The 1153433-nt window shown below is 39.7% G+C and overlaps 3 protein-coding genes, 2 long non-coding RNA genes and 7 other non-coding genes across 12 annotated transcripts; 4 read left to right on the plus strand and 8 right to left on the minus strand.

Annotated features, from left to right (window-relative positions):
- Positions 1 to 353848: 353848 nt before the first annotated feature.
- LOC131235843 (small nucleolar RNA R71) lies at positions 353849 to 353955 on the minus strand. The gene has a single exon (XR_009166362.1). It is a non-coding gene; the product is annotated as a small nucleolar RNA R71 (small nucleolar RNA).
- Positions 353956 to 360564: 6609 nt separating this feature from the next.
- LOC131234752 (nuclear-pore anchor-like) lies at positions 360565 to 367031 on the minus strand. Its single transcript, XM_058231693.1, has 3 exons — positions 367014 to 367031; positions 366784 to 366913; positions 360565 to 360938 (listed from the first exon to the last, which is right to left on the minus strand). Coding segments are annotated over exons 1-3 (321 nt in total). The 5' UTR covers positions 367016 to 367031; the 3' UTR covers positions 360565 to 360749.
- A 1085-nt stretch (positions 367032 to 368116) lies between these two features.
- On the minus strand, positions 368117 to 369170 carry LOC131234753 (uncharacterized). Its single transcript, XR_009165768.1, has 5 exons — positions 369042 to 369170; positions 368836 to 368940; positions 368670 to 368741; positions 368335 to 368588; positions 368117 to 368244 (listed from the first exon to the last, which is right to left on the minus strand). It is a non-coding gene; the product is annotated as an uncharacterized LOC131234753 (long non-coding RNA).
- Positions 369171 to 622791: 253621 nt separating this feature from the next.
- Positions 622792 to 622898, plus strand: LOC131235812 (small nucleolar RNA R71). Its single transcript, XR_009166332.1, has one exon. It is a non-coding gene; the product is annotated as a small nucleolar RNA R71 (small nucleolar RNA).
- A 23911-nt stretch (positions 622899 to 646809) lies between these two features.
- On the minus strand, positions 646810 to 646916 carry LOC131235900 (small nucleolar RNA R71). The gene has a single exon (XR_009166415.1). It is a non-coding gene; the product is annotated as a small nucleolar RNA R71 (small nucleolar RNA).
- An 80796-nt stretch (positions 646917 to 727712) lies between these two features.
- Positions 727713 to 729398, minus strand: LOC131234695 (arogenate dehydratase 3-like). The gene has a single exon (XM_058231628.1). The coding sequence runs from the start codon at positions 729248 to 729250 to the stop codon at positions 728006 to 728008; it is 1245 nt and encodes a 414-aa protein (XP_058087611.1). The 5' UTR covers positions 729251 to 729398; the 3' UTR covers positions 727713 to 728005.
- Positions 729399 to 748066: 18668 nt separating this feature from the next.
- On the minus strand, positions 748067 to 748621 carry LOC131234589 (uncharacterized). Its single transcript, XM_058231522.1, has one exon. The coding sequence runs from the start codon at positions 748619 to 748621 to the stop codon at positions 748067 to 748069; it is 555 nt and encodes a 184-aa protein (XP_058087505.1).
- Positions 748622 to 945595: 196974 nt separating this feature from the next.
- On the plus strand, positions 945596 to 945702 carry LOC131235824 (small nucleolar RNA R71). Its single transcript, XR_009166344.1, has one exon. It is a non-coding gene; the product is annotated as a small nucleolar RNA R71 (small nucleolar RNA).
- Positions 945703 to 955095: 9393 nt separating this feature from the next.
- LOC131235883 (small nucleolar RNA R71) lies at positions 955096 to 955201 on the plus strand. The gene has a single exon (XR_009166400.1). It is a non-coding gene; the product is annotated as a small nucleolar RNA R71 (small nucleolar RNA).
- Positions 955202 to 961345: 6144 nt separating this feature from the next.
- LOC131235777 (small nucleolar RNA R71) lies at positions 961346 to 961452 on the minus strand. Its single transcript, XR_009166298.1, has one exon. It is a non-coding gene; the product is annotated as a small nucleolar RNA R71 (small nucleolar RNA).
- A 94184-nt stretch (positions 961453 to 1055636) lies between these two features.
- LOC131235751 (small nucleolar RNA R71) lies at positions 1055637 to 1055743 on the minus strand. Its single transcript, XR_009166273.1, has one exon. It is a non-coding gene; the product is annotated as a small nucleolar RNA R71 (small nucleolar RNA).
- A 36038-nt stretch (positions 1055744 to 1091781) lies between these two features.
- LOC131235472 (uncharacterized) lies at positions 1091782 to 1093047 on the plus strand. Its single transcript, XR_009166159.1, has 4 exons — positions 1091782 to 1091887; positions 1092134 to 1092190; positions 1092281 to 1092433; positions 1092919 to 1093047. It is a non-coding gene; the product is annotated as an uncharacterized LOC131235472 (long non-coding RNA).
- Positions 1093048 to 1153433: the final 60386 nt, after the last annotated feature.

A 1153433-nucleotide genomic window follows, 5' to 3' on the forward strand; every position in this document is an offset into this window, starting at 1 on the left:
ATATCCTCTGATACTGCAAAGAAAGCCTGGGATATTTTGGAAATGACACACGAGGGTATAACAATTGTTAAGAAATCTAAAGTTCAAATCCTCACAACCAAATTTAAGGTGATACATATGAAAGAAAGTGATACTTTAATGGACTTCTATACAAGATTAAATGACATTATCAACTCTATGTAGGGTCTAGGTCATAGGATCTTAGAAAGTAAAGTCTGTGTAAAATACTGTGCTCGTTGCCTGATCGGTTCAATTTAAAAGTGACCGCGATCCAAGAACTTCGTGATACGGACAAAATGAAGGTAGAAGAGTTAGTTGGGTCTCTTCAAACCTATGAGTTAAATTTTAATGCCTCCGAAGATAAGTCAATCACCCTCAAGTCTTCTAAAATTATTTCTCATGAAAATAGTAATAATTCTGATTTGGAAACTTTTGAAGATGATATGGCTCTTTTAGCCAAAAAGTTTTACAAGATTTTTAAGAGTAAAAAGAGGGTTGATTTGAAAAAAAACTATTGAAAAGAAAAGTTCTAGGTCTAAAAATTAGAAATCTCTAAAAGAAAGCCAATGCTACAACTGCCATGAATATGGGCATCTAGCAAACAAATGTCCTAAGAAGGACATGTGTAAAAAGAAAGGTATGTTAGCTACATGGGATGAATCTTCCTGCTTTGAAGTCTCTTCTGAGTTAGAAGATTCTGAAACCGAGTCGACTAATGATGTTAAAGCCCTAATGACTCTAACCAAGTCCACTTTCTCAGATATGATGATTCATCTGGTGAAGAAAATCTGGGTAGTGACCATGTAAATGAAGAAGACCTTCAAGATGCTTATAATGGCCTATACAGGGAAAGTTGTAAAATAGCTGTAAAGTTAAAACTTCAGGAAGAAAAGTTTTCAAAACTAAAAGAGAATTTTGATAATCTAGTCTTAGAAAAATTATAGTTTTCAAATTACTTTGAAAAAACTAAGTGCGACTTAGATTTCAAAACGTCCCAAGTTAAAAACTTACAATCTGAAAATGAAAAGCAAAAACTAGAAGTCTCTTCGCTTTTGAGTTTGAAGGACACATGGAGGTATGCCCAAGGTGATCCTAAATTAGAAAAACTTTTATCTGGATCCAGAAAATGTGGCGATTGATCTAGATTGGGCTATGATAAAAGTATTCCTCCCAAATATAAGAATACTCCACCTAAATTTGTTAAAGGGGAGTCTTCTAACTTAAAAGGGGAAAGTCTAAATCAAAATAATTCTAAAAATACTAAAACTTTTCAGACTTTAAAACCTAAAAGTAACCATATCAACTATAAAAATCAGAATCGTTATCCTTTAGCTGAGAAAATTGTAGACATGCTTAAGGAGCTCTTAAAATCTAACTCAGTGGGTAGGACTTATAACAACTATAAACATAAGAAGACCAATTATGCTCCTAAACCCAAAACTGTAATGAAATGGGTCCCTAAGATTGCTTGTTTGGTTGCCCACACTGCTTTCAAGGCTTCGAGACATTCAAAGTGGTACCTAGATAGTGGTTGCTCCAGACATATGATAGGTGACAAATCTCTGTTCACCAATCTTAAAGACATGACTGATGGTTCAGTCACATTTGGTGATGGTAGCAGTTATAGAATTGTTGGCCAAGGTATGGTTCAACTCTTTAACCTCCCTCTATTTGAGAATGTTTTATATATAGAAGGTTTAAAACATAATTTATTTAGCATCTCTCAAATATGCGATAATAATCATAGTGTAAAATTTACCAACAGATGGTGTGAAATTTTAAATAAGAATGGTTCTGTAATATTAATTGGTCGTAGAACTTCTGAGAACTGCTACATAGTCAGTGACTCAAGCTCATCTAAGCTATTGTGTTACATTGTCCAAACCGATGAAACCGAATTATGGCATAAATGCCTAGGACATGTACACTAGTCAACTTGTATAGATTACATAAAAGTTAATTGGTAAGAGGTGTACCCAAAATAAAGAAAGTGGGTAAAGTATGTGACGAATGCTAGATTAGTAAACAAACCAGGAGTGCTCACAAAAAGATGAACTCCTATGCCACATCTAAACCACTCGAACTTCTACACATACATCTCATTGGACCAACTAGAACAGAGAGTCGAGGTGGGAATAAGTATATTCTGATCATTGTAGATGATTTTACTAGGTATACTTGGGTAGTCTTCTTAAGAGAGAAATTAGAAACTCTCGATGAAGTAAAAAGGGTACTTGAACGTATCCAATCTGAAAAAGAATCATAAGTCACTAAGATCCGTCGTGATTATGGTTCTGAATTTGAAAATAGCAGTTTCGAGAAATTTCGCAGTGACTAGGGAAATATCACATGAATTTTCTCCGCCCAAAACACCACAACAAAATGGGGTAGTGGAAAGGAAAAATTGAGTGCTTTAAGAAATGGCAAATGTAATGCTAAATAGTATGAAGCTTCCTAAAAATCTTTGGGCTGAAGCCATAAATACTGCTTGTTATATAATTAACTGTGTTTATACTAGAAAATCAAATAGTAAAACGGCTTATGAAATGTGGTTTGATAAGAAGCCTATTGTCAAATACTTTCAAGTTTTTGGTAGCAAGTGCTACATCTTGCGTGACCAAGAAAATTTGGGTAAATTTGACACCAAAAGTGTTGAAGGAATATTTTTAGGGTATGCTCTAAATAGTTAAGTGTATCGGATTCTTAACAAGAAGATTGGTGTAATTCAAGAGTCCATTAATATGGTTATAGATGATCACTTGAATACACCCATCTCAAGGTCAGAAGATAATGAAGTCCTTTTGTTTGATAAACCAGACTCTTCATCTAGTCAAAATAACATTGAACTGCGGACAGTTAAAGACCATCTATTTGATCAAATCCTTGGAAACCCTCTCACTGGTGTGCGCACTCGTAAACAACTAGAAGATATGTGCAACTACGTGTGCTTTACATCTCAGATAGAACCGATTAACGTAAAAGAAGCCCTTACTGACGAAAACTGGATTGTAGCAATGCAAGAAGAGCTTGATCAGTTTGTTAGAAATGATATTTGGTACTTAGTTCCTAGACCAAAAGATAAACACATTATCGGAACAAAATGGATTTTCAAAAATAAGTCTGATAAACTTGGTAATATTATTAGAAACAAGGCTAAGCTGGTTGTACAAGGGTACACTTAAATTGAAGGAATTGATTATGATGAGAACTTTACCCCAGTAGCTCGTCTTGAAACAATCAGACTATTTATATCCATTGCATGTTTTAAAAAATTCAAAATATATCAAATGGATGTAAAGAGTGTGTTCTTAAACGATGATTTGTATGAAGAAGTGTACTTTGAACAACCAAAGGGTTTTGAAGACCCTAAGCATGCTAATCATGTCTATCGCCTGAAAAAGGCACTCTATGGTTTGAAAAAGGCTCCCCGGGCATGGTACAAGAAATTGATTAAATTCTTGTTAAGTCATTACTTTGTTATGGGGAGTGTGGATAAAGCATTATTTGTTAAGAAACATAATGATCATATACTAATAGTACAAATCTATGTTGATGACATTATCTATGGATTTACCTGTGCTAGCATTACTGTTGAGTTTGTAGATCTTATGAAATCTAAATTTGAAATGAGCATGGTTGGAGAACTAAACTATTTCTTAGGGTTGCAAGTCAAAGAGCTCCCTAATGGATTCTTTATCTCTCAAATCAAATTTGCTCTGAACTTAGTTAAAAAGTTCGGATTTAAGAGTGGGAAAATTTTTGATACTCCAATAAGTACTACTCTAAAAATCTCTAAGGATTCAACAGGTAAGAGTGTGAATCCAAAGTTGTATCGCAAAATGATAAGTAGTTTACTTTATTTAACTTCGAGCCAACCTTATATTGCTTTTAGTGTAGGAATTTGTGTAATATATAAATCGGACCCTAAAGAGTCCCACCTGATTGTTGTTAAGCGCATTTTGTGATATGTCGTTAGTTTAGTTAATCTTAGTCTTTGGTATCCACATGATACTAGTGTATAATTAGCTGGTTACACGGATGCTGATTGGGCTGGTAACATTGATGATCGTAAATTGACTAGTGGTGCTTATTTCTATGTTGGGAACTATTTGATTTCTTGGCTAAGTAAGAAATAAAGTTCTGTATCGCTCTCCACAGCTACGACTAATTATATTACTGCTGGTAATGCATGCACTCAGCTTGTGAGGATGAAGAGAATGCTAATCGATTACAGATTTGCGCAAGATTCTATGGTTTTATATTGTGACAATTCAAGTGCAATTAATATTTCTAAAAATTCAATTTAGCATTCAGGAACCAAACATATTAACATTAGATATTATTATATTCGTAAATTAGTGGAAGAAAAGATAATTTCATTGGAATGTATTCAGACCGAGAATCAACTTATAGACATATTCACAAAAGCACTCGACAAAAACAGGTTTGCAAAATTGAAATTTGATCTTGGTATATGCAACATGAATTGATGATTTGTGCCTATTTGTATCATAATATATATATTTATTATTTAAAAATTTTTAAAATTCAAATAGATGCAAAATTATAAATTTTCAGTGGTGCACGACCAGTCGAGTACACACTTGACCAGTTGTGGCTCAACCGGTCGAGTATGTATACGACCAGTCGTGGAACTCGTGTTTTGCCTTTTATTTGGGAAAAATACCTTTTTTCTTCACTTTGTTCTTCTTCTCCAACAAGCCCTACCACGACCGGTCAAACCCATCTTCGATTCCTCTTCGATTAGTGCTTCATTTTCAATTTCCTTGTAGATTTGAGTTCATTGATTTTTCTTTAACTTGATTTTACATCTTGTTTCAAGTTTTATGGTGGTTTGAAAGGGTTTCTACCCAAAAATCTGATTTTCTTGAAATCCTTTTTCTCCTTTTTACAATCCTTATTTTCCTTGAGTTCTTATTGCTATGGAAGGGCGAAATAGGAAGAGAACCATTCGTGGTCCCTCTTCACTCGTTCTACACCCATTTCAATGTGTCATCTTTGGTCACCTGAAGAGGACCCTGAGTATGTGCGGGATATCCGACATAGGAATGTCATTGTTGAGCGTGTTGTTAATGTTGATCATATTGAACGCTTCAACATTGCCCCCCCTCATTCAAGTTGTAGGATGGGAGAATCTATTATCTTGGGGCGGTTCGGCATACCGGTCCATTGTGCAGGATATGTATGCTTGTATTACTGATTTTTCTCAAGAGAATTTGACATTTAATGTGTCAACTAGAGAAGGTCTGATCGAAGTAGACCGTCATTTAATTTCTTCTATCATGAATATACCTGTTGTTGATGATGGAGTTCCCATATCTACTTTGACCTCTAAACCTTTTAAGAATGCAAAACGTTTGATTACAAGAGTTCTTTGCAACATGGATGTGGAGTAGAATGGCGGTATTACGCTCAATTCCAAATTTATGTTACCTAGATACAAGGTACTTCATCGCATTTTCATTTCAAATATGTATCGTCGCTCAGGTAACAAGATTGAGTTGACTTCTTTCATGGCTCATATTATGCATTCTCTTATCTTTGGTATCCATATATGTCTTCCTTCTCTTATCTATCATCTTGTCATTCGGTTTCGTTTCCATCTCGATCATAGCGATATTCCTTTTGCTTATCTAATGACTACCCATGCTTTGGTAGCTATGCTTGTTGGAGAAGGCTCCATTAATCTCCGTCCCTTCAACAATTCAAATATCAACAAGATGAACCTGGACTTGGAACCGGTTCAAGTTGTTGGGATGTTGGAGGAGGTGAAGAAGATGATACTTTGCCACAAGAAGATGTAAACATGGATGATTGGTTTAATGAGCTAGATTCATATTTTGAGGCTGATTCTAATTATCAGCCTTCTAATTTTGATACGAGACTGCGTTGTCTTGAGGAACAGGTGGCTCAGATTCATGTAACCCAATCGCATTTCAAATATATGCATAAATATATGAGGCGCATCAGTAGGGATTTACATAAGATTGATCCATCTATTCCTGCTCCTTCAAGATCTGACTAGCTGTTCTATTTGCTTTGGTTCTGTATTAATTTCTTTTCACTCTCTTTACAGTCTGTGAGTTTGGATGATTACTACTTGCAATACTTACCTCTTGTGACATGATACTTGATGGTTATCTGATACTAAGATGTTGATTATGTTCTTTTCTATCTTATTTCTCTCTTATTATCTACACTTATCATTTATCATCTATTTCTTTTCTTTGTCATGTTGTGACAAAAGGGGGGGAGAATATTGTGGGGAATAAGCTTGATTTGATATGATGATGAAAAATCTCCTGGTTTAAAGTAATGGATTAAGGGGGAGAGTTGCATGGTGTGCACAGATGGTGCATGATTCTTTATTGATCATTTGTTGTTGATCAATTGTTGACTAAATGGTACATGATTCCTTATTGAGCATGTGTTCTTATTAAATATCTATTGCATGACTCATTTTTTGTTTTGTCACAAATTTGACAAAGGGGGAGATTGAAATTGCTCTGTTAGAAACCCTAATTTTAGTCAAATTTTGGTGTGCCAAACCAATTCGAGTTTGTGTCATGCTTATGTGTTCTATGTATCAACCTTGTGCTTTGATTAGCTTTGAATCTTTAATGATCATGCTAAATCAATCTTGCTGATATCTACGATGAACTTGCCAAGATCTTCAAGCTGAAGAAAGTGTATGAGTTTCAAGTGTTGGTTGAAGACTCAACTTTCAAGAACCCAATTGCAATATTACGGTTCAAGTTCTGTAACCGGAAACATCCAATAACTCAAGTCCTAATTAAAGACTAAGTTCGATACGTTGAGTTCAAGCTTCGAATATCGCAAGAATTAAAGCTGCTGATGTGATCGATAGTTTGATGGTTCACACGTTCTACTCGCAAGTAAGGTATGAATAACCTAGATTGACCTTAGGGCTTATTACGTTCATTTCATACCTGGTATCAGTCATTTTATAGGTTAATAGGTTGTTTATTCGACTAACCCTAGAACTGGCTCGACCAATCCTAGAATTTTCTCGACCAGTCTAGGATTTGTTATAATTTTTAAAAATTTTTTTGTTGGTCCTTGACCAGTCTTGGAAACTGCTCGACCAATCGAGTGAACAGTGCTCGATTGGTCGTGCAGGGCTCGACTCAAATTACAGTAAGCATTCTAGCCCCACTCGATCAGTCGTGTGGAGTCCACGACCAGTCGAGCAGGCCACTCGACTAATCGTGGGACTCATAAGGCCAATCGAGCACTTGTCAAATCTTATCGCGCTAGAATTTTTAAAAATCTGTTGGACCTAAGGCCAGTTGAAGTGAACCTAAGGCCAGTTGAGTGAACAAAATTTTCACCTATAAATAACACTCAAATTTCAGAGTTTTCTATTTAATTCTAATTATTTTTAAGCAATCACTCTGAGATAATTTTGTGCATATTTTAGATTCTTTATAAGTACCTCCTGTTATTTGATTTTAGATCTATATTCTAATATGATTTTTAAAAGGGACATTTGATTTACCCTTTCTTGAGATCGAAATCAAATCGAGCTAACCTAGGTTGTTTTAAATTAAAAATCATTTAGACTTACAACCCTACACACTTGTGGGACTGAACGTTGAACATCTACGTCGTCATCAAGTTGGTTCTGCCGGGCTACTTCAGAATCTTCATATAGATAAGTATTTCCTTTTCTATAATTTCATTTTATTTGGTTTATGAGCTAAGCGAGAAAATCTCATTTGGTTTTTTCTGAGATCAGCCAGAAAATCTCAGAGTGTGGGGTTGTGGTTGTGTGAGCCCACTTAAAACACAATTGTGAAGGTTTTAGGTGAACCTTGAAAAACCTATTTGATTAGTGAATGGTAATATCCTGAGGGAGTAGATAATGGGAGTGGAGTAGTTGTGTGAATGTTTTCAGACAGTTGGTGTACATACACGAACCACTATAATTCTCTAGTGTTTGGTGGGTGTTTGATTTATTTCTTTATCATTTTGTAGTTTAAGATTGTGGGATGTATTTGTGGATGTGAATGTTGTAATATTTGTTTTTCAAGCATTGTGTGGTGAATGTTGTAATAGATTAGTTCTTATTTCTTTCACTTCCATTTGAGTTTGAGTTTTTAATACTCACCCAAGTTCTAGTAAGGTTGTCCTGCCATAAACCGTAGGTTTTTGGTGTCAGGATGTCCTTAGAACTAAGTTTGTTTCAACCTCTCAATATTTGATTTTAGAGGTTGCTTTCTATTGTGCTATCAACTGCATATTTTCGCGCTTTATTTTTAAATTTGGCATTGTCCTATTCACTCCCCCCTCTAGGACATTTAGCTTACCCTTTTCAAGTGGTATCAGAGCCTAATAGCTCATTTTATTTTTATTATTTGGATTAAATTCCTGAGCTAATCGATCTAAGCTTTTTAAGATGTCAAATTTTGATAGCGTCTCAATCACTAAGCCTCCACCATTTGATGGCTCCAATTATGCCTATTGGAAAGTCAGAATGAAGATCTTTTTAAAGTCCATGGATGAGAGCATGTGACAAGCCACAACGACTAATTGGACCCCTCCTACCACTGAAGTGACTGGTACTAATGGATCTATAACTGTAAAAGTTTCACCTTATTTTTCTTGGACCACTCTTCAAAAAAGTGAGAGTAATGCCATTGCAAAGGCTTTAAATGCTATTGTTTGCCCACTATCACTGGATGAATTCAAGAGAATTATATCCTGTGATACTACAAAGCAAGATTGAGATATTTTGGAAATGAGACACGAGGGTACAACAATTGTCAAGAAATCTAAAGTTCAAATCCTCACAACCAAATTTAAGAAAATACTTATGGAAGAAAGTGAAACTTTTATGGACTTCTATACAAGATTGAATGACATTATCATACAAGATTGAATGACATTATCAACTCTATGTGGGGTATTGGTGATAGGATCTCAGAAAGTAAAGTCTATGCAAAGATACTGTGCTCATTGCCTGATCGGTTCAATTCAAAAGTGACCGCGATCCAGGAATTTCATGATACGAATAATATGAGGGTAGAAGAGTTAGTTGGGTCTCTTCAAACATATGAGTTAAATTTTAATGCCCCCAATGGTAAGTTAATCACCCTCAAGTCTTCTAAAAATTTTCTCATGAAAATAGTAATAATTCTGATTTAGAAACTTCTGAAAATGATTTGGCTCTTTTAGCCAAAAAGCTTTACAATATTTTTAAGAGTTAGAAGAGGGTTGATTTGTAAAAACCTATTGATAAGAAAAGATCTAGGTTTAAAAATTGGAAATCTCTAAAAGACAGCCATTGCTACAACTGTCACGAATATGGGCATTTAGCAAACAATTGTCCTTAGAAGGACAAGTGTAAAAAGAAAGGTATATTGGCTACATGGGTTGAATAATCCTACTCTGAAGTCTCTTCTTAGTTAGAAGATTCTGAAACCAAGTCGGATAATGATATTAAAGTCCTAATGAATCTAACCAAGTCCTCTTTCCCAGATAATGATGATTCGACCATTGAAGAAAATCTGGGTAGTGACCATGTAAATGAAGAAGACCTTCATGATGCTTATAATGGCCTATAAAGGGAAATAGTTGTAAAGTTAAAACTTAAGAAAGAAAAGTTTTCAAAACTAAAAGAGAATTTTGATAATCTACTCTTAGAAAAATCACACTTTTCAGATTGCTTTGAAAAAACTAAGTGCGACTTAGATTTCAAAACATCCCAAGTTAAAAACTTACAATCTGAAAATGAAAAGCTAAAACTAGAAGTCTCTTCACTTTTGAGTTTCAAGGACACATGGAGGTATGCCCAAGGTCATCCTAAATTAGAAAAACTTTTATCCGGATGTAGAAAATGTTACGATTGATCTGGATTGAGTTATGATAAAAGTATTCCTCCCAAATATAAGAACACTCCACCTAAATTTGTTAAAGGGGAGTCTTCTAAATCAAAAGGGAAAAGTCTGAATGAAAATAATTTTAAAAATACTAAAACTTTTCAGACTTTAAAACCTAAAAGCAGCCATATCAACTATAAAAATCAGAATCATTATCCTTTAGCTGAGAAAATTGTAGACTTGCTTATGGAGCTCTTAAAATCTAAATCAGTGAGTAGGACTTATAACAACTGTAAGCATAAGAAGACCAACTATGCTCCTAAACCCAAAACTATAATGAAATGGGTCCCTAAGGTTGCTTGTTTGGTTGCCCACACCGCTTTTAAGGCTTCGAGCCATTCAAAGTGGTACTTAGATAGTGGTTGCACCAGACATATGACAGGTGACAAAGGTCCATTCACTAGTCTTAAATACATGACTGATGGTTCAGTCACATTTTGGTGATGGTAGCAACTGCAGAATTGTTAGCCAAGGTACGGTTCAACTCTTTAACCTCCCTCTATTTGAGAATGTTTTATATGTAGAAGGTTTAAAATATAATCTATTAAGCATCTCTCAAATATATGATAATAATCATAATGTAAAATTTACCAACCAAGGGTGTGAAATTTTAAATAAGAATGGTTCTATAATATTAACTGGTCGCAGAACTTGTGAGAACTGCTACATAGTCAGTCACTCACGCTCATCTAAGCTATCGTGTTACATGGTCCAAACCGATGAGACCGAATTATGGCATAAACGCCTAGGACATGTACACTACCTCAACTTATATAAATTAAGCAAAAGTGAATTGGCAAGAGGTCTACCCAAAATAAAGAAAGTGGATAAAATATGTGGCGAGTGCCAGATTGATAAATAAACCAGGAGTGCTCACAAAAAGGTGAACTCCAATGCCATATCTAAACCACTCAAACTTCTCCACATGGATCTCATTGGACGAGCTAGAACGGAGAGTCGAGGTGGCAAGAAGTATATTCTGGTCAATGTAGATGACTTTACCAGGTATACTTGGGTAGTCTTCTTAAGAGAGAAATCAGAAACTCTCGACGAAGTAAAAAGGTTACATAAATGTATCCAAGCAGAAAAAGAATCACAAGTTACTAAGATTAGTAGTGATCATAGTTATGAGTTTGAAAATAGCAGTTTTGAGAAATTTTGTAGTGACCAGGGAATATCACGTGAATATTCTACGCCCAAAACACCATAACAAAATGAGGTAGTGGAAAGGAAAAATAGAGTGCTTCAAGGAATGACAAATGTAATGCTAAATAGTATGAAGCTTCCTAAAAATCTTTGGGCTGAAGCCGTAAATACTATTTGTTATATAATTAACTACGTTTATACTAGAAAATCAAATACTAAAATGGCTTGTGAAATGTGGTTTGATAAGAAGCCTACTGTCAAATACTTTTGAGTTTTCAACAGCAAGTGCTACATGTTGCGTGACTGAGAAAATTTGAGTAAATTTGACACCAAAAGTGATGAAGGGATACTGCGTATCAGGTTCTTAACAAGAAGACTGGTGTAATTCAAGAGTCCATTAATGTGGTTGTAGATGATCACTTGAATACACCCGTCTCAAGTTTAGAAGATGATGAAGTCCTTTTGTTTGATAAACTAGACTCTTCATCTAGTCAAAATAACACTGAACTGCAAACAGTTAAAGACCATCCATCTGATCAAATCCTTGGAAACCCTCTCACTAGTGTGTGAACTCGTAAACAACTAGAAGATATGGGTAACTACGTGTGCTTTACATCTTAGATAGAACCAGCTAATGTAGAAGAAGCTCTTATTGACGAAAACTGGATTGTAGCAATGCAAGAAGAGCTCAATTAGTTTGTTAGAAATGATATTTGGTACTTAGTTCCAAGACCAAAAGATAAACACATTATCGGAACAAAATAGATTTTCAAAAATAACTTGGTAATATTATTAGAAACAAAGCTAGGCTGGTTGTACAAGGTTACACTCAAATTGAAGGCATTGATTATGATGAGACCTTTTCCCCAGTAGCTCGTCTTAAATCAATCAGATTATTTATATCCATTGCGTGCTTTAAAAAATTTTAAATATATCAAATGGATGTTAAGAGTGTATTCTTAAATGGCAATTTGTATGAAGAAGTGTACGTTGAACAACCAATGGGTTTTAAAGACCCTAAGCATGTTAATCATGTCTATCGCCTGAAAAAGGCACTCTATGGTTTGAAACAGGCTCCCAGGGCATGGTACGAGAAATTGACTAAATTCTTGTTAAGTTATTACTTTGTTATGGGGAGTGTGGATAAAACATTATTTGTTAAGAAACATAATGATCATATACTAATAGTACAAATCTATGTTGATGACATTATCTATGGATCTACCTGTGCTAACATGACTGTTGAGTTTGTAGATCTTATGAAATCTAAATTTAAAATGAGCATGGTTGGAAAACTAAACTATTTCATAGGGTTGCAAGTCAAATAGATCCCTGATGAATTCTTTATCTCTCAAACCAAATATGCTCTGAACTTAGTTAAAAAGTTCGAATTTGAGAGTGAGAAAAATTTTGATACTCAAATGAGTACAACTCTAAAACTCTCTAAGGATTCAACAAGTAAGAGTGTCGATCCAAAGTTGTATCATAGTATGATAGGTAATTTACTTTATTTAACTGCGAGCTGACCTGATATTGCTTTTAGCGTAGGAATTTGTGCAAGATATCAATCGAACCCTAAAGAGTCCCACCTGGTTGCTGTTAAGCGCATTTTGCGATATGTCACTAGTTCAGATCTCACTAAGAGAATAGATACTTCAAGCTCTTATGTTCAAAGAAGATCTTGAACCTAACCCCATAGAGATAATGCCTTCACACCTTCAGTGCGAAGACAACTGCTGGTAGCTCCAAATCATGTGTGAGATAGTTTAGCTCATAGACCTTGAGTTGGCGAGATGCATAAGCCACCAGCTTCCCGTGCTGCATCAGGACAACACCGAAGCCAACTCATAAGGCATCAGTAAATATAAAAAATTCATCACTCTCAGAGGGAAGAGTGAGGACAGGAGCGGACGCGAGGTGGTCCTTCAGCTCCACAAATGCCTGCTCACAAGCGTCGCTCCAAACGAACTCGGCACCCTTCCGGGTCAACCTAGTCAACAGGGCTGCAATATGGAAAATCCCTTAATGAAATGTCGGTAGTAGCCCGCCAAACCAAGGAAACTGCGAATCTCAGATGCATTCATGGGTTGTCCCCGCTGACGCACGACATCAATCTTCGAGGGGTCTACAGCGATACCTTACCTCGTCACCACATGACTGAGGAACTTCACCTCCTCCTACCAGAACTCATACTTTTCTAGGTTCGTGTAAAGCTGGTGTGCACGGAAGGTGTGCAAAGTAATTTCTAGATGCCGCTCATGCTCCTCACGGGCCCTCGAATATATAAGAATGTCATCGATGAACACCACAATAAACTGATCAAGATATGGACGAAAGACCTCGTTCATCAACTGCATGAATACTACGGGCGCATTGGTTAGTTTGAAGGACATGACCTCGAACTCAAAATGACTGTAACACGTCCTGAATGTTGTCTTTGAGATATCCTCCTCACGGACCCAAATCTTACGATAACCGTAACGTAGATCAATCTTTGAAAAGAACTATGCACCCTGTAACTGATCAAATAAATCATCGATCCTCAGGAGTAGATACTTGTTCTTAATCGTGACCTTGTTGAGCTTGTTGTAGTCTACTTAAAACCTTAATGACCTAGCCTTCTTTATTCATGAAGAGTACTGACGCTCCCCACAGCGAACTGCTTGGACGGATAAAGCATAACTCGCACAATTTATCCAACTGCTTCTGCAATTCCCTCAACTCCAACGGTGTCATACGATACGGGGCCTTCGAAATAGGCACGGTACCAGGCACAAGATCAATCTGAAACTCTATGTACCTGTGAGGTGGTAAACCCAAAATCTCCAAGAACACATTGGGAAAACCACAAACAACCAGCAGCTGGTCGATAATCAAAACAACTAACTCCTCAATAGCACACGACAACAGGTAGGAAAGCTGCTCTCCTCTGGGCTCTGCTACAAACTGGAACTGTAGCACACCGAGTATACAGAATGTGATTGTTCTCACAAAGCAGTCCAATATAACTTGGTACTCAGCAAGACAATCCATGCCCAGGATGACATCAAACTCAGACATCGGCAACACGAACATATCAACAGGCAAAAATATATCCTCAACCAGAACGAGGCAAGATGAACAAAATTGGCCCAACACTGCAGTCTTCCCTAAGGGCATCGATACCGACAAGTGCTCATGAGCAAACACCAACGGCAAACTGGTTGATCGGCAGAAATCCTCAGCCACAAAGGAATGTGATGCACCAGAATCAAATAATACACGTGCTATGCATGTGAAAATAGATAGGGTACCTTCGACGACCACTCTTAATGACTGAGGGTCCTACTGGGAAACATAAATCTGCCCTGAGCCTGCTGGGGAGGTGCATGTCCCCTCTGAGGTCTCTTCTACTACTGCTACAGCTGTGGTGGCCTGATCTGCTGCCTTTGCTGTTGTGGGGGAGGTCTCGGAGGCTGGTACTATGGTCAATGCTACTGCTATGGGGGCTGCTGTGGAGGCTGGTGCGGTGCCCTCGGTTGCTACTACTGTAGATGGGGACACTCGTGCCTACGATGTCTTGTCCTACCGCATCCAAGGCAAGTACCTGGGAACGGTCCCGGAGGTAGTGCTTGGGGTGCCACTGGTGCTCAGAATGTTGAGCAGGTCTTGTGTCACTACTGTGGACGATGCTTCTATTGTTGGGAGCTACTAGAGGATGCCTTCCTCTTCTGGTCTCCTCTGCAGTCATGAACCCTCTGTAAATCGGCCCAATCTACCTCGTAAACCTATGCCCTTTACACAATCTGCTCAAACGTCAGAAGCATGTGCCTGATCACACGGCTCTTGAGGGAAGGACGTAAGCTATTCTTAAAAAGGCGGGCCTTCTGCCCCTTATCATCAACAAGATATGTTGCAAATCTCGATAACGCGACGAAACATGCCTCATACTAAGACACTATCATGTCTCGCTGAACTAAGGTCTCGAACTCTAACGCGTGTTGATGCCGAACATACTCAGGAAAGAACTTTCGGTCGAACTGGTCAACAAAGTCCTCCTAGGTCTACTCAAAATCGGTAGTTGTCGCTCGAGCAATTGATGCCCATCAATGCTAAGCCTCACCCTGGAGAAGAAATGCAGCTAACGGGACTTGCTGATGGGTCATACATCCTATAGTGTCGAATATCTTCTACACCTCAGAGCGCTATATCTCTGCTGCAGTAGGGTCTGGCTCGCCCCGGAAGCGTAGGGGATCGTGATGTCGGAAGTCTCGGAGAAGGGCGCTTCCGTGCTCCTGCTCTACCTAGGCTAGTGTAATAGTGGGACACCTGACCTGTCCCTGAAGGATAGTAGTCATCGCCCGTAACATCTGTTGAAGCTGATCTGCAGTCACGGGTGCTGTCGAGACTGCACTAGTCTCAGACAGGGGAGCGGGAGTCGCTCAGGTCGCTCTCCTAGGTGGCATGTCCTATAGGAAGGAATAAGGGGCCAATCATCCTTGAGAACTCTCGAAGGCAAAGACGTTAAGGGTCTATATCTAAAAATTACTAGGTTATTCAGACTCGGAACCTATCATTCTAAGTTCATAGAAAATATTGAAAGTGCCCTGGTTTGTTAATTAGAGTGAGAGTTAAGTCAGTATGACAAGTGGGCCCCATATGAAGATCATCAAGCATCCACCTCAACTGGATGTGTGCTCCGAACTCATCAAAGGTAAACTAAGCCTCACATCCCATGTCCCAAAACACCCAGGTATATAAACCCTAAATGAGTATAATAACATAGGTGTTTTAGTATGAAAACTTATTTTGCAAAACAGAAAATTTTTTAAGTTTTCAACCTTTCTCGATATATCGATATCACATTGATGTGATCGAACACTTGTTATCGATGTCCTCAGAAAGTACTCTATATCATCGAATTGAGGACATCTTGTGTTTAGCAACCAATTTGATCTTTGAACAAAATTCTCAATGAATCAATGGACGATTCGATATCATCAGAATTCAAATTTTTATAACATCGAGACAGCTCGATATAATCGAATTCTGGCTAGTTTGTGTCTAGCGTGATGTTAAGGCAAATCTCATATTTATCGATGACTCGAAGCGAGCCTCGATGTCATCGGAACTCAAATTCCTATGATATCGAGGGTGCTTCTATGTTATCGAATTCAGACCAAACTAGTCCAGTGAGCTCAATAAGAAAATCCTCTTTAAATGTCTGAGGCATCGATGATGTCCTGATATGATAGAAATTCAAATATCGATAACATCGATATCTGATCGATATCATCGAAATAGATCAAAGATTGTCCAGCAAACTCTTTTGAAAATCATGTGGAAATGATCGATGTATCGAACAAATTGTCGATGAAATCAGAATTCAAACTCCGATGACATCGATGCATGCTCAATGGCATTGATCCTCAGGTAAAAAGTTTCAGGTATATTCTTCAGTGGAGTTTGTATCGTCGAAACTTGCTTCGGTAGCATCAAAAGTATACATTCGATGACATCGAAGCAGGCCCGATGATATCGAACTCAGTCAGAATCTAACATCTTTATTACCGTTAGAACTTTTTGTCTATTTATGGAGAGCTTGTTCTTGGTTGCTGTATTGAGAAAAAGAGAGAAAGCTTTGAGAGAGTAATTACAAATCATCTACCCTAAGCCCTTTTTCTCATGGGAGTTCATCCTTCAATCCACCCTCATCATTGATATTCAATAGAGTGGATTAGGGAATGAACTTCCGCATTCAAGGATCATCGAGCTACCACCTTAATGGCAAATCATTGAGTTGGGATCCCTTGAATGCTTAAGTCCTTGGAATCTCTCCATTGCTTTAATATGTAATATTTATTAGAGTAGATTTCGAGATAACCTTGACCCAACCCATCACCTTTATTGGTACATCTTTGGGTGTTGCGGATCAAGGGAGCTGAAGAATCTTCATCAATAAGGAAAAGATCTTCATCAACATGTTGAATGGGGCTCACCTACTTATCTATAAGTCATTAGAGTCCAAAGACCCTTTTGATCATTCCTTTTGTAGGTTTGGGTCAAAGGTGCTTCTCACCCCTTTCAAGTCCTTATAGGAGGCCTCCGAAGGGAGAGTACATGTGGTTACTGTGTGTTGACCCTTGCTCTTGTGTAGGGCATAAACTTAGGTCCTTAGTATAGGTCTTTGGCCTGTGTGGCCTAAAAGTTAGGTTCCTTGTGTGGATTCTTTGCTTTTGTGTAGGTCATAAAACTTAAGTGCTGTGTGTTTACCTTTGCTCTTGTGTAGGGCATAAACTTTAGGGTCCTTGTGTGGATCCTTGGCCTGAGTTCCTAAAACCCTAAGTTCCTTGTGTGGATCCTTTACTCTTGTGTAGGGCATAAAACTTGGGTGCTATGTGTTGACCCTTGCTCCTGTGTGGGGCATAAACTTGTGTCTCGTGGAGACAGGTTAGGTGCCTTGTGTAGGTCCTAGAGTCATCCTTATATAGGTTGTACTGGTTTGAGGTAAACCTAATTTGAAACTTGTGTTAGTGAAATCTGGTATACTCAAAGGTTGAGTCCGTCCGTTGAGACTGGAGTAGGCATATATCTGAACCACTATAAAATGACTATGTTTGAAATTGTTATTTGCATATTCTCTTATTATGTTTGAATGATCACATGATGCATGATTGTTTAGAATAAATAAGTCTCACATCTCACACACAGTCACTTAGTGCATCCATCATAAAATAAATTTATATATTGTTTAGATATTGAATAGTCTTGTGATTGGATCCTCTATTTGGCTTGGAAGCCATTAGAGTTAAATTGAAGATATCTTGATAAATTATTATATCAGATCAAGATAATGGTAATAGGATTTTAAATAGTCATAAAATTTTATAAAGTCCTATTCACCCTCCTCTAGGACACTTTGACCTATTCCTACTTCTACTAGAGTGATCATGACCGCAATTTCAACAAACAAAATAAAAGTTAGAACAATTGCCTAGTAATCCATACAACTCTAAAAGTTGGCAATAGTTTAAAATGGTACCTTGACTATGGGTGCTCCAGACACATGACGGGTGACCTAACCCATTTTTGTGAGTATTCAGATTTTGATGGTGGGTCAGTCACCTTTGGAGATGGGAGCTCTGCTAAAATAATTGGGTAAGGAACAATAGTTGGACCAAGACTTCCCAAAATTTAAAATGTTCTTTGTGTAGAAGGTCTAAAACATAATCTCCTTAGTATGTCACAAATATGAGACAAAGAACACTTGGTCACCTTCTCAAAAGATGTGTGTAGAATCTTAGATCATACAGGAAAATTCATTATGAAAGGTTCACCTACAAGTGACAACTGTTATGTTATTGATAGTAGCAATGAGAATGTACTATCCACAAAATGCCATATGGCCGTGAAAAGCGAGTCCAAACTATGGCACCAAAGATTGGGACATGTTCACTATCGAAACTTAGCCAAGTTAAGTTCGAGAAATTTGGTAAGAGGCCTTCCCAACATTAGAAAGGAAGAAAAGATTATATGTGGTGACTGTTTTAAAGGTAAACAGATAAAATTCAGACACAGAAAGATAACCACCATAGCAACATCAAAGCCGTTGGACTTGCTACACATGGACCTAGTGGGCCCCACTAAAGTTGAAAGTCATGGCAGAAAAATATACTTCTTAGTGGTAGTGGATGATTACTCCAGATTTACCTTGCTCTCTTTTCTTCGAGAAAAATCTAATGCTTTTGATGAATTTGTAGTTATGGCAAAGCGACTGCAAAATGAGAAAGGATACTGCATAAATCATATCAGGAGTGATCATGGTGGTGAATTTGAAAATGAGTGATTTCAAAGATATCGTGATGAGAAAGGAATTCGCCATGAATTCTCAACCCCCAAAACTCCTCAATAAAATGGAGTTGTTGAAATAAAGAATCAAGTACTGCAGGAAATGGGCTCTGTTATGCTGATTGGAAAGGATATGGCCAAAAGCTTCTAGGCTGAAGCAGTTAATACTGCCTGCTACATAATAAATAGAGTATATCTCAGAGCAGGCTTGAACAAAACACCATATGAGATTTGGTACAGAAAACAACCTAGTGTAAAATACTTCCAAGTCTTTGGCAGTAAATGTTTATATTCTGAAAGACAGAGAACACCTAGGTAAGTTTGAATCTAAAAGTGATGAAGGCATCTTTCTAGGGTATGCCTTGAATAGTCGTTCTTATAGAGTATACAATCTAAGGACCCTCACTATTCAAGAATCAGTTAATGTGGTAGTTGCTGATCAACCTCATAAAGACGAAAGTCCCTTGAATGAATTAGAAGATGATGTGGATTCATGCATTCTAGGTAAATTAAATAACAAAACTTTCACATCTAATTAACCTCAACCGTCATCTAACATACCCATCATTAAGGATCACCCTTTAAATCAAATCATTGGATATCCTAATGATGGTGTAAGAACTCGATGTAAAATAGAAAGCATTTATAGTCAGCTTTTCTTTCCCTCAAAGATTGAGCCCAAGAATATTGTGGAAGCTCTTCAAGATGAATATTGGATAAATGCTATGCAAGAAAAACTACAACAATTTTAGAGAAATGAAGTATGATAACTGGTTCCTAGACCACCTAATACAAATATCATTGGAACCAAATGGATCTTCAAGAATAAATCCAATGAATCTAGCAATGTGATTAGAAATAAAGCAAGATTGGTAGCTCAAGGATATTCATAGATAGAAAGCATTGACTTTGTTGAAACATTGGCTCCTGTAGCCCGCATTGAGTCAATCAGGATTCTCATGTCAATTGCATGTGCATTAAAATTTAAACTATTTCAAATGGATGTCAAAAGTGCATTTCTCAATGGAGTACTTGATGAAGAAGTCTATGTGGAACAACCTAAGGGATTTTTAGACCCCAAGTATCCTCAACATGTTTATCGATTGATCAAAGCACTTTATGGTTCAAAACAAGCACCACGTACTTGGTATGAACATTTGACGTAATTTCTTTTGGACCATAAATTCTCCACAGGTAGTGTAGATAAAACACTATTCACTCAAAAGATAGAGAATTCATTGTTCATTGCCCTGATCTATGTGGATGGCATAGTCTTTGGTTCTACATGTGAAGATACTGCTCATAACTTCACCGATCTCATGAAATCTGAATTTGAAATGAGTATGGTTGGTGAGTTGAACTTCTTTTTAGGACTACAAGTGAAGCAATTGCACAATGGAAACTTTGTATATCAGACCAAGTACGTAAAAGATTTAGTAAAAAGGTTTGGACTTGAATCTGGTCACCTATCATACTCCCATGAGCATCACACTCAAACTCTCCAAAGATATAAATGGAAAAAGTGTGGATCAACACCTGTATCAAAGCATGATAAGAAGCCTATTATATCTAATGGTAAGTCATCCAAATATATCATTTAGCATGGGAGCATGTACACGATATAAGGCAGATCCTAAGGAATCTCACCTAATAGCAGTTGAAAGAATCATTAAGTATGTGGCTGGAGCAACCTCTTTCGGTCTATGGTATCCATTCGAAACATCTACAATCATTGTTGGATATTTAGATGCCGATTGGGTTGAAAATTTAAATGATCGTAAATCAACTAGTGGTGGCTATTTCTATATCAGAAATTGCTTGGTGTCTTGGTAGTGCAAGAAACAAAATTCAATATCCTTGTCCACTGCCGAAGTTGAATACATCGATGTAGGTAGTTGTTGTGCACAACTCCTCTGGATGAAATAAATGCTACTAGATTATGGGATTGAGCAATCCACTATGACTCTCTTCTGTGAGAACACTAGTGCCATCAATATTCCAAAATATCTTGTTCATCATTCTCGGACCAAGCAAATTGACATTTGTCATCATTTTATCCGAGAACTTATTAAAGAAAAGATCATTGTATTGGACTATGTGTCTACAGAAAAATAACTCACAGATATCTTAACAAAGCCTCTTGATGCAAATAGGTTTTGTGATCTTTAGAAATCAATTGGAGTATATGTAAATTGATGGAATGCTCAGTCAAAATGAACTGAATAAGCATATCTTAGGACTATGGTCCTCATGTTTGTTGAATGGTTAATTGTACATGAACAATATATGTATATCTTCATGAATTAACCTTGCTATTTATGTCAAGAGAAATGATTTTTTTAAACATACTTGATGATATCGAGTATCTCTCGATATCATCGAGATTTAAATACCGATGACATCGAACTACACCATCGATGTCATCGTTGGCTCTCGGGAAGACAAAAACGTATCCGTTGGACTTCCCCAACGGTCATCTCATATCTATTGGTTCTTCCCAACTGTCATCGACACAGTTTTTGAAATGGTCTAGCTATATGTCATAGATGGGGGGTGAATAGGACTATGCCAAATAAAAATATTAACAGCGGAATTTAAATAAAGGAATGATAGCACTTTAAACAAATCACAATATGGAAATGTAAAGCAAACTCAAATAAAGAGAATGATACCAATGTTGTTCTAAGGACAACCTTGCACTATAAAAACCGAGGGTTTATGGCAGGACAACCTTATTAGAACAAATTGAATATCAAAAACTCAAACTGAAAGGAAATAAAGGAAATAGCAAGAAATAAATTCTAAACTATTACAACATTCCCACAATGCTTGAAATGTAAATATTACAACATTCACATCCACACATACATCCCACAAATCAGAATGATAAAAGATATAGAAATTAAATGAACATTCAAACCACAAGACAGAAAGAATTATAGTGGTTGGCCTGTGTGTACACCAACTATTCAACAACAGCCACACAGCTACTCCACTCCTAATATCCTCACATGGGGGATATCAGCGTTCACTATCAAAATAGGTTTCACAGGTTCACTTAAAACTTTCACAATTATGTCTTTTTAACTTGGGCTTACACAATCCAAAAACCCATTTCTGAGTTTTCTGGCTCTCCTCAGATAACCAACACAATGAGATTTTTCTGGCAAATCTCAAAAGAAAATAAAAAAGAATAGAAGATTTACACAAATGTAAATACCTAGATTTCTCCTTCTGTAGCAACCTAGTAGAACCAATCGGAGTAGAAGTTCGAATATATAAGTTCAATGCCCAATACTCACTTTAAAATGGTTCTAGGTTCTAATTGATTTTAAATTAAACTAAATTGGGCGTAGCTATATTTAATTTTGATTCTAAGAAGATGGAATACAGCAATTCCTCTTTTCAAATAAGATTGAAATATAGGAACAAAATCAAATAAGAAAAGCTAACAAAAGAGAAAATTAAATATGCACAATGTAGCTTAAAATGAACACAAACTTATCTCAGAGTGGAGCCTTGAATTTTCTTGAATTGAGTTATCAATCTCTGAACTTCATGTTCAATTTATAGATGCAAAAATCTCGTCTACGACTGGTCTTGGGAACCCTTCGACTGGTCGTAGAACCAACGACATTTTGAAATTTTAAGCGCTATCTGAAAAAGCTGTTCTACGACTAGTCTTAGGATTTTTACGACTGGTCTTAGACCACCTACGACCAGTCGTATCTGACCTAGGACTGGTCGTAGGAAACCAAGATTGGTTGCTGTAGTTCGAGTCATAGATCTAGGACTGGTTAAAGGACAAGTCGTGACCATTCCTACGACCGGTCGAACAGTCTCCAAGACTGGTCATAGAATAACCAAAAAATTCTAAAAAATTGCAACAACTTAGGACTGGTCATGAAATTTCTTGGACTGGTTGAACCAGTGCTAGGACTAGTCGAACAAGGTCTAGGACTAGTCTTAGAACAGACCAAATTCATATAAAAGATTCAGTTTGAATTATGTATACAAAATGACCTACCCTAAGGTTAATGTAAGGTCATTCATACCTGGGACATGAAGTATGAACATTGAAACTTCATTCTTTCAAATGAAGGTTGACCTTTGAACCTTATGAAGCTTGAGATCTCTACTTGATGTAGCTTGATCTTGAGATCTTCTACAACTTGTAATTAAACTTCATCTTGAGTTGCACTTGAGTCTTGAACAAACACACTTCTTATCGATGTAGCTCTGAACATTGATGCTTATAGAAAAGGACAAAATACATGACCTTGCATTTCTTGAAGTCGATCACCATACTAGACTTGAAGCATTGTGATGTCGTGTCTTGAACACACACACACACACACACACACACACACACATATATATATATATATATATCAACATACAAACACAAGACACAGATAGAGATTTTGGCACAACAAAATTTGACAACCAAAGGAGCATAAGACCATAGTACTTATAGTTTTCAATGACATTATGAGCCCAAGTTAGATGACATCGATTTGGTTTTGATGTCATCGACACTCTTCGCTATAAAAAGGGAACAAGAGCACAAAAAATCTATCTTCTCTGGTTCTCCCTTTTCTGTCTTCTTTGGTTTCCTCCTTCCTCCTATTGCCTTCCAGAAACCCAAAAAGAAAAAAATGGTTAAAGAGAAAGGTAAGGATCTTTCTTCCTCTTAGAAAACCAAGAAGGGTAACAATGTAAAACTTACGGTAAGTAGCTCTCCTCTAAACCGATCGGATTGGGAGAAAGTCACGATCGTAGATCGTATTATTCTGAATAGTGTTATTGATCCATATGGAGTGGATCTTCTATTGGAAACAATAGGATGACAGAATATACTCAGCCTTGGTGGTTTGTTCCAGTATGAGATGATTCATCAATTTTTCAATAGTTGCCACATTGTTCGTAATGACCCCCCCATTTTTGTCTGGAGTTCATGCATCAATCCAAACTCATTACTCTAGTCATCCTTGGTCATCTTCTAGACGTAAGTGTGACTCGAATTCCATTCACTAAATGAAATCTGAATGGGTTAGGTATGTGGGGGGAAATTACACGTGCATTGTGTCAAGGTGTCACAATTCTTAGAAATGATGAAAATATGCTTCATGTCAAATATCTTGGAACCATATTCAAAATCCTCCACAATATCCTCAGTACAAATGTGTATCCATGTGACATAAAAGGAAAGAGTCTCAACTCTTTTATGCTCAATGTTCTATACGATGTGTATCAGGAGGTCCCTATGTGCCTACCAACTCTCATTCTTGAGCAATTGATTCAGATAATCAAAGGGGATCACCTTAATACACTCCCATTTCCATCCCTCATATGCAAGCTAACACATTTTGTGGGCCTATCGCCGACTTCGGACAAAGTGCAACCACAGGTATGGTTTGATGATGATGCAATTCAATAGTTGTACCTCTCCACTTATTCTCATCCGGATAGTCATCCTCCTACAGGAGAAAATCCGCCAACACCATGGGGGTCTAATCGGACGCCACTCCATAGTCCTAAGTCAATCACAAATCGCCGGCATCACGTACTTGAACGTCATTTGCTGAATGGACAAGCTGGGTTTGATGAGAGTTTTCACAACTGTGAGAGGCGTTTGACTGGAATCGAGGACAAGATCGATGCACTCCAGCATGCTACACAACAAGTCATTGACCTGCTAACGGATGGAGAAACTCTAGCACCCTAGTTAGTGGAGTAGTCTGTGTGAATGTGTCCATACATGGACAACGCGATTACTTTTGAAGGGACAAAATGATTTTTGTCTATGGTTGGATATTTCGAATTGTTCGTCCTCTGAATGAGGAAAATACTTTTTATTTTAATATGCCCATGGATGGGCTGAATACTTTGTTGGATGTTTATTTTTAATGCTTTAAATACTGCCAAGCATGGGCAGTTCTTTTGGCTATTTTGGTACATGAATGATGTTATACATATTTTGTACGTACTTCCTGCTAAGCCTATTTGCTCATATTATTTACTGATGACCTATTTGAGCTTTATAGGAACTGTCTATGGGATGCATGTTAATGTGACAAATGATAATTGATTCTCTGGTGATTATTGAATGCCCATAGAAGTGGTTTACTGTGTGTGATGTGGTGATTCCCAGCTTTACAATGCATATCTATCTTGAAATGTTTCACTAATTATATACTCACATGGGAAGTTACAGCTCTCCTTTTACCCTAATTCTCCGAGTTTCTTTAATGTCAACTTCAGTCATTTGATCTGTTATTAGTATATTAACCTTTGTAAATGACTAATAAAAAAGGGGAGAACAAATCCCACCATGAGAACACATTGGTATATGGTTTTAAGCATGGTGATGCAGGTGATAGGGGGAGCAGCTGCAAGGAGATAAGGGGATCAGCTACTTGAATTAAGATTGTGTGTGAACTCCATAGTATCTTTGTAAAATTGTGTAATGTTCATGTACACACAATTTAAGATGTTGTTCTAGGTGTATTTTAGGTGTTTTGTCACGTAATTGACAAAGGGGGAGATTGAAAGTGCCCTAGCTTGTCAATTAGCGAGAGAGTTGAGTCGGTAAGATAAGTGGGCCCCATATCAAGATCATCAAGTGTCTGGCTCAACTGGATATGTGCTTCGAACTCATCAAAGGTAAACTAAGCCTCACATCCCATGTCCCAAAACACCCAAGTATATAAACCCTTAAAATGAGTAGAACATATGAAAACTTATTTTATAAAACAGGAAATTTTCTAAGTTTTCAACCCTTATTGATATATCAGTATCACATCGATGTGATCGAACACTAGTTATCAATGTCCTCAGAAAGTACTCAATATCATCGAACTGAGGACATCTTGTGTCCAGCAACCAACTTGATCTTTAGATAAAATTCTCGATGAATCGATAGACGATTAGATATCATCAGAATTCAAAATTTGATAACATTAAGACAGCTCGATATAATCAAATTCTGGCTAGTTTGTGTCTAGCATGCTGTTAAGGCAAATCTCATATTTATCGATGACTCGAAGCGAGTCGCGATGTCATCGGAACTCAAATTTCAATGATATCAAGGGAGCTTTGATGTTATCGAATTCAGACCAAACTAGTCTAGTGAGCTTAATAGGAAAATCCTCTGGAAATGTCCGAGGAATCGATGATGTCTCAATATGATCAAAATTCAAATATCGATGTATATGATCGATATCATCGAAATGGATTAAAGATTGTCTAGCAAGCTCTTTTGAAAATTATATGGAAATGATCGATGTATCAAACATATTGTCGATGAAATTGAATTCAAACTCCGATGACATCAACACGCACTCGATGACATTGATCCTTGGGCAAAAAGTTTCAGGTATATTCTTCAATGGAGTTTGTATCATCGAACCATGCTTCGGTAGCATCGAACGTATATGTTCGATGACATCAAAGCAGGCCCGATGATATAAAACTCAGTTAGAATCTGACATCTTAATTACCATTGAAACTTTTTGTCTATTTAAGGAGAGCTTGTTCTTAGTTGCTGTATTGAGAAAAAGAGAGAAAGCTTTGAGAGAGTAAGTACATATCATCTACCCTAAGCCCTTTTTCTCATGGGAGTTCATCCTTCAATCCACCCTCATCATTGATATTCAATAGAGTGGATTGGGGAATGAACTTCCACATTCAAGGATCATCCAACTACCACCTTAATGGCAAATCATTGAGCTAGGATCTCTTGAATGCCTAAGTCGTTGGAATCTCTCCATTACTTTAATAGGTAATATTTATTATAGTAGATTCTGAGATAACCTTCGCCCAACCCATCACCTTTATTGGTACATCTTCGAGTGTTGCGGATTAAGGGAGTTGAAGAATCTTCATTAACAAGGAGAAGATCTTCATCAACGTGCTGAACGGGGCTCACCTACTTATCTGTAAGTCATTATAGTACAGAGACCCTTTTGATCATTTCTTTTGTAGGTTTGGGTCAAAGGTGCTTCTCACCCCTTTCAAGTCCTTACAGGAGGCCTCCGACGAGAGAGTACGTGTGGGTGCTGTGTGTGACCCTTGCTCTTGTGTGGGGCATGAACTTAGGCCTTTAGTGTAGGTCCTTGGCATGTGTGGACTAAAAGTTAGGTTCCTTGTGTGGATCCTTTACTCTTGTGTAGGCTATAAAACTTAGGTGCTGTGTGTTGACCTTTGCTCTTGTGTAGGGCATAAATTCTAGGGTCCTTGTGTGGATCCTTGGCCAGAGTGGCCTATAACCCTAGGTTCCTTGTGTGGATCCTTTGCTCTTGTGCAGGGGATAAAACTTGGGTGTTGTGTGTTGAGCCTTGATCCTGTGTGGGGCATAAACTTGTGTCTCATGGAGACATATTAGGTACCTTGTGTAGGTCCTAGAGTCAGCCTTGTGTAGGTTATACTGGTTTAAGGTAAACCTGATTTGAAACCTCTGTTAGTGAAATCCAGTATACTTAAAGGTTGAGCGCGTCCGCCAGGAGTGGAGTTGGCATATAGCAAACGACTATGTTTGAGATTTTTATTTACAAATTCTCTTATTATGTTTGAATGATCACATGATGCATGATTGTTTAGAACTGATAAGTATCACATCTCATACACAGTCACTTAGTGCATCCATCATAGACTAAATTTATATACTGTTTAGATATTGAATAGTCTTGTGATTGGATCGTTATTTGGCTTGGAAGCCATTAGAGTTAAGTTAAAGATATCTTGTTAATTGGTACATTAGATCAAGATAATGGTAATAGGATTTTTAATTGTCAAAGTCCTATTCACCCCCCTCTAGGAAACTTTGACCTATTCCTACTTCTACTAGAGTGGTCATTACTGCAATTTCAGATATGTGATGTGATCCTCAGGTATTTCCAAGTTTTGCTCTGATACCAACTTTTATCATGCCCTAAACTAGGAAACTGGGCTCACAAAGTTTCCGATCGCTGAATCCGGTGCCAACAGCCTTCGTAGTGCCCTATTCTCGGCTCCTGGCACCCATATGCCAGATTCTGAATCTGGGATCCTACAGGGAGGATTTTTAATATGAATTTTTCTTTCAATGGAGCATAACCACAAGCATAACCAAGTCACAAAACAACATCACCACATGTCCACTATATCAGAAATTTTGAGCATAATGTGGAAAGGAAAATACAAATATAAATATCAGAACTCCAAAAGGTCAGCTACACACTCTTGCCTCAGTGCTGCTGCGATCCAATGTCACCTGCATGCAATGATCATGCATAAGCTTACGAAAAGCTTAGAAGCTGGTGTAAGTGTGTGTGCAAGGTAAGTGTCAAGTATGCAATATCAGAGTAATGTGGAAATATGCTGGTAAGTCTATGAATACTATCAGCCGTACCAAGGCTATGTAATCCAAGGCATGAATGCTATCGGTCATACTAAGGCCATGCGATGCGAGGTTTACATAGCCAAATGTCATATGTAAGATGCAACGTAAGCATGCCAATCCTCATTAAGTACATATATCAGTGCAGTTTCCCTCTGAGATATCACCGGGGTCTAGTACACTCTACACTGACTGTCGCCTCCCTAGCCACACAGCCCAACAAGTGGAAGAGAGCACACTATCCACCTGATCAGTAGTCTACTAATACCTACTCGGCTCATCAATAGCGGATCCATTTGTGAGTTGGTTAAACTCATCCTAGCTTATAACCCCCTCACTCGGGCGGGTAAGGCCACACCCCTTCCAACCAACTGCGACACAATGAGAGACGTGGCCTACTAGTATTTGGCACTCATGTGCTCATGTATAAACTCGGTCTAGACATTGGAGCATCTCCTGGTACCAAAAAGGTTTTGGGACTTTCACCCAAGGACATCCTATGTAAACACAGTGCTAAAGCCAATATTTTCGGTATTTAATTCAACCATCCACGTTGTGCCTATGGAGGCCATGGCCTTGACATCGCTAGGGCATACAGTGAATCATGTCACACAAAATATGAAATGCATGAGTCACACCATCCGGTCATGCATCAAACCTGTGCATACTGCATGATCATGTGCGACACTCTGTCTCATAAGGAGTCCCATAAATATCTCAGCCCAACGGCATATGCTATGATCAAACACTCATAATAGGCATACAAATGATGCATATGGGCATGTATCATGATGTTATACTAAGCATATTCTCAGTGTGTCCTACTGACTAAGTATACTAGCATGATTATCAGATATAGTAGGTGATGATCAGTCTTACCCGATATGCCACTTACAAGAATAAGGGATGAACAGTATAAAAGTCTATATGGAATGGTCTATGTTAAACTATCATAATCTATTTGAGGTACCAGTATATCATATATCCTAAGGTGAGGTCCACTATAAGGATGGTGAAAAGTATCATCATCAATGGGGGCCCTATGGTTTGGGTTAGCCCAATGGGTTAAGGGTGGACATGGGCTTGACAATAGACCTTAGGGAGATTTACAACGGTGGACATTTAACCACCATTGCTCCTAAGGTGCGATCCGTTTGGAAATCGGAATCAGAATCGGAATCATAACAAGGCTCTCGACCCTCCAATTATCTAGGAAAGGGATGGACAACGCGTGTATATAATACATACATCAAGGGTGGGCCTCATCCCTCACAGGGCCTCATGTACATCATATTGCGCCTCACACAAAGGTCTCACAAACATCTCCATGGGCCTCACTCAAAGGGCCTCATACATCACATTAGGCCTCACTCAAAGGGCCTCATACATCACATTGGGCCTCACTCGTGGCCCTCATATACATCGCATTGGGCCTCACTCGTGGGCCTCCAATTCATCAAGTGGGCCGCATCACATGGGCCTCATATACATCAAGATGGACCGCATCACATGGGCCTCATATACATCAAGTGGCCCTCATATACATGGGCCTCATATACATCAAGTGGGCCTCAATACCGCAAGTCGGTCCCATGTCCAAGGGCTGGATGGCATGGATAAAACACTTACATCATGGTGCATCTAGCACCATCCCAAACAACTGGATGGTGTGGATGCATACGTGTGCAGCGAGGTGGGTCCATGTCTCAAACAACTGGATTGGACAGTATGGATGAAGCACATACATCAAGTAGGTCTCACAGAATTTGCTAACATCAAATACAGCAACAAGCTACTGCTGGTACTAGGTCGTCCAACAGATGAACGGGTGGGATATAACACATCCTCATGATCAACCATAAAACTTGCTGACGTACGTATTGCAGCTGCTGGCCCAGCAGCTGAACGATTTGGATATCCTCATACCACCTGATAAGGGCCCATATGGCTTCTGACGTGGGTTCAACGGGCTGTTGGCCCAGATGAGCGGACGACGTGGATTCCACCGACGCATCAGGTGGGTCCCGTCCTGATGGACGGACGATGTGGATGAAATCCACACACATTAGGTGGGTCTCACGAAATTTGGTGACGTCACTAGTAGCTATATAGCTAGTGTGAAATGCACCAGCCAATCTGCTACCAATCTAGGTGGGACCCACCATATATACTTGTATTGTATTATATTAATAATATTATTATATTATTACTTTTTTACGCTCCAGCGTCCAGCGTCGAAGAACGTTGGACGGACAACCTAGATGAAACATTACAAGGTGGGTCCCACATGAGTGGCCCACCATAGTTTAGGATCAAACTGATATTTGTGTTTTTACCTCATCTAGGGCCCAAAAATGGGTAGCAAATGGGCTCCATTACTAAACGTCCAGAAAAATCCAAACTGTCCAGATTTGATCACATCGGGTGGGCCACACACATATATATCATCATCATCATCATCATCATCAAAAGAAAGGGAGAGAGAGAAAGAGAGAAAGAGCGGTGAGATGGAGGGACCCCGCCACTATGGGCCCTCCCTTCCATGCGTTAGAAACATACATCAAGTGGGTCCCATTACATGTGGGCCCAAGAATCAAAATCAATGGTGGAGATCCCTTTCCACCAAGAAAATGCAAGGTCTAGATGACCATTTACAATGGGAAAATAAACATTATAATGGGGTCCATGGAGAATGGCCCCATCATGGGATGATCGTATGAATCATGGTAGGCCATCGGCCACACCTAGGGTCCAAAGTGAGATCCATACCATCAATCGATAGGCCCCACTTGGCCCATCATCAAAAATACAAATCTAATCTTATAAACACCCACCTAAGGTCCTCTTTTTTAGCTCCTTGGAATGCTAAGCTCCTAAGCTCACTCTTTAAGGGTGGATGATAAAGTTTGAAGGGTTGGATTGGGAGGTTTTGGGATAGGAAGTGGGCCTTAATCTTTTCTCTCCTTAGGATTCTTCTCTCATGGTTGCTTGGGAAATTTTAGAAAATGGAGTGAAATGAGAGAGGAGTGGGGTTGTGTAAGAAGGATGGTATGAGAGGAATGGGTAGTGTAAGAGAGGGATGGGTGTGTGTAAGAGAAAGTTGATATATGGGGGGTGAGGTGGCATAGGGTATGGGTTGCTTGTCCTTGTTGGTAAGAAAGGGATGGGAGAGGCATGGGTTGTGTACTTGACTAGTACTTGATTGATTGATGTGATTGGTTGTAGAGATTCTCTCGAAATTCGTAACATGCGGCATTTCTTCGAAATATACGCATGCCCATAACTCCTAGCTTGGGTATCGCATCGGTGCGTAAGACGCAGCGTTGGAACCACGGCGACAGTGTGGTTGCGATAGTACAAGTTTCAAGTTAAGCCGACTTAGAATCACAAGATACGACTTAGGGTCACATGCAAACGCCGATTATAGGTCTTGGGTTGCTCAAATTTGACAGGGAGGATCAGAACAATCTATGGAACAGTACAGACTAGGATGTGGGCCTTATATATGGGATGAGGCCCATGTGATGAGACCCATTGTGATATATGTGAGGCCCATGTGATGAGGCCCATTGTGATATATGAGACTCTTGTGCAAGGCCCAATTACGATGTTGATCCCACCAAGATGTATATGATAATGTTTATGATGCCCATCCATTTGTCTAGGTAGTTTAAGGGCCATGGGCCCCATTGTGAGATAGTCTCTATAGCAGGCCACATTTTAGTAGATAATGGTGGTTAAATGTCCACATTGTAAACTCCCTATGGCCCATTGCTAAGCCCATTCCCCATTGTAAGTTAGAATCTAAGGCGGGCCACACTTTAGGAGCAATGATGGTTAAATGTCCACGTTGCAAACTCTTTAGAGCCCATTGTTAAGCCCATTTTTATTTTCCCCTTATTGGGCTGTCATTGAGAATAATACTTTCCACCATACCCTGTAGTACTACTCAAACCTTGGAACCCATCTTGTGGCCATGATATGTAGGCCCATTGTGATATGTAGGCCCATTGTGATATGTAAGACCATTGTGATAAGTAGGCCCATAGTGATATGTGGGACCGTTGTGATATGTAGGCCCATTATGATATGTAGGACCATTGTGATAAGTAGGCCCATAGTGATATGTGAGACCGTTGTGATATGTAGGCCCATTGTGATTGTATGAGGCCCATTATGATTGTAGGAGGCCCATTTGATGGTATGAGGCCCATTGTGATTGCAGGAGGCCCATTGTGATTGTAGGAGGCCCATTGTGATGGTATGAGGCCCATTATGATTGTATGAGGCCCATTGTGCGAGGCCCATTGTGATTGTATGAGGCTCATTGTGACTGGATGAGGCCCATTGTGATGTGTGGGGCCCATTGTGATTGTGTGAGGCCGATCATTGTTATGATTGATAATCATGCATGATATAAACCATGATTCATGCCCATACACATCATTTGCATGCTTATTATGAGTGATTGACCATAACATATGCCATTAGGCTGGTTATTTTCGGGACTCCCTGAGAGACGGAGTTACCCCACATGAGCGCACGGTACGTGCAGGACTGATGCATGACTAGATTATATAACTCATGCATCTTGCATTTGTGTGATATGATTTCTATTCACCCTAGTGACATTAGGGCTAAGGCCTCCATAGGCATATTGTGGATGGCAGGATTGGACACCAGAAATATTTTGATTTTACATAGGGCGTCATAGATGTCCTTAAGTGAAAGTCCATAAACCCTTATAGTACCAAGAGGATGCTCTAACATTGAGACCGAGTGGACATATGAGCGCACGAATGCCGAATACCATTAGGCCGCGTCTCGCATTGCGTCTTGGTTGGTTAGAAGGGTGTGGGGCCTTACCCGCCCAAGGGTAGGGGGTAATGCTAAGCTAAGTCAGACCAACTCGTAAATGGGTCTGCTATCGACGTGCCAGATAAGTATTGACAGACTATTGGCCATGCAGATAGTGAGGTCTCTTACTCTCACTTGGATTACGTGCATGGGGGAGGAGTAGTGCCATTTGGAGCGTACTAGACCTTGGTGATTGTCTAAAGAGGAACTGTACTGATACGTGGATTCAGATGAGGATTGGCATGACTTGTGATTACACCTTGAATATGACATTAGCCACATAGGCCTTGCATCGCATAGCCTTGGTATGGCTGACAACATTGTAGTAAACCAAGGTGATGATCCCAGAGATGTATGGTACTGATATGTGGAATTACTGAGCAGGAGTTGAGTACTCAACATTTGACTCATTCATTCATTTATTCATTATCCAATCGGGTTGGTGGTGCGTAACCAAATCATTATGTGTACCTTCGCAATGGCCAGGATTTCGGTTGGGGTGCACAACCAACCTGAGATCAAGAGTTTACCACATTGGTCTTGCTATCCAAATTTAGGTATAGGACTAATTTGGATAAAAGCCTCTTATGATGAACCCCATAGCTTCCGATACCATGTACTATCATCTCGACTACATACTTCAGCCTTATCATTTCTTTTGTATTGCATACTGTATTACATCCTCTGCATATGACATATTGTGATGCCCCATCACTGTGGTCACATGTGGGTGGGCACACATAGGTAGATGCTGATGTAGGCGAGGCCTATCAAGCCTGGGCGAGCTACCTGTGGTTGGCAGGTTACTATGTTGGTAGACTCCTGTGCACACAGTGTAGACAGGACTTTGTCCCACATATTCGTGGATTCGTCAGAATTTGCATATTGCATTGTATCCTCAGCATGTGACATTTGATTTATTATGTCCTTGTACTTAAACGATTACACATCAGCCTTGCCATTGCCTTTCCATCGTATGCCATATAGTAGAGAATGAAATTTGATTATCTTATTCATGATGATTGGCTATTTTAATGATTCATGGTCGCTTGTTGAGTGACATACCTATTATTGATATCATGTTCATGATAACCTGTATAGTTATCCGACATACTTAATTGATAAGCTACTCACCTATGATAACATGGTTGGTTGATAACATGCCTATAGTTGTTTTAGATGTCTTTATAAGAGTGTCCTGATAAGACGTGTTTTACTCTCGGCATGCGGTAGACTCATGAGCTGTGGTTTGCTCATACATATGACTTACACTTTTTAAGATGCATACAAGAGTTGTTAGAGTTTACTATTATTTCCTTCATTATTGTTGAGCTGGTGCACCATATCATGTGTGACTTGTCGAACAGGTTCGTCTCTTCGATATGCATTGATATCATGTACAAAATGTGTAACTGCCTAAAAAGATTAATCGTTCAAAAAAATTTCACACTGAAAAATCCTCCTTCTAGGATCTCAGGATCGGAATCTGGCATATGGGTGTCGAGAGTCGAGACTGGAATACTACGGAGGCTGTCAGTGACGGATTCAACTATCGATAATTTTGTGATCTCAGTTTCCAAGTTTGGGGCGTGACAGACCTTCCTTGATACCATATGACTACGAGATCATACAGAATTTAGACATTGATATATGATCATATATCATTGAATGATTGAAAAAGGCCAAGCTATATGTCCTAGAGGGGGGGGGGGTGAATAGGACTATGCCAAATTAAAATGATAACAGCGGAATTTAATCAATTAAAGGAAAGATAGCACTTTAAACAATCCACAATACGGAAATGTAAAGCAACCTCAAAATTCTAGTATTGAGAGATTGATACCAATGTTGTTCTAAGGACAACCTTACACCATAAAAACCAAGGGTTTATGGCAGGATAGCCTTATTAGAACGATTTGAGTATCAAAAACTCAAACTGAAGAGGAATAAAAAGGAAATAGCTTGAAAGGAAATATAAGCTATTACAACATTCACCACAATGCTTGAACTGTAAATGATTACAACATTCACATCCACAAATACATCCCACAAACTTGAATGATATAAGATATAGAAAATAAACCACACATCCAAACCCAAAGAATTATAGTGGTTCGCCTGTGTGTACACCAACTGCTAAACAACAACCACATAGCTACACCACTCCTAATATCCTCACACAGTGGATATTAGAGTTCACTATCAAAATAGGTTTTTCCAAGTTCACCTAAAACCCACACAATTGTGTCTTTCAAATGGGCTTACACAATTCACAAACCCTACACTCTGAGTTTTCTTGATCACCTCAGACAAACCACAATTAAGAGATTTTTCTGGCTCAATCTCAAAGAAACCAAAAACAGAAGATTTACACAAACGTAAAATACCTGGATTTCTCCTTTTGTTGCAGCCCGGAAGAACCAAGTCAGAGTAAAATTTCAACCTAGAAGTTCAATGTCCAAACTCACTTATGAAATGCTTCTAGGTTCTAAATTGATTTTAGAGTTAAAGCACTTTGGGCTAGCTTGATTTGATTTTGATTCCAAGAAATGGGAATACCTCAATTCCTCTTTCAAATATAATTGGAATGCGGAAACTCAAAATCAAATGCAAAGAAAGCTACAAAAAGAGAATATTAAATGAGCACAATATAGCTTAAATAAATGACTAACTTATCTCTCAGAGTGATGTCTTGATTTTACTTGAATTGATAGTTACTTGAATTGAATATCAAATTCTAAAAATCATGCTCTATTTATAAGTGCAGAAATCACGTTCACGACTAGTCCTGTGGATACCACGACTGGTCGTAGGACCAACAGATTTTTGAAATTTTAAGCATGATCGGATAAAACCGTTCCACGACTGGTCGTAGGCAATCCACGACCGGTCGAGGGACCTCCACGACTGGTCGTGACCTGTCTACGACCGGTCATGCAGAGCTAAATAGTCACTGGAGTTCGAGTCGTAGCTGCAGGACTGGTTGAGGACGAGTCGTGCACTGTTCACATGATCGGTCGAGCAGTCTCCAGGACTGGTCGTGGCTCAACAAAAAATTCTAAAAATTTGCAACAAACTTAGGACTAGTCTTGGAATTTCTTATACTGGTAGAGCCAGTGCTAGGACTAGTCGAACAGTGTCCAGGACTAGTCTAAGAATAGACCAAACACTTATAAAATGATTCAATTTGAGTTATGTATCCGAAATGACCTACTTTAGGTCAATCTAAGGTCTTTCATACCTTGAACATGACGTATGAACATTGAACCTTCTTTTCTTCAGATGATAGACGATCTTTGAAGTTCATGAAGCTTGATATCGTAACACATAATGAAGCTTGAACTTGTGATCTTTTGAAGCTTGATTTTATAGTACTTGAGTTGTACTTCATCTTGAGTCTTAAGTATGAACAGTTCACTTTCTTTCGATGTCGCTTTAAGACATTAAGCTTTGAAGCTTAAAAATGTGAACAAAGTACTTGATCTTGCATTTCTTTGAAGTAGATCTTGTTCTTGTCTTGAAGCATTGTCCTTGTACATGATGAAAAGGCCAAGCTATATGCCCTAGAGGGGGGGGTGAATAGGAAAATGCCAAATAAACTTATAACAGCGGAAATAAAAAGAAAATGATAGCCAAACTAAATCACAAAGCAGTAAATTAAAATAACCTCAAAATTCAGATCTTGAGAGGTTGATATAAACGTTGTTCTAAGGACAACCTTAGACCAAAAACCAGAGTTTATGGTAGGACAACCTTATTTCTAGAAAGATCTTTGTATCAAATCTCAAATCGAAGAGGAATACAGAATTAAATACAAACTGAATAAATTGTAATTAAAAATGTATTGTTCTAGGGACAGCCATACACCATAAAAATGGCAAGGCAACCTTGCTGGAACAACTTTTAAAAGAAATTGAAAACCAAGCTGATAAAGGAATAGCAGAAAATAAATTCTAAGCTATTACAACATTCTCACAAAGCTTGAATTAAATAATTACAACATTCACCACCAAATATACATCCCACAAAAATTAATTAAAGATTAGAAGAATAAATCAATCAACCACAACACAAGGGTTTATAGTGGTTCGCCTGTGTGTTCACCAACTATTATACAACAGCCACACAAAATGCTACTCCACTCCTAATATCCTCACACAGGGGATATTAGCGTTCACTAAAAATAGGTTTTCCCAGGTTCACCCAAAACCTTTACAATTGTGTTTTTGTCTGTGGGCTTACACAATTAAAAAAACCCCACTTCTGAGTTTTCCTGGCTCTCCTCAGAAAACCAATACAATAAGATTTTTCTGGCAAATCTTGAAAGAAACCAAAATAGAAAGGGATTTACAATTAAATGTAAAATACCTGAATATCTCCTTCGTTGTAGCAGCCCAGTAGAACCAAATCAAAGTAGATGATTGAATGTCCAAGTTCAATGTCCAGTACTCGATTACAATGGTTCTAATTCTAATAGATTTTAAATTAAACCAAATAGGGCTTGCCTTAATTGATTTTGATTCCAAAGAAAGGGAATAATAATTCCTCTTATCAAATCAGATTGGAATAGCAGAAACAAAATCAATTAAATAAAGCTAAGGAAAGAGAATATTAAATAAGCACACTTAGCTTAGATGGAGCACAAAATTATCTCTCTGAAGTTCGATGAACATTGGCTTGAATGAATTAATTAAATCGATGATTTCTTCTGAGATTCGTGCACTATTTATAGGTGAGAAGATCGTGTCTTCGACTGCTCTAGAGAGCTCTTCGACTAGTCGAAGCAATAACAGATATTTGAAAAATTCGGAGGGATATGCTTTGACCATTCTATGACTGGTCGAAGGTCTCCTACGACTGGTCGTAGGTCACCTACGACTGGTCGTAGCTCTCCTTCGACTGGTCGTAGGTCCTAAAAAGCTTCGCTGGAATTCGAGTCGAAGATGTTCGACTGGTCGTAGATGCAGTCGACACTGTTCCTACGACTGGTCGAACAGATTCCTGGACTAGTCGAAGCCTAACAGATTTCATCCGGAATTTGTAATAAACTCACGACTGATCGAGGAATTTCTTAGACTGGTCGAAGCAAGTCTAGGACTAGTCGAAGAAGGCCTAGGACTAGTCGAAGAACAGACCAATCACATGTAAAATAACATTCGACTTATGTATCTGAAATGACCTACTTCTAAGGTCAACCTATGGTCAGTCAAACCTCAATCATGAAGTATGGACATTGAAACATTAGGAACAAGTGACCTTGAAGTCTTGATGTAGATCAATCTTGAAATCTTCATGTAGCTCAATCTTGAAAGGGTCTTGAGTTCTGCCTTGTACTCTTCTTGAAGTCTTGCAGCTTGAGTCTTGTTTTGTGAGCTTTGCTTGTTGTGAGCTTAGCATGTTCATGAATGTTGATCCTTGAGAGAGCTTCACTTATGCAAGTTATATAAAACATAACAGTGATTTTGGCACCACAAATTTGACAACAGACAGGGATATAAACTATAGCACTTACAATCTCCCCCTTTGTCAAATTAGTGACAAAACACATAACCAAGATAAACAAAAGTAAAACAACTGGTTAATACCTGCAAATCAATATTCAATATTCAATATTCAACATTCAACCAGTTTTAACATTCAACAAGATCAAACATATACTCCCCCTGACTCCCCCTGAGTAACATAACTAATGCTGCTCCTCTCACAATCACATTAAGAACAAACCATTCTCCCCCTTTTTGTCACAATATGACAAAGGAGAACTAAATAAAGGAATTCATGAGAGTAAACATGAGGAGATAAGCATAAAACATGAGTATAGCAAAAGAGTGATAGCATCACATAGAATAAATATCCAGCATAAAATATAAATAGAATCCAACTCTAAATCAGCCAAGTGCAAAGTTATAAAGTTATTAGAGACCAGAAGTCTCATAAAAACTACTCAGAACTAGAACTTGATGATGGAGCAAGAATAGAGGGATCAAGTTGGTGCATGCCTTTGTTCAAGCGCCTAAGATATTTGCGCATGTACTTGAATTGCAAATCATGAGCAACAGACATTTTTTCCAACTTTACATTTACATTCTCAACTTTACCCTCTAATGCACTCAGACATGCATCAATATTAGATGGTACAAAATCTGGATCATTAGCTGAGTCAGAATCCAGTTCCTCAAAAATGTCATCCATATTAATGTCATCACTAGCTTCTTCATGACCACCACCACCACCACCACCTTGTTCAGGAAGCAGATCCAACTTCATCTTATTGATATTAGTATTGTTGAAGATCAGATGATGGATTGGTGCCTCATCAACAGGCATATCGACTAACATATGTGTAGCCAATACAGTCATAAAATAGGCAAATGGAATGTCGCTATGACCAGGATGGAATCAAAACTGAAGAATGAAAAGACAGATTAAGGATGGCAAACAAATCTGAGTACCATTGGAAATAACATGGATAACACGAACCATAAACGAAGTCAAGTCAGATTTATTACCCGAACGAGGATACAGATTAGACACAAAGATTCTGTGGAGAATTCTGTATTTGGGTAACAAATACCTTGCGGGGAGCGCATTCCCTTTTTGAGTCCATTGAACATCCATGTTGCACAAGTCTCTAGTGAGCATGCGTTTTTCAGACATTGAGGGTTTATCAGTTAAGTTATGGATAGGAATACCCTCATCATTCACAGGAATTTCCATAAGGGCGGAAATTAAATGACAATCAACATCAAAAGGCCCTTCTCTAGTAGAAATTTGAAAAGTTAAATTATCCTGTGAGAAAGCACTAATACATGTAAACATGGATTGGGCAATGGATCGGTATGCAGGCCCACCCCAATGCAATAAGTTAACCCAACCTATAGCTTCAAGCATAGGAAGGATGTCAAAAGGTGCAATATGATTAACATCAATAGGATGTTCAACAATAACATTACGTGATCTAATGTCCCTAGCATATGATGGATCATCATTGGGAACAAGAAGATGACGTTTAGAGATAGCGGTCGATCTGGAGGAAGAAGAAGGACCACTTGAAGTAGTTTTTCTACCTCTAGAAGCCATTTGCAACAAGGATTTCAAGAAAATAGGAAGTTGCAAAAGATTGAGAAGTGGGTTCAATCAAAGCAGATTTTTCACAATCCAAACCCCAAAAAATCAAATATCTTACAAATTCTACAAAAATTGGAATTCAATCTAGCAAATATATACATTACAATACAAGTAGGCATAAATAATCAATTTAAAATGCACATGCCAAAATCAAATTTCATCTTTTTAAACCTGCTTTTATCGAGAGGTTTTGTGAAAATGTCAACTTGTTGATCTTCAGTAGGAATATATTCTAGAGATATAACTTTTTCTTCTACTAATTCCCTTATATAATGAAATCTAATGTCAATGTGCTTAGTACGAGAATGCTGAATAGGATTTTTTAAAATATTTATCGCACTGGAATTATCACAATGTAATAACATAGAATCTCGTTTAATTCCATAATCACTTAGCATTCGTTGCATCCAAACAAGCTGTGTACATGCATTACATGCGATCCTCTTCAGATGTTGAAAGTGATATAGAATTTTGTTTCTTACTAAACCAGAAACTAGACAATTTCTAATGAAAAACAACCACCACCGGTTGATTTTCTATCATCTAGATTACCACCCCAGTCAGCGAGTACCCAGCTAATTGGACATTGGTTTCATGAGGATACCAGAGACCAAGATTTACAGTACTTGCGACATATCTAATAATTTGCTTGACAGCAATCAAGTGAGATTCTTTTGGATCAGATTGATATCTTGCACAAATACCAACACTTAGAGAAATATCAGGTCTACTAGCAGTTAAATATAACAAACTACCAATCATACTCCGATAAAGTTTTGAGTCAACATTTTTACCATTAGAGTCTTTTGATAGTTTCAGGGCAGTACTCATAGGAGTATCGAAATTCTTGTCATTCTCAAATCCAAATCTCTTGATTAGATTCAAGGCATACTTAGATTGAGAAATGAATATTCCTTCAGGTTATTGCTTTACTTGCAATCCAAGGAAATAAGTCAATTCCCCAACCATGCTCATTTCGAATTGTGATTTCATCAAATCTGCAAACTCAATAGTCAAGTCAGTATAAGTTGATCAATAAATGATATCATCAACATAAATCTGCACCATTAAGATATGATCATTATGTTTCTTAACAAACAGAGTTTTATCAATAGATCCCATTTGAAAATTATGACTTAAAAGAAATTTTGTTAGTTTCTCATACCATGCCCTAGGTGCTTGTTTTAATCCATAAAGTGCCTTTTTAAGCCAATATACATGATCAGTATTTTTGGAATCTTCAAAACCCATTGGCTGTTCAACATAGACTTCTTCATATAAATCGCCATTTAGAAAAGTACTTTTCACATCCATCTGATAGATCTTTATCTTTTTAAAACATGCAATGGATATAAATAGTCTGATAGATTCAAGACGTGCTACTGGTGCAAAGGTTTCATCAAAATCAATCCCTTCAATTTGAGTATAACCTTGTACCACCAGTCTAGCCTTGTTTTTAATTATTTTTCCACATTCGTCAAACTTATTTTTAAAAATCCATTTTATTCCAATGATGTGTTTATCTTTAGGTCTTGGTACGAGATACCAAACATCATTTCTTTTGAATTGGTTGAGTTCATCTTGCATCGCAACAATCCAGTTCTCATCAGCCAGAGCTTCTTTTACGTTAGATGGTTCAATTTGGGATGTAAAACATATATAATTACATATATCCTCAAGTTGTTTACGGGTGCGAACACCGGCGAGAGGGTTTCCAAGAATTTATGTGGTTGGATGATCTTTAATAGTCCTCAACTCAGAATCAGTCTGATTCGATGAAGTATCAGGTTTATCAATGATTAGTACTTCATCATTATCTAAATTAGAAATTGGTGTGTTTAAGTGATCATCAATGACAACATTAATGGATTCTTGAATCACACCAGTCCTTTTGTTTAGAACTCTATAAGCTTGACTGTTTAAAGAATATCCTTAAAAAATACCTTCATCACTCTTCGTATCGAATTTTTTCAAATTTTCACGATCACGTAAAATATAGCACTTGCTGCCAAAAACTCGAAAGTATTTAACAGTAGGCTTTTTATTGAACCACAATTCGTAAGCCGTTTTATTTTTATCTTTGCTAATGTAGACTCGGTTAATAATATAGCAAGCTGTGTTGACTGCTTCAGCCCAAAGATTTTTAGAGAGCTTCATGCTATTCAACATGACATTAGTCATTTCTTGAAGCACCCTATTCTTTCTTTCTACAATTCCATTTTGTTGTGGAGTTTTGGGAGCAGAGAATTCATGTAATATTCCTTGGTCGGTACAGAACTTCTCAAAATTGCTATTCTCAAATTCAGATCCATGATCACTATGAATTTTACTGATTTGAGAAGATTTTTCAGTTTGAATCCTTTTGAGAACTTTTCTTACTTCTTCAAGGGTTTCAGATTTATCCCTTAAGAAGACTACCTAAGTAAATCTGGTAAATTCATCAACTATTACCAAGATATACTTTTTACCACCACGACTTTCCGTTCTGGTAAGTCCTATCAGATCCATGTGGAGAAGTTCGAGTGGTCTTGATGTGGTATTTGAATTCACCTTTTTGTGTGAATTCCTTATTTGTTTGCCTATCTGGCACTCACCACATATTTTATCTAATTTTTGAAGTTTGGGTAAACCTCTTACAAGTTCTCGTTTGCTCAATCTACATAAATTTCGATAATGTACATGTCCAGGACGTTTATGCCATAAATCCGTCTCGTCTGTATGGACCATGTAACATGTTTGATTAGATGAGCTGGATTCGCTAATAATATAGCAATTTTCAGACGTTCTACGTCCAGTTAATATTACAGAACCCTTATTGTTTATTATCTCACAGCTTTGATTAGAAAACCGAACATTATGGTTATTATCACATATTTGTGATATACTAAGCAAGTTATGTTTCAAGACTTCAACGTATAAAACATTTTTAAACACCGGAAGATTAAAAAGTTGAACCGTACCTTGGCCTATAATCTTGCAGTTGCTACCATCACCAAATGTGACTGAACCATCAGTCATATCTATCAGATCGGTGAATAAAGCTTTGTCACCTGTCATATGCCTGGAGCATCCACTGTCTAGGTACCACTTTGAATGACTTATTGCTTTGAAAGCAGTGTGAGCAACCAAGCAGGTAACTTTAGGAACCCATTTCATAACTGTTTTGGGTTTAGGAACATAGTTGGTCTTCTTTTGTGTATACTTGTAGGAATGACCTATAGAGTTAGATTTTAAGAGCTCCTTGAGTAAATCAACTATCTTTTCGGCTAGTGGATTTTGTTTCTGATTAAAGTTGACATGGCTGCTTCTAGATTTTTGAAAAGTTTTTGAATTTCTAGAAAAATTTTGATAAGTACTTTTCCCTTTTGAGTTTGAGGACTCTCCTTTAACAAACATAGGAGGAGTATACTTTTGTTTAGGATGTAAATTTTTATCATAGCCCAACCCGAATCGATCGCCACATTTTTAATCCGGATAAAAGTTTCTCTAACTTTGGATCACCTTGGGCATATTTCCATGTGTCCTTTAAACTCAGAAGAGAAGATACTTTAGTTTTAAGTTTCTCAATTTCAGATTTTAAATCAATAATTAGGGAGTTTTTGAATTCCAAATCGCATTTTGATTTTTCAAAACAATCTGAAATTTGTGATTTTTCTAAGACAAGTGAATCAAAACAATTTTTGAGTTTAGAAAACTTTTCTTTTTGAAGTTTAAGTTTGACAGCAATTTTACAACTTTCCTTATATAGGGCATTGTAAGCGTCTTGAAGATCATCTTCATTTTCACATTCACTATTCAGATTTTCTTCACTTGTAGAGTCATTATCTGAAAATGTGAATTTGGCTAGAGTCATAAGAGCTTTGACCTCATTGCCCGACTCAGTTTCAGAATCTTCTGATTCAGAAGTACCTTCAGAATCAGATGATTCATCCCATGTAGCCAACATACCCTTCTTCTTGGGTTTGTCCCTTTTAGGACATCTATTTGCTAAGTGCCCATAATCTTGACAGTTGTAACATTGACTATCTTTCAAAGATTTTCAAAATTTGGGTCTAAACTTCTTTTTATCATTTGATTTTTGAAAATCAACCCTTTTCTTGCTTTTGAAAATCTTGTAAAATTTTTTAGCTAAAAGAGCCATATCATCTTCTGAATCAGAATTTTCTTCTGAATTACATTTAGAAGATTTTAGTGCGATAGATTTACCTTTAGGAGCTTTAAAGTTTAACTCGTAGGTTTGTAGAGAACCAACTAGTTCTTCTACCCTCATATTATCCATATCACGAAGTTCCTGGATCGCGGTTACTTTAGAATTGAACCGTTCAGGAAGTGAGCGTAGTATTTTTGCACACACTTTACTTTCTGGGATTTTATCACCAAGACCCCACATTGAGTTTACAATGTCATTCAATCTAGTGTAAAAGTCCATAAACATTTCATTTTCCTCCATATGAATTTCTTCAAATCGTTGTGAGGAGTTGGACTTTAGATTTTTGACAATTGTAGTACCCTCGTGTGTCATTTCTAATATATCCCAAGCTTGCTTTGCGGTATCACAAGAAATGATTCTTTTGAACTCATCCGGTGATAGTGCGCAAGTAATTGCATTTAGTGCTTTAGCATTTGCACTACTCTCACTTTTCTCAAGAGTGGTCCATTGGTAATATGGTGTGACTTTCATAGATTTTGAACCATCAACCCCAAGAACTTCCATGATAGGAGGATTTCATTCAATCACTCTGTGGCTGGCCACACATTTTCATCCATTGATTTGAGGAAGATCCTCATTCGGCTTTCCAATAGGCATAGTTGGAGCCATCAAAGGGTGGAGGCCTAGTGATGAAAGGCTATCAAAATTTGACATCTTAAATAGCTTAAATCGTTAGCTCAGAAATTCAAATAAAAAAAGAGCTATTAGGCTCGATACCACTTGAAAAGGCCAAGCTATATGTCCTAGAGGGGGTGAATAGGACAATGCCAAATAAAAACTAAAAACAGCCGAATAAAAAAGAAAATGATAGCCAAAGTAAATCACAAAGCAGTAAATTAAAATAACCACAAAATTCAGATCTTGAGAGGTTGATACAAACGTTGTTCTAAGGACAACCTTACACCAAAAACCAGAGTTTATGGTAGGACAACCTTATTTCTAGAAAGATCTTTGTATTAAATCTCAAATCGAAGAGGAATACGAAAATAAATACAAACTGAATTGAAATAAATTGTAATCACAAATGTATTGTTCTAGGGACAGCCATACACCATAAAAATGGCAGGGCAACCTTGCTGGAACAACTTTCAAATGAAATTGAAAATCAATCGATAAAGGAATAGCAGAAAATAAATTCTAAGCTATTACAACATTCTCACAAAGCTTGAATTAAATAATTACAACATTCACCACCAAACATACATCCCACAAAACTTAATTAACGATTAGAAGAATAAATCAATCAACCACAACACACGGGTTTATAGTGGTTCGCCTTTGTGTTCACCAACTGTTATACAACAGCCACACAAAAAGCTACTCCACTCCTAATATCCTCACACAGGGATATTAGCGTTCACTAAAAATAGGTTTTCCCAAGTTCACCCAAAACCTTTACAATTGTGTTTTTGTCGTGGGCTTACACAATTAAAAACCCCTTCCGAGTTTTCCTGGCTCTCCTCGGAAAACCAATACAACAAGATTTTTCCGCAAATCTTGAAAGAAACCAAAATAGAAAGGGATTTACAATTAAATGTAAAATACCCGAATATCTCCTTCATTGTAGCGGCCGGTAGAACCAAATCAAAGTAGATGATTGAATGTCCAAGTTCAATGTCCAAGACTTGATTACAATGGTTCTAATTTTAATAGATTTTAAATTAAACCAAATAGGGCTTGCCTTAATTGATTTTGATTCCAAAGAAAGGGAATAATAATTCCTCTTATCAAATCGATTGGAATAGAAACAAAATCAATTAAATAAAGCTAAGGAAAGAGAATATTAAATAAGCACACTTAGCTTAGATGGAGCACAGAATTATCTCTCTGAAGTTCGATGAACATTGGCTTGAATGAATTAATTAAATCGATGATTTCTTCTGAGATTCGTGCACTATTTATAGGTGAGAAGATCGTGTCTTCGACTGCTCTAGAGAGCTCTTCGACTAGTCGAAGCAATAACTGATATTTGAAAAATCTGGCGGGATATGCTTTGACCGTTCTATGACTGGTCGAAGGTCTCCTACGACTGGCCGTAGGTCACCTACGACTGGTCGTAGCTCTCCTTCGACTGGTCGTAGGTCCTAAAAAGCTTCGCTGGAATTCGAGTCGAAGATGTTCGACTGGTCGTAGATGCAGTCGACACTGTTCCTACGACTGGTCGAACAGATTCCTGGACTAGTCGAAGCCTAACAGATTTCATCCGGAATTTGTAATAAACTCACGACTGATCGAGGAATTTCTTAGACTGGTCGAAGCAAGTCTAGGACTAGTCGAAGAAGGCCTAGGACTAGTCGAAGAACAGACCAATCACATGTAAAATAACATTCGACTTATGTATCTGAAATGACCTACTTCTAAGGTCAACCTATGGTCAGTCAAACCTCAATCATGAAGTATGGACATTGAAACATTAGGAACAAGTGACCTTGAAGTCTTGATGTAGATCAATCTTGAAATCTTCATGTAGCTCAATCTTGAAAGGGTCTTGAGTTCTGCCTTGTACTCTTCTTGAAGTCTTGCAGCTTGAGTCTTGTCATGTGAGCTTTGCTTGTTGTGAGCTTAGCTTATTCATGAATGTTGATCCTTGAGAAAGCTTCACTTATGCAAGTTATATAAAACATAACAGTGATTTTGGCACCACAAATTTAACAACAGACAGGGATATAAACTATAGCACTTACATATGAGATGCGTTCTCTTGAACATATATATCAATGAGCTACACAAGACACAGATTGTGGTTTTGGCACTACAAACTTGACAATCAAAGGAGCATGAGACCATAGCACTTACAATCTCCCCCTTTGTCAAATTTATAACAAAACACACTACAATAACATAACTAATATACACACAATGAATCATGCACCAGTTATCAAAAGAAACCAGTTACAGCCTGGTTAAAGAATCATGCACCAGTTATCATCAACTTGCATCAATACTACTCCCCCTTTCTTAACTCCTCCCCCTTTCACAAGAAAAAAAACTACATATCCACAATCCATGCCAATATACCAATATATATATGTCATAAATCACCACATACTCCATATATTAGGCATGCAAACTTCTCACCCTTTTTGTCACAATATGACAAAGGAAAAAAATAAAAATATCAAAGAAGAAAATATAAAGAGGAATAAGGGAGCAAAAAAGTCAAGATATAAGCAAATATTGTGCATATATAAGTAACTAACAAGAATCTAGTTCATCTAAAGTCAGTACCACAAACTGAAAGAAAGTAAAGTAGTATAAGAGTTATTACAAACCAAACTTAAAATAAAAACTTAATCAGATCCAGAAGAGGGAGCAGAATTAGATGGATCAATTTGGTGTAAACCCTTATTAATGCGCCTCATATATTTACGCATATAAGCAAATTGAGAATCTTAGGTTACACGAATCCAAGTCACCTTTTCCTCAAGAGAATGCAACCTCTCAATAAAATCAGAAGGCTGATAGTCAAGGTCAGCATCAGAATCTGATTCGATCTCATTGAAAATATCATCCATATTTATATCATCAGGAGGTAAACTACCTTCTTCTTCATTCACTGCTTTAGCTCCACCACCACCCACATTCACTTGACCATCAGCCAATGTCAAATTCATCTTGTTTATATTTTGTTGTTGAAGATGAGGTGTTAAATGGGTGCCTCTCCAACAGGCATAGCTACCAACATATGAGTGGCTAACATAGTCATAAGGTATGCAAAAGGAATATTGTTGTGGCCAGGATGGAGATGAAATTGGATAATGGAATGAAAATTAATGAAGGAAGACAGACATTAACACCAGATATGATGGAATGCAACATCTGAACCATGAAAGATGTGAGTTCGGTTTTGTAACCAGACCGAGGATATACATTTGAAATAAAAATCCTGTGAAGGACTCAGTATCTAGGTAACAAGTACCTTGAAGCAAGCGCATTCCCATTCTGACTCCAATGAGCATCTATATTGCATAATGCCCTTGTAAGCATACGTTTTTCTTATTCAGATGGTTTCTCAACTAGAGAACTAATAGGAACACCCTCATCATTGACAGGTAAGTCCATTAGGCCAGATATCAGATGACGATCAACTTCAAATGAGCCTTCTCTAGTAGCAATTTTAAAAGTTAAATTTTCTGTAGAGAAATAAAAAATGCATGTGAACATAGCCTACGAAATAGACCGGTATGTCGGCCCACCCCAATGTAGAATGTTATCCCATCCTATAGATTGGATAAGTGAAAAGAGATCAAAAGGAGTAAGATGTACAACATCTACAGGTCGCTCAATTATCACATTACGCAACCGCAAATCTCGCATATAGGAGGGATCATCTTTGGGTGACCGAAGGTGGCACCATGTGATAGGTGTCGATCTAGAAGATGACGCACCACAAGAAGTTTTCTTCCTACCTTTATCATCCATTTGCAACTAAGAATACAAGAAATCAAGAAAATGCAAAAGATGTAGAGTTAGGTTTTGTTAGATCAGATTTTACAAAAGAAAACCCCAAAACTCAAGGAAAATAAGAAATAAATCACTCATAGTATGAAAATGAAGTGAAATGGACTTGAATCTACAAGGAAAATGAAATTAATGCACTAACCTTGAAGATCTAGAAAGGTGGGAACGACTGGTCGGGCGTAAGCTTGCTGGAGAAGAAGAACAAATGAGGAAAAAAGGAGTTTTGCCCCAAATTAAAAGCACCAGAGTGCTATAGTCGTGGGAAGTCCTTGACCGGTCGTGCCATGACTGGTTGAGTACGTCCTCGACTGGTTGTGTATCGATAAAAATATGAATTTTTCTCATAAATTCAAAATTTAAACAAATAAATTAACAAATATATAAACTATAATACAAAAATGCATGAATAATCAATTTAAATTAAACATTCCAAGATCAAATTTCAATTTATTAAACCTGCTTTTGTCGAGCGGTTTAGTGAAAATGTCAGCAAGTTGAGTCTCGGTCGGAATGTATTCCAATGAAATTGTCTTTTCTTCCACTAATTCACGAATGTAGTGATATCTAATGTCAATGTGCTTGATTCGTGAATGCTGGATTGAATTTTTAGATATATTAATTGCACTGAAATTATCACAATATAAAACCATTGAATCCTGTACAATTTCGTAATCGCTTAACATTCTATTCATCCATACAAGCTGAGCACATGTATTTCCAGCTGCAATGTATTCAGCCTCAGCAGTTGAGAGCAATACGGAACTTTATTTCTTGCTAAACTAAGATACCAAATAGTTTCCAATATAGAAGCAACCACCACTGGTTGATTTTCTATCATCGATATTACCAGCCCAATCAGCATCTGTATAACCAGCCAATTGAACACTAGTATCATGTGGATACCAAATACCCAAATTAGCTAAACTTGTGACATATCACATAATCCGCTTAACAACAGTTAAATGAGACTCTTTAAGGTCAGATTGATATCTAGCACAAATTTCAACGCTAAAAGCAATATCAGGTCTACTTGTAGTTAAATAAAGTAAACTGCCAATCATATTGCGATATAATTTAGGATCCACACTTTTACCTATAGAGTCTTTTGAGAGTCTTAATATTGTACTCATAGGAGTATCAAAATTCTTCCCATTCGCAAATCAGAACTTTTCAATTAAATTTAGAGCATATTTGGTTTGAGAAATAAAGATACCATCAGGTTGTTGTTTTACTTGCAACCCTAGGAAATAATTCAATTCCCCAACCATGGTCATTTCGAATTTAGATTTCATAAGATCTGCAAACTCAACAGTCATGTTAGTACAGGTAGATCCATAAATAATATCATCAACATAGATTTGCATCATTAAGATATGATCATTATGTTTCTTAACAAAAAGAATCTTATCAACACTTCCCATTAAAAAATTATGACTTAGTAGAAACTTAGTCAATTTTTCGTACCATGCCGTGGGAGCTTGTTTTAAACCATAAAGAGCCTTTTTTAGATAATAGACATGATTAGTATTCTCAGGGTCTTCAAAACCCATTGGTTGTTCAACATACACTTCTTCATGCAGATCACCATTTAAGAAAGCACTCTTTACATCCATTTAATATATTTTGATCTTTCTAAAGCACGCAATGGATATAAATAGTCTGATTGATTCAAGACGAGCTATTGGGGCAAAGGTTTCATCATAATCAATGCCTTCAATTTGAGTGTACCCTTGTACAACCAGTCTAAGCCTTGTTTCGAATTATATTACCAAGTTCATCAGACCTATTTTTGAAAATGCACTTAGTTCTGATAATGTGTTTATCTTTAGGTCTAGGAACAAGATATCATACATCATTTCTAATAAATTGATTAAGCTCATCTTGCATTGCAACTATCCAATTTTCATCAGTAAGAGCTTCTTTTACATTTGCCGGTTCGATCTGAGATGTAAAGCACACGTAATTACATATATCTTCTAGTTGTCTACGAGTGCGCACACCAGTGAGAGGGTTTTCAAGAATCTGAGTGGTTGGATGATCTTTGACAATCCTCAGTTCAGAGTTATTTTGACTTGATGAAGTATCTGGTTTGTCAATTAGAAGAACTTCATCATTATCTGAACTTGAGGCAGGTGTATTCAAGTGATCGTCAATGACCACATTGATGGACTCTTAAATTACATCGGTCCTCTTATTCAGTACTCAATATGCTCGACTGTTCAAAGCATATCCTAAAAAGATCCCTTCATCACTTTTGGTGTCAAACTTACTCAAATTTTCACGGTCACGTAAAATATAGTACTTAGTGCTAAAAACTCAAAGGTATTTGATAGTAGGCTTCTATCAAACCATATTTCATAAGCCATTTTATTGTTTGACTTACTTGTATAAACTCGGTTGATTGTATAGCAGACAGTATTTACAGCTTCAGCCCAAAGATTTTTAGGGAGCTTCATAATATTCAACATTACATTAGCCTTTTCTTGAAGCACTCTATTTTTCTTTCAACAATTCCATTTTGTTGAGGTGTTTTGGGTGCAGAGAATTCATGTGATATTCCCTGATCACAACAGAATTTCTCGAAACTACTGTTCTCGAATTCTAATCCATGATCACTACGGATCTTACTGATTGAAAACCTTTTTCTGTTTGGATCCGTTTGATAATCAAATTTACTTCATCAAGGGTTTCTGAGATATCCCTTAAGAAGGCTACCCAAGTGAATCTGGTAAAATCATCCACGATTACCAGTATGTATTTTTTGCCACCTCGACTCTCCATCCTGGTTGGTCCTATAAGATCCATGTGGATGAGTTCGAGCGGTTTGGATGTAGCATTGGAGTCCACCTTTTTGTGAGCACTCCTAGTTTGCTTGCCAATCTAGCATTTGCCACAAATTTTGTCTACATTCTGTAGTTTAGGTAAATCTCTTATCAGTTCTCTTTTGCTCAATCTATACAAATTGCGATAGTGTACATGTCCAAGGCGTTTATTCCATAACTCAGTATCATTGGTATGGACCATGTAACACGATTAATTAGATGAGCTAGAATCACTTACGACATAGCAATTTTCAGAAGTTCTACGACTAATTAATATTACCGAACCATTTTTATTTAAAATTTCACACCCCAGGTTAGAAAATTTTACACTATGTTTTTTATCGCATATTTGAGAAATGCTTAATAAGTTATGTTTTAAACCTTCTATATATAAGACATTCTTAAATAAAAGGGAGGTTAGAAAGTTGAACCGTACCTTGGCCAATAATCCTACAGTTGCTACCATCACCAAATGTGATTAATCTATCAGTCATGTCATTAAGAGTGGTGAACAGACCTTTGTCACTAGTCATGTGCCTGGAGCATCCGTTGTCTAGGTACCACTTTGAATGGCTTGATGCTTTGAAAGCCATGTGGGCAACCGAGCAAGTAACCTTAGGAACCCATTTCATAATTATTTTGGGTTTAAGAGTGTAGTTGGTCTTCTTGTATTTGTAGTTGTTGTAAGAATGACCTACTGAGTTAGATTTTAAGAGCTCCTTAAGTAAATCAACTATTTTCTCAGCTAAAGGGTTTCAGTTCTGATTTTTATAGTTGATATGGTTACATTTGGGTTTTAAAGATTGAAAAGTTTTATCATTTTTAGAAAAAATTTGATTTGAACTATTCCCTTTTGAGTTTGAAGACTCTCCTTTCACAAACTTAGGAGTATTCTTCTGTTTTGGAGGAATATTTTTATCGTAGACCAAACCGTATCGGTCAACACATTTTCTTGATCCAGACAAAGGCTTTTCTAACTTTGGATCACCTTGGGCATACCTCCATGTATCCTTTAAGCTCAAAAGTGAAGAGACTTCAAGTTTAAGTTTTTCATTTTCAGATTTAAGATTTTCAATAAAGGAGGTTTTAAAATCTAAATCGCATTTATTTTATTCAAAACAATCTGAAATGTGGGATTTTTCTAAAATAAGAGAATCAAAATTTTCTTTAAGTTTTGAAAACTTTTCTTTTTGAAGTTTTAGTTTTATGACAATTTTACAATTTTCCTTGTATAGGGCATTGTAAGCATCATGAAGATCTTCTTCATTATCATGATCACTATTTAGATTTTCTTCATTAGTTGAATCATCATGATCTGAAAAAGTGAACTTGGCTAGAGTCATAAGGGCTTTAACCTGACTTAGTTTCAGAATCTTCTAATTCAGAAGAGGCTTCAGTGCCAAAAGATTCATCCCAAGTAGCCAACATACCTTTCCTTATAGGTTTGTCCTTTTCAGGACACTTGTTTGCTAAATGCCCATATTCTTGGCAGTTGTAACATTGACTATCTTTTAAAGATTTTCAAGTTTTAGATTTAGATCTTTTCTTATCATTTGATTTTTGAAAATCAACCCTCTTTTTACTTTTGAAAATTTTGTAAAACTTTTTGGCTAAAAGGGCTATATCATCTTCAGAATTTTCTAAATCAAAATTACTATAATTTTCTTGAGAAAAACATTTAGAAGATTTAAGAGCGGCAGATTTACCTTTAGGAACTTTAAAAGTTAACTTATAAGTCTGTAAAGAGCCAACTAATTCTTCTACCTTCATATTGTCCGTATCACGAAGTTCTTGGATCGTGGTTACTTTAGAGTTGAACCGTTAAGGAAGTGAGCGTTGTATCTTTGCACACACTTTACTTTCTGGGATTTTATCGCCAAGACCCCATATAGAGTTCACAATGTCATTTAATCTTATATAGAAGTCCATGAACATCTCATTTTCTTCCATATGTATTTCCTCAAATTTGGTTGTGAGGATTTGGACTTTAGATTTCTTGATAATTGATGTACCCTCGTGTGTCATTTCTAAAATATCCCAAGCTTGCTTTGCAGTATCACAGGATATAATTCTTTTGAATTCATCCGGTGATAGTGTGCAAGTGATTGCATTTAATGCTTTTGCATTGGCACTACTCTCATTTTTCTGAAGGGTGGTCCATGAGAAACAAGGTGTTACTCTCATTGATTTTGATCCATCGATACCAGTCACTTCAGTGGTAGGAGGGGTCCATTCAGTCACCGTGGCTTGCCACACGCTCTCATCCATGGATTTTAAGAAAATTCTCATCCTGGCTTTCCAATAAGCACAATTGGAGCCATCAATTGGTGGAGGCCTAGTGACTGAAAGACTATCAAAATTTGACATCTTATAAAAAGCTTAGATCGATTAGGTCAGGAAATAAATCTAAAAATATAGCAATTAAAATGAGCTATTAGGCTTTGATACCACTTGAAAAGGACAAGCTATATGTCCTAGAGAGGAGGGGGGGGGGGGGTGAATGGGACTGCCAAATTAAAATGATAACAGCGGAATTTAATCATTTAAAGGAAAGATGGCACTTTAAACAATCCACAATACGGAAATGTAAAGCAACCTCAAAATTCTAGCATTGAGAGATTGATACCAATGTTGTTCTAAGGACAACCTTACGCCATAAAAACTAAGGGTTTATGGCAGGAAAACCTTACACCATAAAAACCAAGGGTTTATGGCAAGACAACCTTACTAGAATGATTTGAGTATCAAAAACTCAAATTGAAGAGGAATAAAAAGGAAATAGCTTAAAAGGAAATATAAGTTACTACAACATTCACCACAATGCTTGAAATGTAAACGATTATAACATTCATATCCACAAATACATCCCACAAACTTGAATGACAAAAGATATAAAAAATAAACCACACATCCAAACACAGAATTATAGTGGTTCGCCTGTGTGTACACCAACTGCTAAACAACAGCACACAGCTACTTCACTCCTAATATCCTCACACAGTTAAGAGATTTTTCTGGCTCAATCTCAAAGAAACCAAAAACAGAAGATTTACACAAATGTAAAATACCTGGATTTCTCCTTTTGTTGCAGCCCGGAAGAACCAAGTCAGAGTAGAATTTCAACGTAGAAGTTCAATGTCCAAACTCACTTATGAAATGCTTCTAGGTTCTAAATTGATTTTAGAGTTAAAGCACCTTGGGGTAGCTTGATTTGATTTTGATTCCAAGAAATGGGAATACCCCAATTCCTCTTTCAAATATAATTGGAATGCAGAAACTCAAAATCAAATGCAAAGAAAGCTACAAAAAGAGAATATTAAATGAGCACAATATAGCTTAAATAAATGACTAACTTATCTCTCAGAGTGATGTCTTGATTTTACTTGAATTGAATATCAAACTCTGAAAATTGTGTTCTATTTATAAGTGCAGAAGTCATATTCACGATTGGTCCTGTGGACACCACGACTAGTCGTAGGACTAACAGATTTTTGAAATTTTGAGCGCGATTGGATAAAACCGTTCCACGACTGGTCGTAAGCCATCCACGACCGATCGAGGGACCTCCACGACTGGTAGTGACTTGTCCACGACTGGTCGTGCGGTGCTGAAATAGTCGCTAGAGTTCGAGTCATAGATGCAGGACTGGTCGAGGACGAGTTGTGCACTGTTCATACGACCGGTCGAGCAGTCTCCAGGACTGGTCGTGGCTCAACAAAAAATTCTGAAAATTTGCAACAAACTTAGGACTGGTCTTGAAATTTTTTAGACTGGTCGAGCCAGTGCTAGGACTAGTCAAACAGTGTCCAGGACTAGTCTAAGAATAGACCAAACACTTATAAAATGATTCAATTTGAGTTATGTATCCGAAATGACCTACCCTAAGGTCAATCTAAGGTCTTTCATACCTTGAACATGACATATGAACATTGAACCTTCTTTTCTTCAGATGATAGACGATCTTTGAAGTTCATGAAGCTTGATATCGTAACACATAATGAAGCTTGAACTTGTGATCTTTTGAAGCTTAATTTTGTAGTACTTGAGTTGTACTTCATCTTGAGTCTTGAGTATGAACAGTTCACTTGTCTTTCGATGTCGCTTTAAGACATTGAGCTTTGAAGCTTAAAGATGTGATCAAAGTACTTGATCTTGCATTTCTTTGAAGTAGATCTTGTTCTTGTCTTAAAGCATTGTCCTTGTACATGAGATGCATTGTCTTGAACATATATATCAATAAGCTACACAAGACACAGATTGTGGTTTTGACACTACAAAATTTGACAATCAAAGGAGCACGAGACCATAACACTTACAATGATGACTACATTAAAGTTAGTTTCTTCATTTTGGTGCAACAGGTGACATTTCTGATTTAGACCATTCCCACCATTAATCAACCACCAATTTTTTTTTCAATTATTTACTTATTATGAATACACATTTCTTCTAATTTTAGGCCATGATCATCAAGAATATATGATTAATCAAGATCAAATATATTTTGGCACCCACTAAGGCATTTTTCAAGATTGGCCAGTTTATGTTATGGATTGCTAAGAAATAAACGTTTCCCGACTCTATTCCTTAAGCTTAAAATGATGAGAGGATTAGAATTTGAGAAAAATTGCCCAAAATAGATTATATAGTGTGTCCCAATTGGACCACAAAGAGGTGAATGCCCACCCCTCTTTAAAAGAGATTGAGCATGCCCACTCTTTCCTAAATGCCCTCTACTTCACACGCCCACTCTCTCCCAAATAGCCCTCACCCCAAAAAGTACTAGCCCCTTACACATTTGGAGAGAGAGAGAGAGAGAGAGAGAGAGAGAAATGCCCTTCTCTCATCCTTCTTCCATCTTCTTCCCCGCACGTGTCATGTGCTTCCTTTACTCGTGTGAGACCTATAGATCGTATAGAAGCCCTCATACATCAAATATAACATAGGGTTTGCATCTAAGGCCAATGTGAGGAATCCCGTTAGGCTTATGCACAATTTTAACTAGTTTTATTATGAACTTAGATATTATTTTTCTTGTTTGTTTGCTTGCTCATTTGGGAGATAAAACCTATGTTAATTCTTTAATTTATTATATGTAATTGTTGTAAATTCTATAATGGTTGAATGGATTCGTGGTTGGGTGAAGTTTAATGGAGAGTTGATGATGAATGGGCTTAAACACAAAGTATATGATATATGGTACTCAAACTATGTTGAATCGATGTGGGGAATCTTCCCTAGGTTGGGCGTGTGGTCCAGAAGATGCCACGTGGTAGTTATATCACACATGATGTAGATGAATTTCAAAAGGATGAATTAGAGACATTGCACATGTGGGAATATTAAATGCTAGAGTTCTATAAAAAAAATGGTTCCTTACTCTTTGTCACGTCCCAACTCAGAAAGCAGGCTCACAAAATTTTCGATCACCGAATCCGGTGCTGACAGCTTCTATAGTACCCCATTCTCGGCTCCCAGCACCCATACACCAGGTTCCGATCCTGGGATCCTACTAGGAGGATTTCAAACATGATTTGATTCATAATGAGCATAACCTACAAACAATAACCACAAGAACACCATCACAAAATCTACTATGATAAAAAACTTTGAGTACAATGCGTATGAAAGGAAAATATAAGATAATGAAAATAACAGAAACTTCAGAAGCTCGACTGCTCACTCCAACTGTGGTAAGGTTATGGCTGCATCCTAGCATCACCTGCACGCATCAATCATGCATAATCTTATAGAAAGCTTAGAGGGAGGTGTAAGTGTGTGTGTAGTATGAACATGCTCAGAATGCAATGTCAGAGTAATGCGGAATCATGCTGGTGGGTACATGAATGCAATCAGCCGTACTAAGGCAATGCGATGCAAGATATGAATGCTATCGGCCATATCCAGACCATGTGATACGAGATGCAACTCAAGTATGCCAATCCACATCCAAATCCACATATCAATACAACTCATCAAATATTAGTACAGTTCTCATTTTGGATAATCACTGGGGTCTAGTACACTCTACGTCAGCTTGCCGCCCCTATCCGAACGCACAACTGGGAGAGTGGAAGAGACCTCACTATCCGCCTGCCCATATTGGGCCTGGCTCGTCGATAGCGGACCAATTCCTCAAGCTAGTCAAACTCAACCTAGAAATTGTCACCTCACTCAGGCAGGTAAGGTCACACCCCTTTCCAACCGACTACGACATAATGGGAGACACAGCCTACTGATATACGACCCTCACACACTCATGTATCCACTCGGTCTCGACATTGGAGTCATCCTCTAGTACCATCGGGTTTAGAGATTTTCACCCAGGGACATATATGGCGCCCCGATGCTAGAAATAGTATTTCCGGTATCCAATCCAGCCACCCATGATGTGTTTGTGGAGGCTTGGCCCTGATGTCACTAGGGCATACAATAATCATAATCACACAAATGCAAGTGCATGAATCACCCTACCAGACATGCAACAATCCTACGCGTACCACACGCTTCTGAAGGACAACTTTGCCTATCATGGAGCCCATAAACAATCTGCCCAAAGGCATATGCTATGATCAGTCACTCCTCATATCAAGCATACATATGATGCGTATGAGTATAAATCATGGATCTATACTAAACATGTTATATGGTGATGGACTCTGTTCATAACAAAGATGGCCCTAGACAGCCTAAACACTACAAGTATGGGCCTATCAATGAGCCCTAGGGAGAGTGATACTGCGGACATTTAACCAACATCATCCTTACAATGTAGGCATCAAACCATCATTACTCCCAAGGCACGTCCTGCCATGAACATCATTACATAAACCATGGTGGAATCACACATTACAATGGGCCTTATGTACATCCCGTTGGGCCTCGACCCAAGGGCTCCAAATACATCAAATGTGCCGCATCACATGGACCTCTTATATATCCAAGTGGGCCTCAACAACGGGCCTCATATATATATCAAGGTGGGCCTCAACAATGGGCCATATACACATCAAGGTGGGCCTCAACAACGGGCCTCATATATATCAAGGTGGGCCTCAACGACGGGCCTCATATCACGATACATCTTCGTCGAGCCAGGGTGGATAGAAAATCGTGATCGATGCAACTCAGGAATATTCGAGACACATAATCGGCCTCTTAAGCTAAGTCCACCATCAGAACTAATCCGCAATCTGTCAGACTCTCAAATGCTTCCTCTACTCGGTAATCCTGTAACAACTTGTCTGTTTGCTGAGTCTCGATCACCCTTGTAACAAGAGACGGTTGAATCGATAGGCTCGATAGCTGAACGATAGAAGACTGCCAACCAAACTTGAAGTCGTACTCTACTATATCCTCGAGCATCCTCCACTCCTGAATCATCATGTGTGCCACTAGGCCTCGTGGCTGACGCTGAGGGTATCTGCCACCACATTTGCCTTACCTAGATGGTACTGGAGGTCAAAATCATAGTCCTTCAGAAGCTTCATCCAGTGTCTCTGCCTCATGTTCAGCTCAGACTGAGAAAATAGATACTTCAAGCTCTTGTGGTCAGAGAAGAGCTCGAACCTAACCCCATAGAGATAATGTCTCCACACCTTTAGTGCGAAAATGACTACTGCCAGCTCTAAATCATGTGTAGGGTAGTTCAGCTCATGGACCTTGAGCTGACGAGACGCATAAGCCACTGGTCTCCCGTGCTGCATCAGGATAGCACCCAAGCCAATACGCGAAGCATCAGTAAATACAACAAATCCATCACTCCCAGAGGGAAGAGTGAGGATATGAGTGGACGTCAGACGGTCCTTAAGCTCCACGAACGCCTGCTCACATGTATTATTTCAAACAAAATCTGCGCCCTTCCTAGTCAACCTACTCAACGGAGCTACAATATGGGAGAAGCCCTCAATGAAACGCCGATATTATCTCGCTAAATCAAGAAAACTATGGATCTCGGACGCAGTCGTGGGTTGGCCCCACTGACGTACTACCTCAACCTTCGAGGGGTCTACTGCCACACCCTCCCTCATCACCACGTGACTAAGGAACTTTACCTCCTCCTGCTAAAACTCGCACTTCTCCAGCTTCGCATACAGCTAGTGGGCACGGAGGGTCTATAATGCGATCTCCAGATGTTGCTCATGCTCCTCATGGTCCTCGAATATATCAAAATGTCATCGATGAATACCACAACAAACTGATCGAGTATGGACGAAAGACCTTGTTCATCAATTGCATGAAGACCGCGGGTGCATTGGTCAGTCCGAAGGACATGACCTGAAACTCGAAATGACCATAACGTGTCTTGAAAGCCGTCTTCGGGATGCCCTCTTCTAGGACCGAAATCTGATGATTACTGGAACGTAGGTCAATCTTAAAAAAGAACTGTGCACCCTTCTGCTGATCAAACAAATCATCTATCCTCAGGATCGGGTACTTGTTCTTGATCGTGACCGGGTTGAGCCCGTGGTAATCCACGTAGAGCCTCAGCGAACCATCCTTCTTCTTGACGAAGAGTACCGGCGCTCCCCATGGAGAACTGCTCGGACAAATGAATCACAACTCACATAACTCATCCAACTGTTGCTGCAGCTCATGCAACTCCATCGGTGTCATACGGTACAGGGCCTTCGAGATAGGCGCGGTACCGAGCACAAGATCGATCTAGAACTCAATATGCTGACGAGGCGGCAACCCCGGAATCTCTTAGAAACGTCAGGGAAATCGTAAATAATCGGCAATTGGTCAATACATACTACAACAGGCTCCTCAACATCGTAGGACATTAAATAAGACAACGGCTCTCCTCTGAGCTCGACAACGAACTGAAACTGCAGCAAGCCTGGTATGCAGAATGTTACTGTCCTTGCAGAACAGTCCAAAATGCCATGGTACTCAGTAAGCCAATCCATGCCCAGGATAACATCAAAATCTGACATCGGCAACACATATAAGTCGACGGGTAAGAAAATCTCTCCAAGTAACACGGGGTAAGACGAATAGATGCAACCTAATACTGTAGTCTTCCCCAAGGGCGTCGATATAGTCAATCCCTCACTAGCAGACTCTATCGGCAATCCAGTCGATCAACAAAAATCCTCAGACATGAATGAGTGTGAAGCACCGGAATCAAATAGTACTCAGGCGATGCATGTAGAGACTAGAAGTATACCCTCAATGACTCCTCCAGAACATTGTGGGTCATACTGAGCCACATAGAACCTAGCCTGAGCTGACTGGGGAGGTGCTTGTCCCCTCGGAGGATACTGCTGCAGTTGATGTCGTTGAGGTGCTCAAAAATGCTATCTCTGCTACTGTGGCCTCGGAGGTTGGTGCTAATGTTGTTGCTGAGGGGGGCTCGGTGGTGGGATCTGCTGTCGCTGATACTGCGTAGGTTGCTGCAGTGCTCTCGGTTACTGCTATAGAGGTTATTGCGGTGCTCTCAATTGCTACTGCTGAGGTCGGGGACACTCCCACCTACAGTGTCCTATCCCACCGCATCCATAGCAGTTATCAAAAAACTGCCTCTGAAGTGGTGCTACTGGAGGTGCCGATTGTGCTACTAGTACTCTGGCGGATGGGTGACTCCTGTATCTCTACAGTCATCGATGCTGCTAGGTACTACTAGAGGGGGCCTGCCTCTTCCGCCCTCTCCTCTAATCTCAATCGCTGTGTGCTGGCCCACTCAGTCTCGTAAATCTGAGCCCTCCGTACTACTGCATGAAAAGTCAGGAGCTCATGCCCAATAACGCAGCCTCGAAGACCGTAACGTAAGCTGTTCTCGAAATGGCAGGCCTTTCGCCCCTCCTCATCGACCAAATACGGCGCAAACCTCGATAGCGCCACAAAACGAGCCGTGTACTGTGCCATCGACATGTCTTCCTGCACCAAGGTCTCGAACTCTAGTGCTCTCTGATGACGAATGTGGTTAGGGAAGTACTACTGCTCGAATCTTTCAATAAAGTCCTCCCATGTCAAGACATAATCAAGCCCTACAACACGGGTAACGAAGGTCCACCAATGCTTGGCCTCTCCCTGGAGAAGAAATACAACCAATCGGACTCGCTACTGGGTCGTACATGTCATAGTATCAAAAATCTTCTCCACATTAGAGCGTCATTTCTTGGCTGTAGTCAGATCAGGCTCACCCTTGAAACGCGGAGGATCGAGCTGTCTGAACTCTCGAAGAAGGGAACTCACATGCTCCTGCTCTAGCTGGGCTGGTGAAATAACTGGGCGCCTACCCTGTCCCTAAAGCGTAGTCATCACAGCCTGCAGCATCAGCTGTAACTGAGAGGCACTCACAAGTACGGTCGGATCCGCACCAGTCTCAGGTGGAGGAATGACATCTTCAGGCTGGAGAGATGGGATCTCAGGGGGTGGAACGGGAGTCACAGGTGGTAAAGCGGGAGCCTTAGGTGGTGGAGTGGGATTCGCTCGGGTCACTCTCCTAGGCGGCATGTCCTATAGGAAGAATAAGGATGCCAATCAACCTTGAGAATCGCACGTTAGGAAACTCAATAAGAATATTACGCACTCAGAGCCTATCGTCCTAAAGTCATAGCAAACATGTGATGTCGTTATTGGTTATTCCCAAGTTATGCTCTGATACCAACTTCTGTCGCACCCCAAACTCAAAAATAGGGCTCACAAAATTTTTGATCACCGAATTCGGCGCTGACAGCCTCCATAGTACCCCATTCTCAGCTCCCAGAACCCATACACCAGGTTTCGATCCTGGGATCCTACAAGGAGGATTTCAAACATAATTTGATTCGTAATGAGCATAACCATAAGCATAACCCATGAACAATAACTAGAAGAACACCATCACAAAATCCACTATGATCAAAAACTTTAAGTACAATGCGTATGAAAGGGAAATACAAGATAATGGAAATAACAAAAACTTCAGAAGCTCAACTTCTCACTCCAACTGCGGCGAGGTTATGGATGCGTCCTGGCGTCACCTGCACGCATCAATCGTGCATAAGCTTATAGAAAGTTTAGAGGGTGATGTAAGTGTGTGCGTACTATGAACGTGCTCAAAATGCAATGTCAGAGTAATACGGAATCATACTGGTGGGTACATAAATGCAATCAGCCGTACCAAGGCTATGCGATGCAAGATATGAATGTTATCAGCCATATCAAGACCATGCGATGTGAGATGCAACTCAAGCATGCCAATCCTCATCCAAATCCACATATCAATACAACTCATCAAATATTAATACAGTTCTCATTCTAGATAATCACCGGGGTCTATTACACTCTACGCCAGCTTGTCGCCCCTATCCGAATGCACAACTGGGAGAGTGAAAGAGACCTCACTATCTGCCTGCCAATATCAGGCCCGACTCATCGATAGCGGACTTATTCCTCAAGCTGGTCAAAATTAACCTAGAAATTAACCCCCCCACTCAGGCGGGTAAGGTCACACCCCCTTTTCAATAGACCATGACACAATGGGAGACATGGCCTACTGGTATACGGCCCTCGCGCGCTCATGTATCCACTCGGTCTTGACGTTGGAGTCATCCTCTAGTACCATCAGGTTTAGAGATTTTCATCTAGGGACATCTATGGCACCACGATGCTAGAAATAGTATTTTCGATATCCAATCCAGCCACCCATGATGTGTCTGTGGAGGCTATAGCCCTGATGTCGCTAGGGCATACAATAATCACAATCACACAAATGCAAGTACATGAATCACCCTACCAGACATGCAACAATCCTGCGTGTACCACGTGCTTATGAAGGGTAACTCCACCTATCAGGGAGCCCATAAACAATCTGCCTAAATGCATATGCTATGATCAGTCACTCCTCATATCAAGCATACATATGATGCGTATGAGTATGAATCATGGATCTATACTAAACATGTTATATAGTGATGGACTCTGATCATAACGAAGATGGGCCTGGACGGCCTACACACTACAAGTATGGGCTTATCAATGGGCCCTAGGGAGAGTGACAATGCGGACATTTAACCAACATCATCCTTACAATGTGGGCATCAAACCATCATTGCTCCTAAGGCACGGCCTGCCATGAACATCATTACATAAACCATGGTGGAATCACACATTACAATGGGCCTTATGTACATCCCGTTGGGCCTCTACCCAAGGGCTCCAAATACATCAAATGGGCCACATCACATGGGCCTCTTATATATCCAAGTGGGCCTCAACAACGGGCCTCATATAAATCAATGTGGGCCTCAACAACGGGCCTTATACACATCAAGGTGGGCCTCAACAACAGGCCTCATATATATCAAGGTGGGTCTCAACAATGGGCCTTATACACATCAAGGTGGGCCTCAATAACGGGCCTCATATATATCAAGGTGGGCCTCAACAATGGGCCTTATACACATCAAGGTGGGCCTCAACAACAGGCCTCATATAAATCAAGGTGGGCCTCAACAACGGGACTTATACACATAAAGGAGGGCCTCAACAATGGGCCACAAATACATCAAGATGGGTCTCCTCAAATGGGCCTTATATATATATATATATATATATATATCAAGGTAGGCCTCATACATACCGAAAAAGAGTCACATTGAAGGATTATTTGGACCATATCACAAATAGTAGATAACAATTCTCACTGTTAAACAAATCACAGGGCCCACTGTCAAGTTTATTTTTCACCCAATCTAATCATAAGGTCTTAAAAACCTAGATTAAGAGGGAAAATAAATTCCCTATTGATCCAGAACTTCTGTTGCCCAATTGGGTTTCAATGATAGAAGTTCAAATCTCACTATTTTCGGTAATATGGTCCACCTGCTCCTAGATCTGTCTCAGTTTTAGCCTCAACCCTTAAAACAAGCTTGCTAAATGGTTAGACAGTTTGGATGCAACACATGCATCATGTTAGGTCCCATACAGATGGATGTCATAGATAAATTACATATATCATGGTGGGGGTCCACATTGATGAAAGGTGTGGATACACTACATACATCAGTGGGTCCCACGTGGGGCCCACCATAATGTTTATTCTCCACCCAATCTGTTGAGAAGGTCACATAAACACGTATGAAGAGGAAAAATAAATTTCATAATGATTCAAAACTTCTGTTAACCCAAAGAAGGTTTCATTGGCAGATGTTCAATCACACTGTTTCCTACTATGTGGGCCACCTGACTCCTACATACGGCTGATTTTGGGATGGCCCACGGTCCCAGGAGGGGGCCTACCAAGTGCACGATGTTGATGTACGGCACACATCATGGTGGGGCCTACGCATGGGACCCACGTCCCTGCCCTTTCATGCCATAGCAGCACAAAAGCACCCTACTGTACGTCCTCTAGACGTCAGCGGCAGCAGGGCTACTGCATATATATTATTTTATTTTTTTAAATGGTTTTTCTACAATTTTTCATAGGTGGGGTCTGCATTAGTAAAATCCAACCCAACCATTAGTTTTTATAGCTCAAGACAGACCTATCAAGCCCAATATTCGACATGTTTTGGTGTACAGAAACATCAGGGTGGATTTCAACGGTAAAAATACTGTTTTATGGCCCGCCAGATAGTCGGATTGGCTTCATTTTTCGGCCCAACACCTTAAATGGGCTGAGAAATAGGATGGACGGCGTGGATTACATTCATACAATAAGGTGGGGCCTGCATGAGTGGTCAACCCAAGGCTTGTTGAATCAAGTTGGTTAGTGCACTTCACCGTCAGTTCACCCTACACTATTCGCCACACCTCACTGCTGGCCACGTCCAGCGTCCCTGGACGCTGGATAGTTGGATACAACACAGGAATCATGGTGGGTCCCACATGGACGTGGCCCACCATGCATGTATATATATATATATATATATAATATAATATTAACATAATATAAATGTAATATATTATATATCATTCAATCCAGCATGTGGGACTTCCTCCCGTCCCTAAAGTGGGAGATATGGATCTCCCTGACATGTGGTGGGCCACACCATCTGATGGATAGAGTAGATTTAACATATCGGTGGGGCTCACTTAATTCTAAGGGGGGGGGGGAGAGAGAGAGAGAGAGAGAGAGAGAGAGAGATACACGTGAAAGGGAGGGACCCAGCCACTAGTGGGCCCTCCCAAATATAATGCATTCATCAAGTGGGTCCCATAATAAGTGAGCCCTTAGGAATCGTAATCAATGATGGATCACCCACCTATTGCACTCCTCCTTGATCCTTTAGCCTCCTTAGCTCCTTGCCTTGAATGTTGATAGAGGTAGATGATGAATGAATGGTTGCGATGTGATATGAGAGGGTGAGAAAGTGGGCCACACTTGATGATTTAGGAGAGCTTGGGAGGGCTTGGACGTGGGGTATTACTTGGGAGTGAGTTTTGAGAAATGAGAGAAAGAGAGAAATGATGGATTAAAGGGATGTATGGAGTGGTGGTTATAAGGAAAGGAGATGGATAGGTAAGGTTTGGTTTGAAATGTTGTAAAAGAGGGATGGGTAGGGGAGAGAGAGAGTTAGCTTGGGAGAAAGAGGGATGGATTGCTTGTACTTAGGGTATGGGGTGTACTTGACTTAACTGATTGATTGATTGATGGGACATGTTGTAGAGATTCCCTCGAAATTCACAACATGCGGTATTTTCTTCAAAATGAACGCGGGCCCACATCTCCTGGCCCAGGTATTAGATCGGTGCATGAGTCATGGCGTTGGAACCGCGGTGACGGCGCAGTCGCTAAGATACAAGTTTCGAGTGGAGTCGACTTCGACATGCAGGACTCGGCTTAGGTTCGCGCGTAAACGTCAGATATAGGTCGAGGGTTGCCGGCATTCGACCGGGAGGACCGCGGAAGACTATAGAATGGTACGGTCAAGGATACGGGTCTTACACTCTTGTTCTAGTGGTAGACTATCAGCAGTTTCAACACCTGGTCAAGGGTTCGAGTACCCATATATGGTGAAATCCCACTACGGAGTGAGTGTGTTAGGGTGTGTGTGCATGTTAAATTTTTTTTTTTTTTTAAAGAATTCTATCAAAAGTAATTCTATGTAGGGTTTGACTCCATGACTTAGTTGTAGATAAACTTTGTTTCAATATTGAAATAATGGGATTAAGTGTCCATGTGGTATGGGTATATATGTATGAGTGTGTGAGGTGTGGGTGTATAGGGTATAGGTGTGTTTAAAAAAATATAATTATTTACAAAGTAAATTATAATAAAATAAATGCTAGAATACTATAAAAAGAAACTCTCTTTATATATTAGAGCCTAGTGAAATAAGGAGTTCAATGATTTTTCTCTATAAGATTCCTAATGTGGGACTCCAGTAAACTTTCTTATGCATGACTAGAATAACAAGATGCATATAACGAGCCATGCTTCTATGGAAAATTAATGCTATTTTCATGGCCAACTATTCAAATCTATAACGTTGTGAAAACTTACGCACGACCTTTGCCTCTTAGAAGTTTATAAAAGCAATACATGAAGAACAGCTCTAGGCCCTCACTACACCAATTAATCTCTTTACAGTGCAATGCTGCTTATCCTTAGTTACAATTTTTAGCTTATATATTCTTGTTATGTCTACCCATGTTGCATCAAGTACATAATTCTTAGTTTAGTTTTAGATCTGCTACAATGCCATCAATGTAGTATGCTCTAAGAGTGGGACAAATATCTATGACTACCGTCATCAAATCCCCAATCACCGAGTTCTTAGAAGATCACCAGTCACATCATATTGACTTCATACCAAGACTGTCTCACAATAATCTAGTATTTCCACAGACATTTTGCTAGCACAAGCAATCGTAGATATTTATTTTCTTCTTTACTTAGTTTATTTTTCTTCTCCGCTAATTGTACTATTCTTACTTTCGAAATAATAAAATTGGCAATCAGCCTTATTTTTAATCTTGTCTGCCCAATATTAATTTACTGACATTGTTAAAAGAAAAGTCTTTCAATAATAATCCATTTTGAGGGACTAACTCTCCCTTCCAAAATTGTTGGAACACTGGAATAATTAGGCTGAACAGTTAGATCAACCTTTATGATCCTAATAAGACTAATTTAATGCCTAAGCTCACAAACGTTCAATCAATTCGAGTCGAATATGACTTTAACACCTAAGACACTATTCCTAATCACACCCATTTGACCAAATTTAGGTCGCTCGTAACACGTGGCTATGCAACATGATTCAACAATAACAACACACAGACACACATATAGTTGTCTGCAGCATATCTAAGTAATGGTCCACTTTTTTAATTGTTCATATAAAATTAAATGTTTGATAATTGTACTTTGAGGAGTAGCTGCATATAATTGTAAGAGAGCTACCTTACTGTTCCTCTAGGTGGGTAATGCATGATAATGTCCCTGGATTGTAACACCTTTATATGATAGATGTCTACTATTTCTACCAATTCAACTAAACAGGGCTACATGTGTGATCAAGGTCTTGTATTCAATTTTTGTGTGTGGGTATGATGAGTAGGTATGCCAGAGTCTACTAGACTCACTGTTTGATTGAACTGCCGGTGTTCCTTGCATTAAGATGAACAAATAAGAGACTGGACATAAGATCTAGTTATCCTCTCAACCATTCGTTGTGCTCAACATTCAAGCAATTTGTAAAAGGGAAGGGGTTAGCCTTTTCGAATGGACTCTTTTTTTCCTTATGATAATATACATGAATCTATGAACTTAAGGACTTTTTCTTTTACCAATATTTTTGCTCAATATTTGTCAAATGAATAAGAATGTACAGATAAATAAAAGAAGGATAAACAATGTTTTCAATTTTATTAATATTTGAATGCATGGCCCTTACAATTGATGAAATATTAAACTACCAAATAAACAAAAAAAGAAAAGATACATAGCTGATTCATCAATCAGAATAGACGATCGAAGGAGGCGATAAGAAAGATGTGACCGGATAGGTATGATTAGTTAAATCGAAACTTAGTTAATCATGGATCTACAACTTAAGGTTGCGGATATTTAATCTACTCCTAAGGTGTTGTAGCAGAAGCCTCTAGGTAGTAGCGATTTATGCTAGAATTAGGATAAGCTATGCTAGATAAATGAGAAATATAAGTGTAAAGTAGATAAATGTGTTTGGTGTACGGTCCCAAGCTCTTTTTGGATTGCTCAATTTATAGCTCTTTAAGGCGGTAAAAACCCACATTGGGTTTCATTTCTAGTCCTGGATCCTCTGTATATTTAGGTTGCATTGGACATGAAGAACTCTAGTTACATCTGAAGTGTTGGCTAATTGGATCTTCCTCTCGTAGCAATTCCTTCGATGGTAGATGTCCATGGCCCACTAATTGGATTCATTCATCAGGCTTTGGAGCGCCAAGATTCTTCTGATGAACACAACCATGCCAAGATCATGGACTCTAGAAGGAAATCGGGAGCTGATCTCGGACCTTAAATTAATCAGGGCCACTCATCTGGAGGCCCACCTCTCACTCTTCCACTTTGAGGATTTGGATGGTCCCGATGGGTTGAGGTGCCAGATAAATTTAACACCTTATACTAATCTATCATGTGATCATATCATATCTAATTATCCCACTCTCTTAATTCTGATTATGTAAGTGTTATGTTGTAATTCTAGCACCCGGTATTGTCAAATTCTATTGTGCCAAACCACTTGGAGTCAGTATCTTGTAATGATAAGATGGAAAGTTCACTTTCAAGTCATCGTCAATTCTTCTACATTTTCAAGTTGAAGAACTTTGCCAAAGATCGAACACAAGCTCAACTACAAGAACACAAACGTTATCTCAAGCTCAAAGCTCAAGTTCAAGTTCATTACCTCTAGCTCAAGTTTCAAGTACTCAAGCTCATATTACAAGATCACTACCTCAAGTTTTAAGTATTCAAGCTCATATTACAAGATCACTACCTCAAGCGTAAAGTCTCATGAACACAAGCTCTAGCTCAAACTCAAGTTCAAGACTTCAAGGTCAAGCTTCATGTGCTTTCTACCAAAGCAAACAATGTTTTAAACTCACATTTAAAATATGAATGACCCTAGATTGACCATAGGTTAGGTCATGTTAATTGCATATTAAATTTGGGTCATTATATATGTTTATGGGCTATTCTTCGACCAGTCCTAATCATTGTTTGACTAGTCCAGGCAATGGCTCGACCAGTCCAAGTAGTTTCTCGACCAGTCCAAGATTTGTTGAGAATTTTTAGAAATTTTTTGTTGTGGCTTGACCAGTTGTGCACACTGCTCAACCACTCGTGTGAACAATCTCAACCAGTTGAACAGGGCTCAACTCAAAGTCCAGGAAGCTCATCTGGTCTCACTTGACTAGTCGAGTAATAGGTTTATCTTATTGCGGCAGAAATTTTGAACATTGGTTGGTGCTTCGACCAGTCGAACCGACCCTTAGACCAGTTGAGGGAACATAATTTTTACCTATAAATAGAGGACGAATCTTAGAGTTTTTCATTCATTCCAAGCCTAATCAAGCCATCACTCTGAGAGATAAGTTCCTACAATTGTGAAGCTATTACTTATTTATTTTAGATTCTTTTTATAGCTTTTTGTATTTAATTTTGTAATCTATTTATTCAACTCTATTGTATTAAAAAGGAGAATTGTGATTTATCCTTTTGAGATCAAAATCAAATCAAGCTAGCCCCAAGTTAAATTAATTTAAAAATCATTTAGACATAAAACCCTTTCATTTGTGAGATTGGACATTAAACATTTAAGTCTATATTGAATTGGTTCTATCGGGTTACATCAGAAGAAGAATCTTTAGATAAGTACAATTTCAATTTCTGTATTTTTGATTTGTGAGATTCAGCCAGGAAAAACTCATTGTGGGGTTTTTGTGATTGTGTAAGCCCATTTGAAAAACACAATTGTGAAGGTTTTAAGGTGTACCTTGGAAAATCTTATTTCTTAGTGAAAGGTAATATCCGGTGGGTGTGGATATTAGGAGTGGAGTAGTTGTGTGGCTATTTGCGAACAGTTGGTGTACACACGCGAACCACTATAATTCTTAGAGTTTAAATGATGATTGTGATGTATGTGTGGTAATTAATGTTGTAATTTTCTTTATGCACTTGTGGTGAATGTTGTAATAATTTAGTTTATTTTCTTCGCCTCATTCTTAGTTTAAGTTTTTAATACTTACAAAAATTCTTGATATTAGGTTGTCCTACCATAAACCTTGGTTTTTGGTGAAAGGTTGTCCTTAGAACTCAGTTTGTATCAACCTCTTAAGACTAGTGCATTTGAGGTTGCTATTTAATTATGCTATCTGTCTTTGTATTCCACATTTATTTTTTATTTGGCATAATCTTATTCACTCCCCCCCCCCTAGGACTTAGAGCTCGACCTTTTCACATGGTCTCAGAGCTTAATAACTCATTCTATTAGAGCTCTTAATATGTCAAATTTTGATAGCCTATTTGTTTCTAGGCCACCACCTTTTGATGGCTCCAACTATGGCTATTGGAAAGCTAGAATGAGGATTTTTCTAAAATCCATGGATGAAAGTGTGTGGCAAGCAACAATGACTAAGTGGCACTTACCTACGGTTAAGGTTCTAGGCACTGATGGAACTAAGTCCTTAAAAGAATCACCTTATTTTTCATGGACTACTCTTCAGAAAAATAAAAGTAGTGCAAATGCCAAAGCTTTAAATGCAATCACTTGTGCATTATCACCAGATGAGCTCAAAAGAATTATATCTTGTGATACTGCAAAAAGCCTAGGATATCTTAGAAATGACACACAAGGGAACAACTATTGTCAAAAACTTAGAAGTGCAAATCTTCACAACTAAGTTTGAGGAAATTCGTATGGAAGAAAATGAAGCATTCATGGACTTCTATACAAAATTGAATAACATAGTCAATTCAATGTGGGGTCGTGGAGATAGCATCCCAGAAAGTAAAGTTTGTGTAAAAATACTGCGATCACTTCCTGAGAGATTCAATTCTAAGTTCACTATCATTCAGGAACTTCAAGATACCGATAATATGAGGGTGGAAGAACTTGTTGGTTCACTTCAAACCAACGAGTTGAATTTCAAGGCTCCAAAAGGTAAATCTATAGCCTTTAAATCTTTGAAACATATTTCTCAAGAGAATAATATTTCTAATTGTGAAAATTCAGAGGATGATATGGCTTTATTAGTGAAAAAAGTTTTATAAAATTTTTAAGAGTAAAAAGAAAGTTAATTTTCAAAAACCCTCTGAAAAATTTCAAAAAAAAGAGTAAATCTAAAACTTGAATATATCTAAAAGATAGCTAATGTTTCAACTGCCATAAATACAGGCATTTGGCAAATAGGTGTTCAAAAAGGGACAAGCCAAAGAGAAAAGACATGTTGGCCACATGGGATGAATCGTCTAGCTCTGAAGCTTCTTCTGAGTTAGATGATTCAGAACCTGAATCTACAAATGATGTCAAGGCCTTAATGACTCTAGCCAGAGTTACTTCCTCAGATAGTTATGATTCAACTTATGATGAAAATATGAGGAGTGACCCTAAAAACAATGAAGATTTACAAGATGCCTATAATACCCTATACGGGAAAAGTTGTAAGATAGCTATAAAACTTAAACTTCAAAAAGAAAAGTTTTTAAAGTTAAAAGAAGATTTTAAAAACTTAGTTTTAGAAAAATTGCATCTTTCTGATTTTTTTGAAAAAACTAAATGTGATTTAGATTTCAAAACGTCTCAAGTTGAAAATTTAAATTCAGAAAATAAAAAACTAAAATTAGTTGTCTCTTCTCTCTTGAGTTCAAAGGATACTTGGAGGTATGCCCATGGTAATATTAAACTAGAAAAATTGCTAACTGGATCAAGGAAATGTGGAGATAGATCTGGTCTGGGCTATGATAAAAATACGCTTATAAAAAATAAGATTACTTCTCATAAGTTTGTTAAAGGAAAGTCCTCCAACTCAAAAGGGAAAAATCTGAATCAAAATGGTTTTAAAAATCTTAAAACTTTTCAAGCTACAAAACCTAAAAACAACCATATCAACTTTAGAAATCAGAATCATAACCCCTTAGCTAAGAAAATTGCGGATTTACTCAAGGAGTTTTGAAATCTAACTCGAATGGTAGAACTTATAACAACTACAAGTGTAGAAAAACCAACAGTGCTTCAAAACCCCAAAATGGTAATGAAATGGGTCCCTAAAGTTATGTGTCTGGCTACCCACACTGTTTTCAAGGCTTCGAATCATCAAAGTGGTACCTAGACAGTGGTTACACTAGACACATGACAGGTGACAAAGATTTGTTCACCAACTTCAAAGATAAGACCAATGGTTCAGTCACATTTGGTGATGGTAGCAACTGCAGAATAATTGGCCAAGGTACGGTTCAACTCTTTGAATGTTTTGTTTGTAGAAGGTCTTAAACATAATCTATTAAGCATTTCTCAAATATGCGATAATAAACATAGCGTTAAATTCACTAACCAGGGATGTGAGATTTCTAATGAAAAAGGTTCCGTGATATTGACTGGTCGTAAAACATCTGAGAATTGTTATACAGTCAATGACTCTGTCTCGTCTAAATTATCATGCTACATGGTCCAAACTAATGAGACCGAATTATGGCATAAACGCCTTGGAAATGTGCACTACCAAAATTTATATAGACTGAGCAAAGGCGCGTTAATAAGAGGTCTACCCAAATTAAAGAAAATGAACAAAATTTGTGGCGAATGTTAAATTGGTAAAGAAACTAGGAGTAATCACAAGAAAGTGAACTCCAGTGCCACATCTAAATCCCTCGAACTCCTCCACATGGATCTCGTTGGACCTACTAAAATGGAGAGTCAAGGTGGAAAGAAATATTTTCAGGTAATTGTGGATGACTTTACCCGATATACATGGGTAGCTTTCATAAGAGAGAAGTCTGAAACTCTCAATGAAGTGAAAAGGATATTCAAGCGTATCCAAACTAAGAAGGAATCAAACGTTTCGAAAATCCGAAGTGTCCATGGATCGAAATTTGATAATAGCAATTTTGAGAAGTTCTGTCACGATCACGGGATATCGCATGAATTTTCTTCACCTAAGACACCTCAACAAAATGGGGTTGTTGAAGGGAAAAACCATGTGCTTCAAGAAATGGCCAATGTTATGTTAAGTAGCATGTAATTACCTAAAAATCTATGGGGCTGAAGCTGTGAACACTGCATGCTATATAATAAACCGTGTTTATACTAGAAAATTAAATGAAAAGACTGCATATGAACTGTGGTTCAATAACAAGCCCACAGCCAAATACTTTAAAGTTTTTGGTAGCAAGTGCTATATTTTGCGTGACCAAGAAAATTTAGGGAAGTTCGACACTAAAAGTGACGAAAATATTTTTCTAGGGTATTCTCTAAATAGTCGAGCGTATCAAGTTCTCAACAAAAGAACCGGTGTTATTCAAGAGTCCATTAATGTGGTTATAGATAATCACTTGAATATACCTGTCTCTAGTTCAGAAGATGATGAAGTCTATATATTTGATAAACTAGACTCTTCATCCAGTCAAAATGACACTGAACTGTGGTCAGTTAAAGACCATCTAATTGATCAAATTCTTGAGAACCCTCTCACTGGTGTGCGCACTCGAAGATAATTAGAAAACATTTGTAATTATGTGTGCTTCACTTCCCAGATTGAGCCGACCAATGTAAAAGAAGCACTTACTGATGAAAACTAGATAGTAGCCATGCAAGATGAACTAAATCTTAATCTTTACTTTTGCTTGGGTGATACTTGGACATGTTTTTATTTGCTACTCTATGGACATGTTTATGCTTGTTGATAATACTTTTATCTATATTTGTTGATGCTTGAACATGATGGTATCATTTCTTGTTAGCTCTTTTTCTCATACTCTTCTCTTACATTTTAATGTTACCTTAATCATCTGTTTATATCATTTTTCCTTTGTCATTTTGTGATTAAAAGGGGGAGAAATGTGGTATAATTTACCTTATTATTGGTATATGTCTTTGCATGTGATTATTGGATGTGGTTGTAGAGATATATGGAAGTGCATATTGTTGTGGATATGTATTTAATTTTATACAAGTACTCTACAAATCACCCTACTTGAATTGAGGGGGAGTAATGGATTGAGGGGGAGTAATAGTAACATTGTCTTGCGATGTGTATAAACTGCTGCATGATTCTTTAGTCGGTTATGTCACGAATTTAACAAAGGGGGAGATTGTAAGTGCTATGTTGTAATTCTAACACTTGGAATTGTCAAATTTTGTTGTGCCAAACCACTTGGAGTCAGTATCTTGTTATGATAAGATGGAAAGTTCACTTTCAAGTCATCGTCAATTCTTCTACATTTTCAAGTTGAAGAACTTTGCCAATGATCGAATACAAGCTCAAGTACAAGAACACGAAGTCTATCTCAAGCTCAAAGCTCAAGTTTAAGTTCATTACCTCTAGCTCAAGTTTTAAGTACTCAAGTTCATATTACAAGATCACTACCTCAAGTTTTAAGTACTCAAGCTCATATTACAAGATCACTACCTCAAACTTAAAGTTTCGTGAACACAAGCTCTAGCTCAAACTCAAGTTCAAGACTTCGAGGTCAAGTTTCATGTGCTCTCTATCGAAGTGATCGATGTTTCAAACTCACATTTAAAGTACGAATGACCCTAGATTGACTATAGGTTAGGTCATATTAATTGCATACTAAATTTCAGTCATTATATATGTTTATAGGCTTTTCTTCGACTAGTCCTAGTCATTATTCGATTAGTTTAGGCACTGGCTCAACCAGTCCAAGATTTATTGAGAATTTTTAGAAATTTTTGGTTGTGGCTCGACCAGTCATGCACACTGCTCGACTAGTCGAGTGAACAGTCTCGACCAGTCGAACAGGGCTCGACTCGAAGTCCAATAAGCTTATTTGGTCCCACTCGACTAGTCAAGTAACGAGTTTGTCTTATTGCGTCAGAAAATTTAAAAATTGGTTGGTGTTTCGACCAATTGAACCGACCCTTAGACCAGTTGAGGGAATAAAATTTTTACCTATAAATAGATGACGAATCTCAGAGTTTTTCATTCATTCCAACCCTAATCAAGTTAATACTCTGAGAGATAAGTTCCTTCAATTGTGAAACTATTACTTATTCATTTTAGATTTTTTTTATAGCTTTTTGTATTTGATTTTGTGATCCTTTATTCAACTCTATTGTATTAAAAAGGGGAATTGTGATTTACCTTTTTGAGATCAAAATCAAATCAAGCTGGCCCCAAGTTAATTTAATTTTAAAATCATTTAGACCTAGAACCATTTCATTTGTGAGATTGGGTATTGAACATCTACGTGTACATCGAATTGGTTCTACTGGGCTACATCAGAAGAAGAATCTTCAGATAAATACAATTTCAATTTCTGCATTTTTTGTTTGTGAGATTTAGTCAGGAAAAACTCATTGTGGGGTTTTCGTGATTGTGTGAGCCTATTTGAAAAACACAATTGTGAAGGTTTTAAGGTGAACCTTGAAAAACCTTATTTCTTAGTGAAAGGCAATATCCGGTGGGTGTGGATATTAGGAGTGGAGTAGTTATGTGGCTGTTTGCGAACAGTTGGTGTACACATGCGAACCACTATAATTCTTAGAGTTTGGATGATGATTGTGATGTATGTGTGGTGATTAATGTTGTAATTTTTATGCATTTGTGGTGAATGTTGTAATAATTTAGTTTATTTTCTTCGCCTCATTCTCAGTTTGAGTTTTTGATACCTACAAACATTTTAGACCCTAGTTTTTGGTAAAAGATTGTCATTAGAACTTAGTTTGTATCAACCTTTCATAACTAATGCATTTGAAGTTGCTATTTAATTGTGATATCTATCTTTTTATCCCGCATTTATTTTTTATTTGGCATAGTCCTATTCACCCCGCCTCTAGGACTTAGAGTTGGGCGTTTTTAAATTAAATCTGTGATTGGTCCTGACTCTTACCCGGTGGTAGACTCATAGGTGGGGAAATCCCACTATGGCCTAAGTATGTGGTGGTGTGTGTGCTGTGTTAAAAATAAAAAATAAAAATAAAAATAATAATAATAATGATAAATTCACTGCCTGTGACCGGTTTATCCGACTGACTGACGTGTTTGCCTCCCGGGATGATTCCGGACAATCCATAGCTGAACTCGCTTGGATACTTTTCATAGACTCGCTCGTGTACCTTTTGTAAGTGAACGTACTTTACACGTGGGAACAAAGCTCGTGTTTTATATCCGAGCCGTTCATCGGTTAATGATGGCTCTCTAGATGCTACATGTCCAATATCATGGCCAATTGATGATCAGATGGGGTACACCTGTACAAAACAACTGAACGGATGATAATTCACCAACGATCTAGATTCTTCGTATGCCTCAAGCAGATTTTCCACGTGTGGGAGTCGGGTACGATTACAAAGTGCTCCAGATTGATGGAGCATTGCAGTATGTACGGAGGGATGTGCTTCCATGTGCATTTGTCAGATAAAGTATTACATGCACGTGGCAACATGCAAGCCAAACCGTACCGTCAAAATTGTGGACCCCTTCCTTTACGGGGCTTAAACTGAAAATTACATTGAGCGGATGATCTTAGACATCTGATTTTGTCCATTGGATTGGCGTCCCTGTATCAGTGAGTAATGTCCATAACGCAACGACTAATACATGTGAAGGGCAGCTGTGGATCCAGACAGTCCATATAATGGACCTATCGATGAATGGACTACCCTGCTAACTATGCCCCCAAAATAGATAACAAAAAAGAAACTGATTGATTACGGGGTTGATGGCCCATCTACGAAAGGACCTAATATATGGATGGTCTGGATCAATTATCACACCTGCCACCGGCCATGTATTGGGGGATGAACGTCCCTTCCTGGTTCAATCTGTTACATCAATGTCCACCTCTTTAGCCAGTTGTGGCAAACCCACCAACGCACCTTTTGATGAGTAGAACCCGAACCTGATTCGGGAAAAGAAGTTTAGCATTCCTGATCGCCGCTCACCTGCTGGTATCTTGCATGTTGATTGTTAGATTTTAATTTTTAGCTTGTTAAGGGCTCCTCTGCTTCGATTTATTTCATGATCTCTACGTAAGCTTTTTTCCTTTTTCAAATTTTCCTAGTTGAGGTATGGGCTTTCCAATTTCTCGTCTTTCATTTAAAAATAAAAATTAAAAATAATAAATAATAATAATAATAATAATAATAATTTCTGACCTAAGAATGTGGGCTTGCCCTGTTTTTTTAAATAAATTTTATTTAGCATTTTGTAACTTTCGGGCTTTTGACGTTTCAGAATGCTTTCTTTGGTGGGCCTTGAATTGCTTTTGTGACACATGCCACTGTTATTCAAGGACTTAGCTTCTTGATGTCCATGTAAGCCCCAAGTTCTTTTCATGGGTTTACTTTGGGAGGATCGTTCACGAGGCCATTTTTTACGGGCCCTGATTTAGAGATATCAAGTTCATTTGCACATGTAAGTGCGATGTTTTGCTGCTCTTGTTCATAGATGGACCCTAAATAGTCCATAGAAAACAACTGACGAGTGTGTGAAATGGGACATCCTTTCATGATCGCTTTAATATTTGGGCCTACATTGGACCATTCTCATGTGCCACATTACTAGACCTTTAGTCATTTTATCATTGCCATGTATATATTTTTTAGGAGGTTAGTCTTGTAGTGTGGCACTTGACAAGGTTCACCATTGGTGGTGGGATGAGTCCATTATGACTTGGGATGCCTAGTTTTTCACGTTAAGAATACTTGTGGGATTATGCTTAAGGCTTGTGCCTTAAATGTGCTTTCCTTTTCTCATTGGGTAGCACTTTGTCCACATTAGATATCTGGAAGTGGATCATTGATCGAACCCAAGAGTTGACAACCCCAAGTGCAAAGCTGAGATGTAGTAAGTGCGATCGAGTCGAATCCATAAGGAATGGAGAACACAGCTTAGAATTAGTCTAACAGTAAATGTTGGTATGAGTTTTTTAATCCAACACTTTTAAAAAAAAGAATTTTAAAACAATAAAAATAAAAGACTAATAATCTAGGAATCCACTCATAGCAATCATAATATTCAATTTACTGATTCATTGTATAACTCGATTGGAATCAAAGTCATATCCTATCCAATCAGAAGATAATTCTGTTAAACCATTCATTAATACTAATAAGAATATGATTTCGGTTGACTAATTCTATAATACCCCGTACTTTTCAATACTCATGTGTTACCATTTAAATCAAATTTACCATGAATACGTGTGAGAACACATATAACTTATAACTTGCACAACGTTTGATTGCTCACAAGTTGCCATTTAATTGCCTAATGTTAGGCTACACAACATTGTGTCCATTGAAACATCGCTTGATCATATAAACAGGACAATCCAAGATTAAAAATAAATAAATAAATAAATAAAATTAAGTGTTAGAGTTCATTTAGACTAGCCTAGGGACCTTTTCAACCATTGATGAACAACTTTGAGGCGATCCAACCATAGAATTCTTCATGATCAAGAGATAAAATCCTAAATCCACATTTTGTGGCCCATTCAGGGACTAAAATTATTTGACTATCAAATCAATTATTAAAGTGGAATTGGACCAACTTAGGGAAACCTAGAACCATTAATGATAACTTGGAATACAATCAGACTGTTGGATCGATGAAAATAAATACTAACATCTATAAGTTCAATGGTGTGGCCCACTTGATGAAGTGAATCTACCTTATTTTGAATTCATATCCCATCACGAGCTGTTAGGACAAATGGATGGAGTGGATTTCATTAAAACATCACTATGGACCCCATCTTTGTATCAAGTGTACACCAACCATCCACCGAACCTGGTCAAACAAGTTTTGACCGAAAACCTGATCACAAGAGGAATTTTCCTCTTATTCTTTTCCCGCCAAGTGAAATTTAAACGAACAGTGTTTGCTACCATGATCCGTGTCCCACCTTCATTGACTGCGTGTTTGATCCGAGTCGTCCATCATGCTTAGGGCGTGGCTCCGATCAAAACCAAGGTTGTTTTGAAGGAAGGTGTGCACGTGAGTGGACACAAATCTAAACTCATTTAACCTGTGAATGGGACAACTTTCAAAAATGGAAACCGTTCGTTGTGCCCAATCTTGGTCCACTATGATCATCCAAGTGGATGATCCAAACCGTCCATCTTGTAAACGAGACAAATCTAACCAAACCATGGTATTTCCACACATAACTGCAGAGGTGTGCACGCACAAATATGGGCACAAGTAGAGTTGTGCATTTGGTATTTTGCTGAAAATAAAAAATTATATTATGGGTGTCGTGCTGGAAATCCATGTGAGAAATGCTTGGAAAATGTTGACCCTTCAAGTAAACAACCCTCAACTGTTAGATGCCACATTCACGGATTAGGGTTCCTTGTAAGAAACTGACATCAATCTCTTCTGTTGTTTCTAGAAACTGATTACCATGTTGTAATCTAGACCCTTAATTCTTCATATAATGGTTATGGAAGTGCCTATAATATGCTATAAGAAGGGGGAGAAATTGAACAACATGCTTTTCTTCATCTCTTACATAAACCCTAGGAATCTGTCATTTTTTTTTTTTCATTTGAACCCACCATTCGCACAAACTATATTCATTAACGCTGAAATAATTTACAACGTTATTGTGAATGTCCCTTCAATAAATTTTACTGAGAATGATAAATTCTCAAGTGAGACGTCACAAATGGATGCATATATGCCTTGCACAATGGAGCGATAAGCCATTCCACCCCATCCCAAAATGTGTTCCCAACCAACTTCAGACAGAATAGGAACAAGACCGAAACAAGCAATGTGGTCTAAATTAACCAATTTTTCAATGATGATATCTCTAGTGCAAAAATCCTGAACGTGCTTTGGATCATCTTCCGGTGACCATAAGTTTCTTACACCAATATGATTTGATCTAGAAGAAGAAATAACACGATTTTTGTGAGCCGTTTTCTTAGATCTATACTTCATATTAGTTTAGACAAGAAAAAAATCAAAGAAAATTATAGGAAAATGAGTAGATTAGTTTTTTATCGAAACCCACAACAAATAGGGTTTCAAATGAGGAAAAAACTACTCAAATATGATTTACTAGCAAAAGACCACTAAATACTAGAAGAAATTTAAAAGGAAATCACTTACAAGCAAGATTGGAAGATGGGTTGGTCGAATGGGGCACTGACTAGCCGAGGAAGAAGAGGTGGAGTGAAAGAAAACTGGGGATTTTTCTTTTTTAGAGTTAAATCCGCACGATCCTTGGCTAGTCGAAAAATCTCAAAATTTTAGATTTTTTGACATTTAATTTTTATTAAAATTTTATTTTCAATTCATACATTTTATTATTAAAAATAAACATAAACATAAATGCAGAAAATAAATAAAATAATTATTTAATAATACATAATCCAATATCATGCTTCAAGTTTGAAAATTTTAGATTTGTCAAGTGGCTTAGTATATTTGCAAGATGCTTCTCAGTTTGAATGTATTCCAACATGATAGACTTGGGTTTAACTAATTCACGAATATAATGGTATCATATGTCGATATGTTTCGTACGAGAATGTTGAATTGAATTTTTAGATATATTAATTGCACTTAAATTATCGCAATATAGAGTCATAGTATCTTGCGTAGTTTCATAATCAACTAGCATTCTTTTTATCTAAATTAGTTGATTACAAGCATTTCCTTCTATAATATATTCAGCTTCAGCAGTAGAGAGAAACACAAAATTTTGTTTCTTGCTGAGCTAAGATACTAAGCAGTTTCCAGCGTAGAAACATCTACCACTGAAAAATTTGTTATCATCAACATTTCTTGCCGAGTTTGCATTTTATATCCAGTAATATCAGGTCTACTAGCAGTTAAGTATAAAAGACTACCAATCATATTTTGGTATACACGAGAGTTTACACTTTTACTTGATTCATCTTTTAAGAGTTTAAGAGTCGTATTCATTGGAATATCGAAATTTTTACCATTCTCAAAACCAAACATTTTTACAAGGTTCAATGTATATTTGGTCTATGAGATGAACATTTTATCTTCAAGTTATTTAACTTGTAATCCAAATAAATAGTTTAGTTTACCGGCCATACTTATTTCAAACTTGGATTTCATTAGATCTGCAAACTTAATAGATAAGTTAGTGCACGTAGATCCATAAATGATATTATCAACATAGATCTGAACTATCAAGATATTATCATTATATTTCTTGACGAATAGAGTTTTATCAACACTACTCATAACAAAATTATGACTACGTAAGAATTTAGTCAATTTTTCATATCTTGCTCTGAGAGCTTGTTTCAACCCATAAAGCGCCTTTTTAAGACGGTAAATATGATTTAGAAGTTTGAGATCTTTAAAACCCTTTGGTTATTCAACATATACTTCTTCAGTCAAGTCACTATTTAAAAATGCACTTTTGACATTCATTTGATAAATTTTAAATTTTTTATGGCATATAATGGAAATAAATAACCTGAATGATTCAAGGCGCGCAACTGGTGTAGAGGTTTCATCATAATCGATACCTACTATTTGAGTATACCCTTGTATAACCAGTCGTGATTTATTTCTAATAATGTTTCTCATTTCATCATTTTTATTCTTAAAGATTCACTTGGTTTCAATTACATGTTTATCAGTAGATCTGGAAACCAAATACCATACATCATTACTAATGAATTAGTTTAATTCTTCTTGCATGAAATTAATCCAACTTTCATCGGTGAGTGCTTCATTTACATTACCCAATTCAATTTGGGAAGTAAAGCAAACATGATTACATATATTTTCTAGTTGTCTTCTTATCTTAACGCTAGTGTGAGGGTTACCAAGTATTTGATTAGTCAGATAACCTTTAACTAACCTTAACTCAGTATTGTCTGATTTAGATAAAGAGTCAGGTATATTAATCAAATTGACATCATCATCATCATCATCTTGATTATGACTAGGTGTGATCTATTGATCATCTATCACAATATTTATAGATTCTTGTATCACCCTAGTTCTTTTGTTTAGAACACAGTATGCTCGACTATTTAGAGTATAACCAAGAAATAATCCCTTGTCGCTCTTGGCTTCAAAATTTTTTAAATTTTCTCAGTCACGTAATATAAAACATTTGCTACAAAAAGTTTGAAAATATTTTACTGTGAGCTTTTTATTAAACTATAATTCTTAAGTTATTTTTTTTAAGCTTTTCTAATATAAACACGATTTATTATATAGCATGCAGTACTAATAGCTTCAGCCCATAATTTTTTTGGTAGATTCATGTTATTTAGCATTATACTATCCATCTCTTGAAAAATTTTATTTTTTCTTTCAACAATTCCATTTTGTTGAGGTGTTTTTGGAGTAGAGAATTCATGCGATATATCATGATCATTGCAGTACTTCTCAAAATTGTTATTTTCAAATTCGGTACAATAATCACTTCTAATTTTGACCATAGATAACTCTTTTTTTTTTTTTAGTTTGGATACGTTTTAAAAAAAAATTGACCTCATTAAGAGTATCTAATTTTTCTCTCATAAAGGCTACCCAAGTATATCGAGTGTAGTCATCAACTACAACCAGAAAATATTTATTTTCGCCTCTACTCTCCATTCTATTTGGGCCAACTACATCCATATAGAGAAGTTTAAGGGGTTTAGCCGTGGCTAAGGAGTTTACTTTCTTATGACTACTAATTTGCTTGCCAATTTGACAGGCGCCACGCACTTTTTCTATCTTTTTTAGTTTGGGTAGATCACGTAAGTGATCTCTTTTGCTCAATTTATAAAGATCTGTATAGTTTACATGTCCAAGACGTTTATATCATAGTTCACTTTCGTTAGTTTGGAATATGTAACATGAATGGTTTGTTAAGCAAAAGTTATCAATTATATAACAATTTTCAGATGTTTTGCGATCATTTAATAGTACATTTCCTTTCTCATTTATAATCTCACATCTGTGATCTGAAAATTTTACACTAGGCTTATTATCACAGATCTTAGATATACTTAAAATATTGTGGTTTAATCCTTTAACATATAACACATTTTCAAAGAGAGGTAAGTTTGGAAGTTATATATTACCTTAGCCAATTATCTTGCAGTTCCTTCAATCTCCGAATGTAACTGAGTCGCCATTTACTTCGTTGATGTTTGAGAATATCGCCTTATCAATTGTCATGTGTCTCGAACATCCACTATCCAAGCGTAACATCCCGAACTTTTCAATACTCGAGTATTGAAAGTTCTCGAGTGTTACCATAAAGTTTAAATTAATATGTACATGTGTATGATACCAATCTAGATATCCTGACCTTACATCTATTCTTCAACATGAATCTGACTATTGAGAATAATCTTCATTCATAAATCAAACCATTCGACCATTGATTTTTAGACAAGATCATTATATGTCCAAATTAGCCCACTTACGATCATCTACTTACAAAACTGACCTTACACCTACCTACGTATATCGCTAGATTACTAAACATCAAGTTTTCCTATTTTGAACATGTCATCTAACCATCCATCATGTGGTTTGATACATGTACATTCTCTTGATTAATTTGGTAAATAACTTCTTATTCATAATGATTTAGATATACATTCTTTTATAAAAATTACTTAGAAATGTGCCTATAACCATATAAAACCATTAGATTTCTCAAAACTCTTAGATTATTAATAATTATGAAAATGTCATTAACCTAGATCCTTGAATTCCAGAACACATAGTTTCCATGATCCATTTCATGTAAAATTTTGTATCGTGCTTATCTATCATAAATTAATCATACACGTCGAATTTCAGCCCTTAGATCATTATAAAAGTGGCCCAATTGACAAATCTTCCTGTAATTGTTGATTTTGGTGTCCATTGAGTGGAGAAACTTCGTGGGCAGTCGTAGTAGGATATTTTCCTTCATATGAACAACTTAGATTGGCCATCATATGGGCCAAGTGTGAAATATGAAGACCCCACTTTGGTAAAGTTAACCTTTTAGGGCTTATAACTCTATATAAACCTAAATCTTCATATCTAACCACTTCTTGCCATCCATCGCAATTCAAACTTGGACCACACATTGGCCTCACATGAAAATAATATCATACAAAATTTAGACCCCAATCTGTGATCCTACACGGTTGAACACTGAAGCCAGTTCCTTTCTTTTAATGCAAAAGGTGATATTTCAAATCTAGGTCTTTCCCACCATCGATCAACCACTAAAATTTGTCCAATTGTTTGCTTATTCTAACTACACATCTTCCCTAAAATTGGGTCGTAATTATTAAGCATTGACCATTAATGAAAATCAAGTCTCTTTTAGTGCTTAATGGAAGAACTTTAAGATAAGCCTCCAATCAACTCCATCTTTTGGGCCGTAGTCTGACATGACCCTACTAAGCCAATGAAGAGAGTGGATTACTCAAGAAATCACCACAATGGACCCCACATTATACCTACACACAACCCGTGTCCGCATCCAACTAACCTCACTTACTTATTTGGATAAAACCTCTTCCCCAAATTTCTAATCTCGGAAGGAATTCAAAAGTGAACACGACCGTGTGGTCCACCTGATTTATGCAACTTCCTCATTTTTAACCCCATGTCCCAACCTGATATGGAGAAACAAATGGATGAAGTGGATCTCCACAAGGACCATCACAAGAGGACCCCACCTATTTCGAACAACTATGTGGAAAAGCATTCGTGCGCATGCTATAATGGCGGTGTGATGATAGCCTTCCCCCCATCTTTCTACTTAGTTTGTGGGCCACCTGATCAGAGGATCTACCCCGAATTTGAGGTCATGCCCTAGCTAGACAAAGAGAGATGTGTGGTCAGGATGGATCTCCTTAACAATCACTACAAGTGGGCCCCACCGGATCCATAAACCAAATGACAACACCATTCACACGAAATTTCAGACTTGCATAACCACAAGTTTTACGCCACCAACACTCCCAGGGATGATGATCCAAACGAGATTTGAGCCATCCAATCTATGCCCAAAAGAGATCCGATCCTCCTCAAGATGTCTAAAGGAAAGGAAACAAAACAGAAGGTGCGGCACCCGCTAATTTCTCACCACACAATGTGAGAAACACGCCGTAAGAAGCTCTCCACCAAAGACTCCGGGTGAGATGATCGTAACGAGATCTAAACCTTTGTTTTCTAATATCCTAAATCAGCCCTTGACTAATCTGGACCATCTAGAGGAGATAAATCAGAGGAAGACGAAATAGAGGATGATCTGTCATTGAAGCAGGGATCATCTTCCTCATTAAAATGGTAATCTGATGTTGCATGACATTGCACCATTACGAGATCCAAATGTACCCAATGATGGGCTATCTAAAACCGATCCAACTTACGAAAGCAGGAGGGAATCCTACGAGGACTAAACAAATTGATTATTCATTCTCACACGCTGCATCAAGCTTACGCTTAACGCAAGAATAGTCTAGAAGTGGTTGAAACATTATAAATGTTCACGCCTGCCATTGGGTGATACACACACCAAATAGAGAGAGAAAAAGAAAGAAACGTCCAGCAAAGAGAGGAGAAAGAGGAAGAAAGAAAGAGAAAGAAAGAGAAGAAAGAGAAAGAAAAGAAAAAAAAAGAAAAAAAGAAAGAGAAAGAAAACAAAAGAAAGAAAGAGAGGAGAGAAGTAAGGAGGCTGGGTGTGAGCAGCTACTCGCTGAATTGCCAAGTTGAACTAGCTCCAAGGTAGGCCCAAACCTAGTTTTCTTTATTATTTTCTTCCTTTCCTCCTTTCCAACAACATGATATAAGTTGTTTAAGATCAAGTCAAACCGAGTTGACTCGATCTAGAGATCCTACTAAACATTAAGGTTGGCTTGGCTAAGGTTGAGCACTTATTGGAGAAATCCTCCCCTTTACTAAACTTACTTAAGAGACATATGAGTAAGATGTATCCTAACCCTATAGCTTAAGTTGAATCTTAGTATTCGATCTTAACTACGTAAGAAAGATAATGTAGTGTTCTAACCACTAAATTGTTAAAAACTAGGTTAACATTCAAATCCTACAGCATATACTCACACTCAAGGAAGAAACGACGTTAGTGGTGAAGGTTTTTATCTTTTAAGCTTGCCTTAATTTAAGTTAGTACGATTTGATTACCTTGTTACATATTTTTATATTATTATGATTCTCTCCCTGCAATCATATAATTTTACCTCCATCAATTGTCTATCCTTTGGAAAATTATAATATGACTTTAATTACATGTGATCTTTATGAATTTATGTGAGGCGATGGATATACAAGTCTTGCCTTACCTTTATCAATTTGTTGAATTAGCCCTTACTACTTTTCTCTTTATTGTGTTGGTCATTACCACTTTCCTTATTATTGAGTTGGCCATTGTCACTTTTCTATTTGTTGAGTTAGCCATTGCTACTCTTCTTTTATTAAGTTGGTCATTGCCACTCTCCTCTTTGTTGAGTTAGCCATTATTACTCATCTTCTTTATTATGTTAGCCTTGTGATATTTACCTTTATGGCTTGGGCATGTGTCTTAATATTCTAGAACTCCCATAATTTTTTGGATTTCTCTCTTTGATGCAAGTACTATGTTGAAAATCCCACTTCTAGCGATCCAATAAATATCGTGGATGAAATGTGTTTTCGATAATGGCCCTTGGGGTGACACGTAATTCCATGTTTCATGGGTAGTGGTGTATAAATTGATGCAATTAATTCACAATGCGTGTTACATCACTTCTAAGATTGGATGTCATAAATAGTCGCTCCATGAACAAATCGTGTCAAGTAATTCATCCAGTCATGTGTTATGTTCGTCTTGGGATAACCCCATAAAACCATGTTAAACGTGGGACACGCCGGCGAATCTCTGTAGAATGGGATGTAGGGCGAGCCAGATAACTCTAATCATTTTCCACATTATGGCGATCGTTAAGTGTGATGAATCACATATATTCGTTAGGCATACATCTCATGTAGATTGCTTGTGCATATTAATACCTTTCGAAGTTGTAGAGTCTAGGATGTATCCGAACCTTTATATTGATTTTATAAATCTCTTAAATTATTATTAATCTTAAAGGATAACCATTATCACGCCCCAAACTCGGAAACCGGGCTCACAAAATTCTCGATCGCCGAATCCAGCGCCGACAACCTCCGTAGAACCCCATTCTCGGCTCCCAGCGCCCATTCGCCAGGTTCTGATCCTGGGATGCTACGAGGAGGATTTTTTTTTAACATCCGTTTGATTCGTAATAAGTATAACCGAAGGCATAACCCACAACAACAACCAAAAACTCCATCACATTTCCACTATGATTAAAAACTTTACAAGTACAATGAGCATAAAGGGAAATACAATGATGATGAACAAAAACTCCAAAATGATCTGCCACGCGCCCAAGCATCGGCGTTGCTGCGATCCAACGTCACCTGCATGCAACAATCGTGCATAAGCTTTTAAAAGGTTAGAGGGTGGTGAAAGTGTATGCTCAAGGTGGTAATGCAGTTATGCAGTATCAGAGTAATGCGGAACATGCTAATAAATGCCAAGAATACCATTAGTCGTACGAAGGCTATGTAGTGTAAAGAATGATGCCGGCCATATCAAGGCCATGCAATGCGAAATGTAACTCAAGCATACAAATCCTCATCTAAGTCCACATATCGATACAGCTCAAAATCTGGAATATCACCGGGGTCTAGTACACTCCAAGCCAGATTGTCACCCCATCGGGTGCAATAAGGTGAGTGGAAAAGACCTCACTATCTGCCTGCCAATATCGGGCTCGGCTCATCAATAGCAGACCCATTCCTCGAGCTGGTCAGACTCAGCCTAGCATTGCCCCCTACTCTCGGGCGGGTAAGGCTGCACCCCCTTCCAACCGACCACGACACAGTGGAAAGTGCAACCGTCTGGTAATATGCACTCAGCGCTCATACACCCACTCGGTCTAGACGTTGGAGCAACCTCTTGGTACCATAAGGGTTTAGGGACTTTCATCCAGGGATATCTATAGCACCCCATGTAGAATAGTATTTTCAGTATCCAATCCTGCCAACCACAATACGTCTGTGGAGGCTACGACCCTGATGTTGCTAGGGCGTACAATAATCATATCACACAATGCGAATGCATGAATCACACTATCCAGTTATACAGCAATCATGCGCGTATCATGTGCTCATGTAGGGCGACACCCCCTGTACAAGGTATAGCCCCTAAACAATCTGCCCGAAGGCATATGCTATGATCAGTCATTTCTCATATCAAGCATACGTATGATGCATATGATCATGAATCATGGAACTAAACATGTTATATGGGATGGATGATGTTCATAACGAAGATGGGCCTAGATGGCCTACACATTACACGTATGGGCCCTAGGGAAAGTCATAATGCGGACATTTAACTAACACTATACTTGCAATGGGGACGTTAAACCGCCATTACTCTCAAGGTATAGCCCGTCGTAAACATCATTACATAAATCATGTTGGGATTGCACATTGCAATGGACCTTAAGTATATCCCATTGGGCCTTCAATACATCAAATGGGCCGTATCATATGGGCCTCATATTCATCAAGTGAACCACATCAATGGGCTGCACCAATGGGCCTTATGTGCATTGCAATGGGCCATAACCCGTGGGCCTTAGAATGCATCAAATGGGTTTAATCTTAGGGGCCTTATGTGTATCAAATGGGCCTCGCCAATTGGGCCCCATATGTACATCAAATGGGCCTCAACCCATAGGTCTCAATATATCTTAATGGGCCTTAACCCATGGGCCCCTAATACATCAAATGGGCCTCGACCCATGGGCCTTACATAAAAATCAAAGTGGGCCTCCACCATGGGCCACAATTAAACTGAGATGGGCCTCCCGCCACCGGTATATTATATATAATATAGTATAATATATATATATATATATATAGTATATACAATATTATATATAATATAATATTATATATATATATATATGCACACACACACACACACGCCCACACACACAGCACACGCACACAACACGCCCACCGTCCCTGGACGGTGGGGATATAACACAAACATCACAGCAGCCTCCACCGTCCGCCTGGATGGTGGCAATAAAATACATATATCACTGTGGGCTCCATGTGGGGCCCACCATAATATTTACACTCCATCCAACCCGTTGATAAGGTCACGTAGGCCTAGATGAAGGGTGAAAACAAATTTCACCCTGATCCAAAACTTCTGTGGACCCAAAAAGGGTTTCAAGGGTAGAGTTCAATTCACACTATTTCCTATGATGTGGGCCACCTGAGTCTTGGATGAACCTGAAATTTGGAGGGTGGTCCACTAACCTTAGGGCCCACCATATGAACGAATTGGATGACAAATAAACATCAAGGTGGGGCCCACAACTACAACCGTGGGTGCTGTCCCCCTGCCCCTCCGTTGGGGCGCTGGTGCGCAGGCAGCGCCTGCTGCTCTCGGACACAGGTATTTTATTTTATTATTTTTTGAATTTTTGAGGTTTTTCCTCAGTGAGGCCCGTATTAAATGAATCTTATATCCACACCGTCCGTATTTTGACGGTGGTGGGTGCAGCACACAGTGATGTATGTGTAATCCACTCTGTCCATCCATTCACCTAGACTGGTGGGCCACACATGTGGACCCACCTTAGGATGGAAGCTGACTGGTTGGTGTACTTTACATCAGCTATATAGCTGATGTATTGACATCAGCAAGTTTTGTGGGTCCCATCTGAACCGTGGACACCACCTTGATGTATTCATTTCATCCACACCGTCTAGATAGTGCTGGATGGTGCTGAACAATGTTTAGACGGTGCTGATTTACATAGATAATGTTTGGATGGTGTTGATTTACATAGACAATGTTTGGATAGTGCTGATCATCATCAGTAGGCCATGTGCCCCATAGAATGATAGTGTGCAGTGATACATATGTTACACCTACAACTATTGAAATGATTTTTGGCCCACCTTGATGTATTTATGGCCATCCATGAGGCCCGCTTGATGTATTTATGACCCATCCATGAAGCCCATCTCGATGAATTTGTAGCTCGTCCATGAGACCTGATGTGTTGTATATGTGCGGCACATTAGTGCAGCCCACTTGATTTTTATATGGCCCATGTGGTGTATTTGAGGGCCCATATGCAGGGCCCACCTGTTATGTATTGTGGCCTTTGTTAAGGCCTAATATGATGTTTTTATGGCCCACCTTGATATATTTGTGGCCCATCCCCATGGCCCACCTTGATATATTAGTGCAGCCCATTGATTGAGCTCACTTGATGTGTATGAGGCCCATTAGTAAGGCTCATTGATGCAGCCCACTCGTAGATGTGCGGCCCATTGGTGCGGTCCGTAAATGCAGTCCACCTTGATGTATTTGTAGCTCATCCATGAGGCCCACCTTGATGTATTGGTGGCCCATCCGTTAGGGCCCACCTTGATGGCGTCCCATGTCTTGCGACCCATTTGATATATTTTCGGCCTATATGATGAGGCCCATTGTGATGTATTTTTGGCCCATTTGTTAAGGCCCATTGTGATGTATGTGTGTCCCATGTCATGCGGCTCATTGTGATGTGTATTAGGCCCATGTCATGCGGCCCGTTATGATGTGTATTAGGCCCAGGTATGCGGCCCATTGCAATGTGTATGGTGATGTACATGAGGCCCATGTTCGAGGCCAATGTGATGTATACCGACCCATGTATTGGGGCCCAATATGATGTATTTACGGCACATATATAAGGCCCATTATGATGTATTCGAGGCCCATGGTGATGTATATTGGGCCATTATGTAAGGTCATGGGCCCACTGTATGTTCAACACTATGTGGGCCCCTCCTTGGGAGCAATGTTGATTAAATGTCCACATTGATGGGCAGTGATGGTTAAATGTCCACATGGTGACCTTCCCTTAAGCTTGGTTAGGCCATTCTCATCATTCTCTAGTGGGTTAACCTAAATGAATGAGGGAGATTGTAAGTGCTATGTTGTAATTCTAGCACCCGGTATTGTCAAATTTTATTGTGTCAAACCACTTAGAGACAGTATCATGTTATGATAAGATGGAAAGTTCACTTTCAAGTCATCGTCAATTCTTCTACATTTTCAAGTTGACGAACTTTGCCAATGATCGAATACAAGTTCAAGTACAATAACACAAAGTCTATCTCAAGCTCAAAGCTCAAGTTTAAGTTCATTACCTCTAGCTCAAGTTTTAAGTACTCAAGTTCATATTACAAGATCACCACCTCGAGTTTTAAATACTTAAGCTCATATTACAAGATCACTACCTCAAGCTTAAAGTCTCGTGAACACAAGCTCTAGCTCAAACTCAAGTTCAAAACTTCGAGGTCAAGTTTCATGTGTTTTCTATCGAAGCGAACAATGTTTCAAACTCACATTTAAAGTATGAATGACCCTAGATTGACCATAAGTTAGGTCGTTTTAATTGCATATTAAATTTCGGTCATTATATATGTTTATAGGCTTTTCTTCGACTAGTCCTAGTCATTGTTCGATTAGTTCAGACACTGGCTCAACCAGTCCAAGATTTATTGAGAATTTTTGGTTGTGGCTCGACTAGTCATGCACACTGCTTGACTAGTCGAGTGAACAGTCTCAACCAGTCGAACAGAGCTCGACTCGAAGTCCAGCAAGCTTATCTGGTCTCACTCGATTAGTCGAGTAACAGATTTATCTTATCGCGCTAGAAATTTTGAAAATTGGTTGGTATTTCGACCAATCGAACCGACCCTTAGACCAGCTGAGGGAACAAAATTTTTACCTATAAATAGATGATGAATCTCAGAGTTTTTCATTCATTCCAACTCTAATCAAGCTATCACTCTGAGAGATAAGTTCCTGCAATTGTGGAGCTATTACTTTTTCATTTTAGATTTTTTTTATAGTTTTTTGTATTTGATTTTGTGATCCTTTATTCAACTCTATTGTATTAAAAAAGGAAATTGTGATTTACTTTTTTGAGATCAAAATCAAATTAAGTTAGCCCCAAGTCAATTTAATTTAAAAAATCATTTAGACCTAGAACCATTTCATTTGTCAGATTGGGCATTGAACATTTGCGCGTACATTGAATTGGTTTTACCGGGCTACATCAGAAGAAGAATCTTTGGATAAGTACAATTTCAATTTTTGCATTTTTGGTTTGTGAGATTCAACCAGGAAAAACTGTAATATCCGGTGGGTGTGAATATTAGGAGTGGAGTAGTTGTGTGGCTATTTACGAACAGTTGGTGTACACACGCGGACCACTATAATTTTTAGAGTTTGGATGATGATTGTGATGTATGTGTGGTGATTAATGTTGTAATTTTCTTTATGCACTTGTGGTGAATGTTGTAATAATTTAGTTTATTTTCTTTGTCTCATTCTCATTTTAAGTTTTTGATACTTACAAATATTCTAGACATCAGGTTGTCCTACTATAAACCCTGGTTTTTTTTGTAAAAGATTGTCATTAGAACTTAGTTTGTATCAACCTTTCAAGACTAATGCATTTGAAGTTGCTATTTAATTATGATATCTATCTTTCTATCCCGCATTTATTTTTTATTTGGCATAGTCCTACCCCCGGGATTTAGAGTTGGGCGTTTTCAGATTAAATCTGTGATCGGTCCTAACTCTTACTCCAGTGGTAGACTCATTGGTGGGGAAATCCCACTATGGCCTAAGTATGTGGTGGTGTGTGTGCCTGTGTTAAAAAAATAATAATAATAATAATAAATTCACTACCTGTGACCGGTTTATCCGACTGACTTACGTGTTTGTCTCCCGTGATGATTCGGGACAATTCATAGCTGAACTCGATTGGACATCTTTTCATAAGGCTGGGTATGTACATGGACTCGCTCGTGTACCTTTTGTAAGTGAACGTACTTTACATGGGGAAACAAAGCTCGTGTTTTATATCTGAGCTGTTCATCAGTTAATGATGGCTCTCTAGATGCTACATGTCCAATGTCATGGCCAATCGATGATCAGATGGGGTACACCTGTACAAAACAACTGAACGGATGATAATTAACCAACGATCTAGATTCTACGTATGCCTCGAGCAGATTTTCCACGTGTGAGAGTCGGGTACGATTACAAAGTACTCCGGATTGATGGAGCAATGCGGTATGTATAGAGGGATGTGCTTCCATGTGCATTTGTCAGAAAAAGTATTACATGCACGTGGCAACGTGCAAGTCAAACCGTACCGTCAAAATGTGGACGCCTTCATTTACGAGGCTTAAACTGAAAATTACATTAATCGGATGATCTTAACCATCTGATTTTTTCCATTGGATTGGCATCCCCGTATCAGTGAGAAACGTCCATAACGCAACGACTAATACATGTGAAGGGCAGCTGTGGGTCCAGACAGTCCATATAACGGACCTATCGATGGATGGACTACCCTGCTACCTATGCCCCCAAAATAGATAACAAAAAAGGAAATGATTGATTATGGGGTTGATGGCCCATCTACGAAAGGACCTAATATATGGATGGTCTGGATCAACTACCACACCTGCTGCCAGCCATGTATTGGGGGATGAACGTCCCTTCCTGGTCCAATCTGTTACATCAATGTCCACCTCTTTAGCCAGTTGTGGCAAACCCACCAACTCACCTTTTTATGAGTAGAACCCGAACCTGATTCGGGAAAAAGTTCAGCATTCCTGATCTCCGCTCACCTGATGTTGATTGTTAGATATTAATTTTTAGCTTGTTAAGGGCTACTCTACTTTGATTTTTTTTCATGACCTCTATGTGGGCTTTTTTCCTTTTTCAAATTTTCCTAGTTGAGGTATGGCCTTTCCAATTTCTCAGCTTTCATTTTTATAAAAAAAAAAAAACTTTTCTGACCTAAGAATTTGGGCTTGCCCTTCTTTTAAAATAAATTTTTATTTAGCATTTTGTAAAGTTCGGGCTTTTGACTTTTCAGAATGGTTTCTTTGGTGGGCCCTGAATTGCTTTTGTGACACATGCCAATGTTATTCAAGGACTTAGCTTCTTGATGTCCATGTAAGCCCCAAGTTCTTTTCATGGGTCTACTTTGGGAGGATCGTTCACTTGGCCATTTTTTACGGGCCATGATATAGATATATCAAATTCATTTGCACATGTAAGTGTGATATTTTGCTGCTCTTGTTCATAGATGGACCCTAAATAGTCCATAGAAAACCACCTACAAGTGTGTGAAATGGGACACCTTTCATGATCGCTTTAATATTTGGGCCTACATTGGACCATTCTCATGTGCCACATTACTAGACCTTTAGTCATTTTATCATTGCCATGTATATATTTTTTAGGAGGTTGGTCTTGTAGTGTGGCACTTGACAAGGTTCACCATTGGTGGTGGGATGAGTCCATTATGACTTGGGATGCCTTGTTTTTCACGTTAAGAATACTTGTGGGATTATACTTAAGGCTTGTGCCTTAAATATTCTTTCCTTTTCTCGTCGGGTAGCACTTTGTCTATATTACCTATCTTGAAGTGGGTCGTTGATCGAACCCAAGAGTTGACAACCCCAAGTGCAGGGCTGAGATGTAGTAAGTGAGATCGAGTCGAATTCGTAAGGAATGGGGAACACAACTTAGAATTAGTCTAACAGTAAATGTTGGTATGAGTTTTTTAATCCAACGCTTTAAAAAAAAAAGTTTTAAAAAATAAAAATAAAATACTAATAGTCTAGGAATCCACTCATAGCAATCATAATATTCAATTTATTAATTCAATGTATAACTCAATTGGAATCAAAGTCATATCCTATCCAATCAGAAGATAATTCTATTAAACTATTCATTAACACTAATAAGAATATGATTTCGATTGACCAATTCCATAATTACCCGTACTTTTCAATACTCCAGTGTTACCATTTAAATCAAATTTATCATTAACATGTGTGAGAACACATATAACCTATAACTTGCACAACGTTTGATTGCTCACGATTTGCCATTTAATTGCCTAATGTTAGGCTACACAACATTGTGTCCATTGATACATCGCTTGATCGTATAAACAGGACAATCCAAGATTAAAAAATAAAAAATAAATAAATAAAGTGTTAGAGTTCATTTTGACTAGCCTAGGGACCTTTTCAACCATTGATGAACAAGTTTGAGGCAATACAACCATAGAATTCTTCATGATCAACGAATAAAATCCTAAATCCACATTTCGTGGCCCATTCAGGCACTAAAATTATCTGACTATCAAATCAGTTATTAAAGTGGAATTGGACCAACTTAGGGAAACCTATAACCATTAATGATAAGTTGGAATACAATCAGGCTGTTGGATCGATGAAAATAAATATTAACATCTATAAGTTCAATGGTGTGGCCCACTTGATGAAGTGAATCGACCTTATTTTGAATTCATATCCCATCATGAGCTGTTAGGACAAATGGATGGATGGATTTCATTAAAACATCACTATGGACCCCATCTTTGTATCAAGTGTACAGTAGCCATTCACCGAACCTAGTCAAATAGGTTTTGACCGAAAACCTGATCGCAAGAGGAATTTTCCTCTTATTCTTTTTTCGCCGAGTGAAATTTAAACGAACAGTGTTCGCTACCATGATCCGTGTCCCACTTTCATTGACTGCGTGTTTAATCCGAGCCGTCCATCATGTTTAGGGCGTGGCTCCGACCAAAAGCAAGGTTGTTTTGAAGGAAGGTGTGCACGTGAGTGGACACAAATCTAGACTCATTTAACCTGTGAATGGGACAACTTCCAAAAATGAAAACCGTTCGTTGTGCCCAATCTTGGTCCACTATGACCATCCAAGTGGATGATCCAAACTGTTCATCTTGTAAACGGGACAAATCCAACCAAACCATGGTATTTCCACATGTAACTGCAGAGGTGTGCGTGCACAAATATGGGCACAAGTAGAGTTGTGCATTTGGAATTTTGCCGAAAATAGAAAATTCCATTATGGGTGTCGTGCTGGAAATCCATGTGAGAATTGCTTGGAAAATGTTGACCCTTCAAGTAAACAACCCTCAACTGTTAGATGTCACATTCATGGATTAGGGTTCCTTGTAAGAAACCAACGCCAATCTCTTCTGTTGTTTCTAGAAACTGATTACCATGTTGTAATCTAGACCCTTTATTCTTCATAAAATGGTTATGGGAGTGCCTATAATATGCTATGAGAAGGGGGAAGAAATTGAACAACATGCTTTTCTTCATCTCTTATATAAACCCTAGAAATCTGTCGTTTTTTTTTTTCCATTTGAACCGACCATTCGCACAAACTATATTCATTAACGCTAAAATAATTTACAACGTTATTGTGAATGTCCCTTCAATAAATTTTACTGAGAATGATAAATTCTCAAGTGAGATGTCACATATGGATGCGTATATGCCTTGCACAATGGAGCGATAAGTCGTTCCACCCCATCCCAAAATGCATTCCCAACCAACTTCAGACAGAACAGGAACAAGACCAAAACAACCAATGTGGTCTAAATTAACTGATTTTTTAATGATGATATCTCTAGTACAAAAATCCTGAACGTGCTTCGGATCATCTCCCAGTGACCATAAGGTTCTTACACCAATTGGAGTTGATCTAGAAGAAGAACTAACACGATTTTTGTGAGCCGTTTTCTTTTATCTATACTTCATATTAGTTTAGACAAGAGAAAAACAAAGAAAATTATAGGAAAATGAGTAGATTAGTTTTTTATCGAAACCCACAACAAATAGGGTTTCAAATGAGGAAAAAACTACTCAAATATGATTTATTAGCAAAAGACCATTAAATACTAGAAGAAATTTAAAAGGAAATCACTTACAAGCAAGATTGGAAGATGGGTTGGTCGAATGGGGCACCGACTAGCCGAGGAAGAAGAGGTGGAGTGAAAGAAATCTGGGAATTTTTCCTTTTTAGAGTTAAATTTGCACGATCCTTGGCTAGTCGAAAAATCTTAAAATTTTAGATTTTTTGACATTTAATTTTTATTAAAATTTTATTTTCAATTCATACATTTTATTATTAAAAATAAACATAAACATAAATGCATAAAAATAAATAAAATAATTATTTAACAATACATAATCCAATATCATGCTTTGAGTTTGAAAATTTTAGATTTATCAAGTGGCTTAGTATATTTGTAAGATGCTTCTCAGTTTGAATGTATTCCAGAATGATAGACTTGTCTTTAACTTATTCTCGAATATAATGGTATTGTATGTCAATATGTTTCGTACGAGAATGTTGAATTGGATTTTTAGAGATATTAATTGCACTTGAATTATCGCAATATAGAGTCATAGTATCTTGCGTAATCACATAATCAGCTAGCATTCTTTTCATCTAAATTAGTTGATTGCAAGCATTTCCTTCTACAATATATTCAGCTTCAGCAGTAGAGAGAAACACAGAATTTTGTTTCTTGCTGAGCCAAGATACTAAGCAGTTTCCAACGTTGAAACATCTACCACTGGTAGATTTGCTGTCATCAACATTTCTTGCCGAGTTTGCATTTGTATATCCAGTAATTTGTATAGACATATCATATGCATACCATAGACCTAAATTCGCAGAACTTGCAACATATCTGACTATTCGTTTAACAGCAGTTAAGTGTGATTCTTTATGATCGGAATCTATCACATATTCCAATACTAAATGCAATATCAGGTCTACTAGCAGTTAAGTACAAAAGACTATTAATCATATTTTAGTATATACGAGAGTTTACACTTTTACTTGATTCATCTTTTAAGAGTTTAAGAGTCGTACTCATTAGAGTATCGAAATTTTTACCATTCTTAAAACCAAACATTTTTAAAAGGTTCAATGCATATTTGGTCTGTGAGATGAATATTTCATCTTCAAGTTGTTTAACTTGTAATCTAAGAAAATAGTTTAGTTTGTTGACCATACTCATTTCAAACTTGGATTTCATTAGATCTGTAAACTCAATAGATAAGTTAGCGCACGCAGATCCATAAATGATATCGTCAACATAGATCTGAACTATCAAGATATGATCATTATATTTCTTGACGAATAGAGTTTTATCAACACTACTCATAATAAAATTATAACTAAGTAAGAATTTAGTCAATTTTTCATACCATGCTTTGGGAGCTTGTTTCAACCCATAAAGCGCCTTTTTAAGACGGTAAATATGATTTGAAAGTTTGGGATCTTCAAAACCTTTTGGTTATTCAACATATACTTCCTCATTCAAGTCACTATTTAAAAATGCACTTTTGACATTCATTTGATAAATTTTAATTTTTTTATAACATACAATGGAAATAAATAACCTGAATGATTCAAGGCACGCAACTAGTACAGAGGTTTCATCATAATCGATACCTACTATTTGAGTATACCCATGTACAACTAGTCATGATTTATTTCTGATAATGTTTCTCATTTCATCAGTTTTATTCTTAAAGATTCACTTGGTTTCAATTACATGTTTATTAGTAGATCTAGAAACCAAATACCATACATCATTTCTAATGAATTAGTTTAATTCTTCTTGCATGAAATTAATCCAACTTTCATCGGCGAGTGCTTCATTTACATTATCCAATTCAATTTGGGAAGTAAAACAAACATGATTACATATATTTTCTAATTGTCATCTTATCTTAATGCTAGTGAGAGGGTTACCAAGTATTTGATTAGTCAGATAGCCTTTAACTAACTTTAACTCAGTATTGTCTGATTTAGATAAAGAGTCATATATATTAATCAAATTGACATCATCATCATCATCTTGATTATGACTGGGTGTGATCTATTGATCATCTATCACAACATTTATAGATTCTTATATCGCCCTAGTTCTTTTATTTAGAACACAGTATGCTCGACTATTTAGAGTATAACCAAGAAATAATCCCTCATCGCTCTTGGCTTCAAAATTTCCTAAATTTTCTCAGTCACGTAATATAAAACATTTGCTACAAAAAGTTTGAAAATATTTGACTGTGGGCTTTTTATTAAAATATAATTCATAAGTTATTTTGTTTTTAGCTTTTCTAATATAAACACGATTTATTATATAGCATGCAGTACTAACAGCTTTAGCCCATAAATTTTTTGATAGATTCATATTGTTTAACATTATACTATCCATCTCTTAAAGAATTTTATTTTTTCTTTCAACAATTCCACTTTATTGATGTGTTTTTAGAGTAGAGAATATATACGATATATCATGATCATTGCAGTACTTCTCAAAATTGCTAATTTCAAATTCGGTACTATAATCACTTCTAATTTTGACCATAGATAACTCTTTTTTTTTTTTTTATATAGTTTGGATACGTTTTAAAAATTTTCTGACCTCATCAAGGGTATCTAAGTTTTCTCTCAGAAAGGCTACCCAAGTATATCGAGTGTAGTCATCAACTAAAATAAGAAAATATTTATTTTCGCCTCTACTCTCCATTCTAGTTGGGCCAACTAAATCCATATAGAGAAGTTTAAGGGGTTTAGCTGTGGCTAAGGATTTTACTTTCTTGTGACTACTCCTAATGTGCTTGTTAATTTGACATGCGCCATGCACTTTTTCTATCTTTTTCAGTTTAGGTAGGTCACGTAAGTGATCTCTTTTGCTCAATTTATATAGATCTGTATAGTTTACATGTCCAAGACGTTTATATCATAGTTCAATTTCGTTAGCTTGGACCATGTAACATTAATGGTTTGTTGAGCAAGAGTTATCAATTATATAACAATTTTCAGTTGTTTTGCGACCATTTAATATTATATTTCCTTTCTCATTTATAATCTTACATCCGTGATCTAAAAATTTTACACTAGGCTTATTATCACAGATCTTAGATATACTTAAAAGATTGTGTTTTAATCCTTTAACATATAGCACATTTCCAAAGAGAGGTAAGTTTGGAAGTTATATATTACCTTAGCCAATTATCTTGCAGTTCCTTCAATCTCCGAATGTAACTGAGCCGCCATTTACTTCGTTGATGTTTGAGAATATCGCCTTATCACTTGTCATGTGTCTCAAACATCCACTATCCAAGTGTAACACTCCAAACTTTTCAATACCCGAGTATTGAAAGTTCTCGAGTGTTACCATTAAGTTTAAATTAATATGTACATGTGTATGATACCAATCTAGATATCCTGACCTTACATCTATTCTTCAACATGAATCTGACTATTGAGAATAATCTTCATTCATAAATCAAGCCATTCGACCATTGATTTTAGGACAAGATCATTATATGTCCAAATTAGCCCACTAATGATCATCCACTTACAAAACTGACCTTACACCTACCTACGTACATGACTAGATTACTAACCATCAAGTTTTCCTATTTTAAACATGTCATCTAACTATCCATCATGTGGTTTGATACATGTACATTTCCTTGATTAATTTGGTAAATAACTCCTTATTCATAATAATTTAGATATACATTCTTTTATAAGAATTGCTTAGAAATGTGCCTATAACCATATAAAACCATTAGATTTCTCAAAACTCTTAGATTATTAATAATTATGAAAATGTCATTAACCTAGATCCTTGAATTTCAGAACACATAATTCCCATGATCCGTTTCAAATAAAATTTTATATCGTGCTTATCTATCATAAATTAACCATACACGTCGAATTTCAACACTTAGATCATTGTAAAAGTGGCCCAATTGACAAATCAGCCTGTAACCGTTGATTTTGGTGTCCATCGAGTGGAGAAACTTCGTGGGTAGTCATAGTAGGATATTTTTCTTCATATGAACAACTTAGATTGGTCATCATATGGGCCAAGTGTAAAATATGAAGACCCCACTTTGGTAAAGTTAACCTTTTAGGACTTATAACTCTATATAAACCTAAATCTTCAAATCTAACCACTTCCTGCCATTCATCGCAACTCAAACTTGGACTACACATTGGCCTCACATGAAAATGATATCATACAAAATTTGGACCCTAATCTGTGATCCTACACTATCGAGCACTGAAGCCAGTTCCTTTCTTTAACGCAAAAGGTGATATTTCAAATCTAGGCCTTTCCCACCATCGATCAACCACTAAAATGTGTCTAATTGTTTGCCTATTCTAACTACACATCTTCCCTAAAAATGGGCCCTGATCATTAAGCATTGACCATTAATGAAAATCAAGTCTATTTTAGTGCTTGATGGAAGAACTTTAAGATAAGCCTCCAATCAACTCCATCTTTTGGGTCGTAATCTAACATGACTCGACCAAGCCAATGAAGTGAGTGGATTCCTCAAGAAATCACCACAATGGACCACACATTATACCTACACACAACCCGTGTCTGCACCCAACTAACCTCACTTACTTATTTGGATAAAACCGCTTACCAAATTTCTAATCTTGGAAGGAATTCAAAAGTGAACACGACTGTGTGGTCCACCTGATTTATGGATCTTCCTCATTTTTAACCCCATGTCCCAACTTGATATGGAGAAATAGATGGATGAAGTGGATCTCCACAAGGACCATCACAAGAGGACCTCACCTATTTCGAACAACTGTGTGGAAAAGCATTCATGCGCATGCTATAACGGCGGTGTGATGATAGCCTTCACCTCATCTTTCTACTTAGTTTGTGGGCCACCTGATCAGAGGATCTACCCCGAATTTGAGGTCATGCCCTAGCTAGAAAAAGAGAGATGTGTGGTCGGGATGGATCTCCCTAACAATCACTATAAGTGGGCCCCACCTGATCCATAAACCTGATGACAACACCATTCACACGGAATTTCAGGCTTGCATAACTGCAAGTTTTTGATGCCACCAACACTCCCACGGCTGATGATCCAAATGAGATCTGAGCCATCCAATCTACACCTAAAAGAGATCCAATCCTCCTCAAGATGTCTAAAGGAAAGGAAACAAAATAGAAGGTGTAACACCCGCCAATTTCTCACCACACAATGTGAGAAACACGTCTGCAAGAAGCTCTCCACCAAAGACTCTGGGTTGGATGATCATAACGAGATTTGAACCTTTGTTTTCTAATATCCTAAATCAGCCCTTGACTGATCTGGAACGTCCAGAGGAGATAAATCAGAGGAAGACGAAATAGAGGATGATCTATCATTGAAGCAGGGATCATCTTCCTCATTGAAATGGTAATCTGATGTTGCATGACATTGTACCATTACGAGATCCAAACATACCCAATGATGGGCTATCCAAAACTGATCCAATTTACGAAAGCAGGAGGAGGGAATCCTACGAGGACTAAACAAACCGATTGTTCATTCTCACACATTGCATTGAGCGTACACTTAACGCAAGAATAGTCTAGAAGCGGTTGAAACATTATAAATGTCCATGCCTGCTATTGGGTGATACACACACCAAATAGAGAGAAAAAGAAAGAAACTGTAATGACTCGAAAAATTTCGTGCAAAGACCCGAGTACTACCTCAAATTTCTTAGAAGTTATTTGTGGGTTAATTAGTGTTAAACTCGATTGCTTGTGAAATTAGCATCAATCACTTTAAATTTGATCTGTAGGACTCAAAACCTATAAAATCGTTAGCGCTATGTTACCGTGAAATCTGGGATTCAACGCTAAATCCAGTTGCTCTCGGGAGTATTTGGAAACTTTGGATCGGACCTGGACCGCGTGTCGAAAGTCCGATAGCGATGATCTTAGACATTTATGGTCACCTTGTTGGGCTTGACTATCACCTCAAAAATCAAGTACAGATGATGTCTTGGGTCGATTTATTTGAGTCCGGAGTAAAGAGTGTGAGAAAGCTGAGAAATTAAATATGATTTTATGAAATCTGAGTCATGTCGCTTACGCGATGATTTTAAGCTTTCTGATCGTTGGATTCTGACCCAATTTCACCCTCGGATCAGGGAAGATGGCCCAAGCATGTCATAGTGCTTGTGGACCTGATCGAGTTTCGGTGACCGTTGAATTGAGATTGGTCCACCACGGCTAATCTGTAAATTCGATCGGTATAAAAACTCAGTCTAACCTAGATCCATGGTCAGTGAGCTTAAGTCCGACCGCACGTGAAAAGAGGACCACCGGAAGCGCTCTGTTGGATCGAGAGAGACCTGTTTTGGTTATAACCTAAGTATACCTTGGCCCTGGGGCTATTTTCATCAATGTTAGGCCTATATAAAGACCTTAAAACCCTCACTCTCTATTCCATACGAATTTCCTAAACCCTAGCTAAGAGAGAGAGAAGAAAAGAGAGAGAAAGTGAGAGAGAAGTTGGTGAATCATCGTGAGATTTTCCTTGTTACTCTTCATCCCTAAACCGTCACTTCTGAATCGTTATTCCAGCAATTCTCAGTTCATTCTTAGATAAGTCAATCAAACCCTAGTCTGTTTTAGAGCTTAGAATAGTCTATGTGTTGATGTAGCTCATTTCGATTCATGCCTTAGGTTATCTAGTCGCCGTTGACGAAGACTTATCGTCTGAATCAGATCGGTGCGCTTTTTCTGGTTTAAGGTGCGGACTATATTCGTATAGGTTATGGTTTTCAAGGCTTTCAATGTCAGATAATGGTTTAGTATTGTTGTGGGTGCAATTTCACATGCCAAATGCGATGTTTATATTGCGTTCCTGATATATTTGAGTTATATTGAGATTTGTGTATTCCTTGTGTATGTAGAAAGTATCGTATACGTATGAAATACGAACATGTGTTTGCCATGATTAATTATCATGTACGTGTACTAGTTGTATGTGTGTCAACTCCTTGGTAAAAGGAATTGTCCAAATGTGTGTTATCACCAACATATGTCATGATGTTGGAATATGTAGTCTAAGTGTTTGTAGAAATGTCTGAATGGTCTAATGTGTAATATATTATCCTATTTACGGGCGTTGAGAAGAGATCCTCAACTCTCCTATTGGTGTGTATGATTTCCTACATTCAATTTACATTCCTTGTTATTTAAGTTCAAGCACTACTTATGTTGAAATCCATGTTAAGTTGATATTCTTCAAATGCTCACATACTGTATGATTTGAATTGTCGTTCCATTACTGTTCTAAATTGTTGATATGAATATCTGTTATAGTTGAATATGTTTGGGACTATGGAATAGTCTAGAAAATCGATAACAGACCTTGAGTTCGTGGCCGAGGTTATTTTCGCCACGTAGGACGTGTTTGACGAACCCGAGTCGTATTAGGGTTGTCGGCAGTGGTTTGGCCACATGGATTGTTTACGCACTCTATGTTATTCAACTCAACGTGCGCTCATGCTAGTCGAGTTCGTCAAGTAACCCGATTATCCCGATATATGTTCACCATGTATGGACGCTATTGTTTGAATCTAGGGTACCAAACTTACCGATGTAATCCTGTTAACCGTTGTACCTTGATCCGCTAAGACTCATGAGACGGACATGGTGGTATGGGACACCGTGGTCGAGCTGTCGGCCTACGCTGAGGTGACGAGCCTCCCCGTAGTGACCAGTGAGCACACCAGACTCGTGAGCCGATTATGGTGGTATGGGACACTATATTTGCGCTGTTGGCCTACATTGATTGGTGACGAGCCCTTTGTAGTGACCTCGAGCATAACTTGATACTGCATTAAGGCGACGAGCCTTAGAGTAGTAACTAAGGTATGTTGGGCGTGCATTGATTGGTGACGAGCCCTTTACAGCGACCTAGAACCATATGATCGTATGAGATGGTCTAGGACTGACGACCCTAGAATGGATCATCGTGTGAAAATTGATATGAGGAAGGTACCTTAGCTTCCCAATCCTGCTGTATGAAAATGACTAATAATAACTTGGTAATCATGTTCATGCACCGCATTGCATGTGCGTAGGAGTCGTTGGCACTGCGAGAGGTTGTCATGCGTACCGTAAGATGAAGACGCTGAGGGAGTGCAGGCGAGGGCATGCATCATTTCTTTATATATCCTTGCATTAACAAGAGTACTTAGGACGTGTTTGATTGTATTGCCTTATCATTACTGCTTGATTGATTTGATATCATGTTAACTTTTACTGTATAGTTTCACTGAGTTGATCAGTCACTCCCACATTCTGGGATGGTGTTTCAACACCAACCAGACTCTGTCTTAGATGCAGATGATGATGCGACCCCTGAGGCAGAGCAGGAGTATGAGGATGATGAGGACGCATTTTCTTTTATGCAGTTCTCAGGCGGGTTCATGTGAGTCGTGTCCTGATCGACGGGGATTCTGGGTTTTCTTTTGGAATAGATAATTTCATTTTGATACTTGTATTTTGAAGATAAACACTTGTGATTATGACCTGACAGAGCATACATATCCCAGGGACTTGCACATGTACACATATATTTCCTTAAGTCTTCCGCTTGCGACTTCCACTTATCCCTGGATTATGTTTGCAGTTTAGCTTAATCTATTCCATGTTTTATGCACTCACACAGACAACATACATCCATCATTACATATGTTGCATAAGTGATGTTTTGGAACTTGGGAGCTGAGTTATGCTCGACCCCCGAATTTCAGGGCGTTACAGAAACATCCAGCAAAGAGAGGAGAAAGAGAAAGAAAAAAAGAGAAAGAAACAGAAGAAAGAGAAAGAAAAGAAAAAAAAGAAAAAAAAGAAAGAGAAAGAAAAGAAAAGAAAAGAAAGAAAGGAGAGAAGGAAGGAGGCTGGGTGTGAGCAGCTACTTGCTGAATCGCCAAGTTGAACCAGATCCAAGGTAGGCCCAAACCCAGTTTTCTTTATTATTTTCTTCCTTTCCTACTTTCCAACAACATGATATAAGTTGTTTAAGATCAAGTCGAACCGAGTTGACTCAATCTAGATATCCTACTAAACATTAAGGTTGGGTTGGCTAAGGTTGAGCACTTATTGGAGAAATCCTCCCCTTTACTAAACTTACTTAAGAGACATATGAGTAAGATGTATCCTAACCTTATAGCTTAAGTTGAATCTTAGTATTCGATCTTAACTACGTAAGAAAGATAGTGTAGTGTTCTAACCACTAAATTGTTAAAAACTAGGTTAAAATTCAAATCCTACGGCATATACTCACACTCAAGGAAGAAATGACATTAGAGGTGAAGGTTTTTATCCTTTAAGCTTACCTTAATTTAAGTTGGCATGATTTAATTACCTTTTTACATGTTTTTATGTTATTATGATTCTCTCTCTGCAATCGTATAATTTCACCTCCATCAATTGTCTATCCTTTGGAAAATTATAGTATGACTTTAATTACATGTGATCTTTATGAATTTATGTGGGGCGATGGATATACAAGCCTTGCCTTGCCTTTACCAATTTGTTGAATTAGCCCTGCTACTTTTCTCTTTATTGAGTTGGTCATTGCCACTCTCCTTATTATTGAGTTGGCCATTGTCACTCTTTTATTTGTTGAGTTAGCCATTGCTACTCTTCTTTTATTAAGTTGGCCATTGCCACTCTCCTCTTTGTTAAGTTAGTCATTATTACTCATCTTCTTTATTATGTTAGCCTTGTGATATTTACCTTTATGGCTTGGGCATGTGTCTTGATATTTCAAAACTCCCATAATTCATTGGATTTCTCTCTTTGATGCAAGTACTATGTTGGAAATCCCACTTTTAGCGATCGAATAAATATCGTGGACGTAATACGTTTTTGATAATGGCCCCTAGGGTGACGTGTAATTTCATATTTCATGGGTAGGGGTGCACAATTGATGTAAGTAATTCGCAATACGTGTTACATCACTTCTTAGATTGGATGTCGCATATAGTCGCTCCATGAACAAATCGTGTCAAGTAATTCATCCAGTCATGTGTTATTTTTGTCTCTGGATAACCGCATAAAACCATGTTAAACGTGGGACACGCCGGCGAATCTTTGTAGAATGGGATGCAGGGCGAGCCGGATAACTCTAATCATTTTCCACATTGTGGCGATCGTTAAGTGCGATGAATCGCATATATTTTGCTAGGCATACATCTCATGTAGATTGCTTGTGCATATTAATACCTTTCGAAGTTGTGGAGTCTGGGATGTATCCGAACCTTTATATTGCTTTTATGAATCTCTTGAATTATTATTAATCTTAAAGGATAACCATCATTATGAGTAGGGCGTTGACCCTCTTTAACCATATAGATAATATAGGTGATGCATAGATCGAAGACCAAGAGGACCGTCTCCCTATGGAATATTATACCAAAAGAATAAGAAGATAGTTTTATGAATTAGTTTTACACTTTTGCTCTGAACTCGATGAATGTAATAAGCTCCCATTGAGAGGGCATTTGATTATTTACTGCATTCTTGTACTCTGAAGAAATAATCAATATAGTTGATCTTATTCTCGTGAATGTTACCATTATGAATGTATCTGGATGTGATAAAAAAAAAAAGGTATGATTTTTAGAGCATCCAATCTATACATTTTTTATCATGCCCTAAACTTAGAAACCGGCTCACAAAATTCCCGATTGCCGAATCTGGCGCCGATAACCTCTGTAGTACCCCGTTCTCGGCTCCCGGCACCCATACACTAGGTTCCAATCCTGGGATTCTAAAAGGAGGATTTGTAACATCAATTTGATTCGTAATGAACATAACCATAAGCATAACCCACGAGCAATAACCACAAGAATATCATCATAAAATCCACTATAATCAAAAACTTTAAAGTACAATGCGCATGAAGGGAAATGCAATTTAATGATAATAAAAATTCCTGAAGCTGGACTGCACACTCCCTCTGTGGCGAAGCTATGGCCGCATCCTAGCGTCACCTGCACGCATGAATTGTGCATAAGCTTATAGAAAGCTTAGAGGGTGGTGTAAGTGTGTGTGCAATATGAGCATGCTCAGAATACAATATCAGAGTAACATGGAATCATGCTGATGAGAACATGAATGCAATCAGCTGTACCAAGGCTATGCGGCGCAAAACATGAATGTTATCGGCCATATCAAGGCCATGCGATGCGAAATGCAACTCATGTATGCCAATCATCATCCACATATCAATGCAGCTCCTCACTAGAGCATTAAATATCAGTATGCTTCTCATTCTAGGTAATCACTGAGGTTTAATACACTCCAAATGGCACTGCCCCTTTCCCAGGCGTGCAGTCCAAGTGAGCGTAAGAAACCTCACTATCCGCCTGGCCAATAGTCTATCAATACCTATCCGGCACGTCGATAGTGGACTCATACACTAGCTGGTCAAACTCAGCCTAGTAATGCCCCCTACTCTCGGGTGAGTAAGGCTACACCCCCTTTTCAACTGACCATGACACAGTGAGAGATGTGACCTCCTGCTATTCGGCCCTCGTGCGATCATATATCCACTCGGTCTCGACATTGGAGTCATCCTCTGGAACCATCGAGCTTAGGAATTTTTACCCAGGGCAAATCAAATGTCAAGTACACATCACATCACTTCCATCACTCACACCCATCCCTAAGTATAACTATCCATTCCCAAAAGTCAACTTTCCATCACTTCACCCATCCCTCTCCCCATCACTCCATCACTCACATCAACTTTCTCTCTCATCTCTCTCTCAATTTTCTCCCAAGCTCCATGAAAGCAACCCATGTCCAAGCAAGCTCCATGAGAGAGCTTGGTGTGACCCACCTTTCTACCTCACATCTCCACCCTCCAAGCCTCATCTCAATCGTTAGATCACATTCTTTGGAGCTATAAAATGTGTTGATGGAAGAAGGAAGAAGGGATCTTAAGGTGGGTGCTTTTATTTGTTAATATTGTGATTTGAGGGCCCACATATGTGGGACCTATCTTGATGTACGCATGTATAGGGAGGGCCTATAGTGGCGGGGCCCCTCCCCTCTCATGATCGTCTCTCTCTCTCTCTCTCTCTCTCTTTCCCTCTCCCTCTTGATGTGCGGCCCACCCGATGCGTGTGACATATCCATGCCATCCATCATCATGGAGCCCACCACGATGCATGTGTTGCATCCAAACCATCCAATGGTGGGACCCCAACCGGCTGATTGATGTCAGTAAGTTCAGTGGGTCCCATGTGATCATATGTGTTGGATCCCAACCACCGACCTGCTGTTGGGCCACATAATGATGTATTTATTTCATCCACACCGTCCAGATCATCTGGATGGTGCTGGACAGGTTGGACGGTCCTGTGGACCCCACTCATGATATATGTGATTCATCCATGCTACAGAGCAGCTATGGGACCCACGCACGTGTGGACTCCACATGCATGTGATTATCAAAGCCGTCCATTTGTCCAGCATCTAGGTCTGAATGCTAGAACCTTTTTTTAAAAAAAAAAGAGAAGAGAAAGAAAGAAAGAAGAAAGTATGATAAAGTAATAATATAATATTATATTATATATATATATATAAATATATACTATATATATATATATGTCTGGTGGGCGCCACGTGAGACCCACCTTGATGTAAGTATCTTATATCCACACCATCCATATTTGAATGGTGGTGGGTGCAGCACACCGTGATGTATGTGTAATCCACTCTGTCCATCCATTCACTTGGACTGGTGGGCCACACGTGTGGACCCACCTTGGGATGGAAGCTGACTGGCTGGTGTACTTTACATCAGCTATATAGCTGATGTATTGACGTCAGCAAGTTCTATGGGTCCCATCTGAACCGTGGACACCACCTTGATGTATTCATTTCATCCACACCATCTAGATAGTGTTGGATGGTGCTGGACAATGTTTGGATGGTGCTGATTTACATAGATAATGTTTGGACGGTGCTGATTTACATAGAAAATGTTTTGACAGTACTGATCATCATTAGTGGGCCATGTGCCCCATAGAATGATAGTGTGCGGTGATACACATGTTACACCTACAACTATTGAAATGATTTTTGGTACAACCCATGTGTGAGGCCCACCTTGATGTATTTGTGGCCATCCATGAGGCCCGCTTAATGTATTTATGGCCCATCCATGAGGCCCATCTGATAAATTTGTAGCTCGTCCATGAGACCCGACATGTTGTATGTGCGGCCCATTAGTGCGGCCCACTTGATGTTTATATGGCCCATGTGGTATATTTGAGGGCTCATATGCAGGGCCCACCTGTTATGTATTGTGGCCTTTGTTGAGGCCCAATATGATATTTTTATGGCCCACCTCAATATATTTATGGCCCATCCCTATGGCCCACCTTGAAATATTAGTGCGGCCCATTGATGCAGCTCACTTGATGTGTATGAGGCCCATTAGTAAGGCCCATTGATGCAGCCCACTTGTAGATGGTGTGGCCCATTGGTGCGATCTGTAAATGCGGCCCACCTTGATGTATTTGTAGCCCATCTATAAGGCCCACCTTGATGTATTGGTGGCCCATCCGTTAGGGCCCACCTTGATGGCGGCCCATGTCTTGCGACCCATTTGATATATTTCTGACCCATATGATGAGGCCCATTGTGATGTATTTTCGACCCATTTGTTAAGGCCCATTGTGATGTATGTGTGTCCCATGTCATGCGGCCCATTGTGATGTGTATTAGGCCCATGTCATGCAGCCCATTACGATGTATATTAGGCCCAGATATGAGGCCCATTGCAGTGTGTATGGTGATGTACATGAGGCCCATGTTTGAGGCCAATGTGATGTATATTGACCCATGTGTTGGGGCCCATTATGATGTATTTGCGGCATACATATGAGGCCCAGTGTGATGTATTCAAGGCCCATGGTGATGTATATTGGGCCATTGTGTGAGTCCGTGGGCCCACTGTATCAGTACTATGTGGGCCACTCCTTGGGAGCAATGTTAGTTAAATGTCCACATTGATGGGCACTAATGGTTAAATGTCCACATGATGACCTTCCCTTAAGCCTGGTTAGGTTATTCTCATCATTCTCTAGTGGGTTAACCCAAACGAATGGGCCCCATTGATATTGCTTGGACCATCATCGATCGTCCCTCTATGGACCCCGCCTTGCATCGAGATTGATTTTGATTCCAATTATTGAGGCCGATTCCGATTGTTGAGGTCGATTCCGATTCCGATTGTCGAGGCCGATTCCAATTGTCGAGACCGATTGTTGAGGCTGATCCAGATTGTTGAGGCCGATTTCAATTCCGATTATCGAGGACAATTCTGATTGTCAAGGCCAATTATCGAGGCTGATTCTGATTGTCGAGGCCAATTCCGATTCCGATTATCGAGGTCAATTCCGATTGTCGAGGCCGATTCCGATTGTTGAGGCCGATTCCGATTCCGATTATCGAGGCTAATTCCGATTGTCATGGTCGATTTCAATTTTCGAGGCCGATTCTAATTCCAATTGTCAAGGCTGATTGTTGAGGCCGATTCCAATTGTCGAGGCTGATTATCAAGGCCAATTCCGATTGTCGAGGCTAATTGTTAAGGCCGATTCCGATTCCGATTATCGAGGCCGATTGTTGAGGCCGATTCCGATTGTCGAGGCCGATTGTCAAGGCCCAATGTGATGTATATGCAGCCCGTATTTGAGGCCCATTGTGATGTGCATTCGGTCCATGTTTGAAGCTCAATGTGATGTATATGCGGCCCGTATTTGAGGCCCATTGTGATGTGCATTCGATCCATGTTTGAAGCCCAATGTGATGTATATGAGGCCTATGTGATGAGGCTCATTGTGGTGCATTTGAGGGCCAGACGATGGAGCCCATTGTGATATATATTAGGCCTATATGAGAGGCCCATCGTGATGTGTATTAAGCTCTCGAGTGAGGCCCATGGTGTTGTATATTAGGCCCTTGTGTGAGGCCATGGATCCACTATATATTAGGCTCTATGTGGGCCATTCCTTTGGGGCAATGTTGGTTAAATGTCCACGTTGTTAAGGCCGATTGTTGATGTCGATTATGATACCGATTATGAGTATATGATAGCATAGTATCATGTGATATATATTAGGCCTATATGAGAGGCCCATCGTGATGTGTATTAAGCTCTCGAGTGAGGCCCATGGTGTTGTATATTAGGCCCTTGTGTGAGGCCATGGATCCACTATATATTAGGCTCTATGTGGGCCATTCCTTTGGGGCAATGTTGGTTAAATGTCCACGTTGTTAAGGCCGATTGTTGATGTCGATTATGATACCGATTATGAGTATATGATAGCATAGTATCATGATACATGCCTATACGCATCATCTGCATGTTTATTATGAGTTGTGATTGACCATTGCATATGTCATAGTATAGATGGTTTATGGGACTCCCTGATAGGTGGAGTTATCCCACATAAGCACATGGTATGCGTAGGATTGATGCATGATTAGATTACATGACTCATTCATCTTGCATTGTGTGATTGTGATTACTATACTCCCTAGTGACATCAGGGTTGTGACCTCCACAGGCATGTCGTAGATGACCAAATGGGACAGCATCATGATATATGCTCATACGCATCATCTGCATGTTTATTATGAGATGTGATTGACCATTGCATATGTCATAGTACAGATGGTTTATGGGACTCCCTGATAGGTGGAGTTATCTCATATGAGCGCACGGTATGCGCAGGATTGATGCATGATTAGACTACATGAGTCATGCATCTTGCATTGTGTGATTGTGATTACTATACGCCCTAGCGATATCAGGGCTGTAGCCTCCAAAGGCATGTCGTGGATAACCAGATAGGATATCGAAAATGTTTGAGTTCGAGCATCTAGGCACTTTGGATGTCCGTGGGTGAAAGTCCCTAAACCTCCGATGCTAAGAGACGCTCCAATGTTGAGACCGAGTGGATACATGAGCGCCCGAGTGCTAAATATCAGAAAGCCGCGTCTCCCACTATGTCGTAGTCGGTTGGGAAGGGGTGTGGCCTTATCCGCCCGAGTGAGGGGGCTGTAAGTTATGCTGAGTTTGACCAGCTCCCAAATAGGTCTGCTATCAACGAGCCGGGTAGCCATTGGTATACTACTGGCTACCGGTAGTGAGGTCTTTTCCACTCGCTGGGCTATGCGGCCGGCTGGGGTAGTAGCCAGCTTGGAGTGTACTAGACCTCGTTAATGATCCCAGAGATGTACAGTACTAATTTGTGGACTGATTGAGAAGGAGTTGTATACGCAGCATTATACTCATTCATTTATTAATTCACTATCCACTCGGGCTGGTGGTGTGCAATAAATTATTATCCGTACTTTCGCAATGGCCTAGATTTTGGTTAGGACACGCAACTGACTTGAGATCAGGAACTTATCACACAGACTCTATCTATCCAAATTTAGGTATGGGACTGGTTTGGATAGAAGTCCTTTGTGATAAGCCGCATAAGCTTATGATACCACGTACTATCATCCTGACATCACACTGCAGCTTGGTCATTTCATTCGCACAACATATTGCATCTTACATTGCATCCTCGGCATATGACATTTTGGGTTGTTATGTTTCTGCATTTATATGACCTAGATGAGGCTGATGATATTCGTAGCTCTTCTGAATTGCATATTGTCTTGCATCCTCGAAATCTGATATCTGGTTCATTATGCTTCCACATTACATAGACGTTGTACATTATTTTCTCAGTATATAACATTGTGAAAAGGTCGAGCTAAGAGTCCTGGAGGGGGTAGGGGTGAATAGGACTATACCAAATTAAAAATTAAATGCAGAATTTAAACAAATATAAATAAAGATAGCACTTAAACAATCCACAATGTAGAAATGTAAACAACCTCAAGTATACAAGTATTAAGAGGTTGATACAAATGTTGTTCTAAGGACAACCTTACACCAAAAACCAATGGCTTATGGTAGGACAACCTGATTCCTAGAATGGTCTATATATCAAAATCTCAAACTGATACAGAGGAATAAAGAAATAAATAGCAAATGAAATAACTTAGCTATTACAACATTCGCACACTTGCATAAAAGAAATTACAACATTCTCCACAAATGCATAAAAGGAAATTACAACATCCACAAAATGAAATATTCAATCAATCACCCCAAGACCAGAAATTATAGTGGTTCGCTTGTGTGTACCCCGACTATTTAGAAAAAATAGCCACACAACTACTCCACTCCTAATATCCTCATACAGTGGATATTAGCGTTCACTATGAAAATAGGTTTTTCAAGGTTCACCTAAAACCCTCACAATTGTGTCTTTCAAGTGGGCTTACACAATTCAAAAACCCCACACTCTGGGTTTTCTGGTTCACCTCAGACAAACCAAAAGAAAGAGAATTTTCTGGCACAATCTCAAAGAAACCAAAAGAATAAATTTACAAAAACTATAAAATACTTATCTGGATATTCTCCTTTTGTTGCAGCTCGGAAGAACTAATTCGAAGTAGAAGTTCAACGTAGATGTTCAATGTTCACACTCACTTATGAAATAGTTCTAAGTTCTAAATAGATTTTAAATTAAATCACCTTGGGCTAGCTTGATTTGATTTTGATTCCAAGAAATGGGAAAACTTCAATCCCTCTTTCAAATAAGATTGGAATGTAGAAACTCAAAATCAAATGCAAAGAAAGATAATTAAAGAGAATATTAAATGAGCACTAAATAGCTTAACAATATCATTAACTTATCTCTCAAAGTGGTGTCTTTATTTTGCTTGAATTGGATATCAAACTCTGAATTTCGTACTTTATTTATAAGTGCAGAAATCGCATCTACGACTAGTCGTGAGGTCGGTTCGACTGGTCGAAGGACCAACAAACTTTTAAAAATTTGGGTGCGATAAGTTCAAACCGTTCCACGACTGGTCGAAGGACCTGCTTGACCGGTCGAGTCCTATACACGAATGGTCATGTGGAACTCAAATTAGTTGTTAGACTTTGAGTCGAGCCTATAGGACTGATCGAGCACTGTTCATACGACCGGTCGAGCAGCCTCCAGGATTGGTCGAGGCAATAACAGAAAATCCTGAAAATAAGTAACAACCTTAGGACTGGTCGAGCCAGTGTTAGGACTAGTTGAACTTAGTCTAAGACTAGTCGAAAAATAGACTATGCACTTATAAAATGACCCAATTAAATTATGTATTCAAATGACCTATCCTATGGTCAATCTAGGGTCATTCATACCTTATAAGCAATGTATGAACATTAAATCTTCTTTTTCTTCAGTTGATAGTCATTTTTTGAAGTTCACGTAGCTTGAGATCTTGACATATGATGAAGCTTGAACTTGAGACCTTTTAAAGCTTGAAATTGAAGTACTTGTCTTGTATTCCAACTTGAGTTTTGAGTACCAAAGTGAAGACTATTGTATTGCCTTTAGATAAAGCTTTGAAACCTTGAACTTTGAAGTTTGAAGGAGTGAACTATGTACTTGAACTTGTATATCTCTTGATCTTGCATTTGAAGTTCTTGAGGTAAAGACCTTTGATCTTGTACATGAGATGCAATGTCTTGAACTTGCAGATGAGCTACACAAGACACAGATTCTAAGAGGTTTTGGAACTACAAAATTTGACAATAATAGGAGCTAGAAAACATAGCACTTACAATCTCCCCCTTTGTCAAATTTGTGACAAAACACACTTCATTTAGAATAAGCATAATATGCACAATAAAGAATCATGCATCAATTATCAATATAAACTAGTTACAACCTGGTTAAAGAATCATGCACTAGTTATTAACAGGTTAAAACAATTCACATCTACTCCCCCAATAATACTCCCCCTTACTTAGTCCCTCATAAAAAAAATGGATGGCTACCTATCCACAATCGACAATCCACATGCCACATGCCACATATCATAAGGCATGATAAAATTCTCCCCCTTTTTGTCACAACATGACAAAGGAACCAATAAATGATAATGGAAGTAGATAAATAAGGAAGAATAAGAAGAGTAATGAGGAATAAATGAACAAGATATTCAAGATAGTAAATTCATTAACAAGCATTGTTCAAGCAAGATCAACCATGTTCAACCCAGAAAATAAAAGAAATCTAAGTATCATAAAAGTTATTACAAGCCACATAAACAAATACTAATCAGAACCCGAAGGAGCAGGTACGGTACGATCAAGTTGATGAAGTCCCTTATTAAGGCATCTAAGATACTTGTACATATATTTGAATTGCAAATCATGGGACACATTCATGTTTTCTACCTTTTCCGCAAGCGAGCGCAAACGTGCGTCAAAGTCAGATGACTGATAATCAGGATCATCTGCTGAATCAGATTCGGTCTCATCAAAAATATCGTCCATATTGATGTCATCTGGAGGCAAATCACCTTTTTCTTCATTTGCGGCATCATCTCCACTAACACGCACATTGACTTGGTATGGGGCCAACTTCAAATTTATCTTATTAATATTGGAGTTGTTGAATGGTAGGTGATGAATGCGAGCTTCTCCTACATGTATAGCCACTAAACTATGTGTGGCTAATACAGTCATAAGATGCGTGAAGGGAATGTCACTGTATCCTGGGTGGAGACAGAACTGAATGATGCAATGACAAATCAAGGAAGGAAGGCATACAGATGTACCGGAGATGATGGAATGAAGAATACGGACCATGAGCGTAGTGAGTTCGGTTTTATTACCAGAACGAGGATAAACATTTGGAATGAATATCCTGTGAAGGACTCTATATATGGTAACAAATACTTTGAGACAAGCACATTTCCATTAGTATTACATTCCGCATCTATATTGCATAAATCTCTATTAAGCATACGTTTCTCAGTTTCAGATGGTTTTGCTACTAGAGTGCTAATGGGAATACCGTCATCATTGACAAGTAAATCCATTAATCTAGAGATAAGGTGACGGTTCACATCAATTGGACCTTCTCTGATCGAGATAGTGAATGTCAGATTTTCAATAGAAAAATCAGTAATAGAAGCATACATAGCTTGTGTAATGGATCGGTATGCCGGCCCCACCCCAATGTAGTATGTTATCCCATCCTACAGATTGAAGGAGAGGAAGGATATCAAATGGAGCTAAATGATCAACATTAACAGGTCGTTCAACTATAACATTGTGCAACCTAATATCCCATACATAAGAGGGATCATCTTCAGGTGACCGAAAGTGGCGCACTGTTATAGGAGTTAATCAAGAAGTAGAAGGACTAGGAGATCCTTTCTTCTTAGTTCTACTATCCATTTGTATCAAAGATAACAAAGAACAAAGAGATTACAAAAGAAGTAGAGAAGGTTTTCACTAGATCTGATTTTTTAGAAAAAACCCTAACAACAACTATGAATCAAGAAATAAACCACACTAATGATGAAAAGGGAGTGCAGAATTTGATTCTACAAGGAAAACAAAAACAATGCACTAACCTTGAAGAAATAGGAGATGGGTTCGACCGGTTGACCTAGGAGTCATTGGAGAAGATAACCCAAATGAGAAAAAAAAAGTGATTTTTCCCCAAAAAAAGCACCAAAGCCGCAGTTCACGGCTAGTCAAGTACATGCTCGACCGGTCGTACCACGACTGGTCGAGTATGTACTCGACTGGTCGTGCACAGCCCAAAATATGCAATTTTCATAAAATTTAAAATTTTAAACATTTAAAATAACAAATATATACATTATGATACATAAATGCATAAATAATCAATTTAAATTGCACATACTAAGATCAAATTTCAATTTAGCAAACCTGCTTTTGTTAAGTAATTTTGTGAATATGTCAGCAAGTTGAGTCTCGATCGGAATATATTCCAAAGAAATTATCTTTTCTTCCACTAATTCATGAATGTAGTGATATCTAATGTCATTGTGCTTGGTTCGTGAATGTTGGATTGGATTTTTGGATATATTAATTGCACTGGAATTATCACAATATAAAACCATAAAATCTTATGCAATTTCGTAATCGCTTAACATTCTTTTCATCTATAAAAGCTAAGTACATGCATTACCTGCCACAATGTATTCAGTCTCAGCAGTTGAGAGCAATACAAAACTTTGTTTCTTACTTTGCCAAGAAACTAAACAGTTCCCTACATAAAAATAGCCACCACTGGTTGATTTTCGGTCATCAATGTTACCAGCCCAATCAGCATCCGTGTAACCAGTTAATTGCACACTAGTATCATGTGGATATCAGAGACCAAGACTTGTTGAACTAGTGACATAACGCAAAATGCACTTAACAGCAATTAAATGTGACTCTTTAAGGTCAGATTGATATCTAGCACAAATTCCTACGCTAAATGCAATATCAGGTCGGCTTGCAGTTAAATAAAGCAAACTACCTATCATACTACGATACAATCTAGGATTCACATTCTTACCTGTAGAGTCCTTTAAAAGTTTTAAAGTAGTATTCATAAGAGTATAAAAATTTTTTCCACTCTCAAATCCGAACTTTTTAATTAAGTTCAGAGCATATTTGGTTTGAGAGATAAAGAAACCATCAAGTTGCTGTTTAACTTGCAACCCTAAAAAATAATTCAATTTCCCAACCATGTTCATTTCAAATTTAGACTTAATAAGATCTGCAAACTCAACAGTCATGTTAGCACAGGTAGATCCATATATAATATCATCAACATAGATTTACACTATTAAAATGTGATCATTATGTTTCTTTACAAACAATGTCTTATCAACACTTCCCATTATAAAGTTATGACTTAGTAAAAACTTAGTCAACTTTTCATACCATGCCCTGAGAGCTTGTTTTAAACCGTAAAAGGCCTTTTTTAGGCGGTATACATGATCATCATTCTTAGGATCATCAAAACCCGTTGGTTGTTCAATATACACTTCCTCATGCAAATCGCCATTTAAGAAAGCACTCTTTACATCCATTTGGTATATTTTGAACTTTATAAAGCATGCAATGGAAATAAATAGTCTGATTGATTCAAGACGAGCTACTGGGGCAAAGGTTTCATCATAATCGATGCCTTCAATTTGAGTGTACCCTTGTACAACCAGCCTAGCCTTGTTTCTAATAATATTACCAAGTTCATTAGACTTATTTTTAAAAATCCATTTTGTTCCGATAATGTGTTTATCTTTAGGTCTAGGAACTAAGTACCAAACATCATTTCTAATAAATTGATTGAGCTCTTCTTGCATCGCAACTATCCAGTTTTCGTCAGTAATGAGCTTCTTTTACATTAGTTGGTTCTATCTGAGATGTAAAGCACACGTAATTACACATATCTTCCAATTGTTTATGAGTGTGCACACCAGTGAGAGGGTTTTCAAGAATTTGATTAGTTAGATGGTCTTTAATAGTCCTCAGTCCAAAGTTATTTTGACTTAATGAAGTATCTGGTTTATTAATTAAAAGAACTTCATCATTTTCTGAACTTGAGACAGGTGTATTTAAGTGATCGTCAACAACCACATTAATAGACTCTTGAATCACACCAATCCTCTTGTTAAGAACTCGATATGCTTGACTATTCAAAGCATACCCTAAAAATATCCCTTCATCACTTTTGGTGTCAAACTTACCCAGATTTTCTCGGTCACATAAAATGTAGCACTTGCTACCAAAAGCTCAAAAGTATTTGATAGTAGGCTTTTTATCAAACCATATTTCATAAGCCATTTTACCATTTGATTTTCTAGTATAAATGCAATTAATTATATAACAAGCAGTATTTATGGCTTCGGCCCAAAGATTTTTAGGGAGCATCATACTATTTAACATTACATTGGTTATTTCTTGAAGCACTCTATTTTTTCTTTCTACTATACCATTTTGTTGGGGTGTTTTAGACGCAAGAATTCATGTGATATTCCCTGATCACTGCAAAACTTCTCAAAACTGTTATTCTCAAATTTTGATCCATGATCACTACGGATCTTACAGACTTGAGATCCTTTCTCCGTTTGGATACGTTTAAGTACGCTTTTTTACTTCATCGAGAGTTTTCGATTTGTCCCTTAAGAAGACTACCCAAGTATATCTGGCAAAGTCATCAACAATTACCAGTATGTACTTCTTGCCACCTTGACTCTCCATTCTGGTTAGTTCAATAAGATCCATGTGAAGAAGTTTGAGCGGTTTAGATATGGCATTGGAGTTCACCTTTTTGTGAGTACTCCTGGTTTGTTTGCTAATCTGGCATTTGCCACATATTTTATCTATTTTCTATATTTTAGATAAGCCTCTTACCAACTCTCTTTTGCTCAATTTATACAAGTTGTGATAGTGTACATGTCCAAGGTGTTTATGCCATAACTCGGTCTCATCGGTATGGACCATGTAACACGATAGATTAGATGAGCTTGAATCAATCACAATGTAGCAGTTTTCAGACGTTCTGCGACCAATTAATATTACAAAACCATTTTTATTTAGAATTTCACACCCTTGGTTAGTAAATTTTACACTATGATTATTATCGCATATTTGAGAGATGCTTAATAAGTTGTGTTGTAATCCTTCTACATACAAAACATTCTCAAATAAATGAAGGTTAAAGAGTTGAACCGTACCTTGGCCAACAATTCTGCAATTGCTACCATCACCGAATGTGACTGAACCATTAGTCCTATCTTTAAGATTGGTGAACAGACCTTTGTCACCAGTCATGTGTCTGGAGCATCCACTGTCTAGGTACCACTTTGAATGGCTTGTAGCTTTGAAAGCAGTGTGGGCAACTAAGGAAGTAACCGTAGGAACCCATTTCATTACAGTCTTGAGTTTAGGAGTATAGTTAGTCTTCTTATGTTTGTAGTTGTTATAAGACCGACCCATCGAGTTAGATTTTAAGAGCTCCTTAAGTAAATCAACAATTTTCTTAGCTAAAGGATTATGATTCTGATTTTTATAGTTGATATGGTTACTTTTAGGTTTTAAGGTTTGAAAAGTCTTAGTATTTTTAGAATAGTTTTGATTCAGACTTTTCCGTTTTGAGTTTGAAGACTCCCCTTTCACAAATTTAGGTGGAGTATTCTTATATTTGGGAGGAATATTTTTATCGTAGCCCAATCCAAATCGATCGCCACATTTTTTGGATTCGGATAAGAGTTTTTCTAACTTAGGATCACCTTGGTCATACCTCCAAGTGTCTTTTAAACTCAAAAGTGAAGAGAATTCAAGTTTTAGCTTTTCATTTTTAGATTTTAAGCTTTCAACTTGAGAGGTTTTGAAATCTAAGTCGCACTTGGTTTTTTCAAAACAATCTGAAATGTGAGATTTTTCTAAAATAAGATTATCAAAATTTTCTTTAAGTTTTGAAAACTTTTCTTTCTAAAGTTTTAGTTTTTATGGCAATTTTACAACTTTCCTTGTATAGGGCATTATAAGCATTTTGAAGATCTTCTTCATTTTCTTGATCACTATTCAGATTTTCTTCACTAGTTGAATCATCATTATCTAAAAAAGTAAACTTGGCTAAAGTCATAAGGGCTTTAACTTTATCACCCGACTCGGTTTTAGAATCTTCTGACTCAGAAGAGGCTTCAGAGCAAGAAGATTCATCCCAAGTAGCCAACATACTTTTCTTTTTCGGTTTGTCCTTTTTAGGACACTTGTTTTCTAAATGCACATATTCATGGCAATTGTAACATTGACTATCTTTTAAAGATTTCCAAGTTTTAGATTTAGATATTTTCTTTTCATTAGGTTTTTGTAAATCAACCCTCTTTTTACTTTTGAAAATCTTATAAAACTTTTTAGCTAAAAGGGTCATATCATCTTCAGAATTTTCTAAATCAGAATTACTATTTTCTTAAGAAATACTTTTAGACGATTTAAGGATGATGGATTTACTTTTAAGAGCTTTAAAGTTTAACTTATAGGTCTGTAATGAGCCAACTAATTCTTCTACCCTCATATTATCCGTATCACGAAGTTCCTGGATTGAACCGTTCAGGTAGTGAGCGTAGTATCTTTGCACAGACTTTACTTTTTTGGATTCTATCACCGAGACCTCACATAGAGTTGACAATGTCATTTAATCTTGTATAGAAGTTCATGAAAGTTTCACTTTCTTCCATACATATTTCCTCAAATTTGCTTGTGAGGATTTGAACTTTAGATTTCTTGAAAATTGTTGTTCCCTCGTGTGTCATTTCTAAAATATCTCAGGCTTGCTTTGTAGTATCATAGGATATAATTCTTTTGAATTCATCCGGTAATAGTGCGCAAGTAATTGCATTAGAGCCTTTGCATTAGCACTACTCTCACTTTTCTAAAGAGTGGTTCAAGAAAAATAAGGTGTGACTTTTATAGTTTTGGATCAGTCAGTACCAGTTACTTCAGTGATAGGAGGGGTCTAATTAGTCATTGTGGCTTACCACACGCTCTTATCCATGAATTTTCAGAAAATTCTCATCCTGGCTTTCCAATAGGTATAATTGGAGCCATCAAATGGTGGAGGCTTAGTGACTGAAAGGCTATCAAAATTTGACATCTTACAAAGCTCAGATTGATTAGCTCAAGAAATTAATCCAAAAGAAATAATAATTAAAGCGAGCTATTAGGCTCTGATACCACTTGAAAAGGCCGAGCTAAGAGTCCTAGGAGGGGGGAGGGGTGAATAGGACTATACCAAATTAAAAATTAAATGCAGAATTTAAACAAATATAAATAAAGATAGCACTTAAACAATCTACAATGCAGAAATGTAAAATAACCTCAAGTGTACAAGTATTGAGAGGTTGATACAGATGTTGCTCTAAGGACAACCTTACACCAAAAACTAATGGCTTATGGTAAGACAACCTGATTCCTAGAACAGTCTGTGTATCAAAATCTCAAACCGATACAGAGGAATAAAGAAATAAATAGCAAAGAAAATAACTAAGCTATTACAACATTCCCACACTTGTATAAAAGAAATTACAACATTCTCCACAAATGCATAAAGGGAAATTTCACCATCCACAAAATGAAATATTCAATTAATCACCACAAGACTAGAAATTATAGTTGTTCGCTTGTGTTAGACCAACTATTTAGAAAAAACAGCCACACTACTACTCCACTCCTAATATCCTTACACAGTGGATATTAGTGTTCACTATAAAAATAGGTTTTTCAAGGTTCACCTAAAACCCTCACAATTGTGTCTTTCAAGTGGGCTTACACAATTCAAAAACCTCTTTCTGGATCACCTTAGACAAACCAAAAGAAAGAGATTTTTCTTACACAATCTCAAAGAAACCAAAAGAATAAATTTACAAAAACTGTAAAATACTTATCTGGATATTCTCCTTTTGTTGCAGCCCGGAAGAACCAATTCAGAGTAGAAGTTCAATGTAGATGCTCAATGTTCATACTCACTTATGAAATGGTTCTAAGTTCTAAATAGATTTTAAATTAAATCACCTTAGGCTAGCTTGATTTGATTTTGATTCCAAGAAATGGGAAAACTTCAATCCCTCTTTCAAATAAGATTGGAATATAGAAACTCAAAATCAAATACAAAGAAAGCTAATTAAAGAGAATATTAAATGAGCACTAAATAGCTTAAGAATATCACTAACTTATCTCTCGAAGTGGTATCTTGATTTTGCTTGAATTGAATATCAAACTCTAAATTTCGTGCTCTATTTATAAGTGCAGAAATCGTATCTACAACTGGTCCTGAGGTCGGTTCGATTAGTCGAAGGACCAAAAAACTTTTAAAAATTTGGGCGCGATAAGATCAGACCATTCCACGACTGGTTGAAGGACCTGCTCGACCGGTCGAGTGGCCTCCACGACCGGTCGAGTCCTGTCCACGACTGGTCGTGTAGAATTCAAATTAGTTGTTGGACTTTGAGTCAAGCCTGCAGGACTGGTCGAGCACTGTTCATATGACCGTTCGAGTAATCTCCGGGACTGGTCGAGGCAATAACAAAAAATCTTAAAAATAAGTAACAACCTTAGGACTGGTCGAGCCAGTGTTAGGACTAGTCGAACTTAGTCTAAGACTAGTCGAAAACTAGACTATGCATTTATAAAATGACCCAATTAAATTATGTATTCAAAATGACCTATCCTATGGTCAATCTAGGGTCATTCATACCTTATAAGCAATGTATGAACATTGAATCTTCTTTTGCTTTAGTTGATAGTCGTTCTTTGAAGTTCACGAGCTTGAGATCTTAACATATGATGAAGCTTGAACTTGAGACCTTTTGAAGCTTGAAATTGAAGTACCTGTCTTGTATTCCAACTTGAGTTTTGAGTACCAAAGTGAAGACTATTGTCTTGCCTTTAGTTAAAGCTTTGAAACCTTGAACTTTGAAGTTTGAAGGAGTGAACTATGTACTTGAACTTGTATATCTCTTGATCTTGCATTTGAAGTTCTTGAGGTGAAGACCTTTGATCTTGTACATGAGATGCAATGTCTTGAACTTGTAGATGAGCTACATAAGACACAGATTCCAAGAGGTTTTGGTACTACAAAATTTGACAATAATAGGAGTTAGAAAACATAGCACTTACACATTTGCTTGCTATGTCTTTTCATCACATATCATGGATGAGGTTGATGATATTTTTATGGACTTGTCAGTATTTCCGCTTACTCTAATATGGTATGATTCATGATCTTGCCAGTACTTCCGATATTATATGATTATGTCATTATATTGGATACTTGACACTTACCTTGTGCACACACTTACACCATCCTCTAAGCTTTATGCACGATAGATGCATGCAGGTGATGTTAGGTTGCAGTAGCGTTGAGCTTGGAGCACGCAGCGGACTTCTGGAGCTTGATTATTGACATATTTATTTCCCTTTCAGTATTGTATTCAAATGTTTATATTAGTGGATATGTGATGATGATGTTGCCTTTGTGATTTGGGTAAACTTGTGGTTATGCTTATAAAAAAATCATGTTGAAAATCCTCCTTGTAGGACCCTAGGAGAAAAATCTGGCGTATGGGCGCTGGGAGCCAAGAATGGGGTATTACGGAGGCTGTCGGCACCAGATTCGGCGATCAAGAATTTTGTGAGCCCAGTTTTCGAGTTTGGGGCGGGACACACGGGCCACATATACATCACAATGGGCCTCATACATGAACGACATAGATATACAACACATACATCACGGCGGGCCACATAAATGGACGGATGACTCAGATCAAACACGTGCACATCATAGTGGTCAGCTGGACATCCATCCCATGGACGGATGGCTTGGATAGAACAGATATATTATATAAGGTTCATGGAAGGACAAGATGGATAAAACACACATGTCGCAGTGGCCTCACATGCAGATGGATGATGTGATATACGACACATCATTAAGATAGGGGTCCACATAGCCCAAAATGGATGGACAACATGGACGTAAGCCACATACATCACGGTTGGCTCCAAATGAACGGTGTGAATATACAACACGTCATCTGGTGCACCCCACCCATCCAGTAAATGAACGGATAGCTGGATGTAAGACACGTATGATAAGGTGGGCCCACATAGATGAATGAAGTAAATATATAACACATACATGAGTGGGTCCCACTGTCCAGAGGGCTGGACGGTGTGGATAAGACCCATACGTCACTGAAGCCCCACACGGCCCGTCTAGATGGATAGCGCTAATATAGAATACATATAAGAATGTGGGCCCCACCCCACACATGCAGCATGTGTGGGTAGGTCCCGGGTCCCACCGTCCAGCCAATCAAATGGAGGGATGGCATGGTTGAAACAAATACATCAGGGTGCGCCCCACAACACTAGCACCATCCATGCATGGACGATGTGGATTACATCAAGGTGGGTCTCATCCCACACGTGCAACATGTGTGGGTGGGCCCCACATGCGCCAAAAGGATGGACAGTTTGGGATATAACATATACCTCGTGGTGGGATCCACCGTCCACGTGGCTGGACGTTATGGATCTCACATGCCTCATGGTGGGCCATAAAACTTACTGCCGTTGTACAACAGCTATATAGCTAGTGTGGGATACTCCAGCCACTCAGTAGCCATACAAGGTGGGTCTCACATGAGCCCACCATATGATATTACACACACACACACACACACATATATATATATTTGTTGTTTGGTCCAACATCCAAGCCTTGGATAGCCTGTATGCGAATACATACATCAAGATAGGCTGCACCATCCAGAGTCCGGATGGTGTGGTAAACACATACATCAGGGTTGCTCCCATGTGGGACCCATGGACGGCTTGGATTATCAGATACATCACGGTGGAGCGCCAGATTCTACTGATGGCCAGAGGTTGCTGGGACCCACCATCCATGGGCTGGACGGTGTGGATCCAACATAGCATCAAGGTGGGTCCACACGTGTGGCCCACCAGCTTCGGATCTAGCTAATATTTGCATTTTCCCTCTTGTCCAGACCTAGTAACAGGTTGGACGGTGCAGATCCGACACATCCATCAGTGGGTCCCACGAAGGTGGATGGCATGGATAAAACACATGCATCCTCAGGTGGGCCACACATCAAGAGAGAGAGAGAGAGAGAAATCGTGATGAAGGGGAGGGACCCTGCTACTATGGGCCCTCCCTTTCTTACAATGCATACATCAAGATGGGTCCAAAATCATGTGGGTCCTAAATAAAAAAATAATAATTAGATATCTAATGCTATGAACACCCACCATTGGATCTTCTTCTAGGCTCCTTGATCTCCTGAGCTCCTAAGCTTCCTCTTTAATGGAGGATGATGAGAATAGAAGGGTTAGATGGTGAGGATTGAGGGGTAGGAAGTGGGCCACACCTAGCTTCTCCTCTCCCTTAGATGTTTCATCTCCTTGAGTTGCTTGAGAGAATGGGTGGAGAATGAGAGAGAGAGGGGGGGGGGGGGGGGGGGGGGGGTAAGGGAAAGGGATGGGTGTGATGGGTGTACTTGACTTGAGGGGTATGGGTTATTTGACTTTGGGGAAAAGAGAGGTATGGGTGAGTGATGGGTGTACTTGAATTGATTGATGTGATTGATTTAATATATTCTAGAGATTCTCTTCTCGGGATTTGCAATGCACGGTGTTTTCTCGATATAAATGTGGGCCCACAACTCCTGGCCTGGGTATCGCATAGGTGCATGAGACGCAGCATTGGAACCCCAGCGGCGACGCGATCGCTATGGTACAAGTCTCGGGTCGAGTTGACTCTGATATATGGGATGCAAGTCATGGTCATGCGTAAATGTCAATTATAGATCGCGGATTGCCAGAATTTGACAAGGAGGATCGTGAGAGTCTAAGGAATGGTACGGACTAAGATACAGGCCTTACAATTTAATATCATACAATCTTTCTCATTTGAAATCTCGCATCCTTGATTAGTAAATTTAAATTATGTTTGTTATTGCAGATTTGAGATATACTTAGAAGATTGTGCTTAAGACCTTCAACATATAAGACGTTTCAGAAGGAGGAAGGTTAGAAATTTGTACAGTATCTTGGCCAATAATCTTGCAGTTGCTTCCATCACCAAAAGTAACTAAGCCATCAGTCATTTCTTTGTAGTTGGTGAACATAACTTTGTCACATGTCATGTGTCTTGAACAACCACTAAGTACCACTTTGAATGGCTAGAAGCCTTGAAGGTGGTGTGGACAACAAGACAAGTAACTTTAAGAACCTATTTCATTGTTGTTCTAGGGTTTGGAGTACCATTAGTTTTCTTTGGCTTGGTAGAATTGAAATTTCTCTATTTATCAACTCTGATATTAGAGTTAGATTTGAGAAGTTCTTTGAGTAAGTCCATTATTTTTTTAGTTAAGGGGTTATAACTTTGTTTTCTAAAGCTGATGTTATTTGGATTGACTTTAGAAGCTTGAAAAGGTTTTGAATTTTTAAAGTTATTTCGGTTATTATTTTCTAAGCTCTTTCCTTTTGAGTTTGACGATTCTCCTTTAATAAATATAGGAGATCATTCTTATTTTTCAATAGAGTGTCTTTGATATAGCCCAGACCCGATTTATCGCCACATTTCCTGGATGCAGTTAATAATTTTTCAAGCTTAGGGTCTCCATGGGCATATCTCTAAGTATCCTTAAAACTCAATAGAGAAGAAACTTCAAGCTTTAATTTCTCATTTTCTGTTCTGAGTTTATCAAATTCGGAAGTTTTGAAACTTAAATCACATTTAACTTTTTCATAACAATTAGAAAGATGAGATTTTTCCAAAATAGTATTTTTCAGGTTCTTCTTTTAATTTAAGAATATTTTCTTTTTGAAGCTTTAATTTGATAGCAATCTTGCAACTTTTCTTATATAGGGCATTATAGGCATCCTGAAGATCATCTTCATCTTCATTTTCATTTTCAAGGTCACTCATAAGATTCTCATAATCAGATGAATTGCAACTATCTGAGGAGGTGACTCTGGCTATAGTCATTAGAGCCTTTACTTCATTTGAAGTTTCTTGTTCTGATTCATCCAACTCAGAAGAAACTTCAGAACTGGATGATTCATCCCAAGTGGCTAACATGCCTTTTCTTTTTGGTTTGTCCCTTTTTGGACACTTATTTGCCAAATTCTCATATTTATGGCGGTTAAAACACTGACTGTCTTTTAGAGATTTTCATTTTTTTTTTAGATTTTCCCTTTCTCTTCTCAGAAGATTTTTGAAAATTTACTCTTTTCTTACTTTTGAAATCCCGTAAAACTTTTTAGCAAGTAAAGCCATATCATCCTCTGAGTTTTCAAAATCAGAATTAACATCTCTATCTTTTGAAATAGATTTGGATAATTTAAGAGCTATGGACTTACCTTTGGGAGCTTTAAAATTTAACTCATAGGTTTGAAGTGAACCAACTAACCCCTCAACCTTCATTTGATTTGTCTCTTAGTTCCTGAATGACAGTAACTTTGAAATTAAACCTTTCAGGAAGAGATCGCAGTATTTTAGCCTAGACTTTGCTTTCTGGGAAGCCATCTCCTAGACCCCACATAGAATTAACTATGTCATTTAATTTCATATAGAAGTCCATGAAAGACTCATTTTCTTCCATACGAATTTCCTCAAACCTTGTAGTGAGGATCTGAACTTTAGACTTCTTAACAATAGTCGTTCCTTTGTGTGTCATTTCAAGAATGTCTCAGGCTTGTTTAGCTATATCTCAAAAAATGATTCTTTTGAATTCATCAGGTGATAGAGCACATGTGCCTTAGCATTTGCATTGCTTTCATTTTTCTGAGGTATAGTCCATAAATAAAAAGGAGTTTTTTTAATGGACTTGGTTCAATCACTACCTAGAACCTCAGATACTAATGGTTTCCATTTGGTTACCGTGGCTTACCACACGCTTTCATCAATGGATTTCAAGAAAATCCTCATTGTGGCTTTCCAATAAGCATAGTTTGAGCTATTAAAGGGTGGAGGCTTAGCAATAGACAAGCTATCGAAACTTTACATAGTGAAAGCTTGAGGAAATTAATTCAAGTAAATGAGCAACTTAGCTCTGATACCACTTGAAAAGGGTGAGCTCTCAGTCCTAGGGGGGTTAATAGGACTATGCGAAATTTTTAATAAAAATTGTTGAACAGAAATATTAAATATAACTGAATCAATCAGAGATCTCAATTATAATAGTATTAAGAAATTGATTCAAACCTTGTTCAAAGGAAAACCTTACACCAAAAACAAATGTTTATGGTAGGACAACCTGATTTCTTGAACGCAATAAGGATCAAGATCGCAAACGAAAATAAGAGGCAAAGGAAGAAAACTATCTATTACAAGCATTCATTGAAAGTGCCTCTAGTTTGTTAATTAACGTGAGTGTTGAGTTAGCAGGGCAAGTGAGCCCCATAGGAAGATCATTTAAGTGTATGCCTCAACAGGATGTGTGCCCAAACTCGTAAAAGGTAAACTTATCCTCACATCTCATGTCCCAAAACACCAGGTATATAAAACCCTTAAAAATGGATAGAGCAACTTAGGGTTTAAGGTGAGAAAACTATTTTGCAAAATCAGAAAAATCTCTAAGTTTTCTGCTTTTGTCAATTTATCAATAAGTGGTTTGATGAAACCGAAATCTATTATCGATGTCCTCGAAACTCACTCGATATTATGAAAATGAGGACTTCAAATGTCCAGCAACCACAATAAATCCTGGACTGAATTATCGATGAATCGATAACATGTTTGATATCATTGACTTTCGAATCTCAAGTTCATCGAGAAGGCTCGATAAACTCGACATCTGATCAGTTTGTGTCCAATATGTAGTTAAGGAAAATCATGTGATTTTCGATATCTCGAAGAGAGCCTCGATATCCTCAAAATTTAAACCTTAAAGATATCGATGGACATTCGATGATATCGAATTGGGACATAAATCTGACCAGCAAGCTTTCAAGTAAATTCATTTAAATATCGAGGATCACTCTATGATATCGATATTCAAATATTGATCATATCAAGACGAGGTCGATATCATCGAAATAGGACACAAACTGTCCAGTAAGCTTATAGGAAAATTTCCTGTAATGATCAATAAATCGACACTGTTATCGTTATCATTGACATTCAAAATCAGATGATATCGAGGGATGCTAGAACATATCAATACCTGTTAAGCTTTAAAGGCAAGATTGCTCTCACATTTTTCAAATGTCGAGGAATCGAACCATGAGTCGATGAAATTGGAGTTCGAAATCCGATAACATTGAAGCATGTTCGCTATCCTCGACCAGTTGGCAAAAAGGTTCAAAAGCATTTGACAGATTGAGTTTGTGTCATTGAGCGGCCATTCCACGTTATCGAGAGTATACACTCGATGATATCGAACTCTGTCAAAAATATGATTGTTTTATTTTTGTTAGAATTTTTTACCTATTTAATGAGAGCTTGCCTTTGGTTATTGTTAGAGAAAATAGATAGAGCTTTTGAGTGTTTAATCCAGATTACATACCTTAAGCTTTTTTCTCTCATCGGAGTTCATCCTCCATTCCACCCTCATCATTCATATTCAATAGAGTGGATCGAGGAATGAACTTCCATATTCAAGGATCCTTCTGCTACCACCTTAGTGGAAAATCATTGAGTTGGGTTACCTTGAAAGCTTAGATGCTTGGAATCACTTCGTCTCTAAAATAGGAAAATATTTATTAGAGTAGGATTTTAGCATAACCTTGACCCAACCCGTCGCTATACATTGGTGCATCATCTGTGTTGCAGTTCAATGGAGCTGAAGATTCTTCATCATCAAAGGAGGAGATCTTCATCAACATGCTTAACGAGGCTCATCTACTTATCTATAAGTCATTAGAGTCCAGAGACCCTTTTGATCATTCCTTTTATAGGATTGGGTCAAAGCTACTTCTCACCCCTTTTAAGTCCTCATAGGAGGCCTCCAACGGGAGAGTATGTGGGGTTGCTGTGTATTGATCCTTGCTCAGTGGAGAGCACAAACTTACGTCCTTAGTGTAGGTCCTTCACCTGTGTGGTCTAAAACCTAGGTGATGTGTATTAAACTTTGCTCTTGTGTAGGGCATAAACTGTTAGGTTCCTTGTGTGGATCCTTGGCCTATGTGGCCTAAAATCTAGGTGTTGTGTGTTGACCCTTGCTCCTGTGTGGGGCATAAACTTGTGTCTCATGGAGACATGTTAGGTACCTTCTGTAAGTCCCTAGAGTCAGCTTACTATAGGTTATACTAGTTTGAGGTGAATCTAATTTAAAACCTCCGTTAGTGAGATCCGATACACTAAAGTGCTGAGTGCGTCCGTCGAAAGTGGAGTAGACACGTAGTCGATCCACTATAAAAATGACCGTGTTTGGGATTGCTATTTACTTTTACTACTTGAGTGATTTCTCTGAATGTTCTCATAATGCATGTTTACATGATTACCTAGAACTAATTAGAATCACATCTCACATCCATCATGTAATATGTTATACATCTTGTTTATGTTTTGAATAGTCTTATGGTTGGATCCTCTATTTGGCTTGGAAGCCATTAGAGTTACACTGAAGAAATCCTGCCATTTGCATATTAGTTCAGGATAGGGTTGATAGGCTTTAAATCAACATAAAATTTTTTAAAAAAAATTCTATTCACCCCCCTCTAGGACATCTTGGCATATTCCCACTTCGACTAAAGCGGTCATTACCGCAATTTCAATTGGTATCAGAGAGGGTCTCTCTTAAGGACTTCACCGTGTAGAGAGTGATCTTGACTAAAGTTGGAATCATGACCGGTGATAGTGTAGGATTAAAGGGTGCGAAAGATCAAAACAATTGCCCAGTAATCCATACTGCTCTGAAAGTCGGTAATAGTTCATAATAGTATCTTAATAATGGGTGCTCCAGACACATGACCGGTGACCAAACCCATTTTTATGAGTACTTAGATTTTGATGGTGGGTCAGTCACATTTGGAGATGAGAGCTCCGCCAGAGTAATTGGGCAAGGAACGATAGTTGGACCAGGACTTTCCAAGATTAAAAATGTTCTTTGTGTAGAAGGCCTAAAACATAACCTCCTTAGTATCTCTTAAATCTACGATAAAGACCATTTGGTCACCTTCTTAAAAGATTTATGTAGAATCTTAGATCATACAGGAAAATCTATCATGAAAGGTTTAGCACAAGTGATAACTGCTACGTTATTGAAAGTGGCAATGAGAATGAACTGTCCACAAAATGTAATATGCTTGTGAAGTGTGAATCCAAATTATGGCACCAAAAGTTGGGACATGTTCATTATCGAAACTTAGCTAAGTTAAGTTCAAGAAATTTGGTTAGAGGACTTCCCAAGATTAGAAAAGAAGAAAAATTTGTGTGTGGTGATTGTTTAAAGGGTAAACAGATAAAAGTCAGTCACAAAAAGACAACCACCATATTAACAACAAAGCCATTGGATTTACTACATATGGACTTGGTTGGTCCCACCAAAGTTGAAAGTAATGGCAGAAAAAGATACTTCTTGGTGGTAGTAGATGATTAAACCAGATTTACTTGGGTTGCATTTCTTCGAGAAAAATTTGATGCTTTCAATGAATTTGTAATTATGGCAAAGCGACTTCAAAATGAGAAAGGATACTGCATAAATCGTATTAGGAGTGATCATGGTGGTGAATTTGAAAATGAGCGATTTGAAAGGTATTGTGATGAGAAAGGAATTCGCCATGAATTCTCAACCCCAAAAACTCCACAGCAAAATGGAGTTGTTGAAAGGAAAAATTGAGTACTGCAAGAAATGGGGTCAATTATGTTAAATGGAAAGGATATGGCAAAAAGCTTCTGAGTTGAAGTAGTCAATACCGCCTACTACATAATAAATAAAGTATATCTCAGAGTAGGTTTGAGCAAAACACCATACGAACTATGGTATGGAAAATAACCTACTGTGAAATACTTTCGTGTCTTTGGTAGTAAATGTTATATCTTGAAAGACAGAGATCACCTAGGAAAATTTGAGTCTAAAAGTAATGAAGGTATCTTTCTAGGGTATGCCTTGAATAATCTTGCTTATTGGGTATACAATCTAAGGACCCTCACCATTCAAGAATCAGTCAATGTGGTGGTTGATGACCAGCCCCATGAAGAAGATAGCCCCTTGAATGAATTAGAAGATGATGTGGATTCATGCATTATAGATAAATCAGATAACAAAACTCTCTCATCTAATGAACCTCAACAGTCATCCAATATACCCATCATTAAGGATCACCCTCGGGAACAAATCATTGGAATTCCTAATGATGGTCTAAGAACTCGACGGCAGATAGAAAACATCTATAGTCATTTCTCCTTTACCTCAAAGATTGAGCCTAACAATATTGTGAAAGCTCTCCAAGATGAACATTGGATAAATGCTATGCAAGAAGAACTTCAACAATTCCAGAGAAATGAGGTATGGTAATTAGTTCCCAGACCACTCGATACAAATATCATTGGTACCAAATGGGTCTTCAAGAACAAATCCGATGAATCTACCAATGTGATTAGGAATAAAGCAAGGTTGGTAGCTCAAGGATATTCACAAATAAAAGGCATTGATTTTGATGAAACATTTGCCCCTGTAGCTCGTCTTGAGTCTATCTATATTCTTATGTCTATTGCATGTTCTTTAAAGTTTAAACTACTTCAGATGGATGTGAAAAGTACATTTCTTAATGGGGAACTTGATAAAGAAGTTTATGTGGAACAACCTAAGAGGTTTTCAGATCCTAAGTACCTCATCATGTCTATCGTTTGAGCAAAGCACTTTATGGTCTCAAACAAGCACCACGTGCTTGGTATGAACGTTTGACGAAATTTCTTTTGGACCATAAATTCTGTAGGGAGAGTGTAGATAAAACACTGTTCACTCAAAAGATAAAGGATTCATTGCTCATTGCCCAGATCTATGTGGATGATATAATCTTCGGTTCTACAAGTGAAGATACTGCTTATAACTTTGTCGATCTCAAGAAGTCTGAATTTGAAATGAGTATGGTCGATGAATTGAATTTCTTCTTAGGCTAACAAGTGAAGCAATTAAACGATGGAATCTTTATATGTTAGACCAAGTATACAAAAGACTTAGTGAAAGGATTTGGACTTAAGTCTGGTCGTACCTATCATACTCCCATGAGCACCACACTTAAACTCTTTAAAGACATTAATGGCAAGAGTGTGGATCAACACCTCTATCGAAGTATGATAGGAACCTTGTTGTATCTCACAGCCAGTTGTCTAAATATATCTTTTAGCATGGGACTGTGTGCTCGATATCAGGCAGATCCTAAGGAATCCCACCTAACAGTTGTTAAGAGAATCATCAAATATGTACTTGGAACAACCTCTTTTGGCCTATAGTATCCATTTGAAACATCCACCATCATTGCTAGATATTCTGACGCCGATTGGGCTGAAAATTTGGATGATCGCAAATCAACAAGTGGATGATGTTTTTATATTGGAAATTGTTTGGTATCTTGGTAGAGCAAGAAACAAAATTCAATATCTCTGTCTATTGTCGAGGCCGAATATATCGATGCAGGTAGTTTCTATGCACAACTCCTCTGGATGAAACAAATGCTGCAGATTATGGGACTGAGCAATCCACAATCACCCTCTTCTGTAACAACACAAGTGCTATCAATATCTCAAAAAATCCTGTCCAACATTCTCGGACCAAGCATATTGACATCCGTCATCATTTTATTCGAGAACTTATGAAGAAAAGATTATTGTGTTGGATTATGTATCTACAGAAAAACAATTTGCCGATATTCTACTATTTTCTGTTAAAATCACAACTCTCCTTTAACCTAGTATGCATAAATGGTTTCCATGCAAATAGAGATGTCGTTATCTGTTATACATCTGTCTCTTACTGATTATGCATTTTAGCGATGTATCTAGTATGTATGGTAATATCTGGATCTCTATTGATTCTCCCATCCCTTTATGCTTCAACTTCAGTCAACTAGTATTGCTATATTGCCCTTTTTCAATAACTAACAAAAAGGGGGAGAACAAATCCCACCACGGAGAAAATTGTGTGTATGAATGGTGGTACAGGTGTTAGGGGGAGCAACTGCATGAAGACAGGGAGAGCAGCTACATGTGTACTTAAACTTGCAGTAGCATTATAAAATTGTGTAAAGCGTTATGTACACGCAATTTAAGGTGTTGGTCTAGATGTTGTTCTAGGACTTTACGTGTTTTGTCACATAATTGACAAAGGGGGAGATTGAAAGTGCCCTGGTTTGTCAATTAGCATGAGTGTTGAGTCAGCAAGGCAAGTGAGCCCCATAGGAAGATCATTCAAGCGTTTGCCTCAATAGGATGTGTGCCCGAATTCATAAAAGGTAAACTTAGCCTCACATCCTATGTCTCAAAACACCAAGTATATAAAAACCTTAAAAATGGATAGAACAACTTAGGGTTTAAGGTGAGAAAACTATTTTGCAAAATCAGGAAAATCTCTAAGTTTTCTGCCTTTGTTGATTTATCGATAATTGGTTCGATGAAATCAAAATCTATTATTGATGTCCTCGAAACTCACTCGATATTCTCAAAATGAGGACTTCAGATGTCCAGCAACCACAATGAATTCTAGACTGAATTATCGATGAATCGATGGCATGTTCGATATCATCGACTTTCGAATCTCGAGTTGATCGAGAAGGCTCGATAAACTCGACATCTGATCAGTTTGTGTCCAATATGCAGTTAAGGAAAATCATGTGATTTTCGATATCTCGAAGAGAGCCTCGATATACTCAAAATTCAAACCTCGATGATATCAATGGACCTATGATAATATCGGATTGGGACACAAATTTGACTAAAAAGCATTTAGGTAAATTCATATAAACATCAAGGATCACTCAATGATATCGATATTCAAATATCGATCATATTGAGACCAGGTCGATGTCATCGAAATACAACAAAACTGTCCAGCAAGCTTATAGGAAAATTCCCTGAAATGATCGATTAATCGACACTATTATCGAAATCATCAACATTCAAATATCGATGATTCACGGGCATTTCCTTGCATTTCGCAGTCATTCCCGGCAATTTCGTGTTGATTCACAGTCATTTTCATGCATTTCATGGTCATTTCCCTTCACTTCACGGTCATTTCCACACATTTCACGATCATTCCCGGCGTGGAAATGACCATGAATCAACACGGAATAGCCGGGAATGACTGTGAAATGCGTGGAAATGAACGTGAATCAACACGGAATCGTCGGGAATGACTGTGAAATGCACAAAAATGAACGTGAAGTGAAGCGAATTGACCGTGAAATGCGAGGAAATGACCGTGAAGTGAAGGGAATTGATCGTGAAATGCGTGGAAATGACCGTGAATCAACAAGGAATCACCGGGAATGACTGTGAAATGCATGGAAATGACCGTGAAGTGAAGCGAATTGACCGTGAAATGCATGGAAATGACCGTGAAGTGAAGCGAATTGACCGTGAAATGCATGGAAATGACCGTGAAGTGAAGGGAATTGACCATGAAATGCATGGAAATGACCGTGAATCAACACAGAATCGTCGGGAATGACCGTGAAATGCATGGAAATGACCATGAAGTGAAGCGAATTGACCGTGAAATGCATGGAAATGATAGTGAATCTAAACGGAATCGCTAGAATTGACAGTGAAATGCATGGAAATGACCATGAAGTGAAGCGAATTGATCATGAAATGCATGGAAATGATAGTGAAGTGAAGGGAATTGACCGTGAAGTGCATCAAAATGACTGTGAATTGAAACAGAATCGCCGAAAAAGACCGTGAAATGCATGGAAATGACCGTGAAGTGAAGTGAATTGAACGTGAAATGCGTGGAAATGACCGTGAAGTGCATGGAAATGACAGTGAAGTGCAGCAAAATGACCGTGAAATGCGTGGAAATGACCATGAAGTGCAGAGAATTCACCGTGAAGTGCATCGAAATGACCGTGAATCTAAACAGAATTGTTAGAAATGACCGTAAAATGCATGGAAATGACCGTGAAGTTAAGCGAATTGACCATAAAATGCGTGGAAATGACCGTAAAGTGAAGGGAATTGACCGTGAAGTGCATCGAAATGATCGTGAATCTAAACGGAATCGCTAGAAATGACCATGAAATGCATGGAAACGATCATGATATGAAGCGAAGTGACCATTAAATGCATGGAAATGGCCGTGAAGTGAAGGGAATTGACCATGAAGAGCATGGAAATGACAGTGAATCTAAACAGAATCACCAGAAATGACCGTGAAATGCATGAAAATGACCGTGAAGTGAAGCGAATTCACCGTGAAATGCGTGGAAATGATTGACTTCATGGTCAAATCCCTTCACTTCATAGTCATTTCCATGCATTTCACGGTCAATTCGCTTGACTTCACGATCTTTTCCATGCATTTCACGGTCATTTCCACGCATTTCGTTTAGATTCACGGTCATTTCCATGCACTTCACGGTCAATTCCCTTCACTTCACGGTCATTTCCATGTATTTCACGGTCATTTCCAGTGATTCTGTTTAGATACACGGTCATTTTGATGCACTTCACGGTCAATTCCCTTCACTTCACGGTCATTTCCATGCATTCCGCGGTCAATTTTCCTCACTTCACGGTCATTTCCGGTGATTCCGTTTAGATTCACGGTCATTTCCATGCACTTCACAGTCAATTCCCTTCACTTCACGGTCATTTCCATGCATTTCACGGTCATTTCGCTTCACTTCATGGTCATTTCCATGCATTTCACGATCATTTCCAGTGATTCGGTTTAGATTCACTGTCATTTCCATGCACTTCACGGTCAATTCCTTTCACTTCACGGCCATTTCCATGCATTTCACGGTCATTTCACTTCACATCACGGTCGTTTCCATGCATTTCACGGTCATTTCCAGCAATTCCGTTTTAATTCACGGTCAATTCCCTTCAGTTCACGGTCATTTCCACACATTTTACGGTCAATTCGCTTCACTTCACAGTCATTTACATGCATTTCACGGTCATTTTTAGTGATTCTGTTTAGATTCACGGTCATTTCGATGCACTTCACGGTCAATTCCCTGCACTTCATGGTCATTTCCATGCATTTCATGGTCAATTCGCTTCACTTCACGGTCATTTCCATGCATTTGTGGTCAATTCCCTTCACTTCACGGTCAATTCCATGCATTTCACGCTCAATTCACTTCACTTCATGGTCATTTCCATGCATTGCACGATGAATTTCAGCGATTCTGTTTACATTCACGGGCATTTCAATGCATTTCACGTTCAATTTGCTTCACTTCACCATCATTTCCATGCACTTCACGGTCATTCCCGGCGATTCCGTGTTGATTCACGGTCATTTCCATGCATTTCACGGTCAATTCCCTTCACTTTACGGTCATTTCCATGCATTTTACGGTCAATTCGCTTCACTTCATGGTCATTTACATGCATTTCACGGTCATTCCCAGCAATTCCGTGTTGATTCACGGTCATTTTCATGCATTTCACGGTCAATTCCCTTCACTTCACGGTTATTTCCATGCATTTCACACTCAATTCGCTTCACTTCACGATCATTTCCATGCATTTCACTGTCATTCCCGGCGATTCCGTATTGATTCACTGTCATTTTCATCCATTTCACGGTCAATTCGCTTCACTTCATGGTCATTTCCATGCATTTGACGGTCATTCCTGGCGATTCCGTGTTGATTCACGATCATTTCCATGCATTTCATGGTCAATTCCCTTCACTTCACAGTCATTTCCACGCATTTCAAGGTCATTTCGCTTCACTTCACTGTCATTTCCATGCATTTCACGGTCATTCCTGGAGATTCCGTTTTGATTCATGGTCATTTCCACGCATTTCATAGTCAATTCCCCTTCACTTCATGGTTATTTCGTCGCATTTCATGGTCAATTCGCTTCACTTCACGGTCATTTCCATGCATTTCATGGCCATTTCCACGCATTTCACAGTCAATTCCCTTCACTTCATGGTCATTTCCAAGCATTTCACGGTCAATTCGCTTCACTTCACGGTCGTTTCCATTCATTTCATGGTCATTCCCGGCGATTTCGTGTTGATTCACGGTCTTTTCCACGCCGGGAATGACCATGAAATGTGTGGAAATGACCGTGAAGTGAAGGGAATTGATTGTGAAATGCGTGGAAATGACCGTGAATCAACACGGAATCGCCGAGAATGACTGTGAAATGCATGGAAATGACCGTGAAGTGAAGCGAATTGACCGTGAAATGCGTGGAAATGACCTTAAAGTGAAGGGAATTGACCGTGAAATGCATTGAAATGACCGTGAATCAACACAAAATCGCCAGGAATGACCGTGAAATGCTTGGAAATGACTGTGAAGTGAAGCGACTTGACCGTGAAATTCGTGGAATTGATCGTGAAATGAAGGGAATTGATCGTGAAATGCATGGAAATGACCGTGAATCAAAATGGAATCACCGGGATTGACCGAGAAATGCATAGAAATGACCGTGAAGTGAAGTAAATTGTCCGTGAAATGCATGGAAATGACCGTGAAGTGAAGGGAAATGACCGTGAAATGCATGGAAATGACCGTGATTCAAAACGGAATCGCCAAGATTGACCGTAAAATGCATGGAAATGACCGTGAAGTGAAGAGAATTGACCATGAAATGCATGGAAATGACCGTGAATCAAAATGGAATCGCCGGGATTGACCGTGAATGCATGGAAATGACCGTGATTCAAAACGGAATAGCCGGAATTGACTGTGAAATGCATGGAATTGATCACGAAGTAAATGAAATGAATGAAATTGACCGCTAAGTGAATGAAATGGATTTTTGACCATCGACCTGATGGAATCTTGGAAAATAACTAGGTTAGTTGGTTAAAGTAGCTTCTCCTACTCCAAAATCATATAGGGTACATCAAGGAACTAATTTTAGTTTAGAAAATATTCTTATTAAATGAATAAAGAAAAAAAAAAAGAGATTTTTTTTTTTATGCTTATATATACATATTTATATAAATATGTATTTTAGAGAAAATTGAAGGTAGAGTAAAGTTCTCCATGTAAAAAGAATAAAAAAATAAAAAAATGCATATACTGTTGTGATGGTAGTCCGTTTATAGTTGCGGTTATAATCTGTAGTCATAGGGGCCGCCAGTTGGGCGTGGCCCCGCTGGACAGGCCAGCAACTGGCGCAGGGGCCGCTAGTTTGAAGCGCCCACCCCGTATAGACTTCTACAGATACAAATTAAGATATCTATGGCTACGGTTATCCGTAGCTATAGGTCTGACCGTAGTAAATGAATTTACAATTATGCTTTGAATGTCTACCGTTGAAACCCTTTCAGGGGTCACGAAAGTTTTGGATTATTATGAAATTTGTTTTTCCTCTTCATCCATGTCTCTGTGACCCTATGAATAGATCCGATGGAAAATAAATGTTATGGTGGGCCCTGTGAAAATTAATTTTCTGCTGCTCTCTGTGGTGTGGTCCAGTTGATCTTAGATATGATTTTTTGATAATGCTCCGAAATGATCTCGAAATATGGATGAACGTTGTGGATATAACGAATACATAACTGTGGGGCCATGTAACTTTGATTTCTTTTGAACCGTTCGTACAAGTCGGAGTTCGAGGAGCGTCAGCGCTCGTCTTCGACACCGGCCGATCCGCTTGAAGGAAAAAAGCAGGGGGCATTTTCGACCTTTGGCAAATCGTCCGTACAGCTGGGTCTTATTCTGATAAAGTAAAATGAGGTGGGCTTCATCGGGTAAATGGGCCATAAATGGGTCGTACAATCATAAATTTCTCAATTGAAATTTGACAAAAAGGATGCTTTATACATCATAGCACTAACTGTGTCCAATCGCCGCGGTTTCCTTCGCAGTGGTCCACCTACACCGGGCCCCAGCCATCAAGTAGACCATACTATGTATGGAAAGCGTGTTTTACACACTTAAATCATGGTGGAACGCTCACAGCGGGCCCCACAGCGTGGACAAACATGCTGGACTGCAAGCTATCCAGCATGTGGTTCTACCGAAGATTTGGATATGCTGCATTTGGGTTAGGCCCAGAAGGGCCCGTGGCCTATTCTGCTGTCCGGATCGAGTGGGTCGCTTGAGGAATTTACAAGCATCATGGTGGGATCCTACAGTGAGCCCCATAGACCCTAGAGTGGATGGCAACAAGCATGACGGTGGGCCCATTACATGGCCGCCCAAATGGGTCAGCTCACTTGAGCATGGATCTATTTTATTTTTTCTTTCCCATCAAGGCCCACTGGCTTTCCCGCAGCCAAAACGGCAGGCCACTTGGGCCCCATGAACCCTGGCCGGATGCCAAGATCAACCTTACAATGAGCCCTTGAAGGTTTCAATGATAGGCACTTAATACTCACCATTTCCTCTGGTGCGGCCTACCTAGGAGTTAGATCTGACTTATATTGAGCTCATGACCTAAAATGATCCGCCAAAGCAGATGGATGGCGTGGATAGAATAGATACATCTCGGTGGGTCCCACAAAGTGGGCAACCTGCTGAGCGGCCTGTAGCGTACCCAAGCACGCTGACTGTGGCGTGCCCAAGAACGCTGCGGACCCCGTAGGCTCCAAAAGTTTTGGATGCAAGCAGATATTTGTGTTTTCCCTGCACTTAGGTCCACGTGACCTTATTAACAGGTTAGATGGAAAGTAAATCTCACGGTTGGCCCTGAAAAGATTTCAATCGTGGACGTCACTGTCTCTACTAATTTCTACGGTGTGGTCCATCTACCATCTGAGATATAGATCTGTCTCGTTGTTTTTTTTAGCCCTAAAATGATATATCCAAATAGATGGACCGCGTATATTTAACATATATATCATGGTAATTCCCACGATGATGTTTCTTTTTCCCCTTCATCCAGGTCTGTACGACCTAATCAAGATGTTGGATGTCAAATAAACATTACATTGGGTCCTAAGAGGTTTTCAATGGTGAACATTCATTCACTGCTGTTTTCTAGCAGTGTGGTCCACCTGAGTTTTATATCTCCCTTATTTTTGGGTTCAAACCCTAAAATGATCCGTAAAAATAGATGGACGGCATGGATAAAACACATACATCATGGTCGGCCCATACAGCACCGACCACTAGCCGGCGGCTAGTGGCAGCGTCACTAGCCAAACCGTCTATCTTGTTGGCCAGCTCGTGTTGCGCTCAAAGAGCTTTGGAAGAAGCTGATTTTTGTGGTTAAAGCCTACATTCCGATCTGTGTGATCTCATGAACATGTTGAATGGAAAATAAACATCACGGTTGGCCAGCACAGTGTGTCCACTGTCTGAAAAGCATGCTTGCACACGCTGTCTGAATAGGATGGAGGACCATGGGTCAGCCGATTCAAAGAAGAAGGAAAGGAGAGTAAAGAACAAGGTGGCCCCCGCCACTATGGGGCCACGCTCGAATGAACCACATACATCAAGGTGGACCGCCTACCCTCAACAAGAAGAGACGACATGGATATACATCATATACATCGACATGCGACCTATTCGATGGGCCTGCAATCAAGAAAATAGGGTAAATCGGCCCATGCACTCACTTGGATGGTCGGATGAGTCGGACGGTGCAATTAGAGATGGGCCTGACATCAAGAAAATAGGGTAAGCCGGCCCGTGCACTCACTTTGACGGTCGGATCGGTCAGACGGTGCAATTAGAGATGGACACCAAGCTGATCCGAGCCAAGTTATGCCAAGCTCCGGCTCAGTTCAGCCACCAGCTAATCACGGCTTGAATTTGGCTCAGCTCAGTCCTCGAGCCATACTGGTTAGCCCAGTGCAGTTCAGCTTTTGAGCTCAAGTCAACTGGCTAGAGCAAAAATTAAAAGGAAGCAATGTTATATACCCGCTCCGTATTTGATTGATGAGCCAGCCCTTTACTAGCCCCGCCCATTAAAATGAGTAAGGAGAACTGCTCATGAGGTTCTTTCTACCAGGAGGAAGAATCTATCTAATGTTAGTGAAGTCCCCCACTCAATTGTTCTATTCTCTTATGTTAGGAAAGGTTGCCATAATTCATCTCGAACCAAATTCAGCAGATGTAATTTAGGATCAAGCGGATAACCCCCGGCTTCACCCCCGGCCATTGGTGAAGCCGGGTGATGAAGGCAACGAATCTATCGATCCTATACTTATCTCACCTATTGATCAGAAATATTGCCATCCTACCCATTGATTCTCGAGAGGCAACCTAGAATTTCTGGAGGGGCCCACTCCTATTTCGGCACTTATACATGCTACCACGCTTTATTAGCATAGCAGAAATGAACATATTCTGTACTGTTTCCATATCGTTTATCCCTATGAGATACCAGATGAATTGAGAATGAAGTTTTTATTATGTACATGTTAGATCATGAATTAGTAACTGCATCCAATCTCCGAAAAAGTCCCAACCTTGTGGGTCAAACCGATTCATCACTGAGGACGGCAAGTGTCGCTGGGGAAAGACCAAATGGTTGGAACAGTTTCAGCTAAGATCCACCACTTTTATGTAATCGTGGGGTTTTCGAAAGCAAGTCAATATTTTCTTTTCCAAAACCGTTTAGCTCCTGGTTTTGGGTGACTAGTACTAGTACATTACATGCACCACAGTCATTTGAATACCTATTTGCCATTGGTGAAGCCAGGTGATGAAGGCAATGCCACAGTTTTATGAGTATCTCACATTTACGATGAAATTTATGAAGATTGACCCGTTGTTTGTTATTCTGCACAAAACACCCTGCCCTTGAGATACTTTACCTGCACTTATTCAACACACCTTCGACCACCCTTGCTTCCTATCCACTCTCTCTACAATTCCCGAGAGTCTTTCCCTATAGGAGGTCTACATCCATTATGTGGCATAGGGGTTACGTCACGTACGTCGAATTGTTCGACAACGTATGATTCCATCCCATTAGAAGTATCTTCTGTAGATGGTTTACCAGTCATCCAACTCTAAGGCAAGCTATTAACTCCATTCTTGGTAACCCCCAGCTTCAACCGGATGATGAAGGTTGATATCCATGTCTCCTGTCTGAATATACGTCAGCGACAGGATTTGTACTACTGTTGCCTCAGCCCAATTAGTAAATCTACTCAAATCCATTCCATCAATCTGCAATTGATAACATCTTCGATGGAATCGAAACAATGATCGATGACATTGAAATCAGGCTCATTTAGTTCAGCAACCAAGTGTCATTTTCAAAGGAAAATTCCAATGGCATCGAGCCATGTAACTAAGTGTCATTTTCAAAGGAAAATTCCAGTGGCATCGAACCATCTCTCAATGATATCAAAGGGCCTTAAGATGGCATCAAAGGATGATCGATGGCATCAGATATAATCTATCCTACACTTATTTGAAAATCATAGTGAAAAGAGTCGATGCAATCGAAGAAAGGTTCGATGACATCGAAAGAAACTTCGATGGCCTCGAAGATCTCTCAATAGAATTGACAGCGACAAATTTTTGCCCTTTTTTTTTTTTACCGTTGAGATTTGACTCTATATAAACACTTGGGTTGCTTCTTGGATTTTTAAGTTTAAATTGAAGAGAGTTTTGAAAGACTAATCGATATAGTTAATACCCTCATCCTCAAGCTCTCTTTCCTATTTGGGTTCATCATTCAATCCATTGCTCAAGTATTTATTTATTTATTCAATAGCTTGGATTAAACTATGAACTTCAAGATTCATTGATCTTCTAGCAATACTACTTATAGTCAAATCATTGTGCTATGATCCTTGAATGCTAAGCTCATGGGAGTCTTCTCTAAAGCTTTAATGTATATCATTCATTAGAGAATATCAAACTAAACCCTAAACCCAATAACCTCGCACAGACGATTGGAGCATCTACAAATGGTTGCAGTTCAAGGGAGTGAAATACTCTTCATCAACAAGGATGATCAACTTTAGTATGTGCTAAAAAGGGGCTTACTCACTTATTTATAAGTATAAAGAGTCCATTGAGTCTGAACCTCTTTCCTTGTGTAGGATAGGGTTTTAAAGTTTGAGTTGACAAAACTCGCAAAGTCCTTTCATAGGCCTCTGATGGGAGCATAAGTTATGTATCCTTATCTAAGATACTTTGCCTTGTGTATGAAAGTGTGTTTGCCTTGTGTAGGCACCTAAGGATGTCTTGTACAGGCTCCTTAGTTAACCTTGTGTAGGTTGTGAAAGTTCATGGTTAACTTGATTTAAAACTATTGGATAGTGAAATCCGGTACACTCTAGGAGAGAGTGCGTCCGCTAGGAGTGGACTAGGAAAGTAGCTTAACCACTATACATGCCTGTGTTTGGGATTGTAATTTGTGTATCTGTGTAATTATACTTGTTTTCTGAGTGTTCAATCATATGCTTGCATAATTAGATGAATGCTAGAATTGATAGCTAACATATCCCACACACATGAGCACTATCTATAGGCTTATTACTCATTAAGTATATTTATCATAGCGTATGTAGTGATTGGACCTTCTATTGGCTTGGAAGCCATTAAAGTTATTTTTCCTTACTTAATTGGTAAATTAGTATAAGATAAACATTGTCTGTTTTAACAGGTAAATAACTTTTAAAAGTCCTATTCCTCCCTTATAAGACACTTGGACATAATTTCAGACTTTCAATTAGTGGTTCTACCACAATTTCACAAACATCTATGTTTTTATTTTCTTTTGTCTTTTTTTATTTTTTTTCGCTCAAAATTTTGTCCGCTCACTATTTTTTCCTTTAGCCATCCATTCTATGGACATTAATTGAATGGTTATGATTGCTTTAGCATTATGATTCACAGTTATAATCCATCACCAAAGAACCACAGTTAAGATGGTCTGAACAGCGATGCACAGTGCCACATGTGAGGATGATTTACCACCGTTTTAAAAAATGATGTACAACAAGCATTGCAGGACTGATTAACACCAAAGCTTAATTACTCTGCCTACCATGTCCCTGAGTGACACGAATTGCCTTTGTCCCCGACCACAAGAAGTTCACGTGGTCAGAACCTACGCGGGGTCCACATAGATGCCCGTGACAAATCTACCCTGTTCATTACAATAGGACAAGAGTCTAAAAAACAGGCAGATCTAATACTCAAGTTGGCCACACAACATGAAACAGTGGGGATTGAACGCCGACCATTGGAAACTTTGTGGGGGCCACAGAAGTTGTGTACCGTGATGATATTTGTGCCTGCAGTTCATCTGAGTGGTAATAACCCTATGAACAGTGATGGCATATGAGCATCATTATCGGCTCCAATAAAGTTCCAACGAGAGACATTACCATTCTGGCATTTAGGTGCGATGTGGTCCACCTGGGTTTTGGATTCCTGTTCCATTGTGATCTTGAGAATGTGATGGACAGAGCGGAGTTGTCATGGGAATATCTGTGGGCCCCATGTAGCTTCCAACCATAGGAACATCCTGGGGTTGGGGCCATAGGCAATTCGCGCCCGTCCCTGAGATTCAGATCATGATTCAGGTGCTAATTCCGAATTTTATATCGTGGCAAAAAATTACATCAATCTGGTCATCATCTGGACTACACATGTTAGAAGAAAGTGAATGATTAAAAATAGTTCACCACCTTATGAATAAACTAGCCTGATTTCTTTTTTACGCCACATACATGGCAGGGCCCACCTGATGACCGGCTTGGATCTCACACACATTTATGGGAAAGCAGGATATGAAATAGCTACTCGGGAGCGAGTAGCGATAACGAACCCACCCTGTCCGCAAATTCATCAGTATTTCTATGTGCATATGGAAGCAAGATGCAAATGATAACATAGGACGGGGCTTTGCTCTTGCTCTGGTGTAGACTCTTGGCGGTGGGATTAGAAGGGATTAGGTGGGATGGGATTCAAAAAACATAATTATTAGCCAGGGCAGGGATTGCCCTGTTGGCATGGGATAAGATTAATGTCATGCTTTGTAGGTAATATGGTGGTACATTGAATGGATATACCCATATCATTTAAAATTATTGGGAATAACACACATGTTATATCTAAATTGTTCATTTGTTTTGTAACATCATTTTATGGCATGTGCCTAAAAATGAGGTAGATCCAAAACTTATGTGGCCCCAAAGAAGTTTTCAACAGTAAGTATTCAATCCCTGCTGCTTTCTATAGTGGGGTCCACTTGAGCTTTAGATTTACCTGATTTTTTGGCCCATGCTCTGAAATAATCCCGAAAAATGGGTGGACGGTGTGGATATAGTCCACACATCATGGTGGGACCTACACAACTTGCTAACATTGAGTAAAATTTGCACGGACCCAATGCAATTCCATCGAATCTAATTCCAAGCTTTTCCATTCTTCCCAAACATGGAGTGGAATTGGCACTGGACCAGATAAATCCCATCCCACCTGATCCCTTCTAATCCTACTGCCCAAACACGCCCTCAGGAGTTCCAACGCCTGGTCAAGGGTTGAGTACCCATAGGTGGTGAAGTGAAGTCCCACTACGGCGTGAGTGTGCTGGGGTGTGTGTGCGTGTGTTAAATTTTATTTTTTTTAAAAATAAAAATGATAACATAAGAAGAAAATATAGAAGTCGACAATCATGCATGCCTGAGCACTTTAGAGGGAGATCATACGGGGGAGCCAGATGAACATGAGATCCAATACCGTTCATCTAGTTGTTCCTACAGCAGATTACAAATGGTTCAAAATCCACATGTATCAGATGATCCTAGCCATCTGATCCGAGATCTTTAAGGACAACAGTAGAAAACCAAAATGGTTAACTGTCCACATTAAAGGGGGAAAGATAAGTCACTCCTATAATTGTTTCATAAGTTTCATAAGTCTTAGCTTTAAAACACAACTAACACTCCCCAAAGTTTGTTAAGTTTCATCATCCCCTCTATTTCTTGTGGTGTGGTCCACTTGAACTTTACATCTGCCTCATTTTTTGGATCATGCAGTGAAATTATCTGAAAAAATGAACAGACGGCGTGGATAAAACATATAGATCATGATGGGCCCATAGAGCTTTTCCACGTACACACATTACACGTCAGGGTTGTATTCTACTCAAGGCAAATCAAGTCACACAAATTCTAGCTCCTGCAACGGTCTCAATGTTCTGATCAAGCCCATGTGAGACCATTTTAATCTGAGCCATCGGCTGTAATTTCGCGCAGAAGGTCACCATCAACATGCCTATAATGGTCTCACAAGGAAGATATTTTTGTTTGTCCCAACCCCGGTAGGTAGAACGGATGAATAGCTTACATTGAGGAAAATTGGGCCCCACATTTGTGATTCAAATAGAACAATGCCGTCACTTCATTTGGTATAATTCTAAAAAATCATTTCTCTGAGTCAAATCATAAAAGATGTAGTTTAAAATCATTACAAGGTCTCAAAGGTTCTAATCCCACCCACATATATGCGGACACGGTTTGGCCGGTGTGGAAGCCATGTGGGCCCCACCATTATGTATGTGTTTTATCCACGCTGTCCATCAATTTTTTCCAGCTCATTTTAGGGCATGAGCCCAAAAATAATGCAGATCCAAAGATTAAGTGAATCACACCACAAGAAGCTTGTAGTTAATCTCGGTTCTTAGTTTGTTGAATTCAATGTTATTATTCGAATGATGATTGATTATTGGTTTAGTTTGAATATACTACTGAAAGTCTTGGAGTTTTTTTTTATTTATGGATTCATTGTGCACTTCAGATACAATGGATATTTCGAGTTAGCAATTATTAAGCCGTGTTTGAGAAAATGAATCAATCTATATAATTGATTGATCCAACAATGCCTATGGGTGCATTGGATGCTTTCGATTATCAATGATTGATCTCCGAATGTTTTATGGAAGAAATGATCAATTGAAATCATATTCATCTTAATATTTATGATTGATTTAACCGCTCTATCATCCAATTGGATAGATTAGGACTTCCATTCCAGTTGAAGTATCATTAAAATAGCCAATTGATGATTGAGATTAATTACTGTAAGTGGATTCATGAATCCTTAGTCTTTTTATCTTTGTTTTTCACTTTTTCTTAAATTCGATGGATTAACCATCCAACCAACCAATTTAGACTTAGATTAACACTAGATCGTATTCCCCATTTCCTATTAATTCGACCTCAATCTCACTGAGTTATTACTACATCGCGACTTTGCACTTGGGGTTGTGAACAATTTTTTGGCGCTATTGCTGGGGAGTGGCACGAACATGTTTGGGTTTAGTTTTATGAGTTTTATTTTTTGGTTAGACTTTTTATTGTGTTTCTGAATTTTATAATTTAGGATCTTAGGATTTTTAGAATTTCATCTTGTGTTTACTAACGTTGTGTGTTTTCTGCTATAGGAGCTTCAAGTTAGTCCTTCTCATCAGTAATATCCTTCCTCTCTTAATTTTTCTTTCATACTTGCTGTAAGAACTAGGAAATAGAATTAGAATTTTGTGTGGTTCATGCCCAAATGGGTAAGGGACCATACATTGAGACTTTTGAGTGAATGAGGTTTGGTTAAAGGACTTGTAATCCATCGACAAGTTAGAAAACTCCCAAATATTCCTAAAACATCATTTGAGATCATGGTTGAAGAAACATTATGTTGATGAGGATCTTGTGTGTCACACACCACTTTATTAGAACAGTGCATGGTGAGAATGAGGTGCATCAAGTTCCACTAGTTCGAACTTTATGATATTATTTACAATCGGCAAGAACAAGTACACCTTCCTGTATAATTTTCCTAATCAATACGGGAAACGTGGGCTTCAAACCTGGGATGATCCAACTACTTCATAAAATCCATGGACTTGATTCAGAAAGTCCATATATGTATATTAAAGATTTTGAAGAGATCGTTACAACCATACATTTTAATGACATTCCTCTTAATACAATTTACCTTAAATTATTTCCGTTCTCTCTAAAAGAAAAGGCCAAATCATGGTTTCATTCATTAAGGCTTAGATCCATTGGCACATGGGCAGAGATGAGTCAGGAGTTCTTTAAAAAGTTTTTCCCAGCTCATAAAACCAACGCTATGAGACGAGAAATAACGAACTTCTCCTGAAAAAACAATGAGACCTTCTTTGAGTGTTAAGAAGGTTTAAGGAGTTACTTCTCGCTTGCCCACACCATGGCTATGAAATTTGGCAAACTATTGACTTTTATGACGGACTAAATCCGAACATGCGCAAATTGGTGGAAATGATGTGCAATGAGAGTTTATTAACAAGGAACCGAAAGATGTCTGGGATTACTTTGACACGCTAGCTGAAAATGCCCATGGGATACATCTTACCAAGCTAGCAATTCCAAGGTATTGCCACGAGAGAGTGGAGTACATGTACTCAAGGAGGAGGATGAAATTAACGTACGGTTGGTGAACCTCACATGAAAAATTGAGGACTTGGAATGTAGGAAGGAATCAACTTGATCCAAAACAGTTGTTGAAACTGTATGTGGAATTTGTGAGAGCAATGTACACCTAACCAAAGATTGTCCTACAATCCCAGCTTTTCAAGAGGTGTTGAACATTCAAGCAAATGCTACAAACATGTATCAACGACCATTTAGTACACCAAGTTCTAACACGAACATTCCAGATTGGCTGAACTTTTATTAGAGAAACGGACCAACTATAAATGTAAATAATTATCCTCGAGGGCCATTTAGTGGACCTCCACCCAAGAAAAACCTTAAAGATACATTGGATGCATTCATGCAGGGTCAACTGCAGGCTATGAATGAATTCAAAGCTTCATTTGCAAGACTTGAGACACGACTAAATATTAGGGAGACAGGGACCCTTCCGACCAAGCCCTAACCTAACCCTAAGGGACAAAGTCAAACACGTTGTCTCAACTCTTCAATCAACATGTGAAACATGTTCAAGCCATCACCATCCTAAGAAGTGAAAAATAAATTGACAAAGAGATTCCCAGGGAGATTGAGAAACCGAAGGAATCTGAAAATTCTAGGGATAATGGTGATTATAGCAATGCTCAACATGACCAAGAGCCGTGGTAGGAATACAAACCCGTGGCACCGTTTCCACAATGATTGAATATAACCAAAAAGCCAAAAGAAAATCAGGATATTTTAGAGATTTTTCAATAAGTCAAGATCAACATCCCCTTGTTGGATGCAATAAAACAATTCACATCTTACGCCAAATTTCTAAAAGATCTGTGTGCAGTAAAACGAAAGTTAAACGTACATAAGAAAGCATTTTTGACTGAATGAGTGTCATAATCAATCAAAATACTCCCCCAAAATATAAGGATCCTGAAAGTCATACAATCTCATGTGTGATAAGAAACTTCAGGGTTAATAGAGCACTTTTAGACCTTGAGGCAAGTGTTATTCTGATACCATGCTCGGTATATGAACAATTAGACCTTGGTGAATTGAAACCCACCAAAACAACATTAAACTAGTCGACCACTTGACTAGAATACCAAGAGGTATGGTAGAAGATGTGTTCATCCAAGTTGATAAATTCTACTACTTGGTAGATTTCATCGTCTTGGACACACACCTAGTTCTAAATATGGGCGCTCAAATTCCTGTCATATTAGGGTGGCCATTCCTAGCCACTGCCAATGCCATAAAAAAATTTTGAAATAGAATAATGAAAATATATTTTAGGAATATGACTGTAAAATTGAACGTATTTCATTTGCGCAAACCATAAGAGGATGAGGACATGATTTATGGGGGGAACTTAATTGAAATAGTTGAAGAAGAAGAAGCCTCTTTCAATCAAAACTCTTGAATCTCTGAAAGTTTGCATGTCACACTTTGCGGATTCAAACGATCCCATGATACAAGATAAAGTGGATGCCTTGCGAGATCGTGTCCCGGTACCTGATATTGGCTAGGAAGTTGATAACACTTCCTCCACTAACACTGATTTTCACCATTACAAGTGGAGGAGATGCATTCTGAACTAAAGCCTACGACTTCAGATTTTTAAAAAACCACAACGAACAAAATTTTTGTTATTCAATTGTTTATGGTCTCTCATTCACCTCAGCCTACTAATATTGATAAATTGTCTGCTGCAGGTGAATCATGCATTCGTTGGACACCTCAGGACATGAAGAAGAAATTTGTTAATGAGGTGATCAAGTTTCTTTGTACGGTAATGGTCCAGGACATCCAAACTTGCTCTAAACCAGGTTATTGGATGATCTTGTTGAAAACTTTATTGAGATATTTGTTGAGATATTTGCCAAAGGAATAACCGTTGCCTTTGGATAATTGTTAGATTAGGATTAGACTTATTTCTTTCCTAGGATTAGGATAGTTTTTTTAATTTATGTTTAGTCTTCGTGCTAACCCATTACATGTTGAACTTTGAAAAAACTTCAACTTCTTCTTTAGGTACTATCTTTCCATCACTTCCCTTTTTTTCATTGTCTTATATGTATTACATGTTCACATCTGTTACATTGAGGACAATGTAGATTTTAGGTTGGGGTGTGGATTAGGTAGACTAATAAGTGTTTTCTTATTTTTCAAGCAAAAGTTTTTAATTTTTTTTTCAATTTTTCAATGTTAAAAACTTGTTTGCAAAGTGATAGTTGGCGTAATCAAGAATGTTTTGAGTATGATGATATGATAGAGAGTTGAACCTTGAATTGTTGGAGTTCGATCAACTGAGTAGACCATTGATAAGACCTTACAATTAATTGACTAAAATAAAAGTTTGAATATCACTTTGATCTAATTCACACATTCACACTTGATTTCTTTTCTATGGAGAATATTAGAATTTCTTATTATTAGTATGTATATCACTGATACGCATTGAAAACTAAGTCTGGAGATCTTCATCCACCTCAAAAAAAGAGAAAAACCAGTTAAAAATAGTAAGATCGACAAAAAAGGCCATGTGTTCAAATGAGAAATTCTCTGAAAAAGAATAAAAAGACTAAAATTAATATTAAAAAGGGGTCGTCTATATAAAATAAAAAACTGGAAAAAGAAGGAAAATGGGATAAGATCGGAATCAGAACTTGTGTTAATATAATTTCCTTGAAATGATGTGCGTTGCTAACATTATGAAACAATAGTTGTTTTCTATGAAAAGTAAGTTGAGAATCATTGAGCACATTAGGAAACTGATATATGAACTTATAGTATTAGTTACTTGATGAAGGAAGACTTGATCCAATTATGTACTCATGAGATTCAGCTCTAAGTTTTTAATTTTCAATTTCCTGTCTTTGAAATCCTACTCATTTATACTTGATTACACAAAAGGTTGTTTTCCAAGAGAGGTTTTGAAACTCGAGGATTGGGGAATACTTCACGTATGTTTTACTCGGGATTAGAAAAATTTTAACGCTCCTAACTTGGAAACCGGGCACACAAAATTCTCAATCGCTGAATCCTGTGCCGATAGCCTCCATAGTACCCCATTCTTGGCTCCCAGCACCCATACGCCAGATTTCAATCCTGGGATCCTACAAGGAGGATTTTTCAATGTACATTTATGTTGTAATAAGCATAACCAAGAGTTTACTCAAATCACAAAGGCAACATCATCATCACATATCCACTAATATAAATAGTTAAATACAGTGCTGAAAGGGAAATACATACATCAAAATTCAAAGCTCCAGAAGATAGTTACATGCTCCAAGCTTGACGCTGCCGTGACCTAACGCCACCTACACGCATTTACCATGCATAAGCTTATAGAAAGCTTAGAGGGTGGTGTAAGTGTGTGCGCAAGGTAAGTGTCAAGTATGCAATATCAGATCAATATAGAAACATACCGGTAAGTCCATAAATACCATCAACCTTATCCAGGCTATGCTATGCAAAAACATGATAAGCTAATAACATATGCTGAGGAAGTAATGTCGATCAGCTATGCAATGTGGAGACATAATAAGCTAAATATCATAAACTAAGACGCAATACAATATGCAAATCTTAACGAGTCTACGAATACCGTCAACTTCATCTAGGCCATATAAATGCAAAAACATAGCAACCCAAAATGTCATATGTCGCGGATGTAATGCAATATGTGGTGCGAATGAAATGAGTAAGCTGGAGTGTGAAGTCGGGATGATAGTACATAGTATCGTAGGCTATGGGGTCCATTACAAGGGACTTTTATCCAAACCAGTCCCATACCTAAATTTAGATAGTCGGACTCAATGTGGTAGACTCCTGATCTCAGGTTGGTTCCGCACCCCAACCGAAATCTTGGCCATTGTAAAGGTATACATAACAATTAGTTGCACACCACTAGCCCGAGTAGATAGTGAATGAATGAATGAATGAGTAAAATGCTGAGTATGCAACTCTTGCTCAATAAGTTTGCATATCAGTACTGTACATCTCTGGGATCATCACCGGGGTTTAGTACACTATACGCCAGCTTGTCGCCCCTATCCGAGCACACAACTGGGTAAGTGGAAGAGTACTCACCATCCGCCTGCCAATATCGGGCTCGACTCATCGATAGCGGACCCATTCCTCAAGCTGGTCAAAATCAATTTAGATATTGCCCCCTCACTCAGGCGGGTAAGGTCACACCCCCTTCCAACCGACCATAACACAGTGAGAGACAGGGCTTATTGGTATATGACCCTCATACGCTCATGTATATCCACTCAGTTTAGACGTCGGAGCGTCTCCTGGCCATGGAGGTTTAGGGACTTTTACCCATAGATATCTAACATGCGTATATGCTAGAACCAAACATTTTCGGTGTCCCATCTGGCCATCCACGACATGCCTGTAGAGGCCATAACTCTGATGTTGCTAGGGCGTACAGTAGTCATATCCCATAATATAAGATGCATGAGTCACATAGTCCAATCATGCATCAATCCTGTGCATACCGTGCACTCATGTGGGACGACTCTGCCTATCAGGGAGTCTCATAAACAACCTGCCCTATGGCACATGTAATGGTTAACCACATCTCATAACAAATATGCAGATGATGCGTATGGGCATGTATCATGATACTATGCTGTCACATACAAATAATCGGTATCGATAACCTGTATGGATAATCGGTATCAATAATTGGCTTCGATAATCGGCATCGATAATCGACCTATATGCAAGGTGGGGTCCATAGATGAACAGCCGATCCAAACCATAATATAAATATCAGCTCTCATTCGTTGATATGCTAAATCTGGTAGCACAAAGCCATCCGTCTGTGGCAGTAATGGACCATGCAACATCAATGAGGCCCAAAGATTTGGGTTAACCCACTTAGAGAATGATGAGAATGGGCCTAACAAGGCCTAAGGGAAGGTCGCAATGTAGACATTTAACTATCATTGCCCATCAATGTGGACATTTAATCAACATTGATCTTAAGGAGTGGCCCACATAGAGCCTAACATATTATGGGCCCATGACCTCACGTAAGGGCCCAATACACATCCCATTGGGCCGTATCACATGGGCCTCAAATACATCACAATGGGTCACATCACATGGGCCTAATACATATCAAAATGGGCCTTATACACATCAAGTGGGCCGCATCACATGGGCCTCATATACATCACAATGGGCTGCACTACCTGACATGGGCCTCAAATACATCACAATGGGCCACACCACCTGACTTGGGCCTCAAATACATCACAATGGACTACATCTCATGGGCTGTATACACATCACAATGGGTCTCATACACAACAAGTGGGCTGCATCATATGGGCCTAATGGCAGCCCATAATCCTGGAAAAATGGATGGGCAGCTTGGATATACAATGCATTCATCAAGGTGGGCCGCTGCCCTGGGTGGTGTGAATACACAACACATATATCGCGGTGGCCCCACATCCCATGGACGGTGTGGATATACATCATGGTGGGGACCACATCCAGGGATGGACAGCCTAGATAAAATACGTACAGCATGATGGGCCCACATCCAGAAAGGGATGATTTGGATATAAAACAAATACATCAACAATGGGCCACACAAGTGGATGACATAGATGAAACATGTACAACATGGTGGCCCTACAATTACACAATAGGTAGGCCCACTGATCATGGCCAGACGGTGTGGATTATACAACACATACATCATTATGGGGTCCACGTCCCATGTGGACGGTATGGATGACTACACATGTGGCTGGCCTCACGTCCAGCCCTAGACGGATGGGAAATTCATCAAGGTAGGCCCCACATAGCACCGTCCAAGAATGAATGGTGTAGATATAAAACACATAAATCAGTGTGGGCCCACCCCCACATGTGCAGCACGTGTGGGGTGTAAGTGTTATGTTTTCTAGCTCCTATTATTGTCAAATTTTGTAGTGCTAAAACCTCTTGAAATCTATGTCTTGTGTAACTCATCTACAAATTCAAGACATTGCATCTCATGCACAAGATCAAAGGTCTTTATCTCAAAAACTTCAAATGCAAGATCAAGAGATATAAATGCTCAAGTATAATATCATGTGATAGTTCACTCCTTCAAGCTTCAAAGTTCAAGGTTCTAAAGCTTCATCTAAAGGCAAGATAATAGTTTTCACTTTGGTACTTGTCACGGCCCAAATCCGGAAATCGGATTCATAGGAATCCTGATCGCCAAATCTGCTGCCGACAGCATCTGTAGTACCCCATTCTCGGCTCTCAGTGCCCATGTTCCAAGTTCTGATCATAGGATCCCACAAGGAGGATTTTTCAACGTACATTTATCTTGTAAGAAGCATAACCACAAGTTTACCCAAATCACAAAAGAAATATTATCATCACATATCCACTAATATAAACATTTGAATACAATGCTGAAAGGAAAATACATAAATCAAAAATCAAACTCCAGAAGACCGCTGCATGCTCCAAGCTCAACACTGCTGTAACCTAACATCACTTGCACGCATCTATCGTACATAAGCTTATAGAAAGCTTAGAGGGTGGTCTAAGTGTGTGCACAAGGTAAGTGTTAAGTATTCAATACAATGCCATAATCATACAATACCAGAAATACTGGTCATCCATAAATTGTACAATATCGGAATAAGCAGAAATACTGACAAGATCATGAATTATCAGAGTAAGCAGAAATACTGACAAGATCATAAATTATACGATAATAGAGTATGCAATACAAATCAGCTATGTAAATGAGGAGTCATAAAAAGCTAAATATCAAATGTCGAGAATGCAATGTTATGTACAATTCCTTATGTGTTCACAAATATGTTAGTTGTATCTAGACCATATAAATGCAGAAACACAGTAACCCAAAATGTCATATGCCGCAGATGTAATGTAATATGCGGTGCGAATGGAATAACCACGCTGGAGTGTGAAGTCGGGATGATAGTACGTAGTATCGCAGGCTATGGGGTCCATCACAAGGGACTTCTATCCAAACTAATCCCATACCTAAATTTGGATAGTCAGACTCGATGTGGTAAACTCCTGATCTCAGGTTAGTCGCGTGCCCCAACCAAAATTCTAGCCATGCGAAGGTATACGTAATAAATAGTTGCACACCACCAGCCCGAGTGGATAGTGAATGAATGAATGAGTATGCAACTCCTACTCAATAAGTCCACATATTAGTACGGTTCTTCTCTAGGATCATCACCGGGGTTTAGTACACTCCAAATGTCACTGCCGCTCCCCCAGCCGTACAGTCCAAGTGAGCGTAAGAAACCTCACTATCCGCCTGGCCAATAGTTTGCCAATACCTATCTGACACGTCGATAGTGGACCCATTCACGAGCTGGTCAAACTCAATCTAGCAATGCCCCCTACACTCGGGCGGGTAAGGCTACACCCCCTCCCAACTGACCACGACACAGTGGGAGACGCAGCCTCCTAGTATTCGTCACTCGGGTGCTCATGTATCCACTCAGTCTCGATGTTGGGACATCCTCTGGTACCAAGAGCGTTTAGAAATTTTCATCCAGGGCTATCTATGGCAGCTCGATGCTAAAATAAAATTTCAGTGTCTCGTCTGGTCATCCACGACATGCCTGTGGAGGCTACGACCCTGATGTTGCTAGGGCATACAATAATCACAACACAATGTAAGATGCATGAGTCATACAATCTAGTCATGCATCAATCCTACGCATGTCGTGCGCTCATGTGAGAAAACCTCTGCCTATCAGGGAGTCTCATATCATTATGCCCAATGACATATGCAATGGTCAATCACATCTCATAACAAACATGCAGATGATGTATATGGGCATGTATCATGATGTTATACTGTCACATACTCATAATCGGTATCAACGTTTGGCCTCGATAATGTAGACATTTAACCAACATTGCCCCCAAGGAATGGCCCACATAGAATCAAACATATATGAGCCCACGGCCTCACACAAGGGCCTAATATACAACACAATGAGCCTCACTTAAGAGTTTAATATACACCACGATGGGCCTCTCACATGGGCCTAACATACATTACAATGGACTCCATCGCTTGACCCTCAATGCATCACAATGGGCCTCATCACATAGGCCTCATATGCATCACATTGGGCCCTAAACACGGGCTAAATGTACATCACAATGGGCCTCAAATATGGGCCGCTATACATCATATTGGGCCTCAACAATTGGCCACGTTATCTGACCTTGATAATCGGAATCGGCAATCAGTCACGATAATCAACCTTGATCGCTAATCGGCGATCGGCCACGACAAGCGGAATCGATCGATAATTGGCCTCGATAATTGGAATCGGCAATCGGCCACAACAATTGGAATTGATCAATAATCAGTCTCAATGATCAAAATCGACAAACGACATCGATGAGAATGACCTAACAAGGCCTAAGAGAAGGTCACAATGAGGATATCTAACCATCATTGCCCATCAATGTGGACATCTAACCAACATTACCCCCAACGAGTGTCCCACATAGGGTCAAACATATAGTGGGCACATGGCCTCACACAATAGTTTCATAAATCAAGTGGGTCGCATCACATGGGCCTGATGCATATCGTTATAGGCCACATCATATGGGCCAAAAATACATCTCAATAAGCCTCATCATACGAGCAGGAATATATCACAATGGGCCTCACTAAATGGGTCAGAAATACATCACAATGGGCCACGACGTATGGGCCAAGTATACATCTCAATGGGCCATGACCCATGGGCCCCAGTACATCATAATGGGCCACAACCAGTGGGCCTCAAATACAACAAGTGGGCCGCATCAATGGGCCTTATACACCTCAGGTGGGCCCTGCTCATGGGCCCCAAATTCATAACATGTGGGCCCTACACATGGGCCTCAGATACATCATACAGTCCATAACCCATGGGCCTAATGCAAATCATAATGGGCCTTATTAAACGGGCCGAAAAATAAATCAGAAGGGCCACGCGTCATGAGCCTAATACATATCACAATGGGCCTTGCTCATAGGCCTCAGATTCAAGCAGGTGGGCCCCATCATATGGGCCGCACCAATGGGTCAATATGCATCAAGTGGGCTACAACAATGGGCCGCGCAAGTGGGCCATATACACATCAAGTGGGCTACACCAATGGGCCGCACTACTTGGGCTGCACCATCTACACCGTTCGTCTATTCTTTTGAGATCATTATAGAGTATTAACCAAAAATGAATCATATCTAAAGATCATCTGAACCATACTACAGATAACAGTGGAGATAAAGATTGGCACCGCTTAAAATTTCCAGGGCCCACCATAACATTTATTTTCCACCCAATCTATTTCATAAGGTCACAAGGACCTGGATTAAGAGGAAAACACATTTCATAATGATCCAGAACTCCTGTGACCCAAATGGGTTTTGATGGTGGACGTTCAATCCTTCACTGATCTGCAGCGTGGTCCTCCTAATAGATGGCACAGGTAAAATACTCATACCATGGTGGGGTCCACTGCACGGATGTATGGCTTAGAATAAAACACATATATTATGGTAGGCCCCACATAGCACCATAGATACACTGAGTGGATACAACACTACATCCAGGTGGGCTTCACGCGCCTTCTGCAGATGGACAACATGGATACAAGACACATACATTAGAGGGGGTCCCACATGGACGGTGTGTATAAGACACATACACTGTAGTGGAGTCCACATAATGTTATATGGACGCTGTGGATATAAAATAAATGCATCAAGGTGGATCCCTGAAAAGGCCAAGCTATATGTCCTAAAGGGGGGGTGAATAGGACAATGCCAAATAAAAACTTATAACAGCGGAATAATAAAGAAAATGATAGCCAAATTAAATAATAATGCAGGAAAGAAAAACAACCTCAAAATTCAGATCTTGAGAGGTTGATACAAACGTTATTCTAAGGACAACCTTACACCAAAAACAGAGTTTATGGTAGGACAACCTTATTTCTAGAAAGGTCTTTGTATCAAGTCTCAAATCGAAGAGGAATACAAAAACAAATATGAACTGAATTGAAATAACTTGTAATTAAAGATGTATTGTTCTAGGGACAGCCATACACCATAAAAATGGCAGGGCAACCTAGCTGGAACAACTTTCAAAATGAAATTGAAAAACAAGCTTATAAAGGAATAGCAGAAAGTAAATTCTAAGCTATTACAACATTCTCACAAAGCTTGAAATAATTACAACATTCACCACCATACATACATCCCACAAAAAGAATAAAAATAATTAAAAGAATAAATCAATCAACCACAACTCAAAGGATTTATAGTGGTTCGCATGTGTGTTCACCAACTGTTATCCAACAGCCACACAAAAAGCTACTCCACTCCTAATATCCTCACACAGGGGATATTAGCGTTCAATAAAAATAGGTTTTCCCGGTTCACCCAAAACCCTTACTATTGTTTCTTTGTATGTGGGCTTACACAATTAAAAACCCCCACTTCTGAGTTTTCCTGGCTTTCCTCAGATAACCAAAATAACAAGATTTTTTCGGCAAATCTTGAAAGAAACCAAAATAATAGAAAGGAATTTACAATATGTAAAATACGTGAATATCTCCTTCGTTATGTAGCAGCCCGGTAGAACCAAATCAAAGTAGATGATTGAATGTCCAAGTTCAATGTCCAATACTCGATTACAATGGTTCTAGTTCTAATTGATTTTAAATTAAACCAAAAGGGCTTGCCTTAATTGATTTTGATTCCAAAGAAAGGAAATAACAATTCCTCTTTTCAAATCAGATTGGAATAGCCGAAACAAAATCAATTAAAATAAAGCTAAGGAAAGAAGATATTAAATAAGCACACTTAGCTTAGATGGAACACAAAATTATCTCTCGAAGTTCGACGAAGATTGGCTTGAATACTATAATTAAATCGATGATTTCTTGAGATTCGTGCACTATTTATAGGTGAGAAGATCAGGTCTTCGGCCTTGTCTAGAGTGCTCTTCGACTAGTCGAAGCCATAGATATTTGAAAGATTAGGTGGGATAAGCGCAGACCGTTCTACGATGGTCGTAGCCCTCCTACGACGGTCGTAGGTCACCTACGACGGTCGTAGGTTTCCTTCGAGTGGTCGTAGGTTAAAGGTTCGTTGGACTTCGAGTCGTAGATTCTACGATCGGTCGAAGATGCGAAACACTGCTTCCTACGATCGGTCGAAGATTCGAGATTAGTCGAAGGCTACAGATTTTATCCTAATTTGTAACAAACTTACGATCGATCCAGGATTTCTTAGAGTGGTCGAAGCAAGTCTAGGACTAGTCGGCAGACCTAAGACTGGTCGAAGAAACAGACCAATCACATGAAAAATAACATTCGACTTATGTATCCGAAATGACCTACTTCTAAGGTCATCCTATGGTCAAACAAACCTCAATCATGAAGTATGGACATTGAAACAAGAGACCATGAAGAATGAGCCTTGAAGTCTTGATGAAGATTAAACCTTGAAGTAGCTCAATCATGAAAGTGGCTTGAGTTTCAGCTTGAGTCTTGAGTTCAGCTTGACTTTCAACTTGAGTCTTGAGTTCAGCTTGAGTCTTGCCTTGTACTTTCTTTTTCTTTTCAGCTTGAGTCTTGTGAGCAGTTCTTGCATTCAAGAGTCTTGTCTTGTGATCAGTTCTTTCATTCAAGATCCTGAGTCTTGTACTTGAGAGCTTTGCTTGATGTGAGCTTAGTTTGTTCATGAAGTCATGAATGTTGATCCTTGAGAGAGCTTCACTTAAGCAGGTTATATAAAACATAACAGAGATTTTGGCACCACAAATTTGACAACAAACAGGGATATAAACTATAGCACTTACAATCTCCCCCTTTGTCAAATTAGTGACAAAACACATAACCAAGATAAACATAAAACAACTGGTTAATACATGCAAATCAATAATCAATATTTAACATTCAACCAGTTTCAACATTCAACAAGATCAAACATATATTCTTCTTGATACCCCACTCCCCCTGAGTAACATAACCAATGCTACTCCTCTCACAATCACATTAACAACAAACCATTCTCCCCCTTTTTGTCACAAGATGACAAAGGAGAACTAAATAAAGGAATGAGAGTAAACATGAGGAGGAAATAGAGTATAGCACAAGAGTCATAGAGATACTCAAGATAGCATCACAGATATCCAGCATAAATATTACATTAAGAACAAACATCCAGCATAGAATCCAACTCAAACTCAAGCAAACAAGAGCAAAGAAATAAAGTTATTACATACCAAAAGTCTCATAGAAACTAGTCAGAATTAGAACTTGAAGATGGAGCAGGAATAGAAGGATCAAGTTGGTGCATGCCTTTGTTCAAGCGCCTTAGGTATTTGCGCATGTATTTGAATTGCAAATCATGAGCAACAGACATGTTCTCCAACTTAACATTAATATTCTCAACTTTATCTTCTAATGCACTCAGCGTGCATCAAATGAAGAAGGCTCATAATCGGGATCATTTTCAGTCAGAATCCAGTTCCTCAAAAATATCATCCATATTAATATCAACACCGGCTTGATCAGACCACCACCACCACCACCTTGTTCAGGAAGCAGATCCAACTTCATCTTATTAATATTTGTATTGTTGAAGATCAGATGATGGATAGGTGCTTCATCAACAGGCATATCGACTAACATATGAGTAGCCAATACAGTCATAAAGTATGCAAATGGAATGTCACTATGACCAGGATGGAGGCGAAACTGAAGAATGAAATGACAGATTAAGGAAGGTAAACAGATCTGAGTACCATTTGAGATAGCATAGATACCATTTGAAGTGAAACCCGTGCTCCACGACTGGTCGTGGGTATCTACGACCGGTCGTAGTACGACTGGTCGTGTATACTCACGACTGGTCGTACAAACCCAAAAATTCAATATCTTGCAATTTACACAAAAATCGAAATTTAATCTAGCAAATATATACAATAATATACAAGAAGGCATAAATTATCAGTTTAAAATGCACATGCCAAGATCAAATTTCATCTTTTTGAACCTGCTTTTATCAAGAGGTTTTGTGAAAATATCAGCACGTTGATCTTCAGTAGGAATATATTCTAGAGATATAACTTTTTCTTCTACTAATTCCCTTATATAATGAAATCTAATGTCAATGTGCTTAGTACGAGAATCTTGAATAGGATTTTTGAAATATTTATCGACCGGAATTATCACAATGTAATAACATAGAATCTGTTTAATTCCATAATCATTTAGCATTCGTTGCATCCGAACAAGTGTGTACATGCATTACCAGCAATAATATACTATTGAAAGTGAAATAGAATTTTGTTTCTTACTAAACCAGAAACTAGACAATTTCCAATAAAAACAACCACCACCGGTTGATTTTCTATCATCTAGATTACCCGCCCGAGTACCCAACTAATTGAACATTGGTTTCATGAGGATACCAGAGACCGAGATTTACGATTACTTGCGACATATCTAATAATTCGCTTGACAAAGAATCAAGTGAGATTCTTTTGGATCGATTGATATCTTGCGCAAATACCAACACTTAGAGAAATATCGGGTCTACAGTTAGATATAACAAACTACCAATCATACTCCGATAAAGTTTTGAGTCAACATTTTTACCATTAGAGTCTTTTGATAGTTTCGGGTAGTACTCATAGGAGTATCGAAATTCTTGCCATTCTCAAATCCAAATCTCTTAATTAGATTCAAGGCATACTTAGATTGAGAAATGAATATTCCTTGATTGTTGCTTTACTTGCAATCCAAGGAAATAAGTCAATTCCCCAACCATGCTCATTTCAAACTGTGATTTCATCAAATCTGCAAACTCAGTAGTCAAGTCAGTACAAGTTGATCCATAAATGATATCATCAACATAAATCTGTACCATTAAGATATGATCATTTTGTTTCTTAACAAACAGAGTTTTATCAACAGATCCCATTTGAAAATTATGAGTTAAAAGAAATTTCGTTAGTTTCTCATACCATGCCCTAGGTGCTTGTTTTAATCCATAAAGTGCCTTTTAAGCCGATACACATAATCAGTATTTTTGGAATCTTCAAAACCCATTAGCTGTTCAACATAGACTTCTTCATGTAAATCGCCATTTAGAAAAGCACTTTTACATCCATCTGATAGATCTTTATCTTTTTAAAACATGCAATGGATATAAATAGTTTGATAGATTCAAGACGTGCTACTGGTGCAAAGGTTTCATCGAAATCAATCCCTTCAATTTGAGTATAACCTTGTACCACCAGTCTAGCCTTGTTTCTAATTATATTTCCACATTCGTGACTTATTTTTGAAAATCCATTTTGTTCCAATGATGTATTTATCTTTAGGTCTTGGTACGAGATACCAAACATCATTTCTTATGAATTGGTTGAGTTCATCTTGCATCGCAACAATCCGGTTTCTCATCAGTTAGCGCTTCTTTTACGTTAGATGGTTCAATTTGGGATGTAAAACATACATAATTACATATATCCTCAAGTTGTCTACGAGTGCGAACACCAGTGAGAGGGTTTCCAAGAATTTGTGTGGTTGGATGATCTTTAACAGTCCTCAACTCAGAATCAGTTTAATTTGATGAAGTATCAGGTTTATCAATGATTAGTACTTCATCATTATCTGAATTAGAAGTTGGTGTGTTTAAATGATCATCAATGACAACATTAATGGATTATTGAATCACACCAGTCCTTTTGTTCAGGACCCTATAAGCTCGACTGTTTAAAGAGTATCCTAGAAAAATACCTTCATCACTCTTCGTATCGAACTTTCCCAAATTTTCACGATCACGTAAAATATAGCACTTGCTGCCAAAAATTCGAAAGTATTTAACAGTAGGCTTTTTATTGAACCACAATTCGTAAGCCGTCTTATTATTATCTTTTTTTGTGTAGACTCGGTTAATAATATAGCAAGCTGTGTTGACTGCTTCAGCCCAAAGATTTTTAGAGAGCTTCATGCTATTCAACATGATATTAGCCATTTCTTGAAGCACCCTATTCTTCCTTTCTACAATTCCATTTTGTTGTGGAGTTTTGGGAGCAGAGAATTCATGTAATATTCCTTGGTCGGTACAGAACTTCTCAAAATTGCTATTCTCAAATTCAGATCCATGATCACTACGAATTTTACTGATTTGAGAAGATTTTTCAGTTTGAATCCTTTTGAGAACTTTTCTTACTTCTTCAAGGGTTTCAGATTTATCCCTTAAGAAGACTACCCAAGTGAATCTGGTAAAGTCATTAACTATTACCAAGATATACTTTTTACCACCACGACTTTCCGTTCTGGTAGGTCCTATCAAATCCATGTGGAGAAGTTCGAGTGGTCTTGATGTGGTATTTGAATTCACCTTTTTGTGTGAGTTCTTTGTTTGTTTGCCTATCTGGCATTCACCACATATTTTATCTAATTTCTGAAGTTTGGGTAAACCTCTTACAAGTTCTCGTTTGCTCAATCGATATAAATTTCGATAATGTACATGTCCAAGACGTTTGTGCCATACATCGGGCTCGTCGGTAGGGACCCTGTAACATGTTTGATTAGATGAGCTGGATTCGCTAATAATATAGCAATTTTCAGACGTTCTACGTCCAGTTAATATTACAGAACCCTTATTATTTAATATCTCACAGCTTTGATTAGAAAACCGAACATTATGGTTATTATCACATATTTGTGATATACTAAGCAAGTTGTGCTTTAGGCCTTCAACGTATAAAACATTTTTAAACACAGGAAGATTAAAAAGTTGAACCGTACCTTGGCCTAAAATCTTGCATTGCTTCCATCACCAAATGTGACTGAACCATCAGTCATATCTTTCAGATCAGTGAATAAAGCTTTGTCACCTGTCATATGCCGGACCATCCCCTGTCTAGGTACCACTTTGAATGACTTGTTGCTTTGAAAGCAGTGTGAGCAACCAAGCAGGTGACTTTAGGAACCCATTTCATAACTCTTTTGGGTTTAGGAACATAGTTGGTCTTCTTTTGTGTATACTTGTAGGAATGACCTATAGAGTTAGATTTTAATAGCTCCTTGAGTAAATCAACTATCTTTTCAGCTAGTGGATTTCGATTCGGATTAAAGTTGACATGGCTGTTTCTAGGTTTTGAAAAGTTTTAGAATTTTTAGAAAAAACTTGATAAGTACTTTTCCCTTTTGAGTTTGAGGACTCTCCTTTAACAAATATAGGAGGAGTATACTTTTGTTTAGGAGGTTGATTTTTATCATAGCCCAACCCGGATCGATCGCCACATTTTTTTGATCCGGATAACAATTTTTCTAACTTTGGATCACCTTGGGCATATTTCCATGTGTCCTTTAAACTCAAAAGAGAGGAAACTTCAGCTTTAAGTTTCTCAATTTAAGATTTTAAATCAACTATTTGAGAGTTTTTAAATTCCAAATCGCATTTTGTTTTTTCATAATTATCTGAATTTTGTGATTTTTCTAAGAAAAGCGATTCAAATCAATTTTTTAGTTTAGAATACTTTTCTTTTTGAAGTTTAAGTTTGTAACAATTTTACAACTTTCCTTATATAGGGCATTGTAAGCGTCTTGAAGATCATCTTCATTTTCATATTCACTATTCAGATTTTCTTCACTTGTAGAGTCATTATCTGAAAATGTGAATTTAGCTAGAGTCATAAGAGCTTTGACCTCATTGCCCAACTCAGTTTCAGTCTTTTGATTCAGAAGAACCTTCAGAATCGGATGATTCATCCCATGTAGCCAACATACCCTTCTTCTTGGGTTTGTCCCTTTTAGGACATCTATTTGCTAAGTGCCCATATTCTAGACGGTTGTAACATTGACTATCTTTCAAAGATTTTCGAGATTTGGGTCTAAACTTCTTTTTGTCATTTGATTTTTGAAAATCAACTCTTTTCTTGCTTTTGAAAATTTTGTAAAATTTTTTAGCTAAAAGAGCCATGTCATCTTCTGAATCAGTTTTCTTCTGAACTATATTTAGAAGATTTTAGAGCGATAGATTTACCTTTAGGAGCTTTAAAGTTTAACTCGTAGGTTTGTAGAGAACGAACTAGTTCTTCAACCCTCATATTATCCGTATCACGAAGTTCCTGGATTGCGGTTACTTTAGAATTGAACCGTTCAGGAAGTGAGCGTAATATTTTTGCACATACTTTACTTTCCGGGATTTTATCGCCAAGACCCCACATTGAGTTTACAATGTCATTCAATCTAGTGTAAAAGTCCATAAACATCTCATTTTCCTCCATATGAATTTCTTCAAATCTGGTTGTGAGGAGTTGGACTTTAGATTTTTGACAATTGTAGTACCCTCGTGTGTCATTTCTAATGTATCCCAAGCTTGCTTTGCGTATCACAAGAGATGATTCTTTTGAACTCATCCGGTGATAGTGCGCAAGTAATTGCATTTAGTGCTTTAGCATTTGCACTACTCTCACTTTTCGAAGGGTGGTCCATTGGTAATATGGTGTGGTTTTCTTAGACTTTGAACCATCAACCCCAGAACTTCCATGATAGGAGGATTCCATTCGGTCACCGTGGCTTGCCACACATTTTCATCCATTGATTTGAGGAAGATCCTCATTACGGCTTTCCAATAAGCATAGTTGGAGCCATCAAAGGGTGGAGGCCTAGTGATCGAAAGGCTATCAAAATTTGACATCGAATAGCTTAAATCGTTAGCTCAGAATTAAATCCAAGAATTAAAAGGAGCTATTAGTCTCGATACCACTTGAAAAGGCCAAGCTATATGTCCTGAGGGGGTGAATAGGACAATGCCAAATAAAAACTTATAACAGCGGAATAATAAAGAAAATGATAGCCAAATTAAATAATAATGCAGGAAAGAAAAACAACCTCAAAATTCAGATCTTGAGAGGTTGATACAAACGTTATTTTAAGGACAACCTTACACCCAAAAACAGAGTTTATGGTAGGACAACCTTATTTCTAGAAAGGTCTTTGTATCAAGTCTCAAATCGAAGAGGAATACAAAAACAAATATGAACTGAATTGAAATAACTTGTAATTAAAGATGTATTGTTCTAGGGACAGCCATACACCATAAAAATGGTAAGGCAACCTTGCTGGAACAACTTTCAAAATGAAATTGAAAAACAAGCTTATAAAGGAATAGCAGAAAGTAAATTCTAAGCTATTACAACATTCTCACAAAGCTTGAAATAATTACAACATTCACCACCATACATACATCCCACAAAAAGAATAAAAATAATTAAAAGAATAAATCAATCAACCACAACTCAAAGGATTTATAGTGGTTCGCATGTGTGTTCACCAACTGTTATCCAACAGCCACACAAAAAGCTACTCCACTCCTAATATCCTCACACAGGGGATATTAGCGTTCACTAAAGATAGGTTTTCCCAGGTTCACCCAAAACCCTTACAATTGTGTCTTTGTATGTGGGCTTACACAATTAAAAAACCCCCACTTCTGAGTTTTCCTGGCTTTCCTCAGATAACCAATATAACAAGATTTTTCTGGCAAATCTTGAAAGAAACCAAAATAATAGAAAGGAATTTACAATATGTAAAATACCTGAATATCTTCTTCGTTGTAGCAGCCCGGTAGAACCAAATCAAAGTAGATGATTGAATGTCCAAGTTCAATGTCCAATACTCGATTACAATGGTTCTAGTTCTAATTGATTTTAAATTAAACCAAACAGGGCTTGCCTTAATTGATTTTGATTCCAAAGAAAGGAAATAACAATTCCTCTTTTCAAATCAGATTGGAATAGCAGAAACAAAATCAATTAAAATAAAGCTAAGGAAAGAAGATATTAAATAAGCACACTTAGCTTAGATGGAGCACAAAATTATCTCTCAGAAGTTCGACGAAGATTGGCTTGAATACTATAATTAAATCGATGATTTCTTCTGAGATTCGTGCACTATTTATAGGTGAGAAGATCAGGTCTTCGACTGGTCTAGAGTGCTCTTCGACTAGTCGAAGCCATAACAGATATTTGAAAGATTAGGCGGGATAAGCGCAGACCGTTCTACGACTGGTCGTAGCCCTCCTACGAGTCGTCGTAGGTCACCTACGCAGTCGTAGGTTTCCTTCGGCCCAGTCGTAGGTCTGCAGGTTCTGGACTTCGAGTCGTAGATTCTACGATCGGTCGAAGATGCGAAACACTTGTTCCTACGATGGTCGAGCAGTTCCGGACTAGTCGAAGGCTAATGATTTTATCCGGAATTTGTAACAAACTTACGATCGGTCGAGGATTTTCTTAGATGGTCGAAGCAAGTCTAGGACTAGTCGAAGCAGACCAAGGCTGGTCGAAGAACAGACCAATCACATGAAAAATAACATTCGACTTATGTATCCGAAATGACCTACTTCTAAGGTCATCCTATGGTCAAACAAACCTCAATCATGAAGTATGGACATTGAAACAAGAGACCATGAAGAATGAGCCTTGAAGTCTTGATGAAGATTAAACCTTGAAGTAGCTCAATCATGAAAGTGGCTTGAGTTTCAGCTTGAGTCTTGAGTTCAGCTTGACTTTCAACTTGAGTCTTGAGTTCAGCTTGAGTCTTGCCTTGTACTTTCTTTTTCTTTTCAGCTTGAGTCTTGTGAGCAGTTCTTGCATTCAAGAGTCTTGTCTTGTGATCAGTTCTTTCATTCAAGATCCTGAGTCTTGTACTTGAGAGCTTTGCTTGATGTGAGCTTAGTTTGTTCATGAAGTCATGAATGTTGATCCTTGAGAGAGCTTCACTTAAGCAGGTTATATAAAACATAACAGAGATTTTGGCACCACAAATTTGACAACAAACAGGGATATAAACTATAGCACTTACAATCCCACCTGCCTACACTTGTCACACGTGTGGGGCAGGTCCCATGTCCACAGCATGTGTACGGGGTGGCTATAAAACACATTCATTAGGGTGGATCCCACCCGTTCAAAATGTTAGACGGTCTGGATCAGACCCATACATCAAGTGCATCCCACCATTGGATGAACAGTTGGGATATATACACATGCCTCATGCTGGTGCCCACAGAACTTGCTGACGTCAGTGGCAGCAGTGGGTCCCACCGTCTCCAAATGAACAGACGGTGTGGATGCAAATGGATGAACGGTTGGATATCACGCATACCACATGTGGGTCCCACAGACCCTATTGACTTCAATACAGGTGGGACACACATACCTTGCTGACGTCATGACAACAGCTATATTGCTGCTGTCCATGCACACCGACCAACCTGTTTCTAAACAGCGTGGGGTCCCACGTAGGCACCACCTTATATATATAATATATATATTATTATAATAAATTATTATTATTATTATTATTATACTACATCCAGTCCAGTGTCCAGACGCTGGACGTTGGATGGACGGCGCTGATATACACACATACATCATGGTAGGTTCCACATGGGTGGACGGTGCCGTAGAGAAAAAAACATTTACATCAAGGGGTCCCATGCAGGGCCCACCACAACATTTACCTACCATCCAAACCGTTGATAAGGTCACACAGACCCTGGACGAAGGGGAAAACAAATTTCATAATAATCCAAAACTCCTGGGACCCAAAAAGAGTTTCAATGGTAGACATTCAACCCTTGTTGCTTTGAAGTGTGGACCACCTGAGTCCCGTAAATGGTTAATTTTTGGTAGATCTAAGTTCCCAAAGGGGACCTATCAAATGCACGGTATTGATGTGTAGTACATATCATGGTGGGGCCCACGGCTGGGACCGTGGGTCCTTGCCCGTCCGTCCATAGTAGCGCAGGAGCGCAGCAGGATGCTGCGTGATGTCCTCTGGTCGCTGCAGTAGCGCCTACTGCTGCTATTTATTTTTTTGAAAAAAAAAGTATTTCAAGGTTTTTCGCATGTGGGGCCCGCATCAGGTGAATTCACTCCATCAATTACATTCCATGGCTCGAGACAGTCCGAATGAGTCTAATATTTAGGGTATTTTGAGTGTATAGAAACATTAGGGTGGATTTCAACGGTAAAAAATACTATTTTCTATGGTATGGCCTGTCAAAAAATCAGATTCACTTCATTTTTCGGCTCAACGCCTAAAATAATCTGGGGAATGGAATGGAATGGACGGCTTGGATTAAATTAATGCATCAAGGTGGGGCCTGTATGAATGACCCACCCAAAAGTCTAAAATCCCACTGACGTTATGTGTGTGTGTGTGTGTGTGTGTGTGTGTGTATATATATATATATATATATATATTTGGTTAGCTTGTTAGTACACACTCATGTCAGTACATGCACTCCATGTTAGCCAGCTTCACGTCCAGCGTCCAGGGACGCTGGACGGCATGGATAAACATAGTATCATGGTGGGTCCCACATGTACGTGGCCCACGCTTTATCAAGGTGGGTCCCACATGAACGTGGCCCACCTAATGGGTCTGATAGTGTTTTCTCATCATTCATAAGGTAGGGTCCACATGACTTGGATGGTTTAGATAAGACATACATCAAGGTGGGGTTCATCCAAGTGGGCCACACATCACAAAAAAATGAAAAAGAGAGAGAGAAGCACCCATCTTAGATCTTGGACTTCTTCTTCCACCAATGTGATCTAGAGCTCCAAGAGAACAAGATTCATTGGTTGGGATTGAATTTGGAGGGTTGGATTTGGGGGAGGAGAGCTTGTAAAAGGGTTGGAAATTGAGAGCTTTAATGGACGTTGGGAGCTATCTCTTGTTAGGAAATAAGAAAGAAAGAGGGAGGGAGAGAGATAAGAGAGAGAGAGAGAGAGAGAGAGAGAGAGAGAAAGTAGAAATGATTGCTTTTCTAGCTAGGCAATCATGAGTTGTAAGGGAGGCATGGGCTAAGGTCATTACGAGTTGTAAGAGCATGCCTAGGGCTATGGACTAGGGGCTATAGCTAGGGTGATGTCACCCCTAAGGTGACATCATCCTCATGATGATGGTTGCTAGGGAAATATGCAATCTGGAGAGGTGGGTCCCGCAACGCATAGTCCATGACCATTATCATGCGCGGTCCACAACTTATGATTTAGGCATCGGATTGGCGCACGAGACATGGCGTTGGAACCGCGGCGATAATGTGGTCATGACAGTATAAGTTTCGAGTTGTGCCAACTCAGATTTACTGGACGCGACTCAAGATCACCCGTAATTGCCGATAACAGATCGTGGGTCATCGAATTTCGACCGAGAGGACCGCGGAAGCCTACGGAACATTACAGTATAGGATACGGGTCTTACAGTACTCAAAGCTCAAGTTGGAATATAAGACAAGTACTTCAATTTCAAGCTTCGAAAGGTCTCAAGATCAAGCTTCATCGTATGTCAAGATCTCAAGCTTTGTGAACTTCAAAGAACGACTATTAACTAAAGCAAAAGAAGATTCAATGTTCATATATCTTGTATAAGGTATGAATGACCCTAGATTGACCATATGATAGGTCATTTTGAATACATAAATTAACTGGGTCACTTTATAAGTGCATAGACTGTTTTTCGACTAGTCTTAGACTATATTTGACTAGTCCTAAAACTGTCTTGACTAGTCTAAGAAATCCTCGACGAGTCCTAAGGTTGTTACTTATTTTTGAGATTTTTTGTTAAAGCCTCGACCAGTCCTAGAAACTGCTCGATCGGTTGTGTGAACAGTGATCGACCAGTCCTGCAGGCTCGACTCAAAGTCCAACAACTAATTTGAGTTCCACACGGCTAGTTATGGACAGGACTCGACTGGTCGTGGAGGCCACTCGACCAGTCGAGCAGGTCCTTCGACCAGTCGTGAAATGGTCTGATTTTATCGCGCTCAAATTTTTAAAAGTTTGTTGGTCCTTCGACCTATTGAACCGACCTCAGGACCAGTCGAAGATGTAATTTTTGCACTTATAAATAGAGCATAAATTTCAGAGTTTGATATCCAATTCAAGAAAAATCAATACATCGCTTTGAGAGATAAGTTAGTGATATTCTTAAGCTATCTAGTTCTTAATTTATTTTCTCTTTAATTAGCTTTTTGCATTTGATTTTGTATTCTATATTCTAATTTTATTTGAAAGAGGGATTGAAGTATTCTCAGTTTTTGGAATCAAAATCAGATCAAGCTAACCCAAGGTGATTTAATTTAAAATCAATTTAGAAATTAGAACCTTTTCACAAGTGAGTGTGAACATTGAACTTCTACATTGAACTTCTACTTCGAATTGGTTCTTCCGGACTGCATCAAAAGGAAAATATTCAGATAAGTATTTTACTATTTTGTAAATTCATTGTTTTAGTTTCATTGAGATTGTGCTAGAAAAATCTCTTTCTTTTGGTTTGTCTGAGGTGATCCAGAAAACTCAGAGTGTGGGGTTTTTGAATTGTGTAAGCCCACTTGAAAGACACAATTGTGAGGGTTTTAGGTGAACCTTGAAAAACCTATTTTCACAGTGAGCGCTAATATCCACTGTGTGAGGATATTAGGAGTGGAGTAGTTGTGTGGCTATTTTTCTAAACAGTTGGTGTACACACAAGCGAACCACTATAATTTCTGGTCTTGTGGTGATTGATTAATTATTTCATTTTATGGATGTTGAAATTTTCCTTTATGCATTTGTGGAGAATGTTGTAATTTCTTTTATACAAGTGTGGCAATGTTGTAATAGCTTAGTTATTTCCTTTGCTATTTATTTCTTTATTTCTCTGTATCGGTTTGAGATTTTGATACACAGACCGTTCTAGGAATCAGGTTGTCCTACCATAAGCCATTGGTTTTTGGTGTAAGGTTGTCCTTAGAACAACATCTATATCAACCTCTCAATACTTGTACACTTGAGGTTGTTTTACATTTCTGCATTGTGAGATTGTTTAATTGCTATCTTTATTTATATTTATTTAAATTTCCCATTTAATTTTTAATTTGGCATAGTCCTATTCACCCCCCCCCCCCCCTCTAGGACTCTTAACTCGGCCTTTTCATGGGGTGGCCCCATGTCCTCCTAAAATGAATGGACAACGTGAAGATACATACATCATGGTGTGTGCCACACATTACCGTCCAGATGGACAGGTGTGGATATAGAACAGATACATCCAGGTCAGTCCCACCTACCCACACATGTCACACGTGTAGGGTGGGCCCACACCCCAAATAGACAGACGGTGTGAATAAGTCACATACATTAAAGTGGGGTCCACTGCACAGACAGTGCATATAAAACACTTATATCATGGTGGGGTCACACCATCCACGCTGGACGGCTAGATGAACCCATGTATCATGGTGGATCCCACGTGTGTAGTGCCTATGCCGCTGGGCAACATGGATAAAATACATATATCATGTGTGGGCCCCATAGAATTTACTGATGTCAATACCAGCAGCTATATAGCTGATGGGTAGGGTACTTTAGCCAATCCGCTTTTAATCAGGTGGGTCCCATGTGTGGCCCACCAATATATATAATATAATATAATATATTATTAGTATTATTATTATTATTTAATTTTTTACACTTGACCTGCTCCAGCGTCCAGGCCTGCTAGACGGTCTGGGTAGTAGCCGTCCAGTAGCTCCTGGCCCATCTGGCCATCGAGTCTGGATGGTGTGGATGCATCATACGCATACAACAAGGTGGGGTCCACATCAGTGCGGCCCACCAGTTGTTAGATCAAGCTGATATTTGTATTTTCCTTTCGTCTAGATCGGCCTAAAAATGAGCAGCGAGGTGGCCCTTAGTTTGGATAGCGTAGATAAAATGCATGCATCATGATGGTGGGCTATCAATAGGGAAGAGAGAGAAAGAGAGAGAGAGAGAGAGAGAGAGAGAGAGAGAATCGTGTGATGGAGGGGCCTTGCCACTATGGGTCCCTTAATACATGATATAAAGCATACATCAAGATGGGTCCTAAATAGGATCCATACTATCAATTGGTAGGCCTCACTTGGTCCATCACAAAAATTGAAATCTAACCCTACAAAACACCCACTGATTTCACTTCTTCTAGGCTCCATGGACTCCTTAGCTCCTAGGCTTTCCCTTTGATGGTGAAAGATGAAGATTGAAGGGTGGAGATGGGAGATAGGGTGGTAGGGAGTGGGCCACACTATAGCTTCTCCATTGGAAGCTTGGATGTTGGCTCTCTCTCTTGGTGCTTGGGAGAATGGGTGGAGAATGAGAAAGAGAGCGAGGGGTGTGATGGGTGTGAGTGATGGGTGTACTTGAGAGGTATGGTTGTGTTGACTTTTGGGTGAGAGAGATATGGGTGTTGTACTTGATTGATTGATGGGATTGATTTGATAAATTGTAAAGATTCTCTTCTCAGGATTGTAATACATGATGTTTTCTCGAAATAAACGCGGGCCTACAACTCCTGGCCTGAGTATCGCATCGGCGCACGAGATGCGGCGTTGAAACCGTGACGATAGCGCAGTTACTAGGGTACAAGTCTCGGGTCGAGTCGACTCAGATATACAGGATGCGACTCAGGGTCACACACAAACATTGATTATAGGTCGTAGTTTGCCAGAATTCGACAGGGAGGATCGTGGAAGTCTATGGAACAGTATGGTCTAGGATACAGGCCTTATAAAAATGCTGGTTGGGGTGTGTTGAGTGTCAAATATTACATATTTCTCCCTTATTATTCATTGGTTTTAGGAACATAAATACACTTAATTGATCTATTTTCACATGTTTTCTCTTGCAAGGTGATTTTGAGAGCTAAGGATAAAAGAACACTTAAAGAGAAGATTTATGCTCAAAAGATTACTAAAAGAAGATTTAGAGATTTTGAAGTCATTAATGAAGAATTCACATGACAAAGATCTAAGGAAACCAAGTGAGCAATGAAGAGAATTGAACATTTGAAGTGAAGAAAATGAATTTCAAAAATTGGCCAAAAAATCATATTATGAAATTTTGAGTAAAAAAAAAAGTTCCGAAATAATTCTAAAAATAGACTTCAGTCTCATCAAAGTTCAACTTCGGTCCAACCGAAATTGCACAGAACAATCCAATGAGAAAGTGAAAATTTCAGCCTTAATTCGGTCCGACCAAAGCGTAACTTTTTGCGTAAGATTCAGGCAGTTTCAAAGTCGGTCTAAGCAAAGCTTATAAATATGGGACTTTTAAGAGTTTCTAAGCACGAATTAGGGTTCAAGGAGCAGAGCAAAGGGTGGAGAAGCCTCCCAAGAGCTCTTTCTTCTTCCTTAGTTTTTATGTTTTCTTCTAAGATGTTAGTCTTGTTAGGCTAATCTCTTAGTTGAGGCTAAGGGATGAAGCTTGTGGTTAATCTCAGTTCTTAGTTTTTTGAATTTAATGTTATTATTTTGAATGATGATTGATTATTGGTTTAGTTTGAATCTACTACTGAAAGTCTTGGAGTAGTTTATTTTTAGATTCGTTGTGCACTTCGGGTACAATGGATATTTTGATTTAGCAATTGTTGAGTCTTGTTTAAGAGAAGGAATTAATCTATATAATTGATTGATCCAATGATGCCTACAGGTGCATTGAATGCTTTCAATTCCCTATGATTGATCTCCAAATGTTTTATGGAAGAAATGATCAATTGAAATCATATTTATCTTAATATTTGTGATTGATTTAACTGCTCTATCATCCAACTAGATAGATTATGACTTTAATTCCAGTTGAAGTATCATTGAAGCAAAAAATTGATGATTGAAATTACTACAAGTAGATTCCCGGATCCTTAATCCTTCTATCTTTGCTCTCCACTTTTTCCTAAATTCGCTGGATTAACCATCCAACCAACAAATTAGACTTAAATTAACACTAGATTGTGTTCCCCATTCCCTGTGAATTCGACCTTGGTCTCATCGAGTTATTATTACATCGCTACCCTGTACTTGGGGTTGTGAACATGTAGACCCAAGATTATATCTAAAGGTTACTAGCTAATTGATTAACCCTATAGATTACACTATGGAATATAAACACTAGGCAAAAAGTAAAGGATTATACTAAGGCATGTAATTTACTTAGCATGGAAAGTAAAGATTACACTATGGAATGTATAGAAATTGGTAATTAAAAGATAATGGAAAAGATAATTGATTTGGTTTGATTGGTTTAGTATGAGATGAATTATTTTGTTGTGATCTTCTTCTATTTATAGCTCTAATCTAGTCATTTTGGATTCTTCCGTCGTTCCAACAGTTATGGTAATTGTTCTTTGTGATTTGGCTTCTGGATGCTTCCTATGTTCCGCTTCTTTTGTTTCTCCTTCAGTCACCTGTCAAGCGACTGTGTGAATTTGATCACTTAGCACCTATTGTTTAATTGTTAAAGCTCGGTTGCCTATCCTCTTGACCGCTTTAATAATGTTCGACTATAACTAATACGTTGTGGCTCCTCTTTTTAAGACATAACCATACATATATGTAGAAAATCCTCTAATTGCCCCCTATGTATCCGTACAGATAACACATAAATGACCATGATTGGTCGAAACAAGGCTTGACCAGAACAGGTATGAACAATGCCCCACTCATCGCTATACAAACCATATAGGACCTCCAGCTGAAAATAATCCTTCTAAATTAACTTCATAGAGACACCCCTATACAAATGACTGAGAATGAATGACACCAATGTTACTCACTGATCTTAAATAAGAAATTCAGCCAAAGCAACGTACTTGGTCATAACTTGTTGAGCATTAACACATAAGAGATGGCGAAAGATCCAAAAAAGAAGAAAAGCAAGATGTTCGAGTTCCTTGACCAGTCCTGTGAGTTTGCAGTAAGAGTTCATAAAATTTGTGCATCCTTTAGCATTCTTATTAGGAAAATTCTTACGTTACTCGAATTTAACTTTCGCATGATAAGGCATACCAAAAGGGGTAAGTTTGGTCAGATGGAAGATATCCTTAATAGAAACACTCATCGGTCCATAGCCGAACATAAAGGTGTTGGTAGAGATGCTCCAAAATGATGTTAAGGTTAGAAGAAGAGAGACGTTGGAAAAATATTTGGAAAGAGAAAGTTTGATACATTCGAAGATGTCGAGTTCTTTCCATAGATCTTCATTTTGGGCCAATACTCTATCAAACCAATCTTCCTATCTAGGAAGAGGTTTCGACCATATCCTTGGTATTTTGAATGCATTTGCTATATCAGGTGTAATTCCAAATTAGATCAAGATATTGCTTCCTAGATAGATTGGGAAGAATGGATCTAAAAGTTGTAGTGATTCAGACGAAATGTCTAGAGGGAATGAAGGACCTAAACCATAAGCGTCTTCATGAATTAGAGACTTGAAAATTATATCCTTTGAACAATGGTCTACAAAGAGGTTCATCATGGACATGATATCTTTTTGGTCGCAGGTAGGTTCAGATGAAGACGAAGCCATGATCGAAGAGATGGAATACAGTAAAAGAACAAAGAAGAAGGAAGATGAAGTGTATGAAATGCAAATATGAAGCCGCATATATATATATATATATATATATATAAGGAGTTTAAAGGCAGCCTTAATTAGGGTGCACACCTGTTCGCAGCAGAACAACTCTTTTTTAAGACATATGTGTACGATTAATATTAGCAATAGGCAATACGTTTGAATATTTAATTTAAAAATTACTCAAATGTCACAGCCCTTTTCTTTGAAAGGACATAAATGAGAGGGGCAATGTTTATACCCTATTCGACCGGATCTTATTTTCGATCAGACTCATATGAAGCCGCATATATATATATATATATATATATATATATATAAGGAGTTTAAAGGCAGCCTTAATTAGGGTGCACACCTGTTCGCAGCAGAACAACTCTTTTTTAAGACATATGTGTACGATTAATATTAGCAATAGGCAATACGTTTGAATATTTAATTTAAAAATTACTCAAATGTCACAGCCCTTTTCTTTGAAAGGACATAAATGAGAGGGGCAATGTTTATACCCTATTCGACCGGATCTTATTTTCGATCAGACTCGTGTGAATCACATGTGCATGTGGTTAACAGTTGTAGGATTATTTCAAGAATGTATGACCAAATTTTGAAAGAATGTCATCAGATGTTGAGTACATTATAAGTAATCATTGTGGCGTGACCGAGTTCAAGCGACTAAACAGTCAGTTAGCCAGTGGTCAAGTTCATATGGATGCTGAAAAGATGTCAAGAATTCAAAGAACGCAAGATCATGGGAAGAATCTAGAAGCAAAGTGAGGGCAAAAGCAGTTATGATAACCGTCAGATCATGGGAAGAATCCAGAACAGCTAGATTGAAACTACAAATAGAAGAGGATTTTAGCAGGAAAATTTGTCTCACACTAACCCCAAACAAATGAACAAATCAATTATCTTTCAGTTATCTTGTCACATTTACATTCAATAGTGTAATTGTTGCTTTTACCAAGTAAATCCTTTCCTTTAGAGTAATCATTTACTTACCCCATTTACTACTTGATTTATTTAACGTAATTCATACTATAATCACTATAGTCAATAACTATAGTTGTAATCAAAGTATCCTTTAGCAGTCAATTTTAATTTTCCTTCTCTGTTTCACTCTTCGTGTATTAAGAAAGTCCTTTTATACGGAAGGTACAAATAAACCCATCATCGAAGGATGAACCCCACCCTCTGACTATCGCCTAATCCATTTACACTTTGAGCGAGTGGCTAAATATGCGACCAATTTCCTCATATCTTGGTCATAAGGATCATGAAAATAGTGACGAACACTATCATGTTCATAAAACCAAGGTATAAAGAGGAGGGAATATGCAATATTTGGCACTTAACAATTGGCTCATGGGCGAGTCAATCCATTATAGAAAATGCTTATGACCCACCAAATTTCATAGCCATGATGTGAGAAAACACTTAAAAGATCCTGGAACCTCTCCCAGTATTAGAAGAAAGTTTCTTCCTCTTTCTGTGAGAAGTTCATGATGGTTCTTCTAATAGTATTAGTATTATGAAGCAGGAAGAACTTTTTAAGGAACTCCTAGGTTATCTGAGCCCATGTCCCAATCGATCTCGATTTTAAGGAGTGAAGCCATAACTTGGCCTTCTCCTTCAATGAAAAAGGAACAATTTTAGTCTTAGAGTATCATCTTATACATTGTTAAAGTGTAAGGTCACTACAATCTCGTCAAACTCCTTGAGATGTAGGTATGGACTCTCATAATCTAGTCCATGGAATTTCAGAAGTATTTGAATAAATCTCAGTTTAAAATTCACGTTTCTTGCATTATATGAAAAAATCATGCAGGAAAGTGTGCTTTTCCTAACTAGTTGTAAATAATCACGGAGGGTTCTAGTTGGAGGACATTGTGCACATCATTCTCATCTTGTTGTTCATCAGCACGACGATGATGTTAATTTTCAAACAAATTGTTGGTAAATTTAGAAGATCTTAGGTGTTGTCTAATCCGGTGATGGATAGACAATCCTTTAACTAGTCCTCCACTTAAGAGAGAGCATTGTCATGAACCCACTTGGGTATGAACCACTCTCAAACCTAATTCAGCGTAAACTTACTTATATTGAAAAAACTTCTACATCAAAATAAGAAATCTAAAAGAAACTAAAGCAAAAGAGTTGGAAGGATAGTACCTGATTGATGATCATAGGTTAGATTGTATAAAACAAACGAACAATGTTAGTATCTAAATTCTTAGAAAAACCTAATATAGAAACATATAGAAAACTAATCATAATCCTACATCAGTTTTAACTCTAAGCTATTTTAAAAAATGTAACCGAAGACCCCAACAATGGTACCCAAAACTTGTTGGGCAAATACTAAGTGTAGGGCTACGATGTACTTTCACTCGATGAGACTGAGATCGAATCTACAGGGACTTATATTTGTGCATTTTCTAAAATACTTTAGCACTGGAACTAGAACTAAAATTAATTATGAGATTGGATTTGTCACGCCCCAAACTCAGAAACCAGGCTTACAAAATTTTCTATCACCGAATCCAGTACCGACAGCCTCTGTAGTACCCCATTCTCGGCTCTTAGCGCCCATACGCCAGATTCTGATCTTGGGATCCTATAAGGAGGATTTTTCAATGTACATTTATCTTGTAAGAAGCATAACCACAAGTTTACCCAAATCACAAAGGCAACATCATCATCACATATCCACTAATACCAACATTTGAATACAGTGCTGAAAGGGAAATACATATATCAAAAATTAAAGCTCCAAAAGACAGCTACACGCTCCAAGCTCAACACTGCTGCAACCTAATGCCACCTGCATGCATCTATCATGCGTAAGCTTATAGAAAGCTTAGAGGGTGGTGTAAGTTTGTGCACAAAGTAAATGTCAAGTATGCAATATCAGAGTGATGCGGAAACATGCTGGTAAGTTCATAAATACCATTAGCCTTATCCGGGCTATGCGATACAAAAAATATAATAAGCAAATATCATATACTAAGGAAGCAATGTAGATCAACCATGCAATGTGAGACATAGTAAACTAAATATCATATAATGAGGATGCAATGCAATATGCAAATCCTGACGAGTCCATGAATACCGTCAACCTCATCTAAGCCATATAAATGCCGAAACATAGCAATCCAAAATGTCATATGCCACGGATGTAATGCAATATGTAGATCTTAGCAAGTCCATAATATCATCAACCTTATTCAGGCTATACAATACAGAAGCATAGTAAATGAAATGCTATGTGCTGAGGATGTAATGCAATATGTGGTATGAATGAAATGACTAAGCAGAAGTGTGAAGTTGGGATGATAGTACATAACATCGCAGGCTATGGGGTCCATTACAAGGGACTTTTATATAAACCAGTCCTATACGTAAATTTGGATAGCCAAACTCAATATGGTAAACTCTTAACCTTAGGTTAGTCGCTCGCCCCAACTAAAATTATGGCCATTGCGAAGGTACACAATAATTAGTTGCACACCACCAGCCCGAGTGGATAGTGAATGAATGAATGAATGAGTAAAATATTGAGTATGCAACTCCTACTTAATAAGTCTACATATCAGTACTATACATCTCTGAGATCATCACCGGAGTCTAGTACACTTCACACTGACTACCACCTCCCTAGCCGTACAGGCCAGGGAGTGGAAGAGACCACACTATCTACCTGCCAGTAGTATACCAATGCCTACCCTGCTCATCGATAAAGGACCTATTTGCAAGCTGGTCAAATTTAGCCTAGCTTACAACCCCCCTCACTTAGGCCGATAAGGCCACACCCCTTTTCAACTGACCATGACACAGTGAGAGACACGACCTACTGGTATTCGGCACTCGTGCACTCATGTATCCACTCAGTCTAGACGTTGGAGCATCTTGTGGCCATGAAGGTTTAAGGACTTTCACCTAGAAACATTTATAGCACCCCATGTAGAAAAAGATTTCTGGTGTCTCATCTGTCCATCCACTATATGCCTGTGGAGGCTAGGCCCTGATATTACTAGGGCATACAGTAGTCATATCCTAAAATGTGAGATGCATGAGTCATACCATCCAGTCATGCAGCAAACCTCCGCGTACCATGCGCTCATGTGGGACAACTCCGTCTCTAAGGGAGTCTCATAATAATTTGCCCAATGGCATGTCCTATGATCAATCACTCCTTATATCAAGCATATATATGATGGGCATGGGCATAGCTCGTGGAGCTATACTAAACATGTTATATGATGATGATGTGCTCTCCTCATATCAAGGATGGGCCTAGACGACCTACTCATATCAAGAATGGGCCTAACGAGGCCTGAGGAAAGGTCACAATGTGTACATTTAACTATCATAGCCCATCAATGTGGACATTCAACCAACATTGCTCCCAAGGAGTGGCCCTCACAGGGCCAAACATATAGTGGGGCCCATGGCCTCACATAAGGGCCTCACATACAACATAATGGGCCTCACATATCACAATGGGCCACATCACATACACCTCATATACATCAAGTGTGCCGTATTGCATGGGCCACATATACATCACATCGGGCCTCACTCCTAGGCCACATATACATCACATCGGGCCTCACTCTTGGACCACATATACATCACATCGAGGCTCACTCAAATGGGCCTCATACACCACATCGGGTTGGGCCTCACATATGGGCGATTTGGATTAAACATGAAAATTACGGTTGGCCCCGCAACAAATAGATAGAAGGCGAGGTTGAAACGCATACATCATGCAGTGGGACCCACCGTCCCAACATTGGACGGTGTGGATATAGAATTCATACATCAAGGTGGGCCACATAAGTGGACGGCATAGATGAAATACTCCCTGCGATTACACAGTAGGTGGGCCTTGCTCATGGCAGATGGGCCCCATCGAGTGGACCACGTGGATATGAAACACATACATCATGTGAGTCCCACCATCGGTGCAGATTTATAACACATACATCACGTTGGGACCCCACCGTCACTAATTGATGGTGGGAATAAAATACATATACCACAATGGGTCACCACAGATGGTCGGTGTTAAGACTCAAATAATGCATAATTTTCTCCATTTATATCTTGGTTTTATGAACATGAATCAGCTTAATGTTCTATTTTGCTCATGTATGTGTTGCAAGGTGAATTTAAGAGCTTGGATTGAAAAAGGGTGCAAAAGCATGGATTTGATGCTCAAGAATCACTAAGGCAAGGGATGGATCTTAGGAGATCAAGATTGAAGAATTTACATGCCAAACATCCAAGAAAACCAAGTGAGGAATGAAGAGAATTGAAGATTTGAAGTGAAGAATCCTGAAATCGTCCTAAAAAAGTGTATTATAAACTCTGAAGTCTATTTTGGAAAACTACGTAAATTTGAGGCAGTTTTTGGAGTTTTTCAACTTTGTACGAAAATTAGAGTTCCCCACTTATAAATAGGGCTTCCCAAGGCATTCCTAAGTATCATTAAAAGCATTCAAGAGCAAGATTTAAGGTTTTTAAAGGGTTTTCAATTTTATAAGTTATTTTTTTTCCTTTTAGATCTTTTCTATTTGCATTTATTTCTTTCTTGTTGCTTTCTTTTTCTATTCTAATTATGTTTTTCTAAGTTCCTTCTAGCCCAAGCTAGAAGGGAAGCACATGGGTTTAATAATTCTTTAAGTTATGATAATTGCTTGTTTTAATGATGAGAAGAATGGTGTATGCATGTTATCTATTATTTAGGTTTTGTTTTTTATCCTCTTGTGAGATCCATATGTTTCCATCATATGAGATCCACATTGATGGATAGGCTTACCCTAGATCAATCAGATTTCCTAGATAAGAGAGGTTCCCTACCTGTTATATTTTTTTGATTTTTATTATCTCATTGATATTGAATTCTTAAAATCACTGACGCTTGAGAATATATATCAACGGTGCAAATCCATGATTTTTTAATCTTTTATAGCATTTATTAAAATATTTAAACTATTTTATTTTCTGATTAGGCTGACCATAGTGCTCAGATCCTAGTTGTGTTATCCAAGTCATCATGATTTTGGAACATTAATTTATGTGTGAAACTTTGAAGATTGGGTGTTATTTTAATTCAGTTGAATTACATCCATTCAAAAATCCCAAAATCGAATCATCAGTTTAGTTTTATTACTTAGATGGTTTTGCATTTGATTTTCTCCTTCTCGCAATTCATCTCCCTGTGGGATCGACCCTGTATTCACGGGATATTACTTACGAACCACTGCACTTGGAGGCAAATAATCAAGTTTTTGGCGCCGTTGCCGGGGAGAGACTGAGATAGATCAGATTTATGCAAGATAGCTAAGGTAAGTTCTTTTCTAAGGTAAGTTTTCTTATAAACCCTTCAAATTTTCTATAGATTTTTTTTCTTCGAAAGTAAATTCAATTGGGTCTTTCAAGCACTAACTATGACATGAGGTTGCCCTGCTTGGAATTTTATCACCCAAGTGCTATGGTTGTCCTACAGTTGCTGTTTGATCACAAAGATCATCCGCTGAATCTATTTTCCAGATTATCATAGTTTAATTTTTGCATTAGTTTTACTTTTATTAATTTATTTTGTATTTTTTCTTTATGGTTTGAACCCTCATGGTCAGCCCTGCCACCTGGGTTATTGATATATTTTTGCCTTGTGGACTAAACCATCATGGTCGGCCTTGCTGCCTGGGTTGTTGATTTATTTTGCTTTGTGGACTAAACCTCATGGTTGGCCTCGCCACCTAGGTTGTTGATTTATTTTACTTTGTGGACTGAACCTTCATGGTCGGCCCTGCTGCCTGGGTTGTTGGTTAAGTTTTTATTTTTATTTTAAGTATCATACTTGCTATTTGAATTAGTGGTATTTGTTGTGTGGTGTGGATGGTTTATGTCCCATTAGAGCAGGGATCAAAATAATCGACTCTCTTCCTCTGAAGGTGGACTAGTTCCAGGCCTTAATCATTCACTTAGAAGAGGCACTCAATATCACTAGGATTCCATGGCATACCTAGTTGATAATCCAAATCCAAATCTAACAGATCCAACTATAAATCAAAACAGAGAAAATCAGCCTAATCCTCCTCTTGAGGAAGAAAATGAAGTTCATAGGAATGTGTTAAACCAACCATGGACTTTATGTGAACATTTACACCCTGAGAGATCAACTTTACCATCTTGCATAGTGTTCCCTACTCACACAGGGAACATTAATTTTAAACCAGGTGTGATTCAATTAATTCCTAAATTTCATGGCTTGGATTCTGAAAGCCCCTACTTGCACCTCAAGGACTTTGAGGAATTAATTGCAACATTATAAGTAAACAATGACAATAAGGATGTACTTAAGCTTAGGTTATTCTCATTTTCTCTAAAGGATCGGGCCAAAGTATGGCTTAACTCTCTAAGACCTAATACCATCACTACATGGCAAGCCTTAAGGAGAGAGTTTTTAAAAAATTTCTATTCCGAGCACAAAACGAATGTACTAAAACAAGAAATCATATCATTCTCCCAAAAGGGGAATGAAATATTTTTTCAAGCTTAAGAGCGCTTCAAAGACCTTCTAATTACTTGTCCACATCATGATTATGAACTATGGTACGTGATTGATGCGTTCCGAAAGGGGCTCACCATGAATACCCGTTAGTTCATAGAGATGATGTGTGGTGGAACCTTTCTTGACAAAGATCATAATGAGGCTTGGGATTTTCTAGATATGTTAGCATAAAATACGCAAATATGGGATGTCTCTGCCAAACCAGACCAAACTAGACCCATTCCTAGAGAGAAAGCGGGGATGTATGTCCTAAGAGAGGAAGACGACCTTAATGTAAAATTCGTTGCATTGGCTAGAAAGGTCGAACCTTGAAAATTAGGAAGGTTGACATGGTTAAAGCAAACACTTAGGTAATTTTTGTAGCATTTGTGGTAGTATAGACCATGACACAAAGGATTGTTAAAGAATCTCAGTTGTACAAAATATCATGCATGAGCATGAGCAAGCAAATGCTATAAATAACTACCAAAGGTCAGTTATATAACCAATGGGAAACATGTATAATTCAAATTGGCGTAACCATCCTAATCTTAGTTGGAGGAATGGACCACAAATTAATGCACCCAATGTACCTTAAATACCTCCACAAAACAACTTCTTTAGGGCACCTAACAATGCACCATATGTGCCCCCACCAAAGCGATCATCTATGGAGGATGCATTGACCGCATTCATGAACTCTCAAGCTCAAATGAATCAGTCTCTAATCTAATCAAATCAGGAATTAAATACGGTCGTGGCTAGGATTGAGACTCAACTAAATACTAGGAAAAAAGACACCCGTCCTTCTCAACCTGTGCCAAACCCTAGAAACACACATTTCATTGGAGACTCCAATCTAAGTGAGCTACATGATGAACAAGCTAAGACCATTATTACCTTGAGAAGTAGAAAAGATGTCGATAACAAGATAATGTAACTGGTAGAAATATCGAAGGATGAGCCACCATCTCAAGAGAATGATGAACTGACTATGGTTCAAGAGCTGCAAAAACAAAAGGATAAAGAGACTAAGTCATATGAGCCTCCAGTTCCGTTCCCATCTAGACTTCAGAATCTGACTATCCCCATGAAATATCACAAGGTGTTACATATGCTCCAAGAGGTTACTGTCAATATTCATCTGCTTGATGTCATTAGACAAATTTCATCATATGCTAAATATCTCAAGGACTTGTGCACTGTAAAGAGGAAATTAAATGTGCACAAAAAGGCCTTCCTTATTGAGAAAGTGAGCGTTATCATTCAACAAAGGGTCGTACCCAAATACAAAGACTCGGGAAGTCCCACTATTCCTTATATTATTAGGAATTTCCAAATTGAGCATGTTTTGCTAGATTTGGGTGCAAGTGTCAACTTAGTACTTTTTTTGGTTTATAAACAAATGGGGTTAGGTGAGCTTAAACCAACCATAATTACACTCTAACTCGCTAACTGCTCCATTAAGGTACCAAGGGAAATTTTAGAGGACGTGCTAGTCCAAGCGGAGAAATTCTACTTCCCCATGGATTTTATTGTACTAGACACTAAACCTTGTGTAAACGCTAGTGCTCACGTTCCCATCATTTATGCTGCCCATTCCTAGCAACTTCAAATGCAATCATAAATTGCAGGAATGGAATGATGAACTTGTCTTTTGGTAACATGACTCTAGAGCTAAATATTTTCAATCTATATAAGCAACCCATTGATAATAATGAGATCCATGAGCTAAATTCATGGGTTGCTTGATAGAAGAAGAGGAATTGGAACCTAGTCTGACTAAGGAATTGATTCAAGTCTTGGGGACTTAAAAAATTCTAATTTAGAAAAAGTGATTGCTAAAATTTATGATGATAATGAGAGCACTACCACCCAGGACATTGGTATGTACCAATGGAGACCGCACACTCAAATCCTATCTATCGAGAACTCGCGACCTCTGCCATCACCAACCAATGTTCCAAAACTTAATTTAAAACCACTACCAAATGAGCTTAAGTATGTATACTTAGGTGAAAATAAAACTTTTCCTATGGTGATATTTTCATTTTTAGACAAGGATCAAGAGATTAAATTGTTGAATGTTCTAAGGGACCATAAAGGAGCCTTGGGCTGGACCATTTCTGACATCAAGGTATAAGCCCTTCCATATGCATCCATCGGATCCACCTCGATGAGGACGCCAAACCAATTAGACAACCTCAAAGGCATCTTAATCCAAATATGATGAAAGTTGTAAAAAATGAGGTGATCAAATTATTGGATGTGAGAATCATTACCCAATATCTGATAGTGTCTGGGTGAGTCCAACTCAAGTAGTCCCAAAGAAATCTGGAATAACTATTATGTAGAATTCTAATAATGAACTCATACCAACACATGTCACCACTGGTTAGCATGTTTGCATTGACTATAGAAAATTGAATCATCTACCCAATTCAAGTTTTAGAGAGGGTAGCAGGTCACTCCTATAGTTTTTTTGATGGATATTCCGGATATAACCAAATAGAGATAGCCCTGGAAGACCAGGAGAAAACCACGTTCACTTGTCCATTTGGCACGTTTGCTTTCAGACGGATGCCATTTGAATTGTGTAACATCCCAATAACTTTCCAATGGTGTATGTTAAGTATTTTTTCAAATATGGTAGAGATGTTTCTTGAGGTTTTCATGGACGACTTCTTTGTATTTGGGAGTAGTTTTGAGGAATGCCTCAATAATTTATCTCTTGTCTTATCTAGGTATAAAGAGAAGCGCCTTATCTTAAATTGGGAGAAATGTCATTTCATGGTTTAAAAAGGAATTATTTTGGGACATGTTATCTCCAAAAATGGAATCGAGGTAGATCGCTCAAAACTCGACATTATTGTTAATCTACTTATGCCCCGAACTGTTAGAGATATTAGATCACTTCTAGGGCATGCTGGTTTTTATAGAAGATTCATCAAGGATTTTAGTGCCATTACGAGACCCTTGACTAATCTTCTTTAAAAGGATGTTCCACTTAAGTGGACAGATGAGTGTGCAAGTTCTTTTAATAAAATTAAATCATCCCTTACCACTGCACCTATCATGCGTCCACCAAATTGGACACTTCCTTTTGAACTAATGTGCGATGCAAGTGATTATACCATAGGGGTTGTTTTGGGCCAAAGGAAAGATAGACGGCCCTACGTTATTCAATATGCGAGTAGAACTCTAAACTCGGCCCAAGTGAACTACTCAACAACTGAAAAAGAGTTACCTACAGTAATTTTTATTTTGGATAAGTATAAGTCTTACTTGTTGGGATCCAAAGTGGTCATTTTCATGGACCACTCGGCTTTGAAATATTTGATATTTACGAAGGATGCAAAGTCAAGACTTTTGAGATAAATCCTCCTACTCCAAGAATTTGACTTAAAAATAAAAGATAAGAAAAGAGTAGAAAACGTATTGGCCTATCACCTTTCCAGATTGGTGTTAGATGATTCCACTGAGGAGATATATATCCAGGACACTTTTCCTGATAAACAATTATTCGCAATCTCCAAATTGATTTGGTCTACGAATATAGTAAACTATCTTGTAACGGGAAAAATGTTATATCATTGGAAGTCACAAGATAGGGAGCATTTTGAAACCGAGGTTAGGAACTTCTTGTAGGATGACCCGTATTTATATAAATATGGTACTGATTAGATTTTTAGACATTGTGTTTCAGAGGATGAAGTTCAGAGTGTTATTTCCTTTTACCATATGGAAGTATGTGGTGGCCATTTTTCTGCGAAGAAAACCACTGCAAAAATCATTCAATGTGATTTTTACTGGCCCACCATTTTTAAAGACACTCATGCTTTCTGGGTTGCTTGTGATAGATGTCAAAGGTTGGGAAGAGTGTCATGGTGCAACATGAAACCTTTATCCATAATTTTACCATTGGAGATATTTTATTGTTAGGGTATTGATTTTATGGGCCCATTTTCATCTTTTTTTGGATTTCTTTATATATTGGTTGGTGTGGAATATGTTTCAAAGTGGATTGAGGCAGTTTCAAGTAGGACCAATGACAACAAAGTGATCATACGATTCCTCAAGGAAAATATTTTTTTTAGATTTGTAACTCCAAAGGCCATCATTAGTGATGGTGGGTCTCACTTTTGTAATAGGAAATTTGAGGCTTTGATGAAGAAATATGGCATCAAGCATAAAGTGAGCACCCCATACCACCCACAAACGAGTGGGTAAGCTGAGATTTCTAATCAATAAATTAAACACATTTTAGAGAAAACTATAAAACCAGATAGGAAGGATTGATTCATTATACTATCCGACACTTTATGGGCTTATAGAACTGCTTATAAGACCCTGATTAGAATGTCCCTATATAAATTAGTGTATGGGAAGGCTTGCCACTTGTCTGTGGAATTGGAACATAGAGCCTACTGGGAAATAAAGAAATTAAATTTTGACCTGTACCAAGCTAGTGAACAAAGGAAATTAGAGTTGAATGAATTAGAGGAGCTAAGGAGAGACTCCTATGAAAATTTTAAAATCTACAAAGAGAGAACCAAAGCTTTTCATGACAAAAATATTGTGAAGAAAAATTTTAAATCTCAGCAAAAGGTCCTATTGTACAATTTTCGTCTCTAGTTCTTAAAGGGAAAGTTAAGATCAAGATGGATAGGCCCCTTCATTGTAAAGAATGTTTATACTCATGGGGCTATTGAAATTGAGAATCCACGTAATGGCAATGTGTACAAGGTTAATAGTCAGATATTGAAGCCTTATGTGGAAAACTTTCATTTGGGAGAGGAGTCCGTCCCTCTTCATAAGTCAGAATATTCAGATTGATGCTCTTAGTCTGACGAAGCATTTATGTAGGATTTGTATCATATTCAATTTTTTTAAGTGTCACCTAATAGGTGAGTTCTTCATGGTAGGTATTATTCACCCTTTCTTTCTTTTTTACTTTTTTTTGTTCTCTACATTATATTATCATTACATTGGAGACATGTAGATTTTAGGTTGGGGGTGTGGATAGTCATCTATGTGAGTTTTTTTTGTTTTTTTTAGGTTTCAATTTATTTTTTATTTTTATTTTTTTAGGTTTCAATTTATTTTTTTAGTTTATGGGGAATCTTTTTCAACATTTTCAAAATAATATGTTTATATACAAGAATGTGGACATGATATTATGCAAATTCCAAAGGCAAAGTTAATACTTAGTCTAGGTTGATAGTAATCAGAATTCTAATAACTAAAAATTATATACTTGAGTTCAATTATCTAATCACTAATTTAAAGTGAGTTGTAATTCGATGTACTGAATTCACAATACACCCTAACTAACTAAGTGAGGAATATGATATGTGAACTAGAATAACAAATTTTGATTCAAACAAGGTTGAATAAACTAGTGCCATTGATATATGCTTAAAAGAGGGAATATTGAAGGAAAAAAAAGTGATGGAAAAGAAATTTTTATTATAAAGCATGAATGTAATGACCATAACAATCGTGTCAGTAATCTGGAGTAAGGATACCTAAGTATCCATTACTGTTACCATTACAAGTATGATACCTTATCTTATGAAGCAAACCTGGTGGGAATCTTCATCTAAGGGTGGTCTATAATAATGAGGATATGATGATAAAAGAATAAATGTCATGAAGGAAATGAAATAATTAGAGATTTCACATTCTTGGAATGATTGAAAGGAGTTAAAATAGAGAACATGCATATTTCTCAAAGTTAGACTAGTGTCACAGAGCACCTAAGGATATTGGATAATAACTATTCTAAATTTTGATTAGGTCTCTGAACTCAAGGATGTAATGGATTAGGAAATTGAGATTCTAACTAACTTCAGACTTTCAGTAAGTATTGTTTTGTTTTGAAATTCATATGATAAATGGAGGCATAATTGTATAAATTTCTGGGTGTTGAATTATTTTTCATATTTTCAATGTTAGTGGGTAACATTTCTGAAAATTCTAACGAGACTATAACTCGTCCACTAGGGAAATCTAAGGGTTTAAGGGCTTGTTGCATACGCTAAATGCAATCGAGATTACCTGTGAAATTGGTGTAGTTAGAATTTTTTTTGTTTTAATTTTATTTCTAAAATTAGTTTTTATTCTTATTTTCATTTGTCTTCACTTATTTTACTTGGGACTAGCAAAATACTGGTTGGGGGGTGTGTTGAGACTCAAATAATACATAATTTTCCCCATTTATATCTTGGTTTTATAAACATGAATTAGCTTAATGTTCTATTTTACTCATATATGTGTTGCAAGGTGAATTTAAGAGCTTAGATTGAAAAATGGTGTAAAAAGCATGGATTTGATGCTCAAGAATCACCAGGCAAGGGATGGATCTTAAGAGACAAAGATTGAAGAATTCACATGCCAAAGATCCAAGAAAATCAAGTGAGGAATGAAGAAAATCGAAGATTTGAAGTGAAGAATCCTGAAATCGTACTAAAAAAGTGCATTATGAAACTCTGAAGTCTATTTTGGAAAATTGCGCAGCATGAAGAATATTTTAATGAAACTGTGCAGCGAGAAGTCTATTTTGGGAAACTGCGTAAATTTGAGGCAGTTTCTAAAGTTTTTCAACTTTGTACAAAAATTGGAGTTCCCCACTTATAAATAGGGCTTCCTAGGGCATTCCTAAGCATCATTAAAAGCATTCAAGAGCAAGATTTAAGATTTTTAAAGGGTTTTCAATATTATAAGTTATTTTTTTTCCTTTTAAATCTTTTCTATTTGCATTTATTTCTTTCTTGTTGCTTTTTTTCTCTATTCTAATTATGTTTTTCTAAGTTTCTTCTAACCAAAGCTAGAAGGGAAGTACATGGGTTTAATAATTCTTTAAGTTATGATAATTGATTGTTTTAATGATGAGAAGAATGGTGTATGCATGTTATTTATTGTTTAGGTTTTATTTTTGATCCTCATGTGAAATTCATATGTTTCCATCATTTGAGATCCACATTGATGGATAAGCTTCCACTAGATCAATCAGATTTCCTAGATAGGAGAGGTTCTCAACTTGTTATATTTATTTGATTTTCATTATCTCATTGATATTGAATTCTTAAAATCACTGACGCTTGAGAATATATATCAATTGTGCAAATCCATGATTTTCTAATATTTTATATCATTTATTGAAATATTTAAACTGTTTTATTTTCCGATTAGGCTGACCATAGTGCTCAGATCCTAGTTGTGTTATCCAAGGCATCATGGTTTTGGAACATTAACTTATGTGTGGAACGTTGAAGCTTGGGTGTTATTTTAATTCAGTTGAATTACATCCATTCAAAAATTTCAAAATCAAATCATCAATTTAGTTTTTATTACTTAGTTGGTTTTGCATTTGATTTTCTTCTTCTCGCAATTTATCTCCCTATGGGATTGACCCTGTATTCATGAGATATTACTTACAAACTTCTGCACTTTGAGGCAAGCAATCAGTCGGCGTGTGTGCATCATACATCAAGGTGGGGTCCATGTCAGTGTGGCCCACCTGCTTTAGATCAAGGCGATATTTTTGTTTCCTTTCCATCCAGCAGGTTAGCGGATGGATAGCGAGGAGGATACAATACATATATCATGGTGGGTCCCACACACGTGGCCCACTAGAGGTCTGAATCTACCTCACGTCCAAGTGGACAGTGAGGATATAACAATTACATCACGGTTGGGTTTCCACCGTCTAGCGAACTGGATGGTGCAGATGAATCACATGCATTACGGTGGTCCCACGTAGTGGGACACACGTGTCATCAAGGTGGACCCCAAGCTAGGGATGGACGGCTAGAAGAACATATACATCATGGGGTCCATGGAGCTTGTTGACGTCAACCAGTAGCTGATAGCTGCATGGGACCCATTGTCCCTGCAATGGTTCGACGGTATGGATACAACACATGAATCATGAAGGCCACACTGTCCACGTGTGGACAGCATGGACAAAACATACATCGGTGAGCTCCATCGTCCATTGCTGCATGGTGGACAGCGTGGATATACATACATCAAGTGGTGTCCCACCTTGGATGGACGGTGTGTGTACAAAATACATACATCTGGTCAGGGCCACGTCCCAGCTGGATGATGAGGACCTCACACATGCAGCTAGGTCCCACCATCTAGCAAATGGACAGATCGTTGGGATATACACATACTTCGTGTTAGGACCACAGAATTTGCTGACGTCAGCAGCAACCACAGCTGCTAGGTGGGCTGTTGGCCCACCGTCCCAAAGATGGACGGCCTGGATTTCACATACAGCAGGGTGGGTCCACGTGGTGTGGCCCACCAGAGATTTGAATCAACTAATGTTTGTGTTTTTCCTACATCCAGCAGTGTCAGTTGCTGAACGGTGCACATACAACGCATATATATATATATATATATATATATATATATATATATATATATATATATATATATATATATATATATATATATATATATATATATATATGATGGGGTCCACATCAGTGGGCACCCCACTGATCAAGTTGATAATTCTATTTTTCTTTCATTCGGGCCTATCTAAACGGATAGCCGGGGTGGGCCGGCTGGATGTGGCAGCAAGGTGGGTCCCCGATTTGGACAGCAGATGTGGTCCGTTAAATGGACAATATGGATAAAAGTCATGCATTGAGGCGGGCCATTAATCAGGGAAAGAGAAAGAAATAGAGAGAGAGAGAGAGCGAGAGAGAGAGAGACAATGTGCAAGGGAGGGACCCCGCTACTATGATCCCTCCTATGATTATGTAACGCCCTGAAATTCAGGGGTCGAGCATAACTCAGCTCTCGAGTTTCAAAACATCACTTATGCAACATATTTAATGATGGATGTATGTTGTCTGTAAGAGTACATAAAACATGGAATAAATTAAGCCAAACTGCAAACATAATTCAGGGATAAGTGAAGGACGCAAGTGGAAGACTTAAAGAAATATATGTGTACATGTGCAAGTCCCTAAAATACATATACATGCCAGGTCATACTTACAAGTGTTGCTCTTAAAAATACAAGAATCAAAATGAAATTATCTATTCCAAAAGAAAACCTAGAATCCCCACATATCAGGACATGGCTCACATGAACCCGCCTAAGAACTGCATAAAAGAAAACGCGGCCTCATCATCCTCGAACTCCTACTCTGCCTCAGGGGTCGCGTCAATATCTGCATCTAAGACAGAGTCTGGTTGGTGTTGAAACACCGCCCCAGAACGTGGGAGTGAGTGATCAACTCAGTGGAACAATACTGTAAAAGTTAACATGATATCAAATCAATCAAGCAGTAATGATAAGGCAACACAATTAAACAAGTCTAAAGTACTCTTGTTAATGCAAGGATGTATGTATAAATGATGCATACCCTCGCCTGCACTCCCTCGGCGTCTTCATCTTACATTACACATGACAACCTCCCGCAGTACCAACGACTTCCACGCACATGCAATGCGGTGCATGAACATGATTACCAAGTTGTTATTAGTCCTTTTCATACAGCAGGATTGGGAAGCTAAGGTACCTTCCTCATATCAATTTCCACACAGTGATCCATTCTAGGGTCATCAGTCCTAGGCCATCTCATATGATCATATGGTTCTAGGTCACTGCAAAGGGCTCGTCACCAATCAATGCATGCCTATCATACCTTCATTACTACTCTAAGGCTCGTCGCCTTAATGCAGTATCAAGGTATGCTCGAGGTCACTAAAAAGGGCTCGTCACCAATCAATATAGGGTGACAACACGAATATAGTGTCTCATACCACCATAATCGGCTCACGAGTCTGGTGTGCTCACTGGTCACTACGGGGAGGCTCATCACCCTAACATAGGCCGACAGCTCGACCACAGTGTCCCATGCCACTATGTCCGGCTCATGAGTCTTAGCGGATTAAGGTACAACAGTTAACGGGATTTCATCGGTAAGTTTGGTACCCTAAATTCAAATAATAGTTTCCGTATATGGTGAACATACATCAGACAATCGGGTTACTTGACGAACTCGACTAGCACGAGCGCACGTTGGGTTGAACGACATAGAGTGCGCAAACACTCCGTGTGGCCAAACCACTGCCGACAACTCTAATACGACTCGGGTTCGTCAAATCATGTCCTTCGTGGCGAAAGCAACCTCAGCCACGAACTCAAGGCCGATTACTGATTTCCTGGACTATTTTATAGTCCCAAACACATTCCATTATAACAGGTATGCATATACAATTTAGAACAGTAATGGAACAACAATTCAAATCATGTAGTATGTGAGCATTTGAAGAATATCAACTTAACATGGATTTACACATAAGTAACACTTGAAGTTAAACAACAAAGAATGTGACTTGCATGTACGAAATCATACACACCAATAGGAGAGTTGAGAATTGCTTCTCAACGCCCGCAAATAGGATAATATGTTACACTTTAGATCATTCAGAAATTTCTACAAACACTTAGACTACATAGTTCAACATACATGACGTATGTTGGAATACACGCATTTAGACAATTCCTTTTGCCAAGGAGTTGACACACATACAACTAGCACAAATACACAACAGTTAATCATGGCAAGTACATGTTCATATTTTATACATATACGATACTTCCTACATATACATAGAATACACAAATCTCAATATAACACATACATATCAGGAACGCAAAATAAACATAGCATTTGGCATGTGAAACTGCACCCACAACAAGAATAAACCATTAACTGACATTGAAAGCCTTGAAAACCATAACCTATATGAATATAATCCGCACCTTAAACCAGAAAAAGCACACCGAACTGATTCAGATGATATGTCTTCGTCAACGGCGACTAGATAACCTAAGGCAAGAATAGATATGAGCTACATCAACACATAGACTATTCTAAGCTCTAAACAGATTAGGGTTAGATTAACTTACCCAAGAAGGAACTTAGAATCGCCGGAATAACGATTCAAAAGTGATGGTTTAAGGATGTAGAGTAACAGGAAAGAATCTTAAGATGATTCACTAACTTCTCTCTCACTTTCTCTCTCTTTTCCCCTCTCTTTCTTAGCTAGGGTTAGGAAATTCGTATGGGAAAGAGAGTGAGGGTTTTAAGGTCTTTATATAGGCCTAACATTGATGAAAATAGCCCCGGGGCTAAGGTATACTTAGGTTATAACCAAATCAGGCCTCTCTCGATCCAACGGAGCACTTCCGGTGGTTCTTTCTCCACGTGCGGTCGGACTTAACCTCACTGACCATGGATCTAGGTCAGGCTGAGTTTTCGTACCGATTGAATTTACAGATCAGCCGTGGTGGACCACACTCAATTCAACGGTCACCGAAACTCGATCAGGTCCACAAGCACTATGACATGCCTGGGCCATCTTCCCTGATCCAAGGGTGGAATTGGGTCAGAATCTAACGGTCAGATTGCTTAAAATCATCGCGCATGCGACACGACTCAGATTTCAAAAAATCATATTTGATTTCTAATCGTTCTCACACTCTTTACTCCGGACTCAATCAAATCGACCCAGGACATCATCTGGACTTGATTTTTGAGGTGATGGTCAAGTCCAACATGGTGACCAAAACTGTCTAAGATCATCGCTATCGGACTTTCGACGCGCGGTCCAGGTCTGATCCAAAGTTTCTAAAAATTCCCGAGAGCAACTGGATTTAGCGTTGAATCCCAGATTTCAGAGTAACATAGCGCTAATGATTCTACAGGTTTTGAGTCCTGCAGATCAAATTTAAAGTGATTGATGCTAATATTTTATATCACTTATTAAAATATTTAAACTATTTTATTTTTCGATTAGGTTGACCATAGTGTTCAAATCGTAGTTATGTTATCCAAGTCATCATGATTTTAGAACATTAACTTATGTGTGGAACTTTGAAGCTTGGGTGTTATTTTAATTCAGTTGAATTACATCCATTCAAAAATCCCAAAATCAAATCATTAGTTTAGTTTTTATTACTTGGTTTGTGCATTTGATTTTCTCCTTCTCGCAATTCATCTCCCTGTGGGATTGACCTTGTATTCATGGGATATTACTTACGAACCTCTGCACTTGGCAAGCAATCACCAATCTCACTATCTCAAAACAGGAAAAGAAGATATCCAATGCTAATACAACATCTACTATAATTTGAGTCACAATAAATCATAGAAAAATGAAAATATTCCCTTTATGAAATTAAAAATCAATGAAGTTCAATAAGCGTCCAAGTGGACAGTGAGGATATAACAATTACATCACGGTTGGGTTTCCACCGTCTAGCGAACTGGATGGTGCAGATGAATCACATGCATTACGGTGGTCCCACGTAGTGGGACACACGTGTCATCAAGGTGGACCCCAAGCTAGGGATGGACGGCTAGAAGAACATATACATCATGGGGTCCATGGAGCTTGTTGACGTCAACCAGTAGCTGATAGCTGCATGGGACCCATTGTCCCTGCAATGGTTCGACGGTATGGATACAACACATGAATCATGAAGGCCACACTGTCCACGTGTGGACAGCATGGACAAAACATACATCGGTGAGCTCCATCGTCCATTGCTGCATGGTGGACAGCGTGGATATACATACATCAAGTGGTGTCCCACCTTGGATGGACGGTGTGTGTACAAAATACATACATCTGGTCAGGGCCACGTCCCAGCTGGATGATGAGGACCTCACACATGCAGCTAGGTCCCACCATCTAGCAAATGGACAGATCGTTGGGATATACACATACTTCGTGTTAGGACCACAGAATTTGCTGACGTCAGCAGCAACCACAGCTGCTAGGTGGGCTGTTGGCCCACCGTCCCAAAGATGGACGGCCTGGATTTCACATACAGCAGGGTGGGTCCACGTGGTGTGGCCCACCAGAGATTTGAATCAACTAATGTTTGTGTTTTTCCTACATCCAGCAGTGTCAGTTGCTGAACACTGAAGACGCATATATATATATATATATATATATATATGATGGGAACCATTTTGTGGACGGCTCTGATCAAGTTATAATTGTGTTTTCCTTTGTCCGAGCCTGTCCAAATGGACAGCCGAGGTGGGCCAGCTGGATGAGGAAGCAAGGTGGGTCCCTGATTTGGACAGCGGATGCGGTCCGCTAAATGGACAGCGTGAATAAAAATCATGCATCGAGGTGGGCCATCAATCAGGGAAAGAGAGAGAGAGAGAGGGAGGGAGGGAGACACGACGTGAGATGGAGGGACCCCGCTACTATGGGCCCTCCTAGGATTATAATATATATATCAAGATGGGTCCCAAATAGGATCCATACCATCAATCGGTAGGCCCCACTTGATTCATCACAAAATTGCAATCTAACCCTACAAAACACCCACTGATTTTGTTCCTTCTTGGCTGCTTTGAATGTTAAGCTCCTAAGCTCTCTTTGATTGTGGAAGATAAGGATTGAAGGATAGAGATGGGAGATTGGGGGGGTAGGAAGTGGGCCACACCTAGCTTCTCATCTTGGAAAGCTTGGACATCCACCCTTGTTGCTTGGAAAGAATGGTGGAGAGAATGAGAGAAAGAGGAGATGTAAGGAGAGAGGGATGGGTGATGGGTGGTATGGGTTGTGGAAGAGAGTGACATAAGAGGCATAGGTTGTGTTGAATTTTGGGTGAGAGAGGGATGGGTGTTGTACTTGATTAATTGATGAGATTGATTTGATAGATTATAAAGATTCTCTTCTCGGGATTGTAATGCGTGACATTTTCTCTAAATAAACGTGGGCCCATACTCCTGGCCTGGGTATCGCATCGGCGCATGAGATGAGGCGTTAGAAACACGGTGACAGCAAGGTCGCAAGGGTACAAGTCTCGGGTTGAGCCGATTCAGATCTACGGGATACGACTTAGGGTCGTGCGTAAATACCGATTACAGGTCACGGGTTGCCGAAATTCAACTGGGAGGATCATGGAAGTCTGTGGAACGTATGGACTAGGATATGGGTCTCATAGCTCTCCCCTCCTAATAAAAATATCGTCCTCGAAATTTAAACCACAACACAACCAATATAGAGCTCATAAGGGATGAAAATTTTATCAATATAGATATAATAAGAACATAACATACCAACATAATCAAACACTTAAGAGATGGGGATAACACCCACAAATCTCAGCCTCTTGCTCCTAAGACACCTCATCAGCACTATGATAACCCCACTGATCATCAGATCCTAGCCAGAAATGATCGAAACTGGAATACTATACAGCCTCACAATCTCAACAGCAGGGAGCTATGTTAGAAAGTTTCTACGTTATTTGAATTTAGGGATCTAATCATTCTAAGTTCTCAACAATCATACAGTGAAGGGTAGTTATCAACAGATATGTGATGTTATCTTCAAGTATTCCCAAGTTATGCTCGGATACCAACTTCTGTCACGGCCCAAATTCAGAAACTAGGCTCATAAAATTCCCGATCACCTAATCCGGTGCCGACAGCCTCTGTAGTACCCCATTCTCTGCTCCTAGCGCCCATACGCCAGATTCTGATGCTGGGATCCTACAAGGAGGATTTTTCAACGTACATTTATCTCGTAAGAAGTATAACCACAAGTTTACCCAAATCACAAAGGCAACTTCATCATCACATATCCACTAATATCAACATTTGAATACAGTGCTGAAAGGAAAATACATATATCAAAAATTAAAGCTCCAGAAGACAGCTGCACGCTCCAAGCTTAACGCTGTTACAACCTAACGCCACCTGCATGCATCTATCATGCATAAGCTTATTGAAAGCTTAGAGGGTGTGTAAGTGTATGCACAAGGTAAGTGTCAAGTATGTAATATTAGAGCGATGTGGAAACATGCTAGTAAGTCCATAAATACCATCAACCTTATTTGGGATATGTAATGCAAAAACATAATAAGCCAATATCATATACTGAGGAAGCAATGTAGATCAGCCGTGCAATGCGGAGACATAGTAAGCCAAATATCATATACTGAGGATGCAATGCAATATGCAAATCCTGATGAATCCACGAATACCGTCAACCTCATTTAGACCATATAAATGCCGAAACATAGCAACCCAAAATGTCGTATGCCGCAGATATGATGCAATATGCAGATCCTGCCAAGTCCATAATACCATCAATCTTATTTAGGCTATACAATACAGAAGTATAGTAAACCAAATGCTATGTGCTGAGGATGTAATGTAATATGTGGTGCAAATGAAATGACCAAGCTGGAGTGTGAAGTCGAGATGATAGTATGTAGTATCGCAGGCTATGGGATCCATCACAAGGGACTTCTATCCAAACCGGTCTCATACCTAAATGTGGATAGTCGAACTCAATATGGTAAACTCCTGACCACAGGTTAATCACGTGCTCCAACTAAAATCTTGACCATTGTGAAGGTACACAACAATTAGTTACACATCACAAGCCAGTGTGGATAGTGAATGAATGAATGAATGAGTAAAATGCTGAGTATGCAACTCCTGCTTAATAAGTCCACATATCAGTATTGTTCATCTCTGGGATCATCACCGAGGTCTAGTACACTCCACACTGACTGCCGCCTACCTAGCCACACAGCCCAGGGAGTGGAAGAGACCACACTATCTGCCTGCCAGTAATATACCAATGCCTACCCGGTTCATTGATAGCAGACCCATTTGCAAGTTTGTCAAACTTAGCCTAGCTTACAGCCCCCCTCACTCAGGCAGATAAGGCCACACCCCCTTCTAATTGACCACGACACAGTGGGAGACGCGGCCTACTGATATTCGGCACTCAGGCGCTCATGTATTTACTCGGTCTAGACGTTGGAGCGTCTCTTGGCCATGGAGGTTTAGGGACTTTCACCTAAGTACATTTATAGCACCCCATGTAGAAAAAGATTTTTGGTGTCCTATCTGGCTATCCACGATATGCCTGTGGAGGCTACGACCCTGATTTCGCTAGGGCGTACAGTAGTTATATTCCAAAATACGAGATGCATGAGTCATACTATCCAGTCATGAATCAAACTTGCGTGTACTGGTGCTCATATGGGGCAACTCTGTCTCTCAAGTAGTCCTATAATAATCCGCCCAATGGCATGTGCCATGATCAATCACTCCTCATATTAAGCATATGATGTGCATGGGCATGAATCGTGGAGTTATACTAAGCATTTTATATGATGATGATGTGCTCTCCTTATATCATGGATGGGCCTAGACGGCCTACTCATGTCAAGAATGGGCCTAATGAGACTTAAGGAAAGGTCACAATGTGGACATTTAACCATCATTGCCAATCAATGCAGACATTCAACCAACATTGCTCCCAAAGAGTGGCCCTCATAGGTCCAAACATATAGTGAGGCCCATGGCCTCACATAAGGGCCTCTCATACAACATAATGTACCTTACATATCACAATGGGCCACATCACATGGGCCTCATATACATCAAGTGGGCCGCATCGCATAGGCCACATATACATCACATTGGGCCTCACTCCTGGGCCACATATACATCACATTAGACCTTACTCATGGGCCACATATACATCACATCAGGCCTCATACACCACATTGGGTTGGGCCTCACATATGGGCGATTTGGATCAAACATGCACATTACAGTTGGCCCCACAGCAAATGGATGGATGACGAGGTTGAAACGCATACATCATGCGGTGGGACCCATCATCCCAACAATGGACGGTGTGGTATAGAATTCACACATCAAGGTGGGCCACATAAGTGGACGATGTAGATGAAATACTCCCTGCGATTACATAATAGGTGGGCCTTGCTTGTGGCAGATGGGCCCCATTGAGTGGACCGCGTGGATATAAAACACATACATCATATGAGTCCCACCTTCTCGCAATTTATCTCCCTATGGGATTGACCCTGTATTCATGAGATATTACTTACAAACTTCTGCACTTTGAGGCAAGCAATCAGTCGGCATGTGTGCATCATGCATCAAGGTGGGGTCCACGTCAGTGTGGCTCACCTGCTTTAGATCAAGGCAATATTTGTGTTTCCTTTCCATCCAACAGGTCAGTGGATGGACGACAAGGAGGATATAATACATATATCACGGTGGGTCCCACACACGTGGCCCACTAGAGGTTTGAATTTGCCTCACGTCTAGATGGACGGTGAGGATATAACAATTACATTAGGTTGGGTTTCCACCTTCCAGCGAACTGGACGGTGCAGATGAATCACATGCATTACGATGGTCCCATGCGGTGGGACACACGTGTCATCAAGGTGGACCCCAAGCCAGGGATGGACGGCTGGAAGAACATATACATCATGGGGTCCACAGAGCTTGCTGACGTCAACTAGCAGCTAATAGCAGCGTGGGACCCACCATCCTTGCAATGGTTGGATGGTATGGACACAACATGTGCATCATGAGGGCCACACTATCCACATGTGGACAACATGGACAAAACATACATCGGTGGGCTCCACTATCCATTGCTGCATAGTGGACAGCGTGGATATACATACATCAATTGGGTCTCACCTTAGATGGATGGTGTGTGTACAAAATACATACATCTGGTGGGGGCCACGTCCCTGCTGGATGGTGAGGACCTCACATGTGCAGCTGGGTCCCACCGTCCAACAAATGGACGGACGGTTGGGATATACACATACCCCGTGTCAGGACCACAGAACTTGTTGACTTCATCAACAACCACAGCTACTGGGTGGGCTGTTGACCCACCGTTTTGAAGATGGACAGCCTGGATTTCACATACAGCAGGGTGGGTCCACGTGGTGTGGCCCACCAGAGATTTGGATCAACTGATGTTTATGTTTTTCCTATGTTCAGCAGCACCTACTACTGGACGGTGCACAAATAATGCATAAATATGATGGGGTCCACATCAGTGGGCCACCCCATTGATCAAGCTGATAATTGTATTTTTCCTTCTTTCGGGCCTATCCAAACAGACAGCCGGGGTGAGCCGGCTGGATGCGGGAGCAAGGTGGGTCCCCAATTTGGACAGCGGATGCGGTCCGCTAAATGGGCAGCATGGATAAAAATCATGCATCAAGGTGGGCCATCAATCAGGGAAAGAGAAAGAAATAATGAGAGAGAGAGAGAGATGGCATGCGAGGGACGGACCCCGCTACTATGGACCCTCCTAAGATTACAATACATATATCAAGATGGGTCCCAAATAGGATCCATACCATCAATTGGTAGGCCCCACTTGATTCATCACAAAATTGCAATATAACCCTATAAAACACCCACTGATTTCACTCCTTCTTGGCTAAGCTCCTAAGCTGTCTCTTTGATGATGGAAGATGAGGATTGAAGGTTGGAGATGGGAAATTGGGGAGGTAGGAAGTGGGCCACACCTAGCTTCTCCTCTTAGAAAGCTTGGACGTCCACCCATGTTGCTTGGAAAGAATGGTGGAGAGAATGGGAGAGAGAGGAGATGTAAGGAGAGAGGGATGGGTGATGGGTGGTATGGGTTACGTAAGAGAGCGACATGAGAGGCATGGGTTTTGTTAACATTTGTGTGAGAGAGGGATGGGTGTTGTACTTGATTGATTGATGAGATTGATTTGATAGATTGTAGAGATTCTCTTCTCGGGATTGCAACGCGCAGAGTTTTCTTGAAATAAACACGAGCCTACAATTCCTAGCCTGGGTATCGCATTGGCGCGCGAGATGCGGCATTGGAACCGCGGTAACGGCGCTGTCGCAAGGGTACAAGTCTCCGGTCGAGTCGACTCAGATCTATGGGATATAACTTAGGGTCACAAGCAAACGCCGATTACTGGTCGCCGGTTGTCGAAATTTGATCGGGAGGATTGTGGAAGTCTACGAAACGGTACGGAATAGGATACGGGTCTCACAAGATTTTTAAAAGTAATATGATTAAAACTAAGATAATTTTAAAGGAAAATTAGTATAGCAAAGCACTAGAGCGTCAATGATCCACTAATAGACATTCTTAATGTCTAATTCACTTGATTCAATTAAATAACTCAACTAGAATCGAAGTCTTATCTTATCCAACTGGATAATAGAGTAGTTAAACTATCATTCATAAACTAAAATATATTTGAACTTCAATTGATTTGCCTCCCACATAAGGTATCAAAGTATTAATCACAAGAAATTCAAAACATCTATCGTACCCTTAGTTTATGATAGATTAATAAATATTATAGATCAATCCCTTGCAAAATAGATAAGAAATTTTTCTTAGCTTTCCTAAGCATTAAAAGTGCTCGGAGTTGACAATGGATCAAAGTAAACAAAAAGTAAATCTTCATTTAAATCAAATTTTGATAAATTGTTCAACATTCAAACGAAATACTTAAATCAAAGTATACTAGAACATTAAAAATAGTTACAAGCTTCACCTCTTAGGCCTATGTAAGAGATTTAGCTAACCATAGACATGATTGAACTAACATCTTAGAAAAACATGAAGAAAAACTTAAAACTGAAAGATTGGTGAGGAAGAACAAATCCATAGATTCTCCACAAATCCTTGCCTTCTCTCCTAAACCTTAAATTGTACTTGGAAGAGCCTAAACCACCTCCTTAAATATACTTAATTCAAACTGACTTTGAACCAACTTTAAATTTACACAGTTGCATGTTGTTGACAAGTCTTAGATGGCATTGAACTTTACTCAAAATAATATCGACGACATTGAAAATCTCCTCGAGGGATTGAGTAGGAACATAAAAATTGTCCAACAATGATTTTTCAAATTTCAAAAGTTTGTCGATGGCATCAAAGCTCACTCGATGGCATCGAGTAGGAACACAAGTTTTTGTCTAACTACTATCTAGAATTTCTTGATTTATGCATGATGGAATTGATTATCGATTGAAGTTTGCTTGATGTCATCGAAGATCACTCGATGGGATCAAATGCGTCAAAACTTCTTCTATTTGCAACTTTACTTCGAATCTTCATTTTTTTTCCTTTTTTTACTTGGTTCCCTTAATTCATTGGCGCTTCAAATCCTTCTTCATGACCTTAGAATATTCAATTTTTCATTGTGTCTTCTTTGGATCTTTAATTCCATCACTGTAAGCATATTTTTATCCCTGACACCCGAATCATCTTCCATGCATGAAACACACATAAGTATATCTGATTAACAATCAAATTCATGGAAAAGCGAATGCAATTGAGAGGACAAATGTGCAATATTCAATTCTCAACAAAGGCATGTCCACTAATGGACCTGCAAGGACAATGGAGATGTGGACGATGAGGGGTATTGGTGGTCAGTTGTGGACCTTTTGATGCCCAAATTAGGCTAGTTGATTCTGATTAAAGGTTAGAGTTTTGGTTTTTAGCTTACCTCCCTTCATTTAGGGCAGTTGTATTTATAAGGTCCTTGGGTGGTTCTGAAATTGTCATATCTTAATGAGATACGCTGGAGAGTCCTTGTTTAGATGGAAAATTGCTCTTGAAAATGTTGTTGAGCCCTCTTCGGTCGGCATAATCATACGTCAAGATCAGGTTAGGTCCTCCTTTTTCAAATTTGGAGTGTAATCCCCTCTGGGTTACTCATACTGTCTTGGTGACTGGGTCAGTGTTCACAACCCCAAGTGCAGGGTCGCGTTGTAGTAATAACTCGGTGAGACCTAGGTCAAATCCATAAGGACTAAACTTGTACGTAATCTGAAAATAACTACAACTAGAACTAAAAAAAAGACCTAAATTAATTCTAGAATTGTTGAGAGGAATTGTGAATAAAGTATCAATAATCAAAAGGAAACTAAAGAGTCAAGGATCCACTTGTAGCTTTTAAGATGTTACCTTACTTGATTCAATAAATACAACTGAAATCAGAATCCTATCCTATCCAATTGGAAGATGAAGCAATTAAATCAAATCTCTAAACTTTTCATTGATCTAGTCCTCAATGAAGGAGTATTGTGATGATTAGGAGGGAATTCATGCAACCACCATGCCCAGGAGATGATGGTGAATCACGAGTTTTACCAATCTCACAATCTCAAAATAGGAAAAGAAGATATTCAAAGCTATCACAATATCTATTGTAATTTGAGTCACAACAAATCAAAGAAAATTGAAAATATTCATTAAATTCAAACAAGAATCGAATTAAGATAAACATCCCAACACGCTACAAGCTTCACCTCTTAACCCTAGCTAAGAGGTTTAGTTCACTATAGACATGATTGAAACAAAATCTCTTAAACAAAACATGAAAAATAAACTAGGGAAGAAAAAAAACACTTTGGCAGATGCTCCACCCTTTTTCTATGCTCCTTATAACATTTACAAACCTTAAAAGATGATTTGGAACATCTTAAGGACTCCTATTTATGGTTGTGAAACTCTAAAAAGGCCGAGCTATATGTCCAGTGTAATGACTTGGAAAATTTTGTGCCAAGACCCAGTACTACCTCTAATTTCCTTAGAAGCTAGTTGTGGGGTAATTAGTGCTAAACTCGATTGCTTGTAAAATTTGCATCAATCATTTTAACGCCCCGAAATTCGGGGTCGAGCATAACTCGGCTCCGAGTTCCAAAACATCACTTATGCAACATATTTAATGATGGATGTATGTTATCGTATTAATGCATAAAACATGGAATAGATTAAGCCAAAGCACGATATAATTTAGGGATAAGTGAAGAAAGCAAGCGGAAGACTTATAGAAATATACGTGTACAAGTGCAAATCCCTGAAGTATATATACATACCAGGTCGTATTGAAAATGTTACTTAACAAAATTACAAGTATCACGTTACATCATTTAATTCCCAAAAATAATCTCAGAAATCCACGCATCAGAACAAGGCTCGCTAGAACCTGTCTGAAAACTGCATATAAGAGAAAGCAGCCTCATCATCATCCATCTCCTGCTCTGCCTCAGAGGTCGCCTCAATATCTCACATCAGAACCTAAGACAGAGTCGGTGGGTGTTTAACACCGCCGAACGTGAGAGTGAGTGATCAACTCGGTGGAACAATAAAGCACAGGTTAACATGTTATCAGTTCAATCAAGCAGTAATGATAAAGCAGAACAATTAAACATGTCCTAAGTACTCTTATTAATGCAAGGATGTATGCAGAATAATGCGTGCCCTCGCGCGTACACTCTCAGCGTCTTCATCTTACGTTACGCATGACACCACCTCAAAGTGCGCCACATCTACAAAGCACATGCAAATGTGGTGCATGAACATGATTACCAAGTTGTTATTAGTCCTTTTTATACAGCAGGTTGGGAAGCTAAGATACCTTCCTCATATCACCATCCAAACAGTGATCCATTCTAGGGTCGTTAGTCCTAGATATCTCATATGATCATATGGTTGTAGGTCGTTGCAAAGGGCTCGTCACCAATCAATGCACGCCTATCATACCTTCATTACTACACTAAGGCTCGTCACCTTAATGCGGTATCCAGGTATGCTCGAGGTCACTACAAAGGGCTCGTCACCAATCAATGTAGGCCGACAGCACGAATATAGTGTCCCATACCACCATAATCGGCTCACGAGTTTAGTTGCTCACTGGTTACTACGGGGAGGCTCGTCACCCCAGCGTAGGCCGACAGCTCGACCACGGTGTCCCATACCACCATGTCCGGCTCATGAGTCTTAGCGGATCAAGGTACCATGGTTAATAAGATTTCATTGGTAAGTTGGGTACCTTAGATTTAAACAGTAGCGTCCATACATGGTGAACATACATCGGACAATCGGGTTACTTGACAAAATTGACTAGCACGAGCGCACGTTGGGTCGAACGACATAGAGTGCGCAAACACTCTGTGTGGCCAAACCACTGCCGACAACTCTAATACGACTCGGGTTCGTCTAATACATCTTACGTGGCGAAAGCAACCTCAGCCACGATCTTAAGGCCGATTACCGATTTCCTGGACTAATGCATAGATAATCATATTGAATGTAGAACAGTAAAGGAACTACAACTCAAATCATGTGGTACTTAAGCATTTAAAGAATATCAACTTAACATAAATGTAAGCATAAGTAATGCTTGAAATTTAAACAACAAGGAATGTAACTTGCATGAAGGAAACCATACACACTAGTGGGAGAGTTGAGAATCACTTCTCAACGCCTATACTAGGTTGAAATATCACACTTTAGATCATTCAAGCATTTCTACAAACACTTAGAATACATAATACAACATACATGACGTATGTTGAAATACACGCATTTGGACAATTCCTTTTACCAAGGAGTTGTCACACATACATCTACCATACATACATGACAAATAATCATGACAAACACAAGTGCATATTTTATACGTATACGGTACTTTATACATACACATAGAATACACAAATCTTAAAATAACACATGTGTATCGGGAACGCAAAGCAAACATAACATTTGGCATGTGAAATCTCATCCATAGTAAGAATAAATCATTCACTGGCATTGAAAGCCTTGAAAACCATAACCTATATACTTAAAGTCCGCACCTTAAGCCAGAAAAGAGCACCGAACTGATTTCAGACGATAAGTCTTCGTCAACGGCGACAGATAACCTAAGACAAGAATAGAAATGAGATACAATAACACCAAGACTATTCTAAGCTCAAACAAAAATTAGGGTTAGGTTAACTTACCCAAAGATGAACTCAGAATCGTCGGAATAACGATTCAAAGTGAAGGTTAAAAGATGAAGAAGAACAGGAAAGAATCTAAGATGATTCACCAACTTCTCTCTCACTTTCTCTCTCTTCTCCTTTCTCTTTCTAAGGTAGGGTTAGAAAATTCATATGGAAAAGAGAGCTAGGGTTTTAAGGACTATAAATAGGCCAAATATTGATGAAAATAACCCCAGGGCCAAGGTATACTTAGGGTATAACCAAAACCAGCCTTTCACGATCCAACGAAGCACTTCCGGTGGGCTTATTACCACGAAAGGTCGGACTTAAGCTCACAGACCTTGGATCTAGGTCAAGCTAAATTTTCGTACCGACCGGCTTTACAGATCAGCCGTGGCGGACCACACTCAATTCAACGGTCACCGAATCTCGATCAGGTCCACAAGCAGAAGGACATGCCTGGGCCACGTTCCCTGATCAGAGGGTGAAATTGGGTCAGAGTCCAACGGTCAGATTGCTTAAAATCGTCGTGCAGCGACACGACTCAGATTTTATAAAATCTTATTAAATTTCAACCGTTCTCACACTCTTCACTCCGAACTCAAACAAATCGACCCGGAACATCACACGGACTTGATTTTTGAGGTGATGGTGAAGCCCAACATGGTGACCATACTGACTAAGATCATCGCTATCGGACTTTCGACGCGGTCCAGTCCCAGAACTTCTAAAAATTTCCCAGAACAGCTGGATTTAGCGATGGATCCCATTAGAGTAACATAGCGCTAGCCAATCTACAAGTTTTGAGTCATGCGAGATACAATTTAAAGTGATTGATGCGATTTCACAAGCAATCGAGTATAGCGCTAATTACCCCAAAACAACTACTAAGGAAAGAAAAGCAATAAATTTTTCGGGTCATTACAATCACTTTAAATTTGATCTCGCATGACTCAAAACCCGTAGAATCATTAGCGCTATGTTACTCGAAATCGGGATTCATCGCTAAATCCAGTTGCTCTTGGGAATTTTTGGAAGTTCTAGATCGGACTGACGGCGCGTCGAAAGTCCGATAGCGATGATCTTAGGCGATTATGGTCACCATGTTGGACTTGGCCATCACCTCAAAAATCAAGTCAGGATGATGTTCAGGGTCGATTTGATTGAGTCGGAGTGAAGAGTGTGAGAACGGTGAGAAATTAAACATGATTTTATGAAATGAGTCGTGTCGCTTGCGACAATTTTAAGCAATCGACCGTTGATTTCGACCCAATTTCACCCTCGGATCGGGGAAGATGGCCCAAGCATGTCATAGTACTTGTGGACCTGATCAAGTTTTGGTGACCGTTGAATTGAGTGTGGTCTGCCACGGTTGATCGTAAAGCCGATCGTATGAAAACTTAGTCGACTATATCCATGGTCGGTGAGCTTAAGTCCGACCGCACGTGGAAAAAGGACCATCGAAGTGTTCCGTTGGATTGAGAGAGGCCTGTTTTGGTTATAACCTAAGTATACCTTGGCCCCGGGGCTATTTTCATCAATGTTAGGCCTATATATAGACCTTAAAACCCTAACTCTCTTTTCCATACGAATTTCCTAACCCTAGCTAAGATAGAGAGAGGGAAAGAGAGAGAAAGTGAGAGAGGAGTTGGTGAATCATTTGAGATTCTTTCTTATTACTCTACATCCTTAGACCATCACTTTTGAATCATTATTCGGCGATTCTAAGTTCATCCTTGGGTAAGTTAACCTAACCCTAATCGTTTTAGAGCTTAGAATGGTTTATGTGTGTTTTATCTCATTTCTATTCTTGCCTTAGGTTGTCTAGTCGCCGTTGGCGAAGACTTATCGTCTGAATAGTTCGGTGTTCTATTTTCGGTTTAAGGTGCGGACTTTAATCGTATAAGTTATGGTTTTCAAGGCTTTCAATGCCATGAATGGTTTATTCTTGTTATGAATGAGATTTCACATGCCAAATGCTATGTTTATTTTACGTTCCCGATATGCATGTGTTATATTGAGATTTGTGTATTCCATGTGTATGTAGGAAGTACCGTATACGTATAAAATATGAACATGTGTTCGCCATGATTATCGTCGTGTACTTATGCTAATTGTATGTGTGACAACTCCTTGGCAAAAGGAATTGTCCAAATGCATGTATTTTCAACATACGTCATGTATGTTGAACTATGTATTCTAAGTGTTTGTAGAAATGTCTGAATGATCTAAAGTGTAATATATTTACCTAATTGTGGGCGTTGAGAAGCGATTCTCAACACTCCTATTGATGTGTATGATTTACCACATGCAAGTCATATTCCTTATTGTTTAATTTCAAGTATTACTTATGTGAAAATTCATGTTGAGTTGATATTCTTCAAATGCTTACATACCATAGGATTTGAGTTGTTGTTCCATTACTATTCTAAATTGTTGATATGAATATCTGTTGTAGTGGAATATGTTTGGGATAGTCCAGGAAATCGGTAATTGGCCTTGAGTTCGTGGTTGAGGTTGCTTTCGCCACGAAGGACGCTATTTGACGAACCCAAGTCGTATTAGAGTTGTCGGTAGTGGTTTGGCCATACGGAGTGTTTGCGCACTCTATGTCGTTCAACCCAACATGCGCTCGTGCTAGTCGAGTTCGTCAAGTAACCCGATTATCCGATGTATGTTCACCATGTATGGACAATATTGTTTGAATCTAGGGTACGAAACTTACCGATGAAATCCCGTTAACCGTTTTTCCTTGATCCGCTAAGACTCATGACTGGACATGGTGGTATGGGACACTGTGGTCGAACTGTCGGCCTACGTTGGGGTGACGAGCCTCCCCGTAGTGACCAGTGAGCAACCAAACTCGTGAGCCGATTATGGTGGTATGGGACACTATATTCGTGTTGTCGGCCTGCATTGATTAGTGACAAGCCCTTTGTAGTGACCTCGAGTATACCTAGATACTACATTAGGGCGACGAGCCTTAAAGTAGTAACGAAGGTATGATAGGTGTGCATTGATTGGTGACGAGCTCTTTGCTGCGACTTAAAACTATATGATCGTATGAGATTGTCTAGGACTAACGACCCTAGAATGGATCACTATTTGGGAATTGATATGAGGAAGGTACCTTAGCTTCCCAATCCTACTATATGAAAAGGACTAATAACAACTTGGTAATCATGTTCATGCACCACATTGCATGTGCCTAGAAGAGGTGGAGCACTTGAGGTGATGTCATGCATAACGTAAGATGAAGACGCTGAGAGTGTACAGGCGAGGGCACGCATCATTCTACATACATCCTTGCACTAACAAGAGTAATTAGGACATGTTTGATTGTTCTGCTTTATCATTACTGCTTGATTGAATTGATAACATGTTAACCTTTGCTTTATTGTTCCTCTGAGTTGATCACTCACTCCCACGTTCTGGGACGGTGTTTAAACACCCACCAAACTCTGTCTTAGATGCAGATATTGATGCAACCCCTGAGGCAGAGCAAGAGTTCGAGGATGATGAGGCTGCATTTTCTTTCATGCAGTTTTCAGGCGGGTTCTTGTGAGTAATGTCCTGATGTGCGTGGGATTCTGAATTTTCTTTTGGAATAGATAATGTCTTTTAATGCTTGTATTTTAATAGCAACACTTGTAATAGGACCTGGTATGTATACGGACTTCAGGGATTTACACATGCACACTTATGTTTCTTTAAGTCTTCCGCTTGCGTCTTTCACTTATCCCTGAATTATGTTTGCAGTTTGGCTTAATCTATTCCATGGTTTATGTACTCATACAGACAACATACATCCATCATTAAATATGTTGCATAAGTGATGTTTTGAAACTCGGGAGCTGAGTTATGCTCGACCCCCGAATTTCAGGGCGTTACAAGTTGGTATCAGAGCATGCCAAATAAAAATAATAACAGCAAAATTTAAATAATTAAGGGAAAGATAGCACTATAAACAATCCACATTACGGAAATGTAAAGTAACCTCAAATTTCTAGTATTGAGAGGTTGATACAAATGTTATTCTGAAGACAACCTTACACCATAAAAACCAAGGGTTTATAGTAGGACAACCTTACTAAAACGATTTGTGTATCAAAAACTCAAAATGAAGAGGAATAAAAAGAAAATAGCTAGAAAGGAAATATAAGTTATTACAACATTCCCCACAATGCTTGAAATGTAAAAGACTACAACATTCACATCTACAAATACATCCCACAAACTTGAATGATAAAAGATATAGAAAATAAACCATACATCCACAAACACAAAGAATTATAGTGGTTCACCTATGTGTATACCAACTATTAAACAACAGCCACACAGCTACTCCATCCTAATATCCTCACATAATGGATGTTAGTGTTCACTATGAAAATAGGTTTTTCCAGGTTCACCTAAAACCCACACAATTGTGTCTTTCAAGTGGGCTTACACAATTCAAAAATCTCCACACTTTGAGTTTTTTGGATCACCTCAGATAACCAAAAGAATGAAATTTTTCTGGCTCAATCTCAAAAGAAACCAAAAACAGAAGATTTACACAAATGTAAAATACCTGTATATTCTCCTCTTGTTGCAGCCCAGAAGAACCAAGTCGGAGTAGAAGTTCGAACATATAAGTTCAATGTCCACACTCACTTATGAATTGGTGTTAGGTTCTAAATTGATTTTAAATTAAATCAAGTTGGGCTAGCTTTATTTGATTTTGATTCCAAGAAGTGGGAATACCTCAATCCCTCTTTTAAATCAGATTGAAATGCATAATATAAAATCAAATATAAAAAGCTAATAAAAGAGAATATTAAATATGCACAATATAGCTTAAGAAGTATACAAACTTATCTCTCAGAATGATGTCTCATTTATACTTGAATTGAATCTCAAACTTTGAAAATCATACTCTATTTATAGTTACAGAAGTCACGTTCACGACTGGTCCTGTGGACACCACGAATGGTTGTAGGACCAACGGATTTTTAAAAATTAGAGAGCGATAAGATAAAGCCGTTCCACGACTGGTCGTAGGCCATCCATGACTGGTCATGGGACCTCCATGACTGGTTGTGATCTATCCACGACTGGTTGTCTAGAACCAGAAATAGTTGTTAGAATTTGAGTCGTAGCTACAGGACTGGTCGTGAACGAGTCATGCACTGTTTACACGATTGGTCGAGCAGTCTCCAGGATTGGTCATGGAATTTCTTGGACTGGTCGAGCCAGTGCTGGACTAGTCGTAGAACAGAACAAACACTTATAAAATGATTCAATTTGAATTACGTATTCAAAATTACCTATCCTAAGGTTAATCTAAGGTCATTCATACCTTAACCATGATGTATGAACATTGAAACTTCTTTTCCTTCAGATGATAGATGATCTTTGAAGTTCATGAAGCTTGAGATCTCGACACATGATGAAGCTTGTACTTGAGATCTTTTGAAGCTTGAGTATGTAGTACATAAGTTGTACTTCACCTTGAGTCTTAATTATGAACAATTAACTTGTCTTTCGATGTCGCTTTAAAACATTGAAGTTTGAAGCTTAAAGGAGTGAACAATGTACATGATCTTTCATTTCTTGAAGTAGATCATTGTTCTTGACTTGAAGCATTGTCCTTGTACATGTGATGCATTGCCTTGAACAGATATATCAATGTGTTACACAAGACACATATTATGGTTTTGGCACTATAAAATTTGACAATCAGAGGAGTAAGAAACCATAGCACTAACAATCTCCCCCTTTGTCAAATTAGTGACAAAACACACTCCATTAAAAATAAGAGAAACATTACATGCTCAATAAAGAATCATGCACCATATATACACACGAAAGTATAATGCACCATCTCAATAACCAGAACACACTTATCACTTTCTTACTTACTCCCCCTGAGTAGCACACATCAAGAATAAAAGCTACTACCCACAATCCATATTCATATGCATAAGCAACAAAATATTCTCCCCCTTTTTGTCACAATATGACAAAGGAAGCAAGGAAGATATGGAAGAGGAAAATAAATGAAAGAGGAATAAGGGAGCAAACTAGTTAAGATATGAAAGATATAAGCAAATGATGTTCACATATAAGTAAGCAACATGAACCAAGTTCATCTAAAGTCAGTCTCACAAACTGAAAGAAATCAAAGTATCATAAGAGTTATTACAGGCCATATGAGAAAGCATTTAATCAGATCCAAAAGAGGAAGTAAGAATAGATGGATCAATTTGGTATAAACTCTTGTTAAGGTGCCTCATATATTTACGCATATAAGCAAATTAAGAATTCTCGGTAACACGTATCTGAGCCACCTGTTCCTCAAGAGAATACAACCTCTTAGCAAAATAAGAAGGCTGATAGTCAGGGTCAGCTTCAGAATATGATTCAATCTCATTAAAGATATCATCCATGTTTATATCATCTGGAGGTAAATCGCCTTCTTCTTCATTCACTACTTCAACTCCACCACCACCATCCACTTGGCCAGCAGTTAACCTTAAATTCATCTTGTTAATATTGGAGTTGTTGAAAATAAGGTGATGAATAGGAGCCTCTCCAATAGGCATAACTACTAACATATGAGTGGCTAACACAATCATAAGATATGTAAAGGGGATATCACTGTCCAAGATGAATACGGAATTGTATGATGGAATGACAGATTAAAGAAGGAAGATAGACATTTGTACCAGAGATGATGGAATGCAAAATCTAAACCATAAAAGAGGTCAATTCGGTTTTGTTACCTAAACAAGGATACAGATTTGAAATAAATATCCTGTGAAGAACCCTGTATCTGGGTAACAAGTACTTTGAAGCGAGCGCATTCCCATTTTGACTCCATTGTGCATCTATGTTGCATAATGCTCTAGTAAGCATACGTTTTTCTGATTCAGAAGGTTTATCAACTAGAGAGCTAATTGGAATACCTTCATCATTGACAGGTATGTCCATTAAGCTAGAAATCAAATGTCAATCAACTTCAAATAGACCTTCTTTAGTTGCTATGATAAACATTAAATTTTCAGTTGAAAAATCAGAAATGCAAGCAAACAGAGCCTGCGCAATAGACCGGTATGTCGGCCCACCCTGATGTAAAATGTTAGCCCATCCTATAGATTGAAGAAGAGGAAGGAGATCAAAAGGAGAAATATGTACAACATGCACAGGTCGCTCAACTATTACATTATGCAACCTCAAATCCCGCACATAGGGAGGATCATCTTCGGGTGACCGAAGGTGGCGCCTTTTTATAGTTGATGATCTGGATGATGAAGGAGCACGAGTGTTTTTATTTTTGCCTCTAGCATCCATTTGTAACTTGGAATATAAGAAATCAAGAGGTTGCAAAGGATGTAGAATGGGTTTTCTCAAAATCAGATTTTGGAGAAGAAAACCCCAAAAACCTCAAGGAAATAAGAAATAAATCACTCTAAGTACAAAAATGAAATGATAAGCACTTGAATCTACAGGAAAAATTGAAATAATGGACTAACCTTGAAGAATCAAGAAGTTGGGTATGACCGGTCGAGCTTAGACTCGTTGGAGAGGAAGAGCAAATAAGGAAGAAAAGGGTTTTTTCCTAAATTAAAAGCACCAGCGCGCTGCACGACTGGTCAAGTATGTCCTCGACTGGTCGTGCATAGTAAAAAATATGCATTTTGTACATAATTTTAAAATTTAAACAAATAAATTAACAAATATGTATACTATGATACATACATGCATGAATAATTAATTCAAATTGCACATACCAAGATCAAATTTCAATTTATTAAACCTGCTTTTGTCAAACGGTTTAGTGAAAATGTCAGTAAGTTGAGTATCGGTCGGAATGTATTCCAATGAAATTGTCTCTTCTTCCTCTAATTCACGAATGTAATGATATCTAATGTCAATGTGCTTGGTTCGTGAATTCTGGATTGGATTTTTAGATATATTAATTACACTGGAATTGTCACAATATAAAACCATAGAGTCCTATGCAATTTCGTAATCGCTTAACATTCTTTTTATTCATACAAGCTGAGTGCATACATTACTTGCAGCAATGTATTTAGCCTCAGCGGTAGAGAGTGATACAGAACTTTGTTTCTTACTCTGCCAAGAAACTAAACAATTCCCAACATAGAAACAACCACCACTGGTTGATTTCCTATCATTAACATTACCAGCCCAATCAGCACCAGTGTACCTAGCTAATTGAACACTAGTATCATGTGGACACTAGAAACCCAAATTAGTTGTACTTACGACATATCTCATAATCTGCTTAACAGCAGTTAAATGTGACTCTTTAGGGTCAGATTAATATCTTGCGCAAATTCCAACGTTAAAAGCAATATCAGGTCTACTTGCAGTTAAATAAAGTAAACTGCCAATCATACTACGATATAGTTTAGGGTCCACACTTTTACCTGTAGAGTCCTTTGAGAGTCTTAATGTTGTACTTATAAGAGTATAAATTTTTTTCTCATTCTCAAATTTGAACTTTTAACTAAGTTCAAAGCATATTTGGTTTGAGAAATGAAGATACCATCAGGTTGCTGTTTAACTTGCAACCCTAAGAAATAATTCAATTCCCCGACCATGCTCAATTCAAACTTAGAATTCATAAGTTCTGCAAACTCAATAGTCAAGTTAGTATAGGTAGATCCATAAATAATATCATCAACATAAACCTGCACTATTAAGATGTGATCGTTATGTTTATTAACAAAAATAGTCTTATCAACACTTCCCATTAGAAAATTATGACTTAGTAGAAACTTAGTCAATTTTTTGTACCATGCCCTGGGAGCTTGTTTCAACTCGCAGAGAGCCTTTTTTAGGTGATAGACATGATCGGCATTCTTAGGGTCTTCAAAACCCTTTGGTTGTTCAACATACACTTCTTCATGCAGATCGCCATTTAAAAAAGCATTCTTTACATCCATTTGATATATTTTGATCTTTCTATAACATGCAATAGATATAAATAGTCTAATTAATTCAAGACGAGCTACTGGGGGCAAAGGTTTCATCATAATCAATTCCTTCAATTTGAGTGTCCCCTTGTATAACTAGTCTAGCCTTGTTTCGAATTATATTACCAAGTTCATCGGACTTATTTTTGAAAATCTACTTAGTTCCGATAATATGTTTATATTTAGGTTTAGGAACAAGATACTAAACATCATTTCTAACAAATTGGTTAAGCTCATCTTGCATCTCAACAATCCAGTTTTCGTCAGTCAGAGCTTCTTTTACGTTAGCCGGTTCTGTCTGAGATGTAAAACACACGTAATTACATATATCTTCTAGTTGTCTACGAGTGCGCACACCAGTGAGAGGATTTCCAAGAATCTGAGTGGTTGGATGATCTTTAATAGTCCTCAGTTCAAAATTAGTTTGATTTGATGAAGTATCTGGTTTGTTAATTAAAAGAACTTCATCATTATGTGAACTTGAGACAAGTGTATTCAAGTGATCGTCAATAACCACATTAATGGATTCTTGAATTACACCGGTCCTCTTATTAAGAACTCGATATGCTCGACTGTTCAAAGCATACCCTAAAAATATCCCTTCATCACTTTTGCTATCAAATTTTCCTATATTTTCTCAGTCACATAAAATATAGCACTTGCTGCCAAAAACTCAAAAGTATTTGATAGTAGGCTTCTTATCAAACCACATTTCATAAGCAAATTTATTATTTAACTTATTAGTATAAACCCAGTTGATTATATAACAGACAATATTTACAGCTTCGGCCTAAAGATTTTTAGGAAGCTTCATAGTACTATTCAATATTACATTTGCCATTTCTTGAAGCACTCTATTTTTCTTTCAACAATTCCATTTTGTTGTGGTGTTTTGGGTGCAAAGAATTCATATGATATTCCCTGATCACAACAGAATTTATCAAAACTGCTATTCTCAAATTCTGATCCATGATCACTACGGATCTTACAGACTCGAGAACCTTTTTCTGTTTGGATCCGTTGAGAATCCTTTTTACTTTATCAAGGGTTTCTGATTTATCCCTTAAGAAGGCTACCCAAGTGAATCTAGTAAAATCATCCACGATTACTAGTATGTATTTTTTTCCTCCTCAACTCTCCATTCTGGTTGGTCCTATAAGATCCATATGGAGAAGTTCGAGCAGTTTGGATGTGGCATTGGAGTCCACATTTTTGTGAGCACTCCTAGTTTGCTTGTCAATCTGGTATTCGCCACATATTTTTTTTACTTTCTATAATTTAGGTAGACCTCTTATCAGTTCTCTTTTGCTCAATTTATACAAATTGCAGTAGTGTACATGTCCAAGGCGTTTATGCCATAATTCGATCTCATCGGTATGGACCATGTAACACGATAAATTAGATAAGCTAGAGTCACTTACAATATAACAGTTTTCAGAAGTTCTACGACCAGTTAATATTACAAAACCATTTTTATTTAATATTTCACACCCTAGGTTAGAAAATTTTACGCTATGATTTTTATCGTATATTTGAGAAATACTTAATAAGTTATGTTTTAAACCTTCTACATATAAGACATTCTTAAATAAAGGGAGGTTAGAAAGCTGAACCGTACCTTGGCCAATAATCCTACAGTTCCTAGCATCTCCAAATGTGACTGATCCATCAGTCATGTCTTTAAGAGTGGTGAATAGACCTTTATCACCAATCATGTGCCTAGAGCATCCACTATCTAGGTACCACTTTGAATGGTTTGATGCTTTGAAAGCCGTGTGGACAACTAAGCAAGTAACCTTAAGAACTCAATTCCTTACAGTTTTGGGTTTAGGAGTATAGTTGATCTTTCTATGATTGTAGTTGTTATAAGAATGACCTACTGAGTTAGATTTTAGGAGCTCCTTAAATAAATTAACTATTTTCTCAACTAAATAATTTCGGTTCTAATTTTTATAGTTGATATGGTTGCTTTTAGGTTTAAAAGATTGAAAAGTTTTAGTATTTTTAGAAAAGTTTTGATTTGAACTATTTCTTTTTGAGTTTAAAGACTCTCCTTTCACAAACTTAGGAGGAGTATTCTTCTGTTTAGGAGGAATATTCTATTGTAGCCCAAACCAGATCGGTCATCACATTTTCTTGATCTAGATAAAAGTTTTTCTAACTTTGGATCACCTTGGGCATACCTCTAAGTATCTTTCAAACTCAAAAGTGAAGAGACTTCAACTTTTAGTTTTTCATTTTCAGATTTAAGATTTTTAATTAGTGAAGTTTTGAAATCTAAATCGCATTTCGATTTTTCAAAACAATTTAAAATGTGGGATTTTTCTAAAACAAGAGCATCAAAATTTTCTTTAAGTTTCAAAAACTTTTCTTTCTAAAGTTTTAATTTAACAGCAATTTTACAACTTTCCGTGTAGAGGGCATTATAAGCATCTTGAAGATCATCTTCATTTTCATGATCACTATTCAGATTTTCTTCGCTAGTTGAATCACCATTATCTGAAAAAGTGAACTTGGCTAGAGTCATAAGGGCTTTAACTTCATTATCCAGCTCGGTTTCAGAATCTTCTGATTCAGAAGAGGCTTCAGAGCCAAAAGATTCATCCCAAGTAGCTAACATTCCTTTCTTTTTAAGTTTATCCTTTTTAGGACACTTGTTTGCTAAATGCCCATATTCATGGCAGGTGTAACATTGACTGTCTTTTAAAGATTTTCGAGTTTTAGATTTAGATTTATTTTTATCATTAGATTTTTGAAAATCAACTCTCTTTTTACTTTTGAAAATTTTGTAAAACTTTTTAGCTAAAAGGGCCATATCATCTTTAGAATTTTCTAAATCAGAATTTTCTTGAGAAATACATTTAGAAGATTCAAGGGTGATAGATTTTCCTTTAGGAGCTTTAAAAGTTAACTCATAAGTCTGTAAAGAGCCAACTAATTCTTCTACCCTCATATTGTCCATATCACGAAGTTCCTGGATCGCAGTTACCTTAGAATTGAACCGTTCAGGAAGTGAGCATAGTATCTTTACACAGACTTTACTTTCTAGAATTTTATCACCAAGACCCCACATAGAGTTCACAATATCATTTAATCTTGTATGGAAGTCCATGAACATTTCATTTTCTTCCATACATATCTCCTCAAATTTGGTTGTAAGGATTTGGACTTTAGATTTCTTGACAATTGATGTTCCCTTGTGTGTCATTTCTAAAATATCCCAAGCTTGCTTTGCAGTATCACATGATATAATTCTTTTGAATTCATCCGGTGATAGTGCGCAAGTTATGGCGTTTAAAGCCTTTGCATTGGCACTGCTCTCATTTTTCTAAAAAGTGGTCCAAGAGAAATAAGGTATAATTCTCATAGATTTGGATCCATCGATACCAATTAATTTAGTGGTAGGACAGGTCCATTCAGTCACTGTGGCTTGCCACACGCTCTCATCCATGGATTTTAGAAAAATTCTTATTCTGGCTTTCCAATAGGCACAATTGGAGCCATCAAATGGTGGAGGCCTAGTGACTGAAAGACTATTAAAATTTAACATCTTATAAATACCTCAGATCAATTATCTCAGGAAATAAATCCAAATAGAATAATTAAAAATGAGTTATTAGGCTTTGATACTACTTGAAAAGGCCAAGCTATATGTCCTAGAGGGGGGGGGGGGGGGGGGGGGAGTGAATAGGACTAGGACTATGCTAAATTAAAAAAAAAATAACAGCAGAATTTAAATAATTAAAGGAAAGATAGCACTATAAACAATCCACAATACGGAAATGTAAAGCAACCTCAAAATTCTAGTATTGAGAGGTTAATACAAATGTTATTCTGAAGACAACCTTACACCATAAAAACCAAGGGTTTATAGTAGGACAACCTTACTAAAACGATTTGTGTATCAAAAACTCAAAATGAAGAGGAATAAAAAGAAAATAGCTAGAAAGGAAATATAAGTTATTACAACATTCCCCACAATGCTTGAAATGTAAAAGATTACAACATTCACATTCACAAATATATCCCACAAACTTGAATGATAAAAGATAAAGAAAATAAACCACACATCCACAAAACACAAAGAATTATAGTGGTTGGCCTATGTGTACACCAACTGTTAAATAATAGCCACACAGCTACTCCACTCCTAATATCTTCACACAATGGATGTTAGCGTTCACTATGAAAATAGGTTTTTCCAGGTTCACCTAAAACCCTCACAATTGTGTCTTTCAAGTGGGCTTACACAATTCAAAAATTCCCACACTCTGAGTTTTCTGGATCACCTCAGATAACCAAAAGAATGAGATTTTTCTGGCTCAATCTCAAAAGAAACCAAAAACAGAAGATTTACACAAATATAAAATACCCAGATATTCTCCTTGTATTGCAGCCCAGAAGAACCAAGTCGGAGTAGAAGTTCAAACATAGAAGTTCAATGTCCACACTCACTTATGAAATGGTGTTAGGTTCTAAATTGATTTTAAATTAAATCAAGTTGGGCTAGCTCTATTTGATTTTGATTCCAAGAAGTGGGAATACCTCAATCCCTCTTTCAAATCAAATTGGAATGCAAAATATAAAATCAAATATAAAAAGCTAATAAAAGAGAATATTAAATATGCACAATATAACTTAAGAAGTATACAAACTTATCTCTCAGAGTGATGTCTCGTTTATACTTGAATTGAATCTAAAACTCTGAAAATCGTGCTATTTATAGTTGCAGAAGTCATGTTCATTACTGGTCATGTGGACACCATGACTGGTCGTAGGACCAACGGATTTTTAAAAATTAGAGTGTGATAAGATAAAGCTATTCCATGACTGGTCGTAGGCCATCCACGACTGGTCGTGACCTGTTCATAACTAGTCATGTGGAACCAGAAACAGTTGCTAGAATTTGAGTCATAGCTGCAGGACTGGTCGTGAACGAGTCATGCACTGTTCACACGACCGGTTGAGTAGTCTCCAGGAATGGTCATGGAATTTCTTGGACTGGTCGAGCCAGTGCTAGGACTAGTCGAACATAGTCTAGGACTAGTCGTAGAACAGACCAAACACTTATAAAATGATTCAATTTGAATTATGTATTCAAAATGACCTACCCATAGGTCAATATATGGTCATTCATACCTTAACCATGATGTATGAACATTGAAACTTCTTTTCCTTTAGATGATAGATGATCTTTGAAGTTCATGAAGCTTGAGATCTCGACACATGATGAAGCTTGTACTTGAGATCTTTTGAAGCTTGAGTATGTAGTACATAAGTTGTACTTCACCTTGAGTCTTGATTATGAACAGTTGACTTGTCTTTCGATGTCGCTTTAAAACATTGAACTTTGAAGCTTAAAGGAGTGAACAATGTACATGATCTTTCATTTTTTAAAGTAGATCTTTGTTCTTGACTTGAAGCACTGTCCTTGTACATGTGATGCATTACCTTGAACAGATATATCAATGTGCTCCACAAGACACATATTATGGTTTTGGCACTATAAAATTTGACAATCAAAGGAGCAAGAAACCATAGCCCTAACAAACTCCAACTTTCACACCGAGTTGGTAAAAACTGCAAATGCCTCAAATTTACATAGTCCGCATAGACTCTGTGTAACGCCTTCAATGCTATCGAACAATCTTCAATTGATCGAAAAATTGTCTAGAACTGTCAAGCGAGTTTGGCTTTAGAAATCCTGAAATTCTAGATTGCATCAAACTAGCTTCGATTGCACTTACGATGCATTGAACAGTCTTTGATTATTCGAAAATTTGTTCAGAATTGTTCGGCGAGTTTGGCTTAAGAAATCTTGAAATTCTCGATTGCATTGAACTATCTTCGATTGTACCTTCGGTGCATTGAAGTCTATTCTGGTACCTTTTCAGAACTATGTTTTTTTGGCCCTGGAATTTCAGAATATCTTTTTTTAGGACAATTTTCAAGATTCCTTTTTTTCACTTTAAATCTTCAATTCTCTCAATTCTTCACTTGGTTTCTTTGGATCTTTGGCATGTGAATTCTTCATTAATGACTTCTAAATCTTCAATTATCCATTTTTTTCTTTTGGGCTCTAAATTCATCATTTTAAGCTCATATTCATCATAAGCTTCTGAATCACCTCACATGATAAAAACGTATATAATTAAATCAACTTATCAATTAAATGCCAGGAAAACTAATGTAATTGAAAGTTTAAATATGCAATATTTGAGTCTCAATAGTCAACTTAGAATACGGAGGAGCTCAAATCTTGAGCTCATTGCCTTACATGTTCATGTCTGTGTTGTTGATGGTTCTGGTGAGACAATCCTTTCCCCACCGAGCTCTGTCCCTGCACAGCTCAGCTCATGGGGTTCATTTCTGTGTTAGGGGAACTAATTGTTTTGTCTTCGAGCCCTATGTAACTTCTCGTATTTTTGCCAACTTAGAGTTGGACATCCTTATGCAATGGGTCTATTATAACGTCTCATCAACTTAGGATGAGGTGATTGAACTTAGTGACGTTAAAGGACACTAGGACCAAACCATCCGGCTAATCTAAACGCTGAAGTCTTAGCCTAGGGTTCAGCTATAGAAGAGACCCCTCTTTGCTCTCATGAATCACATAGAAGCCCCAGGGGCTTCACCTAGGGCCATTTCTACTTGATTTACACCCCATTTCTAGTCTATTATACCCTTTTCACTCTCAACTCATCACCTCATTCTCTTCCCAAGCTCTCAAAACTCAATCTGTAAATCTTAAATCCCCCTTTCAACCCATCTCCTTCAAAAATTTCACCTTCCACCACATTATTCTTCAAATATTTCTAAGTACTTTCGTATTAGACACAAAATCCTAGAACTTAAACAATGAAGAACAATAATTAAACTAAAATTTACTATAAATAGTAAATATATAAATAAAATGGGTTGTTGACCATTAAAATTATGGAATCTCAAAAAATAATAAAGTTATTTGGATAACTTAGCTTTTCTTACCCCAAAATCATATATTGCATGTCGAATAACTCATTTTGGATTGAGAGATATTCAAAATTTCAAATATTAAGTGGCAGAGCTACCACCAAACACCATAGAGTATGGTGACACCACCGCCACATCGGCGGCGTGCTACCGCCGGTGCACCGAATTTCGATGAACCCTCGCTGAAATTTTCTGTGATTTTTTGCATTTTTAAGGCGACTTCAAAAACTCATATCTCCCTTAATATAACTCCGATTCAGGTGATTCAAAAGCCAAATTGAAGCTTGATAAGTTTAGTTTCATATAAAAATAAAAAAATAAAAATTTTAATATAGTTAAATCTAGAATGATGTGACAACTATCTAAAAATGATTAGTTCGGGCAACTGGTACTTCCAGAATTTTTAGAATTTTTCTAGGACACGAAATTTAATGAAATTTGGTAGAGATAAAGTTGACTTGATGATGAAATATTAAAAAAATAGTTAAAATAATATACTAACTAAAAGTACCGAAAACATTATATGAAATAGAGTTATTGAAAATGAAAATTTCCTACAACTACATGTTGTCAATGGGCCGCGCGTATCTTTTTTATCTTAGAATTTTTATACTTAGCGTCTTCATAGAAATTGATTCTAATCATACTAGGAATCATCCTATATGATTAAATTTAAATTTTCTATTTTAGTATATTTTACTAAATCAGATAATTTCAAGTATAGTTGAATTAGGGTTCTTGATTAGGGTGATTATGACCGAATCATCATTCTCACTAGTTGCGAATAGTCTACGCTATGAAATTAGATAATCTAATTCCTAATAATTTCTCACAAGAAATTTCTCTACCCAATTTATTCCAGAAATGCCCCGATTACCCGAACAAGCTTTAGACCGCTCGTTCGTGGGCAGTAGTTCTGAAATTGTAGAGTCATGTGCATCTCACTGGGCTTGATGTCTCACGCAGACGCTAGACCTTAGAAGTGCTCAGAAATAGTCAAATTGCATTGCCCAGTCGACACTTGCAAACTATGAGTCGCCTGGCCTAATTTGGGGAATGTCTGAAATTTACCTATTTAACCCCGTAACTGATGTTGCAATTACGGGCTTTCTGTCCATCGGATCTTTGCCAAATTTATACCAAAGGCTGAAAATAAATTCAGGACCACGCCTACAAATATATGGCCATTGATCGTGGAACAGTGACTATTGATCGCAAACCGGGCTATTCTGGCAAAACCCTGCATCCATTTTCGATCAAACTTTACCCAACCCTTCATCGGGCCATGGACCACCTATTTTATAAATTTTATGGCCAGGGGGCATCAAATCAACCCCTATAATCCAAATTAGACCCTATTTGGCCATTTTTTGGATTTTTCAAACGTTGGGGCCAACTGAAATAATCCCACCCATATAAGCTCCAACCCTTCTCTCTCTTAGCCATTTCCAGTAGCTAAGAGAGAGAGAGAGAGAGTGAGAGAGAAGAGAGAAAGTGGGAGTCACCACCTTGCATGCACCCCTGGTGGCCAGATCACGCCATCCAATCCTCGTGCTTGCTTGATTCGTGCAAGACCTCGTCTCTATTCCCGATCTCATGTCTTCCACTAATGAAATCTGAAGATTTTGGGTCGGATTCTTCACTCCCTTGATAGGTAAGAGGTTTCCCTATGTCTTTCCATCTTTTTCTTTTATTTTGAGCCATTAGGGTTAGAAACACCCCCCCCCCCCTCCTTTTTGTTTCCATCGATTCTCGCAAACCCTAATGGCCTGTTTGGGAGCATGGATTCGGAACCCTCAGGATTGGAAATCCCTGGATTGGCAATCCTTCCGGTGTGTTTGGCACCCTAGAGTGTGAATCAACTTTAATTCAAAAATACCAATGCATGGTATATTTACAGGGGTTTGAATTTAATTACTAAATCAACTTTAATATCTCTAATTAGTGAGATATAAAAATTTTGACACTATGGTTGTGATAAGCCCGCTGAAATATATGCTTTGCCTGAAAATGATGAAATTCCAAGTCTCGGATGGACCACAAGCACAAGATCATGTCTGAGTGACTAGCCAATGATTTTAATCATTGATTAATATGGACAATGTTTAGACGGTGCTGATTTACATAGACAATGTTTGGACGGTACTGATCATCATTAGTGGGCCATGTGCCCAATAGAATGATAGTGTACAGTGACATACATGTTACACATGCAACTATTGAAATTATTTTATGTGTAATCTAAGCTCTCACCGTGGATTGGAAACCCCCTCCAATCCCCTCCAATCCACGGTGCCAAATGACCCCTAATATTAGGATTGAGTATGTTAAGGCTTTAAGTCACAATTATCAATTGGAGTGTTCCATACTCTTGCGAGAGCCGTAATTGGGCCCCATTCCATTATTCGAGTCCCTATTCATCAAACTGAGTTGATGAATTAATCAAATTGAGTTAGTTAAGCCATAATTCATTGTTTAATATTTCATTATGAATAAATCCACGCCATTAATGATAGTCTTATACTTTAATTTAGGTTTGGAGCATTTTTCTAAATTCATGACGTTAGGGCCGCATTCGAGTACTGGATTTTAACTCAAAGGTGAAGATCTATCCCTAAACTTCTACTTAACATTTTAGAATAATCAAATGCATTTATTTACTAATTGGTTGCTAACATGCTCAATAAAATGCTTGAATAGCATGAAACTCTTAATATTATAAAATTCTTGGATGTTGAATGCTTGGAAATACTAAGATTATTGAATTGTATTGTGGTGGTGGACCGAGCTTTGCAAATTATCCAAATATGCGGATAGCCTGCTTTAGGGAGGCTATCCCAGGCTTATACGGCCAACTGAAGTTGAACACGGACGATCGACAGTAATTGGAACTACACGAGATGCTTTGCACCCAATGTCGGTTTACCCGAAGTTATCCATAGTCGTTCGCATCAGTCTAATGTAAACTCGATCATTCTTGTGCTTGGTGATTATATAATATTCAATAAAATCTGGGATACTACCATTACCATTGATTTAGTCTAATCACAACCGTTATTGATACGATCCCAAGATTCATGAGCCGAGCATAAATGAGTGATACCTAAATTTGGATCAAGGGACACTGGTAAAGAGTCGTTACATGCGGCAACGAGTCACGTGATCCGGATAAGGACTTGTGATATAACATCGGTATCCTAGCTTCGCCAATATGCTGGATGAATTAAACTTAATAATTACTCGGCTAACATAATCATTCACCGTATTGCATTAGCTTAGAATGTGGTGAAATAAGCGTGATTGTCGCGTAATGAGGGAGCGTTGTTATTTGCGACCAGGTGGTCGGAATCGCGTGTGAGGGAGTGTTGTTTGCAAAGGGCATGCATCATGTCATATCTTCATAGACACATTTAACAAGAGTATTTAGGAATTGTTTGATTTCTTGTTTATCATTAACTGTGCTGATTATGTTGGTAACATGTGTAACCTATTTAATAATTGTGCATTAAAGATAACATGCTTAAGTGTATAATATGTATTAATATATATTTGTTGTGAACCTGCTAATTACTAAAATGTCCCAAGTAACATTCTTGGAGATATTTCTTCACTATGTTGGCGTTTGACGCCTTCTATTTGATATATGCAGATAACTCAACAATAGGACCATTCGGTGGTGTGCTCGGGGCGCCCAGTAGATCTCTAGCTTCTTCCCGCTTGGTAGCTGTTCTTCTATTCCTATTGCAATTATTGTGATTTATATAATTTTCATTTGACCGAACACCATATTTTAATTGTATCTTTATTGTCGGCCCTATATTTATTTATTTTTGTTATCTCTACCTTGCTTTGAATCCGTAAATTTAAATTGTACTACTCTGATTGCTCGTGTGTGGAACTAATGTGAATCTGAATGACGCCACATGCACATTTTCATTTGGTTAACACCTCAAAACTCGAGATCGGAGTCTATGTACTCGGGTGCCGATTTTTAGGGTATTACACTCTATTCTCTAACAGCTCAGCTTAGAGGCCCTTTGATAGTCTTTTTGCTTGGACCTTTGGTTATCCCAGCTCAAATCCAATTCTCTCGTAGTTAGATAGTCGTTCTTCTAATGTAAAGGATCAATTTGATTTTCCCTACATTAGTTTGAAATAGAATTTTTCAAAGAGATTTATAAATCACCCGATTATTATTCAGCCGGCTGCAACCGGTCACCACTTAAAACTCTATCACTAACATTTGGGCCTATGAGCCAGTGAACGTCCCTCAACAGGAAAGTGGATTGCGTCCTGACCCGCTAAGACAATAATCCCTCAAGGCAAGGGCCATGTGAGCCCAACCGTGATTTATGGGTTTTATCCATGCCGTTCATCCATCTTTGCAGATCATTTGAACGTTTGAGCTCAAAAATGAGGCAGATCCAAAGTAGTGGACCACAAAAAAGAAGCAGCGTTGATACTCACACCGGTTTAAGCCTTCTTAAAGGCCACCGTGTGGTTTATTTCCATTCAACCTTAATAAGGTTATATAGACATGGACAAACGGACAACACAAATTTCAGCTTGATCTAAAAGTTCTGCTTCTCCCGAGAAAATTTTAATGCTGGGCGTTCAATCCCTACCGTGTAGTCCACTCGAGCGTTGGATCTACCTTGGTTCTTAGACTAAAATGATCCGAAAAAATGAATGAACGGCCTGGATAGAACCCATTCATCACGGTGGCCCCACAGAGCACTTGTCTAAACTGATTATCGTCCAGGCAGAGGCATGACGCAATCCGCTTGCCGAACATTGCCATGATTTCTAATGCGTATGAACCAAGCTCTGTTATCAAAATAAAGGTCGTAATTCTCATTTCAGTACGAAAGGAAAGACAGGTGATGACGTCATCATTGCTCCTCAAACGTCATTACTGACCACACCAAGATTACCAAACCTTTCCTATATTTTCAGAAAATGACCAATATCTCCTTGACGACGAGAGGATTCCTTTCAGCGGTTAAGATGTTATGGTCACAAGGTTGAGGTCTTTCTTTGACTTTCCAAAGCGGTGGTGAGATCAAGGTGGGCCCTTCTCCCATCACTATCGGATCTATGTTCAGACGTTGATCAGATCAGCTATAGTAATTCTTTGCCGTTGGTGTCCCGTACTGGATTATTCATATTCAATACGCACTTGAAGAATAGAATCTGTAAATCCATGCCGTCCATCTGTGGCCCTACATTGGACGGGACATAACCCTCAAGCTGATCGAACGATCAGAACCGAATGTTCAGAAACACGCTACAGTTAAACATCGTCTATGAATTTATATATATATATAGATAACACGCACCCACCTTTCGCACACCTTTCAAGTCAACATGTTACTTGTGCAGAACAACCAAGCCTTGTGCAGTGGGCCACACCATGAAATCACCCGAGATGAAAACGGCGGTAGCGGATTGCGTGGTGTGCCACACACCACCGACTTCCATGTGTGTTGACGTGGCAAAGTGCTGTGGCCCCACATAATGTATGTATTATATCCACACCGTCCATGCATTTTTCAAGATCATCTTAATGCATGAAAAAAAAGAAAGAGTCCGATCCAGATCAGAAGCGGACCACCACAGAAAGCACCGGGAACAATGAGGTCTACCGTTGAAAACTTCTTGGGGCCAGAGGAGCTTTGGATCAAGCTGATATTTGTATTTTCCCTTCATTCTTGTCCGTGAAACCTCCTAAACGGTTTGGAAGGCAAAAAACATTGGTGGACCTCAGGAAGGTTTCACCCATAAGGTAGGGCTGTGGCTGTACACGAACCGAGTTAGATCGGTTAGCTCGACACGAAAAGGCTTGATTTGAGTCGGTTCGAAACTGAGTTCGAGCCTGGTTGACCTGATTTTTTTAGCTCGAAAAAATTTTGAACCGAGCTTGAGCTTGGCCGAGCTTGACTCGACTTGGATCGAACCCCAACTCGAATCAAACCAGTTTGGTAACTCGCTTACTTTGATACTTACTGATGTTGCTCACTAAGGGTGTACATGAACCGAGCAAGCTCGGTTAGCTCGCTCGATTCTACTTGGTTCGAAGTTGAGTTCGAGCCAAGTTGAGCTGATTTTTTTAGCTTGAAAATGAGTTCGAGCTGCCCCAGCTCAACTTAACTCGAATCGAACCAGTTCGATGACTCGGTTACTTTGATATTGATGTTGCTCACCAAGTGTTTGATGAAATGACTCAAAGAAGTATGGCTGGTGGCAAGGAAGGTATGTATATGAAACCAACACCTTTTTTTCTTTATTTTTATGTTGCTTAGAAAGTGTTTGATAAAATACCTGTAAAACCATTGCTACTATCTCAAATACAGTGAGATTTTGAAGGTGCAGTCCAGGTGTTTGTGAAAATGCCTCAATGGCAAACTCAGCTCGATCTTGGCTCAAACTCGGCTTAAACTGGCCCAAGCTGTTGACCAAACTGAGCCGATCTGGCCAGTCAGGCTCGAGGACCGAGCCGAGTTCGAGCTGAGGTCAGTTAGTGGCCGTGCTGAGTCAAGCTGAAGCCATCTCAACTTGGTTCGACTTGATGTACACCCCTATTGCTCATCAAGTGTTTGATGAAATGGCCCAACGAAGTGTTGGCTGGTAGTAAGGAAGGTATGTATGTGAAAAAAATACCAATTTTTTCTTGATTTCGATGTTGCCTACAAGGTGTTTGATGAAATACCTATAAAACTGCTGCTACTATTTTACAAACAGTGAGAATTTGAAGGTGCGGTTCATATGTTTATGAAAATGTCACAGAGGCGAAGTCGGCTCGATCTTTGCACGAACTCGGCTGGAACTGGCCCGATCTGCTGACCGAACCAAGCATAGCTGGCCAGTCAGGCTTAAGGATCGAGCCGAGCCGAGTTCGAGTTGGGGTCAACTAGTGGCCGAGCCGAGTCGAGCCGCAGCTTGACTCGATTCGACTCGTGTACACCTCTACCAGTAGGTGTCATTGCTTCCTTTACTCTGTGTAGTGTACTCCACTTGAGCTTTCAATCTGCCTATTTTATTTTTTTAGTTAAGGCCTTAAAATAGTTTTGTAAAATGAATGGATGGTGATACAACATGTTGGGGCGCCGCAGTTTGCCACGTCAACACACCCTGAGGTGGGTGGTGCAAGACACACCACGCAATCCGCGTATAAAAAATGAGGGTGGTCTGCTCACTCAGGGAAGCTGATTAGCTGGTGTACCACACACTGGCTATATAGCTGATGTAGGTACGTGTCGTGCGAAGACGATCGCTAGCGTTCCTTGAGCTCCGGATTGTACAAACGGTTCAAAGGAGAGCAAAGTTACATGGCCCACAATGATGTATTTATTATAACCACATGATTCATCCATTTTTCTAGATAATTTTAGAGTACTATACAAAAAATGAATCATATCCAAAGATCAAATGGACCACACCACAAATAGCAATAGAGATAATGATTTTCACCATTAAAAATTTCGTAAGGCCCACCATAACGTTTATTTTCCATCTAATCTATTCATAAGGTCACAAAGACCTGGATGAAGAGGAAAAACAAATTTCATATTGATCCAAAACTTCTGTGAACCCCAAAATGGTTTCAATGGTAGATGTTCAATCCCCATTGCTTTTTTGCATTGTGGCCAACTTGATCGTTAGATCTGTATTATTTTTCATCTCAAGCCTTACAACGAGCTCAAAAAATGGATGGATAGTTTGGATATAACACATAACTCATGATGGGACCCACAGAACTTGCTGACGTCAATACACCAACTATATAGCTGATGTGCGGTACACTAGCTAATCCGAATCTGATCACTGTACCCACCGTTCCGGCAACAGGACAAATGACGCGGAGATGGAAGTGGATTGTGCTGTGTGTCACACTCACCTCCCTGATGTGTTGACATCACCGAGTTTTGTGGCCCCACCATGATGTATGCGTTATGTCAACACCGTTCATTCGTTTTTGGAGATAAGTTTTGGAATGGTACATTCATTTTAGGAATGAGCCCAAACATGAGGCAAATTCAGAACTCAGATGGACCATGTTATATTCTATTTTTGTCGGTTCTTATATGAGCTAATTATAGAGAGACATGTAATTTTATAAGAGTTGTGTGATGTACATGAGATCGATACAGATACCCGAAGAAAATTTTGCTATGATACAATTGACGTCTATCTAGTTATGCCACATCATTCACAAAAGTAAGGGTGAAATGATCAGAACGTGGTCGACCTGGTAAGAAAACTTGGAGTGGTTATAGGAAAGATGGCATGCTTAAGAGGGCTTCAAAAGACCAGTAATTAGCAACCGTCAGATCCTGAGAAGCATCCAAATTGTCAATGTAAGGTTATAAATAGCATGAATTTACCAAAAGAACACGTCTCATATCTACTAAACCAAATGAAATCTATCTTTCAATTATCTTATTCTCCTTAGCATTGTCGGTCATTGAAATTCCTTAGAGTAATCTATATTATTTGTCATTTATATTCCTCAGTGTAATTTGTAACAATAACCAAGTAGCTGTTAACTTTAGCTGTAATTCGACTCTACACTCGATTTAGTTCGAGTATCAACTAAAGTTCTCTATTCAGAAAGGTGCCCTGAATTTGTTCTCCGCAACTGACTGTAAGAATTTCCTTTTTATTTTATCTATACTAAAAGAAAAAGTCATTTCGTATGGAAGTTAGAGGTGTAACCCATTTTCATAGGACGAACCCCACCCTCTGATAATTGCTTGATCATCTTAAATAACTTTATGTAAGTGGCTGAATAAGAGAACAATCTTATTCGAGCTAAATCATATACGGTCAGTTTTCAACGTATTGCCTATCTTGGCGCTTGGGGTCATAGTTGTTCGGTTTGAATTGAGCCGCATATTCAATTCTGGCATGCCCGCACAAATCACGTGACCGAAATTGAAACCAAAAAAAGGACAACATATTTTGACATGCCCCATGGGACTGTTTCTCTAATTTACTTATCGGTGAAACATTGACAATCAACCAATCAGAAATATGAAGGGAATAGGCAATTGAATTGTTGAGGCGAAACCTAAGCCACCAGCCGCACCACCCTGACCGATGACATGCAAGTTCTAGCGGCCCTCGAATGATTGAATTTAAACAATAGTCCAACACTTAGTCCTGTCAACTAGCAATGGGCATCGACCTCTCAAGCCGCTTCTCTTAAATAGATAATGGTCGGGCAATGTACAACTAAGTATTCAGCATGTTTATGAATATGGGAGAGCTCAGGCAAAGTTGATACACGCCCAAGCATAATAATTCTGTATTCAGACTGAGAATGTTAACAGATGGATTACCCGAAGCAATAAACTTGAAATCAAGTCGTCTTCTCAAGCTGATAACTCAACTAGAACTGGATTCTAATCTGTTCTAATTAGAAGATAACACAATAATATCAATAAAAAAAATATCTAACATAAATTATAATCATGATAGGCTTGATCTCTCATGAAGATCTAAGTAATCAAATTGCAAGGAATTGAAAGCATCTAATGTACCCGGAGGTAACAATAGGTTAAACAACTTTACAGATTGATTCCTTCTTCGATCAAGGAATTCAATAACATCCAACATAAGTCAACATTAAAACCTTAACTTTCATTAAAGAAATGAACTAAATATCAAATTTTCATTAAAAGGTTCATCCCTTACCCTTAGCTAAGAGATTATCCAAGCATGACTAACATCTTAAGCTAAACATAAAGGAAACTAGAAAAATAAGCTAGCATCGAAGGATTGAGAATGAAATATGAGTTCGATAAAATTCTGCAACTCCTACATCTCTCTCATAAGCCCTAATTTCTCATTAGAATAGCTTATAACATCCCTTAAATAGGAAAAGTTCGCACCGACTTGAAACAAACTTCAATTTTCATACTTTTGTTACACTTTGGTCGCACCGATATTTACTTTCGCTTACACTGAACATTACTTTGGTTACATCAAATTATTTTCTCGATTGCAGTAAAATTTTCTTAAATTTCTTCTGAAGTCTCTGTCTGTAACACCCCGAACATTTCAATACCCGAGCATTGAAAGTTCTCGAGCGTTACCAAGAAGTTAACTTAATATGTACATGTGTAGGATACGAATCTAACTATCCTAACCTTACATCTATTTCCTGACATGAACCTAACCATTATGAATGATCTTCATTCATAAATCCAGTAATCGGACTGTCGATTTTAGGACATGATCAGCCATCATGTGATTTGACACATAAACCATCCCTTAAATGAATTGACAAATAAACCCTTCATCCATAATGATTTAGACACAAGTTCTTTTATAAGAATCACTGAGAAACGTGCCTACAACCTTGTAGAACTATTAGATTTCACAAAACACTTAGATCAACAATAATTACAAAAATGCCACTAACTTAGACCCCTGAATTCTAGATCATGTAGTTCCTACTATCCGTAACATGAAATTTTATACTTAAAGTATGTATCATAAATTAACCATGCATGTAGAGCCCTTAGATCATTGTAAAAATGACCCAATCAACATATCAACCATTAACCGTTGATTTTGGGGCTCACCTGATCTTTGATGTGCACCCATTTTGGGCTCGACCCATAATACGAGTTGAAAAAATGAATGGACAGAGTGGATTCCTCGAAAACATTACTTTGGACCCCACGATGGATCATAGTAGTACATAGAACATGTGCGCCGGTGGTGCACTGTATTGGAGAGTGGGTCAAACTAGGTTTGACCCGACAAAACTCCCCGTTTTCCCGCTCGCAGTTGGACAGGCGAACACCGTTCGCTGTGAAGAATTGCGGCCCACCACCTATGATCGAATGATCAATCCGAGCTGTCCACCTTTAAGATGGGTCAAAACCGGACGAAACCTAGCTTGATTTACATGGAGATGAGATCACACGAGGGCACAAGTCCAGTCACAAATGGACTGTGCGCAGGAGGAAGTTTCGCAAGAAAATAGAAAACGCCGAGAAGATCGGCGATCTGGTAACAACCACCATCAAACAGGGAGCATCTTAGCCATCCAATCTCGGCTAGAGGAAGAACCAAACATGACCAAGAAGTCAAAAACGGCTGGGAAACCTCCACCTTCCAAAGACTCCCTCTGCAAACTGCGGCAGTCGTGTTCGCATAAAATCACTACACAGGGCCACCTGTTGATCCATCACCGTGCGTTCTTGCGCCTAAGAACACGATCATGGCTGTTCATTTATGGGCTCTTTCAAAATCGATCCAATCTCTTGAAAAGGAAGAAGAAGAATCCTAAACGAACCAAAATTGGTGGAGTCGCAAAGCAGCACTGGCGCTGTTCAATCTCCCACACCCCACCAGCGTGTCTATTATGCAGGAAGTAGGGGTGCAAACGGGTCGGTTCGGTCCAGTTCTGGGGTGAAATCAGAACCGAACCGTTCCTAACGGTTCTAGGATTTTCGGAACCGGAATCGGACCGTTAGCACCCTAGAACTGGACCGGAACCGGGCCGTGAAAACTGGTTCGGTTCTAGATCGGTTCCACGGTTCCTGGCTTTGTAAAATCTAGCCCAAAAGCTTTGCAAAATGGACATATATTCATGTATGCCCATTTAGCCTAAAGATAAGGCCTAAAAACCCGGCCCATTATCCATTTCTACTTGATCTCACTCTCCTTTACTAGGCCTACTTATTATCTTTGTTTGTGCTTGTATAGTGGCTAAAACCTCACTCTATCAGGCCTTTAAACAAGACAGACCATAGGCCCTTCATCTAGGCCCATTTCCAAAAACATAACCCCTTAACTCACATATAGGTTTTTTTTTTTAATCACAAGTTCGGGTCCACGGTTCGGATCAACGGTTTGGTTAACGGTTCGGATCGGTTCTATAAGCCCCTAAACCGGAACTAAACCGTATCCAACGGTTCTTGAATTTTTGGAACCGAAATTGGAACCGGTGCAGTCTAGAACCAGACCAAACTAGACCGTTGGATCGGTTCCAGTCCGGTTCCATGGTTCTACCGATTCGTTGTGCACCCCTAGCAGGAAGACCCAATCCTGGAACTTGGCTTCCATCCAAGCCGTCTAATCCACAGCGAAGGTAATTCCGACCCTACCCCAAGCGGTCCAAAAGGAACGAAAGGAAGAGAAAGTTATGGTATTACACCATTTTTCCTCACACAAACTGAATATTCAGAGATTGCATCAGCAAGATCCCTGAGAAAATCACGTTGCAAGAAAGAAACATAATTAGCTTAGAAATCCTGTGGGCCAGGGGTCATCAGGTAGCAATATTAGACCGTCGAAAGAGGGCAGTCCAAACCAACAAGGATTGAGAGTCAAGCTGCTGGTAAAACGATGGCCATCTGCTGACCAAAACAACAGAGCCAAAGAGAAGATTCAAGGACAATCAGAGACGTCCATTGGATGAACCGCTTCAAGAAAATCTCCCCTACCAAGCAGATGGGAACGATCACCACAACCATTCCGCAAACCCGAGCTCATGCGTAGGCCGAGTGCGCAACTTCTGTGCATAAACAGAATGTGAAAGGGAGACACTGTCCAACCATAACTCCTCCTTCGCTAAGACCAAGCACCATAAATTCGGATAAGAGAAAGGCAGGGAGAAACGTTCGATCCCATGTCAAGAAGACAAAGAGAGAAAGAAAGAAATGTGAGAGAACGAAAAGGAGGAAGAAAATGAGGGAGGAAGAGAGCTGCCTTTTCAGCTCAACTTGCCAAATACAAGTAGAGCTGTCATGACCTGTTGATCATTGCAGCATAAGAAGAAAAGAAAGAGAAGGAAAGAGAAAGAGAAAGAGAAAGAGAAAGAGACTGAAAAGAAAAGAAAGGAAGAGAAAGGAAAAAAGAAAGAAAGGAAAGGGAAGAAAAAGAAAGAAATAAAGGAAAAAGAAAGAAAGGAAAGAAAGAAAGAGGGAGAGAGTTGGTGTGCCGAGTCGACTCGCCGAGTCAGCTTCTGAATTGTTACTCGATGGGAGAGCGGGTTCTGATCTTAGGATTACTCAAGGCCTGTGACCTTATTAGTAGATATCAAACAACTGAAGGTGAGGGTTTTATCCTTTAGGCTTACATTAATTTAAGTTATTATATTTACCTTGCCTTACATGTCATCCTGTTGTTTCGTCTTGCCTTTACATGCCTCCATGATTTTTCTATCTTGCCTTTAATATGGCTTTGAATTAATTTGAATTCTTCCTACAATTATATGTTTTACCATCAATTATTTGCCTGAGAGATTGTAGTATAATGTTGTTTACAGGAGATCTTTATGAATTTATGTGGGGCGATGGATACAACCCTTGCCTTTGCCTTATTAAATATATTGAGTTGGCCTTGCCACTCTTCTTACTATTGAATTGGCTATTGCTGCTCTTCTATTTGTTGAGTTAGCCATTGTTACTCTTCTTTTATTTAGTTGATCATCGTCACTCTCCTCTTTATTACGTTGGCCATTGCCACTTTTACCTTTGCTGAGTAGGCCATTGCGACTCTTCTCTTTATGTTATTAGCCTTATACTATCTATTTTAAAAAGGCTTGGGCATTTGTCTTGATATTCCTGAACTCCCATGATTCAATGAATTTCCTTTTTGATGAAAGTATTATGTTGGGTACTCTTTTCCTAGTGATCGAATAAATATCGTGGATATAATGCGTTTTCGATTGTGGCCATGGGGCGACATGTAATTCCATGTTTCATGGGTGATGGTGCACAAATTAGTGTATGTAAATCGTTATATATACGTGTTACATCAATTCTTTTCTTTGGGGATTAGATGTCGCATTTAGTCGCTCTAATTCGGTCTTTTCTTTGGGGGTTTGATGCCGCAATTATTAGCTCCAATCCAGATTACGTGATTCACTCGGTCATGTGTTGTGTTCGTCTTAGGATAACTGCATAAATTCATGTCAAATGTGAGACACGTTAGCGAATCTCCATAGTATGGGATGCGGAGCAAGTCGGATAGCTATTATCGTATTCCACACTGTGGCGATCGCTAAGTGTGATAAACTACATATACTTTGTTAGGCATGCATCTCATGTAGATTGCTTGTGCATATTGATACCTCTTGTAGTTGTGTAGTACGGGATGTATCAAAACCTTTACATTGCTTTTATGAATCTCTTGAATTACTGTTAATCTTAAAGGATAACCATTACTATGAGTAGGGCATTGACCCCCTCCCAACCGTATAGATGACCCAACCATACAGATGATGCAGGTGATGTATAGATCGAAGACTTAGAGGACCATCTCTCCATGGAATATCATACTTAAAGAATAGGAAGATAGTTTGCCATTTAGTTTTGTACTTCTGTTGCGAACTCGATAAATGTAACAAACTTCCATTAAGAAGGCATTTGATTATTTATTGAATTCTGTTACTCTTATGAAATAATTAATACGGTTGATTTTATTCTTGTGAATGTTACCTTTATAAATGTATCTAGATGAGAGAAAAAAAAGGGTGTGATTCTAAAGCATCCAGCTTATACATTATTAACACTCGGTTTTCTCGGGCATGGGTATAAACTCTGGCCGTGAAAATTCAGGATGTTACACTATCTCCCTTACGTCACACCGAACTCTTTTTCGATGGCACCGTACCTGGCTTTGATTGGACGTAAGTGTCGAGTCAAATTATCTCTAAAAATTAGAGTTTATTGCTAGACTGTTTTGCGGACATTCGGTCGGACTGATCTAATCTCAAGTGGGAACTAATAGTCTATTAATTTTATTATTGAATTATGTGATTTTTCATTCCTTCATGTTTTATACTTAGTTTTCTTAGATCATTGGCATGTGAATTTTTTGTTAATGACTTTTAAATGTCCAATTCTTCTCTTGATTAATCCTTTAAGCTTTAATCATTATTCTTAAGCATGATTTCATCTTTGTCTCCCAGATTACCTCGTATATGCAAAAATAAAATAATATATATATATATATATATATATATATGTTAGTTAATCAATTAAGAACTTTAAATGCATAGAAACTAATGTAATTGAGAGAATATATATGTAATATATAAATGTTATTAAACATACATTCGACCGAGATCTATATAAGTCCAACACATGTATGAGTATACTCACATCTTATACGAACGTTGGCTTGAGATATCTAACGTACCGTATGTAATTGAATAGCTGATAAGTAGTAACACACTCTAGAGCTGGCCAAACTCCTTCCTCAGCCTTGACTGTAGTCCAAGAAGGAGGCTTTGTTGGTACCAACTTGAGTTTCATTAGAAACTCTGCCCGATAATTTAAGGGATAACTCAATGCCCGAGTTGTCTGGTGTTCTTAAAATAATCACAATATAAGGCAGTTGCATACTTTACCAGTTACCAACATACTATAACAGTTAAGTAAAATTAAGCAAGTAATGTTGTTAAATGTATGCGAGAAAATCCATAATACTGACTACTCACCCATACTATCAATACTTTATTTGCCCATTTAGGCTTTTTTAATCATCTCCTTGATGGTCTGATGGATGAATTCAGGTTTGTGATTTTTAAAAAGTTTCCTTCTTTGGGTCATGACTATAATTTAAATATTAAGTCAATTTCTTCCTTAATGATCGAATGGATGACTAATCACAGATCTTGGTTTAAATGGTTTAAATGACCTATCTAATGATCGGATATGATTAAATAATTGAAAAAAAAAATTACCCTTTAAATTTACTAGTATATTACACATGGGTATAATCACGTGCCATTAGAATGGATCTAATCGTTAAAGTGTGTTTATTGTTCAATCCTTCAATGTGATGCCTAGTACATTTGATCAATACATGATATATACTGTTGATTTAAATCCTTACCATGTGATCTACCATGATCAAGTGATGATCCAAATGATATAATGTTTGGTTATGTGAAATCCACCACTTGATCATGGTGGATCTTAACAAATCATGAGATTACTACATAACAAATCTATCTTCTTATATGATGTAAGCTAAGTTACAATTCATCTAAGATAACGTGGTGGGGCTCACTTTCATGATCATCGATCTAATTAGGGGTCCCACTACATGTCTAGATGATGGATCTACATATAAATAATGAAAACCAGATCATTAGGAATAAAATAAACTAATTCTTAAATTTGATCCAGATATACCTCAACTGGGGTCCGCTTAGCACAAGGGCTACCCAACTAGACAGAACCCTCAACCCATGTGGGGCCCACCACGCTGACGTGGCGTCGTGGGGTGCCCACAATGCTGCCCGCATAGACTGCATTTGGAGCCCACATGTTTGCCACATGGCAGCATGGGTCCCCCACTGCTTGGTGTGGTCCACTCTTTATCTCTCTATTTGTTTTCCAACGGGTCCGTCTTGGTGTATCTCTTGATAAACATGATTTTGTTGCATTTTAATTAACCATTAGATCTACATGAAATTTGGAAAAATACCTCTAGCGAGTGCTTGGACAAGATTGAGTAGATCAGACCACGCAAGGTCGAAGCGGAGCACACCTATTAAGACCTCTACCTCTGTCCGTGAGTCCTCCCCCCACCCCACAAAAGATTTAGGGATCTACTTCATAATGCATGGGGATAAATGTTAGTTGATGGAGAGATATTAGGATACACTTTGCACAGTGGTGTAGATAAGGTTTTGTATACATGCCACCTCACAATGGGTCCCACAAAAACTGATTACAAGATTCAAACCGTTGTTCGGAGACCTCTAAGTTAAAATTTATCTCTATGTCAAGGGTTCGAGTACCCATAGGTGGTGAAATGCCACTACGGCGTGAGTGTGTGGGGGTATGTGTGCGTGTGTAAAAAAATTAAAAAAAGAAAAGTTAAAATTTATCTCATGTCTAGGTAATGTGTGGATTAAAAAATGTCGGTTTTGACCATCCATAGTATCGAAGGTATACCTAGCAAGGGTGTTCCTCATTTTTCATATGAGAGGGTATTCCTTCTAGTATGTGCATGCCACCGATGTATACACCACTCATGTGTGATCTTCATCAATCAAAAGGGATCATTGTGATGTTCGCATGGAAAGTAATCTAACTACACGAATCATGATGTAGGTTACATTAAGCATATTAGAATCATTTAGTTGCATAATGGTCCACTGCATCATGTTCTATCATCAAATAATCATGACCATCAACATTCTACACCCTCGTCTAGATCATTTCTCTTAATCAAACTGTGAAAGTTATATCATTTCAAAGCTAATGCATAAAGGAACAAAGTGGTGATTGTTGGGCACATCATGTGATCCAACAGTTAAAACATGAGATCTTGATAATCTGCCCATTAAATGGACATTTTAACGGTATATTTAGTATCCATCGGTGAATCATACATCTAGATGATCTAAAGATGATCCATGGTACGGATTAGTTATCCATCAGGTAGATTATCACAAATCTTGGTTTAAATGTTTCAAATGTCCCACCTAATGATCTATTATGATTAAAATAGTCCGAAAAAATTTTACCCTTCAAAATTGCTATGTCTATTACATAACCTATGTGAAGGACACATGCACGCCCGAGAACCTTGCATGGTTATGGCCATAGCACTAAGATCTACAGGTCACAACTCTCCCTTGGCTACTAGGCATGGTATCTAATTTTAAAGTAACTAAGGAAAACAAAAGTTAATTTCACAAACTCATAAAAGTAAACATGTTCCACACACATCAATGAGCAACTAAACCTTAATTTTTTTAAGGCAAAACACTAAACATCATATGTTCCCCATGCCCATGTGTGGCCTGTGCAATATGTGTTGGTGACCATCTTCAATTGCTTGACGTGTTGTTGTCTATCTTTGAGCACCGCACAAGTGTCATGCATGCTAACATGCCATGTTTGCAATACGCACAGCCATTCATCCTCAAGCAGCCAACATGTGCCAATAATGTCTCACATGTACTAATCTATCACCCATGCCATAATTTATCTTCAATATTGTACATATTTCATATTATGTCTTTAGCCAGGCTTTATATATATATATATATAATAAAAAATAACTTTCTTCTCTAAATAACAAATTTAGTGAAGGTGTAAAAATTTTCAATAAAATCTTATTAAATAACAACTAAGAAAACAACCTTTCCTTTCCTATTGTCACATAAAAAGTGTTTCCTACGGAACACGATATTAGCTATTTGATATTTTCTGCAAATGCAAATAAGCCCTTGGAAAGTATTTGGGTGGAAAATACTTTCCGACAAAATGACATTTCCCTTGGTTGGGAGTTTTACTTTTTGGTAGAAAACAATTTCAAAGAATGTGTATTCAATGAAGTCGTCTTAAAAAGCCTTCCCTCCCCTTCCCTTTTTATTTTTTCTTTCTAAAGGTCCTTTATCTCTTTTGAGAAATAATTTTTTTAAAGAAAATGCGACTCTCTCTCCTTTTATTTCCCAGCTCCCGTGTAGGTACTGGTAAAATTACTAAAAGCCCACTTGAGTTCTTATAAAGGTTTATTAAACCACCCCCGTTTGTTGGTGTGACAACGTGTTTGAGATCCAAACCATCTTCTATAGGTCCCACTATGTAGTTGCCTCTTACTAAAACTCAAGCCATTCGAATATATAGAAAATCATGGCTAATTCCATTTTGGCTATCCAATTGTTTTGTAAATTGTAGCTCATCTGATCTGTCCATTTCTTGGTAAAGGCATATGCATTGTGGCATTCATCTGGTGGCCGGCTTAGATCACACACATGTGTGCCTCTTGGCACATGAATGACCATGTGGATGGTCTCTCTTGCAGCCGCTATGCAAGCTCAAATGGGAATTTTTCCTCAAAATATTTAATTGCTGGACTTTGGTGAAAAGGTCAAAATAAAACATCAAGCCATCAATTTTGTAAATATTTGTCAAAAGTAAGTGGGTATTGATAAACGACCTACAGGCTAGGTGTATCCAACTTTTTAAGTCCTTCCAAATACACCTGGTTGCATTTGGACATGAAGGCAATCCACGACATAGATCTGGACCGTCCATTAGCTCAAGTGCACTCCTCCGCTTCTGTTTAAAAATCACAGCAATCATATGGTCTTATTCAACCGTTACTGGACCGATCTCTTACGAATGATCTTGTCAATCCATGTTCGTGTCACTGATGGGCATTTTGGATCATTAAATCAGTGTGATTTTTAGAAGGCGGCCTAATAGGAGTTGGTCGATCCAAATGGACGGTCCTAATTGATCGTAAGAATTATTCACATGCACAAATGAAACTTGGCAAGATTTTGCTCAATCAACAAATCATTTCTCATTAATAAATTTCTCTCTTGTAAGATCAAGGTATTGATTTAATTTAAATAAAAAGGTACCAAAAGAATAAAAATTAAAATTAAAACCTTTGGTTCTGCTAAGGTACTTGGGTTTTTGTCGAAAAGGATCACGCTGGTACTTCAGGGTAGCTCTGTCAGAAAATATCTATATAAGAACCTATCAGAGACCTAAAGCCACCAAATACTCTGGAGGGGTGGATTGCTTTTGGATCCCCCCTCGATCTCATAAAGTGAAAAGAAAGACAGGCCATTCCTACAAATGAATTTGAAACTCCAAGCACTATCCTATCTTCTCCCTCTCGTGAAAGAAAAGATCAACCAACCATTGTGGTCTCTCCTGTTATAGATCATACAATAACTGTAGTCTCTCCTGCTGCATATCGTACAACAGTTGCGGTCTCTCCTGCCGCAGATCGTTCAACAACTGCAGTCTCTCCTGTCGTAGGTCGAATTGTTGCTACCACCTCCGCTATGACTCGCTCATGAGCCAAATCATTATCTACAGGAGTTCTAGCACAAAAACTTCCTTCTCCTGCTTGAGGCGTTCATATTCTCCCTGTGAAGACTGTTTATAAAGGAAACCAAGCCATCTCAGAAGAGGATAGCTCATCGGACTAGTCAGTAGACACTTTAATCAACGATACATCTTCCTCTACAAGTTTAACTGATGAAGGGGATGCTTTGTTGGATGAAAATTAGGAAGCAAATGTTGAGGTGAACATTGAGGAAGAAGGTGAAATCAGGGCTGAATTTCTGGCCCTCAAAGTCCGATCAAATCAACCAGATGTTTCTTCCCCTATCATGGAAACTTCTTTCGAGGAAGAACAACTCAATTATGAAGGATCCGGTTGTTCTCCTGGGGCGAATATTTTCATCTCTCTTGACGCTTTGTATTCTCCATGCATCATAGAGACCACTGATGCAATTGCGCATAGTACTCTTCCGATGATAGTAGAAGCGTCTACATCAAGAGATGTAGAAGTCCCGCTATTGAACCTTCAAGTAGAAATGGAAAATATATTCTCTCCTCGAAGTGTGGAGGTGAGCCAAGACATTTCACAGGTTCCTTTGGTGGTTACTATAATCTTTGACATTCCTACTCATGCCGATAAATCTCCAACTGTCCATCCTTCTTCGATCCAACCAGTAGCTCGGAGTTTAGAATTATTTTCTGATCCAGTTGATGTCCTTGCTCCAACAACTTTAGATTCAAGTACTGAGGCCTGTGAGCTTTCTCTTAATGTCGCTGTCGTGGCTACAGATGTGCCCACATCTTCTGAACCAGGAACGCTTTCTGTTCAGGCCACTTTTGCAGTTGCCCTTAGAGAAGATATACTCTTTTCTTCCTTCTTTTATATTATTGGATTTATATATCCATCTCCCATCTTTCTAATTGCGTCTCTTATTTTCAGCTACAATTATATCCACTCTGAGTGGTTCTGAAGGTTTCAATTCTGTGGCTACAGTTTCTAACAAGATTTCATTGGAGAAAGTGTCACCTCTTATGTTGGTGTTCTTCAAAAATGCAATTTCTGTTATTATAAGCGCCTTTAAGGACTCAGTACAGTGGCCTTTCTTGGACAGTGCTTTAGCTGTTCTTGATCATTTAGCTCACTTGGCTTGCATCAACGTTCTTTCTCTTCATGACTCCCTATCGCAATTCTATGATTCCATCAATAATCTAGAAGCAACACGAAGTGTAGTTGTTGCTCTGGAAATTTTGGATCGTCAAAGAGAACTAATGTTGCTCAAGGAAAGAGTCTCTCAAACAGATGACCTCCTCTCCAACTATGGTGCTGCGAATCAGTCGCTTCATGAAAGGTTGAAGGCTTCCAATAAAAACAAAATGATCATCAACAACCAAATTTCCTTTATTTAGAAAGAGATCGCACTGCTCGAGATTCAAAGAGAGGAAGTGGAGTCAAACATTTACCAAGTCAAAGAAGAGATCGAAGCGAATGCTCAAATTGCTGATATCGAAAGGGCTGAACTAGCAAAGAACAGGGAAGTTGTTGCCTCTTTGGAACTAGAATTGGCCGATTTTCCTGATCAGGCCAGGGTTATTCTTGAGGCTGAGTAAATGATTACACTAGCACAGATTTAATTGAAGGAAGATTTACAGCGCTATCTAATAGCATTAGGCATGTCTGAAGATTTATAGAAATTGTGCTTTTCATGTAAATTTCTTTGTTTCTTTTTTGCCATGTAATGTTCAAATGAATTTCAATACTTTGTTTTAAGTAAACATATTATTGGTAATGCAGTCACCGATTTTGGATACTTACTGATGCAATATTCACATGATCAATCATCGATTTTGGATGCTTATTGATGCAATATTCACATGATCAATCATGCTTTATTATATCTACAATCTATTGTGATTACGAATCATAAAGCATCCCTATGTGATGTTTATTTTAATGGGTGTGGGCTATTTCTGTTTTGGAGTTAGTAGAGTTAGTTTTACACACACTTTAAGCTCTTGAGTAGTGGAGCAACCACAGTTTTTTAGACTCATAAGTAGTTGGAGTCGGGTCTTATGTGAATGACCTCTGTAACTCTCTAGAGTTCACGGGGCTTATCATTGCCGAGGAGTTTACAAACTGTGATCCATTAGAGGGGCCCAGTGAGGTTACTGGGGCCGTGAACTCGGTGGGATTTACGCATAAGGTTAGCTGAAGTAACTCTTTAGAGTTCACGGGGCGTGCAAGGCTACCTTTAGTACCAAATCCAAGCCGCCAATCCATAAATGAGGGGGTATTTTTTTTAGAGAGACCCTGTCCTCATGAGTTACTACTGAAATCAAGTTAGGGATCTGGGGGGTCTTATTCTACTCCCCATTTTTCTTTGTTTGCAAGGTCGGACCCATTCACGGGAGGATATTTTCATTTTTGTCCGTGACGTTGTCGAAAGCTATATAAACGACATTGGTCTCACGCGTGATTGACCGTTGAGGACCTTTTGGCCTTTTGAGGCTTTTAGTCGCTGGCTCCATCTGCTGCCCGCATGGGTATGTATGTGATGGCTTATACGGGCTTTTTACGGCCACTGGCTTCTCACTACTACCCGATAATATATAGGTCTTATGCGTAGTTGGCCGTATAGGGATTGACTAGGCTGCCTTAAATGATGAGCTGCCATTGCTGTCACAAAATCTGTATGTGGATGGCCGCATAGGCTATCTCACTGCCATGAATGGTGAATCAATAAATGATACTTCGCCATTGCTTGATATTGCTGATAATGTTCTGATGATATCCATCTTCATATTGAATTAGCTTGGCGATAATAACAATTTTGATAGGCGATCAGTGACGACAGCGATGGCTGATGATTTCAGCGATAGTCGTTGATGCTTAATCTTAATATGCTTGATAATTCGCCCTTTATTCATATATGAAAGAAAGAATATAAGGCTTTTCCTTTTAAGGTTGTTTCATCATTTCACTCATAATTGCCCCCTTTTGATTCAGAAGCAATATTCTGATAATCTTTTGGATCAAAACTACTTTCGCTGTCAGGGATGATATTTTTTGATGAAACGGGCATTGACCAGTATGTTAATGCCTTGTCCATCCTAATCCGTAACTCTATATGCCCCATTGGAATATACTTCGGTTATGATGTATGGCCCATCCCATTTAGGGTCGAACTTGTCCCATTTTCTACGGGTTACCACTATCGGCCTCTTCAACATCAATACCAAGTCGCCTTTCTGGAAAGACCGATGCTTAACTTTCTTGTCAAAGGTCGTGGAAATCCTTGCCTGATATAATTGCAATCGCTACTGAGCTACCAGTCGTTTTTCATCGAGCAAGTCTAATTCTGTTAACCTTATTCTTGCATTCTCATCATTTGTAATCGACTGGTGCACTGAGTGAGGCAACTTGTGTTTCAATTGGAATGATAGCCTCTATACCATAGACTAGCGAATATGGTGTATCTTTTGTTGCCGTCCGGTGAGTAGTCTTATAAGCCCACAGAGCTTCTTTCAACTTTTCATCCCAATCACACTTATTCCTGGTCACTGTCTTCTTCAATATTTTCACAATTGTCTTATTGAATGCCTCTGCTAATCCATTTGCCGATAGATAGTAGGGTGTTGAGAACGAATAATGAATACTTTATTTAAGACATAGCTTTTCTATACCCCTATTCTTGAAAGGAGTATGATTATTGGTGATGATTTTCTTCGGGATACCGTGACGATAGTTTATTGCGTGTCGGATGAAATTGACAACGCCTTTCTCTTTAACATTTCGCAATGCAATTGCTTCTTTTCATTTAGAGAAATAATCCGTTGCTACCAGTATATACTCCTTTCCTTTGGATGACAATGGATTTATAGGACCAATAACATCGAGTCCCCATGCAGTAAAAGGCCAGGAAGTAGCTGTCTGATGAAGGTCTTTGGGAGGTATATGTATGATATCCCCATGAATTTGACATTTGTGGCATCGCTTCACATAATTTATAGCATCTTTAAACATTGTGGGCCAATAATATCCCATCCGATACACTTGATGGAATAAATTTCGTCCAGCCTGAGGTGCTCCACATTCTCCGGAATGAGCCTCTTGCCATACTCGACTTGCTTCTTGCTCATCCAAACATCGCAGTAAAATTTCATTATAAGATCTTTTGTATAATATCTCATTACACATAATGAATCTTTTCAATCTCTTCTTAATTTGCTTTTTCAGCATTTGCTCTTCTAGTAGGATATCATATTTGAGATAATCAACAAAAGGCTGACGCCAATCATCTGTTGTCACCTCCAGACATGATATGGGGAGTGCTTCAACAACTTCATTAATAATTTCTGATGAGGGCAAAAATCTTCTTTCTTTTATTGTCATTTGTAGGGGGCTTCAATCTGGACAAGATAAAGCTGCTACTAAGCTAGCTAAAGCATCTGCCTTTGCATTCTCGGACCACGGCACATGGTGGATTTCAACATGATGGAATTGTTCTGGCAATTGCTATGCTTTTCGATTGTATGGTAGAAGCTCTTGCTTTCTTGTTTCAAACTCGGTTGTTAGTTGATTTATAATCAACTTGGAATCCCAAAAAATCCACAATGTCTTCATCTTCATTTCGCCAACTATCTCCATTCCAATGATGAGAGCATTATACTCGGCTTCATTATTTGTACATGCAGTACCCAATGTGAAGGAATAAGATAATAAATCGCCTTGAGGGGTATAAATATCACTCCAACACCTACTTCTATCGCTCGGGATGCGCCATCGAAAAACATCTATCATGAACTTGGAGATTTAATCATCATAACTTGTTCATCAGGAAATTCATCAGAGACAATTTCATTGTTTGTCACTGGATGAGCTGCCAAAAAGTCTACCACTGCTTGCCCCTTAACTGCTTTCGCTGGCTAGTAAGTGATCGTATATTCTGATAGTAACAACATCCATTTGACTAATCTTCCTAATAACATCGACCTTGTCATTAAGAACTTGATAGGGTCTACTCGAGATATTAAGATTATTTCATGGGACATGCAATAATGCCTTAGTTTATGGACCACGATTATTAATGCCAAACATACTTCTTCGAATGACGAGTAATTACATTCTACGCCTATTAGAGTTTGACTTCGATAATAAAGTGTTGTTCCTTTCCCATTTTCATTCATTTGTGCCGACAAGGCTCCCAATGAATTTTTAACTGCAGATATGTATAGAATAAGAGGTTTACCCTTCACAGGAGCCGCTAACACTGGATGCTGTTTCAACAATTCTTTGATCAAATCGAATGCATTTTGATAAGACTTGTCCCATATAAACTCCATTTCTTTCTTCATTAGATGAGAAAATGGCTAGCACCTTCCTGCCAAATTTGAAATAAAACGGTGAATATACGTCAATTTCCCTTACAGACTTTTTAATTCCTTTAACGTTTTCAGGGGCAGCATATCTTGAATGGCCTTGATTTTCCCTAGATTGATCTAGATTCCCCCGTGTCTTATGAAAAAACTGAGGAATTTTCCTGATGATACCCGAAAGGCACATTTGGCTGGATTCATCTTTATTTGTTTCTTTCTGAGTTGACGGAAGACTGAGGCCAGATGTTCGCAGTGCTCTTCGTGGTCGTTTGATCTAACTACCAAATCATGCACGTAACAATCAATATGTTTATGTATCATGCCTTGAAATATATTCTGCATTGCCCTTTGATATGTTTCACCTACATTCTTGAGACCGAATGACATGACTTTATAGCAATAGATTCTCAATGAAGTTTTGAATGTTATTGCTTCTTCGTCTTCAGGAGCCATTCTTATTTGGTTATAACCTGTGTAACTGTCCATGAAGGACATGACAATGTATTCCATTGTAGTATCGATTAACAACTTGGTTATCGGCAGTGGAAAATCATCCTTTGGACATGCCTCATTTAGGTCTCCGAAGTCAACACATACCCTGATCTGCCCATTCTTCTTCTTTATTGGGATGATATTCAATATCCATTTAGGATAGTTAACTTCCCTGATGAACTCGACTTTTATTAACTTGCTTATTTCTTCTTCGATTAGGGGACTTAGATCTGGATGGAATCGCCTTTGTGCTTGCTTAATTGACCTCCTGTCTTTAGTGATGTTCAATTGGTGCATTGCCACTGACGGTTCTAGGCCAGACATTTTTGCATATGTCCAAGCGAAGACATCTTTATTCTCTTTCAAGAGCTTGACATACTGATCAACTTCTTGTTCAAGAAGACTAACACTTATGAATGTATTCTGCGGTTCTTCTTCTATTTTTAAATTTATTTCTCGTAAACTGTCAATTATTGGTTGCCCCCCATCTTTCATCTGCTTCAGAGCTGTCTCAAGATTCTTGACCATCTTAGAATCTGCTTCCTCTGCCTGATCAACTATAACCGTATTTAGTGAAGATTCTGCCCCCAATCCTCGAAATTTCTCTCACTTTTTCCGATTGACTCCTATCGAAATTTGAATTCCCTTCTCGTAGTTTAAGCCAGTCGGTTCCTCATAGTCAAAACCCATATTCTTTATGATTTTTCTACTAGCAGGACTATATTTCTTGAGATCTTCGGATGTCAATTTCCCATGACCCGTGCTATTGTCGGCCGTTTCTTCTATCTTTGCTTCTGAAGGGGCGTAAAATTTGATCGACTCTGGGTATCTCGTGATGGACTCGACATAAAATCTCTTTGAGATGACTGGAAATGGTTTTCTTCTTTCAGCATATGGTAGCGGCACCATGTAATTTGACTACAAAATTTCTAACTGTTTCAATGACAATAATGTTAACGGCGGCTATCCCAAAACTAGCGTCATAAACACCCCGTCTACGAATCCATCATCATAACTAGCGTCTACGAAGAAGGCTTCAGCTTCTGTACATGGCCTTGTGTCAGCTAGCACTTTGTGTTACACCCCGTCTTTATAGTATTTGAAACATTGGTGTAAGGTGGAAGGTATGATGCCATACTGATGCATCCACGGTCTTCCCAGAAGGAGGTTATATGTCATTACTACATTTATAATGTGGCAAACAACATTTGTGATTAACTCTCCTATTTCTAGTGTTATTGTGATCTTGCCGAGCGCACGCTGCCCATCCTGGTTAAAGCCCTGTATCATCATTCCACTAGGGTGTAGATTACAGCGGCGGTATCCCAATTCATTTAGCATTGTTAGTGGTAATAGATTCACCTTAGACCCATTATCGAGCATTATTCGCTTGACCTGCTTACCGCAAATATGACCCATGATCATCAATGGCCTATTGTGTTCCCTATCACAAGTTAGGTCATCGTCAGAAAAGGAGACAACTGGCATACAATCTTTTTATTCTCTGTCCTCTTCGTCCTCCATTTCTATCAGTAATGCCTCTCTAACATCATTATGGGATAAGGCTTTAATCAGACTTTGTCGAGAATCTTTTGACAATCTTAGGGCGTCAAAACACCTAACCGAGCTGGTATACCTTTCAGGTGACTTACGATGTCATAAGTCACCTTCCATGCTTCCTTCTTTTCTTCTTTCTTGCCATTGCTACTGCTGGAGTGATCCTTGATTGTTTCCGCCTTTAGTTTTTCCACCTTCGGATTTGGTGGACTAGTTACTTTCTTTCCTGGTCGTAGTGTAGTTACTTCAACTTTCCCCGTTGTTTTCTGATGCTTTGCTCTTGCTCTTCCATGAGAATTCTCTTGCACAGTAAGTACATTTACTATTACTCTTCTGTCTTTCTCTTTATCCTTTCCAACTATTATCTCGCTCCTATTTATCATTCTCTGTATAATGCATTTCAACATGTAACAATTTTCTGTCGGATGCCCTACTAGATGGTGATAATGACAGAAGTCTCTTTCTTTTATTTTTGATGACTCTTCAGGGCGCTTAGACAGAGGCAGTTCGATCGTACCAGCCTTTAGCAACTGATTGATCATGGGGAGTACGTCCTCTTTCTCAAACGTAAAACCCTCATGAGAATTTAGTGATCTGGATCTTTTATCATAAAATCTCCCTCTAAGACGATTCAATTCTTCTTTCTTTTCCATCCTTTTGTCTCTTATTTCTCTTGTATCATCATCTTTCTTCTCATGATTGACTACATTTGTAATCAATTTTTGAGGCTCTCTTTTGGCTGTCTCGTAGCTAAATACCGACATTTTCCTTGTCATCAGTTCCAGAGCATGTGCCTTTGTGGATAGGTCAGGGAAGTCCTGATATCAGCACTAGTGAGACCGAACGCGATTCCTGTTTCCATGGAGTTCAGGGACATCCTCACCTACTCTTTCTCTTCCGGCAATTGCCTACAAGAAGCTCCCAACATCTTCTATCTGTCTATAAATTTTTCCACGAGCTCTCCTTCCCTTTGTCGTACTGATACTAGTTCTGTGATGCTGACGTCATGTTCCGATGAAAAGAAATTTGTAACAGCCCACACTCACACTGTATGATATTGTCCGCTCTGGGCATAGCCCGCACGGTTTTATTCATAGGGAACTCCCCCAAAAGGCCTCATGTAGTATAGGGTGACAACTCCATATATAACTACCATTACTTCAGACGACACTTCCGATGTGGGACAAAGTTTCACTTTTACTATGTGCACAGTAGCCTAACAGCCACATAGTAGCCTACTAGCCATCTTGAGGCCCGCCCACATGTGCGCCCGCCCACATGTAGCCACAGTGATGGTGCGTCACAATATCCCCCACCGAGGGCAGAGCCATCCTCGACTCTGATAATGGAGCTTTGATTTCTTGAAGTGAGTTGTAAAACTCTGAGATTCGTGTTCAATTTATAATTACGGAAATCACGTCTACGACTGGTCTTGAGAAAGCTTTGACTGGTCATAGCAGCAACGACATTTTGAAATTTTAAATACGATCTTAAAAAACTGTTCTACGACTAGTTGTAGGGATTCTATGACTAGTCGTGGAGCACCTACGACTGATCGTAGCTGACCCAGGACTGGTCGTAGGAAACATGAATTGCATGCTATAGTTCAAGTCGTAGATACATGACCGGTCGAAGGTCGAGTCGTGACCCTCCTACGACCGGTCGACCAGTTCTCAGGATTGGTCGAAGCTTAACCAAAAAATTCTAAAAATCTTCAACAACTTAGGACTGGACGAGGAATTTCTTGGACTGGTCGAACCAGTGCTAGGACTAGTCGAACAAGGTCCAGGACTAGTCTTAGAACAGACCAAAATCATCTATAAAGATTCATCTTGAATTATGTAACAAAAATGATCTACCTTAAGGTCAATCTAAGGTCTATCATACCTGGATCATTAAGTATGAACATTGAACTTCATTCTTTTCAGATAATGGTTGACCTTTGAACCTTATGAAGATTGAGATCTCTACTTGATGTAGCTTGATCTTGAGATCTTCTAAAGCTTGAAATTAAACCTCATCTTGAGTTACACTTGAGTCTTGAAATGTACTTGAGTCTTGAAGTGTTTATCGATGTAGCTTTGAACATTGATGTTTACATGAGTTGACAAAGTACATGGCTTGACTTGGCTTGAAGTAGTTCATCATTCTTGACAGAAGCAATGTCTTTATAGAGTCGATGTGATGTCTTGAACAATGTCTTGAACATATGTATATCATCATACAAACACAAGACATAGATAGAGTTTTGGCACAACAAAATTTGACAACCAAAGGAGCATGAGACCATAACACTTACAATCTCCTCCTTTATCAAATTTGTGACAAAACACACTCCAAAAAAAAGAGATAAGTACAACAAGTTTAATAAAGAATCATGCACCAGTTTTCAACAAAGAATCATGCACAAGTTTTAACAGACAAACTAGCACACACATACATCTATACTTACTCCCCCTGAGTAGTAGCACTCACAAATATCACAAAGAAAATGCTACTCAAAAGGCTACTCATAGCAATAGCAATCCATAAGCAATAACACAAGCCTTCTCCCCCTTTTTATCACAAAATGACAAAGGAAGAACAAATGAATAAGAATAATAAACAGGAGAGTAAAGTATCCAAGATATGAAAAAAGGTGCATAAATCCATAGATCATGGGCTAGTCAAGTCCAAAGACAAATAAAAAGTCTTACAAACTTAACAAGTGTAGAATAATATTAAAGTTATTACAGACCAGCAGATAAAAACTTTTAGTCAGATCTAGAAGATGGAGCAGGATTAGATGGATCTATTTTGTGTAAACCCTTAGCAAGGCGCCGCATATACTTGCGCATATAAGCAAATTGAGTTGCTCGGGTTACATGAATTTGAGCCATCTCTTCCTGTAGAAAACGCAACCTCTCATCAAAGCCAGAAGGCTGATAATTTAGTTCATTACCAGAGTTAGATTCTAGTTCATCAAAAATATCATTCATATTAACATCATCAGGAAGATTGCCAGCATCTTTCGCTTCATTCCCAGCTTCAGTACCACTACCACCAACATCCACTTGGCCAGGACCCAATCCCAATTTCACCTTATTAATATTTGTATTGTTAAAAATAAGATGATGAATATGGGCCTCTCCAACAGGCATAGCCACAAGCATGTGAGTAGCTAAAACAGTCATAAGATAGGCAAATGGAAGATCACTATGACTAGAATGGATTCGAAACTGAATGATGGAATGATAAATTAAAGAAGGTAGACAGATCTTTACACTAGTAATGACACAATGCAAAACACGAACCATAAAGGTAGTTAGTTCTGTTTTGTTGCCAGACCGCGGATACAGATTTGAGATAAAGATTTCATGAAGAACCCTGTATCTGAGTTACAAATACCTTAAGGGAAGCGCATTTCTTTTATGGGTCCATTGCACTTCCATATTACATAAATCTCTAGTGAGCATCTGTTTTTCTATTTCAGAGGATTTTTCAGATAATGTATGAATGGGAATACCCTCATCATTAACAGGGATTTTCATGAGACTAGCTATTAAATGTCGATCTACTTCAAATAGACCTTCTCTAGTATCAATTTTAAACGTTAAATTCTCATATAAAAAATCAGAGATGCATGCTAACATGAATTAAGCAGTAGACTGGTATGCAGGCCCACCCCAATGTAGGATGTTATCCCAACCTACAGATTGGAGTAGAGGTAGGATACTAAATTGAGCAATATGGTTAAGATCAACTGGAAGTTCAACGATGACATTTCGCATACGGAAATCCCATACATCGGATGAATCATTTTCGGGAGACCGAAGATGGCGTTGTGTGATAGGAGTTGATCTAGAAGAAGATGGACCACGGAAAGATTTCTTTTTCTCTTTGGGATCCATTTGCAACACCAGATACAAGAAAACAACTAGATTCAAAAAATATAGAATGGGTTTTGATAGATTAGATTTTTGAAAAGAAAAACCCCAATCTTGCACTGAAAGATCAAATAAAGTGCACAATAGTGAAAAATGAGATACAATAAGCAAGTTTCTATAAGAAAAATGCAAAAGAACCACTAACCTTGAAAGAAAGGGATGGTGGGTTCGACCGGTCGGGCTTAGGCTCGTTGGAGAGTGAAATTGAAATGAAGAAGAAGAAGAAGCTTTTCTCCAATTTAAAGTGATTTCACGAGTTCCACGACTGGTCGTGGATATACACGACCGGTCGTACCAAGACTAATCATGTATATTCACAACTGGTCGAGTACCGGCCAAAAATTACATTTTACAACTAATTTTAAAATTCAACCAAAAAGATAAATAAACATATATATATATATATATATATATAATATGATACAATAATGCAAGATATTCAATTTAAATTACACATACCAAGATCAAACTTTAATTTATTAAACCTACTTTTGTCAAGCGGTTTAGTGAAAATATCCGCAAGTTGAGTCTCGGTAGGAATATATTCCAAAGATATTATTTTTTCTTCCACTAATTCACGAATGTAATGATACCTAATGTCAATGTGCTTGGTACGTGAATGCTAGATTGGGTTTTTAGAAATATTTATTGCACTGGAATTATCGCAATATAAAACCATTGAGTCCTGTGTGATTCCATAATCGCTTAACATATGTTTCATCCAAACAAGCTGAGTATATGCATTTCCAGCTGCAATATATTCAGCCTCAGTAGTTGAGAGCGATATAGAACTTTGCTTCTTGCTAAACCATGAAACCAAGCAATTTTCAATATAAAAACAACGACCACTGGTTGATTTTCTATCATCAATATTACAAGCCCAATCAGCATCTGAGTACCTGGCCAACTGGACACTAGTATCATATGGATACCAAAGACCTAAATGCACAGAACTTGCAACATATCTAATAATCCTCTTAACAGCAGTTAAATGAGATTCTTTAGGATTAGACTGATATCTAGCATAAATACCAACACTGAAAGCTATATCAAGTCTACTAGCAGTTAAATAAAGTAAACTGTCAATCATGCTACGATACAATTTAGGATCTACATCTTTACCTGTAGAGTCTTTTGAGAGTCTTAAAGATGTACTCATGGTAGTATCAAAATTCTTACCATTCTCAAATCCGAACCTTTTAATTAAGTTCAAAGCATACTTGGTTTAAGAAATAAAAATCCCATCAGGTTGTTGTTTTACTTACAACCCTAGAAAATAATGTAATTCCCCAACCATGCTCATCTCGAACTTAGATTTCATTAAATCTGCAAACTCAATAGTCATGTTAGTACAAGTTGATCCATAAATAATATCATCAACATAGATCTGAACCATTAAAACATCATTATTATGTTTCTTAACAAAAAGCGTCTTATCGACACTGCTCATTTGAAAATTATGACTGAGTAAAAACTTAGTCAATTTCTCATACCATGCTCTGGGATCTTGTTTTAGACCGTAGAAAGCTTTTTGAAGACAGTATACATGATCAGTAAACTTAGGGTCTTCAAACCCTGTAGGTTGTTTAACATATACCTCTTCATGTAAATCGCAATTCAAAAAAATAGTCTTTGCATCCATTTGATAAATCTTAAATTTTCTATAGCATGCAATGGATATAAAAAGTCTGATTGATTCAAGGCGAGCAACTGGGGCAAAGGTTTCATCGTACTCGATGCCTTCAATTTGAGTGTACCCTTGTACAACCAGTCTTTCCTTGTTTCGAATTATATTTCCAAGTTCATTAGACTTATTTTTGAAAATCCACTTTGTTCCTATAATGTGTTTATCTTTAGGATTAGGAACGAGATACCAGACTTTTTTTTTATTAAGTTCTTCCTACATGGAAACTATCCAGTTTTCGTCAGAAAGATCTTCTTTTACATTAGTTGGTTCAATTTGGGATGTAAAACACACGTAGCTACATATGTCTTCTAATTTTCTACAAATGCGCACACCAATGAGAGGGTTTCTAAGAATCTAAGTAGTTGGATGATCTTTAACAGTCCTTAATTTAGAATTAACTTGATTTGATGAAGTATAAGGTTCGTTAATTAAAAGAACTTCATCATAATCTGGACTAGGGGCAGGTGTATTCAATTAATCATCAATGACCACATTAATGGACTCTTGAATCACACCGGTCCTATTATTCAATACACGATATGCACAACTGTTTAAAAAGTATCCTAAAAAGATTCCTTCATCACTCTTAGTGTCAAACTTTCCCAAATTTTTATGGTTATATAAAATATAGCATTTGCTGCTAAAAACTCGAAAGTATTTAACAGTAGGCTTCTTATCAAACCAAAGTTCGTAAGCCGTTTTATTATTAGATTTACAAGTATAAACCTAGTTAATAATATAGCAAGCAGTATTCACTGCTTCAGCCCAAAGATTTCTAGGGAGCTTCATACTATTTAACATTACGTTTCCCATTTCTTGAAGCACTCTATTTTTCCTCTCAATAATTCTATTTTGTTATGGTGTTTTGGGCGCAGAGAATTCATACGATATTCCCTGATCGCTACAGAACTTTTCAAAACTGCTATTTTCGAACTCAAATCCATGATCACTATGGATCTTACTGACATGAGAACCTTTTTCAATTTGGATTCATTTGATGATCTTTTTCACTTCATCAAGGGTTTCTGATTTGTTCCTTAAAAACGTAACCCAAGTGAATCTGGTATAATCGTCTACGATAACCAAGATGTATTTTTTGCCACCTCGACTCTCTGTTCTGGTTGGTCTTACAAGATCCATGTGGAGCAGCTCGAGTGGTCTTGATGTGGCAATGGAGTTCACCTTTTTGTGAGAGCTCCTAGTTTATTTACCATATTGGCATTCACTACATATTTTGTCTAATCTTTGCAACTTTGGTAGACCTCTAATTAGTTCTCCTTTGTTCAATCTATACAAATTACGGTAGTGTACATTTTCGAGGCGTTTATGCCATAATTCTGTCTCATCGGTATGGACCATGTAGCACTGTTGATTAGATGAGATACCATCGCTTACAATACAGCAGTTTTCAAAAGTTCTGTGACCAGTTAATATTATAGAACCCTTTTTGTTTATGATTTCACAACCTTAATTGGAAAATTTCACATTATGGTTGTTATCGCATATTTGGGATAGGCTTAATAGGTTGTGTTTTAGCCCCTCAACATATAAAATGTTCTTAAATAAGGGAAGATTATAAAGTTGAACCGTACATTGGCCAATTATCTTGTAATTGCTTCCATCACCGAAAGTAAAGCCTTGTCGCCTATCATATGCATGGAGCATCCACTATCTAGGTACCACTTTGAATGGCTTGTAGCTTTGAAAGTGGTGTGGGCAACCAAGCAGGCAACCTTAGGAACCCATTTCAGAACTATTTTGGGTTTGGGAATATAGTTGGTCTTCTTCTGTCTGTTGTTGTAAGAATGACCTACTGAGTTAGATTTTAAGAGCTCCTTGAGTAAATCAATTATCTTTTCAGTTAGTGGGTTTCTGTTCTGATTTTTGAAGTTGACATTAGCTGCTTTTAGGTTTTTGAAAAGTTTTGTATTTTTAGAAAAATCTTGACTAATATTTTTCCCTTTTGAGTTAGAGGTCTGTCCTTTCACAAACTTAGGAGGAGTATACTTTTGTTTAGGAGGAACATTTTTAACGTAGCCCAACTCGGATCTGTCGCCACATTTTCTAGATTTGGATACAAGTTTCTCTAACTTTGGATCTCCTTGGGCATGCCTTCATGTATCCTTTAAACTCATAAGAGAAGATACTTCATTTTTAAGTTTCTCATTTTTAGATTTCAGATTTTCAATCAGGGAGGTTTTGAATTCTAAATCGCATTTTGATTTTTCAAAATAAACTGAAATTTGAAAATTTTCTAAAATAAGAGATTCAAAACATTCTTTGAGTTTAAAAACTTTTCTTTTTTAAGTTTAAGTTTGACAGCAATTTTACAACTTTCCTTATATAGGGCATTGTAAGTGTTTTGAAGATCATCTTCATTTTCATAATCACTATTCAGATTTTCTTCGCTAGTTGAATCATCATGATCTGAAAAAGTGAATTTGGCTAGAGTCATAAGGGCTTTAACTTCATGGCCGACTCGGTTTCAGAATCTTCTTATTTAAAAGAAGCTTCAGAATCAGACGATTCATCCTAAGTAGCCAACATACCCTTCTTTTTGGGTTTGTCATTTTTAGGACATTTGTTTGCTAAATGTCCATATTCTTGGCAGTTGTAACATTGGCTATCTTTTAAAGACTTCCAAGTTTTAGATTTAGGTTTTGATCTTTTCTTATCATTTGATTTTTGAAAATCAACCCTCATTTTACTCTTTAAAATCTTGTAAAACTTTTTCACTAAAAGAGCCATATCATCTTCAGAATAAGAGTTTTCTTGAGAAATACATTTAAAAGATTTAAAAGTGATATATTTACTTTTAGGAGCTTTAAAGTTTAACTCATAGGTTTGTAAAGAACCAACTAGTTCTTCTACCCCCATATTGTCCATATCACGAAGTTCCTGGATCGCGGTTACCTTAGAGTTGAACCGTTCAGGAAGTGAGTGTAGTATCTTTGCACATACTTTACTTTCTGGGATTTTATTGCCAAGACCCCACATTGAGTTTACAATGTCATTTAGTCTTGTGTAAAAGTCCATAAACATTTCATTTTCCTCCATATGAATTTTCTCAAATTTGGTTGTAAGGAGTTGGACCTTAGATTTCTTAACAATTGATGTACCCTCGTGTGTCATTTCTAAAATATCCCAAGCTTGCTTTGCAGTATCACAAGATATAATTCTTTTGAACTCATCCGGTGATAATGCGCAAGTGATTGCATTTAGTGCTTTTGCATTGGCACTACTCTCATTTTCCTGAAGAGTGGTCCATGAGAAATACAGTGTTACTCTCATTGATTTTGAACCATCGATACCAGTCACTTCAGTGGTAGGTGGGTTCCATTCAGTCATTGTGGATTGTCGCACACTCTCATCCATTGATTTGAGGAAGATCCTCATCCTGGCTTTCCAATAAGCATAGTTGGAGTCATCAAAGGGTGGAGGCCTAGTGACTGATAGGCTATCAAAATTTGACATCTTTTATATAGCTTAGATCGTTAGCTCGGGAAATATATCCAAATAAAAAGAAATATGAGCGAGCTATTAGGCTTTGATACCACTTGAAATGGCCTAGCTATACATCCTAGGGGGGGGGGGGGAGTGAATAGGACGATGCCAAAATAAAACTTTAACAGCGGAATAAAAGAATATGATAGCCAAATAAAATAAATCAATTCACAATACTGAAATAAAAGCAACCTTAATAAACAAGAATTGAGAGGTTGATACGAATTCAGTTCTACGGACAACATTACACCATAAAAATCAAGGGTTTATGGCAGGACAACCTTATTTCTAGAACATCCTTTGTATCAAAAATTCAAACCGGAGAGGAATAAATAAATAGTAAGGAATTGAAATAAATTGCAAGAATTTAAATCTAAATTATTACAACATTCCCACTGTGCTTTGAAATGTAAATTTTACAACATTCACATCCACACATACATTCCACAAATCTAAATGATAAAAGGTATAAAAATTAAGTAAGCATTCAAACTATAAGATAAAGAATTATAGTGGTTCACTTGTGTGTACACCAACTGTTCAACAACAGCCACACAGAATGCTACTCCACTCCTAATATCCTCACACAGGGGATATTAGCGTTCACTAACAAAATAGGTTTCACAGGTTCACCTAAAACCTTCACAATTGTGTCTTTTTAACTTGGGCTTACACAATCTAAAAACCTACACTTTCTGAGTTTTTTGTCTCTCCTCAGATAACCACGCAATGAGATTTTCTGGCGAATCTTAAACAAAAACCAAAAGAATAGAAATTTTACATAAACGTAAAATACCTGAATTTCTCCTTTCGTAGCAACCCGGAAGAACTAATCGGAGTAGAAGTTTGAATCAACATTCAATGTCCAATACTCACTTAAAATGGTTCTAAGTTCTAACTGATTTTAAATTAAATCAAATGGGCGTAGCTATATTTGATTTTGATTTCAAGAAGAAGGAATACAACAATTCCTCTTTTCAAATAAGATTGGAATATAGGAATAAAATCAAATAAACAGGCTAACAAATAGAGAATATTAATTATGCACAACGTAGCTTAAAATGAACGCTAACTTATCTCAGAATGGTGCTTTGATTTTCTTGAAGTGAGTTGTAAAACTCTGAGATTCGTGTTTAATTTATAGTTGCAGAAACCACGTCTACGACTAGTCTTGAGAAACCTTCGATTGGTCGTAGCAACAATGGCATTTTGAAATTTTAAGCGCGATCTTAAAATACCGTTCTACAAGTAGTCGTAGGGATTCTACGACTGGTTGTGGACCACCTACGACCGGTCGTAGTTGACCTAGGACTGGTCATAGGAAACATGATTTGCACGCTATAGTTCAAGTCGTAGATATATGACCGGTTAAATGTCTAGTTGTGACCCTCCTATGACCGGTCGACTAGTTCTCAGGACTGGTCGAAGCTTAACCATAAAATTCTGAAAATCTTCAACAACTTAGGACTGGACGAGAAATTTCTTGGACTGGTCGAACCAGTGCTAGGACTAGTTAAATAAGGTCTAGGACTAGTCTTAGAACAGACCAAAATCATCTATAAAGATTCATCTTGAATTGTGTAACCAAAATGACCTACCCTAAGGTCAATATAAGGTTTATCATACCTGGATCATTAAGTATGAACATTGAACTTCATTCTTTTCCGATAATGGTTGACCTTTGAACCTTATGAAGCTTGAGATCTCTACTTGATGTAGCTTGATCTTGAGATCTTCTAAAGCTTGAAATTAAACTTCATCTTGAGTTGCACTTGAGTCTTGAAATGTACTTGAGTCTTAAAGTGTTTATCGATGTAGCTCTGAACATTGATGTTTATAAAAGTTGACAAAGTACATGGCTTGACTTGGCTTGAAGTAGTTCACCGTTCTTGACAGAAGCAATGCCTTTATAGAGTCGATGTGATGTCTTGAACAATGTCTTGAACATATGTATATCATCATACAAACACAAGACAGAGATAGAGTTTTAGCACAACGAAATTTGACAACCAAAGGAGCATGAGACCATAGCACTTATAGGTTTCACTTGATTTGGAATTTGATTAAAGAAACCTTGAGGGGTAGCATTTTGTCCATTCCTCCAACTGAAGTTTAGATGATTTCTCCACCTAGGATTATATGTATTAGAGGTAGGTCCATTGAAAGGTCTTTGGTAATTGTTTACGGCATTGGATTGCTCATTTAACACTGCTTGGAAGGCAGGTATTGTTGGACAATTTTTAGTTAAGTGAACATTGTAAGGACAAATACCGCAAACAGTTTCCTTAACCTTATCCTTCTTTAATTTCATGGCCTTAAATTTCCTTATGAGATTAGACACTTTAATATTAATATCATCATCCTCTTTCAGAAGGTATACTCCGCCCCTCTCCTTTAATTGAGTGGGCTTAGAAGTGGTGCTTGATTTTGGGTAAGTGTCCCATGATTGTGCATTTTCAGTAAGTCTATCCAAGTAGCCCCACACATCATCGACATTTTTATTCATGAATTCCCTATTACACATTGTTTTGACCAATTGGCGCATGGAAGATGTCGACCATCATGGCGCATGGAAGATGTCAGACCATCATGGAAAAAGTGTGTAATGCGCCATGTTTTAAAACCGTGTTGTGGGCATGAACTGACAAGATCCTTGAACAGCTCCGAACATTGGAAGAATGTTTTATCCTCCTTTTGGGCAAAGTTCATGATTGACTTTTTAAGGGTGTTCGTTTTATAATGTGGAAATTTTTTCTTTATGAACTCCCTTATTATGTCATTCCATATGCCAATAGATCTGGGATGTAGTGAATGCAACCACGTCTTAGCTTTCTCTTTCAAAGAAAAGGGAAAGAGTTTTAGTCTGACCGTATCCTCAGATATGTTTGAAAAATATAAAGTGGCTATGATCCCATCAAACTCTTTCAAATGCAAATATGGACTTTCATATTTAAGTCCATGGAATTTTAGAAGAAGTTGGATCACCCCTGGCTTAATATCCATGTGTCCCTTATTTTATGGAAAAACCATGCATGAGGGCGTACTCACCCCCACTGGTTGTAAATAATCTCACAAAGTATGAGCGGGTGCTCGATGCACCTCATTCTCATCCTGGACTTCCTCAACCCTAGGTTGAGGTTGTCTTTCTAGTTGATTGGCTAGTTGATTTGTAGCCATATCCTCAATTAACTATGGGGATCTCGAGTGGTGTCTAGTCCTGCGATGGATAGTTAACCCCTCAACCAATCCTCCTTCATTCAAGAGACATCGAGTGTTGTCACGGACCCACTTGGGCATGAAACACTCGCAGCCCTCAATCTCAAATTATAACCTAAACCTAAAAGAAAGAAAGGAAATAGAAATCTAGAAAGAAAGAGAGAATAGTTTATAACACCCTGAAAATCGGGGGTCGAGCAAAGCTCAACTCCCGAGTTCCAATGCATCACTTATACAACATAAATAATCATGGTTAAATGTTGTCCGTATTAGTGCATTAACATAAATATGATTACACTAAAACAACATATCATACTCCAGAGATAATTAAATTTAGCAAGTGGAAGACTGTGATAGATATATAAGGTATATGAGTGGTTTAAAATCCCCAGAGTATGATCATGTCACCAGGCTGAATATATACATGTTTGTTCCAAAATAAATAAAATGATAAAGTGTAATGTCCCACTAATTCGTATCCCTACAATCCCGTCGATCAACACATGGTCTACATAGACCCGCCTGATAGCTGCATATAGGAGAACTCCTCATCGTCGTAAAAGTTAGGTTCCGCTTCGTAAGCATGGCCATCATTTGCAGCTAAAATAGAGTTTGGTTGGTGTTTTAAAATACCGTCTCAGAGTGGGAGTGAGTGATCAACTCAGTGGTATTATAAGGCAAAGGTTAACATGTTATCAATTCAATCAAGCAGTGATGATAAAGCAGTACAACACTCATGTCCTAAGTACTCTTGTTAATGCATGAATAATATGCTATAATGATGCATGCCCACTCTTGCACTCCCTTAGCGACACCATCTCATGGTTGCACATGCTACTCCCATGTGCTCTTCCATGCCAAGCGGTGCATGGTCATGTTAGTCGAGTTCTTGATTAGGCTTATTCATACAGTAGATTCAAGAAGCTAAGGTACCTCCCTTTATATTATTTGACCAAACAATGATCCATCTCGAGTCGTCAATCCTAGTTAATCACATACGATAGGCAAGTTATAAGGAAACATCACCCCTGATTTAAAAGCAGTGGATAGGCAAGTTCAGGTTGCTACGGGAGGCTCGTCACCTCAGCGTAGGCCTAGTTTATACTCGAGGTCACTATAAGAAGGCTCATCACCTTAGCATAGGCCGACAACTCGAATATAGTGTCTCATACGCTACTATATTCGACTCATGTGTTTGAATTACTCACTGGTCACTACAGGGAGGCTCGTTACCCTAGTGTAGGTTGAAAGTTCGACCACGGTGTATCATAAACCACCATACCCAGTTCATGAGTCTTAACAGATCATGGTACCAAGGTTGAAATGGGCTTTCATTGGTAAGTGATACCTTAGATTCAAGCAATAACGTCCATACATGGTAAACACACATTAGACCAATCGGGTTACTTGACAAGTTCGATTGGTATGAGCACATGCTAAATTAATCGACATGAAGCACATACACACTCTTCATGGCCTAACCACTATCAATAATCATCGCACGACTTGGATTCACTGAACGTATCCCTTGTGGCGAGACTAGTTCGGTCACTCGATCGGAAACTGTTACCGATTACTTGGACTATGTAGTAGTCTCAATCATACTCAAATATAATAGACAGTCACATGTGATAATCATAATAGTATTTAGCAAACAATTCAAATACAATAATCATTTAAGCATGTATCAAACACATAAAGCATGTTACTATACATAGGATATTTTTATACATAAATCACGTATGTGAAATTAACGTTACATGAAAGAATTTTATACACATTGTAACGCCCTAAAATTCGGGGGTCGAGCATAACTCAACTCCCGAGTTCCAAAACATCACTTATACAACATATTTAATGATGGATGTATGTTGTCTGTATTAGTGCCTAAAACATGGAATAGATTAAGCCAAATTGCAGATATAATTCAGGGATAAGTGAAGAATGCAAGCGGAAGACTTAAAGAAATATATGTGTACATGTGTGAATCCCTGAAATACATACACATACCAGGTCGTAATACACGTGTTTCTATCAAAATTATAAGTATCGAATTACATCATTTAATCCCAAAAGTAATCCCAGAATCCTGCGCATCAGAACAAGGCTCACTTGAACCCACCTGAAAACTGCATGAAAGAAAATGCAGCCTCATCATCCTCGATCTCCTGCTCTGCCTCAAAGGTCTCATCAACATCTGCAACTAAGACAGAGTCTGCTGGGTGTTTAACACCGCCCCAGAACGTGGGAGTGAGTGATCAACTCAGTGGAACAATAAAGCAAAGGTTAACATGTTATCAGTTCAATCAAGCAGTAATGATAAAGCAGAACAATCAAACATGTCCTAAGTACTCTTGTTAATGCAAGGATGTATGAAGAATGATGCGTGCCCTCACGCGTACACCCTCAGCGTCTTCATCTTACGTTTTGCATGACATCGCCTCAAAGTGCACCATATCTTCCAGGCACATGCAAATGCGGTGCATGAACATGATTACCAAGTTGTTATTAGTCCTTTTCATACAGCAGGATTAGGAAGCTAAGGGACCTTCCTCATATCACCATCCAAACAATGATCCATTCTAGGGTCGTCAGTCCTAGACATCTCATATGATCATATGGTTCTAGGTCACTGCAAAGGGCTCATCACCAATCAATGCATGCCTATCATACCTTCGTTACCACAATAAGGCTCGTCACCTCAATGCGGTATCCAGGCATTCTCGAGGTCACTACAAAGGGCTCGTCACCAATCAATGTAAGCCGACAGTGCGAATATAGTGTCCCACACCACCATAATCGGCTCACGAGTTTGGCTGCTCACTGGTCACTATGGGGAGGCTCGTCATCCCAGCGTAGGCCGACAGCTCGACCACGGTGTCCCATACTACCATGTCCGGCTCATGAGTCTTAGCGGATCAAGGTACAATGGTTAATAGGATTTCATCGATAAGTTTGGTACCCTAGATTCAAACAATAGCATCCATACATGGTAAACATACATCGGACAATCGGGTTACTTGACGAACTCGACTAGCACGAGCGCACGTTGGGTTGAACGACATAGAGTGCGTAAACACTCCGCGTGGCCAAACTACTGCGGACAACTCTAATACGACTCGGGTTCGTCTAATCACGTCCTTCGTGGCGAAAGCAACCTCAGCCATGATCTCAAGGCCGATTACCGATTTCCTGGACTAATCATAGTCCCAAACACATTCTACTACAACAGATATCGATAACAACAATTTAGAATAGTAATGGAACAACAACTCAAATCATGTAGTATGTAAGCATTTGAATAATATCAACTTAACATGGATCTTCACATAAGTAAGACTTGAAATTAAACAACAAGGAATATGACTAACATGTGGTAAAACATACACATCAATTAGGAGTGTTGAGAATCGTTTCTCAACGCCCGCAATTAGGTTACTATATCACCCTATAGACCATTCAGACATTTCTACAAACACTTAGAATACATAATACAACATACATGACGTATGTTGAAATACACGCATTTAGACAATTCCTTTTGCCAAGGAGTTACAACACATACATCTAGCATAAATACACGACAAATAATCATGGCAATCACATGTTCATATTTTATACGTATATGGTACTTTATACATACACATAGAATACACAAATCTCAATGTAACACATGCATATCAGGAACGCAAAATAACCATAACATTTGGCATGTGAAATCTCATCCATAGCAAGAATAAACCATTCATTGGCATTGAAAGCCTTGAAAACCATAACTGATACGATTAAAGTCCGCACCTTAGACCAGAAATAGAGCACCGAACTGATTCAGACGATATGTCTTCGTCAACGGCGACAGGATAACCTAAGACAAGAATAGAAATGAGCTACAACAACACAAAAACTATTCTAAGCTATAAAACAGATTAGGGTTAGGTTAACTTACCCAAGAACGATTCAAAAGTGAAGGTTTGAGGATGAAGAAGAACAAGAAAGAATCTAAGATGATTCACCAACTTCTCTCTCACTTTCTCTCTTTTCCTCTCTCTTTCTTAGCTAGGGTTAGGAAATTCGAATGGAAAAGAGAGCTAGGGTTTTAAGGTCTATATATAGGCCTAACATTGATGAAAATAACCCCAGGGCCAAGGTATACTTAGGTTATAACCAAAATAGGCCTCTTTCGATCCAACAGAGCACTTCTGGTGGGCCTATTTCCATAAGAGGTTGAACTTAAGCTCACTGACCATGGATCTAGGTCAAGCTGAGTTTTCATACCGATCGGATCTTCAGATCAGCCGTGGCAGACCACACTCAATTCAACGGTCACCGAAACTCGATCAGGACCACAAGCACAAGGACATGCTTGGGCCATCATTCCTGATCAGAGGATGAAATTGGGTCAGATTCCAACGGTCAGATAGCTTAAAATCGTCGCACAAGCGACACGACTCAGATTTCATAAAAGCTTATTTAATTTCTCACCGTTCTCACACTCTTCACTCCGGACTCAACCAAATCGACTTAGAACATCATCTGGACTTGATTTTCGAGGTGATGGCCAAGTCCAACATGGTGACCAATACTTCCTAAGATCATTGCTATCGGACTTTCGATGCGTGGTCCAGGTCTGATCCAGAACTTCCAAAAATTCTCAAGAGTAACTGGCTTTAGCGATGAATCCTAGATTTCAGAGTAACATAGCGCTAACTATACTACAGATTTTGAGTCATGCAGATCCAATTTGAAGTCATTAATGCAAATTTCACAAGCAATCGAGTTTAGCGCTAATTACCCCAATAAGCTACTAAGGAAAGATAGAGGTAGTACTCGGGTCTTGGCATAAAATTTTTAAGGTCATTACAATCTACCCCCCTTAAAGAAAATTTCATCCTCGAAATTCATACTTTCTCATATTCCTCAAGGATCTGAGGGTAGCTCTTTCTGACCTCAGCTTCAGATTCCCAAGTAGCCTCTTCCTCACTATGATGCCTCCATAGAACTTTCACAAGAGGGATGGCCTTACTACGCAATACCTGCTCCTTCCTATCGAGAATACGCGTCGGTCGCAGTACATATGTGGTCGCCTGCACCAACTCCAGGCCAATCAAACTACGCTCGTCAACTTCTGCCAGCAATGCGGTGCTCTGCACGGGCGACCATACAACGCCTCATAGGGAACCATGCCGATACTCGCCTGGAAACTGTTATTATACGCAAACTCTACGTACTGGAGACAATCATCTCAACTGTCCTTGAAATCCAAAACACAAGCTCGTAACATGTCTTCCAGGATCTGATTCACGCATTCCGTCTGCCCATCTGTCTACGGATGAAATGCGGTGCTGAACTTTAATTTCATACCCATCGCTTCCTGGATACGAGTTAAGAAGATAGATGTGAAACGCGTGTCTCTGTCAGACACAATCTCCAAGGGAACTCCATGCAGACATACAATCTCCTTGATGTACAACCTAGCTAACTCGTCTGCAGAGTTTGTGACTCTGATAGGTAAGAAGTGAGCCGACTTCGTTAATCGGTCGACGATCACCCAAATAGAGTCATATCCCTTCCTCATTCTCAGCAACTCAGAAATAAAGTCCATAGAGATGAAGTCCCACTTCCATTTTGCTATGGGCATGGGCTGAAGTAACCCAGGAGGTCGGCGATGCTCTGCCTTGACCTGCTAGCACGTGAGATAACGAGAGACAAACTCAGGAATATGGACCTTCATGTTGTCCCACCCATAAGATCTTCTCATATCCTGATACATCTTCATGCTACCTGGATGCATCGCAAGCTTAGAACTATGGGCTAACTCGAGAACCTCTCGTCTCAAGTCAGGAATGTCAGGAACATATAACCGGCCACGAAATCGTAGGCCCCCATCAGAACTAACACTCCAGTCGTAGTTCTCATCTGTACCAACCCGCTTTCTCATCTTCGCCAAAAGCTCATCATCTGCCTGAGCTGCAACGATCTTCTCGTCGATAAGGGGCTGTACACAAATGTGTGCGATAACCTCATACGGCTCTTCCACTGTAAGCTTCTGCTCAAAGTCTCGTACAAACTCCAACATATCTCATTCTGTTATCATCAGCGGAGCCGCAAACTCAATAGCCTTCTTGCGACTCAACGCATCTGCCACAAGGTTCGCCTTGCCCGGATGGTAAGAAACATCGAACTTAAAGTCTTTCAATGTTTCCATCCATCGGCGCTGCCTCATATTCAAGTCACGTTGCGTGAAAATATACTTAAGGCTCTTGTGGTCACAAAAGAGCTCGAACTCCCCTCTACAGAGGTAATGTCTCCAGAGCTTTAATGCGAAAATGACAGCTGCTAACTCCAGGCCATGCATAGGGTAATTCTCTTCGTGCTTTCTCAACTGCCTCAAAGCATAAGCAATCACCCTGTCCTTCTGCATAAGGACACAACCCAAACCAACACGAGAGGCATCAGTATATATAATATACTTAACCCCTTGCTCTGACAATACTAGCACAGGGGCGGACGTCAACTTGTCCTTCGGCTCTTGAAAAGCTTCCTCCGCCCTCTCATCCAAGCAAACTTCAAATCCTTCCGTGTCAACTACGACAACGGTCTGGCTATCTTCGAGAAATCTTGTATGAAGCGTCGATAATAGCCTGCAAGACCTAGAAAGCTCCTTACCTCAGTAACTGAACCAGGCTGCTTCCAGTCCTGCACTGCAGCTACCTTAGCAAGATCGACGGTTATCCCTTCTTTGGACACCACATGTCCCAAGAACTTGACTTCCTCTTTCCAGAATTTACACTTCTTGAACTGCGCAAAAAGCTGATTCTTCCTAAAAACCGCTCTTAAGTGCTCCTCATGCTCTTCCCGACATGCAGAATATATCAAGATGTCATCGATAAAAACAATGACGAATCGGAACAAGAATGGCTGAAACACCCTGTTCATTAGATCCATGAACACGGCCGGTGCATTCATAAGATCGAACGACATCACAAGGAACTCATAATGACCGAAGCTAGTCTTGAAAGCGGTCTTCTGCACGTCCTCATTCTTAACGCGCAACTGGTGATACCCTGACTGCAGATCAACCTTTGAAAAGTACCGTGCCCCCTTCAATTGATCAAACAGATCATCAATCCTAGGCAAAGGGTACTTATTCTTCACAGTTACCAAATTCAACCTGCGATAATCAATACATAATCGCAAGGAACCATCTTTCTTCTTCACAAACAAGACAGGTGCTCCCCAAGGAGACACACTAGGCCGAATAAAACCCAAATTCAACAAACCATCTATCTGCTTCCTCAACTCCTCCATTTCATTTAGAGGCATACGATAGGTGGGCAAAGAAATGGGCGCCGCACTAGGCATGAGATCGATAGAAAAATTAATCTCGTGCTGAGAAGGTAATCCAGGAATCGCCTCAAACACATCTTCAAACTCCCGAACTACAGGCGTGCTTTCTAACGCCGATTCAGCCATCACAACACAACTTCAAAAATAAACAACATGCATTCCATTTAACAAAATTTATCGCAATAAGTAGTGCAGCATTACATGAATCACGACAGGGAAAGCATGTGAACTACATCATCTAAAACTTCAAACAACAATAAACAATTTCCAACTACAAAGCCAACAACGGCTACACAGAAAGAAACAACAAAATAAAGCAAAGGATGACTACAATGACAACTACTCGTCGAAATTAGGAGATGGAGGCGGGGCACCCTTATCCTGGAAACAACACAGGATAGACTTCCGAGTTCAAGTCACCTTCTTAAACTTATGCTTCACAAGGCCTTGAAGATCCATGATATCTTGGCGTAGAACAGCCTGCCCTTCCTCAAACCGAGTAATACGGGCATCCCTGGCAGCCTGATCTGCGCTCTACTCTGGTGCCACAGGAGGAGAGCTCTCACTCGTATCCTGTGCCTCAACCTCTTCCTCGTCCTGCTCTGTTTCTTCTTCAATCTCAGCACCACCTTCAGCATAACTCTCATCCTCATCACTCTCTGACTCATCCTCATTCTCTGAGGCCTGTCGACGAGGACCAATCTCCATCTGCTTAAGGGTCGTCAGATTAATATAACGAATAGGAACCGGCTTCTCTACTCTAAGCCTATAGCCAAACTCATGTGCAAACTTACAGATAAGTCGGCCAAATGGGAGCGATTCGGTCCTCCTTGTCGAACGAGCGATAAGGATAATCTGACGCAAGATGTACATCGGCACACACAACTTCACTCCTTGCCCCACCTGATACAGAAAATCTACCATCAGGTGCGTACACTCGCTATGGTTGCTCCACCTTGGATATACATTGAACGTACACATGTGGTGAAGCAAGCGGAAGTCGTCCGTCATATAGGTAGCTAGAAGACTTCGATTAGGCTGCCACTCAACCACACGATCACACAAGAACCGAGTGCTACGGTCCCTCTCGTGCATACTGTTCAAATTCTTCTCACTGGCATGCACCTCACCAAGTGGCACATTCAGGAGTCGGGATATCAAAGTGACGTTGATCGTGACCTCCCGACCGCTACCACAAGCAATCATGAACTGCAGAGGCTCCAGCGAAGGATCACGAATGTTGGCATAAAAAGCTCGAACAGTACTTGCATTTGCGCGATACTCGCCCTCAAACAAGGGATACCAACCAGCCCCTTCTAGACGCTCCAACAACAACGCCAAACAGCCGCAGATCAACATGAGCCTCAAAAAGGACCCTACAGCCTTCATAGACTCCATGCGATAGCTCCGCCAACAAGGTTCTTCCAATGGGAGCTTGAGGATCAAGGTCCCGCTTGGTCTAAAACTCACGGGCGGCGGTCGTGCTCGCGGCGGCACCTCTCGGCCTCCGTGCACGGGTTGGGCGGCTAGGCCCGGCTTCATCCATGGGTGCTCTCTTCTTTCCCATCAAAGAAAGAAGGGTAGAGATGGAAAAGATGGCCGTGATAAACTCAAAGAGGGCCATGAGAAATGAGAGAAAGAGAGAAATAGGAAGGATGGTGAAGCTTCCACACACTTGAGATTCCAAAAGAGGATTTGAGAGCCCAAATGAGAAGAAAAGAAACAGTAAACAGCAATGGGGGGTGAGGTTTTGACATGGGTTGGTTGGGTATGCACGAAAATGGAAGAAGAAGAAGATTTGGGGGAGTTTTGAGAGGAACTTGAAGGAAAGGAGAGCTTGGGAGGGTGGATCGTGAAGGAAGTAGGGTTTAGGGGAGGTTTTAATTAGCAAACCATGGAAGGGTGGGCCACACTAGGCCATAAACTTGTCGGCCCGAGCTGGCCCGCTGATCGGTGAGGCCTCGCCAAACCGGCGAGGACATCGCCGGTCTCTAGACCGTCCGGCAATGGCTCTCCATTTGGGTGAGGTCCTCCTGGTCCCTTAACCCTAAAATGATGTGGGTCCCCCGTGGGTCTCCCTGGAAATGCCCCGATCGGCCCCTTTACTTGATTCGACGCCTATCGGGCCATTCGAGCAGAAATCTGATACAAACACAGATTTTCTGACAATTGAAGGGTTGATATGGGATGATAAACCATCTAGACTCATTAATAGATGGTCTAAAAGGGATTTTGGGTCACTGTGTGTGATCAGGAGAGAGCACAGACTCGATCTCGGCGATCGTTTTCAGTAAACTTTCGCCGATAGAAGCAACGGAACACAAACACACAATCTACGATAAACTCACACCCAAATACACTAAAGTGGCGACAGCGTGCAGTGTGTGACCATAACCCAGGTCCGGTTTAATCCAATTCATGCTCTGATACCAACTTGTAACGTCCTGAAATTCGGAGGTCGAGTATAACTCAGCTCCCGAGTTCCAAAACATCACTTATGCAATATATTTAATGATGGATGTATGTTGTCTGTATTAGTGCCTAAAACATGAATAGATTAAGCCAAATTGTAGATATAATTCAGGGATAAGTGAAGAATGCAAGCGGAAGACTTAAAGAAATATATGTGTACATGTGCGAATCCCTGAAATACATACACATACTAGGTCGTAATACACGTGTTGCTATCAAAATTATAAGTATCAAATTACATCATTTAATCCCAAAAGTAATCCCAGAATCCCGCGCATCAGAACAAGGCTCACTAGAACCCACCTGAAAACTACATGAAAGAAAATGCAGCCTCATCATCCTCGATCTCCTGCTCTGCCTCAGAGGTCTCATCAACATCTGTAACTAAGACAGAGTCTGGTAGGTGTTTAACACCGCCCCAGAACGTGGGAGTGAGTGATCAACTTAGTGGAACAATAAAGCAAAGGTTAACATGTTATCAGTTCAATCAAGCAGTAATGATAAAGCAGAACAATCAAACATGTCCTAAGTACTCTTGTTAATGCAAGGATGTATGAAGAATGATGCGTGCCCTCGCGCGTACACCCTCAGCGTCTTCATCTTACGTTACGCATGACATCGCCTCAAAGTGCGCCACATCTTCCAGGCATATGCAAATACAGTGCATGAACATGATTACCAAGTATTATTAGTCCTTTTCATACAGCAGGATTGGGAAGCTAAGGTACCTTCCTCATATCACCATCCAAACAGTAATCCATTCTAGGGTCGTCAGTCCTAGACATCTCATATGATCATATGGTTCTAGGTCACTGCAAAGGGCTCGTCACCAATCAATGCATGCCTATCATACCTTCGTTACCATAATAAGGCTCGTCACCTCAATGCGGTATCCAGGCATGCTCGAGGTCACTACAAAGGGCTCGTCACCAATCAATGTAGGCCAACAGTGCGAATATAGTGTCCCATACCACCATAATCGGCTCACGAGTTTGGTTGCTCACTGGTCACTACGGGGAGGCTCGTCACCCCAGCGTAGGCCGACAGCTCAACCACGGTGTCCCATACCACCATGTCCGGCTCATGAGTCTTAGCGAATCAAGGTACAAGGGTTAATAGGATTTCATCGATAAGTTTGATACCCTATATTCAAACAATAGCGTCCATACATGGTAAACATACATCGGACAATCGGGTTACTTGACGAACTTGACTAGCATGAGCGCACGTTGGGTTGAACGACATAGAGTGCGCAAACACTCCGCGTGGCCAAACCACTGCCGACAACTCTAATACGACTCGGGTTCGTCTAATCACGTCCTTCGTTGCGAAAGCAACCTCAGCCACGATCTCAAGGCCAATTTCCGATTTCCTGGACTAATCATAGTCCCAAACACATTCTACTACAACAGATATCGATAACAACAATTTAGAATAGTAATGGAACAACAACTCAAATCATGTAGTATATAAGCATTTGAATAATATCAACTTAACATGGATCTTCACACAAGTAAGACTTGAAATTAAACAACAAGGAATATGACTAGCATGTGGTAAAACATACACATCAATTAGGAGTGTTGAGAATCGTTTCTCAACGCCTGCAATTAGGTTACTATATCACCCTATAGACCATTCAGACATTTCTACAAACACTTAGAATACATAATACAACATACATGACGTATGTTGAAATACACGCATTCGGACAATTCCTTTTGCCAAGGAGTTGCCACACATACATCTAGTATTAATACACGACAAATAATCATGGCAATCACATGTTCATATTTTATACGTATACGGTACTTTATACATACACATAGAATACACAAATCTCAATGTAACACATGCATATCAGGAACGCAAAATAAACATAACATTTGGCATGTGAAATCTCATCCATAGCAAGAATAAACCATTCACTGGCATTGAAAGCCTTGAAAACTATAACCGATATGATTAAAGTCCGCACCTTAGACCAAAAATAGAGCACCGAACTGATTTAGACGATATGTCTTCGTCAACGGCGACAGGATAACCTAAGACAAGAATAGAAATGAGCTACAACAACACAAAAACTATTCTAAGTCTAAAATAGATTAGGGTTAGGTTAACTTACCCAAGGATGAACTCAGAATCGTTGGAAGAATGATTCAAAAGTGAAGGTTTAAGGATAAAGAAGAACAGGAAAGAATCTAAGATAATTCACCAACTTATCTCTCACTTTCTCTCTTTTTTCCTCTCTCTTTCTTAGCTAGGGTTAGGAAATTCGTATGGAAGAGAGAGCTAGGGTTTTAAGGTCTATATATAGGCCTAACATTGATGAAAATAACCCCAGGGCCAAGGTATACTTAGGTTATAACCAAGACAGGCCTCTCTCGATCCAACGGAGCACTTCCGGTGGGCCTATTTTCACGAGAGGTCGGACTTAAGCTCACTGACCATGGATCTAGGTCAAGCTGAGTTTTCATACCGATCGGATCTTTAGATCAGCCGTGGCGGACCACACTCAATTCAACGATCACCGAAACTCGATCAGGACCACAAGCATAAGGACATGCCTAGGCCATCATTCCTGATCAGAGGTTGAAATTGGGTCAGATTCCAACGGTTAGATAGCTTAAAATCATCGCGCAAGCGACACGACTCAGATTTCATAAAAGCTTATTTAATTTCTCACCGTTCTCACTCTTCACTCCGGACTCAACCAAATCGACCCAGAACATCATCTGGACTTAATTTTCAAGGTGATGGCTAAGTCCAACATGGTGACCAATACTGCCTAAGATCATCGCTATCAGACTTTCGACAGGCGGTCCAGGTCCGATCCAGGACTTCCAAAAATTCTCAAGAGCAACTGGCTTTAGCGATGAATCCAGAGTAACATAGCGCTAACTATACTACAGATTTTGAGTCATGCAGATCTAATTTAAAGTGATTGATGCAAATTTCACACGCAATCGAGTTTAGCGCTAATTACCCCAATAAGCTACTAAGGAAAGATAGAGGTAGTACTCGGGTCTTAGCACAAAATTTTCAGGGTCATTACACACATAGATAAGGTAGTCGAGAATCCTATCTCAACACCCTTAGTAATTACAATTTAACAAAATAATTACTCATTAAGACATTTTATCAAACACTTAGCCTGCACATTTATACATACATGCCCTAACTTAGTTATAGCATATATTAAAGCAAATTCTTTCGCAAAGGAGTTGTCATACATACAACGAACATGTATTCTAGATTAATTGTCATGGTAAGTACAAATCATGATAGTAATTTGATTCAAACATTTCAATAAATACATGGAATGTATTATATATTCACTTAGTTCATACACATGTATAATCTATGAATACATCGTAACTAAGATCATATGGTAGCAATCAAGTTAGACATAAATCATTAGCTGACATTGAAAGCCTTGAAAATCATAACCTAAACATTTACTGCACCTTTCATCAGTACGGTCATTATGAACTCAGTTCGTACACTGCGTCTTTGTCTATGACGCAATGACTACCTAAACATTGAAATAGGTTAGCTATCTCATCGATCTTTTTATTTGAATTCCTAAAATAGATTAGGTTTAGGATTTTTTACCCAAAAATGGGGTTGAAATCGACGGTGTAGTGATATGAGAGAGATGATTCAGCACGTGGAGTGGTGAGAGTGAATACCAGCAATAATCCATAGATCTCTCATTCTTCTCCTCACTCTTTTCTTCTCTTTTCTCTCTTCTCTCTCCTAGGGTTAGGAAAATTCATATGGAATGAGAGAGGGGTGGGTTAAGGTCCTTATATAGGCCCAGAATTGGCGTCAATGGCCCCAGGGCCATGGTATACTTAGGGTATAGGCAAAGGATGGCTGTTTCGGGCCAACGGAGCTCATTTGGAGTCCATTGCTCACCCATGGTCTGGAAAAAGTTCCCTGACAATGGATCTACGCTAGGTTACGATGTCAGTCTGATCAAATTTATAGATCGACCATGGAGGACCTATTTCAGTTCAACGGTCATCGTCATTCAATTAAGGCCACAAGTATACCAATGGGTGCAGAGAAATTTCTCTGATCCAAGGGTGCAGTTGGGTCAAAATCTGATGGTCTAAAACTTTAAATTTGGCTTGCAAGCCAACAGCCCAATTCACTTAAGTTTGAGTTCATTTTTTGAAGATATTCGCATTTCTCACACACTTCGCTCTAGGCTCAAGTTGTGCATTTTTGGATACTATTTGGACTCGATTCCCACGACAGTTGTCAAGCCCAGTAAGGTGGTCATAACCTTATAGTTTCGCAGACATCGGACTTTTGATGCGTGGTCTAGGCTCGATACAGAGTTTCAATGTGCTCCCAAGAGCAACTGGGTTTTGAGATTGATCCTAAGTTTCTAGGTAATGTTGGGTTAGTGATTCTAATGGTTTTGGGTCTTACAGTTCGTATAAAAAGTGATTCATGAAAGTGCCTTAGTTTGTCAATTAGCGTGAGTGTTGAGTCAGCTAGACTACAAAGCCTCATAGGAAGATCAATTCAAAGTGTCTACTTCAATCAGATGTGTGCAAGCTCACCACAGGTAAATCTAAGCCTCACATCCCATGTCCCAAAACACCAGGTATATAAAACCCTTAAAATAAACTAGAACATCATAGGGTTTTTAAGTTAAGAAAACTTTTTCAAAAATCAGAAAATTCTCTAAGTTTTCTTGCTTTGTCGATTTTATCGATACACATCTCGATATGATCAACCTGTGCTGTCGATGTCCTCGATGCTTAAACGATATCATCAATATGAAGACAAAATACATCCAACAACCACATATACCTCTGGAAGGATTTATCAATGTATCGATATACCTATCGATATCATCAATATTTGAATCTCTAGTCTATCGAAGGTGACTCGATAATATCGACAGACAGATCTCTGGTGGCCCTGTTTTTACTTAAGAAAATCACATGTGCATCGATATATTGAAGCCCTTCTCGATACCATCGAAATTCAAATCTCAATGATATCGGAAGGCCCGCGATGTTATCAATCATGGGCGCCTAGTCTTCTAGCAATTATTTCAGGATAGTTTATCTATGATCAAGGGTCACTCGATAGAATCGATATTCAAATATCGTTGATATCGATACAGTTTCAATGACATCAAACAGGGACAGAAACTGTCCAGCAAGCTTAAACGAAAATCCCTTAGATTTATCGATGCCTCAACACATCTATCGATATCATTGACATTCAAATTCCGATGATCTCGAGGTGAAAGTGCCCTGGTTTATCAATTAGCGTGAGCGTTGAGTCGGACAGATTGCAGAGCCTCATAAGAAGATCAATTCAAGTGTTTGCCTCAACCAGGATGTGTGCAAGCTTGCCTCAGGCAAATCTAAGCCTCACATCCCATGTCCCAAAACACCAAGTATATAAAACTCTTAAAACAAATTAGAACATTATAGGGTTTATAAGTGAGAAAACTTTTTCAAAAACAGAAAATCTCTAAGTTTTTCTTGCTTTGTCGATTTTATCGATACACGTCTTGATAGAATCGACCTGCTCTGTCGATGACCTTGATGCTTAAACGATATCATTAAAATGATGACAAAAGTGTCCAACAACCACATATATCTCTGGACTGATTTATCGATATATCAATCTACACATCGATATCATCGATATTTAAATTTCAAGTCTATTGAAAGTGACTCGATAATATCGATAGACAGATCTCCGGCTCCTCTGCTTTTACTTAAGAAAATCTCATGTGCATTGATATATCGAAGTCGTTCTCAACACCATCGAAGTTCAAATCTTGATGATATTGGAAGACTCGATATTGTCAGTCATGGGCGCCTAAGTTCTCCAGCAATTATTTCAGGATTATTTATCTGCGATCGAGGGACACTCGATAGAATCGATATTTAAATATCGATGATATCGGTAAGGTTTCGATGGCATCGAACAGGGACAAAAACTGTCCAGCAAGCTTAAACGAAAATTCTTTGGATTTATCGATGCCTCGACACTCTATCGATATCATCGACATTCAAATTTCGATGATCTCGAAGGTCCCTCGATCATTCTTGTAAACCTGAAATATTTTAAAGCAAGTCTCTCTCATTTTTCAAATGTCAAGGAACCGATCCTAGTATTGATAATATCGGAGTTCGAAATCTGATGATATCGACGCTTGTATCGATTCCCTCGACTAGCTGACAAAAGGTTTCAAAAGTGTATGACATTTAAGTTTGGTTCATCGAGTGGCCAATCGACGCTATCGTGAGCATACAATCAATGATATCGACCACTAGATTGAACTCTGTCATAAATGTGACCGTTTTATATACTTTGAAACCTTTTGCCTATATAAAGAGAGCTTGTCTATTGTTTCTGAGAGAGAAAGAAGAGAGTGCTTTTGAGTGCTTTACCTTATATCATATACCCAAATCCCTTTCTCTCAAGGAAGTTTATCCTCCAATCCACCCTCATCATTAATATGCAATAGAGTAGATTGGGGAATGAACTTCCACATTCAAGGATCCTCCAGCTACTACCTTAATGGAAAATCATTAAGTTGGGATACCTTGAATGCATAACCAGAATCACTCTATCTTCCTTATAGGAAAACATTTTATAGAGTAGTATTTTGTCTTAACCTTGACCCAACCCGAAGCCTTGTATTGGTACATCATTTGTGTTGTGGATCAAGGAAGTAGAAGATTCTTCATCAACAAGGAGGAGATCTTCGTCAATGCACTGAATGGGACTCATCCACTTATCTGTAAGTAACTAGAGTCCAGAGGACCCTTTGATCATTCCTTTATAGGATTGGGTCTAAGGTGTTTCTCACCCTTGCAAGTCCTCTAGGAGGTCTCTGGTGGGAGTGTACGTAATGGGTGCATTGTGTGGACCCTTACTCCGTAGAAAGCATAAATATCTAGTTAAAGGTTAACCTGTCTAAAACCTTAGGTTAGAGGTGAACCGAGGGAAACCTCAGGGTCTTGTGGAAGATCCTTGGCCAGTGTTTCTAAAAGTTGGTGCATCGTGTTAACCCTTGCTCGTGAGAGCATAAACAGTCAGCCTCAGTGTAGATTGTAAAGGTTGAAGGTGAACCTGATTTAAAGCCTTAGGTTTGAGGTGAACCACTGTGAAACCTCCTTAGTGAAATTCAGTACACTCAAGGGTTGAGTGCGGTTACCGGGAGTGGAGTAGACAAGTAGTTGAACCACTATAAAAATGACTGTGTTTGAGATTGTTATTCTGTTGATTGTGTGATTTACTTTAATATTTTCATATCTGAATATCTAAGATCACACCTCACACACATACATAGTCATATCCATCATAAACTAGTTTACATATTGTTTACTTCTTGAATAGTTTGTGATTAGATCCTCTACTGGGCTTGGAAGCCAGTAGAGTTACTCTTAAGTAATCCTGATAAGCATCTATCGTTAGGATTAGTGTAATAGGATTTTTAATAAATCATAGAAAATTTAAAAAGTCCTATTCACCCCCCTCTAAGACATATTGGCATATCCTTACTTCAACTAAAGCGATCTTCACCACAATTTCAATTGGTATCAGAGCATGTCCCTCTTTAAGGGCTTTACCGCCTAGAGAGTGATCTTGACTAAAGTTGGGAATATGGCCAAAGGAGAGGGCTCATCGGTCACTACGTCTCCAGTATTTGATGACTCAAATTATACATACTGGAAGGCTAGAATGCACTACTTTATGAGATCTTTGGATCATGATGTCTGGGATATAGTTGAAAGTGGATATGTGCCACCATCTAAACAAATTGTGCTTGATAGTGGCACAACCATCACAAAATCCAAATCCAAAGAAAAGTGGATGACGTTCGATAAAAAAAACAGACTGCTGAAGCTAAATCTATGAACACCATCTACTGTGTCGTGTCCCAAGATATATTCAATCAAATAAGTATGTGTGGGACATCCAAGGAAGCATGAGATCTATTGGAAACAACCCATGAAGGCACAAGCACTATGAAGAGGTCCAAACTACAACTTCTAACTTCACAGTTTGAAAATCTCAGAATGGAAGAGCATGAGACGTTTATGGAGTTTTTCACAAAGTTGAATATCATTTGCAACTCCATGGGTGGATTGGGAGAAAATGTTCCAGTACCGAAAATTTGTAGGAAAATTTTAAGATCCTTACTAGAATGATTTAATCCCAAAGTAACAACAATTGAGGAGTGTAGGAACATAGACGAGATAAAAGTAAAAGAACTAGTAGGTTCCTTACAAACTTTCGAACTACACTTCAAACAAACCCAAAAATCCAAAACAACTATCCTAAAAACTTCAAAGAAAGTAACAAATGAGGACAGTGGAAGTGAAAAGGAAGATGAAGATGAGGAAGTGACTTTGCTGGCACAAAGATTCAAAAAATTCTTTCAGAAGAATCATGGTCGTCCTTCCAGAGGTAGAAAAGTGGACAATAAACCTTCTGCAGGCAAATTTGGTAAAAGGACCAAAGAACCACAATGCTATGCCTGTCAGAAATATGGACACATATCTACCAAATGCCCAAACAAAAAAATGAAGGGTAAGGCAATGGCCGCCACATGGGATGATACAGAATAGTCAAATTCAGAATCTAATGACTCAGAGAGCGATAGAGATCAGAAATCATTGAAAATTCTTATGGTCTCCACCGCTCCAATCATTCCCACGGAATCTGAAAGCAAGGAAAAATAGCAAGCTACTGGATCATTTCCATCTAATAATGAGGAAACAGAGGAGGAAGAACAGAAATAGATAAACTACAAGATGCTTAGAATCAACTATACATTCATAGCATCAAAGTTGTTAGAAGACTTGGAATATCTGAGAATAAAAAGGAATTGCTACAAAAAGATTTGGATAAAACTCTTAAAATTAATACACACCTAATCAATGATTTACAACAACATCACTTAGATAATGATAGACTTGAAAGAATTAACACCTTCCTTAAATCAGAATCTAAAAAACTAAACAAACAGGTTGAGTAATTAAAAGACAAAAATATGCTCCTACAAAATGAAAATCATACATTTCTACTTGATTTAGAGGAATCCAGAAAAACTGCTAAGCTACACTATAAGTTTTCCCAGAGTGGTGAGAAGTTAGAAAAACTATTAGGTATGGGAAAATCTGGGAAGGGTAAGAACGACTTAGGATATGAAACAAAGACTGGAACTACAGCTCTAACAACTGGAAGAACTACTGCTTTAGGCAGTAATAAAAGAATTACTCCAGTGTGTCATTTATGTGGTGATTCAGGTCATTATAAGATTGAATGCTTGTCTCTTGGGAAGACTCAACATAGCTCTGGTCAGAATTATATTGGAAAATTCAAACCTACCAAAGAGCTGCGAAATGTTTTAAGACAACCTAGAAACATTATTAAAAGAGATTCACACCCACCACCACCTAAAATGACTAACAAAGAGTAACTAAATCAAGTGGTAAACAAGAAAACAATATCTACCACTGTTAAAAATCCTGTCACAAAATGGGTTCCAAAAGAAAAAAATTGTTTGGTTACTCATTCAAACCATATGTCAGGCAATGAAACCAAGTGGTATCTGGATAGCGGGTGTTCAAGTCACGTCACGAGTGACAAATCCTTCCTTACAAACTATTCAAATCTTAATCATGGGATAGTCACCTATGGAGATAAAAGCACCGCTAAGGTAATTGGACAAGGAATCATTAAGGGAATCCAATTGCTAAAAAATGAGAATACCTTTTGCATAAAAGGATTAGCGCACAATCTTTCAAGCATTTCTCAAATTTATGACGATAAGCATGTGGTTACATTCTACAAGGAGAAATGCGAAATCCTGGACCTCTCAGGAAAATCAGTAATGAAGGGTGATCGATAAATAACCACTGCTATGTCATCAAAGGAACGGGAAATGATGATTCCTACACCTAGAAATACTGAGCATAGAGAGAACAAGTCCAGATCATGCATAAAGATTTAGATATTTGATGAAATGATGTATCTTTTAATAAGCTTCTAATGATACATTTGAGGACTCTCTTCTCATTTTTTTTTGTATAAACATCTTAATGTTTATAATTCTAATTTTTACAATGATTGTACATAATTTTGCTGTACACTATTGAGTCATAAAAATATTTTAAAAAAATTGTCTGAATGCTGAAAATTGAAAACATCCACCTGTGAGATACCTTGATACATCGAGTGAACTTTTCGATTGAATCAACCGTTAATCGATACCATCGATGATCTCTTGGAAGCTGAATTGTCGAGATGATTAGGCTTCCCTCTGATCTTCATTGAAAAGAACAATAGGGTACCTCGATGTCATCGAAATGATGTTCAATGATATCAACGGTTACTAGTGAATTAAAGACGAACGATTGCAAAAAGAGACTCACCAGTTGATCTTAAAATGGGATTACACCTCTCAGAACAGTTTTTCTTTCAAATAAACATGTCTAAAAATCTGGTTCTTCCACAACAACCTTCAATGAAGAGCAAGAAAGGAAAGAATGAAGCAACTGGCACATCTCCTCTTTTCAACTTGAACCTTATGGTAGAATGGTCAGTTCAAAGGAAGAGCATTACACCTCTTGGGATCATCAATCTCTTAGAACTGATTGGTTAGAGGAATATCATGAATCTTGGAGGAGGATTTTAGCATAATCTGGTGCATCAGTTCTTGAGTTTAATCTACAAGGTTGAAAATAATCCTCCAATTGTTTCAGTTGCTATCATAGATCGGTCCGAGCACATCACCCTTAGACTGATAAGTCAATTGATTGGGGTAGAGGTCACCAGGATACCTGTATCAGAACGAAATATGAATGGTCTTGGTGTATGGGGTGAAGTTACTTGGGCGTTGTGTGATGGTGCTATTATACCAAGAAATGCAAAGAATACACTTCATGTTAAATATCTCAATCTTGCATACAAAATTCTTCACAACATTTTTAGCACAAATGTCTATCCCTGTGAAGTCTTTGGCAACATGCTTTCTCTATACATGCTAAATATTTTGTATGATGTTCATCTCGGTATTCACATCTGCCTACCCACTCTTATTCTACAACAATTGATTTAGGTTTCTTCAGATGAATCCATCACTATTCTTCCATTCCCGTGTCTTGTGACCAAGCTATCACGACAATTTGGGTTGCGTCCTACAAACGATCTCCCACATCCGCATATTTGGTTTAATCAAGAAGACATCTACAATATAGTTGCTAATGCGCCTTGTGGTGGAATCAATTCAAGCTTAGACAAAGACTATTCTGTTCACGGCCCCGTCTCTGAGGAAAATATTCAGGCTGTCATCAATCAAGACACTATACAAGATCTGCTTGATAGACAATCCTACATGATGAAACAGCTAGATGAGTGTGAAGTCCATCTACTGGAGATCAAAACCATGCTGGCAACCCTACAACATGATACACAGCAAATTCTGAATGTCCTGCCAGCACTATAGAGATTGTTGATTGTCTATAGAATGTCCAAAGCATCACAGACTTGGATTCTCACTAAAACACTGAGGGCATTAATATCTTTTTGAATGCTCTTCACTCATGCATAGGTATGATGCATTACTATAGCTCAAATCCTTTTGGTATAAAAAACCTCTGAGTAAGGAAGACATAGTCTTTTGATGGTTTTCTGTTCTACTACTGCCAACCTTGGGTAGTGTATGTTTTTTTTTGGATGCTGATAAATATGGCTGAATATAATTCTATTTTTACTGTCATTCTGATATATGTGATCCCCTGGTTTTATCTAGTTTTTGATATGGAGTGCATGTGTTTTTTTTTCATGATTATTTTATATGTTTGTATCAATGCTCTAATTGCTCTGATGTGCATCCATACCTTTTGAGAATAATGTGTGCTTAAACTAATTTTATCTTTATACATCTATATCTGGGTGTTCTCCTACATGTCTTTAAAACTTCAGTCAATATCTACTATAATGTTATCTTTGTCAATGACTGACAAAAAGGGGGAGAACAGTTCAAATACCCCATCAAAATATGTATATCTTCTTGAGTATGGTGTTGCAGGTGTTAGGGGGAGCAGCTGCACCAAGCAAGGGGGAGTTTCTAGATAGGGGGAGCGGCTTCTGAATATGTTGTGTGTATGACAGTGTTAGCATTGTACAATTGTGTAAACAACATGTACACATAATTTAGGATGTCAGTATAGAAGCTAGTCTAGGGTGTTTTGGTATTTTGTCACGTAATTGACAAAGGGGGAGATTGAAAGTGCCCTGGTTTGTCAATGAGCGTGAGTGTTGAGTCAGACAGACTGCAGAGCCTCATAAGAAGATCAATTCAAGCGTCTATCTCAATCGGGATATGTGCAAGCTCGCCCCAGGTAAATCTAAGCCTCACATCCCATGTCCCAAAACACCAGGTATATAAAATCCTTAAAACAAATTAGAACATTATAGGGTTTATAAGTGAGAAAACTTTTTCAAAAACAGAAAATCTTTAAATTTTTTTTGCTTTGTCGATTTTATCGATACACGTCTCGATAGAATCAACCTGCTCTGTCGATGTCCTCAATGCTTAAACGATATCATCAAAATGAGGACAAAAGTGTCCAGCAACCACATATATCTCTGGACTGATTTATCGATATATTGATCTACACATTGATATCATCGATATTTAAATCTCAAGTCTATTGAAAGTGACTCGATAATTTCGACAGACAGATCTCCGGTGCCCCTATTTTTACTTAAGAAAATCTCATATGCATCAATATATCGAAGTCGTTCTCGATACCATCGAAGTTCAAATCTTAATGATATTGGAAGACTCTTGATGTTATCGGTCATGGGCGCCTAAGTTCTCAAGCAATTAATTCAGGATTATTTATCTGCGATAGAGGGACACTCGATAGAATCGATATTCAAATATCGATGATATCGGTAAGGTTTGGATGTCATTGAATAGGGACAGAAACTGTCCAACAAGCTTAAACGAAAATCCTTTGGATTTATCGATGCCTCGACACTCTATTGATATCAACGACATTTAAATTTCGATGATCACGAAGGTTCCTCGATCATTCTTGTAAACCTGAAATATTTTAAAGCAAGTCTCTCTCATTTTTCAAATGTCAAGGAATCGATCCTAGTATCGATAATATCGGAGTTTAAAATCTGATGACATCGGTGCTTGTATTGATTCCCTCGACCAGCTGGCAAAATGTTTCAAAAGCGTATGACATTTGAGTTTGGTTTATCGAGCGGCCAGTCGATGCTATCGAGAGTATACGCTCGATGATATCGACCCTGCTCGATGATATCGAACTCTGTCATAAATGTGACCGTTTTATATCCATTGGAACCTTTTGCCTATATAAAGAGAACTTATCTATTGTTGCTGAGAGAGAAAGAAGAGAGTGCTTTTGAGTGTTTTACCTTATATCATATACCCAAAGCCCTTTCTCTGAAGGAAGTTCATCCTCCAATCCACCCTCATCATTGATATTCAATAGAGTGGATTGGGTAATGGACTTCCACATTCAAGGATCCTCCAGCTACTACCTTAATGGTAAATCATTAAGCTAGGATGCCTTGAATGCATAACCAGAATCACTCTATCTTCCTTATAGGAAAACATTTTATAGAGTAGTATTCTGTCTTAACCTTGACCCAATTCGAAGCCTCGTATTGGTACATCATTTGTGTTGTGGATCAAGGAAGTCGAAGATTCTTCATTAACAAGGAGGAGATCTTCGTCAATGCGCTGAATGAGACTCATCCACTTATTTATAAGCAACTAAAGTCTAGAGGACCCTTTGATCATTCCTTAGTAAGATTGGGTCTAAGGTGTTTCTCACCCTTGCAAGTCCTCTAGGAGGCCTCCGGTGGGAGTGTACGTAATGGGTACGTTGTGTGGACCCTTACTCTGTGGAGAGCATAAACATCTGGTTGAAGGTTAACCTATTTAAAACTTTAAACCCTCAGGGTTAGAGGTGAACTGAGGGAAACGTCAGGGTCTCATGGAAGATCCTTGGCCAGTGTGCCTAAAATTGGGTGCGTCGTGTTGACCCTTACTCGTAAGAGCATAAATAGTCAGCCTTAGTGTAGGTTGTAAAGGTTGAAGGTGAACCTGATTTAAAACCTTAGTTTTGAGGTGAACCACTATGAAACCTCTTTACTGAAATCCGTTACACTCAAGGGTTAAGTGCGGTTACCGTGAGTGGAGTAGACAAGTAGTCGAACCACTATAAAAATGACTGTGTTTGAGATTGCTATTCTGTTGATTGTGTGATTTACTTTGATATTTTCATATCTGAATATCTGAGAACACACCTCACACACATACACAGTCATATCCATCATAAACTAGTTTACATATTATTCACTTCTTGAATAGTCTGTAATTGGATCATCTACCAGGCTTAGAAGACAGTAGAGTTACTCTTGAGTAATCCTGATAAGCGTCTATTCTTAGGATTAGTGTAATAGGATTTTTAATAGATCATAAAACTTTAAAAAGTCCTATTCACCCCCCTCTAGGACATATTGACATATCCCTACTTCAACTAAAGAGGTCTTCACCGTAATTCAGAAGGTCCCTCGATCATCCTTGTAAACCTAAAATATTTCATAATAAGTCTCTCTCATTTTTCAAAGTATCGATGAATCGAACCTCTCATCGATGATATCGGAGTTCGAAATCCGATGACATCGACATGTGTTTCGATTCCATCAACCAGGTGGTAAAAGGGTTGAAAAGCGTATGACATTTGAGTTTGCGTCATCGAGCGGCAAGTCGATGCAATCGAGAGTATATGGTCGATGATATCGACCCTGCTCGATGATATCGAACTCTGTCATAAATGTGACCATTTTATATCCGTTGGAACCTTTTGCCTATATAAAGAGAACTTGTCTATTGTTGCTGGTAGAGAAAGAAGAGAGTGCTTTTAAGTGTTTTACCTTAAATGATATACCCAAAGCCCTTTCTCTCATGAGAGTTCATACTCCAATCCACCCTCATCATTGATGTTCAATAGAGTGGATTGGGGAATGAACTTCCGCATTCAAGGATCCTCCAGCTACTACCTTAATGGCAAATCATTAAGTTGGGATGCCTTGAATGCATAGATGACTGGAATCACTCTATCTTCCTTATAGGAAAATATTTAATAGAGTAGGATTCCGTCTTGACCTTGACCCAACCCGAAGCCGTGTATTAGTACATCATTTATGTTGCGGATTAAGGAGGTAGAAGATTCTTTATCAATAAGGAGGAGATCTTTGTCAACGTGCTGAATGGGACTCATCCACCTATTTGTAAGTTATTAGAGTCCAGAGGACACTTATGATCATTCCTTTTTAGGATTGGGTCCAAGGTATTTCTCACCCTTGCAAGCCCTCGTAGGAGGCCTCCGGTGGGAGTGTACGTGGTGGGTGCATTGTGTTGCACCTTGCTCTGTGGAAAGCATAAACAGTTAGGTTCCTTGTGTGGATCCTTGGCCAGTGTGCCTAAAACCAGGTGCGTTGTGTTGACCCTTGCTCGTGGGAGCATAAACAGAGGTTCCTTGTGTGGATCCTTGGCCAGTGTGCCTAAAATCGGGTGCTATATGTTGACCCTTGCTCAGGGAGAATAAATATTCAGCCTCAGTGTAGGTTGTAAAGGTTGAAGGTGAACCTGACTTAAAACCTTAGGTATGAGGTGAATCGCTGTGAAACCTCCTTAGTGAAATCCGGTATACTCAAGGGTTGAGTGCGGTTACCAAGAGTGGAGTAGATAAGTAGTTGAACCACTATAAAAATGACTGTGTTTGAAATTGCTATTCTTTTGTTTATGTGATTTGCTTTAATATTTTCATATCTGAATATCTGTGATCACACCTCACACACTTATACAGTTATATCCATCATAAATTAGTTTACATATTATTTACTTCTTAAATAATTTGTGATTGGATCCTCTACCAGGCTTAGAAGCCAGTAGAGTTACCCTTGAGTAATCCTAATATGTGTATGTTGTTAGGATTAGTGTAATAGGATTTTAAATAAACCATAAAACTTTAAAAAGTCATATTCACCCCCCTCTAGGACATATTGGCATATTCCTACTTCAACTAAAGCGGTCTTTACCACAATTTCAGTTCAAGCTAATTCACTGATTAATTCAGTTTAATACTTAATTATTTTTCATCTAATTTCTAAATGATTTGGTCCTTAGTGATTTCTACCTAAGGTGGTACTCGGGTTTATGTACGGATTTTTTCGAGACGTTGCATAGTTGGAAAGAGGTTACCAAATTAGAAGTTCCTAATTGAAATCCTGTAAAACAAAATAAAATAAAAATAGAAAGTTTCTAAAAGACTGATTAGGAAAGTTCTAAACCTAGAAATAGAAAGTAAGTTAGTTTCCAAAAATAAAAGAAAACCTAGAATTAGAAAGTTTCTAAAGATAAAAAATAAGACCCTAATCTTAAAAATAGAAAATAAAAAATTAGAAAGAGATTACCAATTTAGAAAGTCTATCTTAGAATCTTACAAAACAGGAAAGTCAGGTTAGTTTCTAAAAATCAAAAAAGAAAAACCTAATCCTAAGATAATAAAACCCTAATCTTAACCTAATTCTAAAACTAGTTAATCTCAAAAAAATGCAACCGTCAGTCCCCTGCAACGGCACCAAAAACTTGTTCACCACCCCAAGTATAGGGTCGCGTTGTAGTAATAATCTTGGTAAGACCGAGGTCGAATCCACAAGGACTGAACCTTGTATGTATTCTGAAAGTAACCAGAACTAGAACTAGAAGAAGATGTAATCTAATCAGGGGAATTTAAGAGAGTAATGGTAAACTACTTAACTAAAACTTGTAGAATTCAAAGGTGGGAAACTAGGATTTCCAAGGATCTATTTGTAAAGATCAGGGAGATCTATGCTTGATTCAAGAACACAACTGGAATCAGAGTCCTATCCCCATCCAGTTGGAAGATATTTTAGTAAAATTTACATATAAACTTCCTTTGATCTAGGGTTCAATGAATGATAGGTATGAGTACTAGAATTGATTCCATCACAAAACCATGCCCATGAGACAAAGTAAACAACCAAATTTAACTAATCCATAACCAATCTAAGAGAGTTATGAACGTTAGGAAGGGTTCCATCATCGAACCATGCCCAAGTGACAATGGTGAACAACAAAGTTCCTAAGTTCATAATCCCTATAATGAAAAGAACATACTCAAAACTATCGCAGATCCATCGTAATTTAAGTCACACCAAACTATTAAAAACTAAGAGTATTCCTCATAATCAAACTAGAATAAAAGAGAGTTAAATAAACATGAATCAAAGCCATAGAAAGGATCCCATCACGCTACAAGCCTCACCTCTTAGCCCTAGCTAAGAGGTTTAGCTCATCATAGACGTGATGATCTAAAAATCTCCTAAAAAGACATAAATAAACAACTAAAGAAAGAGAAGAAAAAAAACCTCTTTAAAATCAGCCGTTTCCAAGCTCTCTCTCTTATTCACGTCCTTTGCTCCACACATTCCTCTCGATTCTTGGATATCCCTCACGTCTCATCTTTCTTTCTTTTATAAGCATTAGTAAGGTCGGTTGCTAGGATGTAGTTGGTGGTACGTTTTACGCAGTAATAGTGACATGCGTAGGGAAAGCATGGAAGTCCTTGCGCTTGGATTGAGTTTTGGGACGCTGATCGTCCCACAACTTAGTTTTGGCACCATGGTTAAGGTCGTGGCTGGCCTAAGCTCCACCTAAATGGTCCGGATCGTCCATCTGATCAACGATCGTGGGCCACTACTTCTAAAAAATTTTGGTTTTCCCAGATGTGCGTTACGCATGCGAATTCATTGAGATGCTTGGTGCACTCCACAGTAATTTTTTCAGAGAAATCCACCCCATCCATTGGATTCCAAACGAGATTTCGGTCAGAAGGGGTGGTTTTGGTCTAGTTGTGGCGCGGCCCACTGTATCTTTGTTCCCGTTGTCTATCTTGCATTTTAGATGAGATTTCCGTGTGTACACATGCATGGATGCAAATGGAGAGCATGGTTGTGGTCGGCGCCTCCTGGATCGAATGGACTGTTTAGATCGTTCGAATGGATGATCATGGTGGCCCATAGATCACCACAGCGGACGCACGTCCGGTCATTATGCATAAACAAGAGATGGGTCAGGTCAAACTACATTTGACCCGATCCCTGGTTCTAGTGCACAGTGCACTCACATGCGTGTGTGCGTACTCAACCCAAGGTGGGGCCCATCATGATGTTTTGTGGTCAGTCCACTGCCCATTCCTTTTCTTATCTAATTTAAGGGGTTGAAGCCAAAATTGAAGCCTATCCAGATATCAGTTGGGCCCTAAATCAGTGATTTATTGGCTAATCTATCCGTTCAACCACTTCTACAATGATCTAAGGGATGAATTTTGATGTGTACAGTTAATTTAGGGTCCTCAGGCTAGATATAAAGTTTCGTACCAAATGGATGGTGGAAACCCTATGATCTTGCATTCAGGATGATTTTCAGGCCTCTTTATCATTAATCACTTAGTTTTCTCAGATCTTTAGCGTGTGAATTCTTCGATCTCGGTCCCCTATGATCCGTCCCTTGCCTTGGTGATTTGTAAGCATCAAATCCATGCCTTTAGTACCCTTTTTCAATCCAAGCTCTTAAATTCACCTTGTAATAAAAAACATGATTAAAATAAGATGCTAAACATTATCATATACGTAAGACCAAGTAATAACTAGGGTCTAATATGTAATATTTGACCCTCAACAACTTTCCATATTGCTGCAGGATTTTTTTAATTCTATTTTAAGAGTAGATTTAGAGTTAGGGTTTCACCATGCAAGAGTGGGAACGTCAGTATGCAAAGATAGCCAAGAGATCTTGGGAAGGGATGTATGATGATTATGATAGGAAACAACATATGTCTCAAAATTTTTCTGAAACCATCATCGAGAACTGATCGGAATATACTGTTCCACCGGTTAAAAAGTCTTTACACGATCATGTGCTGGAGAACAATTACACCCCATGGATTAAGAGAACAGTACATGAGTGTTGGGGTTATCATAACTATGGGAGTGAGAATTATTATCACCTATCAGACAAGAAGAAAATAATGTGATTATATTATGGTTGATAATATGTATCAACAACCATCATGCAAGACCCGAATCCTAGTCCGTACTGTTCTGTCGACTCCCGCGATCCTTCCCGGTGAATTCTGACAACCTGCTACGTATAATCAATGTATGCGCGTGACCCTAAGTTGTATCCTGTAGAATTGAGTCGGCTTAATTCGAGACTTATATCATTGCGACCGCACCGTCGCCGCGGTTCCAACACCGTGACTCACGCGCCGATCCGATACCCTGGCAGGAAGATGTGCGTCGACATTTATTTCGAAGAAACGCCGCGTGTTTGCAATCCCAAGAGAATCTCTACAAACATGTCCCATCAATTAATCAATCAATCATCTCATGTCAAGTACAAAGCACCCATGCTTTCTTTCTCCACAAGTCAAGCAACCACCAAGTCAACTCTCTCTCACCCTCTCTCTTACACACCCATACATGTCAAGTACACCATCACCTCACCCATCACTCACATCCATCATTCTCTCTCCTTACAACTCTCTCTCTCCCTCATTTCCCAAGCAAAAGAGGTGCACACGTCCAAGCTCTTCCATGTGAGAGAAAAGTGATTTTTGGTGGCCCACTTTCCTATCCCTTTAACCTTCATCCTAGCCATTCAAACCCCATCTCCCTCCATCAAAGTGAAGCACAAGGAGATTGGCTTTTCAATGGACCAAGAAGATCGACAGTGGGTGCTCCTATAGGCAAGTTTTATGTTTTTATGATGGACCAAGTGAGGCCTACCGATTGATGGTATGGATCTCACTTTGGACCCTTGATGTGGCCGATGGTCCAACCTTAATTCTCATTATCATTCCATGATGGGGCCATTCTCCATGGACCCCATCATGATGTTTATTTTCTAGTTTGAAAGGGGTCATTTAGACCTTCCATTTTGGTGGAGAAGGGATCTCCACCATTGATTTTTATTTTGGTGGGCCCACATGTAATGGGATCCACTTGATGTATGATTGAATGCATGGAAAGGGAGGGCTCATAGTGGCGGAGCCCTCCATCATCACGTGTCTCTCTCACTCTCTCTCTTTCTCTTCCTCTCATTCCTTTATTTTGTGGCCCACTTAATGAACAGATGTGATGTCCAAACTGTCCATCAAATGGACCCCACGGCCATCCAAATCATGTGGGCCCTACCCAAAAGGTGGTGGGAAAACACAAATCTCAGATTGATCCAAACTGAGTGGACCACATCCATGCAGGACCCACCTTGAAAACACATTCACAATGGACGTGGGTCCAAGTCAAGCGTGAATAGACAGTGGGATGCACTCTAGCGTCAGCGTCTGAACGTGCCTTGTAAAAAAATAATAATAATATATTATTAGCTTGGTTTGTGTTTGTGAGAGCCACTTGTGTAAGCCCCACATTGATTTATGAACCCAATCCACACCGTTCATCCCTTTCCCCAGACCATTTTAGGCGTTGAGCTGAAAAATGGGGCCAATCCAACTTTCTGGTGGGCCATACCTTAGTAAATAGTGATTTTCACCATTTAAATTCACTTAAATTTTTCTACACACCGAAGTATGCCCAATATTGGGCTTGATGGATTTGTTATGTACTGTAGAAACTAATGGGCGGGGTGGATTCTTTCGATGCGGACCCCATGCATGAAAAACCTCAGAAAAACCTAAAATTTTCAAATATATATATAAGAGGCAACACCTACTACAGCTGACGTCAGCAGCAGGCGCTGCTGAGTTGTGGACGGGTGGGCAGGGACGACGGGTCCTAGCTGTGGGCCCCACCGTGATGTGTGGCATCATCCACATCGTGCATTTGTTGGGTCCCCTTTGGGACAGTGGCCCCCCAGAAACTCAGCTTGATCTGGAACTCAGGTGGCCCACATCACAGAAAACAGTGGGGTTGAACCGTTTACCATTGAAACCCTTTTAGGTCAATGAAATTTTGGATTAATATGAAATTTATTTTTCCCTTTCATCCCGGTCCGTGTGACCCTATCAACGGTTGGATGTCAAACAAACGTTATGGTGGGGCCCACGTGGGATCCACTATGGTGTATGTGTTTTAACCACACTATCCACACCAGTGGACTGTGAGACCTATTATGAGGCATGTGTTTTATGTATGCCATCTAGCCATCTTGGCTAGGCTGCTGGACTGCAGGGGACCCCAATGATGTATGTTTTGTATCCACAGTCCATCCAACTGACGTGGGACCCACCTTGAGTTATGTGTTGTCCACACCTGTGACACATGTGACTGTGAGATGGCCCACCACATAGAAATCCACCCTGATATCTGTGTTTTACCTAAGCCATCCACCTATTTTTCTAGATGGGACCTATGTGATATATGTTTTGATCCACACCATTCAGTCCAACGTGAACAGTGAGCCCCATCATGATACATGCATTGTATAATCACGTCGTCTGTCTAACTAGGGCCCTGGTGTATGTGTTCTAGCCCCGCTGTCCATCTGTATGTGGGACCGGCCATGATGTAAGTGTTTCATCCACGCCGTCCCATCCATGTGTTGAACGTGGACCCTATGCACGTGGTCCACCCTGACGTATGATTTAATCTACACCGTCCTTCAGGTTGGGACTGTGAGGACTCCACCATGATGCATGTTTTTCATCCAAATTGTCCAACCATGTGGGAAGGCTCATTTAAGGCTTAAGTTCAAAAATAAGACAGATCTATGATCACGTGGACCACACTATAGAAGCAGTGTTAGATTGAATGTCCACCATTAAAAACCTTTGGATTACAAGGTTGGACAAATATGATATTTGCTTTTTCTATAAATCCAGGTCCTTGTGACCTTATGAATAGATTGGACAGGAAATAAATGCTATGGTGGCCCTTGGTAATTTTAATGGTGGAAGACATCATCACCATTTATATTTGGGTGTGGCCCATTTGATATGCATGGGCCCAATTGGTGTGGCCCATTTGATATGCATGGGGCCCAATTGGTGTGGCCCATTTGATATACATATGAGGCCCATTGTGATGTATTAGGGCCCATGGGTTGAGGCCCATAGTGATATATTTGGGGCCCATGGGTTGAGAGCCATTGTGATGTATTAGGGCCCATGGGTTGAGGCCCATCATGATGTATTAGGGCCCATAGGTTGAGGCCCATTTGATGTATTTGGGGCCCATGGGTTGAGGCCCATTGTGATGTATTCAAGGCTCGTTATTGAGGCCCATTGTGATGTATTCAAGGCCCATGGGATATGGCCCATTGTAATGTACATAAGGCCCATTGAATATGATTCCACCATGGTCTATGTAATGACATTTAGGGCGGGCCATGCCTTAGGAGCAATGTTGGTTTGATGTCCACATTGCAAGAATAATGTTGGTTAAATGTTCGCATTATGACTCTCTATAGGGCCCATTGATAGGCCCATACTTGTTATGTATTGGCTGTCTAGGCCCATTTGCATTGTAAGGATAGTTCATTATTTTACAACATGCTTAGTATAATTCCATGACTCATGACATACGAACCATATGTATGCTTGATATGAGTAGTGACTGATCATTGCATACGCCATTGGGCAGACTATTTACGGGACTCCTTATGAGATGGAGTACCCACATTATCGCGACATACGCACAGGATTGCTGCATGACTGGATAGTGTGACTCATGCATCTCGCATATATGTGACTTGATCATTGTACGCCCTAGTGACATCAGGGTCGAGGCCTCCACAAACACATCGTGGATGGCCAAATGGGACACCGAAAATATTTGGTTCTAGCACTATGGGCACTTAGGATGTCCTTGGGTGAAAATCCCAGAACCTCCGAGGCCAGGAGTAGCCCCAACGTCTAGACCGAGTGGAACATAAGCGCCCGAGTGCCGAATACCAGTAGGCCGCGTCTCCCACTATACCGTGGTCGGTTAGGAGGGGGTGTGGCCTTATCCACTCGAGTGAGGGGCATATAACCAGCTCATAAATGGGTCCGCTATCGACGAGTCGGGTAGGTATTGGCAGACTACTAGTCAGGCGGATAGTAAGGTCTATTCCGCTCGCTGGGGTATGCAGCTAGGGAGGAGGCAGTCGGTGTCGAGTGTAATAGACCCCGATGATTTTCCTAGAGAGCAACCGCACTGATATGTGGACTTATTGAGCAGGAATTGCATATCCATTCATTCACTTGCCACTCGGGCTGGTGGTGCGTAACAATTTGTCACATGTACCTTCGCATGGCTAGGATTTTGGTTAGGCGCATGACTAACCTGAGATCAGGAGTTCACCACATTGAGTCGGACTATCTAAATTTAGGTATGAGACTGGTTTGGATAGAAGTCCCTTGTGGTTGACCCTGTAGCTGACGATACTACGTACTATCATCTCGACTTCACATTCCAGCATGGTCATTTCATTTGCACCGCATATTACATTGCATCTGTAGTACTTAGCATTTTTGGTTACTATGTTTTTGCACTTATATAGCCTAGATAAGGTTGATAGTATTCATGGCTCATTAGGATTTGCATATTGCATTGCATCCTCAGCATTTGTTATTGTCTTTTATATGTTTCGCATCGCATGGCCTTGGTATGGCCAATAACATTCATGCCTTACATCACATAGCTTTGATACAGTTGATAGCATTCATGGACTTACCATATATTTCCGCATTACTCTGATATTGTATGATTCATGATCTTGTTAGTATTTCCTCTTATTCCAATAGTGTATAACTTATGGGCTTTATTATATACTTGGCACTTTCCTTACACACACTTTCACCACCCTCTAAGCTTTCTATAAGCCTATGCACGATAGATGCGTGCAGGTGGCGTTAGGTTGTAACAGCGTTGAGCTTGGAGCGTGCAACGGTCTTTTGGAGTTTTGATTTTTAACATATGTATTTTCCTTTCAGCATTGTATTCAAATATTTATATTAGTGAATATGTGATGATGATGTTGCCTTTGTGATTTGGGTAAACTTGTGGTTATGCTCCATATAAAAAAAATCATACTGAAAATCCTCGTTGTAGGACCCAGGATCGGAATCTCGCGCATGCGCGTTGGGAGTAGAGAATGGGGTACTACGGAGGCTGTCAGTACCGGATTCGACGATCGAAAATTTCGTGAGCCTGGTTTCCGAGTTTGGGGTGTGACACATCAGATTCTCCCACTTATGACCGTATATGACTATGATTGGTAGAAACATTAAAATTGGAAAGATGAACCAACAACTTGTTATAATAATTATTCTCTTGGATCTCTTACCTTTGAGATCCAACCAAAAATGATCTAAGAGGTTTCACATTAGAGTTACATGGACTGTCTTACAGAAATTAGAAAAACATTAGAAGCACTTGATTTGCGCATTGATAAGATAGTGGAGGCTAGTTCACCCTAGGCTCAACCCAATCCAATTCTTCATTCACAACTCCCTACCTATGATCAATGGAACCATCAACGTTGGGAAGATGAACCAGCAATGCATCATAATGATAATTCTCTTCGGTCCTCTACCTTTGAGATCTAACAAGAAACAATGTAAGAGAATTCAATTCAAAATTTCTTACAAACTCTAGAGCTCAGTCAACAAAATACACTTCAAAGACTGCAAGAACTTAGAAAAGATATTCAACAGTGGAGTTCACGTGATGTGATTGTGGAGAACTCTGGAATTTGGAATGAGGAGTTGGATTCTGTTAATGAGCATACGGTTCAATTTCCTGAAGAGTCGATCTCGATGATAATCCAAAGGAATGATCAAGAGGCGTGGGTATCTTTCAAATATAATGACAATGATACACTTCACTCACATGACACACTCGACTTCAATGAAGAGGAAAAGGCTAGTTTATTTGAGCCTCAACTCAACCTAGAAAAATAGTGTGATGTAAGTGCTCTCATCCCACTTGTGAATTGCATTGAATTGGATGATGATAAGTATTAGGGTGAGAATCATGAGAGCAATGCCTAAGATTCACTAGAATCAACTTCAAGTTAGTCTTTATCAATGATCATGAAGTTTATGAAGTGATTGGTCATAATGATCTACTCCACTCATCTGACATGTCTGATTTAAATGTGAAGGATGAGCCCCTTTCAACTGACCCTTCTAACTCTTGTGAGACATGTTCGGTCCACTCCCCTGATTTAGATTATAATATGATTAGGGAGATGGACGAGTCGCTTGATATGACTCTAAAATTTGAAACCATCCAGTTGAGGCCACCACGATTCAATGCCTTTACTGAGGAGCTTCAATGAACAAAGTCTTCATGCTTCATCTATTGATTTTCAATCTATCTGTGCAGGGCAAGAGCAAGAGAACATGCATCCATCCACTTCCAGAGATGATAGAATCATTAGGCAGATCATCACAAACTTCAATGTGAAAAATGAGTCACTCTTAGATGAAATTTCCAACTCTTTGGATGATTACCTAGTACACTTTGCAGATTCAAATGATCCTATGATATAAGACATAGTCAATGCCTTGCAAGACAACAACTCAGTAGTTGTCACTAACCGAGAGAACCCTTATTCTAAAACCCTTCCCTCCATAGATCCAAAATGTGTACTATCACAGGAGAGAGAGCTGACAATTGAACTGAAGTCTGACACTTCGAAATGTGTTGAGACTACATCATCCACTAAGAATTTTTTTGAATTCTATCTACCTCTAGTCTTTGATTCACCATAGAGTACTAACATTGAAACTTTTTATCAGAGGAGAATCAGATATACTTTGGATACCTCAGGTGATTCAACAATTTTTTTTTTTGCTGAGGTCTATAAATTTCTCTAAAAATTCATGCTCCAGGGCGTCGAAGCATATTGTAAAAAGGGCTTTTGGATGATCTTATTGAGAAACCTACTGAGAAATTTATCAAGATATTGGCCGGAGGAGGAACCTTGCGGCATGACTGAGTAGTCTTTCCCTTGCTTTCCTAGTTTAGGATTAGTTTATTGCTTTCATGTTATGTATAAGATAGTCGGCTTTATGCTATTTACGATAGTTTATTTTTCATTGTTTTAAGATAGTTTACTTATCGTCTGTTGAGTCCTCCTGCTAACCCATCTTCACTCTGAGATCATTGGAAAATCTTCAAAATTTCCTTCTTTAGGTACCACCTTTCCATAACTTTTCCTTTACTTTCGTTGTCTCATATGCATTGCATGCTTATATCTTTTACATTGAGGACAATGTAGATTTTAGGTTAGGGGTGTGTATTAGGCAAGCTAATTAGTGTTTTCTTAGTCTTTGAGCAAAAATTATGAATTTTTTCTGAAAATTTTGTATATTTGAGTGATTTTGAAGTTCATCCATGATTTAGAAGTATAAAATACTTCATGTTGATGATTTATGACTCTTGGGTTCAGTTACTTTTTAAATTTCACAGTTAAGTTTGAATTATTAATTCATGATTAGAGGTTTTAAACATTGATTGAGTCATGATTTCACATGTCACAGCTTACACATTAAGGTTTTAGTTTGATATTGAATTGATAACTTGATGATTATTAAGCATGGAAGGAACTAACCAAGGGAATTTGTCCATCATGTTCAATAAGAAGAATTGGAAACAAAAAAAAAGAAAAACACCCAGTTAAAAAAAACAGTAATCGTCGAAAAGGGCTACCTATGGAATTGAAAAGATTGAACATATCGTGAAAGCCATCGATGGAAAAATCCAAAGCTAGAAGTATAAAAAGTTGAACTGTAAGACAAGTTTTGGTTTAGGTGATAGTTATCCTAAATGCTCTTTTGATTATCAATGTTATTATGAAAATAAAGAATTGAACCTTTGATTGTGATAAGTTTTCACTATGCACCCATGGAACTCGATGTTTAGAATTGCTCTAATTTGAGGATTAATACCTTGAACTTAATTATGAAAATTACTAAGTGCTGAAGTTTAGGAGAAAGTAATGCTTAACATTATTATATTTTAGAATTCTATTATTTAGATTATTTTTAAAAATCACTTGAGTTTATAAAAATTATCCTGTGTTCTTGAAATATTTTTCACATACTTTACTTAGGACTAGCAAAATGCTGGCTGAGGATTGTGTTGAGGGTCAAATATTGCATATTAGACCCTAATTATTACTTAGTTTTATGAACGTGATAATGCTTAATGTTCTATTTTAATCATGTTTGTGTTCTAAGGTGAATTTAAGAGCTTGGATTGAAAAGGATGCTAAAAGCATGTAATTAACGCTCAAGAATCACCAAAGTTAAGAATGGATCTGATAAAACCAACAATGAAAAATGCACATGCTGAAGATCTAAGAAAACTAAGTCCAGAATGAAGAAAATCGGAGTTTTGAAGTGGAATTGTGTAATCCTGGACCAGTCCTGGCCTCTATTCGACCAATCTAGGCTACGCACGACCAGTCCCGGACACCGCTCGATCAATCGAAGCTCAACCAGTCGAGATGCCTTGACTTGAACTCCAGTGAGTAAAACAACTAAATTTCTGTCTTGCTTGACCAGTCCTGGGTGTCCCACGACCGGTCGAGGATGGCCCACGACCAGTCGAGTATTACGCAAAACTTGTGCAGACTATGTAAATTTGAGACAATTTTTGAAAGTTTCCAATCGGTGTGAAAGTCTAAGACCAAAAACTATAAATAAGGGTCCCTAGGGCATCCCTAAGCATCATCTAAGGTTGGAGGAGTGGAGCAAAAGCATGGAGAAGCCGTCACCAAGAGTTTTTCTTCCCTTTCCTTAGGATAGCTTGATTTGATTTCTTAGATCTCAAAAGGGTAAAGCAAAATTCCCTTCTAATAAGTAGAATTGAATAACATGAGATCAATAAAATCACAATTAAAAAAAGCTATAAAAGAATATAAAATTACCGAGCAATAACTTCACAATACTGAGGACTTAATTCTCAGAGAGGAGGCTTGATATAGCTCGGAATGAATGAATAAAGCTGAGAAATGTCCTCTATTTATAGGGTGAAATTCAGTTCTCTCGACTGGTCTAAGGTCTGCCTCGACTGGTCCAAGCAGCAACCAATTTTCAAAATTTCTAGCGCGATCGAATAAACCCATCACTCGACTGGTCGAGTGGGCTTAAAATAGGTTGCTAGACTTCAAGTCGAGCCCTGCTCGATTAATCAAGCCAGTCTCCACAACCAGTCGAGCAGGGTGCTCATCTGGTCGAGTCCTCAACAGAAAATCTGAAAATTTTCAAATAATCCTGGGCTAGTCAAGAAAAACCCTGAACTGGTCAAGCCAGTGCCTGGACTCGTCGAACCAAGACTAAAACTAGTCAAAGCAAGGTCGAAATTAAGTACCATGACCCAAATTGTATATGCAATAAATATGACCTATTCCTAAGGTCTTTCTATGGTTATGTGTACCTGAAATGTGAACATTGAACTTGTCAACTCGGTCGCTTCGGTAGATAAAATACTTGAAGTACTTTGAAGCTTAAAACTTGTACACTTTAAAGCTTGAGCTTGAATGCTTGAACTTAAGCTTGAGCACTTGAGCTTGAGCTTAGGCTTGAGCTTGTATACTTGTACTTGAGCTTAGACTTGAGCTTGTGTATGAAGTTATACTTGCACTCTAACTTGTGTATGATCTTTGGCAATTGAACATGCTCTTCAACTTGAAGATGTAGAAGCTTTAGATTGTTAATGTAGATGACACAAAAACTCATCTTCGAATGAAGGTGAGCTTTCTATCTATTGAACTTGAAGGTGAACTTTCCATCTATCAAACAAGTCAATCACTCTCAAGTGATTTGTCACTACAAAATTTGACAACATAGAGTGCTAGATCTAAAATATAGCACTTACAAATTTGACCGTTGAGAATGATCTTCATCCATAAACCAAGCCATTTAATCATTGATTTTAAGACATGATCATGTTATGTTCAAGTATTTCTACTTGTCCATCATAACCAACCATTCAGCCAACTTTCCACTTATAAGTAAAGATATCCAACTGTCTACTTTGAGTTTGGACCACCCGATCATAGTAAACTATATACTTGATATTTGCATCTACTCATACATATATCAAATTGAGATTTTGATCCGTTCACCTTGTTCACCACATATGAATATGCTTAACCCACAATCAAAACTATAATCTGAGAAACTTACATAAATGAACAAGTCACTTGAATCTAACGGTATACATGTTCTGCCTCTTAATCACTCCAAAAACTTACTTATAATCATTCATTTACAACACTGACCATATATCCACTTACATACATGAACGGAGTACTAACCATCAAGTTTTTCTATTTTTAACATGTCATCTGACTATCCATTATATTGGTTGATATATGTATATTCTCTTAATTAATTTGGTGAATAATTTTTTATTTATAATGATTTAGATATAAGTTGTTTTGTAAGAATTACTTAGAAATGGGTCCATAACCATATAGAACTATTAAATTTCCTAAAACTCTCATATCAATAATAATTACGCAAATGCCATTAACCTAGACCCATAAATTTTAGATCACATGGTTCTCACAATCGGTTTAATGTGAAATTTTATACCATGCCTATTTATCATAAATTAACAATACACATTAATTTTAGCCCTTAGATCATTGTAAAAGTGACTCAATTGATAAATCAACCCTTTAACTGTTGATTTTGGTGTCCATTGAGTGAAGAAACCTCGTAGGTAGTCATAATGAGATATTTTCCTTCATATGAATAACTTGGATTGCTTATAATATAAATTAAGTATGAAATATGAAGACCACATTTTAGTAGACTTTTCCTTAGGTGCAAAGTTATCCTTTCGAGACTTACCAACTCCTTATAAATTTGGATCTTCTGATTTAACTACTTTCTGTTGTCTATCACAACTCAAATTTGGACCACACTTTGGTCTCATATGACTACGAGGTTATATAAAATTTAGACCCCGATCTATGATCATACACCTTTGAATGTTGAAGCTAATTCCTTCATTTTAGTATAAAAGGTGAAATTTTAGATTTAGGCTTTTTTCACAATCAATCAATCACTAAATTTTCTTCAACTGTTTGCCTATCCTCACTACACTTTTTTCCTAAAATTGGACCCTGATTATTAAGAGTGGACTGTTAATTGAGATAAAGTTCGTTTTAGAACCCATCAGGAGAATTTTCAAGATAAGCCAATTTAAATTTTGGATCACCAAGAAAATCATGTACTATGTTCCTATTCAACGATCCCGACATACTGGATGAATTGGATTTAAAGAAAGATTGTTAAAAAGGTCAAATTAGAGAAACTCAATCTAAGTAGGATATGAAACACACCCCCTCTCACATGCTCACTCCTTTATAAAAGGAGGAGTGCGTGCCCTTACTCATTCACACGCCAACACTCCCAACATCCAAGGAGGAGAGAGAGAGAGAGAGAGAGAGAGAGAGAGAGAGAGAGAGAGAGAGAAGGAGAAGCCTAGAGCCCATCATCATCTTCCTTCTCCACATGTGTGGTGTTTCTCTCTTGCTCAAGCAATGTCGTGATTTATATAGAAGCTTTCCTATATGGATATGTACATGGGGTTTAGATCTACGGCTGAGGTGAGGGATTCTTGGGGTTCAAAGCTTACACTAATTTGAGTTGATATGGTTTATCTTGTTTTTTCATACTTTCATATTTCTGTGATTTTCCATGCAATTGATTAATTTACCACTATTAATTATTTATCATTTTGAGAATTATGGTTAAAGTATGATTTTAATTATGCATGAATTTTATGAATTTATGTGAATGATGGATACAAGCCTCGCCCTTTACCAATTTTGAGAGCGACGCGTGCTTCCACTTTATATTGAGTTGGTCGTTCGCTCCACTCCCCTTATTTTTGTTGAGTTAGCTTATTTGTTTCTTTTCTCTTTTATTGAGATAGTTTAATGCTACTTTTTTCATTTCTTAGGTTAGCCTTGTGCTACCTCCTTTTATGGCTTAGGTATGTGTCTTGAAATTTCAATACTTACATGGTTCAATTTATTTTTCCTTTGGTTCAAGTGATGTGTTAGAGGTCTCACATCAGTGATTCAAATATTTTATTATGGACGTAATGCGCTCTGGGTAGTAACCCTTTTGATCGATGCATAATTCCATGAATTTTGGGTAGTGGTGCACAAATCGATGTAAGTAATCCACAATGTGTGTTACATCATTTTTGAGATTAGATATCCCAAATAATCACTCCATGAACAAATCGTGTCACGTAATTCATTCGATCTGTGTGTTGTACCGTCTTAAGGTGTTCACGTAAATCCACAGTAGCGTTAAACACGCTGACAAATCTCCATAGTGTGAGAATGTAGGGCGAGCTGGGTTTTCTATTAATTATATTCCATATTGTAATGATCATTACGTATGATGGACCGCACACACTTTGCTAGGAATGCATCATATATATATTGGTTGCGCATACTGATACCACTTATAGTGATGGAGTACGAGACATATCAGAACCCTTACATTATTCTTATGAATCTCTTGAATTATTATTAATCTTAAAAGATAACCATCACTATGAGTACGGCATTGACCCTTTCCAACCATATAGATGATGCAAGTGATGTGCATATTGAAGACGTGAATGACAATCCCTCTACAAAAGATTATTCTGAATAAATAAAGAGATAGTTTTATGTTTAGTTTTATTTATTGATAATATAATAAGCTCCCATTGAGAGAGCATTTGATAATTTGTTGAATTCTTTTAATCTAATAGAATAATAAATACAGTTAATTTTACTCTCGTAAATGGTTACCTTCATGAATGTAACTTGATGTGATCTTAAATGGAAAGAAAATCAAGATAAGATTTTGAAGTATCCAAATCTTTACATTATTAAAACTTAAAAATTTTGGACATGAGTATGTACTCGAGCTGTGAAAATTCAGAATGTTACAGTAAGTGTCCAACCCGAGGAAAGTCGCTTAGGCAGAAAAGTCCAATGAAAGGACATAATAAAAGATCCATCTCAAAAACCTCAAATGGCCGTAAATATAACAAAAATGAATTTCATTAAACAAGTTAGGCCACTAATCCAGATGTATTTTTATTAATGTATGAAAATGGCAACCCAGAGCCACAGTCAATCATTCATTTAAGTGGTAGTTAAAACCACACAACTAATTCATGAAAGTGGTAAGAAAAGATATAAAGATAATTCATTATTCTATGCAAATTAACCTAGGGCATGTTATATGAAAGGAAACTATCTAGAATTCATTATTCAAGAAAAATATACAAAATTAGCCATGTAAGCATGATATTATGGCCATACGCAGTTCTACATAATAATAAGAAGCATATACAAAAGAAAACTCCTAACTAAAAGGTTGGGAAAAGCTTGAAGGGGTAAATCTTCACGTTTCAAATTAGGATTTCTTGATCCATGTGCGCCCTAAGTATAGATTTGGGAGAAATCCCCAATTAACTAAAATAATTCCAATTTAGTCCAATTAGCCCTAACTTAAATCCTAATTTAACCTCAGTTAATAAGAAATTGGAGGAAAATGCTCACCTTGAGCAGTACGCAGCTCAGTGCAAGCCGAGGCTTAAACGACGCTACGCCCTTCACCCGAGTCCCTGGTGAAGCAAGTTTGCTCCTAAATACCCGCTAAGGTCCTCAAACCTGACATGCATGTGCAGATCGGTCAGGATTCAGGAATTTAAGGGAAGCGTGGAAAGTTCATTGAAGGAATAACACTAAATTGGCAGGACTTGGTAGATAGATCCGCATGCACGGTTGGAAGACTTCTTCCTTATCTAGACGTGCACTTCTTTGTCCTACACTCCAGGATTCTGAGCGAAGAAGCTCGAGACAACCCACCGACTCAGCTACGATAAAGATCAACCTCCTCTCCCTAGCTGGAAGGGCTTGCTGGAAAATGGGTATTTATATCCCTAGGGCCCACAGTCCAACAATTAGCAGTTGAAAGATTTTATAACTTAATGTGGAATATCGGTCAAACCAACGACGTCGGTTGGACCAACAGCGATCGACTGTTCTGTCGTTTAAACTAAAAGAACATCAAATTAACTAAAAAATGGTGCTTCTCGCTGACTTAAGTTCCCAAGGTTTGAGTATGGGATCTTTACAAGTTATCCTACGGTTTGACTTGTCTGTATACGGAGTTCGATCGAGTTGTAGGTTCCAACTTTAAGATTTCATTTACAGCTCCAAAGGGCTTGGTTTTTGAACATGTGTGCGCACGTGCGATTGCATAAATGAAATGATTCGAAATAAAAATTTTAAGGTAACTCCCGAGGTCATCTAATAGCTGAGTATTAGAGGACAAGGGTGTTATAGTTAATATCGGAGAAGATTTTTGAGAAGATGACGCCGAACAACGGTGTCGGACGAGGCGGTGGTGGGTCTCAGAGAAGAAGCTTTAAAAGGAAAAAGCTGGGTCGGATGAAAATGGGGCCCTCAGTCGGCTTTCACCCTACGTAATTGGGAAACGGGATGGTTACTTCCCCTGCCACCAGCCCGGTGGTCGGTGGCCTGTGGGCCCCTCTATGATGTCTGTGTTTCATCCATTCCGTTCATCCATTGTTACAGATCATTTTAGTGCTTCATCCAAAAAATTAGAGGGATATAACTTTCATGTCGACCACACCATAGGAAAACAATAATGATTGGATATCCACCATTAAAATGCTCCTAAGGATCACTGTACTTTTTATTTGACATCCATTCTGTTTATTAGGTCATAAAGGCCCAGATGAAGGGATAAAACAAAGATCATCTTGATCCAAAACTTTTATGGCCCCCAAAATGTTTTTTTTTTTAATGGTTGACGCTCATTCAACACTGTTTCCTGTAATGTGGTCGGCTTGAGATTTTTATATACCTAATGTTTTCTCCCATAATATAAAATTATCTAAAAAAATAGATTGACAGCATGGATGAAACAAATACATCATGGTGGGGCTCACACAGCACCGACCACCAGCCGTTGGCTGGTGGCAGGGGGCGTAGCCAATCCGTTCCCACATAAATGGCCTTCGTACACCGTCTGTGGGTCTCATCTTCCCCTTTCAGTCAAATACACTCCGTCCATTCTTGCCAACATTTTGAGGAAGGAAATTGTTCAGAGAATGACTGGCATCTTCCTATCAAGTGGATCACACCATAACAAAATAGTAAGTGGTGTTTTGGCCACCACTGAGAGTATTTTTCTCATTGTGAGCCACGGATAGTTCGTAACAGCTTGCACATAACATCTTCTCAAGGAAATTTTGGGCTAAGAACATTATCAATGGATTGGATCTACCTTCCAGTGGGCCTCGTGATTAAACGGATGCAACGTGGTGCATCGAGGAAATGTTGGTTCAAAGCTTCTCATGCACATGCCGTGTTGCGATTAATTATTAATCGGTCACACTAAGCTCTGTGGGGCCATTCATGTATGTATGTGTCTAATCCATGTTGTACATCTTTTTCTTTTTCTTTTTTTTCAAATAATTTACTGCATGGTCCTAAATTTCAATCATTTCAAAAACGTCTATGGCCCAACAAGAAGTTTTCAACCGTAGCATGCAATTCACACTTTTTCCTATGGGGTGGTCCACCTGATTTTTAAATACGCTTCAATTTTGGGGTCCTACATTAAAATGAGCTGGTAAAATAGATGGACAGTGTGGATAAAAGGATTAAATCACAGTAGGGCCCGTAATGTCACTCAGTACATTGTGAATACCGAGTTATACAGTACGCAACCAGACTCCCTCCTGCCATGCGCAAGGCTCCAAGCAAGGGTAATTTTCTCCTTAAAAATTTGAAAATTTGATTAGAGAATCGTAAAAAACCATTTTGGAAAGGGATGCTTTTTGGTGCTTTCGGCCATACCAGAAGGTTATTTTGGTCAAAATTCCTTTTAAGTGTTGTAAATGAAATATTCTTACTTTATAACTATAGGCACTGTGGACGTTGAGAGTCCGGAGACACGAGAGAGATAGAGAGACGACGAGTGCCGCTACACGCGTAACATACTCTCAGGTCGAAGAAAAAATCATCCTCGAACAGTGGGTGATTGTACCCACTTTTTCAATCTTATGGCACACTTGAGCTTTAGATCGCTTTTTTTCAAGATTGAAGTTCTAACACGAGCCTGCCACAAACACGTTCCTAGCATGGTTGAGCCAAAAGAAGATGGACCGTGAATTGACTATAACTTTTGATCCGGGTATCGTTACGGGCGCACAACCTATCAATCTTTATTGAAATGGGCCATCCGAGGTGAACCGACCCACTTTGTGGGTTGCATCTGTCCGTTTCGTCAGAAAAGGCGCGCTTTCAGCTCAAAAACGAATTTTTAGAAAAAAATTTACTATTTTTAATAATTCCGATTTTTTAATATTTTTTAGAGTTTTAGATTTTCTTTCCTTTTAGAAATAAATTTTAGTTATACTAGGACTCTTCTAGAGAAAGTTTATTTGCAATTTTTATTTTTAGAAATTAGGCCTTAGAAGAGTTTTATTAGAATTATGATTTTTATTATAGTTAGAATTTTGCTATTTTTGGTAATTACGAATTATATTTTTTATTTTTATATATTAATGGTGTAAGGACACACATTATGGAAAGATCAATTAATAATCAATCAATTTCTAATTTATTAGAATTTATTTCTATTTTTCTTTCCCTCGTGGATTCGAGAAGTCTCGTGAGGAGTCGGAGAAGTTCCGTGGATTCAATAGTTATCCTCTTGAGGAAGACGGTGCTCGACCTCACGTCCTCCCTAGCTTGGTATCAAAGCGAGGTTTCTCCTCGGATTGATGGCTTCTAACGACGGTCGGGCAACAATCCCATGGCGGTGCTCTATGGAATTTACCTTTATCGGCGGCAGCTTTCAGCAACACGGCGAGAGAATCGGCAAGCTATGCAAGGGCTGCAGGCTTCCATCGATCGCATGGCGGATCGTTTGGCGGAGGCCCTAGGGCAACCCCGTGTTCATGGTGGTGATCCACCATCAACAATTGCTAGAATTCGTAATCATATTGATCGTAGGGCGACGCTATCAGTGAACCACAGGATCACTCTTGATAAAGTGAGATCTAGCGACATGATTTTACAGCATCCTAAACGAGCCATTGATCAGATGGATCGGATGGACCAAGAATTCAAGATGAAAGTCGATCTTCCTAGTTTTAATGGTCAACTCTACTTCAAGGACTTCCTCGATTGGTTGCTTAAAGTCGAACGTTTCTTCGACTACATGAACATAATGGAAGAAAAGAAAGTTAAACTCGTGGCTTACAAGTTGACGGGCAGAGCTTCAGATTGGTGGGAGCAACTTCAACTCGAGCGAATGAGACGGATGAAGGCACCAATCCGCATGTGGTCGCGGATGAAGAAGTTATTGTGCACGCGATTCTTCCCTACCAATTATGATCAGGTATTATTCCAACAAAATCAAAATTATTGGCAAGATAACCAATCATTAAAGGGTTAGGCAGAGAAATCCTATTATTTGTCGGCAAGAGGTGACCAAGTCAAAACGGAGTTGCAACAAACCACAGGATTCATCAGTGGAAAACATGTGACCCCTATGGGAACGGTGAGCCAACTCAAGACTTCTAAAGTGGAGGGACAATCTCTCATGACTGAGCAGGCCTTTGTTAAACAATCTGAGGAAACGGGAGACATATATGCAGTAGTTGAAGAGAAAAAATATGTGGAGCCTGTGAATATCCTAAAGGATTTGGAACCAGTATCGCAGGAGTTTAAGGGGGTTGTGCTCGATGAACTCCCTAATAAATTACCTCCTATACGAGATATGCAAAATTACGTTGATCCCATCGCAGGGGCAAGTCCGCCTAATTGCCCACATTATCAGAAAAAATATGAAATCTTGAAGACAGATGTGAAGGAATTAATCGATATTAGTCAAGTCAAGGAAAGCATGAGTATATGTATCGTATCGGCTCAAAAGCTTAATGCCAAGTACAAAAAAAAGTCTAATGAACATCGGCGTCAGAAGTTATCTCAGACTCATGTGCCAAGTCTCTTGCGTAACTCGAGGACGAGTTTTTTTCAAGTGGAGGGGTCTGATGTAGAACCTGTCACAGACACGTTCCTAGCATGGTTGAGCCAAAAGAAGATGGACCGTGAATTGACTATAACTTTTGATCCGGGTATCGTTACGGGGCGCACAACCTATCAATCTTTACTGAAATGGGCCATTCGAGGTGAACCGACCCACAAAGTGGGTCGCATCTGTCCGTTTCGTCAGAAAACGTGCGCTTTCAGCTCAAAAACGAATTTTTAGAAAAAAATTTACTATTTTTAATAATTCCGATTTTTTAATATTTTTTAGAGTTTTAGATTTTCTTTCCTTTTAGAAATAAATTTTAGTTATACTAGGACTCTTCTAGAGAAAGTTTATTTGCAATTTTTATTTTTAGAAATTAGGCCTTAGAAGAGTTTTATTAGAATTAGGATTTTTATTAAAGTTAGAATTTTGCTATTTTTGGTAATTACGAATTTTAGTTTATTTTTTTCTATATTAATGGTGTAAGGACACACATTATGGAATCATCAATTATTCATCAATCAATTTCGAATTTATTAGAATTTATTTCTATTTTCTGCTTTCTTTCCTCGTGGATTCGAGAAGTCTCTGTGAGGAGTCCAGAGAAGTTCCGTGGATTCGGAATAGTTATCCTCTTGAGGAAGACGGTGCTCGACCTCACGTCCTCCCCTGCGTCAGTTTGGTATCAAAGCGAGGTTTCTCCTCGGATTGATGGCTTCTAACGACGGGTCGGGCAACAATCCCATGGGCGGTGCTCCAGGGAATTTACCTTTAACGGCGACAGCTTTCGAAGCAGCACGGCGAGAGAATCGGCAAGCTATGCAAGGGCTGCAGGCTTCCATCGATCGCATGGCGGATCGTTTGGTGGAGGTGCTAGGGCAACTCCGTGTTCATGGTGGTGATCCACCATCAACAATTGCTAGAATTCGTAATCATATTGATCGTAGGGCGACGCTATCAGTGAACCACAGGATCACTCCTGATAAAGTGGGATCTAGCGACATGATTTTACAGCATCCTAGACGAGCCATTGATCAGATGGATCGGATGGACCAAGAATTCAAGATGAAAGTCGATCTTCCTAGTTTTAATGGTTAACTCCACTTCAAGGACTTCCTCGATTGGTTGCTTAAAGTCGAACGTTTCTTCGACTACATGAACATAATGGAAGAAAAGAAAGTTAAACTCGTGGCCTACAAGTTGACGGGCAGAGCTTCAGATTGGTGGGAACAACTTCAACTCGAGCGAACGAGACAGATGAAGGCGCCAATCCACATGTGGTCGCGGGTGAAGAAGTTATTATGCATACAATTCTTTCCTACCAATTACGATCAGGTATTATTCCAACAAAATCAAAATTATTGGCAAGATAACCAATCATTAAAGGGTTATGCAGAGAAATCCTATTATTTGTCGGCGAGAGGTGACCAAGTCAAAACGGAGTTGCAACAAACCACAGGATTCATCAGTGGAAAACATGTGACCTCTATGGGAACGGTGAGCCAACTCAAGACTTCTAAAGTGGAGGGACAATTTCTCATGACTGAGCAGGTCTTTGTTAAACAATCTGAGGAAACGGGAAACATATATGCAGTAGTTGAAGAGAAAAAATATGTGAAGCCTGTGAATATCCTAAAGGATTTGGAACCAATATCGCAGGAGTTCAAGGGGGTTGTGCTCGATGAACTCCCTAATAAATTACCTCCCATACGAGATATGCAAAATTACGTTGATCCCATCGCAGGGGCAAGTCCGCCTAATTGCCCACATTATCAGAAAAAATATGAAATCTTGAAGACAGATGTGAAGGAATTAATCGATATTAGTCAAGTCAAGGAAAGCATGAGTATATGTATCGTATCGGCTCAAAAGCTTAATGCCAAGTACAAAAAAAAGTCTAATGAACATCGGCGTCAGAAGTTATCTCAGACTCATGTGCCAAGTCTCTTGCGTAACTCGAGGACGAGTTTTTTTCAAGTGGAGGGGTCTGATGTAGAACCTGTCACAGACACGTTCCTAGCATGGTTGAGCCAAAAGAAGATGGACCGTGAATTGACTATAACTTTTGATCCAGGTATCGTTACGGGGCACACAACCTATCAATCTTTACTGAAACGGACTATTCGAGGTGAACCGACCCACAAAGTGGGGCATGTTTGTCCATTTTGCCAGAAAACGCGCGCTTTCAGCTCAAAAACGTATTTTTAGAAAATTTTTACTATTTTTAGTAATTTTGATTTTTTTTAATATTTTTAGAGTTTAAATTTTCTTTCCTTTTAGAAATAAATTTTAGTTCTACTAGGACTCTTCTAGAGAAAGTTTATTTGCAATTTTTATTTTTAGAAATTAGGCCTTAGAAGAGTTTTATTAGAATTAGGATTTTTATTAGAGTTAGAATTTTGCTATTTTTGGTAATTACGAATTTTAGTTTATTTTTTTTTTCTATATTAATGGTGTAAGGACACACATTATGGAATGATCAATTATTCATCAATCAATTTCAAATTTATTAGAATTTATTTCTATTTTCTGCTTTCTTTCCTCGTGGATTCGAGAAGTCTCTGTGAGGAGTCCAGAGAAGTTCCGTGGATTCGGAATAGTTATCCTCTTGAGGAAGACGGTGCTCGACCTCACGTCCTCCCCTGCGTCAAAGTTCTAACACGAGGGGCCAATAGGGATAACGTATGGATGTCACATATCATGGTGGGCCCATAAATTCTTCGCTTCAGGTTACCCAAATACTTTAATTATATACGAGTTACACAAAAGTCAAAAGTTTTTCACTAAAGTAAAATATAATAAGGCAGTCCTTTGAGGCCAGCCCCATCTCAAAACCCATAGCTCGCGCCTCACGCCACAACTAACTGTAGGGAAAAGTTCTGCCAAATGCTACTTCGAATGCGTTTCTTTAGTTATTATAAAGCCATATCATGAGGCATTTTTACAGAATACATGAACCATGTAGCCTTTTAATCAATAATTTCTCATAACTGCCCGTGGCATCATGATCTATGTCACTGACCTGTTGAGCCCCACCGGGATGGTTATTTCTCACTTGAATGTGGACTATTATTGTATTTTACTACCCCACTATCTTGATGTAGGCAATAAATTGAGAGGTTAAGATTGTTTATCCAGTGGGGCACATCAGACCACCGGTGTGGATTACCAAAACATCGACCCCATTTATCAGAGATGAAAACCTAACAAGCTGGGCCCCACATCATATAAATAAGATTTCTATTAAATTTCTTAACCCCATGAGGAAGATATAGAAATCATGATTTGTGTAAATTAATATTTTAATGTGAGTGTTGGTGAGAATGCACCTTAAGACATGTATTGGAGGGTTGGTGAGGGAAGGCAGCACATGACGAAATGGGTGTGGTAGGTGGGCTTAGCGTGAGAGCTACCGGATTGACGGCGTCCACGTCACTTGATGACGTGGCAGTTTTCTGGCCGTTGATCAAGTGTTCAATGGTTTGATGGTGGGTTTTTCTTGGTGGTTGATGCAGCAGAACCGGAATACAGTACAGCCGTGTCCCCACAGCAATGTTGGAAGGGTAGTTTTTCAACGGAGGCTGTCCACATCAGGGGCCCAATCATGGATGACCCATGTTTCAAAAATACACGCTTCTTGGACAATCGCAGACATCCATTTTTCCGCACTAAATCTTGGCTGTTTACCTTTTGTGTTCTCTACCGTACGTCCATTCAAAGGCCAACAAACAGATGGCTAGGATAATAAAATTTTGTTATATTTTGAAGCATTTTCAATGCCCAGTGAGGGAAACTAGATAGACGTCCCAGATTGAATCATGGCCCTGCGATGTGTCATATGGATAGGTGGTCTAAGTTCATCCGCGCCTCATTCCTCTTTTTTACTATGGATCCACCGTTGATGGCCCAGCCCATGCCCCGAAAACGTCTTTCATTTCTCAGAAGGGACATACAACCAAATTCCATTTAGCAATGAGAAAGCTGAATATTGATGATTCTGATTTTCCCAGAAGAAATGTTATTTGGTCATGACAGCTTTTCTGTCTGAATATCTTTAATCAATCTTAACATGACCTAACCGTCCATGCTGGAGGGATACGGATTGCGTGTAACCAAGGGTTAACAATCCTTGAATAACAATAACTTGTGTGGGCCCACATCTGACACGGTCCTTTCTATTGGACCACATTATTGTTGCACAGGATTCATGTAACCACTGGTAGGTTGCATGCAATCTATCTGTATTTGGTGTAAACAACAATTTTTTAATTTTTATTTTTTAATTTTACTTTTGGGTTGAAATCATAAATCCCTGAATCAATGGGCTACTTTTGTTTTCTTTCTTTTCAGTTTTCAAGGATAGCCGTTCCGCGGCACATAACGAAATAATCCACATTGGCAAGTTTTCCAAGTTAGATCTTTTATTATTTTTATTATTTTTTATTTACACGCACACACTCACGCCGTAGTGACATTTCACCACCTATGCATGCTCAAATCCTTGACCGGGTGTTGAAACTCCCGAGAGTCTACCACCCAAGCAAGAATAAGGATCCAAGTTACATCTTCCCTGGCCAAGGAACCATATATTCAATGACAGTTCCAGGCCATTATAAATTGCGGGCCTGATATGACCATCAAAGCGTGTCACATGCGCATCAATGTAGAGCCAGTGAAAAGGTTGAAGTTATCATTTCATGCATGGAAATCTCTAGCACTATTATTGCCGTGCACATGTAGAGCGTTTTCACTGGGCCCATCAGGAACGACGGGATTCTTGCGACCGCGGGTGATAGGCAAATCACATCCCCTAATTACCAATATATTTCCAGTGCATCAGACTGTGAAGGGCGTCCTCCTCACAGCCCTGAATTCGGCTCAATTGAACTAGACTCGCCCAATCCAAATTTTAGGTAAGAACAGGTTGGTTTGGGTTGAGGTTGAGCCTGTAAACTCAACCAAAGGTTGGGTAAGACTGGGTTAAGGCTTAACCTGACTTAACCAAACCAAACCCCATATCTCTTCCACGTGCGATGTATGTAGGTAGAGCATAATTTCCGTACAATGATCCCTTTCAATTGTTCCTCTTCATCCATGCAACCTCATTTCTAGCAATGGTATGATAGATCATTTCGAAAAATGGCATAACATTGCCCTATATTTTGTTATAAACATGCGGGCAACCCATGCCACTTAGTTATGAATAAATAAATCTCTTCTATAGATTTGAAAAAAAAAAACTCGGATGTTTTAATAATATAAAGGTGATGCTTACAAAGAGTGGTCGAGATTCCACTGCCTACCTGATTCGACCCAAGCAGAGTTGTGCTAGGATCAAGTACTCAATACCTTGAGTTGAGCTTGGGCTGGGCAGCTCAGGTTGGGTTTCAAGTCATGTTGGGCCTCTACCTAACTCCTCTTAAGATTGATTAGGTCGGATGTGGGCTGACTGCCCTTGAGACTAGGTTTTGGTGTGGGTTGACGATCAACCCCATCTATACGAGTTACAATCCGCATTATGGGGAGAATGGGTTCATCCATCGAAACTATTAGTTATGTGGGGCCGACAAAAGATGTGTGATGACCCAGATGCTTCCAAATTTAAAGATCAAGTCAATCTTGTAGGTTATTGACCGCTTCCTCTCTAGGATTGCTAGTTCAACATGAGAAACCCCACACACTTGTCATTGGCGTCGGAGCACAATTAAAAATAATAATTCAAAAAAGTCTTTATTTATTTACTGAAAGGCAAGAAAAATTCTTTACCAAACAAAGGGTCAAAGGCCATGCCCTAGGCTAAGCAAACAGACAAAGAAAGAAGCCCATACTCCAAACTAAGGAAATGGAGAAAGAAATAACCCTACACCATAGGCTAGGTATGTGATAATAATAATAATAATAATAATAATAATAAAAAGAAGTCCACAACCTGGATTGGAGGGAACAAATTGAGGGCTGCCACAGCCCATGACAGAGAAGAACATAAACGCAAAAGCCGGAGATTAAAATATGCAGGCCAGTTCAAGTGCAAATGGGATCTTAATTTCCGAACCGAAATATGGGATTGCCAAAGGTTGAATATGACATTTCTTCTCCATCTCCAAACGATACTAATATTTGTATTCGTCCAAGGAATCCAGGAGCGAAGCGAATAGGCGCAAAGGTGTGTGACCCATGAGTCAGGAAGTCCTCATTTTTTAGCTCAAGGGAAAAAGTTGGAATGATAGAAGAGAAAAGCTCATATAGGTCATACAAAAGGATCCTTAAGCTTTGATCACCAGGTTCATGAGTGTCCACCCGATAAATCGCACCCCAGATGGCTCAAGCATTGGGGAAGCAGAAGAGGACAATCTTTTAATTTTTTAATGGCAACCCGTGACAAAAACCAAACGTCTGACCTAACTCAGCAAGTGTAATCATCCTAAGCATGGGAGCAAGGGGAGATTAGAGAGAGCAAGGGGAGATTAGAGAGGAACTGTGGAAGTAGGGAAGTTTTGAGGGAGGTGGAGATGGCAACCAGAACTAGTCTATACAAGGACAACCTAAAGACAAAATTGGTTATGGACCTAATATGTTCAAAATATCAATATCATGCTATGTATCATACCCTTATGATACAGAGACATATCAGTTATCAAAATATGTATCAGCTATTGCGAGAGATATATAGTTTGTATTGGGTAATTTATCGCAGTTTTTGGAAAACATGGGAAAACATTAGGAAAATGGTTGAATTTTTCAATGAAACTTCAAGGATTATTAAAAAAACCTTAATATATACTTTTAAATCATAACATCTCAAAACAGGTGCACATAATAAGTTTCCTTTGAATAGGGTACTAAGCTATACGCGGTTTGATTGAACTAATGCAATTATATTTAAATTGAATGCATGACATTTATAAATATATCAAATACATATATGAAAACAAAACTAATTCATTGAAAATAAAAACAGGAAGTAAAAATTGAGAAATATACATTTCAATGATGCGGACTAGTTGTGGCCTAAACCCACATAGAATTACTCGATGGCTCGTAACCATCATCTCTATCTTGACGGGTCTGTGAATAGTATTGCTCCTCCACAAATTGATAATATTATGCCCAGGTCATGGTAGAGTGGTACCGTTTAAGATACACACGGCCATAAACTCGATGTGCCATAATTACTTGAGTCATTGCATATCCACTAGGCCTATATCCATACCCATAATGTGGTATAGAACTTGAGCTACTCTTCTATGTCTGTGATCCATATCCACGTTGTGGAGTGTAACTCGAGCTTCCCTCCCTCATTCGTGATCCAAATCTATAGTTACCTCACTTGTTATGAACGATTATATCCCTCATGTATTTTTCTAGTAGGTCGTCCTCAAAATTTGAAAGCTTCTAAGTTTGTTTTTTTTCTTATATAGTCTTTGATGCTTATGTCTTATTGTAGATAAGACAGACTTTGGTTTTCCCATATAAGAACCATGATTGGGGTCCTCAGTGGCATGATCGAAATTTTTTTCCTAGTAAAAGGGCTAAGAGGCCATTGAGATTAACTCCCACCCTCACTGGCACCATCCCTGTCGCTATGATCACCATCATCACTAATGTCATCAGAGTCATCATCACCCTCTATCACGCCCCAAACTTGGAAACTGGGCTCACAAAATTCTTGATCACTGAATCTTATGCCGACAGCCTCCGTAGTACCCCATTCTCGGCTCCCAGCACCTATATGTTAGATCCGATCCTGGGATCCTATAGGAGGATTTTCCATTGTATATTTATCTTGTAAGAAGCATAACCACAAGTTTACCTAAATCACAAAGGCAACATCAATCATCACATATCCACTAATATAAACAGTTGAATACATATATAAAAAATCAAAGCTCCAGAAGATAGCTGCACGCTCCAAGCTCAACGCTGTTGCGACCTAACGCCACTTGCACGCATCTATCGTGTATAAGCTTATAGAAAGCTTAGAGGATGGTGTAAGTATGTGTGCAAGATAAATTTCAAGCACACAATATAAGAGTAATGCGAAAATATACTGGTAAGTCCATAAATATCATCAGTCTTATCTAGGTTATATAATGCAAAACATAATAAGGCAATATCATATACTGGGGTACAATAGAATATGCAAATCTTGACGAGTCCACAAATATCGTCAACCATCATCTAGGGCATATAAATGCAGAAACATAGCAACTCAAAAGCCATATGCCGCGGATGTAATGCATTATGCGGTGCGAATGAAATGACCAAGCTAGAGAGTGAAGTCGGAATGATAGTACATAGTATCGCAGGCTATGAGGTCCATCACAAGAGACTTCTATCCAAACCAGTCTCATACCTAAATTTGGATAGCTAGACTCAATGTGGTAAACTCTTGATCTCAGGTTCGTCGCGAGCCTCAACCGAAATCCTGGCCATTACAAAGGTACACATAACAATTAGTTGCACACCACCAACCCCAGTGGATAGTAAATGAATGAATGAATAAAATGCTGAGTATACAACTCCTACTCAATAAGTTCATATATCAGTACTGTACATCTATGGGATCATTACCAGGGTCTAGTACACTCTATGCCAGTTTGTTGCCCCTATTCGAGCGCACAACTGGGTAAGTGGAAGAAACCTCACTATTTGTCTGCCAATATTGGGCCCGACTCGTCGATAGGGGATCCATTCCTTAAGTTGGTCAAACTCAACCTAGATATTGTCCCCTCACTCAGGCGAGTAAGGTCACACCCCCTTCTAACCAACCATGACATAATGAGAAACACGGCCTACTAGTATACGACCCTCATGTGCTCATGTATATCCACTCGGTTTAAATGTTGGAGCATCTCTTAGCCACGGAGGTTTATGAATTTTCACCAAGGAACATCTCTGGCGCCCATATGCTAGAACCAAACATTTTCGGTGTCCCATCTGACCATCCACGACATGCTTATAGAGGCCACGACCTTGATGTCACTAGGGCATATGATGGTCATATCACAAAATGTGAGATGCATGAGTCACACAATGCAATTATGCATCAATCCTACGCATACCGTGCGCTCATGTGGGATGACTCCGCCTATCAGACAGTCCTATAACAACCTGCCCTATTGCATATGCAATGGTCAACCATATCTCATAATAAACATACAGATGATACGTATGAGCATGTATCATGATGCTATTCTGTCACATACTCATAATCAATATCGATAACCGACACCGAAAATTGGCTTCAATAATCGGCATCGGCCTCGAAAATCGGCATCGATACTTGGCCTCAATAATCGGCCTATATGCAAGGGGGAGTCAATAGATGAACAGCCGATCTAAACCATAATATAAAGATCGGCCCTCGGCCGAGGATATGTCAAATCTAGTAGCACGGAGCCATCCGTCTATGGCAATGATGGACCATGCACATTAATGGGGCCCAAAGATTTGGGTTAACCCATTTAGAGAAGGATGAGAATGGGGCTAACAAAGGCCTAAGGGAAGGTCACAATGTGGACATTTAACCATCATTGCCCATCAATGTGGACATTTAACCAACATTGCTCCAAGGAGTGTCCCACATAGAGCTTAACATATAGTGGGCCCATGGTCTCACACAAGGGCCCCATACATAACATAGTGGGCCTCACACAAAGGGCTTAATATACATCACGAGGCCTCACTCTTGGGCCACATATACATCACATTGGGCCTCATCAGATAGGCCACAAATACATCACATTGGGCCTCATCGAATGAGCCACAAATACATCACATTGGGCCTCAACGGATGGGCCACAAATATATCACATTGGGCCTTTCACATCGGCCTAATATACATCACGATGGGTCATATCTCATGGGTCTCATATACATCGCAATGGGCTACAACAATGGGCCTTATACATGTCACAATGGGCCACATCTCATTGGCCTCAAATACATCGCAATGGGCCTTTTACACGTCACAATGGGCCATATCTCATGGGCCTCATATACATCGCAATGGGCCGCAACAATGGGCCTTATACATGTCATAATGGATCGCATCTCATGGGCCTCATATACATTAGTTGGGCCTTATACATCGCAACGGGCCTTGTATACATCAAGTGGGCCTTATATATCACAATAGGCCTTGTATACATCAAGTGGGCCACGTCACATGGGCCATGTATACATCATATTAGGCCTCACGAGTCATCCCCTATGGTCCAGAAAATCAGGTGGGCAGTGAGCTTGCAACAGACAACGAGGTGGACCTTATTCATCACAAAATGGGCCTCTTGTGGCAGCCCATGGTCCAACCAAAATAGATGGCACTAATTAAATACATCAAGGTGGCCTTGCACATTCCAGATGGGTCCCACCAAATAGAGAACCTGGATATACAACACATACATTTTTAGTGGGCCGCCTACCCCGAACGGCAAGCATGAAACATGTATAGCATGGTGGATCAAATACATCGCGGTGGGGTCCACAGCCGCTAGACGGCTTGGATCAGATACATCATGGTGGGCCCCCCACATGCACAGCAAGTGAGTCCCATGTGCATTGCACTGATGGCATGGATAGAAAACATATACATCAAAGGTAGGCTCCACCGTCCAGACCCTTGGACGATGGATGGCATGGATTTGAAACATATACATCACCATCAGATGGATGGTGTGAATGAATTACACATCGGCAAGGTGGGCCCCACCCCCACACATGCAACATATGTGGGGTGGGTCCCACATCCCAGAGAAAGGGACAGACAGAGTGAAGAAGTACATACATCATGGTGCACGCCACACAGCCCGTCCAAATGGACGGTGCTGATATACAATAAATACATTAAGGTGGGCCCTACCCCCACACGTGTGGGGTGGGCCCACGTCCAGCCAAAAATGGATGGATGGTTTGGATCAAGGTGGGGTCCACGTAGATGGACAGTCTAGATGATCAGACCTCATTTGTTGACGTCAATACACCAGCTAATAAAACTGGTGTGCGGTAGAGCAGCCAATCCGCTTCCAGGTAGGTGGGTCCCACATGGGGACCACCATAATATTATATTAATATATTATTATATTATATTTTATTATATATATAGATATATATATACACACACATAGAGGTGGGTCACACCATCCAGGAGGCTGGACGGTGTGGTCAACCACATGCATCACCGTGAGATCCATAGAACTTACTGACATGGGAACAATAGCTGAGAGCTGCGTGGGACCCACAAAACTGTTAATGTCAGTGCATTTGCCATGTAGCTGGGCAGATGGACGGCTTGGATTAACGGATACATCACCGTGGCTTCCAATGTCAGATGGATGGATGGATGAAACACGTACATCAAGGGTGGGGTCCATGACCACATCCAGATGGCTGGATGGTCTGGATTAAATGGTGGACGGTTGGGATATAACACATATCTCATGGTCAGACCCACATGTTGACGTCATGTGGGTCCCACCATCCCTTGTGGACGGTGAATGTATAACACATCCATCAAGGGGACCTCACTGTTTAGGAATGGACGGTGTGGATACAATATCACAACAAGGTGGGCCTCACTGTCTAGACAGATGGTATGAATATACAATACATACATCCGGTGGGTCCCACATGTGGGACCCACTAGCCATAGGATAAAGCTAATATTTGCATTTTCTCTACATCTGGGCTTGTCCAGATGGTCGGGCAGCAAGCCCGTTCACTAGACAGTTCAGCCAGATGGGCCCCATAGATGGCATGGATATAACACATCATGGTGGGCCATACACACTCACACTAGGTGGGCCGCATACCTCATCATCATCATCACCATACAAAGGAAGAGAGATAGAGAGAGACAATGTAGTTAAGGGACCCCGCCATTATGGACCCCTCTTAGATCACATCACATACATCAAAGCGGATCCCATCATAAGTGGGCCCTAAATCAAAATCATGATCTAGAGCTACGAACACCACCGATTTCGCTTCTCCTTGGCTCCATGGACTCTTTAGCTCATAGGCTTTCCCTTTGATGGTGGAAGATGAAGATTGAAGGGTGGAGATGGGACATAGAGTAGGGAGTGGGCCACACATGGCTCTTTTCATGGAGAGCTTAGATGTTTCCTCTCTTTGGTAGCTTGGAATGGAGTGAGAAATGAGAGAGAGGAGAGTTGTTGTAAGGAGAGATGACATGGGGCTATGGTACTTGTTGACTTTTGGGATGAGAGGAGTGGGCTAAGCATGGGTTGTTTTGACTTGGTGAAGAGAGAGGTAAGGGTGAGTGATGGGTTGTGATGAGATGTACTTGACTTAATTGATGTGATTGATTTGATAGATTCTCTTGGGTTTTGCAAATGCACAATATTTTTTCAAAATATGTGCGGTCCCACAACTCCTAGCCTAGGTATCGCATCGGTGCGCGAGACGCGGCTTTGGAACTACGGTGACATTGGGGTCGCAAGAGTACAAGTCTCGAGTCGAGTCAACTCGGGTTGATAGGGTGTGACTCAGGGTCGTGGGCAAACGCCGATTACAAATCGTGGGTTGTCGAAATTCGACATGGAGGACTGCTGGAGTCTTAGGAATGGTACGGTCTAGGATACGGGTCTTACACCCTTATCATTATCATCATCATCACCAAACCCACTCCCCTCAGCACTCTCTGACTCAGTCTTGGTGTCAAACAATGTCTTCCTGCACGTGTCCTGTGTGATAGTGACTCCCACGGGCTATTCTCCAGACTCCTCGTCAATGCATTAAATGCCTCATTAAGAGACCTTTGCTGCTCCACATGTGCATCAATATTAATCCCTTATTTTGTTGCCTCTACTGCAACATGTGGCTTTGGTTGTCCATCCGAAGTATTTATTTCATTTGACCTAATCCACTAGTAAACTGAGTCATAATCCTTGTCCTCAACATACGCATGTTGTCCAACCACCATACGGTGAAGTAGTTCTTCATTTACTTTTTTCTTCCTTTGGTGCGAAGTAGTCTCTCTCATAGCTTTATATTGTCGTGACAATACACTAGCTTCTGAAGTCTCTCATACCTTAGTCTATTACACCAATTTTTATCGATGAGAGAGAATATACTCTAATTCCTTTCACGGGATGATGAAGACATCGTCTGAGTAAGAACATGAACAACTAGTCACTATAAAACCTCATAGTCAATCCTATATATGGACCAGCATTCGCTTTTGTATCATGAAATTCTTTCATTAGTTTTAGATTTGCCAAAATAATATGAAATTTTATTTTACCATAGTAACTAAAATGTCATCATGGTGTTCCTTAACTTCACCGTAGGAGGTACCCAAACATTCCAACCACATCCTAGGATCTAATAATCTGTTATGGCATGTAGCAACATGGGTAAATATGGAATGATTAAGATGAAGATAAGAAGAATGTAAGTGCACAACATATTTACCTCACTACTGAATGTACCTTTTCCCCTACGGTTAGGGAATAAGTGATTGTACACCTACTGTACAACCTTCTTTAATAAATTGTCTTCATAGAATTTCTAACTATAGTGATATTTGGGATTCAAGATATATGTTGAAAAGCAACATTTACACATTAGTACATCGGACATTTATTATTACATATAGAAAAAAAATCATATAAGTACTCACTGAAAGTACCCTGGTTTGTTAATTAGCGTGAGGGTTGAGTTGGTGAGTCAAGTGAGCCTCATATGAAGATCATATAAGCTACTACTTCAATCGGATATGTGTTTTAAGATCGTCAAAGGTAAATTAAGCCTTACATCCCATGTTCCAAAACACCTAGGTAAATAACTCCTTAAAAACATTAAAACAATATAGGAGTTAAAAGTCTAAAAACTTATTTTTAATCAGGAAAATTTTTTAAGTTTTTTGCTTAGTTCGATAACATTGAGCTTATGTCGATAACATCGAACAGGCTTCCCTGACCACATTTGTTAGCAGCGAGCGTTAGAGTTCAAGACCTTGGTGTAGGGAGATGTGTCTGTGGTGCAGTATGCAGCTCATTTCGTGGCACTATCATGGTTCCGCCGTATTCGGTTGTTGATGAGGAGCGGAAGGCCCGCCGTTTCGAGAACTACTTGTGTTATGATCTTTAAGGCCGTGTTGTTGGGCATGAGCTCCTGACTTTTCAGGTAGTAGTACAAGTGGCTTAGATTTATGAGACTAAGTGGACTAGCATGCAGAGCGACCATGATCAGAGGAGAGACCGAAAGAGGTAGGCCCCCTCTAATAACTCCTAGCAGCAGCAACATCATCAGCAGTAAAGGCGGACAGGCCGCCCAGCCACTAGAGCACCAGGGGCACCCCTGGCACCACCTTAGAGGTAGCTTCCCAGTACCTATTATGGATGTGGTGGGATAGGACAATGTAGGTGGGACTGTCCCCAACCGAAGCAGTAGCAGCCGAGAGCACCACAATAACCTCCATAGTAGCAGCCTTCGTAGTAGCAGCGACAGCAGCTCCCACCACTGAGCCCCCCTCAGCAGTAATATCAGCATTAGCCTCTGAGACTACAGTGGCAGAGGTAACAGATTCGACCACCTTAGTGACAATAGTAGCAAAAGCACCCTTAGAGGGGATAGGTACCTCCCCAGCCAGCTCAGGCTAGATTCTATGCGGCTTAGCAGGAACTGTAGTCATCTGGAGGAGTTGTTGAGGGTATTCTTCCCGTCTCCGCATGCATCGCACGTGTATTGTTTAATTCCGGTACATCGCATTCCTTCATGGCCTAGGATTTCTGCTGATCGACCAGGTTACTATTGGAGTTTGTTAGTGAGGGGTTGACTGTTTCGACGCCTTTGGAAAAGACTACAGTGTTAGGTTGCTTCTATTCATCTTACCTCATGTTGGTGGGAGAGGTTTTCTGACCTGCTGACTTATTTGTATTGCCGATGTCAGATTTTAACATCATCTTGGGTATGGATTGGCTTGTCGAGTACCACGCCTTCTTGGACTGCTCCGCGAGGACAGTCACGTTCTGTATACCAAGCTTGTTGCAGTTCCAGTTCGTTGTCGAGCCTTAAGGAGAGCAGTTGTCTTATCTCATGTCATGCGTAGTAGAGGAGCCCATAATAGTGAGTATTTGATTAGTTGCCAGTGGTTAGTGATTTTCTCGATGTATTCCAGAAGATTCCAGGATTGCCACCGTGCTGGCATATTGAGTTTCAGATTGATCTTGTGCCCAGTACCGCGCCTATCTCAAAGGCCCCATATCGTATGACATTGATGGAGTTGTGAGAGTTGCAGCGGCATTTGGACGAGTTACATGAGTTGGGATTCATTTGTTTGAGCAGTTTACCCTGAGGAGCGCCGGTACTCTTCGTCAGGAAGAAGGATGACTCATTAAGGCTCTGCGTGGATTACCGTGAGCTCAACCGAGTAACGATTAAGAACAAGTATCCGTTCTTGAGGATTGATGATTTATTTGATCAGCTGTGGGGTGCACAGTTCGTTTTGAAGATTGACCTACATTCTAATTATCATCAGATTCGGGTCCGAGAAGAAGATATCCTGAAGACAGCTTTCAAGACGCGCTATGGTCATTTTGAGTTTCAGGTCATGTCCTTCAGACTGACCAATGCGCCCGCAGTCTTCATGCAGTTGATGAACAAGGTCTTCCGTCCTTATCTCAATCAGTTTGTTGTAGTCTTTATCGATGATATTCTGATATATTTAAGGACTTGTGAGGAGCATGTGTAGCATTTGGAGATTACATTGTAAACCCTCCATGCCCACCAGCTATATGCGAAGCTGGAGAAGTGTGAGTTTTGACAAGAGGAGGTGAAGTTCCTTAGTCAAGTCGTGACGAGGGATGGTGTCACAATGGACCATCGAAGGTTGATGCAGTGTGTCAGTGGGGCCAGCCCACGAACGCGACCGAGATCCGCAGTTGTCTTGGCTTGGCGGGTATTATCGAGGGATTCTCCCATATTGCAGCACCATTGACCAAGTTAACCCGGAAGGGTGTAGAGTTTGTGTGTAGTGATGCCTGTGAGTGAGCATTTATGGAGCTGAAGGACCAGATCACGTCCTCTCCTGTCCTCACTTTTCCTTTGGGAGTGATGGATTTGTTGTATTTCCCGATGCCTCACATATTGGTTTGGGTGCTTTCCTGATACAGCATGGGAAATCAGTAGCTTATGCGTCTCGCCAGCTCAAGGTCCATGAGATGAACTATCTCACGCATGATTTGGAGCTGGTAGCAGTCATCTTCGCACTAAAGGTGTGAGGGCACTGTCTCTATGGGGTTAGGTTCGAGCTCTTCTTCAACCACAAGAGCTTGAAGTACCTATTCTCTTAGTTTGAGCTGAACATGAGGCAGGGGCGTTGGATTGAGCTTCTGAAGGATTATGATTTTGATCTCCAGTACCACCTAGGTAAGGCAAACGTGGTGGTGGATGCCCTCAGCTATCAGCCATGAGGCTTGGTGGCACACATGATGATTCAGGAGTGAAGGATGCTCGAAGATATAACAGAGTACGACTTCGAGTTTGGTCTGTAGTCTTTTATCGTTTAACTATCGAGCCTGTCGATTCAACCCTCTCTTGTTGCAAGGGTGATCGAGGCTCAGTAGACAGATGAGTCGTTACAGGGTTACTGAGTAGAGGCAACATCTGAGAGTTAGTTAGATTAACATATTGCTTCTTATGGTGGACTTCGCTTCAGAGGCTGATTATGTGTCTCAGATATTCTTGAGTTGCGCAGGGATCTTGTGACCAAGGCACATCGACCGCGGTTTACTATCCACCCTGGCTCGACAAAGATGTACCGTGATATGAGGTGAAAGTATTTTTAGGCGGGGATGAAGCACCGGATTGCCAGTTTTGTGGGTCTGACACATGCTAGCGTGTCAAGGCCGAGCATCAGAGACCCCTTGGTCCATTGCAACTATTGATCTTCCCAACGTGGAAGTGGGAGCATGTGTCAACAGATTTCATTATGGGCTTGTTGAGGACTCAGTGCAGTCATGACACCATCTGGGTTGTTGTGGATCGCCTGACAAAGTTGGCACACTTTCTTACGATTCGTGCTACCTGGTCTTTCGATCGGCTTATCAGATTATTCATCGAAGAGATTATGAGACCGCACGACATTCTAGTTTTGATCATTTCTGACCGAGACACGAGGTTCACGTCTTAGTTTTGGAAGAGCTTTTAGAGAGTGATGGGGTCTGTTTTACAGCTCAGCACCCCATATCATCCACAAACCAATGGGCAGACCGAGAGGGTCAGCCAGATCCTTGAGGATATGCTTCGGGCTTACGTGATTGACTTCGGAGGTAGATGGGATGAGCATCTGTGATTGACTAAGTTTGCATATGACAATAGCTATCACGCGACCATCGACATGACTCCTTTTGAGGTACTATATGGCAGACCATGTAGATCACAGAGTTGTTAGACCGATGTTGGAGAGCGACGTTTCCTAGGTCCCAAGCTTGTGTAATAGACGTCAAAGGTTATCGATATCATCAGGCAGAGGATACGCACAACTTAGAGCCGGCATAAGAGTTTTACTAATTGTCGGCATCGTCCTCTGGAGTTGTAGTAGGGGACAGAGTGTATCTTAAGGTCTCATCCATGAAGGTCGTAGTTCAATTTGGAATGAAGGGCAAGCTTGCCCCAAGATTTATAAGACCTTTCGAGATCACTAGGCGCGTTGGCGTAGTGGCCTATCGGCTTTCCTTGCCATCTCAGTTATTTGAGATCCACAACATTTTCCATGTATCTATGTTTCGGAAGTGTGGGCCAGACGTAGTTCATGTTATTGATTGACAGCTGCTGGAGGTTCATGAGGACGCTTCTTACATTGAGCAGCCAGTTCGTATCCTTGATCGGAAGGAGCAGGTCCTCCGGACCAAGGTCATCCCATTGGTGAAGGTGCAGTGGGGTCATCATAGTGTAGATGAGGTGTCGTGGGAGTGCGAGGCTAAAATTTACGAGCGTTATCCCCATCTTTTCGATGATTAATTGTATTTTGTATTGGCTCTAATTATATATGATGTTATGTTTCCTCTTCCCTTATGAGTTATGCTTAGTTGCGATGATAGTGTAAATTTGGAGGATAAAATTTTTATTAGGAGGGGAGAGCTGTAAGGCTTTTACCCTAGTCTGTACCATTCCTTAGACTTTCACGATCCTCCCCGTCAAATTTCAGCAACCCTTAACCTGTAATCAGCGTTTGCATGCAACCCTAAGTCACATCCTGCGATTCTGAATCGGCTCGACTCGAAACTTGTACCCTAGTGACCGTGCTGTTGTCGCAGTTCCAACATCACGTCTTACGCACTAATGTGATACCTAAGCTAAGAGTTGTGGACCTGCGTATTTTTTGAAGAAACGCTTTTACAACCCATCACATCAATCAATCAATCATAAGTCAAGTACACAACCCATCCCTCTCTTACATAAGCCATACCTAAAGTAAACTCTCTCTCTCTCCACCCATCCCTCTCCCATCCAAAATTTAACCAATCCCATACCCTTCATGTCATTTTCTTAAAACATCCATCCCTTCCATCCCATCTTTCTTACAACACTCTCTCCTCTCTTATTCTCTCTACCATTTCCCAAGCTTCCATGAGAGAAAAATCCTAAGGAGAGAAAATAGCCAAGAGATGACCCATCTTCCTACCCCCTCATCTCACCATCTAACCCTTCAATTCTCATCTTCTACCATTAAAGAAGAAGCCAAGGAGCTAAGGAAGCCATAGAGCCAAGAATATTAGTAGCCGGTGGGTGTTTATAGGATTAGTTTTGTATTTTTTATGATGGGCCAAGTGGGGCCTACCGATCGATGGTATGGATCTCGCCTTGGACTATAGGTGTAGCCGATGGCCCACCATGACTCATATGTTCATTCCATGATGGGGCCATTCTCCATAGACCCCATCATGATGTTTATTTTCCTAGTATGTAAAGGGTTATCTAGACCTTGCATTTTGGTGGAGAAGGGATCTCCACCGTTGATTTCCATTTGAGGGCCAACTTGTGATGGGACCCATTTTGATGTATGTGTTTTAAATAAAGAGGGACTGATAGTGGCGGGGTGCCTCCACTACGCTGATGTAAGCCCCGTGTCTTAGTCTGTACCCTTTTATAGACTTCTGCAGTCTTCTCGGTCGAATTCCAGCAACCTTCGACCCTTGACCGGTATTTGTGCGTGACCCTGAGCTACATGCCGTCAACCCGAGCCGACTTAACCCAAGACTTGTACCTTAATGACCGTGCCGTCGCCGCGGCTTTGATGTCGCATCTCGTGCACCGAGGCGATATCCTGGTTAGGAGATGTGGGTCCGCGTTTGGTGTAAGGAAAACGCCGCGCATGCGAATTTCGAGAGAACCTCTACGACTTGTCACATCAATCAATCAATCAATCAATCCCATCATGTCAAGTACATTTCAAGTACACATCACCTTTCACCCATTCCTAAGCAACCCCAAAGTCAAAAAGTTCTTATACAAGCCCATACTTTTCTTACTCCAAGCAACCCCAAAGTCAAAAGTTTCTTACACACCCATCACTCACCACATCCATCACTCCATCACCCATCTTTCTCTCTCTCTCTCTCTCTCTCTCTCTCTTTACAACCATCTCTCTCATTTCTCAACTCACTTTCCCAAGCAAGCAAGAAAATCCCACGTCCAAGCTCTTTCTCTTCTCCACGAGAACTTTGTGTGTGGCCCACTTCCTACCCTCTCATCTCTCATCTCAACCATCCAAACTCCATCTCCTTTGTTGGAATCGAAGCTAAGGGGCAAAGGAAGCAAAGGGAACAAGAAGAAGGTGGTGGGTGATTTTGAATTTTTGTCTTTCATTCATTTGTTTGATTTAAGGGTCCATATAGGTGAGACCCATCTTAATGTACGCCTTGTAACAAGAGGGGCCCATAGTGGCGGGGCCCCTCCGTTATCTCCGATCCTTCTTTCTCTCTTTCCACCTTCCTCTCTCCTCTCTCTTTCTCATGTATTGTGGACCCCACAATGAATTATGATACACACCGACCCATCCTTAGGGCCCATCTTGCTGACTGCCTTTGGGTGGGCCTGGATGTAGGAGAACACAAATATCAGATTGATCCAAATATGGTGGGCCACGTCCAAGTGGGACCCACCATGATGCCTGTGTTGTATCCAGTTCAGCGTCAAGGGACGCTGGACGTGCATCACAATGACAATGGACTGACGTGAGGTGCACTAATAGTGAAGTGTTAACTGACATTGAAGTGGGTTGATGGTAGGTGCACCACAGTGAAGTGTGTGCTAACAGTGGGGTCCATGGGACCCATCCACGCTATCCATCCTTTTAGATGGGCCACACCAGGGTGTATGTGCTTTATCCAGACCGTCCACCACCCTTGGACGATGGGACCCATGTCCGTGTGGGGCCCTCCTCGGTGCGTGTGCACACCCAAATCCATAGATCCAATGGTAGGCAGAGTGAAAGATACCGCGTTTCAACATGGGGCCCAGACCCTAGCTCAATTGGCAGACTGAGTGAGAGATAACTCCTTTCAACGCTGAGGTCTTAGTACCGTTCTCTAGTACGGTGGCTAACAGTGGTGTGAACGGACGGTGAGGTCCATAGGACCCACCCACATCGTCCATCCACTCGGTTGGGCCACACTATAGTGTATGTGTTGTATCCTAGCCATCCACTGTCTTTGGACGGTAGGACCCACCTCACGTGTGCGGCCTCCCTTAAATGGTTGTGACTGTCCAGGGCCTGGATGTTTTCTATTTTTTTTTATAATATTAATATATTATACTATATTAATAGTATATATAATACAATATATTATATAGAATATTATAATATAATATAATATTATATTACCTATTGCGGTGGGCCCTATGTGGGACCCACCTTTGCCTCCTTACAACAGCAGAAGCTGCACGTGCATATTAAATATAATATTATTTATTATATTACAAAATATCTAAGGGTGGGTCCTATGAGGAACCCACCTCTATTTTATAAAAAAAAAGAAAAAAGAAAAGAAAAGGGAGGCAACAATGCTGCTCTCTCTCTCTCTCTCTCTGAACGTCATTAGCTAGTTCCGTGGATCCCATCTGTTTCACCTGCACTGTCTAGCTATGGGACCCACCATGGTGCATGTGTTGTATCTGAACCGTCCAACCATCTGTGACATCATTTTAGGGCATGGGGTAAATGAGTGATATCCAAAGTTCAAGTAGACCCCACCAATTGCAATAATAGTGAGGTACAGTGACATCCACCATTCAAACTCCTAAGGGCCACGGTAGTTTTCAATTAAGTTGGTAATTGTTTTCATTTCATCTATCACTTTGATAACTTATGAATATGTTAGATCTCAAATACATAAGGGTGGGCCCAATTTGATATACATTTTGGCCCATTTGACTTGGCCCATTTAAATTGGCACATTGATTTGGCCCATTTGACTAGGCCCGATGTGATATACTTGGGGCCTAGTTGGTTAGGCCGATGTGATATACGAGGCCCATTGTTGAGGCCCACTTTGATATATATGAGGCTCATATGATTAGGCCCATCTTGATGTAGTTATGACCCATCCATTTAGGCCCACCTGATATACATAAGGCCCATGTTATGCGGCCCATTTATTGTATCTAAGGCCCATGGGTCTAGGCCTAATTGGATGTACACAAATCCATTACAATGTGTGACTCTACCATGGTTTGTGTAATTATGTTTATGACGGTCGTGCCTTGGGAGCATTGTTGGTTTCACGTCCACATTGTAAGAATAATGTTGGTTAAATGTCCGCATTAAAATTCTCCCTAAGGCCCATTGTTAGGCACATACTTGTAGGCCGTCTAGGCCCATCTTCGTTATGAACAACATCCCTCCCATATAACATGTTTAGTATAGTTCCATGATTCATGATCATACACATTATATGTATGCTTGATATGAGAAGTGACTAATCATAGCATATGCCTCCGGGCAGATTGTTTAGGGGCACCTGGATAGGCAGTGTTGCCCTACATGAGCGCACGATATGCGCAGAATTGTTGCATGACTGGATAGTGTGATTCATGCATTTGCATTGTGTGATATGGTACTGTACGCCCTAGCGACATCGGGGCCGTAGCCTCTACAAGCGTATTGTGGTTGATAGGATTGGATACCGGAAATCTTGTTCTACATAGGGTGTTATAGATATCCCTGGGTGAAAGTCCCTAAACCCGTATGGTACCAGGAGGTTGCTCCAACGTCTAGATCGAGTAGGTGCATGAGCGCCAAGTGCCGATTACCAGGAAGCCGTGCTTTCCACTATGTCGTAGTCAATTGGAAGGGGGTGCAACCTTACCCGCCCGAGAGGAGGGAAAAAGTTAGGTTGAGTTTGACCAACTCGAGGAATGAGTCCGCTATTGATAAGCCGGGCCCGATATTGGCAGGCGGATAGTGAGGTCTTTTTCACTCACCTTATTGCACGCGATGGGGAGGCGATCTGGATTGGAGTGTACTAGACCTTGGTGATATTCTAGAGTTGAGTTGTACTGATATGTGGACTTAGATGAGGATTTGTATGCTCGAGTTGCATTTCACATCGCATGGCCCTATTATGACTAACATCATTCATGCTTTGCATCACATGGCCTTGGTATGATCGACATCATTCATGCCTTGCATCGCATAACCTTGGTACGACTAATGGTATTCATGAATTAATCAGCATATTCCACATTACTCTGATGTTGCATAATTGTATTACTACCTTGCGTACACACTTTTACCACTCTCTAAGCTTTCTATAAGCTTATCACGACCGTTGCGTGCAGGTGATGTTGGACCGCAACAGCACTGAGGCAGGAGTGCATAGCAGATCATCTTGGAGCTTTTTGTGCATTATTATTGTATTTCCCTTTATGCTCATTGTACCTATAAAGTTTTTGATCATAGTAGAAATGTGATGAAGTTTTTGGCTGTTGTTTGTGGGTTATGCCTTTGGTTATGCTTATTATAAATTAAACTGACGTTGAAAATCCTCCTCGTAGCATCCCAGGATCGGAACCTGGCGAATGGGCGCTGGGAGCCGAGATTGGGGTACTATGGAGGCTGTCGGTGCCGGATTTGGTGATCGAGAATTTTGTGAGCCCGGTTTCTGAGTTTAGGGCATGACAGAAGTTGGTATCAGAGTATAACTTGGAAATAACTAAGAACAACAATACATATCCGCTATCAATGGATAAGTCCCGAAGTTCAGATAGCTTAACAATATTTTATTACAGACCCTTAACGTGCGTGCCTTCGAGAGTTTTCAAAGTTGATAGGCGCCTTCGCTCTTTCCTGTAGGACAAGATGCCCAAGAGAGTGACTCGATCGACTCTCACACCACCACCTGAGACTCCCGCTCCACCACCTGAGACTCTCGTACTACCACCTATGATCCCCGCTCCACCACTAGTGATTCCTACTGCCCAGCTTATGGATGTAGCTCCTCCACCAGAGACCGGTGCGGATCCGACCGAATCTATGAGTGCCTCCCAGTTACAGCAGATGTTGCAGGCTGTGATGACCACACTTCAGCGGCAGGGCAGGCACCTCATTGTTTCACCAGCCCAGGCAGAGGAGGAGAACGCGAGTGCCCTCGCTCGAGAGTTTCAACGGCTTGATCCCCCGTGTTTCCAGGGCGAGCCAGATCCTACAGTAGCTAAGAGATGGCACTCCAATGTGGAGAAGATATTTGATATGATGGGATGTACGACCGAGTGGTGAGTCCGATTAACAGTATTTCTCCTTCATGGTGAGGCTAAGCATTGGTGGACATCAATATCCCGAGCAGTGGGCACCAATTTTGAGTGTACCTGGGAGGATTTTGTGGATCGGTTTGACCGACAGTATTTTCCTGATCACATCCGATGATAACGATCGTTGGAGTTGGAGGCCCTAGTGCAGGGTGATATGACAGTGGCTCAGTATGCGGCTCGTTTTGTAGCACTGTTCAGATTTGTACCATATCTGGTAGATGATGAGGAGCGGAGAGCCTGCCGTTTCGAGTATAGTTTGTGTTACGGTCTTCGAGGCCGTGTTATTGGGTATGAGCTCCCGACTTTTGAGGAGGTGGTACGGAAGGCCCAAATTTATGAGGCTGAGTGGGCCGGTTCTCAGTCTGATTGTGGTCAGAGGAGAGACCGGAAGAGGTAGGCTCCTTCCATTGACTCCCAACAAGGTCGACCACAGCAGCAGAGGCGCACAGGCCGCCTAGCCTTCCCAGCGCAAGCAGCACCTCCAGCACCACCTCTGAGGCAATTCATCGGCACATGTTTTCGATGCGGTGTGACAGGGCACCGTATGTGGGAGTGTCCCCGCCCATAGTAGCAACAGCAGCAGAGAGGTCCACAACAGCCTCCACCACAGCTGTAGCAGAGACCCCCACAACAACAGCGACAACAGCAGCATCAGCACCAGCTTCTGAGGCCACAGCAGCAGAGGTAGCAGTTTTGACCACCTCAGCGACATTAGCAGTAGCAGCAACACACTCAGAGGGGACAGGCACCTCCCCAGCCAGCTCAAGCTAGGTTCTATGCGGCTTAGCAGGATCAATAGTCAACTGGAGGAGTTGTTCGGTATACTTCCCGTCTCTGCATGCCTCGCTTGGGTTTTATTTGATTCCGGTGCTTCACACTCATTTATGTCCGAGGGATTCTGTCGTTCGACTGGATTGCCGACAGAGTCTGCTTGAGAGGGGTTGACCATATCGATGCCCTTGGAGAAGACTACAATGTTAGGCCACTTCTGTTTGTCTTGCCCTATGTTAGTGGGAGAGGTTTTCTTGCCCGCCGACTTATACATGCTGCCGATGTTAGATTTTGACGTTATCTTGGGCATGGATTGGCTTGCTGAGTACCATGCCATCTTAGATTGCTCTGCGAGGACAGTTACATTTTGTATACCAGGCTTGCCTTAATTTTAGTTTGTTGCAGAGCCCCAGGGAGAGCCATTGTCATGCTTGATGTCCTGCGCCGTTGAGGAGCCTGTTGCAGCTTGTATTGATCAGTTGCCTGTGGTTTACAATTTTTTCGATGTGTTTCAGGAGATTCCAGGATTACCGCCTCGCCGACACACTGAGTTTTAGATTGACCGCGTGCCTGGTACCGCGCCTATTTCGAAAACCCCGTATCAAATAACACCATTAGAGTTGTGGGAACTGCAGAAGCAGTTGGACGAGTTGCTCGAGTTAGGCTTTATCTATCCGAGTAGTTCACCGTGGAGAGCACCGATACTCTTCGTGAAGAAGAAGGATGGCTTGTTGAAGCTCTGCGTGGACTACCGCGAGCTCAATAAGGTCACGATCAAGAACAAGTACCCGTTCTCGAGGATTGATGATTTGTTTGATCAGCTACAGGGTGCACAGTTCTTTTCGAAGATTGACCTGTGTTTCGATTATCATCAGATTCAGGTTCGAGAGGAGGACATTCCGAAGACGGCTTTCAGGACGCGTTATAGTCATTTTGAGTTCTAAGTCATGTCCTTCGGACTAACCAATGCACCCGCGGTCATCATGCAGTTGATGAACGAGGTCTTCCGCCCTTATCTCGATCAGTTTGTTGTAGTCTTTGTTAATGATATTTTGATCTATTCGAGGACTCATGAGGAGCACGAGCAGCATCTGGAGGTTACATTGCATACACTCCGGGCACACTAGCTGTATGCGAAGTTGGAGAAGTGCGAGTTCTGGCAGGAGGAGGTGAAGTTCCTCTGTCACGTGGTGATAAGGGAGGGCGTCGTAGTGAACCCCTCGAAGGTTAAGGCAGTGTGTCAGTGGAGCCAGCCCACGACTGCATCCGAGATCTGTAATTTTCTTGGTTTAGCGGGCTATTACCGATGTTTCATTGAGGGCTTCTCTCATATTGCAGCCCCTCTGACCAGGTTGACTCGGAAGGGCGCAGAGTTTATTTAGAGCGATGCCTATGAGCGAGCATTTATGGAGTTGAAGGACCGCCTCACGTCCATTCCTGTCTTCACTCTTCCCTCTAGGAGTGATGGATTTATTATATTTACCGATGCCTCATATATTAGTTTGGGTGTTGTCCTGATGCAGCATGGGAGACCAGTAGCCTTCGCGTCTCGCCAACTCAAGGTCCATGAGCTGAACTACTCCACGCATAATTTGGAGCTGGCTGTAGTTGTCTTGGCACTGAAGGTGTGGAGGCACTATCTATATAGGGTTAGGTTCGAGCTCTTCTCCAACCGCAAGATCTTGAAGTACATATTATCTCAATCCGAGCTGAACATGAGGCAGAGGTGTTGGATGGAACTCCTGAAGGACTATAATTTCGACCTCCAGTACCACCTAGGCAAGGCAAATGTGGTGACGGATGCCATTAGCCGTCAGCCAAAAGTCCTGGTGGTGCATATGATGATTCAGGAGTGAAGGATGCTTGAGGATATAGCATATTATGATTTTGAATTCAGCCTACAGTCTTCTATCATGTAGTCATCGAGCCTGTTGATTCAACCCTCTCTTGTTGCAAGGGTGATCGAGGCTCAGCAGGCTGATAAGTCATTGCAGAGTTATATGGCTGAGGCGACATCTGAGGGTCAGGCAGATTGGTACAGATGGTGGACTTCGCTTCAGAGGCCGATTATGTGTCCCGGATATTTTTGAGTTACGCAGAGATCATATGACCGAGGCACATCGATTCTGATTTTTTATCCACCCTTGCTCGACGAAGATGTACCGTGATATGAGGTAACAATATTTTTAGGTGGGGATGAAGCGCCAGATCGCTAGTTTTGTGGCCGAGTGTGACATATGCCAACGTGTCAAGGCTGATCATCAGAGACCCCCTGCTCTATTGCAGCCATTGAGTGTCCCAATGTGGAAGTGGGAGCATGTGTCGACAGATTTCATTATGGGCTTGCCAAGGACTCAGCACAGTCATGATGCCATCTGGGTTGTTGTGGATCGTCTGATGAAGTCGGCGCATTTTCTTTCGATTCGTGTGACTTGGCCTTTAGACCGGCTCACGAGGTTATTCATCGAGGAGATTGTGAGGCTGCATGGTGTCCTAGTCTCGATCATTTCTGACCAAGACCCGAGATTCACATCTCAGTTTTGGGGGAGCTTCTAGAGAGCGATGGGGACTAATTTATAGCTCAGCACCGCGTACCATCTGCAGACTGATGGCCAGACCGAGAGAGTCAACCAGATCCTTGAGGATATGCTTCGGGCATACGCGATTGATTTCGAGGGTAGTTGGGATGAGCATCTGCGATTGGCTGAGTTCGCATACAACAATAGCTATCAGGCAACCATTGGCATGACTCCTTTTGAGGCACTATATGGCAGACCATACAGATCACCGAGTTATTGGACCGAGGTTGGAGAACGCCGTCTCCTAGGTCCCGAGCTTGTGTAGGAGACATCAAAGGCTATCGATATCATCAGGTAGAGGATGCACACAACTCAGAGCCAGCAGAAGAGTTTTGCTGATCGTCAGTATTGTCCCTTGGAGTTTGATGTAGGGGACTATGTGTATCTCAAGGTCTCGCCCATGAAGGGCATAGTTCGATTTGGAGCGAAGGGCAAGCTTACCCTAAGATTCATTGAACCTTTTGAGATCACTGGGCGCGTTGGCGTCGTGGCCTATCGGCTTGCCTTGCCATCTTAGTTGTCTGGCGTCCACAACATTTTTCATGTCTATATGTCGAGGAAGTGTAGGTCAGACATTGTTCCTGTTATTGATTGGCAGCCGTTAGAGGTTTGTGAGGATGCTTCCTACATTAAGCAGTCAGTTCGTATCCTTGATCGGAAGGAGCAAGTCCCCCGGACCACGGTCATTCCATTGGTGAAGGTTCAGTGGGGTCACCATTCTGTTAAGGAAGCTTCTTGGGAGCACGAGGCCGAAATTAGAGAGCATTATCCCCATCTTTTTTTATGATTGATTATGTGTGTATTTTGTATGTTGTCTCTGATTTTATATGATGATGTCATGTTTCTTCTTCCTCATGGGTTATGTTTAGTTGAGATGATTGTGTAAATTTTGATGATGAAATTTTTATTAGGAGGGGAGAGCTGTAAGCTTCGTGTCTTATTCAGTACCCTTCCATAGACATCCGCGGTCTTTCCGATCAAATTCCGGTAACCTTCGACCCTTAACCGGTATTTACGTGCGACCTTGAGTCACACACCGTCAACCCAAGCCGACTTAACCCAAGACTTGTACCCTGGCGACCTCACCATCGTCGCGGTTCCGATGTCGTGTCTCGTACGCCGAGACGATACCCTGGTCAAGAGATGTGGGTCCGTGTTCGGTGCGAGGAAAACGCCGCGCGTGCGAATTCCGAGGGAACCTCTACGACTTGTCACATCAATCAATCAATCAACCAATCCCATCATTTTAAGTACATGTCAAGTACACATCACCTTTCACCCATTCTCAAGCAACTCCAAGGTCAAAAATTTCTTACACAAGCCCATACTTTTCTTACACCAAGCAACCCCAAAGTCAAAAGTTTCTTACACACCCATCACTCACCACATCCATCACTCCATCACCCATCTTTCTCTCTCTTTCTTTACTACCCTCTCTCTCATTTCTCAACTCACTTTCCCAAGCAAGCAAGAAAATCCCACGTCCAAGCTCTTTCTCTTCTCCATGAGAACTTTGTGTGTGGCCCACTTCCTACCCTCTCATCTCTCATCTCAACCATCCAAACTCTATCTCCTCTGTTGGAATCGAAGCTAAGGGGCAAAGGAAGCGAAGGGAACAAGAAGAAGGTGGTGGGTGATTTTGAATTTTTGTCTTTCATTCATTTGTTTGATTTAAGGGTCCATATAGGTGAGACCCATCTTAATGTACGCCTTGTAACAAGAGGGGCCCATAGTGGCGGGGCCCCTCCGTTATCTCCGATCCTTCTTTCTCTCTTTCCACCTTCCTCTCTCCTCTCTCTTTCTCATGTATTGTGGACCCCACAATGAATTATGATACACGCCGTCCCATCCTTAGGGCCCACCTTGCTGACCACCTTTGGGTGGGCCTGGACGTAGGAGAACACAAATATCAGATTGATCCAAATATGGTGGGCCACGTCCAAGTGGGACCCACCATGATGCCTGTGTTGTATCCAGTCCAGCATCCAAGGACGCTGGACGTGCATCACAGTGAGAGTGGACTGACGTGGGGTGAACCAATAGTGAAGTGTTAACTGACAGTGGAGTGGGCTGACGGTAGGTGCACCACAGTGAAGTGTGTGCTGACGGTGGGGTCCATGGGACCCATCCACGCTGTCCATCCTTTTAAATGGGCCACACCAGGGTGTATGTGCTTTATCCAGACCGTCCACCACCCCTGGACGATGGTACCCACGTCCATGTGGGGCCCTCCTTGGTGCGTGTGCACACCCAAATCCATAGCTCCAGTGGTAGGCGGAGTGAAAGATACCGCATTTCAACGTGGGGCTCAGACCCTAGCTTAACTTGCAAACTGAGTGAGAGATACCTCCTTTCAGCGCTGAGGTCTTAGTACCGTTCCCTAGTGCGGTGGCTAATAGTGGTGTGAATGGATGGTGGAGTCCATAGGACCCACCCACATCATCCATCCACTCGGTTAGGCCACACCATAGTGTATGTGCTGTATCCTAGCCGTCCACTGTCTTTGGACGGTGGGACCCACCCCACGTGTGGGGCCTCCCTTAAATTGTTGTGACCGTCCTGGCCGTCCAGGGCCTGGACGTTTTCTATTTTCTTTATATATATATATAATATTAATATATTATACGATATTAATATAATATATTAGATAGTATATTATAATATAATATAATATTATATAACCAGTTGCGGTGGGCCCTGCGTGGGACCCACCTTTGCCTCCTTACAGCAGTAGAAGCTGCACATGCATATTAAATATAATATTATATATTATATTACAAAATATCTAAGGGTAGACCCTATGAGGAACCCACCTTTGCTTTTAATAAAAAAAGAAAAAAGAAAAGAAAAGGAGGCAGCAATGCTGCTCTCTCTCTCTCTCTCTCTTTCTCTCTCTCTCTCTCAACGTCAGCAGCTAGTTCTGTGGGTCCCATCTGTTTCACCCGCACCGTCTAGCTATGGGACCCACCATGGTGCATGTGTTGTATCCAAACCGTCCAACCATCTGTGAGATCATTTTAGGACATGGGGTAAATGAGTGAGATCCAAAGTTCAAGTAGACCTCACCAATTGCAATAATAGTGGGGTACAGTGACATCCACCATTCAAACTCCTAAGGGCCACGATAGTTTCCAATTAAGTTGGTAATTGTTTTCATTTCATCTATCTCTTTGATAACTTATGAATATGTCGGATCTCAAATACATAAGGGTGGGCCCGATTTGATATACATTTTGGCCCATTTGACTCGGCTCATTTAAATCGGCACATTGATTTGGCCCTTTTGACTAGGCCCGATGTGATGTACTTGGGGCCTAGTAGGTAGGCCGATGTGATATACGAGACTCGTTGTTGAGGCCCACCTTGATATATATGAGGCCCATGTGATTAGGCCCATCTTGATGTAGTTATGGCCCATCCATTTGGCCCCACTTGATATACATAAGGCCCATGTTATGCGGCCCATTTGTTATATCTAAGGCCCATGGGTCGAGGCCCAATTGGATGTACATAAGTCCATTACAATGTGTAACTCTACCATGGTTTGTGTAATGATGTTTATGACGGTCGTGCCTTGGGAGCAATGTTGGTTTGACGTCCACATTATAAGAATAATGTTAGTTAAATGTCCGCATTAAAATTCTCCCTAGGGCCCATTGTTAGGCCTATACTTGTAAGCTGTCTAGGCCCATCTTCGTTATGAACAGCATCCCTCCCATATAACATGTTTAGTATAGTTCCATGATTCATGATCATATGCATCATATGTATGCTTGATATGAGAAGTGATTGATTATAGCATATGCCTTCCGGCAGATTGTTTAGGGGCTCCCAGATAGGCGGTGTTGCCCTACATGAGCACATGATACGCGTAGGATTGCTGCATGACTGGATAGTGTGATTCATGCATTTGCATTGTGCGATACGGTACTGTACGCCCTAGCAACATCAGGGCCGTAGCCTCCACAAGCGTATCGTGGTTGGTAGGATTGGATACCGAAAATCTTGTTCTACATGGGATGTTATAGATATCCCTAGGTGAAAGTCCCTAAACCCTTATGGTACCAGGAGGTTGGTCCAATGTCTAGACCGAGTGGGTGCATGAGCACCAAGTGTCGATTACTAGGAAGTCACACTTTCCACTATGTCGTAGTCGGTTGGAAGGTGGTGCGGCCTTACTCGCCCGAGAGGAGGGTGCAAAGCTAGGCTGAGTTTGACCAGCTCGAGGAATGAGTCTGCTATCGGCAAGTTGAGCCCGATATTGGCAGGCGGATAGTGAGGTCTTTTCCACTTACCTTATTGCGCGCGATGAGGAGACAATCTGGCTTGGAGAGTACTAGACCCCGGTGATATTCCAAAGTTGAGCTGTACTGATATATGGACTTAGATGAGGATTTGTATGGTCGAGTTGCATTTCGCATCGCATGACCTTAGTATGGCCAACATCATTTATGCTTTACATCGCATGGCCTTAGTATGACCGACATCATTCATGCCTTGCATTGCATAGCCTTGGTATGGCTAATGGTATTCATGGATTCATTAGCATATTCCGCATTACTCGGATATTGTGTAATTGTATTACTACCTTGCGCACGCACTTTCACCACCCTCTAAGCTTTCTATAAGCTTATGCATGACGGTTGCGTGCAGGTGACGTTGGACCACAGCAACGCTGAGGCAGGAGCGCATAGTAGATCATCTTGGAGCTTTTTGTCCATTATCATTGTATTTTCCTTTATGCTCATTATACTTATAAAGTTTTTGATCGTAGTGGAAATGTGATAGAGTTTTTAGTTCTGTTTGTGGGTTATGCCTTTAGTTATGTTTATTATAAATCAAACTGATGTTAAAAATCCTCCTCGTAGCATCCCAAGATCGGAACCTGGCGAATGGGCACTGGGAGCCGAGAATGGGGTACTATGGAGGCTATCAGCGCCGGATTCGGCGATCGGGAATTTTGTGAGCCCGGTTTCTGAGTTTGGGGCGTGACAGTTGATCTCTCTCTCTTTCTCTCCATCTCTCTATTTCTCTCTCTCTCTTTGTGATGGAATGTGGCCCACCTAACCTTGACCGTCCTATTGGTGGGGCCCTTATATGTGTTATATCCATACCACCATCCATTTGGCAGGTGTGTGGGGCCCACCCCGTACATGCAGTGCATGTGAGATGGGACCTACCTTGATGTACATGTCCTATCTCCACACTTCTATTTTTCGATGGTGCCATGTGGGCCATACCTTGATGTATGTTATTCATCCAGGCCGTCTAAGGCCTGGACGCTGGATAGTAGTTATATATATATAAAGTAAAATAATATATATGTGGTGGGCCCCACGTGGGACCCAACCAACATGAAGTGGATTGGCTGGTCTACCACCACACTAACTATATAGCTGATGTACTGGCATCAGCATGGACGTCTGATCAGGGGTGGGGTCTAGTCATCCAGATCATCCATCTATGTGGACCCCACCTCCTATCACCGGGTGCAATGACACTAGTAAGTTTTGTGGACCCCACCATGATGTAAGGGTCTTATCCACACCGTCCAGCATCCTGGATGGGTGGGATCCACCCCATATGTATTGTATCCTCACCGTCCAATCTCTGGACGGTGATTGGCTGGATCACCTCACACCAGCTATATAGCTAGTATATTGACGGCATAAGTGGGCTGATCATGAGGCCTGTGTTATATCCTCACTATCCATCTGGACATGAGGCAGATCCAAATATCTGGTGGGCCACGTGTGTCAGACCCACCATGATATATGTATTTTGTATTCCCCCACGCCATCTACTTGTTTTGTATCCACACCATCCATCCAGTTGGTGAGCTTGTCTTAATGCCTGGGACTAAAAATGAGGCAGATCCATGTATCAGGTGGACTAAACTGTAGAAAACAGTAGAGGATTGAACACCTACCATAAAAACCCTTTTGGGAATACGAAAGTGTTGGATCAGTATGGAATTTCCTTTTTCCACTTAATCAGGTCTTTATGATTGTGTGAACAGATTGTATGGAAAATAAACGTTATGGTGGGCCATGGAAATTCTAATGGTGGAAAACATTATCTCCACTATTATTTGTGGTATGGTTTAGATGATCTTCCATTATGATTCATTTGGGTAATGCTCTAAAATAACCCATTAAAATAGATGAATGGTGTAGATGGCGCGGCCCATTGATGCGACTACTTGATATATATGAGGCCCATTGGTGCGGCCCATTGATGCAGTCACTTGATGTATATGAGGCCCATTGGTGCGGCCTATGTGATGTGGCCCACTTGATGTATATGAGGCCCATTGGTGCGGACCATGTGATGTGGCCCACTTGATGTATATAAGACCCATTGTGATGTATTTGAGGCCCATGGGTTGAGGCCCAATGTGATGTATATAAGGACCATAAGTGAGGCCCATGGGTTGAGGCCAATGTGATGTATATAAGGACCATGAGTGAGGCCTAGTGAGACGTATGTGAGGCCTTTGTATGGGGCTGAATGCGTTGTATATGAGGTCCATTGCAATGTGTGATTCCACCATGATGTATGTAATGATGTTTATGGTGGGCCATGCCTTGGGAGAAATAATAGTTTGACGTCCACATTGTAAGAGCAATGATGGTTACATCTTTGCATTGTAACTCTCCCTAAGGCCCATTGTTAGGCCCATACTTGTTGTGTGTATGCTGTCTAGGCCCATCTTCGTTATGAAGATAGTTCATCACCATATAACATGCTTAGTATAACTCCATGATTCATACCCATACGTATCATATGTATGCTTGATATGAGGAGTGACTGATCATAGCATATGCCATTGGGCAGATTATTTATGGGACTCATTGATAGGAGTTGCCCACATGAGCACGTGGTACGCGCAGGATTGCTGCATGACTGGATAGTGTGATTCATGCATCTCGTATCTGTGTGACATGATTACTGTATGCCTAAGTGACATAAGGGTTATGGCCTCCACAGGCATATCATGGATGGCATGTTCAAACACTGAAAATATTGTTACTATCATTAGGGATACATAAATGTCCCTATGTGAAAATCCTTAAACCCGATGGTACTAGAGAATGACTCCAATGTCGAGACTGAGTGGATACATAAGTACACATGGGCCATATACCAGTAGGCCATGTAAGACCTGTATCTTAGACCGTATCATTCTGTAGGCTTCCACAGTCCTCCCAGTCAAATTTCAGCAACCCATGATGCGTAGATAGCATTTGCGCGCGATCCTGAGTCGTATCTTATATTCTAGAGTCGGCTCGACCCGAGACTTGTACCCTAGTGATCGCGCCATCGCTGTGGTTCTGATGCCCGTCTCACACACCGAAGCAATACCCGGGCCAGGAGATGTGGGCCCGCATTAAGTTTGAGGAAACACCACGCATTTGTAATCCCAAGAGTATGTCCCATCAATCACATCAATCAATCAAGTACCATATCACATCATGTCAAGTACAACATCCCCAAAGTCAACTCTCTCTCTTACAACCCATCCCTTCCATGTCAAGTACACATCACCCATCACTCACTCACCCATCCTCTCTCTCTTTACATCCCATCCCCTCTCTCTCTCTCTCTCTCTCATTTTCTCTATTTTTAAAGCAAACCCCAAGTAACCCAATGTCCAAGCAAGAGAGCTCCATGAGAGGAGCTTTAGTGTGGCCCACTTCCTATTCTCTCATCTCCCATCTCAACCCTCCATTTTTCATCATCTTTCATCGAGATTGAAGCCAAGGAGTTCGATTTTCCATCGGACCAAGAAGGAGGCCAATAGGTGGGTGATCCACCATTGATTTTCTATTAGAAAGCCCACTTGTGATGGGACCCATTTTTTTAATATTGTTTTGTAATCATGGAGGGCCCATAGCGGCGAGGTCCCTCCATCACCATCTGATCTTCTCTCTCTTTCTCTCTTTCCCTTTTGTGATGGAGTGTGGCCCACCTGATCTAGACCTTCCATGTGTTGGGCCCCACCTCATTGCCTGTCCATTTAGACAGGCCTGGATGAAAGAAAAACACAAATATCAGTTGATCCAATGTTGTCGTGGGCCACCACGTGGACCCACCTTGATGTATTATCAACACCGTCCATCAGATGAGACCCCCCCCCCCTCCGTGCATATGTTGTGTCTGGGTCGTCCATATGCTGGACGGCCAGCAGCACCTTGCTGATGTATTAACGTCAGCAGGTCCTGTGGGTCCCACATGAGGTATGTATTTCATCCATGTGCTCTCCATCAGGGCTTGGACGTGGGACCCACCTTGATGGTGTGAAGTATATCCACGTCGTTCAGGTTATAAGCAAATTCAAATTTCAAGTGGACAGTCGTCCATACGTGGACCCACCATGATTTATATTTAAATCCACACCGTCTAGATATCTGGACGGTGGGAATCCCACCTTTATAGCTATTGGGATGGACGTCAGTAGGGTTTGTGGGCATCCATCACATGGTATGTATCATATCTACACCGTCCATCTATCTCTCCAGATCATTTTATGGCCTGGGTGAGAAGATCCAGACCTCATGTGGACCACACAGCAAGAACTAGTGGAGATAATGAAGTCCATGGTTGAAGCCTTTGCAGGCACCACCCTGATGCACGTGTTTTATCATCATTGTCCATTTGGACGTGCGTGGACCCACCCATGTTATATATGTTGTATCCATATCGTCCATAATCTGGATGGTCAGACGGTCCAGAATGTGGGACCCAAAAGGGGTATGTGTTTTATACACACTGTCCAATGTCCAGACTTCGACGCTGGACCTCTTTCAATAAAAAAATAATAATAAATAATATATATATGTATGTATGTATGTATGTGGTGGGCCCCATGTGGGACCCACCTGCTGGATGGATTGTCTGAGGTACCGCACACCAGCTATATAGTTGTGTACTGACGTCAGCAGGTTTGTGGACTCATCACGATGTATGTGTTAGATCTAAACCATCCATCCATCGTGGAACGACCTTTGATGTGTTTTAGACCTAACCGTCCACCTGTTTTGCCATGTGGGCCACACCATGATGTATTTATTTCATCCAAACCATCCAGATGTGTTGAACGGTGCTGGACAATGTTTGGATAGTGTTGATGTACATGGACAATGTTTGGACATTGTTGATCACATTAGTGACCATATAACCCTATGATAGTGTACAATGATACACATGTTGCACTTGCCACTATTGAAATAATTTTAGATGTAATCTAAGCTCCCACTGTCCATCAGGACGTAAGACCCACCATGATATATATGTTATATATATTCACACTGTCCATTCATGTGGCCCCCATGTGATTTACGTGTTTGATCTGAGTTGTCCATGTCATGCGACCCACTTTGATGTACATGAAGCCCATGAGTAAGGCCCATTGTGATATATCTGAGGCCCATGAGTTGTGGCCCATCGTGATGTAATTGAGGCCCATGTGATGCGGCCCATAGTGATGTATATGGGCACATATATGAGGCCCATTATGATGTATTTGTGGCCCATTTGGTGAGGCCCACATTAATGTATATATATGGCCCACGTGAGGAAGCCCACTATGATGTGCTCGTGACCTTTGGCGAGGCTCGACGTGATGTATATGAGAGGCCCATGTGATGTATTTGAGGCCCAAGTGCAGGGCCCACCTGTTGTATATCCAAGGCCTGATGTGATGTGTGATTTTTCCATGATATATGTAATGATGTTTATGTGGGTCACTCCTTGGGAGCAATGTTGGTTAAATATCCACATTGATAGGCAATGATGGTTGAATGTCCACATTGTGACCTTCCATTAGGCCTTGTTAGGCCCATTCTCACCGATTCCGATTGTCGAGGCCGATTCTGATTATCGAGGCTGATTTCGACTGTCAAGGCTGAATCTGATTGTCAAGGTCAATTCCAATTATCGAGGTCGATTGTCAAGGCTGATTCTGATTATTGAGAATGATTATTGAGGCCAATTCCAATTGTCGAGGTTGATTCTGATTATCGAGGCCGATTTTGATTGTCGAGGCCGATTTTGATTATTGAGGCCGATTTTGATTGTCGAGGCTAATTTCGATTATCGAGGCCGATTCCGATTGTCAAGGCCGATTTCGATTGTCGAGGCTGATTTTTATTATCGAGGTCGATTCCGATTGTCGAGGCCGATTCCGATTGTCAAGACCGATTGTCGAGGCTGATTATATAGAGGTTGATTATCAATGTCGATTATGAGTGCCAATTGTCGATACTGATTATGAGTATGTGACAGCATATCATCATGATACATGCCCATATGTATCATCTACATGTTTTTTTATGAGATGTGGTTGACCGTTGTATTTATCATTTAGGCAGGTTGTTATAAGACTCCCTGATAGGTGGAGATTGTTTCACATGAGCTCATAGTATGCATAGGATTGATGCATGACTAAATTATATGACTCATGCATCTGGCATTTTGGGATATGACTACTATACACCCTAGCGACATCAGGGTCATAGCCTCCATAGGCATATCGTGGATGTCCAGATGGGACACCAAAAATCTGTTCTACATGAGATGCTATAGATATCCCTGGGTAAAATTTCCTAAACCCTCTTGGCTCTAGAGGTGGCTCCAACATCTAGATCGAGTGAATGCATGAGTGCATAAGGGCCATATACCGTTAGGCCGCATCTCCCACTGTGTCGTGGTCGGTTGGAATGAGGTGCGGCCTTACCTTCCCGAGAGGAGGGGGCAAAGCTAGATTAAGTTTGACCAACTCGAGGAATGGGTTCGTTATCGACGAGCTGGGCTTGATATTGGCAAGCGAATAATGAGGTCTCTTTCACTCACCTTATTGTGCGCGATGGGCAGTAATCTAATTTGTAGTGTAATAGACCTTAGTGATTTCCCAAAGAGGAACCGTACTAATAGTGGACTTATTCAGTAGGAGTTGCATACTCATTCATTCATTCATTAACTATCCACTAGGGCTGGTGGTGCGCAACTAATTGTTGTGTACCTTCGTAATGACAAGGATTTCAGTTGGGCGCGCGACTAACCTGAGATTAAGAGTCTATTACATTGAGTCTAGCTATCGAAATTTAGGTATGAGACTGGTTTGGATAGAAGTCCCTTGTGATGGACCCCATAGCCTACGATACTACGTACTATCATCCCGACTTCACTCTAACTTAGTCATTTCATTCGCATCGCATATTACATTGCATCCGCAACATTTAGCATTTTGGGTTGTCATGTTTTTGTATTGATATGGCCATTAACATTTATGCCTTGCATCACATAGCCTTAGGACGGTTGATGGCACTCATGGACTTACAAGTATTTTTCGCTTACTCTGATATCGTATGATTCATGATCTTGCCAGTATTTTCGATGATGTATGATTTATGGGCTTTATTGTATACTTGACACTTACCTTGAGCACACATTTTCACCACCCTCTAAGCTTTCTATAAGCTTATGTAAGATAGATGCGTGCAGGTGGCGTTAGGTTGTAGCAGCGTTGAGTTTGGAGAGTGCAACGGACTTCTGGAGCTTTGATTTTCGATATATGTATTTTCCTTTTAGCACTGTATTCAATTGTTTATATTAGTGTATATGTGATGATGAGGTTGCCTTTGTGATTTGGGTAAACTTGTGGTTATGCTTCTTACGAGATAAATGTACATCGAAAAATCCTCCTTGTAGGATCCTAGGATCGAAATCTGGCGTATAGGCACTAGGAGCCGGGAATGGGATAATACGGAGGCTATCGGCATCGAATTCAGTGATCAGAAATTTTGTGAGCTCAGTTTTGGAGTTTGGGGTGTGACAGACCATGTCTCCTACTGTGTCATGGTCAGTTGGAAAGGGGTGTGATTTTACCTGTCTGAGTGAGGGGGTAATATCTAGGTTGAGTTTGACTAGCTTGAGGAATGGGTCCACTATCGTCGAGCCGGGCCCGATATTGGCAGGCGGATAGTAAGGTCTCTTCTACTTACCCAGTTATGCGCTCAGATAGGGGCGACAAGCTGATGTAGGGTGTACTAGACCTCGGTGATTATCCAGAATGAGAACTATACTGTTATTTAATGCTCTAGTGATGAGTTGCATTGATATGTGGATTCGGATGAGGACTGGTATACTTAAATGCATGGCCTTGATATGGCCGATAACATTCATTCCTTGCATCGCATAGCCTTGGTACGGCTGATAGCATTCATGGATTCGCCAACATATTCTGCATCACTCTGATATTGCATTCTGATCACGCTTATATTGCGCACACATTCTCACCACCCTCTAAGGTTTCTATAAGCTTATGCCCGATTGATGCATGCAGGTGATGCCAGGACGCAACCCTGGCTTAGTAGGAGGAGTGTGGAGCCAAGCTTCAGGAGTTTCCATTATTTTTATCATTGTATTTCCCTTTATAAACATTGTACCTTAAAGTTTTTTATCATAGTGGATTTTGTAATGGTGTCTTGGTTATTGTTCGTGGGTTATGCTTATAGTTATTCTTCTTACGGAATAAATTCATGTTGAAAAATCCTCCTTGTAGGATCCTAGGATCAGAACCTAGTATATGGGTGCCGGGAGCTGAGAATGGGGTACTGCGGAGGCTGTCGGTACCAGATTCGGTGATCGGGAATTTTGTGAGTCTGGTTTCTAAGTTTGGGGCGTGACAGATAAAATTATAGTCACTCTATATTTTCTTATCATGTCTGACGACACGGTCAAGCTGAAACTCTTTCTTTTTTCTTTGAAAAAGAAAGCTAAGACGTGGTTATATTCATTACGTCCTCGATCTATTACTAGATGGAATGACATGATAAGGGATTTCATAAAGAAAATTTTCCCATACCATAAGACGAACACCCTTAGAAAATCAATCATGAACTTTGCCCAAAAGGAAGATGAAACATTCTTCCAATGTTGGGAATGGTTCAAGGATCTTGTTAGTTCATGCCCACAACACGGTTTTGAAACATGGCACATCATGAACTTTTTCTATGATGGACTGACATCTCCCATGCGCCAATTAGTCGAGACGATGTGTAATGGAAAATTTATGAATAAAAGTGTCGATGAGGTGTGGGACTATGTTGATAAGCTTGTTAAAAACACACAATCATGAGACATCTCCCCAAAACCAAGCACCATGTCTAGGCTGACTTAATCCATGGAAAGGGGTGGAATGTATCTCTTGAAAGAGGACGATGATATCAGTGCTAAAGTGTCTAATCTTACCAGGAAACTCGAGGCCATGAAATTAAAGAAGCATAAGTATAAGGAAACTATTTACAGTATTTGTGCTTGTAACATTCACACAATTGAAAATTGTCCAATAATACATGCCTTTCAAGAGGTGTTGAATGAGCAATCCAATGTCGTGAACAATTAATAAAGACCTTTCAATGGACCTACCTCCAATACATACAATCCTAGTTGGAGAAATCATCCAAACCTCAGTTGGAGGAATGGACAAACTGCTACCCCTCAAAGGTTTCTTCAACCAAATTCCAAATCAAGAGAAACCTCTAGAGGACCCGGCTCTAAAACATCTTCAAAAGCAAGAGCTTTTCAATCAGGGTATGCTACAAGCCTTGTAAGACCTCACAAATGCAATACAAGGACTTGAGACTAAAAGTATGATTGGGAATAAGGGGAGCCTTCTAGCTCAACCTCTTCCCAATCCAAAACCACAATATGAAGTTAAGGACCCGACCTCTTCCAATTAGCTTGATCAAGTAAATCTATCATCACTCTTAAAAGTGGGAAGACCATTGACAAAACCATTCCGGTTAGGACTGAAAAGCCTAAGGACCCAGAAGAGGACAACAATGATAGACCTAACATTACTCCATAAGAATTAGAACCGGAACTTCAAAGCAAGCCAGTTGCTCCATTTCTCCAACGGTTGGTTGTACCAAAACCTCTCTCTAACTCTTAGGAAATTTTAGAGGTGTTGAAACAAGTGAAGGTCAATATTCCTCTACTGGATGTGGTTAAACAAAAACCTTCATATGCTAAATTTCTAAAAGACTTGTGTACAACCAAAAGACAATAAAATATTCAAAAGAAAATCTTCTTAACTGAAAAAGTGAGTGTCATCCTAAAGCAAGACGTGCCACAAAAATTCAAAGATCATGGTAGCCCAACCATACCATGTGTAATTGGGAATTATCGAATTGAGCATGCACTTCTTGACTTAGGAGCGAGCGTAAATCTAATTCCTTGCTTGGTCTATAAACAATTAGGTTTAGGTGAATTAAAATCCACCATAACCACATTACAACTTGTTGATTGCTCAATTCGTGTACCAAGAGGGATAATTGAGGATGTGTTGGTCCAGGTTGACAGATTCTACTACCCTTTATATTTTATAATCCTAGATACGGAACTCATCAGCAACATGAGCACTCAGATTCCCATCATTATTGATCGCCCATTAATTGAAGGAATAGAGTCATAAGTATGTCTTTTGGGAATATGACATTACAGTTGAATATCTTTTTCAATATAGGCAGACGGTTAGAGGATGATGAAGATTTCCACGAAATTAACGTGATTGACTCTTTCGTGGAAGATAAAACACCTTTGACTTTATCATCTGATCCTTTAGAGACGTGCCTGGCCCACTCTCATGATTTTCAGGACCCGTGTATATGACTCGTTTCCTAAAAACCCTAGTGTTAACCTTAAAGGATAGTCAAATTCGAGTATATATATTTTTTCAACTATCAGAGTACGCAGATGAGCGTAGAATGGACAAGTAAGCATAAAGGAAAAGTTGCACTTAAATTTAGAATGTACAAAGGCTGCCCAAAATGACTTATACAAACTAATGTTTCAATGTTAACAGTTATAAGATGTACATACATGAGAAATATAAAACAAAATATATAATCGAAATTCGTAAGATCGCGTAGCTTCCTGGACAAGTGCAACCACGCATCCTTGACCATCATAACGGCTCCACATCAGTCTGAACCTGCATATCACTTAAGCCACCTATACTACCTGTACGGTTGCATATTTGATGGATGAGTGGTCAACTCAGTGTGAATTCTCCTCAAGATTACACACCACCGCATTAGGTAAGCATATTCATAAATCAAAATATACAAAACAATACATGATGCAGGTCTTATTAGATGCATGGATGCATGAAGTATGCAATTATCGCCCTGAGGATACTCATCCGTGCGGACAGTGGGCTCGTCACCCATGTAGTCATTGAACTTGGAAAAAATCATCCAATCGGAACAATACGTACATCATGTACGATAACAATAGATGCTGGTCTGTACCATGTATGCATGATTAGCCAAGCTATTATTAAACCATTTACAACCAGCAGGTTTAATAAGCTCAAAGGTCACTACAGGGAGCTTAGAGCCCAGCGTAGGCTGACAACTCGGGCATAGTGTCCCATGACCACCATCCTCGGCTCATGAGACTACCACCTTAGGATGTTTAATAGAAACCCGTCGACTAGTGGCCAATCATATTACAGTATATGGGGCTTACCATCGCATGGTTGTACAGTATAAAACATCGAACCCATATAGGGAAAATACTAGAACAAAACCACATAAGACGAGTATCAGAACCATGCGATAAAAGACCATCCTTGAAAACCATTGGACACAACAACCCTGGATTGTAGGCCCACATCAGTGATCCATCTAGACCAATACTCAATAACCACTAGATCGAAGGTCCATTGCAATCACCGTCGAACGAGTTACATCCCAAGTATGTGTGTACATTTATAAGTGGAGGTTTCTCACTAATGTACCAGTTTAAATTCCATAAGCAATCCACAAATAAGACACAAGCATGAACAAATATACAAGATGAACATTAAGCATGTAATATAACAATTCAATTTCCACCAGCTAACACATGTGATTATAAAAGGGAGGTATGAATATAAATTAAAATACAAACTATAGCTTAAGCTAATGGGAAAATGGAAAGCTCAAGGGGAAGAATCATCACCTTATACTTTGAATCACCTACCAATGTTGCTAGAGACTACGTGTTTCCTTAGAATTAAACTCTATCATAAATTATAAAGTTATAAAGTTAGGTCCAAGCTTACACACTATTTAGGGTTATGGTTTTAACCTAGGGTTTGGATCACTTAGGTTTAAGGTTTCACCCTAGGGTTTAGGCTTAGGCTAGATTTTGTGAAATCAATTTTAGTGCTAGTTTAATAATTTATTAACATTAATGTTATAGTTAATATTAGTTAATAATCATTATGATGCTAGTTAATAGTATGATCTGCTTTTAGTGATAATATTTAAGAGTGGCAAGATAAAACACTAATATTTAATACAGATGATTTTTGTAACTAATATTAGTATGGACAATTTACTAATGGTTAGAATAATTCTAATAATGGTAGTGATGGTAACAATGGTGATTGCAACGGCTCATTTATCTACAAACTTGGTTTGACTTATTTTATTCTAACTCTCAGATCCAACTCAGTGGACTTGAGCTCATAGCTATCTAGGCCTGATTCAACTTGGGTTTTCCTTTCATCCAAATGACGATGAGGCCCGTTTTCATATGCCCCGGTGTCATCTGGCTCTCTAGTAGTTCCAACTACCGAATGGTTCAATGAGTCAACTTAAATGATTGGTGTTGCTGAGAGGTGTAGTTCAGCCACAACTCGTTGGCCGGCCGAGTTAACTCAAGCTGAAGACTGCACTAGCTGTTGTAATGGTGTAGAAGCACTCTAGTCCGCTCATCCTTTCTTTATCATTTCTTCTCCTCTGTTCTCTTCTTTCCTTTCTATATTTCTCATTTCTCTTACTACTGCAAGAACCCGGGCCCATTGTTGGCCTGGACTGGACCCATCTTAGTCCGAAATCGGCCTGAGTTGCAGGTGGTGCGGCAGCCATAACAACAACTGCAACCCCTGTTTTCTCTCCCTCAGACTCTCCTGTTTTCTTTCCCTCATTCCTTTCTTTTCTCTCTCTTTCTTTCCAATTAGAAACGTCCCACATAGGGACGACAATCTGGCCAGACTCGACTCGATTAGAGTAACCAGGTGCAGTGGGTCGGTGAGGAAGAAAATGATGTCGTTAATGGCGTCCTCGCCATCAGCACATCTCCCTTCAATCTGCTTCCTTCAAATAGTCTGTAAGGACCCCAGAAAGCTTGTAAACAAGCCTCATTGGAGTTTGGAGAAGGTTTGTTGATGGGTTTGGACATGGAAGGCTGCGGCTAATTTCCTTTCCCTCTCTCGTTCTCTCCCCTTTTTAAGAGAAAAAACTTGCTTAGACGGTCCAAATCACTCTATTTGGAATGGTCTAGATGAGCTTTTGCTTGCTCATGTGGACCGCCGATGAGTTGCATGGAAGACAGTTTCTGTTTCAGGAAACGTGTGTTAGTAGGGCCTATTCACTCCAGCGATTGTGCAAACACACATGTGCTCTTTCATGTGAAACGACTATGGTTTTGGTCAGGGTTGAGGGATGCACACGATGGATGGTTTGGATCGTTGAGATGGTCCCTCATGGTGGGCCACAACGCGTCCCAAATGGACGGCATCTGTCTGCTAGGAAGAGAGAGAAAATCTTTCTTTCTGGAGGGATTTCGGGTCAAACTTGGTTTGACTGGAGGTGCCGTCCAGTTCACCTCAAGTGTACCCCCTCTGGTGTACACGAGAAACAAGTGTGTGGCCCATAGAGATGTTCAGAGAAATCTAATCAGTCCATCGGTTTCAGTGGCTTAGGATAGGCCACCAACCTGACTATAAACCAGATCCATACTCTAATAGACCGTACAACAAGGGTTTTGTGTTTAGTTGATGGCCGAGGGTGAACCAACGGTTAGTTTTAAATTTTGATGGTTTGATCATTACAAATTCACTCCTTTAGGGTCCTAGGTACTGTAATGACTTTCTGAGTAACTTTAAGGGTATATTTTTGCATGGTTAGTGAAGCTGCTAACTCAGGCTTCTAAATTTAAGGTGAACTACATGGGTAAGTGGCCCTAGCATGTGATAGAATTTCCTAGCAATGGATTTTGAAATCCTACTGTTACTCTATTAAGTTAGTTTTAGTTCATTGGTCTCCATTTATTCAAGGGTTGGATAACTTATATACTTAGTTCTAGGATGGTTTTAGGGATTTATAACCTAGCCCAGACAGAGATCATCAATTAAATGACTGATTGGATAGGCTAATCATAGTAATTGAGGGTTTAATCTCCTAATTCTAGTTGTAGATCTGCTGAACGGTAGATGTTATGGTCCAGATGAAAGGTAGATTGATTTCAGGCCCTATAGATATGACTTGCGTTGTCTTATCCCGAATTTAGATGGTTGAGATGAGTGATTCATGCACAGGCGTAGAGTAGGTCTATGCGTGTTACCACATATACACACATTAATTACATTTCTAAGGTAACACTCGAGTACTAAAAGTACGGGTGTTACAATCTACCCCCCTTAAAGAAAATTTTGCCCCAAAAATTCACCACTCCGACTATGAATGTGGACAACATTCTACCTTATGGTATCCACATACATCCGCAAGTTCTCCACAGTAAAGTCATTTGTGTGCGCAAGCACTCAAGGACAGGGTCATCCCAATCTATCCCCCTTAAAGAAAATTAAATAAGTTCTATTTCTATATTCGATGATGCATGTACCAATTATTACTATTACGAGTGGTTCAACTACCCTAATGGTGTCCCATATGTCGCATGTGCCTAAGCGTGCTATCACAGCTTAGGTTTAAACAAGTTGTAGGTAATTTTTCCTAAACCCTCATATCCCTATCTTAATAATCGACCAGTATATATGCTTAAGTGTTAAATTCCAATGTTACATCCCAATTTACCACAACCCTTATGTCTCTAGTCTAGTAATTCAGTCCCTATTAAAGACCCAAAACCATTCTAGCATTAGGCAATGTTAGAGATTTATTTTAATATTTTTCTATATCAAAGTGTCCTATCGTAGTTACTTAGACTATGAGTTCATTTAGGCAACTAATATTATATTACTCAATACAGTTTCCTATTTTCTATGTTCGGGCACTATAAGAAAAACAAGCAAAGGCTATGGCCAAAAATTGTAGCTAAAGCCCTTTTGATAGGGATATAGTTCGTAGCATGGCCGTCACTATTGGGGGAGTAGCTAAATGTCTAGCTACGGATTAGATCCGTAGCAATTAGATACCAATCGCTACAGATTATATCCATAACAATAGATACTAATCGCTACGGATTATATCTGTAGCAATAGATACCAATTGCTACGGATTATATCCGTAGCAATATCTTTAACTACCCCACCAATAGCGACGGACGTGCTACAGATCATATCCATAACAAAATTGATTTCATCCGTAGCAATAGATACCAATGCTCCCAATAATATCTGTAGCAATAGATAACAATAGCTACAAACAAAAGCTGTAGCTATAGCTACGGATTATATTCGTAGCTATTTTTTTAAAAAAATTGTAATAATACGACCTATTTCCATTGGAAGAACCTACTATGATTAGTAACTCATCTAAGCTTAATGCTGATAGAAATAGTGCATAAAATGCAATCAGAAAAAAAAATAATGCATTTATTACAAATAGCAATCAAATCATACAATGCATCCTACATTCACATTTCTAAATAAACAACACTTCACTTTGCTCAACCTATCATAAGAATTACAAGGCGTGCCCTCATGTGCAAGAAACAAATACACTCCAACACAGTAAACACCATCCATATGCATTCAATAATGCTCATGTTTTTACAGAATTTTCTTCCTTCAGACGGTCAATTTCAGCAAATGCAGAAGATAGAGCTTCTTCTTTCCTTGAAACTGCAAATTTAACTTCTGTGGACTTCGACACAAGATCACTTTCAAGTTCTGAAACCCTTCCCTTGAGAAAATGAATTTCATCCTCCACTGACTTCTTTAGCTTGTCAACCTGTATAAAACTGCATTTGCAGACATAATCAAACAAGCATGCCTTTATACATCTCAAAAGGAAGAAAGACAAAAAAAAACACTTATATATGAAGAAATAAAAAATGTACCTACAAATCTTCTGAACTATGGTAAAATCCAACATGAGTAATGTGTTCAAACCTAGGATGGACTCTTAAACTCAAAACCTAGGTTTAGGTTAAGGTTATAAGTTTAGGTTATAGGTTTAGGTTATAAGTTTAGGGAATTGAGAATAGGTTAAGGTTTAGGTTTAGGATATCGGGTTCGGGTTCAGGATCAGGTTTAGGTTTGGGTTTTCAAGTTTAGGTTTAGGTTAGGTTAGGGAGTTGAGATTTGGATTAGGTGTAGATTTTGGTTTAGGGATTTGAGAATACATTTAGGTTTTAGGTTTAGGTTTAGGTTATAGGATATAGGTTTAGGTTTAGGTTTTAGGTTTAGGTTTTAGGTTATAGGTTATAGGTTAAGGTTTAGGTTATAGGTTTTGGTTTAGGTTTAGGTTAAGGTTTAGGTTTAGGTTATAGGTTATAGGTTATAGGTTAAAGCATTAGGGAATTGAGAATAGGTTAAGGTTTGGGTTATAGGTTTTGGTTTAGGTTTAGGTTAAGGTTTAGGTTTAGGTTATAGGTTATAGGTTATAGGTTAAAGCATTAGGGAATTGAGAATAGGTTAAGGTTTAGGTTTAGGAAATTGGGTTCGGGTTTAGTTTGGGTTTTCAAGTTTAGGTTTAGGTTAAGGAGTTGAGATTAGGATTAGGTGTAGGTTTAGGTTTAGGGATTTGAGAATACATTTAGGTTTTAGGTTTAGGTTTAGGTTTTAGGTGTAGGTTATAGGTTATAGGTTATAGCTTTAGGGAATTGAGAATAGGTTAAGGTTAAGGTTTAGGTTTAGGAAATCAGGTTCGGGTTCGGGATCGAGTTTAGGTTTGGGTTTTCAAGTTTAGGGTTAGGTTTAGGTTAGGGAGTTGAGATTAGGATTAGGTGTAGGTTTAGGTTTAGGGATTTCAGAATACATTTAGGTTTTAGGTTTAGGTTTAGGTTTTAGGTTATAGGTTTAGGTTATAAGTTTAGGTTTAGGTTTTAGGTTTTAGGTTGTAGGTTATAGGTTATAGGTTATAGGTTAAGGTTTAGGTTATAGGTTTTGGTTTAGGTTTAGGTTTAGGTTATAGGTTATAGGTTATAGGTTATAGGTTAAAGCATTAGGGAATTGAGAATAGGTTAAGGTTTAGGTTTAGGAAATTGGGTTCGGGTTTAGTTTGGGTTTTCAAGTTTAGGTTTAGGTTAAGGAGTTGAGATTAGGATTAGGTGTAGGTTTAGGTTTAAGGATTTGAGAATACATTTAGGTTTTAGGTTTTGGTTAGGTTTAGGTGTAGGTGTAGGTTATAGGTTATTGGTTATAAGTTATAGCTTTAGGGAATTGAGAATCGGTTAAGGTTAAGGTTTAGGTTTAGGAAATCAGGTTCGGGTTCGGGATCGAGTTTAGGTTTGGGTTTTCAAGTTTAGGTTTAGGTTTAGGTTAGAGAGTTGAGATTAGGATTAGGTGTAGGTTTAGGTTTAGGGATTTCAGAATACATTTAGGTTTTAGGTTTAGGTTTATGTTTTTGGTTATAGGTTAAGGTTTAGGTTTTAGGTTTAGGTTAAGGTTAGGTTATAGGTTATAAGTTTAGGTTATATGTTATAGGTTAAGGTTTTACATCATAGGTTTTGGTTTAGGTTAAGGTTATAGGTTTAGGTTAAGGTTTAGGTTTAGATTTAGGTTTAGGTTTAGGTTATAAGGTATAAATTTAGGGAATTGAGAATAGGTTAAGGTTTAGGTTTAGGAAATTGGGTTCAGGTTCGGGATCGAGTTTAGGTTTGGGTTTTCAAGTTTAGGTTTAGGTTTGGGTTAGGGAGTTGTGATTAGGATTAGGTGTAGGTTTAGGTTTAGGGATTTGAGAATACATTTAGGTTTTAGGTTTAGGTTTAGGTTATAGGTTATAGGTTAAGGTTTAGGTTTTAGGTTTAGGTTAAGGTTAGGTTATAGGTTATAAGTTTAGGTTATAGGTTGTAGGTTAAGGTTTTAGGTCATAGGTTTAGGTTTAGGTTTAGGTTTAGGTTAAGGTTTAGGTTTAGGTTATAAGCTATAGGTTTAGGGAATTGAGAATAGATTAAGGTTTAGGTTTGGAAAATCGGGTTCGGGTTCGGGATTGGGTTTAGGTTTGGGATTTCAAGTTTAGGTTTAGGTTTAGGTTAGGGAGTTGAGATTAGGATTAGGTGTAGGTTTAGTATTAGGGATTTCAGAATACATTTAGGTTATAGGTTATAGGTTTAGGTTTAGGTTAAAAGCTATAGGTTTAGGGAATAGAGAGTAGGTTAAGGTTTAGGTTTAGGAAATCGGGTTCGGGTTCGGGATCGGGTTTAGGTTTGGGTTTTCAAGTGTAGGTTTAGGTTTAGGTTTAGGTTTATGTTTAGGTTAAAGTTTAGGTTTAGGGAATTGAGAATAGGTTAAGGTTTAGGTTTAGGAAATCAGGATTGGGCTCGGGATCGAGTTTAGGCTTGGGTTTTCAAGTTTAGGTTTAGGTTTAGGTTAGGGAGTTGGGATTAGGATTAGGTGTAGGTTTAGGTTTAGGGATTTGAGAATACATTTAGGTTTTAGGTTTAGGTTTAGGTTTTAGGTTATTGGTTTAGGTTTAGGTTTTAGGTTTAGGTTAAGGTTAGATTATAGGTTATAGGTTATAGGTTATGGTTTTAGGTTATAGGTTTAGGTTTAGGTTAAGGTTCAGGTTTAGGTCTAGGTTAAGGTTTAGGTTTAGGTTATAAGCTATAGGTTTAGGGAATTGAGAATAGGTTAAGGTTTAGGTTTGGGAAATCGCGTTTGGGTTCGGGATCGGGTTTGGGTTTGGGTTTTCAAGTTTAGGTTTAGGTTTAGGTTAGGGGGTTGAGATTAGGATTAGGTGTAGGTTTAGTTTTAGAGATTTGAGAATACATTTAGGTTTTAGGTGTAGGTTTAGGTTATAGCTTATAGGTTTAGGTTTAGGTTTAGGTTATAAGCTATAGGTTTAGGGAATTGAGAATAGGTTAAGGTTTAGGTTTAGGAAATTGGGTTCAGTTCAGGATCGAGTTTAGGTTTGGGTTTTCAAGTTTAGGTTTAGGTTTAGGTTAGGGAGTTGAGATTATGATTAGGTGTAGGTTTAGGTTTAGGGATTTGACAATACATTTAGGTTTTAGGTTTAGGTTTAGGTTTTAGGTTATAGGTTAAGGTTTAGATTTTAGGTTTAGGTTAAGGTTAGGTTATAGGTTATAAGTTTAGGTTATAGGTTATAGGTTTTGGTTTAGGTTAAGGTTATAGGTTTAGGTTTAGGTTTAGGTTATAGGTTATAGTATATAGGTTATAGCTTTAGGGAATTGAGAATAGGTTAAGGTTTTGGTTTAGGAAATCGGGTTCGGGTTCAAGATCAAGTTTAGGTTTGAGTTTTCAAGTTTAGGTTTAGGTTTAGGTTAGGGAGTTGAAATTAGGATTAGGTGTAGGTTTAGGTTTAGGGATTTGAGAATACATTTAGGTTTTAGGTTTAGGTTTAAGTTTTAGGTCATAGGTTTTGGTTTAGGTTAAGGTTATAGGTTTAGGTTTAGGTTTAGGTTTAGGCTAAGGTTTAGGTTTAGGTTACAAGCTATAGGTTTAGGAAATTGAGGATAGGTTAAAGTTTAGGTTTAGGAAATCGGGTTCGGGTTCGGGATTGGGTTTATGTTTGGGTTTTCAAGTTTTGGTTTAGGTTAAGGAGTTGAGATTAGGATTAGGTGTAGGTTTAGGTGTAGGGATTTGAGAATACATTTAGGTTATAGGTGTAGGTTTAGGTTTTAGGTCATAGGTTTTGGTTTTGGTTTAGGTTTAGGTTTAGTTTTAGGTTATAGTATATAGGTTATAGCTTTAGGGAATTGAGAATAGGTTAAGGTTTAGGTTTAGGAAATTGGGTTTGGGTTCGGGATCGGGTTTAGGTTTGGGTTTTCAAGTTTGGGTTTAGGTTTAGGTTTAGGTTTAGGTTTAGGTTATAAGCTATAGGTTTAGGGAATTAAGAATAAGTTAAGGTTTAGGTTTAGGTTTTGGTTAAGGTTATAAGTTTAGGTTAAGGTTATAAGTATAGGTTTAGGTTATAGGTTAAGGTTTAGGTTTAGGTTATAAGTATAGGTTTAGGTTAGGTTATAGGTTAAGGTTTAGGGAATTGAGTTTAGGTTATAGGTTCAGGTTATAGGCTATAGGTTTAGGTTAAGGTTTACGTTGTAGTTATAGGTTTTGGGATTTGAGAATAGGTTTAGGTTATAGGTTAAGAGTGTGGTCCCTGTAAATACAGATATAAACACGGCCTGCTCCAATTGGCCAGGACCCTCCAATGCTGTCCATAGGAAATGGACAGCTTCATCATGGTCATAACATCAGTTCCCACCTTTCAAGGACCCCTACTCAACATCTGGATTTCTCTGACGTACATCCGGATCTGCTTCATCAGTTTTGAGATAATACATAAACATGGGCTGTCCACCCATATTGTTGTCCAATGGAAATGGACAGCTTCATCATGTCATAATAGTGGTTCCCACCTTCCATGGACCCCCGCTCAACATTCGGATAGCTCCGACGCACATCTGGATCTACTTCATCAATTTCGAGATAATATATAAACATGGGCTTGTCTAAATGGCCAGGCCACTTCATCAATGAATCATATAGTATGAAGGAAAGAAGACTCACCAATTTAGCTAGCAAGGAGAGAAAGTGTGAGTGCATGGAATGTCGCCCTTTCTTTGACTAATGGATGCATATTCCACAATGCAATCTGAGAATGAGTAAGTTTTTTAGTTTCTCCGACAATGCATATGGGCACAGATTTACAAATAAAGATTTTAAAGATTGTAAAACAAAGTAAATGATATTAACTTCCAAGTATCGATTGAGAAGAAAAATGTAAATGATGATGGGATAGAAATCTCAATATATTAAATTATTAAAGGACAATGAGACATACTAAGACTAAGGGTGCCCAGAGCAAGATAACTGCACCAATGTTGTACCTAGCTGCATTAACAGAATAAAAAAAATTATACGAATGAAATGACAGAAACCCAGGATACCATGGACCTAGCGGAAGATGAGTACCCTCAAGAAAAAACTCATGCCAAACATATTTAAAGCGACGAACTTTCATTATGTCTTTGGTTGGCTTCACCAAAGGTTTTATCTGCACTAGCAGGACATATTCAAAGAAGGTACAGTACAGACGTGATCATGTGACTTCAAAGCTTTTGGGATGTTGCTGACATTCTCATGAAGGTTGGGATGCCCACATTCTGATCCATCCATTTATACATGCATAAATACGTACATCCATACATAGATACTTGCATGCATACATGTGCACATGCATGCATCCAATTCCATTCAGAATCATGTATGCATGCACACATGTATCTATGTACTACTTATTAATATTATTCATAAGATAAATGTATCGTATTAGAAACAATGATTCCAAATAGAATGGAACTATTGAAAGCCAAAACCAAGTCCACCTGCCCAACAATGATTGACCCAGAAAAATCAAATTGGTTTTTCATTGATTTGGCATGTTTTTAGTAACTCCCACTAGGTTATTTACTCCATGTACTCAGCTAGGTGCCTAGGTCAAAATCAGTCAATTTGGATGGGTTGCTGATTGAATGAAAAACATTAGTAATAACTCACCTTACCACGAACATCAATCCACAGCAACAATCCTAGAGCATTTGCATAAACCTGAATGCAAGAGACAATGACCATAAGTGTACTAAACTGGGTCACATTGTTGACAGTATCTATACCTGTCCACAATCGGCATCACTTCTTTGTAACTCTTTCCAGATATAATGGTCATAGACTTCTAGCACTTTGTTAATTGGAGAATGACCTTCCAAATAACAAACAACAACATGCCACCAATTGTGAGTGTACCTGCAAAGTCTTTCCTCAGTGAGATTGAAATAAAATAGGGAAATTCTATTTAATCATCAAATGCATAAAAGCTATGATCTCTAGAACAAAAACCCCATACATGAATGATGAACAAGAATTCCATTATTTTAAACATCATTCAGTACAAAGTCAAATTGATACCAGTGGAATTGACAGTTTGGCAGGTCCACCAAATGGTCTATTCCATTGACAAACACAGAAAGGAGATGGGAGTCTGGTTTGTCATTTGTCATTGGCATTGAAATAATGGCCCTAACTTTCAATAGAAAGGAGAAGATGGAGGATACCGTACCCATACTACCTGAACTACCATTTGTCAGGACCACCATGTTTTGATTTTCGTTTTCACTTTGGGGTTTTTCCTCAGTAAAGACAGCTCCTTTGGCAGCCCAATTGCATCTTATTTGTCTATTTTTGAGCCATTTACCTGATAGGAGCATAGTAAAATCAAAGAAAAATACCACGTACAAGCATTCTGACAAACCCAAAATTTGCAAACCCTAGATGCCTAACCAGTCAAGTCATTGATATCATTCTCAGCATCCTGCAAAACAATAACAAATAAATAGATAATTAGGTTTTAATGAATAATGAACCATGAAGATTGACATAGAATAAATAAATAATCAGAAAATGAAGGAAAAGTACACAACTCACCTTGATGCCCATTCTCTCTCCTCCTTTACCCGGGCTTGGGACCGACAATGCAAGGAGTTATATTGGCAGAGTTAAAAAGGGGCTTAGGCTCCATTTGGTTTGTGACAACCAAATGGAGTCTAATATGTTTAAATATAGAGTATAAAATTCATTCAAAATTATAAAAACCAAACCAAACAACATATAGAGTAATAAAAAAAAACAAGCGAAACATCAATATAAAATAACTAAAAATCAAACCAAGTTCTGAGTTCATTATATAAAGTAACTAAAGTGCCAAATTAGTTCAAAATTAACCAAAAAAAAAAACAAGCGAAACATCATATAAATTAACTAACAAAAACATCCACACTAAGTTTAATTATAGACTACCAAATTTGTTCAAATTATCGAAATCTCAAAGATTCCTTCCCCCATTGCACAAGTGATCCCGAACCGGCCTCTCCAAGTGCAGATGCGAGCCCATCTTCTTTCCACAAATGAGTGTCAGGATGTATAATCTCAGTCAGGGTAACAACAAAAGCTCCCTCCTCTAATGGTTCGTAATGGACAACGGTATTTGGATTAACTTCGTGTACTTGACCACGAGCAACTACATCATGATTTCCCCAACCAAGCAAGTCGCATCTCCTACCGATATATATAACATCCGGCTACATGTACACATATAAAATGGCATTAGTATTGTTATCGTTTATAAAATAATTGTAAGTTCAATACTGTAACAATTTACACTTGCATACTGACGATGCCTGAGCAGATTTAACAATTGTTGGTGATGAGAGGTTTTAAGTAGATTATGCGTGTTGCTGCAACTCCATCCAGGCCTCCATCTTGGCCAATGATTTCTTTATATCAAATATCTCCTGCACTAGGCCATCTCTTCTTTTATCAAATTCTCTACCTTTGAACGGGCAGGGGCTAACATCTTCAGTCCTGTCTTAGTTATTGAGCAACCTAGACCTCGCATTCGCCCTCTACTGTCAGAACCAACCAACTGTAAAACATTACAAATCAAGTTATTAGAAAATTCATAATTACCATGAATCTCACTGTAATTTTTAAATTTTATTATTACCTATGTAAGGGCATTGTCAACGCCGGTAATCTTAGAAGAAGGATTACTAGAATAAAGCTCATCTAATTTTTCCTGCGACAAAATACAAATAAATGTAAAATAATTCAAAGTTATACATTGGCATCTCATAAAGGTACTGGTTAGTGGTAGAAGGGGATGTACTTACAACAAGGTCAGGATACTGGACAACTTTGTCCTCGCTTGTATGGGCTCTTAAGTAAACATCACATCTACCTATCTTGGCATCAGAGGTAAGATTCCTCTCCTTTGCCTTTGGCACATTACATATTAATGGAGTTAGATGAGTGATAATTCAAAAGTAAATTCAATATTAAACTGTAATACCTATATTTATAAATAAATAATACATACCATCTAATGGCGAATAACAGCCATGCTGTTCCTCCCAAGACACACAGGTCCTTTTAGCTTGGACCGATTGATTTTATTCCTTTCGCTTGCTCTCTTGAATTCCTCAGTGCCATGTTGATTCAGGAAGACTAACCAATCCTCCATAAGGATGCCTGGGGGGCAAGACTATCTCTCACAACTGCACGATCCTTGTCTTTAATATATTTTGCGGTCAACCTTTTCTTGTAATTTTGCTATGTTTCCTTGATGCGTTTTATTACGTATGTAAGACTCGCATCCCAACTTTAACCATCAAACTCATAAGCCCGTGACAATGACTTTATGTCATTTGAATGTGTGCATGAGGCACCTGGCGAAAGTCCTAGTATATGATCGGGATATGAGTATGGGTGAGGATACCGATATGCGATGCAAATTTCTTTTGTTCAAGACAATCCTCATTCGGTTGCCCGAATTCATTCGTCTTTAGGACTTTTTTCCTATCAGGTTGCTCATGTAAAAAGTAACCCTAGTAGGACCTCTCTTTCTAGACAAAGAAGAAGAAGCTGACACAGCAACATAAAAAGAATAACAGTTATATATACTCATCGTTGATTACCGCCAATATATAAGAAAATTGAAATTTACATATCTAATTAAGGAGAACTATCATATTACCTTTGGTCTTGCTCGCATCTGTAGTCTCGGTCAAGTGCACACCCAATGCCTCTGGTTGTGAATCCATGTGCCTGTTTAAAATAAAATAAAATAAACTAATGATTAATACAATAATTTGGATAACAGATAAAGTACAAACAATTCACTACATTATCCATACCTTGATTGGATTTCCTCCAATAAATATCATATTGTTACATGCTTAGTAAATATAAACAATTCAAGAGATTCTCCTTGGTCGCTTTCTTTTCTTTATTTTATCGACTACAACACTGATGTCTTCAAGTTCATTGAATATCAACTCATCAACAATTGCTAACGAGGTGAGATTAGGTCCTGCATCGGCATCAGTTATATCCTTAAATCGTTCCGATAGATGGCATGTCTCTTCTTCGATAAAAATCTTTTTTGGAACCTCCAATACCACATGCCATTCAGGATTTTTTGATCTCTGGAGTAGAAAACTTGCGTGGCATGCTCCGCAAGAATGAACGGCTCGTCACCCAATTTGTCTGAATTGTAAAGACTGGATAAATTTACTAATCTTAGATTCGCTTCGACATCAAAAGAAGCACCATGATGTGTCACCTTCACTTAATCACACTTAAATAAGATGGGCTTGTACCTTATTCTATACTCCAATTGGATAATTCTACAAAGGACTCCGTAGTAAGGTTGATTTTCATCCACTGTATTCATATCCTTAGCACTAGATCGGAAGGTGGTCATACCCTCTGTCATAACCCCACTGTTTTGGTTCGTTTTATTATCCTCATAGTCCTTAGTGACAAAGAGAAAACTATTAATACAATACTTATTGTATTGAGTACAAAAAGCTAGAGGTCCTCTTACTATATCTTTAAATTCTTTATCGTCAGATTCGCTAAACTCTGGTTGCCTCTTTAACCAAGGTATGAATTCATCCTTGCTAGGCACCCTGTTGGTCCTCCTGTAACATCGCTACAAGAAATCTTTGTGCTTCCTGCGCGTTATTTGATACCATTGTTATATTGAAATGGCATAAAGTAAAGAAGATATATACAAATGAGCTAATTGTGCATACCCTTCACACACATCATAGCTGGGATGACTCTTTAGTACCCATGTACGAGCCTATTCGTATTCAATACACGCTAGGGTAACACTTTGACCTGAACCTATTGGACCAACATCGTCATCATTGTTATCATCATCAACGACACCTTGCAACTTTTGTAATCCTAAAATGACTCCATCAAACTGTTTTTCTAATTTTTCCAAGACGCTTGTTTTTTGTTTTCCTCTGTATTGGTTGCAATATATAATTGTCTCCTCTTGGATATATTGTTTTGCAATGCAACCCTCAGGTCACGTCTTGTTACGGACATAGGCCTTGAATGTCTTTATGAACCTGACAAAGATAATGATACATTACAAATGCATACAACCGTAGATGTTAAGCCAGATTATTCTTACCAAGCTTATAGCGTACCTTTCGAATGGATACATCCATCAATAGTATACAGGACCACATATGCGAGCCTCGTAAGCCAAGTGGATCGAAAGATGCATCATCATGACAAATATAGATGGAGGACATATAATCTCAAGCTGACATAACATCCTAGCCATACCTCTCTCATGAGTGAGTGTTTGAACATCTACTGTTGTCGAGCACAAGGCATTAAAGAAGGTGCAAAAGCTTGTAATTATAGGATGAATGACCTTCCTATCCCTGAATGCATGCTAAATGAGAACTGGGAGCAAATGTTGCATCAACACATGGTAAGAATGAGACTTTATTCCCTTTAAATCCACGCAATCTCCCTTTATGATGGTCTTCCAATTCTCACTAAAACCGATTGGAACACACAAGTCATGCAAAGTCTGGATGAAAGCTTTTTCTCTTCTTTTCTTAAACAAAAAAGACCTTGTTTCTGAATCATCTTACCATTAATCTTTTTAGACATAGACGGTTCTTAATTCCCAACCGTTTCAAGTCCCTATGCGCATTAGCATCATCCTTGGTCTTGCCAGGTGTGTTCAACAACAAGGCGATAAGGATTTCACATATATTTTTCTCGACATGCTTAACATCAAGGTTGTGATGCATTGGAATATCTTTCTATTACTCTAGATCAAATAATATATACCGTTTGAAGAACCATGGTGATTCAACATTACCCGTTAGCTCTTGTCGGCCTTCATCAATACCCCTCATATTCCTCTTCTCAGTCTTCCCCTATTGCATATGCAGGTTCACAGTCTATCTTTCGACCTCAATCCCGTCCAGACGAATGGGTTGATGTCGTATCTCCACCTTCTTATTGAATGTGCCAGCACTTGTGTCCTTCCTTGCCTAGTCTGACATTTACAACCATCGTCTGTGACCCATATAAACATGTTTCTTTCCATATTGGAGTTGCAAGGAATCTGTGTTGGGACTACATATAGGACAACCATACTTACCCTTGGTCCTACAACCAGAAACATTACCGTATGCTCGAAAGTCATGGATTGTCCAGAGCAAAACGGCACGCATCTTGAATTTATTTTTATGATATGCGTCAAGCATCGTGACCCCTTTATGCCATAAGTCTTGTAATTCATCAATCAATGGTCGTAAATAAACATCAATATCCTTTCCTGGTTGTTGTGGCCCCTCAACGAGCAAAGTTAACATAGTAAATTGAGGTTTTATGCAAAGCTTTGGTGGAAGATTGTATGTCACACACATAACGGGCCATGAACTATGAGCTGTAGTGAAAGCACCAAATGGGTTAAACCCATCTGTAGCCAGGCCCAATCGAACATTGGGAGGCTCAGCTGAAAAATCCATATACTTCTCATCGAGATTCTTCTATGTAATAGAATCAGCCGGATGCTCCATCTTTTCAGGTTGCAATTTTCTGGTTGAGTGCCAGGACATTTCTTTCGCTAACCATGGTACGCTAAACATTCTTTGTAGCCTTGGTGTTAATGGAAAATACCTTAACACCTTGACAGGTACTTTAGATTGTTTTTTCTCAACATTCATTTCTATCTTGAACCTAGGAGCTTTACAAGTTGGACAACTGGTTTTCATCTCGTTCTCTTTCTAGTATAAGATACAGTCATTTGGACAAGCATAGATCTTCACATAATCAAGACCCAACTTTGTAATGATCTTCTTCGCTTGGTAGGTATTAGTAAGGGCCTTGTTACCGGAAGGTAACACCTTCTTTAGTAGTTGAAGGAGCTCTGTAAAGCTTTTTTCACTCCATCCATGGTTCACCTTTAATTTGAAAAGTTGTACAATAAAATTCAGCACGGTGAAATCTTGGGCCCCTGAGTATAGCTCAGTCGTTGCGTCTCATATATTTTCTTCAAACTCATCAGTTTCATTTTCCCCAAAGATGCTTTCGACTACAGGGGTCACATTCGGCTCATCCTGTACAACTTCATCTAGGTTATTACCACCGAATTCTTGAACAATCGTATTGTGAACCTCATTTAAGTTTAGGACATTGTGGTACTGTTGGGAACTTGATGCATATTCAGTACGCTTAGGTGATACATGCTCACCATGCATGTCCCAAACCCTATAGCTTGAGTCGAATCCATTTTTTATTAGATGTATTTCCAAATCATCATAAGAAACTAGTAATTGTAAACATCTGCAAGTGGCGCATGGACAAAGAATGTTTTCTCTACCAGGAAAGTGTTCTCGTGCAAACTTCACAAAGCTTTTGATTCCATAAATAAAATGAGGGTTCGGAAAACTTAGTGGCATCCACTCCCTATCTGTTATAGCCGGATCCTGATTAACCACGGGGTTCATTTTGAACATGCACCTTACAAAAAAAATAATAATAATTATTATTTTTCACCCATTCATGGATCTAATTCTAAACACGTGCATCTATGACTATCTTTGGAGTTTAGTCTTTGAATAACTTTAACTTTTCATGGGCATATCACGAGGGACCTGGATCGGGTAAACTAACATGGAAATGTTATGATGTAGCTGCTGCAATAACTGAGCGTGCAGTTTGCTGATCAGAAATGTGGGGCCCATTGATTGATAATCCAAAATGGTGATCTTACATTCCACCCCACCAAATACTCCATATTAGATGATGACCAACAAATAGACAATGGTCAAAAACCATATTCAATGGGGGGAAAAAAAGGCACCAAGACTTTTGCATAAATTTAACATAAGCTGACGGTTCCAAGCTAACCATCCCCATGATCAGATTTTTATAAGGTCTTTCCTGTGTTAGTTGTCTTCACATTTGACCCGTTTTCCTAAAGCGAAGCAAAATCTTCATCTCAAAAATGGGATATAGCTCAAGAAAAGTGTACATACCCATATTCATCATTCATCCCATTTCAAATGTGTATTCTTTATCGCCTTTGGAGAAAAAATTGCCCTCTCTCTCTCTCTCTATATATATATATAAGCTATTGATTCACATCTATGGTGATCAAGACGAATGTCCTAGTACATATGGTACACAGGTAACCATGTTTGTGGAGCAATGACCAAGAGAACAACAACAGTTGGATGATTTTAATCATTTTCTCATTGTAAACTTTCCTTGTTGAATGAGGAAGTCTGCTCCACCTTTTTTAAACCATCCATTCGTAGACTACTTATCAAATGGCTATCAAAATCCAAACTTTGAGCTACAGCCCACCCACATGATAGCCCAACAGTTGTTATGGTCACACACTCGTGCGGCACATGTACGGTAGACAGATTCCTCAATGTAATATGTGGAACATCATGACATGCGTGCATTATAGAGAAAAGCACCATCATGATATAATAGCTCAAATACATAACAGCCCCCTTGATGAGGGTCTGGCGCATAAGCATGTGATTACAAGCACAACAAAGAAAACAAACTATTTCACTAATATGACCATTTGTCAATCATAGACTTGTTTTGCATTAATTAGAAAAGAAGAAGAAGAAGAAGAAGAAGAAGAAGAACAAAAATGGATGGTGATGGTGCACTTTATTGCAACATTAGTGGAAGTTTGTCCTTGACAAAGGAGTGCTTTAAAACTTGAATCCTACAAATTCATTTGTCTTTTCCATTTTTCACCTAATTTCTTTTGTTTATATGCAGTTTGATAAACCTGACCAAGCCAAGTGATTGCTTTCTCTCAATGTTTGTAGATGATTTTGCAGAATGAGCTTCCTGATGTCATGGGGTAAAGAAGATTCAGTATGGGAGTGATGGGGGACTACCTAAAATCAGATCTCCAGAAAATATATACAGGTAATGAATGATTGGAGAATTTAAAGATATATACTTGAAATGGATGGTTGCATTGTCTTTTATATAATTGTGTGCATACCTTATTTATTATTATGGTATGTTACAACTATTACTACTAATATTATTATTATTGTTTCCTTTGTTGTGGTTATTATATTGTTATCTGATAAGTGTCTTTTGTACACCTTTTAGCCTTGAAACCACAAGGCACGTGTTAATGATCAAGATAACTTTGTCCAAGGAGCTGGATGCATCCTTTGTCGGGTGAGTGGGAAATAGTTTGTTTTCTACCATAAAGAACATTAGCAATTCTACATTCTAGAAGAAAAAACAATACAATGGAACCAAAGTTACAAGTTGGGTTGGTAGAAAGAGTAAAATGATTTACATATTTTGATAACCCATAATTTACATAAACTCTTTTCTCTAATACATCATTACTGTTAAATGAGATGAAATCATTTTTAAGTGGCAATCAAACAGGGCCTGAGCTGTGTTTGAGACATGAGTTCTTCATGGCTATCAACAAGTTTTGGCTATTTTGGGTGTGCATTTCAATGTGGGATTTGTCATTTAGGTCTTGATGGTTAATAAAGCATCACATATTTTTTAATTAAATGGGTTTACTTCGCAATATAAAAACAAATAAGTTGTGATTTTTGTGATTGTTTACTTCTGAGTGTGATCTTAGTCAGCGTGGATGTTTAAAGTGGTTTTTAGGCACTCTTTTATGGAACTACCAACATGAAGAAATGCTAAAAAATAAATAAATGTGGTGCTAAATGTTTCAGACTTTCTATTTGGGATTGTGAAAAACTAGCATCATAGCAGCCAAACAACTGTTTTGGGACATCTTCTTTTCCTGTCCAAATGGTTTGGAGGCCATTCAGGGTGCTGAATGCAGTTCTTGAAAAAAATACCAAGCAAGAGGAAATTTCTCTTGGTTTGTTAAATTTTAAAAAAGGGAAAACCAGCAATGTTAGGTTGGAGTGCGGATTCTTGTTCGGAACATGAAAAGTAGCACATCCATGATGATTGTCCATATGAAGTTCCCACCTTTCAGTTTTCTTCCATAACCAAATGGAATAACTTTAAATGGTCATCTTGTTGCCGTCTTGAGAGTTTCAGTGGGTTTGATCTTTCTTATCAAACTCCCCTATAGTAGGTTGAGTTAGGACTACCTCCAAGAAATGATTTGAGGGTCCATGTGGCCATTACAGATTTTATGGACCATTGGGCAGGGTAGGCACGAGATGGGATGCAGATAATAAGTCTACATGTTTATAAAGCTGCCCATCTCTCCATGGATTCATCTCTGAAGATACATACACAAGAATTAACTGAGGGTATTTGGATTGGTGGTAAACAATGGAAAATCATGAAAATGAAATCTATTTCCACAAATGTGTTGTTTTCCCCAGATTGCGAATACCTAATTTAGGTGAAAATTGATTTCCATTTCCACAGTTTCCTCAAAAAATGAGTAAAATGATTCCCCAAAAAACATGTTAAATCTAGATTTCCATGGTTCTGAGTGGCAAGGCAAGTTGCTACTTGACCATACATCAAATCCAAAATTTCACAGTTTTCGTTTCCTGAGGATTTCATAGGGGTTTTTCATGTCTGCATTTTAAAGCAACTGGAATTTATTAAGAACGAAAAATAGGGAAACAGGGGGGACTGCTTCGATAGCATTAAAAAAGAGAGAGAGAGAGAGAGAGAGAGAGAGAGAGAGAGAGAAGAAGACAGTTATCCAAATTGTTAAATTGGTGGACCAGGGTGCGAGTGGGCTATCCTGTACTGATGAACTTCCAGGGACAGCCTGCTTGGTGACAATTTGGTAACAACTCTATGGGGGTTGGACTCTAAGCTGAAAGTTAAGGCTCACAAATTAAATGGAATGGGGACGTTGCATTGAAATAAAAATAATTTTTAAAAAAAAAAAAACCTAGTTAATATCTCCTAGCATGAATGTCATTTCAACAAGCAGATAGCATGCCATTTCATCAAATAGATACAATGCCATTTCAACAAACAGATGACGTATATCAAATCTGAAAGACAGGAAAAGAGATACAAATAGAAGCTGTGAAGAGGAGCTTCACGGCGTGTGTATCTTCGGGTAGGAGATTCACGGCTGTTGCATTGGAGAGAGAGAGAGAGAGAGAGAGAAGAAGGCGTTCACGGCTGATGCATTGGAGAGAGAAGGAGGAGAATGAGAGAGATGGAGCAGAGATAGGGAGGGAGAGAGAGGATCAGGGAAAGAAGAGAGTAGGGAATGCTCTGATAAGGGAACGGAGAGAGAGAGAGAGAGAGAGAGAGAGAGAGAGAGAGAGAGAGAGAAATACTGTGTTTGGGCGCGTGCAAATTTAGGATTTTCTGACGGACGGACATAGACGGTCAGATTAGGGGCTCCGTGGGGCCCATCATGATGTATTTCCTCAATCCATTCCGATCTATAATTTAAATAAATTATTTTATCTTTGTAAGTGCTATAGTTTATATCCCTGTTTGTTGTCAAATTTGTGGTGCCAAAATCACTGTTATATATAACTTGCATAAGTGAAGCTCTCTCATGGATCAACATTCATGAACAAGCTAAGCTCACAACAAGCAAAGCTCACAAGTACAAGGATCAATCTTGAATGCAAGAACTGCTCACAAGACAAGACTCAAGCTGCAAGACTTCAAGAAGAGTACAAGGCAGTTTGTAAAGAACTCAAGACACTTTCAAGATTGAGCTACATCAAGATTTTAAGATTGAACTACATCAAGACTTCAAGGCTCATACTTCAAGGTCACTAGTTCCTAATGTTTCAATGTCCTTACTTCATGATTGAGGTTTGACTGACCTTAGGTTGACCTTAGAAGTAGGTCATTTTGGATACATAAATCGAATGTTTATTTTACATAAGTTTGGTCTGTTCTTCGACTAGTCCTAGGCCTTCTTCGACTAGTCCTAGAGTTGCTTCCACCAGTCTAAGAAATTCCTCGATCAGTCGTGAGTTTGTTACAAATTTCGGATAAAATCTGTTAGGCTTCGACTAGTCCAGGAATCTGTTCGACCAGTCGAAGGAACAGTGTCGACTGCATCTTCGACCAGTCGAAAAACTTTGACTCAAAATCCAGCGATATTTTTCAGGTTCTTCACCTGTCGAAGGAAACCTTCGACCAGTCGAAGGTGACCTATGACCAGTCGTAGAACGATCAAAGCTTATCGCGCCTGATTTTTCAAATATCTGTTATTGCTTCGACTAGTCGAAGAGCTCCCTAGACCAGTCGAAGATGCGATCTGCTCACCTATAAATAGGGCACGAATCTCAGAAGAAATCATCGAATTAATTAATCCATTCAAGCCAATCTTCGTCGAACTTCTAAGAGATAATTCTGTGCTCCATCTAAGTTAAGTGTGCTTATTTAATATTCTCTTTCCTTAGCTTTATTTAATTGATTTTGTTTCTGCTATTCCAATCTAATTTGATAAGAGGAATCGTTATTCCCTTTCTTTGGAATCAAAATCAATTAAGGCAAGCCCTATTTGGTTTAATTTAAAATCTATTAGAATTAGAACCATTGTATTTGAGTACTGGACATTGAACTTGGACATTCAATCATCTACTCTGATTTGGTTCTACCGGGCTGCTACAACGAAGGAGATAATCAGGTATTTTACATTTAATTGTAAATTCCTTTCTGTTTTATTTTCTTTCAAGATTTGCCAGAAAAATCTTGTTGTATTGGTTATCTGAGGAGAGCCAGGAAAACTCAGAAGTGGGGTTTTTAATTGTGTAAGCCCAGACAAAGACACAATTGTAAAGGTTTTAGGTGAACTGGGAAAACCTATTTTGTTAGTGAACGCTAATATCCCCTGTGTGAGGATATTAGGAGTGGAGTAGCATTCTGTGTGGCTGTTGTTTAACAGTTGGTGAACACACAGGCGAACCACTATAATCCCTTGTGTTGTGGTTGAATGATTTATACTTCTGATCTTTAATTATTCTTTTATGGGATGTATGTATGGTGGTGAATGTTGTAATCATTTAATTCAAGCATTGTGAGAATTTTGTAATAGTTTAGAATTTATTTTCTGCTATTCCTTTATCAACTTGATATTCAATTTCCTTTAAAAGTTGTTCCAGCAAGGTTGCCTTGCCATTTTTATGGTGTATGGCTGTCCCTAGAACAATACATTTGTGATTACAATTTATTTTAATTCAGTTTGTATTTATTTCTGTATTCCTCTTCGGTTTGAGATTTGATACAAAGATCTTTCTAGAAATAAGGTTGTCCTACCATAAACTCTGGTTTTTGGTGTAAGGTTGTCCTTAGAACAACATTTGTATCAACCTCTCAAGATCTATATTTTGAGGCTGTTTTACTTTCCTGCATTGTGATTTACTTTGGCTATCATATTCTTTTTAATTTCGTTGTTATAAGTTTTATTTGGCATTGTCCTATTCACCCCCCCCCCCCCCCTCTAAGACATATAGCTAGGCCTTTTCAAGCTTACCACAACAAATTCCAGATATATTGAAGATCCAAGTGGACCACACCATAAGAAGCAACTGTAATTAAATATCAATGTTTCCTACTGTGTGGTCCACCTAAGCCTTCGATCTAGCTGATTTTTTTTCTAATCCTCTAAATTAATATTTACAAATATATTGACGGCTTAGATAGAACATATAGTTTCTTTTAAGCCTCATAAAGCCCCTTACATCACTATTAAATATTAATGGTGTATTGACTTTTAGCTACGGATTAAAACCATAGCAATCTTAGCTAAGGCTTATATCCGTCGCAAAAAAGTAACGTAGTCTGAATCCTTTGCCCCTTTTTTTGGTAGTGGGGGTAACATGAATAGGTGGTTGTAGTAAGTTTGAGCCCGATACTTCAATCATCTGTCCGCGCAGGACAGAGGATTTTGTTATCCATTCATAGTCCTGTTAGATCTCAATCCTTTGCTTAATCAGTACATCGAGATCGTTGAGATTTGCTAGGACTTAGAATTTAAGTCAAATAGCGCAACATCGCTTAAGTATGGTTCCATCAACTCATGATCCTGATTATTCTAGACTAATAGGAAATATCATGTAATCTTCAAATCTTTCAATGAGAGCGTCCGAAATTTACGTGAATAGACGCGAACGACCATCATGCTTCCGGTGCGCACTCTAGTCACCTACTGTACTACCAAAGAGTTTCATGACCAAAATTTCTACGTGAAAATTTTGAGTTTGAAATTTGTCAAATTCGCCTAGGGTTTCAAATCTAGTCTCGACGTGCTCAGACCATGGTTGAAAATTTACCTAAGATTTTATAAGTTCACCTCTAATTAATCGTTACGCGCTGAAACTTATGGGAATCTCATATCTAAGTAAGGATGTGTATTAGGGGATTTCAACTATAATTTCTAGTGCGATTCTTAAGTTTAGAGAGCTCTTGTGTCTAATCAAATGCACAATCTAGTGATCAAGGAAGTTCTTACGAAGCGTAGGTTCATTTCATTCACGAAGTGTTGCGACAATGTTACCCCTACCTAAGGGAAATTATAGCAAGGGTTTGAATCCTAAATTCCTAAAATGCTCTTTGAGAGTCAAGTCTAAGGAATGTTTTTTTAAAAAAAAAATTATTTTGGTAGTTTTATAAGAGGACTAAAGTCTTGTTTCTAAGCTCAAATGTCTAAACTTACAATGTTTAAGGGATTTAAGTTTGGTCCATAATTTCTAAGGTTATCCAAAAGCCTCTCTGAGGGACCTAATGTTTGAGTTTTTATATCCTCATTTCCTCCCCACTCTAAGGGATTTCTACATAAGTTGAAGCCCAAGGTCTAACCAAAGCTTTCAAGGGAGCCTACAGTTGAAGCCTCTATGTTCTCAAATTGTCCTTGATTCAGATGGAACGTCAAGTAAGTTTGGATTGCCATCTAAATAACTTCTAAGGGAACCTAAGTTTGGGTTTCTACATTCTCATTCATTCTCCTAAGTCTATGGGAGATTCACTTAAGTTCAAATTTCTAATTTCAAATATCCTAACTGAGACATTTAAGGCTTATATAAGATCATTTCCCAAGGCCAAGTTGTCCAAACTATGCTCTGATACCAACTGTAATGCCTCGACTTTTCAGGACCCGAGTATATGACTCGTTTTCCAAAAACCTGAGTGTTAACCTTAAAGGATGGTCAAATTCAAGGATATTTTTTTTCAACTATCAGAGTAAGAAGATGAGTGTAGAATGGACAAGTAAGCATAAAGGAAAATTTGCATTTAAATTTAGAATGTACAAAGGTTGCCCATACTGACTTATACAAACCAATGTCTCAACGTCAATAGTTACAAGATTTACATACATGAGAAATATAAAAGAAAATATATAATCGAAAGCCGCAAGATCATGCAGCTTCCTGGACAAGTGCAACCACGCATCCTTGACCATCATAACAGCTCATCATCAGTCTGAACCTGCATATCACTTAAGCCACCTGTACTACCTATACAGTTGCATATTTGATGGATGAGTGACCAACTCAGTGTGAATTCCCCTCAAGATTAAACACCGCTGCATTAGGTAAGCATAGTTATAAATCAAAGCATACAAAATAATACATGATGCAGCTCTTATTATATGCATGGATGTATGAAGTATGCAATCATCGCCCCGGTGATGCTCATCCGTGCAGACAGTGGGCTCATCATCCATGCAGACAGTGGGCTCGTCACCCATGCAATCATTGAACCTGGAAAAAATCATCCGGTCGGAACAATACGTACATCACGTACGATAGCAATAGATGTTGTCTGTGCCATGTATGCATGATTAGTTAAGCCATTATTAATCCATTTACAACCAGCAGGTTTAATAAGCTCAAAGGTCACTACGGGGAGCTCAGAGCCTAGCATAGGATGACAGCTCAGGCATAATGTTCTACGACCAACATCCCTAGCTCATGAGACTACCACCTTAGGATGTTTAATGGAAACCCGTCGACTAGTAGCCAATCATATTACAGTATATGGGGCTTACCATCGCATGGTTACATAGTATAAAACATTGAACCCATATAGGGAAAATACTAAAGCAAAGCCACATAGGGTGATATTAAAGTAGGCCACATAGGGCGAGTATCAGAACCATGCGATAAAACACCATCCTTGAAAACCATTGGACACAACAACCCTGGATGGTAGGCCCACATCAATGATCCATCTAGACCACCACTCAATAACCACTAGATCAAAGGTCCATTGCAATCACCGTCGATTAAGTTACATCCTAAGTATGGGTGTACATTTATAAGTGGGGGTTTCCCACTAATGTATCGGTTTAAATTCTATAAGAAATCCACAAATAATACACAAGCATGAACAAATATACAGGATGAACATTGAGCATGTAATATAGCAATTCAATTTCCACCAGCTAACACATGTGATTATAAAAGGGTGGTATGAAATATAAATTAAAATACAAATTATAACTTAAGCTAATGGGAAAATGGAAAGCTCAAGGGGAAGAATCATCACCTTATACTTTGAATCGCCTACCAGCTGTGTTGCTAAAGAATACATGTTTCCTTAGAATCAAACCCTATCATGAATTGTAAAGTTATACATTTAGGTCCAAGCTTACACACTATTTAGGGTTATGGTTTTAACCTAGGGTTTAAATCACTTACGTTTAAGGTTTCACCCTAGGGTTTAAGCTTAGGCTAGATTTTATGAAATCAATTTTAGTGCTAGTTTAATAATTTATTAACATTAATGTTATAGTTAATATTAGTTAATAATCATTATGATGCTAGTTAATAGTGTGATTTGCTTTTAGTGATAATATTTAAGAGTGGCAAGACAAAACACCAATATTTAATACAGATGATTTTTGTAACTAATATGAGTATGGACAATTTACTAATGGTTAGAATAATTCTGATAATGGTAGTGATGGAAACAATGGTGATTGCAACAGCTCATTTATCTACAAGCTTGGTTTGGCTTATTTTATTCTAACTCTCAGATCCAACTCAGTGGACTTGAGCTCATAGCTATCTAGGCCTGATTCAACTCGGATTTTCCTTTCATCCAAATGACGATGAGGCCCGTTTTCATATGCCCCGTGTCACATGCATTACTATCATTAGGTGACCCACAAGTAGGTGAGGGTTATATGGACCCAACCAAGTGAAAACTAGGCCTGCACCCATCTTGATTAGGCCTAGCAGTTGTGGCCCAACACTGGGACCTAAATCTGGGCCTATTCTTAATGCATCTTGGCCCCATAAATTTATATATAAAAAAAAAACACGACTCAAGCCTTTCGTTAATTAAAATTTTGGTGACTCACTTAGCCAATTTGCATTACCCTAGTCATCTAGGCTCATTTTAAATGGGATCCTACCACCACGATTATGATAATAATCCTATAGTTTGATTTCCTTATTTAATAGACCGATGAAAGCTCACCCAGTTAGTTGGACGTTCCTTACTCTACGAGGCTTGACCCAACTCGACACTTGGCTGAGTTCCACTGTATTTAACAATCTTTGGGTGTTGTTGAGTTGAGACTTGTGAATCTCTGGCATCTCCAACTACTGATTGGTTCGATGAGTCAACTCAAATGAGAGCAACTGGCTAGATGGGGCTCCATTCATTAGGTACAGATTTTAGATCTAGGGAGCTGATGGGCCACTCATTTCCTTCAGTTGTAGAACTTCCAGAGAGCCATATGACACCGGCCAGATTTATTGCTGATTGGTGTTGCTGAGAAGTGTAGTTCAACCACAACTCACTGGCCGGCCCAGTTAACTCAAGCTGAAGACTGCACTAGCTATTGCATCGGCTGTGGAAGCACCCAAGTCCGCTCATCATTTCTTTCTCATTTCTTCTCCTCTGTTCTCTTCTTTCCTTTCTCTGTTTCTCCTTTCTCTTACTGCTACAAGAACCCAGGCCCATTGTTGGCCTGGATTGGACCCATCTTAGTCCAAAATCGGCCCGAGTTGCAGGTGGTGTACTCTCCTATTTTCTTTCCCTCATTCCTTTCTTTTCTCTCTCTTTCTTTCCAGTTAGAAACATCCCACAGAGGGACGCCAATCTAGCCAGACTCAACTCGATTAGAGTAGCCAGGTGTAGTGGGTCAGCAAGGAAGAAGACGATGACGTTAATAGTGTCCTCGCCATCACCACATCTCCCTTTAATCTGCTTCCTTCAAACAGTTCATAAGGACCCCAGAAAGCTTGTAAACAAGCCTCATTGGAGTTTAGAGAAGGTTTGGAGATGGGTTTGGAGATGGAAGGCTGCGACTGATTTCCTTTCCCTCTCTCGTTCTCTCCCCTTTTTAAGAGAAAAAACTGGCTTGGACAGTCTAGATGACTCTATTTAGAATGGTCTAGATGAGCTTCTGCTTGTTTAAGTGGATCACCGACAGGTTGCACAGAAGACAGTTTCTGTTTCAGGAAATGTGTGTTAGTAGGGCCTATTCGCTCCGGCGATTGTGCGAACACACGTGTTCTCTTTCGTGTGAAACAACTATGGTTTTGGTCAAGACTGAGGGACACACACAATGGATGATTTGGATCATTGAGATGGTCCCTCATGGTAGGCCACAACACATCCCAAACAGACGGCGTCCGTCTGCTAGGAAGAGAGAGAAAATCCTTCTTTTTGGAGGGATTTCAGGTCAAACCCGGTTTGACTGGAGGTGTCGTCCAGTGCACCTCAAGTTTACCCCCTCTAGTGTACACGGGAAACGAATGTGGGGCCCACAGAGATGTTCAGTGAAATCTCATCCATCCATTGGTTTCAATGGCTTAGGATAGGCCACCAACCTAACTGTGAACCGGATCCATAGTCCAATAGACCTTAAAACTAGGGTTTTATGTTTAATTGATGGTCGAGGATGATCCAATGGTCAGTTTAAAAGTTCGATGGTTTGATCATTACAAATTCACTCCTTTAAGGTCGTAGGTACTGTAATGACTTTCTGGGTAACTGTAAGGGTATATTTTTGCATGGTTAGTGAAGCTACTAACTCAGGCTTCTAAATTTAAGGTGGACTACATGGGTAAGTGGCCTTAGCATGTGATAGAATTTCCTAGCAATGAATTTTGAAATCCTAGTGTTACTCTGTTAAGCTAGTTTTAGTTCATTAGTCTCTATTTATTAAAGGGTAGGACAACTTATATACTTGATTCTAGGATGGTTTTAGGGATTTATAGCCTAGCCCAGACAGAGATCATCAATCAAATGATTGACAGATAGGCTAATCATAGAAGTTGAGGGTTTAATCTCCTAATTCTAGTTGTAGATCTGCTGAAGGGTAGATGTTATGGTCCAGATGAAAGGTAGATTGATTTCAGGCCATACGGATATGACTTCCGTTGTCCTATCCCAAATTCAGATGGTTGAGATGAGTGATTCATACACGGATGTAGAGTAGGAAAATGCATGTTCCCACACATACACACATTAATTACATTTATAAGGTAACACTCGAGTACTAAATGTACGGGTGTTACAGGTTGTCATGCTTGATACTGTGGCAGTACTTGAAGTTAACCGGTGGAGGCCACAATTTGAAGAGCTACCCTAAACTAATGAAGTACCTTTGTCGTCTAACCTCAACGCACCGAAGCTTGACCTAGAACCTTTACCCTCTGATTTGAAATATGTCTATTTAGGTCAAGATGAGACATACCTGGTGGTGATTTCTTCCCACCTTGAGCAAGAACTAGAGAGTATGCTCATATCTACTCTCATTGAGCATAAAGGAACCCTTGGATGAGCAATTGCGAACCTCAAGGGAATTAACCCGTCAATTTGTACTCACCACATTTATCTTGAGGATAATGCGAAGACCTCTCAACAACCACAACGTAGACTAAATCCAAACATGAAGGAAGTGGTTAAGGCCAATGTTCTTAAGCTGTTGGATGTGGGTATCATATACCCTATATCCAATAGCTAATGGGTGAGTCCAACTCAGGTGGTTCCTAAGAAGTCTGGAATCACCATCGTAGCCAATGCCAACAATGAACTCATACCAATTAGAGTTCCTACCGGTTAGAGAATGTGCATTAACTACAGGAAGTTGAATACCATCATGAGGAAGGACCACTTCCCTTTGCCCTTCATTGATCAAATCTTGGAAAGGTTAATTGGTCACTCATACTATTGTTTTCTTAATAGGTATTTGGGCTACAACCAGATAGAGATAGCCCCTGAAGATCAGGAAAAGACCACGTTCACATGTCCTTTTGGCACCTTTGCTTACCGAAGGATGACGTTCGGACTGTGTAATGCCCCCATCACTTTTTAGTGTTGCATGATGAGTATTTTTTCTAACATGGTAGGAAAATATCTAGAGGTCTTTATGGATGACTTCCCTATCTTTGGTCCATCTTTCTGCGACTGCTTAGAGAATTTTAAATGTGTGTTGAAAAGATGTGAAGAAAAGAATTTGGTACTTAATTGGGAGAAGTGTTATTTCATGATTCATAAGGGAATTATCCTTAGACATATTATCTTGTCCAAGGGAATTGAGGTAGATAAGGCTAAAATTGATCTTATCTCTAACCTACCTCTACCCAAGAACATACGAGACATGTGATCCTCCTTAGGAGCCAGCTTTTATAGGAGATTCATAAAGGACTTTACTCTCCTCTCTCTTCCTTTATGCAATCTACTTGAAAACGATGCACCATACGAGTGGACTAAGCAATGTCAGGAAGCTTTCACTAAGCTTAAGGGCATGTTAACCACTTCACCTATCATGCAGCCACCCAATTGGAGCCTTCCTTTTAAACTTATGTGCAACACGTATGACTATGCTCTTGGGGTGGTGTTAGGCTAGAGAAAAGAAAAGAATCCTTACATTATTCATTATGCATGTAGAACTCTAAATCCTACCCAAGTGAACTACTCGACTACGAAAAATGAACTCTTAGCCGTAGTGTTCACTTTGGACAAATTTAGGTCCTACTTAATTAGATTCAAGATCATTATTTACACAGATCGTGCGACACTCAAGTATCTTCTTTCTAAGAATGATGCTAAGCCCCGCCTGACTAGATGGATCCTCCTACTCCAAGAATTTGATTTGGAAATAAGAGATAAAAAGGGAGTAGAGAAAGTAGTGGCTGACCATCTCTCTCTGCCTTGATCTCCTTAATTATTTTAAGATGACACATATCAATGATATGTTCCCTGATGAACAACTGTTCAAAGTCTCTCATTCACCTTGGTTTGTTGATATTGTTAATTATTACCACAAGTTTCACACCGACACATTGGACTGCACAAGATAAGAAGAAATTTTTCACCGAGGTGCACAAATCTTCTAGCATGATCTGTATTTGTTTAAATATTGCCCAGACCAAATCTTAAGGAGATGTGTGTCAGATGTGAACATCAAAGTGTCATCTCCTTCTGTCACTCTCAGGCCTATGGTGGTCACTTTTCTGCTAAAAAGACCACGACCAAGATTCTGCAGTGTGGCTTTTACTGGCCCACTATGTTTAAGGACACTCATGAGTTTTATAAGGCTTGTGAGCATTGTCAAAAGTTGGGAGCTTTGTCCTGTTGAAATATGATGCCCTTGAACCCCATCCTTATCATAGAAGCATTTAATTACTGGGGCAACGATTTCATAAGACCATTCCCCCAATCTTTTGGAAATTTATATATTTTGCTCGTCATATACTATGTCACTAAATGGGTTGAAGTGATCCATGCTAGAATGTAATGACCCTGAAAATTTTGTGCTAATCTTTCCTTAGTAGTTTTTTTGGGTAATTAGCGATATACTCGATTGCTTGTGAAATTTGTATCAATCACTTTAAATTGTATCTGCATGACTCAAAGCCTGTAGATTAGTTAGCGCTATGTTACTCTGAAATCTGGGATCCATCGCTAAATCCAGTTGTTCTTGAAAATTTTTAAAAGTTCTGGATCAGACCTGGACCGCGCGTCGAAAGTCCGATAGCGATGATCTTAGGTTGTTGCGGTCACCATGTTGGGCTTGACCATCACCTCAAAAATCAAGTCCAGATGATGTTCTGGGTCGATTTGATTGAGTCTGGAGTGAAGAGTGTGAGAACGGTTGGAAATTTAATAAGATTTTATGAAATCTGAGTCATGTCGCTTGCGCGACGATTTTAAACTATCTGACCATTGGATTCTGACCCAATTTCACCCTCTGATCAGGGAAGGTGGCCCAGGCATGTCCTTGTGCTTGTGGACCTGATCGAGATTCAGTGACCATTGAATTGAGTGTGGTCCGCCATAGCTGATCTGAAGATCCGGTCGGTATGAAAACTCAGCTTGACCTAGATCCATGGTCAGTGGGCTTAAGTTCGACCTTTCGTGGTAATAAGCCCACCAGAAGTGCTTCGTTGGATCGTGAGAGGCCGGTTTTGGTTATACCCTAAGTATACCTTGGCCGTGGGGTTATTTTCATCAATATTAGGCCTATTTATAGACCTTAAAACCCTAGCTCTCTTTTCCATACGAATTTCCTAACCCTAGCTAAGAAAGAGAAAGGAAAAGAGAGAGAAAGTGAGAGAGAAGTGGGTGAATCATCTTAGATTCTTTCCTGTTCTTCTACATCCTTGAACCTTCACTTTTGAATCGTTATTCCGGTGATTCTGAGTTCATCTTTGGGTAAGTTAACATAACCCTAATCTGTGTTAGAGCTTATAATAGTCTTGGTGTTGTTGTATCTCATTTCTATTCTTGCCTTAGGTTATTCTGTCGCCGTTGATGAAGACATATCGTTTGAAATCAGTTCGGTGTTCTTTTCTAGCTTAAGGTGAGGACTTTAAGTGTATAGGTTATGGTTTTCAAGGCTTTCAATGCCAGTTAATGGTTTATTCTTGCTATGGATGAGATTTCACATGCCAAATGTTATGTTTATTCTGAGTTCCTGATATGCATGTGTTATATTGAGATTTGTGCATTCTATGTGTATGTATAAAGTACCGTATGCATATAAAATATGAACCTGTGTTTGCCATGATTATTTGTCATGTATGTATGCTAATTGTATGTGTGACAACTCCTTGGCAAAAGGAATTGTCCAAATGTGTGTATTTCAACATACGTCATGTATGTTGTATTATGTATTCTAAGTGTTTGTAGAAAAGTCTGAATGATCTAAAGTGTGATGTATCAACCTAGTATAGGCGTTGAGAAGCGATTCTCAACTCTCCCACTAGTGTGTATGATTTCCTTCATATAAGTTACATTCCTTGTTGTTTAAATTCAAGTATTACTTATGCTTACATTCATGTTAAGTTGATATTCTTCAAATGCTTATGTACCACATGATTTGAGTTGTTGTTCCTTTACTGTTCTACATTCAATACGAATATCTATGGTAGTGTAATGTGTTTGGGACTATGCATTAGTCCAAGAAATCGGTAATCGACCTTAACATTGTGGCTGAGGTTGCTTTCGCCACGAAGGACGTGATTAGACGAACCCGAGTCATATTAGAGTTGTCGGCAATGGTTTGGCCACGCGGAGTGTTTGCGCACTCTATGTCGTTCAACCCAACGTGCGCTCGTGCTAGTCGAGTTCGTCAAGTAACCCGATTGTCCGATGTATGTTAACCATGTATAGACGCTACTGTTTGAATTTAGGGTATCAAACTTACCAATGAAATCCTATTAACCATGGTACCTTGATCCGCTAAGACTCATGAGCCGGACATGGTGGTATGGGACACCGTGGTCGAGCTGTCGGCCTATGCTGGGGTGACGAGCCTCCCCGTAGTGACCACTGAGAAACCAAACTCGTGAGCTGATTATGGTGGTATGGGACACTATATTCATGTTGTCGGCCTACATTGATTGGTGACGAGCCCTTTGTAGTGACCTCGAGCATACCTGAATACCGCAGTGAGGTGACGAGCCTTATTGTAGTAACGAAGGTATGATAGGCGTGTATTGATTGGTGACGAGCCCTTTGCAATGACCTAAAACCATATGATCGTATGAGCTTGTCTAGGACTGACGACCCTAGAATGGATCAATGTTTGGATGGTGATATGAGGAAGGTACCTTAGCTTCCCAATCCTACTGTATGAAAAGGACTAAATAACAACTTGGTAATCATGTTCATGCACCGCATTTGCACATGCTTTGTAGATGTGGCGCACTTTGAGGCGATGTCATGCGTAACGTAAGATGAAGACGCCGAGGCTATACGCGTGAGGGCACGCATCATTCTGCATACATCCTTGCATTAACAAGAGTACTTAGGACTTGTTTAATTGTTCTACTTTATCATTACTGCTTGATTGAACTGATAACATGTTAACCTATGCTTTATTGTTCCACTGAGTTGATCACTCACTCCCACGTTCTGGGGCGGTGTTAAACACCCACTAGACACTGTCTTAGTTGCTAATGTTGCAGATTTTGATGAGACTTCTGAGGCAGAGCAGGAGATTGATGATGACGAGGCAGCTTTCTCTTTTATGCAGTTTCCAGACAGGTTCTAGTGAGCCTCGTTCTGATGCGCGGGATGCTGGGATTTCTTTTGGGAAATAAATGATGTAATATGATATTTGTAATTTTGATAGTAACACTGGAAATGCGACCTGGTATGTATATGTACTTCAGGGATTTGCACATGTACACATATATTTCTATAAGTCTTCCGGTTGCTTTCTTCACTTATCCCTGAATTATATTTACTATTTGGCTTAATCTATTCCATGTTTTATGCACTAATATAGACAACATACATCCATCATTAAATATGTTGCATAAGTGATGTTTTGGAACTCGGGAGCTGAGTTATGCTCGACCCCTGAATTTCAGGGCGTTACATAGAACAATGACCATGAAATGGTCATTAAAATCTTAAAAGAGAACATCCTTTCCCGGTTTGGAACATCTTGAGCCATCATTAGTGATAGGGGCTCACATTTTTGTAATAGGCCATTCGTGAATTTAATGAAGAAATATGACATCTCCCATAAGGTGAGCACCCCATACCACCCACAAACAAGTGGGCAAGTTGAGACTTCCAATAGGGAGATCAAACACATTTTGTAAAAGACGGTTAACCCTGACCGTAAGGATTGGTCAATCTGATTGACCGATGCCTTATGGGCTTATTGTACTGTATTTAAAACCCCTATTAGAATGTCTCCCTTTACACTTGTCTATGTGAAAGCTTGCCACTTGCTTGTGGAGTTGGAACATAGAGCCTACTGGGCGATACAAAATTTGAACTTCAATCTGGACAATGTTGGCTCGTTACGTAAACTACAATTAAATGAACTCGAAGAAATTCAGAACGATGTGTACGAGAACTCGAGAATTTACAAGGACAGGATGAAGGTATTTCATGACCAACACATTATTCAAAAATCATTCACACCAGGTCAGAAAGTCATTTTGTATAATTATTGATTACATTTCTTTTCGGGCAAACTCCAATCTCGTTGGACCGATCCTTTTACTATTATCAATGTTTATCCTCACGGGGCTATCGAGATTCAGAATCCAAACAATGACAATGAATTCAAAGTGAATGGACATCGATTAAAGCCATTTTTTGAGAAATTTGATTTAGAGGATATGTCCATACCTCTAGGTGATCCTATTTATCGGGATTGATCTCCTAGTCTGATGGAGGTGTAGTTTGGTTTTCTGCTTTCTGTTTTAGGATAGTCGTCTTTATGCCGTTAGGATAGGTTGCTTTCCATTTGTTTTAGGATAGTTTCTTTTTGTTGGTTTAACTCTTGTGCTGACCCACCTTCACGCTAAGATCCTTTGGAAAAGCCATATAACTTCCTCTTCAGGTACTGCCTTTCCATCACTTCTCCTTTTACTTTCGTTGTCTCATGTGCATTGCATGCTTATATATTTTACATTGAGAACAATGTAGATTTCAGGTTGGGATGGGAGATTAGGTTACCTAATCAATGTTTTCTTAGTCTTGAGTAAAAATTATGAAAAATTTTAAATTTTTTATAAAAAATTTCTAAATTCGAGTGATTTTAAAGGCCATCCTTGATTTAGAAGTATAAGATACTTAATGATGGTGATTTAGGACTCTTGGATTCAGTTACCTCTTATATTTCACAGTTAAGTTTGAATTATTAATCCATGATTAAAAGTTTTAAATATTGATTGAGTCATGATTTCACATATTACATTTAGCTTACACATTAAAGTGTTGATTCGATATTAAATTGTTAACTTGGTGATCATTAAGCATGGAAGGAACCAGCCTGGGGAATTTGTCCATCATGTTTTTTTAAAAAATAGTTTTCATCAAAAATGACTACATATTAAAGATCTTTGAAAAAGTTGACATAACGTGAAGCCATCAATGGAAAAATCAAAAGTTGGAAGAATAAATGGCTGAACTATAAGGCAAGTTTCAGTTTAGGTCGGGTTATCCAGAATGCTCCTTTTGGTGTTATCATGGAAATTGACGATTGGATCTTTAATTGTGATAAGTTAAGGTTGCACTATGCACCCATGGAACTCAATGTTTAGAATTGTTCTAATTGATGGATTAATACTTTGAAATTGACCGTGAAATTTACCGAGCACTTGAGTTTAGGAGGATGTAAGACTCAACATTAATATATTTTAGAACTCTATTATCTGTATTGTTTTTCAAAAATCACATGAGCTTATAAAAATTATCACGTGATTCTCAAAATATTTTTCACATACTTTGCTCGGGACTAGCAAAATGCTGGTTGGGAATTGTGTTGAGGGTCAAATATTGCATATTAGACCCCAGTTATTACCTGGTTTTATGAACATGATAATGTTTAACACTCTATTTTAATCATGTTTATGTTGCAAGGTGAATTTAGGAGCTTGGACTGAAAAGGGTACTAAAAGCATAGATTGAACCTAAAAAAAATCACCAAGGCAATGGACGGATCTTAGAAGACTGACATTAAAGAATTCACATGCCAAAGATCAGAGGAAACTAAGTAATTGAAGATAAGGAAGCCCGAAAATCGTCATAAATGCAAGATCATAGGGCTCCCACCATCCGTTTGACACAAAACTTTATATTCAGCCTAAGGATCATAAAGTAACCATACATGTAAAATTTCAGCCCTCGGATCTTTGTGGAAGTGGTCCAACAAAAATATTAGCCATAAATCACTGATTTGGGGCCCACCTGATCTCTGGATATGCCTTAATTTTGGACTTAACCCCTTAAGTTGGATGGGAAGGCAGATGGACGGTGTGGATTGATCAAAAATAGCACTGGGGGGGCCACACGAGTGCTGCATGTGCACGACATTGGTGCACTCACAGTCCACCAGACATCAAGTCAGGTCAAACCAACTTTAACTTGACCGAATTCAAAAAAAAGAGAGAATCTCTCTTCTCTTATGCACGGAGCGGACGGACGTCCGCTGGGAGGCATTTTGGCCCACCACCTTTGATCGGATGGATGATCCGAGCCATCCATTCCAACCGGATGGTGGGGCCGACCACAACCATGATGATTATATACAGCCATGCACGCACACACCAGGAGATCGAGTTCAAACGCAGGATGGACGACAAAAATAAAGATATAGTGGGCTGCATCAATGGACAACCAAAACTGTCCATCTCACATTGAAATCTTGCCACGAGTCTAATGAATGGAGTGGATTTTGCTATTGATGTTGATCATGGGCCCTACTGACGGTAACACTCCAAAATTCACAGCAACAACATGCGGATGCCACCCGGCCCATTGTGGGGCGTTGTGTGACTAGGATCGCGGTTGGACCGATGATCTAGACCGTTCAAAAGCTGAAAAAGTGGGTTTCAAACCCCATTATGGCACCAAATTCAAAGTTTGGGATGATCATCCGTCCCAAAACATGAACTAACGCAAAACCTGTTTCGCGGTTTCGCTGCACATGCAAGACAGATGGCTGCGTAAGCTTCACTGACTCCAACCAACTGACCTACCTCACAACTATAAAGAGAGAGGCATAGACGTGAGGAGGCATCAACCGTGGAAGGAAGCAGAGGACGAGAGAGAGAGAGAGAGAGAGAGAGAGAGAGAGAGAGAGAGAGAGTGGACGGGCATCTCCATCTGCTAAGAGTTTTTCCCCTTTCCTTCATTATTTTCTTCATGCTTTTTAAGATATTTTTAGTTTAGTCATGTCTATGATTGGCTAAACCTCTCAGCTAGGGCTAAGAGGTGAAACTTATAGCGTGATGGGGTGTTTTTTATGGTTTGATTTGTGTTTACGTTGAACTAACTTTGATTCTACTTTAATTATAAGGAATACTCATAGTTTTTAATGGTTTGTTGTGACTTGAATTACAATGAATCTGTGATGGCTTTGGGTATGATCTTTTCATTATTGAAATTATGAATTTAGAAAATCCTGTTGTTCACCATCATCCTATGGGCATGGTTGGATGATGGAATCCTTCTAATCTTCATAATTATCTTCAGAGTGTTTATGAATTGGTAAATTTTGTTGTTTACTTTGTCTCATGGTCATAGTTTTGTGATGGAATTAGTTCTAGTTCTCATACCTCTCATCCATTGAGAACTAGAACAAAGGAAGTTCAGAGTTGACTTTCCATGAATTATCTTCCAATTGGATGAAGATGGGACTCTAAATCCAGTTGTGTTTGTGAATCAAGCGTAGATCTCCCTGATCTCTACAAGTGGATCCTTGGAAACCCTAGTTTCCCACCTTTGAATTTTACAAAGTTTTAGTTAAATAGTTTACAATTATTCTCTTAAATTCTCCAGATTAGATTACATCTTCTTCTAGTTCTAGTTCTAGTCACTTTTAGAATATGTACAGGGTCTAGTCCCTGTGGATTCGACCTCGGTCTTACCGAGATTATTACTACATCGTGACCCTACACTTGGGGTTGTGAACACTTGTGTAGCGCATAAACTTAGGTCATATGTGTAGGTCCTTGACCTGTGTGGCCTAAACCAGGTTCTTTATGTCGGTCCTTGGCCTGTGTGGCTTAAAACTTAGATGCTTTGTGTAGGACCTTTACTCTTGTGTAGGGAATAAACTATAGTGTCCTTGTGTAGGCATGTTTAGGTACCTTGTGTAGGTCCTAGAGTCAACCTTGTGTAGGTTGTAAAGCTTAGAGGTGAACCTGATTTGAAACCTCCGTTAGTGAAATCTGGTACACTCAAGGGTTGAGTGCATCCGCCAAGAGTGGAGTAGACACATAGCCGAACCACTATAAACGACTATGTTTGGGATTGATATTTGCATATTCTTTTTATCATATTTACTTGAATGTTTTACATGAAGCATGATAACATGAGTAGCTAGAACTGATAAGAATCACATCCCACACACTTTCACATACTTCAATCAATCATAGACTAATTGCTTATCTTGCTTTATATTGAGTAGTCTTGTGCTTGGATCCTCTACTTGGCTTGGAAGCCATTAGAGTTGAAATGAGTATATCTTGATTGTTGCACATTAGATCAAGATTAGGATAATAGGATTTTAATTGTCATAAAATTTTATAAAGTCCTATTCACCCCCCTCTAGGACACTTTGACCTATTCCTACTTCTACTATAGCGGTCTATACCAAAATTTCACTTACTAGTCTGATGTAGTGGGTGAGAAAGCATCATTTTCCAATAGTCGTCTATTATTGCATGCATCCACTTATATGCATTGGGGGCTTTATCCTTGATGGCCTCTTTCATCAGCTGTATGGACGGATATAATGACCCCATCAATGAATTTATTTCATTGTCTCCATCCTCAACACCATATAAATGGGCTTTAGAATATCCATTACACTGCACATGTGATTGCAAAATGTATTTTTCAATACAAGCTCCTCAATTCTCCAAGTTACTCTCTTCACCATCTTTTTCCATTCTTTGTAGTCATGAGAGGTGATAACCTCTCGTAACCCTTGTTGTATTTAAGGAAGTTATTTAAGTGATATAATTTGTGGTGAACTGTGTTGCCCCGGGGCGCACTATATCTCTACCAAACCTCTTGCACATTATGGGTAATAACCATGTGTGGTTGTATCTGAATTTTTGGATGATCCATGCATTAATAATACTGGTCTTCACTGATGGTCTATCCACTACCAGAAAAAGGGGCAAAGGCTACTGATAAAATCTGTAGCTAAAGATCTATGGCCACGGTTATCGTCCATAGCAATAGGTACTGTAGCCATAGGTCTCAAAGCTATGGCTACAGATTTAATCCGTAGCCATAGAACTAATGGCTATGGATCTATACTATCCGTACCTAAAAAGTACATATGGCTATGGATTATATTTGTAGCTAAAAGTAAAACGAGAGCCGTAGCAATAGGCTGAAGTTAGCAACAACTACGGTTTCTAGATAATGGGCTACGGTTAATAGTCGTAGCTACTAAGTTTTTTTTTAAAATTATAATAATGGTGTTTCTTGCCAGTACATTCCCTGATAAAAATTATAATAATGGTCTTGTAACTGAATTTTAAATCTGTATTGAATTTTAAAAATAGATATAAAAAAATGAGAGAAACATGAGTTTAAACCAATCTAAAAAGACTCTAACTTACATTTCTTAAAAGAAAAACGATATAGTTTCTTTCTTTATCTTCTCCTCATATTCATTGTCATCGGGCGCCGCATAATGAGCCTGCCATAAAATTAAATCCTTTCATCAAATTCATGAGTGTAGACTTGGATTACCACTAAGGATATAGTTTCTTTCATCAAATTAATGAGTGTCATAGAAGGAACTATATCGTTTCTAAAAAGAAAAACGATATAGACTTGGATTAACACTAAGGATATAGTTTCTTTCATCAATCCACTTATCATGTGGGTCACCCCATATAAAATAGTGGACAAATGCCAATTGATCTAAAGTACATGTGTGGCTGGCCTGATGAGTGGATCCTCTTCATTTTTGCATCAGGTATTCTTCATGGTGAGTTAGACTTGTTGAACTGATTTAGATGTCATATATAAAAGAAAAATTTGTGCTTATGCTAGTTAGACCACAACTTAGCAGTCTAACTACTTGCATCTGAGACCTTTGTGCAGGTATAGATAAATATGTCAATATATAAATGCATGCAGATATAATACATGTGTGTGATTGTAAAGATTAGAGAAGGCAACACTAGCCCTCCATTTAATAAAAATTTTCACTTTTTTTTTTTGTAAGAAAGTTGTCTTCTTGCGTTTGTCTTTACAACTTAATGCAACATGAAACATATGGGTATTTGATATCTCAGTTCAGATCTCATTTGCTTTTACACCTATCCTCTTTCTATTACTCTCCTCCAACATCCATCTATGTCAATTGGCATCTAACCAGTTCCCTTTGATCCAAAGGAGTCCTTACGAAGATCCAGTGTTTGTTTGATCAAAATTGATACAGAGTTATCTATTAGCTAACATTTTTAGAGCTGAAGCATGACACATAATAGACCAGTTGTGCCTTTTAGAGTTAGCAGTTTAATTAAGCTATCACAAATGACTAATGTTGAAGACAATTCATGCATTCTAATTATCACTAGATGTCAGCTTTGTGAAATAAGGTTCTTTCGGTTGCTTTTTTTTTATTGCATTGAAAGATATTGAAAGCCAACACTGAAAAGAAAAAAATCAATTCTGATATTTAATTTCTAGTTGCTATTTGACCTGGAAGAATGTTTTAAGAGTGGGATTAACGGATGCATTATTAATGGATCAAATAAAGATAAACAATCAAGAAAAATTATCAATCACTTGAGTTGGAGACATGATTACATGTGGAAAGCATTTTCAGCACACACGATCAATTTCTACAAAAGATTCTTATTGTGTCTAGAGTACCCTTTGGTGGGACAACTTTGTTTTGAACTTTCCAAGATTTGGGCTAGTGTGAAAATTAAAGCCCCATTATGCAGATTATCAGTTTGTCTTTTCTCCTCCAAAATAACAATTTCACTCATTTCATGTTGTAGTTGAAATGAGTGAAGCCTCGAATCCTAAGTCAATTTTAAATGTAACCTTGATCTTGGTTTTGGTTCTCTCTTTCTTAGAAATACTTCCGTTAATATGATATGGTCCTAGAAGATATCAAGTCGGGATGTGGTTTGATTAAATCCTATTGTACTAGGTTCACCGATTGCTTTAAAGTTGGACTTGAAAGAAAGGTAACAACATTTTGAGGGCTCCTGCCTCATTATGAATGCTAGTAAATGTTCACATGCGGAAATGATTCTGGCTAAGCATGGAACTGTGAAGATGCAAAGCATTAAACAAACTGAATGGCATGAATATCAAGCAATACACCTTGTAAACATATATTTCGTCGACTAAAACAACACAAAATGTATAGCTAAAGAAAAGCAATTTCCATTTCCGCGTGGATTATGTATCCAAACAGACCTCAAAGGTTAGATAAAATATTTAGATGCTCAGCCTCCAATAAAATCTGCAAATGACATGAAGAGACACCTTCAAGAATCAGATGCTAGGTACTAATAAATATTTGCATGCAAGAGATGATATAGAGTGCAACAGATAGGGAATATTGGTGTTTCTAGGTTCAAATCATTTTCTTTCATTTTTTCCTTTTTATATAAATTTTTTTTGTTCAACTTGATGATTTCCAAGTCAACTAATTTTTGAACTTCTAAGGATAGATAAGGGGAAATGTTTATAGAAAATTTGAGGTCCTTTGGATATTTACACAAACTAGCATGGATAGGTTAGGAAGATCACTTGTAGAATTGCTTTTTTTTTTTTTTTTTTTAAATTGTTCTCCAAGTTGTTGCTAGTTTAGTGTGTAGCCATACATGCCACTGTAACCTACCACATTTTAACCAGTCTCTAGCACGTGAGGGATATGTACAAGTGCTATCCATCAGCGAACTCCTTCATAATGCAATTGAATCTTCAATTTGAAATTCAAATTCAGATGAAGGGAAATGAAATAGTGTCACGTTGGTGACATGGCATGTGCTTGGCACATGACATGGTGTGTGGGTTGAAGTGTATAAAAGAAGAAATGTGGGTTTGTATTAGGAATTCCAGTCGCATCATATTTTGAAGAGCTAGAAGGAAGAACTAAAAAAATAATTCAGTCCTCTCCAAGAGCAAAGCCAAATCATATGAAGGTTTAAGAAGAAGAAAATAAACCTGATGTATTTTCCTTCTTCTTCTTCTTTTCTATTCTCTTCAATGTGTAAGCTTTTTAATGTCTTGTGAAACTTTCATCTTCATGGATGTTGATGATTGTTAGTTTTATTGTTTGAGATTGTGATAGCTTTTATTGATTTGATAAATTATAGAAGAGACTGATAAATGAAACGAAACAAATGACATCAAACTTGTAAGAGATGCTGCCATGATAAGATCTCCTTCTTCATCACCATTTTCATCATCTACAATAATCACAAACTAGAGAATAAAAGACAGGTTAACTATGGTTTAAGAGCTATCGGTGTCGAAATTCAATGAACCAGAAGAAATAACTTAGGCTAGCTTTGGATGTATCATTTCTTTTGTCAGACATTAAGTGGGTAGTAGTCGAAATCTCCATTTAGTTACAATTAGGTGGGAAGCAGGACCTTAATTTCATTCAAATTCAAAAAATCATTCACTTTGACAAAAAATGAGTAGCAAGCACACTGCTAGAGGGGAAAAAGCTATAATTTCCAGACGAAACCTTTCCTAAGGGCCTTCTAATGGGTAAATGGAAATTTAAGGTTGCATCGAAACTGGATCTTAAACATCTAAATTTTAAAAACGGAACATAGTATCAATAGATAGGCTTTATGAGAATGAAACTCAAATGCTACAAAATAACTTGAAATTTTTTTTTTCAAAGTTAACCTACAAATAATCACGAATTCATTGGACTATCGATAGTAAATGCATGAGAAACAATGACAATCTCCATTGATCTACAACCCTTCTGTCATTCCAACACATTCACGAAAATTATGTTTAATCAAGAAGAAAACACTAGGTTTAATGACATTTCCTAGTATTACGCATTCATAACAAATAGCCCTTAAATCGTAGTTGTGTTTGTATTTATACCATCCTAGAAACATTCATGATTGATTCTCTAAAAAGGGAAAAAATATATTATAATAATTGATAAGAAAAGATAAGTCTTACATTATGAACTCTTGTTTCAAACATTTAAATTCTTTTGGAAGTCCAAATTGGAAGTAACTTAATTGCAATCCGAAGCCTATGCTTAATATGGATGCCCAGGAAATTGTGATTTAGTCATTTCTATTTTACTAGACTAAAAATTGCAATTCAATTCGATGATGCATCCAAACACACTCATAAGTGCTTTAAGTTCTTAGAAATGCTAGCAATGAAAAATAAGATCTTGTGCAGCCTAGACAGTTCAGCTGCCTAGACATCATAATCATATTAATATTAGAATTAGAGCCTGCTTTAGCTTGGTTGCATAGTCAGATTCGTGGAGGATTGGTCATAGATGGGCCAAATATGTTGAATGTAATTGGGACTGAGTAGAATTCAAGATACCAAGCTGCCCATCAAAAGGAAGAGGACCCAGTGAGGAGTGTGCCCAAGGAGCATGTAATTCCTCAAAAAATAGATATTACCTGAAAATTGAACCCACCAATTATGCCATCAATATTTAATACCTTTAAAGAAATCAACTTTTGTACATCATGAGTGGGCCTTGATGGACAGACTTAAAAGCTTTCGAAACTAAAGCAGGACAGAAAATACCAGAAGAATGTGAATTTTGAACTATGTTAAACATTTCAATGCATTGGAGATTCTTCAACATGGCCTCAACAGAAGGCTGAACCCTATCCATCTTCCTCTACTGATTTTATCAAAAAAATAGAAATTTGAAACTCTGCAACAAAAATAGGTTTCCAAGGCTCCTCTCACCAGCCTGTCCAGTTATGCAACATCACAAATAAGAAATTTCACAGGAAATTGAAAACCAGAAAAATCTAATTATATTCAATCTAGATGGAGATCCTGTAAGGATAGGAAAACTTATTCTACCCCATAAGGAAATTATGGATGAGAAGCTCTCTTAAGATTAAAGATTTTTATGCACCTACGGTAGATGGCAACTCTTTTCCTCATGTGGCCCAAATTCATGAGTATGCTTTACATGTCTTGGCTTCAGTTATTTGTTCTTTAGGCTCCAATCCTTGAAAATGCCAAATATCATGCCCATCAATTGGTTGAAACTCATTCTGTAGACCAATAGCAAATTCATCTGGCCGTAGTCCGCCACTCTCTAGATAATCTACAATCTGCTTTCAAATATAGTCAATAGTTTGAAGAGTGCAATCATGGGGAACATACAAGACCATCACATCAATCTCTCTTCTTTGAAATATTGAAGTAAAGAAGAGATTCGAAGGTCAACATTGATTATGTTAATACAAAGAGATCAAAACATTGAAGATATATTACTACGAGAAACTTTAGATATTCATCAAAATCATAACAACAGATCGTAAATGAGCAAAGATTGCCACTTTAATGAGAACTGAAGATAGATTATAAAGGGTACTACAAACTACAACTGACTAATATGGCTCTCAATTCTGAAAGATGTTTTTATGCTCAAGAAAAAAAAAACTTCCACATTATCTTCTATATTCATTTATTTCACATAATTTCTTTGCAAAAATCTAACATTATCTGAATAGCAGTGCATGCATTTTAAATGTACATGATTTTGTTGTCAATCTGTGCATCTTTAAACTTATAAAACAACAGACCTGATTCCAAGTTAGGTCTGCATTTTCTAACCCGAATGTGAGCCAAGGGCCTTGTCACCTCTCCTAAACTCGATTTGGGTCAATCAGCTTTCGTTTAGACCAAACCCAAGTACCAACCACAATAGGGATGATTAATATACAATTATAATAACCACACCACAATGTAGTTTCTTACCTTTATAAACTTGCTGTTGACACTCGAATTGCCCCCATTGATGGAATCATCGTCAACACCGATGCTTTCCAACTTGCATAAAAGAGAGGGAGAAAAGATCGAAAATGGGAAATAAAAATCCTAACCCTAGAATAAGAAAAGGGGATGATTGGAAATTTAGAAGGAGAGAAAAGGGGGAAAGAAATGGGAATGAGAGAGGGCACTTGAAAGGAGAAAATTTGGAAATATCAAAGAGAGAAAGAGAGAGAGAGAGAGAGAGAGAGAGAGAGAGAGAGAGAGAGAGGTGGAGGTGTGGCTAGGGCGTGGGGGCAAGGTGGAGGGGTGAGAGGGATGTTTGAGAGAGAGGGAATGAAAAAAAGGACCCACATCAATGAAATAGAAAGCACCCGTGTGGCTTTTTTTTGGTGGATTTAGCTACAGTTATATGGATTTTGGCTACAGATTAAACCCGTACCCATATAGCTACAACTTTTAACCGTAACTAAAATCCTCCATAGGTTGTATCTTGTCGAGTGTCAAACATTACATATCTTCCCCTATTTATATCTTAGTTTTATAAACATGATACTGCTAATGTTATATTTTATACATGTTTGTGTTACAAGGTGAATCTGAGAGCTTGGATTGAAAAGAATGTTAAAAGCATGGATTTGATACTCAAGAATCACTAAAGCAAAGGATGGATTTTAGGAGACCAAGATTAAAGAATTCACAGGCTAAAGATCCAAGGAAACTAAGTGAGGAATGAAGAAAATCGAAGATTTGAAGTGAATTTTCATGATTCTCGACTAGCCTAAGTTGTGGCTTGACCAGCTCTGGCTCTGGCTCAACTAGTCGAAGAAACTTCAGATCGAACTTCAGCAACAGTATCTTTTAAATTCACACGATCCTCAACCAGTTGAAAAAATCCTCGACTAGTCGAAGATGACCTTCGACTCATCGAAAATTGCCTTCGACTCATCAAGGTTACTTAGATTTTGCACGGACTACATAAATTTGAGGTGATTTCTAGACTTTTCCAACTTAGTGTGAAAGTTGGAGTTGAAATTGCTATTTAGACCGATATAATAGAAGTATGAAATAATTCAAGAGTCTTAGAGGGGGGTGAATAGGAGTTTTCAATGATTATGCCAATTTAAAAACTTCATTGCCTAACTTAAACTATGCAAAGTAATATAACTCTAAAAGCTTCCAAGCTAATAAAGGGTCCAATCACATAGGCTACTCAAGATATGCAAATAAAGTAACTAGCCTATAGCATTGTGAACATGTGTGTATGGAATATGCTACCTATTAATCCAAAGCATTCATCTGATCATGCATAAGGAATTAAGGATTAAAACACATAAGCATAATTAAATAGATGCACAAATGACATTTCAAAACACAAGCATGTATAGTGGTTCGACTACGTGCACTCCCGGCTGATGCACTCTCTCCTAGAGTGTGCTAGATTTTACTATTAATGGTTTTCAATCAGGTTCACTATAAAACCTTTACAGCCTTATACAAAGGACTCTACAATTTATACCCCACACAAGAGCAAAGGTCCTACATTAAGAACCTACGTTTAGGCCACATTAGCCAAGGTCCCACTTAAGGCACCTACATTTAGGCCACACTAGCCAAGGTCCCATAATAGGCACCTACATTTAGGCCACACCGGCTAAGGTCCCACGCTAGGCACCTACGTTTAGGCCTCACAAGCTAAGGTCCCACACAAGGCACCCAGTCGAGTTTGTAGATATAAAACTCTTAACACCGACACTTACTTGTCGAATTGAGTCCATTTTTGTAGATCTTCTTGGATTGCTTGATATTTGCTCTTTCGTGCTTCAATCAGCTCCTCAATGCTCCCCCGATCATAATGCTGTGATTTTCCTGTTGTTTCATCTTCACGATCAAATACCTTGCATATGATGTTCTTATTAGGGTAACCAAGGTAATAGAAGTGGGTTGAATCTCCTATAAAAGATGGTGAATGGATTTCCTAAGGGATTCAACTGATGGATGCTCTAGAGTATCATGGAGATTAGGGATTTTCCAATAGGTTTGGTCTCAATACTCTAGAGAAGGCTTGAGATCATGTTCTTCATTAATAGGAGCTTTGAATGCTCATTGAAGTGAGGAATCACAATGAAAAGAATATGAATCTCGTGTGGATAGAGTTCAGGATGAGTGGGTTGAGGTTGGGATGCACTAGGGACTCTAGAATGCCTTAATCCCACTTTTCACAAAGTTCTAGGTGTTTCATTTATAGAGAAAAAGTTTCAATGGATCTATAACAGCTACTTTTTAGTCCTACCAAGGGAACCTTTGACCGCATCAAACTTCTTCGGTGGGACCGAATTATCTCTCGGTGGAACCAAATTAAGTCTTGAAGTTGCTTGATGAATTTGGTCACTTTCGGTGGCATTGAATGTTTCTTCAGTGGGAGTCGATGGGACCGAAATTCAAGTCAGTGGGACCGAATTATCTCTAAATGTTATTGGACTATTTTGGCCCCTTTCTGTTGGACCGAAGGTTACTTCGGTGGGACCGAAGGTTCCATTCGGTAGCACCTACTCCAACCAAAGGTGAGACAGATTTTCCTGTTTTAAGTTTATGCCCTGCAATTCTTTCAATAACTTTGAACTTTCTAAAGCCAAATCTAGAGGGATGAACAATATGACCTTAAAATGGCTTTAGATAGATGATCTAAGTAGGTTTTCCTGTTTGGGTCAGGATCATCTATAGATATGATCAAGATCGTAGGAGCTTATCTTTACTTTATGAATGTTGCTTGATGCTTTTGCTCCAGTTGCGTTGTTGGTCTTCATTTTCCAAGGACTCATCCGACTTCATGACACAACATGTTACATGATTGACAAACAAGTGTGCAAGATGAGTGCACTAACAAGAGTTCCCCAACTATAAATAGGAGTTCCTAGGATGTTCCTAGGCATCTTCAGGGGTTTAAGGAGTGAAGTAAAAGCGTGGAGATCCTCTGCCAAGAGTCTTTCTTCTTCTTCCTTAGTTGTTTTTATGTCTTTCTTAAGCGATTTTGGTTTAATAATGTCTATGGTTAACTAAACCTCTTAGCTAGGGCTAAGAGGTGAAGCTTGTAACGTGATTGGGATATTTATTTTCCTTTGATTCATATTTTTATTGAATCTCATTAATTCTAGTTTGATTATAATGAATATTTTCAGTTTTTAATGGTTAGTTGTGACTCAAATTACAATAGATCTGCAATAGATTTGAATATCTTCTTTTTCTTATTTGAGATTGTGAGATTGATAAATCCTGTTGTTTGTCATCATCTCCTGGGCATGGTTGGGTAACAGAATCCCTTCCAACGCTCACAATCCTCATCCATTGAGAATTAGGTCAATGAAAGTTTAGAGTTGATTTAATTGTTATATTTTCCAATTGGATAGGATAGGACTCTGAAATGGCCTAGCTATATGTCCTAGAGGGGGGGGGTGAATAGGACGATGCCAACATAAAACTTTAACAGCGAAATAAAGAAAGATAGATAGCCAAATAAACTAAATCAAATCACAATGTTGAATTAAAAGCAACCTCACTAAACAAGTATTAAGAGGTTGATACGAATTCAGTTCTAAGGACAACCTTACACCATAAAAACCAAAGGTTTATGGCAGGACAACCTTATTTCTAGAACGTTTTTTGTATCAAAAACTCAAACCGGAGAGGAATAAATAAATAGCAAGGAATTAAAATAAATTGCAGGAATTTAAAACTAAATTATTACAACATTCCCACTGTGCTTGAAATGTAAATTTTACAACATTCACATCCACACATACATTTCACAAATCTGAATGAAAAGAGATATAAAACTTAAGCAAGCATTCAAACCATAAGACAAAGAGTTATAGTAGTTCGCCTGTGTGTACACCAACTGTTCAACAACAGCCACACAGCGCTACTCTACTCCTAATATCCTCACACAGGGGATATCAGTGTTCACTATCAAAGATAGGTTTTCCAGGTTCACCCAAAACCTTCACAATTGTGTTTTTCTCTGTGGGCTTACATAATTAAAAAAAACCCCTCTTTTGAGTTTTCCTGGCTCTCCTCAGATAACCAATACAATGAGATTTTTCTGGCAAATCCCAAAAGAAAAACCAAATGAAAGTAAATTACATAAATGTAAAATACCTGACTTTCTCCTTCGTTGTAGCAGCCCAGAAGAACCGAGTCGGAGTAGAGATTTGAATGTCAAAGTTCAATGTCTAATACTCTCTTTGTAATGGTTCTAAGTTCTAACAGATTTTAAATTAAACCAATTGGGCGTAGCTCTATTTGATTTTGATTCCAAGAAGATGGAATACATCAATTTCACTTTTCAAATAAGATTGGAATACAGGAACAAAATCAAATAAGGAAAGCTAAAGAAAGAGAATATTAAATATGCACACTTAACATAAAATGGAGCACATACTTATCTCTCAGAATGCTGAATTAAATTAGCTTCAATTTCATATTTTATTCTGAGATCCGTGCTCTATTTATAGGTGAACAAATCACGTCTTCGCCTGGTCTAAAGAACTCTACGACTGGTCGTAGAACCAACAGATATTTGAAAATTTAGGCGAGATAAGATCTGGCGGTTTCACGACTGGTCGTAGGTTTCACACAACTAGTCGAAGATAGCTAATCTTCAATGCTGTACATTGAGTCATAGCTCTACGACAGGTCAAAGAAATAGTCAACACTGTTCATACGACTAGTCAAACAAACCTTAAAACTAGTCTAAGCCAAACAGAAAATATCTGAATTTTGCAACAACCTTACGACTGATCTAGAAAATTCTTAGACAGGTCGAAGCAGTGATAGGACTAGTCGAATAAAGTACAGGACCAGTCTTAGAACAGCCTAAACTCACATATATAAAACATATGAATTATGTATCCAGAATGACCTACTCTAAAGGTCAACCTAAGGTCAGTCATACCTCAATAGTGAAGTAAGGACATTGAAACTTAGAGGCAAGAGACCTTTGAAAGTAGCAAGGCTTGAAGTCTTGATGGAGCTCAAACTTGAAAGCTTCTTGAGATTCTTGACTTGTGAACAGTGCTTGTCAAACAAAGATGATCTTGAGTAGAGCATTGTTTTTCATAGATGCAAGATGCATAACAACATCTTTGACACCACAAATTTGATAACAAAAAGGGCTATAAACTATAGCACTTACAATCTCCCCCTTTGTCAAATTAGTGACAAAACACACTTCCAAGATATGTTACATAACACAAAATATCTGATTAAAGAATCATGCACCAGTTGTTATATCATGTACCAGTTGTTATCAACCGGCATACGTGATCCTGCAAACCTGTAAATCAATATTCAACATAACATACAGTCTACTTCTGCACATACTCCTCCTGAGTAACATACAATGTTACTCCCTCCTCATATTAGACACACATCACATCCATATCCATTCTCCCCCTTTTTGTCACAATAGGACAAAGGAAGCATAAAACAAATGGCTGAGGATAAATAAGGAAAGAGATATATGAGTGGAAACAAGACATGATATGATTAACCAGCATAAATAGCCCACATAATTCATATACAGAGCTAAGTCAAAAATAGCTACAGTCTCAAAACCAGTTAAGCTAACACAAGAGTAATAAAGTTATAACAAACCAGCTAACTTAAAAGATCTAATCAGAACCAGATGAAGGAGCAGGGATGGAAGGATCAAGTTGATGCATGCCCTTGTTCAAGCGCCTAAGATATTTGCGCATATACTTGAATTGTAAATCATGGGCAACAGACATGTTTTCTATCTTAACATTCATATTCTTAACTTTATCTTCCAATGCACGTAGACGTGCATCAAACTCAGAAGGCTTAATTTGGATTATTTCTAAAATCAGATTTAAGTTCTTCAAATATATCATCCATGTTAATATCAGCAGGTGGATGATCACCAGCTTCTTCCTCATGTTCAGCTTCAACATTGCCACCACCAACACCTTGAGCAAGAAGGAAATCAAGCTTCATCTTATTGATATTAGAATTGTTAAATATCAGATGATGGATAGGGGCCTCTCCAACCGGCATATCGACTAACATATGCGTAGCCAACACAGTCATTAAATATCCAAAAGGAATGTCACTGTGACCAGGATGGAGTCGAAACTGAATAATAGAGTGACAAATCAAGGATGGTAGACAAACTTGAGCACCGCTAGCAACAGCATAAAGAACACGGACCATGAAGGAAGTCAATTTAGATTTATTACCCAAATGAGGATACTTAGACACAAAGATTTTATAAAGAACTCTGTATAAATTGCATAAATCTTTAGTGAGCATTCCCTTTATGTGTCCATTGAACATCTAAATTGCATAAATCTTTAGTGAGCATACATTTTTCAGATACTGAGGGTTTATCAGATAAGGTATGGATAGGAATGCCCTCATCATTCACAGGAATTTCCATAAGAGCTGAAATCAAATGACAATCAACGTCAAATAGTCCTTCTCTTGTGGCTATCTTAAAAGATAAATTTTCCAGTGAAAAATCACATATGCATGTAAACATAGATTAGGCAATGGACCGGTATGCTAGCCCACCCCAATGTAATAAGTTATCCCAACCTACAGCTTGGAGTATAGGAAGGATATCAAAAGGAGTAACATGATTAGTATCAATAGGATGTTCAACAATAACGTTACGCAATTTGATGTCCTGAACATAAGATGGATCGTCCTTGGGAGCTCGAAGATGACGCTTAATGATAGGGGCCGATCTGGAAGAAGAAGATGGACCAAGGGATGCTGTCTTTCTCCCTCTAGATGTCAATTGCAACAAGGAGTTCAAGGAAATAGAGAGTTGCAAAGGATTGAGAAATGAGTTTTCTCAAATCAGATTTTACCCAAGAAAAACCCCAAATCTCAACAAAATTTGAAAATAGATAACTTCAAGAGTCAAATAGGAGAAATCTAGACACAAATCTATAAGAAAAATGCAAATGGAGTACTAACCTTGAAGATTTTGAAGAATGGGTTCGACTGGTTGTGCGTCGGCTTGAAGGAGAAAGAAGAAGAAATGAAGAAGATGAACCATTTTCCTAAAATATAAGAGATTCACGCAATTCACGACTGGTCGAGTACTGACAAAAAAAAAATGATTTCCAGCATTATATTCAAAAATTTGAAAATAAATCAAGCAATTATATACACTATGATACAAATAGGCATAAATAATCACTTTAAAATGCACATGCCAAGATCAAATTTCATTTTGTTAAACCTACTTTTGTTGAGTGGTTTAGTGAAAATGTCAGCACGTTGATTCTCGATAGGGATATATTCCAAAGATATAACCTTTTCTTCTACTAATTCTCGAATATAATGAAATCTAATGTCAATGTGCTTAGTACAAGAATGTTGAATTGAATTTTTTAAAATATTTATGGCACTGGAATTATCACAATATAATAACATAGAATCCTGTTTAATTTCATAATCACTTAGCATACGTTTCATCCAAACTAGCTGTGTAAATGCATTACCATCTGCGATATATTCAGCTTCAGCTGTTGAAAGTGATATAGAACTTTGTTTCTTGCTAAACCAAGAAACTAAATAGTTTCCAATATAAAAACAACCACCACTGGTTAATTTTCTATCATCAAGATTACCAGCCCAGTCAGCATCCGAGTACCTAGCTAATTGAACACTAGTCTCATGTGAATACCAGAGACCGAGATTAACAGTACTTGCGACATATCGCATAATCCGCTTAACAGCAATTAAGTGTGACTCTTTAGAATCAGACTGATATCTAGCGCAAATACCAACACTTTGAGCGATATCAGGTCTACTAGCAGTTAAATACAGTAAACTACCAATTATACTATGATATAATTTCGGATCCACATTTTTACCTTTAGAATCTTTTGAGAGTTTCAAAGTTGTACTCATAAGAGTATCAAATTTCTTACCATTCTCAAATCCAAATCTCTTAATCAAATTCATAGCATATTTAGATTGAGAAATAAACATTTCGTCAGGTTTTTTCTTTACTTGCAACCCAAGAAAATAATTCAATTCCCCAACCATGCTCATTTCAAACTGAGATTTCATCAAATCTGCAGACTCAATAGTCATGTCAATACAGGTAGATCCATAAATGATATCATCAACATAAATTGGTACTATTAGAATGTGATCATTATGCTTTTTAATAAACAGAGTCTTATCAACACATCTCATTTGAAAATTCTGGCTTAATAGAAACTTTGTTAGTTTCTCATACCATGCCCTAGGAGCTTGTTTTAAACCGTACAGTGCCTTTTTAAGGCGATACACATGATTAGCATTTTTGGAGTCTTCAAAACCCATCAGTTGTTCAACATAAACTTCCTCATGCAGATCGCCATTTAAAAAAGTATTTTTCACATCCATTTGGTAAATCTTAAACTTTCTAAAACATGCAATGGATATAAAAAGTCTAATTGATTCAAGACGTGCTACTGGTGCAAAGGTTTCATCAAAATCAATGCCTTCAATTTGAGTGTAACCTTGTACCGCTAGTCTAGCCTTGTTTCTAATTATATTGCCAAGCTCATTAGACTTATTCTTGAAATCCATTTGGTTCCAATGATGTGTTTATCTTTAAGTCTAGGTACGAGATACCAAACATCATTTCTCACAGATTGGTTAAGTTCTTCTTGCATCGCAACAATCCAGTTTTCATCAGCAAGAGCTTCTTTTACGTTAGATGGTTCTATCTGGGATATAAAACATACGTAATTAGATATATCCTCAAGTTGTCTATGGGTACGAACACTATTGAGAGGGTTTCCAAGAAGCTGTGTGATTGGATGATCTTTAACAATCCTGAGTTTAGAATTAGTCTGATTAGATGAAGTATCGGATTTATCAATTACTAGTACTTCATCATTATCTGGACTTGAGACTAGTGTGTTTAAGTGATCATCAATGACTACATTGATAAACTCTTGAATCATATCGGTCCTTTTGTTCAGAACCTTATAAGCTCGACTGTTTAAAGAGTATCCTAAAAAGATCCTTTCATCACTCTTCGTATCAAACTTTCCCAGATATTCACGATCTTGTAAAATATAGCACTTGCTCCCAAAAACTTGAAAGTATTTGACAGTAGGCTTTTTATCAAACCACAATTTGTAAGCTGTTTTATTATTACCTTTATTAGTGTAAACCCGGTTAATGATATAGTAAGCTATATTGACTGCTTCAGCCCAAAGATTCTTAGAGAGCTTCATACTGTTCAACATGACATTAGCCATTTCTTAAAGCACTCTATTTTTTCTTTCAACTATTCCATTTTTTTGTTGAGTTTTGGGTGCTGAGAATTCATGTAATATTCCCTGGTCGGTACAGAACTATTCAAAACTTAAGAATTCAAAGGTGGAAACTAGGGTTTCCAAGGATCCACTTGTAGCAATTAGGGTGATGTTATGCTTGATTCAAGGACACAACTGGAATCGAAGTCCTATCTTGTCTAGTTGGAAGATATAGTAATTAAGATCAAATCTAAACTTCTATTGACCTAATTCTCAACGGATGAGAGTTGTGAGAACTGAAATTAATTCCATCACCTAGCCATGCCCAGGAGATAATGACAAACAACAGGATATGCCAATTCCATAATCAATCATAAGAGAATTGTGAGGGTTAGAATGGATTCCATCATCCAACCATGCCCAAGGGATAATGGTGAACAACAGGATTTCCTAATTTCACAATCTCAAAGCATGAAAAGAAAATACTCAAAGCTATTGTAGATCTATTGTAATTTGGGTCACAACAAACCATTAAAAACAGAAAGTATTCCTTAATAATCAAATTAGAATCAAAGAGAATTCAACATAAACATGAATTAAAGCAATAGAAAACATCCCATCATGCTACAAGCTTCACCTCTTAGCCCTAGCTAAGAGGTTTAGCAAACTATTGACATGATTAGATCTAAAACCCTAGAAGAAAACATGAGAAAGTAAGGAAGAAGAAAGAAAAATTTGGCGATGGCTCTCCACCCTTGTGCTTCACTCCTCCAAACCTTAGCTTAATGCCCAAGGATGCCCTAGGGACTCCTATTTATAATTGTGCAACACTTCCTTTCGTACCGTCTTGAAAAATTTTAAAAATCGCCTAAAATTTACGCACTCCGCGTAACTCTAAGTAGTTCGATGACATCGAACTGCCTTCGAGTCATCGAACAAGTTCTCGAGTCATCGAAAAATGTCTTCAATTTGTCCAGCAACTAACTCAATTTTCTTTAATAAATTTGATGTCATCGACCGTTGTTCGATGTCATTGAACGGTGATCAATGATACAGTAATGTGATTTTCGCACTTGTTCTTTCGACTTCATTCCTTCTCCACTTGGTTTTCTTGAATCTTGGGACTTTGAAATCTTCAATCGTTGTCTCCTAAGATCTATTCTTTTCCTCGGTGATCTTTGAGTATCAAATCCATGCTTTTAGCACCTTTTCCAATCCACGCTCTTAAATTCACCTTACAACACAAACATGAATAAAATAGGACATTAATCAGCATCATATTCATAAAACCAAAATATAAATGGGGGATAATATGCAATATTTGACCCTCAACACAATCCCCAACCAGCATTTTGCTAGTCCTGAGCAAAGTATGCATGAAATCAACCTCAAAGCTCAATGTCCAAAACCTTTTATAGAAAACAATTCTTTGCGTAATCAACTATGAATGAGTAGAATTAAGATATGAAAGTGAGTTTTAAAAACCTAGAGTCAAATCACATAAGCAATCAATCAAATAAGTTCTTTATCCATTAAATCGGAACATAGTTTGCATATTAGGTTTTTCAATGTGCTTAGTGAAGATCAACTCACTTCCCATACGAATACTATTAATTCATCATGCTAGCCATGCTCACCACTTCAAGATTGGTTTGAAACTCAAGTACTGATTCCAAACTTACCCCCTTCTCTTTCTTTTTCTAGTTTTTTATTTTATATCGATGATCAATTTTTATTCACTCTTTTTATTTTTGTATTCTTTTCCAGATTTTTCATTCTTTTCATTCTTTTTCATAATACATGACCTTTTTGTCGATCCCCTATTTTTTTAACTAGTTCTTTTCTTCTTTTAAGGTGGAAAAAAATTCTCCAGACTCGATACTCACCATCTATCAATGATTCACATATTAACAATTAAAACTTCTAGTATACCTTATAGAAGACAAACTGAATGTGTCTTCTGATTTAGATTAACGTGATATTCAAACTTCCTCTTAATCATTTAAGTGCAGTAACTTAGGTAATAAATTACTTAGTTGATCAAACTCTAATGATCCAAAATTCAATCTGTATCTTATCATACCCAGAGCATTCTTAAGTACACAATTCATCACTTCCCAAACAGATTTCAACTTGAAACATTGAAAATTTTCAAAATTTTTGCTCAAAATAGAGAAAACACTAATTAGTTTACCTAATCCCTCATCCCCAACCTAAAAATCTACATTGTCCTCAATGTAAAAGAAATAAGCATGTAATGCAAAAGAGATAATAAAAAGAAAAGGGAAGTGATGGAAAGGTAATACCTGAAGAAGGAAATTTGAGGTTTTTTCAATGATCTCAATGTGAAGATGGGTTAGCACAAGAATTAAACAGCGGAAAGCAAACTATACTAAACAGTGGAAAGCAAACTATCCCAATCTTAACATATATGAAAGCGATAAACCTAACTATACCTCCGTCAAACTAGGAAGTCAATCCCGGTAAACAGGATCAATCAGAGGTATGGACATGTCCTTTGAATCAAATTTCTCAACAAATGGCTTTAATCGATGTCCATTCACTTTGAAAATATTCTCATTATTTGGATTTTGAATCTCGACGGCCCCATGAGGATAAACATTAGTAGTTGTGAAAGGGCTGGTCTAATGAGATCGGAGTTTACCTGAAAAAATATATAACCAACAATTATACAAAATGACCTTCTGATCTAGTGTGAATGATTTCTGAAGAATGTGTTGGTCATGAAATACCTTCATCTTATCCTTATAAAATCTCGAGTTCTCGTATGCATCATTCCGGATCTCTTCAAGTTCATTCAATTAATGTTTGTACATCGAGCTAGTGTTGTCCAACTTGAAGTTCAAATTTTTAATACCCTAGTTAGCCCTATGTTCCAACTCCACTGGTAAGTGGTAAGCCTTCCCATAGACATGTCTAAAGGGAAACATTCCAATAGGGGTCTTAAATGCAGTACGGTAAGCCCATAAAGCATCCGTCAAGCAGATTGATTAATCCTTACGGTCAGGATTAACCATTTTTATCTAAAATATGTTTAATTTCCCTATTGAAAATCTCAGCTTGCCCACTTTTTTGTGGGTGGTATGGAGTGCTCACTTTGTGGGAGATGCCATATTTCTTTATTAAGTTCGCAAATGGCCTATTACAAAAATGTGAGCCTCCATCACTAATGATGGCTCGAAGTGTTCCAAACTGGGAAAGGATGTTTTCTTTTAAGAATTTAATGACCGTTTAATTATCATTGTTCTGGCATAAGATTGCTTCGACCCATTTAGTGACATAGTCAACTGCGAGCAATATATATAAATTTCTAAAAGATTGGGGGAATGGTCCCATGAAATCAATGCCCCAACAATCAAATGCTTTAATGATCATAATGGGGTTCAAAGGTATCATATTTCAATGGGACAATGCTCCTAATTTCTGATAAGGCTTACAAGCATTGTAAAACTCATGAGTGTTCATGAACATAATGGGCTAATAAAAGCCGCACTGTGGAATTTTGGCCGTGGTCTTTTTGGCAGAAAAGTGACCACCATAGGCCTGAGAATGATAGAAGGAGATGACACTTTGGTGTTCAATGTCTGACATACATCTCCTTAAGATTTGGTATCATGCCCTGAACTCGGAAACCGGGCTCACAAAGTTCCTGATCATTGAATTTGGTGCCGACAACCTCCGTAGTACCCCATTCTTGGCTCCCAGTGCTTATACACCAAATTTCGATCCTGGGATCCTATAAGGAGGATTTTCTAACATACATTTATCTCATAAGAAGCATAACCACAAGTATACCTAAATCACAAAGGTAACATCATCATCAGCACAAATCCACTAATATAGACATTTGAATACAATGCTGAAAGGGAAATACATATGTCAAAAATCAAAGCTCCAGAAGACTGCTGCACGCTCTAAGCTCAACGCTGCTGCAACCTATTGTCACCTGCACACATCTATCATGCATAAGCTTATAGAAAGCTCAGAGGGTGGTGTAAGTGTGTGCGCAAGATAAGTGTCAAGCACACAAATACAACGCCATAATCATACAATGTCAGAAATACTGGAAAGATCATGAATCATAAGATATCAGAGTAAGCTGAAATATACTGGCAAGTCCATGAGTCATACAATATCAGAGTACGGAATGCAGATCATAATGAGCCAAATATTAGATGTTGAGGATGTAATACATTATGCAAATCCTGACGAGCCACGAATACCATCAACCTCATCTAAGCCATATAAATGCAGAAACATAGTAACCCAAAATGCTAAATGTTGCGAATGCAATGCAATATGCGGTGCTAATGAAATGATTAAGCCGGAGTGAAGTCGGGATGATAGTATGTAGTATCGCAGGCTATGGGGTCTATCATAAGGGACTTCTATCCAAACCAGTCCCATACTTAAATTTTGATAGTCAGACTCAATCTGGTAGACTCTTAATCTCAGGTTGGTTGCGTGCTCCAACCAAAATCTTGGCCATTGCAAAGGTACACGTAACAAATAGTTACATACTACCAGCCCGAGTGGATAGTGAATGAATAAATGAATGAGTATGCAAATAAGTCCACATATCAATACCGTACATCACTGGGATCATCACTGGGGTCTAATACACTCCACATGCAATCGCCACCCACCGGACACGCAACCATGCAAGTGGAAGAGACCTCACTATCCGCCTGGCCAGTAGTCAGTCAATATTTACCTAGCACGTCGATGGCGGACCCAATCGCGAGATGGTCAAACTTAGGCTAGCTATGCTCACTACCCTCGGGCTGGTAAGGCCACCACCCCTTCCCAACTGACCATGACACAGTGGAAGACGCGGCCTGCTGATATTCAGCACTCGGGCACTCATGTATCCACTCAGTCTTGACGTTGGGGCGTCTCTTGGCCTCGGAGGTTTAGGGATTTTCACCCAGGGCCATCTATAACGGCCCAATGCTAGAACAGATTTTCAGTGTCCCATCTGGCCATCTACGTTATGACTATGGAGGCTACGGCCTTGATGTCGCTAGGGCGTATAGTAATCACAACACACAATGCAAGATGCCTGAGTCATACAATCCAGTCATGCATCAATCCTACGTATACCGTGCACTCATGTGAGATAATCTCCGCCTATCATGGGGTCTCATAACAACTTGCCCAATGACATATGCAATGGTCAACCACATCTCATAACAAATACACAGATGATGCGTATGGGCATGTATCATGATGTTATGCTGTCACATAGTCATAATCGGTATCGATAACTGACATCGATAATTGGCCTATTAAAGGACCCAAGGGAAGGTCACAATGAGGACATTTAACCATCATTGCCCATCAATGTGGGCATTCAACCAACATTGCTCCCACGGAGTGGCCCACATAGACCCTAACATATAATGGGCCCATGGCCTCACGTAAGAGCTTAACATACATTACAATGGGTCTCACTCAAGGGCTTAATACAATCACGATGGGCCTCATTCATGGGCCACATATACATCTCATTGGGTAGCACATATGGGCTTTATACACATCAAGTGGGATGCATCAATGAGCCGTACTAATGGGCCTCATACACATCAAGTGGGATGCATCAATGAGCCGTACTAATGGGCCTCATACACATCAAGTGGGTTGCATCATGGGCCGCACTAATGGGCCTCATACACACCAAGTGGGCTACATCGATGGGCCGCACTAATGGGCCTCATGCACACCAAGTGGGCTACATCAATGGGCTACACTAATGGGCCTCATAGATGGGCTACAATTATATCAAGGTGGGCCTCACAGATGGCCACAAGTATATCAAAGTGGGCCTCAAGTGGGAGCTTGGATTACATCTAAAATCATTTCAATAGTTGCAGGTGCAACATGTGTATCACTGTACATTATCATTCTATGGGGCACATGGCACTCTAATGATGATCAGCACTGCCCAAACATTATCTAAGGAAATCAGCATTGTCCAAATATTAGACAGCCCCGTCCAAACACCATCTATGGAAATTAGCACTATCCAAACATTGGACAGCACTGTCCAAACATTGTCCAAGTGAATCAGCACCATCCAAACATTGTCCACATAAATCAGCACTATCCAAGCATAGTTCGGGTAAATCAGCACCATCTGGACACTATCCAGCTCATCAGCATTGTCCAAATATTGTCCAGCACTGTCCAGCACAGTCTGGATGGTGTGGATGAAATAAATACATCACGGTGGAATCCCATACTGGCAAAATAGGTGGACGGCTTGGGATGTAACACATACGTCAGGTGGGTCCAACCACCACACGTGCCACATGTGTGGGGTGGGCCACATCCTAATCAAATGGACGGCGTGTATAAACACATACATCATGCTAGCATCCCACAACACTGTCCCAATCTATGGACGGTGCATATGTAGAATAAAAACATCAAGGTGGGTTACCCACTGTCTAATCCACTGGGCGGTGGATGGGAGGGATGAAACACTACATCTGGTGGGTCTCACATGGGGCCCACCAACTATACAGATATGTATATATATATATATATTATATTATTATAATAATTATATATATTATTTAAAAAAATGTCCAGGTGCTGGTGTTGGCATCCTCCACCTGAGATTTAAATCCGCCTCATTCTCACATGCAGCCCAACATGAAATTGGATGGATTGTGTGTAACCAACACATGTGTACTGAGGTGGGGTCCATGCCAAGGTGGGCCACCTGCTTGGGATAAGATAACAACTTATGCTTTTCCAGTCATCCAAACAGTCAATTTGGATGGTGCTGCCACTGATGTTGCAGTCCACGAATCGCTGGCCCTATGCTGATGCAGATGGATGAATAGGATATAATACAAGCCTCATGATCAGGCCATCCCCAGATGGGCAGTCTGGATATAATACATAAAAAAAAGGTGAGCCCCACCCACAGGCATCCCACGAAATGGATGAATAACATGGTTAAAACATATACATCATCTCAGGGTGGGCTGGCAGTTGGACATCCGGCCCACCTGCGGCTGGTAGTCTACTAGGTGTCCAGCAGATGGACGGCCCAGATGAAATACATGAGAGGTGGGCCCCACTGCAGGCGGTCCACCAGGGGGTGGGATACATTTAGGTGCACCACAAGCCATCACAAAAGAGAGAGAGAGAGAGAGAGAGAGAGAGAGAGAGAGACGTGAGTAGTGGAGGGACCCCGCCACAATGGCTCCCTCTTTGAATAATGCATACATCAAGATTGGTCCCACCATATGTGGGCCCTCTAATCAACAAAATCACACAAAAATCACCCACCATTTTCATTTCTTCTTGGTCCGATGAAATCCCTAGCTCCTTGGCTTCGACTTTAATGGAAGATGATGGACATTGCACGGTTGGATGGTGGAGATGGGAGGTAGAAAGATCGGCCTCACCTAGCTTCTCTCCCATGGACGTCCATCTCTCTCATGGCTGCTTAAGAGATAGAGTTTGAAATGAGAGAGTTAAGAGAGAGAGGTGATGTAAGAGGGTGATGGGTGAAAAGGTGAGTGAGTGATGAGAGTGTACTTAACATGTAAGGGATGTGTAAGAGAGAGAGTTGACTTTAGGGATGGGTGTTGTACTTGACATGATGGGATGGAGTACTTGAAATTTGATGTGATTGATGGGACATTCTCTCTTGGGTTTTACAACGCGTGGCATTTTCTTCGAAATAAATGTAGGCCCACATCTCCTGGCCCAGGTATCACCTCAGCGCACGAGACACGGCATCAGAACCGTGGCGATGGCGCAGTCGCAAGGATACAAGTCTCGGGTCGAGATGACTTTGGAATATGGGACATGACTCAGGATCACGAGTAAATGTAGGTTACAGATCGTGGGTCACTGAAATTCGACCGGGAGGACCGCAAAGGCCTACGGAACAGTACGGGCTAGGATACGGGTCTCGCATTTGGTCTGAGAAATATTTAAATAAGTACGAATCATCTCAGATGAATTTACATACCTCGGTAAAGAATTTTTTTCTTATCTTGCGCAGTCCAATGTGTTCACGTGAAACCTATAGCAAGATAGTTAGTAATATCCGCAAACCAAGGTAGACTTTAAATAATTGTTCATCAGGGAACATGTCCTTTATATGTGTTGTCTCAAGGAAATCAGAGACATCTAGGTGGGAAAGATGGTCAGCCACTATGTTCTCTACTCCCTTTTTATCTTTTATTTCCAAATCAAATTCTTGGAGTAGGAGGATCCATCTTATTAAGCGGGGCTTAACATCATTCCTAAAAAGAAGATACTTAAGCACTACATGATCTGTGCAGATGATGATATTAGATCTGATCAAGTAGGACCTAAATTTGTCTAAACCGAACACTACGGCAAAGAGTTCCTTCTCCGTAGTTGAGTAATTCACTTGGGCCAGATTTAGAGTTCTACTTGCATATTGTATAACATAGGACTTCTTCTCTTTTCTTTGGCTTAAAACCACCCCAAGAACATAATCAGAAGCATCACACATAATTTCAAAAGGAAGATTCCAGTCAGGTGGCTGCATGATAGGTGCCGTGGTTAACAAGCCCTTAAGCTTAAAAAAAGCTTCTTCACATTGTTTAGTCCATTCGTATGGTGTATCCTTTTGAAGTAGATTGTATAAAGGACAAGAGATGTGACTGAAGTCCTTTATGAATTATCTATAAAATACAGCATGTCCTAAGAAGGATCACACATCTCGTGTGTTCTTGAGTAGAGGTAAGTTAGAGATAAGATCAATCTTAGCCTTATCTACCTTAATTCCTTTGGATGAGATGATATGTCCAAGGACAATTCCCTTACAAACCATGAAATGACACTGCTCCTAATTTAGTACCAAATTCTTTTCCTCATATCGCTTCAGCACACATTTAAGATTCTCCAAATAATCTCTAAAGGATGGACCAAAGACTGAGAAATTATCTATGAAGACCTCTAAATATTACCCCACCATGTCAGAAAAAATACTCATCATGCATTGTTGAAAAGTTGTGAGGGCATTACATAGTCCGAATGGCATCCTTCGGTAAGCAAAAGTACCAAAGGGACATGTGAATGTCGTCTTATCCTGATCTTCAGGGGCTAACTCTATCTGGTTGTAGCCCGAATACCCATCAAAGAAGCAATACTATGAGTGAACAGCTAGCCTTTCCAAAATTTGATCAATAAAGGGCAATGGAAAGTGGTCCTTCCTCATGACGGTATTTAACTTTCCGTAGCCAATGCACATTCTCCAACCAATAGTGACTCTAGTTGGTACGAGTTCAATGTTGGCATTGGCTATGATGGTGATTCTGGACTTCTTAGGAATCACCTGAGTTAGACTCACCCATTGGTTATTGGATATAGGGTATATGATGCCCACATCCAATAGCTTAAGAACTTCGGCCTTAACCACTTCCTTTATATTTGGATTTAATCTATGTTGTGGTTTTCGAGAGGTCTTTGCATTATCCTCTAGATAAATGCAGTGAGTATAAATCAAAGGGTCAATTCTCTTGAGGTCCACAATCGACCATCTAAGGGCTCCTTTATGCTCAATGAAAGTAGAGATAAGCACACACTCCTATTCTGGCTCAAGGTGGGAAGAAATCACCACTGAGCATGTCTCATATTGACCTAAATATATATATTCAATTCAGAGGGCAAAGGTTTTAGGTCAAGCTTCAGTGCCTTGAGGTTAGATGATAGAGACACTACATCAGTTTGGGGTAGTTCTTCAAATTGTGACCTCCACAGGTTAACTTCAAGCATCAGCATAGTATCTAGCATGGCACCCATCTCCTTAATCATATCATCATCTAAATCATGGGAGTGGGCCAAGTACGTCTCTAGAGAGTTAGAGGATAAGGCCATCAGAGTTCTATCCTCCACAAAAGCATCAATCAAGTTAATATCGTAGGCATTATCATCATCCTCTGCCTATTTTCTCATATTGAAAAAGATATTGAGCTCCAATGTCATATTCCCAAAAGACAAATTTATAACTCCATTCCTACAATTGATTATTACATTTGATGTGGCAAGGAATGGGCGACCAAGAATGATGGAAATTTGAGTGCTCATGTCCACGATGGGTTGAGTATCCAGAACGATAAAATCTATTGGGTAGTAGAATTTTTCAACCTGGACCAACACATCCTCCATTATCCCTCTTGGTACACGAACTGAGCGATTGGCAAGTTGTAATGTAATCTAGGTGGGTTTTAATTCACCTAGACCTAGTTGTTCGTAAACCAAGTTTGGGATTAGATTTACGCTCGCTCCTAAGTCAAGAAGTGCATGCTTAATCTGGTAATTTCCAATTATACAAGCGATGGTTGGGCTATCGAGGTCTTTGTATTTTTGTGGCACATCTTATTTTAAGATGAAACTCACTTTTTCTATCAAAAAGATTTTCATTTGAATATTTTGTCATCTTTTAGTCGTACATAGATCTATCAGAAATTTGGCATATGAAGGTATTTGTTTTATGACATCTAGTAGAGGAATATTGACCTTCACTTGCTTAAGCTCCTCTAGAATGTCCTGAGAGTTAGAGAGAGGTTTTGGTGCTATCAATCGTTTGGGGAATGGAGCAATCAATTTGCTTTGAAGTTCTGGTTCCACCTCATGTGGAGCATTGCTAGGCCTATCAGTCTCATCTACATCCAGGTCCTTAGGCTTTTCAGCCCTTACAGAAATACATCAAAATAGATTTTGAACAGTCATCGAATTGGTTCCCTCATAAAGTATCAGTGAATTGATAGTAGTATATTCAAAGCATCTATCATGCCTGAAGTCAATGATAGATCAATGAATTCTGCAAATCAAAACCTCATAGGTAAGAAAGTATTCATAGTCTTTATAAGCATCCAATGTGTCCAGAGTCAACAATGGATCAAGATAAACTAGAATTACTTCTTCATTCAAGCTAAAATTAATGAATTGTTCAACATATATATCAAGCAACTTGAATCAAAGTAAAATAAACATCAAAACGAACTACAAGTTTTACATTTTAACTTTAGCTAAGAGATTACCCAACCATAGACTTGATTGGACTATAACTATTAAATAAAAACATAAAAACTAACTACATTCAAATGATTGAAGAGGAGGAAGGACTCCTTGAATTTTCACATCTCCTTACTCTACTCCTTCAACCCTAATTCCTGCTTAGGAACTCCTAAAGCATCCCTTTAAATAAATATGACTTTTTTTAAAAAAATCACACAAAATCCCATTAAAAATTCTGAATTTCTGGATACTGCATAGTATTTCAAGTGTATCACATCCTAAGGGAGTTTTCAAATAATCAGGTATGCGAAACTTGTGGTTTTTGTACCCGATGGTCCCTAACCTAATTAAAATCATAAAGTTGATGTTTTCATTTCTATTTTTCATGTATTAAAAAAAGCCTCAGTTTACTTATTTCTATAAAATTTGACAACAAAATCCCGATTTTCAGGTACATCAGACATCAACCGTAAATCTAAATTTTTTACATCAACCTAACATAATCTAGGCTGGGAACATTCCATAATTTTAGAACACATATAGAAAATGCAATTATTAATGTTAATATAAAAGAATGATACTATATATGATTAACATACATATTATATAAGTGGATTTTAATTAGAATTAAACAACACTTATAAGATGAACGTTAATATGAGAAATTGTGTGTGACAATTAATTGATTAGCAATGTTGAATGAACCCAAACTGAAAAACCCCATACTTTCTGTACTTGGGTGTTGCTAGGGAGATCTAAATAACTTTTTACATGTGTGAGAACACATGTAATTTACACCACGCACCTCCATCCAAAAATTCTCAATCTACCCATCTTGACCATTAGATTCAAACTATGACAACCACAATGTATTTACAAGGTAATTTGAGCTAACCCTTGATCTTTCAACCTAAGATTACATCAACAATGATGATCCAACCATCAATTGTCATCCATAGATTAAGCCATCCAACCGTTGATTTATAAAAAGGACTATTACATCATCCAGGAACTCACATCAAAGCGTAAAGGATCAAATTCTGAGAATCTAATAGGGATAAAACATCGACTAGAGCTTTGATGGATTGACCGAGTTGTATAAACTCAATTTTGGGATCCAGATCGTTAAATCCTCCATCTATTAGTCATTAATGTCTAATCAGATAAAACTCCCACCCTAATGTAACAGATTGACTATTCAATCCCATATTTTCCCTTAAATCCCTTGTGATTAGTCCTAAAACCCTGAATCATCGAGAAACTTGTCTCATGGAATGATCCGACCATTAGAGGTTCACGAGTTGTGGGTTAACCATTAATTTAGGGATTGTGGTCATCTAGCTTTGAACTCAACTGTTAAAGACTCATACAAATAGACTTTAGAATCCCTAAGACCATTATAGCCGTGAATGGTCAATTTGAATGCAATCCGACCAGAGGATGAATAAAATTATGCAATTAGGGGCTAAAACCTAAATTTATGGCCCATCTGACGAACAGATCTACTAGAAAATCGGTCTGATGACCTATTAGGAGTGGCAGAATGGAATGGACGGTGTAGATTCAATAAAATATCACCATGGACCCCACCTCATACCAGGTGTACCCAATAGGGTGTACACCCGCTGTGCACGAGACCGTCACTAGGGTCAAATGCGCTTTGACCTGAGTTAGGAAGGAAATTCCTTCCTTCTTTTGAATTTTCCCACCTACAAGCAAATGAGCGGACATCATCCATTTGGGTTCGATCATGGCCCACCATCATGAATCAAAACAATGATCTAAACCGTCCATTAGTTTAGGGCATGTCCACAACCAAACCCGAATTGATTCCACACGTCAGAACATATGGGCATGCACACGAATCTTGGCGCAAGTCGACGGTGTGTGTGCGGGTCAGTTTCAAAAATAGGTATCACCTCCATGTGTCACCCTGCCAGGCTAGCTAACCGCATTCTAGACTCTCTCTCTTCCCTTTCCATCTCAGCCATCCACCGCAACACATCTCCACCTTACAATTCAAAGTGATTCTAGGGCTTTCACCACAATGAGAAAATCGCCCCATCACCAAATAATGTTAACCATCAGGGTTTGTCCTGAATGATTAAATGATGGGTCCCACAGTGTTTTAGGATAAAATCCACACCATTTATATGTGTCAGATTAGCAAATCAACCAACCGTAGAGAATTTGCCATGGTCAAAGTGATCATCTTCCCCGTTCAACAGAAAAACCCATCCTCTAGGATGGGCCATATTTGACTAATCAGGGACATCCCTGAGGTGGGCTAGTGTCCTAGAAGTTGACCCATACAGTCTAATTGAAGATTTGCTATTAGAATACAGTAAGATCATCTCTGATCTTGTTGGCTTATACAATTAAAACTGTAACAAATCCGCTGATTAGTTGGGATAAAAGCAATTAGTAATAGGTTAATAGAGCCCCATTTAAGACCTCTTTTTAGGGCAATCAGGGGTGAGAAATAAAAAGAGAGAGAGAAAAAAGAGAGCATCGTTCCTTCTGCCGCACTTAATCAAGTCGACTCGGTCCGGGTCTGGGCCAATTTCAGACCTGTTCTAGTTAAAAGAGAGAGAGAGAGAGAGAGAGAGAGAGAGAGAGAGAAATAGAGAAGTAGGAGAGAAAGAAGATGGAAGGAAGAAGAGGAAAAACTAGAGAGAGAGAGCTGGGGGGTACCGCAATCTCGTTTGAGCTCGAGTTGAAGTCGGGGTTGCCAAAACCGCTCGACTCGGTTGAAGTTGTCTGTCCTGAATCATTGCAGTCCATGAAGAAAAAGAAAGGAGAAAAGGAGAAAAATAAAGAGAGAAGGAAGAAGAAGATCAGCAAGAGAAAGAGAGCTCGTGAGAGAGAACAGGGCACCGCATTTTGTAGGACTGAGTCGGGTCTCGACCCAGTTTCTAGTCAATCGGGTTAGGTCCGTTGCCTGTTCATCTAATTGGAGAAGTAGAGAAAAGATCAAGATAGGAGAGAAAGAAGCGTTTAAGAGGAGAAGAAGATCGATAGGCCGAAGAAAGAAAGGGCAGTGCGAGCTACTGCTCGTCGAGTCACACCCAATCGACTCACTGTCGAGTTGTTAGGTCAGTCTGGGTCTACTAGACGTGCTCCAGATAGGAGAAAAGAGAGAAAGGATGAAGAAAGGAATGAAGGAAAAGGAAGAAATGGGAAATAAATGAGAAGAAAAAGAAAGAAAGAGAGGAGAGAGGTTGGGGGTTGCGAGTCACTACTGAGTTGACTCAGCTTATTGCACCGAGCTCAGCATCGATGGAGATCTAATTTTGACCTACCTAGTCCAGCAACAACTAGTTCAAATGATCTAGGTGAGTGCATGGATCAACCACTCAGTTGTGGATACTAGTATCAAGATGTCTTTAACCGGGTCAATCGGGAAGAGTCGCGACCGAGTTTGAGATCGTGTTGAGTCGACACCAATGACTAAGGTATGTTAGCTAGAGGTTTTACATTTCAAATTAGTCTCTACATTGTTCAATTGCAAGGTAGGAGTTAAGACTTCTTAAATTCACGACTAGATTGAGTCCTTTCTAGTTTAAGATAGTCGAGCTCGAGTTGAATCCAAGTTGAAGTGAATTAAGGTCGAGTTGAAGAGTTTGACTCGGTTTAACTCAAAGTCGAGTTGTACTATGACTCACCTAAGCGAGGTGATTTTGGAGTCTTAGCTTAAATTCCAACATAGTAATTGTTTAACTATGATGAACTTATATTCCAGTTCAAATCACCTTCTCTATGTCATAAATTTATGCTCGAATCCTACATTATCTAATCTCTAGGGTCAATCTTAGGGAATGGTGTTGCTATCTAATTGAACTAATGGTTTAAAGTGTAGTAGGAGGATCACCCTTCAAGCTTTACTACATCTTGATAGTTGGCCTATTTATTCATCTTCTTTGATCTGTCTTATTGATTAGTTAATATGGTTAATTGCTTTTTGTGAGTTTGATTTTTATAAATGATTGATGAATTGAATTGAAAGTCAAATATTTGAACATGTTATGGATTTGTATATCCCTATTCAGATTTGAAATGAACACTTTTGTTATGTGTGTTCTATGTTATACATGATTTAAATTTGCCATTCATGATCACTTAATGGTGTTTTAAGAGACCCTTGAACTAGTGGCCATCAATAAAATGGGTTAAATAAATTTACGTTGTGGACTTACCACCTTGTGGACCATTTGTGCCTATGTGGCCTTTGGGGAATTGTCCCTTCTAATCACACCATTGGGTGGAATATTTGGCCTTGTGGCTTTTATGGAAAAACTTTCCCTTTTACGGCTTTAAGGGATTATTTTATACAACCTTGTAATGGTAAGTTCCACTTGTTGGACTACGATCGGCCACTAGTTGAGTAGGTTACCTTAAAAACATCTTATTTGTTAGTCTCATGAGCCAGAGATGGTGGAATGAGACACTATGCCTGAGCTGTCGGCCTATAATGGGTGACAACCCCCCCCTTCCCATAGTGACCTTTGAACTTTCCTAATTTAATTGTTTGAAATTAGAATAATAATGGTTGGGCTAATCATGCATTTTCATGACATGTGGTCTTTTTCGGGTGACTGGTTCTCCTTAGGCGTCCCGTAAGTACTTTTTCGGGTGGATAGATCTCCTTGGGCTATCTATATATTATTATGGTCTTTTTCAGGTGATAAGTTCTCCTTGGGCGTACCTTTCTGTACTTTTCAGGTGACTAGTCCTTCTTGGGTGATCTATATATTATGGTCTTTTCCGGGTGGTTAGTTCTCCATAGGCGTACCTTTGTATACTTTTTTGGGTGACTAATCCTCCTTGGGTGATCTATATATCATAGTCTTTTCCAGGTGACTAGTTCTCCTTGAGTGACTTTTTACCAGCTGGATGTGCTTCCCCAGGTTTGTGAGCATGTGCATGCATCCATGCATTTAAACATGACTATCTTGTGTGATTTATTTGATGAATGCGTATCTGATGAACCTTATCTAATTTCCATGATAATCATTGTACAATATTTTTTATACACTGACTTTGTTAACTATGCTTAATTATCTCGGTAATACGATAAATCTTGAGGGATATACCTCACTGAGATAGCCATTGACATTATCAAACTGTACTCAGTATGTAGGAGACACAGATGACATGCATGCTGGTATTCATATGGAATAGGAGGAGCCAGATGGTCTTGTAACTCTCTATTCCTGACTTTATTTGTATTAGATTTGTATTGTCATGTTTTGTATAACATTAAGACATTAGTTTGTATAATTTTTTAGGTAACCACTTGAAATCTTGATTAAGTATATTTGAACTCCCTCTTATATTTGAATTGCTCATATTCTGCTAGTTTATTAACTCCGATAAAAAGGAAAAAAAATGCACGTGGAATTTGGGTGCTTTCAAAGGTTAACGCTCGGGTTCTTGGAACACGAGTAGTGTACTCAGTTTCTAGAATTGGGGTGTTACACAAACATAGACTCAAATGTGGACTTGAACAACAAACCCGACAGCGAATCCCTGGCTAATGTCTCTCTCATTCGAAGACAATGCTAGAGTTCTCTCTTGATCTATCTCTCTAGAATGCCCTCACAAACACACACTGGAGGTTTAAAGAGTTTCATTCATTGACTCTTAACATATGGTTTCTAAAAGTCCTAGTTATAAGAGGAGTTTTTTGTAATTAATTCTCTCTTCTCACATTGTCGATAGGTTCTGTAATGCCCAGAAATTTCACAGCAAGAGTTTATATTCGGGCCCAAGAAAATTGGGTGTTAATAATGTATAAACTGGATACTTTAAAATCGCACCCTATTTTTTTTGGATCACATTCAGATACATTCATGAGAATAAAATCATTCGTATTGATTATTTCATCAGAGTAAAGAAATTCAATAAATAATTAATGCCTTCTCGATGGAAGCTTGTTATATTAATCGAGTTCGTAGCGGAAGTATAAAACTAAATAAATAAACTTTCTTCGCATTCTTTCGGTATAGTCTTATATAGGGAGATGGTCCTCTAAGTCTTCAATCTGTACATCACCTGCATCATCTATATGGTTGGGAGAGGGTCAATGCCCTACTCATAGTGATGGTTATCCTTTAAGATTAACAGTAATTCAAGAGATTCATAAAAGTAATGTAAAGGTTCTGATACGTCCCGTACTCCACAACTACAAGAGGTATCAATATGCACAAACAATCTACACGAGATGCATGCCTAGAAAAGTATATGAGGTTTATCACACTTAGCGATTGCCACAATGTGGATATGATTATAGTTATCCGACTCGCCCCACATCCCATACTACGGAGATTCGCCGGCGTGTCCCATGCTTAACATGGATTTATGTGGTTATCTTAAGATGGACACCACACATGACCAGGTGAATCACACAACCCCAATTGGAGTGACTAATTGTGACAGCCAACTCCTAAAAGAAAAGAATTGATGTAACACATATATATAACGATTCACATACACTAACTGGTGCACCATCACCCGTGAAATATGGAATTACTTGTCACTCCAAGGCCACTACCGAAAATGCATTATGTCCATGATATTTATTCGATCGTTATAAGAGGGATTCCTAACATAATACTTGCACTTATAGAGAACACAAACTAAATCATGGAGGTTCTGGAATATCAAGACACATGCGTAGATAGCATGAGGCCAATATAAAGAAGAGTGACAATGGTCAACTCAAACAGTGGCAATGGCCAACATAACAAATAGGAGAGTGACAATGGTCAACTCAATAAAAGAAGAGTAGTAATGACTAACTCAACAAATAGAAGAGTGGCAACGGTCGATTCTGTAATCAGGAGAGTGACAATGGCCAACTCAATAAATAGAAGATCGGCAACAGCCGATTCTGTAATAAGGAGAGTAACTATGGCCAACTCAATAAATAGAAGAACGACAATGGTTGATTCAATAATAAGGAGAGTAGTAGAGCCAACTCTATAAATTTGATAAGGCAAAGGCAAGGCTTGTATCCATGGCCCCACAAATTCAGAAAGATCACTTCTAATCAACATTGTACTGTAAGCCAAAGGCAAATAATTAATGGTAAAACATATAATTGCAAAGAAGATTCATAATAATATGAAGGCATGTAAAAGGCAATATAAAATAACATGAAGGCATGTAAAAGGCAAGATGAAATAACAGGAAGGCATGTAAAAGGCAAGATAAATATAACAACTTAAATTAGTGTAAGCTTAAAGGATAAAACCCTCACTCTCTGGATTAAATGGATTTGGGCTTGACCTGCTCTTTCTCATTCCTGTTCTTTTCCTTTCTTCCTTTCTCTTTCTTTCGTTTTTTTTTCTTTTTTTCTTTTTTCCTTTCTTTCTTCCTCCTTCTCCCTTTTCTTTTCTTTTCCTTTTCCTTTATTTCCTTCTCTCCTTGTTGGATGGCGGCAATTCCAGTGAGTAGAGTTTCTCTCCCTGCCGCCACTCGGCTGGTTTCTCTCTCTCTCTCTCTCTCTCTCTCTCTCTCTCCCGTTTCTCTTGGAATATGTATTTGGTGATGCTAGAGGTGAGATTATATAGATGTTCCTATGTCTTTAGAGGATTCCAGTGTAAGGTTTAGAGTAGTGCGTAAGGTGGGTAGTGTCGAATTTGTCTTGCGTGAGGAATAGGTAGACACTGAAATTTTGGTTCTCTTTCCTTTCTTTCAGGCATCGTGGAGGGAATTAGTTTTCTCATAGACATGGGTTAAACTGCCCGGATTATATTGGAAGCAGATCTGCAAGTCCCACCATCTAGACGGTTTGAATTTGTTAGAGAAAGCTCTTAGGACTTCTTGCAACAAAGGTCCGTATTGTTCTGGTTGGTGGGTCCCTCGATCAATGGTTTGGCAGTGGTGAGACTTCTGCATGTAGAAGTTGGTTTTTCAAAAGGAGTAGTGAGTGTCATGCTTTCGAACTCCTTCCTGACTATACTAAAAGTGTCGGGAACCCTTCCTTTGTGGTTTAGACGGTTGGGATGTGGTAGGGAGGTTTATGTAAGGGAGTTCAAGAAGAGGAAGGATTTGAAAATTGCAATTTCATCAAGGTTGTTACAGCGGAAGGAGAGATGCTGACCTCAGTTTGATGGTAGGAGTAGGTGGGGTCCACTTTTGGTGGTTTTTTGGGATATCAACTCAGTTCATCTATTTTGTAGGGTGATGTTAGGCCATGGGCCAAAATATGGAGTGGATCTGAGTTTTGGTTGGGCCACACCATTAGTCAACCTATGGGTGATAAATTTCGTAAGAAACTAAAATTACATAATTGATACCCTTTTCTTTCATCCAGAAGTAACATGTATACGAGGCTAGGTGGGGTCTATTATGATATTTGTTTGAGCAATCCACTTTGTTCATTAGGGTTGCAAGGCTATTTTATTATAGGGGCTCAAATATGAACCAGGTCAGTGCCTTGGGTGGTCCACACGTTACAGAAATAATAGATTGAAACTCACATGTAAGTTTTTACGGGAGTTTCTCATGCAGTAAACAAAGGTTTATAAATTACAAATTTGCCATTCTCCCTTGTTACAACTTTCACCATCTATAACTCTCAACTTCACCATCCAAATAGGATAAAATTTAATAGGTGATCATTATTTTATACACCCTCTCCACTGTTTAAATTTGGGCCTTGATCTATTAAGGATGACCAAGATGCTCCTTTAGTGGCTAACACACTTTGTAATCCAAAATAATATTTGTACACCTCTGATTGACAAGTTACCAGGCTTCTTCCCAATCTAAGTAATAACAGCGGGAAGTTAAGAGACCCCTTGTCTGAAATTCTTCTAGCCCCCAAAACAGTTCACGGTCTTGGAAATGCTGTTAGACCGTTTCATAAAAGTATGTAGGGAATAGACTGTGGGGGTTATGAGAAGGGACGAGGAAATTCATTGGGTAAACATCGCCGATTCATAGCCACGGCTTGTGCGCTAACAAGATCCCCTTAAGGATTCATGGTTCTTTCAGCGTCCAGGAAGAAGTATACATTAGTCTCTCCACATCCATATGATATGATGGCTCATAGTCAAGCATAGATTGATGATAATGAAGGCTGATAGGAATCATGGTCATACCCTCTGAATGCGGATTGTTAAAATTCATGATGCCTTCGATTACTTTGATCATTTTTCATGAGTTATGGAGCTTCTTTTTATTAAGCTCCCTTATCTTCTCTTGAAGTTCTTCAGCCTAATTACAGCGAGTTTTCTTCGATCGAGAGGTGGTAAGCATATCTTCTCGGGCAGGAGGTCTATGGCTGTCAGAATGAATATGGGCAGTTGAATTCAGCCATTCATCCCAGTTGCAATCGCGACCGTGTTTCGAAGGTCATTCTATGTCACCCATTGAAATCGCCCGATGAATGAGAGACGGCAATGAGGAGATACGATCAGAAAAATCAAAGGTCGAGAGCATAGGTGTAAGTGTTATGGTCTCACGCTCCTTTGATTATCAAATTTTGTTGTGCCAAAACCTCTATCTGTGTCTTGTGTTTATATGTTAATATATATATGATCAAGAGACTGTATCACAATGGTTCAAGACATGTAGGTGCTCTGCTTCAAGAAATGTAAAGTCATGTACTTTAAGCATCAATGTTCAGAGCTACATCGATAAGAAGAGTACATTTCAAGACTTAAGTACATTTCAAGACTCAAGTACAACTCAAGATGAAGTTTAAGTTCAAGCTTTCGAAGATCTCAAGATCAAGTTACATCAAGATAGAGATCTCAAGCTTTATAAGGTTCAAAGGTCAACCTACATCTGAAAGGATGAAGTTCAATGTTCATACTTCATGTCCCAAGTATGATAGACCTTAGATTGACCTTAGGGTAGGTCATTTTGTATACATAATTCAAAATGAATTTTTTTAATATGAATTTAATCTGTTCTGAGACTAGTCCTGGACTTTGTTTGACTAGTCCTAGCATTGGTTTGACCGGTCCAAGAAATTCCATGACTAGTTCTAAGTTGTTGAAGATTTTCAAAATATTTTGGATACTCTACGACCAGTCTTGGAAACTATTTAACTGGTTGTAGGGAGGTCACGACTCGACCTTCGACCAGTCCTAAAACTACGACTTAAACTCCAGTAACCAAACTTGGTTGTCTACGACCAGTCCTGGGTCAACTACGACCAGTCGTAGGTGGTCCACGACCAGTCGTAGACTCCCTAAGACTAGTCATAAAATGGTTTTTAAGATCGCGCTCAAAAATTTCAAAATGCCGTTGGTTCTACGGCCAGTCGAAGGGTGCATAAGACCAGTCGTAGACGTGATCTTTTCATCTATAAATTGAACACAAATTTTAGAGTTTTTCATCGATTAATTTCAAGAAAATTTAAGCCTCCACTCTGAGATAAGTTTGTTCATTTTAAGCTACGCTATGCATATTTAATATTCTTTTTGTTAGCTTTTCTTATTTGATTTTATTCCTATATTCTAATCTTATATGAAAAGAGGAATTGTTGTATTCCTTCTTCTTGGAATTAAAATCAAATTAAGCTAAGCCCATTTGATTTAATTTAAAATCAATTAGAACTTAGAACCATTGTAAAGTGATTATTGGACACTGAACGTTGATTCGAGCATCTACTCCGATTGGTTCTACCGGGCTACTACAAAACGGAGAAATCTAGGTATTTTACTTTTATGTAATTTACATTCTTTTGGTTTCTTTTGAGATTAAGCCAGAAAAATCTCATTATGTTGGTTATCTGAGGAGAGCCAGGAAACTCAAAAAGTGTAGGTTTTTGGATTGTGTAAGCCCAAGTTAAAAAGACACAATTGTGAAGGTTTTAGGTGAACTTATGAAACGTATTTTGATAGTGAATGATAATATCCCCTATGTGAGGATATTAGGAGTGGAGTAGCTGTGTGGCTGTTGTTTAACACTTGGTGAACACACAGGCGAACCATTATAATTCCTTGTGTTTTGTGGTTTGAATATTTGCTTAAATTCCTATCTTTTATCATTCAAGTTTGTGGAATGTATGTGTGGATGCGAATGTTGTAACATTTGCATTTCATGCAAAGTGGGGAATGTTGTAATAATTTAGATTTAAATTCTTACAATTTATCTCAATTCCTTGCTATTTATTTATTCCTTTTCAGTTTGAGTTTTTGATTTAAAGAACCGTCTAGAAATAAGGTTGTCCTGCCATAAATCCTTGGTTTGTATGGTGTAAGGTTGTCCTTAGAACTGCATTTGTTTCAATCTCTCAATACTTGATTATTGAGGTTGCCTTCCATTTAAGCATTGTGAATTGATTTCTTTTATTTGGCTATCACATTATTTAATTCCGTTGTCATTATTTTAAATTTGGCATAGTCCTATTCACCCCCTCCCTCCCTCTAGGACATATAGCTTGGCCTTTTCATGTGGTATTAAAGCCTAATAGCTCGTTTTTAAATTCTTTATTTTTGGATTCATTTCCTGAGCTAACGATCTAAGTTATTTTTAAGATGTCTACTTTTGATAGCCTTTCAGTCACTAGGCTTCCACCATTTGATGGCTCCAACTATGCCTATTGGAAAGCTAGGATGAGGATTTTTCTCAAATCAATGGATGAGAGCATGTGGCAAGCCACAGTGACTGACTGGACCCCTCCTACCATGGAAGTAACTGGTGTTGATGGTTCAAAATCAATAAAAATTTTACCTTATTTCTCTTGGACCACACTTCAGAAAAGTGAGAGTAGTACCAATGCAAAAGCACTAAACACAATCACTTGCACACTATCACCAAATGAATTCAAAAGAATTATATCCTGTGATACTGCAAAGCAAGCTTAGGATATATTAGAAATGACACACGAGGGTACATCAATTGTAAAAAAAAATCTAACGTCCAACTCCTCATAACCAAATTTGAAGAAATTCATATGGAGGAAAATGAAATGTTTATGGACTTTTATACAAGATTAAATGACATGGTAACCTTTATGTGGGGTCTTAGCAACAAAATCCTAGAAAGTAAAGTATGCGCAAAGATACTACACTCACTTCCTGAACGGTTCAACTCTAAGGTAACCGTGATCTAGGAACTTTGTGATACAGACAATATGAGGGTAGAAGAACTAGTTGGATCTTTACAAACCTATGAGTTAAACTTTAAAGTTCCTAAAGGTAAATCTATCGCTCTTAAATCTTCTAAATGTATTTATCAAGAAAACTCTGATTTAGAAAATTCTGAAGATGATATGTCTCTTTTAGCAAAAAAGTTTTATAAGATTTTCAAAAGTAAAAAGAGGGTAGACTTTTAAAAATAAAATGATAAGAGAAGACCTAAATCTAAAACTAAAACTTGGAAATCTTTGAAAGATAGTCAATGTTACAACTGGCAAGAATATGGGCATTTAGCAAACAAATGTCCTAAAAAAGACAAATCTAAAAAGAAAGGAATGTTGGCTACTTGGGATGAATCTTCTAGCACTGAAGCCTCTTCTGAATCAGAAGATTCTGAAATTGAGTCGGACAATAAAGTTAAAGCCCTTGTGACTCTAGCCAAGTTCACTTTTTCAGATCATGATGATTCAACTAGTGAAGAAAATCTGAATAGTGATCATGAAAATGAAGATCTTTTAAGATGCTTACAATGCCCTATATAAGGAAAGTTGTAAAATTGTCGTAAAACTGAAACTTCAAAAAGAAAAGTTTTTAAAACTCAAAGAAAATTTTGATTCACTTGTTTTAGAAAAATCCCTTATTTCAGATTGTTTTGAAAAGACAGAAAGTGATTTAGAATTCAAAACCTCCCAGATTGAAAATCTTAAATCTGAAAATGATAAACTTAAGCTTGAAAACTCTTCACTTTTGAGTCTAAAGGATACATGGAGATATGCCCAAAGAGATCCAAAGTTTGAAAAACTTTTATCTGGATCTAAAAAATGTGGCGATAGATCTGGGTTGGGCTATGATAAGAATAGACCTTCTAAACAAAAGAATACATCTCCTAAGTTTGTAAGAGGAGAAACCTCAAACTCAAAAGGGAAAAATATTAATCAAAGTTTTTCTAAAAATGTTATGTCTTTTCAAAAACCTAAAAGCAACTATATCAACTATAAAAATTAGAACCACAACCCTTTAGCAGAAAAATTAGTTGATTTGCTTAAGGATCTCTTAAAATCTAACTCAGTGGGTCATTCTTACAATTACAAAAATAAAAAGACCAACTATACTCCTAAACCCAAAACATTTATGAAATGGGTTCCTAAGGTTACCTGCTTGGTTGCCCACACCACTTTCCAAGCAACAAGTCATTCGAAGTGGTACCTTGATAACGGGTGCTCCAGGCATATGATAGGCGATAAGGCTTTATTCACCGACCGTAAAGATATGACTGATGGATCAGTCACATTTGGTGATGGTAGCAACTGCAAAATTATTGGTCAAGGTACAGTTCAACTCTATAACCTCCCCTTATTTAAGAATGTTTTACATATTGAGGGACTAAAACACAACCTGTTAAGCATATCTCAAATATGCGATAATAATCATAATGTGAAATTTTCTAATCAAGGTTGTGAAATCATATACAAAAATGGTTCTGTAATATTAACTGGTTGCAGAACTTTCGAAAACTGCTACATTGTATGCGAGGTAGCTCATCTAATCAATCGTGCTACATAGTCCATACCGATGAGACAGAATTATGACATAAATGCTTTGGACATGTACACTACCATAATTTATACAGATTGAGCAAAGGAGAACTAATAAGAGGTCTACCTAAATTACAAAACGTAGACAAAATATGTGGTGAATGCCAGTATGGCAAGCAAACAAGGAGCTCTCACAAAAAGGTGAACTCCAATATCACATTAAGACCACTCGAGCTACTCCACATAGATCTTATAGGACCTATAAGGACGGAGAGTCGAGGTGGCAAGAAATACATCCTGGTAATTGTGGATGATTTTACCAGATTCACTTGGGTAGCTTTCTTAAGAGATAAATCAGAAACCCTTGATGAAGTGAAAAGGATTATTAAATGGATCTAAACTGAAAAAGGTTCTCATGTCAGTAAGATCCGTGGTGATCATGGATCTGAATTCGAGAATAGTAGTTTTGAGAAATTCTATAGCGATCAGGGAATATCGCATGAATTCTCTGCACCCAAAATACCACAACAAAATGGAATTGTGGAATAGAAAAATAGAGTGCTTCAAGAAATGGGAAACATAATGTTAAATAGTATGAAGCTCCCTAGAAATCTTTGGGCTGAAGCAGTGAATACCGTCTGCTATATTATTAACCGGGTTTATACATGTAAATCTAATAATAAAATGGCTTGTGAACTTTGGTTTGATAAGAAGCCTACTGTCAAATACTTTCAAGTTTTTGGTAGCAAGTGCTATATTTTGCGTGACCGTGAAAATCTGGAAAAGTTTGACACTAAAAGTGACGAAGGGATCTTTTTAGGATACTTTTTAAACAGTCGGGCATATCGTGTACTGAACAATAGGACTGGTGTGATTCAAGAGTCCATTAATGTGATCATTGATGATCACTTGAATACACCTGCCCCAAGTTTAGATAATGATGAAGTTCTTTTAATTGACAAACTAGATATTTCATCAAATCAAGAAAACTCTAAACTGAAGACTGTCAAAGATCATTCAACCACTCAAATTTTTGCAAACCCTCTCACTGATGTGCACACTCGTAGACAATTAGAAGACATATGTAAATACGTGTGCTTTACTTCCTAGATAGAACCGATGAATGTAAAAGAAGCACTTTCTGACGAAAACTGGATAGCAGCTATGTAGGAAGAACTTAATCAATTTGCTCGAAATGATATCTGATATCTTGTTCCTAGACCTAAAGATAAACATATTATTAGAACAAAATAGATTTTTAAAAATAAGTCTGATGAACTTGGTAACATTATTCGAAACAAGGTAAGACTGGTTGTACAAGGGTACACTCAAATAGAAGGCATTGATTACGATGAAACTGTTGCCCCAGTTACTCGCCTTGAATCAATCAGACTTTTTATATCCATTGCATGCTTTAAAAAGTTTAAAATTTATCAAATAGATGTAAAGAGTACTTTTTTGAATGGCGATTTACATAAAGAAGTATATGTTGAACAACCTATAGGGTTTGAAGACCCTAAGTTTACTGATCATATATACCATCTTAAAAAAGCTCTATATGGTTTAAAATAAGCTCCTAGAGCATGTTATAAAAAATTGACTAAGTTTTTACTAAGTCATAATTTTCAAATGGGTAGTGTCGATAAGACGCTCTTTGTTAAGAAACATAACGAGGATATCTTATTGGTTCAGATCTATATGGATGATATTATTTATGGATCAACATATGCTGACATGACTGTTGAGTTTGCAGATTTAATGAAATCTAAGTTCGAAATGAGCATGGTTGGGGAGTTAAACTATTTCCTAGGGTTGCAAGTAAAACAACAACCTGATGGAATTTTTATTTCTCAAACTAAGTATGCCTTGAACTTGATTAAATGATTCGGATTTGAGAATGGTAAGAGTTTTGAGATTCCTATGAGTACAACTCTAAGACTCTCAAAGGACTCTACAGGTAAAGATGTGAATCTTAAATTGTATCGTAGCATGATTAGTAGTTTTCTTTATTTAACTACTAGTTGACCTGATATTGCTTTCAGTGTTGGTATTTGCGCTAGATATCAGGCTAATCCTAAAGAATCACATCTAACCGTTGTTAAGTGAATTATTCAATATGTCACAAGTTCTGCTAATTTAGGTCTTTGGTATCCATATGATACTAGTGTTCAGTTGGCTGGGTACACTGATGCTGATTGGACTGGAAATATCCATGATAGGAAATCAATCAGTGGTGGTTGTTTTTATATTGGAAATTGTTTAGTTTCTTGATTTAGCAAGAAGCAAAGATCTGTATCACTCTCAACTGCTGAGGGTGAATACATTACGGCTTGAAATGCATGTACTCAGCTTGTTTGGATGAAACATATATTAAGTGATTATGGAATAGCACAAGATTCTATGGTCTTATATTGTGATAATTCCAGTGATATAAACATTTCTAAAAATCCAATCCAGCATTCACGTACCAAGCACATTGACATTAGGTATCATCACATTTGTGAATTAGTGGAAGAAAAGATAATATCTTTGGAATATATACCGAATGAGACTCAACTTGCTGACATTTTCAGTAAACCACTTGACAAAAATAGGTTTAGTAAATTGAAATTTGATCTTGGTATGTGCAATTTAAATTGAATATTCTTGCATAATTGTATCATAGTGTATTTATATTTGATAATTTATGTGTTTAAATTTTAAATTTTTATGAAAATTGCATATTTTAGTCGGTACACGACCAGTCGAGGATGTACTCGACCAGTCGTGGTACGACCGGTTAAGGACATCTCAAGACTGGTCATGGAGCGCGTTGGGTCTTTTAAAATTAGAAAAAATCTCATCTTCCTCATTTCCTTTTTCCTCTCCAATGAGCAGAGGCCCGACCAGTCGAACCCACCTTCATTGTTCTTCGTGGTTAGTGGTTCTTTTACATTTTTCTTGTAGATTCTTGTTAATAGTACTCCATTTTCACTCTTAGAGTAATCTATTTGATCTTTCATTATAATTTTAGAGTTTCATTTTGAAAAATCTGATCTGTCAAAACCCCATTTCAAATCTATTGAATCTTCCTGTTTCTGTGTGTTTATTCTTGAAAATGGATGCTAAAGGGAAAAAGAAAATTTCTCATGGTCCATCATCCTCTAGATCAACTCCAATCACTCGGCGCCATCTTTGGTCTCCCGAAGATGATCCCTCTGATGTGTGGGATTTGCGTATACGTAGTATCATTATTGAGAGACCAGTATCCATTGAACACACTGCTCCTTTTGGTATCTTTCCACTCCTCCAAGCTGTAGGATGGGATAACATTTTACATTGGGGTGGGCCTGCATACCAATCTATTGCACAGGCCATGTTTGCATGTATCTCAGAATTCTCTTTTGAGAATTTAACTTTTAAAATTGATACTAGAGAAGGTTCATTTGAGGTTGATCGTCATCTGATTTCAAGGTTAATGGATATACCTGTTAATGAGGAGGGTATTTCTATTCATACTTTAGTTGAAAAACCCTCAGAATCTGAAAAGCGTATGCTAACTAGAGATTTATGTAACATGAATGTGCAATGGACTCATAAAGGGAATGCGCTCTCCTCAAGGTACTTGTTACCTAAATACAGGGTACTTCACAAGATTTTTATTTTTAATTTGTATCCTCGTTCTGGTAATAAGACAGAATTAATTACCTTTATGGTCCGTGTTTTGCACTCTATCATTTCTGGTACTAAAATTTACCTTCCTTCATTGATATGTCATTCCATTATTCAGTCTCGCCTCCATCCAGGTCATAGTGATATTCCTTTTGCCTATCTCATGACTATTTTAGCTAATCACATGCTAGTCGCTATGTCTGTTGGAGAGGCACCCATCCATCATCTTATTTTTAACAATTGGAATATTAACAAGATAAAATTGGAATTGGCTCATGGCCAAGTGGATGTTGGTGGTGGAGGAGCTGAAGCTAGGAATGAAGAAGCTGGTGATCTTCCTTCTGATGATGTGAATATGGATGATATTTTCGATGAACTTGATTCAAATTCTGGAAATGATCCTAACTATGAGCCATCTGAGTTTGATACTCGTCTTCGTGCTCTAGAGGAGAAGGTAGAGAATATGAATGTTGCCCATGATCTTCAGTTTAAATATATGCGCAAGTATCTTAGGCGCTTGAACAAGGGGATGTATAAACTTGATCCTACCATTCCTGCTCCATCTTCAGGATCTGATTGAGTGATTTTAATTCTTGGTCTGTATTAACTTTCATATTTATGTTGGATTGTGCACTTTAGTTGGTTTGTTGAATTTTTAGTTAAACTGGTAAATGGATTGTGAACTTTTACTTGCTTATATATTGTCAATTAAATCCATCTATTACTCCATCTTTTAATCCTTTACATTGTTTCTTCCTTTGTCATTTTGTGACAAAAAGAGGGAGAAGGCTTTCAGAAGCTTTTGGTTTGATTGCTTATGGATATGAGTACTACTATAATATGTGTAGCAATTATTATATTTTTCATATGTGTGTTGCTACTCAAGGGGAGTAAGTATAGATGAATGTTGTGTGAGTAGTACTATAATATGTGTAACAATCATTATATTTTTCATGTGTGCTGCTACTCAGGGGGAATGAGTATAGATGAATGTTGTGTGCTGGCTAGTTTATGACAAGTGGTGCATGATTCTTTAATATGCATGTGGTGCTTCTCTTATTTTTATATGAGTGTGTTTTGTCATAAATTTGACAAAGGGGGAGATTATAAGTGCTATGGTCTCATGCTCCTTTAATTGTCAAATTTTGTTGTGCCAAAACCTTTATCTGTGTCTTATGTTTGTATGTTGATATATATATGATCAAGACACTGCATCACAATGGTTCAAGACATGTACAGTGCTCTGCTTCAAGAAATGTAAAGTCATGTACTTTAAGCATTAATGTTCAGAGCTACATCGATAAGAAGAGTACATTTTAAGACTTAAGTACGTTTCAAGACTCAAGTACAACTCAAGATGAAGTTTGAGTTCAAGCTTTTGAAGATTTGAAGATCAAGCTACATCAAGATAGAGATCTCAAGCTTCATAAGGTTCAAAGGTCAACCTACAGTTGAAAGGATAAAGTTCAATGTTCATACTTCATGTCCCAGGTATGATAGACCTTAGATTGACCTTAGGGTAGGTCATTTTGTATACATAATTCAAAATGAATCTTTTTATATGAATTTAGTCTGTTTTAAGACTAGTCCTGGACCTTGTTCGACTAGTCCTAGCACTGGTTAGACTAGTCCAAGAAATTCCAGGACCAGTCCAAGTTGTTGAAGATTTTCAGAATTTTTTGGTTACTCTACGACCAGTCCTGGAGACTGTTCAACCGGTCGTAGGGAGGTCATGACTCAACCTTCGACCAGTCCTGGAACTACGATTCAAACTCCAATAACTAAACCTGGTTGTCTACGACTAGTCCTGGGTCAGCTACGACCAGTCGTAGATGGTCCACGACCGGTCGTAGATGGTCCACGACCAGTCGTAGATTCCCCAAGACCAGTCGTAAAACAGTTTTTAAGATCGCGCTCAAAATTTTCAAAATGTCGCTGGTTCTACAACCAGTCGAAGGGTGCCTAAGACCAGTCGTAGACGTGATCTTTTCATCTATAAATTGAACACAAATTTCAGAGTTTTTCATCGATTAATTTAAAGAAAATTCAAGCCTCCACTCTAAGATAAGTTTGTTCACTTTAAGTTACGCTGTGCATATTTAATATTCTTTTTGTTAGCTTTTCTTATTTGATTTTATTCCTATATTCCAATCTTATTTGAAAAGAGGAATTGCTATATTCCTTCTTCTTGGAATCAAAATCAAATAGAGCTAAGCCCATTTGATTTAATTTAAAATCAATTAGAACTTAGAACCATTGTAAAGTGAGTATTGGACACTGAATGTTGATTCGAACATCTACTTCGATTGGTTCTACCGGGCTACTGCAAAAAGGAGAAATCCAGGTATTTTACTTTTATGTAATTTACATTTTTTTGGTTTCTTTTGAGATTGAGCCAGAAAAATCTCATTGTGTTGGTTATCTAAGGAGAGGCAAAAAACTCAGAAAGTATGGGTTTTTGGATTGTGTAAGTCTAAGTTAAAAAGACACAATTGTGAAGGTTTTAGGTGAACCTGTGAAATGTATTTTGATAGTGAACTCTAATATCTCCTGTGTGAGGATATTAGGAGTGGAGTAGCTGTGTGGCTGTTGTTTAACACTTGGTGAACACATAGGCGAACCACTATAATTCCTTTTATTTTTGTGGTTTGAATGTTTGCTTAAATTCCTATCTTTTATCATTCAAGTTTGTGGAATGTATGTGTGGATGTGAATGTTGTAATATTTGCATTTCAAGCAAAGTGGGGAATGTTGTAATAATTTAGATTTAAATTCTAGCAATTTATCTCAATTCCTTACTATTTATTTATTCCTTTTCAGTTTGAGTTTTTGATTCAAAGAATGTTTTAGAAATAAGGTTGTCCTGCCATAAACCCTTGGTTTTTATGGTGTAAGGTTGTCCTTAGAACTACATTTGTTTCAATCTCTCAATACTTGATTATTGAGGCTGCTTTCCATTTAAGCATTGTGAATTGATTTCTTTTATTTGGCTATCACATTATTTAATTCCGTTGTCATTATTTTAAATTTGGCATAGTCCTATTCACCGCCCCTCTAGGACATAGAGCCTGGCCTTTTTAATAAGCTCCTTGAAATAAGTAGGATGTCGGGCGGTAGTCATTGTGCGCTTTGGTTGTGGCTGGTTAGGGGATGGAGAAGGATTGGAAGTATGAAAAGAAGATGGGTTTGGTAGATCTTAGTGAGAGGGTTGTGCAGTAGGAGGGTCATCGACACGAAATGTTCACTTAATGTGGGCCATGGTGAAAAAGGTTTAAGTCTTGAGGATATTTGAAAAAGAAAAAAGTTAAAGTTTGAAAAATTCTTTAAGTGTTGGTTGCACGGACTCACACAATCAAAGTTCTTAGTGCGAAGCAATGCAATGGTCAGAAGCCTTGTGCAAACAGGAAACCTGCTGTGTGGGTTTGCACAAACAAAGTTGGTTGTGCGGGGATGAAATGAAAAGACAGAGTTTCGTTACAAGTGTGACGAGTGAAGAATGAGTAGAGGTTCGAAGTATTTAGAGTAGACAAGGATGAGTAAGGTACATGGGTGTTGGTTGCGTGGGTCCACGCAAACCATTTTAGGGTGAGATTGATCCTGATTCTTTGATTTTTGGAGAAACAAAAAAGGATCAAGGGGGCATCTGTTGAGGCATAAAAAAGAGAAGAAAGAATTGAAGATTAAGAGGATAAATATTAAAATGAAAGAAGGAAACAGAAGATGAAGAAGATAAAGTGTCTTTAAGGGGGTTTGTGCAGGTTCGCGCAAACCATATTGATTGCACGAGTCCGCGCAAATGGTTGCACCAGTTGTGCAGGTTCACGTAACTAATTTCAGGACTTGTCCATAATTGGTCAGAATGGATGAAAGGTGAGTCACATGGCACGAAGATCAAGAGTTTGCATGTGTGGATGTCTATAAATATCCCACTCCCCTCTCATTTGGGAGGATTGAAGATTTTGGAAGGAGTGCAGAGCTATAGAGAAGACTAAAGGTAGGACTGAAGAGAAGTCCAGTGTTTGCGTGGACCCGCGTAAACCATATCAGTTGCACAGGTCCGCGCAACCAGACTGTCATGCAGTCAGTATTAATAAGGGGTCGAAATGCTGCCGAAATGATCAGGCTCCAGTTCTTCTTTTGTCCAAGCTTTAAAAAGAGAAATTAGTTGATCAGATTCACATAATATTCCTCTTAAAGAGATTATTAAATCATGAGTCGAAGTGTTGCCGAATTTGACATCCACATCTGACATTTGAACTTTGTCAATTTCTGTATTCTAAATAATTTATCTCAGAATCAAGGGACACCTAAGGATGTAAATGAACTCAATATTAATAATACAATGATTGTTCTTGATGTACTCTCTTTGTTATATTTGAATAAGATAATCTCCCAAATCAAACGTATTCGTTCTTTGTTCGAAACATTCTAGTTACTTGCAGAAACATACAAGTTTCAGTCCCTGTGGATTCGACCTTGGTCATATCGAGATTATTACAACATCGTGACCCTACACTTGGGTTTGTGAACAATCCTTCTCAGAGCATGTTGTTGAAATTTCCATCTTTATCTTTGATTCCTTCATTCTTACTTGAATTGTGGAAAAGCACCATGCATCAGGAAACTGTAGTTGTCGATCAAGATCAGTTGTAAATCCAAACCATTGAAACCATTCTTTGTTAGTTAGTTATCTTGTTCTAAAAGACCAGATCCAATCATCCCCAGCCATCCATCAACAATCGATGTTCAAAACCCATCCATTTAGACCATTCTACAACATGTGACCTGTCTATATCTCCTCTCAAGCCATGTTACAACACCCATTTTTAAAATAGCATTAAAAGGCTTAAATTATCTATTTAGACCATCCAAATTCTCGTATCTAGCCATTAACAGAAGGTGTCCAATACCCTGAGATAATTAGGCTATCGAGACCCATCTTTGTCTTTCTCTTTGCCTTCCTTAACGACATGCAGTGATAGAAAACTCCACTATCGGTTACCATTAATTAAACTTATCTAGACCATTGAAACCAAGGGTTCCCAAGCATAATCTCAATCATCCAAACCATTCCATCAAACCTGTTTCCCAAGATCTATATAGTATAACAATCCACCTCTGATGCCGATAATATGCTAAACTAATAAATACCAACCACTGATCACTAACAACCACCTACCTCAAGATCTAAATTGTTCATTGTGTGAGCCTTTAGAGCATACGTGTAGTGATTGGTTTCTTACAAACCAGCGAGTGAACCTGTAATACCCTGAACTTTTCAATACCCCAGTATTGAAAGTTCTCAGGTGTTACCATGAAGTTTAACTTGATACGCACATGTGTACGACACTAACCTAACTATCTTAATCTTACATCCATTCCTTGACATGAATCTAACCGATGGGAATGATCTCCATTCATATATCCAGCAATTTGACCATGGATTTTGAGACAAGACCATCCATCATGTCATTTGACGTGCATACCTTCCCTTAAATGAATTGGCAAATCACTCCTTATCCATAATGATTTAGATATAAGTCTTTTTGTAAGAATTATTTGGAAACGTGTCTACAACCATGTAGAACCATTAGATTCCCCAAAACTCTCACATCATCACTAATTATGAAAATGCCATTAACCTAGACCCTTAAATTCCAAATCATATGGTTCTCATGATCTATTTCATGTGAAATTTTATACCATGCCTAATTACCATAAATTAACCGTACATGTCAAATTTCGGTCCTTAGATCATAGGAAACTAGCTACTTGATCTCTACATCCATTTGTACACTTATCAGATCAAGATTTCGATCTGTTCATCTTGTTCATCACCTATGAATATGCTTAACCCACCATTAGAGCTATGATCTGAGAAACTTACACATGTGAAAAAGATACTCTAATCTGACGATACACATGTTTTACCCCGAAGCACTCTAGAAACCTATGTTATGTCCATCCGTTTGCTAAACTGACCATACATTCACCTACATACATGGCCAGAGTTCTAACCATCAAGTTCCTTTATTTTTAGCAAGTCATCTGACCATCCGTCAAGTTTGGATCCGCCAAATGAGTCACATGAACGTCATGGTAAACCAATCATCATGAAGATCTTTAGGGTTTAGCTATCTTGACCAAACACTCGAAGATGCTGATAAAGATAGGCTTGTATAACGCCATAAAAGTTAAGTCCCAATACTTCTACAGAGAGTCAACCGTGATAAAAGGTTTCCTCGACTAATGGTCTCCCACCACCAATTCTTTTCATTTGCCAGTGGATGAGATGAGCATCACACTCTGGGATCTCCACCAAATCACGGGCCTTCCATTAACAGGGAAATTCTATAATGAGTTTGTCCCAACTAATAAGGAGTTGGTGTTCATTTCTTCACCTGACTGGAAGCCTTCCATCTCAGAAACTACTATTAAACTTTTCAAGAAAATGTCAAAATTTCCAAACATTTACAAGATCGCTCCTTTTCAATGGCTTGCGCACTTTTCCAAGGCCCTCAGGTAATTTTAAGTCCATAAATCAACTATTTTTTTCAATTGCACCTTTTCTCACTCACTTTTTACTTCTCTTGTAGATTTCATGGTTGTCATTCTCTAGAGTTACGGAGCTTCGTGCCAACATCAAAGAGAGGGCAGAGTACAGTCTATACGGGGAGCTTATGGCCTTCTTGGCTTATTGGCTAAGCATTATGGTACTTCCTAGTTTGAAATGGACAGATGTCATTCACCCCATAGTCTTTGTCGTTGCTAGTGCCTTGTCAGAAGGCCACAAACATTCACTTGTACCTCTAGTTTTATGCTCTACTTATAGAGCCCTTGGGGAAATAGTCACACATGTCAAGAACCTACCATTGGAGCTTCTTTGACGTATACTCCATGGCATTATATTACTGGCTAGATGGGGGTCTACTTTCCTTGGACTTTTGAAGCCCTAGAAAAAGCATACGTTCATCCTTCACATCTTCCACTCTGGTTCTTTCAGCAAAGGGCTATGGAAAAAAGATCATACAACTGGGTAGCCAACAAGATTTGGGACACTGATCAGAATGATTTCTTTTAATTTCCCCTTTATCGCTATATTGAGGATACCGATATGGTAGATACCGCAACACTCACTCCAAGGGAAAGGGCATTCTTCCTCTCCATACGCTCTTGTAGTTTACCACTGCGAGAAGGAACAGAGTTTTGGAGAGAGCCGTGCTATCCTAGTCATTTTGGTCGTTAATACCATTTTGACCAAGCTGTTTCAAAGGACTGTGGATTAATTACTAGGAGAATGTGTTGTTATGGCACTGGTCCTTATAATTGGGCCATGGTATGGAACTAACTACTAGGCTATCATGTCGATTCCACTTTTGTAATCCTAGGTTGTGATCATATAGTCTGTGCTTCTTATAGTTGGATGCGATGGTGAGATCACGAATCATATTTGGTCAACAATTGTTTGCCAGTAGATGAATCCATCTGGCTTCCCCCGCCCAGGCTAAGAGGTAGGAAGCTCGAAGACAGAATTGGCTATATACCGGAGAAGAGTCGAGCACCTTTTCATGGCTAGATTTGCAGATGAATATCTTTAGAAGATCCAATTTGTAAAAAGAAGGCTATCAATACCTTGGAAGGCTGGATTACACATGGGGTTATTGTGGAATTTGAAAAGGTCCCTCACGACTTCATTAGCTGGGCTGCAGATGATGTTGAAGGAACATCTTCCCCTATTCCGGCAGACACTGTTGTAGCTTGAGATGAACCGACTCCTTCTTCACAACCTACTCATCCTAACTCTTCTTCTCCTATGACTAGGTCTTGAACGCGATTGCAAGCTTCACCGTCTGTTCCTCAAGAAGGAGGCAATCGGGCTTCTCCATCTCCTTCGATTCTAGTTAATAAAGACTCTCAACCAGGAGGTAGCCAAGCTTCTCCCTCTAAAGGGAAACAGGTTATGATTGAAGAAGTCGACCAAGAAGACTTAGGGGATGAAACTTCAGCCTCTTCATCGGAACGATGAAAATGATGGAAATGATGATGATTTTGAAGAAGGAGAAGTTGACATCGATGGCGAGGAGGATGTCGTTGCAGAGGGTACTGACAAAGAACATCTCCCACCAACATTTGAGACTCTTCCTAGTACCAATATTCCTGCAAAGACCCCTGCAGTAATAGAGGAGGAAGAAGATGATCCCGTGGATTACGGAGAATATAGATATTCACCAAGTAAAGAATTTTCTCTTCTTCTTCTTCTTCTTCTTATTTTATTAATTTTATTTTTTTTTACAATTTCACACACACACACACATACAAATATATGCATCTTGCAATAGTTATCTCATTATTATTGTAATATTTTTATTTCAGGTGCTCATATCATCAATGCTAGGACGAGTGATACTCCTTTTGCGGATCTTCCTGTGACTGCACCGGTGATTTCACCGAGGGTTCCTCTGGTTCCTTTGGTGGCACTAAAAGCGGTAGCTCGTGAAATTATTTTTTTAATTGGAGACCATTAATCTACCAACTCTAACTACAAAAGATTCGAGCACGAAGGCCAGAGCACCTTCTTTTGCTGATATGTTAGGAACTGGTCCTTCTTTTGTTCAGGAAGTTCAACCTCCCATCAGTCGTACTTCTACAGCAGGTATATATATCGGTTACTTTATCAAAATTTCCATATCCTCTAGCCTTGTTATCATTATCCTAATTTCTTTTGTCTTATATTACAAGAACTCCTCGTAGCAGTGCGGCAAGCTCTGAATTTGTAGCCGCTGCATCTGAACTATTGTCTTTTGAGAAGATTCCTACACATAAAATGCTTTTGATGAGGAGTTTTATGTCAGCGATAATTCATATTTTCAGGGATCCTGAGCAATGGTCGGATTTGGACATCGCTATCGAAATCCTAGAAAGCACTGCAAGGATGGTGAAGATTAATATTTTCACCCTACGTGACCCTCTTTTCAGATTTTGTGATTCAATAATTTCTCTAGAATCTGTGAAAAATGTCACCATCGCTCCTGAGATATTGGAATATGGGAAACAACTAGCTCTTTCCAAGGAGAAGGCTTCCCTCATCACTTCTGCTATTTCTGAGTTCAATCAAGAACAATAAACTCTTCAGGGACAGTTGAAGGCTTGTGCTGATGACAGGACAATTATTCAGAACCGCATAGCTGTCCTAAAAGAGGAAATCTTGTAGCTGAAGTTGAAAGATCATTCAAAGGAATCAACCATGAAGGTGATCGAAGAGAAGATGCGAATTAGTATTTAATCTACTGATGCTGAGAAATCTGAATTATTCAGAAACGAAGAGATAATTGCATCCCTGGAGAACAAGCTAGCTAGAATTCCAGATCAGGCAAAGATCATTCTTGAAGAAAAGTCAAAGCATGTCATAGCTCAAGTTTAGCTAAAGGAAGATTTGCAAAAGTATATGGGAATATTAAGAATTATGGATGAGCTATAAAAGATTTATTTCATTTGTGTATGCTCTCTCTCTCTCTCTATGAAAATGTAATTTCTTTTGATTTTCAGCATGTATCAATGAAGACATAATGATATTTTTTAGATATTTTTCTCCTTCATAGATTTCTAAATCATGGATCATTTCAAGCATATTCATTTATGTAATAGTCTCGACATGATATTTAATGAAGAATTGAAATAAAGATATCAACATATTATGATTGTCAGTATGGGAATTCCTATATGATTTTTAGTTTGATAGGCGACACTAGATTTCAATTTAGTCAGCTGATCACACACAGTTTAAGCTCTTGAGTAGTGGAGCAACGTAATTTTTTAAACTCTTTAGTAGTGGAGTTGGGTCTTACGTGATAATCTCTATAACTCTTATGAGTTCACTGAACTTCTCATAGCCTGGTGAGTTCACAAACTGCGATCCATCAGAGGGGCCTAGTGAAGCTATTGGGGCCATAAACTTGGTTGAATTTACGTACAGGGTTGGCTGGAGTAACTCTCTAAATTTCACAGGGCACACAAGGCGACCTTTAGGGTACAAAATCCAGGGCTGCCAGTCCATCAATGAGTAGGTTTAGGCCATTCTTCATGAATTACTACTAATATTAAGCCAAGAATCTAGGGGGTCTTATGCATGGTTGGCCTATCTATGGACAATGGCCAAAGAGTGCACACTGTAGCCCACATCTTCTTCGTCTGCAAGGTCAGACCCATTCACGGGAGGATAATTTTATCCGTTCTCAGTGACGCTGTCGGAAAGCTATACAGATAGCATGGGTGTTACGCGTGACTAGCCTTTGAGGACTTTTTGGCCTTTTAGGGCTTTCAGTCACTGACTCCATCCACTGCTCGCATGGGTATGCATATGATGGCCTTCATATGCTTTTTAGGGCCACTGGCTTCTCACTGCTACCTGAATGGTGATGGTGATAGGCCTTATGCGTAGTTAGTCGTATAGGCTTGGCTAGGCTACCTTAAATGATAATAAGTTGTCATCGTTATCGTGGTAGTAATAGGCATCTTGATTGATATATCACCATTACTGATAATGTCCTTAACAATATTCGCACTATGCTCATAATAATATATTAACTTGGTGATGATACCGATTTCAACGAGTTTCAGGAAAACTTATTTGATGACGACAACGATGGTTACTCTCTTTTAAGAAATCACTGATATGTAATCTTTGATGATATACTTAGAATTCCTCCTTTATTCAATCATTTGAAAAAAGAATATATAAACATGACTTCACTTGTCCCTGCCCCCTTTTGATTTAGAAGTATTATGCCGATAATCTTCTAGATAAAAAATGTAACTATCTTTAGGGATGATACTTCTTGATGAAGTGTGCATTGACTGGTATACTAATACCTTGTCCATCTTGATCGACCACTCTGTATGGTCCATTTGAATATACTTCTTTTATGATGTATGGTGTAAGTGCTATGGTTTCTAGCTCCTATAATTGTCAAATTTTGTAGTGCCAAAACCTCTCTTGAAATTTGTGTCTTATGTAGCTCATCTACATAATGAAGTCTGTGCATCTCTCAAGGACAAGGGTCTTTAGTTCAAAAACTTTAAAGGCAAGATTACTTGTTCATGTTCATGTACAACATGAATTGTGACTTCAAGCTTTCAAGCTTCAAGAGTTCAAGATTTCAAAGCTTAAGTCAAGACAACGTTCCAAGATTTTGATACTCAAGTTTAAGCTTCAACGCTAGTCAATTTTAAGCTTCAAGAGACTCAAGTTCACGCTTCATCCTTTCACAGGATCTCAAGCTTCGCGAACTTCAAAGAATGACTATCAACTGAAGAAAAAGAAGTTTCAATATTCATACATCATGTATAAGGTATGAATGTCCCTAGATTGACCATAGGGTAGGTCATTTTGAATACATAATTCAATTAGATCATTTTATAAGTGAATAGACTGTTTCTCGACTAGTCTTGGACTCTATTCAACTAGTCCTAGCATTGGCTCGATAAATCTAAGAAATTCCTCGACCAGTCCTAAATTTGTTACAGATTTTTAAAATTTTTTGTTAAGCCTTGACCAGTCCTGGAGATTGCTCGACCAGTCGTGTGAACAGTGCTCAACTCATTCTCGACTAGTCCTACAGCCTCGACTCAAAGTCCAACAACTAAATCTGGTTCCATACGACCATCGTGGAGGTCCCTCGACCGGTCGTGCATGGCTTACGACCAGTCGTGGAACGACTTTCTCTTATCGCGCTCAAAATTTAAAAAATTTGTTGGTCCTATGACCAGTCGTGGTGTCCTCAGGAACAGTTGTGAACGCGATTTCTTCACTTATAAATAGAGCACGAATTTCAGAGTTTTTCATTCAATTCAAGTTAAATCAATACACCACTCTCAGAGATAAGTTAGTGATCTTTTAAAGCTATATTGTACTAATTTAATATTCTCTTCTATTAGCTTTCTTTGTATTTGATTTTGAATTTCTGCATTCCAATTTTATTTGAAAGAGGGATTGAAGTATTCCCATTTCTTAGAATCAAAATGAAATCAAGCTAGCCCAAGGTGCTTTAAATCTAAAATCAATTTAGAACATAAAACCATTTCATAAGTGAGTTTGGACATTGAACTTTTACTCCGATTTGGTTCTTCCGGGCTTTATCAAAAAGAGAATATCCAGGTATTTTACATTATTGTAAATTTCTATATTTTGGTTTTATTGAGATTGTGCCAGAAAAATCTCTCTATTTTGGTTTGTCTGAGGTGATCCAGAAAACTCAGAGTGTGGGGTTTTTGAATTGTGTAAGCCCACTTGAAAGATACAATTGTGAGGGTTTTAGGTGAACCTGGAAAAACTTATTTTCATAGTGAACGCTAATATCCACTGTGTGAGAATATTAGGAGTGGAGTAGTTGTGTGACTGTTTTTCTAAACAGTTGGTGCGCACTCAAGTGAACCACTATAATTTCTGGTCTTGTAGATTAATTGTTTATTTCTTTTTATGGATGATTGTAATTTCCCTTTTTGCATTGTGGAGAATGTTGTAATTTCATTTATACAAGTGTGAAGAATGTTGTAATAGCATAGATTTCCTTCCTTGTTATTGATTTCTTTATCCCTCTATATCAGTTTGAGTTTTTGATACACAAACCGTTCTAGTAAGGTTGTCCTGCCATAAACCCTTAGTTTTTATAGTGTAAGGTTGTCTTTAGAACAACATCTGTATCAACCTCTCAATACTCGTTCATTTGAGGTTGTCTTTAAATTCAGCATTGTGGGATTGTCTATTACTATCTGTATTTAATTTATTTAAATTCTGCTATTATTTTTTTTAAAATTTGGCATAGTCCTATTCAGCCCCCCTAGGACATATAGCTCGGCCTTTTCAAGTGGTATCAGAGCCTAATAGCTCGTTTTATTTGTTATTACTTGTTGGATTAATTTCCTAAGCTATTCGATCTGAGCTTTGTAAGATGTCAAATTTTGATAGCCTATTAGTCACTAGGCCTCCACCATTTCTTAAAATCCATGGATGAGAGCATATAACAAGCCACAGTGACCGATTGGACCCCTCCTACCATTGAAGTAACTGGTATCGACGGATCCAAAACCATGAGAGTCACACCTTACTTCTCCTGGACCACTCTTCAGAAAAGTGAGAGTAGTGTCAATGCAAAAACACTAAATGCAATCACTTGCGCACTACCATCGGATGAGTTCAAAAGAGTTATATCCTGTGATACTGCAAAGCAAGCCTAGGATATTTTAGAAATGAATCACGAGGGAACAACAATTGTTAAGAAATCTAAAGTCCAAATCCTCACAACCAAATTTAAGGAAATACGTATGGAGGAAAGTGAAACTTTCATGGTCTTTATACTAGATTGAATGACATTGTCAACTTTATATGGGATCTTGGTGATAAAATCCCAGAAAGTAAAGTTTGTGTAAAGATACTATGCTCACTACCTGAACGGTTCAATTCAAAGGTGACTGCGATCCAGGAACTTCGTGATACAGACAATATGAGGGTAGAAGAATTAGTTGGGTCATTATAGACCTATGAGTTAAACTTTAAATCTCCTAAAGGAAATCCATTTCCCTTGAATCTTCTAAATGTATTTCTCAAGAAAATAGTAGTTCTGATTTAGAAAATTCTGAAGATGATATGGCCTTTTAACTAAAAAGTTTTACAAGATTTTCAAAAGTAAAAGAGGGTTGATTTTCAAAAATCTAATGATAAGAAAAGATCTAAATCTAAAACTTGGAAATCTTTAAAAGATAGTCAATGTTACAACTACCATGAATATGGGCATTTAGCGTACAAGTGTCCTAAAAAGGGCAAACCTAAAAAGAAAGGTATGTTGGCTACTTGGGATGAATCTTCTGGCTCTGAAGCCTCTTCTGAATCAGAAGATTCTGAAACCGAGTCGGGTAATGAAGTTAAAGCCCTTATGACTCTAGCCAAGTTCACGTTTTCAGATAATGATGATTTAACTAGTGAAGAAAATCTGAATAGTGATCATGAAAATGAAGACGATCTTCAAGATACTTACAATGCCTTATACAAGGAAAGTTGTAAAATTGTAGTAAAACTAAAACTTCAGAAAGAAAAGTTTTTGAAACTTAAAGAAAATTTTGATACTCTTGTTTTAAAAAAATCCCACAGTTCAGATTATTTTGAAAAAACTAAATGCAATTTAGATTTCAAAACGTCCCTTATTAAAAATCTAAAATTCGAAAATGAAAAACTAAAAATTGAAGTCTCTTTACTTTTGAGTTTAAAGGATACATAGAGGTATGCCCAAGGTGATCTTAAGTTAGAAAAACTATTATCCGGATCCAGAAAATGTGGCGACCATTCCGATTTGGGATACGACAAAAATATTCCTCCCAAACATAAGAATACTCCTCCTAAGTTTGTGAAAGAAGAGTATTCAAACTCAAAAGGGAAAAGTTCAAATCAAAATTATTCTAAAAATGCTAAAACTTTTCAATCCTTAAAACTTAAAAGCAAGCATATCAACTATAAAAATCAGAATCGTAATCCTTGAGCTGAGAAAATTGTTGATTTACTTAAGGAGCTCTTAAAATCTAACTCAAAGGTTTGGTCTTATATCAACTACAAACGCAAGAAGACCAACTATACTCCTAAACCCAAAATTGTAATGAAATGGGTTCCTAAGGTTACTTGCTTGGTTGCCCACATGACTTTCAAAGTTTCAAGCCATTCAAAGTGGTACCTAGACAGTAGATGCTCTGGGCACATGACTAGTGACAAAGGTCTGTTCACTAATCTTAAAGACATGACTAATGGTTCAGTCACATTTAGTGATGGTAGAAACTGTAGGATTATTGGCCAAGGTACGGTTCAACTTTCTAACCTCCCTTTATTTAAGAATGTTTTATATATAGAAGGTTTAAAACACAACTTATTAAGCATTTCTCAAATATGCGATAAAAATCATAGTGTAAATTTTTTTAACCTAAGATGTAAAATTTTAAATAAAAATGGTTCTGTAATATAAACTGGTCATAGAACTTCTGAAAATTGCTATATTGTAAGTGACTCTAGCTCATCTAATTTATCATGTTACATGGTCCATACCGATGAGATCGAGTTATGGCTTAAACTATAATTCCCAATCCATCCTATAAGTATGACTGACTGGTTAGTAGGTGAGACTCACCTTCCGAAATAAAACTCGATAACACCTACGTGGACAATTTAAATACTCAAAAGAACCCCTTGTAGTGCACCTCTCATAATGCGACCATAAATAACTGAAACCGATACCATGATGACCACCCTGACCATTCCATACCATTTTCTATACCTATGTGCATGATGATCAATGCTTTTGGCCAGACCTAGATCAGCTGTGCATAGTACACACCTGACTGACCGGAACTCCAAGACTTCGAAACCCATTCCATATTGACCGCCACATCGCCGCGATCGTGGAGGTACCACCTGTGCATCTGTGCGACGCTCCATTAGTGAGATACGCTGCGAAGAATCGTCTGTGTCGCATGTGCGCATGGCGCCATATAACATGTGCACAACACATGCTCCCACACATGTACCATACCACACATGGGTGAGAGAATCTCTACCCATGTGTGTGATGTCACACACCCATACCCCTCCCTCTCCCATGTACACCCCAAAGTTAACTCTTCTCCATACCATCTCTCATGCATGATATCATCACACCATGCCATCTCATGCCCCTTTAATCCACATTAATTCTTAATCATGTACAAATTCCCATAATCTTGGCCCAAGCTAAGATTAATCACATGAGCTTAACCTAACCATAATCTTATCCATTTCTCTACATAAACCCCTCCACCCCTTAGCATTTTCACCATTTTTTCTACAACAAGAGAGAGAGAGAGGAGTGATCTTAATGGGCCATCAATCCCATCCCTTCCATCCATCCCAACCATCAATTTCATCCCTTCCATCCATCTCAACCATTCATCTAGTTCATCAAGGTGAGTACAACCCCTTCAACTTCCCTTCTCCTTAATTCCTTTCTTTCCTTCTATATGATGTAGGTGTAGGGCTCATTGATGTGGGCCCTATTTTGGAGACCAAACATCATGGAGACCGTTTGTAGCAGTTAATGGGTTAGATGATGGAGGAACACAAATATCAACCTAATTTGGAGTTTGTGTAGGACCCACTAACCGTGGCCCCGCCTTAATGTCTAACAGCCATCCAACCTGTCTATACGGTCACCCAATGGCCCACATGATGTATCTATTTTTGTTTAAAACCATCTAGCATGATCGTCACTGGCCTGCTCATGCCACACCTAATGTGTGTGTATATGTGTATACAATGACCATGCAGCATCCAACATCACTGCTACTGTACCGTGGAGACAAATGAAAAGTGTGGGTCCACAGTAGGCCACACCAAAGCAGATGTGTTAGATCCACACCTGCCATCTATTTTCCCAATTCATTTTAGAACATGAGTCCAAAGATGATCAGATCCAAGTATGGGTGGGATGCACTATTGAAATAATAGTAATTGGATGTCTACTAGTGGAGACCGTTGGACCAATGGACACCGTTAGAAACACATACATATACATAGAGAGAGAAAGGAAGGGGACATCCTTTCTAGACGTTGTTCAGAGAGAAAGAGAGATGTGACCTTTCTTGCAAATGGATGTGAGGCCCACTATAACACCCCCCATGATGTATGTATTTAATCCACACCGCCCATTCAATTTTCTAGCTCAGTTTAACCCTTCAACCAAAAAATGAAGCTAATCCAAATCTCTAGTAGGCCACACCATTGGAAACAGTTGTAATAATGGAATTTCACTATCGAAACTGTTACGGCCCGCTATGATATTTCTATTTGTCCAAACATATCGAATATTGGACTCTTTAGGCTCCCCACCACTTGAGGAATTCAATAGATAGAGTGGATCATCTTGATATGGGCTCCACCTATCAAAAATCATCAAAATTTTTTAAAAAAATTAAATATATATATATATATATACACTGGACGCTAATTGCTGTCAGCGTCCCGCTGCTTTGTAGAGGGTAGGGTACTTGGGACCCACCACAGGCCCCACTATGATGCGTGTTGAATATCAACACTGTTCATTTGATGGGATCCCTTTAATTATTGGAATATCCCGAAAATCACCCATACATGGAACTCAGGAGGCCCACACCATCTAAAATCATGTGAAGACATGCTAGAACATATACAAGCACTTGTTGGGGCCCACTTGAAATTTGGATGCATCGAAAACTTGTCTGACCCCTCAACTAAGTGGGACACACATATTGGATGGAATCGATTCGTGAACCACATCTTGGTGGGCCCAACAAACGTTTAAGAATGTTTTAATGAAGGGTGACCCCCTCATCTTTGTGTGTGGTGTGGCTGACATATGTCACTAATGGACTTGGTTTTTAAAACATAGGCCCAACATGGAACAATGCATCTAACTGATAGGGCAGATGTTTGACACGCATCATGTTGGGCCTACCCGGCTCGATCTCATGGGAAGTCCCCATGTGTTGGACCATATAGAACCTTTCATACACACACACACACACAAACACACACACACACAAACACACACACACACACACACACATACACACACACACAAAATTGTTAGCTGATTAGTACGCCCCACTATTAATTCACACTTCACTGTTAGCCACCCCCACTAAGGATCCAAACTAAGACCTAAGTCTTGAAATGAGGTATCTTTCACCCAGTCTATGACCTGAGTTATGGATCAGGGTGTATATACATAATACATATATGGTGGAATTAAATTTTGGGCCTCCCAATAACTATGTGTTCTTCTCATGAAAGCCCAATCCAAAGCCCATATAAGCCCACCATGAATACTTCATTGGGTATTGGACTTAAGGTCACCCTATATGACAGGAATTTATGGCCCAATTTCATAATTATCTTAAATAGTCATACTAGGCATGTAAATCACCTAATACAATGCAATGATCAAATCGTGGAGTATGCAATTAGATTGTTAGTAGGATATTCATACATAAGAAGGGATGTTAATTTATAAAAATGAGTCATAACTAAAATTATGATTAAGTACCATAGTTTAGAAATTACAAGGACTACAATTCGATTAGTCATGATTAAAACAAGAAGAGAAAAGTATCTTGTAGTCGAAAGTACCAAGCTACGAGGCCACAAGTTGACAGCATCATGTAGGAATTGGTTACCCAAGTACATGGCTCTTTAATAATCTTGCACCCTGCATATCAGTATACATTGAGTTCTAGTTATCCTTAAGTCGCTTGTCATTAGCATCACTATGCATTCTATAGCATGAAATATGATGACAAATAATAGTTAAATTCTTTACAACATCACGGATTGACCGTATTACAATAAGGATGATGATATTGAATCATGGACACCAAAAATATGAAAATAGTAGGGGATGATGTGCCCCTTGGGTTGAGAGACCCTAAACCCCAATGGTACCTTGGGATGCCTCACCATTAGGCCGAGTGGATACATGGGCCATGGATTTAACTCCCACTGAGGAGGTCAGGTTGAGAATGGGTATGTCCGACCCACCTTAGGGCTGAGTTGGCAAATGGGGACCGGTTTGACCTGCCGGCGAGGAAAAGAGTGACCGAGGTCCACTACTAGTGTACTCGATGTTGGTCATAACCCCATTGGTGGGTAGTGAGGTCGTTTGCTAGTGTCTGGTGCATGGGCATCGACCCCGGTGGATCCTAAGTTCCAACAACATATTGATCGTAGTCGGTATAATGATGTTCAGGAGTAGTGCGGTCAAGTCCATGGTGAGAGGACAATTGGCAGGTGTTTCTACAGTTAGCATACAGTTATGTTATGCATTTCACAGATGATCATGCTTCATCATTCATTAAGACATTGCTTTTCACAGTTTATTACTTTTGGCAGTTCTTTCATTATATCTTTTATGTTAACCTATCTTACGTACTTACCATGAAGATTTTGCACTTGTTAAGTTATAAGACTTACTTGTCTTTTAACCACTTAGGTAAAGGATCTAAAGAAGAAAAAAAGTGGTGACTATGAGTTAGGTGCCACGTCAAGGGAAGTGATTTGACTTTTGAAAATTTTGAATTGTACATGATGAATATATGTATCGCGTAGACAGATGTTGTACTTTTAGAATTTTATTGTACCTAGTTTACTTGTATACAAATGTTACTATCTTATCTCTGATGTTTCTTTTATGAAGAATGAATGGTGAGATTTATCCTTTACATTACCTTGCCAAATGCTGAGATTGGGGCTTAGTGTGTGAGCATCGAGTACCAATCTCGGAATTCGGTTTGTCGCGCGCTAGATCTGATAGATATAGCAGTATTCTAAGACTATTGGGTCTGGGTTGTGACAAAGTTGGTATCAGAGCATGAGATAAGGGGTTACCTGTGAACAAGTAACTATTTAGGAGAAATTTAGAGTTCTAAAACTTGAAAACCGACTTAACAACTTGGAAACACTAGGTTTCCCTTTAAGGAACTTAGAAAAAGTTACTTATATAAGAGGTTAGGTAGATACACTCTTTGTTATTTGACCTTAAGAGACTATTTTAGGCTATAACTAACTGAGGTGTCTATTTTCTATTATAGATCATGGCGCCTAAGAAGGCCACTAAAATGAAAACAACAATAGAGCATGAGCCATCCGAGGATCACTAGGCCAAGGCACCAGATTCTCCTCAGGATGCCACTTCAATTCAGGAAATCTTTCGTTCCATGGCATCTCTGATGGAACGTCAGGAGAGGAGGTCAGCAAAGGCACCTTTCGTATCAGAGCAGTCAGCTTTGATTCAGGAATTCCAAGCTTTACGACCCCCTCGATTTAAAGGGCATCCAGATCCGCTTGAGGTCAATCGATGGAGGACCCAGGTTATCAAGATTTTAGATGTGATGGGGTGTCCTGATATCCAGAGAGTGTAACTTGCTACCTTCACACTAGAGGGAGAAGTAGAGTTATGGTGGTAGTTAGTTAAGAAGGAAGCTGGGTCGAGTATAGTATGGAGTTGGAGCATGTTCAGCGACAAGTTCGACAAAAAATATTTTCTTGATAGTATTCGAGAAAAGATGGTGTCAGAATTTATCTCTTGAGCAAGGAACTTTATCTGTGGCCCAAACGAGGCTAGATTTATTGAGCTTTCCCATTTCGCATCAAATCTGATTTTAACCCCCAGTATGAAAGCTCGTAAATTTAAGAAGGGACTTTATCCTAGCTTGAGGAGTAGGGTAGTACCTTTGTGACTCCCTACGTTTGAAGAGGTGACGGACCAAGCTAAGATCATAGAAGTAGATTTCGAAGAGATGAATAAGACTTGTGAGCAGCCGCTTTGGAGATAGGATAATAGGAACAAGAGGAAGGGAGACCCAACTCAGCAGTTTCGTCCATCGAAAAGGCTTGCTAGGCAAGGACCAGCCATTCGAGAACCCCAATGAGATTCGCAGTGATTAGCATTTCAAGGGACATGTATTAGGTGCGGTGGAGTAGGCCATCAAGTCAAGTCTTGCCCCAATCCGCCAGATGTCTCTGTAGAGCAAAAGGATAGGTCTTCTTACAGACAGCAGCCTCATGGTCACCCCCAGCAAAGACCTTTTCAGCAGCACTAGACTCAACAATACCATCCTCAACAGCAGAGTCAGTAGTATCGGCCTCAACAACAGCCTCAACAACGCCAGCAGCAGTAGCCTTCCCAAGGTCGAGACCACTCTCAGCAGTACCAGAGACCGCCCCAGAAACAACAGGCAAGATTTACAGCGACTGCCCAACCTCGTGTATATGCTATTCAGCAGACTGATCCTCAATCATCAGCAATGATAATTGAGGGTACGACTACTCTCTTCTCATCATTTGCACACACCTTATTCGACTCAGGTGCATCCCATTCATTCATATCATTATCACTCATAAATACGTTGGGGTTAGAGCCAGAAAGGGTAGTAGAAGAGTTATCAGTAACCACACCATTAGGTGAGCATTCTAACCTAAGCCTTATCTACAAGGATTGCCCAGTGATGATTGGAGATCACATCTTACCCACCGATTTATTTGTTATGAAGATGTCAAAGCTGGATGTTATTTTGGGTATGGATTGGATGGCTGCATATCATACATCATTAGATTATTTCGAAAGGACAATCACCTTCTCTATAATCGGCCAGCCACAGTTCTGGTTCAAGATTCTGTAACTAGAGTAGACAGGGACATCCTTGTCCTACCTAGTAGAAGAAGAAAGGACCCTAAGGATCGAGGAGATTCCAATCATATGCGAATATCCTGATGTCTTGCAAGACATCCCGGGCTTACCTCCTCAAAGGGCAGTGGAGTTCTGTATTGACCTGATGCCAGGTACAACACCCATTTTAAAGGTGCCATATCACATGGCACCCATAGAGTTGGAAGAATTGAAGAAGCAGTTGGAGGAACTTCAGGCTTTGGGCTTTATTCAACCAAGTAGTTCCCCTTGGGGAGCGCCAGTCCTATTCATCAAGAAGAAGGACGAGTCGTAGAGGCTTTGTGTGGATTACAGGGAGCTAAATAAAGTGACCATCAAGAATAAGTATCCATTACCAAGGATTGACGATTTGTTCGATCAGCTTAGGGAGGTGCAGTTCTTCTCAAAGATCGACCTACATTCTAGATACCATCAAGTCCGAGTTCGAGAAGAGGATATCCCTAAGATGGTTTTTCACACTAGATATGGCCACTTTGAGTTCCTAGTCATGTCCTTCAGACTGACGAACGCTCCGACCATATTTATGCAATTGATGAATGAGGTATTTTGCCCTTATCTCGACCAGTTTGTGGTAGTATTCATAGATGATATTCTGATTTATTTGCGTACCTAGGAGGAGCATGAGTATCATCTATGCACTTCTCTGCAGACGCTTCAAAATCATCAGTTATATGCCAAATTGGAGAAGTGTGAATTTTGGTAGGATGAAGTGAAGTTTCTTGGCCACGTCATTATTAAAGAAGGAGTGGCTATAAATCTAGCTAAATTTGAGGCCGTGCTTAAGTGGCAGCAACCCACTAATGTCACAGAATTTTGAAGCTTTCTAGTCTAGCGGGATACTACAGATGGTTTATTCGAGGGTTTTCTCGTATAGCAGCACCTCTGACGCGACTGACTCAAAAAGGAGCACCTTTTGACTGGAGTGAAGCTTGTGAGAAGGCATTTACGGAGTTGAAAGATAAGTTGACAATGACACCAGTTCTCACCTTGCCATCTGGAAATGAAGGGTTCGTAGTATACACAGATGCATCACGGGTTGGATTGGGTTATGTGCTGATACAACATGACAAAGTTATAGCATACGCTTCTCGACAGTTGAAGGCCTATGAGAAGAATTAACCCACGCTTGACTTAGAGTTGGCCGCGGTAGTGTTTGCAGTAAAGATATAGCGGCATTATCTATACGGGGTGAGATTTTAGCTGTTCACAGACCACAAGAGCCTTAAATATTTATTCTCTCAAAAGGAGCTTAATCTGTGGTAGAGAACGTGGTTAGAGTTGTTAAAGGATTATGATTTTTCTCTTCAATAGCACCTAGGTAAGGCCAATGTTGTAGCTGATGCCCTCAGTCGCCAGCCACGAGGAATTATTTCTCACCTTATGGTTCGACAGTGGAAAATGTTGGAAGAAATAAGGGACTTTGATTTTGAGTGGGACTTACAGTCAACTACTATGCATTTTGCAAGCTTATCCATTCAACTATCACTTATATCTCGAGTCATTGAGGTACAACAGGCTGACCCAGCGATCATCAATCACCATAAGGAAATGACTGATGAAGGTTCATCCGAATGGTAGGTCGGTGTAGATGGTGGGCTTCGTTATAATGGGCGACTGCATGTGCCGGAAGATGTAGAGCTAAGGCAAGAAATATTGATCGACGCACACTGGTCCAAATTCATGATCCACCCAAGCAGTACAAAGATGTACCACGATGTTAAGAGACAATATTGGTGGCCAGGGATGAAGCATCACATTGTTGAATTTGTCGCACAATGCGACACATGTAAAAGAGTCAAAGCAGAGCATCAACGACCCTCTGGTACCTTGCAACAATTGGAGATTCCTCAGTGGAAGTGGGAGCACATTACTATGGCTTTTATTATGGGGTTACCACGGACTCCTCAAGGTCATGATGTCATCTATGTCATCGTTGATCGACTGACGAAGTCAGCGCATTTCCTACATATACGTGCTACCTACTCCATGGACCGACTTTGTTAGTTATTTGTTAGTGAGATCATCAGGCTGCATGGAGTGCCGGTATCAATAGTATCTGACCGTGACCTGAGGTTCATGTCGCAATTCTGGAAGAGCTTTCAGCAAACCTTGGGTGTGACTCTGAAATACAACACCGCCTACCACCCCCAAATAGATGGGTAGACTGAGAGAGTCAATCAGATTCTGGAGGATATGCTTAGAGCGTGTGTGCTGGATTTTCAGGGTAGCTAGGATACTGATTTGTCGTTGGCCAAATTTGCATATAATAATGGTTATTAAGCAACCATTAACATGGCTCCGTATGAGGCCTTGTATGGCCGACCTTGTAGGTCACCCAGTTGTTGGACAGAAGTTGGAGAGTGGAGTTCGCTTGGGCCTGAAATCGTTCAGTAAACCGCGTAAAAGATAGAGCTTATCAGAAGGAGTATGCGCACCGCTCAAAGCCAATGGAAGAGTTATGTTGATCGTCGATGTAGGGAATTGAAATTTACTATCGGATTTTTTTTTCTACCTCAAGGTCTCGCCCATGAAGGGCATATTTCAATTTGGCAAGCAAGGGAACCTTGCCCCGCATTTTATAGGTCCCTTCGAGATAGTAGAGCGGATTGGCCAAGTGGTATATCAACTAGCCTTGCCTCCCCAGTTGTCAAGTGTTTACAATGTATTTCATGTAAACATGTTGAGGAGGTGTGACCTGGGGATAGAACATTATCGACTGGCATCCAATCGAAATCCGTGAGGACGTGTCATACATAGAACATCCGATTCGTATTTTGGATCGAAAGGAGCAGGTCCTTCAGTCAAAGACGATCCCGTTGGTGAAAGTTCAATAGGGACACCATAACGAAGCAAAGGCCTCATGGGAACATGAGGAGGACATTCAAAAGAAATATCCCCACTTGTTTTAATGAACTTTATAGACACTGTAAAAACATCACCAATGTATGATATCCTTTTTGCAATAAAAAGGGTTTTCTATCTTTTCACTTTTCGATCATGAAGCCTGCATTTTATCTAATATAGTAGAAATTTCGAGGGCAAAATTTTTATAAGAAGAGGAGAATTATAACACCCTATCCATCCTATAAGTACGACTGACTGGTTAGTAGGTGAGACTCACCTTCGGAAATAAAACTCGATAATACCTACATGGACAATTTAAATACTCAAAAGAACCCCTTATAGTGCACCCCTCATAATGCGACCATAAATAACTAAAACCGATACCATGATGACCACTCTAACCATTCCATACCATTTTCTATGCCTATGTGCACGATGATCGATGCTTTTGGCCAGACCTAGATCGGTTGTGCATAGTACACACTCGACTGACCGAAACTCCAAGACTTTGAAACCCATTCCATATCGACCGCCACATCGTCACAATCGCAGAGGTACCACCTGTGCATCTGTGCGATGCTCTGTTAGTGAGATACACCGTGAAGAATCGTTAGTGTCTCATGTGTGCATGGTGCCATATAACATGTGCACAACACATGCTCCCACACATGTACCATACCACACATGGGTGAGAGAATCTCTACCCATGTGTGTGATGTCACACACCCATACCCCTCCCTCTCTCACGTACACCCCAAAGTTAACTCTTCTACATACCATCTCTCATGCATGATATCATCACAGCATGCCATCCCATGCCCCTTTAATCCACATTAATTCTTAATCATGTACAAATTCCTATAATCTTAGCCTAAGCTAAGATTAATCACATGAGCTTAACCTAACCATAATCTTATCCATTTCTCTACATAAACCCCTCCACCCCTTAGCATTTTCACCATTTTTTTCTACAACAATAGAGAGAGAGAGAGAGGAGTGATCTTGGTGGGCCATCAATCCCATCCCTTCCATCCATCCCAACCATCAATTTCATCCCTTCTATCCATCTCAATCATCCATCTAGTTCATCAAGGTGAGTACAACCCCTTCAACTTCCCATCTCATTGATTCCTTTCTTTCCTTCTATATGATGTAGGTGTAGGGCTCATTGATGTGGGCCCTATTTTGGAGACCACACATCATGGAGACCATTTGTAGCAGTTAATGGGTTAGATGATGGAGGAACACGAATATCAACCTAATTTGGAGTTTGTGTAGGACCCACTAACCGTGGCACCGCCTTAATGTCTAACAGCCATCCAACCTGTCTATACGGTCACCCAATGGCCCACATGATGTATCTATTTTTTTTAAACCATCTGGCATGATCCTCACTGGCCTGCTCATGCCACACCTATTGTGTGTGTATATATGTGTATACAATGACCATGCAGCATCTAACATCACTACTACTATACTGTGGAGACAAATGAAAAGTGTGGGTCCACAGTAGGCCACACCAAAGCAGATGTGTTAGATCCACACCTGCCATCCATTTTCCCAATTCATTTTAGAACATGAGTCCAAAGATGATCAGATCCAAGTATGGGTGGGATGCACTGTTGAAACAATAGTAATTGGATGTCTACCAGTGGACACCGTTGGAAACACATACATATACATAGAGAGAGAAAGGAAGGGGATGTCCTTTCTGGATGTTGTTCAGAGAGAAAGAGAGATGCCACCTTTCTTATAAATGGATGTGAGGCCCACTATAACACCCTCCATGATGTATGTATTTAATCCGCACCGCCCATTCAATTTTCTAGCTCAGTTTAACCCTTGAGCCAAAAAATGAAGCTAATCCAAATCTCTAGTAGGCCACACCATTGGAAACAGTTGTAGTAATGGAATTTCACTATCGAAACTATTACGGCCCGCTATGATATTTCTATTTGTCCAAACATATCGAATATTGGACTCTTTAGGCTCCTCACAATGTGAGGAATTCAATAGATAGAGTGGATCATCCTGATATGGGCTCCACCTATCAAAAACCATCAAAAAATTTAAAAAAATTTAAAAAATATATACGTTGGGCGCTGATTGCTGTCAGCGTCCAGAGGACGCCGCAGCAAGCAGCGTCTTGCTGCTTTGTAGAGGGCAGGGTACTTGGGATCCACCACAGGCCCCACTATGATGCGTGTTGACTATCAACACTGTTCATTTGATGGGATCCCTTTGATTATTTGGATATCCCAAAAATCAGCTGTACATGGAACTCAAGAGGCCCACACCATCTAAAATTATGTGAAGACGTGCTAGAGCATATACAGGCACTTGCTAGGGCCCACTTGAAATTTGGATGCATCTGAAACTTGGTCTGACCCCTCAACTAAGTGGGACACACAAATTGGATGAATGGATTTGTGAACCACATCTTGGTGGGCCCAACAAACGTTTAAGAATGTTTTAATGAAGGGTGACACCCTCATCTTTGCGTGTGGTGTGGCTGACATACGTCACTGATGGACTTGGTTTTTAAAACATAGGCCCACCATGGAACAATGCATCTAACTGATGGGGCAGATGTTTGACACGCATCATGCTGGGCCCACCCAGCTCGATCTCATGGGAAGTCCCCATGTGTTGGACCACATAGAACCTTTTCATACACACACACACACACAAAATTGTTAGCTGATTAGTACGCCTCACTATTAATTCACACTTCACTGTTGGCCACCCCCACTAAGGATCCAAACCAAGACCTAAGTGTTGAAATGAGGTATCTTTTACCCAGTCTACCACTTGAGGTATGGATCAGGGTGTATATACATAATACATATATGGTGGAATTAAATTTTGGGCCTCCTAATAACTATGTGTGCTTCTCATCAAAGCCCAATCCAAAGCCCATATAAGCCCACCATGAATACTTCATTGTGTATTGGACTTAAGGTCACCCTATATGACAGGAATTTGTGGCCCAATTTCATAATTATCTTAAATAGTCATACTAGGCATGTAAATCACCTAATACAATGCAATGATCAAATCGTGGAGTATGCAATTAGATTGTTAGTAGGATATTCATACATAAGAAGGGATGTTAATTTATAAAAATGAGTCATAACTAAAATTATGATCAAGTACCATAGTTTAGAAATTACAAGGACTACAATTCGATTAGTCATGATTAAAACAAGAAGAGAAAAGTATCTTGTAGTCGAAAGTACCAAGCTACGAGGCCACAGTTGACAGCATCATGTAAGAATTGGTTACCCAGGTACATGGCTCTTTAATAATCTTACACCATGCATATAAGTCGCGTGTCATTAGCATCACTATGCATTCTATGGCATGATATAGGATGAGAAATAATAGCTAAATTCTTTACAACATCACGGATTGATCGTATTACGATAAGGATGATGATATTGAATCATGGACATCAGAAATATGAAAATAGTAAGGGATGATGTGCCCCTTGGGTTGAGAGACCCTAAACCCCAATGGTACCTTGGGATGCCTCACCGTTGGTCCGGGTGGATACATGGGCCATGGATTTGACTCCCACTAATGAGGCCAGGTTGAGAAGGGGTATGTTCGACCCACCTTAGGGCTGAGGTGGTAAACAGGGACCGGTTTGACTTGCCGACGAGGAGAAGCGCGAACGAGATCCACTACTAGTGTATCTAATGTTGGTCATAACCCCATTGGTGGGTAGTGAGGTCGTTTGCTAGTGTCTGGTGCATGGGCATCGACCCCGGTTGATCCTAAGTTCCAACAACATATTGATCATAGTCAATATGATGATGTTCAGGAGTAGTGCGGTCAAGTCCGTGGTGAGAGGACAATTGGCAGGTGTTTCTACAGTTAGCATACAGTTATGTTATGCATTTCATAGATGATCATGTTCCATCATTCATTAAGACATCGCTTTTCACAGTTTATTACTTTTGGCAGTTCTTTCATTATATCTTTTATGTTAACCTATCTTACGTACTTACCATGAAGATTTTGCACTTGTTAAGTTATAAGACTTACTTGTCTTTTAACCACTTAGGTAAAGGATCTAAAGAAGAAAAACAGGTAGCGACTACGAGTTAAGTGTCATGTCAAGGGAACTGATTTGACTTTTGAAAATTTTGAAATGTACATGATGAATATATGTATCACATAGACAAATGTTGTACTTTTGGAATTTTGTAGTACCCAGTTTACTTGTTTGTAGATGTTACTTATCTTATCTCTATTGTTTCTTTTATGAAGAATGAATGTTGAGATTTATCCTTTACATTACCTTGCCGGATGCTGAGATTGGGGCTTATTGTGTGAGCATTGGGTACCAATCTTGGAATTTGGTTTGTCACGCACCAGATCCGATAGATATAGCAGTATTCTAAGACTATTGGGTCTGGGCTGTGACATAAACGCCTTGGACATGTACACTACCGGAACTTGTATAGATTGAGCAAAAGAGAGTTAGTAAGAGGCCTACCCGAAATACAAAAAATAGATAAAATATGTGGCGAATGCCAGATTGGCAAGCAAACTAGAAGTTCTCACAAAAAAGTGAACTCCAATGCCACATCTAAACCGCTTGAACTCCTCCATATGGTTCTTATTAGACCAACTAGAACGGAGAGTCGAGGTGGAAAAAAGTATATTCTGGTAATCGTTGATGACTTTACCAGATATACTTGGGTAGTCTTCTTAAGAGACAAATCAGAAACTTTTGATGAAGTTAAAAGGGTCCTTAGACGTATCCAAACTAATAAAGAGACTCAAGTCTGCAAGATCCATAGCGATCATGGATCAGAATTTGAGAATAGTGGTTTTGAGAAGTTTTACAGTGATCAGAGAATATCACATGAATTCTCTACGCCCAAAACACTACAAAAAATAAAGTGCTTTAAGAAATGGTAAATGTAATGTTTAACAGTATGAAGCTTCCTAAAAATCTTTGGGCCGAAGCCGTAAATACTGCATGTTATATAATTAACCGTGTTTATACTAGAAAATCAAATAGTAAAACGACTTATGAAATGTGGTTTGATAAGAAGCCTACTATCAAATTCTTTCAAGTTTTTGGGTAGCAAGTGATACGTTTTACGTGACCAAGAAAATCTAGGTAAGTTTGACACCAAAAGTGATGAAGGGGTATTTTTATGGTATGCTCTAAATAGTCGAGCATATCGGGTTCTTAATAAGAGAACTGGTGTAATTCAAGAATCCATTAATGTAGTTATTGATGATCACTTGAATACACCTATCTCAAGTTCAAATAATGATGAAGTACTTCTAATTGATAAACCAGATTCTTCATCAAGTCAAAATAACTCTGAACAGAGAACTGTTAAAGACCATCCAACTAATCAAATTCTTGAAAACCCTCTCACTGGTATACGCACTCGTAGACAACTAAAAAATGTGTGTAATTACGTGTACTTTACATCCCAGATAGAACCGGCTAATGTAAAAGAAGCTCTTACTAACAAAAATTGGATAGTTACGATGCAAGAAGAGCTTAATCAATTTGTTAGAAATGATGTTTGGTACTTAGTTTCTAGGCCAAAAGATAAACATATTATCGGAACTAAGTGGATTTTCAAAATTAAGTCTGATGAACTTGGTAATATAATTAGGAACAAGGCTAGACTAGTTATACAAGGGTACACTCAAATTGAAGGTATCGATTATGATGAAACCTTTGCCCTAGTAGCTCGTCTTGAATCAATCAGACTATTTATATCTATTGCTTGCTTTAGAAAGTTCAAAATATATCAAATAGATGTAAAGAGTGCTTTTTTAAATGGCTATTTGCATGAAGAAGTGTATGTTGAACAACGAACGGGTTTTGAAGACCCTAAGAATACTGATCATGTCTATCACATAAAACAAGCTTCTATGGCTTAAAATAAGCTCCCAGGGCATGGTATGAAAAATTGACTAAGTTTTTACTAAGTCATAACTTTATAATGGGAAGTGTTAATAAGACTTTGTTTGTAAAGAAACATAATGATCACATTTTAATAGTACAAATTTATGTTGATAATATTATTTATGGATTTACCTATGCTAACATGACTATTGAGTTTGTAGATCTTATGAAATTTAAATTCGAAATGAGCATGGTTTGGGAATTGCATTATTTCCTAGGGTTGCAAGTTAGACAGAAACCTGATGGTTTGTTTATTTCTCAAACCAAATATGCTTTGAACTTAGTTAAAAAGTTTGAATTTAAGAATGGAAAAAATTTTGATACTCCTATGAGTACAACTCTAAAACTCTCAAAGGATTCTACAAGTAAGAAAGTGGATCCTAAATTGTATCATAGCATGATAGGTAGTTTGTTGTATTTAACTGCGAGTCGACCTGATATTGCATTTAGCTTAGGGATTTACGCTAGATATCAATCTGACCCTAAAGAGTCACATTTAACTATTGTTAAGCGGATTATACGATATGTCGCAAGTTCAGCTAATCTAGGGCTTTGGTATCCACATGATACTAGTGTTCAATTAGCCGGTTACACTCATGCTGATTGGGCTGGTAATGTTGATGATAGGAAATCAACCAGTGGTGGTTATTTCTATGTTGGGAACTGTTTAGTTTCTTGGCAGAGTAAGAAACAAAGTTCCGTATCGCTCTCTACCGCTGAGGCTGAATACATTACGGCAGGTAATGCATGCACTCAGCTTGTATGCATGAAAAGAATGTTAAACAATTACGGAATTACAGAGGACTCTATGGTTTTATATTGTGATAATTCCAGTGTAATTAATATATCTAAAAATCCAATTCAACATTCATGAACTAAGCATATTGACATTAGCTATCACTATATTCGTGAGTTAATGGAAGAAAAGACAATTAATTTGGAATACTTTCTGACCGAGACTCAACTTGCTAACATTTTCACGAAACCGCTCAACAAAAGTAGGTTTTCTAAATTGAAATTGATCTTGGTATGTGCAATTTGAATTGATTATTCATGTATTTCTGTATTATAATGTATATAGTTGTTAGTTTGAATGTTTAAATTTTAAAATTTAATGAAAAATACACATTTTTGGCTGTGCACGACCAGTCGAGTACATGCTCGACCAGTCGTGGAGTGCGGACTGGTGCTTTATTTGGGGGAAAAACCCCTTTTTCTTCATTATGGGTTTCTTCTCCAATGAGTCCTAGCACTACCAGTCGAACCCATCTCCATTGTTCTTTAAGGTTAGTGTTTTATTTCCATTTTCCATATAGTTTGAAGTTCACGTCACTTCTTTTTCATCTTTGGAGTGATTTATTTCTTATTTCATTGAGGTTTTTAGGGTTTTCTTCTCCAAAATCTGATTTTGAGAAAACCCACTCTACTTCTTTTGCAACCTTCTAATTCCTTGATTTCCTAGTTGCAAATGGAAGGTAGAGGCAAAAATAAAAGTTCTCATGGTCCTTCAACATCTGGATCAACACCTATCACAAGGCGCCACCTTTAATCACTCGAAGATGATCCCTCCTATGTATGGGATTTAAGATTGTGCAATGTTATAATTGAACGACCTATTCATGTTGAACATCTTGCTCCAATTGAAATCCTTCCTCTTCTCTAATCTGTAGGATGAGATAACATTCTACATTGGGGTAGGGCCGACATTCCGGTCTATTGTGCAAGCTATGTATGCATGTATTTCTGATTTTTCAACTGAAAATTTAACTTTTATTATAGCAACTAGAGAAGCTCCATTTGAAGTAGACCGACATCTGATTTCTGGCCTAATGGACATACCTATTAATGATGAAGGTATTCCAATTAGCACTCTAGTAGTTAAACCATCTGAATCAGAAAAATGTATGCTTACTAGAGTATTGTGTAATATAGATGCACAATGGAGTCAAAATGAGAATGCGCTTGCTTCAAAGTATTTGTTACCCAGATAAAAGGTCCTTCACAGGATATTTATTTCAAATCTTTATCCACGTTCTAGTAACAAAACCGAACTCACCTCTTTCATGGTTCGGATTCTTCATTCCATCATCTCTGGTACATCCCTATGTCTTCCTTCTTTAATCTGTCATTCCATCATACAATTTCGTCTCCATCCTGGACACAGTGATATCCCTTTTGCATATCTTATGACTGTGTTGGCTACCCATATGTTAGTAGTTATGCCTATTAGAGAGGCTCCTATTCAACACCTACTCTTTAACAACTCAAATATAAACAAGATGAATTTGAGGTTGGCTGTAGGCGAAGTCAATGTAGGTGCTGGTGGAAATGATGACGCAAATGAAGAAGAAGGTAATTTACCTCCAGATGACATTAACATGAACGATATCTTTAATAAGATCAAATCAGATTTTGAGGCCGACCCTGATTATCAGCCTTCTAATTTCGCTAAGAGGTTAAATACTCTTGAGGAATAAGTGGCTCAGATTCATGTAACCCAGGATTCGCATTTTGCTTATATGCGTAAATATGTGAGGCACATTATTAAGTGTTTACATCAGATTGATCCATCTATTCCTGCTCCCTCTTCAGGATCTGATTAGTATTTTCTAATCTTAGTTTGTAATAACTTTAATGATACTTGGATTTCTTTTGTCTTGTGAGGTTTTATTTGACTTAACTTGGTAGTACTTGGTTGAACTTGGTTTGAATATGACTTGCTTATGAATTTAATATGTTGACTATCTTGATCATTTATTCCTCAATACTCTTCTTAGTTTTCCTTCTTTATGTAATTCTACTTCTATTTCTTGATTCCTTCCTTTGTCATATTGTGACAAAAAGGGGGAGAATTTTGGCATGCTTAATATATGGTGATTATGGTATATCGGTATATGGTATGTGGATTATATATGGATGTGGATTGTGGATGAATTAATTATGAATGATTGTGAATGATTCTATTTTAGGGAAAGGGAGTTAAGTAAGGGGAGTATTATTGGAAGAATTGATGCGAATTAATGCTGTCCTGTTTATAACTGGTGGATGATTCTTTAACTAGGTTATAACTGGTTTATATTAATAATGCATGATTCTTTGTGCATATAATGTTTATGTTTGTATGGAGTGTGTTTTGTCACAAATTTGACAAAGGGGGAGATTGTAAGTGCTATGGTTTCTAGCTCCTATAATTGTTAAATTTTGTAGTGCCAAAACGTCTCTTGGAATCAGTATCTTGTATAGTTCATTTACATAATGAAGTCTGTGCATCACTCAGGGACTAGGGTCTTTAGTTCAAAAACTTTAAAGGTAAGATTACTTGTTCATGTTCATGTACAGCATCAATTATGAATTCAAGCTTTTAAGCTTCAAGAGTTCAAGATTTTCAAAGCTTTGTACAAGTTAAGACAATGTTCTTAGATTTTGATACTCAAGTTCAAGCTTCAACGTTAGTCAATTTCAAGCTTCAAGAGACTCAAGTTCAAGCTTCATCCTTTGACAAGATCTCAAGCTTCACAAACTTCAAAGAACGACTATCAACCAAAGAAAAAGAGTTTCAATGTTCATACATCATGTTTAAGGTATGAATGACCCTAGATTGACCATAGGGTAGGTCATTTTGAATATATAATTCAATTAGATCATTTTGTAAGTGAATAGACTATTTCTCGACTAGTCTTGGACTCTGTTTAGCTAGTCCTAGCACTGGCTTGACCAGTCTAAGAAATTCCTCGGCCAGTCCTAAATTTGTTACAGATTTTTAGAATTTTGTTAAGCCTCGACTAGTCCTAGAGACTGCTCGACTGGTCATGTGAACAGTGCTCGACTCGTTCTCAACCAGTCCTACACCCTTGACTCAAAGTCTAGTAACTAAATCTGGTTCCACATGACCAGTCGTGAAGGTCCTTCGACCTGTCATGCAGGGCCTACGACTAGTCGTGGAATGACTTTCTCTTATCATGCTCAAAATTTTAAAAATCTGTTGGTCTTATGACCAGTTGTGGTGTCCTCAGGACCAGTCGTGAACGCGATTTCTTCACTTATAAATAAAGCACGAATTTCAGAATTTTTCATTCAATTCAATCTAAATCAATACACCACTCTGAGAGATAAGTTAGTGACCTTTTTAAGCTATATTGTGCTTCTTTAATATTCTCTTTTATTAGCTTTCTTTGTATTTGATTTTGAATTTTTACATTCCAATTTTATTTGAAAGAGGGATTAAAGTATTCCCATTTCTTGGAATCAAAATCAAATCAAGTTAGCCTAAGGTGCTTTAAATCTAAAATCAATTTAGAACCTAGAACTATTTCATAAGTGAGTTTGGACATTGAACTTCTACTTTGATTTGGTTCTTCCGAGCTTCATCAAAAAGAGAATATCCAGGTATTTTACATTATTGTAAATTTCTGTATTTTGGTTTCATTAAGATTGTGCTAGAAAAATCTCTCTGTTTTGGTTTATCTGAGGTGATCTAGAAAACTCAGAGTGTGGGGATTTTGAATTGTGTAGGCCCACTTGAAAGACACAATTATGAGGGTTTTAGGTGAACTTGGAAAAACCTATTTTCATAGTGAACACTAATATCCACTGTGTGAGGATATTAGGAGTGGAGTAGTTGGGTGGCTTTTTTTTAAATAGTTGGGGTACACACAAGTGAACCACTATAATTTCTGGTCTTGTGGATTGATTGTTTATTTCTTTTTATGGATGATTGTAATTTTCCTTTTTGCATTGTGGAAAATGTTGTATTTTCTTTTATGCAAGTGTGGAGAATGTTGTAATAGCGTAGATTTCCTTCCTTATTATTTATTTCTTTATTCCTCTGTATCAGTTTGAGTTTTTGATACACAAACTATTCTAGTAAGGTTGTCCTACCATAAACCCTTGGTTTTTATGGTGTAAGGTTGTCCTTAGAACAACATATGTATCAACCTCTCAATACTCGTTCATTTAAGGTTGTCATTAAATCTAGCATTGTGGGATTGTCTATTGCTATATATATTTAATTTATTTAAATTTCACTGTTATTTTTTTAATTTGGCATAGTCTTATTCCCTCCCCCCCCCCGCTCTAGGACATATAGCTTGACCTTTTCATATGGCCCATCCCATTTAGGCTCGAACTTGCCCCATGTTTTGTGGGTCACAACTATCGGTCTTTTCAATGTTAGTACCATGTCCCCTTTCTTGAAAGAGTGATATTTGACTCGTTTATCAAAGGCAACCAATATTCTTGCCTAATACAATTGTAATCGCTGCTGGGCTGCCAGGTGCTTCTCATTAAGTAGGTCCAATTCTTTCAACCTTATCTTTGCATTTTCATCATCTGTAATTGATTGATCCATTGATATTCTAAGTGACGTGACCTGTGTTTCAATCGGAATAACCACCTCTATGTCGTAAACTAATGAATACGGTGTTGCGCTTGTTGCTGTTTGGTGGGTAGTCTTGTATGCCCATAATGCTTCTTGCAACCTTTCATCCCAGTCACATTTGTTCCCAGTCACCATCTTCTTCATTATTTTCACAATCATTTTGTTAAATGCCTCTACTAATCTATTTGCTAGTGGATAGTAAGGTGTTGAAAATGAATGGTGGATACCAAACTTTTGACACAGTTTTTCCATGCCTCTATTCTTAGAAGGGGTACCATTATTAATAACAATTTTCTTCAGGATGTCATGACGATATATTATCGCATGTCGAATGAAAATGACCACATCTTTCTCTTTGACATTGAACAACACGATCACTTCTGTCCACATGGATAAGTAGTCCGTTGCTGCCATAATATATTATTTTCCTTTGGATAAAGGTGGATTTATGGGCCCAACAACATCGAGTCCCCAAGCGGTGAAAGGCCAAGAAGCGACCATTTGGTGGAGATCTTCAGGGGGAATATGCATGACATCTCTATGGATCTAATACTCGTGGCACCTTTTCACGTAATCTATTGCATCTTTGAACATTGTAGGCTAGTAATACCCCATTTGATGTATTCAATGAAATAAATTTTGGCCAGCCTGATGTGCTCCACATTCCCCAGAGTGAGCTTCTCGTAACATCTGACCTGCTTCTTGTTCATCAAGACAACACAACAGTATCCCATTATAAGACTTTTTATAAAGCACTTCACTACAAATGATGAACTGCTTGATCTTTGCCTGATTTGCTGCCTTCGTGCTGGATCTTCTGGTAAGATATCATATTCGAGGTAATCTATGAACGACTGTCTCCAATCATCTGTTGTCACTTCTAAACATGATATAGGGAACGCTTCGATGACTTCATCGATAACTTCGGAAGAGGGCAGGAATCTTCTTTCTTTTATAGTTACTTGGAGTGGACTTTGGTTTGGGCAGGACAGGGCTGCTGCTAGACTAGCCAGAGCATCTGCCTTTGCATTTTCAGATCGAGGTACGTGCCTGATTTCAACATGGCAGAATTACTTCAATAACTACTGTGCTTTTCGACAATATGGTAAGAGTTCTTGCTTTCTTATTTCAAACTTAGTCATTAGTTAATTTATAATCAGCTTGGAATATTAAAAAATTTGCAGTGTCTTTATCTTCAACTCTTGGGCGATTTCCATTCCGATGATGAGAGATCGATATTCGGCTTCATTGTTCATGCACGCGGTGCCTAATGTGAAAGAGTAGGTAATAGATCACCTTAAGGAGTGATGAATATTACCCCTGCCCCCACTCCTGAAGCTCGAGAAGCACCATCGAAATACATCTGCTATGGGTTTTGCAATTTAGCCATCATAACTTGCTCATTGGAAAAATCATTGCTAATGATCTCACTTTCTATTACGGGATGTGCTGCCAAGAAATATGCCACTGCTTGTCCCTGTACTGCTTTTGTCGGCTTATAAGTAATCCTATATTCCGAAAGCAATAACATCCATTTAACTAATCTTCCTGATAACATCGGCATCGTCATCAAAAATTTTATCGGATCTGCCCTTGAAATTAAAATTATATCATGAGAGAGGCAATAATGTCTCAACTTCTGTACTACAAATATCAGTGCTAAACATTCTTTCTCGATCGGGGAGTAATTGCATTCTGTGCCTATCAGAGTTCGACTTAGATAATAAAGAACTGTTTCTTTTCCATCTTCATTTACCTGTGCTAACAAGGCTCTTAATGAATTCTCGGCCACAGATATGTATAAGATAAGTGGCTTACTCTTTATAAGAGCTATCAACATCAGAGGTTGTTTCAACAGTTCTTTTATTGAATCAAATGCGTTCTAACAGGCTTTATCCCATACAAACTCTATTCCTTTCTTCATCAGATGAGAAAATGGCTGACATCTCCCTATTAGATTTGAAATAAAATGATGTATATAAGCTAGTTTTCCTTCCAAGCTCTTTAATTCCTTCAATGTTTTTGGAGGCGGCATATCTTAGATGGCCTTGATTTTCCCTAGGCCAATTTTGATACCCCTGTGCCTGATGATAAAGCCGAGAAATTTCCCTGACAGCACTCCAAAAGCACATTTAGTTGGGTTCATCTTTAGCTGCTTCTTTATGAGCTGATGGAAGACCAATGCTAAATGCTCGTGATGTTCCTGATGATTACCCGACCTAACCACTAGGTCATCTATATAACATTCAGTATGTTTGTGCATCATATCTTGAAAGATACTTTGCATCGTCCTTTGGTATGTTACCCCATCATTCTTCAGACCGAACGACATAATGTTACCCCATCATTCTTGAGACCGAACGACATAACCTTGTAGCAGTAAATTCCTAACGAGGTCCTGAATACTGTTGCTTCTTCGTCTTTAGGAGCCATCCTAATTTGATTATAACTGGCATAGCCATCCATGTAAGACACGACAGCATATTGCATCATATTGTCAATTAGCAATTTCATTATTGGGAGAGGAAAGTCATCCTTCGGGTAAGCCTCATTCAGATCCCTGAAATTTACACACACCCTGGTTTGTCCATTTTTCTTCTTTACTAGGACAATGTTCGATATCCACTTAGGATATTTGACCTCTCTGATAAACCCGACTTTTATCAGCTTGTTCACTTCTTCTTCTATTAGAGGAACCAAGTCCGGGTGAAATCGCATTTGCTCTTGTTTAATCGGCCTCCTGTCCTTAGAAATATTTAATCGATGCATTGCTACTGAGGGTTTCAAACCCGACATTTCCGCATATGTCCAGGTAAAGACATCTTTATTTTCTTTCAATAGTTGGACATATTCCACAGCTTCTTGCTCAAGAACACCAACACTTATGAATGTATTTCTCAGCTCTTCTTCTGTGCCCAAATTTACATTTTGCAAATTATTGATTGATAGCTGCCCCCCGTCTTCTACTGCTTTGGAGCTATCTCAGGATGTTTGACTATTTCGAGATCTGTCTCTGACAGCTGATCGACTATGACCATATTTACTGAAGACTCTACCCCCAATCTTTGAAAATTTTCTCTCCTCTTCTGACTAACTCTGATAGGGACTTGAATTCCTTTCCCATGATTTAAACCATTTAGTTCGTCATCATCAAAACCCATTCTTTTCATCATTCTTCCACTTGCTGGACTGTATTTCTTGAGATCGTGAGATGTCAGCTTTCCATGATACACATTATTGTCAGCCCTTGCTTCTTTCTTTACTTCCGAAGAGGCGTAAAATTCAATTGGCTTCGGATATTTTGTATTGGCTTCAACATGAAACTTTCCCAAAACAGCTAGGAATGGCTTGTTTCTTTTAGCATATGGCAATGGTAATGTATAATTTGACTGGAGGATTTTCAACCGTTCAAGCAATAGTAATGTCAATGGCGGTTGTCTTGGCTGTCTTGGATGTTTCGTCACAAAATAAAATTTCTTCTTTGCTTCTGAAATTCCACATCCTTGCCTTTTCAAATTGCCTTTTTATCGCTTTCGCACTAGCATTTTTCAGGGCTTTGTTTTTATCATTCTTTTTCCCTTCTCCTCTGGAAAATCCATGGTAATAACTGACATCTACAAAGAAGGCTTCGGCTTCTAGGTATGGTCTTGCATTCGTCATTACTTTATACTATATTCTGCTCTTACAGTATTTAAAACATTGATGAAGGGTAGAAGGTATAATACCGTACTGATGTATCCATGGTCTCCCCAAGAGAAGATTATATGTCGCGACTACATTGATTACATGGCAAATAACATCAGTAGTTAATTCTCTTATTTCCAATGTCAACATAATTTTGTCGACCGTATGTTAGCCATCTTGATTAAAGCCCTATATCATCATTCCACTAGGGCACAGATCGGAATGACGGTAACCCAATTTATTCAACATTGTTAGCGGTAACAGGTTCACCGCAGATCCATTATCAAGCATAATCCTTTTTACTTCCTTGCCGTGAATGTGGCCTACTATCATCAGTGGCCTATTATGCCCTATATCACAAGCTAGAACGTCATCAGAGAAGGAAACTACTGGCATGCAGTCCTCTCGTTCTTTGCATTCTTCCTTTTCTATTTCCATAAGCAACGTTTCTCTGACATTGTGGTCGGATAGCACTTGAATCAGACTCTGCCTAAAACCCTCTGATAACTTTAACGCATCATAAATGCTTTACCGAGCCGGTATACCTTTCAATTGACTTACGATGTCATAAGTCATCTTTTCATTCTTCTCTTCTTTCTTATCACTGTCACGCTGATCCCTGATGATCTCTGTTCTTGTAGTTCTGACTTTCCATGTGTAGTAATTTTTTGTCGGATGCCCTACCAGGCAATGATAGCGGCAGAAATCTCTTTTTCTTGCTCTTCCTGCATCTTCATGGCGCTTAGACGTAGGTAATTCTATCGTACCGACTTTCAACAGTTGGTTCATCATAGGAAAAAGTCTTCTCTATCGAATGCAAACCCTTTATTAGAATTAAACGATCTGGGTCTTTTTCCACTAAACATGCTTTTAGGACGGTTTGATTCTTCTGTCTGCTCTGTCCTTTTTTCTCCTAAATCTCTTATTTCTTGACTTCTTTTCTCATGGTCCACAGTATTTGTGATTAACCTACTGGGTCCTCTTTTGGCCGTTTCATAGTGAAATGCTGGCATTTTTTGGGTCATTAGCTCTAGGGCTTGGGCTTTGGTGGCCAGATCACGGAAAGTCTTGATATCATCACTGGTAAGCCCAAATGCGATTCCCATCTCCATAGAGTTTAATCACATCTTGACCTACTCTTTTTCTTTCAGTAATTGTCTGCAAGAGGCTCCCAATGTCTTCCATCTGTCTATGAATTTCTCCACAGGTTCCCCTTCTCTCTGTCATACAAAAGCTAACTCCGTAATACTAATGTCACATTCCAATGAAAAGAAGTTCGACATAAAAGTATCCTGCATTTGTTCCCAAGTGCATATTGATGCCGGAGCAAGACAAGAATACCATCAGAATGCCTTACTTGTCAGAGAAGATCCAAACAATCATAGGCAATATTGTGGTATCGTGGAGAAATTTCCCATGCTGGTGATGAAGTGCATCAAATGTTCTTCTGGAAATCTGTCCTCGTTAAACTTCTAAACGTCTGGATGCTTGAAGTTAAATGGAAAAGGAACATCTTCTACTTCCCTTCGATACGACGTTCTATATCTTAATCGATTGACATTCTCACGCTCTCTTTCTATTCTAACGGCTTCCTCAACAACTTGTCGTACTTCCTCTTAAGTGATGGTCCTCACTGCCGGAGCAGATCCGAGTGATCCTGCGCCCTGTGGCTGGAAACCTTCAAGTTGATGTTCTTGTCAGTTCATCGTGCCCATCATTGGAGCAGTCGTTATCTGAGCCACGTTGTGCGCGAGAGTTGTTAAAGCCTCCCAGAGATTTCTATATTCTTCCATCAATGTTCTCTGTGCTTGTGCCATTTCATTCATATGGTCCTTCATGGTCAGCATAGTTCCCTGATCTGTTCTGACCATGTGTATTATAGCTTCCCCACTTCTTGATGAAGTTGTAGTCAGTGTAGGATAAGAATATGTTGATGTGATGGGGCTTACGAAGAGGGAAGTCTCGTTCGATTTTCATGTACCTCCACTGCAACTAATTGACTGAGGTGAGACAAAAATAGGTGATCCTACGAGTAACGCTTTCCTTTTTGTTCTTTTGTCCATCGGACTCTTAGAGTAATCAAAGTCGGGAAGTCACGTGATGCTAATGGTGGAACTGTTTGTCCAGGATATATTGTAGAAGGGGCTAATTCGGGATTCTTTTTGGCAACATTCCGTGTTATTGGTCCCCTGGCTCTTAGTGAAGGTAGACTTGTTTTGAAGGTCCTTGCATTTCGAGCTCTCGTCCTTCGAGATGTCACAACAGTCTAGTTCTCATCACCTTATAATGCTCGAGGTGAAGTAGACACGACTCTAACCATTGTTTGGGTTAAGCCATATTTTCTTACGGAAGACTAGGTTTTGCACCTTGGAGGTTGATCTGGTGCATATTCCACTGTGAATCCAGTTGTAGTGAAATAAAAGTTCACCTTTTTCATTGAGTTTGGCATTTGATTGTAGTTCACAATTTTATCTTTTTACCTTCAGAATAAAAACAAGAAATTATAATTATTATTTAAATATCAATGTAATCAATCTGAAAGATGAAGGGGAGGATGTTCCCACTGAGAGTAGCTATTTTGGCGTCAGAAAGATGCTAAGCTACAACAAAAGTCCTATAACTATCTCAATGTTAACATTAAATAAGATAAATATCCCCAGCAAAGTCACCATTTTATTTCAAATAAGATACAAATGTGTTTGATTTAGGAGATTATCTTATTCAATTATAACAAAGAGAGAGTACATCATGAACAACATTATATTATTAATATTGAGTTCATTTACATCCTCGAGTGTCCTTTAATTCTGAGATAAATTATTTAGAATACAGAAATTGACAAAGTTCAAATGCCGGATCTGGATGTCAAATTCAACAACACTTCGACTCGTGATTTGATCATCTCTTTAAGAGAAATATTATGAGGATCCGATCTGCTAATTTCTCTTTCTGAAGCTTGGATAGAAGAAGAACTGGAGGCTGATCATTTCAGCAGCGTTTCGACCCCTTATCATTATTGACTGCATGGCAATCTGGTTGCGTGGATCCACGTAATTGATATGGTTTGCACGGGTCCGTGCAAACCCTGGACTTCTCTTCAGTCCTACCTTCAGTCTTCTCTGTAGCTTTGCACTCCTTCTAAAATTTGTAATCCTCCTAAATGAGAGGGGGAGTGGGGTATTTATAGACTTCCACATGTGTGAACTCTCGATCTTCATGCCATGGGACCCCCCTTTCATCCATTCTGAGCAATTATGGACAACAAGTCCTAAAATTAGTTGCATGAACCCGCGTAACTGGTGCCACCATTTGCGCTGACCCACACAACGAATATGGTTTGCGCGAACCCATGCAAACCCCCCTTAAAGACACTCTTTCTTCTTCATCTTATGTTTCCTTCTTTCATTTTAATATTTATCTTTTTAATCTTCAATTCTTTCTTCTCTTTTTTTATGCCTCAACATAGAAGTAGAACTAGAAGAAGATGTGAAACTAATTCTGAAGTAATTGAGAGTGTAATTGTGAATAGAGTAATTAAAACTAATAATTTAAAGGTGGGAACTAGGGTGCCAAGGATCCACTTGTAGTGATTAGGGAACCCTCTTGCTTGGTTCAAGTAACACAGTTAAAATTGGAGTCCTATCCTATCTAATTGGAAAATATATCAATAAAATCAAAGCTAAACTTCCATCGACCTAATTCTCAATGAAGGATGACTATGATAATTGGCAAGGATTCCATCACTAAACCATGCCCAGGAGACAATGAATAACAACAGGATTTACCAATACCATAATCTCAAAGAAAGAGAATTGTGAAGATTAGGAAGGATTTCATCACCCAACCATGCCCAAGGGACGATGGTGAGCAACAGGATTTACTAATTTCACAATCTCAAATCAAGAAAAGAAGATACTCAAAGCTATTGCAAATCTATTGTAATTTGAGTCACACTAAACCATTAAAAACTGAAAGTATTCTTTAAATATCAAATTAGAATCCATGGAGTTCAATATAAACATGAATAAAAATAATAGAAACATCCCATCATGCTACAAGCTTCACCTTTTAGCCCTAACTAAGAGGTTCAGCCAACCATAGACATGATTGGACCAAAGTCTCTTAAAAAAACATGAAAACAACTAAGGAAGAAGAAGAAAAACTCTTGGCAACGGCTTCTCCACCCTTTTGCTCCACTCCTTAAACCCTAGAAGATCCCTAGGAATATCCCAAGGAGTCCTATTTATAGTTGTCAAACTCCAACTTTCACACCTAGTTGGAAAACTCTAGAAACTGCCTCAAAGTTACATAGTTTTCTAAAATAGACTTCACTATGCGTAGTTTCCCAAAATAGACTTCATTCTGCGCAATTTCACAAAATGACCCAGAGTTTTAGAATATGCTCTTTCAGGACAATTTCAGAATTCCTTTTCTTCACTTCAAATCTTTGATTCTCTTTATTCCCCACTTAATTTTCTTGGATCTTTGGCATTTGAATTCTTTAATCTTAGTCTCCTAAGATCCATCCCTTGCCTTGGTGATTCTTGAGCATCAAATTTATGCTTTTAGCACCCTTTTCAATCCAAGCTCTTAAATTCACCTTGCAACATAAACATGAGTAAAATAGAACATTAAGCATTATCATGTTCATAAAACCAAGATATAAATGTGGGATAATATGCAATATTTGACCCGCAACACAATCTCCAACCAGCATATTGCTAGTCTCGAACAAAGTATGCGAAAAATATTTTGAGAACCACATAATAATTTCTATAAGCTCAAGTGGTTTTAAAAAATAATTCAGATAATAAAATTCTAAAATACATGAATGTTGTGCATTACCTTCTCCTAAACTCTAGCACTCGATAAGTTTCATAATCATGTTCGAAGCATTAATCCTCCAATTATAACAATTCCAAACATTGAGTTCCATGGGTGTATAGTGAAGTCTAGACTTATCAAAATCCAAGGATCAGTTCTTTACTTTCATGATAATATTGATAGTTAAAAGAGCATTCAAGACAATCGAAACCTAAACCAAAACTTGTCTTACAGTTCATCTTTTAATTCCATGTTTTATTCCTCCAACTTTTGATTTTTCCATCGTTGGTTTTCACGCTATGGCAACCTTTTTAAAGATCTTTAATAGGTAGCCCTTTTCGATGACAACTGTTTTTTAATTGGGTATTTTCTTTTTCTTTCTTTTCAATTCTTCTTATTAAATATGATGAACAAATTCCTCAGGTTGATTCCTTTCGTGCATAATAATCATCAAGTTAACAATTCAATGTCAAACTGACACTTTACTGTGTAAGCTAGATGTGACAAGTGAGATCATGACTCAATCAATATTTAAAACTTCTAATCAAGGATTAATGACTTAATTTTAAGATCTCCTAAGTGACTAAACTCCAAGAGACATAAGGCATCAACATTAAGCATCTTGTAATTCTAATTTTTTTTATAAAAAAATTAAATTTTCACAATTTTTGCTCAAAGACTAAGAAATCACTGATTAACTTGTCTAATCCATACCCCAACTTAAAATCTACATTGTCCTCAATGTAAAAGATATAAGCATTCAATGCAAATGAGGCAATGAAAAGAGAAGGTAAGTGGTGGACAGGTAGTGCTTGAAGAAGGAATTATGAGGTTTTTTTTTCAAAATATCTCAATGTAAAGATGGGTTAGCACAAGAATTAAACCATCAGAAAATAAACTTTCCTAAATAGCAAAAAGTAAACTATCCTAAACGGTGAAAAGCAAACTATCCTCAACAGCAAAAAGCAAACTATCTTAATCCTAAATTCTTTGAAAGTAATAAACTTAACTAGGAAAATTAGTAAAAGCTACTTAGTCATACTGTAAGATTCCTCCTTTGGCTAGTTTCTTGATAAATTTCTCAGTAGGTTTTATAACAAGATCATCCAAAAGTCCTTTTTGCAATAGGCTTGGATGCCCTGTGTCACGCCCCAAACTTAGAAACTAGGCTCACAAAATTCTTGATCGCCAAATCTAGCACCGACAGCCTCCTTAATACCCCATTCTCGACTCCTAGCATCCATATACTAGGTTTCGATCCTGGGATCCTACAAAGAGGATTTTTAACACTAATTTATTTCATAAGAAGCATAACCATAAGCATAACCCACAAACAACAACCAACAACATCATCACATTTCTACTACGATCAAAACTTTAAGTACAATGCATAAGGGAAATACAATGTCGATATCAAAGGCTCTAAAAACTCAGCGGCACGCTCCTGACTCAGTGACGTCTTAGCATCACCTACAAGAAATGATCATGCATAAGCTTATAGAAAGCTTAGAGGGTGGTGAAAGTGTGTGCGTAAGGTAAGTGTCAAGTATGAAATATCAGAGTATTGCGGAAATATGTTGGTAAGTCCATGAATGCTATCAGCCGTACCAAGGCTATGCAATACAAGGAATGAATGTTGTCAGCCATACCAAGGCTATGCGATGTAGGGCCTACATGGCCAATGTCATATGCGAGATACAAGTCAAGCATACCAATCCTCATTTGAATCCACATAACAATACAACTCATCTCTGAAATCACCAAGGTTTAGTGCACTCCACACTGTCTACCGCCTCCCTAGCTGCGTAGCCAAGTGATTAAAAGAGACCTCACTACCTGCGTGGCCAGTAGTCAGCCAATATATATCCGACTCGTTAGTAGTGGACCCATTTATGAGCTAGTCAAACTCAGCCTAGCTTACAGCCCCCTCACTCGGGCGGATAAGGCCACACTCCCTTCCAACTGACCACGACACAGTGAGAGATGTAGCCTACTGGTATATGACCCTCATACGCTCATGTATCCACTCAGTCTTGACATTGGAGCATCCTCCTAGTACCATAAGGATTCTGGGACTTTCACCCAAGGACACCCTTATGCCTAGAGTGTTAGAACCAAGTATTTCTGATATTTGATCTTGTTATCCATGTTATGCCTGTGGAGGCCACATGGCATACGGTAATCATGTCACACAGTGCAAGATGCATGAGTCACACTATCTAGTCATGTATCAATCTCCCGCATACAATGCTTATATGGGGCAACTCCATCTATCAGGGAGTCCCATAAACAATCTGCCCAATGGCATATTATATAATCAATCACTTCTCATATTAAACATACATATGATGCACATGGCATGATTCATGAAGTTATACTAAGCATGTTATACGGTGATGATGTACTCTCCTCATAACAAGGATGGGCCATGATGGCCTACTCATATCAAGTATGGGCCTAAGAATAAGGGATGGGCTTCCTCATTCATTCTATCATGTCATGAATTAGGCTTCCCCATGAAGGCCCGGTAAGCACTCAAGGTGGGCTTCAAGGTTGGATAGTACTACTAGCATCAATGGGGGCCCAACGATTTGGGTTAGCCAACTAAGAGGAGATGAGAATGGGCCTAACAGTGGGCCTTAAGGAGGATTACAATGTGGATATTTAACCATCATTGCTCCCAAGGTGTTGCCCATTAGAACTTATCCTATAATGGGGGTCCATGGTCCTTATACTAACTAGGAAAATGGACAAATATCATGAACATCATCACATACATCATGGTGAATTCACACATTACAATTGGGCTGCACACAAGGGCCTGACATACATCACATTGGGCCTCATCACATGGGCCTCACATACATCATATTGGGCCTCACATAAGGGCCTCATGTATAACATAATGGGCCTCACACAAGGGCCTCACATACATCATATTGGGCCTCACCTACATCATATTGGGCCTCATCACATGGGCCTCATAAACATCATATTGGGCCTCAATACATGGCCTCACAAACATCCCATTGTGCCTCAAGAAACAGCCCATGATCTAGGCACAATGGGAGGATGGTGTGTGTAATACATATATCATAGTGGGCCTTATGGGGTAGCCCATGATTTAGTAAAAATGGATGGGCAGGATGTGTAGCATATACATCAAGGTGGGCCTCACAAACCAGCCCTACAGTCCAAAAAAATAGATGAACAGTGTGTTTCCAACACACATCAATGTGGGCCTGAACAATGCAAATGGGCCCCTATAAATGGATAGTGTGAATGAAATACATGCAGCAGAGTGGGCCCTGCACATCCAGCAGGTGGACCCTGCTCACATAGCAGGTGGGCCTTGCATATACAGCAAGATGGCCGTGGATATGAAATGCATACATTTGGTGTCCCATTGTCCTTTGCTGGATAGTGTGGACACCACACAATTCCAGGTGGGTCCCACATCCTGAGGTGGACGGATGGTGTGAATGAAACACCTACATCATGTGGGTCCCATCATTTGGATGGTGCTGATACACACCTGCATCAAGTCAGGGCCCATGGTGGGCCACATGGATGGGGTCCGCGTCCAACTACACTGGATGGCTAGGATAGAACACGTACATCATGTGGGGTTTCCCACCATCCATGGCTAGACGGTGTGGATGAAACACTTTCATCAAGGTGGTCCCACAACCACGTGGACGGTGTGAATGGCCACACACATTACAACAAGCCCCACCATCCAGGGTCTGGATGGTGGATGGCATGAATGAAATACATATATCAGGTGGGTTCAGATGTTTGGCCCACCAGCTGTTGTATATCAAGCAGATATTTGTGTTTTTTACTTCGTCTAAGATTGTTGAACTTCCAGCGGACGGACGGCCTAGATGAGGAAGTTCATCACGTGGCCTCACGTCCAGGTGTGGACGGATGACCTAAATAAGGTACTTACATCTGGTGGGTCCCATCATGGTTTGGATCAAGTTGGTATTTGTATTTTTCCTTCTTTTAGGCTAGCCTGAAAACGGGCAGCAAGGTAGGCCCCATAAACTGGACTTCCAAAAAAAATTTGGATAGTCTGGATTTGTTGATCACATCAAGTGGGTCATACACATCATCATCACCATAGAAAGAGAAAGAGAGAGAGAGAAAGGGAGAGAAAAGCGTGTGATGGAGGGGCCCCGCCACTATGTGTCCCTCAATACATGCATTTACATACATCATACATTCATAGATCAAGATGGGTCCCATCCATGTGTGGGCCCTCAAATCAGTAAATCAAGGTGAGGTTGCCATCTCCACCACAAATCAAGGGTTTAGATAACCCATCAATAGCATGGATTTAAATAAAACATCATGATGGGGTCCATGGAGAATGACCCCATCATAACTTATGCATGCAATAAGGATGGGCCATTGGCCACATCCAAGAGGTCAAGTAGGATCTCCACCATTGATTAGTGGGTCCTACATGACCCTAAGCAAGGAAATCAAAAGAAGATCTACCCTAAACATGGCACCCACCTCAAGTCTCCTCCTTCTTCCACCTCTAGGTTCTAGTGCTCCAAAAGGAAGGTTTTAATGGTTGAGATGGGGTTGGGGTGGTTGGATTAGGAGGAATGAGCATGTGATGTGGCTGGATTTTTAGGAGTCCATTGCTTCTCTCTTGCTAGAGGAGATGAGAAATGAGGGGAAGAGAGAGAGAGAGAGAGAGATGAAGGCTTGGAATGATTGTTATGTAAGGTTATGATTAGTTTGTGTAAGAGGCATGCATGGGCTAGCAATTATTATTTTGTAAGAAGCATAGGGCTATGGCTAAGGTAGGGTGATGTCATCTTAGCCTAGGCAGGCTAGGGTGATGTCACCACCATGATTGCTTTCTAGGGAAATGAACTTAAACACCTCAGGTCCCACAATCATGCGATCAATGGCTGAGATAATGCGCGGGCCAGATCTCTCAATTTAAGTGTCGCATTGACACACGAGAAATGATGTTGGAACCATGGTGAGACACAGTTGTAATGGCATAGGTCTCAGGTCAAGCTGACTCGAGTTAATAGGATGCAACTCAAGGTCGGTCACAAATGCTATCTAGAGGTCACGGGTCACCGAAATTCGACCGGGAGGACTGCGGGATCCTACGGAACGGAATGATACTAGGACACAGGCCTGACACCCTGGAGCATGATTTTCTAGAGAAATTTGTGGACCTCAACATAAAGTTTCCTTTTAATCTCTTGAGGTGTCCAAAGTACATATGATTCACCTGAGACAGAGAAAGTTTCAGAGTTAGCGTAACATGGTGACTTAGAGACTACAAGTAGATAAAATTCAGAGAAATTTTTGGTAGGTGATGTAGTATCAACATATTCTGAAGTTTCAAGCTTTTGTTTAACTTTCAACTCCTCCCTTAATGGTAAACATTAAAGATCTATGGAAGGAGGGGCTTTAGAATAAGGGTTCTCTCGGTCAGTAACAACCACCGAGGTATTGTTTTACATGGCATCCATTAATTTTTTTTATCATGGGATCATTTGAATCTTTAAAATATGCCAAGTGATCTTTCAGAGAGTTGAGATAGTTAATTGAGAGAGACTCATTTTCCACATTGAGGTCTGTGATGATATGCTCAATGATTCCTTCGTCTTCTCGTAGAATAAAGGGAAACATGATGCCTTGCTCTTCACCTTGGTGAGAGTCAATTGTCACCGGACACATCTCGCCCTGCCCTGCATAGACAGATTATGGATCAGGAGGCGCATTGATGTGAAGACTCTGTTCATTATTATTACTTAGTAGAGGCATTATATCGTCAAGTGTTGACGGCTCAGAAGGTGGCCTTAACTAAATGGTTTCAAATTCTTGAGTCATCTCGGGCAACTTGTTCATCTCCCTAATCATATTATAATCTAAAACAAGGGAGTGCTCTATGTTAATGACTAAATCTGGATGGCTCTCCACTCTGAATCGCCTCAGCCTCCTAAACCTGCACACTTGCAATGAGCAAAGGAGACCCTATTCTAAGCAGGGGACCCTCTGATGCCTAATTCAGGTCAAGGGAATCTGGGTCTAAGTTGAAGAGTTGAGAGAGAGTGTAACATGTTGTGTACCTGTAGCAATGGAGTCTCATTATATTTATACCTGACTATCGGATGGTCCGGGTCCGTTAATCTCGGCACGATTCACTCAATCAGTGGGATACTATGATCGTGGAGATATGGTCCGTAATCTGGGGATCATGCAGCTTATTGTGCGTATCCATTGGCGAAACGATCGGTCATGTCTTCTTAAGGTAATTTCTTAATTTAGATCATGGAGTGCTTACGTCCCAACTAGGCCTCGGCTTGGAACTTCTAGCGAATGAGGCCTGACTTCGAGACTTGGCCTTAAACAATCGTGCACGTGGGCTTTCATTGTCAGGTTATTAAGCAAGGACCATGCCCTAGTTCTGAGCTAAGCCCCAGCCTCACATGTCTGTCGAGTATTCTGGAGATCTTTCCTCTGTGTTCCGAGGTGGGCAGCGTACTAGTCCCGTCGAGCTGAATCGCAAGTAAATCTCGGCATGGTCTTCATACTGACTACCTTGTCTTGAATTACTCTGAGCCGATGACCTCCCTCAGAGTGGGAGCGCGACTATGACTAAGCCAGGAATCTTCCTTATTAGCAACATTTACCTTTCTAGATTAACTCTTATGTGTCCGACCGGATTAGTGGTGTAGCTCCTCGGATTTGAAGGGACTCAGATCTTCTCATAACAGAAGCCCCCTACTCTTCAAGTTCGGATATGAACTCAAAGAGTAATCATATACAGAAGATCAACCGTCTCCGCTGTCATATCTTCCAAAAGGGTAGTTGCCATTATGACTTCTACATTGAAGAGATGCGTCCTTGGGGTTTCTCATCCACGGATTAACCTCCAGTAGACGCATGACGACGGTTAAGATTTTGAATAATCGCTGGACCTATGGCTGATTGCCATGTATGCCCTGGAAGGCATTCGAACGACGCTTCGCCTGCTTGGACGCCGCTTCCGCCACCCAGAGCTTGTCACTCAATGTTAGAAGCGTACGGTCTGGCAGAGCTCGAGCCAGTAGCTTACAGCCACGTGTGTTCTGCAGTCGACTCGCGACAATTCAGCTGCGGCCATCATGCTTTGCCATCAATGCAGAGATCCTTCTCAGGTTATATAATCCCTAGCATTTCGGAAGTGCCCCTCACTTCTGCATTTCAAATTTGTGTGGTTGTTGGTCTCCTGAGGAAGCGATTTCCGGCAAGGATGATTTTGGCCAACTTGAATTTCCCGGTGAGGTGATTCCAGCGGATTAAAAGTTTTCGTCGGAGGTGATTTCCTGTGGACATCTGATGAGCTTTTCTTTCCTTTAGCATTACTTCTTTTTCCTTTGCTCCTACGAGATGTCGTCTAATATGGACATGGTCCAAGAAGACTATGATGATTCCGAGCCGGCAAACTCGGACGACAGGAGAAGGGCATCCGAATGTCCCATGGAAGCAGTGCCCTTGTTCCCTCCACCCCGAAGAAATAAGGATGTGAGGGCTCGGACTCACTAAGTGAGTAAGAAGAAAGCCACCCAAGCCCTTAAAGACCTGCCTATAGGTGTCGCTGAGATGCCCACAAGTGGACGGGCCTCCGAGGTTGTCCCGGGAGGTTCCATATTATCGAAGTCCCAAATGGGGTGGATTCGCACGGAGTTTGAGATCCCAGACTCCGTGTTGATAAGGGTACCAGAGCTTCTCGACACTACTAGTGCGTCGTAGAAGGGGAAGTTGCCATTTTTCTCTACGTGTTGTAATGCAAGCTTCAACTCCCCATACACCCTTTCATCCGAGCCTTAACTGCCGATTTGGGACTAGCTCCGGGCTAGTTCACCCCCAATGCTTGGAGGGTTTTAATATCTTCTTTCAACATCTGGCATCAAGTCAGAAACCAGAGCTGACACCAGAAGAATTATCATGCCTGTACTTGGTAAAACATGACAGCCAAGAGCCGTGGTACTACTTCGTGACTCGAGGTAGCAAGGGTCCGGGACTGGTTATGAATCTTCCTTCCTCTAACAAAGACTGGAAGAGTAAATGGTTTTGGGCATTGGGCGAATGGGAGGTGTCGGTGGTGGAGCTTGGAAACCGGATGACTCGGGTCCCCACTCGATTTGCCACCCCAGGTCGGACCTTGCACCTTTTTTTACATTTTCCATCCCTTTTCTTTCTGTTGCGATTTATCTGAAGCCCTTCTTTTATTTTCGTAGACTTTTCAAGAGGTTCACCCCTTCTCTCCTTGGACTAGAAGAACAAGGTTACTAAGGCCAGGGTGCATTCGGGAGACCTCCGCTCTTAGTCAGACCTGATTACGACCAACAACCTTCACTGGTCCGGGCTCTACAAGTCCAGACCGCTCCCCACCTCGTTCAATATATTTTCCTTTTACTCCTTATTTTGAAAGGTCTGAGCTTCTTGACTTGGTTGTTGATTCATTACTTTGCACGCAGGCATGACCGAGGCAGTTGGGTCCCTGAGGAGGAAAACAGCTCCCACCGTTAATGAGATGCTAAGGGCTGAGCCCCAAACGAAGATGACCGTTTGGAGAAGGCAGGCATCTCCTCATGATGAGGGCCCCTCAGCCCCAGTTTCTTTTACTGCAGCTCTAGCTGCAACTTCAATTTCTGTTACTACAGCTCCAGCTATAGCACCTGTTGTGACTGAGGCCGCTGCTGTTGATGTTCCGGCTTTAACTCTTCCCCCCGCCATTGCCCCTCAAGTTGTAGCAACACCTCCTACAACCCTTGATCCCTGTATAGTCGTCCCCTCTTCATCCGAGCATGAGGAGGCAGTTCGGATGGTTGACGCCATGCTCTCCCCTCCAAATGTCGAGAATGACATCGAGGCCGAGGCTCAGGCTTCAAAAGGTAGTAGGATTGAGGTCAGGGAAGCAGTGGGTTCGGCTTAAGTAGATTTATTTGGGGAATGTGAATTTAATTGAGAGTCTTAAAGGCTAGTCGCTTAGAGGCATACACTTATTGGGGGCCTTAAAGGCCATTTCATCAAGGATAGTAAACTTTTAGGTGTTCGGCTTTCCAAGGGTGGGGGAGCTAACGACCCTCGAGATCTTCTAAGTGGTAAGAGCCAAGTTTAGTCGATCAGACTACACGGTATGACGCTTACCAATTAGGTCTGAGTGTTCCGGCCTCCGGTTTCGTAGTGTTTTGGAAGACTCGGTGAAGGACTAAGTCCCCTTGGCGGAACCGCCTAGTCTCGACTTTGGAGTTGTAGAATCACACTACCTGTTGATGTCGAGCAGCAACCCAAAGTCTAGAGATTTCTCTGGCTTCTTCAAGTATATCAAAGTTGGCTACCATCTGCTTGGTGTTTTGGTTTTCTTGATAATTTCTAATCCGAGTTGTAGGGAGGCCAATCTTGACCGACACCATTGCTTCCGAAACGTAGGAAAGTGAGAATAGCGTTTCCCCAATAGATGACTAAGCCGTAGTCCTGTAAGCCCAGAGGACGAATAGGAGCTCCTTAGCTCAATTACCTTTTACTTTCTCTAATTTTGTTTTAAGATAGTGCTTGATGACCTTGTTAACTACTACCACCTATCCGTTGGATTATGGGTGCCGAGGCGAAGAATATGTGTTTGTGATGCCAAGCCCATGACACATTCCTTGAAATTTCTAGTTATCAAATTGCCTGCCATTGTTAGACACAATGGTGTGCGGGATTCCAAATTGACAGACGATATTTTTCTAGATAAAATCGATCACTTTCTGCTCTGTGATCTTCGCGACGGGTTCGACCTCGGTCCATTTGGTGAAGTAGTCAACTGCAATGATAACGAATTTGACCTGCCCCTTTCATGTGGGCAGGGGGCCGATGATATCGATCCCCCACTGAGCGAACGACCATGGACCTCTCATAGGAGTCATTTCCTCTATAGGTTACCTCGGCACAACCGTATATCGTTGGCATTTTTCGCACCTTTGAACATAGTACTTTAAGTCCTCCTTAATGGTCGGCCAAAAATATCCTTGTCGGAGTATCTTCAGGGCTAGTGCTCGGCTATCAGAGTGGTTTCTGCAGATTCCTTCGTGAATTTATCAAATCACAGTCTACCTCGTCGGGTCAAAGACACCTGCGGTAGGGCTACGAATGCCCTTTCTTATATAATATCTCATCTAGGACTACGTACCATGCTGCTCTGACTCTTAGGTGCCTTGCTTCCAACCTATCCGAAGGAACCTTACCAGATGTGAGGTAGCTATAAATTGGGTCCATCCAGCTCAGAGTATCATTTTACTGGATTGATCATTTTCTTTTACGTCTAGTCTATGAACTCCACAGGAATAATTTGTGGGACCTTTCCTTCCATGGCTGAGGCTAGCTTCGCCAGGGCATCGGCCTAGGAATTTTCTGCTTTAGGAATCTGACAGATAGTGTAGCTCTAGAATCTTTCTATCAATTTTCTTGCCTTGTCCAGGTATGTAATCATCCTAGCTTCATTGGCCTCATATTCAGTGGAGATATGATTCACTGCCAGCTGAGAGTCGCATCGTACCTGAAGGGACTGGACCCCTAGACTTGCTGCCAGTCTCAGTCTAGATAGCAGAGCTTCGTATTCCACCTCATTGTTAGAGGCCTTGAAACTAAGTCAGATCGCATACTGCATGGGTGTGGAACCAGGCATGATCAGAACAATCCCTGCTCCTGCACGTTTGGCATTAGATGACCCGTCTACATAGAGAACCCATCCTGGTTCAGATTTTACTTTTTGATCACTTAGGGGAACAAGCGAGGGAGTCATTTCGACTTCGGCACTAATCCGTCCTTCGATTGGAGTGGTGAATTCTGCAATAAAGTCAGCCATGGCTTGGCATTTGATTGCTGTCCTCGGTCGGAACTGAATGTTGAACTCCCCAAGTTCGATGGCCAACTTGGTTAACCGACCTGACACTTAGGGCCTCTAGAGGATTTGTTTGAGGGGAGAGTTGGTTAAGACGACAATTGAATGAGCTTGGAAGTACAGATGTAATCTTCAAGCCGAAACGATGAGATCGAGTGCAAGCTTCTCCAGAGGCGGATATCTCGTCTCAGCCGGCACCATGGCTTTACTCACATAGTATACGGGATGTTGTTTGCTCCCTACTTCTCTGATCAGGGCCGGGCTGACAGCTAAGGCTGAGACTACGAGATATAAGAACAGGGGCTCACCTTCTTCAGGTTTAGATAGTAGGGGTGGTGAACCTAAATACTGTTTCAGTTGCTGGAAGGCCAGTTCGCATTCTAACGTCCATTTTGCTTTCTTAACAAGGACCACGTTTGTGATCCAATCGGGATAGTGTACTTCCTCAATGAAGCCCGTGTCTAGAAGAATGGAGACTTCGTCGGTTATGACTTCGTATCGCTTAGCATCGAACGGTCTCCTCTCTGCTTCACAGGTTTGTGATCTGGGTTAACATTCAGTCTGTGGACCATAATGTAACACCTGGTCCCTTCAGTACTATTTTCCATGTGTATGTGCATGATGATTGATGCCCTTAGCTAGACCTAGATTGGCCATTCATAGTACACACCCAACTGACAGGAACCCTAAGACCTCGAAACCTATCTCATATTGACTGCCCCGTCGTCGCGATCGTGGAGGTACCACCCATGCGTCGGTATGATACTCCATTAGTGAGATACGCCGTGAAGAATAATAAGTGTATCATATGCGCATGGCACCATTTATTTCATTCCACACATGTGCACAACACATGTCAAGCACACATGTACATGCCACACATGGGTGAGAGAATCTCTACCCATGTGTGTGATGTCACATACCCATACCTCTTCTCTCTCATGTGCATGAAAAGTCAACCTTTCTCCATGCCATACACTATGCATGACATCACCACACCATGTCATCCCATGCTCCTTTAATCCACCATTAATTGCAAAGCATGAATTAAGTATCATAATCCTAGCCTAAGCTAATATTAATCACATTAGCTTAACTTAACCAAAATTTTATCCATTTCTTTATAAATACCCCTCCATCCCTTAGCATTTCACCATTTTTCCATAAGAAAGAGAGAGAGAGAGAGAGAGAGAGAGAGGAGTGATCTTGGTTGGCCATCAACTCCATCAATCCCATACCTTCCATCCATCTCAACCATCAATTCCATCCCTTCCATCCATCTCAACCATCCATCTAATTCATCAGGGTGAGTGCACCCACTCCACTCTTGGTTTGTTTCTTTTTTTTTTATTTGTGGTGATGATTTGATATGATCAATTGTGTGGATACATAAGGAGAATGATGTGTTTAATAGTGTGTTTAATGGTGTGGATCCATGGGAGAATGGTGATGATACATATAATGGTGATGATAATGTGATAATGATGTGTTTAATGGTGTGGATTCATGGGAGAATACATATAAAAAAAATATAATAATAATAAATAATAAAAATAATTTCACAAAGAAATGATTTTTATAGACTTTATGTGGGACCCACTGATTGTGGGCCCCACTAGAATTTTTGTAGGCTATCCAAACCATCCCAAAGTATGGCCCATTGGGCTGGCCACACACACACGCCCATGCACACACATTCACACAACACAAAAATAAAAAAAAATAGAATACACTGGACGCTGCTGCCAGCATCCAGAAGCAGGCAGCGCCTGGCTGCTTAAATAAAAGGGTTTGGACTGTGGGTCCACAGCAGGCCCCACCCATGATGTCCGTATTAAATCCACGCCGTCCATTTAATTTTTCAGATCATTTTAGGCATTGAGCCAAAAAATGAAGCCAATCCATTTCTCTGGTAGGACACACCATCAAAAATCATGTGAAGACATGCTAAAACATATAAAAGAACTTGCTGGGGCCCACTTGAAATTTTTATGCATTTGAAACTTGGATTGAACGCTCCACCACGTGGGACACACACAACAGATGGACTGGATCGTCCTGTTGTGGGCCCCATATATGAGAAACAAAAAAAAAAAACAAAACAGCACTCTAACGCTGCAGCAAGCAGCGACTCTATTGACGCTGGAAAGAGGTGAGCTCCATCACAGGCCCTACCTTGATGTATGTCGAACATCAGCACTGTGCATTTGATGGGTCCCCTCTTAAAAATGGGTCACACCAAAAATCAACCGTACAAAGAACTTAGGTGGCCCACACCATCTAAAATAATGTGCAGACGTGGCTAAAACATATAAAAGCACTTGCTGGGCCCCACCTGAAATTTGGATGGATCTGAAACTTGGACTGACCCCTCCATCAAGTGGGACACACGCAATGAATGGACTAGATCCCTCAAGTGACACACCTTGATTAGAAATATACAAATACTAATAATAATAATATTAATATTAAAATAAAATAATGGGTGTGAAGGCGGTGGCGTCATCCTTAGAAGTCCACATTTGGGGTAAAATTTTGTGGGCCGATCATGGCCACACCATGATGTATGTGCTAGATCAACACCATTCATTCATCTTACTAGCCCCATTTATTGCATGGTCCCAAAAATCAGGCAGATTAGAAGTTCATGTGGGTTATCCCACTTGGACAGTGGAAATTGTACTTAAAATACTTAGATTTTTCTGAGGCCACCATGGTGATGAAAAGTATATTTGGGCCATTCATCCACTTCTTCGGACCATTTTAAGTCATGAGTAAAAGAATGAGGCAGATCCACACTTTAGGTGGACCACATTATAAGAAATAGTGTGAATAAAAATCCCTACTGTTAAATCCTTTGAGTTCTACGGTGATATGTGACTGCCACCAAAGTTGGGTCAGCCATTAGACCGTGGAGCCAACTCGTTACATGTATTTTACATCCAAGTCATCCATCATTGAGACCATCCATGTGTTATGAGCCTCACTCGATGTATGTACCTTATATCCATGTCATTCATCTAGTGGGTGGTATCAGCTATGATGTTGTTTGTTATATGAATTGTTCATGGGGGAACCCCACCATGTCAATGAGACCCACAATTATACAAAATATAATAATAATAATAATAAGGAAAGGGAATTGCATGCTTACCAATGAAAGCTTCCCTGGACATAATGTGATGCATGTAAAGCCCACCTAGGTGCATGTGTTGTATACCCACACTGCCTATATATTTTCCAGTCACTTAGGAAGTGAGCCCACCTCTTGCCCGTGGACACAAGATGAAGTAGAACTCAATTTTAGGTGGGCCAGGCCATGCCACAAGTAGAAACAGTGTAATAACCATTGAAAATTCTTAGGCTCTAGTATGCACTTATATGTTGGGATGCTTCCTTGGCCATGGACTCCACTTCGTAGTATGATGTAGATCTATGCCTTTCATCGGTTTATCCTCATCATTTTAGGGTATGGTTCTATAGACTAGTCAGATCCAAATCTCATGCCACGGGAGCAATATTGACCACTTGTCCACCGTTAAATATTTCCTAGAGTTACAGTAATGTTTGTGAGAAATCTATCCATCTATTCCTTTTAATCGATCATGGACCACCTAATATACATGTTTTACCAACCATTCATCTATTTTGATTAGATCATTTTAGAGTGTGGGGCTGCCTATATATTTATGACAATCTAAGTCATTTTCATGGTGCCTATTGTAATAGTTATTCCTCATTTAGTCCGCCAGTTGGTAGGAATCATGTGGATCACTACACTATAGGAATTTGGGATCTTGGGTGGCCCAACTAGTAGTGTGGATTGGTGGAAGTTGTGTGGACCACCACATGTGAGTGCTTGATTTTTATAGCCCACCTAACTATATGAAAATTGGGGCAATCGTGTGACTACTTATTTAAGTATATTTATGATTGTTGTGGCCATTAACCATATGATCACTGACGGGATGAGTGATAACTAGATTTGACAAAATTGTGCTAAATATGTAGCTCATAATTCTTGTGATCATGTGTGATGTGGATAGCCGTAAATCATGTGGGTATGTGGGGAATCTATAGCCCAACCATATGATCAAGTAGTGCTTTGGTGACTACTAAACTATGTAAAATTGTGGTACTGGCCGCCCGGCTACGTGAAAATTTAGTAAAGCGGTTGCCCCATTATACGAAATATGGTATAATAATAATAATAATAATAATAATAAGTAACCATCTCACCTTAAGTCCCTTATTATAACAAGTAGTAGAGTGACATTTGTGTGGCCACTCAACCATACGAACTTCTGATGATGGAGTGGCCATAAGACCATGTGGGCATATGAGAAATTGTCTGATTACTCAGACTCATGGACTATGCCGATGGTGTAACTTCCTGGGTATATGAACTTAGGACTTGTGACAGATTGATCATAGGCCCATTGAGATATATTTTAGGCCCATATGATGAAGCTCATTGTGATGTATTTCCTGCCCATGTGATATGAATAAGGCCTAGTGTAATGACCCTGAAAATTTAGTGTTAATCTTTCCTTAGTAGCTTTTTGGGGTAATTAGCGCTATACTCGATTGCTTGTGAAATTTACATCAATCACTTTAAATCTGATCTGCATGACTCAAAACCTGTAGATTAGTTAGCGCTATGTTACTTTGAAATCTGGGATTCATCGCTAAAGCCAGTTGTTCTTGGGAATTTTTAGAAGTTCTAGATCGGACCTGGACCGCGCGTCGAAAGTCCAATAGCGATGATCTTAGGCTGTTGCGGTCACCATGTTGGACTTGACCATCACCTCAAAAATCAAGTCCAAATGATGTTCTGGGTCGATTTGATTGAGTCTGGAGTGAAGAGTGTGAGAACGATTGGAAAGTAAATGTGATTTTATGAAATCTGAGTCGTGTCGCTTGTACGATGATTTTAAGCAATCTGACCGTTGGATTCTGACCCAATTTCACCCTCTGATCAGGGAAGGTGGCCCAAGCATGTCCTTGTGCTTGTGGACCTGATTGAGATTCGGTGACTGTTGAATTGAGTGTGGTCCGCCACGGCTGATCTGAAGATCCGGTCGGTATGAAAACTCAGCTTGACCTAGATCCGTGGTTAGAGAGCTTAAGTTCGACCTTTCGTAGTAATAGGCCCACCGGAAGTGCTTCGTTGGATCGTGAGAGGCCGGTTTTGGTTATACCCTAAGTATACCTTGGCCCTCGGGTTATTTTCATCAATGTTAGGCCTATATATAGACCTTAAAACCCTAGCTCTCTTTTCCATACGAATTTCCTAACCCTAGCTAAGAAAGAGAAAGGAAAAGAGAGAGAAAGTGAGAGAGAAGTTGGTGAATCATCTTAGATTCTTTCCTGTTCTTCTACATCCTTGAACCTTCACTTTGAATCATTATTCTGATGATTTTGAGTTCATCTTTGGGTAAGTTAACCTAACCCTAATCTGTGTTAGAGCTTAAAATAGTCTTGGTGTTGTTGTAGCTCATTTCTATTCTTGTCGTAGGTTATTCTGTCGCCGTTGACGAAGACATATCGTCTGAAATCAGTTCGGTGTTCTTTTCTGGCTTAAGGTGCGGACTTTAAGTGTATAGGTTATGGTTTTCAAGGCTTTCAATGCCAGTTAATGGTTTATTCTTGCTATGGATGAGATTTCACATGCCAAATGTTATGTTTATGTTGCGTTCTTGATATGCATGTGTTATACTGAGATTTGTGTATTCTATGTGTATGTATAAAGTACCGTATATGTATTAAATATGCACATGTGTTTGCCATGATTATTTGTCATGTATGTATGCTAGATGTATGTGTGACAACTCCTTGGTAAAAGGAATTGTCCAAATGCGTGTATTTCAACATACGTCATGTATGTTGTTTTATGTATTCTAAGTGTTTCTAGAAAAGTCTGAATGATCTAGAGTGTGATGTATCAACCTAGTATGGGCGCTGAGAAGCGATTCTCAACTCTCCCACTAGTGTGTATGATTTCCTTCTTGCAAGTTACATTCCTTGTTGTTTAATTTCAAGTATTACTTATGTGAAATTCCATGTTAAGTTGATATTCTTTAAATGCTCATGTACCATATGATTTGAGTTGTTGTTCCATTACTATTCTAAATTGTTGATATCAATATCTGTTATAATGGAATGTGTCTAAGACTATGAATAGTCCAGGAAATCGGTAATCGGCCTTAAGTTCGTGGCTGAGGTTGCTTTCACCACGTAAGACGTGATTAGACGAACTTGAGTCGTATTAGAGTTGTTGGCAGTGGTTTGGCCACGCGGAGTGTTTGCACACTCTATATCGTTCAACCCAACGTGCGCTCGTGCTAGTCGAGTTCGTCAAGTAACCCGATTGTCTGATGTATGTTCACCATGTATGGACGCTATTGTTTGAATTTAGGGTACCAAACTTACCGATGAAATCTTATTAACCATGGTACCTTGATCCGCTAAGACTCATGAGCCGGACATGGTGGTATGGGACACCGTGGTCGAGCTGTCGGCCTACGCTGGGGTGACGAGCCTCCCTGTAGTGACCAGTGAGCAATTAAACTCGTGAGCCGATTATGGGGGTATGGGACACTATATTCACGCTGTCGGCCGACATTGATTGGTGACGAGCCCTTTGTAGTGACCTCGAGCATACCTGGATACCGCATTGAGGTGACGAGCCTTATTGTAGTAACGATGGTATGATAGGCGTGCATTGATTGGTGACGAGCCCTTTGCAATTACCTAAAACCATATGATCGTATGAGATTGCCTAGGACTGACGACCCTAGAATGGATCACTGTTTAGATGGTGATATGAGGAAGGTATCTTAGCTTCCCAATCCTGCTATATGAAAAGGACTAATAACAACTTGGTAATCATGTTCATGCACCGCATTTGCATGTACTTTGTAGACGTGGTGCACTTTGAGGCGATGTCATGCGTAACGTAAGATGAAGACGCTGAGGGTGTACGCATGAGGGCACGCATCATTCTGCATACATCCTTGCATTAATAAGAGTACTTAGGACATGTTTAATTATTCTGCTTTATCATTACTGCTTGATTGGACTGATAATATGTTAACCTGTGCTTTATTGTTCCACTGAGTTGATCACTCACTCCCATGTTCTAGGGCAGTGTTAAACACCCACTAGACTCTGTCTTAGTTGCTGATGTTGCTGATGTTGATGCGACTTCTGAGGCAGAGCGGGAGATGGATGATGATGAGGCTGCTTTCTCTTTTATGCAGTTTTCATACGGGTTCTAGTGAGCCTTGTTCTGATGCGCGGGATGCTGGGATTTCTTTTGGGAATTAAATGATGTAATATGATATTTGTAATTTTGATAGTAACACTTGAAATGCAACCTGGTATGTATATGTACTTTAGGGATTTGCACATGTACACATATGATTCTATAAGTCTTCTGCTTGCTTTCTTCACTTATCCCTGAATTATATTTTCTTTTTGGCTTAATCTATTCCATGTTTTATGCACTAATACAGTCAACATACATCCATCATTAAATATGTTGCATAAGTAATGTTTTGGAACTTGGGAGCTGAGTTATGCTCGACCCCCGAATTTCAGGGCGTTACAAGTTGGTATCAGAGCATGTTTTGGATTAAACCGGACCTGGATTATGGTCACACACCGCACGCTGTCACTACTTTAGTGTATTTGGGTGTGAGTTTATCGTAGATTGTGTGTTTGTGTTTCGTAGCTTCTATCGGCGAAAGTTTACTGAAAACGATCACCGAGATCGAGTCTGTGCTCTCTCTTGATCACACACAGCGACCCAAAACCTTTCCTAGACCATCTATTAATGAGTCTAGATGGTCTATCATCCTATTTCAACACTTAAATCTTCAAGAAATCTCTGTTTGTATCAGATTTCTGCTCGAATGGCCCGATAGGCGTCGAATCATGCAAGGGGCCGATCGGGGCATTTTTAGTGGGGCCCGAGGGGTACCCACATCATTTTGAGCATGGGGGACCAGGAGGACCTCGCTCAAACGGTGAGGCATCACCGAATGGTCCAGAGACCTGCGATGCCATCGCCGGCTCGGCGAGGCCTCGCCGATCAGGGGGCCAGGCTGGGCGGTCCGGCTCGGGCCGACTTTTTTTGGCCTAGTGTGGCCCACCCCTCCACGGTTTGTTGGTAAAACTCTTTCTAAGCCCTACTTCCTTCACAATCCTCCCTCCCAAGCTCTCCTTTTCTTGAAATCCTTCTCAAAACTTCTCCAAATCTCTTCCAAATCTTCTTCTTCTTTCATTTTCGTACAAACCCTATCCACCCATCTCAAAACCTCACCTCCCTTTGCTATATACCTCTCCTTTTATTCTCATTTGGGCTCCTAAATCCATCTTTGGGATCTCAAGTGTGTGAAAGTTTCACCATCTTCCTATTTCTCTCTTTCTCTCATTTCTCATGGCCCTCTTTGAGTTTATCACAGCTATCTTTTCCGTTTCTACCCTTCTTTCTTTGATGGGGAAGGAGAGAGCACCCGTGGATGAAGCCGGGCCTAGCCGCCCATCCCGTGCACAGAGGCCGAGAGGTGCCGCCGCGAGCACGTCCGCCACTCATGAATTCCAGACCAAGCAGGACCTCGATCCTCGAGCTCCTATTGGTAGGACCTTGTTGGCGGAGTTGTCACATGGAGTTTATGAAGGCCGTAAAGTCCTTTTTGAGGCTCATGTTGATCCGAGGCTGTATGGCGAGTTCCTGTTGTTGGAGCGTCTGGAAGGGGCTGGTTGGTGTCCCTTGTTTGAGGGTGAGTATCGCGCGAATGCAAGTACTGTTTGAGCTTTTTATGCCAATATTCATAATCCTTCGCTGGAGCCTTTGCAGTTCAAGATTCCTTGTGGTAGTAGTCGGGAAGCTACGGTCAACATCGCTTTAATATCCCGACTCCTGAATGTGCCACTTGGTGAGGTAGATGCCAGTGAGAAGAATTTGAATAGTATGCGTGAGAGGGATCGTCGCACCCGATCCTTGTGTGGTCGTTTGGTCGAATGGCAGCTGAATAGGAGTCTTCTGGCTACCAACATGACGGACGACTTCCGTTTGCTTCACCACATGTGTACGTTCAATGTATACCCAAGGTGGAGCAACCATAGTGAGTGTACGTGCCTGATGGTAGATTTCCTGTATCATGTGGGGCAAGAAGTGAAGTTGTGTGTGCCGACGTACATCCTGCGCTAGATTATTCTCATCGCTTGTTCGACTAGGAGGACCGAATCGCTTCCTTTTGGTCGTCTCATTTGCAAGCTTGCACATGAGTTTGGCTATAGGCTTAGAGCAGAGAAGCTGGTTCCTGTTCGTCATATTAATCTGACAACCCTTAAGCAGATGGAGATTGGTTCTGGTTGACAAGTCTCAGAGAGTGAGGATGAGTCAGAGAGCGATGATGAAGAGAGTTATGCTGAAGGTGGTACTGAGATTGAGGAAGAAACAGAGCAGGACGAGGAAGAGGTAGAGGCACAGGATACGAGTGATAGCTCTCCTCCTGTGGCACCAGAGCAGAGCACAGATCAGACTGCCAGAGATGCCCATATTATTCGGCTTGAAGAAGGGCAGACTGTTCTATGCCAGGATATTATGGATCTTCGAGGCCTTGTGAAGCATAAGTTTAAGAAGGTGACTCGAACTCTGAAGTCTATCCTATGTTGCTTGCAGGATAAGGGTGCCCCGCCTCCATCTCCTGATTTTGACGAGTAGTTGTCGTTGTAGTCGTCCTTTACTTTATTTATTATTTCTTTCTGTGTGTAGCCGTTGTTGGCTTTGTAGTTGGAGTTGTTTGTAGTTGTTTGTGGTTGTTTGAAGTGTTAGATGTTATGGTTCACATGCTTTTCTTGTCGTGATTCATGTAATGCTGCACTACTTGTATTGCGACAATTTTGTTTAATAAAATGCATGTTGTTTATCTTTGAAGTTGTGCTGTGAATGCTGTGTGGATGGATTATGTGGACGTAGAATCTTACAGGTTGCATCCTCTGTTGAATGTAGGGAATGCCTCCTGAGGGTTCGAAGTCTTCGGCCCGTCTCTCCTTGGTTGAGTCGCTTGCTGGGGTTCCTCCCTTGAGCGATAGCCAGATGGATCCACAGGCAAGCCCATCTCATGCCGGTGTTGGGCCAACACCTATGGCTCCTCCAGTCACGCCTTCGGTTCCTGAGCCAAGCCGTGCATCTTCGTCTGCTCTACCGTCTGATAGGTTTGAGCGGATGATGCTGTTGATGCAGCAGCAGCACCAGCAATAGCAGCACCAGCAGCAGGAGTTCCTATCTTCCATGGCTTGCATCTTTGCTCAGTCAGTGGGGGCGACTCCACCTGCTTCACCTATGCCTCCATCTGGGAGCGCCAGTGCGAGCGGCACTTTTGAGCGATTCTAGTGCTTACGACCTCCTACATTTGCGGGTTCTCATAGACCCGAGGAGGCCGAGTATTGGATCGATCGCATCTCTAAGATGCTGAGACCACTGCATTGTTCAGAGGTTGAGCAGGTTGAGCTTGCCTCCTTCATGTTTGAGGAGGCCAGTTTATGGTGGGACAGTGTTCTTCGCACTGTCGAGGAAGGATTTGTGTGGTCGTGGCAGGCGTTTGAGGCACGCTTCCACGAGAAGTATTTTTCGGTTACGTACCGACATGAGAAGGAGAGTGAGTTCCTTCGCCTCCGCCAGGGAGGGCTGTCGGTGACGGAGTATGAGAACTAGTTCATTGAGCTAGGTAGGTATGTGCCTTTGATTTTGGGCGATCAGTCGATGAGGATGCGGCACTTTTCTGAGGGATTGAGGCCTAAGATCTGATCGAAGATTTGCTGTGCTAGCATTTCTTCGTATGTGGAGTTGGTGATCATGTCCTTGCGAGCAGAGCAGGACGGGGACAGGTCGTCCCGTATGCGAGCACCGATGGTTTCTAGGCAAGAGGCCGCGAGCAGATTCTCCTCCTAGGCGTTCAGCGCCGCCCGCTCAGCAGATGCTAGCTAATCTTCATTGTTCGTATTGTGGGAAGATGGGGCATTTGGATGGTTTTTGCTTTTCGTGTATGCGGGCCAGTGGTTTTACTCCACCGCAGAGGATTAGCCGTCTGATGCCTCAGGTTATCTCTCCTCCACCTCTTCGTTCAGCGCTAGCTCATCCATCCTTTAGACCTACAGTACTTAGCTTCAAGCCACCTCAGCGGCCCATGGTTCCTCCGCCGAATCGTCAACAGCAGGCTCGAGTTCATGCACTCTCAGCTGAAGCGCGTATGTTTGACTTGGTGCCGAGATCCTTCGAGGTGACAGCACACATTGAAGGTATTCCCGTTTCTATGTTAGTGGATACAGGGTCCACTACTTCTCTTATATCATATGCAGCAGTTAGGCGTTTGGGTTTGAGAACTGTTCCTATGCAAAGAGTGACGCTTACTACCGCTATGGGGATTTCCTCTGCTATGAGCAAGCGTTGTATGGATTGTTTGGTCGATCTTGGAAGTGGATCGATCCGGGTTGATTTCTTTGTCGCACCCCTTTATCATTACGATGTTATTATGGGTATGGATTAGCTCACGAGGATGCGAGCTGAGATAGATTGTGAAGCAAGTCGGTGACCATCCATGGATCTAAGGGCGAGACAGTTACTTTTCCAGTTCAGGTCAGCTACCCTTTTCATCTTGATTATTATTCTCCTTTGTTGGAGAGTATGGCTAAATCGGCGTTAGTTAGCACACCGGTAGTTCGGGAGTTTGAAGATGTATTTGAGTCAATTCCTGGATTACCTCCTCAGCGTGAGATTAATTTTTCTATTGATCTCATGCCTGGTGCGGCGACCATTTCTTTACCCACCTATCGTATGCCTCCGAGTGAAATAGAGGAGTTGAGGAAGCAGATAGATGGTTTGCTAAATTTGGGTTTTATTCGACCTAGTGTGTCTCCTTGGGGAGCACTTGTTTTGTTTGTGAAGAAGAAGGATGGTTCCTTGCCATTATGTATTGATTATCGTAGGCTGAATTTGGTAACTGTGAAGAATAAGTACTCTTTGCCCAGGATTGATGATCTGTTTAATCAATTGAAGGGGGCACGGTACTTTTCGAAAGTTGATCTACAGTTAGGGTATCATCAGTTGCGCGTCAAGGATGGGGACGTGTAGAAGACCACTTTCAGGACTAGCTTCGGTCACTATGAGTTCCTTGTGATGTCGTTCGGTCTTACGAACGCACCGGCCATGTTCATGGATCTGATGAACAGGGTGTTTCGGCCATTCCTATTCCGATTCGTCATTGTCTTTATCGATGACATCTTGATATATTCGGCGAGTCGGGAAGAGCACGAGGAGCACTTAAGAGCGGTTTTGGATACTCTTAGGAAGAGTCAGCTTTTTGCGCAGTTCAAGAAGTGTGATTTCTGGAAAGATAAAGTCAAGTTCCTGGGACATGTGGTGTCCAAGGAAGGGATAGCTGTCGATCTTGCCAAGGTAGCTGCAGTGCATGATTGGAAGCAGCCTGGTTCAGTTACTGAGGTAAGAATTTTTTTGGGTCTTGCAGGTTATTATCGACGCTTCATTCAAGACTTCTCAAAGATTACCAGACCGTTGTCGCAGCTGACACGGAAGGATTTGAAGTTTGCTTGGAATGAGAAGGCGGAGTTAGCTTTTCAGGAGCTAAAGGACAAGTTGACGTCCGCCCCTGTACTAGTATTGCCAGAGCAAGGGGTTAAGTATATTATATATACCGACGCTTCTCGCATTGGCCTGGGTTGTGTCCTTATGCAGAAGGACAGGGTGATTGCTTATACTTCGCGTCAGTTGAGGAAACACGAAGAGAATTACCCTACGCACGACCTGGAGTTAGCAGCTGTCATTTTCACATTAAAGCTCTGGAGACATTACCTCTATGGTGAGGAGTTCGAGCTCTTTTGCGACCACAAGAGCCTTAAGTATATTTTCACGCAGCATGACTTGAATATGAGGCAGCGCCAATGAATGGAAACATTGAAGGACTTTAAGTTCGATGTTTCTTACCATTCGGGCAAGGCGAACCTTGTGGCAAATGCGTTGAGTCGCAAGAAGGCTATTGAGTTTGCGACTCCACTGATGATAGCAGAGTGGGATATGTTGGAGTTTGTGCGAGATTTTAAGCAGAAGCTTACGGTGGTTGAGCCGTATAAGGTTATCGTACACATTCGTGTACAGCTCCTTATCGACGAGAAGATCGTTGCAGCTCAGGCAGATGATGAGCTTTTGGTGAAGATGAGGAAGCGGGTTGGTACAGATGAGAACTCCTACTAGAGTATTAGTTCTGATGGGGGCTTACGATTTCATGGCCGGTTATGTGTTCCTGACATCCCTGACTTGAGACGGGAGGTTCTCGAGTTAGCCCATAGTTCTAAGCTCACGATGTATCCAGGTAGCACGAAGATATATCAGGATATGAGGAGATCTTATTGGTGGGACAAAATGAAGGTCCATATTGCTGAGTTTGTTTCTCGTTGTCTCATGTGCCAGCAGGTCAAGGCAGAGCATCGCCGACCTCTTGGGTTGCTGCAGCCCATGCCCATAGCAGAATGGAAGTGGGACTTCATCTCTATGGATTTTATTTCTGGGTTGCCAAGAACGAGGAAGGGATATGACTCTATTTGGGTGATCGTCGACCGATTGACGAAGTCGGCGCATTTCTTACCGATCAAAGTCACATACTCTGTAGAAGAGTTAGCTACGCTGTATATCAAGGAGATAGTACGCCTGCATGGAGTTCCCCTGGAGATTGTGCCTGATAGAGACACGCGTTTCACATTTATCTTCCGGACTCGTATTCAAGAAGTGATGGGTGTGAAACTGAAGTTCAGCACCGCGTTTCATCCACAAACAGAAGGGCAGACGGAACGCGTGAATCAGGTCCTGGAAGACATGTTGCGAGCTTGTGTTTTAGATTTCAAGGACAGTTGGGATGATTGTCTTCAGTATGCAGAGTTCGCGTATAATAACAGTTTCTAGGCGAGTATCGGCATGGCTCCCTATGAGGCGTTGTATGGTCGCCTGTGTAGAGCACCGCATTGCTGGGCAGAAGTTGGCGAGCGTAGTTTGCTTGGCCCGGAGTTGGTGCAGGTGACTTCAGAGAAAGTTGACATCATTCGACGTCGACTTCTGATAGCCCAGAGTAGGCAGAAGAGTTATGCTGATACGAGGCGTCGACCGCTTGAGTTTGAGGTTGGAGACCATGTATTTCTGAAGGTCTCTCCTATGAAGGGAGTTCTGCGGTTCGGTAAGAAGGGGAAGCTGACACCGAGATTTATTGGTCCATTTCAAGTTCTGGATCGGGTGGGAGCGGTAGCATACTGCCTTGCTTTGCCCACACCTCTTGCGGGCGTGTATAACGTATTTCATGTTTCTATGCTGAAGAAGTACGTTCCTGATCCTTCGCATATTATCAATTGGGAGCAGGTGCAGTTGAGTGAGGATGCCACTTATGTACTGCGACCGACGCGTATTCTCGACTGGAAGGAGCAGGTATTGCGTAGCAAGGTTATCCCTCTTGTGAAGGTGCTATAGACGCATCATAGTGAAGAAGAGGCTACTTGGGAATCTGAAGCTGAGGTCAGGAAGAGCTACCCTCAAATCCTTGAAGAATATGAGAAGGTATGAATTTCGAGGATGAAATTTTCTTTAAGGGGGGTAGATTGTAATGACTCTGAAAATTTTGTGCTAATCTTTCCTTAGTAGGTTTTTTGGGATAATTAGCGCTATACTCGATTGCTTGTGAAATTTGCATCAATCACTTTAAATCTGATCTACATGACTCAAAACCTGTAGATTAGTTAGCGCTATGTTACTCTGAAATCTGGGATTCATCGCTAAAGCCAGTTGTTCTTGGGAATTTTTGGAAGTTCTGGATCGGACCTGGACCACGCGTCGAAAGTCCAATAGCGATGATCATAGGCTGTTTCGGTCACCATGTTGGACTTGACCATCACCTCAAAAATCAAGTCCAGATGATGTTCTGTGTCGATTTGATTGAGTCTGGAGTGAAGAGTGTGAGAACGGTTGGAAAGTAAATGTGATTTTATGAAATCTAAGTCGTGTCACTTGCGCGATGATTTTAAGCAATCTGACCGTTGGATTCTGACCCAATTTCACCCTCTGATCAGGGAAGGTGGCCCAAGCATGTCCTTGTGCTTGTGGACCTGATCGAGATTCGGTGACCGTTGAATTCAGTGTAGTCCGCCACGGCTGATCTGAAGATTCAGTCGGTACGAAAACTCAGCTTGACCTAGATTCATGGTCAGAGAGCTTAAGTCCGACCTTTCGTGGAAATAGGCCCACCGGAAGTGCTTCGTTGGATCGTGAGAGGCTGGTTTTGGTTATACCCTAAGTATACCTTGGCCCTCGGGTTATTTTCATCAATGTTAGGCCTATATATAGACCTTAAAACCCTAGCTCTCTTTTCCATATGAATTTCCTAACCATAGCTAAGAAAGAGAAAGGAAAAGAGAGAGAATGTGAGAGAGAGGTTGGTGAATCATCTTAGATTCTTTCCTGTTCTTCTACATCCTTGAACCTTCACTTTGAATCATTATTCTGATGATTTTGAGTTCATCTTTGGGTAAGTTAACCTAACCCTAATCTGTGTTAGAGCTTAGAATAGTCTTGGTGTTGTTGTAGCTCATTTCTATTCTTGTCGTAGGTTATTCTGTCGCCGTTGACGAAGACATATCGTCTGAAATCAGTTCGGTGTTCTTTTCTGGCTTAAGGTGCGGACTTTAAGTGTATAGGTTATGGTTTTCAAGGCTTTCAATGCCAGTTAATGGTTTATTCTTGCTATGAATGAGATTTCACATGGCAAATGTTATGTTTATGTTGCGTTCCTGATATGCATGTGTTATACTGAGATTTGTGTATTCTATGTGTATGTATAAAGTACCGTATATGTATTAAATATGCACATGTGTTTGCCATGATTATTTGTCATGTATGTATGGTAGATGTATGTGTGACAACTCCTTGGTAAAAGGAATTGTCCAAATGCGTGTATTTCAACATACGTCATGTATGTTGTTTTATGTATTCTAAGTGTTTCTAGAAAAGTCTGAATGATCTAAAGTGTGATGTATCAACCTAGTATGGGCGCCGAGAAGCGATTCTCAACTCTCCCACTAGTGTGTATGATTTCCTTCTTGCAAGTTACATTCCTTGTTGTTTAATTTCAAGTATTACTTATGTAAAATTCCATGTTAAGTTGATATTCTTTAAATGCTCATGTGCCATATGATTTGAGTTGTTGTTCCATTACTATTCTAAATTGTTGATATCAATATCTGTTATAATGGAATGTGTTTGGGACTATGAATAGTCCAGGAAATTGGTAATCGGCCTTAAGTTCGTGGCTGAGGTTGCTTTCACAACGTAGGACGTGATTAGACGAACTCGATTCGTATTAGAGTTGTCGGCAGTGGTTTGGCCACGCGGAGTGTTTGCGCACTCTATGTCGTTCAACCCAACGTGCGCTCGTGCTAGTGGAGTTCGTCAAGTAACCCGATTGTCTGATGTATGTTCACCATGTATGGACGCTACTATTTGAATCTAGGGTACCAAACTTACCGATAAAATCCTATTAACCATGGTACCTTGATTCGCTAAGACTCATGAGCCGGACATGGTGGTATGGGATACCGTGGTCAAGCTATCGGCCTATGCTGGGGTGACGAGTCTCCCCGTAGTGACTAGTGAGCAATCAAACTCGTGAGCCGATTATGGTGGTATGGGACACTATATTCGCGCTGTCGGCCTACATTGATTGGTGACGAGCCCTTTGTAGTGACCACGAGCATACATGGATACCGCATTGAGGTGACGAGCCTTAGTGTTGTAACGATGGTATGATAGGCGTGCATTGATTGGTGACGAGCCCTTTGCAACGACCTAAAACCATATGATTGTATGAGATTGCCTAGGACTGACGACCCTAGAATGGATCACTATCTAGATGGTGATATGAGGAAGGTATCTTAGCTTCCCAATCCTGCTGTATGAAAAAGGACTAATAACAACTTAGTAATCATGTTCGTGCACCGCATTTGCATGTGCTTTGTAGACGTGGCGCACTTTGAGGCGATGTCATGAGTAACGTAAGATAAAGACGCTGAGGGTGTACGCGTGAGGGCACGCATCATTCTGCATACATCCTTGCATTAACAAGAGTACTTAGGACATGTTTAATTGTTCTGATTTATCATTACTACTTGATTGAACTGATAACATGTTAACCTGTGCTTTATTATTCCACTGAGTTGATCACTCACTCCCACGTTCTGGGGCGGTGTTAAACACCCACCAGACTCTGTCTTAGTTGCTGATGTTGCAGATGTTGATGTGACTTCTGAAGCAGAGCGGGAGATGGATGATGATGAGGCTGCTTTCTCTTTTATGCAGTTTTCAGACAGGTTCTAGTGAGCCTTGTTCTGATGAGCGGGATGCTGGGATTTCTTTTTGGAATTAAATGATGTAATATGATATTTGTAATTTTGATAGTAACACTTGAAATGCAACCTGGTATGTATATGTACTTCAGGGATTTGCACATGTACACATATGATTCTATAAGTTTTCCGCTTGCTTTCTTCACTTATCCCTGAATTATATTTGCTTTTTGGCTTAATCTATTCCATGTTTTATGCACTAATACTATCAACATACATCCATCATTAAATATGTTGCATAAGTAATGTTTTGGAACTCGGGAGCTTAGTTATGCTCGACCCCCGAATTTCAGGGCGTTACACCTAGGTATGTGGCATACTTCTGAAATAGATTTAAGGCCACTTGCAATGTATTCGAGGCCCATGGGTGAGGCCCAATGTGATGTATTTGAGACCCATGGACGTGGCTCATTGAGATGTATTTTAGGCCCATGGGTTATGGCTCATTGTGATGTATTTGAGGCCCATGTGTAGGGCCCACCTCTTATGTATTTGAAGCCCATGGGTCATGAAGCCTGATGTGATGTATTCATGGCCCATGAGCCGAGGCCCACTGTGATGTGTAGTGCACATATGATATAACCCAATGTGATGTATATGCGGCCCATGAGTGAGGCCCAATGTGATGAATGTGCGGCCTTTGTGTAAGACCCAAAGCGATGTATCTGAGGACCGATGTGAGGTGTGATTTCACCATGATGTATGTATTGATGTTTATGTGGGCCATTCCTTGGGGGCAATGTTAGTTAAATGTCCACATTGTCGAAGTCGATTGTTGAGGCTGGTTATTAATACTGATTATGAGTATATGACAGCATGACATCATTATACATGCCCATATGCATCATCTACATGTTTGTTATGAGATGTGGTTGACCATTGCATATGTCATTAGGCAGATTGTTATGAGACTCCCTGATAGGCGGAGGTTATCTCACATGAGTGCACGGTATGTGTAGGATTGATGCATGACTGGATTGTATGACTCATGTATCTCACATTATGATCACTGTATGCCCTAGCGACATCAGGGTCGTAGCCTCCATAAGCATATCGTGGATGGCCAAATGGGACACCGAAAATGTTTGGTTCTAGCATACGAGCGCCATAGATGTCCCTAAGTGAAAATTCCTAAACCTCCGTGGCTAGGAGACGCCCCAACATCAAGACCGAGGGGATATATGAGCGCATGAGGGCCGTATACCAGTAGGCCGCGTCTCCCACTGTGTCGTGGTCAGTTGAGAAGAGGAGTGACCTTACCCGCCTGAGTGAGGGGGCAATATCTAGGTTGAGTTTGACCAGCTTGAGGAAGGGATCCGCTATTGACGAGCTGGGCCCGATATTGGCAGGCGGATAGTGAGGTCTCTTCCACTTACCCAGTTGTGCGCTCGGATAGGGGCGGCAAGCTGGCGTAGAGTGTAATAGACCCCGGTGATGATCCCAGAGATGAACTGTACTGATATGTGGACTTATTGAGTAGGAGTTGCATACTCATTCATTCATTCATTCACTCGGGCTGGTGATGCGCAACTATTTGTTACGTGTACCTTCACAATGGCCAGGATTTCGGTTGGGGCGCGTGACTAACCTGAGATAAGGAGTTTACCACATTGAGTCTGACTATCCAAATTAGGTATGGGACTAGTTTGGATAGAAGTCCTTTGTGATAGACCCTATAGTCTGCGATACTTTGTACTATCATCCTGACTTCACTCCAGCATAGTCATTTCATTCGCACCACATATTGCATTGCATTAGTAACATTTAGCATTTCAGGTTACTATGTTTCAATATTTAGATATGACTGACGATATTCATGAACTCATCCGGAACTGTATATTGCGTTGCATCCTCGACATTTGATATTTGGCTCTTTATAACTCTTCATTGGCATAGGTGATTTATATTGCGTACTCTGATATTGTATGACTCATGGACTTGTCAGTATTTTTGATATTGTATAATTATGACATGACAATATGATGATGATGATGTGATTACGGATGCATGTAATATGGTTATGGCTGTGGTATGATTTCCTTGTAGCATATTTATCTTGCTTGCATGTAAGACACACTGCACACACGTGTGTACTCACTAGGTTTTTTGCCTAAGCCTCCTATTTCCCTTTTTTTCAGGGCTGGAGTAGCTTGGAAGACTTTGCTTTCTCGATGCATTGCATCTATTTTTCGATTTGGCAATGTTGACGTTGTGTACCTTTGGAAGGCATTATACCTGTAACAATCAGGATTTCTATTGGAGAGTGTTTCTTGGTAATTTGATCATGGATCATTATGCTCAGGCATTACTATGTATATAAAAAAAACAAAAAAAAATCAGTCAAAAATCTTCCTTGTGGTGCACCGAACTCGGGACTTGGTGCATGGAAGTCGAGTGCCGAATTCGGGGCATCGCGAAAGCTATCCGTCCCTGGATTCAGGGCGTGACACATAACATCTGGGAAGATCCCGGGCATGTCTCCATGCAACCATGCGAAGACGTCTCTATGTTACTTTAAGAAGGTGAGTATTTAAGACCGCTGTTCAGGGTTCAACGTTATTCCGAGTTGGACCATCTTACTTGGGTCTGCCTCGTCGAGCGGTACCTTCTCCAAGTCTTCCACGGATGAGTCTTCCACTAGTCCTCTGGGATCTAGAATATAGACGATGAGTGCCTACTTCACAGACCCTTTCTTCACTGCTATAACATAACATCTCTGAGCTTCGCGCCGATTGCCTCGGAGGTATCCTATTTCCCCCTTGGTGGAGAACTTCATCATCAATTGATAGGTGGAAACAACTGCTCTCATTGCATTGAGGGAAGGCCTGCTCAGAATGACGTTGTGCGCTGATGGTACATTGACAACAAGGAAGTCCACCATGAGGGTGGCTTGATGTTGTCCTTCTCCTGCAGTCACGGGGAGGGAGATGGCTCCTTCAGAGATTACCCTATCTCCAGCAAAGCCGTGCAAGGGGGTCTTCACAGGTATGAGATGTGACCTTGGAATTCCCATTCTTTCAAAGGCTTTAGAGTAGATTACGTTGGGCAAGCTTCTGGTGTCGACCAAGATGCGGTACACCTTGTGGTTTTCTATGGTCATAGTAACCACGAGGGCGGTGTCGTGTGGGTGCTAGATTCCGCGCGCATCGTCTTCCATGAAGGTAAAATTACATGGGTTGATCCGAAGTTCCTTGCTAGGCCACTCAGTCAAGTGGACGTAATGCTCTAGATCAGACTTTCGAGAGTGGGATTTTTGAGCCCGGCTTGAGTCTCCTCCACCAGATGAGCCACAGAAGATGGTGTGGATTTCGGTTAGCTCTTTGAGGGGGTTGTTCGGTTGTTCTTGTTCTCACTCTTCTTTTCGAGTAGTTCTTTCTCCCTTAGCATATTGTTGCAGATGTCCCTTACGAATAAGGGTCTCGATCTCATCCTTATGATCTACACAATTAGCTATGTTGTAGACGTGATCCCAATGGAAGCGACAGTACTTGCGCTTGTCTCGATGATCGGGGTCGGCCTTCATACACATTGGCCAATTTAGAAGCTTGTGTCATTTGATGTCCAACAAAATCTACTCGGTAGATGTGTTGAGGGGAGTGTAGGAACGGAATTTTTCCTCTGGTTTTTTGCTCGGGTGACTATCATGAGGGGTGCAGTCATCTGGTCCCTTGCTAGATGGCTGGTATTCTTCGTTCCTTGGCCTCTTCCCCTTGCCAGTCGGCTCTATCACTTGAACATTCTTATGGGCATTAGAGAATTCCTCAGCATTAGTATACTTCTGAGCTTTGGCGATTAGGTCAGCTAACGTCTTTGGCGGATTCTTCCTAATAGAGAAGGTGAACCTTCCTTCTTTCAGACCCTCGAACACGACGGAGAGTGCCATCTTGTCATCGTAGTCCCCCACTTGTAACGCTTCCTCATTGAAGCGAGCGATGTAGTCTTTCAGTGACTCCTTAGGCTCTTGTTTGATAGTGAACTTGTGAGTATTCGGCTTCCAAATCTTCTTACCACTTATAAATTGGGTAAGGAATAATCGGCTAAGCTCCGTGAAGGAACCAATGGAATTGGGCTTGAGTTGACGGTACCAACTCTAAGCGGATCTTGTGAGTGTGATTGAGAACCCTCTACACATCATCGCGTCTATTGTTTTCTGGATTTACATCCACGAATGATAAGCTTCCACGTGCTCAGATGGGTCACCAGACCCGGAATATTAGATGACGGGAGGTATCCGAAACCTCTGTGGCCTCACCTTGCTCATGATTACTGAGGTGAAGGGAGGCTCGGTCTCTTCCATCATTGCCTGAATGATGGCGGGAACTGACGATGGTTGCTGCTTCTTTTCTAGTGTCAAAATTTTTTTGTTGAGCTCCACGAACCGTGTTTCCCAAGGATCTTTATTCTCGGCTACTATCTCCTGGGTGTTTTTTATTTCAGGAGTCCTCCTTCCCCTCCATCCCAGCTCATGGCGGAGATCCGTAGGTGTCAGGGCAGAGGTGACCGAGGCATTTGTTAGAGCTTGAGTAGCTGTGTTCCGAGCCGAAACTCAAATTTGGGTTAGGGGAGGATTCTGACCCGAAACTGGCGCCCGAGGGCATTGAGGCCCCTCGGGTCTCATACTCCTTGGCGCAGAGTAAGCTTTCACGACCAGACCAATTGGCTCAAGAAGAGGGTTTTCTTGAGTAGGATGTGGTTGCGGCTCATGTCGCTGCTTCATCTGGTTAATCTCGTCGTGCAAGGCCTATATCTCGTTTTACATAGCTCGATACTTACTTGCCCGATTGGGAAAATACTGGGAAAGCCCTGAGGCCGATTCAGCATGAAGTAGTAAAGAGGAACGGGTCTGCTCATTTTGCTTTGGTTCCACAGCTACTACTTTTTTTCTTTCCTCTCGCCATTTATGCTTAAGAATAAGACCTTGACCTTTCGTATCAGATTCCCACAGATAGTGCTAAAAATGTTGATGACTAAATCTGGATGACTCTCCGCTCTGACTCGCGAACTCTAAATCACCTTAGCCTCTTGAACCTCCACATTTGCAATGAGTAAAGGAGACCCTGGTCTAAGCAGGGGACCTTCCGATGCCTAAGTCAGGTCAAGGGAATTTGTGTCTAAGTTGAAGTATTGAGGGAGAGTGTAAGATGTTGCATACCTGTAGCAATGGAGTCTCATTGTATTTATACCTGACTATTAGACGGTCCGGGTCCTTTAATCTCGGCACGATTCACTCAATCAGTGGGATATTGTGATCGTAGAGATATGGTCCGTAATTTGGAGATCATGTATATCCGCTGGCGAAACGATCGATCATGTCTGCTTAAGGTAATTTCTTAGTTTAGATCATGGAGTGCCACATCCCACTTAGGCCTCGGCTCGGAACTTCCGACCGAAGAGGCCTGACTCCGAGACTTGGCCTTAAACTATCGTGCACATGGGCTTTCATCCTCAGGTTATTAAGCAAGGACCACGCCCTGGTTCCGAGACAAGCCCCAGCCTCACATGTCTGTCAAGTATTCTGGAGATCTTTCCTCCGTGCTCTGAGGTGGGTGACGTACTAGTCCCGTCGAGTTGAATCGTAAGTAAATCTCGGCATGGTCTTCATACTGATTGCCTTGTCTTGAATCTTTTATGTAAGTATGGGTATGTTGTAATAGCTTAGTTATTTTATTTGCTATTTTATTCTTTATTCCTCTATATCAGTTTGGAATTTTGATACACAAATTGTTCTAGGAATCAGGTTGTCCTACCATAAGCCATTGGTTTTTGGTGTAAGGTTGTCATTAAGACAACATCTGTATCAACCTCTCAATACTTGTACATTTGAGGTTGTTATTCATTTATGCTTTGTGGGATTGTTAAGTGCTATCTTTATTTACAATTGTTTATTTCCACTTTTAATTTTTTATTTGGCATAGTCCTATTCACCCCCCCCCCCCCTCTAGGACTCTTAGCTCGGCCTTTTCAAGTGGCATTAAAGCCTAATAGCTCGCCTTTTTATTTTGGATTTATTTCCTGAGCTAATCGATCTGAGCTTTTTAAGATGTCAAATTTTGATAGCCTTTCAATCACTAGGCCTCCACCATTGCTCCAATTATGCCCATTGGAAAGCCAGAATGAGGATTTTCTTAAAATTCATAGATGAGAGCGTGTGGCACAGTGACCAATTGGACCCCTCCTACCACTGAAGTTACTGTTACCGATGGATTTGTAATTGTAAAAGTAAGACCTTATTTTACTTGGACCAATCTTCAGAAAAGTGAGAGTAGTGTCAATGTAACGGCACTAAATGTTATTACTTACGCACTATCATCGGATGAATTCAAGAGAATTATATCCTATGATACTATAAAGCAAGCTTGAGATGTTTTGGAAATGACATACGAGGGAACAACAATTGTCAAGAAATCTAAAGTCCAAATCCTCACAACCAAATTTGAGGAAATACGTATGGAAGAAAGTGAAACTTTCATGGACTTCTATACAAGATTGAATGACATCAACTCTATGTGGGGTCTTGGTGATAGAATCCCAGAAATTAAAGTTTGTACAAAGATACTATGCTCACTGCCTGAACGGTTCAATTCAAAGGTGATTGTGATCTAGGAACTTCATGATACGGATAATATGAGGGTAGAAGAATTAGTTGGTTCCTTACAGACTTGTGAGTTAAACTTTAAAGCTCCTAAAGGTAAATCCATCATCTTTAAATCTTCTAGAAATATTTCTCAAGAAAATAGTAATAATTTTGATTTAAAAAATTCTGAAGATGATATAGCCCTTTTAGCTAAAAAGTTTTATAAGATTTTCAAAAGTAAAAAGAGGGTTAATTTGTAAAAACCTAATGAAAAGAAAAGATCTAAATATAAAACTTGGCAATCTTTAAAAGACAGTCAATGTTACAACTGCCATGAATATGGGCATCTAGCGAACAAATGTCCTAAAAAAGAAAAACCTAAAAGGAAAGGTATGTTGGCTACTTGGGATGAATCTTCCTACTCTGAAGCCTCTTTTGAGTCAGAAGATTTTGAAACTAAGTCGGGTAATAAAGTTAAAGCCCTTATGACTCTAACCAAGTTCACTTTTTTAGATAATGCTGATTCAACCAGTGAAGAAAATTTGAATAGTGACCATGAAAATGAAGAAGATATTCAAGATGCTTACAATGCCCTATATAAGGAAAGTTACAAAATTGCTATAAAACTAAAACTTCAGAAAGAAAGAATTTCAAAACTAAAAGAAAATTTTGATAATCTAGTCTTAGAAAAATCACATATTTCAGATTGTTTTGAAAAAACTAAGTGTGACTTAGATTTCAAAACCTCCCTTGTTGAAAACCTAAAATCTGAAAATGAAAAGCTAAAACTTGAAGTCTCTTCACTTTTGAGTTTAAAAGACACGTGGAGGTATGCCCAAGGATATCCTAAGTTAGAAAAAATCTTATCTGGATTCAGAAAATGTGAGGATCGATCTGGATTGGGCTATAACAAAAGTATTCCTCTCAATCATAAGAATACTCCACCCAAAATTGTGAAAGGGAGAGTCTTCTAACTCAAAAGGGAAAAGTCTAAATCAAAATTATTCTTAAAATGTTAAAAAATTTTAAAACTTAAAACCTAAAAGCAATCATATCACCTATAAAAATCAAAATCATAATCCATTAGTTGAGAAAATTGTTGATTTACTTAAGGAGCTCTTAAAATCTAACTCAGTGGGTCGGTCTTATAACAACTACAAATATAAGAAGACCAACTTTACTCCTAAACCCAAAACTGTAATGAAATGGGTCCCTAAGGTTACGTGTTTGGTTGCTCACACCGTTTTCAAAGCTTCGAGCCATTTAAAGTGGTACCTAAACAGTAGATGCTCTAGACACATGACAGGTGACAAAGGTCTGTTCACCAATCTTAAAGACATGACTAATGGTTCAGTCACATTCGGTGATGGTAGCAACTGCAGAATTATTGGCCAAGGTATGGTTCAGCTCTTTAACCTCCCTCTATTTAAGAATATTTTATATTTGGAAGGGTTAAAACATAATTTATTAAGCATCTCTCAAATATGTGATAATAATCATAGTGTAAAATTAACCAAGGGTGCGAAATTTTAAATAAAAATGGTTCTGTAATATTAACTGGTTGCAGAACTTCTGAAAACTGCTACATTGTGAGTGATTCAAACTCATCTAATCTATCCTGTTACATGGTCCATACTGATGAAACCGAATTATGACATGTACGCCTCGAACATGTACACTACCGTAACTTGTATAGATTGAGCAAAATAGAGTTAGTAAGAGGTTTACCCAAAATACAGAAACTAGACAAAATATGTGGTGAATGCCAGATTGGTAAACAAACCAGGAGTACGCACAAAAAGGTGAACTCTAACACCACATGCAAACCACTCAAACTTCTCCACATGGATCTCATTGGACTAACTAGAACGGAGAGTCGAGGTGCAAGAAGTACATTCTAGTAATTGTTGATGACTTTACCAGGTACACTTGGGTAATCTTGTTGAGAGAGAAATTGAAAACTCTCAATGAAGTAAATAGGGTACTTTAATGTATCCAAATGAAAAAAGAATCACAAGTATCTAAGATCCGTAGTGATCATGGTTTGGAATTTGAAAATAGCGGTTTTGAGAAATTTTGCAGTGATCAGGGAATATCACATGAATTTTCTGCACCCAAAATACCATAACAAAATGGTGTAGTGGAAAGAAAAAATAGAGTGCTTCAAGAAATGGAAAATGTAATGCTAAATAGTATGAAGCTTCCTAAGAATCTTTGGGTCGAAGCCGTAAATACAACTTGTTATATAATTAACCACGTTTATACTAGAAAATCAAATGGTAAAATGGCTTAAGAAATGTGGTTTGATAAAAAACCTACTGTCAAATACTTTGGAGTTTTCAGCAGCAAGTGCTACATTTTATGTGACCATAAAAATCTGGGAAAATTTGACACCAAAAGTGAGGAAGGAATATTTTTAGGGTATGCTTTGAATAGTCGAGCGTATCGGGTTCTTAACAAAAGTACTGGTGTAATTCAAGAGTCCATTAATGTGATTATAGATGATCACTTGAATACACCAGCCTCAAGTTTAGAAAATGATGAAGTTCTTTTAATTGATAAACCAGACTCTTCATCAAGTCAAAATAACACTGAACTGATGACAGTTAAAGATGATGACAGTTAAAGACCATTCATCTAATTAAATCCTTGGAAACCCTCTCACTGGTGTGCACACTGGTAAACAACATGAAGATATGTGTAATTGCGTGTGCTTTACATCTCAAATAGAACTGGATAATGTAAAAGAAGCTCTCACTGACGAAAATTAGATTGTTGCAATGCAAAAGGAGCTCAATCAATTTGTTAGAAATGACGTTTGGTATTTAGCTCTAAGACCGAAAGATAAACACATTATCGAAACAAAATGGATTTTCAAAAATAAGTCTGATGAACTTGGTAATATTATTAGAAACGAGGCTAGGCTGGTTGTACAAGGGTATACTTAAATTAAAGGCATCGATTATGATGAAACCTTTGCCCCAGTAGCTCGTCTTGAATCAATCAGACTATTTATATCCATTGCATGTTTTAAAAAGTTCAAAATGTATCAAATGGATGTAATGAGTGCATTCTTAAATGGTGATTTGCATGAAGAAGTGTATGTTGAACAGCCATCAGGTTTTAAAGACCTTAAGCATGCTAATCATGTCTACCGCCTAAAAAAGGCGCTCTACAATTTGAAACAAGCTCCCAGGGCATGGTATGAAAAGTTGACTAAGTTTCTACTAAGTCATAACTTTATAATGGGAAGTGTTGATAAAACACTATTTGTAAAGAAACATAATGATCACATTCTAATAGTTCAAATATATGTTGATGACATTATCTATGGATCTACCTGCGCTAACATGACTATTAAGTGTGCAGATCTTATGAAGTCTAAATTTGAAATTAGCATGGTTGGAGGACTAAACTATTTTCTAGGGTTGCAAGTAACTCCCTTATGGTTTCTTTATCTCTCAAATCAAATATGCTAGTGGCAATAATTTTAATACTCCTATGAGTATTATTTTAAAACTCTCTAAAGATTCAACAGGTAAGAGTGTGGATCCTAAGATGTATCGTAATATGATAGGTAGTTTGCTTTATTTAAATGCGAACTAACCTGATATTGCATTTAGCGTAGGAATTTGTGCAAGATATCAGTCGGATCCTAAAGAGTCACATCTGATAGCTGTTAAGTGTATTTTGCGATATGTCGCTAGTTTAGCTAATCTTGGTCTCTAGTATCTATATGATACTAGTGTGCAATTAGCTAGTTACACGGATGCTGATTTGGCTGGTAACATTGATGATCGAAAATCAACTAGTGGTGGTTGTTTCTATGTAGGGAACTGTTTAGTTTCTTGGCTAAGTAAGAAACAAAGTCCATATCGCCCTCAACAGCTGAGGCTGAATACATTGCTATAGGTAATGCATGTACTCAGTTTGTATGGATGAAAAAAATGCTAAGCGATTACGGAATTATGTAAGATACTATTGTTTTATATTGTGATAATTCAAGCGCAATTAATATCTCAAAAAATCCAATCCAATATTCACAAACCAAGCATATTAACATTACATATCACTATATTCATGAATTAGTGGAAGACAAGACAATTTCTTTGGATTATATTCCAACCGAGACTTAAATTGCTGACATATTCACAAAACCGCTCGACAAAAGCAGGTTTGCTAAATTGAAATTTGATCTTGGTATGTGCAATATGAATTGATGATTCATATCTTTCTGTATCATAATGTATATATTACTTATTTTGAATTTTTAAAATTCAATTTTTATGAAAAATTATACATTTTTTGTTGTGCTTTTATTTAGGAAAAAATCACTTTTTCTTCATTTGGGTCTTCTTCTCCAACGAGCCCTACATCGATCGGTCGAACCCATCTTCGATTCCTCCATGGTTAGTGCGTTATTTTTTATTTTCTTATAGATTCAAGTCCTTTGCACTTCCTTTTCTTCATTTGTGTGGTTTATTTCATGTTTTATGTTCGTTTTTGGGGTTATCTATGAAAAAATCTGATCTACTAGAAACCCATTTTGACTCTTTTGCAATCACTTTATTTCTTGATTTCTTTGTTGCAAATGGAGCTATGATTGATTATTGGATTGGTAAATCATGCTATTTACCTTATCTCCTAGGCATGGTTAGGTGATGGAATCACTTTCAAATCCTCACAACTCTCATCCATTGATGATTAGATCCATGAGAAGTTCAGAGATTTGATAAATCTCTTCTTATCAATTGGATAAGATAGGACTCTGATTCAAATTGTGTCCTTGAATCAAGCAAGGTAGTTTCCCAATTGCTACAAGTGAATCCTTGACACCCTAGTTCTTAGCTTTAAATTCACTAGTTTTAATTACTTTAATCACAATTACTCTCTCAAATATTCCAAATTTGGGTTTTCATCTTTTTCTAGTTCTACTTCTAGTTACTTTCAGAAGACACACAAGTTTAGTCCTTGTGGATTTGACCTCGGTCTCACAGAGATTATTACTACATCGTGACCCTAACTTGGGGTTGTGAACAACCATCTACCTATTATGACCTCCTATATCATTTTCTGGAAAACCAACAATCATTTTTGACCAGGTAATCTTAGAGGCAACTTGCTAGTAGCACAAGGTTACTTGAATTCTTTGTGGCCCCAAGCTCTGAGGCCTCTCATGAGGTCTTTGTTATACCCATTCTATCCATCCATTTGAAGCTCATTTTAGTGCATGAGCCCAAAAATGATGCAATAAAAAATTCAAGGGGGCCACACCATAGGAAACCGGGGAGAGTGGAACACCCACAGGTGGAATCATTCTTGGGCCTGCCGTGATTTTTCTTTTATTTTTTATGTCATATAAGCCATTCATAAGGTGATTCCCATTAGGAAGGGTAAACACCAATATCAACCTAATTCAAAACTTATGTAGCCCATGCATGTTTCAATGATAGGCATTTACTCCCAACTGTTTCCTATTGTTTAGCCCACTTGACATTTGTATCACCTCATTTTTGACTCGTGAACTAAAATAGTTGTAGAAATAGATGAATGGATTAGATACAACACAGACATCCTGGGGTCATAAGCAAGTGGCCTTCACTGATCTTGATGATGGTCCAATCCCTTTTCTCACACCTAAATATTACGCAGATAATACTTATTGGTGAAAATACTTTTCACGCGTGTTTTGTTGTTAGGATGGACTAACATATGCTCGCTTAAGATGCAATTCATTCATCTTAGGGCCCATTTAATGAATGGTTCAAATTGACTAGGGGCAAAATCCGTTATACGATTTGTTAGATTAAATGCCGGAATATGATACATACATGCTAACGTCAATCCTCAAGTCAAGCAATTTGCATTTCTTTTTTCTAAAACCCTAGCCCAACCCAAGGTTCCTATACCTCAACCTTAATCCAACCCAACCCAACCTTGGGTTGGGAATTCACAACCCAATCCCAACCCAAGCAGGCTCGGTTGGGTTGGTCGGGTGGATACATGCTAATATTTTCTTTATTACATTAGTCTATTATATTTCAATACATGTCTTATTTTTTGTACCTATGATTTTATTAATTCTATATGTAGTTATTTATAGTAAAGAACTTCATTTTTTTTCTAAACAAACAAGCTAAAATATAAGACTACTCCTTTACAAGTTATGTTGTCTAGCACACAATCTATTTGGGAGAGAAATCTGGCATATATTGTTAGCTTGAGTCATCAGACATGGTGTGGACCAACGAGACCCAACAACACTAGAATTTCATGTGCCTTCAACATAGACGATCTGCACTCAATTATAATTTATAACTTATATATCAATGGTTGGGTTGGGCAAGCTAAGACCTCAAACTAAGCCCAGCCCAACTTTTATCAGGTTGGTGTTTATATAGCCTAAGCTTGAGACCAAACCCGATACATCTTGGCCAAGCTCAACTCAATGTCAGGTCGGTCACTGGTTGGTTAGGTTGAACCCACCTGACTTTTAGCCCTTCTACAAATTACGCAATCTAAATTAATGCTTGAAAACATGGAAAGGACGCCCACCTATTTTCTTGGGCTGTTAGGTCCAGGAGTGGATTTTGACACAGGGATGAACGTGATGAGGTCGATCACCGTCCTCCTCAAGGATAACTACTCCGAATCCACGAAGCTTCTCTGGACTCCTCGCAAAGACTTCTCGAATCCACGAGGAAAATAAATAGAAATAATTTTAAAATATATGAAAGAAACTTATTGATTGATTGATAGATGAAATAATTGAGTCTACAACCCTTTAAATAGTGATACCAAGACTAGGAAGAAGTTTAAGAATTAAACTATAACTAAAACTCCCTAAAATTCGTAACTTACTATAAATAGTAAATTTTTTATTTATAGTAAGTGTCCAATGTGGCTTAACCATGTTATTCTCCTAATTTTTATAAACATTTTTCATGTTGGGCGCAACTCCTAAAGCCCAATGGATGAAGAGTTATAATGTAACGCCCTAAAAATCGAGGGTCGAGCAAAGGCTCAACTCTCGAGATCCGATGCATCACTTATGCAACATAGATAATGATGTTTAAATGTTGTCCATGATAGTGCATTAAACATGAGTGGGATTATCCTAAAATAACATATCATACTCCAGGTGTAGTTAATTTAAGCAAGCGAAAGACATCTTCTTGATCTCCCTCTTCATTACTGCCCTTGTCTCCACTGCCTTCCTCTCCACTTCCTTCTTCTCCATCACCACTTTCCTCCTCACCTTCACTTCCCCCAACATCTTCACTCTCTTTTATATCATCGCTCTACTCCTCAAGTTGGGCTTGAAATCGCCTAAGGCCAATGCCCATGTTGTCGAGAGTGTTTTCGCTAATAATGTGGATTAGGGCGACGTTATACATATGGAGTCTGAAACTATAGTGGCGAGCAATTTTGCAAACAAGTCGACTAAAAGGTAGTAAGGACCTTTCCCTAACAGACCATGCGGTGCGGATTACCTGAGATAGGATAAGAGTAGGCAAGCATACTTTCTCTCCTTGCCCAACTCTATACAAGAAATCCACCATGAACCTTGTGCATTCGGTGCGGTTACTCCACCTAGGATACACATTATACGTGCATATGTGGTGGAGCAGGCGGAAGTCGTTCGTCATCTTGGATGAAGTGAGGCTATTTTTCTGCCTCCAACGCTTGAGCTAGCCACATAGGAAATGTGTGCGGCATCTTTTCGCTCGCTCACTAGCAAGGTTCTTCTCACTGGCGTGTACCACACCTCTTTCAACTCCCATAATGCGGGCAATCTTGTCCATGCCAACTATAGTCTCCTGCCTTCCCAAAGGGATAGTAAACTGGAGAGGCTTCAATAATAGGTTCTGAATGCGGGCATAGAAGGTGCGCACAGTGCCTTCGCTTACATGAGTGTTTCCCTTAAATATGGGACCCCACCCATTTTTCAGGAGAAAGTCAATGACTGGATACGTCCCAAACAACTTCTCATTAGTGTGTGCCTCAAATACAACCTTTTAGTTGTGGAAGTTACTGAGATTGATGTCTAGTGGTAGCAATCTCTCCAACAGGATTTGAGGATCGAGGTCCCGCTTGGACCTTCGTTTATGCTCGACACTCGTATTGGCTTCGGCGCCCACCCTCTTCATAGTAAAGCGTGGTCGGCTCGGCCCGGCCTCATCCAAGGCCACTCTCTTATTTTTCACTAGAGAAAGGTGTGTAGATTGAGAAGATGGCGGGGACAAACTCAAACAGGCCATTAAAAGTGGAAATACTTGAAGGATGAGGTGGGTTGGTGGGTTTTTGGAGGTTTTGAGACACGAAAGGAGGGCCTTTGTGCTTAATAGATGGAAATAGGGGAGCTAGAAAGATAGAAATGATAGTTTCAAGGCAATGGAGGTGGGTAGATGTAATGGGTAGAAGATTTGGAAAGTTTTGAGACACAAAGGAGGGCTTTTGTGCTCAAAGGGGTAGAAATAGTGAAGATGAGGAGATAAAATTGAGGAATAGTGAAGTAATGATGAATAAGGAAGAAGATTTTAAGGTTTGAAATGTATGGATGAAAGGATTTGAGAGGAAAAGAAAGGTTTGGGGGATTAGGGAGTGAAAATGGAGTGGAAGAGGCATGTAATGGGTCAAAACAACCACAAAAAAGGTTTAAAGGGATGGTGGGGTGGTCCCACATGTGTGCTAGGGCCCACCTGGCCGGGCGATGGGCGGTGCCGCCGCCCGGGAGCTTTAAAGGCGGGCGGTACGCCGCCCTCTCTCTAGACCTTCGGCAGTGGCCACCCCCTCCTGGGATGCTGGAAACATGCGGGACCCCCCTGGGTCCCACTGTATTTTACGGTGTGGCCTGCCACATCCGTTTAAGGTGCTTTAAGTTCCAACTCGCACATATTCATGCTTTTTGGCATGTTTTGAGCATAGGATTCACCAAATTATCATCCCAAATCATTGATTGACAGTGTAAAAAGAGGTTAGGATCATTTCACATGATCTTATATGCATATGGGTTGCATTTCAGTTGTCAGTTTCGCCCGCCGGTTTAACTGGGAATCCTATATTCGTTTCTACATTTTTTCACCCCTACCTAAGTCAAAGTACGCCAGTGTGCATTGTGTTACCATAATCCAGGTCGAGTTTAATCCAAATCATGCTTTGATACCAACTTGTAATGCCCCAAAAATTAAGGGTCGAGCAAAGGCTCAATTCCCGTGATCCGATGCATCACTTATGCAACATAGATAATGATGTTTAAATGTTGTTCATGTTAGTGCATTAAACATGAGTAGGATTATCCTAAAATAACATATCATTCTCCAGGTGCAATTAAGTTAAGCAAGCGGAAGACTTAAGTACTTAAATGATAACATAAAAGTGTTTCACCATTCGGAGTATGAATCTGTTTCAGGCTAAATATATATACATGTGTTTGTTCCATAATTTACAAAATATCAAAATGCAACTGTCCTTCTAATCCATATAACCCTGTAATCCCATCGAATCAGAACAAGGTCCATAGAGACCTGCCTGATAGCTGAATATAGGAGAATTCCTCCTCCTCATCCATGAAGTCCAACTCTGTCATGCAAGCCACATCACTACCTGCATCTAAATCAGAGTCTGGTTGGTGTTTTAAAACACTATCCCAGAGTGGGAGTGAGTGATCAACTCAGTGGTATTATAAGGCAAAGGTTAACATGCTATCAATTCAGTCAAGTAGTAATAATAAAAAAATACAACAATCATGCCCTAAGTCCTCTTGTTAATGCAGGAATGATATGCATAATGATGCATGACCTCACCTGCACTTCCTCATTGACTTTATCTCACAGTCGCGCATGACAAACTCCCTAAACGTATGCTTCCTCACCAAAGCACATGCAATGCGATGCATGGTCATGTTATCTGAGTAATTTATTAAGCTTATTCATACAACAGATTCAGGAAGCTAAGGTACCTCCCTTTATATCACGTACCCAAACAATCATCCATCTAGGGTCGTCAATCCTAGTTATCACATATGATAGGCAAGTTGTAGTGCATCACCCCTGAAAAAAGTAGTGGATAGGTAAGTTCACGAGTTTACACTCGGGGTCACTATGGAGAGGCTCGTCACCGTCAACATAGGCCCATTTTATACTCGAGGTCACTATGGGAGGCTCATCATGTGAATGTAGGCCGACAACTCGAATACAGTGTCCCATACCACCGTATTCAGTTCACAAGTTTGGGTTGTTCACTGGTCACTATGGGGAGGCTTGTCACCTTAGCGTAGGCCGACAGCTCGACCATGGCGTCCCATACCACCATGCCCAGCTCATGAGTCCCAGTGGATCTTGGTACCATGGTTAAAACGGGTTTGCTTTGGTAAGTGATACCTTAGAGTTAAGAAGTAGCATCCATACATGGTAAACACACAATAGACCAATCAGGTTATTTGACAAGTTCGATTGGTACGAGCGCACGCTGAATTAATCGACATGGAACGCATAAGCACTCCACATGGCCTAACCAATGTCTACAATCTTCGTACAACTCAGATTCATCGAACATATCCAATGTGGGGAATTTAGTTCGGCCACTCAACTGGGATCCATTACCGATTTCCTGGACTACATAGCAGTCCCAATTGCACTCAATTGCAATAGGTAATCACATGTGATAGTCATAACAATACTGAACAAACAATTCAACCATAATAATTGTTTGAGCATTTTATAAACACATAATGAATATATTACCACACATATATATTTCATACATGAATCACATAGTTGAATTTAAGTTACCTGAAGGAATTTATAAATATAACTAAGGTAGTTGAGAATCCCATCTTAATACCCTTAACAGGAGCAACTTATCAAACACTTACTCATTCAAACATTTTATCTAACACTTAGACTACACATTTCAACATACATGAAATAAATTAATTATGACATATATTAGGGAAAATCCTTTCACAAAGGAGTTGTCATACATATAACAATCGTGCATTTTAGGTTAATGGTCATGGAAAGCACAAGCCATGATTTCACTTTTCATTCACACATTTCAACAAACACATGGAATGCATTATATTTTCAACATAGTTTATATATGTGTGGCATATGGAAAACAACGTATCTAAGTGCATGTAGCAGCAATCAAGTCAGTCATAAATCATTAACTGACATTGAAAGCCTTGAAAACCATAACCTAAATGTTTATAGTCCGCACCTTTCATCAGTACGCCGGTTACAAACTTGGTTCGTACTCCACGTCCCCGTCTACAGCACAACGGCTACCTAATTCATGAAATAGGTTAGCTATTTCGTTGACTCCTCAATTTGGATTTCTAAAATAGATTAAGGTTAGGACTTCTTACCCAAAACGAAGTTAAAACGGGTTGAGTAGCTAGACGTAAAAGCGATTCGATGCGTGGAGTAGTAGAACAGAATTGCTGTAGCAAACTCTAAGGATCTCTCTTCGATCTCTACTCTTTTCTCTCCTTTTCTCTCTTCTCTCTCCTAGGGTTAGAGAATATTTGTATGGGATAGGAATGGGGTGGTTTAAGGGCCTCATATAGGCTCAAAAGTGATGTTAATGGCCCTAGGGCCATGATATACTTAGTTATAGCCAAAAGGCGTCTATTTCGAGCAAACAGATCTTATTTGGAGGTCCATTACTCACATATGGCCTGGAGAAAGTCCCCTGACCATGGATCTAAGCCAGGTTAAGGTTTCGGTCTGATCAGATTTATGGATCGACCGTGGAGGACCCGTATCAATTCAACGGTCATCGTCACTCGATTAGGGCCACAAGTATACCGACATGTGTAGGAAAATTTTCCTAATCCATCGATATAGTTTGGTCAGAATATGACGGTCTGAAACATTAAATTTTACCTGCAAGAGAATGGCCCAATTCACTTAAGTTTCGATTCATTTCCTAAAGATATTCACGTTTCTCACACATTTTACTCAGGGTTCTAGTTGTGCATTTATGGATATTATCAGGGCTCGATTCCCATGATGGTTGTCAAGCCTAGTAAGGTGGTCATAACCTTATAGTTTCATAGTCATCAGACTTTCAACGCGTGGTCCAAGTCCAATACGGAGTTTCAATGCTCTCCCGAGAGCAAAATTAGGTTTAGAGATTGCTCTTAGGCTTTTAGGTAATGTTGAGTTGGTGATTCTATTAGTTTTGGGTCTTACGGTTCGTATAGATAGTGGTCCAAGCTAATTCCTCTGATTATTTAGTTTAGTACCTAATTAGTTTTCACCTAATTTTTACAGAATTCGATCCTTAGTGATTTCTGCCCGAGGTGATGCTCGGGTCTTTGTAAGGATTTTTCTGAGACGTTACAATCTACCCTCCTGAAAGAAAATTTTCAGCCTCGAAATTAGTACATTTTCATACTCCTCAGGAATCTAAGGGTAGTTCTTATGGACTTTCACTTCTATTTCCCAAGTAGTCTCTTCCTCAATGTGGTGAGTCCATGTAACGACCTTGGAATTTTTGTGCTAATCTTTCCTTAAGTAGTTGTTTTGGGGTAATTAGCGCTTTACTCGATTGCTTGTGAAATTCGCATCAATTACTTTAAATTGTATCTGCATGGCTCTAAACGTGTAGATTAGTGAGCGCTACGTTACTCTGAAATCTGGGATCCATCGCTAAATCCAGTTGTTCTGAGGAATTTTTGGAAGATCTGGATCGGACCTAGACCGCGCGTCGAAAGTCCGATGGCGATGATCTTAGGCTGTTGCGGTCACTGAGTTGGGCTTGGTCTTCACCTCAAAAATCAAGTCGATCTGATGTTCTGGGTCGATTTGGTTGAGCTCGGAGTGAAGAGTGTGAGAACGGTTGGAATTTATTAAGCTTTTTATGAAATCTGAGTCGTGTCGCTTGCGCGACGATTTTAAGCTATCTGACCGTTGGATTCTGACCCAATTTCACCCTCTGATCAGGATTTGGCCCCGGCATATCCTAGTGCTTGTGGACTCGATCGAGATTCCGTGACCATTGAATTGAGTGTGGTCCGCCACGGCGATCTCAAGAGCCGGTCGGTACGAAAACTCAACCCGACCTAGATCCATGGTCGGTGAGCTTAAGTCCGACCTTTCGTGGTTATAGGCCCACCAAGTGCTTCGTTGGATCGAGAAAGGCGTACTTTGGTTATAACCTAAGTATACCTTGACCCGGGGTTATTTCCATCATTTTAAGGCCTATATATAGTCCTTAAACCCTAGCTCTCATTTCCATACGAATTTTCTCTAACCCTAGCTTGGAAAGAGAGTGGAAAAGAGAGAGTTAGTGAGAGAGATTGGTTGGTGAATCACCTTGATTCTTCCTTGTTCTTCTTCACCTTTGAACCTTCACTTTGAATCGTTCCTTTGGCGATTTTGAGTTCTTTTGGGGTAAGTTAACCTAACCCTAACCTGTGTTAGAGCTTAGACTAGACTTGGTGTTTTAAAACACTATCCCAGTGGGAGTGAGTGATCAACTCGGTATTATAAGGCAAAGGTTAACATGCTATCAATTCAGTCAAGTAGTAATAATAAAAAAATACAACAATCATGCCCTAAGTCCTCTTGTTAATGCAGGAATGATATGCGTAATGATGCATGACCTCACCTGCACTTCCTCATTGACTTTATCTCACAGTCGCGCATGACAAACTCCCTAAACGTATGCTTCCTCACCAAAGCACATGCAATGCGATGCATGGTCATGTTATCTGAGTAATTTATTAAGCTTATTCATACAACAGATTCAGGAAGCTAAGGTACCTCCCTTTATATCACGTACCCAAACAATCATCCATCTAGGGTCGTCAATCCTAGTTATCACATATGATAGGCAAGTTGTAGTGCATCACCCCTGAAAAAAGTAGTGGATAGGTAAGTTCACGAGTTTACACTCGGGGTCACTATGGAGAGGCTCGTCACCGTCAACATAGGCCCATTTTATACTCGAGGTCACTATGGGAGGCTCATCATGTGAATGTAGGCCGACAACTCGAATACAGTGTCCCATACCACCGTATTCAGTTCACAAGTTTGGGTTGTTCACTGGTCACTACGGGGAGGCTTGTCACCTTAGCGTAGGCCGACAGCTCGACCATGGTGTCCCATACCACCATGCCCAACTCATGAGTCCCAGTGGATCTTGGTACCATGGTTAAAACGGGTTTGCTTTGGTAAGTGATACCTTAGAGTTAAGAAGTAGCATCCATACATGGTAAACACACAATAGACCAATCAAGTTATTTGACAAGTTCGATTGGTACGAGCGCACGCTGAATTAATCGACATGGAACGCATAAGCACTCCACATGGCCTAACCAATGTCTACAATCTTCGTACAACTCAGATTCATCGAACATATCCAATGTGGGGAATTTAGTTCGGCCACTCAACTGGGATCCATTACCGATTTCCTGGACTACATAGCAGTCCCAATTGCACTCAATTGCAATAGGTAATCACATGTGATAGTCATAACAATACTGAACAAACAATTCAACCATAATAATTGTTTGAGCATTTTATAAACACATAATGAATATATTACCACACATATATATTTCATACATGAATCACATAGTTGAATTTAAGTTACCTGAAGGAATTTATAAATATAACTAAGGTAGTTGAGAATCCCATCTTAATACCCTTAACAGGAGCAACTTATCAAACACTTACTCATTCAAACATTTTATCTAACACTTAGACTACACATTTCAACATACATGAAATAAATTAATTATGACATATATTAGGGAAAATCCTTTCACAAAGGAGTTGTCATACATATAACAATCGTGCATTTTAGGTTAATGGTCATGGAAAGCACAAGCCATGATTTCACTTTTCATTCACACATTTCAACAAACACATGGAATGCATTATATTTTCAACATAGTTTATATATGTGTGGCATATGGAAAACAACGTATCTAAGTGCATGTAGCAGCAATCAAGTCAGTCATAAATCATTAACTGGCATTGAAAGCCTTGAAAACCATAACCTAAATGTTTATAGTCCTCACCTTTCATCAGTACGCCGGTTACAAACTTGGTTCGTACTCCACGTCCCCGTCTACAGCACAACGGCTACCTAATTCATGAAATAGGTTAGCTATTTCGTTGACTCCTCAATTTGGATTTCTAAAATAGATTAAGGTTAGGACTTCTTACCCAAAACGAAGTTAAAACGGGTTGAGTAGCTAGACGTAAAAGTGATTCGATGCGTGGAGTAGTAGAACAGAATTACTGTAGCAAACTCCAAGGATCTCTCTTCGATCTCTACTCTTTTCTCTCCTTTTCTCTCTTCTCTCTCCTAGGGTTAGAGAATATTTGTATGGGATAGGAATGGGGTGGTTTAAGGGCCTCATATAGGCTCAAAAGTGATGTTAATGGCCCTAGGGCCATGATATACTTAGTTATAGCCAAAAGGCGTCTATTTCGAGCAAACAGATCTTATTTGGAGGTCCATTACTCACATATGGCCTGGAGAAAGTCCCCTGACCATGGATCTAAGCCAGGTTAAGGTTTCGGTCTGATCAGATTTATGGATCGACCGTGGAGGACCCGTATCAATTCAACGGTCATCGTCACTCGATTAGGGCCACAAGTATACCGACATGTGTAGGAAAATTTTCCTAATCCATCGATATAGTTTGGTCAGAATATGACGGTCTGAAACATTAAATTTTACCCGCAAGAGAATGGCCCAATTCACTTAAGTTTCGATTCATTTCCTAAAGATATTCACGTTTCTCACACATTTTACTCAGGGTTCTAGTTGTGCATTTATGGATATTATCAGGGCTCGATTCCCATGATGGTTGTCAAGCCTAGTAAGGTGGTCATAACCTTATAGTTTCATAGTCATCGGACTTTCAACGCGTGGTCCAAGTCCAATACGGAGTTTCAATGCTCTCCCGAGAGCAAAATTAGGTTTAGAGATTGCTCTTAGGCTTTTAAGTAATGTTGAGTTGGTGATTCTATTAGTTTTGGGTCTTACGGTTCATATAGATAGTGGTCCAAGCTAATTCCTCTGATTATTTAGTTTAGTACCTAATTAGTTTTCACCTAATTTTTACAGAATTCGATCTTTAGTGATTTCTGCCCGAGGTGATGCTCGGGTCTTTGTACGGATTTTTCTGAGACGTTACAATCTACCCTCCTGAAAGAAAATTTTCAGCCTCGAAATTAGTACATTTTCATACTCCTCGGGAATCTAAGGGTAGTTCTTATGGACTTTCACTTCTATTTCCCAAGTAGTCTCTTCCTCAATGTGGTGAGTCCATGATACCTTCATAAGCGGAATCACTTTACTGTGTAGCACCTACTCCTTCCTGTCTAGAATACGCGTCAGTCGCAGTACATAGGTAGAATCGTCACTCAACTGTACCTGCTCCTATTTGATAATGTGGGATAGATCAGGAAAGTATTTCTTTAGCATCGATACATGAAATAAGTTGTGCACGCCTGCGAGTGGTGTGGGCAAAGCAAGGCGGTACGCTACCACACCCACTCGATCTAAAATCTGGAACAGACCAATAAATTGTGGCGTAAGCTTTTCTTTCTTACCAAAGTGAAGGACTCCTTTCATTGGAGAAACCTTCAGAAACACATGGTCCCCAACCTCAAACTCTAGCTATCGCTGTCTCGTATCGGCATAACTCTTCTGTCTGCTCTTTGCTGCAAGAAGCCAATGCCTAATAATGTTGATCTTCTCTAAGGTCGCCTGTACTAAATCTGGACCAATCAAACTCTTCTTACTAACCTCTGCCCAACAATACGGTGCTCAACATGGACGCCCATACAGTGCTTCGTAGGGAGCCATGCCAATGCTCACCTGAAAGCTGATGTTATAAGCGAACTCAGAATAGGGAAGACAATCATCTCAACTGTCTTTGAAATCGAGCACACATGCCTGCAACATATTTTCTAACACTTGATTTACCCATTCTTTCTACCCATCAGTCTGTGGGTGGAATGCAGTACTAAACTTCAGCTTCACTCCCATTGCTTCTCAGATCCAAGTCCAGAAGATAGATGTGAATCGCGTGTCTCAATCCGACACAATCTCCATAGGAACTCCATGAAGACATACTATCTCCTTGATGTATAGCCTGACCAAATCATCTGCCGAGTTCGAAAATTTAATCGGGAGGAAATGAGCCAATTTCGTCAATCGGTCCACAATCACCTAAATGGAATCATGTCCCTTCCTCATCTTTGGTAACCCCGAAATAAAATCCGTAGAGATGAAATCATATTTCCATTCAGCTATAGGCATGGGCTGAAGTAAACCAGGAAGTTGGCGATGTTCGACCTTGACCTGCTAGCATGTGAAACAAAGGACATAAAGTTTGCTATGTAGGCCTTCATGTTGTCCCACTAGTACGAACGTTTTATATCTCGATACATCTTTGTACTACAAGGATGCATTAACATCTTCGAATTGTGAGCAGCTTCGAGAACCTCCCTTCTCAAGTCATGAAGATTTGGGACACATAGGAGGCCACAATAATGTAAACCCCCATCTGACCTAACTCTCCATTCAGTCTTCATCGTCACTAGCTCGCTTTCGCATTTCCACCAATCGTTCATCTTCCCTCTGAGCCACAATGATTCGGTCATCGATAAGTGGTTGTACACGAATTTACGCGACACTCACGAATGGCTCCTCCACTGTAAGCTTCTGTTCGAAGTCTCGGACAAATTCTACCATGTTTTATTATTCTATCATTAGCGGAGCCCCAAATTCAATTGTCTTCTGGCGGTTCAATGCATCTGCCACAAGGTTAGCCTTACCAGGATGGTAGGAGACCTCAAACTTGAAGTCTTTCAAGGTTTCCATCCATCACCGCTATCTCATATTCAGGTCCCTTTATGTGAATATGTACTTGAGACTCTTGTGGTCACAAAAGAGCTCGAACTCCTCTCCATAGAGGTAATGTCTCTAGAGCTTTAATGCGAAAATAAATGTTGCCAATTCTAGGTCATGCGCAGGATAGTTTTCCTCGTGTTTCCTCAACTGTCGCGAGGCATAGATGATCACTCTGTCCTTCTACATAAGAACACAACCCAAACCAACACGAGACGCGTAGTTGTATATCGTATATCTGATCCCTTGCTCTGGTAATACCGGTACGGGTGCAGATGTCAACTTGTCTTTCAGTTCCTGAAAGATTGCTTCTGCCTACTTATTTCAGGCAAACTTAAGATCCTTTCGAGTAAGCTGAGACAACGATCTGCCTATCTTGGAAAAAACTTTAATGAATCGGTGATAGTAGCCAGCAAGTCCTAGAAAACTCCTCACTTCTGTAACGGAACGGGACTGCTCCCAGTCCTGAACTGCGGCCACCTTGGTAAGGTCCACAACGATACCTTCCTTTAACACAACATGTCCTAAGAACTTAACTTCTTCCTTCCAGAAGTCACACTTCTTGTACTGAGCAAATAACTGGTTCTTCCTGAGAGTATCAAAGACTGCTCGCAAGTGCTCTTCGTGATCCTTTCAGCTCTTGGAGTATATCAAAATGTCATCTATAAATACGATGACGAACCGATACAGGTACGATCGAAACACCTTGTTCATGAGGTCCATGAACATTACTGGTGCGTTTGTAAGTTCGAACAACATCACGAGGAACTCGTAGTGCCCAAAATTGGTCTTGAATCTCATCTTCTGCACGTCTTCATCCCTGACGTGCAACTGATGGTACCCAGACTGTAAGTCGATCTTTGAGAAATATCATGCCCCTTTCAACTGGTCAAATAGATCATCTATCCTAGGTAAACGATACTTATTCTTGACTGTTACTTGGTTCAACCTGCGATAATCAATACACAATCGCAGTGATCCATCCTTCTTCTTCACAAACAACATAGGAGCTCCCCAAGGAGATACACTTGGTCATATGAAACTTGAATCCAACAAATCATCAATCTGTCTCCTCAATTTCTCCATTTCACATGAAGGCATGCGATATGTGGGTGAGGAGACAAGTGTCGCACCAAGCACAAGGTTGATATTAAAGTCAATCTCGCGCCGAGGAGGTAATTCAGGGATCGTCTTAAACACTTTCCAGAAGTCCTGGACCACAAGTGTGTTTCCAAGTGTCAGACCATTATGATCTTTCAATAGGGAAGCATAACAAAGAACCCGGAAGGGGCAACTAACTTGAACAGGAAAAGTGAAGGTTGTATTGTCGGGCCCATGTGCCGTCACCAGTCGGGTCTCGCAATCGATCTCGACCTTCATTTCAGTAAGCCAATCCATGCCGAGGATGACGTCGTAATGGTATATCATGGTGATGATCAGGTCAACAGACACAACCCTGCTTCCTAAGTCTATCAAGCAACCCTTACAAAGCTCAGTGGTATCTGTGAAGGTTTATGCTGCCACAATAACTCTCACCCCAACCATAGGGGTGGTATTCAACCCTAAATGCTTGACTGTAGAATATGATATCATCGAAATAGTGGACCTAGTGTCCACCAACAGAAAAATTGGTATACCTTGGATGTGGGTAGTGACTTCGAAGGCTAAAGGAACTATAACTGCTAACTCAGATGCTTCAGCTACAAGCGCATGCACACGCGCTTGTTGAGGACAATTTGGTTGCACTGCTATAGGTTGTTGAGGCGGCCCACTTCGAGGTACATTCGGTCTGTAAGAAGGTTGTGTTAGCGGTGCTAATCGTGGAGGTGGAGTTGAAATGGCTTGTGACAATTGATGGTTGATCTTCTAAGGCGGCGTAAAGCCGTTGTCCCTCATCTTGGTAAAGTAATAAGTGTCTGTATGGCACAAACTCCTGCAGTAGGTGCACCACAGATCTGATCACCTCAAATAGGCTGGTGGAGCCGTAAGTCTGGAAGGCGAATCTGCACGTGGCCTCTTGTTGAGGAATTGTCTGTTCAGCAAATCAAGTCGAGGCCTCGGACCCATGGGTACACATGTACGAGATAGTTTATCCCCATCCTGCTCAGCTCACAGGGACATGTTCACTAGCTCAGCATAGTTGGGAATGCTAACACAACACATCTTCATACTTATTTCAGGCCGCAGACCCTCAGAAAATCGGCGCATTCGTATCGGCTCGTCTACTAGTATCAAAGGAGCATATCTGGCCAGCTTTATGGACATGTTCTCATACTCGACTACGGTCATCCTTCCCTGTCGGAGGTGAAGGAACTCACCCTCCTTTTCATTATGGTAAGTGAGGGGGAAGTACTTCCCATGGAAGTGCATTTCAAATGCATCCCAGGTCCACACGTGTCCTATGGGATCTGTCCGCAGGATGCTATCCCACCATAGACTAGCCTCCTTCTTGAACATATATGTAACTAACTCAACCTGCTCTGCCTCAGTGCAGTGCAGCAGCTTCAACATCTTAGATATGCGATCGAGCTAGTATTCGGCCTCCTCGGGTCTGTGAGTGCCTGCAAAAGTGGGAGGTTGGAAATGCTGGAAACACTCAAAAAGACCGCTACACTCATATTTCCAGCCGGATACACAGGTGGTGCAGGTGAGACCACGTTCATGTTCTGGGCAAGGGCCCTCATAATAGTGGTCCAAATCTGTTGCTGTTGCTACATTAGGAGTATCATCTGCTCCAACCTACCAGGGGGAGGAGCCGCCTAAGGCATGTGTGGCGCCGAGGTAGACGCACGATTCTATTTTGGAACCGGCGGTGCAAAAGGTGTTAGCCCATTGGTTGGGCCAGTGGCCAACTGTGAATCCAGCATAGTTTCACAATCAGGGCCTAAACTGGGGTCCGTGTGGCTATTGCTTAGGGGAGGTGCCCCGTCAAATGATCCGCCGAGTGTAAGTCATGTCATATTCCGAGTGGCTTTCAGAGGCATTCCCTATACACAACATAGGGTGCAGCATGTGTAAGATTTAGGATAATACCATGCACACTTTCAAACATCATACACATTTCATTTCAATAGAAGATCTATGCATTTTATACTACCAAAATTTGCCACAATACATATGATGTAGCAGTACAAAAATATATCATGACATAAGATGCATGTGAGCTTAGTAAAAGTTTCATGACAGCTACTCTAGCCTACCACTAAGCCTATCAAGGCTATTACAAAATAAACAAGAAACAAGGAAAACCCAAAGATGACTAAAACACAGGACTAGTCGTCCGACTCTGGTGATGGTGGAGGAGCACCCTTATCCTACATACAGCACAGGAGGGCCTTTAGGGTACGACACATCTTCTTGCATTTCTTCTTCAAATAGGCCTGACTCTCCCTGACCTCCTGTCTTAAGGCGGCCTAATTCTCCTTAATTTTGGCCATGCGGGCTTCTAAGGCAGCCTGATCATGGTAGTCTTCATGTGTGACAGGAGGGCCTCCATTAGAGTCTTATGCCTCTTCTTCTTCCAGATCTCCCTCTTCATTACTGCCCTCGTCTCCACTACCTTCCTCTCCACTTCCTTCTTCTCCGTGACCACTTTCCTCCTCACCTTCACTTCCCTTGACATCTTCACTCTCTTCTGTATCATCGCTCCGCTCCTCAAGTCAGGCTTGGCATCGCCTAAGGCCAATGCCTATGTTGTCGAGCGTGTTTTCGCTGATAATGTGGATTGTGGCGATGTTATCCATATGGAGTCTGAAACTATAGTGGCGAGCAATTTTGCAAACAAGTCGACCAAAAGGTAGCGAGGATCTTTCCCTAGTAGATCATGCAGCGTGAATTATCTGAGATAGGATAAGAGTAGGCAAGCATACTTTCTCTCCTTGCCCGACTCTATACAAGAAATCCACCATGAACCTTGTGCATTTGGTGCGGTTACTCCACCTAGGATACACGTTATACCTGCATATGTGGTGGAGCAGGCAGAAGTCGTTCGTCATCTTGGATGAAGCGAGGCTATTTCCCCACCTCCAACGCTCGAGCTGGCCACATAGGAAACGTGTACAGTGTCTTTTCTCTCGCTTACTAGTGAGGTACTTCTCACTGGTGTGTACCACACCTCTTTCAACTCCCATAATATGGGCAATCTCGTCCACGCCAACTATAGTCTCCTACGTTCCCAAAGGGAGAGTGAATTGGAGAGGCTATAACAATGGGTTCCGAATGTGGGCATAGAAGGTAGTGTCTTCGCTCGTATGAGTGTTTCCCTTAAATATGGGACCCCACTCATTTTCCAAGAGAAAGTCGATGACTGGATACGTCCCAAACAACTTCTCATCGATGTGTGCCTCAAATACGACCTTCTGGTTGTGGAACTTACCGAGATTGACATCTGGCGGTAGTAATCTCTGCAACGGGATTTAAGGATCAAGGTCCCACTTTAACCTTCATTCACGCTCGACACTCGTACTGGCTTCGGCGCCCACCCTCTTCATAGTACGGCATGGTCGGCTCGGCCCGGCCTCATCTGGGGTCGCTGTCATGCCCCAAACTCAGAAACCGGGATCACAAAATTTCCTATCACTGAATCCGGTGCCGACAGCCTCCGTAGTACCCCATTCTCAGCTCGCAACATCCATACACCGGATGCCGATCCTGGGATCCTACAAGGAGGATTTTCTAATGTACATTTAACTTATAATAAACATAACCACAAGTTTACCCAAATCACAAAGGCAACATCATCATCACATATCCACTAATATAAACAATTGAATACAATGCTGAAAGGGAAATACATATGTCTAAAATCAAAGCTCCATAAGTCCGCTGCACACTCCAAGCTTAATGTTGTTGCAACCTAACGCCACCTGCACGCATCTATCGTGCATAAGCTTATAGAAAGCTTAGTGGGTGGTGAAAGTGTGTGCACAAGGTAAGTGCCAAGTAAGCAATATCAGAGTAAGCTGAAGTACTAACAAGTCCATGAGTCATACAATATCAGGGTATACAATGCAAATCAACTAGGCAAATGAGGAGTCAACGAGAGCTAAATATTAGATGTCGAGGATACAATCCCATGAATCATACAATATAGAAAGAAGTGAAAATATACTGATAAGTCTATGAGTGTCATCAGCCGTACCAAGGCTATACGATACAGAGCATGAATGCTAATGGCCATAACAATGCAGAAACATGGCAACTCAAAATGCTAAGTACTACGGATGCAATGTAATATGTGGTGTGAATGAAATGACCAAGCCAGAGTGAAGTCGGGATGATAGTACGTAGTATCGTAGGCTATGGGGTCCATCACAAGGGACTTCTATACAAACCAGTCTCATACCTAAATTTAGATAGCTAGACACAATGTAGTAAACTCCTGATCTCAGGTTAGTCGCACGCCCAATCGAAATCCTAGACATGCGAAGGTACACAACAGTTAATTATGCACCACCAGTCTGAGTGGATAGTGAATGAATGAATGAATGAATGAGTATGTAATCCCTGCCTAATAAGTCCACATATGTACGGTTCATCTCTGAGAAATCACCGGGGTCTATTAAACTCCAAACCAGATTGCCACCCCATCGCGTGTAACAAGGTGAGTGGAAGAGACCTCACTATCCGTCTGCCAATATTGGGCCTGGCTCGTCGATAGTGGACTTCCTCCAGCTGGTTAGACTCAGCCTAGCTTTGCCCCCTCCTCTCGGGTAGGTAAGGTCGTACCCTCTTCCAACTGACCACGACACCGTGGGAGATGTGGCCTAACGGTATACGGCCCTCATGCGCTCATGTATCCACTCGGTCTAGACATTAGAGAAACCTCTAGAACCATGTAACGACCTTGGAATTTTTGTGCTAATCTTTCCTTAAGTAGTTGTTTTTGGGGTAATTAGCGCTATACTCGATTGCTTGTGAAATTCGCATCAATCACTTTAAATTATATCTGCATGGCTCTAAACTTGTAGATTAGTTAGCGCTACGTTACTCTGAAATCTGAGATCCATCGCTAAATACAGTTGTTCTGGAAAATTTTTAGAAGATCTGGATCGGACCTGAACCGCGCGTCGAAAGTCCGATGGCGATGATCTTAGGCTGTTGCGGTCACCGAGTTGGGCTTGACCATCACCTCGAAAATCAAGTCCATGAGATGTTCTGGGTCGATTTGTTTGAGCTCGGAGTGAAGAGTGTGAGAACGGTTGGAATTTATTAAGTTTTTATGAAATCTGAGTCGTGTCGCTTGCACGACGATTTTAAGCTATCTGACCGTTGGATTCTGACCCAATTTCACCCTCTGATCAGGGAAGGTGGCCCAGGCATATCTAGTGCTTGTGGACCTGATCGAGATTCCGTGACCGTTGAATTGAGTGTGGTCTGCCACGGCTGATCTGAAGAGCCGGTCGGTACGAAAACTCAGCCTGACCTAGATCCATGGTCAATGAGCTTAAGTCTGACCTTTCATGGTTATAGGCCCACCAGAAGTGCTTCGTTGGATCGTAAGAGGCATGTTTTGGTTATACCTTAAGTATACCTTGACCCTGGGTTATTTTCATCAATAATAGGCCTATTTAAAGTCCTTAAACCCTAGCCCTCTTTTCCATACGAATTTTCTCTAACCCTAGCTTGGAAAGAGAGTGGAAAGGAGAGAGGAAGTGAGAGAGATAAGTTGGTGAATCATCTTGGATTCTTTCCTGTTCTTCTTCATCTTTGAACCTTCACTTTGAATCGTTATTCTGACGGTTCCGAGTTCATTTTGGGATAAGTTAACCTAACCCTAATCTGTTTTAGAGCTTAGTTTAGTCTTGGTGTTGTTGTATCTCATTTATATCCTTATTTTAGGGTATTCTATCGCCGTTGACGAAGACAACTCGTCTAAATCAGTTTGGTGTTTCTTTCCTTGCTTAAGGTGCGGACTTTAAGTGTATAGGTTATGGTTTTCAAGGCTTTCAATGCCGGTTAATGATTTATTCCTGTCATGGATGAGATTTCACATGCCAAATGTTGTGTTTACGTTGCTTTCCTGATATGCATGCATTATATTGAGACTTGTGTATTCTATGTGTATGTATAAAGTACCGTATACGTATAAAATATGCACTTGTGTTTGCCATGATTATTTGTCATGTATGTGTGCTAGATGTATGTATGACAACTCCTTAGTAAAAGGAATTGTCTAAATGCATGTATTTCAACATACGTCATGTATGTTGTTCCATGTATGCTAAGTGTTTGTAGAAATGCATGAATGATCTAAAGTGTAACATATTACACTAAAGGCCGGGCGTTGAGAAGTGATTCTCAACACTCCTATTGATGTGCATGATTTCCTTTATGCAAGTTACATTACATGTTATTTAAATTCAAACATTTCATATGCTTACATTTATGTTAAGTTGATATTCCTCAGATGCGTATGTACCATGATTTAAGTTGTTGTTCTATTACTGTTTTACATTCAACATGAATATCTGTTGTAGTGTAATGTGTTTGGGACTATGCATTAGTCCAGGAAATCGGTAATCCATTTCATAGTCGTGGCTGAGATTGCTTTCGCCACGTAGGACGTATTAGGCGAACCCGAGCCGTATTAGAGTTGTCGGCAGTGGTTTGGCCACGCGGAGTGTTTGCGCACTCTATGTCGCTCAATTCAACGTGCGCTCGTGCTAGTCGAGTTCGTCAAGTAACCCGATTGTTCGATGTATGTTCACCATGTATGGACGTTACTGCTTGAATATAGGGTACCGAACTTACCAGTGAAATCCTAATAACCATGGTACCTCGATCCGCTAAGACTCATGAGCTGGACATGGTGGTATGGGACACCGTGGTCGAGTTGTCGGCCTACGCTAGGGTGACGAGCCTCCCCGTAGTGATCAGTGAGAAATTAAACTCGTGAGCTGATTATAGTGGTATGGGACACTATATTCGTGCTGTCGGCCTACATTGATTAGTGACAAGCCCTTTGTAGTGACCTCGAGCATACCTGGTTACCGCAATGAGGTGACGAGCCGAACTGTGGTAGTAAAGGTGTGAAAGGCGTGCATTGATTGGTGATGAGCCCTTTGCTACGACCTCAAATATATGATCGTATGAGATGTCTAGGACTGGCGACCCTAGGATGGATCACTGTTTGGATGGTGATATGAGGAAAGTATCTTAGCTTCCCAAACCTACTATGTGAAATGGACTAATAACAACTTGGTAATCATATCCATGCACCGCATTTACATGTGCTTTGTAGATGTGGCGCACTTTGAGGCGATGTCATGCGTAATGTAAGATGAAGACGCTGAAGGTGTACGTGTGAGAGCACGCATCATTTTGCATACATCCTTGCATTAATAAGAGTACTTAGGATTTATTTAATTGTTCTGCCTTATCATTACCGTTTGATTGAACTGATAACATGTTAACCAGTGCCTTATTGTTCCATTGAGTTGATCACTCACTCCCACGTTCTGGGGCAGTGTTAAACACCCACCAAACTCTATCTTAGGTTCTGATGTTGTAGATGTTGATGCGACTTCTGAGGCAGAGCGGGAGATGGATGATGATGAGGCTGCCTTCTCTTATATGCAGTTTTCAGACGGGTTCTAGTGAGCCTTGTTCTGATGCACGGGACTCTGGGATTATTTTTGAGATTTAAATGATGTAACTTGGTACTTATAATCTTGTTAAATAACACTTGCATACGACCTGGTTTGTATATGTACTTCAGGGATTTACACTTATACACATATTTTTCTATAAGTCTTCCGCTTGCTTTATTCACTTATCCCTGAATCATATCTGTGTTTTGGCTTAATCTATTCCATGTTTTATGCACTAATACAGTCAACATACATCCATCATTAAATATGTTGCATAAGTGATGTTTTGGAACTCGGGACCTGAGTTATGCTCGACCCCCGAATTTCAAGGCGTTACAAGTTGGTATCAGAGCATGATCTGGATTAAACCGGACCTGGGTTATGGTCACACACTGCACGTTGTCGCCACTTTAGTGTATTTGGGTGCGGGTCTATCGTAGATTTTGTGTTTGTGCTCCGTAGCTTCTATCAGTGAAAGTTTCCTGAAAACCTTCACCGAGATCGAGTCTGTGCTCTCTCCTAATCACACACAGCGACCCGAAACCTTTCCTAGACCATCTATTAATGAGTTTAGATGGTTTATCTTCCCTTTTTAACCCTTAAACCTTCAAGAAATCTCTATTTTAATCAGATTTCTGCCAGAATGGCCCGATAGGCGTCAAACATGCAAGGGGCCAATCGGGACATTTCCTATGGGGCCCAGGGGGGGATCACATCATTTGGACCAAGGGGGACCAGGAGGACCTCGCCAAAATGGTGAGGCATCGCCGGAATGTCCACAGACCGGCGATGTCATCACCGGTTCGGCGAGGGATCGCCGGCCAACGGGCCAGGCCGAGCGGGCCGGTGCAGGCCGACGCATTCTAGGCCTAATGTGGCCAACCCCTCCATGGTTTTCACTTTAAACCCTTTTCTTTCACTTACTTCCTTCACAAATACCCCTCCCAAGCTTTCCCTTTTCTTGAAAATCCTCTCTAAATCCTTCCAAATCTCTCCCAAATCTTCTTCTTCTTCCCTTTTTCGTGCAATCCCATCACCCCATCTCCAAATCCCCCCTCTCATTGCTGATTTCTCTTTCTTTCCTTCTCATTTGAGCTCTTACATCTCCTTTTTGGCTAATAGTTGTGTGGAAGCTTCACCATCTTCCTATTTCTCTCTTTCTCTCATTTCTCATGGCCCTCTTTGAGATTGTGATGACCATCTTTTCCCTTTCTTCCCTTCTTTCCTTGATGGGGAAGAAGAGAGCGCCTATGGATGAAGTCGGGCCAAGCCGCCCAACCCGTGCACGGAGGCCGAGAGGTGCCGCCGCGAGTACGTCCGCCGCTCGTGAATTCTAGATGAAGCGAGACCTCGATCCTCGAGCTCTAGTTAGTAGGACCTTGTTGGCAGAGTTGTCGCATGGAGCCTATGAAGGCCGTAGAGTCCTTTTTGAGGCTCATGTTGATCCGCGGCTCTTTGGTGAGTTTATGTTGTCGGAGCGCCTATAAGGGGCTGATTGGGGTCCCTTGTTCGAAGGCGAGTATCGCGTGAATGCTAGCACTATTCGAGCCTTTTATGCAAATATTCTTGAGCCTTCGCTGGAGCCTCTACAGTTCAAGATTCCTTGTGGTAGCAATCGAGTGGGTATTGTCAATGTTGCTTTGATATCCTGACTCCTGAAGGTGCCACTTGGTGAAGTGCATGCCAGCAAGAAGAATGTGGACAGTGTGCGCGAGAGGGATCGTCGCACCCGATCCTTGTGTGGTCGTCTGGTCGAATGGCAGCTGAATAGGAGTCTTCTGGCTACCTACATGACGGACGACTTTCGTTTGCTTCACCACATATTTACGTTCAATGTATACCCAAGGTGGAGCAACCGCAGCGAGTGTACGCGCCTGATGGTGGATTTTCTATATCAGGTGGGGAAGGAAACGAAGTTGTGTGTGCCGACGTACGTCCTGCGCCAGATTATTCTCATCGCTCGTTCGAGTAGAAGGACCGAGTCACTTCCATTTGGCCGCCTCATTTGCAAGCTTGCATATGAGTTTGGCTATAGGCTTGGAGCTGAGAAGCTGGTTCCTGTTCGTCATATCAATCTGAGGACTCTTAAGCTGATGGAGGTTGGTTCTGGTCGGCATGCCTCAGAGAGTAAGGCTGAGTCTGAGAGCGGTGGTGAAGAGAGTTATGCTGAAGGTGGTGCAGAGATTGAGGAAGAAACAGAGCAGGACGAGGAAGGAGATGAGGCACAGGATTCGAGGGATAGCTCTCCTCTTGTGGCGCCAGAGCTGGGCGCAGAGCAGACTGCCAGAGATGCCCGTCTTACACGGCTTGAAGAAGGGCAGGCTGTTTTACGCCAGGATATTGTTGATCTTTGAGGCCTTGTTAAACATAAGTTTAAGAAGGTGACTCGAACTCTGAAGTCTATCCTGTGTTGCTTGCAGGATAAGGGTGCTCTGCCTCCATCTCCTGATTCCGACGAGTAGCTGTGGTCGTGGCCGTCTTTTGCTTTGTTTGTTGTTTTCTTTCTGTGTGTAGCCGTTGTTGGTTTATAGTCGGAGTGTTGTTGTTGTTGTAGTTGTCGGAGTTGTTGTGGTTGTTTGTAGTTGCTGTGGTTGTTTGAAGTGTTAGATGTTGTTATTTACATGCTTTCCTAGTCGTGATTCATGTATTGCTGCACTACTTGTATTGCGACAATTTTGATTAATGGAATGCATGTTGTTTGCCTTTGGAGTTGTGTTGTATTGTTGTGTGGATGGATTATGTGACGTAGAATCTGACAGGTTGCATCCTCTGTTGAATGTAGGGATGCCTCCTAAGGGTTCGAAGTCTTCGGCCCGTCTCTCTTTGATTGAGTCGCTTGCTAGGGTTCCTCCCTTGAGCGATAGCCAGTTAGATCCACAGGCGGGTCCATCTCGTGCCGGTGTTGGGTCGACACCTATGGCTCCTCCAGTCACACCCTTGGTTCCTGAGCCGAGCTGTGCACCTTCATCTACTCCACCTATGGATAGGTTTGAGCATATGATGCTGTTGATGCAGCAGCAGCAGATTCAGCACCACCACCAGTAGCAGCAGCAGCAGGAGGAGTTCCTCTCTTCCATGGCTGGCATCTTTGCTCAGTCAGTGGGGGCGACTCCACCTGTTTCACCTATACCTCCATCTGGGAGCGCCAGTGCCAGCGGCACTTTCGAGCGATTCTAGCGCTTGCGACCTCCTACTTTTGCGAGTTCTCATAGACCTGAGGAGGCCCAGTATTGGATAGACCACATCTCTAAGATGCTGAGACCGCTGCACTGCTCTGAGGTCGAGCAGGTTGAGCTTGTCACCTTCATGTTTGAGAAGGAGGCCAGTCTGTGGTGGGACAGTGTTCTTCGCACTGTCGAGGAGGATTTTGTGTGGTCGTGGCAGGCGTTTGAGGCGCGCTTCCACAAGAAGTATTTTCCGGTCACGTACCGACATGAGAAGGAGAGTGAGTTCCTTCGCCTCCGCCAGGGAGGATTGTCGATGACGGAATATGAGAACCAGTTTACTGAGTTGGGACGGTATGTTCCTTTGATCCTAGGTGATCAGCCGATGAGGATGCAGCGTTTCTCTGAGGGATTGAGACCTGAGATCCGATCGAAGATTTGTTGTGCTAGCATTTCTTCTTATGCGGAGCTGGTGAGCATGTCCTTGTGAGCAGAGCAGGACGGGGATAGAGCATCCTGCATGCGAGCACCGATGGTTCCTAAGCCGCGACCAAACTTTCATGGTGTACCTTTCCTCAGCAAGAGGCCGCGAGCAGATTCTCCTCCGAGGCATTCAGCGCCGCCCGCTCAGCAGATAAGAGCTGATCTTCGATGTTCCTACTGTGGGAAGATGGGGCACTTGGACCGTTTTTGCTTCTCTTATATGCGAGCCAGTGGTTTTACTCCACCGCAGAGGGTTACCCGTCCGATGCCTCAGGTTATTTCTCCTCCACCTCTTTGATCAGCGCCAGCTCATCCATCCTTCAGACCTGCGGTTCCTAGCTTCAGGCCACCTCAGCGGCCCATGGTTCCTCCGCCGAATCGTCAGCAGTAGGCTCGAGTTCATGCGCTTTCTGCTGAAGTGCCTATGTCTGACTTAGTGTCGAGGTCCTTCGAGGTGACAGCGCACATTGAAGGTATTCCCGTTTCTATGTTAGTGGATACAGGGTTCACTACTTCTCTTATATCTTATGCGGCAGTTAGGCGTTTGGGTTTGAGATCTGTTCCTATGCAAGGAGTGATGCTTACTACCACTACGGGGATTTCCTCTGCTTTGGGCAAGTGTTGTATGGATTGTTTGGTCGATCTTGAAAGTGGATCGATCCGTGTTGATTTCTTAGTTGCACCGCTTTATCACTACGATGTTATTATGGGTATGGATTGGCTCACGAGGATATGAGCTGAGATTGATTGTGAAGCTAGATCAGTGACGATCTATGGACCTGAGGGCGAGACTGTTACTTTCCCAGTTCAGGTCAGTTACCCTCTTCGTATTGATTATTATTCTTCTTTGTTGGAGAGTTTAGCTGAATCGGTGTTAGTTAGTACGCCGGTAGTTCAGGAATTTGAAGATGTGTTTGAGTCGATTCCTGGATTACCTCCTCAGCGTGAGATTGATTTTGCTATCGATCTCATGCCTGGTGTGGTGCCCATTTCTCTACCCACCTATCGTATGCCTCTGAGTGAAATGGAGGAGTTGAGGAAGCAGATAGATGGCTTGCTGGATCTGGGTTTTATTCAGCCTAGTATGTCTCCTTGGGGAGCACCTGTTTTGTTTGTGAAGAAGAAGGATGGTTCCTTGCGATTGTGTATTGATTATCGCAGGTTGAATTTGGTAACTGTGAAGAATAAGTACCCTTTGCCCAGGATTGATGATCTGTTTGATCAGTTGAAGGGGGCACGGTACTTTTCGAAGGTTGATTTACAGTCAGGGTATCATCAGTTGCGCGTCAAGGATGGGGACGTGCAGAAGACCGCTTTTAGGACTAGCTTCGGTCATTATGAGTTCCTTGTGATGTCGTTCGGTCTGACGAACGCACCGGCCGTGTTCATGAATCTGATGAACAGGGTATTTCGGCCATTCTTGTTCCGATTCGTCATTGTCTTCATTGATGACATCTTGGTTTATTCGGCGAGTCGGGCAGAGCACAAGGAGCACTTAAGAGCGGTTTTGGATACTCTTGGGAAGAATCAGTTTTTCGCACAGTTCAAGAAGTGAGATTTCTGGAAAGAGGAAGTCAAGTTCCTGGGACATGTGGTGTCCATGGAAGGAATAGTCGTCGACCTTGCCAAGGTAGCTGCAGTGCAGGACTGGAAGCAGCCTGGTTCAGTTACTGAGGTAAGGAGTTTTCTGGATCTTGCAGGCTATTATTGACGCTTTATTCAGGACTTCTTGAAGATTGCCAGATCATTGTCGCAGCTGACACGGAAAGATTTGAAGTTTGCTTGGAATGAGCAGGCGGAGTTAGCTTTTCGGGAGCTAAAGGACAAGTTGACGTCTGCCCCTGTGCTAGTATTGCCAGAGCAAGGGGTTAAGTATATTATTTATACTGACGCCTCTCGCGTTGGCCTAGGTTGTGTCCTTATGCAGAAGGACAGGGTGATTGCTTATGCTTCGCGTCAGTTGAGGAAACACAAAGAGAACTACCCTACGCACGACCTGGAATTAGCAGCTGTCATCTTCGCACTAAAGCTTTGAAGACATTACCTCTATGGTGAGGAGTTCGAGCTCTTTTGCGACCACAAGAGCCTTAAGTATATTTTCATGCAGCGTGATTTGAATATGAGACAGCGTCGATGGATGGAAACATTGAAAGATTTTAAGTTCGATGTTTCTTACCATCCGGGCAAGGCGAACCTTATGGCAGATGCGTTGAGTCGCAAGAAGGCTATTGAGTTTGCGGCTCCGCTAATGATAGCAGAGTGGGATATGTTGGAGTTCGTGCGTGATTTTGAGCAAAAGCTTATGGTGGTTGAGCCGTATGAGGTGATCGCACACATTCGTGTACAGCCCCTTATTGATGAGAGGATCGTTACAGCTCAGGCAGATGATGAGCTTTTGGTGAAGATGATGTAGCGGGTTGGTACAGATGAGAACTCTGACTGGAGTGTTAGTTCTGATGGGGGCCTAAGTTTTCGTAGCCGGTTATGTGTTCCTGACATCCCTGACTTGAGACGGGAGGTTCTCGAGTTAGCCCATAGTTCTAAACTTGCGATGCATCCAGGTAGCATGAAGATGTATCAGGATATGAAGAGGTCTTATTGGTGGGACAATATCAAGGTCGAGATTGTTGAATTTGTTTCTCGTTATCTCACGTGCCAGCAGGTCAAGGTAGAGCATCGCCGACCTCCTGGGTTGTTGCAGCCCATGCCCATAGCTGAATGGAAGTGGGATTTCATCTCTATGGATTTTATTTCTAGGTTGCCGAGGACGAGAAAGGGATATGACTCTATTTGGGTGATCGTCGATCGATTAACGAAGTCAGCGCATTTCTTACCGATCAGAGTCACTTACTCTGCAGACGAGTTGGCTAGGTTGTATATCAAGGAGATAGTGCGTCTGCATGGAGTTTCCCTGGAGATTGTGTCTGATAGAGATACGTGTTTTACATCTATCTTCTGGACTCGTATCCAAGAAGCGATGGGTGTGAAACTGAAGTTCAGCACCGCGTTTCATCCGCAAACAGATGGGCAGACGGAGCGTGTGAATCAAGTCCTCGAAGATATGTTGCGAGCTTATGTTTTGGATTTCAAGGACAGTTGGGATGATTGTCTTCAGTATGCAGAGTTCGCGTATAATAATAGTTTCCAGGCGAGTATCGGCATGGCTCCCTATGAGGCGTTGTATGGTTGCCCATGCAGAGCACCACATTGCTGGGCAGAAATTGGTGAGCGTAGTTTGCTTGGCCCGGAGTTGGTGCAGGTGACTTCAGAGAAGGTTGACATCATTCGACGTTGACTTCTGACAGCACAGAGCAGGCAGAAGAGTTATGCTGATACGAGGCATCGACCGCTTGTGTTTGAGGTTGGAGACCATGTTTTTCTGAAGGTCTCTCCTATGAAGGGAGTTCTGCGGTTCGGTAAGAAGGGGAAGCTGACGCCGAGATTTATTGGTTCATTTCAAGTTCTGGATCAAGTGAGAGCGGTAGCATACTGCCTTGCTTTGCCCACACCTCTTGCTGGCGTGCATAACATATTTCATGTTTCTATGCTGAAGAAGTACGTTCCTGATCCTTCGCATATTTTTAGTTGGGAGCAAGTGCAGTTGAGTGAAGATGCCACTTATGTACTGCGACCGACGCGTATTCTTGACAAGAAGGAGCAGGTATTGCGTAACAAGGTTATCCCTCTTGTGAAGGTGCTATGGACGCATCATGGTGTGGAAGAGGCTACTTGGGAATCTGAAGCTGAGGTCAGAAAGACCTACCCTCTGATCCTTGAGGAATTTATGAAGGTATGAATTTCGAGGACGAAATTTTCTTTAAGGGGGGTAGATTATAACGACCTTGGAATTTTTGTGCTAATCTTTCCTTAAGTAGTTGTTTTTGGGGTAATTAGTACTATACTCGATTGCTTGTGAAATTCGTATCAATCACTTTAAATTGTATCTGTATGGCTCTAAACTTGTAGATTAGTTAGCGCTACGTTACTCTGAAATCTGAGATCCATTGCTAAATCCAGTTGTTCTGGAAAATTTTTGGAAGATCTGGATCGGACCTGGACCGTGTGTCGAAAGTCCGATGGCGATGATCTTAGGCTGTTGCGGTCACCGAGTTGGGCTTGACCATCACCTCGAAAATCAAGTCCATGTGATGTTCTGAGTCGATTTGTTTGAGCTCGGAGTGAAGAGTGTGAGAACGGTTGGAATTTATTAAGTTTTTATGAAATCTGAGTCATGTCGCTTGCGCGACAATTTTAAGCTATCTGATCGTTGGATTCTGACCCAATTTCACCCTCTGATCAGGGAAGGTGGCCCAGGCATATTGTAGTGCTTGTGGACCTGATCGAGATTCCGTGACCGTTGAATTGAATATGGTCCGCCACGGCTGATCTGAAGAGCCAGTCGGTACGAAAACTCAGCCTGACCTAGATCCATGGTGAGCTTAAGTCCGACCTTTCGTGGTTATAGTCCCACCACAAGTGCTTCGTTGGATCGTAAGAGGCATGTTTTGGTTATACCCTAAGTATACCTTGACCCTGGGTTATTTTCGTCAATAATAGGCCTATTTATAGTCCTTAAACCCTAGCCCTCTTTTCCATGCGAATTTTCTCTAACCCTAGCTTGGAAAGAGGGTGGAAAGGAGAGAGGAAGTGAGAGAGATAAGTTGGTGAATCATCTTGGATTCTTTCCTGTTCTTGTTCATCTTTGAACCTTCACTTTGAATCGTTATTCTGACGGTTCTGAGTTCATTTTGGGGTAAGTTAACCTAACTCTAATCTGTTTTAGAGCTTAGTTTAGTCTTGGTGTTGTTGTATCTCATTTCTATCCTTGTTTTAGGGTATTCTATCGCCGTTGACGAAGACAACTCGTCTAAATCAGTTCGGTGTTTCTTTCCTTGCTTAAGGTGCGGACTTTAAGTGTATAGGTTATGGTTTTCAAGGCTTTCAATGCCAGTTAATGATTTATTCCTGTCATGGATGAGATTTCACATGCCAAATGTTGTGTTTACGTTACTTTCTTGATATGCATGCATTATATTGAGACTTGTGTATTTTATGCATATGTATAAAGTACCGTATACGTATAAAATATGCACTTGTGTTTGCCATGATTATTTGTCATGTATGTGTGCTAGATGTATGTATGACAACTCCTTGGTAAAAGGAATTGTCTAAATGCATGTATTTCAACATACGTCATGTATGTTGTTCCATGTATGCTAAGTGTTTGTAGAAATGCATGAATGATCTAAAGTGTAACATATTACACTAAAGGCCGGGTGTTGAGAAGTGATTCTCAACACTCCTATTGATGTGCATGATTTCCTTTATGCAAGTTACATTACATGTTATTTAAATTCAAACATTTCATATGCTTACATTTATGTTAAGTTGATATTCCTCAGATGCGTATGTACCATGATTTAAGTTGTTGTTCTATTACTGTTTTACATTCAACATGAATATCTGTTGTAGTGTAATGTGTTTGGGACTATGCATTAGTCCAGGAAATCAGTAATCCACTTCATAGTCGTGGCTGAGATTGCTTTCGCCACGTAGGACGTATTAGACAAACCCGAGCCGTATTAGAGTTGTCGGCAGTGGTTCGGCCACGCGGAGTGTTTGCGCACTCTATGTCGCTCAATTCAACATGCGCTCGTGCTAGTCGAGTTCGTCAAGTAACTCGATTGTCCGATGTATGTTCACCATGTATGGACGCTACTGCTTGAATCTAGGGTACCGAACTTACCAGTGAAATCCTAATAACCATGGTACCTCGATCCGCTAAGACTCATGAGCCGGACATGGTGGTATGGGACATCGTGGTCGAGCTGTCGGCCTACGCTGGGGTAGTGAGCCTCCCCGTAGTGATCAATGAGCAATTAAACTCGTGAGCCGATTATGGTGGTATGGGACACTATATTCGTGTTGTCGGCCTACATTGATTGGTGACAAGCCCTTTGTAGTGACCTCGAGCATACCTGGATACCGCAATGAGGTGACGAGCCGAACTCTGGTAGTAAAGGTGTGAAAGGCGTGCATTGATTGGTAACGAGCCCTTTGCTACGACCTCAAATATATGATCGTATGAGATGTCTAGGACTGACGACCCTAGGATGGATCACTGTTTGGATGGTGATATGAGGAAGGTATCTTAGCTTCCCAAACCTGCTGTGTGAAATGGACTAATAACAACTTGGTAATCATATCCATGCACCGCATTTGCATGTGCTTTGTAGATGTGGCGCACTTTGAGGCGATGTCATGCGTAACGTAAGATGAAGACGCTGAGGGTGTACGCGTGAGGGCATGCATCATTTTGCATACATCCTTGCATTAATAAGAGTACTTAGGATTTATTTAATTATTCTGCCTTATCATTACTGCTTGATTAAACTGATATCATGTTAACCAGTGCCTTATTGTTCCACTGAGTTGATCACTCACTCCCACGTTCTGGGGCGGTGTTAAACACCCACCAGACTCTGTCTTTGGTTCTGATGTTGCAGATGTTGATGCGACTTCTGAGGCAGAGCGGGAGATGGATGATGATGAGGCTGCCTTCTCTTATATGCAGTTTTCAGACAGGTTCTAGCGAGCCTTGTTCTGATGCGCGGGACTCTGGGATTATTTTTGGGATTTAAATGATGTAACTTGATACTTATAATTTTGTTAAATAACACTTGCATACGACCTGGTTTGTATATGTACTTCAGGGATTTACACTTGTACACATATTTTTCTATAAGTCTTCCGCTTTCTTTATTCACTTATCCTTGAATCATATCTGTGTTTTAGCTTAATCTATTCCATGTTTTATGCACTAATACAGTCAACATACATCCATCATTAAATATGTTGCATAAGTGATGTTTTGGAACTCGGGAGCTGAGTTATGCTCGACCCCCGAATTTCAGGGCATTACAAACCAAGAGGGTTTTAAGACTTTCACCTAAGGATATCTATAGCACTTCATGTAAAATAGATTTTCGGAGTCCCATCTGGCCATCCACAATATGCCTGTGGAGGCTATGTCCCTGATGTTGCTAGGGCACACAATGCAAGAAGCATGAGTCATACAATCCAGTCATGCATCAATCCTGCGCATAACGTCCGCTCAAGTGAGATAACCTCCACTTATCAGGGAGTCTCATAACAATCTGCCCAATAACATATGTAATGGTCAACCACATCTCATAACAAACATGCAGATGATGCGTATGGGCATGTATCATGATGCTATGTAGTCACATACTCATAATCGGTATCAATAAACGGCATCAACAATCAGCCTCGACAATGTGGACGTTTAACCAACATTGCCCCCCCCCCAAAGGAAAGGCCCACACAGCCAAACATATAATGGGCCCACGACCTCACACAAAGGCCTAATATACAACACGATGGGCCTTACTCAAGGGCCACTATACACAACAGGTGGACCCTGCTCATGGGCCTAATATATATCACAATGGGCCTTGCCCATAGGCCATGAATACATCATCATGAGCCTTACCCACGGGCCATGAATACATCACAATAGGCCTTGCCCATGGGCCTTAAATACATGACATGTGGGCTCCACACATGGGTCTTGAATACGTCAAATGGGCCATGCATCATGGGCCTAATACGTGTCACAATGGGCCTCAACTAAGGGTGCATGTACATCATATAGGTCACGACAATCGGCCTTGGCAATCGAAATCGGCCTCAACAATTGAGGTCGGCCTCAACAATTGGAATCGACACTTGGAATCGACCTCGATACTCAGCCTCGATAATCAAAATTAGTATCGATAATCAGCATTGATAATCAGCCAATAGACATGGCAGGATCCATATATGAACAGCCGATCAAACCATAATATAAAGATCGGCCCTCAGCTGTGGTTAAATCAAATGCGATAGTGCGAAACCATCCATCTATGGCAAATGGGGCCCACTTATCTGGGTTAACCCATAAGAGGATTATGAGAATGGGCCTAACAAGGCCTAAGGGAAGGTCGCAATGTGGACATCCAACTATCATTGCCCATCAATGTGGACATCTAACAAACATTGCTCCCAAGGAGTGGCCCACATAGAGCCAAACATATAGTGGGCCCATGGCCTCACACAATGGTCTAATATATAATATCATGGGCCTCATACAAGGGTTAAAGACACATCACTATGGGCCTGGAATAGATCACGATGGGCCTCGATCATGGGCCTCATATAGAACAGGTGGGCTTCATTAATGGGCCGCACTAATGGGCCTCATACACATCAAGTGGGTTACATCAATGGGCCGGACTAATGGGCCTCATACACATCAAGTGGGTTGCATTAATGGGCCGCACTAATGGGCCTCATACACATCAAGTGGGTTGCATCAATGGGCCGCACTAATGAGCCTCATACACATCAAGTGGTTCTCATCAATGAGCCGCACTAATGGGCCATAAGTATATCAAGGTGGGCCTCATCACCTACGCCTCACATGCGTCACATTAGTCCTCACACAAGGCCATATGTAACATCATAATGGTCTCTATATACGAGCCGCATTTACATTATAATGGACCATATCCCATGGGCCCCGAACACATCGTAATGGGCCACATCCCATGAGCCTCTCATACAAAACATCGGGCCTTACCATCTGGGCCGGTTCATACATAAAATCGGCCCTTGCCATCTAGGACGGAAATACATCACAATGGGCCACAATCCATGGGCCCCAATACTCAATGGGTGGGCCCTACACATGGGCCTAATATACATCACAGGTGGGCCCTACACATGGGCCTCATACACAACAAGTTGTGCCTATCAATGGGCCCAAGGGAGAGTGACAATGCGGACATTTAACCAACATTAATCTTACAGTGTGGATGTCAAAACCATCATTGCTCCTAAGGAACAGCCCACCGTAAATATCATTACACAAACCATGGTGGAATCACACATTGCAATGGGCCTTATGTACATCCCAATGGGCCTTTGCCCATGGGCTTCAAATACATCAAATGAGTTGTAGCACATGGGCCTCATATATATCAAGATGGGCCTCAACAAATGGCCATAACTATATCAAGATGGGCCTCCTTAAATGGGCCTTATATATATCAAGGTGGGCCTCAACAACGGGCCATAAATAGATCAAGATGGGCCTAATCACATGGGCCTCATGTATATATCAAGGTGGGCCTCAACGGATGGCCACAAGTACATCAATATAATATATTTATATATATATAGTCATCTCAAAAGATCAACTGGATGACACTCCAAATAACAGTGGTAACAATGATTTCCATCATTAAAATCCTCAAGGCCCACTATATCATTTATTTTTCTATCCAATCTGACCATAAGGTCACATGGACCTGGATTAAGAGGTAACAAATTTCCTAATGATCGAAAACTTATGTGAAACAAAAGGTTTCAATGGCAGACACTCACTCCCCACTACTTTTTGCTATGTGGTCCACTTGGTCCTAGATTTGTCTAATTTTTTTAGTCTCAAGCCTGTAAGACAAGCTGGCCAAATGGTTGGACAGTTTGGATGCAACACATGCACCATGGTGGGGGTCCACATGAACTATGGATCTGACTCATTCTTTAGCTCATGCCATAAAATGAGCTTTCAAGGTGGTTGGATAGTTTGGATGCAACACATACATCATGGTGGACCCCACCGTCCAAACAGTGGACGACATGAATACAACACATACATTATTGGGTGGGTCCTATCGTCCAGCACTATGGACAGTGCGGACAGAGCACATACACCATGGTGGTTCCCACCGTCCACAACCGTGGACAGTGTGAATAAAACACATACATCAATGGTGGGTTCCACGTGGGGCCCACCATAAGGTTTATTTGCAATACAACCTGTTGGTAAGGTCACACTGACCTGAATGAAAGGAAAAACAAATTTCATATTAATCCAAAACCTCTGAGAAGTCCCAAATGGGTTTCAATGGCATCTGTTCAATCACCGCTGTTTCCTATGATGTGGGCCACCTGAGCCATGTATGGGGTTGATTTTTGGGAGGGGGGCCAGTGCCCTAAGGGGCATCAAATGCATGGTGTGGATTGTCCAACACACAGCACGGTGGGGCCCACATCTGGGACCTAGGTCCCAGCCCATCCACCCACAGCGCAAAGGATGTTGCACCGTCCTTGCAGCAGCAACAGTGTCAGCTGCTGTTTGCTATATATTTTTTTTAAAAAAAATGGAATTTTAGTGATTTTTCATATGTGGGGCCCGCATCAAGTGAATCCAACCCAGCCAATGGTCGCTATGGCTCAAGACAAGCCAAACAAGCCCAATATGCAACATGTTTTAGCCGAGTTGAAACATCAAGGTGAATTTTAACGGTAACGACCACTGTTTTCTACGCTATGACCCGCCAGATAATCGGATTGGCGTAATTTTTTGGCTCAACACCTAAAATGATCTAGGGAAAGGGGTGGACGGCTTGGATTAAAAACATACATCAAGGTGTGGCTTATGTGAGTGGCCTACTCAAAACCCCCTTTTTTTGTCACCATTAGTACACCCCACTGCCGGTTCACGCGCACTGAACGCGTCCAGCGTCCAGGAATGTTGGACGGTGTGAATGTTCATTACGGTGGGTCCCACATAATCGTGGCCACCCTACACTTCATGGATGAAATATATTAATCAAGGTGGGGTCCACATGGACCAAGCCAACATCTGTTATTTCCCTCCATCCTAGTTGGCCCAAAACGGGCAGCAAGGCGGGCCTCATTCGCTGGACGTCCAAAAAATCTGGACAGTCCAGATTTGTTGATTAGGTGGGCCATACACACATATCATCATTTTATAATGAGAAAATAAAGAAAGGAGGGAGAGAGAGAGAGAGAGAAAAAAAAAGAAGCACCCACCTTTGATCTCTTCTTCCTTCTACCAACACAATTTAGATCTCCAAGGGGACGATTTCAACGGTCGAGATGCTCTTTGAATGGTAGAGATGGGAGGTAGGAAGTAGGCCACACAAAGCTCTCTCATGGAGCTCTCGTGGACATTGGGTTGCTTGGGAGGAAATGAGAGAGAGAGATGAGAGGAGAGGTGTAAGAGAGAGAGAGAGAGATGAGTGTGATGGGTGAAAAGGTGAGTGATGGGTGTACTTTGTGTAAGAGAGTGTTGACTTTAGGGGTTGCTTGGGGATGGGGTGATGTGTACTTGACATGAGGTGTGATTGATGGGATTGATGGGACATGATTTGAAATCTTTCTTGGGTTTACAAATACGCAGTGTTTTCTAGAACTGATTGCAGGTCTACAACTCCCTACTAGGTTTTCGGATCGGTATGTAAGATGCTGTGTTGGAACCGCGGGACGGTGCGGTCGTAAAGATATTAGTCTCAAGTCGAGCCGATTCTAATAAATGCGACACAACCTAGTATCACGTGTAAATGTCGATAATAGATCGCGGGTCATCGGAATTCGACCGAGAGGACCACGAAGGCATACAAAATGGTACGGGCTATGATACGGGTCCCGTAACTCTCCCCTCCTAATAAAAATTTCATCTTTGAAATTTATACTACATCACAACCAATACAGAGCTCACCAAGGGAGGGAAATCTCATCTAAACACAACATGCCAGCATAATCAAACACCTAAGATATGGGGACAACGCCCACGAATCTCAGCCTCTTGCTCAACACTACGATGATCTCACTGAACATTGGATCCTGGATCAGAAATGATCGAAACAGGGATACTATGCAGCCACACAATCTCAATGGTAGGGAGCTATATCAGAAATTCTCTAAGTTATTCGAACTCAGGGATCTAATCATTCTAAGTTCTCAAAAATTGTAGAGTATAGGGTAGCTATTAGCAGATATGTGATGTTAACTTTAGGTAATCCCAAGTTATTCTCTAATACCAACTTCTGTCACTCCCCAAACTCAAAAACCGGGCTCATAAAATTTCCGATCACCGAATCCGGTGCCGACAGTCTTCATAGTACCCCATTCTTAGCTCCCAGTGTCCATACGCTGGATTCCGATCCTGGGATCCTAAAAGGAAGATTTTTCAATATACATTTAACTCATAATAAGCATAACCACAAGTTTACACAAATCACAAAGGCAACATCATCATCACATATCCACTAATATAAACAATTAAATACAGTGCTGAAAGGGAAATACATATGTTAAAAATCAAAGCTCCATAAGTCCGCTGCACGCTCCAAGCTCAATGCTGCTGCAACCTAATGCAACCTGCACGCATCTATAGTGCATAAGTTTATAGAAAGCTTAGTGGGCAGTGAAAGTGTGTGCACAAGGTAAGTGTTAAGTAAGCAATATCTGAGTAAGTGGAAGTACTGACAAGTCCATGAGTCATACAATATCAAGGTACGTAATGCAAATCAACTGTGCAAATGAGGAGTCGAAGAGAACCAAATATTAGATGTCGAGGATACAATCCCATGAATCATACAATATAAAAATGAGCAAAAATATACTGATAAGTTTATGAGTGTCATCAATTGTACTAAGGCTATGCGATGCAAGGTATGAATGCTAATGGCCATAACAATGCAGAAACATGGCAACCCAAAATGTTAAGTACTGCGGATGCAATGTAATATGTGGTGTGAATGAAATGACCAAGCCGGAGTGAAGTCGGGATGATAGTATGTAGTATCGCAGGCTATGGGATCCATCGCAAGGGACTTCTATCCAAACCAGTCCCATACCTAAATTTGGATAGCTAGACTCAATGTAGTAGACTCCTGATCTCAGGTTAGTCGCACGCCCAACTGAAATCCTGGCCATGCAAAGGTACACAACAGTTAGTTGCGCACCACCAGCCCGAGTGGATAGTGAATGAATGAATGAATGAGTATACAATCCCCACCTAATAAGTCCACATATCAGTACGGTTCCTCTCTAGAAAATAACTGGGGTCTATTACACTCCAAACCAGATTGTCGCCCCATCGAGTGCAACAAGGTAAGTGGAAGAGACATCACTATTCGCTTGCCAATATCGGGCCCGGCTTATCGATAGTGGACCCATTCCTCGAGCTGGTCAGACTCAGCCTAGCATTGCCCCCTCCTCTCGGGCAGGTAAGGCCTACCCCCTTCCGACCGACCACAACACAGTGGGAGATGCGGCCTAACGGTATACGGCCCTCATGCGCTCATATATCTACTCAGTCTAGATGTTAGAGCAACCTCTGGAACTAAGAGGGTTCTGAAACTTTCACCTAGGGATATCTATAGCACCCTATGTAGAACAGATTTCCGGTGTCCCATCTGGCCATCCATGATATGCCTGTGGAGGCTACGGCCCTGATGTCGCTAGGACACACAATGCAAGATGCATGAGTCATACAATCCAGTCATGCATCAATACTGGGCATATCGTGCGCTCAGGTGAGATAACCTTCGCCTATCAGGGAGTCTCATAACAATCAACCCAATGACATATGCAATGGTCAACCACATCTCATACCAAACATGCAGATGATGCGTATGGGCATGTATCATGATGCTATGTAGTCACATACTCATAATCGGTATCAATAAACGGCATCAACAATCAGCCTCGACAATGTGGACGTTTAACCAACATTGCCCCCCCCAAAGGAAAGGCCCACACAGCCAAACATATAATAGGCCCACGACCTCACATAAAGGCCTAATATACAACACGATGGGCCTTACTCAAGGGCCACTATACACAATAGGTGGACCCTGCTCATGGGCCTAGTATATATCACAATGGGCCTTGCCCATAGGCCATGAATACATCATAATGAGCCTTACCCACGGGCCATGAATACATCACAATAGGCCTTGCCCATGGGCCTTAAATACATGACATGTGGGCTCCACACATGGGTCTTGAATACGTCAAATGGGCCATGCATCATGGGCCTAATACGTGTCACAATGGGCCTCAACTAAGGGTCGCATGTACATCATATAGGTCACGACAATCGGCCTTGGCAATCGAAATCAGCCTCAACAATCGAGGTCAGCCTCAACAATTGGAATCGACACTTGGAATCGACCTCGATACTCGGCCTCGACAATCGGAATTAGTATCGATAATCAGCATTGATAATCAGCCAATAGACATGGCGGGATCCATATATGAATGGCCGATCAAACCATAATATAAAGATCTACCCTCAGCTGTGGTTAAATCAAATCCGATAGTGCGAAACCATCCATCTATGGCAAATGGGGCTCACTTATTTGGGTTAACCCATAAGAGGATTATGAGAATGTGCCTAACAAGGCCTAAGGGAAGGTCGCAATGTGGACATCCAACCATCACTGCCCATCAATGTGGACATCTAACAAACATTACTCCCAAGGAGTAGCCCACATAGAGCCAAACATATAGTGGGCCCATGGCCTCACACAATGGTCTAATATACAATATCATGGGCCTCATACAAGGGTTACGTACACATCACTATCGAGCACATCACGTGGGCCTCGAATACATCACGAAGGGCATCGATCATAGGCCTCATATACAATAGGTGGGCTACATCAATAGGCTGCACTAATGGGCCTCATACACATCAAGTGGGTTGCATCAATGGACCGCACTAATGGGCCTCATACACATTAAGTGGGTTGCATCAATGGGCCGCACCAATGGACCTCATACACATCAAGTGGGTCGCATCAATCGGCCGCACCAATGGTGGGTTGCATCAATGGGCTGCACTAATGGGCCTCATACACATCAGTGGGTCGTATCAATGGGCCGCACTAATGGGCCACAAGTATATCAAGGTGGGCCTCATCACCTAAGCCTCACATGCGTCACATTAGTCCTCACACAAGGCCATATGTAACATCATAATGGTCTCTATATACAGGCCGCATGTACATTATAATGGACCATATCCCATGGGCCCCGAACACATAGTAATGGGCCACATCCCATGAGCCTCTCATACATAACATCGGGCCTTACCATCTGGGCTAGTTTATACATAACATCGGCCCTTGCCTTCTGGGCCAGAAATACATCACATGGGCCACAACCCATGGGCCCTAATACTCAATGGGTGGGCCCTACACATGGGCCTAATATACATCATTAGTGGGCCCTGCACATGGGCCTCATACACAATGAGTTGGGCCTATCAATGGGCCCAAGGGAGAGTGATAATGCGGACATTTAACTAACATTAATCTTACAATGTAGATGTCAAACCACCATTGCTCCCAAGGCACAGCCTGCCATAAATATCATTACACAAACCATGGTGGAATCACACATTGTAATGGGCCTTATGTACATCCCACTGGGCCTCGGTCCATGGGCTTCAAATACATCAAATGAGTTGCAACACATGGGCCTCATATATATCAAGATGGGCCTCAACGAATGGCCATAACTATATCAAGATGGGCCTCCTTATATGGACCTTATATATATCAAGGTGGGCCTTAACAACGGGCCACAAATACATCAAGATGGGCCTAATCAAATGGGCCTCAATGGATGGCCACAGGTACATCAATATAATATATTTATATAATAGTTATCTCAAAAGATCAACTGGACCGCACTCCAAATAACAGTGGTAACAATGATTTCCATCATTAAAATCCTCAAGGCCCACCGTATCATTTATTTTTCTATCCAATATAGCCATAAGGTCACACTGACCTAGATTAAGAGGAAACAAATTTCCTAATGATCTAAAACTTATGTGAAAAAAAAGTTTCAATGGCAGACACTGACTCCCCACTACTTTTTGCTACGTGGTCCACTTGATCCTAGATCTGTCTAATTTTTTTAGTCTCAAGCCTGTAAGAAAAGCTGGCTAAATTGTGGACTGTTTGGATGCAACACATGCACCATGGTGGGGGTCCACATGAACTATAGATCTGACTCATTCTTTAGCTCATGCCATAAAATGAGCTTTCAAGGTGGTTGGACAATTTGGATGCAACACATGCATCATGGTGGACCCCACCGTCCAAACAGTGGACGACGTGAATACAACACATTCATTATTGGGTGGGTCCCGTCGTCCTACGCTGTGGACGGTGCAGACGGAGCACATACACCATGGTGGTTCCCACCGTCCACAACTGTGGACAGTGTGAATAAAACACATACATCAAAGGTGGGTTCCACGTGGGGCCCACCATAATGTTTAGTTGCAATCCAACCTGTTGGTAAGGTCACACTGACCTGAATGAAAGGAAAAACAAATTTCATATTAATCTAAAACCTCTAAGAAGTCCCAAATGGGTTTCAATGGTAGCCGTTCAATCACTGTTGTTTCCTATGATGTGGGCCACCTGAGCCATATATAGGGTTAATTTTTGGGAGGGGGGCCCACTGCCCTAAGGGGCATTAAATGCACGGTGTGGATCGTCCAACACACAGCATGGTGGGGCTCACAACTGGGACCCAGGTCCCAGCCCATCCGCCCACAGTGCAGAGGATGCTGCGCCATCCTTGTAGCAGCAGCAGCGTCAGCTGCTGTTTGCTATATATATATATATATATATATATATATATATATATATATATATTTAAAAAAAAATAGAATTTTGGCAATTTTTCATATGTGGGGCCTGCATCAGGTGAATCCAACCCAGCCAATGGTAACTATGGCTCAAGATAAGCCAAACAAGCCCAATATGCAACATGTTTTGGGCGAGTTGAAACAACAAGGTGAATTTTAATGGTAATGACCACTGTTTTCTATGCTATGGCCCGCCAGATAATCGGATTGGTGCAATTTTTTGGCTTAACACTTAAAATGATCTAGGGAAAGGGGTGGATGGCTTGGATTAAAAACATACATCAAGGTGGGGCCTGTGTAAGTGGCCCACCCAAAACCCCCTTTTTTGTCACCGTTAGTACACCCCACTGTTGATTCACACGCACTAAACGCGTCCAGCGTCCAGGAACGCTGGACGGTGTGAATGTTCGTTACAGTGGGTCTCACATGATCGTGGCCACCCCACACTTCATAGATGAAATATATTAATCATGGTTGGGTCCGCATGGACCAAGCTGGCATCTATTATTTCCCTCTATCCTAGTTGGCCCAAAATGGGCAGCAAGGCGGGCCCCATTCGCTGGACATCCAGAAAATTTGGACAATCCAGATTGTCGATCAAGTGGGCCATACACACATATCATCATTTTATAATGAGAAAATAAAGAAAGGAGGGAGAGAGAGAGAGAGAGAGAGAGAGAGAGAGAAGCACCCACCTTTGATCTCCTCTTCCTTCTTCTGCCAACACAATCTAGATCTCCAAGGGGACGATTTCAATGGTCAAGATGCTCTTTGAATGGTGGAGATGGGAGGTAGGAAGTGGGCCACACAAAGATCTCTCATGGAGCTCTTATGGATGTTAGGTTACTTAGGAGGAAATGAGAGAGAGAGAGATAGATGAGAGAGAGAGAGAGATGGGTGTGATGGGTGAAAAGGTAAGTGATGGGTGTACTTTGTGTAAGAGAGTGTTGACTTTAGGGGTTGCTTGGGGATGGGGTATTGTGTATTTAACATGAGGTGTGATGATGAGATTGATGGGACATGATTTGAAATATTTCTTGGGTTTGTAAATGCGCGGTGTTTTCTCGAACTGATTGGGGGTCCATAACTCCCTGTCAAGGTATCGAATCGGTATGCAAGACGCGACGTTGGAGCCACGGTGACAGTGCAGTCATAAAGATATAAGTCTCGAGTCGAGCCGATTCTAATATATGGGACACGACCTAGTATCGCGCGCAAACGCTGATAATAGATCGCAGGTCACCGGAATTCGACCGGAAGGACCGAGAAGGCATAAGGAATGGTACGGGCTATGATACGGGTCTCATAACCGCTCTCTTCTTTCCCATGAGAGAAAGGAGCATAGAAATTGAGAAGATGGTGGTGACAAACTCAAACAGAGCCATTGGAAGTGGAAATACTTGAAGTATGAGGTGGGTTGGTGGGCTTTTGGATGTTTTGAGACACAAAAGGAGGGCCTTTGTGCTCAATAGATAGAAATAAGGGAGCTAGAAAGATAGAAATAATAGTTTTAAGGTAATGGAGGTGGGTAGATGTAATGGGTAGAATATTTGGAAAGTTATGAGACATAAAAGATGACTTTTATACTCAAAGGGGTAGAAATAGTGAAGATGGGGTGATGAAATTGAGGAATAGTGAAGTAATGATTAATAAGGAAGAAGATTTTAAGGTTTGAAATGTATGGATGAAAGGATTTGAGAGGAAAAGAAAGGTTTAGGGGATTTGGGAGTGAAAATGGAGTGGAAGAGGCATGCAATGGGTCAAAACAACCATAAAAAGGGTTTAAAGGGATGGTGGGGTGGTCCCACATGTGTGTTAGGGCCCACTTAGCCGGGCGGTGGGCGGTGCACCACCACCCGGGCGCCGTGAAGGTAGGCGGTGCGCCACCGACCGGGCGGTGCCGCCACCCCCTCTCTGGACCTCCGGTAGTGGCTCCGCCCTGGGGTAGTGGCCACCCCCTCCCAAGATGCTGGAAACATGCGGGACCCCCCTGCGTCCCACTGCATTTTACGATGTGGCCCCCCACATCCGTTTGAGGTGCTTCCGAGTTCCAACTCACACGTATTCACGCTTTTTGGCGTGTTTTGAGCGTATGATTCACTGAATTATCATCCCAACCTATCGATTGGTGGTCTAAAAAGAGGTGGGGATCATTTCACATGATCTTATATGCATATGGGGTGTGTTTCAGCTATGAGTTTCACCCGTCAGTGAAACTGAGAATCCTACGTTCGTTTCTACATTTTTTCGCCCCCACCTAAGTCAAAGTACGTCAGTGTGCATCGTGTTACCATAACCCACATCCAGTTTAATCCAAATCATGCTTTCATACCAACTTATAACACCTCAAAAATCGAGGGTCGAGTAAAGGCTCAACTCCCAAGATTCAATGCATCACTTATGCAACATATTAAATGTTGTCCATGTTAGTGCATTAAACATGAGTGGGATTATCCTAAAATAACATATCATACTCCAGGTGTAATTAAGTTAAGCAAGCAGAAGACTTAAGTACTTTAATTATAACATAAAAGTGTTTCACCATCCAGGGTATGAATCTATTCCAGGCTGAATATATATAAATGCGTTTGTTCCAAAATTTACAAAATATCAAAATGCAACTGTCCTTTTAATCCATGTAACCTTGTAATCCCGTCGAATCAGAACAAGGTCTACAGAGAGCCGCCTGATAGATGAATATAGGAGAATTCCTCCTCCTCATCCATTAATTCCGGCTCTGTCATGTAAGTTGCATCACTACCTGTATCTAAATCAGAGTCTGGTTGGTGTTTTAAAATATCGTTTCAAAGTAGGAGTGAGTGATCAACTTAGTGGTTCTTTAAGGCAAAGGTTAACATGTTATCAATTCAGTTAAGCAGTAATGATAAAGCAATACAACAATCATGTCCTAAGTCCTTTTGTTAATGTAGGAATGATATGCATAATGATGTATGCCCTCGCCTGCACTTCCTCATCGACTTCATCTCACAGTCGCGCATGGCAAACTCCCTAAATGTGCGCTTCCTTGCCGAATCACATGCAATGTGGTGCATGGTCGTGTTAACTAAGTAATTTATTAGGCTTATTCATACAGCAAATTCAAGAAGCTAAGGTACCTCCCTTTATATCACTTACCCAAACAATCATCCATTTAGGGTCGTCAATCCTAGTTAATCACTTACGATAGGCAAGTTGTAGGACATCACCCCGGATGAAAGTAGTGGATAGGTAAGTTCACGAGTTTACACTCGGGGTCACTACGGAGAGGCTCGTCACCGTCAACGTAGGCCCATTTTATACTAGAGGTCACTACGGGAGGCTCGTCACCTGAACGTAGGCCGACAGCTCAAATACAGTGTCCCATACCACCGTATTCAGTTCACAAGTTTGGGTTGCTCAATGGTCACTATGGGGAGGCTCGTCACCCTAGCGTAGGCCAACAGCTCGACCACGGTATCCCAAACCACCATGCCTGGCTCATAAGTCTTAGCAAATCTTAGTACTATGGTTGAAATGGGTTTGCATTGGCAAGTGGTACCTTAGATTCAAGCAGTAGCATCCATACATGGTAAACACACAATAGACCAATTGGGTTATTTGATAAGTTCGATTGGTACAAGAACACGCTGAATTAATCGACATGGAGTGCATAAGCCCTCCACGTGGCCTAACCACTATCGACAATCTTCATACGACTCAGATTCATCAAACGTATCCAATGTGGCGAATTTAGTTCGGCCACTCAACCGAGATCCATTACCGATTGTCTGGACTATGTAGCAATCCCAATTGCACTCAATTGCAATAGATAACATGTGATAGTCAAAACAGTACTGAACAAACAATTTAACCACACCAATCATTTAAGCATTTTATAACACAATGAATATATTACCATACATATATATTCCATACATGATTCACGTAGTTGAATTTAAGTTACCTGAAGGAATTTATACATATATGTGTGGTATATGTGTGTGGTATATGAAATGCACACATTTCAACAAACACATGGAATGCATTATATTTTCAATATAGTTTATATATGTGTGGTATATGGAAAACAACGTATCTAAGTGCATATGACAGCAATCAAGTTTGTCATAAATCATTAACTGACATTGAAAGCCTTGAAAACCATAACCTAAATGTTTATAGTCCGTACCTTTCATCAGTACGCCGATTACGAACTCGGTTCGTACTCCACGTCCTCATTTACAACACAATGGCTACCTAAATCATGAAATAGGTTAGATATTTCATCGACTCCTCAATTTGGATTTTTAAAACAGATTTGGTGAGGACTTCTTACCCAAAACGAAGTTAAAACGAGTTAAGTAGCTAGATGTAAAGGCGATTCGATGCGTGGAGTAGCAGAACAGAAGTACTACAGCAAATCCAAGGATCTCCCTTCGATCTCCACTCTTTTCTCTCCTTTTCTTCTTCTCTCTCCTAGGGTTAGAGAAAATTCGTATGGGATAGGAATGGGGTGGTTTAAGGCCTTATATAGGCTCAGAAGTGATGTCAATAGCCCCATAGCTATGGTATACTTGAGTTATAGCCAAAAGGCATCTATTTTGGCCAAACAGAGCTCATCTGGAGGTCCATTGCTCGCATACGGTCTGGAGCAAGTCCCCTGACCATGGATCTAAACCAGTTTAAGGTTTCAGTCTGATCGGATTTGTGGATTGACTGTGGAGGACCCGTATCAGTTCAGCGGTCATCGTCACTTGATCAGGGCCACAAGTATACTGACATGTGTAGGGAAATTTCTTTAATCCATAGGTATAGTTTGGTCAGAATCTGATGGTCTGAAACCTTAAAATTTGCCCGTAAGTGAACGGTCCAATTCACTTAAGTTTCGATTCATTTCCTAAAGATATTTGCGTTTCTCACATACTTTACTCAGGGCTCTAGTTGTGCGTTTCTGGATATTATCCGGGCTCGATTCCCACGATGGTTGTCTAGCCCAGTAAGGTGGTCATAACCTTATAGTTTCGCGGTCAGTGGACTTTCGATGCGCGGTCCAGGTCCGATACGGAGTTTCAATGCCCCACAAGAGCAACTAGGTTTAGAGATTGCTCCTAGGTTTTTAGTTTATGTTGAGTTGGAGATTCTATTAGTTTTGGGTCTTGCAGTTCGTATAGATAGTAGTGTAAGATAATTCCTCTGCTTATTTAGTTTAATACCTAATTAGTTTTTACCTAATTTTTACAGAATTTGATCCTTAGTGATTTCTGCCTAAGGTGATGCTTAGGTCTTTGTACAGATTTTTCCAAGACGTTACATATAATCAAACTAAAACTTACTATTTATAGTAAAAACGGAATTAAACATGCCTGTTTTAAGGTTTTCACAATCTTGATGACTTCTACCTCTTATCGGGCTTTCTCTAATCCATCTTGGACATGAAAGTGTCTATGACCCACTCTACATCGGTCCCCTCCACTTCAAAAGAACTCGTCCTCAAGTTCTCATGTTGCTTCGATTCATGATACTCGGTCTGGTGCACCATAACGATACTCGGATCAAAAGTTATGATCAATTTACGGTCCACCTTCTTTTGGTCTAACCATGCTAGGAATGTATCTGTGGCATGTTCTACATCAGACTCCTCCGCTAGGAAAAAACTCGTACTCGAGTTACTCAAGGGACTTGTTTCATGATTCTGGGATAACTTTTGATGCCGATGTTTATTAGTCATTTTCTTATACTTGACATTAGACTCTTGAGTTAACACAATACGTGTATTCATGCTCTCCTTGACTTGGCTAGTATGGATCAGTTCCTTTACTTCTGTCTTTAAGATCTCACATTCCTTTTGATAATGTGGGAAATTAGGTAGACTTATCCCTGTGACAATATTAATGTAGTTTTGTATATCTCATATGGGGGACAATTTATTAAGGAGTTTATTGAGCACAATCGCCTTGAACTCCTGTAACACTGGTTTCAAATCCCCTGAGATGTTCACAAGTTCCATATATTCTTTCTCTTCAACTAATGCATATATATCTCTTGTTTCCTCAGATTGTTTGACAAAAGCATCTTCAATTGTGAGAGACTGTTCCTCAACTTTAGAAGTCTTGGGTTGGTTCTTCGTTCTTATAGAGACAAGTCCAACTTTCTACCATCTTTAGTAAATATAAATATGTTATCCCAACCTCTATGTGTAACAATAGCATCAATATTATTATTCCATAGTCGACCAAGTAACATATGACAAACTTCCATGTCGATTGTCAAGCCCGTGTCCTAGTGTCCATCTCGTTTCATAGGATTCCGCGGTCCTTCCGGCTAAATTCTGGCGACTTGCGACCCTTAAATTTCATTTGCGCGTGACCTTGAGTTCCATCCTGTAAACTTGAAGCGATTCAGCCTGAGACCTATGCCATTGTGACCGCGTCATCGCTGCGGTTCCGACGCCGCGTCTCGTGCGCCAATCCGACGTCTAAATCATAAGTTGTGACCCACTCACTATAAAAGCCGTGGACCCCATGTTGCGGGACCCACTTATCACATGGCACCATTCCTGACTGGGGTGACATCACCCAAAGTCATCATTGCTTTTTAGTCAAAGCAATGATTGTCTTATATCTCATTATGGCATGCCTCCTTACAATTAATGATGGCCTTACAAAGCCATCATTACATATCTCTCTCTCTTATCTCTCTCTCTCTCTCTCTCTCTCTCTCTCTCTCTCTCTCTCCTTCTCCATTTCTATTCCTTACAATCTCCAACCGTCCATGGAAGCCTCCAAATCCAGCAACTTTAAGCTTTGGCCCCTCCTAATCCAACCCTCCAAACCCCATTTCCACCGTTAAAATCCCTCCCTTGAAGTTGAGAAGACCGAAGGTGGAAGAAGAAGGAGATCTAAAGCCTTATGGTGGGTGCCTCTCTCTCTCTCTCTCTCTCTCTCTCTCTCTCTCTCTCTCTCTCTCTCTTTCCCATATTCTATGGCCCACCTTAATGCACAATCCATGTCGTCCGCTGGTGGTGGAACCCACCTCGCTGCCTGTCCAATGGACAGGCCTGTTACCCGTCCGCCTGGACAGGTCTAGATGAAGAGAAAACATAAATATCAGCCGATCCAAAACCTGTGGGCCACCCTTGTGTGGACCCACCTTGATGTTGTACTGGATCCACACCATCCAAGCTAGGACGGTGGGTCCCACGCTGCACGCAGTAGATGATGTCTCACACAGCAAGTTTTGTACACCCGATCATGATGTATGTGTTATATTTCAACCGTCCATCTGGACGGTGGGCCAGTAGGCCACACCAGCAGCTAGGCTGCATATTGACGTCAGCAGGCCCTGTTATCCACCCCAGTGATGTATTTGTTTCATCCACATCATCCAGACCATCTGGACGGTGCTGGATTGTTTGGATGGTGCTCCGGTGCCATCGTGATGTATTTGCCATCGTCCATCTGCCAAGGACGGTGGGCCCCTTTGAGGCATATTTTCTATCCAGCCGTCCATCCATTTTGCTGGCGTGCAGTGGCCCACCTTGATTACAACTACTGCTTTGACGGTCTGGGTTTCATCCAGACCGTCCATCCATTTTTCTCAGATTAAGGGACCACCGTGATGCATGTGGTTGGTCCACACCGTCCAACCTCCTGGACGGTGCGACCCACCTCTTTATATATATATATAAATATATTAATGTATTAATAAAATATTATGGTGGCCCCACGTGGGACCCACCTTTATCTCACTGTCTATAGATATATTATATATATATATATATAATGTTATATTATATATGATAATATATTATATATTTAATATTATATATGATATTATATTACTATGTATATATACTATATAATATAATATTTATATATGAATGCTGTGATGGGCCACTGTTATGTGGGACCCACCTTTATCATGAAGCCTACTGCCATGTGGAAGCATATATAGTATATAATATTATATTATATAATATTTTATATATTAATAATGTATATTCAGTGGGCCACCTAGACGTGTGTATGGTGGGCCCCATGTGTGACCCACTTGTTGATGGGATGTCTAGTGTGCGTCACCAGCTGCATTTACGTCAGGAAGTTCCGTGGGACCCCTATGATGTATGGGTCTTGCACTACACTGTCCATCCATTCATCTGTCATGCCGTTTTAGGTGGGCCACGTGGGTGGACCCCACCCCTGATGTATGAGTTTCATTCCATGCCGTCCAACTATTTTTCCATCTCAACTGCCCATCAACTGGCGTGCCACACCAGGTATGGCCCCACCATGATGCATGTGTTATATCCATACCGTTCATCCTCTTGGCAACCTCGTCTCATGACTTGAGACTAAAAATAAGGCAGAACTAATATCAAGTGGACCACCCTACAGAAAACAGTGGTGTTCAACGCCCACCTTTGAAATCCCTTTGGATTACAGAAGTTTTGATTCAATATAATATTATTTTCCTTCCCAGTTCAGGTCCTTGTGGCCTTATGAATAGTATGGATGGAAAATAAACACTATGGTGGGCTCACTAGAAATTTAAATGTGGAAATTATTATCACCACTGTCATTCATGGTATGGTCCAGATGATCCTTTGGATATGATTCATTTCTTTTATACTTTATAATGATCTCTAACAATGGATGAATGGTGCATTCAACTCGGCCTATTTAACTTGGCCCATTGATTCGGCCCATCTGAATTGACCCATTTGATTCGGCCCATTTGATTGGCTCATTTGATTTAGCCCATTTGATTCGGTTTGTTTGAATCGGCCCATTTGATTGACCCATTTGTTTTGGCCCACTTGAATTGAAATTTTTGTTGTGGTCTAAGCCCACTTGAGGGGCCATTAGTGCGGCCCATTGATGCGGCCCACTTGATGTATATGATGGTCCATTGGTGTGGCCCATTGATGCAGCCCATCATGATGTATTTTTTTCCCATGTCCGGGGCCCACCTATTTATATTTTTGGCCCACATGATGGGGCCCACCTATTGTGTATTTATGGCCCGTTAGCGAGGCCCATTATAATGTAATTCCGGCCCTTATGTCATGGCTCATTGTGATATATTTTTGGCCCATACGATTAGGCCTATTGTGATGTACTGAGGCCCATGGGTCATGGCCCATTGAGATGTATTAATGGCCCATATGCAGGGGCCACCTTTTATGTATTTAGTGCGACAAGGCCTATTGTAATGTATTCCCAACCCATAAGATGCGGCCCATTGTGATATATATAGGCCCGGGTATGTGGCCTGTTGTAATGAATTTCTGGCCCATTTGGCGAGGCCCGATGTGGTGTATATGTGACTCTTGAGTGAGGCCCATTACGATGTATATTAGGCCTTTGTGGGAGGCCATGGGCCCACTATACATTTGGCTCTACGTGGGCCACTCCTTAAGAACAATGTTGGTTAAATGTCCACATTGATGGGCAATGATGGTTAGATGTCCTCATTGTGACCTTCCATTAGGCCTTATTAGGCCTATTCTCATCGAGACTGATTCTGATTACCGATTAATCCTGGTTGTCGTGATCGATTGTCGATTCCGATTGACGTGACCGATTTACTGATTTTGATTATTGATCTATTCCGATTATCATGACCGATTACCGATTCCAATTGATGTGATTGATTTGTTGATTCTGATTATCGATCGATTTCGATTGACGTGACCGAGTTGCCAATTCTAATTATCGATCGATTTTTATTGTCGTGACCGATTGCTAATTCTGATTTACGTGACTGATTTGCTGATTCTGATTATCGATCGATTATGATTGTCGTGGCCGATTATCAAGGCCAATTCCGATTTGTCGATTCCGATTGTTGAGGCCGATTTCGATTACCAAGGCCGATTGTCGAGACTTATATGATGTATATGTGACCCGTAGTTGAGACCCATTGTAACGTGTATTTGGCCTGTGTGATGTATATACAGCCTGCGTTTAAGATCTAATGTGATGAATAGGAGGTCTATGTGATAGGGCCCATTGTGAAGTATTTGAGGCCCATGGGCAAGGCCCATTGTGATGTATTCGTGGCCTATAGGTAAGGCCCATTGTGATATGCAATAGGCCCATGATGCACAGCCCATTTGATGTATTCGAGACCCATGTGTAGGGCCACATGTCATGTATTTGAGGCCCATGAGCAGGGCCCACAGGTTGTGTATATGTGGCCCTTGAGTAAGGCCCATTGTGTTGTATATTAGGCCTTTGTGTGAGGCCGTGGTCCCATTATATGTTTGGCTCTATGTGGGCTATTCCTTGAAGGCAATGTTGGTTAAATGTCTCCATTGTCGAGACCGATTGTTGATGCTAGTTATTGATACCGATTATGAGTATGTGACAGCATAACATCATGATACATGCCCATATGCATCATTTGCATGTTTGTTATGAGATGTGGTTGACCATTGCATATGTCATTGGGTAGGTTGTTATGAGACTCCTAGATAGGTAAATGTTATCTCACATGAGTGCACAGTATGCGCAGGATTGATGCATGACTGGATCGTATGACTCATGTATCTTGTATTGTGTGTTGTGATTACTGTACGCCCTAGCGACATCAGGGCCGTAGCCTCCACAGACATATCGTGGATGACTAGATGAGACACTGAAAATGTTTGGATCGAGCATCGGGCTGCCATAGATGGCCCTGGGTGAAAATCCCTAAACCCTCTTAGTATCAGAGGACGTTCCAACGTCGAGACTGAATGGATACATGAGCGCCTAAGTGCCGAATACCAGGAGGTCGCGTCTCACACTATGTTTTGGTCGGTTAGGAAGGGGTGTGACCTTACTCCCCTAAGGGTATGGGCCATAGCTAGGCTGAGTTTAACCAGCTTGTAAATGGGTCCGCTATCGACGTGCCGGATAGGTATTGGCAGACTATTGGTCAGGCGGATAGTGGGGTTTCTTACGCTCACTTGGACTATGCTGCTGGGAGAGGGACAGTGCTATTTGGAGTGTACTAAACCCCAGTGATGATCCCAAAGAGGAACCGTACTGATATGTGGACTTATTGAGTAAGAGTTGCATACTCATTCATTCATTCACTATCCACTCGAGCTGGTGGTGCGCAACCATTTATTGTATGTGTACCTTCGCAATGGCCAGGATTTCAGTTGGGGCACGTGACTAACCTGAGATCAAGAGTCTACCATATTGAGTCGGACTATCCAAATTTAAGTATGAGACTGGTTTGGATAGAATTCTCTTGTGATAGACTCCATAGCCTGTGATACTACGTAATATCATCCCGACTTCACTCTAGTTTGGTCATTTCATTTGCACCACATATTGCATTACATCCTCGGCATCTGATACTTGACTCTTTATGGCACTGTATTGAATACTTGGCTTACTATGTCTCCGCATTGCATAGCTGAGCTACATTGCTCCATCAGTATAAGATATTGTTTTTATTATATTTTTACATCGCATAGCCTGGATAAGGTTGATGGTATTTATGGACCTATCAATATGTTTTGGCATTACTTTAATATTATATGATTATGAGTTTATCAGTATTTCCGCTTACTCTGATTACTCTAATATTGCTTACTTGGCACTTACCTTGTGCACACACTTTCACCACCCACTAAGCTTTCTATAAGCTTATGCATGATAGATGCGTGCAAGTGGCGTTAGGATGCAGCAGCGTTGAGCTTGGAGCATGCAGCAATCTTCTAGAGCTATGATTTTTGATATATGTATTTCTCTTTTAGCACTGTATTCAAATGTTTATATTGGTGGATATGTGATGATGATGTTGCCTTTATAATTTGGGTATACTTGTGGTTATGCTTCTTATGAGACAAATGTACGTTGGTAAATCCTCCTTGTAGAATTCTAGTATCAAAACCTAGCGTATGGACGCTGGGAGCCGGGAATGGGGTACTACGGATGCCGTCGGCACCAGGTTCGGCGATCGGGATTCCTGTGAATCTAATTTTTGGGTTTGGGGTGTAACATCGATTATGTTATAAAGTACTTGATCCTTCTAATGTTTACCAATTAAAAATGAGACATTGTATTGTTCAGTTACCTCTGTTTTGTTGACATCCTTGATCTATCCAATTATGTACGGAGATGGATGCTTTTCTGTTTTCAATTGCAGCTTTTACACCATTATTTTTTACATGAGATTCTCACTGCTCTTGACATAGATGATCACACTACAGACTTTTTGGCTTACAGTGTACCTCGTTCAAAAGATGTTGTGTCACTATAATTCTATTTCTACATTTGGCATGTATAACAACTTCCTCACGATCAAAGTGGTGGCTCATGATTTACCATCATCTGATGGTGCTCTGTAGAAATCGAGGTTGTAACATACAATGACGACAGGCGGTTAAGCATCGCTTTGGGTTTAAGGCGGAATTAGTGCATTCGCAATATGGTCAACTAATTCTCTCAGTGGAAAGCTTCCATTCTTTCCGAAAGGTAATGAATTCTTAGATCACCGTACCCAGAATTTTGGTTCATACCATCGTTATTTGCCATCGGCCTGAGGGGGGTCCTTACACTGTCACCAATTGACGCAGGGATGAATGTAATGAGGTCGATCATTATCTTCCTCAAGGATAACTACTCCAAATCCACGAAGCTTCTCTGGACTCCTCATAGAAACTTCTCGAATCTACGAGGAAATAAATAGAAATAATTTTAAAATATATGAAAGAAACTTGTTGATTAATTGATAGATGAAATAAATGAGTTTACAACCCTTTAAATAGGAATACCAAGACTAGGAAGAAGTTTAAAAATTAAACTATAACTAAAACTCTCTAAAATTCGTAACTTACTATAAATAGTAAATTTTCTATTTATAATGAGTGTCATATGTGGCTTAACCAAGTTATTCTCTTAATTTTTCTAAACACTTTTCATGTTGTGCACAACTCCTAAAGCCTAATGGAAGAAGAGTTATAATCAAACTAAAACTCAGTATTTATAGTAAAAACGGAATTAAACATGCCTGTTTTCAGGTTCTGACGGTCTTGATGACTTTTGCCTCTTTTCAGGCCTTCTCTGATCCATCTTGGACATGAAAGTATCCACGACCTCTGATCCATCTTGGACATGAAAGTATCCATGACCCGTTGCACATCAGATTTGGAGTGGCTCGGGCCTCACCCAACACAATGTAGTCCTAACTCTGGAGCCCACCTCGATGTATGTATTGTCGTATATCCACGCCGTTCATCCATTTTTCCAGCTCATTTTAGCTCATGATCCAAAAAAAATTGAAGTAGATCCTATTCTTAGGTGGACCATACCATAGGAAATAGTGGTGTGACTGAATGCCCAACTTAAAAACTACCTAAGGTCCATGGTAATGTTTATTTGTCATCCAACCTGTTGATAAGGTCACACTAACCTGGATGAAGGGGAAAATTAAATAAATTTCAGGTTGATCCAAAACTTTTGCAGCGCACAAGAAGTTTTAAATGAACAATCACCATGTTTCCTGTGGTGTGGTCCACCTGAGATTTGGATCTGCTTCATTTTTTGGATAATGCCCTAAAATGATTTGGAAAAAAAGGATGAACAGCGTGGATATACAATACATAAATCCACGTAGGCCCCACAGTCAGGGCTGTACCGTATCGTATGAGGCCTGGGTCACACCTAATTCGATCCCGTCAGGTCCAAGCCAGCCGACCAATTTTTATTTTTTTATTTTGGGGTGGGGGGTTAGTTTGTTAGTACACACCCATGTCAGCACACACACTCCATGTTAGCCACCCCTGCTAGGGATCGATACTAAGACCCCAAGTGTTGAAACGAGGTATCTCCACTCAGTCTGTCAGTTGAGCTATGGATCTGGGTGTCCAACCTAGCCGACCTTTGCATCAACGTGATGTTATAATGAAATTAATTAGCATCACTTAAAAATCGGCAAAAAAAAAAATGAAAATGTTGCTTTGAACCCATGTTATCTGAACAGCTCGATGGATGGACCAGAAAACTTTTGTGAACTCAGCGATCTAATTCTTAGAAGGTTTCCCACAGAAAACATAGTTCTAAAACTCGTGACTTATGTGACTTGAGTGACTCGATGTGTAACTGACTCACCATAGGGTTCCAAACTTATGTGACTCAACTTTAAACTCAGCCAGTCGATTATACTCAGTGAGATTTTGAGCAAGTCATTGAAAAACTCGACTTAGTCCTGACTCGGGATGACTCATGATCAAGTAGACTCAACCAATCTGTTGACTCAACGTGACTCAAGTCAAACATATTTAACCCACTCATCACCCAAAAGTTGCTATCATTTACTCTATTTTACAGTACTTGCACCGAATCTATTTGTTTTAAATATTTCCTGCTGCTCCTATAGCTAATTTATAATTATTAAGTTACTGAGTTGAGGTTTTGAGTAAACAACTAGGTCTAGTTGAGTTTTCGGGTTTTGAACTACAATGCCTTGCACATGCCTCTGGCTCTGGCCTAAAACATCTCTGAGCAATTAAACACACACACACACACACACACACACACACACACACACACACATATATATATAGAGTCATGCTCCCCTGCGCACCTACGCATGTGCGCACCTTTGCACACGTGTCATGGGTGTCTAATCTGAACGGTCCATGTGATGCGGAATCCCATGAAACCTTATGTGACAAATTTTCACCCTGATCTAAAATTCTGGTGGGCCATAGAAAAGAGAAATGCAAATCAAGGGAGGAAACTGTTTTCATTTTTCATGGGCCATAAAAGTATTAGATCAAAGTAAAAGTTGGGCCTAGGGGGTTTCACGAGGTTCTGCTTCACATGAACGGTTCAGATTTTTGATCCACATCACGTAGGATGGGTTCTCAAAAAAGTTCGTACGTGGTACGTACGAACTGGTTCGCAGGTGAGCTTCCGTGTGTGTGTGTGTGTATATATATATATATATATATAACTGGTTCGCAGGTGAGCTTCCGTATATATATATATATATATAAAGAGAGAGAGAGAGAGAGAGAGAGAGAGAGAGAGAGAGATGACATTGTGACAAAGGACACCATACAAGGCCATGATTTAGCCATGTGTTTGGTAGATGGTTTTTATCTCTTGCTTGGTAGTTTTTGGGCTTTTACGAAAAAAGACATTTCATTCACCCTTTTTTCTTCTTTGCTGGTTTCTACATTTGGATCTCCTACGTTTTTTTCAAAGAAAATTGCTTAAAATTTTTAACTAGGAAACCGAAAACTAGAGAAAAGGGAAATTTTAAACTTCACAAGTTTTGTCCATGATGCAGTGAACAGTATATAATAAGGGAGATTATCTCTTATCGAACCAATCAAAATGAACCCACAAGGGTAGTTCTTGAGTTCACAAGTAAAAAAGATCAAATAAATTTTATGGATAATGTCTGTATGATTTCTCAATTATACCACTACTAAAGAAAATTCAAACCCTAATTCAAAATTACTTAAAATAAAATAAAACTTTTCAAAGTTTAATTTGTCAAAAATAAAAACATCCAAATAAACATTATTAGAGCATTCCTAACATTATTATAGGCAATTTCTAAATAATTTTTTTTAAAAAAATCCTTTAAAAAAAAAAAGAAGAAAAAGGAGATACGATGAAATTTTTTTTTTCTAAAAATAATAATTTTTTCTTTAAAACACAGTGTTGAGCTGAAGGGGTGCATTTTCTAACAAAACAGATGAATGCAGCCAGCATAGGAGGCTGATTGACCTCGGAAGCATCGTTACATAAAGATCAATACATTATACGTTTCGTGAAGATGCATGGATCAAAAGTGACAACTAATTTATGGTACACACTTCAAAAGACAATTTTTCCCCATTTGATATGAATTTTTTTGAACCGGATATATCTAGGGCAAAATTATGTCATGCTCTACATATGATTAGACTCGAATCTAACAGGCTACTTCCGCTTCCATTTAGGCTTATTTTGGTCCAACCTTAACTCTAAAATTTTCGGAGAAACATAAAAGCATGAAAAGAATTGGGAAACACCGTATTCTTACCATAAACGTAATGGAGATGGTTATCACAAGGAGCAATTTCCTGGTTCCCAAGACACGTAATTAACATAACTTTCCGTGGCAAAGAGAGCGGGAAATTTAAAAAGGGATTTTTACAACAAAACCAGCTGAGAAATGTAGTCTACCAAACAATGCCCGGACCTTTCAAAGTCCCAGCAGACTTATTAGGGTGTGAAAGGACCACAACGCCCCTGCCTATTTTAATTTTTGAAAGTAGTTGACTTGAATATATTCGATTGGCTAGAATTTTTAGTCTGTTTTGATGGGTTGAAAGTTAGGTGAAGGCATTTAGGTCATTTCATCCCCAAAAACACGTCATTGTTTGGTGAAACCTGAGTAATGTGTGGTGAGTACATCTGCCTCAGGTGCTGAAATAAGGAACGTGAGAGAGGTGGCAGCTAAAAACACTTGCCTCAAATGCGGAAATCAGGGCATTTGAAGAGGTCCAAAGGCGTTCCCTTCTCTTTAGATGCCATTTGTAATAAAATCTATCTACTTGATCACGAGGTGGGCCACTAAGGTATGAAGCCATTGAACTGTTGATCAACATGCTACTTATTTTGCATGCCGCATACCCACCTCATGATCACAACCGTGTGGCATCTAGTCACTTGGGGATTGCCTGATAAAAGGTTAGAATCCTTCACACGTTTCCGTGGTGCACTGGTGGGAGACAAAAAGACATATTCAACTCTTCCCAGCCCACCCACCAAAATAACTGGGATTTTTGCAGCATAATTTTGGAGGACTCCTCATTTTCTCGTAGATTACGTGTTGGTCCTCGAATTCGGCCGCCGGTAACACATGCGGGTTATAGGCGATTGGGTCAGTTCAAACCATGACCCCTGAGCGTGGTTCGGTTGTGGCTTGATCGTTTGTCTATTCAGCTAGCTGTTGTGCGCTCATTAGTCATGTGATTGGCAGAGTTTGTAGCTCTTCCTTTAAATGAGCTCTTTTTACCCCGGAGGTCCAAGGACTGAAGAAGGTATAACAGTTGCATAGTTGGAATGAAAGGAGAAAAGATGGATAGGGTGATAATATGAGAATAAATTACCACTATAGAAGTATTGACCACCTGGTTGAGAGCAACATGATACTTTCAATAACATCATGCCAAGGTTGGTTCGGTCCAGAATAGTTTAGCAACAAATTGTGATTTTCATATGTAATTCGGTTTGAAGTTAGGTCCGACTAAAGACATGTTTGGTGGGACTGAAGGAGGGTTCGATCTGACCTGAGGGAGACAGACTTTAGAAGAAATTTAAAAAAATCCAATTGCAATCTAGAGGCAAATTCAATGCGATCAAAGTGATGTTTGGTGCGACCAAATGCTACAGTCGATGAGACCGAACGTAACAAAGTGCGAACTTTTGAAGTCGGTACAAGGTTGGTGTGAATCAAGTCTATTTAAAGGGTTGATTTAGGCTTTTCTAAGTACAATTTATGTTTTGAGAGAGAGAGAGAGAGAGAGAGAGAGAGAGAGAGCAAGGAGTAGTAGAGCTTCTACAAAGCCATTCCTCTTCAATCTTTTGGTTCAAAGTTCTTTTTAATGTTTTTTTAGAGTTTAGTTCAATCATAACTATGCTTGGCTAAATCTCTTAGCTTGGGTTAAGAGGTAAAGCTTGTAGTGATTTTTAATATTTTAGTTTACTTTAATTCAAGTTATTTGGTTTGAATGTTGAACATTGATATTAGTTTGAATAAAGATTTAGTTTTAGTTTACTTTGATCCATTGTCGACTTTGGGCACTTTGGATGATCAAGAAGGCTAAGATTAATTGCTTAACTCTTTTAGAAATGATTAATCTGTAAAATCCATTAGTCTATTATAGACTTAAGGCATGATATATGCTTTGAATTTCCTATGACAAATACTTTGGTTCTTTATGTGTGAACTAAATCGATTGAAGTTCAAATCTATTTTAGTTTGCGAATGATGAATTAACTTCTTTGTTATTCAGATGGATGGGATATGTGATAACGCCTAAATATTGCATAATTATTCCCTCAATTGTACTTGTTGATGTTGAAATTTGGTCGTCCCTGTTAGACTTGTTAAGTACCTGCAAAAACTAATCAACAATGGGGACCCTGGCTATGGCAGGGGGACCCTCCAATGCGTAAGTTAGATCTTGGTCTAGTCAAGATAGGGTTTTATTTTGTGCATACTTCTCACTGTAGGTGAGGTCTATATTTATTGCTTCGGTGCTAGTTATGTAAATGGAAAACTTCCCTACTTGGCAGGTGCGTATCATAGAAGGGATCTTCTTCCTAGCATGTCACCCTTATCTTTCCAACATCTTAGGCAAGGATCCTGGGGAGATCTTACTTTAACATCTCCAAGTGGTTGGCCTCCGAGGAATTCAATATTAATGACCCAATCAGACCTCATAGGCGGGGTGGTTAAGGTCTGTGGTCGACCTTTGATGACCCAGAGTGACCTCGAAGTCAAGTTGGTCGAGGTCTCATGGCCCGAGCAAAATCACTGATCGTGGTTGAGATCCACCCTCAAGTTTGAGTCGATACACAATCGTTGGTCGAGATAGTGGGGTGTTAGCCGGACACCCCTCGCGGTTAGTCCTTGGGCCGATTGTGGAGGTAATGCTCGCCACCAGAGACTAAACTGATCTCCTCTTCCATGCTTTTCATTTTTTTCATGATGGTCAATGCTCAACTCGGATAAGAGTTCAGTCGGTGGCAGGGGGCCAAGCTCTTACCCGACCTCCATTACTTACACTATGCACTCTCCTACTTTGGATGTTTTGGTCAGCCCCATTTCTACCCATACCAGTAGCCCCCTACTTTTGAGCACTCCTTAAAGGCTTGGGAAGTATATGTGTTGTAGGGTATTGTGTGAGTGTAGGAGCTCGTGCGCAAGTGGTCGACGATTGGAAGGTTTCGTCATCATGATAAATGATAGAAAGGCAGGGGACGCAAGAACCAAACATATTCACTAATGAAAGTCGAGTAGCTCGATGCAGCGCGTATGGCGGCATCCTTTCATATCTAAATGTGTAATGGGGTGACACCTAACTTTACCTTGGTACTTGGACCCGTTCGTGAACTACAGGCTACCACGTGGTCTGCGTGGTGCACTGGCGAGCATTGTATCATCTCCTCGGATCTCATCATTGATTGCCAATCATTAATGTCTCAAATAGGGTACTAGCTTAAAAGGAGAGTGGAGCGCCTTGCCCTCCTCATTCCCTTCCAGCCTTCCCTTGCTACTTAGCTTCTCCACCGGACCAGGCAATTTTCGCTAAGTTGAATAGGGTACTAGATTGGACGTCCCACCAACTGTGGGATCTCAGTGGGTCAGGACCTTCAGGTCAGTCTTGAGGGATGCCGACCTAATTAGGGTTAGGGTGGAGTATCGTATCCCCAAGTCGGTGGTGCTTCGGGCACTTGAGCTAGGGGAGCTTCCAAGTCTTCCTCACAAGGGCAAGGTGGCCATATACATAGTGGCTATGTAGTGTGGTCATCGGCTCCCTCTGCATCCTATAGTATAGGGAGTCACCACTGATCTGAAGTTGGCCCCAGGCCAGTTGATTACAAATGCCTGGAGGGCATTGATCAAGACTTATGTTCTCTGGCAATAGCTTGGACACCCCGAGTTGTCCGTGGATGAGTTCCTGTATTTGTACAGGGTGAAGGCCAGCCCTACCCATCTAGGCTGGTCTTACTTTTCAACTTGGACAAACCAGGGCCAAGATCTCATCACCGGCAACTCTTCTTCCAATAAAGGGTGTAAGAATAAGTGGTTATTCGCATCAGGGGAGTGGGCAGCCCTAGCGAGCGGTGTTCCCACCAGATTTGTGAATCCAGGTAGGGAGTTGTTGAGTTTTACAAGATAAGTTGTAGTATGTATGCTTTTATTTGTTGATCTGTGCTTATCTGCATGCAGGTCTTCCTTGTTCATAGCTCGGGCTTTCTTCGCATCAACTCCATCAAATTGCTCGTGTGAGGCTACAGAGGGTTGCCGAGAGGAGTTGGAAGAGACTGATCACTCCTTAGTCCCTTTATCAGAGCAGTCTTTCTTTAGTTGGTCCCAGACTGGCAAGTATAATGTGCTTGGTTGGGCTCTTCACTTTTATACCTGAGATTTCATCCTACATCTGACTTGGTTAGGCTTTCTTCGCATTAACTCCATCAAATCATGCTATTATTTGTTGATCGTCCTGGCCCTGCGAAGAAGGTGAGACTCCCTCCTCTTGCCGAGATGGAATGATTGAAGAAAGTTATGAAGAAAGGGGGTGCCTCATGATCAACCCGCCGAGGTGGGACGTCTAGTGGTGCGGCAGGCAAGCCCATGCCTGTTGTTGGATTCCCGACCACCGAAGAATATTTATGGAGGCCATTGACAAGGCAGTCCTCGAGGCCTCTATTCATTGGTCCAAGGCGAGGCTGTAGTGAAAGGGGTTCCTACTGCCCATACTGCCTCTACTCCAGATGTTTCCCAAGAAGTGGAGGAAAGGGCCCTTGCTGCCCATAAAATCGAGGAGGCCAGTGGATCGAACTCCTTATCAAGCCCTTTGGCTTGGCTAGTTGAATGGGTGCCTCACCATGTGTCTAAGGAGGACATTGCAGCTCTTTTAACTCTCCGTCTGATGGATCTGCTGCACGATGTGGAGGCCTCTCTCGTGAAGGTATGGAATAGATTATGCTTTTCAATTTTACTTTCTCTTGGTTGGTGGATTCTTGACTTTATTTTTATCTTGGGGTTGCTCCTGCGCTCCTGACTGCCCTTCCGGTCTTCCGAGAGGTCAGGCAAGGTTATGAAAAGCCGAAGGCAAACCTCTAGACCAAAGCCACTTAGCACATGACCGTCACGTCTGACGAGGACGTGGTTATTGTAATGACCCGAAAAATTTTGTGCCAAGACCCGAGTGCTACCTCTATTTTTCCTTAGTAGTTAATTGGGGTAATTAGCGCTAAACTTGATTGCTTGTGAAATTTGCATCAAGCACTTTAAATTTGATCTGCATGACTCAAAATCTGTAGAATAGTTAGCGCTAGGTTACTTTGAAATCTGGGATTCATTGCTAAATCCAGTTGCTCTTGGGAATTTTTGGAAGTTCTGGATCGGACCTAGACGGCGCGTCGTAAGTCCGATAGCGATAATCTTAGGCTGTATTGGTCACCATGTTGGACTTGGCCATCACCTCAAAAATCAAGTCCAGATGATGTTCTGGATCGATTTGATTGAGTCCGGAGTGAAGAGTGTGAGAACGGTGAGTAATTAATGAGATTTTATGAAATCTAAGTCGTGTTACTTGCGCGATGATTTTAAACAATCTGATCGTTGGATTCTGACCCAATTTCACCCTCTGATCAGGAAAGATGGCCCAGGCATATCCTTGCTTGTGGACCTGATCGAGTTTCAGTGACCTTTGAATTGAGTGTGGTCCGCTATGACTGATCTGAAGATCCGGTGGGTACGAAAACTCAGCCTGACCAAGATCCATGGTCAGTGAGCTTAAGTCCAACCTTTCGTGGAAAAAGGCCCACCGGAAGTACTCCGTTGGATCGAGAGAGGCCTATTTTAGTTATAACCTAAGTATACCTTGGCCCTGGGGTTATTTTCATCAATGTTAGGCCTATATATAGACCTTAAAACCCTAGCTCTCTTTTCCATACGAATTTCCTAACCCTAGCTAAGAAAGAGAGAGAAAGTGAGAGAGAAGTTGGTGAATCATCTTGGATTCTTTCCTGTTCTTCTTCATCCTTAAACCACCACTTTAGAATCGTTATTCCAATGATTCTAAGTTCATCCTTGGGTAAGTTAACCTAACCCTAATTTGTGTTAGAGCTTAGAATAGAATTTGTGTTGTTGTAGCTCATTTCTATTCTTGCTTTAGGTTTATCTTGTCGCCGTTGACGAAGACATATCGTCTGAATTAGTTCGGTGTTCTATTTCTGGTTAAAGGTGCGGACTTTAATCATGTAGGTTATGGTTTTCAAGTCTTTCAATGCCAGCTAATGGTTTATTCTTGTTATGGATAAGATTTCACATGCCAAATGTTATGTTTATGTTGCGTTCCTGATATGGATGTGATATATTGAGATTTGTGTATTCTATGTATATGTAGGAAGTGCCGTATACGTATAAAATATGCACATGTGTTTGCCATGATTATTTGTCGTGTATTTATGCTAATTGTATGTGGGTCAAATCCTTGGCAAAAGGAATTATCCAGATGTGTGTATTCCAACATACGTCATGTATGTTGACCTATGTATTCTAAGTGTTTGTAGAAATGTCTGAATGATCTAATGTGTAATATATCAACCTAGTATGGGCATTGAGGAGCGATTCTCAACTCTCCCATTAGTGTGTATGATTTTCTTCATGCAAGTTACATTCCTTGTTGTTTAACTTCCAATATTACTTGTGTGTAAATCCATGGTAAGTTGATATTCTTCAAATACTCATATGCTACATGGTTGAAATTGTTATTCCATTACTGTTCTAATTCATTATGAATATCTGTTGTAGTGGAATGTGTTTGGGACTATGAATAGTCCAGGAAATCAGTAATCGGCCTTGAGATTGTGGCTGAGGCTGCTTTCACCACAAAGGACGTGATTAGATGAACCCGAGTCGTATTAGAGTTGTCGGCAGTGGTTTGGCCACACGGAGTGTTTACGCACTCTATGTCTTTCAACCCAATGTGCGCTCGTGCTAGTCGAGTTCGTCAAGTAACCCGATTGTCCGATGTATGTTCACCATGTATGGACGCTATTGCTTGAATCTATGGTACCAAACTTACCGATGACATCCTATTAACCGTTGTACCTTGATTCGCTAAGACTCATGAGCCGGACATGGTGGTATGGGACACCGTGGTCGAGCTGTCGGCCTACGCTGGGGTGACGAGCCTCCCCGTAGTGGCCAGTGAGCAACTAAACTCGTGAGCTGATTATGGTGGTATGGGACACTATATTCGTGTTGTCGGCCTACATTAATTGGTGATGAGCCCTTTGTAGTGACCTCGAGCATACTTGGATACCGCATTGAGGTGACGAGCCTTATTATAGTAACGAAGGTATGATAGGCGTGCATTGATTGGTGACGAGCCCTTTGCAACGACCTAAAACCATATGATCGTATGAGATGATCTAGGACTGACGACCCTAGAATGGATCACTGTTTGGACGTTGATATGAGGAAGGTACCTTAGCTTCCCAATCCTACTGTATGAAAAGGACTAATAACAACTTGGTAATCATGTTCATGCACCGCATTTGCATGTGCTTTGTAGACGTGGCGTACTTTGAGGCGATGTCATGCGTAACGTAAGATGAAGACGCTGAGGGTGTACGCGTGAGGGCACGCATCATTCTACATACATCCTTGCATTAACAAGAGTACTTAGGACATGTTTGATTGTTCTGCTTTATCATTACTGCTTGATTGAATTGATAACATGTTAATCTATGCTTTATTGTTCCACTGAGTTGATCACTCACTCCCACGTTCTGAGACGGTGTTTAAACACCCACCAGACTGTCTTAGTTGCAGATGTTGATGAGACCTCTGAGGCAGAGCCGGAGATTGAGGATGATGAGGTTGCATTTTCTTTTATGCAGTTTTCAGACGGGTTCTAGTGAGCCTTATTCTGATGCGCGGGATGCTGGGATTTCTTTTGGGATTAAATGATGTAACTTGATACTTGTAATTTTGATAGTAACACTTATAACACGACCTAGTATGTATATGTATTTCAGGGATGTGCACATGTACACTTATATTTCTTTAAGTCTTCCACTTGCGTTCTTCACTTATCCCTGAATTATATTTGCAGTTTGACTTGATCTATTCCATGTTTTATGCACTCATACAGACAACATACATCCATTATTCAATATGTTGCATAAGTGATATTCTGAAACTCGAGAGATGAGTTATGCTCGACCCCTGAATTTCAGGGCGTTACAATTATGGCCCAAGAGGAAGGCTTTCAGGGGGTTTTTGCCGGGGTTGTGGCGATCCTCTTTCTAGTACGGGTGCTAAGTGCATGGCCATGCCAGAATTGAGATTGTGGTTCCAATTTAAACCAATATTAACCCCAAGCACTAAAGTAGGTAGACACTGGGAATGACTGAGATTCGAGGAGATCAGTCGCCTATTCAATCACTCGCTCAAAGCGTAAATGGATCAGGCGATGGTTAGAGTGTGGGGTTCATCCTTCAATGATGGGTTCCTCCTCATCTTCCATACGAAAGGACTTTCTCAAAGCAAGAGAAGTGGAATTGAGAAAAAAGAAGAAATTAAGATTGACCTCTATTGATCACTACAAAGTGCTTAAATGACAATTACAATTACCAACTAATGTACTTACGCTATGAATTAAACTAAGAAAAATAAACAGCAGATGAAGAAAGTAAATACTTACACTAATGGGAAGTATTTACTTAATAAAGACTACTCTTACACTATGAAATGTAAATTTGACAGGATAATTGAAAGATAATTGATTTGCAGGTTTGTTTGGGTTGGTGTGAGATGACTTCTAAACTTACTTAACCCTCTATTTATACTTTTGATTTGCTACTCTAGATGCTTCTCACGATTTGACGGTTATTGTAACCACTTTCTCCCTCTCTCTGCTTCCAAATTCTTCCCACGATCTTACTTTTCTAGATACTTGACATCTATTAGCATCCACACGAACTTAACCATAAGCTAGTTGTTTGCTTAGTTTCTTAAACTCGGTAGAACCACTATCGATTGCTTACAATGCGCTCGTCGTCTTATGACCTTCTTTTGAAATTTGGTCACATATACTTAAAATAATCTTGCAACTGTTAAGTGCGTACACACGCAACCCACATGCGTTCGACCCTGACCGACTAAAAATGAGACCCGATCGAATAGGGTACAAACATTACCCCCCTCATCGCGGTCCTTTCGGAGAAAGAGACTATGACATTCGAGATGTTATTCAAATATTGCGTTAAATATTCACACGTATCGCCCAATATCTTCGATCGCTTTCGCCAATATCAATTGTACTGATTTGAAATGGTGGATGAAATCTGAATAGACACGCATGTCAAAAAGAGTTGTTCTATGGTAAAGAGGCATGATATCCTAATTAATGTTGATACACATCTTTGTATCTACATTTCTTACAATTCTTTATTTTCCTTCTTCCTTCTTATTTCCATAACTCTACTTCTCTTCTTCGATCAAGGCTTCTTCTTTATCTAAACTTCCTTTGACCAGTAAGATATTATGTCCGTGATGGATTTATTAGTAAGAAAACGCTCAAAGGATATAATTTTCAAATCTCTGATTCACAAAGATTCCTTCGGTCTAGGTCCTTCATTTTCTCTAGAGACTTTGGCCGAATTGTTACAACTTTTGGATCCATTCTTCTTGATCTGTCTAGGGACCAACATTCTAATACAATCTGAAGTCATTCATGATACCGCCGGTGTGTTTAAAGTACCAAGGTTATGGTCAAAACCTCTTCCTGGATGGGAAGATTGGTTAACAGTCTCGACCCAACGTGGAGATTTATAGAGAGAAATCGGCATCTTTGAATGTTTTAAGTTTACTCTTTATGACTATTTCTCCAACAATCCTCTTCTTCTAACTCTAATGTCATTTTGAAGCATCTTTACCAATACCTTTATGTTTGGCTGTGGGCCGATGAGAGTCACTATTAAAGATATTTGTCACCTAACCAAGCTTACCCCCTTTGGGATGATTTTTTATGCGAAGACTAAAGTCGAGCAATGTAATTTTTTTCCAATAAGAACATCAAAGGATATACCAACTTTATGAATTCCTATTGAAAACTAGCAGGACTAGTCGAAGAGTAGAACGTCTTTCTTTCCTTCCTTTCTGGATCTGTCACCATCTCTTGTGCGTCAACACCCAACAAGTTATGGCTGAATATGTGGATATGGCCGAGTGCCTTGTCTAAGGTCAGTGAGTAGCATTGGTGCCATTCATCCTTAGTCATCTGTATAGGGGTCTCTATGAAGTTAATTCGAGATGATTATATTCAGCTGGAGGACCTATATGGCTAGTGCAGATGTGGTTTGTCACATGTTTTTTACCAGAACTCTTCAATTAAGAGCACGTTGGTTAATCATTTACTTCGTATGGCAACCGAATTTTTTACATTCCTGTAGAAGCTGCTACAATTGACGAATATCTACAAGGATTCTTCTCTCTCAATCATTCAGACAATAATATGTCCTTCACGCCCTTCGCAAAAGAGAATACTTATGAACCAGAATGGCTCACGGGGTAATTCGATCCTGCAGATGAGCATGTGGTTGGCCGACTTCATCACACTTGGAATTGTTTTGTGGTTAGCCAAGATCACTCTACGTTCACAACCCCAAGTGTAGGGTCATGATGTAGTAATAATCTCAGTAAGATCGAGGTCGAATCCACAGGGACTAAACTCGTGTATATTCTGAAAGTAACTAGAATCAGAACTAGGAGAAGATCTAAACCTAAATTTAGAATATAAGGAAGTAATTGTGAGTAATTTAATAAAAGCTTATAAACTCAAAGGTGAGAACTAGGGTGCCCAAGGATCCACTTGTAGCTATCAGGATGTTTCCTTATTTGATACAAGGAACACAATTGGAATTGGATTCCTATCCTATCCAATTGGAAATGTATTAATAAAATCAATCTGAACTTTCATTGACCTAATTCTCAATGGATGAGAGTTGTGAGGATTGGAAGAGATTCCATCACCAAACCACGCCCTAGAGACAATGGCAAACAATAGGATATACCAATTCCATAACTCAACATAGAAGAATTGTGAAGGTTGTGAGAGATTCCATCACCCAACCATGCCCAAGGGACGATGGTGAATAACAGGATTTACTATCTTTACTATCTCAAATTAAGAAAAGAAGATACTCAAAGCTATTGCAGATCTATTATAATTTGAGTCACGGCAAACCATTAAAAACTAAAAGTATTCCTTAAATATCAAATTATAATTAAAGAAGTTCAACAAGAACAAGAATCAAACAAGAAAAACATCTCAATAATGCTACAAGCTTCACCCCTTAGCCCTAACTAAGGGATTTAGCCAACCATAGACATGATTAGATCTAAAAATCCTCAAATAAAGCATTAAAAACTAGGAAGAAAGGAAGAAGAAATTCTTGGATGATGGCTCCACCCCTTTACTCTGCTCCTCAAAACCCTGGATATCCTAAAAAGACTTAGGAAACCCATATTTATAGGCTAGTTTCCGCAAAATCGCAAGATCATATCAAATTTACACAGTCCGCATAACTCTGCGTAATGCCTTTGATGTCATCAAATAGCCTTCGATGTCATCGAAGGGGTTTGAATCCAGAAGTCGCGCCTTTTCTATTTTTGTACTACGTAAGTCTTTGTGTCATCGAAACTAACTTCAATGTCATCAAGCGAAGCTTCGAGTCATCGAATAGGTCTTCAAGCAATCGAAAAAGTATCTAAAACAGTCTAGCGAGTTGCTTCATAATTCTTCAAAAAATTTGATGTCATCGAGCAATTCCTTGATGTCATCGAGAGAGACGTCGAATAATCGAGAATGACACCTAATATGTCTAGCGACCAATTTGATTTTTATGGAAAAATTTGATGTCATCGAGCTGTGTTCGATGTCATCGAACCATGGCCTCGATGTCATCGAACAGTGTAAGTGATATGTTGTAATTCTAGCACTCGGTATTGTCAAATTTTGTTGTGCCAAACCACTTGGAGTCAGTATCTTGTCATGATAAGATGGAAAGTCACCTTCAAGTCATTGTCAATTCCTCTACATTTTTAAGCTGAAGAACATTACCAAAGATTGAACACAAGCTCAAGTATAAGAACAAAAAGTCTATCTCAAGCTTAAAGCTCAAGTTTAAGTTCATTACCTCTAGCTCAAGTTTTAAGTACTCAAGCTCATATTAAAAGATCACTACCTCGAGCTTAAAGTCTCATGAACACAAGCTCTAGCTTAAACTCAAGTTCAAGACTTCGAGGTCAAGCTTCATGTGCTTTCTACCAAAGCGAGCGATGTTTCAAACTCACATTTAAGGTATGAATGACCCTAGATTGACCATAGGTTAGGTCATGTTAATTTCATATTGAATTTAGGTCATTATATATGTTTATAAGCTTTTCTTCAACTAGTCCTAGTCCAGGATTTGTCGAGAATTTTCAAAAAAATTTTGTTGTGGCTTGAGCAGTCATGAACATTGCTCGACCAGTCGAGTGAGCAATCTCGACCAGTTGAACAGGGCTCGACTCGAAATCTAGCGACTTAATTTTTATTCACTCGACTAGTCGAGTAGGCCACTCGACCAGTCGGGTAATGGGTCTATCTTATTGTGCCAAAAAATTTGAAAATTAGTTGGTGCTTCGACTAGTCAAACCAACCCTTAGACCAGTCGAGGGAACAAAATTTTTACCTATAAATAGAGGATGAATCTCAGAGTTTTTCATTCATTCCACGCCTAATCAAGCCATCACTCTGAGAGATAAGTTCCTGCAATTGTGAAGTTATTACTTATTCATTTTAGATTCTTTTTGTTAGCTTTTCGTATTTGATTTTTTGATCTCTTTATTCAACTCTATTGTATTAAAAAGGGGAATTGTGTTTTACCCTTTTAAGATCAAAATCAAATCAAGATAGCCCCAGGTTAATTTAATTTAAAAATCATTTAGACTTAGAACCCTTTCATTTGTGAGATTGGACATTGAACATCTACATCTACATCGAATTGGTTCTACCGGGCTACATTAGAAGAAGAATCTTCAGATAAGTACAATTTCAATTTCTTCTTTTTTGGTTTGTGAGATTCAGTTAAGAAAAACTCATTATGGGGTTTTTGTAATTGTGTAAGCCCATTTGAAAAACACAATTGTGAAGGTTTTAAGGTTAACCTTAGAAAACCTTATTTCTTAGTAAAAGCCAATATCCCATGGGTGTGGATATTGAGAGTGGAGTATTTCTGTGGCTGTTTGCGAACAATTGGTGTACACACACGAACCACCATAATTCCTGGTGTTTGGGTGATGATGATTGTGATGTGTGTGGTGATGAATGTTGTAATTTTCTTTATGCACTTGTGGTGAATGTTGTAATAATTTAGTTTATTTCCTTCGCTTCATTCTCAGTTTGAGTTTTTGATACTTACAAACGTTCTAGACATCAGGTTGTCCTACCATAAACCTTGGTTTTTGGTGTAAGGTTGTCCTTAGAACTCAGTTTGTATCAACCTCTCAAGACTAGTTCATTTGAAGTTGCTATTTAATTGTGTTATTTATCTTTGTATTCCTCAATTTTATTTTATTTTTACATTTGGCATAGTCATATTCACCCCCCTCCCCCTCTCTAAGACTTAGAGCTCGACCTTTTCAAGTGGTATCAGAACCTAATAGCTCATTTATTTGGATTCCTTTCCTGAGCTAACTAATTTCGAGCTTTTAATATGTCAAATTTTGATAGCCTCTCTATTACTAGGCCTCCACCTTTTGATGTCTCCAATTATGCTTATTGGAAAGCCAAGATGATGATTTTTTGAGGTTCATCGATGAGAGCGTGTGACAACCCATAGTGACTAGATGGAACCCACCCACGTTTGAAGCTTTAGGCACTGATGGAACTAAATCTGTTAAAGTTACACCTTATTATTCATGGACCACTCTTCAAAAAAATGAGAGTAGTGCCAATGCCAAAGCTTTAAATGCAATCACTTGCGCACTATCACCAGATGAATTCAAAAGAATTATATCTTGTGATACTACAAAGCAAGCCTGAGATATCTTCGAAATGACACACGAGCGTACGACTATCGTCAAAGAGTCAAAACTCCAAATCCTTACTATTAGGTTTGAGGAAATACGTATGGAAGAAAGTGAAACATTCATGACTGTTATACTAAATTGAATGACATAGTCAACTCAATATGGGGTTTTGGAGATAGCATCCCAGAAAGTAAAGTTTGTACAAAGATATTACGTTTATTACCTGAAAGGTTCAATTCTAAGGTGACTGCCATTCAGGAACTTCATGACATGGATAATATGAGGGTTGAAGAGCTTGTGGGTTCTTTATAAAGCTACGAGTTAAATTTCAAGGCTCCTAAAGGTAAGTCCATAGCCCTTAAGTCATCTAAATATATTTCTCAAGATAATACAAGTAATTCTGATTGTGAAAATTCAGAGGATAATATGACACTATTAGCCAAGAAGTTTTATAAGATTTTCAAAAGCAAAAAGAGAGTTGATTTTCAAAAACCCTCTGAGAAGAAAAAGAGTAAATCTAAAAATTGAAAAGCTCTTGAAGACAACCAATGTTTCAACTGCCGTGAATACAGGTATTTGGCAAACATGTGTCCAAAGAATGACAAATCAAAGAAGAAAGGTATGTTGGCTACATGGGATGAATCGTCTTACTTTGAAGCTTCTTCTAAGTCAGATGATTCTGAACCCGAATCTTCTAATGAGGTCAAAGCCTTAATGACTCTAGCTAAAGTCACTTCCTCTGATAGTTGTGATTCAACTTATGATGAAAATCTGTGAAGTGACCCCATAAACGATGAAGATTTATAAGATTCCTATAATGGCCAATACAAGAAAAGTTGTAAGATAGCAGTAAAACTTAAACTTCAAATAGAAAAGTTTTTAAAGTTAAAAGAAGATTTTGAAAACCTAGTTTTAGAAAAATTATATCTTTCTGATTGTTTTGAAAAGACTAAATGTGATTTAGATTTCAAAACATCCCAAGTTGAAAATCTAAAATCAGAAAATGAAACAGTAAAACTCGAAGTCTCTTCTCTCTTGACTTCAAAGAATACTTGGAGGTATACCCACGGTGATCCTAAATTAGAAAAATTGTTAACCAGATTAAGGAAATGTGGAGATAGATCTGGTTTGGGCTATGATAAAAATATGCCTCTAAAAAATAAGTTTACTCCTCCTAAGTTTGTCAAAGGAGAGTCCTCCAACTCAAAAGGGAAAAGTCTGAATCAAAATGGCTTTAAAAATCCTAAAACTTTTCAAGCTACAAAACCTAAAAACAACCATGTCAACTTTAGAAATCAAAATCATAACCCCTTAGCTGAAAAAATTATGGATTTACTCAAGGAGCTTCTGAAATCTAACTCGAATGGTAGAAGTTATAACAACTACAAGCGCAAAAAAAAAAAAAACCAATTGTGCTCCAAAACCCAAAATGGTAATGAAATGGGTCCCTAAAGTTACTTATCTGGTTGGGTACACTGCTTTCAAGGCTTCGAGTCAATCAAAGTGGTACCTAGATAGTAATTGCTCTACACACATGACAGGTGACAAATATTTGTTCACCAACTTGAAAGATATAACTGATGGTTCAGTCACATTTGGTGATGGTAGCAACTATAGAATAATTGGCCAAGGTACGGTTCAACTCTTTAATAATCTTCCTCCTTTTGAGAATGTTTTGTTTATAGAAGGTCATAAACATAATCTCTTAAGCATTTCTCAAATATGCGATGATAAACATAGTGTAAAATTCACTAATCACGGATGTGAGATTTCTAATGAGAAAGGTTCTGTGATATTGACTGGTCAGAGAACATCTGAGAATTGTTATATAGTCAGTGACTCTAACTCATCTAAATCATCATGCTACATGGTCCAAAATAATGAGACCGAATTATGGCATAAATGCCTTAGACATGTACACTACCGAACTCTATATAGACTGAGTTAATAAGAGGTCTACCCAAATTAAAGAAAATAGACAAAATTTATGGCAAATGTCAAATTGGTAAACAAACTAGGAGTAGTCACAAGAAAGTGAACTCCAGTGCCACATCTAAACCCTTTGAACTCCTCCAGATGGATCTCATTGGACCTACTATAATAGAGAGTCGAGGTGGAAAGAAATATTTTCTAGTAATTATGGATGACTTTACCAGATATACATGGGTAGCTTTCATGAGAGAGAAGTCTGAAACTCTCGATGAAGTGAAAAAGATACTTAAGCATATCCAAACTGAGAAGGATCAAATGTTATAAAAATTTGAAGTGACCATGGATTGGAATTTGATAATAGCAATTTTGAGAAGTTCTGTAGCGATCAAGGGATATCACATGAATTTTCTGCACCTAAGACACCCCAACAAAATGGGGTTGTTGAAAGGAAAAATCATGTGCTTCAAGAAATGACCAATGTTATGTTAAATAGCATGAAATTACCTAAAATATATGGGCTGAAGCTGTGAACAGTGCATGTGTAACATCTCGGAAAAATCCGTACAAAGACTTGAATACCACCTTAGGCAGAAATCACTAAGGACCGAATCGTTTAAAAATTAGATGAAAATTAATTAAGTATTAAACTAAATAATCATTGGAATTAGCTCGAACCACTATCTATACAAACTGCAAGACCCAAAACCACTAGAATCGCAAACTCGGCATTACCCAAGAACCTAGGAGCAATCTCAAAACCCAGTTGCTCTCGGGAGCACATTGAAACTTCGTATCGGACCTGGACCGCGCGTCGAAAGTCCGATTACCGTGAAACTGTAAGGTTATGACTACCTTACTGGGCTTGACAACCATCACGGGAATTGAGCCTGAATAGTACCCATAAATGCACAGCTAGAGCCCTGAGCAAAATGTGTGAGAAATGCAAATATCTTTAGAAAAGGAACTCAAACCTAAGTAAATTGGACCATTCACTTGTGAACGAAATTGAAGACTTTAGACCGTCAGATTCTGATCAAATTATACCCTTGGATTAGGAAAATTTTCCTACACATGTCAGTATACTTGTGGCCCTGATCGAGTGATGATGATCGTTGAACTGAAACAGTCCTCCACTATCAATTTACAAATTCAATCGGACCGAAACCTTAACCTGGCTTAAATCCATGGTCAGGGAACTTACTCCATGCCATATGCGAGTAATGGACATCTAGATAAGTCCAGTTTGCCTGAAACAGACATCCTTTGGCTATAACCAAAGTATACCATGGCACTAGGGCCATTTACATCACTTTTGGGCCTATATAATGCCCTTAACCCACCCCTCTCTCATTCCATACGAATTTTCTCTAACCCTAGGAGAGAAAAGAGAGAAAAGAGGAGAAAAGAGTGGAGATCGAAGGGAAACCTTTGGGGTTTGCTGCAGTACTCTTGTTCTGCTACTCCACTCATCGAATAGCCTTTACATCTAGCTACTCAATTCGTTTCAACTCCATTTTTGAGTAAGAAATCCTAACCTTAATCTGTTTTAGGAATCCAAATAGAGAAACCGGTGAAGTAGCTAAACTATTTCAATGTTTAAGTAGCCGTTGTGCCGTAGACAAAGACATGGTGTACGAATCAAGTTCGTAACAGGCGTACCGACGAAAGGTACAGAAAATAAATGTTTAGATTATAGTTTTCAAGGCTTTCAATGTCAGCAATGATTTATGTCTGACTTGATTGCTACCATATGATCTTAGTTATGACTTTTTTGATATATCATGTATGTGTAAACTAGGTTGTATACTAAATGCATTCCATTTGTTTGTTGAAATGTTTGAATGAATAGGAAACTATTATTTATGCTTACCATGACTATTAATCTAGAATTCATGTTTGTTGTACGCATGAGAACTCCTTTGTGAAAGGATTTGCAATAATATATGTTATAACTAATTTATTACATGTATGTTAAAATGTGTAGTCTAAGTGTTTGATAAAACGTCTGAGTGAGAAATTGCTTGTTGAAATTTATTTAATGAGGGTGTTGAGATAGGATTCTCAATTACCTTATCTATAGTTGCAGTTTCCTTCATGTAACCTATCTTGCTACTACGTGATTTGTGGATGAAATGCTTATGTATGTTCACATGTGCAATATGGTTGTTAAAATGCCCGAATGAGAATTGTATTTGAATTTGTTGTTAAATGTTGTTTGACTATCACACATGAATGCCTATTGTACTTGAGTATAACTAGGACTATACGTATCCAAGCAATCGGTAACGATGTCCGATCAAGTGGTCAAACTAGTTTCACCACAACGGATACGTTCGATGAATCTAAGTTTTACGGTGATTATCAGCAGTGGTTAGGCCATGAGGAGTGTGTATACACTCCATGTCAATTAATTTAGTGTGCACTCGTACTATTCGAACTTGTCAATTAGCCTAATGTGTGTTTACCATGTATGGACGCTACTGCTTGAATCTAAGGTACCACTTACCAATGTAAAGCTTGTTTAACCTTGGTACCATGATCTGTTAAGACTCATGAGCCAGGCATGGTAGTATGGGACACCATTGCCGAGCTGTCGGCCTATGCTGGGGAGATGAGCCTCCCCATAGTGACCAGTGAGCAACCCAAACTCTTGAGCTGAATACGATGGTATGGGACACTATATTCGAGCTGTTGGCCTACGATCGGGTGACGAGCCTCTGTAGTGACCTCGAGTATAAAATAGGCCTACGTGGATAGTGACGAGCCTCCCTTTGTGACCTCGAGTGTAAACTTGCGAACTTGCCTATCCACTGCTTTCAAATTACGGGTGATGTTACACTATAACTTACCTATCGTATGTGATTAAATAGGAACGATGACCCTAGATGGATCATTGTTTGGATAAATGATTTAGAAGGAGGTACCTTGGCTTCCTGAATCTGTTGTATGAATAAGCCTAATTAAGAACTCAGCTAACATGTACATGCATTGTACTGCATGTGCTTTGGCAATGAAGGCACAGTGGGAGTAGCATGTGCGACCTTGAAATGGTGTCGCTGAGGGAGTGCAGGCGAGGGCATGCATCATTACAATATATCATCCTTGCATTAACCAGAGTAGTTAGGGAATGTCTGTTGTACTGTTTTATCATTACTACTTGATTGAATTGATAACATGTTAACCTTTACCTTATAGTACCACTGAGTTGATCACTCACTCCCACTCTAGGATGGTGTTTTAAAACACCAATCAGACTCTGTTGTAGATGCAGATAGCGACGATGTCTACGCTGCTGATTGGGATTTCTTAGACGAGGAGGAAGAATTCTCCTAGGTTCAGCTATCAGGTCAGTCTATGTAAACCATGTACTGATTGATGGGATTACATGGACTATAAGGATTATTGGACATTTATATTTTTATATTTCGTAACTTTTGGATTAACACATGTATATATTCAGCCTAGTAACATACTCATACTGTGAGGATTGAGAAACACTTTTATAAATTATATACCCATCTCGGTCTTCTACTTGCTTAACTTAATTATCTTTAGAGTATGATATGTTGTTTTAGTATAATCCCACTCATGTTTAATGCACTAATATGGACAACATTTAAACATCATTATCTATGTTGCATAAGTGATGCGTTAGAACTCAGGAATTGAGCTTCTGCTCGACCCTTGATTTTTGAGGCATACAAGTTAGTATCAGAGCATGATTTGGATTAAACTAGACCTGGGTTATGGTAACATGACGCACACTGATGTACTTTGACTTAGAAGGGGGCGATGAAATGTAGAAACAATCGTAGGATCCCAAGTTTCACCAACGGGCAAAAAGTGACAGTTGCATATAGCTCGTATGCGACCGAGACCATGTAAAATGATCTCAATTCTTCCTTAGGCCATTAAACAACGGGTTTAGACTATTACCCGACAAATCTCAAACTCGAAACATGCCAAAAGGCGTGAATATGTGTGAGATAGGGTGAGCAAACACACTTCATGGCCATAGGGCCCCAAACCGCAAAATACGGGGGGAACCAGAGTGGCCCCCACACATTTTTGGAACCCGGGGGGGGGGGGGGGGAGGTACGGTCTAGTGGAACACAATGCCACCGCGCCGACTGCGATGCATCGCAATCGGGTCCAGCGGGCTCGCGGGTCCGGTGGCCCGCCACCCCTCCCACACACATGTGGGGCCCGTTTGCATGTGGGTCCACCCTATTTAGGGTCCCTTTACCCTCCCTTGCTCATTTCACCCCTCCCTTAGCTTTCAAACCCCTCCAACCTTACAATTTCTCTCTTTCAAATCTCTCCTCCATACATCATAAACTTCATCTTCTTCCTTTTCTTGAACCCACCTCCACCATTCTCTCAAACCCATCTCCTACTACCTTTAATCCCCTTTATTTCTTCTCATTTGAGTGCACAAACCCACCTTTGTGTCTCATAAACCTCAACATCCACTAACCCATCTTATCCTTCAATCTTGCTTCACTCTCATGGCTCTTTTTGAGCTAGTGGCTGCCATCTTTTCCCTTTCCACACTCCTTTCCCTTATGGGAAAGAAGAGGGTGCCCGCAGATAAAGCCGGGCCTAGCCGCCCTACCCGTCCAAGGAAGCAGAAAGGCGCTGAGGCTAGCACTAGCATTGAGCAGGAGCGAAGGACGAAGTGGGATCTCGATCCCCAAATTCCTCTCGAAAGAGATCTGCTGGCGGGCGTCGGACATGGTAGGTTTCAAGGCTATAAAGTTATCTTTGAAGCACACATGGACGAAAGACTATTTGGACTTTATCCGGTGATGGACCTCCTATTAGACGCCAGGTGGGGTCCCATATTTGAAGGCAAGTCACGTGTGTGTGAGAGCATTATCCGAGCCTTCTACGCCCACATACGAGATCCATTGTTGGAGCCTCTGCAGTTCACTATCCCTGTGGGAAGGAGGGAAGCCATTATCGATATGGACTTAATAACTCGAATTATGGGGATTCAACGTGGAGAGGTACATGCTAACGAGAAGAGTCTCAAGAGTATGGGTGAAAGGGATCACCGCACGTGATTTCTTTGTGGCCGACTGGTTCACTGGAAGCGAGGCAATTGCCTCCCAACAACCGAGATGACTCATGACTTATGCCTACTCCACCACATATTCACATACAATGTGTATTATAGGTGGAGTAATCACACCAAATGCACGCGTTTGAATATGGACTTCCTATATAGAGCTGGGCAAGGAGACAAGTTGTGTCTGCCTACGTACGTACTACTACAGATAGTCTAGACCGCACGCGCCGTTAGGACGAATATTTCACTCCCATTCAGCCGATTATATGCAAGCATGCTCGTGAATTCGGTTACAGACTTAACATGGATGAGCTTGCCCCAATCCACTTCATAAATGACACTACGCTTAACAACATGGGCATTGGGCCGCGTCAACATCAAGCTCGACTTGATGAGTATAGTGATGAGATAGAGGAAGAGGAAGGAAGCAGTGAAGAGGAGGAAGAAGAATTTGAAGAAGGAAGTGTGGGAGAAGGAAGTGATGAAGGGGGAAGTGAGGATGAGGAATAGCAGGAAGAGGAAGAAGAGGAGGCCTAAGACTCTGATTGGGGCCCTCCTCTTGCTACACATGAGCACCACCATAATCGAGCTGCCTTAGAAGCCCACTTGGCTCAGATTGAGGAGAGCTAGGCCGCCCTGAGACAGGAGGTCAGAGAGACCCGGGTCGAAGTGAAGCAAAAGCTTGAGGAGAATAAGTCTTATATGAAACAGAAGTTCAAGAAGATGTCTCGCACTCTGAAGACCCTCCTATGCTACATGCAGGACAAGGGTGCTCCTCCTCCATCACCAGAGTCGGACGACTAGTCATATGTTGTAATCGTCTTTGGGTTTTCTTTGTTTCTTATTTTCTATGTGATAGCCTTGATAGGCTTAGTAGTATGTTAGAGTTATTGGTGTATTTTAGTGTTTAAAGCCTTGTTTAGAATAGCTCACATGCATCTTCTGTCATGATCTATGTATGACTACATCTCATGTATTGTGACAATTTTGGTTAAATAAAATGCATGAAGCTTCTTTTGTTATGAACTGTGTGAAATTTTTGGCAAATTAAGTAACCTTATTCTGAATCTCACACATGTTGCACCCTATGTTGTATATAAGGAATGCCACCTAAGGCCACTCGGAGTATGGCTTGTCTTGCACTTGGTGAATTGAGTGACGAGGCACCTCCCTTAAGCAATAGCCATATGGACCTCAGTTTGGGCCTGAATCATGAGACTATGTCGGATTCTCTACCGACCACTGGCCCCATAAATGGACCAACACCTAGTGCACCACCGGTTCCGGAACAGAACCGTGCGTCTACCTCGATGCCACATTTGTCTCAGTCGGCTTCTCTTCCTAATAGGTTAGAGCAGATGATGCTCCTGATGCAGCAGCAGCAATAGATTTGGACCACTATCGAGGGGGCCCTTGCCTAGAACATGAGCATGGCCCCACCTGCACCACCTACGCACCCTGCTGGGAACATGAATGCCAACATTTATTCAAGCGCTTCCAGCACTTCTGACCTCCTACTTTTGTAGGCACTCACAGACCCGAGGATGCCTAGTACTGGCTTGATCGCATCTCTAAGATGCTGAAGCTGCTGCACTGCACTAAGGCAGACCAGGTTGAGTTGGTTACATACATGTTCGAGAAGGATGTTAGTCTATGATGGGACAGCATCTTACGAATAGTTGTTGCTGGGTATGTATGGACATGGGAAGCTTTTGAGACCCGATTCCATGGGAAGTACTTCCCCCTCACTTACCACAATGAAAATGAGGGAGAGTTTCTTCACCTCTGACAGGGAGGGAAGACCATGTTGAAAATGAGAGCAGGTTCATAGAGCTGGCCAGATACATTCCTTTGATACTAATAGACGAGCCGATGCGAATGCAGTGATTTTTTGAGGGTCTGCGACCTGAAATACGTACGAAGATGTGTTGCACTAGCATTCCCAACTATGCTAAGTTAGTGAACATGTCCTTGCGAGTTTAGTAGGATGGGGATAGACTGTCCTGTACATGTGTACCCATGGGTCCGAGGCCTCGACCTGATTTGCCGAGCAGACCGTTCCTCGGCAAGAGGCCACGTACAGATTTACCTCCCAGACTTATGCTTCACCAGCCCAACTGAGGTAATCAGATGTGTGGTGCACCTACTGCAAGAGGTTGGGCCATACTGACACTTACTGCTTTACCAGGATGAGGGACAATAACTTCGCCCCTCCTAAGAAGACCAACCGTCAGATGCCACAACCTATCTCAGCTCCACCTCTACGATCAGCACCGCCTACACAACCACCTTATCGGCCACCTATACCTCGATTTAGGCCACCTCAACGACCTATGACAGCGTAACCGAATCATCCTCAACAAGCTCGATGCACTCACTTACAGCTAAGGCTTCCGAGATAGCAACCACAACACCATTGGCTTTCGAAGTCACAGTACATATCCAAGGTATACCAGTCTTCCTATTGGTGGACACTAGGTCCACTATTTCAATAATATCATGCGTAGCAGTCAAGCGACTAGTATTGGAAACTACTCCTATGGTTGGGATGAGACTCCTTACCACCACAGGGGCCTTCTCAGACACTACCAAGATTTATAAAGGTTGCTCGATAGACTTAGGAAGCAGAATAGTGCTCGTTGGCCTGATTATTGCCCCGCTGTGTCATTACGATGTCATCCTCAGTATGGATTGGCTCACCGATATGAAGGCTGAGATCGATTGCGATACTAGAGTAGTGACAACCGATGGACCTGAGGGCATGACCTTTACTTTTCCAGTTTAGGTTAGTTGGTACTACCGCATTAGTTGTTATGCTACCTTGCTAGAGAATGTTGATGGTCCGACACTTGGGAACACACTTGTAGTCTGAGATTTTACGAATATGTTTAGGATGATACCTGGACTACCTCCTTAGTACGAGATCAACTTTACTATCGACCTTGTGCTTGGTGCGACACCCATTTCGCTACCGACGTACCGCATGCCTCCATCTGAAACGAAGGAATTAAGGAGACAAATCGATGGTTTGTTGGAATTAGGCTTCATACGACCGAGTGTATCTGCTTGGGGAGCACTTGTGTTATTTATGAAGAAGAAGGATGGATCACTGCGATTGTGTATTCATTATCACCGGTTGAACCAAGTGACAGTGAAGAACAAGTATCCTCTGCCAAGGATTGATGATCTATTCGACCAGTTGAAAGGGGCACAATATTTTTCAAAGATTGACTTACAGTTAGGGTATCACCAGTTGTATGTCAGGGATGAGGATGTGCAGAAAACAGCATTTAGAACCAGCTTTGGGCATTGCAAGTTCCTTGTGATGTCGTTTGGACTCACAAACGCACCAAGTGTGTTCATGGACCTTATGAACCGGGTGTTTCAGCCGTATCTATACTGATTCGTCATCGTATTTATAGATGACATCCTGATATACTCCAAGAGTCGAAAAGATCATAAGGAGCACCTGTGAGCAGTCTTTGATACTCTCAGGAAGAACCAGTTGTTTGTTCAATACAAGAAATACGACTTCTGGAAAGAAGAAGTCAAGTTCCTAAGACACGTGGTGTCTAAGAAAGGAATAACTGTGGACCTTGCTAAGGTGACCGCAGTTCAGGACAAGGAGCAACCCGGTTCGGTTACTAAAGGGAGGAGTTTCCTCGGCTTGGCAGGTTACTATCATTGATTCATTAGGGACTTTTCCAAGATAGCTAGACCATTATCTTAGCTCACTCGGAAGGATCTTAAGTTTGCATGGAACGAGAAGGCAGAAGCAGCCTTTCAGGAATTGAAAGACAAGTTGACTTCTGCCCCTGTGCTAGTATTATCAAAGCAAGGGGTCATATATATCATATACACCGACGCCTCTCGTGTTGGTTTGGGTTGTGTTCTTATGCAGAAGGACAGAGTGATTGCCTATGCATCGCGATAGTTGAGGAAACACGAGGAGAACTACCCTACACATGACCTAGAGTTGGCGATTGTCATTTTTCCATTAAAGCTCTGGAGACATTACCTCTATGGAGAGGAGTTTGAGCTCTTTTACGACCACAGAGCCATTGGTACATATTCACGCAGAGAGACCTAAATATGAGGTAACGACGATGGATGGAAAACTTGAAGGACTTCAAGCTTGAGGTCTCCTACCATCTCGGCAAGGCCAACATTGTGGTAGACATATTTACCTGCAAGAAGACAATAACATTTGTAGCTTCGCTGATGATACAGGAATGGAATATGGTCGAGTTTGTGCGAGACTTCGAACAGAAGCTTACAGTAGAGGATTCGTTCGTGAGCGTCGCACACATTCGCATCCAACCACTTATTGATGACCGAATCATTGTGGCTCAGAGGGAAGATGAATGGTTGCTAGAGTTGAGAAAATGAGCTAATGATGATGAAGACTCTGAATGGAGAGTTAGTTCGGATGGGTGGTTACATTATCGTGGCCGCCTATGCATCCTAAATCTTCATGGCTTGAGAAGGGAAGTTCTCGAAGCTGCTCAAAATTCGAAGATGGTGATGCATCCTGGTAGTACTGGTAGTACAAAGATGTATCAAGATATGAAGCATTTGTACTGGTGGGATAACATGAAGGCCTACATAGCAGACTTTGTGCCCCGTTGTCTTACGTGCCAACAGGTCAAGGCCGAGCATCACCGACCTCCTAGATTGCTTCAGCCCATGCCCTTAGCTGAATGGAAGTGGGATTTCATATCTATGGATTTCATTACCGGGTTACTGAAGACAAGAAAAGGACACGACTCCATATGGGTGACTGTGGACCGATTGACGAAATCGGCTCATTTTCTCCGTATTAGAGTTTAAAACTCAGCAGATGATTTGGCCAAGCTATACATCAATGAGATAGTATGTCTGCATGGAGTGCCTATGGAGATTGTGTCGGATTAAGACACGTGATTCACATCTATCTTCTGGAATCGTATCCAAGAAGCAATGAGTGCGAAATTGAAGTTCAATACCGCGTTCCACCCACCGACCGACGAGCAGATGGAATGGGTAAATTAACTGTTAGAGGACATGTTGCAGGCATGTGTGCTCATTTTCAAAGACAATTAGGATGACTATCTTCCCTATATAGAGTTTGCTTATAACAACAGCTTTCAAGCGAGCATTGGCATGACTCCCTATGAGGCACTGTATGGGCGTCTATGTCGAGCACCATATTTTTGGGCAGAAGTTGGCGAGAGAAGCCTAATTGGCCCAGATTTAGTACAGGCGACCTCTAAGAAGATTGACATTATTAGGTGTCGTCTTCTTGCAGCACAGAGCAGACAGAAGAGTTACACCGATACATGATGGTAACAACTAGAGTCTGAGATTGGGGACCACGTGTTTCTGAAAGTTTCCCCAATGAAGGGAGTCCTTCACTTTGGTAAGAAAGATAAGCTTACACCGAGATTCATTGGCACATTCTAGATACTAGACCGAGTGGGTGTGGTGGCATACTGTCTCACTTCGCCTCCATCACTCACAGGCGTGCACAACGTATTTCATGTATCGATGCTGAATAAATATGTTCCTGATCCTTTCCATATTATCAAATGGGAGCAAGTACAATTGAGTAAAGATGTTACTTATGTACTGCGACCAACACGTATACTTGATAGGAAGGAACAATTGCTACGCAGTAAAGTTATTCTGCTTGTGAAAGTATTGTGGATTCACCATACTGAGGAAGAGGCGACTTGAAAAACAGAAGCCGAGGTCCTTAAGAACTACCATCAGATTCTCGAGGAGTACGAAAAGGTATTAATTTCGAGGATGAAAATTTTCTTTAAAGGGGATAGATTGTAACGTCTCAGAAAAATCCGTACAAAGACCCGAGTACCACCTCAGGCAAAAATCACTAAGGACCAAATCCTTTAGAAATTAGATGAAAATTAATTAAGTAATAAACTAAATAATCAGCGAAATTATCTCGAACCACTATTTATACGAACTGCAAGACCCAAAACCACTAGAATCGCTAACTCAACATTACCCAAGAACTTAGGAGCAATCTCAAAAACCAGTTGCTCTCAGGAGCACATAGAAACTCCGTATCAGACCTAGACCATGCGTCGAAAGTTCGATTATCGTGAAACTATAAGGTTATGACCACCTTACTGGGCTTGACAACCATCACGGGAATCGAGCACAAATAGTACCCAGAAACACACAACTGGAGCCCTGAGCAAAATGTATGAGAAACGCGAATATCTTTAAAAAAGGAACTCAAACCTAAGTAAATTGGTCCATTCACTTGCGAGAGAAATTGAAGACTTCAGACCATCTCAGAAAAATTTCTTTACACATGTCAGTATACTTATGGCCCTAATCGAGTGACGATGACCGTTGAACTAAAACAGGTCCTCCACGGTCGATCTACAAATCTGATCAGACCGGAACCTTAACTTGGCATAGATCCATAGTCAGAGAACTTACTCCATGCCATATATGAGTAATGGACCTCCAGATGAGTCATGTTTGCACGAAACAGACATCCTTTGGCTATAACCTAAGTATACCATGGCCCTGGGGCTATTTACATCACTTTTGGGCCTATATAATACCCTTAACCCACCCCTCTCTCATTCCATATGAATTTTCTCTAGCCCTAGGAGAGAGAAGAGAGAAAAGAGGAGAAAAGAGTGGAGATCGAAGGGAAACCTTTGGGGTTTGCTACAGTACTCCTGTTCTACTACTCCATTCATCGAGTTGCCTTTACGTCTAGCTACTCAACTCGTTTCAACTCCATTTTTGTGTAAGAAATCCTAACCTTAATCTGTTTTAGGAATTTAAATAGAGAAACCGGTGAAGTAGCTAACCTATTTCAATGTTTAGGTAGTCGTTGTGCCATAGACAAAGACGTGGTGTACGAACCGAGTTTGTAACGAGCGTACAAACGAAAGGTGTGGATTATAAATGTTTAGGTTATAGTTTTTTATTCTTTCAATGTCAGCAATGATTTATGTCTGACATGATTACTACCATATGATCTTAGTTACGACTTTTGCGATATATCATGTATGTGTAAACTAGGTTGTATACTAAATGCATTCCATGTGTTTGTTGAAATGTTTAAATGAATAGAAAATTATGATTTATACTTGCCATGACTATTAATCTAGAATTCATGTTTATTGTATGTATGACAACTCCTTTGTGAAAAGATTTGTCATAATATATGTTATAACTAATTTATTACATGTATGTTGAAATGTGTAGTCTAAGTGTTTGATAAAATGTCTGAATGAGAAATTTCTTGTTTAAATGTATTTAATAAGGGTGTTGAGATAGTATTCTCAATTACCTTATCTATAGTTACAGTTTCCTTCATGTAACCTATCTTGCTACTATGTGATTTATGGATGAAACGCCTAGTATGTTAACATGTGCAATATGGTTGTTAAAATGCCCAAATGAGAATTGTATTTGAATTGGTTGTTAAATGCTAATTGACTATCACATATGAATGCCTATTGTATTTGAGTATGATTGGGACTAATATGTAGTCCAGGCAATCGATAACAGTTTCCGATCAAGTGGCCGAACTAGTTTCGCCACAACGGATACATTCGATGAATCCGAGTCGTACGGTGGTTATCAGTAGTGATTAGGCCACGAGGAGTGCGTATGCATTCCATGTTGATTAATTTAGTGTACTCTCATACCAATCAAACTTGTCAAGTAACCCGATTGGCCTAATGTGTGTTTACCATGTATGGACGATATTGCTTGAATCTAAGGTACCACTTACTAATGTAAAGAACGTTTAACCTTGGTACCATGATCCGCTAAGACTCATGAGCCGGGCATGGTGGTATAGGACATCATGGTTGAGTTGTTGGCCTATGCTGGGGTGACGAGCCTCCCCGTAGTGACCAGTGAGCAACCTAAACTCATGAGCCGAATACGGTGGTATGAGACACTGTATTCGAGCTATCAGCCTATAATCAGGTGACAAGCCTCTCGTAGTAACCTTGAGTATAAAATAGGCCTATGCGAATGGTGACAAGCCTCCCGTAGTGACCTCGAGTGTAAACTCGTGAACTTACCTATCCACTGCTTTCAAATTAGGGTTGATGTTGCACTATAACTTACCTATCGAATGTGATTAAATAGGAACAACAACCCTAGATGGATCATTGTTTGGGTAAATGATTTAGAAGGAGGTACCTTAGCTTCCCGAATCTGCTGTATGAATATGCCTAGTTAAGAACTTGACTAACATGTGCATGCACTGCACTGCATGTACTTTGGCGATGAAGGCACAGTGGGAGTAGCATGTGCGACCTTGAAATGGTGTCGCTAAGGGAGTGCAGGCGAGGGCATGCATCATTACCACATATCATCCTTGCATTAACCAGAGTAGTTAGGAAATGTTTGTTGTATTGCTTTATCGTTACTGCTTAACTGAATTGATAACATATTAACCTTTACCTTATAGTACCACTGAGTTGATCACTAGCTCCCACTCTGGGACGGTGTTTTAAAACACCAACCAGACTCTGTTGTAGATGCAGGTGGCAACGATGTCTACACTGCTGATTGGGATTACATAGATGAGGATGAAGAATTCTCCTACGTTCAGCTATCAAGTGGGTCTATATAAGACCATGTACTAATCGATGAGATTACAGGGACTATAAGGATTAGTTGGACGTTTACATTTTTATATTTTGAAAATTTTAGATCAACAAATGTATATATTCAGCCTGGTAACATACTCATACTGTGAGGATTGAGAAACACTTTTATACAATATATACCCATCTCAGTCTTCTGCTTTCTTAACTTAGTTATCTTTGGACTATGATATGTTATTTTAGTATAATCCCACTCATGTTTAATGCACTAATATGGACAACATTTAAACATCATTATCTATATTGCATAAGTGATGCATTGGAACTCGGGAGTTGAGCTTCTGCTCGACCCTTGATTTTCGGGCCGTTACAGCATGCTATATAATAAACCATGTGTATACAAGAAAATCAAATGATAAAACTACATATGAACTATGGTTAAATAAGAAGCTGACAATCAAATACTTTCGAGTTTTTGGCAAGAAGTACTATATTTTGTGTGACCGTGAAAATTTTGGGAATTTTGACACTAAAGTGACGAAGGAATTTTTCTAGGGTATGCTCTAAATAGTCGAGCATATTGAGTTCTCAACAATAGAACCGGTGCTATTCAAGAGTCCATTAATGTGGTTATAGATGATCACTTGAATACACCTGTCTTTAGTTCAGAAGATGATGAAGTCTCTATATTTGATAAACCAGACTCTTCATCCAGTCAAAATGACACTGAATTGCTGTCAGTTAAAGACCATCCCACTAATCAAATTCTTAGGAACCCTCTCACTAGTGTGTTCACTCGTAAACAATTAGAAAATATATGTAATTATGTGTGCTTCACTTCCCAAATTAAGACGGCTAATATAAAAGAAGCGCTTACTGATGAAAACTGGATAGTTGTCATACAAGATGAACTAAATCAATTTATAAGGAATGATGTGTGGTATTTGGTTGCTAGATCTAATGATAAACATATAATTGGAACTAAGTGGATCTTTAAAAATGAATCTAATGAATTAGGAAATATTATAACAAACAAGGCAAGACTATCTGTACAACGGTACACTCAGATAAAAGGCATTGATTATGACGAAAACTTTGCCCCAATAGCTCGTCTTAAATCTATCATATTATTTATATCCATTGCTTATTTCAAAAAGTCCAAAATCTATCAAATGGATGTCAAGAGTGTTTTCTTGAATGGTGATTTATATGAGGAAGTATATGTAGAACAACCTAAGGGTTTTGAAGACCCTAAATACACTAATCATGTTTATCACCTGAAAAAGGCACTCTACGGTTTAAAATAAGCTCTCATGGCATGGTATGAGAAGCTCACTAAGTTTTTACTAAGTCATAACTTTATAATGAGGAGTGTTGATAAGACACTATTTGTAAAGAAACACAATGATCACATACTTATAGTACAGATATATGTTCATGACATTATCTATGGCTCTACTAGTTCTAACCTGTCTACTCAGTTTACAGAGTTGATGAAGTCCAAGTTTGAAATGAACATGGTTGGAGAATTGAACTACTTTTTATGTCTACAAGTGAAACAACTTAAAGACAAGATTTTTATTTCTCAAACCAAGTATGCTCTAAACTTGATGAAGAAGTTTGGTTTTGAGAGTGGCAAAAACTTCTATACTCTTATGAGTATGACTCTTAAGCTCTCTAAGGATGTAATAGGTAAAAGTATAGATCCTAGGTTATATCGCAGTATAATTGGTAGCTTATTATATTTAACTGCGAGCAGACCTGATATAGCATTCAGCATAGGTATCTGTGCTAGATATCAATCAAATCCTAAGGAATCTCACCTGATTGCTATTAACCGAATTATGAGATATGTTACAAGCTCGGACAATAAAGGTCTTTAGTATCCATATGATACTAATGTCCAATTAGCTAGTTATATGGATGCTAATGGGTTAGGAATATAGATGACCGAAAGTCTACCAGCGGTGGATGTTTTTATGTCAGGAACTGTTTAGTTTCATGGCATAGTAAGAAACAGAGTTCCGTATCACTATCCACAGCTAAGGTTGAATATATTGCAGCCGAAAATGCATGCACTCAGCTTATGTGGATGAAAAGAATGTTAAATAATTATGGATTTGTGCAAGATATTATGGTACTGTATTGCGATAACTCTAGCACAATCAATATCTCTAAGAATCCCATCCAACACTCACGAACCAAGCATATTGACATTAGATATCATTACATTCATGAGTTAGTGGAAGATAAAATTATTTCATTGAATTATGTTCAAACTGAAAATCAACTTGCGGACATTTTCACTAAACCACTTGACAGAAACAGGTTGTCTAAGTTAAAACTGGATATTGGTATGTGTAATTTGATCTGAGATTATTATGTCTATTTGTACTATATTTTGTATATTTTTATTTTTACAAATTTTTGGATTTCAAAAATTAATAAAATTAAGAAGTTTTGAGTCTGCACGACCAGTCGAGTACACACTCAAGCAGTCGTGGCACGACCGGTCGACTATGTACTCGACTAGTCGAGATGCACAATTGGGTTGCTTTTATTATGAGAAAAATTACTTTTTCTTCACTTTCTTCATCTCCTCCAACAGCCCCTTCTCCGACCGATCGAACCCATCTCCGAATACTACTCGATTAGTTCTTCATTTTCGTTTTTCTTTCGGATTTAGGTTCCTTGCATCTCTATTTGCTTGATTCGAAAGTTTATTTCAAGCTTTCTTGTGGTTTCCTTGCTTTTTTAAGGAAAAAAATCTGTTTCGGGTGAAATCCATAAACCCTTCTTGCATTCTATTTTTGCTTCTTACAATGGAAGGTAGAACTAAGAAGAAAACTACTCATGGTCCTTCTTCCCATTCCACACCTATTGCGATGCGTACTCTTCGACCTCCCGAAGAGGACATGAAATATGTGCGAGACATCCGTCTCTGCAACATCATTGTTGAACAGACTGTCAATTCCAACCATTTGGTTATGTTCAATATCATTCTCCTCCTTGTGGCTGTAGGATGGGATAACATTTTGAATTAGGATGTACCCTCATATCGGTCCATTGCACAAGTCATGTATGCATGTATCAGTGATTTTTCTATTGAAAATTTAACCTTCACTATGACATTTAGAGAAGTTACATTTCTAGTAGATCGTCACTTGATCTCTAGTTTGATGGATATACCAGTTAATGACGAAGGGATTCCAATATCCACATTGATTGAGAGATTGAATGAATCAGAAAAATGTCTGTTAACCAGAAATTTATGCAACATGAACTTAGAATGGAATTCTAGGATTGTGGTCCGTGCCAACCATATATTACCCAGATACAGAGTACTTAATCGTATCTTCATTTCCAATGTATACCCTAGACCTAGTCTGAATTAACTTCTTTCATGGTACGTATTCTTCATTTTGTTGTTTCTAGTATTCAAGTGTGTCTTCCTTCATTAATTTGCTACATTATAATCCAATTTCGTTTACATTCAGGGCATAGTGATATTCCTTTCGCTTATTTGATGACCACCCTTGCTATTCATTATCGCGTGGTCATGCCATCTGGAGAAGCTCCTATTTCCCTTCTGCCATTCAACAACTCAAATATTAACAAGATGAATCTGAAGTTGGTTCATGGTCAAGTTGATAGGGATGCTGGAGGAGCTAGTGAAGAAGTTGGAGAGGAAGAAGCTCTACCCATTGAAGACGTGAACATGGATGATCTGTTTAATGAATTAGAATCCGATTTTGAGGCTGATCTTGATTTCAACCTTCTGATTTTGATGAGGGACTTAGAACCTTAGAAGAGAAGGTAGAAGGTCTCTATGTATCCCAAGAAACACAATTTAAATATATGCACAAATACCTTCATTGCATAAACAAGGGATTACATCAAATTAACCCATATATTCTTGCTCTGTCTTCTGGTTTTGATTAGTCTTTTTTTTTGTTATATTGGGCATGTACTGAATCTTAATCTTTACTTTTGCTTGGGTGATACTTGGACATGTTTTTATTTTCTACTCTATGGATATGTTTATGCCTATTGATGATACATTTATCTATGCTTGTTGATGCTTGAACATGATTTTATCATTTCTTGTTAACTCTCTTTCTCATACTATTCTCTTACATTGTTATGTTACCTCAATCATTCGTTTTTATCATTTTTCCTTTGTCATTTTGGGACAAAAAGGGGGAGAAATGTGGTATGATTTAAATGGTATGGTGATTGTTGGATTTGGATATGGTTGTAGAGAAATATAAAAGTGCACATATTTTTGTGTGTATTTAATTTTATATAGGTACTCTATAAATCACCTTGCCTGGATTAAGGGGGAGTAGTAGATTGAGGGGGAGTAGTAGTTGCTTTGTCTTATGAACTGTTTTGTCACAAATTTGAAAAAGGGGGAGATTGTAAGTGCTATGTTGTAATTCTAACACCCGGTATTGTTAAATTTTGTTGTGTCAAATCACTTGGAGTCAGTATCTTGTTATGATAAGCTTGAAAGTTCACCTTCAAGTCATCGTCAATTCTTCTACATTTTCAAGCTGAAGAACATTTCCAAAGATCGAACATAAGCTCAAGTACAAGAACACAAAGTCTATCTCAAGCTCAAAGCTAAAGTTCAAGTTCATTACCTCTAACTCAAGTTTTAAGTACTTAAGCTCATATTACAAGATCATTACCTCAAGCTTAAAGTCTCATGAACACAAGCTCTAGCTCAAACTCAAGTTTAAGACTTTGAGGTCAAGCTTCATATGCTTTCTACCAAAGTGAGCGATGCTTCAAACTCACATTTAAGGTATGAATGACCTTAGATTGACCATAGGTTAGGTCATGTTAATTGCAACTTGAATTTGGGTCATTATATATGTTTATAGGCTTTTCTTCGACTAGTCCTACTCATTGTTCGACTAGTCCAGGCGCTGACTTGACCAGTCCAAGATTTATTGAGAATTTTTAGAAATTTTTGGTTGTGGCTCGACCAGTCATGCACACTCCTCGACCGGTCAAGTGAACAGTCTTGACCAGTAGAACAGGGCTTGACTCAAACTCTAGCGACTTAATTTTTATTCACTCAACCAGTCGAGCAGGCCACTCGACCAGTCGAGTAACGGGTTTATCATATCACATTAGAAATTTTAAAAATTTGTTGGTGCTTCAACCAGTCGAACCGACCCTTAGACCAGTCGAGGGAACAAAATTTTTACCTATAAATAGATGACGAATCTCAGAGTTTTTCATTCATTCCAAGCCTAATCAAGCCATTACTCTGAGAGATAAGGTCCTGCAATTGTGAAGCTATTACTTATTCATTTTAGATTCTTTTTATAGCTTTTTATATTTGATTTAGTGATCTCTTTATTCAACTCTATTATATTAAAAAGGAAAATTATGATTTACCCTTTTGAGATCAAAATCAAATCAAGCTAGCCTCAGGTTAATTTAATTTAAAAATCAGTTAGACCTAGAACCCTTTCATTTGTGAGATTAGACATTGAACATTTACGTCTACATCGAATTGGTTCTATCGGGCTATATCAAAAGAAGAATCTTTAGATAAGTACAATTTTATTTTCTACTTTTTTAGTTTGTGAGATTCAACCAGGAAAAACTCATTGTGGGATTTTTGTAATTATGTAAGCCCATTTGAAAAACACAATTGTGAAGGTTTTAAGGTGAACCTTAGAAAACCTTATTTCTTAGTGAAAGCTAATATCTCATGGGTGTGGATATTGGTAGTGGAGTAGTTTTGTGGCTGTTTGCGAATAGTTGGTGTACACACACGAACCACCATAATTCCTGGTGTTTGGGTGATGATGATTGTGATGTATGTGTGGTGATGAATGTTGTAATTTTCTTTATGCACTTGTGGTTAATGTTGTAATAATTTAGTTTATTTCCTTTGCTTCATTCTCAGTTTGGGTTTTTGATACTTATAAACGTTATAGACATCAGGTTGTCCTACCATAAACCTTGGTTTTTGATGTAAGGTTGTCCTTAGAACTTAGTTTGTATCAACCTCTCAAGACTAGTGCATTTGAAGTTGTTATTTAATTGTGCAATCTATCTTTTTATTCTGCATTTATTTTTTATTTGGCATAGTCCTATTCACCCTCCCTCTAGGACTTAGAGCTCAGCCTTTTCAAACAGTGGTCGATGACACAAATGAATGAAGTGGATTACATCACTTTGTTCTTTCGACCTCCTTCCTTCTCTACTTGATTTTCTTGGATCTTGGGGTCTTGAAATCTTCAATCTTGGTCTCTAACGATCCATTCCATGCCTTGGCAATTCTTGAGCATAAATCCATGCTTTTAACATTCTTTTCAATCCAAGCTCTTAAAATCACCTTGTAACATAAACATATATAAAATACACCATTAAGCATTATCGTGTTCACAAAACTAAGATATAAATGGGGGAAAATATGCAATATTTGAGTCTCAACACACTCCCCAACTAGCGTTTTGCTAGTCCTAAGCAAAATATGCGTGAAATAAGCTTCCATCTTCAAAATTTAAAACCAATTTTTTAGGAAACAATCTTTTGTAAAATCAAGTATGAATGAGTAGAGTCAAGACAAGGAAGTGAGATTTTGAAAACTTGGAGCCAAATCACATAAGCAATCAATCAAATAGGTTCTTTATTAGTTTTAAAATCATAAATTCATGTATCACATTTTTCCAATGTGCTTGGTGAATATCAACTTACTTCCCATGAACACACTATTAGTTCATATTGTTAGCCATGTTCATCACTTCACAATTAGTCAAAAACTCAAGTACTAAAAATATACCCCTTTTCCTTCTTTTTTTAGTTTTTAATTTTATATCAATGGTTATCCCTATTCATTCTTTTTCAAACATTACATCCTTTTCAGAGACCTTTTTCATTCTCCTCAAAGAAGTTGTCATTCTTCATTCTTTTCATCATTCATGGCCTTTTTGTCAATCTCCTAGTTTTTAACTAGTTTTCATCTTTTAAGGTGGATAAAATTCTCCAGACTCAATTCTCAACGTTTATCAATGATTCACATGCTACCAATCAGAAATCCTAGCATATCTCAAGGAAGCAACTTGAATGTATTTTGCGATTTAGATTAACATGATATACAAATTTCCTTCTTAATCATTTGAATTCAAGAGCCTTAGATGATAGTTTACTCAGGTGATCAAACTTTAACAATTCAAGATTCAATTTTCATCTTATTATCCCAGTCAAGACATTCTTAATTACACAAACTATCGCTTCCAAACAAGTTTCAATTTGGAAAATTCAAAATTTTCACCATTTCTGCTAAAAAAATTTCACCATTTCTACTCAAAACTAAATAAAATACTGATTAGTTTACCTAATCCACACCCCCAACCTAAAATCTACATTGTCCTTAATGTAAAAGAAATAAGCATGAAATGTACACGAGACAATGAAAAGAAAGGGAGTAATGATGGAAAGATAGTACCTGGAGGAAGAAATTTGAAGCGTTTCTACGAATCTCAGCATAAAATGGGTTAGTACAAAATAAAACGAAACAAACTAGAAGCAAACTATCCTAGTCCTAAATCTTATGAAAGCAATAAACCTAACTATACCTCCATTAGACTAGGAGATTAATCCTGGTATACAGGATAAGTCAAAGGAATGGACATGTCCTTTGAATCAAATTTCTCAACAAATGGCTTTTAACCAATGTCCATTTACTTAAAAAGCATTGCCATTGTTCAGATTTGTTATCTCAATTGACCCATGCAGGGTAACATTAACAACAGTAAAAGAGCTGATCTAACGAGATCGAAGTTTACCTAGACAAAGATGTAACTGAGAATTGTACAAAAGGACTTTTTGACCAATCAAGAATGATTTTCGAAGGATGTTCCTATCATGAAACACCTTCATCCTGTCCTTGTAAATTCTGAAGTTCTCATATGCATCATTACCGATTTCCTTAAGTTCATTTAACTGAAGTTTGTGCAGTGAACAAGCGTCATCCAAGTTGAAGTTCAAATTCTTAACTGCCCAATAGGCTCTATGTTCCAACTCCACAAGTGGCAAGCTTTCCCATAGACAAGTCTAAAGGGAGACATTCCAATGGGAGTTTTAAAGGTTGTACAATAAGCCCATAAGCATCGGTCAATTAGAGTGACTGATCTTTTCGATCAGGGTTAACCATTTTTTCAAGATGTGTTTAATTTCCCCGTTGGATATCTCATCTTGCCCACTTGTTTATGGGTGGTATGGAGTGCTCACCTTATGAAAGATGTCATATTTCTTCATTTAAGCTTACAAATGGCCTATTGCAGAAGTGTGAACCTCCATCACTAATGATGACTAGAGGCATTCCGAACTAGGATATGATGTTTTTTTAAGAATTTAATGACCATTTGGTGGTCATTATTCTGGCATGGGATCACTTCGACCCATTTAGTGACATAGTCTACAGCTTGCAAAATATATAAATTCCTAGAGGATTGGGGGAATAGTCCCATGAAATCGATGCCCCAGCAATCAAATGCTTTAATGATCAAAATGGGGTTTAGAGGCATCATATTTCGATGGGACAATGCTCCCAACTTTTAACAATGCTCATAAGCTTTACAAAACTCATGAGTATCTCTAAACATAGTGGGCCAATAGAAGTCGCACTGTAAAATTTTAGTCGTGTCTTCTTAGAAGAAAAGTGACCACCACAGGCTTGAGAGTGACAAAAGGAGATGACACTTTTGTGTTCATTATCTGGCACACATCTCTTTAGAATCTGATCTAAGCAATATTTAAATAAATACCAATCATCCAAGAAGAATTTATGTACCTCGGCGAAGAATTTCTTCTTATCTTGCGCAGTCCAATGTGTTGGCATGAAACCTATGGCAAGATAATTAGCAATATCAGCAAACAAAGGTAAGTGAAAAACTTTAAACAATTGTTCGTCAGGGAACATGTTATTTATAAGTGTCGTCTCAAGAGAATTGGGGAGGTCAAGTCTCAAAAGATGGTCAACCACTATGTTTTCTAGTCCCTTTTTATCTTTTATTTCCAAATCAAATTCCTGGAGTAGGAAGATCCATCTTATCAAGCGGGGCTTAGTATCATTCTTAGAAAGAAGGTACTTAAGTGTCGCATGATTAGTGTAGATGATGATCTTAAAGCTAATTAGGTGGGATGTAATTTTGTCCAAAGCAAATATCATGGCCAAGAGTTCTTTTTCCGTAGTAGAGTAATTCACTTGAGCAGGATTTAGAGTTCTACTTTCATAATGAATGACATAGGGCATCTTTTCTTTTCTCTGGCCTAGCACTACCCCAATAGTATAGTCAGACGCATCACACATTATCTTAAAAGGAATGCTCCAATTGAGTGGCTGCATGATAAGTGTGGTGGTCAACATGCCCTTGAGCTTAGAGAAAGCTTCTTGGCATTGCTCAGTCCACTCATATGGTACATCCTTTTGAAGTAGATTACATAAAGGATGAGAAAGGTGATTAATGTCTTTTATGAATCTTTTGTAAAATCCAGCATGTCATCGGAAGGATCGCACGTCTCGTATGCTCTTGGGTGGAGGTTGGATAGAGATAAGATCCATTTTTGCCTTATCTACCTCAATTCCCTTGGACGAGATTATATGTCCAAGAACAATTTCCTTGCGAACCACGAAATGACACTTCTCCTAATTTAGTACCAAATTCTTTTCCTCACATGGCTTTAACACACATGTAAGATTCTCCAAACAATCGCTGAAGGTTGGACCAAAGACAGAGAAGTCTTCCATGAAGACCTCTAAATATTGCCCCACCATGTTCGAAAAAATACTCAACATGCATCGCTGAAAAGTGGCGGGGGTATTAAGCAGTCTGAATGGCATCCTTTGGTAAGCAAAGGTGCCAAAGGGATATGTAAAAGTGGTTTTTTCTTGCTCTTCAAGGGCTATCTCTATTTGATTATAGCCTGAATATCCGTCAAGGAAACAGTAGTAAGAATGACCAACCAGCCTTTTCAAAATTTGATCAATGAAGGGCAAAGGAAAGTGGTCTTTCCTCGTGACGGTATTCAATTTCCTATAGTCAATGCACATTCTCCAACCGGTAGTGACTCTAGTTGGCATGAGTCCATTCTCCGCATTGGCTACAATGGTGATTTCAGACTTCTAGGAACCACCTGAGTTGGACTCACCCATTGACTATCTGATATAGGGTATATGATACCCACATCCAATAGCTTAAGAACCTCGGCCTTAACCACTTCCTTCATGTTTGGATTTAATCTACTTTGTAGTTGTCGGGAGGTCTTCGCAGTATCCTTAAGATGAATGCGGTGATTACAAATCAATGGGTTAATTCCCTTGAGGTCTGCAATTGACCATCCAAGGGCACCTTTATGCTTAATGAGAGTAGAGATGAGCATACTCTCTTATTCCTGCTCAAGGTGGGAAGAAATCACCACTGAGTGCATCTCATCTTAACCTAAATAGACATATTTCAAATTAGCGGGCAAAGGTTTTAGGTCAAGCTTCGACGCTTTGAAGCTAGATGATAGAGGCACACATTAGTTTGAGGCAATTCTTCAAATTGTGGCCTCCACTGGTTAACTTCAAGTACTGGTGCAAGGCACAATATCAAGCATGACATCCATCTCCCTAATCATATCAACGTCTAAATCAGGGGAGTGGGCCAAGCACATCTATAGAGGGTCAGAGTATAAAGTTAGGAGTGCTCTATCTTCCATGAAAGAATCAATCAAGTTAATATCGTGAGAATCATCATCATCCTCTGACTATTTGCTTGTATTGAAAAATATATTCAAATCCAATGTCATATTCCTGAAAAATAAGCTCATGACCCCATTCCTACAATTAATAATTACATTTGATGTAGCAAGGAATGGACGACTAAGTATAACAAGAATTTGAGTGCTCATATCCATGATGGTTGAGTGTCCAGGATGATAAAATCCACTGGATAGTAGAATTTGTCAACTTGGACCAACACATCTTCTATTATCCCTCTCGGTATACGAACTGAGCGATCAGCAAGTTGTAAGGTGGTCTTGGTGGTTTTTAATTCACCTAGACCCAGTTGTTCGTAATCTGAGTAAGGAATCAAATTTATGCTTGCTCCTAAATCAAGAAGTGCATGCTCAATCTGGTAGTTCCCAATTACGGAAGCAATGGTTCAGCTACCGGGATCCTTGTATATTTGTGGCACATCTTGCTTTAGGTTGGCACTCACTTTTTTTGTCAAAAAATCTTCTTTTGTATGTTTTGCCGTCTTTTAGTAGTACATAAATCTTTCAGAAATTTGGCATATGAAGGAATTTGTTTAACGTCATCTAGTAGAGGGATGTTGACCTTCACCTTCTTAAGCACCGCTAAAATATCCTTAGAGTTAAACAGGTTTTGGTGCAACCAACCGTTGGGGAAATGGAGTAATCGACTTACCTTGAGGTTCTGGTTCGAAACCTTGTAGAACAGTGCTAGGTCCATCATTCTCATTTATTTCTGGATCCTTAGGCTTTTCAGCCCTTATTCGAATAGTTTTGTCAATTATCTTACCACTCCTAATAGTGGTGATGGACTTAGCTTACTCTATTTGATTTAAAGAGCTTGGGTCATTAATTTCACATTATGGTTTAGGATTGGGGAGAGGTTGGGCTGGAAGTACCCCTTTTTCCCTAGTCGTTAAATGTGACTCAATCCATTGAATGACCTTGGTAATATCTTGGAAAGCTTGTAATGTTCCTTGATTAAAAAGCTTTTGATTTTATATGTGTTTTGAAACCGTATCCTTTTGAGGTTTCCTTTGTTCCAAAAATTGGTTAAGGATCCCTTGAAATGTAGCGGTTTGCCCATTCCTCCAACTGAAATTTGGATGGTTTCTCCAGCCAGAGTTATATGTAATGGAGGTGGTCCCTTTGAAAGGCCTTTGATAGTTATTTACGACATTAGATTGCTCATTCAAAATTTCTTAAAAAATAGGTATGGTTGGGCAACTTTCAGTAATATGCACGTTTCAAGCACAAATACCACGAAAAACTTCCTTACCATTTTTCTTCTTAAGTTCTGTGGTCTCAAGTTTTCTTGTGAGATTAGCCACTTTAGCATTTATATCATCTTCCTATTTCAGAACATACATTCTGCCCCTCTTCTTTAGTTGAGTTAGCTTAGAAGTGGTATTGGGTTTTGGGGAGATGTCCCATGATTGTGCCTTTTCAGCAAGTCTGTCAAAATAATCCCACACATCATCAACATTCTTATTCATGAATTTCCTATTACACATTGTCTTGACCAATTGTCGCATGAAAGATGCTAGTCCATCGTAGAAGAAAATTGTTATGCACTACGTTTCAAAACCATGTTGTGGGCATGAATCGACGAGATCCTTGAAATGCTTCCAACATTGGAAGAATGTTTCATCTTCTTTTTGGGCGAAGTTCATGATTGACTTTCTAAGGGTGTTTGTTTTATGGTATGGAAAGAATTTCTTTACGAGCTCACTGGTCATGTCATTCCATTTACTAATAGATCGTGGACGTAGTGAATGTAACCACGTCTTAGATTTTTCTTTCAAAGAAAAGGGAAACAGTTTTAGCCTGACCGTGTCCTCAGTTATATTAAGAAAGTATAAAGTAGCTATATTCTCATCAAACTCTTTCAAGTGTAGTTATAGACTTTCAGATTCAAGTCCATGAAACTTTGGAAGGAGCTGGATCACTCCTGACTTGATATCCATATTTCATGCATTCTCTGGAAAAAAATCATACAAGAAGGTGCGTTCACCCCTACCGTTTGTAAATAATCTCGTAAAGCATGAGGCGGAGGTGCTTGTTGCACCTCATTCTCATCCGGGGCTTCCTTAACTACAGGTTGAGGAGGAATTAGAGGATTTACAGGTTGATTTGCAGTCATAACTTCAATTAACTCTGAGGATCTCGAGTGGTGTCTAATATTCCAGTGATGGATAGGCAACCCTTTGACCAATCCTTCTTCACTTAAGAGATGTCGAGTGTTGTCACGAACGCACTTGGGCATGAAACACTCTCCACCCTCAATTTCAGAATTTTTAACCTAAGACCTAAAAATTAAAAACTACAGTGATTAAGAAATAAGAAAGAGAGAGTTAGAATGAAGTTACCAGGTAAGAGTTGCTAGGTCAGAATCCTGCAAAACAGAAAACAAAGTTAGTTTCTAAAAACAAAGCAAAAAATTCTTCACCTAAAAATAAAACATAAAGTTAACCCTAATCTTAACCTAATTCTAAAACCAATTAAATTTAGAAAAACGCAACTGTTAGTCCCTGGCAACAGCGGCAAAAACTTGTTCACAACCCCAAGTGTAGGGTCACGATGTAATAATAATCTCAATAAGTCCAAGGTCGAATCCATAGGGACTAAACTCATGTGTACTTTGAAAGTAACTAGAATCAGAACTAGGAGAAGATCTAAACCTAAATCTGGAATATAAGGAAGTAATTGTGAGTAATTTAACAAAAACTTATAAATTCAAAGGTGGGAACTAGGGTGCCTAGGGATCCACTTGCATCTATCAGGATGTTTCCTTATTTGATTCAAGGAACACAATTAGAATTGGAGTCATATCCTAGCAAATTGGAAGATATATCAATAAAATCAATATGAACTTTCATTGACTTAATTCTCAATGGATGATAGTTGTGAGGATTGGGAGAGATTCCATCACCAAACCATGCCTTAAAGACAATGGCAAACAACGGGATATACCAAGCCCACAACCCAATATTGAAGAATTGTGAAGGTTGGGAGAGATTCCATCACCCAACCATGCTTAAGGGATGATGGTGAACTACAAGATTTACTATCTTCACAATCTCAAATTAGGAAAAGAAGATGCTCAAAGCTATTGCAGATCTATTGTAATTTGAGTCACAATAACCATTAAAAACTAAAAGTATTCCTTAAATATCAAATTAGAATCAAAGACGTTCAACAAGAATAAGAATCAAACAAGCAAAACATCACAATCATGTTATAAGCTTCACTGCTTAGCCCTAGTTAAGGGATTTAGCCAACCATAAATATGATTAGATGTAAAATCCTTAAAAAAAGCATTAAAAACTAGGAAGAAAGGAAGAAGAAACTCTTGGATAACAGCTCCACCCCTTTGATCTGCTCCTCAAAACCTTAGATATCCTAAAAAGACTTAGGAAACCCATATTTATAGGCTACTTTCTGCAAAATCGCAAGATCGTATCAAATTTATGTAGTCCGTGTAACTCTGCGTAACGCCTACAATGTTATAGAACAGCCTTCGATGTCATCAATGGGGTTTGAATCCGTAAGTCGTGCCTTTTCTCCTTTCGCACTACATAAGTCTTTGTGACATAAAACCTTCCTTCGATGTCATCGAGCGAAGCTTCAAGTCATTGAACATGTCTTCAAGCAATCGAAAAAGCATTCAAAACAATCCAGCATGTTGCTTCATAATTCTTTGGAAAATTTGATGTCATCAAGCTGATCTCGATGTCATCACGACAATCTTCGAGTAATTGAAAATGACACCCAATATGTCCAACGACCAACTTGATTTTCATGTAAAAATTCAATGTCATCGAGTTGTGTTCGATGTTATCGAACCATGGCCTCGATGTCATTGAACATTGGTTGATGACACAGACAAATGAAGTGGATTACAACACTTTGTTCTTTCGACTTCCTTCCTTCTCCACTTAGTTTTCTTGGATCTTTGGGTCTTGAAATCTTCAATATTGGTCTCCAAAGATCTATTCTATGCCTTGGTAATTCTTAAGCATTAAATCCATGCTTTTAGCATTCTTTTCAATCCAAGCTCTAAAAATCACCTTGTAACACAAACATGTATAAAATACACCATTAAGCATTATCATGTTCACAAAACCAAGATATAAATGGGAGAAAATATGCAATATTTGAGTCTCAATACTCTACAAATGGCAGTGTATCTGGAGTACCCCACAGTGCTGGACAACTTTGTATCCGAGTGGAAACATCAGTACGCTAAGATTTTATGCAGTCAAAGCGTTGCAGAGCTTTCGCACTAACTTTTCTCTCACTTGGGCCTAGAAGAGATTAAGAAGAGAAGTGTACCTTCTCCCCTTATTACTACAGCTAAAAGGATGAAGAAAGCGAAGACGAGGTTGATCAGTATTGTCTCTGCCTTAGCGATTGAACCTCTATATCTAGATGTTCCATAAATCACCCTAGAAGATCTTGACATCTTGGCAGTTGCTCGGCCATAATGGATGGCTCTGAGGAAGACTTCTGACCTAGGTGGTTTCGGTCCTCCCCCAAATCCTCCTGTTTTACCTTTTTAGCAATCAAATCCTCTTAAATCTTCTTCGCCCATAAAACATCAGTCACAAAAGAGAATTAGGAAACCATCGGATACTTGTTGATGGTCAAATATTGCATATTGAACCCCGTTTATATCTTAGTTTTATGAACATGATACTGCTTAATGTTCTATTTTACTCATATTTGTGTTGCGAGGTGAATTTAAGAGCTTAGTTTGGAAAGGTGCTAAAAGCATGGATTTGACACTTAAAGATCACCAAGGCAAATAATGGATCTTAGGTGACAAAGATTGAAAATTTCAAGGTCCCAAGATTTAACAAAACCAAGTGGAGAAGGAAAGAAGTCGAAAGAACAAGTGCAGAATTTACATTAACTATGTCATCGATCATAATTCGATGACATCGAAGACACATTCGATGACATCAAACACAGGTCGATGACATCGAATTTATGAAGGAAAATTGAGTTGGTTGCTTGACAAATTGAAGACATTTTTCGATGACTTGAGAACTTTTTCGATGACTCGAAGTCATGCTTAATGACATCGAATTTTCTGTGGAATTTCAGCAAAACTTGCTGGACATATTAGGCACCATGTTTAATTACTCAAAGGCTTCCTCGATGATATCAAAGACCTGCTTGATGCCATCGAAGGCCTCTTTGATGACATTGAATTTATTGAAGAAAATGGAATAAGTCGCTGGACTATTTTGGACACGTTATTGATTCCTCGAAAAATGTTCGATGACATCGAAGGTAGGTTCGATGACATAGAAGGCTATAGAATCCGGATGAAGCTACAAAAGCATGGAAAAAGCACGTGAAAAAGGCACCTTCGATGACAATGAAGCCATATCAATGTCATCGAACCACTTGCGCGAAGTTACGCAGAGTGCGTAAATTTGTGGCAGTTTCTGGATTTTCCAAGGAGGTGTGAAAGGAGGTTTTGTACAACTATAAATAAGAGTCCCCAGGGCATCCTTAGGTATCAATCTAGTGTTTAGAGGAGCGAAGCACAAGGGCAGAGAGCCGTCGCCAAGCATTTTTCTTCTTTCTTCCTTAATTTTTCATGCTTTCTTTTAGAGTTTTAGATCCAATCATGTCTATGGTTGGCTAAACCTCTTAGTCAGGGCTAAGAGGTGAAGCTTGTAGCGTGATAGGATGTTTTTATTACTTTGATTCATGTTTATATTGAACTCACTTTGATTCTGGTTTGATATTTAAGGAATAGTTTCAGTTTTTAATGGTTTATTGTGACTCAAATTATAATAGATCTGCAATAGCTTTGAGTATTTCTTTTCATGTATTGAGATTGTGAAGTTATTAAACCCTGTTATTCACCATCGTCACTTGGGCATGGTTGGATGATGGAATCCACTGTAATCTTCATGATTCTCTTATGTTTTCTTATGAGATTGGTATATCCTATTGTGAGCCTTTGTCTCCTGGGCATGGTTTTGTGATGGAATCACTTCCGGTTCTCACAACTCTCATCCGTTGAGAATTATGTTAAAGGAAGTTCAGATTTGGTTTTATTGAGATATCTTCAAACTGGATAAGATAGGATTTTGATTCTAGTTGTGTCCTTGAATCAAGTAATAGATCTCCCTGATTGCTACAAGTGGATCCTTAGAAACCCTAGTTCCCACCTTTGAATTCTTAAGTTTCTAATTAAATTCCTCACAATTACTTCCTTTATTTCTAATTAAGATTCACATCTTCTTCAAGTTCTACTTCTAGTTGCTTTCAGAATATGCACAAGATTAGTCCTTGTGGATTCGACCTCGGTCTCACCAAGATTATTACTGCATCGTGACCCTACACTAGGGGTTATGAACAAGTTTTTGGCGTCGTTGCCGGGGACTAATGGTTGAATTATTTTTAGATAAACTAGTTTTAGAATTAGTTTAAGATTAGGGTTTTCCTATTTTCTATTTTTAGGTTAGGGTTTTTTTTTCTATTTTTAGAAAATAATTTACTTTCTAATTCTTGGATAGAAACTTTTCTAATTTGTTTTTAGAAACTAACTTTTTATATTTTTAGAAACTTTCTTTTTCTGTTTTTAGAAAATGGTTTACTTTCCTTTTCTATTTTTAGAAATAAATTTGCTTTCCTTTTTTAGAAACTTTCCTTTTTCATTTTTAAAAACTAGGTTGCTTTCCTTATTTCCTTTTTAGAAACTAATTGCTTTCCTTTTTCTTTTACAGGATCCCAATATACAAACTTCTAATTTGGTAACTTCTTTCTAATTCTCTCTCTCCTTCTATTTCTAGATTTCTATTTCCCTCATTTCTTTTAGGTTTAGGTTAGATTCTGAAATTGAGGTCTGAGAGTATTTCATGCCCAAGTGGGTCCGTGACAACACTCGACGTCTCTTGAGTGAAGGAGGATTGGTTGAGGGGTTATCTATCCATCACAGGGTTAGACACCACTTAAGATCCTTAGAGTTAATTGAGGTTATGGCTACAAATCAACCAGTGAGTTAGCTGCAAGTCCAAGATGAGAATGAGGTGCACCATGCACCCCCGCCTTGAACTTTACGAGATTATTTACAACCGGTGAGAGTGAACACACCCTTATGCATAGTTTTTTCAGAAAATACGGGACATATGGATATCAAGCCAGGGGTGATCCAACTCCTTCTAAAATTCCATGGACTTGAATCTGAAAACCCATATTTACACTTGAAAGAGTTTAATGAGATCATCGCCACTTTATATTTTCCTAATGTGTCTGATGACACGGTCAGGCTAAAACTCTTTCCCTTTTCTTTGAAGGAGAAAGCCAAGACATGGTTGCATTCACTATGTCCTCGATCTATTGTTAGCTGGAACGATATGACAAGGGAGTTTATAAAGAATTTTTTTCCACATCATAAAACGAACACCCTTGGAAAGTCAATCATGAACTTCGCCCAAAGGAAGATGAAACATTCTTCCAATGTTGGGAGCGATTCAAGGATCTTGTCAGTTCATGCCCACAACATGATTTTGAAACATGGCACATTACACACTTTTTCTATGATGGACTGATATCCTCCCTGTGTCAATTGGTTGAGATAATGTGTAATGGGGAATTCATGAACAAAAACGTTGATGATGTGTGGGATTATTTGGACAAACTTACTGAAAACGCACAATCATGGGATGTCTCCCCAAGATCGAGCACCACCTGTAGGCCCGCTCAATCAAAGGAGAAGGGCGAAATATACCTTCTGAAAGAGGATGATGATATTAATGCTAAAGTAGCTAATCTCATGAGGAAATTTGAGGTCATAGAACTAAAGAAGGATAAGGCTAAGGAAACAGTTTACGGTATTTGTGCTTGCAACATTCACACAACTGAAAATTGCCCAACAATAAATGTGTTTTAAGAGGTACTGAATGAGCAATCTAATGTTGTGAATAATTACCAAAGGCCTTTCAATGGACCCACCTCCAATACATACAATCCTAGTTGGAGAAATCATCACAATTTCAGTTGGAGGAATGGACAAACTGCTACTCCTTAAGGATTCTTTAATCAAATCCTAAATCATGGGAAACCTCAAGAGGATCCAGTTCTAAAGCATCTTCAAAATCAAGAGCTTTTCAATTAGGGGATGCTACAAGCCTTTCAAGACCTTACAAAGGCCATACAAGGGCTTGAGACAAAGAATGTGATTAGGAATAAGGGAAGCCTTCCAGCTCAACCTTTTCCCAATCCATAATCGCAATATGAAGTTAGCGACCCAAGATCTTCAAATTAAATAAAGCAAGCTAAATCTATCACCACTCTCAAGAGTGTGAAGACCATTGACAAAACCATTACGATCAGGGCTGAAAAGGTTAAGGACTCAGAAGAGGATAACGATGATAGATCTAGCACTGCTCCACAAGAATTAGAACCGGAGCTCTAAGGCAGGCCGATTACTTTATTTCCCCAACAGTTTATTACACCAAAATCTCTCTCTAACTCTCATGACATTCTAGAGGTGCTGAAATAAGTGAAGGTCAACATCCCTCTCCTGGATGTCATGAGACAAATACCTTCATATGCCAATTTTCTGAAGGATTGGTGTACGACCAAAAGATGGCAAATTATTCAAAAGAAAATCTTTTTAACTGAAAAAGTGAGTGTCATCCTAAAACAATATGTGCTACAAAAATATAAATATCCCGGTAGCCTGACCATTGCTTGTGTAATTGAGAATTACCACATTGAGCATGCACTTCTTAACTTAGGAGTGAGCGTAAATCTAATTCCTTTCTCAGTCTACAAACAACTAGGTTTTGGGTGAATTAAAACCCAACTAAGCCACATTACAACTTGTTAATCGCTCAGTTCTTATACCAAGAGGGATATTTGAGGATGTGTTGGTCCAGGTTGACAAATTCTACTGCCCAGTAGATTTTATCATCTTGGATACTTAACCCATCATGGACATGAGTACTCAAATTCTTGTTATTCTTGGTTGCCCATTCTTCACCACATCAAATGTAATCATTAATTGTAAGAATGGAGTCATGAGTTTGTCTTTTGGAAATATGATATTGGAGTTGAATATCTTTTTCAATACAGGCAAACATTTAGAGGATGATGATGATTCCTACAACATTAACATGATTGACTCTTTTGTAGAAGATAGATCACTTTTAACCTTATCCTCTGACCCTCTAGAGACGTGTTTGGCTCACTCCCATGATTTTGATAATGATATTATTAAGGAGATGGGAACCATGCTTGAAACTGCGCTGGTATTTAAAGCTAACCAATGGAGGCCACAATTTGAAAAATTGTCCTAAACTGATATAATGCCTCTACCGTCTAACCTCAAGGCACCAAAGCTTGACCTAAAACCTTTGCCCTCTGAATTAAAATATATCTATTTAGGTTAAGATGAGACATACCTGGTGGTGATTTCTTCCCACCTTGAGCAAGAACAGGAGAGTATGCTTATCTCTACTCTCATTAAGCACAAAGGAGCCCTTGAATAGTCGATTGTGGATCTCAAGGGAATTGATCTTTTGATTTGTACTCACCACATTTATCTAGAGGATAATGCGAAGACCTCCCAGCAACCACAACATAAATTAAATCCAAACATGAAGGAAGTGGTTAAGACCGAGGTTCTTAAGCTATTAGATGTGGGTATCATATACCCTATATCCGATGTCAATGGGTGAGTCCAACTCAGGTGGTTCCTAAGAAGTCCGGAATCACCATAGTAGCCAATGTCAACAATGAACTCGTGCCAACTAGAGCTACCACTGGTTAGAGAATGTGTATTAACTATAGGAAATTGAATACCACCACACGGAAGGACCACTTTCCTTTGCCCTTCATTGATCAGATTTTGGAAAGGCTAGTTGGTCACTCATACTATTGTTTCCTTGATAGGTATTCGGGCTACAACCAGATAGAGATAGCCCCTGAAAATTAGGAAAAGACCACATTCATATGTCCCTTTGGCCCCTTTGCTTACCAAAGGATGTCATTCGGATTGTGTAATGCCCTCGCCACATTTTAGCGATACATGATGAGTATTTTTTCTGACATGGTGGGATAATATTTAGAGGTCTTCTTGGATGACTTCTCTGTCATTGGTCCATCCTTCAGTGATTGTTTGGAAAATCTTAAATGTGTGTTCAAGCGATGTGAGGAAAAGAACTTAGTACTAAATTGGGAGAAGTGTCATTTCATGGTTCGAAAAGTAATTGTCTTTGAACATATCATCTCGACCAAAGGAATCGAGGTAGATAAGGCTAAGATTGATCTTATCTCTAACTTACCTCCACCCAAGAACATACGGAACGTGTGATCCTTCTTAGGACATGACGGATTTTATAAAAGATTTTTAAAGGACTTTAGTCACCTCTCTCGTCCTTTATGCAATCTACTTCAAAAGGATGTACCATACGAGTGGACTGAACAATGCCAAGAGGCTTTTTCTAAGCTTAATGGCATGTTAACCACCACACCTATCATACAACCACTTGATTGGGGCATTTCTTTTGAGATTATATGTGGTGCATCTGACTATGATCTTCGGGCGATGTTAGGCTAGAGAAAAGAGAAGAAGCCATATGTTATACATTATGTAAGTAGAACTCTAAATCCTGCCCAAGTGAATTATTCAACTACGGAGAAGGAACTCTTAGCCGTAGTATTCACTTTGGATAAATTTAGGTCCTACTTGATTAGAGCCAAGATTATCATATACACAGATCATGTGATGCTTAAGTATCTTATTTCTAAGAATGATACTAAGCCTTGCTTGATAAGATGGATCCTCCTACTCCAAGAATTTAATTTGGAAATAAAAGATAAAAGGGGAGTAGAGAATATAGTTGTTGACCATCTTTCCTGCCTTAATACCCCTAATTTCCTTGAGACGACACATATAAATGACATGTTGCCTGACGAACAATTGTTCAAAGTCTCTCATTCACCTTGGTTTTTGAATATTACTAATTATCTTACCACAGTTTTCATGCTGACACGTTGGACTGCATAAGATAAGAAAACATTCTTTACTGAGGTATGCCAATTCTTCTTGGATGATCCATATTTGTTTAAATGTTACCCAGACCAAATCTTAAGGAGATGTGTGCCAGACAATGAACACCAAAGTGTCATCTCTTTCTGTCATTCTCAGGCCTATGGTAGTCACTTTTCTGCTAAAAAGACCATTGCTAAAATTCTACGGTGCGGCTTTTACTAGCCCACTATATTTAAGGACACTCATGAGTTTTACAAAGCTTGTGACCATTGTCAGAAATTGGGAGCATTGTCCCATCGAAACATGATGCCTTTGAACCCCATTCTGATCATTGAAGCATTTAATTACTGGGGCATCATTTCATGGGACCATTTTCCCAATCTTTTGAAAATTCTTATATTTTACTAGCGGTAGACTATATCACAAAATGGGTCAAAGTGATCCCGTGCCATAACAATAATCATCAAACAGTCATTAAATTTATAAAAGAAAATATTATTTCCTGGTTCGGAACACCTCGAGCCATCATTAGTGATGGAGGCTCACATTTCTATAATAGGCCATTTGTAAACTTAATGAAGAAATATGGCATCTCTCACAAAGTGAGCACTTCGTACCACCCGCAAACAAGTGGGCAAGCTAAGATTTTCAATAGAAAAATTAACAAAATCTTTAAAAAAATGGTTAACCCTGACTGTAAGGATTGGTCAATCCGCATGACCGATGCCTTATGGGCTTACCGTACTGCATTTAAGACCCCTATTGGAATGTCTCCCTTTAGACTTGTTTATAGGAAAGCTTGCCACTTACCTCTGGAGTTGAAACATAGGGCCTACTAGGCTATTAAAAATATGAATTTCAATTTGGACAACGCTGGCTTACTACGTAAACTTCAATTGAATGAACATGAAGAAATTCGAAATGATGTGTACGAGAACTCGAGAATTTACAAGAATAGGATGAAGGTGTTTCATGACCAACACATTCTTTGGAAATCATTCACTCCAAGTCAAAAGCTCCTCTCGTACAATTCACGGTTACATCTCTTTCCAGGAAAACTCCTCATGTTAAAAGCTCCTCATGTCACCGGGATTGTAATTTTTGAACCCAAGGCAATCTCTAGGTCACCAACAGATCTCTTGGGCGCAGCAATCACATAATTGATGATTCCTTTATCCACATACATCCTGATACTGGGATGGCCACTGCTGTCTCGGAGCGTATTGACCACTCGCTTTATACATACTTACTGGACCAAGTTCAATCTTCAGTAAAGGTTGATCCCTTAAGTCGGCAATGATAGTGTTTATCTCCATGCTGGTTAGGAACGAATCAGTATCAATCAACATGGCTTCCTTTTCCTTTTTTAGAAATTTTAGTAACCCACATTTGATATGATCTTGAATGAGATTCTTGAAAATAACATTTTTGTTAGTGGAATGGGAGCAAGATGTTGAGGGTCAAATATTACATATTATCCCCCATTTATTACTTGGTTTTATGAACATGATAATGCTTAATGTTCAATTTTAATCATGTTTGTGTTGCAAGGTGAATTTAAGAGCTTGGATTGAAAAGGACAGATCTTATTAGACCAAGAATGAAGAATTCACAAGCCAAAGATCCAGGAAAACCAAGTGAGGAATGAAGAGCATTGAAGACTTGAAGTGAAGAAAAGGAACCCTGAAAATCTGCCTCCTTCGACTAGTCGAAGATTCCTCAACTCGAACTCCAGTGAAAAAATCCTTTAAATTCTAGTCATCCTCAAACAGTCAAAGGAAACCCTCAACTAGTCGAAGGATTTCTTCGACTCATCTAAAGATACGCAGACATGTAAGTGCTATAGTTTATATCCCTGTCTGTTATCAAATTTGTGGTGCCAAAATCACTGTTATGTTATATATAACTTGCATAAGTGAAGCTCTCTCAAGGATCAACATTCATGAACAAGCTAGGCTCACAACAAGCAAAGCTCACAAGACAAGACTCAAGCTGCAAGACTTCAAGAAGAGTACAAGGTAGTTTATAAAGAACTCAAGACCCTTTCAAGATTGAGTTACATCAAGATTTCTACATTGATCTACATCAAGACTTCAAGGCTCATACTTCAAGGTCACTTGTTCCTAATGTTTCAATGTCCATACTTCATGATTGAGGTTTGATTGACCATAGGTTGACCTTAGAAGTAGGTCATTTCGGATACATAAACCGAATGTTTATTTTACATGTGATTGGTTTGTTCTTCAACTAGTCCTAGGTCTTCTTCGACTAGTCCTAGACTTGCTTCGACCAGTCTAAGAAATTCCTCGATCAGTCGTGAGTTTGTTACAAATTCCGGATAAAATCTGTTAGGCTTCGACTAGTCCAGGAATTTGTTCGACCAGTTGTAGGAATAGTGTCGACTGCATCTTCGACCAGTCGAACATCTTCGACTCGAATTCCAGCAATGGTTTATAGTTTCTTCGACCAGTCGTAGGTGACCTACGACCAGTCGAAGGTGACCTTCGACCAGTGGTAGAATGGTCAGAGCATATCCCGCCGAATTTTTCAAATATCTGTTGTTGCTTCGACTAGTCGAAGAGCTCCCTAGACCAGTCGAAGACACGATCTGCTCACCTATAAATAGTGCACGAATCTCAGAAAAAATCATCGATTTAATTAATCTATTCAAGCCAATCCTCGTCGAACTTCTGAGAGATAAATCTGTGCTCCATCTAAGCTAAGTGTGCTTATTTAATATTCTCTTTCCTTAGCTTTATTTAATTGATTTTGTTTCTGCTATTCCAATCTGATTTGATAAGAGGAATTATTATTCCCTTTCTTTGGAATCAAAATCAATTAAGGCAAGCCCTAGTAGGTTTAATTTAAAATCTATTAGAATTAGAACCATTGTAATTGAGTACTGGACATTGAACTTGGACATTCAATCATCTACTCTGATTTGGTTCTACCGAGCTGCTACAAGGAAGCAGATAATCAGGTATTTTACATTTAATTGTAAATTCCTTTTTGTTTTGGTTTCTTTCAAGATTTGCCAGAAAAATCTTGTTGTTTTGGTTATCTGAGGAGAGCTAGGAAAACTCAGAAGTGGGGTTTTTTAATTGTATAAGCCCACATATAAAGACACAATTGTAAAGGTTTTGGGTGAACCTGGGAAAACCTATTTTTAGTGAACGCTAATATCCCCTGTGTGAGGATATTAGGACTGGAGTAGCATTTTGTGTGGCTGTTGTTTAACAATTGGTGAACACACAGGCGAACCACTATAATCCCTTGTGTTGTGGTTGAATGATTTATTCTTCTAATCTTTAATTATTCTTTTGTGGGATGTATGTATGGTGGTGAATGTTGTAATCATTTAATTCAAGCATTGTGAGAATGTTGTAATAGTTTAGAATTTATTTTCTGCTATTCCTTTATCGCTTGATATTTTAATTTCTTTTGAAAGTTGTTCCAGCAAGGTTGCCCTGCCATTTTTATGGTGTATGGCTGTCCCTAGAACAATACATTTGTGATTGCAATTTATTTCAATTCAGTTTGTATTTATTTTTGTATTCCTCTTCGATTTGAGATTTGATACAAAGATCTTTCTAGAAATAAGGTTGTCCTACCATAAACTCTGGTTTTTGGTGTAAGGTTGTCCTTAGAATAACATTTGTATCAACCTCTCAAGATCTGAATTTTGAGGTTATTTTACTTTCTTGCATTGTGATTTACTTTGGCTATCATATTCTTTTTTATTCACTGTTATAAGTTTTTATTTGGCATTGTCCTATTCACCCCCTCTAGGACATATAGCTTGGCCTTTTCAAGTGGTATCAAAGCCTAATAGCTCTTTTTAATTCTTGGATTTAATTCCTGAGCTAACGATTTAAGCTATTTAAGATGTCAAATTTTGATAGCCTTTCAGTCACAAGGCCTCCACCCTTTGATGGCTCCAACTATGCCTATTGGAAAGCCAGAATGAGGATCTTCCTCAAATCAATGGATGAAAATGTGTGGCAAGCCACAGTGACTGAATGGAATCCTCCTATCATGGAAGTTACTGGGGTTGATGGTTCAAAATCTATGAAAGTCACACCATATTATCAATGGACCACTCTTCAGAAAAGTGAGAGTAGTGCAAATGCTAAAGCACTAAATGCAATTACTTGCGCACTATCACCGGATGAGTTCAAAAGAATCATTTCCTGTGATATTGCAAAGCAAGCTTGGGATATATTAGAAATGACACACGAGGGTACTACAATTGTCAAAAAATCTAAAGTCCAACTCCTCACAACCAGATTTGAAGAAATTCATATGGAGGAAAATGAAATGTTTATGAACTTTTACACTAGATTGAATGACATTGTAAACTCAATGTGGGGTCTTGGCGATAAAATCCCAGAAAGTAAAGTGTGTGCAGAAATATTACGCTCACTTCTTGAACGGTTCAATTCTAAAGTAACCGCGATCCAGGAACTTCGTGATACGGATAATATGAGGGTAGAAGAACTAGTTGGTTCTCTACAAACCTACGAGTTAAACTTTAAAGCTCCTAAAGGTAAATCTATCGCACTAAAATCTTCTAAATGTAATTCAGAAGAAAATTCTGATTCAGAAGATGATATGGCTCTTTTAGCTAAGAAATTTTACAAGATTTTCAAAAGCAAGAAAAGGGTTGATTTTCAAAAATCTAATGATAAAAAGAAGTTTAGACCCAAATTTCGAAAATCTTTGAAAGATAGTCAATGTTACAACTGTCAAGATTATGGGCACTTAGCAAATAAATGTCCTAAAAGGGACAAACCCAAGAAGAAGGGTATGTTGGCTACATGGGATTAATCATCTGATTCTGAAGGTTCTTCTGAATTAGAAGATTCTGAAACTGAGTCGGGCAATGAGGTTAAAGCTCTTATGATTCTAGCCAAATTCACATTTTCAGATAATGACTATACAAGTGAAGAAAATCTGAATAGTGAATGTGAAAATGAAGATGATCTTCAAGACGCCTACAATGCCCTATATAAGGAAAGTTGTAAAATTGCTGTCAAACTTAAACTTCAAAAAGAAAAGTTTTCTAAACTCAAAAATTGTTTTGAATCACTTGTCTTAGAAAAATCACAAATTTTAGATTGTTTTGAAAAATCAAAATGCGATTTGGAATTCAAAAACTCCCTAATTATTGATTTAAAATCTGAAATTGAGAAACTTAAAAGTGAAGTATCTTCTCTTCTGAGTTTAAAGGACATATGGAAATATGCCCAAGGTGATCTAAAGTTAGAGAAACTTTTATCCGGATCAAGAAAATGTGGCGATTGATCCGGGTTGGGCTATGATAAAAATTTACCTCCTAAACAAAAGTATACTCCTCCTATGTTTGTTAAAGGAGAGTCCTCAAACTCAAAAGGGAAAAGTACTTATCAAGATTTTTCTAGAAATTCAAAAACTTTTCAAAAACCTAGAAGCAGCCATGTCAACTTTAATCAGAAACGAAATCCACTAGCTGAAAAGATAGTTGATTTACTTAAGGAGCTCTTAAAATCTAACTCTATAGGTCATTCCTACAAATATACACAAAAGAAGACCAACTATGTTCCTAAACCCAAAACAGTTATGAAATGGGTTCCTAAAGTTACCTGCTTGGTTGCTCACACTGCTTTCAAAGCAACAAGTCATTCAAAGTGGTACCTAGACAATGGATGCTCCAGGCATATAACAGGTGACAAAGCTTTATTCACGGATCTGAAAGATATGACTGATGGTTCAGTCACATTTGGTGATGGTAGCAACTGCAAGATTATAGGCCAAGGTACGGTTCAACTTTTTAATCTTCCTGTGTTTAAAAATGTTTTATACGTTGAAGGCTTAAAACATAACTTGCTTAGTATATCTCAAATATGTGATAATAACCATAATGTTCGGTTTTCTAATCAAAGCTGTGAGATTCTAAACAATAAGGGTTCTGTAATATTAACTGGACGTAGAACATCTGAAAATTGCTATATTATTAGCGAATCTAGCTCATCTAATCAAACTTGTTACATGGTCCATACAGGCAAGACTGATTTATGGCACAAACGTCTTGGACATGTACATTATCGAAATTTATATAGATTGAGCAAACGAGAACTTGTAAGAGGTTTACCCAAACTTCAGAAATTAGATAAAATATATGGTGAGTGCCAGATAGGCAAACAAACAAAGAACTCACACAAAAAGGTGAATTCAAATACCACATCAAGACCACTCGAACTTCTCCATATGGATCTGATAGGACCTACCAGAACAGAAAGTCGTGGTGGGAAAAAGTATATCTTGGTAATAGTTGATGACTTTACCAGATTCACTTGGGTAGTCTTCTTAAGGGATAAATCTGAAACCCTTGAAGAAGTAAGAAAAGTTCTCAAAAGGATTCAAACTGAAAAATCTTCTCAAATCAGTAAAATTCGTAGTGATCATGGATCTAAATTTGAGAATAGCAATTTTGAGAAGTTCTGTACCGACCAAGGAATATTACATGAATTCTCTACTCCCAAAACTCCACAACAAAATGGAATTGTAGAAAGAAAGAATAGGGTGCTTCAAGAAATGGCTAATGTCATGTTGAATAGCATGAAACTCTCTAAAAATCTTTGGGCTGAAGCAGTCAACACAGCTTGCTATATTATTAACCGAGTCTACACTAAAAAAGATAATAATAAAACGGCTTACGAATTGTGGTTCAATAAAAAGCCTACTGTTAAATACTTTCGAGTTTTTGGCAGCAAGTGCTATATTTTACGTGATCGTGAAAATTTGGAAAAATTCGATACGAAGAGTGATGAAGGGATTTTTTAGGATATTCCTTAAACAGTCGAGCTTATAGGGTCCTGAACAAAAGGACTGGTGTGATTCAGGAATCTATTAATGTTGTCATTGATGATCACTTAAACACACCAATTTCTAATTCAAATAATGATGAAGTACTAATCATTGATAAACCCGATACTTCATCGAATCAGACTGATTCTGAGTTGAGGACTGTTAAAGATCATCCAACCACACAAATTCTTGGAAACCCTCTCACCGGTGTTCGCACCCGTAGACAACTTGAGGATATATGTAATTATGTATGTTTTACATCCCAAATTGAACCATCTAACGTAAAAGAAGCTCTTGCTGATAAGAACTGGATTGTTGCGATGCAAGATGAACTCAACCAATTCATAAGAAATGATGTTTGGTATCTCGTACTAAGACCTAAAAATAAACACATCATTGGAACTAAATGGATTTTCAAAAATAAGTCTGACGAGTGTGGAAATATAATTAGAAACAAGGCTAGACTAGTGGTACAAGGTTATACTCAAATTGAAGGGATTGATTTCGATGAAACCTTTACACCAGTAGCACATCTTGAATCTATCAGACTATTTATATCCATTGCATGTTTTAAAAAGATAAAGATCTATCAGATGGATGTGAAAAGTGCTTTTCTAAATGGCGATTTACATGAAGAAGTCTATGTTGAACAACCAATGGGTTTTGAAGATTCCAAAAATACTGATCATATATATCGGCTTAAAAAGGCACTTTATGGATTAAAACAAGCACCTAGGGCATGGTATGAGAAACTAACGAAATTTCTTTTAAGTCATAATTTTCAAATGGGATCTGTTGATAAAACTCTGTTTGTTAAGAAACATAATGATCATATCTTAATGGTGCAGATTTATATTGATGATATCATTTATGGATCAACTTGTACTGACTTGACTGCTGAGTTTGCAGATTTGATGAAATCACAGTTCGAAATGAGCATGGTTGGGGAATTGACTTATTTCCTTGGATTGCAAGTAAAGCAACAATCTGAAGGAATATTCATTTCTCAATCTAAGTATGCTTTGAATCTAATCAAGAGATTTGGATTTGAGAATGGCAAGAATTTTGATACTCCTATGAGTACTACCCTGAAACTCTCAAAGGACTCTAATGGTAAAAATGTTGACTCAAAACTTTATCAGAGTATGATTGGTAGTTTGTTATATTTAACTACTAGTAGACCTGATATTTCTCTAAGTATTGGTATTTGCACAAGATATCAATCTGATCCAAAAGAATCTCACTTGATTGCTATTAAGCGAATTATTAGATATATCGCAAGTACTGTAAATCTAGGTCTCTGGTATCCTCATGAGACTAATGTCCAATTAGCTGGGTACTCGGATGCTGACTAGGCTGGTAATCTAGATGATAGAAAATCAACCAGTGGTGGTTGTTTTTTCATTGGAAATTGTCTAGTTTCCTGGTTTAGTAAGAAACAAAATTCTATATCACTTTCAACAGCTGAAGCTGAGTATATCGTAGCTGGTAATGCATGTACACAGCTTGTTTGGATGCAACAAATATTAAGTGATTATGGAATTAAACAGGATTCTATGTTATTACATTGTGATAATTCCAGTGCGATAAATATTTCAAAAAATCCTATTCAGCATTCTCGTACTAAGCACATTGACATTAGATTTCATTATATAAGGGAATTAGTAGAAGAAAAAGTTATATCTGTAGAATATATTCCTACTAAAGATCAACGAGCTGACATTTTCACAAAACCTCTCGATAAAAGCAGGTTCAAAAAGATAAAATTTGATCTTGGCATGTGCATTTTAAATTGATTATTTATGCCTTCTTGTATTATAGTGTATATTTTTGCTAGATTGAATTCCAATTTTTGTAGAATTTGCAAGATATTTGAATTTTTGGGGTTTATTCGACCAGTCGTCCTACGACCGGTCGTAGATACCCACGACCAGTCGTGGAACTCGGGTTTCACTTATAATTAGGGATTTTTTCTTTCTTCCTCATTTCATCTTTCTTCTCCTTGGAGCCAAGTTTCGACTTGTCGAACCCATCCTTCAAGTTCTTCAAGGTTAGTGTTCCAAATCACTTTTTCTTACAGATTTGTATCTAGATTGCTTCCTTTTCAAGCTTGAAGCTTTCTATTTTGGATTTCATTGAGATTTGGGGTTTAGATTTTGAAAAATCTGTTTTGTGTAAACTCACTTCTCAATCCTTTGCAACTTCTTTATTCCTTGAAATCCTTGTTGCAAATGGCTTCTAGAGGTAGAAAAACTACTTCCCATGGTCCTTCATCTTCCTCTAGATCGACCGCTATCTCTAAACGTCATCTTCTTGTTCCCAATGATGATCCATCATATGTTAGGGACATTAGATCACGTAATGTTATCGTTGAACATCCTGTTGATGTTAATCATATTGTACCTTTTGACATCCTTCCTATGCTTAAAGCTGTAGGTTGGGTTAACTTATTACATTGGGGTGGGCCTGCATACCGGTCCATTGCCCAATCCATGTTTACATGTATTAGTGCTTTCTCACAGGATAATTTAACTTTCCAAATATCTACTAGAGAAGGGCCTTTTGACGTTGATCGTCATTTAATTTTAGCCCTTATGGATATTCCTGTGAATGATGAGGGTATTCCTATCCATAATTTAACTGATAAACCCTCAATGGCTGAAAAACGCATGCTCACTAGAGACTTGTGCAACATGGATGTTCAATGGACTCAAAAAGGGAATGCGCTTCCCGCAAGGTATTTGTTACCCAAATACAGAATTCTCCACAGAATCTTTGTGTCTAATCTGTATCCTCGTTCGGGTAATAAATCTGACTTGACTTCGTTTATGGTTCGTGTTATCCATGCTATTTCCAATGGTACTCAGATTTGTTTGCCATCCTTAATCTGTCATTTCATTCTTCAGTTCAGACTCCATCCTGGTCATAGTGACATTCCTTTTGCCTATTTAATGACTGTATTGGCTACACATATGTTAGTCGATATGTCAGTTGATGAGGCACCTATCCATCATCTGATTTTCAACAATACTAATATCAATAAGATGAAGCTGGATCTACTTCCTGAACAAGGTGGTGGTGGTGGTGGTGGTCATGAAGAAGCTGGTGATGACATTAATATGGATGACATTTTTGAGGAACTGGATTCTGACTCAGCAAATGATCTAGATTTTGTACCATCTGATATTGATGCACGTTTGAGTGCATTAGAGGGTAAAGTTGAGAATATAAATGTAAAGTTGGAAAACATGTCTGTTGCTCATGATTTGCAATTCAAGTACATGCGCAAATCTCTTAGGCGCTTGAACAAAGGCATGCACCAACTTGATCCCTCTATTCCTGCTCCATCATTTGGTTCTGGTTCTGAGTAGTTTATATGAGACTTCTGGTCTGTAATAACTTTATAACTTAGCACTTGATTGACTTTGAGTTTGATGCTATCTATGTTTTATGCTGCATTTTATTCTATGTAAAGCAATGCTGAGTATCTCTATCACTATTTTGCTATACTCTCATAACTCCTCATGTTTACTCTCATATATTCCTTTATTTAGTTCTCCTTTGTCATATTATGACAAAAAAGGGGGAGAATGGTTTGTTCTTAATGTGATTGTGAGAGGAGTAGCATTGATTATGTTACTCAGGGGGAGTCAGAGGGAGTATGTTTGAGCTTGTTGGTTGAAACTGGTTGAATGTTGAATATTGAATATTGAATATTGATTTGCAGGTATTAACCAGTTGTTTTACTTTTGTTTATCTTGGTTATGTGTTTTGTCACTAATTTGACAAAGGGGGAGAATGTAAGTGCTATAGTTTATATCCCTGTCTGTTGTCAAATTTGTGGTGCCAAAATCACTGTTATGTTATATATAACTTGCATAAGTGAAGCTCTCTCAAAGATCAACATTCATGAACAAGCTAAGCTCACAACAAGCAAAGCTCACAAGACAAGACTCAAGCTGCAAGACTTCAAGAAGAGTACAAGGCAGTTTGTAAAGAACTCAAGACCCTTTCAAGATTGAGTTACATCAAGATTTCTACATTGATCTACATCAAGACTTCAAGGCTCATACTTCAAGGTCACTTGTTCCTAATGTTTCAATGTCCATACTTCATGATTGAGGTTTGATTGACCATAGGTTGACCTTAGAAGTAGGTCATTTCGGATACATAAACCGAATGTTTATTTTACATGTGATTGGTCTGTTCTTCAACTAGTCCTAGGTCTTCTTCGACTAGTCCTAAACTTGCTTCGACCAGTCTAAGAAATTCCTCGATCAGTCATGAGTTTGTTACAAATTCTGGATAAAATCTGTTAGGCTTCGACTAGTCCAGGAATTTTTTCAACCAGTCGTAGGAACAGTGTCGACTGCATCTTCGACCAGTCGAACATCTTCGACTCGAATTCCAGTAATGGTTTATAGTTTCTTCGACCAGTTGAAGGAAACCTACGACCAGTCGAAGGTGACCTACGACCAGTCGAAGGTGACCTTCGACCAGTCGTAGAACGGTCAGAGCATATCCCGCCGGATTTTTCAAATATCTGTTGTTGCTTCGACTAGTCGAAGAGCTCCCTAGACCAGTCGAAGACACGATCTGCTCACCTATAAATAGTGCACGAATCTCAGAAGAAATCATCGATTTAATTAATCTATTCAAGCCAATCCTCGTCGAACTTCTAAGAGATAATTCTGTGCTCCATCTAAGCTAAGTGTGCTTATTTAATATTCTCTTTCCTTAGCTTTATTTAATTGATTTTGTTTCTGCTATTCCAATCTGATTTGATAAGAGGAATTATTATTCCCTTTCTTTGGAATCAAAATCAATTAAGGCAAGCCCTAGTAGGTTTAATTTAAAATCTATTAGAATTAGAACCATTGTAATTGAGTACTGGACATTGAACTTGGACATTCAATCATCTACTCTGATTTAGTTCTACCGGGCTGCTACAACGAAGGAGATAATCAGGTATTTTACATTTAATTGTAAATTCCTTTTTGTTTTGGTTTCTTTCAAGATTTGCCAGAAAAATCTTGTTGTTTTGGTAATCTGAGGAGAGCCAGGAAAACTCAGAAGTGGGGTTTTTTAATTGTGTAAGCCTACATACAAAGACACAATTGTAAAGGTTTTGGGTGAACCTAGGAAAACCTATTTTTAGTGAACGCTACTATCCCCTGTGTGAGGATATTAGGAGTGGAGTAGCATTTTGTGTGGCTGTTGTTTAACAGTTGGTGAACACACAGGCGAACCACTATAATCCCTTGTGTTGTGGTTGAATGATTTATTCTTCTAATCTTTAATTATTTTTTTATGGGATGTATGTATGGTGGTGAATGTTGTAATCATTTAATTCAAGCATTGTGAGAATATTGTAATAGTTTAGAATTTATTTTCTGTTATTCCTTTATCAACTTGATATTTAATTTCTTTTGAAAGTTGTTCCAGCAAGGTTGCCCTGCCATTTTTATGGTGTATGGCTGTCCCTAGAACAATACATTTTTATTACAATTTATTTCAATTCAGTTTGTATTTGTTTCTGTATTCCTCTTCGATTTGAGATTTGATACAAAGATCTTTCTAGAAATAAGGTTGTCCTACCATAAACTCTGGTTTTTGGTGTAAGGTTGTCCTTAGAATAACATTTGTATCAACCTCTCAAGATCTGAATTTTGAGGTTATTTTACTTTCCTACATTGTGATTTACTTTGGCTATCATATTCTTTTTAATTCCGCTGTTATAAATTTTATTTGGCATTGTCCTATTCACCCCCCCTCTAGGACATATAGCTTGGCCTTTTCAAGATAGCACACGGACTACAAAAAATTGAGGCAATTTCCAGATTTTTTTCAATTTGGTGCGAAAGTTGGAGTTACATAACTATAAATAGGGGTCCTTAGGATGTTCCTACGCATCTTCTAGGGTTTGAGGAGTTGAGTAAAAGTGCGAAGAAGCCATCACTAAGAGTTTTTCTTCCTTTACCTTACTTGTTTTTAAGCTTTTCTTAAGAGATTTTAGTTCAATCATGTATATGGTTGGATAAACCTCTTGGCCAGGGCTAAGAGGTGAAGCTTGTAGCATGATGGGATGTTTTCTATTACTTGGTTTCATGATTAAGATGAACTATCTTTGATTCTAGTTTGATATTTAAAAAATACTTTTAGTTCTTAATGGTTTGTTATGACTTAAATTAAAATAGATCTGCAATAGCTTTGAGTATGTTCTTTTCATGTATTAAGATTGTAAAATTAGGAAATCCTGTTGTTCACCATCATCCCTTGGGCTTGGTTAGATAATGGAATCCTTTCTAACTTTCATAATTCTCTCACGTTGGTTGTGGGATTGGTAAATCATGTTGTTTGCCTTCTCTCCTGGGCATGGTTTTATGATGGAATCACTTCTAGTTCTCACACCTCTCATCCATTGAAAATTAGGTCAAAGGAAGTTCAGATTTGGTTTCACTAAGATATCTTCCAATTGGATAGGATGGGACTCTGATTCTAGTTGTGTCCTTGAATCAAGCATAGATCTCCCTGATCTCTACAAGTGGATCCTTGGAAACCCTAGTTACCACCTTTGAATTTATTAGTCACTTCAATCACAATTACTCTCTCAATTAATTTAGATTTAAATTCACATCTTCATCTAGTTCTAGTTCTAGTTAAATTCAGAATACACACAAGATTAGTCCCTGTAGATTCGACCTCGGTCTCACCAAGATTATTACTACATCGCAACCCTACACTTGTGGTTGTGAACAAGTTTTTGACGCCATTGACGAGGATTAACGGTTGCATTTTTCTGAGATTAACTAGTTTTGGAATTAATTTAAGATTAGTGTTTTTTCTGTTTTATTTTAGAAACTAACTACTTTCTAATTCTAGGTTTAGAAACTTTCCTTTTCTGTTTTTAGAAACTACTTTCCAATTCTAGGATAGAAACTTTCCTACTTTTTTTTTATATATAGAAACTAATTTTTGAAACTTTATAATTTTTATTTTTAGAAACTGACTTGTTTTGTTTTGTTCTGCAGGATCTTAATTTAGGAACTTCTAATTTGGTAACTTCTTTCTAATTCTCTCTCTTTCTATTTCTAGATTTTTATTTCCTTCTTCTTTTTTAGGTTTAAGTTAAAATATGAACTTAAGGGCTGAGAGTGTTTTATGCCCAAGTGGGTCCGTGACAACACTTGACGTCTTTTGAGTGAAGGACGATTGGTTGAGGGGTTATCTATCCATCACAGGATTAGACAACACTCAAGATCCTCAAAGTCAATTGAAGTGATGGTTTGCAAGCAAGTGGTCAATCAACCGGGAAGACAACCTCAACCTCGGGTTGAGGAAGTCCAGGATGAGAATGAGGTGCATCAAGCACCCGCGCATCGTACTTTATGAGACTATTTACAACCGGCGGGGGTAAGTACACCCTCATGCATGGTTTTTTCAAAAAATATGGGACACATGGATATTAAGCCGAGGGTGATCTAACTCCTTCCAAAATTCCATGAACTTGAATCAGAAAGTCCATATCTATACTTGAAAAGTTTGACGATATTATAACCACTTTATATTTTCCTAATGTGTCTGAGGACACGGTCAAACTAAAACTCTTTCCCTTTTCTTTGAAAGAGAAAGCGAAGACGTGGTTGCATTCACTACATCCCTGATCTATTGGCACATGGAATGACATGATAAAGGAGTTCATAAAGAAAAATTTTCCACATCATAAAATGAACACCCTAAGAAAGTCAATCATGAACTTCGCCCAAAAGGAGGATGACACATTCTTCTAATGTTGGGAGCGGTTTAAGGATCTTGTCAGTTCATGCCCACAGCATGGTTTTGAAACGTGTCACATTACATACTTTTTCTATGATGGTCTGACATCTTCCATGTGCCAATTGGTCGAGACAATGTGCAATGGGGAATTCATGAATAAAAATGTCGATGATGTGTGGGATTACTTGGACAGACTTGCTGAAAACAAACAATCATGGGACACCTCCCCAAAATCAACTACCACTTCTAAGCCCACTCAATCAAAGGAGAGGGGTGGATTATACCTTCTGAAAGAGGATGATGATATCAATGATAAATTGTCTAATTTTATAAGGAAATTTGAGGCCATGGAACTAAAGAAGAAAAGGTTAAGGAAACTGTTTGCGGTATTTGTGCTTGTAACGTTCACACTACTGAAAATTGTCCAACAATACCTACCTTTCAAGAGGTGTTGAATGAGCAATCTAATACCATGAACAATTACTAAAAACCTTTCAATGGACCTACCTCCAATACATATAATCCTAGTTGGAGAAATCATCCAAACTTCAGTTGGAGGAATGAACAAACTACTACTCAGGGATTCCTAAATCAAATTCCAAATCAAGGAAAACCTCAAGAGGATTCGATTCTAAAACATATTTAAGACCAAGAGCTACTTAATTAGAATTTGGCACAAGCATTCCAGGATATTAGATCAACATTAAGAACGCTTGCACCATCTATTCAAAGGATGGAGTCACACTTAATAATTGGGAAGAAAGGGATTCTTCCCGCTCAACCTCTCTCCAATCTTAAACCATAATACGGAATAAGTGATCCAAGCTTTTCAAATCAGATGGAGCAAGCTAAATCTATCACTACTCTTAGGAGTGGGAAGACCATTGACAAAACCATTCCGGTTAGGGCTGAAAAGCTTGAGGACCCATAAGAGGACAACAATGATAGACCTAGCACTGCTCCATAAGAATTAAAACTTCAAGGTACACCAATTGCTCCATTTCTCCAACGGTTGGTTACACCAAAACCTCTCTCTAACTCTCAGGACATTCTAGAGGTGCTTAAGTAAGTTAAAGTCAACATCCTTCTTCTGGATGCCATAAAATAAATTCCTTCATATGTCAAATTTCTGAAAGACCTATGTATTACTAAGAGGTGGAAAAGTATCAAAAAGAAATTTTTTCTGATAGAAAAAGTGAGCGTCATCCTCAAGCAAGATGTGCCACAAAAATATAAAGATCCGGGTAGCCCAACCATCCCTAATGTAATTGGGAACTACCGGATTGAGCATACATTTCTTGACTTAGGAACAAGCGTGAATCTGATTCCTTACTTGGTCTACGAACAGCTAGGTTTGAGTGAATTGAAACCCACCCGAACCACATTATAACTTGCTAATCGCTCAGTTCGTGTACCGAGAGGGATAATTGAGGATGTGTTGGTCCAGGTTGACAAATTCTACTACTCGGTAGATTTTATCATCCTAGATACTCAACCCATCGTGGACATGAGCACTCAAATCCCTGTCATCCTAGGTCACCCATTCCTTACCACATCAAATGCAATCATTAATTGTAGGAATGGAGTTATGAGTTTGTCTTTTGAAAATATAAAATTGGAGTTAAATATCTTTTTCAATACAGGTAAACAGGTAGAGGATGATGATGATGCCCACGATGTTAACTTGATTGATTCTTTAGTAAAAAATAGAACACTTTTAACCTTATCCTCTAACCCTCTAGAGATGTGCCTGACCCACTCCCATGATTTGGATGATGATATGATTAGGGAGACGGGTTCCATGCTTGATACTGTGCAAATACTTGAAGTTAACTAGTGGATGCCACAATTTGAAGAATTGCCCCAAACTGATGTAGTGCCTCTACCGTCTAACCTCAAGGCATCGAAGCTTGACTTAAAACCTTTGCCCTCTAATTTGAAATATGTTTATTTAGGTCAAGATGAGACATATCCGGTGGTGATTTCTTCCCACCTTGAGTAAGAACAGGAGAGTATGCTCATCTCTACTCTCATTAAGCACAAAGGAGCCCTTGAATGGTTGATTGCGGACCTCAAGGGAATTGACCCTTTGATTTGTACTCACTGCATTCATCTTAAGGATAACGTGATGACCTCATGACAACCATAATGTAGACTAAATCCAAACATGAAAGAAGTGGTTAAGGTTGAAGTTCTTAAGTGGATGTTGGTATCATATACCCAATATCCGATAGCTAATGGGTGAATCTAACTCAGGTGGTTCCCAAGAAGTTTAAAATTACCATCGTAACCAATACCAACAATGAACTCGTGCCAACCAGAGTTACTACTGGTTGGAGAATGTGCATTAACTACAGAAAATTGAATACCGTCATATGGAAGGACCACTTTCCTTTGCCCTTTATCAATCAAATTTTAGAAAGGCTAGTTGGTCACTCTTACTATTGCTTCCTCGACGGTTATTCATGCTACAATCAAATTAAGATAGCCCTTGAAGATCAAGAAAAGACCACATTTACATGTCCTTACAGCACCTTTGCTTATCGAAGGCTGTCATTCGAACTATGTAATACTCCCGTTACTTTTCAGCGATGCATGTTGAGTATTTTTTCTGACATGGTGGGGTAATATTTAGAGGTCTTCATCGACAACTTCTCGGTCTTTGGTCCATCCTTCAGCGAATGTTTAAAAATATTAAAAATTGTGCTAAAGCAATGCAAGGAAAAGAACTTTGTACTGAATTGGGAAAAGTGTCAATTCATGGCTCGTAAGGAAATTGTCCTTGGACGCATCATCTTGTCCAAGGAAATTGAGGTAGATAAGGCTAAAATTGATCATATCTCTAACCTACCTCCACCCAAGAACATATGAGATGTGTGATCCTTCCTAGGACAGACCGAGTTTTACAAAAGATTCATACAGGACTTTAGTCACCTCTCTTGTCCTCAATGCAATATACTTCAAAAGGATGCACCATGCGAGTGGACTGATAAATGCAAAGAAGCTTTTACTAAGCATATGGGCATGTTAACCACTGCACCTATCATACAACCATCTGACTAGAGCCTTCCTTTTGAACATAGGTGTGACGTGTCTGACTATGCTCTTGGGGCAGTTTTAGGCCTAAGAAAAGAAAAGTAGCCCTACATTATTCATTATGCAAGTAGAACTCTAAATCCTACCCAAGTGAACTACTCGACTACGGAAAAGGAACTCTTAGTCGTAGTGTTAGCTTCAGACAAATTTAGGTCCTACTTGATTGGATCCAAGATCGTCATTTACATAGATCATGCGGCACTCAAGTATCTTCTTTATAAGAATGATGCTCAGCCCCGCCTAATAAGATGGATCCTCCTACTCCAAGAATTTGATTTGGAAATAAAAGATAAAAAGAGAGTAGAAAACGTAGTGGCTGACCATCTTTCCCACCTTGATCTCTCTGATTCCCTTGAGATGATACATATAAATGACATGTTCCCTGATGAACAATTGTTCAAAGTCTCTCATTCACCTTGGTTTGTTGATATTGTTAATTATCTTACCACAGGTTTCACGCCGACACATTAGACTGTGCAAGTTAAGAAAAAATTCTTTACCGAGGTTCGTAAGTTCTTCTAGGATGATCCGTATTTGTTTAAATATTATCCAGACCAAATCCTAAGGAGATGTGTGCCAGACAATGAACACCAAAGCGCCATCTCCTTCTGTCACTCTCAGGCCTGTGGTGGTCACTTTTCTGCTAAAAAGACCACGACCAAGATTCTGCAGTGTAACTTCTACTGGCCCACTATGTTCAGGGACACTCATAAGTTTTGCAAAGCTTGTGAGTGTTGTCAGAAGTTGGGATCATTGTCTCATCAAAATATGATGCCTCTAAACCCCATTCTGATCATTGAAGCATTTAACTATTACGGGCATTGATTTCATGGGACTATTCCCCCAATCCTTTGAGAATTTATACATTCTGCTAGCAGTAGACTATGTCACTAAATGGGTCAAAGCGATTCCATGCCGGAACAATGACCATCAAACAGTCACTAAGTTTTTAGAAGAGAACATCCTTTCCCGGTTCAGAACGCCTCGAGCCATCATTAGTGATGGGGGCTCATATTTTTGTAATAGGCCATTCGCAAACTTAATGAAGAAATATGGCATCTCTCACAAGGTGAGCACTCCATATCACCTACAAACAAGTGGGCAAGCTGAGATTTCCAATAGGGAGATCAAACATATTTTGGAGAAAACGATTAACCCTGATCGAAAGGATTGGTCAATCATGTCATGCCCTAAACTCGAAAACCGGGCTCACAGAATTTTCAATCTGCGAATCCGGCAACAACAGCCTCCGTAATACCCCATTCTTGACTCCCTGCATCCATATGCCAGATTCCAATCCTGGGATCCTACAAGGAGGATTTTTAGTCTGAATTTCTTTCGTAAAGGAGCATAACCACAAGCATAACCAAGTCACAAAACAACATCACCACATATCTTTATAATAAAACATTTGAGTACAATGCGGAAAGGGAAATACAAGATAACCAAAAGCTCTAAGAATATCTGCCGCAAAATCCTGCCTCAATGCTACTGCGACCTAACGTCACCTGCATGCAACGGTCATGCATAAGCTTACAAGGAAGCTTAAAGGGTGTGTGAATGTGTGCACATTGCATGTGTCAAGCATACAATATCACAGTAAGCGAAAATACTGGCAAGTCCATGAATGTTGTCAACCATACCAAGGCTATGCAATGCAATGCCTATGTGACCAAATGTCATATCCAAGATGCAATGCATGCATGCAAGTCCTCATCAAGTTCACATGTCAGTACAGTTCATCTCTAAAATATCACTCGGATCTAGTACACTTTACACCAGATTTCCACCTAAACTGAACGCATAACCATGCAAGTGGAAAAGACCTCACTACCTGCCTGGCCAGTAGTCTTCCAATATCTACCTGGCTCGTCGATAGCGGACCCATTTATGAGCTGGTCAAACTCATCTTAACCTTGCCCCCTACCCTCAGGCGAATAAGGTCACACCTCCTTCCAACCGACCACGACACAGTGGGAGATGCGACCTACTGGTATTCAGCACCTAGGCGCTCATGTATCCATTCAGTCTAGACATTGGAGCAACCTTTTAATACCATAAGGATTTAGGGGCTTTCACCCAAGGACATCCAAAGTACCCATATGCTAGAACCAAATATTTTTGGTATCCGATCTGATCATCCATGGTGTGTCTGTGGAGGCCACAGCCTTGATATTGCTAGGGCACCAAGTGATCATGTCACACAAAATGCGAGATGCATGAGTCATACAATCCAGTTTGCATCAAACCTGCGCATATCGCTCGATCATGTGGGGCAACTCCATCTCACGAGGAGTCCCACAAACATCTCAGCCTAATTCCATATGCTATGATGAGTCACTCCTCATAACATGCATACAAATGATGTGTATGGGCATGTATCATGATGTTATAGTAAGCATGTTCTCAGTATGTCCTACTAGACTAAGTAGTCTAGCATGATTATCAAATATAACAGGCGATGATTATGAGAAGGCCGAGCTAACAGTCCTAAAGGGGGGGGGTGAATAAGATTATACCAAATTAAAATTTAAATGTGGAATAAGAAAGAACTAGAACAAGATAGCGCTTATCAATCCCAAATAGCAGAAATAAATAGCAACCTCAAATGCACAAGTATTAAGAGGTGATACAGATGTTGTTCTAAGGACAACCTTACACCAAAAACCAATGGCTTATGGTAGGACAACCTGATTTCTAGAACAGTTTGTGTATCAAAGCCCGAAACTAATACAGAGGAATAAAGAATAAAACAAAAATAAATATCTAGTGCTATTACAACCTTCACCACATGTGCATAAAATAAATTACAATCATTCACCATAAATGCACAATACTAAACATTCACCATAACTCCAGCAATTATAGTGGTTCTCTTGTGTGTACACCAACTGTTATAAAATAGCCACACAACTACTCCACTCCCAATATCCTCACCCACGGGATATTGGCTTTCACTAAGAAATAGGTTTTCTAAGGTTCACCCAATACCTTCACAATTGTGTTTTCAAAGGGCTACCACAATTAAAACCGCACTCATTGAGATATTCTGTCTATCTCAGTCAAAACTAAAAATGAAAGATTTTCTGGCAATCTTATAAACCAAATACAGAAAATTGAAATGTACTTATCTGAAGATTATTCTTCTGATGAAGCCGGTAGAACCAATTCGATGTAGATGTTTAATGTCCAATCTCACATATGAAAGGGTTCGTAGGTCTAAATGATTTTTAGGATAAATCAATCTGAGCTAGCTTGATTTGATTTTTATCTCAAAACAGGTAAAATCAACATTCCTTTTTCAAAAGAAATAGAATTGAATAGAGGTCACAAAATTAAAGGTAAAAAAGCTATTAAAAGAATCTTAAATACTAACCAATTAGCTCCTCGAATGTGGGGACAAGTTTCTCAGAGTTGTGACTTGAATATCTTTGAATGAATTGAAAAACTCTAAAAATTGTCCTCAATTTATAGGCAAAAATATTGTTCACTTAACTAGCCTAATGGTCAGCTCGACTGGTCGAAGGATCAACAACATTTCAAAATTTATGCCGCGATAAGATAAGATCGCTACTCAACTGGTCGAGTGGCTTTCTTTACTGGCTAAGTGGCCTACTCGACTGGTCAAGTACTGCACTCGATTGGTCGAGTGGGACCCAAAAATGTTGCTGGACTTTGAGTCAAGCCTGCTCGACTGGTCGATCACAGTTCACTCGACTGGTCGAGCAAGTCTCCAAAACTGGTCGAGGGTCCAATAGAAAATTTTGAAAATTCACAACAAACCTTGGACTGGTCAAGAAAATTCTTGGACTGGTCGAGCCAGTGTCTGGACTAGTCGAACCATGACCAAGACTGGTCAAAAAATTATCTATAAAATTATCAAATGACTTATGATATAAGTGCAAATTGTATGACCTATCTTAAGGTCAATCTAGGGTCAAACAAACCTTACTTATGAGATTGATTCATCACATATCATTCTCTTGAAGTAGTTGAAGCTTGAAGACTTGATCTAGTACTTGAACTTCTTGTTCTTAAACCTCTTGATCTTGTACTTGAACTTCTTGTTCTTAAAAGTGAACTTCTTGATGTTGTACTTGAACTTCTTGATCTTGTACTTGAATATAGACAAGATTGGCAAGGATGACTTGAAGTTGATCCTACAATAAATGTTAAATAAGATACAAATTCCAAGAGGTTATGACACTACAAAATTTGACAAACCTAGAAGCTAGATAAGATAACATTTACAATCTCCCCTTTTGTCATTTGTGACAAAACAAACCATGACCAAGGAATCATGCACCAGTTGGATCAATAAAGAATCATGCACCAGTTAGATCAATAAAGAACCATGCATAAGTTAAAAACTGGTTAGCAAAAATCAGCAAACCAATACTCCCCCTTAATACATTACTCCATAGAATCCAAGAGAAGAGAAGAAATTGCTTGCAGTACCTATATGTGAACAAATACAGATCCAAAAAAAAAACCACTTCTCCACATCTTCCACTCCATAGAATCCAATATATCATTAATTAGACATACCAACACAAATTCTCCCCCTTTTTTCACAATATGACAAAGGAAAGAGCATATAAATGATGAAAATATAAGAGTAGAATAAGAGAAATGAGTAATGAGAGTAAGAAGTAAGTTCAAGATAACATAACATTGTCAAGATAACCATTAAAAACATGTCCACGCATATGGAGTCAAGAGAAATCCAAATATAAAAGTTATTACAAATCAGAAATTCAACACTAATCTAAACTAGAGGAAGGAGCAGGTATAGAAGGATCTATTTGATGTCATCTCTTGTTAATGGGCCTAAGATATTTGCGTATGTATTTAAATTGAGTTTCTTGGGACACATGCATACCCTCTACCTTCTCCTTAAGAGATCGCAAACACGCATTAAAGTCAGAAGGCTAAAAATCAGGATTAGCCGTAGAGTCAGACTCAATCTCATCAAATATGTCATCCATATTGACATCATCTAGAGGCAAAGCATCCTCCTCCTCAGTTGCTTCAGCTGCACCAACATCAAGCCAACCTTAGATTCATCTTATTTATGTTCGAGTTGTTGAATGGTAGATGGTTAATGGGAGCTTCTCCAACAGGCAAAGCCATAAGACTATGGGTGGCTAGTGCAGTTATAAGATAGGTAAAAGGTATATCACTATGACTTGAATGGGGACGGAACTAAATAATGATGTAACAAAAAAGAGATGGAAAACAAACAGAGACACCAGTAACAATAAAATGAAGAATACAAGCCATAAAAGTAGTGAGGTCAGTCTTGTTACCAGATCTAAAGTAGACATTAGAAATGAAAATTTGATGCAGAACCCTGTATTTGGGTAACATAAACTTGGAAGCGAGCGCATTTCCAAAACTCCATTCCACATTCATGTTGCATAAAACTCTGGTGAGCATTCTTTTCTCAGATTCAGATGGTTTTGCTACAAGTGTATAAATAGGAATACCTTCATCATTAACTGAAAGGTCCATTAAACCATAAATTAAGTGAAGGTCCACATCAATAGGACCTTCTCTGGTTGTAATGGTAAACGTTAGATTCCCATTAGAGAAGTCACTAATGCAAGCAAACATGGTCTGCGCAATGGAACAGTATGCAGGACCACCCCAATGTAAAATGTTATCCCATCCTATAAATTGAAGGAGTGGAATAATACCAAAAGGTGCCAAATGATCAGTGTTAACTATCCGTTCAACTATCACATTGCATAAGCGAATATCCTGCACATACTTAGGTTCTTCGGGTGAGCGAAGATGGCGCACCGTGATAGGAGTGGAACGAGAAGAAGAGGGATCACGAGATCCTTTCTTCTTATCTCTATTCTCCATTGCAACAAGAAAAATAAGGAATACAAGGATTGTAAGAGGTGAAAGAAGGGTTTTAAGTAAATCATATTTTTAGCTAGAAAACCCAACAAACCACCATAAACCTTAAAATAAACAACACAAACAAAGAAATGGAAGTGTAAAGAACTCAAATCTATAAGGAAATTGAAAATCATGCACTAACCATGGAGGAATCGAAGGTGAGTTCTACCGGTCGTGCTAGGGCTAGTTGGGAAGATAATGCAAATGAAAAAGAAATTGCTTTTTAGCTAATAAAAACCTCCAAACTTGAGTGGGCCAACTAGTCATGTACTTACTCGACATGTCGTGCCATGACTGGTCGAGTGTGTACTCGATTGGTCAACCACCTCGAAAATTCAGCATATTTTCATATTTTGAAATTTAAAAAATTTGTAAAAATAAAATAAAATAAAAACATGCAATATTTTATAAATAAACATAAATATTTCAATTCATATTGCACATACCCATATCCAATTTCAACTTAGCAAACCTGTTTCTGTTAAGCGGCTTTGTAAATATGTCAACTAGTTGATTTTTTGTTTGAATATAATCCACTGAAATAATCTTATCTTCAACTAATTCATGAATATAATGATATCTAATGTCAATATGCTTAGTTCATGAATGCTGAATTAGATTTTTAGAAATGTTAATTATGCTAGAATTGTCACAATATAGAACCATAGTATCTTGCACAAATCCATAATCACTTAACATTCTCTTCATCCACACAAGTTGGGTACAAGCATTACCGGTGGCAATATACTCAGCCTCGGCTATGGAAAGAAATACAGAACTCTTTTTCTTGCTATGCCAAGAACCTAAACACTTCTTAACATAAAAACATCCACTGCTAGTAGACTTGCGGTCATCAATATTACCTACCCAATCAACATCCGAATAACTGGCTAATTAAACATTAGTATCATGAGGATACCAATGGATAAGTGTGGCTGAACTTGTGACATATCTTAAAATGTACTTTACAGCAATCAGGTGGGACTCTTTAGGGTCCGATTGATATCTTGCATAGATTCTTACGATAAATGCAATATCAGGTCAGCTTGCAGTTAAATATAATAAACTACCCATCATACTGCGATACAACTTAGGATCTACACTTTTACCTGTTGAATCCTTAGAGAGTTTAAGTGTCATACTCATAGGAGTATTGAAGCTCTTACTGCTCTCAAATTCAAATTTTTTTACCAAGTTTAGAGCATACTTGGTTTGGGAGATAAATATCCCATCAGCAAGTTGTTTCACTTGTAGACCTAGAAAATAGTTCAATTATCCTACCATGCTTATTTCAAACTTGGACTTTATTAATTCTGCAAACTCAACAGACATGTTAGCACAAGTAGATCCATAAATAATGTCACCAACATATATCTGCACTATTAGAATGTGATCATTGTATTTTTTTACAAATAGTGTCTTATCAACACTCCCCATTCCAAAGTTATGACTTAGTAGAAACTTAGTCAACTTTTCGTATCATACCCTGGGAGCTTGTTTTAAACCATAGAGTGCCTTTCTCAGATGATAAACATGGTTAGAATGTTTAGGGTCTTCAAAACCTTTAGGCTATTCTACATATACCTCCTCACGCAGACCACCATTCAAGAAAGCACTCTTGGCATCCATTTGATAGATTTTAAAATTTTTATAACAAGTAATAGATATGAATAGTCTAATAGATTCAAGATGAGCTACTAGGGCAAAAGTTTCATTATAATTGATGCCTTCTATCTGAGTGCACCCTTGTACAACCAGTCTCGCCTTATTTCTTATAATGTTACCTAATTCATCAGACTTATTTTTAAAGATCACTACCAAAAAAACGGGTAAAGGCTACGGATAGCCTTAGGTCTATGGCTACGGATTAAGTCCGTAGCTAGTCCGTAACACGACCGTCGTCGTAGGTGCCATAACGATAGGTCTGGAACCTATGGCTACGGATTTAATCCATAGCCATAGACCTAAGGCTACGGATTAAGTCCGTAGCCTTTACCCCTGTAGCAAAAAAAAAAATAGCTATAGATATATTTGTAGCTGAAAGTCCGTAGCAATAGGGCAAAATTTAAAAGGCTACACCTATCTGATTATTGGCTACGGATTTAATCCGTAGCTATATTGTAAATAGCTACAGATATAATCCATAGCAATTATATCTGTAGCAAAAACTTCAAACAGCTACGGATATTATTTGTAGCTGCAAGTCTGTAGCAATATGCCAAAATTAAAAAGGCTACACCTGTTTGACTAGTGGCTACGGTCAATATCCGTAGCTATTTTGTACATTGAAAAATTAAATCACCTGTTCATTCAATTACCACCTGTTCATTCATATACCACCTGTACAATCATTCATTCATTCAATCCTTCATTCATTCAATTACATCATTCATTCATTCAATTACATCATTCATTCATTCATCACTGTTCATTCAATTATCACTGTCGATCAACATTCAATTACAATCATTCATTCATTCAATTACAATTACAATCCTTCATTCATTCAATTACAATTACAATCCTTCATTCAATTAATTACAATTACAATCAAATACAGTTACAAATACAATAATGCTGAAAATACAAATCTTTGGCTTCAATAGAGAAATGTGCTCGACTTCACCGAATTTCAGCAGCTTCGTATATTCCATCATCCTACAAACAGTCATGTCATTCATAAATTAGAATGCCCATTAGAGAAAAGAAAGACAGTAAAAGAAGTGCATCACATATAACCACTTTTTTTCTTAATGAATTAAAAAAAAAAAACTCAAAGAGGAATAAAATTGACACAAAAGAAATGGTCTCACCATATGATTATAGGTTTAGGTTTGGTTTAGGTTAAGGTTATAGATTTTGGTTTAGGTTTAGGTTTAGGTTATAGGTTATAGCTTTTGGGAACTTGATTACAGGTTAAGGTTTAGGTTTAGGAAATCGGGTTTGGGTTCGGGATCGGGTTTAGGTTTGGGCTTTCAAGTTTAGGTTTAGGTTAGGGAGTTGAGATTAGGATTAGGTGTAGGTTTGGGTTTAAGAATTTGAGAATACATTTAGGCTTTAAGTTTAGGTTTAAGTTCAAGGTTCTAGGAAAGGTTATAAGTTTAGGTTAGATTTATGTTTAGGTTTAGGTTTAGGTTATAGGTTATAGCTTTAGGGAATTGAGAATGGGTTATGGTTTAGGGAAAGATTAGGTTTAGGTAATAGGTTTTGGGATTTGGGAATAGTTTTAGGTTATAAGTATAGGTTTAGGTTAGGTTATAGGTTAAGGTTTAGGGATTTGAGTTTAGGTTTAGGTTTAGGATTAGGTCTAGGTTGAGGTTTAGGGAATTGAGTTTAGGCTATAGGCTTAGGGAATTGAGTTTAGGTCTAGGTTAAGGTTTAGGGAATTGAGCTTATGCTATAGGTTTAGGTTTAGGTTTAGGTTGAGGTTTAGGGAATTGAGTTTAGGCTATAGGTTTAGGTTTAGGTCTAGGTCTACGTTAAGGTTTAGGGAATTGAGTTTAGGTTTAGGTTTAGGATTAGGTCTAGGTTGAGGTTTAGGGAATTGAGTTTAGGTTATAGGTTTAGGTTTAGGTTTAGGTTGAGGTTTAGGGAATTGAGTTTAGGCTATAGGTTTAGGTTTAGGTCTAGGTCTAGGTTAAGGTTTAGCGAATTGAGTTTAGGCTATAGGTTTAAGTTTAGGTCTAGGTTGAGGTTAGGTTATAGGTTTAGGTTTAGGTTTAGGTTTAGGTGTCGGTTTGGGTTTTGGTTATAGGTTTAGGATTAGGCCTAGGTTGAGGTTTAGGGAATTGAGTTTAGGCTATAGGTTTAGGTTTAGGTCTAGGTCAGCGGTTAAGGTTTAGGGATTTGAGTTTAGGCTATAGGTTTAAGTTAAGGTGTAGGTTATAGGTTTAGGTTTAGGTTTAGGTTTAGGTGTCGGTTTGGGTTTTGGTTATAGATTTAGATTAGGTTATAGGTTAAGGTTTAGGGATTTGAGTTTAGGTTTAGGTTTAGGTTTAGGATTAGGTCTAGGTTGAGGTTTAGGGAATTGAGTTTAGGTTATAGGTTTAGGTTTAGGTTTAGGTTGAGGTTTAGGGAATTGAGTTTAGGCTATAGGTTTAGGTTTAGGTCTAGGTCTAGGTTAAGGTTTAGGGATTTGAGTTTAGGTTTAGGTTTAGGATTAGGTCTAGGTTGAGGATTAGGGAATTGAGTTTAGGTTATAGGTTTAGGTTTAGGTCTAGGTTGAGGTTTAGGGAATTGAGTTTAGGCTATATGTTTAGGTTTAAGTCTAGGTCTAGGTTAAGGTTTAGGGAATTGAGTTTAGGCTATATGTTTAGGTTTAGGTTTAGGTTGAGGTTTAGGGAATTGAGTTTAAGCTATAGGTTTAAGTTTAGGTTTAGGTTAAGGTTTAGGGAATTGAGTTTAGGCTATAGGTTTAGGTTTAGGTCTAGGTCTAGGTTAAGGTTTAGGGATTTGAGTTTAGGCTATAGGTTTAAGTTTAGGTCTAGGTTGAGGTTAGGTTATAGGTTTAGGTTTAGGTTTAGGTTTAGGTGTCGGTTTGGGTTTTGGTTATAGGTTTAGGATTAGGTCTAGGTTGAGGTTTAGAGAATTGAGTTTAGGTTTTAGGTTTAGGTTTAGGTTTAGGTTGAGGTTTAGGGAATTGAGTTTAGGCTATAGGTTTAGGTTTAGGTCTAGGTCTAGGTTAAGGTTTAGGGAATTGAGTTTAGGTTATAGGTTTAGGTTTAGGTCTAGGTCTAGGTTAAGGTTTAGGGAATTGAGTTTAGGCTATAGGTTAAGTTTAGGTTTAAGTTGAGGTTAGGTTATAGGTTTAGGTTTAGGGTTTGGTTTAGGTGTCGGTTGGGGTTTTGGATCTAGGTTTTGGTTAGGTTATAGGTTAGGTTTAGGGATTTGAGTTTAGGTTTAGGTTTAGGATATCTAGGTTGAGGTTTAGGGAATTGAGTTTAGGTATAGGTTTAGGTTTAGGTTTAGGTTGAGGTTTAGGGAATTGAGTTTGGTATAGGTTTAGGTTTAGGTCTAGGTCTAGGTTAAGGTTTAGGGAATTGAGTTTGCTATAGGTTTAGGTTTAGGTTTAGGTCTAGGTCTAGGTTGAGTTTAGGGAATTGAGTTTAGGCTATAGGTTTAGGTTTAAGTTAGGTTAGGTTAGGTTTAGGGAATTGAGTTTAGGCTATAGGTTTAGTTAAGTCTAGGTCTAGGTTAAGGTTTAGGGATTTGAGTTTAGGTATAGGTTTAGTTAGGTTTAGGTTGAGGTTAGGTTATAGGTTTAGGTTTAGGTTTAGGTTTAGGTGTCGGTTTGGGTTTTGGTTATAGGTTTAGGATTAGGTCTAGGTTGAGGTTTAGGGAATTGAGTTTAGGTTATAGGTTTAGGTTTAGGTTTAGGTTGAGGTTTAGGGAATTGAGTTTAGGCTATAGGTTTAGGTTTAGGTCTAGGTCTAGGTTAAGGTTTAGGGAATTGAGTTTGGGCTATAGGTTTAGGTTTAGGTTTAGGTCTAGGTCTAGGTTAAGGTTTAGGGATTTGAGTTTAGGCTATAGGTTTAAGTTTAGGTCTAGGTTGAGGTTAGGTTATAGGTTTAGGTTTAGGTTTAGGTTTAGGTGTCGGTTTGGGTTTTGGTTATAGGTTTAGGATTAGGTGTAGGTTAGGTTTAGGGATGAGTTTAGGTTATAGGTTTTGGTCTAGGTTAAGGTTTTGGGATTTGAGTTTAGGTTTAGGTTTAGGTTTAGGTTTAGGTTGAGGTTTAGGGAATTGAGTTTAGGCTATAGGTTTAGGTTTAAGTCTTGGTCTAGGTTAAGGTTTAGGGAATTGAGTTTAGGCTATAGGTTTAGGTTTAGGTTTAGGTTTAGGTTGAGGTTTTGGGAATTGAGTTTAATCTATAGGTTTAGGTTTAGGTCTAGGTCTAGGTTGAGGTTTAGGGAATTGAGTTTAGGCTATAGGTTTAGGTTTAGGTCTAGGTTGAGGTTAGGTTATAGGTTTAGGTTTAGGTTTAGGTTTAGGTGTCGGTTTGGGTTTTGGTTATAGGTTTAGGATTAGGTCTAGGTTGAGGTTTAGGGAATTGAGTTTAGGTTATAGGTTTAGGTTTAGGTTTAGGTTGAGGTTTAGGGAATTGAGTTTAGGCTATAGGTTTAGGTTTAGGTCTAGGTCTAGGTTAAGGTTTAGGGAATTGAGTTTGGGCTATAGGTTTAGGTTTAGGTTTAGGTCTAGGTCTAGGTTAAGGTTTAGGGATTTGAGTTTAGGCTATAGGTTTAAGTTTAGGTCTAGGTTGAGGTTAGGTTATAGGTTTAGGTTTAGGTTTAGGTTTAGGTGTCGGTTTGGGTTTTGGTTATAGGTTTAGGTTAGGTTATTGGTTTAGGTTTAGGGATTTGAGTTTAGGTTTAGGTTTAGGGTTAGGTCTAGGTTGAGGTTTAGGGAATTGAGTTTAGGCTATAGGTTTAGGTTTAGGTTTAGGTTGAGGTTTAGGGAATTGAGTTTAGGCTATAGGTTTAGGTTTAGGTCTAGGTCTAGGTTAAGGTTTAGGGAATTGAGTTTAGGCTATAGGTTTAGGTTTAGGTTTAGGTCTAGGTCTAGGTTAAGGTTTAGGGATTTGAGTTTAGGCTATAGGTTTAAGTTTAGGTTTAGGTTGAGGTTTAGGGAATTGAGTTTGGGCTATAGGTTGAGGTTTAGGTCTAGGTCTAGGTTAAGGTTTAGGGATTTGAGTTTAGGCTATAGGTTTAGGTTTAGGTCTAGGTCTAGGTTAAGGTTTAGGGATTTGAGTTTAGGCTATAGGTTTAGGTTTAAGTCTAGGTCTAAGTTAAGGTTTAGGGAATTGAGTTTAGGCTATAGGTTTAGGTTTAGGTTTAGGTTGAGGTTTAGGGAATTGGGTTTGGGCTATAGGTTTAGGTTTAAGTCTAGGTCTAGGTTATGGTTTAGGGATTTGAGTTTAGGCTATAGGTTTAAGCTTAGGTCTAGGTTGAGGTTAGGTTATAGGTTTAGGTTTAGGTTTAGGTTTAGGTGTCGGTTTGGGTTTTGGTTATAGGTTTAGGATTAGGTCTAGGTTGAGGTTTAGGGAATTGAGTTTAGGTTATAGGTTTAGGTTTAGGTTTAGGTTGAGGTTTAGGGAATTGAGTTTAGGCTATAGGTTTAGGTTTAGGTCTAGGTCTAGGTTAAGGTTTAGGGAATTGAGTTTGGGCTATAGGTTTAGGTTTAGGTCTAGGTCTAGGTCTAGGTTAAGGTTTAGGGATTTGAGTTTAGGCTATAGGTTTAAGTTTAGGTCTAGGTTGAGCTTAGGTTATAGGTTTAGGTTTAGGTTTAGGTTTAGGTGTCGGTTTGGGTTTTGGTTATAGGTTTATGTTAGGTTATAGGTTAAGGTTTAGGGATTTGAGTTTAGGTTTAGGTTTAGGTTTAGGTCTAGGTTGAGGTTTAGGGAATTGAGTTTAGGCTATAGGTTTAGGTTTAGGTTTAGGTTGAGGTTTAGGGAATTGAGTTTAGGCTATAGGTTTAGGTTTAGGTCTAGGTCTAGGTTAAGGTTTAGGGAATTTAGTTTGGGCTATAGGTTTAGGTTTAGGTTTAGGTCTAGGTCTAGGTTAAGGTTTAGGGATTTGAGTTTAGGCTATAGGTTTAAGTTTAGGTTTAGGTTGAGGTTTAGGGAATTGAGTTTAGGCTATAGGTTTAAGTTTAAGTCTAGGTCTAGGTTAAGGTTTAGGGATTTGAGTTTAGGCTATAGGTTTAAGCTTAGGTCTAGGTTGAGGTTAGGTTATAGGTTTAGGTTTAGGTTTAGGTTTAGGTGTCGGTTTGGGTTTTGGTTATAGGTTTAGGATTAGGTCTAGGTTGAGGTTTAGGGAATTGAGTTTAGGTTATAGGTTTAGGTTTAGGTTTAGGTTGAGGTTTAGGGAATTGAGTTTAGGCTATAGGTTTAGGTTTAGGTCTAGGTCTAGGTTAAGGTTTAGGGAATTGAGTTTGGGCTATAGGTTTAGGTTTAGGTCTAGGTCTAGGTCTAGGTTAAGGTTTAGGGATTTGAGTTTAGGCTATAGGTTTAAGTTTAGGTCTAGGTTGAGGTTAGGTTATAGGTTTAGGTTTAGGTTTAGGTTTAGGTGTCGGTTTGGGTTTTGGTTATAGGTTTAGGTTAGGTTATAGGTTAAGGTTTAGGGATTTGAGTTTAGGTTTAGGTTTAGGTTTAGGTCTAGGTTGAGGTTTAGGGAATTGAGTTTAGGCTATAGGTTTAGGTTTAGGTTTAGGTTGAGGTTTAGGGAATTGAGTTTAGGCTATAGGTTTAGGTTTAGGTCTAGGTCTAGGTTAAGGTTTAGGGAATTGAGTTTGGGCTATAGGTTTAGGTTTAGGTTTAGGTCTAGGTCTAGGTTAAGGTTTAGGGATTTGAGTTTAGGCTATAGGTTTAAGTTTAGGTTTAGGTTGAGGTTTAGGGAATTGAGTTTAGGCTATAGGTTTAAGTTTAAGTCTCGGTCTAGGTTAAGGTTTAGGGATTTTAGTTAAGCCTATAGGTTTAAGCTTAGGTCTAGGTTGAGGTTAGCTTATAGGTTTAGGTTTAGGTTTAGGTTTAGGTGTCGGTTTGGGTTTTGGTTATAGGTTTAGGATTAGGTCTAGGTTTAGGTTTAGGGAATTGAGTTTAGGTTATAGGTTTAGGTTTAGGTTTAGGTTGAGGTTTAGGGAATTGAGTTTAGGCTATAGGTTTAGGTTTAGGTCTAGGTCTAGGTTAAGGTTTAGGGAATTGAGTTTGGGCTATAGGTTTAGGTTTAGGTTTAGGTCTAGGTCTAGGTTAAGGTTTAGGGATTTGAGTTTAGGCTATAGGTTTAAGTTTAGGTCTAGGTTGAGGTTAGGTTATAGGTTTAGGTTTAGGTTTAGGTTTAGGTGTCGGTTTGGGTTTTGGTTATAGGTTTAGGTTAGGTTATAGGTTAAGGTTTAGGGAATTGAGTTTAGGTTTAGGTTTAGGATTAGGTCTAGGTTGAGGTTTAGGGAATTGAGTTTAGGCTATAGGTTTAGGTTTAGGTTTAGGTTGAGGTTTAGGAAATTGAGTTTAGGCTATAGGTTTAGGTTTAGGTCTAGGTCTAGGTTAAGGTTTAGGGAATTGAGTTTGGGCTATAGGTTTAGGATTAGGTTTAGGTCTAGGTCTAGGTTAAGGTTTAGGGATTTGAGTTTAGGCTATAGGTTTAAGTTTAGGTTTAGGTTAAGGTTTAGGGAATTGAGTTTAGGCTATAGGTTTAGGTTTAAGTCTAGGTCTAGGTTAAGGTTTAGGGATTTGAGTTTAGGCTATAGGTTTAAGCTTAGGTCTAGGTTGAGGTTAGGTTATAGGTTTAGGTTTAGGTTTAGGTTTAGGTGTCGGTTTGGGTTTTGGTTATAGGTTTAGGATTAGGTCTAGGTTGAGGTTTAGGGAATTGAGTTTAGGTTGTAGGTTTAGGTTTAGGTTTAGGTTGAGGTTTAGGGAATTGAGTTTAGGCTATAGGTTTAGGTTTAGGTCTAGGTCTAGGTTAAGGTTTAGGGAATTGAGTTTGGGCTATTGGTTTAGGTTTAGGTTTAGGTCTAGGTCTAGGTTAAGGTTTAGGGATTTGAGTTTAGGCTATAGGTTTAAGTTTAGGTCTAGGTTGAGGTTAGGTTATAGGTTTAGGTTTAGGTTTAGGTTTAGGTGTCGGTTTGGGTTTTGGTTATAGGTTTAGAATAGGTTATAGGTTAAGGTTTAGGGATTTAAGTTTAGGTTTAGGTTTAGTATTAGGTCTAGGTTGAGGTTTAGGGAATTGAGTTTAGGCTATAGGTTTAGGTTTAGGTTTAGGTTGAGGTTTAGGGAATTGAGTTTAGGCTATTGGTTTAGGTTTAGGTCTAGGTCTAGGTTAAGGTTTAGGGAATTGAGTTTGGGCTATAGGTTTAGGTTTAGGTTTAGGTCTAGGTCTAGGTTAAGGTTTAGGGATTTAAGTTTAGGCTATAGGTTTAAGTTTAGGTCTAGGTTGAGGTTTAGGGAATTGAGTTTAGGCTATAGGTTTAAGTTTACGTCTAGGTCTAGGTTAAGGTTTAGGGATTTGAGTTTAGGCTATCGGTTTAAGCTTAGGTCTAGTTTGAGGTTTGGTTATAGGTTTAGGTTTAGGTTTAGGTTTAAGTGTCGGTTTGGGTTTTGGTTATAGGTTTAGGATTAGGTCTAGGTTGAGGTTTAGGGAATTGAGTTTAGGTTATAGGTTTAGGTTTAGGTTTAGGTTGAGGTTTAAGGAATTGAGTTTAGGCTATAGGTTTGGGTTTAGGTCTATGTCTAGGTTAAGGTTTAGGGAATTGAGTTTGGGCTATAGGTTTAGGTTTAGGTTTAGGTTTAGGTCTAGGTCTAGGTTAAGGTTTAGGGATTTGAGTTTAGGCTATAGGTTTAAGTTTAGGTCTAGGTTGAGGTTAGGTTATAGGTTTAGGTTTAGGTTTAGGTTTAGGTGTCGGTTTGGGTTTTGGTTATAGGTTTAGGTTAGGTTATAGGTTAAGGTTTAGGGAATTGAGTTTAGGTTTTGGTTTAGGATTAGGTCTTGGTTGAGGTTTAGGGAATTGAGTTTAGGCTATAGGTTTAGGTTTAGGTTTAGGTTGAGGTTTGGGAAATTGAGTTTAGGCTATAGGTTTAGGTTTAGGTTTAGGTCTAGGTCTAGGTTGAGGTTTAGGGAATTGAGTTTATGCTATAGGTTTAGGTTTAGGTTTAGGTCTAGGTCTAGGTTAAGGTTTAGGGATTTGAGTTTAGGCTATAGGTTTAAGTTTAGGTCTAGGTTGAGGTTAGGTTATAGGTTTAGGTTTAGGTTTAGGTTTAGGTGTCGGTTTGGGTTTTGGTTATAGGTTTAGGATAGGTTATAGGTTAAGGTTTAGGGATTTGAGTTTAGGTTTAGGTTTAGGATTAGGTCTAGGTTGAGGTTTAGGGAATTGAGTTTAGGCTATAGGTTTAGGTTTAGGTTTAGGTTGAGGTTTAGGGAATTGAGTTTAGGCTATAGGTTTAGGTTTAGGTCTAGGTCTAGGTTAAGGTTTAGGGATTTGAGTTTGGGCTATAGGTTTAGGTTTAGGTTTAGGTCTAGGTCTAGGTTAAGGTTTAGGGATTTGAGTTTAGGATATAGGTTTAAGTTTAGGTTTAGGTTGAGGTTTAGGGAATTGAGTTTGGGCTATAGGTTTAGGTTTAGGTCTAGGTCTAGGTTAAGGTTTAGGGATTTGAGTTTAGGCTATAGGTTTAGGTTTAGGTCTAGGTCTAGGTTAAGGTTTAGGGATTTGAGTTTAGGCTATAGGTTTAGGTTTAGGTCTAGGTCTAGGTTAAGGTTTAGGGAATTGAGTTTAGGCTATAGGTTTAGGTTTAGGTTTAGGTTTAGGTTGAGGTTTAGGGAATTGAGTTTAGGCTATAGGTTTAGGTTTAAGTCTAGGTCTAGGTTAAGGTTTAGGGATTTGAGTTTAGGCTATAGGTTTAAGCTTAGGTCTAGGTTGAGGTTAGGTTATAGGTTTAGGTTTAGGTTTAGGTTTAGGGGTCGGTTTGGGTTTTGGTTATAGGTTTAGGATTAGGTCTAGGTTGAGGTTTAGGGAATTGAGTTTAGGTTATAGGTTTAGGTTTAGGTTTAGGTTGAGGTTTAGGGAATTGAGTTTAGGCTATAGGTTTAGGTTTAGGTCTAGGTCTAGGTTAAGGTTTAGGGAATTGAGTTTGGGCTATAGGTTTAGGTTTAGGTCTAGGTCTAGGTCTAGGTTAAGGTTTAGGGATTTGAGTTTAGGCTATAGGTTTAAGTTTAGGTCTAGGTTGAGGTTAGGTTATAGGTTTAGGTTTAGGTTTAGGTTTAGGTGTCGGTTTGGTTTTTGGTTATAGGTTTAGGTTAGGTTATAGGTTAAGGTTTAGGGAATTGAGTTTAGGTTTTGGTTTAGGATTAGGTCTAGGTTGAGGTTTAGGGAATTGAGTTTAGGCTATAGGTTTAGGTTTAGGTTTAGGTTGAGGTTTACGAAATTGAGTTTAGGCTATAGGTTTAGGTTTAGGTCTAGGTCTAGGTTAAGGTTTAGGGAATTGAGTTTGGGCTATAGGTTTAGGTTTAGGTTTAGGTCTAGGTCTAGGTTAAGGTTTAGGGATTTGAGTTTAGGCTATAGGTTTAAGTTTAGGTCTAGGTTGAGGTTAGGTTATAGGTTTAGGTTTAGGTTTAGGTTTAGGTGTCGGTTTGGGTTTTGGTTATAGGTTTAGGTTAGGTTATAGGTTAAGGTTTAGGGATTTGAGTTTAGGTTTATGTTTAGGAGTAACTCTGGGTTGAGGTTTAGGGAATTGAGTTTAGGCTATAGGTTTAGGTTTAGGTCTAGGTCTAGGTTAAGGTTTAGGGAATTGAGTTTGGGCTATAGGTTTAGGTTTAGGTTTAGGTCTAGGTCTAGGTTAAGGTTTAGGGATTTGAGTTTAGGCTATAGGTTTAAGTTTAGGTCTAGGTTGAGGTTAGGTTATAGGTTTAGGTTTAGGTTTAGGTTTAGGTGTCGGTTTGGGTTTTGGTTATAGGTTTAGGTTAGGTTATAGGTTAAGGTTTAGGGATTTGAGTTTAGGTTTAGGTTTAGGAGTAACTCTGGGTTGAGGTTTAGGGAATTGAGTTTAGGCTATAGGTTTAGGTTTAGGTTTAGGTTGAGGTTTAGGGAATTGAGTTTAGGCTATAGGTTTAGGTTTAGGTCTAGGTCTAGGTTAAGGTTTAGGGAATTGAGTTTGGGCTATAGGTTTAGGTTTAGGTTTAGGTCTAGGTCTAGGTTGAGGTTTAGGGAATTGAGTTTATGCTATTGGTTTAGGTTTAAGTCTAGGTCTAGGTTAAGGTTTAGGGATTTGAGTTTAGGCTATAGGTTTAAGCTTAGGTCTAGGTTGAGGTTAGGTTATAGGTTTAGGTTTAGGTTTAGGTTTAGGTGTCGGTTTGGGTTTTGGTTATAGGTTTAGGATAGGTTATAGGTTAAGGTTTAGGGATTTGAGTTTAGGTTTTGGTTTAGGATTAGGTCTAGGTTGAGGTTTAGGGAATTGAGTTTAGGCTATAGGTTTAGGTTTAGGTTTAGGTTGAGGTTTAGGGAATTGAGTTTAGGCTATAGGTTTAGGTTTAGGTCTAGGTCTAGGTTAAGGTTTAGGGATTTGAGTTTGGGCTATAGGTTTAGGTTTAGGTTTAGGTCTAGGTCTAGGTTAAGGTTTAGGGATTTGAGTTTAGGATATAGGTTTAAGTTTAGGTTTAGGTTGAGGTTTAGGGAATTGAGTTTGGGCTATAGGTTTAGGTTTAGGTCTAGGTCTAGGTTAAGGTTTAGGGATTTGAGTTTAGGCTATAGGTTTAGGTTTAGGTCTAGGTCTAGGTTAAGGTTTAGGGATTTGAGTTTAGGCTATAGGTTTAGGTTTAGGTCTAGGTCTAGGTTAAGGTTTAGGGAATTGAGTTTAGGCTATAGGTTTAGGTTTAGGTCTAGGTCTAGGTTAAGGTTTAGGGAATTGAGTTTGGGCTATAGGTTTAGGTTTAGGTTTAGGTTAAGGTTTAGGGATTTGAGTTTAGGCTATAGGTTTAAGTTTAGGTTTAGGTTGAGGTTTAGGGAATTGAGTTTAGGCTATAGGTTTAGGTTTAGGTCTAGGTCTAGGTTAAGGTTTAGGGATTTGAGTTTAGGATATGGGTTTAAGCTTAGGTCTAGGTTGAGGTTAGGTTATAGGTTTAGGTTTAGGTTTAGGTTTAGGTGTCGGTTTGGGTTTTGGTTATAGGTTTAGGTTAGGTTATAGGTTAAGGTTTAGGGATTTGAGTTTAGGTTTAGGTTTAGGATTAGGTCTAGGTTGAGGTTTAGGGAATTGAGTTTAGGCTATAGGTTTAGGTTTAGGTTTAGGTTGAGGTTTAGGGAATTGAGTTTAGGCTATAGGTTTAGGTTTAGGTCTAGGTCTAGGTTAAGGTTTAGGGTTAGGTTTGAGGTTTGGGCTATAGGTTTAGGTTTAGGTTTAGGTCTAGGTCTAGGTTAAGGTTTAGGGATTTAAGTTTAGGCTATAGGTTTAAGTTTAGGTCTAGGTTGAGGTTTAGGGAATTGAGTTTAGGCTATAGGTTTAAGTTTAAGTCTAGGTCTAGGTTAAGGTTTAGGGATTTGAGTTTAGGCTATAGGTTTAAGCTTAGGTCTAGTTTGAGGTTTGGTTATAGGTTTAGGTTTAGGTTTAGGTTTAGGTGTCGGTTTGGGTTTTGGTTATAGGTTTAGGATTAGGTCTAGGTTGAGGTTTAGGGAATTGAGTTTAGGTTATAGGTTTAGGTTTAGGTTTAGGTTGAGGTTTAGGGAATTGAGTTTAGGCTATAGGTTTAGGTTTAGGTCTAGGTCTAGGTTAAGGTTTAGTTTAGGCTATAGGTTTTTGTTTATGTCTAGGTCTAGGTTAAGGTTTAGGGATTTGAGTTTAGGCTATAGGTTTAAGTTTAGGTCTAGGTTGAGGTTAGGTTATAGGTTTAGGTTTAGGTTTAGGTTTAGGTGTCGGTTTGGGTTTTGGTTATAGGTTTAGGTTAGGTTATAGGTTAAGGTTTAGGGAATTGAGTTTAGGTTTAGGTTTAGGATTAGGTCTAGGTTGAGGTTTAGGGAATTGAGTTTAGGCTATAGGTTTAGGTTTAGGTTGAGGTTTGGGAAATTGAGTTTAGGCTATAGGTTTAGGTTTAGGTTTAGGTCTAGGTCTAGGTTGAGGTTTAGGGAATTGAGTTTATGCTATTGGTTTAGGTTTAAGTCTAGGTCTAGGTTAAGGTTTAGGGATTTGAGTTTAGGCTATAGGTTTAAGCTTAGGTCTAGGTTGAGGTTAGGTTATAGGTTTAGGTTTAGGTTTAGGTTTAGGTGTCGGTTTGGGTTTTGGTTATAGGTTTAGGATAGGTTATAGGTTAAGGTTTAGGGATTTGAGTTTAGGTTTAGGTTTAGGATTAGGTCTAGGTTGAGGTTTAGGGAATTGAGTTTAGGCTATAGGTTTAGGTTTAGGTTTAAGTTAAGTTTGAGGTTTGGGGTTATAGGTTAAGGTTTTAGGGATTTGAGTTTAGGCTATAGGTTTAGGTTTAGGTCTAGGTTGAGGTTTAGGGAATTGAGTTTAGGTTATAGGTTTAGGTTTAGGTTTAGGTCTAGGTCTAGGTTAAGGTTTAGGGATTTGAGTTTAGGCTATAGGTTTAGGTTTAGGTTTAGGTTGAGGTTTAGGGAATTGAGTTTAGGCTATAGGTTTAGGTTTAAGTCTAGGTCTAGGTTAAGGTTTAGGGATTTGAGTTTAGGCTATAGGTTTAAGCTTAGGTCTAGGTTGAGGTTAGGTTATAGGTTTAGGTTTAGGTTTAGGTTTAGGTGTCGGTTTGGGTTTTGGTTATAGGTTTAGGATTAGGTCTAGGTTGAGGTTTAGGGAATTGAGTTTAGGTTATAGGTTTAGGTTTAGGTCTAGGTTGAGGTTTAGGGAATTGAGTTTAGGCTATAGGTTTAGGTTTAGGTCTAGGTCTAGGTTAAGGTTTAGGGAATTGAGTTTAGGCTATAGGTTTAGGTTTAGGTTTAGGTCTAGGTTAAGGTTTAGGGATTTGGTTTAGGCTATAGGTTTAAGTTTAGGTTTAGGTCTAGGTCTGGGTTGAGGTTTTAGTTTATAGGTAAGTTTAAGTTTAAGTTTAGGTCTAGGTTAGGTTGAGGGATTTGAGAATATTATAGGTTTAGGTAGGTTTAGTTTAGGTGTCGGTTTGGGTCTAGGTCTAGGTTAAGGTAGGGATTTGAGGTTTAGGCTATAGGTTAAGGTTTAGGTCTAGGTTGAGGTTTTTGAGTTTAGGTTTAGTTTAGGATTAGGTCTAGGTTGAGGTTTAGGTTGAGTTTAGGCTATAGGTTTAGGTTTAGGTTTAGGTCTGAGGTTTTTGAGAGTAGGGCTGATTTGAGAGTCTAGTTAAGTTTTTGAGTTATATAGGTTTAGGTTTAAGTCTAGGTCTAGGTTAGGTTAGGTTTAGATTTGAGTTTAGCTTAGGTTTAAGTTTAGTGTCTAGGTTTAGTTTGAATTGGTTTAGGCTGTTTAAGTTTAGGTTAGGTCTAGGTTAAGTCGAGTTTAGTTTAGCTTTTTAAGCTTAGGTTTTGAGGTTAGGTGGTTTAGGTTTAGGTTTAGGTTTAGGTGTCGGTTTGGGTTTTGGTTATAGTTTTAGGGAAGTTTAGGTTATAGTTTAGGGTTTAGGTTTAGGTAGGTTAGGGAATTGAGTTTAGGCTATAGGTCTTATGTTTAGGTCTAGGTTAAGGTTTAGGGATTTGAGGTTATGGTTTTTAGTGGGCTATAGGTTTAAGTTAGGTTTAGGTTAGGATTAGGTCTAGGTTAAGGTATAGTTTATAGGTCTAGGTTGAGGTTAGGGAATTGAGTTTAGGTTATAGGTTTAGGTTGAGTCTATAGGTTTAGGTTAGGTTAGGTTTAAGGTTTAGGGATTTGAGTTGGTAGAGGGAGGGAGGTTTATTTATAGTTTAGGCTATAGGCTATAGGTTTAGGTTTAGGTCTAGGTCTAGGTTAAGGTTTAGGGAATTGAGTTTGGGCTATAGGTTTAGGTTTAGGTTTAGGTCTCAGGTCTAGGTTAAGGTTTAGGGATTTGAGTTTAGTTTAGGCTATAGTTTAAGGTTTAGGTCTAGGTTGAGGTTAGGTAATAGGTTTAGGTTTTATGTTTGTTTAGGTTTGGGTTTTTAGGTTTAGGTTAGTCTATAGGTTTAAGGTTTAGGGAGTCGAGGTTTAGGTTAGGATTAAGGTTTAGGTTTAGAATTGAGTTTAGGCTATAGGTTTAAGCTTAGGTCTAGGTTTAGGTTAGTTATAGGCTTATAGGTTTAGGTTTAGGTTAGGTCTAGGTTAGGTTTGAGGTTTAGGTTATAGGTTTAGGATTAGGCTAGGTTTAGGTTTAGGGAATTGAGTGGTTATAGGTTTAGGTTTAGGTTTAGGTTGAGGTTTAGGTTGAGGTTTAGGTTTAGTTGAGGTAGGCTATAGGTTTAAGTTTAGGTCTAGGTCTAGGTTAAGGTTTAGGGAATTGAGTTTAGGCTATAGGTTTAGGTTTAGGTTTAGGTTTAGTCTAGGTCTAGGTTAAGGTTTAAGGTTTAGGGATTTGAGTTTAGGCTATAGGTTTAAGTTTAGGTCTAGGTTAGATGGTTTAGGTTAGGTATAGGTTTAGGTTTAGGTTTAGGTTTAGGTGTCGGTTTGGGTTTAAAGTTATAGGTTTAGGTTAGGTTATAGGTTAAGGTTTAGGGATTTGATAGTTTAGTTTAGTTTAGGTTTTTAGGAATTGAGTTTAGTTATAGGTTTAGGTTTAGGTCTAGTTTAGGTGAAGGTTTAGGGAATTGAGTTTAGGCTATAGGTTTAGGTTTTTAGGTTTTATAGGTTAGGTTTAGGGAATTGAGTTTAGGCTATAGGTTTAGGTTTAGGTCTTAGGTCTAGTTAAGGTTTAGGGAATTGTGGGTATTGAGTTTGGGCTATAGGTTTAGGTTTAGGTTTAGGTTAGGTCTAGGTTAAGGTTTGTGGAATTGAGTTATAAGGCTAGGTTTAGGTATGGTTTAGTTTTAGGTTTAAGGTTTAGGGATTTGAGTTTAGGTATAGGTTTAAGTTTAAGTCTAGATCTGGGTTAGGTTTCCGTTATGGAATTGAGTTTAGGCTATAGGTTTAAGCTTAGGTTTTGAGGTTAGGTTATAGGTTTAGGTTTAGGTTTAGGTAGGTGTCGGTCGGGTTTTGGTTATAGGTTTAGGAGTTTAGGTCTAGGTTGAGGTTTAGGTTGAGTTTAGGTTTAGGTTTATAGGTAGGTTTATAGGTTTAGTGGAATTAGGTTATAGGTATATAGGTTTAGGTTTGAAGTTTATTTGCCTAGTTTAGTGGAATCGAGTTTAGGCTTATAGGTATTATAGGTTTAGTTTAGGTCTGGTTTAAGGGAATTTAGGGATTTAGTATAGGCTATAGGTTTAAGTTTAAGTCTTAGGTCTAGGTTAAGGTTTAGGTTTGAGTTTAGGATATAGGTTTAAGGGTTTAGGTTTTAGGTCTTGGTCTTAGGTTTAAGGTTTAGGTGGATTTGAGGTTTTGGTTAGGCTTTATAGGTCTAGGTTGATTATAGGGAATTGAGTTTAAGTTATAGGTTTAGGTTTAGGTTTAGGTTGAGGTTTAGGGAATTGGTTGATAGGTTTAGGTTTATGGTCTAGGTCTAGGATTTAGGTGTCGGTTTGGGTTTTGGTTATAGGGAATTGAGTATAGGTTTAGGTTTATAGGTTAAGGTTTAGGGAATAGGTTAAGGTTTAGGGATTTGAGGCTACACTTAGGTTTAGGGTTAGGTTGAGGTTAGGTTATAGGTCTAGGTTTAGGTTTAGGTTTAGGGAATTGAGTTTAGGCTTATAGGTTATAGGTTAAGGTTTAGGGATTTGAGTTTATGTTTAGGTTTATTAATAGGTCTAGGTTTAGGTTTAGGTTTTTATGTTTAGATTAGGGGTAGGTTTAGGTTGAGGTTTAGGGAATGGAGTTTAGGTTAGGTTTTGGTCTAGGGCTAGGTTAAGGTTTAGGGAATTGAGTTTGGGCTTTAGGGGATGGAGTTTAGGTTTAGGTTTAGGATTAGGTCTAGGTTGAGGTCTTAGGTTAAGGTTTAGGGATTTGAGTTTAGGCTATAGGTTTAAGTTTAGGTTTAGGGTTAAGGTTTAGGTTTTTGGGATTTGAGAATTAGGGATTTGTTTTTAGGCTATAGGTTTAGGTTTAGTTTAGGTTTAGGTTGAGGTTTAGGGAATTGAGTTTATAGTCTAGGTCTAGGTTAAGGTTTAGGGATTTGAGTTTAGGCTATAGGTTTAAGCTTAGGTCTAGGTTGATGTTAGGTTATAGGTTTAGGTTTAGGTTTAGGTTTAGGTGTCGGTTTGGGTTTTGGTTATAGGTTTAGGATTAGGTCTAGGTTGAGGTTTAGGGAATTGAGTTTAGGTTATAGGTTTAGGTTTAGGTTTAGGTTGAGGTTTAGGGAATTGAGTTTAGGCTATAGGTTTAGGTTTATGTCTAGGTCTAGGTTAAGGTTTAGGGAATTGAGTTTGGGCTATAGGTTTAGGTTTAGGTTTAGGTCTAGGTCTAGGTTAAGGTTTAGGGATTTGAGTTTAGGCTATAGGTTTAAGTTTAGGTCTAGGTTGAGGTTAGGTTATAGGTTTAGGTTTAGGTTTAGGTTTAGGTGTCGGTTTGGGTTTTGGTTATAGGTTTAGGTTAGGTTATAGGTTAAGGTTTAGGGATTTGAGTTTAGGTTTAGGTTTAGGATTAGGTCTAGGTTGAGGTTTAGGGAATTGAGTTTAGGCTATAGGTTTAGGTTTAGGTTTAGGTTGAGGTTTAGGGAATTGAGTTTAGGCTATAGGTTTAGGTTTAGGTCTAGGTCTAGGTTAAGGTTTAGGGAATTGAGTTTGGGCTATAGGTTTAGGTTTAGGTTTAGGTCTAGGTCTAGGTTAAGGTTTAGGGATTTGAGTTTAGGCTATAGGTTTAAGTTTAGGTTTAGGTTGAGGTTTAGGGAATTGAGTTTAGGCTATAGGTTTAGGTTTAAGTCTAGGTCTAGGTTAAGGTTTAGGGATTTGAGTTTAGGCTATAGGTTTAAGCTTAGGTCTAGGTTGATGTTAGGTTATAGGTTTAGGTTTAGGATTAGGTTTAGGTGTCGGTTTGGGTTTTGGTTATAGGTTTAGGATTAGGTCTAGGTTGAGGTTTAGGGAATTGAGTTTAGGTTATAGGTTTAGGTTTAGGTTTAGGTTGAGGTTTAGGGAATTGAGTTTAGGCTATAGGTTTAGGTTTAGGTCTAGGTCTAGGTTAAGGTTTAGGGATTTGAGTTTAGGCTATAGGTTTAAGTTTTGGTCTAGGTTGAGGTTAGGTTGTAGGTTTAGGTTTAGGTTTAGGTTTAGGTGTCGGTTTGGGTTTTGGTTATAGGTTTAGGTTAGGTTATAGGTTAAGGTTTAGGGATTTGAGTTTAGGTTTAGGTTTAGGATTAGGTCTAGGTTGTGGTTTAGGGAATTGAGTTTAGGCTATAGGTTTAGGTTTAGGTTTAGGTTGAGGTTTAGGGAATTGAGTTTAGGCTATAGGTTTAGGTTTAGGTCTAGGTCTAGGTTAAGGTTTAGGGAATTGAGTTTGGGCTATAGGTTTAGGTTTAAGTTTAGGTCTAGGTCTAGGTTAAGGTTTTGGGATTTGAGTTTAGGCTATAAGTTTAAGTTTAGGTCTAGGTTGAGGTTAGGTTATAGGTTTAGGTTCAGGTTTAGGTTTAGTTGTCGGTTTGGGTTTTGGTTATAGGTTTAGGTTAGGTTATAGGTTAAGGTTTAGGGAATTGTGTTTAGGTTTAGGTTTAGGATTAGGTCTAGGTTGAGGTTTAGGGAATTGAGTTTAGGCTATAGGTTTAGGTTTAGGTCTAGGTCTAGGTTAAGGTTTAGGGAATTGAGTTTGGGCTATAGGTTTAGGTTTAGGTTTAGGTTTAGGTCTAGGTCTAGGTTAAGGTTTAGGGATTTGAGTTTAGGCTATAGGTTTAGGTTTAGGTTTAGGTTTAGGTTTAGGTTTAGGTTTAGGGATTTGAGTTTAGGCTATAGGTTTAAGTTTAGGTCTAGGTTGAGGTTAGGTTATAGGTTTAGGTTTAGGTTTAGGTTTAGGTGTCGGTTTGGGTTTTGGTTATAGGTTTAGGTTAGGGTTTAGGTTTAGGTTTAGGTTTAGGTGTCGGTTTGGGTTTTGGTTATAGGTTTTGGTTATAGGTCTTGGTTTAGGTTTAGGAAACCGGTTTTGGGTTCGAGGTCGGGTTTATGTTTGGGTTTTCAAGTTTAAAGATTGGTTATATGTTCAGGTTTAGGTTATAAGTTTAAGTTAAGGTTGAGGTTTAGGTTATAGGTTAAGATTTTAGGTCATGGATTTTGGTTTAGGATATAGGTTATAGGTATAAGTTAAGGTTTAGGTTTAGGTTTAGGTTTAGGTTATAAGACATAGGTTTAGGGAATTGAGAATAGGTTGAGGTTTAGGTTTAGGAAATTGGGTTTGGGTTAGGGGTCGGGTTTATGTTTGGGTTTTCAAGTTTAAATATAGGTTTAGGCTAGGGAGTTACGATTAGGATTAGGTGTAAGTTGAGGTTTAGGGAATTGAGAATACATTTAGGTTATAGGTTTAGGTTTAGGTTTTAGGTTTTAGGTTAAGGTTATATGTTCAAGTTTAGGTTATAGGTTTAAGTTAAGGTTGAGGTTTAGGTTATAGGTTAAGATTTTAGGTCATGGGTTTTGGTTTAGGATATAGGTTATAGGTATAAGTTAAGGTTTAGGTTTAGGTTTAGGTTTAGGTTATAAGACATAGGTTTAGGGAATTGAGAATAGGTTAAGGTTTAGGTTTAGGAAATCGGGTTTGGGTTCGGGGTCGGGTTTATGTTTGGGTTTTCAAGTTTAAAGATAGGTTTAGGTTAGGGAGTTACGATTAGGATTAGGTGTAGGTTTAAGTTTAGGGAATTGAGAATACATTTGGGTTATAGGTTTAGGTTTAGGTTTTAGGTTTTAGGTTAAGGTTATATGTTCAGGTTTAGGTTATAGGTTTAAGTATAGGTTTTGGTTTAGGTTATAGGTTAAGATTTTAGGTCATGGGTTTTGGTTTAGGATATAGGTTATAGGTCTAAGTTAAGGTTTAGGTTTAGGTTTAGGTTATAAGACATAGGTTTAGGGAATTGAGAATAGGTTAAGGTTTAGGTTTAGGATATCGAGTTTGGGTTCGGGGTCGGGTTTATGTTTGGGTTTTCAAGTTTAAAGATAGGTTTAGGTTAGGGAGTTACGATTAGGATTAGGTGTAGGTTTAAGTTTAGGGAATTGAGAAAGGTTAAGGGTATGGTCCCTGCAAAGCAAATACAGATATAAACAAGGCCATCCGACGCAAATGCCAGGCCCCTTCCAATGTTGTCCATAAAAAATGGACAGCTTCATCATGGTCATAATAGCGGTTCCCTCTTTCCAGGGAACCCCGCTCTTCCGAATAGCTCCGACGCACATCCGGGACTGCTCCATTAATTTCGATCAAATACATAAACACGGCCTATCCAAATGGACAGGCCCCTCCAACGCTGTCCATAGGAAATGGACAGCTTCATCATGGTCATAAATGGTTCCCACCTTCCAGGACCCCGCTCATCCGGATAGCTCCGACGCACATCGGCTGCTCCATTAATTTCGAGCAAATTTAATGGAGCAAATACGTAACCACTTGGTCCCAAATACTTACTTTATAAAAGAAAATCTCCCCTGTTTTTTCAAATTTTCTATTTCGATCTTTTTTAGCTCAAATCCATGTCAATGCATGAGAATCATACATAAACATGGATTTTAAGCAAAATACATGAGGGAAATTACAACATAGATATCATGCACATGATATCACATAATGTACTGTTTAATGAACTACACATGTGCATTCTTGACAAGAGACGTACCAGATACTTGAATCTGAAATATGCAGCTCCAACCCTCCCACATGCAACATCCACCTGAAAGAATGCGCATAACCGTCATGCTTGAGTAATCATTATAGGAATGTACAAGTAAAACTATAAAACCAGAGATACTCACTGCATTTTCAAGATCTCCTCCATAGTTGACGATTTATTCTAAAGCCCTTCTCCCTCCTCCTTTACCCGGGCTTGGGACCAGCAATGCAAGGAGTTGCATTGGCGGAGTTAAAAAAGAGCTTAGGCTCCATTTGGTTTTCAAAAAAAAATGTTTTTATAAATACTAATGTGATGACCAAATGGAGCCTAAGACTATAAATACGTTCAAATATAGAGTACAAAATTCATTCAATATTAAAAGAAATAAAAAAACAAGTGCCAAATTAGTTCAAAATGCACACAACAAGTTCAAAATTAGTTCAAAATGCACACAACAAGTTTAAATTGAGTTCAAAATGCACACAACACATGTTCAATTATACAGTACCAAATTTGTTCAAATTATTGAATTCTCAAAGCCTCTTTCCCCCATTGCACAAATGATCCTGGACCGGCCTCTCCAAGTGTAGATGCGAACCCATCTTCTTTCCACAAAGGAGCGTGAGGTTGTATAACCTCAGTCAGGACAATAACAAAAGCTCCATCCTCCAACGGCTCGCAATGGACAGTTGCATTTGGATTAACTTCGTGTACTTCACCACGAGCAACTACACCACGTTTTCCAAAACCAAGCAAGTCGCATCTCTTACCGATATATATAATATCCGGCTACATTTACACATAAAATGGCATTAGTATTGTTAGCGTTTATAATATAATTGTAAGCTCATTATAGTAAAAAATTTATACTTGCATACCGACGACGCCTGAGTAGATTTAGCGACTGTTGGTGATGAGAGATTTTGAGTATACTGTCTATCTTTCTGCATATCAACCAATGTTTTCTTCATCTCAACTATATCTTGGGTCATACCATCCAATTTTTTCTTCACCTGAGATAACTCTTGAGTTACGCTCTCTTTTTCTTTTGTCACATTCTCTACCTTTGAACGAGCAGGGGCTGACTTCTTCAGTCCGACCTTGCTTATTGAGCAACCTAGACCCCGCATTCGCCCTCTATTGTCAGACCCAACCAACTGTAAAACATTGTAAATTAAGTTATTAGGATATTCATAATTACCATAAAACTCTACTAATTTTCAAATTTTATTACTACCTCTGTAAGGGCATCATCCATGTCGGTCATCCTAGAAGCAGGATTGCTACTATAGAGCTCATCTAGTTTTTCCTGTGAAAAAATACAAATGAATGCAATATAATTCAAATTTATACTTAGGCTTTTTACAAGGGTACTAGTTAGTGGTACGAGGGATACACTTACAGCAAGTTCAGGATATTGGACAACTTTGTCCTTTCTTGTATGGGCTCTTAAGAAGACTTCACATCTACCTTTCTCGACATCAGAGGTAAGATTCTTCTCCATCGCCTTTGGCACATTATATATCATTGAAATACACATCATTAATAGATTTAGATGAATGATAATTCAAATTTAAATTCAATTTTAAACTATAATATCTATTTTTAAATACATACCATCTTATGGCGAGTAACAGCCATGCTGTGCCTCCCAAGACACGCAAGTCCTTTTAGCTTAGCCCGATTGACTTTATTCCTTGCGCTTACCCTCTTGAATTCCTCGGTAGTACGTTGATCCACGAAGGCCTTCCAATCCTCCATAGGGATACCTGGGGGGGCAGGACCATCTCTTACAGCAATAGGATCCTTGTTTGTAATATATTTTGCAGTCAATCTTCTCTTGTAATTCCTCCACGCTTCATTGATGCGTTTTGTAACGTAATCAAGACTTGCAGCCCAACTTTGACCCTCAAACTCATAAAACTGTGACAATCTTTCTGTGACCATATGAATTTATTCATGAGGCACTTGGCGAAAGTCCAGGTATATGATCGGGATATGAGAACGGGTGAGGACACCGACATGCGATGCAAAGTCCCTGTGATCGGAACAGTCCTCATTCGGTTGCCCGAATTCATTCGTCTTTAGGACTTTTTTCCTATCAGGTGGCACAAGTAAAGAAACCCCCCTAGTAATGCCTCTTTTTTTAGATGAAGAAGAAGCTGACACAATTACATAAAAAGAATAACAGTTATATATACACATTATTGATTACTGCCAATATATAAGGAAAAGGAAATTTACATATATAATTAAGGAGAAGTATCTTATTACCTTTGGTATTGCTTGAATCTGTACTCCCAAGCACCTGCGCACCCAATACCTCCGCTTGTGAATCCATGTGCCTATTTCTTCCCTAATATGAAAAGATAAGAAAAGATTTTTTTTTAAAAAAGCTAATAGTTAAGAAATAATTTAGATCACAGATAAAGTACAAAAAATTCACTATATTATCCAAACCTTGTTTAAACTTCCTCCAATAAATATCATTCTGTTACATTCTTAGAAAATACAAACAAATCAGTAGATTCTCTTCGATCGTTTTCTTTTCTTTGTTTTCTCGACCACAACACTAACATCTTCAGATTCATTGAATATCAATTCATCAACCATTGCTAATGAGGTGAGATCAGGTCCTGCATCGGCATTACTTACAGCCCTTAATCGTTCCGATAGAACGCACGTCTCTTCTTCGACAAAAATTTTTTGGGGAACCTCCAAGACCACATGCCAGTCAGGATTTTTTGGATCTTTGGAGTAGAAAACTTGCGTGGCATGCTCTGCAAGAATGAAGGGCTCGTCACCGACTTTGTCTGAACTGTAAAGACTAGCCAAATTTACTAATCTCAAATTCGCTTCTGCATCAAAAGAAACACCATGATGTGTCACTTTCACCCAATCACACTTAAATAGGACGGGCTTGTACCCTGTTCGGTACTCCAATTGGATAATTCTACGAAGGACTCCGTAGTAAGGTTGATTTTCATCCACTGTATTGATATCCTTAGCACTTGATCGAAAGGTTGTCATACCCTCTGTCCTAACCCCACTGTTGTGGTTCGTTTTATTCGCCTCATAGTCCTTAGTGACAAAGAGGAAACCATTAATACAATATTTATTGTATTGCATAGAAAAAGCTAGAGGTCCTCTCACAACATCTTTAAATTCATTATCGTCAGATTCAATGAACTCTGGTTGCCTCTTCAACCAAGATATGAATTCGTCCTCGTTAGGCACCCTGTTGATCCTCTTATAGCATCGCTGCAAGAAATCTTTGTGCTTCCTGCGCGATATTCGATAACATTGTTATATTGAAATCGCATAAAGTAAAGAAGATAAATATATATATACATATATATATGAGCTTATTATACATACCATTCCCACTCGTCGTAGCTGGGATAACTCTTCAATACCTATCTACGAGCTTGTTCGTATTCGATACCCGCTAGGATAACACTTTGACCCGAACCTACTGGACCAACATCGTCATCATTAGGGTCATCATCAACGATATCTTCCAACTTACATAGTCCTAGAATGACTCTGTTAAACCGTTTTTCCAGCTTTTCCAGTAGGCTTGTTTTCTGTTTTCCTTTATATTGGTTGCAGAATATAACTGTCTCCTCTTGGATGTATTGCTCTTCAATACAACCCTCAAGTCGTGTCTTGTTACGGACATAGGCCTTGAATGTCTTCATGAACCTAACAAAGTTAATGATACATTATATATACATGCAAATGTAGATGTTAAGCCGATTTATTCTTATTAAGCTCACAACGTACCTTTCGAATGGATACATCCATCGATAGTATACAGGACCACATATGCGAGCCTCGTAAGCCAAATGGATCGACAAATTGCATCATAATGACAAATATCGATGGCGGGCATATAGTCTCAAGCTGACATAACGTCCTAGCCATGCCTCTCTCGAGAGTAAGGAGTGTTTAAAGGTCTACGGTTGTCGAGCACAGGGCATTAAAGAAGGTGCAAAAGCTTGTAATTATAGGACGAATGACCTTTCTATCCCCCAATGCATGCTGGATGAGAACTGGGAGCAGATGTTGCATCAACACATGGTAAGAATGAGACTTCATTCCCTTTAAATCCACGCAATCTTCCTTTACGATGGTCCTCCAATTCGCACTAAAACCGATCGGAACACGCAGCTCATGCAAAGTCTGGATGAAAAGTTTTTCTCTTCTTTTCTTAGACAGAAAGGACTTTGTTTCTAAATCACCTTGCCATTGTTCTTTTTCAGCCATAGACGCTTCTTAATTCCGAATTGTTTCAGGTCCCTGCGTGCATTAGCATCATCCTTGGTTTTGCCATGCTTGTTCAACATGAAGGCAACAAGGATTTAAAATATATTTTTCTCAATATGCATGACATCAAGGTTGTGACGCACGGGAATATCTTTCCAATACTCCAGATCAAATAATATAGACCGTTTAAAGAACCATGGTGATTCAACATCATCCGCTAGCTCTTGTCGGCCTCCATCAATACCCCTTATATTACTCTTCCTAGTCTTACCCCACTGCATATTCAAGTTCGCGGTTTGTCTTTTAACCTCAATCCCATCCAGACGGATCGGCTGACGTCGTATCTCCACCTTCTTGTTGAATGTGCCAGCACTTGTGTCCTTCCTAACCTGTTCTGACATTAGCAACCATCGTTTGTGGCCCATATAAACATGTTTCTTTCCATATTGGAGTCGCAAAGAATCTGTGTTAGGACCACATACAGGACAACCATACTTACCCTTTATCCTACAACCAGAAACGTTACCATATGCTGGAAAGTCATGAATTGTCCAAAGCAGAACGACATGCATGTTGAATTTGTTTTCATGGTATACATCGAATGTCGTGACCCCTTCTTGCCATAACTTTTGCAGTTCATCAATCAATGGTTGTAAATAAACATCAATATCCTTTCCCGGTTGTCGCGATCCCTCAATGATCAAAGTCAACATAGTAAACTAAGGTTTCATGCAAAGCTTTGGTGGAAGGTTGTACGTCACACACATAACGGGCCATGAACTATACGACATACTGAAAGCTCCGAATGGGTTAAACTCATCTGTAACCAGGCCCAATCGAACATTGCGAGGTTCAGCTGAAAAATCTATATACTTGTCATCGAGATTCTTCCATGCAATAGAATCAACCGGATGCTCCATCTTTTCATGTTGAAATTTCCTGGTTGAGTGCCAAGACATTTCTTTCACCAACCACGGCACACTGAACATTCTTTGTAGCCTTGGTGTTAATGGAAAATACCTTAACACCTTCGTAGGTATTTTACATTTTTTTTTCTCAGAATCCATTTCAGTCTTGAACCTAGGACTTTTACAATTTGGACAAATGGTTTTCATCTCGTTCTCTCTCCAGTAAAAGATGCAATCGTTTGGACAAGCATGAATTTTCACATAATCAAGACCCAACTTTGTAATGATCTTCTTCGCTTGGTAGGTATTAGTTGAAGCCTTGTTACCAGAAGGTAACACCTTCTTTAGTACTTGAAGGAGCTCTATAAAGCTTTTTTCACTCCATCCATGATTCACCTTTAATTTGAAAAGCTGTATAATGAAAGTCGGCACGGTGAAATCTTGGGCCCCAGGGTATAGCTCAGTCATTGCGTCTCGTAGATTTTCTTCAAACTCATTCGTTTCATTTTCTCCAAAGACGCCTTCGACTACAGGGGTCACATTCGGCTCATCCTGTACAACTTCATCTAGGTTATTACCACCAAGTTCTTGAATGATTGTGTTGTGTAACTCATTTAAGTTTGGGACACTATAGTATTGTTAGGAACTTGATTCACGTACAAAATACTTTGGTGATACATGCTCCCCATGCATGTTTCAAACCCTATAACTTGGGTCGAATCCATTTTTCATTAGATGTATTTCCATATCATCATAAGAAATCGGAAAACGTGCACATCTGCAAGTGGTGCATGGACAAGGAACAAATTCTCTACCAGGAAGGTTTTCTTGTGCAAACTTTGAAAAACTTCTGATTCCAGAAAGAAAACATGGGTCAGGGAAACTTAGTGTCATCCACTCCCTATTCATTACAGCCAAATCTCGATTAACCAATGGGTCCATTTTCAACCTGCACATTACCAAAAATTAAAGTTGGAAATTAACCTAATGCACCATCCTCCTTAAAAGTTGAAAATGAAGAAAGTGCTATCAGATGATTGGACCCATACAGATATTATCTACCAAATACAATGTACTAAGGAGTTTGCCATCATTGTATTTTTACAAATAATTAATAATGCAATTAATAAGTATAATATTAAACCACTTGCATAGATGAAAAGTCTCGCATGCAATTCTAATATATCAAGCTAAATGATGGATCGTACCAGTCAAAGACTTCACCACACAAGGGCAATGGAATGCTTACAAAGACCTAGGATGAAGAAACCACACAAATATCAGCTCTATCCAAAATTTCTTCAACCCACATTAAGTTTTAATGGTGAATTACTACTGTTTCCTGTGCATCCAATCCATTCATATAGTATTGGCTCATCATGATGAAAAAAACTACCCAAAAATTGTATTATTCCGAGACTGAAGTGGACCATATGATGTATATTTACAATTTTTAGGTATAATTTTATAAGTGGCCAGACTAGGAGTTAAAACAGCCTGAGTTTTTGAATAAAAGCCAAAAATGTTTACCCCCAAGCTTGATTCCTGATGAATGCAATGCAGTGGATTAACATGTTTTATGACACATGTGGTGGATGAGTCACCAACATTTAAAAAAATGGTGTAAATGCACATGCTAGTCCAACACTTCAATCATATTTCTCAATATATATATGAATGCCTATGCCAGTAACATAAAAGACATTGTAAATAAAAAAATTAAAAAAAAATAAAAAACATAGAAATTCAAAAACAGACACAGGATCCTGATCCCAGAATATAGCAATCCCATGGATCTTAAGACAATCCACTGACATCACCATCATTACCTTTAAATCCCATCCAATCCACCCTAATCCCTTTAAAATTGCTTGGGACGTGTTTGGTTCAAGGGATTAAAAGGGATTGGAAAGTTTAATCCCGGGATTGGCCAGACGTCCCAAACAAACCAGAAATAGCAATCCCGGGATATAGCAATCCCATAGATCTTGCACCAATCTATTGACGCAACTATCATTACCTTGAAATTCGTACAATCTACTCTAATACCATCCAAATCCATCCAATCTGCCCAGCCAAACAGGCCCTAATGGTGGGCATTCAATCACCACAATTTCCTATGGAACATGATGCAAGTTTCAAGTAAATGATGCCACGTTACAGGAGATTTAGGGTGAGAATTTTATTGGTTGTTTCTTTCCAGGCAAGTGCCTCCAACCTAGGCACACTCAATTCCCTTATACGAATGGGAAAATTCATCACTAGGAGCCTGTTTGGACTGGGAAAAGATGAGAAAAGTACAGTGATTATCCAATCATAGACTCTATGAGCATTATTTAAACATGGATTCCCATGGATTCTATTTTTTGAGGATCTTGTTTCGATAGAAAGTGGAAATCTCACATTCCTCTCACAATTTTCACGTTCTATATTGTGCATGAAAATTTGACTATGGAAAGGCTAGCAATCGCTTCCAATCTCACCATTTCCTTTGCTATCCAAACAACAAAAAAGGTCCAAATAATGGAAAACCCTCGAGTTTTCTTTTCTTTTCCCACAACCCAAACAGGCCCTAGATTTCAAAGCATGGAAGAATGATCTAGCTGAGAATTGTGAACTTCCAGATCCTCTTCTCATCTATACTCGTAAAGAAAAACACATCAATCAACACCATCAACAATACATAGTCTAAAGAACAGCCAGGAGAAGGATTCTCCACTTCTTTCTCCCAATCACTCCTCCCAGATCCTCATGCCAAGAACATAGCAGACCATCAATTGAAGCGGGCATCACCCACGCAACCCCTTTGACACTTCATTTCTAGGATACAAAGCATCCAATCCAATGCAAAATGATACAAGACATCACTTCTGACATCCAACAGGCCACAATTGTTAAAATATACAACTTGATCATGTAATTTTCCAAGCTAACCCAACATAACATGAAGCAACAAGCCGGTAAAAAGAACATTACACCAACAAATGCATGCACCCTTTTCTAAAGTAACCCAAAAGAACAAGCACAAAACAAATACAGAAAAGCCAAACAAAACAGAAAACAAAAGCAAGGAACCAGCCAAACAACCCGAAAAACAAAACTAAGCAGAGCAACTAAACAACTCAAGAAACAAAACCGAGAACTATACACAACTTGAAACAGGAGCTCCCCAAGAGACCTAACTGCTGGATTTTTTAACAAAGAGCTCTTGGGAAAATGGTTACAGAAGTTCAGGGTGGAGGAAGAATGTCTCTGGAAGTAAGCTAATAAATGTAAATATATTGAAAGTGCCAGTGGATGTTTTACTGAAGCTTCATCCCAGTATAAGCATTGGGGCGTTTGGAAAGTGGTACTTAAAGTGAAAAACCTTTTTAGAAAGGAGATTGTTCACAGAAATTGGGATGCAATGCAGGCACAGTTTTGGGAGGATGTCTGGTGCATTGCTAGACCACTCAGCCTTATCTTCCCAAGTCTGTATTTGGTGCACATGAAAAAGGAGTCACAGTATCCGAGTGTTTATTCCTCAAGGAAATCAAATTGCATGGTCTCCACTAATTTGAAGGGATTCAACATAGGGAAAATTGAAGAATTTGTGGGGTTCTTAGAGCCACTATTAATGGAAAGCATTGATTGGTGAGAGGGACAAGTGGATTTAAAAGCCGGAAAGATTGGGGCTCTTCTTTGTGAATTCTTTCTACTATAGTTCTGGCCTTTCTAGCATAGGGACGAAGCTCCAACAAAGAAGATATGATCTTATATGAGTGTGTCAAGCTTTCCGATGGCTAGTCGGGAGAAGTAAGGTGTTCAAGCAAGATCACCTAAAGAGAAGAAAGACAAAGATTTGAATCCTTTGCCTTCATAATCTCCATTAGGTAGATCATGTATTGATGCACTACGACTTTGTGAGGGCACTATAGTGGAGATTCTCCGATTTTTCAAGCAAATTTTGGTGATGCCTCAGATGATTGGCCCCTTCTTTCAAGTATGGCACAGAGGTTGCCAAGGCCTAGAAAGAATGGTCTGTTAAAGGCTAACTTAGCTAGCAGGGTTTTAGTCGATATGGCCTAAACGCAAGTAGAGAACTTTCGAAATCTTGTGGGTTCACCAAAAGAGGTGCATCTCAAGGAGGCCTTTCTAATGGAAATTGGGGGAGCTAATTCCATGTTGCGTTGGAAGTTTGGAACAAATAATCAATGTTGTCAAAATCATTATTGTATTGCAAATCATAATAGGGGTTGAATCATATCGAATCGAAAATCATATTGTAAATTGTAAGATTTTTATGATTTTCTACAAAAATGAAAAATATAAATAAGCAAAAAAAATTAAAAACTTATCAATCATCCTTTTGCCATCAATATGCGCCAAGTAATACCATGTTATGATAGCGATAAAGGATTCTTATCTTCCTTTTTTATTATTATTTATCTTTCAAGAAATTTCATTTAAAAAACATACAAGGATCCTTTTATAATTTATGTTCTTGTGACATTTCATGAATTAGAATCACGTTGGAAAAGTGGCATTTGATTATGTAGACCAACAGAAAAAGATATTTTGATTTCTAACCACTATTCCACAATACAGATAAGTCCACATGATCGTAAGCACCCATGAAAACATTCCAGATAAGTCATACATTAATTTGGTGTTTCAACTAGTTAAGAAGTAAGAGATCTTAAAAAGAGTGAGAGAGAGAGAGAGAGAGACACAGAGAGAGAGAGAGAGACAGCTCCATGATTTAATGTTGAAGAAAATATATATCATTTAATCTCTCATAAAGAGCACAATAAAATAATTTACCTTTTCTAAACGATTCTTAAAGCCCCCACCAATTTAAAAACATAATATGAAAGCCGAGGGAAGCTTAAATAGAAGAGACCAAGCATAATTTGAATTGTAAATCAGGATTTGAATCATAAATCATATGATTCAAATCAGAGAATCGTAGGATTTATATAAAATGGGATACAAGGTGAGATTCAAATCGTCTTACTTAAAATTCAACTCAAATCATAAATCGTAGATATTAGGATTTTGACAACACTGCTAATAATTGCTCATCCATCCATTTCTCTAAGGCTGTTTGAAAGGTCCAGACCATTCATCAGACAGAGCCCAACATGAACATCCCTTGGGCAAAAAACCAAACTGGTCTACTCATCAGGCGGACCATACGTGTACATTAACTATGGACCATTCATTGCCCTTTCTTTCCACCATCCATTTTACTCAGAAACTAGCATGCAACCTAATGAGTGGACCACAACCACAGGTTTATAATCCAAGGCATGTTCATCCCACCTGATGACTAGCCAGGATCTTGCACCCTTGTGTAACAACAGCATGTTCCCCCCAATTCACCGTCCAAGCGAATCTCCTTCGCATTTCTCCTCACAAATTCCAACTTCCAATCACCGAACATATAAATTAAAACCGTAAATAACAATCTGCAGAATCTAACCAGCAAAACCTAAACAAAGAATTATAATTCACAAGGCAATACCTGACACCGGCACACAATTCTCCCGACTGCACAATCCCCGTTGCTGCCGACTCAGCAGCCGGCGTCTCATATTTTACAATTATCCGTAAAAATAGATGGACGACATGGATGAAACACATACATCATGGTGGGGCCCACGAGCACCGACCACCAGCCATTAGGCTGGTGGCTGGGGGAGTAGTCAATCTGTCCGTTTGGCTGGGTGGATTGAAAGGGATTGAAAGGTATTATGGTGGATGGCCCTGGATTTCTAGGTATTGATGGTGTTGACAGTGGATGTCTTGAGATACATGGGATTGCTATATCCCTGGATTGATATATCCATTCTGTTTGGCATGCCCCGCCAATACCGGGATTAAACCTTACCATCCCTTCCAATCCCTCGACCCAAACACGTCCCAGGCAATGGCTTTATACGATCTGGTTGGCACGCCCGACCAATCCCAGAATTTAACTTCCAATCCCTTCTAATAACATCCAATCCCTTCCAATCAGAAATGCTAAACGGCCCTTAGATTGCAGAAACAGAAGGGGCAAATCCTTCCAATCCCTTCCAATAACATCCAATCCCTTCCAATCCGACTGGCCAAACGGCCCTTACATTTCAGAAACAGAGAGAGGGGAATGCGGATTGAACCTCTGAAAGATTTGAGAAAGAGATAAATAGGGAAAAAGAAATATACTCACCGTACGATGCTTCTTCTTCTTCTACTTCATGCAGCGAAATGGGTTTCGGGAGATGCGGAATGCGGCCTTGAGACAGTGAGAGAGGGTGAGGGAGATCGGGAGATGAAGAGAGGGCAAGGGAACGAGAGAGACTGAGTGCGAGAGAGAGAGAGAGAGAGAGAGAGATGGAGACGGAGATGGAGAGTGGGTTTCTGGTTTGGAGGGCGGGAGATAATGACGCTGGGTTGGGTTTTTGGAGGGAGATGGGGTTTTCGACGGGAGCGTGACGGACGGCCCTGAGCGGTTTTAGAATTTTAGTTACGTGGGGCCCACTGTGATGTATTTCATATATCCACTCCATCCAATAAATTTAAATTATTATTTTAAGGATGATAAAAAATTCATTTAGATCAAATCTTTAAGCTGACCACACAACAAATTAACAGTACACATTTAATTTATATTATTTCTTATGGTGTGGTCCACCTAGATATTCAATCCACATAATTTTTGGGCTTATGCAACAACATTATATATCCGAATTTTTGGACGGCTTAGATCAAATACATATATTCCAGTGGACCTCATGGATCCCCCTCAGCACCCTATAGGTTATAGGTTGAAAGGTATGTTTTAGCTACAGAGAACCTAGGCTATAGCTACGGATTAAATCCGTAGCTATTTTGCTACGGATTTAATCCGTAGCTAAAAGCTTTCAACTTCCATAGCCTTTACTCGATTTTTTGGTAGTGGATCCACTTGGTTCCAATTATATATTTATCATTAGGTCTAGGAACCAAATGTCATACATCATTTTGAACAAATTGATTAAGTTCATCTTGCAAAGCTATAATTTAGTTTCCATCAGTAAGTGCCTCTTTTACATTGGCCGGCTCAATCTGGGAAGTGAAGCACACATAGTTACATATGTTTTCAAGTTGTTTATGAGTCCGCACACCAGTGAGAAGATTCCCAAGTATTTAATCAGTTGAATGGTCTTTAACTGATCGTAATTCAGTGTCATTATTTTGACTAGATGAAGTGTCTGGTTTATCAATTAATGAGATTTCATCATCTTCTGAACTAGGGGTAGATGTATTCAGATGATCATCTATGACAACATTAATGGATTCCTGAATTACACCGGTCCTCTTATTGAGAACACGATATGCTTGACTATTTAGAGCATATCCTAGGAAAATACCTTCGTCACTTTTAGTGTCGAATTTTCGTCAAATTTCCCAATCACGTAGAATATAGCATTTACTACCAGAAACTCGAAAATACTTGACTGTTGGCTTCTTATTAAACCACAGTTCATATGCAGTCTTATTATTCAATTTTCTAGTATATACATGATTAATAATATAACAAATAATGTTAACAGCTTCAGCCCAAAGATTTTTAGGAAGTTTCATGCTATTTAACATAACATTAGCCATCTCTTGAAGTACACGATTTTTTTATATCAACAACCGCATTCTATTGAAGTGTCTTAGGAGCAGAAAATTCATGCGATATCCCGTGATCGCTACAAAACTTCTTAAAGCTGCTATTATCAAATTCAGAACCATGATCACTTCATATTTTAATGACTGGTGATTCCTTCTCAATTTGAATATGTTTGAATACCCTTTTCACTTCATCGAGAGTTTCAGATTTCTCTCTCATGAAAACTACCATGTAAACCTGGTAAAATCATCTATTATTACCAGAATATATTTTTTACCACCTCGACTCTCCATTCTAAAAGGTCCAACTAGATCCATGTGGAGGAGCTCAAGAGATTTGGATGTGTCGTTAAAGTTCACTTTCTTGTGAGCACTTCTAGTTTGTTTTCCAATCTAACAATCACCACAGATTTTATCCATTTTCTTTAACTTGGGTAGACCATGTATTACTTCACCTTTACTCAGCCTATAGAGATTACAATAGTGTACATGTCCTATGCGTTTATGCCATAGATCAGATTCATTGGTTTGGACCATGTAGCACAATAACTTAGACGAGCTTGAGTTACTGACAATATAACAATTCTCAAAAGTTTTGCAACCAGTCAATATTAAAGAACCATTCTCATTAGAAATTTCACACCCTTGATTGTTAAATTTAACGCTATGTTTATTATCACAGATTTGCGATATACTTAAGAGATTATTCTTAAGACCTTCTAAGACATTCTCAAATGGTGGAAGATTAAAGAGTTGAACCGTACCTTGGCTAACAATTCTGCAATTGCTACCATCACCAAAAGTGAATGAACCATTAACCATATCTTTGAGATTGGTGAACAAATCCTTATCACCTGTCATATGTCTAGAGCATCCACTGTCTAGGTACCACTTTGATTGACTTGAAGGCTTAAAAGTAGTGTGAGCAACCAAACAAGTAATCTTGGGAACCCATTTCATTATAGTTTTGGGTTTTGAAACATTGTTGGTTTTTTTATACTTGTACTTGTTATATATTCTACCATTCGAGTTGGATTTTAAAAGCTCCTTAAATAGATCCACAATTTTTCAGCCAAAAGGTTATGATTCTGGTTTCTATAGTTGATATTATTGCTTTTAGGTTTCATAGCACGAAAAGTTTTAGAATTTTGAAAATTATTTTAATTTAGATTTTTTCCTTTTGAGTTAGAGGACTCTCCTTTAACAAATTTAGGAGAAGGCTTGCTTTTAGGAGGGGTATTTTTATCGTAGCCCAGACCAGATCAATTGCTACATTTCCTTGATCTAGTTAGGAGTCTTTCTAGTTTATAATCACCCTAGGCATACCTCCAAGCATCCTTCAAACTCAAGAGATAAAAGATTTCTAATTTTAGATTATCATTCTCTAATTTTAAATTTTCAATTTGACATGTTTTGAAATCTAAATCACACTTGGTTTTTTAAAACATTCAGATAGATTCGATTTTTCTAAAACTAGAGTATCAAAATTTTCTTTTAGCTTTAAAAACATTTCTTTTTGAAGTTTTAATTTTACAGCTATCTTGCAACTCTCCCTGTATAAGGCATTACAAGCATCTTCTAAATCTTTATCATTTTTAAGATCAATTCTCAAATTATCATCGTAAGTTAAATCACAACTTTCTAAGGAAGTGACTTTGGCTAGAGTCATTAAGGCCTTAACCTCATCAGTAGACTCAGAATCATCTGACTCAAAAGAAGCTTCAGAGCAGGATGATTCATCTCATGTAGCCAACATACCTTTGCTTTTAGGTTTGTCCTTTTTTGGACATTTATTTGCTAAATGTCCGTATTCATGGCAATTGAAACATTGGCTGTCTTTAAGTGATATCCAAGTTTTAAATCTACCCTTTTTCTTCTCAGAGGGTTTTTGAAAATCAACTCTCTTTTTGCCTTTAAAAATTTTATAAAACTTCTTGGCTAAAAGTGCCATATCAACCTCTGAATTTTCATAATCAAAATTATTAAAATTATAAGAAATACCTTTAAAAGATTTTAGGGCTATGGATTTACCTTTAGGAGCCTTAAATTTTAACTTGTAGGTTTGTAAAGAACCAAAAAGTTCTTCAACCTGCATGTTATCTGTATCACGAAGTTCCTGAATGACAGTGACTTTTGAATTGAACCTTTCAAGCAACGAGTGCAGTATCTTTGTACGGACTTTACTTTCTGGGATGTTATCTCCAAGACCCCACATTGAGTTGACTATGTCATTTAACTTACTATTGAAGTCCATGAATGTTTCACTTTCTTCCATACGTATTTCCTCAAACCTAGTGGTGAGGATTTGAAGTTTAGATTTCTTGACAGTAGTCGTACCCTCGTGTGCCATTTCTAAGATATCCCAATCTTGTTCTGCGGTATCACAAGATATAATCTTTTTGAATTCATCTGGTGATAGTGTGCAAGTAATTGCATTTAAAGCCTTCGCATTGGCACTACCTTCATTTTTCTGAAGAGTGCAACCTTAAGAGTTTTAATATCATCGATGCCTATAACTAAAAAGGCCAAGCTAAGAGTCCTAGAGGGGGGGGGGGGGGGGGTGAATAGGATTCTGCCAAATTAAAAATTAAATGCGAAATTTAAACAAATATAAATAAATATAGCAATTAAAAAATCCACAATGTATAAATGTAAAACAACCTCAAGTGTACAAGTATTGAGAGGTTGATACAGATGTTATTCTAAGGACAACCTTACACCAAAAACCAATGGCTTATGGCAGGACAACCTGATTCCTGGAATGGTCTGTGTATCAAAATTTCAAACCGATACAGAGGAATAAAGAAATAAATAGCAAAGAAAATAACTAAGCTATTACAACATTCTCACACTTGCATAAAAGAAATTACAACATTCTCCACAAATGCATAAAGGGAAATTACAACATCCACAAAATGAAATATTCAATCAATCACCACAAGACTAGAAATTACAATGGTTCGCTTGTGTGTACACCAACTGTTTAGAAGAACAACCACACAACTACTCCACTCCTAATATCCTTACACAGTGGATATTAGCGTTCACTATAAAAATAGGTTTTTCAAGGTTCACCTAAAACCCTCACAATTGTGTCTTTCAAGTGGGCTTACACAATTCAAAAACCCCACACTCTAAGGTTTCTGGATCACCTCAAATAAACCAAAAGAAAGAGATTTTTCTGGCACAATCTCAATGAAACCAAAATAATGAATTTACAAAAAAGTAAAATACTTATCTGGATATTCTCCTTTTGATGCAGCCCAGAAGAACCAATTCGAAGTAGAAGTTCAATGTTCACACTCACTTATGAAATGGTTCTAAGTTCTAAATTAATTTTATATTAAATCACCTTCGGCTAGCTTGATTTGATTTTGATTCCAAGAAATGGGAAAACTTCAATCCCTCTTTCAAATATAATTAAAATACAGCATATAAAATCAAATGCAAAAAGCTAATTGAATATAAAATGAGCACTAAATAGCTTAAGAATATCACTAACTTATCTCTCAGAGCGACGTATTGATTTTGTTTGAATTGGATATCAAACTCTAAATTTCATGCTCTATTTATAAGTGCAAAAATCGCATCTACGACTAGTCCTGAGGTCGGCACGACTGGTCGAAGGACCAACAAACTTTTAAAAATTTGGGCGCGATAAGATTAGACAGTTCCACGACTAGTCGAAGGACCTACTCGACCGGTCGAGTAGCCTCCACGACTGGTCGAGTCCTGTCTACGACTGGTCATGTGGAACTCAAATTAGTTGCTGGACTTTGAGTCAAGCATGCAGGACTGATCGAGCACTATTCACACAACCGATCGAGCAGTCTCCAGGACTAGTTGAGGCAATAACAAAAAATCTCGAAAATAAGTAACAAACTTAGGACTGGTCGAGGATTTCTTAGACTGGTCGAGCCAGTACTAGGACTGGTCGAACATAGTCTAAGACTAGTCGAAAAACAGTCTATGCACTTACAAAGTGACCCAATTAAATTATGTATTCAAAATGATCTATCCTATGGTCAATCTAGGGTCATTCATACCTTGTAAGCAAAATATGAACATTGAATCTTCTTTTGCTTCAGTTGATAATCGTTCTTTGAAGTTCACGAAGCATAAGATCTTGACATACGATGAAGCTTGATCTTGAGACCTTTTGAAGCTTGAAATTGAAGTTCTTGTCTTGTATTCCAACTTGAGTTTTAAGTACCAAAGTGAAAACTATTATCTTTCCTTTAGATAAAGCTTTGAAACCTTGAACTTTAAAGTTTGAAGAAGTGAAATATATACTTGAACTTGTATATCTCTTGATCTTACATTTGAAGTTCTTGAGGTAAAGACCTTTGACCTTGTACATGAGATGCAATGTCTTGAACTTGTAGATGAGCTACACATGACACAGATTCCAAGAGGTTTTGGCACTACAAAATTTGACAATAATAGGAGTTAGAAAACATAGCACTTACAATCTCCCCCTTTGTCAAATTTGTGACAAAACACACTTCATTTAAAATAAGCATAATATGCATAATAAAGAATCATGTATCAATTATCAATATAAACCAGTTACAACCTGGTTAAAGAATCATACACCAATTATAAACAAGTCAAAACAATTCGCATCTACTCCCCCTTACTTACACCCCCATACAAAAAATTAGAAGGGTACCTTTCCACACAATCCATCCAAAATCCACAATCCTCAACCACTTGCCACATATCATAAGCATGATAAAATTCTCCCCCTTTTTGTCAAAACATGACAAAGGAAGAAACCAATAAATGATAGAGGAAGTAGATAAATAAGGAAGAATAAGAAGAGTAATGATGAATAAATAAAGAAGATAGACAAGATAGTAAATCCATAAATAAGCATTGTGTAAGCATGACCAACCATGTTCAACCCTGAAAACAAAAGAAATCCAAGTATCTTAAAAGTTATTACAAACTAGATATTCAAAGACTAATCAGAACCTGAAGAAGGAGAAGATATGGTAGGATTAAGTTGATGAAGTCCCTTGTTAAGGTGCTTAAGATAATTGCGCATATATTTGAATTGCAAATCATGAGACACATTCATGTTTTCTACCTTTTCCTCAAGCAAGCACAACCACACATCAAAGTCAGATGGCTGATAATCAGGATCATCTACTAAATCAAATTCGATCTCATCAAAAATATCATCCATGTTAATGTCATCTAAAGGCAAATCACCTTCTTCTTCATTTGCGGCATCAGCTCCACCAACACTCACATTGACTTGGCCAGGGGCCAACTTCAAATTCATTTTGTTAATATTGGAGTTGTTGAATGGCAGGTAATGGATGGGAGCTTCTCCTACAGGCATAGCAACTAAACTATGTGTGGCCAACACAGTCATAAGATACGCATAGGGAATGTCACTTTGTCCTGGATGGAAACGGAACTGAATGATGCAATGACAAATCAAAGAAGGAAGACATACAGATGTATCAGAGATGATGGAATGAAGAATACGAACCATGAACATAGTGAGTTCGGTTTTGTTACCAAAACGAGGATAAACATTCGAAATGAATATCATGTGAAGGACTCTGTATCTGGGTAACAAATACTTTGAGGCAAGCGTATTTCCAGCAGTATTCCATTTCACATCTATATTGCATAAATCTCTAATAAGCATACGTTTCTCAGTTTCAGATGATTTTGCCACTAGAGTGCTAATGGGAATACTGTCATCATTGACAGGTAAATCCATTAATCCAGAGATAAGGTGACAATCCACATCAATTGGACCTTCTCTAGTTGAGATAATGAATGTTAGATTTTCAGTAAAAAAATCAATAATACAAGCATACATAGCTTGTGCAATGGAACGGTATGCCGTCCTACCTAATGTAGTATGTTATCTCATCTTACAGACTAAAGGAGAGGAAGGATATCAAATGGAGCCAAATGATCAACATTAATGGGTCGTTCTACTATAACATTGCGCAACTGAATATCCGGCACATAAGAGGGATCATCTTTGGACAACCAAAGGTGGCGCATTGTGATAGGAGTCGACCAAGAAGTAGAAGGACCGTGATATCCTCTCTTCTTGTTTCTACCATCCATTTGTACCAAAGATAACAAAGAACAAAGAGATTACAAAAGAGGTAAAGAGGGTTTTTACTAGATCATATTTTTTTAGAAGAAAACCCCAAAAACAACTATTAATCAAGAAATAAGCCACACAAATTATGAAAAGGGAGTGCAAAGGTCTTGAATTTACAAGAAAAATGAAAATAATGCACTAACCTTAAAGAAATAGATGATGGGTTCGACCGGTCGACTAAAGAGCCATTGGAGAAGACACCCAGAATGAGGAAAAAGTGATTTTTTCCCTAAATAAAGCACCAAACCTACGCTACACGGCTGGTCGAGTATATGCTTGATCGGTCATCCCACGACTGGTCGAGTATGTACTCGACTGGTCGCGCACAGTCCAACATATGCAATTTTCATAAAATTTAAAATTTTAAACATTTAAAATAATAAATATATACATTATGATATAGAAATGCATGAATAATCAATTCAAATTGCACATACCAAGTTCAAAATTCAATTTAAAAAACCTAATTTTGTCAAGCGATTTTGTGAATATGTGAGCAAGTTAAGTTTCTGTCGGAATATATTCCAAAGAAATTGCCTTTTCTTCCACTAGTTCACGAATGTAGTGATATCAAATGTCAATATGCATGGTTTGTGAATACTGGATTAGATTTTTGGAGATATTAATTGCGCTTGAATTATCACAATATAAAATCATAGTAAATTGCGCAATTCCGTAATCGTTTAGCATTCTTTTCATCCATACAAGTTGAGTACATACATTACCTGCCGCAATGTTTTCAGCCTCAGCAGTTGAGAGAGATACGGAACTTTGTTTCTTACTTTGCCAAGAAACTAAATGGTTCCCTACATAAAAACAACCACCACTGGTTGATTTTCGGTCATCAATGTTACCAACCCAATCAACATCTGTGTAATTAGCTAATTGGACACTAGTATCATATGGATATCAGAGACCAAGATTAGCTAAACTAGTAAAATATTGCAAAATGCACTTAATAGCAATTCAATGTGACTCTTTAGGGTCAGATTGATATCTAGCGCAAATTCCTACGATAAATGCAATATCAGGTCGGCTCGCAGTTAAATAAAGTAAACTTCCTATCATACTATGATATGACTTAGGATCCATACTCTTACCTGTAGAGTCTTTTGAGAGTTTTAAGGTAGTACTCATAAGAGTATCAAAATTTTTCCCACTCTCAAATTCAAACTTTTTAACTAAGTTCAGAGCATACTTGGTTTGAGAGATAAAAAAACCATCAGGTTGCTATTTTACTTGCAACCCTAGGAAATAATTCAATTCCCCAACCATGCTCATTTTGAATTAAGACTTCATAAGATCTGCAAACTCAATAGTCATGTTAGCATAAGTAGATCCATATATAATATCATCAACATAGATTTGGACTATTAAAAGGTTATCATTATGTTTCTTAACAAACAATGTCTTATCAACACTTCCCATTATAAAGTTATGACTTAGTAAAAACTTAGTCAACTTTTCGTACCATGCCCTAGGAGCTTGTTTTAAACCGTAAAGGGCCTTTTTTAGGCGGTATACATGATCAGCATTCTTAGGGTCTTCAAAACCTGTAGGTTGTTCAACATACACTTCTTCATGCAAATCGCCATTTAAGAAAGTACTCTTTACATCCATTTGGTATGTTTTGAACTTTTTAAAGGATGCAATGGATATAAATAGTTTGATTGATTCAAGACGAGCTACTGGGGTAAAGGTTTCATCATAATCGATGTCTTCAATTTGAGTGTACCCCTGTACAACCAGCCTAGCCTTGTTTCTAATAATATTACCAAGTTCATCAGACTTATTTTTAAAAATTCATTTTGTTCTGATAATGTGTTTATCTTTAGGTATATGAACTAAGTACCAAACAACATTTCTAACAAATTGATTGAGCTCTTCTTGCATCCCAACTATCCAGTTTTTATCAGTAAGAGCTTCTTTTACGTTAGCCAGTTCTATCTGAGATGTAAAGCACACATAATTACACATATCTTCTAGTTGTTTACGAGTGCGCACACCAGTGAAGGGTTTCTAAGAATCTGATTAGTTAGATGGTCTTTAACTATCCTCAGTTCAGTGTTATGTTGACTTGATGAAGAGTCTGGTTTATCAATTAGAAGAACATCATTTTCTGAACTTGAGACAGGTGTATTTAAGTTATCATCAATAACCACATTAATGGACTCTTGCATTGCACTAGTCCTCTTGTTAAGAACTCGATATGCTCGACTATTCAGAGCATACCCTAAAAATATCCCTTCATTACTTTTGGTGTTAAACTTACCCAGATTTTCTCGGTCACGTAATATATAATACTTGCTACCAAAAACTCGAAAGTATTTGACAGTAGGCTTTTTATCAAACCATATTTCATAAGTCATTTTACCATTTGATTTTCTAATATAAATACGATTAATTATATAATAAGCAGTATTTATAGCTTCGGCCCAAAGATTTTTAGGGAGCTTCATACTATTTAACATTACATTTGCCATTTCCTGAAGCACTCTATTTTTTCTTTCTACTATACCATTTTGTTGTGGTGTTTTGGGAGCAAAGAATTCATGTGATATTCCCTGATCACTGCAAAACTTCTCAAAACTGCTATTCTCAAATTCTGATCCATGATCATTACGGATCTTACAGACTTAAGATCCTTTTTCCGTTTGGATACGTTTATGTACCCTTCTTACTTCATCAAGAGTTTCTGATTTGTCCCTTAAGAAGACTACCCACATATATCTAGTAAAGTTTTCAACAATTACCAGTATATACTTCTTGCCTCCTCGACTCTTGGTTTCGGTTGGTCCAACAAGATCCATGTGGTGAAGTTCAAGCAGTTTAGATGTGGCATTAGAGTTCACTTTTTTATGAGTACTCTTGGTTTGTTTGTCGATGTGGCATTCACCACATATTTTGTCTAATTTCTGTATTTTGGGTAAGCCTCTTACCAATTCTCTTTTGCTCAATCTATATAAGTTGCGGTAGTGAAAATGTCCAAGGAGTTTATGCTGTAAGTCGATTTCATCGGTATGGACCATATAGCACAATAGATTAGATGAGCTTGAATCACTCACAATGTAGCAGTTTTCAGACGTTCTACGACCAGTTAATATTACACAACAATTTTTATTTAGAATTTCGCACCCTTGGTTAGTAAATTTTATACTATGATTATTATCGTATATTTGAGAGATGCTTAATAAGTTATGTTTTAACCCTTCTACATATAAAACATTCTCAAACAAAGGAAGGTTAAAGAGTTGAACCGTACCTTGGCCAACAATTCTGCAATTGATACTATCACCGAATGTGACTGAACCATCAGTCATATCTTTAAGATTGGTGAACAGGCCTTTGTCACCAGTCATGTGTCTGGAGCATCCACTGTCTAGGTACCACTTTGAATGGCTAGAAACTTTGAAAGTAGTGTGAGTAACCAAGTAATCTTAGGAACCCATTTCATTATAGCCTTGGGTTTAGGAGTATAATTGGTCTTCTTATGTTTGTAGTTATTATAAGACCAACCTACTGAGTTAGATTTTAAGAGCTCCTTAAGTAAATCAACAATTTTCTCAACTAAAGGATTACGATTCTGATTTTTATAGTTGATATGGTTGCTTTTAGGTTTTAAGGTTTGAAAAGTCTTAGCATTTTTAGAATAGTTTTGATTCAGACTTTTCCCTTTCGAGTTTGAAGACTCCCCTTTCATAAATTTAGGTGGAGTATTCTTATGTTTCGGAGGAATACTTTTATCGTAGCCCAATCCAGATGGATCGCCACATTTTCTGGATCCAGATAAGAGTTTTTCTAACTTAGGATCACCTTGGGCATACCTCCAAGTGTCTTTTAAACTCAAAAGTGAAGAGACTTCAAGTTTTAGCTTTTCATTTTCAGATTTTAAGTTTCCAACTTGGGAGTTTTTGAAATCTGAGTCGCACTTAGTTTTTTCAAAACAATCTGAAATGTGAGATTTTTCTAAAACAAGATTATCAAAATTTTCTTTAAGTTTTGAAAACTTTTCTTTCTAAAGTTTTAGTTTTACAGCAAATTTGCAACTTTCCTTGTATAGGGCATTATAAGCATCTTGAAGATCTTCTTCATTTTCATTATCACTATTCAAATTTTCCTCACTAGTTGAATCATCATTATCTAAAAAATTGAACTTGGCTAGAGTCATAAGGGCTTTAACATGATTACCCGACTCGGTTTCAGAATCTTCTAACTCAAAAGAGGCTTCAGAGCAGGAAGATTCATCCAAAGTAGCCAACATACCTTTCCTTTTTAGTTTGTCCTTTCTAAGACACTTGTTTGCTAAAAACCCATATTTATGGCAGTTGTAACATTGACTGTCTTTTAAAGATTTTCAGGTTTTAGATTTAGATCTTTTCTTTGCATTAGGTTTTTGTAAATTAACCCTCTTTTTACTTTTGAAAATCTTATAAAACTTTTTAGCTAAAAGGGCCATATCATCTTCAGAATTTTCTAAATCAAAATTACTACTATTTTCTTGAGAAATACTTTTAAAAGATTTAAGAGCGATGGATTTACCTTTAGGAGCTTTAAAGTTTAACTCATAAGTCTATAATGAACCAACTAATTCTTCTACCCTCATATTATCTGTATCACGAAGTTCCTAGATTGCAGTCACCTTTAAATTGAATTGTTCAGGCAATAAGCATAGTATCTTTGCACAGACTTTACTTTCTGGGATTCTATCACCAAGACCCCTCATAGAGTTGACAATGTCATTTAATCTTGTATAGAAGTCTATGAAAGTTTCACTTTCTTCCATACGTATTTCCTCAAATTTATTTGTGAGGATTTGGACTTTAGTTTTCTTGACAATTGTTGTTCCCTCGTGTGCCATTTCTAAAATATCCCAAGCTTGCTTTACAGTATCACAAGATATAATTCACTTGAATTCATCCGGTGATAGTGCGCATGTGATTGCATTTAGAGCCTTTGCATTGGCACTACTCTTACTTTTCTAAAGAGTGGTCCAAGAAAAATAGGGTGAGACTTTCATAGTTTTGGATCCATTAATACCAGTTACTTCAGTGGTATGAGGGGTCCAATTAGTCACTGTGGCTTCCCACACGCTCTCATCCATGGATTTTAAGAAAATTCTCATTCTAGCTTTCTAATAGGCATAATTGGAGCCATCAAATGGTGAAGGCCTAATGACTGAAAGGCTATCAAAATTTGACATATTAAAAAGCTCAAATCGATTAGCACAGGAAATTAATCCAAAAGAAATAATAATTAAAGCGAGTAATTAGGCTCTGATACCACTTGAAAAGGCCGAGCTACGAGTCCTATGGGGGGGGGGGGTGAATAGGACTATGTCAAATTAAAAATTAAATACAGAATTTAAACAAATATAAATAAAGATAGCAATTAAACAATCCACAATGCAAAAATGCAAAACAACCTCAAGTGTACAAGTAATGAGAGATTGATACAAATGTTGTTCTAAGGACAACCTTACACCAAAAACCAATGGCTTATGGTATAACAACTTGATTCCTAGAACGGTCTATGTATCAAAATCTCAAACCGATACAGAGGAATAAAGAAATAAATAACAAAGGAAATAACTAAGCTATTACAATATTCCCACACTTGCATAAAAGAAATTACAACATTCTCCACAAATGCATAAAGGGAAATTACAATATCCACAAAATGAAATATTCAATCAATCACCACAAGACGAGAAATTATAGTGGTTCGCTTGTGTGTGCACCAACTATTTAGAAAAATAGCCACACAACTACTCCACTCCTAATATCCTCACACAGTGGATATTAGCGTTCATTATGAAAATAGGTTTTTCAAGGTTCACCTAAAACCCTCACAATTGTGTCTTTCAAATGGGCTTACACAATTTAAAAACCCCACACTCTGAGTTTTTTGGATCACCTCAGACAAATCAAAAGAAAGATTTTTCTGGCATAATCTCAATGAAACCAAAATAATGAATTTACAAAACAGTAAAATACTTACCTGGATATTAACCTTTTGATGCAGCCCAGAAGAACCAATTCGGAGTAGAAGTTCAACGTAGAAGTTCAATGTTCACACTCACTTATGAAATGGTTCTAAGTTCTAAATTGATTTTATATTAAATCACCTTGAGCTAGCTTGATTTGATTTTGATTCCAAGAAATGGAAAAACTTCAATCCCTCTTTCAAATATAATTGGAATGCAGAATACAAAATCAAATGCAAAAAGCTAATTAAAGAGAATATGAAATGAGCACTAAATAGCTTAAGAATATCACTAACTTATCTCTCCGAGCAACGTATTGATTTGGCTTAAATTGGATATCAAACTCTGAATTTCGTGCTCTATTTTTAAGTACAAAAATCGCATCTACGACTAGTCCTGAGGTTGGCACAACTGGTCGAAGGACCAACAAACTTTTAAAAATTTGGGCACGATAAGATTAGACCGTTCCACGACTGGTCGAAGGACCTGCTTGACTGGTCGAGTCCTATCCATGACTAATCGTGTGGACCTCAAATTACTTGTTGGACTTTGAGTCGAACCTGCAGGACTGGTCGAGCACTGTTCACACGACCGGTCGAGCAGTCTCCAGGACTGGTCGAGGAAATAACAAAAAATCCTAAAAATAAGTAACAAACTTAGGACTAGTCGTGGATTTCTTAAACTGGTCGAGCCAGTGCTAGGACTAGTAAAACATAGTCTAAGACTAGTCGAAAATTAGTTTATGCACTTATAAAGTGACCTAATTAAATTATGTCTTCAAAATAACCTATCCTATGGTCAATCTAGGGCATTCATACCTTGTAAGCAAAATATGAACATTGAACCTTCTTTTGCTTCAGTTGATAGTCGTTCTTTGAAGTTTACGAATCTTGAGATCTTAACATACGATGAAGCTTGATCTTGAGACCTTTTGAAGGTTGAAATTGAAGTACTTGTCTTGTATTCCAACTTGAGCTTTGAGTACCAAAGTGAAAACTATTGTCTTTCCTTTAGATAAAGCTTTGAACCCTTGAACTTTGAAGTTTGAAGGAGTGAACTATGTACTTGAACTTGTATATCTCTTGATCTTGCATTTGAAGTTCTTGAGGTAAAGACCTTTGACCTTGTACATGAGATGCAATGTCTTGAACTTGTAGATGAGCTACATAAGACATAGATTCCAAGAGGTTTTGGCACTACAAAATTTGACAATAATATGAGCTATAAAACATAGCACTTACAAGAACTTCAATGGTAGGTGGGTTGCACCTAGTCACTAAGGATTGCCACACATTTTCATCGATAGATCTAAAAAAAATTCTCATCCTAGCTTTCCAATATGCATAATTGGAGCCATCAAATGATGGTGGCCTAGTAATTGAAACGCTATCAAAATTTAACATGATATAAGCTCAGATCGGTTAGCTCAGGAAATAAATCCAAATAAATGAGCTTTTAGGCTCTGATACCACTTGAGAAGGTCGAGCTAAGAGTCCTAGAGGAGGGGGGGGGGAGAGGTGAATAGGACTATGCCAAATTAAAATTTAAATGCGGAATAAGAAAGAACTAAAACAAGATAGCACTTATCAATCCCAAATAGCAGAAATAAATAGCAACCTCAAATGCACAAGTATTAAGAGGTTGATACAGATGTTGTTCTAAGGACAACCTTACACCAAAAACCAATGGCTTATGGTAGGACAACCTGATTTCTAGAACGGTTTGTGTATCAAAGTCCTAAACTAATATAGAGGAATAAAGAATAAAATAAAAATAAATATCTACTTTTATTACAACATTCACCACATGTGTAGAAAATAAATTACTATCATTCACCACAAATGCACAATAATAAACATTCACCACAACTCCAGCAATTATAGTGGTTTACTTGTGTGTACACCAACTGTTAGAAAACAACCACATAACTACTCCACTCCCAATATCCTCACCCATGGGATATTGGCTTTCACTATGAAATAGGTTTTCCATTCCAACGTTCACGCAAAACCTTCACAATTGTGTTTTCAAAGGGATACCACAATTAAAACCCCACTCATTGAGATTTTCTGACTATCTCAGTCAAAACCAAAAATAAAAGAGTTTTTGGCAATCTTACAAACCAAATATAGAAAATTGAAATGTACTTATCTGATGATTCTTCTTCCGATGAAGCCTGATAGAACCAATTCGATGTAGATGTTCAATGTTCAATCTCACATATGAAAGGGTTCTTAGGTCTAAATGATTTTTAGGATAAATCAACTTGGGCTAGTTTAATTTAATTTTGATCTCAAAAAGGGTAAAATCAATATTCCCTTTTCAAAAGAAATAGAATTGAATAAAAATTACAAAATCAAATACAAAAAAGCTATTAAAAGAATCTTAAATACTAACCAATTAGCTTCTCGAATGTGAGGACAAGTTTCTCAGAGTTGTGACTTGAATATCTTTGAATGAATTGAAAAACTCTGAAAATCATCCTCAATTTATAGGCAAAAATACTGTTCACTCGATTGGCCTAGTGGTCAGCTCGGCTGGTCGAAGGACCAACAACATTTAAAAATTTCTAGCGCAATAAGATAAATTGCTACTCGACTAGTCGAGTGGCTTGCTCGACTGGTCGAGTGGCTTGCTTGACTGGTCGAGCACTGCACTCGACTAGTCGAGTGGGACCCAGAAATGTTGTTGGACTTTGAGTCAAGCACTGTTCACTCGACTGGTCAAGCAGTCTCCAGGACTAGCCAAGGGTCCAACAGAAATTTCTAAAAATTCACAACAAACCTTGGACTAGTCGAGAAAATTCTTAGACTGGTCGAGCCAGTGTTTAGACTAGTCGAACCATGACTAGGATTGGTCGAAAAATGACCTATAAAATTATCAAATAACTTATGATATAAGTGCAAATTGTATGACATATCCTAAGGTCAATCTAGGGTTAAAGAAACCTTACTTGTGAGATTGATTCATCACATATCATTCTTTTGAAGTAGTTGAAGCTTGAAGACTTGATCTAGTACTTGAACTTCATGTTCTTGAACCTCTTGATCTTGTACTTGAACTTCTTGCTCTTAAAAGTGAACTTCTTGATGTTGTACTTGAACTTCTTGATCTTATACTTGAATGTAGACAAGATAGGCAAGGATGACATGAAGTTGATCTTACAATAACCGCTAAACAAGATATAGATTCTAAGAGGTTTCGGCACTACAAAATTTGACAAACCTAGGAGCTAGATAAATAGCATTTACAGATTGGCCTTAACTGGTATGTCACTTAAAAGAATAAGGGCTGAACGATATGCCCCACTAGACATATAGAAGTCTATATGGAATGATCCATGTTAGACTATCTTAACCTACTAAAGGTACTAGCATATCATATATCCTAAGGCGGGGTCCCCTGCAAGGGCGGTGGATCTAACCCACGAATCGAGATAAGCTTTAACAATGGATATACCAAAGATACTGCATATTCTTCCATCTACGACAAGGGGTAATGATGTACCAAACAATGGATAGCCTATGCATCATACTTACATCAAGAATGGGCCTCATGGTTGAGTCAACAAGGTGAGTTGAGAGGTTGAACCATGTACAATCAAGTGGGCTTCCTCACCCTTTTATCATGCAGTAAACTGGGCCTTCCTAAGGAGCCCGATATGAATACAAGGTGGGCTTCAAGGTTTAGATAATTCCTACAAGGCATGGTGAAGACCATCACCATCAATGGGGGCCCAATTGTTTGGGTTAGCCCAATAAGGTAAGGGTGGAAATGGGCTTAATGATGGGCCCTAGGGATGTTTACAACGGTGGACATTTAACCACTATTGTCCTATGGTGCAGTCCATTGGGATTGGAATCGAAATCATAACGGGGGCCCACAGCCCTTATACGAATTGGAAAATAGATGGACAACGTGTGTATCACAACATCATGGTGGGCCTCACACATCACAATAGGGCCTTACATAGACAATGGGCCTCACACATATAATAGGCCTCGCATATAGGCCTTACACATCTCAATGGGCCTCATACATCACAATTGAGTCTTATTCACATCACAGTAGGCCTCACACATTAAATGGGCCTCACACAATCACAATGGGCCTTATACAATGGGCCTCACATACAGTAAGTGGGCCCTACACATATAGCAGGTCTTGATGGGCTGGACGGTATGGATAAAACACATACATCAAATGGGCCCTGCAGCTGCTGGACGGATGGTCCAACAGCATTCTGCACATATACGGTGAGGATAAAATACATATACCAAGGGGTCCCACCATCCCACGCTAGATGGTGTGGATGAAACATACATCAAGTGGGTCCCACCGTCCACGTTGGACGATGTTGGATAAAATACATACATCAGGTGCGTCCCACCGTCCCAGCTACTAGACAAAGGAGATGCAACACATACATCAAGGTGGATCCCACCATCCACGTTAGACGGTGGAGATCAAATACATCAGGTGGGTCCCATGTCCATATTGTTGGACAGTGTGAAATAAAACACATACATCAAGATGGGTCCCACCGTCCTATCTGCTGGATGGTGGGGGTACAACGCATACATCAAGGTGCCCACCAGCTGGGAATCCAGCTGAAATTTTTGTTTTTTCCTACGTTCAGGCCTGTCTAGGCAGGTAGGCTTACCTGCTGGACAGCCAGTCCAGTAGCAAGGCGGCCCTGCCTGCTGGACGAATGGCGGGGATCAAATACATCACGGTGGGCCTACTGGCCCCGGATGGCCTGGATAAAAGACATCACAGTGGGCCTGCTGGCCAAGACGGCCTGGATAAAAATACATCATGGTGGGCCTACTAGCCCTAGACGGCCTGGATAAAATACATCACGGTGGGGTCCATAGCCGCTGGACATGGCAGCGAGGTGGGCCCCAGTTTTTGGACAGCGGGCATCCCACTGTTGGACGTTGGCCTTATTGGGCTCGATGGTGTGGACACCGCACGTACATTAAGGTGGGGGTCCATGTGAGTGAGCCACCCCAGTAAATCAAATTGATATTTGTGTCTTCCCTACAGCCGTGCACAAGGGACATCAAGGTGGGCCGGCCAAACGTCCAGAAATCTGGATAGTAAGGCCGTCCCACCTGATGGATGGTCTTGATCAATCGTGCACACATCAGGTGGGTCACAAGAAGATGGAAAGAGAGGGAGGGAGAGAGAGGGAGAAAAACGTGTGTGAGGGAGGAACTCCACCACTATGAGCTCCCCTCCAAGCGTTACAACACATACATCAAATGGGTCCCACAACATGTGGGCCTACAAATACACAATCAAGGTGGGGATACCATCCCCACCACAAGATCAAGGGTCTAGATGACCACTTCATGTTGGCTATCAAAATAAAAATCATGGTGGGGTCCATGGAGAATGGCCCCATCATGGAATAAACATATATATCTTAGTGGGCCATTAGCCACACCTTAGGTCCAAAATAGGATCTCTACCATTAACCGTTAGGCCCCTCTTGCCCCATGCATCAAAACCAAGATCTATACCTAAGATCACCCACCTATGGTCCTTCTTATTGGTTCCTTAGACTCCTTATCTCCTAGGATTTCTCTTTAATGGATGATGATGAAGATTGAAGGGTTAGATGGTGAGATTTGGGGTAGGGAAGTGGGTCTTGATCTTGGGCTCTTTTCTCTCCTTAGGATTTTCTCTCTTGGATGCTTGGGATTTGGGTAGAGACAGATGGGATGGAGTGAAATGAGAGAGTAGTGGTGTTGTATAAGAGGAATGGTGGTTATGTAAGGAGAGATGGGATTAGAGGTATGGGCTTAGTTGACTTTTGGGGGCATGAGGTGACATGGGGTATGGGTTGCCCTACATTATCGGTAAGAAAGGGATGGGATAGGTATGGGTTATTTTGACTTGATGATGGGAGAGGTATGGGTGAGTGATGGGTTGTTGTTAACTAGTGATGTGATAGGTTAGGTAGAGATTCCTCTCTCGGGATTCGCAATGCGTAGTGTTTCCTTGAAATATATACGGCCCATAACTCCTAGCCTGGGTATCACATTGGTGCACAAGACGTGGCGTTGGAACCACGGCCACGGCGCTGTCTCTAGTCAAAGTGCCCTGGTTTGTCAATTAACGTGGGGGTTGAGTCGATGAGTCAAGTGAGCCCCATATGAAGAACGTTCAAGCCATTACCTCAACTAGATGTGTACTCTGAGCTCATCAAAGGTAAACTATGCCTCACATCCTATGTCCCAAAATACTCAGGTATATAATGCCTTAAAAGCCTTAAAACAACCCGAGACTTAAAAGTCTGAAAACTTAAGTTTTAAACAGGAAAATCTTTCTAAGTTTTTCTGTTGAACTCAATGATATCGAGTGTCTGTCAATGTCATCGAACGCTCATGATCGATGATATCGGACAGTACTTGATGACACCAAATTAGGCCATTTTATGTCCAGTAACCACAAAGTAATTTGGACCAAATACTTGATGGATCAAACATACATTCAATGATATTGAACATCAGCAATCAATGATATCGAAGGACAGTCAATGATATCGAAGGTCCTAGAGCATTATCCAGTAGGTCTTGCAGGAAAATATTCTGATATTGCTTGAGCAATCGAACGAGATTCGATGTCATCAAAATTCAAACTTCGATAACATTGAAAATGGTTCGATGATATCGAATCTAGAAAAATTTGTGTCCAGCAAGCTTAATAGGAAAATCTGTGGAAATGTTTGAGGAATTAAGATAGCGTCAATGTCATCGATATTCAAACTCTGATGACATCGAGGAAGTCTCGATGAGATCAAAATGAGGACAAAAGTGTCCAGTAAGCTTTCATAGAATATCATCCATAAAGAGCAAGGAATCGAACTAGTATTCGATGATATCGGTATTTGAATTTTGATAACATCGAATCAGGATAGATGACATCAATGCCTTCCTTTAAAAGTCTAGCAAGATCTGAGTAATGTCATGTTGAGGAATCGAATAGTGATTCGATGACATCGAAATTCAAAATTCAATGAATTGAATCTGTTTTGATGACATCGATCTTCTATTAAAAGTTCCCGGAATGTGTTTTTAGTTGAGTTCGTATCATCAAACCAATTCTCGATGGCATTAAAAGTATATGTTCGATAAGATTGAATCAGGTCGACGACATCGAACTCAGTCAATCGCTGACACTTTTATTTCCATTAGGACTTTTTGCCTTTATAAGGAGAGCTTGTTTTCGGTTGCTGTTGGAGAAAAAGAGAGAGAGCTTTGAGAGAATAATGGCATATCACCTACCCTAGGCCCTTTTTCTCATGGGAGTTCATCCTTCAATCCACCCTCATCATTGATATTCAGTAGAGTGGATTGGTGAATGAACTTCCTCATTCAAGGATTATCCAGCTACCATCATAATGGTAAATCATTGAGCTGGGATCCTTTGAATGCTTAAAATTTGGAATTAATCCATCTCTTAAATGATTAACATTCATTAGAGTGGATTCCAATAAACCTTGACCCAACCCCGTCGCCTTACATTAGAGCATCATCAGTGTTGCGGATTAAGGGAGTTGAAGAATCTCTGTCCAAGGGAGTATATCTTCATCAACGTGCAGAATGAGGCTCATCTACTTATCTCTAAGTCATTAAAGTCTAGAGACCCTGTTGATCATTCCTTGTGTAGGATTGGGTCACAGGTATATCTCACCTTTCAAGCCCTAATAGGAGGCCTCTAACGGGAGAGTACGTTTGGGTGTTGTGTGTTGACCCTTGCTCTTGTGTAGGGTATAAACTTAGGTCCTTTGTGTAGGTCCTTGGCCTGTGTGGCCTAAAACTTAGGTTCCTTGTGTGGATCCTTTGCTCCTATGTAGGGCATAAAACCTAGGCTCCTTGTGTGGATCTTTTTCTCAAGGGTTGAGTGTGTCCACCAGGAGTTGAGTAGGCATATAGCCGAACCACTATAAACGACTATGTTTGGGATTGCTGGTTGCATATTCTTTTACTGATTGCTATAAATGTTCATATAAAGCATAATAACATGATTATCTAGAATTGATAAGAATCACATCCCACACACTTTCACATCGTTCATCTATCACAGCTTATTTGCTATATCTTGTTAAATATTAAGCAGTTTGATGATTGGATCCTCTACGTGGCTTGGAAGTCACTAGAGTTAAATTAAGTATATCTTGATTATTGCATGTTAGATCAAGATTGAGATTATAGGATTTTTAAGTGTCATAAAATTTTATAAAGTCCTATTCACCCCCCCTCTAGGACACTTTGACCTATTCCTACTTCTACTATAGCGGTCCTCACCGCAATTTCATCTAGGGTATAGGTTTCAAGTTTAGTCGACTCGGATATTCAAGATGCAATTTAAGGTCACGCGCAATCACTGTCTACAGGTCGCGGGTTGCCAGAATTCATCGTAGAGGATCGCGGGAGTTGATAGAACAGTATGGTATTAGGATACGTGCCTTAAAAATCCGATTGACCAATGCTTTATGGGCTTACCGTACTAAATTAAGAACCCCTATTATATTGTCTCCCTTTAGACTTGTCTATGGGAAGGCTTGCCACTTACTTGTGGAGTTGGAACATAGGTCTTACTAGGCTATTAAAAATTTAAAGTTCAATTTAGACAACGTCGGCTCGCTTCGCAAACTTCAATTGAATGAACTTGAAGAGATCCAGAATGACGCATGCGAGAATTTGAGAATTTACAAGGATAGGATGAAGGTGTTTCATGACCAATACATTTTTTAGAAATCATTCACACCAAGTCAAAAGGTCCTCTTGTACAATTCTCGGTTACATCTCTTTTCGGGTAAACTCCAATCTCATTGGACCAGCCCTTTCACTGTTACTAATGTCTATCCTCATGGGGCTGTTGAGATAAAGAATCTGAATAATGGTAATATGTTTAAAGTAAATGGACATTGGTTAAAGCCATTTGTTGAGAAATTTGATTCAGAAGACATGAAAATACCTCTGATTGATCCTATTTACCAGGATTGACCTCCTAGTCTGACAGAGTTATAGTTAGGTTTATTGCTTTCATAGAATTTAGAAATAGGATAGTTTGCTTTTGCTGTTTTAGGATAGTTTGCTTCCGCTATTTTAGGATAATTTTCTTTTTGGTTGTTTAATTCTTGTGTTAACCCACCTTCATGCTGAGATCCTTTAGAAAAAGCCTCAAAATTCCTCCACCAGGTACTATCTTTCCATCACTTCTCCTTCAATTATGTTGTCTCTTTTACAAATCATGCTTATTTCTTTTATATTGAGGAGAATGTAGATTTTAAGTTGGGGATGAAAGATTAGGTAAACTAATCAATGTTTTCTCAGTTTTGAGCAAAATTTACAAAAAATTTTGAAACATTTTTCATGTTTATCTGTTTGGAAAGCAATAAGTTATGCATTTAAGACTGTTTTGAGTATAATGATAAGATAGAAATCAAATTTTGAATTGTTGGAGTTTAAGCAACTAAGTAGCCTATCACTTATGGTTCTTACATTTAATTGATTAAGAGGAAGTTTGAATAGCATGTTAATCTAAATTACAAGACACGTTCAATTTGCTTTTCATGAATAGTACTAGATTTTCTGATTGTTAGTATGGTGATCACTGAAAGATATTGAGAATTGAGTATGGAGATTTTTATCCACCTTAAAAGAAGAAAAGGACCAGTTAAAAAATAGGAGATCGACAAAAAGGTCATGTATGGTGAAAAGACTGGAAAAGACTGGAAAAGAATGCAAAAATAATGCAAGGTTTGTAAAAGAATGAATAAAAAATTGACCATCGATATAAAATCAAAAATTGAAAAAAGAAGGAAAATGGGATAAGTTTGGAATTAGTACTCGAGTTTTCAACTAATCTTGAAGTGATGAGCATGGCTAACATTATGAAAAGATAGTATTTTTATGAGAAGTGAGTTGATTTTCACTGAGCATTGAAAAACTTGATATGCGAACTATGCTCTAACTTAAAGGATAAAGAACTTATTTGATTGATTGCTTATCTGATTTGGCTCTAAGTTTTTAAAATCTCACTTTCTCATCTTGACTCTACTCATTCCTACTTGATTACACAAAAGATTGCTTTCTGAAAAAAGTTTGAACATTGCGCATTGAAGTTCATTTTTCGCATACTTTGCTCGGGACTAGAAAAATACTGGTTAGGGATTGTGTTGAGGGTCAAATATTACATATTATCGCCCATTTATTACTTGGTTTTATGAACATGATAACGCTTAATGTTCTATTTTAATCATGTTTGTGTTGCAAGGTGAATTTAAGAGCTTGGATTGAAACGAATGCTAAAAGCATGAATTTAACACTCAAGAATCACCAAAGCCAAGGATGGATCTTATAAGACCAATAATAAATAATTCACATGCTAAAGATCTAGGAAAATCAAGTGAGGAATGAAGAGTATTGAAGACTTGAAGTGAAGAAAATGAACCCTAAAAATCTGCCTCCTTCAACTGGTCCCTCGACTAGTCGAAGATTCCTCGACTCGAACTCTAGCGATAAAATCCTTTAAATTCCAGTCATCCTCAACCATTCGAAGGAAACCCTTGACTATTCGAAGGATTTTCTCAACTCATCTAAGGTTACACAAACAGCAAATGGACTACATAAATTTGAGGCGGTTTCCAGATTTTTTTGACTCGGTGCGAAAGTTAGAGTTGTAAAACTATAAATAGGGGTCCCTAGGATGTTCCTAGACATCTTCTAGGGTTTGAGGAGTGGAGCAAAAGCATGGAGAAGCCATCGTTAAGAGTTTTCTTCCTTTTCCTTACTTGTTTTTATGCTTTTCTTAAGAGATTTTAGTTCAATCATGTCTATGGTTGGCTAAACCTCTTAGCTAGGGCAAAAAGGTGAAGCTTGTAGCATTATGAGATGTTTTCTATTACTTTGATTCATGTTTAAGTTGAACTATCTTTGATTTTAGTTTGATATTTAAGAAATACTTTCAGTTCTTAATGGTTTGTTATGACTCAAATTACAATAGATTAGCGATAGCTTTGAGTATGTTCTTTTCATGTATTGAGATTGTGAAATTAGGAAATCCTATTGTTCACTGTCGTCCCTTGGGCATGGTTGGATGATGAAATCCTTCCCAACTTTCGCAATTCTCAAATGTTAGTTGTGGGATTGGTAAATCATGTTGTTTGCTTTGTCTCCTGGGGCATGGTTTTGTGATGGAATCACTTCTAATTCTCACACCTCTCATCCATGGAAAATTAGGTCAAAGGAAGTTCAGATTTAGTTTCACTAAGATATCTTCCAATTGAATAAGATGGGACTCTGATTCCAGTTGTGTCCTTGAATCAAGCATATATCTCCCTGATCTCTATAAGTGGATCCTTGGAAACCCTAGTTACCACCTTTGAATTTGTTAGTCACTTCAATCATAATTACTCTCTCAATTAATTCAGATTTAGATTCACATCTTCATATAGTTCTAGTTCTAGTTAAATTCAGAATACACACGAGATTAGTCCATGTGGATTCAACCTCGGTCTCACCGAGCTTATTACTACATCGCAACCCTACACTTGGGGTTGTGAACATGAGATCTATGCCATTTACAATAGTTGACCTTCTTTAGCTCCTCGGCCAAAGGACCCTTCTGATTAATAGGAATTTTGATAAATATCACCTCTAACATAAAGTCAAAAATTTTCTCGGCTCGAGTAATATCAAAGATATATATTTTCTGGGCCTTTTGAGTTGCTGAGTGTTAAGGGTCAAATATTGCATATTAGACCCTATTTATTACTTGGTTTTATGAACATGATAATGCTTAATGTTCTATTTTAATCATGTTTATTTTGAAAGATGAATTCAAGAGCTTGGATTAAAAAAGATGTTAAAAGCATGAATTTAACACTCAAGAATCACCAAAGGCAAGATTGATCTGATGAAACTAAGAATGAAGAATGTGCATATTAAAGATTTAAGAAAATTAAGTCAAGAATGAAGAAAATCAGAGTTTTGAAGTGAAATTCGGCTATCTTCGACTAGTCTTGGCTCCAGCTCGACAATTCCTGCGTACACTCAACTAGTCCTGCATACGCTTGACTAGTCCTAGCCTCGGCTCAATTGGTCAACTGTACTTTGACTTGAACTCCAGCGAGTAAAGCCTCAAAATCTCTGTCCTGCTCAACTAGTCGAAGGAGACCCTAGACCGGTCGAGGACGGCCCACGACCATTCGAGGGTTACACAAAACTTGCGTGGACTTCTTAAATTTTAGACGATTTCCAGAAATTTTCACTCAGTGCGAAAGTCTAAGGCCTAAAACTATAAATAGGGGTCCTTAAGGCATCCCTATCCATCTTCCAGGGTTTGAGGAGTGGAGAAAAAGGGTGGAGCCATCATCTAAGAGTTCTTCTTCTTCCTCTTTAGTTGGTCCTTTTGTTTTGTTTAAGAGTCTTTAGTTCAATCATGTCTATGGTTGGCTAAACCTCTTAGCTAGAGCTAAGAGGTGAAGCTTGTAACGTGATGGGATGTTTCTATTACTTTGATTCATGTTTATATTGAACTCTCTTTTATTCTAGTTTGATTATAAAGAATACTTTCAGTTTGTAATGGTTTGTTGTGACTCAAATTTCAATAGATCTGTGATAGCTTTGAGTATGTTCTATTCATGAATTGAGATTGGAATTTAGGAAATCTTGTTGTTTACCATCGTCCCTTGGCCATGGTTGGGTGATGGAATCCTCCCTAACTTTCATAATTCTCTTAGATTGGTTGTGGGGTTGGTAAATCCTGTTGGTGGCCATAGTCTCCTAGGCATGGTTTTGTGACGGAATCACTTCTAATTCTCACACCTCTCATCTATTGAGAACTAGGTCAAATGAAGTTCATATTTGATTTTTCTGAGATATCTTCCAATTGGATAGGAAGGGACTCTGATTCCAATCGTGTGACTTGAATCAAGCATAGATCTCCATGATCTCTATAAGTGGATCGATGGAAACCCTAGTTACCACCTTTAAATTTATTAGTTTTTAATTAATCTATTCACAATTACTCTCTATGCTTCCATATTTATATTTTCATCTTCTTCTAATTCTACTTTTAGTTAGTTTCAGAAGAGGTAAGTTCAGTCTCTGTGGATTCAACTTCGGTCTCACCGAGATTATTACTGCATCGGGACCCTACACTTGGGGTTGTGAACACTGAGGCAGTCAACTCTGCTTTGACTAGTGTCGAGCAAACTAATGGTTTCTTAGCTACCACTTCGATGATTGCAATCTCGTAATTAAGATCATTGTAATACGTTCCTATTGACGAATTTGAAGGAACTCTTCATATCGAGAGACATTCTTGGTAAGGTCGTATAAATCAGCAAACTCCATGCTTACGAACTTTTTATGGAGTTTGTACTCTAAATTGTCTTGTGCAAGCTGCATGAATTTGGGTTTGGTCACGACCACCTTGTAGTAGCTTTTTGCCCGCTTGAAACGTATAATGTAACTTTCACAAGACTCAATACGTAACTGCCGAATCATACGAGATCGACCATAGTTTTGTCCCTGTTCTTAGAGAAAATTTAGCATGAAACCTTTCCTCCAATTCCTCCTAGATATGTATTGAGTATGGCAACAAATTGGAACACCACATGAAGGCCACAACGATCAATGAGTAACCGAATGATTGTAATTTATAATAATCATTATTGGCTAGTTCGCCACATTGTATGGTAAACCGGCCGACATGTTCTGTAGTTGATCGACTGTGTTCACCTAAAAATAAGGCGAAATCTGGTCGATAATTTCTCGACAACGGATGCTACCGATCTACCCACTCGGGGTATGATTTATGATATGTAGGAATGCATTGTGGCCCATTATTTGGCCTGCAACTTCTTGCATGAGTTGCAGTATTTGGTCGCGATCGATCCGTGGAGGTTCCATGGCTGACGGATGATCTGGACCAAATCTATTAAAATTATCTTGAAACTTAGGACCTTGCGGCGGGTAGAGCCCTACTGGCGGTCCTTATTTTTATTCTCATAATTCTTAGCCTACTATTCAGGTCGTCTAACCTCAGCAGGAGGTGGCACATTTCTGACCTCTTGAGGAGGAATAGGTGGTGAGTTACGTTACAACGGCATTACTGGTGGGAAATGGATGGTATTACCAACCGAACTATCATTATTTTGATGCGTTGGCTACATTCGTTCTATTAGAATGGCTAATAGTTGTTGCATGGCCTTGGTCTGACTGGCCATGTAGTGATTAGCACTTTCAGCCTGTTGACGAAACTGCTCAGTTTAAATTCTTTCGTGCACCTATATCATTTGGATGCTCATATAGACATCCCTTAATGTCATTGATACCTCGTTTGGAAGAATAGGGTGAGCCGTCGACAACCCTACTTGGTTCCCGTTTGGGTTGATATTCAAATTAATTTCCCTTGAAGGTGCTGAACCTGCACATCATCTCCGAGAGGCAGTGCAGTTGGCATTGTAGGTTCATTCCTAGCAATCCTACCATTTCTTAATTGCATTCTAGCAATAGTTAAACCAGTAGTTTATAATATGTGTCCCATCGGGCATGCTAGAAAATTGTTCACCGAGGTTATGGCGATCCTCTTTCTATCACGAGTGCTAAGTGTGTATGGGCGTGCTAGAATTGGGATTGCAATTCTAATTCAAACCAAACAAAAATGACCCCAAGCGCCAAAGTAGGCAAACACTGGGTATGACTGAGATCCGAGGAGATTAGTTGCCTATTCAACCACTGGCTCAAAGTGTAAATGGATGAGGCGATAGTCAGAGAGTAGGGTTCATCCTCCGATGATGGGTTTCTCCTTGCCTTCCGTATGAAAGGACATTCTCAATGCAAGAGAAGTGGAATGGAGAAAAAAGAAGTTAAGATCGAACTCTATCAGCCACTAAAAAGTGCTTAAATGACAGCTACAATTACCAACTAATGTACTTACGCTATGAATTAAACTAAGGAATGTAAACAGCAGATGTAGAAAGTAAATAGTTACACTAAGGGAAAGGATTTACTTAATAAAGATTGCTCTTATACTATGAAATGTAAATTTGACAGGATAATTGAAAGATGATTAAAGATAATTGATTTGCAAGTTTGTTTGGGTTGGTGTGAGACGACTTCTGAACTTGCTTAACCCTCTATTTATACTTTTGCTTTGCTACTCTAGATGCTTCTCACCATTTGATGATTACTGTAACCGCTTTCTCCCTCTCTCTGCTTCAATATTCTTCCCTCAATCTTACTTCTCTAGATTCTTCACATCTGTTAGTATCCACACAAACTAACCATAAGCTATCTATTTGCTTAGTTGCTCAAACTCAATCGAACCACTATCAATTGCTTACAATGCGTTCGATGTCTTATGACCTTCTTTCGAAATTCGGTCGCATATACTTAAAATAATATTGTGATCGTTAAGTGCGCGCACGCACAACCCACACGCATCCGACCTTGAGTGACTGAAAATGAACCCAATAGAATAGGGTACAAACGATATAACATGTGACTGTGACAAAATTACATCTTATTGTCAAACCTTGGCCATTCCGATGATGGGCCATTGATTTGATAGGGAAAATTTATCATCATTCATCTAAAGGGTATAGTTTTATTATTGTAGTGACTGATTACTTTACCAAATGGGTATAATCAAAACCTATGTTGGGAACAAATCATTGAGAAATTATTGAGTTCATCGAGACTCATATAACTCATTGGTTTGAAATTCCTGAATCAATCACTATGAATCGAGTGTTAACAAAGCCTTATTCAGTTTGATACACTACTAAAAAATAAGGCAATATTGACGGCTAACAACCATAGCTAAATCCTTTCTCAATGGCTAAAAGTCGTCGGTAGGGCCATCGGGAAAGGGGGCATCAGCGTTGCTCACTGACGCCCCCTTTCTCAACAGGCCTTCCGATCAACGCCAACGGTTAAAATCCGTCGGTGTTTCTCATTAAAAATGTTTTTAAAAAATTACTAATTATTAGAAGCGAATTGCCGGTACACTCCGCCCATATGTAGCTCGGATTTGCAATGGGCACAATCGTTACATTCCTCGGTCCTTTGAGAGTCAAGAAGGTGACAACGTTCTTTTCATCCTTTTAGAGAATATGGACCGCCTTCATGAAGGTCATATCATCCAATCCTTCTACCATCTCTAGTTCTTCTAGACACTACTCGTAGGAAAGCATGTCCTCATTTGTTGCGGCCACTTGCACCGACTCGGCTAGTCGCTCGGAAGCTATAACTATGCACTCCAAGGCCAATGCACTCCAAGGCCAATGTGCAATCCTGCCGCCAGTGCCCACTGGCACTCTCTTCCTACGACGGGGTGTTGATGATAATGGGGCTCCTTGTCTCTTGTTGGGCGGGGATGGATCTCTTCTTCGGATCCTGAACTAAATTCTTCAGTCTCTAATGACATGCAATGATGCCGTTGAATGAGATAGCATGCGATGAGCTAGTGGTGTATTTCCACCGTTTACGCTCCTACTGACGATGCATTGAAAGCTGAAATCTTCCTTCTGAGCTTGGGTTTTAAAAAATGTAAGCATTTTTTTATACGTAAGAAATTGAGGACTTGCATGATACTCAAGGGTTGTTTTTCGTTCGACTCAACAATGGTCTACTCAGGACCTGCCTTTCAATAACCTAACCCGTTGATATGGCTCATCCATCATGGGATGATGGTTGATGCTCCAACAGATGAATATAGACATCTGATGGAAATGGAAAACTAGATCTAATGGCCGACATTCAACTGAGGCTAAATAGAGCAGTTAGGAACATATGATGGGGACAATTTTACAGTATCTTCCATCCAATGGGGCCCATCATAAAGGAAAACTGGATAACCACATCATGGGCCTCACATCTACAGCATGTCATGTCGAACAACTGCATGATCAAGCATTGCACATATCCACTATAATAAATGTTACAGAAACAACAGAAAGAAAGCACACCTTCGAGTAAAGTTCCCGAAAATTCAGATAAAGGCAGACTCGTCTTCCTCAGGGGCCTTACTTCAGGGTGAGTCTGCATATAGGCCACGGAGATAATTGGTCACTTAAAATAGAGTCCGCATATAGGCCACAGGGAGATAATTAGTCACTTAAAATAGCTCTACTATTTCCTTTGTGTGAAAGGTGATCTCACCATAAGATAGCGGTCCCACACATCATCCCATGCAAAGCCGCTGTGAGAAAAGAGAATTGTACAAGGTAAGCCCTTTGTAGCACCTGTACAACTGAACATATACTAACGTAACATTTGCAAGCTGATTGATGATTCCATACTCGGCGTTTAAAGCCTTTGTTTGCCTCAGAGAATTTACACATATGGATAAACTAATCCATTAAGATTTTGCACAATGCATGTAATGGGTGAGAAAAGAGCTGCTGAAATTAGTCTGATTAGTCATGGAGCCACAAACCAGCTTTGACCTGCATGTGCTATGAATGCACTAGTTCATAAACATTCAATTTTCCATGTCTGTGGAATAGGTAGAAAATTATGAAGTACACATCAGAAACCACCACTCCCTAACTGGCTTTAGTCACAATATTCAATATTCAAAAGCTCGCCAGTCAACTCAAAATTTGGGGAGTTAGATCGGTTTGGGATGAGGTCTGAGTGCTAAGCCCAAACTCTGATTTTGTTTCTTAGAAAATATGTAAATATTTATTTGCTCATCCAATTCAAACTCGGAATTACGTACAAAGACATTTCCATGTCATCCAATTGTTTCTTCGAAAATATACAAGTATTTATTTGCTCATCCAGTTAAACACCTAATTGTTTCACTTACCGACGGACGGGCGGAGAATCGGATTTCACTTAAATATCTATGTAACATGAACGGGAGATGATTATACGTTCCATGTATAGTGAATTAGTGATATAACCAAGTTTGAGTTGTCTCTCTATTGCTGAAACAAACTATCTCCTCAAAACACAGATGAGTTTAAAATGTACCTCGTGAATATCCTTAACAGATTTCAATGGGACAGCCCATTCCTCCTGAAGTTTCTTGTCGCGTGAACAAGGTCGCATGAACTGCCATGAGATTATGAGTTAGGATTATATACTTCCAAGAAAAAGATGTAATTCATATGAATATGAGTGAAGCAATCATGTTCTCCCGGCAATAGTATTTCAAGTACTATTATCTCAAGCAAATTTGTAGAAATTAAAAGAACTATTTGTGCAAGCTCATTCCACCGCAAGTTCCTTGTTACATGAATTAGATTGAATGAACCATCATACAGATTATGACTTGGGTTATATGTTCCAAAGAATAAAATATAATTCATATGACACTACAAGAAAACAAGGCATCCCTGACGCTTGGGGGATTCCTTTGCTGGCGCTAGGTAAAACTTGTCACCGGAAAAGATCCCTATAAATAGAAATAGAAACCTAAACCTTATTTTCGACCTCTCTCTCTCTCTCTCTCTCTCTCTCTCTCTCTCTCTCTCTCTCTCCATCGATTGATCAATCGAGCATCTTCAATGTTGAAACCTTGATCAGGGTTTTACAATGGTTAATTCGTAATTAGGGATTTACAATGTTGAAATTCTAATTAGGGATTTATAATGTTGAAACCTAATATCCATCTTGCTAGTGATGATGATCAGGATGTTGGTTCATTATGTGATGTTTTTATGAAAATCTGGACTGCCATCCTTTTGTTTAGTGTTGTTAAAAATCATATGATTTTTTTTCCAATTTCCGTTATTGAAAGGTTCTTGGTTCACCTTATATGAGGCACTCAGGAAATGGAATGACGTAGGTTTTAGGTTTCATGACTGTTTAACGATCTTAAAGTTCATTGGATAGGCTATAGGGATATGATATTGAAACATATATTTATAGGTACCATGTTCCATTGTCTGATTGGTTTGAACATTGGACAATTGACATGCTTTGGTAATGGAAATGCCTCTTGAGTGGTTTAATTATTATTAAAATTCAATTTCAATTATTTTTTTTGATAATGGTGGAATTTCTAGAACTATTGTTTTGATTCAAATGTTGTCTTTTGTAAATAATTTTTATTGAAATGTTTTAACAGTCTATCAATTAGCAACCATAGGTGTTATTGATATGCACCTTTCTTTTTCCCATTTAATTATTTGGCATCTCTGCTCTTAATATTTGGAAAAAAAAATGCAAATGAGTTGTTTGTTAAAATGTCAAAGAGATGTGATTTGTGAAAAATGGTATGCTTTCAGTTTGGTCTTTCTTTTTTCTCATTGTTTATATAGATGCTTCTATATATGCATGATCAATCATGTGTGCATGCCTGTAAAATTATGGAAAGATGTGTTAGTGGGGTTTCTCTAAGAACACATGCAAGTGAATAAAAACTGCGCTAGAAGACTGTCTTTGAAAATCCTATTGTTCCTCTCCCTCCAAAACCTCCATAGGATCCCAAAGAAAACCAATCCCCAAATGAGGCAATAAAGATCCAGCTGATTTCAAACCTTCCTCAGAAACAATTCCAAACAGACTTGGTCATAGCATAGTGAATAAAAATATGATTGGTTGATTCAAGTTCTGAATCGCACATGATGCATCAATCAGGAATCATCATGCTGCATTTTTCTCACCACAATTTTTATTTCATAATAAGGATGTCCTGTCTTTCTCAAATGTTAACTATTATGCCAACGTTGTGAGTAATTCACTAGAGTATAGGTGTTGCTGGCTTGTTACCTGTTGGTAGTTAGTATGCAACATGAAACTAAGTTAGGGTAAACACCACTTATTATCTTCACCCACAAGAGTACATGTTGCTCTTTGGGCATGAGAGCACCATATAAGATAGGCTTTTTGCCTTGGGCGTGAGCCCAATTCAGGGGGCATGTGAATTTGGTCCTTGGGGTGGGGGATATACCAATAGGTCTAATTCATGCCATTGACCACACGCTCGCGTTGAGCTGAGTCGTGCCGAGCCAAGCCGAGTCCGAGTCTATGTCCGTGTCTGTGTGCGTGTGCCCGACGGGACGGGATGGGCTGGGTTGGGCGCGGGTGTGGGTGCAGGTGTACTCGTGTGGGTATGTATGTATGGATACTCGAGGGAATTTTATTTGTGATAAGTACTCGTATTTACACCTTTTCGTTTTAAACTAGAGAGATGCGACTATTTGGTTGGTTACACATGTTGCGTTTAAACCCAATGGATCTAACCCTTTTAAAAGGGTGCTTAATGCACCACTTCAGAGTCTATAAAAGGACTTCCGTTCCAGTGAAAGTACAAAAAAATCATTTTTATTCTCCTCTTCTAAAAACTCTTTCTATTCTTCTAGTTCTTGTTTAAGAATTTTTGCTGAGTTTGTTGCTGAATCAACTTAGAACTTTTAGGTTAAACTGTAAGTAGTTCGAGCCAGTGTACAATAAGTTCACCATTGGGACCGGATCATAGTCATTGTATGCTGGAGGTTGGTTGCTCTGGAAACTTGTTGCACTTGGGACGCTGTCCAAGGGGAGCAAATTCGATTTCAAGCCAAGTGACTCACGTCACTCCTCAAATCAATTCAATAAGTCTTCTCAAAATTATTATTATTATTTTGGTTCTCGATTTTTAATAGTCTATTTAATTCAACTAATAATTATAAAAATTATATTCTAAACTCTTTCTCCAACGAACTATATGATGTATATGCTTTTTACGAGTCTGCTAAAGATATATGTACTGCTTTAGAAAAGAAGTATATTTTGGAAGATGTAGGCACTAAGAAACTTGTAATCGCTAATTTCCTTCACTATGAAATGATAGACGATAAACCTGTTACAAATCAGATTCATGATTTTTAAAATCTAGTTCATGAACTGTCGACAGAAAGAATTAAGTTGGATGAAGTGTTTTTATTAGGAGCGCTGATAGAAAAGCTACCACCCCCTTAGAAAGAATATAAGAATAAAATGAAACATAAAAAGAACAATGTTTCATTGGAAACTACTATCATTCACATACGAATAGAAGAGGCTAATAGAAACAGTGACAAAAAAAAATAGAAATGAGATAGATTTAAAGGTGAATCTTGTAGAAGCAAGTCGGGAAAAAAAAAACAGATGTCTTAATTGTGGCAAACCTGGACTTTATGTTAATGAATGCAGGCTCAAAAACAATAATGGAAACAATCAATTCAAGAAAAATGAAAATTGTTATAACTATGGAAAGCATAGGTCTTACATTAGAACCTGCAGGCTTAAGAAAAAGAAAGATAAGCCGCAAGATAATCTTATAGAAACATGCAATAAGTCTGACATGATAGTAGCTGTGGGGTCAGAAGTTTTTTTTTATAAACAACTTGGAGTGGGTACTAGACACTAGTGCAACTCGGAACATGTGCAAGGATCGTAGCATGTTTACCTCCTACCAAGTATCAGGAAATGATGAATATGTGTTCATGGGTAATGCTAGAACATCTCCAATTATAAGAAAATGGAAATCATTTCTGAAACTCACTTCTAGAAAGACTCTAATGTTGACTGATATCCTACATGTGCCTGATATTAGAAGAAACTAAGTCTCTGGTTCGTTCCTCAATAAGGCTGGTGTCAAGTTAGTATTTAGAAAATACTTTAAAAAACCTTACGTTTTACTAAACCTAACTTGCTTGTCAAACTTTGGCATCGGAGGGTCTTCTATTATAGCCAAGGTCTCCATCTTTATCTTCTCTTACAAGTATCGAAGTAGTCTAAAGAGGACGTCCAAATTTCTACATCAACAAGTCTCAATTAATTCTAGCACACCAATATACACTACACATGTTGCTAGAAACAAACCGAGTGCCAACACACCCCGTGGATTTTAGATATACAAGAAGGTGAGACCACACTTAATTTTTATTTTATTTTCCTTATTTATTTAACTGACGGGGTGTCATGGAGGATTCTCGCTCATTGATGCACTCCCTGCTAGAAGCGATTCGGCTGGTGTACCTCACACCTGCTATATAACTGTTGTAGGTACGATGTCGTGAGAAGACACGCTCCTCAAGCTCGAGTTGTATGAACGGTTCAAAGGAGATCAAAGTTACATGGCCCCACGGTGATGTACTTATTATATCTACACCGTTCATCAATTTTTAGATATCATTTTAGAGCATTGTCCAAAAAATGAATCATATCGAAAGATCATCTGAACCACACCACAAATAGCAGTGGAGATAATGATTTTTTACTCTTAAACAATTCCTAGGGCCCACCATAATGTTTATTGTCCATCCAATTCATAAGGTCTCAAAAGACCTGAATGATTTTTTTTTTTTTTTTTGCAATGTGGTCGACTTGATTGTTAGATCCATCTTATTTTTCGTCTCAAGCCTTAAGACAAGCTCGAAAAATGCCTGCACGGTTTGGATATAACAATACCTCATGATTAGACCCACGGAACTTGCTGACCTCAGTACGGGGTACACCAGCCAATCCGCTTCCCTCACTGCTTGAATCCCATCCAGTTGGCCCCCACTGGAGCGGAATGGGGTACAACACGTGTTTTTCTTGGCACTTAGCACACTCAGGCTATGATTATATATATATATATGACATCCACTCCGTCCATCATGCGAGAGCCGTTATATTCACCCTTCATTCAAAGTACAAGCCCGTTGAAATATTTACAGAGGCCAAATCATTAGAAACAACGTAAAATGATTCCTAAAACCTACGTGTTCATGCGGTGTGGTCTGCCTGAGTTTTGATTTTTTATCTTCCCCATGTAACTATTAACTATGAGCCACATCTAATAAATGTGTTTGATTAAAGATACACACCATTGCGGCCCCACACATATCGTATGAACGACGATCCAATATTACTGTCTTATGTACTGTGGCACACCTGAATTCTCAATAATGACAATTTTCGGCCTCATGTTCCTACCATCGAGGAGCACACGTGATGGACAGAGTAGATGCCTCTGGTGGGGCCACCGACTTGGAGTATTTTATGCGCCTTTCTAGAGACGATTCCGTTCCACTTGGTCCCCAACACTTGTGAAAAACATGTTGCAAAAATCATTTTCTTAAAAAAGAAGAAGAAAGAAAGTAAGAAAGACGTATGCTCCTCTGGACCACGTGCAAAGCTAGTACGTGCAGTCAGTAAGGACCGTCCATCTAGTGGGCATCATTGTAGATGGTTTGTTTTGTTGAAAATCACCCTAATAAGACGATTAGCTCCATCTTTCGTTGAAAATCACACCAATAAGACGATTACCTCCATCACCTAATGTGGACCGTTAGTTCCTTTTTTAATTATCTTTGCTGCTTTGTAGACCGTTGATCGGGTGGCTAGGATCATCCAATTCATGTGTATCTTGAACCATTCTCTGTGCAAAAGTAACAAGATGTACCATCCTAAATTACACTACGGTGAGATGTCCCATCGGCTTCCTGAACAAATATAATCAGAGCTGTCAATGGGCCAGGTTCAGGCTTAAATCCGAATCGAGACTTACCCCAGGACCGGCCCGTTGACGGCCCTAAATATAATCTAATAAAACCGTCTAATTGCTATGATAGTTAACCACCCTCTTATATAATAATGGATGGTAAAATTGGAGCACTATCCAGACCGTCAAATTATCATCATCTAAGCCTTTGGGGTCGGCTGAGACTATCTAAGAAAATAATCACATGATTTACGGTTGCAATATTCCGTCAGTGTTGTCTTTAGAGACATGATCCATCCACAGTGTGCCTTCCATAACTTGGGTTCCAGTAAACCTAGATCCGATCGGTTGGTTGGACCCGAGTCCAGATCCGATTGGCTCAACCCGTGAGTAAACACATTCTCTAGGTCTAAGTCGTTAGGGTTGATACAGAGGAATTTGTATAGAAATGGGAAAGTCGGGTTGGAAGTCCGAGACAGGCCTTATCATGTGGCAACCGGACCAAGTCATACCCGTAAGTGCCCCACGAAATAAACGTTTCTAATTGGCCTTTACATGTGAGAGGACATGAATAGCATGTGACCTGACTCTATGGAGACCCCCGCTGTGTATCTGTTTTATCCATGCCGTCCAACCATTTTAACAGTTTGTTGAGGTAGGTTTAAATCTCGGGTGGACCACATCATAAGAATTAGAAATGATGGGGACAATAACGCCCACTGTTGAAATCTTCTTAGGACCTACCGAAATGTTTATTTAACATCCAACCTATTCATAAGGTCACACATACCTAAGGAAGGAAAAATACAAATATCAGCTTAAACATCTTCAGATCCCAATGAGTTTTCCATGTGGGCGTTCAATCTCCGGGCTTTCCCCTTCCAATTGTCTCATGTTTGGGATCGCAAAACGGCACATGCATCGTAGTGGGCCCCACAGTCCGGCGGGAGTCACCGGGCAATCTGCTTCCCATATGAAAAAGTCGGGCCAACCCACCCGACTTCTTCACATGGGAAGCATGAAGAAATGGAGACACTACCGTCCAAAAACCATAATGTCAGTAAACACATGCCACCCTCACTTCTTTTACAATCGCACTCCTTTTGAGCTACGAAATACAGAAATATGTATATAGAAAAAAAAAACAATCATGATCTCAACCTCACAGGGCTAAAAAAAATATAATACTAATAATAAATGATATTAACGAAACGGGGGTTTGTTTTTTCTTTCTACCCTTTAAAATCATTTCCTTCCACAAATATAAATACACGTAAAAATTCACCAAATTACAATAAAAAAGGTACATATTATAACATGAACAAATCACAATATTATACCCACATTTGCTTGTTTGGTGATAATATTCCACATCCCATTTAAAAAAAGAAGAAAAAAAAAAAAAAAAAAAAGGAAGAAGAAGAAGAAGAAATAAAAAAAGAGAGTAGTACAGCCGAATTTCAATTTCATTCCAATTTGATTTGAATTTGAATTTGAATCTAAGAAATTTCTCATTCCCGCGGGGTCCACGGCGTCATGTCCATGGGGTAGCTGCCTAGCACCCTGAGAAAGGAAGTGAATTCCTGCACCTCCGCCAGGGCATTCTGGGCCCGAACCTCTGCCATGGAGGCCTCGAAATCGACATAGAACATGTACTCAAAGTGCTTAGCGGTCCCGACATTGGCGTCGTCGACGAGCCTGATCGGGCGATTGCGGTGGGGCCGGCTCTCGATCTTGGTGAGGCTGATGTTGCGGAAGGCGAAGGCGGATAGTACCTTGAAGAGGACGGAGGTGCCTTTGTCATGGGCGAAGACGATGCTGGTCTTGAACGGGCGATCGGTCCTGGGGATGATGGGCTCGCGGGCTAGCATGACGAAGCGGGTGACGTTGCTGGAGTCGTCCTGGATGCCGTCTGCGAGGATGTTGAGGCCATAGAGATCAGCGGCACGGGCGCTGGCGATGGCAGCGGTGTCGCGGAGGTCGTTGTTGGCGACGAATTCAGCGGCGCCAGCGGTGTCGTCGACGGCCTCGCGAGCGACGTTGAGTCCGAGCTTGGTGAGGGTGTGCTCGCACTGGGCGAGAGCTTGGGGATGGGAGATGACGCGTGTAAGGTACTCCTTGCGGACGCCGGGGAGTGCAAGGAGGCAGTGGTGGACGGGTAACTGAACCTCGCCGACGATGTGGAGGCGGTGGCGGAGGAGGAGGTCGTAATTGCGGTGGATGCTGCCGCCGAGGGAGTTTTCGACAGGGAGGACGGCGCGGTCCGCGATCCAGAGCTCGACGGCCTGGAATGCGACTTCGAACTGATCGCAGGGGATCGCCTCGCAATTTGGGTAGGCCTTGCCAGCGGCTGCCTCGGAGTAGGCCCCAGGTACGCCTTGGTAGGCCACGCGGAGCTGGGAGCCATGCATCGGTGCTGGGGAGAGGTCGGCAATGGAGAGGGGTTTGGGACGGGCGTCGATGGGGACGAGGTCTAGGGTTGGGTGGTGGTGGCCGTTGACGGAAGAAGATAGATCTGGGCCGTTAGATTTTTGGGCCTCTTGCTGCTGGGAGAGGATTGAGACCTTGCTGGCGAGGATGGCACAGGAGCTGAGCCAGTCGGCGCGGCTGGAGACGGAGCCGGGAGAGGATGTGGATGAGGGATCGGGGCGGGAGAGGGAGAGGAGGATGCGCGTCGGGATTCGGGACGGCTTGGATGGATGGTCGAGGACGTTGCGGATGGTGGTCGTGGGGTTGGTGGAGTGGAGGGATTGCATCTTGTGTGGTTGTAGGTAGATGGGTAAAACTGGAATTTTATTCTAATTGAAAAGAAAAAAATAAAAATAAAATTGAGAGAGAGAGAGAGAGAGAGAGATTGCTTGCTTTGTCTCGAGAGGGAGATGGAAAGCAAGCTGAGATGATAGAAGGGGGGAAAGGGGGTTTTATACGATAGTTTTGTGGAAAGAGAGAGGGTGAAAAACGAGAGTGGGTCGGTCAATCTCACACCTACCCTCCTCTCTCTCCTTGAGATACTGGGTCTCCTACTCGCGGGAGTAGATGTTTCCTGCACGCGCTAGAGTGGGACACGTGTGTTGTGGAGGCCGTCCTATCAAGCGTACTCATTTCCATATAATAATTTGGAAATTGAATTAATATAAGGGTTTCGCTCACATGGTACCGGTTGCCTCACCATCGTGGGGTGGACATGATCTGCCCATCAGATCTTCACCATCCATTGTGTTTGGCTCTTCTGTTCACCTTTGAACCTAAGAATCAGGATGGTCTGTGGCTCAGATGGGCCATGTCCAAGGGAAAACTTTGAAATCATGATCAGAACCACCGAATTCACGTGCCAAATTTTCTTATGACCAGCTATCTTCTTCCCCGCCAGTCAGATTCATGGTTTGGATAACGTATCTGCAACGAGAAATTTGGAAGGCATTATTGGACGGATTGCCTGCTATACCCTTTCGCACGAACTTCCTGCGTAAAGCTTGGTGCGGGACAACGTGATGTTCTCTAGGGCGTGTTTGGGCGGTGGGATTAAAAGGGATTAGGTGGGATGGGATTCAAAAAAACATAATTATTAACTGGGGCAGGGATTGTCCCTTGTTGCCATGGGATGAGATTAATGTAATGCTTTGTTGGTAATATGGCGGTACATTCACAATATCATGCTTTGTTGGTAATACGGTGGTACATTGAATGGATATACCCACCATCATTTGAAATTACGGAGAATAACACGTGTGTTATATGTAAACCGTTCATTTGTTTTGTAACCTCACCGCATGTGCCTAAAAATGAGGTAGATCTAAAACTTATGTGGCCCTAAAGAAGTTTTCAACGATAAATATTCAATCCCCGTTGCTTTCTATGGTGGGGTCCACTTGAGTGTTAAATTTACCTGATTCTTTGGCCCATGCTTTAAAATAATCTTGGAAAATGGGTGGACGGTGTGGATATAGCCCACACATCATGGTGGGACCTACACAACTTGCTAACATTGAGTGAAATTGGAACGGGACCTAATGCCATTCCATCTAATCTAATTTCAAGCTTTTCCAATCTTCCCAAACATGGAGTGGAATTGGCACAGACCAGATGAATCCCATCCCTCCTAATCTCTTTTAATCCCACTGCCCAAACATGCCCTTAAAAATCTTTTCCATTTAATAATCAACCCCATTCATTTGGTGTTTTTTTTTTTTTTTTCGACATCAGCTTAAAAATGAGGCTCATTTAGGAAATTGGATTGCGTACTGACTTACTCAGTACGCTCTTAGGGCGTATTTGGGTAGTGGGATTGTCATACCCCAAACTCGAAAACCGGGCTCACAAAATTTTCGATCTCCGAATCCAGCGTCGACAGCGTCCATAGTACCCCATTCTCGGCTCCCGGTACTATACACCAGGTTCCGATCCTGGGATGCTATAAGGAAGATTTCTAACATGATTTTTGGTTCATAATCACCATAACTATAAGCATAACCCACGAACAATAACCACAAGGACACCATCACAAATCTACTATGGTCAAAAACTTTAAATACAATGCGTATGAAAGGGAAATACATGATAATGAAAATAACAGAAACTTTGGAAGCTCGACTGCACACTTCAACTGCGGCGAAGCTACGACTGCGTCTTAGCGTCACATGCACACATCAATTGTGTATAAACGTATGCAAAGCTTAGAGAGTGGTGTGTGCGTAGTATGAACGTGCTCAGATTGCAATGCCAGAGTAATGCGGAATCATGCTGATGGGTACATGAATGCAATCAGCGGTACCAAGGCTATGTGGTGCAAGATGTGAATGCTATCGGCCATATAGAGACCATGCGATGAGAGATGCAACTCAAGCATGTCAATCTTCATCCAAATCCTCATATAGCTCAGCAAATATCAGTGCAGTTCTCATTCTGGATAATCACCGTAATACCCTCCAAATGGCACTGCCCCTTTCCCAAGCGCGCAGTCCAAGTGAGCGTAAGAAACCTCACTATCCGCCTGGCTAATAGTCTGTCAATATCTATCCGACACATTGATAGCGAACCCATTCACGAGCTGGTTAAACCGAGCCTAGTAATACCCCTTACCCTCGGACGAGTAAGAACATACCCCTTTCCAACCGACCACGACACAGTGGGAGACGCGACCTCCTAATATTCGGCCCTCGTGCGCTCATGTATCCATTCTGTCTCGACGTTTGAGTGATCCTCTGGTACCATCAGATTTAGGGATTTTCACCTAGGGACATCTATGGCACCTCGATGCTTAGTAACAATATTTTCGATGTTCGATCCTGTCATCCACGATGTGCCTGTGGAGTTCATAGCCTTGATGTTGTTAGGGCATATAGAAATCATGTCATACAATGCGAAGTGCATGGATCACACTACCAGTCATGCAACAATCTTACGCGTACCGTGCGCTCATGAAGGGCAACTCCGCCTATCAGGGAGCCCATAAACAATCTGCCTGAAGGCATATGCTATGATCAATCACTCCTCATATCAAGCATACATATGATGCGTATGATCTTGAATCATGGATCTATACTAAATATGCTATATGGTGATGGACTCTGTTCATAACAAAGATGGGCCTAGACGGCCTACACACTACAAGTATAGGCCTATCAATGGGCCCCTAGTGAAAGTTACAATGCGGACATTTAACCATCATTGCTCTTACAATGTGGATGTCAAACCATCATTGCTCCCAAGGCATGACCGCCAAAACATCATTACATAAACTATGGTGGAATCACACATTGCAATGGGCCTTATATACATCTCATTGGGCCTCGACCCATGGACCTCAGATACATCAAATGGGCAGCATAACATGGGCCCCATATATATATATATCAAGGTGGGCCTTAATGGGCGGGCCACAAATACATCAAGTTGGGCCTAATCACATGGGCCTCATATATATATATATATATCGAATAGGCCGCACCAATTGGGCCTTATATACATTGCAATGGGTCATAACCCATTGGCCTTGTATACATCACAATGGGCCTCATATATATTAAGGTGTGCCTCAACAACGGGCTTCATACAAATCAAGGTGGGCCTCAACAATGGGTCATAAATATGGGAAGTGGGCCACATCACATGGGCCATATGTATATCAAGTGGGCCACACATAATTATAAGTGGTGATAAGAATTTCCACCATTAGAATTTCCAAGGGTTTAATGGTGGACGTTCAAACCCACTGTTTTTTTTTTTTTTATAATGTGGTCCACCTGATCCTAGATCTGTCTTATTTTTAATCTCAAGCCTTAAAAATGAGCTTGCCAAAGGTTGCATGGTTTGGATGTAACACATGCATCATGGTGGGTCCCATAGGGATGAACAACATAGATACATAATTCATGGTGGGGACCACACTGATGGAAGGTGTGGTACACTTACATCAATGGGTCCCACATGGGGCCCACCATAACATTTATTCACCGTCCAATTTGTTGGTAAGGTCACACGGACCGGATGCAGAGGAAAAAAAAATTTCATAATACTCAAGGGCTTCTGTGACACCCAAAAGGGTTTCAATGGCAAACGTTCAATCCTCACTGTTCCCTATGATGTGGGTCACCTAAGTCGCGTACATGGCTGATTTTTGGGGCGGCTCGCAGCCATGCCACCGGGCCACCAAATGCAAGATGTTGATGTTCATCACACATCACGGTGAGGCCCATGGCTGGGACCGTTGGTCCCTGCCTCACCTCTATCATCCATGCGTAGAGGACGCTGCTGTGTCGTCCTCTGGATGGCGAAAGTAGCAGTGTCTGATGCTATTTTTTTTGTGGGGTTTTTCATAAGTGGGGCCCACATCAGGAGAAACTGCCACGTCCACTGGCTCCTATGGCTCAAGACAAGCCAAACAAGCCTAATATCTGGCATGTTTCGGTGTGTAGAAAGATTAAAGTGAATTTTAACGGTGAAAACTACTGTTTCTATGCTATGGCTCGCCAGATAATTGGATTGGCTTCATTTTTTGGCTCAACGCCTAAAATGAGCTAAGAAATAGGATGAATGACGTAGATTTGATCCTTGCATCAAGGTGGTACCTGCATGAGCAGCCTACCCCAAAAGCTCAAATATAATATATTTTATTTTATTTTTTGTTAGCTGTTAGTACACACCCATGTCAGTACACGCACTCCATGTTAGCCTCCATCACGTCCAACGTCCAGGGACGCTGGACGGCATAGATATAACACAAGCATCGTGGTGGGTCCCACATGTACGTGGCGCACCATGCATGTGTGTGTGTGTGTGTGTATATATATATATATATATAATATTATATATCATTTAGTCCAGTGTGTGGAACTTCCCACCATCCCTAGAGTGGATGGTATGGATCTCCCTGAAATGTGGTGGGCCACACCATCTGATGAATGGAGTAGATTTAACATTTCGGCGGGGCCTACTTCATTTTAAGGGGGAGAGAGAGAGAGAGAGATGAAGGGAAGGGACCCCGCTACTAATGGGTCCCTTACGGTTACATCACATACATCAAAATGGGTCCCACTAATAAGTGGGCCCTAAAATAAGAATTAACGGTGGATCACCCACCTATTGCACTCCTCCTTGATCCCTTGGACTCCTATGCTCCTTGCCTTTACTTTTGATGGAGGATGATGATGAATGAATGGTTGATATAGGAGATGAGAGAGTGGAAAAGTGGGCCACACTTGGATTGGGAGAGAGAGCTTGGACGTTGGGTTTTTTTGTTGCTTGGGAGATTTTTGAGAAATGAGGAAGAGAGAGAAGTGATGAGATGATGTGGGATGGGTGATGGGTGGAGTGATGGATGAAGTGATGTAAGGGTTGACTTTGGGGTAGCTTGTGTAAGAGAGAGCTAGGGGTAGGGTATGGGTTGCTTATACTTGACTTGATATGTGATGCGTACTTGATTGATGGGATTGATTGATTGATTGATGGGATAGGTCGAAGAGATTCTCTCAGAATTCACATGCATGACATTTTTCTCGAAATGAATGTGGGCCCAAATCTTCTAGCTTGGATATCAGATTGGTACGTGAGTCGCGGCATTGGAACCGCGGCAACGGCGCAGTCGCTAAGATATAAGTTTTGGGTCGAGTCGACTTTAATATAAAGGACTCGACTTAGGATCGTGCGCAAACATCGGATACGGGTCGAAGGTTGTCGGAATTCGACCAGAAGGACCGTAGAAGCTTACAGAATGGTACGGACTAGGATATCAGTCTTACAACTCTCCCCTCCAAATAAAAAATTCATCCTCGAAATTTACACAATCATTGCAAGTAAATATAACTCATAAAGAAAGAGGAAACAAAACATCGTCATATAAAATTGGAGACAACATATAAGATACAACATATAATCAATCATCAAAGAGATGGGGATAGCGCTCTCCAATCTCGGCCTCGCGCTCCCAAGACGCCTCATCAACAGAATGGTGACCCCACTGAACCTTCATCAAGGGAATGACCTTGGTCCGGAGGACCTACTCCTTCCGATCAAGGATACGAACTGGCTGCTCAATGTAAGAAGCGTCCTCATGAACCTCCATTGACTGCCAATCGATAACAGGAACTACGTCTGACCCACACTTCCTTAGCATAGAGACATGAAAAATGTTGTGGACGCCAGACAACTGAGATAGCAAGGCAATCCGATAGGCCATGACACCAACGCTCCCAGTGATCTCAAAAGGTCCGATGAATCTCGGAGCAAGCTCGCCCTTCGTTCCAAATTGAACTACGCCCTTCATGGGCGATACCTTGAGATAATATGGTTCATACATCAAATTTTAAGGGACGACGCCAGCAATCAAGCTCGGGACCTAGGAGACGCCGCTCTCCGACCTCGGTCCAACAACTCGGAGATTTACATGGTTTTTTATATAATGCCTTAAAAGGAGTCATGAATGAGTGCCTGATAGCTATTGTTGTATGCGAACTTAGCCAATCTCAGATGCTCATCTTAGCTACCCCCGAAATCAATCGTGCAGGCCCGAAGCATATCCTTAAGGATCTGGTTGACCCTCTCGGTCTGACCATCGGTCTGCGGATGGTACGAGGTGCTGAGCTGCAAAACAGACTTCATCGCTTTCTGAAAGCTCCTCCAGAACTGAGACGTGAACCTCGGGTCTCGGTCAGAAACGATCGAGACTGGAACGCTATGCAGTCTCAGAATCTCCTCGATGAATAACCTTGCAAGCCGGTTTAAAGGCCAAGTTGCACGAATCGCAAGAAAATGTGCCGACTTCGTCAGATGATTAATGACGACCCAGATGGCGTTATGACCGTGCTAAGTCCTCGACAAGCCCATGATAAAATTTATTGACACATGCTCCCACTTCCATATCAGGACGCTCTACGATTGCAATGGACCAGGGGGTCTCTGATGATCGGCCTTGACACGCTAGCATGTGTTACACTCGGCTACAAAACTTCCAATTTAGTGATTTATCCCTGCTTAAAAAATATTGCCTCCTCATATCACGATACATCTTCGTCGAGCCAGAGTGGATAGAAAATCACGATCGATGTGCCTCAGCCATAAGATCTCTGCGCAACTTAGGAATATCCTGGACACATAATTGGCCTTTGAAGCGAAGTCCACCATCAGAACCAATCTGTCAATCTATTTGACTCTCAGATGCTACCTCTGCTCAGTAATCCTGTAACGACTCATCTGTCTGTTGAGTCTCGATCACCCTTGCGACAAGAGAGGGTTGAATCGACAGGCTCGATAGCTGAACGATAGAAGACTGCAGACTAAAATTGAAGTCGTACTCTGCTATATCCTCCAGCATCCTCCACTTTTGAATCATCTTGCATACCACCAGGCCTTGTGGCTGATGGCTAAGGGCATCTGCCACTACGTTTGCCTTGCCTGAGTGGTACTAGAGGTCAAAATCATAGTCCTTCAGAAGCTCCATCCAGCATTTGTCTCATGTTTAGCTTAGACTGAGAGAATAGATACTTCAAGCTCTTGTGGTCAGAGAAGAGCTTGAACTTGATCCTATAGAGATAATGTCTCTACACCTTTAGTGCGAAGACAACTACTGCCGGCTCTAAATCATGCATGAGGTAGTTTAGCTCATGAACCTTGAGCTGATGAGACAAGAAGGCTACAGGCCTACCGTACTGCATCAGGACAGCACCTAAACCAATATGTGAGGCATCAGTAAATACAACAAATCCATCACTCCCAGAGGGAAGAGTGAGGACAAGAGCAGACGTCAGACGGTCCTTCAGCTCCACAAATGCCTGCTCACATGCGTCAGTCCAAACAAAATCTACGCCCTTCTGAGTCAACCTGGTCAACGGGGCTGCAATACGGGAGAAGCCCTCAATGAAACGCCGATAGTAGCCCGCTAAACCAAGGAAACTACGGATCTTGGACGTAGTCATGGGCTAGCCCTACTGACGCACTGCCTCAACCTTCGAGGGGTCTACTACGACACCCTCCCTCGTCACCACGTGACCGAGGAATCTCACCTCCTGTCAGAACTCGCACTTCTCCAGCTTCGCATATAGCTGGTGGGCACGGAGGGTCTGCAATACGATCTCCAGATGCTGCATATGATCCTCATAGGTCCTCGAATATATCAGAATGTATACGATGAAGACCATAACAAACTAATCGAGATATGGACGAAAGACCTCGTTTATCAACTGCATAAAGACCGCGGGTGCATTGGTCAGTACGAAAGACATGACCTGAAACTTAAAATGACCATAACGCATCCTGAAAGTCGTCTTCGGGATGTCCTCTTCTCAGGCCCGAATCTGATGATAACCGGAACGCAGGTCAATCTTTAAAAAGAACTGTGCACCCTGCAGCTGATCAAACAAATCATCTATCATCGGGAGCAGGTACTTGTTCTTGATCGTGACCCGGTTGAGCTCGCGGTAATCCACACAAAGCCTCAACGAGCCATCCTTCTTCCTAACGAAGAGTACCGGCACTTCCCACAGAGAATTGCTTGGACGGATGAATCCCAACTCACACAACTCGTCCAACTATCGCTGCAGCTCACGCAACTCCATCGGTGCCATATGGTATAGGACTTTCGAAATAGGCGCGGTACTGGGCACGAGATCAATCTTGAACTCAATATGCCGAGGCGGCGGCAATCCCCAAATCTCCTGGAATACATCAAAAAAATCACAGACCATCGGCAACTGATCGATGCACAAAATAATGGGCTCCTTGACTACGCTGGACATCAAGCAAGACAACGGCTCTCCTCTAGGCTCAGCAACAAACTGAAACTGGGGCAAGCCTGGTATGCAAAATGTGACTATCCTTGCGGAACAGTCCAAGATGGCGTGATACTCGATAAGCCAATCCATGCTTATGATAACGTCGAAGTCTGACATCGACAGCACGTACAAGTTGACGGGCAAGAAAATCTCTCTCACTAACACAGGGCAAGACGAACAGAAACGACCTAATACTGTAGTCTTCCTCAAGGGCGTTGATACAATTAATCCCTCATTAGCAGACTCTGTCGGTAACCCAGTCGATCAACAAAAATTCTTAGACATAAAAGAGTGCAAAGCACCTGAATCAAATAATACTCAGGCGATGCATGAAGAGACTGGAATTATAGCCTCAACGACTCATCCGGAGGACTACGGGTCCTGCTAAGCCACGTAGAACCTAGCCCAAGCTGGCTAGGGACTTGTTTGTCCCCTTTAAGGTTCCTGGTGCTGCTGCTGCCTCAGGGGCGACCTGTACTACTGTCTCTGCTGCTGCTGGGGCCTCGACGGCTAGGTGGTTGCGGTCGCTGCTGTTGTGGTCACTGCTATGCTGGAGGCTGTTGCTGCGCTGGAGGCTGTTGTGGCCCTCTTGGCTGCTACAGATGAGGGCGGGGGCACTCAGACACGCGGTGCCCTGTCCCACTACATCCAAAATAGGTCCTTAAAAATGGCTGCTGGGGTGGCGCTGGAGGTATTGCTGGTGCTCTAGTAGGTGGTTGACTCCTGTACCTCTTTGGTTGTCCATGCTGTTGAGAGCTACTGGAGGGGGCCTGCCTCTTTTGGCCTCTCCTCTAATCTCGATCGCTCGGTGTGCTGGCCCACTTTGTCTCGTAAATCTGAGTCATCCGTACTATCGCCTGAAAGGTCAGGAGCTCATGCCCAATAACATGGCCTCGAAGACCGTAATGTAAGCCGTTCTCGAAACGGTGGGCCTTCTGCCCCTCATCATCTACCAAATATGGTGTAAATCTTGATATCACCACAAAACAGGTTGTGTACTGTGCCACGGACATGTCCCCCTAAACCAGAGTCTCGAACTCTAACGCTCTCTGACGACAAATGTGGTTGGGAAAGTACTGCTGCTCGAATCGATCAATAAAATCCTCCCATATCCAGACATAACCAGGCCCTGCAACACGGGTAACAGAGGTCCACCAATGCTCGGCCTCACCCTAGAGAAGAAATACCACCAACCGGACTCGTTGCTGGATAGTACATTCCATAGTGTCAAAAATCTTCTCCACATCGCAGCGCCATCTCTAGGCTTCAGTTGAATCTGGCTCGCCCTGAAAACACGGAGGGTCGAGCTATCTGAATTCTCAAAGAAAGGTGCTCGCGCGCTCCTACTCTGCTCGTGCTGGTGAAACAACTGGGCGCCTGCCCTATCCCTGAAGCGCAGCCATCACAACTTGCAACATCTGCTGTAACTGGGAGGCACTCACAAGTATAGTCGGATCGGCATTGGTCTCAGGTAAAGGAATGACATCCTTGGGTTGGGAGCAGGGATCTCAGGGGGTGGAACGGGAGTCGCAGGTGATAAAGCGGGAGCCTCAGGTGGTGGAGTGGGAGTCAATCGGGTCACTCTCCTGCGTGGCATGTCCTATAGAAAAGAACAAATGTACCTATCAATCCTTGAAAACTCCCAAAGGCACGTTAGGGGACTAAATCGGAAGGTTACGCACTCGGAACCTAATTGACCTAAACTCATACTAGACATATGATGTTGTTCTAAGTTGTTCCTAAGTTATGCTCCGATACCAACTTCTATCATGTCCCAAACTTAGAAACCGGGCTCACAAAATTTTTGATCGCTAAATCCGGTGCTGACAGCCTCCATAGTACCCCATTCTCGGCTCCCTGCACTATACACTAGGTTCCGATCCTGGGATGCTACAAGGAGGATTTCTAACATAATTTTTGGTTCATAATCAGCATAACCATAAGCATAACCCACGAACAATAACCACAAAAATACCATCACAAAATCCACTATGATCAAAAACTTTAAGTACAATGCGTATGAAAGAAAAATACAAAATAATGAAAATAACAGAAACTTTAGAAGCTCAAATGCACACTCCAACTGTGGCGAAGCTATGACTTCGTCCTGGTGTCACCTGCACGCATCAATCATGTATAAGCTTATAGAAAGCTTAGAGGATAGTGTAAGTGTGTGCGTAGTATGAACGTGCTCAGAATGTAATGCCAGAGTAATGTGGAATTATGCTGATGGGTACATGAATGCATTCAGCCGTACTAAGGCTATGTGGTGCAAGATGTGAATGCTATCAGCCATATCAAGACCATGCGATGAGAGATGCAACTCAAGCATGCCAATCCTCATCTAAATCCTCATATAGCTCAGCAAATATTAGTATAGTTCTCATTCTAGATAATCACAGGGGTTTAATACCCTCCAAATGGCACTGCCTCTTTCTCAGGCGCGCAGTCCAAGTGAGTGTAAGAAACCTCACCATTCGCCTAGCCAGTAGTCTGTCAATATCTATCCGGCATGTCGATAGTGGACCCATTCACAAGCTGGTCAAACTCAACCTAGTAATACCCACTACCCTCGGGCGAGTAAGGCCATACCCCTTTCCAACCGACCATGACACAGTGGGAGACGGGGCCTCCTCGTATTCGGTCCTCGTGAGCTCATATATCCACTCGGTCTCGACATTGGAGTCATCATCTAGTACCATCGGATTTAAAAATTTTCATCTAGGGACATCTATGGTACCCCGATGCTTAGTAATAATATTTTTAATATTTGATCCTACCATCTCCGATGTGCCTGTGGAGGTCATAGCCCTGATGTCGTTAGGGCGTATATAAATCATGTCATACAATGCGAAGTGCATGAATCAAACTACCAGTCATGCAACAATCTTACGCATGCTGCGCGCTCATGAGCCATGTAACACCTCGATTTTCAGAACCCGAGTACATGACTTGAATTCCAAGAAGCCAGGAGTTAGCTATTGATAACGACGATCAACCAATAAATCAAAGTGCGATATAGCGGGAATGAAAACGTGTCATAGATATGGCTTCAAAATAGGAACAATATTCGGGCCCACTCAGCTGGGGGCCACTTACAAAACCTTAACTTTCTGTAAAACCCGAATATACTAAAATAAAAGAAATGACTAAACTACTGATTTAGCCCGTAGTAGGCTGCCGCCTCTTGCTGCAACACCTCATCATATGGCTCCTCCTCGACGGCCTCCGCCTCCGGGCCTGCCTCGTTCTCGACATCTCCCATACTTGCATCCTCTGTACGGTTAAACATTGATGAATGAGTGGCCAGCTCAGTGTGATCTCCCCTCAAGATTACACACCGCCGCCCTAAACGAGGAATAGCATAAAAGCACACAGATAATCCAAAACACAGTATATGCAATCTTGTTAAATGCATGAATGCATGAATGTAATCATCGACCCGGGTAAATCATCCGAACGGTCTGTGCCCCAGGAGAAATATCCAGACAGGCAATGGGGTCGTCACCCATGGATGTGACTGGTCGTCAGCGCAACACTCAGCGTAATCGCATGGGCATGAGGATCCTGGTCATCATCATAAATCGATCGGCCGGTCATTAGCGCAACACGCAGCGTAATCGTATGGGCATAATGATCCAAGCCGTCGTAGTATACTGTGCATGCATGTCTTGCCAGCCCATTATTAGTCCATTTTCAATCAGCCATTTTAAAATGAGCTCACGGTCACTACGGGGAGCGCAAGGCCCAGCGTAGGCCGACGGCTCGGGCATAGTGTCCCACTACCACCATCCCCGGCCCATGAGGCTACCGTCTTAGGGTGCGTGTAGTGCCCGCTGACATGTGGTCAATCAATTCAACATAAGGGGGCCACCACCAATGCTGACTGGGTATGAAATGTTGAAATCATCAAACGTAGCGTTTAAACAATGACGGCATGAATGATACAAGGACGAGTAAACAGTGGTATTTAGAAATGTTATAAAGTTTATCCAAGTCAATTAGGCGGATACCCACATGGATGGTATACCCCATGGTCAACACCCCAACCAAAACCTCCATGTCAGGGACCTACATAGATCACAGCTAGTCTAATTACACCCCAAGCACGGACTCTCTTTTGATAGGAGTTCCCATAGAGAGACTTTAGCAATATGTGTGTCATAGCAACATGCGTCACAATTTTGAAGGGAAATAAGGAACAATAATGAAATATAAGATGGATTACCTTAGGTTCTTAAATATTCAAAAAAGTAACATGAGGCTTTCATGTTAAGCAAATCCACTTATCATTAGATGCCATTTCCTCTGAACCTTACAGTTTGAAGGGATGGAAAGCTTAAGGAAATCCCAAGGCAGTTGTAGAATTCCAAGGCAAGGCCTTAAAATAATTTTACCACTCACGCAACTTCCACTTTTAATTCTATTTAACATGAGAAGTTTAATAAAAAGGGTGGGGGTCGGGAGGTTAAACCTGGCCGGCTTATGGGGAAAAGGGCCACCCAAATGGTTATCATACAAACCTTACCCCACTTGACACTAACCCCACCCTTCTGGACCCAACGGTTTGCCCCGGAGGTCGGTTTTCGAATGGGGTTAAGATTAAAATGGGCCACATAAAATAATTGTTGATACCCACACCACCATCCATTTTTTTGATTTCATGCCGGGTTTACCCCAACAATGGGGTTTAGGAAATTTTCCCCCATTTTTGGGGGGGCCCCCTTGCGGTTCTACACATCAACCCCCTGCCCCGGATGCCAAAGGTCGGCGTGGTCGTGGACGGCTGTTTAAAACCCCCCAAATTGGTGAAGCCCAACCTCCTTTTTGGTGGGCCAAACCCCATGGGCGCCCAGACTTTAGGGAAAACCCAAATCCGGGGGCCCCGGGGCTTGCAGGGGGCTTTGATTGAAGGTCGGGTCTACGTCCACCAAATTGGGACCCTTGGTTTTGGTGGGCCCAAACCAGGCCCAAATTAACCCCCACCCCACAAGGGGCGGTTTTTTTGAAAAGGTCCATCCCATTTTCTTACCCCAAACGGGGAAATGTGGTTTGGTTCCCCCAAACAGGCCTGATGGAACCCCTCCATGCCCGGGGAAAGATGGTTCAATTCACCCAACCCCATATTTTCGGTTGGGAAGACAACCGTTGTTGGTTTGTCACAACACCAAACGAGTCCATGAGACTCCCGTTCCCAATTTAATCGTTCGGAAACCCAACCATTTTTGGTCGGTTTGATTCAAGGGGCCTTGGGTTTGCCCAAGTTTTCACCCAAAAATAGGGTTCCCAAACCGGATCGGAACTTGGGCCAATTTGGATAACCTTTTGGAGCCACCCGTTCCCTTGCTCAAACCGAAGCTTCACTGGCGGCCGCCCGGAGCAGGCCATGGATTGGCTGCCGAGAACAGGACCCAACAATGAATCATAGCCATTGATTGCCCCTCCCGAGCTAAAAAATTACACTAAGTGAAATGCGAGGGAAAAGTCTTTCCCCAAGGATGGCTGAATCCTTCCTTACCTATGTCAAATTAGAGGATCGGTCTCCCTTCTTTCCTCACTCACTCTCCCTTCGTTGCGGTGCCACTACGGGTCCATACTGACCCGACTCAGCCTAGTTTTTCCCACGGCTGAGGCGGTGCAGGATGCACTGAGTTCACCTGGTTGGTCCTTTCTTATCTCTCTCCTTCTCTCTTCTCTCCCACTCTCTTTCCCTTCTGCTTCGTGAAGCTACGATCCCAGCTGACCCGACTCGGTCCGACCTTACAGGGACTGAGTTAGAGCAGCGGGAACCGAGTCCACACCGTCGGCTGGCCACTCTCTCTACCCACACCCACCTCTCTAACTCTCTCCTCTCTCGTTGGTGCGGAACCCAAGGCTACAGGTCTCTTTATATAGAGGGAGAGGGAGGGCACCAACGGCTAGAAGTGCAGTGACTGTGCACGGCTGAGATCCAAAATCAGATATGCACGAGGTCCATCCGTCCGTTTGGATGAAGAGCTGAACTTGGGGCCCACCAGAAAAGCATTCTTTCAGTTCTGGTGGGTCCCATCTTGTCGTTTCGTGTGGGTTTTCAACGGGGAAGATGATCCGATCTTTAATGGCGGATCGACGATTAACGTGCATGGGCACGATCTGATCCATCTGGTCGGTCCAGATGGGACCCAGGATTAGCGTGGGGCCTACTTCTCGTGCCCCAAATGCCCATCTCCTCATATCTCACGAGAATCTCCAATTCTTGTGAGATGGAGCTCGAGTTTTCGTCTTCATCGGGTCTCGCCTCGCACCATCGACAGGGATGGAGCCACGTGTCCCCAGGAACGGCTAGGAGAGATCCCGTACCTCCTTCCCGGAGTGGAATGCCGCTCCTCGCCTTTTTCTTACACGGCCCTTGCCCGGCCATTTCTGGAACAGAGGGAGCACGCCTCTCTGTGGAAGTTGGATGGCTGAGATGGCGCCATCGGGCCGATCACGAACCGTCCAACTAATCCCAGATGGGTTCCATTCAACGGATTTTCGCCACATGTAATGAAATGGACGGTGGTTTCCCATCTTTCTCGTCCGTTTACAGCGGCCCACAAAGCTATACGGTTTTGTTAAGCCGGGCGCCTTGGAGAAAATGAACGGTCCAGATGGCTCGAAAAGTGGCCAGGGTGGGCCACTTAGAGGTCCAAAGATTTCTCATTTAAAAAAAGAAACGGCGGGAAAAACGCCATTTTTCAATTTTTTTAAGAGAGAGTCGGTCAAAGGTCGTTTGACCGACCTCATGGTTCCAGCGCACGTCGTGTACGTGCACTCTTGATGTACACGCACTGCGTGGGGTCCCAATGGGACGTTAGTGCTCCCATCCATACCGTCCATTTTCTCTGGGGGACCCTTATAGGGGTCCCTACCGACTTCTGGGCTGATGGTAAGGCCCAGGTGGGCCGCTATACTCCCCTTTAGGTTATTATTGGCCCATATAACGCGACCCGACGGTCCAGTGGGTCTGATATTTATTTTCAATGGTTAATATCCCATACTGGTCGTGATGAAGGTTTGATTGCTACTAATAAGTCCTCAGACATTGGAGATAAGTGCGTCGTAGCAGTCTTCTATTAACATAAGTGTTCTAATTTAAAGTGTTTAGGAAATCTCACCCTCTGCGTATTATGGGGCACGTTCCGGCATCTGGAGGACTTGGATGGATGACTTTAATTTCAGTTGGAACCTCCATCTTACATGAACCAAGTTTGAGTCAGCTTGACTTAAGTTAACATGGGTTTACAAAGGTAACACCCGAGTACCAGAGGTACAGGGTGTTATAATCTACCCCCCAAAAAAAAAATTTCGTCCTCGAAATTACCTGAGATGTGCTATCAAACAGGTGAGGGTATTTTTACTTAACTTCTACTTCTCGTTCTCACGTTGCTTCTTCTTCCCCATGGTGTGACCAAAGAACCTTGACTAGAGGTATAGTCTTCGTCCGCAAGACCTGCTCCTTATGGTCCAAGATACGGACAGGTTCCTCGATGTAGGAGGCGTCATCCGTCAGCTCGATCTGCTCCCAGCTAACGACGTGCGACTCATCAGGCGTATACTTTTTCAGCATAGATATATGAAAGACATTGTGAATACCGGCCAATGCAGTGGGTAGTGCAAGGCGGTACGCCACGGTTCCCACTCGATCCAAAATCTCGAACGGGCCGATGAAACGCGGTGCCAGCTTCCCTTTCTGCCCGAATCTCATCAGTCCCTTCATGGGTGACACCTTCAAGAACACATGATCGCCAGCTGCAAACTCCAAGTTACGACGTCGATTGTCTGCATAACTCTTCTGTCTGCTCTGGGCGGTATGCAGACGCTTCCTGACTACGTCAATGACTTGAGTAGTAGCCTGAACCAGCTCTGGTCCCAACAAGCTTCTTTCCCCGATTTCTGCCCAACATTGTGGGGCTCGGCAAGGACGACCATAGAGAGCCTCATATGGTGCCATACCGATGCTGGTTTGGAAGCTGTTATTGTATGCGAATTCCGCTAGTGCCAAGTGGTCGTCCCAGTTGCCCTGAAAGTCTAGGACACACGCCCTTAGCATATCTTCTAAGATCTGATTCACCCTCTCAGTCTGGCCGTCTGTCTGGGGATGGAACGCTGTACTAAACTTGAGTTCTGTGCCCAATTCTTCCTGCAGTCTCTTCCAGAAGGTAGAAGTGAATCTGGAGTCTCGGTCCGATATAATCTCTCGCGGCACTCCATAGGATCGTACAACCTCCCGGATATATAATCTTGCCAAACTATCGGCGGAATCTGCCGTGCGAACTGGGAGGAATCTGGCGGCCTTCGTCAATCGATCAACAATGACCCAAATTGAGTCGTGTTTCCTCTGTGTCCTAGGGAGACTTGATATGAAGTCCATAGAAATGCTGTCCCATTTCCACTCGCCTAGGGGTAATGGCTGAAGGAGACCAGCAGGTTTGCGATGCTCGGCCTTGATTTTCTGGCATACCATGCATTTCGCCACAAAGTCGGCAATGTCCCTCTTCATATTGCTCCACCAGTATTGTCTTTTAACATCGTTATACATCTTAGTACTTCCTGGGTGGATAGCTAACTTGGAATGGTGGGCTTCTACCATTGCTTCCTTTCTTAGTTTAGCATTGTTTGGCACACACACTCGTCCCTGGTATCGAAGCCCGCCGTCATTACCGACCTTCCAGCCTGGCATCTCCTCATTCTTGCATCTCTCTTTCATCTTGACCAGCCATTCATCCTGGTCCTGAGCAGAAATCATGTGTCGGACCAGGGTCGGCTCTGCTGTTAATAGAGCCACATATGCATCCGGTTCGTCGAGGGTGAGCTGGATATCGAAGTCTTGTACGAATTCCATCATCTCCCACTCCTTGATCATCAGGGTGGCTACCAACTCGTGCTTCTTCTTCCGACTCAGAGCATCGGCCACGGAGTTTGCCTTGCCAGGGTGGTATGAGATGTCAAAGTGGAAATCCTTAAGTGTTTCCATCCACCGACGCTGGCGCATATTCAGATCTTTCTGCGTGAATATGTACTTCAGGCTTCTGTGGTCGCAGAACAACTGGAAATCTTCTCCATATAGGTAATCCTCCATATCTTTAAGGCAAACACCGCCGCTGCCAATTCCATATCATGAGTCGGGTAGTTCTCTTCGTGCTTCTTCAATTGGCGAGAGGCATAGGCGATCACTTTGTCATTCTGCATCAGAACGCAACCAAGGCCCAATTTTGAGGCGTCGCTATATACTACGAACCTCTCCCCTTCTTGTGGAAGAGTGAGCACTGGTGCAGAGGTTAACCTCATCTTCAACTCCTGGAACGCTGCCTCGGTGTTCTCGTCCCAAGCAAACCGAGCATTCTTCCTTGTTAGTTGATTGAGCGGTCGTGCGATTCTGGAGAATTCCTTAATGAAACGTCGGTAGTACCCGGCCATTCCTAGGAAGCTCCGAACTTCGGTCACCGTAGTGGGCTGCTCCCACTTGGATACTGCTTCTACCTTTGCTGGATCGACCGCTATTCCCTCTACTTTTAATACATGCCCCAAGAATTTCACTTCCTGCTCCCAAAACTCGCATTTGGACAATTTAGCGTACAGTTGGTTGTCTTTTAGCGTACTTAGGACCGTACGCAGATGCTCTTCATGCTCTTCTTGGCTTTTGGAGTAGACCAAAATATCGTCGATGAATACGATTACGAATCGGTCCAAATAAGGCATGAAAACTCGATTCATCAGGTCCATAAAAACTGCCGGAGCATTTGTGAGGCCAAAAGACATTACTAGGAACTCGTAATGCCCATAACGAGTCCTAAAGGCTGTTTTTGGGATGTCCTCATCTCTGATTCTCAACTGGTGATATCTTTAATGCAAGTCTATCTTGGAAAAGTATTTGGCATCCTTCAATTGATCAAATACATCGTCGATACGTGGTAGCGGATATTTGTTCTTGATCGTTACATCGTTCAGTCTTCTGTAATCTATATAGAGACGCATCGACCCATCCTTCTTCTTGACAAAGAGGACCGGTGCTCCCCGAGGAGAAACACTGGGACGGATAAAGCCCTGAGCTAGTAACTTATCAATCTAGCTTCTCAACTCCTCCATCTCGCAGGGAGGCATGCGAAACGGAGGGAGTGATATAGTAGCAGTCCCTGGCTTGAGGTCAATGCAGAAATCTATCGCCCTTTTAGGTGGTAGTCCTGGTATTTCTCGAAATACTTCGGGGAAATCTCGGACTACCGGTATTCGCCTGATGGTATCTCTTACTGATTCAGCTTCCTCTAGAGCTTGCAGGCTCTCGAATTCTCAGCATCTGCCCCTACCCTTCAGGATGAACGAGGCTTGCCCCGGGATGGATATAGTCACTGACTTGTCGCGACAATCCATGACCGCGTGTACCAACGTGAGCCAGTCCATCCCAAGAATGACATCGAAATGTCTAACAGACATGACAATTAGGTCTATAGCGACCTCGCGATTTGCGAGCGTGATGGGACATGCTCTACACACTTTATCAGTTTCCACAAACTTGCCCATAGGGGATGCTACAACTAAGGGAACATGCATCCTAGTAGTGTTCAGTGCTAGTCTAGATACAATAGCAGAATCAATAAAGGATAGAGTTGCTCCGGAATCGAAAAGAGTGAGTACAGGGGTACCGTTAATGTGTGCTGTGCCATGGATAGTCTGAAGAGGGTCCTGCTCGGCCTCGGTAGCAGCAACAGCGTATACTCGAGCTGGGGGAGTCCTCTGCTGAACCAGGGGGCCCTGCTTGGGCTGGTGAGGCCTTGGTGCTGCTCTTGCTGCTCCCTGGTTCTGTGGTGGTTGATTCCCCCGAGGCGGAATGCCCTGATCCCTCATTCTCCGAAAATAATTCGAGGTGCTGTGGTTGTTCTTTCCACAGTAACCGCAGCCTCCTCCAGGGGGCAAGGGCGGTGCTCTTGCGGACAGTGGCCTGGGTCTCCCTGCAGGGAGAGGCGAGGCAGGAGGGGGCTGTCTCAGTCGGAACGGGGCATCTCGAGTAGGTGGGCGGAAGCGGACGGTGCGTTCAAAGTCTTTTTCCACCGCATTGCTTTATCTACCAATTCCGGGAAGTCCCCGAAATCCCAGGTACATAGACGGGATTGTATCCCGGGCCTCAGTCCTTCCTTAAACTTCTCCAGTTTGTACTCCTCATCCTCTAGGGCCTTCGGTATGTATCGCGATAGTTCATCGAATTTTGCCTCGTATTGTGCGACTGTTATATTTCCATGTTCCAATTTCAGGAACTGTGCAATCTTGGCGCTCCGGCATGAACGTGGGAAATACTTTTTCAGGAACTTTGTCCTAAAGCCTACCCAAGTCCACGTATAACCAGTTGGCACCCCTCTCTGTACGCTGCTCCACCAGTTCTCGGCTTCTCCCTCGAGCAGGTACACGGCTAAAGTGACCCTCTGAGAGTCAGTACACTCTAAAGGCCCCATCATCTTGGTGATTTTCGTCAGCCAGTGTTCAGCTTGGATGGGATTGGGTGCTCCCCTAAAAGTCGGCGGACGAAGTCGCATGAATCGTTTGAACACATCAGAACTTCTGGTATCCCTGTCCCTAGATGCCGCCCGAAGGGCCTCCATTACCAGTGCGTGCGTATCCTGCTGCTGCCTGACAAATGTGTCTTGCTGCTGTTGCATAGTGGCAGCCATTTGTACAAAGGCTGCGAAAGCTGCCGTCTCTGTCGCTGTCTCCTCTTGTGCGTCTACCGAGGGCGTCCTCCGCTCAAAGTATGGTGAGGGCAGTTCTGATGGAATGAATTGGGGGGAAGGAGAATCCCCCACTGCTTCTAACCCTATATCATTGTTTGCCATCCCAGGGGGAAGACCTGGTGTGTAGACCAGGCTCCGTTCTCTCTGGCGCTCTGTCGATGGTATAGGGTGGATGTCGATCGTGTGAGTCTGACGTGACCGTGTCACAGGCGGCATGGCTTCCTGCGAATTTAGATTTTCGGGGTTCAGGAATAGAAGTGAAAAGAACGGTTCCTAACTAATATGAGTCATTACAAGGGAAGAATTTTGCATTTGTATGACGGGGAAGTTCATCCTTCAGTTAGTACCTTTGGTTTGGATTTTCCAAGGGAGCTAAGGTTTTTGCTTCTAGGTTTTGTTATTTCCCAGGGGATCCTAGGTGCTTTGTATGCCAAGTCTTTTCAAACTAGCCAGGATCTCAAATATTCATCATTACTAATGCTAAGGAACTAAGTGTTCTTGTTTCTAGGTTCATCCACCCTAGCTATTCTTCTAAAGGAAGAGTTTCTAAGTTTTGCCTAGGTTAATCTCTTGAGGTACATGTGTTGTCCCAGCAGCCAGGCTGTCTCAAACTCCGCTTTGATACCAACTTGTAACACCCTGGTTTTCAGAACCCGAGTATACGACTCGGATTCCAAGAACCCGGGAGTTAGCTGATGATCAACCAATAAATCAAAGTGCGATATAGCGGAAATGAGAATCATGTCATAAATATGGCTTCAAAATAGGAACAATATTTGGGCCCACCCAGCTGGGGGCCACTTACAAAACCTCAAGTTTCCTTAAAACCCGAATGTACTGAAATAGAATAGATGACTAAACTACTGATTCAGCCCGTAGTAGGCTGCCGCTCCCTGCTGCATCTCATCATATGGTTCCTCCTCGACGGCCTCCGCCTCCGGGCCTGCCTCGTCCTCAACGTCTCCCATACTTGCATCCTCTGTACGGTTGAATATTGATGAATGAGTGGCCAGCTCAGTGTGATCTCCCCTCAAGATTACACACCGCCGCCCTAAACGAGGAATAGCATAAGAGCACACAGATAATCCAAAACACAGTATATGCAATCTTGTTAAATGCATGAATGCATGAATGTAATCATCGACCCGGGTAAATCATCCGAACGGTCTGTGCCCCAGGAGAAATATCCAGACAGGAAGTGGGGTCGTCACCCATGGATGTGACTGGTCGTCAGCGCAACACTCAGCGTAATCGCATGGGCATGAGGATCCTGGTCATCATCATAAATCGATCGGCTGGTCTTAGCGCAACACGCAGCGTAATCGTATGGGCATAATGATCCAAGCCGTCGTAGTATACTGTGCATGCATGTCTTGCCAGCCCATTATTAGTCCATTTTCAATCAGCCATTTTAAAATGAGCTCACGGTCACTACGGGGAGCGCAAGGCCCAGCGTAGGCCGACGGCTCGGGCATAGTGTCCCACTACCACCATCCCCGGCCCATGAGGCTACCGTCTTAGGGTGCGTGTAGTGCCCGCTGACATGTGGTCAATCAATTCAACATAAGGGGGCCACCACCAATGCTGACTGGGTATGAAATGTTGAAATCATCAAACGTAGCGTTTAAACAATGACGGCATGAATGATACAAGGACGAGTAAACAGTGGTATTTAGAAATGTTATAAAGTTTATCCAAGTCAATTAGGCGGATACCCACATGGATGGTATACCCCATGGTCAACACCCCAACCAAAACCTCCATGTCAGGGACCTACATAGATCACAGCTAGTCTAATTACACCCCAAGCACGGACTCTCTTTTGATAGGAGTTCCCATAGAGAGACTTTAGCAATATGTGTGTCATAGCAACATGCGTCACAATTTTGAAGGGAAATAAGGAACAATAACTGAAATCGCATAATGACTGGATTATTCACTTAGACAGTTCAAATAAATAAATATTCTAAACAATAGTAAGCATGAGGACTTTCATGTTAAGCAAATAACTCACAATTCATCATTAGTATAGTTAACCATTTACACTACTAGAACTACTTATTTCTAGTTTAGATAGGGATGGAAAGCTTAAGGGGAGGAGATCACCACCAGACACGTTGTAGAATGCTCCTAGAGGCAAGGTTCCTTGAGAAGACGGTGAATTTCTACCACTCACGCAACTTCCTGCACAATTTTAATTCGTATTTAGACATGAGTCCCAATGTTTAATATATAAGGATGGGTGGAGGGCTGGGAGGCCTTAAACCGAGGTGGTCTCGGCTATACTCGAGGGAAAACGGGCTCACCCAACATGAGTCCCTATCATGATCAAACTGGGTCTAGTCAGGGCCCACTTGATCACTAGATCTGCCCATTCCCTTCTCAGACCCTTAGAGCGAGTTTGCCCACAGGATGGATGGCGTAGATAAATTTCATATGTCAAGGTGGGGTTCACAGAGTTGCCAACTGCAATGGGCCTACATAAAATATATGTATGTATCACCTACACGCATCTGGTGGATCCTACTTGCTTTATTGCATATTACATGCACAGAAGGCTTTCCAGCCCATGACAACAAGTGGGGCTCATTGAGATTGAAATCTTTGAGCATGGCCCACTGTTTTGGACAGTGGGGCCCACCAATGCGTATGTATGCATACACATACATTACCCCACACATACACTTAACACGGTTCATGATCCAAACGTCCAGGTCTGGACGTCGGTCGATGGACGGCCTAGATTTAAAATACTGCCCACAGCTAAATAGCTGGTGCATACGTACACCAACCATCCATTTCTCAGATGGGTCCATCCAGCCCGGGCTTTATGCAGTGCCCCTGATGGACGGTTTAGGGAAAATCCCATAATCCAGGTGGGCCCCGTGTGTGGTCTACTACTGAGGCAGGGTGTGGCCCGCTTGCTGATGCAAGGTGCGGCCCAGCAGAAGCTCGGTGGAGCCCGACGTTAGACAACCCACCCGAGATTGGTGAGGCCCATCTGCGTTTTTGGTGAGGCCCAAAGCCATCGCAGCCAGCAAACTTCAACGCAGAACAGTCCCACTGCCGCACGCTGCAGGGACTGTTCTAGGCGTTGGTTTTTTTTTTTTTAGATTGAAAATGGTCCGATCCCACCGTTTCTTCAGCCCCAAACTGGGACTGTGTGTATCATGGTTCGGCCCCAAACAGGGCCTGATGGAACCCCATCTGGAGTGCAACTCGGCAGCAGCTGAAAGAGCTGGTCTCAATTCACCATCATTGACGCGCCATGATTTCTCAGTTGGGAAGACAACCGTTGCTTGGTTTGTCTACAACACCAAACAGAGCTCCATGCTACTCGACTAGGCCCGTCATGCGGCCGACATTTAGGACTGTTGCCTGACTGGAAACCCAACCATTATTTGGTCGGTTTTGATTCCAGAACAGGGCCGTTGTATGGTCTGTTGCACACATGTTTTCAGCTCCAAACAGGAGTCGATGAAGACTCGTTCCCCAGCTGAATCACGGCTATCTGGACGGACATTGTTTAGGCCTGGAGTCAGCTTGGAGTCAAGGCCATTGGTTGGCCTAGTTCCATCCCGAAATAGGGTCCCTAAACCGATCGAACTTGGCCTAATGCATAGCCTGCTGGAAGGCACGTTCCCTGCTCAAACTGAGCTTCAGCTGGGTCGGTTTTCTGCCTGGAGCAGGGCCATGGATTGGCTCAGTTCCAGTCTAGAACAGGGACCCAACAACAGAATCATAGCCATTGATTGGCCTGCCTCCTGAGCTAAAAAAATTACACGGAAGTGAAATGCAGAGGGAAGATGTCTTTCCCCAAGGATGGCTGAATCCTTCCTACCTATGTCAGATTAGAGGATCGATCTCCCTTCTTTCCTCACTCACTCTCCCTTCCTTGCGGTGCCACTACGAGTCCATACTGACCCGACTCAGCCTAGTTTTTCCCACGGCTGAGGCGGTGCAGGATGCACTGAGTTCACCTGGTTGGTCCTTTCTTATCTCTCTCCTTCTCTCTTTTCTCCCACTCTCTTTCCCTTCTGCTTCGTGAAGCTACGATCCCAGCTGACCCGACTCGGTCCGACCTTACAGGGACTGAGTTGGAGTAGCGGGAACCGAGTCCACACCGTCGGCTGGCCACTCTCTCTACCCACGCGCACCTCTCTAACTCTCTCCTCTCTTGTTGGTGCGGAACCCAAGGCTACAGGTCTCTTTATATAGAGGGAGAGGGAGGGCACCAATGGCTAGAAGTGCAGTGACTGTGCACGGCTGAGATCCAAAATCAGATATGCACGAGGTCCATCCGTCCGTTTGGATGAAGAGCTGAACTTGGGGCCCACCAGAAAAGCATTCTTTCAGATCTGGTGGGGCCCATCTCGCCGTTTCGTGTGGGTTTTCAGTGGGGAAGATGACCCGATCTTTAATGGCGGATCGACGATTAACGTGCATGGGCACGATCTGATACATCTGGTCGGTCCAGATGGAACCCAGGATCAGCGTGGGGCCTACTTCTCGTGTCCCAAATGTCCATCTCCTCATATTCCACGAGAATCTCCAATTCTCGTGAGATGGAGCTCGAGTTTTCGTCTTCATTGGGTCTCGCCTCGCACCATCGATAGGGATGGAGCCACGTGTCCCCAGGAACGGCTAGGAGAGATCCCGTACCTCCTTCCCAGAGCGGAATGCCGCTCCTCTCCTTTTTCTTACACGGCCCTTGCCCGGCCATTTCTGGAACAGAGGGAGCACGCCTTTCTGTGGAAGTTGGATGGCTGAGATGGCGCCATCGGGCCGATCATGAACCGTCCGACCATTTCCAGATGGGTTCCATTCAACGGATTTTCGCCACATGTAATGAAATGGACGGTGGTTTCCCATCTTTCTCGTCCGTTTACAGCGGCCCGCAAAGCTATACGGTTTCGTTAAGCCGGGCCCCTTGGAGAAAATGAACGGTCCAGATGGCTCGAAAAGTGGCTAGGGTGGGCCACTTAGAGGTCCAAAGATTCCTCTTTCAAAAAAGAAATGGAGGGAGAAATGCCGTTTTCTGATTTTTTTGAGAGAGAGTCGGTCAAAGGTCGTTTGACCGACCCCATGGTCCCAGCGCACGTCGCGTGCATGCACTCTTGATGTACGTGCACTGCGTGGGTCCCAATGGGACGTTAGTGCTCCCATCCATACCGTCCATTCGCTCTAGGGGACCCTTATAGGGGTCCCTACCGACTTCTGGGCTGATGGTAAGGCCCAGGTGGGCCGCTATACTCCCCTTTAGGCTATTATTGGCCCATATAACGCGACCCGACGGCCCAGTGGGTCTGATATTTATTTTCAACGGTTAATATCCCATACTGGTCGTGCTGAAGGTTTGATTGCCACTAGCGAGTCCTCAAACATTGGGGATGAGTGCGTCGTGGCAGTCTTTTATTAACATAAATGTTCTAATTAAAATGTTTAGGAAGTCTTACCCTCTACGTATTATGGGGTGCGTTCCGGCACCTGGAGGACTTGGATGGATGACTTTTATTCCAGTTGGAACCTTCGTCCTACACGAACCAAGTTCAAGTCAGCTTGACTCAAGTTAATGTGGGTCTATAAGGGTAACACCCGAGTAGGCAACTCTGGCTATCAGGGATCCCATAAATAATCTTCCTGAAGGTATATGCTATGATCAATCACTCCTCATACCAAGCATACATATGATGCGTATGATCATGAATCATTGATCTATACTAAACATGCTATATAGTGATGGGCTTTGTTCATAACGAAGATGGGCCTAGGCGGCCTACACACTACAAGTATGGGCCTATCAATGGGCCCCTAGGGAGAGTTACAATGCGGATATTTAACCATCATTGCTCTTACAATGTGGACGTCAAACCATCATTGCTCCCAAGGCACGGCCGCCAAAACATCATTACATAAACCATGGTGGAATCACACATCGTAATGGGCCTCATATACATCCCATTGGGCCTCAACCCATGGACCTCAGATACATTAAATGGGCCGCATAACATGGGCCCTATATATATATCAAGGTGGGCCTTAATGGGCGGGCCACAAATACATTAAGTCGGGCCTAATCACATGGGCCTCATATATATATCGAATATGCTGCACCAATTGGGCCTTATATACATTGCAATGGGCCATAACCCATGGGCCTTGTGTACATCACAATGGGCCTCATAACATGGGCCTCATATATATTAAGGTGGGCCTCAACAATGGGCCTCATACAAATCAAGGTGGGCCTCAACAATGAGCTATAAATATGGCAAATGGGCCACATCACATGGGCCATATGTATATCAAATGGGCCACACCCAAATATAAGTGGTGATAAGGATTTCAACCATTAGAATTTTCAAGGGTTTAATGGTGGACGTTCAAACCCACTGTTTTTTTATAATGCGGTCCACCTGATCTTAGATTTGTCTTATTTTTAATTTTAAGCCTTAAAAATGAGCTTGCCAAAGGTTGGACGGTTTGGATGTAAAATATGCATTATGGTGGGTCCCATAGGGATGAACAGCATAGATAAAGCACATAATTCCTGGTGGAGACCACACTGATGGAAGTTGTGGTACACATACATCAGTGGGTCCCAAGTGGGGCCCACCATAACATTTATTCACTGTCCAATCTGTTGGTAAGGTCACACAGATCGGATGTAGAGGAAAAACAAATTTCATAATACTCCAGGGCTTCTGTGACACCTAAAAGGGTTTCAATGGCAAACGTTCAATCCTCACTGCTCCCAATGATGTGGGCCACCTAAGTCACGTACATGACTGATTTTTGGGGTGGCTCACTGCCATGCCTCCGGGCCACCAAATGCAAGATGTTGATGTTCATCACACATCACGGTGGGGCCCACGACTGGGACCGTGGGTCCCTGCCTTTATCGTCCACACGCAGAGGACGCTGTTATGTCGTCCTCTGGATGGCAGCAACAGAAGCGTTTGAAGCTATTTTTTTTATGGGGTTTTTCATAGGTGGGGCGTGCATCAGGAGAATCTGCCCCTTCCACTGGCTCTTATGGCTCAAGACAAGCCAAATAAACCTAATATCTGGCATGTTTCGGTGTGTAGACAGATCAAAGTGAATTTTAACGATGAAAACTATTGTTTTCTATGCTATGGCCTGCCAGATAATCGGATTGGCTTCATTTTTTGTTTCAACACCTAAAATGAGCTAAGAAATATGATAACGTGGATTTGATCCTTACATCAAGGTGGGACCTGCATGAGCAGTCCACCCCAAAAGCTCAAATATAATATATTTTATTTTATTTTTTGTTAGCTGTTAGTACACACCCATGTCAGTTCATGCACTCCATGTTAACCTCCATCACATCCAACGTCTAGGGATGTTGGACGGCATGGATATAACACAAGCATCGTCATGGGTCCAACATGTACGTGGCCCACCATGCATGTATATATATATATATATATATATATATATATATATAAATATATAAATATTATATATCATTTAGTCCAGTGTATAGAACTTTCCACTGTCCCTAGAGTGGATGGTATGGATCTCCTTGAAATGTGGTGGGCCACACCATCTGATGGATTGAGTAGATTTAACATATCGGTGGGGCTCACTTCATTCTAAGGGAGGGAGGGAGAGAGAGAGAGAGAGAGAGAGAGAGAGAGAGAGAGAGAGAGAGAGAAATACACGTGAAGGGGAGGGACCCTGCCACTAATGGGTCCCTTATGGTTACATCACATACATCAAAATGGGTTCCACCAACAAGTGGGCCCTAAAATAAGAATTAACGATGGATCACCCACCTATTGCACTCCTCCTTGATCCCTTGGACTCTTATGCTCCTTGCCTTCACTTTTGATGGAGGTTGATGATGAATGGATGGTTGAGATGAGAGATAAGAGAGTGGAAAAGTGGGCCACACTTGGATTGGGAGAGAGAGCTTGGATGTTAGGTTTTTTTTTGTTGCTTGGGAGATTTTTGAGAAATGAGGAAGAGAGAGAAGTGATGGGATGATATGGGATGGGTGATGGGTGGAGTGATGGATGAAGTGATGTAAGGGTTGACTTTGGGGTAGCTTGTATAAGAGAGAGGTAGGGGTAGGGTATGGGTTGCTTGTACTTGACTTGATATGTGATGTGTACTTGATTGATGGAATTAATTGATTGATTGATGGGATAGGTCAAAGAGATTCTCTCAAAATTCACACACACGACGTTTTCCTCGAAATGAATGCGGGCCCATATCTTCTAGCTGGGTATCGGATCAGTGCGCGAGTCACGGTGTTGAAACCGCAGCGACGGCGCTGTCGCTAAGATACAAGTTGGGTTGAGTCAACTTTGATATGCGGGACTTGACTTAGGATCACGTGCAAATATCGGATACAGGTCGAAGGTTGCTGGAATTCAACCGGAAGGACAACGGAAGCCTACGGAATGGTATAGACTAGGATACGGGTCGTATGGGGATTAAAAGGGATTTGGTTGGATGGGATTCATCTGGTCCTGTGCAAATTTCACTCCATGTTTGGGAAGAATGGAAAAGCTTGGAATTAGATTAGACGGAATTGCATTGGTCCTGTGCCAGTTTAACTCAATGTTAGCAAGTTGTGTAGGTCCCACCATGATGTGTGGGCTATATCCACACCGTCCACCCATTTTTTGAGATTATTTTATAGCATGGGCCAAAAAATCAGGTAAATCTAAAGCTCAAGTGGACCTCACCTTAGAAAGCAACGAGGATTGAATACTTACCATTGAAAACTTCTTTGGGGCCACATAAGTTTTGGATCTACCTCATTTTTAGGCCTATGCCATAAAATGAGGTTACAAAACAAATGAACAGTTTAGATATAACACGTGTGTTATTCTCATTAATTTCAAATGATGGTGAGTATATTCATTCAATGTACCAGTGTATTACCAATAAAGCATGGCATTAATCTTATCCCATGGCAACAGGGGACAATCCCTGCCATCGGTAATAATTATGTTGTTTTGAATCCCATCCCACTTAGTCCCTTCTAATCCCACTGCCCAAACACGCCCTTACCGTATTGAGTAAACTCTGTCCGGCCCACCATAAATTCATGTGGTTTATCCACACCCGTCCATCCATTTTTCCATATTATTTTAGGGGTTGAGCCCAGAATTGAAGCATATTAAAAGCTCAAGTAGACCGTGCCACAGAAATAGTGGAAGTATTGATTTCCACCCTTGAAACCTTTCTAAGGCCCTCAGTGATGTTTATTTGTCATCCATGTTGTTCATAAAATCATAAAAATCGTATAGACATGGATGAAGTGAAAACACAAATATTAGCTTGATCTAAAACTTTTGTGGCCCCCAAGAACTTTTCAACAGTGGAATTCAATTCACACAGTCTCCATTGGTGTGGTCCACTTGAGCTTTGGATATGCTTAGTCTGTGTTAAATCCCTAAATTTATATGATAAAACGTATGGACCAAGTTGATACAATGCATGAATCATAGTGGGCCCCACACAGTTTACTCAGTACGCTTTGCTCAGTGCGCAATCCGCTTCCCTCATCTAGATCTAAAGTGAGCTGCACAATAGAAAACAATGAGGATATAACGTTGACTGATGTAAAGCAGGAGGCAGACACTTTCATTTCAAAGATGGTTCAAAGATCAGAGGTGAAAACAATCGGGACCGTTAAAATTTTAAACCAGTATGTGTCTCGCAAGCAATCCACTTCCCTCATCTAGATCTAAAGTGAGCCGCACAATAGAAAACAACGAGGATATAACGTTGACTGATGTAAAGCAGGAGGTAGACACTTTCATCTCAAAAATGGTTCAAAGATCAGAAGCGAAAACAATCGGGACCGTTAAAAATTTAAATCAATATGTGTCTTGCAAATTGGGATGAGTTTGTTGACATATTATATACGATTTTGGGCAAGACAACCTACTTAAGCCAACCAACCCTTCTATGCCAGGTTAACCACGCTGGATTTACAAAATTCCATTAGATGACGGTTAAGTTCTATTTAGTTTCGTTTTTACTATAAATAGTAAGTTTTAATTCGAGTATAACTTTTGATCCTTTTGAGTTGTAGAAGTCGTGGCCAACATGAAAAGACCTTAGAAAAGTTATAAAAATAATGTGGTTAGGCTAAATTGGACACTTATTATTTTTGGCCAAAAACCATGAAGTCTAATAAGAATAGCGGTTGTCTATAAATAGTAAGTTTACAATTTGTAGTAAGTCACGTTTTTAGTGTGTGAGTTAGAGTTTAAGTCTAAAACTTCATCCTATGTTTGAGTTTCTTATTTAAAGAGTTGTAATTTCATTTTTTTTTTAAAAAAAATCATTAATCAAGTTATTTCAATTTTATTAGAAATTATTTCTACTTATATCCATCGTGAATTTTGTCGCTAATTGTTTTTAACAATTTTGTCACGTGATAAGTGCGGGCGTGCTAGAAATGAGTTTGTGGCTCAATTCAAATTGAACAACTATGACCTCAAGTGTCAAGGTAGGCAAATATGAAGTATATGACTAAGATCGAACAAGATCGACCACGTATTCAGCCACTCGTTCAATGTGTAAATAGGATCAGGCGATATTCAAATAGTAGGGTTCGTCCTCTAATGATGGGTTGCACCTTTGCCTTTTGTATGAAAGGACTTTCGGTATGGATAAAGAGAAACGAGAAAGGGATTCTTACAGTCGGTTGTGGAGAATGGCTATGAAACATCTTCCTAGATGTAAACTCAAATTACAACTAAGATTACCAACTACTTGATTAACACCACGGATTACATTGGAATGTAAAAAACGAGTGAAAAGTACTAAAAGATTACACTAAGAACTGTAATTAACTTGCAAAAAATTAAATTGATTCCACTAAGAAATTTAAATCATGGGTAATTGAAAGGATAATTAAAAGATAATATTAGGTTAGATTGGGTTGGTATGAGACAATTTTCTTACTGAATTCCTCTGTTATTTATAACCTTACTCTGGCCATTTAGATCCTCTCCACGTTCTGACAGTTGCTATAACTGTTTAAGCATTAAATGGCCTCTTTTACTTCTACTTCTACATTTTTCATGTAACTTCTTATGCATGATCGTTCTTCAATCGGTCGCTTAAGTAATATTGTGGCGTTGCTCGATGTGCTCCAACTGTATCATCACAGGATCTTCTTCATATATCCCCACAGACCTCCAAATACACCACCCAAATCCATCCAGATTGCACGTAACTCACTCTGATTGGCTTTCACAAGAATTGGCAACAATGGGCATAAACATTGCCTTCCCATGTCACTTCACATTTGGAAAAAAAGGTGAAAGTGACACGTGATCCCTCATTAATGTAGTAGTCCACCCATACACATTGTTGCCATGGAAACCTTCTCTGGCTAATACATCCCTACATGTCAGCCATAACCTCCCCTTTTCAAAATAAGAGCTAAACTCGTTGCGATATGTGTACTTGCATCATACAAAGTAAACAAAATTTAATGATGCCCTAATAAATACTCCATCACCTCGGCCGATTTAAGCGTCATTTTAACATTCCTTCATCTCACGCTTCTTTCTTCCTTAGAACATCCTAATTCCTTTCTCATTCTCGAATTCTAATAATGGTTGCCTCATCGTCTTCATCCCCATCTTTTCATTAGGATGATTTGGTTACCGTAATAAATGCCCTCTCTGAAAAATACTCCAATGAAATAGTCTTCAAATCACCTATCGAAGACTATTATTGTATGGGACCAGTATTCTCCCTTATGACTGATGTTGATGAAGTTAGCATAATGGATCACCTATTCCCCATCCACTCAGGCGAAAATTTACTAATATAATCCAAATCCATCCCTGAACCCACCAAGGCTCTGAAGAATCCTCAATCCTGGCTGAGACCACTAGAATGGGATGCTTGGTTTGCTCGTGTTTAGTCTTAAAACAAGGCGGTATGGAGGAATTTCGGCATTTACAAATGCAATAAACTCTCCATCCATGATTATCCATCAAACCCTGCTCTTCTCACAATAGCTTTGACATTTTGGAGCCCATCCACCAACACATTCTTCTTCAGATGTGGCCCTATGAGTTTAACAATTTTAAACATTATAGCTTTGACCCAACTTCTTCCTTTTAGTAAGGTTGTCTTCCTGAATTTTGCTAAGAAAGAACCCAAACGATTTACAAATAAGGCCACAAGGCCGATTCTCACTTCATACAAACATACTGCAAACATAGAGGTCAATTGATTATGAAGAACATATAACCTTCCGTTACTTTGTATTTGCTGACAATTACTCTCTGTGAATGCTCTGTAGATCATGAACAAGTATGTTCAACTGGTCGAGGTGCTCACATAGGGTTGAAAACTCGCTCTAGCATCATTTGTACTTGGCCACCTATATAGAGGTATTTTTGAGATCACCATCAAATGTTTGCATCTTAGAGGTGGACCACTATGGATTCTTCATATGTTGATCTATGAATATTTCAAACTTTCCTTTGTTTATCTCCCCTTCATTTCTTTAACGTCTCAGAAAAATCCATACAAAGGCCCGAGTACCACCTCAGGAAGAAATCCCTAAGGACCGTATTTTGTAGAAATTTAGGCAAAAATTAATTAAGTACTCAACTAAATTAATCGGTGGATTTAGCTCAAACCACCATTTACACAAATGGTAAGACCCAAAACCATCAATATTGCTAGCTCAACACTACTTGAGAACCTAGGAGAAATTCTACGAGCATGTCACTCCCAGGAATACATTGAAACTCTGTATCAGACCTGGACCACACGTCGAAAGTCCGATGACTATGAAACTATAGGGATATGTCCGTCCTACTGGGCTTGACAACCATCGCTGGAATCGAGCCCAAATAGTATCCGGGAGAGCATAACTTGAGCTCTGAGTAAAGTGTGTGAGAAACACGAATATCTTTAGAAAATGTATTGAAACTTAAGTAAATTGGGCCATTCGCTTACGTGCGAAATTGAGGATTTCAGACCGTCAGTTTCTGACCAAACTTCACCCAGGGAAAAAGAAAATTTCCCTGCTCATATCCGTATACTTGTGGCCCCGATCGAGTAAGCATGACCGTTGATCTGATGCGGGTCTTTCACGGCTGATCGGCCTATCCAATCACACCGAAATTAGATCCTGGCATAGATCCATTGTCGAGGAACTTACTTTGTAACGTATGTGAGTAATGGTCCTTCTTACGAGCTCGGTTTGTCAAAAACTGGCACCCTTAGGTTATAAATTAAGTATACCATGGCCCTGGGGCCATTTGCATCAGTTTTAGGCCTATAAAAAGCCCTTAAACCACCCCATTCCCATTCCATACGAATTTTCTAAAAACACTAGGAGAGAGAAGAGAGAAAAGAAGAGAAAAGAGTGAGGAGAGAAGAGAAAGTTTGGGAGGTCGTTGCTGTCATTCTTCCCCACTACTCCACCTGCTGAATCACCTCTCCTTTTCGCTACATAATCAGTCTCGGCTACGATTTGGGTAAGAAATTCAAACCCTAACACTGTAGTTAAGATCTAGAATAGTCGTTTATCAACCTAGAATGTAGAATTTGAACCAAGTCCGAATCAAGTATTCCAACGAAAGGTGTGGACTATAAACGCTTAGGTTTGGTTTTCAATGCTTTTAATGTCAGCAATGATTTATGTCCAACTTGATTGCTACCATATCGTCTTAGACATGTCGATTTCAATGTATTTTACATGTATGAACTATGTTACACCAAATATCCATTTTATGTGTTTGTTGAAATGTTTGAATGAACATGTAAATGTGATTTGTGCTTGCCAAGACTATTAATCTAGGATTCATGTTTGTCATATACCTGATGACCTCTTTGTGTAAGGAATTTCCATAATATATGTCACAAGTAATCTAGTCTATGTATGTTAGTGAAGTGTAACTTAAGTGTTTGATAGATTGTCCAAATGAGAATTTGTTGATGACTTATATTTAATAAGGGTAATGAGATAGGATTCTTAATTAGCTTATCCATATGTATAGTTTCCTTCATGTAATCTTAATTTCGTCTACACAAATTATGGATAAAAATGCAATTGCTAGGTAATATGATCAATGCGTATTATGAAATGCTCAAATGAGGAATTTATTTGGATTGTTTACTAAATGCTAAGATTATTATTAAATGTGCTTACTTACTACATCCGAGTAAGAATGGGGCTACGACGCAGCCTAGATAATCAGTAATATCCCTGTTTAAGTGGTCGAATTAGTCTCGCCACATTGGATATATTCGATGAATCTGGGTCGCACGATGAATGTCGACAGTGGTTAGGCCACGAGGGGTGCTTACACGCTCCATGTTGATTAAGTCAGCGTGCGCTCGTACCTATCGAACTTGTCTAATAAACTGATTGGCCTATTGTATGTTTACCATGTATGGATACTACTGCTTGAATCTAAGGTACCCCTTCCAATGTGAAAGCCTACTTTAACCATTGTACCACGATTTGCTAAGACGTATGAGATGAGCATGCTAGTATGGGACACCGTAGTTGAGCTGTTGGCCTACATTGGGGTGACGAGCCTCCCCGTAGTGACCAGTGAGCAACCCAAACTCGTGATACGAGCATGGTGGTATGGGATACCGTGTTTGAGCTGTCGGCCTACGCTGAGGTGATTAGTCACCTCGTAGTGACCACGAGTATAGACTTTGAACTTACATATCGACTGCTTTTCATTAAGAGTGGTGCCCTACAACTTGCCTATTGTATGTGATTAACTATGATTGACGGCCTTAGATGGATCCTTCATTTTGGGTCAATGATATAAAGGGAGGTACCTTAGCTTCCCAAATCTGCTATATGAGTTAGCTTAATTAAGTACTCAACTAACACGACCATCCACCGCATTACATGTGCTTTAGAGAGGAAGTTGCACTTTAGGGAGTTTGTCAAGCGCGAAATTGGTTGTCAGAGTTGCTTGTAAGGGATCTTTGTGCGAGGGCATACATCCTTACTTGCACTCCATTCCTGCATTAACAAAAGTAGCTAGGAAGTGATTGTTGTATTGCTTTATCATTACTGCTTGATTGACTTGATAACATGTTAACCTTTGCCTTATAGTACCACTGAGTTGATCACTCACTCCTACCCTGGGATGGTGTTTTAAAACACTAACTAGACTCTGGTTTAGATGTAGGAGATGTCAAAGCCTATGCAGCGGAGTTGGACTTCATAAATGAGGAGGAAGAATTCTCCTACGTTCAGATCTTAGACGGGTCTATGTAGACTTTGTGCTGATTCGTCAGGATTACAGGGACATATGGATTAGTAGGACACTTTACATTTTAATATTTTGTATATTTTGAAATAATACGTATATATATTTAGCTCAGTTACATAATCATACTCTGGAGGTTGTGAAGCACTTATTTATTCAAATATATATGTTTTAGTCTTTCGCTTGCTTAATTAAATTATATTTGGAGTATGACATGCTGTTTTGGTATAATCTTGCTCATGTTTAACTCATTAATATGAATAAAATCTGAACATCATTATCCATGTTGCATAAGTGATGTGCTGGATCTCAGGAGTAGAGCTTTGCTTGAGCCTCGAAATTCGAGGCGTTACAAATACAGTTTATCTTTGGAATATATATCACCGTGGTCTAGTACACTATACACCATATCGCTGCCCACTGGACGCGCAACTATGCAAGTGGAAGAGACCTCATTATCCGCCTACCAAGATTGGCCCAACCCGTTGATAATGGACCCATTTACGAGCTGGTCAGACTCAGCTTGGCATTGCCCCCTACCCTTGGGCGGATAAGGCCACACCCCCTTCCAACCGACAACGACACATTGGGACACGTGGCCTATTGGTATACGGCCCTCGTGTGCTCATGTATCCACTCGGTCACGATGTTGGAGTCATCCTCTAGTACCATCGGGTTTAGGAATTTTCACCCAGGGACATCTATGGCGCCCTAATGCTAGTAACAGTATTTCTGGTGTCCAATCCTGCCATCCACGATATGCTTGTGAAGGCTATGACCCTGATGTCGCTAGGGCATACAAAAATACACCAATGTAAGATGCATAAGTCATACTATCTAGCCATGCAGCAATCTTGTGTATACCGCATGCTCATGTGGGCCACTCCTCCTATTTGGGAGTCCCATAATAATTCGCCTCATGGCATGTGATATGATCAATCACTCCTCATATCAACATTACATATGATGTGCATGGGCATGGATTGTGAAACTATACTAAGCATGTTATATGATGATGACGTACTTTCCTCATATCAAGGTGGGCCTAGACGACCTACTTATATCAAGAATGGGCCTGACGATTATAGGGGCCCAACGGTTTGGGTTAACCCACTAAGGGGAGGTGAGAATAGGCCCTAAGGAGAGTTATAATGTGGACATTTAACTATCATTGCTTTTACAATTTGGACATTAAACTATCATTGCTCCTAAGCCATGACCCCTCATAGACATCATTATATACATCATGGTGGAATCACACATCACATCAATCCTCATATACATCACTTTGAACCTCACACAAGGGCCTCACATACATCGCATTGGGTCTCACTCATGGGCCTCACATGCATCACATTGGGCCTCATACAAGGGCCTCATATACATCGCATTGGACCACATCCCATGGGTCTCAAATATATCACAATGGGCCACGTCCCATAGGCCTTGAATACATCACAATGGGCCACATCCATGGGCCTCTCATACATCACATTGGGCCTCATCATATGGTCCTCATATACATCATATTGGGCCTCACCAAATGGGCCGCAAATACATCATATTGGGCCTCATCAATGGGCCATAAAAACATCATATTGGGCCTCATCAATGGGCCATAATTGCATCATATTAGGGTGGACCCTGTACATTTCAAATGGGCCCCACCAGATGAATAACATGGGTGCACAACACCTACATCAAGTGGGTCGCATGTCCAGTGGTCCGGACGGTGCTGATAAAACACTTACATCACCTGGGTCCCACGTGAACAACAACGATGAAATACATACATTAGGTGGGCTCGACAGATGGACGGTGCGAACATAAAATACATACATCATGGTGCGCCCACATAACACTGTCCAACGATGGAAGGTGTGATGTACAACACATCATCAAGGCAAGGGCCCACCATAACGTTTATTTTCCATCCAATTTGTTCACAAGGTCACAAAGACTTGAATTAAGAGGAAAAACAAATTTCACATTGATCCAGAACTTATGTGACCCCAAAATGGTTTTCTAATGGTAGACATTCAATCCTCCACTGATTTATGCAGTTTGGTCCACTTGATAGATAGTGTGGATATAGAACATATACATCAACGGTGGGTCCCACAACTACTGGACGTCAGTCTAATAACACCCTAATGGACGAATGGCGTCAATATTCACATACATCATGGTGGCCCCACCATCCACATGGATGGTGGGAATATACAATACATCATTAAGTAGGGCCCCACCCGTCTAGCAAATGGACGGGTGGTGAGGCTATAGAATACATATGTCAAGGTGGGCTCCACCCCTACACATGTAGCATGTGTGGAGTGGGTCCCACATCCTAAAAATGGACGGACGGTTGGGATATAGCCCATACCTCATGATCATACCCATTGTTGATGTCAATGCAGCAACTATAATGCTGGTGTGGGGTCCACACGTGGGACAGTGTAGATACAACACCTCCATCAAGGTGTGTCTCATGTGTGTGGATGGCACATGCATCACAGCAATCCCAACTATCCTAAGCATCTAGACGGTGGAGAATATACAACGCATACAACATGGTGCATCCCACCATCCAGCATTCTAGACGGTCCAGATGCCATAGATACATCAGGGTGGGGTCCATGGATGTGGACACTACACGAACGATGGGTCCCATGGATGGACGATGTGATATAACACACATCAGGATGGGACCTTATAGTGGGCCCCACAGTGTTAGAGAACACGTATGATAGCATGCTGTCCAGCAGTGTACTCCACCTGAGATTTGAATTTGCCTAAGTCTTAGATGGATGGTGTGGATACACTACATCAAGGTGGGTCCACATGAGTGTGGCCCACCAGATTGGAACATCAAGTTAAAATTTGTGATTCCCTTCATCTAGTCCGTCCTCAATGGGCAGCTAGGTGGGCCCTGATGGACGTGGTAGTGGTGCGGGCCCCGTTTGGTGGATGACTTGGATAACATACATGCATCATGGTGGACCACAAGATGGGAAAGAGAGATAGAGAGAGAGAGAGAAAGGAGGAGAAAATCGAGTGGCGAAGGGAGCTTCGCCACTATGAGCTCCCTTTGCAAGATACAAACATTCATCAAATGGATCCCACCACAAGTGGGCCCTCAATAGAAATCATGGGTTAAAATCCCAAGATCACCCACTGATTGCACTTCTTCTTGATCCCTTGGCTTCCTTAGCTCCCAAGCTTCTTCTTTAATGGAAGATGATGAAGATTGAAGGGTGGAGATGAGGATTTAGGGGTAGGGAGAGGGCCACACTTGGCAAATTTTAGAGCTTCCCAAGCTTGGACGGTTGCTCTCCTTGGTGCTTGGAAAAAATGGGTAGGGAATGAGAGAGAGAGAGAGAGAGAGAGAGAGAGAGAGAGAGGTGCTGAGATAAAAAGGGATGGGTGAGTGATGCGTGAGTGATGGGTGGAGTGGTGTTGTGTAAGAGATGGATGGAAAGGTACGGGTGTTGTTGACTTTTGGGTGAGAGATGGATGGGTAGGGTATGGGTCGAGTACTTGCTTGTACTTGATTAATTGATGTAATGGGTTGTAGAGATTCTCTCGGGATTTGCAACGCACGACATTTCTATGAGATAAATGAGGGCCCGTATCTCCTGGCTTGAGTATCTCATTGGTGCGCAAGATGTGGCATTAGAACCGTGAAAACGACACGGTCGCTAGGGTATAATTCTCCGGTTGAGTCGACTCAGATCTACCAGATGCGACTTAAGGTCGTGGAAAATGCTGATTACAGGCCGCGAGTAGCCAGAATTCGACGGGAAGGATCGCAAGAGTCTGAGGAACGGTATGGACTAGGATATGTGCCTTACAGTAGGACAACTTGATTTTTAAAATGTCGGTAAGTATCAAAAACTCAAACCAATATAGAAGAAAAAGAAATAAACCTAGTTATTATAACATTCACTACAAAACCATAAAATAGGTTACAGCATTCACACACATAATCAAATACAATCATCCACCATAACTCTAAGAATTATAGTGGTTCGTGTGTGTACACCAACTGTTCGGAAACAACCACACAATTACTCTACTCCCAATATCCACACCCACGGGATATTGGCTTTCATTAAGAAAGAAGGTTTTCCAAGGTTCACCTTAAAACCTTTATAGATGTGTTTTTCAATGGGCTTACACAATCAAAGAACCCCACGCTGAGATTTTCTTGGCTGATCTCAGTCAAAACCACAAATAGAGATTTTCCTAGCTGAATCTCACAATCCAAAAATATAGAAAATTAAAATATAATACTTATCTGAAGAATGTTCTTTGATGTAGCCGGTAGAACTGCTTCTTTGTAGATGAAGATGTTCAAAGTTCAATCTCACAAATGAAGGGGTTCTAGGTCTAAAATTAATTTTAAATTAAATCCAACCTTTCAGTACTTGGATTCAATTTCTTGGATCTCAAAAATGGTTAAAGCATAATCCCCTTTTATATCAAATAGAATGGAATCAGGAGATCAAAAAATTAAGAAACCAAAAAGCTATTAAAATAAATTTTAAATACCTCACAATAGCTTCACAATAGTGGGGACTTATCTCTCATAGTGACGACTTGAATTGGCTTGGAATTAATGAAAAAATCTTAGAAATGTCCTCTATTTATAGGCTATAATTTAGTTCCCTCGACTGGTCTAAGGTTCGGTTCGACTGGTCTTAGCAGAACTAATTTTTAAATTTTCTGATGTGATCTGATAAAATAGACTCTCGACTGGTCGAGTGGCCAGCTTAACTGGTCAACTGAATAAAAATTGCATTGCTAGAGTTTGAGTCGAGCCACACTCGACTGGTCGAGGACCTACTAGAAAATTCTAAAAATTTGAATTTAAATCTGGACTGGTCGAGCCAGTGCCTGGACTAGTCGAACCAAGACTAAAACTAGTCGAAGCAAAGCCTAAAATAAGTACTATGACACAAATTAAATATGTAATGTTAATGACCTAACCCTAAGGTCTTTCTAGGGTCAAGTATACCTTAAACGTGAGTATGAAAATTGAAACATCAGTCACTTCGGTAGATAGGTCACTTTGAATCACATGAAACTTGACCTCGTACACTTGAACTTGTGTCTCAAACTTGTGTCTTGAACATGTGTCTTCATACTTAAGCTTGAGCAAATGTACTTGAGCTTTAAACTCGAACTCGAGCTTTAAGCTTGAACTTAAATATTTGGACTTGGTGAACTTCAACTTGTTCTCGTAGTTGAACATGTATAATTGTCGCACACTAAATGTCGATGTAAATAACAAGAAGCTCATCTTTGAATGAAGGTGATCTTTCCATCTATTTGAACTTGAAGTGAACTTTCCCTCTATCAAAACAAGTCAAACATTCCAAAGTGTTTTGGCACAACAAACTTTGACAATCCAGGGTGCTAGATTTACAACATAGCACCTACAATCTCCCCCTTTGTCAAATTTGTGACAATACCAACTTATGGAAGATTAAATTATTATAATACACAGATTTACTTAGTTCAAAAAATATAAAATCCAACAATCATTACTCCCCCCTCAATCAACTCCCTCTCAACTTGAGCTCAGTACAGACTTACATTAAGACATATATATACATATCAAAAAAAAAACCACAATGCCACATGCATATCCACATCTCTACATCCACTCAACCACGAAAAAAAAGTAATAAGTAATCATATATTACACCAATTTCTCCCCCCTTTTGTCACAAAAATGACAAAGCTAGAAAAGATGAAAAATATGGAATTGTGGTATCTAAATATGTGAAGAGAGTAAGAAAGAGTGTGAAAGTTAGTAAATTAAAACATAAGAGAACAGAGTAACCACATCACACATAGTTAAACATGTCCAAATAAGAGTCACCAAGAAGAGTAAACTTAAGAAGATAATACAAGTCCAATAAAAGAAGGAAAACTAATCAGAACCAGATGAAGAGGGAGGTGGAATGGATGGATCAATCTAGTGTAATCCCTTATTAATGCCTCTAAAATACTTACGCATATACTTCATTTGGTTATCTTGGGAAATTTTCAGTCCTTCCACCTTCTCTTCTAGTGAGTGAAGGCACTTATTAAAACCAAAAGGTTGAAAATCAGGATCAGCCTCAACGTCATCAGATTCTAATTCATTAAAAATATCTTCCATATTGGCTTTAGTTGGTAGCGCATCTTCCTCTCTAACTTCTTCTCTAACTTCTTCAGCATCCCTATCAACTTGACCAGGTGCTAACTTCAAATTCATCTTGTTGATATTTGAATTGTTGAATGGAAGATGAGAAGTAGGAGCTTCTCCAGGTGGCATGACCACCGAACAGTGTAAAGCAAGGATGGTTATTAAATAAGCAAATGGAATATCACTATGCCCTGGATGAAGTCTTAATTGGATAATGAAATAACAGATTAACGAAGAAAGACACACCGGAATGCCAGACACAACAGAATGAAGAATACGCACCATAAAGGTAGTCAGTTCGGACTTATTACTAGATCTAGGGTACACATTGGAAATAAAAATGCGATGTAATACTCTATATCTGAGTAACATCTGATTGGCCCGGAGCACATTCTCGGAACTCCATTCCGAGTCCATGTTGCATAAATTTATGGTTAATAAACTTTTTTCCGACTCATTCAATTTTTTAGCGAATGTTGGAATATGAATTCCTTCATCATTCACTTGAATGTCCATTAATCCAAAAATTAAGTGACGATCTACTTTATATGAACCTTCTCTAAACATGATAGTGAAGGTTAAATCTTCAATAGATACATCACCTATGCATGCATACATTGCTTGCGCAATGGATTGGTATGGAGGTCCGCCCCAATTCAAAATGTTATCCCATCCTACAGCAACAAGGAGGGTAATAATGTTGAATTGAATAAGATGGTTTGCATTGACGGTTCGTTCTACAATTATGTTGCGGAAATGAATATTCCACACATATTCTGGGTCCTCTTCGAGTGGTCGAAGAGTATGCACCGAAATGGAACAAGAAGAAGACTGTTGAGTAGGTTTCTTCTTCGGTCTACCTTCCATTGCTATAGAAAACAAGAAATTGCAAGAAAGGATTTAAGGGTTTCAAACACAACAAAATTTTCCCTAAAATACTAAGGAAATCATAAGGAAACTTGAAATAAAGATAAGAATCAAGCTATATGACAATCAAAGAAACCAAATCAAAAAGGAGAATGAAAATAATGCACATACTAAGTAGTAATCAAAGGTGCGTTCGACCGGTTGGAGAAGGGGTTTGAGAAGAAGAAGAAAGAAATGGAGAAAAAGTGATTTTTAAACATTAAAAAGCCCTCCAACCATGCACCACAACTGGTCGGGTACATGCGCGACCGGTCGTACTACGGCTGGTTGAGTTTGTACACGACCGGTCATGTAAGCACAAAAATGCACAATTTAATTAATTTTAAAATCTGAATTAAACAAATATAAATAAAGATATCACTTAAACAATCCCACAAAGTAGAAATGAATAATAACCTCAAATGTACAAGTATTGAGAGGTTGATACAGATGTTGTTCTAAGGACAACCTTACACCAAAAACCAATGGCTTATGGTAGGACAACTTGATTCCTAGAACGGTTTGTGTATCAAAATCCCAAACTGATATAGAGGAATAAAGAATAAAATAGCAAAGAAAATAACTAAGCTATTACAGCATTCCCACACTTGCATAAAAGGATTACAACATTCTTCACAAATGCTTAAAAAGGATATTGCAACATCCACACAATGCCACAATCAAATAATCACCATAAGACTAGAAATTATAGTGGTTTGCTTGTGTGTACACCAATTGTTTAGAAAAATAGCCGCACAACTACTCCACTCCCAATATCCTCACACAGTGGATATTGGCGTTCATTATGAAATAGGTTTTTCAAGGTTCACCTAAACCCCTAACAATTGTGTCTTTCAAGTGAGCTTATACAATTAAAAAACCCCACACTCTGAGTTTTTTGGATCACCTCAGACAAACCAAAAAGAAAGAGATTTTTTTAGCACAATCTCAAAGAAACCAAAAGAATAGATTTACTAAATTGTAAAATACTTATCTAGATATTCTCCTTTGATGTAGCATGGTAGAAACAATTCAGAGTAGAAGTTCAGCGTAGATGTTCAATGTTCACACTCACTTATTAAATGGTTCTAAGTTCTAAATGATTTTTTAGATTAAAACACTTTGGGCTAGCTTGATTTGATTTTGATTCAAAAAATGGGAAAACTTCAATCCCTTCTTCAAATAAGATTGAAATGTAGAATACAAAATCAAATGCGAAAAAGTTAATTAAAGAGAATATTAAATGAGCACTAAATAACTTAAGAATATTACTAACTTATCTCTCAAAGTGGTGTCTTGATTTTGCTTGAATTGAATATCAAACTCTTAAAATCATGCTCTATTTATAAGTGTAGAAACTGCTCATTCAATTGGCCCAGTGGTCAGCTCGACTGGTCGAAGGACCAACAAACTTTTAAAAATTTAGGTGCGATAAGATAAGGCCGTTCCGCGACTGGTCGAAGGGCATGCACGAACTGTTGAGTGGCCTTCATGGCCGGTCGAGACCTGCCCACGACTGGTTGTATGGGACCTAATTTATTTGCTGGACTTTGAGTCGAGCACTGCTCACTAGACTGGTCAAGCAGTCTCTAAGACTGGTTAAGGCAATAACAGAAAATCTCGAAAGTTAGTAACAAACCTTGGACTGATCGAGCCAGTACTAGGACTAGTTGAACATAGTCTAATACTAGTCGGGAAACATTCTATACACTTATGTAATGACCCAATTAAAGCATGAAATCAACAATGACCTAACCTATGGTTAATCTAGGGTCATTCATACCTTATAAGCGATGTTTGAACATTTGAAACATCTTTTGCTTCAGTTGATTATTGATCTTGAAGTACACGAAGCTTGATAACTTGACATACTTTGAATCTTGAATGTGAAGTACCTTTAAAGCTTGAACTTGTGACACTTTGAAGCTTGAATTTGTAGCTTGAACTTGAAGTACTTGAGTTGTATTTCACTTCGAGCTTAAGTACCAAAGTAAAGTATATTGTCTTGACTTAGATGAAGCTTTGAAAGCTTGAACTATCATTTGATATTGTACTTGAACTCTTATACTTGTGATGCTTGAATCTTGAAATGAATCATCCTGAACTTGTACTTGGATCTTAAAATGGAACTTCTTGAACTTGAGACGAACTAAATAAGATACAGATTCCAAGAGGTTTTGGCACTACAAAATTTGACAATCATTGGAGCTAGAAAACATAGTACTTACAATCTCCCCCTTTGTCAAATTTGTGACAAAACACACTTCATTAAAATAAGATTAGCATAACCCGCACAATAAAGAATCATGCACCATATATACAGAATAAAGAATTATGCATCGGTTACAACTTGATTAGAGAATCACGCAGCAGTTACATACTGGTTAAACCAATACGCATCATCAATCAATACTCATCAATACTCCCCCTTACTACCAACTTCATATAATGAAAAATTTGTCGAAAAATTTGCCTACCTATCCACAATCATAATGAAATATGATATAATAAATTCTCCCCCCTTTTGTCACAATATGACAAAGGAAAGAGCGATAATGGAAGTAGATAAATAAGGAAGTAAATAGAAGAGTAATGAGAAATAAGAGAATATATGATCAAGAGAAGTTCATAAGCAAGCATGTCTAAGCACATACAACATGAGAAGTTCAAGTAGTTTAAAAGTTATTACAAAACACAAATTCAAATACTAATCTGAACCTGATGAAGGAGCAGGGATGGAAGGATCAATTTTATGAAGTCCCCTGTTAATGCACTTCAGATACTCGTGCATATATTTAAATTAAATTTCATGGGACGCATTCATACCTTCAACCTTCTCCTCAAGTGAGCGCAACCGTGTATCAAAGTCAGATGGCTTATAATCAGGATCAGTGGCAGAATCGAATTCAATTTCATCAAAAAGGTCATCCATATTGATATCATCTGGAGGTAAATCACCTTCATCTGCATTTGCTGCAGCAGCTCCACCAACACCCACATCAACTTGGCCTGGGGCCAACTTCAAATTCATCTTGTTAATGTTTGAGTTGTTGAAAGGTAGTTGGGTAATGGGAGCCTCTCCGATAGGCATAGCCACTAAACTATGGGTGGTTAACACATTCATAAGATAAGTAAAGGGTATGTCACTATGACCTGGGTGGAGACGAAATTGAATAATGCTATGACAAATCAAAGAAGGAAGATATATAGAGACTCCAGAAATGATAAAATGGAGAATACGAACCATGAATGTAGTAAGTTCAGTTTTGTTATCAGATCGAGGATAGACATTTGAAATGAAAATCCTACAAAGGATTCTGTATCTAGGTAACAGAAACTTGGAGGTGAGCGTATTCCTAGTATTCCGTTCCGCATTTATTTTGCATAAATCTCTAGTGAGCATTCGCTTTTCAGTTTCAGATGGTTTTGTCACTAGAGAACTAATGGGAATACCTTCATCATTAATTGGAAGGTCCATTAAACTAGAAATTAGATGACGGCCACATCAATTGGACCTTCTCTAGTCGCAATAGTAAATATCGAATTTTTAATAAAAAAATAGTAATGCAAGCATACATAGCCTGCGCAATGGAGCGGTATGCCGGCCCACCCCAATGAAGTATGTTATCCCATCCTATAGACTGAAGGAGAGGAAGGATATCAAATGGAGCCAAATGATCAACATTAACAGATTGTTCTACTATCACATTGAGCACACGAATATCTTGCACATAATGATGATCATCCTCGGGCGACTGAAGGTGGCGCACCGTGATAAGAGTCGAATGAGATGAAGAGGGACCACGAGATCCTTTCTTCTTCGTTCTGTCTTCCATTTGCAACAAAGAAATCAAGAAATAAAGTGATTGCAAAAGAGGTAAAATGGGTTTCTAGTAGATTAGATTTTTGAATAGAAAACTCCAAAAATCAACATAAAACATGAAATAAACTTTGCAAATGAAGAAAATGAAGTGCGAAGGACTTGAATCTACAAGAAAATCGAAAACAATGCACGAACCACAGAGGAATCGAAGATGGGTTCGACCGGTAGACGTAGGGCTTGTTGGAGAAGACAACCCAAATGAAGAAAAAATATTTTTTTCCCAAATAAAAGGGCAAACCCATGTTTCACGACGCGTTGCGTACATGCTCGACTAGTTGTGCCACGACTAGTCGAGTATGTACTCGACTGGTCGTGCACAACCCAAAATGTGCAATTTTTCATAAAATTTGATATTTTAAAATTTTAAAACAACTAATATATACATTATGATACATAAAGACATGAATCAAAAATTCATATTGCACATACCAAGATTAAATTTCAATTTAGCAAATCTACTTTTGTCGAGCAGTTTTGTGAATATGTCAGCAAGTTGAGTCTTAATCGGAATATAATCTAAAGAAATTGTCTTGTCTTCCACTACTTCACGAATGTAGTGATATCTAATGTCAATATGCTTGGTTCGTGAATGCTGGATTGAATTTTTGAAGATATTAATTGCGCTTGAATTATCATAGTATAAAACTATAGTATCTTGCGCAATTCCATAATCGCTTAGCATTCTTTTCATCCATAAAAGCTGAGTACATGCATTACCTGCAACAATGTATTCAGCCTCAGCTGTTAAGAGTGATAGGAACTTTGTTTTTACTTAACCAAGAAACTAAACAGTTCCTTACATAGAAACAACCACCACTGGTTGATTTTCGATCATCAATGTTACCAGCCCAATCAGCATCCGTGTAACCAGCTAATTGCACACTAGTATCATATGGATACTAGAGACCAAGATTGGCTGAACTAGTAACATATTACATAATTCTCTTAACAACAATTAAATGTGACTCTTTAGGGTCAGATTGATATCTAGCACAAATTCTAATGTTAAATGCAATATCAGGTCAACTCGTAGATAAATAAAGCAAACTATCTATCATACTACAATATAACTTAGGATCCACACTCTTACCTGTAGAGTCCTTTGAGAGTTTTAAAGTAGTACTCATAGGAGTATCAAAATTTTTTCCACTCTCAAATCCAAACTTTTTAACTAAGTTCAGAGCATATTTGGTTTGAGAAATAAAGAAACCATCAGGTAGCTGTTTGACTTACAACCCTAGGAAATAATTCAATTCTCCAACCATGCTCATTTCAAATTTAGACTTCATAAGATCTGCAAACTCAACAATCATGTTAGCACAGGTAGATCCATAGATAATATCATCAACATAGATTTGCACTATTAGTATGTGATCATTATGTTTCCTTACAAACAATGTCTTATCAACACTTCCCATTATAAAGTTATGACTTAGTAGAAACTTAGTCAACTTTTCGTACCATGCCCCAGGAGCTTGTTTCAAACCATAGAGTGCCTTTTTTAGGCGGTAGACGTGATCAACATTCTTAGGGTCTTTAAAACCAGTTGGTTGTTCAACATACACTTCTTCATGTAAATTACCGTTTAAGAATGCACTCTTTACATCCATTTGGTATATTTGAGCTTTCTAAAGCATGCAATGGATATAAATAGTCTGATTGATTCAAGACGAGCTACTAGGGCAAAGGTCTCATCATAATCGATGCTTTCAATTTGAGTGTACCCTTGTACAACCAACCTAGCTTTATTTCTAATAATATTACCAAGTTCATCAGACTTATTTTTGAAAATCCATTTTGTTCCAATAATGTATTTATCTTTCGGTCTTAGAACTAAATACCAAACACCATTTCTAACAAATTGATTGAGCTCTTCTTACATCGCAATAATCTAGTTTTCGTTAGTAAGAGCTTTTACGTTAACCGGTTCTATTTAAGATGTAAAGCACACGTAGTTACACATATCTTCAAGTTGTTTATGAGTGCGTACACCAGTGAGAGGGTTTCTAAGGATTTGATTAGTTGGATGGTCCTTAACTGTCCTCATTTCAGTGTTATTTTAAATTGATGAAGCGTCAGGTTTATCAATTAAAAGAACTGCATCATTTTATAAACTTGAAGCAGGTGTATTCAAGTGATCGTCTATAACCACATTAATGGACTATTAAATTACACCAATTCTTTTGTTAAGAACCCGATACGCTTAACTATTTAGAGCATACCCTAAAAATATCCCTTCATCACTTTTGGTGTTAAATTTTTCCAAATTTTCACGGTCACGTAAAATGTAGCACTTGCTGCAAAAAACTCGAAAGTATTTGACAATAGGCTTCTTATCAAACCACATTTCATAAGCCGTTTCACCATTTAATTTACTAGAATAAACGCGGTTAATTATATAACAAGCAGTATTTACGGCTTCGGTCCAAAAGTTTTTAGGAAGCTTCATACTATTAGCATAACATTTGCCGTTTCTTGAAGCACTTTATTTTTTCTTTCTACTACATCATTTTCTTGTGGTGTTTTGGGCGCAAAAAATTCATGTGATATTCCCTGATCACTGTAAAATTTCTCAAAACCACTATTTTCAAATTTCAAACCATGATCACTACGGATCTTAGACACTTCTGATTCTTTTTCTGTTTGGATATGTTTAAGTATCCTTTTTTACTTCATCAAGAGTTTTTGATTTGTCTCTTAAAAAGGCTACCTAGGTGTTTCTGGTAAAGTCATCAATAATTACCAAAATGTACTTCTTGCCACCTCGACTCTTTGTTCTAGTTGATCCAATGAGATCCATGTGGAGAAGTTCGAGTGGTTTACATGTGACATTGGATTTCACCTTTTTGTGAGTACTTCTAGTTTGTTTACCAATCTAGCATTCGCCGTAAATTTTGTCTACTTTTTATATTTTAAGTAGACCTCTTACCAACTCTCTTTTGCTCAATCTATACAAGTTGCGATAGTGTACATGTCCGAGACATTTATGCCATAGTTCAGTTTCATCAGTATGGACCATGTAACACGATAGATTAGATGAGCTTGAATCACTCACAATGTAGCAGTTTTCAGAAGTTCTGCGACCATTTAATATTTCAGAACCATTTTTATTTAAAATTTCACTTTTGGTTAGTAAATTTTACACTATGATTATTATCACATATTTGATAGATGCTTAGTTAATGATGTTTTAATCCTTTGACATATAAAACATTCTCAAATAGAGGGAGGTTAAAAATCTAAATCGTACCTTGGCTAATAATTCTGTAATTGCTACCATCACCTAATGTGACTGAACCATTAGTCATGTCTTTAAGATTGGCTGTCATATGTTTGGAGCATCCACTGTCTAGGTACCACTTTGAATGGCTCGAAGCTTTGAAAGTGGTGTGGCCAACCAAACACGTAACCTTAGGGACCCATTTCATTACAATTTTGGGTTTAGGAGTAAAGTTGGTTTTCTTATATTTGTAGTTGTTATAAGACTGATACACTGAGTTAGATTTTAAGAGCTCCTTAAGTAAATTAATAATTTTCTCAGCTAAAGGATTACGATTCTGATTTTTATAGTTAATATGGTTGCTTTTAGGTTTTAAAATTTGAAGAGTCTTAGCATTTTTAGAATAATTTTGATTCAGACTTTCTCTTTTGAGTTAAAAGACTTCCCTTTCACAAATTTGGGTGGAGTATTCTTATGTTTAGGAGGAATATTTCTGTCATAGCCCAATCAAGATCGATCGCCACATTTTCTGGATCTGGATATGAGTTTTTCTAACTTAGGATCACCTTGGGCATACCTCCAAGTGCCTTTTAAACTCAAAAGTGAAGAGACTTCTAGTTTTAGCTTTTCATTTTCAGATTTTAGATTTTTAACTTGGGAGGTTTTGAAATCTAAGTAGTACTTAGTTTTTTCAAAGTAGTCTGAAATGTGAGATTTTTCTAAGAATAGATTATCAAAATTTTCTTTAAGTTTTGAAAACTTTTCATTCTGAAGTTTTAGTTTTACAACAATTTTGCAACTTTCCTTGTATAGGGCATTATAAGCATCTTGAAGATCTTCTTCATTTTCATTATCACTATTCAGATTTTCTTCACTAGTTAAATCATCATTATCTAAAAAAGTGAACTTGGCTAAAGTCATAAGGGCTTTAACTTCATTACCCAACTCGATTTCAGAATCTTCTGACTCAGAAGAAGCTTCAGAGTAGGAAGATTCATCCCAAGTAGCCAACATTCCTTTCCTTTTAGGTTTGTCCTTTTTAGGACATTTGTTTGCTAGATGCCCATATTCATGGCAGTTGTAACATTAAATGTCTTTTAAAGATTTTCAGGTTTTAGATTTAGATTTTTTCTTTTCATTAGGTTTTTTGCAAATCAACCCTCTTTTTACTTTAGAAAATCTTATAAAACTTTTTAGCTAAAAGGGTCATATCATCTTCAGAATTTTCTAAATCATAATTATTACTATTTTCTTAAGAAATACTTTTAAAAGATTTAAGGGCGATGGATTTACCTTTAGGAGCTTTAAATTTTAACTTATAGGTCTATAAGGAACCAACTAATTCTTCTACCCTCATATTATCCGTATCATGAAGTTCCTGGATCGCAGTCACCTTTGAATTGAACCATTCAGGCAGTGATCGTAGTATCTTTACACAGACTTCACTTTCTGGGATTCTATCTCCCAGACCTCACATAGAGTTGACAATGTCATTTAATCTTGTATAGAAGTTCATGAAAGTTTCACTTTCTTCCATACGTATTTCCTTAAATTTGGTTGTGAGGATTTGGACTTTAGATTTCTTGACAATTGTTGTTCCCTCGTGTGTCATTTCCAAAACATCCTAAGCTTGCTTTGCAGTATCACAGGATATAATTATCTTAAATTCATCCAGTGCGAGGGCACAAATAATAACATTTAGAGCCTTTGCATTGGCGCTACTTTCACTTTTCTAAAGACTGGTCCAAGTAAAATAAGGTGTTACTTTTACAGTTATAGATCCATCGGTACCAATCACTTCAGTGGTAGGAGGGGTCCAATTGGTCACTGTTGCTTGCAACACGCTCTCATCCATGGATTTTAAGAAAATCCGCATTCTGACATTCCAATAGGCATAATTGGAGCCATTAAATGGAGGCCTAGTGACTGAAAGGCTATCAAAATTTGACTTCTTAAAATGCTCAGATCGATTAGCTTAGGAAATTAATCTAAAAAATAATTAAAGCGAGCTATTAGGCTTTGATACCACTTGAAAAGGCCAAGTTAAGAGTCCTAAAAGGGGGGGGCGGGGTAAATAGGACTATGCCAAATTAAAAATTAAATGCAAAATTTAAACAAATATAAATAAAGATAGCACTTAAACAATCCCACAAAGCAGAAATGAATAACAAACTCAAATGTACAAGTATTGAGAGGTTAAAACAGATGTTGTTCTAAGGACTACCTTACACCAAAAACGAATGGCTTATGGTAGGACAACCTGATTCCTAGAACGGTTTGTCTCAAAATTCTAAATTAATACAGAGGAATAAAGAATAAAATAGCGAAGAAAATAACTAAGCTATTAAAACATTCCCATACTTGTATAAAAGGATTACAATATTCTCCACAAATGCTTAAAAAGGAAATTACCACATCCACACAATGCCACAATCAAATAATCACCACAAGACTAGAAATTATAGTGGTTCGCTTATGTGTACACCAACTGTTTAGAAAAATAATCACACAACTACTCCACTCCTAATATCCTCACACAATGGATATTGGTGTTCACAATGAAATAGGTTTTTCAAGGTTCACCTTAAACCCTCACAATTGTGTCTTTCAAGTGGGCTTACACAATTTAAAAACCCCACACTCTGAGTTTTCTGGATCACCTCAGACAAACCAAAAAGAAGGAGATTTTTCTGACACAATCTCAAAAAAACCAAAAGAATAGATTTACTGAACTATAAAATACTTATTTGGATATTCTCCTTTGATGCAGCTCGGTAGAACCAATTCAGATTAGAAGTTCAGCGTAGATGTTCAATGTTCACACTCACTTATGAAATGGTTCTATGTTCTAAATGATTTTTTAGATTAAAACACTTTGGGATAGCTTGATTTAATTTTGATTTAAGAAATGGGAAAACTTCAATCGCTTCTTCAAATAAGATTGAAATGTAGAATACTAAATCAAATATTAAAAAATCTAATTAAAGAGAATATTAAATGAGCACTAAATAGCTTAAGAATATCACTAACTTATCTCTTAGAGTGGTGTCTTGATTTTGCTTAAATTGAATATCAAACTCTGAAAATCGTGCTCTATTTATAAGTGCAGAAATTGCTCATTCGACTGGCCCAGAGGTCAGCTCGACTGGTCAAAGGACCAACAAACTTTTGAATATTTGGGCATGATAAGATATGGCCGTTCCACGACTAGTCAAAGGGCAAGCGCGACCGATCGATTTGCCTTCACGACCGGTTGAGACCTGCCCACGACTGGTCCTGTGGGACCTAATTTATTTGCTGGACTTTGAGTCGAGCTTGCTCGACTGGTCGAGCACTATTCACTTGACTGGTCGAGTAGTCTCCAGGACTAGTCAAGGCAATAACAAAAAATTCTGAAAATTAGTAACAAACCTTGGACTAGTCAAGGAATTTCTTGGACGGGTTGAGCCAGTACTAGGACTAGTCGAACATAGTCTAATACTAGTTGAGAAACAGTCTATACACTTATGTAATGACCCAATTAAAGTATGCAATCAACAATGACCTAACCTAGGGTCAATCTAGGGTCATTCCTACCTTATAAGCGATGTTTGAACATTTGAAACATCTTTTGCTTCAATTGATTGTTGATCTTGAAGTACACAAAGCTTGATAACTTGACGTACTTTGAATCTTGAATGTGAAGTACCTTTAAAGCTTGAACTTGTGACACTTTAAAGCTTGAATTTGTAGCTTGAACTTAAAGTACTTGAGTTAGATTATCTTGACTTAGATGAAGCTTTGAAAGCTTGAACTATCAGTTGATGTTGTACTTGAACTCTTATACTTGTGATGCTTGAATCTTGAAATGAATCATCTTGAACTTGTACTTGAATCTTAAAATAAAACTTCTTGAACTTGAAGATGAACTAAACAAGATACAGATTCCAAGAGGTTTTGACACTACAAAATTTGACAATCATAGGAGCTAGAAAACATAGCACTTACAAATAGAACATGCAAACATGATAAACTCAGATCGAATCACACATACCAATATCCATTTTTAATTTAGAGAACCTGTTTCTGTCAAGTGGTTTAGTGAATCTGTCAGCAAGTTGATTCTCAGTCTGCACATAGTCTAATGAAATAACTTTTTCTTTCACTAATTCCTGAATATAGTGATACCAAATGTCAATATGTTTGGTACGGGAATGCTGGATGGGATTCTTAGATACATTGATTGCACTAGAGTTATCGCAGCATAGAATCATTGTATCTTGTGCAATGTCGTAATCGTTTAACATTCTTTTCATCCACACAAGCTGAGTACAGGCATTTCTGGCTGCAATATATTCAGCCTCAGCAGTGGATAGAGATACGGAACTCTGTTTCTTGCTATGCCAGGAAACCAAATAGTTCCCAACATAAAAGCAACCACCGCTAGTGGATTTTCTATCGTCTATATTCCTAGCCCAGTCAGCATCAGAATAACCAGCTAAATGAACATTAGTATCATGTGATTACCATAGGCCTAAATTAATCAAACTTGACATACCTAATAATCCTCTTAACAGAAATCGGGTGAGATTCCTTAGGATTTGATTGATATCTAGCACAGATACCTACGTTGAATGCTATATCAGGTTGACTCGCAGTTAAATATAGCAAACTACCAATTATACTACGATACAACCGAGGATCTACACTCTTACCTATTGCATCTTTAGAAAGCTTAAGAGTTGTACTCATAGGAGTATCAAAGTGCGTACTACTTTTAAAACCTAACTTCTTAACTAAGTTTAAAGCATACTTGGTTTGAGAAATGAAAATACCGTCTTCAAGTTTTTTCACTTGTAGACCTAGGAAGTAATTCAGTTCTCCCACCATGCTCATTTCGAACTTGGACTTCATCAACTCTTAGTCAATTATTTTGCAATTGCTCCCATCACCAAATGTGACTGACTGATTAGTCATTTCTTTGTAGTTGGCGAACAAATCTCTGTCACCTGTCATGTGTCTAGACTAACAACAGTCTAGGTACCACTTTATTGACTCGAAGCCTTTAAGGCAGTGTGGGCAACAAAACATGTAACCTTAAGGACCCATTTCATTATCATTTTAGGTTTTGGAGCGCTGTTGGTTTTCCTTCACTTAAAATTGTTATTAACTCTCACATTCAAGTTAGATTTCAGAAGCTCCTTGAGTAAATTGACAATCTTCTCAGCTAAGGGGTTATAATTCTGATTTTTAAGATTGATATGGTTGATATTAGGTTTGGTAGCTTGAAAAGTTTTAGGATTTTTGAAAATGTTTTGATTTGAGCTTTTCCCTTTTGAGTTGGTGGACTCTCCTTTAACAAACTTAGAACTAATTTTATTTTTCAGAGGCATGTTTTTATCATAGCCTAGACCTGATCTATCTCCACACTTTCTTGATCCGGTTAGTAATTTTCCAGTTTGGGGTCTCCCTAGGCATACCTCTAAGTATCCTTTGAACTCAAGAGGGAAGAGACTTCCATTTTTAGTTTCTCATTTTCTGATTTTAGGTTTTAAAGTTGAGATGTTTTGAAATCTAAATCACATTTAGTTTTTTCAAAACAATCAGAAAAATGTGACTTTTCTAAAACTAAGTTTTCAAAATCCTCTTTTAATTTTAGAAACTTTTCCTTTTGAAGTTTAAGCTTGAAAACAATCTTAAAACTCTCCCTATATAGGGCATTATAGGCATCCTAAAGATCGTCTTCATTTTCAAGGTCACTCTTCAGATTTTCATATTCAGATGTATCACAACTATCTATGGAAGTGACTCTGGCCAGAGTCATTAGGGCCTTGACTTCACTTGTAGATTCAGGTTCTGAATCATCCGACTCAGAAGAAGCTTCAAAGGAGGATGATTCATCCCACATGGCCAACATGCGTTTTCTCTTCGGCTTGTCCCTTTTAGGGCACTTATTTGCCAAATGCCCATATTCATGGCAGTTAAAGCATTGGCTGTGTTTTAGTGATTTTCAATTTTTAGTTTTACCCTTTTTCTTCTCAGAGGATTTTTAAAAATCGACTCTCTTTTTTCTTTTAAAAATCTTATAAAACATTTTAGCTAATAAGGCCATATCATCCTCTAAGTTTTCACAATCAGAATTACTATCTTAAGAAATACATTTGGATGATTTAAGGGCTATAGATTTACCTTTTGGAGCTTTGAAATTCAACTCATAAGTTTGAAGTGAACCAACAAGTTCCTCCACCCTCATATTATTAGTGTCTCTAAGTTCCTGAATGGCAGTCACCTTGGAATTAAATCTCTCAGGAAGTGAGAGCAGTATTTTTGCACAAACTTTGCTTTCTGAGATGCTATCTCCAAGACCCCACATAGAGTTGACTATGTCATTCAGTTTTGTATAGAAGTCCATTAATGATTCAATTTCTTGCATACGTATTTCCTCAAACCTAGTGGTGAGGATCTGAACCTTAGACTTTTTTACAATAGTCATTCCCTCATGTGTCATTTTTAAGATATCCCAAGCTTGCTTTGCAGTATCACAAGATATAATTCTTTGAACTCATCTGGTGATAGTGCATAAGTGATTGCATTTAAAGCTTTGGCATTAGCATTGCTCTCATTTTTTGAGGTGTGGTCTATAAATAATAAGGTGATACTTGCATGGACTTGGTTCTATCACTGCCTAGAACTTCAGTCATTGGTGATTTCCATTTAGTAACCATTGTTTGCCACACACTTTCATAAATGGATTTCAGAAAGATTCTCATCCAAGATTTCTAATAAGCATAATTGGAACCATCAAATGGTGGCGGCCTAGTAATAGAAAGGCTATCAAAATTTGACATATTAGGAGCTCGAGATCTCTTCGCTTAGGAAATTAATCTAATGGAATGAGCTATTAGGCTTTGATATCACTTGAAAAGGGCGAGCTCCAAGTCCTAGAGGGGGGGGGGGGGGGGTGAATAGGACTATGCCAAATAAAAATAAAATGCAGAAAGATAACACGATAGCAGAAATTTAAAGAAACCTTAAATGCACAAGTATTGAGAGGTTGATACAAACGTCATTCTAAAGACAACCTTACACCAAAAACCAATGGCTTATAGTAAGACAACCTGATTTCTAGAACGTTAGTAAGTATTAAAAACTCAAACTGATAAAGAAGCAAAAGAAATAAACCTAACTATTACAACATTCACCACAAAAGCATAAAATAGATTACAACATTCACACATATAATCAAATACAATCATCCACCACAACTCCAAGAATTATAGTGGTTCATGTGTGTACACCAACTATTCAGAAACAGTAGCAAAACTACACTCCCAATATCCACACCCACAGAATATTGACTTTCACTAAGAAAGAAGGTTTTTCAAGGTTCACCTACAGATGTGCTTTTCAATGGGCTTACACATTAAAAAAAAACCCCACGCTGAGATTATCCTAGTTGATCTCAACCAAAACCACAAATAGAAATTTTCTTGGATGAATCTCATAAACCAAAAATACAGAAAATTGAAATATAATACTTATTTGAAGAATGTTCTTCGACATAACCGGTAGAACTGCTTCTTTGTAGATGAAGATGCTCAAATTTCAATCTCACAAATAAAGGGGTTCTTGGTCTAAAATTAATTTTAAATTAAATCCAACCTTTGGCTACTTGGATTCAATTTCTTAGATCTCAAAAAAGGTTAAAGCATAATCCCCTTTTTATATCAAATAGAATGGAATCAGGAGATCAAGAAATTAAGAAACGAAAAAGCTATTAAAATAAATTTTAAATACCTCACAATAGCTTCATAATAGTGGGGACTTATCTCTCATAGTGATGACTTGAATTGGCTTGAAATTAATGAAAAAATCTGAGAATTGTCCTCTATTTATAGGTTGCAATTCGGTTCCCTCGACTGGTCTAAGGTTCGGTTCGACTTGTCCTAGCTGAACCAATTTTCAAATTTTCTGGCGCGATCGAATAAAACAGACTCTTGATTGGTCGAGTGACTTGTGCGACTGGTCGAGTGGCCAGCTCGATTGGTCTAGCACAGCACTCGACTGGTCGAGTGAATAAAAATCGCATTACTAGAGTTCGAGTTGAGCCACACTCAACTAGTCGAACCAGTCTCCATGACCGATCGAGTAGGGTACTTGACTGGTCAAGGACCTACCAGAAAATTCTAAAATTTTGAATTTAAATCTGGACTGGTCGAGCCAGTGCCTGAACTAGTCGAACCAAAGCCTAAAATAAGTACTATGACCCAAATTAAATATGCAATGTTAATGACCTAATCCTAAGGTCTTTCTAGGGTCAAGTATACCTTAAATGTGAGTATTGAAATTGAAACATCGGTCGCTTCAGTAGATAGGTCACTTTGAATCACATGAAGCTTGACCTCATACACTTAAACTTGTGTCTTGAACATGTGTCTTGAGACTTAAGCTTGAGGAAATGTACTTGAGCTTGAACTTGAGCTTTAAACTCGAACTTGAGCTTTAAGCTTGAACTTGAATATTTGGACTTGGTGAACTTTAACTTGTTCTTGTAGTTGAACGTGCATAATTGTAGCATACTAAATGTCGATGTTGAAAACATGAAGCTTATCTTTGAATGAAGGTGATCTTTCCATCTATTTGAACTTGAAGGTGAACTTTCCATCTATCAAAACAAGTTAAACATTCCAAAGTGTTTTGGCACAACAAAATTTGACAATCCAGGGTGCTAGCTTTACAACATAGCACTTACAACATGGATATATAATGCATACAACAGGGGGGGCTGATTGGTGAACGGCTAGCCCACCAGCGGCTTGGCCTGCTGGGCGTCCCACTAATGGATGGCCTGGATAAAATACATACATGGTGAGTCCCATTGGACGTGGGTCACCCAGGGAGGTGGGCCGGCTGCTGGGCCTCCATCAAACATCTTAGTGGGCCTAACAAGAGTCCAATGGTGGACATCAGCCCGCTGCTACCTATGGTGTGGTCTGATGAGTTTTGGATCTTCTTCATTCCTGGGCCCATGGCCTGGAATGATATGAAAGATTGGAAGGATGGTGTGGATAAAATACACATCACGGTGGGGTCCATGAAGGTGGGCCACCCCGCCTTTGAATCAAGCTAATATTTTTGTTTTCCTTTCATCCAAGCAGGTTGCCCATAACGGTCAGCAGGGTGAGCCTGCCTGCTGGACTGCATGGATATAATACATATATTAAGGTGGGGTCCACGTGAGTGGGGCACCCCACTACCAATCAGGCTAATATTTGTTTTTCCCTTCATTTGGGCTTGTGTGACCAGCTGGTCACACGGGTCACAATCAAGACAACAAGGTGGGCCGGCCAGACGTCTAGAATCTGGACAATAAGGCCGTCCCACCTGCAGGACGGTCTGGATCATCCATATTGATCGGGTGGGCCACAAAATATGGAATGAGAGGGAGGGAGGGAGGGAGGGGGGGGGGAGAGAGAGAGAGAGAGAGAGAGAGAGAGAGAGAGAGAGACGTGTGGTGAAAGGGAGCTCTGCCACTATGAGCTCCCTTTGAGCTATAATACATACATCAAGATGGGTCCCAAAACATGTGGGCCCTCAAATAAGGAAATAAAGGTGAGGATACCATCCCCACCACAAAATCATGGGTCTAGATGACCCTCTACATATTGGTTATCAAATAAACATCATGGTGGGGTCCATGGAGAATGACCCCAACATGGAATACACATGCATATCATGGTGGGTCATTGGCCACACCTTGGGTCCAAAATAGGATCCCAACCATTAATTGGTAGGGCCCACTTGTCCCATGCATCAAAATCAATATCTAGTCCTATAAACACCCACTTCTTGCCCTTCTTCTTGGTTCCTTGAACTCCTTAGCTCCTAGGCTTCCACTTTAATGGTGGATGATGAAGATTGGATGGTTGGATGGTGAGATTGGGTGGTATGGAGATGAGTCTTGAGCTTGGGTTCTTCTTTTCTCTCCTTGGGAGTTCCTCTCTTAGTTGTTAGGGAATGGAGAGAGAAATGAGATGGGATGGAGTGAAATAAGAGAGGAGTGGTGTGTAAGAAGAGATGGGATGGAAGGTATGGTGGTTGTGTAAGAGTGACATGAAAGTTGACTTTTGGGACGGGTTGCTTGTCTTGGTGGGAAAAAAGGCATGAGCTAGTCATGGGTTGTACTTGGCTAGTTGATGGGAAAGGATGGGTAGAGATTCCTCTCTCCCAAATGGAATCTCTCGGGATTCGCAATGTGCAATGTTTTCATGAAATATATGCAGGCCCACAACTCCTAGCTTAGGTATCACATTGGTGTACAAGACGTGACGTTGGAACCACGACGACGGTGCGGTCGCAAGGGTATAAGTTTCAGGTTGAGTCGACTTATGTTTTTGGGATGCAACTTAGGGTCATGCACAATCACTATCTATAGGTCATGGGTAGGCAGAATTCGATGGAGAGGATCAAGGGAGTTGGTGGAAGGGTATGGTATAAGGATACGGGTCTTACACATAGCATAGCCTAGCATAGTCTTAGCATTGATCACTATTGTCCAATGCCACTACTACAGTACTGTAAAATTATATGAAATGTCCATAACCCTAATTTGCTAAATCTTAATCAATTGAGTTCTTACTTAGGCGATCATCTTTTTTTATCACATCCTACTAACCATTAACCTCGATCATTTGTTCTTACAGACGAATCATGTATTTATCCATCGTTTTTTTTTTAGATTGTTTATTCCGATACCGTAGACACCCCACCTAGGCTAGTAACTTGATAAGGCATGGATGACCCTTAGGAGATAAATCGAAACCTCAACCGCAATCATTCCCCAAACTTGATCCAAACCCTGATTGAACCTGAACCATCACATTACCAATTCAAGCCAGCATCCGAACCAGAGCATGTCCAAAAGTCTATCTATTTTTCAGTCATTTTGAACTAAACATCCGAAAAATGGCTTCAGGTCAATCTCATGGCCCGAAATAAGCCCACTAGACCAAAACACGAAAACAACCACGTCCGAGTGGTAGTTTGACTACCGTGGGCGGTATTCTAACTACAGCCGACGGTAATTGGATTACCACCCTCTCCTGACAGGTGTCTCCTCTGAGCACACAACTGTCTCCCCTCCAAAAGTCAACTCTCCTACAAAATTTCCCCTAAGTTTTCAGCATATTTACTATCCTACCAAAGCCCAAGAGCCTATGAAAGCATGCCATGTGGCATTACCCTGCCCTCAACCAATTACAAGTTTCCACATCAGCATTTACCCTCCAAAAACTCTAGAATTAACAAAATGAAATCTCAAAAGGCTATAAATAGCCTTCACTTCTCTTCATTTCACACAGCCCAGAAAATCCAAAACAACCACCAATCCACCAAGAGTGAGAGAGAGAGAGAGAGATTGAGTGGTGAGAGTGAGGAGTGCTTGAGTTCTCAAGCTCCCATCTTTAGCCCTCCTTCTAGCCTCCTCTAACCATCTCTTTAGCTTCCCAATCTCACTTGGGTCAATCATTCCCAGCAATGGTGCGTCCAAATATCTAAGCCATTTCAAGTGTAAGCTAAAGATCATGCAATCATCATTAGCATTCATATCTCATATCGCATCATTGCTTCCATTCTCAACCCCCTTGCTCCTCTGGATTACCATTGAACGTATGCTCTATGACTTGCCAGAACTCCAGATCCTATCACATCAGAAACTCATGGTAGCCTAGTCTGTTTTTAATAACATCCATCATTATCGTATATGTTCAAAGCTCTTCTAAACATCCCTGGACGTATGCTCTACGGCGTGCCAGAATCTCGGATCTTGCCATATCAGAGATTCAGGTCTGTCTAGTCCTATTTCAATATTATATCCCTTTAGACTATTTTACTACACAAAGTAGATACCGTACATCTATATGGGCGGAGTGGATCCCTAACACCTTCCCTTTCTGTACCCGAGGTCCCTTACTCAGAATCTCAAACTGTAGATCAGGAGTCTACTTAAGGGAAGAGGGTCCCAAGATTCTCTAGCCTTGCATATTCTACAAGTTCTAGCCGACTGCAGGATCTTAAATCAAGTGGCTAGTGGCGACTCCAGGACTATCACATATAATCCAAATAAGCTCGAACCCCCTTTTGTCATCCACCAAAACCACAGAAACTAGCGTGGGCGCCGATTTCTAACATCCACTGAATGGTGACTCCACTGGGGACTTGTTAAGGCACACTAGCTAAGACCCAACTCGAAAATGTGTGGTACTCCAATCTTAATGGATATTTTTCAAACATTTGCATTTATAAAAAAAATAAAAAAAATCAATCTTTAGCTTACACTTGCTTGAGCACCAATTCCAGTTATGACTATCCGATCTCACGCAACAATGTCTAACCAAGAAGAAGAGCCAGTAGCCTTGTCGGCTCCTGAAGCACCGGTACCAATACCAGTACCAGCACTTCCAGCGAATCTCGCAGATACACTAGCTATTGCAACCATTAATGAGATAGCTCAAAATCTCAAGGTAATGCAGGAATTACTTCTTTGCTTAGTACTAGGAATCATCCCAAGCATGTAGGCACCACAGCCTAGTGTCCAAAACAGTTCAATCCTATAACTTCCTCTTGCTTTCTCCCTTCCTCCACCAACAAATCCCATTTTATCTTTTCCTACTGAATCAGCACAAGATCACCAACATCCTCCCATAAACGGGAACAACCTTCCTCACATATTTCAGCACATCTTCTAGTACATTTTCTAGCACATCTCCCCGAAAACAGGAATCCCAATCAGATCACAACATAAGCTCCCCTTAATGGGAGTTACAAAAAAGAATTGGCAGATGCTCAGGAAGGGGGCCAATTTCGAGTCCAACATACTCCCCCTAATAGGAGTCACAATCAGGATCCGGCAGATGCCTCAGGTGGGAGCTATTTCTAAACATCACACCCTCCCCCAAAAGGGAGCAGAGTTCAATTCCAACTACCTCCCGTAACTACGAGTTCATCTTCTTTTCAACAACCCCCCATCCATAGAGATCATAGGGTCGATGAAATGGACCCTTATGATGAAGAAGCAGCCTAAGCTTTACAGCAAGGGGCAAGATACCCTGAAATAAACTGATTTGAAATTGAGGAGCTACGTGAACATGTCCAATTGATGTAAAATCACCTGCAAAGGCAGCAAGGAGTGGATCATCCATCCACCAAGTTTAGGGATTTGTGTCCCTTTCCTGATGCTAGGGTGCCTCTAAACTTTGAGGTACTGAAGTTCAAAAGATTTGATGGTAGTGGGTGCCTTACAACACACTTAAAAGCCTTTTATGGGGAGCTTAATGCGATTGAAGGGAATGATGGAGCACTGATACGGCTCTTCTAGAAATCCCTTAAGGGTGACGCTTTGGATTGGTATACGTCACTCAATAGCCATCAATTTCAGACTTAGGAAAGACTTTCCCAGGCTTTCATTGATCGATTCTCATACAATCTGAACATAGTGCTAAGAAGAGCAGACTTCTCTGCCCTTAGACAAAAAGTTGACGAATCATTGTCCGCATATGTGGGACCTTAGCGGGCCATGGCCACCAGAATGAGAAACCCCATCGATGATGAGGAACAGATTTCCATGACAGTCCATTTAACAAATCCGAACATCTCCAGATACCTGATCTCGTACCCATATGTGAACTTCTCCCAGCTCATCCGGGCTGGAGAATAGGTAGAGGCAGGGATAAGAGTCGGAACCACCTCTCCATAGCCACATCAGGCCTCCTCAATCAAAAGAAATAAAATCGAGGTGAAACCCATTGGGTATGGGAATGGAAACAACACTGCACCCGCACAATGAACCACTGAAGTGAACAACATCGTGGTAGCCACTCAAGGCAATAATATGCTTCATAACCAGACCAACATCAAAACCGACAATACCAACCACAACAAACCCAACAGGGATACTAGGCATAGCCGCCTCAACAGCAATAGCAACAGCTCAGGGGGAATGCACAATACTCATACCAGAACAAGCAACGATTGTTGGCTAAGAAATTTACTTCATTAGCACAAACATACAGTCAGATCATGACAATGTTGGTACAAAAACAACTTCTCACACCACTCCAACCTCAGCCTCCACCAAATCCCTTACCACCCAGCTACAATGAAAAAGAGTACTGTGTGCATCATCAATCTCGAGGCCATCCAACGGACCGCTGCATCGCTTTGAAATACCTGGTCCAAGATTTGATCGAGAACCAGAAGATTAGGATCACTTCTCAGGCCAATGCCATGGCTCAGGCCAACATTCTCTAAAATCCCTTGCCGTCACATCAAGCAGGGCCCAGCTCATCAGGCACCTCTACCATCAACAACATCGAGGAAGGACATCCTTCATACCCCTTTCCTCACTAATCCATACATGCGATTATGCCCGATACAGTAAATCGATCATGGGGGTACCGACAGACACCCCCACCTGAACCACAGATACTTTTGGAGGCCACACCAGTAGCAGAGCATCTTATCTTCCAAGGGGCACCCCTAGCATCAAATTTCACACATTCAAGCTCAAACAGGTCAAACTCTGAACCTCTCATCTTGCAGGGAGGATCCCCAGACCTTGCTCTGCTGGTCTTACAAGGGGCACCCCTTGCCCTTAAACAATCTCCTGGCTTTTTCCTCTTACACCATCAGTTGGCACATGCCAGAAGGATCCCTCCCCCACAAAACACATCCAAATAGGGGAGGAGGATTCTATCCGGGGACAACCAAAATCTCAAGAAAATTTGGTTGTGCTCCAAGGAAAAACATCGTGTCCACCACAGATTATACCAAAATTAACAACCCCACCCTATCTGAAGATCAGGTATTCCTAAAAGGAAGATCATTTCCTTCCTATGATACAAAAGTAGTCCTATGGCATTACCCTGAATGCGCCGAGGTCGGCAACATGAACCCCAATGGTAAGTACTTCCGGAGAGAAAATCAGAATCAGAATGAAACCCGAGGAGCATTATCAGGAACGACCAATAAGACCGAGGCTACCTACAATGTATTGACTCAACTTAAAACCATTCTTGCACAAATCTCCATTTGGGAACTGTTGTGCACATCAAGGTCACACCAAGAAATATTTGCAAAGACCTTGAATGATGCACACATCTCTCCAGACGTACCACCCAAAATGTTTGCGTACATGATAGGGCAACTCCTTGCACCACAGGAAATGACATTCACTAATGATGAGTTGCCACCAGACGGCAGCAAATATGGGCGTTCGCTCAACATAGTTGTCCACTATAGGGACCTTAAGGTCCCCTTAGTCCTCATTGATAACGGATCAGGCCTGAATGTCTGCCCTATGAGGACTGCTGACCATCTTGGGATCTAACTATCCTCCTTCAGACCCAGTAACATGAGTGTAAGAGCCCTTGATAATTCCCGAAGGCAGGTAGAGGCAAAGATAGACATAGAGATAAAAATCAGACTAGATGTGTCCATTATCACTTTTCAGGTCCTTGATATCTCTGCCTCATTTAACATCTTGCTGGGACGACCCTGGCTCCATGTTATTAGGGCCATCCCATCTTCCAAGGGTTAAATTTCCTTCTAGGAATAGAATCATTTCTGTACTAGCTGAACCTGAGATCATCCTGCCGGTAGCAATTGCTGCCCTAGAACCTGATATCCTAGTAATCGATATTCAGCATGCGGACGGTGACATATCATATCACAGTTTTGAGTTTGAAATTGTGAATTCCATCACCAATCCATACCCACTTGCTTTAGAATATGTCATCCCTCCTACTGAATGTTAAATTCTTAACTACCGTAACGAATTCCGTGGAAAAGGTATGAAAGTAAGGCAAGCCTGGCGAATGAACAAAGACAGGGACTAGGATATCGACCTTCAACGGAGGATCAGGCCACAAGGCCCAAGAAGAGACAACCATTCAAATGCACTCTTGTCCGATTTGTCAGATCCTAGATAATTTGTGAAGACACGGTGCCTACCCTTGAAGAACAATTCTAAAGGTTTAAGCTATCTGAAAGTCACAGCTAGGAATCCATTTGGTCACTAATAAGATGGGATAAGATCATCAAGACCCCAAAAGAACATCCAATGTAAGGGGCAAAACCACCCGATCCATTAGATGAAGCTAGGGGCATGGAAGCGGGATCACTCGCAAAAGATAGAGGGCAAGAGGTGCCCTCTACAGAACTAACAGGCAAGGACAGGGAGTCACTCATCCCCATCATCATGCAGGGAGAGAATCTCTTACCAGCCATTCAAAACAACAAGGGGCAAAAGTAGCCCATTCATTAGACCGAAAAAGGGAAGTGGCCTTCCCTTGACTGGACAGACATTAAGATCTCGCAAGAATGTGGATTAGAGGATCCAGAAGAGTTCCAACTCTTGAGCAAAGAAACTAGGTCAGACACAGACTCTGAACCTAGTCCAGCAGACATCATGGTCATTGGGTCAGATGACTTGTCAATACAGTTGGACCAAGCCAATAAGATCAAGAGGGGGAAGGAACCAAACTGGTCAGTGATTCCCCTGACAATCAAATCGGTAGGTACGCCATCCAAGGGTATCGGTCCATAAAAAAGTCAATGTAAATAGTAATTGGCATCACGAACCCGGTTAAGATTAGTCATGGTTTGCAACACCGTCCTGTTCGGGATCCCTTGGAACAAAAAAATCAAAAAATCCCCAAAATCCAAAAATAATAGATATTCCAGAAATACCCAAAAAAAATCAGATATTTATCAAAATCCCAAAAAATCAAAAACTCTTCAAAAATAAAAAATAATAGAAAATCTTTCAAAACTTATTGTGCCAAACACACCACTCATAGCAAAAGAGTTCAAGGTCGACTCATATGATTTTGATCTAGAGCTAGACTTTGAACTCAGGGGTTTGTATGAAGCCCGGGATGAGGGAAATGATGACCTGACTCTCAAACTAGAGGATTCCCTAAAAAAGTTCGAAATAAAGGCCAATGTCATTGTGGACGATTTCGAAATTATAAACTTGGTATCACTAGAACTCCCTAAAGAAGTGCTCATCGGTAGGTCTTTGCCTCCAAAATATAAGTAGAGGATGATGGAATTCTTGAAGCCAAGATTATCCAACTTTGCTTTCTCCTACGAAGACATGCCCGGACTCGACGAAGAACTGGTAGTACATCACCTACCAATAAAACCTGAAACGAAGCCGGTCACACAAAAGCTCTGAAAAATGAAGCTAGAATGGGCCCTGAAAGTCTGTGATGAAGTCATCAAGCAATACAACATGGGATTCTGGGTAGTATTTAACTACCTGGAATGGCTCACAAACATCGTAGCAGTTTGAAAGAAAGACGACAAAGTCAGGATGTGCATCGACTTCAGGGATCTGAACAATACCAGTCCCAAAGACGATTTCCCTCTACCTCACATCGACACACTAGTAGATAATACAGTAAGGCACAAAATCTTCTCATTCATGGACAGTTTCTTCGACTACAATCAAATCAAGATGGCCATTGAAGATCATAAGAAGAAGTCCTTCATCACACCATGGGGAACTTTCTGCTACCGGGTTATGCCGCTCAGGTTAAAGAAGTGGGAGCTACATATTAGCGAGCCATGACTGCTTTGTTCCATGACATGATAAACAAGGAGATGGAAGTCTACGTGGCTAACATGATCGTCAAATCTTTCACAATTGAGGGACATTTTGAAGACCTCAAGAAGCTCTTCGATTGGCTAGAAAAGTTCAAGCTTCGCCTAAATCCATAAAAATGTGTCTTCGGTGCAACCAGAGGCAAACTGCTAAGCTTCATCATCAGCGAAGATGGCATCAAGGTGGATAAAACCAAGACAAAAGTAATTATTGAAATGCTGTCACCAAGGACTGAGAAAGAAATTTGGGGTTTCTTCGGGTGAATACAGTACATCAATAGATTCATCGCTCAGCTCACACCCATTTGTGAGCCCATATTCAAACTCCTAAGGAAAAACTCGCCAAAAGAATGGAACGACGACTGTCGAGCGGCCTTCGACAAGATCAAGAGGTACCTGTTGAAACCCTCAGTGTTTATACCGCCTATACTGGGTAGGCCATTGCTACTATACATATTTATCGCAGCAGAAGCGATCAGATGCGTCCTTGGCCAACACGACGTCTCAAGAAGAAAGGAATAAGCAATCTACTACTTAAGCCGAAGGTTCACTAGCTATAAATCTAAGTATTCTAGCTCAGAGAAAACATGCCTCGCCTTGGTCTGGGTAATGCAATGGATCTGACAATACATGATCGCCTATCCAATCCTTCTGCTCATTCGCATGGACCTGTTAAAATATCTGTTCAAAAAATCATCCTTAACAGGAAGGATCACAAAAGGACAACTACTTCTCTCTAAGTTCGACATCACTTATGTCACTTAAAAAGCAATCAACGGGCAAGTATTGGCTAACCACCTAGCAGCACACTCTTTGCCTAATTACTAACCATTGAAGACTTTCTTCCCCAACGAGGATATCCTCCTTATCAATGGAGAAGAAGAAAGGAAGGCAGGAGAGTGGACACTCTTCTTCGATGGAGCCACTAACTCAAAAGGAAATGGGGTAGGAGCGATACTCTATTCCTCTGATGATATCCTAATCCCTTTCTTTAGGCGATTGGCATTTAATTGCACCAATAATGTGGCTGAGTACGAAGCATGCATCGCCGGTCTAAGAGAAGCCATCATCCTCAATGTGAAAATTTTATGGGTCTTCGGAAAGTCACAACTCATCATCAACTAGACAAATGGCGAATGGAGGACCAAAGACAAAAAGCTAATCCCCTAACACATCTATCTGAAAAATCTGACCGAAGAATTCAATGAAGTCACATTCTCGTACATGCCCCAAGCAAAAAATTAGTTCGCAGATGACCTTGCCACCCTCGCCTCACTGCTAGAGATTCCTAAGGGAATTTTTGAGTGGGATCTGACCGTAAAACTTCAAGAAGAGCCCGCCTTCTGCCTGTAAATCGATGAAGTAGAGACCTCCCCGAGCAGCCAACCATGGTACGTAGACATCAGAGAGTACCTCGAGCACCAAAAATACCCTGAAGGAGCTGCATCAATAGATCATCGCACTATCCAACGACTAGCAGCTCAATTCTAGATCACTAGGGGTACCCTCTACAAGCGATCCTTTAATCAAGTTCTCCTCCACTATGTGGATGAAACAGAAGTAACCAAAATCATGTCAGAAATCCATGAAGGACTATGCGGCCCACACATGAGCAGTCATATGATGGTGAAGAAAATCTTATGGCTCTGCTACTATTGGCTAACGATGGAGAGAGACTGCTATAAACATGTTAGGAAATGCTTCAAATGCCAGGACCATGAGAATTAAATTGATGCGCCTGCTTCCAAGCTATACAACTTGACGACACCATGGCCTTTCTCTATATGGAGCCTTGACATTATCGGGAAGGTCAGCCCAAAAGCTTCAAATGGACACGAATACATCTTGGTGGCAGTAGACTACTTCACAAAATGGATAGAAGTGACATCCTACACCACCATAGCAGCATCTTATGTGATAAAGTTTATGAAAAATAACATCATTAGCTAATACGAGATTCCTCATGCCATGATTACAGACAACAGGTCACCATTCATCAATAAAAGGATGGGCAAGTTCCTCGAAAAATTCAAAACCCAACACCATCGATCGAGTCCCTACCGCCCTCAGATGAATGGTGGGGTCCAAGCTGCGAACAAGACAATCATTCAAATACTAGAGAAAATGGTCAAGACATATCACGACTAGTCAGAAATGATCCCATACGCACTTTGGGCTTATCTAATATCTATATAGTCTGCTACAGATGTGACTCCTTTCGAATTCACATACGGAATGGAGGCAGTACTACAGTTGAAGTCGAAATTTCATCTCTCTGAATATTACTGGAAAGCGAAGTCGAAGAAGGCAAGTGGTAATAAGCAAGATATGATCAACTGCACCTGGCAGATGAGAAGCGCATGTGCGCACTTAACAACTCACAATGCTATCAAAGAAGGATCGCATAGGCTTGCAACAAGAGGGTCAGAAAGAGGAGCTTTAAAGTTGGCGACATGGTCATGAAGCGCATCTTACCACCACATTTGTCGGACCCTAGAGGGAAGTTCAAACCTTCGTAGGATGGACCGCTGATCATTTGAGAAGTACTTCCAGGAGGTGCCCTTCGGCTTACCAACCTGAGAGGAGTAGATCTCTCAGAGCCTATAACACCGACAAAGTGAAAATATATCATGGGTAGAAGACCTCTTCTTTCTCCAATCGGCAGGATGCTATCATGCTCTCATCATATCGCCACCCCACCGTCAAACGATGAGTTATATCCTCGCAAGCATGCCGAAGCACAAAAGCTCAGATAAAAGATGGTCATGCGTAGCTAACAAGAAGGAAGGGTCAATAAATGGCCTCTCCACAAACACTTCAAAGGAATCATCAACCTCTAAAGAGGACAAAGCAGAATCCACGAGGATGTCCCTATCGGCCACATCATCAGCCAAGTACCAATAAGGAACCTAATGGTAGAGCAACTGCTTCACTACCCACTGCTGGTATGGCATTGTTATCAAAGGAGGAGCCCAAGATTTGAACTCCAGTGCAGTCGTATCTACACAACCCTGCCATGAAGACTGGACCCACTGGCAAAGAGCCGACATACCAAGAGGGAGAGAAGCATGTTCGAACTTGAGAAGGAAAAATCAGGGATGTCCTGCCAAAAGCCAAACTGCCGAAGGAATCAAATCGGGTAATAAGAACAATAGCCTTGGAAGCCCAGCAACAGTAGAGGAGTTTGAGCGGCGCTATAAATCAAAGGCACGCGACAAAGCCATGAAGGTTCCCAGCTGACCTTCCATCCTCGAAGCTCAGAAAACATGCGGCGATAAAAAGACTCGGTGACCTCAGCACCTAGGGGAAGCTTGTCCAAAAGTAAAGATAAAATGTTGGTGCGATGAGAATCAGGCCAAGAGACGCAAGGTGTCATGAACAAATGCTCCCATAACCATACCTGAAAACAAAAAAAATAAAATCATACATAAAACAACAAAAAAGAAAAAGAAAGAAGAGAATGGTAGAAGAGGAGGAAGGAACGAGTAATGCCTGGAGATAAGAGCAGCACCCCCTGAGGATGCGAGTCTGCCCAAGCGAGCACTTAGACAAGCCTAAGAAAAGCTCCACTAGCACCATTGGACTGATACACTGGCGGGAGAGGACGTGGCTGAAGGCGTAAAAAAAATTGTCAAAGATGACCGCTGCCATCAAGAAAAAGGCAGCTCTGCCAAGACACAAAGTATCAGTGCATTCAAGCACTGAAGCTGACGAGCAGATCCATCACTCCCATGAGCAGATGAACACCGATCATACAAGAACTCAAGGGTGAACTCGCCAATATTACCATCGATTGTGGGAAGAGCTGCTGAAAATCTGACCCAGGACTCAAAGTCTGAAGATCGCACCCGATGAGATGGAGGAAGATATGGCTCCTAGGAGAAAGGAAGGGCAGTCAGATGAGATAACTCCTCCAAAGAAGGACCTAACTCTAAGTCGTTAAAGGAAAACAGGTTCAGTGCCAGAACCCAATCATAAGACTCAACACTCAGCAACCGCCAATCTAGGCGAACTCAATGAAGATGCGGGACCTCTCTAAATCCCAGAAAGTGCAGCTCATGACTCTTAGAAGCAGTCAGACTACCTATCCAGGCCTGTAACCTCTCCGAACAAGTACTGCATGGCTGCAGGCGACAGGTACAAACTGGTACACCCTCGACAATCTGAAAGCCCGGATCAGCGAGTGAGTTGTCAAAAATAGGCATCCCCTCATCCGAAAAGTCAATCTCATGGTGATGAAAAAAGCCTGACGCTCCCATAACTTCGTGAAGCGTGTCCTAAAAAGCAGCAATAGGTGGACCAGAGTCACCCACAATCATCACATCCGGAGCTGTTAGAAAAGTATCGGCCCTAGGCGTCATAAAACTAGGGCCACTCTAGTACAAAGAGCTATTAGGATTACCACCCAAATCTCTGCCACTACCCACCATCACATCGTAATCCGCACTAAAAATCATACCCAAGCCATCAATATGGGACCCACCATCCATCCCACCCATCACACCCAAACCATCATTGTGGGGGCCACCATCCATCCCATCCGGACCATCCATCATACGCAAAACGCTAACATGGGATCCATCACCCATCATAACCTTATGGTCTGCCCCATCCAAACCATCATCTCCACCATCAAAACCCATGTCATCAATCAAATCTAGACCATCCACCATCATCATGGTCCCATCCACACCATCCCATGGCATGTCCACACCCAAGCCTCCCAAAACTAACCCATCACCTAATGGACCGCCAAATGTAGGCCCATCCAAACAATCAAACAACCATCCATCCCCCAAACTCCCTCCTAACACATCATCAAAATCCATCTCACCATTAATGGTGGTTAGAGCCATACCATAAATAGCATTTACCTCCTCAAGTGGCCCCACTAAACCACCATTAACACCCACCAAACCATCATCAAATCCACCCATAAATGAGCTCCCATCCATCATTTCACTACAAAAAGTGGAAAGAGGTGCATCATTTACCTTAATAAGTGGACCCATGCTCTCACCATTGTTGGACCCACTAAGGCCCTCTCCATTTCCAGCCATTGAAAAAGAGGGAAGAAGACAAGATAGAGAAGAGGACAAGAGAGGGGACAAAAAGAAGAAAGGGAGATAAAAGGGAAGATTCGTGTATCAGAGCATGGAGAGAATAACAGGACAGTGACTTTAGACAAACAGAGAGAGACCGGCCCTTGTTGGAAGAAAAGAAGAATAGGGGCGGTAATCGGATTACCTCCCGCGGTAATCCGATTACCACTCGACATCATAATTTGTGCCCTCTGCTACAACAGCTTGCTAGCCCCAGAGTAACGGCCAAATGTTAACGAGCGGTAAGGATTTGGCACTAGATGTGCGTAGGGTCCACCAAGGAAGTTAGGGGAAGCCAAAGCATCAACAATCAAAACAATCAAATCAATAAAAGAGCTCGAAAAGTAATGTGAAAGGCAACACTAGGTGATCAAACTCTGATACATATGTAAGAATGTACACGGAAGATACATGAGCAGAAAAGATAAATAAACACTACTCATCAGGTACATAATCGTTCGTGTCCTTCGAAGGGACTTAAGGACCTAAAAGGCCCCCTCCACCAAAGCGTGCGCCACCACCTGGCGCATAAGCATTCCTTAGAACGAGACCAAAGTCATACTACTCGCACCAGGAGCTATACTCTCTTGCCGAATCAATGAAAGAGCTGGCTTCATACTACTCACACCAGGAGTTATACTCTCTTGCCGAATCAATGAAAGAGCTGGCTTCATATCCCTCCACAGCAATTGTCAACTCATGCTCAGGGACTGCCCTCTAGTTCGCTAGTTCAGGAGGACTAAATGGTACAAGGGGACTACTTGTCAACTACCAAAAATCTTTCTCTCCCAAATGCCATTTTGTCACTCGAGGATCCTTCCGAATGCGAAGATGATGTGAGGCCTGGAAAGCTTCCTAGGCCTTAGGAGTGAGAGCGGCAGCTAATCGAAAGTAAGGCCTGGTATGGAACTGATAGACATAATGCAGGATTAGGAAAAGAGCGCGAACAAGAAAGGAAAGGCATGAAAAGTTGATTCCTTACATCATTAGGAACCAAGGCATCAACATTAGATCTCCAGGCGAGATCAGAGAACTGGCAGGTAAGGCTGCAGTTATCCTTGTGCCATAGCATCATGCGAGGAAAAGGAGGGGTACAGTGTATCAAGGTGGGCTCTAGATGTGGAAAGTTGTCAAAAAAGCATACCGGCGCAAGAATCAATCAAAAGCACGTTCATAAAAAAATGTTAGTTAAAGGGTTTGATACATACCTCGAAGACTAGGTAAAATCCAGTCAAAGACTTGCTGCTACAATAGCTGGCCTTGTCCAACCCTTCATACAGATGGGCCAAGAGCGCTGCATTCTAGTTATACGGTGTAGGGAAAGTGATATCTGCCACGAGTGTCAGCAGACGAGAGCTCACTATCTCATTCCCATGATAGAAGATCATGGCTCCCAAAGTGTACAAAATCAAGGCACGATCTTTCACAATAGCCTCGGCCTAGTCGTGGAATACACCGGGAAAAATTCTCCAATAACCTGAGCAATTTGAATCGAGGCCCTAAGAAATCCGAAGAATGGGGAATCATACCTAGAAGACTTATCCAATCATCCTCAATAAGAACAGGGAGGTCCTCCTCGAAGGGGATGGATCCCCCCTCGTACCAAAGACCAAGCTATATGAAAATATCATAAGGGGTGATCCCCCACTCTCTAAAAGGGAGATGAAATGTGTGAGTCTCAGCACGCCACCTCTCGGTCAACACAGATAAGAGCTAAACCGAAACCTCAACTGCAGTCATTCCCCAAACTTGATCCAAACCTTGACAACACTTGAACCATCACATTACTGATTCAACCCAGTACTCGAATCAGAGCATGTCCAAAATTCTATACATTTTTCAGTCATTTTGAGCCAAATGTCCGAAAAAAGGCTTCAAGCCAATCTCATGGCCCAAAATAGGCCCACTAGCCCAAAATAGGGAAACAACCATGTCCGAGCGCCCTCTCTCGACAGGTGTCTCGTCTGAGCATATAGCTATCTCCCATATAAAAGTCAACTCTCCTATTGAATTACCCTTAATTTTCACCCTATTTACCATCTTATCAAAGCCCAAGAGCCTATGAAAGCATGCCATGTGGCATTACCCTCCCCTCAACCAATCACAAGTTGCCACATCAACATATACCCTAAAAAAACCTTAGAATTACCAAAATGACATCCTAATATGCTATAAATAGCCTTCACCTCTCTTCATTTCACACACCCAAGAAAATCCAAAACAACTACTAATCCACCAAGAGTGAGAGAAAGAGAGAGAGAGTGAGTGAGTGAGTGAGAGTGAGAAAGAGTGCTTGAGTTCTCAAGCTCCCATCTTTAGCCCCCCTTCTAGCCTCCTCCAACCATCTCTTTAGCCTCCTAATCTCACTTGGGTCAATCATTCCCAACCATGGTGCATCCAAACATGTAAGTCATTTTAAGTGCAAGCCAAAGATCATGCAATCATCATTAGCATTCATATGTCATATCGCATCATTACTTCCCTTCTCAACCCACTTGCTCCTCTAGATTACCATTGAATGTATGCTCTGTGACTTGCTAGACCTCTGGATCCTGTCACATCAGAAACTCGTGGTAGCCTAGTTCATTTTTAACAACATCCATCATTATCGTATCTGTTCAAAGCTCTTCTAAACATCCCCGGACATATGCTCTACGGCTTGCCGAAATCCCAGATCTTGCCATATTAGAAATTTGGGTCTACCTAGTCCTATTTCAATATTATATCCCTTTAGACTATTTTACCACACAAAGTAGAGACCGTACATTTGTATAGGCAGAGAGGGTGCCTAACACCTTCCCTTTTCATAACTAAGTTCCCTTACTCAAAATCTCAAACCGCAGATCAGGAGTCTACTTAAGGCAAGAGGGTCCCCAGATTCTCTGGCCTTACATATTTTGTAGGTTCTAGCTGACTGTAGGATCTTAGATCAAGTGGCTAGTGGCGACTCTAGGACTATCACATCATAATCCAAACAAGCTCGACCCCCCCTTTTGTCATCCACCAAAACCACAGAAACCAGCATGGGCGCCGATTTCCAGCATCCACAGATACTTCATCGATTGTAGTGAACCACATATTCAAATATTAAGTAAATTAGCATTTTTAGCATTCTTTTATTTATCTGTCCATCTATATTTGTTTGAGAGGTATTAATAATAGTTACTAGTGAAAGAAAAGTCTTGAAGTTATAAGGCAAAAAGAATGCATAAGGAAGAACTAACCCTTACATTTTTGCAAATTGCCTGATCGCTGATCACAACTGGTGGTGACTTAGTAGCTCGATTTCTGAATCTGATCCTACAATTCATTTCGCCACGGGGGTATAAGGGTTCAATCAAAACATTAAGTCGAGTAATATGAATCTAGCACGCCCGCACAACATAATCGCACACGAAATATAAATACAAGGCATTGATCACATGCGTGGCCTTGTGTTTAGGCAAACAACATCAATAGCTAAGAATATGCATATACTTAGTTGATCACATTGGAAAATATCCGATCATCAATGTCAACCATCCATCAGATTTGCATCACTTAGATTGCTTGTGAATCTAAAAAATCATTAATAGGATGATCAGCATCCAAGCATCAGTGAATCCAAGGTTGACAGTCCAATTTGATAATATTAGAAACGCCACATTTGCATCACTTAGATTGCTTGTGTATCTAAAAATTCATTAACAGGATTACCATCCAAACATTGGTGAATCCAAGGTAGAGAGTCCAATTTAATTATATTAGAAAAGATTTTATCATTAATTTGGAGTATCCATCTCCTCTATTTTTCAAGAACCGCATTGATTAGATGATCCAAACCATCTAATCGATCGCCCAAAAATTAGATGGTCAAGATTAATTATATTGTAAAAGTTATTATCATGATTATAAATATGTTCCCTATCTTTCATTACCCTTCACACTCGATAATCATTTTTACATGAGATTCTCACCGTTCAATAAATAGCTATGAAAATTAGTAATCTTAAATTGATTTATCTTAGGGAGGGTGCCATCATCAACCTAGACAGTACCATGTATGCCTCTCTTTGAAGTGTCGGTGTCTCTTTACACTCCAAACTTGAGACTCCAAACAAATCTAATAATGTTGGGGAAAAATTGAATAATCCACATTGATCATGCCTAAAAGGTACTTTGAGGATTTTTTTCTATGCTTTTTTGACAATTTTATAGTTGTCCACGCCGTGAGACAATTTCTTTAGCATAGTTTAATTATATTATAATTAATTCACGGAGAAAGCTCACATGGTATTGGTATAGAGCCCGCGTGATGTGGACATGAGATCTGAAAGTGCCCTGGTTTGTCAATTAGTGTGAGTGTTGAGCCGATAAGTTAAGTGGGCCCCCCATATGAAGATCATTCAAGATATTGCCTCAACCGGATGTGTGTTCGGAGCTCATCACAGGTAAACTTAGCTTCACATCCCAAATCCCAAAACACCTAGATAAACAAAAGCCTTGAGAAAAACTTAGAACAACATAGGTGTTAAAAGTCTGAAAACCTAGTTTCAAAATGGAAAATTCTCTAAGTTTTCAGTTAAGTTCGATATCATCAATTTTTGGTCGATACAATCGAACACTCATTCTTGACGAATCGAACTAGTATCGATATCATCGAATCGAGTCCTCTCTATGTCCAGCAACCACAAAGTATTTTGGACAAAATATTCGATAAATCGAAAGTACTTTCGATAACATCGATTTCAAATATCGATGTTATCGAAGGACAGTCAATGATATCAAAATCTCAGAGCTCTATCTAGGAAAGGCTTGGAAAATATTCTTGATATTGTTGGAGGAATCAAAAGACAATTGATATCATCGAAAGTCAAATCTCGATCATATCGACACAGTATCGATGACATCGAAATGGGACAAGTTGTGTCCAGCAAGTTTTTGAAAGAAAAACATCTAAATGTTTAAGGAATCGAAACCCACATCGATGTTATCGAACTTCAAATCACGATGATATCGATATAGACTTGATGCGATCGAATTGGGACAAAACTATTCCATCAAACTTGAAAAGGAAAATCTTATGTTAATGATCGAGGAATTGATCTTGTCTTGATATGATCATAATTCAAAAATCAATGAAATCGATATGGAAGCGATATCATCGAATTGGGTCAAAAAGTGCCCAGCACGCATTCTCAAATATTCCTTGAAACGATCAATGCATCGAACCACTGTTGATGAGATTGGAATTTAAAATTTGATAACATTGATGCATGTACGATGTCATCGATCTTCATTCAAAAAGTTCCGGGTATGTGCTTCAGCTTAGTTCGCATCATCGAACCCTAATTAGATGGAATCGAAAGTATATGTTTGATGACATCGAGTCAGGTCCGATGAGATCGAACTCAGTCAGACTCTTACATATTTATTACCATTGGGACTTTTTGCCTATATATAGGAAGCTTGCTCTTAGTTATAAAAGTGAAAAAAATAGAGAGAGCTTTGAGAGAGTTTTACATACTACCTACCCTAAGCTCATTTTCTCATGGAAGTTCATCCTTCAATCCACCCTCATCATTGATATTCAAAAGAGTGGATTGATGAATGAACTTCCCCATTCAAGGATCATCGAGCTAGTATCTTAATGGAAAATCATTGAATTGGGATACCTTGAATGTTTGAATGCTTGGAATCACTCATTCTCTAAAATAGGAAAACATTTAATAGAGCAGGTTTCCAATATAACCTTAACTCAACCCATCGCCTTTATTGGAACATCATCAAGTGTTGCGGATCAAGGGAGGTGAAGAATCTTCAACATCAATGAGGAGATCTTCATCATCATGCTTAACGGGGCTCACCTACTTATCTATAAGTCATTAGAGTCCAGAGACCCTGTTGATCATTCCTTATATAGGTTTGGGTCACAGGTGCTTCTCACCCCTTTAAAGTCTTCATAGGAGGCCTCCGACAGGAGAGTACGTGTGGATGCTGTGTGTTAACCCTTGCTCTTATGTAGGGCATAAACTCTAGGTTCCTTGTGTGGATCGTTAGCCTATGTGGCCTAAAACAGAGGTTCCTTGTGTGGATCCTTGGTCGATGTGGCCTAAAACGGAGGTTCCTTATGTGGATCCTTTACTCTTGTGTAGGGCATAAAACTTAGGTGATTCGTGTTGACCTTTGCTCTTGTGTAGGGCATAAACTCGTGTCTTGTGTAGGAATGTCTTAGGTACCTTGTGTAAGTCCTAGAGTCAACCTTGTGTAGGTTGTAACGGTTTAAGGTGAACCTGATTTGAAACCTCTGTTAGTGAAATCTGGTACACTCAAGGGTTGAGTGCGTCCACCGCGAGTGGAGTAGGCACGTAGCCAAACCATTATAAATGATTGCGTTTGGGATTGTTATTTACATATTACTCTATTGTGTTTACTTTGAATGTTCTAATAAAACATGTTAACATGATTATTTAGAACTGATAAGAATCACATCCCACACAATGTCACATTGTTCATCCATCGTATACTATGTTTATATATTGGTTAAATATAGAATAGTCTTGTGATTGGATCCTCTATTTGGCTTGGAAGCCATTGGAGTTAAGTTGAAGATATCTTGATAGTTCCATATTTTGGTTAATGGGATTTTAAATTGTCATAAAATTTTTTAAAGTCCTATTCTCCCCCCTTTATGAAACTTTGACTTATTCCTACTTCTACTAGAGCGGTCATTACCACAATTTCAATTGGTATCAGAGCGGGTCTCTCTTAAGGGCTTAACCACCTAGAGAGTGATCTTGACTGAAGTTGGAATCATGACCAAAAGAGAGAGCTCATCTGTAATTAGACCTCTTGTTTTTTATGGTTTAAATTATGCCTACTGAAAAGCTAGGATGCACTAGTTTCTGCGTTCTCTGGATTATAAGGTTTGGGAAATAGTTGAAAATGGATAAGTACCACCAATTGACAATGTAGTACCATAAAATGGTACAACTATCTCCAAACCTAAATCCAAAGAAATGTAGACAGTATACGACAAAGAAAAACAAACCTTAGAAGCAAAAGCAATGAATGCTATTTACTGTGTTATGTCCCAAGAAGTCTTCAACCAAATTAGTATGTGTGGCACATCTAAAGAAGCGTGGGATCTGTTGGAAACAACACATCAGGGAATAAGCATAGTGAAAAGATCCAAGCTGCAACTCCTAACTTCACAATTTGAACATCTCAGAATGGAGGAACATGAGACGTTCATGGAATTCTTTACAAAACTTAATATCCTCTGTAATTCCATGGGGGGGACTGGGATAGAAGGTTTCAGTGTAAAAAATCTATAAGAAAATACTAAGATCCCTACCAGAGCGATTCAACTCCAAAGTAACAACCATTGAAGAATGTAGAAACTTGGATGAAATGAAAGTAGAAGAACCTGTAGGTTCCTTACAAACATTTGAACTGCACTTCAAACCAACCATCAAATCCAAAAGTAATACCCTTAAAGCTATAAAACATATCAACAGTAATGAGGAGGAGGAAAGTGAAAGGGAAAATGAAGATGAGGAAGTGGCCCTCTTAGCTCAACGGTTCAAAAAATTCTTCCACAAAAACTGTGGCCGACCATTCAAAGGGAAACAGTTGGACAACAAGCGTTATACAGGTAAACCTATTAAAAAGTCCAAAGAGCCACAGTGTTACACATGCCAAAAATTTGGGCACCTGTCCATTGAATGCCCCAACAGAAAAACAAAAGGAAAAGTTATGGCAGCCACTTAGGATGACATTGAAGAATCAAACCCAGACTTCAGTGATTCAGAGAGTGATGGAGACTAGAAATCCCTGAAAATACTCATGGTCTCTACACCAAGGAAATTGATGAACCACGGGTCAAAGAGACACTTCCATTAGATAAAGAGAAAGAAGAAGAAGAAAAGGATAATTTACAGGATGCCTATAATCAACTTTACATACATAGCATCAATATCCTTAAAAGACTTGACATTACTGAAAATAAGAATAAATTGCTGCAAATGCATCTGGATAAAATCTTAGAGAACAATACACAGATAATTAATGATCTTCAGCAATACCACTCGGATAATCATAGGCTAGAAAGAATCAACTTATTTCTAAAATCTGAATTAGTGAAACTAAACAAATAGATTGAGTCATTGAAAGATGAAAACATGCGTCTTAAGAATGAAAATCACACACTTATGTTTGATGTAGAAAAATTCAAAAAATCTATTGAGTTGAGTTACAAATTCTCCCAAAGCAGTGAAAAATTAGAAAGGCTCTTAGGGATGGGGAGACTACAAAAGGATAAGGACTGGGATATGAAAAATTCAAACCAAGCCTCACTCCTGCATCGCCAATGGTAAGAAAGAGTGCTACATCAAGAAGTAACACCGGGACTACTCCTATTGGTCATTCATGTGGCGACTCTAGTCATTATAAATTCGAATGCCTCGCTACTGGGAGAACTCTATCCAATTTCGGTTTGAACCTTACAGGAAAATACAAATCAACCGGAAAAATGATACAAACTATTAAGAGTTCACCAAAGTACATGGCAAGAGGTAAGCCACTTCCGTCCCCACCTGAAATGACTAAGAATATGGAGAAGCTATTAAGTCAGGTAGCTCAACTGAATCAGAAAACAAATGAATTAATGAAGCAAGGAAAAGTGATTCAGCTACCCAATATACTCAAACAAGTTTAAAGCAAACTGAAAACAACACCTTCAGGTAAACTTGGCACAACATGGGTAGTGAAAGAAAAGTAAAATTGCCTAGTAACTCACTCAAGTCCAAAAATAGGCAATAATACTAAGTAGTACTCGGATAGCGGGTGCTCAAGACATGTCACAGGTGACAAAACTCTTCTCTCCAACTATTCAAATCTTGATGAAGGGAATGTCACTTTTGGTGATGAAAGCACCACTGAGGTACTAAGACATGGAACTATCATTGGATTAGAGATGCTAAAAAATCAGAATGCCTTTTATGTAGAAGGTCTGACACACAACCTTCTAAGCATCTCTCAAATATGTGACAACAAGCATGTGGTAACATTCTCCACATAAGAGTGCAAGATCTTGGACCTGTTAGGAAAATTAATTATGAAAGGTCTTCGCACTAATGATCAATGCTATGTCATTAGAGGCAACAGGAAGGATGATTTTTATGCCTAATAATATGGGAGCACAAATAATGGGTCCAGGCTACAACATCTAAGCCTTGGACATATGTGTGTGAAATGATGTATCTTTTTTTATTATCATGATATATCTGAGGATAATATTCCTTAAAAATTCTTTTTAAATATAAACACTGGAAATATTTATAATTTTGGAGATCACAATATTTTGTACAAATTTTGCTATGTATATAAGCTAATATGATCATATTTTATAATATGCATATATGAAAGATTTTTGAAGTACGCAAATCAATATCATATCCTTTGATAAGTCAGTCGATGAATCGAAGACTCATCGATGATATCGATGATATGTTGATATCATTGACAACCCTTCAGAATTAGAAGCATCGTGCATAAAGATCTGTCATCAAACACCAGCTTGATGACATCAACGTAGGGCGTTCAATATCATCGAAACTAAATCGATGATATCGACAAATCTTGCCCAATAAAAGTGGGGCGAGCAGGAATTTTTTATTTTCTCTTCCAGTTTTGGGGATTTCATCTTCCGAAAGGCTCTCCACCACAATTAACGAAGAAGCAACGGTTTTCATCCAAAATCCAGTGTCCCCTAGGCATTTTTCACTCTCTTCATTTAAGGTATTTATCATTTGATTGAGTCTTTCTGGGTTTGTTGATTTCAGTTTTTCCCTTCTTCTCATTTTGTATTCCAGTTGGGCTCTTGGTATCTTCACCTTATTTTTCTTCACAAATTTGTGATTCCAAACCCAATCCATGTCTAAAGATAAGGGAAAAGCTCCCATTACTAGAGAACCCTCATGACCTACTTAGCAGAAGTCTCTGGCCCCGTAGGAAAGAGCCAGAGCTGTCAAGTCACTAGTTCACCACCATGGAACCTCAGCTAGATAGTCGGCCCACAACAAGGCCATAGTTGTTGCACATGCTCCTCCTCCAGACGCTAACATTCCTCCACCACACGCAAATATTTTGGAAAAATACTTGGGGAGGAGGCTTGTGCACGAACGCCGAGTAAACAGGGAATGTATTTGTCATTTTGATTTGGAATCCCTCCTGTCTACGGTTGATTGGTCACCCATTTTGGATTTCGGAGGACCATATCCTATCATTTCCTCGCGTATTGTCATTCCCCTGTCCTTGAGCCTTCATCAATCACAACCATGGTTGGGGAGATGAATGTTGAAATCACTTCTGAGTTTGTTACACAACTACTTGGTCTCACTCTTTCTCCCATTGACATGTCTGATCTTGATTTGGAAGATCCTACTGTACTATCCAAAATAACCAAATTCTGTGTCATGGGAGAGATATTCCTCGGTATCAAGGAAATGCACTCAAAGCCAAATATATGGAATGAAAATATCAGGTTTTGCATGGGATCTTCTCAACAAATGTGTATCCAAGGGGAACCAATCGAGCTGATCTTACCGGTTTCATGGTCCTTGTTGTGTATAGCATCGCTTTTAGTATCAAATTGTGTCTACCTACCCTTACAGTACATCAGTTGGCTTTTGTTATTCATACCTCTCGAGCAACTCAACTTCCATTCCCTCACATCATCCACATGATAAGCAGTGAAATGGGACTTCCTGAGACAGATGATCTTGAGTGTCCACTACAACATTTCAATAAGGTCAACATCCGAAAGATGGACCTTAAGTTCCATGAGTTTACAGAAGGACGACCCGAGGAAGAGATATAAGGAGAAGCAGAAATGGGTGCAGGTGCAGCACCAACTGAAGAGGAACTGCAGGAACCTCAACCTGTTCCGACTACGCCTGATACTGCATAAACTCAGTGATACAAATTTCATCAGGATCGGGTTAGGTCAACCTTGCGAGGAGTGACGCGGATTGAGGACAGGCTTGATAAATAGGATGAACGGCTCTTAGGCTTGGAGCGGTTGGTGGCCGGATTATAGCATATGGCTAAGCAGATCATCGATCTATTGACGTGTCATCGTGACGACACTGCTCCATCCAGCTCAGCGCTGTAGTTTTGTAGATTGCCCCATCACATACACATGTTCCTCACTCATGCTTAGGGCATGGATATCTTTTTGGTTGTCCTCAGCACTTATGAGTGTATGTGATTGTCCACTGACTTGTATAATCTAATAGTTTCATGTGTTTGTCTGGTCCTTGGAAGGACCAAAGATGTTGAAAGTATTGGGATATTTTTATTGGGATTCGATACTGTCTAATACAACACCATAACTGGGTGATCTTGGTTGATATTTTATGTGCCCATGGATGGGCTAGATGATATATTTTTGGATGCTTATCTTCTGCCAAGCTTAGGCAGTTACTTTTTATTGCGCTTAATATATATATTTCCATACATGATGATATCTCTGAATTTACATTTCTATGGGAATTCATACTGGTTATGGAATGATGATTATCGTTTAACTGTCCTTGAAAGGGTCTAATTACGCTGTGAAAGAATGTTTCTAGTACTCTATATTCTTATGCATATCTATGTATCAGCTATCATCTATGGAATATCAACTACTTTTTTAGGATATATTTACATACTAGAAACTCCTGATCATTTATTCTATGAACTGAGATTTCCCTGTCATTAGTTGTTCCCCACATGGCTCACCTAGTACCTTACTTCTCCTAATTTCTTTAATGTCAACTTCAGTCATTCGATCTGTTATTGGTATATTAACCTTTGTTAATGACTGACAAAAAGGGGGAGAACAAATCCCACCATGAGAACACTGTTTGGATATATGGTTTTAAACATGGCGATGCAGGTGAGAATGGTGATGCGGGTGATAGGGGGAGAAGCTGCAAGAAGATAGGGGGAGCAGCTGCCTGACTCAAGATTGTGTGTGAACTCCATAATATCTTTGTAAAATTGTGTAAAGTTCATGTACACACAATTTAGGATGTTGTTCTAGGTGTGTTTTAGGTGTTTTGTCACGTAATTGACAAAGGGGGAGATTGAAAGTGCCTTGGTTTGTCAATTAGCGTGAGTGTTGAGCCGATAAGTCAAGTGGGCCCCAAATGAAGATCATTCAAGACATTGCCTTAACCGGATGTGTGTTCAGAGTTCATCATAGGTAAACTTATCCTCACATCTCAAATCCCAAAATACCTAGGTAAACAAAAGCCTTAAGAAAAACTTAGAACAACATAGGTGTTAAAAGTCTGAAAACCTGGTATCAAAATGGAAAATTCTCTAAGTTTTCAGCTAAGTTCGATATCATCGATTCTTGGTCGATACAATCGAACACTCATTCTCGATGAATTGAACTGGTATCGATATCATCGAATTGAGTCCTCTCTATGTCCAGCAACCACAAAGTATTTTGGACAAAATATTCGATAAATCGAACGTACTTTCGTTAACATCGGATATCAAATATGATGTTATCGAAGGACAGTCGATGATATCAAAATCCTAGAGCTCTATCCAGCAAAGGCTTGGAAAATATTCTTGATATGCTGAGGAATAAAAAAAACAATCGATATCATCGAAATTCAAATCTCGATCATATCGGCATAATATCGATGACATCGAAATGGGACAAGTTGTGTCCAACGAGTTTTTGAAAGAAAAACATCTAAATGTTCGAGGAATCAAAACCCACATCGATGTCATCGAACTTCAAATCACGATGATATCGATATAGACTCAATGCGATCGAATCGGGGCAAAACTATCAAGCAAACTTGAAAAGGAAAATCTTATGTGAATGATCGAGGAATCGATATTGTCTCGAAATGATCATAAATAAAAAATTGATGAAATCGTTATGGGAGTGATATCATCGAATTGGGTCAAAAAGTGCCCAGCATGCTTTCTCAAATATTCCATGAAAAGATCAATGTATCGAACCACTATCGATGGATCGGAATTCAAAATTCGATAACATCGACGCATGTTCAATGTCATGAATCTTCATTCAAAAAGTTCCGGATATGTGCTTCAGCTGAGTTCGCATCATCGAACCCTGATTAGATGGAATCGAAAGTATACGTTCGATGACATCGAGTCAGGTCCGATGATATCAAACTTAGTCAGACTCTGACATATTTATTACCATTGGGACTTTTTGTCTATATATATGAAGCTTACTCTTAGTTGTAGAACTAAGAAAAATAGAGAGAGCTTTGAGAAAGTTTTGCATACTACCTACCATAAGCTCATTTTCTCATAGAAGTTCATCCTTCAATCCACACTCATCATTCATATTCAAAAGAGTGGAATGAGGAATGAACTTCCCCATTCAAGGATCATCTAGCTACTATCTTAATGGCAAATCATTGAGCTGGGATACCTTGAATACTTAAATGCTTAGAATCACTCATTCTCTAAAATAGAAAAACATTTATTAGAGTAGGTTTCCAACATAACCTTGACCCAACCCATCGCCTTTATCGGAACATCAAGTGTTGCGGATAAAGGGAGCTGAAGAATCTTCATCATCAAGGAGGAGATCTTCATCATCGTGTTTAACGGGGCTCACCTACTTATCTGTAAGTCATTATAATTTAGAGACCCTGTTGATCATTCCTTATGTAGGTTTGGGTCACATGTACTTCTCACCCCTTTAAAGTCCTCATATGAAGCCTCTGACAGGAGAGTACGTGTGGGTATTGTGTGTTCACCGTTGCTCTTATGTAGGACATAAATTCTAGGTTCCTTCTGTGGATCCTTGGCCTGTGTGGCCTAAAACGGAGGTTCCTTGTGTGGATCCTTGGCCGGTGTGGCCTAAAATAGAGGTTCCATGTTTGGATCCTTTGCTCTTGTGTAGGGCATAAAACTTAGGTGCTTCGCATTGATCTCTACGCTTGTGTAGGGTATAAACTTGTGTCTTGTGTTGGCACGTCTTAGGTACCATGTGTAGGTCCTAGATTCAACCTTGTGTAGATTGTAACGGTTTGAGGTGAACCAAATTTGAAATCTTTGTTAGTGAAATCCGGTACACTCAAGGATTAAGTGTATCCCCCAAGAGTGGAGTAGGCATGTAGCCGAACCACTATAAATGATTGTATTTGGGATTGTTATTTACATATTACTCTATTGTATTTACTTTGAATGTTCTCATAAAGCATGTTAACATGATTATTTATAATTGATAAGAATTACATCCCACACACAGTCACATTGTTCATCCATCATAGACTAGGTTTATATATTGGTCAAATATTGAATAGTCTTGTGATTGGATCCTCTATTTAGCTTGGAAGGCATTAGGGTTAAGTTGAAGATATCTTGGTAGTTCCATATTTTGGTTAATGGGATTTTAAATTGTCACAAATTTTTTTAAAGTCCTATTCACCCCCCTCTAGGACACTGACTTATTCTGACTTTTACTAGAGCGGTCATTACCGCAATTTCAAGATCCACCCTGCACATAAGACAACTCCTTTGATATCAGCACATGAAACCAAAACTCAGCTCACTTGAAAAATTAAGTGGGCCAAAGCATTAGAAGCAACTAGGGACGTCGATTTGGTACTACCTGAGCCTGTCCCTAAATAGGAACTATTAGGGGCTCTGAGGGACCAACATGATGTATGGGTTTTAATCATGCCATCCATTTAGTGGGAATTAAACATCTATTGTCCAAAACTTTTTGGAGGCCATGGAAGTAGAGGTGTCAATGGCTGGGCCCGGGCATGAAAATCAGAATTTTGGATAGGTAACAGTTCAAAATCCAGGCCGAGACCTGCTCTAGACTCGGCCTGTTAACATCTGTACACAGAAGTTTGGATCAAGTTTATTCTTGTGTTATCTCTTCATCTAGGTCTATGTGACCTTACAAACAAGTCAGATGGAAATTAACCATCATAATAGGACTTATAAAGATTTCATTTGTGGGCATCATTATCTTGTGATGTGATCCACTTGAAACTTGAATCTGCCTCATTTTTGGGCTTGCACTCTAAAATGATATGGCAAAATGGATGGACAATGTTGGATTGTAAGATGGGACCAACATGGGTAGAAATCTCATCCACCTCTAATTGGGACTTAGGGCTCTCCCAATGACATAGATGTGGATTACCTGGGTTATGCAAGAACTTCTAGAAATAGGAAGCCAAGTGGGGCCACCATGATATTTTTGAGGATTCCGCCCAGTTCAACCATTTTGTCAGATCATATGAAGATGTAATCTAAAAAATATGCAGATCTAAATTTCAATTGGGGCGCATAAAAGATTAAAAAAAGTGTGCAGAGAAATGCCTACCATTTGAAACCTTTATTAGTCAACGATGATTTTTATATGCCATCCATAGCATTCATAAAGTCATTCCTAGTTGGATGAAATGAAAATACAAAATTATTAATTGGATCCAAAACTTCTACAGCCCTACCAATGTTTCAATGGCGAATGGCGCAGGGAGGGACGTGATGAGGTCGATCACCATCTTCCGAAAGGGATAACTACTTTGAATCCACGGAGCTCTCTGGACTACTCACAGAACTTCCTCAAATTTGTTTATGCCCATTATTGCCAAATCCTGTGAAAGCCAATCAGAGTGAGTTACATGCGATCTGGATGGATTTGCGTGGTGTATTTGGATATCTGGGGAGATATATGAAGAAGATCCTATGATGATACAGTTAGAGCACATTAAGCGACGCCATCATATTACTTAAATAGTTAATTAAAGAACGATTATGCAGAAGCAGTTATATGACGGATGGCAGAAGTAAAAGCAGAAGATGCCATGTAATGCTCAAATGGTTATATCAGCCATTAGAATGTGACAATGATCTAGATGGCTAGGGTAAGGTTATAAATAACAAAGGAATTCACTAAGAAAATTTTGTCTCATACCAACCCAATCAAAACCTAATATTATCTTTCAATTATCCTTTTAATTAATTGTAATTTACATTCCTTAGTGTAATCACTCTACTTTTTTGCAAGTCAATTACATTTCCTAGTGTAATCTTTTACTTTTCGCCTGCTATTTACATTCCGTAGTGTAATCCATAATGTTAATCAAGTAATTGGTAATCTTAGCTATAATTTTGGTCTACTCATACACTGGATTAAGTTCTTCATCCAAAAAGGCGTTTCACAGCCATTCTCTACGACCGACTGTAAAAATCCCTTTCTCATTTTTCTTTTATCTGTATCAAAAAGTCTTTTCGTATGAAAGGTAAATGTGTAACCCATCATCAGAGGATGAACCGTACCATCTAAATATCGCCTGATCCTATTTACACATTTAGCGAGTGGCTAAAAAGGCTGCCGATCTCATTCAATCTTGGTCATATATTGTGCATTTGCTTATTTAGATGCTTGGGGTTAGTTGTTCAGTTTGAATTAAGCTGCAAATTCAATTCTTGCATGCCCACACTGATCACTTTACAAAATTGTTAAAAAGAACGAGTAACAAGTTTTAGCACGCCTGATGGGACCTTATCTTTAACTTACTGGTGTAACATTGTGAATCAGAATTATGAATAGAAGACGAAAACAAATTGCGAAGCCGATCCCTCCACACCGACTGCACCACCTCCGACCGAGGATGTGACGGTTCAAGCGGCACCCAAAACATTAAATATGAAGAGTGTCTTGACACTCAGTACCAAGAATCAAGAGGGGGTGTCGACCTCTCGAATTGTTTCTCCTGAACAGTAGCCCAACACTCAGTAATGAGAATCAAGTGGTGGTGTTGACCTCTCGGACCGTTTTAGGAATACGGAAGATCCCAAGTCGATCAATTCTGTATTCAAACAGAGAACACTAACAAATACATAGCTAGCTAGACCGAGGCCGTGCATCAATTAATGACTATGATGGCTAAAAGAATGCCTATGACAACGTAGTCTAATGCCAAAGGAAGTTCTATTAGCAACGCGGTTCAGCTTCCACCCATGCCTCCTCCATAGAGGAACCCATCACCAATTCCAGTTCAAAAGATATGGAATGCTCCACCACCCGCTAAATTTAGGCAACCAGAGCAGGAATCTAGGAATTTTGTTCCTAAAATTTGAAATCAGGGCTTACCGGGAGGATATAATCCCCAACAATTCCCGAGGAATTCATAGTTCCAAGAGGGACCAACCCAATTAGGTCTCGATCCACACCAATGGTTGAACCTCAATGAGTGGATGGCGATGAAATCATACAAGTGGTCCATGAAGTTATAGGTCATGTACTCAACCGCAATACTATTCTGATCTACCATAAGCCTTATTCTGAGTGGATCGATCAGCAGCATCCATTGCCATAGAATTATTGACCAGACTTTGCCCTTTATTCACGCTATCCCAGTCAATCGACTATCGAGCACATTGGCCGATTCAACATGCAGTGTAAAAGAGTTAGAGAACGACGACTATCACAAGCTACAATTATTCATCATTCATTAATGGCAACGACTTTCACATGGTATTCCAACTTATTACCAAACTCGATTCATACTTGGCAAGATATGGAAGAAAATTTTCATGCTAAGTTTTTCTCTAAGAATAGGAAAATAACTTTGGCCGATCTCGCTCGTTTCCACTAGTTACCAGGAGAAACCCATGAGAGCTATATCACCCAGTTTAAAAGGGTAAAAATCCGATGGAAGGTCGTTATGATCGAAGTTGAATTTGTACAACTTGTACAAGACGGGATCAAATACAAACTTCATAAGAAATCCATTGGGACAAAGTTCATGGACCTGTATGACTTAACTAGAAAGGTCTCCAGGTATGAAGAAATTCTGCAAGAGGGTGCTAGGCAAAAGAACACGTCAATTGGGACATATTACCATGACCCAAATTACTAGGTCACGATTACCGAAGTAGTAGCTAAATAACCACTCATATGCTCGGCTTTGGTCATAGTAAAATTGACCGTGTCAACTGCACAAAAGGCCCAAAAAATATACACTTTTGATATCTCACTGGTTGATGAGATATTTGAAATTTCGTTGGACAGAAAGTTTATCAAGATTCCCATAAGTTATAAGATACCTTTGTCTAATGAATTGCAAAAAATTGAATATTGTAAATGGCATGAAACTTATTCCCATTTAACTAACAAATGTGTTGTATTCAGGAACACAGTCCATGATAATATCGACTGTGGGCTGCTGAAGTTTCCTGAGAAAGGTGAGGAAGCAATATTAATCAATACAGATAGATTCCTGCCTAATCTCAAGGTCAATATGGTTACGAAAAATCTAAGAACGTGTAATCGACTGCAACTGAGGGTTGATATTAAGCCAACTAGCCATGAAAGTACACTGCAATGACTAGGGTAGGGGCAATGTTGACCTCACCATTTGATCGCTACCCAAGTGAACATGATTTGACAAGGTGGTCGAGGCACAACTTTGCAACCAATGTGCCAGAAGGACTGTTTCGAGATGGGGAGACCCTCCTCAACCAAGGTCAAAAGGCCGATACATGGCTCCAAGAAGGGCTAAAGGAGGCGGTTAGCATCGAACGTAGATGATGCCTTCACCTCTCGATCATTACTCCCAGGGTAGGGTGTCATATCAAAGGATGGTTAAACCTCCATCAACCAAGAAGGGAGTTTAGAAATGGGTCATGCATCCTAAATTTGCAACATTACCAGAAGCAATGACTTGAACTAAGAAACACTATTGGCAAAGCATAGAGCGGCCATGAGGAGAGAGTCAGCAAGGGCTAATGAACTACCCCGACTGAAAGTAGTGTAACTACGACCGTTCTTGAGATTCCTTTTGTCTGGAGAACAGGTGGTTGTTAACACGGTCAAAGCAGTTCTACCTCCTACGTTGTGTGGTCGGGATGTTAATGTTCTTGCCCAACCTTGTGAATCAGCTGGTTCGAAGGACAGAAATGACTATGATAATCTATCTGATTACCTCAGTAATGAATGTTTCCCATGGGATGAGTGGATAATGAATAAATTAGTAGCAACCACTGAGGCATTACAAGTATTCTCACCTACGGCCACATTGGTCGGTGATGCAACCAATGAGAACGTTAAACATATAAAAAATCCCAATACGCAAGGTGGCTTAGAAACAGTAGTATGCAATGTCCAAGTTCAAAGATTGTGTTCGAGACATTGCCATATGCCGTGTTCCATTGCAATATGGCATTTACTTTGCCTTCTAGTTTTCAGCATAAACTGGCCCAGTTGAGTAAGATGTGGGTAATGTCATGGAATTCAGCCCTCCTATGCTGATACATCATGCTTCTTTCCCATCAGAGGAAATAATTAAAGGAAAACTTGGAGTGGATGAAACGCTACATCTAAATACTGTTACGATTGAATCATGAGTTATGTTAGAAAAAGTAGTCATAGAAAGACCCACTCACAGCATGATGCAACATTTCAAGCTATGTATATATCTGCTCACCTTGAAGGTTGCCCAGTCACCAAGATTCTAGTTGACAATGAGGCTGCTGTCAATCTTCTACCACTGAGAATGATATCAAATTTGTGGAAGACATCGGTTGATTTAATCCCTTTAAAGGGCACTTTCAGTAATTTCTCCTATCATGTTACAAATACTCATGGAGTTCTACTAGTTGACCTGACCATAAGGATTTAAACAAAGTTGGCCCTATTTTTATGGTCGATGCCTCATCTAGATATAATGCTCTACTTGGCAGGGATTGGATCTATTTGTTTCCATGTTCCCATCATCGTTGCATGTTGAGTGTCAAATATTGCATATTTCCCCTTATTTATACCTTGGTTTTATAAACATTATAGTGGTTAATCGATCTAATTATGCATGTTTTCATGTGCGAGGTGATTTTGAGAGCTTAAGGTGAAATTGATAGGAAAAGGAAGATTTATGCTCAAAAGATTACGAAATGAAGATTTGGAGATTTATAAGTCATTAATAAAGATTTCATGTGTCAAAGATCTAAGAAAACCAAGTGAGGAATAAATAGAATTAAAAGATTTGAAGTGAAGAAAAGGAATCTTGAAATTATCCTGAAAATAAACATATTCTTGAAATTGTCCTGAAAAAGCATATTCTGAAACTTAGAGTCTATTTTGGAAAACTGCATAGAGTGAAGTTTATTTTGGAAAACTGTACAGAGTGAAATCTATTTTAGAAAACTACATAGAGTGAGTAAATTTGAGGCAATTTCTAGATTTTTCCAACTAGGTGCGAAAGTTAGAGTTCTACAACCATAAATAGGACTCCTTTGGATGCTCAAAAGCATATCTTGGGTTTAGAAAAGTCTCAAGGAGCATAGCACAAGGATGAAGCGGCTGTCAAAGAGTTTTTCTTCTTGCCTAGTTTATTTTTAATGTTTTTTTAAAGAGATTTGGTTTCAATCATGTCTATGGTTGGCTAAACCTCTTAGTGTAGTGTCCTTAGTTTTTAGAACCCGAGTATATGGCTTGTTCTCCAAAAACCCTTGTGTTAACCTTTAAAGATAGTTAAATTTAGAAATATTCTTCTTCTTTTTTCTTTTTCTTTTAGAGTTAGCAGTTTAACAAAAGATGGACAAATCAACATAAAGGAAAATTTACATTTACATTCAAAATATACGAGTAGCTGCCCATAATGACTTATACAAACCAATGTCTCTTATAATAGCAAATATAAAAATTACATAATTTATACAAGAAAAATAATAAAATGCATATAAATTGAGCTACAAGATTGCGCAACTTCTCTTGGTAGATACAACCATATGTCCCTGATAATTGTACCCTGCACTTTATCACTCTGGACACGAGTGTCTTTTAAGCTACCTGTGCTACCTATACGATTATATATTTGATAGATGAGTAGCCAACTCAGTATGAATTCCCCTCAAGATTATACACCACTGCCTTAGCTAAGCATAATTAAAAAGCAACAAGACAATCAAAATAATACATAATGCAGTCTTTTTAAATGCATAGATGCGTGAATGCACATCGACCTGGGGATGCTCATCCAGTCAGACTTGGGCTCCTCACTCATGCATAAAACTAGTCACCAACGTAGCATATCTCATATAGTATAGTGACCAAGTCATTGTACATCACGTACGTAGGTCGATAGTCGATGGTTTGGGAGCTAGCGAAACGATACCCCACTAAACTTAAGGGCATGTGCTACAACATCCAGAATTAGCCACCCGTCATTGCCAATATGCTATAAATACATGATTAGCCAAACCATTATTATTCCAATTACAATCAGCCTATTTGAGTAACTCAATGGTCACTATGGGGGGCTCGTCACCTAGTGTAGGCCGACAGCTTAGGCATAGTGTCCCATGACCACCATCCCCGGCTCATGAAGTTTCCTTATCTTAAGATGCTTAATAGATGCCCATCCATTAGTGGCCAATTAAATTCGATAATTAAGGATTACCATCGCATGGTTATAAGTCATCAAAGCCACATAAGACAACCATCAAAACATGGGACAAACATTAAATCACAGCGGTTAAAAGATACTCGGAACATTAAATTGAGACGGTAAAGGGGTCAGGTAAGGTTAAATTAGAGTGGTTAAAGCAGTCATTTCTAAGCTACTCAAGCCCTATGACCTATGGATGGTAAATCCCACATTAATGTTCCATGTCCCATGTAACTTCTAAATCTAGGGTCCATTTCTTAAAACAATCTATCTTGTTACATCCTAAGTATGGGTTCACATAAACAAGAGGGATTACCCACTAGTAAGTATAGTGAATAGAGATCCATAAGTGGCTCACAACAATTCATGTGAAAGCATATAATTATAGCATGACGCACATATGTTAAGCATTGGATTTATAACAATTGCAATATGTCATGATATGAACTGTCAATTGAACTTTAAATGGGAACTATCATGTAAGTAACTGTCGCATACAATCATGGTTCACAACTATTAACTAAAAATTAGATGTAAGTCATGTCTTAAGAATATATAACTAATGTAAGAAATCACATCCAATGAGATTGCATTTGTACTTCCAATAAAAACTATTACTTGAACTAATTTGGAAATGGAAAGCTCAAGGGGAAAAGTCATCACCTTATGCATCAAATCTCCAATTGACATTACTAGGAAGTGCGTACACGCTTAGAATTGAACCTTACCATGGATTGTGAAGTTGTACGTGAGATCAATGTTCTACAAAGTATCTATGGTCAAGATTAATACAACCTAAGGTTTAGATTACTTATTTTTAGGGTTTTGATGTAGAATCAGGGTTTCATCCTTGAGTTTAGTCCTAAACTTAGATTCTAGAATTTGAACTCTAGTTGGTATACCATTAACTACAATGTAAATTTAATAATTACAAGATAACTATTAGCATTAGTGTTATAATTTATATTAGCTAACATAGTAATAATAATCATTATGATGATAATTAATATTATGATCTACTATTAATGATAATATTTAAGAGTGACAAAACAAAACACTAATATTTAATACTAATAATTTTTAATGTAATAACTAATATTAGTATGGATAATTTACTAATGGCTATTCATATGTAATATTAATAATCCTAATAATGATAGTAATGCTAATAATGATGATTCTAATTGAAAGAATTTCGATCTGGAAGGAGAATGTGGACTCACCGTAACCGACTCAGTAGTTCAACTCGACCTCGATTCGAACCATCAACTCGCTCTGTGACTCAACCTGACTCGACTCAGCTGAGTTGATCTAACTTTGCACAACTCGACCTTAGCAAACCCTGGACTAGGCCCAACCATGACTCGACCCATCTAGATCCAATGCCATCCGAGTTGACTCGATCCCAACCAAGTTAACTCGGCCCCCTCTCTCTCTAGTTTATCTTCTTCCTTTCTCTCTTTTCTCTCACTCTTTCCTCTCTTTTGCTAGAATATCCAGCTATACTCAAACCAAACCCAAGTCTAACTCAACCCAGCTGGATTCGGTGTTCAACCGAGTTAATTAAGCAACAACTCACAACCCAAACTCTCTCCCTTCTCACTTTCCCTCAGTTCTTTTCTCTTCCTCTTCTTTCATCTCCCTCTCTCTCTCTATTTCCCTGGATTTCCCCAATACCTGGAACGGACCAAACTTGACCAGCAAGTTTCTAGTCCAAACTAGACCCGACCTGACCTATACAACTCGACCCAATGACTTCGGCGGACGCACCAGTGACTTGGTTGCCTTGAGTTGATGCCGCACACACCCACACTCTCTCCATTTCTCTTACTCTCTCTCTCTGCTGGAACTCCAGCAATGGGCGTCAAGACTGGCCTGACTCAGCCCAAACTCAACTCAGTTGAGCTACTGTCGCACTGTGTAGTCACTCTCTCTCTCTCTCTCTCTCTCTCTCTCTCTCTCTCTTTCCATCTCTTTTTCTTCTTCTTCTCCTTGTTTCCCATCTGTTGAAGGTCCAATAGCAGCAACTGAATGACTGGAGCAACTCATCCCAGCTGACTTAACAGTAACCATTCAACTTGCTTCAGTGGTGCGACATGAAGCCACCACAAGTCTCCCTGCCCCCTTCCTCGTTCCTTTCTTCTTTCTTATTCTTTTTTCCTTTCCCAGGGATGTCCAGTAGCGAGTCCGAACACAACTAGGTTTGAATAGACTCAAACTGGGACGGCTTGGTGTGGTGGAATGGTGGGGAAGAAGATATGGCCGTTAATGGCGGATTCAAGTGTCGGCCATCTTTTTTTGAAGTGATGCTGCTGAAGGGCCTATATCATCGCTTTGAAGCTTATGGATGCCTCAAATCGAAGCTCCATGAAGGTTTTCTCAGTGGGTTTGTCATTGGGAGAAATGGTTGTTTTCTCGAGTGCAGTTGCAAGAACGGTGATGAAATGGGATGTGGTTTGATCCCTTCCCTTTTTATTCACTTACCCTAACTTCCCTAGGCCATTAGATGAAGGACAAACGGCCTGGATTAAGTCTAGGGCTTCCCACTCGCCCTCTCTCTCAACAACCAGATTCTACCTTTCACACAACTGGCAATCCACGTTTTATGGTTTGAATGGCTAGGATAGCATCACATGGATGGTTGAGATTGAGGGATTTCACCTCACTCGGATCGCCATCCTGGCAAACCGAAAGGGAAATGAAAGTTTTCCATTTTCGGAAAGAACCTATCGCACACAGTCAGTTTGCACCCGAGTTTGTGCCCATGTATGTGCTTTTCATCTTGTGAAATAGACCAGGTTTTGGTTATTCATGGACGCTCCATCAGATAGGCGGTTTGGATCTTCCAACTGGGATGAGATGGTGGGTCACATATCGATCAAACAAAAATAGAAAAAAAAAAACAAGTTGTTTCAAACGACTGTTGGCAGGAGCGAGAAAGTATGGATAGAACTTCCCATTTTGAGACTCTTTGGGTCAAGGCCGTTTGACCAGGCCTCTTTGGTCCCATGCACCACATGTGCACCTCCTCTATGTTTACACGAAATGGCTCTAGGGCCCACAAGGATGTTTTTGAGAAATCCACATTGACCATTCCCTTTAGAGGTCCCAATAAGGGCCTCTGACCAAGGATTAGTCAGATTCAAAGCTAAGGTGGGCCATACAAATTGATTTCTAGTTCTAATGGTGGATTTCTGTCAATCTAATGGTTGGATAATTCTGAATCTGAATATCAGTGGTTAACAAGGTCCTAGGGACCACTTAACTAAAAATCAGTCGCTAGATTTGTGGTCATATGACTCCATACACATTTATAATATTAAATATCATTATTACAATATTTTTAATAACCTTATTATTACTATTATTATTGTTATTATTATTTTGTACAATTTCTTCTACTTTTCTATAATTCATTTATGTGGGCCACAACACATGTACGTCAATTGACAAGTTTTAGTCTTCCTGAGTATCCACTTGATCTAGCATCTGGATTTAGTGATCTGGGTCTCTATTAAATGCAATTTAAGGAGAAATAGTCGAGTTCAAATGGGTTCCTAGCCTAAACTAATCTTTAATCTCATAAAACCAGTTGGGTGTATAATGTAGGTTATTAGGACTATCCATCTCATGACTTTATATTATTAATTATTTTATTGTTATTATTATTGTCATTATTATTGCCTATACATTGTTATTTATTTATCTCCTTATTGTACTTATATTTAAGATATGGGACTACCCACTATGAGTCATTTAGCTACAAACCTTGATATTGGGGTTACTTTACATTAAAGTGGGCCACTCCATATGAATGTTTAATTCCTAATTTTTGACATCCGGTTGTTTCATTTAATTCAACAGTAGGATCGCTAGATTTAAAAATGAGGATTTCTTTCAATGATCAGATTTAGACTAGAATGAACATGAACATTTACTTAACCTTGGTTTGTATTGATACCAAATTAGGTTACACGGTAAGGTGAAGCTTGTAGCATGTTAGGATATTTATTTTATTTTGATTCTTGTTCTTATTGAACTTTATTGATTTCTAGTTTGATATTAATGGAATATTTTCAGTTTTCTATGATTTATTATGACTCAAATTACAATAGATGTTGTGATAACTTTGGATATCTTCTTTTCCTATTTTGAGATTATGAGATTGGTAAATCATGTTGTCCACCATTGTCTCCTGGCCATGGTAAGGTGATGGAATCTCTTCCAATCTTCACGATTCTCCTCCATTGAGAATTAGGTCAATGAAAAGTTCAGATTTGATTTAAATTCTTTTATCTTCCAATTGGATAGGATAGGACTCCAATTCCAATTGTGTTTATTGAATCAAGTAAGGTAGTATCTTGATAGCTATAAGTGGATCCTTAGCGCTCTAATTCACTTTTGATAGTTAAGAAATCATTCACTATTACTCTATTTTATTCCATATATAAGTTTAGATATTTTTCTAGTTCTAGTTCTAGTTATTTTCAGAATACGTACAAGTTTAGTCCCTGTGGATTCGACCTCGATCTCACTGAGTTATTACTACATCGTGACCCTACACTTGGGGTTGTGAACATTGCACCAGTTCATAATTTTTTGGAACCAGGATAAGGTTGAGTTTGTTTTGGCCGATAATAAACCCTTTTTGGCCACTTTGAATGCAAATGAAGCCTATTACTATAACAAAGAGGTAGGGCCAATTCAGTTCACTAGAAGGAATGAGCACAGACAACTGATTTAAATATTTGTAGAAAAGAATCTAAACAACATCATGCAAGATATCACGGAAGTGATCCGTCTGGTTAATAACCTGTTAATGGACATTACTCCCTTTTGGCCAGTTCTACACTTTACTATCGAGAAAATCCCATGATTAGTATGCTAAAAGATTACCACCGTGGGGCTGATTTCACATCCATAATGACAAGGCTCAATGAAAGCCTGAAAGATGTCAACGACGGTGGTCTCGTGAATATGGCCGATGTAGATGTCTCGATTGAAGAAGAAAACATGGAGCTTATGGAAGCCCCTGATAAGTTAAAGGCTTCTTAGGCCCAAGTTTAAGATCCCTTAATGGAGGTGAACCTAGGAACCGATTGAGACCCAAAGCCTACGTTTGTTAATGAATTGCTCAGGTCCCAAGATAAAGTGCAATTGACCAACTTGCTCAAAGAGTTTGTCGATTACTTCACATGGGATTACCATGAGATGTCAGGACTCGACCAGGGCTTGGTTGAGAACATGTTGCTTATAAAAGAATGGTATCGGCCGTATAAACAGTCGCTCGTGTGAATGGCAGTAGAAGTAACTTAAAAAATAAATGAAGAGATCGAATGGCTATTAAATGTTGGTTTCATCAGGCCCATTAAGTATGCCAGTTGGATCTTAAATGTAGTCCCAATCGTTAAAAAAAGAATGGTAAGTTGCGGGTTTGCATCGACTTCTGAAATTGAAATTTAGCAATGCCAAATGATGACTATTGTCACGCCTCAAACTTGGAAACCAGGTTCATAAAATTCCCGATTGCTGAATTCGGTGTCGACAGCCTCCGTAGTACCCCATTCTCTGCTCCTAGCACGCATACGCCAGATTTCGATCCTGGGATTCTTCAAGGAGGATTTTCTAATGTACATTTAACTCATAATAAGCATAACTACAAGTTTACCTAAATCACAAAGGCAAGATCATCATCACATACCACTAATATGAACAGTTGAATATAGTACTGAAAGAAAAATACATATATCGAAAATCAAAGCTCCAGAAGACCGCTGCACGCTCCAAGCTCAATGCTGCTGCAACCTAGCGCCACCTGCATGCATCTATCGTGCATAATCTTATAGAAATCTTAGAGGGTGGTGAAAGTGTGTGCATAAGATAAGTGTCAAGCATGCAAATATCAGAGTAAGCGGAAATACTAGCAAGTTTATAAATCATTCAATATCAGAATATGCAATGCAGATCGACTATGCAAATGCTGAATCATAGAGAGTCAAATATCAGATGTCGATGATGCAATGCAATTTGCAAATCCTGAAGAGCCACGAATACCATCAACATCATCTAAGCCATATAAATGTAGAAACATAGCAACCCAAAATGTCATATGCAGCTGATGCAGTATGCGATGCGAATGAAATGATCAAGCTGGAGTGTGAAGTCGGGATGATAGTACGTAGTATCGCAGGCTATGGGGTTCATCACAAGGGACTTCTATCCAAACCAGTCCTATACCTAAATTTGGATAGTCAGACTCAATGTGGTAGACTCCTGATCTTAAGTTAGTCGCGTGCCCAACTGAAATCTTGGCCATTGTGAAGATACACATAACAATTAGTTACGCACCACTAGCCCAAGTGGATAGTGAATGAATGAATGAATGAGTATGCAACTCCTGCTCAATAAGTCCACATATAAACACTGTATATCTCTGGGATCATCATCGGGGTCTAGTGCACTCTACATGTAATCGCTGCCCACTGGACATGCAACTATGCAAGTGGAAGAGACCTCACTATCTACCTAGCCATTAGTCAGCCAATATCTACCTGGCACGTCAATAGCGGACCCAATTACAAGCTGATCAAACTCAGCCTAGCTAGCCTACTACCCTCAGGCGGGTAAGGCCACAACCCCTTCCCAACCGACCACAACACATTGGGAGATGCGACTTACTAATATTCAGCACTCGGGCACTCATGTATCCACTCGGTCTAGATGTTGGGGCATCTCCTGGCCCCAGAGGTTTAGGGATTTTCACCCAGGGACATCTATGGTGCCCCGATACTAGTAACAGATTTTTGATATCCCATCTGGCCATCCACGACATGCTGTGGAGGCTACGGCCCTAATGTTGCTAGGGCATATAGTAATCACAACACACAATGAAAGATACATGAGTCATACAATCCAGTCATGCATTAATCCTCCGCATACCGTGCGCTCATGTGAGACAATCTTTGCTTACCAGGGAGTCTCATAACAACCTACCTAATGACATATGCAATAGTCAACCACATCTCATAACATGCAAATAATGCGTATGGGCATGTATCATGATGTTATGCTATCACATACTCATAATTGGTATTGATAATCGACATCGATCATCGGCTTATACAATTGGCGTAGACAATCAGAATCGACCTAACAAAGGGCCTAAGGGAAGGTCATAATGTGGACATTCAACCATCATCGCCCATCAATGTGGACATTTAACCAACATTACTCCCAAGGAGTGGCCCACATAGTGCCTAACATATAGGGGGCCATGTCCTCGCACAAGGGCCTAATATACATCACCATGGGCTCCACCCAAGGGCCTTAATACACATCACATGGGCCTCACATACATCATATCAGGCCTCATCATATGGGCCAGAAATAAATCGCAACGGGCCTTACCAAATGGCCAGAAATACATCACAATGGGCCTTACCGAATGGGCTGGAAATACATCACAATGGGCCTTACCAAATGGACTAAAAATGCATCACAATGGGCCTCATCATATGGGTCAAAAATATATCAAAATGGGCCACATCCCATGACCTAATACACACCAAAATGGGCCTCATCACATGGGCCACAATTGCATCAAGGTGGGCCATAATGGATGGGCCACGAATACATCAAGATGAGCCTCATGGATAGGCCGCACCAATGGGCGTCAAGTGAGAGCTTGGATTACACCAAAAATCATTTCAATTGTTGCAGGTGTAACATGTGTATCACTGTACACTATCATTTTATGGGGCACATGACTCACTAATGATGATCAGCACTGTCCAAACATTGTCTATGTAAATCAACATTGTCCAAACATTGTCCATGTAAATCAGGACTGTCCAAACATTGTCCATGTAAATCAACACTATCCAAACATTGTCCAGCACCTTCTAGCACTATCTGGATGGTGTGGATGAAATAAATACATCACGGTGTGCCCCTGCGGCACAGTCCAATCCGGTCCAGCACCGTCTAGATGGTCTGGACGGTGTGGATGAAACAAATACATCACTATTTGGCCCATAGAACTTGCTGACGTTCTGCAGCAGCTAAGTAGTTGGGTGAGGTACCAGCCAACCTACTTCCTAGGGGGGTCCACACGTGTGGGACCCACTAGCTAAGATGGACGGTGTTGATATAAACACATACATCATGTTGAGTAGGCCCCACTGTTTGGACGGTCTTGATGAAACACTTTCATCCAGGTGGGGTCCCATGTCCAGGGATGGACCATGTGGCTAAAACACTTACATCAAGGTGGGTCCCACTCCCACACATGCCACACATGTGGGGTAGGCCCTCATCTCCAAACAGGTGGACGGTATGTATAAAATACATACACCAAGGTGGATCTCACCGTCTAGGCCTTTGCATTGGACGGTGCAGATGAAGTACAACATCAAGGTGGGTCACGTCCCATGTGAACGACCACCACATCAGGGCCCCACTGTCCCTACAGATGAACCATGTGAACACAATAAATACGTCAGTGAGGGTCCCACTACAGCCAGCCTTGCTGCTGGACGGCTGGGCTGCTGACCCAGTGTCCGGTAGATGGATGGTTTGGATTTCATGCAAAAGGCATGTGGGCCCCACTGTTGCTGAACAGAGTGAATAAAACATGTACATCAAATGGCCCCTCCACCAGTGGTCTAGACGGTGGAGATGTAAGGAACATACATCAGGTGGGTCTGATTATGGACAGTAAGGCGGGCCCCTGGATAGACAGCGGCGTGGTTAAAATAAATACATCATAGGTGGGGTGCATGGCACCATCCATTAAGGTGGACCATCATACAATGAAAATAAATAAAGAGGGAGAGAGATAGGGAGACGTGAGAAGGGGAGGGACCCTGCCACTATGGGCCCTCCCTATACAACTCATACATCAAGATGGGTCCCACCATAAGTGGGCCCTCAAATCATTAAAACTAATGTTATGAACACCCACCTTTGATCGTGGACTTCTCCTTCCACCGATGCGTTCTAGAGCTCCAAGGGATGCATTTTAACGGTTGAGATGATCTTTAGAGTGTGGGAATGGATGATAAGAAGGTGGGCTATATAAGCTTTTCCTCTTCTCCCATGGAATGCTTGGACGTTGGGTTGCTTGGGAGAATGAGAGAGAGAGAGAGGTTATAAGAGAGAGAGAGAGAGAGATATGGGTGAGTGATGGGTGTACTTGATAGGTAAGGGTTGTTAGAGAGAGTTGACTTTGGGGATGGTATTGTACTTGACATTTGATGTGTGATGTGTACTTGATTGATGGGATATATTCTTTTGGAATTTGCAACGCGTGGTCTTTTCCTTGAACTAAACACGGGCCCGCATCTTTTGGCCCGGGTATCACCTCAGAGCACAAGACGCGGTGTCAGAACCTCGGCGATGGCGCGGTCATAAGGATATAAGTCTCGAGTCAAGCCGACTTTGGAATACGGGATATGACTCAAGATCACACGTAAACGCTGGTTACAGATTGCAAGTCACCGAAATTCGACTGGGAGGACTGCAGAAGCCTACGGAACGGTACATGCTAGGATACGGGTTTCACAAATATTGAATGCTAGTAGCCGATCAGTTGATCGATAGGTCTGTTGGACATCGAGTTGTGTCCTTCATAGATGGTCATTCCATATACAGTCAAAGTTATATAGCACTAGATGGTGTGCCAAAAATGACATTTAGGTGTCCAAACCCCATAAGGACTTATTGTTGGGTGGTAATGCCCTTTGGGCTTAAGAATACAGGCACCATATATCAGAGGGTGATGAATACTATACTTAATTTGGCTTGCAAGCCTTAGAGTTAATTATCTTTGAAAATACCTAGCTATGAGTCTTAAAGGGGGGGTGAATAGGACTATGCCAAATTAAAACTTTAACAGCAGAATTTAAATAAATAAAGGAAAGATAGCACTTTAAACAAATTACAATACGAAAATGTAAAGCAACCTCAAATAGAGAGATTGATACCAATGTTGTTCTAAGAACAACCTTGCACCATAAAAACCAAGGGTTTATGGCAGGACAACCTTACTAGAACAATTTGAATATCAAAAACTCAAACTAAAAGGAAATAAAGGAAATAGAAAGAAATAAATTCTAAACTATTATAACATTCCCCACAATGCTTGAAATGTATTACAACATTCACATCCACACATGCAGCCCACAAATTTGAATGATAAAAGAAATGGAAATAACACAAACATTCAAATCACAAGGCACAAAGAATTATAGTGGTTTGCATGTGTGTACACCAACTGTTAAACAACATCTACATAGCTTACTGCTCCACTCCTAATATCCTCACACAGGGGATATTAGTGTTCACTATGAAAAATAGGTTTTTCTCAGGTTCACCGAAAACCTTCACAATTGTGTCTTTCAAATGGGCTTACACAATTCAAAAACCCCTACTTTTGAGTTTTTTGGCTCTCCTCAAATAACCAACAGATTGAGATTTTTCTGGCTTAATCTCAATTAAAACCAAAAGAAGGAAATTTACAATAATGTAAAATACCTGGATTTCTCCTTTTGTTGCAGCTTGGAAGAACCAAGTCAGAGTAGAAGTTCAAAAGTAGAAGTTCAATGTCCAATACTCACTTAAGAAATGGTTATAGGTTCTAATTGATTTTAAATTAAACTAATTGGGCTAGCTTTATTTGATTTTGATTTCAAGAAGAAGGAATACAGCAATTCCCCTTTCAAATCAGATTGGAATATAGAAACAAAATCAATTCAACAAAGCTAACAAAAGAGAATATTAAATATGCACAATGTAGCTTAAAAAAGAACACAAACTTATCTCAGAGTGATGCCTTGATTTTACTTTTAATTCGATATAAAACTTTGAAATTCATGCTCTATTTATGGATGCAGAAATCGCACCTTCTACTGGTCTTAAGGACACTATGACTGGTCGTAGGTCGAACAGATTTTTGAATATTGAGCACGATCGGATAAAATCGTTTCATGATTGGTTGTAGGCTGTTCACGACTGGTCATGATACCTCCACTATTAGTCGTGACCATCCTACGACTGGTCGTGAGGCACTACTAGGTTTGGTTGTTGTAGTTTGAGTCATAGATCCTGGACTGGTCGTAGGACGCGTCGTGCACTATTCACATGACCAGTTGAGTAGAGTCTAGGACTAGTCGTGGATGAACAAAAAATTCTAAAAAATTACAACAAACTTAGGACTGGTCTAGGAATTTCTTAGACTGGTCAAGGTAGTGCCAGGACTAGTCGAACAGAGTTCAGGACTAGTTTAGAACAGTCCAAATTCATATAAAGTGATTTAGTTTGAATTATGTATACAAAATGACCTACCCTAAGGTCAATCTAAGGTCTTTCATACCTGAGACATGAAGAATGAACATTGAAACTTCATTTCTTCAGATGATGGTTGACCTTTGAAGATTATGAAGCTTAAGATCTCTACATGATGTAGCTTGAACTTGAGATCTTCTAAAGCTTGGATTTGTCGTTCTTGAGTTGTACTTTATCTTGAGTTGAACATTATCTTGTGTCTTAAACAAGCACTCGTCTTTTCGATGTAGCTTTAAAAACTCTGAACAGTGAAGTTTACAGAAGTGGACAAAGTACTTGACCTTACATGTCTTGAAGTAGGGCTTCATTCTCAACTTGAAGCATTGTGATGCAATGCCTTGAACATATAAATCAACATGCTACACAAAACACAGATTGTGTTTTTGGCACCATAAAATTTAACAACCAAAGAAGCAGGAAACCATAGCACTTACAATCTTACTTAGCTTAATTTGCATATTAGCTTAAGTAGGTAATTATGACTTAAAAGATAAAATTTTTATTTGGTCCTAATCACCCCCCTCTCTAAGACATAACCTTCATTCATTAGCTCTGTCAAGCTTTCGCATGCACAGCCGTGGTAATCCCATTACACCACAGGCGGATTTTTACCTTCACCCTAGCTTTTTGGCTCCTTGGTTGAGGAGTTGTCTTGGTTGGTGAAGCTTACGGGGAGGAGATAGTGGCCAATTTGGTCTTTGACTTATTTATTTTTCGACTAGGAGTCATAGATGATTGAGGTGTTGATCTTTTCTTTCCTTGAAGCTCTATAAAAGATAAAAGTTGTGATATGATAGCTTGAGGAGACTTGTTGATCAACTTTTTATACTAACTCATACTGAATGGATAAGGAATGCGCTGGACTAAACTGACGGGTGAGCAGGTTTTGACAATACTGCTCGATTCCATCTTTGGTATTCTTGTCAATGTCAATATTACCGCCATAAGGGAGATCCCTATAGATAAGGTAACTCTCCTAAGCAAGATGTATATGAGAAGCATCCTAATCATCTTCAATCTCATATTGGCTAGTGAACTAAGCTGGGATGAACTCTCTATCATGAAAGGGAGTAAATGACCGACTTTGTTTACCTATATTCAAGGAAAAGAATATGGAGTCCATATAGATAGAAAATGCATGGATCTCTTGGGGTGAATGGATGACATGTTCACCATATAAAGAATAAACATCATCGAAATTGTAACGCCCTGGATTTCGAGGGTCAAGAAAGGCTCAACTTCTGAGATCCAGCACATCACTTATGCAACATGAATAATGATGTTTAAATGTTGTCTATACCAATGCATTAAACATGAGTGGGATTATACTGAAACAGCATATCATACTCCATATATAATTAAATTTAGCAAGCGGAAGACTGAAACACATATATATCTGAACAGGTAAATGTTTTACAACCTCCAGAGTATGATTATGTAACTGAGCTGAATATGTGCATGTATTGTTTTAAAATAGACAAAATATCAAAATGTAAGTGTCCAACTAATCCATGTGTCCCTGTAATCCTGTCGAATCAGAACAAGGTCTATGTAGACCCACCGAATAACTGAACATAGGGGGAAGTCCTCCTCCTCATCTATGAAGTCCAACTCAATTGCATAGACTTTGCCCTCACCTGCATCTACAACAGAGTCTGGTTGGTGTTTTAAAACACCGTCCTAGGGTGGGAGTGAGTGATCAACTCACTGGTACTATAAGGCAAAGGTTAACATGTTATCAAGTTAATCAAGCAGTATTGATAAAGCAATACAACAATCACTTCCTAGCTACTCTTGTTAATGCAGGAATGGTGTGCAGTAATGATGCATGCCCTCACACAAAGCTCCCTCACAAGCAACTTTAACAACTAAGTTCGTGCATGACAACCTCCCTAAAGTGCAACTTCCTTACTAAAGCACATACAATGCGGTGCATAGTCGTGTTAGCCGAGTACTTAATTAAGCTTATTCATACAGCAGCTTTGGGAAGCTAAGGTACCTCCCTTTTTATCATTAACCCAAACCGAAGGATCCATCTAGGGTCGACAATCCTAGTCATTTACATACGAGAGGCAAGTTGTAGGGCATCACTCCTAATGAAAAGTAGTCGATAGGAAAATTCATTGTTTATACTCGCGGTCACTATGAGGGGGCTCGTCACCTCAGCGTAAGCCGACAAGCTCGAACACAGTGTCCCATACCACCATGTCCGGCTCACGATTTTGGGTTGCTCATTGGTCATTATGGGGAAGCCCGTCACCCCAGCGTAGGCTGACATCTCTACCACGGTGTCCCATACCATCATACCCGGCTCATAAGTCTTAGCGGATCGTGGTACCATTATCGAAACGGGCTTTTACATTGGTAAGTGGTATCTTAGATTCAAGCAGTGATGTCCACACATGGTAAACACATAATATGCCAATCAATTTTTTTGGTAAGTTATATTGGTACGAGCACACGTTAACTTAATCGATAAGGAGCGTATAAGTACCCCTTGTAGCCAAACCAGTGTCGACAATCGCTGTGCGACACAGATTCGTCAAGTTACCCAATGTGGTAAGACTAATTCTGCCACCTGTACAAGGATTGTTACCGATTGCCTGGGCCACATTGTAGCCCTAATCTTACTCAGATGTAACATGTAAATACATGTGACAATCATATCAACATTTAACAAATAATCTAAATAAATTCCTCATTTAAGCATTGCATCAAACACATTGAACATGTTACCCAACATTTATATTTCATCCATAAGTCGCGTAGTTAAAATTAAGATTACATGAAGGAAACTATACATATGGATAAGGTAATTGAGAATCTTATCTCAATACCCTTACTAACTACAATTCATCAATAATTTCTCATTCAGACATTTTATCAAACACTTAGACTACACATTACCAAATACATAGACTAGATTAGTTACGACATATATTAAGGCAAATCCTTACACAAAGAGATCGTCATACATAAGACAAACATGAATCCTAGATTTATAGTCATGACAAGTGCAAATCTCAATTTCATGTTCATTCAAACATTTCAATAAACACATGGAATGCATCTTGTATTCAATATAGTTCACACATGTATAATACATTGAATACGTCGTATCTAAAACAATATGGCAGCAATCAAGTCAGACATAAATCATTAGCTAAAATTGAAAGCATTGAAAACCCTAAGCTAAACGTTTATAGTCTACACCTTTCGTCAAAATACTCAATTTGGACGCGGTTCGAATTCTACGTTCCCGAAAATGGAATGATGGGTACCTAAACCATGAAATCCATTAGCTAGGTTGACAAACGAATATTCTAAATCTTAACTACGATGTTAGGGTTTGAATTTCTTACCCAAATCGTAGCTGAGACTAATTGTGTAGCGAAAAGGAGAGGTGATTCAACACGTGGGTAGCAGGGAAGAATCACAGCAACGACCTCCCAAACTTTCTCTTCTCTCCTCACTCTGTTCTCTTCTTTTCTCTCTTCTCTCTCCTAGGGTTTTTAGAAAATTTGAATGGAATGGGAATGGGGTGGTTTAAGGGCTTTATATAGGCCTAGAACTGATGCAAATGGCCCCAAGGCCATGGTATACTTAATTTATAACCTAAGGGTGCCTATTTTTGACAAACCGGGCTTGTAGGAAGGCCCATTACTCGCCTACATCATAGAGTAAGTTCCTCGACAATGGATCTATGCCAAGATGTGATTTTGGCGTGATTGGATAGGCCGATCAGTCGTGAAAGACCCACGTCAGAACAACGGTAAAGCTTGCTTGATCGGGACCACAAGTATACGGATATGAGCAGGAAAATTTTCTTTTCCCCTAGGTGAAGTTTGGTCAGAAACTGACAGTCTAAAATCCTCAATTTCGCGCGTAAGCGAATAGCCCAATTTACTTAAGTTTCAATACATTTTCTAAAGATATTCATGTTTCTCACACACTTTACTCAGAGCTTAAGTTATGCATTTTCGGATACTATTTGGGATCAATTCCCATAATGATTTTCAAGCCTAGTAGGGTGGACATATCCTTATAGTTTTGCAGTCATCGGACTTTCAACGTGCGGTCTAGGTCCGATATGAAGCTTCAATGTATTCCTAAGAGCGACAGGCTCATGGGATTTCTCCTAGGTTTTCAAGTGGTGTTGAGCTAGTGATTTTGATGGTTTTGGGTCTTACCATTTGTGTAAATGGTGGTTTGAGCTAAATCCACCGATTAATTTAGTTCAGTTCTTAATTAATTTTTGCCTAAATTTCTACAGAATATGGTCCTTAGGGATTTTTGCCTGAGGTGGTACTCGGGCCTTTGTACGGATTTTTTCTAGTCATTACAATCTACCCCCCTTAAAGAAAAATTTCATCTCCAAAATTAATACCTTTTCATTTTCTTTGAGGATCTGAGGGTAGTTCTTACGGACCTCGGCTTCTATTTCCCAAGTAGCCTCTTCCTTAGTGTCGTGCGTCCACAGTACCTTCACAAGTGGGATTACTTTGCTACGTAACACTTGTTCCTTCCTATCGAGAACACGTGTTAGTCGTAATACATAGGTAGCATCTTCACTTAACTGTACTTGCTCCCATTTGATAATGTGGGTAGGGTCAGGAATATATTTCTTCAACATTGATACGTGAAACACGTTGGCATGCCTGCAAGTTGTGTGGGCAAAGCCATGCGATATACTACCACACCCACTCAGTCTAAAATCTAGAACGGACCAATAAATTATGGTGTGAGTTTCCCTTTCTTGCCAAAATGAAGTACTCCCTTCATTAGAAAAACCTTCAGGAATACATGGTCCCCAACTTTAAATTTCAGCGGTCGCCATCTTATATCTGCGTAACTTTTTTCCTACTCTGGGCTGCAAGAAGTCAATGTCTGATAATATCGATCTTCTCTGAGGTCGCCTGAACCAAATCTGGGCCAACCAAGCTCTTCTCACCAACTTCTACCCAACAATGTGGAGCTTGACATGGGCACCCATACAAGGCTTCATAAGGAGCCATGCCAATGCTTGCTTAGAAGCTATTGTTATAAGCAAACTCGGCATAGGGGAGAAAGTCATCTCAACTGTCCTTAAAATCAAGCACACACGCTCGCAACATATCTTCTAATATCTGATTTACCCATTCCATCTGCGCATCAGTCTGTGGGTGGAACACGGTACTGAACCTCAGTTGCACTCTCATTGCTTCTTGGATTTGAGTCCAGAAAATAGATGTGAATCGTGTGTCTCGATCCGACACAATATCTATAGGAACTCGATGAAACCGTATAATCTCCTTGTGTACAACTTGGCTAAATCATCTGCTGAGTTTAAAACTCTAATCGGGAGGAAATGAGCTGATTTCATCAATCAGTCCACAATCACCCAAATGGAGTCATGCCCCTTTCTCGTCTTGGGTAACCCGTAAATGAAATCCATAGATATGAAATCCCATTTCCATTCAGCTATGGGTATGGGTTAAAGTAAGCTAGGTCGGCGATATTCGGCCTTAACCTGCTGGCACGTGCGACAACGGGACAGAAAGTTTGCTATCTGGGCCTTCATGTTGTCTCACCAGTACGAACGTTTCATGTCTTGATACATCTTCGTACTACCAGGATGCATCGTCATCTTTGAATTGTGAGCGGCTTCTAGGACTTCCTTTCTCATATCATGGAGATTTGGGATGCATAGGCGACCACGATATCATACCCCCATCCGAATAAATTCTCTATTCGGATTCTTCACTGTCGCTCGCTCGTTCCCTCATTTTCACCAAAAATTCATCTTCGTTCTGAGCCACAATGATTTGGTCATTAATAAGTGGCTACAAATAGAAGTGTGTAACGCTCTTGAATGGCTCATCCACTGTCAGCTTTTATTTGAAATCTTGCACAAACTCTACTATATTTCACTCTTCTATAATCAGCGGAGCTGTAAATTCTATTATCTTCTTGCGGCTCAACGCATCAGCCACCAGGTTGGCCTTGCCAGGATGGTAGGAGACCTCAAACTTGAAGTCTTTCAAGGTTTCCATCCAACGTCGTTGCCTCATGTTCAGGTCTCTCTAAGTAAAGATGTACTTGAGGCTTTTGTGATCACAAAAGAGCTCAAACTCCTCTCCATAGAGGTAATGTCTCTAGAGCTTTAATGCGAAAATGACTACCGCTAATTTCAGGTTGTGCATGGGGTAGTTTTCTTTGTGTTTCCTCAACTGTCGCGATACATAGGCAATCACTCTATCCTTTTGCATAAGTACACAACCCAAACCAACACGAGACATGTCGGTGTATATATTATATCTGACCCCTTACTTTAATAATACTAGCATGGGTACGAACATTAGCTTGTCCTTTAATTCCTAAAAGGCTACTTCTTCTTTCTCGTTCCAGACAAACTTAAGATCCTTTCAAGTGAGTTGAGACAACAGTCTGAATATCTTGGAAAAATCTTTAATGAATTAGCGATAATAGCCAGCAAGTCTGAGAAAACTCCTCACTTTGGTAATGGAGCTGGGTTGCTCCCAGTCTTATACTACGATCACCTTGGGAAGTTCGACGGCAATTCCTTCCTTGGACACCATGTGTCTCAGAAACTTGATTTCTTCTTTCCATAAGCCGCATTTCCGGTATTGTGCAAACAACTGATTCTTCCTCAGAGTATTAAAGACTGCTGCAGGTGTTCTTCATGATCTTTCCGACTCTTGGAGTGTATCAAAATGTCATCTATAAACACGATGACAAATCAGTACAGATACGGCCAAAACACCCGGTTCATGAGGTCTATCAACACGACTGGTGCATTTGTAAGCCCAAAGGGCATCACGAGAAACTTGTAGTGCCCGAAATTGGTTCTGAATGTTATTTTCTGCACGTCTTTATTTCTGACGTGCAACTGATGATACTCGGACTGTAGGTCAATTTTTGAGAAATACTATGTCCCTTTCAACTAGTCAAACAGGTCATCTATCCTTCGCAGAGGATACTTGTTCTTGACGGTGATGTGATTCAGTTTGCAATAATCAATACACAATCATAACAATCCATCTTTCTTCTTTACAAACAACATAGGTTCTCCTCAAGGAGATACGCTCGGCCATATAAAACTTGAATCTAACAAATCATCAATCTGTCTTCTCAACTCCTCCATTTCACATGGAGGCATGCGATACATCGGTAAAGAGATAGGTATCGCACCCGGCACTAGGTCTATGGTAAAATCGATCTCACACTTAGGAGGTAGCTCAAGGATCTTTCTGAACACGTCTGTGAAGTCTTGGACTACTAACGTGTTCCCAAGTGTCGGACCCCCAACATTTTTCAATAAGGAAGCGTAACAACGGACACGGAAGGGGCAACTGACCTGAACTGGGAAAGTGAAGGCTATGCCCTCGAGCCTATGTGCCGTCACTAATCTGGTTTCACAATTGATCTCGGCCTTCATCTCAGTGAGCCAATCCATGTTGAGGATGACGTCATAATGATATATCGTGGTGACAATCAGGTCAATGCACACTACCCTGCTTCTTAAGTCTATCAAGTAACCTTTACAAAGCTTTGTGGCATCGATAAAAGTTCCTGCTGCCACGATGACTCTCACCCCAACCATAGGGGTAGTGTTCAACCCTAATCGCTTAACTGCGGAGTATGTGATCATTGATATAATGGACCCGGTGTCCACCAATAGAAAAACTAGTGTACCTTAGATATGGGCAGTGACTTCGAAAGCTAATGGTACTTTAGTTGCTGACTCAGATGCTTCAGCTACAAGTGCATGTACACGGGCTTATTGTAGATGATTTGGTTGTGTTGTCATAGGTCATTGTGGTGGCCTATTTTGAGGTATGGGTGGTTGGTAAAATGGCTGTGCTGGCGGTGCTGATCATAGAGGTGGAGTTTATATAACTTGTGGTGGCTAGCGGTTGATCTTCTGAGGCGGCGTAAAACCACTGTCCCTCATCTTAGTAAAGAAAAAGGGCTCATTATGGCCCGTCTTCTTACAGTAGGTGCACCAAAGATCTAATTGCCTCTGCTAGGTCAGTGGAGCCATCAGCCTAGGAGGCGAATCTGCATGCAGTCTCTTGCCGAGGAATGGTCGGTTCAGTAATTTAGGCCGAGGCCTTGGGCCCATTGGTATACGTGTTTGAGACACTGTCTCCATCCTGCTCGACTCGTAGGGACATGTCACTAGCTCAGCATAATTGGGAATGCTAGCACAACACATCTTAGTGAGGATTTTAGGCTGCAAACCCTTTGAAAATCGACGCATTCTCATCAGCTCGTCTGCTAGGATCAATGGAGCATATCTGGTTAGCTCTGTGAAGCGGTTCTCGTATTCAGCCACTGTCATCCCCCCTTGTCGGAGGTGAAGAAATCACCCTCCTTTTCATTATGGTAAGTGAGGGGGAAGTACTTTCTATGGAAATGAACTTCGAACACCTCCCAAGTCCACACGTATCCTAAGGGAATAGTTTGTAAGATTCTGTCCCACCAAAGACTAGCCTCCTTCCCGAGCATATAAGTAAGAAGCTCCACTTGCTCTACCTTAGTACAGTGCAATGGCTTTAACATCTTAGAGATGCAATCCAGCTATTATTCAACCTCCTGGGGCCTGTGAGTACCCACAAAGGTAGGAGGGCGGAAGCACTGGAAGCGTTCAAATAAGCCACTAGTGTTCATAGCTCCCGCAGGCTACAGAGTTGACATAGGCGGGACCGCATTCATGTTCTAGGCAATGGCCAAGACTTGTTGTTGTTACTACATTAGGAATATTATCTGCTCCAACCTATCAGGAGGAGGAACCGACTGAGGTATGTGTGGCGTCGATAAAGACGCATAGTTCTGTCATAGAACCGGTGGTACATTCGGTGTTGGCCCATTTATAGGGTTAGTGGCCTACTATGAATCCGGCATAGTCTCAATATTCGAGCCTAAACTGGGGTCCATATGGCCATCACTCAGGTGAGGTACCTCGTCAATCGATCTGCCGAGTGTGAGACGCTATATTCCGAGTGTTTTTAGGAGGCATTCCCTATATACAACATAGGGTGCAACATATGTAAGATTAGGATAATATTACCCACTTTTTCAAACATCATACACATTTCAAATCAAAAGAAGCTTCATGCATTTCATTTAGCCAAAACTTGTCATAATACATGAGATATAGCATTACATAAATTATGACAGAAGATGCATATGAGCTAATTTAGCAAAAGCTTTAACACTAACTACTCTAACAACCAACTAAGCCGACCAGGGCTATTACAAAGAAAAGCAAGAAACAAAGAAAATCATAAGATAACTGCAACACATAATTAGTCCTCTGATTCTGGCGAGGGTGGAGGCATACCCTTATCCTGCATACAGCACAGGAGGGTATTCAAGGTGCGAGACATTCTCTTGAATTTCTTTTTCAAATAAGCCTGATTCTCTTTGAACTCCTACTTTAGGGTTGCCTGGTTTTCTTCAATCTTGGTCATGCGGGCTTCTAAGGTGGCCCGATCATGTCGGTCTTCATGTGTAGAAGGAGGTCCCCCATCCGAGTCCTGGGCCTCATCTCCTTCCTACTTTTCCTCCTCACTTCCTTCTTCATCCTCACTACTTTCTTCCTCACTGTCTTCTTCCTCTTCATTTCCTTCCTCATCTTCACTTCCATCGTCCTCTTCACTTTCTTCTTTTATTTCATCCCCATACTCATCGAGTCAGGCTTGGCATTACCTAGGGCCAATCCCCATATTATTGAGTGTAGTCTCACTGATAAAGTGGATGGGCGCAAGATTATTCATATTTAGTCTAAAACCGAAGTTACGAGTAATATTGCAGATAAGTCAGCCGAATGGGAGTGAGGCGTCTCCCCAAGTAGCGTGTGCGGTCCTAATTATCTGTGACAAGGTGAAAGTAGGTAGACATAGCTTATCTCCCTGTCTAGCTCTGTACAGGAAGTCCACCATAAGGTGAGTGCATTCTGTACGGTTACTCCACCTAGGACGCACGTTGTACATGCATATGTGGTGGAGTAGGTGGAAGTCTGCCGTCATCTTAGTTGATGCGAGGCTATTGTCTCGGCTCTAATGAGCCAGTCGGCCATAAAGAAAATGTGTGTAGCAATCTTTCTCTCATCTACTAGTGAGATGAGTTGCACATACATGTACCACACCATGCTCAATTCCCATAATACGAGCCATCACATCTACATTGATTATGGCTTCCTACCTCCCCAAAGGGATAGTAAACTGAAGCGGCTCCAGAAATGGGTTTCGTATGTGGGCATAGAAGGCTCGTACGGTGCCTTCACTTGTATGAGCCTTCCGTTCAAACATGGGACTCCACCCAGTCTCCAACAGAAGGTCAATCACTGGGTACAACCCAAATAGTTTCTCATCAACATGAGTTTCAAATAAAACTTTGCAGTCACGGAACTTACCAAGTTCAGCACCCACCGGTAGCTATATTTCCAATGGGATTCGAGGATCAAGGTCTCGTTTCTATCTTCGCTCTCTCTCGGCACTTGTACTAGCCTCGGCAGTCGTCTTCTTCCTCGAGTGGCTTGGACGACTCGGCCCGACCTCATTCGGGGCTGCTCTTCTCTTTCCCATAAGGGAAAGGAGCATTGAGATGGAGAAAATGGCGGTGACAAGCTTAAAGAGAGCCATGGAGATGGAAAAGCTTAGAGATTGAAGTGGATGGAAAAGTTTAGGAGTTATGAGACACAAAAGATGGGTTTTGTCTCAAATGAAGGGGAAATAAGGAAGATGAGAGTTGCAAGGGATATTTTTGAGAGAATGGTGGAAGATGGGTGTGAAATGTAGAAGAAAAAGGAGCTTTGAGTGTATGGAATGAGGATTTGAGAGAGAAAATGGGGTTTTGGAGGGTTTAGAGGGTTTGAAGTAGGATGAAATGAGTAAAGGAGACAAAAAAGGGGTTAATTAGGTTGTCTCAAATGTGGGTGGGCCCCACAAAGACAATCGGACGGTGGTGTGACGTCGCCCGTGCGGTGCTGCCGTACCCCGCTAGGGAGGCGGGCGGTGCTGCGGCGCCCCTTGGGGTGTCCGGCGGTGCCTCTGCCATGGGGAGGTGGCCACCCCCTCTCGGGGTGTCGAATACATGTGGGGGACCCCCTGGGCCCCACAAGAAATTATGATTTGGGCCCTTATGCCCGCATGGTCCACGTTCGCGGTCTAATACGCATATATTTGCACTTTTTAGCACTTTTCACGTTTGGGATTCGCCAACTTATAGTCCAAACCCATCGATTGAAGGCCAAAAAGGGTTTGAGACCATTTCACAAGATCTAAGATGCGTACGGGCTACACTACAATGGTCAATCTCGCCCGTTGGCAGAACTTTGGGATCTTACGATCATTTTTACATTTCATCGCCCCCTTCCTAAGTCAGAGTGTGTTTAGAGTGTGTCGTGATACTTATAACCTAGGTCAAATTTAATCCAAATTATTCTCTGAGACCAACTTATAACACCCTGGATTTCGAGGGTCGAGCAAGGCCCAACTCCCGAGTCCAGCACATCACTTATGCAACATGGATAATGATGTTTAAATGTTGTCCATACCAATGCATTAAACATGAGTGGATTATACTAAAACAACATATCATATTCCAGATATAATAAAATTTAACAAGCGAAAGACTGAAACACATATATCTGAACAGGTAAATGTTTTACAACCTCAAGAGTATGATTATATAGCCGGGCTGAATGTGTATATGTATTGTTTCAAAATAGACAAAATATCAAAATGTAAGTGTCCAACTAATCCATGTGTCCCTGTAATCCCGTCGAATCAGAACAAGGTCTATGTAGATCCACCTGATAGCTGAACATAGGAGAATTCCTCCTCCTCATCTATGAAGTCCAACTCAGCTGCATAGACTTCACTGTCACCTGCATCTATGATAGAGTTTGGTTGGTGTTTTAAAACAATGTCCCAGGGTGGGAGTGAGTGATCAACTCAATGGTATTATAAGGCAAAGGTTAACATGTTATCAAGTCAATCAAGCAGTAATGGTAAAGTAATACAACAATCACTTCCTAGCTACTCTTGTTAATGTAAGAATAGTGTGCAGTAATGATGCATGCCCTCGCACAAAGCTCCCTCATAAGTGACTCCAACAACTAAGTTCACGCATGACAACCTCCCTAAAGTGCAACTTCCTCGCCAAAGCACATGCAATGCGGTGCATGGTCGTGTTAGCCAAGTACTTAATTAAGCTTATTCATACAACAAGTTTGGGAAGCTAAGGAACCTCCCTTTATATCATTAACCCAAACCAAAGGATCCATCTAGGGTCGTCAATCCTAATTATTCACATACGAGAGGCAAGTTGTAGGACATCACCCCTAATAAAAAGCAGTTGATAGGCAAATTCATTATTTATACTCGCAGTCACTACGGGAAGGCTCGTCACCTCAGCGTAGGCCGACAGCTGGAATACGGTGTCCCATACCATCATGTTCGGCTCACGAGTTAGGGTTGCTCATTGGTCACTACAGGGAGGCTCGTCACCCCAGTGTAGGCTGACAGCTCGACCACAGTGTCCTATACCACCATGCCTAACTCATGAGTCTTAGCGGATCGTGGTACCATGATTGAAACAGGCTTTTACATTAGTAAGTCACACCTTAGATTCAAGAAGTGATGTTCACACATGGTAAACACACGATAGGCCAATCGGTTTATTTAGTAAGTTTAATTGGTATGACTACATGCTGACTTGATCGAAATGGAGCACATAAGCACCCCTTGTGGCCTAACCACTATCGACAATCACTGTGCGACACGGATTCGTCGAGTTACCCAATGTGGCAAGACTAATTCAGCCACCTATACAAGGATTGTTACTAATTGCCTGGGCCACATTGTAGCCTCAATCTTACTCAGACGTAGCATGTAAATACATATGACAATCATATCAGTATTTAACAAACAATCTACATAAATTCCTCATTTAAGCATTGCATTAAACACATTAAACATGTTACCCAACATTTGCATTTCATCCATAAATCGTGAGTCGAAATTAAGATTACATGAAGGAAACTATACATATGGACAAGGTAATTGAGAATCTTACCTTAATACCCTTACGAAATACAATTCATCAATAACTTCTCATTCAGACATTTTATCAAACACTTAGACTACACATTACCAAATACATAGACTAGATTAGTTACGACATATATTATGGCAAATCCTTACACAAAGAGATCATCATATATACGACAAACATGAATCCTAGATTTACAGTCATGACAAGTGCAAATCTCAATTTCATGTTCATTCAAACATTTTAACAAACACATGGAATGCATCTTGTATTCAACATAGTTTTGTAACATCCCGAAAAATTCCCTACAAAGACCCGAGCACCACCTCAACTAGAATTCTCTTAGGACTCAATCCTTTAGAAATTAAACATGAATTAACTAGCACTAAACTCGATTACTTGTGAAAATTAGCACCAACCACGTTAAATATGATCTATAAGACCTAAAACCTGTAGAATCGTTAGCGCTACGTTACCCTAAAATCTAAGATTCAACGCTAAACCCAGTTACTCTCGGGAGTACTTGGAAACTTTATATCGGACCTGGACCGCACGTCGAAAGTCCGATAGTAATAAACTTAGACAATTATGACCACCTTGTTGGGCTTGACAATCACCTCGAAAATTAAGTCCAGATGCTGCCCTGAGACGATTTGCATGAGTCCGGAGTGAAGAGTGTGAGAAAGGTGAATTTATTTAAAAATTAAAAATGAATTTAAGTAATTTGAGTCGTGTCGCTTGCACATCGATTATAAGCATTATGACCATTGGATTCTGACCCAAATTCACCCTCGGATCAAGGAAGATGGCCCACATATGTCAAAGTGCTTGTGGCCCTGATCGCGTTTTAGTGACTGTTGAATTGAAATTGGTCCGCCATAAGCGATCTGAAAACTGGATCGGACTGAAAACTTAACTTGCTTAATATCCAATATTAGTGAGCTTAAGTCCGACCGCATTCAGAAAAAGGACCTCCAAAAATGCTCCATTGAATCGAAACAGATCCGATTTGGTTATAACCTAAGTATACCTTGGCCGTGGGGCTATTTCCATCAATTTTAGGCCTATATAAAGACCTTAAACCCTCACTCTCAAATTTCATATGAATTTTCCAAACCCTAGCTAAGAGAGAGAGAGAGAGAGAGGAAAAGAGAGAGAAAGTGAGAGAGAAGTTGGTGAATCAACTTGAAATTCTTTCCAGTTACCCTGTGTACCTAATCTATCACATCTGAATCGTTATTCCGGCGATTCTAATCTCATTTTTGTGTAATTCAATTAAACCCTAACCTGTTTTGAAATTTAGAATAGTTTAAGTGTTGATGTAGCTAATCTAATTCATGCCTTAGGTTACCTATTCGCCGTTGACAAAGACTTATTATCTAAATCGAATCTGTTCGCAATTTCTGGTTTAAGTTGCGGACTATATTTGTATAGGTTATGGTTTTCAAAGATTTCAATGTCAGTTAATGATTTATTACTGACGTGGGTGCCATTTCACATGCTAAATGTGATATCTGTTTCGTTTTACATATATAGATAATTTATGTTGTAAGTAGTGTGATTCATGTGTTTGTTGAAATGTTTGTATGCATTTGGAATTTGGTGTTGTGATTGCCATGATTAATTGTCGTAGGAATATGATTTTTATTTATGCGACAACTCCTTGTCAAAAGGATTTGCCCTACTATGTAATATGGTTGACATATGTGATGTATGTTGCCAAGTGTAGTCTAAGTGCTTGTGAAAATGCCTGAATAAGTTCGTATTTAGTAAGGTGTGAATTATGAGGGAGTTGAGATATAAAATCCCAACTACTTCCTTTTATGTACTATTTCCTCCATGAATTTCTTAGTCTAACTATCCATGTAAACTATGTGTTTGATTTCCTTCATGCAAGTTGTTAATTTTACCGCCTTACTTATGAATGGATTCTCGTTATCTTGCATTTTATAATATGTTTGCTATTATGGTTGAATGTGTATAGGGCCACGTTATGGTCCATGCAGTCGGTAACAAGCTTTGAGTTCGTGGCTGAGGTCGCTTTCGTCACGTAGGACGTGTTTGACGAACTCGAGTCGTATTAGGGTTATCAGCAGTGGTTTGGCCACACAGAGTGTTTGCATACTTTATGTCGTTCAAATCAACATGCACTTGTGCTAGTCGAGCTCGTCAAGTAACTCGATTGTCCCGGTGGATGTTCACCATGTATGGATGCTACTGTTTGGATCTAGGGTACCAAACTTACTAGTGCTATCCCGTTAACCATGGTACCTCGATCCGCTAAGACTCATGAGCCGGGCATGGTGGTATGGGACACCGTGGTGGAGCTGTCGGCTTACGCTGGGGTGACGAGCCTCCCCGTAGTGACCAGTGTGCTGGGGTGACGAGCCTCCTCATAGTGACCAGTGAGCAATCCAGACTCGTGAGCCTATTATGGTGGTATGGGACACTATATTCGTGTTGTCGGCCTACATTGATTGGTGACGAGCCCTTTGTAGTGACCTCGAGCATACCTTGATACTGCATTGAGGCGACGAGCCTTATTATAGCAACTAAGGTATGATTAGGCATGCATTGATTGGTGACGAGCCCTTTGCAGCGACCTAGAACCATAATATCGTATGAGATTTTCAAGGACTGACGACCCTAGAATGGATCACTGTTTAGGAATTGATATAAGGAAGGTACCTTAGCTTTCCAATCCTGCTGTATGAAAAGGACTAATAACAACTTGGTAATCATGTTCATGCACCGCATTGCATGTGCCTTGGCGTTGTGGAGCACTACGGGAGGTTGTCATGTGTACCATAAGATAAAGACGCTGAGAGAGTGCAGGCGAGGGCATGCATCATTTCTACATACATCCTTGCATTAACAAGAGTAATTAGGATATGTTTGATTGTATTTCTTTATCATTACTGCTTGATTGAATTGATAATATGTTAACTTTTACTGTATAGTTCCACTGAGTTGATCACTCACTCCTACGTTCTGGGACGGTGTTTAAACACCAACCAGACTCTGTCTTAGATGCAGATGATGATGCAACCCACGAGGCAGAGCAGGAGTGTGAGGATGATGAGGAGGCATTCTCCTTTACGTAGTTCTCAGGCGGGTTCATGTGAACCGTGTCCTGAGCTACGGGGATTCAGGGTTATTGTTGCAGTGGTTTATTTCATTTTGATACTTGTATTTTGAAACAAACACTTGTAATTATGACCTGGCAGAGCATACATATCTCAGGGACTTATATATATATATATATATATATATATATATATATATATATATATATATATATATATATATTTCTTCAGTCTTCCGCTTGCATATTTCACCTGTCCCTGGATTATGTTTGCAGTTTGGCTTAATCTATTTCATGTTTTATGTACTAATACAGACAACATACATTTATCATTACATATGTTGCATAAGTGATGTTTTGAAACTCGGGAGCTGAGTTATGCTCGACCCCCGAATTTCACGGCGTTACAAGTTGGTATCAGAGCATAATTTGGATTAAACCGGACCTAGGTTATGGTCACACAACACACGCTAACACCACCTTAGCATAGGAGGGTATGAGATAAATCTAGAAACAATGCAGGATTCCCAGTTGTACTAATCTGTAAAAGTTTACTAAAAACGATCGTCGAGATTGAGTCCGTGCACACTCTTGATCACACACAATGACCCCAAATCACTTCTAGACCATCCATCGACAGGTTTAGACCGTGTATCATCCCATCCCAGTCGTTAAAAATTTAGTAAACTTGAATCTGTATCAGGTTCTATTCAAAGTGACCCGAAATGAGTCGAAACGGACTAGGGGCCCAATTGGGGCATTTTCATGGGGACCCAGGGTAGGACCTACATCATTTTCTGACCCAGGGGACAGGAGGACCTCACCCAAATGGCGAGACCTCGCCAAACACTCCAGAGACCGGCGAGGCCTTCGCTGGTTCGGCGAGCCCTCGTCGTCCCGCGGGCCTAGCCGGGCGGGTCGGCTCGGGCCAACACAACTAAGGCCTAGTGTGGCCCACTCGTCCATGGTCGGACGTTTATAACCTCTCCCAAACCCTCCTTCCTTCACAAATCACCCTTCTAAGCTTTCCTTTTCTTGAAATTTCTCTCACAACCCCACAAAAAATCCCTCTCTAAACCCTTTCTTCTTCCATTTTTGTGCACCTTCACTCTACCCATCTTAAAACCCACCTCCATTGTTGATTTTCCTTTCTTTTCTTTCCATTTGAGCACTCAAATCCCTACTTTGAGTCTCAAATTCGTGGAAGCCCCATCATTCCTTCTATTTCTCTATTTTCTTTCATTTTCCATGGCCCTATTCGAGCTTATTACGGCCATATTTTTCATTTCCACCATTCTCTCTTTCATGGGGAAGAAGAGAGCTCCCGTTGATGAAGTCAGGGCCTAGTCGCCCAACCCGTTTAAGGAGGCCGAGTACAAGATTGACCACATCTCTAAGATGCTGAGGCCTCTTCACTATTCTAAGGCGGAGCAGGTCAAACTTGCCTCCTTCATGTTTGAGAAGGAGGCCAGTTTATGGTGGGACAGTGTTCTCCGCACAGTTGCGGAGGGTTTCGTGTGGACGTGGGAGGCGTTTGAGACTCGCTTCCATGAGAAGTATTTTCCGGTCACTTACCGACACGAGAAGGAGAGTGAGTTCCTTCGCCTCCGTCAAGGAGGGATGTCGGTGACAAAGTATAAGAACCGGTTTATGGAGCTGGGTAGGTATGCTCCTTTGCTTCTGGGTGATCAGCCGATGCGGATGCGGCATTTTTCTAAGGGGCTGAGGCCTGAGATTCGATCGAAGATGTGATGTGCTAGCATCTCTTCTTATGCTGAGTTGGTGAGCATGTCCCTGCGAGCTGAGCAGGACGAGGACAGGTTGTCCCATATGCGAGCACCTATGGTTCCCAGACCGCGACCTGACTTTCTGAGTAGACCATTTCTCGGCAAGAGACCATGGGCAGATTCTCCTCTGAGACGCGTAACGTCGCCGACTCAGCTGATGCGTTCAGATTTACGTTGTATATACTGTGGGAAAGTCGGGCATTTGGATCGTAATTGCTTTACGTGAATAAGGGACAGTGGATTTACGCCACCACAGAGGATCAGCCGTCCGATGCCTCAAGTCATATCAACTCCAACCCTTCGTTCAGCACCAGCTCACCCATCTTTTAGAACTTCCGTACCTCACTTCAGGCCACCTCAACGGCCTATGGTACCACCACCAGATCGCCCACAACAGGCTTGAGTTCACGCGCTTACAGCTGAAGCACCTGGGGCTGACTTAGCACCAAGATCTTTTGAGGTTTCAGCTCACATCCAAGGGATTCCCGTCTTCTTGTTGGTGGATACCGGGTCCACTACCTCTATTATATCGTATGAGACAGTTAAGCGCATGAGTTTGGGCACTGTTACTATGAAGGGAGTGACACTTACTACTGTTACAGGGACCTCCTCTGATATTACCAGGGTTTGTATAGGTTGTTCGATAGATTTAGGAAGCAGATTGATGGCTTGTTGAATTTGGGCTTTATTCGACCTAGTGTGTCCCCTTGGGGAGCACCTGTTCTGTTTGTCGAGAAGAAGGATGGTTCCTTGCGATTATGTATAGATTATTGCATGTTAAATCAGGTGACAGTGAAGAACAAGTATCCCTTGCCCAGGATCGATGATCTATTTGATCAGTTGAAGGGGGCACGACACTTTTTGAAGATAGATTTATAGTCAGGGTATCATCAGTTGCACATCAAGGATGAGGACGTACAAAAGACCGCATTCAGAACTAGTTTCGTCCATTACGAGTTCCTTGTGATGTCGTTCGGTATTATGAATGCACCGGTCGTATTCATGGATCTGATGAACAGGGTGTTTCGGCCGTTTTTGTTCCGATTCGTCATTGTCATTATTGATGACATTTTGATATACTCTACGAGTTGGGGAGAGCACGAGGAGCACCTAAGAGCGGTCTTGGATGCTCTCAAGAAGAATCAGCTTTTTACGCAGTACAAGAAATGTGACTTCTGGAAAGAGGAAGTCAAGTTCCTAAGACATGTGGTATCCAAGGAAGGGATAGCAGTCGACTTCGCTAAGGTAGTTGCAGTTCAGGACTGGAAGCAGCCTAATTCGGTTACTGAGGTGAGAAGCTTTCCAGGCCTAGCAGGCTATTATCGATGCTTCACACGAGATTTCTTGAAGATAGCCAGACCGTTGTCTCAGTTGACACGGAAAGACTTGAAGTTTACCTGGAATGAAGAGGCCGAAACAGCTTTTCAGGAACTGAAGGACAAGTTGAAGTCCGCCCCTATGCTGGTATTTCCAAAGCAAGGGGTTAAGTATACGATATATACTGATGTCTCTCGCATTGGTCTGGATTGTGTCCTTATGCAGAAGGACAGGGTGATTGCATATGCCTCGAGACAATTGAGGAAACACGAAGAGAATTACCCTACACACAACCTGGAGTTGGCAACCGTCATTTTCACACTAAAGCTCTGGAGACATTACCTCTACGAAGAGGAGTTCGAGCACTTTTGTGACCACAAGAGCCTTAAGTATATATTCACTCAGCGTGACTTGAATATGAGGCAACGTCGATGGATGGAAATCTTGAAGGACTTTAAGTTTGAGGTCTCCTACCATCCGAGCAAGGCAAACCTTGTGGCAGATGCGTTGAGTCGTAAGAAGACTATAGAGTTTGTGACTTCATTAGTGATAACAGAATGAGACATGATGGAGTTTGTGCGAGACTTTGAGCAAAAACTCACGGTGGAAGAGCCGTATGAGGTTATCACACACATTCAAGTACAACCCCTCATTGATGATAGGATCATTGTAGCTCGGGCAGATGATGAGCTACTGGCGAAGATGAAGAGCAGGTTCGTACATATGAGAACTCCGAGTGGAGTGTTGGTTTAGATGGGGGCCTATGATATCGTGGCTGCCTATGTGTCTCAGATGTTTCTGACTTGAGACGGGAGGTTCTCGAGTCAGCTCATAATTCGAAGCTTGCGATACATCCAGGTAGCACAAAGATGTATCAAGACATGAGGAGATCCTACTGGTGGGACAACATGAAGGTTCACATTACTGAGTTCGTATCCCGTTGTCTCATTTTCCAGCAGGTCAAGGCAGAGCATCGCCGACCTCCTGAACTGCTTCAGCCCATGCCCATAGCTAAATGGAAGTGGGATTTTATCTTTATGGATTTTATTTCAGGGCTACCGAAAATGAGGAAGGGACATTACTCCATTTGGGTGATCGTCAACCGATTGACGAAATCGGCTCATTTCTTACTGATCAGAGTTACGAACTCTACAGACGATTTGGCTAGGTTATACATCAAGGAGATTGTACGGCTGCACGGAGTTCCCTTGGAGATCGTGTCTAACAGAGACACGCGATTCACATCTATCTTCTGGACTCGTATCCAGGAAGCGATGGGTGTGAAATGGAAGTTCAGAACAGCGTTTCATCCGCAAACAGATGGGCAAACGGAACGTGTGAATCAGATTTTGGAGGACATGTTGCGATCTTGTGTTTTGGATTTCAAGGACAGTTGGGATAACTGTCTCCCTTATGCAGAGTTCGCGTATAACAACAGCTTTCAGGTGAGTATCGGCATGGTTCCCTACGAGGCATTGTATGGTCGCCCGTGTAGAGCACCGCATTACTGGGCAGAGGTTGCCGAGCGTAGTTTGATTGGCCTAGAGTTAGTTCAGGTGACTTCAGAGAAAATCGACATTATTAGACATCGACTTCTGACAGCCCAGAGTAGGCAGAAGAGCTATGCTAATACGAGGCGGCGACCGCTTGGGTTCGAGGTTGGAGACCATGTATTTCTTAAGGTTTCCCCCATGAAGGGAGTCCTACGGTTTGGTAAGAAGGGGAAGCTCACGCCGAGATTTATTAGTTCATTTCAAATACTAGATCGAGTGGGGGCAGTAGCCTATCGCCTTGCTTTGCCCACACCACTCGCGGGCGTGCATAATGTATTTCATGTATCCATATTGAAGAAGTACGTTCCTGATCCTTCGCATATTATCAGTTAGGAGCAAGTGTAATTGAGCGAGGATGCCACCTATGTACTGCGACTGGCAGGTATCTTAGATAGGAAGGAGCAGGTACTGCGCAGCAAGGTCATCCCACTTGTGAAAGTACTGTGGACACATCACAATGAAGAAGAGGCTACTTGGGAGACTGAAGCTGAGTTTAGAAAGAACTACCCTCAGATCCTCGAGGAGTATGAAAGGTACAAATTTTGAGGATGAAATTTTTTCTTTAAGGGGGGTAGATTGTAACATCCTGGAAAATTCCGTACAAAGACCCGAGCACCACCTTAATTAGAATTCTCTTCTGACTCAATCCTTTAGAAATTAAACGTGAATTAACTAGTGCTAAACTTGATTACTTGTGAAAATTAGCAACAATCACGTTAAATACGATCTGTAAGACCCAAAACCTGTTGAATCATTAACGCTACGTTACCCTGAAATCTAGGATTCAACGCTAAACCCAATTGCTCTCGGGAGTACTTGGAAACTTTGTATCGGACCTAGACCACACGTTGAAAGTTCGATAGCGATAAATTAGACAATTATGACCACCTTGTTGGGCTTGACAATCACCTCAAACATCAAGTCTAGATGATGTCCTGAGACGATTTGCATGAGTCCGGAGTGAAGTGTGTGAGAAAGGTGAATTTATTTAGAAATTAAATATGAATTTAAGTAATCTGAGTCGTGTCGCTTGCGCGTCGATTATAAGCATCTGACCATTGGATTTTAACCCAAATTCACCCTCTGATCAAGGAAGATAGCCCACACATGTCAAAGTGATTGTGGCCCTAATCGCGTTTCGGTGACCATTGAATTGAAATTGGTCCGCCATGAGCGATCTGGAAACCCGATCGGACTGAAAACTTAACTTGCTTAAGATCTAATATTAGTGAGTTTAAGTTCGACCGCATTTAGAAAAGGACCTCCAGAAACACTCCATTAAATCGAAATAGATCCGATTTGGTTATAACCTAAGTATACCTTGGCCTTGGGGCTAATTCCATCAATTTTAGGCTTATATAAAGACCTTAAACCCTCACTCTCAAATTTCATACGAATTTTTCAAACCCTAGCTAAGAGAGAGAGAGGAAAAGAGAGAGAAGGTGAGAGAGAAGTTGGTGAATCATCTTGAAATTCTTTCCAGTTACCCTGCGTACCTAATCCATCGCATCTGAATCGTTATACCGGTGATTCTAATCTCATTTTTGGGTAAGTCAATTAAACCCTAACCTTTTTTGGAACTTAAAATAGTTTAAGTGTTGATGTAGCTAATCTAATTCATGCCTTAGGTTACCTATTCGCCGTTGACAAAGACTTATCGTCTAAATCGAATCCGTTGCGCAATTTCTGGTTTAAGGTGCAGACTATATTCGTATAGGTTATGGTTTTCAAAGCTTTCAATGTTAGTTAATGATTTATTACTGACGTGGGTGCCATTTCACATGCCAAATGCGATATCTGTTTCGTTTTACGTATATAGATAATCTGTGTTGTAAGTGGTGTGATTCATGTGTTTGTTGAAATGTTTGTAAGCATTTGGAATTTGGCATTGTGATTTCCATGATTAATTGTCGTAGGAATATGATTGTTATTTATGCGACAACTCCTTTTCAAAAGGATTTACCCTACTATGTAATATGACTGATATATGTGATGTATGTTGCCAAGTGTAGTCTACGTGCTTGTAAAAATGCCTGAATAAGTTCGTATTTAGTAAGGTGTGAATTATGAGGGAGTTGAGATATAAAATCCTAACTACTTCCTTATATGTACTATTTCCTCCATGAATTTCTTAGTCTAACTATCCATGTAAACTATGTGTTTGATTTCCTTCATGTAAGTTGTTAATTTTACCGCATTACTTATGAACGGATTCTCGTTATCTTGCATTTTATAATATGTTTACTATTATGGTTGAATATGTATGGGGCCATGTTATGGTCCAGGCAATTGGTAACAAGCTTTGAGTTCATGGCTGAGGTCGCTTTTGTCACTTAGGACATGTTTGACGAACCCGAGTCGTATTAGGGTTGTCAGCAGTGGTTTGGCCACACGGAGTGTTTGCGCACTTCATGTCGTTCAACTCAACGTGCGCTCGTGCTAGTCGAGCTCGTCAAGTAACCCGATTGTCCTGGTGGATGTTCACCATGTATGGACGCTACGGTTTGAATCTAGGGTACCAAACTTACTAGTGCAATCCTGTTAACCATGGTACCTTGATCCGCTAAGACTCATGAGCCGGGTATGGTGGTATGGGATACCGTGGTCGAGCTGTCGGCTTACGCTGGGGTGACGAGCCTCCCCATAGTGACCAGTGAGCAATCCAGACTCGTGAGCCTATTATGGTGGTATGGGACACTATATTCGTGTTGTCGGCTTACATTGATTGGTGACGAGCCTTTTGTAGTGACCTCGAGCATACCTTGATACTGCATTGAGGCGACGAGCCTTATTGTAGCAACTAAGGTATGATTAGGCATGCATTGATTGGTGACGAGCCCTTTGCAGCGACCTAGAACCATAATATCGTATGAGATTTTCTAGGACTGACGACCCTAGAATGGATCACTGTTTGGGAATTGATATAAGGAAGGTACCTTAGCTTCCCAATCCTGCTGTATGAAAAGGACTAATAACAACTTGGTAATCATGTTCATGCACCGCATTGCATGTGCCTTGGCATTGTGGAGCACTGCGAGAGGTTATCATGCGTACCATAAGATGAAGACGCTGGGGGAGTGCAGGCGAGGGCATGCATCATTTCTACATACATCCTTGCATTAACAAGAGTAATTAGGATATGTTTGATTGTATTGCTTTATTATTACTGCTTGATTGAATTGATAACATGTTAACTTACTGTATAGTTCCACTGAGTTGATCACTCACTCTCACGTTCTGGGATGGTGTTTAAACACCAACCAGACTCTGTCTTAGATGTAGATGATGATGCGACCCGCGAGGCAGAGCAGGAGTGTGAGGATGATGAGGAAGCGTTCTCCTTTACGCAGTTCTCAGGCGGGTTCATGTGAGCCGTGTCCTGAGCTACGGGGATTCAGGGTTATTATTGCAGTGGTTTATTTCATTTTGATGCTTGTATTTTGAAACAAACACTTGTAATTATGACCTGACAGAGCATATATATCTTAGGGACTTATATATATATATTTCTTCAGTCTTCCGCTTGCATATTTCACCTGTCCCTGGATTATGTTTGCAGTTTGGCTTAATCTACTTCATGTTTTGTTCAAGAATACAGGGAACATACATTCATCATTACATATGTTGCATAAGTGATGTTTTGAAACTCGGGAGCTGAGTTATGCTCGACCCCCGAATTTCAGGGCGTTACAAGTTCACACATGTATAATATATCGAATACTTCATGTCTAAAATAATATGGCAGCAATCAAATCAAACATAAATCATTAGCTGACATTGAAAGCATTAAAAACCATAAGTTACATGTTTATAGTCTGCACCTTTCATCGGAATACTCAATTCGAACGCGGTTCGAATTCTACGTTCCCGAAAATGGAATGACGAGTACCTAAATCATGAAATCTAACAGGTACCTAAATCATGAAATAGGTTAGCTGGTTTGTCGATTACTGAATCTGGATCTTTATAATGATACTAGGGTTAGGTTTTCTTACCTAAATCGTAGCCGAAAACAATCGTGTAGTGAAGTGGGGAGGTGAATCAGTACGTGGAGTAGTGGGAGAGAACCACTGCAGCAATCTCCAAAGATTTCTCTTCTCTCCTTCCTCTTTTCCCTTCTTTTCTCTCTTCTCTCTCCTGAGGTTTGGAGAAATTCGTATGAGAGGAATATGGGGTGGTATATGGGATATATATAGGCCCAAAAGTGATGCAAATGGCCCCAGGGACCTGGTATACTTAGGTTATAACCAAAGGGTGACTATTTTTGACAAACGGGGCACACAGGGAGGCCCACTACTCACCAACGTCATAGTGTAATTTTTCTGACAATGGATCTATGCTAGGATGTGATTTCGGTGTGATTGGATAGACTGATCGACTGTGGAGGACCCGTGTCAGATCAGCGGTTATACTTGCTCGATCGGGGCCACAAGTATATGGATTCGTGTAGTGAAATTTCCTTTTCTCATGGGTGAAGTTTGGTCAGAAACTGATGGTCCAAAATCTTCAATTTTGCCCGTAACCGAACGACCCAATTTACTTAAGTTTCATTACGTTTTCTAAAGATATTCGCATTTATCACACGCTTTACTCAAGACTCAAGTTATGCATTTTTGGACACCATTTGGGCTCGATTCCCGCATTGGTTGTCAAGCCCAGTAGGATAGATATAACCCTATAGTTGCGCAGTCATCGGACTTTCGACGTGCAGTCCAAGTCCGATATAGAGTTTTAGTGTACTCCCAAGAGCGACAGGCTCACGAAATTTTTCCTAGGTCTTTATGTTGTGTTGAGTCAGTGGTATTAATGGTTTTAAGCCTTGCCATTTATGAAAATGGTGGTTCGAGTTAAATCCATTGATTATTTAGTTTTACATTTAACCTACTTTCGCCTAAATTTCTACGGGATATGATCCTTAGGTATTTCTGCCTAAGGTGGTACTCGGGCCTTTGTACGGATTTTTCCGAGACATTATAATCTACCCCCCTTAAAAAAAATTCATCTCCGAAATTAGTACCTTTTTGTACTCGTCGAGGACATGAGGGTAATTCTTATGGACACCGGCTTCCGTTTCCCAAGTAGCCTCTTCTTCAGTGTGGTGTGTCCATAACACTTTCACGAGCGGGATCACTTTGCTCCGTAGCACTTGTTCCTTCCTATCTAGAACACGTGTTGGTCGTAGTACATAGGTAACATCTTCACTTAGCTGCACTTGCTCCCATTTGATAATACGAGTAGGATCAGGAACATATTTCTTCAACATCGATACATGAAATATGTTGTGCACGCCAGTGAGTGGTGTGGGCAAGGCAAGATGGTATGCCACCACACCCACTCGGTCTAGAATCTGGAATGGGCCAATAAATCGCGATGTAAGTTTCCCTTTCTTACCAAAACAAAGGACTCCCTTCATTGGGGAAACCTTAAGGAATACGTGATCCCCAACATTGAATTCCAATTGTCTCCGTCTCATATCGGCGTAACTTTTCTGTCTGATCTGGGCTACAAGAAGCCGACGCCTAATAATATCAATCTTCTCTGAGGTCACCTGTAATAAATATGGGCCAACCAGACTCTTCTTGCCAACTTCTGCCCAACAATGTGGAGCTCGACATGGGCGCCCACATAAAGCTTTGTAAGGAGCCATGCCAATGCTCACATGGAAGTTGTTTTTATAAGCAAAATCAGCATAGGGGAGACAGTCATCCCAACTGTCCTTGAAGTCAAGCACGCACGCTCGTAACATGTTCTCAAGTATTTGATTTACCCATTCTGTCTGCCTATCAGTCTATGGGTGGAACATGGTACTGAACTTCAGTTTCACTCCCATTGCTTCTTGGATTCGAGACCAGAAAATAAACGTGAATCGTGTGTCTCGGTCTGACACAATCTCTATAGGAACTCCATACAGTCGTACTATCTCCTTGATGTGTGGTTTGGCTAGATCATCAGCCGAATTTGAAACTCTAATCGGGAGGAAATGGGTCAATTTTGTCAATCGGTCCACAATTACCCAAATGGAGTCATGCCCCTTTCTTGTCTTAGGTAACCCTGAAATGAAATCCATGGATATGAAATCTCATTTCCATTCATCTATGGGAATGGGTTGAAGTAAACCAAGGGGTTGGCGATGTTCGGCCTTAACTTGTTGGCACGTGAGACAACAGGATACATAATCTGCTATCTAGGCCTTCATGTTATCTCACCAGTATAAACACTTCTTGTCTCGATACATCTTCATACTGCCCAAATGCATTGCCATCTTTGAATTCTGAGCCACTTCTAGGACCTCCCTTCTCAAGTCATAGAGATTCGGGACGCATAGGCGGCCACGATATCGTAAACCCCCATCCGAACTAACCTACATTTGGATTCTTCACTGTCACTTGCTCGTTCTCTCATCTTCACCAACAGTTCATCTTTTTTCTGAGCCACAATGATTCAATCGTCAATAACTGATTGTACATGGAGGTGTGTGACGCTCTCAAATGGCTCCTCCACTATCAGCTTCAGTTCAAAATCTCACACGAATTCCACCATATTCCACTCTTCTATGATTAGCGGGGCTGCAAATTCAATAGTTTTCTTGCGGCTCAATGCATTGGCCACAAGCTTAGCCTTACCAGGATGGTAAGAGACCTCAAACCTGAAGTCTTTCAAGGTCTCCATCCAATGACATTGTCTCATATTCAAGTCCCTCTGCATAAAAATGTACTTGAGGCTTTGTGGTCATAAAAGAGCTCGAACTCCTCTCCGTAGAGGTAATATCTCCAAAACTTTAATGAGAAGATGACAACCGCGAATTCCAAGTCGTGCGTGGGATAGTTTTCTTCATGCATACATCCCAAACCAACATGGGAGGTGTCAGTGTAAATAGTGTACTTAACCCCTTGCTTTGGCAATCCAAGCACAGGTGCAGACGTCAGCTTGTCCTTTAATTCTCGAAAGGCTGCTTCTGCTTTCTCGTTCCAAGCAAACTTTAGATCTTTTCAAATGAGTTGAGATGACGGTCGGGCTATCTTGGAAAAATCCTTAATGAATCGGCAATAGTACCCGGTAAGTCCAAGGAAACTCCTCACTTCTATAACTGAGCCAAGCTGCTCCCAGTCCTGTATCTTGGTCACCATGGTAAGGTCCATGACAATTCCTTCCTTGGACACCACGTGTCCCAGAAACTTGACTTCTTCCTTCTAGAAGTTGTATTTCCAGTACTGAGCAAATAACTGATTCTACCTGAGGGTATCAAAGACTGCTCACAGGTGCTCTTCGTGATCCTTCCAACTCATGGATATATCAAAATGTCATCTATAAATACGATGACGAATCGGTAAAGATACGGTCGAAATACTTGGTTCATGAGATCCATGAATATAGCCGGTGCATTTGTAAGTCCAAATGGCATCGCGAGGAATTCGTAGTGCCCGAAGCTTATTCTGAATGTTATTTTCTTCACGTCTTCATTCTTGAGGCGCAACTGATGATACTCAGACTGTAGGTCGATTTTAAAGAAATACTTTGCCCCCTTCAACTGGTCAAACAGGTCATCTATCCTATGTAGGGGATACTTGTTCTTTACTGTGATGTGATTTAGCCTGCGATAATCAATACACAATCACAGCGATCCATCCTTCTTCTTTACGAACAACACAGAGGCTCCCCATGGGTATACGCTTGGTCATATAAAACCTGAATCTAACAAATCATCAATCTATTTTCTTAATTCATCCATTTCGCATGGAGGCATGCGATACGTTAGTAATGAGATAGGTGTCGTCCCTGGCACCAGGTCGATGGAAAAATCAATTTCGCGCTGAGGAGGTAGTCTAGGTATCATCCAGAACACATCCGTGAAATTTTGCACTACTGGCGTGTCTCCAAGCATCGGACCATCAACATTTTCCAATAAGGAAATGTAACAACTAATGTGGCAGGGCCAACTAATCTGAACTGGGAAAATGAAGGTCCTGCCCTCGAGCTGTCACCAATCTGGTTTCGCAGTCAATCTCTGCCTTCATTTTAGTGAGTCAATCCATGCCGAGGATGACATCGTAATGATATATCATGGTGACAATCAAGTTAATACACACCACCCTGCTTCCCAAGTCTATCAAGCAACCCTTACAAAGCTTAGTGGCATCTTTGAAGGTTCCTACTGCCGCAATTACTCTCACCTTAACCATAGGGGTAGTATTCATCCCTAAACGCTTGACTATACAGTATGATATCATCGAAATAGTGGACCCAGTGTCCACCAACAGAAATATAGGTATACCTTGAATGTGGGCAGTGACTTCAAAGGTTAAAGGCACTGCAGTTGCTGATTCAGATGCCTCAGCTACAAGTGCATGTACACGAGCTTGTTGTGGATGATTTGCTTGCGCTATCATAGGTCATTGAGGCTGCCTATATCAAGGTGCGGGAGGTCAGTTGAATGGCTATGCCGGTGGCGCAGATCATAGAGGTGGAGCTGAAATAACTTGTGGCGGCTGGCGGTTGATCTTCTGAGGCGGCGTAAAGCCGTTGTCCTTCATCTTGGTAAAACAGAAGGGTTCTGTATGGCCAGTCTTGTTACAATAGACGCACCAAAGATCAGATCTCCTCTGCTGGGTCGGTGGACCCATTAGCCTAGGAGGCGAATTCACTCACGACCTCTTACCGAGAAACGGCTGGTTCGGTAATTTAGGCTAAGGCCGAGGCCTCGGGCCCATAAGCACACGTGTCCCAGACACTCTTTCACCATCCTGCTCAGCTCACAGGGACATGTTCACTAGCTAGCATAGTTAGGAATCCTAGCGCAACACATCTTAATACGAATATTAGGTCGTAAACCTTCTAAAAACTATTGCATTCTCATCGGCTCATTCGCTAGGATTAATGTAGTATATCTAGCCACATCTGTGAAGCAGTACTCTTATTCAGCCACAGTCATTCCTCCTTGTCAGAGGTAGAGAAATTCACCCTCCTTTTCATTAAGGCAAGTCAGGGGGAAGTACTTTTCTTGAAAATGAGTTTCGAACGCGTCCCATGTCCACACGTCCTGCGGGGATGGTTCGTAGGACGCTATCCCACCAAAGACTAGTCTCCTTTTCGAACATATAAGTAACAAGCTCAACTTGCTCTACTTCAGTACAGTGCAACAGCTTCAACATCTTAAATTTCGATCCAACCAATACTCAACCTCCTTGGGTTGGTGAGTACCCACAAAAGTATGAGGTTAGAAGCGCTGAAAGTGCTTAAATAAGCCACTTATGTTCATAGCTCCAACAGGCTACACAGGTGGCATAGGCGGGACCACATTCATGTTTTGGGCAATGGCCCCTGCAATAGTTGCCAAAACTTATTACTGTTGCAGCATTAGGAGCATTATCTGCTCCAACCTATAAGGGGGAGAGGCCGCCTGAGGCACGTGTGGCGTTGATGTACACGCACGGTTCTATCCCAGAACCGGTGGTGCACTAAGTGTTGGCGCATTGGTGGGGCCAGTGGCCGACTATGAATTCAGTATTGTCTTGATATTCAAGCCCAAACTATGGTCCGTATGGTTATCGCTCAGGGGAGGTGCCCCGTTAATCAATCCACCAAGTGGGAGACATGACATATTCCGAGTGGTTTTAGGAAGCATTCCCTATATACAATATAGGGTGCAATTTGTAAGATTAGGATAATAGTACTCACTTTTTCCAAACATTCTACACATTTCAAATTAAAAGACACTTCACAGATTTCATTTAACCAAAATTTGTCAATGTAGCATTACATGAATTATGACAGAGAATGCATGTGAGCTAATTTAACAAAAAGCTTTAACACTGTATATCCTAACATCCAACTAAGCCTATCAATGCTATTACAAAGAAGACAAGAATACAGCTACAACACATGACTAGTCCTCAGACTCTGGCGAAGGTGGAGGCACACCCTTATCTTGCATACAGCACAGGAGGGCCTTCACGGTGCAAGACATTCTTCTGAACTTCCGCTTTAGATAGGCCTAATTCTCTTCAACCTTTTACTTCAACTGGGCCTAGTTTTCTTCAATCTTGGCCATGTGGGCTTTCAGGGCAACCCGATCATGGCAATCTCCATGTGTAGTAGGAGGTCCTCCATCTGAATCTTGGGCCTCTTCTTCTTCTTCCTGCTCTTCCTCCTCATTGCCTTCCTCCTCACTACCCTCCTCATCCTCACTGCCTTCTTCCTCTCTATTTCCTTCCTCATCTTCACTACATTCTTCCTCTTCACTCTCTTCTTCTATTTCATCCCCGTACTCATCGAGTCGGGCTTGACGTTGCCTAGGGCCAATACTCATATTATTGAGTGTAGTCTCATTGATGAAGTGGATCAACGCAAGATTATCCATATGAAGTCTGAAACCGAAGTTGCGGGCAATCTTACAAATAAGTCAGCCGAATGGGAGGGATGCATCTGCCCCAAGTAGATCGTGCGGTCTTGATTATCTAAGACAAGGCGAGCATAGGCAGTCATACTTTTTCCCCTTATCCTACTTTGTACAAGAAGTTCACCATAAAGCGAGTGCATTCTGTGCGGTTACTCCACCTAGGATACACGTTATATGTGCATATGTGGTGGGGTAGGTGAAAGTTTGTCATCATGCGTGTCGATGCAAGGCTATTATCTCACCTCCAATGAACCAGTTGGTCGCAAAGGAAATGTGTGCGGCAATCTTTCTCTTGTCCATTAGCGAGATGAGTTTCACTAGCATGTACCACCCCATGTTCAATTCCCATAATACGGACCATCACATCCACATCAACTATGGCTTCCTGCCTCCCCAAAGGGATAATAAACTGAAGAGGCTCCAAAATTGGGTTCTGTGTGTGGGCATAGAAGGCTCGTATGGTGCCTTCACTTGTATGAGCCTTCCCTTCAAATATGGGATCCCACCGGTCTCCAACAGAAGGTCAATAACTGGATACAACCCAAATAGTTTCTCATCAACATGAGCTTCAAATACAACTTTGCGGTCATGGAACTTACCAAGTTCGGCAACCATCGATGGAGACCTTTCCAACAGGATTCGAGGATCGAGGTCCCATTTCGATCTTCGCTCAGCACTTTCTCTTTTCTCGGTGCTCGTTTTCTTCCTAGAGCAGCTTGGGCACCTAGGCTCAGTCTCCTCCGGGGCCACTCCCTTCTTTCTCATAAGGGAAAGGAGGGTTGAGATTGAGAAAATGGTGGTGATAAGCTCAAAGAGTGACATGGAAGTGGAAAAACTTCGAGAATGTGGTGGACTTGAAGGTTTGAAGGTTGTTAGACACAAAATGTGGGTTTTGTGCCCAAAGGAGTGGAAATAATGAAAATGGAGAGTTGTAAGCGATAGTTTTAGGGGAATGGTGGTGGATGGGTGTAAGATGTGGAAGAAATGGAAGGTTTGAGTGTATAGGAAAGGAAATTTGAGAGGGAAAGAGAATTTTTTAAGGGTTTGGGGGTGTTAGAGGGTTAGAAGTGGGATGAAATGAGCCAAGGGGCAAGGAGAGGGGTTAAGTGGGTGGTCCCACACGTGGGAGGGCCCCACATGGGCGGCCAGTCAGAGGTGTACTGCCGCCCACACAGTGCCATCATGCCCCGCTGTGGAGGCGGGCAGTGCTGCCGCCCTCCCTACGGTGTCCGGCAGTGGCTCCGCCCTAGGGCGGTGGCTACCCCCTCTCGGGGTGCCGTATGTATATGTGGGACCCCCTGGGCCCCCCCGGAATTTGTGGTTTGGGACCCTAGACCCGTATCCTTCACTTTCTCAATCCGACAAGCGCGTATTCGCGCCTTTTTTTGCCTATTTTAGGCTTTAAAATTATCGACTTATGGTTCTGACCCATCGATTGACAGCCTAAAAGTGACTGAGACCAATTCACCTGATCAAGGACGTGTACGAGCTACACTATAGTAGTTAATCTCACTCGTCGGTGAAACTTTAGGATCCTACGATCGTTTCTAAATTCCATCGCCCCCTTCCTAAGTCAGAGTTCGTCAGAATGCGTCATGTTACCTATAACCCAGGTTCAATTTAATCCAAATCATGCTCTAATACCAACTTGTACCGCCCTGAATTTCGAGGGTCGAGCAAATCTCTGCTCCTGAGATCCAGTACATCACTTATGCAACATAGATAATGATGTTCAGATTTTGTCCATATTAATGAGTTAAACATGAGTGGGAATATACCCAAACAGCATATTATACTCTAAATATAATTTAATTTAGCAAGTGGAAGACTGAAACATATATATTTGAACCGGTAAGTGTTTCATAACCTCCAGAGTATGATTATGTAACTGGGCTGAATATATATATATATATATATATATATATATATATATATTGCTTCAAAATAGATAAAATATAAAAATATAAAGTGTCCCACTAATCCATGTCCCTGTAATCCCGACAAATCAGCACAAGGTCTACATAGACCCGCCTAAGAGCTGAACATAGGAGAATTCTTCCTCCTCATCTATGAAGATCAAGTCCACTGTATAGGCTTCATCATCACCTGCATCTAAAGCAGAGTCTGATTGGTGTTTTAAAACACCATCCCAGGGTGGGAGTGAGTGATCAACTCAGTGGTACTATAAGGTAAAGGTTAACATGTTATCAAGTCAATCAAGTAGTAATGATAAAGCAATACAATAATCACTTCCTATCTACTCTTATTAATGAAAGAATGGAGTGCAAGTAATGATGTATGCCCTCGCACAAAGCTCCCTCACAAGTGACTTCGACAACCAATTTCGCGCATGACAAACTTCCTAAAGTGCAACTTCTTCGCCAAAGCATATGGAATGGGGTGCATGTCATGTTAGCTGATTACTTAATTAAGCTTACTCATACAGCAGATTTAGGAAGCTAAGGTACCTCCCTTTATATCATTGACCCAAACTGAAAGATTCATCTAGGGCCGTCAATCCTAGTTAATCACATATGATAGGAAAGTTGTAGGGCATCACTCCTAATGAAAAGCAGTCGATAGGCAAGTTCAAAGTTTATATTCGTGGTTACTACGAGGTGGCTAATCACCTCAGCATTGGCCGATAGCTCAAACACAGTGTTCCATACCACCATGCCCAGCTCACGAGTTTGGGTTGCTCACTGGTCACTACGGGGAGGCTCGTCACCTCATCATAGGCCAACAACTTGACCACAGTATCCCATACTACCATGCCTGACTAATGAGTCTTAGCGGATCGTGGTACCATGGTAAAAGTGTGTTTTCACATTGGAAGGGGTACCTTAAATTCAAGCAGTAGTGTCCATACATGTTAAACATACAATAGGCCAATCGGTTTATTAGACAAGTTTGATTGGTTCGAGCACACGCTGACTTAATTGACATGGAGCACGTACGTACCCCTTGTAGCCTAACCACTGTTGACAATCGTCGTGTGACCCGGATTCATCAAATATATCTTACATGGCGAGACTAATTTGGCCACCTAAACGAGGACTATTACCGATTGCTTGGGTTACGTCGTAGCCCCATTCTTACTCAGATGCAGCAAGTAAGCACATGTAAAAATAATATCAGCATTTAACAAAAAATCCAAATAAATTCCTCATTTGAGCATTTCATCATACAAATTGATCATATTACCTAGCAATTACATTTTATCCATAAATCGTGTAGACGAAATTAAGATTACATGAAGGAAACTATACATATGGATAAGGTAATTGAGAATCCTATCTCAATACCCTTATTAAATATAATTCATCAACAAATTCTCATTCACGCAATTTATCAAACACTTAAGTTACACTTCACTAAAATACATAGACTAGATTAGTTATAACATATATTATGGCAATTCCTTACACAAAGAGGTCATCAGGTATATGACAAATATGAATCCTAGATTAGTAGTCATGACAAGCACAAATCACATTTACATGTTCATTCAAACATTTCAACAAACACATAGAATGCATATTTGGTGTAACATAATTCATACGGGTAAAATACATTGAAATCGATGTGTCTAAGACGATATGGTAGCAATCAAGTCAGACATAAATCATTGCTGACATTGAAAGCATTGAAAACCATAACCTAAGCATTTATAGTCTGCACCTTTCGTTGGAATACTCGATTCGAACTTGGTTCAAATTCTACGTTTTCAAAAATGGAACGATGGGTACCTAAATCATGAAATAAGTTAGCTAGTTTGTCGATTACTCAATCTGGCTCTTTACAACGATACTAGGGTTAGGTTTTCTTACTCAAATCGTAGCCGAAAATGATCGTGCAGCGAAGTGGGGAGGTAAATCAGTACGTAGAGTAGTGGGAGAGAACTACTGCAGTAATCTCCAAAGATTTCTCTTCTCTCCTTCCTCTTTTCCCTTCTTTTCTCTCTTCTGTCTCCAAGGGTTTGGAGAAATTCGTATGAGAGAGAGATGGGGTGGTATATGGGCTATATATAGGCCCAGAAGCGATGCAAATGGCCCCAGGGCCTTGGTATACTTAGGTTATAAGCAAAGGGCGACTGTTTTTTACAAACGGGGCACACAAGGAGGCTCACTACTCACCTACGTCACACTGTAAGTTCCCTGACAATGGATCTATGCCAGGATGTGATTTCGGTGCGATTGGATAGGCCGATCAACCGTGGAGGACCCATGTCAAATCAGTGGTCATACTTGCTCGATCGGGGCCCCAAGTATACAGATTCGTGAAGCGAAATTTCCTTTTCTCATGGGTGAAGTTTGGTAAAAAACTAACGGTCCAAAATCTTTAATTTTGCGTGAAAGCGAACGACCCAATTTACTTAAGTTTCATTATGTTTTATAAAGATATTCGCGTTTCTCACACACTTTACTCATAACTCGGGTTATGCATTTTTTGACACCATTTGGGCTTAATTCCCGTGATGGTTGTCAAGCCTAGTAGGATGGATATAACCTTATAGTTTCACGGTCATCGGACTGTTGACGTGCGGTCCAAGTCTGATACAGAGTTTCAATGTACTCCCAAGAGCGACAGGCTCACGGGATTTTTCGTAGGTCTTTATGTCGTGTTGAGTCAGTAGTATTAATGATTTTAGGCCTTGCCATTTGTAGAAACGGTGGTTTGAGTTAAATTCATCGATTATTTAGTTTTGCATTTAACCTATTTTTGCCTAAATTTCTACAGGATACAATCCTTAGGTATTTCTGCCTGAGGTGTTACTCGGGACCTTGTATGGATTTTTCCAAGATGTTACAGTATTGATATGAGAATTCATATGATATTTGGTATGCTTGAGTTGCATCTCGCATCGCATGGCCTTGGTATAGACGACATCATTCATTTCTTGCATTACATGGCCTTGATATGGTCGATAACATTCATGCCTTACATCGCGTAGCCTTGGTACGGATGATCGCATTCATGGACTTACTAGCATGTTTATGCATTACTCTGTTATTGCATACTTGCATTGCTACCTTACGCACATACTTTCATCACCCTCTAAGCTTTCTATAAGCTTATACATGATAGATGTGTGTAGGTGATGCTAGGGGGCAGTCGTAGCTTAGCAACAACATTGAGATTGGAGCATGCAGCTATGTTTTGGAGCTTTTGTTATTGATATTATATTTCCCTTTCGCATTATACTCAAATGTTTTGATCATAATGGATTTGTGATGATGTTGTTGGTTGTTATTTGTCGGTTTTCTTATGGTTATGCTTATTATGAAACAAATTCATATTAAAAACCCTCCTTGTAGGATCCTAGGATTGGAACCTAGTATATGGGTGCTAAGAGCCGAGAATGGGGTACTACAGAGGCTGTTAGCACTGGATTCGGTGATTGGGATTTTCGTGAGCCCGATTTTCGAGTCTGGAGTGTGACACCTACCATAAGCCATTGGTTTTTAGTGTAAGGTTGTCCTTATAACAACGTTTGTATCAACCTCTCAATACTTGTGCATTTGAGGTTGCTTTAAATTCTGCTATTGTGTTATCTTTCTGCATTTTATTTTTATTTGGCATAGTCCTATTCACCCCCCTATAGGACTTGGAGCTCGCCCTTTTCACATGCTACCCATGGTTTTCTAGGGGCCATCATTGCCTTGTGAGGCCCACCTTTTGCTTGTATATGGACTATCCAGGCCATCCATTCACTAGACGTCCAGAAGCCTAGCTCGTTGGGTGGGCTGGACGTCCAGCAAGGGCCCATTTCTGTATGTGTTTTAGGGCCACGCTGACCTTCTTCTGGTGGGGCCCAATTATGGGGTGCAAGCCCCACTATGATGTGTGTGTTATATGCACACTATCCATTCGTTTATACAGACCATGGGCTGCCCTATGCAGGCTCACCATGATGTGTGTTGTATATACATTGTCCATTCATCATTGGGCCATGGGCTGCCCTAAGAGGCCCACCGTGATGTATATGATATGCGCCCATTATGGGGCTACCTTGTGAGGCCCACCATGTATGAGTGAGGTGCACACGTGGCCCATCCGTCCTTCTAGAGATTTTAAGGGCAAGGGCCCCGTTATGATTCAGATTTTAATCCCAAGTGGACTACACTAGGAGACAATGGTGGTTAAATGTCCATTGTTGTAAACCTTCTTAGGACCCATTGTTAAGCTCATTTCCACCCTTACCTTATTAGGCTAACTCAAAATGTTGGGTCCCCATTGATGTTAGTGATACACATTGGGCTAACCCAAACCGTTGGGCCCCCATTGATGATGGTGCTTTCCACTATACCTTGTAGGATTATCTACACCTTGCGGCCCACATTGTGTACATATTGGGCCCCATAGGAAGGCCCGGTTTATTGCATGATAAGAGAGGGTGAGGAAGCCCACTTGTTTTACATAGTTTTACCCTCTCAACTCACATTGTTGTATAGCCATTAAACGCACCCTGAGGCCCATTCTTGGTGTAAGTATGATGCCTAGGCCATCCATTATCTATAAGAGAAATACATCATCACCTCTTGTCGTAGATGGAAGAATATGTGGTATCAGATTTAGTATATCCACTGTGTGGAGACTACCTTAATATATGGGTTAGACCCACCGTCCTTTCAGTGGACCCCGCCTTAGGGTATATGATATATTACTGCCTTCAGGAGGTTATGATAGTCTAACATGGACCATACCATATAGACTTCTATATGTCTAGTGAGCATATTGTTCAGCTCCTACCCTTTGTATGTGATATACCGGTTAAGACTGAGTACTGTTTATATCTGATAATCATGTTAATGTACTTAGTCTAGTAGGACACACTGAGAACATACTTAGTATTACACCATGATACATGCCCATATGCATCATTTGTATGCCTGTTGTAAGGAATGATTGATCATAGAATTTGCCATTGGGCTAAGTTATTTAGGGGACTCCTTGTGTGATGAAGTTGCCCCACATGATCGCGTGATACGCGTAGGTTTGATGCATGACTAGATGGTATGACTCATGCATCTCGCATTTTGTGTGACATAATCACTTGGCACCCTAGTGATATCAGGGATGCGATCTCCATAGTCATATCTTGAATGGTTAGATTAGATACCGAAAATATTTGGTTCTAGCACTGTAGGCGCTTAGGATGTCCTTGGGTGAAAGTCCCAAAACCCCTTTGGTACCAGGAGATGCTCCAACTTCTAGACCGAGTGGATATTGAGCACACGAGTGCCGAATACTATTAGTCGCGTCTCCCACTGTGCCGTGGTCAGTTGTGAAGGGGGTGTGGCCTTATCCGCCTGAGTGAGGGGTCTGTCAGCTAGGCTGAGTCTGTCCAGCTCGTAAATGGGTCCACTATCGACGAGCTGGGTAAGTATTGGTAGACTACTAGCCAGGTGGGTAGTGAGGTCTTTTTCACTCGTTGGTTGTGTGGCCAGGGAGGCGACAGCTAGTGTGGAGTGTATTAGACCCCGGTGATGTTCCCGAGGTAAACTGTATTGACATGTGGACTCAATGAGGACTAACATGCTTGTATTGCATCTTGCATATGACATTTGGCTACGTAGACCTTGCATCGCATAGCCTTGGTATGGCTGATAGCATTCATGGACTTGCCAGTATTTTCGCTTACTCTGATATTATATACTTGGTATATGCATTGCGCACACACGCACACATCCTCTAAGCTTCGTTGCATGCTTATACATAACCGTTGAGTGCAGGTGATGATAGGACGCAGCAGTGCTAAAGCAGGAGTCTGCGGCGATCTTTTGGAGTTTCATTATAACTGTATATTTTCCTTCCACAATGTACTCAAATGGTTTATTATAGTGGATATGTGGAGACATTGTTTTGAGACTTGGTTATGCTTGTAGTTATGCTCCTTTACAAAAAAAAATATTAAAAATCCTCCTTATAGGATCCCAGGATCAGGATTTGGCATATGGGTGTTGGGAACCGAGAATGGGGTACTATGGTGGCTGTCGACACCAGATTCAGCGATTGAAAATTTCGTGATCCTGGTTTCCGAGTTTGGGGTGTGACACTATGTTAGGATAAAAGTAAAGATAGATTTAAAAGATAGACGAATTATGTTTAGCATGGGACTCGAGCTCTTATTTGCTCACCCCTTTTATAGGTTGTCGATGTGGCTAAACCTTTGTTGGGTTTCTATGCTAATTTTAAATCCTTCGCAGTTATGGCATGTATTCTGAATAGGAAGGTCTCCACTTTTATGTAAATAGTCTCATTTAAGAAATAATTGCATCTGGGACTATTGGCTCCTAGACCTTTATGTAGATGGTCTCTTGGATGATCTTCTATCTAAAAATAGATCAATTAGAGGAACCTCTACCACTGATCTTAGACCTCAAATCGATCATGGTCACTCATCTGGTGACCTAAATAAACCACCTTCTATAGGAACTTGAACCCTTGATCCCTTCTGATCGTAGTCCTAGAGTAGTTAGATCGTTTGGGACACTTTTACATCAAAAATAGCTCAATCAAAGCTATCTCCACCATTCTTCCCACTATGTCCCATCTGATTATCAAACTGGTCGAACCAGATTTTCATCGAGCTCTCCCATTCTCTTAATTCTGATTATTGTACAAACCGAGACCTGATTCGCTTGGTGTTCATCCTCTCCTGATTAGATTTTCTTAGATATCGGTACGATTTTTGAATATTTGGATTCTTTCTGATCGTCATAAACCTCTTAAACATCTCTAGAAAAATCTCTCATTCTAGAAGGTCTGTGAGAGACCACCCTACCATGTGTATCATAATCAAATCTGTGATAAGATTGTTTCTTTCAGTGGGTCATTATAGACGTGTCGGGCATGTGCCTCATTTATTAGCTTGCTAACCATGGCCATGCTGCATACGTAAGGGTATGTGCCACCGCGTTAATAGTGGAATGCATATTGCCAACGAAAAGATCAAACAAATATCTCTTTAGGTGCAGGTATGATTTTCGTGAGTATCAAGCTCATGATGTCGACACATGATGGTTTTCAATTGGTCCACGTCAGGGTGTAAAAAATGGGTGTAAACATATGTATGAATAGATATCTCCAGTGAAAGTGACTCCTAAGAGTTATGATAAATTAAAGGTGTACTGGCATGATGAATACTCCATATAACAAGTTTAGAGTGCCTATTTCTTAGCCATGGAGAGGAGAGTGAGAATCATTATGTCAAATTGATTTTTTGAAGAGGGCAATTAAAGATGAGTCCACAAAATGGATAGTCATTATGGACCTCTTCCACCATAATTCAAATTCTCAATTTTCTGAGTACTAAAAACTGGGTAGGCAATGTTTGAGATAACTACTATTTTAAGTAACATTGGTGTTGGCACTCTGTTCTGATTTGTTTTCTGTCATGTGTGTGTGTGCGCGCGCGTGTAAGCATGCGATAATTGATAAAGAAGCTTATTACAAACCAAATCAGCCCAAGTGCTTAAATAAATAGATACATCCAATGTGAACATACATGACCAGATTTTAAGAAGATCATTCACTTACTTAGCCACTCACGAAATTTTGTAGTGATCAGGCGATTGTCGAAGGGTGGGGTTCTTCTTCCGAAGATGGTTTGTGCTTTGTCTTTCACAAGAAAAGACTTTTTAGAATACCAGTGCAATCACACAAAAGGAAAAACTCACAATTAGTTGCTGGGAGCAACTGCAAGAATGCGTATCTTGAAAAACTAATTGATATTGGATAAGGATAAAGTCCAGCGTATAAGCATAGACCTGGATTACAAGTAAGAATTACCACTATTGGATTATCACTACTCCTAGGATAATTGAGATAAAGATAAATTTTGATTGGTAGTTATTTTTTGTAATGGTGTTTTGTTGTAGATTTCCTCTCCTATTTATAGATTTTTTTTTCTACAGAACTTATTCTTCTAAATATTTCTATCATTACTTTAGCAGTTACAATAGTAAAGGAGTCCTTCTCTAGATCATTCTTCTAATATGTCTCTTCTTCATATCTGTTCCTCCTCTCTGAAATAAACTCTACTTTTCTCGGTCACTACTCGTTCATCAGCCACACAAAGGCCACATTGCTCTTATCAGTTGTATGATGATGTGTGTTGAATATGAAATATTGCATATTTATGATGATGTGTGTTGAATATGAAATATTGCATATTTACCCTCAATTGTGCATTGGTTTTGTACGCATAGATATGCTAAGTTGATATAATTATTTTCATTATGCTATGTGAGGTGAATTGAAGAGCTAAGATGAAAAAGGCAATTAAAGTAATGATTTGAAGGTAAAAAAATTATAAAGTGGAGGATTGGATGTTTGGAGGACAACATTGAAGAATTAAAGTGTCAAAAATCTAAGCAAACCAACTTCTAAAGATGGAGAAAAGTCAAAAAAATTGCAGAGTCAAATAATAGAATTAATAAATTGTTCAGTCCCACCTGAGGTATGTTTGGTTCGACCGAAAGTACCAAAGATAGTCCAGCAATAAACAATAGTTTTCAGAGTAAATTTGACTTAACTGTTAAGTGCAACTGAAGTGATATTCAGTGCCATCGAAGGTAGGTTCAGTGATATGTAAAGGAGACAAAGAGTGCAAACATGTTTTAAAGAAATTTGGCTTCAACTGGAATGACCTTTAGCTCAATTTGGTGCGACTTCGGTGTAACCGAAGGTGATCGTCAGTGTGACCAAGGCGTAACAAAAGTAAACAAAAGTATGAAAAATTAAAGTCGGTGAAAAGTTATAGTGGATTTTTTCTATTTAAAGGAGTGATTTATGCTATTTAAAAAATGAATTTTATTTTAAGAGAGAGATCAAGAGGTAGTAGAGCCATTCTTTTTCTTCAATCTTTGTTTCTAGTTTTTTTTTCTCTCATGTTTTGTCTGAGTTTAGTTCAACTATGACAATGGTTGGATAAATCTCTTAGCAAGGGCTAAGAGGTGAAACTTGTAGTTATTTGTAATGTTCTAGTTTACTTTTATTGAAGTATGATGGTTTGAATGTTGAGTAATTCATTGAATTTAGTTTAAACAAAGCTTTATCTTTAGTTTACTTTGATCCACTGTCGACTTCGGGCATTTTGGATGCTTAAGAAGGCTAAAATTATTTGCTTATCTATTTTGCAAGGGGATTAATCAGTAAATTCATGGATTTATCGTATACTACGGGCACGACAGATACTTTGGATTCCCTACAATTAATAACTTAGAGATTCATATGAGAACTGAATTAATTGAAGTTCAAATCTGTATTGGTTTGTGAATTTTGAGCTAACTTGTCTATTATTTGAATGGATAGAATATGACTTTGATTCCAGTTGTGTTATCAAATTGAATCAAATGGATTAGGCATGAAGAATGGCTGGAGTGGATCCTTGGCACTCTAGTGTTTTATCTTATTGATTTTATCTTTACATTACTTAGATTTTCATTATTGCTTCTTCTAATTCAAATTTCATAGTTAGTTTTAGTTTTAGTTTTGAAGAGTTTTAAAAATGTGCTAATATAAGTTACTGAGGATTCGATCTGGGTCTCATCGAGTTAAAACTGCATTGCAACATTGCACTTGGGGCTGTCATCTTTTAGGATTAATTAAGTTTTTAGCATCGTTGCCAGGGACTTTGTTGCATTTTTATGAATTACTTTAGGGTTAGATTTTGTTTAGGATAGGGCTTAGTTCTCGTTGCATTTTTACGTTTCCTTAAAATTTTTGATACTAACATCATTTGATTGTTTTGTCCATCTATTTTGCATAATCTAACTTAAATTGTCAATTAGGTACTATCCTTCAACTCCCTTGTTTTAGATTTTTTTTTAAAACTTTTTCGCTATAGAAGTCTTTTAGAAGTAGATGTCTATCCACCACCGTGTTAGAAAACACTTAAGATCCTCTGAATTAGCTAAGAACATGCTTGAGAACCAACCCAATTGGCAAGTTAAAGAACAAACACAACAAGATGAGAATGATGTGCACAATGGTCAACCAACTAGAACTTTACGTGACTATTTACAACCAGCTAGGACGAGCACCCCTTCCTGCATGGTTTTTCCACATAATATAGGAAATGTGGATTTTAAACTAGGAGTGATCCAAATACTTTTAAAATTCGATAGACTATACTCTGAAAGTCCATAGCTATATCTGAAAGAGTTTGATGAGATTATAACCACCCTATACTCTAATAATATGTCTGATGATACCTTAAGAATGAAATTGTTCTCTTTTTCTTTAAAGGAGAAGGCTAAGTCATGGCTCCACTTCTTAAGGCATCAATTGGAATGTGGGCTGACATGACCTAGGAGTTCTTTAAAATGTTCTTCCTAATTCATAAGACTAACACCCTCAAAAGAGCCGTAATGAACTTTTCACAAAAAGAGAAAGAAATCTTCTTCCAATGTTGGGATAGGTTTAAGGAACTTCTAAATGTCTGTCTACATCATGGCTATGAAATTTGACAGGTAATAAGCTATTTCTATAATGGACTAACTTCACCCATATGCCAATTCATAGAGATGATGTGCAATGTGGAGTTTATGAATAAGGATCCCGATGACGCGTGAGACTACTTCGATATGTTATCTGAAAATGTGCAATCCTATGATACTTCGAGTAAGTTGACCAATCACAAGTCGACTCTGCCCAAGGAAAAAGGAGGAATTTATGTCTTAAGGGAAGAAGACGATATTAATGATAGGGTAGTCAGCCTCACAATAAAAGTCGAAGCGATGGAACTGATGAAAGTAGAAACGGTCAAACCCAATAAGACCATTAAAACTATTTGTTGTATTTGCATAAGTAACGTGCACTTGATGCATGAGTGTCCCACAATTCCCGTGTTCTAAGACAATCTAATGACATGAAAAATTATCAAGGACCCTTCAGTGCTCCAATCTCAAACACATACAGTTCCAATTGACGAAACCACCCAAATCTCAATTAAAGTAATGGACCAATGACTAACAGTGATAAGAATCCTTAAGGGATTCTTCCTTTGATTCTTATCCCATTTTTAACACCGAAGACGACCCAAGAGGACCCAGTTCAAAGGTTCAGGAATGATCAAGAGTAATTCAATCAAAATTCCATGTAAACATTCTAAGATATCAAAACATCATTAGGGATGTTTGCATCGTTTATTCAAAGATTAGAGTCACTATAAACTATTAGGGAGAAGAGGATTGTCACGCTCCAAATCCGGGGAAGGACAGCTTCCTTGATCCCCCGATCCGACAATTAACTTTCATACACCAAGTCCCGAGTTCTGCGCACCACAAGGAAGATTTTTGACTATATATATATGTATATATATATATATAAAATACCTGAGCATAAAGATCCATGATCAAAATACCAAGCAACACTCTCTATTATAAATCCTGATGGTTACAAGTATAATGCTTTACAAAAGGTACATAACATCAACATTGTCAAATCAAAAAATAGATACAAGGCATCAAGAAAGCTAAGTCTTCCAAGCTACTCCTACCCTGAAAAAATGGGAAATAGGAAGCTTAGGGAAAAAGCCTAGTGAGTACACTCGTCTGTGCAGTGTGTCCTACATGCAAGCAAGATAAATATGCCATGAAGAAATCATGTATGGTGAAAGGCGTGCAATATGTAAGGTATGATGCCAATGCCAATGCAATGCATATGCAACTTAGGAACACTTCGAGTCAATGCTACCAGCATCACTAAGTCATATTTTCATTTCTCCTATACCACAACCATAACCATATTACAAGCATCCATAATCACATCATCATCATCATATTGTCATGCCATAATCATAAAATATCAGAGTACGCAATACAGATCAGTTATGCAAATGATGAGTCATAAAGAGTCAAATATCAGATGTTAGGGATGCAATGCAATATACAATTCCTGATGAGTTCACAAATACCGTCAGCCGTATCTAAATGCAGAAACACAGCAACCCAAAATGCCATATGTCGTGGATGTAATGCAATATGCAGTGCGAATGAAATGACCATGCTAGAGTGTGAAGTCAGGATGATAGTAAGTAGCATCGCAGGCTATGAGGCTCATCACAAGGGACTTCTATCCAAACCAGTCTCATACCTAATCTGGATAGGCAGACTCAATGTGGTAAACTCCTTATCTTAAGTTAGTCATGAGCCCCAACCGAAATCTTCGCCATTGCGAAGGTACACGTAATAAATAGTTACGTACCACCAGCTTGAGTGGATAGTGAATGAATGAGTATGCAACTCCTGCTCAATAAGTCCTCATATCAGTATTGTTCGTCTCTGGGATCATCACTGGGGTCTAGTAAACTCTACACCAGCTTGCCACCCCATCAAGCGCATAACTGGATAAGTGGAAGAGACCTCACTATCCGCCTGGCCAGTAGTCGGTCAATATCTACCCGGCACGTCGATAGCAGACCCATTCACAAGCTGGTCAAATTCAGCCTAGCTATGCCTTCTCCCTCAAGCAGGTAAGGCCACACCCCCTCCCAACCGACCACGACACAGTGGGAGATGCGGTCTATTGGTATACGGCCCTAATGTGCTCATATATATCCACTTGGTCTCGACGTTGAAGCATCCTCTGGTACTAAGAGAGTTTATGGATTTTCACCTAGGGCCATCTATGGCAGTCCGATGCTAATAACATATTTTCGGTGTCCCATCTGGCCATCCACGATATACCTGTGGATGTTATGGCCCTGATGTCGCTAGGGCATACAGTAATCACAACACACAATGCCAGATGCATGAGTCATACAATCCAGTCATGTATCAATCCTGCGCATACCGTGCGCTCATATGAGCAATCTCCGCCTATTAGGAAGTCTCATAACAACCTGCCCAATGATATATGCAATGGTCAACCACATCTCATAACAAACATACAGATGATGCGTATGGGCAGGTATCATGATGCTATGCTGTCACATACTCATAATTGGTATCAATAACCGGCATTGACAATTGACCTCGACAATGTGGACATTTAGCCAATATTATCCCCTAAGGAATGGCCCATATAGAGCCTAACATATAGTAGACCCATGGCCTCACACAAGGGCCAAATATACAACACCATGGGCCTCACTTAAGGTGGGTTCCCATGACTCCAACAGTGGTATCAATGTCCTTACAGTTTTAAAAGTTTGGTCCACCTGAACCTTTAATTTGCTTGATTTTTTTCTTCGGTGTGTCCCACCTAGAATGATCAGGGGAGATGGATAGACAGCTTGAATCTAACACATACATCATGTGTACGTGTGTGCATGGGTGTGTGTGTGAGTTTGGCCAGCCCAATGGGCCAATGCTTGGATGATTTGGATGTCATACCAACATTTTGGTGGGGCCCACTATCAATGGGTCCCACATGAACTCTATAATAAATTGATTTTATATATTTTCTCATATGCATCCACACCATTAATAGCATCATCATCATTATTACAATCATCTTCACCATCAATCATATTATCTTCATCATCCACTATTAGTCATCTTTTTATATGTATTCTCCTATGCATCCACACCATTAATCACAACATTATCATCAACATCATCTCCACCATACATAAACACAATGAAAATAAAATAGGAATGAGTGAGGTGGGTGTACTCACCTTAATGGACTAGATGGATGGTTGAGATGGATGGAAGGAATGAGATTGATGGAGTTGATGGCCCACCAAGATCACTCCTCTCTCTCTCTTGTGTAGAAAAATGGTGAAATGCTAAGGGATGAAGGACTATTTGTATAGAAATTGTTAAAATGTGGTTAGATTCAATTAATGTGATCTTGGTTAGCTTAGACTAGGATTATGACAATTAATTTATAATTTGTAATTAATGATGGATTAAAGGAGCATAGGATGGCATGGTGTGATGATGTCATACAAGGGTATGGAATGGAGAGAAGTTGACTTTGGGGAGCACATGAGAGAGGGGAGGTATGGGTGTGTGACATCACACACATTGGTAAAGATTCTCTCACCCATGTGTGGCATGTACATGTGTGCATGGCATGAGTTATACACATGTGTGGAATGGAGTACATGGCGCCTTGGGCATATGATTCATTAATGATTCTTCACAGTGTATCTCACTAATGGAGTATCGTACAGACGCACGGGTGGTACCTACAAGATAACAGCAATGGGGCGATCGATATGAAATTGGTTTCAAAGCCTTAGGGTTCCAGTCAATCAGGTGTGCACTATACACGGATAGTCCATATCTGGCCAAGGGCATCGATCATCGTGCACATGGGTATAGAAAGTGGTACAGAATGGACGGGGTGTTACAATCTACCCTCTTAATAAAAATTTCATCCTCGAAATTTCTAATCACAAATACATTATCAAACTCATAACATGGAAAGCCAAACATACATATCACCATATACAATACAATCATCGATCAAGCAAGTGAGGGTATTGCTCGCAGTTATCTCCCTCATGCATAGGTGCTAAGTACAGGCCCCAGGTTCTCAACTAGAGGATCCTGTTTTGACTAGGTTCTGAAACTGGGAATCCTAGATTCATGTCTCTATATTCGTATAAATCAGGGGTACTAATAGCATCTAGGTTCTTGATCAATGACGGTGGGAGACATAGTTTAAGTTCTTCTATATTTTTCAATTACTGACTTTGTTCGTCAGTGGTCCCAAATCTTATGCTTTGATACCATCTTCTGTCACGCCCCAAATCCGGGGATGGACAGCTTCCGTGATACCCCGAATCCGGCACACGACTTCCATACACCAAGTCCCGAGTTCGGCGCACAATAAGGAAGATTTTTGACTAAATTATATATGTATGTGTATAATAATACCTGAGCATGAAGATCCATGATCAAAATACCAAGCAACACTCTCCATTATAAATTCTGATGGTTACAAGTATAATGCTTTACAAAAGGTACATAACGTCAACATTACCAAATCAAAAAATAAATGCAATGCATCGAGAAAGGTAAGTCTTCCAAGCTACTCCTGTCCTAAAAAAATGGAAAACAGGAATCTTAGGCAAAAAACCTAGTGAGTACACTCGTGTGTGAAGTGTGTCCTACATGCAAGCAAGATAAATATTCCATGAAGAAATCATGTATGGTGAAAGGCGTGTAGTATGTAAGGTATGATGCCAATGCCAATGCAATGCATATACAAAATAGGAACACTCTGAGTCAATGCTACCAACATCACTAAGTCATATTCTCATTTCTCTTATACCAAAGCCATAACTGTATTACACGCATCCATAATCACATCATCATCATCATATTGTCATGCCATAATCATACAATATCAGAGTACGCAATACAGATCAACTATGCAAATGAGGAGTCATAAAGAGTCAAATATCAGATGCCGAGGATGCAATGCAATATATAATTCCTAATGATTTCATGAATACCATCAGTAGTATCTAAATGTAGAAACATAGTAACCCAAAATGTCATATGCCATGGATGTTATGCAATATACGGTACGAATGGAATGACCATGCTGGAGTATGAAGTCGGGATGATAATACATAGCATCTCAGGCTATGGAGTGCATCACAAGGGACTTCTATCCAAACTAGTCTCATACCTAATTTGGATAAGTAGACTCAATGTGGTAAACTCTTGCTCTCAGGTTAGTCATATGCCCTAACCGAAATCTTGGCCATTACGAAGGTACACGTAATAAATAGTTGCGTTCCACCGGCCCGAGTGGATAGTGAATGAATGAATGAATGAATGAGTATGCAACTCCTGCTCAATAAGTCCTCATATCAGTACTATTCATCTTTGGGATCATCACCAGGGTCTAGTACACTCTACACCATCTTGCCACTCCATCAAGCCCACAACTGGGTAAGTGGAAGAGACCTTATTATTTGCCTAGCCAGTAGTCAGCCAATATCTACTCGGCACGTCGATAGCAGACCCATTCACGAGCTGATCAAACTCAGCCTAGCTATACCTACTCCCTCAAGTGGGTAAGGCCACATGCCCTCTCAACTGACCACGACACAGTGGGAGACGCAGCCTACTGGTATACAACCCTAATGAGCTCATATATATCCACTATCTCGACGTTGGGGTGTCCTCTAGTACCAAGATGGTTTAGGTATTTTCACCCAGGGCCATCTATGACAACCCAATGCTAATAACATATTTTCAGTGTCCCATCTGGCCATCCACGATATACCTATGGATGTTACGGCCCTGATGTTGCTAGGGTGTGAAGTAATCACAACACACAATGCTAGATGCATGAGTCATACAATCCAGTCATGCATCAATCCAGCACATACCGTGCGCTCATATGAGATAATCTCTGCCTAGCAGGGAGTCTCATAACAACCTGCTCAATGACATATGCAATGGTCAACCACATCTCATAACAAACATGCAGATAATGCGTATGGGCATGTATTATGATGCCATGCTGTCACATACTCATAATCGGTATCAATAACCGGCATCGACAATCGACCTCGACAATGTGGGCATTTAACCAACATTGCCCCCAAGGAATGACCCACATAGAGCCTAACATATAGTGGACCCATGGCCTCACACAATGGCCAAATATACAACACCATGAGCCTCGCTCAAGAGATTAATACACATTATGATGGGCCTCTCACATGGGCCTAATATACATCACAATGGGCTCCATCTCCTAGCCCTCAAATGCACTATAATGGGTCTCATCACATAGGCCTCATATACATCACATTGGGCCTTAAACACGGGCTGAATACATATCACAATGGACTTCAAATACGGGCCGTATATACATCACATGGGCCTCGGCACATGGACCATAAACATGAGCCTCAAATATATCATAATGGGCCTCATATGCATCAAGTGGGCTGCATCAATGGGCCTCATACACATCAAGTGGGCTGCATCAATGGGCCGCACTAATGGGGTAACCGCTTTACTAAACTTTCACATAGTCAAGCGCCCAGTACCACAATTTCACATAGTTTAGCAGTCACCTAAGCACCACATAATCATATGGTTGGGCCACACATTCCCCACATACCCACATGATTTACGGCTATCCACGTCACGTATGATCACAAGATTTATGAGCTATATATTCAACACCATTTTGCCAAATCTAGCTGTCATTCATCCCGTCAGTGATCATATGGCTAAGGGCCACATCATTCATAAATCCACTTCGGCAAGTAGTCACACAATTGCCCCAATTTCATACAATTAGGTGGGCTATAAAAATCATGAACTCACATGGTGTGGTGGCCCACACAACTTCTACCAGTTCACACGACTAGTTGGGCGACCCAAAATCCCAAATTCCTATAGTGTAGTGATCCGCATGATTCCTATCAACTGACGGTCTAAATGAGGAATAACCATTACAATGGGTATCATGAAAACGACTTAGATTCCAATAAATATGTAGGCAGCCCCACACTCTAAAATTATCTAATCAAAATAGATGAATGGCTAGTGAAACATGTATATTAGGTGGGCTATAAAAATCACGAACTCACATGGTGTGGTGGCCCACACAACTTCTACCAGTTCACACGACTAGTTGGGCCACCCAAAATCCCAAATTCCTATAGTGTAGTGATCCACATGATTCCTATCAACTGACGGTCTAAATGAGGAATAACCATTACAATGGGTATCATGAAAACGACTTAGATTCCAATAAATATGTAGGCAGCCCACACTCTAAAATTATCTAATCAAAATAGATGAATGGCTGGTGAAACATGTATATTAAGCGGCCCATGATCGGTAAAAGAAGAATAGATGGATAGATTTCTCACAAACATTACTGCAGCTCTAGGAAATATTTAACGATGGAAAAGTGATCAATATTGCTCCTGTGGCATGATATTTGGATCTGACTAGTCTATGGGACCATACCCTAAAATGATAAGGATAAACTGATGAATGGCATTGATATACATCATATTACAAGATGGAGTCCATGGTCAAGGAAACATCCTAGCATATAGGGGGCACACTAGAGCCTAAGAATTTTCAATGGTTATTACTACTGTTTCTACTTGCAGCGTGACCCACCTAAAATTGAGTTCTACTTCATCTTATGTCCACGGGCAGGAGGTAGGCCCACTTCTCAAGTGACTGGAAAATATAGGTAGTGTGGGTATACAACACATGCACCTAGGTGGGCTCCACATGCATCACGTTATGTCCAGGGAAGTTTTCATTGGTAAGCATGCAACTCCCTTTCCTTATTATTATTATTATTATATTTTGTATAATTATGGGTCCCATTGACATGGTGGGGTCCACCCCATGAACAGTTTATACAACAAACAACATCATAGTTGATATCACCCATTAGATGAACGGCATGGCTATAAGGTACATACATCAGGTGGGGCCTTCAACACATGCGTGGTCTAAAAGATGGATGACTTGGATATAAAATACATGTAATGATTTGGCTCCGCTATCCAATGACGGACCCAACTTTGGTGGCAGTTACACATCACGGTAGAACTCAAGGGATTTAATGGTAGGGATTTTTATTCCCACTGTTTCTTATAGTGTGGTCCACCTAAGGCGTGGATCTACCTCATTCTTTTACTCATGACTTAAAATGGTCTGAAGGAGTGGATGAATGGACCAAATATACTTTTCATCAACAAGGTGGGCCCTAGAAAAATCTGAGCATTTTTTTGTACAATTTCCACTGTCCAAGTGGCATGGCCTGCATGAGCTTCTAATCGACTTGATTTTTTATACTGTGCAATGGATGGGGCTGGTAAGATGGATGAATGGTGTGGATTTAACACATACATCATCGTGTGGCCATGATCAACCCCACAAAACTTTACCCAAAGGTGGGCCCTCCCTCTCTGGACGTCCAGGGAGGACGTCACCTCCTCCACGCCCTTTCTTTTTATTTTATTTTATTATTTTATTATTTTATTTTTATATTTCTCATCAAGGTGGGTCACTTGAGAGATCCAATCCATCCGTTGTGTTTATCCCACTTAGTGGAGGGGTCACTCCAAGTTTCAAATGCATCCAAATTTCATGTGGACCCCAGCAAGTGCCTTTATATGTTTTAGGCATGTCTTCACATGATTTTTGATGGTGTGGGCCACCTGAGTTCCGTGTATGGCTGATTTTTGGGGGATCCCATCATTTAAAGGGGACCCATCAAATGCACGGTGCTGATGTCCGACATACATCATGGTGGTGCCTATGGATGGGACCCACGATCCCTGCCTATATAAGCAGCAAGACGCTGCTCGCTGCAGCATCATCTAGACGCTGACAACAACAGCATCTGATGCTGTATTTTTATTTATTTTTTTCTTTTCTTATGGTTTTTCATAGGTGGGGCCCATATTAAGATGATCTAGTCCTTCTGTTGCATTCTATGGCTCGGGAAAGGCCTATCAAGCCCAATACTCAATATATTTTGATGCACAGAAACATCACAGTGAGCCCTAATAGTTTATCACTATTAAAATAATGTTTTTGATGGCATGGCCTACCATAGATTTTAATTGACTTCATTTTTATGGTAAATGCCTAAAATGAGCTAGGGAATTGAATGGACGACGTGGATTAAATACATACATAATGGGTGGGGCTTGTTGTGGGTTCGATACTCTTCACTCTTTTAAATAAGGTGGGACGCTGCTTGCTGCAGCATCCTTTGGACACTGGCAGCAACATCCTCCCATCTTTTTTTCCTTTTTTTTTCTTTTTTTTTTTTTACAAACAGCAAGGTGGGTTCCCATGAGTCCAACGGTGGTATCAATGTCCCTACTGTTTTAAAAGTTTGGTCCACCTGAACCTTTGATTTACTTGATTTTTTTCTTCAGTGTGTCCCACCTAGAATGATCAGGGGAGATGGATGGACGGCTTGAATCTAACACATACATCATGTGTACATGTGTGCATGGGTGTGTGTGTGTGAGTTTGGCCAGCCCAATGGGCCAATGCTTGGATGATTTGGATGTCATACCAACATTTTGGTGGGGCCCACTATCAATGGGTTCCACATGAACTCTATAATAAATTATTTTATATATTTTCTCCTATGCATCCACACCATTAATAGCATCATCATCATCATTATTACAATTATCTTCACCATCAATCATACTATCTTCATCATCCACTAATAGTCATCTTTTTATGTGTATTCTCCTATGCATCCACACCATTAATCACATCATTATCATCAACATCATCTCCACCATACATAAACACAATGAAAACAAAATAGGAATGAGTGGGGTGGGTGTACTCACCTTAATGGACTGGATGGATGGTTGAGATGGATGGAAGGGATGAGATTGATGGAGTTGATGGCCCACCAAGATCACTCCTCTCTCTCTCTCTTGTGTAGAAAAATGGTGAAATATTAAGGGATGAAGGAATATTTGTATAGAAATTGTTAAAATGTGGTTAGATTCAATTAATGTGATCTTGGTTTGCTTACTAAGATTATGACAATTAATTCATGATTTGTAATTAATGATGGATTAAAGGAGCATGGGATGGCATGGTGTGATGATGTCATACATAGGGTATGGAATGGAGAGAAGTTGACTTTGGGGAGCACATGAGAGAGGGAAGGTATGGGTTTGTGACATCACACACATGGGTAGAGATTCTCTCACCCATGTGTGGCATGTGCATGTGTACATAGCATGAGTTATGCACATGTGTGGAATGGAGTACATGTCGCCATACGCACATTATTCATTAATGATTCTTCACGGCGTATCTCACTAACGGAGTGTCGTACAGACGCACAGGTGGTACCTACGCAATTGCAACGATGGGGCGGTCGATATGAAATCAGTTTCGAAGCCTTAAGGTTCCGATCAGTCCGGTGTGCACTATGCACGGATAGTCCAGGTCTGGCTAAGGGCATCGATCATCATGCACATAGGCATAGAAAGTGGTACGGAATGGATTGGGTGTTACAAGGACTCTTCCAACCCAACCTCTACATAACCTAAAACCTCAATGCTAGATAAGAGACCTTAACACTTCTACTCAACATGTGGAGCAAGCCAAGTCTATCATCACTCTTAGAAGTGGAAAAATAATTGACAAGAGCATCTTGATGAGGGATGATGTTCCTATTGACTTAGAATAATCTAAGGGTGATGATGAGCCTAACAATACCCCACATGAGAAGGAACTGGAACAAGAGTATAAGCCTATGGCCCTATTCCCACAACGGTTAATCTCACCCAAACCTTTACCCAAAACTCAGGATATCTTAGAGGTTCTCAAACAAGTAAAAATCAATATTCATTTGTTGGATACCATAAAATAAATTCCATCATATGCCAAATTCCACAAGGACCTTTGTACGATCAAGAGACGACACAATGTTCAAATGAAGATATTTTTAACAGATAAAGTGAGAGTTATCATCAAACAAAATGTGTTCCAAAAATATAAAGACCCTTGTAGCCCAGCCATCTCATGTGTGATTAGGAATCACTGAATTGAGTATGCCTTAATTGATTTGTGGGCGAGCATAAATATGATTCCCTATTTGGTTTATGAACAACCTAGTCTAAGTGAATTAAAACTCACCAAGACCACACTCCAATTAATTGATTGCTCGATTCGTATACCAAGAGGGATGATAAAGGACATGCTTATCCAAGTTGATAAGTTCTACTACCTAATGGACTTTGTCATTTTGGATATGTAAACAGTTGTTGATGTTAACACTCAAATTCCTATCATCATTGGCCACCCGTTCCTAGCTACATCAAACACCATAATCAAATGTAGGAATGGTATCATGAAGTTGTCCTTTGGTAATATGAAACTTCAATTGAATGTGTTTAATATGTGTAAACAATAAGAGGATAGTGATGAGGCTCACAAAAATAATTTGATTCATTCATTCATGAAAGACAAGTCTCTTTTGACTTTGTACTTGGATACTTTAGAATCGTGCTTAGCCCACTCCATTTTGATGATGTTATGATTCAAGAGATGGATGCCTTGCTTGATGTGATGCTGATACTTGAAACTAACTAGTGGAGCCTCAATTTGAACCCTTATCCTTAACTGACTTAAAACCTCTATTGTTTAGCATCAATGCACCAAAGCTTGACCTGAAACCCTTGCCGCTGAACTGAAATATGCATATTTAGGTCAAGATGAGACATATCCGATGGTGATTTCTTCCCACTTGGATAAGGAGAATGAGAGTAAGTTTGATTTTTACTCTCAAAGAGCATAAGAGAGCCCTTGGATGGACTATTACGAACCTCAAGGGAATAGACCCCTTAATTTGTATTAATCGCATTCACCTCAAAGATAATAGGAAAACCTCTAGACAATTATAATGCCATTTAAATCCAAATATGAAAGATGTGGTCAAGGCTGAGGTGTTAAAGCTTTTGAATGTGAATATTATCTACCCTATATCCAATAGCCAATGGGTGGGTCCAACTCAGGTGCTACCTAAGAAGTCTAGAATTACTATCATAGCCAATGCAAGCAATGAACTCATGCCAATAGAGTTATCTCTAGTTCGAGAATGTGCATTTATTATTGGAAACTGAATACCATCACGTCAAAGGACCACTTTCCTTTGTCGTTTGTTAAATTTTTTTTAAAGGCTAGTGGGACCACTCCTACTATTACTTCTTATATGGGTACTCAGGCTATACCTAAATAAGGATAGCCCTTAATGACTAAGAAATTACTACATTTACATGTCCCTTTGACACTTTCGCCTACCGAATGATGCCATTGGGATTTTGTAATGCCCCCAGCACATTTCAGCGATGTATGTTAAGTATTTTTCTGACATTGTGGGGTAGTTTTTAGAGATTTTCATGGATGATTTCTTCCTCTTTGGTTGTTCTTTTAATGAGTGCCTTTAGCACTTAAAATCAGTGCTGAAAAGATGTGAAGAAAAGAACCTTTTGTTAAATTGGGAAAAATGTCACTTTATGCTTCAAAAGGGAATCGTCCTTGGACACATCATATCGTCCAATGGAATTAATATAGATAAAATCAAAATCGACTCAATCTCTAACCTACCACCACCCAAGAGCATACGCAATGTGTGATCCTTCTTAAGATATGCCAAATTTTATCGAAGGTTCATAAATGACTTTTGCCTCATCTATCATCCTTTATTTAAGATTCTTCAAGAGGAAACCCCTTTTGAGTGGAGGGATGAATGGCAAAAAGCTTTGACCAAGCTCAAAGGCATGTTGACTAGCTCCCCTAACATGCAACTATTCGATTGAAGTATCCCTTTTAAAACCATGTGCAATGCAAGTGACTATGTGATTGGGATAGTGTTAGGCTAGAGAAAAGAGAAAAAAGCCCTATGTTATTTCCTAAGTGAGTAGAACTTTAAACCCTGCCTAAGTGAAATACTCCACTATGGAAAAGGAACTCCTAGCCATAGTATTCTCTTTAAATAAGTTTAGGTCCTACTTGATCAGATCCAAGATAATCATCTTCACTGACAATGCAGCACTGAAGTATCTTCTTTCTAAAAATGATGTTAAGGCCTATTTATTGAGATGGATCCTTTTACTCTAAGAATTTGATTTGAAAATTCAAGATAAGAAAGAAGTAGAAAATGTAGTGGGTGACCATATCTCATGGCTTATTATATCTAATTCCATGAAAACGACACCCAATAATGACATGTTCCCTGAGAAACAACTCTTTAAAGCTTCCTAATTTCCTTGATATGCTGATGGTTGCTAATTATCTTATTACATGTACGATTTTACCAATTGTACTATGCAAAATAAGAAGAAATTTTTCACCAAGGTACGAAAGTTCTGAAAAGGTTGAGCTAGGAGTCCTAGAGGGGGGGGGGGGGGTGAATAGGACCATGCCAAATTAAAAATTAAATGCAAAATTTAAATAAATATAAATAAAGATAGCAATTAAACAATCCACAATGCAGAAATGTAAAACAACCTCAAGTGTACAAGTATTGAGAGGTTGATACAGATGTTGTTCTAAGGACAACCATACACCAAAAACCAATGGCTTATGGTAGGACAACTTGATTGCTAGAACGGTCTATGTATCAAAATCTCAAACCGATACAGAGGAATAAAGAAATAAATAGAAAAGGAAATAACTAAGCTATTATAACATTCCCCATAGTTACATAAAAGAAATTACAACATTCTCCACAAATGCATAACGGGAAATTACAACATCCACAAAATGAAATATTCAATCAATCACCATAAGACCAGAAATTATAGTGGTTCTCTTGTGTGTACACCAACTGTATAGAAAAACAGCCACACAACTACTCCACTCCTAATATCCTCACATAGTGGATATTAGCATTCACTGTGAAAATAGGTTTTTTAAGGTTCACCTAAAACCTCACAATTGTGTATTTCAAGTGGGCTTACACAATTCAAAAACCCCACACTCTGAGTTTTCTGGATCACCTTAGATAAACCAAAACAGAGATTTTCCTGGCACAATCTCAAAAACCAAAACAAAAATTTACAGAAAAGTAAATAGACTTATCTGGATATTCTCCTTTGATGCAGCCCGGTATAACCAAATCGGAGTAGAAGTTCAACGTAGATATTCAATGTCCACACTCAATTATGAAATGGTTCTAGGTTCTAAATGATTTTTAAATTAAATCACCATGGGCTAACTTGATTTGATTTTGATTCTAAGAAATGGGAATACTCCAATCCCTCTTTCAAATATAATTGAAATGTAGAATACAAAATCAAATACAAAAAGCTAATTAAAGAGAATATGAAATGAGCACTAAATATCTTAAGAATATCACTAACTTATCTCTTAGAGTAGTGTATTAATTTTTCTTAAATTGGATATCAAACTCTGAATTTTGTATTCTATTTATAAGTGCAGAAATCGCATCTATGGCTGGTCCTGAGGTCGGTTCGACTGGTCAAAGGACCAACAAACTTTTGAAAATTTGGGCACGATAAGATAAGGCCGTTCCATGACTGGTGGAAGGACCTGCTCGACCGGTCAAGTGGCCTCCATGACCTATCGAGTCCTGTCCACGACTGGTCGTGTGGAACTTAATTTAGTTATTGGACTTTGAGTCGAGCCTACAGGACTAGTCGAGCACTATTGATATGACCGGTCGGGCAGTCTCCAGGACTAGTCGAGGCAATAACAAAAAATCCTGAAAATAAGTAACAACCTTAGGACTGGTCGAGGATTTCTTGGACTCGTCAACCCAGTGTTAGGACTAGTAGAACTTAGTCTAAGACTAGTCAAAAAATAGACTATGCACTTATAAAATGACCCGATTAAATTATGTATTCAAAATGACCTATCCTATGGTCAATCTAGGGTCATTAATACCTTATACATGATGTATGAACATTGAATCTTCTTTTGCTTCAGTTGATAGTCATTCTTTGAAGTTCACGAAGCTTGTGATCTTGACATACAATGAATCTTGAACTTGAGACCTTTTGAAGCTTGAAATTGAAGTACTTGTCTTGTATTCCAACTTGAGTTTTGAGTACCAATAGTGAAGACTATTGTCTTACCTTTAGATGTAGCTTTGAAACCTTGAACTTTGAACTTTGAAGGAGTGAACTATGTACTTGAACTTATATATCTCTTGATCTTGCATTTGAAATTCTGGAGGTAAAGACCTTTAATCTTGTACATGAGATGCAATGTCTTGAACTTGTAGATGAGCTACACAAGACACATATTCCATGAGATTTTGGCACTACAAATTTTGACAATAATAGGAGTTGGAAAACATAGCACTTACAATCTCCCCCTTTGTCAAATTTGTGACAAAAAATACTTCATTAAAAATAAGCGTAATATGCACAATAAAAAATCATGCATCAATTATTAATATAAACCAGTTACAGCCTAGTTAAAGAATTATGTACTAGTTATTAACAGGTCAAAATAATTCGCATGTACTCCCCCTTACTTACTCCCCCATACAAAAAAATGGATGGCTACCTACAATCCACAATCCACATGCCACATATCATAAGGCATGATAAAATTCTCTCCCTTTTTGTCACAATATGACAAAGGAAGGAACCACGAAATGATAATGGAAGTAGATAAATAAGGAAGAAAAAGAAGAGCAATGAGGAATAAATGAACAAGATATTCAAGATAGTAAATCCATAAACAAGCATTGTTCAAGCATGATCAACCATGTTCAACACAAAAAATAAAAGAAATCCAAGTATCTTAAAAGTTATTACAAACCACATACTCAAATACTAATCAAAACTCGATGAAGGAGCAGGTATAGTAGGATCAAGTTGATAAAGTCCTTTGTTAAGGCACCTAAGATATTTGTGCATATATTTGAATTGCAAATCATGGGATACATTCATGTTTTCGACCTTCCCCTCAAGCGACCGCAACCGCGCATCAAAGTCAGATGGCTGATAACCAGGATCATCTACTGAACCGGATTCAATCTCAACAAAAATGTCATCCATATTGATGTCATCTAGAGGCAAATTACCTTCTTCTTTATTTGCGGCATCAGCTCCTCCAACACCCACATTGACTTGGCCAGAGGCCAACTTTAAATTCATTTTATTAATATTGAAGTTGTTGAATGGCAGGTGATGGATGGAAGCTTCTCCTACAAGCATAGCCACTAAACTGTGTGGCCAACACAGTCATAAGATACATGAAGGGAATGTCACTGTGTCGTGGATGGAGATGGAACTGAATGATGCAATGACAAATCAAGGAAGGAAGACATACAGATGTACCAGAGATGATGGAATGAAGAATACGGACCATGAATGTAGTGAGTTCGGTTTTGTTACGAGAACGTGGATAAACATTCGAAATGAATATCCTATGAAGGACTCTGTATCTGAGTAAAAAATACTTTGATGCAAGCACATTTCTAGAAGTATTCCATTTCGCATCTATATTGCATAAAACTCTAGTAAGCATACGTTTCTCATTTTCAGATGGTTTTACTACTAGAGTGCTAATAGGAATACCATCATCATTGACAGGTAAATCCATTAAGTCAGAGATAAGGTGACGGTCCACATCAATTGGACCTTCTCGGGTCGAGATAGTGAATGTTAGATTTTCAGTAGAAAAATCAGTAATACAAGCATAAATAGCTTGCGCAATGGAGCGGTATGCTTGCCTACCCCAATACAGTATGTTATCCCATCCTACAGACTGAAGGAGATGAAGGATATTAAATGGAGCTAAATGATCAACATTAACAGGTCATTCAACTATAACATTGTGCAACCTAATATTCCATACATAAGAGGGATCATCTTCGGGTGACCGAAGGTGTCGCACTATTATAGGAGTTTACCAAGAAGTAGAAGGACCCGAGATCCTTTCTTCTTGTTTCTACCATCCATTTGTACCAAAGATAACAAAGAACAAAGAGATTACAAAAGAGGTAGAGAGGGTTTTCACTAGATCAGATTTTTGAGAAGAAAACCCCAAAAACAACTATGAAACAAGAAATAAACCATACCAATGATGAAAAGGGAGTGCAAAGAACTTAATTCTATAAGGAAAATGAAAATCATGCACTAACCTTGAAGAAATAGGAGATGGATTTGACCAGTTGACCAAGGAGCCATTGGAGAAGACACCCAAAATGAGAAAAAAGTGATTTTCCCCCCAAATAAAGCACCAAACTCACGTTACACGGCTAGTCAAGTACATGCTCAACTAGTCGTGCCACGACTGGTTGAGTATTTACTCGACCGGTCGTGCACAGCCCAAAATATGCAATTTTCATAAAATTTGAAATTTTAAACATTTAAAATAACAAATATATACATTATGATACAGAAATGCATGAATAATCAATTCAAATTGCACATAACAAGATCAAATTTCAATTTAGCAAACCTGCTTTTGTTAAGCGATTTTATGGATATGTCAGCAAGTTGAGTCTCAGTCGGAATGTATTCCAAAGAAATTATCTTTTCTTCCACTAATTCACGAATGCAGTGATATCTAATGTCAATGTGCTTAATTCGTGAATGCTAGATTGGATTTTTGGAGATATTAATTGCGCTTGAATTATCACAATATAAAACCATAGTATCTTGCACAATTTTGTAATCGCGTAACATTCTTTTCATCCATACAAGTTGAGTACATGCATTACGTGCTACAATGTATTAAGCCTCAGCAATTGAGAGCGATATGGAACTTTGTTTCTTACTTTGCTAAGAAACTAAACAGTTCCCTACATAAAAACAACCACCACTAGTTGATTTTCGGTCATCAATGTTACCAGCCCAATCAACATCCGTATAACCAGCTAATTGCACACTAGAATCATCTGGATACCAGAGACCAAGACTAGCTGAACTAGCGACATCTTGCAAAATGCACTTAACAGTAATTAAATGTGACTCTTTAGGGTCAGATTGATATCTAGCGTAATTTATTACGCTAAATCTAATATCAGGTTGGCTCATAGTTAAACAAAGTAATCTTCCTATCATACTGCGATATAGCTCAGGATCCACACTCTTACCTGTAGAGTCTTTTAAGAGTTTTAAAGTACTACTCATAGGAGTATCAAAATTTTTTCCACTCTTAAATCCAAACTTCTTAACTAAGTTCAGAGCATACTTGGTTTGAGAGATAAAGAAACCATCAGGTTGCTGTTTTACTTGCAACCCTAGAAAATAATTCAATTCCCAAACCATGCTCATTTCGAACTTAGACTTCATAAGATCTGCAAACTCAACAGTCATGTTAGCACAGGTAGATCCATATATAATATCATCAATATAGATTTGCACTATTAAAATGTGATCAGTATGTTTCTTTACAAACAATGTCTTATAACACTTCCCATTATAAAGTTATGACTTTTCGTACCATGTCCTGGGAGCTTGTTTTAAAATGTAAAGGGCCTTTTTTATGTGGTATACATGATCAGCATTCTTAGGGTCTTCAAAACCGGCTGGTTGTTCAACATACACTTCTTCGTCATTTAAAAAAGCACTCTTTACATCCGTTAGATATATTTTGAACTTTCTAAAGATTGCAATGGATATAAATAGTCTGATTGATACAAGACGAGCTACTAGGGCAAAGGTTTCATCATAATCGATGCCTTCAATTTGAGTGTACCCCTTTACAACTAGCCTAGCCTTGTTTCTAATAATATTTCCAAGTTCATTAGACTTATTTTTGAAAATCCATTGTGTTCCGATAATGTGTTTATCTTTCGGTCTAGTAACTAAGTACCAAACATCATTTCTAACTAATTGATTGAGCTCTTCTTGCATCGCAACTATCTAGGTTTCATCAGTAAGAGCTTCTTTTACATTAGTCGGTTCTATCTAAGAGGTAAAGCATACGTAATTACACATATCTTCTAACTATTGTTAAGCCCAGTAGAACGGACATATCCCTATAGTTTCACAGTCATCAGACTTTTGACGTACGGTGTAGGTCCGATACAGAGTTTCAATGTGCTCCCGAGAGCAACAGGCTTTTGAGATTTTTCATAGGTTCTTAAGCAGTGTTGAGTTAGCGATTTTGATAGTTTTGGGCCTTATCATTTGTATAAATAGTGGTTCGAGCTAAATCCACCAATTAATCTAGTTCAGTACTTAATTAATTTTTGCCTAAATTTCTATAAGATATGATCCTTAGGTATTTCTGCCTGAGGTGGTACTCAGGCCTTTGTACGGATTTTTCTGAGACGTTGCAATCTACCCCCCTTAAAGAAAAATTTTTATCTCCAAAATTAGTACATTTTCGTACTCCTCAAGGATCTGAGGGTAGTTCTTATGGACTTCGGCTTCTGTTTCCCAAGTAGCCTCTTCCTCAGTGTGGTGCAACCATAGTACCTTCACAAGTGGGATTACTTTACTGCGTAGCACTAGTTTCTTCCTATAGAGAACACGTGTTGGTCGCAGTACATATGTAGCATCTTCACTTAGCTGTACTTGCTCCCATTTGATAATATGTGTAGGGTCAGGAACATATTTCTTTAGCATCGATATTTGAAATACGTTGTGCATGCCTGCGAGTGGTATGGGCAAAGCAAGGCGGTATGCTACCACACCCACTTGGTCTAAAATCTAAAAAGGATCAACAAATCGTGGCGTGAGTTTTTCTTTCTTTCCAAATCGAAGGACTCCCTTCATTGGGGAAACCTTAAGGAATATGTGGTCCCCAACATCAAATTCCAGCTATCTTCGTCTCGTATCGGCGTAACTCTTCTGTCTACTCTGGGCCACAAGAAGTCGACACCTGATAATATCGATCTTCTCTGAGGTTGCCTAAACTAAGTCTGGGCCAACCAAGCTTTTCTCGCCAACTTCTGCCCAACAATGTGGTGCTCGACATGGGCATCCATACAAGACTTCATAAGGAGTCATGTCAATGCTTGCTTGGAAGCTATTATTATAAGCAAACTCAACATAGGGGAGACAGTCATCCCAACTATCCTTAAAATCAAGCACACACGTTCACAACATATCTTCTAATATCTGATTTACCGGTTCCGTCTACCATCAGTCTATGGGTGAAATGCGGTACTAAAGTTCAGTTGCACTCCCATTATACTTAGATTTGAGTCCAGAAAATAGACATGAATCGCATGTCCCGATCCAAGACAATCTCCATAGGAACTCCATGCAGCCGTACAATCTCCTTAATGTACAACTTGGCTAAATCATCTGCTAAGTTTAAAACTCTGATCAGGAGAAAATGAGCCGATTTCATCAATCGGTCCACAATCACCCAAATGGAGTCATGCCCCTTTCTCGTCTTCGGTAACCCGGAAATGAAATCCATAGATATGAAATCCCATTTTCACTCAACTATGGGCATGGGCTAAAGTAAACCAGGAGGTCAGTGATGCTCGGCCTTGACCTGCTGGCACGTGAGACAACGGGACATGAAGTCTGCTATCTGGGCCTTTATGTTGTCCCACCAGTACGAACGTTTGACGTCTCTATACATCTTTATACTGCCCGGATGCATCGTCATCCTTGAATTGTGAGCGGCTTCCAGGACTTCCCTTCTCAAGTCATGGAGATTCGGGACGCATAGGCGGCCATGATATCGTAAACCTCCGTCCGAGCCAATTCTCCATTCAGATTCTTCGTTGTCACTTGCTCGCTCTCTCATTTTCACCAACAGTTCATCTTCTTTCTGAGCCACAATGATTCGATCATCGATAAGTGGTTGTACGTAGATGTGTGCGATGCTCTTGAATGGATCCTCTACTGTAAGCTTTTGTTCGAAGTCTCACACAAACTCTACCATATTTCACTCTTCTATCATTAGCGGAGCCACAAATTCTATTATTTTCTTGTGGCTCAACACATCAGCCACCAGGTTGGCCTTACCAGGATGGTAGGAGACCTCAAACTTGAAGTCTTTCAAGGTTTCCATCCAACGTCGTTTTCTCATGTTCAGGTCTCTCTGAGTAAAGATGTACTTGAGGCTTTTGTGATCACAAAAGAGCTCGAACTCCTCTCCATAGAGGTAATGTCTCCAGAGCTTTAATACGAAAATGACTTCCACTAATTCCAGGTCATGCGTGGGGCAGTTTTCTTCATGTTTCCTCAACTGTCGCGATGCATAGGTAATCACTCTATCCTTTTGCATAAGTACACAACCCAAACCAACACGAGACATATCGATGTATATAGTATATCTGATCCCTTGCTCTAGCAATACTAGCACGGGTGTAGACGTCAGCTTGTCCTTTAATTCCTGAAAGGCTGCTTCTGCTTTCTCATTCTAGGAAAACTTAAGATCCTTTCAAGTGAGTTTAGACAATGGTCTGGCTATCTTGAAAAAATCTTTAATGAATCGGTGATAGTAGCCTGCAAGTCCGAGGAAAATCCTCACTTCTGTAACTGAGTTGTATTATTCCCAGTCCTGTACCACGGCCACCTTGGCAAGGTCCATGGTAATTCCTTCCTTAGGCACCACGTGTCCCAGAAACTTGACTTCTTCTTTTCAGAAGTCGCATTTTTGATATTGTGCAAACAACTGATTCTTCCTTAGAGTATCGAAGACTGCTCACAGGTGTTCTTCATGATCCTTTCGACTCATGGAGTATATCAAAATGTCATCTATAAACACGATGGGGAATTGGTACAGATACGGCCAAAATACCTGGTTCATGAGGTCCATGAACACAGCTAGTGCATTTGTAAGCCTAAATGGCATCACGAGGAACTCGTAGTGCTTAAAACTGGTTCTGAAAGCTATTTTCTGCACATCTTCATTTCTAATGTGCAACTGATGATACCCGGACTGTAGGTCAATTTTTGAGAAATACTATGCCCCTTTCAACTGGTCGAACAGGTCATCTATCCTGGGCAGAGGATACTTGTTCTCAACGGTGATGTGATTCAATTTGCGATAATCAATACACAATTGCAGCAATCCATCTTTCTTCTTTACAAATAATACAAGTACTTCCCAAGGAGATACGCTTAGTCATATGAAACCTAAATTTAATAGATCATCAATCTATCTCCTCAACTCCTCCATTTCTAATGGAGGCATGCGATACATTGGTAAAGAGATAGGTGTCGCCCCCGGCACTAAGTCGATGGCCGAATCAATCGCATGCTGATGAGGTAGTCCAGGGATCTTTCTGAACACGTCTGTGAAGTCTTAGACTACTTTTCACGCCCCAAACTCAGAAACAGGGCTCATAAAATTCCCGATCACCGAATCCTGCGCCGACAGCCTCCGTAGAACCCCATTCTCGATTCCCAGTGCCCATTCACCAGGTTCCGATCCTGGGATGCTACGAGGAGGATTTTCAATATCAGTTTGATTCGTAATAAGCATAACCAAAGGCATAACCCACAAACAACAACCAAAAACTCCATCACATTTCCACTATGATCAAAAACTTTACAAGTACAATGAGCATAAAGGAAAATACAATGATAATAGACAAAAGCTCCAAGATGATCTGTTATGCACTCATGCCTCAGTGCTGTTGCGGTCCAACGTCACCTCCACGCAACGGTCGTGCATAAGCTTATAGAAAGCTTAGAGGGTGGTGTAAGTGTGTGCGTAAGGTAGTAATACAATTATGCAATATCAAAGAAATGTGGAATATGCTGATAAAGCCATGAATACCATTAGCTGTACCAAGGCTATACGATGCAAGGTATGAATGATGTCGGCTATACCAAGCCCATGCGGTGCAAAATGCAGCTCAAGCATGCGAATCCTCATCTAAGTCCACATATCAATACAGCTCAAATCTGGAATATCACCGAGGTCTAGTACACTCCAACCAGATTGCCACCCCATCGTGCACAATAAGGTGAGTGGAAGAGACCTCACTATCTGCCTGCCAATATCGGGCTCGACTCGTCAATAGCGGACCCATTCCTCGAGCTGGTCAAACTCAGCCTAGCTTTGCCCCCTCCTCTCGGGCGGGTAAGGCCGCACCCCCTTTAAACAACCACGACACAATGGAAAGTGCGGCCATCTAGTAATCGTCACTCAGCGCTCATGTACCCACCTGGTCTAGACGTTGGAGCAACCTCCTGGTACCATAAGGGTTTAGAGACTTTCACCCAGGGATATCTATAGCACCCCATGTAGAATAAGATTTTTAATATCCAATCCTACCAACCATGATATGCTTGTGGCGGCTATGGCCCTGATGTCGCTAAGGCGTACAATATACATGTCACACAATGCAAGATGCATGAATCACGCAATCTAGTCATACAGAAATCATGCGCATACCACACACTCATGTGGGCATCTCCCTCTTCCAGGGAGTCCCATAACAATATGCCCAATGGCATATGCTATGATCAATTACTCATCTCATCATAAGCATGCAGATGATGCGTATGGGCATGTATTATGATGTTATGTTGCCACATACTCATAATCAGTATCGATAATCAAGGTCGATAATCGGCACCGATAATCAGGGTCGATAATCGGCATCGGCCTCGACAATCGGCACCAATAATCAGCATCGGTAATTGGCACCGATAATCAAGGTCAATAGTCTGCGTTGGTCTCGACAATCGGCACCGACAATCAGCAGATAAACAAAGGGGGGTCCATAGATGATCAGCCGATCAACCCTAGTATAAGGATCGACACCTGACCGTGGTTATATCAAATCTGATAGCACGGAGTCATCCATCTACGGAAAATGGGGCCCACTTATTTGGGTTAACCCACAAGAGAATGGGCCTAACCAGGCCTAAGGGAAGGTTACAATGTGGACATCCAACCATCATTGCTCATCAATGTGGACATCTAACCAACATTGCTCCTAAGGAGTGGCCTTCATAGGGGCAAACATATAGTGGGCTCATGGCCATCATACACAAAAAAAAAATAATGGAGAGAGGGAGAGAGAGAGAGAGAGAGAGAGAGAGAACGGAGAGGGTGGAGGGCCCCCGCCACTATGGGCCCCTCTTTGATATAAAGCATACATCAAGGTGAGTCCCATGACAAGTGGGCCCTTAAATCACAAAACAAAATAAATAAGTGGAGATCCAAGATCACCCACCGTTCCTTCGTACTCCCTGGGCTTCCTTTGCTCCTTAGCTTCGATTCCAATAGAGGAGTTGGAGTTTGGATGTTTGAGATGGGAGATGAGGGGGGTAGGAAGTGGGCCACACTTGTAGCTTGGGGGAGATGGGAGAGGCTTGGACGTGGGATTGTTTTTGGGTTGCTTGGAATTAGTAGAAAAAAATGGGAGAGAGGGTTGTAAAGAGAGAGGGATGGGTGATGGATGGGGTGGTGATGGGTGTGCAAGAGCTTTTTGACTTTAGGGGTAAATGTTATAAGAAAAGTATAGGCTTGTAAGAAACTTTTTGACATTGGGGATTGCTTGGTGATGGGTGAGAGGTGATGTGTACTTGACATGTACTTAACATGATGAGATTGATTGATTGATTGATGCGACAAGTCATAGAAATTTTCTCAGAATTTGCACGCGCGGCATTTTCCTCGCACCGAACGTGGACCTACATCTCCTGACCAGGATATCGGCTCGGCGTGTGAGTTGTGGCATCAGAACCGCGGTGACTGCACAGTCGCTAGGGTACAAGTCTCGGGTTGAGTCGACTCGGGTTGACAGCATGTAACTCAGGGTCACACGCAAATACCGGTTAAGGGTCGAAGGTTGTCAAAATTCAACCGGGAAGACTGCAGAAGCTTATAGAATGGTACGGTCTAGGATATGAGTCTTACACTACTGGCATGTTCCTAAGTGTCGGACCCCCAACATTTTTTAATAAGGAAGCATAAAAATGAACATGGAAGGGGCAACTGACCTGAACTAGGAAAGTGAAGGTTGTGCCCTCAGGCCCATGTGTTGTCACTAATCTGGTTTCACAATCGATCTTTGCCTTCATTTCAGTGAGCCAATCCATGCTCATAATGATATATCGTGGTGACAATCAGATCAATGCACACCACTCTACTCCCTAAATCTATCGGGCACTCCTTACAAAGCTTCATGGCATCAATAAAAGTTCCTTCTGCTGCGATGACTCTCACCCTAACCATAGGAGTAGTGTTCAGCCCTAATCGCTTGACTACAGCATATGCTATCATGGAAATAGTGGACCCGGTGTCCACCAATAGAAGAACTGGTGTACCTTGGATGTGGGCAGTGACTTTAAAGGCTAAAGGCACTGCAGTTGCTAACTCAATGCTTCAACTGCAAGTGCATATAACGCGCTCGTTGAGAACAATTGGGTTGCACTACCATAGGTAATTGAGGTGGCCTATTTCGAGGTACAGGTGGTCGAAAAAAAGGTTGTGCTGGCGGTGCTAATCATAGAGGTGAAGCTGATATAACCTGTGGTGGCTGGCGGTTGATCTTCTAAGGTGGCGTAAAACCATTGTCCCTCATCTTAGTAAAGCAAAAGGGCTCGTTATGGCCCATCTTCTTATAGTAGGCACACCAAAGATCCGATCGCCTCTGCTGGGTCGGTGGAACCATTAGCTTGGGAGGCGAATCTACACGTAACCTCTTGTCGATGAATGGTTGGTTTAGCAATTTAGGCTAAGGCCTTGGGCACATTGGTATTCGTGTCCAAGACACTCTGTCTCCATCCTTCTCAGCTCGCAGGGATATGTTCACTAGCTCAATAAAATTGAGAATGCTAATGCAACATATCTTAGTGCGGATATCAGCCTGCAGACCCTCTAAAAATTACCGCATTCTCATCAGCTCGTCTACTAGGATCAATAGAGTATATCTGGCCAGCTCCGTGAAGCGGTTCTCGTATTCAGCCACTGTCATCCCCCCTTGTCGAAGGTGAAAAAATTCACCCTCCTTTTCATTATGGTAAGTGAGGGGGAAGTACTTTTCGTGGAAACGAGTTTTAAATGCATCCCACGTCCACACATATCCCGTGGGGATAGTCTGTAGGATGCTGTCCCACCACAGACTAGCCTCCTTCTCGAACATATAAGTAACCTGCTCCACTTGCTCTGCTTCACTACAGTGCAGTGGCTCAACAACTTGAATATACGATCCAATCAATACTCTGCCTCCTCGAGTCAGTGAGTACCCATAAAAGTAGGAGGATGAAAGCGCTAAAAGAACTCAAACAAGCCACTAGTGTTCATAGCTCCAGCAGGTTGCACAGGTGGCATAGGCAGGACCACGTTTATGTTTTGGGCAATGGCCCCCGAAATAGTGGCCAAAACTTGTTGTTGTTGCTGTATTAGGAGCATCATCTTCTCCAACCTATCAGGGGGAGATGCCACTTGAGGCATGTGTGGCGTCAATATAGACGGACAGTTCTGTCCCAGAATCGGTGGTGCACTAGGTGTTGGCCCATTGGTGGGGCCAGTGGCCGGCTGTGAATCCGGCATAGTCTCAATATTCGGGCCCAAACTGGGGTCCGTATGGCTATCGCTCACGGGAGGCGCCCCGTCAATTGATCCGCCAAGTGCGAGACGTGCTATATTCTGAGTGCTTTTAGGAGGAATTCCCTATATACAACATAGGGTGCAACATGTGTAAGATTAGGGTACTATTACCCACTTTTCTAAACATTCTACACATTCCAAATCAAAAGAAGCTTCATGCATTTTATTTAGCCAAAACTTGTCACAATACATGAGATGTAGTATTACATGAATTATGATAGAAGATACATGTGAGCTAATTTAGCAAAATATTTAACACTAACTACTCTAACATCCAACTAAGTCATCTAGGGCTATTACAAAGAAAAGCAAGAACAAGGAAAACAAGAAAACAATGACAACTCATGGCTAGTCCTCTAACTCTGCCGAAGGTGGTGGCGCTCCCTTATCCTACATACAACACAGGAGGGCCTTTAAGGTGCGCGACGTCTTCTTGAACTTTCCCCATATTGTTTAGTGTAGTTTCGTTGATGAAATGTATTAGGGCGTGGTCTTCCATATGGAGTCTGAAGTCAAAAATTTGGGTGATCTTGTAAATGAGTCGACCGAAAGGTAGTGAAGAGTCTTCCCTAGTAGATCATGCAGTGTTGATTATTTGAGCCAAGGCGAGAGAAGGCAGACACAACTTATCTCCCTGTCCAGCTTGATACAGAAAGTCTACCATAAACCTTATGCATTTTATGCGGTTACTCCACCTAAGATACACATTGTACATGCATATGTGATGGAGTAGGCAAAAGTCATCCGTCATCTTAGTCGAGGCAAGGCTATTTCCTCGCCTCCACCACTCAAGTTAGCCACATAGGAAACGTGTGCTGCGATTCCTTTCCCGCTCACTAGCGAGGTTCGTCTCACTTACATGTACAACTCCATGTTCTATCCCCATAATACGAGTCATCACATCCACATTGACTATGGCTTCCTGCCTCCCTAAAGGGATAGTAAACTGAAGAGGCTTCGGCATCGGGTTCCGTAAGTGGGCATAGAAGGCTTGTACGGTGCCTTCATTTGCATGAGTGTTTCCCTCGAATATGGGACCCCACCCATTCTCCAGAAGGAGATCGATCACGGGATATAATCCAAATAGTTTCTCGTCAACATGAGCTTCAAACATAACTTTATGGTTACAGAACTTACCAAACCCGGTGCCTATCGGTAGAGATCTTTCGAGCAGGATTTAAGGATTAAGATCCCATTTCGATCTTCACTCTCCAGGGCCGCTCTCTTCTTTCTCATAAGGGAAAGGAGTGTGAAGATAGAGAAGATAGTGGTGACTAGCTCAAAAAGAGCCATTGAGTTGAAAAAGTTGAAGGATGGGATGGGTTTATGGGTTTTAAAGGTTATGAGACATAAAAGAGGGCCTTTATGCTTAAGTGGATGTGAATAAGGAAAATTGAGAGTTGCAAGAGATGGTTTTTGGAGAAATAATGGTGGAGGGGTGGAAGATGTAGAAGAAATGGGGGCTTTGAATGTATGGAAGGAGAGATTTAAGAGAGAAATGGGGTCTTGGAGGGTTTAGAGGTGTTTGGAGGGTTAGAAAAGGGGTGAAATGAGCAAAAGGGCAAAGAGGGAGGGTTTATTAGGTGGCCCGTAAGTGAGAGGGCCCTACTTGATTAGTCGGCCGACGGCGCGCCGTCGCCCGCGCGGTGCCGGCATGGCCCGCTGGGAAGGTGGGAGGTGCGCCGCCGCCCGGACAATGCCGCCGTGCCCCTCTGGGGTCACCGGTGGTGGCCATCCCCTCTCGAGGTGCCATAGGTACTCATGGGACGCCCTGGGCCCCACTAGTTTTCCCGGCTTAGGTCCTTAGGCCGCAGGGTCCGTTCTCCTAGCTATACATGAACGTATTCGTGCCTTTTAGGTCTGTTCTAGGTTTGGACTTTGTCGACTTATAGTTCAAACCTATTGATTGACAGCCTAAAAATTGCTAAGATCACTTCACATGATCCCGAACACGTATGGGCTACAATACTGCAGTCAATCTCGCCTGTTGCCAAATTTTTTTGAAATCCTATGATAGTTTCTAAATTCTATCACCCCCTTCCTAAGTTAAAGTGCGTTAGAGTATGTCATATAGCCTATAACCCAGGTCCAGTTTGATCTAAATCATGCTCTGATCCAACTTATAATGCCCCGGATTTCGAGGGTCAAGCAAAGCTCTACTCCCGAGATCCAAGGCATCACTTATGCAACATGAATAATGATGTTTAGATGTTGTCCATGTCAATGTATTAAACATGAGTGGGATTATACTAAAACAGCATATCATACTCCAGATATAATTAAATTTAGTAAGCGGAAGACCGAAACACATATATCAGAACGGTAAATGTTTTATAACCTCCAGAGTATGATTATGTAGTCGGGCTGAATATGTACATGTATTGTTTTAAAATAGACAAAGTATCAAAATGTAAGGTGTCCAACTAATCCGTATGTCCCTGATATCCCATCGAATTAGCACGAGGTCTATTTAGCCCGCCTGATAGCTGAACATAGGAGATTCCTCCTCCTCGTCTATGAAGTCCAGCTCCGCTACATAAGCCTCATCATTACCTACATCTAAAATAGAGTCTAGTTGGTGTTTTAAAACACCATCCTAGGGTGGGAGTGAGTGATCAACATCGTGGTACTATAAGGCAAAGGTTAACATGTTATCAAGTCAATCAAGAAGTAATGATAAAGCAACACAACAATCACTTCCTAACTACTCTTGTTAATGCAATAATGGAGTGCAGTAATGATGCATGCCCTCGCACAAAGCTCCCTCACAAGCAACTCTGACAACTAAGTTCGCGGATGACAACCTCCCTAAAGTGCAACTTCCTTAGCAAAGCACATGCAATGCGGTGCATGGTCATGTTAGCCAAGTTCTTAATTAAGCTTATTCATATAGCAGTTTCGGGAAGCTAAGGTACCTCCATTTATATCATTACCCCAAACGAATGATCCATCTAGGGTCGTCAATCCTAGTTAACCACATACAATAGCAAGTTATAGGGCATCACCCTTAATAAAATAACAGTCGATAGGCAAATTCAAAAGTTTATACTTGCGATCACTACGGGAAGGCTCGTCACCTTAGCGTTGGCCGATAGCTCGAACAAAGTGTCTCATACCACCATACCCGGCTCATGAGTTTGGGTTGCTCACTGGTCACTATGGGGAGGCTCATCACCCCAGCGTAGGCCGACAATTAGACCACAGTGTCCCATACCACCATGCCCGACTCATGAGTCTTAGCGGATCGTGGTATCATGGTTGAAACGGGCTTTTATATTGGTAAGTGGTACCTTAGATTCAAGCAACAATGTCCATACATGGTGAACATGCAATAGGTCAATTGGTTTATTTTGCAGGTTCGGTTGGTACGAGCACACGTTGACTTAATCGACATGGAGTGCATAAGCACCCATTGTGGCCTAACCACTATCGATAGTCGTGTGTGGCCCAGATTCGTCGAGTTAACCAATTGTGGCGAGACTAATTCGACCACCTGTACATGGACTGTTATCGATTGCCTGGGCCACACTGTAGCCCCAATCTTACTCAGATGTAATAAGTAGATACATGTGATGATCATATCGGAAAAGGCCAACCATATGTCCTAGAGGGGGGTGAATAGGACTATGCCAATTTTAAGCTTTAACAGTGGAATAAAAGAATATGATAGTCAAATAAAGGAAATCAATTCATAATGCAGAAATGAAAAGCACCCTCAATAATCAAGTATTGAGAGATTGATACAAATGTTGTTCTAAGGACAACCTTGCACCATAAAAACCAAGGGCTTATGGCAGGACAACCTTATTTCTAAAAAGTTCTTTGTATCAAAAACTCAAACTGAAGAAGAATAAATAAATATTAAGGAATAGAAATATTAAACGATTACAACATTCTCCACAATGCTTGAAATGTAAATATTACAACATTCACATCCACACATACATCCCACAAACTTTTAATGAAAAAAGATAGAAAATAAATCACACATTCACAAAACACAAAGAGTTATAGTAGTTCGCCCGTGTGTTCACCAACTATTAAATAATAGCCACACAGCTTGCTACTCCACTCCTAATATCCTCACTCAGTGGATATTAGCATTCACTATGAAAATAGGTTTCTCAAGTTCACCTAAAACCTTCACAATTGTGTCTTTCAAATGGGCTTACACAATTCAAAAAACCCCACTTCTGAGTTTTCTGGCTCTCCTCATATCACCAAAAGATAGAGATTTTTCTGGCTTAATCTCAAATAAAACCAAAAGAATAAAATTTATAATAAAGTAAAATACTTGGATTTCTCCTTTTATTGTAGCCCGGAAGAACCAAATCGAAGTAAAAGTTCAAATAGAAGTTCAATGTCCAATACTCACTTAAGAAATGGTTCTAGGTTCTAGATTGATTTTAAATTAAACCAGTTGGGCTAGCTATATTTAATTTTGATTCCAAGAAGAAGGAATATCACAATTCCTCTTTTCAATTCAGATTGGAATATAGAAACAAAATCAAATCAATAAAGCTAACAAAAGAGAATATTAAATATGCACAAATTAGCTTAAAATGAACACAAACTTATCTCAGAGTGATGCCTTGATTTTACTTGAATTGGGTTATCAAACTCTGAAATTCATTGTCTATTTATAGTTTCAGAAATTGCATTTATGATTGGTCCTGTGGACACTACGACTGGTCGTAGGACCAACAGCATTTTGAAATTTTGAGCGCGATCGGATCAGACCGTTCCACGACTGGTCGTAGGGTGCCACGACTAGTCATGAGAAACCAAGAATGGTTGCTAGACTGGTCGTGAATGAATCGTACACTGTTCATACAACCGGTCGAGCAGAGTCCAGAACTGGTCGTAGCTCAACCAAAAATTTCTAAAAAATTACAACTTAGGACTAGTCCTGAAATTTCTTAAATTAGTCGAGCCAATTCTAGGACTAGTCGAACAGGGTCCAGGACAAGTCTTAGAACAGACCAAATTCATATAAAAAGTTTCAATATGAATTATGTATACAAAATGACCTACCCTAAGGTCAATTTAAGGTCAATCATACCTAGAAAGTGAGATATGAACATCGAGACTTCATATGATAGTTAACCTTTAAAGATTGTAAAGCTTGGGATCTCTATACTTGATGTAGCATTGAACTTGAAATCTTCTAGAGCTTGAATTATACTTCATTTTCAGTTGTACACTAACTTAAGTCTTTGAACAAGATCACTTCTTTCATTGTAGCTTGTACTTGCATTTCTTGAAATGGTTTGAAGTAAATCTTTGTTCTTGACTTGAAGCATTGTGTTTAGAGAGGTGATGCAATGTCTTGATCATATATACCAATAAGCTACACAAGACATAGATTGCACAAGACAAAGATTGATGTTTTGACACCACAAAATTTGACAACCAAATGAGCATAAAACCATAGCACTTACAATCTCCCCCTTTGTTAAATTTGTGACAAAACATACTCAACAATAATATCACCAATACACATCCAAAGAATCATATATGCACTAGTTATAAGAGAAAACCAGTTATAACCTGGTTAAAGAATCATGCACTAGTTATCATCAACTAGCACATAACATTATGAACTAGGCACAACATAGGTAAAACATCTCCTCACATACTCCCCCTGAGTAGCACACACATATATCCAAAAAAATTATATGCTACCCACAATCCATATCCATGCCATAAGCAATCAATCCAAATATTTCTCCCCCTTTTTGGCACAATATGACAAAGGAAGAAGAAGAAAAAATGGAAAAGGATAAGAAACAGGAGTAATAAAGGATTAACTAGACAAGAGATAAGCAAATTAAAGTCCATATACCATTAACTAGTTTAAACAAAAGTCAGTAAACCAAATAAAGTGCACAAACCAACACAACTAGACTTAAAGTTATTACAGACCAAAGAGTAAAGTACTTAATCAGATCCTGAAGAAGGCTCAGGAATGGTAGGATTAAGTTGATGAAGGCCCTTGTTTAAGCGCCTAAGATACTTACGCATATATTTAAACCACAAATCATGGGCCACATTCATATTCTCTACCTTCTCCTCTAGAGCATGAAGACGAGCATCAAAATTAAATGGCTCATAGTCAGGATCATTAGCAGAATCAAAATCAATTTCATCAAAAATATCATCCATATTTATATCATCAAGAGGAAGATCACCAGCTTCTTCTTCATTCCCTGCTTCAGCTCCTCCACCACCCACATCCACTTGGCCAGGAGCCAATTCTAATTTCATCTTGTTAACATTCGAATTGTTAAAAATAAGATGACGAATAGGAGCCTCTCCAACAGGCATAGCAACTAGCATGTGAGTAGCTAAAACAGTCATAAGATAGGCAAATGGAATATCACTATGACTTGGACTGAGACGAAACTAAATTATGGAATGACATATCAAAGAAAGAAGACAAACTTTAGTACCAAAGATGACAGAGTACAAAACCCGAACCATAAAGGATGTAAGCTATATTTTATTACCAGAACGCGGATACATATTTGAAATAAAGATTCTGTAGAGAACCCTGTATCTAGGTAACAAGTACTTTGAGGGGAGCGCATTCCCTTTATGAGTCCATTGCACATTCATATTACATAGATCTCTAGTGAGCATGCGTTTTTCTGATTCTGAGGGTTTCTCAGCTAGAGTATGAATAGGAATACCCTCGTCATTAACAAGTATGTCCATTAGTCCTGAAATCAGATGGCAGTCTATTTCAAATGGACCTTCTCTAGCATTAATTTTAAATGTTAAATTCTTAGTCGAAAAATCAGAGATACATGCGAACATGGACTAAGCAATAGATTGGTATGTAGGACCACCCCAATGTAAGATGTTAGCCCATCTTACAGCTTAAAGAAGTGGGAGAATACCAAAAGGAGCAATGTGTTCAAGATCGACAGATCGCTCAACAATAACATTGCGCAAATGCAAATCCCACACATATGAGGGATCATCTTCGGGTGACCGAAGGTGGTGCCATGCTATTGGAGTAGATCTAGAAGAAGATGGACCACGGGAAGCTTTCTTTTTCCCTCTAGCATCCATTAGCAACAAGAAAATTAAGGAGTTGCAAAAGATGAGGAATGGGTTTTCTCAAAAATAGAAATTTGAGAAGAAAATCCCAAATAACTGAATAAAGCTTGAAATCAAGCACTCCAATGAAGAAATTGAAGAAAATAAACCGTGAATCTTCAAGAACAACTGGAAAAATGCACTAACCTTGACGAATTAAACAGTAGGGTTCGACTAGTCGTGCCACGGTTTGTTGGAGAGAAAAGAAGAAATGAGGAAAATGATGGTTTTCCCAAATTAAAGAGACCAGTATGCTACACGACCGATCTTGGGCCGTCCTCGACCAGTCATACCACGACTGGTCGAGCACATCTTCGACTGGTGTGTACCAGCATAAACATGCATTTTTCATACAAATTTGAAATTTAAACCAATAATTTATCAAATATATATACATTATGATACAACTATGCATGAATAATCAATTTAAAATGCACATACCAAGATGAAATTTTAATTTATTAAACCTGCTTTTGTTAAGCGGTGTAGTGAAAATGTCAGCAAGTTGAGTCTCGGTAGAAATGTATTCCAAAGATATCAACTTTTCTTCCACTAATTCATGAATGTAATGATACCTAATGTCAATGTGCTTGGTACGTGAATGCTGGATGGATTTTTTGAAATATTTATAGCACTGGAATTATCACATTATAATATCATTGATTCTTATAAAATTCCATAATTGCTTAACATATGTTTCATCCAAACAAGCTGAGTACATGCATTTCCTACTGCAATGTATTCAGCCTCAACAGTTGAGAGTGATATAGAACTTTGCTTCTTGCTAAACTAAGAAACCAAACAATTTTCAATATAGAAACAACCACCATTGGTTGATTTCTTGTCATCAATATTACCTGCCCAATCAGCATCTGAGTACCTAGCCAATTGAACACTAGTATCATATGGATACCAGAGATCCAATTTAGCAGTACTTACGACATATCGTAAAATCCTCTTAATAGCTGTTAAACGTGACTCTTTAGGATCAGACTGATATCTAGTGCAAATACCAACACTAAAAGTAATATCAGGTCTACTTGCAGTTAAATAAAGTAAACTGCCAATCATACTACGATATAATTTAGGATCCACATTTTTACCTGTAGAGTCCTTTGAGAGTCTTAAAGTTGTACTCATAGGAGTATCAAAATTCTTACTGTTTCCAAATCCGAACTTTTTAATTAAGTTCAGAGCATATTTGGTTTGAGAAATAAAAATGCCATCAGATTGCTGTTTCACTTGCAATCCTAGAAAATAATTCAATTCCCCAACCATGCTTATTTCAAACTTAGATTTTATTAAATCTACAAACTTAATAGTCATGTTAGAATATGTAGATCCATAAATAATATCATCAATGTAAATCTGCACTATTAAGATGTGATCATTAAGTTTCTTAACAAAGAGAGTCTTATCTACACTTCCCATTTAAAAATCATGACTTAGTAAAAACTTAGTCAATTTCTCGTACCATGCTCTGAGAGCTTGTTTTAAGCTATAGAGAGCCTTTTTAAGGTAATAAACATGATCAGTGTTCTTAGGTTCTTCAAAACCCACTGATTGTTCAACATGTACTTCTTCATGCAGATCACCATTTAAGAAGGCACTCTTCACATCTATTTGATAAATTTTGAATTTTCTAAAGCAAGCAATAGATATAAATAGTCTGATTGACTCAAGATGAGCTACTGGGGCAAAGGTCTCATCATAATCAATACCCTCAATTTGAGTGTACCCTTATACAACCAGTCTAGCCTTGTTTCGAATTATATTACCAAGTTCATTAGACTTATTTTTGAAAATCCACTTCATTCCAACAATATGTTTATCTTTAGGTCTAGGAACAAGATACCAAACATCATTTCTCACAAATTGGTTAAGTTCTTCTTGCATCGCAACAATCCAGTTTTCATCAGTAAGAGCTTCTTTTACGTTTGCCGGTTTAATCTGTGATGTAAAACATACGTAATTACATATATCTTCTAGTTGTCTATGAGTGCGTACACCAGTGAGAGGGTTTCCAAGAATCTGAGTGGTTGGATAATCTTTAATAGTCCTCAGGTCAGAGTTAGTTTGATTTAATGAAGTATCTGGTTTGTCAATTAAAAGAACTTCATCATTATCTGAACTTGAGGCAGGTGTATTCAAGTGATCGTCTATGACCACATTAATAGATTCTTGAATAACACTGGTCCTTTTGTTCAGTACATGATATGCACAACTGTTTAAAGAATATCCTAAAAAGATTCCTTCATCACTTTTAGTGTCAAACTTCCTCAGATTTTCACGGTCACGTAAAATATAGCACTTACTGCCAAAAACTCGAAAGTATTTGACAGTAGGTTTTTTATCAAACCACATTTCATAAGTAGTTTTATTATTAAATGTTCTCGTATAAACCTAGTTGATTATATAACAGGTAGTATTTACGGCTTCAACCCAAAAAATTTTAGATAGCTTCATACTATTCAACATTACATTAGCCATTTCTTGAAGCACTCTATTTTTCCTTTTTACAGTTCCATTTTGTTGTGGTGTTTTGGGCGTAGAAAATTCATGTGATATTCCCTGATCGCTATAGAATTTCTCAAAACTGCTATTCTTAAATTCATACCCATGATCACTACGAAGCTTACAGACTTAAGAACATTTTTCCATTTGAATCCGTTTGAGAACTCTTTTTACTTCATCAAGGGTTTCTGATTTATCCGTTAAGAAAGCTACCCAAGTGAATCTGGTAAAATCATCCACAATTACCAAAATGTATTTTTTGCCATCTCGACTCTCCGTCCTGGTAGGTCTTATAAGATCCATATGGAGAAGCTCGAGTGGTCTTGATGTGGCATTAGAGTTCACCTTCTTGTAAGAGCTCCTTGATTGCTTGCCAATCTGGCATTCACCACATATTGTCTATGTTTTATAATTTAGGTAGACGTCTTATTAGTTCTCTTTTGCTCAGTCTATATAAATTACGTAGTGTACATGTCCAAGACGTTTATGCCATAAATCAGTCTCATCGATATAGATCATGTAATACGATTGACTAGATGAGCTGGATTCACTAATAAGATAGCAGTTTTCAGAAGTTCTACGACTAGTTAATATTACTGAACCCTTATTATTTAGAATTTCACAACCTTGGTTAGAAAATTTTACACTATAATTGTTATCGCATATTTGAGATATGCTTAACAGATTGTGTTTTAACCCTTCAACGTATAAGACATTTTTAAACAAAGGGAGGTTATAGAGTTGAACCATACCTTGGCCAATAATCTTGCAATTGCTGCCATCACCGAATGTGACTAACCCATCAGCCATGTCTTTAAGATCGGTGAATAGACCTTTATCACTAGTCATATGCCTTGACCATCCACTGTCTAGGTACCACTTTAAATGGCTTGTAGCTTTGAAAGCAGTATGAGCAACCAAGCAGGTAACCTTAGGAACCCATTTGATAACTGTTTTGGGTTTAGGAGTATAGTGGGTCTTCGTTTGTTTGTAGTTGTTGTAAGAGTGACCCACTAAGTTAGATTTTAAGAGCTCCTTATGTAGATCAACTATTTTTTCAAGTAAAGGGTTTCGGTTCTGATTTTTATAGTTGATATAGTTGCTCTTGACTTTTTGAAAAGTTTTAGTATTTTTTTAAAAAAATTTGATTAGTACTTGTCCCTTTTGAGTTTGAAGTCTCTCCTTTCACAAACTTAGGAGGAGTATTCTTTTATTTAGGAGGAATATTTTTATCGTAGCCCAAACCAGATTAATTGTCACATTTTCTTGATCCGGATAAAATTTTTTCTTACTTTGGATCACCTTAAGCATAGCTCCATGTCTTCTTTAAACTCAAAAGAGAAGAAACTTCAAGTTTAAGTTTATCATTTTCATATTTAAGATTTTCAATCTGGGAAGTTTTGAATTCTAAATCGCATTTACATTTTTCAAAACAATCTGAAATATGGGATTTTTCTAAGACAAGAGAATCAAGTTTTTCTTTAAGTTTTAAATACTTTTCTTCTTGAAGTTTTAGTTTTACCGCAATTTTACAACTTTCCTTGTATAGGGCATTGTAAGCATCTTGAAGATCTTCTTCATTTTCATGATCACTATTCAGATTTTCTTCACTAGTTAAATCATCGTGATATGAAAAAGTGAACTTGGCTAAAGTCATAAGGGCATTAACTTCATTGCCCGACTCGGTTTCAGAGTCTTCTGATTCAGAAGAGGCTTCAAAGCCAGAAGATTCATCCCAAGTAGCCAACATACTCTTCTTTTTGGGTTTGTCCTTTTTAGGACACTTATTTGTTAAATGCCTACATTCTTGGCAGTTGTAACATTGACTATCTTTTAAAGATTTCCAAGTTTTAGATTTAGATTTAGATCTCTTCTTATCATTTGATTTTTGAAAATCAACTCTCTTTTTACTTTTGAAAATCTTGTAAAAATTTTTTGCTAAAAGAGTCATATTGTCTTCAGAATTTTCTAAATTAGAATTGCTATTGTTTTCTTGAGAAATATTTTTAGAAGACTTAAGGGCAATAGATTTACCTTTAGGAGCTTTAAAATTTAACTCGTAGGTTTGTAAAGACCCAACTAATTCTTATACCCTCATAATATCCGTATCACGAAGTTCCTAGATCACAGTTACCTTAGAATTGAATCGTTCAGGGAGTAAGCGCAGTATCTTTGCACAAACTTTACTTTAAGGGATTTTATCACCAAGACCCCATATAGAGTTCACAATATCATTTAATTTAGTATAGAAGTCCATAAACATTTCATTTTCTTCCATATGTATTTCCTCAAATTTGGTTGTGAGGATTTAGACTTTAGATTTCTTGACAATTGATGTACCCTTGTGTGTATTTCTAATATATCCCAAGCTTACTTTGTAGTATCGCAAGATATAATTCTTTTGAATTCATCCGGTGATAGTGCGCAAGTGATTGCATTTAGTGCTTTTGCATTTGCACTACTCTCACTTTTCTGAAGTGTGGTCCAAGTAAAATAAGGTGAGACTTTCATTGATTTTGATCCATCGATGCCAGTTACTTTAGTGGTAGGAGGGGTCCATTCAGTCACTGTGGCTTACCACACGCTTTCATCCATAAATTTAAGGAACATCCTCATCCTGGCTTTCTAATAGGCATAATTGGTGTCATCAAATGGTGGAGGCCTAGTGACTGAAAGGCTATCAAAATTTAACATCTTACAAATAGCTTAGATCGGTTAGCTCAGGAAATAAATCCAAATAACAAGAATTAAAACGAGCTATTAGGCTCTGATACCACTTGAAAAGGCCAGGCTATATGTCCTAGAGGGGGGGCGAATAGGACTGTGCCAAATTTAAGCTTTAATAGTGGAATAAAAGAATATGATATCCAAATGAAGGAAATTAATTCACAATGCAAAAATGAAAAGCAGCCTCAATAATCAAGTATTAAGAGATTGATACAAATGTTGTTCTAAGGACAACCTTACACCATAAAAACTAAGGGTTTATGGTAGGACAACCTTATTTCTAGAAAGTTCTTTGTATCAAAAACTCAAACTGAAGAGGAATAAATAAATAATAAGGAATAAAAATATTAAACTATTACAACATTTCCCACTATACTTGAAATGTAAATATTACAACATTCACATTCACACATACATCCCACAAACTTTTAATGAAAAAAGATAGAAAATAAATCACACATCCACAAAACACAAAGAGTTATAGTGGTTCGCCTGTGTGTTCACAAACTGTTAAACAACAGCCACTCCTAATATCCTCACTCAATGGATATTAGCGTTCACTATGAAAATAGGTTTCTCAGGTTCACCTAAAACCTTCACAATTGTGTCTTTCAAATGGGCTTACACATTCAAAAAACTCCACTTCTGAGTTTTCTGGCTCTCCTCAGATAACCAACAGATTGAGATTTTTCTAGCTTAATCTTAAATAAAACCAAAAGAATGAAATTTAAAATAAAGTAAAATACCTGGATTTCTCCTTTTGTTGTAGCCCGGAAGAACCAAATCGGAGTAGAAGTTCGAATAGAAGTTCAATGTCCAATACTCACTTAAGAAATGATTCTAGGTTCTAGATTGATTTTAAATTAAACCAGTTGGGCTAGCTATATTTGATTTTGATTCCAAGAAGAATGAATATCACAATTCCTCTTTTCAATTCAGATTGGAATATAGAAACAAAATCAAATCAATAACGCTAACAAAAGAGAATATTAAATATGCACAAATTAGCTTAAAATGAACACAAACTTATCTCTAAGTGATGGCTTGATTTTACTTAAATTGGGTTATCAAACTCTAAAATTCATCATCTATTTATAGTTTTAGAAATCGTATCTACGACTGGTCCTGTGGAAACTACGACTAGTCGTAGGACCAACAACATTTTGAAATTTTGAGCGTGATCGGATCAGACCATTCCACGACTGGTCGTAGGGTGTCCACGACTGGTCGTGACATACCCATAACTGGTCGTGAGAAACTAGGAATGGTTGTTGGAGTTTGAGTCGTAAATGCTGGACTGGTCATGAACGAATCATGCATTGTTCACACGACCGGTTGAGCAGAGTCCAGGACTGGTCGTAGCTCAACCAAAAAATTTTAAAAATTTGCAACAACTTAGGACTGGTCCTGGAATTTCTTAGACTGGTCGAGCTAGTTCTCGGACTAGTTGAATAGGGTCCAGGACTAGTCTTAGAACAGTCCAAATTCATATAAAAATTTTTAATATGAATTATGTATACAAAATGACCTACCCTAAGGTCAATCTAAGGTCAATCATACTTAGAAAGTGAGATATGAACACCGAGACTTCATATGATAGTTGACCTTTGAAGATTGTAAAGCTTGAGATCTCTATACTTGATGTAGCATTGAACTTGAGATCTTCTAGAGCTTGAATTACACTTCATTTTGAGTTGTGCACTAACTTGAGTCTTTGAACAAGATCACTTCTTTCGTTGTAACTTGTACTTGCATTTCTTGAAATGGTTTAAAGTAAATCTTCATTCTTGACTTGAAGCAACGTGTTTAGAGAGATGATGCAATGTCTTGATCATATATACCAATGAGCTACACAATACATAGACTGCACAAGACAAAGATTGATGTTTTGACACCACAAAATTTGACAACCAAAGGAACATAAAACTATAGCACTTACAATATCAGCATTTAACAAACAATCTAAATAAATACCTCATTTGGGCATTTCATCAAACACATTGGACATGTCACCTAACACGTGTATTTGATCCATAAATTGTGTAGCAACAATTATGATTACATGAAAGAAACTATACATATGATTAAGGTAATTGAGAATCCTATCTTAATATACTTAATAAATACAAATCATCAACATTTCCTCATTCAGACAATTTATCAAACACTTAAATTACACTTCAGCAAATACATAGACTAGATTAGTTACGACATATATTATGGCAATTCCTTACACAAAGGGATCATCATGCATATGACAAATAGAAATCCTAGATTAATAGTCATGGTAAACACAAATCATAATTGCATGTTCATTTAAACATTTCCACAAACACATAGGATGCATATTTGTTCAACATAGTTCATATATGTATAATACATCAAAATTGACATGTCTAAGATGATATGGTAGCAATCAAGTTAGACATAAACCATTAGCTGATATTGAAAGCATTGAAAATCATAACCTAAATGTTTATAGTCCGCACCTTCCATTGGAATACTCATTTTGGACTCGGTTCGAATCTTACGTTCCCAAAAATGGAACGACGGGCACGTAAACAATGAAATAGGTTAGCTATTTTGCCGATTGCTCTATTTGGATTTCTAAATCAAGATTAGGGTTAAGATTTCTTACCTAAATCGTAACCGGAAACGATTGTGTAGCGAAGTGGGGAGGTGAATTCGTGGCGTGGAGTGGTGGGAAAGAATCCTAGCAACGATCTCCCGAACTCTCTCTTCTCTCCTCACTCTTTTCTCTCCTTTTCTCTCCTCTCTCCTAGGGTTAGAGAAATTCGTATGGAATGGGAATGGGGTGGTTTAAGGGCTATATATAAGCTCAGAATTGATGCAAATGGCCCCAGGGCCATGGTATACCTAGTTTGTATCCAAAGGGCGTCTGTTTCGAGCAAACGGGGCACATCGGGAAGTCCACTACTCACTTACGGTATAGGGTAAGTCCCCTGTTAATGGATCTTGGCCAGGATGTAATTTCATGGCAATTAGATAGGCCGATCGACCGTGGAAGACCCGTGTCAGATCAACAATCATGCTTACTTAATCGGGGCCATAAGTATACGGATATGAGCAGGAAAATTTCTTTTTCCCCTAGATGAAGTTTGGTCAGAAACTGACGGTCCGAAATCTTCAATTTCGCGCGTAAGTGAACGGCCCAATTTACTTAAGTTTCATCGCGTTTTCTAAAGATATTCGCGTTTCTCACACACTTCGCTCTGGGCTCAAGTTATGGGTTTGTAAATACTATTTGGGCTTGATTCCCATGATGGTTGTCAAGCCCAGTAGGATGGACATATCCCTATAGTTTCGCGGTCATCGGACTTTTGATGTGCAGTCCAAGTTCGATACGGAGTTTCAATGTGCTCCTGAGAGCAATAAGCTTTTGGGATTTTTCCTAAGTTCTCAAGCAGTGTTGAGTTAGTGATTTTGATGGTTTTGGATCTTGCCATTTGTATAAATAGTGGTTCGAGCTAAATCCACTGATTAATCTAGTTCAGTACTTAATTAATTTTTGCCTAAATTTCTACAGGATACGATCCTTAGGTATTTCTGCCTAAGGTGGTATTCGGGCCTTTGTACATATTTTTTCGAGACGTTAAAGCCATTTTAAAGATTCTACTTACCAAATGATGGCAGCACCAACTGCTATTTCTGGATTTTTCAGAAGCCCAGCTAACAAAGTCATTACTATTAAATTCCAATACTCCAAGCTGCAAGAATTTAGAAAATTAGAAGGAAAGAAATGGAAATCTTCCAACTTGTAAGAAAGGCGAATGAGTGCTATGCACATAAAAATACACTAATTAAAAGAGGTAGAAATCATACAAATTTCCTTCTTGTAGCCAATGTATCAGAATGCCTAATATAGAACAGGTGGCAAGCCTATCTCAGCACCTAGATGACCAGTAAATAGGAGGGAGAAATTTAACCAAAGTAAAGGCTTTTCAAAATAAAAGGGAGAAATCTCGCTAACCCTTATTATAAGAATATTATAAGAGTAAACACTATGCCATGTTTTGTAATATGACAACATGCAGATTTTTTTTCTCAAAATAATGGTCAGTGTAGCTGCTGCTATCAAAGTTCTATACTACTGTGTAAAAAGAGAGAAACCAACTAGACTAAGAGCATTCATCATTCATGGATGGTTGAGACACATGTTAATACAAAACTTTAAAAGCATATTAGACAGTGGGAAACACAAGCTATCTCATACAAACCAAGCATGAGAAGAAGCATGAGCATGTCCACAAGCTATAAATCACCCTTGCCTTGTACGCAAACACGTGATTTTTTCCATATTTCTACAAACATCTAAATGAAATATAAGATAATTGAAACGATAGAGAAATGGTAAATATGATAGGCCTATAAGTTGATTCGATTGATGTTGCATCATGAATACTAGCATGATAGTCCTCTCGAACATGGAAAACATTGCATGAGTTTCATATTAATGGCTTGAGACTAATAATAATACAAAATTTTAAAAGAAACAAAAAAGAAGAATCATTCCATCATTCTCAATCAGTGGAAATGCAAGTAGAAGGGCTCTGTAATAGTGTTAGAAAATAATTCTGAATTTTTCCCCACAAAACCTTATAAATGCATAAATAGGAAAAGAGACCAAAAAAAATCTGTAGATGATTACATCTATTTTTTTTTTACATAATCCACACCTAAATTGTTTGATGCCAAATCAATTATAGATAGGGCAGCCCTATCCATTTTGTTTCAAGCAGAAGATGGAATGAAAAGGATAGGGAAAGCAGGTGAACTATCAACCGTGTGGACTAGCAGGCAAGAGCAAGCTATAAACAAGTGTCAATCCTCATGCAAAAGCCATGGCTAAAACCAACTTGTGCAAAACTAAGATAAATGAAAACATTTTCTTTCTGATGAATAAAATGCTTCGACTAGCATTTTTCTTTTAACATTTTTCTCCAACTCAATTCAACTGACAGTTGCCAGCCTATTCAATCCATGACTGGTAATTCTGTTTGTTTTGGGCTTTTTTTTTCCTTATATAAAAGAAATCTACAGCATTTTGGTCATTTTGGAACAACTCAAGAGGCAAGTCTCACCATGATCAGGCTATGTACAAATTATGTAATCTAAATTATGAGCATGCTCTCTCTTGAAATCCAATTCAAATAGTGTTTAGCTGCATATGGCAGAATATAATTATGGCTTGGAATGTTGATGAATATGAACTAAAAACTCACTTGGAAATACTTGGACATTGCATGTGGCATGCAAGAACGTCAAATCAAATAGTCCAAATTGTAAGGTTGCATTTTAAATGCACCGTGAACCAAAACCTACACTTTTTTAATTAGTTTATTTTGAGTTAATGCATGCCTCATGTATAGGCTTTGAATGCATGCATATTAAACATCATACTCTGTAATTGATGGCAAGCTCAAATCATATTTTTATGCCAAAATATCACCTGATGCCAAGCTCAGATCTCACATCCCAGTACATGTGCCCAAGTGGATGTGCATGCGTGTGGAATTAGCAAACCACATAAATTAAGAAATACTACTAAACATTCTTTAAGGAATTTAATCGAACATCTGATGTGCAGGTGTAAGATGTTCTAAAGAGTTGCATGAAATTTGTGGTATGGTGTTGAACCTGAAATTGTCAATGAGTCAACATAACTCGTTGCCAACATTATGTACGTGGGTAGAATTCTAGCTGCCAATCTTAAGCCACTGCATCTCCAATCAACAATGGAACAGATGAAATATGACATATCCACAATGGGGCCAACCATTTATGTCAGAAGCCCACATCAAGGAGGCATTGCTTAACCTTCAAACCCAATATTAAAAACTTATTTTCTTTAATCCTAAAATCCCAAATTCCTAAAATCCTCACATCCTCGATTCCTAAAATCCCCAAATCCCCAAATTCTAAAATCAGAAAATCCCCAATTTCAAAAGTCCTCAAATTCCCAAAATCCTAAAATCCCAAAATCCCCAATTTGTAAAATCAGAAAAACCCAATTCGGCGTCCACATTCAAATCGAGAATCTACAAGCTACTTACTCCCAATTTCCTAAGTCAGCATTAATATTGAGCGAGATTGAGAGAGAGAGAGAGAGAAATACTTCACCTATGTGAATCTGATTCAACCCGAGCTTTAGAGAGAGAGGGCGTGTGTGAGAGGGGGAGGAAGGAAGGTGGTATGTGATATAGGTAGAGAGGAGCGTGGTGCATGAGAGAGGAGAGAGAGGAAGAAACCACACGCGAGCATGAAATTTTCCCATCGCAGTCTCTTTTTCACGGACGCGAATTTCCTGTGAAAGGCTTTTAGCAGGAAGTTCCTGTGCAAGGATGTTGGGTGGGACCCATCAAGATGTTTGTGAGAAATCCACCCTGTTAGTCTATTTTGTGAGCTCATTTTAGGCAATACGGCAAAAACTTAGGTGTATCCAACACTCAAGTGGGCCACACAAGAGGAAACAATGGTCATTTAGTGAGAACCGTTGAAGCACTATTATGGCCATAAAAGTTTTGTATTAGGATATCATTTTGGTGTTTTCACTTGATCCCATTGGGAATGATCATATAAACGGTTTAGATAGCATATAAACATTAAGGTGGAGCTCAGGAAGGTTTCAACGATGGGAATTTCTTCCCCCAATTTTCCCTTTCATGTGACCCACTTGAGTTTTGTATCCACCTCACTTTTGAAACCTTCATAAGGCCCACCATGATGTTTCTTTTGAAATCCAACCTGTTCAAAAGTTAAAAAAGACATTAAAGAAGGGAAAACACAAATATCAACTTGATCGAAAACTTTTGTGGCCTTTAGAAGTTTTTATCAATGACATCACTCACCCCACTGTTTTCTGTGGTGGGGTCCACTGGAGATTTGGATGTGACTCATTCTTTGGATCTTACCCAAAAATGATCTCTCTAGATGGATGGACGGTGTGGATACAAAAAATACATCATGGTGCGGCCCACAGAACTTGGTGATGTCACTTTAGTATGTCAGTAGCCAATCCGCATCAGGGAATGGGTTGGGTGATGCCAGCATACCTCTGTGGGTCCCATCATGAGGTATGTGTTATATCCAAACTGTCCATCCATATGGCAAGCTCGTCATAAGGCTTGAGATGAAAAATAAGATAGATTTAACTATCAAGTGGACCACATGATCAAAAGCAGTGTGGGGATTGAACGTCTACCATTGAAACCTTTTTAGGGGTCATAGAAGTTTTGGATCAATAAGAAATTTGTTTTTCCTCTTCTTCCAGGTCTTTGTGACCTTATGGACAGATTGGATGGAAAATAAATGGTATGGTGGGCCCTATGAATTTTTTAACGGTGAAAATCAACACCCCTGCTGGCATTTGTGGTGTGGTCCATTTAATCTTTAGATATGATTCATTTTTTGGATAATTTTCTAAAATGATCTCAAAAAATGGATGAACGATGTGGGTTGATCCCAAATTTTCAGTAAATCAAAAGCTCAAGTGGACCATGCCACATGATACAATGTGGAATAATGATTTACACCGTTGATACCTTCATTGGGCCCACAGTCTTGTTTATTTGCCATTTAACCTGTTCATAATATCAAAAAGATATGAATAAAGAGAAAACACAAACATCAACTTATTCAAAACTTCTATGGCCTCTAAGAATTTTTCAATGGTAGAGGTTCAATCACACTATTTCCTGTGGTGTGGTCCACTTGAGCTTTGGATATGCTTCCTTTTTGTTCTTTAGACCTCAAATTATCTATTAACATGGATGAATGAAGTGGATCAAATAAATAAATAACGGTGGACCCCACAAAGTTTACTCAGTATGCTAAGGGTAATGAGTAACTCACCTAAATGTAGTGGAGAGGGGTTTCCTTAAAAATAAAGTCAATCCATGACTTGGGTGGGCCACACTGCATAATATAATGGAGAGGGGTTTCCTTAAAACATTCATAATTATATATTGGGCCTGCCTAAATGTGATTCACATATCCAACCCACTCATTATGTGTGTCCCACTTAGATGAGGGATCAGACCAAGTTTCAACTGCATCTAAAACTCATGTGGGCCCCACCAAGTGCTTTTATATTTTTTTTAGGATGTCTTCACATGGTTTTTGATGGTATGGCCCACCTGAGTTTCATATACGGATGATTTTTGAGATGTCTCATAACCTAAAGGGGACACATCAAATGCACGGTGTTAATGTTTGACACACATCATGATGAGGCTCACAAAACTTACTAACATCAATTCTTAGGTTTTCACGAGGTCAATAAGTTAGGTCACAATTTTTACCATAATATTTGGCCCATTTTACATGTTTGGTCCATTCACTCTATTTTACTGATCAATACCCTCAATTTGACTAGTTACTCACCCTGATCAGGCTACATATGAGAAAGATATTGGGCATATAAGATTGATCAACAATTTGAGTGAAATTTGATTTAAATATCTGAAGTTATTTACTCTTCAATATGGACTGATTAGATTGTCCAAAAACGATTAAAGGTTCAATTAGTGGATGTGCCTAATAATTTAGTAATTTTTTTCACAGATAAATTTCAATTTTCATTTAAAAATAACAATTTTTTTTCAAAATGTATATTTTTTTACTCTTAATTTTTCTTTGAAAACTTTTAACAAAATATCAGTTTTATTTGAAAGTCCCCACTTTGTAGTCCATTTAAGCTTAAGCTTTGGACTCGTCCCATTTTTTGGTTAATATCTTAAAATGATTCGATAAAAGCATTGAACGGTATGGAGAAAGTCAATCCATGACTTAGGTGGTCCAAGAGCTTAAAAATAAAGTCAATCCGTGACTTGGGTGGGCCACACCACATAATATAATGGAGAGGGGTTTCTTAAAACATTCATAATTATATATTGGGCCTGCATAAATGTGATTCACATATCCAACCCACTCATTATGTGTGTCCCACTTGGATGAGGGGTCAGACCAATTTTTCAGCCACATCCAAAACTTATGTGGGCCCCACTAAGTGCTTTTATATTTTTTAGGATGTCTTCACATAGTTTTAGATGGTATGGCCCGCTTGAGTTTCGTATATAGATGATTTTTGAGATATCTCAAATCCACGGTGTTGATGTTCGACACACATCATGATGGGCCTCACAAAACTTACTAACATTAATTCTTAGGTTCTCATGAGGTCAGTAAGTTAGGTCACAATTTTGACCAGAATATTTGGCCCATTTTACATGTCTGGTCCATTCACTCTATTTTACTGATCAATACCCTCAATTTGACTAGTTACTCGCCTCAATCAGGCTACATATGAGAAATATATTGGGCATACAAGATTGATCAACAATTTCAGTGAATTTGATTTAAACATCTGAAGTTATTTACTCCACAATTTGAACTGATTAGACTGTCCAAAAATGATTAAAGGTTCAATTAGTGGATGTGCCTAATAATTTAGTAATTTTATGTTTCACAAATAAATTTCAATTTCCATTTAAAAATAACGTTTTTTTTTTTCAAAATGTATATTTTTTTACTCTTTTAACAAAATATCATTTTTATTACAAAATATTTTTAAAAAAAATTAAAATACAAATTCTAAATTTTTATTTTCAAAATCTCAAAAAAATTCTCATATTTTAATTATTTTTCTTAAAAATTTCAAAATGCTGATTTTGTTTTTCTTCAATAGCATCATTTTGTTCTCAAAATTTTTCTCAAACATTGTTAAAATTTTTAAACTTCTCACTATTCTTTTTCATGTGATATTACAAATCATTTAAATATTAATTTTTAATTATATAAAAAAATTCCACTCATATGATATAAAAACTCTATAAATATATATATATATATATACAAACATACTATCTTTACCTACGGTTTTTTATCATCAATAAAAAACATTAGCGACGGTTTTCATCAGTCAGGAAAAAGTCCGTTGGGAATATTTATTTTGCTTGATGAAAATATTCATCAGTAAAAGTGTTTTTACCGACGCAAATTGAATTTCGTCAGTAAAACATTATTCCCGACGTTTTTGGTTCATCGGTAAAACTCTTACCGCAAAAGTTTTCAAGATGGCGCGAAAATTTTCTTTCTTAAAAATTATAACATTATTCCCGACGAATGTTTTCATCGGTAAAAACATTATTACCGATGGTTTTCAACCATCAGGAAAACATTTACCGACGAAAACAATTCGTCGATAAAAGTAGTGTTTTACCAATGAAATGTTTTTCGTTGGGAAAAACATTATTCCCGACGGTTTTAGTACATCGATAAAACTCTTACTGCGAAAGTTTTCAAGATATCGCGAAAATTTTCTATGTTAAAAGTTAAAACAATTTTACCGACGAAATTTTTCGTCAGTAAAGACATTATTACTGATGGTTTTCAGCCGTCGGGAAAACATTTACTAATGAAAAAAAAAATCATTGGTAAAAGTAGTGTTTTACTAACGAAAGTTTTGTTCCTCAGTAAAAACATTATTCCTGACGGTTTTGGTTCATCGGTAAAACTCTTACTGAGAAAGTTTTCAAGATAGCGCGAAAATTTTCTATATTAAAAATTATAACAGTTTTACCGACGAAAGTTTTTGTCGGTAAAAACATTATTACCAACGGTTTTCAGCCGTTGGGAAAACATTTACTGATGCAAAAAAATAAATAAATAAATAAAAATCATTGGTAAAAGTAGTGTTTTACCGACGAAATCTTATTTCATCGGGAAAAACATTATTCTCAACGGTTTTAGTTCGTCAATAAAACTCTTACCATGAAAGTTTTCAAGATAGTGTGAAAGTTTTCTATCTTAAAAACTATAACAGTTTTACCGACGAAATATTTCGTCGGTAAAAACATTATTACTAATAGTTTTCAGCCGTCAATTAAAAAAATCATCGGTAAAAGTGTTGTTTTACCGATGAAAATAAATTTCGTCGATAAGAGCACTATTTCTTTTAGTGTGCAAGATGTGACAGCCGCCCTTCACGGGCAAGGCAGGCACCCCGTTGTTTCGCCAGCCCAGGCAGAGTAGGAGCGCGTGAGCGCCCTTCTTTGAGGGTTTCGACAGCTCGATCCCTCGCGTTTCGAGGATGAGCCAGACCTGACAGCAGTCGAGAAATGGCGCTCCAAGGTGGAGAAGATATTTGATATAATGGGATGTACAACCTAGCAGCAAGTCCGGTTAGCCGTATTTCTTCTCAAGGGTGAGGTCGAGCACTGGTAGACCTCCATCACCCATGTTGAAGGAGCTGACTTCGTCTGGACATGGGAGTACTTCATTGACCGATTCAACTAACAGTACTTCCCCGACCACTTTCATCAGTAGCAAGCATTAGAGTTCGAGACCTTGGTGTAGGGAGACATATCTGTGACGCAGTATGCGGCTCGTTTCGTGGCGTTATTGAGGTTCACGCCGTGTTTGGTTGATGATGAGGAGCGAAAGGCCCGCCATTTTGAGAACGACTTACGTTTTAGCCTTAAGAGTTATATCATCAGACACATGCTCCCGACCTTCGAGTAGGTAGTTCAAAGGGCCCAGATTTACGAGGCAAAATGGAACGATTCGCAAAGGATCCGTGACCATAGAGGAGACCAGAAGAAGAAGACCCCCTCTAATAGTTCCCAATAGCAGCAGTGTCGACGACTGCAGAGGCACAGGAACCGTCCATCCTTTCGAGCGCCAGAAGCACCTTCAGCACCACCACAGAGACCATTCATGAGCGTTTGCTTCAGATGTGGTGAGACGGGGCATCATAAGCATGAGTGCCCCTATTTTCAGCAACAACGACCTCTTTGGGGGCGGACATACACCTCCCCATCAGACCCAGGGCAGGTTTTATGCAGCTCAACAGGAACCTCAGTCGTCAGGAGGAGTCGCCGACAATTCACACGACCAGGCATTAAGACCATCTTGTTAGATTAGTCATTGATGAGATGGTGAGGCTGTAAGGTGTCCTAGTTTCGATCGTTTCTGATCTAGGATATGAGGTTCAGTAGGGGTCATCATAATGTAGATGAGGCGTCTTGAGAGCAAGAGCCTGAGATTCGCAAATGATATTCGATTGTATTTTGTTTCCGACACACACACACACACACGTTATGATTTCTCCTCCATTCCCTTATGAGTTATGTCTAGTTGCTTAATAGTGTAAATTTTGAGGACGAAATTTTTATTACGAGGGGAGAGCCGTAAAGCCCGTATCCTAGTCCATACCGTTCCTTAGACTCTCACGGTCCTCCTGGTCAAATTCCGGCGACCTGCGACCTTTAATTGGCCTTTGTGCGCAATCCTAAGTCGCATATTGTATATTTATATCGGCTCGACTCGAAACTTGTACCCTAGCGACCGCGACGTTGCCGCAGTTCCGATGTCGCGTCTTGCATGCCGATGCAATACTCAGGCTAAGAGTTATGGGCATGCGTTTATTTCGAGGGAAACACCACGCGTTGCTTATCTCGAAAGAATCTCTACCACCTTTCAAATCAATCAAGTCAAGTACATCCCATCACAACCAATCCCTCTCTTACACAAGCCGTACCTAAAAGTCAAACCTCATGTCATCTCTCTTTACACTACCATACCTCTCATCTCATCCCTCTTACACACCCATCCCTCTCTCCTTACATCTCCCATCTTTCACTCATTCTCTAGTATTTTTCCTTACAACTAAGAGAGAAAAAGACTAAGGAGAGAAGAGCCAAGTGTGGCCCACTTCCTAACCCCCTTAATCCTCACCATCCAACCCTTCAATTCTCATCATCCTCCATCAAAGAGGGAGCTTAGGAACTCGAGAGATCAAGGAGCCAAGAAGGAGCGAAACGGTGGGTGATTTGTAGGTTAGATTGTGTTTTTTATGATGGGCCAAGTGGAGCCTTTGATGGTATGGATCTCACTTTGGACCCTAGGTGTGACCGATAGCCCACCATGATTCATATGATCATCCCATGATGGGGCCATTCTCCATGGACCTCATTATGATGTTTATTTTTCCATTGTGAAAGGTCATCTAGACCTTGTATTTTTGGTGGAAAAGGGCTCTCCACCATTGATTTTGATCGGTGGGCCCACATATATTGGGACCCATTTGATGTATGTATTGTAATTACATGGCCCACATAGGGAGGGCTCATAGTGGCAGAGCCCTTCCTCTCCCACAACTGTCTTCTCTCTCTCTCTCTCTCTCTCTCTCTCTCTCTCTCTCTCTCTATTTCTCTCTTTCCCATCTCGTGTATCTGATCCACACCGCCCAGGGCAGTGGCAGCCATGATGCATGCACCAAAATAAACGCCACTCTTTCAATTCAATGTAATGCACCACAAATTGTTCCAACTAGCTGTGTATTAGATCGCACAAATTCCTCTATCAATTCAATGTAATGCACCACATGAAGATGTGCGAGATCAAGTCTTAAATAAGTGTCTTGGAAATTACGTGTCAAATATGCAGTCCGTTTGTCAAATAGAGTCTATTAATTAAATTTTATATACTAAAAATTACTAAATAGTTCTTGTCAATGTAGCTACACATGTAAGTTGAATATCGACCGTCGGAATGAATTTTTAAAGGCCTATTCTTTTTTACAGAAAAATAATACATTATTGATCACAAAAAATAAAATAAAATATTTTCTTCATCTGCTTCTAGAGGACCTTACCTAATCAATAGATTGGATTTCTTACATATATGTAGCACTTCTTCTAAATACATCACACTTGTATAAAAATTTTAGTCATCCAATTTTCTTTAGAAAGAATCAGCTTCCTCTTTTCTTTCTCTTCACTGAATGCGTCTCTCTCGTTTAATGTTATCTCTCGCGCTACAAAAATGAAAATGAACCTAATTCTCTTCAACCCAGAGAGGGCTCTTGGAGGCCCACCATGATCTATGGCTTTTATCCGCGCTGACCATCCATTTCGCTGGATTATTTTAGACTATGAACCTAAAAATGAGGCAGATCCAAGGCTTAAGTGGATCACACAGTGGGGATTGAACGCCCACTGTTAAAAACTTCTCAAAAGTTAAGGGTTTTGGATCAAGCTAATATTTGTGTTTTCCCTTCATCCAAGTCCGCGTGACCTTATGAATGGGTAAGATGGCAAATAAACATAATGGTCAGCCCCAGGAAGATTTCAAATGTGGGATTATTGTCCAAACTGTTTTTGGTGGTATGGTCCAATTGAATTTTGGATTTGACTGGTTTTTGAGCTCATGTACTAAAATAGTTTGAGAAAATTAATAAAGGGTGGATATAACACATGCATCATGGCTGGCCCACGGAATTTTCCTCGTCATCACAGTACCAACCTGGGTTGCTGTGTTGCTGCCCAATCCGAATTAGTTTGTAACTCGGGTGTTAGTTTGTAACCCTGTGTCACACGTTAGTGGGTGTTTTACTGACCATGGGGCCATGTTCATGTATGTGTTGTATATCAAGGAAGTCCAATAGTTTTTCCATATCCATTTAGTACATGATCCCAAAAATGAAGTAGATCTAAATCTCAAAAGAACCACACCACAGGAAGCAGTGGTAATTAACCTTTAAAAACTTCGTGCGGGCTACAAAAGTTTTGGTTCAAGCTAATATCTGTGCTTTTTCCCTTTATCCAGGTCACTCTGACATTATCAACAAGTTGGATGGCAAAAAATTATTATGATGGGCCTTGGGAAGTTTTTAATAGCAGGTGCTCTATGTCTATTGTTTCTTGTAATGTGGTTCACTTGAGATTTATATCTGCTACATTTTTTAGACCATGAGCTAAGATGATGTGTAAAAACTTATGAATGGCGTGGATATACAACTCATACAGGAAAGTGGGCCCCACCGTCTGGGAAGCACCCCACTACCTGTCGTTCCGGGTAAAACATATACAGTCCCACCTTCTCGATAGTGTCGCACATTTCCGAGAACTAAAAGTGAGAGCAATGGCTACCATATATTTTGTATAAGGCCCACCGTAATGTGTACCTTGCAATCCGCTCCGATCATTGGATGTGTAATTCCATGCAGGGCTAGAGAAAAAAAAAAAAATCAACTGATATATGATTCAAGTGGGCCATACCAAGAGAAACGGTTTCGAGGGTTAGTTTTTCCTGCATACTATTTTCGATCGTTTGGTCTACTTGAACCACAGATAGGGGTGATTTTCAAGCTCTTGGTGTAACATGGGGTGACTTATCTGACGGCTGGGATGGATTTTACATAAACACCATGGTGGGGCCATCCCAAGCCAGCAACTCTGCTCCTCTAATTAACTTTCCATAGGCATTATTTATTAAGGTTAATTAGCATTTAATTCAGACAGATAGTTGGACGGTCCAACTAGTTGTGTGTGAGCATTTCATATATATATATATATATATATAGAGAGAGAGAGAGAGATATGATTATTATATTGGGGATGATTATTATATTGGGGGTAATCGGATTTGACTGGTTAGGTAGCACTCGGACACCTCATTATAAGACAATGAGTTGGAAATTTATGCTGACTTAGTCATTGCGTATGGTCATTGTGACCGTAAAATTTTGAGGCCACAGTATACGTCGAACGTTGATATTGGCACGTGCGAGGGGTAAGGCCGGTCCATCACATATGACTCTATAGACTGATGACGTGTCCTAAAATCAGAATGTTAAGGAGATCCGGTGGTGCAGAATGTGTATGTTACATCAGCGTATATTTGAGAGGTCACTAAGGTCCATCAGGTGGGTCCCAGTGCACGTTACTTGGCGCAGATTGGGACGGTGAGATCTGGTGGGCCACAAGTGCGCATCGAATGTGGGAGTTGGTGGATCAATTCCTTTTAACATGGATCCATCTCAATCTTTTGCGGCCAACCTTATGACTAGACATGCCCGGTTTCCATCTGAGGTACATCAACGGCCAGGATGGTGAAATGAACGTCCTGGATCTTGTGCGCAGGGCACGGGTGATGAGAGTAGGACTCCCAATCATCTCCTTGCGACTAGGGCTGTCAACGCGGCGCGCCTGGGGTCGTTCTCGGCCCGGATTTTCAACTGTACGTCGGGCCAGGCCTATTCAAAAGTCTGTTTTCAGGCCCGAGCCCGGCCCATTGAGACCCCTATTTGCGACCATTTAATTTTGAGCTTTCTTTTCTGTCTTTAAAGGCTCGATTACACTCTGACGTTCGAGACACAATTCATCAAAGCGTGACTACTCATCCACCGTGGCAAACTTGTACGCCAATCCAGACCTTCCAAATAAGAGGCCCACTAAAGATGGGACAAATCCTGGAGATCAATCATAAATGACAGAGCGGTCCAATCAGCTGATCAAGCTGGTGTATTAATGAGATACCTGGCTACTCTCTCACCGAATTGTGGCCCATAATTTGTACGGTGCAGATTGCCGTGCAGGAATGCCTGGTTTCCGTGGATAGTGCCAAACACACTCGGTAGCCGGTCCCAGTATTTAGCCAACCCGTTCTAATTTTCTACTGGATCCGTGTCCCATTCCACGAATGGCCCTCTTGTCCTTTAAAGATGATCTTAATCATTGGAAAAACGGACTTGAATGTAAACTGTTTGACTAATCTTTGTTTGTTGTTTGTCCATAGATGACCGGCTAGGATCCCTTTTGGCAACTCAGGATTTTTGTACGGCTGTTCGATGGTGTGACCTAGATCCTGAATGGTTCCGATCATCCATACAACGGCCAAACTAGTAGATTAGGAATTCACTTTAATAGTTCGCAGACTACCAGATGCCGGTGTCCTTTATGGACCTTTTCGTAGTCGGGACGTGCACGGGAAATTGCCGGGAAGAAGAAAGGAAGGACGCAGTGGGGACCAGTACTTGACTGCGAGTCGGCCTTTTGCTCTTTTCACATCGTGGGCTACTGCAAACAAGGGAGAAGAAAAACATTGGTAGGCTGCCGGAGTAGGAAAATCCATATGCAAGCGAAACCGCGATAACCATAAGAAATAGAGAAATTTCCAACTGTACGACCCATATATGGCCCACCAACCTTTTTAAGGCCACTTGCTTTTTACCTCCCAAGAATAAGCCCCAGATGTACGGCCCCATTTCTCAGGTCGAAAACACCTCTCGATTTTGTAGTGTTTCCAATCGCTACGGATTATAACCGTAGCGAAAACCGTAGCCATTGAGAATACACCAACTGAATCAAAAATTCCTGAAAGTTGGTGTTTCAGGAATTGAAAAAAATTGTACAAACTACCACATGGTAATACTACCTCAGCAGTCTATGCACACTTTTTTTTTTTTTTTTTTAACATGGAGAACTTTATTCTACCTACATTTTTCTCTAATATATATTTATATAAATATGTATATATATAAGCATATAAGAAAAAAGTTTCTCTCTTTTTTTTTTTTCATTTCTTTTTTTATTCATTTAACCAGAATATCTTCTAAACGAAAATTAGTCAAGTACCATATATGATTTTGGGAGAAGCTACTTTAGCCAACCAACCTGGTTATTTTCCAAGATTCCATCAGGTCGATGGTCGAAAATCCATTTCATTCACTTCGCAGTCAATTTCAATCAATTCGTGGTGAATTTCATTAACTTTGGGGTCAATTTCATTCACTTCGCGGTCAATTCCATGCATTTCACGGTCATTCCCAACGATTCCCCTTCACTTCACGGTCAATTCCATGCATTTCACCGTCAATTCCCTTTACTTCATGGTCAATTCAATTCATTTCACTGTCAATTCCCTTCATTTCACGATCAATTACATGCATCTCATGGTCAATTTCAGCGATTCTCCTTCACTTCACGGTCAATTCAATTTATTTCAAGGTCAATTCCCTTCACTTCACGGTCAATTCAGTTCATTTCACGGTTAATTCTCTTCATTTTATGGTCAATTCCATGCATTTCACCGTCAATTATGGCAGCGGTGGGAGGTAAGAACGTTTAAATTTTTTACCATGAAGTGAAGGGAATTGACCGTGAAATGCATGGAATTGACCGTGAAGTGAAGGGGAATTGTTGGGAATGACCGTGAAATGCATGAATTGGCCATGAAATGAAGGGAATTGGCCGTGAAATGTAGGGAATTAGCTGTGAAGTGAAGGGAATTGACCGTGAAATGCATGGAATTGACCGTGAAGTGAAGGGGAATCGCCAGGATTGACCGTGAAATGCATGGAATTGACCGTGAAGGAGTTGACCATGAACTGCATGAAATTGACCGTATAGTGAAGGGAATTGATCGTGAAATGCATGGAATTGATCGTGAAGTGAAGGGGAATCGCCAGGAATGACCGTGAAATGCATGAAATTGACCTTGAAATAAAGGGAATTGGCCGTGAAATGCACGAAATTGACCGTGAAGTGAAGGGAATTGACCGTGAAGTGCATGGAATTAACCGTGAAGTGAAGGGGAATCGCCGGGATTGACCGTGAAATGCATGGAATTAACTGTGAAGTGAAGGGAGTTGACCGTGAAATGCATGAAATTGACCATGAAGTGAAGGGAATTGACCTTGAAATGCATGGAATTGATCGTGAAGTGAAGGGGAATCACTGGGAATGACCATGAAATGCATGGAATTGACCATGAAGTGAACGGAATTGACCGTGAAATGAATGGAAATGACCGTGAAGTGAAGGGAATTGATCGTGAAATGCATGGAATTGACCGTGAAGTGAAGGGGAATAGCGGGATTGACCGTGAAATGCATGAAATTGGTCGTGAAGTGAAGGGAAATGACCGTGAAATGCATGGAATTGACCGTGAGTGAAGGGGATTGTTCGTGAAATGAATGGAAATGGCCGTGAGGTGAAGGGAGTTGACCGTGAGGTGATTGAAATTGACCGTAGAATCTCCATCCTACTATCACATTACATCTTCCATGTTCCATTTTACTCAAGGCTACGTGCATTCATTTTCTGAGAGGACGTGAATGCATTGATAAACGTGAAATGTTGTAGGCTTTTCTCTAAAGAACGTGTTTCACATTAACGCACTCTTATTCTTTTTCTCGAACACGGATTTCACTGATACCGCGGTTGTGGGAGGTAAGGACGTTTAAATTCTTAAGAAATTACTTAGAAGTTTGTGGTCAATTTCATGCATTGCTAAGTCAATTTTACGTGGTTATCCAATAAACTTCAAGAAGTTCGCGGTCAATTTGACAAAGTTTCGAGGCCAATTTGATGAAGTTTCACGGTCAATTTCACTTAGTTCCCGATCAATTTACTGAATGCCGTAAATGACCATGAAATGCATGAAAATGACCATGAAGTGAAGGGAATTGACCGTGAAATGCATGGAATTCACCGTGAAGTGAAGGGGATTGTCCGTGAAATGAATGGAAATGACCGTGAAGTGAAGGAAGTTGACCGTGAAATGCATGGAATTCACCGTGAAGTGAAAGGGAATCGCCAGGATTGATCATGAAATGAATGAAAATGACCGTAAAGTGAAGGGAATTGACCATGAAATGCATGGAATTGACCGCAAAGTGAAGGGAATTGACCGTGAAATGCATGGAATTGACCGCGAAGTGAAGGGAATTAACTGCGAAATGCATGGAATTGATCGTGAAGTGAAGGGAATTGACCTCAAAATGCATGGAATTGACCTCAAAATGCATGGAATTGACTGGGAAGGGAATTCACCATGAAATGCATGGAATTGATCGCGAAGTTAATGAAATTTACCACGAACTGATTGAAATTGACCGTGAAGTGAATGAAATTGACCGCAAAGTGAATGAAATGAATGAAATTGACCGTAAACTGATTGAAATTGACCGCGAAGTGAATGAAATGAATTTTCGAACATTGACTTGATGGAATCTTGGTAAATAACTAGGTTGGTTGGCTAAATTAGCTTCTCCTACTCCAAAATCATATATAGTATGTCAAGTAACTCATTCTAGTTTAAGAGATATGCATGTTAAATGAATAGAGAAAGAAATAAATGAAAAGAGAGAAAAATATTTTTATATACTTATATATACATATTTACATAAATATGTATTAGAGAAAAATGTGAAGGGGAAAAATTTCTCCTTATAAAAAATAAATAATAAAAAAATGCTAGACTGCGGCACCACACCGGCCTTAGTGCCACCACAGCTTGGCAGTGTTTTTATCACGCCCCAGACTCAGTTACCGGACTCACAAGGAACCCGATGGTCAGTTCTAGCCATAATAGCCTCCATGGTACCCCATTCTCGGCTCCTTAAGCAGGTTCCAATCCTGCGATCTTACAAGGAGGATTTTCATAAGTCATATATCCATTCCAATAAGAGCATACCCAAGATCACAACAAGTATATCTGAAAAATAACGAAGGCACACATCACAAAATCCACTATAAATTTGAGCTTTAATACAATGCTAAAAGGAAATACATCTGATAACGAAAGAAAAAGGAAGAAGATCTGTAACACTGGGGTCCACGGCTCAACTCCTATTCAAGCTCCGCTGCTACGATGCCAACCTAGGATCTCCTGCATGCATCAATCGTGCATAAGCTTATAGAAAGCTTAGAGGGTGGTGAAAGTATGTGACAATGGTGCACAGAAAAATGATAAGAGATACAGAAAGGAAGTATGATCAATACCAATGCTATAAACCTAACCAAGGCTGTCATGAATATAATGCAATGAGTACTAGGTGCCATACCAAAGTGAACTCGAGTGATTCTTGAAAAACAATCCTGGTAAATAGGAGCAGTCCGGAAACAATCCGTATACTATAATTGTTTTTCAAGAATCACTTTGCCTATACCTCCATCAGACTAGGAGATTAATACCAATGCCATAAGCCTATACCTCCATCAGACTAGGAGATCAATCCTGGTAAACAGGAGCAGTCAGAGGCATGGACATGTCCTCTGAATCAAATTTCTCGACAAATGATTTTAATCGATGTCCATTTACTTTAAACTCCTTGCCATTGTCGAGATCTCTTATCTTGACGGCCCCATGAGGATAAGCAGTAACCACAATGTAAGGGCCAGTCCAACGAGATCGAAGCTTACCCAGAAAGAGAAGTAGTCGAGAATCATACAAAAGGACTTTCTGACCTGGTGTGAATGATTTTCGCAGAATATGTTAATCATGAACCGCTTTCATCCTGTCCTTGTAAATTCTCGAGTTCTTGTATGCGTCATTCCAGATTTCTTCAAATTCATTCAACTGTAGTTTGCGAAGCGAGCCAGCGTTGTCCAGATTGAAATTCAGATTTTTAATCGCCCAGTATGCTTTATGTTCCAACTCAATAGGCAAGTGACAAGCCTTCTCATAAACAAGTTTAAAGGGAGACATTCCAATAGGGGTTTTAAAAGCAGTACGGTACGCCCATAAGGCATCAGTTAATCAGGTTGACCAATCCTTACGATCAGGGTTAACCATTTTCTCTAAAATGTATTTGATCTCCCTATTAGAAATCTCAACTTGCCCACTTGTCTGTGGGTGATATGGGGTGCTCACCTTATGAGAGATATCGTATTTCTTCATTAAACTCTCGAATGGCCTATTACAAAAGTGTGAGGCCCCATCACTAATGATAGCACAAGGCGTTCCGAATCGGGAAAGGATGTTCTCTTTTAGGAATTTAATGACCGTGCGATGGTCATTATTCCGACACGGAATCGCTTCAACCCATTTAGTTACATAGTCTACAGCAAGCAAAATATATCGATTTCCAAAAGATTGGGAGAATAGTCCCATGAAATCATTGCCCCAGCAATTAAATGCCTCGATGATAAGAATGAGATTCAAGGGCATCATATTTCGACGGGACAACGCTCCCAATTTCTGAGAACCCTAACAAGCCTTGCAAAACTCATGAGTCTCCCTGAACATAGTGGGCCAATAAAAGCCACATTACAAAATCTTAGCTGTGGTCTTTTTGGCAGAAAAGTGACCGCCACAGGCCTGTGAATGACAAAAAGAGATGACACTCTGATGCTCAACGTCTGGCATACATCACCTTAAGATTTGGTTTGGGCAATATTTAAATAAATATGGATCATCCCAGAAAAAGTTACGCACATCGGTGAAAAATTTCTTCTTATCTTGCGCAGTCCAATGTGTCGGTATGGAACCTGTGGCAAGATAATTAGCAATATCAGCAAACCAAGGTGAATGGGAGACTCTGAACAATTGTTCATCAGGGAACATGTCATTGATATGTGTCATTTTAAGGGAATCAGAGGGATTAAAGCGAGAAAGATGGTCAGCCACTACATTCTCTACTCCCTTTTTATCTTTTATTTCTAGGTCAAATTCCTGGAGTAGGAGGATCCATCGTATCAGGTGGGGCTTAGCATCATTCTTAGACAAAAGATACTTGAGCGCCGCGTGATTAGTGTAAATAGTGATCTTGGATCCGATCAAGTAGGACCGAAATTTGTCCAAAGCGAACACTACGGCCAAGAGTTCCTTTTCTGTAGTCGAGTAGTTCACTTGGGCAGGATTTAGAGTCTTACTCGCATAATGAATAACGTAAAGTTTCTTATCTTTTCTCTGGCCTAGAACTGCCCCAAGAGCATAATCAGACGCATCGCACATAAGTTCAAAAGGAATGCCCCAGTCGGGTGGTTGTATGATGGGTGCACTAGTCAACATGCCCTTAAGCTTAGTGAAAGCTTCTTGACATGGCCCAGTCCACTCGTATCCACTCATATGGTGCATCCTTTTAAAGTAGATTACATAAAGGATGAGACATGAGACTAAAGTCCTTTATGAATCTTCTGTAAAACCCAGCGTGTCCTAAGAAGGATCGCACATCTCGTATGTTCTTGGGTGGAGGTAGGTGTAATGACCCTGAAATTTTTATGCTTATCTTTCCCTAGTAGTTGTTTTTGGAGTAATTAGTGCTAATCTCAATTGCTTGTGAAATTCGCATCAATTACTTTAAATCTGATTTGTATGACTCAAAACTTGTAGATTAGTTAGCGCTATGTTACTCTGAAATCTGGGATCCATCGCTAAATCCAGTTGTTGTTGGGAATTTTTGGAAGTTCTGGATCGGACCTGGACCGCGCGTCGAAAGTCCGATAGCGATGATCTTAGGCTGTTGCGGTCACCAGGTTGGGCTTGACCATCACCTCGAAAATTAAGTCCAGATGATGTTCTGGGTCGATTTGATTGAGTTCGGAGTGAAGAGTGTGAGAACGGTTGAAAAGTAAATGTGATTTTATGAAATCTGAGTCGTGTCGCTTGCGCGATGATTTTAAGCAATCTGACCATTGGATTCTGACCCAATTTCACCCTCTGATTAGGGAAGGTGGCCCAGGCATGTTCTTGTGTTTGTGGACCTGATCGAGATTCCGTGACCGTTGAATTGAGTGTGGTCCACCACGACTGATCTGAAGAGCCGGTCGGTACGAAAACTCAGCCTGACCTAGATCCATAGTCAGTGAGCTTAAGTCCGACCTTTCGTGGTTATAGGCCCACCGGAAGTGCTTCGTTGGATCGTGAGAGGTTGGTTTTGGTTATACCCTAAGTATACCTTGGCCCTGGGGTTATTTTCATCAATATGAGGCCTATTTATAGTCCTTAAACCCTAGCTCTCTTTTCCATACGAATTTCCTAACCCTACCTAAGAAAGAGAAAGGAAAAGAGAGAGAAAGTGAGAGAGAAGTTGGTGAATCATCTTAGATTCTTTCCTGTTCTTCTTCATCCTTGAACCTTCACTTTGAATCGTTATTCTGACGATTCTGAGTTCATCTTTGGGTAAGTTAACCTAACCCTAATCTGTGTTAGAGCTTAGAATAGTCTTGGTGTTGTTGTATCTCATTTCTATTCTTGCTTTAGGGTATTCTATCGCCGTTGACGAAGACAACTCGTCTGAAATCAATTCGGTGTTCTTTTCTGGCTTAAGGTGCGGACTTTAAGTATATAGGTTATGGTTTTCAAGGCTTTCAATGCCAGTTAATGATTTATTCTTGTTATGGATGAGATTCCACATGCCAAATGTTATGTTTATGTTGTGTTCCTGATATGCATGTGTTATATTGAGATTTGTGTATTCTATGTGTATGTATAAAGTACCGTATGCGTATAAAATATGAACATGTGATTGCCATGATTATTTGTCATGTATGTATGCTAGATATATGTGCGACAACTCCTTGATAAAAGGAATTGTCCAAATGTGTGTATTTCAACATGCGTCATATATGTTGTATTATGTATTCTAAGTGCTTGTAGAAATGTCTGAATGATCTAAAGTGTAATGTTTCAACCTAGTATGGGCGTTGAGAAGCGATTCTCAACTCTCCCACTAGTGTGTGTGATTTCCTTCTTGCTAGTTACATTCCTTGTTGTTTAAGTTCAAGCATTACTTATGCTTACATTTATGTTAAGTTGATATTCTTCAAATGCTTGAGTACCACATGATTAAAGTTGCTGTTCCATTACTATTCTACATTTAATACGGATATCTGTTGTAGGGTAATGTGTTTGGGACTATGAATAGTCCAGGAAATCGGTAATCTGCCTTAAGGTTGTGGCTGAGATTGCTTTCGCCACAACGGACGTAATTAGACGAACCCGAGCCCTATTAGAGTTGGCGGCAGTGGTTTGACCACGCAGAGTGTTTTCGCACTCTATGTCGTTCAACCCAACATGCGCTCGTGCTAGTCGAGTTCGTCAAGTAACCCGATTGTCCGATGTATGTTCACCATGTATGGATGCTACTGCTTGAATCTAGGGTACCAGACTTACCAGTGAAATCCTATTAACCATGGTACCTTGATCCGCAAGACTCATGAGCCGGACATGGTGGTATGGGACACCGTGGTCGAGCTATCGGCCTACGCTGGGGTGACGAGCCTCCCCGTAGTGACCAGTGAGCAACCAAACTCGTGAGCCAATTATGGTGGTATGGGACACTATATTCGTGCTGTCGGCCTACATTGATTGGTGACAAACCCTTTGTAGTGACCTCGAGCATGCTTGGATACCGCATTGAGGTGACGAGCCTTAGTGTAGTAACGAAGGTATGATAGGCGTGCATTGATTGGTGACGAGCCCTTTGCAATGACCTGAAACCATATGATCGTATGAGATGCCTAGGATTGACGACCCTAGAATGGATCACTGTTTGGATAGTGATATGAGGAAGGTATCTTAGCTTCCCAATCCTGCTGTATGAAAAGGACTAATAACAACTTGGTAATCATGTTCATGCACCGCATTTGCATGTGCTTTGTAAACGTGGCGCACTTTGAGGTGGTGTCATGCGTAACGTAAGATGAAGACGCTGAGGGTGTACGCGTGAGGGCACGCATCATTTTGCATACATCCTTGCATTAACAAGAGTACTTAGGACATGTTTAATTGTTCTGCTTTATCATTACTGCTTGATTGAACTGATAACATGTTAACCTGTGCCTTTTTGTTCCACTGAGTTGATCACTCACTCCCACGTTGTGGGGCGGTATTTAAACACCCACCAGACTCTGTCTTAGTTGCTGATGTTACAGATGTTGATGCGACTTCTGAGGCAGAGCGGGAGATGGATGATGATGAGGCTGCTTTCTCTTTTATGCAGTTTTCAGACGAGTTCTAGTGAGCCCTGTTCTGATGCACGGGATGCTGGGATTTCTTTGGGAAATTAAATGATGTAATTTTGATACTTGTAATTTTGATAGTAACACTTGTCAGAACAACCTGGTATGTATATGTACTTCATGGATTTGCACTTGTACACATATATTTCTATAAGTCTTCCGCTTGCTTTCTTCACTTATCCCTGAATTATATCTGTGCTTTGGCTTAATCTATTCCATGTTTTATGCACTAATACAGACAACATACATCCATCATTAAATATGTTGCATGAGTGATGTTTTGGAACTCGAGAGCTGAGTTATGCTCGACCCCCGAATTTCAGGGCGTTACAGTAGGTTAGAGATAAGATCAATTTTTGCCTTATCCACCTCGATTCCTTTAGACGAGATAATATGTCCAAGGACAATTCCCTTATGAACCATGAAATAACACTTCTCCCAATTAAGTACCAAGTTCTTTTCTTCACATCTTTCCAGCACACATTTAAGACTCTCTAAGCACTCGCTGAAAGATGAACCGAAAACAAAGAAATCATCCATGAAGACCTCTAGATTTTTTCCCACCATGTCAGAAAAGATATTCATCATACATCACTGAAAGGTGGCAGGGGCATTACATAATTCGAATGGCATCCTTCTGTAAGCAAAGGTGCCGTAGGTACATGTAAATGTGGTCTTTTCCTGGTCCTCAGGGGCGATTTCAATCTGATTGTAGCCCGAATACCCGTCAAGGAAATAGTAATAGGAATGACCAGCTAGCCTTTCCAAGATTTAATCAATGAAGGGTAAAGGAAAGTGGTCATTCCTCGTGACGGTAATCAGCTTCCTGTAGTCAATACACATTCTCCAACGAGTAGTAACTCTAGTTGGCACGAGTTCATTATTGGCATTGGCTACGATGGTAATCCCGGACTTCCTAGTAACCACTTGAGTTGGACTCACCCATTGACTATTGGATATGGGGTATATGATACCCACATCCAATAGTTTAAGAACCTCGGCCTTAACCACTTCCCTCATGTTTGGATTTAATCTACGTTGTGATTGCCGACCGGTCTTCGCATTATCCTCAAGATATATGCGGTGAGTACAAATAAAGGGGTCGATTCCCTTGAGGTCTGCTATCGTCCATCCAAGGGCTCCCTTATGCTCAATGAGAGTAGATATGAGCATACTCTCCTGTTCTTTCTCCAGATGGGCAGATATCACCACCAGTTATGTCTCATCTTGACCTAAATAGACATATTTCAAATTTAGAGGGCAAAGGTTTTAGATCAAGCTTCGGTGGCTTGAGGTTAGACGGTAGAGGTACTACATCAGTTTGGGGCAACTCTTCAAATTGTGGCCTCCACTGGTTAACTTCAAGTACCGGTGCAGTATCAAGCATGGCACACGTCTCCCTAATTATGTCATTATCAAAATCATGGGAGTGGGCCAGACACGTCTCTAGATGATAAGAGGATAAGGTAAGAGGTGTTCTATCTTTCACGACAGAGTCAATCATGTTAATGTCATGGAGATCATCATCATCCTCTAAGTTTCTGCCGTTATTGAAAAAGATGTTTGACTCCAATGTCATATTCTCAAAAGACATAGTCATGACACCATTCCTGCAATTGATAATTACGTTTAAAGTGACAAGGAATGGGCGACCAAGAATGATGGGAATCTGAGTGCTCATGTTATTGATGGATTCGGTGTCCAGGATGATAAAATCTATAGGGTAGTAAAATCTATCAACTTGGACCAACACATCCTTAATTATCCCTCTTGGTACACGAATAGAGTGATCAGCAAGTTGTAGTGTGGTTAGGGTGGGTTTTAATTCACTCAAACCTAACTATTTGTATACCGAGTAGGGAATCAGATTGACGCTCGCTCCTAAGTCAAGAAGTGCATGATCAATTTGATAGACTCCAATTACACATGATATGGTTGGGCTATCGGGATCTTTGAATTTTTGTGGCACGTCTTGCTTTAAGATGGCACTCACTTTCTCAGTCAAGAAGATCTTCTTTTGAATATTCTGTCGTCGTTTGGTCGTGCATAAGTCTTTCAGGAATTTGGCATATGAAGGTATTTATTTTACAACATCAAGTAGAGGAATGTTGACTTTCACTTGTTTCAACACCTCTAGGATATCCTGAGAGTTAGAGAGAGGTTTTGGTGAGACCAACCGTTGGGGAAATGGAGCAACGGGCTTTTCTAGAAGTTCTGGTTCTAATTTTTGTAGGGCATCACTATATCCATCATTATTGTCCTCTTCTAGTTCTTGAGACTTTTCGGGCCTAAGAAAAAGGCTTTTATCATGATCTTCCCACTCCTAAGAGTGGTGATGGATTTAGCGTGCTCCATTTGATTTGAAGAGCTGTGATTACTTATCTCGTATTGCGGTTTAGGATTGGAGAGCAGTTGTGTAGGAAGCATCTCCTTTTCTATAACCGTCATACATGAATCCATCTTTTGCATAAAATCTCGTATTACCTGGATAATCTCTTGCATGAAATTTTGAACCAGTTCTTCTTGAGGTTTCCCCTGATTTAGATTTTGATTGAAGAAACCTTAAGGGGTAGCAGTTTGTCCATTTCTCCAACTAAAGTTTGGATGATTTTTCCAACCAGGATTATACGTATTAGATGTCGGTCCATTGAAAGGTCTTTGATAAGTATTTACGACATTGGATTACTCATTCAACACTTCTCGAAAGGAGGGTATTGTAGGATAATTTTCAGTTGTATGAATATTGCAATCATAGATGCCGCAAACACTTTCATTAACCTTATCCTTCTTTCCTTCCATGGCCTCAAATTTTCTTATAGTGTAGTCACTTTATGCTTGAGATCATCCTCTTCTTTCTAGAGATACAATCCACCTTTCTCCTTAGATTGAGTCGGCCTAGACGTGGTGTTCGATTTTGGGTAATAGTCCTATTATTGTGTTTTTTCAACAAGACTATCGAGGTAATCCCATACCTCATCGACATTTTTATTAATGAATTCTCCATTGCACATTGTCTCGACCATTTAGCGCATGGAAGATGTCAGTCCATCGTAGAAAAAATTTGTAATGCAACATGTTTCAAAGCCGTGTTGTGGGCATGAACTGACCAAATCCTTGAACCTTTCCCAACATTGGTAAAATGTTTCATCCTCCTTTTAGGTGAAGTTCATGATTGCTTTTCTAAGGGTAATCGTTTTGTGATGTGGAATTATTTTTTTTTATAAATTCCCTTTACATATCATTTCATGTGTCAATGGATCTAGGACTCAGTGAATGTAACCACGTCTTAGCCTTCTCCTTCAAGGAAAAAGGAAGGAGTTTCAGCCTGACTGTGTTCTCAGTCACATTTTGAAAATATAAAGTGGCTATAATCTGATCAAACTCTTTCAAATGTAGATATGGTTCTTCAGATTCAAGCCCATGAAACTTAGGAAGGAGTTGGATAACCCCTGACTTGATGTCCATATGACCTGTATTTTCAGGAAAAATCATGCATGAAGGCGTACTCACCCCCGCTGGTTGTAAATAATCTCGTAAAGTACGAGGCGGGGGTGCTTACTGTACCTAATTCTCATCCTGAATGTCCTCCACCCTAGGTTGGGGTAGAAGAGGTTGGTTTTCAGCCATCACTTCAATTAACTCAGGGGATTTCGAGTGGTGTCTAGTCCTACGATGGATAGTTAACCCCTCAACCAATCCTCCTTCAATCAAGAGACGTCGAGTGTTGTCATGGGCCCACTTGGGCATGAAACACTCGCAGCCCACAATCAAATTCGAAACATAATCCTAAGAAAGGAAAAGAAAATCTAGAAAGAAAGAGAGGGTTGGAAAGAAGTTACCAAATTGGAGTCCCTAAGTTAAAAACCTGCAAAAGAAAACAAAACAAGTTAGTTTCAAAAGAGAAGGTCTAAAATTAAAAAATCCTTAAAAAGAAAGATAAAAGTAAACTAGTTTCTAAAAGAAGAAATTCCTAAAAGAAAGTGGAAATTTCTAAAATAAATTAGGAAAGTCCTAAACTAGAAAGTAAGTTACTAAAAGAGATCTAAAAAATAGAAAGTAGAGAAAGAGCTTACCGAATTAGAAATTTCTATCTTAAAAGCCTACAAAATAGGAAAGTTAGTTTCTAAACAAAGAGTCTACAAGTAGAAAATTTCTAAAAATAAATTAGGATACAAAGTTAGATTCTAAAAGAGTTAGAATTAGAAACTTGCTAAAAAAAAAAAGAAACAAATCATAATCTATAAATAGCATGGAAGAAATTACCAATTTAGAAACCTATCTCAGAATCCTACAAAATGGGAAAGTTGGGTTAGTTCTAAAAAGGGAAAGACTTTCTATCTTAAAATTAGAAAATCCTAATCTTAAACTAATCCTAAAACTAGTTAATCTTAGAAAAACATAGTCGTCAATACCCGGCAACAGCGCCAAAATCTTGTTCACTCCCTAAGTATAGGGTTATGATGTAGTAATAAACTCAGTGAGACCGAGGTCGATTCCCAAGGGACTGAAACTTGTATGTAATCTGAGACTAAGTAGAAGTAGAACTAGACTAAGATGAATTCTATATCGATTGAATTTAAGGAATAATGTCGAAATATTTATCTAAAATTTAGAATTCTAAGGTAGGAAACTAGGGATTCAGAGGATCCACTTGTAGAGATTAGGGAGATCTTATGCCTGCATTAAAAACTCAACTGGACTTAGAGTCTATCTTCATCCAGTTGAAGGGTATAACCATAAAAATCAAGACTGAACTTCCTTTGATCTAGTTTTCAAGAGATGAAAGGTATATGAATTAGAATAGATTCTATCACCAAACCATGCCCAGGAGACAAAGTAAACAACAGAATTAAACTAATTAAAAACCAATCATCATGATATGAAGGTTAGGAAGGGTACCGTCATCCGGTCATGCCCAGGAGACGATGGTGTACAACAGGGCTTCCTGACGTCATAAACATAAAAAAGAAAGGAACATGCTTAAAGCTATCGTAGACCCATTCTAATTTTAGTCACAACAGACCATTAAAACTAAAAAACATTCCCTTAATTAAACTAAAATCAACAGCAGTTCAGTCTAAACAAAAGGCACAAGCAAAAAGTTCTCCCATCATGTTACAAGCTTCACTTCTTAGCCCTAGCTAAGAGGTTTATCCCAACATGATTAGGCTATCCTCAAATATCATAAAAAAATTAAACAGAAAACTAAGAAAACAAAACTCTGTAGAAACTGCTTCACGTCCAGGCTTCTCTGCTCCACGCTCAGCAAAAAATTAAATGCTCTTTCTCTCTTCTTTCTTGCCTCTTTATAAGAGCACTAGGTCTGTCGGCAGAGTGTTTCTGCACTCCATGCAGTTGGTGCGGAAGTTATACGCATCAGCAACACAAGATATGTGTGCGGGTTCTTTATAGGGCCCATAATTAAAGTCGATGGAAAAATCTACACCGTCCATTGGATGCGGCTCGAAAAGCCAGTCAGAGATGTTTATTTTGGCTTGGATTTGGTGTGGCCCACAGACTCTTTCTTAGTGACATCTACCTGGCATTTGAACGGTTGAAAACCAATCGCTGTTGTCTTTTTCAAGTCCGTCACCTAGGCGTGAATGAGATGGAATGAGGGACTCTCTTGGACGGTCTGGATCAAACCGTTGACGGATGATGATGGCCCACAAGATTCTTCCGTAGGCTCTGTTGTGAAATAGAGCCTGTGCGTTCAGCACTATGATGGCTGGTGGGTCCCAAATTGACGTCAGGTGGAAAATCCACGTCGCCCATTATCTTTTCCTTTAAAAAAACATGCAGACTTGCTCGGTTTTGGATCCAAACTATGGTGGCCCATGATATTTTCATTCCGCCGTCCATCTTGATGTTGAACGGATATTTCTTGTGATCAGGTGCATGGGACTAAGAGGTCACCTTGGTGAGGGTCCAGACTCCCCTATGGACGTAATTGACAGTCCATATTCTGCAAAAGGATGACGAGTGGGGCCCACTAGTGAAAAACGGATGGACAATGGGAGGACACTGTGTCCTTTTTTGAGTTGGAGAAGATGGAGTTGGTCAGTGTGTGCTGACAGACTTTGAGAATTTTTGTGCATGGCTAGTGCACTTGTCTACGGTGCACACGTGATGTATATGAGGTCCTTTGAAGATGTTTGTGAGAAATCCTCTCCGTCCATCTGTATTCTCATCTCATTTAACGCGTTGATACCAATTTTAAAGCATATCCAGATAGTAGGTGGGCCCAAAATCAGAGTTTTAGGGGTTGCTCTGTCCATTGGGACACTTCCACAAGGATCGAACGGATGAAATTCGACGTGTACGGTTAATTTATGGTCCTCAGACCATGTATGATGTTTCAAGCTGAATAGATGGTGGGAACCCTGTGATCTTGCATTCTGGACGTCTTTCGGGCCACTTAAGCTCCAGTTTCTCAATTTTCTCGGATCTCTGGCATGTAAATTCATCAATCTTGGTCCCCTAGGGTCCATCCCTTGCCTTGGTGAATTCTAAGTGTTAAATCCATGCATTTACTAACCTGTTTCAATCCAAGGTCGTAAATACAACCTGCATCACAAACACGATTAAATCGGCTGTTAAACAATACCAAGTTCGTAAATCTAGGCAATAATTGGGGTCTGATATGCAATATTTGACCCTCAACACAACCCCCAACTAGCATCTTGCTAGTCCCGAGCAAAGTATATGAAAATTAAGTTAAAAATTATAGGACAATTTCTATGAACTTGAGTGATTCTTGAAAAACAATCCGTATACTAGAATTCTAAGATTCATGGTTGATGGGCATTACTTTCTCCTGGAATCAAGTGCACTGTAAACTTCATAATCAAGTTTAAAGTATTAATCCATCAATTAGAAACATTCTAAACATTAGGATCCATGAGTGTATAGTTTAATCTCGACTTATCATCATTAAAATTCACTTCTCTATTTCAGGATATCATTGGTAACCAACAAGGGAATTCATGATAACTAAAAATTAAACCAAAACTTGCCTCACAGATCATCTTTTCATTCTTCAAGCTTTTAATTTTTCTATTAGAAGTAACACTAAGAAGGGGCTTCAAATCCTCACCTATAGGGAGCAAACCTATGGTGAAGACTGTATACCCAACCCTTTTCACATATCATCCTTGGGGAATTAAATCTACACCTATAGGGAGTAAACCTATGGTGAAGATTATTCACCCAACCTTTTATAAAGGTATCTATTTTATTTTTTTATAGCTAGGTATTTTCCTTTTCTTCATCATGACGGGCAAATTTTCCAGGTTGGTTCCTTACATGCTTAGTGATTACTAAGTTAACCCTTCAATATCAAACTGAAACCTTAATGTAAAAGTGAGGTGTGACATGTGAAATCATGACTCAATCAATGTTTACAAGTTCTAATTCTGGATTAACAATTCAAACTTAACTGTGAAATCTAACAGATACTGAATCTAAGAGTCATAGATCCAACATCACTTATCTTATAATTTTAAATCAAATATGGCCGTCAAAATCACTTCGAATTCACAAGAAATTACAGAAAAATTAAAAATTTTCATAATTTTTGTTCAAGACCAAGAAAACACTGATTAGGAAACCTAATCTCCCACCCCTGACCTAAAACCTACATTGTCCTCAATGTGAAGGAAATAAGCATGCTATACACATGGGACAGTGAAAGTAAAAGAGGAATGATGGAAAGATAGTACTTGAATAAAAGAATCACAAGGCTTTCCAAAGATACCAGAGCAGGTTAGTACAAGAGAGAAATCACAAAAGCAAACTATTCTAAAAAAATGTATATAACAAACTATCCTAGTCCTATGAAAGCGATAAACCTACCTATACCTCCATCAGACTAGGAGATCAATCTTGGTAAACAGGAGTAGTCAGAGGCATGGACATCTCCTCTGAATCAAATTTCTCGACAAATGGTTTTAATCGATGTCCATTTACTTTAAACTCCTTGCCATTGTCAGGATCTCTTATCTCGACGGCTCTATGAGGATAAGCAGTAACCACAATGTAAGAGCCGGTCCAACGAGATCGAAGCTTACCCGGAAAGAGATGTAGTCGAGAATCATACAAAAGGACTTTCTGACCTGGTGTGAATGATTTCTGCAAAATATGTTGATCATGAAACGCTTTCATCCTGTCCTTGTAAATTCTCGAGTTCTCATATGCGTTATTCTAAATTTCTTCAAGTTCATTCAATTGCAGTTTGCGAAGCGAGCCAGCGTTGTCCAGATTGAAATTCAGATTTTTGATCGCCCAGTATGCTTTATGTTCCAACTCAATAGGCAAGTGATAAGCCTTCCCATAAACAAGTTTAAAGGGAGACGTTCCAATAGGGGTTTTAAATGCAGTATGGTACGCCCAAAAGGCATCGGTTAATCGGGTTGACCAATCCTTACGATCAGGGTTAACCGTTTTCTTCAAAATGTGTTTGATCTCCTTATTAGAAATCTCACTTTGCCCACTTATTTGTGGGTGATATGGGGTGCTCACCTTATGAGAGATACCGTATTTCTTTATTAAACTCTCGAATGGCCTATTACAAAAGTGTGAGCCCCCATCACTAATGATAGCTCGAGGCATTCCGAATCGGGAAAGGATGTTCTCTTTTAGGAATTTAATGACCGTGCGATGGTCATTATTCTGACGCGGAATCGCTTCAACCCATTTATTGACAAAGACTACAGCGTGCAAAATATAAAGATTTCCAAAAGATTGGGGGAATGGTCCCATGAAATCAATGCCCCAGCAATCAAATGCCTCGATGATAAGAATGGGATTCAAGGGCATCATATTTTGACGGGACAACGCTCCTAATTTCTGACAATGCTCACAAGCCTTGCAAAACTCACGAGTGTCCCTAAACATAGTGGGCCAGTAAAAGCCACATTGCAAAATCTTAGTTGTGGTCTTTTTGGCAGAAAAGTGACCACCACAGGCCTGTGAATGACAGAAAGAGATGACACTCTGATGCTCAACGTCTGGCACACATCTCCTTAAGATTTAGTCTGGACAATATTTAAATAAATATGGATCATCTCAGAAAAAGTTGCGCACCTCGGTGAAAAATTTCTTCTTATCTTGCGTAGTCTAATGTGTCGGTATGGAACCCGTGACAAGATAATTAGTAATATCAGCAAACCAAGGTGAATAGGAGACTCTGAATAATTGTTCATCAGGGAACATGTCATTGATATGTGTCATTTCAAGGGAATCAAAGGGATTAAGGTGAGAAAGTTGGTCAGCCACTACGTTCTCTACTCCCTTTTAATCTTTTATTTCTAGGTCAAATTCCTGGAGTAGGAGGTCCATCGTATCAGGCGGGGCTTAGCATCATTCTTAGACAGAAGATAGTTGAGCGCCGCGTGATTAGTGTAAATAGTGATCTTGGATCCGATCAAGTAGGACCGAAATTTGTCCAAAGCGAACACTACGTCCAAGAGTTCCTTTTTCGTAGTCGAGTAGTTCACTTGGGCAGGATTTAGAGACTTATTCGCATAATGAATAACGTAAGGTTTCTTATCTTTTCTCTGGCCTAGAATCTCCCCAAGAGTATAATCAGACGCGTCGCACATAAGTTTAAAAGGAATGCCCCAGTCGGGTGTTTGTATGATGGGTACACTAGTCAACATGCCCTTAAGCTTAGTGAAAGCCTCTTGACATGGCTCAGTCCACTCGTATGGTGCATCCTTTTGAAGTAGATTACATAAAGGATGAGAGATGAGACGAAAGTCCTTTATGAATCTTCTGTAAAACCCAGCGTGTCCTAAGAAGGATCGCACGTCCCGTATGTTCTTGGGTGGAGGTAGGTTAGAGATAAGATCAATTTTTGCCTTATCCACCTCGATTCCTTTGGACGAGATAATATGTCCAAGGACAATTCCCTTATGAACCATGAAATGACACTTCTCCCAATTAAGTACTAAGTTCTTTTCTTCACATCTTTCCAGCACACATTTAAGACTCTCTAAGCACTCGTTGAAAGATGAACCGAAAACAGAGAAATCGTCCATGAAGACCTCTAAATATTTTCCCACCATGTCAGAAAAAATATTCATCATACATCGCTGAAAGGTGGCAGGGGCATTACATAATCCGAATGGCATCCTTCTGTAGGCAAAGGTGCCGTAGGGACATGTAAATGTGGTCTTTTCCTGGTCCTCAGGGGTGATTTCAATCTGATTGTAGCCCGAATACCAGTCAAGGAAACAATAATAGGAATGACTAGCTAGCCTTTCCAAGATTTGATCAATGAAGGGCAAAGGAAAGTGGTCCTTCCTCGTGACGGTATTTAGCTTCTTGTAGTCAATGCACATTCTCCAACCAGTAGTAACTCTAGTTGGCATGAGTTCATTATTGGCATTGGCTGCGATGGTAATCCCGGACTTCTTAGGAACCACTTGAGTTGGACTCACCCATTGACTATCGGGTATGGGCTATATGATACCCACATCTAATAGTTTAAGAACCTTGGCCTTAACAACTTCCCTCATGTTTGAATTTAAACTACGTTGTGATTCCTAAGCGGTCTTCGCATTATCCTCAAGATATATGCGGTGAGTACAAATCGAGGGGTCGATTCCCTTAAGGTCTGCTATCGTCCATCCAAGGGCTCCCTTATGCTCAATGAGAGTAGATATGAGCATACACTCCTGTTCTTTCTCCAGATGGGCAGAGATCACCACCAGTTATGTCTCATCTTGACCTAAATAGACATATTTCAAATTAGAGGGCAAAGGTTTTAGGTCAAGCTTCGGTGGCTTGAGGTTAGACGGTAGAGGTACTACATCAGTTTGGGCAACTCTTCAAATTGTGGCCTCCACCGGTTAACTTCAAGTACTGGTGCAGTATCAAGCATGGCACACGTCTCCCTAATAATGTCATTATCAAAATCATGGGAGTGGGTCAGACATGTCTCTAGATGATCAGAGGATAAGGTAAGAGGTGTTCTATCTTCCACGACAGAGTCAATCATGTTAATGTCATGGTGATCGTCATCATCCTCTAAGTTTCTGCCGTTATTGAAAAAGATGTTTGACTCCAATGTCATATTCCCAAAAGACATATTCATGATACCATTCCTGCAATTGATAATTGCGTTTTAAGTGGCAAGGAATGGACGTCCAAGAATGACGGGAATCTGAGTGCTCATGTTATTGATGGGTTCGCTGTCCAGGATGATAAAATCTATAGGGTAATAAAATCTATCAACTTGGACCAACATATCCTCAATTATCCCTCTCGGTACATGAACAGAGCGATCAGGAAGTTGTAGTGTGGTTAGGGTGGGTTTTAATTCACCCAAACCTAACTATTTGTATACCGAGTAGGGAATCAGATTGACGCTCGCTTCTAAGTCAAGAAGTGTGTGATCAATTTGATAGTCCCCGATTACACATGATATGGTTGGGCTACCGGGATCTTTGAATTTATGTGACATGTCTTGCTTTAGGATGACACTCATTTTCTCAATCAAGAAGATCTTCTTTTGAATACTCTGCCGTTGTTTGGTCGTGCATAAGTCTTTCAGTAATTTGGCATATGAAGGTATTTGTTTTACGACATCAAGTAGAGGAATGTTGACTTTCACTTGTTTCAACACCTCTAAGATATCCTGAGAGTTAGAGAGAGGTTTTGGTAAGACCAACCGTTGGGAAAATAGAGCAACTGGCTTTTCTAGAAGTTTTGGTTCTAATTTTTGTGGGGCATCACTATATCCATCATTATTGTCCTCTTCTAGTTCTTGAGGCTTTTCGGGCCTAACCGAAAGGGTTTTATCAATGATCTTCCCACTCCTAAGAGTGGTGATGGATTTAGCGTGCTCCATTTGATTTGAAGAGCTGTGATTACTTATCTCGTAATGCGGTTTAGGATTGGAGAGCGGTTGTGTAGGAAACATATCCTTTTCTATAACCGTCATACGTGAATCCATCTTTTGCATAAAATCTCGCATTGCCTGGATAATCTCTTGCATGGAATTTTGAACCAGTTCTTCTTGAGGTTTCCCCTGATTTGGATTTTGATTGAAGAAACCTTAAGGGGTAGCAGTTTGTCCATTTCTCCAACTAAAGTTTAGATGATTTTTCCAACCAGGATTGTACGTATTAGATGTCAGTCTATTGAAAGGTCTTTGATAAGTATTTACGACATTGGATTGTTCATTCAACACTTCTCAAAAGAAGGGTATTGTAGGACAATTTTCAGTTGTATGAATGTTGCAATCATAGATGCCGCAAACACTTTCATTAACCTTATCCTTCTTTCCTTCCATGGCATCAAATTTTCTTACGAGTGTAGTCACTTTATGCTTGAGATCATCCTCTTCTTTCAAGAGATACAATCCACCTTTCCCCTCAGATTGAGTCGGCCTAGATATGGTGTTCAATTTTGGGTAATAGTCTCATGATTGTGTTTTTTCAGCAAGATTATCTAGGCAATCCCATACCTCGTCGACATTTTTATTAATGAATTCTCCAATACACATTGTCTCGACCATTTGGCGCATGGAAGATATCAGTCCCTTGTAGAAAAAATTTGTAATGCGCCATGTTTCAAAGCCCTGTTGTGGGCATGAACTGACCAAATCCTTGAACCTTTCCCAACATTGGTAAAATTTTCATCCTCCTTTTGGGTGAAGTTCATGATTGCTTTTCTAAGGGTAATCGTTTTATGATGTGGAAAAAATTTCTTTATAAATTCCCCTTGCATATCATTCCATGTGCCAATGGATCTAGGATGCAGTGAATGTAACCACGTCTTAGCCTTCTCCTTCAAGGAAAAAGGAAAGAGTTTCAGCCTGACTGTGTTCTTAGTCACATTTTGAAAATATAAAGTGGCTATGATCTCATTAAACTCTTTCAAATGTAGATATAGTTCTTCAAATTTAAGCCCATGGAACTTATGAATGAGTTGATAACCCCTGGCTTGATGTTCATGTCTTATATTTTCAGGAAAAATCATACATGAGGGCGTACTCAGCCCCACTGGTTGTAAATAATCTCGTAAAGTACGAGGCGTGGGTGCTTGATGCACCTCATTCTCATCCTGAATGTCCTCCACCCTAGGTTGGGGTAGAAGAGGTTGGTTTTCAGCCATTACTTCAATTAACTCAAGGGATTTCGAGTAGTGTCTAGTCGTACGATGAATAGTTAACTCCTCAACCAATCCTCCTTTAGTCAAGAGACATCGAGTGTTGTCACGGGCCCACTTGGGCATGAAACACTCGTAGCCCTCAACCAAATTCGAAACCTAATCCTAAGAAAGGAAAAGAAAATCTAGAAAGAAAGAGAGGGTTGGAAAGAAGTTACCAAATTGGAGTCCCTAAGTTACAAACCTGCAAAAGAAAAAAAAAAATTAGTTTCTAAAGAGAATGTCTAAAATTAGAAAATCCTTAAAAAGAAAGATAAAAGTAAACTAGTTTCTAAAAGAAGAAATTCCTAAAAGAAAGTGAAAATTTCTAAAATAAATTAGAAAAGTCCTAAACTAGAAAGTAAGTTACTAAAAGAGATCTGAAAAATAGAAAGTAGAGAAAGAGCTTACCGAATTAGAAATTTCTATCTTAAAAGCCTACAAAATATGAAAGTTAGTTTCTAAACAAAAAGTCTACAAGTAGAAAATTTCTAAAAATAAATTAGGAAACAAAGTTAGATTCTAAAAGAGTTAGAATTAGAAACTTGCTAAAAAAAAAAAAGAAAAAAATCCTAAACTAGAAATAGCAATGAAGAAATTAAGAAAGAAATTACCAATTTAGAAACCTATCTCAGAATCCTACAAAACGGGAAAGTTGGGTTAGTTTTTAAAAAGGGAAAGACTTTTTATCTTAAAATTAGAAAATCCTAATCTTAAACTAATCCTAAAACTAGTTAATCTTAGAAAAACGTAGCCGTCAATCCTCGGCAATGGCGCCAAAAACTTGTTCACTCCCCAAGTATTGGGTTGTGATGTAGTAATAAACTCGGTGAGACCGAGGTCGAATCCCAAGGGACTGAAACTTGTACGTAATCTGAGACTAAGTAGAAGTAGAACTAGACTAAGATGAAATCTATATCGATTGAATTTAAGGAATAATGTCGAAATATTTATCTAAAATTTAGAATTCTAAGGTCGAAAACTAGGGATTCAGAGGATCCACTTGTAGAGATCAGGGAGATCTTATGCCTGCATCAAAAACTCAACTGGACTTAGAGTCTATCTTCATCCAGTTGAAGGGTGTAACCATAAAAATCAAGACTGAACTTCCTTTGATCTAGTTTTCAAGAGATGAAAGGTATATGAATTAGAATGGATTCTATCACCAAACCATGCCCAGGAGATAAAGTAAACAACAGAATTAAACTAATTAAAAACCAATCATCATGATATGAAGGTTAGGAAGGGTACCATCATCCGGCCATGCCCAGGAGACGATGGTGAACAACAGGGCTTCCTGACGTCATAAACATAATAAGGAAAGGAACATGCTCAAAGCTATCGCAGACCCATTCTAATTTTAGTCACAATAGACCATTAAAACTTTAAAACATTCCCTTAATTAAACTAAAATCAACAGCAGTTCAGTCTAAATAAAAGGCACAAGCAAAAAGTTCTCCCATCATGCTACAAGCTTCACCTCTTAGCCCTAGCTAAGAGGTTTAGCCCAACATGATTAGGCTATCCTGAAATATCATAAAAAAATTAAACAGAAAACTAAGAAAACAAAACTCTGTAGAAACTGCTTCATGTCCAGGCTTCTCTACTCCACGCTCAGCACAAAATTGAATGCTCTTTCTCTCTTCTTTCTTGCCTCTTTATAGGAGCACCGGGTCAGTTGGCGGAGTGTTTTCGTACTCCATACAGTTGGTGCGAAAGTTTTACGCATCAGCAACACAAGATACATGCGCGGGTTCTTTATAGGGACCATAATTAAAGTCGATGGAAAAATCTACACCGTTCATTGGATGCGGCTCGTAAAGCCAGTCAGAGATGTTGATTTTAGCTCAGATTTGGTATGGCCCACGGACTCTTTCTTGGTGACATCTACCTGGCATTTGAACGGTTAAAAACCAATCGCTGTTGTCTTTTTCAAGTCCGTCACCTAGGCATGAATGAGATGGAATGAGGGACTCTCTTGGACGGTCTGGATCAAACCGTTGACGCATGGTGATGGCTCACAAGATTCATTCGCAGGCTCTGTTGCGAAATAGAGCCTGCGCATTCAGCTTTGTGATGGCTGGTGGGTCCCAGATTAACGTCAGGTGGAAAATCCACGCCGCCCATTGTCCTTTCCTTTAAAAAAAACTTGCAGACTTGCTCAGTTTTGGATCCAAACCGTGGTGGCCCATGATATTTTCATTCCGCCGTCCATCTTGATGTTGAACGGATATTTTTTGTAATCAGGTGCATGAGACCAAGAGGTCACCTTGGTGAGGGTCCAGACTCCCCTATGGACGTAATAGAAAGTCCAGATTCTGCAAAAGGATGACGAGTGGGGCCCACTAATGAAAAACAGACGGACATTGGGAGGACGCTGTGTCCTTTTTTAAGTTAGAGAAGATGGAGTCGGTCAGCGTGTGCTGACTGACTTTGAGAATTTTAGTGCACGGCTAGTACACTTGTCTACCGTGCACACGTGATGTATATAAGGTCCTTTGAAGATGTTTGTAAGAAATCCTCTCTGTCCATCTGTATTCTCATCTCATTTAATGCGTTGATACCAATTTTGAAGCATATCCAGATAGCAGGTGGGCCCAAAATCAGAGTTTAAGGGGCTGATCTGTCTGTTGGGACACTTCCATAGGGATTGAACGGATAAAATTCGATGGGTACTGTTAATTTATGGTCCTAAGGCCATGTATGAAGTTTCAAGCTGAACGGATGGTGGGAACCCTGTGATCTTACATTATGGACGTCTTTCAGGCCACTTAAACTCCAGTTTCTTGATTTTCTCGGATCTTTGGCGTATAAATTCATCGATCTTGGTTTCCTGGGGTCCATCCCTTGCCTTGGTGAATTCTGAGTGTTAAATCCATGCTTTTACTACCCTGTTTCAATCTAAACTCGTAAATACAACCTGCATCACAAACACGATTAAATCGGCCGTTAAACAGTACCAAGTTCGTAAATCTAGGCAATAATTGGGGTCTAATATGCAATATTTGACCCTCAACACAGATCATCCCATAAATTAGGAATTGGGGCCCACTTGAGATCTGGATATGCTTCAAAGTTGGTTACAACTCCTTTTATGAAGTGACTCAACATATGAACAGAACTAATTTCTCTGAAAGATCAAGGCGGGCCCCACTTTACCTGGCTGGTGTACTCAGTGGGTGTACACCCACTATGCACTAGACTAGCCCGTTCGGTCCAAGTCGGTTTGACCGACCATATCTAAAAATGGAAACTTCCGTTTTCGTTGGCATGAAACAGGGGTACTGTCGGATCGTTAGTGGGCCTCCATCATGGCCCATGAAAACGATCTGAACCGTCCATCATGTAGAGGCGCTCATTTTGGTCAGAACCATGCTGACCGTTTTCAGCCATACATGCGCATGTGCTAGTCACAGTAATCATAAGAAACTCATTCGCAGTCGTTGGAGTAAGATCACTTCAGTGGGCCACACATACAGACATTCAAAACTGACCATTCCCAACCGAAATTTCAAGAGGAATCTGGTGGATGGTGTGGATCTCTTAAAAAATAGCTATAATGGACTCCACCAGCAGCACAGTGGAAGAAAAGCGGATCTCTTCCTCTGTTTATGCATGACCGAAGACCCGGCCGATCCAGGCCATTCTGAAAGCATGGTGAGGATAGTCCCAGTCATATGGACCGTCCAAATTACGCCCATGGGACGACCGACCACTCCCAAGATGCCTGTCTGGATCAGATTTTGGAAAGGACGCCTAGATTCCTGTTCTGATGTTTGATGCGTAAGGAGATTTCGAAAACTCTGTTTGTTGCGTAAAAGTTACGCATGTACACCTTTGAACCGACCTCTTATGGAGCCGACCTTCATCAGCTTATAAAAGGGACGTCAGAGAGAGCAAATCATCCAAGCTTTGGACGAGCAGCCTCGGAGGTCGTGCACACATGAAGAAGAGTTTTTTTCTTTCCTACTTTTGTTTATTGCCTTTTCTTTTGAGATTTAGTTAATCATGTCTATGATAGGCTAAACCTCTTAGATAGGGCTAAGAGGTGAAGCTTGTAGCGTGATGGGAGACTTGTTGCTTATGCCTTTTGTTTAGACTGAACTGATGTTGATTTTGTTTTCATTAAGGGAATGTTTTCAGTTTTTAATGGTCCGTTGTGACTAAAATTACAATGGGTCTACAATAGCTTTGAGCATGTTTCTTTCCTTTTGATGATTATGATATCAGGAAGCCCTATTGTTCACCATCGTCTCCTAGGCATGGTCGAATGATGGTACCCTTCCTAACCTTCATACATCTTATGATTCGTTGTTAATTAGTTTAACTCTGTTGTTTACTTTGTCTCCTAGGCATGGTTTGGTGATGGAATCCATTCTAATTCATATACCTTTCATCTCTTGAAAACTATATCAAAGAATGTTCAATTCGATTTCCATGTTTATACCCTTCAACTGGATGAAGATGGGACTCTAAGTCTAGTTGAGTTCTTGAAGCAGGCATAAGATCTCCCTGATCTGTGCAAGTAGATCCTCTAAATTCCTAGTTCCTACCTCTGAATTCTTTAAGTTTTAGATTTATATTTCACCACTATTCCCACAAATTCATTCGATTTAGATTTCATCTTAATCTAGTTCTATTTCTACTGAGTTTCAGATAATGTATAAGTTTCAGTCCCTTGGGATTCGACCTTGGTCTCACCAAGTTTATTACTACATCACAACCCTATACTTGGGGAGTGAACAAGTTTTTGACGCCGTTGTCAGGGACTGACGGCTACGATTCTCTGAAATTAATTGGTTTTAGAATTAGTTTAAGATTAGGATTTTACTAACTTTAAATTTGGATTTTTTTTTTCTATTTGATTTTTGGAACTAACTTTCCTGTTTTGTAGGGTTGTTGAGAGATCTTCTAAATTGGTAACTTCGTCCTAATTTCTTTACTTTCTCTATTCTTTAGATTAGGTCTTATCTTGGTTTGTTTTGTTTTACAGGATCTTAACTTAGGACTTCGAATTCGGTAACTTCTTTCCATCTTTCCTCTTTATTTCTATAATTCCTTTCTATTCTTCCTCTTAGATCTAGGTTTAGAATCTAAAATGAGGGCTGCTAGTGTTTCATGCCCAAGTAGGTTCGTGATAACACTTGACGTCTCTTGACCGAAGGATTAGTTGAGGGGTTGACTGTCCATCGCAGGATTAGACACTGCTCGAGGTCCCCAGAGTTAATTAAAGTAATGGTTACAAATCAACTGGAAACACTACCCCCACAGAGGGTGAAAGACATTCAGGATGAGAATGAGGTGCATGAAGCACCCCCGCCTCGTACTTTATGAGATTATTTACAACCGGTGGGGGTGAGTACGCCCTCATGCATGATTTTTCCTAAAAATACAGGACATATGAACATCAAGCCAGGAGTTATCCAACTCCTTCCTAAATTCCATGGGCTTGAATCAGAAAGTCCATACTTACATCTGAAAGAGTTCGATGAGATCATAGCCACTTTATACTTTCCTAATGTATCTGAGGATACAGTTAGGCTGAAACTCTTTCCCTTTTCCTTGAAGTAGAAGGCTAACACGAGGTTACATTCACTACATCCTAGATCCATTGGCACATGGAATGATATGCAGAGGGAATTCATAAGGAAATTTTTTCCACATCATAAAACAATTACCCTTAGAAAAGTAATCATGAACTTTGCCCAAAAGGAGGATGAAACATTCTTCCAATATTGGGAAAGGTTCAAGGATCTTGTCAATTCTTGCCTACAACATGGCTTTGAAATGTGGCGCATTATAAACTTTTTCTATGATGGACCGACATCTTCCATGCGCCAATTGGTCGAGACAATGTGTAATGGAGAATTCATGAATAAAGATGTCGATGAGGTATGGGATTACCTCGATAACCTTACTGAAAAAACACAATCATGAGACCATTACCCAAATTCGAACACCACGTCTAGGCCGACTCAATTTAAGGATAAAGGTGGATTGTATCTCTTGAAAGAAGAGGATGAACTCAATTATAAAGTGACTAATCTTATAAGAAAATTTGAGGCCATGAAAGGAAAGAAGGATAAGGTTAATGAAATTATTTATGGCATCTGTGATCGCAACATTCACACAACTGAAATTGTCCTACAACACCTGCCTTTCGAGAAGTGTTGAATAAACAAGTCATGTTATAAATAACTATCAAAGACCTTTCAATAGACCTACCTCTAATATGTACAATCCTGGTTGGAAAAATCATCTAAATTTTAGTTGGAGGAATGGACAAACTACTACCCCTCAAGGTTTCTTTAATCAAACTTCACAACAATAATAAGAGAAACCTCAAGAGGACCCGATTCTAAAATATTTTGAAAAGCAAGATCTTTTCAATCAAGGTATGCTACAAACCTTGCAAGACCTTAACAAAACATTACAAGGATTTAAGGGTGAAAATATGATTGGGAATAAGGGGAGCCTCCCAGCTCAACCTCTTCCCAATCTGAAGCTGCAATATGAAGTTGGCAACCCAAGCTCTTCAACTTAGATGGAGCACGATAAATCTATCACCACTCTTAGGAGTGGGAAGATTATTGATAAAACCCTTCCGATTAGGCCTGAAAAGCCTTAAGAATCAGAAGAGGACAACAATGATGGATCTAGTGATGCCCCACAAAAATTAGAATCGGAACTTCTTGAGAAGCCAGTTGCTCCATTTCCCCAACGGTTGGTTGCACCAAAACCTCTCTCTAACTCTCAGGATATTCTAGAAGTGTTGAAATAAGTGAAAGTCAACATTCCTCTACTTAATGCCGTAAAACAAATACCTTCATATGCTAAATTCCTAAAATACTTATGTACGACCAAAAGACGGTAGAATATTCAAAAGAAAGTCTTCTTGACTGAGAAAGTGAGTGCCATCCTAAATTAAGATGTGCCGCAGAAATTTAAAGATCCCGGTAGCCCAACCATATCATGTGTAATTGGAGACTATCGAATTGATCACGCACTTCTTAACTTAGGAGCGAGCGTCAATCTGATTCCCTACTCGGTATACAAATAGCTAGGTTTGGGTGATAAAAACCCACCCTAACCACAAGAAAACTTGCTAATCACTCTATTCATGTACCAAAAGGGATAATTAAGGATGTGTTGGTCCAGTTCGATAGATTTTACTACCTTGTAGATTTTATTATCCTGGACACCGAACCCATCAGTAACATAAGCACTCAGATTCCTATTATTCTTAGTTGTCAATTCCTTGCTACTTTAAACACAATTATCAATTGCAGGAATGGTGTCATGACTATGTCTTTTGGGAATATGACATTGGAGTCAAACATATTTTTCAATAATGACAGAAGCTTAGAGGATGATGACGATTTCTACGATATTAACATGATTGACTCTTTTGTGGAAGATACGACACCTCTGACCTTATCTTCTGACCTTCTAGAGATGTGCCTGGTACACTCCCTTGACTTGGATGATGACATGATTAGGGAGACGTGTGCCTTGCTTGATACTGTGCCGGTACTTGAAGTTAACCAGTGGAGGCCAAAATTTGAAGAATTGCCCCAAACTGATGTCGTGCCTCTATCGTCTAACCTCAAGCCACTGAAGCTTGACCTAAAACCTTTACCCTCTGATTTAAAATATACTTATTTAGGTCAAGAAGAGACATACCCAGTGGTGATTTCATCTCACCTTGAGAACAAACAAGAGAGTATGCTCATTTTTACTCTCGAAGAAGATAAAGGAGTTATTGGACATATCATCACAAATCTCGATAGGATGAATGAACTACTTTCAACTAAATATTTTGACTCTTTGGAGGATTGCTTGGCACACTTTGAAGATTCAAACGATCCCATGATATAAGAAATAGTGGATGCCTCGCAAGACAATACCTCGGTAATTGTCACGGACCGAGAAAACCCTTATTCTGAAGTACCTCTTCCCCCAGATCCTGAATGTTTACCATTAAAGGAGGATGAGCTGATAATGGAACCAAAGTCTAGCGCTTCGGAATGTGTTGAGACTACATCATTTCCTAAGAAGTTTTCTAAACTTAATCTACTTGTAGTCTCTGATTCACCATGGGATACTAATGTTGAAATTGCTTCTGTCACAGGTGAATCATATATACTCTGGATTCCTCAAGCAATTCAATGAAAAATTTCTTATAAGGTACATAAGTTTCTCTGAAAAGTTATGCTCCAGGGCGTCCAAGCCCATTGCAAAAAGGGATTTTCGATGATCCTGTTGAGGAACTTACTGAGAAACTTATCAAGATATTGGCCGGAAGAGAAACCTTGCGGCATGACTGAGTAGCTTTTCCTCTGCTTTCATAGGATTAGGATAGTTTGCTTGATGTCATTCTAAGATAGACGGTTTTATGCCATTAGGTTAGTTTGCTTCCTACAGTATTTTAGGATAGTTTGCTTCTGTGTTTTCACTCTCGTGCTGACCTGCTTTCATGATGAGATAATTGTGGAAAAAGACTTTCTTGATTCTTTCATCCAGGTACTATCTTTCCCTCACTTCTCATTTACTTTTGTTGTCTTATGTGCATTGCATGTTCTTATCTTTTACATTGAGGACAATGTAGATTATAGGTTGGGGAGGGAGATTAGATTACCAAATCAGTATTTTTTTAGTCTTGAGCAAAATTTGTGAAAATTTTTCTAAATTTTTTTTTTTTTAAATTGTTAGAAATTTTTGTGAATTCGATGTGATTTTGACGACTATCTTTGATTTAGAAGTGTAAGATACGTAATGTTGGTAATTTATGACTCTTAGATTCAGTTATCTGCTAGATTTCATAGTTAAGTTTAACCCATGATTAGAAGTTTTAAACATTGATTGAGTCATGATTTCACAGGACACATCTTGCTTACACATTAAGGTTTTAGTTCGATATTGAATTGTAACTTGGTGATCATTAAGCATGGAAGGAACCAACTTGGAGAATTTGTCCATCATATTCAATAAGAAGAGTGAAAGAAAAAGAAAATACCCAGCTACAAGATAGCTGCCTGCGGAAAGGGTGGGTAAACAAACTTCACCATAGGTTTGCTCCCTATAGGTGTGGATTCAATTCCCCATGGTTGATGTGAGGAAAAAGTTGGGCGAATGGTCGTCAACATAAGTTTGCTCCCTATAGGTGAGGATTCAATTCCTCTCCTTGGAATTACCTATAAAAGGGTGACATAGAGTGAAAGTCAACAATGGAAAAATTAAAAGTTGGAAGAATGAAAAGAAGAACTGTAAGGTAAGTTCTGGTTTAGGTTGTCCTGAATGCTCTTTTAATCGTCAATGTTATCATGGAAATTGACGATTGGATCCCTTAATGATGGTAAGCTAGGTTTACATTATCCACCCATAGAACTCAATGTTTATAATTTTATTTTATTTTTTTCTAATTGATGGGTTAATACATTGAACATTATTATGAAGTTTACCGTGCTCTTGAGTCCCAGAGAAAGTAATGCTCAACATTCATGAACCTTAGAATTCTGGGATCTGGATAGTTTTTTTTTTTTTTTCAAAAATCACTCGAGATATTCTCTTATAAGTCTCAACTTATTTTTCGCATACTTTGCTCGAGACTAGAAAGATGCTAGTTAGGGGTTGTGTTGAGGGTCAAATATTGCATATTAGAGCCCAGTTATTGTCTGGATTTACGAACATGGTACTGTTTAACGATCCGATTTAATCGTGTTTGTGATGCAAGGTACATTTGCGAGCTTGGATGGAAACATGGTGCTAAAAGCTGAGATTTAACGCTTAGAATTCACTAAAGCATGGGATGAACCCTAGGAGACCAAGATTGACGGATTTGCATGCCAGAGATCTAAGAAAATGGAGAAATTGAAGCTCAAGTAGCCCAAAAGATGTCTAGAATGCAAGATCACAGGATTCACACCATCCGTTCGACTCGATACTTCATATATGGCTTGAGGACCATAAATTAACCATACATGTCGATTTTTAGCCATTGGATCCCTCTAGAAGTGGCCCAACGGATAGATCAGCCCATAAATCAGGCATTGGGGCCCACCTGAGATCTGGATATGCTTCAAAGTTGGTTGTAACTCCTTGTATGAAGTGACTCAATGTATGGACAGAGCGGATTTCTCTGAAACATCAAGGTGGGCCCCACTTTACCTAGCTAGTGTACATAGTGGGTGTATGTAACACCCCGGTTTTCAGGACCCGAATATATGACCCGTGTCCCAAAAACCTGAGTGTTAACTTTAAAGGATGGTCGAATTCGAGTGTACATTTTTATTTTCCTTCATCAGAGCAAGCAAATGAGCGTAGTGTGGACAAATCGATATAAAAGAAAATTTCATTATCATTCAAATTTACAAGAAGCTACCCATAATGACTTATACAAACCAATGTCTCTGAATTTAACAAGTACAAGATTTACAAGAATTTAATACATAGAGAATAGCGAAAAGCATATAAATATAAGCCACGAGATCACGCAGCTCCTCTAGGTAAATACAGTCATGCATCCCTGGCAATCGTACCCTGCTCCTCATCAAGTCTGAACATACATATCACTAAAGCCACCTGTACTACCTGTACGGTTTTATATTTGATGGATGAGTGGCCAACTCAGTGTGAATTCCCTTCAAGATTACACACCACCGCATTAGGTAAGAGATAGTATAAAACATCCAGACAACCAAAACAGAGTAAATGCAGTCTTATTAGGTGCATGGATGCATGGATGCAATCATCGACCCGGGTAAATCATCCGGACGGTCAGTGCCCTAGGAAAAACATCCAGACAGGCAATGGGGTCGTCACCCAAAGATGTGAGTGGTCATCAGCGCAACACGCAACGTAATCGTACGGGCATGAGTGATCCAAGTCATCATTATAAATCGATCGGCTGGTCATTAGCGCAACTCGCAGCGTAATCGTATGGGCATAATGATCCAAGCCGTCATAGTATGTTATGCGTGCATGATTTGCCAGCCCATTATTAGTCCAATTACAATTAGCCATTTTAGAATAAGCTCATGGTCACTACAGGGAGTGCAGGGCCTAGCGTAGGCCGACAGCTCGAGCATAGTGTCCCATTACCACCATCCCCGGCTCATAAGGTTACCATCTTAGGATGTTTAATGGAAACCCATCGACTAGTAGCCAATCATATTATAGTATATGGGGCTTACCATCGCGTGGTTACACGGTATAAAACATTGAACCTATATAGAGAAAATACCAGAACAAAGCCATATAGGGCGATATCAAACAAGCCACATAGGGCAATTATCAAAATAGGCCTCATAGAATGAGTATCAAAACCATGCGATAAAAGACCATCCTTGAAAACTATTAGACACAACAACCCTGGATGGTAGGCCCACATTAATGATCCATTTAGACCACCACTCAATAACCACTAAGTCAAAGGTCCATTTTAATCACAACCAGTCGGGTTACATCCCAAGTGTGGGTGTACATTTATAGGTGGGGGTTTCCCACTAATGTACCAGTTTAAAGTCCATGAGCAATACACAAATAATCCACAGGCATGAACAAATATACAGGATGAACTTTAAGCAGGTAATATAGCAATTCAATTTCCACCCGCTAACACATGTGATTATAAGAGAGAGATATCAATTATAATTTTTAATAAAAACTATAACTTAAGCTAATGAGAAGATGGAAAGCTCAAGGGGAAGAATCATCACCTTATACTCTGCATCGCATAGCAGCATTGTTAAGGAATGCACGTTCCCTTACAATCAAATCCTACCATAAATCAGGATGCACAATTAGATCCAAGTTCTACATACTACCTAGGGTTGAAGATCATAGTCTAGGGTCATCTTTTAGGGTTTTAATGTGGAATTAGGGTTTTATTCTAGAGTCTAGTCCAATACTTAGATTTTAGGATTTTAATTTAAAGTTTAGGGCTTCATCTTAGGATTTAGTTTTAGGTTTAAATTATGAAATTTGAACTCTATTTTGTGTGGCCATCAATGGTATTGTTAATAAGAGTAATGAACGAGTAAAATTAATAAATAATTTAGTTATGAGTTTTGAGAATATTACAACGACTAATATTATATTAAATTATCTAACAACATCCGAATGATGATACTAATAGTGACTCATGATAGTAATAACAATGGTAAAAGGAGCTTATAGTGATATCTTAGAGAACAACTTATCAATTTATACGATTAGGATCATAACTTATGGTTTAGGTTATTTAAACACAGGGTTTCAATCACTAATCTAACTTTAGACCTCGGCTTAAGAGTTTAGAAATCAAATTAATACATTTAATTCACATTAATTTTAAAATGAAGTAAAAGTAGATAAAAATTGCCTATTAACGCCATCAATGCTAATCTTATTGTTAATAACCTACAATGACAAAATAGGTGTAACATGATAAATGTTAATACCTAATGCTCATAATAACTAACACTAGCAAAATTAACTTACTAATGGTTAGCCGTATTTAATAATCGCAATAATTATAGCCACACTAATGATGATAATAATTACTAAGATTTGACAATTACAACCTTTTGATTTTAATAGCTAGTTATAGTATAAATAACCTACCAATATGCTAATTAAAATTCCAATACAATGTTGTTAGAGAAAACGCACCTACAGTTAATTCGACTTGAATCAACATAACTCGACGTCCGAGTTGGCTCGGCTCAACCCTCACGGTCTCACCTTCTCTTTCTTTCTTCCTATCTTTTCTTCCTTTCCTTTCTTTCTAACTCAGTTAAGGCTCAACTCAACTCATCAGCGAGTTGAGACAGAGTAGCGCAGCACCTTCGCAAGTCAGCTGAGTCGACTCGGTTCGACTCGACGTGTGGTGCAACGCCACCACCACTCTCTTCCATCATTCCTTCTCTTTCCTTCCTTCTCCTTTTCTTTTCTCACTTTCTTCCTCATTTCTTTCCTACCATTTCCGCTGAAGGTGTCCAGCAATGGACCCAGCCGAACTGAGCCTAACTCGGAACCCGGCAGTGAGTTGACTCAGCTACCAACTCTCTCTCTCTTCCTCTCTCTGATTCTTCCTTCTTCTTCTTCTCTTTTTCTTTCTTTTCTTCCTCTTCTTCCTGCAATCCCTATTGCTGAAACTTCCAGCAATTCCTCAAGCTCAACAACAGCAGCCATGGACCAACTGGACAGCAACCCGACTCATCCAGAATGGCCACCAACTTGGCCCGAACTCGATCAGCAACGCCCTCTCTCTCTCTGTCCTTTCTTCCACTTTCTTCTTGGTCTTTCAGGAGGCCTGGAATGAACCAGACCCGAGTTGAAATCGGTCTGACCATGGATCCAACTCGGCCAGCTCGCCCTGAACTTGGTCAGGTGCGGTGCAACAACTGCACCACTACATTTTTTTCTTCTTCTTTCTTACTTCCTTTCTTCTTGTTCTCTTTCTCTCATTCATTTCCCCTTCTTTTTCCATTTTCCTTCATTACTTTTCTGCTACACCCAAACGTCGCCAGCAGCAGATCCGTGATCATGGATTGCTGAGGAAGATGATCGCCATTAATGGCAGATCTGGACCCGACTGATATTTCTCCAAAACGGAGCTTCTGGAGGTTCATGACCAGTCCTAGGAAGCTTCTAGGATGAAGAAAACGGACCTTGAAGAAGGTTTGTTTGGTGGTTTTGAAGGAATGAAGAAAATAGCAGATTTTCGGGTGTGGCTACAAGGAACGGATGAGGAGGTGTTTGCTCGGTTCCCTCCCATTATTATGGTTTGCCCTAATGCTCCTGGACCGTTGGATGGTAAGCAAAGGGCTCAGATGAGGTCTGGTAGAAACCATGTGCTGTTATGGCTGGTTTTAGCAAAACCGGGTGTGGTTTTGTTTTGCTGAGGTGGAAACCGGGTTTGAACGGTTGAGATTTTCCCGTTTTTAACGGTGGAGATGCAAAGGGAAGCAAGCACGCGGATCGCCTTCATGGCATACGGATGGAGAAACAGCAAGTTTCCGTTTTTAACAATATGTGTTTGTAGGGCTGATTTGTGCTGTAAACTATGCCCACACACACGCACTTCAACACATGAGGTGAGTTGGGTTTTGGTGGGGCCCGCTGCCCGAGTCAGATGGACGGTTTAGATCATTGATATGGATGATGAAGGTAGGCCACCTCACGTCCCAAACGGACTCTATCCGTTGGCTGTGCAAAACGAAGAGAGAGAGAGAGAGAAATCTCTCTTTTTATGGAAATTGCGGGTAAGACCCGTTTGACCGTGCTGGGCCGACTGGTGCACAGCGGGTGCACGTGAAATGTGCGCATGCAACATTTAGGTGGGGTCCGCAATGGTGTTTAGATGAAATCCACTCCATTCATTTAGTTTCACAGATCCAATTAGGACCTTAGGCTAAAGATGAGGTGGATCCAAAGCCTAGGTGGGCCATACCAAGTGATTCTTGGCCTTAAGTACGAATCCTCGCTGATCCGCTAGTCGGATAATCTTGAATTTGGATGTCAACAGCTAAAAGAGTCCTATGGACTACTTAAGCTAGAATTTAGTGGTTGTTCTATGAATCATATGGCCTAATACATACTTATAGCATGAGCTATTTATTTTCAATGCTTTTCATATCATTAATATTATTATTGTTATTATTATTATTATTATTATTTTTCTAAGTTGTTTATCATTGATTGTGATTTCTACTGTCAATGGTTAAAATATCTTAAGGGATCACTTATGTGTCTAAGCACACCATCATATGCTTTTATTCAAATAATATATAAATTTTAATATTAATATATTATCGTATACGTGCTATGGATCACATGTTTATTAGTATATAATTCATAATATATAATATTAATATATATTTAATTAAAATCATCTTTGTATTTCTCAATATTGTTAAGTCATATAAAATCTTATTAAAATATCTAATAAATTTAGTACTCATATTTATAGAAGATATTTAGGACTACATCAGTATTTATAATTCATTCATACATTGTAAAACTATTGTAATGTAATGTTACTTCCATAATATTTTATTTACATTAAATATATATACATATCAATACATTTTCATACACTTCTATATGATAAGTAATTTATTAAGATACATCTAAAATTTTCCCTGATCTATGTTTGTGTAAAATATAATAAATAAAATAAATATACTTATTAAATATCATTGGAGCGCCAACGGACAAATGGGTTAACATATGGATGGAAATTGTTTTAACGATTAGATTTAAAATAGGATGCACGCAAATGTTTACATAAGTATAGCTTATCTTTATAGTAAGTTTGGTTATATGGTAACACCCGAGTACTGAAAAGTACGGGGTGTTACAGTGTACACCCGTCGTGCATCGGACTAGCCCGTTCGGTCCAAGTCGGTTTGACCAACCATATCCAGAAACGGAAACTTCTGTTTTCATTGGCATGAAACAGGGGTACTGTCGGATCATTAGTGGGCCTCCATCATGGCCCATGAAAATGAACTGAACCGTCCATCACGTAGAGGCGCTCGTTCTAATCAGAACCATGCTGACCAATTTTAGCCATACACGCGCATGTGACATCACAACAATCACAAGAAACTCATTCGCAGCCATTGGAGCAAGATCACTTCAGTGGGCCACATATACGGACATTCACAACTGACCATTCCCAACCGAAATTCTGAGAGGAATTCGGTGGACGGTGTGGATCTCTCAAAAAATAGCTACAATGGACCCCACCAATAGCACAGTGGAAGAAAAGCGGATCTCATCCTCTGTTTACGCACGACTAAAGACCCGACCGATCCGAGCCATTCTGAAAGCATGGTGAGGATAGTCCCAATCATATGGACCATCCAAATTACGCCCATGGGACGGCCGACCACTCCCAAGACTCCTATCTGGATCAGATTCCGAAAAGGACGTCAAGATTCCTATTCTGATCAAGTAGCCCAAAAGACGTCCAGAATGCAAGATCACAGGGTTCACACCATCCGTTTGGCTCGATACTTCATATATGGTCTGAGGACCATAAATTAACTGTACAAGTCGATTGTGAGCCATTGAATCCTAATGGAAGTGGCCCAACGGATAAATCAGCCCATAAATCAGGAATTGGGGCCCACCTGAGATCGGATATGCTTCAAAGTTGGTTGCAACTCCTTTTATGAAGTGACTCAACATATGGACAGAGCGGATTTCTCTGAAACATCAAGGCGGGCCCCACTTTACCTGGCTGGTGTACACAGTGGGTGTACACCCGCCATGCACCGGACTAGCCCATTCGGTCCAAGTCGGTTTGACCGATCATATCCAGAAATGGAAACTTCCATTTTCATTAGCGTGAAACAGGGGTATCGTCGGATCGTTAGTGGGACTCCATCATGGCCCATGAAAATGATCTGAACCATCCATCATGTAGAGGCGCTCGTTGTGGTCAGAACCATGCTGACCGTTTTCAGCCATACATGCGCATGTGCCGGTCACAGCAATCACAAGAAACTCATTCGCAGTCGTTGGAGCAAGATCATTTCAGTGGGCCACATATACAGACATTCAAAACTGATCATTCCTGACTAAAATTCCAAGAGGAATCCGGTGGATGGTGTGGATCTCTCAAAAAATAGCTACAATGGACCCCACCAATAGCACAGCGAAAAAAAAAAAGATTTCTTCTTCTGTTTACGCAAGACCGAAGACCCAGCCGATCCGGGCCATTCTGAAAGCATGGTGAGGATAGTCCCGGTCATATGGACTGTCCAAATTGCGCCCATGGGATGGCCGATGTGAGACCCGTATCTTAGCTTGTACTGTTCCGTAGGCTTCCACGGTCCTTCCAGTCGGATTCCGACAACCCTCGACCTGTATCCGATGTTTGTGTACGATCCTAAGTCGAGTCCCGCATATTAGAGTCGGCTCGCATATTAGAGTCGGCTTGATCTGAGACTTGTACCATTACGACCGTACCGTCACCGCGGTTCCAACGTCACGTCTTGCATACCGATCCGATACCCTGGTCAGAAGATGTGGGCCCGCATTCAGTTCGAGGAAAAACACTACGCGTTTGCAATCCCATGAGAATCTCTACAACATGTCCCATCAATCAATCGATCAATCAAAGTACACATCCATACTTTCTTTCTCCTCAAGTCAAGCAACCACCAAGTCAACTCTCAAGTCAAGTACACCATCACCTCACATCCATCACCTCTCTCTTACAACCACCCATTCTCTCTCTCTTTCTCTTCACATTTTCCAAGCAACAAAGAGCAAAAGTGGTGGACGTCCAAGCATCCCAAGTGAGAGAATAGTGAGTTGTGTGGCCCACTTCCTATCATAAGATCCTTCATCCTAGCCATTCACTTCTCATCACCCTCCATTAAAGTGAGATACAAGGAGATCAGCGTTCCATTGGACCAAGAAGATCGAACGGTGAGTGTTTCCATAGGCCTAGATTTCATTTTTTGATGATGGGCCAAGTGAGGCCTACCGATTGATGGTATGGATCTCACTTTGAACCCTAGATGTGGCCAATGGCCCACCTTGATTCTCATGATCATTCCATGATGGGGCCATTCTCCATGGACCCCATCATGATGTTTATTTTCCTTGAATGGATAGGGTCATCTAGACCTTGCATTTCGATGGAGAAAGGATCTCCACCATTGATATTGATCGATGGGCCCATATGTAATGGGACCCACTTGATGTATGCTGTAAATCATGGAAGGGAGGGCCCATAGTGCCGGGGTCCCTCCATTACTCGATCTCTCTCTTTCCCTCTCTTTTCCCTTGATTGTTGGCCCCATGATGTATGCAATGTATCCATGTTGTCCACTTTCATGGGACCCACTTGATGGACGTGTTGGATCTACACCGTCCAAGCCATGTGGGCCCTACCCTTTGGTGATGGAAAACACAAATACCAAATTGATCCCATCAAGTGAGCCACGTCCATGTGGGACCCACCTTGATGAATTGTATATACACGTCATCTGTCCAACGTCGAGGGCCGCTGAACGTGGTTGTGAAGTTTGAACAGACAGTGGGTGTTCTGACAAAAAAATATAATATTTAAAGGTTTTAGGTGGGTCGCTCATGTAGGCCCCACCTTCATGCAAGGATCAAATCCACTCCATCCATCCGATTTCCTAGATTATTTTAGGCGTTGAGGTGAAAAATGAAACCAATCCGACTATCTGGCAGGCCATAGCATAGAAAATAGTGATTTTACTATTCAAATCCACCCTGATGTTTCTATACACCAAAACATGCTCACTATTGGGCTTGTTGGATTTATTATGGGCTATAGAATCCAATGGGTGGGGTGGATTCTTCTAATACAGGCCCCACCTATGAAAAAGCCCGAAAATATTATTTTTTCTCAAAAAAATAAAATATGCAGCAGCAGGCGCTGCTGCTGTCGTTAACAGTGTCCCACACTGTTGCACTGAGGACAGATGTGGGCAGGGACGACAGGTCCCAGCCGTGGGCCCCACCGTGATGTGTGTTGACATCCACACCGTGCATTTTGATGGGGCCCTTAGGACAGTGGGTCCCCCTAAAAATCAGTCGTACTAGGAGCTCAGGTGGCCCACACAGCAAGGAAACAGTGGTGAATTGAACGTCTACCATTAAAACCCTTTTGGGTGCCTAGAAGTTTTGGATCCATATGAAATTTGTTTTTCCTTTTCATCCAGGTCCGTGTGACCTTATCAACAGATTGGATGGTAGATAAATGTTAGGGTGGGCCCCACGTGGGACCCACCTTGATGTATTTATTTTATTTCCACGTCGTCCATCAGTGTTTTATCAACACCGTCCATCCAAACGTCCAGCGTATGGACTGGCCTGGATATATATATATATATATATATCATTAAATATAGTATGGTGGGCCCCACATGGGGACCCACCTGTTTTGAGATAAGCTGGACTAACGTATCAGACGTCAACCCGATAGGTGGACCCCTCATATAAACCGTCCATCCCTTTGGGGAGCCATCTTGGGTGGGCCACATGCGTGGGCCCCACCCTGAGGTATGTGAATCATCCAAACCATCCATTCATCTGACTTTTGGACATTAGTTTATTTTTTAAAATATATATAATAATGTATATATATATAGGTGTGTGGTGGGACCTTCCTGCTCGACGGACGGGTTGGGATCCCCACACCAACCATACAGGTGTGCGTTGACGTCACCACATTCCATGAGACCCACCATGATGCATTGTGTTGTATCCATGCTGCCCAACCATTTTGAGATATCATTTCATGGTATGGGGCAAAGAATGAGTCAGATCTAAAGTTCAAGTGGACCCCACCATTGGAATAGTGGATAGTGATATCCACCATTCGAACTTTTAAGGGCCACCGTAGTTTTCAATGAAGCTGATATTTGTTTTCACTTCATATATTACTATGTTAACTTATGAATAGGTCGGATCTCAAAAATACATAAGGGTGGGCCCGATTGATATACATGAAGCCCATTTGATTCGGCCTGTTGATATGACCCATTTATGTATTTTGGGGCCCATTTGATGAGGCCCGATGTAATGTATTTGGGGCCCATGGGTTGAGGCCCATTGTGATATATTAGGGCCCGTAGGTCGAGGCCCATTGTGATGTATTTGGAACTCATGGGTAGAGGCCCATGGAACGTGGCCCATTGTGATATATTTCTGGCCCATTTGGTAAGGCCCATTGTGATGTATTCCCGGCCCATATGATGAGGCCCATTGTGATGTATTTCTGACCCATTTAGCAAGGCTAATTGTAATGTATTCCCGACCCATATGACGTGGCCCATTGTGATATATTTCTGACCCATTTGGTAAGGCCCATTATGATGTATTCCCAGCCCATATGACGTGGCCCATTGTGATATATTTCTGACCCATTTGGCAAGGCTCATTATGATGTATTCCAAGCCCATATGACGTGACCCATTGTGATATATTTTCGACCCATTTGGCAAGGCCCATTGTGATGTATTCAAGGCTCATGGTTGAGGCGCAGTGCGATGTATGTATGGCCCATTAAGTTGTACATGAATCCCTTGTATGAGTTACTCCTTGGGAGCAATGTTGGTTAAATGGCCACATTATTGGGCAATAATGGTTTAATGTCCACATTGCGACCTTCCCTTAGGCCTTGTTTGGCTGATTCCGATTACCGAGGCCAATTGTCGAGACTGATTATCAGTGCTGGTTATCGATACCAATTATGAGTATGTGATAGCATAGCATTATGATACCTAAACCTTGGAGCCACCTTGTGTATATATTGGGCCCATAGGAAAGTCCAGTTTATTGCGTGATAGAGAGGGTAAGGAAGCCCACTTATTGTATTTAGACTTGGATCTGCCCTCAATGGGGGATATTGTGACGCTCCATCACTGTGATCACATGTGGGTGGGCGCACATGGGCAGACACTGATGTGGGCGGGGCCTGAGGAGCCTGGGTGAGCTACCAGTGAATGACAGGCTACTGTGCACACAGTGAAGGTAGAACTTTATCACACATCAGTTGCATCGTCCGATGTTGTGGTGGCTATAAGTTGGATTCTTTCCTTAACTATCGTGACGCATTTTAAATCAGTGAGCTTATCTTGATATTTGGACTAGATCCGTTATCCTTCTGTGGATCCCCATCATTCGTATGCATATTGTGATGGATAATTAATTAAAGCAGATGCCATTGGGCTGAGATGTTTATGAAACTCCTTGTGAGAAGGAGTTATCCCCACATGATCGCGCAATATGCACAAGTTTGATATATGGCCTAGATGAGGTTGATGGTATTCGTGACTTGTCATGATTTGCATATTGCATTGCATCCTCGACATCTGTTATTGTCTTATTATGTTTTGCATTACATAACCTTGATATGGCCATTAGCATTCATGCCTTACATCGCATAGCCTTGGTACGACTGATAGCACTCATGGACTTACCAGTATATTTTTGCTTACTCTGATATCGTATGATTCACGATCTTGTCAGTATTTCTGCTTATTCTGATATTATATGATTTATGGCATTGTATTTGTGAGCTTGGCACTTATCTTGTGCACACACTTACACCACCCTCTCAGCTTTCTATAAGCTTATGCACGATATATGCGTGCAAGTGGCGTCAGGTTGCAGCAGCGTTAAGCTTGGAGCGTGCAGCAGACTTTTGGAGCTTTGATTTCAACATATGTATTTCCCTTTCAGCATTGTATTCAAATATTTAAATTAGTGGATATTTGATGATGATGATGATGTTACTATTGTGATTTGGGTAAACTTGTGGTTATGTTTCTTACGAGATAAATGTACGTTGAAAAATCCTCTTTGTAGGGTCTCAAGATCGAAATCTAGCGTATACTGCGCTGGGAGCCGAGAATGGGGTACTACGGAGGTTGTCGGCACCGAATTTGGCGATCAGGATTCCTATGAGTCCGATCTTCGGGTTTAGGGCGTGACAGCCGACCACTCCCAAGACTCCTGTTTGGATCAGATTCCGGAAAGGAAGCCCAGATTCCTGTTATGATGTTTGCTGCGTAAGGTATTTTCGAAAACTCTGTTTGCTGCGTAAAAGTTACGCATGTAAACCTTTGAACCGACCTCCTATGGAACCGACCTTCATCAGCTTATAAAAGGGACGTCAGAGAGAGAGCAAATCATCCAAGCTTTGGATGAGCAGCCGTGGAGGCCATGCACACGTGAAGAAGAGTTTTTTCTTTCATGTTTTTGTTTATTTCCTTTTCTTTTGAGATTTAGTTAATCATGTCTATGATAGGCTAAACCTCTTAGCTAGGGCTAAGAGGTAAAGCTTGTAGCGTGATGGGAGACTTGTTGTTTGTGCCTTTTGTTTAGACTAAACTGATGTCGATTTTGGTTTAATTAAGGAAATGTTTTCAGTTTTTAATGGTCTGTTGTGACTAAAATTACAATGGGTCTGTATTAACTTTGAGCATGTTTCTTTCCTTTTGATGATTATGATATCAGGAAGCCCTGTTGTTCACCATCGTCTCCTAGGCATGGTAGGATGACGGTACCCTTCCTAACCTTGATACATTATATGATTGGTTGTTAATTAGTTTAATTATGTTGTTTGCTTTGTCTCCTAGGCATGGTTTGGTGATGGAATCCATTCTAATTCATATACCTTTCATCTCTTGAAAACTATATCAAAGAACGTTCAATTCGATTTCCATGGTTACACCCTTCAACTGGATGAAGATGTGACTCTAAGTCTAGTTAAGTTCTTGAAGCAAGCATAAGATCTCCCTGATCTCTACAAGTGGATCCTCTGAATCCCTAGTTCTTACCTCTGAATTCTTTAAGTTTTAGATTTATATTTCACCACTATCCCCTCAAATGCATTCGATTTAGATTTTATCTTAATCTAGTTCTATTTCTACTTAGTTTCAGATAACGTATAGGTTCAGTCCCTTGGGATTCGACCTCGGTCTCACCGAGTTTATTACTACATCACAACCCTATACTTGGGGAGTGAACATCTAGTACACTGCAAAATGACTGCCGCTCTATAGACCCGCACAATCAAATGAGTATAGGAGACCTCACTACCTGCCTGTGGACAGCTAATCACCAATAAGGCCTGACGGTAGTGGACTCATTCACGAGCTGGTTAGACTCAGCCTAACAATGCTCTCTCTCATAAGCGGGTAAGGCCACACCCCATTCCAACCAACTACACGACAGTGAGAGTCGCGGCTAAAGGTATAAGGCTCTCGTGCACTCATATTTTCCACCCGGTCACAGCAGTGGAGCAGATCCTTGGTACCATTGAAGTTTTGGAAATTTCACCCATGGGCAAATAATACATTTTCGGTGTCCATACATACGGCCATCCACAAATGTCCCTGTGAAGGCAAGGCCCTGTTAAAGCAAGGGCGATACTATCATGAAATGCGATGTGCGATGCTAATGCATGAGTTATGCATACAGATCATGCATTAGCTCCAAGCACTCGATGTGCACAAGGGGAGAAGCTCCATCCCTCTATCATATCAACCTATTGACCACACACAAATGCAATCCAATCACACAAATGATGTATATGGGTCATAAGGGTGTGCCATATAGCGATGAAGACTTGGAACATACTCCTCCTTCTCAAGGAGGGAAACAAGCCTAAGTACATAGACAGTTTACTATGGGATCATCCTCTAGTGGGGGCCCAATACTTTGGGGTAGCCCACGAGCTAGGAAAGGCCATATAAAAGCCCAAGGGAAGAAACAGTCCTAACAAGGGTCCAGGTGGGCCTTCAACCACCTATATCCACCATATAGGCCTACCTTAGGGCCACCAAAGAGGACATCCAACCTCAACTGGGTCCCAAAAGGTAGTTTGCTTTTACTCGAGCGAATCAAGGCCCAAGGCCTTAAACAATCCAAGGGCCTAGTGGGCAATATACATAGCCCGATACATAGGCAATATGGTGAGCCCTCAAGCAAGGTTTGGGCCCAACCATAAAAGTCACAATCCCACATATTGTGGTGGGCCTAATGGGCAGCCCGGTAACCCAACTTTATGGGCAATTTCTTATGTTTAAAGCAAGTGAATTGGGCCTTACATTCTGGCCCAAGCATGTGGCTAATTTAGTGGGTAACCAAGGGCCCAACCACTTGTGTATTTTAGCCCCTAAGCCCATCACAATACCATGGTAAGTATAGGCCCAGAGGTCCAATGGGGCCTAACTTAGAAGGTCCAAGATGAGTGGGCCTACCAAGGCCAATCAACACATTGCATATAGGTCCAAATAAAGTTCAATGGAGGTGGGCCTCCAAGCATACATAAATAAGGCCCAAGGACATCTTAAAAGAAGGCAATCTCAAGTGCATAATCCACCCTTAATCTGGTGGGCCATGCTGCCCCAAAACAAACCATTAGGGGCAGCCAGTTTGGGCCTTTTAATAAAATTTTAAGCCACCCAAATTCTGGGCCTGTCGGGGCCCAACAAAAATCATAAATGTGTAAGTATAAGTCCCCTGGTAGCCCACATATGTCTCTATGGGTCCCACCAAATGAAGGGACTGATTTAAACATATAAAATAGGTGGACCATGCTGCTGGACTGAAAGTCTAGCAGTGGTCCAATGGGCCTGGATGTCCCAAGGGTAGGCAGTCCTATAAGCCTGGGTAATTGGCCCAAAACTCATCCAAATGGGTCCCAAATGGATGCTATTGAAGGGGGAAATGATCATGCCCCCTATGGACCCCACTTGGATGAATGGTGGGATACAAAATACATCAAGGTGGTCCCACAAGATGGCCTGGACGGCCAACTAAGGCTGGACACCGCAGCCTAAGAGTCCCAGCCTGGTAGGCCACTCCACGCTGTACCACGGATGGTATAGGGGCCCGATGGCCCTGAAAATTTGCAGGATAGTCCTTCCATGGGTGGGTCACACCTCTACAAAATTTTACGATTTTAGGATGATCAGAAGTATTTTAATTTAATTTATAAATACAATCTATCCAGAAATTCTCCTAAGTGCAGAATTTTGGATAGAACATGATTGAGCACTCAATGGGGTGGGCCCAGGGTGTCAAAAAATTGGAGAAATTGGATTTCAACCTTTCCATATATATTTAGTATAAGGTAGGGTCCACCAAGGTGGCCCACCTGATCAGAAATTTTAAGTTTCCAAATTGCAACCTTGCTGGAATTACAGCAGAAAATCTAGCAAGGTACCTATATTAGCCCACCTTTTTGGGGACCCAAATGGGGTCAGATGAGACTGGAATTTAGCATGCTTATAGGTGGGATATGTATCTTCAAAAACCATATTTCACTTAGTACAAAATTCTTCACCAAAACCTCCAAATCTTGACATCAAGTTGGCCCAAAAATCTATCCAGACAGATTGAGACAGCAACAAGTAATTGAAGGAAATAAAATATAAACATCATTTGTCATGGGATTTAACCCCAGGAATTAATGTTGTGGACCACCCTAGTGGGCCCCAAAAAAGTCCAGACCTTCCCCATCATCAAATACCCCTTACATGTGCCCCATTAAGATGAATTTTAGGGCCACATGTTCAAGGATGGACCGCTATGGGCATCCAAGCTTCATGGATGGTCTGGATTTTTGTTAACCCACAAGGTGGGCCACACATGCAAGATCAGAATCCTATCATGAAGAATTGGCCACAAGAGGAGAGGCTCCTCCACATTGAGGCCCTCCCCTTCATCAATCACACCATACATTCCATTTATTCATATGTCACAACAAAGATTCACCACATGCATGTCCTAGATTCAAGATCAATGGTTGGGATATCATCCCAACTATGATTCTAAGGTCTAGATGACCTATCATGTGATGAAATACAAATAATCCTCCATGATGGGGCCCATAGAGGGGAAAACCCCATGCATGGGCATATATGCACCAAAGAGGCCATTTGACCACAACTAAGGGATGGTGTAGGATCTCCATCATTGATTGGTGGGTCTTACACTTCCCATATGAAAGAAAAGAGATCTAAGAATGTATAGATGAAAGTTCTAAATCCTAGGAACACACCCACCTTAGATTGCTCTAATCTTGGACCTTCTTGCTCCTAGTGCACCAAGGGTGATGGATCAAGGCATGAGATGAGATTTGGAAGGTTCGATTTGGAAGAAAAGAGGGGGATTGGGGCTAGAATGGGGTGGATGTCTCACCCCTCTATTGCTTGGAAGAAGAAAATGAGAGGGAGAGAAGAGAGAGGAGTAGAGAGAATGAGAGAAAAAGAGAGAGAAATCTCTTTTAAGTTAGGTAATGATTATTTTCTTACATTGGTTAAAGAGGGGAGATGATTGCAAGTAGGGAGTTACAACCAAAGTTATAGGTTTAATAGGTTAGTAGGCTTGTGGGTGGTATTTAAGGGTAGGTGGTGTGTGAAATTGAACTGTAGGTAGTATATGTGGTGTTTGTTAGAAATTACACCACAAAGGGAGTGGGCCACCTTGAAAAATGTACTCTCCTCACTAGGTGAGCCACGTGATCATGATCAAGGGCTAAAATTGAATTGCCTACATCTTATGATCTACACGCCGGATGGATGCAAAAGATGCGGCATCGGAACCACAACGACGATGCGAACAAGATAGCATAGGTTTCGACTCAATCCAAGTCGGGTCGATGTGATCAGACTTAAGGATGACCGCAAACACTATCCGATGGTCGCGGGTCGCCGGGATTCAACCGGTAGGATCGCGGGACCAAAATTAATGAAATCCATACTCACACACACACACATGCACACATGAGAACTCGGGTCGGGTCTCACAGTTTTTTTTTTCTTTGCTGATGGAATCCCCATAACTTTTGTGGATCCCATCATAAGGCTTTTGTTATATCTAAACAGTCCATCTATTTGGCGAGCTCATATTAAGGCTTGAGAAGAAAAATAAGATAGATCTAACTATCAAGTGGACCACACTATAAAAGGCAGTAGGGAATTGAGTCGTCTACCATTGAAACCCTTTTAGAGGTCCCAGAAGTTTTGGATCATTACGAAATTTGTTTTTCCTCTTCATCTAGATCTTTGTGACCTTATGAATAGATTAGATGGAAAATAAATGTTATGGTGGGCCCTACAAAAGTTTCAACAGTGAAAATCAATTTTCCCATTGCTCTTTGTGGTGTGGTCCAGTTGATCTTCGGATATGATTTTTTCTTTTTGATAATGCTCTGAAATATGGATGAACGTTGTGGATATAATAAATACATAACTACGGGCCCATGTAACTTTGATCTCTTTTGAACTGTTCGTACTACTCCGAGTTCGAGGAGCGTCAGCACTCGTCTTCGAGCACCAGGCGATCCGCTTCCAGAAGGAAAGTAGGGGCATTTTCGACCTGAGAAATGGGGCCGTACAGCTGGGGCTTATTCCTGGGAGGTAAAAAGCAAGTGGGCTTAAAAAGGTTGGTGGGCCATATATGAGTCGTACAGTTGGAAATTTCTCTAAGAAATATGTATATCAACTCAAACCGTCCAAATAGCAGGCTCCATATACATGTGTCATAACCCAGAAATCATATTTAGGTTCGGAGAATCCCATCTTCCTAGTAATGGCTTGCTTTAGTGCTGAATTTGGACCGTCAACTGTTTTATAATTGACCATCCACTTGATGGACAGTTATTATTATCTCTATAGTGTGATATTTGGGTCATCACCTATGTTCCGTAGGGCCTACAATTCGGACAGTTTGGATTGGGTTACATGTTTTCCAATCGGACAAGTACTCTGAGCACATTTGAGATTAATCCTGAGCAGCCAACCTATCAAATTAGTTTACGCGGGTCAGTATTGTTGAAAATTTTGAGGACTCTTCACCTGCAGCCGACTGCATTCTAACTTCTCATGCAGGATGCGGATCAGATGGTGATGATGTTTTTGGAGCTGTGAGGCCACTGTGATGTATGTGTTTAATATCAACGTTCTACGTCCGTTGTTCCAGCTCATTTTAAACTGTGAACTCAAAAATAAAACAGATCTGAAGTTTAAGTGGACCACACCACGAGAATAAGTGGGGATTGAATGCCCACCATTTAAAATTTCTTGGGGCCACAAATTTTTTGGATCAAACTTATATTTGTGTGTTTACTTCATCCAGGTCTGTGTGACTTTTATCAACAGATTGAATGGCAAATAAACATTCTAGTGGGCCCTAAAAAGTTTCAACGGTGGGGTGTCATTATCCCCCTTGTTTTCTGTGGTGTGGTCCACTTAGCTTCAGATATCCTTCATTTTTTGTTTCATGACCTAAAATGAGGAAAAACTAATGGACCGGATATATATATATATATATATATATATATATATATATATATATATATATATATATATATATATATATATATATAAACATCAGGGTGAGCCGCCCATCACCCAACACATCACACACCACCATTTGGGTGGTGTAGGCAACACCACCTAATACAGGTCCTACGTGATTCTGGTATACCACAAACCACGGATGCGGATTTCCTGCGAAAGACTTTCACAGGAAGTTCCTGTGCTGGGAACCGAGGTGGGGCCCATTGTGATGTTTGTGAGAAATCCTATCTGTCCATCCGTTTCGTGAGTTTATTTTAAGGCATAATACCAAAAATGAACTGTTTCCAAAGCTCAAGTGGGCCGAAAACTTGATAATTGAATGTCCATAGTTGAAATATTCATGGGCGACAGAAGTTTTGAATCATGCTAATATTTGTGATTTCAGTTCATTGCAGTAGGAATGAAGTTATTAACGGTATGGATGGCATGTAAACATCATTGTCAAACCTAGGCAGGTTTCAACGGTAAGAATTTCCCTAACCACATTTTCCTTTCAAAAATTAGCACTGTTGACGCTTTCCTACTAAGCTTTTTTCTTTTCTTTTCTTTTTTTTTTTCGCCGTTTAGTTATGAAAATAGAGTTTTGGGGTACGGAAATAGTATTTTAGACGAAAATAGCCCTAAGGTTTAGGGTAAGTAGCTTGAAAAAGTAGGGGTGTTTTGGTCTTTATAGGTTTGTCTGTACAGGTAGATGTCTAGTTTGATAAGTAAGTTTTGTTTTGGTTGAGAAAAAAAAAAGTGGATGGTTGACCGCGTCTATAGTAAAAAATTACCCTTTTCCTTTAGCACGACTCACTTGAGCTTTAGATACGAGAAAATTACCACTATAGACCCCACCTTTTATCCAGTGTCTTTTATGAAGGATCCAAGCCTTACCTTCCCAACTTAGACTTTGCACGTATGTTCAGAGCATTTGAGGATGAAAATACCCCTGGTTTTCACTACCATTGCTTTCACCCCCTTTCCTCACTCCATTTCCACTAAGAAAGAGAAAAAAAAACCCTTTTTTCAACACGAAAATCCCTCCATTGGATCACACCATTCTCCAATTAGATTGCATCCTCTCCATACATCAGCATTTTCTCATTTTCTGAAAATGGCCGGTCCACTGAAGGAAGCACGCGCCGCAGGTATATTTGAATATATTGCCTATTGGATGAAGCTTGCATCTGGGTTTTTGGTTTATCTATGTATACATCATCCGATGAGCATGATGGATTACAAATAAGACATCATTACGGGGTGTAGCAAGCTTTCTACGGTTGAATCACTATTTCCTTTTGTATGATCTACCTAATATTTGGATATGCTACAATTTTAGGCTCAAACCCTTTATATAGATGGAAAAATGGATGAATGTTGTGAATTGTAAGACCCGTACCCTAGACCGTACCATTCCTTAGGCTCTTGCAGTCCTCCTGGTCGAATTCTAGTGACCCACGACCTATAATCAGGGTTTGCACGCGAACCTAAGTCGCATCCTGTATATCTATGTTAACTCGACTCAAAACTTATATCCTAGCGACCGCGCCGTCGCCGTGGTTCCAACACCACATCTCGCACGCCTATGCGATACCCAATCCAGGAGTTGTGGGCCCGCGTTCATTTTGAATAAACGCCGCGTGTTGCGAATTTCGAGAGAATCTCTACAACTCATCACATCAATCAATCACCTCATGTCAAGTACACATCCTATCACTCCCCTTACAACACCCATTCCCTACCCATATCTCTCCCATTCCCAAAGTTAACGCTCTCTCTCTACCCATCTCTTTCTTATAACACCATCCCTCTCTCCCATACATCACTCCATCCCATCCCATTCTACACCAAATCCTAAGCCTTCATTAGAGAAAAATTCTAAGGAGAGAAAGCTAGTGTGTGGCCCATTTCTTACTCACCCACATCTCACCATCCAACCCTTCAAACTTCATCATCCATCGTTAAAGGTTGAGCTTAGGAGCTAAGGAAGCCTAAGGACTTAGAAGAAGGCCAATAGGTGGGTGATCCACTGTTGATTTTTATTTGAGGGCCCACTTATGATGGGACCCACTTTGATGTATGTGTTGTGATCTAGAAGGGGCCCATGGTGGTGGGGTCCCTCCACTACATTCTCTCTCTCTCTCTCTCTCTCTCTCTCTCTCTCTCTCTCTCTCTTTCATTTCTTGATGGTGATGTGGTGGTGTGGCTCACCCGGATGGATCCCACCATGATGAATGTATTATATCCATGTCGTCCATATGTTGGACCCACCATTGCTGGACTGTCCAACGGTAGGCCCGGACAGGCCCAGATGAAGAGAAAACATAAATATCAGCTTGATCAAAGCTGCTGGTGGGTCCCACACGTGTGGACCCACCTCATGCATGCATTAAATTAGGGCCGTCCATCAGCTGGATGTCCAGTAGCAAGTGGTTGCTGAACTTGATGTCAGCAAGTTTTGGAGGTCCGATCACGAGGTATGCGTTAAATCCATACTGTTCAGCCATTTGAAGAGATCATTTTATGGCTTGTGTGGGACCCACCCTGCACGTGTGTGTGAGGGGGGTGGGGCCTACCTTGATGTCTGTGTTTTATCACATCGTCCATGCAGACGGTGGGATCCACGCAGCTCAAAGCTACTGGATCTAACCTGACAAATGATGGTGGGACGCACTGTGATGTATCTATCCATCCATGACCGTCCATCTGTGCAGGACTGCACCAGCATGAGGTATATGTTATATTCAAACCGTCCATCCATTAGCATGTGGGGCCCACCTTGGTGACGTGTGCACCTAGCACGTGGGGCCATCCTTGATATATGTGTTTTATGTACAACATCCACCTGGACGGTGTGGCCCACCAAGATGTACGTGCTTCATATCCAGGCTGACCGTCCAGGTGGCCTGGACGCTGGGCTTTGTAATATAAATATATATATATAATAATAATAATAATATAATATATATATATATTATAAAATAATGTTGTATGGTGGGCCCTACGTGGGACCCACCGATCTGGGATGCAAATTGGCTGGAGTGCCTCACACCAGCATATAGCTAATGTATTAACGTCAACAAGTTTTGTGGGTCCCACATGATGTAGGTATTTCATCCTACGTCGTCCGTCCATCTGGATGGGACCCACCGCTAATGTATATGTTTTATATCCCCACCGTCTATTAGGTGGACCACACTACAAAAATTAATGGAGGCTTGAACGTCTACCGTTGACACTGTTTTAGGGGCCACATAAGCTTTGGATCAATATGAAATTTGTTCTTTCTCTTAATTCAAGTCCATGTGACCTTATGATTAGATTGGATGGAAATTGAACGTTATGGTGGACCCGGTGAATTGTTAACAGTGAAAATCATTATCTCCACTTTTATTTGTGGTATGGTCCAAATGATCTTCCGATGTGATTCATTTTTTTGGGTAATGTTCTAAAATGATCTGTTAAATAGATGAATAGTATAGATGGTGCGGCCCATGTGATGTGGCCTACCTTGATGTATTTATGGCCCATCCATGAGGCCCACCTTGATGTAATTATGGCCCACCTTGATGCATTTATGGCCCATCTATGGGGCCCACCTTGACATATTTGTGGCCCATCCATGAGGCCCACCTTGATGTATTTTTGGCCCATTCATTAAGGCCCACCTTGATGCAATTGCGGCCCATTTGATGAGCCCTGATGTGATATATATTGGCCCATATGATGAAGCCCACTTGGTGTATATGAGGCCCATTGATGCAGCCACCTGATGTATATGAGGCCCATTAGTGCGACCCATGTGATGTGGCCCATTTGATGTATATGAGGCCCATATAGTGTGGCTAACTTGATGTACATGAGATCCATGTATTGCGGCCCATTTGATGTATGTGAGGCCCATATGACGAGGCCCGATGTGATGTATATGAGGCCCATGAGTGAGGCCCAATGTGATGCACATGTGGCCCATGAGTGAGGACCATCGTTATGTGTATTAGACCCTTGTGTGAGGCCATGGGCCCATTATACATTTGGCTTTATCTGGGGCCACTCCTTAGGAGCAATGTTGGTTAAATGTCCACATTGGTGGGCAATGATGGTTAGATGTCCATATTATAACCTTCCCTTAGGCCCTTTGTTAGGCCGATTATTGAGACCGGTTATTGATGTCGATTATTGATGTCAGTTATCGATATCGATTATGAGTATGTGACAGCATAGTATCATACATGCCCATACGCATCATCCACATGCTCATGATGAGACAAGGTTAGCCATTTTTTTTAGTTAGCTTGTTAGTACACTCCACTGTCAGTTCACACTTCACTGTTAGCCACCCCCAGTAGGGATCAATACCAAGACCAAAGTGTTGAAACGAGGTATCTTTCACTCAATTTACCACTTGAGCTATGGATCGGGGTGTACGAGGTTGGCCATTGCATATACCTTCTGGCAAGTTATTTATGGGACTCCCTGATAGGCGTTGTTGTCCCTCATGAGCGCACGGTGCCCGCAGGATTAATGCATAACTGGATTGTATGACTCATGCATCTTACATTGTGTGATGTGGCTAGTATATGCCCTAGTGACATCAGGGTCATGACCTCCATAGGCACATCATGGAGAGCCAGATTGGATATCAAAAATATCATTACTATCATCAGGGCACCATAGATGTCCCTAAGTGAAAATCCCTAAACCTGATGGTACTAGAGGATGACTCCAATGTCAAGACAGAGTGGATACATGAGCGCACGAGGGCCTTATACCAGTAGGTTGCATCTCCCACTGTGTCGTGGTCAGTTGGAAAGGGGTGTGACCTTACCCACCTGAGGGAGGGGGCAATATCTAGGTTAAGTTTGACTTGCTTGAAGAATGGGTCCACTATCGATAAGCCGGGCCAAATATTAGCAGGTAGATAGTGAGGTCTCTTCCACTTACCTAGTTGTGCACTTGGATAGGGGTGACAAGCTAGCGTAGAGTGGACTAGACCCCGATGATTATCCAAAGTGAGAACCGTATTGATATTTGATGCTCTAGTGATGAGTTGCATGGATATGTGGATTTGGATGAGGACTAGAATGCTTGAGTTGCATCTCACATCGCATGGCCTTGGTATGGCTGACATCATTCATACCTTACATCGCATGGCCTTGATATGGCTGATAGCATTCATGCCTCGCATCATATAACCCTGGTACGACTGATAGTGTTCATGGGTTTGCCAACATATTTCGCATTACTCTGATATTACATTCTGATCACGCTTATATTACGCACACACTTTCACCACCCTCTAAGCTTTCTATCTTATGCACAATTGATGCATGCAGGTGACGCTAGGACGCAGTCGAAGCAGGAGTGTGCAGTCAAGCTTTAGGAGTTTTCATTATTATTATCATTATATTTCCCTTTATACGCATTATACCTTAAAGTTTTTTATCATAGTGGATTTTATGATAGTGTCTTAGTAATTGTTCGTGGGTTATGCATATGGTTATACTTATTACGAATCAAATTCATGTTAAAAATTCTCCTTCTAAGATCCTAGGATCGAAACTTGGTATATGGGTGTCAGAAGCCAAGAACGGGGTACTACGGAGGCTGTCGGCGCCGAATTCGGCGATCGAGAATTTTATGAGCCCAGTTTTCAAGTTTAGGGCGTGACATGGATAGTCCACATACATTCAAGGTGGGGCCAAGTCAATTAACTCAGTATGATAAAAGCGTACTGATCAAACTGATTTCAAATTTCAAAAGTTCTTGGTCTATTTAATCTACTTCTTAGAAATATGCTCGAGTTGTCACCGACATTCCCGATTCATGATTGGTTGAATTCCCTGAGTAATTCATGAATTTGATAAACAAATGATAAAGATATGACCAGGAACATACACAGAATCATGTGATGAAACGAAAAATCTATGAACCGCTTTGTCATTTTCATTAATTGCTCGGTCAACGTCACTGAAGTACTCATTAAATTTCATGTGAAGCTCGTTCAATTATGTGTTAGGTTAGTTCAATTTCATTTCAAGTTCATTGAAATTCATGTTACCCTCGTTAAATTTCGTATTAGCATCGCCGAATTTCATGTTTCTCTTGCTTAATTTCTAAGTTGACTTGCTCAATTTCCAGTTTGCCTCGCTCAATGTTAAGTTTGCCCAGCTCAATTTCTAGATTGCCTCACTCAATTTCAAGTTTGCCCCGCTCAATTTCCAGTTTCCCCCGCTCGATTTCTAGTTTTCCTCACTCAATTTCAAGTTCGACCCGCTCAATTTCAAGTTTGCCCCACTCAATTTCCTATTTTCCCCGCTCAATTTCAAGTTTACCCCACTCAATTTCCTGTTTACCCTGCTCAATTTCAAGTTTGCCCCGCTCATTTTCAAGTTTGCCCTGCTCAATTTCCTTATTTGTCCCACTTAATTTCAAGTTTGCCCCGTTCAATTTCCTATTTGCCCCGCTCAATTTTTAGGTTGCCTCGCTCATTTTTTCAGTTTGCCTCACTCAATTTCTATGTTGCCCCCTTAATTCATAGGTCACCTCGCTCATTTTCTAGTTTGCCTTGCTCATTTTGATAGTTTGCATCACTCATTTTGATAGTTTGTCTTGCTAAATTTCTGGTTTTTCCTCATGCAATTTCTATCTCGATTTCATATGTTACTTGTTCAAATCCATTAAGTGCTACAGTCTTTTTAATTATGTCTGATTTTGTACACTATGATTCACTAAGTATCTTATGAACTTTATGTTTGATATGTTTTCCAATTCATGTTTGCAGGTGACGAATCTTCTGTTGTAATCACAAACCCAACCTCTAGGTGTACAGTGAAATGGTGGTTTGAGAAGGTGAAAAGTGGACTTGAGAAGAATGATAGGTGGCTAAATTTTTTTAGCCAATCTCACTTTCATTTTTATTGCATATTACATCCTTTAGATTTATAGGGGCTTTATTTCACATTCTTTTTCTAAGATATAAAGGTGATCTAGCATTTGAGATTAGGGGGAGACGATTGCAGTTCACAGAGATGGACTTCGCCCTTATTATGGGGCTTAAGATCGGAGAACTTACAATACCCAAAAATCAACCCGCTACGAGTACATTAAAAGACAACTACTTCAAAGAATATCCAATTTTAAAGAAGCACTAAATGTATGTGTTTGAAAGATTAGTTGACACTAATAAGCACGAAGATGTCGTGAAGGTTGCCCTACTTATGGTTGTGGAGTGCTTTATTAGGGGAACCGAACTGAAAACCATGTGTAACATGGATTATATCCACCTGGTCAACTTACTAGATGATTTCTATAGATATCATTGGAGTAGTTTGACATATAATACAATGTCACAAGGAATCGAAGCTGGCATTGTCGCATTGAGTGCCCCTTGCTACACTGTATGTGGTTGTGTCCTTCCACTACAAGTAAGAATACTTCTTATTTTCTAAATGATTACAGTATACAGTTAATTGTGGATTTTGAACATGGTGCAACTTCATTATAACAAATATGGCCGGTAGAGAGATTACTGGCCCTACGAGAGTGTGTTGTTTCGTATATTCCCCATCAAATTCCACGCTTCATTCAATATTAAGGCTGTAAGAGTTGAAGGTACAACAAAATACATGCTATTTTTAAAAATAAAATAGTAAGCGTATGTGTGTGTGTGTGTGTGTGTGTGTGTGTGTGTGTATATATATATATATAATTCTCCGGCATTTACTTCACTTAATTTGACATATATGCTCTTTTTATTAACATTAGTCTTTGTTCTTTTGCAGACATGGTAGTAATGACCTTAAAACCCACACTACGCGAATGGGAAATGGACGCCGTTCGCTTGGTTTGTGACAGTTTTTAGGTGAGATGTTATGAAAAATGAATAATATTTTTACTGCTTTAATTCGACTGGTCCGTAATTTCAATGCCATTATAAAAGTATCCCGACTCTTACGTATCCATTGATATATTTTGTAGGTCATTGAAACCCAAGAAGATGAGGAGGAGGGTAATGAGAATGATTATGAGGAGAATGATGGAGAAGATGAAAATGATGAAAAAGACGCAGAGGGAGAGGGACCTAGGGGGATATTATGAAGAATGTTCTTTTTATGGATGAATTTAAGGTTGAGAGGGAAGATTTGAAGAAGGAAAGAGAGGAATTTAAGAAGAAGAGGGAAGAACTAAGGAAAGAGAAGGAAGAGTTGAGAAGGGAAGAAGAGAGGCTCGATGAGAAGGAGGCGTTGTTGAAAGAGAAAGAAGCATTAAAGATAGAGAGAGAGGAGTTGAATGGGAGAGCGCAATTGAAGAGGGAGAAGGAATTCTTTTTTAAGAAGAAGGAAAAGTTAGCGAAGGAGAGAGAGGAGTTCAATAAGGAGAAGGAATATTGTTGTACACAGAGGGGGCATTTTATGAGGGAGAAGGAGGGTGAGGAGTTGGAGAAGAGAGGAGAAGTATATGATATTGAAGAGGGTAATGTATTAGATGAAGCACCCATTTCTCCTCTCATTTATCAAAAGAGAACTAAGAGGGTACTAAAGCCGTCATATTATAAGGTTTCTCCGTACTTGTCTTTGTCTGTAATTGATACAACCCCTGGTTTGGTTCCCGGACCCAAGCAAGCAACGACTTTTGCTACTTCTCCGATACCATTTCCTGTACAAATGGATCCATTGAGGATGCCATCAACGCAGGAATTGAAAGAATTAGAGGACTGGTATGAAGCAAACAAGGACACGACAGCGAGTTGTTGGTTCAGTTCCATATGGGTGAAGGATGCATGGGTTGATAGCATCGTGAATATTACTAATTTTGATGTTATATGCATTGATTTACATATATTTATTTCTTATATTAAATTATGGCTAAATCATATTATCTTATGGATTAGGCTATCGACAAATATATTGATTTACTTGAGGAAAGACAGTCTGACCTTTCAATAGCATATCCTCAGGATTACAAGTTCTATCCCACGTATTTTACGGTAACTGTTTAATTCGGACAATTCTTAATCTATTTTCCTTTTTTATTTTCTTACTTGTATTGATCTTTGATCATGTTTGTAACAGCAATGCCTTGAGGCATGTTTGCCGATTTTGATCGCATACCGAGACTCTAAGTCAGCGTCAAAACGTGCCTCGCTAATAGGCGAGATGAGCATGGCCTACACACTTGCTAAGTAACGGGACAAACCATACACCAAGGTGATTTGGTGTTATGAATGGGTAATGCATTCGTCACAAAACATCAATTCTAGCTGTAATGTGTTCTCTCATATTTTGACTAATATATTATTTTCTAAATCATGGATAGATGTATGCGCCCATGAACCATGATAATTTGCATTGGTTCTTGATGGTCATTTATCCTAGAGAAAGAGAGATTGTTATTGTGGATAGTTTGCACACAAATGCATTATTAAAGTACAAGTAGAAGATCAAAGTGATGACCATGGTGCTCCCCATTATCTTCCATGCCACTGGAGATAGCACTGTGCTTAAAGGGAAGAAGTGGACCGCCAAAGTTGATGAATCGACGCCAAAGTAGGACAATGGTTATGACTGCGACATATTCGTAATGAAATTCATTGATATATTGTGTAGCAGTCTCACCTTGGGGGGAAAATACATGCAAAAATTCACCGCCGTTTGGAGGAAGTCGATAGCATATGATTGCTTGTCTATAAACTGTAAATGATATTTGTCAACGACATGTAAGGAATTTTTGTGAGATGTTGTATTATATACATTATTTGATATACCTTGTACCATTTTAACTGACAAAAAATTATAATCAATAAATATTTATAACCTGTAATTGTTCCCCACTCATGTTGTATAATCCACTTTGCCCCACTGAATATTTAGTTTGCCCCGCTCAATTTTTAGTTTTCCCCATTGAATTTCATGTTTGCCCTACTCAATTTCTAGCTTGCCCCTCTCAATTTCCAGTTTGACCTGTTGAATTTCAAGTTTCTCTCGCTCAATTTCATGTTTGCCCCATTTATTTTCTTGGTTGCCCCACTCAATTTCTAGTTTGCCCCGCTCATCTTCTAGTTTGCCCTGCTGAATTTCATGTTTACACCACTCAAATTTCACTTTGCCCCACTGAATATCTAATTTGCCCTAATCAATTTCTAGTTTACCTCGTGAATTTCACGTTTGCCCTGCTCAAATTTTTGTTTACCCCGCTAAATTTCATGTTTGCCCCGCTTAATTTTCAATTTGCACCTCTGAATTTCTAGTTTGCCTCGCTCAATTTCACATTTGCCCTGCTGAATTTCACGTTTCTCTCGCTCAATTTCGTGTTTGCCCTGTTCAATTTTTAGGTTGCCCCGCTCAATTTTCAATTTGCCCCGCTCATTTTCTAGTTTACCTTGCTGAATTTCATGTTTTCATCGCTCAAATTTCAATTTGCCCCACAAAATATCTAGTTCGCCCCATTCAATTTCCAGTTTGCCTCGCTCAATTTCCAGTTTGCCCCGCTCATTTTCTAGTTTGGCCCGCTGAATTTAATGTTTGCACCACTCAAATTTCAGTTTGCCCCACTCAATTTCTTTTTTGCCCTGCTAAATTTCATGTTTGCCCCGCTCAAATTTCAATTTGCCCCGCTAAATTTCATGTTTACCCCGCTCAATTTCCAGTTTGCCCCGCTCAATTTCATGTTTGCACTACTCAAATTTCAGTTTGCCTCGCTAAATTTCTAGTTTGCCCAGCTCAATTTCAAGTTTGCCCTGCTGAATTTCATGTTTCTCTTGCTCAATTTCATGTTTGCCCCATTCAATTTCTAGGTTGCACTGCTCAATTTCCAGTTTACCCCGCTCATTTTCCAGTTTGAGATTGAACATGTTTATAAGATAATATAGACATTAAAGAGGGGAAAACACAAATATCAGCTTCATCTAAACCTTCCTAAGGTCCAATAGCTTTTGCAATAGGAATTTCTGTTGTACATGGTGGGCCCCACATAGCTTCTGCCAATATGAATTTTCCGTTGCCAACATGCATTTATGATCAACTGGTTTAAGTTATTGATATTATCAATGTACCATCGATAATATCAACAACTAAAGACATTTTGTCCAATAAGCTAAGTTCAAGAAGCTAGTATCGAATGATGGCAAATGAAACTCATAGACATTTCACTGACTGGATCTCTTCTCTCGAGACTAAGTATCAGCGGTAATCCCTTTGCATATTGTTGGATGAGTCCCCTTTTTAACCTGAACTTGTTGGGGTTTTAAAGTTAAAACATGTGCAAATTGCATGGTCCTTTAAGTGAGTGAGTTCTTATGATACATCCTATACGGTGTGTGACTAGAATACCATACCAAATGACTTTATCAATTCATGAAGAGTTGTTTACCCATACTGGGCACAGTTACAACAGACAAAATGTTGAAATGAGATTAATATTTTCCATGCTACATATAGAACGCTTTGAGTTTCACCTTGGGGCTTGCTTGGTAGACTCCTATAAATGAGTTCATATCATTTTTTGTTAATCGTAATTATCTATCAGTGATGATGATTGTTAGTTATCAAGATGATTTTTAATCCTCACCACGAAAATATGATATGTAATGCATAATAAAAATTTACTAAAATGAGATGAATGATTTTTTAGGTATCTACCAATTAAACCCTTAGTTGTAGCAGTTTGATACTAATTTAGTTTCGATGTTGTAATCGACATGTGAAACTAATTGCTAAAAGACCACTACATGAAAGTAGAGACTAGTTGTAACAAAAAAAATAATAATAAAATAAAATCTGTTACAAACTTCCTCAAAAAGAAAAAAAATTGTAAAATTTGCTCCTCAATAATATCGATATATTTTCGATTTTATTGATTTAAAACAATTTTCCCAATAAGCTAAGCTCCAAAAGTTAATATCAAATAATATCGACCATATATCGATATTATCGAAAGTCATTATCTCGATCTTATCGAAACCAGTTCGATAATTTCGAAGAACAATGCTAAAAATGTCTAGTAACAAAATAAAAAAAAAATAGATGAATTGTCGATATTATCGAGAAGTGTTTGATAATATTGAGATTTAAATCTCGGTATATCGATACATACTCGATAAAATCGAGTCAGGACATCCTTTGAAATGAAAAATTTGTTCCTTGATAGAATCTATCTATCACTGATCATATTTTGTATAAGTCATCAATATTATCGAGATATCATTGATAATATCAATAACTAGGAAATTTTGTCCAATGAGTTGAAGTTAGATAAACTCATATCAACTAATATCGACCATATATCAATATCATTGAGAGTCAATAACTCGATAATATCGAGCCATTATCGATAATATCAAAATGCAATGTAAAAAATGTCCAGTAGCAAAATAAAAAATGGACAAATTGTCGATATTATCGAATACTGTTCGATAATATCGAGATTCGAATCTTGATATATCGAGACATACTTGATAAAATCGTCATAGTCACTTCATCTTGAAGGGAATATGTAATGCCCTGAAAATTGGGGGTCGAGCAGAAGCTCAGCTCCCGAGTTCCAACACATCACTTATGCAACATAGATAATGATGATTAAATATTGTCCATATTAGTACATTAAACATGAATGGGATTATACCAAAACAGTATATCATACTCCAGAGACAAGTGAATTTTGCAAGCGGAAGACTGTATTAGATGTATGAGATATATGAACTGTAGTAAGTCTCCGAAGTATGATCAGGTTACTAGGTTAAACATATACATGTATACTCCCAAAATATACAAAATGAATATACATGTGTGCTTCAAAATACAATCATAATGAGTGTAATGATATCTAGTCAGCATCCCTGTAAGCCCCGTCGATCGGAACATGGTCTACATAGACACGCCTGATAGCTACATATAGGAGAAACCCTCCTCATCATCCTCAAATTCCAGCTCTGCCTCGTAGGCTACGCCATCATCTAAACCTACAACAGGGTTTGGTTGGTGTGTACAACACCATCCCGTAACGTGGGAGTGAGTGATCAACTCAGTGGAACAATAAAGCAAAGGTTAACATGTTATCAATTCAGTCAAGCAGTAATGATAAAGTAGACATATCAAACATTCCTGGATACTCTTATTAATGCAAGGATGAATGTAAGCATGATGCATGCCCTCGCCTACACTCCCTCGTGCGACACCATCTTACGGTCACGGCATACTTTCTTCCCTCTGTGCTCTTCAACCTGGGGCACATGCAGTGCGATGAAATGAGCGTGATAACTGAGTTATTATTAGTCTTTTTCATACAGCAGGATTGGGAAGCTAAGGTACCTCCCTTATATCAATTCCCAAACAATGATCCAATCTAGGGTCGTCAATCCTAGTAAATCTTATACGATGTTACGGTTCTAGGTCACTACAAAGGGCTTGTCACCTTATCAGTGCAGGCCTAGTTTATACTCTTATTGCTACGTAAGGGCTCGTCGCCTCTACGCAGTCTTTGTGAACGCTCGAGGTCACTACAAAGGGCTCGTCACCTTAGTGTAGGTCGACAGCTCGAATACAGTGTCTCATACCACCGTATTCGGCTCACGAGTCTGGTTGCTCACTGGTCACTACGGGGTGGCTCGTCACCTCAGCATAGGCCGACAGCTCGACCAAGGTGTCCCATACCACCATGCCCGGCTCATGAGTCTTAGCGGATCGAGGTACCAAGGTTTAAAAGGGTTTTCACTGGTGAGTTTGGTACCATAGATTCAAGCAGTAGCGTCCATACATGGTGAACATACATCGGACCAATCAGGTTACTTGACGAGCTCGATTAGTACGAGCGCACATTGAGTTAATCGACATGAAGAGCGTAAGCACTCCGTGTGGACTAATCACTGCCGACATCCCAAGTACGGCTTGGATTCATCGATCACGTCCTATGTGGCGAAACAACCTCAGCCACCAAATCAGAACCTATTACCGATTGTATGGACTATTCCATAGTCCCAAACATATTCAATGATAACAGATAATCATATAAGCTAATCAGAACAGTAATGGATCAACAATTCCAATCATACAAGCATGTGAGCATTTGATGGATTTCAACTTAAACATGAATTCACACATAAGCAGTGTCTAAGTAAAACAAACAAAGGATGTAAGTTACATGGAGGAAATCATACACATCGTTAAGATAGTTGAGAATCTCTTCTCAACGCCCATATAAAGTACAACTATTACACACTTATTCATTCAGACATTTCTACAAACACTTAGACTACACATTCCAACATACATGACGTATGTTGGTGATAGCATGACTTAGGGTAAATCCCTTCACCAAGGAGTTGTTACACATACAACTAGCACAAACACATGACAATTAATCATGGCAAGCACACATTCAAATTTCATACGTATACGATACTTTCTACATATACATGGAATACACTAAACTCAATATAGTTCATATAAATCAGAAACACGATACAAACATCGCATTTGGCATGTGAAATTGCACCCACATCAGTAATAAACCATTAAGCGACATTAAAAGCCTTGAAAACCATAACCTATATGTTTATAGTCTGCACCTTTCGCCGGTAGACTCGTAACGAACTCAGTTTTAAAGCTAAGTCTTTGTCTACGGCAGATTGGCAACCTATAGCATAAATTAGGTTAGTTATTTCATCACTTACACTATCTGAAACCCTAAAACAGATTAGGGTTAGGTTTTCTTACCTAAGAACGGGATTGGTATCGCCCGTATAGCGACACAGGAGTGATGGCTAAGCACGTAGAGCGTCAGGGAAAGATCCCAACATCTATCTCTCACTCACTCTCTCTCTCTCTCTTCCTCACTTTCTTCTTCTCTTTTCTCTCTTCTTTCCCTTAGGATTTGTAAAATTCGTATGGCATATGAGAGAGAGTGTTTAAGGTCCTTATATAGGCTCAGGTTTGATGGGAATGGCCCTAGGGCCAAGATATACTTAGGTTATATCCAAATACGGACAGTTCTGGTCCAACGTAGCACTTTGGTGGCCCCTTTTCCACGTGCAGTTGGACTTAAGCTCCCTGACCATGGATCTAGGTCAGGCTGAGTTTTTGTCTTAATTAGGTTTACAGATTAGCCGTGGCAGACCAGTTTCAGTTCAACGATCACGGTCACTCGATCAGGGTCACAAGTACACCGACATGTGTGGGACATTTCTCCTGATCTGAGGGTGTATCTGGGTTAGATTTTGATTGTCTGAATCCTTATATTTAGCCCACAAGTGACACGACTCAGATTTACTTAAATTCAGATTTTGTTTCTAAATATTTTCACATTTCTCACACACTTTGCTCCGGGCTTAAGTTGTGCATTTCTAGACACAATCAAGACTTAATTTCTGAGGAGGTTATCAATTCTAGTAATGCGGTCATATCCGTATAATTTCGGGGTAATCGGACTTTCGACGTGCAGTCTAGGTCCGATACGAAGTTTCAAGGTGCTCGTGAGAGCAACTGGGTTTTGAGATGGATCCTAAGTTTCAAGATAATGTAACATTAATGATTCTACTCATTTTAATTCTTGTAGTTCATATTTTAAAGTAGTTCGAGCTAATTCTATTGATTGTTCAGTTTAACACTTAACTAAATCGTGCCCTAATTACGATAGAATAAGGCCCTTAGGCAGTTCTACGTCTTTCTGAAACTTTTAGTTGGTATATTATTTTAATTATTTTTTTAACAGTTCATCATCAAGTCCAATTTATCCCTACCAAATTTCATTAGATTTCCTATGGTAGAAAAATTCTAAAAATTCGAGAAGCAGCAACTGTCCAAACTAATGATTTTCAGATAGTTTCCCCAATGACCTATATTTAATTATCTTAAATATTTTATTATATTTTTTAGTTATTTTTATATGAAACTAGACTTATAAAGCTTCAATCTAGATTTTGAATCACCTAAATCTAAGTTGTAACGAGGGAGATATGATTTTTCAAAGTTGGACGAATATTGCAGAATTTTTCTACCGAAAACGGGTCGTCGGCCCGCTGCGGCCCTGCCAGGCCCGCTTGGCGGCGAGGCCTCGCCAAACCGGTGAGCCCCTCACCGGTCGCTAGACTTTGGGGCGATGGCTCACCCTGGGGGTGATGTGCTCCCCCCCCGGGGGTGCCGGATACATGCGGGACCCACCTCGGGTCCCCCTAAATTATGTTGTTTGGGCCCCCGAGTCTGTCGAGGCATTATTGGGTCTCATTTGTAAACCAGAATGAGTTATTTGACGTGAAATATATAATTTTCAGGTAGGAGAAGCTAATCTATCTAAATAATTTATTTATTTCATAAGATTCTAAAAGGTTAATAGTCAGAAGCCCATTTTATTTACGTATTTACCATTTACAGTAAGTTTTAGTTTAAGTATTGTTCTTCATCATTTAAACGTTAAGATTAGTATTTAATATGAAAGTACTTAGAAAAATTTGAAGAATAAAGTGGTGAAAGGTAAGATTTTTGAAGGGAATGGGAGATTTTGAAGGAAATGGGTTGAAAGGGGATTTGAGACTTTGGGATTGAGTTTTTGAGAAGTAATTAAGGTATTAAGATCGACCCATTGCCTAAGTACGTCTAACTCCAAGTTGGCAAAAATCCGGGGTGTTACAGAATATTTCATAAAAATGTTTTCCAATATTATCAAGTATTATTCGATAATATTGAACATTTCTTTGATAATATTGAAGAGTGTTCGATAATATTGAACACGCCAGCATTTTTCTGATGACCATTCGATTTCTGCGATCTCTATTTCAGTCTCCACTCTGCATTGGTTCTTCTCTCAAGTCCATCTTCTAAGCCGTTTGGAGTTTCAGAGGCCATCTTCCAAGCCCTTCTTCATAGTCTTCGTATTCCTTGGGTAAGATTCTCACCTTAGATTTGTGATTCCCACATACATTTCGGTAGTGTGCTATAACCGATTTGGGGTTTTGCAGTTCTTTCTTACTTTATCTCTCTTCAACTCCATCCAAATAGTCGTAATGCCGAAGGAGAAAGGGAAGAAGACCACGATTGGAGAGTCGAAGTAAACTCCGATCAAGACCTAAATCGGAACGGGCAGATGAACCAACTTCCGTGACTGCATCACCTGCTAGACGAGCTCGTACTCAACGGAGTTCTCCCACTCAAGCTCCTCCTCCACCTATTCAACCAGAAGTCTTGATCCCAGAGGTTCCTCCTCCTCCTGAGAACCTGTATAACAAATTTCATGTCAGGAAAATGGTGTATGAGAAAAAGATCAATCGAGAATTGTTGAGACTCAAATATTGCATATTTTTTCCGAGTTATATCTTGGTTTTATGAACATGATACTGCTTAATGTCCTCTTTTACTCATGTTTGTGTTGCAAGGTGAATTTAAAGCTTGGAATGAAAAGAATGCTAAAAGCATGGATTTAACGCTCAAGAATCTCCAAGCGAAAGATTGGATCTTAGAAGACCAAGAATGAAGAATTCACATGCCAAAGATCCAAGAAAACCAAGTCAAGAATGAAGAGAATCGAATTTTTGAAGTGATTTTGCATTATCCTCGACTAGTCATGGCTCTTGCTCAACTAGTCCTAGCCCTGCTCGACCAGGTGAGGATTCCTTGACACAAACTCCAGTGGCAAAATCCTTTAAAATCAGGTTATCCTCGACCCATTGAAGGAAACTCTCAACTAGTCTAAGGTTATGCAGACAACTCATGAATTGCGAAAATTTAAGGTGAATTCCAGATTTTTCCGACTCAATGCAGAAGTTAGAGTTGCAAAACTATAAATAGGAGTCCCCAGGGCATTCCTAGGCATTTTCTAGGGGTTTGAAGAGTGGAACGAAAGGATAGAGCCACCGTCCAGGAGTTCTTCTTTTTCCTCTTTAGTTGGTCATTTTGTTTTGTTTAAGGGTCTTTAGTTCAATCATGTCTATGGTTGGCTAAACCTCTTAGCTAGGGCTATCAAGTGAAGCTTGTATCATGATTGGGATGTTTGCTTTGTTTTGATTCATGTTTTGTTAAACTCTCTTGAATTCTAGTTTGATTATGAAGGAATATTTTTAGTTTTTAATGGTTTTTTGTGACAAATTATAATACATCTGCGATATCTTGAGAGATCTTCTTTTCTCAAATTGAGATTGTGAAATTAGTAAGTCCCGTTGTTCACCATCATCCCTTAGGCATGGTAGGGTGACGGAATCCTTCCTAACTTTCACAATTTTCTTATGATTGGTTGTGGGATTGGTAAATCCTGTTATTTGCCTTTGTCTCCTAGGCATGGTTAGGTGACGGAATCACTTCCAAATCTTCACCACTCTTATCCGTTGATGATTAGATCCATGAGAATTTCAAAGATCTATAAATCTCTTCTTATCAATTGGATAGGATATGACTCTGATTCCAGTTGTGTCCTTGAATCATGCAAGGAAGTTTCCCAATTGCTACAAGTGGATCCTTGGAAACCCTAGTTCCCACCATTAAATTCACTAGTTTTAGTTACTTTAATCACAATTACTCTCTCAAATATTTCATATTTAGGTTTACATCTTCTTCTAGTTCTAGTTCTAGTTAGTTTCAGAAGACACACAAGTTCAGTCCCCGTGGATTTGACCTCGATCTTACCAAGATTATTACTACGTCGCGACCCTACACTTGGGGTTGTGAACAAGAATGCATCCAACCATTTGGGATACTGGAAAGTTTGGAGAAAGTTGGTTGAAGTAACGTCCTACATTTTGGAGGGACAGTTAGGAATGAACAACTGATCATATTTCTGTCCTATAACCACTCATCGGTGTTGCACCCTGCTTCTTTTATAGTCACTATTGGATACACCTCCACTACCATTACTCCTGGGGTAGTTGCCTCGCTTATAGGGATTCCAGCCGCATTTCGAGTGTAAACTGATCATGACATTAACTCTGTAGATATATAAATACAAATCACCAAGTATTTCTGTAACAGACAGAATGTGTCATGGTATCAGGGTAATGCACTGAGAGCATTAAAGATGGAAGACAAGTACAGGGTGCTTCACAATATCTTCTACCTAAATGTTTATATGAGGGAAACAAATAAGTCTAACATTACCCCGTACATGTTAGATATTCTCTACAACATCTGTAAGGGTATTCCTTTATGTCTTCCCAGCATCATGGTTCACCTCATAGCCAACTGCATTGATAGCACGAGAGACACATCCATTTCATTCACATACCTCTTATGTTTACTCTCTCACCATGTTGGCCTGATGCCCACCACCAATCGACCAAGTCCCATTCGCATGTTTTCAAAAAATACTATTAAGCATATGAAGCTGGGGACAAAAAGGGCATTAACATTGAGAGCGCGCAGTGAAGATTTTGAAGGAGAAACAGAAGCAGATGTAGCGAAGACAGAGGCAGCAGAGATAGATGCCGCCAAGACCGAAGTAGCCGACACCGACTATCTTATGGAAGGAGAACAATGTGAGGTGCTTCAAACCTCATATAGCCATACGGGTCGGCAGATGCCATACCGTGACTGCAGGGAATCTATTCTTTTACGAATGGATGAGCAGGGCAGATGATTTACATGACTGGAGTGGCTTTATGAAGCTATCCAGAAGAGTTTGGAGTGGGTGGAGCAGAAGATTCAGACCCTTATTGCCACAATCACCTGCCAACGTGATGATGTTGCTCCTCCAGAGAGGGGTCCATCCAACTAGACAATTCAACTTGTGCTTGGTCATGAATGCTCGCTTGCGCATCAAATATCTTTTTGGGATGCCAAGCCAAACTGATCTTATTCCACTCCAATCCTATGATCAGTCTTAGACATGCTTGATAGTTTATATTTGTACTTTGTTTTGGGTGCTGCACTTCGGATAATGTGTTTTGCTATTTTGGAAATGTTTCCTTAAATAATGGCATGAATATTTTTTTGGATGATGATTTTACTACCCAAACTTGGGGTAGTCATTTTGGTTACCATCTGTGGTTTTATGATGATCTTTTTTTACCTCCACTTCATGTTTTTTACATGTTCTCATTCATCCCACTACTAAGTTTGGAAAACCCTCTCTATTTTATTATTTTTCTGTGAGAAGATTATGTTGGTAACAGTGTTCAAATTATCTCTGATATTATTGAAATATCTCGATCTTATCGATATCGCAACATGCGCGATATTGAATCGACAATTTTTCATTTTCTTTCCAATTGTTGATGGATTTCTTGCTAAAATATCATGTGTTGTTGATATTTTACAATATCGATGCATGTTTGGATGAAAGGTTGGATGGTAAAATAGGTAGGATGGTTTGCAATATCGATGCATTTCTTAAATGTTTGCATGCTTTAACATCTCATGAAGTTTCATTGAAAATTCCACCATTTTTCCGCATTTTCGGTTATCAGCGATACTATCAGTGTTATCAATATTGTTTTTGTATCCCTGGCCAACGAAACTTATAGCGATACCAATATTTGAAACACTAGTTAGTAATAGCAGGTTAGCACCCTACACTGGTTGGTAATAGCATGTTAACACCCTACACTTTATCTGTTTCTAACTGTTTTAAATTTTGTATTAACAAACCAAGCTTGCTATACGTTTAAGCAATAAGCACGAGATAGTATACTTATATAACTAACATGTTGCTAACTATTTCGTTAGGACTTTACATATGTGACAGCCGCTTTCGTCTTTCATCTTAACTAATATGGTATACATTCGTGTATAGGAAACCAAGTCAATAATCTCATTATAGAAAAACAAAGCTTGAAACATAATAGACTTTGTCGGGAAAAACTGAGCATTTAGCGGGGCAAACTAGAAAATTGAGTGGGGAAAACTTGAAATTCAGCGGGGTAAACTGGAAATTGAACAGGGCAAACATGAAATTCAGTGGGGCAAACTGGAAATTGAGTGGGGCAAACTGGAAATTGAGTGGGGCAAACTAGAAATTGAGCGGGGCAAACATGAAATTTAGCGGGGCAAACAGAAATTTGAGAGGGAGAAACATGAAATTCAGTGGGGCAAACTAGAAATTCAGCGGGGTAAACTAAAAATTCAGCAGGACAAACAGAAAATTGAGCAGGACAAACTAAAATTTCAATGGGGCAAAATAGAAATTCAATGGGGCAAATTGGAAATTGGGCAGGGAAAACTGAAAATTTAGCAGGGCAAACTAGAAATTAAGCGGGGTAAACTGGAAAATGAGCAGGGCAAACTGGAAATTAAGTGATGCAAGTATGAAATGGTTCAGTGTAACACTAATGTAAGGCCTGTATCCTAGTACCGTACCATTCCACCAAATCTCGCAATCCTCTTCCTCCAATTCTGGTGACTCGCAACTTGTAAACAGTAATTGTGCGCGACCCTAAGTCGCATCCCAAAGATCTGAGTCGACTCAACTCGAAAGCTATACCCTAACTAACATGCCATTGCTATGGTTCCAACGCCGCGTCTTGCACACCAATGCGATACCCAAGCTAGTAGTTATGGGTCCACGTATATCTTGAGGAAATATTGCACGTTACAAATTCCGAGAGATTCCAGAGAATATCTACCCATGCCTTTCCCATCAATCAGTCAAGTACAACCCATACCTCTCTGATCATCAAGTTAAATTAACCCATAAGCAACTCATACCCCATGCCACCTCCTGCTCCCAAAAGTCAACTAAGCCCATTCCTCTCATCCCATCTCTCCTTACAAAACCATTATTCATCCTACACAACACTACTCCTCTCTCATTTCACTCCATCCATCTCATTTCTATACTTAAATCTCAAGCAACCAAGAGGGAAAATCCTAAGGAGAGAAAAGAGCCCAAGATCAAGACCTACTTTCCTACCCTTACATCTCACCATCTGACCCTTCAATCTTCATCATCCTCTATTAAAGAGAGAGCTTAGGAGCCGAGGATCCCAAGGAGCTAAAGAAGAGGAGTAATAGGTGGGTGATTGTAGGACTAGATCGTGATTTTGATGATGGGCCAAGTGGGGCCTACTGATTGATGGTATGGATACTATTTGGGACCCAAGGTGTGGCCAATGGCCCACCATGATTTATATATGTAAATCCATGATGGGGCCATTCTCCATGGACCCCACCATGATGTTTATTTGATAATCAACATGTAGAGATTCATCTCGACCCTTGATTTTCTGGTGGGGATGGTATCCCCACCTTGATTACATAATGGTAGGCTCACATGTGGTGAGACCCATTTAATGTATGTGTTGAAATGCTTAGAGGGGAGCTCATAGTGGCGGAGCTCCTCCCTCACACACATCTCTCTCTCTCTCTCTCTCTCTCTCTCTCTCTCTCTCTCTCTCTCTCTCTCTCTCTCTCTCTCTTTCCCTATTGATGGCCTACCTTGATGATGTATGTAATCTACCCACGCTGTTCCAATGTGGGACACACCTTCCTGCCCAAACTAGGGCCCACTTCACTGCCACATCCAGCCAGCCCACACTGCTGCCCATTTTCGGGCCAGCCTGGATGGAGGGAAAACACAAATATCAGCTGGATATACAGCTGGTGGGCCACACACGTGGACCCCATCTGATGTGCGAGTGGCATCCACGCTATCTGTACAGTGGGCAGGGCCCACCTGGCTCTCCGTTTGGACAGGCCTGGACGAAGGGAAATATAAATATTAGCTTGGTCTATGGGGTGGCAATACACATGCTTTACCCGTGTGAACAAAACACTCTAATCTGACACGGGTGACAAACTTACACGTGTGAACAAAACACTCTAATCTGACAATACACATGCTTTACCCCTAATCACTCCAAAAACCCACTTTATGTCCATTCGTTTACGAAATTGACCATACATCAACCCACATACATGTTGGAGTGCTAACCATCAAGTTCTCATATTTTTAGCAAGTCATCTCACCACCCATCATGAATGGATCCGCCAAATGGGTCATCCGAATCTGAGGATAAACCGATCATCACGAATATCTGAGGATATAAGTCCAAACTACCTGGTAGCTTGTCAATTAGATGTGTATAAATATTATTTTAAAATATAGAGTGTGTTAGCCATTAAAAGAACACCTTGGTTACCATTGAGAGATCAGGGCCCAAGTTTAACCCACTGAGAGATCTTGAGAAGTAACGATCAGTGATGAAGTTTTGTCTCTTTTGGACGGTAAAGTTGCGAGTTACGGATGACAGGAGCTCGGACAAAGGAAAAGGGTAAAATTGGGAGTTTAAACCATATATAGCCAACATGTACAACAGTAACAATCTGTTTGTTACGTAAGTGATTCGACGGTAACCATCAACCACGCACAGTTACAAAGTGTGGCCCACCAATGAATTGCATTTGCCCCATATTTTGGTCCCTGGCCTAACATGATCCTACAAAACTAATGAACAGAGTAGATTTCTTGGGGAATCATCATAGTGGACCCCACCAGTCCATTGTAATCGAACCGTAAGTGAAATAGGTTTCCTTGCATGTTGAAACAGCGCCACTCTAGGGAACGAGTTCCATGCCAACAATGCTGCATGGATCGGGATTTTAGATCGTTGCTTTCCCGAATGCATGATCAAGACCCTCTATCCTGTGGCTGGGCAGGGACAACCTCAAGATCCGACCAAAGCTACGCCAGAAACATAGATGTTACTGGACAGATAAGATCCATGCAGCTTTTGTGATCAGTTCCACTGTGAACCGCACTGCAAAACAGAGTCAGTTTCGCCAACCCCAACTAACCCATGGGCCGCACTCCTATAAAAGAAAGAAGGAGAAAGGGAGAGAGAGAGAGAGAGAGAGAGAGAGAGAGAGAGAACAATCGGCCAGCCCTTCTCTCCTACTGGACATTTCAGAAAGAAAAGAAAGAAAGAAAGAAGAAAGGAAAGAGAGGAGAAGAGAGAAAGGAAAGGAGAAGTAGATCAGCACCTAGACGTCCAAAGGTCAGCAAATCCGTTAATTTATCAAGGTGGGCCACATCCCATCTTCCCTTCTATACCCCTTCTTTCCCTTCCTACCACATCTCGATTAAACTAGTTAGCTCAAAACAAAGCTAATCACTCGAACATTGTTAAACACTAGATTAAGGGTGAAACTCTTCGACGCCAACCCATCGTTTATTAGGAAACAACACAAGAAGTGATGGTTTTATCCTTTGAGCTTACATTAATTTAAGCCATTAAATTCACTTGCTTTTATACATGCCCTTGTGAATTTGATCTTGCCTTTACATGTATTTTATCTGGCCTTTTATCACTCTGAAGCTTCCATGATATTATATGTTTCACCATCAATTATTGGCCTCTTTCGTGCCTTTTACGATATGAGTAATCCCACCTTTTCATGACTTTAATGATGTGATATTTTTCCTTTCATGTTTATATTTTTTGGGAATTATCCTATCAATTGATTTGGTTAATATCCTTACAACTATTGGCCCTTTTGGGATTATGGCATGATGTCAAATATAAGTGATTCCTCTGAATTTATGTGAGGCCACGGATACAAGCCTTGCCCTGCCTTATCAAATTTATTTGAGTTGGCCCTTGCCGCTCTTCTTGTTATTGAGTTGGCCCTTTCCACTCTTCTATCTATGGAGTTGGCCATTGCTACTCTTTTGTTGAGTTGACCATTGTTTCTCTTCTTTTATTATGTTGGCATCGTGCCATCTATCTTTAAGGCTTGGGCATGTCTTGCTATTACAAAACCTCCATCATTTAGATTATATTCTTCATGATTCAGTTTATATTTTCTTAATGTAAGTACTATGTTGGGAATCCCTCCTTTAGCGATCGATTAAATATCATGGATGTAATGCGTTTTCGGTATCGGCCCTGAGGCGACACGTAATTCCATGTTCTTGGGTGAGAGTACAACAGCTGGTGTGTGTAAATTGTTCTATTTACATGACACATCAATTTGGAGAATTGGATGTCGCTTAGTCACTCCTTTTTCGGTTTTTGGGGAATTGGATATCGTTTAGTTACTCCTTTTTCAATTTTCTTGGGGAACTAGATGTTGCTTAGTTGCTCCTTTTTCAGTTTTTGGGGGTTGGTTGTCGCTTTAGTTGCTCCAATCTGGGTTGTGAGATTCACCTAGTCATGTGTGGTGTTCGTCTTAGGACAACCGCGTAAAACCATGTTAAACGTGGGACATGCCAGCGAATATCCATAGTATAGGATGTGTCGAGTCGGATAACTATAACCATATTCACATCATGACGATCACTAGGTGTGATACATCGTATATACTTTGCTAGGCATGCATCTCATATAGATTGATTGCGCATTGATACCTCTTGCAGTGTGGAGTACTTAACGTATCAGAACATCTACCTCACTTTTGTGAGACTCTTGAATTACTGTTAATCTTAAAAGATAGCCATCATTATGAGTAGGGCATTGACCCTCTCCCAACCGTATAGATTATGCAGGTGACGTACGAATTGAGGACTTAGAGAACTACTCCCCTGTAGAAGATTATACGAAAGAATGAGAAGATCGAGTTATGATTTTGTTTTATACTTCCGCGACAGACTCGATAAACGTAATAAGCTTTCCTTGAGAAGGCATTGATTATTATTTTTTACATTGATGAAATATAATCAATACAGTTGATTTTATTCTTGTAAATGTTACCTTCATGAATGTATCTGAATGTAATCCAAATGGAAAAAAAAGTTACAATTTTCAAATGCATCCAAGATATACATTATTAACACCTAGTTTTCTTGGGCACGAGTACGAACTCTGGCCGTGAAATTTCAGGATGTTACACTATCCATTTATTCAGACGAACTATGGGCCACCTTATACAGGCCAACTATGATGTATGTGTCATACGCGCAACCATGGGCAGCCTTGTGAGACCCATCTTGATGTATGCACTATACACGCTACCCATCCATTTTTCAATTAGTGTAAGGGTTGTGGGCCCCCGTTATGATTCTAATTTTAACCCCAAGTGGACCGCACACTAGGGAGCAATGATGGTTAAATGTCTACGTTGTAAACCTCCCTAGGGCCCATTAATGAGCTCATTTTCACCCTTATCTTTTGGGCTATCCGAAACTGTTGGGCCCCCATTGATGATGGTATTAACCATTTTCCCCTTGGGCTATCCCCAGATTGTTGGGGCCCGCCATTAATAATGGTGCTTCCCACCATGCCCTGTAGGATTATCCAAACCTTAGAGGCCACATTATGTTCATACCGGGCCTTCCATAGAAATGTGGCTCACCTAGATACATGTATTGCCCAAGTTTAGTAACCATACCTAAGGACCACTTAGGTGTTGAGCGGGCTACCTAATCCGTTTGGAAGGACATATAGTCCTATATGTATGAACTCCACCAAGCCCACTTTGTGTATGTATCGGGCCCCATAAGAAAGCCCAGTTTATTCATGATAAGAGATTAAGAAAGCCCAATTGTTCACCCTGTTAGCTCACCATGTAAACTCACCTTGTTGTATACCCACTTGACTCACCACGAGAGATGTATCATACCTTTGTACCCCATTTGCTAGGACCTCGTGACATGTACATATCATCCACACAGTCTATCCCCTTGTTGAGACAAGTGTGAGATCTATCTTTGACATTAGTATATCGTCTAAGCCATTCACTGTCTGGAGGAGAGTGCATCATCACCCATTGTCATAGATGGAAGAATATGTAGTATCAGATTTGGTATATCCACTGTATGGAGTCTATCTTGATGTTTGAGCCTATCTTGCCGAGTATTGCGTGATATATCTGATAACATGCTAGTATACTTAGTCTAGTAGTATATACTAAGGACATACTTAGTATGACATCATGGCATATGCCTATACGCATTATTTCTATGCATGTTGTGAGGAATGATTGATAATAGCATTTACCATTGGGCTGAGACATTTAGGGGACTCCTTGTGAGACGGAGTTGCCCCACTCGATTGCACGATACACATAGGTTTGATGCATGACTGGATGATATGATTTATGCATCTCGCATTTTGTGTGACATGATCACTTTAAGCCCTAATGATATCAAGGGTGTGGCCTCCACAGGCATATCGTGGATGACCAGATGGGATACCAAAAATGTTTGGTTCTAGCATATAGGCATTTAGTATATCCATGGGTGAAAGTCCCTAAACCCTCTTGGTACTAGAGGATGCTCCAACAACGAGACCGAGTGGATAACATGAGCGCCTAAGTGCCGAATACCAATAGGCGGTGTCTCCCACTGATCGTGATCAGTTGGAAGGGGGTGTGGCCTTATCCGCCCAAGGGTAGGAGGTTGTAAGCTAGGCGGAGTTTGACCAGCTCATAAATGGGTCCACTATTAATGAGCCGAGTAGGTATTGGCAGACTATTGACAAGACGGGTAGTGAGGTCCTTTTTCACTAATTTGGTTGTGCGGCTAGTGAGGCGGCAGTCAGTGAAGAGTGTACTAGACCCTGGTGATATCCTAGAGATGGGTTGTACTGAAATGAGAGCATGTTCAACATTTGACTCATTCATTCATTCATTCACTATCCACTCGGGCTGGTGGCATGCAACTAAATCATTATGTGTACCTTCGCAATGGCCATAACTTCGGTTAGGTGCACAACTAACCTGAGATCAGAAATTTACCACGTGGAGTCTAGTTATCTATATTCAGGTATGGGACTAGTTTGGATAGAAACCCCTTGTGATGAACCCCATAGCTTACGATACCATGTACTGTCATCCCGACAACACACACCAGCCTTGTCATTTCCTTTGCATTACATAGCCTAGATATGACCAATCGTATTTATGGATTTATCATAATTTGCATATTGCATTGCATCCTCAAATATGACATTTAGCTTACTATGTCATGTGTCAAGATTCTGGATTAAACTGATGGTATTCATGGACTTGTCAATACTTCCGCGTACCTTGATATTTGTATGCCTGGCATATGCATTACGTATACACGCACTACCCTCTGAGCTTCTTGGTAAGCTTATGCATGACTGTTGCGTGCAGGTGACGTTAAGTTGCATCAACGTTAAGGCAGGAGCTTGTGGTAGATCGTTTTAGAGATTTTGTTATTTATGTATTTCTCTTCTAATTTTATAATCTAATGTTTATATTAGTGGATATGTGGTGATGATGTTGTTCTTGTGATTTGGGTATAATTGTGGTTGTGCTTCTCTATAAAAAAATTCACATAGAAAATACTCCTTATAGGATCCTAGGATCAAAATTTGGCGTATAAGCATTGGGAGCCGAGAATGGAGTAATACGGAGGTTGTCGGCACCGGATTCGACGATTGGGAATTTTGTGAACCCAGTTCCCAAGTTTAGGCGTGACAGCTAAGTTTCTTGTAATTCAGAAAGTTGATTTCATAATCCACCAAAAATTAATTACAAAGCATGTATTATACAAAACACTATATAAATTACAAAGTATGTTATTAATCGGGTATAGGAAACTTGCACTTTCGGTGATTATGCTATGTTTGTTTACATCGCCCACATTTTACTGTTTTCTTTTCCTCTCCACGCGAGAGAATTCTTAGCTTTTTTGGTCTTCCAAATGACCTCCTCTGTCCTAGGGGTTTAATTTGCACACAACACTCCTTAAAGCCCGCTGAAATTTCCTGTTTGCTCTTGTCACGTACTGGGTACACTGATTCACTATACGTGGTTAGGTAATTTTGTACCATGTAGAATGGGAAACAATATGTGCAATAAGGAAGATTATAGTTGATACATGCTGATAGGACATGCATACAAGGGTACCCCTTCACGTCAAACTCACGACATGCACACGTAAACTCACTGAGCTTGACTATATCAATATAATCTCCCACAATATAGTACTCATCTCGAGAAATTGCATGACAGCGAACATCTCTCGCCTTCTGCACAAGATCCTTTAACTGTTCCTCCGCCCATGGTGTCAACAGATCTACAAATGATGCTGCAGATTCTCTTCTCTTGTAAAACAATTCCTGTATCTTTAATCTTACTGCCTCTATCAATTTATTAACGGGGTATTCGCATGCTTCTTTGAAAAGGGCATTAACACACTTGGAAATGTTTGTAGTAACCAAGTTGAATCTTTTTCTAGAAAAGTGCGAAGATGCTCATCTCTCATACCTGATTTCTCTCAGCCATACATGTATTGGGGGTTAGCCATTTCGATATCATGCATTAACTTTTTGAATTCAGCCCTCAAGCATGTCTTCACAGCCTACCAGTAGTACATCTCTAATGACTTATCTTTAGAAGTGTCTACTAAGTTTCTATAGATATGGTACGTGCAATAGCCATAGATTGCATGTGGGAAGACTTGGAGAACCTTTATGTCGGTCGGATATAATCACAAGACCCGGAAGAGACCCTAACGTATGGTTGAGGTAGGTAAGGAACTAATTCTAGCTGCTACTGTTCTCTAATTTCCCAATGCCAAACACAATTAAAAAAAATATGATTGTCCCCATCTAAAGTCGTGGCAATGAATAACACACCCTTGTATTTGCCCTTTAAGTGTGCCCCATCAATGGCCAATACCCTCCGCATAGAATTTTAAAAACTTCGAACACATTGTCCGAGCGCTACAAAACATCTCTCGAACTTGAAAGTCTCTTGGTTAACAATCGTAGCAGCCACCATCCTTAGGTTAGCCATCCTCAACTCATGCAAATACAATGGGAGTTGATTGTAGGAATCTTCATAAGACCCCATCACATGATTTATTGCAAGCTCCTTAGCTACCTTTTTATAACTGATAAGAATATTATATTTCTCTTGCATAGCAAAGATAATATCATGTGGCCTTAACCCTATACGTTGCTCAATGCGGCTGACAACCAGAACACACGTTAACTTACTGTTTGCTTGCCTGTGATTGCTCTTCATCCATGACATGTTGCACGTGTGCTTTGACGTATAAGTCCGTATCTTAAATATCCCCACATTATTCACCCGAGATGCATGATCCCTCCATTCGCATGTATCTTCGAAGCACGCTACGATGAATCTCATAGAATTTGAGTACAATACCCTATAATGGAAGTTATTGCGAATTGCAAATTGGCTCAAAACACACTCGCACCGACTCTTGTCATTAAACGTTTGCCTAACGGCTATATCGATTGGTTCACCCAACGAATCCATATATTCCAGCATTTCTGCATTGCTGAATGCAGCATCTTCGAACGGCATGGGAACTTGACGAGTGATGAATTTTGATGTTTCGGGAAGGTCTGGAAGCGGAATGTTGCTTACATGTACAAATCGGGTGGTGGTTGATAATGGCAGATCGGCTGTTATTGCTAAAATCGGTGTCATGTATTCATAAATGAGGTCAAGGTCACATGCACTACTGACTTGGCTAGTCACAAAGTTTGATGTTTGAGGCGGCTCGAGTAGTTGATCGTTGTTAACTCCCACTTATAATGGACATAGATTATATTCAAATTCCACGCCATGCTCCTCAGCCACACTGTCCACATGTGTTGTCCTATTAATGTGTTATATTGTCTCGATGACTAAAGGGATGAATTTTTTCGAATGCTCCAACTGTGTTCCCAGGAACTCTCTCACGTCATCGTTGTCTTCGATTTCATTTGGAGGGATTAATTCATTTAAGCAAGGATACAATACTTTCATCCTAATATCACAATCTATTGGTCTACTCTTAATAATCCTATAAATTCTGGATAGAAGCTCCTCGTACGTAGTCTCAACATGTAGCATAATAGTTTTGAAACTTCCACTCGTGTACGTCCATCGCTCATTTTCACATTCTAATTCCCCGCCATAACAACAGATGATTCTCATAGCCATTATCTGAAAACTAATATAATGACATATTATCAATGAATCATTAAACAATGGAAGCTTGCCATATGACAAAACTCAATTAAATAATAGAGGAAAGAGAACTCACTTTCTATTATAGATGAGGACAATACAAAGCTTAAGAAAATAAAGAGTAAGCAACGCGTTAAAATTTCAAATAAACCACTAGAGCTTATATGGATTAGGCCTTCAAAGATACGAATGATTTCATGTGGTATTTTATTAAATTGAGTGAGGCTATCTATCATGATGTTGAGTGAGGCAAGCTTGAAAATTAAGCGAGGTAAACTAGAAATTGATCAAGGGAAGCATGAAAATTCAGCAGGGCAAACTGGAAATTGAGAGAGGGAAGTATGAAAATTCAGCAAGGCAAATAGTAAATTGAGTGGGGCAAACTAAAAATTAAGCAGGGCAAACTGGAATTAGTTTGAGCGGGGCAAACTGAAAATTGAGCGGGGCAAACTAGAAAAATGAGCGGGGAAAACTAGAAATTGAGCAAGGTAAACTAAAAATTGAACAAGGCAAACTAGAAATTGAACATGGCAAACTAGAAATTAAGCGGGGCAAACTGAAAATTGAGCGGGGCAAATTATAAATTGAGCAGGGCAACTAGAAATTAAATAGGGAAAACTGTAAATTAAGCGGGGCAAACTAAAAAATGAGTGAGGCAAACTAAAAATTGAGCGAGGGAAACTTGAAATTCAGTAGGGTAAACTGGAAAATGAGGGGGGCAAACTAGAAATTGAGTGAGGCAAACTAGAAATTGAGCAAGGCAAACTGGAAGTTACACGAGGAAAACAAGAAATTCAGTGAGGCAAACTGAAAATTCGGTGAGGCAAACATGAAATTCAGCTATGCAAGCAAACAAGAAATTGAGCGAGGCAAACATGAAATTAAGCGAGGCAAACTAAAAATTAAGCGAGCATAACATCAAAATTGAGCTGGGCAAATATTAAATAGAGCGAGCCTAACATGAAATTGAGCTGGGCAAATATTAAATAGAGCGAGCCTAGCATGAAATTGAGTTGGGCAAACATTAAATTGAGTGAGCCTGGCATGAAATTGAGCTGGGCAAACATTAAATAGAGAAAGCCTAACATGAAATTGAGCTGGACAAACATTAAATTAAGCGAGCCTAGCATGAAATTGAGCTGGGCAAATATTAAATAGAGCGAGCCTATCATGAAATTGAGCTGGGCAAACATTAAGTTGAGCGAGCCTAACATGAAATTGAGCTAGGCAAACATTAAATTGAGCAAGCCTAGCATGAAATTGTGCTGGGCAAACATTAAATTGAGCGATCCTAGCATGAAATTGAGTGAGCCTTAACATGAAATTGAGTGAGCTTCAAATGGAATTGAGCAAGTTTCACATGAATTTGAACGATTAATGCATAAAATTGACTAAGCCTAACAAATGAAATTGTACAAGCCTAACATGGAATTCATCGATCCTAACATGGAATTGACCGAACTTCACATGAAATTGAACGAGTAGTCAATCAATTGTCATCGACTTGGGCTCGTCTCAATTTCCGTGAGTTCTTCAAATTCAAGCGTGCAATGGCTAAGTTTGACGAAGCACCCTCGGTGAATTACTAGCCGAATTTCCACAGGTAGTCAGTGAATTGTCGTTGAATTGTCATTCAATACTACAAAGGGAAGTAACTATAAACTCCACTAGGGTTTTTTTAAAGTTCTGTACCTCCAACAACAGTAGTACTGGTCAAATGTAAGTTGAGGAAGGGTGCTTTGGAGTGAGGGAATATTTTGAACCTTTTCAAAAATTGCAAATGCAACCAGTTTGGAGGATTTCATGTAACCCTAACCAAGATGGAAAATGGCAAATTTAGAATGATAATATGTAGATGATAAACGGAGATTTTAGTAAGGAAAATGAAAAGAAAAACGTGCGTGTGTGGGTTTTTTGTTGCAATGGAGTAAAAGGCTTGTGTTTTGAATATGCGCGCATGGGTTATCCGTTAAAGGGAGTGAAAGCAATGGTAGTGAAGAGTAGGGGTATTTTCATCCTCAAATGCTCTGTCCGTACGTCCAAGGTCTAAGTTGGGAAGGTAAGTTTTGGATCCTTCATAAAAGACGCTAGATAAAAGGTGGGGTCTGCAGTGATAATTTTCTCCTATAAATACGGTTCATTTTTGGCATCTTGTCCTAAAATGAAGTCACAAAACTGATGGAAGGGGAGGATTTCTCACAAACATCACAGTGGGCCCCATCTAGATGGTTCCCAGAGCAGGAACTTCCTGCGAAAGGCTTTCGCAGGAAATCTGCGTCCACAAACCGCCAACCAGGTGTTGACCTCACCAAGTCCTATGGCTCCCATAACGAGGCATGTGTAATATCCAAACCGTACATCCATTTGGCAAGCTCCTGGTCGGCTTGAGCCTAAAGATAAGACATCCAAAATTTAAGCGACCACATAAAAAAATAAATAAATAAATGGGGGAATTGAACATCTATCATTGAAATCGAGGTCACAAAAGTTTTGAATCAACATGATATTTGGTTTTCCTCTTCATCCAAGTCCACGTGACCTTATGAATGCATCGGGTGGAAAACAAACGTTATAGTGGGCCCTACGATTGTTTTAACAAGGAGAATCACATTCTTTGTAGTGAGTCCACTTGAGATTTGGATATGACTCATTTTTTGTCTCATGCTCTAAAATGATCTCTCCTAATAGATTAACCATATAAATATGATAAATACATCATTGTGGGACCATGTAACTTTGATCTCCTTTCACCCATTCGTACAACTCCAAGCTCGGAGAAGCTGGCTTTTCACACTTGTACCCACACCAGTTAGGTCGGTGGTGTGTGGTCCACTAGCCAATCAGCTTCCATCCACTATGGAAGTAGAATGGCTGGTGTACCACACAGCACCGAGCTAACTGGTGTGTTGATGTCACCAAGTTTTCGGAGTCTCATCATGAAGTATTTTATATCCAATCTATCTGCCCATTTGGCAAGCTTGTCGTGAGGCTTGAGTCGGAAAATAAGATAGATCCAAAGACCAAGTGGACCACACTACAAAAAGAAGTGGGGGATTAAATGTCTACCATTGAAACTCTTTTGGGGTTACAGAAGTTTTGGATCAATATGATAATTGTTTTTTCTCTTCATCCAAGCTTGTGTGACCTTATGAACAGATTGGATGGAAAATAAATGTTATAGTCGACCCTATGAATGTTTTAACGATGACGATCATTATCCCCATTGCTATTTGTTGTGTGGTCCACTTAAGCTATGGATATGATTCGTTTTTAGGTTCATGCTATAAAATAATCTCTCTAAATTTATGACGTGTGAATATAATAAATACATCATTGTAGAGCCATGCAACTTTAATCTCCTTTGAACCATTCATACAACTCAGAGCTCGAGGAGCTTCGGCGCTCATCTTCAGACGACACATGTTGTATTGCATTCCTATCCATTCTTCGAAAACCCAATTAGAAAGGATACTTGTTATAGTAATGTAAAAATATTGCACACAAAAATCTTCAAGGATGCTTGTAATGTTTTTTACGGAATCACAGCTAGTAGGATGATAAGATAGAGAGCAGTTGAGAGGAATTCAAAAGCATACCAAGCAGTCGAGCAAGCAGCTAATTGTCATTCACGAGATCGAGTAAGCGGCCAATATTCATTCAGAAAGTCTACTAAGCAGTTGATATTCATTCAGGAGTTCGATCAAGTGACAAAGTAGAATGTAGTCGAGTTAGCAAAGAGGCTTAGATCGGTTACAAAGATAGGTAGCAAGGAAGTCTCCAGAAGGTTGTGTAGTGCTGAACAATTATAGTAATCGTTAGAACGTGTGAAGCATCTAAAAGGCCAAGTAGTGCTGAATGGTTATAGCAACTGTCAGAAGATGCGAAAGATCCAGATGACCATATTAAGGCTATAAATAGCAAATTAATTTAGGAAGAAAAGCTTCTCATACAAACCCAATAAAACTCAAACATAATCTTTCAATTATACTTTCAATTATAAGTCCTTTTATACATCGTGGTGTAAATCATTATAATTTTCTTGCCAAGTCAATTATATTTTTTAATGTAATCATTTACTTTCAGTTTGCTATTTACATTTTCATAAAATAACCCGTAGATGTGATCAAATAGCTGATAGTCCTAGCTATAATTTGAGCTCAATCTCATACGCTAGATTAATTTCGTCATCAAAAAAAGTGTTATGCAATAGTACCTTATGACTGACCGTAAGAATTTTTTTTCTCATACTTATTTTATCAAAAGTCCAAACATGTAATCCATCATCAGATCTTATTCATATACCGTGCATTTGTATATCTTGATGCTTGGGTCATGGCTGTTATGTTTAAATTGAATTATAAATTCAATTCTCAAGCGCCCGCATGCACTATCTGGTCGAACCATGGAAAACGAGCAACAGCACGTACCCACACCAGGCGGGCCGGTGGATTGTCACAGCCCATCAGCTTCATTCTTCCGAATATGTGACCTGTGGAGGACACGTGCCCCATGCTCGTATGTTACATCATAAAAATCATTGTCAGTCGTACACTCTTGCCAACGGAGTGGCCCACCTTACACCTAATGAGCAGACTAGTCTGAATTTTCAGTCAGATGATTATTTGTGGTAGCGCTTACCGTTTGCCACACGTGCCTTTATTGACAGGATGCATAGAAAGTTAGCATACAGCCGGCTGTAGGTGATGAACGCTCGAACATTTTCCTGACCCACATGTATGCAGTTTAGGAAGCGGATTGGCTGGTCTACCACACACCACGGATGTGGCTGGTGTGTTGACGTCACTAAGTTCTATGGGTCCCATCATGAAGTATCTGTTATATCCACACCGTCCATCCATTTTCTATGGGTCCCATCATGAAGTATGTGTTATATCCACACCGTCCATCCATTTTTCCAGCTCGTCGTAAGGCTTGAACCATCCAAATATCAAGTGGGCAACACTGCAAAAAGCAGCGGAGGATTGAACGTCTACCGTTGAAATCCTTCCAGGGTCTCAGAAGTTTTGGATCAATATAATATTTGTATTTTTTTTCTTTGTCCATGTCTTTAACAGTTTGGATGGAAAATAAATATTATGTTGGGCCCTATTAATATTTTAATGGTAAGAATTATTGTCTCCACTGCTATTTATTGTGTGGTCCACTTAAGCTTAGGATATGATTCGTTTTTATGCTCATACTCTAAAATGATATCACCGAATGAGTGATCGGTGTGGATATAATAAATATATCATCGTGGCCCATGTAACTTTGATCTCCTATGAACCATTCATACAACTCAGCGGTAGTGGAGCGTCAGCGATCGTGTCCGCACGACACGTACCCACACAAGCTAGGTCGGTGGTGTGTGGTACGCCAGCCGATCGGCTTCCTGCGGTTTTAAGGCCCCACTTCGGAAACGGATTGGCTACTCCCCCTGCCACCAGCCAATGGGTGATGTTCGTGCTCCGTGGGCCCCACTATGGTGTATGTATTTCATCCATGCGGTCCATCTATTTTTTTCAGATCATTTTATGGTATGATTAAAAATGAGTTATATCCCAATCTCAAGTGGACCACATTACAGGAAACAGTGTTGAATGAGCGTCAACCATTAAAAATATTTTGGGGCTATAAAAGTTTGGATCAAGCTGATATTTGTTTTTTCCCTTCATCTGGGCCTGTATGACCTAATCAACAGATTGGATGTCAAATAAACAGTACAGTGGGCCTTAGGAGGATTTTAATGGTGGATATCCAATCACTATTGTTTTCCTGTGGTGTGGTCCACCTGAAATTTATATCCATCTCATTTGTGGGATCAAACTTTAAATTGATCTTTAGAAATGGATGAAACACATACATCATGGTGGGGCCCACAGAGCACCGACCAGCAGCCACCGGGCTGATGGCAGGGGGCGTAGCCAATCCCCGTCCCCACTTCACATGTCGATGGCAGTCTAACCGGCATGGGAGCTGATTACCTGTATTTTTGTGAGCCCATCATGTCTACCACACATATGACACATGTTTATGACGATCCGAGCCATCCATCCTGAGATCATCCGTTGTTTGTGCTGGATCAATGGCCACGACGACTCTAGATCTGGAGCATTCGTGGTGGATACCTGGTAATCCCCATAATGGTCTGCTAATCAAGATCACTAAACTCATTTTTACTTACTATTATTATCTAAAATATAGTTTCAACGGTTCAAATTAAAGGCTCAACGGGAGTGGTGCATCTCTTCACAGCATTGAAGATCCAATCGTTAGGATGGTGGACCAGATTCAATGAAAGGGAATTAGCAACCCCAATTGCAAAATGCAACAACAAAAGTACATGAAAGGCTCAAGAAATTCACCCTTTTTTTTTTACACGCGCACACACCCCTGCACACTCACGCAATGGCGGAATTTCACCGCGATACTCGAACCCCTGAACGGTTGTTGAAACTCCTGATAGTCTGCCACCCGAGCAAGAGTAAGGATCCACTCAAGAAATTCTTACCGGCATGAAGAATAAAACTCCGAATGCTTCCCAATCTCAACAAACTGTCTCTTTCGTTTTGCAGATATTCGTGGTCCAAAGTTTCAAAATGTTTCATTGGTATCTGAGAATTTCCATCGGAGCTCCTAGTAGCATTTTTCTCCTTACCATTCGCATGGAGTTATCGCTGCTGACTATCGGTAGATTATCGTCATTGTTCAAATTGAAACTTTGATTTGAAACAGTTCAAAACAGATTTTAGAAGATAAAAATAGTATTTATAGTAATAATTTGTAAGAGCGAATATACATAATTTTGATGAGCAGAGCATTGTGGAGATTACGCAGGTCTCCGCTGGGAATGGTCAGGATCAAGAGGCCTCAAGCCTATGACAACTGATTTTTCAAATCATTACCTAAACCCTTTCCTTTTGACGACAACTAAGCTTTTCATCCATTTTCTCCCCAGTAGATTTGCTCACGTCTAACCAGGCCTAAGACTTGGGCCTACTTCACGTTTAAGCCCATCCTAGTCCCACGATCGAGCCTGTGCATAACATAGACCCACACCCATTGCCCAAACGAACAAGTGATCAAGTTCGTGGCCAAAACCATCATCTAGGCTTGAAATTTGATTGGGCCCACTTATAAACCTATCCCTCATCCAAAGCTTCTGCAAACAAATTCAGATTCAGTTTTTACAGGGAAAACAACACTTTTCCCAACAATGTGTAAACTAATGAGATTTATTATTACTTTATCCAAAAGGATGACAACCCAAGTATAAGGCAGCGATATAGTTTTAACTCAGTGAAACCGAAATCGAAGCCACATGAACCTATATTTGTAGATTTTTTTAGAATACTTTAAAACTAAAACTAACTATGGAATTGGGTTTTAAGAAATAATAATTGAAATTAAGATAGTTTTAAAGAAAAATCAATAGAACAAAACACTAGAGCGCCAATGATTCACTTATAGCCATTTTTAATATATAATTCACTTGAGTCGATTATATAATTCAGCTAGAATCGAAGTATTATCCTATCTAGCCGGATAATAGAGTGGTTAATTCATCATTTATGAACCCCAAATATATATGAACTTCAATTGATTCGGTTTCCATATAAAATCAAAGCATCTATCATGCCATTAGTTTACGATAAATTAATGGATTTTACAGATCAATCCCTCGTAAACTAGATAAGCAATGGATCAAAGTACTCGGAGTCGACAATGGATCAAAGTTAACTAAAGCAAAAGCTTTATTCAAAATAATTTTAATGAATTATTCAACATTCAAACCAATAACATGAATCAAAGTAAATTAGAACATTAAAAATCACTACAAGCTTTATCTCTTAGCCCTAGCTAAGAAATTTAGCCAACTATAAACATAATTGAACTAAATTTAAATAAAAACATGAAAAAGAAACTTAGAACTGGAAGATTAACGAGGAAGAATGGCTTCATAGACTCTCCGCTACTCATTGCTTTCTCCCAAACCCTAAATTGTACTTAGAAAAGCCTAAATCACCTCTTTAAATAAGTAAATCCTAAACTGACCTCAAACTGACTTTGAATTTATGCACTTTAATTACGTTTTGGTGGCACCGATGGTCACCTTTTATCGCATCAAAGTATATCGAGTGTAGCCAAATATTCCTTCGACTGAAGCTGAATTTCATCAAAATATGTCTGGAGTCTTTATCTCCCTCAGGTCGCACCAAATCCTCCTTCGGTAGTACTGAACATTACTTTGGCTCCACCTAAGTGTCGAACTGAGTTAACTTTGAAAATCACAATTTCTCACTGGATAGATATATACACTTTCGGTCAGACAAAGCTAACCTCAAGTGGGATCAAATAGTCTATTATTTATGTTAACGGATTTTGTGATCTTTCCAGTCTTCTCTCTCTCCTTCGCACTTGGTTTTCTTGGATCTTTGGCACTTGAATTCTTCATTATTAACCTCCAAACACCCAATCCTTCACTTGGTGATTATTTGATATTTGAATATTCTCTTTAATCGTCATTTTCATCTAAGCTCTCCAAATCACATTGCAGAGCAAAAAATATAATTATTTCAATTAAGTACACTTATATGTATAAAACAAATGCATAATAAGGGGGAACCATGCAATATTTCATACTGAACACACCCCCCAACTAGCATTTTGCTAGTTTCGAGCAAAACATGCAAAAAACTAATCTTCAAAACCTAAACTTTAAACCCTTCTTAGAAAAACAATATTCTGTGTAATCCTATGCATATGTAGGTAGAATATTCAGATATACAAGAATAAAATATAGTCAATCTAAACCCCAATATCATTAGTAAACCATTAAATTAAGTTTTTCTTTATCAATCAATTAATAAAACACCTTCAAATATCAAGTTCCTAGTGTGCTCAATGAATTTCAACTTATAATCCATGTGAGTCAGCCTCCACTCCATGATGTTAATTGTGATGATTACTTGAAAGTGGTTAAATCAATACAAGTTGCCGATTCCAAACCCATCTCCCTTTCTGATTAGTTTTTTGGCTTTTGATTTTTTTCATTGATGACTTTCATACTACCGTCTTGTCTTCTTTCTTTCCTTCTTTTTTTCATTGTTTTTTTTTTTTTTTTTCCAGCTAGGCACATCCAATAAGTAGCCATTTTCAATTTCACTCTTTTTCCAATTGGTCTCTTTTTTCTTTTTATATTAATGTAGATAAGGATCTCCTGTCTTGGTTCCTAATACTTTTAAGTAAACATTAAGCTAAACACTTAGAAGTTCAAGTTAACCTTAAAGAATATGAGTCATATGTGAATTATGAACTAGACTTAATTGGTGTTTAAAATTTTCTATCAATCAATTCATTAAAAGAACTTGTTTAAAAACCTAATAATCATCTAGACTCTAGACATAGAAAGATTACTTTGAAGTTCATCATCCTATACTTAAACCCACTCAAGTATACATAAAGTCAATCTTAAAAAAGAGTTTTGAAATATGAAAATTGATTTTTTTTTAAATGCTCAAAAACTAAGAAAATACTAATTGATTTCATTAAATTTCACCCCAACCTAAAATCTAAATTGTCCTCAATATAAAAAATATGCAATGCATTATAACATGAGATAACGGAAATAAAAGAAAAGTGAGTAAGAGAGAGTACCTAAGGAAGATCAAAGGAATGACATAAAGTTTCCATCATCTAAAGGGGTTTCCACTGGACAAAACAAACTAACACAAAACCTAAAATACTCTTACCTAATCCCATGAAAGTAGTAAATAGATAGAAGGACATCCATCAGACTTGAAGGCCAGTCCTGGTAGACTAGATCATTAAGAGGGATCTACATATCCTTTGAATCGAAGTTCTTAGCAAATGGCTTAAGGCAGTGACCGTTCACTTTGAAAATGTTACCATTCACCAAATTTTCAATCTCGATAGCCCCATGAGGATAAATTGTTTTGACTATAAAGGGGCTAGCGAGTTGTTGTCAATGACATCTCTATCTTCAGAAATGTTAGAAAATGGAAACTAGAAAAAAGTATGGACCCTATCCTCTCAATCTTATTCACCACCTAATCGTAAGTCTTTTTAACCATATTCCGCCTTTGATAGTGCTAGAGTAGGAGGCGATCCAGATTCACGTATGTCTTTAGCATAAGTTTATGAAAAATATATGCCTAGCCACCTTACAAAGTAATGCCAGGGTATATAGGTTGAAGACGCTCCGATCGTCGGGCTCTTGCAGCAAATCAATGAAGGCGCGGTATATCAAGCAAAGGATTGGAGAAGGTAGGGAATACTTTTTGCCCTTTACCATCACTCCAGCGACTATGAATAAAGTGGTCCTGATGGCGTCAACCCATTTTTAGATGGGGAGCACCACCAAGCTGAGCCAATAAGCCAGGAAAGAAGCTAGTTCTAGCCGCTAGATGCGCTATACTCTGTTGGACCCTTGATCCTTTGTCTAAGGCCATTTAGCTCCCGCGTATGGTTTTCCACAAAACTGTAAGGCTGAAAGAGATAGTGAAGAAGTATTTGAAAAATCTAAGTAGAGTGAAGAAAAACAGGGAACGTATCGAAGGTCTCTTGTAAAATATGTGAGCCAAATAAGGTGCGGGCCTTTACAGATGTTTGGAAACTTCACTATTTCTCTAAAGAGCTCAATGGCAGTTTCTGAAATCTTTGGTTGTTGATTGGTAGGAGAAAATGTGTAAATTCCTCATTTGGTGGCACGTATTTGTTGAAGAAATGGCATGTTATTGGAAGACCAGACATCTTATAAAGATCCCATAACATGATGCTAACTTCACCAAGAGGAAGATGGAAAGAGATGGTTGTTGGGTACTAATAATTGAGGAAGCCCTTGAATACAGTCACATCCTTGCAAAAATAATTGGATGTGACTTCGATTGTGTTGAGGAGATCGATATTGATTAGAACATCCTAGTGCTTCTTGATTATAGACTTGGTCCAAGCATTGTAATAATTATGAGAAGATAGGAAGCCGCGAGTTCTGAATTCTTTCGTACCCTATAAGGAATCTCTGGTATGGAAGCATTGTTGCATGGTCTCAAAGAACTGGGTTAGGAAGAGATGGTGAGGGTTGTAGCATGGCATTAAGAACTGCATTGGGGAGATTTTGTCAGTCCTTTGCCAAGAGCCCATTCTCTATCAGATAATCCTCCAAGATTTGGGGTTCCTTCATGGTCCAATGGGTTGTATAAAGAATCAAGTTGTGTGTCATCTGGTTTGTAGGCTCACCGTGGAGGATTGAGAGATGGTAGCGTAAATTTATTGGAATGATGACCATCTAATCCTTAAAAGGACTATTGAATTTAATCATCTCTTGATGGACATTTGTGCTATCCCAAGTATTCTGGAGACGCTTTTTATTGAGCTCCTTGATTTTCTCTTGGAGTTATTATCCTTTACCCTTCAACAACTTCTTCTTTGTGAAAGAGGGAGAAGGATTGACCTCTTTATTAGACAACTTAGAGCTATCCGTCCGAATGTTCGAAGTGGCCTTTAGCTAATCTTCCCATGCTGATTTATGGCCCTTCCGGCGAGGTCTTTCTATATCTCCCATAATTATGTCCTGATGAATGGGGCTGGCTAAAAGAGATATGCAGTATAAGAAAATTATTATTGTAAGGCTTGGCTCCTTGAAAAGAGAGGGGTGTCTAGTTGTCATTTTAACTTACTTCCAAGGATGATCACCCGCTTGAGGAGATTGAAGGATTTGTTGTGATTTTGTCCCTTGGCTCCTAGAAGAGTGATGAGTAGGTGTAGAAGGTTCTTAGGAGGAGCCAGAAGTTCTCTTACTCTTGGCCATTTGATTGGGGTATAATAAGAAAGGGTTGGATGAAATTTTGGCAAAAGCTGGAGACTTTAGTAAGTTTGTGCCGAGGCAGATGGGAGTCGCACAGCCGCATGTTCACAACCCCAAGTGTAGGGTCCTGATATAGTAATAATCTCGATAAGACCAAGGTCAAATCTATAGGGCCTGAACTTGTGTGTCTTCTGAATTTAACTAGAACTAGAACTAGATGAAGAACTAAAACTAAATCTAAATAATTAAAAGAGTAATTGTGATTAAAGTGATTAAAACTAACAAATTCAAAAGTAGTAACTAGGGTTTCTAATGATCCACTTGTAGAGATCAGGGAGCCCTCTTACTTGATTCAAGTCACACTGTTAGAATTGGAGTCCTATCTTATCAAAGTAGAAGATATATAATTAAGATCAATATGAACTTTCCTTGACCTAATTCTCAATAGAGGAGAATTATGATAATTGGAAGAAATTCCATCACTAAACCATGCCCATGGGACGATGGCTAACAATAAGATTTACCAATCCCACAATCTCAAAATTAGGAAAAGAAGATACTCTAAGCTATTATAGATCTACTGTAATTTGAGTCCTAATAAACCATTAAGAACTGAAAGTATTCCTTTAAAACCAAACTAGTATCAAAGAAGGTTCAACATAAACATGAATCAAAGTAAAAGAAACATCTCATCACATTACAAGCTTTACCTCTTAGCCCTAGCTAAAAGGTTTAGCTAACCATAGATATGATTGAATTAAAATCTCTAAAGAAAAACATAAAAACAACTAAGGAAAAGGAAGAAAAACTCTTAGCGATAACTTCTCCACCCTTTTACTTCACTCCTCAAACCCTAGAAGATGCCTAGGATCATCCTAAGGACTCGTATTTATAGTTTTGCAATTCCAACTTTCGCACTAAGTTGGAGAAATCCAGAAGATACCTCAAATTTATGCAATTCGTGTGTTGTCTGCATAACCTTAGACAAGTTGAGGTAAACCTTCAACTAGTCGAGGGTACCTTCGACGATTGGTTGAGGATCGCATGAAATTAAAAGTTCATGTTACTGGACTTCGAGTTGAGGAATCTTCGACTAGTCAAGCAAGAGCCTTAGACTGCTCGAAGGAGGGCTTAAACTAGTCGAAGAAGGAAGATTTTTAGGATTCCTTTTTTTCACTTTATGTCTTCAATTCTCTTCATTCCTTACTTGGTTTCTTAGATCTTTGGCATATGAATTCTTTATTTTTGGTCTCATAAGATCCATCCTTGCTTTGGTGATTCTTGAGCATTAAATCCATGCTTTTAGCATCCTTTTCAATTCAAGCTCTTAAATTCACCTTGCAACACAAACATGATTAAAATATAACATTAAACATTATCATGTTCATAAAACCAAGTAATAAATGGGGAATAATATGCAATATTTGACTATCAACACAATCCCCAACCAGCATTTTGCTAGTCCCGTGCAAAGTATGCGAAAAATGAACTTTAATGCTCAATGTTCAAACCTTTTTTAGAAAACAATCATTTGTATAATCAAGTATGAATGAGTAGACTCAAGACATGAAAGTGGTATTTTAAAAACCTAGAACTGAATCATATAAGCAATCAATCAAATAAGTTCTTTATCCATTAAGTCATAGTATAGTTCACATATCAAGTTTTTCAATATATGCAGTGAAAATCAACTTACTTTCCATAAGGATACTATCATTACATCATGTTAGCTATGCTCACCATATCGAGATTAATTGAGAACTTAAGTACTGATTTCGAACATATCCCCTTTTCCTTCTTTTTCCATTTTTCATTTTATATTGACAATTAATTTTTATTCATTCTTTTACAGACCTTGCATTATTTTTGCATTCTTTTCTAGTCTTATCATCATACATGACCTTTTTATTGATCTCACTGTTTTTTAACTAGCTCTTTTTATCTTTTAAGGTGGATAAAATTCTCCAGACTTGATTCTCACTATCTATTAATGATTCACATACTAACAATCAGAAATTCTAGCATTAGTAATATAAAACAATTTGAATGTGTCTTGTGATTTAGATTAACATGATATGCAAACTTCCTCTTAATCAATTGAGCACAAGAACTGTAAGTGATAGGCTACTTAGTTGATCAAACTCCAATAATTCAAAAATTGCTTCTTATCTTATCTTCATACTCAAAACAGTCTTAAATACACAACTTATCACTTTCTAAACAAATAAACATTAAAATTTTTTTAAATTTTTTAGAAATTTTGGTCAAAACTGAGAAAACACTGATTGGTTTACCCAATCTCCCATCCTCAACATAAAATCTACATTCTCCTCAATGTAAAAGAAATAAGCATGATTTGTAAAAGAGACAACGTAATTGAAGGGGAAGTGATAGAAAGATAGTACCTGATGAAGGCGTTTTAAAGCTTTTTCCAAAGGATCTCAGTGTGAAGGTGGGCTAGCATAAGAATTAAACAACCGAAAAGCAAACTATCCTAAAAAAACGGAAAGCAAACTATCCTAAAATAGTGAAAGCAAACTATCCTAGTCCTAAATTCTATAAAAGCAATAAACGTAACTATACCTCTGTCAGATTAGGAGGTCAATCCTAGTAAACAGGATCAATCAGAGGTATGGACATGTCCTTCGAATTAAATTTCTCAACAGATGGCTTCAACCGATGTTCATTTACTTTTAAAAACATTGCCATTGTTCGAATTCTTTATCTCGATGGTCCCATGAGGATAGACATTAGTAAAAGTGAAAGGACCGGTCCAAAGAGATCAGAGTTTACTCGGAAAAAGATTTATCCAAGAATTGTACAAAAGGACATTTTGACTAACTAAGAATGATTTTCAAAGGAAGTTCCTGTCATAGAACACCTTCATCCTGTCCTTGTAAATTCTAGAGTTCTCGTATGTGTCATTCCGGATCTCCTCAAGTTCATTCAATTGTAGTTTACGCAACGAGCCAGCATTGTCTAAATTAAAGTTCAGATTTTTAATCGCCCAGTAGGCCCTATGTTCCAACTCTACAAGTAAGTGGCAAGCCTTCCCATAGACAAGTCTAAAGGGAGACATTCCAATAAGAGTTTTAATGCAGTACGGTAAGCCTATAAAACATTCGTCAATCAGATTGACCAATCCTTTCAATCAGGGTTAACCATTTTCTCCAAATTGTGTTTGATCTCTCTATTAGAAATCTCAACTTACCCATTAGTCTGTGGGTGATATGAAGTGCTCACCTTATGAGAGATGCCATATTTCTTCATTAAGTTTGCAAATGGCCTATTACAGAAATGTGAACCTTCATCACTAATGATGGCTCGAGGGTTCCAAACTGGAAAATGATGTTCTCTTTTAAAAACTTAACGACAGTCTGATGGTCATTGTTTCGGCACAGGATCGCTTCGATCCTCTTAGTGACATAGTCTACTGCTAGCAAAATGTATAAATTCCCAAAGGATTAGGGGAATGGTCCCATGAAATCGATGCCCCAACAATCAAATGCTTCAATGATTAGAATGAGGTTCAATGGCATCATATTACAATGGGACAATGCTCCCAATTTTTAACAACTCTCACATGTTTTGCAAAACTCATAAGTGCCCTTAAACATAGTGGGCCAATAAAAGCCGCACTGCAGAATTTTGGTCATGGTCATTTTAGTAGAAAAGTGATCACCACAGGCCTGAGTGTGACATAAGGAGATGACACTTTGGTGTTCATTGTCTGGCACGTATCACCTTAGAATCTGATCTGGGCAATATTTAAATAAATATGGATCATCCCAGAAGAATTTACGTACCTCGGCGAAAAATTTATTCTTATCATGCGTACTCCAATGTGTCGGCGTGAAACCTGTGGCATGATAATTAATAATATCAGCAAACCAAGGTGAGTGGGAGACTTTAAATAATTGTTCGTCAAGGAACATGTCGTTTATAAGTACTGTCTCAAGGGAATCAGTGAGGTCAAGTCTCGAAAGATGGTTGTAATGCCGTGAAAATCGAGGGTCGAGCAGAAGCTCAACTCCCGAGTTCCAACGCATCACTTATGCAACATAGATAATGTTGATTAAATGTTGTCCATATTAGTGCATTGAACATGAGTGGGATTATACTAAAATAGCATATCATACTCCAGAGAAAATTAAGTTAAGCAAGCGGAAGACTGAGATAGGTATATAATGTATAGAAGTGTTTCTCAATCCCCAGAGTATGAGTGTGTTACCAGGTTGAATATATACATGTGTTGATCCAAAATTTACAAAATACAAAATGTGAAAGTCTGACTAAATCATAGAATCCCTGTAATCCCATTGGTTAGTACAGGGTCTACATAGACCCTCCTGGTAGTTGTACATAGGAGAACTCCTCATCATCATGAAAGTTTGGCTCCGCCTTGAAAGCCTCGCCATCATCTACAACTAAAACAAGGTCTGGTTGGTGTTTTAAAACACCGTCCCAGAGTAGGAGTGAGTGATCAACTCAGTGGTACTATAAGGTAAAGGTTAACATGTTATCATTTTAGTCAAGCAGTAATGATAAAGCAGTACAATAATCATGTCCTAAGTACTCTTATTAATGAAGGGATGATATGCTATAATGATGCATGCCCTCGCCTGCACTCCCTCAGCGACACCATCTCACGGTCACACATGTTACTCCCACTGTGCTTTCATCACCAAAGCACATGCAATGCGGTGCATGCACATGTTAGCCGAGTTCTTGATTAGGCTCATTCATACAACAGATTCGGGAAGCTAAGGTACCTCTTTTCATATCAATTACCCAAACAATGATCCATCTAGGGTCGTCAATCCTAGTTAATCACATATGATAAGCAAGTTATAGGGCTACATCACCGCTGATTTGAAAAGCAGTGGATAGGCAAGTTCGCGAGCTTTCACTCGAAGTCACTACGGAAGGCTCGTTACCTTGGCGTAGGCCTATTTCATACTCAAGGTCACTACAAGAGGCTCGTCACCGGATCGTAGGCCGACAGTTCGAATACAGTATCCCATACCACCGTATTCGGCTAATGAGTTTGGGTTACTCACTGGTCACTATGGGGATGCTTGACACCCCAACGTAGGCCGACAGCTTGACCACGGTGTCCCATACCACCATGCCTGGGTCATGAGTCTTAGTGGATCGTTGTACCAAGGTTAAACGGATTTTAAATTGGTAAGTGGTACCTTAGATTCAAGCAGTAGTGTCCATACATGGTAAGCACACATTAGGCCAATTGGGTTACTTGACAAGTTCGATTAGTACGAGCGCACGCTAAATTAATTGACATGGAGCCCATACGCACTCCTCGTGGCCTAACCACTGCCAATAATCACCGTATGACTCAGATTCATCGAACATATCCGTTATGGCGAAACTAGTTCAGTCACTCGATCGGGAACCGTTACCAATTGCCTGAACTACGCAGTAGTCCCAATCATACTCAAATACAATAGGCATTCATATGTGATAGTCAAATAGCGTTTAACAACTAATTCAAATACAATTCTCATTCGGGCAATTTAACAACCATATTGCATATGTTATTATACATTGGCATTTCATCCATAAATCACATAGTAGCAAGATAGATTATATGAAGGAGACTGTAACTATAGATAAGATAATTGAGAATCCTATCTCAACACCCTCATTAAATACATTTTAACAAGCAATTTCTCATTCAGACATTTTATCAAACACTAAGACTACACATCTCAATATACATGTAATGAATTAGTTATAACACATATTATGGTAAATCCTTTCACAAAGGAGTTGTCATACGTACAACAAACATGAATTCTAAATTAATAGTCATGGGAAGCATAAATCATAATTTCCTATTCATTCAACCATTTCAACAAACACATGGAATACATTTTATTATACAACTTAGTTTACGCATACATGATATATTGGAAACGTCGTAACTAAGATCATATGGCAGTAATCAAGTCAGACATAAATCATTGCTGACAGCTCGAATATAGTGTCCCAACCACCGTATTCGGCTCACAAGTTTGGGTTGCTCACTAGTCACTACAGGGAGGCTCGTCACCCCAGCGTAGGCCAACAGCTCGACCATGGTGTCCCATACCACTATGCCCGGCTCATGAGTCTTAGCAGATCATGGTACCAGGGTTAAACAGGCTTTACATTGGTAAGTGGTACCTTAGATTCAAGCAGTAGCATCCATATATGGTAAACACACATTAGGCCAATCGGGTTACTTGACAAGTTTGATTGGTATGAGCGCATGCTAAATTAATCGACATGGAGCGCATACGCACTCCTTGTGGCCTAAACACTGCCGATGATCACCGTATGACTTGGATTCATCGAACATATCCATTGTAGCGAAACTAGTTCGGCCACTCGATCGGGAACCATTACCGAATACCTGGACTGCGCAGTAGTCCCAATCATACTCAAATACAATAGGCATTCATATGTGATAGTCAAACAGTGTTTAACAACTAATTCAAATACAATTCTCATTCAAGCAATTTAACAACCATATTGCATATGTTATCATACATGGGCACTTCATCCATAAATCACGTAGTAACAAGATAGATTACATGAAGGAGACTGTAACTATAAATAAGATAATTGAGAATCCTATCTCAACACCCTCATTAAATACATTTCAACAAGCAATTTCTCATTTAGACATTTTATCAAACACTTAGACTACACATCTCAACATACATGTAATAAATTAGTTATAACACATATTATGGCAAATCCTTTCACAAAGGAGTTGTCATATGTACAACAAACATGAATTATAGATTATAGTCATGGGAAGCATAAATCATAATTTTCTATTCATTCAACCATTTCAACAAACACATGGAATGCATTTTAGTAGACAACTTAGTTTACACATACATGATATATCAGAAACGTCATAACTAAGATCATATGGCAGCAATCAAGTCAGACATAAATCATTGCTGATATTAAAAGTCTTGAAAACCATAACCTAAACATTTATAGTCTGCACCTTTCGTCGGTACGCTCGTTACGAACATGGTTCATACACCACATCTTTGTCTACGTCACCACAGCTGCCTAAACATTGAAATAGGTTAGCTATTTCATCGATTTCTCTATTTGGATTCCTAAAACAGATTAGGATTTGGATTTCTTACCTAAAAACGGACTCAGAATCGATGGTGTAGCGACGGTGGGGTGGCGATTCGGCGTGTGAAGTGGTGGGAAAGGATCCTAGCAACGATCTCCTTATCTCACTCACTTCTCCTCACTACTTCCTCCTCTTTTCTCTCTTCTCTCTCCTAGGGTTAGAGAAAATCGTATGGAATGAGAGAGGGGTGATTTAAGGTCCTTATATAGGCCCAGAACTGATGTCAATGGCCCCGGGGTCATGGTATACTTAGGTTATAGCCAAAGGGTGTCTGTTTTGGGCCAACGGAGCTTATCTGGAGGTCCATTGCTCGCATACAGTCTGAAGAAAGTTTTCCGACAATGGATCCATGCCAGGTTAAGGTTTCAATCTGATCGAATTAGTGGATCGATCGTGGAGGGCATGTTTCAGTTCAACAGTCATCGTCACGCGATCAGGGCCACAAGAATACCAATGGGTGCAGGGAAATTTCCATAATCTATGGGTGTAGTTGGGTCAGAATCTGACGGTCTAAAACCTTAAATTTGGCCTACAAGCGAACAGCCCAATTCACTTAAGTTTGAGTTCATTTTCTTAAGATATTCACGTTTCTCACACACTTCACTCCATACTCAAGTTGTGCGTTTCTGGATACTATTTGGACTCGATTCCCGCGATGATTGTCAAGCCAAGTAAGGTGGTCATAAACTAATAGTTTCGCAGTGATCGGACTTTCGACGCGCAGTCAAGGCCCGATACGGAGTTTCAATGTGCTCCCGAGAGCAACTGGCTTTTGAGATTGATTCTTGGTTTCTAGGTAATGTTGGGTTAGCGATTCTAATGGTTTTGGGTCTTGCAGTTCATATAGAAAGTGGTTCGAGCTAATTCTCTTATTTATTTAGTCTAATACTTAATTAATTTTCGCTTAATTTCTTCAAAATTCGATCCTTAGTGATTTTTCCCTGAGTTGATACTCGGGTCCTTGTACGAATTTTTCCAAGACATTACAATCTACCCCCCTTAAAGAAAAATTATCCTCAAAATTAGTACCTTTTCGTACTCCTCGAGAATCTGATGGTAGTTCTTACGGACCTCGACTTCTGTTTCCCAAGTAGCCTCTTCCTTAGTGTGATGCATCCACAGTACTTTCACAAGCGGGATAAATTTTATGCGCAGTACCTGTTCCTTCCTGTTTAGGATGCACGTCAGTCGCAGTACACAAGTAGCATCTTCACTCAAGTGTACCTACTCCCATTTGATAATGTGGGAAGGATCAGGAACGTATTTCTTCAGCATCGATACGTGAAATACGCCTGCAAATGGAGTGGGCAAAGCGAGGCAATATGCTACCATACCCACTTGGTATAGAATCTGGAATAGAACAAAAAATCGTGGCGTGAGTTTCCCCTTCTTGCCAAATCGAAGGACTCCTTTTATTGGGAAAACATTTAGGAATAATGGTCCCCAACTTCAAACTCTAATTGTCGTCGCCTCGTATCAGCGTAGCTCTTCTGTCTACTCTGTGCTGTAAGAAGTCGATGCTTGATAATGTCGATCTTCTTTGAGGTCACCTGTACTAAATCTGCGACAATCAAACTCTTCTCGCAAACTTCTGCCTAACAATGCGGTGTTCGACATGGACATCCATACAGTGCTTCATAGGGAGCCATGCTAATACTCGCTTGAAAACTGTTATTATAAGCGAACTCAGCATAGGGAAGACAGTCATCCCAACTGTCTTTGAAGTCAAGAACACATGCCCGTAACATGTCTTCTAACACTTGATTTACCCGTTCTGTCTATCTGTTAGTCTGTGGGTGGAACATGGTACTGAACTTCAGTTTCACCCCCATTGGTTCCTAGATACGAGTCTAAAAGATAGACATGAATTACGTGTCTCAATCTGACACGATCTCCATAGGAACTCCATGCAGACATATTATCTCCTTAATGTACAGCCTGACCAAATCATCTGCTGAGTTTGAGACTCTAATTGGGAGAAAATGAGCCAATTTTGTCAATCGGTCAATAATCACCCAAATGGAGTCATGTCCCTTCCTCATCTTCAGCAACCCCAAAATGAAATCCATAGAGATGAAATCCCATTTCCATTCAACTATAGGCATGGGCAGAAGTAAACTAGGAGGTCGGTGATGCTTGGCCTTAACCTGCTGGCACATGAGACAATGGGACACATACTCTATTATGTGGGCCTTCATATTGTCCCACCAGTACGAATGCTTCATGTCTCGGTACATCTTCATACTGCCAGGATGCATTGTCATCCTCGAATTGTGAGCGGCTTTTAAAACTTCCTTTATTAAGTCATGAAGATTCGGGACGCATAGGCAGCCACGATAACGTAAGCCCTCATTCGAACCAATTCTTCATTCGGACTCTTCGTTGTCGGTTGCTTGCTCTCTCATCTTCATCAACCATTCATCTTCTCTCTGAGCCACAATAATTCGGTCATCAATAATTGGCTGCAAGCGGATGTGTACGACGCTCTCGAACGGCTCCTCTACTGTAAGCTTCTGTTCGAAGTCTCACACAAACTTGACCATATTCCATTCCTGTATCATCAGCGGAGCTGCAAATGCTATCGTCTTCTTTGGCTCAACGCATCTGCCACAAGATTGGCCCTGCCAGGATGGTAGGAGACCTCAAACTTGAAGTCCTTCAAGGTTTCCATCCATCGTCATTTCCTCATATTCAGGTCTCTCTGCCTGAATATGTACCTAAGGCTCTTGTGGTCACAAAAGAGCTCAAACTCCTCCCCGTAGAGGTAATGCCTCCAAAGCTTTAATGCAAAGATGACGGCCGCCAACTCCAGGTTATGTGTAGGGTAGTTCACCTCGTGTTTCCTCAACTCTCACGAGGCATAAGTAATCACTCTGTCTTTCTGCATAAGAAAATAACCCAAACCAACACGAGAGGCATCGGTGTATATGGTATATCTGACCCCATGCTCTGGTAATACTAGCATGGGTGCAGACGTCAACCTATCCTTTAGTTCCCGAAAGGCTTCTTCTGCCTTCTCATTCAAGGTAAACTTGAGATCCTTCCAAGTGAGCTGAGACAACAGTCTAGCTATCTTGAAAAAGTTCCTAAAGAATCGACGATAGTAACCTACAAGGCCAAGGAAACTCTTCACTTCAGTAACCGAACCGAGCTACTCCCAGTCTTGAACTGCAGTCACCTTAGCAAGGTCTACAGCTATTCCTTCCTTGGAGACCACATGTCCCAGGAACTTGACTTCTTCTTTCCAGAAGTCGCATTTCTTGTACTGAGTAACTAACTGGTTCTTCCTGAGAGAATCAAAGACTGCTTGCAGGTGCTCCTCGTGATCTTTCCAACTCTTGAAGTATATCAGGATGTCATCTATAAATACGATGATAAATTGGTACAGATACGGCCAAAACACCCGGTTCATAAGGTTCATGAACACGGCTGGTGCATTTGTGAGTCCAAACGACATCAAAAGGAACTCGTAGTGCCCAAAGCTAGTTCTGAACACTGTTTCCTACATGTCCTCAATCCTGACACGCAATTGGTGATACCCTGACTGTAAGTCGATCTTAGTGAAGTGTCGTGCCCCTTTCAACTGATCGAACAGATCATCTATCCTGGGCAAAGGATACTTGTTCTTCACTATCACTTGGCTCAACCTGCAATAATCAATACAAAATCGCAGCGATCTAGCCTTCTTCTTTACAAACAACACAGGTGCTCGCCATGGAGATACACTCAGTCTATGAAACCTGATTCCAATAGATCATTGATCTGTCTCCTCAGTTCCTCCATCTCACACGAAGGCATGTGATACATCGGTAGAGATATAGGAGTCACACCTGGCACTAGGTCGATGGTAAATTTGATCTCGCACTGAGGAGTAATCCAGGTATCTTTCTGAACACATCCATGAATTTCCAAACTACAGGCGCGTTACCAAGTGTTGGACATCAACATTCTCTAGCAAGGTAGTATAACAACTAATACGGTAGTACCAACTGTCTTAAACTAGGAAAGTAAAGGTCGTGCCCTCAGATCCATGGGCTGTTACCACTCTAGTATCGCAATCAATCTCTGCCTTCATCTTGGTGAGCCAATTCATACCAAGGATGACATCGTATTGACACAGCGAGGCGATAATCAAGTCAATGAGTACTGTTCTACTTCTTAAGTCTATCGAGCAACCCTTACAAATCTTGGTAGTGTCTGAGAAGGTCCCTATGGCGGTAAGGAGTTTAAGACTCATCCCAACCATAGGAGTAGTTTCCAATACTAGTCACTTGACTGCTGCAATGATATTATTGAAATAGTAGACCAAGTGTCCACCAATAGGAAGACTGGTGTACCTTGCATATGTGATGTGACTTCGAAAGCCAATGATGCTGCGATTATTGTCTCAGAAGCTTTAACTGCCAATGAGTGCACCCGATCTTGTTGAGGACGATTCGGCTGCACTACCATAGGTTGTTGAGGTGGCCTAAATCGAGGTGCGTGTGGCCAGTAAGATGGCTTTGCAGGCAGTGCTAAAAGTAGAGGTGGAGCTGAGATAGGTTGCGACATCTGACGATTGATCTTTTGAGGAGGCGCGAAGCCGTTGTTCCTCATCCTGTTAAAGCAGTAAGTGTCAGTATGGCCCAACCTCTTGCAGTAGGTGCATCACACATCTGATTGCCTAAGCTGTGTCGGTGGAGCCAAGAGCCTAGGAGGCAAATCTGACAGTGGCCTCTTGTCGAGTAACGATCTGTTCGGTAAATCAGGTCGAGGCCTCGGACTCATGGGTACATGTGTACGAGACATCCTATCCCCATCCTGCTCAGCTAGTAGGGATATGTTCATTAGCTCAGCATAGTTGGGAATGCTAGCGTAACACATCTTCATACCTATTTCTGGTCGCAGACGCTCAGAAAATCGTCATATTCGCATCATACTCGTGTGCTAGTATCAAAGGAGCGTATCTAGCCAGCTCTGTAAAGCTGTTCTCATACTCTGTTATGGTCATTCCTCCTTGTCGAAGGTGAAGAAACTCTTCCTCCTTTTTATTACAGTGAGGGGGAAGTACTTCCCATGGAAGCAGGTCTCAAAAGTTTCCCACATCCATACATACCCAGCAGCCACTGTCTGTAGGATGTTGTCCCACTATAAACTAGCCTCCTTCTCAAACATGTACATAACTAGCTCAACCTGATCTGCCTCAATATAGTACAGCGGCTTCAGCATTTTAAAGATGCTGTCAAGCCAGTACTCGGCCTCCTCGGGTCTGTGAGTTCCCGTAAAGGTGGGAGGTCGAAAGCGCTGGAATCACTCAAATAAACTACTGGCATCATATTTTCAGCAGAGTGCACAAGTGGTGTAGGTGGGGCCATATTCATGTTCTAGGCAAGAGTCCCCGCAATGGTGGTCTAAATCTGCTACTACTACTGCATAAGGAGCATCATCTGCTCCAACCTATCAGGAGGAGAAGCCGCTTGAGGCATGTGTGGCGTCGAGGTAGACACACAGTTCTGTTCCAGAACCAGTGGTGCCTTAGGTGTTTACCCATTTGTGGGGCAGTGACCGGTAGAGAATTTGGCATAGTCTCGTGATTCGGGCCCAAACTAGGGTCCGTGTGGCTATCACTTAGGGGAGGTGCCCCATCACTCGATTCGCCAAGTGTAAGATATGCCGTACTCTAAGTGGCCTTAGGTGGCATTCCCTATATACAACATAGGGTGCAACATGTGTAAGATTTAGCATAACAATACTCAATTTCTCAAGCATTCTACACATTTCATAACAAAAGGAGCTTCATGCATTTTATTTAACCAAAATTGTCACAATACATGAGATGTAGTCTTACATGGATCATGATAGAAGATGCATATGAGCTAATTTAACAAAGGTTTAAACACTAAAACAGACCAACAACTCTACCGTACTACTAAGCCTATCAAGGCTGTAACATAGAAAGCAAGAAAACAAGGAAAACCCCAAGACGACTACAACATATGACTAGTCGTCTGAATCTGGTGATGATGGAGGAGCACCCTTATCCTACATATAGCACAGGAGAGCCTTCAAGATGCGAGACACCTTCTTAAACCATTTTTTCATGTAAGCCTGACTCTCGTCAAGCTTTTGCTTCACTTCGGCCCGGGTCTCTTTGACCTCCTGTCTCAAGGCAACTTGGCTCTCCTTAAGCTGAGCCAAGAGGGCTTCTAAGGCAGCCCGATCATAGTGGTGCTCATGTGTAGCAGGAGGAGGGCTCCCATCAGAGCCTTGGGCCTCCTCTTCTTTTACTTCATGCTCCTCATCATCACTTTCCTCACTATTATTTCCTTCCTCGCCTTCACTACCTTCCTCAAATTGTTCTTCCTCCTCTTCACTGCTCCCTTCCTCTTCTTCTATCTCGTCACCATACTCATCACGTCGGGCTTGACGTTGTCGTGACCCAATGCCCATGTTGTTGAGTGTGGTGTCATTGATGAAATGGATCGGCGCAAGCTCATCCGCGTTAAGTCTGTAGCCGAATTCACAGACAAGCTTGCATATGAGTCGGCCAAATGAGAGTGAAATATCCATCCTAACAGCACGTGTGGTCTGGACTATCTGTAGTAGTACGTATGTAGGCAAACACATCTTGTCTCCCTGCCCGGCTCTGTATAGGAAGTCCACCATCAAACGAGTACATTTAGCACGATTACTCCACCTAGGATACACATTATGTGTGAATATGTGGTGGAGTAGGCAGAAGTCAGGAGTCATCTCGGTCACTAGGAGGTAATTATCTCGCTTCCAATGGACCAGTCGGCCACAAAGAAACCATGTGTGATGATCTCTTTCTTGCAAACTCTTGAGATTTTTCTCGCTAGCATGTACCACTCCATGTGGAATCCTCATGATTCGGGATATCACACCAACATCGACAATGGCTTCCCGGCTTCCCACGGGGATAGCGAAATGTAGAGGCTCCGGCAGTGGATCTCATATGAGGGCGTAAAAGGCTCAAACAGTGCTCTCACACCCACATGACTTACCCTCAAATAAAGGACCCCACTCGGCGTCCAAAAGGAGGCCCATCACCGAATAAAGCCTAAATAGCCTTTTATCCACGTGTGCTTCAAAGATAAGTCTACGGCCTTGAAATCTACCATGTGCGATGCCCACCAGTAGAGCTCGAGATCCCGCTTCATCCTTCGCTCCTGCTCAACACTAGTGCTAGCCTCGGCGCCTTTCTAATTCCTGGGACGGGTAGGGTGGCTAGGCCCGGCTTCATCTGTGGGCGCCCTCTTCTTTCCCATAAGGGAAAGGAGTGTGGAAAGGGAAAAGATGGTAGCCACTAGCTCAAATAGAGCCATGAGAGTGAAGCAAGATTGAAGGGTAAGATGGGTTAGTGGATTTTGAGGTTTATGAGAGACAAAGGTGTGTTTGTGCACTCAAATGGGAAGAAATAAAGGGGATTGAAGGTAGTAGAAGATGGGTTTGAGAGAATGGTGGAGGTGGGTTCAAGAAATGGAAGAAGATGAAGTTTATGATGTATAGAGGAGAGATTTGAAAGAGAAATTGCAAGTTTGGAGAGGTTTGAGAGCTAGAGGAGGGGTAAAATGAGCAAAGGGGGAAAAGGGAACCCAAATAGGGTGGTCCCACGTGAAATCGGGCCCTACATGCGTGTGGGAGGGGCGGCGAGCCGTCGAACCTGTGAGCCCGTGGCGGCCCACTGGACCCGATCGCGATACATCGCGGTCGGCACGATGGCATCGCGCCTCCCTGTGCTAGCCGTGATGCCACCACCTAGGGGTGGTGGCCTCCCCCCCCTGGGGTTTCAAAAATGTGCGGGGGCCACTCTGGTCCCCCCCCGTTTCTTACGATTTGTGCCCCTCTGGCTGTGAAGTGTGTTTTCTCGCCCCATTTCGCACATATTCACGCCTTTTGGCGTGTTTCGAGTGGGAATTTGTCGAGTAATAGTCTAAACCCATCGTTTGACAACCTAAGGGGGAATTGAGATCATTTTACATGGTCTCGGTCGTGTACAGGCTAAATGCAACAGTCACTTTTCAAGCGTTGGTGAAACTTGGGATCCTACGACTATTTCTACATTTCATCGCCCCCTCCTAAGTCAAAGTACGTCAATGTGCATCATGTTACTACAACCCAGGTCTAGTTTAATCTAAATCATGCTCTGATACCAACTTGTAACGCCCTGAAAATCGAGGGTCGAGAAGAAGCTCAACTCTCGATTTCCAACACATCACTTATGCAACATAGATAATGATGATTAAATGTTGTCCATATTAGTGCATTAAACATGAGTGAGATTATACTAAAACAATATATCATACTCCAGAGAGAATTAAGTTAAAAAAGTGGAAGACTGAGATAGGTATATAATATATAGAAGTGTTTCTCAATCCATAGAGTATGAGTGTATTACCATGTTGAATATATACATGTGTTGATCCAAAATTTACAAAATATAAAATTTGAAAGTCTGACTAAATCATATAATCCTTGTAATCCCATTGATCAGTAAATGGTCTATATAGACCCGCCTGATAGTTGTACATAGGAAAACTCCTCCTCATCGTCATAAAAGTCTGGCTCCACCTCGTAAGCCTTGCCATCATCTGTAGTAAAAATAGAGTCTGGTTGGTGTTTTAAAACATCGTCCCAGAGTGGGAGTGAGTGATCAACTCAGTGGTACTATAAGGTAAAGGTTAACATGTTATCAATTCAATCAAGAAGTAATGATAAAGTAGTACAATAATCATGTCCTCAGTACTCTTATTAATGCAGTAATGATATGCTATAATGATGCATGCCCTCGCCTGCACTCCCTCAGCAATACCATCTCACGGTCGCACATGTTGCTCCCATTGTGCCTTCATCGTCAAAGTACATGCAATGCGGTGCATGCATGTGCTAACCAAGTTCTTGATTAGGCTCATTCATACAACAGATTCAGGAAGCTAAGGTACCCCCTTTATATCATTTACCCAAACAATAATCCATCTAGGGTCATCAATCTTAGTTAATCACATACGATAGGCAAGTTATAGGGTAACATCACCGCTGATTTAAAAAGTAGTGGATAGGCAAGTTTGCAATTTTTCACTTGAGGTCACTACAGAAGGCTCGTCACCTTAGCGTAGGCCTATTTTATACTCGAGGTCACTACGAGAGGCTCGTCACCTGATCAAAGGCCGACAGCTCGAATATAGTGTCTCATACCACCGTATTCGACTCATGAGTTTGGGTTGCTCATTAGTCACTATAGGGAGGCTCGTCACCCCAGCGTAGGCCAACAGCTCAACCACAGTGTCACATACCACTATGCCCAGCTCATGAGTTTTAACAGATCATGATACCAAGGTTAAACAGGCTTTACATTGGTAAGTGGTACCTTAGTTCAAGCAGTAACATCCATACATGGTAAACACACATTAAGCCAATCGGGTTACTTGATAAGTTTGATTGGTATGAGCGTATGCTAAATTAATCGACATGGAACGCATACACACTCCATGTGGCCTAACCACTGCCAATGATCACCGTACGACTCGGATTCATTGAACGTATCCGTTATGGTGAAACTAGTTCGGCCACTCGATCGGGAACCATTACCGAATACCTGGACTGCGCAGTAGTCCCAATCATACTCAAATACAATAAGCATTCATATGTGATAGTCAAATAGCATTTAACAACCAATTCAAATACAATTCTCATTCGGGCAATTTAACAACCATATTGCATATGTTATTATACATTGGCATTTCATCCATAAATCACGTAGTAGCAAGATAGATTACATGAAGGAGACTGTAACTATAAATAAGATAATTGAGAATCCTATCTCAACACCCTCATTAAATACATTTCAACAAGCAATTTCTCATTCAGACATTTTATCAAACACTTAGACTACACATCTCAACATACATGTAATAAATTAGTTATAACACATATTATGGCAAATCCTTTCACAAAGGAGTTGTCATATGTACAACAAACATGAATTATAGATTAATAGTCATGGGAAGCATAAATCATAATTTCCTATTCATTCAAACATTTCAACAAACACATGGAATGCATTTTAGTATACAACTTAGTTTACACATACATGATATATCGGAAACATCATAACTAAGATCATATGGAGCAATCAAGTCAGACATAAATCATTGCTGACATTAAAAGCCTTGAAAACCATAACCTAAACATTTATAGTCTGCACCTTTCATCGGTACGCTCGTTACGAACTCGGTTCGTACACCATGTCTTTGTCTACGTCACCACGGCTACCTAAACATTGAAATAGGTTAGCTATTTTATCGATTTCTCAATTTGGATTCCTAAAACAGATTAGGGTTTGGATTTCTTACCTAAAAACGGACTCAGAATCGATGGTGTAGCGATGGTGGGGTGGCGATTAGGCGTGTGGAGTCATGGGAAAGGATCCCAGCAATGATCTCCCTATCTCACTCACTTCTCCTCACTACTTCCTCCTTTTTTCTCTCTTCTCTCTCCTAGGGTTAGCAAAAATCGTATGGAATGAGAGGGGTAATTTAAGGTCCTTATATAGGCCCAGAACTGATGTCAATGGCCCCGGGACATGGTATACTTCGGCTACCTAAACATTGAAATAGGTTAGCTATTTCACCGATTTCTCTATTTGGATTCCTAAAATATATTAGGGTACGGATTTATTACCCAAAAATGGAGTCAGAATCGACAGTGTAGTGACGGTGGGGTGGCGATTCGGTGTGTGGAGTCGTGGGAAAGGATCCAAGCAACGATCTCCCTATCTCACTCCTTCCTCATCTTTTCTCTCTTCTCTTCTAGTGTTAGTGAAAATCGTATAGAATAAGAGAGGGGTGGTTTAAGGTCCTTATATAGGCCCAGAACTGATGTCAATGGCCCCAGGGCCATGGTATACTTAGGTTATAGCCAAAGGGTATCTGTTACGAGCGAACGGAGCTCATCTGGAGATCCATTGCTCGCATACGGTCTGAAGAAAGTTCCCTGACAATGGATCCATCCTAAGTTAAGGTTTTGGTCCAATTGGATTAGTGGATCGATCGTGGACGGCTTGTTTCAGTTCAACGGTTATCATCACTCGATCAAGGTTAGAAGTATACCAATGGGTGCAGGGAAATTTCCCTAATCCAATAAGTGTAGTTGGGCCAGAATCTGACAGTTTGAAACCTTAAATTTGGCTTGCAAGTGAACGGTACAATTCACTTAAGTTCGAGTTTATTTTCTGAAGATATTCACATTTCTCACACACTTCATTCCAGGCTCAAGTTGTGCATTTCAGGATACTATTTGGACTTGATTCCTATGATGGTTGTCAAGCCCAGTAAGGTGGTCATAACCTTATAGTTTCACAGTCATCGGGCTTTCGACGTGCGGTCCAGGCCCGATACAGAGTTTCAATGTCCTCCCGAGAGCAACTGGGTTTTGAGATTGGTCATAGGTTTCTAGGTAATGTTGGGTTAGTGATTCTAATGGTTTTGGGTCTTGCAGTTCATATAGAAAGTGGTTCGAGCTAATTCTCTGATTTATTTAGTTTAGTACTTAATTAATTTTCGCCTAATTTCTACAAAATTCGATCCGTAGTGATTTCTGCCTGATGTGACACTCGGGTCCTTGTACGGATTTTTCTTAGATGTTACAATGGTCAATCATTACATTTTCTACTCCCTTTTTATCTTTTATTTTCAAATTAAATTCTTGGAGTAGGAGAATCCATCTTATTAAGCAAGGCTTAACATCATTCTTTGAGAGAAGGTACTTGAGCGTTGCATGATCGGTGTAGATGATGATCTTAGATTTGATCAAGTAAGATCTAAATTTTTCCAAAGTGAATACCACGACCAAGAGTTCCTTTTTCATAGTAAATTAATTCACTTGGGCCAGATTTAGAGTCTTACTTACGTAATGAATAACGTAAGCCTTCTTTTATTTTCTCTGGACTAACACCACCCTAATAGTATATTCAGACACATCACATATAAGTTCAAAAGGAATGCTCCAATCGGGTGGCTACATGATAGGAGTGGTAGTCAACATGCCCTTGAGCTTAGAGAAAACTGCTTGGCATTACTCAGTCCACTCGTATGGAACATCTTTTTGAAGTAGATTACATAGAGGACAAGAGAGGTGACTAAAGTCCTTTATGAATCTTCTGTAAAACCCAGTGTGTCATAAGAAGGATCGCATATCTCAAATACTTTTGGGTAGAGGTAGGGTAGAGATAAGACCGATTTTAGCTTTATCTACCTCAATTCCCTTTGACGAGATGATATATCCAAGAACAATTCCCTTACAAACCATGAAATGACACTCCTCCCAATTTAGTACCAAATTCTTTTCTTTACATCGCTTCAACACCTTTTTCAGATTTTCTAAGCATTCACTGAAGGATGGACCAAAGAGAGAGAAGTCATCCATGAAGACCTCTAGATATTGCCCCACCATATCAGAAAAATACTCACATGCATTGTTAAAAAGTGATGGGGGCATTACATAATCCGAATGGCATCCTTTGGTAAGCAAAGATGCTAAAGGGACATGTGAATGTGGCCTTTTCCTGATTTTTAAGGGCTATCTCTATCTAGTTGTAGCTAGAATACCTGTCAAGGAAGTAGTAGTATGAGTGACCAGCTAGCCTTTCCAAGATTTGATCAATAAAGGGAAAAGGAAAGTTGTCTTTCCCAGTGACGGTATTCAACTTCCTGTAGTCAATGCACATTCTCCAACCAATAGTAACTCTAGTTGGTATGAGTTCATTGTTGGCATTAGCTACTATGGTGATTTCGGACTTCTTAGGAACCACCTGAGTTGGACTCACCCATTGGTTATCCGATATAGGGTATATGATACCCACATCTAATAGCTTAAGAACCTTAGCCTTAACCACTTCCTTCATGTTTAGATTTAATCTATGTTGTGGTTGCTAGGAGGTCTTCACATTATCCTCTAGATAAATGCAGTGAGTACAAGTCGAAGGGTCAATTCCCTTGAGGTCTGCAATCGACCATCCAAGGGCTTCCTTATGCTCAATGAGAGTAGATAGAAGCCTACTCTCCTCTTCTTGCTCAAGGTGGGAAGAGATCACCACCGGGTATGTCTCATCTTAACCTAAATAAACATATTTCAAATCAGAGGGTAAAGGTTTTAGGTCAAGCTTCGGCGCTTTGAGGTTAGATGGTAGAGGCACTACATCAGTTTGGGGTAATTCTTCAAATTGTGGCCTCTACCGGTTAACTTCAAGTGCCGACACAATATCCAACATGACACATGTCTCCCTAATTGTATCATCATCCAAATCATGGGAGTGTGCCAAACATGTCTCTAGAGGGTCAGAGGATAAGGTCATCAGAGTTCTATCTTCCACGAAAGAATCTATCATGTTAATGTCGTGGGTATCATCTTCATCCTCTGCCTGTTTACTCATATTGAAAAAGATGTTGAGCTTTAACATCATATTTCTGAAAGATAGATTCATGACTCCATTCCTACAATTAATGATTGCATTTGATGTAGCAAGGAATGGGCGACCAAGAATGACGGGAATTTGAGTGCTCATATCAATGATGGGTTGAGTATCCAAGACGATAAAATCTATCAGATAGTAGAATTTGTCAACTTGGACCAACACATCCTCAATTATCCCTCTCAGCACACGAACTAAGCGATCAGCAAGTTATAATGTGGTCCAGGTGAGTTTTAATTCACCTAGACCCAGTTGTTTATAGATCGAGTAAGGGATCAGATTTATGCTTGCTCCTATGTCAAGAAGTACATCTTCAATCTGGTAGTTCCCAATTATACAAGGGATGGTTGGGCTACCATGATCTTTATATTTCTATGACACATCTTCCTTAAGGATGATACTCACTTTTTCTGTTAGAAATATTTTTTTGATATTTTGCAGCCTCTTGGTCATGCATAGGTCTTTCTGAAATTTAGCATATGAAGGAATTTGTTTTACGGCATTCAGGAGAGGGATGTTGACCTTCACTTGTTTAAGAACCTCTAGAATGCCCTAAGAGTTAAGAGAGATATTGATGCAATCAACTGTTGGGGGAATGGAGCAATCGGCTTGCTCAGAGGTTCCGGTTCTAATCCATGTGGAGCAATGCTAGGTTTATCCTCTATTTCTTCTTTCAGGTCCTTGGACTCTTCAGTCTTTACTGAAATATATTTCTCAATTGTTTTTTCACTCCTAAGAGTGGTGATAGACTTGGCTTGCTCCATTTGTTTTGAAGAGCTTGAATCACTAATTTCGTATTGTAATTTTGGATTGGGAAGAGGTTGAGCCGGTAGGATCCCTTTCTCCCCAATTGAATTTTTTTCTCTCACGCCCTTGTACAACCTTTGAAAGGTCTTGAAGGGTTTATAATATACTCTGATTAATAAGCTCTTGGTTTTGAATATGTTTCTAGACCAGATCCTCTTGAGGTTTCCCTCGATTCAAGAATTGGTTAGGGATTCCTTGAGGAGTAGCAGTTTGTCCATTCCTCCAACTAAAGTTCGTATGATTTCTCCAACTAGGATTGTATGTCTTAGAGATAGGTTCATTGAAAGGTCTTTGGTAGTTGTTCATGGCATTCGATTGCTCGTTCAGTACCTCTTAAAAAGCAGATATCATCGGGTACTTTTCAGTTGTGAATATGTTGCAAGCACAAATACCACAAACAACTTCCTTAGCCTTATCCTTCCTAAGTTCCATGGCCTCGACCTTCCTTGCGAGACTAGCCACTTTAGTAGTTATATCATCATCCTCTTTCAGCAAGTATATCCCACCCCTCTCCCTTGCTTGAGTAGGCTTAGATGTGGTGCTAGGTTTTGGGGAGATGTCCCATGATTGTGTGGTTTCAATGAGTTTGTTAAAGTAACCCACACCTCATCGACATTTTTGTTCATGAACTCCCCATTGCACACCATCTCGAGGAATTGGCGCATGGAGATGTCAGTCCATCATGGAAGAAAGTTGTTATGCACCACATTTCAAAACCGTGTTGTAGCCATGAATTGACAAGATCCTTGAACCGCTCCCAACATTGGAAGAATGTTTCATCTTCCTTTTGGATGAAGTTCATGATCGATTTCTTGATGGTATTCGTCTTATGGTATGAAATTTTTTTTATGAACTCCTTCATCATGTCATTCCATGTGCCAATAAAATGCGGACGTAGTGAGTGCAACCACATCTTAGCTTTTTCTTTCATGGAAAAGGAAAAAGTTTTAGCCTGACCGTGTCCTGAGACATGTTAGGAAAGTATTAAGTGGCTATAACCTTATCGAATTCTTGCAAGTGCAGGTATGGACTTTCAGATTCAAGTCCAAGGAACTTTAGAAGGAGTTGGATCACTCTGGGCTTGATATCCATGTTTCCTGTGTTTTCTGGAAAAACCATATAGGAAGGAGTGCTCACCCCTGCTGGTTGTAAATAGTCTCGTAAAGCACGAAGCGAGGGTGCATGGTGCACCTCATTCTCATCCTGGACTTCCTCAACCCGAGGCTGCGGCTGATTCACTGGTTGATTTATAGGTTGATTTACACCCATAACCTTAATTAATTCTGAGGATCTCGCGTGGTGTCTAATCCTGTGCAGGATAGATAACCCCTCAACCAATCCTCCTTCACTCAAGAGATGTCGAATGTTGTCATGGACCCACTTAGCCATGAAACACTCTCAGTCCAAAATTTCAGAATCTAACCTAAACCTAAAAAGAAAGAGGAAAATAAAAATCTAGAAATAGAAAGAGAGAGAGAATTAGAAAGAAGTTACCAAATTAAAAGTTTCTATATTAGGATCTTGCAAAAGAAAAAGGAAAATGAATAAGTTTCTAAAAAGAAATAATAAAGTTTCTAAAAATAGAAATAGAAAGATGAGTTAGTTTCTAAAACTAGAAAGGAAAGTTTATAAAAAAAAAAAAAAAAAAACAACCTAGTTTCTAAAAACTGATTAGGAAAGTTCTAAGCCTAGAATTAGAAAGTAAGTTAGTTTCTAAAAATAAATTAGAAAAATCCTAACCTAAAAATAGAAAGTAAACAAATTCTAATCTTAACCCAATTCAAAAACTAGTTCATCTCAAAAAAACGCAACCGTTACTCCCTGCAATGGTGCCAAAAACTTGTTCACAACCCCGAGTGTAGGGTCGCGATGTAGTAATAATCTCGGTAAGACCGAGGTCAAATCCACAGGGATTGAACTTGTGTCTTTTAAATTTAACTAGAACTAGATGAAGAACTAAAACTAAATCTAAATAATTGAAAGAGTAATTGTGATCAAAGTGATTAAAATTAACAAATTCAAAGGTGGTAACTAGGGTTTCCAAGGATCCACTTGCAGAGATCAGGGATCCCTCTTACTTGATTCAAGTCACACGATTGGAATTGGAGTCCTATCTTATCCAATTGGAAGATATATAATTAAGATCAATCTGAACTTTCCTTGACTTAATTCTCAATGGAGGAGAACTGTGATAATTGGAAGAGATTTCATCACCAAACCATGCCCAAGGAACGATAGCTAATAATAGGATTTATCAATCCTACAATCTCAAAATCAGGAAAAGAAGATACTTTAAGCTATTGTAAATCTACTATAATTTGAATCACAATAAATCATTAAGAACTGAAAGTATTCCTTTAAAATCAAACTAGAATAAAAAAAGGTTCAACAAAAATATGAATCAAAGTAAAAGAAACATCACATCACACTACAAGCTTCACCTCTTAGCCCTAGCTAATAGGTTTAGCCAACCATAGACATGATTAAAGTAAAATCTCTTAAGAAAAACATAAAAACAACTAAGGAAAAGGAAGAAAAAGTCTTGGCGATAGCTTCTCCACCCTTTTGCTTCACTCCTCAAACCCTAGAAGATGCCTAAGAAAATCCTAGGGACTCCTATTTATAGTTTCACAACTCCAACTTTTGCACCGAGTTGGAAAAATTCAAAAACCGCCTCAAATTTACGTAGTTCGTGTGCTGTTTGCGTAACCTTAGATGAGTCGAGGAAAACCTTCGACTAGTCAAGGAAAGTCTTCGACTAGTCGAGGATCATGTGAAAATAAAAGTTCATGTTACTGGAGTTCAAGTCAAGAAATCTTCGACTAGTCGAGCAGGAGCCTTAAACTGGTCAAAGGAGGGCTTAGACTAGTTGAAGCAGGCAGATTTTTTGGGTTCTTTTTCTTCACTTCAAGTCTTCAATTCTCTTCATTCCTCACTTAGTTTTCTTAGATCTTTGGCATATGAATTCTTTATTTTTGGTCTCATAAGATCCATCCTTGCTTTGGTGATTCTTGAGCGTTAAATCCATGTTTTTAGCATCCTTTTCAATCCAAGCTCTTAAATTTACCTTGCAACACAAACATGATTAAAATAGAACATTAAGCATTATCATGTTCATAAAACCAAGTAATAAATGAGGGATAATATGTAATATTTGACCCTCAACACCGTGTAAGGGAGATCGATTCCGCGGTCATGCAAAGGAGTTCTGAAAAGGCAAGCTTAAGAAGTCCTAGAGGGGGGGTGACTAGGACTATGCCGAATAAAAAATTAAAGTGTTGAAATATTAAATAAATTAGAAATTTGAATCACACTAGTATTAAAAACTTTATTCAAACTAATTCATAGGACAAGCTACACCCAAACTAAGTTTAGGTAGACCAACCTTATTTCACAAACATTTGTAAGAATTAAGAATTCAAACTAAGCAAGAGAAAATAAAGCTATCTATTACATACATTCACCACTTTTGCATAAATGAAATTACAAACATTCTCCACAAATATAAAAGGTAAACATTCATCACAACACCAAAAGTTATAGTGGTTCGGTGTGTACAACAACTGTTCTCAAACAGCCACACCTACTCCACTCCCAATAATCACTAACCACATGATATTGACTTTCACTATAAATAAGGTTTTCTCAGAGTCACCTTAAAACCTGATATAGTTGTGATTTTAAAGGGCTATTATAAACAAAAAAAAACCCTTCTCTGAGAATTTTCTGGCTATCTCACAAAAATCAACAAATGAGATTTTTTGGCTATCTTAATAAAACCAAACTATAAAAGCAAAGTATACTTATCTTCTCCTTTGAAGATGTATCAGTCGATGTAGCCATAGAACTGCTTCTCTTGTAGTAGATTGTTCAATGTTCAATCATATAGACAAGGGTTCAAGGTTATAGATTGATTTTAAATAGATTCAAACCAAAGGCTACTTGTTTGAATTTCTTAAGATCTTAAAGAAGAGTATTTACTTTCTTTATAAAATAAGATTCAGAAAATAAGAGATCAACAAATTAAAACACAAAGGCTATTAAAAATATTATAAATATCATGCAATAACTTGATAACAATGATGGCTTTTCTCTCTCTTGTAGAAGGATTTGATAGACTTGAATTGTTAATTTCGAATTGAGAGAAGGCCTCTATTCATAGGTAAAGAAGTTGTTGCTTCGACTCGTCTAAGAACCGGATTCCGTTCCAACAAATTTTCAAATTTGAGCGCGATAAGATAAAATAGATCTTCGACTGGTTGAAGGCCCTACTCGACTGGTCAAGGGTGCCTAAAATCTAAACTGATTCAGTTGCTGGACTTCGAGTCGACCAACCCTCGATTGGTCGAAGGCCCATCTTCGACTGGTCAAGCAGTCTGCTCGATTAATCATTCAAGTAATGAAAAAATCCATTTTTCTTCAGTTTAAACTAGGACTGGTCAAAAAATCCTTGGACTAATTGAGCCACAGCTTAGACTAGTCGAACTTTAGCCTAACATAGGCATAAAAACTCATTTAAATTATGTTTTGAAAGTACTTAAGCCTAAGGTCTTTCTAGGGTTTGTTATACATGAAATGACTGAACTTTGAAGTAGCTTGAACTTCAAGGAACTTTTTCTTCTACTTAATTCTTCAATAGAGCTTGAAGTTGAAAATGAAGCTTGATCTTCTACTAGAACTTTAGTAGATCTTGAACTCAAACATCTTGAACTTAGTAGAATTTGAACTTTCCATCTTGATCTTGAACTTCAGTAGAGTCTTGAACTTTTCATCTTAATCCTCTACTTGACTTGAACTTTAGTAAAGTCTTAAACTTTTCATCTTGATCCACATTAGAAGAGCTACTTCATAAGCTGTTTTGTCTAAACGAAATTTGAAAAATGTAGGTGTGCTTTATACAATATAGCACTTACAAATTCTATTGTGTAGTCACGCAAAAGGATAGCAAAACTCAGGAAATAAGAAGAGAGCGTAGTAAGTAAAGTGAAGGGAGGCTGGTTTATATAGCTAGCGGGACCAAACTGGCTATTACACAGACTTGATAATGTAATACAAGTTACGCAATCATGCAATGATTGCTGAGAACAATTTTCATGACGAAGGAGGTTTGATCCCCCTTTTGATTTTGAAGTAAATTCAGAGGATCAATGGGCATCTGTTGAAGCACACAAATCAATGGTTACACAAGATAGCTATGTTATGCGATCGCGCAACACAGATGAATTACATGATTGCACAATTAAAGACAACATGCTAGGAAGCTAGCAGAGAGAAAGCCTAATTAGGTTAGATAAGAGAAGTAATTGTGTGATCGTGCAACAAATATATGTTGTGTGACTGCGTAAAAGTACCTTGATGCATGGATATGAGGTTTCACACATGTGAAGGCCTATAAATATCCCATCTCCCTCTCATTTGAGGATAAGAGAGAAAGAAGGATTAGAGAGAACAGAGAGAGAAATATTTGGAAGCTTTTGAAATCAAGATATTCATATTTCAGGTAACCCACTGATCGAAGTATGGGAGAAGGGGAGAAAGAAGATGTAGGGAGTTGGGAGCCAGTCTGTTGCGCGACCACGTAACAGGATCTGTGCGACTACGTAGCAGAGGTCTCAAGTGACCTATGCGCTTCGCAACGTTCAAAGATTCATCATGAATTATGAATTCTATATGTGCCTTGTGCATATTGACGTGAAGCAAGGATTCTAAACCAGTACAACTATTCTATCATTACGATGAATTCTCTATAATCCAAAATGCTACCGAAATCTTCTAATAAACTACTTTCAATTACATTAATCAAATGTATTTTGTTTTGGAATCATGGGCAATGTGAGACACGTAACAAGAATTTAGATTAATAAGATAAAATGATGATGATTATTCATTGATTGATTTTCCTTCGTTATTATTGAACATAAATGTTTGAATCTTCGACACATGTTTCTAATCAAAACACACGGACTCTCACCCCAAACAACCAAGCACTCACACCAAAGTGGGATTTCACCACAATGGGTACTCAAACCCATGACCTCGTGTTGAAACTCTTATGAGTGTGTGTGTGTGTGTGTGTGTGTGTGTGTGTGTGTGTTTATGCATACATGTGTGTCTGTGTTTAAGCATATATGTGTGTAAAAGGTTTGATGTCCAACCAATTGGACCACAATTAACGATTCACCTAGTGGATAACTTTCAACCTGTTAAGTTCTTTGACATCCAATCCTCCTAATAGGGTCCCACTATGATGAGCACCTAATGCAAAAATAATTTCTATCCACTCGTGGATCAAGCTGCAACCAAAAAAAAAAATAGTATGTTGCCATTGACAAATAGAATAATATAATTTTTATCCACTTGATGAGTGGATAGAGCCAACTTTTGTATAAAGTGCTCTTCATTGTGGGTCCAATGAATTGAATGGTTTGGATGTCCCATATACTAAATAAGTTAGAAGTTATCCGTTGGGTGGACCATAACCTGTGGTGCACAATACACATACATTGTGTGGAGGTCGCAAGTACAATCGATTCGATCACAAGTTATGATTCACCTGAAGGATAACTTTCAAACTATTGAGGGATTATGACATCCAACCCTTCCAATTGGTTGGTCCCACCATTAGGATCATGTGCTATAAAAATCAGACACATCTACTCATTAGATGGACCACACCAACAAAATCAATATCTATATATTGATAAATAACAAAATGCAAGTTTGATATGCTCAATAAGTGGATGGGGCTAATTTTGGCATAAGGAAATCCTCATAGTAGGCCTGACTTATTGAATGGATTAGATGTACCACTGACATGAAAGAAGGGAAGTTATCTATTAGGTGGACAGTAAGTTGTGGTCCAACTGGTTGGGACTTGAGACCTTTATGTGTGTGTGTGTGTGTATGCTCAGCTACACACCAGTTCGCACGGAACTCGTGCGAACTTTTTTTAGAAGTCATCATACATGATGTGACTCCAAAATCTGAACGAACCATGTGAAGAAGAACCTCATGAAACCCCTGAGCCTAATTTTTTACTTTGATCCAAAACTTTGGTGGGCCATGGAAAATGAAAATAATTTCCTCCATTGATTTGCATTTCTCTTTTCTATGGCCCACCAAAATTTTAGATCAGAGTGAAAATTTGTACCTTGCGGTTTCTTGGGATTTCGCATCACATGGACTGTTTAGATTAGATGCCCATGACACGTGTGCAAAGGTGCGCACGTGCGTAGGTGCGCATGTGAGCATGACTCTCTCTCTCTCTCTCTCTCTCTCTCTCTCTCTCTCTCTCTCTATATATATATATATATATATATATATATATATATATATGGAAATGGTATTATGTGGTCGACTTAAAGGGAGTTTCCCCATGAGGTCGAGCTTTGTGGGCCTCACTAAAATGTGTGATGGACATCCATGCTACGTATTTGGTAGGGCCACTCTAAGTTATGGGATGTGCCAAAAATCAGTGGTATCCGGAACTTAGGTGGGCCATACCAACCATGGAAAATCATGACTAAAACATCTAAATGCACTTGATGGGGCCAATGAGAGCTTTGGAATGGCCTGAAATTTGGTTTGATCCCTCATCCAAGTGGGAAACACATAATGGATGGGTTAGATGTCTAAAAAACAACTCATTGGGACCTATATACATTCAGGAATGTTTCAATGGTCAAGCATTCACTCTTAACTTTTGTCTGTGGTGTGGCCCACCTAAGTAATGGATTGGGCTTATTTTTTGACCCACATTTCATCATAAAAAGGTGCACCTGATTGATGAGATAGATGTCGGTTGCATATCATGGTAGGTCCCATAGAGCTTAACCTCACAGAAAGCTCCCATGAGATCAACCTCATGGTCTGTGTAGGAAAAAGGTACTATAAGGGTCAAGGTTAAGTGTTGTAGGAGCCATGATGGCGTATGTGGGACATTCACATCGTGCATTTGGTGAGTCCCCTCTATGTTTTATGATGTCCCAAAAATCAAGTGCATTTAGATGGAGTGACATGACAAGGGAGTTCATTAAGAAGTTATTCCCATATCATAAAACGAACACCCTTAGAAAATCAATCATGAACTTTGCCCAAAAGGAAGATGAAACATTCTTCTAATGTTGGGAGCGGTTCAAGGATCTTGTCAATTCATGCCCATAACATGGTTTTGAAACTTGGCGAATAACAAGTGTTTTTTTTATAATGGGTTGACTTCTTCCATGTGCCAAATGGTCAAGACAATGTGCAATGGGGAATTCATGAACAAAGAGGTCGATTACGTGTGGGATTATTTTGACGAGCTTGCTGAAAATACATAATCATGGGACATCTCCTCAAAATCTAACACTACTTCTAGACCTACTCAATCAAAGGAGAGGGGTAAAATATATCTTCTGAAAGAAGATGATGATATAAATGCTAAAGTGGCTAATCTCACAAGAAAACTTGAGGACATGGAGCTAAAGAAGGATAAGGCTAAGGAAGCTATTTGTGGTCTTTGTTCTTGTAAAATTCACACAACTGAAAATTGTCTCACAATACCTGCTTTTCAAGAGGTACCGAATAAGCAATCTAATGCCATGAACAATTACCAAAGACCTTTCAGTGGATGTACTTCAAATATGTACAATCCTAGTTGGAGAAATCATCCAAACTTCAATTGGAGGAATGGACAAACTGCTTCTCCTCAAGGATTCCCTAATCAAATTTTAAATCAAGGGAAACCTCAAGAGGATCCGATTCTAAAGCATCTTTAAAATCAAGAGCATTTCAATCAGGGTATGCTACAAGCCTTTCAAGACCTTACGAAGGCCATACAAGGGCTTGAGACAAAAAATACGATTGGAAAAAAAGGATGCCTTCCAGCTCAACCTCTTCCCAATCCAAAACAACAATATGAAGTTAGTAACAAATAAAATGGAGCAACCTAAGTCTACCACCACTCTAGGAGTGAGAAAATAATTGACAAATCTATTCCGGTAAGGGTTGAAAAGTCTAAGGACCAGAAAATAGATGAAACTGATAGACCTAGCAACACTCTACATGAGTTAGAACTGGAGCTTTAAGGTAAGCCGAATGCTCCATTTTCCTAACGATTGATTGCACAAAAACCTCTCTCTAACTCTCAGGACATTCTAGAGGTGTTGAAACAAGTGAAGGTAAACATTCCTCTACTGGATATTATTAAATAAATACCTTCATATGATAAATTTCTGAAAGACTTATGTACGATCAAAAGAAGGTAAAATATTCAAAAGAAAATCTTCTTAACGGAAAAAATGAGTGTCATCCTAAAGCATGATGTGCCACAAAAGTACAAAGATCCCGATAGCCTAGCCATCATTGGTGTAATTGGGAATTACCAGATTGAGCATGTACTTCTTGACTTAGGAGCGAGCATAAATCTGATCCCATACTCGGTCTACAAATAACTGGGTTTACGTGAATTAAAACCCACCCGGACCACATTACAACTTGTCGATCGCTCAATTCGTGTACTGAAACGGATAATTGAGGATGTGTTGGTCTAGGTTGACAAATTCTACTATCCAGTAGATTTTATCATCTTGTATACTGAACCCATCATGGACATCAGCACACAAATTCCAGTCATTCTTGGTCGCTCATTCTTTGCCACATCAAATGCAATCATTAATTGTATGAATGGAGTCATGAATTTATCTTTTTGGAATATGACATTGGAGCTCAATATCTTTTTCAATATGAGCAAGCAAGTAGAGGATGATGACGATGCCCATGATATTAACTTGATCGATTCTTTTATGGAAGATAAAACACTTCTAACCTTATCCTCTGACCCTCTAGAGACGTGCATGACCCACTCTCATGATTTAGATGATGATATGATAAGGGAGATGGGAACCGTGATGGATACCATGCCGCTACTGGAAGTTCACCGGTGGAGGCCACAATTTGAAGAATTACCCCAAACTAATGTAGTGCCTCTACCATCTAAGCTCAAGGCACCGAAGCTTGACCTAAAACCTTTACCCTATAATTTGAAATATGTTTATTTAGGTCAAGATGAGACATACCTGGTGGTGATTTCTTCTCACCTTGAGCAAGAACAGGAAAGTATGTTTATCTCTACTCTCATTGAGCATAAAGGAGCCCTTGGATGGTCGATTGCGAACCTTAAGGAAATTGACCATTTGATTTGTACTCACCACATTTATCTAGAGGATAATGCGAAGACCTCCTAATAACCACAACGTAGATTAAATCCAAACATGAAAGAAGTGGTTAAGGCCTAGGTACTTAAGTTATTAGATATGGGTAATATACCCTATATCCGATAGTCAATGGGTGAGTCCAACTCAGGTGGTTCTTAAGAAGTCCGAAATCACCATCGTAGCTAATGCAACTAAAGTTACTACTGGTTGAAGAATGTACATTGACTACAGGAAATTAAATACCGTTACGAGGAAGAACCACTTTCCTTTGCCCTTCATTGATTAAATTTTGGAAAGGATAGCTGGTTAATTGCTTCCTTGATGGGTATTCAAACTGCAATCAGATAGAGATAGCCCTTGAAGATCAAGAAAAGACCACATTCGCATGCCCGTTTAGCACCTTTGCTTACTGAAGGATGTCATTCAAACTGTATAATGCCCCTGTCACTTTTCAACGATGCATAATGAGTATTTTTTCTGATGTGGTGGGGCAATATCTAGAGGTCTTCATGGACGACTTCTCTGTCTTTGGTCCATCCTTCAGCGTTTATTTGAAGAATCTTAAATGTATACTGAAGGGATGTGAGGAAAAGAATTTGGTACTAAATTGGGAGAAGTGTCATTTTATGGTTCATAAGGGAATTGTTCTTGGACATATCATCTTGTCTAAGGGAATTAAGGTATATAAAGCTAAAATCGATCTTATCTCTACCTTACCTCTACCTAAGAGAATCTGAGACGTATGATCCTTCCTAGGACACGCAAGATTTTACAAGAGATTCATAAAGGACTTTAGTCACCTCTCTTGTCCTTTATACAATCTAGTTCAAAAGGATGTACCATATGAGTACACTGAGTAATGTCAAGAAGCTTTCTCTAAACTCAAAGGCATGTTAACTACCGCACCTATCATACAGCCACCATATTAGAGCATTCCTTTTGAATTTATGTGTGATGCGTCTAACTATGCTATTGGGGCAGTGTTAGGCTAGAGAAAAGAAAAAAAGCCCTACGTTATTCATTATGCAAGTAGGACTCCAAATCCTTTCCAAGTGAATTACTCTACTACGGAGAAGGAACTCTTAGCTGTGGTATTCGCTTTAGACAAATTTAGATCCTATTCAATTGGATCTATATCATCATCTACACCGATCATGAGACGCTCAAGTACATTCTTTCTAAGAATGACATTAAGCCCCGTCTGATAATATGGATCCTCATACTCCAAGAATTTGATTTGGAAATAAAAGATAAAAAGGGAGTAAAAAAACATAGTGGCTGACCACCTTTCGAGACTTGACCTCCGTGATTCTCTTAAGATGGCACCTATAAATGACATGTTCCCTGACGAACAATTGTTTAAAGTCTCCTACTCACCTTGGTTTGCCAATATTGCTAATTAGCATGCCATAGGTTTCATGCCTATACATTGGACAATGCAAGATAAGAAGAAATTCTTCACCAAGATACACAAATTCTTCTAGGATGATCCATATTTATTTAAATATTGCCCAGAGAAGATTCTAAATAGATGTGTGCTAGACAATGAACACCAAAGTGTCATCTCCTTTTGTCACTCTCAGGCCTGTAGTGGTCACTTTTTTGCTAAAAAGACCACGGTCAAAATTCCGCATTACAGCTTTTATTGGCCCACTATGTTTAAGGAAACTCGTGAGTTTACAAAGCTTGTGAGCATTGTCAAAAGTTAGGAGCATTGTCCCATCGAAATACGATGCCTCTGAACCCCATTATAATCATTGAAGCATTTGATTGCTGAGGCATCGATTTCATGGGACCATTCCCCTAATCCTTTGGGAATTCATACATTCTGCTAACAGTAGACTATATCACTAAATGAGTCAAAGAAATTCCATGCTGGAATAATGACCATCAAACGGTCATTAAATTTTTAAAAGAAAACATCATTTCCTGGTTCGGAACGCCTTGGGCCATCATTAGTGATGGAGGTTCACATTTCTATAATAGGCCATTTTCAAACTTAATGAAGAAATATGACATCTCTCATAAGGTGAGAACTCCATACCACCAACAAACAAGTGAGAAAGCTGAGATTTTCAACAGAAAAATTAAGTTTATTTTGGAAAAAATGGTTAACCCTAACCGAAAGGATTGGTCAATACAATTGACCAATGCTTCACGGGCTTACTGTACAGCTTTTAAAACTCTCATTGGAATGTGTCCCTTTAGACTTGTCTATGGGAAAGCTTGCCACTTACTTATGGAATTGGAACATAGAGCCTACTGGGTTGTTAAGAATTTGAACTTCGATTTGGACGATGTTGGCTCGTTACACAAACTACAATTGAATGAACTTGAGAAAATCTAGAGTGATGCATACAAGAACTCGAGAATCTATAAGGTCAGGACGAACGTGTTTCATGACAAGAACATCCTTTGAAAATCATTCTTGAATGGACAAAAAGTCCTTTTATACAATTCTCTGTTACATCTTTTTCCGGATAAACTCCAATCTCGTTGGACCAGCCCTTTCACTATTACTTATGTCTATTCTCATGGGACCATTGAGATAAAGAATACGAACAATAGCAATACTTTTAAAGTAAATGGACATTGATTAAAGCCATTTGTTGAGAAATTTGATTCAGAGGACATGTCCATGCCTCTGACTGATCCTGTATATCAGGATTAATCTCCTAGTCTTATGGAGGTATAGTTAGGTTTAGTGCTTTCATAAGATTTAGGACTAGGACGGTTTGCTTCCAGTTTGTTAGTTTTATTTTGTGCTAACCCATTTTTCTGCTAAGATTCATGGAAAAGCCTCAAATTTCCTTCGTCCAGGTACTATCTTTCCATCCTACTCCATTTCTTTTCATTATCTCATGTGCATTACATGTTTATTTCTTTTACATTGAGGACAATGTAGATTTTAGGTTGGGGGTGGCGTATAGATTAAGTAAACTAATCAGTATTTTGTTTAGTTTTGAGTAGAAATTGTGAAACTTTTTGAAAATTTCATACTAAAACTTGTTTGGAAGTGATAGTTTGTATAATTAAGAATGCATTGAGTAGGATAATAAGATGAAGATTGAATCTTAAATTGTTGGAGTTTGATCACCTGAGTAGACTTTCACCTAGGGTTCTCGAATGATTAAGAGAAAATTTGTATATCATGTTAATCTAAATCGCAAAACACATTCAAGTTGCTTCCTTGGGATATGCTAGGATTTCTGATTGGTAGCATGTGAATCATTGATAGACGTTGAAAATTGAGTCTGGAGAATTTTATCCACCCTAAAAGATGAAAAACTAGTTAAAAAATAGGAGATCGACAAAAAGGCCTTGAATGATGAAAAGAATGAAGAATGAAAACACCTTTGAGGAGAACGAAAAAGGTCTCTGAAAAAGATGTAATGTCTAAAAAGAAAGAATAAGAGTAACCGTCGATATAAAATCAAAAACTAAAAAAAGAAGAAAAGGCGGGATATGTTCGGAATCAATACTTGAGTTTTGACTAATTTTGATGTGATGAACATGGCTAACATTATGAATTGATAGTGTGTTCAGGGGAAGTAAGTTGATATTCACCAAGCACATTGGAAAAACTTAATACATGAATTTATGATTTTAAAAATCGATAAAGAACCTATTTGATTGATTGCATATGTGATTCGGCTCTAGGTCTTCAAAATCTCACTTTCTTGTCTTAACACTACTCATGCATACTTGATTGCACAAAAGATTGTCTTTTAAAAAAAGGTTTTGAACTTTGAAGATGAAAGATTATTTTTATGCATATTTTTACTTGGGACTAGCAAAATGCTGGTTGGGGAGTGGTGTTGAGTGTCAAATATTGCATATTTTCTCCCATTTATATCTTGGTTTTATGAACATGATAATTTTTAATAGTGTATTTTATACTTGTTTGTGTTACAAGGTGATTTAAAGAGCTTGGATTGAAAAGAATGCTAAAAGCATGGATTTAATGCTCAAGAATTGTCAAAGCATACAATGGATCTTTGGAGACTAAGATTGAAGATTTCAAAACCCCAAGATCCAAGATAACCAAGTGGAGAAGGAAGGAAGTCGAAAGAACAAACTGTTGAAATTCACTTCATTACTTGTGTCATCGACCACTGTTCGATGACATCGAATTTTTATGAGAAAATCAAGTTGGTCGCTAGACATATTGGCTGTCATTCTCGATTACTCGAAGACTTTCTCAATGACATCGAGGAGTTGCTCGATGTCATTGAACACAGCTCGATGGCATCGAATTTATTGAAGAAATTGAAGTAACTCGCTGGACTGTTTTGAAAACTTTATCGATGGATCGAGGACCTGTTCGATGACTCAAAGCTTCACTCAATGACATCGAAGGAAGGTTCGATGACACAAAGACATACGCAGTGCTAAAGGAGAAAAGCATGGCTTTTGAATTCAAACCCCTTCAATAACATCAAAGGCTCTTTGATGACATCGAAGGCGTTACGCAGAGTTACACGGACTGCGTAAATTGTTGCAATTTTGTGAACTTGTAGAACTTGGGCTATAAATATGGGTTTTCTAGGCACTGTGTAGGATATTTAGGGTTTGGAGGAGCAGAGCAAAGGGGTGGAGCCATCATCTAAGAGTTTCTTCTTCTCTTCTTCTTAGTTTTTAATACAATTATGTTTATGGTTGGCTAAATCCCTTAGCTAGGGCTAAGGGGTGAAGCTTGTAGCATATTTGAGATGTTTTTCTTATTTGATTCTTGTTCTTGTTAAACTTCTTTAATTCTAATTTGATATTTAAAGAATACTTTTAGTTTTTAATGGTTTGTTGTGACTCAAATTACAATAGATCTACAATAGCTTTGAGTACCTTCTTTTTTTGATTTGAGATTGTGAAGTTAGTAAATCCTATTGTTCACCATCGTTCCTTGGGCATGGTTGGGTGATAGAATCTCTTCTAACCTTCACAATTCTCCTATGTTTGGTTGTAGGATTGGTATATCCTATTGTTGGTCATTGTCTCTAGGGCATGGTTTGATGATGGAATCACTTCCAACCCTCACAACTCTCATCCATTCAAAATTAGGTCAATGAAAGTTCATATTGATTTTATTGATATATCTTCTAATTGGATAGGATAGGACTCCAATTCCAATTGTGTTCCTCGAATCAAATAAGGAAGCATCCTAATAGCTACAAGTGGATCCCTGGAAACCTTTGTTCCTACCTTTTGAATTCTTAAGTTTCTAGTTAAATACCTCACAATTACTTCCTTATATTCCTAATTTAAATTTAGATCTTCTTCTAGTTTTGATTCTAGTTACTTTCAGAATACACACAAGATTAGTCTCTGTGTATTCGACCTCGATCTTACCAAGATTATTACTACATCGTGACCCTACACTTGGGCTGTGAACATCTATTTCGGAGTTGTTTCAGGATGCTTGATTATTTTGGAATCTACAATTTCATTAACTGTTGAATCTACAGTAGTCATATTTTCTTATGCACGGGAAGATTCTTGTCATGCTCTAAACTCGGAAACTAGGCTCACAAAATTTTCGATCGCCGAATCTGGTGCCAACAGCCTCCGTAGTACCCCATTCTCGGCTTCCAGCGCCCATACGCCAGATTCCGATCCTGGGATCCTACAAAGAGGTTTTTCAGTGTGAATTGTTTTTATAAATGAGCATAACCACAAGCGTAACCAAGTCACAAACAACAACATCAACACCACATATCCACCAATATAAACATTCGAGTATAATGCTAAAAAGGAAACACATAAATAACAAAATCTCCAAAGTGATTTGCCACAAGCTCTGCCTCAATGATGCTGCGACGTAACGTCACCTACATGCAACGGTCATGCATAAGCTTATAGAAAGCTTAGAGGGTGGGGTATGTGTGTACGCAAGATAAGTGCCAAGCACAAATATCAAAGTAAGTGAAAATACTAGCAAATCCATAAGTCATACAATATCAAAGTATGCAATGTAGATTAGCTATGTAAATGTGGAATCATGGAGAGCAAAAAATTAGATGTCGAGGATATAATGCAATATACAATTCCTGATGAACCACGATTACCATCAGCCTCATTTAGGCCATATAAATGCAGAAACATAGCAACCCAAATGTCATATGCCTGGTTGTAATGCAATATACAAATCCTAGCGAGTTCATAATACCATCAACCTTATTCAGGATATGCAATATACATAAGCATAGTAAACCAAATGTTATGTGTTGAGGATGCAATGCAATATGTGATGCGAATGAAATGACCAAGCTAGAGTGTGAAGTCGGGATGATAGTACGTAGTATTGCAAACTATGGGGTTCATCACAAGGGACTTCTATCCAAACTGGCCCATACCTTATTTAGATAACTAGACAAAATGTGGTAAACTCCTGATCTTAGGTTAGTTACGTACCTAACCGAAATCATGGCCATTATGAGGGTACGCATAATGATCTAGTTGCGCACCACCAGCCCGAGTGGATAGTGAATGAATGAATGAATGAGATGTTGAGTACTTAACTCCTACTCAGTAAGTCCACATATCAGTACCGTACATCTCTAGGATCATCACCAAGGTCTAGTACACTCCACACTGGCCACTGTCTCCCTAGCTGCGCAACCAAGTGAGTGAAAGAGACCTCACTACCCACCTACCCATATCGACCTGGCTCGTCGGTAGCGGACTCACTCATGAGATGGTCAAACTTAGCCTAGCTTACAGCCCCCTCACTCAGGAAAATAAGGCCACACCCTCTTCCAACTGACCATGACATAGTGGGAGACATGGCTTAATGGTATACGGCCCTCTTGTGCTCATGTATCCACTCGGTTTAGACATTGGAGCGTCTACTGGCTATGGAGGTTTAGAGACTTTCACCCACGGACAACTAACATGCCCAGATGCTCGAACCAAACATTTTCAGTGTCCCGTCTGACCATCCACGACATGCTGTGGAGGCCACAGCCCTAAAGTCGTTAAGGTGAATAGTGGTCATAACATAAAAATGTGAGATGCATGAATCATAGCATCCAGTCATGCATTAAATCTATGCATACCGCACGCTCATGTGGGGTAACTCCGTCTCACAAGGAATCCCCTAAATATCTAAACCCAACGGTAATACTATGATCAAACATTCCTTACAATAGGTATATAAATGATACGTATGAATGTGTCATGATGTAATATTAAGCATGTTCTCAGTGTGTCCTACTAGAATATGTACACTAACATGATTATCAGATATAAACAATAATCGGCTTTAACCGATACATCACATTAAAAAAAGTATGAGCTAAACGACATGCCCCTTCTACAATTATAGGAGTCCATGTGGTATGTCTTATATTAGACTAATATTAACCTCACAGGTACTAATATATCATATATCCCAAGATGGAGTCCACTGAAAGGACGGCGGATCTAACCCATACATCGAGATAGGCTCTACACAGTGGATATACTAAATCTGGTACCACATATTTTTCCATCTACGGTAAGAGGTCATGGTGTACTAACGTCAAGGATAGGCCTTACACTTGTCCCAAAGAAGTAAATGGATGGTGTGGATGAAATATACGTGATATCGAGGTCCTAACAATTGGATACAAGGATAAGATATGTCTAATGGGGTGAGTCAAGTGGATGTACCACAAGGTGAGTTAAGAGGGTGAATCTATGTACAAGAAGTGGGCTTCCTCACCCTCTTTATCATGTAATAAGTTGGGCTTTCCAATGGGGAGCCTGATACATACACAAGGTGGCTTGGTGGGGTCCATACATTTAGCACTATGTGTCCTTCCAAGCAGATTGGGTAGCCTGCCCAACACCTAAGTGGACCTTGGGTATGGTCACTAAACTTGGGCAAGCACAAGTATCTAAATGGGCCACTCTTCCTATGGAAGGCCTAGTGTGAACACAAGGTGGGCTTCAAGGTTTGGATAATCCTACAAGGTATGGTGGAAAGCACCATCATCAAATGGGGGCCTAACAAATTGGGATAGCCTAATTAAGGGAAAGGTGGGTATCACTAGCATCAATGGGGGCTTAAAGGTTTGGGTTTGCCTGGTGGGGTGAGATGGGTATTATCAATGGGGGCCCAAAGGTTTGGGTTTGCCTGGTGGGGTGAGATGGGTATTATTAATGGGGGCCAAAAGGTTTATGATAGCCTTATAAGGGAAGGTGGGTAATATAATCATCAATAGGGGCCCAACGGTTTGGGGTAAGCCCAATAAGAGGAGATGAGAATATGCCTAAGGGAGATTACAACGTGGACATTTAACCATCATTGCTCCCAAGGTAATGGGCTTAAAAATGGGCCCTAGGGAGGATTTCAATGGTGGACATTTAACCACTATTGTCTCCTAGTGTGTGGTCCACTTGGGATTTGAATCTAACTCTCTATGGGGCCCATAACCCTTATACAAATTAGGGATATGGATGGACATCGTGTATGTAACACATACATCATGATGGGCCTCACAAGGCAGCCCCATGGTGAGCATATATTCCATAAATCAAGGTGGGCCTCTCAAGGCAATGGGGCTCATGACCTTAGAGAAATGGATGAACGGTGTGAATATAACACATACATCATGGTGGAATCACTCATCACAATTGGGCCTCATATAACGGCATCGTATACATCACATTGGGCCTTACACAAGGGCCACATATACATCACTTGGGCCTCATACACGAGCCGCATATACATTGCAATGGATCTCATATACCGACCGCATGTACATCACAATGGGCCTCATACACAGGCCGCAAATATGTCACAATGGGCCACATCCATGGGCCTTAAATACATTGCAATGGGCCACATCCCATGAGCCTTGAATACGTTATATTGGGCCTCACCACATGGGCCGCATATACATCACATTGGGCCTATAGGGCAGCCCATGATTTGGCAAGAAATGGATGGGCAGTGTGTACAACATATACATCAAGGTGGGCCTCACAGACCGGCCCTATAGTCCAGGAAAATCAGAGGGACGGTGTTTTTACAACACATACATCAAGGTGGGCCTGGATAGATCAGGTGGGCCCATATCATACAGCAAGTGAGCCCTGTGTTTACATAGCAAGTGGGCCCTGCATGTATAGCAGGTGAGCCCTGTATCCAGCAAAACGGACGGATGGTGAGGATATGAAGCACATACATCATGGTTGATCCCACTGTCCAGATGGACGGTAAGGATATAACACTTACATCATTGTGGGACCCATCGTCCACGGGCTGGATGGTGGATACAACACATATGTCAGGTGGGGTTCACATCCCATGGACGGACGGTATATATAAAACACATATATCATGTGGGACCCACTCCCTGTATAGGGTGGCACAAATGAAACAAGTACATCATAGGTGGGTCCCACACAGATGGACGGTTGGGAGATAACACATACCTCATGATCAGACCCTCAGAGCTTGCTGACGTTAATATAACAGCTATATAGGTGGAGATCCCCACCGTCCAGATGGATGGTGGGACAAGATACATATATCAGGGTGGGTCACCAGAGTTGGACGACATGGAGGATACAATACATATATCATGGTGGGTCCCACCGTTCCAGTTGGACAGTGTGGACACCACATGTGCAACAGGATGGGTCCCACTGTCCATACAACACATGCATCAATGGGTGGTCCCACATGGTGGGCCATCCCACAGACGGACAGTGTGGAGAAAACACTTAAATCACGATGGTCCTACCGTCCTTACTAGACGGTGAGGATACCACACGTCTGGTGGGTCCCACTGTCACACGTGCTGACAGTGTGGAAAAACATACCTCATATGGGTCCCACTGTCACACGTGATGATAGTGGATATAATATATAAAGCAAGGTGGGGTCCCACGTGGGTGTGGCCCACCAGCAGCTGTTATTGGGGTTTTCCCCTTCATTCAGGTTTTGTCCAAAGTGGTCAGCAGGGAGGTTGTTGGACAATCTATCCAGCAGCACAATGGGCCCCTGTTCATTATACGGATGACGTGGATGGCATATACATTATGGTGGGATCCACTAAAGGCTGGGCCACCTCACTCCAAATCAAGGTGGTATTGGTGTTTTCCATTCATCCATGCCAACTCGAAAAGGGACAGCAAGGTGAGCCGGCCAAACATGGCATCGAGGTGGGCCCTGCTTTGGACATCGATGTGGTCCACTAAATGGACAGCATGGATAAATTCCTACATCATCAAAGTGGGCCATCAATACGAAAAAAGAGAAATAGAGGGAGAGAGAGAGAGAGAGAGAGAGAGAGAGAGAGAGAGAGATCGTGTGTGTGAGAGAGGAACTTCACCACTATGAGCTCCCCTCCAAGCATTACAACACATACATCAAATGGGTCCCACCACATACGAGCTTGCAATTATGAAATTAAGGTGAGAATTCCGTCCACCACAAGATCAAGAGTCTAAATGACCACTACATGTTGATTATCAAGTAAACATCATGGTGGGGACCATGGAGAATGGCCCCATCATGGATTAAACATATGAATCATGGTGGGCCATTAGCCACACCTTGGGTCCAAAATAGGATCCATACCATGAATCGGTAGGCCCCACTTGGCCCATCACAAAAATCACAATTTAATCCTACAAACACCCACAGATTGTCTTCTTCTTTAGCTCCTTGGAATCCTTGGCTCCTAAGCTCTCTCTTTGATGGAGGATGATGAAGATTGAAGGGTTGGTGAGATTTGGGGGTAGGAAAGTGGGCCTAACACTTAGCTTCTTTCTCTCCTTAGGACTTTTCTCTCATGGTTGCTTGGGAAATGGAGGGAGATAAGCTGGAATGGGTGAGAGATGGGAGAGAGAAATGAGTATTGTAAGAAGAAATGACATGGAGGGTATGGGCTTGGTTGACTTTTGAGTGAGAGAGGGATGGGTGTCATTTCTCGTTAGTAAGAGAGAGATGGGCTAACTATGGGTTGTACTTGACTTGTGATTGATTGATTAATGTGATAGAGTGGGTAGAGATTCTCTTAGGATTCGCAACGTGTGGCTGTTTCTTAAAATAAATGCGGGCCCACAACTCCTGGCCTGGGCATCGCATCAATGCGTAAGACGCGGCATTGGAACCGCAGCAATAGTGTGGTCGCAGTGGTATAAGTCTCGGGTCAAGTCAACTCAGATTTACAGGCTGCGACTTAGGGTCATGTGCAAACACTGATTACAAGTCACAAATTACCGAAATTCGATGGAGAGGATCATGGGAATCTAAGGAACGGTATGGACTAGGATACGGGCCTTATAATTATGCCCCCAATCCATGTAATTTCTCTCACTCTTCTTCATTCACCCCAATTGGAATTTGGATTCCTTTTCCATTGTTCCGCCCGGTCAGTTCTTCACAATCAAAGCCCATTTTTTATAAGTTTTCTTCTGATAGGACTACATCTTTTCAAATCTTCAGATGTTAACCTTTAGCAGTTTATTTTGTTATCAGCCTCTTCTTCTGTCCTTGCCTTTAATGGTGCGTAGAATTCGATAGGTTCAGGATGCTTCGAGTTAGGTTTAACATGGAACCTTTTCGGCATAGAAGAAAATGACTTGTTTCTTTTGGCATATGGGAGTGGTATTGTGTAATTTGACTATAAAATTTCTAATTGTTCAGTCAATAACAATGTTAATGGAGGCTGTCTTGGTTGTCTTAAGTGTTTTGACACGAAATAAAACTTCTTTTCATGTTCACTCTCCCAGACAATTTTACTCCTGCGACTTTATTTTCTATCATTTCTGTCTGGCTGCTCTTTATGATTTTGCTCTTATCATTCTCCTTTCTATCTTCTACAGTAAATCCATCATAATAGCTTGCATCAGTGAAGAAAGACTCTGCTTCTGTATATGGTCTTGCATCGGCCAGTACTTTGTGCTGAATTCCATCCTTGTAATATTTGAAGCATTGGTGTAGGGTGGATGGTATAATGTCATACTGATGCATCCATGGCCTACCTAGCAGGAGATTATACGTTGTTACTGCATTGATAACATGACAAACAACTTTTGTTGTTAACTCTACTATTTCCAACGTCAATGTGATCTTTCCTAATGCACATTGTTCGTCTTGGTTAAAGCCTTGTATCATCATTCCACTAAGGCATAGATGAGAGCGGTGATATTCGAGCTCATTTAACACTGTTAATGCCAATAGATTCACTGCAAAACCGTTATCCAACATTATTCACTTGACTTGTTTACTGCGAATATGACCTACAATCATCAATGGCCTGTTATGCTCCCTATCACAAGTCAGGTCATCCTCAGAGAAGGAAATGATAGGCTCTGCGCTTTCCATCTCTATGAACAATGCTTTTCTTACATTATTATCAGATAAGGCTTGAATTAGGGTGTGCCAAAAATCCTCTGATAATCGTAGTGCATCATATACACTCAATCAGGCCGGTATACCTTTCAAATGGCTTACCATATCATAAGTTACTTTTTTTATTTTAATCTCTTCTTCTTTATTGTGATCGCCATGTACCTTGGATATTCTTTCTCACTCTATTTCAGACTTCTGTTTTTAGAGAGGACTTGTCACTCTTTTTCCTTAGATAATGTAATCACTGCAACGTTACCTGTTCTTTCTGAAGAACTATCTGTAGTTGTACATCAATCTTCTTTCTTTTTCATTCTATCTCTCTTCTTATGTATAATTTCCTGAGCGGAAATCATATTTACCACCACTTTTCTGCTCGTTTCTTTTTCTTTTACTATTATGATTTCACCTCTGTTTATCATTTTTTGTATTATACATTTCAATGTGAAACAATTTTCTGTGGGATGTCCCGACAAACAGTGATAATGACAGAAATTTCTTTCTTTTGTTCTTCCCGCTTCTTTAGGACATTTGAATGGGGGTAGTTCTATCGTGCCAGTGCTTAGTAATTGATTCATCATAGGAATAACATCTTCTTTATCAAACATGAATCCTTCATGGGAATTAAGGGATCTTGGCCTTTTATCGCCAATTCAGCCTCTGTAACGACCTGATTCTTCTTTCTTTTCTGTTTTCCTTCTGTCGTGAGTGATATCATTTTTATTTTCTCGATCCACGACATTTGCCATCAATCTACCTTGTCCTCTTTTGCTTGTTTCATAATGAAATGCTGGCATTTTCTTGGTCATTAGTTCCAGTGAATGGGCTATCATAGCCAAATCATGGAAAGTTTTTATGTCAGCATCGGTGAGGCCGAATGCAATTCCTATCTCCATAGAATTCAAACACATCTTCACCTATTCTTTTTCCTCAAGCAACTGTCGGCATGAAACTCCCAAAGTCTTCCATCTATCTATGAATTTTTCTACAGGCTCACCTTCTCTTTGCCGTACAGAGGCTAGTTCTGTGATACAAATGTCACGATCTGATGAGAAGAAGTTTGACATAAAGGCATCCCACGTTTGTTCTCAAGTTCATATCGACTCTAGTGCTAAGCTAGATTACCATCGGAACACTTTTCCTGTCAAAGAGGAACCAAACATTCATAAATAGTACTATGTGACAGTAGAGAAGTTACCCATAATTGTAATGAAGTGTGTGAGGTGTTTGAATTGCGGTAATGACCGCTTTAGTAGACGTAGGAATAGGTCAAAGTATCCTAGAGGGGGGTGAATAGGACTTTATAGAATTTTATGACAGTTTAAAATCCCATTAACCTAATCTTGATCTAATATGAAACTATCAAGATATCTTCAATTTAACTCTAATGGCTTCCAAGCCAAATAAAGGATCCAATCATAAGATTATTCAATATTTAACCAATATATAAACTTAGTCTATGATGGATGAACCATGTGACTGTGTGTGGGATATGATTCTTATCAGTTCTAAATAATCATGTTAACATGCTCCATGAGAACATTCAAAGTAAACACAATAAAGTAATATGCAAATAATAATCCCAAACACAATCATTTATAGAGGTTCAGCTACATGCCTACTCCACTACCGGCGGACGCACTCAAACCTTAAGTGTACTGAATTTCACTAACGGAGGTTTTAAATCAGGTTCACCTCTAATGTCACAGCCCAGACCTAATAGCCTTAGAATACCGCTATATCTACCAGATCTGGCACGCGACAAGCCGAACTCCAAGATTGGTACCCGATGCTCACACACTAAGCCCCAATCTCAGCGTCCAGCAAGGTAATGTAAAGGATAAATCTCACCATTCATACTTTACAAAAGAAACATCAGAGATAAGATAAGTAACATCTGCATCAAGTAAGCTGAGTACTAGAAAATTTCAAAAGTACAACATCTGTCTGTGCGATACATATATACATCATGTAAAATTCAAAATTTTTAAAAGTCAAATCAGTCCCTTGACGTGGCACCTAACTTGTAGTCGATACTTGTTTTCCTTCTTTAGATCCTTTACCTGAGTGGTTAGAAGACAAGTAAGTCTTATAATTTAATAGGTGCAAAGTCTTCATGGTAGGTACACAAGATAGGTTAACATAAAAGATATAATTGAAAAATGCAAAGTCCTCATGATAAGTGCGCAAGATAAGTTAACATAAAAGATATAATGAAAGAATTGCCAAAAGTAATAAACTGTGCAAAGTGATGCCTTAATGAATGATGGAGCATGATCATCTGTGAAATACATAACATAACTGTATGCTAACTGCAAAAATACCCGCCAATAGTCCTCTCACCATGGACTTGACCGCACTACTTCATCATCGTATCAACTATGATCAATATACTGTTGAGACTTAGGATCCACCGGGGTCGATGCCCATGCACAAGACACCAGCAATCGACCTCACTACCCACCATGGGGTTACAACCAACATTGTGTACACTAGTAGCAGACCTCGTTCGCGCTTCTCCTCGGCGGTGGGTCAAACCGGTCCCCGTTTGCCACCTCAGCCCCAAGGCGGGTCGGACATACCCCTTTCTCAACTTGGACTTGTCAGTGGGAGTTAAATTCATGGCCCATGTATCCACCCAACCCAATGGTGAGGCATCCCAAGGTACCATTGGGGTTCAGGGTCTCTTAACCCAAGGGGCACATCATCCCCTACTATTTTCATATTTGCGGTGTCTATGATTTAATATCATCATCCTTATCGTAATATAATCAATCTGTAATGTTGTAAAGAATTCGGTTACTATTCCTCATCATATATCATGTCATGGAATGTATAGTGATGCTAATGATAAGTGATTCAATGATAACTAGAACTCAATGTATGCCGATATGTAGGGTGCAAGATTATTAAAGAACCACATACCTAGGTAACCAATTCCTACGTGATGCTGAAAACTTGTGGCCTCGTAGCTTGATACTTTCGACTACAAAATACTTTTCTTTCTTAATCATGATTAATCAAATTGTATTCCTTGTAATTTCTAAACTAGGGTACTTGATCGTAATTTTAGTTATTACTTCTTTCTATAAATTAACATCCCTTCTTATGTATGAATATCCTACTAACAATCTAATTGCCTACTCCACAGTTTGATCATTGCATTATATTGGGTGATTAGAAGCCTATTATGACCATTTAAGATATTCATGAAATTGGGTCACAAATTCTTGTCATATCGGGTGGCCTTAAGTCCAATACACACCGATGTATTCATGGTGGACTTAATGAGTTTTGGATTGGGCTTTGATGAGGAGAACATATAGTTATTGAGAGGCCCAAAATTTAGCTCCACCACATATGTATTATGTATATACACCCTGATCCATAGCTCAAGTGGTAAACTAAGATACCTCATTTCGACACTTAGGTCTTGGAATGGATCCCTAATGGGAGTGGCTAACAGTGAAGTGTGGACTGATAGTGAAGCGTACTTACCAGCTAATAATTATATATATAGGAAAAGGTTCTATGTGGTCTAGCACATGGGGACTTCCCATGAGGTCGACTGTGTGGGCCCAACATGATGTGTGTCAAACATCTGCCCCATCAGTTAGATGCACCATGCCATGGTGGGCCTAGGTTTTAAAAAAAAAACCAAGTCCATCAATGACCAGTGACTTGTGCCAGCCACACCACATGCAAAGATGAGGGGGTCACCCTTCATTAAAATATTCTTAATTGTTTGTTGGGCCTAACAAGATGTGGTTCACGAATGTAGTCCATCCAATATGTGTGCCCCACTTAGTTGAGGGGTCAGACCAAGTTTCAAATGCATCCAAATTTCAGTTGGGCCCCAACAAGTGCCTTTATATGTCCTAGCACGTCTTCACATGATTTTAGATGGTGTGGGCCACCTGAGTTCCATGTACGACTGATTTTTGGGATATCCCAATAATTAAAGGGGACCCATCAAATGAACGGTGTTGATTTCAACATGCATCATGGTGGGGCCTATGGTGGGTCCCACATACCCTGCCCTCTACAAAGCAGCAGGACGCTGCTTGCTGCAGCGTCCTCTGGACGCTGATAGCAACCAGTGTCCAGCATATATGTTGGGTTTTTTTTTGTATTTGATGGTTTTTGGTAGGTGTGGCCCATATTATGATGATCCACTCTATCTATTGAATTCTTCAAGTCACGGGGAGCCTAAAGAGTCTAATATTCGATACGTTTGGACAAATAGAAATATCACAGCGGACCCTAACAGTTTCGATAGTGAAATTCCATTATTACCACTGTTTTCAATGGTGTGGCCTACTAGAGATTTGGATTGGCTTCTTTTTTCAGCTCAAGGCCTAAAATGATGTGAAAATTTTAATGGACGTTGTGGATTAGATACATACATCATGGGGAGAACGTTGTGGGCCCACAGCCCTTCCCCTTCATTTCCCAGCAACAGCATCAGCGTCTCTGCCTACATCATCTTCTTCTTCTTCTTTTTTATGTTGTGTGCACATGTGTGCATGTGTGTGTGTGGGTTTGGCCAGCCCAATGTGCCACTGCTTGGATGGTTTAGATGGCATATAACATTACATTGGGCCCACGGTGGAGCCCACCACATTCTAATCAAGCTGAAATTTGTGTGATATTCCATCCAAGTCTTTGTGACCTTATGAATAGATTGGATGTCTAACATCATGGTAGGGCCATGATCAATGGTCCCACGCAACTTTGAAAGTATGATATTATTTATGTTCTTAAGCCATCTACACCATTAATCATATCATTATCATCATTATAATTACTTTCTCTAATAATCATATTGTGTTCATCATCAACACCATCTTCACCATACATAAACACAAGGAAACTAAAATAAGAATGAGTGAGGAGGGTGTACTCACCTTGATGGATTAGATGGAAGGTTGAGATAGATGGAAGGGATGAAATTGATGGAATGGATGTTTGAGATGGATGCAAAGGATGGGATTGATGGCCCACCAAGTTCACTCCTCTCTCTCTCTCTCTCTCTCTCTCTCTCTCTTGTTGTAGAAAAATAATGGTGAAAATGCTAAGGGGTGGAGGGGTTTATGTAGAGAAATGGATAAAAATATGGTTAGGTTAGGCTAATGTGATTAATCTTAGCTTAGGCTAAGGTTATGGGAATTTGTGCATGATTAAGAATTAATGGTGGATTAAAGGGACATGGGATGGCATGGTGTGATGATGTCATGCATGAGATATGGTATGGAGAAGAGTTGACTTTGGAGTGTACATGAGAGAGGGAGGGGTATGGGTGTGTGACATAATATACATGAGTAGAGATTCTCTCACCCATGTGTGGTATGGTGCATATGTGGGAGCATGTGTTGTGCACATATTATATGGTGCCATGCACACATGATACACCGATAATTCTTCACGACGTATCTCACTAACGGAGCGTCGCACAGATGCACGAGTGGTACCTCCACGATCGCGGCGATGTGGCGGTCGATATGGAATAGGTTTCGAAGTCTTAGGGTTCCGGTCAGTCGGGTGTGTACTATGCACGGCCGATCTAGGTCTAGCCAAAAGCATCGATCATCGTGCACATTGGCATAAAAAATTGTATGGAATGGTTAGGGTGGTCATCATGGTATCAATTTCTGTTATTTATGGTCGCATTATGAGGGGTGTATTATAAGGGGTTCTTTTGAGTATTTGAATTGTACACGCAGGCATTATTGAGTTTTATTTCAGAAGGTGAGTCTCACCTACTAACCAGTTGGTCATACTTATAGGATGGATCGGCTGTTATAATTCTCCTCTCCTTATAAAAATTTCGTCCTTGAAATTTCTACTATATTGGATAAAATGCAGGCTTCATGATAAAATAGTGAAATGACAGAAAACCCCCCTTTTTTTGTAAAAAGGATATCATACATTGATGATTTTTTTAATTTTTTTACAGTGTTTATAAAGTTCATTAGAACAAATGAGGATATTTTTGTCGAATGTCCTCCTCACGTTCCCACGAGGCCTTTGCTTGGTTATGGTGTCCCCACTGAACTTTCAAAAATGGAATCGTCTTTGATCGAAGGACCTTCTCCTTTCGATCCAAGATACGAATCGGATTTTCTATGTATGACTTGTCCTCATAGATTTTGATTGTTTGCCAGTTGATAATGTTCTCTGTCCCTGGCTCACTCCTCCTTAACATGGATACATGAAATGCATTGTGAACACCTGATAGCTGGGGAGGTAAGGCTAGTCAATATGCCACTTGGCCAATCCGTTCTATTATCTCGAAGGGACCTATATATCACGGGGCGAGCTTTCCTTGCTTCCTAAATCAAAATATGCCCTTCATGGGTGAGACCTTGAGATAGACATAATCTCCGATAGTAAATTCCAATTCCCTACGTCGGCGATCAGCATAACACTTTTCTCAACTTTGAGTGGTGCGCATACTCTTTCTGATAAGCTCTATCTTTTTTAAGGTTTGCTAAATGATTTCAGGCTCGAGCAAACTCCACTCTCCAACTTCTATCCAACAACTGGGTGACCTACAAGGTCAGCCATACAAGGCCTCATACGGAGCCATGCCGATGGTTGCTTGATAACTATTATTATATGTAAATTCGGCCAATGGAAAATGAGTATCCCAGCTACCCTGGAAATCCAGCACACACGCTCTAAGCATATCCTCCAGAATCTGATTAACTCTCTCAGTCTGCCCATCTGTCTGGGGGTGGTAGGCAGTGCTATACTTCAGAGTCACGCCCAAGGCTCACTGAAAGCACTTCCAGGATTGCGATGTGAACCTCAGGTCACGGTCGGATACTATTGATACCGGCACTCCATGCAGCCTGACGATCTCGCTAACAAATAACTGAGCAAGTTGGTCCATGGAGTAGGTAGCACGTTATAGGTAGGAAATGCACTGACTTTGTCAATCAATCAATGATGATCCAAATGGCATCATGACTTGAGGAGTCTACGGTAATCCCATAATGAAATCCATTGTAATGTGCTCCCACTTCCATTGAGGAATCTCCAGTTATTACAAGGTACCAGAGGGTCGTTGATGCTCTGCTTTGACCCTTTTACATGTATCGCATTGGGCGACAAATTCAACAATGTGACGCTTCATCGCTGGCCACCAATATTGTCTCTTAACATCACGGTACATCTTTGTACTGCCTGGGTGGATCGTGAATTTGGACTGGTGTGCGTCAGTCAATATTTCTTGTCTCAGCTCCGCATCTTCTGGCACATGCAGTCGCCCTTTATAGTGAAGTCCACCATCTACATCGACCTGCCACTCGGACGAACCATCATCATTCATTTCCTTATGGCAATTGATGATTACGGGGTTACACTGTTGCGCCTCAATGACTCGGGATATAAGTGATGGTTGAATGGATAAGCTTGCAAAATGCATAGTAGCTGATTGTAAGCTCCACTCGAAATCAAAGTCCCTTATTTCTTCCAACATTTGCCACTGTCGAAATATAATGTGAGAAATAATTCCTCATGGCTGGTGACTGAGGGCATCAGCTACAACATTGGCCTTACCTAGGTGGTACTGAAGAGAAAAATCATAATCCTTAAACAACTCTAACCACCTTCTTTGTCGTAGATTAAGTTCCTTCTGAGAGAATAAATATTTAAGGCTCTTGTGGTCCGTGAACAGCTGAAATCTGACCCTGTATAGATAATGTCATGATATCTTTATTGTAAACACTACTGCGGCCAACTCTAAGTCATGCGTAGGGTAATTCTTCTCATAGTCCTTCAACTGTCGAGAAGCGTATGCTATAACTTTGTCATGCTGCATCAGCACACAACCCAATCCAACCCGTGAGGCATCTATGTATACTACGAACCCTTCATTTCCAGATGGCAAGGTGAGAACTGGTGTCATTGTCAACTTATCTTTCAACTCTGTAAATGCCTTCTCGCAGGCTTCACTTCAATCAAAAGGTGCTCCTTTATGGGTCAGTCGTGTCAGAGGTGCCGCTATATGAGAAAACCCTCGAATAAACCGTCTGTAATATCCCACTAGACCCAGAAAGCTTCGAATTTCTGTGACATTAATGGGTTGCTGCCACTTAAGCACGGCCTCGACTTTAGTCGGATCTAAGGCCACTCCTTCTCTAGTAATGACGTAGCCAAGAAACTTCACTTCTTCCTGCCAAAATTCACACTTCTCCAATTTGGCATATAACTGATGATTACGAAGCATCTGTAAAGTAGTGCATAGATGATGCTCATGCTCCTCCTAAGTACATGAATATATCAGAATATCATCTATGAATACTAACACAAACTGGTCGAGATAAGGGCGAAATACCTCATTCATCAATTGCATAAATATGGCCAGAGCATTCGTCAATCCGAAGGACATGACTAGGAACTCGAAGTGGCCATATCTGGTGCGAAAAGCCATCTTAGGGATGTCCACCTCTCGGACTCGAACTTAATGGTATCCAAAACGTAGGTCGATCTTTGAGAAGAACTACACCTCCCGAAGCTGATCGAACAGATCATCAATCCTTGGTAATGGATACTTATTCTTGATGGTCACTTTATTTAGCTCCCTGTAATCCACACAAAGTCTCAACAACCCATCCTTCTTCTTAACGAATAGGACCGACACTCGCCAAGGAGAATTACTTGGGCGAATAAAGCCCAAAGCCTAAAGTTCCTCCAACTGCTTCTTCAATTCTTCCAACTTCATGGGTGTCATGCGATACAGCGCCTTTGAGATGGGTGCAGTACCTGGCATTAGGTCAATACAGAACTCCACTACCCTTTGAGGAGGTAGGCCTGGGATGTCTTGAAAGACATCAAGATATTCGTATATGATTGGTTCCTTAGGGTCCTTTCTTCTTCTACTAGGCAGGCCAAGGATGTCCCTGTCTGCTCTGCTGGCAGAATCCTGAACCAGAACTGTGGCTAGCCGATTATGGAGAAGGTGATTGTCCTTTCGAAACAATCTAACGAGGCATGATATGCGGCCATCCAATCCATACCCAAAATAACATCCAGCTTCGACATCTTCATAACAAATAAATCGGTGGGTAGGATGTGATCTCCAATCATCACTAGGCAATCCTTGCAGGTAAGGCTTAGGTTAGAATGCTCACCTAACGGTATGGTTACTGATAACTCTTCTACTACCCTTTCTGGCTCTAACCCCAACGTGTTTATGAGTGATGATGATATGAATGAATGGGATGCACCTAAGTCAAATAAGGTGTGTGTAATTGATGAGAAGAGAGTAGTCATACCCTCGAGTATCATTATTGATGATTGAGGATCAGTCTACTGAATAGCATATACACGAGGTTGGGCAGTCGTTGCAAATCTTGTCTGTTGTTTCTAAGGCGGTCTTTGGTACTGCTGAGAGTGATCTCAATCCTGGGGTGGTTGCTGCTACTGCCGTTGTTGAGGCTGATACTGCTGAGTCTATTGTTAAGGATTGTATTGTTGAGTCTGGTGTTGCTGAAAAGGTCTCTGCTGGGGGTGACCATGAGGTTGCTATCTATAAGAAGACCTATCCTTCCGCTCTACAGAGACATTTGGCGGATTAGGGCAAGACCTAACCTGATGGCCTACTCCACCGCACCTAAAGCATGTCTCTTGAAATGCTAATCGCTGTGAATCTCGCTGGGGTTCCTGAATGGTTGGTCCTTGCCTAGTAAGCCATTTCAATGGATGAAACTGCTGAGTTGGGCCTCCCTTCCTCTTGTTCTTATTATCCTATCTCCGAAGCGGCTGCTCACCAGTCTTCTTCATCTCTTCAAAATTTCCTTCTATGATCTTAGCTCGGTCCGTCACCTCTTCAAACGTAGGGAGTCGCAAAGGTACTACCCTACTCGTCAAGCCAGGACGAAGTCCCTTCTCAAATTTACGAGCTTTCATACTGGGGGTTGAAATCAGATCTGATGTGCAACAGGATAGCTCAACGAATCTGGCCTCGTATTAGGCCACAGATAAAGTTCCTTGCTTAAGAGATATAAATTCTGACACCATATTTTTCTCGAATACTATCAAGAAAATATTTTTTGTCGAACTTGTCGCTAAACATGCTCCAACTCCATACTATACTCGACCCAGCTTCCTTCTTAACTAACTACCACAATAACTCTGCTTCTCCCTCTAGTGTGAAGGTAGCAAGCGATACTCTTTGGGAATTAGGACACCCCATCACATCTAAAATCTTGAGAACCTGGGTCCTCCATCGATCAGCCTCAAGCAGATCTAGATACCTTTTAAATCAAGGGGGTCGCAAAGCCTGGAATTCTCGAATCAAAGCTGACTGCACTGATACGAAAGATGCCTCTGCAGACCTCCTCTCCTGACGTACTATCAGAGTGCCATGGAACGAAGGATTTCCTGAATCGAAGTGGCATCCTGAGGAGTATCTGGTGCCTTGGCCGGGTGATCCTCGGATGGCTCATGCTCTACTATTGTTTTTATTTTAGTGGCCTTCTTAGGCACCATGATCTACAATAGAAAATGGACACCTCAGTTAGTTACAGCCTAAACTAGTCTCTTAAGGTCAAATAACAAAAAGTGTATCTTCCTAACTTCTTATATAAGTAACTTTTTCTAAGTTCCTTAAAGGAAAACCTAGTGTTTCTAAGTTGTTAAGTCAGTTTTCAAGTTTTAGAACTCTAGCTTTCTCCTAGATGGTTACTTGTCCACAGGTAATCCCTTATATCATGCTTTGAAACCGACTTTGTCATAGCCCAGACCCAATAGCCTTAGAATACCGCTATATCTACCGGATCTGGTGCGCGATAAGCCGAACTCTGGGATTGGTACCCGATGCTCACACATTAACCCCCAATCTTAGCGTCCGGCAAGGTAATGTAAAGGATAAATCTCACCATTCATACTTTACAAAAGAAACATCAGAGATAAGATAAGTAACATCTACATACAAGTAAACTAGGTACTACAAAATTCCAAAAGTACAACAGCTGTCAGCGCGATACATACATCATGTACAATTCAAAATTTTTAAAAGTCAAATCAGTCCCTTGACATGGCACCTAACATGTAGTCGCTACTTGTTTTTCTTCTTTAGATCCTTTACCTAAGTGGTTAAAAGATAAGTAAGTCTTATAACTTAACAGGTGCAAAGTCTACAGGTGCAAAGTCTTCATGGTAGGTACGTAAGATAGGTTAACACATAAAAGATATAATTGACAAATGTAAAGTCCTCATGATAAGTACACATGATAAGTTAACATAAAAGATATAATGAAAGAACTACCAAAAGTAATAAACTGTGCAAAGCGATGCCTTAATGAATGATGGAGCATGATCATCTGTGAAATACATAACATAACTGTTTGCTAACTGTAGAAACACCTGCAAATAGTCCTCTCACCATGGACTTGAACGCACTACATCATCGTATCAACTATGATCAATATACTATTGAGACTTAGGATCCACTGGGGTCGATGCCCATGCACCAAACACCAGCAATCGACCTCACTACCCACCAATGGGGTTACAACCAACATTGTGTACACTAGTAGAGGACCTCGTTCGCGCTTCTCCTCGGTGGTGGGTCAAAGCAGTCCCCATTTGCCACCTCAGCCCTAAGGTGGGTTGGACATACCCCTTCTCAACCTGGCTTCATCAGTGGGAGTCAAATCAATGGCCCACGTATCCACTTGGCCCAACGGTGAGGCATCCCAAGGTACCATTGGGGTTTAGGGTCTCTCAACCCAAGGGGCACATAATCCCCTACTATTTTCATATTTTCGGTGTCCATGATTTAATATCATCATCCTTATCGTAATACGGTCAATCTGTGATGTTGTAAAGAATTTTGTTACTATTCCTCATCATATATCATGTCATGGAATGTATAGTGATGCTAATGACAAGTGATTGAATGATGACTAGAACTCAATGTATGCCGATATGCAGGGTGCAAGATTATTAAAGAACCGTGTACCTGGGTAACCAATTCCTACGTGATGCTGACAACTTGTGGCCTCGAAGCTTGATACTTTCGACTACAAAATACTTTTCTCTTCTTTCTTAATCATGATTAATCAAATTGTATTCCTTGTAATTTCTAAACTAGGGTACTTGATCATAATTTTAGTTATTACTCCTTTCTATAAATTAACATCCCTTCTTATGTATGAATATCCTACTAATAATCTAATTGCCTACTCCACGGTTTGATCATTGCATTATATTGGGTGATTAGAAGCCTATTATGACCATTTAAGATATTCATGAAATTGGGTCACAAATTCCTGTCATATCGGGTGGCCTTAAGTCCAATACACACCAATGTATTCATGGTGGACTTAATGAGTTTGGGATTGGGCTTTGATGAGGAGAACATATAGTTATTGAAAGGCCCAAAATTTAGCTCCACCACATATTTATTATGTATATACACCCTGATCCATAGCTCAGGTGGTAGACTAAGATACCTCATTTTGACACTTAGGTCTTGGTATGGATCCCTAGTGGGAGTGGCTAATAGTGAAGTGTGGACTAATTGTGGGGCCTACTAACCAGCTAACAATTATATATATATATATAGGAAAAGGTTCTATGTGGTCCAGCACATGGGCACTTCCCATGAGGTCGACTGTGTGGGCCCAGCATGATGTATGTCAAAAATCTTCCCCATCAGTTAGATGCACCATGCCAGGGTGGGCCTAGGTTTTTTTTTTTAAAAAAAAAAAAACCAAGTCCATCAGTGACTAATGACTTGTGCCAGCCACACCACTTGCAAAGATGAGGGGGTCACCCTTTATTAAAATATTCTTAATTGTTTGTTAGGCCCAACAAGATGTGGTTCACGAATACAGTCCATCCAATATGTGTCCCACTTAGTTGAGGGGTCAAACCAAGTTTCAGATGCATCCAAATTTCATGTGGGCCCCAGCAAGTGCCTATATATGTCCTAGCACGTCTTCACGTGATTTTAAATGGTTTGGGCCACCTGAGTTCCGTGTACCGCTGATTTTCAGGATATCCCAATAATTAAAGGGGACCCATCAAATGAACGGTGTTGATGTTCAACATGCATCATGGTGGGGCCTATGGTGGGTCCCACGTACCCTGCCCTCTACAAAGCAGCAGGACGCTGACAGCAACCAGCGTCCAACATATATGTTGGATTTTTTTTTGTATTTGATGGTTTTTGATAGGTGTGGCCCATATTATAATGATCCACTCTATCTATTGAATTCTTCAAGTCGTGGGGAGCCTAAAGAGTCCAATATTTGATATGTTTGGACAAATAGAAATATCACAGCGGACCCTAACAGTTTCGATGGTGAAATTCCATTATTACCACTGTTTTCAATGGTGTGGCCTACTAGAGAGCTCCTCTGGACACTGACAGCAACCAATGTCCAGCATATATGTTGGTTTTTTTTTGTATTTGATGGTTTTTAATAGGTGTGGCCCATATTATGATGATCCACTCTATCTATTAAATTCTTCAAGTTGTGGGGAGCCTAAAGAGTCCAATATTCGATAACTTTGGACAAATAGAAATATCACAGCAGACCCTAACAGTTTCGATAGCGAAATTCCATTATTACCACTGTTTTCAATGGTGTGGCCTACTAGAGATTTGGATTGGCTTCATTTTTCGGCTCAAGGCCTAAAATGATGTGGAAATTTTAATGGACGATGTGGATTAGATGCATACGTCACAGGGAGAACGTTGTGGGCCCATAGCCACTCCCCTTCATTTTCAAGCAGCAACATCAGCGTCTCTACCTGTATCATCTTCTTCCTCTTTTTTTATGTTGTGTGCACGTTGTACATGTGTGTGTGTGGGTTTGGCCAGCCCAATGTGCCACTACTTGGATGGTTTAGATGGCATATAACATTACAATGGGCCCACGATGGAGCCTGCCACATTCTAATCAAGCTGAAATTTGTGTGATATTCCATCCTGGTCTTTGAGACCTTATGAATAGATTAGATGTCTAACATCATGGTAGGGCCATGATCAATGGTCCCACACAACTTCGAAATTATGATATTATTTATGTTCTTAAGCCATCTACACCATTAATCATATCATTATCATCATTATAATTATTTTCTCCAACACACTAGGCCGAAAAGGCCAATTTGAGACGTAATTTTTCGACAGACGAATCTCTTAGTTTAACGACGAATTTAATCTGTCGCTAACGGAAAAAGTCCGTCGCTAAACTCTTCCTGAATATCCAGTCCAAACGTCGCAGAATTTAACGACGGACCAAAATCCGTCGCTAATATCCGATTTACGATGGATTTTTGTCTGTCGTAAGTAGGCGACGGATGAAATCCGTCACAAATTTTGAGTTGGCGATGAAAAAACAGTTGCAAATTCCCGCCCAAAATACAAGATGGCGCGCTTTTCAGTTATTTTGCGACGGATCAGGTCCGTCGTAAAAGGACTTTTGCGTTAACATTATTTTCATTTTTTTTAGAATATGGTGGAAAATTGAGTTTTTTTTTGTAGTCTAATAATTATTTTTTAATAGAATTTCATTAGTTTAATTGTACATATTTGTATCTAAGATTATTTTTTAACAATTGATTGAATGCAAAAAAAAAAAAAAAAAATTATTTTATTTTTATATCAAATGAGTGGAATTTTTATTTTTATTTTTAATTAAAACTATTATTTAAATGATTTGTAATATCACACGAAAAAGAATATTAAGAAGTTTAAAAAGTTTAACAATGTTTGAGGAAAAAATTAGATTTTGAAAAAATAAAAATCGTGATTTAATAAAAATCTATTTTGTGGGAACAAAAAAGAATATTTAATAAAGTTGATGAATTTGAAAAAAAAAAAAAGCATTTGATTTTGAGAAAAACTAATATCCTAAAAAAGAAAATTAAAAATATTTTAAAAAATGTGAAAATTTTCACAATGTTGAAAAATGAAAATATTTTTAAAAAGAAAATGAGAGTTTGAAATTTGAAAAAAAATAAAAATAAAATTTGTTAAGTTCAATAAAAATTGACAAGTTCAAATAAAATGCTTTTAAAAAAATGGCGAAGTGAAAATGAATTAAAATTTTTTTTAAATAAAATGATATTAAAAAATTGACACTTTATCAAAAAAACAAACATTTTAAAACGAAAAATAAATAAGTTGAAAATTTCTGTGATTTTGAAAAATAATTGAAAATGTTCAAAATTTGAAATTAAAAGAAAAAGTTATTTATAAAAACACTAAGATTTTGAAAAAATATATATAATTTTATAAAAAAAAAAAATTGAAAAGTTGAAAATAACATGATGCTTTGAAGAAAAAAATCGGCATTTTGGAATTTTTGGGAAAAAAAATAAAATTTGTGAAAATTTAAGATATTTTGAAAATAAAAATTTAGAGTTTGTATTTTAATTTATTTTTTGAATTATTTTATAATAAAAATGATATTTTGTTAAAAGTTTTCAAAGAAAAATTAAGAGTAAAAAAATATACATTTTGAAAAAAAAATGTAATTTTTAAATGGAAATTGATATTTGTCTGTGAAAAAATAATAATTTTTAATTAATTATTAGGCACATTCACTAATTGAACATTTAACTGTTTTTGGACAATCGAATTAGTCCAAATTGAAGTGTAAATAACTTCATATGTTTATATCAAATTTCACTCAAATTGTTGATCAATCTTGTATTCCCAACACCTTTCTCACATGTAGCTAGCTTGATTGGGGCAAGTAACTAGTCAAATTGAGGGTATTGATCAGTAAAATAGAGTGAATGGACTATACATATAAAATGGGCTAAATATTATTGTCAAAATTGTGACCCAACTTATTGACCTCGCGAAAACCTACGATTGATGTTAATAAGTTTTGTGGGCCCCATCATGATTTGTGTCGAACATCAACACCGTGCATTTAATGTGTCCCCTTTAGGTTAAGAGATATCTCAAAAAATCATCTGTAAACAAAACTTAGGTGGACCATACCATCAAAAACCATGTCAAGACATCATAAAAAAAATATAAAAGTACTTAATGGGGCCCACATGAGTTTTGGATGCGGCTAAAACTTGGTTTGACCCTTCATCCAAGTGGGACACACATAATGAGTGGGTTGGATATGTGAATCACATTAAGGCAAGCCCAATATATGATGATGATTGTTTTAAGGAAACCCCTCTACATTTAGGTGAGTTAGTCATTACCTTTACCAAAGTAAATTTTGTTGGGTCCACTGTTATTTATTTATTTTATCCATTCCGTTTATCCACGTTAACAGATAATTTGAGGTCTAAAGAATAAAAAGGAAGCATATCCAAAGCTCAAATGGACCACACCACAGGAAATAGTGTGATTGAACCCCTACCATTGAAAAATTCCTGCGCAAGGATGCTGGGTGGGGCCCAACACCATGCGTTTGGAAAATCTACTCCGTTAATTCATTTTTAGAGATCATTTTCGGATAAGACTCTAAAAATGAGTTGGATCCAAAAATTAAGTGGGTCACACAAGAAGAAACAGTGGGGAAACAAGTACCTACGGTTGAAACCTTCTGGACTCCACCTTGATGTTTATATGCCATCCAAACAGTTTATAAGTAATTAACACTGGCAATAAGTGAAAATACAAAAGAAATAATTTAAAAAAAACCCTGAAACAAAGCTTTTTATGACCGTAAGAATGTTTCAACGGTTCTCACTGGATCCCCACTATTTCATCTCGTGTGACCCACTTGAGTTTTGGATACACTTCGTTTTTGGTATCTTTTTCTAAAATGAGCTCTATAAACGGATTAACAGTATAGATTTACCACAAACATGGTGGTGGGCCCACCCAACATCCTTGCGCAGGAACTTCCTGCGAAAGGCTTTAGCAGGAAATCCACGTCCCTAAAACGGGCGCGGATTGGCTACTGACAGGTCGAGTAGCCACACTGCTACTGAAGTGACGTTACCAAGTTCTGTGGGCCCCACCATGATGTATGTTTTGTATCCATGCCGTCCATCCATCTGGAGAGGTCATTTTAGGGTAAGACTCAAAGAACGAGTCACATCTAAAGATCCAGTGGGCCCCACCAGAGAAAATAGTGGGGAGAGTGACACCACTGTTACAAACTTCTAAAGGCCATAAAAGTTTTAGATCAAGCTGATATTTGTGTTTTCCCATATTTAATGTCTTTTTTAACTTTTGAACAGGTTGGATTTCGAAAAAACATAATGGTGAGCCTTAGGAAGGTTTCAATGGTGGGCATCAATCTTCCCCCTGTTTTCTTTGGTGAGGTCCACTAAAGCTTTGGATCTGCCTCGTTATCTGGGTCATGCCTTAAAATAATATCTCCAAATGAATGGACGTTGTGGATACAACATATACATCATAGTGGGGTCCACAGAACTGGTGACGTCACTTCAGTAGCGACTCTCGCTACTCAACCTATCAGTATCTAATCCGCGTCCCCCTAAAACGGGGAACGGATTAGCTACTCCCCCTGACTCGGTGCTCTGTGGGGCCCACCATTATGTATGTGTGTCATCCATGTCGTCCATCTATTTTTATATATCATTTTATGATGTGAGAAAAAAATGAATTATATCTCAATCTCAAGTGGACCACATTACAGGAAACAGTTTTGAATGAATTTTGACCATTAAAAACGTTTTGGGGTGATAAAAGTTTTGGATCAAGCCGATATTTATTTTTTCCATTCATCTGGGTCTTTATGACCAAATCAACATATTGGATTTCAAATAAACAGTACAGTGGGCCTTAAGAGGATTTTAATGGTGAATATCCATTCATTTTGTTTTTCTGTTGTGTGGTCCACCTAAGATTTATATCCCTAAAATTTTTTGTATAAAGCCATAAAATCATCTGAAAAAATGGATGAACGGAATGGATGAAACACGTACATCATGGTGGGGCCCACAAAGCACCGACCACTAGCCCCATGTAGCCAATCCGTCTCCCCTAAAATGAGACCCCTTTTCTCTCTCCCTCTCATCCACTCTCCGTCTGTCCCTCTCCCAGAGCCGGCCCAAGAGATCTCTCCCACCTCTCTCTTCCTGTCGATCTCTTCACGAACATTAGGTAATGCTCTCGTTCTCTCGCTCAATCTCTCTTTCAATCGATTGATAGTGGTGGTTCTCTCTCAATCTCTCTCTTCCAGCACCATGATTGGAAACCCCCCAGATTCAGAACCCCCATGATTGGAAACCTAGTTTGTCGTCTAAAGCACCAAAAGTCTACCTTTAATAGGGTACAGATATAGATTAAATGCTAGTTGTCCCATATCTTTGATATATGTTTGGTTCACCTAGTTTGCGACCAACCTGATTCTTTGACCTAGGCATAAGTTCTGGGTTAGGTTTGCTATGCTCACATGTGGGTGGAGCCTTGCACAACAACTTGCAGCCACATGTGTCAATATAGCATAACTTGCAAGAACAAAGATTTCCATTAAGTAGGCCATGTTGTTCAAAACACACTTAAATTGCTCCATTTGGCACTTTTGTTCAGTTATGTTCATCCCCCAAGATAAAGGAAGGCTGGAATGAGTAATAGAAGTTTCTTTACAGAGGCTTTAAATTGCTTAGGGTTTTATATCTAAATGATTTGATAGTAGAAAAGCTACCAAGTGAGGCTGGTGATGTTGATGTCTGCCAAACGCTAGCAACAAGAGGACACTAGTACCTTCATTTCCGTGAAATAAGACCAGCTTCTCCATTTAGTTCTTCACTGATTAATTTGAGAATGTCCATTATTTGTAAAATGGCAAAAGCCCACATTCAATACTTCAAACATGAACACATGCATCGGTAACTAATGGCCTGCTTTGCATGGAAAGTATCCAAACAAATTTGCATTTGCCAAAATTCCCTAGCAATATGTTGCCCAAGAGTATATGTCACCAAACACATGGAGGAAGCCTTTCATGTGTTTGAAAGTATGCCCCACAAGGATTTCATCTCATGGAATTCCATGATTTGTTGATTGTTGTGGATGGAGTGGGATTCAACAGTTTTTTGGCAACATTGTATTCTTTGCCGCCAGTTTGGCACTTTGTGAATAAAATTTTGTTCTTAAAAAAATTTTAAAAAAAAAAAAAAGGAAGAAGAAGAAGAAGAAAAGAAAAAAAGAACATGTTAGTTCATACATACATATTCAAAAATATCACCAACAAACTCCATATATCTTATGGTTATCATTGTGTACTGAAACCAGGATGCTTTTTTAATTGGTGGCTATTTGTTCGTTTGTAACTTACATTTTCTTTTTAATAAGATTCTATTAATTATGAGAAAAAGTACTTTTAATCATATCTCATAAGATGTTGCATCATAGTTTTTTGCAAATGTTTTTGCATATCTCAGTTCCTTTCAATTTCAGTCTATGAATTCATGAATGTAGATCACATCTCTTTATGGTGGGCCTTTGGAATTCCTTTCAAAAAGTACTAGATTTGCTGATGGTTAAATGATTGAAGATCATTGTGAATGAGTGAATATAATTTAAAATCATGTAAGTTTTTTGATATGATAACGTTTAGTGTGATTAGGTGAACTGTGAATATTAGGAGCAAGTAAGGAGGTTGTTGTAAAAATTGGGATCTCTTCTCAATTAGTTGTAAGTAATATAATGAAGCAACTAGTTTGAAGCTTGTGACGTCTTTAAATGTGACAAGTTATCTTCTAAGATATGAAACCTGTTAAACGTCATATCTTCTCAATTTTATTTTTCTCTTTCTATTGTGATTAGCTTTGGCTGTGGCATCTCCTTTTTCCAGATATGAAGACTTCTTTGGGGGTAAAAAGAAAAAAAGTTCAACAAAGCTGAAGTCCTTCGATGGATCTGAAGAACTAAGCATAGCTGAGAAACAAGAAGATGATAAAGGAACTCTTTCAACCCATGAGAAAGAGCTTCAAAAGATCTGCTCTAAAATTGAGCAGATGGAGAAAGAGAACTTGGAAACTAAGGCCTGAACTATGTAGGGAGAGGTAATGATTGATTGTCAATATTCTTGTATCCATCAGCTAGCCTATCTACTGATTCTACCCTGTTGTATTTGTATTTGCATTTGGTTCACAATCCTTTGAATCAAATTCACATGATTGGTCATTGATTTGTTAAATCATTATTATGTTGGGTTCCTGGTGATAGGTAACCGCCAATAAAAGGCCGAAGAACAGTGCACTCGAGTTTGATCTGGATTTTAAGCACGATGTAAGACCACCTCCTGTGATCACAGAAGACGTTATAGCATCCCTTGAAGAATTAATTACAAAAAGGATTATTGAGGTATCTTCATCTCTTACTTGCTATTATATGAAATACTTCACTCCCAATAGATATTCTTCCTTTCTTGATCAATAATGCATTCAAAAGTTGTTATATTTGCATTGAACCAATGGCCATCAACAAAAATAGGCATTTTGTTTAATTCATCCACTTCTCGAATTGAGTTCACTTGTCATTTTGAGCTAGTTTGATGGAATTTCCCCACTCTGCTTAATGTTGGTGTCTGTACTTAGCAAGCAAAAGCACATCTAAAAAGGCAAGTCAAATCCTTTAAATAATAATGGCATATGCACATCTTCACTCTTTCCAAACTGGGCCTATAACTTTGTTCCGTATATGTAATTTTATACAAGTTGATGGTGACATCAAAGCATTTAACAAGCAATGTGCATGAATATGATGCTGTGTGAATCAGTAAATAATATTAGGGAATCGCGTGATGCTCGAGTGCACGTGTACTAACATAGCAAGGAGGTTGGTGCAAGATCCAATTGGGTTCACTTTTGTTGACACATATCAATTGGATATTGCCATTTGTGTTCTTCTATACAAAATCTTATGGTTTCTATATTATTGCATGACTGCATAAATAGTCCATACAGTTGGTATATATAGAAGTTAGCATAGCTTGACATTCTTAGTTTTCATATCTGTCTATTCTTTTTTCTTGCTAGTTGAGACAAACTTGGTAATGTATTGGTATGTATTGGCTATGGAGTTGTATGTATTGATTATTGGGGACAAAATTGTGGAATTTAGTCTTTTCTTGTCGATCAGTTGGGAAGATTATTTTAAATCAGTCCAGAAATATCTACTAAAGTTTATTTTAAATCAATCATTCCATCCTTTCTTTTCATACTGATTTTTCTGCTCATTCTACTGCCCAATACTATTTTCAGATTAAGGATCGACGAACTTCTGACGTCTTTCATTAAATATATCTAAAAGTTGTTTTTTCTTTCCTAGGCCTGGAGCTTAGCTAGCAATTACAAATTATGGAATGGGTGTTTCAGGGGCATTTTGGTGATGTTCAAAGGGCACCTAGTTTGCCGTCTAAAGCACTAAAAGAACTCAAAAGAGCTGGTATGTGTTATTTTTTAAAGATAGCAACTCATAGAAGTGCTCTTAAAATGTCCTCATGAAATGGGTTGTTGCAAGTTTGCGTTTATGTGGAATGTTGGACTAAAAACTCCCATTCTTAATCTTTCTTAATATCTACAGGATGAGAACAAGAGCCAGAAGGGGCTACTTCATTTTTTGCCTAACAGATTCTTGTCTGTTTTCTTTCTGTTTTGTTAGAGAGATTGTCAGCGAAGAACGAGTGATGTTCCAATGCATTCTATGCAACTCGCTGCTTGTCACGGGTTCCAAATTTTGTCTCAGAAATCAGAAGTTTTTTCATGCAAAAGCTGAGTCAATGGAAGGTAGGCTCATGGATTGCATAATTCTCCAACTAGATTTTGGCAGCATTTCAGGATTTCGACATTATGGTCAGGTGATTAGGCTAGCACTTGATATATTAACAGGGGCGTTGCTATTTTTAGGAAGCAATCTTCTGTTCATGTTATTGAAATTTAGGCCTGTTTGGGTGCTGCTTGAAAATAACTTTGAACTCATTTAAGTTAATGGTCATAATGTTTTAGAACATGAAATTCATGAGTTGCAGAGCTATGTGGCAAACTTCTTGTACTAGAGAAATCATCCTAGCTTTTGCTGAAATATTGTCTTTTATCTACTGCAGGCTATATTTAAGCCACCAAAAGCAATGCGAGGAGGAATCCCGATTTGTTTCCCGCAAGTTCATGCATGCTCATATCTTTTCCTGTGGTATCTAATTCCAAGTTCCCGACTAACATCATGTTTTAATGCTCTTGAAGTTTGGAAACAGTGGATCACTGAAGCAACATGGGTTTGCAAGGAACAAGATTTAGACCATTGATGATGATCCTCCACCTCTTCATCCTGCTAAGTACATTGGTAAATCTTCTCTAGACTTGCTACTGAAACCATCTGAAGAGGATCTGAAGTGCTGGCCCCACTGGTATGGACCCAGTACCTATAGACAGTTGGGTTGTTGTTGTTATTGTCTTTAGAACATTTGGGTAGTATTGGACTTGTAATAATTGAAACTTGATCGGGTCATTGGAATTTGGAACTCTTTTGTAGGGCATGTTTGCATGCGGGTGGCACTAATCAAATCAGATAAGTTTAGCCTGATGTATTTTGCTTTCTATGGGGAGACGAAATGAAATGAATTGATACAGTTGACCCTTTTAAGGTGTTTCCCCTTTAATGGGGCTATTTTGCATTAACCTTGTTCGATTAAAATCTTTTTTCTATTAAAAAAAAAAAAAAAAAATCTTGGGAATTGCCGCCCTTCCAACTGGCCCTTCAATAGTTCAGATGAAAAATGATGAAACTTTGTATCTTCTTTTCTATTCTCTTTTTCGTGTTAAATTTTCTCTGTTATTTATTTATTTTGTATGCAATGTCTTGCTAATGAAAAAATTTGCCATGGCACTTCAGTTTTGAGTTCCGTCTTAGAGTGGCTTTTGCGTTGAATGGAGATCTCACCATGATATCACGGATTAGGAACCTCGACAGCAAGCCATTTAGTTTCTCCTTTGCTTTCCACACATATTTCTCCATTTCTATCATCAGGTACGAAAAAATCTCTATAGGATTAGAATCGACATCCCTGTATTGGATAGGACCATAGAACTCATCTTCATTTAATCCACTGATTGAATTATCATTTGATATTTTTGTTTTGTTGTTCAAGCTTAGTGTTCAAATTCAAAATTGAATTTTTTATATGAAGCTTCTTAAGCTCACATGCAGTCCTCCACCCACACCTCTACATGTGACCACACATGCCAACCTTGCAAGCGCATGCAAAAATCAAGTAGTGTCTCAAGTGGGCCCCACCTTTTAGATGACCTGGCCTAAAATCTCCCTATGTTACTATTGAATGAACGGTCCGGATTGATGATTGGGCACCCCACGTGTCACATTGGGGACATTTAGCAAAATCCACACAACTAGTTGGCATGTGGGACCCACCATGGTGTTTGTATGGCATTTTGCCCATCCAACTATCAGGTGGGGCACACCATAGAAATGTGTGTGAACACACACACAACCCTCAAGTCCAACCGGTTGGACAACAAGTTATACTCCACCCAACTGATAACTTCTAACCAGTTAAGAGCATGTGAAATCTAGCCCCTCAAGTTATATGATGCCTTTTGAAACTCATTGCATATACAATGTCCTTTTAAGCAGAAATTTCAATGGGAGCTGTTGCTGGAATCTCTGTTGCAGCAGTTGCCATTATACTATTTCTAGTTTTTTCTATACATTGGTGCGTCTCAAAGAAAGAAACTGAAGAAGGCATCATTGCTTCGACCACCTTTCGAAGATAACTCTATTCACCATGGATAAGGTAAATCTCTTGGTTAGGCATTAATCTCTACATTTTCCTTTTGGGAATGCTCCAAGGTTCCACCGAGGCCATGGCAATCTGAAAGTGATTCATGTTAGGAAAGATGAATAAGGTGGTTTGTCATTCCCAAGGTATTCAATAACGGTAATGGCCAGTAGAATAGGTGGTTGTTGAACTATTTTATGGGCTGTAATGGTCGATTTTCATTACCTATTTCATCATTTGCTGATCTAATTTTGACTATTTACTATATATTTAGTTCAATTTTTTTTAAGGCCTACTGAGCATCCAAACACATTAATATTTAGTCCAGCTTCATATTCAGCCCAATCTTTTGAATCTTGAGAATGTGCTTCTTATTAAACAATCGTGTGAATTATTTTTTGAATGACTATCAGGTGTAAGATTCAAAAAAAAAAAAAAAAAAAAAAAAAAAAACCAAAACAAAAAAAACTGTCGACATTTTTTTCTATTTACAGATATTTTAGCGATGGACCATCGCTAATTTCTGAAAAAGTTGAAAATCAATGACGGACTTTATCCGTCGCTAATATTTTAAATGACTAATAATTCGGGTTTTTTTAAGAATTTCAACGACGGATTTTTAATTTTTTACGACAGATCTTATCCATCGGTAATCTACGACGGACCTTATCCGTCGCAGATTCAACGACGGATTTTATCCATCAGGGAAAAAAAAGACCCAGTAAACAGCGACGGACCAAGTGACGGACGAAATCCGTCGTTTATTTGGTTTTACGACGGATTTGGTCCGTCGCCAATCGGCGATTTTGGCATAGTGACAATCATAGTCTTCATCATCAACACCATCTTCACCATACATAAACACAAGAAAACCAAAAGAAGAATGAATGAGGAGGGTGTACTTGGCTTGATGGATTAGATGGAAGGTTGAAATGGATTGAAGGGATGAAATTGATGAAATGTATAGTTGAGATGGATGGAAAGGATGGGATTGATGGCCCACCAAGATCACTCCTCTCTCTCTCTCTCTCTCTCTCTCTCTCTCTCTCTCTCTCTCTCTCTCTCTCTTTCTCTCTTGTTGTGGAAAAATAATTGTGAAAATGCTAAGGGGTGGAGGGGTTTATGTAGAGAAATGGATAAAAATATAGTTAGGTTAGGCTAATGTGATTATTCTTAGCTTAGGCTAAGGTTATGGGAAGTTGTGCATGATTAAGAATTAATGGTGGATTAAAGGGGCATGGGATGGCATGGTGTGATGATGTCATGCATGAGATATGGTATGGAGAAGAGTTGACTTTGGGGTGTACATGAGAGAGGGAGGGGTATGGGTGTATGACATCACACACATGGGTAGAGATTCTCTCACCCATGTGTAGTATGGTGCATGTGTGGGAGCATGTGTTGTGCACATGTTATATGGCACCATGCTTACATGATACACCGACAATTCTTCACGATGTATATCACTAACGAAGCGTTGCATAGATGTACAGGTGGTACCTCTGCGATCGCAGCGATGTGGCGATCGATATGGAATAGGTTTCGAAGTCTTAGGGTTTCGGTCAGTTGGGTGTGTACTATGCACGGCCGATCTAGGTCTGGCCAAAAGCGTCGATCATCATGCACATTGGCATAGAAAATGGTATGGAATGGTCAAGGTGGTCATCACGGTATTGGTTTCAGTTATTTATGGTCACATTATGAGGGGTGTACTATAAGGGGTTTGTAACGCCCTGAAATTCGGGGGTCGAGTATAACTCAGCTCCCGAGTTCCAAAACATCACTTATACAACATATTTAATGAAGGATGTATGTTGACTGTATTAGTGCATAAAACATGGAATAGATTAAGCCAAAACACATATATGATTTAGGGATAAGTGAATAAAGCAAGCGGAAGACTTATGGTAAAATATGCGTACAAGTGTAAATCCCTGAATTACATATACAAGCCAGATCGTATGAAAGTGTTGTTTAACAAAATTTAAGTATCAAGTTACATCATTTCAATCCCCAAAATAATCCTAGAAATTCCGCGCATCAGACCGAGGCTCGCTAGAACCCGTCTGAAAACTGCATATAGGAGAAGGCAGCCTCGTCGTCATCTAGCTCCCGCTCTGCCTCAGAAGTCGCATCCACATCTGCAACATCAGAGCCTAAGACAGTCTGGTGGGTGTGTAACACCGCCCCAGAAAAGTGGGAGTGAGTGATCAACTCTGGGTGGTATTAGGCATCGGTTAACATGTTATCAGTTCAATCAAACAGTAATGATAAAGCAAGACAATTAAATAAATCCTAAGTACTCTTGTTAATGCAAGGATGTATGCGAAATGATGCGTGCCCTCACGCGTACACCCTCAGCGTCTTCATCTTACGTTACGCATGACATTGCCTCAAATTGCACCACATCTACAAAGCACATGCAAATGCGGTGCATGGATATGATTACCAAGTTGTTATTAGTCCAATTCATACAGTAGGATTGGGAAGCTAAGATACCTTCCTCATATCACCATCCAAACAGTAATCCATACTAGGGTCGTCAATCCTAGACATCTCATACGATCATATATTTGAGGTCGTAGCAAAGGGCTCGTCACCAATCAATGCACGCCTTTCATGCCCGTACTACCACAATTCGGCTCGTCACCTCCTTGCGGTATCCAGGTATGCTCGAGGTCACTACAAAGGGCTCGTCACCAATCAATGTAGGCCGACAGCACGAATATAGTGTCCCATACCACCATAATCGGCTCACGAGTTTAGTTGCTCACTGGTCACTACGGGGAGGCTCGTCACCCCAGCGTAGGCCGACAGCTCGACCACGGTGTCCCATACCACCATGTCCGGCTCATGAGTCTTAATGGATCAAGTACCATAGTTAACAGGATTTCACTGGTAAGTTCGGTATCCTAGATTCAAACAATAGCGTCCATACATGGTTAACATACAACGGACAATCGGGTTACTAGACGAACTCGACTAGCACGAGCGCACGTTGAATTGAACGACATAGAGTGCGCAAACACTCCACGTGGCCAAACCACTGCCGACAACTCTAATACGACTCGGGTTCGTCTAATACGTCCTACGTGGCGAAAGCAACCTCAACCACGAATATAGGGTCAATTACCGATTTCCTGGACTAAGGCATAGTCCCAAACATCTTACACTACTACAGATAATCATATGGAATGTAAAACAGTAATGGAACAACCACTCAAATCATGGTACATACTCATCTGAAGAATATCAACTTAACATAAATGTAAGCATAGGAGATGCTTGAATTTAAATAACTTGGAATGTAACTGCATAAAGGAAATCATGCGCATCAATAGGAGTATTGAGAATCACTTTTCAATGCCCGCAATAAGTGTAATAAGTTACACTTAGATCATTCATGCATTTCTACAAACACTTAGCATACATGGAAACAACATACATGACGTATGTGGAAATATATGCATTTAGACAATTCCTTTTACCAAGGAGTCGTCATACATGCATCTAGCATACATACATGACAAATAATCATGGCAACCACAGGTGCATATTTTATACGTATACGGTACTTTATAAATACACATAGAATACACAAATCTCAATATAGCACATGCATATCAGGAAAACAATGTAAACATAACATTTAACATGTGAAATCTCATCCATAACAAGAATAAACCACTAACTGGGATTGAAAGCCTTGAAAACCATAACCTATACACTTAAAGTCCGCACCTTAAGCAAAGAAAGAACCACCGAACTGATTTAGACGAGTTGTCTTCGTCAACGGCGATAGAATACCCTAAAACAAGGATAGAAATGAGATACAACAACTCCAAAACTAATCTAAGCTCTAACACAGGTTAGGGTTAGGTTAACTTACCCCAAAAGGAACTCAGAACCGTCAGAAGAACGATTCAAAGTGAAGGTTCAAAGATGAAGAAGAACAAGGAAGAATCCAAGATGATTCACCAACTTATCTCTCTCACTTTCTCTCTCTTTTCCACTCTCTTTCCAAGCTAGGGTTAGAGAAAATCGTATGGAAAAGAGAGCTAGGGTTTAAGGACTATATATAGGCCTTAAAATGATGGAAATAACCCCAGGGTCAAGGTATACTTAGGTTATAACCAAAGTAAGCCTTTCTCGATCCAACGAAGCACTTCTGGTGGGCCTATAACCACGAAAGGTTGGACTTAAGCTCCTTGACCATGGATCTAGGTCAAGCTGAGTTTTCATACCGACCGGCTCTTCAGATCAGCCGTGGCGGACCACACTCAATTCAACGATCACGGAATCTCGATCAGGTCCACAAGCACTAGGATATGCCTGGGCCAACTATCCTGATCAGAGGGTGAAATTGGGTCAGAATCCAACGGTCAGATAGCTTAAAATCATCGCGCAAGCGACACGACTCAGATTTCATAAAAAGCTTACTAAATTCCAACCGTTCTCACACTCTTCACTCCGAGCTCAAACAAATCGACCCAGAACATCACATGGACTTGATTTTCGAGGAGATGGTCAAGCCCAACTCGGTGACCGCAACAGCCTAAGATCATCGCCATCGGACTTTCGACGCGCGGTCCAGGTCCGATCCAGATCTTCCAAAAATTTCCCAAAACAACTGGACTTAGCGATGGATCCCAGATTTCAGAGTAACGTAGCGCTCACTAATCTACATGTTTAGAGCCATGCAGATACAATTTAAAGTGATTGATGTGAATTTCACAAGCAATCGAGTAAAGCGCTAATTACCCCAAAACAACTACTTAAGGAAAGATTAGCACAGAAAAAAAATCCAAGGTCGTTACAGGGTTCTTTTAAGTATTTGAATTGTACATGCAGGCATTATCAAGTTTTATTTCGGAAGCTGGGTTTCACCTACTAACCAGTTAGTCATACTTATAGGATTGATCAGGTGTTATATCTAACATTTACAATCTACACAAGGTTGACTCTAGGACCTACACAAGGTACCTAAACGTGCCTACACAAAGGCACACTTTTATGCCCTACACAAGAGCAAAGGATCCATACAAGGAACCTAGGGTTTTAGGCCACACAGGCCAAGGATCCACACAAGGAACCTAAGTTTTAGGCCACACAGACCAAGGATCCACATAAGGAACCTAAGTTTTATGCCACACAGGCCAAGGATCCACACAAGAAACCTAGGTTTTAGGCCACATAGGCCAAGGATCTACACAAGGAACCTAGATTTTATGCCCTACACAAGAGCAAGGGTCAACACACAGCACCCACACGTACTCTCCTATCGAAGGCCTCCTATCAGGACTTGAAAGGAGTGAGAAGTACTTGTGACCCAAACCTACACAAGGAATGATCAACAGGGTCTCTAGACTCTAATAACTTACAGATAAGTAGGTGAGCCCCGTTAAGCACATTGATGAAGATCTCCTCCTTAATGATGAAGATTCTTTAGCTCCCTTGATCTACAACACTTGATGATGTTTCAATAAAGGCGACGGGTTGGGTCAAGGTTATTTTGGAATCTACTCTAATAAATATTACCTATTAAAGTGATGGAGAGATTCCAAGGTGGTTAAGCATTCAAGGGATCCCAGCTCAAAGATTTGCCATTAAGTTGGTAGCTAGAGGATCCTTAAATGAGGAAGTTCATTCACCAATCCACTCTATTGAATATCAATGATGAGAGTGGATTGAAGGATGAACTCCCTATGAGAAAAAGGGGTTAGGATAGATGATAGACAATAACACTCTCAAAGCACTCTCTCCTTTTTCTCACTCTAGCAACCAAGGGCAAGCTCCCCTTAAATAGGCAAAAAGATCCAACGTTAATAAAGATGTCAGTTTCTGACTGAGTTCGATATCATCGGACCTGCTTTGATGTCATTGAACGTATACTTTCGATTCAATCGAATCAAGGTTCGATGATACGAACTCAACTAAAGTATATACCTGGACCTTTTTTACTGAAGATTGATGTCGTCGAACATTCGTCGATGTTATAGAATTTTGAATTTCGATATCATCGACAGTGGTTTCGATACATCAATCTTTTCAATGAATATTTTAAGAAATCTTGCTAGACATGAACAAGTGGGCTTCAATGTCCTTGAGCCTACTTCGATGTTATCAGATTTCAAATATCAATGATATCGAACCCTTGTTCTATACATCAAACTTTTTAGAAGATTTTCCTTGAGAGATTGTTGGACTTTCCTTTGTCCGAAATCGATGTCATCAACCTAGTTTCAATATGATCGAGATTTGAATTTCGATGTTATCGAGGGTAGCTCGAATCTACGATCATATCCAGATGATTTCCCTATCAAACTTGTTGGTCATGACTTGTCCGAATTTGATGACATCGAATCTTCCTCGATGTCATCGGGATTTGAATTCCAATGTATCGAGGCTCGTTTCGAGTTATCAGCGAAATTCTCAATTTACCTTTGAAGCTTGCTTGACACAGACAAAGCCTATATTTGATGACATCGAACCTTGCTCGATGCAATCGGAATTTGAATTTCGATGTCATCAAAGCTTGGTCGATTCATCAAGAATATTGTCCAAATATCATCTTAGTTGTTGGACATAAAAGACCTCAATTCGATGTTATCGAGGATGTCTTGATATCATCGAAAACAATTGTTTGATGTCATCGATGTAAGCTCGATACATTGATAAAAGTTGAAAACTTAGAGAATTTTCCTGTTTGCAAAATCAATTTTCATACTTACACTCCTATGTTGTTCTAAGCTTTTTAAGGATTTATATACTTGGGTGTTTTGGGACATGGGATGTGAGGTGAAGTTTACCTGTGATGACTTCTGAACACACATCCGATTGAGGCAATTTCTTGAACGATCTTCATATGGGGCCCACTTAACTCATTGACTCAACACTCACGCTAATTGACAAACCTGGGTACTTTCAGTATTCATATGGACATCCATCTCCATTAAAATTTTGGAAGTTCAGGTGCTTGAAATTAGTTGGGAATGGTATATCTTCTACTTCCCTTGGATATGGTGTTTTGTATCGGAATTTGTCAATATGTTCACGCTCTCTGACTATCTCTGTAACCACTTGCCTCACTTCTTCTTAAGTTATTGGTCTTATAGCAGGAGCAGAACCATGTGATCCCACTCTTGGCAGCTCCGAACCTTCAGGCTATCGCTCATGTCCATTCGTAGCAGCCATCATTAGTGGAGCCACAACTTTAACTACGTTGTGAGCGAGAGTCGCCAAGGATTCTCGAAGACTCCGTCATTCTTCCATTAGATTCCTTTGAATTTGGGCCATTTCAGCCATATGCTCATCAACATTCAGTGGTGGACTTTGACTTGCTCCTACCATATATATAGTGGCTTCCCCACTCCCTACTGAAGCTATCGGTGGAGTGGGATATGAGCGTATTGGAGTGATAGGGCTTGATAAGAGAGGAGTCTTGTTAAATTCTCTTGTGTTTCCACAGGATTCAACTAAATGCAATGTAACATGTAGAGGAGTTACTTGCAGAGATACAGAGGATGGTGAGTCTTCTACAAGTGATTTACCCTTTTCTTTTCTTATCCATCGAACATTTGCGACGGACAAGGCTAGGAAATCTTGCGACATTAGGGAGCAGGGGGATCTCCCTGGATAATGTGCTGGAGGAGCGAGTGCAGGATTCTTTCTGGCTGCATTTCTTGTCACCGGACCTCTGATCCTTTGTCGCAGAGTTAGTTTGGCGGTTGCACAAGATTGAGTCTTTGAGCTCTGAATGAAAATGATGATCCATTCGTCTTTTCTATCTTGTGTGAGTGGTAATACAAATATCACTCCGGTGACAACTCGCGAGGTGTTGCTTTTAGTCAACGTTGGCATTTTTGAGATTAGCTGATTCTTCGAATCTGGAGGTTGATTACGAGCATACTCCACTAAAAATCCGGTTAAAGTGAAATATAAAATTATTTCACTTAAAGTAGTTGCCATTGGTTGCAGCTTGAACGTATGTATTGTATTGTAGTTCTATCAGAAAACATAGAACAATATCAATTAATACCCTAAATGATGATGTACTTTATCTTGGAGATGAAGGGGAGGATGTTCCCATTGAGAGTCGCCATTTTGGCGTCTATACAATGCCAAACTATTATGTAATTCTCTAAATAGTTTCTAAGTTAATATTGAGTAAGATAAAGAAAGATCCGCAATGGAGTCGCCATTTTGTTTTGACCAGAAACAAAAGGTATTTGAGTTTGGGATTATCGTATTAAATTATAACGAAGAAAGAATGAAGAGAACAGTCATCACATTTTATATATTCTGAGTTCATTTTACATCCTTCTCATCCTTTAATTCCAAGATAAGGTATTTATGATTAAAGAATACAAGTATTGAATGAGTTCAATATGGATTTCGGCGGCATTTCAACTCATATCATTCAAATCTTCATAACAAAAGAGTTGTGTGGATCTGGATCTGCATATCTTTTTGGATAATATAAAGGAATACTAAAATCTTTAGAGAACTACAGTATGATCATGATTCATGAGCCCAGCCCCGCTTTAAGCTACCCGCTCAAATCTTCATGGAGTTGTGCGGATATAGGAGTTGCGTGGCTCCACGCAACTTGTCAGAGTCACACATTATTCTTTGTTCTCTCCAATACCTGTCAGAGGTATCAAAGTCTTTTCTCTTCAACTAATCCAATCCCTCAAATGAAGGGGTAGGGGGTATTTATAGGCTTTCGCACATGTGGAACCTCCAATCCTAAGCCATGGGACCCACTTCGCATTCACATATATCTTTCAACTACAAGTTATGAGGACCTACGCAACTGTGATGAGTTGCGCGGTCCAGTGCAACTCTTAGCTTTCGCACAACTTGTCTTTTCCGCGCAACTCCAATCTAACAAATTTTTTCTTCAATTTCTTTCTTTCGCTTCTATTCCTCCTTGTTTCTTCTACTCTTTCTTTAATCAAGTTTCATGCTGTCACGCCCCAAACTCGAAAAATGAGCTCACAAATTTCCCGATCGCTGAATCTGGCGCCGCCAATCTCCGTAGTACCCCATTCTCGATTCCCAGCACCCATACACCAGGTTTTGATCCTGAGATCCTATGAGAATTTTTCAACATCAATTTAATTCGTAGTAAGCATAACCCACAAACAACAACCAACAACATCATCACAAATCCGCTATGATCAAAAACTTTAAGTACAATGCACATAAAGGGAAATACAATGATAATAAAGCCAAAACTCTAGAAGCTCTGCAGCATACTCCTGCTCCTGTACAGCTACTGCCTAGCGTCACCTGCACACAACAGTCGTGCATAAGATTATATAAATCTTAGAGGGTAGTGAAAGTGTGTGCATAAGGTAGAAATGCAAGTTTACGATATCAGAGTAATGCGAAAATGTCGGTAAGTCAATTAATATAATCAGTTGTACTAAGGCTATGTGATGCAAGGCAAGAATGCTATCGGCCACATCAAGGCCATACAATGCAAAGAGTGAATGATGTCGGCCATACCAAGGCCATGCGATGTGAGATGCAACTCAAGCATACCAGTCCTCGTCCGAATCCACATATCAATGCAGCTCATCACTAGAGCATCAAATATCAGTACAGTTCTTACGCTGGACAATCACCGGGGTCTAGTACACTCTACGCCAGCTTGCCGCCCCAATCCGAGCGCATAACTGGGTAAGTGGAAGAGACCCCACTATCTGCCTGCCAACATCGGGCTCGGCTCATCAATAGCAGACTCATTCCTCAAGCTGGTCAAACTCAACCTAGATATTGACCCCTCACTCAAGCGGGTAAGGTCACACCCCTTTCCAACCGACCATGACACAGTGGGAGACGTGGCCTACTGGTATACGACCCTCATGCGTCATGTATCCACTCAGTCTCGACGTTGGAGTTAACCTCCGGTACCATCGGGTTTAGGGATTTTTACCCAAGGAAATCTACCCCAATGCTAGTAACAATATTTTTGATGTCCAATCATGCCATCCACAATATGCCTATGAAGGCCACAACCCTAATGTCGCTAGGGCGTATAGTAATCATGTCATACAAATGCGAGGTGCATGACTCACACTATCAATCTTGCAGCAATCTTGCGCGTACCACGCACTCATGTGGGGCAACTCTGCCTATCAGGGAGCCAGATAAACAATCTGCCCGACGGCATATGCTATGATCAGTCACTCATATCAAGTATACATATGATGCGTATTAGCATGAATCATGGAGCTATATTAAGCATGTTATATGGTAATGAACTCTATTCATAACGAAGATGGGCCTAGACGGCCTACACACTACAAGTATGGGCCTAACAATGGGCCCTAGGGAGAGTTACAATGCAGACATTTATTCATCATTTCTCCTAGAATGTGGACGTCAAACCATCATTGCTCCCAAGGCATGGCCGCCATAAACATCATTACATAGATCAAGGTGGAATCTCACATCGCAATGGGCCTCATATACATCAAGTGAGCCGTACCAATGGGCCAACATACATCAAATGGGCCGCATCATATGGGTCATACCAATGGGCCAATATACATCAAATGGATCATCATATGGGCTGCACCAATGGGCTAATATACATCAAACGGGCCACATCAAATGGGCCGCACCAATGGGCCAATATGCATCAAATGAGCCGCATCATATGTGCCACACCAATGGCCAATATACATTAAACGAGTCGCATTATATGGGTCGCATCATCTACACTATTCTTCTATCTTTAAAGATCATTTTAGAGTATATCCATAAATAAATCATATCAAAAGATCATCTAGACCATACCACAAATAACAGTGGAGATAATGATTTTCACCATTTAAGTTTGCAGGCCCACCATTTTATTTTTCGTCCAACTTGATCAAGGTCATAAAGACTTGGATTAAGAGGGAAAAATAAATTTCATATTGATCCAAACTTCCGTGACCCCAAAAAGGGTTTCAATGGTGGATGTTCACTCAACACTGTTTTCTATGGTGTGGTCCACCTAATCATCAGATCTACTTCATTTTTTTGTCCCGAGCCTTAAGATAAGCTTGCCAAATGGGTAGACTGTTTGTATGGAACACATCCATCATGATGGGGCTACTGGTCATCCAGCAGATGGATGGCCTTGATATAATACATGAAATAATGGAGCCCACAGTATTTGCTGACGTCACTCACCATCTGGATAGCTGTGGGACCCATGGCTCTTGCTGAGTCCATTCAACTGTATAGCTGGTGTGAGGTACCCAACCAAACCGTCTAGCAGGTAGGTCCCACATGGGGCCCACCACGTACACATTTATAAGTATAATATTATATTATTAATATTATTTTATATATTTTTTTTCTTTTTTTGGGAAATCTCCAGCGTCTAAATGGATGGATGGTTGGATAAAATACATATATCAATGTGGCCCACCGTCCAAGCAATGGACGGTGAGGATCCACGCACACATCATGGTGGGCTGCTGCATGAACGGTGCAGATACAACATGCATCATGGTGGGTCCCACCATCCAAGGTGTTGGACGGTGTGATAAGACCCATACATCACATGTGGCCCCTCATCTACCAAAACGGACGGATGGTGTGGGACCACAGAACCTGGTGACACCACGTCAGCAGCTATGTAGCTGGTGTGTGGTAAACCAGCCAATCAGCTACCGAAGTAGGTGGGTCTCACATGGGGCCCACCATATACATATGTATATATCATAGATATATATGATATAATATTATTTTATTTTATTTATTTTGAAAGGGGTCCAATGTCCAGACCCTAGACGCTGGATGGTGTGATTTAAAACACACGTCTGAAAGGGGCCCACCATCCAGGGATCTGGACGGTGTGGATGATATCAACATCAAGGTGGGTCCACGTGGTGTGGCCCACCCCTTCTAGATCAAGCTGACATTTGTGCTTTCCCTTCATCCCGGTCTGTCCAGACAGATGGACAGAAATCCCATCCACTGGTTAGTCCAACAAGGACGGCCCATTGCATGGATGGCATGGATATGATACATACTTCAAGGTGGGCCATGAAACAAGGAAGAAGAATGAGATAGAGAAAGAGAGAGAGATGAGATGGAGTGAGAAGCGTGAAGGGGAGGGACCCCTCCACTATTAGGCCCTCCCTTATACAATGCATACATTAAGTAGGTCCCACAACAAGTGGGCCCTTAAAATAAAATCAATGGTGCATCACCCACTTATCAGCCTTCTTCTTTAACTCCTTGGACTTCTAAGCTCCTTAGCTTTAATCTTGATGGAGGATGATGAAGTTTTAATGGTGGGGATGAGAGAATGGGTGGTAGAGAAGTGGGCCACACTTGGGTTGCTTGGGAAGCTTAGACGTTGGGTGCTCTCTTAGAAGTTGCTTGGAATGAGAGAGAAATGAGAGAGAGAGAGAGAGGAGTGATGTAAGGAGAGAGGGATGGGTGTGTAAGAAGAGGGATGGGCTTGGTTGAATTTTGGGTGAGAGAGGGATGGGTGGAGAGAGAGAGAGTTGACTATGGGTAAGGTTGTATAAGAGAGGGATGGTTGCTTGTACTTGTGATAGGGTGTATACTTGACTTGATTAGTTGATTGATTGATTGGATAAGTTGTAGAGATTATCTTAGAATTTGCACGCGTGCCGTTTTTCCTCGAAATGAACACGAGCCCACAACTCTTGGCCTGGGTATCAGATCGGTGCGCGAGTCATGGCGTTGGAACCGCAACGACGGTGCAGTCGCTAGGATACAAGTTTTGAGTTAAGCCGACTTAGATCTATGGGCTGCAACTTAGGATTCCGTGCAAATACCGATTACAAGTCGATGGTTGCCGGAATTCATCCGGGAGGACCGCGGAAGCCTACGGAATGGTATGGTCTAGATATGGGTCTTACATCTCTCTCCTTCAAATAAAAAATTTCATCCTCAAAATTTATACAATCATCGCAACTAGACATAACTCATAAAGGAAGAGGAAACATAGCATTGTCATATAAAATCGGAGACAGCATACAAGATACAACATATAATCAATCATCAAAGAGATGGGGATGGCGCTCTCGAATCTGGGCCTCGTGCTCCCAAGATGCCTCATCAACAGAATGGTGAACCCACTGAACCTTCACAAAGGGAATGACCTTAGTCCGAAGGACCTGCTCCTTCCGATCAAGGATATGAACTGGCTGCTCAATGTAACCAGTGTCCTCCTCACGAACTTCCAGCGGCTGCCAATCAATAACAGGAACTATGTCTAACCCACACTTCCTCAGCATAAAGACATGAAAAATGTTGTGGACGCTAGACAACTAAGATAACAAGGCAAGTCGATAGGCCACAGCACCAACATACTCAGTGATCTCGAAACGTCCAATGAATCTTGGGGTAAGCTTGCCCTTTCTCCAAATCGAACTACGCCCTTCATGGACGAGACCTTGAGGTACACTCTGTCCCCAATAACGAACTCTAAGGAACGATCCCAGCAATTAGCAAAACTCTTCTTCCAGCTCTGAGCTGTGCGTATCCTCTGCCTGATGATATCTATAGCCTTTGACGTGTACTACACAAGCTCGGGACTTAGGAAACGCCGCTCTACGACCTCGGTCCAACAACTCGGAGATCTGCACGGTTTGCCATATAATGTCTCAAAAGGAGTCATGCCAATGGTCGCCTGATAGTTGTTGTTGTATGCGAACTCAGCCAATCAAAGATGCTCTTCCCAGCTACCCCCAAAGTCAATCACACAGGCCCGAAGCATATCCTCAAGGATCTGATTAACCCTCTCAGTCTGGCCATCAGTCTGCAGATGATACGCAGTGCTGAGCTGGAAAACAGACCCCATCGCTCTCTGAAAGTTCTCCTAAAACTAAGACGTGAACCTCGGGTCTCGATCAGAAACAATCGAAACTGGAATGCCATGCAATCTCATAATCTCCTCGATGAATAACCTCGTAAGCCTACCCATAGACCAAATCACACGAATCGCAAAAAAATATGCCGACTTCATCAGATGATCCACAGCAACCCAGATGGCATCAAGACCGCACTAAGTCCTCGTCAAGCCCATAATGAAATTTGTCGACACGTGCTCCCACTTCTACATCGGGACACTCGACAGCTGCAATGGACTAGGGGGTCTCTGATGATCAACCTTGGCACGCTAGTATATGTCACACTTAGCCACAAAACTGGCAATCTGGCGCTTTATCACTGCCAAAAAATACTGTCACCTCATATCTGGATACATCTTTGTCGAGTCAGGGTGGATAAAAAATCGTGATCGATGTGCCTCGATCATAAGATCTCTATACAACTCAGGAATATCCGGGACGCATAATCGGCCTCTGAAGTGAAGTCCACCATCAGAACCAATCTGTCAATCTGATTGACTCTCAGATGCTGCCTCTGCCATATAACTCTGCAACAACTCATCAGCCCGCTGAGCCTCAATCACCCTTGTGACAAGAGAGGGTTGAATCGATAGGCTCGATAACTGCACGATAGAAGACTGCAGACCGAATTCAAAATCATATGTTGCCACATCCTCAAGCATCCTCCACTCCTGAATCATCATATGCGCCATTAAGCCCTGTGGCTGATGGCGGTAGGCATCGCCACCACATTTGCCTTGCTTGGGTGGTACTGGAGATTAAAATCATAATCCTTCAGGAGCTCCATCTAATGCCTCTGCCACGTATTTAGCTCAGACTGAGAGAATAGGTACTTCAAGCTCTTGTGGTCGAAGAAGAGATCGAACCTAACCCTATAGAGATAATGCCTCCACACCTTTAGTGTGAAGACGACTACTACCAGCTCTAAATCATGTGTGGGGTAGTTCAGCTCATGGACCTTGAGCTGGCGAAAGCATAAGCCACTGGTCTCCCGTGCTGCATCAGGACAGCACCCAAGCCAATACGCGAAGCATCGGTAAATACAACGAATCCATCACTCCTAAAGGGAAGAGGACAGGAGCAGACGTGAGGTGGTCCTTCGGCTCTATAAATGTTCACTCACATACGTCGCTCCAAACAAACTCTGTGCCCTTCCGAGTCAACCTAGTCAATGGGGCTGCGATACGGGAGAAGCCCTCAATGAAACGCTGATAGTAGCCTGCCAAACTAAGGAAACTATGGATCTCGGACACACTCCTGGGCTGGTCTCACTGATGCACTACAAAAACCTTCAAGGAGTCCACTACGACACCCTCCCTCGTCACCATGTAACCAAGGAACTTCACATACCCCTGCTAAAACTCGTACTTCTCCAGCTTCACATACAACTAGTGGGCACGGAGGGTCTATAATGCAATCTCCAAATGCTGCATATGCTCCTTATGGGTCCTCGAATATATCAGAATGTTATTAATGAATACCACAACAAGCTGATCGAGATAAGGACAGAAGACCTCGTTCATCAACTACATAAATACTACAAGCACATTGGTCAGTCCGAAGGATATAACCTGAAACTCAAAATGACTATAACGCATCCTGAAAGCTATCTTCGAGATGTCCTCCTCTTGGACCCAAATCTAATGATAACAAGAATGTAGGTCAATCTTTAAAAATAATGTGCACCCTGCAACTGATCACACAAATCATCTATCCTTAAGAGCGGATACTTATTCTTGATCGTGACCCGGTTGAGCTCGCGATAATCCACACAAAGCCTCAACGAGCCATCCTTCTACCTAACGAAGAGTACCAGCGCTCCCCAAGGTGAACTGCTCGAACGAATGAATCTCAACTCACACAACTCGTCCAACTATCGCTACAGCTCCCTCAACTCCATCGATGTCATACAATAGAAGGCCTTCAAAATAGGCGATGTACCGGGCACGAGATTGATCTGGAACTAATATGTTTGTGCCGTGGTAATCCTGGAATCTCTTAAAACACATCGAAAAAATTGCAAACAACCAGCAACTGGTCGATACACAAGGCAACAGGCTCCTCAACTGTGCAAGACATGAGACAAGACAACGACTCTCTTTGGGGCTCGACAACGAACTGGAACTGAGGCAATCCGGGTATACAGAATGTAATTGTCCTTGCGGAACAATTCAACATGGCGTGGTACTCAGCAAGCTAATCGATACCCAAGATGACATTAAAATCTGACATCGGCAGCACAAACAAGTCGGCAGGCAAGAAGATCTCTCCCACCAACATGGGGCAAGATGAACAGTAACGGTCCAACATTGTAGTCTTCCCCAAGGGCGTCGATACGATCAATCCCTCACTAGCAGACTCTGTCAGTAATCTAGACGATCGGCAAGAAACCCCAGACATGAATGAGTGCGAAGCACCGGAATCAAATAATACTCAAATGATGCATGCAGAGACTAGAAGTATACCCTCAACGACTCCTCTAGAGGACTGTGGGTCCTACTGAGCTACGTAGAACCTAACCTGAGCTGGCTAGGGAGGTGCCTATGCCCACTAAGGGTGCTGCTGCTACTACTGTCACTGAGGTGGTTAAAACTTCTGCCTCTACTGCTGAGGTCTCGGTGGCTAGTGCTGGTGCTTCTGTTGAGGGGGCCTCGATGATGGGAGCTGATGTTGCTACTACTGCAGAGGCTGTTGCGGTGCTCTCAACTGCTGCTGTAGAGGTTGTTGCGGTGCTCTCGGCTGCTATTGCTGTGGTCAGGGACACTCCCACCTATAGTGTCATATCCAGTCGCATCCATAAAAAACACTAGGAAGCTGCCTCTAAGGTGGTGTCGGAGGTGTCACTGGTGCTACTGGTGGGCTGGAGGTTGGGTGGCCTATGTGCCTTAACTATTAACGATGTTACTACTGATGGGAGGTACCGAAGGGGGCCTGCCTCTTCCGATCTCTCCTCTGATCACGGCCACTCTATGCGCTAGCCCACTCAATCTCATGAATCTAAGCCCTCCATACTACCGCATGAAAAGTCGAGAGCTTATGCCCAACAACACGTCCTCGAAGACCGTAACGCAAGTAGTTCTCAAAACGATGGGGCTTCCTCCCCTCATCATCAACCAAATACGACGTGAACCTCGATAGATCCATAAAATGAGTCAAGTACGGTGCCACAGACTTGTCTCCCTACACCAAGGTCTCAAACTCTAACGCTAACTGCCGATGAATATGGTCAAAAAAGTACTACTACTCAAATTGGTCTACGAAATCCTCCCATGTCTAAATTGAATTAGGCCCTACAACATGGGTAACGGAGGTCCACCGGTGCTCGGCCTCACCCTGGAGAAGAAATACTGCTAACCGAACCCACTGCTGGGTCGTAGATGCCATCGTATCAAAAATCTTCTCCACCTTGAAGCGTCATCTCTCGGCTACTATCAGATCTGGTTCACCCTGGAAACGCGGGAGATCGAGCTATCAGAACTCCCGAAGAAGGGCGGTCGTGTGTTCCTGCTCTGCATGGGCTAATGAAATAAGAAGGTGTCTGTCTTGTCCCTGAAGGGCAGCCGTCACAGCCTGCAACATCGACTGTAACTAAGAGGTACTCACGGGTACGGTCGGATCCACACTGGTCTCTAGGGGTGAAATGGCATCCTCAGGCTGGGGAGCAAGGATCTCTAGTGGTGGAGTAGGAGTCGTATATGGTAGAGCAGGAGCCTCAGGTGGTGGAGTGGGAGTCACTAGAATCGCTCTCCTGAGTGACATGTCCTATAGGAAAGAGTAAAGACGCCAATCAACCTTGAGAATCTCTCGAATGCATGCCCGTTAGGGAACTAAATCTGGGTGTTACGCACTCGGGACCTAATTGTCCTAAGCTCATAGCAAACATGTGATGTTGTTCTCGGTTATTCCCAAGTTATGCTCTGATACCAACTTCTGTCATGCCCCAAACTCAGAAAATGGGCTCACAAAATTTACAATCACCGAATCCAGCGCTGACAGCCTCCGTAGTACCCCATTCTCGGCTCTCGGCACCCATATACCAAGTTCCGATCCTAGGATCCTACAAGGAGGATTTTCAACATCAATTTGATTCGTAGTAAGCATAACCATAAGCATAACCCACAAACAACAACCAACAATATCATCATAAATCCACTATGATAAAAAAAAAAACTTTAAGTACAATGCGCATAAAGGGAAATACAGTGATAATAAAGCTAAAATTCTAGAAGCTCTTCAGCATGCTCCTGCTCCTGAACAGCTACTGCTTAGCGTCACCTACATGCAACGATCCCGCATAAGCTTATAGAAAGCTTAGAGGGTGGTGAAAGTGTGTGCATATGGTAGAAATAGAAGTTTATGATATCAGAGTAATGCGAAAATACCAGTAAGTCCATGAAAGTAATCAGTCGTACCAAGGCTATGCGATGCAAGGCATAAATGCTATCAGCCACATCAAGGTCATACAATGTAAGGAGTGCATGATGTCGGCCATACCAAGGCCATGCAATCTGAGATGCAACTTAAGCATACCAGTCCTCGTCCAAATCCACATATCAATGCAACTCATCACTAGAGCATCAAATATCAACACAGTTCCCATGCTGGACAATCACCAAGGTCTAGTACACTCTACGTCAGCTTGCTGGCCCAATCCGAGCACATGACTAGGTAAGTGAAAGAGACCTCACTATCTACCTGCCAATATCGGGCCTGGCTCATTAATAGTGGACCCACTCCTCAAGCTAGTCAAACTCAATCAAATATTTCTCCCTTACTCAGGCAGGTAAGGTCACACCTCTTTCCAACCAATCACGACACAGTAGGAGACGCGGCCTACTGGTATACGACCCTCATGCGCTCATGTATCCACTCGGTCTTGACGTTGGAGTCATCCTTTGGTACCATCGGGTTTAGATATTTTCACCCAAGGACATCTATGGCATCCCGATGCTAGTAATAGTATTTTCGGTGTCCGGTCCTGCCATCCATGATATGCCTATGGAGGTCATAGCCGTGATGTCGCCAAGATGTACAGTAATCATGTCATATAAATGTGAGGTGCATGACCCACACTATTAATCATACAGCAATCCTGCGCGTACCGCGCACTCATGTGGGGCAACTCTGCCTATCAGGGAGCCACATAAATAATCTACCCAATGGCATATGCTATGATCACTCACTTCTCATATCAAGCATACATCTGATACGTATGAGCATGAATCATGAAGCTATACTAAGCATGTTATATGGTAATGAACTCTATGCATAACGAAGATGGGCCTAGACAGCCTATATACTACATGTATGGGCCTAACAATGGGCCCTAGGGAGAGTTACAATGCGAACATTTAGTCATCATTGCTCCTACAATGTGGACGCCAAACCACCATTGCTCCCAAGGCATGGCTGCCATAAACATCATTACATACATCATGGTGGAATCTCACATTGCAATGGGCCTCATATACATCAAGTGGGCCGCACCAATGGGCCAACATACATCAAATGGGCCACATCATATGGACCATACCAATGGGCTAATATACATCAAATGGACTGCATCATATGGGCCGCACCAATGAGCTAATATACATCAAATGGGCCGCATCATATGCGCCCACGAATGGGCCAATATGCATCAAATGGGCTGCATTATATGGGCCGCACCAATGGGCCAATATGATCAAATGGGCCACATCATATTGGCCGCACCAATGGGCCAATATACATCATATCGGCTGCATTATATGGGCCGCATCATCTACACTATTCTTTTATCTTTAGAGATCATTTTAGAGTATATCCATAATAAATCATATCGAAAGATCATCTAGGCCATACCACAAATAACAATGGAGATAATGATTTTCACCATTTAAATTTGTGCGGCCCACCATTTTATTTTCCATCCAACCTGATCATAAGGTCACAAAGACCTAGATTAAGAGGAAAAAATAAATTTCATATTGATCCAAACTTCCATGACCCCAAAAAGGGTTTCAATGGTGGACGCTCACTCAACACTATTTTTTGTGGTGTGGTCCACCTGATCATCAGATCTACTTCATTTTTTGTCCCAAGCCTTAAGATGAGCTTGCCAAATGGGTGGACGATTTGGATGGAACACATCCATCATGGTGGGGCTGCATGCCGTCCAGCAGATGGACAGCCCTAATATAATACATGAAATAGTGGGGCCCATAGTATTTGTTGATGTCACTCACAAGCTAGATAGCTGTGGGACCCACGACTCTTGCTGACGTCCATTCAGCTGTATAGCTGGTGTGAGGTACCCAGCCAAACCGTCCAGCAGGTGGATCCCACATGGGGCCCACCATGTATACCTATATAAGTATAATATTATATTATTAATATTATTATATATATATATATTTCTTTTTTTGAGAAATCTGCATCGTCTAGATAGATGGATGGCTGGATAAAAAATATATATCAATGTGGCCCACCGTCTAAGAAATGGATGGTGAGGATGCACACGCACATCATGGTGGGCTGCTACATGGACGGTGCATATACAACATGCATCTGGTGGGTCCCACTGTCCAAGGTGTTAGACGGTGTGATAAGACCCATACATCACGTGTGGCCCCCCATCTACCAAAACGGGCTGATGGTGTGGGACCACAGAACCTGGTGATAGAACCCGGTGACATCACATCAGCAGCTATGTAGCTAGTGTGTGGTAAACCAGCTAATCAGCTACCAAAGTAGGTGGGTCCCATGTTGGGCCCATCACATACATATGTATATATCATAGATATATATAATACAATATTATTTTATTTTATTTATTTTAAAAGGGGTCCAGCGTCTAGACCCTAAACACTGGACGGTGTGATTTAAAACACACGTCTGAAAAGGGCCCACAGTCCAGGGATCTAGACGATGTGGATGATATCAACATCAAGGTGGGTCCACGTGGTGTGGCCCACCCATTCTAAATCAAGCTAACATTTGTGCTTTCCCTTCATCTGGGTCTGTTCAGACAGACGGGTAGCAATCCCGTCCGCTGGTTAGTCCAACAAGGTGGGCCCATTGCATGGACGGCAGGGAATGATACATACTTCAAGGTGGGCCATGAAATAGGGAAGAAGGAAGAGAGAGAGAGAGAGAGAGAGAGAGAGAGAGATGAGATGGAGGGAGAAACGTGAAGGGGAGGGACCACACTAGTATTAGGCCCTCCCTCATACAATGCATACATCAAGTGGGTCCCACAACAAGTGGTCCCTTAAAACAAAATCAATGGTGGATCACCCACCTATCGGCCTTCTTCTTTAACTCCTTAGACTCCTAAGCTCCTTAGCTTTGATCTTGATAGAGGATGATGAAGTTTGATGGTGGGGATGAGAGCTTGGGTAATAGAGAAGTGGGCCACAATTAGGTTGCTTGGGAAGCTTGGACGTTGGGTGCTCTCTTAGAAGTTGCTTGGAATGAGAGAGAAATGAGAGAGAAATGAGAGAGAGGAGTGATGTAAGGAGAGAGGGATGGGTGTTTAAGAACAGGGATGGGCTTGGTTGAATTTTGGGTGAGAGAGGGAGGGGTGGAGAGAGAGAGAGAGTTGACTTTAGGTAAGGTTGTGTAAGAGAGGGATGGTTGCTTGTACTTGTGATAGGGTGTGTACTTGACTTGATTGATTGATTGATTGATTGATTGATTGGATAGGTTATAGAGATTCTCTCAGAATTTGCACGCGCAACGTTTTTCCTCCAAAAAAACATAGGCCCACAACTCCTGGCCTGGGTATCGGATCAGTGTACGAGTCGTGGCATTGGAAATGCAGCGACGACGCGGTCGTTAGGATATAAGTTTCAAGTTGAGCTAACTTAGATCTACGAGCTGCAACTTAGGATTGCATACAAATACCGATTACAGGTCGAGGGTTGCCGAAATTCGACCGGGAGGACCACGGAAGCCTACGGAATGGTACGGTCTAGGATACGGGTCTTACACATGCTCCAAAAAATATCAATTTTAGCAGCATTTTGGATCGCAACATAATCTTCCAATCGAAGAACACATTATGTAGAAATGATATTATCTTCATCAATCCCATTAAATCTTGAAGAAACTTTCTTCATTCTGAATCAATCAGACTTTCATAGCATCTTGAAGACATGACTTCAATTAGAAGGCCACTATATGCATAATACAGGTGTTGCGCGGCCATCTTGTAGATTCCTTCATATGTATGTAACCCTGTTGCGTGGCCACCTTGTTGCGCATTGTGCAATAGGTATCTCCAATACCTGGTTGAGTATTAAGGGGATTTTAGTCTTCTGATAGCTCATGAAGTCTTCTAATGATGCAAATGAAGAGGGCAGAGGGGTATTTATATCCTCCTACACGTGCAAACCCCTTTACCCATATAATACTTCTTCATTTATGCAAAAAACAAATCTCATTGCATGGGTATTCTCATTGTGCGCCGCGCAATGGATCTCTATCCATTTTCGGTTGCTCGTCATACAACAAACGATAACATCAACCCCACGCAATGGATCTCTATCCATTCTTATTTCTTTTAACTTTCTTCTTTTTCTTTATTTTTATGCTCCAACAGATGCCTCCTTGATCCTTCATTTAATTCTCTTTAGTTTTTAGATGAATGATCAATATTACACTTCAAAAATCCCTCCAGACGGTCCATTGCGCTCAACAACACACTCATTGCACTATCAAGTCCATGTAACGGACTCAGGTCCGGTCCACTATATAAGCATCAACCCCTTAGTGAAATTCACTTATTCTTTCCAGAGTCGATCCTTTTGCGCGCAATCACCCGTCCTAGCAACGATCCCGTGTGCGCAATAGCTATCTGCGTGCAACAGGACTTTCCGCACAATGAACAACACCGCACAATAATATTTCTGTGAAACACATCTTCTTATCGTAGAATTTTGTCAAGTACTCAGACTATACCAAATTTGTCCTCCAATCTTCAATGGCTCGTTCTAAGAGACAACATTCTTCTCCAAGAGACCAATCCGATCCTTCTAATCGATCCGAGTCTTTGAATACTCTGCCTCCCATGGAAGATCATTCTCAGAAAAGGGCTTGAACGACCAACGAGCGATCTTCTTTCTTCAAGGAGATGGTTCTTCCATTATTGACTTCTCCAATCACATTCTTCTCCTTGCCAACCCGATCTGCAATGCAATAATGATGGGCGAGATCGAGAAACCACTAAGAGAAGGCCATGCATTTGATTGGGAGACTTGGATAAAATCCACGGTGAACTTCCATTCTGACAGCACTCATCCTGTCGTTGTCAAATCTTCATCCCCACCCACTTTCTCGAAGAATAAGAAGCAAAAGAGCAAAGATGAAATTTACAAGAGAAGATAAAGGAACACAGTAAGAAATGCTATCAAAATGTATGGGATAGCATAAGATTTCAAGATGATGTAATAAAGTTTAGAAATCCTCATAGAGATGAGACAATCATCATTCCAATGAATCTTTATCGCCATCTTTCCATGATCCAAAGTGTGCCTACAGATCATACGACACAGAACCGGCTGCTTTTCACTGCAAACTAGGTCATTAAAGAGGCGAAATTCTTAGAAGGTTTCCTCGTGGAAAATGGACTTCAATAGAAGATGGCAAATATCGTATGTGAGATTCCTCATACCATGTTATAACCCCCATTCTCTATATCACACTCACTAATTTGAAACCTTCCAACAACATTTTCATAACAGAGATTCTTTATGGGGAAACGATGAATTTTGGACACGTGGCTTTCTTTCCCACCGATTATATTATAACTCATGGGCCAAAGCTATTTTGCATAAGTATACGTGAACCCTTGCCAATATCCATCTGTATACTACAATCAAAGCAACTTCAGACTAATTCCACAATGATATGATGATATACAAGGGTTTGTTGAAGTACTGGTCCTCAACAACAAATTCCTTTCATCAACCGGTTGGTGAAGTAAGCATCACTCTCTGGGATCTTCATCACATGGCAGGCCTCCCTGTTACAGGATCTTTCCTTGACGATTTTGTCCCTACAAATGAAGAATTTTCTTACTTTGACCCTAAGAGAATTCCTTCAATTTTTGCCACCACCATAGAACTTTTTTGGGAAATGTCCAAATTCCCTGATATCTGAAAGATATCTCCGTTTCAATGGCTTGCGCATTTCACGAGAGATTTGCAGTATACTTTCTAACTCCCCTTTTCTTTCATACATGTATATCTGTCTTTGGATCTTATATTTTCCTTACTTAGTCTTTCTTTTTCTCTTTTTGGCTTCTCGGGCAGCCACTTTGAATCTCTCCGCCAGAAGATAAGAGGTCCAACAAGTTATAGCTATGACACTAAATTGCTAGCTGTCCTTGCTTATTGGCTTAGCTTGGTGATGCTACCAAGTTCCAAATGGGCCAATGCTATCTGTCCTACCTTATTTATAGTTATAACACCTCGATGTTTTCAATACCCGAGTATTGGAAGTTCTCAAATGTTATGATAAAATTTAACTTAATATGTACATGTGTACGATGCCGATTTAGTCAATCCTAACCTTACATCTATTCTCCAACATGAATCTGACCGTTGAGAATGATCTTCATCCATAAATAAAGTCATCTAACCGTTTATTTTAAGACAAGATCATCATATGTCCAAGTATTCCCACTTGTCCATCATAACCAATCATTCAGTTAACTCTTCATCGATAGGTAAAGATATCTGACCGTCCACTTTGAGTTTAGACCACTTAATCATAGTAAAATAACTACTTGATATCTGCATCCGCCCGTACACATCAATCTTGTTCACCACCTATGAATATGCTTAACCCACCATCAAAACTACAATCTGAGAAATTAATCCATATGAACAAGTCACTAGAATCTAATGATATACACGTTCTGCCTCTTGAACACTCTAAAAACCCACTTGTGATCATCCGTTTATAAAAATGACTATACACCCACTCACATACATGATTAGAGTACTAACCACCAAGTTTTTCTATTTTTAACATGTCATCTGACCATCCATTATGTTGGTCAATATATGCACATTCCCTTAGTTAATTTGGTGAATAATTCTTTATTCATAATGATTTAAACATAAGTTCTTTTGTAAGAATTACTTTAAAATATATTTATAACCATGTAGAACCATTAGATTTTCCAAAACTCTCGTATCAGCAATTATTACGAAAGTGTCATTAACCTAGACCCTTAAATTCTAGATCGCATGGTTTGCATAATCCGTTTGATGTAAAGTTTTATACCATGCTTATGTATCATAAATTAAGTATACATGTCAAATTTCAGCCCTTAGATCATTGTAAAAGTGACTCAATTGACAAATCAGCCCCTTAATCGTTGATTTTGGTGTCCATCAAGTGAAGAAACCTCGTGGGTAGTCGTAATAGGATATTTCCTTTTATATCAATGACTTGGATTGCACATAATATGGCCAAGTGTGAAATATGAAGACCCCACTTTGGTGGGCTTTTCCTTAGGCACCAAGTTATCCGTTCGAGGTTTAGCAACTCCTTATAAATCTAGATCTTCTGATTTAACCACTTCCTGCCATTTATCACAACTCAAATTTGAACCACACCTTAGCCTCATATGACTACGATATCATACAAAATTTATACCCCGATTTATAATCCTACATTGTTGAATGATGACCGCCTTGATTCCAATTCATTCCTTTTGGTGCAAAAGGTGAAATTTCATATTTAGTTCTTTTACACCATTGATCAACCACCAAATTTTTTCCAACTATTTGCCTATCCCGACTACATATTTCTCTCAAAATTGGGCCCTGATCGTTAAGTGTGGACCACTAATTGAGATCAAGTTTGTTTTGTCACCCATTAGGAGAATTTTCAAGATAGATCAATCTAAATTTTGGATCACCAAGAAAATCATATACCTTGCCTCTATTGGATGATCCCGACACACTAGATGAATTAGATTTAAAGAAAGATCACTAAAAAGGTTAAATTGGAGAAACCCAATCCAAGTGGATGTGAAATACACCTCTCTCACATGGCCACTCTTTATAAAAAGGGGTGTGTGTCCCTTCTCAACCCACACGTCCAACTTTCCCAATGCCCAAGGAAGAAAGAGAAAGAGAAAGAGAGAGAAAGAAAAGGAGAAAGAGAGAGAGAGAGAGGGAAAAAGAAAGTCTAGATGCCATCATCCTCTTCCTTCTCTATATCTATGGTGTCTCTCTCTTAGTCAAGCAATGTCGTGATTCATGTGGAAGTTTTCATGTAGAAGCTTTCTTACATGGATATCTACTTAGGGTTTAGACATAAGCTAAAGTGATGGATTCCTTTAAGCTTATATTAATTTGAGTTAATATGATTTATCTTGCCCTTTTACATGCTTCCATGTTACTGTGAATCTTCCCTGCAATTATTTGATTTACCATCATCAATTATTTATTCTTTGGGAATTATGGTTAAGGTATGATTTTAATTATGCGTGATCTTTATGAATTTATGTGAGGCTATGGATACAAGCCTTGCCCTTTACCAATTTTGTTAAGTTAGCCATTGCTACTCTTCTCTTTTGTTGAGTTAGCCATTACTACTCCTCTCTTTTGTTGAGTTAGCCATTGCTACTCTCCTATTTTATTGAGTTAGCTTATCTCTACTCTTCTCTTTTATTGAGTTAGCTTATTGCTACTCTTCTCCTTTATTATGTTAGCCTTGTGCTACCTCCATTTATGACTTGGGCATGTATCTTGGAATTCTAAAACTTTCATTATTCAATTTATTTTCTCTTTGGTGTAAGTGATGTGTTAAAGGTTTCATAACTAGTGATTCAAATATTTTATCATGGATGTAATTTGCTCTAGGTAGAGACCCTCTTGGTCAATGTGTAACCATGGGTTTGGGTAGCGGTGCACAATCGATGTAAATAATTCACAATGCGTGTTACATTACTTCCGAGATTAGATGTCACAAATAGTCACTCCATGAACAAATTGTGTCACATAATTCATCTGACTCATGTGTTATGCCGCCTTGAGATGTTCACATAAATCCACAGTAGCGTTGGACATGCCAATGAATCTCCATAGTGTGAGAATGAGGGGTGAGCCAGGTTTTATATAAATTATATTTCACATTGTGATGATCGCTACGTATGATGATCCGCACATAGTTTGCTAGGCATGCATTCATATATATATTGGTTGCGCATACTGATACCCCCCGTAGTAGTGGAGTATAAGATGTATCAGAACCCTTACATTACTTTTATGAATCTCTTGAATTATTGTTAATCTTAAAGGATAACCATCACTATGATTAGGGTATTAACCATCTCCAACCGTATAGGTGATGTAGGTGATGTACAGATGGAAGACCTAGAGGACCATCTCCCTATGGAAGATTATACTGAATGAATAAGGAAATAATTTTACGATTTAGTTTTATTCATATTTTTGCTGCAAACTCGATAATGTAATAAACTCTCATTGAGAGGGCATTTGATAATTTGTTGAATTCTTTTACTCTAATAGAATGATAAATACAGTTGATTTTACTCTCCTGAATGGTTAACTTCGTGAATGTAACCGGATGTGATATAAATGAAAAAAGGAGTGCGATTTCGAAGCATCCAATTTATTCAATTATTAACACCGAGAATTCTTAGGAACAAGTATAAACTCTGACTGTGAAAAATTCAGGATGTTATAGTAGTTGTTGGGGCGATGGTCGAGGGCAAGAGATATTTGCTAGCTCCTCTCATTCTCTGTTCTCTTTACAGAGCATTCGAGGATGTCACGACGCACCGCTCAAGTTCAACAATAGGGGCTTCCTCTTGATATACTCCCTGGCACTATTTTTCTGGTTGGCTGGGTGTATAATTCCCATGGATGTACAATGATCCTGAAAAAGCCTACATCAATCCAGTGCATCTTGCCCTGTACCATTATCTAAAGCATAAGATGACAAAGAAGACCTATGAATGGATTGTCGACAAGATTGAGAGTATGGAATCTATTAATTTCTTCTAATTCTCGTTATCTCGTCAAGGTGAAGATAGAGACGTGATAGATAATAATGACTTGGAGCTAGTTAAAAGGAATTTTTCATCTGCATCAGATCTTGTAGTCTTCCTCTTCGATAAGGAAGTGAATTCTAGCACAAGCCCTACTATCCTAGTAGGTTTGCAAGACAATTCGGTTACAACCAGACAATACCATGGTGGAGGAAGCAGTTACCTATGTGATGTGAAGTTACGGGGTAGGTCTGTATAACTAGGCCCTGATATGAAAGCAATTAGTGGCAAGGAATTTTAGTTCTCACTTCATTCATCTTGGCTTCAATCATCGGGTACAAGCCTTGTATGCCTGGATGCAATGGTGAACGCATCAATTCTACTTGGTGCGTAACTATTATTCAGCTGATAAATCCATTTAGATTCCTTCTCTGAGATTGAGGAATTACAGGCCAGAACAAGGGATTGGTTATTTTGTAGAAAGGGATCATACAGCGGCCCCCGGCCAAGTTTGTCGAAAGATTTCCTTTGAAGAACCCTTCCGTGAAATAAAGCCAGTCAATTCATTAAAAGGATGAGTAGCCTTCGAGTCTTCTTTAGATTTAATAGAGCAATCAGAAAGGCAAGCTACTCCTGTAAGTCAACTCAAAGCTCCTTGTTGAGTGTCAAATATTGCATATTAGACCCCATTTATATCTTAGTTTTAGGAACATGATACTGTTTGACATCAAACATGATCAACATTGACTATGTTCAATGACATTAAGGATCGTTCGATGACATCGAACATAGGTCGATGACATCGAATTTATGATGAAAAAATGAGTTGGTCATTAGACAAATTGAAGATGTTTTTCGATGACTCGAGAACTTGTTTGATGACTCGAATATTTGCTCAATGACATCGAATTTTCTATGGAATTTTGGCAAAACTTGCTGGACATATTAGGCACCATTTTCAATTACTTGAAGCACTCTCCGATGACATTGAAGATCTGCTCGATGACATCAAAGATCTCTTCGATGACATCAAATTTATTGAAGAAATTGGAATAACTCTCTAGACTATTTTAGACACGTTATCGATTCCTCGAACAATGCTCGATGACATCAAAGGTAGGTTCGATGACATAGAAGGTTGCAGAGTCCGAATGAAGCTACAAAAGCATGAAAAAAGTATGTATAAAAGACACCTTCAATGACATCGAAGCTTGTTTGATGTCATCGAATGAATCGCGTGAAGTTTCACGGAGTGCGTAAATTTAAGGCAGTTTTCAAATTTTTCCAAAGATGTGTGAAAGGAGGTATTGCACAACTATAAATAGGAGTCCACAAGGCATCCCTAGGCATTTATCTAATAATTTAGGGTTGGAGGAGTGGAGCAAAGGCATGGAGAGCCGTGACCAAGCATTTTTCTTCCTTTCTTCCTTAGTTTTTCATGCTTTCTTCTAGGGTTTTAGTTCCAATCATGTCTATGGTTGGCTAAACCTCTTAGCTAGGGCTAAGAGGTGAAGCTTGTAGCATGATGGGATCTTTTCTATTACTTTAATTCATGTTTAAGTTGAACTCTATTTGATTTTAGTTTGATTCTTAAGGAATACTTTCAGTTTTTAATGGTTTATTATGACTCAAATTATAGAAGATCTGCAATAGCTTTGAGTATCTTCTTTTCATGTATTGAGATTGTGAAATTAGGAAATCTTGTTGTTCACCATCGTCCCATGGGCATGGTTAGGTGACGAAATCCCTTCTAATCTTCATGATTCTCTTATGTTTGGTTATGATATTGGTATATCCTATTATGAGCCATTGTCTCTTAGGCATGGTTTTATGATGGAATCACTTCCACTTCTCACAACTCTCATCGATTGAGAATTAGGTCAAAGGAAGTTCATATTTGGTTTTACTGAAATATCTTCCAATTGGATAAGATGGGGCTCTGATTCCAGTTGTGTCCTTGAATCAAGCATAGATCTCCCTGATTGCTATAAGTGGATCCTTGGAAACCCTAGTTGTCACCTTTAAATTCTTAAGTTTCTAATTAAATCCCTCACAATTACTCTCTTTAATTTCTAGATTCAGATTCACATCTACTTCTAGTCTACTTCTAGTTGTTTTCAGAATTACTTATGAGATTAGTCCCTGTGGATTCGACTTCGGTCTCACCAAGATCATTACTACATCGCGATCCTACACTTGGGGTTGTGAACAAGTTTTTGGCGCCGTTACCAAGGATTAACTGTTGTGTTTTTCTAAGATTAACTAGTTTTAGAATTAGGTTAAGATTAGGATTTTTCTATTTTCTATTTTTAGGTTAGGATTTTTTCTGAATTATTTTAGAAACTAACTTTGCTTTCTAATTCTAGGTTTAAAAACTTTCCTTTTCTGTTTTTAGAAACTACCTTCTAATTCTAGGTTTAGAAACTTTTTTTTATTGTTAACTATTTTTTTTAAAACTTTCTATTTTCTGTTTTTAGAAACTAGGTTGCTTTCTTATTTCTTTTTTACAAACTAATTCACATTTTTTTCTTTTGCAGCATCCTAACATAGAACTTTTTAATTTGGTAACTTCTTTCTAATTCTCTCTTTCCTTCTAATTCTAGATTTATATTTTCCTTCTTTCTTTTAGGTTTAGATTAGATTCTGAAATTGAGGGTTGAGAGTGTTTCATGCCCAAGTGGGTCCATGACAACACTCGACGTCTTTTGAGTGAAGGAGGATTGATTGAGGGGTTATCTATCCATCACAAGATTAGACACCACTCAAGATCCTCAAAGTTAATTGAGGTTATGGCTGCAAATCAACCAGTGAATCAGCCACAACCTCAAGTTGTGGAAGTCCAGGATGAGAATGAGGTGCACCATGCACCCCCGCCTCGTACTTTACGAGACTACCTACAGCCGGCGGGGATGAGCACGCCCTCATGTATGGTTTTTCTAGGAAACACTGGAAACATGGATATCAAGCCTGGAGTGATCCAACTCCTTCCAAAGTTCCTTAGACTTGAATCTGAAAGTCTATACTTGCACTTGCAAGAGTTTGACAAGGTTATAACCACTTTATACTTTCCTAACGTGTTTGAGGACACGGTTAGGATGAAATTCTTTCCTTTCTCCTTAAAAGAAAACGCTAAGACATGGTTACACTCACTACATCCGTGATCTATTGGCACATGGAATGACATGATGAAGGAGTTCATAAAAAAAATTCCATGCCATAAGATGAACACCATCAGGAAGTCAATCATGAACTTCGCCCAAAAGGAAGATGACACAGTCTTCCAATGTTAATAGCGGTTCAAGGATCGTCAGTTCATACCCACAAAACGGTTTTAAAACATGGCGCATAACAATTTTCTTCCATGCGCCAATAAGTCAAGACGATGTTCAATGGGGAGTTCATGAACAAAAATGTCGATGAGGTGTGGGTTTACTTTGACAAACTCGCTGAAATCGTACAATCATGGGACATCACCCCAAAACCTAGCACCACATCTAAGCTTACTCAAGCATAGGAGAGAGGTGGGATATACTTGCTAAAAGAGGATGATGATATAAATGCTAAAGTGGTCAGTCTCGTAAGGAAGGTCAAGGTCGTGGAACTTAAGAAGGATAAGTCTAAGGAAGTTGTTTGCGGTATCTGTGCTTGTAACATACATACAACTGAAAATTGCCCAACGATACCTACTTTTCAAGAGGCATTGAAAGAGCGATCGAATGCTGTGAACAACTACTAAAGACCTTTTAGTGGACCCATCTCTAACACATATAATCCTAGTTGGAGAAATCATCCGAACTTTAGTTGGAGGAATTTACGAACTGTTACTCAAGGAATCCCTAACCAATTATTGAGTCAAGGGAAACCTCAAGAGGATTCGATCTAGAAACATATTTAAAACTAAGAGCTTATCACTTAGAGTATATTGCAAACCCTTCAAGACCTTTCAAAGGCCATACAAGGGCGTAAGATAAAAAACTTCAATTGGGGAAAAAGGGATTCTTCCAGCCCAACCTTTCCCCAATCCTAAATCACAATACAAAATAAGTGATCCAAGCTATTCAAATCAAATGGAGCAAGCTAAGTCCATCACCACTCTTAGGAGTCGGAAGATAATTGAGGATCAATGCTTTTAAATGTGTCATCTTTAGATAATTTAAGTGTTGTAACCATGGGAGTAGCAAAGTTTTTACCATTCTCAAACCTAAATTTCTTAACTAAGTTCATAGCATATTTGGTTTGAGATATGAAAATTTCATCTTCAAGTTGTTTCACTTAAAGTCCAAAAAATAGTTAAGTTTTCCCACTATGCTCATCTCAAATTCTGATTTCATAAATTCTGCAAACTTAGAAGAAAGGTTAGCATTCATTGATCCATAAATAATATCATCTACATATATTTGAACAATCAATAGCTCTTCATTAATTCTTTTAATGAATAGAGTTTTATCAACTCTACCCATTTTAAAATTTTGACTGAGAAGAAATTTTGTTAATTTTTCATATCATGCTCTAGCAACTTGTTTTAATCCATATAAGGCCTTTTTAAGACGGTATACATTATTAGGAAGTTTAGGAACACAAAATTCATGTAATATTTGATGGTCATCACAAAACTTCTCAAAATTGCTATTTTAAAATTCTGTTCCATGATCAGTTCTTATTTTCATAGGTAGTTCTTTTTCTGTCTAGATGAGTTTAAATAACTTTTTGACTTTGTCGAAAGCATCTGACTTTTCTCTTAAGAAGGCTACCCATGAATATCTAGTGCAGTCATCAACTACAACTAGAAAGTATTTTTTACCTCCTCTACTCTCTGTTCGGGTTGGTCCAACAAGATCCATATGGAGTAATTCGAGGGGTCTAGATGTTGCTAAGGAGTTCACCTTTTTGTGACTTCTCCTTATTTGTTTGCCTATTTGATAGGCACTACATACTTTCTTTTCTAACTTTTTCAACTTGGGTAAGCCTCGAAGAAGATCTCTCTTGCTAAGTTTGTATAAATCTCTGAAGTTCACATGTCCAAGACGTTGATGCCACAATTCAGTTTCGTCTATTTGGAGCATATAGTAAGAGTGACTTGTGGAACATGATTCATTGATTATATAGCAATTTTCAGAGGTTCGTCAACCATTTAATATTATATGACCTTGATTATTAAGTATTTCACATCCATGATTAGAAAATTTGACACAATCATTATTATCACAGATTTGAGATATGCTTAGCAGATTGTGTTTCAAACTTCAACATATAAAACATCTTTAAAAACAAGAAGATTGGGAAATTTTACATTACCTCTTCCACTGATTTTGCAATTGTTATCATCTCTAAATGTTACTAAGCCTCCATCAATGTGATTGTGTCTAGAGCATCCACCATCTAGGTACCATCTTGAATTGCTACTAGCTTTGAAAGCTGTGTGGATGACAAGACACTTATTTTTTGGAACCCATTTTAATTTGGTTTTGGGTTTTAGGAGGATCATATGATTAGTTTAAGAGCAATAATTTTTCTTATTCTCACTTACTCTCATAGTTCTAGAGTTGGATTTCAAAAACTTCTCAAGTAAGTCCACTATTTTATCTGCAAGAGAAGGATTATAATTTTTCTTTTGATAGTTGGACTTAGTTTTTGATAAGGTTTTTTCTTTATTTCCTTTGTAGTTTCTTCTTTAAATTTTTAAGATCCACCTTTAAATAAATATAGGAGCAGTATTTTTAGATTTTTCTGAACGACTCTTGATATAACCCAAACTAGATTTGTTGTTACTTTGACGAGACGCAGATAATAGCGCTTCAAGTCTCAGGTCACCATGGGTATATATCCAGGTTTCTTTAGAATTTTTTACAGAAATAATTTCTAATTGTAAATTCTTATTTTCAGTTTTGAGATCTTCAATCTCAAAATTTTTAATATTGAGTTCAAATTTGGTTTTCTCAAAACAATAGAAAAATGTGATTTCTCCAAAACAGATTTTTCAAGTTCTAATTTTAAATCTGCACATTTATTCTTTTGAATTTTTTATTTTGTTGAAATATTACAACTTTCTTTATATAAGGCATCATTGGCTACTTGAAGGTCTTCTTCATTTTCAACATCACTTGTTAGCATATCATAATCAGATGTTTCATCTTTATTTGAGGAAGTAAGTCTAATTATGGTTATAAACGCCTTTTGATCATTTTCAATTTCATGATCTGATTCGTCAGTTTTTTAATCGAATTCAGATTTAGACGATTCATCTCATGTGGCGATCATGCCTCTTCTTTTAGATTTATCCTTCTTAAGACATTTCACAGCTAGATGCCCATATTCAGAACAGTTGAAACATTGAGAGTCTATATATTTAGATTTTCAATTTTCTTTTCTTTTATCAATTGGTTTTTGAAAATCAGATCTATTTTTATTTTAAAAAATCCTATAAAACTTTTTAGTAAGCATAGTCATGCCATCCTCATTTTATTCATTATCTGAATCTTTTGATTTGGATTTTGAGGATTTTAGATCTATGGATTTACTTTTGGGAATTTTAAAATTCAACTCATAGGTTTGTAGAGATCCCAATAATTCCTCTTCCTTCATTGTATCAATGTCCATCAATTCTTAGATAGTAGTGACTTTAGAATTGAACCGGTCAGGAAGCGTTCGTAGAATTTTTACATACACTTTGCTTTCAGGGACTTTTTCTCCAAGACCCCACATGGAATTAACAATGTCATTTAGTTTCGTGAAGAAATTCATGAATGATTCATTTTCTTCCATATGGATTTCTTTAAACCTTGTTGTAAGGATTTGAATCTTAGATTTCTGGACAATGTTACTTCCTTTGTGTGTCATTTCAAGTATATCCCAAGCTTGTTTTATTGTATCACACAAGATGATTCTTTTAAACTCATCTGGTGATAAAGCACAAGTGATAGCATTAAGTGCTTTTGCATTAGCACTACTTTCGCTTTTCTGACCTGGAGTCCATAGATTATAAACTTGTACTTTCATGGACCTGGTTTCATCTGCACTCACTACTTCCAACATTGGAGGGACCCATTGGGTCATGGTAACTTGCCGCACACTTTCATCAATAGATTTGAGGAAGATCCTCATTCTAGCTTTCCAATAGGAATAGTTCGATCCATCAAAGGGCGGTGGCCTAAAAATAGATAGACTATTGAAATTTGACATTCCAATAGCTCTAGATCTAGCTCTATGATGTTCATCCCAAAAAGAGAGACCTTGCACTGATACTACTTGAAAGGACAAGCTATAGATGTCCTAGAGGGGGGGTGAATAGGACAATGCCAAATAATTCGATACAATGCGGAATAATGAATCAATTAAATAAAATATTACAAAGTATTGAATCATTGATACTAAATAGTTCCTAAGACAGCCTTACACCTAAAAGATTTAGGTAGGACAACCTTATTTCACGACGTCTTTAAAATCAAAAACTCAAACTAATGTAAAGAATAAGAAAAACACAATAACACAAATAAATAAATTCAATCACCACAATACACAAAAGAGTTATAGTGGTTCACTGCCTCAATGCAACCTACTCCACTTCCAAAATTACTACCCTCGTAATTTTGGTTTTTCACTATTTCAAGGTTTTCCAGGATTACCTTAACAACCTTATACAGTTATTACAATTTTCACGGGCTATCACAATCAAACCCACTATGTGATTTTATGGGGTCACCACAAACAAACCCGATTTATGATTTTACGGGGTCACCACAAACAAACCCGCTGAGATTTTTGGGCTATCTCAAAAAAACCCAAACTAAAATAATTAAAAACAAACAGTACTTATCTTCGATTTGGTGAGTTGAAGTCGTAGCTGTAGCTTGAGTGTAGTGATCTTCTTCTTTGGATATTGATGAAGCCGATGTATGAGTTCAACCCAAAAAGATGCAAAGGGATCTAATAGATTTTTAATGAAATGAATGAAACCCTATTATTGCAGATTTGATTCTCTTTCTTTTCAAAGTAAAGTATGGATTACTCTTATCACAACAATTTAATCTAACTTTAAAAAGGAGAATAGAATAAGCTAATAATAATATATGAATTACAATACAAATAGCTTAAAGAGGCTTAAAGGATCTTTCTCTACAACCCAGTAAAAGAATATGAATTTTTGTGATTTAGAATGTAAGAGAAAGCCTCTATTTATAGCCAAGGTTCTGTATAATTCGACTGGCCTAAGATTCAGTTCGGCTGGCCGAACTCTAAAGATTACGTTCCAATCAGAATTTGAAAATCATGAGATAAAATCTTTTCAATTTCGGTTAGCCTAAGCCCACGTTTAGCTGGCCGAACACCCAGTTCGCCTGGCCTAACTAGCCCGAATTCTGAAATCATTCCATTGCTGGAAACTTGACTAAACTACCTTGTGCTGGCCGAAGTTAGGTTCGGCTAGCCGAACCCCACCTTATGCTAGCCAAACCTACAGCAAAATAAGATCTTATGAGATCAGAATTTTTTTTGAATTTTGCATGGTTGGTCCAAGTAGTTAGGCTGGCCGAACCGGACGTCGGGCTGGCCTAACTAGAGTGTATTTACCATAAAATGGGATTCAAAAAATGCATGAGTAAAATATACCTAACCTATGGTCAAAATAGGTTTACACCACCTATAAGTTGACTTATACAAAATGTTTTGAACTTCGAACCATTGTTTTGATCTTTCTTTTAAATGTTAAATCTTCTTTCCAGGTGCTAGATTGAGTTGATAGCTTGTCTTCAGTCAAGCTTGCAATCATAACCGGACTATGAAATTTGAAAAACTAATATGTGCTTTAATTATAAGCACTTACATAGTTCTAGTTATTTTCAGAATATTTACAAGTTTAGTCCCTATGGATTTGACCTCGGTCGTACCGAGTTATTACTAAATCATGACCCTACACTTGGGGTTGTGAATAGTAAAAACTACACTAAAAAAAAATTTATTATAGTTTTTTTAGCTGAAAATTGTTCACCATATGCATGAGTATGACAAAATGAGATGACCCTAGTTTACTTATGGTCAAGAATACATCTCCTTATGATTTGATCTAGCCAATATTTGAACAAATATGGATCATTCTAGAAAAGGTCACATACCACAGTGAAAATTTTTCATTTATTTTATAGAGTCCAATGATTAAGAATTTCAGCTATCATAATGTAAGTCCCATATCCTAGACCGTACCGTTCCGTAGACTCTCGCGGTCCTTCTGGTCGAATTCCAACAACCCGCGACATGTAATCGGTGTTACGCGCGATCCTGAGTCGCATCCTGTTAATCTGACTCGACTCAACCCGAGACTTGTACCCTTACGACCGCACCGTCGCTGTGGTTCCGACACCGCATCTCGTACGCCGATACGATACCTAGGCCACGAGATGTGGGGCCGAATGCATTTTGAGGAAAATGTCGCATGTGCGAATTCTGAAAGAATCTCTACAACCTATCCCATCAATCAATCAATCAATAAAGTTAAGTACACCACCCATAACCCATGCCACCTCTCCCCTCACAAGTCATCTCTCTCTCTCTCCATACATCGCTCTTTCACCCAAAATTAAACCAAGCCCATACCCTATGCATCCCTTTCTTACAACATCCATTCCACCCATCCCTTATCATCTCATCACTTCTCTCTCTTCCTCATTTCTCAAACAATCTCCCAAGCAACAAGAAAATCCAACGTCCAAGCCTCCTAAGGAGAAGCTAGGTGTGGCCCACTTCCCTACCCCCACATCTCATCATCCAACCATCAAAACTTCATTATCCACCGTCAAAAGTTGAGCATAGGAGCTAAGGAAGTTAAGGGACCAAGAAGGAGTACAATAGGTGGGTGATCTACCGTTAATTTTCAATTTGATGGCCCACTTGTGATGGGACCCACTTTGATGTGTGTGTTGTGATCTAAGAGGGGTCCATAGTGGTGAGGTCCCTCAACTACACCGTCTCTCTCTCTCTCTCTCTCTCTCTCTCTCTCTCTCTCTCTCTCTCTCTCTCTCTATTTTTTATGATGATGATGATTGTATGGCCCACTTGATCCACACCATCCACGAGATGGTCCCCACCTTGAAAGCTGATTAGCCAGTGTACCTACAACCGCTAAGTAGCTGTTGTATAGCGACAGCAAGTTCCGGTGGGCCACGCACGTGGGACCCACCTGAAATGGGGAAATGGATTAGCTGGGTATCTCACGCCAATTATATAGCTGGTGTATTGATGCCACCAAGCTCAATGGGTCCCACGACTGTGACGTCAGCAAGGTCTGTGGGACCCAGCTAATGTATGTATTTTATATATGTCATCCATCCATTTTTACAGGGACAGTGGGTCCCACTACTGCTGAAACGTCAACGAGTTTTGTAGGCCACAATCATGGTGTACGTGATGATTCACACCGTCCAGATGTCTGGACGGTGGACCATGCCATGATGTATGGTTTAATCCATGCCATCATCCAGGGATGTGGACCCCACCTTCATTTATATAGGATGTATATTATATACACCATTCATCCATTGCAGGTGTGGTATGCACCGTAATAGCATTAGTGCTGTTGACTGTGAATGAAGAGAAAACATAAATATTACCTTAATCTAAAAGCCGGTGGGTCCCACACTTGTGGACCCACCTTGATGTATGGTTTCATACCCCCCGTCCAGTTGCTGGACGGTGGGACTCCACCATAATTAAGTGTTTTATCTACTCTGTCTGCCCCTGACACATGGGACCCACCTAGAGGCATGTGTTGTATAATCTACACCATCCATTGCTTGGACGGTGGGTTACTTTATCATATCCATTTCATCCAGCCGTCCATCTATCTGAACGCTAGAAGTTGAGTTTTAAAAAAATAATATATATATATATATATACTATATGTATATCTAGTAGGCCCCATGTGGGGACCCACCTGCTGGACTAGTGGAATGGCTGGTGTATCTCACACCAGCTATGTAGCTGATCCCAAGACGTCAACAAATTCTGTGGGCCCCACTACGGTATGTGTTATATCAGGGTCGTCCATCTGTTGGATGGCCAGTAGCCCCACCATGATGGATGTGTTCCATCTAAACTATCAATTCATTTGGCAAGCTCATCTTAACGCTTGGGACAAAAATGAAGCAGATCTGATAATCAGGTGGACCACACCGCAGAAAACAGTGTAGAGCGAACGTCCACCATTGAAAACCCTTTTTGGGGTTATGGAAGTTTGGATCAATATGAAATTTATTTTTCCTCTTAATCCAAGTCTTTATAATCTTATGATCAGGTTGGATGGAAAATAAAATGGTGGACCCCGCGAATTTAAACAGTGAAGATCATTATCTCCACTGTTATTTGTGGTATGGTTCAGCTAATTCTCCGATGTGATCCATTTCTTTTCGGTTAATGCACTAAAATGATCTCTAAAAAATAGAAGAATGGTGTAGATGGTGCAACCCATATAATGTGGCCCATTTGATGTATGTTGGCCCATTGGTGCGGCCCATATAATGTGGCCCATTCGATGTGTATTGGCCAATTGGTGCGGCCCATATGATGCGGCACATTTGATGTATATTGGCCCATTGGTGCAGCCAATATGATGCGGCACACTTGTTGTATATTGATCTGTTAGTGCAGCCCACTAATACGGCCCACTTGAGTATATGAGGCCCATTGGTGTGGCCCATGTAATGCAGCCCACTTGATATATATGAGGCCCATTGTGATGTATTTGAGGCATATATTTTTATGTGATGAGTCCCATTGCAATTCATTTGAGGGCCAGGCGATGGGGCTCATTGTGATGTATATTGGGCCCGTATGAAAGGCCCATTGTTATGTGTTTGAGGCCCATGGGTTGTGGCCCATTATAAGGTATTCGGGGCCCATGGGACATGGCCATTTGATGTATATGAGGCCCATGTATTATGGCCCATTTGATGTATATGAGACCCATGTATTATGGCCCATTTGATGTATGTGAGGCCAATATGATGAGGCCTGATGTGATGAATATGAGGCAAGCCCAATGTTATGTATATATGGCCCATGAGTGAGGCCCATCATGATGTGTATTAGGCCCATGAGTTAGGCACATAGTGATGTATATTAAGCCCTTGTGTGAGGCCATGGGCCCATGATACGTTTGGGTCTATGTGGGCCACTCCTTGGGAGCAGTGATGGTTAAATGTCTACATTGTAACCTTCCCTTAGGCCCTTTGTTAGGCTGATTCTGATTGTTGAAGCCGATTCCGATTATCGAGGCCGATTCTGATTGTCGAGGCCGATTCTGATTATCGAGATCGATTTCGATTGTTGATGCCGATTATCGAGGCCGATTTCGATTGTCAAGGTTGATTCTGATTGTCGAGGCCGATTCTGATTGTCGAGGTCGATTCTGATTGTCGAGGCCGATTCTGATTGTTGAGGCCAATTCTGATTGTCAAGGCCGATTCCTATTCTCGAGGCTGATTTCGATTGTCGAGGCTGATTCTGATTATCGAGGCCAATTTTGATTGTTGAGGCCAATTATCAAGTCTGATTCCAATTGTCCAGGCCGATTCCGATTGTCGAGGTCGATTCTGATTGTCGAGGCTGATTGTATAGGCCGATTATCGATGCTGATTATTAGCGCCAGTTGTCGATACTGATTATGAGTATGTGATAATGTAGCATCATGATATATGCCCATACGCATCATCTGCATGTTTGTTATGAGATGTGGTTTACCATTACATATGTCATTGGGCAGGTTGTTATAAGACTCCTTGATAGGCGAAGATTGTCTCACATGAGCACACGGTATGTTCAAGATTGATGCATGACTGGATTGTATGACTCATGCATCTTGCATTATGTATTGTGATTACTATACGTCCTAGCGACATCAGGGTCGAAGCCTCCACAGGCATGTCATGGATGACCAGATAGGACATCAAAAATCTTTTACTAACATCGGGGTGCCATAGATGTCCCTGGGTGAAAATCCATAAACCTCAATGGCCAGGAGACGCCCCAATGTCTAGACTGAGTGGATATATGAGCGCCTGAGTGTGGAATACCAGTAGGCCGCATCTCTCACTGTGTCGTGGTCGGTTGGGAAGGGGTGTGGCCTTACCCGCCCAAAGATAAGGGGCATAACTAGGCTGAGTTTAACCAGCTCATAATTAGGTCCGTTATCGACGTGCCGGGTAGATATTGGCTGACTACTGGCCAGGTGGATGGTGAGGTCTCTTCCACTTGCATGGTTGTGCGTCCAGTGGGCGGCGATTGCATGTAGAGTGTACTAGACCCCGGTGATGATCCCAGAGATGTACAGTACTGATATGTAGACTTATTGAGCAGGAGTTGCATACTCATTCATTCATTCATTCATTCACTATCTACTCGGATTGGTGGTGCACAACTAATTGTTATGTGTACCTTCTCAATGGCCAGGATTTCGGTTGGAGCGCGCGACTAACCTGAGATCAGGAGTTTACCACATTAAGTCTGACTATCCAAATTTAGGTATGGGACTGGTTTGGATAGAAGCCCTTGTGGTGGACCCCATAGCCTCGATACTACGTACTATCATCCCGACTTCACACTCCAACTTGGTCATTTCATTTACACCACATATTGCATTACATCCGCGGCATATAGCATTTTGGGTTGCTATGTCTCTGCACTTATGGCATGGATGAGGTTGACGGTATTTGAAGGCTTGTTAGGATTTGCATATTGCAATGCATCCTCAATATCTGATATTTGGCTTACTATGTCTCCGCATTGCATAACTGATTTACATTGCTTCCTTAGTATATGATATTAGTTTATGTTTTTACATCGCATTGCCTGGATAAGGCTAATGGTATTTATGGATTGCCAACATTTCTGCTTACTCTAATATCTATATGTTTGGCACGTGCATCGCACACACTTTCACCACCCTTTAAGCTTTCTATAAACTTATGCACGACAGATGCATGCAGGTGGCGTTAGGTCGCAGCAGCGTTGAGCTTGGAGCGTGCAGCTATCTTTTGGAGCTTTAATTATTGATATATGTATTTTCCCTTCATGTACTGTATTCAACTGTTTATATTAGTGGATATGTGATGATGATGTTGCCTTTGTGATTTGGGTATACATGTGGTTTTGCTTCCTACGAGATAATGTACATTGGAAAAAAAAATCCTCCTTGTAGGATCTCAGGATTGGAATCTAGCGTATAGGAGCTAGGAGTCAAGAATGGGGTACTACGGATGCTGTCGGCACCGGATTCAGCAATCGAGAATTTTGTGAGCCCGGTTTCCGAGTTTGGGGCGTGACACATAAGATAATTAGCTATGTCAGTAAACCAAGGTGGACAGGTGACTATAAACAATTGTTCATTTAAGAACATGTCCTTAATAGGTGTCATCTCCATGAAATCGGAAAGAACAAGGTAAGACAGATGATAAACCAATACATTCTCTCCTCCCTTTTTATCACATATTTCAAGATTAAACTTTTAGAATAGAAAGATCCATCTAAGCAAGTGGGGCTTAGCATCTTTCTTAGAGAGAAGATATTTGAGATCCACATGGTCGATGGAGATTATGATTATGGATCTGCTCAAGTCGGACCTAAACTTGTCCGATGCAAAGACTATGTCAAGAGTTCTTTTTCCGTAGTGGAGTAGTTGATTTAGGCACTGTTTAGCATTTTACTCGTAGAGTAAATCACATAGGGGTTCTTCTTTTTTCTTTATCCTAACACCGCCCCAATCATATAATCACTAGTATCACATATGATTTTAAACAAAATAGACTAATCAAGTGGTTGCAAGATTGGAGCTCTAGTTAACATGACTTTAAGCTTTGTGAAAGCTTCTTGGAAGTCATTACTTCACTCAAATGGAATATCTTTTTGAAGGAGATTACATAATGGTCAAATATGGCTAAAATCTTTTATCAATCTCCTATAAATTTCTGTATGGCCTAGAAATGATCTGATATCTGTAAGTGCTTATAATTAAAACACAAATTAGTTTGTCAACTTTTGTAGTCCGGTTATGATCGTAAACTCGACTAAAGACAAGCTATTAACTTGATCAAGTACCTAGAAAGAAGACTCAACATCTCAATGCAAGATCAAAGCAATGGTTCAAAGTTCAGAATACTTCGTATGAGTTAACCTATAAGTGGTATAAACTTAGTTGGACCATAGGGTAGGTGTATTTTACTCATGCATATCTTGCAACACATTTTATGTTAGATACACACTAGTTAGGCCAACCCAAAATCAGGTTCGGCCAGCCTAACTAGTTGGACCAACCATGCAACATTCGGATAAGAATCAGATCTCATAAGATCAAAATTCGCAGTAGGTTCGGCCAGCCCAAGAAAGGTCTCGACCAGTCGAACCTAACTTCCGCCAGCCTAAGGAAGTTTGGTCAAGTTTCCAGCAATGGAATGATTTTGGAATCTAGGCTACTTAGGCCAGCCGAACTGGGTGTTCAGCCAACCGAACCCAGGCTTAGGCTAGCCGAAGTTTGAAAGATTTTATCCCGCAATTTTCATATTCTGATTGGAACATGATCTTTAGAGTTAGGCCAGCTGAACTGAATCTTAGGCCAGCCGAATTACACAGATCCTTGGCTATAAACAGAAGCTTTCTCTTACATTCTAAATCACAAAAATTCATATACTTTTACTGCGTTATAAAGAAAGATCTCTCAATCCTCTTTATGTTATTTGTGTTGTAATTCATATTTTATTATTATCTTATTTTATTCTCCTTTTCAAAATTAGTTTTAATTGTTTTGATAAGAGTAATCTATAATCTACTTTGAGAAGAAGGAGAATTAAATCTGCATCAATAGGGTTTTCATTCATTACATTGAAAATCTATTAGATCCCGATGCATCTTTTTAGGTTGAACTCATACATTGGCTTCATCAATATTTCAAGAAGAAGATCGCTGCACTCAAGCTATAGCTACGACTTCGACTCGCCAAATTAAAGATAAGTACTATTTGTTTTTAATTATTTCAGTTTGGGTTTTTCTGAGATAGCTCGAAAATCGTTGAGAGTTTGTTTGTGGTGCGCCCGTAAAATCACAAAGCAAGTTCATTTGTTGTCACCCCGTAAAATCACAAAGTGGGTTTGATTCTGATAGCCCATGAAAATCGCAATAACTGTATAAGGTTGTTAAGGTGAACCTAAAAAATCTTTAAATAGTAAAAAGCCAAAATTACAAGGGTAGTAATTTTGGGAGTAGAGTAGGTTGCATTGAGGCACCAAACCACTATAACTCTTTTGTGTATTGTGGTGATTGGATATTATTATTTGTGTTATTGTGCTTTATTTATTCATTGCAATTAGTTTGATCCTTTGATTTCAAAGGCGTCATGAAATAAGGTTGTCCTACCTAAATCTTTTAGGTGTAAGGTTGTCCTACGAACTATTTGGTACCAAGGATTTAATACTTTGCAATATTATATTTAATCGATTCATTATTCCGCATTGCATCGAATTATTTGGTATTGTCCTATTCACCCCCCCTCTAGGACATCTATAGCTCTTCCTTTCAAGTGGTATCAGAGCGTTGTTGCTCTTATTTGGATTAATTTCCTAGAGCTAGATCCAAAGTTATTGGAATGTCAAATTTTGATAGTTTATCCATTTCCAGACCACCGCCCTTTAATGGCTCGAACTATTCCTACTGGAAAGCTAGAATGAGGATCTTCCTCAAATCTATTAATGAAAGTGTGTGGCAAGCTACCATGACCCAATGGGTCCCTCCAATGTTGGAAGTAGGGAGTGAAGATGAAACAAAGTCCATGAAAGTTCAAGTTTATAATCTATGGACTCCATGTCAGAAAAGTGAAAGTAGTGCCAATGCAAAAGCACTTAATGCTATCACTTGTGCTCTATCACCAGACGAGTTCAAAAGAATCATCTCGTGTGATACAACAAAACAAGGGTGGGATATACTTGAAATGACACACGAAGGCATTAACATTGTCAATAAATCTAAGATTCAAATCCTTACAACAAGGTTTGAAGAAATCCACATGAAAGAAAACAAATCATTCATGGATTTCTTCATCAAACTAAATGACATTGTTAATTCTATGCGGGGTCTTGGAGAAAAAGTCCCTAAAAGCAAAGTGTGTGTAAAATCCTCAAAAAAAAATCTAAAATTACTGCCTGCTAACATAATGAAGGTAGAGGAATTAGTGGGATCTCTACAAACATAATGAGTTAAATTTCAAAATTCCCAAAAGTAAATTCATAGCCCTAAAATCCTCAAAATCTAAATTAAAGATTCAGATAATGAAGAAAATGAGGATGACATGGCTATGCTTGCTAAAAAGTTTTATAGGATTTTTTAAAATAAAAATAGATATGATTTTCAAAAACTGATTGATAAAAAAAAAGAAATTGAAAATCTAAATCTAAAGACTCTCAATGTTTCAATTGTTTTGAATATGGGCATCTAGCTGCAAAATGTCCTAAGAATGATAAATCTAAAAGAAGAGGCATGATCGCCACATGGGATGAATCATCTGAATCTATATCTGATTCAAAAACTGACGAATCAGATCATGAAACTGAAAATGATCAACAGGCATTTATGACCATGGCTAGACTTACTTCCTCAAATAAAGATGAAACATCTTATTATGAAATGCTAGGAAGTTATGTTGAAAATGAAGAAGACCTTCAAGTAGCCTATGATGCCATATATAAAGAAAGTTGTAAGATTGCAACAAAATTAAAAATTCAAAAGGATAAATTTGCATATTTAAAAGTAGAACTTGAAAAATCTGTTTTATAGAAATCACATTTTTCTAATTGTTTTGAGAAAACCAAACTTGAACTTAATCTAAAAAATTCTGAAATTGTAGATCTAAAAACTAAAAATAAAAATTTGCGATTAGAAATTACATCTTTAAAAAGTTCTAAAGAGACTTAGATATATACTCAAGGTGAGATGAGACTTGAAAAGCTATTATCTGCGTCTCGATGAAGTAACAACAATTCCTGCTTATATCAATAATCGCTCAAAAAAAAATCTGAAATTACTGCTCCTATATTTGTTAAAGGTAAATCTTCAAAATATAAAGAAGAAATCACGAAGAAAATTACAAAAACTTATCAAAAATCTTTTTATCCAAAAACTAAGTCCAATTATTAAAGAAAAAATTATAATTCATCTCTTGCAGATAAGATAGTGGACTTACTTAAGGAGCTTTTGAAATCCAACTCTAGAACTATAAGAGTAAATGAGAATAAGAAAAAATATTGCTCTCAAACTAATCATGTTATTAGAGATCCTCTTAAACCAAAAACCATATTGAAATGGGTTCTAAAAAATAAGTGTCTTGTCATCCACATAGCTTTTCAAAGCTAGTAGCCATTCAAGATGGTACCTGGACAATGGATGCTCTAAACATATGACAGGTGATAAAGAGATACTTTCAGACATCAATCACATTGATGGAGGCTCAGTAACCTTTGAAGATGGTAGCAATTGCAAAATTAGTGGAAGAGGTAATGTAAAACTTCCCAATCTTCCTATTTTTAAAGATGTGTTATATGTTAAAGGTTTGAAATACAATCTGGTAAGTATATCTCAAATCTATGATAATAATCATAGTATTAAATTTTCTGATCACAGATGTGAAATACTTAATATTCAAGGTGAAATAATATTAAATGGTCGAAGAACCTCTGAAAATTGCTATATAATTGATGAATCATGTTCCACAGGTCACTCTTGCTATATGGTTCAAACAGACAAAACTGAATTGTGGCATCAACCTCTTGGACATGTGAACTTTAAAGATCTATACAAACTTAGCAACAGAGATCATCTTCAAGGCTTACCCAAGTTGAAAAGGTTAGAAAAGAGAGTATGTGGTGCCTATCAAATAGGCAAACAAATCAAGAGTAGTCACAAAAAGGTGAACTCCTTAGCCACATCTAGACCCCTCGAATTACTCCATATGGACATTGTTGGACTAACCTGAATAGAGAGTAGAGGAGGTAAAAACATACTTTCTAGTTGTAGTTGATGACTACACTAGATATTCATGGGTAGCCTTCTTTAGAGAAAAGTCAGATGCTTTCGATGAATTTAAAAAGTTATTTAAACACATCCAGACTGAAAAAGAACTGCCTGTAAAGAAGATAAGAAGTGATCATAGAACAGAATTTCAAAATAACAAATTTGAGAAGTTTTGTGTTGACCATAGAATATTACATGAATTTTTAGCTCCTAAAACTCCTCAACAAAATGGTATAGCTGAAAGGAAAAACAGAGTTCTACAAGAAAGGGGGACTGTTGAGCTTAATAGTCAAAAATTAGTAAAAAAATTATGGGCTGAAGTTGTCAACACTACTTGTTATATTATTAATCGAGTATATGTAAGAGCAGGTTTAAATAAAACAACTTATGTGTCACGCCTCAAACTCAGAAACTGGGTTCACAAAATTTCCAATCGCCGAATCCAGCGCCAATATTCTCCATAGTACCCCATTCTCGGCTCCCGGCACCCATATGCCAGGTTCCGATCCTGGGATCCTACAAGGAGGATTTTCAACATGAATTTGTTTCATAATAATCATAACCATAAGCATAACTGACATGCCATAACCAGAAACATCGCCACATATCCACTATGATAAAAAAAAACTTTTGAGTACAAGGTACAAAAGGAAATACAATATAGAGATATCAAAAGGAAACTCTGGAAGCTTAGCCGCATGCTCTTGCCTCTGCTCAGCTACGACTGCGTCCTGGCGTCACCTGCACGCATATATCATACATAAGCTTATAGAAAGCTTAGAGGGTGGTGTAAGTGTGTGCACAATATAAGCATGCTCAAAATGTAATATCAGAGTAATGTAGAAACATACTGGTCCATGAATGCTATGCGGAAATGCTGGCTAGTGCATGAATGCGATCAACCATTTCAAGGCTAGGTGATGCAAGGCCTACCTGGTCAAATATCAATGTAAGATGCAACGCAAGCATGCCAGTCCTCATCTAAATCCACATATCAATCTAGCTCATCTCTGGAGCATCAAATATTAGTACAGTTCTCATTCTAGATAATCATCGGGGTCTAGTACACTCTACGCCAGCTTACTGCACCTATCCAAGCACACAACTCGGTAAGAGAAAGAGACCTCACTATCCGCCTACCAATATCGGGCCCGGCTCATCGATAGCGGACCCATTCCTTAAGTTGGTCAAACTCAACCTAAATAGTGCCCCCTCACTCAGGTGGGTAAGGTTACAGCCCCTTCTAATCGACCACGACACAGTGGGAGATGCGGCCTACTGGTATACGGCCCTCGTGTGCTCATACATCCACTCGGTCTCGACGTTGGAGCATCCTCTTGGTACCATAAGGGTTCAAAGACTTTCACCTAAGGAATCATTATGCCCTAATGCTTAGAACCAAGTATTTTCAGTATCCAATCCTGTCATCCATGATATACCTATGGAGGTCATTACCCTGATGTCGTTATGGTACACAGTAACCATATCATACAATGCAAGATACATGAGTCATACAATTCAGTAATGCATTAATCCTGCGCGTACCATGCGCTCATGTGGGACGACCCATCTATCAGGGAGTCCTGTAAACAACCTACCCAATGGCATAATGCTATGATCAGTCACTCCTCATAACAAGCATGAAGATGATGCGTATGAGCATGTATCATGATGTTATGCTATCACATACTCATAATCGGTATCGATAATCAGCCTATATACAAGGCAAGGTCCATAGAAGGACAGCAAATCTAAACCATAACATAAAGATTGGTCCTCAACAGTGGATATATCAAACCTAGTACTACAGATTCTTCCATATATGGTAAGAGGTGATGATGCGTCCTTCTCATAATAAGGATGGGCCTAGATGGCCTACACAAAGAGTGGGCTTCCATGTTTGGGTACTCTACTAGCATCAATGGGGGCCCAATAATTTGGGATAGCCCAAAAAGGTGAGGTGGATCATACTTGTACTAGTGGGGGTCCGTTAATTTGGGTTAGCCCACAACAAGGGGAGATAAGAATGGGCCTAAGGAGGAATACAAGGTGGACATTTAACCACCATTGCTTTTATAATGTGGACATTTAACCATCATTGCTCCCAAGGTATGGCCCATTAGAATCTATCTTATGATGGGGGCCCATAGGCCTTATACTAGCTAGGAGAATAGTTGGGCATCATAACATTACTATATACATCATGGTGGGCTTACACATCATAATGGCCTCACTACATGGGCCTCTCATATATCACAGTGGGCCTCATCGTATGGGCCTCTTATACATTACATTGGGCCTCACACAAGGGCCTCATATACATCACAATGGGCCTCACTTAAGGGCCTCATATACATCACATTGGGCCTCGCCGAATGGGCCACATATACATCATGTTGGGCCTCACACAAAGGCCACAAATACATCATATTGGGCCTCACACAAGGGCCCATGGGTTAGGCACAAGGGATGGGTAGTGTGTGTATCACATACAACATAGTGGGCTTAATGGGGTAGCCCATATAGTCCAAAAAATGAGTGGACAACATGCATAATATACACATCAAGGTGGGGTTCACAGGTCAGGCCAAAGGTCCAGAAAAATAGACGGACACACATACATCAAGGTGGGCCTATTGCAACACAAAATGGGCAGCATGAATATAGAACACATACAACATTGTGGGCTTGCAAGGTGGGCCCTAGTGGGACGGCCTAGATAATATACACATCATGGTGGGCCTACACATGCAGTAGGTGGGCCTGCACAATCCAAATTGACCCGACCAATGGACAGCTTGGACAAAACACGTACATCCTATGGGGTCCATGGAGGACAGTGTGAATATAACACATACATCGTGGTGGGGTCCACGTCCTATGGATGGCTGGATAGTGTTGATAAAACATGTACAGCAAGGTGGTCCCATGTCCAGCCTATCTGGATGGTGGGGATGAAACACATATCATGGTGGTCCCATGGATGGTCGATGTGTATACAACACATACATCATGCAGGTCTCACCATCCAAGGGTCTGGATGGTGTAGATGAAACACTTACATTATGGTGGGTCGCACCATCCTCCCCATTTGGACGGTGCAGATATACACAACATACCTTAAGGTGGGCCCCACCCCTACATGTGCAGCACGTGTAGGGTGGGTCTCACGTCTAAAAAATGGACGGACGGCGTGGCTATAGAATACATACATCAATGCAGGCCCCACCTCCACACGTGCAACACGTGTGGGGTGGGTCCCGCGTCCTGAAAATAGATGGATGGCGTGGATATTCATCAGGTGGGTCCACACGTGTGGCCTGGCCCACCAGCATTAGATAAAGCTGATATTTATGTTCTCTTGTCCAAGGGTGTTGGACGGTACGAGCAAGCTAGACCGTCCAGGCATGCCGTTGGACGTTAGCAAGGTGGGCCCCATAGGCGGTTGGTCTAGATAAAATACATACATAATAGAGGGTGTCCATGAGGGTGGGCCATACATCTAGAAAATCAGATTGATCTATGTGTTTTCCCTCATCCTGATTAGCCCAAAAGTGGACCAAAAATCTGGATGTGTGATCATCCCTTGTTTAGACAGCAACATGCATCATCAGGTGGGCCATCATATAAGGAGAGAGAGAGAGAGAGAGAGAGAAAAAAACGGGTGATGGAGGGGTCTCGCCACTATGGGTCCCTCAATACATGCATCATACATCATACATCATACATTCATCATGATGGGTCCCATGCATTACATGGCCCTACATAAAATAAAATAAAAATTAATCTTAGGTGGGGATGCCATCCCCAACATGAATCAAGGGTCTATATGACTCATCAATAGCATGGATTCAATAAAAACATCATGATGGGGTCCATGGAGAATGGCCCCATCATGGATCATGCATGCAACAAGGATGGGCCATTGGCCACATTTAAAGGGTCAAGTAGAATCTCCACCATTAATTGGTGGGTCCTACATGATCCTATACAATAAAAGACAAAGATCTAAGAAATACAAGAAAGATTTAGTCCTAAACAAGCACCCACCTTGGATCTTGAACTTCTTCTCTACCACTAGGTTTTAATGCTCCAAAGGGATGAGATTCAATGGTCGAGATGGGGTTGGAGGGCTGGATTTGGGGGGCCTAATAAAAATCAACAACTGGAATAGGTGGGTCCCGCAATCAAGCGATCAACAGCCAGGATAATGTGCGGGCCATAACTTACAATCTAAGCATCGGATTGGCGCACGAGACACGATGACAATGTGGTCCCAATGGCATGGGTCTTGGGTTGAGTCAACTGGGGCTTACAGGATACAACTCAAGGTCACTCACAAATGCTATCTACAGGTCACGGGTCACCAGAATTCGATCGGGAGGAATGCGGGATCCTACGGAACGGTGAGATACTAGGACACAAGCCTGACAGTTCTCCCCTCCTAATAAAAATTTCATCCTCAAAATTTACTATCAACGAGAATAAAACAAGAAGGAAGAGAAAACATGGCATCGCATATATTGATATATCAATTAATACAATAAAAAGCATAATCAATCTACAAAAAGATGGGGATAACGCTCTCTAATCTCAGCCTCGCACTCCTAAGATGCCTCATCAACACTATGATGACCCCACTACACCTTCATTAAAGGGATGACCTTGGTTCGGAGGACCCGCTCCTTCTGATCAAGGATGCGAACTAGTTGTTCAATGTAAGAAGCATCCTCACGGACCTCAAAAGGCTGCCAATTAATTACGAAAATGGTGTCTGACCCACAGGTCCGCAGCATCGAAACATGTAAAATGTTGTGGATGCCAGAAACTGAGGTAGTAAGGCGAGCCTATAGGCCACGGCACTAACGGGCCCAGTGATCTCGAAAGGTCCAATAAATCTCAAGGCGAGCTTGCCCTTCAGTCCAAATCGAATCACGCCCTTCATGGGTGAGACCTTGAGATACACTCTGTCCCCAACAGTGAACTCTAAGGGACGACGCCAGCGATCCGCAAAACTCTTCTGCCAGCTCTGAGCTATACACATCCTCTGCTGATGATGTTGATAACCTCTAATGTCTACTGCACAAGCTCGAGGCCTAGGAGATGGTGCTCTCCAACCTCAGCCCAACAACTAGGAGATCTACATGGTTTGCCATATAAGGCCTCAAAAGGAGTCATACCAATAGTCACCTAATAGTTGTTGTTATATGCAAAATCATCCAGGCGCAAATGCTGATCCCAGCTACCTGAGAAGTCGATCACACAAGCTCTGAGCATATCCTCAAGGATCTGGTTGACCCTCTTGGTTTACCCATCAGTCTACGAATGATACGCGGTGTTGAACTGCAAGGCAAACCCCATAACCTTCTAAACGCTCCTCTAAAATTGAGACGTGAACCTCGGGTCTCGGTTAGAAATGATCAAGATTGGAACACTATGCAGTCTCACAATCTCATCAATAAACAATTTGGCATGCCAGTCTAAGGGCCAAGTCGCACGAATCATGAGAAAATGTGTCAACTTTGTCAGATGATCCATGACAACCCAGATGGCGTCATGACCGCGCTGAGTATTCGGCAAGCCCATAATAAAATCGGTGGATACGTGCTCCCACTTCCACATTGGGACGCTCAACGACTGCAATGGACCCGGGGGTCTCTGATGATTGGCCTTGACACGCTGCTAAGTGTCACACTTGGCCATAAAAATGGCGATCTAGCACTTCATCCCCGCCTAAAAATACTATCGCCTCATATCATGATACATCTTCGTCAAGCCAAGGTGGATAGAAAACCTCGATCGATGTGCCTCGGTCATAAGATCTCTACATAACTCTGGAATATCCGAGACACATAATCGGCCTCTGAAGCGAAGTCCACCATCAGAACCAATCTACCAATCTAACTGACTCTCAAATGTTGCCTCTGCTCGATAACTTTAAAATGACTTGTCTGACTGTTGAGCCTCGATCACCCTTACGACAAGAGAGGGTTAAATCGATAGGCTCAATAACTGAATGATTGAAGACTGCAAGTCAAACTCGAAGTCATACGCTACAATATCCTTGAGCATTTTTCACTCTTGAATCATCATGTGCCATCAGGCCTCGTGGCTGACAGCTGAGGGCATCCGCTACCACATTCGCCTTGCCCGGGTGGTACTAAAGATCAAAATTATAGTCCTTCAGGAGTTCTATCCAACGTCTCTGCTACATATTCAACTCAGACTGTGAGAAGAGATACTTTAGGCTCTTGTGGTCGGAGAAGAGCTCGAACCTAACCCTATAGAGATAGTGTCTCCACACCTTCAGTGCGAAGACGACTGTTGTCAGCTCCAAATTATGCATGGGGTAGTTCAGCTCATAGACCTTGAGCTGGTGAGGTGCATAAGCTACTGGCTTCCCGTGCTACATCAAGACAGTACCCAAGCCAACACGCGAAGCATCGGTAAATACAATAAATCCTTCACTCCCAAAGGGAAGAGTGAGGACAGGAGTAGACGCGAGGTGGTCCCTCAGCTCCATAAATGCTCGCTCATAGGAGTCACTCAACACAAATCTGCGCCCTTTCGGGTCAACCTGGTCAACGGTGCTGTAATCCGAGAGAATCCCTCGATAAAGCGTCGATAATAGCCTGCTAGACCATGGAAGCTGCGGATCTCACCTCCTCCTGCCAAAACTCACATGTCTCTAACTTTGTATAAAGCTGGTGGGCATAAAGGGTCTGCAGCGCAATCTCCAAATGCTACTCGTGGTCCTCGTGGGTCCTTGAATAAATCAGTATGTCATTGATGAAGACTACAACAAACTGACCGAGATATGGATGGAAAACCTCGTTCATCAACTGCATGAAGACTGCGGGCACATTGGTCAGTCCGAAGGACATGACCTGAAACTTAAAGTGACTATAGCGCATCCTGAAAGCCGTCTTCAGGATGTCATCCTCTCAGACTCGAATTTGATTATAACTGAACCGCAAGTCAATCTTTAAAAAGAATTGTACCCCCTGTAACTGATCAACGCTCACTGTTATGAGCTCCTCTACTGCATATGACATCAAACAAGACTGGCACCCATCTTGGCTCGGCAATGAACTAGAACTGCAATAAGCCAGGTATACAGAACATGACTGTCCTCGCGGAGCAGTCTAAGATGGCGTGATACTCAGTGAGCCAATCCATACCCAAGATGACGTCAAACTCTGACATCGGCAGCACAAACAAGTCAGCGGGCAAGAAAGTCTCCCTTATCAAAACAGGGCAAGATGAACAGAAGCGGCCGAACACTGCAATCTTCTCCAAGGGCGTCGACACTGACAACCCCTCACAGGTAGACTCAATCAGGAATCCAGTCAAATGGTAGAAACCCTTGGATATAAAGGAGTACGAAGCACCAGAATCAAACAATACTCAAGTGATGCATGCAGAGACGGGGAGAATACCCTCAACGACTCCTCTTGATGACTACGAGTCCTGCTGAGCCGCGTAGAACCTAGCGTGAGCTAGATGGGGACGTGTTTGTCCCTGAGGTCTCTACTGCTACTGCTGCTGCGGCCAAAACTACTGCCTCAGCTGCTGTGGTCTCAAAGGCAAGTGATGATGCTGCTGTTGAGGGGGTCTCGGTGGTAGGAGTTGTTGTCGCTGTTGCTGATGCTGCTGTGGAGGCTTTTATGGTGCTTTTAGCTACTGCTACTACAGTCAGGGGCACTCTGTAACATCCCAAATTTTCACGACTAGAGTATGTACTCGTGCCCGAGGAAACCAGGTGTTAATATTGTAAAGTGAGAAGGTCCCAAGGACTTGTCCTGAGATTTTGTCCTATCGACATCACATTCAAATACACTTTAGATGGAAACCAGCCATAAGAATGATATTAACTGTCTCTTTATCCCAAAAGAAAATAATCAAATTGTTCAAGGCTCTCATAATAAGAGCACAACATAAATTCCATAAATGGCAGAAACTCAAGTAAAACTAAATTCCTATCCTCTACTTTATTCATCATGTTCTTCCTCAAGTTGGTGATCCTTAGGTTCTTCCATCTATTTGTCACCTGCATCATCTATACGGTTGAGAGAGGGTCAATGCCCTACTCATAGTGATGATCATCCTTCAAGATTAACAATACTTCAAGAGATTTATAAAAATAAAGTAATGATTCTGATACTCCACTAATACATGAGGTATTAGCATGCGCAACCTGCCTACAAGAGGTGCAATGTGTGCGGCTCATCATACATAGTGATCATCACGATGTGAAGTATAATTCATAGGACACCCGGCTCGACCCGCATCCCATAACTACGGATATTCGCCAGCATGGCCAACACTAACGTGGATTTATACGAACATCTCAAGACAACACAACACGCGGTTGGGGGATTTACGTAACACGATATGTTCATGGAGCGACTATTTGCGACATCCAATCCCAAAAGTTGATGTAACACATATACCAATTTACATACATCGATTTGTGCACCACACCAGCCAACCCACGGAATTACGTGCCAACCAAGGGGGCCACTACCCGTAATGCATTACGTCCATGATAAGATAGCCGAATCACTAGTCATGATACTTTACATCACTTGAACTTATAAAAATAGATCATAAAGAATATAAACTGAATCATGGAGGTTCTGGAATGACAAGACATATGCCCATGCCATTAATAATGGACGGCACGAGGCCAAATATAAGAAGAGAAGAGTGACAACGGTCAACTCAAATAAAAAGATGAGTGGTAGAGCCAACTCAAATATAAAGACGAGTGGCAGGGCCAACTCAATAATGGATGAGGCAGGGGCAAGGCTTGTATGCATGGCCTCACATAGATTCAAAGAACTTCTCTTATATTTGACATCATGTCATAATCCCAAAAGGGCCAATGAATCAATTGATAGGAAAATTCCCAGAGGACATGTAAACATGAAATACATGATAATTCATATCATAGGAGGCACGAAAGAGCCCCATAATTGATGTGAAACATATAATAGTATGAAAGATTTAAAGTGGTATGTAATGTCCAAATAAGATACATGTAAAGACAAATTCAAATTCATGAAGGCAGGAAAAAAGGAAGAATTCAATTATCAACTTAAATTAGAGTAAGCCTGAAGGATGAAACCCTCACCTTTGAGGTTTGTTTCTTCTTCGAGTGTGGATTGGTGTTGCAGGTTGAAGTTTTAACCAAGGTGATTGTATGACTATGATTTCAAGGAATTTAACCTTATCTCGACTCGAGTCTACACTCAAATCTTCAAGTCAAATCGGCTCGTTTCAACTCAATCCTGGTCATCTTGAATCCACCAGCTGGTCAAGAAGGAAAGGGAAGAATTTAGAGGGAAGAAAGAACCGAGTATGAACTCACCTCTGTCTGGGCTGACTCGACACTCAGTGAGTTGCTACCGTCCTTTCCTCTTTCTTCCTCCTCTCGTTTTCCTCTTTCTTTCCTTTTTCCTTTCTTTCTTCCCCTCTTTTCTCTCTCTTTTCTTTTCTTTCTTTTCTTTCCTTCTCTTTTCTTTCTTTCTTTCTTACTTCCTCTCTTTTCCTTCTTTTCTTCTTCCCCTGTTGCACAGCAGCAGGCCTGGCTGACCGAAACCGTTGCTCGGTTGCACGTCCTCTCTCTCTCTCTCTCTCTTTCTCACATTTTCTCCTTTCTCTCTCCTCTGGAGAGCACGCCCCCTCTTATAGGTTGAGTGCTCAAACTCTAGCAGAGTCTCGTTCGGAGACAGCTTCCGCTCCTGCGCAGCGGAAGGCTCGGACGCACGTTCTTGTGCGTAAGGGATGGGCCCATGATACGTTTGGGTCTATGTGGGCCACTCCTTGGGAGCAGTGATGGTTAAATGTCTACATTGATGGGCGATGATGGTTAAATGTCTACATTGTAACCTTCCCTTAGGCCCTTTGTTAGGCTGATTCTGATTGTTGAAGCCGATTCCGATTATCGAGGCCGATTCTGATTGTCGAGGCCGATTCTGATTATCGAGATCGATTTCGATTGTTGATGCCGATTATCGAGGCCGATTTCGATTGTCAAGGTTGATTCTGATTGTCGAGGCCGATTCTGATTGTCGAGGTCGATTCTGATTGTCGAGGCCGATCTGATTGTTGAGGCCAATTTCGATTGTCAAGGCCGATTCCTATTCTCGAGGCTGATTTCGATTGTCGAGGCTGATTCTGATTATCGAGGCCAATTTCGATTGTTGAGGCCAATTATCAAGTCTGATTCCAATTGTCTAGGCCGATTCCGATTGTCGAGGTTGATTCTGATTGTCGAGGCTGATTGTATAGGCCGATTATCGATGCTGATTATTAGCGCCAGTTGTCGATACTGATTATGAGTATGTGATAATGTAGCATCATGATATATGCCCATACGCATCATCTGCATGTTTGTTATGAGATGTGGTTTACCATTACATATGTCATTGGGCAGGTTGTTATAAGACTCCTTGATAGGCGAAGATTGTCTCACATGAGCACACGGTATGTTCAAGATTGATGCATGACTGGATTGTATGACTCATGCATCTTGCATTATGTATTGTGATTACTATACGTCCTAGCGACATCAGGGTCGAAGCCTCCACAGGCATGTCATGGATGACCAGATAGGACATCAAAAATCTTTTACTAACATCGGGGTGCCATAGATGTCCCTGGGTGAAAATCCCTAAACCTCAATGGCCAGGATACACTCCAATGTCTAGAATGAGTGGATACATGAGCGCCTGAGTGTGGAATACCAGTAGGCCGCGTCTCCCACTGTGTCGTGGTCGGTTGGGAAGGGGTGTGGCCTTACCCGCCCAAAGGTAAGGGGCATAACTAGGCTGAGTTTAACCAGCTCGTAATTAAGTCCGTTATCGACATGCTGGGTAGATATTGGCTGACTACTGGCTAGGTAGATGGTGAGGTATCTTCCACTTCCATGGTTGTGCGTCCAGTGGGCGGCGATTGCATGTAGAGTGTACTAGACCCCGGTGATGATCCCAGAGATGTATAGTACTGATATGTAGACTTATTGAGCAGGAGTTGCATACTCATTCATTCATTCATTCATTCACTATCTACTCGGATTGGTGGTGCACAACTAATTGTTATGTGTACCTTCTCAATGGCCAGGATTTCGGTTGGAGCGCGCGACTAACCTGAGATCAGGAGTTTACCACATTAAGTCTGACTATCCAAATTTAGGTATGGGACTGGTTTGGATAGAAGCCCTTGTGGTGGACCCCATAGCCTCGATACTACGTACTATCATACCGACTTCACACTCCAGCTTGGTCATTTCATTTACACCACATATTGCATTACATCCGCGGCATATAGCATTTTGGGTTGCTATGTCTCTGCACTTATAGCATGGATGAGGTTAACGGTATTTGAAGGCTCGTTAGGATTTGCATATTGCAATGCATCCTTAATATCTGATATTTGGCTTACTATGTCTCTGCATTGCATAACTGATTTACATTGCTTCCTTAGTATATGATATTAGTTTATGTTTTTGCATCGCATAGCCTAGATAAGGCTAATGGTATTTATGGATTGGCAGCATTTCTGCTTACTCTAATATCTATATGTTTGGCACGTGCATCGCACACACTTTCATCACCTTTTAAGCTTTCTATAAACTTATGCATGACAGATGCATGTAGGTGGCGTTAGGTCGCAGCAACATTGAGCTTGGAGCGTGCAGCTGTCTTTTGGAGCTTTAATTATTGATATATGTATTTTCCCTTCATGTACTGTATTCAACTGTTTATATTAGTGGATATGTGATGATGATGTTGCCTTTGTGATTTGGGTATACATGTGGTTTTGCTTCCTACGAGATAATGTACATTGGAAAAAAAAATCCTCCTTGTAGGATCTCAGGATCGAAATCTAGCGTATAGGAGCTAGGAGTTGAGAATGGGGTACTACAGATGCTGTCGGCACCGGATTCAGCAATCGGGAATTTTGTGAGCCCGGTTTCCAAGTTTGGGGCGTGACACATAAGATAATTAGCTATGTCAGCAAACCAAGGTGGACAGGTGACTATAAATAATTGTTCATTTAAGAACGTGTCCTTAATAGGTGTCGTCTCCATGGAATCAGAAAGAACAAGGTAAGACAGATGATAAACCAATACATTCTCTCCTCCCTTTTTATCACATATTTCAAGATTAAACTCTTAGAATAGAAAGATCCATCTAAGCAAGTGGGGCTTAGCATCTTTCTTAGAGAGAAGATATTTGAGATCCACATGGTCGATGGAGATTATGATTATGGATCTGCTCAAGTCGGACCTAAACTTGTCCGATGCAAAGACTATGTCAAGAGTTCTTTTTCTATAGTGGAGTAGTTGATTTAGGCAGTGTTTAGCATTCTACTTGTAGAGTAAATCACATAGGGGTTCTTCTGTTTTCTTTATCCTAACACCGCCCTAATCATATAATCACTAGTATCACATATGATTTCAAACGAAATAGACTAATCAAGTGGTTGCAAGATTGGAGCTCTAGTTAACATGCCTTTAGGCTTTGTGAAAGCTTCTTGGAAGTCATTACTTCACTCAAATGGAATATCTTTTTGAAGGAGATTACATAATGGTCAAATATGGCTAAAATCTTTTATGAATCTCCTATAAATTTCTGTATGGCCTAGAAATGATGTGATAGCT

The sequence above is a fragment of the Magnolia sinica genome, chromosome 19 (genome assembly GCF_029962835.1).
Source record: "Magnolia sinica isolate HGM2019 chromosome 19, MsV1, whole genome shotgun sequence".
In the NCBI taxonomy this organism is placed as follows: domain Eukaryota; kingdom Viridiplantae; phylum Streptophyta; class Magnoliopsida; order Magnoliales; family Magnoliaceae; genus Magnolia; species Magnolia sinica.

What these genes read in the sequence shown, in the direction of transcription:
- LOC131234695 (XM_058231628.1), bottom strand. Translation starts at nt 729,250, where the DNA reads ATGCAATCCCTCCACTCCACCAACCCCACGACCACCATCCGCAACGTC.
- LOC131234752 (XM_058231693.1), bottom strand. An exon ending in GTGATGCCGATTGTGGACAG is followed by an intron (nt 360,939 to 366,783) that starts GTATAGATACTG and finishes AGTTTTATACAG; the next exon opens with GTTGACAAGCTAAAGAAGTC.
- LOC131234589 (XM_058231522.1), bottom strand. Translation starts at nt 748,621, where the DNA reads ATGAGGGATCAGGGCATTCCGCCTCGGGGGAATCAACCACCACAGAAC.